Source organism: Chiloscyllium punctatum, chromosome 3, assembly GCF_047496795.1.
Source record: "Chiloscyllium punctatum isolate Juve2018m chromosome 3, sChiPun1.3, whole genome shotgun sequence".
NCBI classification, from domain to species: Eukaryota; Metazoa; Chordata; class Chondrichthyes; order Orectolobiformes; family Hemiscylliidae; genus Chiloscyllium; species Chiloscyllium punctatum.
Genome location: NC_092741.1, coordinates 112,899,175 through 114,052,607, shown reverse-complemented (window position 1 = coordinate 114,052,607; position 1,153,433 = coordinate 112,899,175). Strand labels below are relative to the sequence as shown.

General features: G+C 42.5%; 2 protein-coding genes and 1 long non-coding RNA gene across 6 annotated transcripts in view; 2 read left to right on the top strand and 1 right to left on the bottom strand.

The window, feature by feature from the left end:
- Window positions 1-85,702, top strand: part of prim2 (DNA primase subunit 2) — a 174,370-nt gene extending 88,668 nt beyond the window's left edge. The window contains exons 7-13 of the mRNA XM_072558388.1: window positions 30,816-30,883; window positions 43,951-44,023; window positions 44,987-45,172; window positions 57,281-57,407; window positions 58,808-58,890; window positions 76,063-76,131; window positions 84,428-85,702. Coding sequence (XP_072414489.1) covers window positions 30,816-30,883; window positions 43,951-44,023; window positions 44,987-45,172; window positions 57,281-57,407; window positions 58,808-58,890; window positions 76,063-76,131; window positions 84,428-84,664 — 843 coding nt within the window. The 3' untranslated portion in view covers window positions 84,665-85,702. The remainder of the gene's footprint in view (window positions 1-30,815; window positions 30,884-43,950; window positions 44,024-44,986; window positions 45,173-57,280; window positions 57,408-58,807; window positions 58,891-76,062; window positions 76,132-84,427) is intronic.
- A 153,506-nt stretch (window positions 85,703-239,208) lies between these two features.
- khdrbs2 (KH domain containing, RNA binding, signal transduction associated 2) lies at window positions 239,209-861,533 on the bottom strand. Of its 4 annotated transcripts, XR_011954815.1 has the most exons (13): window positions 861,295-861,533; window positions 668,504-668,628; window positions 597,034-597,150; window positions 535,399-535,545; window positions 496,023-496,150; window positions 492,521-492,707; window positions 422,006-422,088; window positions 372,732-372,790; window positions 345,199-345,361; window positions 343,165-343,220; window positions 331,294-331,385; window positions 251,033-251,214; window positions 239,209-250,432 (listed from the first exon to the last, which is right to left on the bottom strand). XR_011954815.1 is itself a non-coding variant. In XM_072558359.1 (9 exons), the coding sequence occupies exons 1-9, from the start codon at window positions 861,383-861,385 to the stop codon at window positions 345,267-345,269; spliced, it is 1,032 nt and encodes a 343-aa protein (XP_072414460.1). In that variant the 5' UTR covers window positions 861,386-861,533; the 3' UTR covers window positions 344,339-345,266. The 4 variants fall into 4 exon arrangements, 2 of the variants coding, with proteins under 2 accessions (XP_072414460.1, XP_072414475.1); XR_011954816.1 differs by lacking the exons at window positions 239,209-250,432; window positions 251,033-251,214 and adding an exon at window positions 267,664-267,760 and having other exon boundaries at window positions 345,278-345,361; XM_072558359.1 differs by lacking the exons at window positions 239,209-250,432; window positions 251,033-251,214; window positions 331,294-331,385; window positions 343,165-343,220 and having other exon boundaries at window positions 344,339-345,361.
- A 139,242-nt stretch (window positions 861,534-1,000,775) lies between these two features.
- LOC140463898 (uncharacterized) lies at window positions 1,000,776-1,029,032 on the top strand. The gene is made up of 3 exons (XR_011954807.1): window positions 1,000,776-1,000,932; window positions 1,001,031-1,001,082; window positions 1,028,879-1,029,032. It is a non-coding gene; the product is annotated as an uncharacterized lncRNA (long non-coding RNA).
- Window positions 1,029,033-1,153,433: the final 124,401 nt, after the last annotated feature.

The window sequence follows — 1,153,433 nt, the reverse complement described above, 5'->3', positions numbered from 1 at the left end:
TCACAAGCCTCCAGTCTGAAAAACCAACCCTCAACCATCACCCTCTGTCTCCTACCATCAAGCCAATTGGCAACCTATCCTTGAATCCCATGTAGTCTAACTTTACTAACTAATCTACCATGCTGAATCTTGTCAAAGTCTTTACTGAAGTCCATGTAGACAATGTCTACTGCTCTGTCCTCATCCACCTTTTTTGTTATGTTCTCAAAAAAACTCAATCAAGTTTGCGAGATGCAATTTCCCATGCAAAAAGCCATGCTGACTATCCCGAATCAGTCTTTGCCTCTCCAAATGCATGTAAGTCCTATCTCTCAGAATCCCCTCCAACAACTTACCCATCACTGATGTCAGGCCTCCAGTTCTCAGGCTTCTCCTTACAGTCTTCCTTAAGTTAAGGTACAACATTAGCCACCTCCAGTCCTCTGGCACCTTGCCTGTGGTTGTAGATGATTCAAATATCCTTTTCGGGGCCCTAAAATTTCTTCTCTAACTTCCCTGGGATGCACTTGAACTTCATCAGAAGTGTCAAAAAGTGTGGTGCTGGAAGAACGCTGCAGGATAGGCAGCATCTGAGGAGCAGGGGAATCTATGTTTTAGGCATAAGCTGGGAAGGGAGCTGAGAGATAAATGAGGGTGCTGTACCTGGGGCTGGGAAGGCAACACAGGGTGGATAGATGCTGGGTAGATGCAGGTGAGAGGTGATGGTGATAGGTCAGAGCAGAAGGTGAAATGGATTGGTGGGAAGGAAGATGGACGGGTAGGACACTTTAAGAAGGTAGTCCCATGTTGGAGGTTTGGATCTGGGATGAGGTTGGGGGGTGGGAGGGGAATAAACTAGTGAAATCGATGTTGATGCCATGTGGTTGGAGGGTTTCAAGGCGGAGGATGAGGCGTTCTTCCTCCAGGGGTTGATCAAAAGTGGGATATTCACTGATGATTGCATAATATTCAGTACCAAATACTGGTCTGAGCAAAAATGCCTACATCCCAGGAATGAGTTTACAAATAAATGCTATTACTCTTTACTATTGAGAGTTGAACCACATTTTAAAAAAAAAAATCCCTTCATTAAAATGCTGCCTTTACATCTCAGTAAAAAATCCCATTACTGTGATGAATAAAAGCTTTGGTAAACTAATGAGTTGATCCATCATTTTCACTTTAAGAAAAAAATTAGATTATTTATAGTATGGAAACAGGCCCTTTGGCCCAACAAGTCCACACCGACAGGCCGAAGCACAACCCACCCACACTCATACCCCTACTTTTATCCCTTCACCTAACGCTATGGGCAATTTAGCATGGCCAATTCACCTAACCTGCACATTTTTGGATTGGGGGAGGAAACCGGAGCACCCGGAAGAAACCCACACAGATACTGGGAGAATGTATAAACCACACAGAGAATCGCCTGAGGTGGGAATTGAACCCAGGTCTCTGGTGCTGTGAGGCAGCAGTGCTAACCACTGTGCCACCGTGCTGTCCTTATAGTTTTCTAATCAATTTCATCACTCTACCATTGGTATAACAACCAACTCTCCTGTCCATGTCCTAACTTCCATTAGGTCCTGTTTGCCATCCCTGTGTTGCCAACATACATTGGTTCCTAAGTAACCAACCCCTCACATTTTAAAATTCACATCCTTGATTTAGCCCTCCTAAAGCCTTGTCCCTCACTATAACCTTCTCCAAACCTACAACCCTTCCAGATCTTTTTGTCCAATTCTGGCTGCGTGTGCACTTCTACTTTCATGTGCCTCACCATTAATAACCATACCTTCAGCTGTCTGTTAGGTAAGCTTGAGAATTTGTTTTTGATTTCTCTGCAACAATTCACCACGCTCTCTTCCTTTAAACTAGTTACTTAAAACCTATTTTTTTTTACCAAACTGTATTAATGTCTCAGAGAAAACAGAAAATCCAACCAGGAATAGCCATTAGGCTGCCTCGTGACTCAGTATCACATTTGCTGGCTAACAGGGTTGTGAAGCACCTTAGAAGGAGCTGTATGAATACAGTTTGGTTAATTATGTACTGAATAGACAAGTCTAGTTTGAAACAAAAGCAGAAATTCCTGGAGAAACTGAGCAGTTTCGCAATATCTGAAAGAAAGCAGAGTTAATGTTTTCAGTTCAGTGGCCCTTCAAAACTAGACTGGACTTGAAATATGAACTTTGCTTTCTCTCCATAGATATTGCTAGATCAATTGAGCTTCTCGAGCAGTTTCTGATCTTGTTTCAGATCTTCAACATTCACAGTTCTTTGTTTTATTTTACTGTGTTATTTACGTCATTAGTACATGCCTGACAGTACTGTCAGGTTTAGGCTTAATATAAGTGGTGGGAAGAGTCTTAGCGTGTTGCAGCTTTTGGATCTTTATGTACGGAAGTCTTGTCATTTAGTTTGTTGAGTCATACAGATTTAAAAGCTGGACTCAAGTATGTTGTATTATCTCCTGATCTACATTTGGTCTATTTTACCTTGACCATAGTAGTCGTAGCTGTTCTTCTGTGCTTTAAAAGACAATGCCATTATAGCAACTCCTATGGATTAGTGGAGAGTATAAAATAATATATATTGCTGAATTTCTGTACGAGTGTATATGTGAATAGAAACAGTTGAATGTGTTTTGGATCATTGTTAGGTGCTGTTGTCTTCACTTCATTCAGTCTTGTTTGACAGATTTGATATTAAGTATTTTTCCAAACTTGGCACACCTTGATACTTGTGGCCAGAGCCAGGGGTGATGTCTTCTGGACTTTGTGCATACAAATTCACTTTTAAATAACCAGCTGTGACTAGTGAAATTGTTTATGTCATTTTATTTGTAAACAGGTCTTTGTTTTGAAATAACTTGACTAAGTATTCATTAATGTTGTGATATTTCTTGCAGATTTGAGGAAGAAAGCAGCTTCTATTGTTCTATAAAATCTAGTGGTGCAATGCAGAAAACCATTTCATTCTTTTGTTGATTTTCCCCTGCCCCTGCCATTGAAATCTTTAGAGGGAGGAGCATGGTATTCATAGATGAAGTAATAATTAAATTAATGCAGTTATTGTGTATAAAAGAGCTTCAATATTGATGCATTCAGCAAGTTATGTAATAGAACTTAGTATATCAAATGCTTTATTTGATTCATTTGTTCAGAATTAATGGAATATTCTGAAAAGCTCAAGAAATAGCTAATGGGACTGAGAATATGCTTTTTAACAGATGGTCTAATAGGATTCTTGAAACAGTAGACTTCAGAATATCTGCTTGTAAGTTAATAGAGAAATTACTCACATTTATTGGACAGCTTGGTCTCTCTTGAAGAAAAGTCTCTCTACAAGCAATTAGCTTGAGGATATTTTGTGGTTCACTTATTTTAAGAAGTGTTTGCATTCTTTCTTGTACAGCTGTCACTTGTATTGTTGAATAGTTTTTCAAAGGGATATTTTATACATCTACTGAGAGCTATCAAAGTAGAGGTATTTACCAGGAAGCATTGCACACCTCCAGTATGTGTTCATACCATTCCTTTGAGAAGAACGAAAGAGGAAAACTAGGAATTGCAGAATAGTTAGCCTAACATCTATGTTGCGAAAATTGCTGGAGTCTCTAATCAAGGATGTGGTAACTGAAGACTTCAAATTTTCAGTTAATCAGGGAGATCCAACATGGATTTCTGACAGGCAGATCATGCCTGACCATTCTCCTTGAGTTTGTTGAAGAAGTGATTAAGATAATGGACAAGGGAATATTTATGGATTTTGTTCATATAGACAATCAGAAGGCATTTGATGAAGTTCACTGTTAACGAAAGTAGAGGCCCATAGGATAATAGGGAGTTACTCAAATAGGCAGGTTATGACCGGTGGTGTCCAACAAAGATCTGTTTTAAGACCTCAATTATTCATTCAATTAATAGCTTGGATAATTGCATAGAAAGTGGTACATCTAGATTCAGTGATGACACAAAGTTAGGTGGTATTGTAGACAGTGTAGATAGCATAACATTAGAAAAAGACTTAATAGACTAGGTGAATGTGCAAAATTGTTGCCGATGGAGTTCAGTGCAAGCAAGTGAGAGATAATCTATTCTTTTTAGGTCCAAAACGGATAAAGGTACTTTCTAGATGATATGAAGTTAAAGACAGTGAATGTCCAACAAGACTTGGGGGTTCAGGTGCATAGATCTTTAATTTGCCATCAACAGGTACAGAAAATAGTCAAAAAAGCTAATGGAATACTGACCTTTATATCTAGAGGACTGGGGTACAAGGATACAAATGTCATACTACAGTTATACAACAGCTTGTTTAGACCCTACTTAGAGTACTGTGAGCAGATCTGGGCACCCTGCCTTAGAAAGGATATATTGACCTTGGAGGAAATACAACAAAGCTGTATGAGAGGTTAAGTTATGAGGTGAAATGGTACAAATTAAGCTCTTTTAGAATCCCTACAGTGGAAACAGGCCTTTCAGCCAACAAGTCCACACCGACCCTTTGAACAGTAAGCTACCCAGACCCAACCCCCCCCCCCCCCCCCCTTCCCCATTTAGCCCTGACTAGTACACCTAACTCTCACATGTCTGAACACTGTGCCAATGCACCTAATCTGCACATCTTTGAACTGTGGGAGGAAACTGGAACACTTGGAGGAAACCCACCCAGGCACGGAGAATGTGCAACTCCACACAGACAGTTGCCCAAGGCTTGAATCGAACATGGGTCCCTGGCACTGTGAGGCAGCAGTACTAACCACTGAGCCACCATGCCGCTCAGTATATAGAAGGTTAAGGAGTGATCTGATTAAAGTCTTCAGGCTATTAACAGGAAAAGATAGGGTCTACATAAACATAAACTATTTCCCCTATTTGGGGATTCTTGAACTAGGGGGCATAGTTTGTGAATTGGGGTCAGACTGTTTAACAGCAATGTTAAGAAACATTTCTACACATAATGGGTCGTAGATGTTCGGAACTCAACTTCTAGAAAATCATTAGGTGCTATATTGCTCATTTTAAATCTGAGACACTGGTATTAAGGGGTACAGGCCAAAAGCTGGTAAATGGAGTTATGCCATCGATCAGACATGGTGCCTCTGAATGGTAGAACAAGCCCAAGTGACTGAATGACTCCTGTTCTATGAATAAATAGACCAGGGTAATTGTGTTATGCCAACGTAAGTTTCTCACCACTGGCCCAGTTGTGCATGTTGCCAAGTTGTCACCTGACTGCTCTGGTAAGGGTTTCAGCATATTAGTGCCATAAGTAATTAAATAATATTCTGCTACAATATAGGGAAATAATTCAATGATTCTGTATTTATTGCTGATGTGTGCAGAAGCAGGTGTATTAATTTGTCTGTGAAATAATCTACTCATATTGCAATACCATCTGATCACTGGTGCATCAAATGAATATATTGCTCATTTAATTCTCCCACTAAGGAGTTGGATGAGTTCTTACATATGCAGCTAATCCACAGGAATAATTTCAGATGCAATTTTGGCATAATAATGTGCATATCAAACTGCTGCTTCTCGAGACCATTTCGAACACTCGTATTTGGAATTGCATAAAATTGTCTGAGGTTGCTCCTTGTATTTTAATTTTTGTAAAAGCATACAATTGGAAGCACAGTAAATTTGATAGGGCTGAGCCTAATAATGTAAAATGGAAAGGGAAGAGAGCGTGGCAGTGTACAAGTGGAAAGTTATAAGTAAAGTCATGTGAAAACAAAATCTGGCAGACCACGTGAGTGCCTTCCTGGAGGATGGAATTTTCTTTTCATTCACTCATGAGAAGTAGGCTTTCCATCTGAGCCATTGGTGTAACCTGTCTCTTGTTTCCCTCGAAGCTGGTGGTGATTTGCCACCTTGAACCACTGCATTTCATGTGTGGTTGGTAGATCCATAATGCTGTTGGGGAGGAGTTTCAGAATTTTGACCTAGTGACTCTGGAGGAGTGGTAAATATATTTTCAAGTCAGGGTGGGAGTGGTTATGAGGGCAGCTTGCAGGTGGTGAGGTTTTCTTGTGTTTGTTCTCCTTGTCTTCCTAGATGGTCATTGTCATGGATTTGGAAAATACTGTCTCAGAAGCCTTAATGAATTTCTACAGTGCATTTTGTAGTTGGTATGCATTGCTGCAACTGAGCATTGGTGATGCCAGTCAAATGGGCTGCTTTATCCTGGGTGGTGTCAAGCTTCTGGAGTGATGTTGGAGCTGCACTCATTTAGGCAAGTGAGTGGTATTCCATCATTCTCCTGACTTGTGCCTTGTGTGACAATACAGTGGGTTTAAGATGTTTGTTTTGGTCCTTGTTTTTGAAGGAAAGTTGAAACCAAGATATTAAGTGGTCTACTCTAAGCTAATAAAGCAAACAGTTTGAAAATAAAAGCAGCCGGAATGTATGGGGTCACGCTCCCATAGAAACAGTATTTTTAGTTTTCGATTTCAACAGTTGCTGGGATCTTGAAGCTGGATGTGGAAGCTCTTTATTCCTTTCTCTGTTATAGCTAAAAGCTCCAGTTCTCTTCTTGCTGCCAGAATTGCATGTGACATACTATATTCCACTGCATTTTCCTTTTCCAAGGATATGTTTATGGGATATTACTACATTGGAACAGTTAATTATTAGTATGTGTAGCATTTTGGTAGTTACAGTTACAATCCAATGCTTTTATTTTTACTTTGTCTGTATTTCAACTGTAGTATAAAAATAAAGCGTGTTTTGCTTTGAGTAGTTTGACCAATCAAATTGCATCTAGAACACAAAGTCTTACATTTTTAAAAATATCTTCTATCGTCTTCATAAATTTTGAGGGCGTTTGGTATAGTCCGTAAAAAAAAAACTGAGGGCTCTTGTCAGGATTAAAATCTCATAATTCCAAGTGGGTTTTATGATTATTTGACTCAGAGGCAGTGAGTGGTAAGTGTCAATGACTTTTATTTTGGGTGTTGCATTTAGTTGGTTTAGATCGAGTGTGCCTTGTGTAATAATGGTTCTTTCAATCACTGAGTTTCCTGGGGCTGGCAGAAGTCACTTCAGGAGTTTTGCAGAGACAAAGCTTTTGGAATTGGTAGACAATGCCAACTTCATTGGTAGTATCAATGGAGGGTTTGTTGTATTTCCATCAAGGCGCTGTCCATGCAAAAACGGAAGGTAATTGCAGCAATAATTTGATATTTACGATTGCTGAAAATGCCTTCGGAATCTTTGGAAATAGCTAAAATTCAACTGCGAATGAAGCAACTTAAACATGAAAAGAAATGAAACAGTTTGAATTTTGAATGCAGAAGGAAAGCAGAAAGAGAGAACAGCTCCAGTAGAGGAAAAAGATAAGGAATGGATGGCCCTACCAGAAGAAAGGGAGAAGGAAAGAGTTTTTGAATTTCAGAAGTTGGAACTGAAAGTTCAAAATCGACTTAAAATGTTGGCGATAGAGGTGAAAAGTAGGAATAGTGACAAGGACAGTGATGGAGAGCAGTCTCATTGTATCCAAAGGCCTGGTGGGAATATGTCTGGTGAGAAGGTTGTAGAAGCTTTTTTTTTCATTTTATTTGAGAAAATGACAAAAGAAATGATATGGCTGGTGACCATGTCTGTATTGTTGATCCAAACAAAATTGCTAGGTAGAGCTAGTGAGGTCTTTGCATCACTATTAGGAGAGGTATCTGGATAGTATAATGAGGTGAAGAAAAAAGTGCATGTGAGCTAGTACCATAAGCTTACAGATAACGTTTTACAAATCTAAGGAGGGAACCTGGTCAAACATAAACAGTATGAAAGGATTAAACAAAGTAATTTTTGATAGGCGAATAAGGGCATTAAAAATAGATCCAGCATATGAACTCTTAGATGAATATTGGAGGAGTTCAAAAATTCACTTCCTGGTGAAAACTCATGTGGAAGAGCAGAGAATTAAGATTTAAGATTAGCAGTAGAAATGACAGATGATTATGAGTTGGTTCATGAATCAAAGTTTGGCTTTCTTCATCAATTTCAATCAAATTGGGGAAAAGAGAAATTCTCCGGTACTAAGGGAAAAGGAGATCTCATTGAAGATGATAAAGATAGTTTACCACAGGGTAAGAAGGAAACCCACAAGGGGGAAAGAGAAGTGAAAAAAGCACATATTTTCACTGTAATAGAGTAGAATAAAGTAGCAGTGTTGAAGATTTAGAAAAAACATTGGGAAAATAGATATTGGAAAACAGGATAAGCCATTGAGTTTGTTGAAATGGTAAAGGAGAACATGGTGGAAGCTCACAAGCAGCAAAAGAATATACAATGTGGTCAGGGGTTGGTTGAGAAGGAAGTGCTAGATCTCTTTAAATAACTTATTTGCATGGGTAAGATTTGCTCATGTGTGCCATGAAGAATAAGTAAAGAAATTAAGAGTTTAAGAGATGGGGCACAAGTACATCTTTGAGAGATGAAGTGATATGTAATTCAAAAGGAATATTGCCAGGAAAAGCGGTAATATGTGAAAATTATTGGTAGGAGGAGCAGTGCTCCATTATATCAAGAGATTGGAGAGTCCAATGGAAAGTGCTGAAATGGTGTTAGGAGTAGTAGAGAAATTCCCTGTTCTGGCAATATAGTTTATCCCTGGAAATTATATAACTGGCTCACAGGTGGGAATGATGCCTACTGTGGTTGACAAGCCATAGAATAACTGACATCATTTGAAGTATATCTTGGAATTTTTCCTGACTCTGTAGTAACAAGGTCACAAAGCCACAGGTTGAAACAGGAGAATAAATCAAAGAATAAAGATAAGAAACTAGAAGTTGAATTATCATAAATAATGTTTGATCAAATAGTTGAGAAGAAAACAAGAATAGGTGGAGGAAAAAGTGGATATTTTTAGTTCAGAGAAATTAACTGAATTGCAGCAGAAAGATGAAAAACTAAAACTGTTGTATAAAAAAAAAAGCCAAAGAAGAGTCTAAGTGTATCCCAGGAGTAAGACATGTCAAGTAATTGGAAACCTTCAGGTAGTGATAAAACAACACGCTTAATACTAATTCCCACATTTGAGGACCCTTGTAAAAGAGTCTTAATTGATTACATAGAACTCCTACCTAAAGCAAAAGTGGGAATAATTATTTATTGACCCATAATAGAAGTGTATGCCAGATTTCCAAAGGCCATTCAATTACACAGAATCATGGGTAAAAGGATTGTAGAAAAGTTACTCAAACTTTTTACTAGATACTGACTACTTCTAGAAATACAATCGGATCAACAGTCAGATTTTATAACAAAATTATTCAAGGAAGTTATGGATTGCTTAGGAATAAAATCATTCAAATCCACTGCATATCATCCAGAATTGCAAGGAGAATTAGAATGGTGGCATCAAACTTTAAAGACCATGTTGAGGACTTATAGTCAAGACTATCTGGAGGATTAGGATAAAGGAATTCCATTTGTACTATTTGCAATTGGGAATACACCATGAATCTAGTAAATTCAGTCAATTTGATTGAGTTTTTAGGCGTGAGGTGAGAGGATCACTGAAATCAGTTGAGGAGAAATTGGTGAAACAGATTTCAGAGACCACATATTTGGACTATGTGCCAAATGCTAGGGAAAGGATAAATACAGTGGGTGAGTTGGCAAGAAAGCATTTGAAAGTAGCACAGCATGTGATGAAACTGGAAGTAGATGAGATTAAAAATTTGTAATTTTGCAAGTGAAGATAAAGTGTTAGTGTTACGCCCAGTGATAGGCGAACCTTTAAAAGCAAAGTTTAATGGGCCTTTTCAAATCGAAAAGAAATTGAGTGAGGAGTATGATTTGATAAGAAAGAAAGAAATCTTCCAGTGTGTCATGCAAATATTTTCAAAGGGAAGGAAACCAAAATGAGAATGTGTTACTGGTTACAACACAAGGACCAAGTTCTGCTCATTCTGAATTGAACGTTCCTCAGATTAATTTGAACAGTGAGGAAGTTCTCAAAAATTAGGTTAAATTATTAAGTTCCTTCCAGAGGAAAATCAAAATGACCTGAAAGAGTTATTACAATTACATGGGGAGATATGTGGGAAGAAGCTGGGAGGTACTAATTGGATTATGCATGGTGGCGATAAAGAAAATGGTGTACCAATTAAGCAACATCCTTGGAGACTTAATCCAGGTTGAATGTATGCTCAAAAGCAATATAATCGGAGTGAATTGCAGGGAATGGTTCTTCCCAGTAGTAACAGTGCTAAAACCAGATGATGCCCAAGGATTATGTGTGGGCTGCCACAAAGTCAATGAAGTTAGAAAATCTGATTCATATCCTATTCCACATTTCAAAGGCTATATTGAGAAGATGGGTATAGCAACATAAGAACTGTGTCAATATATACATTATTTTGTTGAGCATTTTGATAGAAACAGTTAAGTCAATTCTTTTCTTTTTTATTTTGTCTGTATTTTAACTGTAGTGTAAAATTACTGTGTTTTATTTAAAGTCGATAGTTTAACAATTCAAATTGCATTTTGAATACCTTACACTTACCTTTTAAAATAAGGAAATGTTAGAGTCTAAGCTGTGAACTTAATAAATTTTGAAAGGATTTGGACTGGACAATAACGCTTGTAGATGGGGCACAGGCTTTGCAAAGGAGTCGTAATACTTAGAGTCATAGAGATGTACAGCATGAAAACAGACCCTTCGGTCCAACCCATCCATGCTGACCAGATATCCCAACCCAATCTAGTCCCAACTGCCAGCACCCTGTCCAAATCCCTCCAAACCCTTCCTATTCATATACCCATCCAAGTGCCTCTTAAATGTGCAATTGTACCAGCCTCCACCAGTTCCTCTGGCAGCTTATCCCACACACATACCACTGTCTGTGTGAAAAAGTTGCCCTATAGGTCTCTTTTATATCTTTCCCCTCTCACCCAAAACCTATGCCCTCTAGTTCTGGACTCCCTGACCCCAGGGAAAGCACTTTATCTTTTTACCCTATCCATGCCCCTCATAATTTTGTAAACCTATATAAGGTTACCTCTCAGCCTCAGATGCTCCAGGGAAAATAGCCCCAGCCTGTTCAGCCTCTCCCTTTTGTTCAAATCCTCCAACCCTGGCAACATCCTTGTAAATCTTTTCTGAACCCTTTCAAGTTCACAACCTCTTTCCGATAGGAAGGAAACCAGAATTGCACGCTGTATTCCAACAGTAGCCTAATCAATGTCCTGTACAGCCGCAACATGACCTCCCAACTCCTGTACTCTAATACTCTGACCAATAAAGGAAAGCATGCCAAACACCTTCTTCACTATCCTATCTACTTGTGACTCCAGTTTCAAGGAACTATGCACCTGCACTCCAAGGTCTCTTTGTTCAGCAACACTCCCTACGACCTTACCATTAAGTGTATAAGTCCTGCTAAGATTTGCTTTCCCAAAATGCAGCACCTCATTTATCTGAATTAAACTCCATCTGCCACTTCTCAGCCCATTGGCCCATCTGATCAAGATCCTGTTGTAATCTGAGGTAACCCTCTTCACTGTCCGCATCCAAATCATTTATGTAAATGACAAAACGTAGAGGACCCAGCACCAATCCTTGTGGCACTCCACCTGTCACAGGCCTCCAATCTGAAAAGCAACCCTGCACCACCACCCTCTGTATTCTACCTTTGAGCCGGTTCTGTATCCAAATGGCTAGTTCTCCCTTTATTCTGTGAGATCTAACCTTGCTAATCAGTCTCCTATGGGGAACCTTGTTGAACGCCTTACTGAAGTCCATATGGATCACATCTATCGCTCTGCCCTCCTCAATCTGCTTTGTTACTTCCTCAAAAAACTCAATCAAATTAGTGAGACATGATTTCCCATGCACAAAAAACATGCTGACTATCCCTAATCAGTCCTTGCCTTTCCAAATACATGTACATCCTGTCCCTCAGGATTCCCTCCAACAACTTGCCCACCACCGATGTCAGGCTCACTATTCTATAGTTCTCTGGAATGTCCTTACCACCCTTCTTAAACAGTGGCACCATGTTAGCCAGCCTCCAGTCTTCTGGCACCTCACCTTGAATATCGATGATACAAATATCTCAGCAAGAAGCCCAGCAATCATTTCCCTAGCTTCCCACGAGCTCGAGGGTGCACATGATCCAGTCCTGGGGATTTATCCACTTTTATGTGTTTCAAGGTATCCAGCACTTCCTCCTCTGTATTATGGACATTTTGCAAGATGTCACCATCTATTTCCCTACAACCTATATATTCCATATCCTTTTCCACAGTAAACACTGATGCAAAATACTCATTTAGTTTCTCCCCAATTTTCTGCACCTCCACACAAAGGCCACCTTGCTGATCTTTGAGGGTTGCTGCAAGATTCATAGCTCTCATAGCCACAACATTTATATGATTTGTTTGGTTCCTTTTCTGGTCAATAACACTCCCCAGGGCTTTGATGGTGGGAGATTCAGTGATATTGTTTTAATGGAAATGTATGTTATTCTATTTTCAATGTCATGAATGGAAGTTATAACTGTCAAGAAAGGTGAACGAGGTGGGCCTTTTCTCTGGAAGAGCTAAGCCAAAAGTGTTACCTGATGAGGATGTTGATGTCTGGTTTAGACACACACGAAGAAGTTGCTTTTGTTTGTGTGGGAGGCCAAAATTAGATACCGCAAACGTAAAGAAATCCCAAATAAATCGTTAGTGAAGTTAAAAATCACACAACACCAGGTTATAGTCCAGCAGGTTTAATTGAAAGCACTAGCTTTCGGAGTGCTTCTCCTTCATCAGGTGGTTGTGGAGTATATACTCCACAACCACCTGATGAAGGAGCAGTGCTCCAAAAGCTAATGCTTCCAATTAAACCTGTTGAACTATAACCTGGTGTTGTGTGATTTTTAACTTTGTACACCCTCCAACACCAGCATCTCCAAATAAAATAAGTCCTAAGGGTCTTCAGGAAAACCTTTGTTGTGGTGAAAATGTGCCACTGTCTACTATATAGATCTGTTGAGGTGAATGGCATAAATGCATTTCAGAAGAAACTGTAACAGGTCTGAGTGAGAAATGAGTTTAAGGATATGTTGATGGAGTACAATAAAGTAACTGGTGTGGAGCATTGTAGTGGACACTGACCAATTTGGCTGAATGCCCTGTTTCTGTGTTGTGTAATGTAATGATCATGTAATCCATCAAGTTGCATTTCAGACTCCCAGATTTCACGGTTATGTCTGCTTTTTTCAGTAATGATGTTCACGCTGAGCGGATTGGATTATTTTTCCACAGTAATGGGTCCGATCTGGTATTGTATTAAGTGACCGAAATTGGCCTTCCAGCTTTGCAAACGAGCCTCTTTCTGTGCTTAAATTCTATAGTGTAGAAAGAGACGATTCAGCTCCGCATGTCTGTGCTAGCTCTTTGAGCTTTCCAGTTAGTTCTATTTTTCCACTTTTTAAAATCCCCATAGACCATATATTTTACCTCACTGATATGTATCAAGATAACTGGATCCATAAATGTATAGGTGTTCCAGAATTTACTGTTTGGATTTTGGGACTACAAGCCATGGAAGACTCGATAGTTTGTGTGTTCTTTTATCTCACAGTAATAAACTAATCCTTTGGTGTAGAATGTATCTACAAATATCATGAGGTTTCCTCTCATACAACTATATTGTTTTGCACTTTTGTGTGGGAGGATAAAGGAAGTATTTTTGTGGTATGGTCAACATTTCTAAGGCCAGGTTTATTGCCCATCGCCAATTATCCTGAAGGCAGTGTGTCAGATATGGTCTAGAACCTGAAAGACATTAATGAGCCACTTGAGATTTTCTAAGCAGTTTAGCAACCTTTTCTTAAGAATCTGACTAACCTGATCTTTGACGGTTGCTGGTCCTTTATTCTAAAAATTATTCATGTACATATTTTTAATCAATCTGTTCAGATGTGTCATGATACACCTCTGGAATAGGTGGCACTTGAACTCTGGCCTTTAGGCTCTAAGGTCGGGATAGCATCAGTGCTGCAAAAGCTCTTGAGCTGTTAATGTATGTTTCTACAATGGACAGTTTGATTATAAATTAGATAGAAATTACAGCCTATTCTCCTGCACGACTTCGCCCTTATCTGATCTCTGCCTTCAACACCATAATTTGAAACAAGTTCATCTCCAAATTGAGGAACCTAGGTCCCAGCTCCCCGCTCTGTAACTGGATCCACCACTTTCTGACCCATCGATCCCAATCAGTAAGAAAAGGTGACAACATCTCCTCCATTATAATCCTCAACAGCACTGCCCCACAAGGCTGTTACTCAGCCCCCTACTATAGTCCGTATACACTCTCCGCTGGTGACCAAATTCCACTTCAGCTGCATTTACAAGTGTGCTGATGACACCACCATTGTAGATTGAATATCAAACATCGACAAGTCAGAGTACAAGCAAGTGATGCTAGCAAAATGAAGGAGCTGGTCATTGACTTCAGGAAGCATAGTCGAGGGCATACCCCAACTGTATCAGTGGTATTGAGGTAGAGGTAGTCGAGGGTGCCAAAACCCTGGGGTGATCACTAACAATCTGTCCTGGTCCATCCACATCAGTATGACGGTCAAGAAAGAACAACAATGCCTGTACCTCCTTAGGAGCCTAAGGAAATTTGGCAGGTCCATAAAGAGTCTTAGCAATTTTTATGGGTGCACCTAGAAATCTGGATGCATGATAGCTTGGAATGGCAACTATTCTTCCCAAGATTGCAAGAAACTATAGAAAGACCTGAACACAGTCCAGTCCATCTCTCAAACCAGCTTTCCATCCACTGACTCCATCTATGCTTCCTGCTGCCTCGGGAAAGCAACCAAAATAATCAAAGACACCTCCCGCCCCATTCATATTCTCTTCCACTATCTTCTGTTGGGCAGAAGATATAAGAGTTTGAATACACTCTGAACAGATTCAAAAAAAGCTTTTTCCCTGCTGTTATCAGACTTTTGAACAGACTACTCAAATATTGATGTTGCGCTCTCTCTCTCTCTCTCTCTCTCTCTCTCTGCATCTTCTCTGAGACTATAGTACTGTATTCTGCACTCTGTTCTGCTACCCTGATGCAACTTGTATGGTGTGATCTACCTGCATAGCATGCAGAACAACACTTTGCACTGTATCTCAGTACATGTGACAATAATAAATCAAACTAATCATCTGGGGTCTCTGTGTGACCATTGTTTGTAGTCATTCAATTGACAGTGCACCTTTTGTTTTGTTGTCTGCTTGTATGTGATGCTTCCAATGAAATAAAAGTTGTATTTTACTAATTTTAGATCCACACAGATCCACAGACTTCTTTTTGAAGTGTCTTAATGTAATCATAGAATCCCAATAGTGCAGAAGGAGGCCATTTGGCCTGTTGAGTCTACAGCAGCCCTCCAAAGAGCATCCCACCCACACTTAGTTAACCCCACATGGGTTTTTTGAAACCATGGCCAAGTCACCTAACCTGTACATCTTTAGACTGTGGGAAGAAACCAAAATATCTGGAAGAAACCCACGCAGATGCAGGGAGAGCATGCAAACTCCATGTAGGCAGTTATCTAAGGTTGGAATTGAACTGGGGTCCCAGGTGCTGTGAGACAGCAGTGCTGATGACCACTGTGCTACAGTTATGTCCTGCTGCCCCTAGGACATGCAATGTACACAGAGCAAGATCCTGCAAACATCAAAGAGATAATGGTCAGATTTAATAATGTTGATGAAGAGATGAACATTGGCCAGAACACTCAGTCCTCTGCAGCTCTTCTTTGAATGGTGCACTGGAATTCTTTGTATCCAACTAGGAGGGCAGATCTTTATCATTGCATCTGAGAGATAGTGTTTCAGATATTGGGGGTGTCAACTTAGATTTAGTCCTGATGTGTCTGGACGAGAGTTTGAAATCACTGGTCTTTCATTTCTGAGGTAAGTGCACAAGTCACAGAAACACCATTGACTCGTGGTGCATGGCCTTTGTTCGGTCTAATAGTTGAAGTAATGGCTTACCTGAATGTGGTGTGCGATGAGTTGTCCCTACATTTGGGTTGCACCCCAGTAAACGCTGCTGATTTCAGGAGAGGAAAGGTGAAGGGAGTGAATTCAGATAAATGCAAGGTGCTGCATTTTGGGAAAGCAAATCTTAGCAGGACTTATACACTTAATGGTAATGTCTTAGGGAGTGTTGCTGAACAAAGAGACCTTGGAGTGCAGGTTCATAGCTCCTTGAAAATGCAGTGGCAGGTAGATAGGATAGTGAAGAAGGCATTTGGTATGCTTTCCTTTATCATTCAGAGTATTGAATACAGGAGTTGGGAGGTCATGTTGCAGCTGTACATGGCATTTGTTAGGCCACTGTTGGAATATTGCGTGCAATTCTGGTCTCCTTCCTATCAGAAAGATGTTGTGAAACTTGAAAGGGTTCAGAAAAGACTTACAAGGATGTTGCCAGGGTTGGAGGATTTTAGCTACAGGGAGAGGCTGAACAGGCTGGGGCTGTTTTCTCTGGAGGGCAGAGGCTGAGAGGTGACCTTGTAGAGGTTTACAAAGTTATGAGGGGCATGGATAAGATAAATAGACAATGGGGTGGGGAGTCCAGAACTAGAGGGCATAGGTTTAGGGTGAGAGGGGAAAGATATAAAAGAGAGCTAAGGAGCAACTTTTTTTACGCAGTGGGTGGTACGTGTATGGAATGAGCTGCCAGAGGATGTGGTGGAGGCTGGTACAATTGTAACATTTAAAACACATTTGGATGGGTATATGAAGGTGCTGGCAGGTGGGACTAGATTGGGTTGGGATAGCTGGTCCGCATGGACAGGTTGGACCGAAGGGTCTGTTTCCATGCTGTACATCTGTATGACTATGATTATATTTTCTTAAAACACATGAATCACAAAGTATTAGCTGCAGCAAATAGTTAGGAAAGCTGAATGTTTTTGTGCATTACAAAAGGAATTGAATACAAAAATAGGGAAGTTATGCTTCAGTTATACATGGAATCGGTGAGATGCCATTTAGAGGAGCATGTGCCTTGACAGGGTGAGAAGTGTGTGGCAGAATTTTCACATTCATGCTTCCAATCTCCTCTGAAGCCTTTGTGTCTATTATTGAAGGCAGTATCTTGACATTTGTCACCTAACATGTGCAGGCAAAGGAAAATCTGCTTGGTTATGTAGCCTGTGTGCTTTAATACTAAAAAGTTTATGAACAACTGTGAGTGTTGTGCTCAGTAATGATTTCTTATTTTCAGGACAGGTAATAATGCATTGGATGCAGTTCAGAGAAGGTTTGCCAGATTAACACTTGGAATGAATAGTTTGTCTTATGAGGAAATATTGGACAAAGTAGGCTTGTATCTGTTGGAGTTCAGAAGAGTAAGTGATTTAATGAAACCTAAGATTCTGATCGGTCTGAACAAGGTAGATGTGGAGAGGATGTTACTTGTGGGTGAATTTAGAGCTAGGGGCCTCTGTTTTAAAAGAAAAGGGTATATCTTTAAGTACCTTAACAATGTTGCATGTAGCTGGATTGTATTTGAATTCCAAAGTATTCATTCTTAAATGTAATGACAACTATTTGTTGTTCTGTCCTTTTCCATGCTCCAGACCATGTGAACTGGTAGCTTATTCTAATATCACCAAAATTTGTTAAAACATTGTTGCAGGTTTGGTTGCACACATTCACTTTTGTTAGCTTTTCATCAACTGCAGTTGAACATCTGGCAGTGAGAAACCTATTTTTCCTGCTTATAATTTTATGTTTTTTTACTGCAAATAATGATCACATGTCTAAAGGTTAAAAAAGGACCAAAACACGTACGTTAAATATTTGTCATTGTCTACTAATACAGGGATGTGTGTGTATTGAAGTAAAGCTGATGACCATGAAAGTTCACCTTGTAAGATAGCATTGTGGTTTTTAAACAACCATACAGGATGCCAGGTATAGAAAGTCATTCTTTCAAAATACAAGTCGAAGATGACAATGGAGGCCCACCCAGGGTTCTGACTTATATTCTCATTTGCTGTACCACAAGCAATTTATTTATTTGACAATGTACAGAAACAAGAGCTCAAAATCTTTGTGTAAAGTTGTAACCTGCTGTTCAGAGTGGCGTGAATGCCCTTGTTCTCACTGGAACTTCCTAAATTTGACTAATTCTGGCATGGCTAATCTTGTGGTGGCAACTTGAGTCACTTACATTAAAGTAGTTTTGAATTTAACTCTAAATGACTTCATTGTCTTCAGCATGGCACACACAATGCTGTGCTTTGCTAGCCTTGGCTTTTGAGCAACCTTGGGAGTAAGGCATATTTCTCTTGTCACAGCACATATTGTCTTTGTATGTTATGTGCTTTCAGTTCTGTGCTTGCTCTGCTTAATAACTGTTTTAATTTGATTGACAAGCAGCTGTAGGAGATGTGATGAAAAAGGGGAGATCCATGCTACAGAAAGAATAATATGATTATTTTAATTCTATTCTATTCCCCTTACACTAGTATCCTGCTGGTGGGTATATTGCATTATGCTCTGCAGTTTGTTGGGCTACAGGCCATAACTGCTTTCCTGTCACAGGGTTATTTAATATCATTCTTTCAACAAGATAATGAGTTTTGAGTGACACGTTTATCAAGGTTATGTATTTAAAAAAAAACAAGAATTAATATTTTAAAATTCTAATTACTGATCTAGTATTTCATTTCTGTAACTCTGTTTAAATATTTAAGGCTTCATCTCCTGAGCAGTTCAAGTGGAACTGAAATTTTTCAGTGGTAGCCATTGCCTGTGCTGAATGTTCCAGTGCAGAATAACTGATATGGTGTGTCAGTTTTCTTCCAAGCAAAAATACAGATTGCTTGTTGAACCTGGAATCTGTTAATACAGATGGAATCCAGTTCAGGCTATGCCTTGCAAACGTTTTATCTCGTTTCTGTTCAGTACAAGCCTTCTGTACACTCTGAAGAGAAACTGTACACTAGAAAGTGATAAATATGAATATTTAACATCTGGAGTAGCATGATAGGTGTTCACTCTGTGAACAGCATTTAAAGGAAGTACAGACAGGTATCAGTAGATTGCTTCTTTACTGAGATTAACAACTCTGGATCCACTGTAGAGGAAATAAAAATAACATGAATTGCCACAGCTGAGTAAAAGATCAAGAATGCCGGGGGGAGCGTTCACTCTGAACTTGGATGAATTTTGTGTTTTGATTTGATCATTTTATGTATCTTCATAAAGCAGACTGTGTGGGAGGGAGGGGGATTTTTTTTTCTAGCAGACTGACAACTGTACACTGTCTAATCTTGAAGAATGCAGAATATATTTGTAAAGGTATGTTCAGTTTCGATGGTGACTTGTGCATAATAGAATAGAAACAGCAACACTGCTCATATTTCCACATTGGAGTCAGGCAAGTATTTGTTTGGTTTATGCTATAATCCAGATGGGCAGAGCAGTGCTAATTTAAAACAACCCAGCAGGTGGCCTTTGGTGTCTGGATTTGCATTTTTACTGTGTATGAATTAAAGCAGTCACATCCTGTCAGTGCAATCTAACGACTATTGACTGCTTCAGTATCGCATCCTAGTCTCACCTGCTGACAGGTTGCTAAATTACAAAATATCTTATTCTTTGTTTTTGATCGCTCTCCACTGTTACCTGAAGTACAAGTCTGCAGAGATTCTTCTGTAGATCTTACAATTGAAACTACTTCCACAGTCCATTTGAGCACTGCATTACATATCATCATAATTCTTATTTTTAAAAGAAATCTCTTCACCACCCCTCTGGCTTTTTTAAATCAATTATCTTAAATCTGTTTCCTCTAGCAGTTGACTCTCCTCCAGTGGAAGCTGTTTTTCCTGATCTACAAAATCTCTCATGATTGTGAGCATCTTTATTAAATCTCTCCTCTGTAAAGAAAATAATTCCAATATTGTTTTTACCCTATTAAGCTTTGATCTTTTGAAACACTGGGAAAAGAAAAGCTAATTTTTAATGCATCAGACCAACTACTTAAGAAACTTAAATGTGATGTTGTGTTAATTGAAACAAGGTCTTGGGAACACTGTTGCCATCAAACTATCATTTTGAATAGATGAATTAATTGCAACCTGAATGGGCGATCTTGAAATGTCAATGCACAAACTGGAATGTACAGTGTAAGGGGGATGACTGGTAGTTAGATTAGTTCTGTCTTTTTCCTGGTTTCCCGCATTTTAAGTAGCATGGTGAGACTGAAAGCATAAACTGAATAAGCTGTATCTAACTCCATTTAAAAACTGAGGGCAGTGGTGGAGCTAAGGAATTCCAGGAGGAACAAATGGCCAAAATTAGAGAACAGATTTCAATTGTTTGTGGATAACTGTCCTTTTTTCTCTTTCTTTCTTAAAAAGGAAAAGCATGCTTGACAACAGCATTCCCAGGACTTGGATGGATGAATGGTGTACTCATCCATTGCCCTCCCAAACTTTAATTTGACTTGAGCAAGATTAAAACCAATCCCTTCTTCCTCAGTGTTCCATTCTATCTTCATTTCTGCTGACATCGCAACTCACGATTTCTGCAGTTTTGCTTTGCCTTCTCTGTACTCCTGCCATGCATCTGCTCACATGCAAGTGGTTTAATTTGCTGACAAGTCATTAAATATTTTTGCGTCACTTTGCTGCAGCTGGCTCTGCATTCAGTGGTTCAAAAGGGAAATGAAATGTATTATTCTAAGAGGTGTGAATAATCCATTCTGATTGTGCTCTCCCTCAATGAGTGAGAATCTCTTTTTTTCTTCAAAAGAATAACTATTGGAATTCTTACAACTGCAATACAGTGAAGATAAACTTTTATTCTCTCCTTTCTTTTTCCCTGGAGATTTTGCGTCTTTTGCACCTGACAGAAATCTCAATGCAAATAAGTCTAGATTTCCAATAATTTAGCGCAAATAGACTGTTGATTTAAACATTACGATGTGGTGAGCATAACTGTGGTAGAAAGGTATTTTGCAGCAAAGCGGAAAACCTAGCTAATTCCAAATCTTTCTGTGGCTTCAATACACTTCGGTCCTTTAGTTTTGACCTCTTCAGCTTCCACCATTTGCATTGTTGCACCACTGGCCGCTGCTTGGTCCATATGCTGAGAATTCCTTCCCTAACAATTGACCCCTTTTGTTAGCTACCCCCAGTATCTCCTTAGCTGATCTGGTGTCAGATGCAGTTGATTCTTGAAGAACCTTGAAAAGTTCTACTGCATTAGAGGCACAAGACAAATACAAGTTATTTGTGTTTTATGAGGAATAAGTGAGAATGATCTTAGGAAATAAGTGACTGTTGGTGTTGTGGCCTTGTATCTTAAATTTGTGTGTATCTGGCTAGTGATTAACTTTGGGCCATAGAACAATTAAAACTTATTCAACAGTCACTGACGGTGAGGGAGTTGGACTGATGCATTTGTACACCTTGATTTAAAATTGTGTGCCATGAAAGCATAAATTAAGTTTAATTATCAGGAAATCAATGGCTGCGGGTGTTTTGAAGCTGGAATATTTGTTTCTTTGAATCATATAATGGTGTACCAATCCACTCTGTACTCGTGCTGTTTTCCTTCCATCATTTATGTGGTTGATGGATAATTGCTGATGACTTCCTGTGAAGCAGTCTCTGATCACTTATTGTGATTGATAGCTGAGATAAAGTCAATTGTCAACTTGTACTTGGGGAGTTCAAGGTGTTTTCAGTAATTTTATGCACTTATCATTGCCTCCGATATGTACCAGCTAAATAATCCTTAGCCTAAGTGATGAGCAAAAACAAAAAAAAGTTAAGCATGTCTAGAAAAGGCCAACATACAAATGTTTCGTTAAAAATATCAGCTCTGAAATAAATAACAAGCCCATAGACTGCTGATGTTAGAGAGCTGACATGACCTAAAACTGTACATCTGTTACCAGATGGATCATCTTTCATCTCTCCAAAAATAATAGAGGAGAATCTCTACACTTGAAAAGCAATTAGCAAAAACATGACTTCTGAAGCGTATATTTACAGTCTCCCAGCTGACCTTGTAATCAAAATTTCTGTCTGCACAAAGCATCCACATTGTGCTAAAGTAGGTTTTTTTAATTTGAAATGATACAAAGCGCCAAACCCTTTATCAATTTTAAAAGATAACAGCGAAGTTAGATTTCAATAAATACAGATGAGCAAATACAAAAGAAAATGCCCAATTCAATAATACTCAGTTGAGATATATAGCTTTTTGTTTGGAACAGTGATTGAAACCTACAAGGGAAGCATCAGTTGAAATGGAGACCAGAATATAATGGCCTGAAAAGTTTGTTTACAAACACTTGGTCATGCTGCAAGAGTGAATAGTGTCATAGGTAGCCTTGTTGTCTTACCTTTTTGGCGTAAAAAGGTTCACTTCTACACCTGTCTTTTCCCCAACCATGTACTGTTGAATAAAGATGGTTAAAACATGCAGGCCAGGGTTCTCAAGGGCAGAGCAATTAATAATGAATCATTCCAAAAACACGAGCTGCTACCAGCATTATAAAGTAAATGTCTTTTAATCTGTTTTGTAATTTGCTTCTGTTAATCAGAAATCAATTTTGGGAAATCTGACTCCTTTATTTTAGCTGAAACTGAGATTTGAGGAGATGTCAGATGTGGGATGTTGAGAGGAGGTGGATGATATGTTAAAGGTGTTTAGTTTCCTTGTTAAAATCTGACAAGGTAATGAACATGATAGTTTATAATGTGGATATATACAAATTGGTTATGCACTAATGTTATCAACTATATACTCATACAATACAACAAGGTCTGCAGAGCAACACTAGTCACTTTAGCTATCTTAGGCGCAATGCTAGTTCCACGAAGGTAGATTTGCAAAAGTTGGTGTTCTTAAGAGCCCAAATTCAGAGAAGATGGTGGCATAGTGATAACATCACTAGACCGGCAATTGAGAAACCTAGGCTAATGTAAAGGGAACTTGGTTTTCAATCCCAAATTGGCAGGTGGAATTAAAAGTCAGTCTAATGTCAATTGTGTAACCACTATGAATTGTAGTAAAAACCCATCTGATTCACTAATGACCTTTAGGGACTCCAGACCCACAGAAATGTGGTTGACTCTTAACTGTTGTTTGGGGAATTATGGATGGGAAATAAATGCTCACCTATCTAGTGATGCTCACCTATCTAGTGATGCTGACATCCCACAAATAAATTTTTAAAATCTTCCAATTTGGATCAAAATCCAACCTGGATCAGGCAAAAAGGTACCTTTTATTGCTTGTAAAAAGGTTTTGGGTCTGATTGCTGATGCAGGATCCAGCAGTGAATGAGAGAGGCAGCATTGGATTGGATCTCGCAGAAGGCATACCTGGATTTTATGCCAATGGTTGATATGTTCCAGGAAGTAAACAGAAATTACAAGCCCCAAAGTCACTAACAAGTAAAATAAGACTGCAGGTGAGGGAGCAAGGTGGCAGATGAAGGTGCATGAGAATGGGTTTATAAAAAGAAATTGGTATGCTTGTCTCTAAGATTTCATCTAGCCTAAAGATGAGATAGCATCATGTTTAACACTTGTGAGCTGTTAGGCCCTGGCTACATTTGATGGCATTGATGGCGAGTACTTGGGACACCTCTTTGGCTGGCAGCCGCATCATTCATTTAGGCTTTCATACAGGCTGTTGCATCATGGCAGCCTGTGTAAAAGAATTTGGCTAAACCTGCACTTGCTCACTCTTCGCCATCCTCCAGTAGCTTTGTCCAAGTTACAAGTGACCCAAATTACTTGGCTCCATCTGGCAAACAGGGCAAACAGCTGCATAGACACCGATCATTTTGACTTGACCTGTTTTGCACCTAATAGCCAATCACACTGTCAAAAGGAAACTGAATATCATGGCTCATTCAGCAAAACATCGCGTGTGCTTGAACATGTCACTCATTGTCCGCATAATTGTCAGTGGACACCAAAGCATTCCGGTTGTTGACCTGCTTAGGTTCCTATCTGATCAGTCTTTGTTTGAAGTGCTTAATATCCATGCCTGCACCTTGGCTTTGGTCTTTTTTGTCCTGATAAGTTTCCAAACTTTCCCAGACACCCTTCCTTATCAACACTTGGCAAAGTGTCTTGCCAGTGGGTGGTGTTCGGTTGATTACTGAGTTTAGAGTCGAGAGTGTGGTGCTAGAAAAGCACAGCCGGTCAGGCAGCATCCGAGGAGCGGGAGAGAATATATTTTGAGCAGAAGCCCTTCAGCAATGAGCCTTCTGGGTCGGGAGTGCTGTGAGATGGGAAGGGGGGGGGGTGGGGCTGGGGGAAATGTAGCTGAGAATGCAGTGAGTAGATGAAGGTGGGGGAAAAGGTGATAAGTCCGAGAGGAGGGTGGAGCGAATAGATGGGAAAGACAATGGACAGGTCTGGAGAGCGGTGTCGAGTTGGAGGCTTAGAGGAGACACGAAGGTCCTGTGCTGTCTCCATTGCCTAACCCTAACCAGCTGACACCAAAAAGAAGAATGCCTCATCTTCCTCCTTGGGACTCTGCAACTACACAGGATTAATGTGGATTTCACCAGTTTCCTCAACCCAGCCTCCCCCACCCCCGCCCACACCTTATCCCAGTCCCAAGCCTCTAACTTGACACTGCCCTCTTGACCTGTCCATTGTCTTTCCCATCTATCTGCTCCACCCTCCTCTCCAGCATACACCCTTCTCCCCCACCTTCATCGACCTATTGCGTTCGCAGCTACCATCCCCCTCCCATTTATCTCTCAGGCTCGCGGCCCAAAAGCCTAATTCCTGTTGAAGGGCTTACGCCCAGAGTCTATTCTACTGCACCTTGGATGCTGCCTGACCAGCTGTGCTTTTCCAGCACTGCATTCTCAACTCTGATCTCCAGCCTCTGCGGTATCACTTTCTCTTCCTGATTTCAGGGTTTGATTGGTAGTTATTTTTCTTTGCCAATCTGAGATAATGTTGTTATTATTAGCAGTAATATCTTGCAATCCATAGCAAATCTGCTTTGCAACTTCTAATCTCTTTTGTGGGGAATGACATATTTTACCATTCATTTGTGGTGACCTGCACAAATAAGACATTGTAAGTCCTGCTGTGTGGTAGTAGACAGTTTATTCGAAGCTGCAATTCCCTGAGTTTCAAAGCCTTTTTTTATTGGTTCTCCTTATTGCTTCAATCATGTTCAGATTGATGGAATAAAATAGCAAGTAGTGGTTCTCAGTTTAAATGTAAGATAAGCAGTTGTTTAATGGGGTTTGCAAAGGGAATTTAATACGGGCTTAAATGAACAAGGCAGCTTTCTTGTGAAATAATTTATGACTGGTGGCAGTTTTGTGGAAGAATACTTTCCACAGGTAAAATTTCTAAGCCATTTTAATCGGTTTTCTCATTTAGTTTTGTGATCCTACATTGAGGTCAAAATGTATATCTTTGTTTGAAGTCTTTAATAAATCTACTTTCTGGTGATTCATGATGTCAAGCTTTGATATTAATTTACAACTTGAAATCATTCTGCTAAATGCAAGGTAGTTTCTTTTTCACTGCCTGAAAGGGGCAGTAGAGGTGGGCGCCATCACAATATTTAAGAAGTATTCAGGTGAGCACTGGCAGTGCAATACATACAAGGTTACAGGCTGAGTGCTGGAAAATGGGGTTAGAGTAGAGAGATGCCTGATGACCCAAGTGGACATGTAGGGCTGAACGGTCTTTATCCATTCTGTAACAAACTCCGACTCTGTGACTTTTGTTGTGTGTCAGGCATGATGTCTGAAAGCTGGTGAGACAAAGAATGTTGAAGGCATTTAATGCAACAGTAAATATTTAATTGAATATGTTCCCATTATTCTGGATGTAGATAGTGAGGACTACAGATGCTGGAGATCAGAGTTGAGTGTGTGGTGCTGGAAAAGCACAGCTGGTCAGGCAGAATCCAAGGAGCAGGAGAGTCAACATTTTGGGATGAAGGGCTTATGCCCGAAACATCGATTCCCCTGCTCCTTGGATGCTGCCTGACCTACTGTGCTTTTCCAGCACCACACTCTTGACATTGTTCTGGATGTGTCTAACATTCCTATCTGAACAAGATTGTGGAAAATGAGACTTCTAAATTTTTTAAAAAATCAGTTTCTTTCTTGGGTCAAAAGAAACTGAGAAGTGGAAGTAAAATAAGTCCTTCTAAAAAATTTTTATTTATAAAACTGTCCACGCCTTGTTCCTCTCCATCTGTAACCAACAATCCATTGAGATGCTGTGTTCCTCCAAATTGCATGTGATAATTTAAATTGCTCCAACATTGGCTGGATCTTCAGTTCAGAAGCCTTCAGGTCTGGAAGTAACTGCTTAAACCACTTTGACACAATGCCTTACCTTGCATCTTCGAAACACTGTTCAAGTCTATCTCTCTGATCAAATGTTAGGCCATCTGTCCTGTTATCATGTCTGTCAAATGTTTGTGTAAAATGATCAAAGACATTTTCATGCTGTTTTGCAATGTTAAAAGATGCTATATGTGTATGCTGAACAAGTTCAGTATTTTCATCAATGCACTCTTCAGTATCTTTAAACTGCTTCAAGATTCCTGTATGTGAAATGCTTCAGACAAATGATGGTCATTATTGTTAGAAATGGATTAGAAGCAGTAGGGTAGCCATGTGTACTGTTATCCCAACAGAGATTGATGAGATTTTGGTCTTCCTTTTCTTGTCAGTCATAAAATTCCACATGCAGTCGGTTCAAGCATTGTCAGCTTTCTCCTTTGTGGACAAGGTTGGAAAATTTGCCTTAACATAGCCCCTGTGTGTGAAAACTAACTGGTATTTTGGAAATGGAAGGAGTGCACATTAATGCAGAGCAAATGCCTTTTTGTAGTGGTAAAGTAAAGTTGACTTCATAGCAGATGACGGTTCAACTCTGCCTGCATTGTTGGTGCTTAAATAAATGCTGAAATATCTGGAGCTTTGATACTTCTTATGCAGTATAAGCATTTTCCAAAATATTCTTGACGATTACTTTTTTTTTACAAAGGAACAATCAGTTCAATAATATCTATGAATTATAGGATCATAAAACATAAGAGGCCATTCAACCCATCATAGCTTTTCCTTGCTCTATCCTCACACTCCTCATATTTTTCCTTTCCATTTCCCTCCTGAAAACTATTAAATTTATTGCCACTCCTTTATTGGCAAAGCTCATTAAAAAAAATTCTCCTCTAGCCTTGTAAAGTGACTGTCTTTTTCATAAATGCTGTGGCATAATTACCTGAGCATGGCAGCACATAATGCAGGTTGGGGTTCAAAACTTTGAAGTTTGCAAATAGTCAACAATGAGCATTCCTGATCTTCGTGATATTCATGTTTAAGGTCAGGAGGGCCATGTGGACAGGTGGTAAGTCTGATGTTGCTTTCAGGCTGTGGTTTTAAGATGGTTCAGTCAGAAGTTTTCATTTTGCACTTGGATCTGTGGCACCATGCTCCAGCCTGAGCCACCACCTTCAAAAGGGTGAAGACAATAGGGAGCAAGACAGATATTGTTGGCCTTGCCAACTGAAAACATTTTCTACTTAGCTGTGCACAGAGATTTATTCACTATTATCCTGCATAATGAGAGTGCAAGTGTGATGTTTCGCCAACACTAACAGTTTTCAAAATTGAACCTCCACATAAAATTTTAGATACAAAATTGAAGACAATCATATTTCAAATATCACTCAAATCATTATCTGGATGGAATCTGCTTGAAAACTTCATTTCTATCCGATAGTGAAAGTTTCACTGGATTTTTCCCTTTAGTCTTTTTTCCAGGTATAAGTACAGAGACCACTTTTGAAATAATCTAATGCAGACTTTCTCCTTGTAACTGGCTGCTGTACTTGAAAAGGGCATATCCTGGCCTAGACGAGGACTTAAATTGGAGAGCCTTTCTGTTTGGCACCAAGTATTTCACTGGTGCATTGAAGTGTGTGAGCTCATGCTTGGAATAAGGATTCTGTTCTGTGACCAAATATTTGATGAACTGTGTAAATTTACCTCGGTTCATTGTCTCGGAAGCAATTTGACTGTTGTACACTGTGCAAGAGGCCAAAAGCACCTTGACTCCAATATGTCAGGCAACCTTTTAGTGATAAAATTAGGATCTGAATGAGACAGCTGGTGAGACTTTGGATATGTGCTTATATCTTTATTTGTTAATCTTTGTCTTCCCTGCTGTGCAATAGTTCCTGAGTCAGTCAGTGATGCATGCATGCCTTTCTCTTGATTTCCACTTGATTATGTCAGCAAGATGTGTGGATGTACAAACCACAATCTTGCTTTTCTGTGCACAGAACACTATCATCTAAATGGAAATAAGGGTGTTCTGTATTTCTTTGAGGGGAGAAATGCTGGTCTCCTGTGTAATATTGCTGATGTTTAAGAGGTGAAATATTCCATTCAACTGGGTTTCACAATTTTCTGTTAAGTACAAGGGTGAAAAATAGCTCAAAAATAGAATTACAGATCCCAGTGATTTGTCTTTTTATTGTAGTGAGATTTATGAAATGTGGAATTGAAGCACAATTTCACTTTCTTTTTGTCATTTGTTGTTTTGTGTGAGGATGAAGCAATTAAATGGACCGCTAGGAACTAAGTTTAAATGAGTGAATGTTTTCAGTGAATTTCAGTCAATCTACTTAATTGTGCAGAAGAACTGGTTGATTGTGTATGTGCATATATGCATTAGTTTGAAACAGGTTGGTTACACATCTGCACATCCCAGCTACCTGATGAAAGAGCAGCGCTCCGAAAGGAAGTGCTTCCAGATAAACCTGTTGGACTATAACCTGGTGTTGTGATTTTTAACATGCCTGCACTGCAGTGGGTATCAGAAGAGATCTGTTTTGATGTGCACCCATGTTGGAGTGAAGTGTGTGTTGCACAGACTGGTAGGAAACATTTGCAGAGAGCGAGTTAGGCAGTTTTTGACCTGTGTGTGTGGCAGTGATACAGCGGAAGAAAAGATCGACCTCTCACGAGATAAAGATTGGGGATCTAGGACACCATTTTGAGAGGAAAATTGCTTCTCTATGCAAGCACGAGGACAGCAAGACCACGGGAATCACTGTGTCGCTCTAGTGTTGGGCAGGAACACCATTGTCAGTTTGAGTCATTGAAAAATTTTCTGTAAGGACTGTGTAAAAGTAACAACCTACCGTTTTCTTGTTGCTTCTCTTCAGTGCTTTGATGCAACCGAGCTTCCGAGAGCAATTTAGAGAGCTGTTAGTGTGGGACTGGAATCTGATAAAGACCACATCAGTATAGATGACCGACTTCCTTCATGAAAGGACATGAATGAATACTTAACAGTTGTCTGCCATCTTGCCAATTTTCACTAATAATTAGCATTTTAATCGCTTGATCAATCTGAGGAAACTGAGACCGGACAGGTAAGCTCTGATTATTAAGGGTGCTGCCATGGTGATAACAACTGGGATTGGCGAAGTCCATGACCCTTATCTCCATGATAAAAAATGCAGCATATAGACAAGTTCCTTTTGCTTACATGGAATGGGGTCCTATTTGGTTTGTAAGTTAACAGTTCCTGCTGCATCTCCATGCTAAGCTTGATCAGCAGCCTTTTATGCTTTATAAATTGTTGTTCCCTTTCTAAGTTTGATTTCTTGTGTGCCAGTCCTGATGACTCCAAGGCAAGAAGCTTTGACATCATTCATATTCTTAAAACTCTTGTTGGGATCTGTGCATGTTCTCTGGGTTAATAGACCAAGTCTCTGGTGTGTTATTCCAATCAGGTAGCCACTGGTATTCCAGTAAGGTAAATGTTGGAGTGACAAGCTATTTAAACTAAATGGGTACACACTTAAATATAAAATCAACCAGCATCCATGAACAGTGAAGTAAGGAATAGATGATATTCTTAAAAAAAACATTAGCAAGTCCGATACGGAATTGAGGAATGAAATCAAATGGTTTAGCCATAAATAAGAAAGCACTGAATTGAAGGTGAGAGATAGTTTAGATGTGAAAATGGATGCAGAAGAATGTGCCACATTCCTGATGAAGGGCTTATGCCCGAAATGTTAATTCTCCTGTTCCTTGGATGCTGCCCAACCTATTGTGTTTTTCCAGCGCCACACCTTTCGACTCTGATCTCCAGCATCTGCAGACTCACTTTCTCCATATTAACATCCATCCTTTGAGTGCCTACCTCTGTCTCTTAGGGCTCCATCTCTACCTATTCATTCACTCCTCCCTCCCTCCCAACTTTTCCTAGCTACAATCAGTTCTAGAGAAGGGTCACCAGACTTGAAACGTTAATTTTCTTTCCACAGATTGTTCCAGTTTCCCAATTTACTTAAGGTGAGTTGGGGTTGGGGTCCGGAACAAAGGGGTAATAACTTTAAGAATTAAGCCATTCATAGATAATGTATGAGGCTTATTCAATGTTGCTCAAATCTGAAACTCTTTCCCACATATCTGTTGACGCTGTGAGTCATTTGAAACTTTTAATTCTGACTTTTCTGTTTGGCAAAGGTTATGGAATTAAATCAGATAAATGGAGTTAAGATGCAAATCAGCCACGATCTAACTGAATGGTGAAACAGACTTGAGGGGCTGGACAGATCTGTCTGCTTTCATGTTTGTAATCATTGAAGAGACTTGTGTACTTTTCAGAACTTGCGATTGGCTTGTCTTGATGACATGAAGAGACAGATTGTGCTACTTGTAAATTTTTGTTGTGCATTGATTAATTTGGCTTAGCTGTTTGTTTGTGAATGGAATCTCACTATAACATTACCTATTTTCTGCAGATTGCGTCAAGATCGCTGCCTGTTGTACAGTCAGACGAGCGACTTCAGCCTCTGCTGAACCACCTCAGGTAATAATTCAGTTTAAATGCAGGTGTAAACTAAATATAATCTACACTGATGAGAATCTCATTACTGTAGTCCCTCTCCACCAATATCCTCCTCCGCCTTGTCGAACTAGTCCTCATCCTTAATAACTTCTCCTTTAATAACTCTTCCCATTTCCTCCAAATCCAGGGGGTGGCCATGGACACTAGGATGGGCCCTAGCTATATCTGCCTCTTCGTTGGCTATGCCAAACAGTCCCTGTTCAATATCGACACAGGCTCTAGGCACCAACTCTTCTGCCATTACATCGATGACTGCATTGGTGCAGCGTCCTGCACCCGAGCTCAACTGGAGCAGTTCATCGACTTTACCCACAACTTCCACCCCGCCCTCAAATTCACTTGGTCCATCTTGGACACCTCCCTCCCCTTTCTTGATCTCCCTATTTCCGGTGACGGTCTCCAGACAGACATCTACGATAAACCAGGCAAAAGTGAAGACTGCAGATGCTGGAAACCAGAGTTTAGATTAGAGTGGTGCTGGAAAAGCACAGCATTGGAGGAGCAGGAAAATTGACGTTTCGGGCAAAAGCCCTTCATCAGAAATAGTTTACGATAAACCCACAGACTCTCACAATGACCTGGACTACACCACCTTCCACCCAGTATCCTGCAAGAACTCCATCCTGTTGTCTCAATCCCTGAACCTCCACTGCATCTGCTTGGATGAGGGGACAATCCACTCCCAAGCATCCCAGGTATCCATCTGTTTTGAACAATGTGCTTTTCACCCCCTGTCATTCAGACATTCCTCCACCACACAACCTCCATTCCCTGTTCCACTGCTTTAAACCACCCCCTCCACAAATGCAATAGTCTCTACATCAAAAGCATCATCCTTAAACACTTTTGCCAACTCCAACTAGACCCCGCCACCAAGAACATCTTCCCCTCCTCACCCCTCTCTGCCTTCCGCAAGAACTGTTCCCTTCGCCAATCCTTGGTTTGCCCCACTCTCCCCACCAACCCCCCCTGAAGCCCAGGTACCTTCTCCAGCAGCAGGATAAGATTCAAAACCTGCTGGCACCCCCCCACCCCCCAACCACAATTTCAAATTACCTCCCTTCCCATCACCTGACTCACTTCCCAGCCCCTCCCCACTCCCTTTCATTCCTCTCATTGATCCTCCCTTCTAACCACCAACTGGATTCATTCTTCCAATCGGCCAAACAGGTTGCACCCTCTTCCTGTGTTCACCTATCCTCACCTCACCACCCCCAGCAACCCCCTTCATCTGCAGCTCCCCTTACTCCCACCCCCAGTCCTGAAGAAGAGTTATGTCTGAAACGTTGACTTCTTCACCACCTGATGCTGCCTGGCTTGCTGTGTTCTTTCAGCCTCCTTGTCTGTCTACGAATCCAGCGTCTGCAGTTTCTTTTGCCTGCAAACAAGATCTAGGCTATAATGCCAATGTTGAATGCATTGACTGCAAGATTACAGTACTTGGCTTCAGTATATGTTTTCATTAATGTAAACATAATATTTATCAAATGTTTCAAAAATAATGCGCGCATAGAAGAGCATGTTTTTTGTTTGACTAACAAGATTGCAGTCACTTTAAAATGGCATAAACTGTCTTGTACCAAGCTTATTATCATAGTTGATTATGATGCATGGAGTACAGCATCATATGGATAATTTTGATTTGTGAAAAAAACATTGCTTTGCTTTTATGATCACTTCTGAGATCTGTCATAACTGTCACATGGTATAGCAGAAAGCAAGGCTGGTAATTGATATTAATAAGCTCACTTGTTCAAATGTAGCATTTCAAACTGAAGCTTTAGCTCTTGCTCAGCTAACTGATAGGTTGCACGATATGAATGATATTGGGTTGCTACCTTGATTTTACTGTGACCTACAGTTAGAAATTTAGAAGCATGTTTTTCAAAAAAGGGAAATTACAAAGGGATGTTTTAATTTCAATTGAGGATGTTGTTGAGGTTAAAATGCACAGCAGTCCTTGCTGCTTTCTTGACTGTCTGCTATAACCTCTACCTGCCCTTCTTACAGCTAATCGGAAGAAATCATTGTTACAATCTTAAGTGACCAAGATGTCTATCAGTTCAGTGTGTTTGGACACCCTGCCTCCACCCTTGCTCTTTTCATTTATCTTTCATTAGTTTCTTGTCGATCTCCCCTCTTGTCCTGTCAGGACTTTTTTATTATGTGTTACAGGTCCTGCACTTACCTAATCTGATCATCTAAGCCCCCTCTCTTTCAAACTTGCCAGTGTCATACAGCCCTATTTATGACCCTCTGTCTTGGTTTTCCTCGCAAGCAGCAACTTTCCTATATGTATCACATCGAACCTCTTCCTAGTCTTAAATTTACCTCCCTAGTTGTCATGTTATGATCAATGCTTCAGTTTCTTCATGTTAGTATTTCTTCCATGTATCAAAATAGATCACTTCCTGTTTCATTATGCTCCATTTACATTTTGAAAGTTATGTATGAAGCACTTTGATTCATTTTAAATGAAAAATACTGACTTTTGGGGGGAAAAATAGCAATTTATTTTCTTAATTTTACATTGCTATCTATTGTTTCTTATTTAGGGCCATTTAATATTTGTAGTTCTAATGGAATTTACACTCCTTAAGAAATTTGTTTGCGTGATAGATGTAGGTCACAGTATTGTTATCACAGATCTCATCTAATGGGCGATGGAATGGTGTTACTCCCAAGATAATACTTCTAAGCATATCTGTCTCCCTTAATGTATCTTAAACAAATCAATGCATCAAGACTTGGAAGCAAGGTAGCAGGCAAACTGTTCTGTTTTAGAATAATAATGCTTGCAAGGATGAAAAATATTCTCTTCCTAAACGTTATTCCCGTATTGTCCTAATGGAAAAGGAAGACTTGCATTTGCATACCCTTCTTTTGCAACCTTGGTTTCCGAAAGTGTTTTATAGCTGATGAGGCACTTTTTGAGATGTAGTCAGCATTGTACTGTCGAAAACACAGCTAATTTTCAGCGAGCGTGTTTCCGTAAACAGTAATGTAGTAATGACAAATAATCCTTTTTTCAATGATATTGGCTTAGGGATAAGTATTGGCAAAATTTTGGCAATAATTCCCCCCATCTCTTATTCATTATTGTGTCAAGGCATTTTTTGCATCAACCCGAGAGGACAGATGCGGTCCTGTTTTTGTGTTTACTTTAACTCAGTTCCACGGTGCTGCATTGGGGAAGTCAGCATAGATATGAGAGTTCAATGGCCATATCAAGAGGAAGTCTACTAAGTAAATTGAAGCTGGAATCAATGTTCACTTTCAATGTTCTGTTTACGAACAGAACTCTTAATTAAATTTGCTAAATAGAAGAATGATGTTGGTATTTAAATCAGGCAAGTGAACTGTGATATTCTCGAACACATTAGCATTGAGAGACAAGCAATGTTAGTGGTTTTAGCACACTTAAAAGGAGATAAATCCCTGGGCTCAGATGACATGTATTCCAGGCTGTTGTGGGAGATAAAAGAGGAGGTTGCAGGGGCTCTGACATTAATTTTCAAATCCTGTCTTCATACAGGAGAGATGCTAGAGAATTGGAAGGCAGCTAATATAGTTCCATTATTCAAGAAAAGTGATAAGGATAAACAGGGAACAAAAGCAGCAGATGCATGGATGCTTCAGTGTCTGCAAGTTCCCCTCCAAGCCGCAGACCATCCTGACTTGGAACTACACCAGCATTCCTTCGCATTTACTGTGGGTCAAAATCCTGGAACTCCCTCCTAAAAGCACTATTGGTGGAGCTAACCCTAAAGGACTGTTGGAGTTCAAGAGGCATTTGACCACTACCTTGGAGTTTGCCTAGCCATTGAAGCCTGTATCTGATGAATGAATAATGAAAAAAATTAGTCCATTAGTGTGTTTTTGGACACTTGAGCTCAAACTACAGTGTCAGAAGACAGGTTCCTCCCTGTTCTTCCTCCACCCCAGTATTAATTTTGAACACAGTAGTTTTTGTATTCTAGCCACATTCTAGGACTGTTCCACACCCAGATTTTTTAATGTGTTTGAGTACCTCTGGCATTTATTTCATGAAGAAAATACTTTTTTGGAATATGCAAATTTGTAATCATCAAAATATGTATAGAGCAGAGCTTAAAATTTTCATTGGAGAAAATTACTAACCTTTAAGAGATAAAGCAGGACAGTATTTTAAATAATTTGCTTTTATTTCTGAGAGACCTGAATTATTTTCTTCCATAATTGGGAGAATTCTGCCCAGCTTGGAAGAAAGGTCCGAGTTGTTAATATGCTTCCCTTTGAAGGTTGCTAATTGTCTAGTTCTTTAATATAATTCTCATTTGCAATGTTTATACTACTTATTCACTGGTGACCTTTCATCTGAGATGTATACCATCTTGAGCTGGTGATTTAGTCAATTTCGAGTCTGATTTAATAGTTTCCTTTCAAATATTTGTCACCAGTTGTGGTCTTCCAAGTCCTCCTCAGTGGCCCCTATAATGCACACTTTTAACTTCCTTCAGATGCTGACTCGGTAAGATAAGTATAGATTTCAAGTCTGACTCCAGCACTTCATTGGAAAATTTCAGCTGACACTACATTGAAAAGCAGATAGATCTGCTATCCTTGAATGAAGTGAAACCAGGGCCCAGCAGCTCAAGCTGACATTGCAACCACATGACACAATTTGGATCATTCAAACAACATGGGAAGGCATGGAAACTCATTTAAAATGTGCTATTTGTTGATCTTTATATGCAGAGGAGCAGAATATGTGGGAGTACAACTTATGCTTCAACTTTACAAAGCTCTGGTTAGACTAGACCATATCTTTGAACAGTTGTTGGCACTACACCTGAAGAAGGGTGTATTGATTTTCAGAAGAAATACAGCATCAGATTACCAGAATGATATCCGACTCTAAGGTTAACATTACGAAGAGGAATCAAACGAACTAATGTTGTATTCGCTGGAATTTGATCACACTTTTCAAGATGTTAATGGGAGCAGAGATGGTAGATCAGGGAAAAATATTTCTTCTGGCTAGAGAGCCTAGGATGTAGGGCATTGCTTATAAATTTGAGCCAGGGTATGCCAGAATTAAATTAGGAAACACTTCTACATACAATGGTGATCAGGTTTGGTACTCTCCTCCACAAATGGCACTTGTTCCATTGATTGTCATCTCTAGAACTGACGAGTCGGTTGCATTCCAGGCTGGCTTCCCATTTTTCATCCTACATTCACTTGTAGTCATTGAAACTATGTTGCCCAATACTTACTCACTACCATGTCATTCTCTCATCACTCCTGAACTTCATTGACTCCAAGACTGATGATGCCTCAGTTTTAAAATTCCCATCCTTGTTTTTAAACCTGCTGTGACCCAGATTCTCCTTATCTCTACGCCCTTCTCCAGAAATACAAACCCTTAAGACCTCAGTCCTCTTACCTTTCTGGCCTTTTGCACTCCCCCATTTTAACTAAATTACTGTTGCCATGCTTTCAGCTATGTAGGAAGTCTGGAATTCTTTGCTTGAACTACTCTGCATGCCCACCTCCCTCCTCTTTTGAAAAAAAACCTCTAACAGCAGCTGCTGTCTGAAAAAGTCGCAACAAAAGTTATGATCTGAAATGATTAAATTTGCTGTCAAGAGGTGGTTTTCCTGTAGCTTCCCTTGAGTTTCGTCTGAACACACAGGTCTAGACTGGTGTGGAGGAAAGTGCAGAATTGAAATGGCAGGTATCTGGAAGCTTAAGATCATACTTAATCACATGGTCTGAACAGTGGTCACCGAATCTGGAGTTGGTCTCTCCACTGGACAGGAGGCTGCACTGTGAGCAGCACAGTCAATATGTTAAATCGAAAGAAGTACAGCTCAACCAACTTTTAATTTCAGATTTCTAGCAGGCGCAATAATTTGTCTGCTTGAAATACTTTTGGGGATGAGCTAATTTTGAATTTGGCAAGAATCAAACATTACTGGGGTAAAACAGATGAATCTTTAAATTATACATTTGTGTTTTAATAGATCTTGGTGAATAGTTTAATACTTGCAGCTATCTGGGACTCACTTCAAATTGACTAGGGAAAGTGATTAAAGTATTTTTGTTTCAACTGTGTATGTGTGGTGAAACTCTGAAATGCCTTCATTTCAACAGGCTTTTCTTGTGTGTTGTTTGTAGTGCATCAGATTCAAATGATTGGATCTGATTAAAAGAGACACTTTTTAGCTAGCAATCTGAATCTATCATATAATATTCCTTTCATGATGAGAGCAATAAGCCATAGAGTATGAGCAACACAGCATGAGAGCAACCTTTTTGCACTTCTAAGGGCATTCTTGCTTCCTTGTACCAAGAAAATCTGAGAAGTTGCAAGCTCTTGAGCAAATTACTACTTGGTAGCTGTAGAATAAAGCAGCCAGGGTGTTCATTATTTCCAGCGGCAGTTGCTAAGGTTAAGGAATTGTTGCTCATATCTACTTCGGAAGCAATCTTATTATTTAGTCCATATGGTTGTCAGTATTGCTAAAGGGAATCAGAACCAGACGTCCGAAACCTTTTGATGGTGTCATTGCCCATAAAACTTACAAGAAGAGCTATGTGGGGGATAATCTGAGAATTGTAATGAAGTGTGCTATGCTATAAGGATAGCTAGCAGGATACTCAAGCAGCAGTTTATGTCAAATTAACACCATCTGACAAGTGAAGTTGAATAAACTCTTTGCACTGGTTTGATTTTGTTTTTCAACATGATGTTGATGTACAAACGTCCCTGGTGCTCACCTTCCACCCTATCAACGTTCGCATAAACCAAATCATCTGCCGACATTTCCGCCACCTCCAAACAGACCCCACCACCAGGGATATATTTCCCTCCCCACCCCTTTCCGCCTTCTGCAAAGACCGTTCCCTCTGCGACTACATGGTCAGGTCCACGCCCCCAAACAACCCACCCTCCAATCCTGGCACTTTCCCCTGCCACCGCAGGAACTGTAAAACCTGCGCCCACACCTCCTCCCTCACCTCTATCCAAGGCCCTAAAGGAGCCTTCCACATCCATCAAAGTTTTACATGCACATCCACTAATATCATTTATTGTATCCGTTGCTCCTGATGCAGTCTCCTCTACATTGGGGAGACTGGGTGCCTCCTAGCAGAGCGCTTTAGGGAACATCTCCAGGACACCTGCACCAATCAATCACACCGCCCCGTGGCCCAACATTTCAACTCCCCCTCCCACTCTGCCGAGGACATGGAGGTCCTGGGCCTCCTTCACCGCCACGCCCTCACCACCAGACGCCTGGAAGAAGAACGCCTCACCTTCCGCCTCGGAACACTTCAACCCCAGGGCATCAATGTGGACTTCAACAGTTTCCTCATTTCCCCTTCCCCCATCTCACCCTAGTTCTAAACTTCCAGCTCAGTAACTGTCCCCATAACTTGTCCGGACTTGTCCTACCTGCCTATCTCCTTTTCCACCTATCCACTCCACCCTCTCCTCCTTGACCTATCACTTTCATCTCCTCCCCCACTCACCCATTGTACTCTATGCTACTTTCTCCCCACCCCCACCCTCCTCTAGCTTATCTCTCCACGCTTCAGGCTCGATGCCTTTATTCCTGATGAAGGGCTTTTGCCCGAAACGTCGATTTCGCTGCTCGTTGGATGCTGCCTGAACTGCTGTGCTCTTCCAGCACCACTAATCCAAACTTTTAAAATACACTGGCCTAGATCATGATTTGTTCCTTTTCTTTAGCATTTGAAAGTGTTAATGTAAATATTTTGTAATAGGCATTTGAAATTGAGTGCCAAAGAAGAATAGTAATGATGACACTTGTATAACAAGCGTGATTGTCTGTTTGAGGAAGAAACGGATCAATTCAGGATATGTTGTGAATTAATTAACTCTGGAACACATTTTCCCTATTCATCGGGAAGTATTATGCTGGTTTACTAAGAAAGTTGGCATGCTAAATCCTCAAATGTGCCTTTGGTGAGGGTTATGGGGAGACAACATTCAAGAACAGCATGCATGTGAATGAATTTGGTAATTACAGTGAGGGATCATTTAAGCCTTTAATGCCCTTTGCTTTTCATGCGCAGTTGATGTAGGTACAGTGTTGTATCCTAAATGGAAAGAAGGATATCATCAGTCTTGTCTGTCCAAACTGATTTAATGGTAGCTGAGCACAATGTGACATTCATCTGAAAAAGCATGATTTGGAGATGCCGGTGTTGGACTGGGGTGTACAAAGTTAAAAATCGCGCAACACTAGGTTATAGTCCAACAGGTTTAATTGGAAGCACACTAGCTTTTGGAGCGTCGCTCCTTCATCAGGTGATAGTGGAGGGCTCAATCCTAACACAAGAATTTATCGCAAAAATTTGCAGTGTGATGTAACTGAAATTATACATTGAAAAATTGATTGTCTGTTAAGTCTTTCATCTGTTTGAATGCCATGATAGTTTCACTTCTTTCATGTGTAAATCACAAAACCTTTTTTTAAAAAGTTGCATTCTCAGGTTAGCTGTTAATAATGGTGATAGCTAGACAATATGTTGAAGGTGTTAGCCCCCTGTGTTCCCTATCTATGCCATGATATTTAGATTGATTCTAATCTAAAAAGTGAGATAACGGAGTTCTACATGAATGCATGCAGTTTTTTTGAGCAAAGTACAATGTAACCCTGAAAGTACAAATTCACTCCATAAAATATATGTGTGCATGTGGGTCTTTGTCTGTCTGTGTGTGTCTGACAGACACACACAGACAAAGACCCACATGCGCACACATATTTTGTGGGGTGAATTTGTACTTGCAGGGTTGCATTGTACTTTGCTCAAAAACTGCATGCATTCAAAGTTTGGAAGAAGATTTGTAGCTTGGGTGCTCGTTGTTGTGGTTCTGTTCACTGAGCTGGGAATTTGTGTTGCAAACGTTTTGTCCCCTGTCTAGGTGACATCCTCAGTGCTTGGGAGCCTCCTGTGAAGCGCTTCTGTGATGTTTCCTCCGGCATTTATAGTGGCCTGTCTCTGCTGCTTCCGGTTGTCGGTGCCAGCTGTCCGCTGCAGTGGCCGGTATATTGGGTCCAGGTCGATGTGTTTGTTGATAGAGTCTGTGGATGAGTGCCATGCCTCCAGGAATTCTCTGGCTGTTCTCTGTTTGGCTTGCCCTATAATAGTAGTGTTGTCCCAGTCGAATTCATGTTGCTTGTCATCGGCGTGTGTGGCTACTAAGGATAGCTGGTCGTGTCCTTAGTAGCCACACACGCAGATGACATATCCCTCCAAACCCTTCCTATTCATATACCCATCCAAATGCCTCCTAAATGTTGCAATTATACCAGCCTCCACCACATCCTCTGGCAGCTCATTCCATACATGTACCACCCTCTGCGTGAAAAAGTTGCCCCTTAGGGTCTCTTTTATATCTTTCCCCTCACACTAAACCTATGCCTTCTAGTTCTGGACTCCCCGACCCCAGGGAAAAGATTTTGTCTATTTATCTTATCCATGCCCCTCATAACTTTGTAAACCTCTATAAGGTCACCCCTCAGCCTCCGACCCTCCAGGGAAAACAGCCCCAGCCTGTTCAGCCTCTCCCTGTAGCTCAGATCCTCCAACTCTGGCAACATCCTTGTAAATCTTTTCTGAACCCTTTCAAATTTCACAACATCTCTCCGATAGGAAGGAGACCAGAATTGCACGCAGTATTCCAACAGTGGCCTAACTAATGTCCTGTAGAGCCACAACATGACCTCCCACTCCTGTACTCAATGCTCTGATCAATAAAGGAAAGCATACCAAACGCCGCCTTCACTATCCTATCTACCTGCGACTCCACTTTCAAGGAGCTATGAACCTGCACTCCAAGGTCTGTTTGTTCAGCAACACTCCCCAGGACCTTACCATTAAGTGTATAAGTCCTGCTAAGATTTGCTTTCCCAAAATGCAACACCTCGCATTTATCTGAATTAAATTCCATCTGTCACTTCTCAGCCCATTGGTCCATCTGGTCCAGATCCTGTTGTAATCTGAGGTAACCCTCTTCACTGTCCACTACACCTCCAATTTTGGTGTCCTCTGCAAACTTACTAACTGTGCTTATTATGCTCGCATCCAAATCATTTATGTAAATGACAAAAAGTAGAGGCCCCAGCACCGATCCTTGTGGCACTCCACTGGTCACAGGCCTCCAGTCTGAAAAACAACCCTCCACCACCACCCTCTGTGTTCTACCTTTGAGCCAGTTCTGTATCCAAATGGCTAGTCCTCCCTGTATTCCGTGAGATCTAACCTTGCTAATCAGTCTCCCAACTGATTAGCCTTGTCGAACGCCTTACTGAAGTCCATATAGATCACATCTACTGGTCTGCCCTCATCAATCTGCTTTGTTACTTCTTCAAAAAACTCAAATCAAGTTTGTGAGACATGATTTCCAACGCACAAAGCCATGTTGACTATCCCGAATCAGTCCTTCCCTGTCCAAATACATAAAAGAAGTGAAACTATCATGGTATTCACACAGATGAAAGACTTAACAGACAATCAATTTTTCAATGTATAATTTCAGTTACATCACACTGTAAACTTTTTTGCTATACATTCTGTGTGTCAGGTTTGAGCCCTCCACTATCACCTGATGAAGGAGCGATGCTCTGAAAGCTAGTATGCTTCCAATTAAACCTGTTGAACTATAACCTGGTGTTGTGTGATTTTTAAATTTGAAAAAGCATGAGGGAATCTATCATCACTTTAAGGCACTTGGCTTAAAAATTTGTGTGTGGTAGCTGGCCTTCATGACTTAACGTGGCTGAAAGCAATCCAAATATTTGATTTGTACATACTAAGTGATGGTCCATTAACCCTACAGTCTGATTAAAATGGATATCTGCTTTGTTTAATTTGAATAGTATTTGCCATTTCTTGACCGTTGTGCTTTCTTGATTGTAATCTTTTTGCACATTTTTGTATAAATATTCAGTCCATAATGGCATGACATCTCTCCTCTTAGCTTCCTTGCATTGTTTCGAAGTGCTTTCTTCTGTGAAAGTATCCATCCTGACCATGGACAATGTCATTGGTACTATTGTCCATGCTTTGGACACTTTGACCAATTAATATATAAAAAATAATTTACCCAAATGCTCGTGTCAGTGAGGTGCACAAAGGGACGCAGAATTCAGTTTGCGGTTCAACTTTATTTTCTTAGCAAAATATTCTTTATTAAACATACCGTGTGAGCATTCCCACAATATTTATTTGTTGTCTAGCTCTTATCTGTCTGAGAAAGGATGCTCCATATGGTTGAGCTAGGCCCTGAGAATCTCGTTCCTCTCCGATGCAGGGCTGACTCTCTACCATGAAGATGGGTCTCTTCGGTCAGGGAGGATCTTCTTGGTCTTGCTTGCTGTCGCTCGTTTTCATTCCCCCCTCCCCATTTTCTTCACCACTTCCCCAAAAGTAGTCAGAGCTTGGCTACTGGCCAGGTGATGTCTGTGCCAAGAATCTTCACTGAGGGTGTGGGTTCTGCAAGTCTGTTTTTACTCCTTTCACCCCAGATCTTTCTTGCTGAATGTTCCGTAGTCATTGGCCAATGGGATTACGCCAATACCCTTCTCTGTTGCCATGTAAAGTATATCTCCTTTGGCATTGACTGAAAATCTAAATGTCAGAAAGTCTGATATTTCTCCAATACATAATTCTTGGGCAGGTTGTAGTTGATTTTCCCTGAACCTTTGTGACCTCTTTGACCTTGTGACTTGTCCTCTGTAACCTATAGCTGCTGGCTGCCGTTTAATTTAGTTTGGTCAATTTTCTGGCGGGTCCAATTTCTCTGGCTATGGGTTAGTTTACAATGTCCAATTTTTGGGCCTGACCACAGTACTACCAGAGCATAAGATGTAGGAGCAGAAGTAGGTCATTCAGTCCTCATATGGCAAGCCCTTCCATCCTGGGTTATTCTTGTAAAGCTCCTTCAGTGCCAGCATGTCCTTCCTTGGATATGATTTAGCACCATGGGCTTTTATCTTATTTAGTAGCCTTCTGTCCGACACCTTGTCAAAAGCCTTTTGGAAATCCAAATAGATCACATCCACTGACTCTCCTTTTTCTAACTTGCTTGTTACCCCGTCAAAGAATTGTAACGGATTAGTCAGGCATGACTTTCCTTTGACGAAGCCATGTTGACTCCACCCTATTATACGATGAACTTCCAAATACTTCACAATCTCATCCTAAGTAATGGACAGTCATCTTACCGATGACTGAGATTAAGCTAACTGACCTGTGATTTCCTGTATTCTGTTTCTGTCCCTTCTTAACTTGGAGGGTTATGTTAGCTATTTTCCTCGCTGGGACATCCCTGACTCTAGTGATTCCTGAAGGATCACCACCAGAGCCTTTACATTCTGCTCAGTTATCTCCTTCAGAAATTGTGCTTAGTCTATCAAGTCCAGGTGATTTATTCACTTTCAGAATTTTCAGCTACTAAGCCTGAATCCTATGAAAACCACTGTACCATGATCTTAATGTACATAATGGCACTTCTAGAGGAAGGCCTTACTAATGTATCCACTAACGTTTATAAAGAATGCATTTACTCTTGAAAATGCATTTATTGGCTGAGTTTAACATGAAGTTCATGTTAACATTAAGAAATCATCATTAAGTGAGAGGTTCAAGCGAACTCTTTGGGAGATCCCTTGTTCCTTTTTGCCAGTTTTTTCTGCCTTTAGAAGTTATTGATTGGCGCCCTTTATTACTGAACCCACATTGTCATCCTTCAAGACAGTGAATGCGGAGAGGCTGTTCAGTACAGTGTATTTGGGTTAATTGCAATAGCAGTGGGCCATTCTGTCTCAGTCCACATTTGGTTGAGTGGTTCCCTTAGCAACCAAAATGCAACCAGCTAAATCCGGACAGATTAAGGACTTTATGTCATCCTTCCTCTGTACAGCCCAGTTGGTCACTGCTTTTAGATTCTGGGCAGCCAGTTGTAAGGAAAGTGAAGTCCAAACAGTTTCTAATGAGTCTTTTCTTTGCAGCCATGCTTACGTAGGACAGAACTATAGCGTTCAGAAGAATGTTGGGAAGATTTCATTGGAACAGATTGACAGTGTAAGTATTTGTTATTATTCCCCTTTTTTTTCTGCCTTCAAGGTGTGTGGTCAATAATGCTGTATGCTGGTGATGCATGAAAGGATGTCAAAATAATTTAAAACAACATGAGAAAATTTGAGCGCATCATAAAATATGCTTGTATTTTTACACTGGAATCACGTACTAAAGCCCTGTTCTATTTGTAATGATATCTCCACTTTGAATGTATAGAGGAACCTTGATTATCCGAATGAGATGGCCGGGTACTATTTCGGTAATTGATTATTCGGTTAATTGCTTTCCTCTGGGGTTTGGAGTTTTCTGTGAAGTCTGCTCCCTGTGCAGGAGACTAGGCAGCAGCACACTGCGCCGAGCCCCTGCCCCACGTCCACTTCCACTCTGCAGCCCCTTGCCCACCCCGCCAATTCTGCCTGCCCGCAACCCCATCTGGCCCCATCCTGTCCACACCTACCCCGCTCCCCCAACCCTACACCCCTTACCCCCCTCCGCCAAAACCCCCAGGGCAGCTGGACTGGACACCAACAGTCAGACTACTGCCGCCTTAGTGTGATAAATCTCCAAAAAGCGTGCGCATGCATGTGTGTGCGTGTATATATATATACATGCGTGCACACACACAACTTTTTGACAGGTTCTGCCCTGTACAATGTTGGAGAGATGATTTGGGGAGGGGAGGGCGACGAGGTTTAGGGTTCACCTCTGTGTAGAACTCCAGGGAAAGTGTAGGGGGGGGGAGAGAGAAGGCAGAAGGTCAGTCATTTGGAGACGGTGCCTGGACTGTCCAGGACTGTTCTCGGCAGTATTTCAGTGAACTGAGTTCATTTTTAATCATTGTAACTGTAACCAAAAGACGGGATCAGGGTCGAAACAGCTCTTTGACATAATGTTTCTATCGGGACCTTGAGATCCCCTTTGGATAATCCGATATTCGGGTAATTGAGGTATTTTGATTTGTTGCAGTTGGCTGTAAAATCCTATCCACCATGTATGCGTCAGTTACATAAGGCTATACGGGATAACCATCACCTCCGACATGGTGGCCGTATGCAGTATGGACTTTTTCTTAAGGGGATTGGCCTCACCTTGGAGCAGGCCTTGCATTTCTGGAAGTCAGAATTTATCAGAGGAAAAGTGGAACCAGATAAGGTAAGGAAAGTACAGAGTTCAATAAATAACCTTTTCAAAGGTTGAATTTTCATCAGGGCTTCCAAATAATCCTGGTACTGATGATTATGAAAGAACTGTTAGTCATTGCAGTGAACCTGTTCAATTTTTAAGGTTAATTTGATACCTCTGCACGTTCCTGAGAAAAATATAGGATTCCTACGCTTACTGCACCTGGAATTAAATGTGAAAATCAACCATAGTATTTTGGGGTTTCAACAATAATTAGAATTAATTACTTGGTGTCATTGTTCACCAAGTCTGTAGCATGTCCCTGACAAAAGAGTAAGGTTGATGCGTGTGTGTAGATTATCACTCTTCCACAGTGATAACAAGGTCTGGATTTAATGTTGTCGTTTTCTACATGAAGTAAAATCAGATATTTCAAGCAGTGGCAATCGTAGGCAGATTGCCACTCAGCTCCTATATTTTTCTGCTGGGCTGAGCTCAATACTTCTAGTCAGCAATCTAGTCCCAGCTTCTGCAGAAGTGTGAAGCAAGACTGAAATCAAATGGGCTCCCTTGTAGCACAGGATTGTTGGGGGCAGCCATTGTTCCATTTTGAGGCATTCAGATTGCTGTGATCTGATCATTAAATATCCAGCAGCATAACCTTACGCTGACAGCTGCTGTAAAAGGCTAAGCTTTTAAAGTAAGTGTGAGGTCAGTTTCACAATTGATTAACATAGAAACATAGAATAGAGGAGCAGGAGTAGGCTATTTTGCCCTTTGAGCCTGTTCCAACATTGACTGATCATCCAATTCAGTACCCTGTTCCTGCTTTTACCTATGTCCTTTGATCCCATCAGTCCTAAAAACTGGGTCTACATCTTTCTTCAAAGTCTTCAATGTTTTGCCTTCAAGAGTTTCCTGTGACAGGGAAATATACAGGCTCACCTTTCTCTGAGTGAACAAGTTCTTCTTCACCTTGGTCCTAAATAACCTACTCCATATCCTTTGACTGTGATTTCCTGGTCCTGGACTCACTGGTCATCAGGAACATCTTTCTTTGTTTACCTTGTCTAATCCTGTTGGAATTTTAAGCATTTCTATGAGAGCCCTTTGGGGCATGAACTCGTGCAAAACTCTCAATCATTGTCACTTGACACCTACTAGAGATGTTGAATGCGCTGTCAGATGATATCCTTTGCTGTGTGTTGAATTATATTGAGATACTTATGATTCTCTGAATTGCCTCATGAAGTAACCCACTGCTGCCCCCTTTTTGCTTTTACAAGTCCATGCTGATTCAACACCTTTACTTTCTCACACTCATTACCTTCAATACAACCATGTAATCTCCTAGAAGAAGCGAGAACAAGAAAACGAGCCCAAGAGGCTTTAAGAGAAAATCCCTGCAGAATTCCTATCCAGCTCCCCCAGGGAGTCAAAACTGGTCCTTGAGATCACATGGACTGAAGGCTGTATTTTACATGCCAGCACTGGATATGTTTTAAGTGGTGGGGAGTTGGGGACATGTAAAATCTGCTAACCATCATTCACGCCCCTGCCCATTGATGTGGAGCAGGGGAGTTTGGAATGGAGTTAGTATTGATTCAGTGATGTGCTCATCATATTTAAATGAATAATTAATATCATAAGAAGTAGGAGCAGAATTAGGCCATTCAGCCCATCAGGTCTACCCTGCCATTCGATCATGGCTGATGTTTCTCATCTCCATTCTCCTGCCTTCTCCTTGCAACTGTTGATCTCCTTACTAATCAAGAACCTATCTCTGTCTTAAATAAACTCAGTGACTTTGCCACAGAAGGCTGTGGTGACCATGAGTTCCACAGACTAACCACCATCTGGCTGAAGAAATTTCTCATATCAGTTCTAAAGGGTCACCCCTTCACTCTAAGGCTGTACCCTTAGGTTCTACTCTCATCTGCCAGTGGAAACCTCTTCTCTACAGCCACTCTTTCCAGGTCTATCAGTATTCTATAAATTTTAATCTGATTTCTCCTCCCCTATCCTCTGAACTCTATTGAGTACAGAGCCAGTGTCCTCAACCACTCCCCATGTGATAAGTCCTTCAGCCCGGGATCATTTTTGTAAATCTCCTCTGGAACCCTACAATGCCAGCAATTCTTCCTTCGATAGGAAGTCCAAAACTGCTCTCACTATTTCAAAGGTGATCTGACCAGAGGCTTCTACAATCTCAGCAATACATCTCTGTTGTTGTATTCTATCCCTCTTGAAATTATTAGATTAGATTCCCTACAGTAAGGAAACAGGTCATTCAGCCTAACAAGTCCACACCAACCCACCGAAGAGCAACCCACGCAGACCCATTTCCCTATCCCATATTTACCCCTGACTAATACACCTAACACTATGGGCAATTTAGCATGGCCAGTTCACTTGGCCTGCGCATCTTTAGCTTGTGGGAGGAAAACAAAGAAAACCCACGCAGACACAGGGAGAATTTACAAACTCCACACAGACAATTACCTGAGACAGGAATTGAACCTGGGTCCCAGTGCCAAACACTGAGCAACTGTGCCGCCCCAAATGTATGCGAACATTGCATTTGCCTTCCTAACTGCCAACTAAATCTGCATCTTAACCTTCAGAGAATCCTGAACTAGGATTCCCTAATCCATTTGCGGTTCAGATTTCCAAAGTCTTTCCCATTTTAGTTTACACCTCTTCTTCCTTTCCAAGTGCATAACCTCACACTTCCTCAAATTGTATTCCATCTGCCACTTCTTTGCCCATGTCCAAATTCTTCAGCAGCCTCCTTGTTTCCTCAACAGTACCTGTACCTACACCTAGCTTTGTGTCAACTACAGACTTCGCAACAATACCCTCAGTTTCTTCGTCCAAATTGTTAATGTGTAATGTGAATACCTGTGGTCCCAACACTGACCCCTGTGGAGCTCCACTAGTTACTGGCTGCCATCTTGAAAAAGACTCTTTTATTGCCACTGTCTGCCTTTTGCCTGTCAACCTTGCCCCTAACACCATGGGCTCCTATTTAGTAACTTCCTGTGTGGCACCTCATCAAAGGTCTTCAGAAATCCAAGCAGATCAGGTCCACTCTGTCTACTTTGTCTAATGTGCTCGTTACCTCCTCACAAAACCCAGCAGGTTTGTCAGCCATGACCTCTCCTTGTCGAAGCCATACCGACTCAGACCTGTTTGACCTTGTACTTCCAAGTACATCACAATCTTATTCTTAACAATGGACTTTGGAATCTCTAAAATCAGGCTAACCACTGCTTGTTTTCCTCTCTTCTGCCTCCCTCCCTTCTTAAATGGGGTGTTCCATTTTCCAGTCCTCTGGGACCCTCCCTGACTCGTATGATTTCTGAAAGGTTACCATCAAGGCCTCTGCTATCTCCTCAGCTATTTTCTTCAGAACCCTGTGGCGTTGTCCAGCTGGTCTGGGTGATTTATCCACCTGCAGAACTTTCAGTCTGCCCAGTACCTTCTCCATCGTGATGACCATTACACTCTTCTCCCACTCTCTTGAAGTTCTGTTACGTTGCTGATGTCTTCCATCATGAATAGTGATGCAAAGTATCTGTTCAGTTTCTCTGCCATTTGTTTGTTCTCCATTACTCCTTCTCCAGCAGTGTTTTCCAGACATGCACACATGCACTACCCCTTCAATTCATATAAATGGTTAGCACCCACTAAAACAGCCAGCAACATTCCAGACATTTGTAACTCTCTGGGAGAAGAACAACCACACAACATCTACTGTATTCATCTTCCTTGAGTTTAAAATTGTCACCAGCCTTTTAAACTAAAGGGGACACTATCTAGCCCTTTAATTATTTCATTCTATCAGGGTAAGTTAACAATCATTTTGAACTCTGAGAGAGTAAATAAGTAAATATTACTCTTGCAGAAATGTGTAGACCATAAGATTTATTGTTTCTAGATTTAAAAAAACCTTAATTATGAATTGGAAGGGCTGATGGAATGGTACAGATCTGTGTTGAGAAAACATGGGAAGTTACAATATATGGATTTAATAAATTCTGATATTTGAGGGAATAGGGATTGGAGTAAAGAAAATTGGCTACATAGCCAGCAAATTTAGTGCAATAGATAAAATTAAAACTTTTTCTAAGAAATAAGTTTTATTTCATGGGCCTAAGAAGAAAGCTGCAGAGAGTGGATGGGTTACCAGTATAACTCCTGAAAGTGAAGAACTGTGGAGGAATTGAGAAAAGGGTAAAAAAGAAAGACATCTATGGGTCTAATCCAAGCTGAATGTGGCTTGAAAAGTTGTAAAATTGAGGGTTGCATTAACTTTGAAATGGTAAAAATGATTAAGGCCATGGCTTTCATGACTAACATAGCAAGTGTAGATCTGTCCAGTTTTAGAAATAAAATGGGGAACTTGTTAGCATTGTTGAATAGGAAGTAAATTAAAAGATCAGAAAATTGGGTGAAAATTTGAGTAAGGAATTGGTGTAAAATGTTTCCTATATATTTTCAAAAGGCATTAGGCAAGACAAGGTGGTACAGTAATTTGTCACTAAGGGACTAATTCCACTTGAGAGTGAGAGTAAAAATATTGGAAATTAATTTCTTTAGACAAAATCAACGAGCAGTAAATGTGATAATTGCATGATCTTTGATCCTGAATAATCGGAGAAAATAAAATATCTAGTGACAACAGAGCAGATAAGCTCTCTGTTCAGAACAATGATCTGTGGTTGGTCAAACAACTAGAGATTTGGGCATGCTCAATTTACATGACTTGGTTTACATGACTAACTGACTTGGTTCTAATCCTTCATTACCAGTGATTTCAACTTGGAAGCATCTCAGCAACAAAGGGCCCCTGTCCCATTTCTACAGTACCTGTGGGAATTTTGTTAGCCATTGGTCTTACCCATACCCTTTGTGCCTCCGACCCCAACATTAACAGCCACATCAACCAAAGCCAGTAGTTCAAATTTCAACTTTGTTTTACTTAACAGGCTGTAGCACAACAAAGATGAATACTTTTCATGTCTCATTTAGTCCTACTAACGAAGTGTAATTGACTAAAGCTGCATCCATTTCAGCTTTTGCTTGTGTAACTTGCTTGGCAGCAATTGTGCTATGCATTAGTAATTCACCATTGCAGAAATGACACAAGTAAACTGCACGTTCACTTCAGTCACAACCAGCAAATCTGAAAGGATTCATTTGGTTTGGCTGCAATTGAAAGCATTCCATTTTTGAAGAGCTGTCAAATTAGTTCCACTCTCACACTCTTTCACGATAGCCCTATAAATTTTCTCTTGGTAGTCCTGAAGATATGTCCAGATTGCCCTACCAGGCTTTCCCCCTTCAAGTGTTTGTTGAATTCCATTTTGAAAGTTGTATTACATTTGCTTCCACCAAGCAGTGCATTTCAAATTGTAGCTTACTGCACACAAAAAACTTTCTCATTTCATCTCTGCAATTCTTTACCAGTTTATATATTCCTGTGTCATTGTATAGTTCATACTTTTTTAATACTTCTGTTAAATCACCCTTATTCCTTCTGAGCTCTAAAGAGATCACATAACTCAAGTACTTCATCCCTGATAATTTATATAGTATAATTCTAACTCTTTAATTGCACATACTGTCTGACATTTTGAGTCCACAGTGAAGAAGAATTCGGAAAGCACCAATAAATAAACCTTTGCTGAATCCTAAAACTAAATAGTTTTATCTATTTTGTGGAATCTACGTAGTGATTTTTATATCACTCATCGAGCGTCATATTCCCTATTTATAGTCTATAGAGCTTTTGCTTGGTGTTAATTCTCCTGTAGCCAGCATAAGGTGGCTGTCCCGATCTGTGTTGGGAAGTACAGAAAATACCATGTTCAGAAAAGTCAAAAGTACTCTGATTCCTATAATCATGATAACTTAGAGTATTGTGTGCAGTTATGTTCACCATTTGATTAAAGAGATGCACGAGATAAAGTGGAAAAGGGATTCATGAGGGTGATCTCAGAGCTGAGATGATTTTTAATATCAGGAACTGTTGAGCAAGCTGCTGCTCAACTGGAAGCTGAGCAGTGACTTGCTAGAGATCTTTAAGAAGGATTTCATAGGGTTAATGTATTGAGGATGTTTTCACTTTTGCAGTATACCAAGATCAGGGACTGCAAACATGACAGTCCCTAATAATTCCAGTGGGGAATTCAGGAGAATCATCTTTACCTCGAGTGTGGGAAAAATGTGGACTTCACGATGGTATGAGCTGCATAACATAGTGTTATTTAAGGGGGATCTTTAAAAGTACAGTCTTAATTCAATTTGTAGGTGAAAAGTTTGGAAGATTATGTTGAAGGGTGAAGTGAAGAGAGCTAAGTGAGACTCACAATGTCAACCTGGCACAGACTATTGAGCAAAATATTGTGCATTCTGTGTAATGTATTTTTCCAAGATTTATGTCCAGATTGATTGGTGATCTAAGCTTCTTGCCCCCAAAACTCCCACTGCTAACTTGTTATAAAGACTGACCCCTCTCTGAAGTAGTGCTACCTTACACCGCTCTTGAATCAATTTGCACATCTATTTTCACTGCTGCTATTCTATACCAAATCAGTTACCCTGACCTGTCTTCAACTTCTCCCAAGGCTTATTAATTTGAATGTCTCCATCGCTTTCAATGAGTACAGTCTTAATTCTATCATTTTACCAGTGTATGCTTTATTCTCTAATGCTTGCCCCATCATTTCATTAGCTTTCACTTGTATCTTTTCCAAATTACCTGTAGTGTGACAGCCCACAATAATACGGGTGCAGTCTGCCAACATCTGTTCAGTGACAGGATGACCTCCTTCTGTCAACACTCACTTTTCACACAGCCCGATGCTCCAATTGAATTTTCAGTCAGTTTGGCTCAGTTGTAACAGTCTTAGCATAACCAGGGCAGAAGCTTCAGTGTAGTATAGAAAGAGTGGCACATTATTGAATTCGTTTTGTCATTCCTCTGCTTGCTTTTGCTAGCCCTAATGCAATTAATTATCCATATTAAACGCCATCCACCAATGATCCAAATGGACTTTATTCCCCGTAGTTGTTCTCTATATTTCAAGGTACTAACCCTGTCTGCTATTTTGATGCCACCCATAAATTTTTGAGGTGATGCCTCTTCTGCACTGTTTCAGTTAATATTTGAGCACCCAACGCAAGTCTTCACATATCAAGACACTTGCCATTTCACAGGCACACTTGTCTTCTGTCATGCACTCATACTTCTATTCATTGTAACATGTTGCTTACTAAAATTCAGTACCTTTCTTTGGGACTCAAATCAAAACCTGAGCTAAAATTCAACCTGCATCAATAATTTGTAACTTTATTCAAAAAATCTGTTCAATTGGAATGGAAGAACATCTCATTGCTATTGTCGGATCTTGCAGTGCTTTCCATGTAATTATCTGTGGATTACTTTGCTCTGAGTTCATGAAAAGGCCTAAATAAATGCAAATTTAGCCACTTTGTTCAATTATCATTCTATACATTTGTCCACAATTTAGCTTCTGTTTTCCTCTTCCTATCTTGTTCTTGATGGTAAACTCTTGAATATTTGCACGTCTTTGATCTATGACTAATTACTAATCTATAGTTAACCAGTTCCTTCCAGACTCCTCTTGGAATAAGAGTTGCAATTGTACTCAAGGCAATTCATGTTTTCCTCACACCTAACATTCTTAACTATCGTAATTGTACAGGGATCTTCTCCACTTCAGGCTCAGAAAACAAACATTTTCAGTCCGCTTTAGTGAAAGGTTTTTCACCCCAGATTCACTCTACAGAAGTTATCGTGTTTAGCCTCCGATTGTTCAGAGGTTTCCAACAAAGTTCAGGCACCTGTTGTACCTTTGGAGAGAGCTCAGTTGTTTCCCCTCGACCAGCTTGCTCAGTTGTTACACTGGCAGCCCATGGAAAGGCTCTGGAATAGGGCTATGCTAACTTGGAACTATGCCATTGTTCATTCACTATCACTGAGTCAAAACAGTGTGATTCCCTCAAACAGCACTGGGTGTTCCAACAACACACAGACTGCAGTGTTCTAGAAAGTGGCTCAGTGTTGCCAGCTTAAGTGAAATTGAGGTTTAATAGCTAATATTAGCCTGGCTATGATAATCAAATGAAGAACAAGTAGAACCAAGAAGGGATTTGTGTGAGAAACTGAAGGATTTGCATGATGGCAGGCAGAAGTCCCATAGATCACTAGATCTGGGATGGTAGCTATTACGATGAGGTAGGAGGTGTGTTGTAGAAAATAGGAAGAAAGTGAGAACACGCTAACTACTCCTGGCTCATTGGTGTCAGGTATGTGGTAGTGCTGATTGTTGGTAGTAGGAAGAAGGAAGCAGGTAATAAATATTGAAATCTATCTGGAATCTGAGCACTCTACCTCCTTGCACCAATATATCAGTTGAATTTAGAGTTTGAGTTCAGGGAATGGGCCTTTCTAATGCAGTTTTAAAACTGCCTCAGTCTGAATCTTTGAGGAAATGATTGAGCCTGGCCTTTAATACCCAAGTTATAGCTTTATCCCACTGTGAGGAGAACACTGGGAAATAGATGTTCAAATCAACAAGGCTGATGAAAGGAGAAAGGAAAAACTTTCTTTATCCTCCACAGAAAGGTCGATCTGATAAATACACTTCAGCATAAGTGATTACTGGTTTAGAAAAGAAATTTACAAAATGTCTTAAGAACAGGATTGAAGGCTATAAGGGCAAATGGCGACACAGGTGGAACGCTGAGTGGAAAACGTACTGTTGAAATGTCAGCTGTTGAGCATTCCTGGTCTGTCACAGCACTGGGGGACTGAGGTGCTGTAGTTGTAAAGGTAGCTTGAGGAATAAATAACAATTGTGTATGGCATTGAAGTAGTTAAGATACTGGTGCAGCAATCCAGAGACCTGGATTCATCATTTGAAGAATGAGTTAATTATCCATGAGTGAAAAGTTGAGAATTTTTAAAAATGTAAAATTTTGGTACCAGTAAATGTGGATTCTTGGATAACTGCTTTCCCAGACCCCTGCAATGAAGGAAACTTTCCATCATTATCAGGTAGAGACCTGTGTAATGTCGCCCCTCAGTAACATGGTTAGCTCTGAAATGACTGAGAAACCTACTTGGCTGCATCAAACCACTTTGAAAATGTTTATTTATTTTCATGAGCTGTTGATGGAAAAGAACTTTGTTTCAAATAATATTTCTTGCCTACTTCTCGTGCTCTTAACCAAGAACAGTTTATAAATTGACACCCTTTATGGGAGCTGCTGTTTTGCTGTTGCTGTCTTGAACTGTAACGTGACATTACCTACTTTACTAGGCATCAGTTCAGATCTTTAGAATGTTTCCTCATATGGGTGTTATTTAGTTGTCAAAACTACCAATCAATTGCTATTCAAACTGGCAGCTTCATAACAGGACACATACCAGCAACTGTGTTCCTGATCAGATGATGTAAAAGTGATACTCAACTGTATTTGTTCCATTGTGTTGTTTCTTTTTGAAGCAGAGGTGCCAATAATCCAAGTTTAAAGAAGAGAAATCATTTTAAAGAATTTCAGAACTTTAGTGTACTGAAGATTGACACACCCACAATAAGGACTTCAGATTGTCACAGCTTGCTATAACACAAAAGAATTCTTCCCAGTTCCTGTCCATCAGTCACTTCAAATGAGTCCTCTGACTAGAAGCCAGTGGAACCTAGCACAAAACTTCATAATTCTCCAAATGTGATAACCTAAAAATTGAAGACAGGGTGATAGCTGTCTATGTTTAAATACAAGACATGGACAATATCCAAGGCTGACAAGTGAGAAGCCAACATTTATGCCACACAAATGCCAGGCAATGACTATCTCCAAAAAAAAGACCATTTAACCACCATCTTTTTGACATTAATGTCATTACATCACTGAATACCACAGTCAACATCATGGTGTCCTGGGGGTTACCATTGACCAGAAACTCAATTGGACTGACCATTTACATACAGTGGCTACAAAAGAAAATTGTAATGAGTAACTCATCTGACTCCCCAAAGCCTGTTCACCATCTACAAGGCACAACTCAGGAGTATGATGGAGTTCTCCCCATTTGCATGGATTAACGTAGCTCCAACAACACTCAAGAGGCTTGACACAATCCAGAACAAAGCAACCTGCTTGTTCACAATGATGTACTATTTACAAGATAGTACATAAAGATAGAAATTCACCAAAGATTCTTAGTCAGCACCTTACATATCCAAATTGCTTCTATCTAGAAAAATGAGCAGCAGTTACATGGGATCATCATGACATGCATGGTGCTCTCCAATCCATTCACCATCCTGACTTGAATTTTTATTGCTATTCCTTTACCTGTCCTTCACAATATGGGGATGTTTTGGATAAAAAAACATTGAAGTGTTCAATCAGCTAAGATAGTGTTGAATGGAGAAGGAGCTTGACAGACTTGCCAGTTCCTTTTTCTTTATTTATGTCACATCGAGACCACTGATTCACAGGTTGAATTTGTTAAATCACATTTTAAAAATGCATTTATTTGGATTTCTGCTTGTGCTTTGCAATTAGAATTTGCAATTCAGCAAGCTGTCATTTTTTTTCTTGCTTAAACAAAACACAATCTCTTCTTTTGAACTAAAAATATACTCTCTGCTAGATGTTAGGGTTAATTATGAAATATCGATTTGCCCATTTCAATATTTTGTCATGCTGAATTGTGGGAAAGATTCATTTATGAAATAAGATTGACTATAGAAGAGAATATCGTGTACTTCCATGCTTGATTAAAAAATTCCATTGGTAATGTAACAGATGTTGCGGGTACCTTTTTAAATTTAAAACTTTCTTCAAACAAGTGGTGGGTCATCATTGGGTGATGTCTGAATCTGCCTCCCAGCAATATCTCCTTACTAAGTATTGGTCCTGTCATAGTTGTGTTTAGCAAATAGTTCTTTACTGAAAGAGATAGGAGGACATGTTGAAAATCTAAGGAAGAAATTCCTTTTGTAATTTATGAAATTGTCTCCAGAATCCAGTTGCAATTATGTTGTCTTCTCAAATGCCTAGAGAATACAAAAATAATTTTATAGAATGGTAAGTATATAGAGTTCACCTCCACAAGAAGTGATTGAATAAATAGGGGGAGATGGTGGTATAATGGTCATCCCTCTAGAGGTTAATAATACATTGACCCAGGCAAATGTTCTGGGATATGAGTATGAGCCTGACTGGCAGCTGGCAGTCAATTTAATTTGCAAAACCTGGAAATGAGAGTAAATCTCAGAGGTCTACAGCATAGAAAAAGTCCCTTTGGCCTGTCACAAAGTGGTCACATTGGGGGTCTGACCCCATAAGACCATACGAGGTAGGAACAGGAAAAGGCCATTTGCCCCTCAAGACTACTCTGCCGTTCAGTTGGATCATGGCTGATTCAACATTCCTCATATCCACTTTCCTGGCCTTTCCCCAGAACCCCTGACTTGCCCTACTGATCAAGGATTTGTCTATCTCAGCATTAAATATACACAAGGGCTCTGCCCCCACAGCACTCTGTGGTCATCACAAGGTGATCACACTAGGGGTTATAATCCCTGACCATCATGAGGTTGTCACGCTGGAATTCAGATCCTGACCATTGCTGCACCAGTTACTTCACTTCCAGTTGAGCACAGGTCACTCTTCATTTTCAGAATTATTTTGACTCTTGTACAGTTTGATGTTTAATCTTCAAATGCTTTAAGATACTTTTATTAGTAAAATTGTTTGAAATTCAAAAAAAACTGCACAGAAAATACTTTATTAATTTGTATCAGTGGTTATGTAGACAGTGGTACATAGTTGGAAGTGTTTGGCCTAAATGGATATTTCTTGTTTTGATTCTTTTCAAACATCAGTGTCCTGCAGAAGATAAATATTACATGGTAATTTAATCCCAGGTGTAGAAATGGGTCCTAAGTTTGTGCATCATTTTGTGCTGGGAAACATTCATAATTTAATCATCTGTATTGTCCACCTTGTCCCAGACATGGGTGTTTTATTTATTACAGTACACTGCACTGAATAATGAACATGCACACATTTCTATTCTGATTTGTCATCTAGTTTGATAAATTATATGCCTACAATATACGCCACAGTTTTGGAAAAGAAGGCAAGAGGACTGACTACACACCATTCAGCTGCATGAAGATCATTCTGTCAAACCCGCCAAGTCAAGGGGATTATCACGGTGAGTTCACAAGCTGGTCACTGTCTCTTGCTGCTTGATATGACCTTTCAAGGTAAGACTGGAAAACATTGTTTGACTGTCAGTCAGTGTTGTTCTGCTTATGCTTCATTACACTTTTGGCTCTTCCTTGCTCCTGAATGAGGTCAGCCAAGAGGTTTTCACTCTGGCTGCACTTCACTGCACACTGTTTTATTGCTGGCATCTCAAATGTTTGAGATGGACATCATGCCGATATCTCTAGCACATACAAGTGACTCAGTAAAAACATTAAGAGAGCCATATGGCATATATTAGTTTTACTGATACGCAGTATTGTTTCTCTGACATGGACTGATTCATTTATTTCTCATGGCATAACAGTACTTCGCTTGCCTGCCAACCTGACATTGGGTGGAAAGCAATAGTATCCATCAGGTATTTCAATGGGTGCCCCATATTTATGTTAAATGGTGTTTCAGCTTCCCAAAACTATTTGATGAAGACCTTTTAAGAGTATTACATAAAATTAGGTAATATGAAATTGGAAGTAATATATTACCAAGAATTCAGGATTGTTTAATGGACCAAAAAATTACGAATAATTGGATTATTTTCAGATTGATGGGCTGCAACTAGTGGGTACTGTTGTGGACTTCTATTTACAACCTGTGTCAGTGACTTGTGTGAAGGAACCAAGTGTGATACTCTAAATCTAAGTCTGGGGACTACTGAAAAAAGATACACTGATAATTTTTTCACCTTTAACTCTAATCAGAGTAAATCCAAAAACACCAAAATGTCAAAGGGAGCATCAAATTATACTGCATGAATAAAGGTTGTGATCCGTTGAGGTATTGCCTTGGACAATACAATCAATCAGAGAAGATTTGCCAACTCTTCAGCACCTTTTCTCATGCCTTATAAATTGTTATTCCTTTTGAAATTTGGCTTTGTTACAAGCACCCTGATGAGTGCAAGACAGAATGCTGGTTGTGCAAAGTTAGGCAGGAAAGTACATAGTGAGAAGGATGTACAGAGGCTCTGAACAGAATCAGCTTTCATTATTTCACCAACTGACCTTTTGTCTCCAATTTTGTACTTCCAGCTGTTCATGAACTCTTGTCTTTCCATATTTCCCTTTGTTTCAAATTTGGCAAGCCTACCTTCAGCCACCAAGTCTCCCCTTTTCTGTAATTTATTTTTTCAAAGCCCCCTGTCTTGCCTCTACGTAAGATCCAACTGTTGACAAGTTTCTTAGTTATATCTTCTGTTGGCTGGCTTCTTTGCTTTGACTACGCTTGACTGTGAAGCACATTGGCAGTTTTGTTTGAGGCGGGCTGTATAATCATCTGATAATTGAATATTACATTAATTTATAGCCATCTACTGATAATTTTATTTCTAACTTACTCTGTTTTCAGGCTGTCCATTCCGTCACAGTGACCTTGAACTTCTGAAGCAAAAATTGCAGGCCTATAAAATTCCTCCTACAGGAATTGCTCAGGTGAGTGGTTCCACGCTATGACCACCAGCCCGTCTGATAGTTCTACATGTCTGCTTCTTCTTGCCATTTTCTGATCAATTGTTCAGATGCAGCACACACTTGCAGAATTTTGAAAGTGAACCCTGTAAACAAACTTCCTTTATTCTTAAGATGTAGACACCATTAGTAAGGTCTACATTTATTACTTGTTCCCATTTGTCCATAAACTATGTGGCTTGATTTGCCTTTTTGGAGGCTAGTTTTCTGGGTCTGAACCTGATAAAATTGGCATTACTGAAGCAGATTTTTTTTTTCATAATCAGTGATGGTTACCATTAATTAATGGGCTTTTAATTCCAGATTTATAAATTGAACTTAAATTCTTCGAGCTGTCTTGGCGGAAAACAGACTTAAACCTCTTCTTTTACTTTGTCTTTTATAACTTTACACACAATTCTTCCTCCTTTTGCCAAAAGGTATGTGTTGAATGAACCTTTTGTCCATAGTTCCCAAAGACATGTAGGTGTCTTTGAGATACTGTCGGAGGAAGGGGGCTAGATTACAATCCAAGGGAGAAGATTCAAAATTGTACTTTTTATAATGGATGGAATGGAGGTGATTGTTCTCTAAATTGTTAAAATTGGTCAAGGCTCCTGTCTCTTAGATATGATTTTTGTTTGGTTATTTTGCTGAACCCCACCTCTTGAGTATGGAAGATTTTCATAATGAGTCAGTAGGGTTGCTTATGTTGATAAGGTAGAGAGAAACTGTTTCAGGTGGGGTAGTCTGCAATAACATAGTTAGTTGCTATCCATAACAAGCTTAAAATTTGAGCTATGTGGCTTAGAGGTGATATTAGAAAGCACTTTATCAATTTGGACCAATTCGTGACAACCTCTACCTATAGCACATCCAAAGCTTCAAGAAACTGTTCTCCCTATGGATCCTTGGCTCCATGCTCGCAGCCATGCACCACCGTCTTCTCTCACTGCAGTCAACTCTGCCTCAGCTCAGGGCCTCGCTTTCTCAGACCTGCAAAGGAGCTCTGCTGTTCTTCATCTTCAGAATGATCTACATCTTCAACCAACACTTTTTCTCCACCCTATCAGACATCAAAGAGCATAAGTACACTAAACTCTCTCATATTTACCTCCAGACCCTATCCCTGTTCTCCTCCAGAATCCACTGGGTGCCATTAACCATGCGGTCGCTTCAACCACCCCCACTGCTGCAGAGGATGATGTCATTTCCACCTGCCAGGCCGCCTGGCTGACCACATTGTTTCTGTGGCGGCAGTAGGTGCTGTTGTCACTTCCGCCTACAGCACCATTGATCACATGCCCATTCCCACACACACACACACACCCCCACTCCAGAGAAAATCTCCATCCCCCAACTCCAGCTCATCACTAGGCACTAGGTGCTAGCCCCAAACCCTGCTGGGTATTTACCATCCCCCTAGGACCTCCCCCTCACTGAGGATGAGTGGTCAGTCCTCAGCAATGGACTCATTGTCATGCCACTACGCCCACATGTCAACAAATTTTGTACATGTCGAGATGTCTAAATCTTTTTTGCTGTCTTCATACGTACATCTTCGAATGTGACTCCCACCCAACTTCCGAAGGCCCCCTTCTCCCAACGAACTCCAACAAACTCCATCCTCCTAGCCTCCTCCCTTGACCTCTTCATCTCCAACTGCCTTCGTGACATCAACTGCCTCAATCTCTCCACCTCTCTCACCCACTCTAACCTCTCCCCCTAACAATGTACAACCCTCTGCTCCAACCCCTCCAACTAACCTTTAAACCAGCTAACAAGGGAGGCACGGTGATAATTTGGCACACTGATCTCTATCTTGCTGAGACCAGACGCCAACTCGCTGATATTTCCTCCCACCACCCCCTCGATCATGACACCACCCCACCAAACCATCATCTCCAAGACCATCGACAACTTCATCACCTCAGGCGATTTCCCTTCCACAGTCTCCAACCTTATGGTTCCTCAACCCTGCACCACCCATTTCTGCCCTCCTACCCAAAATCCACAGACCTGACTGTCCTGGTTGACCGATTGTCTCTGCCTCCTCCTACTCCACTGAACTCATCTCCTCTTATCTCGACTCTGTCTTGTCCCCTTTGGTCCAGAAACGTTTGGGACACCACCCATGCCCTGCACCTTCTCCATGGAAATCTATTCTCTACACCTGTATTCCCATGAGGAGGGCCTAAAATCCTTCCACTTTTTCCTTTCCCATAGACCCGCCTAGTCCCCCTCCACTGACACATTCATTCTCTTGGGGGAAATGGTCCTCACCCTTAACAACTTTTCCTTTGAATCCCCCCACTTCCTACTGATAAGTGGGGTGGCTATGGGCACTCGCATGGTTCCAAGCCAATCCTGCCTCTTCGTAGAATGTGTAGAACAGTCCCTCTTCTGCAGCTACACTGGCACCATCCCCCACCCTTTCCTCTGCTACATTGATAACTGTATGAGCATAGCTTCATGCTTCCATGAGGAGCTCGAATAGTTCATCAACTTCACCCATACATTCCACCCTGACCACCTATCCACCTGGACCATCTCTGACACTTCCCTTGCCTTCCTGGTCCTCTTCGGCAACTGACTTAGCACAAACATGTATTTCAAACCCACTGGCTTCCCCAGCTACCTCAACTACACTTCCTTCCACCTCCCATCCGCAATAATGCGATCCCGTACTCCAATTCCTCCACCGTATCTGCTCCCATGATAAGCGATTCCACTCCAGGACATCCCAGAAGTCCTCCTACTTCAAGGACGTAATATCCCCTTCCCCGTGATCAACAATGCTCTCAACCACATCTCCTCCTCCAAATCCCACACCTCTGCCCTCAAATATCCCCCCCACCCCCAAACCACAACAAGGATTGAGACCCTTGGTCCTCACGTTCCACCCCACTAATCTCTCTGTCCAATGTATCATTCTTTACCATTTTCGCCATCTACAGTCTGACCACGCCACCAAAAGGATATTTCCTTCCTTACCCCTGTCTGCTTTTCATAGGGACCATTCCCTCTGCGAATGCCTCATTAGATCCATACTCCCCACCAAGCTCTACTGCACTTGGCACCTTTCCCTGCAGCTGCAGGAGATACAGTATCTGCTATCCTACCTCCACATACCTCCTCACCATACCATCCCTCTTACTTCCATCCAAAACCTCAAAGAATCATTCCAAGTCCAGCAGAGATTCACCTGCATTTCCTCTAACCTGATTTACTGCATCCTGTTGCTCCTGATGTAATGTTCTCTACATTGGAGAGACCGAATGCAAGCTCTGGGACCAGTTTAGGGAACATCTGTGATCCACATGCTACAATCAACCCCACCTCCCGTTTGCCAGCCGTATCAATTCTCTCCCCCCTGGAGAACGTGTCCATCCTGGGCCGCCTCCACCGTCATAATAAAGCCACCCGCAAACTGGAGGAAGAACACCTCATTTTCTGCCTCGGGAGCTTACAATCATATGGCCTCAACCAGCTTCCAAATCTTCCCACCCTTCACCTCATCCCAGATCCCGCCCACCCCCTCTGTCTTGCTCCCTTGATCTGACCTAATCTGTCTATCTTCCTTCCCATCTATTTGCTTCACCCTTCCCACTGACCAATCACAATCACGTACCTGCATCCACATATCCCTATCCTACATACCTTTCCCCTAGCCTGACCCCATTCTCTCTATTTATTTCTCTTCCCCTGTCCTGATGAAGGGTCCTGCCCGAAATGTTGACTCTTCTGCTCCTCTGATGCTGCTTGACCTGCTGTGCTTTTTCTAGCTCCACATTTTATCGACCCCAGCATTTTTTCTCACAAAAAGTTGTGGAAATTGAAACAAATTGCTGTAAAAAAATCTGATGAGACTGGGAATCGATTGAAAGTGCGATACTGAGATTGATTGATATTTGTTAGGCAAAGGTATTAAGGGTAACAAATCAAGGCAGGTAGTTGAAGTTGAGATGCAAATCTAATGAATCAATGAAATAGGCTCCGGAGACTATGCAGCTTAGGCTTGTTCCTATATTCTGGCTGTAATCATTGGAAAGAATTAACTTTTGCAGTTGCTTTATTTTCAGAAAAATAACTGGAGACCTGGAGCATAAGGGTGCAATTTGATACTGCAGTGGCTTTCCCGTTGTGACACATTCTGTCACTAATTGCCTTATGAAAAGACACATCTGATCTTGAGAGTACAAATACTGTGAATCTTGAAGGAGAAAGTGTTGTGAATGGACAGCTGCTTATACATCCTGCTGTGGTGACCCGAAGAAAGAATAACGGGCTCAATCTTTCAAAAATAATAAGCAACAAGCCAACAAATCCCGAGTGTGTAACAAAGATGAAATGCTTTTCATCAGAAATTCCTGTAGGAGTTCCTCACCTCCTTCCTTCCTTTTGCCCTTTTAGAAGTATAAAAACACTTGTGTTAGCTTATCTTTTAACAGATACTTCAATAGTTTTGAGTGAAATTCCTTGTTGATTAACAAGTCTGGCTTTTGTCAATGTTTTCTCTCTGTTTGGTTAGTTTTTTGCACAGTGCCAATTTCAACCAGTCCAGTTTTAATGTGGAAGTGTAAATCAGAACACTCCAAGTCTTGGCACTGTAAAAACAGCAAATATTATCACTGTTTTCAAGTAATTTGGAGCTTCTTCAAAATCAAGCAAAACTGATGGAGGCTTGCGTGGAGCATTAATAATGGAATCTGAACTGAGTGGTTGCTTCCTGTGCTGTAAAATTTTCCATTGTATTCCTAATGTTATTACACATGGTTACAGTAAGATGCTCCTTGTTTTTCCTCCTACTCTTGCAGGAGTATTATATATCACTATGATTTACTCATAAGTGAAATAAATAGATTTGATCATATCCAAAATATCTTGCAAATGTTGTCCTTTAGTAGGAGAGCAAAAACAGTGAATTGAGCAGAATCTATCTGTTTTACACCCTCTGTCCTTTTCTCCTTTGAGTGAAATGCATCACTTCTCAATGAGGGAAACAACTCAAAACTTGCTCCTCAGCTCGCCCAGCTAAGTAAGTTTGAATAAATGGAAATTAACCTGAAATGTTCAGCTTGGGAATCAATATTTTGATTGTAGATCTATATAGCTATTATAAGTAGTATCTGCTTTTAGTTTTTTTTTCTGTGATATGACTCTGTGCCATTGTCACCTGAGCTGATTTGGTATCATGGTCATGTTCAAGTCATAAGCTTTTGTGTTCAAGCACCTCATGGTTTGAGATTGCTGCATTATCAGGAGTGCCTTTTGACTGAGATCATAAACCAAATCTCCTTGTACAGTTGACTGCTTTTAAAAAGAATGTCCTCACAGCAGAACTGGTAGTTGTTACCAACATATATGAGCCCCTTGACCAGAAACACCAAGAAACCGGTTGAATGCTATGAGAGCCACTTGCTGTGGTTTTTGAGAGAATTTTACTTTGATGTGGAATCTGTTGGTAAGTGTTGAACAGGTCAAGCTGCTTCTGTCATGATTCCAAAAACAATGTAGAAACAAACTAGAGATATGTTCTTTGCAATTTAGAAGGTTAAATAGATGTGATGGACGGTTTCAAAATATTAATGGAAAATTATAGGGTAAACTATTTGGAGAGACGAGGATTGGAGGACAACCCTAAGAAAATAGAGCCACACCTTTCAAGGATGAAATTGGGAAGCATTTTGCATTTTCTAAGTCTGAACCATCTCCTTTAAATGGCAGTTCAGTCTTTTTTTTTGTAATGAAACTATTACAAATTGGATGGTCTACACCTGGGCCGGACTGGAACCAATGTACGAGGGGGTGCTTTTGCTAATGCTATTGGGGAGGGTTTAAATTAATGTGGCAGGTGAGTGGGACCAAATGAGGAGGTTAGTGGACAGTAAGGAGGTAGTAGCTAAAGCCTGTAAGGAAGTAGATAAAGAATTAAGCACAACTAAGGGGAAAAGCAGGCAAGCAGTAGATGATGAACGTAAAGCGACAGGTGGTCTGAGGTGCATTTGTTTTAATGTGAGAAGTGTAGTGGGTAAGGCAGATGAACTTAGGGCTTGGATTAGTACTTGGGAATATGATATTGCTATTACTGAAACTTGGTTGAGGGAAGGGCATGATTGGCAACTAAATATGCCAGAATATAGATGCTTCAGGTGGGATAGAGAGGGAGGTAAAAGGGATGGAGGAGCTGCTTTACCAGTTAAAGAAAAAATCACAGCTGTGCTGAAGGAGGGCTCTATGGAGGACTTAAGTAGTGAGGCAATATGAGGCAGAGCTCAGAAATTGGAAGAGTGGGGGAACAATGTTGGGGCTGTAGCACAGGTCTCCCAACAGCAACCGTGAAATAGAGGTACAGATATGTAAACAGATAATGGAAAGATGCAGGAGCAACAGGGTGGTGGTGATGGGAGATTTTAATTTTCCCAAAATTGACTGGGATTCACTTAGTGTTAACGGGGTGATGAACCAGATCTGTAAGGAACATCCAGGAGGGATATACAGAGCAGTATGTAAATAGTACAACTCAGGAAGGGGCCATACCAGACCTGGTTTTGGGGAATGGGCACGGCCAGGTGGTTGAAATTTCAGTAGGGAATTGCTTTGAGAATAGCGATCACAATTCTGTTAGTTTTAGAATACTCTTGGACAAAGACGAGAGTGGTCCTAAAGGAAGGATGCTAAATTGGGGGAAGGCCAATTGGAGCAAAGTTTGGCAGGAGCTGGGGAATGTAGATTGGGAGCAGCTGTTTGAAGGTAAATCTACATTTGATATGTGGGAGGCTTTTAAAGAGAGGTCAATGAGAGTGCAGGACAGACGTGTCCTTGTGAAAATGAGGGATAGAAATGGCAAGATTAGGGAGCCATGGATGACAGGTGAAATTGTGAGACTAGCTAAGAGGAAAAAGGAAGCATATATAAGGTCTAAAAACAGATGAAGCTTTGGAACAATATCAGGAATGTCGGATGAATCTGTAATGAATTAAGAAGGCAAAAAGGGGTCATGAAATATCTTTCGTAAACAGGGTTAAGGAAAATTCCAAAGCCTTTTATTCGTATACAAGGAGCAAGAGGGTAACTAGAGAAAGGGTTGGCCCATTCAAGGACAAAGGAGGAAGGTTCTGTGTGGAGTCAGAGAAGATGGATGAGATTCTTAATGCATACTTTGCATTCGGTATTCACTGAGGAGAGGGACATGACAGATATTGAGGTTAGGGATAGATGTTTGATTACTATTGTCAAGTCGGCATAAAGAGGGAGGTGGTGTTGGGTATTCTAAAAGACATTAAGTTGGACTCGTCCCCAGGTCTGGATGTGATCTATTTCAGCTTATTGAGGGAAGCAAGAGAGGAAATAGCTGGGGCCTTAACAGATCTCTTTTGCAGTATCCTTGAACTTGGGTGAAATCCTGGAGGACTTGAGAATTGCTAATGTTGTCCCCTTGTTTAAGAAGGGTAGCAAGGATAATCCAGGTAATTATAGACTGGTAAGTCTGCTGTCAGTGGTAGGGAACCTCTGGAGAAGATACTGAGGGATAGGATCTCTTTATATTTGGAAGAAAATGGGATAGGCAGCATGGTTTTGTGCAGGGAAGGTCATGTCTTACCAACATAATAGGATTCTTTGAGGAAATGACAAAGTTGATTGATGAGGGAAGGGTTATAGATGTCATGTACATGGACTTCAGTAAGGCATTTGATAAGGTTACCCATGGTGGGCAGATGGAGAAATTGAGGTCGCATGGGGTCCAGGGTGTACTAGCTAGATGGATAGAGAACTGGTGGGCAACATGAGACAGAAAGTAGTAGCGGAAGGGAGTTTCTCAAAATGGAGAATTGTAACCAGTGGTGTTCCACAGGGACCTGTGTTTGAACCACTGTGTTTGTGATACAGGTGGTCTGATTAGCAAGTTTGCAGATGACACAAAGATTGGTGGAGTAGCAGATAGTGAAGGGGACTATCAGAGAATGCGGCAGAATATAGATAGATTGGAGAGTTGGGTGGAGAAATGGCTGATGGAATTCAATCTGGGCAAATGCGAGGTGATACATTTTGGAAGATCCAATTGAAGAGTGAACTATACAGTAAATGGAAAAGTCCTGGGGAAAATTGATGTACAGAAAGATCTGGGTGTTCAAGTCCATTGTACGCTGAAAGTGTCAACGCAGGTCGATTGGTCAAGAAGGCATACGGCATACTTCCCTTCATCAGACACTGTGTTGAGTGCAAGAGTTGGCAGGTCATGTTACAGATGAATAGGACTTTGGTTTGGCCACATTTGGAATACTACGTACAGTTCTGTTCACCACATTATCAGAAGGATGTGAGTGCAGAGGAAGTTCACCAGGATGTTGTCTGGTACGGAGGGCAATACTAGCTATGAAGAGACCTTGAGTAGATTAGGATTATTTTTCATTAGAAAGACAGAGAATGAGGGGGGACCTGATTGAGGTATACAAAATCATGAGAGATATAGACAGGGTAGATAGCAAAAAGCTTTATTCCCCAGAGTGGGGGACACATTTACTAGAGGTGGTGAGTTCAAGGTGAGACGGGAAAAGTTTAAGGGAGATATGTGTGGAAAGATCTTTGTGCAGAGGGTGTTGGGTGCCTGGAACACATTGCCAGCAGAAGTGGGCACAGTAGCGTCATTTAAGATGTATCTAGACAGCTATGTGAACGGACAGGGAGCAGTGGGATACAGATCCGTAGAAAAATGATGATGGGTTTAGATAGTGGATCTGGATTGGTGCAGGCTTTGAGGACCGAAGGACCTGTTCCTGTGGTGTAACTTTCTTTGTCCTTTGAACCTGTTCAGAGATAATATGTCGTATCTCTGGAACGGATTGTATTTGTATTTTAATCTGAGTCTCTCAGTCCAGGGATGGACACTACCACTGAGCCACAAGAGGGCCTGACAGTTTATTCTAGACTACTTGTTGGTTTTAAATCTGAGATTAATAATGTGTTAAGAGCGATGAAGAACAAGTAGATATGTGAAGTTAGTTTGCAGATCTGCCATAATCTCACCAAGTAGTGGAACTGATTTAGGGCCAAATGATAGTCTCCTGTTCCTTGTTTGTGTTACAATGGATCCAGATAATTAGTCCCAACTCGAGTAAGTGTATTTGCTGTTTGGTTTTGAAAGCTGTGACTGAGGCACTAATCTTAATGATTTTTTTACTTATTTGATTACAGTGAAGGCTCGTTATTTGAGGTGACTAGTGTAATTGCTTTTAAGGGGAAGTACACTATAAATGAGAATAAAAGGAATAGAAGGCTATGATGATAGGGTGACAAGATGACTGGTTGGGCTGACGGGCCTTGTAAGATTTTGCAGTGCACTTTAATATTAATTGCATTTATAGACTGAATTTTGAAAGAATTAAGCTGAAGTTTACCTATCCTGATTAGTTCCCAGACCGATTGCAGGTATAAACATTTCACAGGTTTTCTGGAATTTATTAAGTTTATCATAACAAGTACAAACTATGTGACGTTTAATGAAAAGCAGTTTTCAGCTTTTCCACATTTGGATATCTGTCTGCAGGAGTGGTTGCCTGGGGAAAGGTCTCTTGTTCCATTGAATGAAGTTTTCCTTCTATCTTCAATTCTTGCTCCTTTTGTAAGGAATCACAAAACCTTGGCCTTGTTAACCCTTGCCAGCCATTTCCCCGCTGTGTGAGATCAGAGCCATCTTGAACTCTAATTGGCTCATTAGTGCATGAACAGTTTATGGTCAGTCTCTATTCCTAATTCTTAATTGGTCATCTTAGTGACATTAATTCCTACTGTCTCTTCAACATGCCAATCATTTTACAGGATCACCCCTTTAATGCTTGTCTCTCTAAATTAACTGCTTCCATAATCTTCACTAAAAGCACTAATTAATCATTTAATACATCTTCGAGTATGTGGTGATACTTCCCAGTGATTAACTATCATCTCAGTTTATAGATCTGAATGTTCTCCAAACTGTATCGATATCCTTGTACTATGAGAACTGTGTGATTCCATGATAGCTAAAATAAATTAATGCTACAAAAAACATACAAACTAATGCACATGGGCCTATTCAATACTATAAGTTATCATTTTAAAACAAAGCTGTTTCTTTGACTTATTTCATTTTACCTCAAAGCATTCTTGCATATCAGCCTGGGTTTATGGTGGCTTGAACCATAAACCAGCAAACGTAAGATCATAAATCAATGCCCTTATTTTTCACCTTGCCATACAGCTTTCTTCCCTACAGAGAAGAAACTGTTTTACAACTGACCATAATTAAACAAATTATAATCTAATTCCTCATTTGCTTAATCAAGTCAAAGTGACTAATTATTGAAAAATAATTCAATCTCCTGGCCTGTTACACTACTGTAAGGTTCCAGGAAATTCTGGAAATGGGAAATTAAAATGAACGCAGGACTGAAATGGCCCTAGAGATTTTGTTTCATGGTGAGTTTTATGGCTCAATCTCAGCATGCCCAGATTTAAAACTAGGTAGAACTCGCGTTCCACAAACTTAATAGAAGATATCACTTTGAGCCACCTCCTACAGCCCCCCACCAAATAACAATACTGCGGGATATCCACTCTTCAAGTTGCAATTTGCTGGATGGTTTATACATTAAGAATTAGGAGTATCATTAAACACTGTTATTTTGTCAGTAAAATCTGGGTCCATTTGTTTTGCTAAATTGCTGCATTCTAGAAATAAGTGAACTACTTTGAACTTGATGTCATATTTTTACCAGTTCTCATCCTTTTCGTTTCTGCCTTTTCCCTCGATCTCACAAATTGCCTCTTACAATGTTGGTTTGTGCAATACCTGTAGGTAGCAATTGTTTCTTCATGTGTAAAATGTGAAATCTGGCTTTGCGTTGTCTTATGCATTAAAGTAATAAATGCTGTATGAATTATTAACTACATACCCTGACATTTGACATTGTATGTGAGACTTGTGAACAGCATAGATAGAAGAGATGCTGGCTTCTTTTCTGAAAATTCACAAAGGAAATGGCAGATATTGTTACTGGGCTGCACTTTTGACAGAATAATTATCATTTGTGTCAGGTGTTCTCTGGCAACAATATCAAATTTGATTTCCAGTGATTGGGTTGCTGACATCACTGCAGAATAAGCTGAGTTCAGGCAAATCCCAGCCAGACTAGAGGTGGCAAGTCCATTGAGGTCTTGTGTAATAAATATACCCATCCAAATCTGTAATTGTCATTTTTAAAGTTATTTTATTTCTTGCCAGTTTTATTCTCACTATCACCTTTCTTACTCTTGTTCTGCCGTTAGATTTCAGGCCAAATTTTGCAATGATTTGAGCAATTAGACTAACAAAACTCAGCATTATAGTGAGGTAAAGCAAAGGGCAACTTCTGGTCAACATATTGCCAGTTAAATGTACAATCTGCATGTTATTCTCAAATATTTTATACCCTCACAAGGTGTGCTGTGACATTTCGTGCTGATAGTCTCAGCGTTGAGATCAGTAGAATACTGTGAATCACTGTACTTCCACACTCAAAGTCACTGAATTTTAATGGTGCAGAAGGATAGGTTTGCAGAGCTGTTAATGAACCACACAGTATTATAGGTTTCATAAATACAGACAGAGTACAACAGCTGGGACAACAGCTATTCCATTGTGCCCGCCTTGGCTTTCTAAGCATATTAACTTGGTGCCAATCTTCTACTTTTTCCCTGTAACCCTGCACATTGTTTCTGTTGAATAATCATCACCCATTATCTTCTTGAATGGCTTATTTGAATTTACTTCCACCTCACTTTCAGGCAGTGCATTCCAGACCCCAAATGCTTGTAGTGTTAAAATGTTTTTTTTCTCACCTGACATTTGCTTCTCTTGTGAAACATTTGAAAACTGTGCCCCCGGCTCTTGATGTATTAATGAGTGAGATCAGTTTCTCTCTGTCCTGGTCCCTTATCATTTTGGAGATTTTTAACTAGCCCCCTTTTAGCCTTCTCTTCTGCAAGGAAAACCCAGTGCAACAGGCATTCTTATAAACCTATTCTGCACTCTCCAAATCATTTGCATCCCTCCTATAGCATGGCTCCCAGAACTGTAAGCAGTACTCCAGCTGAAGTCTTACCAATGTCATGCATAAGCTCATCACAACCTCCCAGCTGTTGTACTCTGTCTGTATTTATGAATACTGTGTGGTTCATTAACAGCACTGTCAACCTATCCTGTCACTTTAATGACCTGTGAGCACATACACCCAGGTCTCTCTGCTCCTGCGCATATTTTAGAATAGTACCCTTTATTTTATACCTTTTCTTCCTATTCCAAAGTCCATCACCTGTTACTGCCTTTATTGGTCAGTGCATTGAGAATAGGAGCTTAGAGGACATGTTGCCCCTGTACAGGACATTGGTTATGTGTCACTTTCGGAATACTGCGTTCAGTTCTGATCTCCCAATTGTAGGGAAGATGTTGTGAAACGTGAAAGGGTTCAGAAAAGATTTACAAGGATATTGCCAGGGTTGGAGGGTTTGAACTGTAGGGGAGAGGCTGAATAGGATGGGGCGATTTTCCTGGAGTGTCAGTGGCTGAGGGGTGGCCTGATAGAGGTTTATAAAATCATGAGAGGTGTAGATAAGATGAAAAGCCGAGGGTCTTTGTTCCCAGGGTAGGGGAGTCCAAAACTAGGTGAGAGGGGGAAAGATTTAAAAGGGATCTAAGGGACAATGTATTCACACAGAAGACAGTGTGTGAATGGAATAAACAGCCATAGAAGATGGAGGAGGCTGGTGCAACATTTAAAAGGCATCTGGGTGGCTACATGACTAGCAAGAGTTTAGCAGGATTTGGGTCAATTGCTGGCAAATGGGACTAGGTTCATTTGGAATCTCTGATCAGTCCAGATGAGTTGGACTGAAGGATCTGTTTCTAATATGTTTGACTCTGAGACTTCTAACTCATCAGGTCATGGTGCATTTAAGTATTGACAGCCTATCCAATACCACTTTCTTATGAATTTTAAGCCCTTATAGTGACTGAACATTGTCACCTTGGCCTGGGTAACAGGTGCCCCATAGCTAAAGCTAGTGTTCAATTAATACCTCTGCCATGTCTATTACTTCCACGTGAAAATGCATTATTTGGTCACTAAATAGACCCAATTTTCATTTGTCCTTTTTCTATTTGCTTAGAAGGCTGTGGGATTTCCTTTTATGTTTCCCTTTTTTTGTTGTCTCTCTGCTTTTCATATTTGCTTTTCACACAATCCCCTCAGATCCTATTGTATTCAGAAAAATACAGTCAAAAATAGAGCTGGGCAAAATTTTTAGATGCTGTGGTATGATCTTTTGTCTGTGCTGTGTCAGTCATTAATTTTAAGTGTGGCATTTCATCCCTTCAGAAAAGAAAAGTTAGTGAAGGAAATTACAATTAGACATAAAATATAAAAGAGTAACATTTAAAAGTAATGTTTCTGCACTAATCTCACCTGTCTTACGTGATTTAAATCTAACATATTCCTCACCTATGCATCCTGATTTAGATACTATATATTGTTCTTAAATTTGAAGTGTTTTTCTGTTCTTTATCATACCAGTGCCCTGTCCTAGATACCATTCTGGATCAGATTTCTGGGACAGTCTGGGAAAAGCTATAATAATGGCAATCACTATATTCCTTTGCCGTTGACTTCAAAATCACTTAAGGAGAAATAGTCGCCAAAGGCAAGAGGGTGGGTAACCAGACAATAGCAATATGAAGTATTGACAGGTAATCAGAGGTGACATGAGGGAAAATGAGTTCCACTTTAGCTTATGATGTGGCTGAAAGCGTGATTGAAGCTGATTAATTAATAACTTTCAAAATATAGTTGGATGGATACATGGAGGAAGAAATTCCTTGGCTCTGGGGACAGAGCTGGGGAGTGGGACTAACTGGATAGCTGTGGCACAGGCATGATGTGTTAAGTAATCTGTTATGTCTTATTCAGTCGCAGGCCTTTTTACTGCAAACAAAACAATGAATAGCAGTGTTTCTGCCACTGGAAACTATACAAAATCTTGCTTCTTCTCATTCATTGTTAAAGTTCAGACTTCCTTCATTTCCACCCATTCAGTTGTCCTTCCAAACTATACAGCAATAGCCGCCAAGCCTAATGCCCAACGGTCTCCCAGAACGAGTAGCAGCAAGTTGACCAATGAAAATGCTTGAATCTCTATCATCCCTTTCATGTCCTTAGAATGTTTCAAAGCTTTACAGCCAATGAAGACCCTTATGTTTTGAAGTGTTGTTTCTGTTGAAGTATTGGGGAATGCTGCAGCCTATTTGCACAAAGTGAGATCACAGAACTAACACAGGAAATTGACACAGAAGCGTTTCTGTGGGTAAAAGCAAATTACTGCGGATGCTGGAATCTGAAACCAAAACAGAAAATGCTGGAAAATCTCAGCAGGTCGGATGACGTTTCGAGTCTAACTGACCCTTTGTCAAAGCTAAAAAATGGGAGAAATAAGGAGGTATTTATACTAGGCTGAGAGAAGGTGAGTCATGGCTCCAGAAGCAAAGGTAGCAATAAAGAGGTGATAATGACAGTGTATAGAGAAATTATAGGGAGATTAGGATCTGTGAATGACCAAGGTTGAAGCCAGTGCTATGTGACAAAATATGTGAGGGATGGGGGGGATGGGTGAATCAGAGGCAAAATGGAAAACAAGGGAGGAGGGTAGGCGAAGGAGCTGAGAGAAAGGGATAGAGTCCTTACAGGACGTAGGGTGAGAAGAGCTGTAGTCCAGTGAGGCTCAGCGCATACTGGAGGAACAGCATCTCATCTTCCGACTAGGCACGTTATAGCCTGTCGGTGTCAATATTGAGTTCAACAACTACAGATGATTATCCCATCTCGACCCTTCTGTTTTCATTCTGCTCCGTAATTTTATTTCATTTATTTTATTTTTTTAAAGTATTTTTTTCACTGTTCTGTACCTCTTATTTCTTGATTGTCTCTCTTTCTCTTGCTCCCCATTCTCTCATCACCTTTTCCTCTCCTCTTCCCCCTTTGCTACCCTTCTCCCCTGTTTTCCATTTTGCCTCTGCTTCATTCATCCCCCACATAATTTGTCACATAGCACTGGCTTCAGACTTGGTCATTCACAGCTCCTAATCTCCCTATAATCTCTCTATGCACTGTCATTATCACCTCTATATTGCTACCTTTGCTTCTGGAGCCAGGACTCACTTTCTCTCAGTGTTGGAAATCTGAAATAAAAGCTAAGTGTTAAAAGCACACAGCAGGCCTGGCAGCATCTGTGGAGATGAAGCAGTGATGATTTTTCATGAGAATGGCCTTACAGTAATGTGATAATCTTCACTGTTTTAATATTAATGCTTCTGAGATACATATTGGGCAGGACAGTAGGAAAAATTCACCAGTTCATTTTGGTAGTGGCCGTGGGATCTTGTACAGGCACCCATTGTGGCTGAAAGGGCATTGGTTGGAACCTCTCATCTGAAAGTTGACTCTTTTGACTTGACTTCAGTTTGACTTTACTTCAGTTTCTCAGTTCTGCAATCAGAGTACCCATGTTCAAGTGCACCACAGTTGACAATTGGAAATTCCAAGACATTTTGCAAATGGGCACCCGTGACCTCATTTTGTCCTCTTACCCATAGTGCTTAGACTACACTTAAATACCCACTGTTGGTAAGACATTTCAGATGAGCCCAACCCATGCACGGCATTCATTTTACATTTATAAACAAATGTTTGGCATGTGGTAATATAAATATTTGAGGAAAAAAGATATTTTGTTCAGACAGATTTTACATACGATAGAAAGAACCAGATACAGAATGGGTTGCACTCTGATAGTGCTGACTATTCAGTCCTGTTTTGAGTGAGCACCCACCTTCCAGGTAAGATGTATTAGAATCATGGAAATTTTCTTGCTCCTCCTTCAGTAAGGAATGTTTCAAACATTTGTTTATAACACAGCCTCCTACAATATGAAATGAACAAGTCTTGAAATGACTGTTGACATTTATGAAATCCATAAGTTTTGATAGCAATGCGCAGTGTTCATGTTTTAATTTAACAGCACAACCCACAGTCCAAGAATTGTCTTCAGGGCATTAACTTAACGCAGAGATGTGGAATTTATTTTATTTTATCTTCAGTTTATTAAATATAAAACAATGGCAGGTTTTATTGCTCTCATGGGCATTTGACATATTATCTTATGATGAATTTTATTTGGTTGTTACCTTGCGTGAGAAGGAAAGAACATACAGATCAGAAGTTTAAAGAATTTGACAGATGTAAGCTTGTGAATTGACTGTTGGTTAGATTAAAATCTTTCCATTATTTTAAGGACGCCTTTTTGGAGGGGCTCACAATATCATTGATATCAAAAGGATGAGATTTTTGCCAAACTTTTAACAACGTGATTCCTTTGATCTCCTGCTCACTGACATTGGTTGAAACACCTGCCAGTACTAATACACTGTGATATTCAGCGACAACTACCAGGGAGTTTGAAATTCAAAGAGTGCATGTGTTTGACAGTGCAACCGACACATATAGGAGACATCTTGAAATTTGACATTTGTAAGTGGATGGTTATCTCCTCAGTTTGCCAATTTGGAGCAGATCTAATTGGTGCAGAGTGAGTGAAAATTCTATTTATGTAGCATAATAAAGGAAAAACTTTACAGATCCCAGCAGCTACTAAAGAAAATCAATAAGAATGGCAGTTTTTATAAAGGCAAATAGATTAAATTTAGCTCAAATTAGGCATCAGGCTGCATAACAATACCTGCAGTGACACTGGCAATAGCTGCTCAGACTGGGACCTTTCATTTCCTTGTCCTACTGAGCTTTTGTGAAGGTGTAGTTAGAATCACAGGAACAGCAGAAATCTCTGACAATATTCCATTTATCTGCCATCTTCACTCAATTAAATGCTACTCATTGTAGTTGGATTTCAGCTAAAGGAAGAATGTGTGAGAAGTTTGTTGCACTGTTGGACCAATGTACCCTGTATGTTTTGTCTTACTAGTTGCGATTGTTCTAGTCACAATGACACTAGAGATTTTAAATGTCTATTGTTGCTATCCATTAGTTTAGAAATTGGATGAGCTCAACAAGTTTCTTTCTTTTTCTCCTGTTACAGATTCTGGATTTAGTGAAGGGGATGCATTACCAGCTGGCCTGTCAGAAATACTTTGAGCTAACCCACAATGTAAGGACATGTTTAATTTGCACTGCACAGTAATGAGAGTGACTTTGTCAGCCTTGGGATGTGACTGGAACCAGTGTATGAAAGTTGCTGTCTCAGAAGAATAATTGCAACCATCATTAGCTGTCGTGATTTGTTAAGTTTGATGGTCTTATTACTGAGACACAATTCCTTATGTTTCGTATTTTTCAGCAATACTTTATACTTTGGGTTGTTTTCAGGGGGCGTAGCAAATAAAAAAATTGAACACTCAAAAGTCTTGATACATAAATTAGGCCAATATTTCCATTTCAAGGAATTAAAACTACAATTATTTATGCCAGTTACTGTCAGCTGAGATTAAGTTTTATGTTAAGTCTAGGCTATTAAATCTAAATAATTATATTTTGTGAGACCATGTATCAAAATGATGAAGATTTTGCTGGATATTCCAAGGAAGATTATCTCCCATATCGTCGTTTGGTAGAATCCTCAGAACACACAAAATCATGAAAAGTATTGTCAGGGCGAAATAGAATATGATTGAAAATTGATCGTGAATCAAAACTTATGGCAGTAGAGATGTTGTCTGAGCAGTTGAATTGACACTTTGCCATGTAAGGGTTGTGCATGTAGTCCATCACTCTGTAATTTGTTCAAATGTATTATTGTCGCTCGCTTGTACGAAACATGAGCGTTGCTGAAAAAAATGGAGATTTTTGTCTTTCAGTCATCAGGCCTGATTCAAGAATGTCAAATTTCAAAGAAAACTACAAGAGGGTTGGCGAGTCATAGAGATGTACAGCATGGAAACAGACCCTTCGGTCCAACCCGTCCATGCCGACCAAATATCCCAACCCAGTCTAGTCCCACCTGCCAGCACCCGGCCCATATCCCTCCAAACCCTTCCTATTCATATACCCATCCAAATGCCTTTTAAATGTTGTACCAGCTCCACCTCATCCTCTGGCAGCTCATTCCATACATGTACCACCCTCTGCGTGAAAAAGTTGTCTCTTAGATCTTTTTTATATCTTACCCCTCTCACCTTAAACCTATGCCCTATAGTTCTGGACTCCCTCACCCCAGGAAAAGACTTTGTCTATTTATCCTATCCATACCCCTCATAATTTTGTAAACATCTATAAGGTCACCCCTCAGCCTCCGACGCTCCAGGGAAAACAGCCCCAGCCTGTTCAGCCTCTCCCTGTAGCTCAAATCCTCCAACCGTGGCAATATCCTTGTCAATCTTTTCTGAACCCTTTCAAGTTTCACAACATCTTTCTGATAGGAAGGAGACCAGAATTGCACACAATATTCCAACAGTGGCCTAACCAACGTCCTGTACAGCCGCAACATGACCTCCCAACTCCTGTACTCTAATACTCTGACCAATAAAGGAAAGCATGCCAAACGCCTTCTTCACTATCCTATCTACCTGCGACTCTACTTTCAAGGAGCTATGAACCTGCACTCCAAGGTCTCTTTGTTCAGCAACACTCCCTAGGACCTTACCATTAAGTGTATAAGTCCTGCTAAGATTTGCTTTCCCAAAATGAAGCACCTCTCATTTACCTGAATTAAACTCCATCTGCCACTTCTCAGCCCATTGGCCCATCTGATCAAGATCCTGTTGTAATCTGAGGTAACCTTCTTCGCTCTCCACTACACCTCCAGTTTTGGTGTCATCTGCAAACTTACTAACTTTACCTCTTATGCTCGCATCCAAATCATTTATATAAATGATGAAAAGTAGTGGACCCAGCACCGATCCCTGTGGCACTCCACTGGTCACAGGTCTCCGGTCTGAAAAACAACCCTCCATCACCACCCTCTGTCTTCTACCTTTTGAGCCAGATGTGTAGTTTTGAAGAATGTGTTAGAGAACTGTTGTGCCCCCTCTCTTCCGCCCCCCCCCCCCCCCCCCCCCCATGCATTTTTAAATTCAACAAGAGCTGAATGCCTGGATATATTCCTTTCTCTTGCAGAGGACAAGTTTCTTCATTTGAATGAATGTATCTGAAAACTCTGAGAGAGCCACTTTGGGGACAATAGTCACCTTGCATTTTCTATGGAAATACCTGGACCAATGAGTGTCGATTTAGCAACCAGTCAGCACCTTTTGCTCATGGAGTATACATTATTGTTCCTTTTGAAATTTGGCATTCTTGTACCTGTCCCAATGTGTGTAGGCCAAAGTGCTTCAACAGCATACATTTCTTTTTAGCACTACTCAATGCATCATTGAGATTCCCCACCACCATCCCCCCCCCCCAATTCCATCCCAGGAACCACACAGAATCATTCTTTACTATGAAGCATAGCAGCATACTAAAATATTAGAAAGTAACAAAACAACATTTATGCTGTCAGCCACAGCTCCGACAATTTTCTTAACACCGTTTTCCTGGTGATTGTAATTTTCTTGAGTTCCTCGCTCTCTTCTGTTTCCTGATTTACAGTTACTTGGAGTCATTGAGGTGTACGGCATGGAAACAAACACTTCGGTCCAACTCGTCCATGCTGCCCAGATATTCTAATTTCTAGTCCCATTTTCCACTATCTGGACCATATCCGCCTAAAACCTTCTTATTCAAATACCCATCCAGGTGCCTTTTTAAATGTTGTAATTTTACCAGCCTCCATCACTTCCTCTGGCAGCTCATTCCTCTCTGCGTGAAAAAGTTGCCCCTTAGGTCCGTTTTAGATCTTACCCCCACAACTTAAATCTATGCCCTCTAGGTTTGGACTCCCCTACCCTGGGTAAAAGACCTTGGCTAGTCACCTTATCAATGCTCCTCATGATTTCGTAAGCTTCTATCAGGTCACCCCTCAATCTCCAACATTCCAGGGAAAATAGCCCCAGCCTGTTCATCCTCTCCCTGTAGCTCAAACCCTGGCAACATCCTTGTAAATCTTTTCTGAATCCTTTCAAGTTTCACAACATCTTTCCAATAGCGGAGAGACCAGAATACTGGAATGTTACTTATATTTTCTATTGTGAAGACTAGGTTAACTCTTTTTTTTCCCATTATTAACTCCCTGACACTCTTACTGTAGTACCAACATGTATTTTGTTACCACTTTCCTTTTTCCGGATCAATCGAGGCTTTTGCAATTTGTTTTTATGCATTGAATTTCACCAGAAATTGGCTGTGTCAGTTTTGTTGAGTTTCCTGGTGGGTTTCTGTCTCCGAGGCTTATCAAGTTTCTTCACACAATTGTCCCAAACTTGCCTCATTAACCCTGTGCCACGCCACATATCCAATTCTTCCTATCGTTGTTGGTAGCATTTTTACCACTGCCAGGATTTCTCAGGATTGTGGCACTGCTACTTTTCCTCTAAAGTCCACTGTTGGTCCATTACATTTGAGGAAGCTTAAACCATTTCAAACCAGTCACTTTTATTCTCCAACAGCAAAAGCTAACAAAAAAAACATAAGCTACATTTGCCTCTTGGAGCCTGTCAAACGCCAAAAATTTTACATCCGAGTGTACCCAATCCTGATCTACTGGAACCAAATGTCAATTGAGTCCTGTCTATTTGTTGTCTTTGATACTGCAGTGCTCTATCATGCTGAAGGTGATGTTCCTCCTGCTAAACATCCTCATTTTCTTCATTAGAAGATTCTCTTGTTGCCTGCTCCAGTAGTGCAGAACACAGCATGCTAGGGTTATGGAGCATACCCTGTACTGTATAGCCTCCCAGATTGACCCAAGTAAAAGCACCTCATCTTTAGCACACCTGTCATCTGCTCACAAAGGCCCTAGTTGAAGGAGCAGCACTGTATCAATTCTCAGTAAGGGAATTGTGGAATGGATTCATCATCTGTGGTAACAGAGGATAGCTCTTGTCTCCTGAGTAACCATCATTGTAAGACATCTGGCCACTCAAACTCAGCAAGAAGAAGAAATTTCTCCAGGGTACGGGCATCATGGTGGCTCTGATGGCTCCTGGTGTAGAGTTCTATGCTGTGTCACTGTTGATCGCAGATAACTAGCACATTGATAGAATGGAACATTTTCTTATAGATTAAGTCAGCTGTGCATAGGCCTCTCAACATGATGTGAACAGTATATAGTACCCTGCACCGAGACAACCAACTATGTTGGCAAAGCCCACTGTAGCATATACCTCATAATATGGAATAAAGATGAACCCACAGATTGCTGGCACAGATTGCTTCGGTGACAGCCATTGCACATTTGTGGGTGGATATTCCCTTACGTGTGCCCAGTTAACTCCTTGCAAGTTATCATCTTGTTGGCCCCTGGGAAAAAATGGCCATCCACCCCTTCAGGTAGTAAGTCCTATTCGAGCAGCACAGTGTCCCAGGACCATCCCCGTCTGCACTTCTGCCATATCACTGCACCTCGCTCAACTGCTGGAAATGGCATTGAGGATGATAGAATCTGATCCTCTTGTGCATCTTGAAGGGATCTTCAACTGCAGCCTTTTTGTGTGTACCGAAAACAACAAATACTGGAGATATCAGTGGTTCAGGCAACATCCACGGAGAGAGAGTAAGCTAACATTTTGAGTCTAGATGACTCTTCTTCAGCTCTGATTTCTGTAGAGATTCCAGCATCTGGACTAATTTGCTCCCCTTCATGTGGGCATTGTTCAGCATCTGCTGGAGGTTACTGCTGGTCCTGGACTTCCCTAGCGCAACTTCCCTCCTTTGTGCAGCAACAGCAACAATAATAACAAAACCTAGAATTCTTGGTAACAGACAAAAATTTAAAGATTCTTGAAAGATGCATTTTGGTAAAAGACACAACATAATTAAAAATGCCATTTTTGTTGGCATTGACTTTTGTTTCATACCCTTAAGTAAAAAAAATGAAATAATTTGGATTTTTAAGATTTTGTTATACAGACTTTGGAAAGGAATGTTTCTGAACTGTTTTAATGCTCAGGCAGTGGATCAGCAGCTGTGGAACGTAGTGACCTTTTCAAGTTTTGATCATTGTAGGCTTTTGTTTATTGAACAAATTATTTTAATTCAATATTTGTTTACAAAGAAATTGATAATTCTGTATTATCGAGCTGGAATATTTAGTATCTCTCCACACAGAAGTTGGTCATTCAACGTAGCATCGTTGTGCCTGCTTTTTGAAAGATAATCCAAACAATCTCTTTCTTCTGCTCTGCAAGCTTTTCAAATATAAATTCATTTCCTTTGAAAGTCTCTTGAATCTGCTTCTACCATTCTTTTAGATATTGCTTGTGAGAACTTGAACTTGATTATATGTCAGATTATTGGTTTCTACTTCATCTTTAGCTATAGTGACTAGTTAAGCTCTCCAATGTAATATTCGATGACTGATCTTTTTCCAGGGTAGGGGAATCCAAAACTGGAGGGCATATCCTTAAGGTGAGAGGGAAAAGATTTAAAGGGGATCTAGGGGGCAGCTTTTTCATGCAGAGGCCGGTGTAATTATGGAATGAGCTGCCAGAGGAAGTAGTGGAATCTGGTACAATTCCAACATTTAAAAGGCATCTCAATGGGTACATGAATAAAAGGTTTTGGGGGATATGGACCAAATGCTGGCAAATGCAATGAGATAAACTTAGGATATCTGATTGGCAAGGATTTATTTCCATGCAGTACAACTCTGACTTTGTTGGCTGCATTCTTGCTTGTCCTTTGATGTGAAGATGACCACAGTATGCCAATCTTGCTGATCATCTCAGTATCTGGTGTTTTGTCCTGCCATTTAATCCCCAGAAGTACCCAAAGTCACCTCAGATGCAAGTGATTGTACTCCTTGGCAAGACTTTAGTGCATAGTCCAAGCTTCACCTGCACAGTGTGCAGGACTGTTGCGAAATAGACTTTGCTTGGTTGGCGAATTTGCTTGCCTTCATTCCCAAACTTATGTTTGAAGTCTGCCCAAGACCACACTTGATTTGCTTCTATGATTTTTGTAATAGTCTGTGTGCTGCCAATACAAGTCAATTTATCCATTGATGACAGGTTCTGGTCCTGGAGCTTAGGGCTTCCCTGAAGCAACCTGATACGTACCTCAGACTTTTTATTGGGCTGAACTGAGAGTTAAAGTTGTTACATGCATTGCAGAACAAGTCAGGCTGTGCTGCAATTCCAGCTCTGAACTAGCAGTTAGTGCACAGTTATTGGCTCGCAGGAAGTTGTAAAATATGTCCTTGGGTACTTTGATCTTTGCCAGGAGTCTTCTCAGATTTAACAGCTCCCTGACCAAATGATATGTAATTGTGATACCAGATCAGCATGAGGGAAGGTATCAGAGAGCATAGGTTAAAAAAAAACATGCTGAAGAAATTTGCTGTGAACATGCAATTTGCTTTTAATCAAATTTGTGACTAACAATGGATTAGAAGACTTGCCATTGTCCAGGATGTGACAAAAATGTAATTGTGGAACTGTCGAAGCATTGTATTGAATTTTTTTAGGGCAGTTGAATTTCTCAATTGCTTCCAAAGACTCTTATTACTATTGTTTTCATGTTCTGTTCTTGTCATTTCTTTTGGATCTAACTTGAAACACCATATTGCTGATTCCTCAACCTTTTTTGAAACAGCCCTGACTCTGGCAGCAGACCCTGGTTAAGATATTACACAGTGGTTTGGGAGGATTCTGGGGAAGATTTTGACAGCAATGGAGAGAAGTGCATTCCTTTCCACTTGTAGTGGTGGCTAATGGAAGCATCTTTGTATTTGTGCAGGTTGGTTTCCTGCTCCTACAGAGACTGAAAAAGTTCACTGAAAATCTTATACAGGCACTGCCCCTCTAGCCTTGGAGACCTCAGCTGGAATAGTGTCAGTTCCTGGAGCTTTGCCATTAAACATAGGTTTAATTGCATTTGTGTTTCTATTAGCACAGGACAGTTATCAAAGGAGCACTTGTAAGCCTAGTGTGGTGGCTTTTTGACTCCTTTATTGATAGACAAAAACCAGTTGAGGGCATTGGTAAAGAACTTTATGCCTCCTTCTAGAGTTTGAGCTATTTCTATCAGGAATATTGTCCTGTCTAAGATACTGAGATTTAATGAAGTATTAGTGGACTAAGGACCATGTAGACAGAATTCAGAGCATTATGGAATCCTTTACAGTCTTTGTGGTTTGCATGTGACCAAAATGCATCTGCTTTCTGATTCAGCCAAGTGTCTTTTATTTTCCTGAACTTGAGTTCAGCGGATATTTTACTAGGCAATGTGCTTTGATAGTGCTGACTTGTCATCGAGATAAACCCTGTCAAGATGATGGTTCTCCATAAGTCATCTGGATTACTTTGCTGTTCTTTTCAAAACAAACCTGATGCTTAAGAAAGACCAAGGGTTTCCAGAGCAATAAGTTGTTCTACATCTCTGAAGGTGGTCAAGTCATCCTCAATGTAGTTAAGTCGATTTTCACTGTGTGCAGTGATTTCTTACGGAAATTCCTTCATGACTGCCTATTTGAGCCTTGAGACATTGGAGAAGTTTCTGGATCTTCACTGGGCTCCAAGGGAAAAATATTGCTTATCATTGGCAAAATCATTGCACTCTTTGGTATATCTTATCTTGTATTGGTCCTTACCTTCACTCAAGTCACTCCAGGGAAATGTTTGCATGCGACATTGGCCATACCTCAGTAAATTATTTGTCAGCACAGCATCATCTGTAATACAAAAATGCTTTTGTGTAAGCACTTCGAGGCATCATAACTTGTTGGGCATGGTTATGTAAATGCAAATTATTGTCTTTTTTAGTTGGAAGTAGAAATTTTATCTTTGACTTCTTATATATCAGGTTAAATTTTCCCAGTGTAATTGAACTTTGGTTTTAGGGGATTGACTAGAATATTGAGGTCGTATACTGCTGCTGTACCAGCTTGAAGCAAGTTGACCAGTTAAAGTTTGAATTGAAATCTCATTTGAATGCACTGTCACCCTACAAGTCCAGTGCCAATAAATTGTTGTGTTTCATATTTTATGCAGAGTAAATGAGGCTGAAAGAATTTATTAGTTTGTTAAAAATATTGTCCATAATTATTTGACAAAACTAATTTTGTTTCATTTCAGTATAATTTGAACCTGCGTGCCGTCGTTTTCCGTTTTCTTTTGAAAATGGTTAATCTAACTCAATTTATTTTATTTTCCTCATTGAATTTTTCTTAAGTAACATTTTAAAATTTGATTTTCATAAAGTACATGCTGGAAACGTTAACCATATACTGTTCTTGATCTGTTTAATGACTTGGCATGTAGGATAAGTGTTGTTATTTTGAAATTAATGCAGTGTGATGATGTACAATTTAAAGTCACCAAATTTTTAGTTTGTTTCTTTCTGCTTTTTAGATTGACGAAGTTGGATTTTCCCTAACCCATCCAAATCAGTATTTCAATGAGAGTCAGAAGCTCCTGAATAGCAGCCGAGATATCAAAAAAGAGTCCAACCAGCCTGATAATTCTCAGTGGAACCAAGGCAGTCAGGCTACAAGAGGTGTGAGCACTTCTGCCTCCAAACCCATGAGTCAGGTGTTGTCATCAGACATGGATGGTTTGGAAGAGCTTCTCAGTGAAGGGTACATGTAGTCATTATCGCTGATGTTGGTATCCAGCGGATATGCATTGTGGGTTCTTGCATTTCCTAAAGTGACTCTTCCATATTCTTGTTCTGTTTATTTCACCCCGTCAAAGAGTAAACTTCAGAAAGTTTGGATGTTTTCCAGAACAGTTTGAAAGCAAACATGTGAACTTGTTTATAATACTTTCACCAATAAAAACCCTCAAGACTGTATGCTGTTACCTAGTTATTGTGGCTAGTACATATGTGCCAGCAGACTGGGAATGAACTCTGAATAATTAACATAATGCAAGGTATAGTATTTCATATAGATTCCACCTTAGTTTTTCATATATGAAAAGATGTAAAATATGTTAGTGCAGTGCCTTAATACTTTGCCACTTTAGGATACTTTTATAAAATGTAATGTAAAAGAAGAAATTTTCAAGCCCAGCCTACCGAAATGTAGTGAATACTTTAGTGTTGATAGTATTTGACCAATCGGTCCCTACCTCCTCTACTAATCTACATCATTGCAATGCAATTGTGTTGTACAGTTAATGGCTTTACCATCATTAGCCAATAATATCGGCTTTGTTGTATTCTAATGTGATCTGTTCTTCCTCTTTCCCCATCAGGTGAAGCATATGTACTTTGTATGAAATTGTGTATCATCCATGCAGATCAGCAGCAGATGAGTTTGTTTCAATTTTAATATTTGCTTTGAGTGTTCAGCTTTGCATATTGAAAATAAGTTAGTGGAAAAGCAAGTTTCTAGAAGGCTTGATTTTCTTCCAAACTTAAACCAATGTATTTTTAAAATCAGAAACATAATTTCTAAAGCAACCTGCAAGAGTTGTATTGTAAGCTACCCTCAGTATGTAGCTTATGGAACCACTCCATCCTTTGGTATGCAAAAGTACGCAATTAAGGATTAGTTGCCTTCTGCTTCATTATGCTCCCTTGGAGCACAATCAGTATTGTGTTGAATGGTTGCGTGTGTGGTGTAAGTAAGGGGTCTTTTTGGAGGATGTTTATTAACCATTAAAGATCTATTGATCATAGAATGACTCCGAGAATTTATTGTAATTGGGTGTTACTAATGAAGGATGTCTGCTACTTATCTGATATATGTTTCCCGTTGGCTAAGTGAAGCACAGTATTGGTCTAGTGTAAAAGTACTGCAATGACCTTGACTTTGAGTTTTGGCAGCATTCCTCATGCCACCCCTGAAGAAGATCCTGTGGTAATCATGAATATCAGAAATGGACAAATTGTATTAACTCATTTCTAGAAGTCTTGGAATGCATTTGGATCTGTTGCTGAAAAGTGAGTTAAATGTTGTAATAGAGAGTTGAATATTGGTGCTGTCTTAAACTGTTGCAGCTTTCCCAGTTTTGTAGGTGGGAGCCATCAATGCATTCTCAGATCAGCAGTGAAAGAAAAATTCCAGAGAACACTGTACGATAGCTTCAAGAATCAAGTGCTGTGAACCTTAGTAAGATTAATAAAAACTGTGAATACTCCAGTTTGTTTTAAATTGTCTGTATGCTTATTGTAAGTCAATTTATTTTGGACCCTTGAGAAAACTCATGTACTGTGGAAATCATGAAGAACAACAAATATGAGCCTGTTTTCAGACTCAACTTTTGCTCAGATTTAATATTCCACTTCTTGGAGAACTTCATGACTTTCCCTTCTACAAATGATATTTTGCTACAAGCTACTTTCTCCTCCTTGTACCCAATATGTCTGTTGCAACACTACTTGTGACTGTATGTGTACAGGAGAAAGTGAGGACTGGAGATCAGAGCTGAAAATGTGTTGCTGGAAAAGCTCAGCAGGTCAGGCAGCATCCAAGGAGCAGGAGAATCGACGTTTTGGGCATGAGCCCTTCTTCAGGAATGAGGAAAGTGTGTCCAGCAGGCTAAGATAAAAGGTAGGGAGGAGGGACTTGGGGGAGGGGTGTTGGAAATGCAATAGGTGGAAGGAGGTTAAGGTGAAAGTGATAGGCCGGAGTGGGGGTGGGGGTGGGGGGCGGAGAGGTCAGGAAGAAGATTGCAGGTTAGGAAGGTGGTGCTGAGTTCGAGGGTTGGGACTGAGACAAGTTGGGGGGTGGGAAATGAGGAAACTGGAGAAATCTGAGTTCATCCCTTGTGGTTGGAGGGTTCCTAGGCGGAAGATGAGGCGCTCTTCCTGCAGCCGTCGTGTTGCTATGGTCTGGTGATGGAGGAGTCCCAGGACTGCATGTCCTTGGTGGAGTGGGAGGGGGAGTTGAAGTGTTGAGCCATGGGGTGGTTGTGTTGGTTGGTCCGGGTGTCCCAGAGGTGTTCTCTGAAACGTTCTGCAAGTTGGCAGCCTGTCTCCCCAATGTAGAGGAGGCCACATCGGGTGCAGCGGATGCAGTAAATGATGTGTTAGTAGGTGCAGGTGAATTTGTGGCGGATATGGAAGGATCCCTTGGGGCCTTGGAGGGAAGTAAGGTGGAGGTGTGGGCGCAAGTTTTGCATTTCTTGCGGTTGCAGGGGAAGGTGCCGGGAGTGGAAGTTGGGTTGGTGGGGGGTTTGAACCTGACGAGGGAGTCACGGAGGGAGTGATCTTTTTGGAGTGCTGATAGGGGAGGGGAGGGAAATATATCCCTGGTGGTGGGGTCCGTTTGGAGGTGGTGGAAATGACGACGGATGATACAATGTATTTACATTTACGTTGTACATTTACTATAAACCGACCGACTCTCACAGGTACCTAGACTACACCACCTCCCACCCTGCCCCCTGTAAAAACACCATACCATATTCCCAATTCCTTCGTCTCCGCCGCATCTACTCCCAGGAGGACAGGTTTCAATACCAAACAACCTCCCAGATGTGGTCGACGATGCTCTCCACTGCATCTCCTCCACTTCCCGCTCCTTTGCCCTTGAGCCCCGCCCCTCCAATCGCCACCAGGACAGAACCCCACTGGTCGTCACCTACCACCCCACCAACCTTCATATACATTGTATCATCCGTCGTCATTTTCCCCACCTCCAAACAGACCCCACCACCAGGGATATATTTCCCTCCCCTCCCCTATCAGCATTCAGAAAAGACCACTCCCTCCGTGACTCCCTCATCAGGTCCACACCCCCCACCAATCCAACCTCCACTCCCGGCACCTTCCCCTGCAACCGCAAGAAATGCAAAACGTGCGCCCACACCTCTCCCCCTTACTTCCCTCCAAGGCCCCAAGGGATCCTTCCATATCCGCCACAAATTCACCTGCACCTACTAACACATCATTTCCTGCATCAGTTGCACCCGATGTGGCCGCCTCTATATTGGGGAGACAGGCCGCCTACTTGCGGAACGTTTCAGAGAACACCTCTGGGACACCCGGACCAACCAACCCAACCACTCCGTGGCTCAACACTTCAACTCCCCCTCCCACTCCACCAAGGACATGCAGTCCTTGGACTCTTCCATCGCCAGACCATAGCAACACGACGGTTGGAGGAAGAGCGCCTCATCTTCCGCCTAGAAACCCTCCAACCACAAGGAGTGAACTCAGATTTCTCCAGTTTCCTCATTTTCCCCTCCCCCACCTTGTCTCAGTCCCAACCCTCGAACTCAGCACCACCTTCCTAACCTGCAATCTTCTTCCTGACCTCTCTGCCCCCACCCCCACTCCGGCCTATCACCCTCACCTTTACCTCCTTCCACCTATCGTGCCCCTCCCCCAAGTCCCTCCTCCCTACCTTTCATCTTGGCCTGCTTGGCACACTTTCGTCATTCCTGAAGAAGGGCTCATGCCCAAAACGTCGATTCTCCTGCTTCTTGGATGCTGCCTGACCTGCGCTTTTCCAGCAACACATTTTCAGCACTGTATGTGTACAGCACTGTAATGTCTTTTTTTGTCTCAATTTCGTCCTTGCTGTTTTAGCATGATGCCATGCCAGCAATAGAATTCTAAAATATTGAAGCCTCAAAAACATGGAGTTAAAATTATTTTTATACATGCGACAAATCTCTTGGTTTGTTTTAATTTGACAAAATCCTTAGAAGTATGCTTAAAAGCTCCTGATGTAAAAGCATAATAAAGATTTTTATCAAAATTATACAGGTTTTTTTCTAAATTTGTAGGAGTTAAGATGGAACGTTCATGTTGTATGAAGTTAATATCTATCTGGGTGTATTTTACAGTTTCAGATTACATTACTGAGCACTTTGGGATAAATATAAACCAGTATTTACATGACTGTACAGAATTTAAAATGGGTGTATGTTCTCTTATGAAGCTATTGAACATGCAAATATTCTGTGTAAATTATTCTCTAGTACAACTTCTGGATTGCACAAAGTCTCCCAGCATCAAATATGGACAAGGAATTGACTGTCACATATCACCTACCCTTCAGCTGATGAAACAGTAATCCATGTTGAGCATGACTTGGAGGGTAGCAAAGTCACACAATATAGTTGGATGGGAATGTCAAATTCATTACTGAGTAGCTTGGCTGCACCGCAACTAATTGTGCTGGTCAAATCCTTTAGGAAATTGTTGCTGGACTGTGTCTGTAGCAATTGGTAAGGGAACTGACGAGGTAAAAAGATGCTTGACCTCATCCTCAACCTGTCTACCACAGCTACATCTAGCCATGATCGTATCAGTAAGAATGACCATTGCATAGTCCTTGAAGACTCCATTCCCTGTTTGCATTGAATATGCTTAATATCAATAGTCCCAGTCATTCTTTTTGACTGTCGCAGGTGGATATGAATGATCTCAACATTGCTATTAGGAAGAAGAGCAAGAGGACTTAACTGGAGTTTTGGCCAATATTTACACCACAATTAACATTGTGCAAATAAATTACCTGGGCATTATCACATTGGACCTTGCTGTGCACTGATTGGCTGCCAATTGTCCTACATTGCAACACATCAGAATAATAACTTCATAGGCTACAAAGTGCATTTACAATTCAGGGTTGTAAAGGCTATTGTATTATTGCAAATCGTTCTTCCCACTTTTGAAATGTTTCTTTAATTTGTCTTCCAGTTCTTTTTTCAGTGACATTTCTTTTGTGGGAGGGTGGTTCAGAAACCACTATGTTGTACCATTTTGAAACAAATAAATGTCACTTTGCCATTAATGTTATATTTCCTTGTTTTTTTATTAGGGAAGGTTACAGCTTTCATGTATTGATATTGTAATGTCCTTGATTCAATATACTGCACAACAAATAAGTTATAAAATTGTTGTAATTATTCATTGAAACTTAACAGTTTTGAGTACCACATAGAATCCCTACAGTGTGGAATAAAGCCATTTGGCCCATCGAGCTTGCTTGAACTCTCTGAAAAGCACCTCATCCAGATCCAGGTACCCACCCTATCCCCGTAACCCCATATTTAGCATGGCCAATCAACCTAACCTGCACATCTTTGGACTGTGGGTGGAAATCAGAGCACCCGGAGGAAACCCACGCAGATGAGGGAAGAATGTTAAAAATTCCACACAGACAGACACTCCAGGCTGGAATTGAACCTGGTTACCTAGCACTGTGAGGGAGCAGTGCTAACCATAGCCACCATATTACATTAAATTACATATATCAAACTTAGACTGGTACTCTAAAGTTACAATAAAACTTGTTCAAATGGGATTTTAAAAACTTGGTTCTGTGTAATGAATTAAAAAATATATTAAATGATATAGATGATTGAAGTGTGGAGTTTACAAATAAAACTACTTGGATTTGAACAAATGTTTTAATAATCGGTTGGATTGGGAGCTGAATATTCAAGGTATACATCCTATCGAAAAAATGGGCAGGTGGGTTGCCTTATTAGTAAGAAATGAAATTAAATCGAGAGTAAGAAATTAATAAGGACAGGTGTAGAAGCAGTGTGGGTAGAATTGAGGAACTGCAAAGGTAAGAAAAACTGTAGTTGGAGTTATGTTTAGACCTCCAAACAATAGTTGGGCACAAGATATACCGGGGCATAGAAAGGATTTGTAGAAAAAGCAAAGTTACAGTGATCATGGGCAATTTCAATATGCAGGTGGACTGGGAAAATCAGGTTGGTTGAGGATTGCAAGAAAATAAATTTGTGGAATGTCAATGAGATGGCTTTTTGGAACAGTTTGTGGTAGAGCCCACTAAGAGAACAGGCACTTTTGGATTTAGTGTTGTGTAATGAGGCAGACTTGATAAGGGAGCTTAAGGTGAAGGAACCCTTAGGAGCAGTGATTATAATATGATTGAATTTATTCTGCAATTTAAGGGGGAGAAGATAAAATCAGAGGCATGAGTTATTACAGCCGAATAAAGGCAACAACAGAGGCATGAGGGAGGAGCTGGGTAGAATTGACTGGGAGAAGAGCCTAGCAGGAAAGGCAGTGGAACAGCAATGGCAGGAGTTTCTGAGAGTAATTCTGGAGTCACAGTAGAGATTCATCTCAACGAAAACGAAGCATGGTACAGGGAGGATGGGGGAACCATGGCTGAGTAGGGAAGTCAGGGATAGCATAAAAGCAAAAGAGAAAGCATATAATGTGGCCAAGGGCTGTGGGGAAACTAGAGGATTGGGAAGCTTACAAAGGCCAACGGAAGGCAACAAAAAGAAATAAGGATAAAATTAACTATGATAGTAAGCTAGCCAGTAATATAAAGGAAGGATATCTTTAGATACATAAAGGGCAAAAGAGAGGTAAAAGTGAACATTGGGCCACTGGAAACTGATGCTGGAGAGATAGTAGTGGGGAGCAAGGAAATGGCTGAGGAACTGAACAATTACTTCGTGTCAGTATTCATGTTGGAAGATACAAGTGATATCCCAAAAATTCAACACAGTGAGGGAGCAGAGCTGAGTATGGTGGCCATCACCAAGGAGAAGGTGCTAGAAAATTTGAATGGCCTGAAGGTGGATAAATCGCCTGGATCAGATGGACTACACCCCAGGGTTCTAAGGGAGATAGCTGACGAGATAATGTAGGTGCTAGTGGTGATCTTTCAGGAATCATTAGAATTAGGGACTGAAAAATCATTAATGTGACACCCCTGTTTATAAAGGCAATAAGGCAAAAGATGGAAAATTACATTTCGATTACCTTAACCTTGGTCGTGGGTAAGAATCTGCAAACGATTGTGAAGGATGAGATTTCTGAGTGCTTGGAAGTGTATGATAAAATAGGGCAATGTCATGGTTTCATCAAGGGGAGGTCATGCCTGACAAATCTGCTGGAATTCTTTGAGGAAATAATGTGCATGTTAGATCAAGGAGAGCCAATGGATGTTATTCACCTGGACTTCAAGAAGGCCTTTGACAAAGTGTCACACAGGAGGCTACTGATATATGGATAGAAGATTGGCTTTCTGGCAGGAAGGAAAGAGTAGGGACCCCAAGAGAAGGGTGTACTGCTCTGGAGTGTGTTCAGAGGAATTTCATGAGAATGGTCCCAGGAATGAAAAGCTTAAAATATGAGGAACATTTGAAGATCTGGGTATACACTCGATGGAATTCAAAAGGGTGAAGGGGGATCTAACTGAAACTTACAAAATACTGAATGGTCTGGACAGAGTGGATGTTGGGAAAGGTTATTTCTCAGGACGGCGGCCAGTGTCAAGTGGTGTACTACAAGGTTCAGTGTTAGGACCACAACTTTTCACTTTATATATTAACAATCTAGATGAAGGAACTGAGGGCATTCTGGCTACGTTTGCAGAAGATACAAAGATATGTAGAGGGACAGGTAGCATTGAGGAGGTGGGGAGGCTGCAGAAGGATTTGGACAGGTTAGGAGAGTGGTCAAAGAAGTGGCGGATGGAGTACAACATGGGAAAGTGTGAGGTCATGCACTTTGGTAGGAAGAATAGAGGCATAGCCTATTTTCTAAATGGGGAGAACATTCAGAAATCTGAAGTGCAAAGAAACTTGGGAGTTCTAGTTCAGGATTCTCTCAAGGTACACTTGTAGGTTGAGTCAGTAGTTAGGAAGGCAAATGGCAACTATGGCATTTATTTTGAGAGGACTTGAATATAAAAGCAGGGATGTACTTCTGAGGCTTGATAAGGCTCTGCTCAGACCACATTTGGAACATTGTACACAGTTTTGGACCCCATTTCTGAGGAAGGGTGTACTGCCCTGGAGTGTGTTCAGAGGAGTTTCATGAGAATGGTCCCAGGAATGAAAAGCTTAAAATGTGAGGAACATTTGAAGATCTGGGTCTACACTCGATGGAATTCAGAAGGATGAAGGGGGATCTAACTGAAACTTACAGGATACTGAATTGTCTGGACAGAGTGGATGTTGGGAAGATGTTTCCATTGATAAGAGAGACTAGGGCACAGCCTTAGAGTGAAGGAAAAACCTTTTAGAACAGAGATAAGGAGAAACTTCTTCAGCCAGAGAATGGTGAATCTATGGAATTCACTGCCACAGAAGGTTGTGGAGGCCAGGTCATTGAGTCTATTTAAGACTGAGATAGATAGATTCTTGATTGCCAAGGGGATCAAGGGCTAAGGGGAGAAAGTGGAAGAATAGGGATGAGAAACCTATCAGCCATGATTGAATGGTGGAGTAGACTCGACAGGCTGACTGGTCTAATCTCTACTCTTATATCTTATGATTATTATGATCCTGTATCAGATCATCAAATTTATTACGATCGATTTCTCCCATTGAACCTAAATCAAACTGTCACAGCCAGCAAAACTATGATGACTTGTACTGCGTTACACTCTTCTTCCACCATGAGTGTATTAGCTATAAGTTGAACTCTCAAATCGGAAATGTGTAGTATTAGTTGCATGTATGAATTAATAAAATGAAAAGTCTTTGTTTGGCAACAGCACTGTGTATCTATGTCCAAGATCCAAAGCTTCAATTCAACAATTTGGTGAGGATTAGCTATAACCAGATCTGTGAGGAAAAGTGAAAAGTGATACTTGGTGACATTATCCAATTCTAATTCTGTGTATTCATTCAACATGCCTGATATGTTATGATTCCACGTAGCTGTGATATTGGACAAGTCAGATTCCAGTGTGAAACCTAGCTTGATCAGCTGTAAGTAATATTTATGCAATTTGGTTACTATGGTAATCAGTCTCTAAATATATTCATAGCAAGCTGCCAATGCAGTTTTAACAAAACAACAAGGTTTATTTAGGGGATTGCTAAATTGGAGTAAATTTCTCACTGAATAACCTGTTATTTGCTAAAAGAAACTGGAATTCACTGCCTGACCCCTTTGGATGGTTTCACCTTTCTATTGTGTCATCATAGAAGCGTTTTTTTTCTCTTTTCTAACCTTGTTTCTAATACACTGAACTGTACACCTCAAGGGTTTTAAATACCTAATTAGGATGGATGTAAACAAAACTTCAGGCAACATAGACTAATCACAGGATTCAAATGAAACTAAAACTAAGCCCTTGCCTTCTTAACCCATGTTATAGAAATACAATTCAAACATAAAGCTATACATGGTTCTCTCAAATTTCAAACCTGGGTTTCTATGTTACCTGTCTCTGCCCTAATCTCACCACAATATTATTAAATAACCTCACCTAATTTTACAAAACCAAATCTGGTATAACCTGTTCCCTTAGTTGTTTCCTCAACATATTGGTGGCAAATAAAAATTCTGTACACACACTAGGAATTCATTCACCGCAAGAATATTGCTAATGTGATTTGTCCAGTTAATATATAGATGAACATTACACAACATTACGATAGCTCCCTGGATGAATGCATTTCCAATTTCCTGGATAGTACCGATCCCTAGCTCTCCATTCCTGTTCATACACAGCTCCCATTGTATGTTTTCCAACCCGTACTCCTTCATATCTCCACCTAGTGGTTCTGAAATAACTTGGCAAAGGTCGATATCCCATCACCAAGTCACCATTTATTTACACATGCATAGTACATGACACTGACCCTGCAAGTTCAGAGCTGGCTCTTAGTGTGAACAGAACCTCTGACACCCCTGTTTTTTTTTTTAACAACTCCAGGGTGTCAGTGGACACCGCGTGCTCCTTCTCCAAGGACACCCGGGACACCCCTGTTTATTTATTTATTTTTTTTTTTTTCTTTCTCGCACATACACAGTCACAGTCACAAGATGGTCCAATCTCTCCAGAAGGGAAGGAAACACTCAAGTGGCCAGTCACAACTCCAGGGTGTCAGTGGACACCCGCGTGCTCCTTCTCCAAGGACACCCGGGACACCCCTGTTTATATCTGTCAGTTAGGACTCCCTGACTGGACCAGGTTAATAGCTCCAATTAGGGAACTCATCTTCTGAGATCCACCTGGTTGATCTTGTTCCAATCACTACAGATTCCACATCTAGGTTTCCTGCACAATATCCTTTTTCACCTTTGCACTCATTTAGTTCTTTGCTCACTCTATTCTGTAGCCACTTTTTCTCTGTAACTGTTTTCCCTCCCCTTCAGAATATCCCTCTAAGTGACATCTTTAACGCTAGCATCATGGAAACAATGTACCATCCTGGTGGCTCATCTGCAGCCACAGAAAATTTCTCTTCCCTTATGTTTGAATCCCTTTTCATTGTTTCTCTTCCACTCTTTATTCATCCCCCCTTTGCAGGGGATAATTATTAAACATTTGGATAATTATTAAACATTTGTTCAGTCCCTTAACATCTACTTGTTCTGGATGATCAATGACCTGAAACATTATCTCTCCCCCTACTGACTCTGCTGAATGCTATGCAATGTTTACAGTTTTTATTTGGGATTGCAGGCAGCCTCAGCACTTCAATTTATGTGGAAATGGATTTGCTGTTTTGGAGTATGAAAATACATCAACAAAGGAGCTTGCTATCATGTGGATCTGCCTGGTTTCAGTGACTGCCATTTAAACTTGCTTTTCACAATATTTTGATTGGTTGAATATTGCCATCACTGGTGATTGAGGGCACTGCCTGTTCTTGGTCCTCAACAGGGTACCAACTAATCACTCCTCAGTAGCAGCAGCATTCAGTGCTCCTGTTTTATCCCTGTCAGTGGTGCCTGATAGCTGTGATTGATGAGAAAAACAACGTAGTGACTCAACTCTTAGATATTGTGAAGAGTAATATTGAGTTGTGCCTGTATTACATTGGGAAATTGAGGATAACAGAAGAATTGAAAGGCTTGACTGTCAGATTGAACTGTCTGTCCTGAATCCCCCATTACAATACTCAATGTTACCTCTTATTAGCTTATTTCAAAAGCTGTAAAATTGTAGTTTGCTGTTTGGTGGGAGGAAACCTTTAGAGAATTGATGCATAAATTCTGAGTTACGCTGATGCGATGTGAATTCCAATGAGAATTTATTTTTGTTAGTAAAAATAGAACTGCACAGAGCTGAACCTCTTGTGGTACTTTGAATGGGATGCTAATGTTACTGAACTGGATGGTACAAAATGAATCCTGCTTGTGAATTCTCATAACATTACAAATCTATAGGTTATGAATGTTCCTAATTCAGTGTTGAGATGCTCTGCCTTCATGCTTCTGTCAATGCCATTGAGGGGTGTCCAAGTGAGGGACAGATAGTGGCAGAGGACTGGAACAATAGTAGAGAGCAGACAAGGGTGAGGAGAGATGAATTAAAGAGCTCAGATAAGTCAGTTGGGACCCAATGCATAGCAGTGGGATTAAATAATGGTCACCATGTTGTTCTCACTTTGATTGCTTTTTGAAAAACGCTTACGGTCAGGAAATGTAAAAGGTGATAGTGCAGTAATGTTGATTATATTCATCCATCTCCATAGAATCCACACAGTGTGAAAACGGGTCATTCAGCCCAACAAGTCCACACCAACTCTCTAAAGATCATCCTACCCAGAGTCACCTTACCTCTGTAACCATGCATTTCCCATGGCTCATCCACTAAACCCTGGACACTCTGGGTAATTTAGCATGGCCAATCCATCTAACTTGCACATCTTTGTACTGTGGGAGGAAACTGCAGCACCTGGAGGAAACCCACGTGAACACAGTGCAATCTCCACGCAGACAGTCGCCCAAGGCTGCAATTGAGCCTGGGTTCCTGGTGCTTTGAAGCAGCAGTGCTAGCCACTGGCCACTGTGCTGCCTCCCCTTGCAGCTTTCCCTGAAGTCAAACATGTTTCCCCAACATTCCCTGCTCCTGGTGCTCCCCTTGTCTGAAGGTGATTTCTCTCAGAAAGGTAAAATTGCTTTGGTCTTTTTGGGTTTCCCAGAAATGGTCTTTTTCTAATAAACATATGATGATGTTCAAGAGATGTAGGTGGCCATTCAGTCCATCTTTCTGGTACACTTGACACAACCTTTTGATTATCCTGATTTCTTTGATCCTGCTGTCTTATTTAGTCTAACGCTGTATCTTTGATGTAATGTCTCTCACCAAGCATCTCAGCTTCTAAATTTTCAGTTTTGTTAGTCTTTCTATTCAACAGCACACAAAGATTAATTGGTTAATGTAAATTTACAAATCTAATTGAATCAAAATGTCAAATCAAACATTCATATTGTCACTTATTTATCAGTTCGATGCTTCCTTCATTTAAACTCCTCTCCCACACACTATAACACTATTATATTGTACCACGGAGATGCAAGTAACTCGTGTATTGCCCATAGTGAGTGGTGTAAAGACCTTGTCTTTAAGAGAGATCACCTTTAAAGACTCCATGTGCTGTGTGTATATAATATTGTGAATCTGCCTGCCATTGCTACATATTTGCAATTACTTAGTTTTCTGTAATGCATTAGAATGTGTTTTATTGTTTTAAATAAACTAACCCACAGAGTTAATCATCCCTGACAGTCAATTGGTTATTAGACCATTATCATTTGAGTGTGTCTTGTGCCACTACACTGGACAGCTACTGCACAGGACAGGAGGTCAGTGCTATTAACTTCTTCAATGTAAAGCTTGACCCTGAAACCCAGGACAATTCTGTGGGTATGGTGCCACTGATGTCCAAGGAATGTCCATGTCATGGCCAACACTGCACTCATTATTTCATTCAACATCACATTCCATCATTCACCACTTCACCCACACCTCACGATAACTCAAGGTTCCACTCCTCCACACCCCGCTTCACTCGGGGTCCAATTCCCCACTTCATTCACACCCCACTTCTCTCAGGGTCCCACTCCCCACTTCACTCACACCCCACTTCTCTCAGGGTCCCACTCCCCACTTCATTCACACCCCACTTCACTCAGGGTCCCACTCCCCACTTCACTCACACCCCACTTCACTCAGGATCCCACTCCCCACTTCAATCACACCTTGCTTCACTCAGAGTCCCATTCCCCACTTCACTCACACCCCACTTCACTCAGGGTCCTATTCGCCATTATACTCAGGGTCCCACTCCCCACTTCACTCCTTCCCCACTTCACTCAGGGTCCAACTCCCCACTTCACTCATGCCCCACTTCACTCAGGGTCCCACTCCCCATTTCACTCACATCCCACTTCACTCAGGATCCCACTCCCCACTTCAATCACACCTTGCTTCACTCAGAGTCCCACTCCCCACTTCACTCACACCCCACTTCGCTCAGGGTCCTATTCCCCATTATACTCAGGGTCCAACTCCCCACTTCACTCACACCCCACTTCGCTCAGGGTCCTATTCCCCATTATACTCAGGGTCCAACTCCCCACTTCACTCATTCCCCACTTCAGTCAGGGTCCCACTCCCCACTTCACTCACATCCCACTTCACTCAGGGTCTCATTTCTCCACTCTCCTCTTAAATCATGCAAAAGAGTACCTCTCCTTGCTTGCCGAAACTCCTTATTCAGCGGATACAGCTGTAATCAGTTTTCTTTCCAGCAAAACTTTGTGCATTCATTTGATATTGTTCTCTTCAAGTAATAACAAGCTCAGTTTAATTTATAAATAACTCAGCTCACTATTAAACTCTCTATTACTCCTGACATGACTTCCGTGAACTTATAGCTTTTTCTCTGACATCTCTATATGCTTCTGCTTCTAGAGTTTTCTTCTGAGCAATTCAGGATGTTTTTTATGCCCTGTTTTTGGAGACTGTTAAATCTCTCCCTTTCTCTCTCTTTCTGTTTTCTCTCTCTCTCTCTCAGACCCTTGGAACAACTCCACAAATGAGACCAAATACTGGCCATAGCATTCTGAGCCAATCTGGATGATCTGTCTGTGTGGGTTTTCTCTGGGTGCTCCGGTTTCCTCCCACGGTTCAAAGACGTGCAGGTTAAGTCAATTGCCTATGCTAAATTGCCCATAGTGTTCAGGGATGTGTAGGCTGGGTGCATTAATCAGGGGAAATGTGGAGTAATGGGGTAGGGGACTGGTTCTGTGTGAGTTACTCTTCGGAGAGTCGGTGTGGACCTGTTGGGCCAAATGGCCTGTTTCCACACTGTAGGGATTCTATGATTCTATGAACACTGATCCTTTGGGAACACTACTCTCAACTGGTCTCCAATCTGAGAAATGCCCACCTATACCTACAGTCTGCTTTCTATCTTTCAGCCAATTTCTAATCTATGCCGACAAGGATTCATCAATCCCAAATATTTCTAATTTCCTAACCAACTTGCCATGTGACATTACATCAAATACTTTCTGGAAGTCCAAATATACACCATCCAAAGCACTACTCTTATCCATAGCCTGTGTCACCTCACTGAAGAATCAAATCAAATTTATCAGACCTGACCTGTCCTTGATAAAGCCATGTTGACTATCTTTATTAACTTATTTTGCTCTAAGTAAATATTTATCTTATGCTGTATTATGGCCTCCATCAGTTTTCCTACAAGTGATGTCAAGCTGAAAGTCCTGGGTTATCCTTTGCGCTTTTTGTAAACAATGGTGTCACATTTGCAATCCTCCAGCTCCCCAGGATTAAACGTGTGTTCAGTGAAACCTGGACGATTTCTGTCAACAGCTCTACAAACTCGAATACATCCCATCCAACCCTGATCTCTCTCTGCAGCCTGGAACACATCCCATCCAACCGTGATCTCTCTCTGCAGCCTGGAACACATCCCGTCTGGGCCTGACAACTTCTCTACTTGGAGTGCTGCCATCCTTTTCAGCACCACCTCTTGATATTGTCCAGTTGCTCAAAATCCACATTTTCATCTGGCCTATTACTTTCCAATTTGCTGAAGACAGAAGCAAAGTATTCATTTAGTACCTCTGCCACACCATTGCATCAGTGAGCAGTTTACCTTGCTTAGTCCTTATGGTCCTACTCTATCCTTCATTAATATTAATATGTTTGAAGAACATGTTATTATTTGTTTTATTGCAGCTTGCCATCCTTTTCTCGTGTTTCTCTTAGCCTTCCTTATTCTAGCCTTTGTCTCTCTCTTCCATTCGAGATACTCCTCCTGATTTCTATTGCTATTTTTATTCTGGTAGGCATCAAATGCTTACTTTTTGTTCCTTATTTCCATATGGTTTTACATATAACATCTCTTTCTTGCTCATTAGGAGGTAACCATTTCACTGTCAACACTCAAGCCATCCCTAACTTCCTTTTCTCTGTTCCCCCATTTGTCTTCCCTGTTTTGTCCCACGTTTAGACCCATTAGTCAACCCACCCCCATCACATTAAAAGTTTAAATCTATCCCCCCCCACCCCCCCCCACCCCACATGTTTTACTCTTACAGCCAAGACATTACTTTGATTTTGGTTCAGGTGAAGCCCATCTTTTCTGAACAGCTTTTTCCTTTTTCCAAAAATGACCTCAATGTCCCAAAAAATCTAAATTCCTTCCCATTATACTATGGCAGCACTCCAAGGGGCATCCATTTACCACCCAAATCTGCCTTTGCCTCAATGGCACAGGTAGTATTTCTGAGATTACTAACCTCAGGGTCCTGTATTTCAACCTACTCCCTAACTCCTGAACTGATCCTGAAAGTCCTCCACACTATCCGTCTCTATGTTGTTGGTTCCCACATGAACCACAACCACTGGTCATTTTTCCTCACTTTCCAGAAATGTATCCGGTCATTTTGTTATTTCCCAAAAGCTTGCACCCAGGCAACAGATCAAAAAGGACTCAAACTAGATTGTCTATCCCTCAAACATGTGGGCAGCACGGTGGCACAGTGGTTAGCACTGCTGCCTCACAGCGCCAGGGACCTGGGTTCAATTCCTGCCTCAGGCGACTGACTGTGTGGAGTTTGCACGTTCTCCCCGTGTCTGCGTGGGTTTCCTCCGGGGTGCTCCGGTTTCCTCCCACAGTCCAAAGATGTGCAGGTCAGGTGAATTGGCAATGCTAAATTGCCCGTAGTGTTAGGTAAGGGGTAGATGTAGGGGTATGGGTGGGTTGCGCTTCGGCGGGGCGGTGTGGACTTGTTGGGCCGAAGGGCCTGTTTCCACGCTGTAAGTAATCTAATCTAATCTAATCTAATCTAATTTTTGAGGCAGGTATTACTGGAAATGGAGGTGGATGACAGAGCTTTACTGCTACTGCAGTTGGACAGGTGTCCTGAGTGAATCTGTAGGCAGCACAGAGGACATACAGGGGTGGTAGTGTCAGAGGTTGGTCAAGATGTTGAAGGCAACAGTGAGAGTGGGAAAGCATGAGCATTGGTGGGAGGTAGGTGCTGTAGCAGAGATAGAGTGAGTTTGGGGCAAGATAATGGCAAAGGGGAGAACATCATTGATGTTCTTCCCACACTGTTGGGCATTCCTACATTCCTCTAGACATTGAGCCTGCTCCAATCTAGTTGACGGCCTCAGACCATGCTGACATGGTCTGGAGTTGTTGCCTCTGCTGCTGATTATGGGGGAGCTCCTGCCTGTTCACCAGCCTGTTCAGCAGTACCTCTAGATCCTTGCCCATAAAGGGATGGTGATTTCTTCCTCGCTGCCATGTCCAGGACAAATGTCAACAACCATTCAGGGTAGCTCTGGACTGAGAGCTTGTCTTGGCTTTTAAAGATGACATAAATGTTAGGGATGTCTGGGAATTCTGGAAAAAACTGCTGAGTGGTGAGTTGTTCCTGGAACAATGCATGTCAAAATGGGGGGTGAATTGTATGTGAAGGGGTGGCACCAGCGCAGGGTAGGTAGTCAATATAGCGAGTTTGGTAAGATAGAGTGAGGGAACCCCATTAGACCTTAAGGCAATCCTTGCCTTGAGATTTAGAAAAAAAATTGATAAAGTTTCTAAAAGATAAACTATACAATGCAATTTATTTCCATCTACTCTACCATGCAGTTCTCTACAGCTGTGAAAAACAGCACTGAAATCTTATTAACCATAAAATATATACCAACATAATCAATGAGTTGTTCATTAAGAATGGCATTAGTACAGTCGTAAACAATGGCATTAGCTTAAATGGACAGAATATAGAAACAGGTTGCAGAGAGATTCTTACAAAATAGGACAGCGTATACAGAAAGAAACTAATGGAGCATGTCAGAAATGCAATGCAATAATCATGGGTGACGTCAAACTACATATCGATTGAGTCAGATTACAATATAGAACCTTTAGTTTTGTACTTTTGTTACTGCTGTTGTCTCAATCTTTATTTGTTGATAAACTCTTAGATTTGTTCTCTCTACCTCTTGTGATGGTCCATTTATCATTTTCCATGTCATTACCTTTCTTGTCTCTCTTTGTTTTGCTGCATCTTCTCAAATTCAATCCCTTGTTTTCATTGGTTAATTTAAAACCCCCTCTACTTCCCTGGTTGCACAACTCACTAGAATCCTGGTCCCAGCATGGTTCGAGGTGTTGACCATTCTAGTGGGTACAGATCTCACTTTCTCTGGTACTGGTGTTAGGGCACCATGACACAGAGCCAATATCTATCACACCAGCCTTTGAGCGCTGAGCTGGTAGTTATTAATATTGCCTTTGAAGTCTGCCATTGCATCGCTACTATCCTACCTTTTATTAAGTTGAATTTAGTTAACCCTGACTCCATACCCTTTCATTAACTTTATTTAAGTTTTAAACATTTCTCTTACACCCACTGTTCCTCTCTTTAAACTGAATGTGAAATTCTATCATGTTATGATCACTGTCACCTAAATCCTCCTTTAATATGAAGTTACTGGTTAATTCAGTCTCATTGCTCATTAGCAGATGTAGAATAAAATGCTCCCTGTTTGGCTGTATAACCCAATGTGTTAAGAAATTGTTCTGACTGTACTTTAAGAACTCAATTTCTGTATTATTTTTGCCAATTTGATTTGCCCAATGTACATGTTGACTTTTACATTTGGTAGCAAGAACCAAAATTGAGTATACTATTTAAATGGAGAAAATTGCACAACTTAGTGCTATAGAAGGATCTAGGATGTTGTAGTGCATGAGAGGAAACAATGGCCTCGGGATATTGTTGCTAGTAATTCAAAGAGCCAGGTAATGTTCTGCAGACCTCGTTCAAATCCGACCATGACACATGATGGAATTTAAATCTAATAGAAATCTGGAATTAAAGTCAAATGATGACCATGAATCTATTGTAAAACCTACCTGGCTCATGAATTCCCTCTAGGGAAGGAAAGTGCCCGCATTATCTGCTCTGGCTGACATATGACTCCAGAATCACAACAACGTCTGGTTGACATTTAACTGCTCTCTGAAATGGCCTATTGAGCCATTCAGGTGTATCAGCTGCTAGAAAAGAATGAATCCTGATCGACCAACTGGTATCATCCAGGCAACAGAACAATAGCTCAGTCGACCCTGCAAAGTGTTCCTTCCTAATATCTGGAGCTAGTGTCAAAATTGGGAGAGCTGTCTCACAAACTCATCAAGTAGCCTCCTGACATAGTCATTTTCATGGAATCATACCTTACAGTCCCATCACCATCAAAACAGAATCCCCCTGTGAATCCGCAACATTGACTCTGGAGCTCATAAAGTCCCATGACGTCGGGTCAAACTAGGGCAATGAAACCTCGTGATGATCAAAGGTATAGCTTTACAGGAGTGCAGGTGTCAGCTCTTCAATCGACATGCTGCCTACATCCCAATCTCAGGAATTTGCTACATAAACCTCTTCACTTTTTCATCTCTTTCTATCCTTCTATGAGATGTATGTTCAAAACCATCTCTTAATGCAAGCTATTGACTAGTTGATAGCCAGCTTTTCTGTTCCCGGAGTGTAGTGGTGTCTGATATGATGAGTGTTTGATTTACTTTTCACCTTCAGCAGTTCCTGTTTGGGACAACAATCTCATCTTATAGAAGGCAATCTCTTGTATTGGTCTGAAGTATTTTAAAAAATGTTTCCAGGAGTAATTTTTCCTGTTTTGGCCCTGGATTTATTTTTTTCCAGTTTTGGCCCTGGATTTATTTTTTTCCAGTTTTGTTCCTTGCCTCTCCATGGGAATCATAGGGTTGTGGAAGGGAATACGAGGGGATAGATGTGGTACTCAGTCATGAAGAGGATCAGGTTTGCTGGTCTGGCTGGTCTTTGCTAGAGAGAGTTGGAGAGATATGGGATTTACATATGAATGAACCGAAACCTGTAACCCATTCTAAAAGATGAAAGACTTAGGGTTTGTTCAGTATATCATTTTAATTGCATGACATTGTGATCTTTTGGTATAAATTCTGTGTCTTATGATCCTGCCCCACTAGTTACCTGAGGAAGGAGCAATGCTCTGAAAGCTAGTACTTCCAAATAAACCTGATGGATTATAAAATGGTGTTTTGTGAGTTTTAACTTTGTCCACCCCAGTCCAATACCGGCACCTCCACATCATACCTTTGTATTGTCTTCAAACTTAGCCAGGCTGTTCCTTCATCTAGACTGTTAATGTATAAAGTGAAAAGTTGTGTTTCCAACACTGACCACTTGTCACCAGCTGCCATCCTGAGAAAGACCCTTTTATCTCCACTCTCTGCTTCCTGCCAGACAGCCAAACTTCTATCCATGCTAGCACATTGCCTCTAACACCATGGGCCCTCATCTTACTCATTAGCCTCCTGTGCAGCACCTTGTCAAAGGCCTTCTTGAAGTCCACGTAGATAACATCCATTGGCTCTCCTTGGTCTAACCTGCTTGTCACTTTCTGAAAGAATTCTATCAGGTTTGTCAGGCGTGACCTCCCCTTGATGAAACCATGCTGACTTTGCCCTATTTTACCATATACTTCCAAATATTCAGAAATCTCATCCTTCACAATGGATCCCAAGATGTTACCCATGACTGAGGTGAGGCTAATCAGTCTGTAATTTTCTGTCTTTTTCCTTACCTCCTTTTTAAACAGGAGTGTCTTGTTAGAGATTTTCCAGTCCTCTGGACCCTCCCTGATTCTAGTGATTCCTAAAAGATCAGCACTAATGTCTTCACTATCTCTTCAGTTATCTCCTTTAGAACTCTGGTCCAGGTGATTTATCCACCTTCAGGCCATTCAGGTTTTCTAGCACCTTATCCTTGGTGATGGCCACCATACTCACCTCTGCCCCCTCACTCTCTTGAATTTTTAGGATATTATTCATGTCATGAAGTCTGACACAAAGTAAATGTTCAGTTCCTCAGTTCCTTGTTCCCCACTTCTATCTGTGTGGAATTTGCACGTTTTCCCTGTGTTTGCGTGGGTTTCCTCTGGGTGTTCCAGTTTCCTCCCACAGACCAAAAATATGCCAGTTAGGTGAATTAGCCATGCTAAATTGCCCATAGTGTTAGGTGCATTAGTCAGAGGGAAATGGGTCTGGGTGGGTTACTCTTCAGAGGGTCGGTGTGGACTTGTTGGGCCGAAGGGCCTGTTTCCACTCTGTAGGGAATCTAATCTAATCTAATCTAATCCCTCCAGTATCATTTTCCAGTGGCCCAATGTCCATGTTTGTCTCTCTTTTGCCCATTATATATCTAAAGAAACCTTATAGTCTTTCTTTATATTACAATCTAGTTTACCCTCATATTTAATCTTCTCCCCTCTTATTTCTTTGTTTGTTGCCCTCTGTTGGTTTTTGTCAGCTTCCCAATCCTCTGGTTTCCCACTGTCCTTTGCCACATTATATGCTTTCTCTTTTGGTTTTATGCTATCTCTGAATTCCCTAATTAGCCATGGTTCCCTCAACCTCCCAGTACTAAGCTTCTTTTTCCTCAGGATGAATCTCTGCTCTGTCTCCTGAATTACTCCCAGTAACTCCTGTTCCACCATCTTTCATCTAGGCTCCTCTCTCAGTCAATTCTACCCAGCTCCTCCTTCAGACCTCTATGGTCACCTTTATTCAGCTGTAATACCATTACCTCTGATTTTATCTTCTCCCTCTCACATTGCAGATGGTGGAGAGTTGCCTCCTTGAATTATTGCAGTTTGTGTGCTTACAGTAGACCCAAAATGCCATTAGGGAGGGAATGCCATGGTTTTCACCCAGTGACAGTAAATGAATGGCAATATGTAGCCAAGTCAGGATGGTTAGTGGCTTGGAAGGGAACTTGCAGATGATGGTGTTTCCATGTAACTGCTGTCCTTGATGGTTGAAATCGCAGGTTTGGAAGGTTCTTCTGAAGTGGTCTCGGTGAGTTGCTGCAGTGCATTTTATTGATGGTACAGTGCTGCTACTGAGTATTGGTGGTGCAGAGAATGAAACTTGTGGTGATAGGTGCGGTGCCAAGCAAATAGGATGCTTGGTGTTGGATAGTTTCAAGCATTTTAAGTGATGTTAGAGCTGCATTCATGGAGGCAAGTGGGAAGTATCCCATCACAGTCCTTATGTTTGCCTTCAAGATGGCAGATAGGCTCTCGGGAGTGAGCATGGGAGTTACTGCAGCCTCTAGCTGCTTTTGTAGCCACTGTATTTATATATCTAGTCCACTTCATTTCTGGTCAATGGTAACCCTTTGAATGTTGTTAACAGAAAATTCATTGAATGTCAATGGGTGATGTTGAAATTCTCTTTTATTATTATGTTTGTTGCCTGGCACTTGTGTGGCATGCATGTTCTTCGTCATTTATCAACTTCGGCCTGATTTCATCTGGGCTTTGCTGCATTTGGACATAGTCATGAATGTTGCTGAACATTGTGCAATCATCTCCACGTCTGACCCTTATGATGGAGCGTTTCCCATTGACTTCAGTTTTGCTAGAGCTCCTTGATCTCACACTCTGCCAAATCCTGCCTTGATGTCAAACACAGTCCCTCTCACCTCACTTCTGGAGTTCAGCTCTTCTGTTTTTTTTAGACCTATGTTATAATGAGGTCAGGAGCTTAATGACTCTGGTGAAACCTAATGTGAGCATCAGTGAGCAGGTTATTGCTTTGTGAGTGCTGCTTGATAGCCCTGTTGATGGCACCTTCCATCACTCTGCTGATGATTGACAGTAGACTGATGGGGTGGTCATTGGCGAAGTTGGATTTATCTTGCTTTTTATAGACAGGACATTAGTGGGCAATTTTCCACATTGTTGAGTAGCTGCTGTTGTTGTAGTTAAGGTAGCTTTCTGTGTTTCATTGTCAATTTTGTCTGATAAAGTGAAAAGCACCTTGGGGTGCTATATAAATACAAGTTGTCATTGACAATAATTAAACATACAGTTAATAGCAACTTGACTAGAATAACCTTGCGGGTTTTAATTGAAGAATCAACACATTGACAACAATGTTTTCACAGAATCATAGAACCCCTACAGTGTGGAAAAAAGCCCTGTGAGTCTGAATCGACCTTCCAGAGAGTTTTGGCTTGCTCATCAAATGCTGAGATTTCACTCCCACCAACTACTCTTTGATAGTGACACTTTGTCCAAAACATCTGCTTTAATGTGTTTCCTAATATTCCTTTCTTGTCCTATGTCAACATCCTCTGTTTTCACATCCAGGCCGTCTGTCAATCAAATCCTAAGAATACAGACAGTCATTAAATTTCGTGGGCTATCAAATACCTTAACTGCATTCCATTCAACAAATGTTGCCTTCCACATTGGCCTTTGCACAGATCAACACATAAACCTCCTTCAACATTGCAGGCACACCACCATCGGTCCCTTTGTCACAGTGAAGGTGAAAGATTAACCATTTAAAGCATGGTACTTCATCTACATATCCACAAGCCACTCTGTGTCTGAATCTGTCCAGGTCTAAGAAGCGAATTAAATTGAATACAGTTAAATAAATATCGAAAAAAATGAATACCAGACCTGCATGATTCACGTTTTACTACCAGATATGAATTGGACAGTGGCATTTGGAATTGGCTGAAATTTATGAAGGATGTGGAATGGTCAGAACATGAAACTCATGAGCGTATATAGCTGTTGAGATGAAATAAAATGTAGGCATTTAAGGGAAGGAGGAAAAATACATGAACATTGACGTAGATCACTTGGGTGAATGCTTTTGTTTATGAGTTGTAGATTCTTTGTGAAAAGCAGAGTATGGATATGAACACGCAGTATGATTGAACATTTAAAAGTAGTTAATGCTGTCGATGTCTATAGACGTACTTCGGTGTTGGTGATAGTTGAGCAGATAGTTTCAATGCTGCTGACAAACAGAGATGTGTTGATTCTTGTCTCAGCTAGAGTTTCTCCCTAGGCTCTGAACCAAATAAACACAAGCTTAGTAGCAATGGCAATCTTTAGCCGTTAACACTTCAGACTGGTCTCCCTTGTTCAAGCTTTAGTGTTCAAGATCAGGTCTATACTCATGAACAAATATGAGCTGGCTTTATTCACATTACTATCTACAAGGGAGGGTAAAAGAGGACGAAGAGCATAAGATGAAGGAATAGAAATAGGCCCTTCAGCCCATCGAGTCTGCTCACAAGTCCATAAGAGCAGTGCTGATCTGATAATTCTCAACTCCACTTTCTTGACTTTGCCCATAACGCATGATTCTTTAATGATTAAAAATCTATCTATCTCAGCCTTGAATATCTTCACTGACCTAAAAGGTATTGGCTATTGGCCATTGGAATTCACATTTTCCATCCAAGTCATTTGTACATATTGTAAAAAGTTAAGGGCCCCAGCACTGATCCCTATGGCATATCACCAGTTGCATCTGCTGGAACCCACAGACACAGGCTCTAAGTTCCATATGATCCAACATCACTTTGGCATAGCTCCTTAGGCACACACTTAGTTGGTATTGTTTCTTTACATAGAAACAGGTGTAGGCCATTCAGCCCCTTGAGTCTGTTCCGCCATTCAATTAGATCAGCGTTAATATGTGGCCTAATTCTTATACCTGCCTTTGGCCCATCTCCCTTAATAGCTTTGCTTCACAAACAGTTCTCAGATTTAAAATTAGCTAGCATCAACTGCCATTTGTTGAAGAGAACTCCAAACATCTGCTACCTTTATGTGTTGAAGTGCTTCTTAATATCTCTTTTGTAAGGTCTGACCATAGTTTTTAGATTATGTCCAACTTCTAAAATCCAGTCAGTGGAAATAGTTTATCTTTATCTACCTTGTCTTTTCCTGGTAATGTCTTGGAGACTTCAATCAGATCACCCCCTCAATCATCTAAATTCTAGAGAGAACAAGTCTATTTTATATAATCTCTCCTCATAACTTGACCCCTGAAGGCCAGGTATCATTCTTGTAAACTGATGTTGAACTCACTCCAAGGCCAATATATCCTTCCTAAGGTGTGGTGCCCCAGTATTCCAAGTGGGATATAACTTCGACGTAACTCCTGCATCCTTATACTCTAGTCCTCTAGGTATAAAGGCCAGCATTCCATTAGCTTTTGTGAGTATTTTCTGTACCAGTTTGTGGCACTTTCAAGAGCTATGCACTTGAACTCCCAAGCCTCTTTGGGCATCCACTGTATTTAACTCTCATGTAAGTTCTAGAATGTAACTTTAAGAAAGTTCTGGAATTTACATATGAAAGAACTGAAACCAACATGCCCATTCTAAAAGATGAGCAACTTAACAAACAATCCAGGTCTTTTTCAATATATAATTTCAGTTACATCACACTGTAGACTTTTGGTATAAATTCTGTGTCCTACGATCTTCTACTCCACAACCACCTGATGAAGGAGCCGCGCTCCAAAAGCTAGCGCTTCCAAATAAACCTGTGGGACTATAATCTGGTGTTGTGTGATTTTTAACTTTGTATCCTAAAGTGCTTTACGTCCAATGAAATATTTTTTTCTGAATCACAGTCTCTGCTGTAATGGAGGAGCTGTAGCAACAATTTGTAGACAAGAGGCTTCCACAAACCATAACATGGTAAAGACTAGATAATTTATTTTGGTGATGTTAATGAAGAATAAATATCCCTGGACCATAAGATCATAATGTATAGGAGCTGAATTAGGCTATTTGAGACTGCTGTCCCATTTGATCATGGCTGATATGTTTTTCAATTCCATTCTTCTGCCTTTTCCTCATAACCTTTGATCCCTTATTGATCAAGAACCTAGCTATCTCTGTCTTTATTACACGCAACAACTTAGTCTCGAAGGCTTTCAGTGGTAATAAATTCAATAGATTCACCATCCTCTGGCTGAAGAAATTCCTCATCCTCTCAGTTCTAAAGAGTCATATTTTCAATTTGCATCCTAGTCTCTGCTACTAGTGCAAACATCCCCTCCACAGTCACTCTATCCAGGCCTCTCTGAATACTGCCTGTTTCAATCAGATCCCCCCTCAGCTTCTAAACCCCATTGACTGCAGCCCCTGAATCCCCACTTATGTCAGGAGGGTCTTGGAATTAGGGTTTCCAACATTCCAGGATTGGACTGGAGTCTGCTGACTTTGAAGTTCGGTCACCAGGATATTACTGTGTGCAACTCTGGAAAAAGAAAGTCCATAGAGATACTAAAGAAATTGATCTTGTTGACATTGCTTCGAGTATAACTTTACCAAAAAACAGGGCAAGAAAATACAGTTTGACTGACAGGCATTATTCAGTTGGGCAATGGGTCTTCTTGCTTTTCATTTAGACTGGGAAGGCTGAGTGATAGCTTGAAATCATGTGATGAAACTTCCAGCAATACACTTCGTCACAGTTGGCAACCTTACCTCTGTTTAACTTTTGACATCACTCTGCCAACAGTACAGCAGTGGAAACATTAGTCTCGAATTTGTGCTCAACTAGCCAGACAAGGCATCAAAATCACAAGCTCCTGTCTCAGATGTTAGTGCTACTCACTGATCCACTACTGCCATTCAGGGATATAGGGTACAAGAGCAGGGACATAATATTAAGTGTGAATAAGCTACTTGCTAGGCCTCAGCTGGAGTATTAATAGACAATAGACTATAGACAATAGACAATAGGTGCAGGAGTAGGCCATTCAACCCTTCTAGCCTGCACCACCATTCAATATGATCATGGCTGATCATTCCTAATCAGTATCCTCTTCCTGCCTTATCTCCATAACTCTTGATTCCACTATCTTTGAGAGCTCTATCCAAGTCTTTCTTAAATGAATCCAGAATCTGGGGCAGAGCATTCCACACAGCCACCACTCTCTGGGTGAAGAAGTTTCTCCTCATCTCTGTCCTAAATGGTCTACCCCGTATTTTTAAGCTGTGGTTCGGCACTCACCCATCAGCGGAAACATGTTTCCTGCTGCCAGAGTGTCCAATCCTTTCATAATCTTATATGTCTCAATCAGATCCCCTCTCAGTCTTCTAAACTCAAGGGTATACAAACCCAGTTGCTAGAGTTATAAGAAAGGTGTGAAATCATTGGATAGAATGCAGCAGCAAGTTGCGAGAATAGTTCCAGGATTGAGAAACTTCTGTGACGAAGATAGATTGAAGAGGTTGAGACTGTTCTCCTTAGAGAGAAGATGTGTGAGGGGAGATTTGATAGAGTTTTACAAAATCATGACTGGTCTGATGACAGTAGGTAGGGAGATTCTGTGCCCACTTGTAAAAGAGCAAAAGAATGAGAGAACAGATTTAATGTGATATGCAAATGAATCAAGGGTGATGTGAAAAAGCAACATTTTCGCATATCGAATTGTTAGGGTCTGAAATTCATTGCCTGGAAATGTGGTCGAGGGAGGTTCAATTGAGGCACTCACGAGGGTGTCAGAGGATTATTTGTTTGGAACTGGTTTTCAGAGGACTGAGGAAAAGGGAGGAAACTGACTCTAGGGAGTCGAACCGGAGGGCCAAATGGGCTGGTTGGCCTCATTCCCTTCTGTAACAATCTATGATTTGGTGATTCAAGGACAGTGAGCACTTTAGACAGGGGTGATATACTGAGGGAATGCAGCATTACTGGGAGGAGGATTGTGCTGCTGCTGAGTGTAGTCTGACATGTGCGACATTAATATGAGGAATACTTGCCCACTCGACATATGCAAACAATTCTGAGGCACTGCTTGAGGATTCACAACAGTGCTGCAGGTGACCTGGTTCACTCTTAGTCCTCAAACAAGAACACCAAAAACAGCAATACAGACTATATCTTATTGCATTGCCATGTTTGAGACTTTGCTGCACTGGCTATATTAAAATTGCTTTTACATAATACTTTACAATAGAGCAGCAGACCAGCTAGTCCAACTGCACTGTGGTGCTGTTCATGTGAACCATCTTCCACATGACTTCACCTAACTCTCATAACATATCTGTTGAATCCTTTCTCCCCTATGTACTTCCACAGCTCCCCTTCCCATGCATTGATGCGAGTTGCCTCAGACTCCGTGTCAGCACCTCATCCTCACCACACTTTGAATAAAGATGTTTCTCCTGAATTCCCTACTGGATTTATTCTGCCTGCCTCCCAATAGCAAGAGCCCTTCAAAAATCATTAATTGTACGTGAAGGATTCTACGGATGCGTACATCAATATATAAAATGCAATCTCCTTCTTTCTTGCAGCTCAGTGGCTCTTAGGTCTGGTGTCAATGAGATTAATTTATCATGTACTCCCTCACCTTTTAGATCATGTTCTTTTTATTGATGCTGACCAAGGAATAAATATTGACCAGACTCTCAAATGGAGAAAGTGAGGACTGCAGATGCTGGAGATCAGAGCTGAAAATGTGTTGCTGGAAAAGCGCAGCAGGCCAGGCAGCATCCAAGGAGCAGGAGAATCGACGTTTCGGGCATGAGCCCTTCTTCAGGAATGTTGGGTAGTCTGGAGTCCGTGCGGGGTCAATCGGTTCCTTAGGTAGGTGCTGAGGAAGGAGATGTGGCTGTGGTAGCGAGTCTGTTTGAGAACGTGGCTGAACAGCTTCTGGGCAGAGGAGATGACCTGGGTGTGCAGTGAGAGAGGGACTCACTGAAATCCTTGGAGAGGGAGGAAGAGAGCTTCTTCAAGGAAGGCATCCTTATAAGAGGATTCGCAGTAGGTTAAAATGTTCTAGGAGAAAGTGAGGACTGCAGATGCTGGAGATCAGAGCTGAAAATGTGTTGCTGGAAAAGCGCAGCAGGTCAGGCAGCATCCAAGGAACAGGAGAATCGACGGTTCGGGCATGAGCCCTTCTTCAGTCCTTGTCCTTGTCTTGACTCACTGGCTCAGTGAACCAATCAGAGTTATTGGCACAATGCCATACAGACAGTGGAAGAATGGGGTTAGTGGTGTGCCTTGAGTCCTCGACATTGACTCTGTGTTGGGAATCTAGGTCCCTTTTAAAACTGTCTTCCAGGATTTAGGATTTCCTGTGTAGCATGAGACATCATTTCATTGTATTATAGTTATAATCAACATTCTACATTTTTCTTTATTTGTTTATTTTTCTGTTTATATTCTATACTTTGGTTTATCTTTCTGTGTTTTAAGATGGTACCAGAGAAGGGTGGCACTATACACTTTTCACTGTATTTTGTTACAAAATGCATGTGACAACAAATAAATCAAATCAAATCAAATCAAATAAATAAAAGATTAATTGAATGCCCAACACATTATTATGAATGCAGTGTCTGGGAAAATAACAAGCTTAATTCTTAAAAGGAATGGAATTTAACCTTCAAATGGAGGTGGGAAGGGGACAGTGGTCATCTTAACAACATGAATAGCTGTCTTTAGGCCAAGAGGGTTTAGATAAGTGTTTGGCCACATAGATGGACAACACTTAAAATAAGGATATCACCAAGGTTAGGTGAGGGAGACAGATGGAGGGGTGAAATAGAGAAACAAGCTACTGTCTTCTTGGGAGATTGCCTAAGTTCCCTGGTGTAAGCCCAAGGGAAGAACAAAACTTTTACTACCAAAGACTACACAACATCAAGGATGAAGACTACATTACTTCAAAATCACTGCCTCTGCTCCTCCATTCTGCAGAACAGCTTCAGGATCAGCACAGCATTCCCATCTGTCATCATCATATACTTTAATTGTCCAATTAATTAACGTACCATGTGTAAACTGCTGCTTCTTAACAAACACAATAAACAATCAGAAACTTTCCACAAATTGTTGACAGCCTATATTAGACAACCGTGACCCCCTGAGATTCAATGCATAAGTACAAAGACAGATAAGGAAACCTCCTGCTGATTACATTGTACCACCCTTCACTCAGATGATGAACAACGTTTCTTCATGTTGAACCTAGAGGTTAGCAAGGGCATAGAATGCACTCTGGCTAGGGATATTAGATCCAACAACAAGAATAGTTTGGTTGTACCATTGGCGGCCAAGTCCTCAAGCGCATATCTGCTGGACTGGGTCTGTGGCGGGTGGTGAGAAAACCTAAGCAAGGGAGTAAACCTTTGACTTTGTCCTCACCAATCTATCACTGACAGATAGATTGGCCTATGACAGGCCTGGTAGCAGGATCCTGTCAACAATGCTTGTCCATCTTGAAACAGGACTTATACTCTGTCATGTTGTATAATATGACAACTCTGCTATAAATGGGGTCAATTCTGAATGGATCTAGCAGGATGAAGCGTTTGCTTGAGTGATGTTCTGGTTTCAAATAATACAGGACTGGCTGCAACCAATACCACTGGGTTTGTTGAGTTGAATCAGATTTTAAGATAGGATATGACACACTAATTTTACAGCAAATCCTGTGACAAGAGGGTGCTAATTCAGGTCAGCCATCTTCTCTTCTCAGTATTTTGCTTCTTCTCAAAGATTCCCCAAGCTACCAATAACTTTTTCACTGTCTACTGTTCTGAGTCCTTCCAAACCTTATGCTTTATACCCATTTACAGGGGGTTGACATGGCATTCATCGTTGGCAAGATTTCCTTGTCCTGGGGAGGTTCCCTTTAATACTAGGTGCCCAGTAGTAAATCAAATGCATTATTCAAACTGGGCAGAGAAGCCCACCTTTATGATGTTTCATGCAATTAGAACATGTTCAAGATTGTTTCCTCAAGACTAACTCTGCAGGTCTCATGAAACATGCTTTCAACTTAGTTACTCAACATCTCCAAATTTTGATCGTATCTGTTAACTATCAGATAACTAAACTTAGAGCTGTTAAATGCCAGCTCTCCAGTCTGGCAGGTCTACTCCATTGTCAAACTATCACAGAATGATTCATTATGTTTGTACTGTTTTGTTGTGCTCCGGTCAAATTATGCATTCAAGCAAACAGCTCTGCCAAGTGAGGCTAAAAGTCAATCCGAGCATAAGTCTGAAGTGTGGAACCTACCTGACGATTTGTTTCTCTCTCCACAGCTGTTGCCAGACCTGCTCAGTAGTTTCAGCCTTTTCTGCTATTATTTCAGATTTTCAGCACATGTAGGACTTTGCGGTTTCTCCAACATTCGTTGAGTATTTCAATAGCTACTCAGTTCCTACTCCATTCTGCCACAGGCATCACCGACCATTAAAATCCATCCTCCTGAATGACTGGATCCTGTGAACATGGGGCAATTCTCAAATATCAAAGGCTTATGCAACATTCTTTATCAAGCAAAAATTTCAGCGTCAGTTTAATCCTTTACTTTATTCCAAACTAAATATCATTTCTGTGTTATAGATATATTCTTAATTTTAAACAGTGGATGATCCATCCCAGTCTTCTCCAGACGTCCCCAGCATCACAGATATCACTCCTTAGCCAATTTCATTCACACATTGTCATATCAAGATACAATTGAAGGCACTGGATGCTGCAAGGACTATGGGACCTGACGACATTGCAGCAATAGTACTGAAGATCCGATCCCTAGAACTAGCCGTTTTTCTACCATACAGTTTTGATACAGTGACAATGCTGGCATCTGCCTGATAATATGTAAAATGGCCCAGATACCACTTGTCCATAAAAACCAGGACAGACCCAAACTCTCCATCTACTCTTGATCATCTATACAGTGATGGATTATGTCGTTACCAGCATTTATTCAGCAGAAAGAGCTAAACTCCAGAAGGGCAGTGAACATGATTGGTTCAACATTGATCTAATGTTTGACAGAGTCTGATATCAAGAAGCATTTTCAACACAAAGGTGAATGGGAACTGGGGAGAAATCTCTCCACTGGTGGCACCATAATGTGCACAAGGCAAGATACGTGTGTTTGCTAGCTGAGTGTTTTGTATGGCGAAAGTGAGGACAGCAGATGCTTAGAGTTGAGAATGTGGTACTGGAAAAACACAGCAGGTTAGGCAGCATCCAAGGAGCAGGAGAATGGACATTTTGATCAAAAGCCCTTCATCAGGAAGACTGATGAAGGGCTTATGCCTGAAATGTCGATTCTTCTGCTCCTTGAATGCTGCTTGATCTGCTGTGCTTTTCCAGCACCACACTCTCAACTGTAACTCTTTATGGTTAAATGCATGAACTCCTGAGTACATTTGTGATGCTGTTAAATGAAGAAAACCAGCAGCAATTATACTGTGCAATTATCTCACTTCATTGCTGAGGAGTTCATCTTTTGGATAATTTTAAGTCCGATGGTCAGTTCAACATTTAATCACAAATTTGCAAGTTCATTGTTAAAAAAAACAATTTCTTTGTTTCTACTGCTAATATGAAAAAAAACACTTGAAGGTAACTTTACAGGCAAGAATGCTTGTGCACTAATAGATACAAAAGGTCTACTGAGTGTTATAAAAGGGAACAATGCTGAAAAGATTATTGCTGAAGACTACATTATGCTCCATCCGATCTGATGCTATCAGAAGGACTGCAGTGGGGAAAATGCAGAACTGCTCTGAATCTCAAAGGAGATTGGATTATGATTTATGTCTCCTCATAATCTTAGTAACAATGTTTATTAAGAAGGTAACTTGCATCTGGTTGCTATCGTATAATAGATTATATCTGGTTTAAGACAAGAGCCTTTCCTAATTAGATGATGTACTAATTTTTTTATATCACACTAGACAAAGTTGATCGCAAACTAATGAGGGATTATGGCAGCAAATCTACTTTGTGGTAACTAAGAGTCTAGTTAGCTCATACAACATGGTGATCACTTGAAGCTATTAGTCATACCATTACAACATTGAGGATGAGCAACACAGTGGAAAGTAGCCATAACCTGACTATAAAGGAATAGAAGGCAATATTTGACCATGTATAGCCTCAAGGACATGTACTAAAATTGGAGTTAATAGGATACAATAAGAATCAAAGGGAAAACTCCCAAACCATTAACATCACACAGCTTGCTGTTCTTCAGAAATTAAACGTGAAAGTCGACTACGATTCCAGTTCAGAGGATCATAATTCTGGGACAATAACCTGACCTCCTAACAATCCAATGTTTGTCCACCATCTACAAAGGTCAAGTCAGGATTATGATGGAATATTCCCCACTTGCCTGGATGAGTGCAGACCCAACAATACTCAAGAAGCTTGACTCCATCAAAGAAAAGGCAACCATTGATACCCCATCATCAATCCCTCCACACAACTGCAGTAGGGTGTATCTCTGCTGCAACTCACCAAAGCTCCATACACAGCACCTTCGAAACCTGCAACCAACACTCTCGAGATGACAGGAGCAGCAGATACATGGCGACCACCACCACCTGCAAGCTCCCCTCCAAGTCACTCATCATCCTGATTTGGAAATATATCACCATTCCTTCACTGTCATTGGGTCAAAATCCTGGAATTCCCTTTCTAACAAGCAAGGTAGGTGTACTTGCACCAGACAGCTTGTGGTTCAGGAAGGTAGTTCACAACCACTTCTTCAAGAGGAAGTAGGAATGGGTATTAATCGCTGGCCCAGTTAGTAATGCTTATATCCTATGCATGATTTTTTTCAGAAAATATAAATTGATCAACTGAGGTGCAGAAAGGTATGAGGAGGCTTGTGTGCAGCACTATGGCCACAATGGGCCCTTTAGGCTGAGTGAGCTATTTCTGTTCTGTAACTTCAAAGATTAGATTACTTACAGTGTGCGGCACGGTGGCACAGTGGTTAGCACTGCCGCATCACAGCGCCAGAGACCCGGGTTCAATTCCCGCCTCAGGCGACTGACTGTGTGGAGTATGCACATTCTCCCCGTATCTGCGTGGGTTTCCTCCGGGTGCTCCGGTTTCCTCCCACAGTCCAAAGATGTGCAGGCCAGGTGAATTGGCCATGCTAAATTGCCCGTAGTGTTAGGTTAGGGGTATGGGTGGGTTGCGCTTTGGCGGGGTGGTGTGGGCTTGTTGGGTCGAAGGGCCTGTTTCCACACTGTAAGTAATCTAATCTAAAGTAATGTATAAAATCAAACTGCGTTTTTTTGGACAGATTCCAATCATTCCAGACTAATGTTAGTACCAACTTTTCTCCGTTAGTTCCACAGTGTTCACTGGGAGCTACAGTTTTTCACTGAGGTGTTAATGTACCTTTCAGATTGAGAGAGAGGAACATCTGCTTATATTGTGATTTCCACATGCCTAAATGCTTTGAGTTTTTGAGGCACAGTCACTGTTGTAATGGAGCAGGTACAGCAGCCAAATAGAAAACAGCAAGCTCCCTAAACAAGCTAAGTTAGCATTGGCTGTTAATGATACTGGTTTGAATGGATGCAGTCTCTTTAGATTTACAGAAGGCTTGAGATAAGGTCCATCACAAAAAAAATTGTAAACAAAATTAAAGCAGATGAGAATGGGGGCAATATGCAGGCATGGACTGAGAACTGGTTAATGGACAGAAAATGGAGAGATCTATTACAGTACAGGGGGAAAGCCGAACACTCATTGAGGTTCTCACTTCATGGGATAATCACATGCAGCAATCCATACAGGCTATTTTTCTAGTACTTGTCGCCTGATTCTATCAGACTAGACCTGCCCACTGCTACTGATGTTGCATTTGTGCCATCTCCTCAGAAACTGGCTGCTGGATACCCGCCTCTGTCAAGGACCGGGAGAATCTCATCTTCACTGGAAAAATGAGAGAGGAGTGTGGAAATGCCACGAGGCCTCCAGCATTGCATGCTGACATGTCCAAGCACTTCCTGAAGAGTTCGTTTCTCGCAAACACAGTTGGGGGCTGGGAGGGCTGCGTGGACACAGGATCATCTCTCCAACCTCCTGGATCAAGAACTTCAACACAGCAATAGGGAACATGATCACGCAATCTTTGAATCACTTCTGTATACAATTGTTCCCTTTTCTTTGCAGCCACGTTGTAAAGGTAAAGATAAAACCACCAGAGTTCCAGAGGGCTGCTCTCTCATTAGAGAGAGATGACCACAGGTGGGTTTAACCCGTGGATCACCATGCCTCAGGTAAGGGGCATTGTTGAGAAGGCAGGACTTTCAGAGTGACCTCAGCCAATTCAAGAATTGCATCTGTACTGTAGGCATCACTCTGCATCATAAGCCAACCAACTGAGCTAACTGACCCCATAGTGTGCCACCCTTTCTTAAGAAGGGACAGTTACCTTTAAATAGTCTTCGGGACATGCAGGAGATGTATTTGATATGGTGTGTGGGTTGTAAGCTACTGTGGGGAAGGTGACTTCAATGAGTTTGTGTGTTGCTTGATGCCTGAATCCGTCATTGTCAAGCACAGTAATTTATGTCCACTTTCCAAGGGGCTAATGTATGAAATCTTTTGTGGAAATGGAGTGTGACACATCAGACATGCCAATCCTTCACTCTGAGCAACAGCACTCTGCTTCGGGTCTTCCCTCAACAATTTGCTCCTCAAAACCTTCTCGTCAGACATTGAATTTTTCTTACTCTATTGGGGAGCAAAAATGATAAATGTGGAACCGTCTTTTTTTAAAATATAGGGTTATAGTATAGAAATCGAGAAAGTGAGGATGTTACTTTTCTAAGTTAATAAAACATTGACTATAAGCTTGAACTGGAGTATGGTGATCATTCTTGGGCCCTGCACTTTAGAAAGGTCGCAAACATCAGTGCTGCTAGGAACTGGGAACTTCAGAATTTGGAGAGCATTGTGTAGAGGAGCTGTAAGTGGTCATGCCTGCAGCAGACGCTCAAAGATAGATTAAATACAGCTATCTAAAAATATGAATGGTTTTACAATGTAAATAATAAACACGCTGTTCCCCGTGACATTAGTGTTTGTAACCAGCAGTCATAGTTTCCAGGGGATCGGCAAAAGAAAGAAAGGTGACATGAGCAAAGAATGTGTTGCACTGTAGGTTCTTGTGATCTGAAATTATCTGCCTGAAAAAGGTCGTGCAAGTGGATACATTGGTAACTTTCCAAACAGAATTGTCTGAATACTTGAAGGCAACAAATATACAGAACTAAGGGGAAAGACCAGGGAGGGGGTTTAATTGGATCACTCTGTTAAATAGCAAGCACAGACATGATTGACTAAACACCCTCCTTCTGTGCTGTATCATTCTACAACTTCATGAAATCTCTCCAGTTCATGATGACAACTATTAATGCCATCTTCACTGCCTCTGTACAGGAGGAGTTATTCTTTAAAGACTTGCTATTGTTGACTGGCCAGTGTGAGCGAAGCCAGAGGGTGAACCATCCATCAGCTCTGTCACGTTACTAAATCAGGCCTTTGCGAAAAAAAAAATCACCTCTATAAGTGACCCGACAAGCAATAGATGCTGCTGGAGATGGAAGTAATTGCGGAGATGTCATGGCTCCAAAAGAGGCTTTAAAGACCTCGAATGTTTATCATTTTATACAATGTACCTATCAGAACCAAGAAATGTAATTCCATTTAAAGTGCAATCTGTCATCGAGAATAACAAATCAGTTTTGTTCACAGTTCTCCTTCAATCTGCATTGATCCAAGACCATTTGAAGTATACAAGGATGCTGCTCACAACAGTGCTTTAAGCAAACATCAGTTTGGCTGATGTTACTGTTCTTGGGTTAAAAATAAGCCCAGATGTATTATCTGCATTATTACTCAGATCACATCAGGCATCATACCTTTAAGACAGCTCGGTGACGCTATGACATGTGATGCTCTAAGATCTCCATCTTACTTTCATTAGACAGTTTGTTCTGTTGGTCTGGCTGCATCTATGGAGAGAAAACAGAGTTAATGTTTTGAATCCAGTGACCCTTCTTCAAAACTGATAGTAATGAAAAACAAATATGCTGAAAACAGGGTATGGGGGTGGGGGTCAGTGAGGGGTGGATGGTTGGGGATAGAGCCCAGAGAGGGAGAATGACACTAAGGCAGACAAAGGAATCGATATTAATATGCCAGGGAGAAATATATGCCCATTATGCCACTGATAATGGGCACCATATGTAAGTGAAAATGGGTCAGCTGTGCTGAATGTAGTCATGCCACAAAAGGGCCAGGGATGTAAATTGCATAAAGGACAAAGGAAAGTGTTCAGGTTGTAAAATTATTGGACTCATGTTAGGGGTAAGTAAAGGACATAGAAGGAAGTGTTCAGGTTCTAAAATATCTCGATATTGAGTTCACTGGATTCCAAACATGAACTCTGCTTTCTCTCCACAGATGCTTTCAGACCTGCTGAGTGTCTCCAGCACTTTCTGTTTTTGTTTCAGATCTTCAGTATCCACAGTGTCCAGCTTTGACAAAGGGTCAGTTAGACTCGAAACGTCAGCTCTTTTCTCTCCTTACAGATGCTGCCAGACCTGCTGAGATTTTCCAGCATTTTCTCTTTTGGCTTCAGTATCCATAGTTCACTCATGTGACGTGCCCAACGTTGTCCATCTTATACGCTGCAGGCAAGGATTCCCCGAGGCATGGTACCTTGGTGAGACCAAGCAGACTCTATGACAACAGATGAATGGGTATAGCACAACAATTGCCAGACAGGGATGTTCCCTCCCAGTTGGGGAATACTTCAGCAGTCAGGGACATTTGGCCTGGAATCTTCAGGTGACCATCCTCCAAGGCGGACTTTGAGATACACAATAAAGCAGAGTATCCGAGCAGAGGCTGATAGCCAAGTGTGGTGCCCATGAGGACGGCATCAACCGGAATCTTGGGTTCATGTCACACGACAGGTGACCCCGCTACACTACACTTTCGCGCACACACGCACACGCATGTATATACATACACACACAGTCTTACATACTCTCATACGCATGCAGACCTTCTCTCATACACACGCTCTCTCTCATACACATGCATCCCCCACACTCACACCCATGCACACACCCTCTGACAGGCTTATACTCCATCACACTCACACCCACACTCTATCAAGCACACACACATGCAAACACACTCTTTCATGCGCGCTCACACTCACACGCACACACATGCACACTCACACTCTCTCTCATGCACGTATGCACACACACATATAAGTCTATGGGGTGAATTTGCATTTGCAGAATTGTATTTGCAGGTACATCTATTTTGCTCAAAAAGCACACAGTTTGCAGGCATGCAACATTTTATAAATCCTTTGGAAATGGAACATAGAACATTACAGTGCAGTACAGGCCTTTTGGCCCTTGATGTTGCGCCACCCTGTGAAACCAATCTGAAGCACAGCTAACCTACACTATTCCATTCTCGTCCATATGCCTCTCCAATGATCATTTAAATGCTTGTAAAGTTGACGAGTCCACAACAGTTGCAGGCAGTGCGTTCCACGCCCCTACTCCTCTCTGAGTAAAGAAACTACCTCTGACATCTGTCCTATATCTATCACCCCTCAATTTGAAGATATGCCTTCTCGTGCTAACTATCACCATCCGAGGAAAAATGTCTTACTGAAATAGAACCAGTCTGGCTCAAGATTGGGATACAGATAGACTCTGATCTCATATCCTTATGCGTTGTCTGAGCTGAGATGTCACCTTTTTTTATATATAAAACCTTAAGCTATCTCGAGAATATGACTTAAAAGAAGTTCTGGGATTAACATATAAATGAACCAAAATTTGCAACCCATTCTAAAAGATGAAAGACTAAACAGAAATCTAGGTTTGTTCAATATATCAATTCAGTTGCATGACATTGTAATCGGTTGCTATAAATTTTGAGCCTTCTGATCCTCTCCCACAGTTACCCGATGAAGGATCAGTGCTTTGAAAGCTAATGCTTCCAAATAAACCTGTTGGTCTATAACCTGGTGTTGTGTGATTTTTAACTTTGTCCACCCCAGTCCAACACCGGCATCTCCACATCATTATTTTAAGCTTATTCAGGTAGTCAGCCAAGTACTTAATGTAACAGTAGTAAGCATAGTAGTAATGTAAGCATAGTAGTTAGACTGTATGTCAAAACCTATGACTTCATGTCAATGTACATAGTTAGTGTTGCAGATAAACTTCAAGATATCTTTCTGACTACAAATGAAATCTCTGTGACATATGTTACTTGGGCTAACATACAGAAAATCACATTGCATCTTGGCGGCAGAAAGCAGCCATTAAAATCCAGTAGCAGTAAGCTGCTGCTGTAAGTTAGTCACAAGAAGTTGCTACCAAAACTGGAAAGAAGATTTCAGCAGTCGCAAATGTGGAAAATTCTTATCCAAACAATCACCTAAACAATTTGGGATTTTGTGTGTAGAGTTAGCTGGAGTGGATTAGGAAAGGAAATTAACAGAAAAGATGGTTAAGGTAATTTGGCTGATGTTTTAAAAAAAAATCATTACTGACAGCAAATGTATATCCATCTGAGGAAGACGAATTCTGGGAAGGGAATAAACTGACTATGGTAAACTATCAAATTGAAGCAAAAAAAATACAACATGGCAAAGATCAGAAGATTAGGAAAGTTTTAATAGCCAACAAAAGATGATTAAAAAATGAGGCAGGAAATAAATTGAGGGTAAACTATCAAGTAGATAGTAAGGGCTTAGTCTAACATATAAAAATTAAGAGAGTTATAAAAATGACACACAAGACACTTAGAAAATGAGGCTGGGGAAAGAATACTGGGGAACCAGGAAATGTCAAGGGTGTTAAACCAAGATTTTGCATTGGTCCTCACAATATGTAGTTGTATAGAAAATAGGAGCAGGCAGGAGTCGGGTATTCGGCCCTATGAGTCTGATCCACCATTCATCATGGTCATGTCTTATCATCTAACTCAATAGCCTGTTACTGCTTTTCCCATATATTGTTGATCCCTTTAGTTTCAAGTGTTACATTCAACTTCTTGAAATCACACAATGCTTTGGCCTCGACAGCTTTCTAATGAATTCCACAAACTCACTGCTCTCTGGGCAAAGAAATTTCTCATCATCTCGCTCCTAAATATTTACCCTGTATCTTTGGACTGCAACCCCTAGTATTGAATTTCCCTGACTTTGGGAACATCCATCCTGCATCGACCCTGTCTAGCCCTGTTAGAACTTTATACTTTTCTATGAGATTCCCCCCTCATTTTTCTGAACTCCAGTGAATATAATCATTATTGATTCAACCTCTCCTCATACATCAGTTCTGCCATCCCAGGAATTAGTCTGCAGGCCGTCTATAGCAAGAACATCCTTCCACATAGAATCATAGAGTCCCTACAGTATGGAAGCAGGCTATTTGGCCCATCAAGAGCACACCAACCCTCCAAAGAGCATCCCACCCAGACTCACTCCACTACCCTATCCCTGTAGCCCTGCATTTCCTGTGGTTAATCCACTTAAACTGCACACAATGCTCCTGGTGTGACCTCTGTAGAATTGCAGCAGGACATCACTGTTCTGCGTTCAAGGCCAACATATCATTTGCCTTCTTGACACTCATGGTACCTGTTTGCTTACCCTCAGTGTGTGGTGTATGATGACATCTAAGTCTCTTTGCACATGCCCCTCTGTCAATTTATAACCATTCAGAAAATGATCCACCTTCCTGTTTTTGCTCCCAAAGTGGATAACCTCATGCTTATCTACATTATACTGCATCTGACATGCTTTTTGCCCACTCAGTCAACTTGTCCAAATCATATTGTGGTACCTCTGTACTCTCCTCACAGGTCACCCACCCACCTAGCTTTAAGTCATTTGCAAATTTGGAGATACTACATTTAAAATCATAGAATCCCTACAGTGCAGATAGATGTCATTCAGCCCATTGAGTCTGCACTGATCCTCCAACGATCATCTCACCCAGACTCACTACGTACCCTATCCCTGTAACCCTGCATATCCCATGTCTAATCCACCCAACCTGCACATCTTTGGACTGTGTGGAAGGAAACTGGGGCAATCAGCAGAAACTATGCAGACGTGTGGAGACAAGAAAATGCCACACAGTCATCTAAGACTGTAATCAAACCCTGGCACTGTGAGGCAGCAGAGCCAACCACTGAGCCACTATGCCACCCCTAATTTAGTACTGTCATCTAAATCATTAACATACATTGTAACACTGGGGTGTTAACACTGATCCCTGCAGTATCCCTCTAGTCATTGCCTGCTATTCAAAACAAGACAGGCTTATTCCTGCTCTTTTTTTCCTTCTCTGCCAACCAGTTCTCTATACATCTCAATGCAGTACCCAATCTCACATGCTTTAATTTTACATGCTCTCTCTTTTTTGGGACTTTATCAAAATACTTAAAGTCGAAATTAACCACTCCGACTGGTTCCTTCTCACCAACTCTATGAGTTACATCTCACAAGATTCCAATAGATTTGTCAAGCATGATTTCCTTTTTGTAAATCCATGCTGAATCTGTCCAGACCTGCCACTGTTTTCCAAGAGCTCAGCTATTGAATCTTTTATAATGGACACTAGCATTTTACCCCCCTACTGACATCAGGCTGATTGGTCTATAATTCCTATTTATCCCCCTGTATCCCTGTTGAAGTAATGGGGTTGCAATAACTACCCTTTAATCTGTGGGAACTGTTCCAGAATCTATAGAATCTCAAAGGGTGATAACTAATGCATTCGCTATTTCTAGGGACACTTTCTTCAGTGCTCTGGGATGTAGATTTTCAAGGCATGGGGATTTATCAGCCTTTAATCCCATCAATTTCCCCAACATCATTTGCCTACTGATTTCCTTCAGTACCTCCCATTAAACTCTGTGTTTCCTAACATTTCTCGTCTGTTATCTGTGTTCTCCTGTGTATGAGTTGGTCAGCCATTTCCTTGTTCTGGATTATAAATTCTCCTGTTTCTGACTGCAAAGGACCTACATTTGACTTCAGCAATCTTGTTTTCTTCAGATACCTATAAAAACATTTATAGTCAGTTTTTATACTTCCTGCAAGCTTACTTCCATACTCCATTTTCCCTTTCTCCATTAATCCCTTTGTTTTACTTTGTTGAATTTTAAACTGCTCATAATCCTCGGGTCCTTTGCTTTTCTGGCCTCTTCCTTGGGTCTAATGCTATCGCGAAACTCTTGTAAGCCATGGTTTGGCCACTTTTCCCTTTCATTTTTGCACCGGACGCAAATGAACAAATCTTGTAGTTCACTCACGTACTGTTTAAATATTTGCCATTTCCATTCCACCACCATCCCTTTAAAAAATGTTCCCCAATCTATCATAGCCAACTCGTATCTCACATCATGGTAATTTCCTCGATTTAGATTCAGGACCCTCATCTCAGAACCAACGATGTCACTGTTCAGTTTGATGAGGAACTCCATTATATTAAGGTTGCTCAGACCCAAGGGGCTTCACTCAAACTGGATTGCCAATCCTTCCTTTCTTATCACACAATACCCAATCTAGGATCATTTCTTCTCCACTTAGTTCCTCAACATGTCAGTACAGAAAACTATCCCATATACACTGCAGGAATTCCTCCTCTGTGGGATTGATTCCAATTTGATTTGTCCAATCTATACACAGACTAAAGTCATCCATAATTACAAAAGTGCCTTTTATTCCCTGTTGAACACCATTCCTAATATTGCCACAACAGATTAGGGCTCTATAGATAACCTGCACTAAAATGTTTTGTTACCTTGGTTTTTCTCAACTCCACACATACAGATTCCACATTGGAGATAGTATCTTTTCTCATTAATATGGTAATTTCCTTGTTAACTGGCAATGCAATACTACCACCCATTCCTTTTTGTCTGCCCTTCTTAAATACCGGATATCCTGAATATTCTGTTCCCAAAGCTGATCTGTCTGTAGCCATATCTCCATAATCCCAACTAAGTCATACGATATATTACTAATAGTATTCTAAACTACTAGATAATGGAGGGGTAAAAGTGGTGTAGGAAATAAACACAATAGCTATCACTAGTGGAAAAGTACTGGGAAACTAACGGTGTTAAAAGCTGATAAGTCCCCGAGACCTGATTGGATGTACCCTAGGACTTTAAAGGATGTAGCTACAGAGATACACTGAAAGGAATTATAGAGTAATTGGGTTATACAGCATGGAAACAGATCCTTCGGTCCAACCAGTCCATGCCAAACATAATCCCAAACTAAACGAGTCCCACCTGCCTGCTCCTGGCCAATATCCCTCCAAACCTTTCCTATTCATGTATACCCAAATGTCTTTTCAACATTGTAATTGAACCCATTCCACACACGAGCCACTCTCTGTGTAAAAAGATTACCTCTTATGTCTTTTAAATCTCTCTCCTCTCACCTTAAAAATGTGCCCCCTCATCTTGAAATCTCCCATTCTGGGGAAAAGACAACTACCATTAACTCCATCTATACCTCCTCTTTATTTTGTAAATGTCTATCAAATTGTCTCTCAACCTTCTACGCTCCACTGAAAAAGGTCCCAGCCTATCCAGCCTTTCGTTATAACTCAAAACGTCCACACTTGGCAAGATCCTGGTAAGTGTATTCTGAATCCTCTCCAGCTTATTAATATTCTTCCTATAACTGGGCGACCAGAACTGGACACAGTCCTCCAGAAGAGGCCTCACCTATGCCCTGCAAAATATCAACATGACTTCCCAACTCAGATCTTAAAGGACTGAACAATGAAGGCAAGCATGCCAAAGGCCTTTTTAACCATCCTGTCTATACGTGATTAGGAGAAAGTGAGGACTGCAGACGCTGGAGTGTCAGAGATGAAGAGGGTGGCGCCGCAAAAGCACAGCAGGTCAGATAGCATCCAAGGAGCAGAAGAGTCAAACTTTCAGGCATATGCCCTTCATCAGGAATGTGGAGGGGGAAGGGGAATGACAGACAAATAGAGTGGTGGGGGGGGGGGGGGGGGGGGGTTGGGCAAGGGGGAAGTATGTGGGAAGACAATAGGTGGATGCAGGAGGGGGTAACTGTGATAGGTCAGTGGGGGTGGGTGGAGCGAATAGGTGGGAAGGAAGATGGACAGGTAAAGAGGGCGGTGCCGAGTTGGAAGATTGGATCTGGGATGAGGTGGGGGGAGGGGAGATTCCGAAACTAGTGAAGTCAATGTTGATGCTGCATGGTTGAAAAGTCCCAAGGCAGAAGATGAGACATTCTTCCTCCATTTGGCAGGTGGCTAGGATTTGGCAGTGGAGGAGGCACAGGACTTGCATGTCCTTAGGGGAAATGGGTAGGTGAGTTAAAATAGTTGGCCACAGGGCAGTGGGGTTGTTTAGTGCATGTGTCCCAGAAATGTTCCCCAAAACATTCCATGAGTTGGCGTCTTGTCTCCCCAATGTAGATCAGACCACATCGAGAGCAACAGATGCAGTAGGTGAGGTGGTTGGATGTGCAGATGTGAAAAGATCCTTTGAGGCTTTGGGTGGAGGTGAGGAGGGAGGTATATGCAAAGAAGTTTGCACCCGCACCTCTTGACTCTCAGCTCTACAACACTACCCAAGGCCCTACCATTAATTGCAATCGCCCCACCCTTGGTTGTTGTCCCAAAATGCAATAACTCTCATTTATCCTGATTGAACTCCATTTGCCATTTTTCAGCCCATTGACCCATTTGATCAAGATCCCTTTGTAATCTAAGAAAACCTTCTTCGGTGTCTACAATACCACCAGTTTCGGTGTCATCTGCAAACCTACCATCCATGCCTTCTATGTTCTCATTCAAATCATTTATTATAAATGACAAACAAAACAGCACCCAGAACTGGTCCCTGTGGAACACCGGTAGTCACAGGTCACCAGTCTGAAAAGTAACCTTCCACCATTGCTCTCTGTCTCTTGCCATTAAGCCAATTAGTAACCAATTGGCAAGTTCACCCTGAATCCCATGTGACTTAACTTTACTAATTAGTCTACCATGCAGAACCTTGTCAATAGCTTTACTAAAGTCCAAATAAACATTGCCTACTGCTCTGTCACCATTAATCTTTTTGGTAACTTCCTCAAAAAACTCAATCAAGTTTGTGAGACACGATCTTCATCGCACAAAACCATGCTGACAATGTCTAATCATATTTGGTCTCTCTAAATGTCTATAAATTCTATCCTTTATAATCACCTCCAACAATTTACCCACAACCGAAGTCAGACTCACAAGCCACCCTCCAGATATCAGGCACCTCACCTGTAGTTATAGATAACGCAAATATTTCTGCAAGGAGTCTCAAAGCCCGCTAGCCCACTCGACTAGGTCATCATAATCCTGGGCCATTATTGCCCCATTTTGAAGATGGCTTAGTGGGAGAGAGACCATCTTCAAAAGCTTGCATGAATGCCCGGTCCCCCCAATCTAGGTTTGCTTGGCCTGAGCATTCTTGATAGATCCTATATAATTGTCTCCCATCTTCAAAGGTTCCTTCCCCTTTGAGTTGCTTAGTAGTCAGTGATCTTGCTCAAGTTCGTGGGAGCATTCCTTAGCACCCTCTGGATTTCTTCTTTAATTTGGCGAAGGGAGCCTGTTGGGCATCTATCTGTGAGGGCAACGACATGTGTCCACCATCCTCCCCTAAAGTCTTGGACTCCTGTGGCGTTGGGTTCGCTAGCAACCTGCCTCCACTTGTCTGCTGGGCAACCCCCCCAGACCAGCTCGTGTATGTCCCTCAGGTGTAGTTGGTGTCCTACCCATACACTATCCAGCTCTTCCCAGAACCTGGTGTTTGCGCTCCAGGAGTGTTCTTTGCCCAGGGAGGACATAATCTGCTACCTCTCCCCTGGGGTGAAGAGCTTATAATTGGCTTTGTGTTGGGACTCTATCCCTCCCCTGGTACAGGTGCTAAGTTATACACTTGCACAGTTTGTCCAACAGAGGGAGCAGTTGGCTCCTGCTGGACAGTTTCGTAGGAGGGGAGACAGTCAATTTCTCTCTCCCCTCCCATTTCTTCTAAGGTGAATCCTAAATTTTTTATTCTGCCCTCCAGTTCTCTAACCTGCTCCTGGTCCTTTCTCCACCTACTCATGGAGACACTCACTTGTTCAATTAGGCCTTTTAATTGGTGTGCTAATATTACCTCTATCTTTTTAGTTTTATTCCACTTCTGCTTATCTATCCAATCTCTCTGTCTGGAATGGGTCCCAACCACTTTTCTTCATTTGCTCTGTCAACCCTTGTCTGTCTCCTTGTATTTCTCAATAAGGGAACCTGCAGTACCCCCTTGAAACTTTGATCTGCCATTTAGCAGACTGTGTACCCCTGGATACCACCAACAGAAAGTGTTCCTAATCCAGTGGGGACTTGTCTACCCCCAGGTCAATAATACTGTCCCAGCACTATCTGTATGGCCATAGCAGCCTCCAAGCAAGTTGTGCTCTCTACCGGTGGGACATCTCTACCATCCTAACCACCACTACTAGTCTGTACCTCCCAGTTGGCTGGGAATGCTGGTTCAATAGGGTGTGGTCTCTACGGGACTCCGCTACCCTCTCGGCCACCTCTACTGTTCCAACACCTCCTGATAGGCCCAGAAACCTACCTCTAGCCCGGTGTGCTCTCTACTGGTGGGACTCTTTGCCCTCTTGGCCACCGCCACTATTCAAGCTCTGTCGTTCCACTACGGACTGATGGGGTATCACGGTTACTCACAGTGTCCATGCTCCCCACCTTGGTAACGTGTGCTCCACTGAGGTTTGGCTCTTGGTCAGAGTGATCAGTTCCTCTTCCTTACCACATTGGAAATTACAAGTACAAACAACACCCAACTTTTAACTTAAACTCTAACTGCGCTCTGCGTTGTTCGCCCTTACAGAGTCCAATGTTACCTGACTTTGCCACTTGTGATTCACAGCTCCTCGTGCCCTTGGCAGCTCAATTCCCACTTCAAATCCCAACCTTTGCATGTGGATCACCCCTCTTAATAACCAGTTTAAGGCAGGGTTTCGAGACAGGCACGACCTTGTCCTCTGGATGTTTCAGCACAAGCAGCAGATTCTTACAACAGTAAATACAGTTAAACACCTACTCTCCACAGACATGCACTTATTTTTAAAAATTCAGTACTGTAGCAAATTAGACATTACAATCGGGATACCTTTTAAACTGTGTCTTTGGCCCCGTCTGACTCTTCCCGTTTGAAGGTACAAATTGGTCCTTATCCTGGTTCCCCGATCGTGGCCTTCGACCAGGGCACCAGTAACAAGAACCCTGCTCAGAGCACCAATTGTTGTGGGGAGCAACACCAGCCTTGGAGTCAGAATCAGGGTTCAATGACAGAGTTTATTGTATAAGGAAATTTTTTTATTTCAAAAATATACTTTATTCATAAAACAATTTGATGGTCTGTACAGTTGGACATGCCATACATATGTAAACATTCCATTTCTTTGCATACTGAAACAGAGTAATCATTCCTATTTACAGGTCTGTACGATTACATTTTTAGCTGAGGTGTCAGCAGAGCCCAAATGACTGCGTGGGCCCCCTGTTCTTCTTTAGGCAGGCAGACGTTACACGGTGGTCTTTCCCCACCGCGCCTTGGCGGCAGCTGCCCCAAGCTTCAGCGCATCCCTCAACACGTAGTCCTGGACCTTGGAATGTGCCAGTCTGCAACACTCAGTCGGGGTCAACTCCTTCAGCTGGAAGATCAACAGGTTGTACCAGGAAATACCGGAGCTCCGGGGAGAGAAAGACACCAACAGCACAGTGGTCAGCGATGAGTCTTCTCTCAACCCGGAGCACATGTCAAGATACTTTTATACATCTCGTGATAGGATAGGTCAGTGATGAGATTATTATCTTTGTAACATGGTTTGTTTATGGCAATTATTGCAGAATCATTGATAGTTTCAATACATTCTTTGTCGTTCCAGCACAGCTTTTGTAAGTTTCTGCATAGTTATTGTCAGTTTCAGTGTAAACAATGTCAGTTTCAATGTTTGCACAGAAATCCATTGCTGCAGTAATGGGCGCTAATGGCTCTTCCTGAAATGGATGATTACTGCGACCCTGGCTATTAGCATTGCGTCTGGATCAAGCTGTTAGCATTTCTATAGCAGGTGTTGGCTGGACCCGGACACTTTGGTGGGCAGTGTTTGTTACTCATGCCTATTCTCTACCCCCAACTGCCATAAACTAACCAACAGGGTTGTGAGTGCATTGTGCTGGCATTCTGGTGGTCCCAGGCAGTGTCTGAATCTGCTCTGCTGTTTCTCTCCATATTGTGATCCGGCAGCCATCTTGTGTGTCAAGTTGGCAAATGATGGCCATCTTGTGTGTGTGTCTGTGTGGTGAAAGTCAGCACTGCAGATGCTGGAGATCAGAGTCTAGATTAGAGCGGTGCTGGAAAAGCACAGCAGGTCAGGCAGCATCCGAGGAGCAGGAAAATCAATGTTTCAGGCAAAAGCTCTTCATCAGGAAGGGCGGTGTGTCTGTCTGCCTAGTGTCACTCTGCCCTGTGCCATCTCCCTTTTCACCTTTATTTGGAAAGCTTGACTTGTTCATTCCTGCCATTGAAGACTGGGTCCAGTATTTGGAAAGAATGCAGAATGTGTTACTTTTTCCAGGCAAATGATGATGATGAAGGAATTTTAGACATTAATGGAACAGCCAATTCCAGTCATTTGCTGATATAGTATCTGATACTCAAAGTGGACCCTTCTTGAGTATAAAATGCAGCATTTCACTGTGATAAAGCATATGCATTTCTATTACTGGTGCTGTCTGAGGCTTCTGTCAATAGTTGATTTTCCTACAGTTTGATTTGGCTGCATTCTTCTTATTTCCTTTCATATCTCTCCTTTCATTTCTCAGACCCTTTCTAGATGCTAAAATAGGATCAGCATTTCTAACCACTTGTGTCCGAATGTTCCAATTGTGTCTCAGAACTCCAAGGGCTGTTAGTGAGCTTTGAGAAGACTTGTAGCTCAGGTTGAGGTTCTGGATGTAGGTTTGCACGTTGAGCTGGAAGGTTCACTTCCAGACGTTTTGTCACCCTACTAGGTAACATCTTCAGTGGGCCTCCAGGTGAAGCACTGCTGATAATTCCTGTTTTCTATTTATATGTTTGGGTTTCTTTGGATTGGTGATGTCATTTCCTGTGGTTATGTCATTTCCAGTGGTTATGTCATTTCCTGTGTTGGAATCATTTTCTGTTCTTTTTCTCAGGGGGTGATAGATGGGGTCTAACTCGATGTGTTTGTTGATAGAATTCTCGTGCATGTCTCTGTTGGCTTGTCCTAGGATGAATGTGTTGTCCCAGTCAAAATGGTGTCCGTCCTTATCTGTATGTAAGAATACTAGTGAGAGAGGGTTATGAGGGTCAGGATACATGAACATGAACTAGCCATGAAACGACATGACCCTCTTTCACTAGTGTCCTTACATAAGATAACGAAGGAAAGATTTATTTTTCCAGTGTGAGTTGTTATAGTCTAGAGTACACTTTAAGTAAAGTGTTGGTTTCAGGTTCTAAAAAGAGTTGGAACAGTCTAGCTGATAGATGGAGTTATGATGCAGATCAACGATGATCTAATTAAGTGATGAAATACACTTGGAGGGGCTGAATCCCATCTGCGCTTACCCCTGCCAGGACAGATCCCCAGTGGAGGGCTCTCTACGTTGGAGTCCTCCCCCTTTCTTTCAGGGATCTGGGGTGGAAGGTGTTGCACGCAGCGGTCCCCTGCAACCACGGAATGGGGTGGTTCACGGACTTCCAGCCCAACTGCTTGTTCTGTGGCGCTGTGGAGTCCGTGGACCATGTATATATTGGGTGTGGGCGTTTGCACTCCCTTTTTGATTTTCTTAAAAACCTCCTCCTCTGCTTTTGGTTGCACTTCAGTCCCACGCTCCTGATCTTTGGGCACCCGGTACGGAGGAGGGAGGGCAGGTCCGAAGACCTCCTCGTGGGTCTGCTACTGGGCCTGGCCAAACTGGCCATCAACAGGTCCAGGCAGTGGGCCATGGAGGGGGTCGTTAGGGCCGACTGCCTGCCCCTCTTCCGCGGTTACGTTAGAGCCCGGGTGTCCTTGGAGAAGGAGCACACGGTGTCCACCAACACCCTGGAGTTGTTCAGGGAGAGGTGGGCACCGCAGGGAGTGGAGTGTGTTATTTCCCCCTCTAATTCTATTTTGATTTAATCCCTGCCCTCCCCTTCACTGTTTTGATCACACAGCATTGCCCTTTGATGTGAAGGGCACTGCTTGTTACTGGCCACTCGAGTGTTTCCTTTCTTCCTGGTGGTGGGAATTGAATAAAGATTCGTGCTCTTTGTGTCTCTCACTGTGTCTCACACCTGCACACACACACCATGGGTGCTGGGGAAAGAATAGGCACTACTGCTGTCAGGGGGAAAGAAAATACTGGAGGGGCTGAATGGCGTCCTCCTGTTCCCATTTCATCAACCACTGCTGTGAAGATTCTATCAATATTCTGAAGTGCCTGCTGCCAGTGAGCAGCTCCGAATTTCTTGGATAATTTATTTTTCTGCCACGCACCATGTGATTTCCTATTAAGAGCTGATTATTTGTTGGGCAAAGTCTCTTGGTGCATCTGATCATTTGTTGTGTTTTGTGCAGGGTTTAAAAGCTTTGCTTTGTTAAGGAGAGCCTGCTGCATTAAGGCAGAGCCTTCATGATGTCTGCTATAATTGTGTCTGTTTTCTTTTAGAATAGAATCTTACTACAGAATAGGGGCTTGTTGTTCCTGGGTAATTTGACGCTGCCAATCAGCCGGCATTTCAGATCTCATCAATCCATCATGTGAAGCAATTTCCTCATCTCTCCTCTACTTCCCTTACCAATTATCTCAAATCTGTGGCCTTTGGTTACTGATCCACTTGCCCAAGGAAACAGCCTCTCCCCATTGACTCTATTAAAACGGAATATAATTTTGAATGCTTTTAACAGGCTCCCTCTGTGACATTCCGATGTTTTCGTGAATGCTGCGATATTTGTGAAACCCTTCTTCCTCTTTCTCTGCTACTGATAGAAATGCATTTGATGTACAGGCCTTCGTGAGGGTGAACCTGTTTCTCATTGTTAATCTGAATGAAGGTATACAAGACATGGGCATTTTTCCATATGCTGCATATAAAGCAGTCTTTCCTACTCTGTCACACACACTTAATTTCCTCACAGAATTATATAATACAGAATGAGATCATTCAGCCCACCATGCCACATTGGCTCTTAATCCTATTCATCTACTCAATCCCCAATGCCTTGAAAGCTTCTTCTTTACGAATATTTTTTCAATTCCACTTTGAGAATAATCAGTAATTCTGATTCCACTGTCTTTTCAGATCGGGCCTCCCAGGTCAAAACTTTGGATATAAAAGGAATTTCTACTGGCCACTCGAGTGTTTCCTTTCTTCCTGGTGGTGGGAATTGAATAAAGATTTGTACACCTTGTGTCTTTCACTGTGTCTCACACCCGCACACACACAACATGGATGCTGGGGAAAATATAAGCAGGACTGCTAATAGGCGGTAGTGTGGAGGAAATAGAAAAAATAATAAAAAGCATTTCTCTTCACTCCCCTCTGTTTTTGGCCTATTATTTTAAACTTGTGACACCTTGTTACCAAACATCCTGCCATTCTGTCTGATGTCTTCAAAACCCTTCAAAATCTTGTCAGGATGACCATGAAGCAAATTCTCCACTTGCCACATTAAAGCTATGCAGGTTGTCTGCGATAATATATGTTTTGGCAGCGTGATTTGGCTATAATTTTGTCGAAGAATTAAGGAACGTTATTTTCGACAACACTTACCTCCATTGGCAGTAGAGCAATTCCAGGAGGATTGGTTCAAATGCTTCATTGTGTGCATGTGTGATGTCAGCCCCAGTCCTTGTGTCGTTTTGTGCATGTGTGATGTCAGCGTCAGTCTACCTGCCGTTCTGTGCACGTGTGATGTCAGCACCAGTCTTCCTGCCGTTCTGTGCACGTGTGATATCAGCACCAGTCTTCCTGCCGTTCTGTGCACGTGTGATGTCAGCACCAGTCTTCCTGCCGTTCTGTGCACGTGTGATGTCAGCACCAGTCTTCCTGCTGTTCTGTGCATGTGTGATGTCAGCACCTGTCTTCCTGCTGTTCTGTGCATGTGTGATGTCAGCGTCAGTCTTCCTGCTATTCAGTGCATGTTTGATGTCAGCATCAGTCTACCTGCCGTTCTGTGCATTTGTGTGTTGTCAGCACCTGTCTTTCTGCTGTTCTGAGCATGTGCGATGTCAGCGTCAGTTTTCCTGCCATTGTGTACATGTGCCATGTCGGCGCATGTCTTCCTGCCGTTCTGTGCATGTGTGATGTCAGCACCAGTCTTCCTGCCGTTCTGTGCATGTGTGATGTCAGCGTCAGTCTTCCTGCCGTTCTGTGCATGTGTGATGTCAGCACCAGTCTTCCTGCCGTTCTGTGCATGTGTGATGTCAGCACCAGTCTTCCTGCCGTTCTGTGCATGTGTGATGTCAGCGTCAGTCTTCCTGCCGTTCTGTGCATGTGTGATGTCAGCACCAGTCTTCCTGCCGTTCTGTGCATGTGTGATGTCAGCACCTGTCTTCCTGCCGTTCTGTGCATGTGTGATGTCAGCGTCAGTCTTCCTGCTGTTCTGTGCATGTGTGATGTCAGCACCTGTCTTCCTGCTGTTCTGTGCATATGTGATGTCAGCACCAGTCTTCCTGTCGTTCTGTGCGTGTGTGATGTCAGCACCAGTCTTCCTGCCGTTCTGTGCATGTGTGATGTCAGGTCAGTCTTCCTGCCGTTTTGTGCATGTGTGATGTCAGGTCAGTCTTCCTGCCGTTCTGTGCATGTGTGATGTCAGGTCAGTCTTCCTGCCGTTTTGTGCATGTGTGATGTCAGGTCAGTCTTCCTGCCGTTTTGTGCATGTGTGATGTCAGGTCAGTCTTCCTGCCGTTCTGTGCATGTGTGATGTCAGGTCAGTCTTCCTGACCTCCTGTGCATGTGTGATGTCAGCGCCTGCCTTCCTGCCGTTCTATGCATGTGTGATGTCAGCACCAGTCTTCCTGTCGTTCTGTGCATGCATGATGTTAGCACCGGTCTTCCTGCTGTTCTGTGCGAGTGTGATGTCAGCACCAGTCTTCCTGCCGTTCTGTGCATGTGTGGTGACAGGAACAGACTTCCTGCCGTTCTGTGAATGTGTGATGTCAGCACCAGTTTTCCTGCTGTTCTGTGCACGTGTGATATCAGCGTCGTTCTTCCTGCCGTTCTGTGCATGTGATATGAGCGTCTGTCTTCCTGTCATTCTGTGCATGTGTGATGTCATCATCAGTCTTCCTGCCATTCTGTGCCTGTGTGATGTCAGGTCAGTCTTCCTGCCGTTCTGTGCATGTGTGATGTCAGGTCAGTCTTCCTTCCAGTCTGTGCACGTGTGATATCAGCGTCGTTCTTCCTGCCGTTCTGTGCATGTGATATGAGCGTCTGTCTTCCTGTCATTCTGTGCATGTGTGATGTCAGCATCAGTCTTCCTGCCGTTCTGTGCATGGGTGACGTCATCATCAGTCTTCCTGCCATTCTGTGCATGTGTGATGTCAGCACCAGTCTTCCTGTCGTTCTGTGCATGTGTGATGTCAGCACCAGTCTTCCTGTCGTTCTGTGCATGCATGATGTTAGCACCGGTCTTCCTGCTGTTCTGTGCATGTGTGATGTCAGTAACAGACTTCCTGCCGTTCTGTGCATATGTGATGTCAGCATCAGTCTTGCTGCCGTTCTGTGCATGTGTGATGTCAGCACCAGTCTTCCTGTCGTTCTGTGCATGCATGATGTCAGCACCTGTCTTCCTGCTATTCTGCGCATGTGTGACGTCAGCACCTGTCTTCCTGCCGTTCTGTGCAAGTGTGATGTCAGCCCCAGTCTACCTGCCGCTCTGTGGATGTGTGATGTCCGAAACAGTTTTCCTGCCGTTCTGTGCACGTGTGATGTCGGCACCTGTCTTCCTGTCATTCTGTGCATGTGTAATGTCAGCGCCTGTCTTCCTGCCATTCTGTGCATGTGTGATGTCGGCACCTGTCTTCCTGCCGTTCTGAGCACGTGTGATGTCAGGTCAGTCTTCCTGCCGTTCTGTGCATGTGTGATGTCAGCGCCTGTCTTCCTGCTGTTCTGTGCATGTGTGATGTCTGCACCAGTCTTCCTGCCGTTCTGTGAATATGTGATGTCAGCACCTGTCTTCCTGTCCTTCTGTGCATGTGTGATGTCAGCACCTGTCTTCCTGCCGTTCTGTGCGTGTGATGTCAGCGCAGGTCTACCTGCCGCTCTGAGCACGTGTGATGTCAGGTCAGTCTACCTACCGTTCTGAGCACGTGTGATGTCAGGTCAGTCTTCCTGCCGTTCTGTGCGTGTGTGATGTCAGCACCTGTCTTCCTGCCGTTCTGTGCGTGTGATGTCAGCGCAGGTCTACCTGCCGCTCTGAGCACGTGTGATGTCAGGTCAGTCTTCTTACCGTTCTGAGCACGTGTGATGTCAGGTCAGTCTTCCTGCCATTCTGAGCATGTGTGATGTCAGCATCAGTCTTCCTGACTCCTGTGCACGTGTGGTGTCAGCGCCTGTCTTCCTGCCGTTCTGTGCATGTGTGATGTCGCCAACAGTCTTCCTGCCGTTCTGTACATGTGTGATGTCAGCACCTGTCTTCCTGCCGTTCTGTACATGTGTGGTGTCAGCATCAGTCTTCCTGGCGTTTTGTGCATTTGCCATGTTGGAGCCTGTCTTCCTGCCGTTCTGTGTGTGTGATGTGAGCGTCTGTCTTCCTGCCATTCTGTGCACGGTTGATGTCAGAACCAGTCTCTGCGACATTCTGTGCATGTGTGATGTCGGCACCTGTCTTCCTGGCGTTTTGTGCATTTGCCATGTTGGAGCCTGTCTTCCTGGAACAGTCTTCCTGCTGTTTTGTGGATGTGTGATGTATGCACAGGTCTTCCTGCCGCTCTGTGGATGTGTGATGTCCGCAACAGTTTTCCTGCCGTTCTGTGCACGTGTGATGTCAGGTCAGTCTTCCTGCCGTTCTGAACACGTGTGATGTCAGGTCAGTCTTCCTGCCGTTCTGAACACGTGTGATGTCAGGTCAGTCTTCCTGACCTCTTGTGCATGTGTGATGTCAGCGCCTGTCTTCCTGCTGTTCTGTGCAAATGTCATGTCAGCACCAGTCCTCCTGCTGTTCTGTGCATGTGTGATGTCAGCATCAGTCTTCCTGCCATTCTGTGCATGTGTGATGTCAGCATCAGTCTTCCTGCTATTCTGTGCATGTGTGATGTCAGCATCAGTCTTCCTGCCATTCTGTGCATGTGTGATGTCAGCACCTGACTTCCTGCCGTTCTGTGCATGTGTGATGTCAGCACCTGTCTTCCTGCCGTTTTGTACATGTACGATGTCAGCACAATTCTTCCTGCCATTCTGTGCAAATGTCATGTCAGCACCAGTCAACCTGCTGTTCTGTGCATGTGTGATGTCAGCATCAGTCTTCCTGCCGTTCTGTACATGTGTGATGTCAGCACCTGTCTTCCTGCCGTTCTGTACATGTGTGGTGTCAGCATCAGTCTTCCTGGCGTTCTGTGCATGTGTGATGTCAGCACCTGTCTTCCTGCCGTTTTGTGCATGTGTGATGTCAGCACAATTCTTCCTGTAATTCTGTGCATGTGTGATGTCAGCAACAGACTTCCTGCCGTTCTGTGCATGTGTGATGTCAGCACCTGTCTTCCTGCTGTTTTGTACAGGTATGATGTCAGCACAATTCTTCCTGCCGTTCTGTGCATATGTCCTATCAGCCCCAGTCTTCCTACCGTTCTGTGAACGTGTGATGTTAGCAACAGACTTCCTCCCGTTCTGTGCATGTGTGACGTCATGATCAGTTGTCCTGCCGTTCTGTGCATGTGTAATGTCAGCAGCAGTCTTCCTGCAGTTGTGTACATGTGTGATTACAGCACCAGTCTTCCTAACGTTCTGTACGTGTGTGATGTCAGCGTCAGTCTTCCTGCCATTCCTTGCATGTGATGTCAGCGTCAGTCTTCCTGTCGTTCTGTACGTGTGTGATGTCAGTACCTGTCTTCCTGCCATTCTGTAATTGTGCGGTCAGCACAATTCTTCCTGCTGTTCTCTGCACGTGCGATGTTAGCACCTTTCTTCCTGCCGTTTTGTACATGTGCGATGTCAGCACAATTCTTCCTGCCATTCTGTGTATATGTCATGTCAGCACCAGTCAACCTGGTGTTCTGTACATGTGTGATGTCAGCACCAGTCTTCCTGCCATTCTGTGCCTGTGTGATGTCAGCAACAGGCATCCTGCCATTCTGTGCCTGTGTGATGTCAGCATCAGTCTTCCTGCCGTTCTGTGCATGTGTGATGTCAGCAACAGTCTTCCTGCCGTACTGTGCACGTGTGATATCAGCGTCGTTCTTCCTGCCGTTCTGTGCATGTGATGTGAGCGCCTGTCTTCCTGCCGTTCTGTGCATTTGTGTGTTGTCAGCACCTGTCTTCCTGCCGTTCTGTGCACGTGTGATATCAGCGTCGTTCTTCCTGCCGTTCTGTGCATATGATGTGAGCGTCTGTCTTCCTGCTGTTCTGTGCACATGTCATGTCAGAATCAGTCTCTGCGCCGTTCTGTGCATGTGTGATGTCAGCACCTCTCTTCCTGCCGTTCTGTGAATGTGTGATGTCAGGTCAGTCTTCCTGCCATTCTGTGCATATGTGATGTCAGGTCAGTCTTCCTGCCGTTCTGTGCATGTGTGAGTCAGCGCCTGTCTTCCTGCTGTTCTGAGCACGTGTGATATCGGCACCTGTCTTCCTGCTGTCTGTGCATGTATGATGTCAGCACCTGTCTTCCTGAAGTTGTGTGCACGTGATTTCTGCGTCAGTCTTCCTGCCGTTCTGTGCATGTGTGATGTCAACAACAGTCTTCCTGCCGTTCTGTGCACGTGTGATATCAGCGTCGTTCTTCCTGCCGTTCTGTGCATGTGATGTGAGCGCCTGTCTTCCTGCCGTTCTGTGCATTTGTGTGTTGTCAGCACCTGTCTTCCTGCCGTTGTGTACATGTGCCATGTCGGCGCCTGTCTTCCTGCCGTTCTGTGCGTGTGATGTGAGTGTCTGTCTTCCTGCCATTCTATGCATGTGTGATGTCAGAACCAGTCTCCGCGACATTCTGTGCATGTGTGATGTCGGCACCTGTCTTCCTGCCGTTCTGTGGATGTGTGATGTATGCACAGGTCTTCCTTCCCATCTGTGCATGTGTGATGTCAGGAACAGTCTCTGCGCCGTTCTGTACATGTGTGATGTCAGCACCTGTCTTCCTGCTGTTCTGTGGATGTGTGATGTCAGCCCCGGTCTACCTGCCGCTCTGTGCATGTGTGATGTCCGCAACAGTTTTCCTGCCGTTCTGTGCACGTGTGATGTGGCACCTGTCTTCCTGCCATTCTGTGCATGTGTAATGTCAGCGCCTGTCTTCCTGCCGTTCTGTGCATGTGTGATGTCAGGTCAGTCTTCCTGCCGTTCTGTGCATGTGTGATGTCAACGCCTGTCTTCCTGCCATTCTGTGCATGTGTGATGTTAACCCCAGCCTTCCTGCCATTCTGAGCATGTGTGATGTCAGCATCAGTCTTCCTGCCGTTCTGTGCATGTGTGATGTCTGGTCAGTCTTCCTGCCATTCTGTGCATGTGTGATGTCAGCATCAGTCTTCCTGCCGTTCTGTGCATGTGTGATGTCTGGTCAGTCTTCCTGCCATTCTGTGCATGTGTGATGTCAGCGTCAGTCTTCCTGCCGTTCTGTGCATGTGTGATGTCAGCACCTGTCTTCCTGCAGTTGTGTGCACGTGATGTCAGCGTCAGTCTTCCTGACCCCCTGTGCATGTCTGATGTCAGCGCCTGTCTTCCTGCCATTCTGTGCATGTGTGATGTCAGCAACAGACTTCCTGCCATTCTGTGCATGTGTGATGTCAGCACCTGTCTTCCTGCCGTTCTGTGCATTTGTGTGTTGTCAGCACCTGTCTTCCTGCCGTTGTGTACATGTGCCATGTCGGTGCCTGTCTTCCTGCCGTTCTGTGCGTGTGATGTGAGCGTCTGTCTTCCTGCCGTTCTGTGCATGTGTGATGTCAGCACCTGTCTTCCTGCAGTTGTGTGCACGTGATGTCAGCGTCAGTCTTCCTGACCCCGTGCATGTCTGATGTCAGCGCCTGTCTTCCTGCCATTCTGTGCATGTGTGATGTCAGCAACAGACTTCCTGCCATTCTGTGCATGTGTGATGTCAGCACCTGTCTTCCTGCCGTTCTGTGCATTTGTGTGTTGTCAGCACCTGTCTTCCTGCCGTTGTGTACATGTGCCATGTCGGCGCCTGTCTTCCTGCCGTTCTGTGCGTGTGATGTGAGCGTCTGTCTTCCTGCCATTCTATGCACGTGTGATGTCAGAACCAGTCTCCGCGACATTCTGTGCATGTGTGATGTCGGCACCTGTCTTCCTGCCGTTCTGTGGATGTGTGATGTATGCACAGGTCTTCCTTCCCATCTGTGCATGTGTGATGTCAGGAACAGTCTTCCTGCCGTTCAGTACTTGTGCGATGTCAGCACCTGTCTTCCTGCCGTTCTGTGCACGTGGGATGTCAGCATCAGTCTTCCTGACCTCCTGTGCATGTGTGATGTCAGCGCCTGTCTTCCTGCCGTTCTGTGCATGTGTGATGTCAGCAACAGTCTTCCTGCCGTTCTGTGCATGTGTGATGTCAGGTCAGTCTTCCTGCCGTTCTGTGCGTGTGTGATGTCAACACCTGTCTTCTTTCCATTCTGTCAATATGTGATGTCAGCACCAGTTTTCCTGTCGTTCTGTGCACGTGTGATATCAGCGTCGTTCTTCCTGCCGTTCTGTGCATGTGATGTGAGCGTCTGTCTTCCTGCTGTTCTGTGCACATGTCATGTCAGAATCAGTCTCTGCGCCATTCTGTGCATGTGTGATGTCAGCACCTGTCTTCCTGCCGTTCTGTGAATGTCTGATGTCAGGTCAGTCTTCCTGCCATTCTGTCAATGTGTGATGTCAGGTCAGTCTTCCTGCCATTCTGTGCATATGTGATGTCAGGTCAGTCTTCCTGCCGTTCTGTGCATGTGTGATGTCAGCGCCTGTCTTCCTGCTGTTCTGAGCACGTGTGATATCGGCACCTGTCTTCCTGCCGTCTGTGCATGTATGATGTCAGCACCTGTCTTCCTGAAGTTGTGTGCACGTGATGTCTGCGTCAGTCTTCCTGCCGTTCTGTGCATGTGTGATGTCTGCAACAGTCTTCCTGCCATTCTGTGCATGTGTGATGTCAGCAACAGACTTCCTGCCGTTCTGTGCCTGTGTAATGTCGGTGCCTGTCTTCCTGCCGTTCTGACCACGTGTGATGTCAGGTCAGTCTTCCTGCCGTTCTGACCACGTGTGATGTCAGGTCAGTCTTCTTGCCGTTCTGACCACGTGTGATGTCAGGTCAGTCTTCCTGCCATTCTGTGCATGTGTGATGTCAGGTCAGTCTTCCTGCCATTCTGTGCATGTGTGATTTCAGCACCAGTCTTCCTGCCGTTCTGAGCATGTGTGATGTCAGCACCTGAATTCCTGCCGTTCTGAGCATGTGTGATGTCAGCACCTGACTTTCTGCCGTTCTGAGCATGTGTGATGTCAGCACCTGCCTTCCTGCCGTTCTGAGCATGTGTGATGTCAGCACCTGTCTTCCTGCCGATCTGTGCATGTGTGATGTCAGGTCAGTCTTCCTGCCGTTCTGTGCTTGCGTGATGTCAGCACCAGTCCTCCTGCCGATCTGTGCATGTGTGATGTCAGGTCAGTCTTCCTGCCGTTCTGTGCATGTGTGATGTCAGCACCTGACTTCCTGCCGTTCTGAGCATTTGTGATGTCAGCACCTGCCTTCCTGCTGTTTTGTGCATGTGTGATGTCAGGGTTAGTCTTCCTGCCGTTCCGTGCATGTGTGATGTCAGCCCCAGTTTTCCTGCCGATCTGTGCATGTGTGATGTCAGCACCAGTCCTCCTGCCGATCTGTGCATGTGTGATGTCAGCACCAGTCCTCCTGCCGTTCTGTGCATGTGTGATGTCAGCCCCAGTTTTCCTGCCGATCTGTGCATGTGTGATGTCAGCGTTAGTCTTCCTGCCGATCTGTGCATGTGTGATGTCAGCGTTAGTCTTCCTGCTGTTCTGTGCATGTGTGATGTCAGCCCCAGTTTTCCTGCCGTTCTGTGAATGTGTGATGTCAGGTCAGTCTTCCTGCTGTTCTGTGCATGTGTGATGTCAGGTCAGTCTTCCTGCCGTTCTGTGCATGTGTGATGTCAGGTCAGTCTTCCTGCCATTCTGTGCATGTGTGATTTCAGGTCAGTCTTCCTGCTATTCTGTGCATGTGTGATGTCAGCGCCTGTCTTCCTGCTGTTCTGTGCATGTGTGATGTCAGCATCGGTCTTCTTGCCATTCTGAGCACGTGTGATATCGGCACCTGTCTTCCTGCCGTCTGTGCATGTATGATGTCAGCACCTGTCTTCCTGAAGTTGTGTGCACATGATGTTAGCGTCAGTCTTCCTGCCGTTCTGTGCGAGTGTGATGTTAGTGCCTGTCTTCCTGCCGTTCTGTGCATGTGTGATGTCTGCACCAGTCTTCCTGTCATTCTATGCATATGTAATGCCAGCGCCTGTCTTCCTGCCATTCTGTGCATGTGTGATGTCGGCCCCTGTCTTCCTGCCGTTCTGAGAATGTGTGATGTCAGTTCAGTCTTCCTGCCGTTCTGAGCATGTGTGATGTCGGCACCTGTCTTCCTGCCATTCTCTGCCTGTGTGATGTCAGCAACAGTCTTCCTGCCATTCTGTTAATGTGTGATGTCAGCGTCAGTCTTCCTGCCGTTCTGTGCATGTGTGATGTCATGATAAGTCTTCCTGCCGTTCTGTGCATGTGTGATGTCACCACATGTCTTCCTGCCGTTCTGTGCAAGTGCGATGTCAGCGTCAGTCTTCCTGCCGTTCTGTGCCTGTGTGATGTCAGCACAATTCTTCCTGTAATTCTGTGCATGTGTGATGTCATGATCAGTCTTCCTGCTGTTCTGTGCATGTGTGATGTCAGCAACAGACTTCCTGCCGTTCTGTGCATGTGTGATGTCAGCACCTGTCTTCCTGCCGTTTTGTACAGGTATGATGTCAGCACAATTCTTCCTGCCATTCTGTGCATATGTCCTATCAGCCCCAGTCTTCCTACCGTCCTGTGAACGTGTGATGTTAGCAACAGACTTCCTGCCGTTCTGTGCACGTGTGATGGCAGCATCAGTCTTACTGCCGTTTTGTGCATGTGCGATGTCAGCGCCTGTTTTCCTGCCGTTCTGTGCATGTGCGATGTGAGCACCTGTCTTCCTGCCGTTTTGTACATTTACGATGTCAGCACAATTCTTCCTGCCATTCTGTGCAAAAGTCATGTCAGCACCAGTCCTCCTGCTGTTCTGTGCATGTGTGATGTCAGCACCTGTCTTCCTGTTGTTCTCTGCATGTGTGATATCTGCAACAGTCTTCCTGCCATTCTGTGCATGTGTAATGTCAGCTGCAGTCTTCCTGCTGTTCTGTGCATGTGTGATTACAGCACCAGTTTTCCTGTTGTTCTGTAAATGTGTGATATCTGCAACCGTCTTCCTGCCATTCTGTGCATGTGTGATGTCAGCACCAGTCTTCCTGCCGTTCTGTGCACGTGTGATGTCAGCAGGTGTCCACCTGCCATTCTGTGCATGTGTGATGTCAGCACCTGTCCACCTGCCATTCTGAGCATGTGTGATGTCTGCACCTGTCGTCCTGCTGTTCTGTGCATGTGTGATGTCAGGAACAGTCTTCCTGCCGTTCTGTGCATTTGTGATGTCAGTGCCTGTCTTCCTGCCGTTCTGTGCATGTGTGATGTCAGCGCCTGTCTTCCTGCCGTTCTGTGCATGTGTGATGTCTGCACTAGTCTTCCTGCCGTTCTGTGCATGTGTGATGTCAGCAACAGTCTTCCTGCCGTTTTGTGCATGTGTGATGTCAGCACCTGTCGTCCTGCTGTTCTGTGCATGTGTGATGTCAGCAACAGACATCCTGCCGTTCTGTGCATGTGTGATGTCAGCACCTGTCTTCATGTCCTTCTGTACATGTGTGATGTCAGCACCTGTCTTCATGTCGTTCTGTGCATATGTGATATCCGCAACAGACTTCCTGCCGTTCTGTGCATGTGTGATGTCAGCACTTGTCTTCCTGCCGTTCTGTGCAAGTGCGATGTCAGCGTCAGTCTTCCTGCCGTTTTGTGCATGTGTGATGTCAGCATCAGTATTCCTGCCGTTCTGTGCAAGTGCGATGTCAGCGTCAGTCTTCCTGCTGTTCTGTGCATGTGTGATGTCAGTCCCAGACTTCCTGCTGTTTTGTACAGGTATGATGTCAGCACAATTCTTCCTGCCGTTCTGTGCATATGTCCTATCAGCTCCAGTCTTCCTACCGTTCTGTGAACGTGTGATGTTAGCAACACACTTCCTGCCGTTCTGTGCATGTGTGATGTTAGCACCTGTTTTCCTGCCGTTCTGTGCACGTGTGATGTCAGCACCTGTTTTCCTGCTGTTCTGTGCACGTGTGATTACAGCACCAGTTTTCCTGTTGTTCTGTGAGTGTGTGATATCTGCAACAGTCTTCCTGCCATTCTGTACATGTGTGATGTTAACCCCAGTCTTCCTGCCATTCTGTGCATGTGTGATGTCAGCACCTGTCCACCTGCCGTTCTGTGCATGTGCGATGTCTGCACCTGTTTTCCTGCTGTTCTGTGCACGTGTAATGTCAGCTCCTGTCTTCCTGCTGTTCTGTGCATGTGTGGTTACAGCACCAGTTTTCCTTTTGTTCTGTGAATGTGTGATATCTGCAACAGTCTTCCTGCCATTCTGTGCATGTGTGATGTTAACCCCAGACTTCCTGCCATTCTGTGCATGTGCGGTTACATCACCAGTTTTCCTTTTGTTCTGTGAATGTGTGATATCTGCAACAGTCTTCCTGCCATTCTGTGCATGTGTGATGTTAACCCCAGTCTTCCTGCCATTCTGTGCATGTGTGATGTCAGCATCAGTCTTCCTGCCGTTCTGTGCATGTGTGATGTCAGCACCTGTCCACCTGCCGTTCTGTGCATGTGTGATGTCAGCACCTGTCTTCATGTCCTTCTGTGCATGTGTGATGTCAGCGCCTGTCTTCCTGCCATTCTGTGCATGTGTGATGTCAGCACCTGTCTTCCTGCCATTCTGTGCATGTGTGATGTCAGCGCCTGTCTTCCTGCCATTCTGTGCATGTGTGATGTCAGCACCTGTCTTCATGTCCTTCTGTGCATGTGTGATGTCAGTGCCTGTCTTCCTGCCGTTTTGTGCATGTGTGATGTCAGCCCCTGTCTTCCTGCCGTTCTGTGCATGTGTGATGTTAACCCCAGTCTTCCTGCCATTCTGTGCATGTGTGATGTCAGCATCAGTCTTCCTGCCATTCTGTGCATGTGTGATGTCAGCATCAGTCTTCCTGCCGTTTTGTGCATGTGTGATGTCAGCACCTGTCTTCCTGCCATTCTGTGCATGTGATGTCAGCAAGTCTTCCTGCCGTTCTGTGCATGTGTGATGTCAGCACCTGTCCACCTGCCGTTCTGTGCATTTGTGATGTCAGCACCTGTCTTCCTGCCATTCTGTGCATGTGTGATGTCAGCACCTGTCCACCTGCCGTTCTGTGCATTTGTGATGTCAGCACCTGTCTTCCTGCCATTCTGTGCACGTGTGATGTCAGCACCTGTCTTCCTGCCATTCTGTGCACGTGTGATGTCGGCACCTGTCTTCCTGCCATTCTGTGCATGTGTGATGTCAGCACCTGTCTTCCTGCCATTCTGTGCATGTGATGTCAGCAACAGTCTTCCTGCCGTTCTGTGCATGTGTGATGTCAGCACCTGTCTTCCTGCCGTTTTGTACATTTATGATGTCAGCACAATTCTTCCTGCCATTCTGTGCAAATGTCATGTCAGCACCAGTCCTCCTGCTGTTCTGTGCATGTGTGATGTCAGCACCTGTCTTCCTGACCTTCTGTGCACATGTGATGTCAGCGTTAGTCTTCCTGCCGATCTGTGCATGTGGGATGTCAGCGCCTGTCTTCCTGCCGTTCTGTGCATGTGTGATGTCAGCGTCAGTTTTCTTGCCATTTTGTGCATGTGTGATGTCAGCACCTGTCCTCCTGCCGTTTTTTGCATGTGTGATGTCAGCAGCAGTCTTCCTGCTGTTCTGTACATGTGTGATGTCAGCGCCTGTCTTCCTGACCTTCTATGCCCGTGTGATGTCAGCATCAGTCTTCTTGCCATTCTGTGGAGATGTGATGTCAGCACCTTTCTTCCTGATGTTTTTTATAGATATTTTTATTAGAAATTTAACATGTTAAAAAATTTACAAAAATAAACAAAACTCTCATATACAAACATTGATATACAATTAAATCAAATATACAATAGCCAAAATTTAACAGACGAAAAAAATACCGAAAACGAAAAAAAACCAAAACTCAACTGTCTACTAATCTCGGATTCTGGATTAGTGGTGCTGGAAGAGCACAGCAGTTCAGGCAGCATCCAAGTAGCTTCGAAATCGACGTTTCGGGCAAAAGCCCATTATTCCTGATGAAGGGCTTTTGTCCGAAACGTCGATGTCGAAGCTACTTGGATGCGGCCTGAACTGCTGTGCTCTTCCAGCACCACTAATCCAGAATCTGGTTTCCAGCATCTGCAGTCATTGTTTTTACCTCTGTCTACTAATCTAACCTACAACTAACCAGAGTGTATATTTAAATCTCTTACATGCTCGGAATGTACTAACATCAGATGTAATAAAACCCGTATGCGTGCGGAATTCCTCTCCTAAGGGGCCCCGGACCAGCCAGGTTTGTAAACTCAATTAAATAAAAGCCCTTGTTAGGATAGCCGAAATATCTGTATTTATGTAATTCAAGAAGGGCTGCCATATTTTATAAAATAATTCGGTCTTTCGGTGCACCATATTTGTAAGGAATTCAAGGGGAATACATTCCATAATTAATCTGTGCCAATTTGAAAGTCCAGGGGGGCCCTCAGCCACCCAGTTTACCAAAATATTTTTCCTTGCACAGAAAGAGAGAATAGAAAATAATCTCTTCCTGTGCATATCCAGGGAGGGAAGGTTCGAAAGGCCCAAAAGGAGAGATACAGGGTCCACTTTAATTTCCATTCCTAAAATTTCTGTCAGGGTACTTGCTACTTTAGTCCAATATCTACGGATCTTATGACAGGTCCATCGGCAATGTACAAGGGTCCCCACCTCTATTTTGCATTTGGGACACATTGGAGATGCCCCTGCCTTAAATTTTGCCAATCGAACCAGTGCTATATGGGCCCTTTGAAGTATCTTCACTGGATAGCCTGGGTTCTGTTACAGATAGTAATTCTTCTAGCGTTTTCCCAAATATCATTCCATGTTTCTATAGAGATTTCTAGTCCCAAATCCTGATCCCATGTTTTAAGCAGATTGTCCATATCTCCCGATACTTCATCATGTAGTAAATGATAAGTAGCACTGACGGAGGATACTCCCACTGGTCATAGGAAACTACATTCTCTATCTGATTTATAAAGACTATCTAATAATGTAGTCTTCTTCTGTATATAGTCTTGAATTTGGAAGTATCGAAAGAGGTCTCCATTAGGTAATCCGAATTTCTGACGCAGCTGTTCAAAAGACATCAGGACCCCATCTTTAAATAGGTCCCCTAAACATGAGATACCCCTGGATCTCCAGAGTTTAAAAGTGGCATCTGTAAACCCCGGTTGGAATCCCCATGCTCCCACTATCGGTGCATAGGGGGATGTTTTATGTGAGTTACCCTCATTTTGCTGCATTATATTCCAAGCCTTAATTGTGTTTAGTATTACAGGGTTTTTACAGTGATCTGTAATGATTTTCCTCTTGTCTGAAAATAAAAGATTAATAAGTGGGTATTTTACTTGAGAGGCCTCGATCTCTAGCCAGATTGATTGTGGATCAGACAAGACCCAATCAGCTATGTAACTTAATAGGGAGCTTAACTGATATTTCCTAAAATCTGGGAAGTCCAATCCTCTCCTTGTCTGTAGAAGCTGTAGCTTCTTCAGCTTAATGAGGGGCCATCTATGATTCCAGATAAAGGAACCCAACCAGCCATATAATTTACGTAGTGCCAGCCTTGGCAGCATCACCGGAAGCATTCTCATAGGGTATAGGAGACGGGGCAGGACATTCATTTTAATTAGTGCTATTCTACCCAACCAGGAAATTGGAAGGTCTCCCCATCGCTGGAGGTCCTGCCTTATCCTTTCCAGTAAATGCACAAAGTTAGCCTTGTATAACTGACCAAATACTGGGGTAATAAAAATGCCTAAATATAAGAAACCCTCCAGGGACCAACGGAAGGGAAAAAGGGATCTGTCCACTAAGTGGGATATCATAGCAAGGCCACCCATTGGCATAGCCTCCGATTTTGAAAAATTAATTTTATAGCCTGAGAATGCGCTAAATGTATTAATAACTTGGATTAGGCGAGGTACGGACATCAGAGGATTACTGAGGAATAGAAGAACATCATCTGCATAAATCTGGTAATTTTATGTTTACCTGTACCAATCCTCGGGGCCGTTATATTGGAATCAGCTCGTATAGCTTCTGCTTGTGGTTCAATTATTAGCGTAAATAACAATGGCGAGAGAGGACATCCCTGACGGCAGCCCCTACCCACACTGAAGCTATCCGAACCTAATCCATTGGTAACCACAACTGCTTTGGGATCACTATACAATGTTGAGACCCATTTGGTAAACACCTTTCCAATGCCAAACCTTTCCAATGTGTAAAACAAATATGACCATTCAACCCTGCCGAATGCCTTTTCCACGTCTAATGAGACTACTACTCCTGGTATCTTTCCCTGATGACAGGCTTGAATCATATTCAAAACCCTTCTAATATTATTGGATGATCGACGGCCCTTAATAAACCCCGTCTGATCCTCCTTTATGATATATGGCAGTACCCTTTCTAGTCTTCAGTACTAACGTTTTAGAAAGGATTTTAAAATCTACATTTAGCAAGGATATTGGTCTGTATGACGTACAATCTTCTGGATCCTTTCCTTTTTTAAGGATAAGAGAGATATTTGCCTCTTTCAGTGAAGGCGGGAGACTGTCCTGACTATATGCATAGTCCATAGACATGTCCATAAGTGGACCAGCCAATATTTCTGTAAATTCTTTATAGAATTCAGCTTGAAAACCATCTGGGCCCGGTGTCTTACCGCTCTGAAGTTGCCTAATTGCGTCAAGTATTTCTTGGACTGTTAGAGGAGCATTTAGGACTGATACCTGTTCCAGAGTTAGACCTGGAAAGGTCAAATTTTAAAAAAATGACTGCATCCTCCTACTCCTATCTTCACAATCCTGCGATTTATAGAACTCAGAATAAAATTCTCTAAAGATCGCATTAATCTTTTTATGATCATGAGTCAAAATACCCGTACTTTCCTTGATAGACGTAATAGTCTGAGGGGCCTTTTTTTTCTTTGCAAGAAATGCTAAGTATCTACCCAGTTTGTCGCCAAATTCATATAACCTTTGTTTTGCAAATAATATTTCCCTCTTAGCCGTTTGATTAAGCGTAGTGTTTAGAGTTGTCCTAAGGGCCGTAATCCTTTGCAATTTAATAATAGAAGGTCTATCAGTATTTGCTGTTTCAGCCGCTTTCAAACGAGCTTCAAGCCAACGCTGTTGTTCTCCCTTCAATTTTTTCTGGGTCGCTGAGTAGGAGATGATCAAACCTCGCGTGTAAGCTTTGATGGCCTCCCACATCATTGATGGGTTGCTAGCCATACCTGAATTAATTTCTAAAAATGTTTTAAATTCTTGAGAGAAGTACTTTACAAATTTACTATCTTTCATTCGGAAGGGGTCCATACGCCAATGCCGAGGGGATGTCCCATTATTCCTCGCCTTGGTTTCCATATATACAGCAGCGTGGTCGGAAATTGCTATACTACCTATTTTACAGGATGATACGGAATTTAAAAAAATCGAGGGGGCAAAAAACATATCAATTCTGGTATGGCATTTATGTGGATTGGAATAGAAAGAAAAATCTCTGCCCTGTGGATGAAGACATCTCCATACATCTACTAATCCTAATTCTTTGTTCAGATCCACCAATTGTCTAGATCTGGGAGATACTCCTGCAGTACTCTTGGGAATCCTATCTATTTCCGGATCCATAATACAATTAAAGTCTCCCCTATAATTGTATGATGGGCACCAAAAGCCATCAATTTTGAAAAGGCTTCCGTTATAAATTTAAAGGGGTGTGCCAGGGGGCAGTACAAATTTAAAATCCCATATTGTTCTCCATTTATGAGGGCTTTAATCAAAATATATCATCCAGATTTGTCTTTTATCCGATTTAGGATTTTGAAAGGGAAATTCTTCCGAACAAGAATAACAACTCCCCTGCTTTTTGAGCTAAAAGAAGAAAAAAAGGCCTGATCAAATCCACCCTGTCATAATTTCAAGTGTTCTTTATCCGGCAGGTGTGTCTCCTGTAGGAGAGCTATATCAACTCTTTCTTTCTTAAGATTTGATAATATTTTCTTCCTTTTGACTGGCGAATTACTCCCCTTGACATTCCAGGTGTACCACTTAACCAACTGATCAACCATAATCATCTGGGCAAATCCGAGACCCCTCGGGAGGGGAAACCATATCCAAAACATCCCGAGCATAGAGTATATAAAATTTACAAAAATAAAGGCTCTCTAATACACTCACAACAGTATAATAAAAAACTATTTCTAAATTTAAAAAATATAAAACGTATCGAAGTGGAGATTTTCCCCCTTGTTCCCAGGGGGTGTCACTTCCTCTCCAAAAGTCCATCATATCCTCTCCCAACCAATGCCCCACCCTTGACCCGGGCGCTCCTCAATAAAATGAGGAGAATTCAGATCTAATACAAAGCTAGAGTTAACAGTGAGCACCCTACCCCCACCCACACCAACACCTGGATATATTTGGTAATGTTAATACCATATATAAACATATAAAATTACAACCTCAACAAATAATAATTAAATATAATAATACAAAATAACAAGGGAGAAACAACCCCGCTCCTAAAGACAGAGGTAAAATAGAATAAGGTAACCACCTCCCCCCACCAACACTAACCAAACCCCCCAGCTTAATATACATATACACACAGACATATACATACATACACACACATATATATACATATATATATATACATACACATACATACATATACGCACACATACATACATACCCACATATATACATAAAATAATAAAAGAAAACAACCCCAAGGAGGCGGGGGGGAGAAAATCAAATCCCTCTCCCCACCCCCCATGGTAATATTAAACAGTAAGGTAAGATAAAAGAAAAAAAAGGGGGCATATAAACCAAAGCAGGGGGGAAGGCAAACCAACATCCATTATCTCTTACAGTTTATCTAAGAGAGTCCAAGAATTCCTTAACCTTTTCTGGCGATCCGAAGTTATACACGGATCCTTCATGGTTAAAGCGTAACGTCGCTGGGTAGCATAAGGAGTACTGCATATTTAAGTCCCTTAAACACTTCTTCGCCTCGTCGAATGCCTTCCTCTTTCGGACCAGAGCTGGGGAAAAGTCCTGGAATAACATGATCTTGGATCCTTTATAGATCATAGCTTGGGGGTCTTTTCCAAGATTTCTAGAAGCTTCTAGGAGTATCTGCCTCTCCCTATAGCTCTGCAGCCGGACCAGAACTGGGCATGGGTGCTGGTTCGAGCTGGGCCCACGTATTGCGACCTGGTAGGCCCATTCTACCCTTACCTGGCCTGATCCAGCTTCCAGATTTAAAAGCTGTGGCAGCCACTGCTCCAGGAATGCTGTAAGCTGGCCTTCCTCTTCCTGTTCGGGAATGCCCAGCAAACGAATATTTTTTCAACGACCTCGATTATCGAGGTCATCAATGTGATTCTCTAAGGTCCGGACTCGCTGTTCGAGAGTCCGGACCTGATACACGGCCGATCGTGCTGTAGATTCAGAGGTCGCAGCCTTTAGCTCTGCTCCTCCAACTCGGCGTTCGATTTCCTGGATGTCTCGGTCGTGCTTCTGCAGCGCGGCCGAGAGTGATTCCCATCGATTTCGGGACTCCTCGATAAAAGTGTCGATCTTCGTGTCCAGTTTGGAGATCATCTCTACAAGGCTTGTTACTGTAGGTAAATCCCCCAGGGCGGCTGTGGACACCTCTGCTGCAGCTGAAGAGGGAGAGGGTGGGGGAGGGGGTCCTGCTTCCCGAGAGCTGCGGGCTCCCTTCCCTTTGGTCATTTTTACTAAATATTACATTGTTTAAATTTAATATTAAACAACTAATTAAATTAAACAGCTATTATAAATGATTTGGTGAATGTGGTGGGTGTGGGTGACCCACTTTACCCAAGTCTTGGAAGGAGCACTATAGACTCAGACTTGTTGGGTCGCCGCCATCTTGGATCCCCCCTTCCTGCCGTTCTGTGCATGTGTGATGTCAGCATCAGTCTTCCTGCCGTTCTGTGCATGTGTGATGTCAGCGTTAGTCTTCCTGCCGTTCTGTGCATGTGTGACATCAGCACCAGTCTTCCTGCCGTTCTGTGCATACATGATGTCAGCACCTGTCTTCCTGCCGTTCTGTGCATGCGTGATGTCAGAACCAGTCTTTGCGCTGTTCTGTGCATGCGTGATATCAGTGCTCGTCTTCCTGCCGTTCTGTACGTGTGACGTCAGCACGGGTCTTCCTGCCGTTCTGTGCATGTGTGATGTCAGCGTCAGTCTTCCTGCCGTCCTGTGCATGTGTGATGGCAGCGCCTGTCTTCCTGCCGTCCTGTGCATGCGCGATATCAGCATCAGTGTTTGTGATGTTCTGTGCATGTGTGATATCAGCGCTTGTCTTCCTGCCGTTCTGTACATGCGTGCTGTCAGCATGGTTCTTCCTGCTGTTCTGTGCATGTGTGATGTCAGCACCAGACTTTGTGCCGTTCCGTGCACACGTGATACCAGCATCCGTCTTTGTGCTGCTCTGTGCATACGCGATATCAGCGCTGGTCTTCCTGTCGTTCTGTGCATGTGTGATGTCAGTACGGGTCTTCCTGTCGTTCTGTACATGCGTGATGTCAGAACCAGTCTTTGTGCTGTTCTGTGCATGTGTGATGGCAGCCCCAGTCTTCCTGCCGTTCTGTGCATGTGCGATGTCAGCACCTGTCTTCCTGCTGTTCTGAGCATGCGTAATATCAGCACCAGTGTTCCTGCCATTCTGTGTATGTGTAATATCAGCATCAGTCTTCCTGCTGTTCTGCGCATATGTGATGTCAGTACCAGTCATATTGCCATTCTGTTAATCTGCATTGTCACCGCTGACCTTTGTGCGGTTCCATTCACATGCCAATGTCAGCCTCCGACAGACCAGCTCTCTTTGAGAGGTAATGTATAGAGACCAATTTTCTTACTTTTTTCAATTGTACTATTTAAAAATTACTTTTTTTCACTATTAAATATGATTTTGACCTTCATTCAGGCTGCACTATACTTTGCGTTAGACATTTGGGTGATTTTTGAGTGATCATGAATGATTTTCTTTGCTGGTCTGCCCCAAACCCCACTTTTCCCATCAGCCATTTGCAATATCTCACAATGTCTTGCTCATCCACGGGACCATCTGAAATGCTTGGGGTAGAGTCACTGCTGTCAATTCTTCTTATTGGTACTACTCTAAGCTTCTGATATCAAGTGGAAAATGATGCCCACACAAAGCGGTTGGCCGAAGAGAAACTCAGTCATGATAAACAGAAGAAGTTAATTACAGAGACCTTAATGAGTGTGGTCCATTACATCTAAGATACATGATGATCTCTTGAACGAATTATAAGACTAGGTACACATTATTGCCACTGAAATATTCTGGTACACACAAGACCAGAAATGACTCAGTGGGCACCAACAAATTTGGCTAGCTCCTCCCACAAACAGCCCCTTATAGCCTGGTGGATGGACCTTATCTCATGTCCGTTAACCATTCCTGTTCTAACTGTCTGGTGCAACACCTCTCCGCCCCAAGTTTTTATCTGGCTATTTATTATTTATAAAATTACTTCAAATAAGTAATTAGGTTTACCACTAACAAATATTTCACTTTAGAAATGGCTGATAATTTGTTTAGCTTTGTTACCTAAGGACAAAGCATTTAGGTGCAGTTTATTGCTGTTGTACTGAAAGTTACTGGATCATTGATTTCCCGAATGCATTTTGCAGAGAACATTCTCTGGTATCAACGTCACCATTGTACACTTATTTTCCTTCAAAAATCTTTAGTTTCACTAATGGTGTCAGAGAAGATAATTGTGTTTCCTAAAAGAAGTGTTCTGCTGATGACACAATAACCAGGCAACGTGCCTGTGACTCTTCCATTCTCACAGTATTTTTGTTTATTCATTTATAGGATGAGGGCATTGTTGGTTAGAACAGCATTTATTGATGATCCCTAATTGCCCAGAGGGCAGTGAAGAGTCAACTACTTTGCTACTACATATCACATGTAATCCAGACCAAGTCACAGGTGAGGTGCCGGAAGACTGGAGGTTGGCAAACGTGGTGGCACTGTTTAAGAAGGGCGGTAAAGACAAGTCAGGGAACTATAGGCCGGTGAGCCTGACCTCGGTGGTGGGCAAATTGTTGGAGGGAATCCTGAGGGACAGGATGTACATGTATTTGGAAAGGCAAGGACTGATTATGGATAGTCAACATGGCTTTGTGCATGGGAAATCATGTCTCACAAACTTGATTGAGTTTTTTGAAAAAGTAGCAAAGAAGATTGATGAGGGCAGAGCAGTAGGTGTGATCTATATGGACTTCAAGTAAGGCGTTCGACAAGGTTCCCCATGGGAGACTGATTAGCAAGGTTAGATCTCATGGAATACAGCCATTTGGATACAGAACTGGCTCAGAGGTAGAAGACAGAGGGTGGTGGTGGAGGGTTGTTTTACAGACTGGAGGCCTGTGACCAGTGGAGTGCCACAAGGATTGGTGCTGGGGCTCCTACTTTTTGTCATTTACATAAATGATTTGGATGTGAGCATAAGAGGTACAGTTAGTAAGTTTGCAGATGACACCAAAATTGGAGGTGTAATGGACAGTGAAGAGGGTTACCACAGATTACAACAGGATCTGGATCAGATGGGCCAATGGGCTGAGAAGTGGCAGATGGAGTTTAATTCAGATAAATGCGAGGTGCTGCATTTTGGGAAAGCAAATCTTAGCAGGACTTATACACTTAATGGTAAGGTGCTAGGGAGTGTTGCTGAACAAAGACTTTGGACTGCAGATTCATAGCTCCTTGAAAGTGGAGTTGCAGGTAGATAGGATAGTGAAGAAGGCATTTGGTATGCTTTCCTTTATTGGTCAGAGTATTGAGTACAGGAGTTGGGAGGTCATGTTGCGGCTGTACAGGACATTGGTTAGGCCACTGTTGGAATACTGCGTGCAATTCTGGTCTCCTTTCTATCGGAAAGATGTTGTGAAACTGGAAAGGGCTCAGAAATGATTTATAAGGATGTTGCCAGAGTTGGAGGATCTGAGCTACAGGGAGAGGCTGAACAGGCTGGGGCTGTTTTCCCTGGAGTGTCGGAGGCTGAGGGGTGACCTTAAAGAGGTTTACAAAATTATGAGGGGCATGGATAGGATAAATAGGCAAAGTCTTTTCCCTGGGGTCGGGGAGACCAGAACTAGAGAACATAGGTTTAGGGTGAGAGGAAAGATATAAGAGACCTAAGGGGCAACTTTTTCACGCAGAGGCTGGTACGTGTATGAAATGAGCCGCCAGAGGATGTGGTGGAGGCTGGGACAATTGCAACATTTAAGAGGCATTTGGATGGGTATATGAATAGGAAGGGTTTGGAGGGATATGGGCCAAGTGCTGGCAGGTGGGACAAGATTGGGTTGGGATATCTGGTCGGCATGGACGGGTTGGACCGAAGGGTCTGTTTCCATGCTGTACATCTCTATGACTCTATGACTCTAAGTCAGGATTGCAGTTCCCTTCCCTAAAAGACATGAGTGAACCAGGCGGGTTTTCCTGACAATCAACAATGGATTCATCATCAGCATTAGATTCTTAATTCCAGCTGTTTATTGGATGCAAATTCTACCAGGTGCCATGGTGGGATTCAAGCCCGGGGCCGAGGATATTATCTGGGTCTCTGGACTAACAGTCTAGCGATAACACCACAGGGAACTTGCCTCCCCTTAAATACTTTTGGATAATATTTATCAGGTTTAGTCAAAGCTGGTAAAGTTGATTGTACTGTCTGGCTACAGCTTGTTCTAAACAGCTGAATTGACTATCATGAGTTTGTGTTAGCAACAAAGTCCAATGACTTGATTGTGAAGATTTGTCTACGGTTGGAAGGCAATTGAATAATTCTTTCACTGGCATCTGCTGATCTCTTATTACCGAACAGTTGTCAGGCTCCAATGTAATTAATCTTGAGTGATGCATGCTTTCCCTTAGGCCAGTGGATAATTTTCTGAGACCTGTGAAGTCTCCTTCTTGTTGAGTGAAGTTATATAAATCAATGGTGTTTGCCTTCTGACCTGTGTGAGGTTCTTCAACATATTATGGAATTTTAAGAGTGAAGTAAAAATGAGAAGTGTTGGTTTCTGGTGACATACACTGGTTTCACATCACATTGTTGCCTGTACTTGAAAGACTGCTTTTAGCTTTCCTTTAATGTTGACCTGTGTTCTGCCATAATTCTTTCCAGCAAGGACCTTTTCTTTTCAGATAACACAGTCATACCTGCCCAGTATCAAGTTTGAAATGTGTTGGATAGCCACTAACCACAATGATCTCAGTTATGTCTGGTTCAGATGCGTCATCTTCTAAGAAGTTGACTGTATGCTGTATCCTCACATTCTAATGAAGGCCTGACTTGGTATTCTAGTTTTTCTCCCAAAGATGCTAAATGTAGGATGTTAACTTCTTTGTACAAGTGAATATTATAAGTTATGTGATTTAGTAACCATAAAAGTAGGGATGGCGAAAGGAATTCAAAGGAAAGAAGTAAAACAAAATCTCAGGAAAGCAAAATTGATCTCTAAGATTACAAGTAGGAGCAAATTACTTCAGTGCTGGAATCTGTACTGAAAACAACAAATGCTGGAGGTCACAGCAGGTCAGGCAGCATCCATGGAGAGAGAACAGGCTATCGTTTCGAGTCTAGATGACTCTTCATCAGAGCATTAATTTTGGGTGACGCATGCTTTCCCTTGGGCCTGTGGATATTCTTCATCAGAGCATCTGATGAAGTTATCTAGACTCGGAAGGTTAACTTGCTGTCTCTCTACGGATGCTGCCTGACCCACCATGACCTCTAGCATTTGTTGTTTTCAGTCCAGTATTACAGTGTCAGGGTAAGTCAAATTAAATTAAAATGTATTCAGCAGTTACATAAAAAAACAAGTGTAAACCGGGATAGGGATTGTGTCACGAAGGGGTGCATAGCAATGACAGCTAATGCATGTGAAGGAGTGGTGGCCTGGTGGCGCTATTGCTAGACCCATTACTCTTGAAACCCGGAACCCAACTTCAAATCCCATTATGGCTGATCTAGAACAAAGAGTCTGATAATGTCTGTGAAGTGACTGGTGGGGGAACAGCACATCTGCTTCAAAATATCCTTTAGGGAGGGAAACTGCTGCCCTTACCTGACTCTGGTCTACCTGTGACTTCAGAACCACAGTAAATGTTGTGGCTCTCAGGGATTGCGAATAAATTCTGGCTCAGCCAGCGACCTCTCCATCCTGTGAATAAATTGAAAAGAAAGGTAAATGTATCGAATTTGGCTTACCTTTCAGAAAGGAAACCAACAAGGTGAATGTGACATTGGAAGAACAGATCCCAAAATATACATCAAAAGACATTGAAGATGGCCATTAATAACTAAGTGGCTCAGTGGTTAGCACTGCTGCCTCATAGCACGAGGGACCCAGATTTGATTCCATCCTCAGGCGACTGTCTGTGTGGTGTTTGCAAGTTCTCCTCAGGTCTGCATGGGTTTCCTCTGGATGGTCCGGTTTCCTCTTATAACCCAAAGATGTGTAGGTTAGGTCGACTGGCCATGCTAAATTGCCCCATTGTGTCTAGGGATGTGCAGGCTAGGTGGGTTAGCCTTGGGAAATGTCAGGTTACAGGGATAGGGTAGGGGGCTTGGTATGGGTAGGATGGTAGGGCCATTGTGGATGGGGTGGGTCAAATGGCTTGCTTTCACTTTGTAGAGATTATATAATCCCATATTAAAGGAACTTGGAGACAAGGGAAGCACTATTACACCGAAATAAAAATTAATTGTAAGGTATGTCAGAAGGTTGGCAAATTGCTAGTACAAACTCAATTTCTCCCAATGGGCCAAATGGCCTTTTATTGTTCATTGTACTTTTCTATGAATACTCATTGGCAGATGAATCACCTATACAGCTGCTCTTCTTGTTATTGCTACTTGGAACCATTTCAGTTGAAAGGTTAGCTATCACTTTGCACTTAAAACAGCGTGTGCAAATTGGTTTCCTACCCTACTTGGACTGATTCAACTCAACAAATGAGGTCAAACTGCACAATCTGTCCTGCTATATTATGTCAGGTACAATTTCATAGCTTGTACTCTTGCTGAATGAGCTTGGTTCAATTATTTGTACATCTTCCGTGATCCTGTGAATCAATTTAATTCTCGATATTTGTGGCAGATTAATTTGGAAACAAAAGCTGAGTTTTTCCACACACTTTAACAGACCAAAGTTTAATCTACTTCTGTCGACTGCTAATGTGAGGCACTCAGACATGTTTAGTTTGTTATCTGGCTGGAAGAGGAACAATAGAATCTGACAGCACCTCTGCATCAGTTTAGGGCAAAAGGAAATCGGTCAGTCATTATATGTGTGAGTGATGATGCATTCTGTGGCAAAAGGTTTGACCTTGGCAAATTACATTTGTGGTCCATGAGCTGTTCACTGTAGCATACACAACATGAGGGCAAGAGGTCTGTAAAAATATGCTGCTGCCTACATGGACATCATTCTAAAGGATAATTGCTGGAGAACAGAGGGCAACAGAGTCTGCTGTTCAGGGCTGACCATTTTGAGTGTTGGTGATCCTTAAATAAAGGTTGAGGATCAGAAAAACCCCTAAGACCCACCTCTTCCAATGCTCCACATTTCTTCTCAAGATTAATATTATACATTTGTGTATAAATGCCAATTTATCTCTCCCCTGCTCTCCCCCCCCCCCCCCCCCCCCACCCCCACCCCCGTCTCTGACTTTTGAAGCTACCTGACAGAGCTTATGGAGCCTTGATTTAATACCACTTCCAAACATTGTACTGTTAGGCCAGAAAGCCAGCTATCTTTATGTGTCTAAGCCTCTGGTGAGGATTGTGTATGTCAGCCACTAAGTCACAGATAAATCCGAATTCTCACTTCACCTGCTGCTCAAATCACAGCATTACCAATTTGGTTCATTGGAGAGTACTCACGATCAGAGAGCTTGGCTAAAATTTCAGCAACTTGTTCCAATGTCTCAGCACTGAACAGGAAACTCAGTACAGTTTGAAATTTAATCCTTAACAATAATTGATAGTTCTTATTCACCAATGTTTGGAAAGTGAGCTAGGTTACACATGTAAAAGTATGGATTGTGTTAATTAGTTCTGTTTGTTCTGAATTTGTTTGCATCCTTATTTAATAGATTAGGTCTTCTCGTGTGATGCTTATAAATTGAACTTTAATAAAATCAATAATAATGTTAATTAAAAAAGAATAGTGTTTTTGTATTATCTTTCTTCCACATTTTCATCTATGCCTTTGAAGAAATATTGTTTTGCTATTAAAGGGCAGAAATCAGAGACACATTAGTCAGTTTAGAAGAAGCACTCATTTTTATCATTCCTGGAATGTAGACATCATTGCCTACTTCAACCGCTGCAGTTCATGTGCTGATGGTGCACCCATAATGCTGTTAGGGAGGAAGAGACCATCTAAGGAGCCGTGATGAGTTACTGCAGTGTATGTGTACTGCAATATCATTCTAGGTGGCAGCCATTTGTCTGCTACATAGGTTGAACTGAACATTTTATTGCCCATACTTATGTCTTGAAGTGAGAGGCTCACAGAATCACAAATGTGCAGCAATGAAGAAGGAGGCCACTTGGTCCATTGTGCTTGCACTGGCTCTCCAAACGAGCACTGTGATGGCGTGAGATTCTTCTTTTTCCCTATATCCTCACCTATTGTTTTGACTCAATCATCAAACACCCTCATGAATGCCTCGACTGAACCTGCCTCTCCACACCTCCAGGCAGTACATTCCATGCCCTAACCTTTCATTGTGTGTTGAAGTATTGCTTTCTCCTTACATGTGCTATGTTTGGGAATCATTTTAAATTTATGCCCTTTTGATCTCCACCCTTTTCTGAGCAGGAACTTAACTCTCGTCAATTATATGTCCTTATAACATCCTTGTAAATCTTTTCTGAACCCTTTCAAGTTTCACAACATCCTTCTGATAGAAAGGAGACCAGAAATGCATGCAATATTCCAACAGTGGCCTAACCAATGTCCTGTACAGCCGCAACATGATCTCCCAACTTCTGTACTCAATACTCTGACCAATAAAGGAAAGCATACCAAACGCCTTCTTCACTATCCTATCTACCTACGACTCTACTTTCAAGGAGCTATGAACCTGCACTCCAAGGTCTCTTTGTTCAGCAACACTCCCTAGGACCTTACCATTAAGTGGATAAGTTCTGCTAAGATTTGCTTTCCCAAAATGAAGCTCCTTATAATCTGAATTAAATTCTATCTACCCACTCCTCAGCCTATTGGTCCATCTGATCAAGATCCCATTATAACCTGAAATAACCATCTTCACTGTCCACTACACTTCCAATATTGATGTCATCTGCAAACTTACTAACTAAACCTCTTATGCTCACATCCAAATCATTTAAATAAATGACAAAAAGTAGTGGACACAGCTTCGATCCTTGTGGCACTCCACTGGTCACATGCTTCCAATCTGAAAAACAACCCTCCACCACCACCCTCTGTCTTCTATCTTTAAGCCAATTCTGTTTCCAAATGGGGCTAGTTCCCACTGTATTCCATGAGATCTAACTTGGATGCTAAATGTTTGTGATTCATAGACAAGGAAACCCAAATCTTTCTGTGCTACAGGTATCTGCAATCTTTCACCATTTAAATGAAATTCAGTTCCTTGATTCTTCCTAGCAATGTGCACAACTACTTTCCACATTATATTATATCTGTTAAGTTTTGTTGACTCACTTAACCAGTCTGTATCCCTCGGCAGATTCTTTGTGTCATCTGCACAACTTGCCTTCCTATTTATTTTTGTGTCATGTGCAAAATTGGCAATTGCATATTCACTTTCCTCATCTAAGTTATTAATATGTATTGTAAATAATTGTGGCTCCTGCACAGATCCATGCAGCACTCCACAAGTTACAGACTGACATCCTGAACATGCAACCCTTATCTCAAATCTCTGTCTTCCATTATTATCCAATCTTCTTTCTATTCTAATGTAACACCTTCAACCTCTCCAATTTATCCTTATAACTGAAGTTTTATATTCCTGGAACCATTCATGTAAACCTCTTCTGCACTCTCTCCAATACTTTCTTATCCTTGATATATTGTAGAGTTAAGTACGGTGCACAGTACTCCAGATGAGGTTTATCATGTGTCCTACATTACTTCAGCAAAGCTCTATTCTCTTTTACTGTAAACTCCTATTAATAAAGCCCTAGATACTATATGTTTTGTTAACTGCTCTCTCTCTATCTAGCCACCTTCCATGATCTGTGCACATTCACATACGAGCCCTCTGCTACTACACCCTCTTTAGAATTGTACAGCTTAATTTTTCTTGTCTGTCCATGCTCTTCACAATTCTCCTGTTTGAACTACATCTCCAAACTATCTGCCCAGTCCACCAACTACTTGGGTAATTTGGGTAGTAAAAGTCCTCCATTTTAACTACTCTATAATGTCACCATCTCTGTAATTTCCTTGTAGCTTTGATCTCAACATCTTTCCCCGTAGTCATCATGAGTATCAGGGGAAAACTCTCTGGTAGTTAGGGTCATACCTGACACATAGGAAGATGGAGGTGTTTGTTGGAGGTCAATTCAGGACATCTCTGCAGGAGTTCTTCAGGGCAGTGTCCTAGGCCCAAACAACTGCTTCATCAATGACCTTCCCTCCATCATAAGGTTAGAAGTGGGGATGTTTGCCGATGATTGCACAATGTGCATCATTCAGCATTATTTGTGACTCCTCTGACACTGAAGCAGTCCATGTCCAAATGCAACAAGATCTGGACAATCGCCAGGCTTGGGCTGACCATTGGCAAGTAACATGCATGCCACAGAAATGCCAGATTATGATCATCACCATTAAGACACAATCTGATCACCACCACTTGACATCCAATGGTGTTGCCCATCACTGAATCGCCCACTGTCAACATCCTGGTAATTATCATTGAACAAAAACTCAAGTCAAATCCCACATAACTGCAATGGCTACAAGGCTAGGAATACTGCAATGGGTAACTCACCTCCTGACTCCCCAAAACCTGTCATCATCTACAAGGCACAAGTCAGGAGTGTGATAGAATACTTCCCATCTGCCTGGATGAGTGCAGCCCTAACAACACTCAAGAAGCTTGACACCATCCAGGACAATTGGCACTACATTCACAAGCAGCCACTCCCTCCATCACTGTTGCTCTATAGCAGCAGTATGCACTATCTACATGATGCACTGCAGAAATTCACTAAAGATTCTCAGACAGCACCTTCCAAACTCACAACCACTTCCATATAGAAGAACAAGGGCAGCAGGTATATGGGAACATCACCACCTTTAGGTTTTCCTCCAAGCAATGCACCATCCTGACTTGGAAATATATCCCCGTTCCTTCACTGTTGCTGAGTCAAAATACTGGAATTTCCTCCCTAAAGGCATTATGGGTCAACCCACAGCAGATAGACTGTAGCAGTCTAAGAAGGCAGGTCATCACAACCTTCTCAAGGGCAATTAGGGACAGGCAATAAGTGCTGGCCAGCCAACCGTGCCCACATCCCACAAAAACAAATGAATGAATAAATAGATAAATACGTTGGCAGTCCATAGACTACACCCAGCAATGTAATTGCACCCTTTTTATTTCAAAGCTCTAGCCAAACTAAATCTGTCCTTGAGGCCTCTGGGACATTCTCTTTTTCCAGCACCGCAATGCTCTCCTTAACCTATATCACTCCCCCTTCCTAATGTCTTATCCTTTCTGAACATTTCGTACCTAGGAACATTTAATATCTAGTCCTGTCTTTCCCTGAGCCAGGTCTTTTTATTGTCTCTATATAATTTTTCCACTTGGCAATCTGTGCCTGTAACACCCCAATCTTATTTAGTAAAACCCATTCATTTACATACAGGCACAATAACCCTGATATAGATGTCATTACTTTCCCCTTACTTTGACTTCACCTATTAATTTACTAGTCTCTTTACTGGTGCTATTTTTCTCTCCAAATATTTTGTACACTGTGGTATTCCGCTCTAATATTCTCTCTTGGTTTAAGCATCCCTATTGAGTTATTTTAAAGCCCTCCTTAACCACGCTAGCAAAACGTCCCACAAAGAAATCAGTCCCAATACTGTTCAGATGAAACCCATCTGGCTTATAGAGGGGCTATCTTTCCCAGAGTCAGCCCCAATGTCCCAGGAATCTAAAATGCTTCCACCTGCATCATCTTTCAAAGCACTCATCTGCCTCATCCTCCTATTTCTTTACTCATTTGAATGTGACACTTGGAGAAATCTGGCTATTACCGCAGGGTAAGCTCAGTCAGAAAGTCAGCCCATGGTAGGCTCATTCATAAATAAAGTCAGGAAGTATGGGATACAGGGAGATTTGGTTATCTGGATTCAGAATTAGTTGGCTGACAGAAGGCAGAGAGTGGTTGTAGATGGAAAGTATTCTGCCTAGAGGTCAGCATTGAGTGGGGTCCCGCAGGGCTCTGTTCTTGGGCCTCTGCTCTTTGTAGTTTTTATAAATGACTTGGATGAGGAAGTTGAGGGATGGGTTAGTAAATTTGCCAATGACACAACGGTTGGAGATGTCGTTGATAGTATCGAGGGCTGTTGCAGGCTGCAGCGTGACATAGACAGGATGCAGAGCTGGGCTGAGAAATGGCAGATGGAATTTAACCTGGATAAGTGCAAAGTGATGCATTTTGGAAGGTCGAACTTGAATGCTGAATATAGGAATAAAGACAGGGTTCTTGGCAGTGTGGAGGAACAGAGGGATCTTGGTGTTGAAGTGCATAGATCCCTCAAAGTTGCCACCCAAGTGGATAGGGTTGTTAAGAAAGAATATGGTGTTTTGAATTTCATTAACAAGGGGATCAAGTTTAAGAGCCGCGAGGTTTTGCTGCAGCTCTACAAGACCCTGGCGAGACCACACTTGGAATATTTTGCGCAATCCTGGTCGTTCTGCTATTATAGGAAAGATACAGAGGCTTTGGAGAGGGTGCAAAGAAGGTTTACCAGGATGCTGCCTGGACTGGAGGGCTTGCCTTATGAAGGAATGTTGAATAAGCTGGGACTTTTCTCTCTGGAGAGAAGGAGGCAGAGAGGTATACAAGGTAATGAGAGATATGATTAGAGTCAATAGTCAGAGACTTTTCCCCAGGGCAGGATTGACTGGCATGAGGGGTCATAGTATTAAAATATTAGGAAGAAGGTATAGAGGAGATGTCAGAGGTAAGTTCTTTATGCAGAGAGTTGTGAATGCATGGAATGCGTTGTCAGCAGTGGTGGTGGAAGCAGAGTCATTAGGGACATTTAAGCTCAACATGCACTTGAACAGCAGTGAATTGTGGGTTGCGTAGGTTAGGTTACTTTATTTTAGATTAGGAATAATCCTCGGCACAACATCGTGGGCTGAAGGGCCTATTCTGTGCTGTACTTTTCTATGTTGTATGTTCTACTACATTTGTAGTCCTGCTTTCTAATTTTCTATCTGCTCCCTAAATTCTTATTCGAGGACCACAACCCCATTCCTACCCAAGTCAATGGTATCAACGTGGACCACAATGTGGCTGTCCACCCTCCTCAAGAAAAAAATCCTACAGCTGCTCTGTAACATCCTTTCGCTTAGCACCAGGGAGGCATTATACGATTGTGGAGTCACGTCTGTGGCTGCAGAAATTCCAGTGTGCTCCGTGACCTAATTAATTCTCAATCACTATTGCTCCTTTTCTTGCTCCACCCCTGCGTAGCTGAGCCGCTTGTGGTGTCACAATCATGGCTCTGACTACACTCCCTTAAAGAACTGGTGTCCTCACCAGTCTCCAGAATGGGAAACCGATTTGTAAGAAGGTCCCCAGGAGATTCCTGCACTACCTGCCTGATTCTCTTGGACTGCCTGGTGGCCACCTATACCCTTACCACTTCAGATCTCTCAGCTGCAGTGTGTGCATCCCTCTGAGTGTGCTATGCAGGCAACAGGCAGCCTTGTGGATGTGCCACCATATCTCCATGCCAGTTATTCTCCGAAACTAGAGTTTCATCTGCAGCTGACAGCACTTCCCACACATGTGGTCATTAGACACACCACTCATATTAAGAATGGAAACATTCAACTGTGTGAGGACAATTTAAAAAAAAAGACTTGAGCATTTTCAATGTTCACAATGATTTCACTCCATTGTTATTTTCTATGAAGGCCCCTACATTCTGTTTCCAACAAGGATGCTGACAAAATATAAATACATTCACTTAGTTGTGAATTGCAGAATAAAAGCCAACCTCTTGAAATGATTTATTTGCTGGCAGTTAGTTGTTGCCTCATTAATTTTTTTTGTGTATCACAAGGATTCTCTGCTCTTCTTTCCTGATTCATCAAGTTGGCTGTGGGAGTAATGAACTTCATTTGTACCTTGGCAATGCTGCTGCCTGTAAAGTGTGGTGCATTATAATTGCAGTTTGCACAGACTGCAGCTTTAGGAAGATATGATTTACACGCCAGTGAGCAACAATTGGAAGTCAGGTTAATGTGATTATCACTCGCTTCAAACCACAGAATCATCTGTGCCAAGGTCACAGAGGTCACATGCCAATTGTTTTAACACTAGCTTGCCCAGCAAAACAGCATTGCACCTGGATCAAGTAGATTGCTGCACTATCTGAGTCTCCACCTTCTGGCTTAGACATTAAATCAATGTCCCCATCTGCCCTCTTGTGGGAATGTCACCTTAACAATTCCCATGAACCTGGTTCCACCCAATTACTATTGGCTAGGAAAGTGAACGGAATGCAAGGCAAACTGCATTCAAATGTAAGGAGGGTAAGCTTCAGTACACAGGGCACTGTGAGATAACATCAGGCGTACTATGTACACTGTTGCTCATCTTAGTTAAGTGAGGAAGTAAATGTGCTTGAAGAACTTCAGAGAATATTTACTGGACAAGGTAAGTGAAATGGGTGGGTTGTCTTATGAGAAAAGGTTGCACAGGCTAGGGTTGTATCGTTAGAGTTTACAAGAGTAAATTTTGATTTGACTGAAGCATAAAATCTTTGGGAGTCTTGACTGGGTGGATGTAGAGAGGAAGTTTCCTTTTGTGGGAGAATTTAGAATGAGGAGTGACTGGGCACTGGCTTGAAAGAGAGATGAAGAAACTTTTTTTTCTCAAAATGGAACTCTCTTCCTCAAAAAGTGGTGGAAGCTGAGTCCTTGAACATTTTAAGGCAGTCGCTGGTAAATTCTTGATTAGTAAGGGGCTGCAAGGTTAATGGAAGCAGCAGGAATCTGTAATAATCAGATCATTCATGATTTTATTGAACGATGGAACAGGCTTGAGGGGGTTGAGTGGTCTGCTTTTGTTCCTAATTTGTATGTTGTTGTTCTCCTCATTGCCTTCCATTGGAGTGTCTTCACTTATTGTTAGCCCTGAGGGTATTATGGCCTTAAGCATCAAACCTCTTCAGTTGAATGAGACCCGAGATTCAAAGTGGGGTGTGGGTGTGGGCAATGATGTGAACTGATATGCTGGGAGGACCAAAGGATCAGGGAATGGTTAGAGTGGGAGAAAACACAATTAGAGAGGGGGAAATTTCAGTGACTAAAACAAAAAGTGCTGGAGAAACTCAGCAAGTCTGTCAGCATCTGTGAAGAGGGAAACAAGAGTTAACATTTCAAGTGCAATATGGCTGATGTGAAGAGAGTTTTTGGTGGTTTATATAGGTGAGGTGATGATGGTTCAAGTGAGGGAATCATATATGGTGGTACAACATGGCTTCATGGTTAATTATCAAAGACTGGCATGATATTGTCAACCAAAAGGAAATAGACTGGTGCAAGTCTCAGCTGCACAAGATCCAAGCCTTGTTCATCCCCACACTCGCTGACCTACATTGATTCTTGGTCCAGCAAGCTGGCAATTTTAAAATTCTCACCCTTCATTTTAAATTTCTCTATGGCTTTTCCTGCTCTGTCTCCAACTACAGGTCATTCTGCTATACCACATGTTTCATTAATGCAAATTCGAGGTAATGTGATTGATGAATTGGTGACAGTGCTTCTAAAGCACAAACTTTTAAAACATGCATTGGCTAGAACACAATTCCAGCCCATTTTTTAAATGGCGTGGTTATTGTGTGATTTTCTTATAATGTGAGATTGCCTGAGAGTGGAACTGTTACATTATAGCAGAACCAACTGTACTTACAACTCTACCACTTTCTGAGATCTCTGAGCTCCTTCTGTGCTAGCCTCTTGTACATTCCCAATTTTTAACCAGTCTACCTTCAATAACTGTGGCTTTAGCTATCAAGATGGCTGGCTCTGGTACCCCCTTCCAAACCATTCTCACCTTTCATGTCTTTCTGCCTTCCTTTGAAATGTTCCTTGAAATTTGTATTTTGACCAAATGCTTGGTCACTGAGCATCTTGGTGACACATTTTGTCTGAGTGCTCCTCCCAGGCATTTTGGGACAACTTACAATGTTACATAAATACAAGGCATTGTTGTTGTTTTAGAGGAATGTAGTGTTGTTGGATTGGAGGAAATCTTGGAGGAGAGGGGAAGATGGGGGGTGGTTTGGATGGATTTGAAGTTGATTCTCATTTGGGGGTGGTACAGTGACTCAGTAGTTAGCACTGCTGCCTCACAGTGCCAAGGAACCAGTTTTGATTCCAGCCTTGGGTTATTGTCTGTGTGGAGATTGTGTGTTCTCCCAGTATCTGTGTGGGTTTCCACTGAGTGCTCCCATTTCCTCCCACAGTCCAAAGATGTTGAGGTTGGGTGGATTGGCCATGTTAAATTGCCCAGTAGTGTCCAGAGATGTGTGGGCTAGGGTTGATTAGTAAAAGTAAATATGGGGATAGAGTGGGGGTCTGGGTAGGATATCCTTCAGAGGATCGGTGCAGACTCAATGGGCTGAATGGCCTCTTTCTGCACTATAGGGAGTCTATGGCTTGGCCAATCAATAGAATTTTTTAAGAACCAAAATACTTAGCGATTCACAATCAGCTACTGAAAGGGTGTATTATTTTTGACACAGGCCAACATAAGCATGATGTAAAATACTGGCATATTCCAGGGCATTCTTTCATTATTGCTCAATAATTGCAGACTTGCCATCAGCGAGTAACAAAGATTTGTAATTTGAGAACGATCCAATGAATCTCAATGCATAGGTAATTCAAATGGTATAAAGCCTTGATCAGAGATTGTTTCTGTAAACAGGAATTAGCCCTGAATACAGCAGTTGACCTTTACTCAAAGACTGTGCTTCGGGTCAATGCAATCCGCCCACCAGAGTGTTCAGAAGATTACAGCTCTTGTACACACCAGGGGGAGATAATATTCATCATCACTGATGGATATCTACAACGGGTAAGTGCAGTGCATTCAAAACAAAAACTGATTATGAAGAGGCCTTTTTGCAGACAACAGAGGAAAAAAAAATCAGTTGCTGTTAAATTTATGTGAGCTCTGTTCCTGCTCTTGGCTTTTCGATGGTTTGAAGCCTCAATAGGCCTAACTTTAATCCCAACATGTGTAGTTTCAGCTGCAGTTCTTAGTACAACACAAAACAGTACATGATAAAAAGAATGACAAAACTTCAGTCCTTGGATCATTCAGTCCTGAGGGACTAGCAGCAATGATAGAGAGATTATTGAACAAGAGCAAGCAGTCTCTTCTACTTTAGCCACAGATTCTAGATAAGAAAGCCACACAACCACAATCCCTGTAATGCTCTCACAGATCACAATTATTAAATTGAAACTTTTAACCCTCACACTTGACTTTGTAGCAATAATAGGAGTCAGTTTGTTTCATTTTCTCCCAGTCTTTTCACCTGTCATGACTTACTGGGGTAATGCGCTGGAAATCAAGCCCGGCGCTGGAGTTGTCACAAAGAAAGATTTAGTCAAAGTCCCCAGTTTCCCTCACTGATGAATCCGGGTTAAAAGAAAAGACTCATCAGATTTCTATACTTAACATGAAAACTGCTATTTATTGCAAACAGATTGTGCTTCACAGTGGTAGACAAAAACATAAATTGCTAACTTACGACCATATGACCCTAAGGTGTGGGAGCAGAAGTAGGCTATTCAGTCCATTCAGTCCAGTCTGCCATTCAATGAGATTATGGGTGATCTCATACTCCTCAACTACACTTCCCTTCTTTTTCTCCATAACCCTTGATTAATACGTAATGACCCAGCCTCAACAGTCCTCTGCAGTAAAGAATTCTATAGATTCACTACTCTCAGACAGAAGAAATTCTTCATTTTCTCTGTTCTGTTTATGGGTGACCATTTTGAGATTATACCACCTGGTCCTAAATTCTCCTATATAGGAATTAATCTCTCAGCATTTAGTCTGTCAAGCTCCTAAGAATCTTAAATGTTTCAATAAAGTTACCTTTCATTGTTCTACACTCCAAAGAGTTCAGGTGCAACATTCCATCATAAGACAATCCCTTCATAGCCTGGATCAACCTAGTGTACCTTCTGTAGACTGCCTTCGATGCTGGTATATCTTTCTCTAGAGGGCAGAGTTCTGGCCCAGTTGCATGACGGGCATCAATGAGATATTTTCCTTCAGTTCCGTTTTGTTGCCTTCCAACTATTTGGGTGGCACGGTGGTTCACTGGTTAGCACTGCTGCCTCAAAGCACCAGGGACCTGGGCTCAATTCCAAACTCAGGAGATTGTCTGTGTGGAGTTTGCACATTTTCCCTGTGTCTGCATGGGTTTCCTCTGGGTGCTCTGGTTTCCTCCCACAATCCAAAGATGTGTAGGTTAGGTGAATTGGCCATGTTAAATTGTCTGTCGTGTGCGGACTAGGTGGATTAGCCGTGGGAAATGCAGGGTTACAGGGATAGGGAAAGGGTGGGATGGTCTTTCGAGGGTCAGTGTGGACTCCATGAGTTGAATGACCTGCTACCGCACTGTAGGGATTCTATGATTTGAAGAGGACACGAGGTTGTGAACACTAACTCTTAGCCTTTCATTCACCAGTTCAGGATTTTCCCTTCAGTGTTTCTGATGGTGGTTTTACCCCTTTTCCTTTCCAGAAGGGAATTTGCAAAGACAGGGCTGGATGCTTGGAATTTCCTTCTCTTTTTTCATGCACAGGAGGGAGAGAAAGAGGGATTAAGGTGCATTCTCCTTCACAGGCTGGATGTTTTTGCTGCATTGTGCAAACACAAAGCTGAACTAATCAAGATTTGTTACTTTACTGAGTACTGAACACAAACTGGTCCTGGTTGAAAAACCAATCAAATGTCTGTCACTGGGTAAAATTGTCCTGAAAGCACATCCACCAAGCTGAGGTTTCTAGACTCCTCCTCCTCTCAATTTGCATAAGTCAATGCTGATAGCAACATACAATGTATTTCAGTTACTTACCTTTTTAAAACACTGCAGCTGCTTTTTCCTTAGTCCTTGGTTTAAAGCAGTGTCTTTTCCCATTTTTATGCCCGAAGTCCAAAAAGTAAAATAGGTCTTTACATACCTTCTTGGCCATCAAATTGGATGATGTGAGGCGTCCATTCTGGTTGGTGCTTTTACTCCATGTTACAGTTGTGCTGCCTGATGTTTTGGTTAAGGTGCCTAGGGTGTGTGCTCCTGAAACATCTCCAGCGAATGTGAGTAGGGGGCTCTCAGTGCTGCCTGGAATCCCTTTTGCAAAGTCTGAATACATTTGGCCAGACTGTGATCAGTTCTGTCAGTTGCTTAGCCACATAAGCAGAGGTCCTTGAAGGGACAGCTAGAGATGGCCCTTGAACAGGTAAACACAAACTTTTTCACTCACATGTGCAGGTGGGACAGGCCGGTTAGAGGAAGATGGGAAGAAGGTGAGTTCCTGCAGCTATCTTGTTGCTCCCTGGGATCTCTGCATTTTCCTGATTTCCCTCCAGTTTTGTAGGCGTTTCCATCCTACCCCAACTGCCCCCCCCACCCACCACCACCATCCCCTCCACTACCATCCTCCTCGCCCCCATCCCCCCACTCCACCACCGCGCGTCCCTCTGAAGGAATTTATTCCTTGCTGGAGCTTTCCTTCCCTTCTGTACTCCTCACCACCTTCCCAATTCCCAGCAAGCTTCCTGTTAATATCTATCACTGTTGTCTACGACTGAGCTTGATACAGTTGTCAATCTTTTAGAGTTGGCTTGGACTTTCCAGGAATGAGACAATTACCTCCACGGAGCAATGTGGGGGAAATGAAAAATGGGGGCGATGAAACTATGTTGCAGATTTTATTTTTGATTGAAAACTAAACAACACACAATGGGAGTAAAAAGCAGTTCGAAGTGGTGGACATATATTATGAAGTGACAAGACAGGACAAGGAGTGAGTGCACTGGCAGGCAATTAATTTTTATTGTAATTTGTTTCACAGTAATAAAATTTGATCAATTAATTACTATAAAACTAAAGCCAACTCAATAATTTGTCGGTTATAATTAGTGTTCAATTAATTAATCAAATCTAAGGATAAAGTTGAACTCAAGTACAGAGGAGATAGCAACATATCAGAGCTCTGAGTTTTTCATTCAATTTAAGTCTGAAGGATATAGATGATAAACATTAGGTTACACATTAAAGTTAACATCCTTGTAGGATAGAGGGTGATGGAAGCAGCTGAATGGCAATTAGCTGGTGAAACTTCATTTCTTTAAGTCTTAAGTTTATTGCTGATTAGCTAAATTGTAGTTTAAAATAGAGTGGCTCATGAACTTCTTTTCCTATCCTGGACAGTCACATATGCAGCAATTGTCATCAGCTGAAGGAGCTGGAGCTCTGGGTTTTAAAGATTAAGTAGCAAATGCTGTCACTGTGGTGCATCTGTGGGCTGTGAGTTTCATGGATTGTATGTTTCTTGATGTAGGTAAAAACAATGACTGCAGATGCTGGAAACCAGATTCTGGATTAGTGGTGCTGGAAGAGCACAGCAGTCCAGGCAGCATCCAAGTAGCTTCGAAATCGACGTTTCGGGCAAAAGCCCTTCATCAGGAATAAAGGCAGTGAGCCTGAAGTGTGGAGAGATAAGCTAGAGGAGGGTGGGGGTGGGGAGAAAGTAGCATAGAGTACAATGGGTGAGTGGGGGGAGGGGATGAAGGTGATAGGTCAAGGAGGAGAGGGTGGAGTGGATAGGTGGAAAAGGAGATAGGCAGGTAGGACAAGTCCGGACAAGTCATGGGGACAGTGTTGAGCTGGAAGTTTAGAACTAGGGTGAGGTGGGGGAAGGGGAAATGAGGAAACTGTTGAAGTCCACATTGATGCCCTGGGGTTGAAGTGTTCCAAGGCGGAAGATGAGGCGTTCTTCCTCCAGGTGTCTGGTGGTGAGGGAGCGGCGGTGAAGGAGGCCCAGGACCTCCATGTCCTTGGCAGAGTGGGAGGGGGAGTTGAAATGTTGGACCACGGGGCGGTGTGGTTGATTGGTGCGGGTGTCCTGGAGATGTTCCCTAAAGCGCTCTGCTAGGAGGCGCCCAGTCTCCCCAATGTAGAGGAGACCACATCGGGAGCAACGGATACAATAAATGATATTAGTGGATGTGCAAGTAAAACTTTGATGGATGTGGAAGGCTCCTTTAGGGCCTTGGATAGAGGTGAGGGAGGAGGTGTGGGCGCAGGTTTTACAGTTCCTGTGGTGGCAGGGGTAAGTGCCAGGATTGGAGGGTGGGTTGTTTGGGGGCGTGGACCTGACCAGGTAGTCACAGAGGGAACGGTCTTTGCGGAAGACGGAAAGGGGTGGGGAGGGAAATATATCCCTGGTAGTGGGGTCTTTTTGGAGGTGGCGGAAATGTTGGCGGATGATTTGGTTTATGCGAAGGTTGGTAGGGTGGAAGGTGAGCACCAGGGGCGTTCTGTCCTTGTTACGGTTGGAGGGGTGGGGTCTGAGGGCGGAGGTGCGGGATGTAGACGAGATGCGTTGGAGGGCATCTTTAACCACGTGGGAAGGGAAATTGCGGTCTCTAAAGAAGGAGGCCACCTGGTGTGTTCTATGGTGGAACTGGTCCTCCTGAGAGCAGATCCGGCGGAGGCAGAGGAATTGGGAATACGGGATGGCATTTTTGCAAGAGGTAGGGTGGGAAGAGGTGTAATCCAGGTAGCTGTGGGAGTCGGTTGATGTAGCCATCCTTCAGCTCAATGGGTTGTAGGCTGGACTTAGCTGATTGTTAGGCAGGGTAAGGCAGTGAATGGAGCAAGATGAGGAAATCAATAGAGATCAAGGATTCTTTAGTTAAGGAGGGAACAGTCTTTTTAAGGCCACAGATGTAAATCCAGGAGGATGTGCATTTAAAGATACTGAGGGAAGTAAGAGTGGGAATTGCAGATATACCGGTCATAGTCTTCCGAACCTCCGGATCCAGGAATGATAGCAGAAGACAGGAGAATTACAAATGTGATATCTTTGATGAGGGCAGGGAACGAGGTGAAATCCAATTGTTCCATCTGAGTGAGCTTCGCCTGGATGGTGGGGGAAGCTAAGGAATCTGGGACACCCTTAACAGTTACTTGGACAAATATGGCCGAACTGAGGGATGCCAGCATGGATTTCCAAAAGACAAATTGTGCTTAACTATCATATTTGAATTCTTTGGCGAGGTAACAGACATGATAGATGAGGGCAGTGTGTCCATGAACTTCGAAAGAAAAGTCTAGTCACAGGGAATCCCTGTAGGTTCTGGAACCTACTGCTCTAAGTGGAAGTCTACCTTGGAAGTCCACGCAGGAGGAAGAGAAACAAAAGGGAACATTACTGTAGGTGTCTCTATACCCTAAGGACTGCAGTGATTCAAGAAGGTGTTCCATCATTACTTTCTGAAGGGCAATTAGGGATGAGCAACAAATATCAATCTTGCCTGTGATACCCGCATTCTATGTGCAAATGGAAATAAACTTGGTCCTCATTTTCTCCTTCAGCTTTAATTTTTTCGAGTAATGTTTTAATTACTTATCTTCAAAATTACTTCAATCGGTTTGAAATATTCCCAAGTGTCACAGATAGGCCTCAAGTTACGAAGTGCTGTTCTTTATTTGTTAGCCAGTGTCAGGGCTGTTTGTTTAATTAATTCTTTGTGAACCAATGTGCATTGAAATCATGGAGCTTATAGAAGTGAACATTACAAACATGCTGGCTCATGTATTGGTGAAGAGAGACTCAGGGCATGAACCATAATTGTTGAGATCTAAATCCATTATGTGAAGCTGTAGGCAAATGAGAAAAAGAACAACCACTTGCAATTATATAAAGCCACCTGCACCATTCGTGGTTTGAAGGTGGTGAGGGTGCCAGAATTGTAATAGAATAGGGAAAATAATAATTGAAAAAAATGATTATACGCATCGAAACCCATTCTAATTATCAATCCTTAAAAATACAGGCAATCACAAGATGACTGCTGTGCAGCCTGTTCAATGTCTCAGCACAAAAAGGACTGATTGGGTCATAAACTTCTGTTGTTGAGGTCAAATTTAAGTTGGATGTGAGGAGCTGGTACCTCTCTTGAAGAATGGTGGATTCCCAGAACAGGCTGCCATCCTGTTGTGGAAATGTTTCACTGAATTCTTTCAAACATCTTTGCTGTGATGGAGGTCACCATAAAACCATAAGATGTAGGAGCAGAAGTAGGGCATTCAGCCTATCACCGCTGCTGCATTATTAAATAAATCATGGTCGATCTGATAATTCGCATCTCCACTTTCAGGTCTTGCCCTCATAACTCTTGATTCTCTTACTGATAAAAATCCAATATATCTCACTCTCTGAGAAAAGAAATTCCTTCACCTCGTCTTAAAGGTGTGACCTGCTATTTTGAGATTTTGCCTTCTGGTCATAGACTCTCCCACAAGGGGAAACAATCTTTTTTGCATCTATCCTGTCAAGTCCCCCAAGAATCTTGTACGTTTTAATAAGGTCAGCTGTCATTCTTCTAAATTCTAATGAGTACAGGTTCACCTGGTCCTCTGGGATCAGCTGACTGAACCTTCTCTGGATTGCCTCCAAAACCAGGGTAGCTTTTGTTAGATAACGGACCCAAATTTTTCACAGCATTCCAGCTGTCTGACTAGTGCCTTTATAGTTTTTGCAAACCTTCCCGATTTTTACACTTCATTCACTTTGAAATAAAGGTCAACATTCCATTTGCTTTCCTTAATACTTGCTGAAATTGGATACTGGCATTTTGTGACTCATGGACGAGGACTCTAAAATCCCACGGTTTGGTAGCTTTCTGTTATCTTTCTCCATTTAATTATTCAGCTCCTGTATTCTTCCTGCCAAAGTGCATAACCACACATTTCCCAATGTTCCACATGTTAAGTTGATTGCTCATTTGCTTAACCTATCTATATTCCTTGATAAACTCCTTGTGTCAACTTCACCACTTGCCTTATGACCTACTTTTGTATCAATCCCAAACTTGGCTTGTACTACGTTCACTTTCCTCATCCTAAATAATAACATATATTGTAAATAATTGTGGTCCCTGCACCAATCCCTGTGGCGCTCACTAGTCATGGGTTGCCAGCCTGAAAACATCTCTTATCTGAACTCCCTGTCTTCTCTTAGATAGCCAATCCATTATGTTAGTGCTTCCTTTGGAACCAGGAATTATACATGTAGTGATTGTCATGAGATCAGCCAGCTGACCCTCATAGAGTGTGAGTTCCTTGATTGGGGCTATTAATCTGGTCCAATCAGGGAGCCCTGGCTGACATACAAAAAGGGGGGAGGGGAGACACTGTTGGTTACTGGCCACTCGGGTGTTTCCTTTCTTCCTGGTGGTGGAAATTGAATAAAGATTCGTACACCTTGTGTCTCTCACTGTGTCTCACACCTGCACACACACAACATGGGTGCTGGGGAAAGAATAAGCACTACCGCAGTTAGGCGGTAGTGTGGGGGTAAAAAACAAAATAAAAGGGAGTCAAACAGGCCATAAACCGGACCAGGCAGCAGGCCGTGGAGGGGGTCGTTAGGGCTGATTGCCTGCCCCTCTTCCGCGGTTATGTTAGAGCCCGGGTGTCTCTGGAGGAGGAGCACGCGGTGTCCACCGACACCCTGGAGTTGTTCAGGGAGAGGTGGGCGCCGCAGGGAGTGGAGCGTATTATTTCCCCATCCAATTCTATTTTGATTTAACTCCTGCCCTCCCCTTCATTGTTATCACACAGCATTGCCCTTTGATGTGAAGGGCACTGCTTGTCACAGGCCACTTGGGTGTTTTCCTATCTTCCTGGTGGTGGAAACTGAATAAAGATTCGTGCACCTTGTGTCTTTCACTGTGTCTCACACCTGCACACACACACATACCATGGGTGCTGGGGAAAAGTAAACACTACCGCAGATAGGCGGTCGTGTGGGGGTAATTAAAAAAATAAACAGGAAAAAAAAGTGCAGGGGTATAAGACATCCTGTTCACTCTGAGAGCTAACTCTGAGGGAACTGGATCAGTGTCAAGGACTCTCCTTGTCTGTGTCAGAGGAGGGGACTGTTCTGAGCAAAAAAATGGGGAGTTAAACTGGCCATAATCAGGTCCAGGCAGCGGACCGTGGTGGGGGCCGTTAGGGCCAATTGCCTGCCCCTCTTCCGTGGTCATGTTAGAGCCTGGGTGTCTCTGGAAAAGGAGCAAGCGGTCTCCACCAACACCTTTGAGCTGTTCAGGGAGAGGTGGGCGCCGCAGGGAGTGGAGTGTATGATTTCCCCGTCCAATTCTATTTTGATTTAACCCCTGCCCTCCCCTTCACTGTTTTGATCACACTTCATTGCCCTTTGATGTGAAGGGCACTGCTTGTCACTGGCCACTCATGTGTTTCATTTTTTCCTGGTGGTGGAAATTGAATAAAGATTCGTGCACTTTGTGTCTTTCTCTGTGTCTCACACCTGCACACACACCACATGGGTGCGGGGAAAAAAATAAACACTACCACAGTTAGGCGGTAGTTTGGGGTAATAAAAAAAAGGAGGGTGTCAGAGGTACTGAGACTTTGGTAGCTGTCTCTGAGTGAGGTAGTACTAAACCCAAGAACTGTTCATGTGTAAATAAAGGGTGACTTGGTGAGGGGATACCAGCATCTGTGGAGTTATTTCAATACACAGGATAGTTGAACAGTAAATCTGAACAGGGCCATTTTATTGTTGATGCTTACACCTCCACAGCTTGTTCTCGATTGGACCCAAGTTCCGCTGCTCTGGGTCACCTGATCAGCTCTCTCCTCAAGCTACATAGCTCTCCCCCTTTTATTTTGATATTCCCATTCATAAACATATATACAACAATTATCAAAATGATGGAGGCTTTGCAGCTAACATCTCTACATGATCAGGAATATTTATAAAAGTATGGCAACCATGGAAGAATGACCATTCCCCTTTATGCAAAATGCTCTATCCGTAGACTACATTAACATGATCAGTCTCTCAAGGGGACAGCAATTCCTAGAAAATCGATCTCCTCATCTCAGGAACCTTTTCTAGTCTCTCAGGCTTTTGGGAGCTCCTGTTGTTGTGCAGACATGCCCCTCTCTGTCATGCTGCTATTGTCTTTCCCTGGGTATGGCCAACACTGACTGGGTCAACACTACTGGTCCCATTTGGACCAGTTCGATAGTCTGAGGGACTGCGTGTCTCCTCTAGACCAGTTCATCCCTAGTCTGTACCATATACCAAACAGATCCTTTTAACCCACCCATCACCATGGGATCCATTTCTCTTCAACATTTTTTCTGGGCCAACACAGTCTCACCACTTTATAATACCCTCAGCATTGAGGTTCCCATCCTTCTGACCATCTGTTCTTGATTTTGGTGTACCACCTCTTTGGTCTCTTCTGGCTACAGTAATTCAAACATGGTTCTCAACTGATGGATGAACATGATCATAGAATCATAGATTCTTTACAGTGTGGAAAGAAGCCATTTAGCCCAACAAGTCCACATCGACCCCCTGAAGAGTAACCCACCTAGACCCACTCCCCTACCCTATTACTCTACATTTCTCCTGACTAATGCACCTAACCTACACAAATGGCACTGGGTGTAGTGTGTTCCTGTAGACATTGAGGAACTTGTTGATTCACTGTCCTGTTTACCCCTCTCCTTTTAAGGCCTTTAAGGCCTGCTTTATGGTTTGTACAAATCTCTCCACCCGGCCATTTGTTGCTGGGTGATAGAGAGCCATCTCATATGACTGACTCCATAATGTTCCAGGTCCTCATTGAACTCTTGTGTGACAAACTATGGGCCACTGTCACTTATGACTTTGGGATTCCTGAATCTGGCAACTATTTAATCCAGTTGGTCCATTGCTGCTTCCGTTGATATTGTCTTCATGACTGCCACTTTGTGCCACTAGCAGTGGGTATCCACAACCAGTAATAACATCCATCCCGCTACTGGTCATGCAAAGTGAATGTGAATTCACTGCCATGATGATTGAGGCCATTCCAATGGGCGAAGGAGTGATAATGGCGGCATCTTTCTCACTAATGTGCAGAATTTACGAGATCCCACTTTCTCCTCAAGCTCGGAGTCTACCTTCAACCATCAAATGTCACTCCTGGCTACTTCCTTCATTCACACCACATCGGGGTGCCCTTGGTGCACTTCTTCCAGTACCTTTCCTCTTAATGAGATAGGAATAACAACTCTTACTCCCCACATTAAGCAACTATCTGATACAGACAGTTCCCACCTCCAGGACAGATAAGAACGTAATTCTGCCATCCAACGCCTTAAAATGGCGGTGCTCAGACCCGACGTGGTGCACCAGTTGGAGGATGCTCAGGTGTGCGGTGGAATCCCGTCCGCGCACACCCCTGCCCAGACGGAATTTCACATTGGCCCCAAGGTCCCGTACTTCCTGTGGGAGCCTGTGCCCCACAGCCTGAGCTGCGTCCGGAATTTTAATTTTGTCCCTTTTAAGGTCGTAAAAAGGCAGGCCCTGTATAGACTGCTGCTGCACACTGTCCACCTCTTCTCCCTCATCCACCGCCCGGACACGCCTTGTCGTGCCCATTTGCCACCGGGCGGTGGGGATCCCCAGTGGAGGGCTCTCTATGTGGGAGTCCTCCCCCTTTCTCTTGGGGATCTGGGGTGGAGGGTGCTGCATGCAGAAGTCTCCTGCAACCGCAGATTGCGGTGGTTCATGGACTCCCAGCCCAACTGCTTGTTCTGTGGCGCTGTGGAGTCCGTGGACCATGTATATATTGGGTGTGGGCGTTTGCACTCCCTTTTTGATTTTCTCAAAAACCTCCTCCTCTGCTTTTGGTTGCACTTCAGTCCCACCCTCCTGATCTTCGGGCACCCGGTACGGAGGAGGGAGGGCAGGTCTGAAGACCTCCTCATGGGTCTGCTCCTGGGTCTGGCCAAACTGACCATAAACAGGTCCAGGCAGCGGGCCGTGGAGGGGGTCGTTAGGGCCGACTGCCTGCCCCTCTTCCGCGGTTATGTTCGAGCCTGGGTGTCCCTGGAAAAGGAGCACGCGGTATCCACCGACACCCTGGAGTTGTTCAGGGAGAGGTGGGCACAACAGGGAGTGGAGTGCATTATTTCCCCCTCCAACTCTATTTTGATTTAATCCCTGCCCTCCTCTTCACTGTTTGATCACATAGCATTGCCCTTTGATGTGAAGGGCACTGCTTGTCACTGGCCACTTGGGTGTTTCTTTGCTTCCTGGTGGTGGAAACTGAATAAAGATTCGTGCACCTTGTGTCTTTCGCTAAAAAAAATAAACAGGAGTGTCCAGGGTTCTGTTCACTTTGAGAGCTGGCTCTGAGGGAACTGGATCAGTGTCAAGGTCTCTCCACATGTAAATGCAGGGTGAGTTGGTGATGGGATAAAAAAAGAAAAAAAAAGAACATCATTCTGGATGATTTCCATGACTGAGTCTGTGTCTCAGGATTGGGTCCACCACTTGGCTCAAAATTGATTTGCTCTGAGTAATGTTCTGCACCTGATTCACTGACACTAGCATTTTGTCATCCAGAGAAATGCATATAATTTTCAAGTTCCAGTCGGGAACATCTTCATTTCTTGGGACTGGAAATCTTGATAGAGCATCTGCATTGTCATGCTTCTGCACTTGTCAGTGTCTGATTTCATTTGAGTAGGATGACAGAGCCAGTGCCCATCTCTATAGGCAAGCTGCTACCATTGATGATATTCCTGTATACAGGCCAAAAATGGAGGTCAGAGGTCAGAGGTCCGCGATTGGTCAGAGAATGAAGTTAAAGGAAATGGGTGAAATTCTTAACACCCAACATGATGTTCAATCCTTTTTTTTGAGCTTGATCATAATTCTCATCTGTAGTCATGATTGACTTTGATGAGAATGCAATGGGTTTTTCCTCTCCATTCAGTGAGATGTGTGTCATGTTAGCACCAACCCCAAAAGGTTCATAAGGCAGCTGTAGGGGCAACTTTGGGTCAAAATGAGTTAACACCTTTGACAATTTTAAGGCTTGCTTCACCTCTCAGGAAGCATCTTCACAACCTGAGGTCTATTTCCACAGCAACTCTTTTCCCAGCAACTGATGCAGGGGTTTAACATGGTTTCCAGGTCAGACATGAATTTTCATAGTAATATACAAGTCCCTAGAATGCTCTCAGTTCAGACACATTCTCTGATCTATGGGTTTTCATGATAGCCTCCATCTTCTTGAGCACCTTGTGTAGTTCTCAACATTGATTACCTGGATATTCAATGGAGTCTTTAAAATACTCACATTTCACTCTTTTTTACTTGTAGGCCGTGCTGCTGCAATTATGTTAAGATTCCTTCTAAATTGTTCAAATACCCCCCTTTGGAGGATCAAAATATTGTCCAGATAACACTGGACTCCTGACAACCCACTTACCATTTGATCCATGGCCCTTTGGAACAGAGCCGGCGCTAACGTAATGCCAAAAGGAAGTCGCTTGCAGTGGAACAGTCCCCTCTGTGTCATGATCATCAGCGATGGCTGGGATTCCTTCACAACTCTTGTCTGTAGGTGGGCCTGCAACAGATCCATTTTGGAAAGTTTCTTTCCCCCAGCCAGTCCAGTGGATAGCTCTTCTGTGAGTGGCAGGGGGTATTGATCCACACTCAGGGCTGGGTTGACTGTGACCTTCAAGTCACCACAAATCCTCACCATGCCATCTATTTTTAAGACCAGAACAATGGAAATGGTCCATTCACTGGAGGTTACTGGTTCCAATGATTCCAGATTCACCAGCTGTTCCAGTTCTGTCTCCACTATAGGTTGAACGGTGAACGGTACTAAACATGTCTTCAGACTCAGAGGATAAGCCTCTGGCTTCAGCTGTAATTTAGTTTTGATACCTTTTTTTACCCCCAGGGTTCATTTGAGGACATAGAGTCATAGAGTCACAGAGATGTACAGCATGGAAACAGACCCTTCAGTCCAACCCGTCCATGCTGACCAGATATCCCAACCCAATCTAGTCCCACCTGCCAGCACTTGGCCCATATCCCTCCAAATCCTTCCTATTCATACACCCATCCAAATGCCTCTTAAATGTTGCAATTGTACCAGCCTCCACCACATCCTCTGGCAGCTCATTCCATACACGTACCACCCTCTGCATGAAAAAGTTTGTCCCTTAGGTCTCTTTTATATCTTTCCCCTCTCATCCTAAACCTATGGCCTCTAGTTCTGGACTCCCCGACCCCAGGGAAAAGACTTTGTCTATTTATTCTATCCATGCCCCTCATAATTTTGTAAACCTCTATAGGGTCACCCCTCAGCCTCCGACACTCCAGGGAAAACAGTCCCAGTCTGTTCAGCCTGTCCCTGTAGCTCAGATCCTCCAACCCTGGCAACAGCCTTGTAAATCTTTTCTGAACCCTTTCAAGTTTCACAACATCTTTCCAATAGGAAGGAGACCAGAATTGCATGCAATATTCCAACAGTGTTAGGCCATTTTTGGAATATTGCATGCAATTCTGGTCTTCTTCCTATCGGAAAGATGTTGTGAAATCTTTATACTTGTCTCAGGTCTCTTCCAAACGTATGTTTGAGTTTGCCAGCTGAGAGACCACACCCCAGTACAACCTTAATTTTGTAAAGAGGAGCATTTCAATGACGCAGAGTATTAATCTTGTACTACGCAAGGTGGAAATTCTACACACTGGTCCCTTAACTGTACTTTCACCAGTACATAGCCCTTCAGTGGCACTAATTGATCTGTGTATGTCCATAGTATAATCTTGGCAGGCTTCAGTGGTAGTGCTGTGAACTTTTACCGATAGATTTAGAAATCAGGGACACTGCTGTGCCTGTATAAACTTCCATTTTTACTGTGTTCCCCTCTGCTTTTGGAAGAATCAAGAGATGATCAGTTTCACCTTGAACCGACAGTATGTTTAACCAAACCTTTGCTGACTTTGGGCCTTCTGCTCCTTCCTCACACCCAGTTGACTCCCTGGCTGGCTGGCTGGCAGCATGTACCTTATGGCATATGTCAGCGTTGTTTCTGTCTGACTCCCTTTCTCTGGTTTGGGTTCTACCTGGCCATTTCGGGCAATATGACCCAGTCGCTTACACTTGTGGCACAGGGCTTCTCGAGTCCAACACTTTAACTCTTCGTGGTCAGTCTTGCCCCATCAGTGGTATTCCACGGTTGGTACCACACTCTGCCCAGTTTCTGCTACTTGATGCACCTGGGCATCAGAGGCCAACTGAGAAGCTTCTTTGATGGCCAACACCATTGAGGTAGCAATTTTGAAAGGTGCTTTAAAATCCAGGTCTCTCCTTGTTAGCAGTTTCTATCGGATGGCTTTGTGTCAGAGGTCATGAATCAGCTGATCCTACAAGCCTCCTTGGAGGAACCCTTTGAAGCTATTTAAGTCAAATCCACACTGCGTTATTTGAAATGCAATGTTTCTTCCTGATTCCAACTATATATCTGAAGCCTTCTCCTTCGTGTATTTAATTTAGTCTCACCTATTTTCTTTGCAATCCAAAGTTCCAGCTCTACATATTTGCACAGACGTTACACCAGCTTCATGCTGAACGTTTGGCCTGTTTGGCGAATCAATTTTACACAAAAATTCCACTAAAACTCTTTGGTTTGCTAAAAATATCAGTTTGATCTTTTTTTAGATTAGATTAGTTACTGTGTGGAAACAGGCCCTTCAGCCCAACAAGTCCACACCGATCCGCTGAAGAGCAACCCACCCAGACCCATTCCCCTACATTTACCCCTTCACCTAACACTACGGGCAATTTAGCATGGCCAATTCACCTAACCTGCACATCTTTGGACTGTGGGAGGGAACCTGAGTATCTGGAGGAAACCTGCACAGACACAAGGAGAATGTGCAAACTCCACACCGAACTAGGGTCCCTGGCGCTGTGAGGCCGCAGTGCTAACCACTGAGCCACCGTGCCGCCCTTTTCTATGCAAAGCTGAGACACGTTTTTTTTGGAGGGATTGCATGCGAAGTGGAGGAATCCTTTGAACTTACAATGTTCCACTAACCTCTTGATGATGGCCACAAATTTGGCGATGGACTCTCCTTTGTGCTGTACCTGGTTGTAAAAATGGAAAGGTTCTCTGATCATCAGCAGCTCGAGTATGAAAACAATATCCAATTATTTCGCACAGTTCTTGGAATGTCTTCTTGGCTGGTCTCTCTGGTTACACAAGACTCCTTAGAATCCCTAAGGTCTTTCTAATGGTTCTTAAGAAAACTGGTACCATGAAGTCCTCGTAGACTTTGTTTGTCTTTAAGAACAAATTGAAGCGTTCTGTATATAAATGATCCCATCGCTCCTAATTGGCCCATTATTTTGTTTTGCTGCTGATAGGAATTTCTTACCCCTACTGGAGTCTAAAAGCTCTGTCTGTTGGCTCCTCCCTCACCGGCTGTGCTAGTGCATCTTTCTTTCTTGGTATTATCTGCAGCCTGCATCTCCTTGTAACCTCTCTCTGAGAGGACTTCAGTAGATCCCGGATGTGTACTTTCTTCTTCAGCCTTCAGTCCGAGTCCCCTCACAGCCTTTGGTCTTGGCCCACTCTCTGGTGATACCTTCTTTCCTGATGTTGACCATGGCTCCAGTCTCCTTGTGACTGCTTCCCTTCATGTTATCTTCTTAATCCCACACAGTCTCTGGAGCTCAGGTGGTGTCTCCTCTTGCCAAAACCAAACAGCGTTTGCACACAGTTTGTGAGTCAGATCCCACTCTTGTCACCAATTGTCATGTTGGGGCTTCCTTTGGAACCAGGAATTATATACCAGGTAGACAAATGGTAAATCTGAACACTTTATTAGCGATGGTCATAGCTCCAAAGCCGATTCTAGACTGGACCCAAGCTCAGCCCTTCAGGATCACCTGACCAGATCTCCTACAGGGCAACCCCCCCAAGTAGATACATAAAATGTTAATATACAATATTCAATTTAACTAACTATTAGGACTAAAAAGCATAACGTGTTTTATCTTATCAAATGCCTTCTGAAAATTGCAATATATTACATCCACTATTTTCCATTATCTATCTTCTTTTTCACCCAATCAAAAAATTCCATCATCACCTAATCCACAAGACAAGGAATTCAGGGATGAAGTGATTTCCTGGACTAAATTTCCTGGCCTATAAGTATTGGAGAAGAGCTTCCCAAATTTGTTTGTATTTTTGTCCATTTTGCTTCATCCATGGTTTTGGTTAGAGCAGAGAGTCTCTGCCAGGTGATCAGAATTTCATTAATCTGAATGGACTGGAAAGTTTTTAACCTTCATTGTTCAAATAGTAAATTGACAGAATGTTCCACACTAGTTCCAAATTTCTCTTCCTGCTTGAAATCAGTAGCGAACTATTCTGCATTATTCTATCTCAGTAAACTGGTCCCCACAACTTTCTGAGGTATCTGTGTTTCTTTAGTTCAAGGCTCTTGTGCGTCCCAATTTTAAATGCTTCACGATTGGCACAAATGCCCTCAGCTTTTCTTATCCCAAGCTCTGGAATCCCATCCAACTCTCTACATCACTTTCTCTTTTAAGATTCTTCTTAAAACCCGCCTTCTTTAACTAAGCATTTGGTCCAATATCTTCACGTGTGGCTGGAAATATTCCAGCATCTGCAGAAATTGTTTTTACCCATTTTGTTTCATAATGCTGTTCTGAAGCACCTTGAGTCATTTTGTGATATTAAAGGTGTTATATAAATGTAAGTTTACTGCCTTAATTTATTTTAAACTATAGAAATAAAATACATCAATTTAACCAACCAATTCCTCACAGATCAGGAAATTCCTGGTTCGGTTTAATTCACTGGTGGAATAGTAGGGTTGGGATAGGTGTGTCTGAGAGGCAGGAAGGGTAGTAATCAGATGGGGAACGGGGAGGTGTGTCTGAGAGGCAGGAAGGGTAGTAATTAGATGGGGAAGGGGGAGGTGTGTCTGAGAGGCAGGAAGGGTAGTAATCAGATGGGGTGGGGGTAGGTGTGCCTGAGAGGCAGGAAGGATAGTAATCAGATGGGGAAGGGGGAGGTGTGTCTGAGAGGCAGGAAGGGTAGTAATCAGATGGGGAAGGGGGAGGTGTGTCTGAGAGGCAGGAAGGGTAGTAATCAGATGGGGAAGGGGGAGGTGTGTTTGAGAGGCAGGAAGGGTAGTAATCAGATGGGGAAGGGGGAGGTGTGTCTGAGAGGCAGGAAGGGTAGTAATCAGATGGGGAAGGGGGAGGTGTGTCTGAGAGGCAGGAAGGGTAGTAATCAGATGGGGAAGGGGGAGGTGTGTTTGAGAGGCAGGAAGGGTAGTAATCAGATGGGGTGGGGGTAGGTGTGCCTGAGAGGCAGGAAGGGTAGTAATCAGATGGGGAAGGGGGAGGTGTGTCTGAGAAGCAGGGAGGGTAGTAATCAGGTGGGGAAGGAGGAGGTATGCCTGAGAGGCAGGAAGTGTAGTAATCAGATGGGGTTGGGGATGGTGTGTCTGAGAGGCAGGAAGGATAGTAATCAGATTGGGGTTGGGAGAGGTGTGTCTGAGAGGCAGGAAGGATAGTAATCCGATGGGGAAGCGGGAGATGTGCCTGAGAGGCAGGAAGGGTGGTAATCAGATGGGGAACGGGGAGGTGTGCCTGAGAGGCAGGCAGGGTAGTAATCCTTCCGTGGGCGGCACGGTGGCACAGTGGTTAGCACTGCTGCCTCACAGCGCCAGAGACCCGGGTTCAATTCCCGCCTCAGGCGACTGACTATGTGGAGTTTGCACGTTCTCCCCGTGTCTGTGTGGGTTTCCTCTGGGTGCTCTGGTTTCCTCCCACTGTCCAAAGATGTGCAGGTCAGGTGAATTGGTCATGCTAAATTGCCCGTAGTGTTAGGTAAGGGGTAGGTGTAGATGTAGGGTATGGGTGGGTTACGCTTCGGCGGGGCGGTGTGGACTTGTTGGGCCGAAGGGCCTGTTTCCACACTGTAAGTAATCTAATCTAATCTAATGAGATGGGGTTGGGAGAGGTGTGTCTGAGAGGCAGGAAGGGAAGTAGTCAGATAGGGTGGGGGAAGGTGTGCCTGAGAGACAGGAAGGGTAGTAATCCAATGGGGAAGTGGGAGGTGTGCCTGAGAGGCAGGAAGGGTAGTAATCCGATGGGGAAGTGGGAGGTGTGCCTGAGAGGCAGGAAGGGTTGTAATCAGATGGGGAAGGGGGAGGTGTGCCTGAGAGGCAGGAAGGGAAGTAGTCGGATAGGGTGGGGGAAGGTGTGCCTGAGAGGCAGGAAATGTAGTAATCAGATGGGGTGTAGGGTGGCATGTCTGAGAGACAGGAAGTGTAGTAATCAGATGGTGATGGTGGGGGAGGTATGCCTGAAAGGCAGGAAGGTTAGTAATCAGATGGGGAAGGGGGAGGTGTGCCTGAGAAGCAGGAAGGGTGGTAATCAGATTGGGTGGGGTGTGGTGCACCTGAGAGGCAGCAAGGGAGTAATCAGATGGGGAAGGGGGAGGTGTGATTGAGAGGCAGGAAGGGTAGTAATCAGATGGAGTGGGGTGAGGTTTGTCTGAGTGGCAGGAAGTGTAGTAATCAGATGGGGAAGGGGGAGGTGTGCCTGAGAGGCAGGAAGGGTAGTAATCAGATGGGGAAGGGGGAGGTGTGATTGAGAGGCAGGAAGGGTAGTAATCAGATGGAGTGGGGTGAGGTTTGTCTGAGTGGCAGGAAGCGTAGTAATCAGATGGGGAAGGGGGAGGTGTGCCTGAGAGGCAGGAAGGGTAGTAATCAGATGGGGAAGGGGGAGGTGTGCCAAAGAGGCAGGAAGGATAGTAATCAGATGGAGTGGGGTGAGGTGTGTCTGAGCAGCAGGACGGGTAGTAATCAGATGGGCTGATGGCCTACTCAAAGCTCATGGCTTCCAGCCTCCATGAAGAGGTTTGAACACCAGACTTGACCTGACCACCCCCACTGCAACTGGAGGATTTAAGTGGCCAATTAGTGAATATTTGTGGGCTCAGCATACTGCTGCTGGCATTAATCCAGCTGTAAGTGAGCCTTTTGCCTTGCAGTTCTTCCAATAATTCCATCCACACACCCACCTCTGTCATCTTGGGGGAGGGGAGTGCAGGATCACTCTTGCGCAAAGGCATTCAGTAATTTATCAGTGTTTTGTTGGACTGAATGCCTGGTAGGACTTTGCTCGTGCTTGCAACATCCCTTTCCCGTCCGCCCATGATCCCAATCCACGTCAATGCTTCTCCACCCATACACCCAAACCCCCTGCATCCCTCATCACCTATCGTTGTCCTTAGTTGCTCTGTGATGCTGGAACTCTGGGAATGCACCTCTGCCAACACCCACAATCCTGCTCAGTACAAGATCCTCCAAGGTGGCAACTCTCCCTGGCTGGGATTCTCAGGGCCTTGATCCCAGGTGATTTCTTGTGGATCATGAAACTCCCCCACAATCTGCAATATTTCTCATGCCTTTCTGTTTGCACTTCTGAGCACATTATTGGAATTAAGTTCCTGAGTATTACACTATATTATTAATTCCGCTTACATTATACAAGTGTTAAAGTATTCAACATTGTATTGAAAGCCCTTGGCGGATGGGTGATGTTGAAGATCATGTGATTCAATTCTTTGAACTAATAAAGCAATGCAACATCAATAATAGCTAACAATAAACCGATTTAGTTTGGATTGCCAGAGGCTCCTTTCTGTTTGTGTATGATGAGACGGCAGTCAATGTGAAGACACAAGTTTTTCTTATGTGTTTATTAGATTAAATCATTGCCTCAGTGCCAAACAGATTGCTGAACAGTGAAAGCAATAACAACACAGTCTGCCCGGTTGCAAAAATAGGATAGTATCCAGGCAATAGGAGTTAAAGTCGCAGATGTTAATTTGCATGTCTACAAGATGACAGCATTCATTTTGCCAATCCATTGAACGTGTTTGCAGCCATTCGCCCTTCCCCGATGTTGCTCAAGGATCCAAGTGTTTGAAATCTCCTCACTGCTGGTGAATGATGCCCATTGCATTGGCAGTGGCTGCGTTTAACCTAATCAGATTACCTTGCAGAAAAAGATAGACAGTCTGGGAGATTTTTTACCCTGGGAAATGGAGGGTGAGCACAGACGCTTTGAAAGGATTTGGTAAAGCAGTCACAGGGAATATGTTTCCACTTTTGCGGAAGTCTGGAATCGGGAGGTGCTACATATAAAGACCATCACCAATAAATCCAACAGGGAATTCGGAAGGAGCCTCCTTCTTAGAGTGGGATTCTCTGCTGCATGGAGACATTGAAGAGAATCACATCAATATATTTCAGGGAAATTGAGAAAAGCATATGATGGAGAAAGGGATGCAAGGAGATAGGGGGTGATAAAGAGGGGTGGGAGAAGGCTCACGTGGAACATGAACACTGATACAGACCATTTGGTTGTTCCTGTGAAATCTCTATTATCCTGCTATCTATCTCCTTATTGCAATCTGCGAAACCTGTTCCCTCAGAAGTTATTTAAGTTCACAATTCCTGATCTCTGAGGAAGTAATTAATGCTCAGAGCAGGTTGTAGTGATGGCTGAATGAACACTGAATTTAAAAACTTCTGTGCTCGGAATTCTATCCTCTTGCACTTTCCATTTTGTTTTCCTCAAATACACAATTTAAGAAATAATTAATTGAACTGTGGCACACTCCTGATTTTACATTGATTTTTCAAAATGTACTCATGGCTTTTTCATCCTTTCTATCATTAAAGTCCAATATATCAGCTTTGTGTAGCTTGTCCTTCATGCCATGCCAAGACTAGCAGCAGTGGATAGACCACTGACCTCAGAGTCCGAAGGTTGTGGGCCAGAGAATTGAACACAGAATCCAGACTGACTGCTCAGCACAATAATGAGGGAATGCTGCAGTGTCAGAGATACTGTCTCTCAGCATTCAGTGGGTACAACAGATCCCATGGTCCACTTTTAGCAAAGAGCAGGATAAATCTCCTGACCACTCTTTATAGAATCACAGAATCACAACAGTGTGGAAGCAAGCTATTTAGCCCATCAAATTCAAATCAATCCTCCAAAAAACATCCCACACAGACCTACCGCTTCCCTCCACTCTAACCCACTCCTGTAACCCTGTATTTCCATGACTAATCCATCTATTCTGCACATTCCTGAACACTATGGGCAATTTAGCATGGCTAATCTACCTAACTTACACATCTTTGGACTGTGGGAGGAAACTGGACAACCCAGAGAATACCCACACCGACACAGGGAGAATGTACAAACTCCATACAGACAGTCACTTGAGGGTGGAATCAAACCCGGGTCCTTGGCTGTGAGGCAGCAGTCCTGATCACAGTGCTACCATCCTGCCCTGTTGTCCCTGACTAAAAGAAAATTGTTATTCAATGAAACCATGTTTATACTTCAGAAGTACTTTGTCGACTGGAATGTGTCCTGAGGTTGTGGCAGGCATTATGGAAATACAAGTCTTCTCTTTTGTTTCATTCAGTTAGCAACATGACAGCCTCTGCGCAATATTGTAGGCAGCAGTCCAGTGAATCAGTGCTGGAAGTGAAACTGGTGAATGTCACTTGCAGCTAAAGCCACCCTGTCAGTCCATGCCCTGACTCTTGGTTCACAGCTTTTGTTGTTATTGGAGCGATAATATCTGGGCCATTAAGTTTCAGTTTGCTTGACGAAATTAAACTGGCCAATGTATTCTGAACTGAGATTAATGATAACAAGCTAATATAACTGCAACAAAGCCTGGGAAGTCAGTTTATGAATCCAAGTCAAAATCTGTTTCAGGGAGTTGTACGGCTCAACCACAAACAGACCATCAACTCAGCTGACTGAACTGGTGTGTAGTTTACGCGAAAGCTGCAAGAAATTGACACAAGTTGACACTGATTGATGACATCAGGCTTGATTTCCTTTCAAATGCAAAGAAATTCAGCAATGTGCCGTTTGTGAGCTTCTTCATATCAGATAACCTTTGTCTTTGCAACAATTCCAAGTGGTAGGTAATTTGAGGGACTTGGTCTGTTTAGTGATGTTGAAGCTCCTGGAATCTGTGACCAGGAAAGACAGCTGCTGTTGTTTGTGCCACAAATGATCTCAAATCGTCTATGGCTCTTCTGGTGCAATGGTTGCGTCCCTACCACTGAGATAGGTGACCTGGGTTCATGTCCCACATGCTCCAGAGGTGTGCAATAATATCTCCAAACAGGTGGATTTTAAAACAAGGCACATTAAAAGGGAGACGAAAATTTAATAACAGTTTCCTCTGATGTTGAATTTCAACTTGCTGTTTCGGCTCTGCTCATCCTTTGGAAATAGGTAACCAGATGCCAAGTTTTAGGGAAAGATCCGAACATTGAGAATAATTGCACAGCTCTTTCAAAGAGCTATCACAGGCAAGATGAGCTGAATAGATGTGTCCAGATTTGGACATATTACTCTACCAGTCAGAAACTTCTTGTCAGGGAAAACAATACTAGTAAAAAGGACAATCACTAATTTAGAAGGCAAGGTTTATTAGACAAGAAAGATTAATACTCAACATCTCACTTGTGAGGCACGGTATCATACATATGTTTAATGTGTACTGATTGGTCTTATATTGCAATCTGATTTATTACTGGTTTGGATTTCTTAAGCCAACTCCAAATCTGTCTCTGGATTTCTTATAACAAATCCCAACCTCCAACAATTTCTTTAGAAACCTCTGGGTTTTTATAATAAATCTTAAACTGAGACACATTATTCAATGGAAATGTCTTTCCCATGCAAATACTAACTCTGTAGCAAGTGTATTGCTCCTAGCCTTGACTGTCCCAATGGTTGGAATCTGTGAAATTCTATGCCAGAGATAGCTGGATCACTAACGACATTCAAGGCTGAGACAAACAGATTTTTCTTCAGTAAGGGCTATGGGGAAAAAGCAAGAAAATGAAGTTGACTCAATGGGATGAATAGCCTCCTTCTGCTCCTCCATCTTATAGCCTTAGTGTTGAAATGTCCTCTGTAACAATGTTATTCCTTGGCAACAATTTTGATATTGAACGCTTATGTTTATAAAACCCCGTGAAGGAATCTTTGCAATAGTTAAACAAAGACCATGTATCAGTTTTAACAGAACCAGTCAGCATTTACCATTCTTGACTAATGGGAAAGGTGCTCCTGCCATTCCACAACCATTTGAAAGCTTGGATCACTTGACTTGAACTAATCAACACCATCCCTTCTCCCCACTTGTTAACTGTACACCACTGACATTTAAACAGGTGTAGTACAATACAATTTGATAATCTTAACTCTTATTGATTAAAGCAATGCATTATTGAACCAAGTGAGGTGAAATCGACCAGACTCCTAGATTGGATTTAAAAATCAGGCTAAGTAGAACTAAGTAGAATCAGGCTAAGTAAAACGAAGATCAGGCATGCATCTTATATTTTCTTGCTAAGTGCAAGTCACATTGAGTTTTTGGAGGGGTTCTCATAGCAAGGTTGAGTGGGCTTTATTGCTGAGTCTTGCCCCATTAACTACCTAGCGCTCTCCTATGGCATATGTCAGATATGATTCCAGCCCCACCTTATTACAGTTTGTTGTCTCCTAGCATCCTTGGCGCTATCTTTAAAAGGTATCTGCAAAAGCATCGTTAGTCTGCAACTGTCTTCCACAGCTCCTGACATTTGCCTTGGACATAGCATACTGGGAGAAATTGGCACATTGCTTTGCAAGCTGGAACCTGGAGGTCCTGCTGGACAGGGTGGTGCAGACATGGGGCTGTCCTCTATGCCCACGACCAGCAGAGGAGCCCATGACTCCAGACCATGCCAACTTGCTCTATGTTTGCCACCCAGGTCACTGCAGTCTCAGCTTTCAGGTGGAATGGCTGGCACTGTAGGTTGAAGATCAATGACCTCCTCCACCATGCCAGAGTAAGTGCCACCATCTTTTCTTCAATACCTCATAATCACTCTATCTGTGCTATTGCACCATCTCCCACCAAGGTTCATGCTCTACCGCTCTCACTATCTCCTGCAACATCTTCCCACACTTGCTTTTACACATCACAACCCCTGACAACGTTAACCCTGCATGCCCTTTGTACTGCCTATTCACTTGCTCTGAATACCACCCTATTTATCCCTGACCACGGAATGTCCTTGCTGCAGCTGGTTTAGCCTGAGGTACAGCTATGACACAGAAAAGCTTCCTGGAAATGGATCATAGATGAGGCATGAGGGCTCTTAGAGGCTGGTACACATGAGATGACAATGTCTGCAGATGTGGGGTGCATATAATCAGTGCTCATGGAGCGTGCCTTGAGAAGTTGGTGTCAGTGTCCAATATTCAAACGAATTTTGAGGTAACCTGAATCGCTTACATGTTGAGTTTCTTAAAGTCTAGTTTGTTTTGTAAAATGGAAAGGTGAATATTAATGAGATAAGCTGTGCTGCTAATCAGATGTTTAAAGAACAATAATTCCCCTTAGTTGGCATATTACCATACTTAATGAGAAACTTGCCATCATCTTGTTCATTGAAAGCATAAAAGATGCAGTGAGTTGTTCCCAATATTAAGATGGACCTCTCTGACTTCTCATCTGATTCTGCCACAGCTCACATTGCTCAACCACTACAAGATTCTGTCCTGGAGGTACCCAGAGATTAATTATACAATTGACAGGAGTTTTTAAAAATTATATTGGATATTTGTTGAGCAATTTATGTATGTAAAATGAACTGTGGAAAAATTACACGAGTGTAAGTTTTGAGAAAGACTGTAAACCAAAACAATAGTTAGATTGGCCTCTAATAGTGCTTACAAACAAGGGCAGATTGTTAACCAAATCATATTTGCACTGTTCTTATAATTACCACATTTTTAAAATCAAGTTTCAATCTTCATGTTAAGGCTTTGGTGTAATAATGCTATAACGAGCAACCAATCAAAATATGAATCATCACCTAAGGATACAACATAAACAAAGAGTCTGCTGTGGTTTAATTGGTCGAAAACTTGACTGTGATTCAGAAGATTTCCATTTCAAATCTGCCTCCTGGAGTAGCTTTCAAATGTCAGCATGTCGTATTCACTGGACCCACTGAAATAGTTTAGATAATTCACTGCCATCCAGCTTTTTTTTGGCATTGCTCTACGTTCCTGATACCAATTGGGGAAGGGTGCCCAAACAAAGCACAAGGTTGGCTCAATTTTGATCGTCAGAATAGATTTATTACATAGCACTTAACTGCCAATTGCATCACCTCTAGGATGCATGAGAGACCTTAGTAAGATCTCAGCCTGCACTTAGAGTAAATAAGCATCATTGTTGCTGAAACATTATGACATAAAATCTTAGGAACTAACCTTCAGAATACACACTCTAGTCTGCTTGTCCCAGGAACAATGCTTTATATCCAAATGGGCACAGCATATCTTGAGACTATAAAGAATGTCAGACATAGGAACAGAAATTGGCCATTCAGCCCATTGAGTCTGGTCTGCCAAACAATGGAATCATGGTGAATAATCCTCAACTCCACTCTCCTGCCTTTTCCCCCCTAACCCTTAGTTCCTTTACTGATTAAGAATCAGTCTAGCCCAGTCTTGAATATGCTTCATGACCTAGCCTTGACAGCCCTCTGTAGTAAAGAATTCCACAGATTCACTACCCTAGGAGAGAGGAAATTCCTCATCTCTGTCCTAACTGGGTGACCCCCTTATTCTGAGATTATGCCTTCTGGCCCTAGACTCTTCCACAAGGGGCAACAATTTCTATGCATCTACCCTGTCAAGTCCCTTAAGAATCTTCTATATTTCAATAAGGTTGACTCTCAACCTTTTCTGTTCCAATCAGTACAAGTCCAGCATACTCAACCTCTCCCCGTAAGATAGTCCCTCCATACTGGTAGCATCCTAGTGAACCAATGTCAATACATCTTTCCTTAGACAAGAACCTGAAAACTGTTCAGTTATATTCTGGTATATTCAGTATGTCGATGCCTTGTGTACTTGTTGTAGCATGGAACATCTTATGATGTCAGTTAATCTTTTCAGACAGTTGCTGTCTCAGGCAAGAGAGGTTGGAGCTCTTCCTAGGCTTTCAGCTTGCCCCGGGCGATCAGGAAGTAGTTAATCATGGTGATTTTCACAGGGGACCCACTTCATTACTCTGGAGGAAGGTCTGCCAGCCAAATGAGAATTACTTAAATGGAGAACACCTACAGAAAGCTACATCACAAAGGGAACTGGGAAATGCAAGACCATAAGACCATAAGACAAATGATCAGAAATTAGGCCATTCAGCCCATCAAGTCTGCTCTGTCATTGGGCGGCATGGTGGCTCAGTGGTTAGCACTGCTGCCTCACAGCGCCAGGGACCCGGGTTCAATTCTTGCCTCAGGCAACAGTCTGTGTGGAGTTTGCACATTCTCCCCATGTCTGTGTTGGTTTCCTCCGGGTGCTCTGGTTTCCTCCCACAGTCCAAAGATGTATAGCTTAGGTGAATTGGCCATGCTAAATTGCCTGTAGTGTTAGGTGCAGGGGTAAATGTAGGGGGAATGGGTCTGGGTGGGTTGCTCTTTGGAGGCTTGGTGTGGACTTGTTGGGTCGAAGGGCCTGTTTCTATACTGTAGGGAATCTAATCTAATCATAAGTTTCTCAACCCCATTCTCCCACCTTCTCTCTGTAACTCTTGATCCTCAAGAACCTATCTATCTCAGTCTTAAATATACTCAATGACCAGGCCTCCATAACCTTCTGTGGCAATGAATTCCATAGATTCACCACCCTCTGGCTGAAGAAGCAACACAGAAAGCTAGCACAGAGATGAAGTAAACAAGCAGGAAGGCTAACGAAATGTTGACCTTGTGAGCAGTTTTGGTCCCCTTATTTAAGGAAAGATATTATTTCATTGGAGGCAGTTCAGAGAAGGTTGACAAGAATGATCCCTGAAATGGAGAGATTTTTTTGTGAGCAAAGGCTGAACAGTTTGCGACTTACTGAAATCTATTCACAAGCTCGAGGGGGAGAATAGCCAAATCCTGTTCCTATTTCGTATGGCCTTATGTTCTCTCAAACCTGGAGTGCCATTTGGAGGGTTGAAAGGGCTCAGTGGAGGGGAAGCAAAGGAGAAGGTGCTTTAGAATGAAGGCACCTGATTAAGTGTAATGCTTTTAAATTTTTAATGAAACAAAAATCTTGATGCTGTAGCTGAATGGCCACAGTTTGGAGGGATACTCACATGGCCTTCGGTGGGAACTGTTGTACTCTAGTAGGTGAGCTGCCTCTCCTCCTTGGACTACATCCTGGAGAATCCCAGTTCACCTCCTTCAGCTAGGTCCAACTGTCTCCTGAAGTGTCCATCACCCACAGCAGGCATGCAGAGAACATCAATCCATCACCACATCCTGAACTCCAAACTAAATAGCCACAGGCAGGTTTGAGCCTGGGATCTAGCATTCTAGCAGGGCACAATTTGTAGTTTCTACTGTCTCTGTGCCTGGCCCTGATGAGGCCTTAGAATCTTACTCCCAAATGGCTAAATTCCGGCCTAACACAGCAGTCTATTGCCATATCAGAAATGTGATTTTGCGTATGAAATATAAAACTGAGGATTTCTCTGCATGCTCAGGGGAACAGAAAACATCTCTGCCATGTTATTTGAAAAAAGAATAGAAGGGATCATTTTCCCAATTGTGAGAGGAGCTTGCAAATGTTGTTTCTGCAAACGTTGCAAGGCGGAATCACGTGGGTGTATATCAAGAAATAATTAACCGCAAAGGGAGGTGGTCGACTGGTAGAAACAGATGACAGTTGCAACTGTCACGCACATAGGGAGTTAGTATGAACAAGATAACCAAATAAGACACAGTGTTGAGTCAGTAAAAGTAATAGGATCCAGCTATCACGGGGGGTTAGGGGGGTGGGGGGGGAGGGGTTGCATGCTAACAACAGGCCACAGGCAGGTCTGGTAAGCCAATTAGATTAGCAGCTGCACAGAGCAATACAACTATCAGACATGAAGTAAAAGGGGAGTACCGAGAGACTCAACTGAACTGTATAAATTGTAATGTAACCTCCTGATTGATGTGCCTACTTTGTGGTCACCTGGGCTTGCAAGAATGTATGAATAAAGACTCATTCAGAATTTGACTCAGACTGAAATTATTGAACAGTGAGCTTCGTTTCTCACACAATCATCCCAGAATGATCTTTCACCATTTGCACCAGATTATCTAGTTATTTATCACATGGGATCTTGCTATGTATGAACTGAGTGCCTCATTTTCCACATTGTAAAAGTGACTAGAGTTTGAACAGCACTTCGTCAGCTGTAGAGTACTTCTGGAAGCCCAGAAGGTAGGAGTAATATAAATGCACACCTCTCTTGCTGTCTTCTTTATCATTCTGACAGAATGACATGGCTGAATTCAAAATCCATGGCGTAGCAGCATTATCATTGGACCAGTAATCCAAAAGGTAAAAACAATGACTGCAGATGCTGGAAACCAGATTCTGGATTAGTGGTACTGGAAGAGCACAGTAGTTCAGGCAGCATCCAAGTAGCTTCGAGCACAAGTAATGTTCTGGGAACCTGGCTTTGAAGGATATTTACAAAAGGTATTTGGGGATGGCCAATAAAGCAGCCAGCTTATGAATGGAATTAAAAAGAAGTTTTTGTTACGACAAAACTAGTTATCAAATTCCCAGTTGCCAATATAATGTTCACAAGAAGATCCCTACAAAAGAATGTGGACATATTTTCCACCTTTCCACTTGGATTCCCTCACAGGTTCAGCATGTTCAGGAGGATTGTTTTGGGAATAGTGCTGCCTCTTTACACAGTCTGCAGGGTTTGCCACCTATTCATTTGAATGCCTTGAAATTCAGTGGGAGCTGAATTACTGCCAGCCTCCATTTTCTACACCCAGAACATCCGAGCCAATATTCATTAACCAGATTGCACACCAAGTCTCAATGTTTCCAGCTTACATTTCTCTTTTCAACACAGTCTGGTTTTGGATTTTTGACTGAGCAGAGGAATTAAATCTCTCAGAGATCAATGTCAACATTGATTTTAATAATAAAAAAAACAAATTGATCGTCAGTTTGGATCCATGAACTAACACTGTTGTGTTGAAACAATGTATTTTTTACACAGCACGACTCTTTAAGAAATATCAATTTAACAAAATTATCAATCAGACAATTGGCAAGGTGCCAAGCTGTAAGTCTGATTTCTCTGTTGTTCTCCTGCTATCTGTGTGGCTACTGAATCGACCGAGACTTTGCTTGAGAGCAGCATCTCGCTGCATGTTCCATAAGTTTAATTTTTCCCATCACTTTTCGGCTTACAAGTCTTTTATACTGGAACTTGTTCAATGAGTGAGCCAGTGACAATGTGGCAAGGACAGTAGGACCTATGTGAAGGACAGGACAATAGTCAAACTTGACTCTTAAAGACTAAGGCTGGAATAACTAAGAATGATGGAGAAGGGAAGAAGGTGAATTAAGGTCCAGTCATGTATAGAAGAAAAGAAATGAATGATTGGAAAAAGCGAGAATGGAACAAAAAAAAATGTAAGAAAAGTGGTTAAATATTTTTAGTTTAAAATTTTAGAAATCTCGAACAACAATTTACTCCTGCAGGAATGAGACTTTCCAATGTCACTTGGGCCAGTGAGATTGAATGACATCTCAGGAACATAAAACACATAATTACAATGATTATATGCTGCTAAATACCAACTAACTTTCTGCAGTGATTTCAGCAGGCAATTAATGCACAACTGCAGTAATTCAATGAAACTCAGCAGGAGGCTGAGTGAAATGACAGTTTTGTTAGGATAACAACAAAATATTGCAAATCAGACAGCAGCATGTGGTAATTCACTGTTCACAGGTTATCTATTCCTCACTACAAGCTGCTTGATGAATTTTCAAATTAATAATGGTGAAGACCATTAAAGTTACTGTTACTTTACCAATGAAATCTAGGCTGGTTATTACATGCTGCTTATGTGCTGTACATGATGTAACATCCATATTACAAAATTCATGACATAGCCTTTGATTTAATTGAGAGCAGAAAAATCTGCCCGGTTTCAACTGAATGGGAAATTGATCTTCCCGTTGGATAATTTAACAGCATCTCTAAAGTTGTCTTTTTGTTTCTTTGGGATGTTTTATGAAATGTAAACCAGGCATCAATGCACTACAATCCCAAGGCCTTGGAGGTATAAAGTTACTGTTATCTAGGCCAATGTTTTATGACAGCATTCAAATGATGAAAATATCTCATAAGTATTTGTTGTAAAGTATCCCTGTGCACAGGAATGTTTGTACCTCCCTGAGTTTTCACATTGTTAAGAATCTGGAGTAGGGCGTATAATTTCCCAAGACAGGTTTCTAAGAGCAATTGCTTTCATTCCAGAGACAATGCCACCATTTTTAAGTTTCTTTACAAGTAAGGTCATAAGAAGATGCAAATAGGAGCAGGAGTATGCCTTTGAGCCACCCATATACTGGATTAGTGGTGCTGGAAGAGCACAGCAGTTCAGGCTGCATCCAACGAGCAGCGAAATTGACGTTTCGGGCAAAAGCCCTTCATCAGGAATAAAGGCAGTGAGCCTGAAGCATGGAGAGCCTACTCTGCCATTCAAGAATTTAATGGTTGATCTGACTGTAGCCTCCAACTTCATCTTCTTGCCTAACCCATAGCCTCTGGCTCCCTTGTTAGTCAAGAATCTATGTATTTCTGCTGTAAAAGTATTCAATGACCTCATCTCCACTGGTCTCTAAGGAACAGAGTTGCAAAGACTTACTATCCTTTAAGAGAAAAAATAATCTTCTTCACCTCTGTTTTAAATGGGACACTTCTTATTTTTAAATTGAGTGCCCTAGCTCCACTCTCTCCCATGAGGGAACACATGCTTCTAGCGTGTTAGGTGCCCTCGGGATTTTGTATGTTTATTAAATGTTTATATAAGATCATTAGGAGTTAATTGATAAGTTAATTAATTATGAGCTAAATTAGAAAGAAACCTCAGATGTGGTAAATTCATGAATTATTACTTGAATTGGGTGTTAATTGGCATATAAAGAGTCAACCTGATTGTGAAAATCAACATGTGGTTAAAGGAGTGGTAATGTGAAGGGACATTTCCATTTTATGGAACACTAGCACCAGTACTGAGGCAGAAAGGAGCTATATCACTGGGAACAGCCTCCACCAGATTCAGCCTATGACTATGGCCTCATGCGAAAGGGAAATTGTGTTCAAAGGAATTTAATATATAGGCAGGGCTCAGTTGAACAGAATATGACAGTTAAAAGTGTTACACCCTCATTGAAGGGAGTGAGTGGGGTATTGGCATAGTATGCTTGAATATCCAAAAGGCATTTGATATGGTGCTATACCAATATTGCAAAAAATGAAAATTCATGTGAGGAATGTCAGCATGGATAGAAGATTGGTTGGCTTGATAGATAACAGAGAATATACACAAATGCATCTTGAATGATTGGCAGGTTGTCATTATTAGAGCACGACGAGGATCTGAGCTGGAGCCTCAACTTGTTACAATCTTGTTAGATGATGGAGCAAAGGAACATAAGTATGCTCGCAGATAACATCAAGATAGTAGAAAAGTGTATTGTGAAGAAGAATTTGAAGACAGATATAGATGGTTGAATGAGTGAGCAAAAATCTAGCAGGTGAAATGTAATGTGGGAAAATGCAAAGTTGTTCATGTTGACAGGAAGAATAAGAAAGCAATAAAAAATAATTAAAAAGAGTATTATTGAAATGGAGACTGCCTGTGAATTCTGAAGTGCAGAGAGATCTAGGTATTCAAGTACATGAGTCACAAAAGGTTAGCATGTAGGTTTGGCAGTCATGATTAGAGTGGTGCTGGAAAAGCACAGCAGGTCACACAGTATTCGAGGAGCAGGGAAATCGATGATTTGGGCAAAAGAAATTCATCAGAAATTCATAATGAAGGGCTTTTGCCCAAAACGTTGATTTTCCTACTCCTTGGAGGCTGCCTGACCTGCTGTGCTTTTCCAGCACAACTCTAATCATGACTCTGATCTCCAGAGTCTGTAGTATTCACTTTCGCCATATAGGTATAGCACACAATCAAGAAGGCAAATGGGATATTATCCTTTATTACAAGAGGAATTGAAGATAAAAATAAGGGTATTTCATTTCAGTTACATAGGGCATTGGTGAAACTGCATCTTGAATACTATATGAAGTTTTGGTTTCCATATTTAAGAAAAAGAAGTGTAAACACATTGGAAGCAATTTGGAAGAGGTTTACTAGTTTGATACCTGAAGTGAATGGGTTGTCTTATGAGGAAAGGTTTGGTAGGCTGGGCTTCTTTCTACTGGAGTTTACAAAGTTGAGGGTTGACTTGATTAAGTTGTATTCGACCCCTGAATAAGATGAGTGACCCTCTGAGGACTGTTTGTAAAGATGCCTGATCCTACACTTCTCTTCCAGAGGAATTTCAGATGATATAGCCTTGATTTTTATAAAACTAAAACTGCAATGCCCCCCTCTTGCCTTGCCTTCACTTTCACTTTATTGTCAACACATACAATGTGGGCGGCACGGTGGCACAGTGGTTAGCACTGCTGCCTCACAGCGCCAGAGACCCGGGTTCAATTCCCGCCTCAGGCGACTGACTGTGTGGAGTTTGCACATTCTCCCCGTGTCTGCGTGGGTTTCCTCCGGGTGCTCCGGTTTCCTCCCACACTCCAAAGATGTGCAGGTCAGGTGAATTGGCCATACTAAATTGCCCGTAGGGTAGATGTAGGGGTATGGGTGGGTTGCGCTTCGGCGGGGCGGTGTGGACTTGTTGGGCCGAAGGGCCTGTTTCCACACTGTAATTAATCTAATACAGAAACTCATTTTGGGTACCCGCTTGTTCGTTAAAAAGTAATCCAAAGCAAATAATAACAAAAGAGAAAGACCATGGAACTTTATCACAAACGTCACCAATAAAAACATGCAGAAAACAAATCTAGTGTAATTAGAATGATCAGTCAGGGAGCCCGTGCTGAGGACATATCATCATCTGTACATCAGGTCCCACTCAGAGTTCCTATGGAAAAGGCTTCAAATGACTTCAGCCACTGACTGTATTGTATCTGAGGGGTTGCAGAGGAGAATGATTATGGGATGGATATGTCAGTTATTAACACTCTCCAGACATGCAATGAAGTTTTACCAACAGAGAAAACAAGGAAATTCCTTTTCTATTCTGGGTTTTCGGGATGAGCGGATGGCCAGAAATGATAATGTATATGTACAAGTCACCTTTCATTTCTGTACGTCTTACAGATAACGAGATGCTATTGTTTGTAAAACGTATTTCAAAACCTCAAGTTGTCCCCAAATGTTTTACAGCCGATGAAGCAAATTTAAAGTGTTGCTACTGTGCCAATATACAAAGCTCAGTTACCAAGTTGCACATAGCAATTTCTCACACAGCAATCATGTGGTAATGACCAGACAATCAATTTTGGGAAATAGAAGCGTAAAATGTTGGGAGCATTCGATTGCTCTGATAGCCTCTGTAGTGTGATGGAAGTTTATAATATGTTATTGTCACTTGGGAACTTAGTTCTAAGGTTAAATTAAAATGGAATTTCAGTTCTGGTTCTGTTAATTATGGCAAAGCTGGAGTGCTTCCCCCTGAACTCTACTGAACTCACCAACCATTAGACAACATCTTACCTCCTGTAGAAACATCTTCTGGTCTTGGACGTCACTTACTGTGTAAGACCTATTGCTTTTTTGTCTGGCGGGGAGCCAAGCCTATCAGTGTGACAGCCTTCTGGATGGGGGAGGCAGTCAGTGACAGAGGTGGTCTGCTGCAGGGATAAATCAGTACAGCATGTAGTAAAGCCCAGGTTTCTGGATTTCCTGTACACCACCTGGCCTGTCTATGTTCTGTCTGTCAGAATGTTAAACGCCCGTAGCCCCATGCCCTGGTTGTGACATCAGTGGTGTAGCAGAAAGATGGTGAGGGGAAGAAAAGTCTGTCATAAATAAATAATTGACAAATCCCGCCAAAATACATTGTTGAGCTGTTTCTAAAATCCGACTTGATTCTAAAACCTGGCTGGCTAAGGCCAGCTCCAGTAATGCATCAGTAGATGTCACTCTGGCACAAATTTCTATGGCTCTGCTGTTCCCTTTGATTTAAAATATCTTGAGACATCCTTTAGAAAACTCTAATGAGATTAGCTCTCAAATTCTGTCATCAGTCTGAATTGAAAGCTCGACAACCATTTCTACAAGTAATCTCCATTAGTCTTCCATTACCTCACAAAAAACAATTACTGTTAAATGGCCACTTAATGTTCCCTTTCAGAGCAGAATCAAAACTGAGATCCTGAGGGCACACATGTTAAATGTACACGGGCAGAGTTGAAGATTTCTATCCTCTACAGAGACCCATTTAGTAAAATGAAAAATGTGCATTATTCTCATGGTGCATAACTCCATCAAAAACGAAGAGGCAAAATACTAAGAGTGTAACATTCTTCCGTGTATTCATTTTAGCAGTAAGCATATGTAAATTGAAGAGTTACAGTATGAAGTGAACTGCCTGGAAGTGTGGTGGAGATACGTTCAATACATTAAAGGGTACATTGGATGATGATTTAAATAGGAACAATTACAGGATATTACAGATGCTGAATTAGCCACATAGACAAACAGAGAGTAGAGAACCATGGGTCCATCACATGTGATGAAATGTTTATGTGGTTATTGCAATGGCTCTTCCCAATTGACTTGTTGTTCAATTTACTGCCCGAGTTATACTTATCACAAGGACCTCTGACACAATTTTATGTAAAATCAAAATAACTATTTATTAACAGAACTACCTTACAAAATTTGAGAAATGGCAATGATACAAACTCTTAAATACATTAACTACTTAAGCTATTATGCCAAATTCCACCTTTTCTCCTCTCCAGTGTTAGTACTTAACAGACTGACAGACAAGGCAAAAGGTTGGTAGTGGAGGTTGGATATTAGGTTAAAGATAGAGAAAGAGAGAAAGGTGGTAACCCATATGGCTGGACTCAGACTATTTGAAAATCAGGCTCACAGTTCCAACCTCAGAATGTGCTAAAACTCTCTGAGCAGCTCTGTGACAGTTTGGTGATGAAAGAGCTTAAGCCTTTGAATGAATTACTGAGTTGGGTTGGTTCCTTCTTCTGGGCAGTCTCCTTGCGGTATCCCACCAAACAGAGATTCTCACTACAGCTCCAGGTCTTCCAGTTTGATCTTTATTGCTCCAATCAAGTTTCCTGTTCTTTGTTTCAAGCAGTGCCACAGTGTGCCTCCTCGCCAGGAGCAATCCTTTCTGGGAACTCGATGCTCAAGCTGTAGCCATTGACTTTCCCCACAGGGCTACAGGGTTTGCCTTTCCATCTCCCCCACCTTTCAGATTGTAACTTTATTTATGGGTCAATTTTCCACCAATTATGAGATCACAGGGTCAAACTCCTTCTTGGCTTTGGTTGGGTTTCTGCCCAATGGGAGAAAAGGTGGACAATCCCAATCTGAGCTGAGCTGCTGTCCCCAAAATCAATTCCCCGGTGAAGTGGAGGGTGCTGACTTAATCATGAAACTTACACAGAATCCCAGTTTTTTCTAATAAAATTTTCAAAATATCAATATTAGAAGTTAGTTATAGAAGGAACAGTTAGAAAGAACAGAAGGTTTTCTAACAATGAATAGAGGAAAAAGACAGGAGTGGTACTAAAGCAAAATGCATAGGGAGCCAGTACAGACCATGAGGGATCGAATATCTTGCTCTGCTCCTAACCAATTCTGTCATTCTATGAATTACCTGCTGCCAAACCTATCTCTCAGTGTGACCCAGTTTTAATATCCTAGACCTACTGAGACTCGACAGTGGATATCTGGGGGCTATACATGAGAGTTGATGAGCTGGGGAGAGGTTTTCAGATTGGGGTGGAGAATGCGGAATGGAGCGGAAACCAGAATGTTTTGGGAAGTTTATAAACTGCAGAGAAATGCCTGCCCTTTCACAGCCCAATTTTTTAGAAGCAGGAATCACCATTAGACAAAACACAGGGATTTAAAGGGGCTTCACTGTCCTAATTCCATGGCAGCTTGTGACCCGAAAATCTCACTTTGGGGCTATGACTCAGAGTTTGGGAAGCCCTATATTAAGAGTAGCAGTATTGTGTTTCACCTGGAATGATGCAGAATTAACAGAACAGAAACAGTTCATTTGACCCAATTTTTGTACTTTGGTTCCACTTGGGCCCAGAACCACTCTGTTCATTTAACCCCATTTGCAAATCCATCTATTCCTTTATCCCTCCTTTTTGTTAATCCATCTTCACTTGAAAGGCCTCAATGATGTAAGATTTGGAATTCAGGATCCACAATTATCTTAAAATGAACAGTTGACAATAGGCAAATAATTTTTTATAATAATTTCGTAGGAAGCAGCAGCTTGGATATGATAGATTAGCCAAACATACAGGAAAAGCATACAACCTGTGATAGTTGAGGATGGTTCAAGAATGCCAGTGGATGAAGATTAGATTACTTACAGTGTGGAAACAGGCCCTTCGGCCCAACAAGTCCACACCGCCCCGCCGAAGCGCAACCCACCCATATCCCTACATCTACCCCTTACCTAACACTACGGGCAATTTAGCATGGCCAATTCACCTGACCTGCACATCTTTGGAGTATGGGAGGAAACCGGAGCACCCAGAGGGAACCCACGCAGATACGGGGAGAATGTGCAAACTCCAGACAGAGAGTTGCCTGAGGCGGGAATTGAATCCGGGTCTCTGGCGTTGTGAGGCAGCAGTGCTAACCACTGTGCCACCGTGCCGCCCATGAAGGGATAGTTAGTATTGATAGACTGTGCGGATCTCAATAGCTTGTAAAGTCAGCTTCCTGCTGTGCAGCTGGACTGATTGGGGAATCTACCTGAGTCCTCCCAACACCTTCCCTGGGTCACCAGTCAGTTGAAGGAGAAATCTTCCTGACCACTACTACCACCTGAATAGAAAGGCCTGCTCCATTATGAGGACTCATGAATCAACTTTAATTTTAAGGGGTGGCATTTTACACAATGCTAGTCATCTCTGCCAACCTTTCTAACCAATGAATACAAGACAGACCCCAAAATATCATGATTATTATCTCCCTCTTTGCCTGTGTCCCAGCTTGGGGTTAGTTTACATTCTGCCGAAAACATCCCCAGGCTCTTTCTAAACGATTGCAGAGACAAACAGGTACCCAAGACACTATTCTTCAAACTTTATAATGACAACATAGAAACCTGAACTAAGAGGATTTGGTGTTTCCAGGACTCTTTTTGTGTATTTCCAGGGAGAGAAAGTACATAATTTCTCTGCTGCAGTAGTCTCATGCTTTGCATAGTGACTTTTAATGAGCATTTCTGAGAAGAAGTTGATTGACTTCATTCAAGTTGGTGAGGGCAACAGGGCTTGCTATGGACACAAAAAAAAGAAATTGCTGGAAAATTTCAGTTCTGAGGAAGGGTCACTGGACCTGAAACATTGACTCTGATTTCTCTGCACGGATACTGCCAGACCTGCTGAGTTTTTCCAGCAATTTCTGTTCTTGTTTCTGATTTACAGCATCTGCAGTTAATTCATTTTTTAAAAATAGGGGCTTGCTATGGATCATTTTCCAGATCAATGCTGATAACTGGGTAATCTCAATGAGAGAGGCCAAATGACTAAGCGATAAGAAATGGTCAGAGAACAAATTGCAGAGGAGGTGTTAAGCGGTCAATACAATTGCAACACTGAAAAGACATTTGAACAGATACATGAATAGGAAAGGTTTGGAGGATATGGGCCAAATGTAGGCAAATGGAACTAATTCAGTTTCAGAAAACTAGTTCAAATGGACGAGTTGGACTGAGGGGTCTGTTTCCACGCTGAATCACTCTATTATAATAATTATCACTTAATTAAGGCCCAAGGTCTTACAGCAGTGAGTTGCACATTTTCACCAAGAAGTTTCTCTTGAATTTACTGATGGTTTTATTGTCACTATTTTATATTATATTTCTTTATTTTTCAGTGTACATTCCAAACACATAACCATGATTGAAATAAGTCCACAGAGGCTGGTACCCTGTCACCAAGTCCCCTTTTATTTACATGTGGAGAGTACTTAACACTGATCCAGCTCCCTCAGAGACAGCTCTCAGAATGAACAGGATGCCTGACACTCCTATTTATTTTAAATTTTTTTTCGGTGTGAGAGTCACAATTTTATATACATGGCCACTAATTTTGAAATCTCCATAAGGAAAATGCGATGATTGTAACAAAGTCAGCCATATGGACCTCATTGAATATGAATTCCCTGATTTGGGGCAGTTAATCTGGTCCAATCAGAAGAGCCCTGGCTGACAGATACACCAGGAGTCACTCCCCCTCCAACTCTATTTTGATTTAGTCCCTGCCCTGTGGGGATTTTGATCACACAGCATTATCCTTTGATGAGAAGGGCATTGCTTGTCACTGGCCACCCTGGTGTTTCCTTTCTTCCTGGTGGTGGAAATGGAATAAAGATTTGCACACTTGTTGTCTTTCACTGTGTTTCACACCTACACACACACACAACATGGGTGCTTGTGAAAATATAAGCATTACCGCAGTTAGGCGGTAGTGTGGGCAAAGGAAAAAAAAAACCAAGAGTCACAACATGGATGCTAGGGACAAAAAAGAGCAAAGTGCCAGGGTTATTATTTTTCAAAACATATAACCAGGGCATTAGAATGTTCTCCAAGCTGGCTGGTCACAGCCAGTGTTACAGTGGGGAACAGTTAGTTCTCTGAGCTAGGAGACATTTGCCTTTGGTCTTATTTTTTGTTTTGTGTTTTTGGTTTCTCTTTTTCTTTTACTGTGTGTATTCAGGTGAAAAAAGGAAAAAGAAACATAAACATGAGTGTTGGTCCCTCCGATTCTATTTTGATTTAATCCCTGCCCTCCCCTTCACTTTTTTGATCACTCAGCATTGCTCTTTGTTGAGAAGGGCATTGCTTGTCACAGGGCACTCTGGTGTTTCCTTTCTTCCTAGTGGTGGAATTTAAATAAAGATTTCTGCACTCGTTGTTCTTCACTGTTTCCTACATCGGCACACATACAACATGGGTGCTGGGGTAAAATAAGCACTACTGCTGTTAGGCAGTAGTGTGGGGGTTACATGAAAAAGGTATAAACAGATGTATCAGATATCCTGTCACTTTGACAGCTGGCTCTGAGGGAGCTGGATCAGTGTCGAGGACTTTCCATGTGTAAATAAAAGGTGACTTGGGGGTGGTATACTGGCCTCTGTAGAGTTATTAAAGAAAGCAATTTCTCTATAACTACTATACCAAGTCCCTTCTTGGTCTTAAATAAATCCTTCTAGATATTAACCTGAGTGTGAGAGATTTTGTTCTTTTCTGCTTGCCCATCTCTCTGCTCTGTACAAATATGTTTGCACTGTGCAAGAAGAGGTGTAGCTGGGGCTCGGGGGGATAGGCCAAACAGTCTTTCTCAACAATAAAAGAATGTACATCAAGAATTTGAGCATCACAAAGCCATTAAATGCCGTATGATTTTCCATCTAAGGCACAAAGGCTATTCCTGATTTACGAGATGGAATGATTAGCAGGCTCTATTGAGCTGTGAACCTGATCTTCCACACTATGTGAAAATCCCATCATATGTCTTTTATGAACGATAAACATCCATTTTAATAAGGGAAGTTTCCTTTAGCTATAATAATTTTTTCAGTATAAATAACCTTCAGCCACATTTCAACCATCAAAGCCAGCAGATAGCCTTAGATATGGGGTCAAAACTGCTCACAATATTCCAAATGTGGTCAGACCAGAGCCTTACACATCATCAGCAGTACATCTCTGCTCTTGCATTTAACCCCTCTTGAAATGAATGCTAATATTGCATTGCTTTCCTAACTGAACCTGCATGCTAACCTTAAGAGAATCCTGAACTAGAACTTCCTAGTCTCTTTCTGAAGCCTTTCCCCATTTAGAAAATAGTCAATGCTGCTGTTCTTTCTATCAACGTGCATAACCTCACACTTTGCCACATTGTATTCCACCTGCTATTTCTTTGCCTGCTCTCCTACCCTCTTCAAGTTCTTCAGTAGCCTCCCCACTTCCTGAACACTACTTATCCCTCCACCTATGTTTATGTAATCTGCAAACTCAGTAACAATGCTCTTAGTCCCTTCATCCAGATCATTAATGTATAATGTGAATATTTGTGGTTCCAACATAGACCCCAGCAAAACTCTTCTAGTCACCAGCTGTCATCCTAAAAAAGACCCCTTAATCCTTATTCTGTACCAGTCAGCCAATCCTCTATTTTGCCAGTACCTTGCCTCTAAAACCATGGGCTCTTAACTTACTTAGCAGCCTTCCATGCAGCACCATGTCAAAGACCTTCTGGGAATCCAAATAGTTCACGTCCACTGGCCCTCCTTTATCTAATTTGCTTGTTATTACCTCAAAGAATTCTAACAGATTTTTCAGCCATGACCTTCCCTTGCGGAAGCCATTCTCATTGTTTTCTGCTGATTTTTGAAGTCTTTCTAATCCTCTGGCTTCCCACCAATCTTCACAAAATTGCACGCTTTTTCTTTTATGCTGTCCCGACCTTTACTTGTCAGATATGGTTGCCTCATCCTCCCCCGGTTATGAATCTTTTTCATCAGGATGAATTTCTGCTGTGCCTCCTAATTACCCCCCGAAGCTGCTGCCGTTGCTGCTCCACTGTTTTCCTTGCTAGGCTCCCCTTACACTCAACTCTGACCAGCTCCTTCCTCATGTTTTTGTAGTTACTTTTACTTAATTGTAATACCGTTACATCTGATTCCAGCTTCTGCATCTCAAACTGTATGTTGAATTCTATCATATTATGGCCACTGCCCCCTAGGGGTTCCTTTGTCTCAGCTCTCTAATCAAGTTTGTCTTATTATACATCACTAAATCTAGAAATGCCTGTAACCCAGTGGTCTCTATCACAAACTGCTTTGAAACACCATCTTATAGATATTCCACAAATTCCTTTTCTTGGAATCTGCTACCAACCTGACTTTCCTAGTCTACCAGCATATTACAGTTCCCCATAATTATTGTAATAGTGCCTTTCTTATATGCCTTTTCTATCGTCTGATTTATTTTTATTCCACTTCCTGACTACTGCTTGGAGGCCTGTACACAATTCTGATCAGAGTCTTTTCGCCATTGCGGTTTCTCAACTCTATCCACACACATTCAATACCTTCTGACTCTATAATCACTTCTCACTATCGATTTTAATGTCATTTCTTAATAAGAAGGTGACCCCATCCCCTCTGCCCATCTGTCTGTCCTTTTGATAGAGTGTATATCATTGGATATTCAATTCTCCAACTCTGGTCCTCCTGCAACCATTTCTCTGTGATATCCACAATATTGTATCGGCAATTTCCATCTGTACAAGCTCATTTACCTCGTTTCGCGTATTCATGCATTTAAATACAGTCCTGCATTGATTGCCTCCCTTCTCATTATTGCTCCCTTATCTGGTGTGCCTGAAGTTAAATGTCTGACCCTTTTCATACTCTCTGTCTTATTACTTGCTCTGGAAACCTAAATAACCTCTGCTAAGCCTTCCACCCCTTTAACTTTTTCCATAATTTTCCATGCAACTGAAGCCATCTGTCCACTATTTAGTGTAAACCCGTATCCAGAATCCCTGTTCTAAGTGTGAAGTTATGAAGACTTGTTGTAAGTACCAAGCTTGTCCTTTGTTTGGTTATACGAGATTAACAAATGATTTAACTGAAGTGTTCAAGGTGGATAAAAGCAGTTGATAGTTTGGACAGAGACAGACTGTTCAGACTCTGTTATTAATCTGTTATGTAATAACAGAACATTTAGAAATTAATAATGTGATCGAGTAGAGTCTACATGAATTCATGAAGGAAAAATCATGCCTGATAAATTGACTAGAATTCTTTACGGAGGTAACAAACAGGATAAATGAAGAGGACACAGAGGGTGGAATACATTTGAATTTTCACAAGGTGTTTGATAAAGTGTCACATGTTAGACTAGTTAGTAAAGCAAGAGTCCATGGTGTTAGCCATAGTATGTTAGCATGGATAGAGGAATGGTCAACCACTAGAAGACAGAGAGTGAGATTAGGGTGACATTTTCAGGATGGTGACCTGTAACTAGTGGAATGCCACATGGAGTGCTAGGGCCACAATTGTTGAGAATATGTACTAATGATTTGGATGAGGGAAGTGAAAATACTATAGATATGTTTATAGACAACACAAAAATAAGTGGAAGGCAAGTGGTGAGGATAACTAAAAAGGCTGTAAAAGAATATAGACAGGTTTAGTGACTGGGCAAGAACTTGGCACATGAAATATAAATTGGGGAAAATGATGTAAAACACTTTGGCAGGAAGAACAGAAGAGCTGAATATTATTTAAATGGAGAAAGCTACAGAACAGAGGGATTTGAGAGGCCTTTCCCATGAATCAATAAAATCTAGCATTTATATTTAGTGGTAATAGGGAAGGCAAATGGAACATTAACATTTACTTCAAAGGGACAGAGTATAAAAAGAGGCAGATTTTGCTGAAATTATACAAGGTACTAATCAGATGGAATACCATGAACCGTTTTGATAACAATCTGCCTTTCTGTTCTTGCTAGCAAAGTAGAAAACCTCAATTTTATCCGCATGACAGTTCATCATTTTCCAGTTACATTTCACATCTAGAGAAGGCAAGTTAGAGTAGGGAACATAGTACACAGTGGACACCAGGCTGGTGACCAGGGACCCTCAACCCAGAGTTCCATCTCCTCTTTGACCTCATATTACCCCAAAAGTCCATTTCTACCCATCCCCTAATGTACAGACTTTGAACTTTTCCTCCAACTGCTCTTCCTGCCCCCACCTCACCAATGTCCACCCCTCACCATGGCCCACATCTCATCATGGCCTACGCCTCTCCATGTCCCATGCCTCCCCTTGATCAACATTGGTGAAACACCTGTAAGATTCTGCCCTTGGACTTGTTTGAAAATAACACTCTTCAAAGCAAAGCAAGGACTGTGGTCTAAAGCAGCTAAAACATTAAATTTGAGGAGTTCAAGTACCTTTTTGGGAGACACAAAGCCAATGGATTTCTTAGGGTGCGGTGTTCCATGACCAGTATTTGTGTGTAAAAAAGATGCTGGGTGTTTTAAATGAACAGTCAGAGAATCTCCTCAGGATAGAGGGATAATAGTATTAACACTTGCTTGTGAATTGAAGACCCACCAGAAATTGTCGATTTTCCTGCTCCTCAGATGCTGCCTGACCTGCTGTGCTTTTCCAGCATCACTCTAATCTAGACTCTGATTTCCAGCATCTGCAGACCTCACTTTTGCCAATGACAGGAGCAGGTTTGGTACCATTGATAGCTATTCGAGATAAGTGTAATCGCATTGTGCCTTTAAGAGAGATTTGTTCCGTGCTGTTTCTCTTGTATAGAGATGTTGCCACAGTGATGTAGGAATGTCTGCTTCAGAAAGCAATCAGAAAAAAGCTTTGAGCTCCCTGTGTGTTTTTTCTAATTTAGACAAGAAAACCATGAGTGGGTGGAGTCAGGCTTCAATAGACCCGGGGTTCTGGTATTGCTTTCAGTTGGCTGTTGAAGCTGTTAGATGTAGCTCTTTTTCTTTGCTGCAGCAAAAACATTCAGTTCTCTCTCTTGCTCGATTGATTCTTTCAGTGTTCCTTTTTCCTGAATGGGAAGGGTTTAACAAGTGAGGAAAATCAATATGGCTGAATTTGCCTTTGCCAAAGTGATGCTGCATACCGGAACATTGATGATTAGGAGATAAATAATATATTATTTTATTAAGTATTTCGACTGAGTTAAAGCTCTGCTGATTTTCTTTCTTTGTTTGTATATTAATTGTTTCATACGAATAAACTTGTGTTTTGCTTAAAGCTTTGTAGTGGACGAATTGAATCACATCTGTATATGCTTAAGTAAAATAAAAGGTTTTGAGTCGGCTATCTCCTTGATATATTTTAAGGGGGGGGTTTGGTCTCGTTCATAGCAGTAAGGAAACTGCTGGTCACTTCTCCAGGGGACTTTCACAATCCAGCAAGGCTACAGACCTTCCCCAACTCACCTTCCAAGTTTCTACAGAAATAACTCCTCCTAGACTCCGAGTATAACAGGAAAAATCTCTCTGAAGTCACTGTGAAGGTTGTGGTGGCCTTTAAAAACCTGTGTATTCAAATCGTCATCCTGACTTGTCATCCTGACTTGTCATCCTGCCGAGCACCATATTAAGTGGTACTTCATATTAAATACTCAAGATTCATCCAAACGTTATAACATTTTGGATTTCTTTCATCTGTACTTTAAAAGAGCCATGTGTTTTTTTTCTAAACCAAGTCCTTCAGTTGTACTGGAATAAAAAGCTATCTTCATTTATGTCAGGTTTTATGTCTTTTTTAATGTAGTTACTTAGTATCATTTTGATGTGTATTTCTGATAAATTTTATACTCCACAACATTTTGTGACAAGCCCACTTGGAAAGGATGAAACACTGCTCTGCATCAGAGGAACAATATTTAAATTAAACTGAGCTGCTCCCACTTCACCAAAGGCAAGATCAATTGAAAGCCATTTTAAAAATATGTCTTGCAAGATGTTGAGAAAAGAATTGCACTTGCACCGAAGGAAATAAGAGGTGCTGTCATTTGAGGTTTGCAAGATAAATACCTACAGAAGTTGATAATAAGTGCTTAGCTCTGACTTTGTTATTCTACGTATTGAAATGTTGTGAGTTTGAGCTGCGTTTCATAGATGTGAGTTGATGACTGGTCCTCCCAACGTAAGATTGAAGGAATGCTGCAAAACCAGAGCTGTCATTCTTAGGATGAAATGTTAATCTGAAACCTTGTCCGTCTCTCAGGTGGATATAAAACTTCCATGGTACTCATTCAAAGTGGAGTATGGGCATTCTTCCAGGTGTGTTGGACAATACCTATTGGTTAACAAATTTCACTAAAATCAAGATAATCTGGTCATTGACAGATTGTTGGTTGTAGATTAGATTAGATTACTTACAGTGTGGAAACAGGCCCTTCGGCCCAACAAGTCCACACCGACCTGCCGAAGCGCAACCCACCCATACCCCTACATCTACCCCTTTTTACCTGACACTGCAGGCAATTTAGCATGGCCAATTCACCTAACCTGCACATCTTTGGACTGTGGGAGGAAACCGGAGCACCCGGAGGAAACCCACGCAGACACAGGGAGAACGTGCAAACTCCACACAGACAGTCGCCCGAGGTGGGAATTGAACCCGGGTCTCCGGCGCTGTGAGGCAGCAGTGCTAACCACTGTGCCACCGTGCCACTGTGTATGAATTGACTGTTATTTTCTGCAGTAACTACACTTCAAAAACACCCTCTGGGATATCTTCAGGCTGGTTATATAAATGTAGGCTTTTTTGTTGCTGTACCTCCATGTTTAGTGATAAATATAAATATAAAATTTCTATTGTGCAGTTCAATATATTAATCCCTGATCATAAAGATAAAAATGTACAGGTGATCATTCATCAAAGTTTATCTGAGTCAAACTGTTTAACATTCAATGCAAAATTAACAAGAACAACAGAATTTTCACTTGTCTAAACTAATTGCTTTTGTCCACATGGTGCATGGGTGTCATGCCCACCGTCTAGGCAGCTGGCAAGGGACATGTATCACCTGCTTTAGGGAGGACTCAATGACCAATCAGGCACTTAAGTGGCCAGCAGTGCACCTTCTCTGAGTTCTAGGACCCTTTACACACACTGGGATCTGCCAGCAAATCAGAGTTGTCCATTATGGATAGCACCCTTGGAACACTAGTGGTAGCTAGTGGTAATGCACCCACCAGGGGTCCAAGATTGCCAAGGGACTGACGGATTCAGGCCACTAATGGTGAGGATGGTCAGGGCGGGAGGGATGTTAGCATCAAAGACTCTGAGCAATCCTTCCCACCCTCTCAATTTCCCAATGCTGTATCCCTTGATCAATCACTGAGTGTCTGATATTGAGTGAGATATTTGCCTCGCTCCTGCCTGTTGAAAACTATTAGCAACCCTGAAAGTGTTGCCTTTTATCACAATAAGTGAAAATGGGGTTCAGAGACAGTCTGCCTTCAAGTGTTCCCTCCTCCGACTCAATCAAGCAGAAGCAAAGTGATGGTAGGGTTCTCCACCTGCAAACTTCCCACCCTAATAAATCCCCCCACTTCTCCCAAAGTCACCTCAGCATTAGGGAGAGCATCTGTATGTTCTCCCTGTGTCTACGTGGGTTTCCTTCAGGTGCTCTGATTTCCTCACACAGTCCAAAGATGTGCAAGTTAGCTGGATTGCCCATCAGAAAAGTAGGGTTACAGGGACAGAGTAGGTGGCTGGTCTGAGCGGATTGCTCTTCAGAGGGTCAGTGTGGATTTGATGGGCTGCATGACCTGCTTCCACTCTGTAGGGATTTTATGATGCTACTTTTTAAAAAAAATCCTTTAAATTCCTTCTTTACAAAGGTCTTTCTTCCCAAATGAAACACTCAGGAGAGTTTTTTTTCCCCTTACTCTCAGAAATAAATTTTTTTTTACAAGGAATGAAGGAGTAAACTAAAAGAAAGAAAATAGCCATTTCATGCTATATTTGCTAAGGTCACAGAATTACATGTTGGATGTGTAGCTTTTCACAAGAGATGCAAGCGAATAAGTGATGGCTAGGATTCAATTCAGAAACTGTGTTGAATGTGGATGCTAATCTAGCCATCATTGTTGTGAAGCTGCAGGTTAGCTTTGAAGAAGGCAATGTATTTTAGCTGATTATTGGGGTAGAGATTATTTTGAAAACACACTAAGTGGGAATCTTTTTCCCCCAAAATGTCAGCAATAACACAACCATTGTGAAATGCCCCGAGGAACAGTGACAATTGAAGGGAGAGAGAGAAGCAGACAGGTAGCAACTGAAGGCATAGGGTGATGGAAATAACAGATATAGACGATGCTGAAACAGCAGTAAGTCTCAGAGAATTAGTGAGATTTTAGAGATGGGAGGGGGAAAGAACATGAAGGGATTTGAATGCATAGATACAAATTTTAAATTTTCAGGCTTTCTTTGCTCCAAGAGACAATATAGTCTATCTTATAGCATGCCATTATTACACTTACACAATGAAGATGATCAAACAATTTTAGAATCAGTTCCTTTTTTAGACATGTCTTGCTGGATATCTAAATAAGTAATCCAAAATAAGATTGCATGTACATCAGCAAACAAAGCCCAAATGGTTGATTTAGATGCAAAACCTTCAGCAACTGGATGTAACTGTTTCTGCTGTCCTCCCTCTTTGAAAGAGGATAAATATTCGGAGAATTCAAGCTGTGCCAATGGCTCCAGTTTGAATAGCACAATGTTATGAAGCTGAAAGACTGTGTGGTCACTTTAAAAGAGAAGTGCCTTTCCTGAGCTGAGAGATTGTGACAGCATATGTGACTGTGATTAGCTGACGTGCAGAGAGTGCTGAGAATCGATAATGTTTTACAATCAGCTTGGGGTTGTGCTTTGTTGTTAAGGCAACCGGATTTGAATTTAACCAATTAATTTAAATGAGGCCCAGGATACTAAAAACCAATTGAATATGAATTTTATTGTATTGACAACAATGGACCAATGAGAGGGTACGAGTCTTGGGGCTGTAAAAAGGAAGGGCATTCAGAAAATTAATCAGTACTAACTGCCATTTAACTGAAGAACACATGTCATCTGAAAGGGGTTCTCAAAAGAAATCATCTATTAAAGGTATTGAGAAATTGAAGACAAAGACACTCACTGAAAAAAATAGGAGAACTGGGGGAAGATAGCAGATTTGAAAGAGTGGAAGGAAGATAGTATAAGAGACTGTATGGACTTTGAGGGATTAAGTTAATTTAATGTTTAATAATTGGAGCAGCATATTAATAGTGTTAGGGTTGGATAATTTTTTTTGTGGCTTTTGTTAAGTGTTCACTGTTAGAGTTAAACTTATTATTTCCTTAAACAGTGGAAATCAGGTTCTCTTTTGCTCACTCATACTTCTAGTAGATGATTTGAGCTTTTCTGGGATGTTAATTTTAATTAGCAGAGGGGTTTGACTTCTGCTTTGTAGGACAAATTATTCAAAAATACTCAATTTGTAATCTAAGTTGGCAAGAATGAGAGCAGGGAAGTAGTCGTGGATTTAAGAGCAGGAATGGGGATGGGAATTAAGGAGACACTCCAGCTGAATCCCCTGATTTTAATTGGGATTCCCTTTATTCATGAGATTTGTGGGCTGGGTTGGCATTTATTGTCTATCCCCAATTGCTCTTGAGAACATGGCTGTGATTGGCCTCTGGAACTATTACAGTTCATTGTGCTATCTCAGGCATAGAGATTGTGGAATGGGGTAAAGCATAGGGACTGTGTTTTGGAGAGTTGAGGGGGTGGAGGGGAGAAGCGGAGGTGATACGGTTTAGAAGCACTTCAAAGAGAACATTATTTAGGGACACCCAGCTGAAGGGGAGCTGGATGCAGTCTGACAAGGGACTAGAACCATACAAGGGCAATTTGTGGAAATAGAGAGCAGTCCATGGTGAATGATCAGGGTCATATAAAAGTAGAGATTGCTGGGAAGTCTCAGCAGGTCTGGCAGCATTTGTGGAGAGAAGGGTGATATGATTGGCCAAGTCCAAAGTTACAGAGATTGAGGATAATGAGCAGCAGAAGGTGTCTGTCAAGACTTTGTGGCAGTGGATGGGTACAAAGAGTTATCACTGAATTATCTCTTACCATATGGTATGATTTTAATATATATCAAAAGCCAATGTCTGAAAGATATAAATTCTAAAGCTGAACTTCATTAAAACACAGCAGGGATACTTGCTGATAATCTAAACTCCTCTTTCCTGCCTCTTCCCTATAACCCTGTACTTCCTTACTGATTAATCATCTCTCTATTCCAACTCTGAATATACTTAATAATCCAACTTCAACAGCCCTTTGCAGTAAATTATTCCACCGATTCACTACTCTGACAGAAGAAATTGCTCCTCATCTCTGTCTGAACTGTGACCCATTTTACTCTCACTTTCGCAGGGATCGGTGATTGGATTGGACTGGAATGAAATTGAAATGGATGTTCACTCGGGTCTGAATTTGACAAAGAGGAGCACTTTCTTCATAGTGAGAGTTGAGGAGCAAAGGGAGCTCACTGTCCATATGTACAAATCTCAAGCTGTTGCACAGGTACAAACAGCAATGGAAGGGTTAATAATATCTCTTTCAGGTGCATCAGAATTCAAAAGTGATGCTTCAGCTGTGCAGAGCCTTGATCAGAGCCCATTTGTGGTCAATTTTGAATGCTGCATAATAGGATAAATTACTCCTGGAGGAGGTGTTAGAGTAAAATCATCAGAAAAATACAAGTGCTCTGAGTTAGATTACAAGGCTGGGTGAGTTTAAGTTATTGAAGGGTGATCTAAGTGCAGAATTGTTGTGCAACAGGAGACCATTCAGTCCATTGTGTCTGTGCCAGTTTTCTGAACAACGTTTCACTCCGTGCCATTCTCCTGCCTTCTCCAAAAATCCTGAATTTATTCCTTTTCGGATGTACCTAATTCCCTTTGAAGCCCTTGATTGAATTTTCCCTGACTATGCTCTCAAGCAGTGCATTCCAGATCCTAACTACTTAGACTTGGCATCCTAGAGATGTACAGCATGGAATCAGATCCTTCGGTTCAACTCATCCATGCAGACTAGATATCCTAAATAAATATTGGCTCATTTGCCAGCACTTGGCCCATATCATTCTAAACCCTTCTTATTCATGTACCCATCCAGATGTCTTTTAAATGTTGTAATTGTACCAGCCTCCACCACTTCCTCTGGCAGCTCATTCCATACACGCACCACCATTTGTATGGAAGAAATTGCCCCTTCATTCCATTTTAAATCTTTCCTCTCTCACCTTAAACCTATGAGATTCTTCCCTACTCCCCCACCCCCCAAACCAGGGCAAAGATCTTGTCCATTTACTCTATCCATACCCCTCACAATTTTATAAACCTCTATAAAGTCACCCCTCAGCCTCTGCTTCAGCCTCTCCCTATAGCTCAAACCCTCCAACCCTTCGCAACATCTTTGTAAGTCTTTTCTGAGCCCTTTCAAGTTTCACAATATTGTTCCCTATAGTAGAGAGGCCAGAATTGCACACAATATTCCAAAAATAGCCTAACCAATGTCCTGTACAGCTGCGACATGACATCTCAACTTCTATGTTTGGTGCTCTGACCAATAAAAGAAAGTGTACTAAACACCTTCTTCATTAACCTATCTACCTGAGACTCCACTTTCATGGAGCTATGAACCTGCATTCCAAGGTCTCTTTGTTCAGCAACATGCCCCAGGACCTTACCATTAAGTGTATAAGTCTGGTCCTGATTTGCCTTATCAAAATGCAGCACCTCACATTTATCTAAATCAAACTCCATCTGCTACTCCTCAGCCCATTGGCCCATCTGACCAAGATTCTGTTGTACTCTGAGGTAACCTTTGTGGTCCACTACACCTCCAATTTTGGTGTCATCTGCAAAAATTATTAACCTTACCTCTTATGTTCACATCCAAATCATTTATATAAATGACAAAGTTAGTGCACTCAGCATCGATCCTTATGGCACATCACTGGTCACAGGTCTCCAGTCTGAAAAGCAACCCTCCATCTCCACCATCTGTCTTCTACCTTTGAGCCAGTTCTCTTACAAATAGCTAGTTCTCCCTGTATTCCATGTGATCTAACTTGCTAATCAGTCCACCATGAAGAACCTTGTTGAATGCCTTACTGAAGTCCACATAAATCATGTCCAACTCTGCCTTCATCAATCCTCTTTGTTACTACATCAAAAAACTCATTCAAGTTAATGGGACATGACTTCCCAAATACAAAGCCATGTTGACTATCCCTAATCAGTCCTTGCCTATCCATATACATGCAAATTTTATCCCTCAGGATTCCCTCCAACAACTTCCCCACTACCATTGTCCAGCTAGATGGTCTATAGTTCCCTGGCTTGTCCTTACTGTTTTTCTTAAATAGTGGCACCACATTAGTCAACCTCCAGTCTTAATCTCACCTGTGACTATCGATGATCCAAATATCTCAACAAGGGGGCTCAGCAATTGCTTCCCTAGCTTCCCATAGAGTTCTAGGGTACACCTGATTAGGTCCTGGGGATTTATCCACCTTTTTGCTGCATGGCAACACCATTCTCATTGATTTTTCCAATGACTTCAAATCCGAGTAAATTATTGCAGATGCTAGAATCTGTGCTGAAAACAAAAAAATGCTGGAAATCACAACAGGTCAGGCAGCATCTGTAGGGAGACAGCAAGCTAACCTTTTCAGTCTAAATGCTCTGAAGAGTCATCTAAACTCAACATTAACTTGTTTTCCCTCCACAGATGTTGCTTGACCATTGTGATTTCCAGCATTTTTTTGTTTTCACTTTATATTTATGCCCTCTTCCTTCCACAAGTCGGAACAATTTCAGTCGGAACACTCGTGTTCCCTTATGCTTTTGAATATCTCTATCAGATCTTCTCTTTTCTCCAAGAAAAGTCTTCTCCAAACTCTTCAAGCTTTCTTCATATGAGGTTCTTCATCCCTCAACCTTTTTGTAAAATACTTCTGCACTCTGTCCAACACTTTTACAACTTTTGCAAAGTGCAGTGCAAAACATAGACTCAATCCTCCAGCCAATGCTGAAATTTAAATGTCTTACACAAATTCAACATAAATTTCTTGTTCATGTGCTCTATGCCCTTACTAATAAAGCTGAGGATATGCTTTTCTTAAACTTGCAATTTAATGAGAAATTGGCATCATCAATTAGGCCAGATTTATTGCAATGGCCTTTGAACTTAATAGATGCTAGGCCACATCAGACAGCACTTAGGAATCACCGTGGAATGAATCTGCAGTCACGTGTAGGTGTGACTAGGTAAAGATGGAAGATTTCCTTTCATAAAAGACTATTAAAATTCCAATGGGTACCATGGTCAGATTTGAACTCTCTCCTGACTATATGCATTAATTCTGCACATCTCAACTTGTCCCACCATCTTTCTTGACTTGTGCACCTATTTTTAAAAGTTCATTTTGTGGGATATGGGGTGTCGCCAGCATTTAGTGCCCGTTGCTAGTTGCCTTTTGAGAAAGTGGTGGTGAGCTGCATCCTTGAACCACTGTAGTCCACTTGCCATGGCTTGACTCACAATGCTTTTAGGGAGGGAATTCCAGGATTTTGACCCAGCCACTGTGGAGGCTTGGCAATGTACTTCCAAGTCAGGATGGTGTGTGTCCTGGAGGGAATCTGAAGGGTGTGTTCCCATATATCTGCTGCCTTTGTCCTTTTAGATGGAAGTGGTTGTAGGTTTGGAAGGTGTTGTTTGAGGATCTTTGAATCTCTGCAGTCCATCTGGAAGGTAGGACACACTGCTGCTACTGAGTGTCAGTGGTGAAGGGAGTAGATACTTTGGATGAAGTGCCAATCAAGCAGACTGCTTTGTCCCAGATGGTGTTAAGCTTCTTGAATGTTGTTGGAGTTGTACTCATCCAGACAGGTGGGAAGTATTCCATCATGCTCCTGACTTGTGTCTTGTAGATGGTGAACAAGCTTTGGGGAGTCAGGAGGTGAGTTACCCAATGCAGTACTTCTAACCTCTGACCTGCTCTTGCAGCCATTGCATTTATGTGGTGAGTCCAGTTGAGTTGCTGATCAATGATAACTCCCAGGATGTTGATAGTGGGGTATTCAGTGATGGTAACACCATTGAGTGTAAAGGGGCAGTGGTTAGATTGATGGTGGTAGCGCGAATGTTACTTACCAGTCGTCAGCCCAAGCCTAGATACTATCCAGATCTTGTTGCGTTTGGACATGGACTGCTTCAGTGCCTGAGGAGTCGCGAATGGCGCTGAGCATTGTGCAATCATTGGTGAACATCCCCACTTCTGACCTTTTGATGGAGGGAAATTCATTGACGAAGCAGCTAAAGATGGTCAGGTCTAGGACACTACCCTGCGGAACGCCTGCAGAGATGTCCTGGACCTGAGATGACTGACCACCAACAACCACCACCATCTTTTGATGTGTCAGGTACGACTCTAACCATCAAGCATTTTCTGTCTGATACCCATTGATTCCAGTTTTACTCGGGCTCCTTGATGTAACACTCAGTCAAATGCATCCTTGAGGACAAGGGCAGTCACCCTCTCACCACGCCTGTGGACATCAGCTTTTTTATCCATATTTGAACCAAGGCTGTAATGAGGTTAGAGCTGAGTGGCCCTGGTAGAACCCAAACTCAATGTCACTGAGCAGGTTATTGCTGAGCAGGCTGTGGCTGTTTTCCCCTGAAACACTGAAGGCTGAGGGGTGACTTTTATAGAGATTTATAAAATCATGGGGGGCATGGATAGGATGAATAGCCAAGGTCTTTTATTCCAGGGTAGGGGAGTCTAAAACTAGGGGGGGGGGGTAGATTTAAAGTGAGGGGGAAAGAATTAAAGGGACCTTAAGGAGCAATTTTTCAATGCAGAGGGTGATTCATGTATGGAACAAGATGCCAGAGGATGTGGTGCAGGCTGGTACAATTATAATATTAAAGGGCATCTGGATAGATACATGAATAAGAAAGGTTTAGAAGGATATAAGCCAAATGCTGGCAAATGGGACTGGATTAATTTATGATATCTGGTCAGCATGGATGAGTTGGACTTCAGGGTCTGTTTCTGTGTTGGACAACTCTATGACTCTAAAGGTTATTGAACAACTTAGGTCTGTACTCTCTGGAGTTTAGTGTCAATGAGTGTGGTGCTGGAAAAGCACGGCCACTCAGGCAGCATCCGAGGAGCAGGGCAGTTGACATTTTGGGCACAGGCCCTTCATCAGGAATGAGATCATGAAATACCGTGATGGTATTGAATGGCGGAGTAGGCTTAAGCAGCTGAATTGCCTACATCTGCTCCTTATGAAATATGTGTGCAGAGGGGCACTGGCTGAGTTGCTAACAGATGGAGTTCTATCTGGATAAATGGGAGGTATTGCATTTTGGGACGACAAACAACAGTAGGGCTTATACAATTAATGGTAAGACCTTGGATAGTGTTGTAGAGCAGAGGGACCTGGAGTGTAGGTACATAATTCTTTGAAGTTTGCATCACATATAGATGGTGGTTAAAAAGGCATTTGGCACACTTTCTTTCATTGCTCAGTCCTTTGAGTATAGAAGTTGGGAAGTCATGGTGAGGTTGTATAGGACATTGCTGAGGCCTCATCTGGAATACTGTGTCCAGTTCTGATTGCCCAGTTTATAGGAAGGATATCATTAAGCTGGAGAGTGTTCAGAATAGATTTACCAGGTTGTTGCTGGGTATGGAAGGTTTGCGTTATAAAGAAAGTTACTCTGATTACAAGAGGACCTTGAGCAGATGGGCAGGTGGGCTGAGGAGTGGCAATGGAGTTTAATTTAGATAAATGTGAGGTGCTGCACTTTGGAAAGGCAAATCATGGCAGGACTTCTACACTTAATGGTAAGGTCTTGATGAGTGTTGCTGAACAAAGAGACCTTGTACTGCAGGTTCATTGTTCATTGAAAGTGAGGTTGCAGGTTCACAAGTTAGTGAGAAGGCTTTTTGCACGCTTTCGTTTATTGGCCAGACCACGGGGTATTGGAGTTGGAAGGTCATGTTGCGGCTCTGGAGGTTATTGGTTAGCGCACTTTTGGAATACTGCATGCAATTCTGGTCCCCCTTGTATGAAAAGGATGTGTGAAACTTGAAAGGGTTCAGAAAAAGATTTACAAGGATGTTGCCAGGGTTGGAGGGTTTGAGCTATAGGGAGAGGCTGAATAGGCTGGGTCTATCCTCCCTGCAACTTTGGAGGATGAAGGGTTTCCTTAGATTAGATTACTTACAGTGTGGAAACAGGCCCTTCGGCCCAACAAGTCCACACCGACCTGCCGAAGCCTAACCCACCCAGACCCATTCCTCTATATTTACCCCTTCATCTAACACTACAGGCAATTTAGCGTGGCCAATTCACCTAACCTGCACATTTTTGGACTGTGGGAGGAAACCAGAGCACCCGGAGGAAACCCACGCAGACACGGGGAGAATGTGCAAACTCCACACAGAGAGTCGCCTGAGGCAGGAATTGAACCCGGGTCTCTGGCGCTGTGAAGCAGCAGTGCTAACCACTGTGCCACCATGCCGTCCACTTCTCGAAGTTTATCAAATCATACGGAGCACAAGTCTTTTCCCCAGGGTAGGGGAGTTCAAAACTAGATGGCATAGGTTTAAAGTGGGATGGGAAAGATTTAAAAGGGACCTGAGGGGCAACATTTTCATGAGGACAGTAGTGCATATCTGGAATGAGCTGCCAGAGGAAGTGGTGGAGGCTGGTACAATTGCAACATTTAAAAGACGTCTGGATGGGTATATGAATGGGAAGGGTTTAGAGGGATAGGGCTAAATGCTGGCAAATGAGACTAGATTAATGTAAAATATCTGGTCGTGTGACGAGTTGGACTAAAGGGACTATTTCCATGCTGTGCATATCTATGACTCTGACTCTTTGGATAGGCTGAGACTTTTTTGACTAGAATGCAAGAGGTGGAGAGGCGACATTAAAGAAGTCTATAAAATAATGTTAATGATAGTTGTCTTTTCCCTGGGATGTGGGGACACAATTTTAAGGTGAAAGGAGAAAGATTTAAAGACACTGGCAAATTATTTACATGGAAGGTGGTTTGTGGGTGAAATGACCTTCCTGAGGAAGTGATGGATATGAGTACAATTAAATTTTTAAAAGACATTGGGTAAGTACATGAATAGGAAAGGTTTGGAGGGATATGGATCAGGAACAAGCAGGTGCGACTAGTTTAGTTTAGGATTATATTTGGCATGGACTGGTTGGATTGTAGGCTGTTTCCCTGCTGTATGAATCTGTCATTGCGGATTGGGAATTTTTGAAAGAAAGATATTTAAGCTGTTGCATTGCTATATCTATAAAAAATATATTCAGAATTCTTAAGTATTTATTTGAAATGAATCTCCTCTTAAGCGTTATCACGAGGGAGAGTATAATTGAAATGGGTACAAATATTTGTACAAATGAACAATGCAGGAGGGATCAGGATAAGTTTCTACAAAGGATATCCATTTATACAGTCACAAACCTGAACTACTCTTAGCTAATATCAAGTCCAGCTTGAGCTTTGTGCCTAGAATAAAGTACTAAGTTTTTTCAATCCAATCACGTAACAATACTTCCTTTCTATTTGCTCATTATGAGATCTTTTTAGGAATTAAGTACAGCCCCAGCTACGACAATCAATGGTTTTTACCAACCACCCCAACTTACTGTTATTAATACTGGAACTACTGTATTAGACTGGATTTTGTAACTTGTAACTCATTGGCATTCACGGGGAAACCATGGGTACTCATTGGAACATGTTGGTGTCCATTAGTATTATTAAGAAATGAATGGTATTCATTGAGATGCTTTGGTGCTCATAGGAACTTGTTGGTACTCAGTGGTCCTCGCTGCTACTCATTGATATTCACTGGAATTCCGTGATACTCCAGTGATGCTCATTAGTACTCATAGGTACTCTTTGGAACTCAATGGTACAAATTGGTGTTCAGTGGAATTCAGTAGTACTGATTGTCCAAAATGGTTCTCTTTTTAACTCGGTACTCACTGGTACTCATTAATACTCACTGGAATTCAGTAGTACACAATTGTACTCATTACCACTGAAATCCAATGAGTATTAATCAGTGGTACTAACTGGTACTTACTGATACTCACTGGAACTCAGAAGTACCCATTCATACTTATTGGTAATCCTTGGAACTTATTGGTACTCAGGATATTTGCTTCTTGCCAAAAGGGTAATTTTAACCTAATGTACAGATGGAAAAACCTATGGGAACGAGTAGCATCTTGCTTTTACAAACTGTCCATTATTGATCTGCATTGACTGCAACAGAGACTAAAATCCCTTTGTCCCTAAGAAGTATATCTGACTTCTTGAAAAATTCAATGTTTTGGCTTCAACCAATTTCTGTGCAGAGAATTTCCCAGTCTCAATGCTCTCTGGGTGAAGACATTTCTCCCAGCTGCACAACGAGAAATGAAAGCTGAGGGGTGACTTAATAGAGGTTCTTAATATTATGAAGGGTTTTAATAAGAGTGGATCCTCATTTGGGGAAAGAGTATAATTGGTGGACATTAATACAAGATAGTCAGCAAGAAATCCAATCAGGAATTCAGGAGGAAGTTCTTTTCTGAAAGAATGGTGAGAATGTTCATAGGCAGTGGTGTAGAGAATAAATATAGATGCATCTAAGGGGAAACTAGACAAGCACATGAGGGAGAAGAGAATAGTGTCATGATAGTAGATTTAGATGGGAGGAGGCTCTGGAGTGGACCAGAAATATGGGGATGTCCCAGCTGGCCTGTCTTTGTGCTGTATATCGCTGTATCACAGGCTGCAAGATTTATATAGTGCCTAAGTCGCCAGTGAACCAGATGGATTTTTGCGACAATCAGAAGTGGCTTGATGACCATCATTAAAGTGACTTTTAAAATTATTTTTAGTTGAATTCTCATTTCACTAGCTGCCATAATGAAAGTTAAATCCATATCCCTACTACTTTACCTGGGTTTCTGGAATTACTAGTTCAGTGCCATTTCCACCATACCTTCATTTCCCATCAGGACTGGCTAGTAATCATATCGAAAAAATCATAGATGATTGAATCCTGCCATGATGTTCCGGATTTGATAATAAAGCTCCAGACATAAGAAATAATTTCCAAAAGAATTTCTTTGAGTGAGAGAGCCAAACACATGCCTTCCTGAACCATAGGATTTCTGAACATGTTATAGGATTCTACACTGGTCTCTGCTTGAACAAAAAAGTAATTACATTTCTGCGGCATGATTATGTTTCAGTAATCAGAGCGTATAATGAGGAAGGGACATCAGCCCATTTTGTTCATTTCTTTCACAGATCACGTACAATTTGTTCAATGTGCTTTCTATTCAGCTTGCTTAATCTGAGAATCGGTGGGGGGTGGGGGGCGGGGGGTACACAGGAGACAAAAACAATTGGTTAAACACTTAAAACAGTGCAGCTTCAATTATACTTTATTTTATCCCTAAGGATAATCAGTCAGGATATTTTTTAACCCTTAAATAGATACTGACATGTTTAGGTTCTATCAGCACAAGTAAAGATTAAACAGCATTGGGTCATCTCGACTAATACCTTCCAATCTAACCTCCTATATCCTTGCTCAGATGTCCATTTAGCCACTTGTGAAAAGGTTTTATTTACAGGTTTAACTGTATTGACTTAGGGTCAAGTGATACTTATGTGGCAAAGTTTATCTGCAGGCTAGGGGTCAGCCATAAGAGGAATTAACAGAACTGAGAAAGAGGAGATCCTGGAGCTCAGTTACTCATGGTGTGCTGCAAGGATCTGTTTTGGGTCCACTGCTGTTTGCAATTTTTATAAACGACGTGGATCAGGGCGTAGAAGGATGGGTTAGTAAATTTGTGGACGACACTAAGGTGGGTACAGTTGTAGATAGTGCCGAAGGATATTGTAGTTTACAAAGGGACATAGATAAGCTGCAGAGCTGGGCTGAAAGGTGGCAAAAGGAGTTTAATGCAGAAAAGTGTGAGGTGATTCACTTTGGAAGGAGCAACAGAAATGCAGAGTACTGGGCTAATGGTAAGATTCTTGGTAGTGTAGTTGAGCAGAGAGAGCTCTGTGTCCATGTACATAGATTCCTCAAAGTTGCCATCTTGGTTGATAGGTCTGTTAAGAAAGCATATAGTGTGTTAGCTTTTATTAGTAGAGGAATTGAGTTTCAGAACCATGAGATCATGCTGCAGCTGTACAAAACTCTGGAGCAGCTGCACTTGGAGTATTGTGTACAGTTCTGGTCACTGGTTCTGGTTATAGGCAGGACGTGGAAGCTTTGGAAAGGGTGCAGAGGAGATTTATTAGGATATTGCTTGGTATGGAGGGAAGGTCTTATGAGAAAAGACTGAGGGACTTGCGGCTATTTTCATTAGAGAAAAGAGATTGAGAGGTGAGTTAATTGATGGCAAACACGAGAGGACATAGCTTTAAACTGAGGGGTGATAGATATAGGACAGACGTCAGAGGTAGTTTCTTTACTCAGAGTAGTAGTGACGTGGAACGCACTGCCTGCAACAGATGTAGACTCGCCAGCTTTATGGGCATTTAAATGGTCATTGGATAGGCACATGGATGCAAATGGAATAGCATAGGTTAGATGGGCTTCAAGTTGGTTTCACAGGGTGGTGCAACATCGAGGGCTGAAGGGCCTGTACTGCACTGTAATGTTCTATGTTCTAAGAGATAGTCAAGGACACATTTAATGAATGTTTTCAAAGTGAGGAGTGGTGTAGCTAGATGAAACACCACTGGGGTATGGGGAGGGCTCAGAATGAGGCCCAGTATGTGGTTCGAGATTGATGAGTTTTGTTACCACTGGGAGGAAATTGTAGTAACCTAGAGATAACAGTGAGAGATGTGGACAAGGGCATAAAAACTAAAATGGTGAAGAGGAGTTTGCTCATGAAGAGACTTAAATAATGCTGACAAAGAGGGAGCAAATGCTTAGCAGCAAGGGTTCAGGCAGGTGCATTTTAAAACTGTATAAAAATATTTAGGAGGTGGTAGAGGGTAAACCTAGTGATGGGTGTGATGTAAGACTTGACTGTTGGATAAAACATCAAGAATCTGCAACTTCATAACGGGATTGGGTAGGAATCTGGGATTACATATGGGATTAGGGGATCAGGAACAGCACTGTAAATTAGGCCTTATTTCACGGATTGGCATCAATAGAAGTGTCAGGTCTCTTCTATATGCTAGGTAAAAACAATGACTGCAGATGCTGAAAACCAAATACTGGATTAGTGGTGCTGGAAGAGCACAGCAGTTCAGGCAGCATCCAACGAGCAGCGAAATCGACGTTTCGGGCAAAAGCCCTTCTATATGCTGTTGAGCATATAGTACCCTCTTGGCAAATGGATTGTCCTCAACGGTGCAGCTGTTAGATCTGCTTCATTCAGATTCTGTGCAGGTGTGATGGGCACAGCTAGTGTCCACCACCAAAAGTCTAGCTAAGTGTGGATAAAAACAAATTACTGCGGATGCTGGTATCTGAAACCAAAAGAGAAAATGTTGGAAAAGGGAGAAATAAGGAGGTATTTATACTGGACTGAGAGAAAGTGAGTCCTAGCTCCTGAAGCAAAGCTGGCAATATAGAGGTGATAATGACAGTGCATAGAGAGATTATAGGGAGATTAGGAGCTGTGAATGACCAAGGCTGAAGCCAGTGCTATGTGCCAGTGCTCAACAACTTCAGATGATTATCCCATCTCGACCCCAGAGGGGTCATCTGAAGTTGTCTGATAATCATCTGAAGTTGTTGAGCACTGGCACATAGCACTGGCTTCAGCCTTGGTCATTCACAGCTCCGAATCTCCCTATAATCTCTCTATGCACTGTCATTATCACCACTTTATTGCCAGCTTTGCTTCTGGAGCCAAGACTCACTTTCTCTCAGTCCAGTATAAATACCTCCCTATTTCTCCCTTTTTTTAGCTTTGACAAAGGGTCAGTTAGACTCGAAACGTCAGCTCTTTTCTCTCCTTACAGATGCTGCCAGACCTGCTGAGATTTTCCAGCATTTTCTCTTTTGGTCTAGTTAAGTGTGGTTTTAAAATTGATGTAAGCCTGGGACTTACCTGAGTCTTACTTAAAACGTATCCTTTAGCCAGGCAACATAGCAGGAGAGGATTAGACTCTAGCAGTGTAGATTCTGGTGACTCTCTGGTGTCCAAGGGATAATTCACTGTGCCCCTGGAAACTGGCCAGCACAAATTTCAAGGCTTATATCCTCTTGAGGGGAAAGTGAGGACTGCAGATGCTGGAGATCAGAGCTGAAAATGTGTTGATGGAAAAGTGCAGCAGGTCAGGCAGCATCCAAGGAGCAGGAGAATCGACATTTCGGGCATGAGCCCTTCTTCAGGAATGGCTGAAGAAGGGCTCATGCCCGCAACGTCGACTCTCCTGCTCCTTGGATGCTGCCTGACCTGCTGCGCTTTTCCAGCAACACGTTTTCAGCTTATATCCTCTTGATCCAATCTTCCTTCTGTACTATTAATTGGAGTGCACCTTTTAGTTAAACAATAGGTTAATCAAGGAATTTAAGAATAAATCATTCTTGCAGGACATGGGTCTTTTAATTTTCCCAGTGGAAATGTGTTCTTGTTCTGAAGATGAACTGAAAACTATTTTCTTGAGCCTGAACAACCTTATTTCACAAATATATAAATGAACTGGTCTCAGCTTCCCTTGTGTGTTCTCTCAAGTTTCTGCCCTCCTCAGATCATGACAAAAGCAAACAGGTAAATTGGTTTACATAGGTTCCATTTTCAGGCAGACTATACATAGGCTGCCTGGCTTCACCTTTCTAGTATAAGACACCTGGGTTTACCTGCTCATGGTCAAAGAGAGAATGAGTAAATTCAGCCCCATGTAAAGAATGAGAGAAGTGGGGGCTAAGTTGACCTCAGCCCCTGACCACCGGAACATCCAACATGTTGTTGTCAACACAACAATAGCGTTGAGCAGAGTGGAGATGTCAGGGAATTGGACATGTCTGTTGTCAATTGGCTTTAACTTGTGCAAAATAGCCTAAGAAGGGCCATGAAGTCAGTTTGAACTTTGAGAAAACAAGTCAAATGTGCCTTGATATAGAGACGGTGCGGTAAAGCAAATAGAGTGGGACATAAACTATTGGAACAAATTCCAGATTCTGTGGTGTGAATTCATTATCTTCCATTGTTCAATTAAACCAGTCAGGCACCTTTTCAGTCTTCCTTGGCTGCTTCATCAATGACCTTCCCTCCATCATAAAGTCAAAAATGGAAATGTTTACCCATGATTACACAATGTTCAGCATCATTTGTGACTCCTCACTGAACCAGTTCATGTCCAGTGCAGCAAGACCTGGACCATATTCAGACATTGGCTCGTAACCAGCAAGTAACATCTGTGCCACAAGTGCAACTAATGACCATCTCCAAAAAGAGACAGTGTAACACTCACCTTATGAAGTTCAATGGTATTGTCACTGCTGATTTTCCCCCACTATCAATATCCTGGGAGGAATACAGCTGTTATAAACACAGCTACAAGAGCAAATCAGAGGCTAAGAACCCTGCAGTGAATGACTGACCTCCTAACTCCCCAAAGTGTGTCCACCATCTGTAAGAAGTGTGGAGTGTGATTGAATACTTTCCACTTGCCAGGATGAGTGCAGCTCCAACAACAATCAGGTAGTTGGACATCATCCAGGACAAAGCAGATAATTTACCATGCCCACACACAGCAAATGTTTAAATTGGTGGATAGCGTGCCACTCAAGCAGGATGCTTTGTCCAAAGTGACTCACACTGATATCACCTTCAGAAGCTTATTTATTTGTCAACCAGCATCACCAGTAATTAACTGCCCTTTGATCTTTTTGCTATTTGTGGGAATTTGCACTGTGCAATTTGGCTGCTGTGTTTCCATGTATTAGAACAGCAACTGCATTGTGATTGTTTGCAACTGTCTTTCAGATGAGAAGTTAAACTGAGACCACAGAAAAGATTCCACAGTCACTATTATGAAGAGGCAGAGGGGAGTTTTCCCTATTGTTTTGACCAATATTTATCTCTCAACTCACATTGCAATAAAAAGTTTAGCTAACCAGTATCCCAGCACTGTTTGTGGGTGTTTGCTGTGTGCCTGTTGGTTGGCATATTTCTGACATATGCCAGTAGTTTACACCTTAAGAAACATTTCATTGGCTGTAATTCCCATTTGTGACATGTTGAAGTCATGAAAGATCAGATAGATCATGAAGTCTTGAAAGGCACTACATAAATGTATGTTCTTTTTGCAGTCTATTTGCAATTCAATAATTCCCCTGATACACTATAACCATACTCCTAAACTTTATTAACACATCCTTATCCATCCTTTGTCTCAATTTTTCCAGATGAATAATTTTTTTAACTATTCCTTACAACGGTGCGAGTTTATAATATTCTTTGCCATCTAATACCATCTGACCAGTTACCAAGCTTTACACAGATTATTGAAATTTCTCTCTCAGGCTTCCGCTCCATCCATAATTTTATAGATCTATCTGATCTTGACTTCCTGCTGTTAAATAAAACACACTGTCTCCATTGCTGTCACCCATAAATAAGAAAAAGCTGGGTGATATTTACTGCAGGTAAACATATACATCAATGTTGGACTGTTTAACAGCCCCCAAGTAGATTCTAGGTTGTCAGAATCAAACATTTGACTCTGCTAATGAAATGATAAATCCAGCTGAGCAGTTTTGGCACAGGATACCAGTTTCTGGGTGGGGTTAAAGCCACCATTCTTGATCAGTGGGCTATTATCTGACTGTTGCCCTTGAGCATTGGGATAATTGGCCCATTCCTCAATTCAGAGATTGGCAGCTTCATAAATTATCTGATCTACTTCCAAGTTAAGTTGTCAAGCAGTAGAAAGACTGGCATTTTTATAACATCTTTTAACTTCAGAAGATGTCAATGTGCTTTACAGTCAATGAAATATTGTTGAAGTGTAGTTACTGTTGTAATGAAGAAAGCACAGCAGACAATTTGCACAGAGCAAGATCCAAAAAGTGAAAATGAGATAATAACCAGATAATTTGCTATTTTGCTAGTGGCTATTTGAGGGATATGTATTGGCCCAGGATACCAGGGTGATCTCTACTGCACTTCAAAATTGTCTCCTTGCGAAGTCTTGCATCAACTTGAGAGGGCAGAGGCCTTGGTTTAATATTTCATTCTAAAGATTAGATATTCCATAGCACATTAGGGTTGGAAAGCTCAGCCTACTGGAAGACTGGCTTGTGGAAACAGAGTGGCATTGATAACAGGAGTTAAATTCCTGTACTGGCTGAAGACACCCCTGAAGATCTGGCCTTCTTACCTCAACCCTTGCCTAAGGTTCGGTGACCCTCAAGTCAGGAGGAAACAACTTGCTGCCAGCTGCCTCTCTCCAATGGGAGAGCAAGGACCATGGCAATTTCAAGGATTCTGACCCAGTAACACTTAAGGAATGGTGACTTATTTCCAAGTCAGCATGGTGAGTGACTTCAAGGGGAACATGCAGGTGATTATGTCCCCATGTATCTATAGCCCTTGTTCTTCTAGATGAGAGAACTCATGGTATTGGAATAATTGGACACTTATCAATTTGTAGCACTGTATATCAGTGAAGGGAGTAAATGTTTAAGGTAATGGATTCGGTACCAGTCGATTGCTTTAAGTCCTAGATAGTGTTAAGCTTCTTGGATATTGTTGGAGCTGCAACCAGGCAAGCCAGGATAATCCTTCACAGAGTTGTGCCTTGTAGATGGTTGACAGGCTTTGAGAAGTCAGGAGACAACCTGCTTGCAACAGAATCCCAGGGTCTGACCTGGTGTCACATAGCATATTTAAATATTTCAAAGGTTCTGTTTCTGCTTTGACTGCAGTAGCCTACCTTCTAAACGGGGACTTCTTAAATCCTTTGGGTCAACCTCAAGGCTTATTTCTGCGGCAAGACCACACGTGGCTTGTGGCAAGGCTGTCAAAGATACAAAGTGGCTGGGGGAAAGTTTGATGTCTTTGGTTTCAAAAAGAAGAGAATTGTTCAAAGTATTGAGTCTTAGAGTTGGGAGGTCATGTTGTGTCTGTACAGGACAATGGTTGGCCAGTTTTGGAATATTGTGTGCAATTCTGGTCTCCCTCTTATAGGAAGGATGTTGTGAAACTTGAAAAGGTTCAGAGAAGATTACGAAGATGTTGCCAGGATTGGTGGATTTGAACTGTAGGAAGAGTCAAGTAGGCTGGTGCTGTTTTCCCTGGAGCATCAGAGGCTAAGAGGTTACCTTTATAGAGGTTCATAAAATCATGAGGAGCATGGATGGAATTAAATATTAATGTCTTTTCCCTGGGATGGGGGAGTCCAGAACTGGAGGGCATAGGTTTAGAGTGAGAGGGGAAAGATTTAAAAGGAACCTAAGGGGCAACTTTTTCATGTAGAGGTTGTTGCAAAGGATATAATATCAAAAGATATACTTCTAAGGCTATTTTAAAACTCTGGTAGGAGCACATTTGCAGTATTGAGTGCATTTTTGGGCCCCATATTTCAGAAAAGATGTATTGGTCCTGGAGCGTGTTCATAGGAGGTTCACGAGAATGTACCAGGAATGAAAAGCTTAACATTTGAGGAATGTTTGAGGGTTCTGGGTTTATACTCAATGACCTGGAGAGAGTGGATGTTGGGAAGATGTTTCCATTGGTTGAAGAGAGTAGGACCAGAGGGCATAGCCTTAGAGTAAGGGGAAGACCCTTTAGAATGGAGATGCGGGGAAACTTATTCAGCCAGAGAGTGGTGAATCTATGGAATTCATTGCTGCAGGCTGTGGAGATTAGGTCGTTGAGTATATTTAAGACTGAGAGAGGTTCTTGAGTATCAAGGGTTACGGGGAGAAAGTGGGAGAATGGGGTTGAGAAACTTATCAGCCATGATTGAATGGTGGAGCAGACCCAATGGGCTGAATGGCCTAATTTCTACGACTATATCTTATAGAATGAGCTGCCAGAGGAAGTGGTGGAGTCTGGTAAAATTACAACATTTAAAAAGCATATGGATGTGTATATGAATAGGATAGGTTTAGCAGGATATGGTCCAAGTGCTGGCAAATGGGACTAGATTAATTTAGGATATCTGGTTGGTATGGATGAGTTGGACTGAAGGGTCTATTTCCATGCTGTTCATCTCTATGACTCTATAACACAGAAATTGTTATTTTTTCATTACCAATTTCAATTTTCTCCACAAACTTAGATATATTCTTTTATCCCTTCCACAGACATTTGCTACTGTGAAAACTGTTGTGGAGGAAAAAAATAATTAAATGCCAGCTGCACTCTTCCTAGGCCTGCTGTTTTGCCTTTCTCACCTAAGGACCTTGATTTGTTCTTTAATAAATTGCTAACTCCGAACCAATCCGAAACACGTCTTTTGGTTCCCTGATGCTTTTCTCAATTTGCTTTCCCTATTTTCTCATTTCTTCCCCAATTATCTTTTTTTCTTTTACTGCTTTACACTTTATTTTTCATATATTTTCCAATCTACTTCAATTAAATTGGTTCCTTAGTTCATATTTTTCCACAGTTGTGAAGTTTGGTGTGAAGAAATGAAAGTCACTGAAAAGGGAGAGATTGTGATTTGAAAGTGTTTTTAGCATTTCACCCAGTCTTACCAAGAAACAATGGTTCATCCCCTTCACAATAGCTCTTATTCCCCTCAGTCAAAACATGAAAATTATGTGACTAATTTTCCTGATCCTTGCCCTCTGGAACTTTCTAATTAATGAAGTTAAGAACTACTTAATCAGCTAGGGAAAGATGTATTAATTTTCAGTTGATTGGGAAGAGATGGTGTTCCCAGTTTATTTTTCATTCATTCATGGGGTATGAGCATTGCTGGCTGGACCATCATTTATTGCTCATCTCGAGATGTCCTTGAAAAGTTGGTAGCAACCTGACTTCTTGAATCACTGCTGTCCATGTTCAGTAGGTACACTTACATTGCTTTTGGGGAGGGATTTCCAGGATGTTTAACTCAGTAAGAGAGTGAAGGTACAGCGATATATTTCCAAACCAGGATGGTGAGTGGGTGAAGGTAACTTGCACATAGTGGTTTTCTCATGTATCTACTGCTTTGTCCTTCTAGGTGGACGTGCTTGTGGTTGTTGATGACACCAAAGAAGCCTTGTTGACTGTTGCAGTGCATCCTATAGACGGTATGTACTGTCATCACTAGGCACCAGCGAAGTGATTGGTTAAGTTTATGGATGGGGTGCCAATCAGACAGCTGATTTATTCTGAATGGTGTGTTGTTGGACATGTTGATTAACCAATGGTTGGAGTTTGGGGGTTGGATCTTGAGGCAGGAAGTCAGGGTTGAAATAGCTAGTCAGAATTGCCAGTGCATCCTATGCTAGGTAGGGAAAAGATGGTGTTGCCTGGTTTGTATCTTTTTATTCATTCATGGAATATGGGCATTGCTGGCTGGACCACCAGCCTAAGCTAATGGGGAAAGCTCAGTAACTACAGGAACAGTGCATCTTCCAGTGGCTGACCTGCACTGGAAAACGCAGAGCACAAGAGACCCAAGTCCAGTTACTTAAGCACCTGGTTGAAATCCTTTCTACTTTGGGCAATGAACCTGTGTTGAGTCACCTCCAGCTAGGATGCCAAATGCAGTTCAGTGGGTAGCATGCTCTCTCTCTCTCTCTCTCTCTCTATATATATATATGGCAGAAGAATGTGTGTTCAAAGCACTCCAGATATTTGTACTGAATAATCCAATCTCATGCACTAATGAGGGAATGTTGCCTTGCCAGACATACTGTATTTCAGATCTGAGACTATGTCTGCCTTCTCAGATTGACATGAAAATCACAAAGCAATATATTGAAGAAGGCAGGAGAATTCTACCAATATTTATCTCTCTACCAACATCACAAAAAAATTCAGTTTCTATTTCTGGGGCTTTGCCAAGGGCAAGTTGGCTGCTTTGTTTCCTGTACAAAACTGACAGGTCAGTGAAGAACAGAAACTCATCCTTATGAAGCATCATGTTCAACCTCAGGTTCCCAGTCACCTAAGGATATTTATTTATCATTGAATGACCACTAATAGTAACATGTCTAAAGTCTTTTTTCTACAATAGTAGTCAAAAAAACCTCTCAAATAGTACATAAATAATAAATGGAACCTTTTTAAAAATCATTTCACTCTGCAATTAATATTGAAATCAGTTGAAAGCATGCTGTGATGTCCAGTCAATATATCTGTGAACAAAGGAGTGTCTGAATTCAAGGCATTTTGGAGATAAGTGGTCATGATCTTGTTCTGGTAATCAGCATCAGGTCTCCATCAGGCTTAAGTGCTAGGTTTTGAAAAGTCAATGTTCCATTAAAAGTATCCTAATCCTACAGTAGACATTGCATTATCCATAAATTGCTGTAAACATGGCAAATGCATCATTAACATGTCAAAGTGTACTTAATAACAGCTCTTGTGCTGAAATGTGTTGTATTGTATTCTCACAGACATGTTCTTTCAATATGGCATAGAGGTCAATTGGTAATGATTTAAAGCAACTCCTTGAAGTCCCAGGAGAGAACTACATGGTGCAATCCACAGTCCAAGTTAGGGCACAAGATCAGTAAGTACAACGTGAATCTCTTGTTGGCATGCCAGCTGCCAAATTTAAACGCTTATAGTGAGTAATACTTTTTTGCATGATATGTTGTTTATAAAGTGAAGCAAAACCAATCCATTCCAACAACATTTGAACCATAAAAAACTGGAATTTCAGTGAGATGTAATCTTAATTTGAAAAAGGCTTACTGCCTGATTTTTACATTAAAGCTACTCTTTGATCAGGCCTCAAATTCTCAAAATATGAATAGCTAGACAAAGAAAAACCAGGGTCTAGCTAGTTCCTCCCTTACCATCCTGAGAGTGGCATCACCCAATGATAATGGAGGTTTTGACTAATCACTGCAATCTTTCTCTATTAAATAGCTGACAAAAGGCCCATAAATTAGATGGGGTAGAAAATGAAGGTGGTAGAGTTAAAACAAACTGCAATTCTGGTCTCCCTCCTATAGAAGGGCTGTTGTGAAACTTGGAAGGGACAGACAGTGAGATTGCTGCTAAGGCTCAAGATCCTTTTTAAAGGTAACAAGATTCTACTCACTGTGCCTCAAGTGAGCCAGTGCCTTAGCTCGGTCATCTCTCTGGCCACAATCATTGAAAAATATTTGGCATAGGGGTAAAGGAGTCACAGGCTGGAAAACTGAAAGGACATGTTTTCCAGGACATCCTGCAGTTAAAAATTAACTTTGATCCCTTGGCCAGTGACAGAGGCCACAGTCAAGCAGAGAGCAGCATGGGAATGGGGATGGGTCATGGGGTAAAGAGGGCAGATGGAGGGTCAGGCTATACAGCACAGTCATAGGGAGAAGATTGGATTTGTGGAAGGGAGGGGCAGATTGGTGCTATGACACTGCTATTTGTGGGAGCTTGCTGTGCACAGTTGGCTGTTATACTTCCAGAAACGACACTTCAAGCTTATTAATTGGTTGTCAAGTGCTTCAGGTCGCCCTGAATTTGTGAGGAGCAGCATATAGTTATTTCTACATCACTGGATTTCAGAACATGCACAGAATGGTAAAAAGATGCTTTGCAAAGCAAACATGCCCACAATCATGAATCGATAGCTGGGAATGGAGGAGATCAATAATGAAAACAAATCAAACAACATTTGTACATCAGTTTACTTGCTATCTGCACATCAGTGGCTGTGATCCATTGTACTGCCACTCGGTAGTAACATTTTGGTCAAGTATTGATGTTGGTTTCCTTCTCTCCTTGTGGTTTCTCTTGAAAGGGGATTTCCGTCTCTCTCTCTCATTTGCTCCAGACTGTCAGGTGTCTGTGCTCTTCAAGTCCTGGACTCTTGTGGAGCCCTTATTTTAATTGTTCCACCATTGTTAGCTGTGCCCTCTGTTTTCTTGGCCCTTCTTTTCTACAATTCACTCCCACTACCCCTCCAACTTGCTAACCCATTTTCCTCCTTCAAAGCACGTTTTAAAACCACTTTGACTAAATTTTGAGTCAACTAACCTTTTTATATCCTGTGATTTGGCATCATGCTTTGCCTTAAAATGTTCCTGTGAAGGGCCTGATGATGCATCATTTGGTTAAAGGTGCAATATAAATACAATTTTCTGTTGTTGATTCAGCCTCTCCTGAAGTTTTCTGGCCAATTTTGGAAACCATGATAAAGAGAAAATGTTGGGTTTGGATAAGGTAGAAAGAATGTTTACAATATTGTGTGAGAGGTGAGGGTCTTCAGGATTTTAAAATTATTCTTTTATAGGATATGGACATTGCTCATCCCCCATTACATTTCAGGAGGTGGTACTGAGCTGCCTTCCTGAACCACTACAGTCCTATGGGTGTAGGGGCACTCACAATACCATTTAAATAGGGAACTCTAGGATTTTAAACTGGCGATAGTGAAGGAACAGTGATATATCTGTCTAATGGTATTATTGTTGGACTGTTAATTCAGAGACCCAGGCAATGTTCTGGGGACCTGGGTGCGAATCCTGCCATGGCAGATGGTGGAATTAAGAATCTAACGATGGCCATGAATCCATTCTTGATTGTCAGGAAAAAAACCCATCTGGCTCACTAATGTCCTCAGCGAAGAAAATTGACATCCTTACCTGAATCCAGAACCATAGCAATGTGAGTGACTCTTAACAATTAGGGATGGCCAATAAATGTTGGCCTAGCCAATGATGCCCTCATCCCGCAAATGAATTTGAGAAAAAAAGCCAGGATAGCGAATGGCTTGGAGGGGAATGTGCAGGTGGTGGAGTTTTGATATATCTGCCACCCTGGTCCTTCGAGATTGAAGTGGTTGTGGGTCTGGCAGGAGTTATATGGAGAAGTTAGAGATTATTGTTCTTATAGCAAAGAGATTTATTAGAGATATTCAAAATTCAGAAAGATTTTTGATCAAGAAGGAACTGATTGCCCAGTAACCAGAGGGCATGCATTTATGATAACTGGCAAAAATAAACTGTTCAGGAAATGAGGAGAAATGTTCCGACACAGCACAGTGTTATGTCTGGACAGCTCTGAGTTGAAAAAAGTGCTGGAAGCAGAATAACTTTGAAAAGGAAATTGGATATTTAATTAAAAAGGACATTTTGCAGCATTGTGGAGAAAGAGCAGAGGAGAATGATTCATTACAGAGTCAGAATGAAGCTTTTAATTCACTGCTCAGTTTTGGAAGAAAAATCGTTGTTTTATAGCCATGTATAATTTTTATTTTAAGTGAATACACATCTTTATTCATGTGTATTTATGTGTGTGAATGAATTAGCATGTGTTTGTGTGTATATGTCAGAGTCAATGTGTTTGTGCAAAAGTGTGTTTAGATATCTATGTCAGTGTGTATTTGTGTGTTCACATGAGTGTGTGCATGTATTGATGTATCACTGTGTATAACAAATTAAATCATGAGATAAACAAGTGTTGTGCATCAGTCTAATAGTGTGGATAAAGATCTATTAATTGTTAATTTTATGCTTCTGTGTTAGGAAGGTAAAATCAATGTTAGATTTGTCCAGATCTCTCACTTCCAGTTATATAGGTTTTGATTAGTAGCCAATACATTTCACTTTCTTGATCTTTTTATGGTTGAATTTTCTCTCAGAAAAAGTTATCTTGTGAGAGTTTGCGACTATTCATCAATGATACCAGGATTTAAAAGGTGAGCACAGGGCAGAATGGCCTTGTATTTCCTTGAGAATAGATAATGAAGAAGTGATCTAAGTGTTTAAGATGATTAAAGGAATTAATGGGGTGGATTTGATGAGTTAGTGTGAGTCAGTGAACAGTGACTCCCAACAAATTCCTTGCCACCTGGCCAGTGATATTATCATCATTAGAAGTGACGTACATAACTCAGGGGCTGGGGAGGGAGGGAAGGTTGCAGCAAGTCCTGTTAATGGATGGTGCAGCGGGAAGGCACAAAAATGTCACCATTTTCCTCTTCAAACCTTCAGTGTAGTATGTGCCGTCTCAATGCCCCTATCATTGTCATGGAAAAAAATAACATAGTCAAGATTCATCGAATGTGGTCCCATTGTGGGCTGGAGGGATGGGGAGGAAAATAAATGAGGGACAGGGGTAGGGAAGGGAGTGAGAGGAAAGTGGAGGGAGGGTGATGGAATTACCGGAGGCAGGGGGGAGTGAGAAGAAAGTACGGCAGGGAGTGGGAGGAAAATACTGGTTGGACAAGGTTGTGTGGGGGGTGGGGGGGAAATAAGGGAGGGGAAATTGAATTCAGTTACACAAATCATGAGCAGTATCAATTCAGGTGAATAAGCTGTTTATAAAAAGCCAACTGAGCATCGGGATTCATTAAATTAAGGAAAGCAGTGGTGTAGGGGTGATGCTCCTGTCTGGTCATCCAGAACCGCAGGCTAACGTTCTGGGTTTCAATCCCACCACTACATACACTCAAATTTTAGTTTTGATTTAAAAAAAACTGACCTAATATAGCTACTCCATTAGGGAAGGAAATTTTCTATCCTTACTTGGACTGGCCTAAATGTGCCTCCAGGCCCACAGCGCTGTGGTTAACTGGCCACTGCGGCAATTAATAATAGCCAATGCCTTCATCCCATGAACACATTTCTTAAAAAATGGTATGTTGTGTTCACTCAGAGTCCAAGATGCTATGGTGACATGCACTTATTACATGTCCATTGTAGCCTGGACAGCGATGATAGAGACTCCAGGTTCTGAATACGAATCTCTCACTCTTTTACCACCTGTATTTGGCACTCAACTTGCTTGAGTTTGAAAACCCAATAAATTTTTGCACACATTATGAACATCTCTTCCTTTTACATTGGGTCCTGGGGTAGGACTTGAAGCCACAGTTTTGTTTTCAGAAGCAGGGACAGACTACACACTGTGCCACTAGGCCTCTGGCTGATTACAAGAAAGATGGAATTGAAAAGCTGAGAAATTATATGCAACTTGTTTCAGATTTTGCTGAAACCTCAAAATGTTCATTTTGGTCTCCATACCATGGACAACAAAGAGAAAAAAAGTTCAACAGGGATTCAGAATTACTGGAGAGTTAAGAGGTTATATCTATCAGGAAGGGAAAACAGGGGATTACATTCCTCCCTAAGACTCACAGAGGACTTTGAAAGGTTTGAGAGTGTGGACGTGTGGGGATTGTCTAAAACATAAAACACCACTGCAGCATACGGGTCTGGAACGGTTAATGCTGATGAGTGCTTAAATATCACCCAGCATGATGGGGTCACGTTAACTTGTGGACAGAACAGCTTCAGATCACAAAGCAGTAAGATGCAACATCTAGTCCTCTTCAAATTCTTTGTTACTGTGTTTATCATATCATATGTCATACATCAATGTAACCTATAACTAGTTGCTATCAGTCAGTAACTGATATTTATAAACTATATCTTGCCAATGACAAGATCCTTTTCTAGTTATCCAGGAAGTTACCACACCAGACCCAGCAGGCCCTGTGGTTTCTTCATTTAAAGAGGATGGTAACAGTACTCTTCATCCTGAGCAGAGTAATTTGAAGGCCCATATACCAGTCACTGATAGATCCAATAGGGATTTTTGGAGAAACCTCTTCATCCTGAGAGTGGTGAGATTGTGGAAGTTGCTTCCTCAGAGTAGTTGAAGTGATTAAGAAGGTTACATTAAAGAGAAATGATGGAGAAAGGCGATCAGGAAATTGAAAAAAGTGAAACAAATGGGTTATATTGATGGATTAGGATGGGAGAATGTTTGTATGAAGCATAAATACACACCTGGAATAGCCAGGTAGAATGGCCAGCTTCATTGCTATACATTCTGTGTAATTCTGCATAAATAATAAGGACTATCAAATGGTCCTGGTCCACTATCCGCTTTTGGTTTAATTAAGGTTCCCCAAATATGACTGCACGTATTATGTGGCTGGTTAATACTGAGTGGGAAATCCAGGAATTAACTGCAGTTGTGAAGAAGTCCCAGTTGAATAGCCAGTTGGACCATTTCAAGTCTGTTGGCAACCTCATAAACTCTCTTCCAGCATTTCTCCTCAAAGTTGCATTGGCAACCTTGGTGGCACTCTCACCCCCTTTGCCAAGTTTATAGCTGCAATGGTGAATTGATTCCTTTTAATGTCTCCCTATCTGCTCTAAATCTGCAAAATGTTTAGTCCAAGACAAGATCAGTCATCATCAAGATTCCACCACCGAAGGTGATCGTGGGCTAGAAGATTCACTGTCATTTCTTTATCCAAGAAGGACTCATTTGAATAGTAATACAGACATAGGGAAGATGTCTACCAAGGATTTAAGCCATGAGCATGAAGGAAAATGTCAGGAGAATTACTATTCTTGTAAAAGATCTCTCATCCTCTGCTTGCTGTCCCTCCGATAATTCGCAATGTTAGAAGCCACGTATGCTTACTTAAGTTCCAAGTAATTTCCATTGTTTGGAATGCCATGATTGTTCCCTCTAATTTGATGGACTGGAGTAGCCACTTCCTGCCATCTTGGTTGGGCTCCCAGGTTAATCCTGGCTGGTTGGGCCTCCTGTTGGCTGCTACCAAATGGTCTGGGCAAGATTAATATAGCTCAGAGTGTGTGCTGGAAACAGCCTGATCCTCTTGATGTCTGCTGAGGCCCTGTGGATGGTGTACTCCTCTCTCAGCCAAAAGTTTGAGTATTTATGGTTGATGGGGAGTCTTGGCTGAATCCCACTGCAATTTAGAGCAGGGGCATGCAACCTAGCATTCTGGCCAATGGTATCCCTCAACTAACACCACCGATGCAGAGTGTCTGGCCATGGCAATACAGTAATATAGGTTCAAGAAAAGGCTATTCAGCCTATCAAAGCTGCTTCACCCTTCAATATGAGTACAGCTGATCATTTACCTCAATGCCACATTCCTACACTATCTCCATACCCTCAATGGTCACTATTCTCCAGAGGTCTATTGATTTCTGTCTTGAACAGACTTAATGCCTGAGTCTCTTTAACCAGCTAGAGACAAATCCAAAGATTCCCCACAGTCTGAATAAATTCATCCTCAACTTAATTCTAAATTGCCTGCCTTTTGTCTTGAGATTATGCTCCCTAGTTTTAGACTCACCAGCCAGGGGAACATTCTTTCGACAACCACCCTGTCAAACTCTGCTACAATTTTGTAAGTTTCAATTAGATCACCTCTCATTGTTTGAAGCTCTAAAGAAAAAGTACTTCTCATGCCATTAGTACTTGCGAAACTAACATTGTCATCTCAGCGATGCGTTAAAAGGTGAATGCTAAACAAAAGTGCCCCTTCATTTGTGAAACGTCCAAGTGTGCTGTGGAAGACGGACAATATTGCTCATACGTGTCATGTAAGTATGACCATGGAGTTGAATAAATGCTATGGACAGTGAAATGGTTGATGTAGGCCTGGGATGGGAAGGGGGTTGGAGGGCAGCAGGCCCTCCCTTTTTGAGGTAAAGTGTTGGTCATTTGGCTGGTGTGGCAACTTCAGTAAGGTGGTGCCCATACTCTGAACTGGGCCATGATGGAGCAGGTGATGGGACTGCTGAAGGGTCAGTTCTGTAGGTTGGTCTGGGCTGGGGTGGAGGGGGCTTCAGTATACTCTGGATACCATGTGTAGTGCCATCCAGGTGTTCTGTACCCTGCACAACTGGAGTAGGCGATACAATAGATGCTGAGGAACCATGGGAACAGATTCAGTCATCCAAGGAGGAGGATGAGGACATTGAGCCTGAGGTAGATCTCTTTGTGGGTGGAGCTCAGCTGCATTGAGCCCTACAAGGCAGACAGGATCTGATTGACACTCAGTTCCATGATGAGAGCTGGGCACAGCAAATCATCATGGACTTCTAGGTCAAGATGCCAGCATTTAGCTTGCTTTTTTGAGGTTGGCAGACATCTGTTGAGTGGTGAGTTGCTCCAGGAAGGTCACTTGATAAAGTGGGGCTGGAAACGGATGTGACTGATATTATTGAAGTGGGGTTGGTACTTCAATGAGGTGTACTTGCTAAATTATGATGAGGAAACTTGCAGCAACTTGTGTAGAAAAACTCTGCAAAATTCAACTTGCAATTAAGCCAAGTGTCTTTTTGCTTTCTTTATCAGTTTGTCAGTTCTCCTTTGCCAGTTTCTAAATTGCTCCCACTTTTACTAGCATCATTAGAAGACACTTCCTTCCATTTAACAATTTTGTTAATTTCTTTTGAGGGCCACATTTGATTCAAGTTTTCCTTTTAATGTTTTTGAGGAATGTATATCTTTTGTAGATCTTACAGTATTTCCTTAAATACTAATCATTGTCTGTCTATTGTCAAACCTCTCCAATCGACCATAGTCAACATACGCCTTACCTCCCCTCAGTTTCCTTTGTTCAGATTTAAGATTCTAATTTGAGAATGAACTGTAATACTTTAAAACTCTAAGAAATTTTCATTACATGGTCTTTCTCATTATATAACCTAAATCTAAAATAGCCCAATCCCTAGTTGGTTCCATCATGTACTGCTCCAGACATCATTCTCCTACTTGCTCTGGGATATTCATCCTGCACAGCATTTGTGCTGATTACAGTAACCTAGTCTGGATGTGGATTGAAATTACTCATGTTGAATGTATCACTAAGTTCATGATTTCCACAATATTCAACATTATCACTACTGTTTAATGCTCTATAAACAACTTCCACCAATATTTGCTGTCCTTTTCTGTTTCTTAGGTCAACTGATTCAGATTCTACTTCTTGATCCTTCACAGTGATCATTATCACGTGTGGGAGATTGCTGTTAGCCAGTTGGATCCTGCCTCACTCCCCCACCCCCACTGAAAAATATCATTTGATTATGAAAATGTGGCTATTTGTGGGATGGCGCTGTGCACTAATTGGCTGTTTCATCTGCTACATTGCAACAGTGACTTCACTTTAAAAGTTCTTAATTGACTCTAAAGTACCTGCATGTGTCCTGTGGTTGAAAAAGGTGTTAGAAATGCAAACCCACTTTTTTTCAAAGAATTCTTTCCACACTTCAATGCTTGATGTGGCCTTACTGTTTAAATGGCATCCAACAAGTGCAGTTCTTCGTCCCACCTCGGATTTTGATCCCTCACCACTGGTTCCATTTGCTCCTTTCACCATCTCAGGGTGGACTAGAATATCTGCTGACTTGGCATTCTATCTGACCCTTGTATCCCCATTGTGACTGAGAGTATACGTTTTTGCTTCTTGAACGTTGGCCATCTCTGCTTTGCCCTAGTACATCCCTGAGATCAATTCCACCAGACTTTAGCTGCCAACTCCGGTCTCATTGCTGGCCTGTTAACTACTATTGATTGCTTCTACCCTTAGAACTCCGAGTTAACTTCTGATCCCTTCCCAGCCTTGCCCCTCCCTTATTCAGTCACCTCTTCCAGCTGGATAAGGAGCCACCAGCCCCCACTGTGCCACCCCTCCCTCCTAACACATCCTTCCACTGCAGAACTCTCTTCTTCCAGCTCAGTCCTCTGCTGCTTTATTCTGTCCCATTATGTGATCAAGGGTGCTCCTGCCTTCAGTCACTGAGGAATTCGTTTCCCCGTTCTCTCTGCTCCTCTTGGAGTCTGCTCTGCCCACATGTTTGTCTAGGTCTCTGAACCTCTCCCTTCTCTAGGTTGCTGTCCGTCTTTCTTTAATTCCATTATGTCAAAGTACCTTAAGGATGTCAGATTAGGGATTCACACTGTTATAAATATCAGTGAATGAGTGACTACCAGTAGTTAAAATTGCTAGAAAATGCTGCACATTCTGTTAAATGGTTTTTCAGCCTGGTTTCCTGACCAGGCTGGTCAACCACTGTCTGGACTTCCAAATGCACCTAAAATGATGCTAATTTATGCAATTCAAGTTTACAATTTTTTAGGATATGAGTGGATGGTCTGGTGGCTTTGCTCACTGAGCTGGAGGGAGCCTTGGGCAAGGTATAAAGGAGATTTATCAGCATTGGACCATAATGAAGGAATTTCAAGAGCAGAGAGACTGGAGAAACTGGAATAGTTCTCCTTAGAGAAGGGAAAGTTGCAAAGAGATTTAATAGAAGTGTTCAAAATTACAAAGGGTTGCAATAAAGTCTTATTGAAAAGAAGTCATGTTTTATTGAAGAATTTTTCTTGCACTCATCAAGATATTTACAAGAAATACCAGTACAATGGTTGCCAATCAATCAACACTCTTTTCATACAGTATAAAAATGTTGTTCCTCATTACTCTGGTATTCTTGTGATTAGTCCTGATGAGTGCAAGATAAAAAGTTTCAATAAACTTATTTTCAGTAACACACCAGGTCTGTGTGACCAAATGATTGGTCATTTTGCAAGAGTAGATAAGAAGAGACTGATTCTACTGGCAAGAGGGTCAGGAACAAGAGGATGAGGAGTTCCAGTAAAAATAAGAATAATGGTGTGGAAAGTATAGCCTGAAAAGGTAGCGGAAGCAGATTCAATAATAAAGCTAAAAAGGAAATTGGATAAATAATTGAGGAATATTTATAGGTTTGTAGACCCAGGATGAATGGCCTCTCTCTACACTGAAAGATTTTATGATATGGGGAGGGATACACAAAATCTGATGGTGTCTAAAAACTAAGCGCTTTTTGAGTGGGTTACACTGTACACCCTTATTGCCATGTACGGCATATTGCTGCATTGGTGTAGTCATTTGTCAAGTATTTGGTTGCTTTATCTGCCTAACAGCTTCTGTTGTGTGTGTGTGCCTTAGTGAACCTTATCTCCTGTCCCCCACCACCATCTGACTCAGTCAGCAAAGTTCAGGGAGTAACAGATTTGGGCATTTATTGTATTAAAGAATTTCAATTTTGTTTCAAAGTTCTGAAAAGTGGCAAGGTCTGGTCTCAAAGTTGCTGGATTTGTGGTTGTCTATACATCTATTAAATAATTTTTCTAATACAGTGAGCTACGTCTGCTTACTAACACTAATTAGGGTATGTTGCTGAAAAATAATGGCTTTAATGCACTTTAGTTTTTTTTTGTAGTGATTGCCTGGTGTAACCAATTAATTTTCAATAACCTTTTGAACATAGTCAAAACAACAACATAGGCTGGAAATTGAGTTAATGCTGGTTGATGGCTTGATGCAGTCATAGGATATTCCTCTTCTAATAAAGATGCCAATATGTTTAACTGGATTAAGGTATCTGTTGGAAAAATACAGAAAAATGTCAAATGTTAAGTGTTCAACAGCTGGAGATCCAAGATGGCGGCGGTCTGAGTGGTCTGCTTTGCTGGGCTCTGTGCCATACCTCTGGGCAAGGTGGACCTTTACCCTCCTCACTAACCACCACCAGGAGAAAAAATTGCTAAATTAAACTTGCTGATCATCTGGAGCTGCTGAAATTGTGGTGTGACAGGTTTAAGCCAGAATGAAAATGAATAAAGGAAAGGGGCCTAAAGAAGTACAGCAGACTGGCATTCCCCAACCACATCAAGGGTGTCTGCAGCTAGTGCTCAAACTCCCAGGGCAGCCCCTTTGGATCTAATGGGACAGCAGCATTTAGTCTCTGAGTTTGGCAAACTCTGAGAGAAGATTGAAGCAGCAGTAGAACCACTATCTGCCATGCTGAAAAATTATGAGCAGGAAATCTAGCTACTGGCCTGAAGACTGGAGGAGAGGACCACGGCATCAGAGACTGTGGCGGAGGTCTCGGGAGGAAAGATCCAAACGTTGGAAGACCAGGTGCAGGTCCTTTAGGAACAAGTCGATGACCTGGAGAATAAAAATAGGTGAGAAAACTTACGGCTTATGGGTCTTCCGGAATGCAAGGAAGGCAAGGACCTCGTTGGCTTCCTGGAGAAGTAGCTCCTGAAGTTCGTGAGGCTGGAGTTGGAGTCGGGCCTGGTAAGCGAGGAGTTAGCCCACTGGATCAGAATGTGCAGATCTGGATCGGACCTACGTCCCTGTGCAGTCCTAGTGCAGCCCCTGTATTATAAAGAAGGACAAGTTAGTGATTGAAACAGCAAGAAGATTGGGAAGAAATTCACAGGCTTTAATATGCAAAGGCTCAAGGATAACGTTTTTTCAGGACTTCTCAGGAACCCTAATTAAGAAGGGAAGGGCATTTGATGAAGTTAAGAAAGAATTAAGGGACCTGAACATTCAATATGCCTTGAGATACCCGGTCGTGTTGCGTGTCACCCATGGAGGGACGGTGTATAACTTTGACTCCGCAGAAAAGGTGAAGGACTTTGTAAATTCTTTGAATTAAATGACTTGAGTCGGGGTGGATGGGGAGGGTGCATTGTTGTAGATAATGGAATGGGTTTTTAAATTGCTTCTTCTTTTCTTTTCTCTCTCTCCCTTTTTTTTATGGTTATTGGCTTCATACATACTGCCTTGATGTGAAACTGGAATTATTTCATATCTCAGTCAGTTGAGTATTATCTAGGGCCTTTTTTTTTACTGCTGTCCTTTTGATTTTGTACTGGGGGTGGCTATATCTGTGGTTAAGATGTATGGTGGGGGGGATGGACATCTAATATTAACTGGAGGAGAAAGTGAGGACTGCAGATGCTGGAGATCAGAGCTGAAAATGTGTTCCTGGAAAAGCGCAGTAGGTCAGGCAGCATCCAAGGAGCAGGGGAATCGACGTTTTGGGCATGAGCCCTCCTTCAGGAATCGGCCTTCCTGAAGAAGGGCTCATGCCCGAAACGTCGACTCACCTGCTCCTTGGATGCTGCCTGACCTGCTGCGCTTTTCCAGCAACACATTTTCAGCATCCATTTTTAACACTCAATGCAAATAACAGAATTTCCTCCCTGGTGAATTGTCTGGGGCTGGGGCATGGCCTTAGCTAGAGAGACTTAAGATGGTAGCAAGGAGGAAGGGATTTGGGGGTTATTTAGGTGTTTTTTTTCAGTTAAATGTAGTCAGTAATTTTTTTATGATTTGGAGGTGCCGGTGTTGGACAGGGTGTACAAAGTTAAAAATCACACAACACCAGGTTATAGCCCAACAGTGCGCTCCACAGCCACCAAAAGCTAGTGCCTCCAATTAAACCTGTTGAACTATAATCTGGTGTTGTGTGATTTTTAACTTAAAGTAGTCTGTGTAGTAGTTTTTAGAGGAGTAGTTTTAGACTTCACAGAGTTAATATCTTTGTCGCTCATCACACCTCAGATAAGCTTCCTCCTCTTGGGAAACCATGGGCTGCCCTGGATGACCATGGCTGGTGATTTGTTCAGGTGGTGCATCTGGAATATAAAAGGGAGCCATTCCCCTAATGAAAAGAAAGAAGGTGTTGTTAACTCGTAGGAAGGAAAGGGTGGACATCACCCTACTGCAAGAGATGCATCTAACTGATAAGGAACATCTGAAACTGCAGGAGGGGGCTTCTGACAGGGTATTCCTCTCCTCCTTCAGCTGTAAGAGTAGATGAGTGGCTATGCTAGTAAGAAGGAATCTCCCTTTCCAGGTAACGGAGCAAATTAAGGACCAACATGGACGGTTTATCATTCTTAAAGCTCGAATACATGGAGACGAGCATGGTGTCTTGAATGTATATTGTCCCCTGGTGCACACTTTTAAATTTCTAATTGATGCAGTGGCTAAATTAATGAATCTTGCTGCACGATCATAGGAGGGGATTTTAATCACCTCATAGATGCCAAAGTTGACAGGGTGCCAAGGAGCCTGGCAGGTTTACCCGTGCAATCTAAGCAGTTGGTGGACATGTGTGAGGAGTTGGGACTGGTGGATGTGTGGAGTCATCTCCACCCTCATGGAAGAGACTTTACTTTCTACTCCAACCCACCCAAGTGCCATACATGAATTGGCACTTCATTTGGACAGAACATTGGCGAGCAGATTTGGGAATATAGCGGTCTCTGATCATGCGCCAGTGTATTTAGCTGGTAAAATCAAGGGTAGTGGAATGGATACACAGCACTGGCGCATGGACTCATTTCTGTTGGGGGAATAGCATATTTGTTGAGTACATCAGAAGAGGGTTCAGGGCCTTCTGGGATACTAACTCAGGTATGGCCAGTAATCCGGCAATACTTTGGGAGGCCTCTAAGGCATATTTATGAGGCCTGATCATTTTGCATTCTGCGACTAGAAAGAGGCAGAGGGAGGGGCAACAATGGGTGCTGGAGGCCTGGCTGCAGATAGCTGAGGAAGTATATTATAACAGGTCCTCTTTGGTCAAGCTGCAGCAGGTCACATCCCTCAGGGTGGCTCTCGACTCATTGCACACACAAATGGCTAAAAAAGAGGTCTCCTTTGTTTGAATTTGGATATAAGCCAGGTAGATATCTGGCATATTTGACTAGCAGGAAAAAAAGCTTCCCACTCTATTATGTCTGTTAGAGAGAAGGCTGGTACGATTACCGGTGAGTTGAAGAAGATCAATGTTAGATTTAGGAACTATTTCACAGAGCTATATCGGTCAGAGGGAGGCGAACAAGGTGCAGCAAGAATGCAGTCCTTTTTTGAGGACCTGGACCTCCCCAGTATAAACATGGAACAGGCTTCCCTGCTGAATGCATCTATAATGAATCAGGAAGTAATAAGACATCTCCAGGGTGGCAAAGCACTAGGGCCAGAGGGATTCCCAAGTGAATTCTATAAAGAATTCATAAATGTGTTGGTGGAGCCACTTCTGTGAATGTACAACTATTCTTATGCATTGGATTGTCTGCTGTCCCCTCTTAGAGAGGCTAATATCTCCCTCATTTTAAAGAAGGGGAAAGACCCTGAAGAATGTGCTTCATACAGACCAATTTCACTGTTGAATGTAGATTTTCAAATTCTATCCAAGATGCTGGCTCTGAGGTTGGAGAAGGACCTGCCCCATGTTATAAAAGATCAAATGGGTTTTGTCAAGGGCTGTAGCTCCTCCAACAATATCAAGAGAATAGTGAACATAGTGCAGGTATGCCAGCAAAGATTGATCCTGGGTTTGGTGGTCTCCCTAGACGCAGAAAAGGTATTTGACTGCATAGGATGGCCATATCTGTTTGGGGTCCTAGAGCACTTTGTTCTGGGGGGATCCTTTGCCAGATGGGTGGCAGTATTGTATAATGATCCTAAGGTGGTAGTTATTACATATAGTGCTAAGTCAGATAACTTTAATATTAGGAGAGGCAGTTGACAGAGGTGTCCTCTCACACCGCTGTTATTCACCTTGGCAATTGAACCATTAGCTGAGGCTATCAGGAGGGATCCTGAAATAGTGGAGCCAGGGTTGCGAATGGGGGAGCATAAGATCACCCTATATGCTGACGACGTCCTCTTGTTCTCGGCCAATCCAGAGGAGTCTGTTCCTTGATTGATTCAAACAATTAATTTGTTTGGCGGTTTCTCAGGCTACTGGATCAACTGGGGGGATTAGTGGAGGTGCCTAATCTGAAGGATGGAATGCAGTTCCTGTTTAGATGGTCATCAAAAGGTTTTTTGTATTTGGGAATTTTTATTACCCCTTCCTTCCACCAGCTGTATAAAGCTAACTATGTACAACTATTGGAGAGGATAAAACAGGATTTTGCAGCAGTGGCAGGGGTTACCGTTATCATGGTTAGGCCGAATAGTCCTGATTAAGATGAATGTTCTTTCTCGACTGTTGTACCCCATGAGAATGCTCCCTTTGTTGCTATCTAGACGAGTGTCACAGTAGCTCAATGGTTGGCTAGGGTCTTTTTATTTGGTGTCACAGGCGCTCTCTAATTAAATTTACTAAATTGCAGCTTTCACAGGGTGAATCTTCCGGATTTGAAGAAATATCAAAGAAGCACCCTGTTAGCATATGTTGGTGACTGGGTACAAGGGAATTCGGAGTCAAATTGGCTTGATGTTGAAGTCTCGCAGTCAAGATGCCCTCTAGTAAATCTATTATTTATGGATAAGATGAAATCCATGACCGAACAGTGTAAGAATCCGATCATTTTAAATGTGGTGAAAGCCTGGAGGATAATGAGGCAAGACAAGGGTAATTGATCTAAGACTTTGCCATTTACCCTGTTGGTGGGAGCCCAAGGATTTAAACCTGGGGCAATGGGAGAATAAGGGAATCTCATGTCAGGGAGGTTTATTCGAGGGGGAGGTCTTGATATCAGTTAGCCAGTCAAGTCAGAAATATAGATTGTCTAATAGGGACCTTTACCAGTACTTTCAGATAAGGGATTATATACAGAGGAAGACCACACTCTTGGTTCAGTTTTACAAGTCAGATGTGGAGAAAAAAGTACTCCGGTGTATAGGCGTTCTCTCAGTCAGTACTTTGTATCATTTACAGAAAGGTCATTCTTGGGGGATGGGGAAGAACTCCATAGGACGTGGAATCAAGAGCTGGGAAAGGATATTCCATCGGAGGTATGGGAAGACATCTGAGGGAATGCCAGGAAAAATCTCAGTAAATAACAGAGCGCAAGCTGTGCAATTGAAGACCTTACACAGGGCACATATGGCACCACAGAGGCTAGCTAAGTTCAAGAGAGGAGCGTCATCAGTGTATCCCAAATGTAACATTAGTATAGGCACTCGTACACACTGCTACTGGTCATGTTGTAAGATCCAGAGATATAGTAAGGCTATAGTAAGGCAGCTAAAGGATATCCTGGGGATTGAAATTAACGTGGATCCGGTAATTCTTCTTTTCGGGTTGCCAAGTTTGCCCTCTCTGGGGGAACACGAGAAGAGATTGTGTAATATTCTTACCCACTGTGTGAGGAAGAACATTCTAGTGAATTGGACATCGGAAAAACCACCAGGTCTTATGGGATGGCGTAGGCTGATGATGGAGCATCTACCCCAAGACTATCTCACAAATATGGTGCACCACAAAATGGAGAGTCCTTTCTAAATTATATTGACGCAGACTTATCAGCAATATTAATCTCGGCTATGGTATAACTGTGGGAATCAGTATGGGTACTCATGGGGCCCTGGGAGGGGGAGGCTGGAGGAAAAAGAATACAGGAACTATATCTGGAGCTCCCAGGGATCAGAGCCTGAGTGGAGGTGTGATGAGTGAAATAGAATAAAGTAGTGAGATATAATTTAACTTACTTGAATTTAGTTTAGTTTAATATTTAATTTGTTTGTAGTTTAGTTTAAGTAGATAAGTGTGTTCTGGTAGAATATTAGGTCATTTATGACTAATAGTATCGCAATATGAATTTGTTGTACTGCCTCTAATTTTCTGTTTTTTGGTGTTATTCATTTTTTTGTATATAGATGCTTTGTAAAAGATTTAAAAAGGTCTTTACTAAAAATATTTATTAAAAAAAAGTGTTCAACTGCTATAATCACCAATACCAACTTTTATTTTTTGAACTTTTAGACACTGCAGATTGTACAAATGTCTGAAAAGTGAGCTGCCACTCTAGCCTCTGAACTCGGCCATAAAACTTTATTTCAATTGTACTGACTGATCCTTACCTATTTTGTAACTAACAGGAAGAAGATAAAGTTTGTTCCTTCATACAATTCAATACCCAATTCAAGAAATTTTGGACTCACCTCTGGGCAGTCCTGGGGTCTACCTAAAAGTATGAGGCCTACCTTGGCTAAGTTGGAACCACACTCATTTCCAAATGTGAGGTTTGTGGCTTCTTAGCTCCACTCCAGAGACCTCAGCTCTGATGCTTCAATTTTGAGCTGCAGGCTGTGTCTTCTTTCAGATAAAAGATTAAACAGAGGGCCCTGACTGCCCTTCGTGTGTGTGTAAATGATTCCATGACAGTTTGTGAAGAAGAGGATGGAAGCCGTCCCTCATGTTCTGGGCAATGTTTAACAGCAAGTATGAAACGACCAAATTATTGGGTCATTGCTGTACACAATATGTGTTTACTCTGTTACCACAAAGAGGCCAGTTAGCTCAGTTGGTGAGATGGCTAGCACACAAGTTCAGAATAATGATGACATTAGGGATTCAATTCTCGATCTGGCTGGAACAGACTTAAGATCTGCCGCTATATCTTATCCACAAGAGTGGAAGCAGTGACAAAAAAATACTCCTGAGTAGAGCAGGTCAGGATAGAGCCAGTGAATTGACATTGAATGACATTACAACACTACTTTAGTACTCTTGGACATTGCATGCTTGTGAAAACCTTTCTTACACTGATCAGTGACCTGTGTTCCCTTCTGTACTGTGTGTTAATTGCACTGCCATCAAGGATTATTGTGGTTGGGTCTTCCACAACTGCTTCGATGTTTGCAATGTGTATCTGAACTGTTCTTATGGATACTGTGCATTCTGTGTTCCTCTACCTTTATTGTGTTTTGTTCCATTCTCTCCTTCAATTAAAAACAGAATCAGTGGAGCTGGGTGAAAGACAGCTTTAACTTGTTGACAGAATCACATTATTGCATCAACCACAATACAATTATGGCTGTACCTAGGGGGCAGGGGAGAGATGTTCCTGGGAATATGTTCAGGAAAGTGTTTTGGGTGGAATTGAGAAATAAGAAAGGGACGATCACATTACTGGTATTGGATTATTGATCCCTCCCAATAGATGGTGGAAAATCGAGAAACAAATTTGTAAGGAGATCTGTTATTTGTAAGAATAATAGGGTGGTTAGAATAGGGGATTTTAACTTTCCAAACATAGACTGGGACTGCCATAGTGTTAAGAACTTGGATGAAGAGGAATTTAAGTGTCGACAAGAAAATCTTCTGTTTCAGTATGTAGATATACTGAACAGAGAAGGCAGGTAAAAACAAGGACTGCAGATGCTGGAAACCAGATTGTGGATTAGTGGTGCTGGAAAAGCACAGCAGTTCAGGCAGCATCCGAGGAGCAGTAAAATCGATGTTTCGGGCAAAAGCCCTTCATCAAGAACACAGGCAGAGTGCCTGAAGGGTGAAGAGATACATAAGAGGAGGGTGGGGAGTGGGGAGAAAGTAGCATAGAGTACAATAGGTGAGTGGGGGTGGGGATGAAGGTGATAGGTCAGACAGGAGGGTGGGAAAGGTAGCGAAGAGTACAATGCGTGGATGGGGGTGGGATGAAGGTGATAGGTCAGAGAGGAGGGTGGAGTGGACAGGTGGAAAAGAAGAAAGGCAGGTAGGATAGGTCATGGGGACAGTGCTGAGCTGGAAGTTTGGAACTGGGGTGAGGTGGGGAAGGGGAAAGGTGCAAAACTTGACGTACTCTTGGGAAATAAGGCAGGGCATGTAACGCAGCACTTTGGGACCAGCGACCATAATTCTATGAGTTTTAAAATAGAGATGGAAAAGGAAAAACTGAATCTCAAAGTTAAAATTCTAAATTTGGGGAATACAAATTTTGACGGTATTAGACAAAGTTGATTGGGGGCAGATGTTTGCAGGTCAAAGGATGGCTGGAAAATGGGAAGCCTTCAAAAATGAGATAATGAGAATCCAGAGACAGTATGTTGCTGTTCGGGTGAAAGGAAAGGCTGGTAGGTATAGGGAATGCTGGATGACTGGAGAAATTGTTGTTTTGGTCAAGAAAAACAATGAAGCGTATGTCAGGTATAGTCAGCAGGGGTTGAGTGAATCCTTAGCGTATAAAGGCAGGAGTATACTTAAAAGGGATGTCAGGAGGGCGAAAAGGGGACAAAAGATAGCTTTGGCAAATAGGGTTAAGGAGAATCAAAAGGGATTTTATAAATACATTAAGGACAAAAGAGTAACTTGGGTGTTAATAGGGCCCTTGAATATCAGCAAGGCCACCATGTCTGGAGCCGCAGAGGATGGGGGATATACTAAACAAGTATTTTGCATCCATGTTTGCAGTGGAGAGTGATATGAAATATATGGAATGTGGGGAAATAAATAGTGATATTTGAAAAATGTCCATATTACAGAAGAGGGAGTGCTGGACGGCTTAAAACGCATAAAGGTGGATAAATCCCCAGGACGCGATCAGGTATACCCTACAACTAGGGAAGTGGTTGCTGGGCCCCTTGCTGAGATGTTTGTATAAATGCTAGGCTTGGGTGAGGTGGCAGAAGACTGGAAGTTGGCTAACATGGCGCCACTATTTGAGAATGATGGGGAGGAAAAGCCAGACTGGTGAGCCTGTCAGTGGTGGGCAAGTTGTTTGAGGGATTCCTGAGGGACAGGATTTGTGTGTATTTGGAAAGGCAAGGACTGATGAGGGTTAGTAAACATTGCTTTGTGACTTGGAAATAATGTCTCACTAACTTGATGGAGCTTTTTGAAGATGAAACGATGAGGATTGATGAGGGCAGAGCAGTGGACGTGACCTATATGGACTTCAGTAACAAGTTCAACAAGGTTCCTCGCGGTAGACTGGCTAGCAAGGTTAGACCACATGGAATACAGGGAGAACTAGCCATTTGGATACAGAACTGGCTTGAAGATAGAAGAGGGTTGGTGGAGGGTTGCTTTTCACACTGGAGGCCTGTGATCAGCAGTGTGCCACAAGGATTGATGCTGGATCATTTTTATATAAATGATTTGGATGTGAACATAGGAGGTATGGTTAATAAGTTTGCAGCTGACACCAAAATTGGAGGTGTAGTGGACAGCAAAGAGGGTTACCTCAGAGTATTGTGGGATTTTGATCAGATGGGCCAATGGGCCAAACAATGGCAGAGTTTAATTCAGATAAATGTGAGGTGCCGCATTTTGGAAAGGCAAATCAGGGCAGAACTTTTATGGTCCTGGGAACTAGAGACCTTGGAGTGCAGGTCCATTGTTCCTTGAAAGTGGAGTCACAGGTAGATAGGATAGTGAAGAAGGTGTTTGGTACGCTTCCCCTTATTGGTCATAAACATTGAGTATAGGGGTTGCGAGGTCAAATTGTGGCTGTACAATACATTGGTTAGGCCACCTTTGGAAGTTTAAAGGCAATTCTGGTCTCCCTGCTATAGGAAAGATGTTGTTGTTAAAATTGATTTAACAATTTTAAATCAACTCTGTGGCCAGAGTTGGAGGGTTTGAGCTCGAGGGAGAGGCTAAATAGTTTGCAGCTATTTTCCCTGGAGCATTGGAGGCTGAGGGGGGGAATGACCTTATAAAAGTTTATAAAATCATGAGCATGAATAGGATAAATAGACAAGGTCTTTTCCCCAGAGTTATGACTCCAAACTCAAGGGCAGAGGTTTAAGGTGAGAGAGGAAAGATTTAAAAGGGAGCTAAGGGGCAAACTTTTCATGTAGAGGGTGGTGTGTGTATGGAATGAGCTGCCAGAGGAAGTGATTGAGGCTGGTATAATTGCAACATTTAAAAGACCATCTTGGGGCGGGGGGTGTCTTTGAATAAGAAGGGTTTAGAGGGAGATGGGCTATGTGCTAGCAAATAGGACTAGGTTTATTTTGGATATCTGGTTGGTATGGATAGGTTGGACTGAAGGATCTGTTTCTGAGGGTCTGTTTCTGTTCTGTACATCTCTATGACTCTATGACTGAATAGCCAGGATCTTCAGACCACTGATAGTGAATAATCCATCCTACAATTCTGTCCAGAGCAGAGATACCACATTCTGAACAAAATGAATCCAAGTTGTAAGACTTTGCAGAGAGGGAATAATTAATGCCTTATTGACGTTCAGTAAATGTGTTAAAAGATGGATTTCCATAGGGGTCTGAACAGTGAGCCACCAGAGAGATGATAAAATCAGAAAACACTTCAATGAACATAAACAAAACATTTCCTCTTTTTAGGGGAGGGTAGAGATAGGGACCATGTGCATAAGACAATCAATAACAGTAGAAATTCAGGAAATAACATGCCTAGCCAGAGAGTTGGAAAGGGGAACTCACTACAATATGGAATGATTGAGGTGAATAACATAGCTGCATTTGTGGAGAGGCTTGGTAAGTGAATGAGGATGGATAATAGGGTTAAATGAAATATAACGCTGGTATAGATGGGTTAGACTGAGTGCCCTATTCCTGTGCTGTACATTCTTTGTAAAACACTGTGCCAGCACACACCCTTTATGGAGTCATAGAGATGTACAGCACAGAAACAAACCCTTCAGTCCAACTCGTCCATGACGACCAGATATCTAAAATTAATCTATTCCCATTTGCCAGTAGTTGGCTCATATCCCTCCAAACCCTTCCTATTCATGTACCCATCCAGATGCCTTTTAAATGTTGCAATTGTACCAGCCTCCACCACTTCTTCTGGCAGCTCATTGAAACATTAGCCCCTTAGTTCCCTTTTAAATTTTTCACCTCTCACCTTAAACCTAGGCTCCAGTTCTGCAATCCCCCACCCAGGGAAAATGCCTTGTCTATTTACCCTATCCATGCCCCTCATGATTTTATAAACCGCTAGAAGGTCACCCCTCAGCCTCCGACACTCCAGGTAAAACAGCCTCAGCCTATTCAATTTCTTCCTATAGGTGAAATCCTCCAACCCTGGCAACATCCTTGTAAATCTTTTCTGAACCCTTTCAAGTTTCACAACATCCTTCCTATAGGAGGGAGATGAGAATTGCACAATATTCCAAAAGTGGCCTAACCAATGCCCTCGACAGCCACAGTCTGACTTCCCAACCCCTATTCTGTCCATTAAGCTTATAATAAGACAACCTGTTCTGAGACAGCGTCAGTTACAGTGTTGTAAGGATTCTTCTCAGTCATCCTTCCCACAGCCTGGGTTGGCTGAGTCATCAGTACTTTGGGTATTTTTGACTTACTGAATCACAAGTTATTAATAGTAGTGACATAGCAACAACAAGGCCTGTAACAGTGTAAACAAGGCCAAACTTCACTTCTAGAGGGGCAGAAAAGAAATGTAGAGACGTGTTCACTTTCATTAGATAACATGTTCTCAGGTTTGCCTTTGCATACAACTTGGGTGGTCTGAAGGGATCTGGATATTGGGCCTCAGACCCTATCATCCTGATTGGGAGCAATCCTTTGAAAGATCATAACATTCCAGCAATATACATAACTCTATGATAAGATATTCTTTCTCTGTTGGTCCTATTTGATGAGAAGACACTGACAAAATGAACAAGCAATGCAAAACTTCAAACACAGGTAGCACTTGTCCCATACGGTACTGTTAACCACCCCCCCCCCCCAACCCTCACCAATAATGCTGGGATAGGCTCTGGAAGCAGATTGTGTGTTAGCATCAGTAATAATAATTCTTGATTTTAGGATTCTAAACAGATTGGATATTATCGATAATGATGAGCTGTCTCTTCCTATGTCGTACAGAAAATCCTGAGGGTGAACTAGAGAGTGAGGTAGACAGTGAGTAAGAGTGAGTGAGAAAGATCCAGCATGCAAATGAGCAAGCAGAAGAATGAGGGAGAGAGACAAAACAAGAATGAGCACAAGAGCAATTGAGAGAGTGAACGAGAATGCAAGCATGAGAGTAAGTGAGACACTGAGTGAGAGAGCAAAAGAGGGAGAGACTGAACAAGAGAGCAAGCATTAGAGTGAGAGAGAGAGATTAAGTCACCTAGACTCAAAATGTCAGCTTGCTCTCCATGGATGCTGTCTGACTGTCTGTGATCACCAGCATTTGTTGTTTTCAGTATTCATTCCAGCATCTGCAGTATTTTGCTCCTAGAGATTGCACGAAAGCGCGAACACGAGGGTAAGTGAGAGGTCAAGTGAGACGGCGAGCCAAGACAGCCAGTGAGAGAATTAATGAGAGCACAAGCTAGTGAGAGACTGATTTAGAGTGAATGAGAACGTTAGTGACAATGAGTGAGAGAATAAGTGAGAGTGAGCAGAAGACTGAGCCACAAACATGATTGACAGAGAGTGATGGAGTGAGAGAGAGAGAGACATCGAGTGAGATATTGAGTAAGACAGCATGAATGAGAGAGGGTTTGAAATTAGAAAACAGGCCAAAGTCACTGAAGCTGAAGAGAGTGGCTGGATTGTGGGTAAGTACTTGGTGAGATGTCTGTTCTCATGGTAGTGGGTATTAGGGCAGGCTGTATCCGTGGTCAGGAAGAATAAGACCGCTGGACACTCAGTTAGTGGTAACTTTACCTTTTATTAAACATTGTTCTATCTCTTTACAGATAAACACTTAACGCAGAAGTATATCACTTGCTGGCATCTATGGTCATGTGATCTCTTACATTACTAATTGTAGGTTACCTATTTTCATATTTGGCATTAACCCTTTATATTACAAGATGAAAAGGGCTGGGAGGAGGTTTGGCTGGAGAATGAACATTGGCTCTGAGTTTTTGAGCTGAATGACCTAATTCTGTAATTACACACGGCAGGCTGCTGTGATATGCTAGTTGATATGCTATTTTGCATTATTTATGGAACCAACTGCAGCCTCAGTCTCAGTGTTGGCCTTTACAGTCTCCAATCAAGTTGCAGAGTTGTTTTGCAAGTGCACATCTAAATACTACAATATTCTGAGGGTTTCTGCTTCTACCATTCTCACAGATAGCGAGTTCCAGATTCCCACCACCCTCTGGGTGAAAACACTTTTCCTTGCTTCAGATCAGCTGAAAGACTGGAGAAGCTGGGATTATTCACCTCAGGGCAGCTATGGTTAAGGGGACATTTGAAGGAGGTGCTCAAAATCATGCCTGATTCTGATAATGAGTAAATCTGGAACAACTCTTTCCAGTGGCAGAAGCCACAGATTTATGGTAATTGGGAAAATAAACTAGTGCAAGACAAGGAGGATGCTGTGATTTGGAATGAAGTGGCTGAAGTGTCAGATTCAATAATAACTCTCAAAGGAAGTTGGACATAAAACCTGAAGGTCTATGGGGAAAGAGGAGGGGAATAAGGATTTTGGGTAATCCAAGATGGAGGATGGGAAAAACTTTCTGGCTGCAACAGCTGCTCCTTTCTTTTGAGGTATTTTAGGTGTTGGAGGTGATTTCCTCGAATTCCAGGAGCAGCAATTACTGTTTTATATGCTGTTGCATTGTTTTGGAACTTTAGAGAACAAAAAAGTCAAAGCAATAGCAGTTTTGAAAGGGAGAGGAACAGGCAAAGGAAGCACATGGTGAGGACAGTGCAGGAGAGAGAGAGGAAGAAAGAACCTGACACCACAGTGAACTTGCACAGTTACTGCCTTTGCTGTTTGAATTCATGTATCGCTGGACATCTGAGTGCATCTGGGAAAATTAAAAAACAGTGAAATTTGCAACTCATCTTGGAGGGACTTGTTTGGGAAAGGTCACAGCACAGAAGCAGATAAGTGGATTTTAAGCACATCCTTAAAATAAGTCTGCAGTCGTGAGTAGAGTGGGTTCTTTCTTGATTAGATGTTTTCTTGACTTATGTTTCTTGATTAAAGTTCAGAAGCTGAGGGGTGACCTTGTAGAGGTTTATAAAATCAGGAGGGGCATGGATAGGATAAATAGACAAAGTCTTTTCCCTGGGGTGGGGGAGTCCAGAACTAGAGGGCATAGGTTTAGGGTGGGAGGGGAAATTATATAAAAGAGACCTAAGAGGCAACTTTTTCACTCAGAGGGTGCTACGTGTATGTAATGAGTTGCCAGAGGAAGTGGTGGAGGCTAGTATAATTGCAACATTTAAAAGGCACCCGGATGGGTGTATGAATAGGAAGGGTTTGGAGGGGTATGGGCCAGGTGCTGGCAGCTGGGACTAGATTGGGTTGGGATATCTGGTTGTCATGGATGAGTTTGACCGAAGGGTCTGTTTCCGTGCTGTACATCTCTATGACTCTAATTAGACAGATTCCTTGGCTCTGTCAAAAAGACAGCGCATGCGTAATGGCCCAAATGGCCACCTTTTGGACTCTGGGTCTACTGGAGAATGTGATCCTGTCCAGAGACAGCTCACTGTTATCCAGGACCCTCAGTCAGTCAGTCCCACTCAGGTCTCTGAACAAAGGATTGAGAATCCAGGCTGAAAGTCCAGTGCAACAACTGAGGGAGGCTGCACTGTTGCATGCATCACCTATCATATCAAATACCGAACCATGCCTTCACCGCCCTTTTGAGTGATGAAAACGATCCACATTTACATCAACCATTTTGAAGAAAGATAGAGGTATCCTGACCAAGTCTTCAATAAATATTATTAAATTAAAATGTTTTTGAGCATTGAGGTTCTGGAGGTCTTTCTTCATTTACTGGGGGCTATCATCTATTTTTGCTATGTCTAGAGTCTTTGCTGCAATGAACAGGCAGTGACTGCATCCTGGGAATGGAATGGAACACATTATTCTGCTGCTCTGAAGGTCATAACAATCTGTATTGGATTTCTGGGCCTGCCCTTGAGATGACCCAGGGCTGCTGCTCATTCTTGTGTCAAGTGAGTAACTAATGCCACATGTGTTTCCAAGACACCTCCTAACCACTTTGGACTGCATTGCCAAGAGCTCCGCTGTCTACTGTCCTTGATGGATTAGAACCTCTTCCTGTCCAATATACACCAAGGTCTTTCCAAGGCAATAGGGAAACCAAATGAAATGAGAACAGAATGTTTACCACTCAAAAGTCCTTCCCAAGGTGTCCTAAGTGTCACTGAGGAAGCTTGCATTGATCCAAACTGCTCATGAGCTTGGTGTGGTCTTGGGCAGGAAAAGTTCCCAATTCATTGAGGTGTGGGCGGGGGATATACGCAGGAGATTTTTGGGTAATGCTTTGATTGTCCAGTAGTCCACAGTGTTAGAAGGTGGCAGCAGAGCAATCAAGGGCTTCCTTTGGCACTTTCTGATGCAAACTTGGGAAGTCTCCTGCATGCAGAGTGCAGATGGGACTGTGTCCAGTGTGACTGACCAAGTCATTGTAAGCTCCATAAGAAGGATTGTGAAGCAATTGTTCCCATTCATTGAGGTGCTCTCATTGGATGTTGCCATTGGCAGAATCACCATCCTCCACTGTAATGCCACCAACACAGGACCAAATGAGACAGTAAGAGGCAATGAAGTGCAGGAGGCAGAAGGGCATACTCCGAGACACAATAATGCAGGATGTTCTCCAATTGAGAAGTGACTACTTCTACCATCCACATTCTATCTAACTTTTCATACCCAGTAGTGGAGCTTCCATAGTCACTGATATCTTGCTTATCCTGCCTATTGCCTTCATTTCCATAGTTTATATCTTTCCTTCCACAGCATAGCTCTTATCAACCCCATAATCACCTTTCCTTCCCAAACAACTCACTGATTATTTTACCTCGTATGGTGCCAAAACATCTGAAAACAAACCTTTCAACTCAGCGAGCAAACTTACATCCGGAACTGAGATGTTACCTCAGGAATCAATGTAGGTCAGTGAACACATGGATGACAGGGGATTGGGACTTGATGTGAATGATTTAGATCGATACTCCCAGTGGAATACTGAGGAATTGCTGCTTTATCAGAGGTGCTACCTGACCTCACATGTCGATTAAGCAGTTTTTTTTATTATTCACTTGTGAAATGTGGGCGTGTAAGGCTGGACCAGTATTTATTGCCTGTACACAGTTGCCCTTGAGATGGTGATGGTGGTGAGCTGTCTTTTTGAACTGCTGCAGTCGATACCCTTAGGGAGAGAATTCCACAATTTTAACCCAGTAACACTGAAAGAATGGAAATATATTTCCAAGTCAGGATGGTGAGGGTAACTTGCATGTGGTGGTGTCCCCATGTACTATTTCAAAGGTGATCATGGGAGATCTCCCAATGCTTTGGCCAGTGTTTGCTGCCAAAACCAATGTCACTGAAACATTTTACCTGCTGACTGTGGGATCTTGCTTTGTGCAAGACAGTCGTCATGTTTCCTACTTTGCAACAGTACCTACAGCTCCAAAAGACACTTCATTACTTATGAAGCTTTGGCATTCCTTGAATAGTTTGGGAGACATAAATTACAATATTTGCTTTTGGTTTTTCTTTGGAAGAGCAGGAGTCACAATCCTCATGAGCGAACACAGTTTTGTACTCGGTCTGTTGCTTCCTCCAATTCTGGCCTTTTGCATTTCATTGACTTTCCTTATTTTGCCTTTGGTGTTTTTCCCTTCAGCTCCCTGGACTCTTAAGCTCCAAAAGTCACTCTCTAAACTTTCTCTTTTCCTTTAACCCCCCCTAAAATCTACCTCTTTCATCAACCTTTTGGTCCCCTGTCCTGATATCCCCTCATATAGTCAATTTTCCTTAGGTCTTCTTAGAAGCATATGGGACATTTAATCATGTGAAAGGGGATATACAAATGCAGGTTGCTGTTGTACTTTTCTGTTTCAAGCCTGCCTGTCACTGTACGTAGTTCTACATTAGAGGAAATCCTTCCACAGCATTGCTGCCTGAGATGCTGTGCTTTTCCAGGGCCACATGTTTTAAAATGATCTCCAGCGTCTGCAGTGCTCACTTTCTCCTACTTATGAAGGCAGTAAGGTAGATGCTAACACTGTCCCTCTTCAATTAACCTGTCTCTAGTGGCAGGTCTAGTCCCTCACCCAGGTGACAGGGGGCACGCAGAGAACACACTTTTCTCTGCCTTGCTTTACCTACAGGCCATTCCTCACCCATTTAGTCACAAGTGACCAAGTTTGATCTGGTTGCAAGGAGTGTAACGTTGTTCTGTTGTGCTGCTCTGTGCCAGGTCAGCACCCTGTGAAGAACCTACAGAGAGACAAAATGACAATGAAATAAATGCATTGCCTTTAAAGACATGGGACATTTTGTGCAAGATTCTTTCATAACCTCAGGTCATCCCAAAGCTCTCTACAGCCAATGAAATATCCGGAACCTGATCAGGTGTACCCGAGATCTCTGTGGGAAGCTAGGGAAGTGATTGCTGGGGCCCTTGCTGAGATATTTGTATCATGGATAGCGACAGGTGAAGTCCCAGAAGATTGGAGGTTGGCTAATGTGGTGCCACTATTTAAGAAAGGTGGTATGGAAAAGACAGGGAACCATTGACTGGTGAGCCTGACATCAGTGATGGGGCAAGTTATTGGAGGAAATCCTGAGGGACAAGGTTTACATATACTTGGAAAGGTCAGGACTGATTAGGGATAGTGAACATGGCTTTGTGTGTAGGAAATGGTGTCCTTGATTGAGTTTTTTGAATAAGTAATGAAAATGACTGATAAGGGCAGAGAGGTGGACGTGAACTGCATGGAGGTGTTCGACAAGGTGCCTAACCTGGTTAGCAAGGTTGGATCACATGGAATAGAGGGAGAACTAGCCATTTGGATATAGAACTGGCTCGAAGATGGACAGAGAGTGGTAGTGGAGGGTTGCTTTTCAGACTGGAGGCCTGTGACCAGTGGAGTACCACAAAGATTAGTGCTGGGTCCACTGCTCTTCATCATTTATATAAATGAATTGGATGCGAATATAGAAAGTATGGTTAATATGTTTGTAGATGACACCAAAAATTGGACGTATAATGGACAGCAAAGAAAGTTGCCTCAGAGTACATTGATTAGATGGGTCAATGGCCTGTGGAGTGGTAAATGGAGTTTAATTTAGATAAATGTGAGGTTCTGCATTTTGGAAAGGCAAATCAGAGCAGGACTAATGCACTTAATGGTAAGGTCCTGGGGAGTGTTGCTGAACAAAAAGACCATGGAATGCAGGTTCATAGTTCCTTGAAAGTTGAGTTGTAGGTAGATAGGATAAGGAAGAAGACATTTGGTATACTTGCCTTTATTGGTCAGTGCATTGAATATCAGAGTCACGTTTTGCGGTACAGGACATTGGTTAGGCCACTATTGGAATGTTGCATTCAATTCTGGACTCTCTGCTATTACAATCATAGTCAAAGAGATGTAACCCTTTGGTCCAACTTGTCCATGCCGACCAGATATTCTAACCTAAGCTAGTCCCATTTGCTAGCACTTGGCCCATAACCCTCTAAACCCTTCCCATTCATATACCCATACAGATGTCTTTTAAATACTGTAATTGTACCAGTCTCTCCCACTTCCTCTGGCAGCTCATTCCATACATGCACCATCCTCTGCGTGAAAACGTTGCCCCTTAGGTCCCTTTTAATTTTTTTTCCCTCTCACCCTAAACCTATTCCCTCTAGTTCTGGATTCCCCCACACCAAGTAAAAGACCTTGTCTATTTACCCTGTTGTAAAACTTGAAAAGGTTCAGCAAAGATTCATAAGGATGTTTCCAGGGTTGGAGGGTTAGAGCTACAGGGAGGGGCTGAATAGATGGGCTATTTTCCCTGTATGTCAGAGGCTAAGGGGTGACCTTATAGAGGTTTATAAATTCATGGGGAGTATCGATAGGTTGGATAGACAAACAATTTTTCCAGGGTGGGGAAGGGCATAGGTTTAAGGTGAGAGGGGTAAGATTTAGAAATAATCTAAGGGGCAACCTTTTCATGCAAAGGGTGGTGCATATATGGAATGAGCTGCCAGAGAAAGTGTTGCAGGTTGGTACAACATTTAAAAGGCATCTGGATGGGTCCATGAATAGGAAGGGTTTAGAGGATTATGGGTCAAACGCTGGCAAATGGGACTAAATTTATTTAGGATACCTGATTGGCATGGACGAGGTGAACCAAAGGGTCTATTTCCATATTGTATATCTCAATGACTCCAAGTACTTTTTAAAAAGTATAATCACCGTGTATTACTGAGGAAGCTTTTCATCTTGTACTCATGAGGACTGAACCTCAAGAACACTAAATCTCAAAGGGAACAACAATTCCCTTGATGGAAGTGGCTGCTGATTGGTTGGAAAGTGGACTCTGATTGGTAGAGGCACTCTCTTTTTGTCCCCCAGTATCTCTCTTTTCTCAGTACTTAGTGAAGCTCTGAATAGCCAAGAGACTAATTGTAGTCACTGCAGAGATGTAGGAAGTGGAGCAGTCAATTTGTAAGCAGCAAGTTCCCACAAACAGCAAGAGGTAAAGATCAGAGAATCTACTTTTACTGATGATGTTTGAGGAATAAATATTTGCCACAACAACTTTGCTGTGCTTTAAAACAGTGGCACAGGATGTTTGATGTTGACCTGACAGCGTGGACTGAGACTGAACTCAACATCTCATCTGAAAGAATGCATCTCTGACAAGGCAGTGCTCCCGTCAGTACTGCATCAGAACAAGAGGACCAGAGAGAAAAGGATTCTGAAAAAAATAGCACCACCCCAGTATTCTCTTCAGAGCCTTAATCTCATCCTTCTTTGGAAAGAACTGCCAAGACCAACTTTTTCTTGAACATCAACTGGCTAGCATTTTGCCCTCTGGTTCAGAATGTTGTGGTTCAAGACCAACCTTCATAGACATTATACACTGGCACTCCAATACAGTGTACAAGGAACGCTGTTCCATCAGAACTATGGCTTTTCAGATGAGATGTTAACTGAGACCACGGGCCGAATTACTGCCATGATGTGTTGGACTGAAGGGTCTGTTTCCGTGCTGTACATCTCTATGACCCTATGACTCTATGACAGATCTCATCCTTGCAGGGGTGGAAATGGGGGTGGAGTTGCTGGGCTTCATGGCTCGTGGAGGCATTGCCTGTCTCTGGATCTTGACAAAGCAGTCACGTGGAATTTTACGTGTGCAGCATAGATGAGATCAGAGCAAGTCTATTCTTTGTGCATTTCCTTGGATAGCCAGGGTACTCCTTTAGCGATAAAGGTACTCCTAGTCTAATAGTGACCATTGCCAATTGAAATCAGCCATTGTTTCCTGGTCTGGCTTACATATGACTCCATGGGGTCAGGTATAGCCCCTTGGGGGGGTGGGGGCGCAGACTCAGGATATTGTACCTCATGAAAGCAGTGCCAAGGGAGACTCAGCTACCACTGTGGATTTGTCACTGGCCTCTGTTCCTGTGACTGGTGCTGTAATTCACTGACCAACTGGGAGGCTGGACCATGCTATTGGCTGCCACTGGGCAGCAGGAGTCCATTGGCAGGAGGGTCCTTAGGCTAAACAGTTTTCCCAGAGGTCCCACCTGGAAAACACTTGCCGTCCGTCAGTCAGTCCCTGGTAATGTAAAGAGCTTTGGACATTGATACCATAATCATGCTAGGGGAGTGCTCATTCTTGCTGGAAAAGCGCAGCAGGTCAGGCAGCATCCAAGGAACAGGAGAATCGACGTTTCGGGCATAAGCCCTTCTTCAGGAAGAAGAGTGCTCATTCTTTACAAGTGAGTGAGAAAACATCAACATGGGAAGATCACATTGTTTCATTTCCTTCATTTTTGGACTGTGGACTAAAAAAGAAAGATACTGCTTCAAACCAAAGAGATGAGTGTAGCGTTAAAATCATAGTTACTGGAGAATATTGAGGGTTATCGAAAATATTACTTTCTACCAAACAGAAAAACTGAAAGAACTATGGATACTGGAAATCAGATAATAAAATCAGAAATTATTGGAAAATCTCAGCAATCTCTCTGGTAGAATCTGTCAAGAGAAAGAAGAGTTGATGTTTCAGGCCCAGAGTCAATTCTTCAGAAGGGTCTGAAGAAGATCTGTTCTGAAGATGGGTCACTGGACCTCAAAACATTAACTCTGCTTTCTCTTCACAGATGCTGCCAGACCTGCTGAGTTTTTCCCATAATTTCTGATTTTGTTTGCATTGTTACTTTCCCTGGAGCAATGAGAGTGAAAGCAGATAAAATGGAGCAAATGAATGTTGAACTTGGGGACAATTGCTTGACAACCTTTTGATTGGCTCTGGATCAGGTGACCATTGCTTATGTGGAACCAATGCAGCAGAAACATTTTGTCTGCAGAGAGAAACTATCACAAAAGTCTCTGTGTGTCTCTCTCTTATATGGAGGCATCAGACAGTTACCAGTTAATATCTTTCTCTGCAATGTCTGTCTTGAAGGAGAACTAAAACTTCTTGAGAACATAGAAAGGACGATCTCGAAATAAAAGCGGAAACAGCCTTTTGTCGATATCAAATAATGGAAAAGAAACTAAAGCAAACTACTCATTGAATCCTGTTCTCCAGTCCTGGCAACATCCTGGTAAATCTTTTCTGAACCCTCTCCAGTTTAATAATATCCTTCCCATAACAGAGCGACCAGAACGACAGACAATGCTCCAGAACAGGCCTCACCAACATTCTGTATATGCTCAACATGACATCCCAACTCCTATATTCAAAGGTGTGAGCAATGAAGGCAAGCATGTTAAATGCCTTAACCACCCTGTACACCTGTGACACAAATTTCAAAGAATTATGTTTCTGAACCTCTGTTCTATAACACTACCCAGGGCAGTACCCTTAATTGTATAAGTGTTCTTGTTTGTATTACCAAAATGCAATATCTCATATTTATCCAAATTGAACTCTATCTACTAGTCCCCAACCCATTGACCCAATTGATCAAGATCTCTTTGTCATCTGAAAAAATCATCTTCACTGTTCACTATTCCACCAATTTTGGTATCTTCTGCAAATGTACTAACCGTGTGTCCTTTATTCTCATCCAAATCATTGAGATAAATGATAAACAAAAGTGTTCATCCGGCCTTTGGCTCTGTAATGGAAGCAAAGAATTAACCTCATATCTGGTAGGTGCATAGATATTACCTTCACAGAGGCTCTTCATATCTGCTTTGTGTGTAGCTACATGTACTAATACATACAAATCTCCAAGGTGAGGCAGCTATGTGTATGCCTCAAGCATTACCTGCACAATACCAATGTGACCCTTCCCTTGAACTGCTATGTCTATGAGCTAAGTGACTCCCCTTGCCTGAAGACAGGAGATTACTGAGTCCATGATCTATGCTGGGCTCTTCTAGTGTTCATTGCAGCCACAATTTTTACACAGGCCTTTTATAGTTGTGGAAGGGGGATTTTGATGGCCAGCAGGATATAGGACTGTTTTGTACCCTACTGCATCTCTTCAACTGAGGCATGTAGATCCTCAGCTGAGAATCATGGAGATACCCACTCCATCCCTCCCTGCTGTGGCCTGTTCGTGTGATATTTGTGAATCAGTATGTAAGATAAAAAGTTGCATTGCTAACATTTGTTTTTGTGTTATTTCATGTTGTGTTGTAAGATGTGTGATTCATATGCAGTATATTAATATCATTTATTTTAGAGTTTGGAATTTGAACCAGTGGCATGAGGGTTTTACTCTATGTATATGAGAGAGTTTAATAATTAACTTGTCAGTCTTTTTGGACTGATTTTAAGCTTGTATCTGACAGAAAGGAGGTGACTGGGGCCCTCCTGGATTGATCATTTGTATTCTGAGAGTTTCACAATTAGTGTATGGAAATATGAAAAGGCATCAGCTTGCTTTTGTTTTAGAAGAACCTAGAATTTATTTTTTTTATTTGAGAAAATTCAATTGATTAGAAAGCTTTAGGAGGTAGTTTGTAGAAGCATTGGCTGGGATTGGATGTCAGAATGGTTTCTCTGGGATCTAGGAGTTCGTTCGGAACTGTTAGGAAATAAGTTACCTCACTGCCAGCATTTCAGCTTGAAAATTTCAGTTTTTGGTTTGAACTCTTGGGTTATTTGAAAATATGAAAGTTTAAGCTCAGTTGTGTGAATAATCAAGGAAGATTATCAAACTCTTAATGTGTCAGTGGAAGACCATCTCATTAAATAAATCAAAATAAAATATGATCTCTTAAGCTAGGTTTCAGCTAACAGTGAATACAGCTAACAGTGTGGCTCTGCACGGATGTTTGGTGCCATGGATGTTGTGACTGTGACTCCAGGGTAGTCTGCTATACTTGGTGACCACTGACAGCTTACTCCCAAACATTAGTTTGCTCTCTTCTACTCATACTGATATTACATGGTAGCATTCAGAAGTAAGATGCATGGGTTTGAGCTCATATCTTGGGCGCTCCTGACAGGTTGTAAGTGGGCAAGATAATAAGCATATCACTTATCCACTGAAACTTACCAACTAACTATATTGCTACATAAATTCTGCACCAGGTAGCAATGGCAAGATGATAGCTTCTCCAGGCCTGGTCTTGAGAGTCCACTCAGTGGATCACAGCAGTACATTTTAATTAGGCAGGAGCAATGATAATTTCTCCTGTAGGGAAAGCCATGACGGGTCATCTGCTCCCAGAGTCAGACAACACGAAAACCACATTTACAGCCTTAACTCAAACTGTTATCCCAAAGATGTCTCTGCGAAGGCTGATAAAATGTGACCATGTGACTTCTCAAATGGGTGCTTTTAGTGTGGAGTAGAAAGTGAGGACAGCAGATGCTGGAGATCAGAATCGAGAGTGTGATGCTGGAAAAGGTCAGGCAGCATCCAAGGAGCAGAAGAATAGACGTTTTGGGCATAATCTCTTCATCGGGAATGAAGGGCTTATGCCCAAAACATTGATTCGCCTGCTCCTTAGATGCTGTCTGACCTGCTGTGCTATTCCAGCTTTCAGTATGGACCCAAGATATGCAATTCACATTGAGCCTGCCTCCGTTCGCACAGTCTTTATCATTTTTTTGGTGTGACTTCGAACCTAGCTTGTACCACCATGCTCTCCCAGACCAAAAATCACCAGTGTAAGCAGACCTTTTGAAAGGTTGGGTTTGAAACGCTGGGAGTTTAACAGATTCTTCAGACCCAACCCAGGAGTGGAATTCTGGACACACTCACCTGAATGGCTCAATCTGCAATTAATGTAAAGGATCCCATGTATACTATTTCATAGGAGATCGCTGGAGATTTCTCCAGTGACCTAGATCAATAATTACCTCTTAGCCAGCAGCACTGAATAAAATTCAGATTGTTTCCTCACATTGCTGTGTGGAACTTGACTGCTCCATGTGCTACTTCACAACGTTGATGACACTCCAAATGTGCTTCATTGGCTGTGATGTGCTTTGGGATATTCCATCATCCTGTAAAAGCCCTATAGATAAACAAGGTCTTTCTTATGCCGCTGAAAGATTACATGAAACAAAGAAAAGGCTACAGCAATCAGAGAAAGAGAAACAGAAGAGAAGAGGGAGCCACAACAAGATTGGAAGCAAAGGACGGACATATGAAGGATAATGAAAGGGAATACTGAAATTAAGAGGGAGAGAAGAGATCCAAAGGATGTGCAGGTTAGGTGGATTGGCCATGCTAAATTGCCCATAGTGTTCAGGGATGTGCAGGTTAGGTGGATTGGCCATGCTAAATTGCCCATAGTGTTCAGGGATGTGTAGGTTAGGTCAGGGGTAAATATGGGTTAGAGGGAATGGGTCTGGGTGGGTTACTCTTCGGAGGGTCAGTGTGGACTTGTTGGGCCAAAGGGCCTGTTTCTGCACTGTTGGGATTCTATTCTATTCTATAAAAGAAGAGAGAAAATGTAAATGAACCATAGAAGAGAAGGAGAAATCTTGGCCCCTCAGATAGAAGAATGCAAAAAAGCTATCAAAAGGTTTGCTGAACAGAGCTAAGGCATTGTTCTGAGCTAAGCTGGAAATGATTTCTGTTTGAAAAACTGACATTCATTGATATTATTAAGTTTTGAACGACAGGTACTGGATTTGAAATGTTAACTCTCTCTCTCTCTCTCTCTCTCTCTCTCCCTAATGGTGCTGCCAAAAACACTTTCTCCTGCACATCCTGTTTTTATTTCAGATCCCCAGATACTTTGCATTTGTGTAAAAGGCTGTATCTGAAGAACAACTTTATACATGCGACTGAAATGAGGGGGAATTTTCACTCAGAAAGTGGTGTTTCATTTTTGAAACTATCTATGTGGGAGGGCTGTGGAGGCTCAGTAATAAAGACAGAGATCAATAGATTCCTAGGTATTAAAGATATCAAGGGATATGGAGTCAGTCTGCAAAAATGGTGTCGGGTTGAAGAGCAGGTATAACCTAGTTTAATGGTTGAGGAAGGTGGAGGTGCCAAATGACCCACTCCTGTTTATTTTAGGCACAGAGAGGAGGTAACAATGCGAATCAGAACTGCTGAGAGTTCACACTGTTCAGCTTTTGGTTTAATTCCAGTTGAGCAGCATTGTGAGGTAGAGAGACGAGGTAATAGCACATAGAGGGCAGAGTGGTGAAGATCATGGAGCATAACAGGGGTCTGTAATGAGCTGAAGAATATTACAGAAGAAGCTTGGATTTGCTGTCAGAACTGAAGTGAGGAGGAACAGACTTGTATTTACATAGAATCTTTCACAATCTCACAACCTTACACCTAATGGGATGCCTTTTCAAGTATTGTCACTGGAGTAAATACAGCAAGCTCCCACAAACAGTAATCAGATAATGGTTAAATCATTTTTTTTTAGGGAATGACTAACATTGGCCCAGAAAAATTGGAAGAACTTCCCTGATCCTCTTTGAAACAAAAAGGCAGGGAAGGGGGAAATTACATTTTAAGGGTTCATTTGAAAGAGCTCATTTGACAGTGCAGCATTTCATCAGTAGTACACTGCTCGTGTCAGCATTGCGTATGTGCTGAAGTTTCCAGAGTGAGAATTGAACCCACAGCCTTCTGACTCAGAGGTCAAAATGAATCATGACTTCATGCTTCCAGAGAATGCTCATTCTATAAGGGCTCAGCGGGTTTCCAGAAATTGCAGAGCTCCATTCTTGTGGCTTCCAAAACCATGTGCAATCAGATGTATGGTCAATCTTGTAATATGCTGCTATTAATTTGCTTTATCGCATTTGACTGTTAAAAGTGACAACATGACTGGAAGGAGTTAAGGAAGCAGCCTTTGCAATTTAACAGGTGAATCTGTGATCTTGAACTTTTACCATTAAATTGCTTGGAGAACCCAGGCCAGTGTATCAGCCTCCTGTGTTTGTTACCTGAACTAAGGCTTACATCCCATTAGAGGCTGTGTCCTTGCTTTATGTGCGGGATCACAGTCTAACACACAAAGCATACTGTTTGTAACACAGGCGCGTGCATGGGAGTAAATCACATGTATAGGTTCTGCTGTTTTAGTTTCAGTGCAGCTCCTGCAGTCACTTGGTTGCCAATCAATAATTAATGAAACGCTCAAAGGACTCTGTATCGTCAAATTTAATTGCTATCCTGCCGATATAGTGAGCTGCATTGCTACTCTGAAGTTAAAAAAAAAGTGGCTGTGCTGCAAAGATATTCCCGTAATGCTGCTGTGTTACCTTATACAGCATCACTTGATGGATTGGGCCTGTCTTGATCTATGCACTCAGTGCAACACAGCCTCGGATTTCTATATTAAACAGCTTTGAAGTTATGTTGGAATCTCACCAACATCTGCTACTCAGCAACACAGACGTGTTGTGCTAAATGTGCCAAGCAAAGCAAATGTCTCTTTTCCTCCTGCAGAATTCCCCAGTTAGCATTCGATATTCTTAATCAAGATTATGAGGAGCTGGAACAGCACTGCACATATCACAAACCTCAATTTGCAAGCAATAAGAATGAAGTACATACAGTCATTTGAAATACAATGTGTGTTGAAGTGCTTTAAAAGAAATTTTAATCAAAATCTCTCTCATTAGGGACAGTTTATAATTTCATTCAAGCACATGATATATTCCAAGAACCCACTCTACTACCATAATGATGTCTGGCAGGAGTTGTCGAGCTGCAATCTAGCTACAGAACTCAGGTCATGAAATATAGGACAAGACTAAAGGTTATCCACCGAGTTCATCAATCAGCTTACACAATTTTAACTCTCTTCTATAATTGGCATGGAATAACAGGATCATAGAATCTTAACAATGGGGGAGACCCTTTGCCTATTTGTATGTTGGTTTGCTCAGACAGTTGGCTAGTTGGTTTGCAATGCACAGTGCTGTTACCATGAAGGATTCTCCTTCTCAACCTCTGCCTTCACCTGAGGTGTCAGTGACCTTCAGGTTAAACCAACACCTAATGGTGGTCTCTGTCTAATAGACAGCACAGTCTGCAAGAACTTATATATAATCATATACACATATCCCGATGCTCTTTCCTGACAATGCTTTCCTTGTCATTAGTGAAATATAGTCATTTTTTCTTTTGTAACCAATGAGATAAATATTACAGGTTTGAATGTATATTTTTACTCTGTTTGAAGGTGTGAAATGGACTATAGCTAGACGGCAGCTTGTTTTATATCTCTACCCATTTTTCAAATCAATTATATAAAAGGCTGTGGAGATGCACAATGGGCTGGGGCTCAGCATCTCCTGTTGTTTTATTTACATAGAATTTCCAGCACAGAAACAGGCCACCCAATCCAGCAGGTCAATATCAATGTTTATATTCCATATAAGTCTCCTTCCTCTAAATATGTCAGCACATTCTTTCTTCCTGTCTTCCCCATGTGCCTATTTAGCTTCCCTTCAAATACATTAGTGCTATTCACTTCTCATACCTATTTATCTAAGTAATTATTTATACATGTGTCCATGTGAGTCTATCATATACAGATCACCAGATCACCACCCCTAAACAGATCAAGGAATAATTTTTGACAGTACTTTTGCTTCTTTGCAAAATTAAATGAAGCCGACTGCCTGTGCTGGTCAGGAGGGATCTTGTGAATATGAAACTAGGTTTCTGTGGAAACTTGAGCTATATCTTCACGATGGAAAACAAAAGCAATCTTGGTCGCAGTTTGTATCTGTGTTGTCAATTGTGTCCAAAGTGAAAAACTCTATCGTATATGTGAAACAAATGTATCGTTTTCTTCACCCTTCATGAGATGTGTGCTGCATTTATTCCCTGTCACTGATCATTTATTTATATCAGTATATATTAATATAGTTATATATTAAGCTATTACATATCTATCTTACATTTCTGCATCATATATATTCACATATATTAAACATCTAACATGACATGCCATTCAAATAGATAGTAGATCTATCTGTATGTTTTATATATGCGTACATGTGGATACAGATATCGACCTATTCATCTCATTTTCTGATAATTAATGTCTTTCTAATTTGACAGCTCTGAGGAACAGTTGAAAATAGGACAGATGTGTTTGGAAATCACTTCTGACTATAGACAACTCTCCTTCCCTGAAGGGCAGATTACATATAGGATACTACATGCTGAGATGGATAATCTGATTTTGTACATTCCAAGTGATGCTGACTGCACTACTCACCAACAGCCTAGATTTATGCAGATCTAAGTGTCTTGTTACGCTTTTTCCAAAATGGCATTTTTCTTTGTTGTTTTTGAAATTACAATTTTTTTCCTTATCTGAAAGGTATAAGCAGTTTCTCAATACAGAGCAGAATGGTCCAGTTGATAGCTTACCAGTGGTGCAAACTTCATGCATAAATTCAATGAATTATTGTCTCCAACAAAAACTATGTTGAAATGTCATTTGATAGCATCTTTGCTCAAATTCCAGACAAAATTCTCTCTGAAACTGTTGTGCTAATTTGCAAGGATCTACCTCCCAGTTTTTCACCCCTAAAGTTTCTACCCAACCGGTAAACAGATCTCAAACAGCATTGTAAATCTGATGCTGATCATTGAATCATTGTATTATTGACTGTGTGTACTGATGAAGCTTGTGAGAGGAACCAAGTTGGCAACTGAAGTGAATAGGATAAATTTTTCGCTGTGGGGAAGGGTTCAAAAGATCATAAGATACAGAAGGAGGAGGAGGAAGAGGCCATTCAACCCTTTGTGCCTATTCTGCTGTTCTATAAGATCATGGCTGATCAGATTGTGGCCTTACTCCTCTTTCACGCTTGTCCAGCGTAATGTTTGATTCCCTTGTGGATTAGAGTTTAGATCAGTCTTGAATTCATGCAGTGGCTTAGCCTCCCAGCCTCTTTTGGGAGTAAAACTCTGAAGTTTAATGATTCTCTGCATCTTCAATGGGAGAGCCCTTCTTTTGAAACTCTACCCCTTAGTTCTAGATAATTCCAGGATAGGTAACAGCTTCTCAATTTCAATGATGTGAAGCCCTTTCAGAATCCTGTACATTTGATTTAAGATGACACATTTTTGGGAGTATAGAGGAATTTTGTTTACCCTTATGAAAATTCCATCGAAGGGTAATTTAGATTAGATTCCCTACAGTGTGTGGAAACAGGTCCTTTTGACCCAACAAGTTCACATTGACCCTCCGAAGAGTAACCCACCCAGACCCATTCCCCTATATTTACCCCTGACTAATGCACCAAATTCACCTAACCTGCACATCTTTGGACTGTGGGAGGAAACCGGGGCACCCAGAGGAAACACACGCAGACACGGGGAGAACATGCAAACTCCACACAGACAGTCACCTGAGGCTGGAATCGAACCTGGGACCCTGGTGCTGTGAGGCAGCAGTGCTATCCACTGAGCCACCGTGCTGCCCCCCAATTTAATTAAGTTCTGTTACATGCATGATACCAGAAGGGAGGAAAAAAGTCATTGTGTGCCAGAGAACAGTAAAACACTAATTACTTCACCGTCCCCAATGCTAGTGTCCTTTGCTCAACTAAGCAGTCTATTTTCCATGTACCTTTTTAGATTCTTCCTCTTCAAGTGTTTATTTATTTTAAAATAATATTACTGGAGGGAACTGGTTCAATTCTTAGTATTAACTTTGAACTTCTATCCACTAAGGTTAGTAATGTCAGAATTGTTTCCAGTGAAATTAAAAGCTACCAGCCTGAGCCATTCAGTGTTCCAGGGTTTCTTTGTCAGAATCTCATAGACATAGCCATTGTCCTCCTGGAGATTAAGTCCTCTGAGCACACATCTGTGCTAGACAAGGGATAACACGCTTAAATGGGAGACTTGGATCCCTGCAATTGTCTCCAATTGCTTGGCATTTAAAAACATCTTTGTATGAGAATGTGGGCATTACTGGCAAGGCCAGCACTTGTCACTCATCCTTAACTGGACTGATTGGCTTGCTCAGCTATTCAGAGGGAAGTTCAGAGTCAACCATATTGCTGTGGGTCGTGAATGACATGTCAGTGGACTAAGTAAAGACTGCATATTCCCTTCTGTCTGAAGTGGATTTCAAATAAATTTTGCAACAATGGTTACAATTAGGCTAGCTTTTATTCAATTCACCATTCTCCATCTGCCATGGTGGGATTTTAATTCAAGTCCCTTGAACATGGCACTCTGGATTTTGTATTCATTGGCACCACTGCTTCCCCTCAGAATTGATTGTGCTCATTATTGGCTGTCCCTCAATTTGAGGATGTCTATAACTGAGGATGCTGATTCTTGACTTTCACATCTTTGCACCCATGAGACAGGATGTCCCATGAGTTAAGATTTCATAATTGACAGTTCTGGAGGTGCATTTGTTGTTAAAATTATGGTCCAGTAAACACATGAGGTAAGGTGGAAACAGATGAGGTAAGGTGGGGCAGCATGGTGGTTCAGTGGTTAGTGCTGCTGCCTCACAGCAACAGGGACCCGGGTTCAATTTCTGCCTTGGGGTGACTGTCTGTGTGGAGTTTGCACATTCTCCCCATGTCTGCATGGGTTTCCTCCGGGTGCTCCAGTTTCCTTCCACAATCCAAAGATGTGCAGGTCAGGTGAATTGGCCATGGTAAATTGCCCAGTGTTCGGTGCATAGTCAGGGGTAAATATGGGGAATGGGAATAGGAATGGGTGTGGGTGGGTTACTCTTATCAATGTTTGGATAACTAGCTCTCAACTGTTTGACATTTATGAGGCTAACCTGGTAATTAACCTTTATGCTAAGTGCCTTAAGTAAATATGTAGTTATTATCAGTAATATTGTTGATTATACATGTACAATAATTGATAACAATAGTTATTATTGTACACTTAATGCTTATGAAAGCCATAAATGAATTTTAATTCTCCTACCTTGTAGAACAACTGACAAGCTTCTATGTAAGAACATCCATTCTTTAGGATTTACTGCCTCGATATAATTGATAAGGATATAGGATCAGTACTAGGCCATTCAGCTAATCGAGCCTGCCATTCAATACAAAGATGGCTGATTGAACCTTCTGTGCCTTTTACCTACCCCATCCCCATAAACCAACAAGATATACAGTGGATAATTCCATGAACTTGCAAGCATACAATGGAAGATATTGGAGTAGGCCATTTGGCCCTTTAATTAGAGACTTGGTGATTGATCTCAATTCCACAATTACCATTTCTCCTAACGCCCTTAGTGTGAGAAACCTGCCAATCTTTGTCTTGAACATACTGCATGATTGAGTATCCATCAATCTCAGGGTGGGAGAATCTCAATAAAATAAACATAACTCATAAAAAAAATCACAATTACAATTGATGAGAAGGTGGGAATGATTATATAAAGGTGCAGGTTGGTAAAGATTTTTCGCCAAACCATAGAAGATCCTGGATCTTTCTTTGTCCTGCATTCAGCTGTAGTTAGAAAACCAGCCTTAACAACATCCTCAATGGTCAGTTCTGGGATGAGGCAGGGAAGGCGAAAGCCTACTTGAAGCAAATTGGAACTTCAGAAAGCGATTTAAAATGGAACAAATTCTGTCTGCAGGAGGTCGATGTGAATTGGTGCTGTTTACAATCCTTGATAGCTTTGTCCTCCATTCCATTTCAGCTTGAATAGATGGTTTTTATAAAGGTCTAACAGTGTGGATAGTTGGAGATTACTGGTTGTAGTCCCACTTTCTGTGCAAACATAAGCCTCTGAACCAACATTCTAGATGGCTTGTGCATTTCTGAGAGTTCATTTTCCACTTAGCCTGCTTAAATAACAGTAACAATAAAAAACAAGGAAACTCAAATTTACTAGAGCGCAATATGTTGCCACTGCCTCCTGCATTTAAGAACTGCAGCCTTCAAATTTACTGCTTAAACAGAAGTGCAATGAAGCACATTCTTCCAGGAGAGTTGGATTCACATGCAAAATTAAATGTTGACAAAGTAACTCCAATAATTTGACAGCTCCCAGGTTGACTCCAGTGCAGCCCTGCCAATTGTGTCACAACACTACAGTTTACTATACAGCACTGCTATGCAACAAAAATTACAAAGGAAGCTACAAGAGAGCAAGGATTTCTGACAGCCTCCAGGAGAGAGGTGAACAGGAAAAAGATACATTGAGCATGCTGAATAGGCTGATGGGGATTAACAGTTGCCAGACATGACCAGCCAGATCTGATTAATCAGCCCTTCACGTAATAACTCCCTGGTCCACTCTTGCACTAAGAGCCCTGCCAACCATTATAGCAATCTCTGTAAATATGCAATGCCTACACAAAAAGCAACATCTGTTTCCACAACTGCCAGGCAGTCCATTCATCTCACTTCAGATTCCAATCTACAGCACCATTACACAGAAACCTTGGGGGACACAATGCAAAGAGATTGCCAATTCATTGTATTTCCCATGTTCCTGCTCGGTGTCACTTCCCACCCTTGTCGTTTGTGCTGTACGAGGTCATTTGAGTTCTGCTCATCTCACAGGAAGTGGGCACCTGTGTCATGACAGTCATCTGGAGCTGAACCTCACCCCGCTATTCGGATGTTTGGAATTTTAACCTGTGCTTTTCAGCACAATTGGCCAGATCCTTCTTTAAACATCATATAATACAGCACAAAGGTGGCCATCTGGCCCATCAAATCACCACCAACAAAACAGAAAGTGCAGGTGATGTTCATCATCTGTGGAGAGAGAAACTGAGTTAATGGGCTAAATCTTAGAGGTGGCTGAGTGATGTTGGCTATAGTGAGGAGTGTGTGGTAGAATTGAGTGACAAGTACAGTCAGGCCCATCTCAAAATCAAGATTATCTCACTCCATCTTTTATGCTTTTCATAAGCGGGGTAATGAGATTCTCACTAGGCACCAGTAAGCTGCTAACTTCATGGGAATTAATATTTGTTAAACACTTTGTTAATGTCACACCTTGCCTCATTAATACTTTTATCTTACCATCCTCACCAAACGAGCCTGACATCAGGAAACCTTGAGAAGGAAACCAGAACATGTACCAAAATAAAAACAGAACATGCAAAAAGTGGAGAAACTCAGCAGTCTGGCAGCATCTATGGAGAGAAAGCAGAGTATTGAGTCCAGTGACCCTTCTTCAGAACTCTGCTTTCTCTCCACAGATGCTGCCAGATGTGCTGAGTTTCTGCAGCAATTTCTGTTTTTGTTTCAGGTTTCCAGCATTGGCGATCTGTGTTTTATTATATCAAGTACCTGGGTTGGATTCAGCTCAGCTCTTAGTCCAAATCACCTCCATGTTGCTCACATCCAAAATACATTTTAGGACAGAATCCACAGGCATCAGCCACATGCACCCCTCAGCCAAGGATATTGATGTCTGGAATCTGCCAACCCTTCACAAACAGGGCAGGTGACTGAGTTGCCAGTGGTGGTGGGGGGGGGGGGGGGAGAGCACTTTGGGGCCAGTGTCCATAATTCTATTAGTTTTAAAATAGTGATGGAAAAGGATAGACCAGATCTAAAACATAAAGCTCTAAATTACAGGAAGGTCAATTTTGACTGTATTAGGCAAGAATTGTCAAAAGTTGAATTGGGGGCAGATGTCAGGTATAGACAGCAGGGATCAAATTAATCCCTCGAAGAATTTAAAGGCAGTAGGGGTATACTTATGAGGGAATTCATGAGAGCAAAAAGGGGACATGGAATAGCTTTGTCAAATAGGGTCAAGGAGAATCCAAAGGGATCCTATAAATACATTAAGGACAAAAGAGTAACAAGGGAGATGTTAGGGCCAATTAAAAGTCAGCAAGGCTGCCTATGTGTGGAACCACAGGAGATGGGGAGAAACTAAATGAGTATTTTGCAACAGTGTTTATTGTGGAGAAGGACATGGAAAATAGACAACTTGCAGAAATAAATTGCGACATCTTGCAAAGTGTCCATATTACAGAGGAGGAGGTGCTGGATGTCTTAAAATGCATAAAGGTGGCTAAATGCTCAGTCCCTGATAAGTTGTACTCTAGAACTCTTTGGGAAGCTAAGGCAGTGATTACATGACCCCATGTTGAGATATCAGGATCATCGATAGCCACAGGTGAGGTGCCAGAAGACTGGAGTTTGGCTAACGTGATGCTATTACTTAAGAAAGATGGTAAGAAATAGCCAGGGAACTACAGAGCAGTCAACCTGACATCAGTGGTGGGCAAGTTATTGGAGGGACAGGATTTACATGCATTTGGAAAGGTAAGCACTGATTAGGGATAGTCAACATGGCTTTGTGCATGGGAAATTGTGTCTCACTAACTTGATTAAGTTTTTTGAAGAAGTAATGATGAGGATAATGAGAGCAGAATGGTGGACATGATTTATATGGTATTCAGTAAAGTGTTCGACAAAGTTCCTCATGGTAAACTGGTTAACAAGGTTAGATGACATGGAATAATGGGAGAACTAGATATTTGTATATAGAACTGGCTTGAAGGTAGAAGACAGAGGGTGGTGGTGCAAGGTTGCCTTTCAGACTGGAGGCCTGTGACCAGTGGTGTGCCACAAGGATTGGTGCTGGGTCCACAGCTTTTTGTCATTTATATAAGTAACTTGGATGTGAACATAAGAAGTATAGTTAGTATGTTAGCAGATGATACCAAAATTGGAGGTGAAGTGGATAGCGAAGAAGGTTACCCTGGATTTCAAGTGGGACCTTGATCAGCTGGGCCAATGGGCTGAGGAATGGCAGATGGAGCTCAGTTTAGATAAATGTGCGCTGCTGCATTTTGGAAAGGCAAAGACTTATACACTTTATGGTAAGGTCCTGGGGAGTGTTGTCGAACAAAGAGACCTTGGAGTGTAGGTTCAAAGTTCCTTGAAAGTGGAGTCGCAGGTAGACAGCATAGTGAAGAATACATTTGGTATGCTTGCCTTTGTTGGTCGGTGCATTAAGTATAGGGTTTGGGAGGACATGTTGCAGCTGTACAGGACATTGGTTAGGCACTTTTGGAATACTGCGTTCAATTCATGTCTCTCTGTTATGGGAAGGATTTTGTGAAATTTGAAAGGGCTCAGAAAAGTTTGGAGGGCTTGAGTTATAGGGAGAGGCTGAATGGGCCTGGGGCTGTTTTCCCTGGAGAGTCACAGGCTGAGGGGTGACGTGATGGAGGTTCATAAAATCATGAGGGGCATGATGGGGTGAATAGCCAAGGTCTTTTCCTCGGAGTTGTAGAGTCCAAAACTTGGGGACATAGGTTTAGGGTGAGAGGGGAAAGATTTAAAAGGGACCTAAGAGACAACTGTGTCACAGGAGATGGTGCATGTACAGAATGAGCTGCTAGAGGAAATAGTGGAAGCTGATATAATTACAAAATTTAAAAGGCATCTAGATGGGTATATGAGAAAGGAGGGTCTAGAGGCATATGGGCCAAATGCTGGCAAGTGGGACGAGATCAGTTTAGGATATTGGTTGGCATGGATGAATTGGACCGAAGGGTCTGTTTCCACGCTGCACATCTCTGTGACTCTATGACATCATGGCACCTCTCTGATACACTGGAAGGCCACTGAGTGAGCATACACTTGCATTGTAGGGCATACCGGCTTTTAGCACTGAAAGGGTACAGCAGGCTCAGTTTGCATGCATAGACAGGCAGCTAGCTCACAAACTGGGCCAGCTGTATCTCATGGGTATTTATATGCTCTCTTACTACTTACGCATTTAGAGCCTAATTACAAACTCACACCTTCCCTGCTTCGCCATGCTTTGTTTTGTCTTGCTGTACAACTCAGTGCTTTTACGCTTCCACCAGAGTTGTCACTCTTTTAGACAGGCTGCTTGTCATTAATGATCTGGCTGGATGGGGCAAAGGGGATGGAAATCTTGATATAAGGCACACTGGTGCATCAATCTAATGTTGATAGCATGTGCCTGCTGCCTGCATGGCAAAAACACTGCATGTTATTCAACTGAAAGGTCATGTAAGAAACTGGATGGGGGCTGGTCCTCAGTCCAGTCATGGCATGGGAGGGGAGCTACTGCTGGCTAGTGGTTAGGGGTCCTGGCACCTTCAATCACAGGCAAAGTCCACACAGTCCAGGGGCTTTGGCACAGTCAGTTACCTGCTTTGTATGCTCGGTTAGGATTGTCCAGAGTTTTCCAGTGGTCAGTCCTGTTGGTCCATCACAAACTGTCAGCAGAATCATGTATCGTCAGTCCAGAGCTGCAAACCGATTGGTCAAGGGTCTGGTTAGTCGTGTTAAGGGCCTACTGTTTGAAGATGGTCATAGGTCATGGTCGAATAAAGTCCTGGGGATCTGTCTGTATTATTTTAGGAGTGTTCAAGGATGGCTTGTACGGACAGAGTGGGGATTACTGCTAGAATGAATGCAGGAATCAATGCTGGAGTACAGAGGCAATTATGGAGGTAAGGGTTATGGACAGTGAAGGAACCTCAAGGTAAATGGGGAGTATGGGAAACAACATCAGAAGGTAGACTAGAGGACATGGGGTTTATTGGTAGAGGCTACCATTGTGACCTCTGCAGGGAGAGTGTGGAGGAGCAGCGTGAGCAACCATTTGCAACATGCCATTAGAGCTTGCAAATTTGACTTGGATATCACAATAATTTGGAAGGCAACAGCAGTGATGTGACAAAAGGTTTAAAAAAATCGCATAACACCAGGTTATAGTCCAATGGGTTTATTTGGAAGCACTAGCTTTTGGAGCACTGCCCCTTTATCAGACAGCTACCTGGTGATGGATCAGCGCTCTGAAAGCTACTGCTTCCGAATAAACTTGTTAGACTATAACCTGGTGTTGTGTGCTTTTTAACCTTGTCCACCCCAGTCCAACACTGGCTTCTCCATATCATGTTACAAAAGGTCATGGCTGGCTGAAAGGGAACAGTTATTTGCCTTCTTGATGACACTGGGCGGTCACTCAGCAGGAGTAGCAGTTTGACCAAGTTGCTGCACTTGCTGAGCCTGAATGTGGATGGATGATGGGAATATGTCCCTCATTTTCAGGATCCAGTATGTTTCACTATCTGGTGAAGTGTGCTCAGCCCTCATCCATAGGGTATGTCGCCAATGAGACCTAAGAAACTCATTCGCTCCCACTGTTCCCAACACAGGTCATTTTCACAAAGTGTCCTGGGCCCTGACACTGGTGGGACATTGCTCATGGCAGCTGCCTTCCTAAGAAGGCAAACACGGATACAGTAGTACCATTACAGATGGCAAGCTTGGGAACTACAGTAGGCTGGTGCCATGGATAAGACATTCCCAGCTCAGGGAGATGTTGCTGGCACAAGGTCCCTCAATGTGAGTGGAATGCACAAAAGCCTAGAATTCTCCTGCCCAACACCATTTCCTGGGGATGTACAGGGTACGGTACTGATGCAAACTCACTATTTTCCAGAACAGAATGATAGAACCGTTCCAGATGCTAAAGTAGGACCTGAGGGCTGTTGAAGTGGGAGGCCATCTCCTTCCAATGGCTGTGAAGGTCGCTGATGTTCTGATGTCTTTGTTACTAGCTCCTTCCAGGGAATGGTGGGTGAGCTGTGTGGGAACCTCTCAGTCATGCTCCCACAAATGCAGACTGTGACCATTGGTTCTATTTGTTGCCCCATGATGAGTCAGAACTGCAGCTCAGGCAGTATGATTTGAAAATATAGCTGGGATTCTCCAGGTACCATTGACTACATACATGCGGCACTGCAAGGACCATATCACAACACTGTAGAATACGTCAACAGGAAGGCAATCCAATCCATTAATGTTCAGATGTAACGTTTATGGATTAATGTTTAAGATGGCACAGTACTTAGCATTACTGCCTCCCAGGGACCTGGGTTTGATTCCAACCTTGGCTGACTGTCTATCTGGAGTTTGCACCTTCTCCCTGTATCAGAGTAGTTTTCCTCTGATGTCTCCCCCCACAGACCAAAAATAAGCAGGTTAGGTGGATTGGTCATGCTAAAATGCCTGTAGTTTCCAGGGATGTGCATACGAAGTGGATTAACCGTGGGAAATGTGGGGTTATTGGGATTAGGGAGGGGGACCAGTTCTGGGTGGAATGCTCTTTGGAGGGCCAGTGCAGATTCAATGGGCCGAATGACCTCTTTCCTCACGATACTGATTCTAGGAATCTGTGAAATCAGGTGATCTGTGATCATTGTTGCCACTTCCTGGAAATGTGTGCCCACAACCGTGACAGCTGTCATGGCTCCAAAATCCTGAAGCACTCATGTACCAGCTGCATTTGAGGGTCCGGGGCTTTACAAGGCTGGTTACTGGGGACCAGGGTTATTCATGACTCATGGCATCACTGTATAAGCCCCTGACTGATGCAGAGTGCACATATAATACCGCTCGTGCTTCGACTAGGGCTGTGGTGGAGCAGATGATAGAGCTGTTCAAGATGTAGTTTTGCTGCTTCGACTGGTCTTTGGTGGCGACTTATTGAATCAAAATGGGGGACTATGTTCATGCTTATTGTTGGGTCCTGGAGGCTGTGAAGTGCTTCAGCAGTAAATGAAGGTTGTTCCTTCAGTTTGTGTCATGCTTTGTTGGAAAACAGCACCAGGCCCAGGATAGAAATGTTAGCCTTTAGCAATATGATTTATTTAAATGGCAAGAAACTGCAAGGTTGTGCTCATACAGACAAAACGGATGTGTTATACAAAGAGGTCAGTCAGTCTGCATTTGGTCTCACCAATGTAAAGAAGACTGTGAGCAGCGAATACAGTAGATCAGATTGAATTAAGTACAGTGCTGCTTCACTTGGAAGGTGTGTTTGGGGCTTTGGACAGTGAGGAGGGAGGAAGTGAGTGGTTAAGTATTACACCTTCTGTGATTGCATGGGATGGTGCTATGGGGGAGTGAGGAAGTGTGAGGTGTGATGGTGAAGCGGAGCAAGATGTCACAGAGGGAACAGTCCCTGTGGAATGCTGACTGTGGAGGGATGGGAAGATGTGTTGTGGTATCCTGCTGGATGGCAGAAAATGACAGTGGATGATGAATGGTGGAGAGTTTGGAGGTTACTGAAGTGGAAACTGAGGACAAGTTGAAATTGGTGGTGGTTATTGTGCAGTGGCTGATGGTTTCCAGTTGATTTCTGTCACCAGTAGCAGGCACTGGCAAGGAGAAGGAGGCTGCAGGGTTGTGACCATCTTAAGGGACAACACTTGGCATCTGCGCTCTTTTTGGCCCATCCCTGTGACTGGCTTTGCTTCAGCATTCCACTCTCTGTGGGAGAACAGGCGTCAGGGTAATATGGAGATAACTGATGCCCTTAGCAGTGAGACCAGTCCTTGTCAAAGTGGATCACACTTCAGGCCTAGGATAGTTGTAAACCCAACCATTCATCCTGATTATTATAGGGCAAGGTCACTTCGAACTTTTTAGCCATTTCCCGAGCACGGACTGTGGCTTCAATTATTTGTAATGCTGCTATATCATCAAATTCACTTCATAAATGGCTAATTCTCAGAAATACTTGGGTTCAGGAATACTAGAGTTCTCAAAGGAGTCAATTATATTCATAATGTGTCTTTTTATTCCGTATTTTTAACTGTGGACTGAAAGAGGAAAACTGTGAAAATTTCTTCATGTTTTGAGACAAGTAAGCTGACACTCATTAAACAGAGTTTACACAGCTGCTTGTTCTAACACAAGTTCAAGTGTAATTTACAGGTGACCTGGAGCTGAAGGGTTGTGTGTAAATGGAACTTTATTGGTAACAAGTGACTTGATTAGTTAGTGGACTAGTGACCAGTTATGAAGAATATAGGTCTTCTGTCTGCCAATTGGTTCTCAGGTAGTTGAACAATTTGGGGATGTGAATAAGAAAGGGAGAAGCTTTCAGACCTTTACCAGCTCAGGAGCTCTCGCTGTTCTCTGTAGTAAAAGCTACTCTAAGCCTGAAGAAAACGAATTAATATTTCCTTCAGCAGATAGTGTATGCCATAAATTAAAAAAAATATATCTTAGACCTTTATAAGTGAACCATCCACCCTGTGCCTCCTGCAAACTAGCGGAAGCATCTGGAGAAAGAAGGCCTAGAATCAGCTCACTGACCAACTCAGAATTCTGTCAAGAATCATCTCAGCAGATCCTGTTAACAGAAAAAATTGAACTAGTTTCCCAGTTTTCTCTCCATCCATAATACTGTAATTTTCCCTTATCTGTGTGTGTAAAAGGGGAGTTGTAATGAGTTGTGTTATATGCTAACCAGTTAATGGTGGGGAGATACCTAGGGATTCAGGTACATAGTTCTTTGAAAGTTGCATCACAGATTAGACAGGTGGTAAAGAAGGCATTTAGCATGCTTGCCTTTATTGCTCAGACCACTTTTGAAGTACTGTATACAGCTCTGGTCACCCTGCTATAGGAAGGATATTATTAAATGGGAGAGGGTTCAGAAAAGATGTCTCAAGATGTTATCAGTATTGGAGAGTCTGAGTTTTCAGGAAAGGTGGGACAGGTTGGCATGTTTTTCAGCGGGAGCATATGAGGTTGACAGGTAACCTTAGAGGTTCATAAAATCATGAGAGGTATAGATAAGGTGAACTGTAAAGGTCTTTTCCCTGAGGTAAGGGAGTACAAAACTGCAATGACTGTGATAAGGTCAGTCAGGGGGGACTTCATAGAATGTGAGATCCCTGACTGGGGCTGTATATCTGGTCCAATTAGGGAGCCCTGGCTGACAAATTAAAAACAGGAATGTCAGACATCCTGTTCACTCCGACAGTGACTCTAAGGGAACTGGATCAGTGTTAAGCACTTTCCATGCCGAAACAAAGGGTGACTTGATGTCAGGAGAAAGTGAGGACTGCAGATGCTGGAGATCAGAGCTGAAAATGTGTTGCTGGAAAAGCGCAGCAGGTCAGGCAGCATCCAAGGAGCAGGCGAATCGATGTTTCGGGCATGTGCCCTTCTTCAGGAATGAGGAGAGTGTGCCAAGCAGGCTAAGATAAAAGGTAGGGAGGAGGGACTTGGGGGAGGGGTGTTGGAAATGCAATAGGTGGAAGGAGGTTAAGGTGAGGGTGATAGGCCGGAGTGGGGGTGGGGGGGGGGGGGTGGCGGAGAGGTCAGGAAGAAGATTGCAGGTTAGGAAGGTAGTGCTGAGTTCGAGGATTGGGACTGAGACAAGGTGGGGGAAGGGGAAATGAGGAAATTGGAGAAATCTGAGTTCATCCCTTGTGGTTGGAGGGTTCCTAGGCGGAAGATGAGACGCTCTTCCTCCAACCGTCGTGTTGCTATAGTCTGGCGATGGAGGAGTCCAAGAACCTGCATGTCCTTGGTGGAGTAGGAGGGGGAGTTGAAGTGTTGAGCCACGGGGTGGTTGGGTTGGTTGGTCCGGGTGTCCCAGAGGTGTTCTCTGAAACATTCCGCAAGTAGGCGGCCTGTCTCCCCAATATAGAGGATATATTTCCCTCCTCTCCCCTATCAGCATTCCAAAAAACCACTCCCTCCGTGACTCCCTTGTCAGGTCCACACCCCCCACAAACCCAACCTTCACTCCCGGCACCTTCCCCTGCAACTGCAAGAAATGCAAAACTTGCGCCCACACCTCCCCCCTTACTTCCCTCTAAGGCCCCAAGGGATCCTTCCATATCCGCCACAAATTCACCTGCACCTACTAACACATCATTCACTGCATCCGCTGCACCCAATGTGGCCTCCTCTATATTGGGGAGACAGGCCGCCTACTTGTGGAACGTTTCAGAGAACACCTCTGGGACAAATGACAGCTTGGGGAGCTGCAGTTTTTTTGGTTATTAGGAGCCTGACATATCCTGAGGTAGCAGATACTAAAACCTTTTAAGAATGGACAGATTTGAGTTGCTATTGTTTTTCCTTGGCAATTTGAAAACTAGGGGAATCCATATTGGGATTTTTGACTGCGTTAAGATTACTGGCAGAGGAATGTAACTTTGGTTTAACCCCTAATAAGATGCTGAGAGAACATTTGGCATTTGGATTAATCATGTAAACATGTAAAAGTGCCTACTAACTGAAGCACAACTGGACTTCAAAGAGAGACTAGCTTTAACATTGGAAAATGCGGCATGTGGAGAATATGAGTTGCAGCATATTGCTATGGAATGACACCCTCACCAGTCCAACTGAGCTTAGGGAATATCACTTGACCGAAGACAACTGCACAGCCTCACTCATGACATATCCTGAACAGAGAGACTTTAGGTCAGCTCACAGAAAAACTCCAAAACAAAGCCCTGCCTCAGCCAAACTGTTCACATTTTTCTCCAATGGCTAGCATGCCATTGAAGTTTCTGCTGGTAGAATAGAATAGAATAGTCTTTATTGTCACATGCATTCGAAAGAGTGCAGTGCAAAGTTTGTCATGCTGCCACTTTGGTACAGGGTACTTAAATGTTTGTTACAGAGAATCATAATTAAAGTTCAGATTTGGAACAAAGAATAGAGAAGGAACAGATTACTGCAGATGCTGGAATCTGTACTGAAAACAACAAATGCTGAAGATCACAGCAGGTCAGACAGCATCTATGGACAGAGAGTTTGCTAACATTTCGAGTCTAGATGACTCTTTATCAGAGCTAAAGAGAAGTGTGGAGGGGACAGCACTTATGCCCTTCCCAATCTACAGGGATAGATCCAGCAGAGTTGCTAATTGGGATAAGACTCCACATCAGGTTAAATCAGATCTTTCTAGACCTGGGGAGGGGAGAGTGAAACAGCATCAGGAACACCAATGGGGATACAAGACTCCACTAAGCGAGAGAGACAGTTTACTTCAGGGACAAGGTTTGGTGTAAGAACCACACGAACAGCCTTGCATGAGTAAGAGGCTGTGGTTGACATGAAGTCAGTGATGTATAAAGTTTGGGGAGGTGCGACAGCCCTAAATGAGCACGTGGACTGTCTGAAAGCTGCAAACTCTCAAACGGTGTGAGAGCATAACATGCCCGGCTCCTTGGCAGCCTTCCTGACTGTTCCAGAACCCATGGGTTCTCCCTCTCCATCAAGTGTTGAAGATACGTCAGACTCATGGCAGCTCCGTGAGCCAATCCTTGATACCCGTACCCTGGGAAGAGACATAGCTCCACAATGATCTTTTCCTCACTCTCTCTGGAGGTGGCAGGGTTTAACATGGGACACTTGGAGCAGTGAGAGAGGCCAAGGAGCCTCATTTTATCCTCTGCTGTGAGGGAAGTATGAAGCTCTATCTGCCAAGATGTACAGAAAGAAAGCAAGATTTGGATATATTTAGCAGATTCCACAATTGCAGGATTCTCAAAGTACTTCAAAGCACTGCTGAAGTAAGATCATTGATGCAGTGTAGGCAGTGCAGCAGCTAATTTGTGCCCAAGTTCCCACAAACAGTTATGCCAAGACGTTTGCTTATGTTTTCCCATAAACCCTTGAGGAACTGAAACCTATTGTGGTTTGACTCACAAAGACATGGAACACAATGAATGCCTCTTATTGTAATCTAAGTTGATGCTCAAATATTGTCTCTGACGACGAATCCTTACCCAGTCTCAGCTTTCGAACATAGCACGTGACTATCAGAAAAAAAATCCTCAGTGGATACTAAATTCACAAGTCATTAAATGCAAAATTCCAACAGCAAACAAGCTCCTGAAATACATTCCACTTTTGGACTTCAAATAGCTGTGGGAACATGGTTCAAATATGAATTTGCAATCAAGGATATCCAAATGGAAACCATTTACTTTCTGGGAACAGGAGAAGTGATTGGCATTAAACAGCTGATTCAATGTAGTAGTACAAATGTCTGCACTTGCAATTGCCAGCATCATACAGATTTTTAATATATGCATTTAAATATTTTTATACTTCTTACACACTTTTTACACAGAATACTTGATGGAGAGTAGTGTAGTACAAATCTATTCTATTCACGAGAAAGACTAAGTTTGTTCATTTACAACGTTACCTGTGGAATTATTCAGCTCTTTGTCATCATGGGAGCTTTCCCTGATGTGCTATTGAATATGTCTCTCTCAAACAGCAACATTGAAACCAGATATCAGGTTACCATCATATTGCTATTTATAGGAGCTTGCTCTGTACAAATCAGCTCCTATATTTCCTGCATTACACCAATAATTACACTTCAAAATGGATTTTCATGAGGAAAGATGCCAGTTCTTTCATTTTTGTGAAACTAATGTTACAATTCAGTCTCCTGTGAATGATTCTCAATATCCAGAGCTTGTATCCTGAGGAATGGACCCACATTTAAATTCCTGCAATCACATAGTCAGTACAACAGAAATCAAGCTTTTTCAGTGATTGGGTTTTTAACAAATGTATTGAATCTTGATACTTTCATAGGATGTGGGCATTGCTGGCTAAGCCACCATTCACTGTCTATCGCTAATTGCTCAGAGGGTTGTTAGGAGTCACTGCTGTAGGTCTGGAGCCATATGTCGGCCAGACCAGGTCAAGGTGCCAAATTTCCATCTCTGTTGTGAACAAGATAGATTTTTTTTAAATTGACAGTTGATTGTAGTTTATTACTGGTAGTTTTCCAGTCATCATTACTGAGACAATTGTTTTCATTATTCAGTTGTGGGACGTGGACATCACTTGCTGGCCAGCATTTTATTGCCCATCCCTAGTTGCCTTCGAGAAGGTGGTGGTGTGCTGCTGCCTTGAACCATTGCAGTCTACATACTGTACATTAAGCCACAATGCCCTTGGGGGGAAATTCTCAGATTTTGACCCAGCAATAGTGAAGGAACAGTAATATATTTCCAAGTCATGATGGTGAATGGCTTGGAGGGGAACTTGCAGGCAATGGTGTTCCCATGCATCTGCTGCTCTTGTCCTTCTAGATGAAAGTGGTCATGAGTTTGGAAGGTGCTGTCTAAGAATCTTTGGTGAATTTCTGAGGTGCATCTTATACATAGTATATACTGCTGCTACAAGGTGTTGGCAGTAGAGGGAGTGGATGCTTGTGGATATGGTACCAATCAAGACAGCTGCTTTGTAACAGGATTATACAAATGGAAGCAGACCCTTCGATCCAACTTGTCCATGCCGACCAAGTTTCCCAAACTAAACTAATCCCACTTGCCTGCGTTTAGCCCACATCCGTCTGAACTTTTCCTATTCATATACCTGTCAAATGTCTTTTAAATGTTGTAACTATATCTGCATGTACCACTTCCTCTGGTAGTTCATTCCTCATATGAACTACCCTCTGTGTGAAAAAATTGCTTCTCAGGTTTCTTTTAAATCTTTCTTCTGTCACCTTAAAAAGATACCCTCTAGTTTTGAACTCCCGTACCCAAGAGTAAAGACCCTTGCTTTTCAATGCTCCTCATGAGTCAGGTGGATAGTATTCCATCACACGCTGGCTTGTGCCTTGTAGATGGTGGATAGACTTTGGGGAGTCAGGAGGTGAGTTATTCATATTATTTCTAGTCTCTGACCTGCTTTTGTAGCTAGTGTGTTTATGTGATGAGTTGAAGTTCTGGTTAATGGTAACCTCAAGGATGTTGATAGTGGGGGATTCAATGTTGGTAACACCATTGAATGCCAAGGGCTGTGGTTAGATTATCTCTTATTGGAGATGATGATTACCTAGCATTTCTGTGGCATGGATATTACTTATTGAAGAGTCCATGTTCAAATGCACCAAAATCTGTACACTATGCCTGCTTGGGCTGCCAAGGGTCAAGTAACTTTTGTGCCAGGCAATGACCATCTCCAACAAGAGGTAAACTATCCACCACCCTTTAACGTTCAGTGGTGTTACCATCACTGAATCCTCCAATATCAAAGGAGTCGCAAATGGTGCTGAACATTGTGCAATCATCAGCAAACATCTCCACCTCTGACTTTTGATGAAGGGAAGATCAACATCTGTAGGTTGAGTCACAATGTCCTAAAGGAAGGAATTCCAAGATTTTGACCCAGCAATAGAAGATGGTTGGGCTTAGGACACTACCCTGCATAGATGTCCTGGAGCTGAGATGACTGACCTCCAACGACCACAACCATCTTCCCATGTGCCAGGTATGACTCCAACCAGCCGAGAATTTGCCCTGATACCTATTTATTCCAGTGTTGTTCAGACTCCATGATACTGCAGTTATATGTAGCCTTGATATCAAGGGTTGTCACCTTCAGCTCACCTCTGGAATTCAGCTCTTTTGTTCATATGTGAACCAAGGCTTAAATGAGGTCAGGAACTGAGTGGCCTTGGCAGATCACTGAGCAAGTTATTGATAATACCGTACAACATTTTATTGACGATCAAGAGTAGATTGATGGGGTGGTAATTGGTTAGGTTGGATTTGTCCTGCTTCTTTGTATGCAGGATATACCTGGGCAGTTTTCCACATTGTTAGGTAGATGCCAATTTTGTAACTGTACTAGAACAACTTGACCAGGGAGCGGCAAATTCTGGAGCACAAATCTTCACCATTACTGCTGGAATGGTGTCAGGGCTCATAGAATATGCCTCCAGTTCCTTCAACCATTTTTTGATATTACATGGAGTGAATTGAATTGGCTGAAGACTGATATCTGTGATGCTGGTGATCAGTGGAGGAGGCCAAAATGGATCACTCATTTGGCACTTCTGGCTGAAGACTGCTGCAAAGGTTTCAGCCTAATATTTTGGGTTTTGGGTTCTTTCATCATTGACACTGTGGAGATTTGCGGAGTCTCCTCCTATTCATTGTGGGATGACTTAGCTCTAGGCGAAAGTGAGGACTGCAGATGCTGGAGATCAGAGTCAAGATTAGAATGGTGCTGGAAAAGCACAGCAGGGCAGGCAGCATCCGAGGAGCAGGAAAACTGACGTTCCGGGCAAAAACTCTTCAGCAGGAATGACTTAGCTCTGCTTATAACTTGTTGGTTATGCTGTTTGGCATGTGGGTAGTCCTATTTGGTAGCTTCACTAGAGTGATGTCTCATTTTTAGGTATACTTGATGCTTCTCCTGGCATGACCTGCTGCACTCTCCACTGAACCAGGGTTTATTCCCTGTCTTGATGGTAATGGTTGAGTGGGGAATATACTGAGCCTTGAAGTTGCATATTGTGCTGGAGTACAATTCTGTGGCTGTGGCAGCCACAGAATTGTACTCCAGCACCTCATGGATGCACACTCTTGAGTTGCTATATCTGACTGAAGTCTGTCCCATTTAGCATGATGAATTTGGTATTGTTTTTTCTTATTTTAAAACACTTGGAATGTTAATCCCAAACACGGAAATATTTGATTTGATTTGGTCTCAGTTTTCAGTATCATGAAGTCTTGTGGCATAATGGGTACATGACAATATATGAATTAGGAGCAAGAATAGTCCATGCAGCCCCTTGAATTTACTCAGTCATTTGATCAGATCATGGCTGCACAACACAACAGAGAGTATTCTCAATGTGAAGGTGGGACTTTGTCTCCACAAGGATTGTGTGGCACTCTTACCAATACTGTCATGGACAGATGCATCTGTAGCTGGCAGATTGGTAAGGTGGGGTCAAGTATGTTTTTCCTGTCTTGCTGATTCTCTCACCACTTGCCACAGAATCTGTTCAGCAGCAATGAGCGTACGGACCCAGCAAGTTCGATCAGTAGTACTGCTGCCGAGCCACTCTTGGTGGTGGAAACCAAAATACCCCGCCCAGAGTACATTTTGCATCTTTTCCACCATAAGTGCTTCCTCCAAGTGTTGTTCAAAATGAAGAAATACTGATTCCTTCATCAGCTGAGGGAGGACAGTACATGATAATCAGCAGGAGATTTCCTTGCCTGTGTTTAACCTGAAGCCTGAAGTCTGGAGTCAGTATTAAGGATTCCAAAGGCAACTTGCTCCTAATTGTATACCACTGTGCCACCATCTCTACTGGGACACATCCAGGGATTGTGATGGTGGTGACTGGGACATTGCCATTTATGATGATGTTTTACTCAAATTTAAATTCAACCAGTTTTGTTTACAGTTCCAGAATTACTAATGTAATTACAAATCTATCAGCTGCCAAGATGAGATTTGAACCTCTACTCCCAGGCCATTAGCCCGAGCCTTCAGGGTTGCTAGCCCAGTGACATTACCACAGCATCCCTGTCTCAACCCCCATTCCCGGGAATGGTGGAGCAACTGAACAGTGTGACCCAGCCACTGACATCACCTTACTCCATCAGTCTGAAGCCAATGAAGTATGTCTGGAAATGCAGCCACTGTTGGAATGTAGGAAACGCAGCATTGAATTTGTGAACAGCAAGATCCCACCTGAGTGCGTGATGGTGATTGAGGGACTAGTACCAATCAGGAGGTGAGAGAAAACTGCCTTGCTCTCCTTCAAAATCAGAGGCTGGATTTTTTACTAGTTTCGGGAGGTCAGCACTCCCTCAGTCTAGAAATAATGTTGAAATGTTTAGATAGTGATTTGAACCTATGATCTCTACCTCAGAGATAAGAGTGTTACCAACTGAGCCACAGTTACAATGGCAATCTGGTTATTTAAAACTGGCACATAGTCTTTGGTGAAAAATTGCTTCTTGTTCTTGTGCTTTGTGAAACCAATCCATTCCTTCAATTGTACATTCAATGAAAAAAGTAGGAACTAATTTTGCTACACGGTAAGAGACATGATCAATTCCAACAAATAGTCCCGCATCCAAGCAAGTAAATCTCAGTGTTGTTTAGATTTCAGATTGATCCTCTGTGTTACTTTACAACTCATGAAAATGGTCACAACACAGTGTTAGCATTTCATATGATGTAGGCTTTGATTGCCCATCTTGAACTGGGTTGATTGCTAGCTTATCTCACAAGGCAGTTAAGAGTCAACGTGAATCTGGAGTCAGACACTCAGATGATAACATTGCAGCATCACTAAAGAGGCCAGTTTTCAATTCTAAGTTTACTGCAAACATCATTCACTGCTGTGGTGGAACTTGAACTCATGGTCCCTGGATTGCGAGTCCAGTGACATTACTACTACACTACCATCTCTACTGCTTTCTCAGGAGGTAATGTTTTATCTTCACTGCTAGAAGATTGATGAATTACCTGAAGAAAGTGAGGCATCAGGCAGGGATAACACATAACTAGTCCACCTAATTTCCCTTCCGTTTGAAACTGAGTAGCTTTCCCTAATGTCCATGCACTCTGCTTTTCTGATTTTCAAAAATGCATTCCGTCTACCCTGCACAGGTAAGGACAAAATGCATTACCTTTCCTTTCCTCTCATGGTTACTCGGAGTAACTTTGCCTAAGTGAAATCACCATAGAGTTACCAGACTACAGAGCTGCTCACTCAGTTGAGACAGACAACTGGTGGTGGTTTAACTGGAGGGTCACCACATATTAGGAAAGGGAAGAGGTTAATAATGCAGGACTTTTATGGTAACCTCAGCCAGTGTGGGAGTTACACTGTTGGTGTCATTCTTCCATTGCAAGCTACCCACCCAGCCAACTGAGCTAACCAATAGGTCCACGCTATGTGCTGTAGTAATAGTGATTAGCCAAAACAGTGATGCTCATGATTAAAGCTGCATTTTGTATACTGAGGATAATTTGCACTTTGGGTGATGGTATTTAAACAGCATGATATTAATTCCCATCTTGGTTTATATAGCTCTCTGTACGACCACAGAGGTCAAGGTGGCTGAAGTGATATCGACTGTAGTATAGGAGAACCCATCGTCAATACAGCACTATTTAAGTGCAACAAATAATGGGATTGTCACAAGACATCACTGAATCAAATAACTTCTTATAAGTTTTTCAACTGATTTTAAACATCATGCTTTAGGTGATTCTCCTCCACTTTGTTTTAAAACGTTATCATTCTGCTTTCTGCTTTAAATTGGAATGCTACAAAATGCCACTCATCCAAGTGTCAAAATTTGTTTTTAAGTTCTGTAGTGATTTATATAAAAAGTGCCTTCAGACAAAAACAGCTTGCTTTTAAAATATTAAACAGGGAACTAGATGAGCCCATACAAAGAGCTTAAGAAAGACTTCAGCAATGCATAATTGAGCATGTAGCGTCCTGAAACTTAATATCCGTTAAGTAATGTTCCTTATATGTTGGAACACAAGATTAACCATGAGAAAAAGAGTTTTAAAGGTGAGTGTCATCTTCAGATGTAATTATATAATTGCGTATGGACGGTGCATCTCACCCAACAACTTGGAGTGCTACAGCGGAATTTCAAATTCAAATATTTTCTGCCTGATATTAAGGCACAGTGACAGCACATTATTCAGTAGTTCCCTCAAGCATACAACGGCCTTTGTTGCCCAGTACTTTTTTATTCCCAGGCGCACTGCATTCATTTTTCATCTTAACAACTCTGCGTCCACCTCGCATTCAGGCGACAGCAGTTTTTCATCAGCTAAACTTACATTTACTTGTCGAAGGCTCCTGAAAAGATCCCTGCTCTTAATTAACTGCTGCTGTTCAATAGCAGGAATTGTGAAAGATCACAGTGGTTTTTCAGTAAACGAATGACAATAACTTGTAATAAAAATAAACAGTTTGTGACCGGTACATTGAAATATTATTTTATTTGGATTTATTTACCTTTCATACCAAAAGTAGCAGCAATCACCAGAAGATTTGCTGAATATTATCAGCATTTTATGATTTTATTTCCAACATTTGAACTAAAATTTTGCTTTTTATCAACAGTTTTCACCCCAATTACCTACTCAATTTCTATTAATCTTTAATTTTAAGACTAAAAACACTGAGATAGAATCTTTTTACATTAAAACAGTAACTTCTTAGCAAATCCCATCATTTGTACTTTAATAGTGGTTTGTGTACTCTGCAGTTATTTGACGATCATTTATCTTCTACAAACTCTGAAATATCAAGGTATTTAAACAATTTGATTATTGAATTTGCCATTCCTTTTCTTTTCTGATATTGAAACACTTGGAATATTAATCCCAAACATGGAAATAATTGATTTGATTTGGTCTCAGTCTCCAGTATCATGAAGTCTTGTGGCACAATGGGTACATGACAATGTATGAATTCGGAACAAGAATTGTCCATGTAGCCCCTTGAATTTACTCTGTCATTTGATCAGATCATGGCTGACCTGATTGAGGCTTCCTGTCTATCCCCTGTAGTCTTGTATACTTTCTTCAGACAAAAATTTAAATATTCGGTGACCTTGCCTCCATTGCTTTCTAGGGAAGAGAATTTCACAGAGTAACAATCCCCTGAGGGAAAACAGCTCTCCTCACCTCTGACTTAAATGGGAGACCTCTTAATTTTAAATTGTGCCCTCCCATTTCCAGGCTCTCGCACAAAGAGAAAGATCCTTTCATTAACCAGCCTGCCAGGTCCTCTTAGGTTCTTTTACATTTCAATAAGACACACCTTCAATTCCTCTAAACTGCAATGGGTACCAGGCCCAACCTGTTCAACCTTTCCTGTGCAGCCCAGGACAGAATTTTAAACTCTAAGCTTGGGTACAGTTGCATACAGTTGCATTCCAGGACTTGATTGCTATGGAAGCTGTGTCAATTCAAGGAAGTTGCGTATCAACCTGCAAATCCTTCCAACACACAGCGATGGCAGGTGGTAAGAGCAGGATAGAATCCTGGTTGGTCATGTCATGGAAAGAAATTGGAGCCTCTATCATCACTATTCTAGTTCTTGATTAAAACAAATAGATAAAAGGGCACCTTGCCACAGCAACTTTGGACTACCTGAATCAACAGTAATGTACTTGCACCATCATCACATGTTTCATACAGACTAAAGGTAGGCAAGCCTCACTATCCGAGTCCTGGAGCAAAGTACATGTGGCAGTCTAGAAAATGCTACCACCCAACCCCAAAACTTGCAAGTGATCTGATGAAATTATTCTGAGTGTGTCAAAACTATGAATTCTTCACCTCCTCCTGTCTGCATCAGTACCACGATTGGGCCATTTAAAAAAAGAGCTGGGAATTATGCTGTTATCAGCCAATACATATCTACTCTTTCTTTACACCAATGACAAGCTTGTAGCAAGATCTCCATACTTAACAAACAATAAGGGTCCCAGTACTGATCCTTGTACTGCTGGAGACCACTGGACACCGGCTTCCAGCCACTCATATAGCCTACCATTTCCCTTTGTGTCATATTACCAAGTCAGTTTCCTATCCATCTCACCAAGTTTCCATCAATTCCATGTGCTTTAACCTTCTCAATCAGTCTGCTATGTGAAACCTTGTCAAAAGCTTTGCTAAAATCCATATAAACCGTATTGACTGAGCTTTCCTCATCCACACACTTGATCACATTTTCAAAAAAATTCTAATAAATTTGTTAGGCATGACCTCCATCTGAAAAAGCCATGCTGACTATCCTGAAATAACCCAGGCCTTTCCAATAAGTTTCTCCACATCTTGTGCGAGGTTGATTGGCCTGTCATTATTGGTTTGGGAGGTGGTGTAGTATAAGAGGTTAATAGTTACCATGCTAATTGTTAGACCGCAGCATGAGTGACATCAGATGACATCATGTAGCTTAGATATGAAAGGGACGGACGAGAATCAAGTGTGTGGATGAGGAAAGTTCAGTCGATGCAGTTTATATGAAACGATTAAAGCACATGGAATTGAGGGAATCTTGGTGAGATGGATAGGAAACTGGCTGGGTAAAATGGCACAAAGGGTAATGGTAGGCTATTTGAGTGACTGGAAGCCAGTGTCCAGTGGTGTACTGGGACTCTTATTGTTTGTTAAATACACACATTATATGGATAAAATGTGGGGGGAATGTTAAGCAAATTTGCTGATGACACTAAGATTGGTATTATGGTTAATAATGAAGAAAATGGTTGTAGGTTACAGGAAGATGTAGATGGGTTGGTCACATAGGCAGACCAGATGCTGATGGTATTTGTCTCTGATAATTGCGAAGCAATGCGCTTTGGAAGAAGAAACAAGATGAGGGAGTACTTAATGAATGGCAGGACACTGGGTAGTTTAGAGGAACAGAGGGATCTTGGGCCAATTAGTTACAGATCTCTGAAGTCAGCATAGCACGTGAATAGGGTAGTTACGAAGGCATATGGGATACTTGCTTTCGTTAATTGTGACATAGAGCCTAAGAGCAAGAAGGTAATGTTGGAGTTATACAGAGTTATACAGTTGGTCAGGCCACAACTGGAGTACTGTGTGCAGTTCTGGTCACCCCCTCACCACTGGAAAGAAATGAGAGTGCTAGAGGAGGTACAGAGGAGGTTTACCAGGATATTACCTGGGATGGAGAAATTGAGCTATAAGGAGAGACTAGATAGACTTGGATTGTTTTCTTTAGAGCAGAGAAGACTGAAGGGGTGACATGATTAAGATATATAAGACTGAGAGGTATGGACAGGGTGATTGGAGAGCAGTCCTTGGCTGAGGGGTCAATCACGAGAGGGCAGAGTTTTAGGGTAAGGGACAGAAGATTCAGATGAGATTTGGTGAAAAAAAACTTTCTCACTCAGCAGTTGGTGGGAATCTGGAATGCACTAGGAAGGTACCGGAGGCTAGAAACCTTACCACCGTTAAAAATATTTGCATGAGTAATTCAAATATCATAACTTTCAAGGAAATGGAACAAGTGTAGGAAACTGGGATCAGTGCACTTTTAGGGGTAGTTATGTTGGTGCAGAATTGATGGGGCAAAGGATCTTTTCTGCGCTGTATGAAGCTATGAATTTGTTACTGGTGGTAAAATGACCTTTCGGGTGCAAAGACATTCAGGTTACTTGGGTTTATTAACAGAGCATGGAACATAAAAGCAAATAGATCATGCTACAGCTCACAAGTTCAGCTGGAGCATTTGTGAACAATTCTTGGCCCAACACTTGGAAGAAATAAGATGGAGAAGATTTACTGGGATATCACCAGAGTTGACAGACTGTCGTCAGAAACATTAAGACTATGATCTTTGGACGAGATAAGATTAAGAGGTGACAAAATGAAGGCTTTGACAAAGTGGAGGAGAAAAAATAACTGCTCCCTGGCGAGTGAGTCAATACCAAATGTTTTAGATTTTACTCATTGACAAAAGATAGAGTGGGGAGATGAATATTATTTTCTCAGTTAAAGAATTTTCAAGACTTTTCTGGAAAAGTGGTGGAAGCAGATTTTAATAAACAATTTGAAAAAGTGGTGGGGAGCTGCTTGAGGATGAGGATTTGTAGACACAAAAACAGGAGAGTGTAGGACAGAGCACAACTCGGACAGAAACAGGTGACTGAACATTTTCATTGTGGTAGTGCCTCCCACCCGCCCTCCTCCTCTAACATAATAATAAGATCCGTTGTGGTAAGTAGGTAAGTGCTGAATTTTGCTTGTTGTATTCTTTAGACCCAGTTTTGTTTTAAAATAAAGTTTAGCTTTAGAGGGATGGCAGTGAAGGCAGTGCAATGTTCCTCCTGCAACATGTATGAGGTGAGGGATGCCATGGACGTCCCTGCTGATTACACTTGCAGGAAGTGCACCCATCTCCAGCTCCTCCAAGACCGTGTTAGGGAACTGGAGCTGGAGTTGGATGAACTTCGGATCATTCGGGAGGCAGAGGGGGTCATAGATCGGAGCTATAGGGAAGTAGTAACTCCAAAGATGGCAGATAGATGGGTGACAGTGAGGGGGACTGGGAGGAAGCAGCCAGTGCAGGGACCCCCTGCGGTCGTTCCCCTCAAGAACAAGTATACCGTTTTGGATACTTGTGGGGGGGACGACTTACCAGGGGTAAGTGACGGGGCTCAGGCCTCTGGCACGGAGCCTGTCCCCGCTACTCAGAAGGGAAGGGTGGAGAAGAGCAGAGCAATAATAATTGGGGACTCGATAGTTCGGGGCACAGATAGGCGGTTTTGTGGGAACGAAAGAGACTCACGTTTGGTAAGTTGCCTCCCAGGTGCAAGGGTACGTGATGTCTCTGATCGTGTTTTCCGGGTCCTTAAGGGGGAGGGGGAGCAGCCTGAAGTCGTGGTCCACATTGGCACTAATGACATAGGTAGGAGGAGTGCTGAGGATGTTAGACAGGCTTTTAGGGAGCTAGGTTGGAAGCTCAGAGTTAGAACGAACAGAGTTGTTGTCTGTGGTTTGTTACCTGTGCCACGTGATAGAGAGTCGAGGAATAGGGAGAGAGAAGAGTTAAATGCGTGGCGACAGGGATGGTGCAGGAGGGAGGGATTTCGGTACTTGGATAACTGGGGTTCTTTCTGGGGAAGGTGGGACCTCTATAAACAGGATGGTCTGCACCTGAACCTGAGGGGCACCAGTATCCTTGGGGGGAGGTTTGCTAGTGCTCTTGGGGGGAGTTTAAACTAACTCTGCAGGGGCATGGGAACCCAGACTGTAGCTTTAGGGTGCAGGACCTGGAGTGTAGGGAGGTTAGGAATATGGCATCAATCTTAAAGGAGGGTGCCTGTAAACAGAAGAGTGGCTTGAAGTGTGTATACTTTAATGCCAGAAGTATACGAAATAAGGTAGGTGAACTTGCAGCGTGGGTTGGTACCTGGGACTTCGATGTTGTGGCTATTATGGAGACATGGCTAGATCAGGGACAGGATTGGCTGTTGCAGGTTCCAGGGTTTAAATGTTTTAGTAGGGTCAGAGGTGGGGGTAAAAGAGGGGGGGGTGTGGCTTTGCTTGTCAAAGATAGTATTACAGCGGTGGAAAGGAAGATGGACGAAGATTTGCCATCTGAGGTAGTTTGGGTTGAGGTTAGGAATAGGAGAGGTGAGGTCACCCTGTTAGGAGTCTTTTACAGGCCTCCTAATAGTCTTAGAATCGTTGAAGAAAGGATTGCGAAGATGATTCAGGAGAAGAGTGACAGTAATAGGGTGATTGTTATGGGAGACTTTAACTTTCCTGATATTGATTGGGAAAGCTATAGCTCAAGTTCGTTAGATGGGTCAGTGTTTGTGCAATGTGTGCAGGAGAGTTTCCTGACACAATATGTAGATAAGCCAACAAGAGGTGAGGCCATACTGGATTTGGTTCTGGGTAACGAACCAGGCCAGGTATTAGAACTAGAGGTAGGTGAGCACTTTGGGGACAGTGACTACAATTCGGTGATTTTTACTCTAGTGATGGAGAGGGATAAGTGTGTACTACAGGGCAAGAGTTATAGCTGGGGGCAGGGAAATTATGATGCATTGAGGCATGACTTAGGATGTGTGGATTGGAAAAGTAGATTCCAAGGCAAGAGCGTAATTGATATGTGGAACTTGTTCAAGGAGCAACTATTGAGTGTCCTTGATAAGTACGTACCTATCAGGCAGGGAGGAAAGGGTCGTGTGAGGGAGCCGTGGTTTAATAAGGAGTTGGAATCCCTTGTTAAATGGAAGAGGGCGGCCTTTGTAAAGATGAGGCGTGAAGGTTCAATAGGGGCGATTGAGAGTTATAAGGTAGCCCAGAAGGACCTGAAGAGAGAGCTAAGAGCAGCAAGGAGGGGACATGAAAGGTCCTTAGTTGGTAGGATTAGGGAAAACCCTAAGGCTTTCTATAGGTATGTTAGGAATAAAAGAATGACTGGGGAAGGAATAGGTCCAATCAAGGATAGTAACGGGAAGTTGCGTGTGGAGGCTAAAGAGATTGGGGAGGCACTGAATGAATACTTTTCGTCAGTATTCACTCAGGAACAGGACATTGTTGTCGATATGAATACTGAGGCACGAATAAGTAGAATGGATGGCTTTGAGATATGTAGAGAAGAGGTGTTGGAAATTCTGGCAAGGGTGAAAATAGATAAGTCCCCTGGGCCTGATGGCATTTATCCTAGGATTCTCTGGGAAGCAAGGGAGGAGATTGCAGAGCCATTGGTCTTGATTTTTGTGTCCTCTTTGTCTACAGGAGTAGTGCCAGAAGACTGGAGGCTAGCAAACGTGGTTCCCTTGTTCAAGAAGGGGAGTAGGGATAATCCTAGTAACTATAGGCCAGTGAGTCTCACTTCTGTTGTGGGCAAAGTCTTAGAGAGAATTGTAAGGGATAGGATTTATGCACATCTGGATAAGAATAATGTGATCAAGGATAGTCAGCATGGTTTTGTGAAGGGCAGGTCGTGCCTCACAAGCCTTATTGAATTCTTTGAGAAGGTGACTAAGGAGGTAGACGAGGGGAAAGCGGTAGATGTGGTATATATGGATTTTAGTAAGGCGTTTGATAAGGTCCCCCATGGTAGGCTACTGCAGAAAATACAGAGATATGGCATTGAGGGTGAGTTGGAGGTTTGGATTAGGAATTGGCTGGCTGGAAGAAGACAGAGGGTAGTAGTTGATGGCAAAGGTTCATCTTGGAGTGCCGTCACTAGCGGTGTTCCGCAAGGATCTGTTTTGGGACCATTGCTGTTTGTCATTTTTATAAATGACCTGGAGGAAGGGTTAGAAGGTTGGGTGAGCAAGTTTGCGGATGATACGAAAGTCGGAGGAGTTGTAGACAGTGAGGAAGGATATGGCAGGTTACAGCGGGATATAGAGATGCTGCAGAGCTGGGCAGAAAGGTGGCAAATGGAGTTCAATGTAGCTAAGTGTGAGGTGATTCACTTTGGTAAGAGTAATAAAAAGATGGGGTACTGGGCTAATGGTCGGATACTTGGTAGTGTGGAAGAGCAGAGGGATCTTGGTGTCCATGTACACAGATCTCTGAAAGTTGCCACCTAGGTAAATAGTGCAGTGAAGAAGGCATATGGCGTACTGGCTTTTATTGGTAGAGGAATTGAGTTCCGGAGTCCTGAGGTCATGCTGCAGTTGTATAAGACTCTGGTGCGGCCGCATCTGGAATATTGTGTGCAGTTTTGGTCGCCATACTATAGGAAGGATGTGGAGGCACTGGAACGGGTGCAGAGGAAGTTTACCAGGATGTTGCCTGGTATGGTAGGAAGATCCTATGAGGAAAGGCTGAGGCACTTGGGGTTGTTTTCATTGGAGAAAAGAAAGTTTAGGGGTGACTTGATAGAGGTGTACAAGATGATTAGGGGGTTAGATAGGGTTGACAGTGAGAACCTTTTTCCACGTATGGAGTCAGCTATTACAAGGGGGCATAGCTTTAAATTAAGGGGGGGTAGATATAGGACTGATGTTAGGGGTAGGTTCTTCACTCAGCGAGTCATAAGTTCATGGAATGCCCTGCCAGTAGCAGTAGTGGACTCTCCCTCTTTATGGGTATTTAAGCGGGCATTGGATAGGTATATGGAGGATGGTGGGTTAGTGTAGGTTCGGTGGGCTTTGATTGGCGCAACATCGAGGGCCGAAGGGCCTGTACTGCGCTGTATTCTTCTATGTTCTATGTTCTATGTTCTAATGTAGCTTTCTGTATCACCTTTATCGATATATATGTGTAAGTCTAGTGTAACTATTGCTGTCTCGAGGTGGTGATTAGATAGAATGTAGGTAAGAACGTCAAGTGAAGTTCTAGTCACAGAATTATTAACACCACAGAAGGAGGCAATTAGGCCCAGTGTGATTCTTTGAAAAAGCTATCAATTAATCGCAGTCCCCCGCAATATTCTCATAGCCCTTCAGTTATTTCCCTTTTATATAGATGTCTAATTCCCTTTAGAAATGATCAAATCTGCTTCCACTACATTTTCTGGCAGTAAATTCCAGAAAATAATAACTCACTGTATAAACCTTTCTCATTTCACATCTTGCTCTTTTGTCAATTACCTTAAATCTGTGCCCTTTAGTAACTGACCTTACTGCCAACAGAAACAGTTTCTCCTTATTTGCTGTATCAATACCCTTTATAATTTTGAACAGCTTTATTAAATCTTACTTTAACCTTAGGGAACAATCCCTGCTTCTCTAGTCTCTTTTTATTATTTGTTCATGAGATGTGTGTGTTGCTGGCTGGGCAAGCATTTATTGCTCAATGCTAACTGCCTTGAAGAAGCGGCTGTTGGGCTGCCTTCTTGAATAGCTGCACTCTATGTTTTGCATGTACACCCACAATGCCGTTGGGGAAGCAGTTCCAGTATTTTGACCCAGTGACACTGAAGGAACAGCGATATATTTCCAAGTCAGGATGCTATGGGGCTTGGAAGAGAACTTGCCCATGGTAGTGTTCTCTTGTATCTGCTGCCATTGTCCGTCTTAATGAGGAGGTCATGAGTTTTGAAGATGTTGTCAGAGAACCCTTTGTGGGCTACTGCAGTGCATCTTGTAGATAGTACACCACTGCCGCTGTGGTGTTGGGAGTGAATGTTGAAGATAGTCGATACGGTGCTAATCAAGCAGCTACTTGGTCCTGGATAGTGTCAAGCCTTTTGAGTGTTGTTGGAACTGCATTCATTCAGGCAAGTAGAGAGTATTCCATCACACTCCTACTGCCTTGGACAGCTTTGGGGAGTCAGGAAGTGAGTTATTCGCTGCAGGATTCCCAACATCTGACATACTAGTGTAGCCACTGTATTTCAATGTTTATTCCAGTTCAGCTTTTGGTCAATGGCAACTGACATTAACATTTTATCCATTAATATAACTAAATTAATCTCTTCTGCTCTGACTCATAGACCTTGGAATTCAAAATTATGGTTCCAGAACTGGACATCACATTTCAACATTATAGGATATTAAGAACTCTCTTATAAAAGTGATTGCGTCAAGCCACTCCAAGACAGAGTTCCGAACTTATATTGATTTTTAGGATACCTGGAAGTACAGTGAGTTAAAACTCCATTCCCTCACTCTCTTCCTAGAAACACTTGGAGACTGAACCAGACTATTCTCAAATTCGGTGACATCTCTCACTAGATACCCACACCGTCACTTTGACCACCAATCTCACTTCTGTGATGTTACCTAACTCTGCCTTTGACTCAGTTGAACTCCTGGTGAAACCTTCATTCATGTCATCACTGGCTCTACACCCGATTATTCCAATGTGCTCCTCTTTAGCCTTCTAACTTTCCCCCTAGTCAAACGCTCTGCTGCTCACATTTTCATTCATGGCAAATATCATTCATCCCTGGGTGACATGGTGGTTCAGTGGTTAGCACTGCTACCTTGCAGTGCCAGGGGCCCAGGTTTGATCCTAGCATTAGGTGACTGTCTGTGTGGAGTTCACACATGTCTGCGTAGGCTTCCTCTGGGTGGTCCAGTTTCCTCTCAGTCCTAAAATGTGCAGATTGGCCATGCTAAATTGCCTTCAATGTCCAGGATGTGCAGGTTAAACTTCAGTAGCTCTGTTAATTTTGGGGATGGAGTGGGTCTGGGTGGGATGCCCTTCAAAGGGTGAAATCAATGTTGTGTCCTGAAAACTATAAAATGCCAAAGTGAAAATCGAGGTGCAGCAGGCCTAGGACAGAAATATTAGGGTCGGAGCTAATTGTTTCCCCCACCTCACCCTGTAACATATCTTGTTTGCATCGATTTGCTTTCAGAAAAGCTGATCTATGTTCCATTAACCACAGCAATCATTAACATTTATGTTTTGCATCTATATCATTTGTCTATGAGCATTAGTACTCCATTTGTCTTTTCCTCTGGTGCCTTCATCATCTGTTCTGCCCACTCCTCCTCCACTTTTGCCAACACCATTAAAACATAATTTCTAGCCCTCTTCAACTCAGAAGAAGAGTCATATTGTGCTTGAAACATTAACTCTTCTTTCTCACTCCAGAAATACTGCCACATCTGCTGGGTTTATCCAGCACTTTCCCTTTTTCTTTCAAATCTCAGCATCTATAATATTTTGCTTTGAGAAAAGAATTTTACAGTTCGGATTATTAAAACCAAAAGTGTCGATATTAATTGATGTGACTGTCAGAGTCCAATGGGAGTTCCTGCAGTGGAGTTAAAAATGTAGGTGTGTCCAGATGACTGGAGGTAGAAGTTGCAGAATTCCTTGGTGGTGTCATAGCAAGATGATGTTTGGAGTCAAGGAATCAGTCTGGGCTGCCAGCAAATACCAGGGTCGCTTGGAAATGGACTTCAAGGAAATGTGGACTCAAGGCAGGCTTGATGGAAAGCCAGAAGCCCTGCATTTTGTTGATGGTTTTGTAGAGTCAGAGTCTTTACAGTATGGAAAGAAAACCGTTGGCTCTTTGTGTCTACTTGGGTCATCAAATATCCATTGATTCTGACCCCATTTTCCAGCACTAGTCCCATCGTCTTATATGCTATGGCATTTCAAATGTTCATCTAAACAACTCTTCAATGTCTCGAGGGCTCCCACCCCTACCATCCATTTTGGCAGTGGGTTCCACCCTCTGGGTGAAACAAATGTTTCCTCAAATCTCAACTAAACATTCTTCTCCTTACCTCAAAAATGTGGCCCTGGCATTGACCTCTCTACTAATGAAGGAAGTTTCTCTGTAACTACCCTGTCTATTCCCCCTCAGCCTTCTCTGCGCTGAGAAAAACCATCCCAGTTTATCGCATCTCTCTCCTAGCTTAATGTGCTCTAGTCCTGGTAACATCCTGGTGAATCTCTTCAGCACTCTCTCTACTGTAATCACATCCATTCCATAGTATGGTGACCGGGACTGCACATAGCACTCCAGCTGTGAGCACTCCAGCTGTGGCCTGACTTATATTATACAGTTCCATTATAAGCTCCTTTCTCTTAGGACTTGACCAATAAAGAATCCCATTTGCATTCTTAACCGCCTTATCTATCTGTCCTGCTGCCATCAAGAGTCTATGAACATACATAGCAAGGTCCTTCTGATATTCTGTACCAGAGTCCTACCTTTCAACATGGACTCCCTTGCATTGTTATTCTTCTGAAACTTCTAACCCCACATTTTTCAGGATTAAATTCCATTTGCCACTGTTCAGCCCATCTACACCATCCTTCCTCCTCACTATTCACCATACCACTAATTTTCTTGTATTCTGAAACTTACTCACCATATCTACTTCATTTCTAGATCATTAATGTACACAATAAACAGTAAGAGACACAGCACCAATTGCATTGGTACACCACTTGACACTGGCTTACCTTTCAACCAGCATCCTCTGCCTCCTAAGCCGATTATGAATCAAATTTGTGAATTTGACTTGAATTCCATGGACTCTTCGCCTCTTAAATAGCCTACCATGTGATATTTTGTTAAAAGCTTTACTAAAGATTGTGCAGACTACATCAACTGAACTACCCTTTTCTACACATCTAGTCATTCTCAAAAAAATAAGTCTAATTTGTTAGATAATTACGCAATTAAAACTATTCTAAAAGCAAGGGAGTTTTGGAAATGTGGCATTTTCCATGGATGGGTCAGTTGGGTTAACAAGTCAAGTTTCTATACTTCTGGTTAAAATCCATTGTTCGTTTAGGAATTATATGGAGGCTATTAGCACTTCTGCAGTCATAATGAGCGTTGATTAGGTCTCCTTTTCTTATCAGTACAGTCTTGGACATTGAAGAGAAAACAGAAGTTGCTGGAGACTCAACAGGACTGGCAACATCTGTGGAGAGAAAATAGAGTCCAATGATCTTTCTTCAACACTGGCCTGAAATGTTAACTCCGTTTTCTCTCCACAGATGCTGCAAGACCTGCTGAGTCTCTCCAGAAATTTCTGTTTTCATTTTGGATTTCCAATATCCACAGGTGTTTGTTTTTTTTCTCTCTGCCACAGAGGTCAGTGCACTCATTGTCAGATTGCTGTGCTTGCAGTGTTTATGCAGTTATTAGGTGAGAAATTCCACCAGCATAATCTGCTTTGCTTTGTCTTTACAATTACTGTTGGAAGTTTCTAGACTATGGCCAACTTGTCAATTACATGATTTGCAGCAGCCACTTTTGTTCAGTAAAGTTGACTTTAAAAATAACAAGGTAAAAACAATGACTGCAGATGCTGAAAACCAAATACTGGATTAGTGGTGTTGGAAGAGCACAGCAGTTCAGGCAGCATCCAAGGAGCAGCGAAATCGACGTTTCGGGCTTTTGCCCGAAACGTCGATTTCGCTGGTCCTTGGATGCTGCTTGAACTGCTGTGCTCTTCCAGCACCACTAATCCAGTATTTAAAAATAACAAGTTTAGATTTAAAAAACAAACTATTTATTGTTCTGTTTCAGGAAGGATCAAGAGGTCAGAGTGTTTATCAAGGTGACATTTACAAGTGGCAAAGTTAGACTGAGTGGTTTCTGGTCCAAAATGGCCAATGATGTCATTATTAGGTCATGTGATCAGACTCAAAGTGACAATCCAGCATACTTACAAAAATACACAACATTTCTTTTTTACATCAGGGGTTCCTACAATGAAAACATTCACAATATTTTCAATCATATATACAACAGTCAGTAAATAAGACGTTCCAGAAGATAAGACCATATGAGCCAAATGCTGGCAAATGGGACTAGATTTATCAAGGATATCTGGTCGGCATGGACACATTGGACCAAAGGGTCTGTTTCCATGCTGTACATCCCTAATACTCTATGACCATAACATACCGGAACAGAATTGGGCCATTTGGCCCATTGAGCCTGCTCCACCATTCAATTATGGCTGATGGGTTTCTCAAGCCCATTCTCAAGCGTTCAGCCCGTAACCCTTGATCTCCTTACTAATCAAGAACCTACCTATCTCAGTCTTAAATACATTCAATGATTTGAGCCTCCACAGCTTTCTGGGACAACGAGTTCCAAAGATGCACCCCATCCTTTGACTGAAGAAATTCCTCCTCATCTCAATTCTAAAGAATGTTGAACTCCCATGTGGCTGTTGGTGTACCACATTTATCTGTTTATTTTTCTTGTTGGCATTACTCTCAGCAGCGGTGGAGTTGGCAGCATTCAGCTCCTGAGTTCATATGTTGGGCTCTGCTGCATCTACATGGTTTCACTGTTGTCTTTCCAGCTAGGTAATGTCTGTTTTGTTTTGGTTGCCCTAAAGCCTCCTCTTGATGTCTTCCTGCAGGATGCTAGGGGGCCCATGTATCTACATTCCCGCTCTATCATGGGCGACAGCATTAGAAGACGAGCCAGGATCCTGTTGGTCGAGTCAAAGCCAGGACCTGTCAGTCAATGTCCAATGTCGGAGGAAGTGTAAACCTGCACAGTATGACCATCTCCAGCTCAGAAGCGGCAGACACGGAAGTAACAGTACCAGTGGCAGCAGGAAATGACCACATTGCCAGGACCTGGGGATGATGTCAGATGGCAGTGACTGGAGGAGCAGGAAAAGTGAAGACAAAGGAGAGGGAAAGATCAACTTCTGAAGCTGATTCAGTTTTAGTAATGTCAATTTAATATTAACCTTTTTACCATTTATACAGTTTATTCAATAACTTATTCCACAATCCAAGATGGTGCCGTAGTGTGGCTACATTATCCATTTTAGATTTATTTAATATTGTACATGTGACAATATTAAATGAATCTAAATCAAAATATTAAGTGAATTTAACTCTGGTGTTTTTGCACAATATTGTGGGAATCTCCATTAAGATGCTGTTTTCCTCCAGTTACTGTTCGGTCCTCAGGAATATTTAGGTCTCAATTTAGCAGAGTTATTTTTGGATCTTTAATTAATGTAGTTCCTGGCACATTTGTTCTGGTTGCCAAATGTTGATCTACGTGTCTTCTCCATGTTAAATCGTTTCTTATCTGTACGTTGCATGAGTCATAGAGATCTACAACACAGAAAAAAGCTCTTCAGTCCAGCGCATTCATCACAATCAAAAAAACAGCAGGGAAGTGGTCCAGTCTATGCTACAATGATGGCTGGTCCACGCTTCTCGCCAGTGGTGTAATTCCTCACCAACATCTCTTGATCTTTTTGGAAAATATAGCATTTGACCTTGTTCTCTCATTGGAAAACCTGATTCTGTTAGACCATAAGAACAAAAGAAATCGGAACAGGAGTAGGCTACAATTCAGTAGAATCACGGCTGATCCGACATTCCTCACAACCATTTTCCTGCTTTTTCCCCATAACCCTTGATTCCCTGATTGATCAAGAATTTATCCATCTCAGCCTTAAATACACGTGAGCACTCCGCTGCCACAGCTCTCTGTGACAAGGAGTTCCAAAGATTCTCAACCCTCTAAAATTCCTCCTCATCTCAGTCTTAATTTGATCCTAGATTCTCCCATGTGGGGAAATACCCTCTCAGCATTTACCCTGTTAAGCCCCTTAAAAATCCTATATGTTTCAATGAAATCAGCTCTCATGCTTCTAAAATCCAATGAGTAGAATCTCAACCTATTTAACCTTTGCTCTTTAGACAGTCTCTCCATGGCAGGGATCGTCCTAATGAAGTTTCTCTGAACTGCCTCCAATGAAATAATATCTTTCGTTTTACAAGGGGATGGGAGGGGTGAATTGAATGGGACCCAGTGTGGAGTGTATGTAGGCTATACGACTATAATGACTATCTTTTAACTTTATTTATTGATTTTCTTCATTTATGTTATGAAGAACTCTGATGTAGAACTGAGCTTTTTTTATTTATTTCTCTCTTTTTGTACCTAATCTATTTTGGTATCTAAGATTTGTAACTAGGTACTTTGTACCAAAGATGGCATCATGTGTGGTGACAGTGTGCACTTTTCACTCAACTCCTGTATTTTTCTGTTAGACCACACATGATAATAAAACAATAATTCACCAGCACCTTGTACAGTTGCAGAAACACTGTCCTAATCTTATACTGCCTTCAAATAAGAGCCAACATTCAGTTTTGGTTTGGGCCACTTGCCAACCAATCAGCAGTCTGTTCTCGCACAGTATAAATCTTGTTTTCCTTTACACTGACATTTCTTGCCAAGTGCCCAGATGGATACAAGACAAAAAGTCTCATGAAAGTTAATTATTATCTGAATATGCAAGCTATCTCCATAATTTTCAAAAGTAAATTGAATATATACCTGAAGGGGAGATATTTGTAGTGCAGGGAATTCATCCAAATGCTGTTTCAGAGAGCTGGCACAAGCATGACCTCCTCCTATGATGTAATGATTCCACACTATGAGGTTCTGTTGCGTTCATATTGAATGCAATTCTCCTCAGATGAGGCCAGGTTGCATGTCCGATTGTAAAGTTCCCAACTCTATCACTAGCCCAGTATCTCTGATGTGGCTAAGTGCCTTGGAGCGTTTTACTACATTAAAGCTACTCTTTAATTTCAAGTTAATGTTGTTGAATATCAGAACATCCGGATTAAATGACTGATTGAATCTGTCGAGTAAGTTTGCTGCTGGTTGCCATTTTTGCTGCTTAGGGTGCTTTTATGTGGAGTCACATCGAGTGTCACAAAAATGGGTGATGGGTCATAACAATCAGTATGACACTGGAGCTGTAGGTGTTTGCCATCCCATGGCTTGTAACTCATGAGATTAGATTTGTCTGTGAAAATCCTTTCTACTAACATACAGATCATGGTGTATCTTGTAAGAGTTTTGTTGAGCTGGAACAAACTTCAAATGGTTGAAATGGACAGAAGGACCAACAATTTGAATCATCAGCAAATAAAATAGAAAGCTAGGAATATCATTTCAGTACAACAATCAATGAGTGCTAGTTTTAGCTTCAAGGCAATCGGTTCATGACTTTCTCTAGAATCTGATCCATATAATGAAGTCAACAGAGCCTCATAGTGTGGAATCATTACATCATAGGAGGAGGTCATTTAGCCTATTCATGCCTGTGCCAGCTCTCTGAAACAGCATTTGGCTGAATTCCCTGCACTACAAATATCTCCTCTTCAGGTATCCATTCAAATTACTTTTGAAAGTTGTGGAGGTAGCTTGCATATCCAGATAATAATTAACTGACAATACTGCTTTGTCAGGGGTACTGTTTTCAGATGAGCTATTAGAAAAGATCTCATGGCACTATTTGGGGAAAGGGTGGGAATATCTCATCAATATTTATCCACAAATCAGACTATCTGGTCACAGTCATACTGTTTGCTGATTGTGGGAACTTGTTTGCTGATTTGTTACCCTGAATGATCAATGTCAGAGCTCTACATTCTCTCATTAGTGTCTAGAAAACAATAAAACAGACTTGATTGATTCATTTACTGTCACGTGCACCTAAGTACAGTGAAAAGTTTTGTTTGTGAGCAGTATAGGCAGATCACTGTGGGACGGCATGGTGGCTCAGTGGTTAGCACTGTTGCCTCACAGCGCCAGGGACCCGGGTGCGATTCCAGCCTTGGCTGACTGTCTGTAAGAAGTTTGCACATTCTCCCTGTGTCTGTGTGGGTTTCTTCTGGGTGCTCTGGTTTCCTCCTATAATCCCAAGATGTGCAGATTAGGTGAATTGGCCATGCAAAATTGCCCATAGTGTTTGGTGCATTAGTCAGAGGGAACTGGGTCTGGGTGGGTTGCTCTTCAGATGGTCAGTGTGGACTTGTTGGGCCAATTGGCCTGTATCCATACTGTAAGGCATCTAATCTAATCACAGTAAATAACGACAGACAGATGATAAGCTGAAAAAAAATGCTAGGACAGAGTCATACAGGTTACATTGCATGGGGTGTACACTAGGCGAGATCAATATTATTTGAAGTTAGAGAGTCCATTCATCAGGCTAATAACAGCCGGGAAGAAGCTGTTGATGTGTGTGTTGAAGTTTCTGCATCTTCAGCTTGATGGAAATGGTTGTAGGAGAGCATTGCCAGGATGCAATGGGTTTTTGATGAGGTTGGCAACCTTTCTGTGACAGCACACCACGTAAATGGAGTCCATGGATGGAAGGTTGACTTCCCTGATGCTCTGGGCTGTGCATACCAACTTCTGTAGTTACTTAGGGTCCAGGGCAGAGCAGTTGCCATACCAGGCCATTATGCAGCTGGGCAGTATGCTTTCAATGGTGTGTCTGTAGAAGTTGGTGAGGGTCCTTACGGACATGCCAAATTGTCTGAACCACCTGCGGAAGAGGCATTGTTGTGCCTTCTTGCCCAGTGCATCTATGTGGGAGGTCCAGGACATTTTGTCGGTTATTGTCACTCCTAGGAACATGATGCTCTCCATCCTCTCAACCTTAGCTCTGATGATGCAGATGGGGGTTCTCCTCCCTTCTTTCTGAAGTCAATGATCAGTCCTTTAGTTTTGCTGACATTGAGAGAGAGGTGGTTACTGTTGCACCATGTCACCAAGCCCTCTATCTCGTTTCTGTATTCTGACACATCGTTGTTTGATTTCCATTCTACCACAGTGGTATCATCAGCAAACTTGTAGCTGGTGTTCGTTCGGAATTAGGCAACACAGTCATGGGTGTACAGGGAAAACAGTAGGGGCTGAGAACACATCCTTTGGGGGGGGTGCTCCAGTGTGGAGTGTTATTCTGGAGGAGGTGCAGTTACCTATCTTTGCTGTTTGCAGTCTGTGGGTCACGAAGGTGAGGATCCATTTGCAGAGGGCGGAGTTGAGAGCCAGGTCTCAGAGTTTTGAGATCAGCCTGGAGGAGATAATGGTGCAGAAGGCGGAACTGTAGTTGATGAGCAGTAGTCTGACATAGGGTATCCTTGTTGCTCAAACATTCCATGGATGAGTGCAGGGCTAGGGATATGGCATCTACTGTGGACTTGTTACGACTTGCAAAAGTAGCACTTTTCACAAACTCCAAATGTTTCAAATTATTTTACATTAAGTAAAGTACTTTTGAAGCGGAGTCACTGCTGTGATGTTGGAAACAAAACAGCCAACATATGAACACAGAACAAAAATAGGCCATTTGGCCCTTTGAGCCTGTTCCACCATTCAATAAGATCATAGCTGCCTTGATTTTAACTGAACTCTACATTTCTAAATATCCCTGATAATCCTTCATTCCAGCTAGTTTTCTGCATAGCAAACTCCCACAAACTGAAATGTGATAATGATTATACGATTGAGAGATCAACATTGACCAGGACATCAGGGAAAAGTCTGCTATTCTACTTTAAAGTAGTGCCAATGGGACTTTTTAGGCCCAACTGAAAGGAAAGACAGGGTCTAAAGTCTCAAGCAAAAGATAACATTTCCAACAGTTTAACATTGAAATGTCAACATTGGCTTTGGTGCTGCCATCTTAGAATAGGACTTTTTGGGACAAGGGTATTTTGGGAACACTGACATTTTAATTTTCATTCTCTAGGACCTTTTAAAATGGAGTTTGCTATCTTCTTCACCTACTTCCTGTGTGGAATGTACTCCTTCACTGTTGGTGCGTAGGGAATTTGACTTGGATGTTGACCAGTTGGTGAATAAAGACTGACAATATCTGCCTGAGTTGAGATGCTGTAACTGTTGGAAGTGATAGTCTTCACATGAACCTGTTTCCTTCCAGAAGGCAGAAACACGCTGACCTGGATGGCCTTTTTCTTCTGAGCGGTAAGATCCTAAGAATACATACCAGGACACAATGTTTGTAACAGAGAGAGGCCATGCAGCGCAATGCATTCTCTGATGGCTCACTGACAGAGCACTTCCCCTAAACCTTGCAGCCCTGTGACAAATGGGATTCAACACAGAAAAGTGATAGGTAGTGGTCTTTGGGAGGACTAACAAGGCATGGTAGGACCCTGTGGTGGTAGGACCCTACAAAGGACTGAAGCTCAGCGGGACCCTGTTGTATATAGCCACAATACCTGGAGGTGTTTCCACAGTCTTCCAGCCTAAGGTTGAACAAATGTTTTATACAAGTTTAAAGCTACTTCCCTAATTTTATCTTCTACGCCCATTCTTATAAAACACCAGCTTCAGAGACTACTTTCTTAACTTGCCCTGCTCCCTTGAATTACTTCCGTACATGCATCCACCAGGTCTGCCTGCTCCAGTAAACTCTTTAGAATTGCACCATTTATTCTATGTTATCTGTGAACTGAAACTGAAATTGACAGATTTTTATTGGGCAATGATTATGTAACCAGATGCAGTTGAGATACGGATCAACCATGATCTGACCATAAGCAGACTTTCACCTTCAGAGAACAAATGAGAAAAACAAATCTTAAGCAGAATGGAGATGCTGAATTTACCATTTTGACAGGCATTTTTTTAAGATGCAATAAGATAGGGTGTGGTTACTTTTCATGTGAGCCCCTTCAGTCTTGTGAAGCAAGATCTCTCCCAATGGGTCCACTTTCAGCCCTAACATCCCAACCTCAAACACATTCAATCCCCACCCTTGCTATATCCTGGAGCCTCAGAGTCTTGTCAAAATAGAATTGGTCAGGGGTCAATACTGAAGGAATGCGCAGATGCAATTTGCCATCTAGGAGTAGGGTGGGCAAGGTAATGGCTTCTGTGTGGTACTTAAAAGGTGATAGCCAGGCAAGGAGATATGGTGGCAGAGCAGGGTACAGTGACTGTGGATGCTGCATATTCAAGGGACAAAACTGATTCGGGGAGGTGAGGAGTTGGGAGGGTCAAAAATGAAATTCTTCCAGAGTCTGGAGTCACACCCCACAAGAATTGAAGATGGTTGGGATTGTTAGATGGCATTTATTGTTGGCTCAGTGTTAGCCGTGGCACTCAGTCATTGGCACTCTCATCTCTGAATTGGAAAGTTGGTATCAACTCCCATTCCAAGGAATATGTGAATTGACAATACTAATGCAGGACAGGAGAGCCGTCTTTCAGGTAGGATATTATGTTGAGATCCTCTCAGGTGAATGCAAAGAATCTTTTGGCCTGATTTTGATGATAATAATAAGAAGTTATTGCTTTTGACCTGACCAATACTTATTCCTCAATCCACATTACCAAAAATACATATGCAATCATTATCTCATTATCGTTGGAGGTAGTTTGCTGCCTGCAAATTGGTGACCCTGTTTCCCATGTGTTCAGGGGAACTTCACTGGCTGTTAAATGATTCCGAACATCCACGAAAGGAGCTGCACAAACTTGAGTCTTTTTCATAGGGATCAGTCAAGGAATTCCTCAGGGAAAAAATCCTCATTCCAACTGCTCTTGGCTGTTCTAAGTTTGTGATAAGGTCAAAGCTGTATCTGTTCCTGACACTCCATGATATGTGACTCCATTCAACAATGAAAAGTCCAAAATCACTATCAATGGATCAAGAATAACATTCAGAGCTTAGCAGATAGGAATCAGCTAACATTTGCATTATGTATCAGGTGTTGGTCCAATCGGACAAGAGAGGACACCACCATTTCTGGCAGTTGTTCAGTGGCTCCATCAATGCTGGGTGTGCGCCATCATCAAAATCTTGGACAGACCTCAAGGGCCAAGCTGCCATAAAATAAATTGGTGATCTGGATATTTACACTGGGGGTGAGGAGTGCAGAGTCAGGACATTTCATGGGTCCACAGATCTGCCCTAGGAGAAAGTGGCCAGAAAGTTAGGATGATTATTCTGGGATAGTGGAGTTTCCTGAAACTTAGGCCAGGTGATGCCAGAATGAAAGTGAACCTGCCAGGTTTGGGGTAGCCTTCTCAGGAGGCCTGCCACAATGCCATAGATTTGATGATATTATATTTTAAAAAACTGAGGAAGAAAACAACAATCTAGGCCTCACCCCTACATTACCTCATTCTCATGCCCACTCCCCCACTTACCACACCTATACTCTGTGCCACCCCATGCTCCTATACCCACACACATGGCTACTTATATGCCCTGTGCCAAACTCATGATGTCTAATATCTCCACAGCCCTTTATTCCCTATGCTGACTTAGTACCAACTATTGCCAAGTCATGACTTCCACACACCCATCCTTTGCTCTGACTGCTACATTACCAACTTTCCTTGTACCCACCATGGGTTGTGCAGACATTAAAGAAACTTGAGACTCACAAGTCACTATTTTAAAAGGAATACTTATTGATTAAAAAAGCAATGAGTAACTTAAAATTCCTTCATCTAATCTGTTATGTAAACACACTTTTCCTTTAGTTCTTCACTTTTTGATAACTGATAATTTCAAAATATTCAGCATCATCTCCTCAGATGCTGATACAGTCTCTATCTACATCTAGCAAACCTGTACCACATTCTGGATCGGGTTGGTAAGTGCTAGGGGACATTTGTGCCACATAACTGGAAGGCATTGACCATCGCCTACAAAAGACCACTTTTTCTTGATATTCAATAGCATTAGCATCACTAAATCTCCACTATCCATATCTTGTGAGTCACCAGAAACTCAACGGGACTTCATATAAATACTGTGACTACAAGAGCAGGTTAGAGGCTGGGATGCTATAGCAAGTGGGGTTGTACAGACGGCTCAGTGGCTAGCACTGCTGCCTCACAGCACCAGGGACCCAGGTTTGATTCAACCTTTGGATGATTTTCTGTGTAGAGTTTGCACAATCTCCCTGTGTCGGTGTGGGTTTCCTCTGACAGTCCAAGGTAAGGCGGTTGATAAGGTTACCCGCGGTAGGCTCATTCAGAAAGTTAGGAGGTATGGGATACAGGGAAATTTGGCTGTCTGCATACAGAATTGACTGGCCGAAAGAGGACCGTGAGTGCTAGTGGATGGAAAGCATTCCGCTTGGAGGTGAGTGACCAGGGGTGTCCTGTGGGGATCTGTTCTTGGGCCTCTGCTCTTTGTAGTCTTTATAAATGACTTGGATGAAGAAGTGGAAGGGTGGGTTAGTAAGTTTGCTGATGACACAAAGGTTGATGGTGTTGTAGATAGTGTTGAGGGCTGTTGCAACTACAACAAGACATTGACAGGATGCAGAGTTGGGCTGAGAAGTGGCAGATGGAGTTGAACCTGGATAAATGTGAAGTCCTTCCTAACTATCTTTTGCCAATTTCTGAAGCACATCTTGTAGATAGTGCACACTGCTGCTACTGGAGGGAACGGATGCTTGTGTATGCGGCATCAATCAAATATGGTATTTCATCCTGGATGGTGTCCAGCTTCTTGAATTTTGTTAGAGCTGCACTCATCCAGGTAAATGAGAAATATTCCATCACACTCCTGACTTGTGACTTGTAGGTGGTGGACAAGCTCTGGGGAGTCAGGAGATGAGTTACTTGCTCCAGTATTTCTACACTCTGTCCTGCTCTTTCAGCCAAGTGTTTATATGGTAAGTTCAGTTGAATTTCTGGTTAATGGTAAGCCCCTGATTGTAGATATGGGTGATTCAGTGACAGTAACATCATTGAATTTCAAGGGGCAGTGGTTAAATTGTCTCATACTGGAGATAATTATTGCTTGAGGTTTGCGTAGCAAGTTTGTAACTTGACACTTCTTGACCCTAGTGTGGATATTGGCCAGGCTTTCCTGTATTCTAACATGACTGTTTCAGTATCTGTGGAGTGGTGAATGGTGCAGAACATTTAACATTGCACAATGAACATCCCCATTTCTGACCTTATGATGAAAGGAAGGTCATTGATGAAGCAGCTGAAGATGGTTGGGTCCAGGACACTACCCTGAGGAAGTCCTGCAGAGATGTCCTGAAGCTGAGATGATTGACCTCCAACAACCACAGCCATCATCTTATTGTGCTAGATATGACTCCAACCACCAGAGGGTTTTCCCCCGATACCTATTTTTCCAGTTTTGCTAGGGCTCCTTGATGCCACACTTGGTCAAATGCAGAATTGATATCAAGGGCTGTCACTCTCACCTCACCTCTGGAGTTCAGCTCTTTTATACATATTTGAACCAAGGCTATAATGAGGTCAGGAGCTGACCCTGGATGAACCCAAACTGGGCATCACCGAGCAGTTTATTGCTGAGCAGGTGCTGCTTGATAGCGCTGTTGACGACACCTTGCATCACCTTGATCGAGAGTAGACCTATGGGGCGATAATTGGCCAGGTTGGATTTGTCCTGCTTTTTGTGTACAGGCCGTACCCGGACAATTTTCCACATTGTTGGGTAGATGCCAGTGCTGTAACTGTACTGGAAATCTTGGATAGGGGTTCAGCAAATTCAGGGGCATAAGTCATCAGTACTGCTGCTGGAATGTTGTCAGGGCCTATAGTTTTTGCAGTGTCTACTGCCTTTCTCTGTTTCTTGATATCACATGAAATGAATTGAATTGGCTGAAGACGGGTATCTGTCATGCTGAGGATCATTGGAGGAGACTGAGATGAATCATTCACTTGGCACTTCTAGCTGAATACGGCTGAGAGTGCTTCAGTCCTATATGTTGCACTGATGTCTTGGGGTCTTCCATCATTAAGATTGGAGATATGCCTGGAGCCTCCTCCTCCAGTGAGTGGATTAATTGTCTACCACTATTTACGACTGGATGTGGCAGGACTGCAGAGTTTAGATCCATTGATTGTGGGATTGCTTGGCTCTGTTTATCACTTGCTGCTTCTGCTGTTTATCACACAGGTAGTCCAGTTTAGTAGCTTCACCAGATTAAAACCTTATTTTAGGTATCCTGCTGCTGGTCCTGATATGCCCTCTTGCATTCTCCATTGAACCAGCTTGATCCCTTGGTTTGATGGTAATGGTCGAGTGGGGGATATGCCAGGTTATGAGATTAGATGCTGTACTGGAGTATAATGCTGCTGCTTTTGTTAGCCCACAGTCCACCTCATGGATGATCAGTCTTGGGTTGCTGGATTTGTTCAAAGTATGTCCCATTTAGCACAGCGATAGTGCCACACTACATGATCGAAGTTATTCTCAATTCTCCACAAGGCATGTGCTGTGGTCACTTTTACTGACAGTGTCATAGACAGATGTATCTGTAGCTGGTAGATTGGTAATGATGAGGCCAAGTATGTTTTTCCATCTTGCTGGTTCCCTCACCACCTGCTGCTGCCCCAGCTAGCAGCTATGTCCTCTATGAGCCAACCAATTTCATCAGTAATGCTGCTGCTGAGCCACTCTTGGTGGTGGACATTGAAATCCCCGATGCAGAGTACATTTTGCCACCCTCAGTTTAAGTGATGTCTAAGATGGACGAGTACTGATTCACCTGCCTAGTGTGGACAATACACAGTAACTAACAGGAAGTTTTCCTTGCTCATGTTTATTCTGAAGTCATGAGGCTTCATGAGGTGAGGAGTCAATGTTGAGTACTCTCAGGGCAACTCCCTCCTGATTACCACTGTGCTGCCATCTGTGCTGGGTCTGTCCTGCCCATGAGACAGGACATATTCAGTGTTGGTGATGGTGGTGTCTGGGACATTATCTGCAATGTATGACTCTGTGAATATGACTGTGTCAGGCTGTTGGTCAACTATTCTGTGAGACAGCTCTCCCAATGTTAAATAGTATTTGAAAGGTGCTCAACAATTACTGAAATTTGGAAGAGAACAAAAGGCTGAAGGTGGCACAATAAGAAGATGGTTGGGGTTGCTGGAGGTCAGTCCTCTCAGCTCTAGGACATCGCTGCAAGAGTTCCACAGGGTTGTGTCCTAGGCCTTCCTTTTATCATAACCTTGGGAGTGGGGATGTTCATTGTGCAATCTTCAATGTTCAGCACCATTCACCACTCCTCAGACATTGAAACATTGTTACTGGACTCAAGATGTGACATATCTCTGGGGAACCATTAAAAGCCAGGTTCACTGTACCTTATCAATCACAAAAAAACTCAAGAATTACATGTTGAGTACTCCATTCAGTGAGTGAATCATATTAACATGCTAAAAAGATATTATGTCAGGAGCAATGAATAAGTCAGGAGGTAAGTATATTTACCGTAGCAAAAGAAATAGAAAGTGAAATTGAAATATAATTGAAAACTTGAATATATTGGAGAATGAATCAGAAATTGCGTATTCAAAGCTTGAACCTTCAACTGTCAGATTGGATAATATAGAGGTGCTTATTAAAAATTCATTCACAGGACATGAGCATCACTGGTTGGCACAGCATTTATTGCCCATTCCTAATTGGCCATGGGGCAGTTGAGAGTCAACCACATTGTTGTGAGTCTGAAGTCACATGTACGGCAAACCAGGTAAAGACCAAAAAAAAAGTAGACAGACAAGAGGCTGGAAGAACACAGCAGACCAGGCAGCATCAGGAGGTGCAGAAGTCAACATTTCAGGTGTAACCAGGTCGACGTTTGCACCTCTTGATGCTGCTTGGTTTGCTGTGTTCTTCCAGCCTACTGCCTCTCTACTTCAGACCAGGTAAGGATGGCAGTTTCCTTTCCTAAAGTCATTAGTGAACTAGTTGGGTTTTTCTGACAATCAACAATGGTTTTATGGTCCCCATTAGACTCTTAAAACTTCACATTACATCATGTTTTATCTTTCGGGAAACTCTCAAAGCCACTTGCAAACACCGGCATAGAATTATGTCAGTTGGGAACAAGAGGAAAAACAATTTTGGCTGTTCGTGATCCCAAAATGAGGGATACATTACCCACAGAACAACAATCTTATACACTCAAGTCAGAGAGAGGAGTTCAGTGAGAAAAGAGATTAAAAAAAACATAAAACTGTGGATGCTGGAAATCAGAAACAAAATCAGAAATTACTGGAAAAACTCTACGGGTCTGGAAGCATCTATGGAGAGAAAGCAGAATTAGCGTTTCAGGTCCAGTGACCCTTCTTCAGATAACAGTTTTGAACAGAGTTCTGAACAAGAGTCACAGGACCCAAAACATTAACACTGTGTCCTCGCCACAGACGAAAGAGCTAAAGTGGCCAGAAATATTCCGTACTGATTACTGCTAAAGTAACGTGGTAAAAAAATCAAACTTATATCCTATTCTAAAATTCAAGAACTGCATTAAATTAATTGGATTCACATGATTTAATGGATGGATTCTGAGTAATATCAGCTTTTTGAATTCCAGAATGATTTTATAATCGCGAAGTCATGCTGCTTGGAATGAAAAATGAACTAACAAAATTCCATGATTAACCATAAAGTGGTTGAAGGACGCTAATTATATTGTGCACCTCAAAGATTTAGTTGTTTTTAGTCAAACCTGGGATGAACTATTACACCACTTGACTGAACTGTTTAATCAGCTGCAGAAAGGCAATTTGGTTATAAATCAGGCTAAAAATGAAATTGCTGAGGCAAAGGTGGCTGATTTGGAGTACAGTATGGGACAAGATCAGTAACACCGAGAGAAGTGAAAGTAAGGATTATTTTGAATTTTCCAATGCCCAGGACAAAATGTGAAATTTTACTATTCTTGGCACAAATGGATTTTAGCACAGAATTTGCCCTGATCTTCACTGTTGTTGTATTTGTTGAAGAAAGGTAGAAAGTTTGAATGGGTACAGGACTGTCAGAGTGCATTTGAAAATGTGAAAGCTGTGCTGACAACCACACGCGTCGAGTTATGAGAAACCATTCAAACTGGCTGTTGATGCCTGCAATAACAGTGTGGGAGCCGATTCCTGTAAGATGATAAGATAGGGATCGATTAGCTTGTCAGTTATTTTTCAAAGAAACTGACAGTATGTCAGCAAAAACAGCCAACAATTGAGATGGAAATATTGAATCTTGTGTTAGCTCCACATCCTTTTGGTATATACAGCACCAAACCTGTGGAAGATTTTGTTATTTTTATGGAACTTGAAATTTCCTTTGGAAAAAATGTTGGGCTGAAAACTTACAAACATTCCAGTGAAGCTTAATTCTCAGCCTGCATCATTTGAAAAGTATTTAAATGCCTGGAAAATAAAGTGTTGTAGTAAATGGCTTATCAAAAGCACATATAAAATATATCAAGACTTACATGAAATATGGTTGCTGTGTAACTCATAGCATGCCTAATGTCAGCAGGTTACCACTATTAATGTGACATATAAGTAGTGTTAATATGACAGATAAGTAATGTTAAAATAAATTTTGATAGGTAACAAATATTTCTTTTACAGATACATTTTTATTTTGGAAGTGAAGTGTGATTTATGTATCTCTTAATATAATTTATTTTGGAGTTTGGATTTTTAACAAGTGGCATGTGGGTTTTGGAGTGTCTTTCAGTGGGTGTAACAATCAACTTGATACTATTTCTGGAGATATTTTTAAAAATGTGGTATAAGAAAGACAGAATCCTTGGCCTGTTTAATTGAATTTGTTTGCATTGGGAGAGTTGTACAAGTGAACAGAGTAAATATTGAAGAGCATTTTTTCTGGTTTTCACTTATAAGGATCAGGGATTGAATTACTTTTTGCTTAGGCAAAGCACCCATAGTTTGGAAAGCCTTTGGCTTGAGTTTGTAGATGTCCTTATTGAAGTCAGATATATGAAGCAGTTTCTCCGAGAAAAAAAGAGTTCCTAAAAGTTAGATATTAGCTTACCTCTGTATAAGGGTTTTAGTTTGAAAATTCAAGATGAGAAGTGTTGGTGAGAACCCTGAAGGGGTTATTAGAAGCTAAAAAAAGTCTAAGCTCAGTTGTGTGTACTTAAAAGGCTATTAATGTTTGAAGACCAGGGATTTAAAGCAAAAGTCAAATCAAATCTATAAGTGAAATACAAAAGGGAATTCTTAATGGAATTTGAGTATTGTAAAGAGATGCTGTTATATTTCTACTGTATTTTAAAATCTGTTATATATAAGTAGCTGGGTTCATTCCATTTTATCTTTTCTTTACTGCCAAGCCGGATCTGTAGCATTGTATACTTGTGTTTAGTTGAAAGACCACCTTGTTAATTTGAAAATAAATAATTATCTATCCATTCAGATTTTAGTCTGGGATTTGACTTGTCCAAACAAAACATCAGCTGGGATCATAAAAATACAAATTCAGAAGAAATATATACACAGGATCAAGTTAATGAAGATGATTGGATAATGGTCAAGAAATACAATCACATAATTATATAATAATGCCAGTCATAAATGCAATATCCAACTGAAGCCAAGTATGATTATTGCCTATAGATTAATGAAAAGAACACATATTGGGGTATTCATTGAATGTACTGCATTTGCAACGAGTCGACATAAGTGGACAATGCAATTAAGAATATATTACCAAGATGATTTTACTTAAATAAATAGTGATTCTAATTGGACCAGCCACTTTTTATTTATACATTTTTAAAGTAAATTAAAATGCATGTTTAAAATATAACTTAGTGTTGCATAATACTGTCGAGCTGTGACCAGAAGAGAGCAGTATTCATTGCAAAAGATATCCAATGTTTTGTACCCTAAACAAGACACTGAAAAGCTGTTGTTTAAAGGAACTGTTGGGTGGCATGAAGCAGTAAAAATGAAATTACATGTTCAATAAGACTCTGCACAACTTTACAATTATTTTCCAAATCTTCGGTTGTGATGTAATATGCAGAACATTTGAAGGCTTGAATCTGATTTCAAATACAGTCTGACTGAAACTGATTTGAAAGAAAGCACATATGTGTATACAGAATCTTTCGGGACTCTGGGCTATGGCAAAATAATTTACAACCAATTTAGTAATTCTGTATTCTAGTCACAATTGTAATGTAAGAAACCCAACAACCAATTTGTAACAAATAAGAGGCCAGAAATAGCAAAATGGTCATACAGTAACCTGTTTTTGTGATGTCGATTGAGGGATAAATATATTGGCTAATTACTGGCAATAACTCCAATGCTGTTCCTGGAAATCATAGAATCCCTCCAGTGTAGAAGTAAGCCATTTGACCCAACGAGTCCACATGACTCTCTGAAGACAATCCTACTTTGACCCACCTCATGACTGTTTTCCTGTGACCCTGCATTTCCCATGGCTAAACCACCCAGTCTGCACATCCAAGGACTTTATTGGTAGTTTAGCATGGCCAATCCACCTAACCTGCATATCTTTGGACTATGGGGAGGAAATCTACATAGACACAGGGAGAATGTGCAAACTCCATATAGACAGTCGCCCAAGGGTGGAATCGATCTCAGGTGCTTGGTGCTGTGAGGTAGTCGTGTGGACCACTGAGCCACTGTGCTGCCCTATGGGGAGCTTTTATGTCTAACGCAGATGGCAGACAGGACCTGCATTTAACATCTTACCCAAAAGGTAGATTGTTACTAAATAATGTGAAAATTTCAGCACAATTCGTAACTGAAATCAGCAGTGAAAAGTAGCAGAGAAAACAGTTTATCAACTGGAACCTATGGGACCAGGAGTGTGCCAGTTGATCAAATCTTCTGGATAATCTACAGGTCCACATAATTAATGTAAAAACACACATTAAGTAATAGAAACCAAATGCAGGGGGCATACACATCACTGTATATTTTACTTGCAGCATAAATCACTTAAATAATATACAACTTTGCCTTGAATAAAACTTACCGAGCCTTCTCACTCGCACCCTCAACTGACGTATTTGGACACCCCATAGATTGTGGTATTTGAATCAACTGTTGGTATCTCATGTGGCCATTCAGTTAGACAACAGGTATGGAAGTTTAACAAGAATTGGATAGAATGATGCATTAAACTTCATGGTATTTGAGGGATGTAATGTTTGCTGCCTCATTGAGAGTGCTGGTTCATGTGGTGCCAGGTAAAACAAAGTTTGCAATACTGGGAACACACATTGGCACATTCATTGATGCACTTACATCATCGAAGAAACAAAGTTAGGGAAAGTATCTTCTTCCATATTTTCAGTAGGCCACCAGTTCATCTGCCACAAACTCCAGAAGTCTTTGATCTGCTCAGTTTGGGAAAGAAATTAGCAAAAATAACTAGGAAGTAGATGAGGCAATTTGTTTTTTAGCCATCAAAACTGTAATTTGTTATAATCTGGAAAGCATAGCTTAAAAAGGAGATGGAAGCAGATTCCAAAATAACTTGAAAAAGAGAATTAGATAAATAATTGAAAATAAAAGATTTGCAGGGCCTTGGGGAGAAAGCAGAGGCATGGTTCTTATACGATTTATTTTTTTAAAAGAGCTAACACAGGTACAGCAGGTCAAATATTTCTCTTCTGTGCTGCGTGTATCAATGATGAGTTTCAGTTTAGGAAATTGAGATCAATTGCTTTCTAATGCATTTTTGTGCTGTCAGAGCCAGTATTTGGCAAGCATTATAAATTCAGAGGATAGACAGTTAAAAGCATTTGCTGCATTCAACTGCTACAATGTTTAATGGCTCCAAAATATTAGATACATTCAGTAGTGCCGAGGAATTGGGGCAAGCTTGTTGTGAGGTTTTCAGTATGTCATTCAAAAACAATTCAACTATCACTGGAAAGCAATTTCTGAATCACAGTTAATTGGAATTAGAGACAGGAACAAACTCCATGGAGAAAAGGATTGTTTACTAGGATCTGCTGAAAAGGCAACTAGGTCTGTGCAGTAAATTGGTTTTGATATGTCTTTAAGAGCATAAAAAATAGGAACAGGAGAGGGTGGCACGGTAGCACAGTGGTTAGCACTACTGCCTTACAGCGCCAGGGACTTGGGTTCAATTCCCGCCTCAGGCAACTGTCTGTGTGGAGTTTGCACATTCTCTCTGTGTCTGCATGGGTTTTCTCCTGTTTCCTCCCACAGTCCAAAGGTTAGGTGAATCGGCCATGCTAAATTGCCCATAGTGTTAGGTGAAGGGGTAAATATAGGGTTGCTCTTTGGAGGGTCGGTGTGGACTTGTTGGGCCAAAGGGCCTGTTTCCACACTGTAAGTAATCTAATCTCTAATCTTGCTCACCATTCAGTAGGATCATGGCTGATCTAACATTCCTCACATCTACCTTCCTATTTTTTACCTGTAACCCTTGATCGCCCTACTGATTAAGAATCTCTATTGCAGCCTTAAATATATACAAGGACTGAGGCTAAGTATGGACTCCTGTCAAAAGAAGTGGACACAAAGGTGAAAGCGACAGAAGATTCACCACCCTTTTGTGCCCGACATTTATTATTAATACTAAACTTAATACTGTGTTGAGTTCAATTACAACAGGACATATTTAAAAATCACACCACACCAGGTTATAGTCCAACAGGTTTAATTGGCAGCACTAGCTTTCGGAGCACCGTTCCTTCATCAGGTGGTTGTGGAGGACACAATTGTAAGACACAGAATTTACAGCAAAGGTTTACAGTGTGATGTAACTGAAATTATACATTGAAAAATACCTTGATTGTCTGTTGAGTCTTTCATCTGTTAGAATGACCATGATAGTTTCATTTCTTTCATATGTAAATCACAAAACTTTTTTTAAACAGTTACATTATCAGGCTAACTGTAACAATTGATGTCAGCCAGATAATATGTTGAAGGTGTTAGCCCCCTTTGTTCCCTGCCTGTGCCATAATATTTAGACTGATTCTAATCTAAAAAGTAAGTTAACAGAGTCTTACATGGATTCATGCAGTTTTTGAGCAAAGTGCAACGTAACTCTGCAAGTACAAATTCACCCCACAAACGTGTATGTATATGTGTGTGTATGTGGCTTTTTGTGTATGTGTGTGTGTGTGTCTGGGATGGGGAGGTTGTGGGTGTCTGTGAGAGAGAGTGTATATGTGTGTGTATGTGAATGTAAAGCATCTAAGTCTGTGAGAGGGTGCATGTCTGAGTGTGGGAGTGTGTGTGTCTGTAGGAGTGTGTGTGTGTCCTGGCTAGGGGATTGTGAGTGTCTGAGAGAGAGAGTGTAAATGTGCACGCATGTGAGTTTAAAGTGGTCTAAGTCTGTGAGAGGATGCATGTGTAGGAGTGTGTGAGTGTCTGTAGGAGTGTGTATGAGTGTCTGTATATATGTGTCTGTGTGTGTATAGGAGTGTGTGTGTGTGTCTCAATATGAGTGATCTTCTTGGAGATCCTCTCCACTTTAAGCCAGCAGTTCGTGGTATTGATAGTACGCACACACACACACAGACATAAATATACACTGACACACACTCCTACATACATACACACTCCCACACGCATCCTCTCACAGACTTAGAGCACTTTACACTCACACACACATATACTCTCTCTCACAGACACTCACAACCCCACACCCCAGACACACACACACAGTCCTCCAGACACACACACTCCTACATGCACCCTCTCACAGACTTAGACACTTATACACTCACATAAACACACATATACATGCTCTTTCACACTCACAACCCCCCACCGCAGACAGACAGATAGACACGCACACACAAACACCTACATACACACATAGACATATACGTTTGTGGGGTGAATTTGTACTTGTAGAGTTACATTGTACTTTGCTCAAAAACTGCATGAATCCATGTAAGACTCTGTTAACTCACTTTTTAGATTAGAATCAGTCTAAACATTATGGCACAGACAGGGAACACAGGGGGCTAACACCTTCAACATATTATCTGGCTGACGCCAATTGTAACTTTTTAAAAAAGTTTTGTGATTTACATATGAAAGAAGTGAAACTATCATGGTCATTCTAACAGAAGAAAGACTCAACAAACAATCAAGTTATTTTTCAACGTATAATTTCAGTTACATCACACTGTAAACTTTTGCTATAAATTCTGTGCCGAACAATTGTGTCCTCCACAACCACCTGATGAAGGAGCAGCGATCCGAAAGCTAGTGCTGCCAATTAAACCTGTTGGACTATAACCTGGTGTTGTGTGATTTTTAACTTTGTACACCCCAGTCCAACACTGGCATCTCCAAAACAGGACATGTCACTACCCTGGTTAAAATAAAATATTTTTTTGACCAGTGAAAGAGTAAGACTAGGAGAAGAATCAGCTCAGTACTCCAGCCTCAGTTGTAACAAAATCTGAATGCTCGGTTCACACCATATACCAGCTCAGTACTGCTCTGATATCTTTAAGTTGGATATGAGTCAGACTTTTAGCATTTTTGGAACAATTTTCACCATTTTTGGAACAATATAACTGAAGATTAAATATGATGACTATGCACAAAATGTTTTTAATTTAACTCATTTAAGAAACTGAACACACTGATCTTAGGCACTGATCTACCACTGGCACAAAGTAAAGGGATTCTCTCAATGGTGTGAGCAATTTTACTGCATTGAGTTGTGAAGTTAAGAGTTTACATCACAGAAGTAGGTCAGCTGTTTCAACTCGTCTATGCTAGTGTTTACACTCTACGTGAACCTTTAGTAGTTATGATTTGGAGATGCCAGTGTTGGACTGGGGTGTACAAAGTTAAAAATCACACAACACCAGGCTATATTAGACTATAACCTGGTGTTGTGTGATTTTTAACTTTAGTAGTCAGTGTCAGTAAAGGCTTTCTATAAAATTAAGTAGAGCAGTGAAACAGCCAGAAAATCTGTATGGCAATTTGGATTAGATTAGATTACTTACAGTGAGGAAACAGGCCCTTCGGCCCAACAGGTCCACACCGACCCTCCGAAGAGCAGCCCACCCAGACCCATTCCCCTACACCTAACACTACGGGCAATTTAGCATGGCCGATTCACCTAACCTGCACATTTTTGGATCTAAATGAGTTTATTTATTGGAGATGCACAAACCATAATCTGAATCAGCAGAAAATTATCATTCACTATGTACGATAGCATGAACTGCATGTCTATCTGACAATGAAGAACTGTCTTCTTTTGATGAGTTTCTAGTGATTCACAATGTTCTACTCACCACTCCGACACTTCAACTCATATTAAACATGACCACACATATACTGTATTAAAGAACTGCATAAAGGTTTGAAGACCTTGAAAGCTCTGATGGGCAAACATACTGCAAAGCACTCATAGTGCGTAGTCTAGAAGTAATTAAAATAAAATCTCCTGCGGTGAACTTCCATGAAATCCCATACCTGACTGTAGAACTAAGTAAAATGTATATCTTTAGTGGATATACCAAGCACTGAGTGTAGGCCTGCATTCAACGTCCCTCGGGGACACTTCAGGAAAACTATCTTCTGTTAACTCTTCACCTTCCATCTTACATAAAATGAGATAAAGTTTGCTGCCATTTAGGAATTATAAAGTTCCTATTTATTGCCTAAATTTTATTATCTTGGAACACCAATTTATAGCAGGAAAAACTACATTCTTATACTCTGAAGGAAATTTCCTGTGACGTAACATTCACGATCAAGAGAAAATTATTCAAAAGCATCAAATTCCATTTTTCTTCGATCTCGGTATTCAGGCAAAAAAAACAAGGTCTCTACATAATAATCACCTTTCAGCTTCCATGTATCTCAAACCTCAAGTAAATACCACATCTCCACTCACTCAATACCCTCCCCTCAATTAGGTAGCTCTGTGTTTGCATGTTTGGGACCTAATTTTATTGTCTCAGAGGCAAAATAGGAACTGTCAGCCATGCTAATCTCAGCTCAAAAGAAGTGGGTCCATTCAGTTTTATGATTATGAATCAAAACCTTTGTACATCACTAATTAGGTTTGTGTTCTACATCCAATTCTGAGCACTATTCTTTAGAAAGAATTAAATTAAGGATCCGGAGAAAGTGCAGAGTTGATTTACTAGAATGATTGAGAGACTTCAGTTACGTGCAGGAACTAGAGACATTGGGGTTGTCCTCCTTAGGTTAGTGATGGTTAAGGAGAGATTTAATAGAAGTGTTCAAAATTTTGAGGGTTTTGATAACATAGATAGCAAGAGTTGCTTCCAGTTGTGTTGATACTGCAGGATACATTTAAACTACTACTTGTCACTACTCCTACCCTGCTTGTCTTTCATCTATAGCCTGTCTGTAATCACATTGTGATATCTAGCATCCAACTACACCCAGGTTGGCCCCTCCAACTGCTGCCCTTCACTTTGCCCTGTCAAAGAGATTTCTGTTGCTTTGATCAATCAGCTGAAACACTGACACTGTTTTTCTGAATGTCATTTTTTTAGAGTTTTTGTTGTCCTTGCATATTCAAGGGCTTTTTTTATTTTTCTTGATTTGATAGGAAATCTGTAGCACACGTCTTAACATCCACAATTCAAAGGTCTTGATATTCTTTCATTGATTGTTATTTATTGTCCAGGTTCCTGAGATATACAGGAAAAGTGGATAGATTTTGCAGCTTATGAGGTTTTTTCTTGTTTCAAGTTTGAGTTTTCATGTAATTAACATATGCTTCACAATCACAACATTTTCTAGCTATGTTTATCTTTCTAAACTCTGAATTAGATTTGCCATCTCCTATTCCCATTTGTCCCAAATAGACAAACCTATCTCTTTCGCTCAAAGTGACACCATCCATCTCAATCTTTGCCATAGTTTATTTTACTTTATTCCTTCTAACTACCATTATTTCTGTCTTCTTAGAGTCTGTACTCAATCAGTTTACCTGTTCTACAATATTTTTAGGGCATCTTCTGATTCTGCAAGTTGCTCTGTGCCTTCAATGTACTTGCTGCATTCTTGCCTCAATTGTTTGCCCTCAGAAATTCCTCTAATTCTCTGCAGAATGTAATTGACAAAAAATAAAACCGTGGGAATGGAAATAATGTAAATACTTCTTATGCAGCAGGTTTTATGATTGGAATGCAACATCTGAAAAGATGTTGGAGATGATTTTAAAATTATGCATTTTTTTAATCAACCTATTCAGATACGTCATTACAGAGTTCTGGAGTAGGTGGAACTTGGACATGGGCTTAAAAATTTTATACTTGAAAGTTAAGGCGCATGGGGAATGAGATGATTATACAACTGTTTCAAAGAGCTGGCCCAAGAATTAATGGTTGTACTGTCAAACTCGACAACCTGTAGGTTAAGGACACTTGTGGTTTTGTCAACTGTAACTCTTATGAGTAGTAATTACAACTCTAAACTAAAAGCATTGAGATTTAATCTCTTAATCCAGCACAACAGTGACAATATTCAATGCACTTTGAGATGTTCTGGTAGTGAAAGGTTTATATAAACACAAATTCATTCTTGCGATTATTTATTTTATTGAAACTAATCATAGTAGGAGCTGGTAGACAGAAAGTGTCTTACTGGCAATGTCACAGTCTCATGCTGTGGGGACATGTGGTCAAATTCTACCAGTGATGTGGGTGGAATTTTAATTTAATTGATAAAATCTCAAATTGAAAACTACTGTCACTAATAATAAGCATTAAATTACTATTGAGAAAAACCCACTTGATTGCCCTTTAGGGAAGAAAATCTGTGGCCATGTGGTGTACATGTGACTCTAGACTCTCAACCGTTTGGTTAATTCTTATTTTGGTTAACTGTCCTGTGAAATGACCTATCAAGCCACTCCACTGAAGAGCAATTAGGAATGGGCAACAAATACTGGCCTTGCCAGTGCCAGGCATATGCTGAGAATGAATAAATATTATTTGCCTCAACTATCCTATGGGTTCACAAAGTTAATTTTCTCAACACTCTGTATTTACATATGGCCATAAAATCAAAGGAAAAGATAAATAACAGCAATGTAGTTGATGCTAATTGCTCTCTGAAATGGCACGAGCATGATACTCAGTTCAATTCGCAATGGACGACAAATGCTAATCTTGTCATTGACCAGTGGAGTGCCACAAGGATTGGTGCTAGGTCCACTACTTTTCATCATTTATATAAATTATTTGGATTTGAACATAGGAGGTACAGCTAGTAAGTTTGCAGATGGCACCAAAGTTGGAGATGTAGTGGACAGTGAAGGAAGTTACCTCAGATTACAATGTGAACTTGATCAGATGGGCCAATGGGCTAAGGAGTGGCAGGTGGAGTTTAATTTAGATAAATGTAAGGTGCTGCATTTTGGGGAAGCAAATCTTAGCAGGACTTATACACTTAATGGTAAGGTCCTAGGGAGTGTTGCTGATCAAAGAGACCTTGGAGAGCAGGTCATAGGTCCTTGAACATAGAGTCGCAGGTAGATAGGATAGTGATGGTATTTGGTATGCTTTCCTTTATTAATCAGAGTATTGAGTACAGGAGTTGGGAGGTCATGTTTTGGCTGTACAGGACATTGGTTGGGCCACTTTTGGAATATTATCTGCAATTCTGGTCTGCTTCCTATTGGAAGGATGTTGTGAAACTTGAAAGGGTTCAGAAAAGATTTACAAAAATGTTGCCAGCATTGGAGAATTTGAGCTACAGGGAGAGGCTGAACAGGCTGGGGCTGTTTTCCCTGGAGCATCGGAGGCTAAGGGGTGACCCTATAGAGGTTTATAAAATCATGAGGGGCAAGGATAGGGTAAATAGACAAAGTTTCTTCCCTGGGGGTGGGGAGTCCAGAACTAGAGGGCATAGGTTTAGGGTGAGAGGGGAAAGATATAAAAGAGACATAAGGGACAACTTTTTCACGCAGGGGGTGGTGCGTATATGGAATGAGGTGCCAGAGAAAGTGGTGGAGGCTGGTACAATTGCAGCATTTAAAAGGTATCTGGATGGGTATATGAATAGGAAGAGTTTGGAGGGATATGGGCTGGGTGCTGGCAAGTGGGACTAGATTAGGTTGGGATACCTGATCGGCATGGATGAGTTAAACTGAAGAGTCTGTTTACTTGCTGTACATCTCTATGACTCTATGAGGCTAATAAACACATAACGAAAAATTCGGTTCAAAATGTTCTAATATGTATATTATCAAAAGATGATACCAGAACAAAAATTGTGGAGTTGATTGACTGCTTCATCTTTTGATGGCTCAGGTTGTCTAAAGGTGAGAGAAAGCAAGAAATTATGGACCTATTAATCCAACGTTTACTGCGAGGAGGTTATTAGAATCTTTAATTAAAGACAAAGTGGCTGAGCACTTAGAGAAATTTAGCTGATAAGAGAACACCAAAAATTGGATTTCTAAAGGGCAGGTCATGCCTATCAAATTTTGCTGAATTAATTTTGAAAAGGTGGCTAAAGTTGTGGATGGAGTAGTATTTACAGATGTAATTTATATGAACTTCCAGGAGGCGCTCAATAAATTTCCACGTAAGAGGCTATTAACTCAAATTAAAGCTCATGAAATTGAAGGGAATTTAATGATTTGAAGGGGGATGGGGCATGAAGCAGGATCCTCAGAGCTGGAATAATGGTGATGCACTGAAACTGGATGAAGCTAACCAGGTGTCACATGGGGAATTGTCTTGGAGGACGGGAAAGCATTCAACTACTTATTCTATTCACTAATGAATTAGACAGATAACGCAGCAAAGAGCCTTCTATCCTCGTTCACTCATGACACAAAGATTGGCAGTATAATCAGTACTGCAGGAGCTTCACATTATAAAGGGAAAGTGATAGTTTAAATGAGTGGGCAAAACAATAGCAGATGAATTTCACTGCAGTTCAGTATGACTTCATTCAATATAGACCAATGAAAATAGTGATCCAAATATCATTTAATTAGTGAGAAGTGAGGAAGAGGAATTTTGGAGGCTTAATTGCATTGACCATTAAAATATAACACTCAAAGCCAAAAAGGCCAATGGAATGGAAGTTCTTCAGACCTGGAATATACTTGGAAGACTAGAATGTAAAGGGATGGAAGTTTAACTACAGCTGGATAAAAACTTGGTCAAATGAAAGAAAGAAAATCTTCTGTCTTTATTTCAGAATTGCAAATTTTTGTGAACCGAGTGGACTTTTATGAAAATCAATGGTAGTTTAATACTCACTGTTACTGATTCCCGATTTAATAAAATGAATTTAATTTTTTTTCTGACTGCCATGTATCCAGGGCATTAGCTTGGGCCTCTAAATACTTGTTCAGTGACATTACTACTACACTACTGACTCTTCTTTGCATATGCGTTAAGGAACAGGAAAGCCCATTCAGCCGGCTCTGCCATTTAATACAATCATGGCTGATGAAACATTCCCGTCACTCTTACCCACACTTTTCCCGAAATGCTTTTATGTTATTGGTTTCCTCATCACCAGCAGTATCCTAGCGAAGCAAAACCTAAGAACAGCAGACAAGGGAGATCTGAAATAAAAGTACTGGAAATACTCAGTGAGGGAAAAAAACAGGGTAAATATTTCATCAGAATTGAAGAAAGTCAGAATGTATAGATTTTATCTGAAGGGAAGAGTTGGGAGATGAAGGAGAAGGCAGAAGGGAAATCAGGGATGGGAGGTGAGGAGGAAGGTAGAAGAGATTACTTTAAAATTTTCATCATGTAATGAACGTAGTAAAGAAACAAAGAGGTGTCCAGACGAGGTGTGAATGGCTTAGCACTAGCCATCCAAATGCAGACTGAATGAGAAAAGAAGAAAATGAGATTTAAAAAAAAATGAATGAGTGATGAAAGAAACAAAACAGAAGCAGTGGTCATGATCTGAAGTTCGAACTCAGTGTTGAATCCCAAAAGCCTTAGCGAGTCAAGTTGGAGAATAAAGCGATCTTCCTCAAGCTTCACTGGAGCAAGTTAGAGACAGAAAGGTCAGAATGCCAACAAGGGGGAGAATTGAAATAAATCATAGGGCCATGTCTATGGACTGAACTTAGGGTTCTGCAAAGAAATCTGAACTTGGATCCCCCTCCAATCATAACCTTTTTTGTCTACTTTGTTTGCTGGTTCGGTTTTTACTCATTTGGCTATTTCATCGCTTTGTACTCAGATGGCTGAAATCCAGCCATACTCATTAGCAGTTGCTATGGGTTAGGGAAGGGTTTATGTGGGAGCAAATAGTAATCTGAATGGAAGAACATTGGTTTGGAGTCAACCACATTGCTATGGGTCTGGAGTCACATACAGTCCAGACCAGGTAAAGATGGCAATTGCCTTCCCTAAAGGGCATTACTGAACTAGATGGAATTTTTGGACAATTAGCAATGGATTACCCCTCATACTCTTCATTGAGCTGAGGAGTTTAATTCAAAGAAATGTGAGGTGCTGAATTTTGGAAAGGCAAATCAGTGCAGGACTTATACACTTATTCATTTAATGGTAAGGTCCTGGGGAGTATTGCTGAACAAAGAGACCTTGAGGTGCAGGTTCATAATTCCTTAAAAGTGGAGCCCTGGTTGATAAGATAGTGAAGAAGGTGTTTATTATGTTTATGTTTACTGGTCAGTCCATTGCGTATAGGAGTTGGGAATCATGTTCTTCAGTCATCCTGCAAGGCAGATAAACAACAAGCATCTGCAGTCCTCACTTTCTCCTAGATAAACAACAAAGCAGCACACACCAGTGACACACAGTTAACTGAGGTAATAATGTCTGTGCTTTGAAGGAAATCCAATAGATAATCATACTTTTGCTCTTTTACCACACACAATGAGAATGATTTCAAAGAAGATCAAGACTGTACAAAAGCCATAATGAAGAGAAAATATAGACCGTGAAATATTTGTGATGTGGTGGAACAGAACTGGCTTTTACAAATTGGCCACAATTGAATGGAATACCGTGGAATTTTCATGAGGTGAATTGCATGGGAATTTGTGAAAACCTTCAAGTTGTGGAAGATGAAACATGGCCACTGAGGAACACAGGTTAAGGTACCACACCATCTAACAGAGTTGTTTCAATTCAATCTGTGTGCAAAGTAATGCCCCAAATTGCTTATTTTTAGGGTTTTCTTCCATCTATTTCACTGGCTCAAAGTTCAGTTCACTGGTACCTAAGTCATCTACCAAACTGGTCATATTCCCAGATCACAGTTGTGACATTATGCCAATTGTACTGATTCAGGAAAGATCTTTCATACTCAGTTGGTTTCCTAGGCATTCAAAGTAAGTTTAAAAGACATTTGCTTATCACAAGATACTTCATTTTTCTGACAATAGTATGTTATCATAGGCAATTCAGTTTTTTTAAAAAGAGTAATTTTCACTGATTCAAAAATCAGAATGCTCACAAGAGGAGGACTGAACATTATTAACAATGATTTTTTTTTTAGTGATAAACTGACTTCCAGCCATCTGAATCAAATTGCCACTCTTAAATATATGTCAAGTGATATTGTTCAGTGGAAGGGAAAAAGAGAAGCGATTCTGCTTTATCCAGCTTCCTGTTCGTGTTAGTCCATGAAAATTTCATGTTTGTGATGATGCAAGTTAATTTGTGCACAAACATGAAACCTAAACTCACGTTTATTTCTGGTGTGATTTATATCAAAAGAAAACCTTTGGTCTTGTCTGGAGGGACTGAATAGTCTGTTTCTGACCCTTTTCCCAAAGTAATCCTACCACGTCCTAACACCATATTCCCTTGCTATGGGTTAACCTGGGCTGGAATACTACCTTATAAACATTAAAAAAAAACACAATTGGATTTTAGCTCTGTGACTGTAGCATTAAATTTGTTCAGTAGTTCACAAACATGAAGGAAACTCACCATGGGATAAAATATTTGCTTTGTTCTTTTTGACAATGCATTTTGTAAGATTTTAAGAAAAAACAAAAATACAACTGATCAAAAATTCTGTTAATTTGGATAAGTTAACACTTGCAATTCTTGAATTGATTAAGTCAAAGAAGCTTACAATTCTAAATGATACAAGATAAAAATGTGATCTGACTGATGAGACTGGAAATATTTTTAACCCTGCACTTAGCATTGCATTGCCTACCTGAGCCTGAATGCTTGTCCTGCTTTTTTTTCCCTGGTTAACCTACTACCAGACACCTGGAAAGGAACAAACAGAGAAACAAGCTTCAGCAGTGGGGGAAAAAAAACAATGGTCACACTTCAAAGGTTATAGACTTGTAAAACAGAACTGTCACCTCTTAATGCAAATAAATTAAATATGCTACTAAGTAAATCTTAGCATGCAACTCCAGCTGCAAGACACTTGTTTGCACAAGCTGTATAATCTGCTTGCATTCTCGTTACTATGAAAAAAGTAAACCACTCGCAAGGACAAAAATGCCATTGTTTCAATATTTAACAAGAACTAAAATATATCAGAATCAATAGTGTTTTCGATTAGCCTAAAATTGATTGCTCTCTTAAGTGCTGTCCACTTTCCCTTTTACAATGAGGTTTTAGCGAGCGCTGTATTACAATTATTGGTCATTTTAGTCTTGTTTATCGGAAGCAGGGTTATATATTGAAAAGAAACAAAGATGTGGTAATTATTTATTGCTAATTAGCCATTTTAATCACCTAGATTCTCTACGTTTATCACATTTTGGAAGGTTTACTTTTTTAACTGACAGTAACTGCGTCATTTGTAAATATTTAAAATAACTGTTGTATATGCAGCAAAATTATAGAGTTACTATTAGTTTTACCTTGTATTTGCAGGGTGTTTAACGTTTAGTCATCCTTTCAGTCCTGCGATATATTCTCTTAATAATCAGCCATCATGTCTGATTGCCTCAACAAGAAATATCAGCCACTCTAAATTGCTTTCACGAGCGGTGAAATTCAGATACATTAGCACTGGAAATTACAAATAAAGTTCTTTTAAAGGTGAATGTCAAACAATTGGGCAGTGACACTGATGATTTGCTGGCAAAGACAATTATTATCATCTCAATAATGCATTAAATGCCCTTTTTTTTGCGTGAAGACAAGAATGGGTTTCCATGTAATACGCACATGTTGATGGGATATTTAATGTGCAGGAGAATTCAATGGTCCAAGGCATTTAGACAGTCTATAGTGGGAAGAGATCTTACCTCATTTATCTCCATTACATTGTCATGAGAGACATGCTAACACAAACAAGTCAGTTATGAGTTTTGCGTTTAGTAAGATCAAGCTTATAGGATAGTTTAAAGTCCATTTATTGCTTTAACATTTTCTGCATTAAAGTTTACGAAAGATGAGTCAAGTAAACAGGTTAGCATGTTAACTTCTTTTTAAGGTTATTTACATCCACTGGGTGTTAATACAACTTTAATATTCTTACACAGTGTCAAGTTCTTAAAAATACAACTAAGGGTTCATTTTGGTTTATATTGTACCAAACAGTTTAGGCATTTCCTGCAGAACAAAACAGGCAGACATTTAAGAACTAGAATAAAATAATTCCAAATTTTAGTTCTTTACAAAAGAGTTCAGCTTTATTGACAAATTATGGCAAATGTATTTGACAAATTAAAGTCACCTATTTAGTTAAGCTTACACATGGAACTTTATGCAATTTTATCACCACATACAGTTTAAACACTGAACAGATCACTTTAATAAAGTTAGCTACATACATAGCTGATTGTTTTCAATTCCATCAAACATCATTTTTTAAACTAAATTTTACAAATTAAATATTGAACATCTTAAACTGACAAATATTAAAAGAAATCAATTTAAAACAACTTATCTACAACTTGTTTATCACCTATTTCAAAAAATGTCTTATTACAGTCTTCCACTGTCCCTAAATATGCATCAACCTTTATCAAGTGGGTTTGGAAATGTTAAACTTATCACCAGTTCATGCTAGTTGAACATATTTCTACACACAGAGCAATAAAAGAAAACAATTAAAAGGAGCAGCTTCCCTGTTGCATGTTCTGGGGACTAACTTATCCATTCTACAAAGTTACTGTCATAAAGAAAAGCCAACATTTCATCAAAGTTTCAGGAAATAGAAGGAGGGTGCAGAAAGGTACCCGAGAGAAGCTATCCTTAGGCAAGAAAATAAATGAACTATTACTTGTCTTGTAGTTGTTTATAAGCTGACCATAGGACACTCATGTAGTCATTGTGCAACAAGGGCTGCCTTCAATATCTACCATAGGGATGTTCTCTGTAGGTCCCTCTTGACCTCGGGATTGGTGCCTTTAAGCTTGGCCGACTTGTAACCCATTCTTCTTGACCTTGCCGACAGAGAAAAAAGTAAACCTTAATTAAAGAGGGAAACCCAGTGAAACATGATCATTCCATCTGTTGATGCAATGCATAAGTTAATCAGTTACATCCACATGCTGCCTGGCTTCAGGGGGAAAGGTTATGGTTGAGAATTATTCTGTTTAAAAAGGTTTATTGTTTTTTTCAGCAGGCACGATTAGTGCTGTTAACTCACAGAGAGTTAACCTTCAGAGGTCAAGGTGTCAATAAATTGGTGATGGAGGAGATTTGGCAAAGGGGTTTACAATATTAACAGGAGAGCCATTTAGCAATCTAGGTCAGGGCCTGCTATTAGGCTGTCATTCTTTTTCTGCATAATTTGTCTGAAATCAGTGGATTGTGGGATTCTAAGAGCAAATGACGCTTGAGTTTCTGTAACTTTAATTCAAAAATAAACTCCACAATAGAAGCCAATTTTGCCCATAAAATTTTCGATGATCCAGGAAGAATTACTTACCACAGGGAGTCTATGCTAGTTATGCCTGCTTCTGAATCTTTGTAGAGGGTCTAAAGATTAAACATTCACAAAACTTATATAGCATTGTAGTAGTATACCGGACTTGAAACATTAACTCTGTTCCTTTGGCAAGGTTGCTGCCGGACCTGCTGAGTTTCTGCAGCATTCTCTTTGTTTATTACATACCCTCATGAATCACCGACTCCCTGTAAACTGATTTCTCCCTGACATTGCCTTGATCTGACCAGACTACCCTTCCTGACTCCCACTCACCCTCTTGATCTCCCCCAGCCATTCCCTGAGAATCCCCTCATCACCTGACTAACACTCCCAACCTGAACTGATGACCCCTCCTGACCATGCTATCCCTCCAACCAGTGCTAACTGCCCAAACAGACTTAACTAACTCCCAGCACCTAGCTACCCCTGCAACCTGACTTGACAGCCCCAAAGCTGACCACCTCTCTCGATGTGACCTCATCCATCTGACCCATTTTATCCAGCTTCATACTATTCACTTTCCATCCAAGCAACTCGCCACTTCGTCAAGTCACCAACCTACCACCCTACCCATGTCTCAACTCACCGACTCAATCCAGTTACCCACTTACCCATCACTCTGTCCATTCGTTCACTCAACCGGTGCTGTAAAAGAAAGGGGGATGTTCAGTCTTCGTCCCAGTGTGACTTCACTGGGATGAGGCTGCTGGTGGGACTCTTCTCTTCCTGTTCTATAGATGCCAGGCTTGGAAGACCTGACCAGATATCTCAGAACAGCACTGGGGAGTTGTAAGGTTTGAGCCCAGTGTCATTTGGAAGATGGTGGGCACTTTGTAAAGAGGAGAATTCAGGCCTAATTGACACATTTTAAGAGATTTTGAATACAATTTAAAGAGAAAACTGAGTGACTAAGAATGAGAAAATCTTAAGACAGGCCAGGCTTGTATCAACTAGAGTTTAGAAGAACAGATTTGACTTGATTGAAAGTTAGAAGATCTAAAGGGTAGATTTGAAAAATATATTTTCTCTTATGGGAGAATCTAGAACTAGGGCTCACTGTCTGAAAATTAGGGGTTACCCATTTAAAACAGAGATGAGGAGTTTTTTTTCCAAAGAGGTCACATGTCTTTGCAACGTTTCCTCAAAACACGGGAAGCAGAGAGTTGCTGAATATTTTATGGCAGAGGTAGATAGATTCTTGAAAGAAAGGAAGTGAAAGGTTGTTTTGGATAGGCAGGAATGTGGAGTAATCAAATCTGAAATAATTTTCCTTAACGGTCGAATAGGTTTGAGGGATTGAGTGGCCTACTCTTGCTTTTAATTAGTATGTTCCCATGTTAGTCTGTATGTTTATAAACTAACTACCGCGCAGCAAAATAACTTCAAATGGAATAGATTTTTACGAGTCATTTTGATGCTTAAAACTGGATTCCTCCCACATTATGGACTGGATAATTTGATTAACAAGCACACTTAATTTTTTGAAATACATATCCACTTTCAGTTGTGGTGATGAAACTACACCATTTGACTACATCAAAGAGAAATTTTAAGTTAAAAGAAAAAATACTGTTTAACATGCTATTCAACACATTGACTCATGGAAGAAAGTGTAGAAGGTGATATGCAAATACGTAGGAGTGGAAAGCCACTTCAGTAAACCTTTATCTTTAGGGATAATTTTCACCTGGAGTACTGTATGATTGCTGTCTGCTGCATGATATTTTGAAAAGGGCAAAAGGAAAATATCCTTATTGGTGAATGGTCTGAAAACAAAAAAAAAGAATTCCATGAATTCTTATAGTAATATTAATCCTGGAATGATTGTTTCCAAGGTGCAAATACTATCACTGACTGGTGGTGACATTGAGAAATCAGAGCCTGGGGCTGTTCAACTCACTGCTGTACATGGTTGGTGTATTAAACATTAGGAGTTATTCTCATTGGAACTGCCTGGACAGAACGAATGGCTATTAACTTTCACAGCTGCGTCCTCAATTTAAAACAAAATCCTCATTTCATGTTTGAAAACTCAGGACTGTCCATACAGTATGGTCCCTCTCAGTCTCTCCTTCACTCTTAATTCACCAGCCATTACCAAGTGTAGAAAATCTGAACCTGCTTCTTCCATAAATGGCAGTCTGAGCAAAAGTTCTAATTAACATACCTCCTGAACTAATTGCTGTTGTTTATGCTATTGAAGAAATATGTTGTTTTGTTAATTATGAAGATTTATGGGCTTGTTGGTCTTAGTGAGCACATTCACCCATCGCTGAACATCTTGTCTCATACTATCATTTAGATACATATCAGAATTAATGCAGGAGTGTCTTGAAATGGCAACATCAAGGATCACTAGAAAAGTTATTTAGGTTTTAAAACCTTGCGTCTCACCCAGTATTCAATATGAGATGCTGTCTTGGCTGTAAGCACTTTTAAAACATTTGTGAGAAAAATAAATAATTACTTAATTTTGCTATTATATTCAACAATAAATCTTAACCTGAGATAGTGTTTTTTAAAATTTAATTCATGGGAGGTGGATGTCACAAGCTAGGCCAGCATTTATTGTCCATTCCTGATTGTCAAGAGGGCAATTATGAGTCAACCACATTGCCGTGGATCTGGAGTCACTTGTAGGGCAGACCAAGTAAGGATGGCAGATTTCCTTCTCTAAAGGACATTAGTGAATCAGATGGGTTTTCCTGACAATTGGCAATAGTTTCACCATTATATTAAGACTTTTATGCATTTTTTAAGATTAGATTAGATTACTTACAGTGTGGAAACAGGCCCTTCGGCCCAACAAGTCCACAACGACCTGCCGAAGCGCAACCCACCCAGACCCATTTCCCTACATTTACCCCTTCACCTAACACTGCAGGCAATTCACCTAAACTGCACATTTTTGGACTGTGGGAGGAAATCAGAGCACCCAGAGGAAACCCACACAGACACAGGGAGAATGTGCAAACTCCACACAGTCAGTCGCCTGAGGCGGGAATTGAACCCGGGTCTCTGGCGCTGTGCTAACCACTGTGCCACTGTGCCACCCATTTTATTACAATAAAAACTCAAATAGGAGCAGAAGTCAGTCATTTGCCCCCTCTGGTCTGCTCTACTATTCCATAAGATTGTGGCTTATTTGTCCTTTGTGATTTAGCTTACATGCAGATTAAAGCCACCAATGATTATTGTAATCCCTTAATCATAAGCAAACAATATTTCTTCTAACAGTGTAGAACAAAGTATACAGGAAGTCTGTAGATGTCTCCCAGTAGTGACATATTTCCCCTACTATTCCTCATCTCCAACCAAATTTTTTCTACATCCTGATTTCCTGAATCAATGTCATCTCTAACTACTGGACTAATGTCTTCCGTGATTAACAGTGCTATTCCTTCACCGTTAACTAGCTTTCTATTTTTGTTGAATAATACATTCAGAATATTCAGGACCCAATTCTTATTATCTTATAGTCATTTTATCTTATTGGCTGTCAGATCATATCATTTACTTCACTGTATGCCACCAATTCCCTTACGTTGCTATACACACTCCCACTGCTATACACACTCACACTGAACTTGTATTTATGTCTTTTCATTATCCTTGTGACATCTCGTCTTAACTATCAGGACATTCCTAAGTTTCTATTTCTCACTGTCCCTCCCTTCCACTGTCAGAACCTCATTTCCTACATTATTACTTAATTTGCTTTCCCAGTCTCTACTCTTGGATACACTACAGCTTTTCACATTTGATCCACACCCCACTTTGTAGTTTAAAATCATTGCCAATTTTCTAGTTTTGCAGTTTTCAAGGATGCTGGTTCTAAAATGGCTTAGATATGGACCATGTTGGGAAGACTCATGCATTATATAGACAATGTAGAGCATTGTAAGGTACTGAACTGTTTGGTCACTTTTCTAATTTAAAAAAGGGGCTTTTCTCAAGGTTTTGAATGGAAAGTGTAGATTGTTGAAAAAGAGATGACGCATTTAAGGTGAGTATGATCCACCTGTTGCTTACAGAAAGTCAATTACTTTGGGAAAATAGCCAAGTAAAGGTTTTAGGGAGGTAGGAGATGGGGTCTATTGTCTTAATTGTTCAAAAACCTGACTTTCGGAGAGTTTATGGGGCCCCTGTGCTGATGGTTATCTAGCACCTCCTTCTGTGCTTGGGTTTTTGTTTCATAAACCTAGGGAGTCAAATATTAGTTAAGTAAAACTTCCAAAGCTGAGAGCAAGGCTGCAAATCTGTCTCCCCTTCTCCTCATTGGAATACTTGAGAACCTGATAACATTTCCACATTTCAATATTTTAATAACCTTGTAAACCTTGAGAGCTGTGCCGTGGCTATCATTGAAAGAGCTTGACTTAATTTCCAACCAAACTGAATCCTCGTTTGGAAGATCTTTCAGAAGCCCAATTCCAACAACAAGAAGCCTGGTATTACTGTGAGAATTCATCAAATTTTAGTTTTTGTTTTTAAACCATTGACTAATCAGGATGTCTTGTTTTTTCACTTTTCAAAATATGATCATTGGAGAATCTTTGTGGTTTTTGTATTGCGTGTGTGTTTTGGAATGAAAAAGGGGTATATTTCTAAATTCGGATTATACCTCAGATGTCAACCGGTTTTACCAGTTGTTTTTAAGATTGAGGTTTATTTTCTAATAAATAGATGATTTTTGAATTCATTGAAGAATCCCACTGGATCACAGTACTAAAGGAAAACAATTGGTCATGTTGGTGATAAAATCTAAACACTTACACTAACAGTGCAAGTCAGAGATACGGGACTTGTTTACACATGCATTCTTCCTATCACAACAACAGTCTTAACTTTATAGTCCCATTCTCTTCAGTACTGGTGCCACCAAAAATGTCCAAAGGCAGTTTACGAAAGCACTATCAGACAAAATTTGACACCTAAAAGGTGGCACCTAAAGATCAAGGGTTTGGTCAAAGAGATAAATTTTGAGGAATAGGTGACAGAGGAGTTTATGAAGGGAATTCATTGAGGAATGAGGCAGCTGGAGTCAAGGAGAGCAAGTGAGCCATTGGTATTTGAGTGGTGAAAATTGCAGATGCATAAGAAATTAGAATTGGAGGAGAGCATAAATTGTAAAATTTGTGGAACCAGAGGATGTTGGTAGCAGATTTCAAGAAAAGAAATTTGTGGAATGTCTATGAGGTGGAATTTTGGAGCAGCTTGTGGTACAGCCAACAAGGAAAAGACAATTCTGGATTATCAAGGCAGACTTGATAAGAGTCATAGTCATAGTCACAAGATGAAGGAACCATAAGGAGGCAGTGACCATAATATGATAGAATTCACTCTGCAGTTAGAAAGGGAGAAGATTGAATCAGATGTAATGTTACTAAAATTGAGTAAACTTCAAAGACAAGGGGGAAGACTTGTCCAGAGTTGATTGGAAGGAGAACCCAGCAGACAACACAGTGGAACAGCAATGGCAAATGTTTCTGGGGGTAATTTGGGAGGCACAGCAGAAATTCAACCCAAGAAAGAAAAGAAAAGAGGATCAGGCAACCATGGCTGACAAAAGAATTCAGGGACAGCATAAAAGCAATAGAAAAAGTGCACAATATGGTGAAGATCAGTGGGAAGCCAACGGATTGGACAGCAGACGATAATTTAAAAAGCAATAAGGAGAAGATGAAATATGAGAATAAGCTTGCTAGTAATATAAAATAAGACTGCAAGATTTTGTTTTAGATATCTACAAAGATAAGAGAGGGTCAAGAGTAGACATTAGTCCACTGTAAAATGAGCTGGAGGAGTAGTAATCAAGAACAAAGAATGGCAGAGGAAGTGAACAGGTCCTTTGCATCAGTTTTCACGATTGATGGCACCAGCAGCATACTTGGACTTCAAGAGAGTTAGGGGCAGAGGCAAGTATAGTGGTCATCACTGAGGAGAGGTTTCTGGGGAAGCTGACAAGTCTGAACATGGACAAATCACTCGGACCAGGTGAACAACACCCCAAAATTCTGAAGGAGATAGTTGAGGAGATTGAGGAGGCATTTGTGGTAATCTTTCAAGAATCCCTGGAATTAGGGAGAGTTGCACAGGACTGAAAAATGGTTAATGTAACACCCCTGTCTAAGAAAGCAGGAAAACAGAAGCCAGTGTTACATAGGTCAGTTAGCCTGACCTCAGTTGTTGGTAAGATTTGAGAATCCATTATTAAAGATGAGATTGCACAGTACTTAGTAAGTGCATGGTAAAATAAGGATGAATCAGCATGGCTTCATCAAGGAGAGGTCACACCTGGCAAATCTGATGGAATTCTTTGAGCGGGTAACAAGTAAGTTAGAAAAAGGAGAACTATGGATTTGATCAATTTGGATTTCCAAAAGGCCTTTGACAAAGTGCCACGCAGGATGCTGCTATTAAGAGCTGATGTGTTAGGGGCAAGGTACTGGCCTTTTCAGGATGACAGCCAGTGACTAGTGAAGTTCCAATGGGGGTCAGTGTTGAGGCCAGAACTATTCACGCTATATATTAATGATCTGGACAAAGGAACTCAGGGCATGTAACTAAGTTTGCAGATGACATAAAGATGGGTGGAGGGGCAGGTAATTTTGAGAAAGAGAGGTGGCTGTAAAAGGACTTGGACAGCTAGGGAACTAGGCACAAAAGTGATAGTTGGAATACAATGTGGAAGAGTGTGAGGCTATACACTTTGGTTAAAAAAATAGGGGAGTAGACAGTTTACTAAATGTGGAAAGCTTTGGAAATCTGAAGAGCAAAGGGACTTAGGCGTCCTCATTCAGAATTCTCTTAAGGTTAGCATACAGGTTCATTGGTAATTAGGAAGGCACATACAAGTTGAGAGGGTGACAATACAACAGCAATGATATACTGCTGAGGTTATTATAAGGCTCTGGTTAGACCACATTTAGAATATTATGAGCGGTTTTGGGCACTGTATCCATGGAAGGATGTGCTGACATTACAGGGAGTCCAGAGGAGGTTTACAAGAATGATCCTGGAGATGAAGGGCTTTTCATATGAGGATTGATAACATTTCCACATTTCAATATTTTAATAACCTTGTAAGCCCTGAAAAGCTGAACTGTGGCTATCATTAAAAGATCTTGATTTAACCTAGGTCTGTACTTAATGGAGTTTCAAAGGATGAAGGGGATCTGACTGAAAATTACAGAACTCTGAGAGGCCTGGATAGAGTGGTTGCGGAGAAAATGTTCCCATTAGTAGGACAGATCTGAGAATACAGCTTCAGAGTGAAAGGGCAACTCTTTAGAACTAAAATAAAGAAGAATTTCTTCAGCCAGAGGATGGTTAACCTGTGCAACTCACTACTACAGAATTCTGCAGGGGACAAGTCATTGAGTGTGTTTAAGCCAGGTATAGATAGGTCTTGATTGGTAAGGACATCGAGAGTTTAGTTTTAGATTTATTGTCACATGTTTATAAAAATATAGTGAAAAGTGGTTCTTCATGTATTATATGCATCTCCTTCTGCTGCTTCACCTGTCGTTACTTGACATTGGCTGTAGGCTCTGAAATGAGCTTATAGATTTCATTTATGGGTCTCCATCACCATCACTCTGGTGACTGCCGTGTCTGAGATGGAACAATGGGCCTTGGAATGCGCAGGTTGCGTACCTCCTGTTCCCCATCTAACACCCCACCAGAGGCTGCTGCCAGTCTGTCACCCATCCCCTTTGCCAATGCTTCCTCTCCTTAAGGCGCTCAGGCCTAGCTGTGGACATGGAGCCCCAGATTATGAGAAGGAGGCAGGAGAGGAGGCTTGAGAAATATATCAAGCAGGATTGAATGATACAGCCTAACTCTACTCCTATATTTTATAGTCCTATTGTCTTATGTTCCGAAGATGGAGAAGGGAGAAAGACATCAAAAGATTTGAACACAAATGGTTTTTTTGTTCGTAATTCAAGTTGTAATTATTGCACATTAATACATATATTTGAGCTTGGTTGTCTTGTTCAATGATGTACACAGTGGAACTTTCTGACAGCAACAAGGTCTAAGCTAGTTTGTTTGTTGAGTTTGATGTCTACATGAAATAGTGCATATATCAGTTTTCAGGGTCTCCATAAGATAGTTTATCCAGCAACATCTAAGACTTTCACCAGATTTTCACTTAATACTGAAGATGGGAAAGTATGCTATGATAAATTAGGTGATGTTGCCCAGTGAATGTATTTTATTTAATGGTGTTACTGCTGGCATGCTGATCCCTGAGTTGCAAGATCCATGGATCAGTCCCCTTCTAGAGACTCAAGCACATAATCTAGGATGGTGTACCACTGCAAGACTGCTGCACATCCATTAGTACATCATATGGATGATCAGTTTGATGATCTCATTAACATCTGTGGGAGCTTTCTGCACTTAGATTGGCTGCAGTACTGTCTGTCCCTTCAAAGGTATATTTAGCTGGAATGCTCTTAGGGACATTGGAGATGGTGTAAGGAGCTTTAATAAGACAAGTGCCTCTTTTTACATAATCTATAAACAGCACCCATCCTCTTACATTCAAACCTGAGGAGGGAAAGGAAAATCGCCAATGGGAAAGTGAGGGTGCAAAACGTGGGAGGACTGCCATTATTTTTTGATACGCAGGACTCTGCATAAAAGACTGTCTTTTTTTTTACTGATTTACAGTTCCCTCCAACTTCACTTTTGCCTGGAGAAAAGCAGACAGCTGTAATAATTGAAATCTCAGTATTTCTGTAAGAAGGAAAACATTGTCTTGTCTATGTGCCAAAACATCCCAACAGAAGAGCTATTAAAAGAAATCAAGTGGCACTGCCTGCCTCCAAATCAAATCTGTATTCTATGTCATGTTTAAGCAGTGCAATATCTCTGTTAAAAAAAAGTACAACTTGCAATATACAGTCTACATGACTGGCAGCTCCCATTCAGCCGCACCTGTTTTGTTGGTGTCAGATATTAATCAAAGTAACACTAGTCTTCACACCACCGTAATCTGTCAAGTATTCCTGCTCAAAATGAATGTATCACATTTTGCAATGTATACAGTCATAGCCTTGAGTATCCTTAAGGTTCCTGATAATATGCTTTTCAAGACACCTTTGTGTGTTAAATCCACAGGCTTCACTTGTTGTATAATTAATTTTCCGCCTTTTAATTTACAGGTTTTGTTGACAACAAAATTTTATTTTATTTTAAACACAAACAATTCCCAGTCTATTTATCCAATATCCCACAATCTTCAAGCCTAAGTTGAAACACGTTCTTTGCACAATCAGAAACAATTCTGCTCCACACTGGGCTTGCAGTGGAAGCCACATTACCACATTTCTAACACTGAGGAGAAAGAGGAGAGGAGATGTGATAGCAATGTTTTTAAAATCATTAAGGGTCAGGACACAGTCAACAAAGAAACTGTCTGCACAAATGGAGGGATTAATGATCAGAGCAAACAGATTTATTATGAATTGGCAAAGACGACAGGAGGGAAATCTTTCTTCAGGCTGTGAGTAGTCAGAAGTTGGAATGCACTGCTCAAGATGTGTGGGAGATGGAGACTTATGGTTTACAAGAGGGAATTGATAATAATTGGAAGATTAAAAAAACATTGTAGGGAGAGAAAACAAGAAGTGAGGCCATTTGGGTTGCTACTTTGCTAGCATGGAAATGAAGCACTGAATGGCCTCCTCCTGTCCTGCAAGACTTTTATGATTCAGTGCAATAAGATAAATTGGCATGAAATAGCTCAACCTGATTAGTTACAGTTCCATAGGTGAATAGATTTGGATTACATTTAAATCTTCTGACGAGTTCTGTTTGAACATGGACTGTTTTCAACCTTTGGATTTGCCAAAAATTTCAGTTTTAATCATTGTTGCCTGAACCAAGAACTTAAGGTTTGCAATAGGCAAAAGGCCTTTAGACTCAACCAGTCTCCTCAAACTGTTGCCTATTACTATATTATTACTTGTAAAAGTAAAGCTTTTGGGACCAATATTTCAGACAAAAAGTTGAGGGTCGACTTATACATGAATGCATAAAGTCCAGCCATTCACTGGGGATGTGTCCCTAGACAATACACAATTGATGATTTTTACAAACTGCAATCATGGCAGATTGTGCAGTCACAGTACACAGCACATGCACAGTGCATACTTTTACACAGAGAAGTACTTTTTTTCTTATTTTTATTGAATCATCGAGAAGTGCAGATTAGATTTCCAGTCAGCAGGAAGTACCAAGTGAGATTGTGAACAGGTGAATGATGAATCTTGAAAGTATTATGTTGAAATAGTTGAAAACCATGACAGTTGTTGGGAACTCCAGGAGTAACAGAGTCTCTGTGGTTGCTGGTCAGGGTCCTGAATTCAGCAGGAAGTGGCTTGCCCAGACAATCTCATTTCTGATTATTTAAATGACAAAGAGCAATTGTGAAATAGATTCACTAAACTGTTCCCATTAACCCTCTCTTCAAACTATCAAAAGCTGAAGAACAACTTACATAAGATATATGAAAAACTATAAACATTTTTATCAATGTTAGATTGACTTTTACATGAGATTAACTATTCCTTGGGTGCATAGGGTATTCTTGGAGCGTTTTAAGAAAGGAAAGATGTACAGATTTGCACTTGGGAACTGTAATTATCAGTGGGGTAATGAAAGGTCTCAATGCCAATCTAAGCATAAGTTAAAGCAGTTACAATTTTCCATGTAGTCTGAACATTTTGTGCCAGGAGACAATCTCATCCTTTAGGATAGGCAGGGACTTCCTATTCTTTCAGTGGTCAACAAAAGGAAGATATATTTACAGAGGGTAGGAGTGCAGCCATACCAACCTTTGTAATTGTCCAACAGGTCAGGTTTGAGGTTTGTTCTGCTTGTTTGGAGTGCTACAGGGAGGATAAGGTAACTATGGCACACTGGAACAAGAAAGTGTGTGTGTGCATATGCTTGGTGTGCATGTGTAAGTAATTGGAGTGTATTGGTAGTATAGTATAGCAGGTGAAATGGGCACTGTTCTGTACAGCTATAGGCTCAAGTCCAGAAGCTATGTCACCTTCCTGGTGGCCACAGGAATTGGAGTGGATGGGGAGGATCCAGTGCTTGTAATCCATGCAGGTACAATGACATGGACAGGATTAGGAAAGAGGTTCTGCTTAGACAGCATGAGGAGCTAGGCACAAAACTGAAAAACAGGGCCTCAAGGATCATTATCAGAGCCACATGCCAATTGGCAGAGGGGAGATCAGATCTGTGAAGTGAATACATGGCTCAAAGGCTGATGTGATTCCAGTTTGTGGGAAAGTACTGAGGAAAATGGTAGCTGTGACGTTGGGACTTTTTGTATCTGAACTGGACTGGGACCAGTGTCTGTGCAAACTGTATAACTGGGAAGGCTGAGTAGGTTTTAAATTAAACAAGAAGGGAATGAGGAATTAAACTTTGTGCGGATGGTGTAAATCAAGGGTTAGAGTCATGTTAGTAGAGCAAAATAGTAAAAGGAGAAATGAAGGTCAGAGAATGACAGCAAGAGAAGGAGAAAATAAACCTAAGAAAACTCCAACAGTTAAGAGTAGATGTTACAAAGATATCAAAAAGACAAAATTAAAATACTCTATGTCTGAATGTGTGTAGCATTCATAACACAGCCAACAAATTGACAGTGCATCTTGAAGTAAACACGATCTGATAACTATTACAAAGACATGGCCGACAGGATAACATGGATCGGGTCTTGAATATTAAGGGGTGTATGACATTTAACAAAATACAAAAGCAGGTAAAGGTGGAGGGATAGCATTTTTTGTAAAGGGTGGCTTTTGGTTAATGAAGCACTGATGGCTTTTAGAGCTGGCCTTAGTTCAGGACATTAGGACATAGAATTGCTTTGGGTGGAGGTGAAGAATAATATGGTCAAGAATTCACGAGTTGGAGTGATCTACAAGCTCCTGTAACAGTAACTAGAATGTAGGACAAAGTATACAAAGAAAATTATTAGGTGTTTGTGATAATGGGACAACAATAATTATAGGTGATTTTAATTTACACAGAAACTGGAAAAATCAGATTAGCAGTAGTTGCTTCGATGAGGAGTTAAAAAATGCTTTCTAGATTGTTTCTTAGAGCAACATATTCTGAAAATAACCAGAGACCAGATTATATTGGATTTGGTATTGTGTAATATGACAGGAATAGTTAATGACCTCAGAGTGAAGGATCCCTCAGTAGCAATGACTACAATCTGATGGGATTTTGCATCTAATTTAAAAGGGCGAAGGTTGGATACAGGTCTAGCATTTTAAACTTAAATAAGGCTAACTATGTGGGCTTGAAAGCCAACCTAACTGAAATGAACTGGGACACTAGACTAAGGAATAGATCAATAAAGACACAGTGGCAGTATTAAAAGGGTTATTTAAGAATACCCAGAACAAGTGTATTCAACTATAAAGAACATTTCTAAGAGGACGACACATCATCCATTGTTAACTAAATTAGTTAAAAAATCACATAAACCTTAAGGAAAAAATGTATAATTAAACAAACATCAGGTCAGATGTTTGGACAGCATATAAACAGCAGAAAATGACTAAAACATTATACAGAAAAACATGGTTTAGAGAGGAAGCTATCTAGATATGTAAAAACAGTAAAGTTTTCACACATATTTAAAAAGGCAAAGAATAAAGGAGTGTTGGTTCTCTAGAGATAGAGGAATGAGAATTAACAGTGGATAATATGACAATGGCAGATGAAATTAACAAATATTTTGCTTCCATGTTCACCAGAGAGGACAAAAAAAGCATTTCCAGTAAGAGCTGAAAATCAGCACATGGAAGAGACAGAGAAACTTGAGGAAGTTATAATCAATAGGGAGGCAGTACTAAGCAAACTGATGGAGCTGCAGATTGATAGAATCCTGATGGATTTCATTCTAGGGTCTTTAAAGTGGTTGCTAAAGAGATAGTAGATGTGTTAGTATTAATGTTGCAAAAAATACGAGATATAGGAAAGGTTCTATCAGAGTGGAAAATAGCAAATATATATCCTCTTTTCAAGAGAGGTCAATTATTTTGACATTTGTTGTGGCAAAATTGGAATTAATCATTCAGGATGTTATAGCTGGGCACTTGGAAAAACTCAAGATAACTGGGAAGGAGCAGTATGGTTTTGGGAAAGGGGAATTATGTTTAAAGAATCTGTTCATTGAAAGAGTAAAATACACTGTGGATAAATAAAACCTTCAGATGTACTTGGATTTCCGGAAGACCTTTGGAAAGCAAAGTGGGAGCTCACGACATAGGTAGTTTGACTGGTTAGTAGAGAACAGAATACACATAAAAAATTGGCAGGATGCGACAAGTGAGGTCTCATTGGAGTCTGAGCTGTGAAGTTGTTCACTTTGGCAAGAAGAACAAAAAAGCAGAGTATTACTTAAATGAAGAACAACTGATGAATTCCAAACTGCAGACAAGTTCTCGTGAATAAGATATTAGTATGCAGGTACAGAAAGTAATCACAAAGATTAATAGAATGCTACTCTTTATTACAAGAGAATTGAACATAAAGGTAAGGATGCTATGCTTCAATTATACAGGACACTCATGAGAGACCACATCTTGAATATTCTGGAAAGTTTTGGTCTCCCTATTTAAGGGTGGATGTAAATGCATTGGAGGTGGTTTAGAGAAGGTTAACTTGACGCATGAATTGTTATATTTGGAAGGCTTCTGCACACTGGGTTTGTTTCCTCTGAAGTTTAGTTGAATGTGGGTGAAATAACTGAAGTTTATAAGATTCTGAATGGTTTGGACTAGGTAAACATGGAAAAGGCTCAATTCAGAACTAGGAGATATTATTTAAAAATTAGGGATTGCCCTTTTACATCAGAGATGAGAGAATTTTTTTTCTCTCAGAATATTACCCAACTTTTGAATTATTTGCCTCAGCAGGTGGGGTCAGTGAATACATTAAGCTGGAGATAGATAGATTCTTGTTAGGCAGCGGCAAGCAAGGCTTATTGGGTAAATGGGAATGTGGACTAATCTTATTGAATAGTGGGTAGACTCCCAATTTGTATGTTCAACAGGATAGAAAAAGCAATTGCATCATCCAGCGCTCCAGGTGAGGGTCTCTAATCACAGGGAGGACTGGTCAGCGAACTGTGGGCCTATTACTTGCTAAATTCTTCATCAACAGAACTCACTGGATAGATAATCAAGGCCTCGGTGTGCTGGCAGTCTTCAAAATATCAAGTATTTCGAGTCCTGGAGTTTGATTATTTAGCAGAATAGAGTGTCATGATTAAAAAAATTGCTGAAGAGAGGCTTGAGGAGGTAATTTTGTCTTACTGCAGATAGTACGTTAAGGGCTTTTGCCCGAAACATCGATTTTACTGCTCCTCGGATGCTGCCTGAACTGCTGTGCTTTTCTAGCACCACTCTAATCTAAACTCTGGTTTCCAGCATCTGCAGTCATTGTTTTTATCTAGATAGTACATTGAGTCATACAGATATGATAGAACACAAACAGTCCATTGACTCACCTGGTCTGTGGTGGCATTGATGCTTCACCGCAGCCTTCTCCCAGCTCTCTTGGTTTCACTGTATCTCCCTCATAAATAAGGAATCATATGAACATAGGAACAGCAGTAGGCCATTCAATCCTTTGAACCTGTGCTATTATTCAATGAAGTCATCATTGTTTTATGTCCCAGATCCAACTCCCATCTTTGCCCCAAATCCCTCTGGTTACCAAAAAGTCATTAATCTCAGTTTTAAATGGAACGATTAATCTAGCTTTTGCTGAAGAAAGATCAAGATTTCTCCTGCCCTTGGTATGAAGAAGTGTTTCCTGATTTCACTTCTAAAAGGTCTACCTCTAATCTGTTGATTAACTTCTGTCGTGCTAGACTTCCCAGGCAAAGGAAACTTCTTTCCCTCAACTACCTTTATTCTCCTTTGATCAAATCACCCCTTAAATTTCTCAACAAAGTGGAAATGAACCCTAGTCCACCCAGAAGGAAATACTATGGGAAGGCAATCTCCCTCATGATTTAACTCTTGGAATGTAAGGATCATTCTGACTAATCTACAAGGCATTCTCTTCAAGGTCAATATATGCTTAAGAGATGGTGCCTCAAACTGTACAAAGTATTTCATATGAAGAAGAACTAAGGATTGTATAAGTGAACAGTGACATCTACCACTTCTAGTCTCCCAGGTACAAAGGCCACTAGCCTTTCTAATTATTTTTTGTATCCGTTTATAACATTGTCATGATCTGTGTAACTGGACCCCTGGGTGTCTATGGACAGTTTCTAGTTTTTCACCAATTAGAAAGTGCCCTGTTTAATCTTTTCTCAGTACAAAGTGGATAACCTCGCATTCACCGATATTGAAATTTATTTATTACTATTTTTCCCATTCAAATAACTGATTAAAATCTCTTTACGTTGTTATGTTTCCCTCCACAGTGACCCTTATGTTTTATTTTATCAATAAATTTGGATATATGGATTTTTATCCCATAATCTCAGTGAGATCTCTACCCAGACCCTGCAGGACACCCCAGCAGTCTCTGCCCATTATCCCACTTCAGAAAAATCCTTATCAGATTAATCATTTGCTCTTAATTTCACAGGCTCAACTTGAGCTAACAGTTCCCCACAAGATCATGTCAAATCCAAACGGAGGCCCATAGAAATAGACCATTTGTTGACATTCCCATCCCCTTCTTTAAGCAGGTCTTCAAAAATAAATCAGATTCCTGTCAGGCACAACCTACTCTTTGCAAATCCATACTAGTTCTCACTGATCAACAGATAAAACTTCAAGTTCTTCGGATAACCTTCCTTTAATTATAGACCCAAGTAATTTTCAGACAATAGATATTAGGTGACCTGCTCCATAATTTCCTGATCTCCAATTCTTACCTTTGTTAAATAGTGGTGTGACATACGTAATTTTGCAAAGCAAAGGAACAGTTCCTGAATCATGAGAACTTGGCTACTTTCAAATCTTGGAATGAATCCATTTACTCCTGGGAAACTGTCACTTTTAAGTCTGATAATTTTCTTCAGTGAAGTTCATTTGCTTACATTAATATGGCTGAGCCCCTGTTTTACTTCCAATTGTATCCTTGAAATATCTGAGATGCTAAGGTCTTCCTCTCCTGTAAATACTGATGTAGAGTAAGTACTCGGCATGGTGGCCAAGTCCTTATTGCCATTGAGATACACACACATTCTCCGACTATGGGTAAGTAGCTTGTTTGCAACTTCAGTGTATTTAGATAATGTTGCAGTATACACTAACATTTGGGAAGAGCATGAGTAACATGGTGAAGAGCTGTGTAATTGTAGTTGGCAACTTAGTGTTAAGTTGTGGAATTCATGACAGCAAGAGTGATTCACTTGGGACAGGATTTTTAGGAAAGTGTGGATTTTACCAGAAATGTGTGTGTAATTTCAGTACACTAGCTGAATATTTAACAAATTTATTAAAGAAACAAGCAAATATATTATGGTCAGCAGAATACCAAACAGCATTTGAGAAGCTGTAGTCTATCCTAACAAATAAATTAGTGTTGGCTGGTCCTGATTTATCTAAACCTTTAAAATTGATGAATGATGCTAGCAATCTGGAGGTAGGTAATGTCTTGTTACAGAATGATAAATTAGAAACGGAGAGGCTATAGAATCTCTTCAGTGCGGAAACAGGCCATTTGGCCCAACAGATCCACACTGACCGTCCAAGTGGCTCTCCATAAAACTAAATCAGTATCAGAAGAAGTATTCCACTGTAGGAAAAGAGACTTTAGAATTGCTGTTGCCTCTTCAACACTAGAAGTCAATACTGACATTGAAATAAGAAAACACTAACTTATACTGATCATAATCCATCCTTAACCTTTTTGAAAGTTTAAAAGTTGGATTGTGAGACTGTTTAGAGCAAGCCTTTTGTTGCAATTGTTTAATGTAAAATTATTCATATTACTGGAAAAGATAATAGAAACGTAATTACATTATCCCAAATGTAAATGTTCGATTAGGTTAAATGCTAGAAACTTCCAACACCACATAACTTTGCATAAATTGGGAAGAAGAATGTGACTTGTTTTATTGTAGGTTTAGCATTTTTAAAATGGTGTTTAATTTTCCTTCAGGATGTAGGCATGTAAAGACCATGTCTACATGCTTGTGTCTCTATAAACTGTGGCATAAAAGGAGAAAGAGCTATTTAAAGAAAAAGAACGAGGATTTACCAGGTTGGCTACATAATTTCAACGCGAGGAATTAAAAACCTATTGTGAACTCTGATTTTTTTTGTGGCTACGAGTTCTTGCTATGTACAGATGATCACCAGCCAAAGAATTGTTTACAAGTGAAGCTGATTGGTTCTTAACTAACTGAGCAGGTTGGAACTGGGAACAAGTTATAAGGTACAGAGAGAGAGAGAGAGAGAGGAAAGTGTGTGCTGCTCTATGCAGCAGAGGTTGCTTGTTTTTTCTCAATAAAAAAAAACTATTTAAACTTGAAGAAAACCTGTTACCTTTCCTGCAAATTTTCCAAATTAATCAGTCACTCTCTATTTCTTACAAGCCAATGGAAGCATCTAGAGAAAGACAACTGAACCAAAGTAGGATCACCTCAACATTGGAATTGGGAAACAAAGGCCCCTCAACTCACTTTAGAGTTTTTCTCTACCTCCATCAATAATCGTGTGTGTGTGCGTATATCCCTAGTCATGTTATATGTCAGCGGTATATATCTGTTTAGATTAGATTAGATTCCCTACAGTAAGGAAACAGGCCCTTTGGCCCAACATGTCCATACCGACCCTCTGAAGAGTAGCCCACCCAGACCCATTCCCCATATTCACCCCTGACTATGGGCAATTTAGCATGACCAATTCACCTAACCTGCACATCTTTTGATTGTGGGAGGAAACCTGAGCACCCAGAAAAAACCCACGCAGGCATGGGGAGAATGTGCAAACTCCACACAGTTACCCAAGGTAGGGATCGAACCTGGGTCCCTGAAGCTGTGAGGCAGCAGTGCTCACCACTGAGCCACCGTGCCGCCCCAATACTTGTAGCTATAGTCTAATTAACTATATTAAATAATAATAGTTCTTGTTCAATAATGAAACCTTGTTTGTACTTTCTATCTTCCTCTGTCTGGCTGTGAGGCATATTGAGGCACTGTGTTTCCCTAAAAAACCTTTTAACATAAGTATTACTACTGGAATAGTGGAGCTCAATTTACACTGCTACCTGGTAGATTGTGATAATTTCCAAGTCAGGCTGGCGAGTGACTTGAAAGGCAGCTTGCAGCTCGTGGTGTTCCCATACATCTGCTGCCCTTGTGCGTGTAGATGGTGGTATTTGTAGGTTAGAAAGGTACTGATTAAGGAGCCTTGGTGAGATGTTCAGTCCATCTTGTAAATGGTGCACCCTGCTGCTCATGGTAGATGGAGTGATACGCCTCCTTGATGTCCCATTTGGTCAAGTGCTGCCTCGATCTTAAGTGTTTATTTCTGGAAGACTTCAACTCACTTCTGTTTAATAATTTATTCACAACCAGAAATGGAAAACCAAACTGAAATTATAAAAATATTGGATGATTAAAAAAATTAGCAGAACTGATCACCACTCCAAAAAACCAATGAAATTAAAAATAAGAAGTAAAGCTGAATTAATACATACTTAGAACATTACGATGACCCAAAACTGATCTCATGTTCAAGTGCTGAAGCTACTCCCCTTCCGTCTGATTTGATATCACCTGGTTATAATGATTACAGCATAGAAATAGGCTGTCCACTCTTATTCACGTATGTTGGCATTTATTTCCTCAATGAGCCTCTTCCTATCCACCTTCAGCTAACTCGACCATCATTTCCCCTTTGTCTGTTTATCCAACTTCCTCGCCAATGCATCTATATCATTGCCCTCTTCTCCACTTCACGATGTCATCATCTGTCATTATTCAAATTGACAGTATTGAAGGTAAAAACTGTGGCAGACGAGGAGAAAGAACTATTTTTAGAAAAAAGAATGTGGATTTACCAGGTTGGCTACATAATTTCAAAGCGAGGAATTCAATACCTATGTGAACTTTTTTTTTGTGGCTACGAGTTCCTGCTTGTACAGATGATCACCAGCCGAAGAATTATTTACAAGTGAAGCTGATTGGTTCTTAACTAACTGAGCAGGTTGGAACTGGAAACAAATTACAAGGTAGAGACAGGGAGAGAGAGGGGGGTAGAGAGAGAGAGAGAGAGAGAGAGAGAGAGACGTGTGCGCTGTTTCTCGATACAGCAAAGGTTAATTTTTTCTCAATTAAAAAAAGCTATTTAAAGTTGAAGAAAACTTGTTAGTTTCCATGCAGGAGGTGCTGTGACTATTTTTTCCAAATTAATCAGTCACTCGCTATTTCTTACAAACCAATGGAAACTTCCAGAGAAAGACAAAATACTGTCCCATTCCCTTTGCTTTTCACAGTGATCATGATCAGCAGTCAGGCAAGTTATATGGTAATAAGAACGTATGTCTCACTTGAATGCTTCAAACCATAAAAACCTTTACTCTTGCTCCAGGCATACAGGTTCATTAGATTCCGCAGCCTTTGGAATAGGTGATCTGTTTAAACTCTAAAGTTTGTAACCCCTCACCTTTGAAGAGCTGCAGTGGATGGTTACGGGAGGTTTGTTTAGATCAGCAATGGCAAGCTGTATTCACCTCCTGAACGAATTGGACCACTTAGTAATTGTATCAGACAGAGTGTTCACCCTGTTCACCCGACTCACTGTATGCCTCAGTATGTGCTCTTCTCACCAAGTCTGAACCCGCACTAAATATCCCAAGGGATCAGACATAGTCCTGAGGGACAATCTCTGTACTGGGAAGCTGCATTAACTTATTCCGTCTATTAGTTTTGGACCACTGGGAGTGGGCGAATTCAGACCTAATTCTACTATATTGAAGATACAGAGCACAAACAGACCTTTCAACTCATTCAAAAGATGTTTGGATAAGCACACCAGGTGTTCTTTATCTTCTCCTCTTGTTTCGAGCATGTTCGAGACACTGCAACCTTTGGAAATGGTATTCTGCTTAATGTCCATGCAGGAGTGCAGACTAAATGCCAGAAAAGGGGGATTAGACTGGGTAGCTCATTCTTTGGCTAGCACAGATATGATGGCCCAAGTAGCCTCTCTGTGTGTGAAACCTTTCAACAATTGCAATTTATAACCCACACGAGCCTCCTCTTTCACCAATCAACATGTCCTTCTACTCCATTCTCCCTCATGTGGTTATCAAGTTGTCTCTTAAGTGTACTATTCTATTTACCTGAAACATTCCTGTGGGAACCAGGTCCACATTCTCTCTGCTCTCTGGGTGAGAACGTTTCTTCTGAATTCCCAAATGGGCTTATTTCTGACAATTGGATAGTGATAGCTCCTTCGGTTATGCTAGTCTATGCATCACATCAATGGGAATGGGTGGAGAGAGTGTGGAGAAGGTTTAATCCTGGGTCTTTCCAGCTTCCTTGCCTCACTTAGAAGACATGGCATCTCAGGGTGGAGGGAGCTTCTGGATGTGATGCATAAAGTAACAAAGGACTCTGAGAAATGTTGTTGCTCAGAGATTGGAAGATGGAACTCATTGCCACATGGAGGAGTTGAGGTGAATAATGTTGATACATTTAAGGGGAGCTGGATAAACATAGGAGGGAGTAAAGAGAGGAGGTTACGTTGATTAGCGTGAGATCGTGAGACATGGGAACATGCTTGGCTCATAAGGTAACTTATGGCATATGAGGTTACTCCGTCTCTGTCGTATCTGCTCCCAGGAGGACCAGTTCCACCACAGAACACACCAGATGGCCTCCTTCTTTAGAGACTGCAATTTCCCTTCCCATGTGGTTAAAGATGCCCTCCAATGCATCTCATCCACATCCTGCCCCTCCACCCTCAATCCCAACCCTTCCAACCGTAACAAGGACAAAACCCCCCTGGTGCTCACCTTCCACCTTACCAACCTTCGCATAAACCACATCATCTGCCGACATTTCCACCACCTCCATACGGACCCCACCACCAGGTATATATTTCCCTCCCCACCCATTTCCGCTTTCTGCAAAGACCATTCCCTCTGTGACTACCTGGTCACGTCCACGCCCCCCAACAACCCTCCCTCCCATCCTGGCATCCTCCCCTGCTACTGCAGAAATTGCAAAACCTGCGCCCACACCTCCTCCCTCACCTCCATCCAAGGCCCCAAAGGAGCTTTTCCACGTCCATCAAAGTTTTACCTACACATCCACCAATATCATATTGCATCTGTTGCTCCCGATGCGGTCTCCTCTACATTGGGGAGACTGGACGCCTCCTAGTAGAGCGCTTTAGGGAACATCTCTGGGACACCCGCACCAATCAACCAAACCGCCCCGTGGCCCAGCATTTCAACTCACCCCTCCCACTCTGCTGAGGACATGCAGGTCCTGGGCCTCCTTCACCGCCGCTCCCTCACCACCCGACACCTGGAGGAAGAACACCTCATCTTCCGCCTCGGAACACTTCAACCCCAGGGCATCAAGTGGATTTCACCAGTTTCCTCATTTCCCCTTCCCCCACCTCACCCCAGCTCTAGCCTTTCAGCTCAGCACTACCCTCATGACCTGTCCTACCTGCCTATCTTCCTTTCCACCAATCCGCTCCACCCTCCTCTCTGACCTAGTACCTTCATCGCCATCCCCATCCATCCATTGTACTCTTTGCTACCTTCCTGCACCCTCCTCTCTGACCTATCACCTCCATTCACCTATTGTACTCTAATGCTACTTTCTCCCCACCCCCACCACCCCCCCCCCCCACCCCCTCACCCCTCACCCCCCTCTCATTTATCTCTCCACCCTGCAGGCACTCTGCCTCTATTCCTGATGAAGGGCTTTTGCCTGAAACGTCGATTTTCCTGCTCCTTGGATGCTGCCTGACCTGCTGTGGTTTTCCAGCACCACTCTAATCTAGAATCTGGTTTCCAGCATCTGCAGTCCTTGTTTTTACCTAGTTAATTTTAACCCTACTGCAAATCCTCTTGCAAGGATGCCTGTCTTGAAGTATTCCTCCTCTCTCTACAAGAATCTCAGTGAGTCTCTCTCTCACTGCAACTCCCAGGTCATCTCCTCTGCCCTGAAGCTGTTCAACCATGTTGTGAAACAAACTCACTACCACAGCCACATTTGCTTTCTCAGCGCCTGCCTCCGTAACCAACTCATCCTACACGGACTCCAGACCACCTTTAAATCAGCAGATTTCGGAACCAAACAGGACAAACAGTACAGACTACAGATTCAAGAACAGAAGCAATGGTTCTCCTTCAAGATCCTTTGCTCCATGCTCGCTGCAATGCGCCAGCACCTAACCTCTCTACAGTCAGCCCTGCCTCAGCTGAGGGCCACACTCTCTCAGAATTGCAAAGGGCCCCTTCTGTACTATATTCTCAGGAGAATTCATACTCTCAACAAACAGTATTTCAACACCAGCTCAAACATCAAAAGCTGAAAGTACAACAAACTTTTATCTACCCACCTCCATAACCAGCGCTTCTCAAACATTCCCCCAGCCTCTGGGACTGCTCAGACACCATTAGCCATGTGGCTGCTGCAGCCCACCATCCCTACGGTGATGGATGATGTCACTTCTGCCCCCATCATGGCCGCTTCCGCCCCTCACAATTCCTCATGCACCACACGTGACATAACTTCAGCCCCTCACATTATTGCTGATGTCACATGCTCAGTGACTTCCGCGCCCCCCCACTTCCACCCCCATCAACGCCACTCACCTGCATTCTGCTGACACGCCGCCCCCCCGCAGATCCTACTGTCACCATCCCTGACCCCCAAACCCTGAGGGGAACATCACCCTTGCTCATGACTCCACCCCAATTCCCCCCAACTCCACACCCATTCCAGTTACAGGCTCCGCCCCCACTCCCAGCTCCACACCCACACCAGGCCCTAGTTCACAGTCCTGTCGAGTTTTCATCATCCCTCCAGACCTCCCCCTCACTGAGGATGAACAATCAGTCCTCAGCAAAGGCATCACCTTTATCCCCCTCCATTCACACATCAATGAATTTAATACATGCCTTGACATTGAACATTTCTTCCGCCGCCACAGTCTCTGTGCTTACTTTTACAATCAAGACTCCCGTTCACCTTCCGAGGACCTCTTTGCCTGCCTCCAACTCATTCCATCCACTTGGACACTCCGCGCTGGCCTATTACCTGCCCTCGATCTCTTCATTTCCAATTGCTGCCAAGACATTAACTGCTTTAGCCTGTCTACCCCCTTCCCCCACTCCAACCTCTCACCCTCACAACACGCAGCCCTCCACTCCCTCTGCTCCAATCCCGACCTCACCATCAAACCAGCAGATAAAGGGGGTGCAGTGGTAGTTTGGTGCACCGACCTCTACACCGCTGAAGCCAGACGCCAACTCGAATAAATCTCCTCCTACCGCCCCATCAACCATGACCCCCCATCACCAAACCATCACCTCTCAGACCATACAGAACCTCATCACCTCAGGAGATCTCCCACCCACAGCTTCCAACCTCATAATCCGGGAACCCCGCACCGCCCGATTCTACCTCCTTCCCGAGATCCACAAGCCTGATCACCCTGGCCGACCCATTATCTCAGCATGCTCCTGCCCCATCAAACCCATCTTCACCTACCTTGACACTGTCCTATCCCCCCTCGTCCAGGAACTCCCCACATACATTCGTGACACCACCCATGCCCTCCACCTCCTCCAAGACTTCTGTTTCCCAGGCCCCAATGCCTCATCTTCCCCATGGATGTCCAATGCCTCTACACCTCCATTCGCCATGACCAGGGCCTCCAAGCCCTCAGTTTCTTCCTCTCCCAACATCCCCAACAGTACCCTTCCACTGACACTCTCATTCGTTTGGCTGAACCTGTCCTCACCCTTAACAATTTTTCCTTCGAATCCTCCCACTTCCTCCAGACCAAAGGGGTGGCCATGGGCACCCATATGGGACCTAGCTATGCCTGTCTCTTTGTTGGCTACGTAGAACAGTCCATCTTCTGTAGTTACCCGGCACCACTCCCTACCTCTTCCTCCGCAACATTAATGATTCCATTAGCACCACCCCATGCTCCCACGAGGAGGTTGAGCAATTCATCAATTTCACCAACACATTCCACCCTGACCTTAAATTCACCTGGACCATCTCTAACACCTCCCTCCCCTTCCTGGACCTCTCCATCTCCATTAATGATGACCGACTTGACACTGACATTTTTTACAAACTCACTGACTCCCACAGCTACCTGGATTACACCTCTTCCCACCCTACCTCCTGCAAAAATGCCATCCCATATTCCCAATTCCTCCGCCTCTGCCGTAAACGTTCCCAGGAGGACCAGTTCCACCACAGAACACACCAGAGGGCCTCCTTCTTTAGAGACCGCATTAGGAGCAACGGATGCAATAAATGATATTGGTGGATGTATAGGTGAAACTTTGATGGATGTGGAAAGCTCCTTTGGTGCCTTGGATGGAGGTGATGGGGAGGTGTGGGCACAGGTTTTGCAATTCCCACGTGGTTAAAGATGCCCTCCAACGCATCTCATCCACATCCTGCACCTCCGCCCTCAAACCCCACCCCTCCAACCGTAACAAGGACAGAACCCCTGGTGCTCACCTTCCATCCTACCAACCTTCACATAAACCACATCATCCAATGACATTCCATCACCCCGAAACGAACCCCAAAACCAGGGATATATTTCCCTCCCCACCCCTTTCGGCCTTCCGCAAAGACTGTTCCCTCCGTGACTACCTGGTCAGATCCACGGCCCCCAACAACCCACCCTCCCTTTCTGGAACCCTCCCCTGCCACCGCAGGAATTGCTAAACCTGCGCCCACACCTCCATCCAAGGCCCCAAAAGAGTTTTCCACATTATTCAAAGTTTCACTTGTACATCCCCCAATATCATTTATTGTATCCGTTGCTCGCGATGCGGTCTCCTCTACATTGGGGAGACTTGACGCCTCCTAGCAGAGCACTTTAAGGAACATCTCTGGGACACCTGCACCAATCAACCAACTGCCCTGTGGCCTAGCATTTCAACTCACCCTCCCACTCTACTGAGGACATGCAGGTTCTGGGCCTCCTTCACCGCCGCTCCCTCACCATTCGACGCCTGGAGGAAGAACACCTCATCTTCCGTCTCGGAACACTTCAACCCCAGGGTATCAGTGTGGATTTCACCAGTTTCCTTATTTCCCCTTCCCCCACCTCACCCCAACTCTAGCCTTCCAGCTCAGCACCGCCCTCATAACTTGTCCTACCTGCCTATCTTCCTTTTCACCCATCCACTCCACTGTCCTCTCTGACCTAGCACCTTCATCCCCACCCCCATTTCACCTATGTGCTACTTTCTCCCAACCCCCACCCCCCTCTCATTTATCTCTCCACTGCAGGCACCCTGCCTCTATTCCTGATGAAGGGCTTTTGCCTGGAACGTTGATTTTCCTGCTTCTCGGATGCTGCCTGACCTGCTGTGCTTTTCCAGCACCACGCTAACCTAGACTCTGGTTTCCAGCATCTGCAGTCCTTGTTTTTACCTATATGAGGTTACTCAGCCCATTGATTCCATGCTGGCTGTTCGGGGCAGCAATTCATTCAGTCCCACTTTCCCTCAACCCCTGTAGCCCTGCAAGTTTATTTCCTTCAAGATTCCATCCAATTTCTTTCTGGAGTCAGTAATTGTTTACACACTTGTAACACCCTCATAGGCAGTGAATTCCCTCTCATTACCACTTCCTATTCTTCTGCACATTCCCCATACATTAAACATTAAATCTTTGTTGCACAGTCTATTTACCTTCATCCAAGGTTTACATTATCTAGATTTGCAATCATTTTCTGGACTTCAAAATCAAATCTCTCCTCAATCTCTTTTACTCCCAGTAGAATAACTTCTGTTTCTCTAATGTCACCTTGTTGCTAAATCTCTTAACCATAGAACCATTCTCATATTTTCAAGACTCTCACATCCTGACGTGTGGTGGCCAGAAGTAGGGACACTACTCTAGCTGTAGCCGAGACAGTGCGTTATAAAGGATCTGCATAACAACTCCACTCTTGTTCTAACTGCTTTTAATAATGAAGCCTAAGATTCCAGAGTCAGTCTTTGCTAAGACTATAAGAAATAGGAACAGGAGTATGCCATTTGGTCCCTTGAGACAGTTGTGCCACTCAAGAGAATCATGGCTGATTCCTCCTGCCCTTTCCCCATAACCCACGATTCCACTACTGATCAACAATCGATCTATCTCAACCTTAAATATACACAAGGATTCTGCTCTGTCAGTTCTCTGTGGTAAGGAGTTGCAAAGACTCACAACCATCGGAAAGTAGAAATTCCTCCTCATCTCAATCTTATATTGGAATCCCTTTAGTCTAGGTCTATGCTGGTCTTCACTAGAATGAACTGATGAAGGGTTTATGCCCGAAGTTTTGACTCTCCTGATCCTTGGATGCCGCCTGACTTGCTGTGCTTTTCCAGCACCAGACCTTTTGACCAGAATTAACTGTCTGATACTTTTTGTTAGTGGTCAGTCAGAGGCAGGATGTTACTCAGCTGATAAGATCAACAGTCATGTCTCTGTTTCAGTTGTCCAAACAATTTGTGGTAAATTACATTTTTTTGCAAAGGAAGAAAAATTTAATCAATGGCAATTCTTCAGAATAGTTTGATTTCTGAACGGAATTCAGTGTGACACTCAGCATTCAACAGAAAGAAAATGGAGCCAGGTTTACCATAACTTTCATAGATTTCTTCACTTGTTCCATGTCCATAATCGTAATATTCAGGGCCACTGTAATAGAAAACAAACACAGGATGACAGCTCATACAGCAAGAAAAAATTAACATGGCATTTGTAATTGATATTAGTAACAGTTATCATGGCACTTAATTGATTATTGATCATGGTAAACTGATCTACAGCTATCAGTGATCATTAAGTGTAATTGTTGGTTCTAGTTTTTGGTGTAATTATTATGAGTAATAGTTATCATTGTATGCCTAATTATTAATAGCAATTGTTATCTCTTTGCATAATTCTTATTAATAATAATTATTAGTTTGTATTGTTTTTGTTGATTATTAAGTTATTATGGGTAATTCATGATGATAATACTGTGTGTAATTATTATTAGCAATTGCTATCATTGTGTGCAATGCTGAGTAATAATAATTATTATAGCAAGTTTTGAGAAGATTTGTAGCTCAGGTTGAGGTTCTGGATGTAGGTTGGCTGTCTGAGCTGGAAAGTTCATTTCCAGATGTTTCGTCACCCTATTAGGTAACATTTTCAGTGGGCCACCTGGCGAAGCATTGCTGATAATTCCTACTTTCTATTTATATGTCTCGGTTTCTTTGGGTTGGTGATGTCATTTCCTGTGATTATGTCATTTACTGTTATTTTTCTCAGGGAGTGGTAGATGTGGGTCTAACTCGATGTGTTTGTTGATATAGTTCCAGTTGGAATGCCATGCTTCTAGGAATTCCCATGCGTGTCTCTGTTTGGCTTGTCCAAGATTGGATGTTGTCCCAGATGAAGTGGTGTCCTTCCTTATCTGTATGTAAGGATATTAGTGAGAGAAGGTCAAGTCGCTTTGTGGCTAGTTGATGTTCATGTATCCTGGTGGTTTTCTTCCTGTTTGTCAAATGTAGTGTTTGTTACAGCCCTTGCATAGTATTTTGTAAATGACATTAGTTTTGCTTGTTAGCTGTATAGGGTCTTTCAAGTTCATTAGCTGCTGTTTTAGTGTGTTGGTGGGTTTGTGGGCCACTACATTGGACAAAAGGGTCTCAAAGGGTCATGAATTTGTAGAATTCACTACCCCGGAGTGCCGTGGATATCGTTTGCAGTGAGATTCTCTGCCATCTGTCCTTTTGCTCCTCTTCCACCTCTTTCAAAAATATATAAAAAGATTTTCCAACACCTTTCACTTCTGAAGTCATACTTATCTCTGCAATTCTGATTTATCTTTTCAAGAAGCATCTAGTTCCTTTTTTTAAAATTAATATTGAATCTGTCTCCAGCCTTTTCCTTTCAAGCAAATTCCAAATCATAACTCAGTGTCATCATAAATTCTTCTTACCTCCCCTTTTGCCCTGGATTTACTTTCCTTTAAGATCAACATGTAGCTTTTTCTCTGCAAGGTTAATGTCGGTTTAGTTTAATGGCACTAACAGTCTGATGAAAGCACTCTAGGACCTAGTGTGTCAACCACTCGTTATAAACTGGGATTGCCAGTACACTCCAATGCTAACAGCACAGTGATCAACTATGATAACTTTATGAAGAGATAGTGCTAGGTCATTACTATGCTGTGATGAAATGGACTGAATTGCTGCATTATCAGAAACCTTCGAAAGACGTCACACAGGAGGTAAATTCCCAAGTGAGTTATTTCAGCAAGTGATTAAACAGTTAAGTTGTTCCAACTGTAATCCCAAGAGATGAATTGATCAAGTTTTTTTAAGGGATGAAAAGATCTCCCAGGCATCATTGCTGATCCCTTCAGCTTCTGTTCTGTCAGATGTGCTCCCAGCTTCCTCAATAATTCATGCCAGAGGGTACCCTTCAGGAATACAAACTCAGAAGGAGAGCAGCTAGGATAATCTTCCTTATGACCGGCAGGAAGGTAATTTTGGAATCCAGAGCTTATTTAAAATTCTATTCCTCCACGTCCTAAACTTTCATTAGGTTATGTTGCTTCCATCCAACTCATCCTCTGACCAGCTCCCGGCCAGGCAATGCTCCAACTTTAAAACTGCCCTCCTTGGATTCAAATCATCATGTCTCACTCAGCTGCATCTCTGCAGCCCCATGCCTCTCAGAGATTTCTGCACTGCTCGAAGTCAAAAGAGTAACCATCAAGAGCAATACTCAGGAAGTGCTGCACAATCTACTTGGAAAGTGCTGCCTTGTCAGAGGAACAAGACTTAGGGAAGTCTGCACTGTCACAGGACCAGTACTAAGGGACAACTGTACTGTCACAGGAGCAATACTCATGGAGTGTTGCATTGCCAGAGGAAGGGTAGAACCATACGATTGTTACAGTGTAGAGGCAGTTCATTCACCCCATTGAGTCCACATTGACCCTCTGAAGACCAAGTCACCCAGACCCATCCCCCATTCTATCCCTGTAACCCTGCATTTCCAATACCTAATCTACCTAACCTACACATCCCTGCAATTTAGGATGGCCAATCCACCTAACCCACACATCTTTGGATTGTGTTAGGAACGGCTGCATCTGAAGGGAACCCACGCAGACAATGGGAGAATGTGTGAATTTCACATAGTCAGTTGCCCGAGACTGCAAATGAACCTGGGTACCTGGCGCTGTGAGGCAGTAACACTAACCACTGATGCTACCGCGCTGACCTACACTAGACTGCCAGCACTGAGTAAATACTGCACTGTCAGTTGGGTATTACTGAGGGAAGTATTTGCTGCCTGGGGTGCAGAACTGAAAGTGCACTGAACAATTCAAGCAGCAGTACTGAATGAGTGTTGCACTGTCAGATGGTTATTACTGAGGGGTTATGGCACTAATGGAATGGCAGTTCCCATGGTAGCTTGTATTACAAAAGTGTTGTTTGTGTTTGCATGTGTTTTTGTGTACATCTGTGTATGTATCTATCTCTGAGCAGATGCCTCTTTGGAAGTGTATTTGTATATGCATGTGATTGCAAGATGTACGTTTGTATATCTCTGTATATGATATTTTGCATATGTGCATATATTCATGTATGCACGTAGGCAAGTATATGTGCATGAGTCTGTTTCTGTTCCTGATGATGGGCTTATGCCTGAAACATTGATTCTCCTGCTCCTCAGATGCTGCTTGACCTGCACTATACCCTTGACCCTGAGCTCTAGTATCTGCAGTCCTCACTTTCTCCTCTGTTTCTGTATGTCCCTTTGTGTGTATGAGTTTGTATTTATGTTTTTCAGTATATGCCTGTGTAAACATGTGAACATGCATTTGTACGCCCATGAATACATGTAAGAGAATGTGTATGTGTCTGTGTAAGTATGTGCATCTATGTCTGTGTATGTGTATGTGTGTGTGTGTGTATATGTCCGTCCATGTACTCCTGTGAGTTAACATGATGGAGAGTTAGGAGTTAACAGTAGAGCATTTGTTAGGAACGAAATACTACTTGCACAAAATTGCTATTCAATGGACATTTGTTGCAAGGTTGAGGGGTTGCTGTAAGAATCCAGTTGTGACTAAATTAATTGTCACAGGGTGAGGCTAGCTGTAAGTATCAGGGATAGGAATCAGTATTCAAATCCAGTATTCAGGCTGAAGTTTATGACTCAAAACAAAAGTGAACATATTTTTAGAAAGGGAGAGAAAAAGATCCAACTTGAATTGAAGTCTTAAAACTGCAACAGGATACACGATTGAGTGAAAGTCTTGCAGGATGTCAAGAATCATGATAGCAGATTCAAGGAACAAACAAAAAATTCTCAATAGTCATGAGATCCGTGGGAAAGGCAGTGTGACATACACTGAACCAGTGTACTGTGCCTTGTCTTGACTAATGGAATGTTTTATGTCAGTCTTTATTGTTCAATAAAACTTACTCATTTGCATTCTAAATTAATGATTCTCCTTTTTGCCTACAAGTTTATTCTTCAACAAGACCGTACACTTATACCTCTGGGCTTTATCATCCAGCGTAAATCTCAATACCACCATGCTGAGGAGGCCAGGTAGCCTGAGGGGGAATACGTGCTGGTTTTGGGAGGCTGAATGGCAGGGTTTCTAGAGGGGGGACATGATATTGGAGTTGGGATGCCCACAGATGAGGGGTTCCCTCCACCTACCCCTTTGCGATCATCCAGCCATCAGGTCATGCAACTAAAACTCTGCGCTTCCTGTATGTTGTGTAGCTACCTCTGCTGTGAGGCTCTCAAGTAGCTATTAATTGGTCAAGGTGGGTAGGTAGGTGGCAGGACTGCACTATGTTTGTTTGCCTTCAGAATTACTGGCAGAGAGCTTTAAGTCCAGCCCTATGTATGCATAATTAGTGCATGTGTGTGGTGCATTAAGTGGGTACATGTGTAGATCTGTGGATTTGCAATAGTGTGTGTATGTGAACAAGTCTGTGTGCCTTTGTCCATCTGGTATGTCTGTGTATGCATGTGTGAGCATCTTTATTAATGCAATTTGTTACAATACAGGAATAGCAAGTGAAACCAAATCAGCCTCACTATCACTGGATTTGCAACACAGTGATATTAAAATATTTAATGACTCTCAAATTTGCTCAAGTATTCCTAACTAGACATTACAAATAACAATCTTGTTCATCTGTGTTCTGGTAAAGTTACATTCTTAATAATAACTTGCAATTTTTTAAAGTTATAAAAGTAGTGACCATGATGTGGAGGTCCCAGTGTTGGACTGAGATGGATAAGGTCAGAAATCACACAACACCAGGTTGTAGTCCCATAGGCTTACTTGAAATCACAAACTTTTGGAATGCTGCTCCTTCGTCAGATCAAGTGATGAAGAAGCAGCGCTCCGAAAGATTGTGATTTCAAATAAACCTGGAGGACGATAACCTGGTCTCATGTGACTTTTGACAGATGAACAACAAAGCAATCTAATTAATATCTATGATGTAAACCCAATCTTCTTTGACCATTAACTTGCATTCACACACTGACATAGTTCAGTGATAAATAAAAAATAGTAATTTGCCAGTTCAATAACCACTTCAACGATGAATACCAGGCCTTTATGAAACCTTTGGATGATGGATTGTATTACAGGCACGGGAGTCACCTGTTATTGCAAATAGTTTCCACAGAACTCTGGAGACTTCTACTTATTTTTCCAGACTAGGGTTCCCAGTCTTTTCCCAGAACTTGCAACAAATCAATTTTTGGAGAATAACTCAAGATAGCAAAAGCAAAAATGGTTTTCTGGCTCAGCAGCTTCGAAAGCTGAACTGTCTTCTCTCCAAAAACCCACATCAGAACCTGTTCACTCTTTGTTTTCTTTCTTTCTCATGAGAGTTCATGTTAGGGCATAAAATAATTGCTTTCTGGGATCCTTTGAGGGTAACTGTTCTATTTTTTCTGGGCTACTTAATCATTCTTACTAATTAGGTGATGCTTCATTTATATAAACATATAGGGCATTTGGACACTCATAGAAACACCATTAGAAGAATTCACCAATATCCGTAATTCATTTCGTTGGCACAAAACACAAAGAAAGCATTATCATGAACTAATTTGGCACAAGACAACAGGCTTAAGAAAGCAAAAATATTTTTTTCACCGAAATAACAGATAACGTACTTCTACACACAAAAAACCATCACCCTAAATACCTCCATCTATCTTGAATAGACTGTGAGGTCACAGCTAATGCATTTTCATGACATATTCGCAAGGCTGGAATATTTTAACCTGGCAGTTACTGCCTCCTGACAGCATCTCAGCACAAATTATGGATTTAATTTGAATAACTAATGTATTCACCACAATAACACCGTCTAGAATCTTCAGAAACTCGTGAATATTTGTAGCTTTAAGCTAGAGATGCCACATTCATTTTAAGTATTTAAATACATCATGATTTCAAACTTTCTTAGCTATTAGTTATCTGACTGTTGCTTTGTTAATGGCTTGAAACAATTTTCTACCCTTTGCAGCCTCTGTCTTTGCAGCTACAAGTGTCTTTTTAGCTACAGTTCCTCCCATCTCACTTGCAGGCTCCCTGTTTCTCCTCAGCCTCATGGCAGATCCCCGTCTCCCCTTGGCCCCACTGCAGTCTCTCAGTCTCCCCTCGGCCCCACTGCAGTCTCTCAGTCTCCGCTGGGCCCCACTGCAGACTCTCAGTCTCCCCTTGGCCCCATTGCAGTCTCTCAGTCTCCCCTTGGCCCCAATGCAGTCTCTTCATCTCCACGTCTCCACTTGGCCCCACTACAGTCTCCCCAGACTCCCCTCGGCCCCACTGCAGACTCTCTGTCTCCCCTCGGCTCCACTGCAGACTCTCAGTCTCCCCTCGGCCCCATTGCAGACTCTCAGTCTCCACTCAGCCCCACTGCAGTCTCTCAGTCTCCCCTCGGCCCCACTGCAGTCTCTCAGTCTCCCCTCGGCCCCACTGCAGTCTATCAGTCTCCGCTGGGCCCCACTGCAGACTCTCAGTCTCCCCTTGGCCCCATTGCAGTCTCTCAGTCTCCCCTTGGCCCCAATGCAGTCTCTTCATCTCCACGTCTCCACTTTGCCCCACTACAGTCTCCCCAGACTCCCCTCGGCCCCACTGCAGACTCTCTGTCTCCCCTCGGCTCCACTGCAGACTCTCAGTCTCCCCTCGGCCCCATTGCAGACTCTCAGTCTCCACTCAGCCCCACTGCAGTCTCTCAGTCTCCCCTCGGCCCCACTGCAGTCTCTCAGTCTCCCCTCGGCCCCACTGCAGTCTCTCAGCATCCCCTCAGCCCCACTGCAGACTCTCAGTCTCCCCTCGGCCCCACTGCAGACTCTTAGACTCCACTCGACCCCACTGCAGACTCTCAGATTCCCCTCGGCCCCTCTGCAGATTCTCCGTCTCCCCTTGGCCCCATTGCAGTCTCTCAGTCTCCCCTCGGCCCCACTGCAGACTCTCATTCTCCCCTCAGCCCCATTGCAGTCTCTCAGTCTCCACTTGGCCCCACTGCAGTCTCTCAGTCTTCCCTCGGCTGCATTGCAGTCTCTCAGTCTGCCCTCGGTCCCATTGCAGACCCACAGTCTCCCCTCAGCCCCATTGCAGACTTTCAGTCTCCCCTTGGCACCATTGCAGACTCTCAGTCTCCCCTTCTCCCCATTGCAGAGTCTCCATCTCCCCTTGACCCCATTGCAGACTCTCAGTCTCCCCTCGGCCCACTGTAGTCTGTCAGTCTCCCCTCGGCCCCACTACAGTCTCTCAGACTCCACTCTGCCCCACAACAGTCTCTCATTCTCCCATCTTCCCCATTGCAGTCTCTCAGTCTCCACTTGGCCCCACTATAGTCTCTTAGTCTCCCCTCGGCCACACTGCAGACTCTCAGTCTCCCCTTCTCCCTATTGCAGACTCTCAGTCTCGCCTTGGCCCTACTGCAGACTCTCCGTCTCCCCTCTGCCCCATTGCAGTCTCTCAGTCTCCCCTCGGCCCCACTACAGTCTATCAGTCTCCACTTGCCCCCACTGCAGTCTCTCAGTCTCCCCTTGGCCCCACTGCAGTCTCTCAGTCTCTCCTCAGCCCCATTGCAGACTCTCAGTCTCCCCTCGGCCCCATTATAGACTCTCAGTCTCCCCTCAGCCCCACTGCAGTCTCTCAGTCTCCCCTCAGCCCCACTGCAGACTCTCCGTCTCCCCTTGGCCCCATTGCAGAGTCTCAGTCTCGCCTCAGCCCCATTACAGAGCCTCAGTCTCCCCTCAGCCCCATTGCAGTCTCTCAGTCTCCCCTCGGCCCCATTGCAGACTCTCAGTGTCCCCTTGGCCCCACTGCAGACTCTCAGTCCCCCCTTTGGCCCCACTGCAGTTTCTCAGTCTCCCCTTGGCCCCATTGCAGACTCTGTCTCCCCTCGGCCGCATTGCAAACTCTCAGTCTCCCCTCGGCCCCACTGCATGCTCTCCGTCTCCCCTTTGCTCCATTTCAGATTCCCTGTTTCCCCTCCGTCTCACTGGAGACTTCCCATCTCCCCTTGACCCCATTGCAACTCCCCGTCTCCTCTTGGCCCTATTCTGACTGCCTGTTTAGGAAGCCTTTAGTAAAGGTTTAGATTGATTTAGGCCAAATGCAAATAAATGTGAATAGTTCAGTTTAGGAAACCTAGTCAGTGCGGACGAGTTGGGTCAAAGGATCTATTTCCTTTCTCGATGACTCTGACTTTACAGATCTGCTCCGCCTTTCAATAAGATGATGTCTGATCTGATAATCCTCGATTCCACCTTCCTGCCTTTTGCACATTACCTGTAATGGTTTCACCAGCCTTGACTTGCTCCACGATGACATGGAAGTTGTGGTAATGACAAATGGCTCCACCACTGACCCATTCCCTGTTTGGACCTGTGTCAAGTGGGGTTGCATCACTGCCCCAACACTGTTCTCAAACTATCTCAGTGCAATGCTTCACCTCACTGCCAACAATCTCCCTTCTGGAGTGGTGCTACCTTACAGAGCCTGAGGGAAATTTTTTAGTCTCCTTCGTCTTCAAGCCAAAACCAAAGCCACCCCAACCAGTGTCACTGAGCGCCTGTACACAGATGATGCTTGTGTATGTGCAATCTCCAAGGACGCACTCCAGATTATTGTCAGTGCCGTTATAGATGTATATGAGACCATGGGTCTCACCCTGTGCATCCGCAAGATGAAGGCCCTAAATCAACTTGGCCTGGCATTGGACAGCAAACCCCCAATCATTAAGGTCCATGGGAAAGCCTTAGAGGATGTTGACCACTTCCAATACTTCAGCCAAAGCAGCTATAAATGAAGAGATCCAGCACTGTCTCCAGTGTGATAGCGCAGCCTTCAGCCACCTGGGAAAAAGGGTGTTTGAGAATAACAACATCAGATCTGAGTTTACAGTGTATAGAGGTGTGGTGGTTCCCGCTGTCCTCTATGGCTCTGAGATGCGGATTGTTTTTAGCAGACATCTCAAGGCACTGGTGCAGTACCACAATCGCTGCCTGCACAAGATCCTGCAAATCTGCTGGGAAAAAAGACTCACTGACACCAGTGTCCTTGACCAGGCCACCACCCCCAGCATAGAGGCACTGACCACCCTTGATAGGTTACGCTGGGCTTGGCACATCATCTGCATGACCGACACAAGACTCCCCAAGCAAGTGCCGTACTACCAGCTTCGAATCAGTGGGTTAGCCCCTGGTTGACAGAGGAAGTGATACCCTCAAGGCTTCACTGGCAGTGTGTGGCATTCCCACAGGTACTGGGGAATCAATGGCCCAAGACTATCCAAAGTAGAGGAGCAGCATCTGGGAAGTCGTCGAGTACCTCAAGTCTGGTCATTGGGAAGAACTGGAAGCCAGCTGAGAAAAGTGGACGGAGTGCGCTGCCCCACCAATACCTCACCCACCCCTTCCCATGATCACCGCATGCCCCAGTGTAACAGTCTGTAGTAGCCACATCAGTCTGTACAGCCACCCACAGACTCACCCTAGGAGAATAAGAGAATCATCCTCATCTGCGAGGGACCACTGTTGATGAGGCCCACGATTCCCTTACTGACTAAAAATCTCACAATTTCAGCCTTGAGGATACTTAGTGACTCAGACCTGAAAGTCATCTGTGGTAAAGAATTCCTTTGAGAGAAGAAATTCCTCATAATGTCTGATTTAAATGTGTGATCCCTTATTTTGAGATTATTGCTTCTAGTCCTAGACTCTCCCACAAGGGGAAACAACCTTTCCACATCTACTCTGCCAAGCCCCTTAAGAATCTTCCATATTTCAATAAGGTTGCCTTGTATTCTCCTAAATTCCAATGAATCCAGGCCCAACTTACTTAACCTCTCCTAATAAGACAGACCCTCCATAGCTGGTATCAGCCTAGTGAGCAGTCTCTAGACTGCCTCGAATCCCAGTAAATCTTTCCATAGATAAGGCTCAGCTGTATCCCAGCTGTAGTCTCACTTTATAGTTTTAGGAATTTTTTGTCCCATGATCCCCATCGATTTTGAACAATGGTGTGCGTCAGCATGAGTATGTACAAGTGTGTGTATTTGGGCATGTTTAAAGGTGCATTTCTCAGTGTACATCTCTCGCTGTGTCTGTATCGTGGTGTATGAAATATGGTGAGCGTCAGTGTCTGTCAGTGTCTAGCATCTTGGTATGTATGTGTGCATGTGTCTCTAAGTGTGAAGTAATGTGTATCAGTGTTTGTCAGTTTGGGTGTGTGTTTGTCAGTGTATATGCACCACTGTCTGTTTGTGTCAGTGTATGTACATCACTGCCTGTGTGTACTGGGCGGGTGCAAAATAGCGCAGGCTCTGAGAAAGCAAAAAAGGCAGCAACTACTTACATCTAGTTTAATGCCATAATTCAATGTCACAAATAAAATATTCAAAACCTATTCTTGACATACTTACAATAGCTTAATGAGCTCTATACCAGTGATGTCCCAGAAAGTGGATCTCCATTGTTAATCTCAGTAGAAAATACATTGCACACAGTGCAGGTAAATGGCTTCAAAAACTTCATTTACTTAACAATCTACTTGCATTTATATAGTGCATTTAACACAGTGAAATGTCCCAAGGTGCTTCATAGGAATCTTCCCAAACAAAATCTGACACCAAGCCATATGGAGAGCTATCAGGACAGGTGAGCAAAAGCTGGTTCAAAAAGATACCTTTTAAATATTATCTTGATGGAGGGAAGAGAGGTTGAAGGTGGGCCACAAGATTGTAGGCCCTCAAACACAATTTATAATCTCCTACAATGTGGAAGCAGGCCATTTGGCCCACAGAATTCAGGCCAACCCCCTGGAGAGCATCCCATCTAGACACACTCCCCTGCCTACTGCTGTAACCCTGCATTTACCATGGTTAACCCACTTCACCTGTACAAATTTGGACACTATGGTCAATTTACCATGGCCAATCCACAAAAGCTGCAAATCTTTGGACTGTGGGAGGAAACTGGAACACCTGGAGGAAACCCTCACAAATACAAGGAATAACGTACAAATTTCACACAGACAGTTGCCCCAGGGCAGAATTGAACCTGGTGCTGTGAGGCAGCAGTGTCAACCACTGTACCACCCAATGATAGGGATGTACAAGAAGCCAGAATTGGGGAAGTACAGAGATTTCAGAGGTTTGAAGTGCTGGTGGTGGTTATAGAGATAGGGAGAGACAGCCGTGGCAATCAACTGCCATTTAGTAACCAAGAAATTAAACTGTTCAGACTAATCACGAAACCTTTGTAATGACTGTCTACCTCACCTCAGAAGTTGATTCAGAAAAGCACAAAAAAAGTCAAAGTTAACAGAAATTTGCCGTTTCAATATGAACAATGATCACACAACCAACAAGTGTCATTTTATTAAATAAAAAACAAAGTGCTGGAGAAACTCAGGAGGTCTGGCAACATCATTGGAGAGAGAGAGACATAGAGTTAACATTTTGAATTCACAATTACTCTGTTTCTTTTGCCATGGATGTTGCCAGACCTACTGAGTTTGTCTAGCACTTTCTGTTTTTACTTCAGAATTCTAGCATCCTCATTATTTTGCTTTTATCTAAGTGTCAATTCTTTTGCTTTGCTGGATCTGTGCTTTATCCACGTGGAGCCACAATCCACTACAACTGTCACACCCCCTGGGCAGTTCTGTTGAATTCAACTGGCACAGTGAATTGGTAGTTTGCAAATTAGATGAGGGAAGGTGTAGATAAACTCAGCAGGAGATAAACACTGTCAAATGGGAGCACTAACACTGTAGTACTATTTGAAGGACCAGTGATTTGGAACCAGTTCACACTAAGAGAAGGACAGCACTTTCATTTCGCATATTAATTTGTGCATTGAGTTGAACCTGTAGAATTGCAATTGACAGATTTGTTTCAATCTAATTTATTGGAATGGCTAAAGGAATGCGATCGGTTCCCATAAACCTCTCTCCCCCGGTGGGACTGGGTGAGTCTAGTTACCTGGTTTCCACCCCATCCAATTTTCATCTCTGGTGTGAATAGGTTCAAACATTTCTCATTGAGTTCATGCCTGAAGAACTGCAGATGCTGAAAATCAGAAACAAAAATATAAATTGCTAGAAAAGCTCAGGCAGATCTGGCAGCATCTGTGGAAAGAAATCAGAGTTACCATTTTGTGTCAAGTGAATCTGATTTCTTTCCAGAACTACTAAGCTTTTCCAGCAACTTCTATTTTTGTTTCCCATTGAACTCAAGGTGTACGCTGCTGATTTCAGTGAGAGACAATAAACAGCCATAGGAAGGTTGTGCAAGCTGGCTCTGCAGTTAGCACTGCTGTCTCACAGCATCAGGCACCTGGGTTGGATTCCACCCTTGGACGACTGTCTGTGTGGAGTTTCTCCTCATGTTTGTGGGACTTTCCATGCTCTGGTTTCCTCCCACAGGCCAAAGACGTACGGGTTAGTTGGACTGGCCATACCAAATTTCCCCATGGTGTCCAGGAATGTGCAGGCTTGGTGAATCAGCCATGGGAAATGTGAAGTTACGGGGATAGGGTCAGGGATTATGTCTGGTTGAGGCTGTTTGGAGGTTCGGTGCAGACTCAATGGGCTGAATGGCCTCTTTCCACACTGTAGGATTCTATGATCCCAGTGTGAGCCATGACTCAGCAGGAGCACTCCTCGGGCAGAGGGCTGTGGCTTCAAGACTGAGTTCATCTAGGCCAATACTCCCAGTGCAGTTCAGAGTGAGGTTTTACATCGAGCTCTTTCCTGTGGTTATACAAAATTGCACAGCGTTATTTGAAAAAGAATATGGTGTCCTCATAAGTATTTACCTCTCAATCAATGCACTATTATTTTCTCATTGCTATTTGTGGAGCCTTGTCGTGAGTAAATTTGCTGCTGTTTTCCCTATACTGCAGAGTGGACTACAACTCATAAGTACTTCAGTAGCTGTAAAGTGCTTTGGCATGTCCTAAAGTCTTGTAAGACCCTGTAGAAATGCAAATTTTGCTTTCTTTGTGGTTCAATATTTCTGCAGTGATGTTTCCACTCAGACAGCATGGAAAACCTCAGTCCTTCTGAAGGAAGAATTTGAAAGCAACAAAGTTTTTGCATTGGCCAAGTGTTGTGAGATAATGAGCAGTGTTAAAGCAAAAAAAGGATGCTTTAAGAGTCAGGTTTTAAAGGTCCTGAACTATTTTCAGACTTCTAAGGAAGTGAAATGGTGGAGTCGGTGAGGTGCAAAAGAAAGCAATAATGGTGTGAGTGGAAGGAAGGCCAGTAAGCAGAGGGCACAGATTTACATTGGCAAATGAAACAGAAATATTCTTCTCAAATCAAGCTGTGATGTGAAATGCAATCTCTGGAAGCAGAGTTTGAATCATAGATCATAAAATCCCTAAAGCGTGGAACAGGCCATTTGGCCCAACAAGTCCCCACCAACCCTCTGAAGAGTAACCCATCCAGACCCATTCCCATATCCTGTTACTGCACATTTCCCCTGACTAATGCACCTAACTTACACACTCCTGAACAGTTTGGGCAATTTAACATGGCCAATTCACCTAACATGCATATCTTTGGATTGTCGGACGAAACCGGAGCACCCAGAGGAAACCCATGCAGACATGGGGAGAGTGTGCAAACTCCACACACACAGTTGTCTGAGGCTGGAATTGAATCTGGCTCCCTGGTGCTGTGAGGCTGCAGTGTAACCACTGAGCCACCATGCTGTAACTTTTGTAAGAAGTGTTTATTTGAAAAGACATGTTGGCTTCAAAGCTTTGGGAATTAAACTGGGAGTGAGGGGGAGGCAGGCAAAGATTTGGATTAATTGTAAGCCACTTTATAAGAGTTAGTACAGGCACGATGGCTGAATGGCCTCCCTCCTTGCTGTATGATTCTCTGATCTTGCCCATAAGAGCTGCCTCAGGATCTCTTTACCTAATTGCCACTAAACTGCTGACCACCCAGTTTCCCCTCCTGGCCTGCATGTTAGCCAGTATCAGAAATGACTCTCCCTCATCAGGCAATTGTCTCCATCCCCTTCAAATCTGCCATTATCATCATCTTTCAATAGAATGACATCTTTAACCTCTCTGTTCCTGCAGGCCTCCAACTCCAATCTCCCTTTCACCTCCAAAGTCCCTCAATACAGTCTTAAATCCATTCCCACATTACCCACACTTCTAGGTTAGAACTTTTCCAATTGGATTTCTGTCTACCACCACCACCCCCACCGCAACACAGTAATGAAAAGTCAGCATTGCTGCAATAAAGATAAACTATACCTTTTGATCCTTCTCAACCTCACAGAAGCCTGTGACATGGTTGACAACATGATTCTCCTCCATTGCCTCTGCATTGTAATCTAGCTGGGTGGGACTGCTCTCACATGGTTATCTTTAGATTAGATTACTTACAGTGTGGAAACAGGCCCTTTGGCCCAACAAGTCCACACTGACCCGCCGAAGCGCAATCCACCCATTCCCCTACATTTACCCCTTTACCTAATACTACGGGCAATTTAGCATGGCCAACTCACCTGACCTGCATATCTTTGGACTGTGGGAGGAAACTGGAGCACCCGGAGGAAACCCACGCAGACACAGGGAGAATGTGCAAACTCCACACAGTCAGTCGCCTGAGTCGGGAATTGAACCCAGGTCTCTGGCGCTGTGAGGCAGCAGTGCTAACCACTGTGCCACCGTGCAGCCCTACCATATTCAAGCTGGAATATCACTTACAGTGGCTTCTCTTCCTGATCCAGCAGCCTTAGCTCTGAAGTGCCCCAGGAACCTGTCTTGGCTCTCTGCCTAATTCTCATCTACACGCTGCCCTTAAGTAATATCATCTGCAAACACCATGTCTGGCTCCACATTTATACCGTCGATTGCATCACCACTCTCAAATACGTCCACTGTTGCTAAACTTTAAGGTTGCTTATCCAACAATCAGTACTGGATGTACAGAAACTCATTTCAATTAAATACACAGAAAACAAAACAATATTACTTGGCTATCAAGTCTATTCCCTCCCAAGCAATTAGCTGAGTTTGAACAAGACTGTTTGCAACCTAGGTCTCATTTTTTACCCTGAACTTCAAACCATTAAGATCACCAGCCTTTGTAAGGTTGCATGACACTACTCCTTGATGAATTGTCTGCGTATATATACATGCATACACACACGTTATATCTTGAGATTTAGATTTTAAATAGAGGCCGATAATACAGGTCAGTACTATGAGGTGAAATAGGTCAAAAAGTCATTTGGAACAGTGACCTAATGGATTGATTTCAAGAAAGCATATGACTGCACTCAAGTGCTTGGCAAGGCTTTTGCAGTGCTAATGAATGGGATGCCTATAGCTTTGAGTTTCCAACAGACCAGAAAGCAACTAGTCGAGTTTTTGCATTCAGTTCAGAAGGGACAACAGTTTCTCCAAGAAGGAGAATTAAGCTTTACATCTGGTCACCAAAGACAAAGTGGTTTATTTTGTGGAACTTCCAGGCTGGGAGAGTTGAAGTAGAAATCTTGAAATAGCCACACTTGGAAAAATTGAGGCCAGGAAAGAAATTGAGAGGAGTCATTTCAGTACACATGTAAAGAGCTGAGACAGGAGTGAAATTTCTCTGGAGTTGAATATTTGTAAAAGGATAATGTTGAGGAACAGTTTGAAACTTTGATTTGCTATTTTCTGTCAAGATCTTTCTGGCTTCCATATATAACTTTGATTCATCTTTCTTTTCTGCAATAAACTTATTTTCTGTTATTAAAGAACATCTGCAGACTCCTGTAGCTATGTTTCAGTGACTAATCACTGCAGTAACTAACTGTTACACGTCCATCCATCATGGCGAAGACTTCCAAGTTCTCTGTTTCTTCCTCTCCCACCGACCCAACCAGTGCTCCTGAACCGACACACACATTTGATTGGCTGAACTGGTCCTCACTCTCAAGAACTCCTTCGAATCCTCCCACTTCCTTCTATCCAAAGGGGTTGCCATGGGCACCCACATGAGCCCAGCTATGCCTGCCTCTTCATCAGATATGTGGAACAGTCCATCTTCCGCAATTACAACAGCACCACTTCCCCACCTTTTCCTTCGCTACATCGATGACTGTATTGGCACCACCTTGTGCTCCCGCGAAGAGGTTGAACAGTTCATCAACTTCGCAAACACCTTCCACTCTGACCTCAAGTTCACCTGGACCATCTTGGACATCTCCCTCCCCCTCCTGGACCTCTCCATATCCATTTCTGGTGATGAAAGCAACACAGAAAGCTACTTCAAACCCACCGATTCTCACAGCTGGCTGGACTACACTTCCTCTCACCTGACCTCCTGTAAAAACACTATCCATTTCTCCCAATTTCTCTGTCTCATCTGTTCCCAGTAGAAGCAATTCCATTCCAGAACATCCCAGATGGCCTCCAACTTCAAGGGCCACAATTTCCCCTCCCACGTGGTCAACAATGCCCTCCAGCACACCTCCTTCACTTCCCGCACCTCCACCCATGAGCCCCACACCTCCAACTGCAACAAGGATAGAACCACTGCCCCCCCCTCCTCCCACCACCACCCCACCCCCCCCGGGTCCTTACCTTCCACACCACCAATCTCCAGATACAGCACATCATCCTCAACCCTTTCTGCCATCTACAGTCAGACCCCACCACGAGAGATATATTCCCCTCCCCATCCCTATCAGCATTCTGCAGAGACCATTCCTTCCGCGACTCCCTCGTTAGGTCTGCGCCCTCCACCAACCCACCCTCCACTCCCTGCACCTTTCCCTGCCACCACAAAAGGTATAAACCCTGTGTCCACACCTCCATCCAAGGCCCCAAAGGATCCTTCCACATCCGTCAGAGATTTTCCTGCACATTCAAACACCTCATCTACTATGTGTGTTTCTCCCAATGTGGTCTTCTCTCAAGTGGGGAGACAGGACACCAACTTGCAGAACAGTTCAGGGAATATCTCTGGGACACATGCACCCAACAACCCCACCACCCTGTGGCTGACCACTTCAACTCCTCCTCCCACTCCACTAAGGACATGTAAGTCCTTGGCCTTCAGCACCACCAAATCCTAGCCACCTGATACCTGGAGTAGGAACATCACAACTTCCACCTGGGGACCCTCCAATCACATGGTATCAATGTCAATTTCATCAGTTTCCTCATCTCCCCTTCCCTCACCTTATCCCGGATCAAACCCTCCAACTCAGCACCACTCTCTTGAACTGTCCCACCTGTCCGCTCGACCCTCTGCTCCGACTAATCACCATCACCCCCCACTTTTATCTACCTATAGCGTTCCTAGCTACCTTCATCCCAACCCCACCTCCCTCCCATTTATCTCTCAGCTCCCTTGGCCTGGCTCCCCCACCCCGTCCCCCCCACATTCCTGATGAAGGGCTTATGCCCGAAACGGTGAGTCTCCTGTTCCTTGGATGCTGCCTGACCTGCTGTGCTTTTCCAGCGCCACACCTTTTGACAAACAACTGTCAAAATCAGCCAGACTTCATTCTGGAGTCTAACCCATCCAGTATTACAGTCAGCTGGTATCATATCACCCATCTCAATTTGCTGCTGAAACCCTCATTTGTGTCTTAGTTACCTCTAGATTTCAGACTTGACTATCCTAAAACTGTCCTGGCTGATCTCCAATTTCTACTTGATCTCATCACTTTTCTGTCCGTGGTGTCCTAACTTCCCCTGAGTCCTGGTTACCCATTAAGAGCTTGCTAATCTATATCAATTGCCGATTAAATAACATGCCAACTTTTAAGTTCTCATTCCTGTTTTAAAATCCCCATGTGGCTCACCATTCTTGGTCTCACAACCTTCTGGAATATTTGTACTCTTTCAGTTTTGGGCTCCAGCATACCAGAGTTTATGTTTGCATACCATTGGAGGGTATGCTGCCAGTAGATAAGGCCCGAAATCTAGAATTCTCTCCCTAAACCTCTCTGTCTCTCAAATTCTCCTTACTCCTTTCAGAAGCTCCTTACAAAGCCTTTGGTCACCTGTCTTAAAATCTGTCCCGTGGCTTGGAAGCAAACCTTGTTTAATAACAATCCTTTGAAGCACCTTAGGAGGTTCTACTTCAGAAATGGCACTCTATAAATGGAGGTTGTGTTTAAGTCAGTGGTTGAAATCAGTGAAAGCCACTGAAAATTGAAAATAAACTGACTTATATCAGTGCAATTTATTGTGCGGCTTGGTTAAGGATAAGAAATAAGACACTTATATGAAGAAGGCAAACAGTAGTCAGATTATTCAAGTGAACTCAAGATGAAGTCCTGTTGTTTAAGATTGATTGATATTTAACTGAAGGAGGAGGGTGTATGCCTGTTACAATACCCAGTATGCTTGGCTGAGAAGCAACCCAGCTTGATATTTTATACTCACGACTGGAAGGATATTTGATATTTCAAAGCAATTTTAAGAATTAATTCCTTGAGTTTGGCTGTAAGTGAGGATTGTAACAGTAGGACTGTCAAACTTACTGTTCAATAGCATTCAGGGAAGGCTGATCTGATCCAAAGGGTGTTATTCAGCAGACTGTACCAAAGGTTAAAAGTTAGACACTTGTAAGGCTTTGACCCTATATGCAAAGCTAGAGTAAACATTAACTGCTGTAACATCAGCTAGCATTGCCATGTAGTTAGGGTGTGGGTAAGTGGGTGAGTGGGAAACCACCACATTGGATATAAAACCAAATGTTTTGTTAAGTTCAAGGACAGATGGCTGATCACAAGACCATCCAGAAGAATAACCGCACGGGGTTTTGGTGGAGAGTTAGCCTCTAGAATTGGCCATTCTGAGTACCTTAAAATCAAGGCATTGTGGGCAAGGAGGAGTTTATGGTGGGAATTACTCAACTTTAGGCCCAGGCAGTTGAAGACCTATGCTGCATCTGGGCACATATATTGAATGGAACATGGGAGTATTTAATTGACCACCCAACTATTAAAGGACCGATATTCCATGAAAAAAGCTCCTGTACAGTTTCGATCCTTCTCAATAAAGGAGTGCAGCAGGAATTCTCACTTCTCCAATATTCCAGTGGCTGAAGTATTTAGTCAGAGATAAGCTTGTAGAAAATTGAACAAATCAACATCTCTCTGAGCTTGAAGGCCTCTGGAGCTCACCCTCTGTTCATTTTGAAAATGTCAGAGCCACAAACATGCTGCATCAGTCACTTTCTACATGCAAGTAATAACCTCAAAATTCTATAGTCTACACTTGGGCTTTCATCTGAACAATGCTTGCAACCTGCAATAAATAACTGCACAATATAATTTTTCAATAAGGGTAGGAAACCAGCTGTCCTGGTCTGGTCTACATGTGACTTTAGACACACGATGCAGTTGACTCCCAAGTGTCCTCTGAAATAGCTGAGCAAGCCAGTCAGTTGCGTCAGTAAACATCTGCAGCTTGAGGAACGCTGACTCAGAATTAATAAGCTGGTGTGGAAGCGCTGTGGAAATGGCAATGCCTCAGGGAGGGTGAAATGCAACTTTGACACTTTGTCCCAGGAGGTAGTCAAGCTCCTTAGATTGGATATTTCAGATTTAATCTGAGGTGGGGGACTGAACTGTTTAACTGTGAGTGATAAGGTCCAGCAAGTCTAACAGGAGAAACCTCAGCCCCTGCAATTATCCATGAATTGGAGGTGCTGGTGTTGGACTGGGGTGGACAAGGTCAGATGTCCACCTCACCAGATTATAGTCCAGCAGGTTTATTTGAAATCGTAAGCCCTCGAATCTTGTGATTTCAAATAAACCTGTTGGACCATAACCTCGTGTCGTGTGACTTCAAACCTGCAATTATCCAACAGGTTTGAGATTCTTATAGCTTGACTGGACAACAGGAAGGAGTGCATGGAGGGTGAGCTGACTGACAATATGGCCCTCATGGAGCGAGGGCCATATTCCGCCTAGGATTAAAGGGAACGTAAATGTAGTTGGGGGCAATATTCTTATCAGGATATTTATTGTTCTGTGCAGTTGAGAGCTACGTCCTGAGGGCTGTGGTGCCTATCCAATACCACAATTTTAAAAATTTCCTCAGTCTTGGAGTAGTAGAGGAAGAAGCTATGGAACATAGTCAATGTGGGTACTAATGCTACATGCAGGACTAAGAAAGAGGTTCTGCTAAATTATCTTGGGATGAATTGAAAATGCACAATCACAAATATAATAAACTGTGGATTTCTACCTGAGCCATGAGTAAATTGGCCAATGATCAACACAATCAAAGAGACAAAGGGATGGCCCAGAGAGTGGTGTGAAGAAATGTTTTGATTCACTGGGCATTAGACAATACTGGGGAAAGGGGAAACTGTACTGTTGGTGGAGCTACCTGAATCATGTTGACAAGGCACTGGGACTGGATGAGATGCATCCAATTATTCCAAGTCAATACTTTAGAAAAAGGGTGTCCTGGCCAATATTTATCTCTCAACCAACATCAGTAACAAAACTAAAACATTATTTGGTCTTTGAATGCATCCATTGAAGAAAGTGAGAGCGATAAAAGCAGAGACACTGGAATTATCTTTCAATCATCCCTGGATTCAAAAGAGGTGCTGGAGGACAGGAGAATTACAAATATTATGTCCCTATTCAAAAATTTGTTAAATCTGAAACAAAGGGTCATTGGATTCTAAACATCACCTCAATTTCTTTCTCCACAGATGCTGCCAGACCTGCTGAGTTTCTCTAGCAGTTTCTGTTTTGTATAAAAGTAAGGAAGTCTTGCAACACTCATACAAGATACTGTTGAGACTGCACTGACTGTATTGTGTACAGTTATGGACTTAGTATTTAAGCAGGGATAACGTTGGAAACAATTTATAGAATGTTCACTATGATTCCTGGAATGGAAAAGTTCTCTTATGAGAAAACATGAAGCAGATTGGGCCTTTACTCATTGGGATTTAGTATAATGAGAGGTAATCTTACTAAAACGTATAACGTTCTGAAAGAATTTGACAGGGTAGATGCTGAGCAGATTTTCCCCTTGAGGCAGAGACTAAAACTTGGGTGCATAGCTTAAAAATAAATGATGTCCCAGTGAATATGGAAGTGTGGAATTCCATTTCTCAAAGAATTATTTGCCTTTGGAACGCTCTTCCATGGAGAGCAGAAGAGGTTGGGTCTTTGAATACATTCAAAGATGAACAACAGAAATTTCTATTTGACAAAAGAGTCAAGGGTTTGACAAGGCAGGCGGAAAAGTGGAGATAAAGTCACAATCAAATGAGCCACACCATCAAGGAAAACAGGGTCAATGGACTGCATGGGCTACTCCTGTTCCTTTGTTAATGACCTTATAGACACACAGGATGGTTTCAGTCTTGTAGAGTCCCCTCTTTTACTATAGGAATGACATTGCTGCTACCCTGAGTATATGCATCAGGTATTTCTCCAGGGAAAAGAAATGACAATGCTGGTTAATACATACCTGCTTGGTCTGTGAAGAACCAGCAATGAATAAACTGTTGTTCCTCTGTAATTTGCCCAAAGGTCTTGGGAGACAGTATACAGGAGGTTCAGTGGAAGAATATATGATGCTGGACTTTAACTTTTAGAGAGTCTGGGGAAGCTGGTATTATTGTTTATTTTGCTCATCAAGTTACAATGATCTAGAATGCACTGCCGGAAAAGGAAGTAGAATCAGTAGTAACTTTCAAGATGGAACTGGACAAATTCTTGAGTAGGAAAATGTTACAGTGCTTTAGGAATGAATCAAGGGAGTGAAACTGACTGAACAATATTTCACAGAACCATCACAATCATGATGGACCCTGGCCTGTGCTGTATCATTCTAAACGTTGAAAATGATAAAACCAAATGGGATATCCTTCATCATCTTAGGCACCAGAAACAAATAAGCCCTGTTTGGCTCATCCTAAAAACTCCTCCGATCTGACATCTGAAGATCTGTTCCAAAATTTGGACAGCTTTCAAGACACTTGTCAAATAACAGCCTCAGACATTAGTTATCAGCACCCTTCTTTGGACCTGTCCCAGTATTGACTTCTGTGACTTAGTGTTAAACGTTGTTAGACTACCCACCAGTGGGAACACGTTGGCATGACTGTTGGAAGGTGCACCTCCATGAAGAGTAAAGTGACACAAAACCAGACTTGCATTTATATATTACACTTCTCAAAGTGCTTCATAAAAAATAAAGTATTTTTGAGCTGAGTCATTGTTGCAATGTCAGAGATACAAAAGTCAGCATGAGCAAAACAGTTACACAAATAGCATTCTGATAAATATCAAATAATGTTGTGATTTCATTACTGATGGTGTTTGAGGCCAGCTCAGGAAGAACTCCCCTGCCTTTCTCTAAAGTATTGATATGAAACAATTTGAGAGGGACCTTTGTGTAATGTCTCGTGCAAGGGTATCACTCCTTTTATGACCAGGAGTGTCAGTATAGATTGCACACTCAAAATTGTTCTATAGGACGTGAACCACCCCTGTTTCTGAGGCCAGATGTGGCTAACAACTAATGCAGCAGGCCACTCAAATTGCATACTTTCTTTGGGGAAGTTCAGAAATTTTGTTTGAGTTCTGGGAGCAGATCGTTTGACAAGTGGTTTGGGAATCGGACAAGCGTTGAGGCAGAACTTAAAGTCCCATGATATTATGTGAAAATACAAACCAACCAATGAATTAGGGTAAGAAGAAGGCCATTCAGCTCCTTGTGACCTACTTTGAATGTTTTTTTTTAAATTATGCTTTTAAGACAAAATTGCAATATAATGCAAGCTAGAAAAACAATCAGAATTCATAAAAATATATTGACTGTTAATGAATGAACATAGCAAATGGAAATCAAGCTCTCTTCATAATTAAGTTAAAAACACTAGGCACTTTGATTAGGCACTAGGCACATAAGTTCAACTCGAAGTAGCACTGGAGTCGCATTTATAGTTCAAGTTTCTTGTTTTTAAAACCACAGATTAACCGTTTTACTTAAAATACAAAGAATGGCTGAGAAATCCTTAGGACAACTCAGAAAACATTAAAAAGAAAAATAAATTTTTTGATGGGGAAATCCAAAACAATGGGGTGTAAATATTAAAATTAGAGTAAAGAGTGAACTCACAGTGCGAATAGTTCTTCACATAGGTGTACTGAGGAAGGATGGGATTATCTCCCTGAAAAGGCTATGGATGTTGGGAGGTCAATTGGAACTTTCTGGGCTGCAAGCATATATTTTGGACATAAGATATGAAGTAAAGGCAATCAGATGGTGTTGACATGCAGATCAGCCATGGGTCTGTTTAAAGGCAACAGAACTGTCTGATTTACCTACTTCTCTTCCGATAAGCCATCTATTAATTTATAATTAAGCTGAAAGGACTACTTGATATGGGTTTTGTTTCCAGCAGCATATATTTACCTGATGTGACATTGCTTATGTTGGTTCCCATAACATAAGAATGAAATGTGGGTGAAATGGTATTGGAAGATTCAATAGGCAATTGCTGCAGCTAACTAATATGTAAAAATTTTACAGTCATAAGCATCTGTGACCAGACTAACATTAAGCTATTCAATTACATACAGTAGCAAGCTCTCATGAAGCATGTCATGCTTCAGGTAGCCAGAGTCAGATGGAGTCTGAGACCTTTATGCCCTCAGGTTAGATGCTATGATACAGTGATAATATCATGAGCATGTGTCTTAAAGGTATTCTGACATTCTAAATACGAGGCATAACACAACAACTATAAATGCAAAGTTTTATCAGTTGTATTAACACGGTGGAGTCAAAAGGGATGAAATTTGTCTTGGATTGTGGGCAAAACTGAATGATTTCTGACTAGTGGGCAGTTTTAAACGTCTCTGATATTTAATTCCACTGCAGAGTTTCTGCTTCCAGCATTCCCTAGGAAAGAATCTATGAATAATTTTGTGCTTGGACAACATCCACATGTGATTGGATAAAGGAATTGAATGAGATACCAACCCGTTTCTTTAAGAGTCACCAAACAATGGTGAGGCAATTGCTGTAGATTGTGCATTGCTGCAAAAAAAATACTTAGAAATTCATGTCACAATTCCCAATGCTTACCCAGAGGGAAGCAAATGCTTCGGTATTTGAATAATGACAAACTTTCCAATGTTTTTCTAATGTACTAGCAATCTTTCAGCGTGTCAGATGTAATATAAAGTAGCACTAGAACTTCAAGTAATGTGTCTGTATTAATTGCCAGGCTCAAATTATTTGTTCATAGTTTCAGGCATTTCACAAATCAGGAACATAAACCATCATCTATATCAACAGAACAAACATTATCAAACCCTATTGTATATTCCAGAATGAGAACTGTTTAAAATATTCTCCAGGGGAGATAGAGTGGGAGCAACTACTTCCTTTGATGAGAGACTGACAAATGAAGGGATCTCATCTTAGAGCTAGGTTATTAGAGAAGGGAAATCAAGAACCACTGCTTCACACAAAGGATGGCAAAAATCTGAATTTTCTGTCTCAAAGGGACCTGAACACAAGGGACAACTGGAACTTTCAAGACTCATCAAGATTTATTTTAATTGGACAATAATAAAAAAAGAGAAAAAGCAGACAAATGGCACTGCGGTGCAGATCAGCTATGATCTATCATACTAGTGGAACATGTTTGTAGAGCGGAATGGCCTCCTCCTTTCCCTATATTTCAACATCTGATACAATGATATGGCTTTCTGAATGCTGCATGATTAAAATATGTTAATTATGCATTCTATTTCAAAGTGTTTCAGTATTCTAAAATCCTTTCAATTTGTAGATTTCTTTTTCTTTCAGTAAAACCTGCAGATTTGAACCTTTATCTCAAATTTCTAATAAGAAATATAATGTAGATTTACAGAACACAATATTTATTAACTCAGAATTTGTTTATTCCTGTTCTGTCAAAGTGCTTCACAGGGCCATGATCAAACAGACGGTGACATTGAAGCACCTGCGAGACATCATGTAGGTGAGGTCAGGCTTGGTCTAAGACATAGGTTTCAAGGAGTGACTTGGAGAACCAGAGGAGTGGGAGATGGAGAAATAGAGATGTGAAGGGCTAAAGACATGAAAGGATGGAGAGATAAGGGGTGGAGGGGTGGGGAGAATGAGGGCTGGTGAGGGAGAAAAGCGCAGTGAGGGATTTATGAGCTAAGGCTGATATAATGGAAGGTAAGGTAGTGGAAGAAATTGGGGAATGGGTTGCCAGAGCTTTCCGTGATGTGACCTCATGCTGTCAATGTGAAACACACTCACAGTTCCACCACAGAAACATCTAATCTTATACTTTACCAAATTAACACAATTACCTTTGGAAGGTAAAATGACTCTTACCTAACTGGATGATCATGAATATCTCAAATTGACTTATTTGCCATTAGTGGTGGGTGGTTGAGCTGATCATATAACCATGCATGAGAGATCAGGTTTAGAGGTGGAAATCCTTACTTTCCTTGATATTGCAATGACAGATGGTAGGAGTTTTACTTAAGGAAGGTAGGATGATCTGGAGTCAGGTCTGCTGATGGAGGTGGATCTGGGCTAAAGTAGCCAAGTTAGAAGATCTACCTCCAATCATTAGGACACTACCCCAGCTCTACAGATCAGTGTTAAACCGCCTCACATCCTTATTCCACTGAACATTTTACAATACTCATCTAATAACCCCATAACTGCTTTAACAACTTCACTCCTAATACTTATAATAATATTTGAAAACCTTTGAAAAGCTAGTAATTATGTCAAACTAAACACACCTATCTGAATAAATGCCTGAGAAAGTATTATCCTCTTAGTAGCTCATAAATCTGTCAAATAAACAACAACATTAGGGACAGAAGATTACTGGTGAGGTGGAGACAGATGGTTTGCACAGCCAATGAAAAGGGGTGGTGGTTAGTGAGTTTTGAGAAGATTTGTAGCTTAGGATGAGGTTTTGGATCATCTTCAGTGAGCCTCTGAACAAAGCTGATGGTGGTACATCAACAAACCTGCAAGAAGTTTTGCCTTAATGTCATGTAGGTATATTTAATTGACGTAGGATGTGATGTCTGATCACCAGCATGTGGGATTCTTGACCTGTACTTTCTCTTGCACCTTTGAAAATAGCTAGAGACCTAAAGAGGGTCAGGACATCTGAATCCAACTAATGACCACTATTTTCTCTCCCACCTGACTCTATGTGGTCCCAAATCAGGATAACAAAATGCAGTCCTAGGAATGAACTTATTACTTGGAATTAATCTTGTTTGGGTCTCCTATTTGTGGAACAAGCCAAGATCAGGACTCCAGTGCCACAGATCAACCCACATTAGGAACATCTAACTATAAAACCTGGGGAGGTTTTAATTTGGCTAGGGGGTGTGGCACAGAGTGGACGTAAAATTGAAAGCAAGGTCAAATCAGATACAGAAGGAATACTAAGACAGTCCAGCAGGTGAAGTAGACATGGCCATGATAAGGCAAATGTGCAGTCTAGAAAGCTAAAGTGTACATTTTGTAATGCAAGGAACTTGTCTGGTGGATGGCAAGGTAGATAAGCTTAGAGCAATAATCAGCACTTGGGATGATCATATTGTTGTAATCACTGAGACATGTTTGAAGGAAGGTCAGGGCTGGTAGCTCAACATTCCAGAGTACAGGAGTTTCAGGAGTGATGGGGGTGAGAATGGAAGAGAAAGCATTATTGATAAAGGAACGCAACACTGCAGTACTGAAGGAGGATGCCTAGAAGGCTCTTCTAATAAGGCCAACTGGGTGAAGATTTGAGATAAAAAAAGTATAATCCTTGCAAAGTAGCTACTTTGCAAGGATTAGAGGCAGGCAGAGAAGCAAATATGTAGGCAAGCCACTGACAGATGTGAGAGTTTTAACATCTACACAGGGTCTGGCAAACATAGACAGGGAGCAGTTACTCACAGCTAAGTCTATGTTTGGAAAGTGGAAGTTTTTTAAAAGCAGTATAGTGAGATTTCAGAGCTAGTGTGTTCCTCTAAAAGTGATGGGTGTTGTCAAGGTATATTGAGCATTTTATAAAGAAAAAGAAGGAAACATACCTAAGATGCAGCACATTAAAAACAGGGGAGGCACTTCAAAAGTGTAGAGTGTGCAGTGGATAAATTAGAAAAGAAATTAGGAGGGCAAAGAGGGATCATGAAATATCTTTGGAGATATTGAGGACCGCAGATGCTGGAAAGTCAGAGTTGATAAAATGTAGAGCTGGAAAAAGCACAGCAGGTCAAGCAGCATCAGAGCAGCAGGAGAGTCGACATTTTGGGCAGGCTCTTTCATCAGGCCATGTGTCCTGATGAAGGGGCCTTTCTGAAACATTGACCCTCCTGCTCCTCTGATGCTGCTTGACCTGCTATGCTTTTTCCAGCTCCAAATTTTATCGACCAATAAGGTTAAGGGAAACCCCAAGGCATTTTATAAGTATGTTAAAAGTAAGGGAATTACTAAGGAAAGAATGTGGCCTATGAGAGACTAAAGGGGAAACCTGTACGTGGAACCAAAGAATATGTGTGAGGTCTTGAATTAATACTTCTCATCTGCATTCACAGAGGAGAAAGACATTGTAGCCAGAGATTTTAGTTGGGATGTTGAGGTTCTAGAACACATTAACATTAATAAGGAGGTAGTATTAGATGTTGGAGTGGGCATAAAGGTACATGATGAGATGCATCCCAGGCTGACATGGGAGGCAAGGGAGGAGATTATTGGGCCCCAGGTGGAGCTATTTAATACATTGCTGGCCACAGGCAAAGTGCCAGATGACTAGAAGATAGCTAATATGGTTCCTTTCCTCAGAAGGACAGCAAGGATTGGCCAGGTAATTACAGATTATATCAGTGTTTGGAAGATTATTGGAAAATATTTAAGGAATTAGATTAATCAATACTTGGAAAGGCAGGGATTGATCAGAGATAGCACAGATTTGTTTGAGAGAGATCCTACCTGATTAATTTAGTTGAGATTTTTGAAAGGTGACTAAATATGTTGATGAGGGTAATGTAGTTGATGTAGTTTACATGGACTTCAGTAAAGCCTTTGAGAAGGTCCCACACAGGCGGCCTTGTGGCTCAGTGGTTAGCACCAGGGACCATGGTTCGATTCCAGCCTCAGCTGACTGTCTGTGTGGAGTTTGCACATTCTCCCCATATCTGCGTGGGTTTCCTCTAGATGCTCTGGTTTTCTCCCACAATCCAAAGACATGCAGGGTTTGCTTTCCTTGAAGTAGCGGAGGCTGAGGGGAGATCTTATTCAGGTATACAAAATTATGAGAGGCATCGACAGGGTAAATTGTGAGAATGCTTTCCCACGGCAGATGAGTCTACGACCACAGGGCAAAGGTTTAAGGTGAGCAGTACATGCTTTAGGGGAGATCTGAGGATATCTTCATCATCCAGAAGGTAGTAGAAATATGGGACACAATGCCTGAGAGGGTGCAGCTACTTTCACAACATTTAGGAAGCATCTGAATGAGCACTTAAAATGACAGGGCATCATAGGTTATGGACCAATTGCAAATAAATGGTTTAGTGTAGTTTGATGTTTGCTGTGGTGGCTCTAAGGGCCTATTTCTATGCTGTATGACTCTATAAGAGTTGCCTATCATACCAGCAATTACTATCTTGGACACTTCTCACATGTCCAAGACGACCTGCAAGTTTCAAGCGAGGTGTTAGCTTCAGTAGAATTTTTGACGAGTCTGATATAACATGCATTGCAAAATCTTTTAAAGACGTTTCAGAATGAAAATGTAGTATTACATCCCATATCTCTCATAGCCATCCAAATCTCACATTGAGACAAATGCAGGATGCTTGGTGAGACTGAATTGCTGCTGTAATAATCCTATTGTCAGCAGATTAAGACTGATGAGTCCACTTTCAATTGACATCGGCAAATTAATCTTCCATTTGTTTGTCAGGTATCAAATCTCTGACGCATTTTAATTAATTTAGGCTTGCTCAAGCAGAATATGACTTCCTGTAACTTTAGCAATAGGTAAACAGAGGTAGATGTTAACCCTGCAATTACTGAGGCTAACAATAAAGAAACAGATTGCTCCACCAAGAGAGGCAAAGGCTAGGAGAAGGCGGCAAAGGGTCTCGGAAGAAATGGATATCTCTTCCAAAGATTTAGTGGGATGCTAAATGGCCCCCTTTTCATGCTGTAGAATTCTATGATTCTATATTTTTCTCCATTCACAATGTATAACATCTCAAGTCATTGCAAATCTATACCAATGCTCTTCTATACTGATGTCATCTTGCTTGCTAACTTTTAGAGTGTGGTACAGTAGTAGTGAATACCAAGCAATATATTTACTCATTCTGTAGAGAGGGGCTGACTGTTTATAGATTTTACTTGCAATCAGAGAGAAAAAGAATTGAATTTTCATAGCACCTTTCATATCCTCTGGAGATCCCAAAGGCCTTGACAGCCAATTTAATGCTTTTGAAGAGTAGTGCCTGTTGTTGTTGTCTGTGGGCCTAAAAGGGTTAATATTAAGGAGTGCCATAAGCACCTCCTCCCCACCTCCTGTACTGATGTTATGTGGATTTGTGGGTAGAACAGCTTAGGATTTCAAAGGCGTAAGACCTAACATCTGGTTGTCCTCAAATTTTCCTGTAACAATATTTTCCTCTACCACACGAGTCTAAGCAGGGATTATAATTTCCTCATTCAGAGAGGGTGGTAATAGCAATCTTCATTATGAAGCGATGTGAAAATGTATGCCCATACAAGGTGATAGGTACGAGAATAGATTGGGTTTGACTGCTTATTCTGCATGGTGATCAGTGGTGTGTTATCTTCAGATTCTATTTTAAGTCACCTGCTCATATAGTACATTTAGAAGGAGGAAACTACTGAACATTCAAGAATCCTACAGAAGAAACTCTTATTGCAATCCTCAACATGACATTGGAATTAATATTGCTAAGAAGGTCCACCTTCAGAGATTGGCCAAATATAATATTGAATTGGATATCCTGAAGAAAACAACTTCTCAGATAGAGAATAGATTCCAAATTATATACTAAATCAGAAGCTGAATAAGCAAATACACTCTGTACACAAATGGGTGTACAAATCATGGCATTATAGCTAGTAAATGACAGATGAAGCAACAAATACTTTTGAAGAGGTAAGGAAAGCCTTTCTCAACTACTTCAAGTTTAGAACTAATAAAATTGCTGTCAGAGCAAGATACAATAGAAAAGTTCAGCAGACAGGTAAATCCTGATGAATTCACAATGCAGATGATTGAAGTGTTGACATCACATATTAGTAAAGAAATGTGACCATGATGAATTAAAATCAGAATTCATAAGAAACAGGATTATTATAAGAAGTATTGAGGAATATTTGCCAGAATAATTATAGTCTAAAGATGACCTAACTCTAAACAAAACCATTCAGATGGTAAGTGAAACAGAAGCCCAGAAACAACATATTAATCCAATGTGAAGGAGATTAAGCTTGGTATAATATCGGAGATCAGCACACACCATTCAATTCTTAAAGTATAAAGCAGCAAATGATACATGGGAAGTATCACAGTGAACACAGCACCAGTGAGGTCCTTGTCATCACTGTAGAGCAACAAATCCTCACAGGTACAGACAGTACCCAGTTATTAAAAGTGAATGCTTTATCCACAAAACAATAATTTGCTTTCAAGAATTGTACAAATCAGAGGCACAGTGTCAGAAATGCAATAAATCAAACAGCTAATCACATAATGTGGTTAGTGAGGTTCTACAGTCTACAATGAATGGAAAACCTGAGGTGTTCATGAAAAAATGATCCTGATTGACATTTATGTCAATTGTCATCCTATGAATTACACGTTAGTCACTGAAAAAAGAATGACTATATTATCAGGTAAGAAATAATAAATTGCCTGTTTCTGCAGGGAAGACATTCTTCAGGAAGGAAATCTAAGGGATAAAATGTCTTCTCGTTCAGAGTAATCTGCATATCTGTCACTGTCAAGTAGAGAAGCAAAGGCAGCAATCTTCCAACCACCAAATCAATAGTCGTCCAAGTCTGAAAACAACACATTCCAGGTGAATTGTGCTTAAATACAATCAAATGGCTGCTTGTGGGCACTGTTACCCTTTGTTGACCTGTATACTTCAATACTTCAACATCATTCTAAAGACAATCTCTGCAAACTAGATATATAGTTAAGTGGCAAGAACTACAAAGAGTGTGATATTTGTGACATTTCTGCTTTCACTTTTAATAATGGAAAGTTGTCATGGAGCTGACCAAAATTTATATTCAACAGGCATGTAAATACATTTATTAAGAATCATTTATTATTACTATGACAATTCAATATTGAGTTCAATAATCTTAGAACCTGAACACTTCTTTCCATGTCCCTTACCAAGCCCCACACATTTCAGGAGAAAGTGAGGACTGCAGATGCTGGAGATCAGAATTGAGAGTGGGGTGCTGGAAAAGCACAGCCGGTCAGACAGCATCTGAGGAGCAGGAGAATAGACGTTTCAGGCAAAAGCCCTTCAACAGGAATGAAGCTTGTGAACTGAGAGGGTGGAGAGATAAATGGAGGGGGGGGGAGGTAGGGCTGTGCGGAAGGTAGCTGAGAGTATGATAGGTAGACAGAGGTGGGGATAATGGTGATAGTTCAGAGAGGAAGGTGGAGTGGATAGGTGGGAAGGAAGATGGACAAGTAGGACAGATCTTGAGGGAGGTGCTAAGTTGGAAGGTTGGATCTAGGATAGGGTGGGGAGAGGGAAAATGAGGAATCTGGTGAAATCCACATTGATGCCATGGGTTTGGAGGATCCTGAGGTGGAAGATGAGGCGTTCTTCCTTCAGGTGTCAGGTGGTGAGGGAGTGACGATGGAGGCGGCTCAGGACCTGCATGTCCTTGGCAGAGTGGTGGTGGGAGGGTGAATTGAACTTTTTGGCCACGGGATGGTGGGGTTGGTTGTTGTGGGTGCCCTGGAGATGTCCTCTGATGTGCTCTGCATGTAGGCGGCCCGTCTGTCCAATGTAGAGGAGACCGCATCGGGAGCAACAGATACAGTTAATGACATGTATGGAAGTGCAGGTGAAACTTTGATGGATGTGGAAGGTTCCTTTGGGGCCTTGGATGGAGGTGAGGGGGAGGTGTGGGTATAGGTTTTGCAATTCCTGCAGTAGCAGGGGAAGGTGCCGCGAGGGGAGGGTGTGTTGTTGGAGGGCGTGGACCTGATCAGGTAGTCGCAGAGGGAACGGTCTTTACAGAATGTGGATAGGGGTGGGGAGGGAAATATATATCTGGTGATGGGGTCCATTTGTAGGTGGCAGAAATGGCGGAGGATAATGCAATGTATGTAGAGGTTGATAGAGTTGAAGGTGAGGTCTGGGGGGGGTTCTGTCCTTGTTGCGGTTGGAAGAGTAGGGTTCTCCTGTGACCCTTCTTTAGAACTCTGTTCAGAACTAAGGGTCACTCAACCTGAAACGTTAACTCTGCTTTCTCTCCATAGATGCTGCCAGACCTGCTGAGTTTCTCCAGCAATTTCTGTTTTTGTTCCAGCTTCCAGTGTCTGCGGTTCTGTTTTCTTTGTGTTTACTTTTTTTTAATTAGATTCCCTACAGTGTGGAAACAGGCCCTTCGGCCCAACAAGTCCACACCCACCCTCTGATATGAGTTGAAGAGATTCAAATCAATGTAATTATTTTGTAGGGAATAAGGAGATGTACGCAAAGTTCTAAGTTGAATTTTATTGAGTAATTAGGAACGGGGAATTTTTAATGGCAAGACGTTTGGCATCTAAATGACACAAATTTGCAGTAATTGCCGCAATGCCCAGAAAACTTTTTTTGTGCAATAAGTGATCGTGTGAATTCATTTTGAGCGTACGAGTGGAGATAAGAAACTTAGATATTTTTTCCACAGGATATGACATCAATGGTAGGCATTTGGTACTCATTCTAAACTGTCCTTGAATTGGGAGCATTGCCAGACTATTTTAGAGGGCAGTAAGTGTCAAAGAAAATTACTTGTTAGAAAACCAGATGTGGTTTTATGGCAATTGATGATATTTTCATGGTCACTGCTACTACCTTCCAATTCTAAATTTTATTAATTGAATTTGAATTCCCTGACAGCTGCTGTGCAGTAGCTTGGGTCTCTGAATTACTAGTCAATTCCCGCCTCAGGCGACTGACTGTGTGGAGTTTGCACATTCTCCCGTGTCTGCGTGGGTTTCCTCCGGGTGCTCCGGTTTCCTCCCACAGTCCAAAGATGTGCAGGTCAGGTGAATTGGCCATGCTAAATTGTCCGTAGTGTTAGGTAAGGGGTAAATGTAGGGGTATGGGTGGGTTGCGCTTCGGCGGGGCGGTGTGGACTTGTTGGGCCGAAGGGCCTGTTTCCACACTGTAAGTAATCTAAGTAATCTAAATCTAACACAGCCTCCGCCAAAGAAAACCTTGCATTGAGAAAACAATTTACATGATCATACAGCATCTCAGAGGGTCTTACAATCAAATACTTTCGAAATAGTCACTGTTGCAATCTAGGAAACACATCAGCTAAGTTATAGACAGGAAGACACCCTGAAATATGATGTGATACTGACAAGCTAACCTGCTTTTGTGATCTTGATTCAAGGATAAGTATTTTCTAGGAGACCAGAGAGAAATCCCTTAAGTATTTGTTGAAAGAATGCAAAAGGAATACTTTGTTTCAGATAGCTAGGGCCTTGGTTCAACATGGCATCAAAGAGTCAGCACCTCCTGAAGTATTTGTTCAGTACTACATTGGAATGTCCAGCTTGATGCAGCACGGCGAGTGGGACAAATTGGACAGCTCTTTCAAGAAGCTAGCACAAGCATTAATGGGATGAATGGCTTTCTTTTACAATACTGTGTATTATTGTGAATCTATAGTAGAAAATACAACATTATAACTAATATCTAATACATTCCCCATTGTAAATCCCCTGTAACAGCCAGCAGCAAGTTTCTGAAGTGGATTATAAAACTTCTAAAAGTCAACAATGTGGATAAACATTTAATACTGAGCATTAGCAGGAGGATTAATGTTTGATGTTATTACTGGGTAGTGAAATAACTCTATGCAGGCTAGTATCCTGTCACCAAGTCACCCTTTATTTACACATGGTAAGTCCCTGACATTAATCCAGCTCCCTCAGTGCACTGTTGTCTTTCTTTAACAAAGGAACAACATTGGCAATTCTCCAGTCTTTTGGGATCTCCTCTTAGGCTAAAGAAGGTACAAAGATCTCTGTTAAGGCCCCAGCAATTTCCTCTCTTGCTTTCCTCAGTATCCTAGGATAGATCCCATCAGGCTGTGGGGACCTATCTACCTTAACGTTTTTCAAGACACCTAACACCTCCTCCTTCTTAGTATCAACATGCCTCAGAATATCAATATACCCCTCCCTAATCTTACCATGTCCTCCTCCTTGGTGAATACTGATACAAAGTAATCATAAGGATCTCACCCATCTCTTCTAGCAGCGTTTGTAGAGGAATAAGACGGTGTTATTTTCTGGGTCTGTAGATTGTGAAGGAGCAAAAATGGCCTTCGCAGTGATATGTACTTCTTGTCAGATGTGGGAGTTTAAAGAGAGTTTAAGGGTTACTGCGGATTATATCTGCCATAAATGCTGGATGCAAATCTTATCAGATCAAGTGGATCGGTTGGAGAGACAGAGAAACGATGAGAAATTTGCAACAGCAACAGTATGTGATGGATGGTAGTTATAGGAAGGGGGGAAAGTCTCCGATACAGTCACATAGATGGGTTAACTCCAGGAAGGGTAAGAGAGGTAGGCAACTAGTGCAGGAGTCTTTTGTGGATATACCTATTTCAAACAGGTATGCTGTTTTGGAAAATGTAGAGAGTGATGGATTCTCAGGGGAACATAGCATAAACAGCCAAGTTTCTGGTATTGAGACTGGCTCTAATGCAATGAGGGGCACGTGGGCTTCCAAGAGATCAATTGTGTTAGGAGATTCTGTAGTCAGAGGTACAGACAGATGTTTCTGTGGCCAGCAGAGAAAAAGCAGAATGATGTGTTGTTTCCCTGGTGCCAGGATCAAGGATGTTTCAGAGAGGATGCAGAATGTTCTCACGGGGGAGAGGGGCTGGCAGGAAGTCATTGTCTACATTGGAACCAACGACATAGGAAGGGAAAAAGTTGAGATTCTGAACGAAGATTACAGAGAGTTAGACAGAAATTTAAAAAGGAGGTCCTCAAGGGTAGTAATATCTGGATTACTCCCAGTGCTACGAGCTAGTGAGGGCAGGAATAGGAGGATAGAGCAGATGAACGTATGGCTGAGGAGCTGGTGTATGGGAGAAGGATTCACATTTTTGGATCATTGGAATCACTTCTGGGGTAGAAGTGACCTGTACAAGAAGGACGGATTGCACCTAAATTGGAAGGGGACTGATATACTGGCTGGGAAATTTGCTTGAACTGCTTGGGAGGATTTAAACTAGTGAGGTGGGGGGGGGGGAGCGGTGGGTGGGACCTAGGGAGTTAGTGAGGAAAGAGATCAATCTGAGATGGGTACAGCTGAGATCAGAAGTGAGTCAAACAGTCAGGGCAGGCAGGGACACGGTAGGACTAATAAATTAAACTGCATTTATTTCAATGCAAGGGGCCTAACAGGGAAGGCAGATTAACTCAGGGCATGGTTAGGAACATGGGACTGGGATATCATAGCAATTACGGAAACATGGCTCAGGGATGGGAAGGACTGGCAGCTTAATGTTCCAGGATACAAATGCTACAGGAAGGATAGAAAGGGAGGCAAGAGAGGAGGGGGAGTGGCATTTTTGATAAGGGATAGAATTACAGCTGTGCTGAGGGAGGATATTCCCGGAAATACATCCAGGGAAGTTATTTGGGTTGAACTGAGAAATCAGAAAGGGATGATCATCTTATTGGGATTGTATTATAGACCCCCCAATAGTCAGAGGGAAATTGAGAAACAAACTTGTAAGGAGATCTCAGCTATCTGTAAGAATAATAGGGTAGTTATGGGAGGGGATTTTAACTTTCCAAACATTGACTGGGACTGCCATAGTGTTGAAGGTTTAGATGGAGAGGAATTTCTTAAGTGCGTACAAGACAATTTTCTGATTCAGTATGTGGATGTACCTACTAGAGAAGGTGCAAAACTTGACCTACTCTTGGGAAATAAGGCAGGGTAGGTGACTGAGGTGTCAGTGAGGGAGCACTTTGGGGCCAGCGACCATAATTCTATTAGATTTGAAATAGTGATGGAAAAGGATAGACCAGATCTAAAAGTTGAAGTTCTAAATTGGAGAAAGGCTAATTTTGACAGTATTAGGCAAGAACTTTGGAAAGCTGATTGGAGGCAGATGTTTGCAGGTAAAGGGATGGCTGGAAAATGGGAAGCCTTCAGAAATGAGATAACAAGAATCCAGAGAAAGTATATTCCTGTCAGGGTGAAAGGTAAAGTGCAGCAGGTCAGGCAGCATCAAAGGAGAAGGAGAATCGAAGTTTTGGGCATAAGCCCTTCTTGAAGATTCCTGAAGAAGGGCTTATGCCCAAAACGTCGATTCTCCTTCTCCTTGGATGCTGCCTGACCTGCTGCGCTTTTCCAGCAACACATTTTTAAGCTCTGATCCCCAGCATCTGCCGTCCTCACTTTTTCCAGGGTAAAAAGGAAGGCTGGTACACATAGGGAAGGCTGGATGACTAAAGAAATTGAGGGCTTGGTTAAGAAAAAGAAGGAAGCATATGTCAGGTATAGACAGGATAGATCGAGTGAATCCTGGAAAGAGTATAAAGGCAGTAGGAGTATACTTAAGAGGGAAATCAGGAGGGCAAAACGGGGACATGAGATAGCTTTGGCAAATAGAATTAAGGAGAATCCTAAGGACAGAATAAGGCCCCTCAAAAATCAGCAAGGTGGCCTTTGTGTGGAGCCACAGAAAATGGGGGAGATACTAAATGAATATTTTGCATCAGTATTTACTGTGGAAAAGGATATGGAAGATATAGACTGTAGGGAAATAGATGGTGACATCTTGCAAAATGTCCAGATTACAGAGGAGGAAGTGTTGGAAAACTTGAGACGGTTAAAGGTGGATAAATCCCCAGGACTTGATCAGGTGTACCCGAGAACTCTGTGGGAAGCTAGGGAAGTGATTGCTGGACCTCTTGCTGAGATATTTGTATCATCGATAGTCACAGGTGAGACGCCGGAAGACTGGAGGTTGGCAAACGTGGTGCCACTGTTTAAGAAGAGCAGTAAAGACAAGCCGGGGTCTATAGACTGGTAAGCCTGACCTCAGTGGTGGGCAAGTTGTTGGAGGGAATCCTGAGGGACAGGATGTACATGTATTTGGAAAGGCAAGGACTGATTAGGGATAGTCAACATAGCTTTGTGCATGGAAAATAATGTCTCACAAACTTGATTGAGTTTTTTGAAGAAGTAATGAAGAGGATTGATGAAGGTAGAGTGGTATATGTGATCTATATGGACTTCAGTAAGGCGTTCAACAAGGTTCCCCATGGGAGACTGATTAGCAAGGTTAGATCTCATGGAATACAGGTAGAACTAGCCATTTGGATACAGAACTGGCTCAACGGTACATGACAGGGTGGTGGTGGAGGGTTGTTTTTCAGACTGGAGGCCTGTGACCAGTGGAGTGCCACAAGGATCGGTGCTGGGCCCTCTACTTTTTGTCATTTACATAAACGATTTGGATATGAGCATAAGAGGTACAGTTAGTAAGTTTGCGGATGACACCAAAATTAGGGGTGTAGTGGACACGGAAGACGGTTACCTCTGGACTAGATGGGCCAATGGGCTGAGAAGTGGCAGATGGAGTTTGATTCAGATAAATGCGAGGTGCTGCATTTTGGGAAAGCAAATCTTAGCAGGACTTATACACTTAATGGTAAGGTCCTAGGGAGTGTTGCTGAACAAAGAGACCTTGGAGTGCAGGTTCATAGCTCCTTGAAAGTGGAGTTGCAGTTAGATAGGGTATTGAAGAAGGCGTTTGGTATGCTTTCCTTTATTGGTCAGAGTATTGAGTACAGGAGTTGGGAGGTCATGTTGCGGCTATACAGGACATTGGTTAGGCCACTGTTGGAATGCTGCGTGCAATTCTGGTCTCCTTCCTATCGGAAAGATGTTGTGAAACCTGAAAGGGTTCAGAAAGGATTTCCAAGGATGTTGCCAGGGTTGGAGGATTTGAACTACAGGGAGAGGCTGAACAAGCTGGGGCTGTTTTCCCTGGAGCATCGAAGGCTGAGGGGTGACCTCATAGAGGTTTACAAAATTATGAGGGGCATGGATAGGAGAAATAGACAAAGTCTTTTCCTTGGGGTCAGGGAGTCCAGAACTAGAGGGCATAGGTTTAGGGTGAGAGGGGAAAGATATAAAAGAGATCTAAGGGGCAACTTTTTCACACAGATGCCATGTGTATGGAATGAGCTGCCAGAGGATATGGTGGAGGCTGGTACAATTCCAACATTTAAGGGGCATTTAGATGGTAAATGAATAGGAAGGGTTTGGAGGGATATGGGCCAGGTGCTGGCGGGTGGGACTAGATTGGGTTGGGATATCTGGTCGGCATGGACGGGTTGGACCAAAGGGTCTGTTTCCGTGCTGTACATCTCTATGACTCTATGACTCTGCATAAATTCCCTCTTTGTCCTTGAGTGCACCTTCTCTTTCCCTACTTAATATCTTGTTCCTAACAAATATATAAAACGTCTTGAGATTCCCTTCAATCACACTTGTCAAGGATATTTCATGGCCCCGTTTAATCTTTCTAGCCATCTTGAATGTAATCAATGACCAAGCCATCACAGGACTCTAGAGTAGCTAATTCCAAAGATTCAACAGCTACTGAGAGAATAAATTTATTCTTACTTCAGTCTGAAATTACCTCCTCTTATTCTGAGATTGTGGCTGCTGGTTCTAGAACCCCTCCCACCTCTGCAAACCAGGGAAAACACCTTTCTGCATCTGTCCTGACAAATCTGTCGGAATTTAACAAGTTTCAATGAAATCACCTCTCATTCTTTGAAACCCAAGAGAATCCAGACACAGTCTCCTCCAACTTCCCAAGGATCAGTCTGACACATATTCACTCCTCTATGAGAAAATTATTTTAAAAATTGGCCCAGAGACTGTCAAAATGTTTTAAGCGATCATTGTATGCATGATTATTGTTCAGTTGTCGTTGACATTAAGCCAAAATGTGTGAGCATTGTATGTCACATGACTGTGTCATATTTAATTCTGTCACTAGGTAGCTTGATGATCCCCCTCCCTCTGCCCTGGTCAGGTACTCTCAGCATTATTTCCAGAATTTTCTCCTCCACAGTTATTGTCACAGATTTGGCTAGAGGAGCACCTCAGTTTTTTTTTCCCTCTCCCATGATACTTGGCATCTATAAATGAATCTACAATTGAATGCAATGGCATGTGCTTAATGGACAGAGAGCATTTGTTGAGTGTGACCAAGAGAGAGAATGCGTAAGGAGGAGGGGGTTTGTCAGGGTAGACAGTCTGAGGTGGGTATGAGGAAGTCCACAGAGAGACAGGGATGGATGTGCGCACAAGATGTGGAGAGTGATGCACTCGAGCAGGTAACGTGAGGGGTTTGGGATGATCCATACATCAGCATGTGATCAAATGTTTCACCGGCCTCTCCTTTTCTGCTCTGCCAAGGTCACTAAACTACTTTCAGCATTGAATTCATGAATGTGACATCACGATCCTGCTGTTAGTCAAATGGATAAGCTCTGGCCGTGCCATCTTGGCTTATATAGGCAGGACTGCTTAATTGTCTCAGTGATGAATAGTATACGCCTGCAGGCCCTCACAGCTGCCAGCATTGTAATGAGCCAACCCAACTTCTGACTCCAAACTCCTTCAAACAGCACCCCCTGTAAAAAGTTATTGCCTCATGTGGGTCACTACCACATTCTCAAACACTAACCAGCAAAACTAACATGATCTGGTAATGAAGTGGATGTGTAAAGAAACCACTGTTTAGCTGATCATTTTAACACAGCATCCTGCTCATATGCCCACCTCTCTGTCCTTGGCATGCTGCAATGATCCAGCGAATCACAGCACAAATTGGAGGAATAACATCTCATCTTCAGACAAGGCACTTTTCAACCTCTGGACTTAATATTGAGTTCAACACCTTCAGATTGTGAACCCACTCTCATTCTTTCCCCTTTTAGCTTTACATGTTACACTCCCTGTCACCGAGTCCTCTCTCCCTATCTCCCACTCCAGTGGGACTGTCTGTTCTTTCCTGTTTGGTAGTTAAGACATATCTTTGTTCTACCATTCTCACATTCCAATCACTTAATCTGCATTCTCCCCCAGCACTCCACATTCATCCCCCAACCCTGCACCCCCCCACCTATCGCATAAATGCTGCCCGCTCCACACTTCACACCAGCTTTGATGCAGAATCATCTAGACTTGAAACATTAGCTTGTCCTCTCTCCATAAGTGCTGCCTGATCTGCTGTGATTTCCAGTATTTTTTTTGTTTTCAGCCTAACATACTTTACTGACTTTTGGAACTTCCACGTACTAGTAGGCTGTCTCCCCTGCCAGTCCCAGTGAATTCCGAATGTCATATAATCCTGAATTCTAATATAAACCTCAGCTCATGCGATAACACATCAACATTCCTGATGCAGGGCTTATGCCCGAAACATCGATCCTCCTGCTCCTCGGATGCTGCCTGTCCTGCTGTGCCTTTCCAGCACTACACTTTTTGACTCTGATCTCCAGCACCTGCAGCCCTCACTTTCTCTTGGATAACACAGCAAGGCCTTTCAGTGATTACTGGGTTGACAAATATGGGCAATGTGTTGCCTCAATAAAAAGATGCACAAAGAATGTGTCCGTTTGCTTGGTGGTATTACTAAAGAGTAGAATTTTACAAAGGTAGAAAATCTCCTGTTTCACTTCAGTTAGTGTCACCGAACCGAATCAAGCGAAGGACAGGAAAACTCTGCTTAACTTTACAATTGAACACCACTACTTGAAAGTCACTTGGGGTCTTGGGGATTTAATGACATGCCTTAACAATCAAGCCAAAGTACGAAGAGAAGTTAGATATAGCATTTGATGTGGAATCAAAGGGTAACACTAAAGCAAACGAACCAAGGTTCAAATGTGACACAGGCAATCTTCAGTCAAATATCTTTGCACAGGAGGCTAGAAATACCTCTGACTAAGTGTCACCTTAGATCACCTAATATTATAAATTTAGTTAAATCGGCTGGTTGGATGGCTAACATATAGTGCAGAATGATGCTTTCAGTGTGAGTTTATTAGTTAGTTTTAAAGCTGAGATAGATAAATTTTTGTGAAGCAAAGGTATTAAGGGATACGGGCTGAGGGCAGGTATAATATGGAGTTAGGCCGCAATCAGCCACAACCTCATTAAGTGGTGGAACAGGCTCAAGGGGCTGAATGGTGGTTAGCACTGCTGCCTCACAGCGCCAGGGACCTGGGTTCAATTCCCGCTTCAGGCGACTGTCTGTGTGGAGTTTGCACATTCTCCCCGTGTCTGCGTGGGTTTCCTCCGGGTGCTCCGGTTTCCTCCCACAGTCCAAAGATGTGCAGGTTAGGTGAATTGGCCATGCTAAATTGCTCCTAGTGTTAGGTAAGGGGTAGATGTAGGGGTATGGGTGGGTTGCACTATGGCGGGGTGGTGTGGACTTGTTGGGCCAAAGGGCCTGTTTCCACACTGTAAGTAATCTAATCTAATCTAATCCTGATCCTACACTCCCCACACTGACTGTGGTAGTTCAATAATGTGGAGTGATGTTCCTCAATCCACATAACTAATTGCTCTTTCTACTGCAGAGAGATGCCTGTGGCGCATTGTAGGCTATAGCTAATTATCAATTACCAGCAAGCACTCATTCGCCATTGTCATCAACAGCAGATTTTATCCCAAAGAGTGATTAACTCAAGAAATGGACCTCCAGGGAGCAGAATCTAAGTAACAGTAATTGTTTATTAAACTGTTGATGCTGAGGTTGAGTATCATGGGGATGTATTGTATATTGTATTAGGATATGGCAAACAACTTTTCACAATCATCTGATCATGTGGCCAATACCAACAAATCAGACCTTCATTGCAGCGTAATTCTGATCTTGTGCTCAAGTCATGTAGTGGAGCCAGAATCTGAGTGATAGATTTACCACCAGGTTAATTCTAGGATGGTAGAGTTAACTATCAAGAGAGGTACAGAGATAGAAAGAGAGAGAGAGAGAGAGAGAGAAAAGCAGAAGAGGGAGAAAAATGATGATGATGTTAGACAACTTGAAACAAAAATGGGAGGTCCCTGGAGAAGAAAGACCAGGATTAATAGACATGGAGGACCAGCATTTAGGCCGATCTCTACTACTATTTCACTAGCACTTGTCATTGCAGAAAATATTGTTCAATAGACTGTCATTGCTTCCGTTACAATGGATTAAGCTGTGCATAAATAAAGCTGGTTAAAAAAAGTGAGAACCACAAAGTTCTAGCTATTTAGGAAAACACGATTACACAGGATTCAGCTTTTGTTCATTTGATAGGAATGGAAAAGATATCATTGAAAATATTTTGGAGACTTTTTTTTGATAAATGTAACTCCTCCTTCATCAGGGCACACTCTGTAGTCTGAACTGCATTTTGCCGACCCTCCATCTGTCTCATCAGACAGGCTTTGTATTCAGTGAGGTAAGAGACACATCACATACAACAATGGGATAACTGTCAGCATTATCCTTTCTTCTACTCAATGCAAGGCACTCCAGACAAGTGTTAAATTTTACCTGAGGAGTTATCAGTATCACAATAATTGCTAGAAAGATCAGAAACACAAAATTTACACTACCACTAGACTTACCCGCATTTCTAGAATCATTAGTTTCACTGAACTTACCCAGTATTACTATAAACTTGTTAAGTTTTGCTATGTCTACACTTCCTAGAGTCATGAGAATTACTTGAATCACTAGAATCATTTGTATTGCTGAAAAACAGACATATTTTGTTGAAGTTTTTCACCTTGCATGTGTCAGGACAACTCATAACAACAAAAGTAAAAGCAAAACAATATTTATACCATATGAGATGAGACTGCTGATTGGTTGACAAATGGACTAATTGATAGATGAGTTATCATTCATGATGTGCCAATCAATGATGGCTAACTGCCAAGCTTTGTTTAAATTATAAGCTAATTTAGAATCAAAAACACATTCCAGTCCTGCTCCACACATCTTTTGATTTCTTGTTTCTGTTCTAAAATACTTTTCAGGCTTTCTAATGATGCTGCCATTCGTCTGATTGGAGTTTTTAAAATTTTGTTTATACATTACTTAAATGTCATTCATTTCCATTTGTCCTGGAACTTCCAGGATCAATCATAATTTTAGTTTATTTCCTTTTTCTTTTATTTTTTTTTCTTGACATGCAGGTAGTTTCAGCCTGTCTGTGTTGTTGACTCCACATAGTGACATCTCAATTCCCATACAGAATGGCAGTGTTTGTGGGATCCAAGATGGCGGCGATCTGAGAGGTCTGCTCTGCTGAGCTCTGCATCACAGTTCAGGCAAAGTAACACTCTCACCTCCCCACTTAAGTTATTTCTGTGAAAATTCAGCATTTAAAGGTTATAGAACTTATACAAATGTCTTAAAGTCTGTTCTATCCAAGAAATATGACAAACAGTAAAGGTTCCAACAAGTTCCAACACATGGAACACTCACCAGAGACATTGGGCACTTCTGCGGCCAAAGCTGCAGCTCCCTCCACTATCCATTGGAGTCACTCTCCCACCAGGCCCTAGCTATGAAGTTTGCAAAACTGAGAGACATGATCGCGTTGTCAATTGAACAGGAGTTCTGCAGTAGGCTGGACCTGATTGCGGCCAAGCTCTACAAGCACGAGGAGCAGCTGGAAGGCCTTGGATGCCAAACAGAAGAGATTGAAAGAAGGACCACAGCTTCAGAGACTGTGATCGACTCTTCAAAGGAACAAATTTGAGTTCTTGAGAAGCAGGTCCTTACCTGGCTGGAACAAGTCGACAACCTCGAGAACAGAGGTAGGCAGAAGGATGCTTTTGTACTGTAGGGCTGCTGGAGGGACTAGAAGGCGACCAGTTAGTGAGCTTCTTTGAAAGCTGGCTGCCACAATTTCTGGGCCTGGAGACTGCGTTGGACCAGGGGCAAGTTGAGTGGGCCCATTGGATTGTGGTGCATAGGCCTGGCTCAGACCAGTGCCCTCACGCGATCCTAGTGCGACTCCTCAGTTACAGGGAGAAAGTTAAAGTTATGGAGACCTCTAGAATAAAGGGAATGAATCCACAGGCCTTAACTTATGAAAGCACCAAGATATTGTTTTTTCAGGACTCCTCTGTAGCTGTTATTCATAAAAGGAAGTCCTTTGATGAAGCCAAGAGAAGACTGAGAGACCCTGGTAACCAGTATTCTCTGAGGTAGCCGGCGGTGCTTCGATTCACTTATGATGGATCTATGTGCTCATTTGACTCTTCAGAAAAAGTGAAAATGTTTTTGGATGCTTTAAAATAGATCAGATAACTTAAAGGATGTGACAATAGTGTTCCTTTTTACCTTTCCCCTCTCTCCTTTTCTTAAAGAAAATACTGCTGATTTTTTTCTGATATTCATGTGTATTAATGTATATTTGGGGATGGGTAGAGTGTCTACTTTTAATTTCCTTGTTAAAATTTTTTCTCTTTCCATTTTTAGCCCAAGCCTGTGTTGCGGCTCAGGCTGGAAGGAGTTATGAAGGTGCTTTTGAGAGATGTAAGTGCCTCCTGTGGGCAAGGGGTAGAGTCCCTCATTAAGTGCCTCATGTTTGTTGCTTTTTTTTATACATAGTTATTAGTATATTAGTTGTATTAGTTTTAGTTTTTTTTTAGGTTTTATGAGTTTTTTTGTTTATACTCAGCAATTTGTAAGTCGAATTCTACCTTTTTGGAGCCTCTACAACAAATGATGTTGTAGAGAGTCATGGCTAATTGTGTCCTCAAATGGTGCACCTGGAATATTAGAGGGAGCCATTCACCAGTTAAGAGGAAAAAGGTGCTTTCTAGCCTTAAAAAGGAGCGAGTGTATATTACCCTTTTGCAGGGGACTCATCGCGATGATAAGGAACATTTGAAACTGTAGCAGAATGGGTTTGATCGGGTGTACGTCTCCTCCTTTAATAGTAGGAGCAGGGGATTGGCAACACTTATTAGGAAGAATATTTCATTTAAGTTATTAGATCAGATTAAAGATAAGTATTGACGGTTTATCATTCTTAAAGCCTCAATACATGGAGAAGAGTATGGTATTTTCAGTGTTTATTGCCCCCCAGCTACCCCCTTAAATTTTTGGTAGATGCAATCTCCAAACTGTTGGTTCTTGTGCCGCAGCAGATAATTATAGGGGGAGATTTTAATTGCCTCATCGATCCCATGGTGGATAGAATGCCTAGAGGCCCCCCAACACTTTCTTTAAATGTGAGTAACTAATGGACTTATGTGCTGAACTGGGATTGGTGGATGTCTGGAGGCGTCTTCAGCCCATGGGTAGGGAATTTATATTCTTTTCTAATCCGTACAAATGACATACTAGGATTGATCTTTTCCTAACCTCTGCATTATCCTTGGATTTGGTAACATCCTGTACAATTGGAAATATCACCATTTCTGACCACGCTGCAGTATATTTAGAGACAGGCTCAAGGCAGTGTTGCAGACTCTTGGCAGTGGCGAATGGATCCCTTTATTCTTAAGGATAGTAAGTTCATTGAATATTTCTTCAATTAATTTAAGGTATTTTCAGACACCAATTCGGATATGGCCAGTAACCCGCCTATTCTTTGGGAGACTTCTAAGGCTTATGCCAGAGGGATAATTATTTCTTAATCTTAATCTGCCAGTCAGAAATTACAGAAGGGGGAGCGGCAACGCCTACTTGAGAATCAGCTGAAGACAGCAGCAAAGGTGTATTTTGATAAAATTGTGTTAAGATTGGAAACTGTGCTTCCTTCCATTGTTAAAGACAACCACAATGGTTTTATAAAGGGCCATAGATCCTCTAATAATGTCAGGAGGTTGCTGAATATGATTCAAGCAAGTCAGCAGCAGTGGGTTCAGGGATTCGTGGCCTCCTTGGATGCAGAAAAGGCATTTGATCTGGTCGAGTGGCCATATCTCTTTTATACCCTTGAACGATTTGGATTGGGGAAGGTTTTTATGAGGTGGGTGAGGGTCCTCTATAGTGATCCTCCGGCAGCAGTTCTCACCAATGGTGTTAGATCTAGTAATTTTAATATTTGTAGGGGCAGTCGGCAAGGCTGTCCCCCTCACCATTACTTTTTACATTGGTGATCGTGTCGTTGGCAGAGGCTATCCGTAGATCAAAATTGCATAAGATCATGTTATACGCAGATGATATTCTTGTTTTTTTGTCGAATCCAGTGGTCTCGATACCCCATTGATACAATGTATCAATTCATTTGGCTCTTTTTCAGGTTATAAGATTAATTTCTCAAAATTGGAGGCTATGCCTATGGTGGTGGGGGTGGGGGGGGGGGCGGTTTCTTAGCAGAATATTTGATGTGAAGGGTGAATCATGGTTCCCCTTTAAATGGTCACAGGAGGATTTTCTTTGTTTCGGCATCTTTGTTACTCCTGTCTTTGGTCAGTTGTTTAAGGCCAATTTTGCTCATTTACTCGACAGGATTAAGCAAGATCTCCAGCGATGGGAGGCGCTACCAATATCCTGGCTAGGCCGAGTAGCTTTTATCAAAATGAACGTCCTTCCCCGTTTCCTATACCCTATATGAATGCTTCCCTTAATTTTTCCTAGGCAATGCTTCCGGAGACTTAATGAATGGTTTAGCTCCTTTATTTGGTGCCATAGGCGACCTCTTATCAAGCTGGCTAAATTGCAGTTGCCTCATGGGTTGGGGGGAGTGGACCTTCCAGATATTAAAAGACATCAATTAAGTTCCCTTCTATCCTTTGTTAGTGACTGGGCTTGTGAGGACCTGGCATCAATGTGGCTGGATATTGAGGCCGCCCAAGCAAAATATTCCTTCATTAGTCTGTTGTTCTTAGATAAAATGAAGATAGTTATGGAATATTGCCATAATCTGTTAAGTTATTAATATTGTTAAGGCATGGAGGGCAATGTGTCAGAGTGAGGATAATACATCCAAAATGTTCTTTCTTACCCCTATAGCTACTGTGCTGGGTTTTCAGCTGCGGATAATGGACCCCAGATTTAAGCTTTGGGCAGCTAGGGGAATCTTCTGTTTAGGTGATTTATTTGAAGGTGAAAAAATGATGTCCTTTGTCCAAATAACCCATAAGTAGGGTGGAGCTAGCAGAGACCTTTTTCATTTTTTTTTCAGGTCAGGGACTTTATTCAAAAAGGGACCATGCTTTTGACCGACCTCTATAGATCTGTTATGGAGAAGAGGGCGCTTCATGCGAAAAGTACTCTCTCTATTAGTACTCTTTATCATATGTTAGAGGGTGATCTTTGAGAAGACGTTGAGTGGTTTTGTGGGGTCTGTGAGAGAGAACTAGGGGTTGAAATCTCTATGGAGACATGTGAGGATATTTGCGAAAATGCAAGGAAGATTTTGATCTATAATAAGACCCATGCCATGCAGCTTAAAATTTTGCACAGGGTCCATTTGGCCCCAAACTGTTTCTCAAAATTTAAGATGGGAGTATCTTCATTAGATCCTAAGATCAAAATAAGTATTGGTACTCTCACTCATTATCTGTGGTCTTGCTGCAGGCTCCGTACATATTGGAGTGCTGTGGCAGGAGTTATAGAGATGGTCTTGGGGACCGAGGTTAAGATAGACCCTATCTTTTTTTCTCCTGGGCCTACTCAATATATCTTCTCTCGTCACTTACGGGAAAAATCTTTTTAATATTCTCATGTTTTGTGTAAGGAAAGATATTGTAATGTGTTGGAACTCTGAAAGTCCCCCAGGTCTGTCGGATTGGCATAGGTTAATCACAGAACGCATTCCTTTGGACTTTTTTATGAATGTGGTACACCAGAAAACAGGAGTTTTTTATATGGTATGGCAGCCCTTTTTGGACTACCTGGATATAGATTTATTTGCCATCTTAACTAGGGCTTTTGTGTGGCCATGACAATCTGATTTAGTGAACTTGATGTCCTCGAAGGAGGAATTTCAAATAAACTCGTGTGTATTACTCAATGCTCTCAAATATGGAAGCTAATGTCTTGTTGTGCTGAGCTGTTGTATTTATTTATTGCTTTTACTGATTTGTTTATTTTGCACATGAGTATACTGTAGTTGTGTTTTGTTTTTTTTTGTTTTATTTTTATAATGTTTTTTGTTGGTTTATTGTTGCTGTAATTTTATAAAAAATCTTTTCTTTCAATAAAAATATCTACAAAAAAAAGAATGGCAATGTTGGAATAATTGCCTCTGTTAATCATGCCTGGAGTCCAGATTGGTATACTGGTGACTGTGTTTTCAGCTAACAAAGTTAAAAATCACACAACACCAGATTATAGTCCAACAAGTTTATTTAGAAGTACAAGCTTTTGGAGTGCTGCTGCTTCATCAAGACCTGTTGGACTATAACCTGGTGTTGGATAATTTTTAACTTTGTTCACCCCAGTGCAACACTGGCACCTCCATTTCAGCCAACAAGACTCCAAAGTTTCCTTCATAGACCAGTCTCTCTAACTCTGTCTCCTACTTGGACATATTCCTTAAAACTTCCCTCTTTGGATTTTGGTCATCTGCCCTAATACTATCTTATGTTGCTCAATATTAAATGTTGTTGGTTAATGCTTCTGCAAAAAGAAGTAGGGTGCTTTACAACATAAAATGTGCTAAATAGGTACATGTTGTTATTGTAGCCATTGTATATGGTCATTTTACACCTTCATTACTTCCCTCATTTCACCATTTGATCTCTCCAGCTAGAAAATAGTAGAGGTGGGTTATCTGGAGTCGAGGTGCATTTCAGCCATAATCAGGTTGAATGGCAGAATAGGGTTGAAGGGCAGAATAGCCTCATGTTGTTAGTGTAATTGTGTCCTACCCTGGTCAATGGTGATACAAATCGGAACCACCCATATTCCTTCACAATTCAAGTGAAGAGATAATTCTTGACTTATTTCCTTATGTCTTTAAATAGCTTGGTTTATTTCTTAAACATAGGACCATTAAGACAAATATGAAAATGCAGCACTCTCTTCCATTTTACTTACCTCTCCACCTGACTAGCGTAGCTATTATCATAGGTGTCATAGCTTTGTTCGTCATATTCTCCTCCATAGCCATCATCATAGCCCTGAAGAAATAATAAAACTGATCAAACAATACCCTTCAATAAACTAATTAGATGCTTGATCACATCTGTCTGTAAATGAGAAAGATGCAGTGAAGGAATTATGGACACAGCAAGACTTAACAATCTTAAAGAGTCATAGAATCAGAGATGTACAGCACAGAAACAGACCCTTCGGTCCAACTCATCTATGCCGACCAGATATCATAACTTAATCTAGTCCCATTTGCCAGCAATTAGCCCATATCCCTCTAAACCCATCCCATTCATATAGCCATCTAGATCCCTTTTAAATGCTGCAATTGTACTAGTGTCCACTACTTCTTCAGGCAGCTTATTCCATACACGCACAATCCTCTGTGTGAAAATGTTGCCCCTTAGCTCTCTTTTACATCTTTCCCCTCTCACCCTAAACCTATGCCCTCTAGTTCTGGAGTCCCCATTTCAGAGGAAAGATTTTGTCTATTTATCCTATCCATGCCAGTCATGATTTTATAAACCACTCACCCTCTGACAAGGTCACCCCTCAGCCTCTGACACTCCAGTGAAAATAGTCCTGACCTATTCAGCCTCTTCTTAAAACTCTAATCCTCCAACCCTGGCAACATCCTTGTAAATCTTTTCTGAACCCTTTCAGGTTTCACAACATCCTTCCAATAAGAAGATGACCAGAATTGCATGCAATATTCCAAAAGTAGCATAACCAATGTCCTGTACAGCCACAACATGACCTCCCAACTCCTGTACTCAATACTCTGACCAATAAAGGAAAGCATAGCAAAAGCCTTTGTCACTATTCTATCTACCTGTGACTCTACTTTCAAGGAACTATGAATCAGCACTCCAAGGGCTCTTTGTTCTGCAATACTCCCTAGGACCTTACGATTAAGTGTATAAGTCCTGCTAAGATAAGCTTTTCCAAAATACAGCACCTCGCATTTAGCTAGATTGTGAGGTGCTGCATTTTGGAAAAGCTTATCTGCCACTCCTCAGCCCATTGGCCCATTTGATCAAGATCCTGTTGTACTATACGGTAACCTTCTTCGCTGTCCACTACACCTCCAATTTTGGTGTCATCTGCAAACCTACTAAGTATACCTCCTACGTTCACATTCACATAGGTGTACACAGTTCAAAAAGTAGATATCTTTTATGGGATATGGATATCACTGGCAAGACAAGAAATTTTTTGCTCATCCCTAATTGCCCTAGAATTGAATTACTTGCTGGGGTTATTTCAGAACACAATTTTAAGTATTAACTGAGAGTATGGAATGAGGGACAGACTGGGTAACGATAGCATAGTTCCTTCCCTGAAGGACCAGATGGGCCTTTATAACACTCAGTCATAGTTTCACTGAGTCTAGCTTTCAAATTCTGACTGAATTGAATCTTAATTCCTCCAGCTGTCATGGTGGGATTTGAACCCATCTCTCAAATAGTCTGGGGCCTCTATATTCCTGTTCAGTAACATTATAACTATCATACCATCTCCACGGAATACAAAACAGAAAAGTAAGTCCTCATAACAACATTTCTATACTGACCAAATAATCTGCTTTAGCATTTCTTCTAAGGGATAACCTAGCCAGAGCTCTCCTACTCTCCTTTTGCACATTGACACGGGATCTTTTCTGTTCACTTGAGAAGTCATATTTCATCTTAGCTTAATAAAAGATTGCACCCCTGATACTGCAACACTCTGGCAGTATAACAGCATCATGTCATAGAATCCCTACAGTATGGAAGAAGGCCATTTGACCCATCAAGCCCACACCAACCCTCCAAACAGCATTCCACAGACCCACCCCATCCCTATAACCCTGCATTCTCCATGGCCAATCCATCTAACCTACACATTCCTGGATATTATGGACAATTTAGCATGGTTAATTCATGTATAACCTGCACGTCTTTGGTCTTTGGGAGGAAACCAGAGCACCTGAAGGAAGCCCACACAGACATAGCGAGAATGTGCAAACTCCACACACAGACACCTGAGGGTGGAATTGAACCCTGGGTCCCTGAAGCTGTAAGGCAGCAGTGCTAACCACTGAGCAGTCCCAGGTGGGACTAGAACGAAAACCTGCCTTAGGGGGAGCCAGAACAATCTGAGCTGTGGTCATCGGGTCACATTAACATCATTTAAATTCCCTTCCTGGGTAATCTTATTGTCCTCTCTTCAATAGCTCAGGTTGATCATTATAGTCCTTCTTATGTTGTCCTTTTGATGAGCAAGCTGAGATGAAAAATAACCATCTGGGGAAAAAGTATGAATTAGAAATTTGAGTTGTTGATAACAAAGAGAATGATTCTCACTTCAACTGACATATGGTGACTTGCAGATGTCTAAAATGATACTTCTTCGTGATCATCTAAATTCATTGTAAATCAAACATCTCTCTCTGTGTAAGCCTTTGTGTGTGCCAGGTTTCCCTCCTGCTCTTGTACTCATATTTTCCTTCTGGGTCAGTTGACATTCCTTATGTAACCATCATGTTTGACAGTTACTGTAATATTTTAAAGCTCAGCTCATTTATTTCTAGTTGAAACCTTTCACAATAACACTGAAAACCTTGTAGATTTGAGTTGCTGTTGATAAGAATGTATTTTACCAAGTCAGACCTTGAATGTGGAGCTTTACCTATCAGGAACATGCATCATAAATCAGATTGTTCATTTCAGTCAGCCAGAGAACATGCTCTAACAGGGAAGATCATTTTTTTCATCATTTCCAAGTTTTGAGCTTAGAATGTGAACCTTTTCTCTCTCTATTCCTTTAAGAAGTTCTTTGAAACTCATTTCTTTGACCAAGCTTTTTTCATCTGTCTACTGCCTCTATCTGGCTCAATTTTCATACTTTGAACACCGTTAAGGGTCTATTTTGCTTGGTAATGTCCCTGTGAAGTAACAGTAAAGACACTACATATAAAGCACATTGTCAAATTTACATGCAAAATTTCACAACTGTTTGTTGACTGGACATGAAAATAAATTTTAGAGAAGAACATGTTTGGATTTGATTGGTGGCACTTAACATTTGTTGCCAACTCAATGTACCTCTTTGTCCCTGGTCTTCCCAGGATGAATGACAAGCAGCAAAAGTTGAGGACACAGCCATTATTGTTCTAACATTGGCAGTAGATGGATACAGTATGGAGTACCAAGTGAACCAAGCTTAAACATAATTAAGCTACTGCTGTTGTCACAAACAATAATTCTACAACAAAAATAGAAATTGCTGGGAAACCTCACCAGGACTGGCAGCATCTGTGGACAGAAAGCAGAGTTAGTGTTTCAGGTCCAGTTCTTTAGTTCTGAACCTGGGCCTGAAACATTAATTCTGCTTTCTGTCCACAGATGCTGCCAGATCTGCTGTTTTTCCCCAGCAGGCTCTGCTTTTGTTTCTGATTTCCAGCATCTGCAGTTTTTTTTCTTCTTTTCTGTTTATTAATTTTACCACAGTAATTCTCAGTCCTGAATTGACTACAGCACGTACTGTCAAAGCAGATGACAACCCTAAATCAAAACAGAAGACCTCATCTTCCAATTGTTTTCCAAGCAGTAATAGCTTCAAATTAAAATGGATGTTCCTTCTACAGTTTTCTTTAAGGCTTAATGATATTTGGGAATTTGCTCTGAATTAAAGTTAAAAGACACATATTTATGATTCATTTCTCGTTTATCGCAAACTCTCTGAAACCACAGTGAGTTGATGCAGAGATTTTAGAACAATGCATTTTCAATTTTAAATCTTTTTCCTCTTAAGAAAACACAACGATTTTTGATTGCTGTAAGCATTGAAGTGTTGAAGATCCCTCACTGTGTTCATTACACAGTGAGCTCTGCACTGTTCTGCTGCAGTGGAACATAACCAAAGATTATGATCTGGTGATGTCACTGAAAAAAAGCACATTGGGATTAATTTGCTACTACAACTACATCTCATGTGACTTGTACCTTACAAAAGAAATGAGACATTCAGAGGTACTGCATTCTCTATTGTTTTAGCCTTCTGATCTATTTACTGAGAAAGACAATGTCTTTGTGGTGATGTTTCTATCATTTCAGAGGTCTAGCACAAGAACAGACCATTCAGCCCAACAGATACATGCTGGTATTTAAGCTCCTCTGCAAATCACTGTTCCTTCTGATTGGAAAATTACACATGTCACTCTACCATGTAAAAAAAGCGAGCGAGAGAGAGAGATACCAATGATCTATAGCTCAGTAAGCTGAGCACTGGATGTCGTGAACTGGAGTCCATAATTAAGAATAGAGTGATCGTACACTTTAAATAGTTTCAAATGATCAGGATACAAGTGCAAATTTGTAAAGAGTGGATTACCAGACAAGAATCGGACTGAATTTTCTGAAGAGCTGACTAAAGAAATTTACAAGGGAAAATCATTGGATACCATTTATATAGATTTCAAAAAGGGTTTCATGAAGTTCCTCATTAGAGTTGGTTAGCTAAAGCTGAAGCCCATGAAAGTGAAGGCAACTTAGGGGGTATTGGCATTTTAGCAATGTCTCTGGACTAGTAATCCAGAATCTCAGGCTAATGTTCTGGGAATAAGGGTTTGAAACCCACCATGGAAGATGGCAACTTTGACTTCAACAAAAATATACTGGAGTAAAAGTAAAAGCTGGTCTAATAGCAGTCATGAAAGCAGTGTCAACTGTTATAGAAGCTCATCTGATTCACTAATGTCTTATTGAAATGGAAATCTGTCATTCTTACCTGGTCTGGCTGCCATGTGACTCCAAATCCAAAGCAATATGGTTGACTCAATTGGGCAATTAGAGATGCATAATAAAATGGCCACATAATGCTCACATCCCATGAACTGATAGAAAACAAATTGACCAATGCTTTCAAAATATTCAAAGATTTTGATTCCACCAACTTTTGTCAAAGGATGTTCCAAAGACTCTCAATTCTCCAACAGTACAAATGTCTCTTTATCTTTACCTTAAATGGGTCACACCTCAGTTTCGAACAGCGATCCCTCTTTAAAGATTTTCCCACAAATAGAAACATCCCCTCCACATGAATCCTGTCAAGACAGTTGTGTCCTACTCTAAACTCCAATGCAGACAAAGCCCAGTGATTCAATCCTTTCTTTATAAAACAGCCTGTCAATTAGTCTAGTAAACCTCTTTCAAACTACTTCCAATGCATTTACATCAATCCTCAAAGAATGATATCAAAAGTGCATGCAGTCTTCCATACATAGTCTCACCAGCGACCTTGGTAACTGGAGCAAAGCCTCCTTTAAATTGGAATCCAATACCTCCTGCAACTTTCTAAATTAGATCTCCTTCTCACTTGAAGAAAGTCAGGACTGCAGATGCTGTAGAGTCAGAGTCGAAAAGTGTGGCACTGGAAAAGCACAGCACGTCAGGCAGCATCTGAGGAGCAGGAGAGTCGACGTTTCAGGTGTAAGCCCTCATTCTCACTTGCCATATCTACATACTAACGTTATTTGATTCACATACTAGGACACCCAGATCTTTTGCACAGCTTTGCTATCTCTAAACATTTAGATGGCATCGTAAACTAGAGGCCCATTCTGATGCTCTGGAGATACAGGTTTAAATTTAAATTTAAATAATAAGTAAAATCTAAAATTGAAAGCTAGTTTCAGTAATGATGTCTATTAGATATTTCCTCACTCAGGAAGTGGTGAAACTATGAAATTTTTTGCTACAGAAAGTAGGTCAGGTCATCATTTTTAAGGAGGAGTTAGATTTAGCTTTTGAGGCTAAAGGGACCAAATGGAATAGGGAGAAAGCAGAAACAGGGTACTAAGTTGGATGCTCAGCCATGATCAGATTGATTGGTGAAGCAGGCTTGAAGGGCCAAATAGCTTACTCCACCTTCTATTTTGTATGCAAGAAAGATTAAAAAAAATTGTTTTAAAAGCTGTTGCCTGCTTAAGTTTTCAAATGAACTTCCCTGGACTAAAACATGGCCACTACTGATCACCTGATACAAACTGACCACAATTCCTGGATGGACTCCAACCAGTAATTATGTGGGCAGAACAAAGCTATGATCCTCTTGGAAAATGACATCTTTGCGTGGATCTTGTAGTGCCAAACAATAAAAAGGACTAGCAGGCGAGATGTTTCTCCCAGCCAGTTCTGAACAAAAGGCAGCTATCTGAATCACTGAGTCTGAAGTGGCTTTAACAGCTCACCATCAATCTCAAACAAATCAACACTGATCCTGGTGAGAGAATTTAGATTGTTAATAACCAATTGTTAGTCAGAAACTACCATGTTAAGTTGAAAGCTCATTATTTCGGTCAGGAACTGCATCACATGATCACACTCATGCCTCTAAAGAATTAATTGCAATTTTTGGGCTGTCTTGCTTCAGTCTGATAAGAAGCAGTTTGCTGTTAACATCACGTCAATCTAAGTACCTAACTGATGACACCACCGTCAGATTACAGACTTTGCTCAGATTATTCAAAGTCTAAACCTCCTTTGACATGTAATATCGGAAGAAACCTTGTAAGTTTGGAAGGTGGACATTAACTTTTTCTCCCCACTCCTCCATCAACATTAAAAGGAATTTTGCAATTTCAGCCAACTGCATTCTCTTGAATGCAAAACCTTTGGAAAGGAACCCTTTTTGGACAGAGACTTTGTGTGAATTAATGTCCATATCTTTAATTTCTAAATTATTCTTAATTGTAAACTCTTTTCGATCTTTCTTCCCATTTTCCTTCTGTGTATATTTGTATGTGTATGGGTTTTGTAATAATAATCTGTTCGGTTGATCGCAAGAATAGACCGCCATTCTCTTTTTAACCCTAAGAGCTGCCTCACAGCGCCAGAGACCCGGGTTCAATTCCCGCCTCAGGTGACTGATTGTGTGGAGTTTGCACATTCTCCCCGTGTCTGCGTGGGTTTCCTCCGGGTGCTCCGGTTTCCTCCCGCAGTCCAAAGATGTGCAGGTCAGGTGAATTGGCCATGCTAAATTGCCCATAGTGTTAGGTAAGGGGTAAACGTAGGGGTATGGGTGGGTTGCGCTTCGGCGGGTCGGTGTGGACTTGTTGGGCCGAAGGGCCTGTTTCCACACTGTAAGTAATCTAAGTAATTTGGTGTGGGTCATTTTTCTAAAATTAAATTTTACAAATAGATTTTGGGGGATAACACTACAGCCCATTTCAAATGGAGAAAGAAGAAAGAATATTTCTTTAAAAGCCTTTGCTCGCAGACAGAGGAATGAGGGAAATAAAATAATTTATTTTACCCTCACATTACTTGAGGGAATTCAGAGCAGTGCAATGAGACTGGAAAAGCAGAAGGAAACCAGAAAAGAAAGGGTGAAGAGGTCCCACAGGCCCATAAGGGAATGAGTAAAATCCATAAATTTTGGGAAAATGGATGGAATGTCACAGGAGCTGAAGGAGACTAAGTTGGAGCCTGGGAGATTAAAAAGGGTCAGAATGGAACCCAGCAGAACTGAAAAGGTGAGGAAAGAATTTATAGTACCAACAGGGGGCAGGATGAATCCCAGGAGACTGAGCAGAAGGAAGGCAAACTAAATTGTTTCTGCACAAACAGAAAGTTGCAGAGGGCTGAAATAATTTCCAACACCCCACCAAGAATGAAAAAACTCATTAGGAATAAAATGGCTCAGAAAAAGCTATCTAGGCATAATCAGACCGAGAGGCCGAAAGTAGATCAAGAAAAAAAAGTGTAGGTTTCCAAAAGGATGGAGGGAGTGAGTTAGAAATCAAACCGACAAACACCTCTCTTGCTGAATGAAATGGGGACCTGAGCAGTTCCTGTGTAAGTGAACTGATAGTGAGAGAGAGAGGCCCCCAACAACTAAAGAGACAATTGGCAGTGCAGTAGAAACCATTCAGACTTGTATGAGCCAGGATGGCCCAAAGGAAATGGGGAAGAACACAGACTGGCCCATTGAGCCTACCCAGAACAGCTGCAGCCCATCTGCACTGGTCTCTCCATGTTTAATACTAGAAATTAAGCCCAGGGAACAGGACAGCCCCAGGCATGCAATACAGAGTGGGGCAGACAATGTGGCCACTCCAGTTAAACTAATCTTTCGAAAAGGTACTGGCAAGTCCCCATCATCTCGAGCGTGAGTAATCTTTTTCCCTTTGTCACCCTTGATAGTGCATATTAGAATAAACCCACTGGCATTAATGATGCTGCAGCAACCTTTCAGAGGCTGCTAAACCTGGTAATAACTGGACACGGCGATTGCACAGCATACCTGGACATACAGCATTAGGAAGAAAACCTCAGGTCATGTAGGCAGAGGAGTGCCAGGAATACTTTACAAGCACAATCGAAAGCCATCTGCTAGGCACCCTTTGAAATTCCCTCTAACCTTTTAAACTGGCACTGTAGGAAAGAACAACATCACTAGCGTCACCTCATCCCATGCGTAAATACTCAGAATACAACAGGTAACTAACAATCCACATGACAGCTTGACTTTCAAGTAAATCTGTTTTTAAAAAAAGATTAGAATTCCTGTTTTGTTTTTCTGAGTGCCAGAGGAACATCATGCCCACAAGATAAACAGAGAGATCATAAATTATTTTAAAAGCCTGTTTTGTGTTTAAACTTTAAAATGAACTTTCCTAGATCAAAACACAGCTGCTACCAATTACATTACAAGCTATCCACAATTTCGGGAAGGCCTCCGATTAGCAGTTACCAGGACAAACCGTAGACACTATCCTCCTGGTAGGTTTGCTCGCTGAGCTGGAAGGTTCATTTCCAGACATTTCATCACCATACTAGATAACATCTTCAGTGGGCCTCAGGCGAAACACTGTACACGATTCTTTCTTTCTATTTATTGTGGAACCTCGATTATCCGAATACCAATTATCCAAAAATTGGATTATCCGAAGGAGATCTCGAGGTCCCGTTGGAAGCATTTACATCAAAGATGTGTTTCCAACAGTGATCGCGCCTTTTGTTTACAGTGATTAAACAGGCATCGTCTCCAAATGACTGACTTCCTGCCCTCTCTCCCTCCCCACTTTCCTTGGAATTCTACAGAGGAGTGTACCCTAAACCCCTACCCCCTACCTACCCCGACCTACCTGCCACCTACCCCCTTCCCCAGATAATCTAACCAACACTGCCCTGAACAGGGCAGAGGTGAAACCTGTCAAAATGTTGCAATAAAAAGTGTGTGTGTGTGTGTGTGTGTGTGTGTGTTTGTGTGCGTGCTATTTGGAGACATATCCCACAAAGGCAGCTGCAGCAGTCTTGTTGTTGATATCCAGTCCGGGTGCCCCGGAGAGGGGGAGGGGACAGTGCTGGATGGGGATGGGGATGGGGGCAGTGTTAGACGGGGATGAGGCAGTGGGTGGGGGCAGTGTTGGATGGGGATGGGGATGGGGATGGGGATGGGGCAGGAGCAGTGTTGAATGGGGATGGGAGTGGGGGCAGTGTTGGATGGGGATGGGGATGGGGATAGGGGCAGGGGCGGGGGTAGGGGGTGTGCTGGACGGGGATGAGGGGGCGGGGACAGTGCTGGACAGGGATGAGGAAGCGGGGACAGTGCTGGACGGGGATGAGGGGGCGTGGACAGTGCTGGACGGGGATGAGGAGCAGGTGGGCGGGAGTGTTGGACAGGGGCGGGGATGGTGTTGGGGGGGCCATGTTGGGAGTGTGGCCTCATGCGCTGTGTGCTGCTGCAGTCTCCTGAATGGGGAGCAGACTGTGTAGGGTCTTTCTACAGACAACAAGCAAAACTAATGTAATTTACAAAATACTGGGCAACAAACACTACATTGGACAAATAGGCAGAATACTAGGCACCAGGATACATGAACACCAACTAGCCACAAAACGGCATGACCCTCTTTCACTAGTATCCTTACATACAGATAAGCGAGGACACCACTTCAACTGGGAGAACACATGCATCCTAGGACAAGCCGACAGAGACATGCACAAGAATTCCTAGAAGCATGGCATTCCAACTGGAACTGAAACAACAAAAACATCGAGTTAGACCTCATCTAACACCCCCTGAGAAAAAGAACATGAAATGACATCACCACAGGAAAGGACATCAGCAACCCAAAGAAACCCAAACATGTAAATAGAAAGCAGGAATCACGTACAGTGCTTTGCCTGAGGCCCACTAAAGATGTTACCTAGTAGGGTGACAAAACATTTGGAAATGAACCTTCCAGGAGATAGTCACATTTATCTAAATTAAAATCCATCTGCCACTCATCAGCCCATTGACCCATCTGGTCAAGATCCCATTGTACTCTGAGGTAACCTTCTTTGCTGTCCACTGCACCTCCAATTTTGGTGTCATCTGCAAATTTACTAATGATACCTCTTATGCTCACATCCAAATCATTTGTATAAATGATGAAAAGTAGTGTACCCAACACTGATGCTTGTGGCACTCCACTGATCACAGGCCTCCAGTCTGAACAACAACCCTCCACCACTACTCTCTGTCTTCTACCTTTGAGCTAATTCTGTATCCAAATGGCTAGTTCTCCTTGTTTTCCATGAGATCTAATCTTGCTTACCAGTCTCCCATGGGGAACCTTGTCAAACGCCTTACTGAAGTCCATATAGATCACATATACAGCACTGCCCTCATCAATCCTCTTCATTACTTCTTAAAAAAACTCAATCAAGTTTGTGAGACATGATTTTCCATGCACAAAGCCATGTTGACTATCCCTAATCAGTCCTTGCCTTTCCAAGGTGTTGGATTCCCTCCAACAGCTTGCCCACCACCGAAGTCAGGCTCACTGGTATATTGTTCCCTGGCTTTTCCTTACCACCGTTCTTAAAGAGTGGCACCACGTTAGTCAACCTCCAGTCTTTCAGCACCTCACCTGTGACTATTGATGTTACAAATATCTCCGTAGGGGCCCAGCAATCACTTCTCTAGCTTACCACAGAGTTCTTGGGTACATCTGATCAGGTCCTGGGGATTTATCCACTTTTTAGGTGTTTTAAGACATCCAGCACTTCCTCCTCTGTATTATGGATATTTTTCAAGATGTCACTATCTAGTTCCCTACATTCTATATCTTCCATGTCCTTTTCCACAGTAAACACTGACGCAAAATACTCATTTAGTATCTGCCTCATTTCCTGCAGCTCAACACAAAGGCTGCCATGCTGATCTTTGAGGGGCCCTATTCTCTCCCTAGTTACCCTTTTGTCCTTAATGTATTTGTAAAAACCCTTTGGATTCTCCTTAATTCTATTTGCCAAAGCTCCATCATGTCCCCTTTTTGCCGTCCTGATTTCCCTCTTAAGTATACTCCAACTGCCTTTATACTCTTCTAAGGATTCATTCGATTTATCTTGTCTATACCTGACATATGCTTCCTTCTTTTTCTTAATCAAACCCTCAATTTCTTTAGTCATCCAGCATTCCCTAGCCTTCCCTTTCACCCTAACAGGAATATACTGTCTCGAGACTCTTGTTATATCATTTCTAAAGGCTTCCCATTTTCCAGCCGTTCCTTTATCTGCAAACATCGGCCCCCAATCGACTTTTGAAAGTTCTTGCTTAATACTGTCAAAATTGGCCTTTCTCCAATTTAGAACTTTAACTTTTAGATCTGGTCTATCCTTGCTCATCACTATTTTAAAACTAATAGAATTATGGTCACTGGCCTCAAAGTGCTCCCCCACTGACACCTCAGTCACCTGCCCTGCCTTATTTCCCAAGAGTAGATCAAGTTTTGTACCTTCTCTGGGAGGTACATCCACGTATTGAATCAGGAAATTTTCTTGTACACACTTAACAAATTCGTCTTCATCTAAACCATCAACACTATTGCAATCCCAGTCTATATTTGGAAAGTTAAAATCCCCTACCATAACCACCCTATTATTCTTACAGATAACTGAGATCACCTTACAAGTTTGTTTCTCAATTTCCCTCTGACTATTAGGGGGTCTATAATAGTAACCCAGGAAGGTGATCATCCCTTTCTTATTTCTCAGTTCAACCCAAATAACTCTGGGAATATCCTCCCTCAGTACAGCTGTAATGCTATCCCTTATCAAAAATGCCACTCCCCCTCTTCTCTTACCTCCCTTTCTGTCCCTCCTGTAGCATTTGTATCCTGGCAGATTAAACTGCCAGTCCTGTCCATCCCTGAGCCACATTTCTTTAATTGCTACGATATCCCTGTCCCATGTTCTTAACCATGCCCTGAGTTCACCTGCCTTCTCTGTTAGGCCTCTTGCACTGAAATAAATGCAGTTTAATTTATTAATCCTACCTTGTTCTCTGTTTTGTCCCTGCCTGCCTTGATTGTTTAACTTGCTTCTGTTCTCAACTGTACCAGTCTCAGACTGATCTCTTTCCTCACTATCTCCTTGGATCCCACCCCCTCCAACCTTACTAGTTTAAATCCTCCTGAGCAGCTCCAGCAAATCTCCCTGCCAGTATATCAGTCCCTTCCAATTCAGGTGCAATCTGTCCTTCTTGTACAGGTCTCTTCTACCCCAGAAGAAATTCCAATGATCCAAAAATGTGAATCTTTCTCCTATACACCAGCTCTTCAGCTACGCATTCATCTGCTCTATCCTCCTATTCCTACCTTCAGTAGCTCTCAGAACTGGGAGTAATCCAGATATTACTGTTCTCGAAGACTTCCTTTTTAGATTCTGGCCTAACTCTCTCTATTGTCCCTTCAGAATCTCATCCTTTTTCCTTCCTATGTCATTGGTTCCAATGTGTACAATGACCTCCTGCCGGTCCCTCTCCCCCTTGACAACATTCTGCACCCTCTCTGAGACATCCTTGATCCTGGCACCAGGGAAGCAACACACCATTCTGATATTTTGCTGCCGGCCACAGAAACGTCTGTCTGTGCCTCGGACTAGAGAGTCCCCTTATCTTGGAACTCGACATATGCCTCATTGCATTAGAGCCAGTCTCGATACCAGAAACTTGGCTGTTCGTGCTACATTCTCAAGAATCCATCACCTCCTACATTTTCCAAAACAGCATACTTGCTTGAAATGGGCATAACCACAGAAGACTCTTGCACTACCTGCTTACTTGTCTTAACTTTCCTGGAGTTAACCCACCTATGTGACTGTATCTGCAACTTTTCTCCATTCCTATAACTGCTGTCCATCACATCTTCTTGCTCTTGTAAATTCCTCATTGCCTCTAACTATCTCTCCAACCGATCCATTTGATCTGATAGGATTCGCAATCAATGGCATTTATTGCAGATATAATCCTCAGGAACATGTAAACTCTCCCTAAACTCCCACATCTGACAAGAAGAGCATATCACTCTATTAAAGGCCATTTTTGCTTCTTTCAATCTACAGACCCAGGAAATAGCACTGTCTTATTCCTCTACAAAGCACTGCTCCAGGCTAACTTAATACTTACGGCTTATATTTTTAAGTTTAATCAAGAGACATATCTCAATATGTCAAGAAAGAACCCACTCTACTCACAACTGCAGATTTACTGTAAGGCCATGCTTAAAATATGCACTTCTGTTTCTATGCTATGACCTCTCCCAAACAGGTTCCTCCAACATTATTTGTGAATTTCACTGTTTGTTAATTTTCCCGGAAGCACTCCAATATCCAGAAATACATGAATGCAAACAGCAAAGTCAGTAACTGTGCAGGTTCACTGCTGTGTCATTTAGCAGTGTGGGTTTTTTTTCTTTCTCTCCTGCACTGACCTCACCATGTGCTTCCTTTGTCTGTTGCTCTCCATTTTAAAAGTGCTGTTGTTTTGACTTTTATTTTCTCCAAGGTTCCAAAACAATGCAACAGCATATAAAACAGTAATTGCTGTTCCTAGAATTCGAGGAAATCACCTCCAACACCGAAAATACCTCAAAAAGGAGCCATCTGTTACAGCCAGAAATGTTTCCATCCTCCAGGTTTGAGTTTGAAATTATTCTTAATTCGTTTGATTGGATTTGATTTGATTGATTTATTGCCACGTGTAGCAAAGTCCAGTGAAAAGCTTTGTTTGCAAGTGGTTCAGGCAGATCATAGAAAGCAAGGATGTACAGATCAAAAAGATTTAGACAGAGGCATACAGGTTACATTGCACAGGGCATGTGCTAGGCAAGATCAACTTTAGAAAGATCAGCATTATTTGAGGCTAGAGAGTCCATTCATCAGATTAATAATGGCTGGGAAAAAGCTGTTCCTTAGCCTGCTGGTACATGTTCAGGCTTCTGTATCTTCTGCCTGATGAAAGTGGTTGTAGGAGATCATTACCAGGGTGTGATGGGTCTTTGATGATGATGGCAGCCTTTCTGCAGCAGCAAGCCATGTAAATGGAGTCCATGGATGAATGTTGGTTGCAGAGATGAGATGGCCTGGGCTGTGCACACCACCTTCTGTAGTTTCTTACAGCCCTGGGCAGAGCAATTGCCATACCAGGTCATTATGCACTTGGTCAGTGCTCTTTCAATGGTGCATCAGTAGAAGTTGATGATGATCCTTATGGATGTCAAATTTTCTGAGTTTCCTGAGGAAGAAGAGGCATTGCTGTGCATGCTTGACCATCACATCTACGTGAGAAGTCTATGACAAGTTGTCAGTTATCGTCACTCTAAGGAACTTGTCACTCTCCACCCTCTCAACCTCAGTTCCGTTGACATAAATGGGGGCTTGTTCTCCTCCTTTCTTTCTGAAGTCAATGATCAGTTCCTTAGTTTTGCTGATGTTGAGAGGGGTGGTTGTTCTCATTGCTTTCACTTCCTGCTTGCTTTTTCCTTTCTTTCTTGTGTGTGTGTATACTTGAGAATGTGTTCTTCCTTGTGTGTGTGCATATGTTTTGCAACAATCTGTCCTCGGTTTTGAATGCAAGTATCAACTTTTGTTTTAACCATTAAGCATGTTTGCTGCGGGTTACTTTTACAACAGGACTTCACAAACAGAGCATGGGGTGAGAGCAGACCACAATCTATTTCAGAAGGGATAAGAAATAATCAAAACTCTCTGCTTAGGATAGAAAAGAAAACAAAATAATTCACTTGACCTCTTGCTCCTGATTTTTGTCTAAACCAATCTGGATCACTCATATCCTTGAGAGAAACTAATCTGACATCCTTACCTGGATGTGCCTACATGTGACTTCAGACCCACAGCAATATGATTGTTAAGTGCCCTCTGAAATGGTGCTTGTAAGTCACTCAGTTCAGGGGACAGGCAACAAATGCTGGCTTACCAAGCAATGCTCACAGCCCATAAAAGAACTAAAATACATCATCCGCTTGATTCTTGTAAGTGTACTTGCTGAATATGTACGAAATTTTGTTCAACTCCCTTGGTATTTGGCGAAATTATTAAAACATTTTTATTTTACATGTAACACTGCAGCAATTTTTTCCAAGGCATTTTGAAAATTCAGTTGATACAAATGAGGGCTATCAGCTGTGGTGACATTTGCCAGCTACCTTTGTCCCTGGGATTGGATGAGTAAGCAAATAGAGACTGAGTAGGAGTTCCGAGCATATTAACCCGAGAGGAGAGCACTTGGCGGAGTACAAAATTGCTCAGACTCTACAATTTTGTCTTTCCATTTGCCAGTGATTTCCTTTGCATCTGCTATTCTAAATAACACAGTGATCTTGACTTTGTGCTGTAACCTGAGTTTTCAAGGTGATAAAAGGATTTGACAAAGGAGAAAATGCAAGACAGATTCATTCGAATGAGATTTGGAATTTAGAGGCTAAATAGTGAGGACAGGGCACTTATGTTCTTTTGAGTACAAAAGATTAAGGAGTCATCTATGATGACTAAAATACTTAATGAGATAAACATGGGCTATTTCCTCTGACAGGGTGGGGTGGGATGGGGTGGTGGTGTGCAAGTTCAGAATTTGGATGGATGACCTTACATTTACTTCAGGGACTGATGTCAGGAAGGACTCCTTCTCACAAGGGGGGGGGGGGGGGGGGTGGAAATACGGGACTCTCTTCCTCCAGAACCCTGCAGAGCCTAGGGTTTGATGGAACATTTCAACACTGTGACTGACCAAGTTTCTTTTATTTTATAGGGGCTTGAAGGATTGCAAAGCAAGGGGCAATTGATGAAATACTCCAGCTCTTTAAGAGCTTAATGCACTGTCAAATCCAAATGCTCTCCTTCTCTGATTGCAGCCTCTTAGACAGGTTGTCTCTCATTAAACTGCGAGGCCTTGAGCAGCCTCCACCCAATCCCTTAAGCTTTTCTCTTAAATCACCTCGTCTCCTTTACGACCCTTCTCTAAACCAATGACTTTGGGTTACCCTTACTAATCTTTGGCTTTCATTTTGACACTTATTTGTTGCTGACAACAACAATTTGCATTTATGCAGTACCTCAATACAGTAAAACATCCTAAGCTGCTTTTGTAGCGACATTGCAAGGAACAATAGGGTGAAATTCAGGAGATATTCAGTCAGGAGACCAAAAGAGGAGATGATGGGAGGAAGGTGGAATATTTTTGATTTGGGAATTTAAACGCTTAGGATCCAGGCTACAAGTGGCCAGAATCAAAGGAGCACACAAATTTCGATAGATGTAGAGCTGGAAGAGGTAAAAGAGTTATGAAGATGAAAAGATGTAGAAGGATTTGGACACCAAGATGAAAATTTTAACATTAAAGCACTGATTTGAGTCACAGGGTTCTTTTCTTTCCAGTACTTTCAAATGTTTATTGTTGCAGGAAGGACCCAGTTGCAATATTTTTCATAACTACACATTCTAGTGATGCTGAAAATCATGGAATCAAATGTTAGAACTGTTCATAAGCTGGTCATGGACTTGTCAAAATATAGGAGCAGGAGGAGATCATACAGCCCATCAAGCTGGTATAGAGCTACATTAAAGTGAATGGAAGCAGTGTTTATGAAATCTGTCCTTATTGTTTCGCCCTTTCACCCAGTTCTAATTCTGTACTGTGCCTTCTCCACAGCTAATGAAAAACAGTTCTTTCCTTTTTGTAATGCTCATAACTACACAGGTTACTACAGAGGAAGACTGAGAAAGGCTCAGTACAACTAAGAATCTTTTCCAGATTATTTCACCTGGGCAGTGTTAACATTTTTCTCAAAGCTAGGTGAAGAGTGGGATGTGCAAGTGAGTGGTCAAGCACGTGGAGGGATAGTGCGCTGCACTAGAATGGGAAACCATATCACTGTCACTGTTCCTGTGGACTGAGGGCTTGTGTTTCATGGGTTGCCAGTTACTCCTGTTAAATGCAACACTGACTAAACTGGAGCTTGCAAGAAGCTGTGGTGATATCAACACAAGAACTAAAACGGTGTAAAGGTCAGGGGCTAGCCTAGCTCCATTTTGCTGCTCACTCCACAGCCACTTAGGAGCTGTTGGGTTTTTGACTGGCTTGAGATGTGACGTCTGCTGTCAAATGGCCAGCACCTCTTTCTGGTCTCAGTGATACCAATGGAACCTGTGGGCACTCCTGGGACTGTATCCAGCACCCAAAGGCAATTGTTGATGGAGGCTGAGAAGGTGGTTTTGGGCAGAAGGGTATTGTGTAAGGGCCTCTTGTGGTGCAATGGTAATGTCCTTACATTTAAGCCAGATATCTGGGTTTAAATCCCATCTGTTCCAAGGGCGCACAATAACATCTCTGTCCAGGTTTATGAGAAAATATCTGGAAGGGTACTTCCAAGACTTGGTTGGCAGGCCTTAGTGAAGTGGGGAAGGGTGGACGGCAAGGGTGGACAATGCAGAGGGTGCTAGGGGGGAAAAGAAATACAGGGAAAAATCTTCTCCACCAAGCAGCCTGGAGAGTGAAAGCTCCCATTAATTAATTAAAAAAACACAGGTTATTAATTAAAAATCACATAACTCCAGGTCCAATAGGTTTATTTGGAAGTACAAGCCTTTGGAGTTCTGCTTCATCATCAGGTAGCTGGTGGGGCAGGATCATAGGACACAGAATTTATAGTAAAACATCAAAATGTCAAATAACTGACGTGATGTATTGAACAAATCTACAATAGCTGTTAAGCCTTAATCACTTAGAATGGGTTGCAGATTTCAATTCATTAATATGTAAATCCCAGAACTTCTTTCAAGTCATGTTCCCAAGACAACTTAAGGTGTTATAAAAGAAGGTGGCATTTTAGCTCAGACAATGCATTAAAGGTGTGAAGTTATAATCTGTCTGTATTCTAACTTTGAGTCAGACCTGTTCCATTTCCAAAGTAAGATTTTATAAAATGTCAGATGGACTGACTGCCCACAGATTGTGTGCTTTTGGAACAAAATAGAATGTATCTGCAAATACAAATTCACCAGATAGACTTATGTGTGTGTTTGCACATGTGAGAGAGAGAGAGAGTGAGTGTGAGTGTGAGTGTGTGTGTGTATACGCATGTGCTTGATAGAGTGTGTGCACTTTTTTATTTCAAAAATATACTTTATTCATAAAATACTTCGATGATCTATACAACTGGACATGCCATACATATGTAAACATTCCATTTCTTTGCATACTGAAACAGAGTAATCATTCCTATTTACAGGTCTGTACGATTACATTTTTAGCTGAGGCGTCAGCAGAGCCCAAATGACTGCGCGGGCCCCCTGTTCTTCTTTAGGCAGGCAGATGTTACACGGTGGTCTTTCCTCACCACACCTTGGTGGCAGCTGCCCCAAGTTTCAGCGCGTCCCTCAACACGTAGTCCTGGACCTTGGAATGTGCCAGTCTGCAACACTCAGTCAGGCCAACTCCTTCAGCTGGAAGATCAACAAGTTTCGGACCACCCAGAAAGCATCCTTCACCGAGTTGATGATCGTCCAGGCACAGTTGATGTTCGTCTCGGTGTGTGTCCCGGTGAACAGGCCGTAGAGCACGGAGTCCCGCGTCACAGCGCTGCTCGGGACGAACCTCGACAAGCACCACTGCATTCCTCTCCAGACTTCTTCTGCGTAAGCACATTCCAGAAGGAGGTGTGTGACAGTCTCGTTCCCCCCCCCCGCCCCCCGCAGCCGCTTTGAAGGCAGCGTGCGGTGGGGCTGAGAGTCCGGGCGTGCATAAAGGATCTCACAGGCAGAGCCCTTCTCACCACCAGCCAAGCCTTGTCTTGGTGCTTGTTGGAAAGTTCTGGCGATGAGACATTCTGCCAAATGACTTTGACATTCTGCTCAGGGAACTGCTCGATAGGATCCGCCCTCTCCTTTTCCCGAAGGGTCTCAAGGACACTACGTGCTGACCACCTCCTGATGGACTTGTGGTCAAAGGTGTTTTTCTTCATAAACGTTTCCACGAAGAACAGGTGATACGGAACGGTCCAACTACACGGAGCGTTCCGCGGCAGCGAGGCCAGGCCCATCCTTTGCAACACCGGGGACAGGTAGAACCTCAGTACGTAGTGACACTTGGTGTTTATGTACCAGGGATCCATGTACAGCTTGATGCAGCCACACACAAAGGTGGCCATCAGGGTGAAGGTGGCATTGGGTGTGTTTTTTCTCCTGTTGCCCAGATCTTTGTACAGCGAGTCCCTTCGGACCTGGTCCATCTTTGATCTCCATATAAACTGGAAGATGGCCCGGGTGACTGCAGTGGCACAGGTTCTGGGAATAGGCCAGACCTGTGCCACGTATAACAGCAATGACAGTGCCTCACACCTGATGACCAGGTTTTTTCCCGTGATGGAGAGTGACCGTAGCTTCCATCTGCCCAGTTTCTGCCTCACTTTGCTGATACACTCCTCCCAAGACTTGGCGCACACCCCAGCACCCCACCCCCCCGAACCAAATACCCAGCACCTTCAGGTGGTCGGTCCTGACGGTGAAGGGGATCGAGGATTGGTCAGCCCAGTTCCCGAAGAGCATGTCCTCGCTCTTGCCTCGGTTTACGTTGGCCCCCGAGGCCCGTTCGAACTGGTCACATATGCACATAAGTCTGCGCACGGACAGTGGATCTGAACAGAAAACGGCGACGTCATCCATGTATAGGGAGACCATGACCTGCAGGCCCCCCGCTGCCAGGAATAGTCACCCCTCTCAGGCTCGCATCCTTCCTGATGGACTCGGCAAATGGCTCTATGCAGCACACAAACAAGGCAGGAGAGAGAGGGCATCCCTGCCTGACTCCAGATCTGACTGGGAAGCTATCTGATTCCCACCCATTGATTGAGACCGCACTGACAATGTTGGTGTAGAGCAGTCTGATCCAATTGCAGATTCCTTCCCCAAAGCCCATTTTGGAGAGAACATCTCTCATATACCTGTGTGATATCCTGTCAGGCTGATCAGGCAGGTGTCCAACCCTCTGTCCTGCATGTAGGCGATCGTATCCCTGAGGAGTGTGAGACTCTCAGCGATCTTCCTGCCCGGTACAGCACAGGTTTGGTCAGGGTGAATCACTGACCCTAGAGCAGACCTGACCCGGTTGGCGATTACCTTTGAGAGAATTTTGTAATCCGCATTCAACAGTGAGATTGGTCTCCAATTTTTGAGTTCCTCCCTCTCCCCCTTCCGCTTGTAGATGAGGGTGATGATGCCTTTCCTCATGGATTCACTCATGGTACCTGCCCTAAGCATACTGACATACATCTCCAGCAGGCCCTGGCCAATCAAGTCCCACAGAGCAGAATAGAGCTCGACTGGTAAGCCGTCGCTTCCAGGAGTTTTATTCTTTTCGAAGGACTCGAGGGCCTTGGTCAGCTCTTTCAAAGGGCTGGCATAAGCATGATGGACTGAATGACAATTTGTGCTGTGTGATTTCATGATGGCAGTGCAAGGTTTAACATGATAACTGAACACAGATGGATTAAGTAGTGTTCTTTCTGTTGAAATCGTAATGAACCACGGAAGAAACACAACAAATTATCAGACAGATATTGCGCCTATTCTGAGTCGAAAGAGGGAAGGAAACAAACTGAACACACAAGAAAAGAAAGCCCTAGAAAACCTCAAAAAAGACAAAAACATCATTATATTACCTGCAGACAAAGTTCGGCTCACAGTCATCCTGAACAGAAGGGACTACATCGACAGAGCCAATGCACTACTCGCAGACACCAACACCTACCAACAGGTGGCGCTAGACCCGACCCCACGACTAGGAAACAAAATTACATATCTCCTAAGAAAATTACACAATTCCGGACAATTAAACAAGACGGAATTCCAGAAAATGAAACCCTATGGGACCAACATCCTACGATTCTACAGACTACCAAAAATCCATAAACCAGGAGCCCCCCTCAGACCCATAGTCTCACTACCCAGAACACCAACTTACAGACTGGCCAAAGAACTACACGCAAGACTGAAATACCTAGTAGAAGAGTCACAGCACTCCAACCACTCCACCCAGGAATTCCTAAAGATCATCAAAAAACACCAAAATGGAGGAAGACGAAGCAATGACCTCATTCGACATAACAGCACTGTTCACCTCCATCAACATCAACCTGGCAAAGGAAACACTGACCACACTTTTAGAAGAGAACATCATACACACATACCCCAACCACCATCAATCACATTACCAACAAAAACAGCATGAAGCTAGTGGACCTGTGCCTCATCACCCACTTACTTTCAACAACATAGTCTACAAACAAACCAATGGCACACCCATAGGATCTCCACTATCAGGATTCATAGCAGAAGTGGTAATGCAAAAACGAGAACAAACAGCCCTACCAACCATCAAACCAAATATCTGGGTTCGTTACGTAGATGACACCTTTGTCATCACAAAACGAAACAAGATAGAAGAGACATTTAACATCATCAACAACCCCCTCACAGGCATAAAGTTCACCAAGGAGGAAGAAACCGACAACAAACTCGCATTCCTGGACGTCACAGTCGAAAGAATGGACAAGGGAAAACTACAAACCTGCGTATACAGAAAACCGACAAACACTGACCAAATACTTAACTACACCAGCAACCATCCCAACACACACAAACAAAGCTGTATCAGAACACTATTCCAATGAGCCACCACACACTGCAGCACAGACGAACTTCGGAAAACAGAGGAGAACCACCTATACAACATATTCAAGAAGAACGGATACTCAAAAAATACAGTGCGCAGATTCCTCAAGAACAAACCACGACAAGCAGACCAAACACAGCCAGAAACCCTAACTACCTTACCATACATCAAAGAAGTTTCAGAAATGACAGCCAGACGACTAAGACCCCCCGAAATCTTAGTAGCACACAAACCCACCAACACTCTCAAACAAAAACTAACAAACTTAAAAAACCCAGTACAACCCATGGGCAAAACCAATGTCATCTACAAAATTCCATGCAAGGACTGCCACAAACACTACGTAGGACGAACAGGAAGAAAGATAGCCACCAGGATACATGAACACCAGCTAGCCACAAAAAGACACAACCCTCTCTCCCTCGTAGCCCTACACACGGAGGAAAAAAACCACCATTTTGACTGGGACAACACATCTATCTTGAGACAGGCTAAGCAAAGACATGCCAGAGAATTCCTAGAGGCCTGGCACTCCAACCACAACACCATAAACAAACACATAGATCTAGATACCATCTCTCAATCCCTCAGAAAACGAACAGGAAATGACATCAACACAAACCCTAGGAACCCCATCCAGGAGAAAGATATAAATAGAAAGCAGGAGACAACAGCTTCACTTCACTTGGAGGTCGCCACTAATGATGTTATCTAGCCAGGTAATGAAATGTCTGGATATCAAACCTACACCCTGATGAACCATATTTGCATTTACAATTTGGTCATTAATATAATAATAATTAAGTATACTTTAGAATTGATAGTTATTTTTATTTTCCTTCTCTACTCAAGAACCAGGAATAGTAAAATTAAATTGTAAAATAGGTTATGTAATAATAAAAAAAACACTATAAATAGAATCTTGGGAAAATTCTAACTGCTGGATAAACAGTTAAAGAGCTCTTAAAGAAGTAACATTTCCTACAGCCGTCAAAGAATCAACTCACTCAAGATTAAAATTCAAAGTCATAGAAACTAAGTTTCAAAGTCGTATTAAATAAATAGTCCTTAGTTTGTCTTATTTTTTACAGTGACAAATGCAACTCCAATGAGTTTTCCTTTCCCCCTTTAGATTCAGAATCTGTGATGTGTTTGTTTTCATAAAGAAGGAGTGCTGATATTATCAGGGCATTGGCAAGGAACATAGTGAGAAGGAGCTAAGGACAGTCTTGGATTTAGTTAGCATCTTTTATGACCTCGGGATGCTCCAAAGCACTTAATGAACAACAAGCTAATTTTCAAACTGTAGTCACTGCTACAATGTAGAAAACATTTTTTGCACAATAAACTCCCACAAATAGCAATGACTAAGTTATGAATGTTGGGTGAGAGGACAGGTATGTTTTAAAATCCTTCTTTTCACTTAAAGTGAAAGATAATGTTTTGGATTGGAGGATAGTGAGGTCATACTATGAAACCTTCACCATGAGACACACCCATGTGATTTGGTTACCATGGGGAAGAAATTTGAACAGAAACAGTCATAATTAATTGGTAGTTTTGACATTTTGATACAATAACTCATGGATAGAGGAGCCCTTTCTTTTTGACCTTGTGTGACTGGGAGAAGTGAATTTGCTACATAACTTGGAGTAATTTGGGATTTTTTTTTAGTAATGCTGCACATCTGCCAGAAGTGCACTGTACAGGAATGAAGAAGTTGTTAGAGGCATTTTCATCTTATTAGTTAATTATTACAGAAGTACCTTTTCTACAGTTTGGAGTATTAGCTGCTTGTTAAGGAACATTTGATGTATGTTAATTTAGTTTGATTATTTCAGAAAATGTCTTAAAACATTGGTTAGTTCTGTTGGTTGCTGAGAAATTAATTTTTAAAAAAGTTTATTTTTCCCTGCAAAGTTAATCTCAGTGATGTTTAATGAGGATAAGTATTGACAGAACACTGAGGAAAGTTTTCCTGTTCTTCGTTGGTCATTGTTATGGGATGTGTTCATTTGAAGGAATGGATGTAAACCTTGAAATTTCCCAAGACCTGTAAAAATCACACATTGATAATGAGTTTCTATTGGAAGAAGTAGACTTGTAATTATTGTACTGGCCTTGCAGGTTTTTACACATTTAAATAAATGGAACACTCTTCATTCTGTGTATTCCCAATACTCACTGTTCTGATTATATGTCACAACATGCACTGCCTTTTGAGAGATGCTGTCACACAAATTTCTTCTTCTGATATATTTATTTCAACATCACAAAATATTACATAGCACTTTACAGCACAGAAAATGGCTATTTGGTCCAGTGGCTCATACTGGTATTTTTGGTCTACGGGACAGTCTTTCTTCCCTTATTCATCAAACCACACCCAAATAAACCCCTTTTCTTTTCCTTCTTTCCTGTTAATCCAGTTTCCCTCTAAATTTATCCATAACAATCATCTCAACTACACCCCGTCGCAGTAAGAGCCACATTCTCACTGCTCTTTGGGTGAAGATATCCCTCTTGAATTCCTTATTGGACTTGTTAGTGATTATCTTATATTGATGACCACCAATTCTGGTCTCAACGAGAGGTGGAAGCAGCTTCTCCACATTTACTCCTATGGAAATAGAAATCAACTCTCTGCACTTACTGACAGATGAATCCCTGCATTATGACATAGACCATTCGAATCTTGACTGTTTACATTCTACAGCCTGTAAGTTTTTTATGTATTCAGTACAATTAGAAAGTAAATATTCACTGTCATTTCTCAAAACTGGGTCTTGGCTACATAAAAATATATGAAAAATGAAACCAGTGCAATCTTTCCTGCCTTGCCTTTGTTTGCTGTGGCATTTTAAGAATCAGTGAAATTCTTTGAGGTGGTAATTAAATTGAAGGATGAAAGATATTCAATAATGCACTTGGAATTTTAGAAACCATTTGATGACATTTCATTTTATAAGGTTGATTAAGAAGATTTAAAGAGCATAGAATTAATGGCAAATTAATTTGACTGACAAAGTCCCTCTGGATGTAAGTCACTGACAGAATTCTGTAGGGTTATGTTCTGGGTCCCTGCTCTTCAATCACTTCCTCAGCAATATGGAGACAGGTGATGCGAGAAGCTTCATGAAAAATGAGATTTTATGATCAAGTAAGAGACAGTTTTTAATCATTCATGGAGTGTGGGTGTGGGATGAGTGTTTATTGTTCATCACTAATCGTCCTTGAGAAGGAACTGATGAACTGTCTTCTGACCTTCTGCTGTCCATGTGATATAGGATACCCATAATGCAGTTAGGGAGGGAGTTCCAGGATTCCATAGTCCAAAGATGTGCAGTTTAGGTGGATTAGCCATGAGATATGTGGGGTTACAGGGATAGGAGGTTCTTCAAAGGGTTGATGCAATCTCAATGGGCTGAGTGGGCCTCTTTTTGCAGTGTAGGGATTCTGTGATTTTGACCCAGCCATACTAAAGGAATGATAATACATTTTCCAGGTCAGGATATTGAGATATTTGGAGGGCAACTTGCAGAAGATGGTATTTCCATGAATCTGCCACCCTTGTCCTTCTAGATAGCAGAGTCTGTGGGTTTGGATTGTGCTATATAAAGAGTTTCATTGCATCGCTGCGGGGCATCTTATCGCCGGTTCACACTGTTGCTACTGAGTGTCAGTGGTGGTGGGAGTGGATGTTGAAGGTGATGGATGGGGTCTTGTTCAAGTCAGACAATTTGTTTTGAATGGTGTCAAGCATCTTGTGTGTTGTTGGAGTTGCACGTTGTCCAGACAAATGGACAATGCTCCATCACACTCCTGACTTGTGCCTTGTCGACAGCAGACAGGCTTTGGGAGTCAGGAGGCGAGTTACTCACCGCAGGATTCCCAGTATTCTAATTGCTTCTGTAGCCTATTATTCACTTATTTGAACACATTCAAAGGGATCTGGTCTATTTATATTTGTGCATTGAGCTGCCAAGATGACTTTGCTTCTGATTCCTCATTGCCTTGAGAAGGTAATGCTCCACCTTCTTTCATAGTGATTGATTCAGGGTTAAGCAGTTGCCAAATTAGATTTATATAATCAGCTTAAAACTTTCTCCAATGTCATTCTGCAAGTTGCAATATTTATAGAATTTCAGTTTTATAACTTCCTACAACAGAACTTGAACTCAAGTCCTCTGGGTTGCTAGTCCTGCATTTCAACAGAGTGCACAAAATGAAACAAGCTGGACAAGTAGGTAAGGAATACAAAAACAATTTTAGTTGTTTAATGTCGTTAACATAGTAAAACATCACACAGCTGTTTACAAGAGACAACCATATCAGAGGCACAGAAGACGATGTTAGAATGGGAGGCTGAAAGATTGGTCAGTGAGGTAAGTTCTAAGGAAAATGTTAAAGGAGAAGAGAAGAGAGATAGAGAGATAGAGTTGGGGAAAGGTTTAATGTGGGAAATCCAGAATTTAACGTTCCCAAGTAGCTGAAGGCATGTCACTAATGACAGAGCTGAGGAGACGCACGATAGATCAGATTTTGGGTATTCTGTTAAGATTTTGGAGTGATGTGGAAGAGCGGGTGTTGGACCGGGGTGGACAAAGTTAAAAGTCACACAACACTAGGTTATAGTCCAACAGGTTTATTTGGAAGTACAAGCTTTTGGAGAAGCTTCTTTGTCAAGTAGCTATTAGAGCAGGATTTTGAAGGGAATGCATAGATTTGAAAACAAGGTGGAAACTTTAAATTTGAAATGTTGCCAGACCTCAAGCCAACACGCTTTAGGCAGTGATGGTCGAAAGGGATGTTGTACGAGTTAAGACCTGGGTCACTGGGTTTTGGATTGTGAGCTTTTGCAGTCATTGATTTGGAGATGCCGGTGTTGGACTGGGGTGTACAAAGTTAAAAATCACACAACACCAGGTTATAGTCCAACAGGTTTAATTGGAAGCACACTAGCTTTCAGAGCATCGCTCCTTCATCAGGTATAACCTGGTCTTGTATGATTTTGAGCTTTTGCAGGTGTGTGCAAGGAGGGTGAGAGATATGTGGTCAGCCAAGAGGGCATTTGATCAACATTAGTATCCTTTGCATGTGGCATGGAGTTTTCTACAGTAGAACAGGAGACCTTAAACATGTGTAGACTGAATAACAGAGATTTTCTAAAACCTGATCCTACAGTAATAAATCACAGTCCAATATGGATAATCCCAGCTGCACAGATATTATATTCACTGGGGCATTCTCTCTGCAAGGAACATATCACTCAGGCTTATCTTCAAGATATTGAATTAAAACTCAGTACTGACCCAACTATTCTGCTGTTGGAAGCAATAATTTAATTAGGACACAAAACAAGTTCATGAAAATAAGATTGGTATCAGGCCATGGAAGGAATCCAGTGACTCAGCAGTCATTGAGTGTGTGTACACACAGGGATTAGCAGCAACTCAATGATACTCTCTTCATTAAGTCATATGGTCATGGGTTCAAATCCAGCTCTCAAGGCACAAGCCCAAGGTCTCAAACTGTGGTTCGGGCTGTCCTCTCATCGGGATATAAACATCCAAAACACTGTCTGAAGAACAGTGGGGAGTTCTGTTAACATTTGATTCAAGTCTGTATATCTTAACCATCTGAGTTACCTTAGAGCAATGTGGAGATAACTAGTTCTAAACCCAAACAGTTTACTTACAGAACTTTAAAGATCTTAGAGTTTTACAGAAATTTCAAGACATATGCCTTTGCAAAATCTCCAGGTTTTCTAGAAAACTATGAAATCATCCACTTAACTCCCCAGCTCCACTTCCAGCTTTAAGCAATCAAGCACTGTACAATAATTAGATAATCAAACACAATTGAACTGCCATGGGCATTATAAGTAACCTCACCAATACTTGGCCTTCGACTATATCTTGACAGCTTAAGCTTTTTTATTTATTTGCTTGTGGAACGTGGACATCATCAGCTGAACCAGCATTTAATGCCCATCCCGAGCCACACTTGAGGTGGTGGTGAAGGTGGAGCTGCCTTCTTAACCCACTGCAGTCCAGATTTTGTAGGTCCCCTCACACTTCTGTTAGAGACTCAGCTGCAGGTTTGACCCAGCAACACCGAGGAGGAGAACTTGCAAGTGGTGGTGTTTCCATGTATCTGGTGCCCTTGTTCTTCTAGATGGCATCAGTTGTGGGTTTACAAGATGGTGTCTGAGGAGCTTTGGTGAATTTCTGAAGTCTATCTTGTAGACAGTACTGTTACGTGGAGGAATGACAATGTTTGTGGATGCAGCACCAATCAAGCAATGTGCTTTGTACTGGATGGTGTCAAGTTTGTGGAGTATTGTTGGAGCTGCACTTATCCAGGCAAATGGAGATAAGTTGGGAGTGGAGGTACTCACAGCATTATTCCTAACCTGTTCTTGTAATCAATGGATTTATATGGTAAGTCCTGTTCAGTTTCTAGTAAATTTTATCCCATGATATTTATAGTGGGAGATTTAGTAATGGTAATGTCATTGAATATCAAGAGTGGTGGTTAGATTCTCTCTTATTCTCTCCATGCAATGGATAAAATTTACTAGAAACTGAACAGGAATCCATTGGTTACAAGAACAGGTTAGGAATAATGTACTGAGTATCCGCTGTATCCGCTGCACTCGATGTGGCCTCCTCTACATTGGGGAGACAGGCCGCCTACTTGCGGTACATTTCAGGGAATACCTCTGGGACACCCGCACCAACCAACCCAACTGCCCCGTGGCTGAACACTTTAACTCCCCCTCCCACTCTGCCAAGGACATGCAGGTCCTTGGCCTCCTCCATCGCCAGACTCTGGCCACACGACGCCTGGAAGAAGAGCACCTCATCTTCCGCCTAGGAACCCTCCAACCACATGGGATGAATGTAGATTTCTCCAGCTTCCTCATTTCCCTTCTCTCCACCTTATCCCAGTCCCAATCACTGGATTCAGCACCACCCTCTTGACCTGCAATCTTCTTCCCGACCTCTCCGCTCCCGCCCCCTCTCCGGCCTCTCACCCTCACTCTCACCTCCTTCCACCTATCATATTCCCAGTACCCCTCCCCCAAATTCCCTCCCCCCTACATTTTATCTCAGTCCGCTTGGCACACCAGCCTCATTCCTGAAGAAGGGCTTATGCCCGAAACGTCAATTCTCCTGCTCCTCAGATGCTGCCTGGCCTGCTGTGTTTTTCCAGCACCACACTTTTCAACTCTGGTCTCCAGCATCTGCAGTCCTCACTTTCTCTTAGTCTGAAAAGTGGCAAGTAACATCTGTGCCACACAAATGCCAGGCAATGGAGAGAATAAGAGAGAATATAACCACCACTCTTGATATTCAATGATATTACCATTGCTGAATCTCCCACTATAAATATCATGGGATAAAATTTACTAGAAACTGAACAGGACTTACCATATAAATCCATTGGTTACAAGAACAGGTTAGGAATAATGCAGTGAGTATCCGCTGTATCCGCTGCACCTGATGTGGCCTACTCTACATTGGGGAGACCGGCCGCCTACTTGCGGAATGTTTCAGGGAACACCTCTGGGACACCCGCACCAACCAACCCAACCCGTGGCTGAACACTTTAACTCCCCCTCCCACTCTGCCAAAGACATGCCTTGGCCTCCTCCATCGCCAGACCCTAGCCACGCGATGCCTGGAGGAAAAGCGCCTCATCTTCCGCCTAGGAACCCTCCAACCACAAGGGATGAATGTAGATTTCTCCAGCTTCCTCATTTCCCCTCCCCCCACCTTGTCTCAGTCCCAGCCCCCGGATTCAGCACCGCCCTCTTGACCTGCAATCTTCTTCCTGACCTCTCCACCTCCGCCCCCACCCCCTCTCCGGCCTATCACCCTCACCCTCACCTCCTTCCACCTATCATGTTCCCAGCGCCCCTCCCCCAAATTCCCTCCCCCCTACATTTTATCTCAGCCTGCTTGGGACACCAGCCTCATTCCTGAAGAAGGGCTTATGCCCAAAACGTCAATTCTCCTGCTCCTCGGATGCTGCCTGGCCTGCTGTGTTTTTCCAACACCATACTTTTCAACACTTTACAGCCTAAGCCTGGAAATTGTCCAGGCCTTGTTGCATTTGAACATAGAGTGTCTTAATATCTGAGAAGTCACGCATGATGCTGAATATTGTGCAATCATTGGCGCACATCCCAATTTCTAACCTCATGGTGAACAGGAGGTCATTGGTGAAGCAGCTAAAGACGCTTGGGCCGAGAACACTATCCTGAGGAACCCCTGCAGAAATGTCCTGGAGCTGACAATGACTGACCACTAACAATTGCAATCATCTTCCCATGTGCCTACCATGACTCCAACCATTGAAGAGTTTTCTCTCTGATTCCAGTTTTGCTAGGGCTCCTTGATCCAAACTCAGTCAAACGAAGCCTTAATGTCAAATGTTGTCACTCTCACTTCACCCTTGGAATTCAGTACTTTTATCAATCTTTGGACCAAGGCTGTAATGTGGTCAGGAGCAGTGTGGCCCCAGCAGAAACCAAACCAAGCATCACTGAGCAGATTATTGCTGAGTAGGTGCTGCTTGACAACACTACTAAAGACACCTTCCATCATTTTACTGATGATCGAGAGAAGATTGATGGCGCGGAAATTGGCAAGGTTAGATTAATCCTACTTTGTGATCCTTGTCGGAATTTGCAGCGAGTAAATTGACTACTGTGTCTCTTCCATTGCAAGAGCCAATACTCTTCAAAAAGGATTTTATTGGCCATAGAGTGCTTCGAGCATATCCTGAGGTCATGAAAGACATGATGCAAATGCAAAGCTTTAGTTCCTGCGTTCTTTGAGACAATGGAGGGCTGGGTAATGCTCAGAGAGCTGGAGAATTGGAGGCCTGGTTCCTAGCTTGTTATCTTTTGATATTAATGTTGACTCCCTCACCTTCTAACTCCAGCTCAGTGAATGGGTGAAAGTTTAAAAGGTCATCAAACCTAATCGATACTATTCACAGCTCATATCCTTTCTTCTACTGTCACAGATAGGGAATGTTGTCAAGGAAGAGTGAACGGGTTAGGGCTCTTCTCTTTGGAAGAGAAAAGGCCAAAAGGAGGCCTGATGGAGGTCTTCATAGCTACAAATGGTTTGATGGCATAGACATAGAGAAAATATCACTTGTCAAGGGCACATTTTTAAAATTCCATCCAGTACAATACCTTGCCCACCATTTCCGTGACCTGGCTGCACTCCTTCAAGATGTTATCAAGCTCCATGTCTAAGTGCCTGTTTGGGAATGGCACACATGCTGATGACTCCTGCACAATCAACTACTTCTTACGCATTTGGACGGCCACTACTTACTACTATCCTGACCTACCAATGCAGTGAGGTGAACACCTCCAAGAGCATATAATCCAGCAAACACTTATGTTCCAGAAGCAACACAATGACGCCAGCGGACTCAAGCTTGGAAATCCTGATCTTGAATTGGAGCACCTGCAAATACTTCCTGTACATGTTGTTTGTCAAGATACACTAAGTCTCTCTCTCCCCCAGTCCTCTCCTTTAAATGTCTATGTCCAGCTGTCTCGCTCACAACCCCTTCCTTCATATGTCTCTTTCTGGTCTTGCTAAACTCCCTCCAATCCTTACGGTCTCTTCCCAGGCCCATTCCTCCTTCTCAGTTTCATTGACCTCTCTCGTGCCCTAGTGTGATCTCTTCCAGGCTCATTCTTTATAGCTCTCTCCAGGCTCTGAACTTATTGTACAGCATTTTCTATTGAAAACAAGTCAGACTAATAATATATTTCACTGCTCTTCTGGTCTAAATTCATTGTTAGAAGCAGATCCATTAGCAACTTTCTAAACAGCAGTTGGATATATAGTTAAAAAGGAAAAATGTGAAGGTCTATGAGTAAAATTACATTCACCTGATAATGGTATAACATTTCAATTGCTATAGACTGTAGAAAGCAATGACCTATTAAGAACAGTTACAGATAGCTTGATTAATTTCTGTTCAAAAGAATTATCTCAAGTGTACACGTTTGAGAATAAATATAATAACCAAGAAACACAAGGGAATATTATTCCTCAAAGTATACAGAGAAGCATTAGTTCCACATTCAGAATTATGGTTGTTAATAGATAAGATTAAATAATATTCTAATAAATGGAAAGAATAATTGGAATAAACTAGTGGAATTAGATAATATGTATCTTCACTGAAACACACAATAAGGAGAGAATTGAAATCACTATAGAAGGTAAAATCCTTCAAGAGTGGATGAACAGGAAGAAATGACACATATCTGTAAGCATAAAGCGACGCCCAACCCCGGAAACTATAAAACCACTGAAGGCATCACAATGATTCTTAGATGATGAAATTCTCCACAGAAGAATAAAGAGCAGGAAGCCATATAACCCATTGTGACTATGCTGGTTCGTTTGCAGAATTGTCCAAATCATGCCAGCCTCCTACTCTTTTCCTGTGGCTCTGCATGCTTTTCCCCGCCAAGTACTTATCCAGTTACCTTCTGACAGTGTAACCACCTGCAGTTAAATCAAAATCCCTTTGCTCCCCCTCTGCGATGCTTTGCCTAATAATCTTAAATCTGCCTCCTTTAGATAGAGACCTTTCTGCCAAGGGTACGTTTCTAATGAATTATCCCATTGAAAACCACCATTGGTTTGAACTCTTTCATTAACTCCCCACTAAATCTCTGCTCTAAGAATAACAACTCAGGGTTCACAGATCCCTCATCCAATTCCGCTATTTCCAAGGTCTTGACATTCTTCCTGCAGTGCAGTGCCCAGAATCAGACATAATGGTCCAACTGAGCCCTAGTTGTAAAGGCTTCACAGGTCATTCCTTCTTTTGCAGCTTACTTGTGAAACCATGGAATCTTTTTGTTTAATATTTCCCTATTGATTTGCCTCGTCACCTTCAAAGCTTAATGTGAACTCTTGACTGTGTTTGTCCCTGCACCGTACTTAAAATTACACCACTTTGTTTTTTTTTGTTGAGTTCTCCTCCTAGTGTGTGTCTGTGGGTAATGATCGTGCAGATATACGGGTCACATCTCTATGATGTTTGATGTGATCATGCCTGTCATTTGAACAATCCAAATTAGGAAGCTGCAATTTAAAAAAAAACTTTGCACTTTCATTCATTAAAGATACCCACTGCCCAGCAAAGCAGGTTTCAGCCTCAGTTAGTCTTGAAGTTTGTTAAAAGCTGTAATGCAGATCTCTGGTGCTATCTCCTGGCAGTCAATCCTTTCCCTGCAGGAGTCAAACCTCTCCTCAAATGCAGAGGTGAATAGACTAGAGTATAAGTTCTGCATATGTGGGCTTGATCTGGCCAGACTCTCACTTTCCTACCACTTGCAAAGTCATACAGTTGTCTAGCACAGAAACAGAATCTTTGGTTCAACTCATGCAGACCGACCAGATTTGTTAAGTTCCAGGTCTGATTGTGGTGGCAGAAACTCCCCTAGCCTGGTTACGTTCCAATTATATCAAAGGGAAGGCTGTGGCTGGCTTGAGAGAGGTCCTGAATGTTCCAAAAGGGGTGATAAGGTTGGCATTGAGAAAATCCTGCAGGAATGCAAATCTAGGAGTCACAAGTAGAATATAATGGCCAGTAAATCCAATAGGAAATTCCAGTGAAACTTTACTCAAGAAGTGAAACTTAATAAAACTGGTGGCAGTAAAACCTATCTGAATTGGTCCTGTTTCCCTGAAAATGAAACTCCAGTGGTACTATTCAGATACCAATCATACCAGTTTTTCACTGTTTTGAACAGATTTGTGGTATAACACTGGTCTAAGTATCAAGCACTTGGTGTTGGGGGTAGAGTGCTGTCACCAGTGCACCTGCCTTTGCTCGTCCATTAGTGTACAGCGGGGGGATAGACCTTCAATGAGACTCGGCAGGAGAGGTTCTTGCTTAGTTAAGAGAAGACTCTTTATTATATCTCAGTAATTAGTTCCAGTGACTCTGAGGTACATTAAGTCTTACTAACAAGTGACGTATATCGCCAAGAGTAGACTGATTCAGACTCCTCCCTACTGCAGCAATTGCCAAGGACTGTTTGACTTGCTTGGATATTCCAGTTGGTGGCTGCGCTGTATATCAGAAAGGATGGAGCTTCAACACAGCTCATGTTAACTCTTTCAAATCCATTATTTTACACATCTTTAAGAACTGATTTTGCCTCCTGGAAGAATTGCCGGTTGTCAAATTATATGTTTCAATCCATTGCCTCTAGAAATTCCCTTCTCATGCTTCTGTTAAGGGGCTCACTTTCTTGCCAGAAGTAAAACATATCAACTGAAGGGAGATGTTTTCTTTAAAAAAAAATTTTGGTTTCTTGCCCTGCCTTTCTGAATGTGATGCCTATACCCCTAAGATCTGAAATACACTCCCGCCTCTTTATTCCCCTTGTTGAAACTCGCATTTCTGAGCAAGTGTTTGCTGGTTCCAGACACCTGACTGTCCTTTACTGAGCTGTTATTAGCTTACATTCCCAGCAAGGTAAGGTGCAGAGAATTCTCATTCACTACCACAGAAGGCTGTGAAGGCCAGGTCATTGAATATACTTCAGATGGAGATAGCTAGGTTCTTGATTGTCAATGGATTCAAGAGTTACAGGGAGAAAGCGGAAGAATGAGTATGAGAAACTTATCAGAGCTGAAAATGTGTTGCTGGAAAAGCGCAGCAGGTCAGGCAGCATCCAAGGAGCAGGAGAATCGACGTTTCGGGCATGAGCCCTTCTTCGATCTCCAGCATCTGCAGTCCTCACTTTCTTCTATGAGAAAGTTATCAGCCAAGATTGAATGGTGGAGCAAACGTGATGGGCTGAATGGCTTGAATTCTGCTGCTATACCTTATAGTCTTATATCATTGCAGGATGCAATTGTCAGAAGTGGTAATTGGGTAAGAATACACCTATCACAGGAGATTATGAGGATCATGTTTTGTAGATTAATTCCAACAAATTAGTGATGTTTTGGTGTAATAACCAATGGATTGTGTAAGAAAGATAAATGGGAACTCAGATCATTGGTACCTCAGTACAGACACATAAGGCTGACTGGGAGGGTTTCTCCTCAAATAGATGGACAGAATTGGGATGTTTGGCTACTGGCCTAGAACGAAGGGCTAGAAATTAGGCACTAATGCCCTGGGAAGGTCTTTTGGGAGGCCAGGATGCAGGTGAGGTATATCCTGCATGAAATTAGAAATAGGCTAAAACCACCCAGAAGTGTACCTTTACAAGTTTGTCAAACGACTACTTCCTGGACCAAAAAAATGGGGTGGTTTTAAAACACAGAAAAGTCCTATATGACAACACCCATCACAAATTGGTTCTAGTGGTGTTAGACATATCTGGAACCCAGCTGTCAGAATGGTGCTGTTCCCAACTTCAAATACTATATGTGTATTTAAACCATCAGCTATTGGGACAGAAAACAGGGATTGACACGCGGGAGGCCACACTCAGGGCTGTGCAGCATATTAACAGAGATATGTTGAATGATTTGGCAATAGCTTACGAAACAGGAATGTCCACAGTCAAAACCCTTGATTTGGCCAATTTGGATATTCGTCTCAAACTTTCAACCCAGCAAGTTAAACAGAAGAAATAAATCTGGACAACTGGGAGGATGCCAAGGGGGCACGAAAAGAAAATCAGACAGCCCAACACTTGGTAAAGGTGCTAGAGTTGCACACTAGGACCAGAGAAATATAGATGATGACAGTAGGTAACAGAACAGGACCTTGTGCAGCATCTGTGGCCAGTGGATGATTGAACAGTTGAGGGAGAACCTCAAGCAGGCTGAGCATGGAAACGTCCTGTCTTGGACCAGTGTTGAGCAGGTACATCAATTGTTCCATGGGAAGAGACACCCCAATATTTAAAATTGTCAATTATGGCAACTGACCAAGGTTTGGTTTAATGAAGATTGTAAGGGGAAATCAAAATGAGTTACATATCTTTGAGGTGAAGTGTATGGGCATTATCTGAGAGGGAGTACAGTCGATTCTGATATAACATGATAGTTCTGTTCTCGTGCAATCTTCCATTATATGAAAATTGCATGATAGCCACGCCATTTAAACTAATGGGGCAGGAATCACGTTGTATCCAATACTGGTAAGAAAAGTTTGCATCCTACAAACAACAAAAATTCTTCAATCATGTTAAAACCAATTCATGCTGAAGAAATATGCATTATAGTAGAACGTAAGGATTGTGAGGAAGGATTCTATTATCTATTGTAGCTGGAAATCCTTCGGCACAGTCACACTGGGAAGAGACCTGCTCTTTATGTGGGAAGGGATTGTATCTACCTCTTTTTTTTAAAAAGTGGCATCATATTTGCTGCTTTCCAATCTGCTGGAACTGCTCCAGAGTCCAGCAAATTTTGGAAAATTACCCCAAATAAAAAGGAGGAGGTATGGCTCAGGTACAGGCAGCTGGGATCAAGGAAATCATGGAGATATAAAGGGGATACGGGAGTTTACTGAGGAAGGAAGTCAGGAAGGCAAAAAGGGGGTATGAGATAGCCTTGGTTAAGAAGATGAAGGTGAATTCAAGAAGATGAAGGTGAATTCAAAAAGATTCTTTCAGTATATTAGAGGAAAAAGAATAACTAGAGAGAGGGAATAGGACCTGGGGCAGCATGGTGGCTCAGTGGTTAGCACTGCTGCCTCACAGCGCCAGGGACCCGGGTTCGATTCCAGCCTCAGGTGACTGTCTGTGTGGAGTTTCCACATTCTCCCGGTGTCTGCGAGGGTTTTCTCCCACAATTCAAAGATGTGCAGGCTCCCTGTCGGAGACATGACACATGCCTTCATGAGAGCGTGGTCTGAGCCTGTGATCCCATTCTCACTACATGCTTCAATTGGACTATGGTCAAGCAACTGTGGACCCAAAATTGGACATTCTAAATTAACCCACAGCTGGAGAAATCAGGCCTGACAGAAAATTGGCCAAACTAAATTAAACAGCAGCCAGCAACTATGGGCTACAGAGAACAGTAGAAACACGAGTCAAAGACATTACGAAGGTTCAAGCGGAACCAGTTACAACCAGCCCAAGGATTGTGTATTGGAGAAGTAGTGGTCAGACTTTCTGGCACCTTGAATTCCAGCCAGTGTCTGAGAACGTACATTTTACACCTCCCCAGCATAACGTCAGAAAAGCATATTGGTATGACCCCATTGGGTGATTTGAATCCTGCTCATGACCCTATTGACCAAATGCCACAGAACATTCTGGAATGTTAAGGGTAAGTCGGGGTAATAACACATACCTGTTGGTGAAGACCCAGTAAAAACGTGCAGCTAAGGCTCACAACGAGACTCATGGTCGGAGATGCTGCAGTTACCTAACAGACCCAGGAGAAAATATCACCTGATGTGCTAAACCCACCCTCATGGAAGAGATCCAGGCCTATGTCAGAGAAGAAAAAGATTCCAATGTCCCAGTTCAAACACGTGGATCATTGTGGGTAATATCCTTTCTTAGGCAGATTGAGCTAGACACCGTAAATATTGTGGGAATCTGGTCAATGCTCACATTGCATTTTAATAAGGAATAATCTGTTAATAAAATCTAGTTTATCTGCTTCACTGACAAGGGTGCTTGGGAAAAATGTTTTTAATATATACACTGGTCAAAGTGTCCAAGGCATAGACAACAGGAGAAAACCCAACAAGATGTTTTGACCCAAACATGGGTCTTTACCATGAGATATGTTCTTTGCAAGAGGGAGTAACACAGAAAAAGAGGAAAGGTAGACAAGCAGAAGGCTGGTAGAACACAGCAAGAGGTGGAGGAGTCAACGTTTTGGGTGAAACCCTTCTTCAAGACTGAGGGTGGGTATAAAGGGAGCTCCAGATAAAGGAGGTGGGGACAAATGCACACAGGTAGAGGGTACGACCTGGTGGGTTGATAGGAGGAATGAATCCAGTTGGTGGTTAGAAGGAAGTGTTGATGAGAGTAATAGAATGGGGATGGGGGGGAGGGGGGGTGCTGCTAGGAAGGGAGTCAGGGATGGGATGGGAGGTTATTTGAAGTTGGAGAACTCCATGTTGAATCCACCAGGCTATACGCTGCCCAGGCAGAAGATGAGGTATTGTTTCTCCAATTTGCAGTTTAATTCATTGCGGCAAAGGAGGAAGCCGGGAATGGTCATGTCAGAAAGGTAGTGGGCATGGGAATTAAAATGGGCAGTGACTGGGAGGGCTGGTTGACCCCTACGGGCCCAGCGAGATACTCAGCGAAATGTTCCCTTAGTTTATGTTTGGTTTCCCTGATGTAGAGAAGACCACATTGGGAACACCTGATGCAGTAAATTAGGTTGGAGGAGAGGCAGGTGAACCTCTATCTCACCTGGAAGGACTGTTTGGGGCCCTGGATGGAGGGGAGGGGGCTGGTGTGCTGGCATGTTTCGCATCTTTTCCAGTTGCAAAGGAAGATACCTGGGGGTTGGTGGGGAGAGGGGCGCAAACCAAGGATTGGCAAAGTTAACGGTCCTTGTCGAAGGTAGAGAGGGGTGGGGAGAGGAAGATGTTCTTCGTGGTGGGGTCTAGTTTGGGTTGGCAAAAGTGTTTAAGGATGATGCATTGGATGTGGAGAAAGAGAAAAAGCACACTAAAAACAAATTACATTTATATCATGTGTTTAATATAGGAAAGAAACTTCCCTTTCAGAGCACTGTGGAACTTTAGAACTCTCTGCCTCAGAAGATGGTGCAGGTGGGGTCACTGAATAATTACAAGGTAAAGATAAAAAGATTCTTGTCCTGCAGCAAAATGAAAGGTTACTTGGGGGAGATGGTAATGGAGAATTCAGGATATAAAGAGAGAGATCAGCTATAATCTTACTGAATGGTAGAGCAGACTTGAGGAGCCAAATGACCTGCTCCTGCTTTTAAATTATCTTTTCAGGAGATGATTCACAGGGGAATGTTGATACCAAGCCGAGGAGGAGACAATCAGAAAGGTGATCAAACACTCTGTGAAGGATGGACCATTCAGGAAGCATCTAAAAGCAGGAGAGTGAGTCGGAGCGTTGGGGAGGTTCAGGCAGGGATTTCCAGAGCTTTGGGCCCTGGCTGAGGGAGACACAGTTGCTAATGGTGTAGTGATTAAAATCTATAATGCTCAAGGGACTGGAACTGGAAAGGTTGGGTAACAGAGCACTATAGTGCTGGAGGAAGTAATAATAAGATTTGCCCACTAAGAGAAGAATTTTTAAATAGAGCTGTTGTCAGACCAGAAGTCAATGCAGACTCATATTGACTTTTTAAAAATTGGTGGCAGTTGAAGTGAGAGGAGCGACAGCAAGGACCAGAGGCCCAGCAGGAAGGTAAATTTAAAGTATATAAACTTGCCTTGTGTATAGGCCGTGTGCACGCTGAGCAGGAGCGGACATGGGACTGCTAGGTAAATGAGGCTTTATATTTGGGTGATTGCATTACCTGAAACACTACTTGGGTAGTCTCTCCCAGCTGTCACCTCCTCTAAGCAAAGACGAAAGATGCTGTGTGCTGGTTTGTTAAGTGGACTGTGTTTTTTTAAAGTTTTCAGTAGTTTCGTTGGGAATTTAGAACAGTGAAAATGGAGATTAGGACAGTTGAATGTTCCTCCTGCAGAACGTGGGAGGTAAGGGTCACCACTAGTGTCCTTGCTGACTTAATGTGCGGGAAATGGAGCCAACTCCAGCTCCGTGAAAATCACATTAGGGAACTGGAGCTGGACGTGGATGAACTTCAGATCATTCGGGAGGCGGAGGGAGTTAATGAGCGGAGTTACAGGGAGGTAGTCGCACCTCAGGTACAAGAAAGAAGCTAGATGGGTTACCATCAGGGGATGGAAAGGGAACCGGCAGGCAGCACAGTGATCTGCTGTGGTTGTTCCCCTCAGCAACAGGTATACTATTTTGGATAATGTTGGGCGGGTTGGGGGGCAGAATCTTACCAGGGATAAGCCATGGGGTACAGGTCTCTGGCACAGAATTGCTGTTGCTCATAAGAGGAGTAGAGCATCAGTCACTGGGGACTCCATAGTTAGGGGGACAGATAGGAGATTCTGTGGGAATGAGAGAGACTCACAGTTGGTGTGTCGCCTTCCAGGTGCCAGGGTTTGTGATGTCTCTGATCGTGTTTTTGGGATCCTTGAAGGGGAGGGAGAGCAGCCCCAAGTCATGGTTCACATAGGCACCATTGACATAGGTAGGAAGAGAGATGGGGATTGAAGGCAGAAATTCAGGAAGCTAGGGTGGAAGCTTAGAGCTAGGACAAACAGAGTTATCATCTCTGGTTTGTTGCTCGTGCCACGTGCTAGCAAGGTAAGGAATAGGGAGAGAGAGGAGTTGAACACGTGACTACAGGAATGGTGCAGGAAGGAGGGTCTTGGATTCCTGGATAATTGGGGCTCTTTCCAGAGTAGGTGACACCTCTACAAACAGGATGGTCTTCACCTGAACCAGAGGGGTATCAATATCCTGGGGCGAAATTTGCTAATGCTCTCTGGGTGGGTTTAAGCTAATTCAGCAGGGGATGGGTACCCAAATTGTAGTCCGAGTATACAAGAAGTTGGGAGTAGAAAGATCAGAAATAAGGTTTCAAGGGTGCAAGAGGGCACCGGCAAGCAAGAAGTTGGTTTGAAGTGTGTCTACTTCAACGCCAGGAGCATCCGGAATAAGGCGGGTGAACTTGCAGCATGGGTTGGTACCTGGATTTGGATGTTGTATTTTGGAGACATGGGTAGAGCAAGGACAGGAATGGTTGTTGCAGGTTCCTTGATGTAGATGGTTCAGTAAGAACAGAGAAGGTGGTAAGATTTTGGGGGTGGCATTGTTAGTCAAGGACAGTATTACAGTTGCAGAAAGGACATTTGAGGACTCATCTACTGAGGTAGTATGGTCTGAGATTAGAAACGGGAAAGGAGAGGTCACAGTGTTGGGAATTTTCTATAAGCCTCCAAATAGTTCCAGAGATGTAGAGGAAAGGATAGCAAAGATGATTATCGATAAGAGTGAGAGTGACAGGGTAGTTGTTATTAACTTTTCAAATATTGACTGGGAATACTATAGTTCAACTACTTCAGATGGGTCAGTTTTTGTCCAATGTGTGCAGGAGGGTTTCCTGACACAGTATGTAGACAGGCCAAGAAGAGGCGAGTCCAGATTGGATTTGGTACTGGGTAATGAACCTGGCCAGGTGTTAGATTTGGAGGTAGTTCAGCACTTTGGTGATAGTGAGCACAATTCAGCTATGTTAACTTTACCGATAGACAGGGATAGGTATGTACCGCAAGGCAAGAGTTATAACTGGAGGAAAGGCAATCATGACACGATTAGGCAAGATTTAAGCTGACTAAGATGGGGAAGGAAACTGCAGGGGATGGGCACAGTTGAAATGTGGAGCTTACTCAAGGAACAGCTACTGTGGGTCCTTGATAAGTATGTACCAGTCAGGCAGGGAGGACATTGTTGAGCGCGGGAGCTGTGATTTAATAAGAAAGTTGAGTTCTCTTGTCAAGAGGAAGAATGATGTTTATGTTAGGATGAGACGTGAAGGCTCAGTTAAGGCACTTGAGAATTACAGGTTAGCCAGGAAAGACCTAAAGACAGAGTTAATAAGAACCAGGAGGGGAACTTGAGAAGTCATTGGCAGATAGGGTCAAGAGAAACCTTAAGGCTTTCTATAAGTAGAATCAGGAATAAAAGAATGACTACAGTAAGATTAGGGTCGGTCAAGGTTAGTAGTGGGAAGTTGTGCATGGAGTCAGAGGAGACGGGAAAGTGCTAGATGAATACTTTTTATCAGTATTCACAGTAGGAAAAGACAATGTTGTCAAGGGGAATACTAGGATACAGGCTACGAGACTAGATGGGATTGAGGTTCACAAGGAGGAGGTGTTAGCAATTCTGGAAGGTACAAAAATAGGTAAGTCCCCTGGGCTAGATGGGATTTATCCTAGGATTCTCTGGGAAGCCAGGGAGGAGATTGCTGAGCCTTTGGCTTTGATCTTTATGTCACCATTGTCTACAGGAATAGTGCCAGAAGACTGGAGGATAGTAAATGTTGTTTTCCTTTTCAAGAAAGGGAGTAGAGAACCCTGGTAATTATAGACCATGAGCCTTACCTCAGTTGTGGATAAAGTGTTAGAAAAGATTATAAGAGATAGCATTTATATTCATCTAGAAAGGAATAAGCTGATTAGGGATAGTCAACATGGTTTTGTGAAGGGTAGGTGGTGCCTCACAAATCTTACTGAGTTCTTTGAGAAGGTGACCAAACAGGTAGATGAGGGTAAAGTGGTTGATGTGGTGTACATGGATTTCAGTAAGGCATTTGATATGCTTCGCTATTGTACAAAATACAGAGGCATGGGATTGACAGTGATTTAATAGTTTGGATCAGAAATTGGCTAGCTGAAAGAAGATAGAGGGTGGTGGTTGATGGGAAATGTTCATCCTGGAGTTCATTTACTAGTGATGTACCACAAGGATCTGTTTTGGGGTCACTGATGTTTGTCATTTTTACAAACAACCTGGATGAGGGTGTAGAAGGATTTGTGGAGGACACAAATAAATGGTAGAGTTGTGGACAGTGCCGAAGGATGTTGCAAGTTACAGAGAGACATAGATAAGCTGCAGAACTGGACTGAGAGGTGGCAAATCGAATTTGATGTGGAAATGTGTGACGTGATTCACTTTGGAAAGAGCAATAGGAATAAAGAGCACTGGGCTAATGGTAAGATTCTTGGTTGTGTAATAAGCAGAGGGATCTCAGTGTCCATGTACATAGATCACTGAAAGTTGCCACCCAAGTTGATCGGGTTATTAAGAAGGCATATGGTGTGTTAGCTTCTAGTGGTAGAGGGATTGAGTTTCAGCGCCATGAGGTCATGTTACATCTGTACAAAACTCTAGTGCGGCCGCACTTGGAGTATTGCGTACAGTTCTGGTCACCACATTATAGGAAGGATGTGGAAGCTTTGAAAAGTGTTCAGAGAAGATTTTCTAAGATGTTGCCTGGTATGGAGGGAAGGTCTTATGAGGAAAGGCTGAGGCTGTTTTTGTTAGAGAGAAGAAGGTTGAGAGGTAACTTGAGACATATAACATAATCAGAGATTTGGATAGGGTGGACAGTGAGAGCCTTTTTCCTTGGATGGTGATGGCTAGCACAAAGGGACTTAGCTTTATATTGAGGGATGATAATAAATAGGACAGATGTCAAAGGTAGTTTCTTTACTAAGAGGATAGTAGGGTTGTGGAATGTCCTGCCTGCAACAGTAGTAGGCTTGCCAACTTTAAATGGTCAGTGGATGACATATAGATGAAAATGGAATAGTCCGGGATAAATAGACTTCAGATTGGTTTCATAGATCAGCGCAACATCAAGGGCTGAAGGGCCTGTACTGCACTGTACTGTTCTATGTTCTAACAGAAAGTGATGTGGAAATGGGATTTAGGAGCTGAGATTGGAATGAGCTGGAGTTTACTGAGTGTGCCAGGTGAGACCCAACCCCCAGTAACGTTTTGGAATTGTCAAGTATATGGTGAACCGTGGCAGAGATGAACGTGTCAGCAGGAAAACTAAATAACTGTGGGGCTTTACTCACCAACTCCTCATAACAGCCTTAATAATCTTTTGAGTGAACATTTGTCACAAAGCTTTCCAAGGCTTTCACTGCACTGTTGTACTATAACATTTTCTACCCACACTGCTTCTGCTTAATGATCTCTCCCATCAGTCATACAGCTGCTAATTTGCAAGACAAGGCTGCATCTAGGTACAGCAAGCATCACAGTACAAATTAAATAGGAATGACGCTTTTACTCTGAAATCATTAATCATTCAGAGGCACCTGGGAGAGACAGTCGGGTTTGACACAAAGAGCTGCTACAAGGGCAAACAGTGAGACAGACATGCAAGTCTTGGGGAAAGCAAAATGAAAATTACCACCAGGCACTTGCGATAAACCCATCACATATAGAGTCCAGAAATTTATACTGCTGCATGAATAAGAGATTGCAATTCCTGTCTGGATAAAACTCTTATATTTGTAATGAACACTGCATTAACATGACCTTTACAAATCACGACAAAAGGACAGGATTCTGGGTAGAGCACTTGCCTGTGCAGAGAAAGGAACAGTGATCATTTGGAGACTTTTCATAAATATTCATGCTGCTCCTAATCGGAGGCTGGTGTCTCACTGTTTGGTACAGTAACCATTTCAGGGGGAGCAGTAAATTAAACAGATTGCTGTGATGTGCCCAAGAGGGTAGCAGTGAGGTGCTGGAACCTCAGGAAATGCAGGATGGAACTACTGAGACTATAGAGGTTCAAAAAAAAAATCAAAAGAAAATAACATTTGGATTCAATATATAAACATCCACCTTTCCATTAAAATTTACAAGAAATGATTTTCACAGAAAAAAATGGTGAAAATACACTTCCCAGCAGTTAACTCTCTGAATCATTCCCATAACTGAACCCTTCCCTCGACTGACTCCACGCCCTTCCCGTGACTAACTCCACGCCTGTCCTGTGACCGACTCTCCACCAGGACAGCCATATTCCCTCGTACTCCATTGGAACATCAGTCAAGATTCTGGGCTTGAGTGGAACTTGATCCCACTATCATTTGGCTCAGAGATGAGGTACCCATTGAGTCGCTGCTGATGGGAATGAAGGGCTGTCAGTGCCTATGTAAATGGTTTCCCCAACAGGTCATTTAGAGAACAGGGTGTGCTGAATATGTATGAGCCTTTCATGTCAGGGAAATCATACAATACATAAGCATGCCAGAAGCTTGCAGCAAATATACTGCACTGATAGCCAATACAATTAGCATATTTTGATTAAATTGTGTTTTCTCTAAGCTATTTAGTCTCACTGGCCAATTGAATAATTAACATAATCACTCTGTGATGTGCATGTATTCCCAATATAATAAATCCATGAGCTGATAAAATGAAATCCAGTGTGGCTGCATGAGCAAACCTGAGGGATAATATCACAGATCATCAAACTGTGAGACACCCAGCCTGGTAACGATTCTCACTGTGTCTGTCTCAAAGTACAGACACTAAAACAAAACAGCAGTTTATGAAGGGTCATGCAGAGGTTTCAGATGCCCAGTGACTGAGTAGCACTTGTAAGGAATATGGGCTAATAACTGGTCTGTGGGCACAAGGGACATGATTCATAGTGTGACCACAATTGTTGCTGTGGAGGTAATAAGCACACAAACCTTGGGCCCCCACCTCATTTACATGATTGCAGCATTGGTCTAAATAGGCCTGACATCCTCTGGCTGCCTGAATGCTCAGCCAGGAAACTGAACAGTGTCTGCACGAGCATGTGACGCAACTGGCTGGCTCCTCTTAAATGCTGTCTCCCCTATTCAAGAGGAGCTGTACGTGGTGGAAGGGAGCTGCTCCTTACAGCCTGATGTTGACATGAGCTACATGTGAGAGCAGGTGAAATGTATCGACAGTGAAAACAGACGGTTGCTACTGTCAATGCAGCGCTGTAGGCTTTAGTGCTGGAGGACAGGAGACCTTAAGAGAATGGGTGCAGGTGTCAGTGAAGCCACTTTCTGGAGACTGCCCCTGAGGATTGGGGCTGCAGTGTTGGAATATGCTCAATGAACTCATGCAAGTGGTCAGAGCTGGAGAATCTCGTTTCATCACCAACCTCTCACACTGCTCAATGCACGACATCCCCCATCACCCTCCCCATCAGCATTGCTGGGCACTCAGGACTCACACTTAATAGCCAGGGGCTCCAGCTCACCTACTAAAGATGGCCACCTCACGCCCACCTCCTGTTGCTTCCATTCATTTCCAAGTGGTGAGCCAGGACAGGTACAGTACCTGAACACAATCATGTACGTAGCCTGCAAGACTATGCAATCGCAAGACGAGGTCACACACAACTTAAAGCATGGTTTGAAGGTGACATCTGCATGTGGTGAGCAGCCAAGCATTAGTGGGTATCAGGCAGGCCAGACAGAAGCACATATTTCAGTGCCATCATAAGGGTGATGCTGTGGGCAGGCTCTGTTGAAGAGGACCCAGATGAAGAATCTGATGGAAGAGTGCACAGGAGAATATTGACACATATATACTCCACGAGTTGGGTTGGTCTGTCAAATAGCCTCCTGCCATTGCCAATGAGAAAGAAGAAGTCTGGCTTCAAGTCGACAGAGGGCATCTCACAGAAGCTGCCCCTCTGGTCTACCTTCCTGTCGTCACGCTGAACAAACCTGCATGTGCCAATAGCTACATTAACAACTAATTTAAGACAAGCGGTTGAGCATGCAACATGTCTCACTGATGCTCACTGGAGTGACAGCCATTCATACACAGTGACCTAGTCTGTGCAAACAAAGGGAATACAATCAAACCCAAACACCCAAGAGTTTGGAAGCCAACAGCTGCTCTCACATTCTCCTTGGCAAAACCTTAGCTAATTGGAGTTGATGTACCAACTAATCAGCACCTGTAGTTTAAATTGTTGTGATCGTCAAAAATTTGGCATGCAGCTATTAGGCTTGATTGGTGCAAGGTGAAAAACCTTCACACCAAGGCTCTCCTGGTTGCAGTATTCCAGGGACAGGATTAGAATGGAACACAGTGCTCAGGGTGACAAACTGCATGAAATATAAATTAAACCTGACAGCACCGTCACACCTTTCACCACTGTCAGCTGACACACAATGGATAGAATTATTCAGACAACAAGATTCTCAGAGATAGACTTCTGAGAAGATCAAACTGAGAACTGCACATCAAGGAAGTATTCCACAATAAGCAAGTGAAACATTTTGGACATATTTGTTTGTATGCTGATTGATTGTGGATTCTATGAAGACAACTTATACATGGTTAGGAGAATGAATGAATAAAGAGTTGCAACTAAGATATGTAAGAATGCATAATTGACATTCACAGGCTACATGCATGAAAAGTCCAATGGCAGATAGATAAAGAGCAATGGAATTTGTTTTATAAAATGGGGTGCAACTATTCCTCACAAGAGTGGTTCCAATACAAGCAGGTTGAGGGAGAGCGGTACAGCAGCAGAATGATATCTTAAAGAGGATAGAGTATTGACTTCTGTACCATGAAACATAATAATGATATCAGTAAGAAGCATAGACATTCCTTTAACATCCTCTAGTGTCAATTGAAACTGAAGAAGCTGAAGGTAAATGCCAGCTAGGTGGTCCATTTTTATAAATCCAGGGGAGCAGTTTTGCCTATACTGTTTTCCTGATTGCTAAATGTTCTTGATCTAAATCATGCTAAATTACAACGTTCCAGGTTCAAAGTCCACTCCAAGGCTGGCGTTCCTGGGGTATTACAGAGGAAGGTTGTATTGTGGACTTCACACCACGGCATCATCTGCCTGCTTGGGTGCAACTAAAATAATCCAGGGCATTACCCTGAAGAGGGCAGGAGCAATCCCCATGTGGCTGGTAAATATCAATCTCCCAGTCAACATCACAAAAACATGGACGCTAGTGGTTCAAGAAGGCAGCTCATCACAACCTTCAGGGTAGCTTGGGATGGTCAATAAATGCTGGCCACAGCCCATGAATTTTTAAAAAATGAGATTATTTTCTAATTGAACGTCTTCAGCAAGTTACCAGCAAAGTTGTCATGGGTCAACTGGCCTCCTGCTGAGCTTGATCAGCTTACTAATCAGAAAGGGTCTTTGCAGAGCAAGTGGACACACACAGCCTCCAGTTAACAGCTGCTGGATATTTGTCTTTGGTTAGGGAAACATTTGTCTTTTGCAAATCCATTATGAACAGCTCAACTCCTCCTTCCGTTGTCCTCTGTTCCTTCGTTCAAATCATTCTGACCATTTGCAGTATTTCTCCCTGAGCTGGTATCTACTACAATCGTATTTGATGGTGTCAATGTCAATGTCTTGACTAGTTTCCTGCTCTTATTCGCAGAGAATGCGGGTGACCAGGTACATAGGCCAGGCAAATTCTGATTGCTCAGACTGCATTTGCATCCTGTTTCCATCCTGTGAGACTGAAGAATTGATTTTTGATGGACCCCTGATTTATTGTATGGTGATCAAGGAATAGTTATACAACCTAACAGCATCATGCTTATTTCCTACAATTTGTGTCGCCATGCTCCACCCCTTGTCTCCCTTCTTATAAGCTTTTCTCTCACCTTCTAAAAATAGGATAAAAGAATTTCTGGTGTCCGCATCACAGTTTGTTCTTAAGTGCTGTCTCTTGTCGAATGAGACTTTTTCTGTAAGCGCAAGAAACAAATTGCCTTGTACAATAGACTCTAGCTCATAAGTACTTTAAGCTGCCATATGGCCTGATGCAATTACAGGATGAATTTCTAATAACTTACTCAGCACTGGGGCATTGTAAGGCTGCATTACACAAAATGATGGGTGCTTATTAATCCCTTTCACCAACATCATCCTACTTCCCTTCCTGCTTTTAGCAGAAACTAATATTGGTTTGCTCCTTGACTGTGGCACATTCAATTAGAGTTAGGTTTTGAGTTACAGTCAGGGTGAGGGTTATGGTTATGATTAGGTGGGTTATGGTTAGGTTAGTTACTGGTTGAATAAGGTTCTTTAATTTAGAGTCATGTAACACAAGACAGCTAATTCAGTCTTCATTTCACAGATTATACAGAATCTCAAACAGGCCTTTCAGCTCAACTGGTCCATTATGGTACTTACACTCTACATGAGCTTCTTCCCTTCATCTCATGCCATCAGCACGTCTTTCTACATCTTTCTCCCTCGTGCATTTCTCCACAAACACATTGACACATTTCACCTCAACTACCCCTTACAGGACCAAGTTCTATGCTTTCCCCACTCTGTGGGTAAATACTCTGCACAAGACGAAGAAGAAGACGACCCAAATGGCAGGGCACAACTAGGGTTATTTTAATGGCAAGAATGGCCTTGTAATTGGCTGATAAGACACTATGCCAGAAAAGTAAAGCCAGCCTGTCACCCTTTGAAAGACATCATTCTGCAAGCCTTCTACAAATTGGACAGCTTGACTGGTAGAAAATTATGTGACACTTGGACAGTTCACTGTAAGCCAGGTAAGTGGACTGAAATTTTCTCTGTTTACAACTCATTGCACACTGCAACAATCCATCCCATTGTCTAACTGGAAACCAAAATTTGCATTTTCACTTTGACAACTGATTTAATGGCCTCAAATGTACTTTATGTCACATCTCATTACTCCTGGGCAAACAACATTGAGCTTGTCCCTTTCTGGCTGCCTCTAAGGTGCTTTAAACATGCCAGATAGCACGAAATATAATTTGAAATTGTGTGTGTGATTGTGCACGGTTGCACAGGCTGGGACGTCCTTCCCCTACTTAGCGCATAAAGCAAACATCATTTACCCCGTCCTGTGTTTGCTCTGCTCCTCTGCCATCTGCAAGTGCTGCTACAGGGCGTTCTCACTAGATTTCAGCTCCAGCAATATTTAGCTGGCTTTCTTCTCCCGGGACCACAAAGATGGTTTGTTCGAGTAGCAACATGACAAAATGAGGCCACACTTTTGAATTCCTAATATTCTGTGCTAATCTAAGTCTGGAGTTTGCTCCAGAGCTAATTCCCACAGTTTGGCATCACATGAAGGGGAATGAAGGGCCATATCCTTTTGCAAGCATTATTATAGTGCTTGAATGTTTGTACGGACTGGGCTTACAGAGGTAAAAGGGCGAGACCAAGTTGCAGAGAATGAGTTTATAGTTCTTTGTCTATGGAGGAATATGGGAAGGTCTCATTAAAATGATGAACATGATCAAAGGATTTGTTATGGTAGACAGCAAGAAACTCTTTTTCCCTGGTGGAGGAATTTAGATCAAGGTGTTGGTTTGCTTCCATTCACTCAGTAAGTCCCAGTTGCTATGGTAACATGCATGTTGTAGTCTTGGAGCTTTGATTAACAATCCCAGAGGGAAAAAGAAACCGAGCAAAATTATACCATCGATCCTTGAAAACAAAGGCACCGTTCATACTACTCTTTTATTTTGAAGTATTTGATTTAGACTAGTGTCTGCCATTCACCAGTTTAACTAATTTTCCATTCTAGATAGCAGAGGCCCCACTTTCTCTCCATCACACAGATGACCAAGAATCTCCCACTGTGTCAGAAGGATTTTCGAGTTGATAACCAACGTGTTTGACCATGTTATGGATATACCCTCCTTGGTTATTGGCTGCCATGTTTCCAACATTGCAGGTGATTCCATTTCAAAAGTCTACCTTGTGTGCAAAGGGCTTTGAGTTGTCCAGTCATCTTGGAAAGTGTTACATGAATGTAAGCTTTTCTTTTCTCTTTTCACGTTAGTGGAAGGCTATGGCTCTCTCTCTCTCTGTGTTACAAGATGGGATAGTGTAGAGTGGTTCAATGATTAAGTTTGGAACGTAAATGTCTCTTCTCTTACAATGTAGGTGACTAAAGTGAAGTTCCCCACTGCTTGCTCATTCTAATCCATACCAGCAGAAAGTCTCCAGCTCATGTAGCGTGCAGTACTGGAATTAACATGTGAGAACAACCAGAATGTGGATCAGTCTTCTTGCAGAACAAAAGGAGCAATTTGGCAAAGAGCAGATTTTTCATCACGGCTCAAAATTCTCTTCAGCATCAAAGATGATGAAGGAATGAGTATCAAGGCTCCTCATATCAACACTGTGGCCCATGTGACAGACAAAATAGGCCTTATATCCAATTTAAGTTCACCTTAAAAACAATGTGTCCAACCATGATGTAGCTATCTATCTTAGATGAGCATATTTCCACAGTGCTTGTACTATTGGAAGATAAAACAATATTGAGAGAACCAGGCCAACATCGTGAGAGCAACCACTCTGTCAAGTTCCCTCAGGATCTTGTACATTTCAATGAGATCATTCCTCATTCTTCTAACCTTCACTGGTTGCAGGCATAACCTGTTCAGCTTTTTCTCATAAATAACTCTTTCACCCCTGGAGTGAGTCAAGTAAACTTTTTCTTCACTGCTTCTATCCTTTCTTATTAAGGAAACCAAAACTACACACAATACTCTAACTATGGTCGTCCTGTGCCTGTGAAACCCCTTTCAGTCATGACTGACTATGGGTTGTATCATCGTTCTGGCTTTCTGCTTCCCTGAAGCAACGTCACTTCTGACTGAAGAGACCAATGCTGGACTGGCAGTCCAGATCACAGAGGTCACATCTGTATGTGGTAGTTGATCTGCTTGAGCTGCTGCACTCCTTCCTGCGTGCCCAGTTGTCAGCTGCAGCGCTCATCTGCTTCTTTTCCCCTGTTTTGAGGTGTTGGTTCAGGGTCCTTCTCCATCTCGTGCAGTCTGCTGCAAGCCTTTCCCAGGACTCCATAACAATATCAAGCGTCTTCATGCCCAGTGGCTCTCTTCCCGGATGCAAGCTCTCCATCGAGGATATCCTTTGGGATGCGGCCATCCTCCATGCAGTGGATGTGGCCCAGTCAGTTCAGTCTCCACTGTCTGAGCGGAGTGTACATGTGTGAGATAGGATCACTGCGTTGGACACTCTGTCTTACTAGGATATGCCCAGGATATGGCAGATATTCCTCAACTGGAAGGTGTTTGGCCTTCTCTCCTGTCTAGCATACGTAGTCCACGTTTCACTGCCATACAGCAGTGTGCTTATGAGACAGGCATTGTAGACTGACATTTTTGTCTTCACTGTCAGCTTGGGATTTGTCCATACTCGAGTTGTGAGGTGAGCAAGTGTTGAGGCTGCTTTCCCAAACCTCTTGTCAATCTGTGTCCAAGGAGAGGTTATCAGTGATGGTAGAGTCAAGGTAAGTAAACTGATGGACGACATTGAGTTCATAGTTGTCGAAGGAGATGACCGGTGGTGCCTCTGTGTCCTGAACCAGGACACTCATCTTCTTTAGACTAATAGTCAGCCCGAAACCTTGCAAGCGTAAGAGAAGCGGTCTATCAGTAACTGGAGTTCCTGCTGGGTGTGTGTTGCAACTGCAGCATCATCAGCAAACAGCATATCTCTGATGAGTGCAAGTGTCCTGGAGATGTTCTCTGAAGCACTCTGCGAGTAGGCGTCCTGTCTCCCCAGTGTAGAGGAGACCATATTGGGAGCAATGGATACAGTAAATGACGTGTGTGTGGAAGGGCAGGTGAAGCTTTGATGGATGTGGAAGGCTCCTTTAGGGCCTTGGACAGAGGTGATGGGGAAGGTGTGGGCACACATTTTGCAATTCCTGCGGTGGCAGGGGAAGGTGCCGGGAGGGGAGGGTGGGTTGTTGGGGGGCAGATGGAACAGTCTTCATGGAAAGCGAATAGGGTGGGGAGGGAAATGTATCCCTGGTGAGGAGGTCTGTTTATAGGTGGCGGAAATGGCAGAGGATGATGCAATGTATGTGGAGGTTGGTGAGGTGGAAGGTGAGGACCAGGGCGGTTCTGTCCTTGTTGCGGTTGGAGGGGTGGGGTTCGAGGGCAGAGGTGGGGAAGTGGATGAGATGCACTGGAGGGCATCATCAACCACATGGGAGGGGAAATTGGAGTCTTTAAAGATGGAGGTCATCTGGTGTGTTCTGTGTTGGACTGGTTCTCTTAGGAGCAAATGCGGCGGAGGTGGAGGAATTGGGAAGAAGGGATAACATTTTCTCAGGAGGCAGGATGGGAGGAGGTGTAATCCAGGCAGCTCTGGGAGTCGGTGGGTTTGTAGAAAATGTCAGTGTTGAGTTGGTCATCGTTGATGGAGATGGAGGAGTCCAGGAAGGGGATGGAGGTGTCTGAGATGGTCCAGGTGAATTTAAGGTCAGGGTGGAATGTGTTGGTGAAGTTGATGAACTGTTCACCCTCCTCGCGGGAGCATGAGGTGGCGCCGATACAGTCATCAATATAGCAGAGGAAGAGGTGGGGAGCGGTGCCAGTGTAACTGCAGAAGATGGACTGTTCCGCGTGACAGGCATAGCCGGGGCCCATGTGGGTGCCCATGACTACATCTTTCATCTTGAGGAAGTGGGAGGATTCGAAGGAGAAATTATTGAGGGTGAGGACCAGTTCAACCAAATGAATGAGAGTGACAGTGGAAGGGTACTGGTGGGGACGTTGTGAGAGGAAGAATCGGAGGGCTTGCAGGCCCTGGTCCTGGCGGTTGGAAGTATATAGGGTCTGGATGTCCATGGTGAAGATGAGGTATTGGGAGCCAGGGAAACAAATGTCGTGCAGGAGGTGGAGGGTATGGGCCGTGTCCTGAATGTATGTGGGGAGTTCCTGGACCAGGCGGAATAAGACAGTATCGAAGTATGTGGAGATGAATTCGGTGGGGCAAGAGCAAGCTGAGATGTAGTCCTTCTCTTTCAGTGAGCCAACCTCCGCCAGCCTTGTTTCCTGGAGGGTGGCTATGTCCATGTGGAGTCTCTTGAGCTCATTATTTATGACAGCTGATTTCCTAGAGTCGCTGATGTCCTGGAGGTTTTCTGAGAGGCCAGTCATCATTGTTCGGATGTTCCAACTCCCCAACTTTAGAGCTGGTCTCTTTTGTTGCTTGGTGCGGTGATTGCAATCTGCTGTTCAGATAATTCCGAATCCCCATGCACCCAGTGAGGATGGCAGATTGTGGCAGGATAGCACCTTACTGGCTGGGGGGCTGCCCAGTTTGAGGCAGGCGATAGCTGCCCCATGGGATCTGAAAATCCCTTCCACCGTCAGGAGCAACCCTGGCATGGCGCTCTATGCCAATCTACCGATGACTTAAAACCAGTATCTGCTGCACCACATCACCCTCCCCCCCCACCCAGCATGTTGTGTCGATGCTGCGGGCGAAGCTGGAGTGTCCTCTCCAGGTGTGGTACCAGTGCCATCGTAGGAGCTGCCAGGTGACATTGTAGGCAACGACAAACTTCCTCTGGATTTTTCCTCGAGATTTCCTCCTGAAGCCTTTTCCACGTGTGCGTTTGACTGAAAGGCAGTGGAGGTTTGAAACTGGCATTTTCCTTTTCCTTTTCCTTGCCAGGGATGAGCCTGCCCCGGGGGGTGCAAGGTTTTTCCTAACCCTCCTTATCCACATCCCTCTTTACCCTCCTTATCCGCATCTCTCCTAACCTTCCTTATCCGCATCTCTCCTAACCTTCCTTACTGACATCCCTCCGAACTCTCCTTACCGGCATCTCTCCTAACCCACTCTCTGCCCATTTCCTCCTCTCACCTAGTCACCTCTCTCTTGCCTAACTCAACTCTGCCATCTTTTATATCCCAACTGCCCTCCTTCTCCCATATAACTTGCATCATTCTGAGTCTCTCTCTCTCTCCACCCACACCCCCGGGAGTGTGGGAGAGCAAAATATGATACTAACCAGCTGGTCTGTTCTTAGTGTGCAAGTGTAATAAAACTTGCTTACTTTAATATTTCATTTCTTTGATATAAATAATAACAGTCCATTTGTTTTGCTCATCAGAAGCTGCATCTACACACTAAGGTTTCATGATTTGTATTAAGACAAATCTTGCTGAAGTTCAGACAGGAGGACTGCACCTTAAATAACTTCTGGAGAGATGATGTTCTGCTGAGGTTCCTGTTGCTCCCCTCCCTCTTCCGGCAATTTGTCCCATTCTGTTACCTCTGCTTTCATGCAGCTGTCTCAAAGGGAGGCAAATTGCTCCGCCTAAGCTTAGGAACAAAATGCTTGTCGCAGAATCATTGCTGTCAAAGAAAAATAATCCTTCAGCACCTGCCAACTCACTTACCATAGTAACCAGCTACAGAAATGATCAAAGCTTTGCAGAATGACAGCAACAACCTGAATAAACTAATCAGCGATTAATCAATGTGTGGCTGGCAATCCTCTGAAATGGGGGAGGGGGGGGGGCGGGGGGGAGCTCATCCTTCATTCTGCTGAAGTGTATTCCACTGTCCAAGGTTAAGAGAGTATGTAGGCCACAGCAATTAGCTCCAAAATGGCAGGACTAACATTAAATCAAATGGCTGCCGTGATAAAAAGGCTGTTCTGACTGCTGCTCGGCAGCATTCGTTCCACAAGTGCTAGACCCATTACACTTGAAGCATTGAACACAACCTTCATCGGAACGCACAAACAGTGCCATACAGGATCTTAACAGTCCTGCAGCACTCCAAATAAAATCGGAGATTTTAAGTCCACTCTGTTTGCTGCAGTGTGCTCTTTGAACAGTTTCTGTTTGCTGCTGTGCATTATTTACAAAGGATCTGTATTCTGCTTTTTACATAAATTCTGCTTTCTGCTGTGCACACTTTAAAGAGGCTCTGTTTGTTGCTGTGCACTGCTTAAACAGACTGTTTGCTGCCAAGTGCTCTTTGCAGAGATTTGTCGCTTGCTGCTGTATACTGTACTTTTGGATTGACGATCGAAATGAAAAGTGTGAGATAACGTTTTTTTTTCAAGAAATTCGTGTACACAACACAATCACCATGTCCTTCCACTTCTTTTTCCCCACAGAAATGGGTACATTTTGTTTTATCTAACTTATGAAAATCCTTTATAACTTCAAAAAAACTGATCAGATTAGTACTCAACCCTCACTTAATTACAGTGGGAAATTGTATTACAGATTTCCAAACATCCAGAAGGTGGTGAGAACGTGGAATTTGCTGTGATGGTATAGTTTCGTGCCAATGTTGTTCAAATAATAGGAACGTAAGTCACAAAAACACAAATTGCTGGAAAACTCAGTAAATCTGGCAGGACCTGTGGAGAGAAATCAGAGTTAACGTTTTGTGTCCATGGCCCTTTGTCAGAACTGATGGTAGCCAGGAAAAGGTTAATTTTTATGCAGAAGATGAACTGGGGGAGCAGGGGAATAAATAGTAGGTGCAGGTAGAGGCTGAGGAGAGAGAAAAACAGTTGGACAGACAAGAGGGTGGATAACAGTCAGTCTAGGAAAATGAATAGCTGCTATGGCAACTATGGGAGACTAACAATGGCCAGTATGCAATAGCAGACCATGTGGGAAAAAGTGCTCAAACCCTAAAATTGTTGAACCCAAATTGAGTCCAGAAGGCTGCAGAGTGCCCAAGCAGAAAATTGTTCTTCTAGTTTGCCTGAGCTTCGCTGGAGCACTGTATCAAGCCTGAGACAGAGATGTTCACCAGTGAGCATGCTATGTGTTGAAATGGCAGGCAACTGGAAGCTCATATATAAGAACAACAGGAACCTAAGAACCAGGAGGAATAGGTAATTCAGTCCCTCGAGCCTGTTCTGCCATTTGTTTTGATTATAGCTGATCTCATCCTTGTGTCAATTCCACCTTCCTGCCTGATCTCCATAACCCTTCAACCTATCACCGATTAAAACATTCTGCCTATCTTCTCTTTAAATGTATTTAATGTCCCAGCATCCACCATATTGGGGTAGTGAATTTCACAGATTCATGATCCTTTAAAAGAAGCAATCATTCCTCATCACTATTTTAAATCTGCTGCCCCTCATCCTAAAACTGAGATCTCTCATTCTAGATTGCCTCACATTAGGAATCACATGATTTATGCCTACTTGGTCTACCTTTGTCATCTTATATTTCTCAATTAGATCGCCTCTCATTCTTCTAAACTCCACAGAGTATTGGTCTAAGTTCTCTTCATAACACAAATCCCAGGATTTGTACCTAGTACTTGTACCTAAAATGGTGCCATAAGAGGCCGACATTGTAAACGCTTTTCACTGTGCTTCTCCATTGGAGTACATGTGACAAAAAAAGATATTCTATATTCTATTCTATTCACCTCTGGAATCAATGTTGGGAACCTCCTATGAACTGCCTCCAATACACCTACATTCCTTCTCCTCAATAGCTGTTGAAATACTGTATTGCTCTCCATTTGGAATTAATTGGGTGAGTTCTAAATGTGGGTTGAAGTTGGTGATCTTAATTCTTGAATAGTTTTCCTGAACTTCACTTGCACAGACTGCTTGACTGCATTATCCAACAAAGGAGTTCTTAAAGATAAGAAATTGCCTGAGTCAAGATTTGTGGTCAATACCCCTTATTGAACTTCTTTTCCATGCACAGTAAAATTTTGTTGTGAATTTCAATCAACGTATGAAAAAAAAATAAAATTAAGGTTCATGCTTAAATTGTAGGCATGAGAAACTATCATGCAATGAAACATGAGCCAAAATTACCCTCCAAAATGAGCTATCTGGATTTTTGTTTCTGCTCCCAAGTGGGGGAAAAAAACTGATGATTGAGAGGCAAGGAAACTAGGAGAGGCAGGAAGCTCTGGCAACACTTTCCTCTTGTTGGTTCAGTGACTAAATTATATCTGCAGGAAACCCATCTAACAGAGGATGAATGGGGCTGCTGAAGGAAGCAGGGAATCTCAAAAGACATCTATTTCATCTTTGAAATGGTCTTGAACAAAAATAAGTTAAGATCTTCACAATCCATACTTTTCATACCACACTGAATTCTCAGGGTTCTTTACTGTCACTGGATCCAATTCTTGAAACACCCCCCTCTAAAAGCACTGTGGGTGTTATCTACACCTCATGGATTGCAGCTGCTCACCAATATCTTCTCAAGGGCAACTAGGGATGGGTAATAAATGCCCAGTTAAATGGGTAATAAATTGTCTAGTTGGCAAGGCCCACGTTCTATGAGTGAGTAAAAGAACATACACACTGACAGAGAACAGATGGGCTGAAGTATTTATTTATATGGCATAAATTCAAGGATGAGAAATCTATTGAAACCAATTGTGCCAAGATGGAATTGTACCTGTACGGACCTTTAATGGAACTGTGATTGGAGTAATTGATAATGCCCTCTACGTTTACACAGCTGAATAACTGGAAGTGCCGAGACAGACATTCAGGCTCTCAAGTCACTCAAGATCACGGCTGATTTGTATCTCAACTACATTTACTCATCCTTGGTCTACCTCTCTCAATGCCATTACCTAATGAATATCTAGCAGTCTCAGTATCAAATGCTTCATTTTTTCCCCAGGATCCAGAATCTCTTGAGGAAAGCAGCCCAGATTACCAGGGCCCTTTATGTTAAAAAATACTTTCTTGATTTCACTTCTGAAGGTCTTTGCCTCAATTTTACAATTTTACATTGTTTAGATTTCACATCCTGGTTTCAGACATAAATTGCTTTTGAGAGTAATTGCATTAGAATTCTATCATACCATTCTTCTCCAGGGGCTCTTTTACAACAAGGTTATTAATTGACCCTGGGTCATTACACAACACTGTATCTATAATAGACTGTTCCCATTAGGTGATGAAGCACACTGATCAAGAAAACTATCTGCTATATATTTCATGAATTCACCCTCAAATTTGTTATAGCAAATTTGGTTTGCCCAGTTCATTTTAAGATTCATGTCCCCTATAATCACTGTATTATGCTTGTTACAGCCACCTCTAATTTCCTAGATTTTATTCTGCTTGACACTATAATTACTGTTAAGTAGCCTGTGGACTGCTCTCATTATGTTTTTCTTTTCTCTTCATTCCACCCCAACTGATTCTACATCTGAGTTAAGATCCTTTCTCATTCTTACCCTTTAATATCAGAGCCTCTCCAATTTTCCATTTCCATTCTATCCATCTCTTCTAAAGCCAAAGATCCTGGAAGTTTAAAATCCAATCTTGCCCGCTCTGTAACCACCTCTCCATAACAGCATGAATGAATTGCATAGATAAGAGTTAATAAGCTTTTATTATGAACTGCTTTCATATATATTACCTGCAGCTTTGTTTTCTATTTATCCCTGATGTCACTTTGGTAATAAACACACTAATACTTTGTAGCATTCTCTGTCCCTTTTCAACCAACTCTGTTCAATCTCAACTGAATTGACATTCTATTCTTCAGCCTTGACATTTTCCTTGCCATATTTAGATTTATGCTGTTCAGAAGCCTCTTAAACAACATCCAAGGAACAGGAGAATCGACGTTTCGGGCACAAGCCCTTCTTCAGGAAGAAGGGCTTGTGCCCGAAACGTCGATTCTCCTGTTCCTTGGATGCTGCCTGACCTGCTGCGCTTTTCCAGCAACACATTTTTCAGCTCTGATCTCCAGCATCTGCAGTCCTCACTTTCTCCTCTTAAACATCATCCCCCAATTTATTAATTTAAAATCCTATTTTCTATTGAGTCGACTCTATGCCAGGTCACTGGCCCCTGCTTGGTTTAAGTATAGTGCTAGTGCCTGTTGAATTGATATCTTTGGCTTACCTGTTAATCTCTCAGTCAAGCATTTTACACTCTATCCTGATAATCTCAATGGCAATTCACACAGGTTCAGGAGAAAGGTACCGCGAGGGACTCTGTTTTTAATTTCAATGCTCATTTCTCAAACTTCCTCAACCTGAACCTCATTCCTAATTTTACCCATGCTTATCACTCCTACATGAAACACAATGACCAGATTGTTTCCCTCACAGTCTATGCTCTTCTCTAGCCATGAGGCACAGATGAAGAGAACTATCTCTAACCTCCTGGCTATACTGTCATCTTTAACTACCTCACTCCTCTTCTCTCCCATTCACTTGAATGGCCATTGGTACTACAGTGTCATGGTCACTCTGCAAATTCACCTGGCTCACTTCATTCTCTTCTACTCAAGGCAGTAAGACCTCTGGACAATGTTGGCAAAGGGCAATGGTCAAGGATGCCTCAGTTTCAACTGAGGGTAGTGGGGGGGGGGGGGGGGGGGGGTGCACCCTGGTGTACTTGACTCTACAAAACCCTTCTATCATGAAACAACTCACCAGACCTGCATAGCTACCTAACCAGCTGGTGTGACTGCCATCAAAGGAGTCCAGATACCCATTCCCTCTCTCCCACATTAAACACCGTCCGAGGTTAACTGCGCAGAATCAAACACAGTGCTATAGTTGGAGATTGTATGACTACAGTACAAGTTCCAGCCCATGCACTGTCAAAAAATTGCATTTGGGCATGTGGGGTGTAAAACAGAGTTTATGATCAGGAATAAACAACTTCAAAGATGCGGTGAGAGGAGAAAATACGCCAAATTGGCAAGCTGAGGAAGCATTGTATATCAAGAACTATGTGTCTTTTAACTCAATACTAAACTTTTTCTCCTTTCCATTGAGTTGTGGGCTTCAGTAAGAATGAACTGACCACAGAAAGTCCATTCAGAGGCAAACGATTACAGGCAGAAAGGAAGACATGTCTTTCATGCCCTTTTCATGTCTCATAGTGCCTTTCAGCCACCGAAACACTTGAAATGCAGTCACTGCTGTCACAAAGGGAACACAGTCATTCATTCATGCACAGCAAACTCCCACAAACTGCAATGTGATTGTGAGCAGAGACTCTGTTTGGGACAGATATTCATCAGGACAGGGGAGAAAGCCCCTGACCCCCCTTCCATCTTTCACATCCACTGAGGGCAAATAAAGGAAGGAAGTCCAGCGCACAAATGCAAGCAGAAAAGTCTGCTTCTTCAAACTGATTTCAAGGACACTGAAAAAGAGGAAGAAGGTGCATGTTATTTCTGTGATGTCTCCTTTCTCACTGCTGTAATGGAAATCTGTAAGTGATTACTGAGCAGCAATATCATCAGGAGCTCTTGGTGACATCACAAGCAGGAACTGTACGGCTCGAGTGGCTCTACAATTGCAGCCTGAAACTGAAGAGACACTGTCACCTTTGAATTCACTTCAGGGTATAAATAATGCATGATACGTAGGTCAGGACAGTCAATTATTTAGCATGCCAATCCTTTCCTCTTATGGCCCGACACCAAGAGGTCAGTAGTGCACCTTGAGGAATTAGCAATTGAGGATTCATCGCGTTCAGGTTATTTAAAGGTGATGATCAGAAGATAGTCAATCGATAATTGTTTAATAGCCCTTCTGCATTCTGGCTTCTTTGTCCAATCGCTATATCAATTAAAAACGGGTTCAGCCTGAACTGCAAATGTCTGAAGATGTTGGTTCTTGTTTACTGAGACAGGGTAGCCCTGGGTGAAAGTGCAGCACTGGATAAATTTAGATTCTTGGTAAACAAGGGTGTGAAAATGTATTAGGGAAGGTGAGTATGTGGAATGATCATTTCAGCCTGAGCAGGACAGCAGGCTCAAAGGACCTACTCATGCTCTCAATTTGTATGTCTTACTTGGAGCGGGAGTCAGGCTCAATGCAAATTGTCCTAACCTCTGGCAGTATGGGAACTTGGAGATTTGGAGACTGAAGTGGGGCTAGGGCAGCAAACTGCTGCAAAACAGTCTCAAAATCCACCCAAAATTGAGTCTGAGACTTTACTTCATAAAACTGCAAGTTGGCTCCTTGAATTGCAAAGCCTGCCTGGCAAGGGTATCCTGTGGATGGTTTGAGGGAACTTCTGATCCTCGTGACTGACCTATCCATTAGCTTGTGAGGGGTAGAACTCTCACCTCCAAGTCAGAAAGTTGTGGTGTCAAGTCCCACTCTAGACATTGGCATACATAAGGACATAATATTATTCTGAGTGGTGTGGTGTGAGGAATGGAGAGAACGGTAGGAAAATATACAGTGAATGAAAACATCAGGTACTTGAAATCAAGAAATATTTTTCTGATTTGTTTTTCCCCTTGACCTTAAATGGCAACTTCAGAATCACGCCCTTGAGGGGCAACTGCCTTATTTCCATTCATTCATGACCAAGCTTATCTTATTGATATGGCACAAATAAATCTTTTCTCTTCCACCAATAAAACTAGTGTAAGTTCCTGGCAACCTTAAGAAACACTTGTCTCAGCCATTATGCAACCGATTCTTCAACACATTGCCCCTTAATGCTCCACAAGCATCATTCTCTTTAACATTCATCTATGTAACTTGCCATCACCAAACCATCAGCCTCATCACACCACCATGTGGTGGCTCTTGGACCAATCCATAGGCAACATCAATCCTTCAAATACTTCACTTTAGATCAAAGTAGCACCCATGACCTGATGCATCTGCTAGGCTGTTGTGCGCGCAAGGAAAGACATGTATTGACACAGCGTGCACCCTATCACTCTTAGCTTGCTTTCTTGACATTCACTCATTTTGCATTTACTTCGAGGCTGTCAGCCTCTGTCTATTTCACACCATTTTTCTGAACTGCTCGGGGTCTTCAGTACTTAGTTACAAGTTGCCAACCTCTGTGGTATGCATTGCTTTTTAACGCAGAGGGAGAGGCAGGCAGCTTGTCACAGTGGGAAGCACTGAATAGTCCAGGGGTGAACATGTTATTGTATAGTATCTTACTATGTCAACATCATACCTACAACATGTGCCAACAGTTTACAGGGAAAACACACTGCTTTAAGTAAATGGCCATGTGTGCAAGTTGGGGAACAGTTGGTACCGTAGTGAGTACTAAAAGTCAGGAAATACTGCACAATCAGTTCATTTACTAACAAGCATCTTCAGGCCCTAAACTGTTGGTAGGTGGCTCAGCTGTCTCTCCTCACTGAGTTAAGATTAATAAACTTCCATGCTTGCTGTGCTAATAGGATGTGGATTAGATACAAAGGCATCAGCTATTTTCCTGGAATCAAAACATAAAGGCCAAGGTACGAAACCCAGCCTGGCTGCTCTGGTCTGTACAGGGCTTGTACAGCTTAAGATTTTCCAGAGATGGGTAAATAGGAGTTATATTTGCAAAAGGTATAGTTTGGAATGCATTCACTTAAATGAGCGAGGCAGCAATGGTTGAGACCCTCTGTCTCATTTTGTCTGGCAGTCTGAATAGCCCACTTCAGAAAACTTGACAGCTCTATCCTGAAGTGCCCTCCACTCATTGGGCAAGCTAGGGTAAAGGTCACCTCAGAAATGTAATACTACCTTCAAACATCTAACACACCTATAGTAACACTTTGATTCCCATTCCACTGACTTGAACACATAAGCCAGGTGAACAATCAGGGCTGGATTGAAGGAATTCTGCATTGCTGGAAGTGCCATTGTTTTGGATGAAACATTGAATCAGGACCCTATCAAATCTCTTTTGAATGTAAATTATTCCACAGCATTATTTTGAAGAACAACGAGACATTTTCTCTCATGCCCTAGCTGATAATTTTCCTTCAACCAACATCACATTACTTGGTCATTACCACATGGCTGTTGAGGAGCTTGTAACTTGGTTACAGTGTTTCGTGCATGCCCAGTGGAAGCAGTGTGAACCATTTATAAACTGCCTTGTAGGAACTCACCAAGTCTTCTTCAACCGTACCTTCCAAACCTGCAACCTATAAATACAAGATCAGCAGATGCAAGGGAACACCAAGTTCCCCTCCAAGTGACTCACCATCCTGATTTGGAAATGTATCGTCGTTCCTTCAGTGTTGCAGAGTCAAAATCCTGGAATTCCCGCCCAACAGCTTTGTGGGTCTACCTAACCGGATGCACTGCAGCAGTTCAAGAAGGTAGCTCAACACCAACACCGGAGCATGAGAGAAAATGTCTCATGTTTTTCTTCACCAAGGATAAATTGGAACGAACAATATTGTTGGTCTTGTCAGTGAAACTCATATCCAATAATAAACATGAAAAAAATAGTGATATTGTGAGGTTGTGAAGGCAGTATATAAATACAAGTCTTTATTTCGTTATGCATGCAACCTAAAAGGGGTGTGTAAAGTACTTCAGCAGATCACCATCAACATCTCAAGATTAATTCCGAATTGAGCTAGCCATCCCACGAAGGAAAGGAAAGTTGCAACAGTGATTACACTTCAGAAGTACTTAGTGTGCTGTAAAAGAGCTTTGAAGTGTCCCAAGGTTGTGATAGGTTCTACTCAAATGCAGAAATAATTTTTGAGGTGGTCGGTTATTTCAGTCGCTGATTGGTGGGTTTGCAATACAGAGTGATGTCACGGCATGGGTTCAATTCCCACACTGGCTGTGGTTACCTTGAAGGTCCCACCTTCTCAACCTGTCCCCTTGCCTGAGGCATGGTGACCCTCAGATTAAACTACCACCAGCATCTCTAACGAGAGAGCAGCCGTAGGGTCCAGTGGGGCTATGGTGGCTTTACCTTTACCTATTATTTTTGTCCTCCAATGAATGGAAATCTTCAAAGCATTATTATTATTGTTTACCCATCCATTACTCTTGCCAAATTATTGATTAATAAGATGATTATTATGTCATGTCCTGAAATTGAGAACAATCACATGATGGCAAATTGTTTAACCTCCAGTAAATAAAAATACAACAAAGAGGAGTTTGTGTTCAATTCTGGGCCTGTTGCAGGTAGATATAGGACTATAGGTTGAGAGGGCCATACGAATGAGGGCTCACTTTAAAAATGGTCCGAACTATTGAACTCAAGAACATTACTTGCAGCATATCCTATAAATCTTATTAGAGAGGTCCAAACAAAGACAAGTACTAGATATGTTCAAACAGGAATCAGAGAATCATACGGAAGGAAGTCATTTTTTGTTTCTGTTCATTCATGAGATTTGAATGTTGCTGGCTGGGTCAACATTTATTGCCGATCCCTAGCTACCTTCAAGGAGGTGATGGAACTTGCAGGTGGTGGAGTTTCCATGTATCTGCTGCCCTTGTCCTTCCAGGTGGGCTTTGAGGGTGCTGTCCAAGGAGCCTTGTAGTGCACCTTAATGGTACAAACTGCTACTGCTGTACCTTAATGGTGAAAGGAGTGAAAGCTTGTCGTTGTGGTACCAATCAAGCAGGCTGCTTTGTCCTGGCTGGCATCAAACTTGCGTTATTGGAGCTGCACTCATCCAGACGCCACATGCAATTCTAGTCTCCCTGCTGTAGGAAGGATGCTGTGAAACTTGAGAGGGCCCAGAAAAGATTTAGAGGGATGTTGCTAAGGTTGGAGGGTTTTAGCTATAGGGTGAGACTAACTAGACTTGGGATATTTTCCCTGGAGTTGCCAAGGTTGGAGGGTTTTAGCTATAGGGTGAGGCTAACTAGACTGGGGATATTTTCTCTGGAGTATCAGAGGCTGAGGGGTAACCTTTTGGAGGTTTACAAAATCATGAGGGGTATGGATAGTGGAAATAGACAAGATCTTTTCGCCAGGGTGTGACAGTCCAGAACAGGAGAAGTTTAGGGTGAGAGGAGAAAGATTTAAAATTGACCTAAGGGGTAATATTTTCACGCAGAGGGTGGTGTGTGTATGGAATGAGCTGCCAGAGAAAGTGGTGGAGGCTGGTACAATTGCAGCACTTAAAAGGCAGTTGGATGTGTATATGAATAGGAAGGGTTTAGAGGGATATGAGACAAATGCTGGTAAATGGGACTAGATTTATTTAAGGTACCTGGTTGGTATGGACGAAGGGTCTGTTTCTGTGCTGCATATCTCTATGACCCTAAGAGGGGGATATTCCATCACACTCCTGAATTGTGCCTTATAGACAGTGGACAGGCTTTAGGGCATCAGGAGTGGAGTTACTCATTGAAAAATTTTGCCTTTCTTCCCTGTCGTAGCATTATCGAAGACCATCCCAGTTCTATCAATTGCCCTAGTCTCTGCCTAAAACTCTGATGGTCTTTTACCTTTAACATTTAACCAGTTGCCTTTTGAATGCTTCTGGTTAATCTGTTTCCACTGACCTTCAGGAAGTGCATTTCACATCACAGCAATATATTGCATGCAAAGTTATAATTAGATAGTGAGAATTAAAAAATATATCATTGTAATGATGCTGTGAAAGAAGAAAACAAAAGAAAACTTTGTGCTTAATTTTTACTCAAGAAACATGAATTCCTTTCCTCACCAAGTGTTAAAGTCTGAATTTCAGTTCCCAGTGAGATTAGTAAATGTTATCATCCAGAGGGAGGATTTTAACAAGAAAAGAGACTGGCCCTAGCAGCCTGACATTGAATAAAATTCATGATAACCTAGTAGCATTAGCCTCTGGCTTAGTGCTTTTATACTGAGCTCACCAGCCTGTGATTTCTCAGCTGTTGAGTACAGAAGCAGAAAATCGCAATCAACAACTCACCAGTAATTTAAGCAGGAGCTAAAGGTTTCAGTCGGGTGATTATTCTGCTGTCAATTCACTGGATCACCAGTGGATACAAGTCAGGTAGGGATAGCTAAAAACTTCAACTATGCTCCATTTCATCTAGTTCATGCTTCATTGTCTGGTGATATTATAGGGAGCACAGCATAGAATAGCATCCCCTCTCTCCCTTCATAACTCCTCTCATGATCTGAAATATTTATATCTATATCTATATATTGCCTTTAATCTAAAAATTGTATTTCATTTTTATTGACTTTTAAATGTTTATGGAATCTGGAATTTTTTAATATGTGAAAAGGATTTTCCTAAGAGTTTATATAACCTCTAAAAGGAATCGACTCTAATTGTTTGATAATAAGAAATGGTGGTCCAGTCAATGTGGCACATGGTAAGTATAAGGGAAACCTCACCTGAGTAAGACAAAGGCTGAGTGAGTATATTTGAGAATTTGCCTCAAAGTGGAAATTCGACAACTAAATCTTCTTCAATTCAAATTTAGAGTCACACTCAGATTCTGACCTCGAACTAACAACCTAAGTTAAATAGCCTAGTTAAACAGGTAGGTGTCTGAAAGGAGCAGTTGTCTCTCAATCATTGGAATCCCTTGTCTGAATAAGTTGCCTATTACTATAGTAGGAAGATAAGTTAGAGAGTGACTCATTACAGATTTTTAAAGCGCAGTTCAGTAAGGGGGCACAGTCAGTGTGAGAGAGACTTTGTCTGAGTAAAACAAAAACCGAAGCTGAGTGAATATAAAACAAATTCAACACAGAAGAGGAGTGGTGCTTTTAGTAAAATTTATTCTAAGAAAATAAGTGGGGACTTTGAAGGAGGTGCTTTTCTCTTTTATTCTTATTTAGTAAATTCTCTGGTAAGGAACTGCTATTGGAGACTATCTTTAAATTGCTGTAAATTCGAAAAGCATATTTTTTAAAAAAGTACTTATACTTTGATTTAACTGGAAAACAATAAAAATAGGAGAATGTCAGGGCCAATATATTAAAGCAGTATAAGCAATTCAAAGCAGAATTAAGTTAATGTAAGAGATGTGAAGTCAGGACATCTTAGCACTGCTTGGTTGAGTGTGAGGCCTGTGACATGTTGGAAGTCATGGACCATGTCAGTGCCTTGGATGACTACATGTACAGGAACTGCTGCCAACTGTAGAATCTTTAACTCTAGACTTTAGAATTAGAATTTACCTTCTGAATTGACACTTCAATGAAGGTGAGAGATTAATATTGTCAGATTTATACTCAATAGCCAGGACTTTTGTCTTTTTATTTCTTTCAATGCTTTAGATGGAACTAATTGCATCACTGTACAATCTGAAATCTTGTGTGGAGATCAACGTCTGGTCAACTCAGCTGACGTTATTCAAAAACAGTACATTAGCCATTCATATGTCTACTGATGCTGGGAATATGTCAGGAGCAAAAGGAAGATATTGTCTGTTAATAGAAATGTGCTGTTGAAGCTTATCACCATGCACTCATCAGGATAGACACAGGAATACCACCTTTCAAAGAAAACAATCATTTATGTTGTATTAGAAAAAAAAACTGGTTGGTAAGTTGGCTGTCACTGGTCACAGCATTGCCATGAAGAATGCACAATGGATCTACTGACCTCAGGCTTTTGTTTAAGTTTAAAAAAAAAGAACAAGACCAGTACTTATTCATTTATTTTCCCTGCAGGTCCTATGCATACATCAAGTAAGGGTATGTGAGTTACACTGAGACCTCTACTGATCACCTTACATTAGCTGTTTGTGTAATTCTTAGCACATTTGTGGTCATCAATTGCTGTGTAACTGCAAGATGTGACAACCACTTTTTTTAAAACAGTGGATTAAAACAAGGGCTGAGGAAGATGATGTTTCTGTTTTCAAAACTCATTGTGAGCAGTACCTACAATGTTGCTTTATTTAAGCAGTGGAGGAGCTTGGTAGACATCTCAGCTCTGTGGGTGTAGGTACAGGGCAGTTTTGCCTGATGGTAGATGGTTTACATCTATACTTTCCAATCATTTATATTTAAGGAATGCTCTACACATCATCTGTTCCTCCTAACAGAGTGGATAACCTCACATTTTTCCAAATTATAATCGACCATATTCTTGCATGTTTATCAAGTTTGTTCAAACTGTCCTGAAAATGACTTACATCTTCCTTACAACATAAATTCCCACTTAACTTTCTATCATCTGGAAAAAATTACTTCTGGTCCACACCTTTAAAACATTAATATATATCACCTTGGTTTGTAACATTCTGAAAAAAACTCTTAACAAATTCATGAAATACAATTTCTCAGTCATCAATCCATGTTGATTTTTCCCAATCAAATCACTACATTGAGTGCAGGAGTTGGGACATCAGGTTGCCACTGCACAGGACATTGGTTAGGCCATTGTTGGAATATTGTGTGCAATTCTGGTCTCCTTCCTATTGAAAAGATGTTGTGAAACTTGAAAGGTTCAGAAAAGATTTACATGGATGTTGCCAGGGTTGAAAGATTTGTGCTATAGGGAGAGGTTGAACAGGCTTGGGCTGTTTTCCTTGGAGTGTTGGAGGCTGAGGGGTGACCTTATAGAGGTTTATAAAATCTTGAGGGGCATAGATAGGATAAATAGAAAAGGTCTTTTCCTTGAGGTGGGGGAAGTCCAGAATCAGAGAGCATAGATTTAGAGTGAGATATAAAAGAGACCTAAGGGGCATGTATGGAGTGTATGGAATGAACTGCCAGAGGAAGCAGTGGAGACTAGTACAATTGCAACATTTAAAAAGCCATCTGAATGGGTATATGAATAGGAAGGGTTTGGAGGGATATGGGCCAGGTGCTGGCAGGTAGGACTAGATTGGGTTGGGATATCTGGTCAGCACGGACGGGTTGGACCGAAGGGTCTGTTTCCGTGCTGTACACTTTATGACTCTAAATGTCCATTTATTACATCCTTTATAACACATTTTAATATTTCCCTACTAATAAGGCTAAAAGGTAAATAGTTCCCTGTCTTATTGCTTGCTTCATTCTTAAGTAGTAGGGTGATATTTGCTAGTTTCCAACCAGTGGGAAGTATACCAGAATGTATAGACATTTACAACATTATCATTTGCGCACCCACTATTTCTGCAGCCAGCTCCCTGGGACTTACCAGCTTTCAGCCCCATTGAGTTATTCACAACATCTTTTTTACTCATTACAATTTCCTTCAACCTCACCTCACCTCGCCACGCCACCCCACCCCCTCCCCATCCCCATCCCATTTTCCTTAGTCAATTGGATCCTTAATTCAGGGAGATTCCTTGTATCTTCCACAGTGAAAACAGACAAAAAAAAACATTCAGCTTATCTGCTATTTTTCTGTTTCCCATCATAAATTTGCTTTTCTCTGCCTGCTTTGGACACACATTTTCCTTTGACTGGAAATCAAGCTGGGAGCCATTGCCCCAACCCCTGACCCCACCACCCCACACCTTAGTCTCATCTCTGAATCCCCTGGCACATTCTCTCCCTGTGACTCTCCAGTCCCTCCATCATCCGCAGCAATTATCAGTGTGCTTGGTTGCTCTGTGATCCTGAGGTTTAAGAGATGGAGGGCAGTGGTGTGTGGGGTGTTGCGCCAAAGCCATGACCTCCTCTGTGGAGCTGTAGAGCTCAGAGGCTCAAAGGTTGTCAGAATCCAATGGTTGGCACCTCTCGCTGAGTGGCACCTCTGCCTCTTAGGGTCTTCATTCCAGGTGAAGGACACTGGTGGGAATATGAGTGCATTCCTGAACATAAACAGGCAGAACCATTTGTTAAAATGTATTGTGCCACTTAAAGCTGGCATATTATCTATGGCACAATGAGGAATTGAAAGACGACTATTACAGCCTGTTTCCTTGCTGTATACAACCACAAGTGCCAGCTGGCTTTTTGTTATGCTGTTGAGAAATTTTTGGCGTCACAAAGAATGGACAGAAATTCAAGGGCATCCCAGTTGAATGTTCTCCTGTCCTCAGCTGGTTTTGCACACAAAGTCTTTTCATGTAAATATTTCTAGCCCACACCTCAGGATCAGGTTCTGGCTTCACACATGTCCGAAGGTCTTGGCGCTCACACGTGCTGATCACACATTTACAAGTTTCTGTCATTCACACCTTATCATGTTCCAACAGTGGTGTTTGGAAATCATTTAAGGCAGGAACACAGACCAATGTCCCAGCTCAGGGACACTGAACCCAACAACACCAGCTTCCTCAATCCTTCCAGAAGACAAATAATTCAGAATATATCAGGAATGTAACCTACAGTTCCTTGGGATAAATTCCCCAATTGCCAGTCAATATTGTTAACCATGGAACCATATGGGTTTCTGATACACTGTTACTATTGTATTGAAATGCCAAGAGGACATCTCTAAGTACTCACATATTCATCATAAGTATCCTCTTCTGGTGGAGGTGGTGGTCGATAGCCAGATGCTCCTGGTCCTCCTCTACTACGTGGTGCTGGAGTACCCCTCACTGCATGGGCTAGAGAGGGTGCCCCCCGTGCCACTGGTGTTCCTCTTGGTACTGGAACTCCTCGTCCAGGAAGGAGAGTGCTGGCACGTCCCCTAAAACAAACACAGAACAGTTAAATAAAACAAAAAAAAACAATTCTGGATGCTGTAGATCTGATACAAACAAAAACAGAAAATGCTAGAGAAACTCAGCATATGTGAAGGGGAAACAGAGTTAATGCTTCAAGCCCAGTGATCCTTCTTCAGAACGCAGGATAGTTTTTGTTTGAACATAGACCAAACTTTAAAAAGTTTGCTTTTAAAAAAAAATCTTGAAGTATGGGCATCATTGGCAAGGTTTGGTATTTATTTGCTCTGAGGTGGTGGTAGCCCTTCTTGAATCACTGCCAGTGAGTTGATATGGTTGAGAAGCTTGCTAGCTCACTCCATTTATGTGATAGGGTAGGACGGAAGTCAGATGGATCGAGTAAGCAAGACTGCCTTCCCTGAAGGGGGAAACATGAACCCACTGGATTTTAATTATAAGCTGAGCGTTCGTGGTCACTTTTACTAATGCCAGTTGCTGTTTTCAGGTTTTTAATTTAGTAAACTGAATTCTAATTTTGAACTGTTTTTGTGGGATTTGAACTTGTGAACTTGATCAATTGCCAGTCCAGATCTAACTGGATAACTTGGTCTGGTAAAATGACTATTGTATGACACAACAAACATTAAAGTGAGTATTAATGTATGTTTTAAATTTTAAACTATTTAATGTTGCAGCTGCTAGAGAATGCAAAGGGGGTAATTTGTCACTGTGTGAAGTATTGTACTCGTGATACATTAGAACATAGAAGTATAGTACAGCACAGGAACAGGCCCTTCTGCCCAAAATGCCCAAGCCAACAATGATGTGATTCTAAACTAATCCCATCTCCCTGTACATGGTCAGTATTCCTGTATTCACTACCTGTTCATGTATCTGTCTAAAAGTCTCAAATATTGCTATCGTAGTTGCTTCTACCACCTCAGTTGGCAGCGTGTTCCAAGCACCAAAGCTATCTGTGTAAATATTTTCCTTGTACATCTCCTTTAAAACTTTTCTTCCCCTCTCACCTTAAGCCTATGCCCTCTAGTATTTAATATTTCTACACTGGAAAAAAGACACTGACTATCCACCCTATCCATGCCTTTCATTACTATCAAGTCAACCATCAACTTCTGACACTCCAGCCAAAACAATCCATATTTGTCCTATCTCTCCTCATAGCTAATATTCTCCAATTCAGGCAGCATCTAGGTAAACCTCTTTTGCAAAGCCTCCACATCGTTCCTATAGTGTGGCAACTCCAAATGTGGCCTAACTTTGATATTTTATGCCCTGGATTGACGAATGCAAACATGCTGCACATCTTCTTTACCACCTTAGGCACTTGTGTTGCCACTTTCAGGGAACTATGTACCCTTTGTATATCCATGCTCTGAAAAGTCCTGCCACTTTCAGTACACTTTACTCTTGAATTTTGTCTTCCAAACTGTATCACCTCACAATTGTCCAGAATGAACTCCATCTGCCATTTCTCCGTACAACTTTCCAACTGATCTATATTGTGCTGCATTCTTTGACAATCTTCCCTACCATTTTCATGCCATCTGCCAACTTACTAATCAGCCACCACATTTTCATCCAAATCATTTATATATATATAATATATATATACACATTACAAACAGCTGAAGTCCCAGCACTGTGACAGACCTCCAGTCAGAAAAAAACAACCTTCCACAACTACCCTCTGTATTCAATGACCAAGCCAATTTTGTATCCAACATACCAATGCACCATAAACCTCATGTGACTTCATCATTCTCTAAACTAATGTTGAAAAGTGAAACTATTATCTCCTTCCTTCTTGTTCCAATCGTATTGATACATATATAGACAGACACACACAAGCATAAATATCTGTACATGCAAACGTGCACATGTGCATCTGCACTCATACAGCCAATTCGTAAACACAGACATAGAGCCACCTACACATGCACATGCAGTCACTATGTATACACAAATAACCACACATATGTACAGCCACATACACATACACACACGTGTGTACATATTGTATGTGGTAGGCTTTTAAGGAAGTATTTGTTGTTTCATTGGCTGCAAAATGTTGGATAATTAACGTCAAACAAATGATACAATGTTGACATAACAAATAGTATCCTTTCTTATCCTGCCATCTTAAAAACATTTGAATTAATTTTGCTCATACCAATGGCAACTTGACATAAGACATAGGAGCAGAAATTAGGCCATTCAGCCCTTTGAGTGTGTTCTGCCATTCAGTTATGGCCGATAGGTTTTTCAACCCCATTTTCCTGATTTCTCCCATAACCTTTGATCCCCTCAGCAAACAAGAACTTATCTATCTCTGTTTTAAATATACTCAATAACCTTGCATTCACAACCCTCTGTGGCAATCAATTCCACAGATCCACCACTCTGTGGCTAAAGAAGTTTCTCCTTGTCTCCATTCACAGATTGGAGAAGACCAATTAAGCTGAATTAAAACAATGTAAGAATAGGAATAAATGGGATGATGCCTAGTTTCTTTGGTCCCAGAGAGTAGGGAGCTCTGGAATGTATTAAAGGTGGGCTGGGTATTGTCTCTCTCTATACATTCTATTGGGAGAGGGACCGACTCCTGAGGGTCAGAGTTCCATTAAACAGAAGAAAAGTCTCTTATATAGTCCAGAATCAGGTGGGGAGTGGGATGGCGTCGGGAAGATGGGAGGGGTTTGGGAGGAGGGGAGTTGGGAGGGAAATGAGAAGAGAGGAATGGAGAGGGGTTTGGGAGAAGTAGAGAGGAAAGGGGTTTGGGAGAAAGTAAGTATGCAGGGGATTGGAAGATGGGGAGTTGGGAGAGGTTTGAGAGAGGGTTTTGGAAGATGGGGTAAGGTGCTGAGTGTTTGGGAGGAGGTGGTGGAGAGGGACATCAGGTGGTGTTTAGCATGGATTTTCCAGCCATTGTGAATATGGGGTTTGACGAACTGACTTGCCCCTTATTATCAATTATTTAGAAATGTCTGATTGTCCTCACTGGGACAGTGCTTTGTCAACAGCGCTCTGTAGTAAATAATTGAAACATTACATCAGCACAGTCTCAGTGTGCAAACATTACAGAACATGGAACCAGTTCAATGCAGGCTTTAGAATTCCACCATGATCTTTGCTTTGACACCAGTGTGTGATTTAATCCTGCTGCTGGCCCTAATGTTTTTCTTTGGGTGTGGGTGGGGGGGGGGGGGGGGAGGGGGGGGGGGGGGGGGATGGTGGTGGATGTTGAGTCATGGCCCTCCTTCCAGCATGGTCTTTTCCTACCTGCTCTTGTCCCCATGTAACCTTCCCTCTGGCAGATTTACCTCGCTGCTGGTGTGAGGGCAGATCGGATCACCCTTCCACGTGTTCCCCTCCCTCGATTAGAATCCTCGGAACCATTCAGGTATGACAGTTCTCTCAACTGTTCCTGACGGATCTCATCATTGTAGTCCTGCACAGAGGAAAGACACTTTCAGTACTATCACAATCCAATTGAGCATTTCCTCAGCAGCTTTAGCAAAGAATAGCATTTTAGTTCATATCTCTCTGAGAGTATTACTGAATTGTTTTCCCACTGAGCTCCTTTACATGATTCTTTTGTTACTAAACCATACAAACATAAAATAATGAAGCTCATGTTGATGTGTTTACAGGCTCAAAGCAAATGCACAATTGATAAACATTACCTTATTAATGAACATTATTTTTCATTGAAGTACTTGCACAGACATAGACCATTTAGCCCACCTAGTCTGTACCATGTCACTATGCACACAACCCATCTCACCCCATCAGCACACCCTTTTCGTCCCTTTCCTCCACAAGGTTCTCTCAAAGTACAAATTCAAATGCCTATCTCAGAGCAATAGATAAACTGCACGTATAGCTCTCCCTACAATAGATGAAATGCTTTAAATGAATTTCAAGAAAGACAATGAGATCTGGACTTCTCCCACTTACAGGGGAAAAAGAAACAGGCCTGAAATGCAATTATCCTTTTGCTCTGACACAGAAAACATTTTACATCAAGGACTAAGACATATAAGTGCATTCCTGTCTCTCAGTAACATTTAGCAGAGGATAACGTTTACCATTAGATAGCAGCCCTTCTTAGAAGGAAGACAGTAAACGAAAGTAGCTGAATTCTTAACATTCTTAATCCAAGCACCACAAGAACACAGGGTTGGGTCAATGGAACTAATAACCATTGTTGCTACATCCTCATCCCAGGCAGATGGCACTGCCACACAAAAAGAATCATTCTCAGTACATTAAACTATCCCAGGAGCTCATATAATTGTGAGCTCGCTTCAGACATTTGAGCCTGTGATGTAGAATAACTCTTCAGTACAGTGCTGAGGGGCTGTTGCCCTGTCAGAGGTGCTGTCTTCAAAATGGGTTGAAGTGAAAGTGAAATATTGCCCTTGCACCAATCTGAAGAGGAGGAGGGGCACTGTTCCTGTTGCCAATGTTTCATCCTCCCCAGCATCATTAAAAGCAGTTTATTAGGTGTTACTTCATGAATTTTATGGGACTTTCCTGTGTGCAAATTGGCTATTGTGTTTTTCTACAACAGTGCTCACATTTTCAAAAGTATTGTAGTGGCTGTAAAGCTGTGAGGTTCTGAGGTTGAGAAAGGTATAATGCAAATATAATTCTGTCTTTGTTATATAGTCTGGCTAAGCCATCACTGCTACACATGTGTCATGTCCATGCCTCCTCTTGCTAAGCTTTCAAAACACAACTGGAAAGTTTGAAGTATCGATGGTTATGAAGCAGCATCTACAGTAGCGATGTGGCATAGGCTTGGATTAAACCAGGAATTTAATATTGCTGGTTATACCATGATCAGGAGAAGAAGGGAGGAAACATAATTTTAGTGGAAAATTTTATTTCAATGCTAAATGTGAAGATGTCCCATAAGATGTTGCATTAAGACAGAATCAATACTGACAGAATTAAGTGATAGAAACATTAATGATAAAATTATCGATGTACATTAAAAACCATCCAATAGATGAGATAGTAGGGAAGATCTGTAAACAGTTAGAAAAGATATGTTATACACTGACAATAACATTGGTTGATTTTAACCTTCCTAGTGTAGCCTGGAATTTGATTTCTGTGCGCCGTTGAATTGGGGATTTCCTTTAGGAATCATCAAGGACTGTTTCGGAGAACTGTGTGTCTCCAGTCGAATAATGTTAAAAGCATTATTTGATTTAGGCACTTATGAACAGGAATGGGTCCTGCAGCCTCTTGTGCCTTCTCAGTTATACATGGTTGATCTATACATCAAACCCTTTACTTACCTCCTAGTACTGTTATCCACAAAATCTCAGTTCTAAACATACAAATCAATGCCCCATTTCAATAGCTTTTTTGAGGAAAAGCATTCCAGATCTTCACTCGCCTCTGTATGAAGATTTACTTCCTGTCATCACTCCAGGTGGACTTGATCTAATTTTAAGGTTGTGCCTCCCTTGTTTTGTCTTCTCCACTGGAGGTAATAGTTTCTCATTCTTGGCCCTGTCAACTCCTTTCATCAGCTGAAACATGTCAATTCCAGGAAATTAAGTAGGCAACTGAGGCCAAAATAAGAGACCAATTGGGAGATATTGGCCAGTCTAAAATTAGACTTAATGCAAAACAGGAAAGGATCATGTCAGTTAAGTGTAATATACAGGAAAGAAGAAAGCACAGACAGATAAAATAGGAACCGTCAAAAAATGACAGGGTGGAAAAAACTGGCCAACAGACTGACATCTTCAAACATGACGTGGACAGAGTGCGAAGACAGACAAAAAGGTGAAATCAAAATAAGATGGTCTGTACACAGAAAGCATTTCAAACAGGACTTGGACATATCAGATGCAGAAGGAGCATGTGTCTTTAAAATAGAACTTATTGGTGTTTAATCAGAAACTTTTAAGTGCAATTAATTTGACAAACACTAACTTGCCAGTGTGCACCAATCTCGGTCACAGGGTTTCTCTGAATCTCCTTAACACCATTACTCACTTGATTATGAATCAAAACATGAAATTGTGATTAGTCTTTACAAACACTTACTCAATCACTCTGCATTTCCATAATTGCAGCTTTCTGTACAAATTTATAATTTATATTGTTATTAGAAACTATTAATTCTAATAGAAATGACATTGTTGGAAATGATCATCTTTAATCAATAGTGGTGAAGAAGGCTTTTGAACAAAAAATCCATTCATGGGATGTGGGAATCAGTGCTGGGTTACTATTTATTGTCCATTCTTAGTTGCCCTTGAGAAGGTGGTGGTGAGGCTGCTTTTCTTAACCACAGAATTTCAGGATTTTGATCTAGCAACACTAAGTAAAAGGCAATATATTTCCAACTCAGCATGGTGAGTGGCTTGAAGGAGAACTTAAAGTTGGTGATGTTCCCATGTATCTGCTGCACTTCTCCTTCTAGATGGCAGTAGTTTTGGGTCTGGAAGGTGCCACGCAAAGAGTCTTGGTAAATTTCTGCATTACGTCTTGTAGAGGATACAGACTGCTGCTACTGAACTTCAGTGGTGAAGGGATTGAATGTTCATGGATATGATGCCAAACAAGCGGCTACTTTGTTTAAGGAGATGTCAAGCTTCCAGAGTATTGTTGGAGCTGCACGTATCCAGGCAATGATTTGGAGGTGGTGGTGTTGGACTGGAGTGGACAAAGTTAAAAATCACACAACGCCAGGTTATAGTCCAACAGGATTATTTTGAAGAACTAGCTTTCGAAGTGCTTCTTCTTTACCATATATGCGGCAGGTACTCAAGTGACTCAGCCAACATTATCTATCTCATGCGCTACAAGCAAGGATGTCCTGAGGCATGGTACATTGGCAAGACTGAGTAGAGGCTACGACAACCAATGAATGCACACCCCACAACAATCACCAGCCAGACGTGTTCCCTCCCAGTCAGGGAACACTTCAGTGGTCCGGGACATTCAGCTTTGGACTTTCAGGTGACCATCCTCCTAGGTGGACTTCGGAACAGGCAACAATACAAAGTGGCTGAGCAGAGGCTGATAGTCAAGTTCAGTACCCATGGGGATGGCCTCAACCAGGACCTTGGGTTCATGTCATACTACAGGTGACCCCACTGCACAATACACTCATTCTCTCTCACTCACACTCTCTCTCTCTCTCTCTCTCTCTCTCACACACACACACACACACACTCTCTTGAACACAGGCTCTCTCTCATACACTCACACATATTCCCCCCACACTCTCACATGCATCCTCTCAGACTTATTTCCCATTACACTCTCACATATACACATTATACCCACACTCTCACAGACACTTACACCCCCACACACATACCCACATGTACACACTCACTCGTTCTTCCCACACATATAAACTTGTGGGGTGAATTTGTACTTGCAGAATTACATTTTATTTTGCTCAAAAACTGCAGAAATCCATATAAGATTCTTGTAAACCCCATTTCAGAAATAGAATCAGTCTGACCTAACATTTGGACACAGATAGACTTTAACCTCACACCTTCCATGCATTGTCTGAGCTGAGATAGCATCTACTGTTAAAACTATTTTGAGAATGTAATTTTAAAAAAATTCTGGGATTTACATATGAAGGAACCAAAATTAACATGATCATTTTAAAAGGTGAAAGACTTCAGCTAAATTTGTTTACTATTACATTCTAAGACACTGCAACCCTGTTGCTATAATTTCTGTTTCTTATGATTCTGCTCCACAACAACCTGATGAAGAAGCAACACTTCGAAAGCTAGTGCTTCTGAATAAATCTGTTGGACTATTACCTGGTGTTGTGAGATTTTTAACTCTGTCCAGGCAAGTCACCTTCTGACTTTTGCCCTGTAGATGGTGGACTGGCTTTGGGAATCAGGAGGTGAGTTACTCACCAAAGGATTCCTAGTCTCTGACTTGCTCTTGTAGTCACTGTATTTATATGGCTAGTCCAGTTTCGCATTTGGCCCACAGTAACCCCCAGGGTGTTGATAGTGAAGATCCAATGAATAGTAACACCACTGAATGTCATGAACTGATAGTTGGATTGTTTCTTATTGGAGCTGTTCATTGCTTGGTACTTGTGTGACAGGAAATTTACATGCCATTTATCACTCCTGTGTGAATATGGAGTGTTTCATTATTTGAGGAATCCCAAATGATGTCAATTGTTGTATAATCATTAGTTAACATCTTCAGTTCTGACCTTATTGAAGAAGGGCAGGTCATCGATGAAGTAGTTGAAGATGGTTGGGCTAGGACACTACCCTGAGGAACTCCTGCAGAGATGATGCCCTGGAGAAAGCAGTCTGATCTAGAGGGGCTGAATGGTCTACTTCTGTCTTATATTCCTATAATGTTGTCATGACAAGAAAGACTTTCCACAGTCAATGAAGTATTTTTGAAGTGATCTTTAGTCTCAGAAAGGAAATATAACAGTTGAAATAAGTATAGCTAGCATCCATGAACAATAAAGTGAAAATGACCAAAATTTGTTTTTTAGTGATGTTAACTCAAGAATGTTGGTCAGGACACCATTAATAACTTGCCTCTTTCCCTTCAAAACAGTTCTCCAGGGATCTTTTTTACATCCCCATGGAATATATAATGGGGCTTTGTTTTATTGTATTGTCCAAAATCACAGAGTTTGCTGGTGCAACACTCCCTCAGTACTGCTCTCCTTAGAGATTCAGGCCCAGAGAACCAATCGATAGATAAACCATGTTGTTCAAACCATTAACCAATTATCCTGAAAGTAATGCATCTTTACCCTCAAATTCTTAAGAGATTAAAAATTAGAAAGCAACAGATGAAAACCTGAATTTTAGGAAAAGAAATCATTATTTACGTATAATCTTTCTCATCATCGTTGACCGTTAATGTATTTCACTGCCAGGTAATTTCTTTTTATAGCATAGTCAGTGCTATACATTTACAACTGAACAGTTTGCAAGGACACTAAATGAAATCAGCAGTCACATATCACCAGTTTATAGTCCAGCAGATTTATTTGAAATCACAAGCTTTCACAACGCAGTTCCTTTGTCAGGTGCACTGCAAAAGCTCGTCATTTCAAATAAACCTGTTGGACTGCAACCTGGTGTCATGTGACTTCAAACTTTGTCCACCCCATCAGCATCTCCACATCAAGTGAAATAACCAGGTCATCAAGATAGGAGGTGGAGTAGCTCACTTGGTCCCTCAAAATTGCTCCACAATTCAACAAAATCACAGCTGATCAGATTATGGCTTCAACTCGACTTTTCTGTTTCTCATAACCTTTGATTCCTTGTGGGTCAAAGAATTGTCTAACTCAGCCATGAATCTATTCAATGATCCAGACACTTTGGAAGAAAGAATTCTCAGGACATACTACTCTCTATTGTAAACAGAAGACCCCCTAGTTATGAAATAATGTTCATGATTACCCGTCAAACTCCTTCTGCCCTCTTTGGTGGTGAGTTCGATGACAGGATGGGCACTGAATCAGGTAGGAGAGTGGCAGGTGAGCTTAGTGGCACCTTCCTGCCTCCTATCAGATTAGATCAAGGGATCGTGGTTGATATTGCTGCCCAATCTTCCAGTCAGCCGCCCAAGTGCACAGTTAGTTATCACTGAAGGGGCTTATTTTGTTACTGCTGTTGTAGATGGGCCTGTCACCAAGCAGAAAGCATGACAATGAAAACTCTCCTGGTTGTCATCCACCAAGAGATTTGGCAGAAATGGGAGGGGTAACCTTCTGCAAAGGCACACTGCCCTGTGTGAGGAACCTGGCATCAGAAAGGACAGCTTCTCTGGGGCCAAAGCCCTATGCTTACTTCTAACCTCCTTTCAAACCCTCAACCCCAACCTCACAAATCCCTTCCTGACACAACTTACCTCTGCCCTGGGTCACTCCGCAAAACTAGCCTCTGTTGTTTGCCATTCTGGCAGATCCAGGAGAAAGACAGCTCTGAATGGCTGGCATAACTCAATAGGCAGGACGTCTGCGCCTGACGGCCTGGTTACCCAGAGTGGCGTCCCCTTAACTGCATGACCATCTGGCGGATTGACAGGCCTTTAACAAGGGAGGCAACATGGGCATATTACTGGCTGTCCACCTTGCAGATGACACTCTGACCCTTCCACAAGTGTACCCATCCTCTCAGCATCTACCCTGTTAAGCTCCATCTGAATCTGGATATATTTCAATAATATCATTCTTATTCTTCTAGATTCAACTGAACATACACCCAAGCAACTCAACGTTTCCTTCATAAGACAACCATTTATGTCAGGAATCGGTACAGGGAAGCTTCTCTGAATCATTTCTAATGCAAGTCTATTCTTACTTTGTAAAGAAACGATTATTTGTGGATCCAAGATGGTGACGATCTAGGAAGATCACGTTGAAGAGCTCCGCACTGCATCGCAAGTGGGACAAAGTCCTAACTTGCCCAACCCAGACCACCGTGATATCCTGGGACTCTGGAAAGGTTGTGGAGTCCCAGGAAACTGTCAAACAGCAAGTTACTTTGGTTTTCGCCATCCAATGATGCTAGAGAAGGGAGGAGGTATGCCTGAGGCCAGGCCTGCAGCCCAGCCTGCAGGTTCCTCAAACTCTATTTCCTACCAGGTCCTGGTGAAGGAGATGTTGGGGAAACAGAGGAGAAGTTGGCTCTGATCTCTATCATGCTTCAGAAGCATGAACAGCAGCTGGGAAACCTCGAGAAACAACACAGAGTCACAGTGGTGGAAGCTGACACCGGTCCCTCCAAGGATAGGATCCAAGCCTTGGAGACGCAGGTCCTTAATTTGCTTGACCAGGTTGATGACCTCGAGAATAGTGGCAGGAGAAAATATATTCAGATCGTCAATTTCCCGGAGGATAAGGAAAGTGAGCGGCTGGTAGAATTTATTGAGGACTGGTTGTCAAATATCCATAATTTGGAGGCTAGAATGAGAAGCTTGAAGATTGAGGGCTCACCAGGTCACGGCGCGGAAGTCAGGTGTGGACCAACGTTGTCGTCCTATCTTGGTTCGGTTTCATCACTATAGAGATAAGTAGAGAATCGTGGAAGCTTCAAGAATCCAGGGGAAGGATCCAAAGGCCTTAGTTTATGAGGACTTTAAGATCATGTTCTTCCAGGACTTCTCAGCAGCAGTGATCAGAAAACGTCAAGAGAAGACTGAGGGCACTCGGGATCCAGTACTCTCTGAGGTATCCGGCAGTGCTTTGGTCATCTTAGGTAGATCTGTACATCTCTTTGACACGTCGGAGAAGACAAGAAACTTTGTGGATAAATAAACTTTATCTGAACAGATTTTTTTTTGGTAACAATCTGGTCTAAACTATGCTCCAGGGCGGCTGGGATAGGCATGTTCAGTTGTACCAAAGGATAAGTGGGGTACTTACATCTTTATTTCAAAATTTCTTTGTTCACATTGTTATTCCATGATGTATTTTCTTTCTTTGCTGCTTGTGTTCATACAACTCTAGCAAGGAGGAAAAATGGCTGGGATGGCTAGATGCCTACTTACGGGCAGTTTATGCCCGGTTCAGGTATTTAAATGCCCTGGCTGCTGTACTGGCAACGGGATGGGAAGTTGGGTTTTGACATGTGTAGATGCTCCCTTTGGGTAGGGGTGAGTTCCCCTAATCAGCGCCATTAGCACTCTTTATGTTGGTTTGTTTTTTTGGTCTTTGTTGTATATAATCATTGATAGTTTTGTAAGTTTGTTAAACGTAATGGTTTTAGTTTATATAATTTTTATTTCCGATGGATCTTGCAACACTAAGGCTCGGCGATTTGCAATTCGAATTCCTCCTCTCTGGAATCTAGATGTTACTGCAGAAGGTTATGCAACATGACTTGATTAAACGGTGTACTTGGAAGATCAAAGGAAGTCACTCATCAATTTAGAGGTAAAAGGCACTCTCGAATCTTAGAAAGGAAAAGGATATTGCTTTATCACAGGAGACACACTTGAATGACGGAGAATTTGAAACTACAGCAGAATGGCTTTGATTGGGTTTACTTTTCAGCTTTTAATACCAGAAGTAGGGGAGTGGCTATATTGGCTAGGAGGAATCTCCCATTTAAGTTAGTAGAGTGTGTTAAAGCCACACACGGGAGGTTCGTAATCCTCAGAGCTCTGATAAATGGGGAAGAGTATGGAGTTTTTAATGTTTATTGCCCTCCAGCCCATCCCCTCACATTTCTGATAGATGTATTCTCTAAATTGATCAGTCTCGAGTTCTGGCATATCATTATAGGGGAGATGATACCCTCTGTACAAACTAAAGAATTAGTGGATCTACGTGTGGAGTTAGGGTTGGTGGATGTCTAGAGGTGTCTCCACTGTACAGGCAGGGATTTCATGTTTTTTTTTCCAATCCACACAGATGTCACACCAGGATTGATTTTTTTCTGACCCCCGTGACAACCCTGGACTTGGTGGCATATTGTACGATTGTTAATACTACCATCTCCGATCACGCTTCCTGTTGGTTAAGGACGCTATAGTGGACCTGAGGCACTGGTAAACGGGATAAAAAGTTTGTGGAGTACTTCGCTAAGGAATTTAGGGCTTTCAGAGACATTAGTTCAGGCTCAGTTAGTAGCCCATCCGTCCTTTGGGAAACTGACAAAACCTATGCTGAAGGTTAGTTATCTCCTACTCTGCCAGTAGGAAGTGGTAGAAGGGTGAGCAGCAACATCTCCCCGAAGCACAGTCAAAGGCAGCTGAGAAGGCTTACTTTGACAGGCTCTCATTGGCTAAACTTCAGAGGATTACAGTGCTGCGATCTGCATTGAATTCTGTGCTCTTATAATCATATTCTTAATATTTTAAATGCCTTACGGAATGTCTTTTCAAAATTCAAATACACTACATCTACTCTTACTCCTTTATTTACATCCTGCTTGTTACATCAAAAGATTCTAATAAACTTATCAAAAACAATTTCATTTTCACAAAATAATGTTGACGCTGTCTGATTGTATTCCAGCTTTCTAATCATTCTGCTTGTACCTTCTTAGTAGTGGATATTAATTTTCCCAGTGACAGATGTTAAACTAATTGGTGTAGACTGTAAGTTCCTGCTTTCAGTCTCCCTCTTTTCTTCAATAGTGGAGTTACATCTGCAATTTTCCAATCTGCCAGGGCATTTTCATAATCTAGAGAATTTTGGAAGCCTAAAATCAGCACATCCACTTTTTTTGCAACCACTTATTTTAAGACCTTGTTGTGTAAGCCATCAAGTCGAGAACATTTATCAGTCTATTTAATCTCCATAGTTTGCCCAGTACCTTATCCTGGTGGATATGATTATTTTGTTCCTTACTCCCTTTCCCCTGCGACATTCAGTTTTTGTTTTACTGTTCTTGAAATGTACTCTGCATCTTTTACTGTGAAGGTGGACAAAGAAAATTATTTGCTCCAGGTCTTGCTAGCCCTTTGTTTTATCATCCTCTAAAGGATCAACATTCACTTATATATTCATTTCATTTTAATCACAGTTTTTACTGCCTCTGTTTGTATTTCTTGCTAGCTTTTTCTCCACACTCCAATATCACCCATTTTTGCAAAAAAAAAGTCATCCTTCTTTGTGTTCTAATATTTTCCTGAAAATTTAGGTTACTATTACATGTTATAGCATTGTACATATTTTCTTTCAAAACAATATTGTCCTATTTATAAGTAGCCTTAAGAACTGGTAATATTGGTTGACATACAAACTATTGTTGATGATACCAGATGAAGGAAATATTGCATTGCCATGCAATCTTTTACATTCACCTCAACTAATACATATAGCCTTGATTCAACAGCTCATTTTCTGAAGCTGGTGCACACACTCATTATTCTCAAGTTGGGAAATGTTGGCTAGGGTATTGGGAGAACTCCTCTACTTTTCTTTATAAATACATCCAATGGTTTAATGTCTGCACTAAAGAACTGCAACTCTGACAGTACAGGACTCTCACAGCACTGCATTAATGTAGTGGCCTTGATTATACACACAATGGTAAAATGGCTGTGTAAAAATAGCAAGAACAAGAATTTAATGAAGAAACTTCCTAATGTTACATTCTCAACCTTTTAGCTTTTGATAGCAGTCTTGTTTCTGAATGAGGAAGTTATCAGAATGTCCCATTACAGATATGAGTATAAAACATTGACCAATATTCTAGCTGCTGTGATGGTGATCCCAGCTGATGGTGATGATAGATAAGTCAGATTCCAGAGTGAATAGATAGGCTTGATGGAAGACTAAACATATTCACACAAGACTGCCAGTTTACTTTTAACAAAAAGAACATAGGTTTATCACACAATACCTTTAAAAAGTGTGTGAGATAAAAACACACACAATTATGAAAAATCTTATGATGAAGCAAAAGGAAAAAAAAACCCATTTGCCCTATCTTCTACATAGTCACTCAAGCCCAGTGAAGTAATTCTCCTAATTTCATTTCAAAATTATTTACTCAACTGAAAAGGTTGTAACTATTTCCTTTTAGTGACTGCCTTCACACTCACAGATGTGATTCTCTTTCTCACTTCCTGAGAGTCTCAAACTGATTCTGTCACTGACTTTTCCTCACCAAGCCTTAAGAAAAGATAAAGGCTGTTAAATCAGCTTAAGATCTCTTTCCAGTTCTGATGGCCTGAAGCCTGCCAAGGCCAAGCTGCTTGTGGTCCCTGGCAATCTCTCTTGCCTGTAGGTTGTAAAAACTCAAATCAACAACAAACAGCAATGATCTCATCAGACAGCCTGTTGAGTCACTTAGCCAATTTTGCATGATTTCTTAGAAATCTGTCTCTTGAAAATTTCTTGCAAACATATTTATTGGAAATTGGTCTTTTCTTCACTTGTACAAATTAATTTAAGACACCTTTTCCAATGAAAACACCAACACAATACTGAAAAACAAAATCTATTTGTCCACACCGTTTTTAAAAACACATGGTACATTACTGAGGGAGTCCACTGTGTCTGAGGAAGTATCTTTTAGCTGAAACAATAAATAAGGCTGCCCTCTCAAGTGACTGCAAACTTTGTCACTATTTTAAACAAAAGGTGTGCTCTTGTCATCTGCTGGCAAACATTTACATCTTGTTCGACATCAGTAAAAACAGATTATCTGGACATTGCTATGTTGTTTGCGGGAGCTTGCTGTGTCCAAATTACCTGCTACATTTACCATATTACAACAGTCTACTGCACCTCAGTAAATACTTCATCGCCTGTGAAGCACTTTGGAATGTCTTGAGACTGTGAAAGGCAGGATATTAATATGGGTTCTTTTCTTTTATTGAAGTAATGGATATAACAGTATGAAAAGCAATGGAAGTGATTGGGGCATAAATTGGCAATAATAAATCCCACTAAGCAACAACTGACATCTGCTACTGATTACTGGCACAAAGCAAGCAGAAGAACCTGAAGAGAAAGGGGATGTGATGATCTTGGGGGATTTCACCACTTCAATTCATGGACAAAACAGAGCAAGTAAGGAATTGAAGTACAAGACATTTCATAGAAGTGATCAGTGACTGCCTCTTGGTACAAACTATAATATATACCATCAAATAACTTGGAGGTTCATAAAATACGTCTTTCTCGTTGGTTATGTCAACAAAATAGAGGAGTAACATGCGTGATTGTTTGGAAGCAGTCTTTTCATCTGTTAGCCTGCTCCTGTTTCCATTGAGAAGTGGGTGAAAACAAATGAGAGGAGAAGGGATAAATGGCTTGTTAACTATCATTCAATCCCTATTCTGATTAATACGTAGGAGGATGTGAACGTGAAGCTCAGTCTGAGCTAATTCTGGCATCCATTATGAAAACGGTGGACAGCATTTCAAAATATTCAACCCACTGTTCTTAAGTCAAAGTAATTTCATTTAAATTATACATTGATATACAATTTTCCTTCAAAACTAAATTTCCACTTGTTATGTTATGTACACCACTTAATTAATCCATTGGAAAATTTGAAAATGTTTATGCAAAAAGCAATATGGATTCCTAGGAGTAGACTGTATTACTCACAGTCTACTGTTTATATAATTTATAAGTTAAAATAACTTAAACATGGGGATAACCAATTCAAAGAATCATAGAATAGTTATAGAACAAAAGGAGGCAATTCAGATCATCACCTCTTGTTGGCAAGAACAATTCAGCCTATCCCACACCCTGTCTGCAATTCAGCAACGTCATTTACCGTATTTCATGCGTTACACATATATGTTGTAAAACTAGTTTCAATCTTATTGTGTTCCCTCTGACTTCACTGAATTTTGTAACATTTTTCTATCTGTCTCCCCAAATGTTTTGTGCACTTTATTTACACAGTCTGTGACGACCTCCTGCTTTCTGTCCCTTCACCAAATTAAATTGAACATTCTGCAACAGCGTCATCAAACTGTCCAGCAGAAACACTGGCCCTACCTCTGTTAAGGGATAACCTGTTGTCTTTAGGATCCTTGAGCCTCCTTACCATTAACAGTGGCTCTTCATTGGGCATAAATAGCACAGCTTGGGCAGAGTTCATTGAAAAAAGTGAGAAACATATGGTGAGTGATGCAGGAGCCTGAAATCTTGCCGTGAAAATAAGATAACCCAGTGCAGAGATGGAAGTGGAGTTGACCAACTTGTAAAATGCAGTAGAGTAATGGAATAGTCATTCAATAATGTAGATTATTCAATAATGTGGCAAAGCCTGATAGATCTTCAATGACCTATTATGGTAGCTAATACTGATCTGAATAAACACTGTTATAATGAATCCCAAGCCTTGAACTTGTCTTCACCTCAACCAGTCAGTCTTCAATCTAGATTTATAAACTTGCTACCTTTCCCCAATATGCAATGATCTAAAGCTCTCTACCCTGCACTAATTTCATTTGGCAAATGTTACTTGTGTTGTGGGTTACCCAATGTTTTAAGCAATGATTGTAAATCTATTTCCAGGTTGTGAATGTAAATGAATGATGAGTTAGATTGACACTTTCGGGTGCAGATATGATGGTTGAAGAATATCTCTGTAACAAACAGGCTCTGTGCACAGAAGTTATTAAGGTTATATATGTACAAGACAACTCACCTCTAAAATGAGATGCCAGTTCAATCTTGTTCCACTCCATTTCCTAAATCTACCAGCTCAGAGCAAATGGAACGTTTAGGCTTCTGCAGGCAAGTCAGTCAAAAGTGAACTGTGGCGTAATTAATTGAAGACATTTATACAGCTACTCCTGAGCTTAGAGGTATTATGGAAAGCCCTGCATGATCCTTTCTATAAATACAAACACCCATGTGAAAGAACGAAGGAAAACCTCATTTGCGTCTGCTGCACTCATTAAAGCATGTCTCATCCAACTGGGGATGAAGTTAGCTTTAACTTCACTTTAAAATAAAGCCAGTGCAATAGAAGTATAGTTAAATATCATTAGCTGTATTCAGGAAAAGACTTGCACAATGAACAAGCACAATGACAATACAATTCCACCTTTTTTTTGGGGAAGTTTCATTTTAAAAATACTCAAAAAAAAATCATCCATGAGGTACGAGTATAGCTGGCTAGGCCAGCATTTGTTGCATATCTCTAACTGCACTTAAGGAGGTGATAGTGAGCTACCTTCTTGAACTGCTGCAGTCCATATGGTGTAGGGGCACAGACAATGCTATTAAGGAGGGTTTTGAAGATTTTGATTCAGAAACATTGAAGGATTGGCAATGCAGTTCCAACTGAGAATGGTGGTATGACTTGGAGGGGAACTTGCAGGTGGTCTTTCCACGCATCTGTTACCGGTGGAGGTCAGGGTTTTAGGTGCTGTCAAAGAGCATTTGGCAAGCTGCTGCGATGCATTTTCGAAATTATGAACACAATTGGTGGCCGAGGAGAGACTGAACTTTGAAAGTTGTGGATGAAAGACCTAATCAAGTGGACTGTTTGTCTCAGATCGCATCAAGCTTCTAGTTTGCTTTTGAAGCTACAACCATCCAGGTCAGGCAAGTCGAAAGTATACCAACAGACTTCTAATTTGTCCCTTGTAGATGATGGACAGGTTTCAGGGAGTCAGAGGGTGAGTTGTTCACCACAGAATTCTCTGCCTCTGACCTGCACTTGAAGCCATAGTATTTATGTAATCAGTTTCTGGTCAATCCCCCAGGATTTGTGATGGCGGGGAAGTTGATTGTAACATAATTGCATGGAAAATGGTGAGATTCTCTCTTGTTACCTGGCAAATGACAAAAGGTTTTTATGGCGTGAATGGTAATGGGACAAGGAAAGGAAAAAAATGAGCCCAAAAGAGATAGGTGCGAATGAAAGAATCACGGACATCTGCCATCCGAAAGCAAAATAAAAGCAAAAACAAGGCAAAAGAAAAATCAAAGCCAAACAAGTGAGAAAGGAAACAAAGGTGACAATAGGTGATTTTCTGAAATATGGAACTGATTATTGCATCCAGAAGGAGGCAAACTGTCGCAATGAAAACCAAGGTCCTGGTCCTTGATAGGATCTCAGATATGTGTCTTTGTGTTTTAAAATGTAAATAGATTTCCTGAAGCAGCATTCACTGAAAGCAACAGAGAGGCAGGGAAAAAAATGAGTAGCAGATATTACAATAAGGAGCAGATGTTGGGAGAATCAACATTTCAAGGCTAAATATTGATGTGTGCAGTGGATTGGAGGTGAAGGGGGAGCTGGGAGGAGAGGAGAACTGGTAATCAACTATTAGTTGACAATATTGTTCAAAATTCAATTACTTTGGCGATCCCCCACATGTTTACAGTCAATTCCACTTCAGGCAATGTAAGGGAGGGAAGACAGGTCCTGAATATTGTGGGTGGCATTCACGACATCAAGCTTGCTTCTTTCATGTCCTCATGGCAAAAATATTATTCTGCTGTAGTAAGACTCTTCTACTGTTCTAATGCATCATACTGCTTTTGACATCACCTAACACAGGATCTCTGCACCTTGGACCATAAATTATCTGTAAAACCCAAGTTCAATATCTCTTCACACTACTCCTCATAAACCTGCCATCCCACCAATCAGGCTGGTGAACCTTTGCTATACTTGCTCTATTCTCTCGTAGGTAAGGAGATGCAAACTGCACACAATACTCCAGATATGGTCTCACTGAAGTCTGACACAGCTGTAGTAAGATTTTCTTGCTTCCGTACTCAAACTAACTACAATGAATGCCAACATATCATTTGCATTCCTAATGGCATGCTGTACTCGCTTGCTTTCAATGACTGGTGTGCAAAGCCACCCAGGTCCCTTTGCAGATCAACCTTCCCCAAACTATTGCCATTTTAAAAATGCTCTGTCATTATGTTTTTCCTATCAAAGTGAACAACATCACATTTGTTTAAGTTGTAATGCATTTACCATGTATTGCCCACTTGTTCAACTTATCTAAATTGTCCTGAAGCCTCTTTACATTTACCTGATCACTCTCAGCAAACTTGGAGATATTACATTGATTTCTGCATCTAAGTCGTTAATCTACAGGGTGAATTTCTATGGCCCAAGTACTGAACCTTGTGGTACCCCACCTGTTGTCATCTTCTACTCTGAAAATAACCCATTTATTCCTACCCTCTGTTTCTGTCTACTAACCACTTCACAATCCATGCCAGTATATTACGACTGAGCCCCTACGGTTTGATTTTGGACAATAACCTCTAAGTGGGGCTTTACCAAAGGTTTCCTGCAAATTCAAATACACCATGCCCACTGGTTTGTTTCATCTATTCTGTACAATACATCTTCAAAAAATTCCATCTTGTTTGCCAAATCCATATCCCTTTTGTAAATCCATGCCGACTTTGTGTCTTCATGTCATAACCTTTTATAATTGACAGCAGCATTTTTCCTACCACTGATGTTAAGTTACCCAGTCCCATTTTTAACCTTCCCTTTTTAAAAAATAATGGGGTTATATTGGCCACTCTCCAATTGGCCAGGCCTGAATCAGAATCAACAGACATTTGCATAATGATACTGAATGCATGCACTATTTCACTGGCCACCTCCTCCAATACTGTGGGATGTAGATTATCAAGCCCTGGGCACTTATCTGCTTTCAGTGTTATTAATTTGTCCAGTTGTTTTTTTCAAGCTAGTACTAATTTCCTTCAATTCCACTGCTCAAAAGATCCTTGCTTCCTCAGAACTTCTGTGAAATATTGTGTTTTTTGCGAAGTCAGAACAAAAGTAGTTGCTTAATTACTCTGCCATTTCTTTGTTCTGCACTTCTTCATTCTTAACAATTACCCCATTTCAGACTACAGGGAGCTGACATTTGTCTTCACTAATCTTTTTTTTACATGGTTAGAGAAGCTCTTACAGTTCACTTTTATTTTCTTTACAAGTTGACTTATATACTCTATTTTTCCCCAGTTAATTAACCTCTTGGTGCTTCTTTTTTATGAATTCTAAACGGTTCCTGATTGCTGAGCTCTCAACTCTTTCTAGCAACCTTATATTAATCAATTTTGAATAACTTTAGTTTCTTTTGTTAAATGTGTGTGGGCCACTTTTGTGCTGTTTCACTCAAAGGATTTATAACTGTTGCAGTCATGCATTTGTATCTTTTATATTAATTGTTGCTTATTGTCATGTCTTTTAATGAAGTTATCAGGTCCATCACAACCAACTCACCACTCATACATTTGTAGTTTGCTCTGTTTAGATTTAGAAAGCTAGTTTTGGATTTGATTACTTCACTTTTTAGCCCAACAAGATTTCTGTATTTTTATGGTCACTTTTACTGGAAGGATCTCTCACAACAAGATTACTAGTTAATCCCTTCTCATTGCATAAAACATACATCAGCACAGCCTGCCCTCTAGATGATTGATTAACATTCTTGTCAAAAAACCAGTGATACAGATACTTGGACACCCAGATCTTACTGCATTTTCTCACCATTCAGATAATATGTTTATTTTTTGATCCTTTCGACCAAAATATATAATTTATCTCTTTCTGATATACTACTCCATTTGTCAGATCTTTGCCCACTCACTTGTCTACATCCCTTTGTTGGCTCCTCATGTCGTCTTCACAAATCAGTTTCCTACTTATCCTTGTGTCATCAACAAATTTAGCTACCACATCTTTGATCTCTTCATCTAAATCATTTATATAAATTGTAAAGAGTTGTGTCCCTAGCACCAACCCCCGTGGCACACCACTTGTGAAATGTTGGCAGCCTAAGAAAACCCATTTATTTCTTCTCTCTGCTTCTAGTTAACTTGACGTCTGACATGGGAAGGTGTTAGAATCAATTATTAAGTGGGCTATGGTCTTGTGGCACAGCAGGATAGTGTCCTTACCACTGAGCCTTCAATTCCAAGTTCAAATCCCACCTGGGCCAAAAGGTGGTGGAGGAGGGGTCACTGAATATTTTAAACACAGGTCGATAGGTGCCTGTTAGGCAGGGGAAATAAAGGTTATTGGGATGGATGGAAACATGGAATGAGAAACATGAACAGATCAGCTGTGATTGTACTGAATGAGGGAGCAGGCGCAGTTGTTTGAGTGGTCTACTCCTACTGTCAGCTCATTTGTTCAAATAAAGGTTGAGGAATGTTTGCAAAGGTGAGCACAGGAGTTCTCCCTCCCTGGCATCCTCACTGAAAGTTATCTCTCAATCAGCAAAAAGAGATGTTCCGTTTATTTCTCTGCTATTTGTGGGAAATTGTTGGGTTTTAATTGGCTGCCACATCTCCTATATATCAATGCTATTTGAAAAGTCATTCTTCCACTGTAAGGCACTTCTGGGTTATCCTGAACTCATGAAGGCGAGATGGAGATGTTGTGGATTGACAAAGAAGGCCAGTCTGAAGTAATCTCTCTTTCTTGCATCCACCCATTCATGTGTTGTGGAATTCACTGCTATTCTGTCACAACTTTATTCATCTTGGAATTCTGTTAGTAATCTCTAAGGCTTTCCACTGTTTTCAGAATGTTCCTCCCCCCCTCTTTAATCAAGTAATTCCCACATTGTCTTCAGCTCTGGACATTTTAATTACGCTTTAATTACAACTCCTCAACTTTGCATGAGTTTCACACTTGCCCTACATCTGTGTGGGAACATGTCAATGCACCGGTCCCTAATTTTGAAATGCTATCTTTCTGCTCCGATTAGGAGAGTTTTCTTAGCGGCTCAGAAATGATATCTCCCACCACCACCACTACTCCCATTCCCCCCTCACCCATAAATGTAAATCCCTGGCTGAAAATATACTGCCTGTGAGTTTCAAATTGCAGATATACCTATGCATACGTCAGGAGTCCAGAGCTGAACACAATGTGTGCTTGTAGGTTTACAATTGCATTGGAAATCAGGCCAGTGTTCTTCACAGGTTTTCATTTCCTCCTAGCACTGTGCCCAAGCTGACTGAAAGCATATTTTATTACCTGGTCTGCAGTTTTACATGTCCCTAATGCATTCAGCTCTTTTGTATAATTCTGGATTAGTGGTGCTGGAAGAGCACAGCAGTTCAGGCAGCATCCAACGAGCAGCGAAATCGACGTTTCGGGCAAAAGCCCTTCATCAGGAATTTTATTCCTGATGAAGGGCTTTTGCCCAAAGGGCTTTTGCCCGAAACATCGATTTCGCTGCTCGTTGGATGCTGCCTGAACTGCTGTGCTCTTCCAGCACCACTAATCCAGTATTTGCTTTCCAGTATCTGCAGTCATTGTTTTTACCTCTTTTTGTATAATTGTCAACAGAAAGTGTAACATGATCGGTGTGCAGTTCTTTTTTGAAGAAAAACTTCAACCAACCTGTTTTCTGATTGACCAGTTTGATCTATGTGAGGTTCCATAGAGTTCCACGTGTGATCAGCTTTGATTCAGGGCAAAGGGTGGTTCAGCTTAGTACCAAACAAAATCCAAAAGATGCTAAAAATTCACTTGGAGTCTGCTATGAGCAGGGAATGTGCAGTGTGCTGTTTCAGGACAACTTAATGATTAAAGCAGACTTCCATAGTGCAATGAGATCAATTCTGAGTGACCCATTCCTATGCTCACACTAATGATTCACATAATTAGAGACAGAGCTTAGCAAATCGGCAGAAACATTTCAGTTTTTTAAAAATCAGTCTGCTGAATATGCAAAGTGTACATCAAACAGAGATTGCTAATAAGCTCCTCAAAAATAGGTCACCAATTTTTAATTAAGTAGGCTTCTAAATTTTGGCCTAAATATTCCTCCAAATTGCATCATGGTATTAATTTGCATCAAGCACTTAGACCAGGGGTGTGGAGTGCATGCAGGCTGTTGTTGGGATAGGAAAGGGACGAACTCTTGTCAAGCTTGTCAACATGAACCAGATATCTCTGGGTTCCAAATTCCCCTTCATGCAAGTAGTTCAAGGAGGACGGGAGACTGAATCCACCATTTGCAAATATGTATGTCATGAGATCATAAGAAATAGAGTAGTCCATTTTGTCCCTTGCATTAATTTCACATTTAACAAGGCTCTTTCCAGGTGGTGGAGCAGGCTTGAAGGGGCAAATGGTCTACTCTTTGTCCTAAATCTTGTTGCTTTTGTGTTATCTTAACAAGGTCACGATCATGAGACATATAAGAGTCAGGGATTGCTCATTTAAGCAAGAGGAGGCATCTTCTCTCTGAGGATGGTGAATCTGTGGAATTCTTTATGACAGACGCTGGATAAGTAAACATATTCAAGACTGGGAAAGACAGATTTTTAACCCGTGAGGGAATCAAGGGTTATGGGAAAAAGTAGGAAGGTGGTGATGATCAGCCATGATCTCATCGATGATAGAGGCAACTCATAGAATCCCTACAGGGTGGAAGCAGGCCATTCAGCCCATCGAGTCCACACCGACTCTTTGAAAAGCATCTTATCCTGTCCCATCCCACTATCCTATTCCTGCAACTCTGCATCTCCCATGGCTAATCCACCTGGCCAGTACATCCCTGGACATTATGGGCAATCCAACTAACCTGCACATCTTTGGACAGTGGGAGGAAACCGGAGAAGCCAGAGGAAACCCATGCAAACACAGGGAGAATGTGCAAAGTCCACACAGACAGTCACCAAGACCAGTTGAACCCAGTCCTCGATGCTGTGAGGTAGCAGTGCTAACCACTGAGCAACTGTGTTACTCTACTGAATGGCATACTTCTGCTTCTCTGTCTTATGGTTGTAAGAGCCTACGAGGACTTGACAGACTGAATGCTGATGGGGTGTTTCCCCTCATGGGAAAGTCAAGAGCCAGAGATACAGCATCCAGATAACAGATTACCCATTTAAGATGAGGGAAATAAAAGCAAAATACTGTGGAATCTGGAAATCTGAAACAAACACAGAAAATGCTGGAGAAATTCAGCTGGTATGATAGTACTTATGTAGACAGAAATGAAGTTAGTGTTTTAAGTCCACTGTGATTCTTTGTCAGAGCTCTTTCTCTGAAAAAGGGAGCTCCTTTTGCGTTAAAAAAACCTTAAGCCTGTGGAACTCTCTTCCTAGGCAGCTACTGTCATGGGGTAATTGAATATATTTAAGGCTGAGTAAAATTGATCAGCCATGATCTTATCAAATGGTGGAGCAGGCTTGAATGGCTGATGGGCTTTGTCCTGGTCCTAGTCTCTCTTTTCGCGTTAGCAAATTTAGAAAATACTGTCAGCCTCTTCCACCAGCTCACTAATATATATTGTAAATACTTCAGCCCCAAGCATTAATCCCAGTGGCAATCCACCATTTACAGTTTGCCAACCTGAAAATGAGCCATTTATCTCAACACTATTAACTGCCAGTTAGCCAAATCTTCATTAATGCTAGTGCATCAAGACCTAGAATTCTTATCTTCTGTAAGTCATTTTTTATGCAGCACCTTACTGATGCTATTTGGAAATCCAAATCACTATAACCATTGGTAGCACTATCATCCATCCGGTTATTTGAACACTCAAATTTCTCAAACATTATTTCCCTTTCACAAAATCATGTTGACTTTGCCTCTTTGCACCTTCCTCATACTTTCACAATCACAGATGCTTGAATAAGGGGGCTACAATTGCTGCTTGCTGCCTCTTTCTTTACTTGAACAAAGCTGTTTAGTTTACCTTTCCAAAAACCAGGTAATTTTGGAAGAGTAGAACCAGTGCACCCATTATCTCTATAGCTAAAGTTTAACATCACATCCAAAGGCAGAAGCTCAGAGAAGAAGGGAATAACTTTGATTTTATACTCAGGTCTCTGAAGTGGGATTTGAATTCTTGACATTCCGACTCAGAAGCAGACACCTTATCCAGTAAGGCACCGATGTACAAAATGACCGCACACTTATGTAATATGAAAGGGAGTCATGTTTAGATCATTGTCTTTTCTTGTTCAGGGCAGGCCAGCTATCTGAAACACATCGCTGCTACCTTGCTAGTTATGCTTGCAGTTAAATTGATGAGAAATGCATACATCCCCTGAGTCTAGATTAGAGTGGTGCTGCACCGCTCTAATCTAGACTCTGGTTTCCAGCATCTGCAGTCATTGTTTTTACCCCCCTGCATACATCTCCTGGCCTGTTCTAATTCATGACTGTCAACTGGAGATAGCAACGCACTCCAGGACTGATGAGACAAGCAAGCCTTGCCAATCGCTCAATTCCAGCCTCTTTCAAGGTTAAGAGAACATACCAGCACATAAGTGACATTCACAAATGGTTTAGAGCAGATATTCCAGATTTAAGCTCACTGTGTGATACCGACCAGGTGCTGCACTGTCAAAAGCACTGTTTTGTGGACAATATAGTAAACTGAGGTCCTGCCTGCTCTCTCAGGTGGCAACTCCTACACAGCTATTTTGAAGCAAAGTGTACCTCAGTTTATTATTCGGTATTGATTCCTCAGTCAACATTACAATTATCGGGCCATTATCTGGAAGCTGTCTGAGAGAATTTCCTATGTGAAAATTGGCTCCCTACTGTAGAACAGTGACCGCATTTTGAGAAGTACGCTATTGATTGTAAAGCTCAGAGGTCATCGTGGACACAATATAATTGCGAGACCTCTTGTTTTTTAAATGATCCTCATAATTTCTTCCTCTACCACTGCTGATCTTGAAGGTTCTCCTGCATTAAATTAGATTAGGTTAGATTCCCTGCAGTGTAGAAACAGGCCCTTTGGTCAAACAAGTTCACACTGGCCCTCCAAAGAGTAACTCACCCAGACCCATTTCCCTCTGACAATTCACCTCATAGTAGGGGCAATTTAGCATGGCCAATTCACCTAACCTGCTTGGAGTACCCGGAGGAAACCTATGCAGACATGAGGAGAATGTGAAAACTCCCCATGGACAGTCGCCCAAGGCTGGAATCGAAGCTGGGTCCCTGGCATTGTGAGGCAGCAGTGCAAAACCATTGAGCCACCATGCATTAGTTTTGCACTTTCAAATAATTTCTTCCTGGTTGCAGTTCAGAAGTAAAAATAAAAAGCAATTATAATTAATGTCTGGAATCTACCAACTTTTATGCTGCAGGTTGACAAAATTATTAAGAATGTGTTGGAAACACAGTAGCCAATGTGCTTAAAACCAATGGGTGCACAAACAGCAATGTGTTAACAACCAGGTAACCCATTGTGATTGTAATGTAGTTGTTTAAGGGGCAAATACACCAGAACTCTTCCTTAAGATAGTGGACACAGGAATTTTTACGTTCACCTTGAGAGAGAGAGAGGGAGAAAAGATATGCTCTAGTTTCCAGAAAAGGCAGACACATAGTGCTCGTCATGCAGAAATAAACCTAGCTGCTGCTTCTCCCCATAGCAACACCAGAGAACAAAGAAGAGCTGGTGAAACTATGACAAAATTTAGTTGTGCGCTCTATGAACCAATTGACATCTTTGGTCCATCTTCTTCAATGCTGGCACCCAATTAAAACAAAAATCTATTACTTTGTCTGACATTACTCTCAATTGGTTTATGGTCGCAAATTGACGAGATCTAATTGGAAAATTTGGGCAGTACGTCCAGGAGATGAGAGGAGGGGAGAGAAAGGTGATGCAATTACACAAGTAAAAGTAACTTGCATCTGTTTGCCTTTAGCTGTGCAAGCTTCCTGTGCACAAATTGCTGACACTGTACATATAAAGCATGTGGTTTATTACTATTACATATCAAAACTGATCATTTGGAGTGAGCATTCCATTTGACAGGCAAATATGCAAACCTTTTGGTTCTAGAACAACCAGATATAGTTTTCAACCCTTTTTCCATGGGACATGGGTGTGTTATTTAATTATTCATTACTTAATGTCTGGAGGCACATGTTGCCCAGTCTGGGTTAACACATATTTCCTTCCCTGTAACTTGAACCCATATTACCAGAGCATTGTTCTGGGCCTCTGGATTACTTACTCTAGTGACGTTACAAATGTGCCAGCATCTCTTCATGAGCATGTTTTACTGTTTATTATGTGCTAATATAATGTCTATGGGAAGTCTTCTATAAACAGAGGAAAACTGAACATGGATATACAAGTAGATCATTTTGAAGTTGAGACAAAGAAATAGTTACCCATGCTTTCAGCAGACACCACCTAGATTCAAATAGAAAGAAGCAGTGACTGCTTTACAATAACCTTTCTCATTCTACGCACAATGTGAATTCTGCCTAACTTTTAATTAGCAGCATTTTTATTGAGGCTGGAGCATCTATTACAGCAGAAAGAAATTATAGATGGCAGAAAATGTAATGTTTCTCTCTCGTGGCCCATGATGTTAGCTGAACTCAAAAGAGTAAATTAAACTTTTATTGCTCACTCCTAAACACTCGTACTTTAATAAATCATTTGCTCCTTAATCCCGAGAGTGTGATTGGCTTTTGAAGGACACCTTAATTATTTTTTGAGGTGATTTGAAATGCTTTGCATACGCAGGTCACTACCATATGTAAATTAGTAGCCTAGCAATATTAGATAAGCAATTACTTTATATCCATTGCTTCAGAAGTAAATGCCATGTTCCAATATGATGTGGTTGAAACTGATGTGCAGAGATATTTATAAGCAGGAAAGGCAATATTCAGAATATTCAGAGCCTGTGTGCATATTGAGCCTGTTTTAAATGCAGTACTCCAACTTGTGTCATCTTGAGTTCAGGGAGAGGTAGCTCTGTCACCTTTGTTTCAGAAGATCATGGATTCAAGCCTCACTTAAACAGTTTGAGCACAATCCAGGTTGATACTCCCACACAGAGTGAAGGACCACTGTGCTGTTGATGCATCACTTTTTTGGATGGCTTGTTAATCTGGGGCTGTCTGTCCTCTCAGATGCTTGTTGAATTTCCCATGACAACTATTCAAAGAAGGCTAAAGGTGTTCTTCCCCTACTGGCCAATATCTATCCCTCAACCAACTAACATAAATGGTGTAATATTTCTCAGAGTGCTCTTTTTGGATCTTCCTGTGCATTAATGGGCTGTTCAGTCTCCTATATACAACAGTGATGATTTTTCAAAGGACTGCATTTGTTTCAATGAAATTGGATACAATTCATAAGCTGTATTGTAGTAACTACTCAAGGCTCCTTTGAGTGCACCTTCCAAACCCATAATCTCTTCCATCTTGTAGGACAAGGACAACAGATACATGGGCACACCACCAGCTGCACATTCCCCTCTCAGCCACTCACCATTCTGACTTGGAAATATGCCACTGTTTTCTCAGTGTCACTGGGTCAAAAATCGTGATATTCCGCCCTAACAGCAGTGTGGATGTCTCTACACCATTTGAACTCAGTGGTTCAAAAAAGAACTCAACATCAACTTCTCCAGGGCAAATTGGAATGAACAATTTGCCTTGGCAGTGAAATTCCACCCAATGACAAATAAATAAAGCCCAACATGGTGATGTTCCGAGTTTGTGAAGTTAGTAGATAAATACAAAACCTTACTCTGTAATGTACAAAGCCTGAAAGGTAAGTATCGCCCAGCCAGAAGTTTTTTTTAAGGTACACCTTTTTAAGAGAATGTATATGAGCAGGAACATGCTCTGGAAAAAGGGCAGGAAAGTGGATAGGAGGTCAACCTTGATCCGACTGAATGGCAGAGCTGACTTGAAGGGCCACATGGCCTACTCTTGTTCCTATTTCTTATGGTCTTACAATGTGACATTGTAGAAAAGCAGTCTAATTTCTTCAGAAATCCCTGCCTAAAGTACATCACTTAGCTGTTCTGATGAAGCCCGAGAGGAGGTGTAGCCAGAAGGGATCCAAAGTAAATAGTAAGACACTGACATTTCAAATCCAATCAGAGAAAACACTCTGGAGTTGCCAATTAATCCTAACTAAATCATGGTGCAAGCTGCAAAATCAATCCTGCATATTGGCAGCTTTGGAGCAGCATTCTGACCCTTTTTGAAGATGTGTATCTCACAGTCTGCAGCAGAACTGTTAAGAGGAGGGTGTTCAAATGGACATACCACTTAATCTTCAAACCAACTCAATTGTTAGACAGATTTCACAGATGTATCAAGTATACAATAATTGAACATACATTCAGCAACAATAATGACACTAAAACATTTGGTCAGAGGATAAATGTGTAATATTTCTGAGTTTAATACACAGACTGTCAAATTTCCTAGGAACCACTTAAACATCTATCCCAACAGGCTATAATGTAGGACAATATCCCAAAGTGTGTGATAGGAAGGATTTTTACACAAAATGTGATTTACATAAGGAGGTATTAGGACAGTTGATTGAGAGTTGGGTCATTGAGATAAGTTCTGAGGAGACAGATAGAGAGGCTTTGCAGCATAATGAAGAATATTAGAATAAGTCCCATTAAAGGTGAATTGTAATAGTCTGAGCTGTCATGTCAAGAAGTCTACAGAATCACAGAACTGTTATGGCACAGGAGAAGGACACCTGGCCCATTTTGCCGGCACTAGAGATACACTCCTGTGTTCTCAGGCTCTAAGAGAGTTAACTTTTCAAGAAGCTAATTTAAGGGAGCAAACTGTAAATATGTTATCATAAAGTTAGTGTGTTTGGCAGAATTTGAGAATTATTGAAAATACTCTAACACAGCCACACAAACACAGTAAAATAAAAGCTGGTAACAAAAAAATGTCTCTCTCTACTGTAACACTTCACAACAATATAGTTAATGGAATGAGTTCTAAAGCTCAGACCCCTGGCAGGTGAAGCCACAGCCTTCTATGTTGTGGCAATAGAAATTAGGAATGTAAAAGAAATAACTTCTCCTCGTAACTTCTACTAAACAATTCATGGCCTTCCAGGTATCCTAATATAACTCCACAAAGCAGGTCATTTTAACAAGCTTCTGCCCTTGCATTTTTAAGCAATAATATTGGTTTTCCAGAGTTATTTTTTTCCAACAACACAGCTGCTCAATATTTGTTATCTCGCAGAGGACTTCACTCTTGCTACTATTCTACCTACTTATAAATCTACGTTATTCCTTACCAATCCCCTACTCTCCAAGAAGCATGCATTTTGTCCTGCAGAACTTGTTATTAACGAACTGAAGTTCACTGCACTGAAATGCTTTTTAATTAGTTTCATTGTCAAAAATAGCCACTGGTTTTTCAGGTCAATCTAAATTCAATAGCTCAGTGGCCACTGCATCTAAATGGACTTCTTCTTCTTTACTTATCAGAGAAAGGCTCAAGGCTACTTTCACTCCAGTATAAAGAAAAATCAATAGCTGTGTAACATTAGCTGACGTCAGGATGATCTGATTAACTATTGCCTGTCAGAAACGCTTGAGGATTTTTCAATCCTTCAGAGTTGCCTTGGACTCTGAAGGAATTTTAGGTAAACTTCCTGACACAGCTTTAAGAAATATATAGAGGAATGATGAAAAATGTTAGTTATTTTTATTTTGTTTGAACACTTTCGCTTGTTAGCTCAGAAACTGTGAGAAAGAAACACTGTTTGATTATATAGGACTATTAGACATGGATTATCTTTGGGACAAACCTCCGGGAATGCATTCAGACACAGCTGGCAACCTGAAATCCACTCTAAGCTTTACCTAGACCATTCCCATCAGTGCTGTCACCCAAACAACAGCAGTGCCTCTAAATGACAGCCCCAATGTCAATGCGAAACATGTATGCCTCTGATATGTGAAGTCATACTGTTCTAGACTGGTGTATGAGTGCTAAATATTTTGATAATGAAAAGAATTTTTTTCACAATTTGAGCAGGAACATCAATTTACTTAGTTGAGCTGAGGTGAGATTTCTACTAGCGCAACAGAGGTGCTGTCTATCTCATACACAGCCTGAATTCCCCTCACATCTAAGATAAAAATGCCCTGCTCCTATTTTCTCTTATCCCTAGCTAACAAGTCTACACCTTTCCCAGGGACCAGTCCGTGGGCAGCACGGTGGTTAGCACTGCTGCCTCACAGTGCCAGAGACCCGGGTTCAATTCCCACCTCAGGCGACTCTTTGCGTGGAGTTTGCACATTCTCCCCGTGTCTGCGTGGGTTTCCTCCCACAGTCCAAAAATGTGCAGGTTAGGTGAATTGGCCACACTAAATTGCCCGTAGTGTTAAATGTAGGGGAATGGTTATGGGTGGGTGCACTTCGGCGGGTCGGTGTTGACTTGTTGGGCCGAAGGGCCTGTTTCCACACTGTAAGTAATCTAATCTAATCTGTTTGCAATTTGGATGTAACATTTGATACATCGATAAGCTTCTGGCCACAACTGTATGCTGTCACTGGGACTGCTTTCCTTTCATTTCTTACTTTCATTGACTCGCCTCATCTGCTGCTGAAACCTTCATTCATGCTTTCTGTTATCCTTACTGAATTATTACAGCTCAGTCCAGGCTAGTTTTTCACATTCTAACCTTTTGTAAACTGTGAGTCAGCCAAAGCCTTGCTGCTTGCTGTAATTACACCCTGTGTGCCCACTTCGATATATATAAATATCAGAATAAACCCACCTAGTGGGTCTTCTGCTGTTTTTCATTCATATAAATGATTTCGGTCAGGATTAAGAAAACATAGTTAGGAAGTTTGCACATAACACCAGAATTGGTAGTACAGTGTGCAATGAAAAGTGTTACCTAAGATTACATCGGGATCTTGGCCAATTGGGCCAACAGGCCAAGGAGTAGCAGATGCAGTTTAATTTGGATAAATGTGAGGTGTTGCATAAGATAAATGAAGGCAGGACTTACACAGTTAATAGTAGGGTCCTGGGGAGTGTTGTCAAACAGAGAGGCCTAGGGCCCCAGGTACACAGTTCTTTGAAAGTTATGTCACAACTAGTTAGGAAGGGTCACTGGACCCGAAATGTTAACTCTGATTTCCCTCCACAGATACTGTCAGATCAGCTAAGCTTTTCCAGCAATCTCTGTTTTTGCCTCACAAAACAGCTGTCCAACCAACTGAGCTATAACCATGAGGATTAGAAGATCATTATAATGCCAGTGTGATAACTAAATCATTATTCTAAGGCAATGTAAGACCCAATTGGGGTGGGGCGGGGGGGAGGGGTGTATTTGCTTTGTACATGTGGCTGAGTTATCCATCACGGCTGAGGACATTGGCAGAACAACTTAGAGATCCCATTTTGTCAGGGGTGCCCTGTTATATTGCAAATGGATGGCTGATACAGATGCTGGATTCAGAAGTTAGGCCTGTTTCTTGTATCGGTAAAAATAAGTTGTTAGTTGATAAGGTTTGTATGATGTGGGAAGCAGAGTTGTAATTATGGAAAGGTACAGATCACGGTTGCATTGTGGTTGTCATGATCAACATTTAGGGATGAGGTTGACAGAGTCTCAGAAGAAGCAGTCCTTGTTGGCTGGGATTAGACAAAGACATCGAAGACCCAGTGAAACAATGTAGTGTATGACAAACTGGAGAAAAGCTGTCTTCACCTTTGCAACCATGGAAATGGCCAAGGAGGGTAGGGCAGACATTGCACCTAGATTTTGAAGGGGATTGAGATTAAGAGCTATTCAAAGTGGGTCAACATATTTCTGATATATCGAACAGCAACTAACAAAACTTTAGAGAATCAGTATAGTTTGATTGCTACTTATGAGTTCCCAATGGAAATTGTGTGTGACAACAGAGCTCCATTTTGTTTACAAGAGTGGGGTAAAACAAACTTGTGTTCATAGTATTATCCTGCTTTGAGTGCACAGAACACATTGTTAACCATGCTCAAGTTATATAAATGCTGGGTACAAACTGGAGGAATTGTCAGACATCATTGAACTGCAAATTGTGGAATTGTTTCTTTATCATTATTACTCATATCATAGTACTCCTGATTAGTCCCAGCTGAATTATCGCTGAGAAGACAGTCTAGAGGGAGATTTTCATTGCTAAAACCATACTGAACACATTCAGTTGAGAAAATCAATTACATCAGAAGGAGAATCTTCAGTTGAGGCAGTTAGTCAGACATGTTTGATGAAGGGAAAAAATTCAACGAAGTCAAGGGCAAAATCAGTCTTGTTATATGAAACTTCTCCTCAGTCTCAAGCCAAGACAAGTCAACGTTCTTCCCCAAATTCTGGATGTTGAAGTCAAGAAAGGAGGTATCCTTTTAGGAATAGCAAACCAATAGTTAAGTTAGATGTAAATGAAAACTAGAGATGTGTACTCTGAATTCTGAACAGTGTGTTATTCTTTAGGAGGGAGGAGTGGAACAGCACCCTCTTTTGGTCATTTGTGTATTTGTACATACCAGAATAAACAGGTGTTGTTCAGGGTGATTCTCCATGTACTGCAAAGATTACATCTGCCTCTTAAACTACACTAAATCCTGTATACCTAGCATTCCTGTGTTCAATGACCTACAATAACTCCTGGTCCAGCCGCATCCTGATTTTCAAGTTCTCATCTTTGTTTACAAATTTCTTGCCAATTGCCTGTCTTTGTAATCGGCTCCAGCTCCCAGAGATATATTGTTCCTCTAGTTCTGGCACTTTGAATGTTCTTTTTTATGAATATTTCAGCACTGGTCGCCCTCCCCTACCTAAACTCTCAAATTCGCTCCATACACCTCGCTCTCTCTCTTCATCCAAGACTGAGTACAATCCTAGTTTATTGACTATGCTTTTGCTCTCCTCATCAATATATATTTACGTGGCTTGTTCTAAAATGCTCCTGAAAAGCATCTCTCGACTTTTTAATCACCTTAAAAGGTGATGTATACATACACATTGTTATTATCTAGCTGGGGAGAAATTTGAAGTGAGGCTATCCCTGAAATCCTTTACACTTTGTTCAGGTGACAGAAATACTACAATTGGGGAAAGCAAGCAGCAGGTTTGCTTTTTAGACCAATTACTCTTCAGCTGGTGGTATTTACCTCTCTTGGGTCTCAACCAAATGAGCGATAATAGAAATTCCAATGTAAATTAACTAAGATGATCTCCACGTTTAGCTGTCCTGCTACATATTGACTTCTATCTGCATTATTAAAGAGCTAATGAGGGCAATGTCTACTCTTCTTCCATAGACCACCTATCAAGCACAAACAGGCTAATTATTAGCAAAGCAAGTAGTCTGAGCTAATTGGAACTGAGGCTGTTGGCAATCTATTATTCATGGTGTTAACATGGAGAGAAAATGTACGCAGAAGACAAGTATTGGCTACAGAAAAGAAAAGGAAAAAGGCCATTTGTGCATTTTCATGACCTTCCTAAAGCACTTTACAACCACTGAAGTGCTCTTGGACTGTGGTCAATGTTGTAGTGGGGGAAAGAGAGCAGCCAGTTTGTGCACGGAGTGTGAAAGGGTAAATGTGATTCGCTGAATTCGGAAGAAGAGCTGCGGATTTCTAAAGAATCAGTGGATTTTGTATTTTGCCAGCCCTTGTGACTTCTGAAATGGTGCTGCTTCTTCTCGATTAGGTTAGATTAGATTCCCTACAAGTGTGAAAACAGGCCCTTCAGCCCAACAAGACCACACCGACCCTCCAAAGAGTAACCCACCAGACCTATTTCCCTCTAATGCACCTTGCACTATGGACAATTTAGCATAGCCAATTCACCTGACCTGCACATCTTTGGATTGTGGGAGGAAACCACAGCACCTGGCGGAAACCCACGCAAACACGGGAGAATGTGCAAACTGCACACAAACAGTCACCCAAGGCTGGAATCGCACCCTTGTCCTTTGCGTTGTGAGGCAACAGTGCTATCCAATGAACCACCATGTCACCGTTCTGTTATTTGAAACTAGGGCATTCCAATTCAGAAGGGATGGATAAAAAGCAAGACAAGGTCAAGTTGAAGACCATACAACCTTTTCGCACCCAACCACAATGCAATGAGGCAAGACTTACACTCTGCTGGATTAATAGCAAGACAACAAAGAATTCAATGTAGTACAAGGTAATGGTGATGAAAATGAACTCCGGAAGTGCACCACTGAAAGACAGACATTTTTCAGTGATCTGAGAAGGGATTTCGTACAGGCAGACTGTTTGGAAAACAGAAATTGAGCAATGACAACTCTGCAAGATATAAGCTTGTTAATACCCAAAGGATGGGGCACCAAAACAGGACTCTCTCTGGGTTACAAAGGATGCGATTGTTAAAGTAAAACTGAAAAGGGAAATTCAAATTAATTAGGAGAAAATGAGGACTGCAGATGCTGGAGATCAGAGTCGACAATGTAGTACTGGAAAAGCACAGCAGGTCAGGCAGCATTCAAGGAGGAGAATCGACATTTTGGGCATAAGCCCTTCATCAAGAATGAGGTTTGTGGGCTGGGGCACAGAGATAAATGGGAGGTGGGGGTGGGCTGGGGGTGGGGGTGGGGGGGGGGGTGAAGGATGGAAGCTGGGACTGTAGATGAAAGTGATAAGTCAGAGGGAAGGGTGGAGTGAATGGATGGGAAGGAAGATGGACAGGTAGGACCAGTAAAGGAGGCAGTGCTGAGCTGGAGCTTTGGGACTGGGAAAAGATGAGGGCGGGTGGGGTGGTTAGGCAGGGGGAGGGGAAATGAGAAAACTGGTGAAACCCATATTAATATAGTGTGGTTGCAGGGTCCCAAGGTGGAAGATGAGGACTACTTCCTCCAGGCGTCGGATGGTAGGGGTTTGGCAAAGGAGGCGGCCCAGGACCTGCATGTTATTTGTGGAGTGGGAGTTAAAATGTTCAGCCACGGGGCGGTGGGGTTGGTTGGTGCGGGTGTTCCAGAGATATTCTGTGAAATGATCTGCAAGTTGGCAGTCATATGCCTCCTCCATTGCAAAACCCTTATCACGCAACGCCGTGAGGAAGAACGCCTCATCTTCCGCCTTGAGACCCTGCAACCACACAGGATCAATGTGGATTTCACCATTTTCCTCACTTCCCCTCCCCCACCTTATCCCTACCTTAAGCCTCCAACTTGGCATCACTACCTTGACTGGTCCTACCTGTCTATCTTCCTTCCTTCCCACCCATCCGTTCCATCCTCCTCTCCTATCTAGCACTTCCACCTGCACCTTCATCTACCTATTGCATTCTCAGCTACCTTTCCCCCAGCCCCACCTCCTCTCATTTATCTCTCAGCCCCCCACCGGTCCACAAGCCTCATTCCTGATGAAGGGCTTCTGCCCAAAAGGCCAATTCTCCTGTTCCTCGGATGCTGCCTGATCTACTGTGCTTTTCCAGCACCACACTCTTGAAATTCAAATTAATCTCAGACACAACATATTGTTAGAATCAAACATTAAACCTGTGTTTATATTGTGCCATTGCTAACCAAAGCATTTTTAAACATATAAGTATGGAGGGTTTTGTGTAGCAGGGGTATTACCTGTTGGAAGTTCAAACTTCCAGGATAATTCCGACCATGGCCTAATTCCTATATTGGGACTTCTGATGTGCATCGCTGACTGTATATGTGTGTTCTCTAACTATCCAGAGACTGGACGATGTAGGTCGATGTTTTTCATTCTCTTCTTGCAACTGAACTGAAGAGTTCTCGCTGGATTTGTGTGGGTGTTATATGTGCTATAATGGGTTTCAATAATGACTCTAAGACATAAGGTTGTGGATAAGTCTCAATATTGAATTTTGAGCACCATATCCAAACTGACATTCCAGCTTGCATTTAAATTACACCTTGCACAATCTCTGGACATCTCAAAGCAGTTTTACAGATAATTAAACACTTTTGAAGTGTAGTCCCAGCTGTAGCATAGGAAACACAGTGATAATATGTTCACAGCAAAACTCCCCAAGCAGCTATGTGATAATGACCTGCTAAACATTTTTTTTGATGTGATGATGATTTAGGGATAAATATTGCCCAGTAAACTTCGAGAAGTTACATGGGTTATTTTACATCCACTGGAGAAGGCAAAAATGACCTTGTAATCTAAAAGCCAGTATCTCTGACAACACAGCACTCCCTCACTGGAGTGTCAGCCTGCCGTGTATGTTAATAACTCTGGGGCAGACGTGCTATGAAAGGAGCTATATCTGTTCAACACACACTCTTTTCAGCCAATTGCTCAGCACTGAGATTTTGAATAAGGAAAATGAGCATGAGTAATACATACCAGACTTTAAGTATTAACTCATTTACTTGTTTAAGCACAAATGCTAATTTCTCTGATTACAGCCCTTCATTATCAAATGCAGTGAAATGCTCGTTTGTTTAGATTTATGTAATAGTTACACCATGGCGGCAGGCCATGCAACGCTACTGATCCACATCAGTTTTTACAATCTAGACAAGCATCCTCTCACTTGACTTCATTTTGCCTTTTCAGCATATTCTTCTATCATTTTCTCCTGTTATGCTAATCTGGCTTTCCTCAAAATGTGCCCACAGTATTCACCTAATACTCCTTGTAGTAGTGAAATCCAGATTCTAACTGTGGGCAAATAATTTCTCCTAACCTCCTGGTCAGCATCTCAAATTTATGTCCTTGTCTCTTGAACTTCCCAAAATATTTTCCAGTGTATATCCTTTTTTGGACTCCTTCACAATTTAAAAGGTCTGGAGCAGGTCAGTTACCAGCCTACTTTTTTTGTAAAGAACTTTGACCTCTGAAATCCTCCTCGATTATTCTGATATCATTTGGGAAAATCATTCTCTTCGGTCATTTATGGGATGTGAATGCCGCTGTCTGGCCGCTGTCTATTGCCTGTCCCCAGTTGTCTTTCATAAGGTAGTGGTCAGCTGCTTTCTCGAACCTCTGCAGTCCATCAGCTGTAGGTCCACCCACAATGCTAACAGGGAAGGAGTTCCAGGATTTTGACCCAATGATACTGAAGCAATGGCAATATATTTCCAAGTCAGAATGGTAAGTGGCTTAGAGGGGAACTTGCAGTTGGTGATGTATCACACATTTATCTGTTGCCCTTGTCCCTCTCGATAGAAGTGACCCCTGTTTTGGAAGATATTGTCTCAGAAGTCTTTGTAAATTTCTGCACTGCATCTTGTAGATGGTACATATTGCTACATCTGAGCATCGGTGGTGGGGGGAATCAATATTTGTCGATATGGTGCCACTCAATTGGGCTGTTTTGTTTTGGATGTTGTCAAGCTTGTTGAGCGTTGTTGGAGCTGCACCCATCCAGGCAAGCAGGAAATGTTCCATTACACTCTTGAATTGAGCCTTGTAGGTGGTGGATAGGCTTGTTGGGAGTCAGGAGATGAGTTAGTTGCTGCAGGATTTCTAACTTCTGAACTGCCTTGTAGCCACAGTATTTATGTAGCTAATTCAATTCAGGTTCTGGTCAAGGATAACAGTGTAAAATTCAGGGATTAGAATAGATTAGATTCCCTACAGTGTAGAAACATGCCCTTCGGTCCAACAAGTCCACACTGACCCTCCGAAGAGCAACACACCCAGACCCATTCCCCTACATCTAACACTATGGACAATTTAGCATGGCCAATTCACCTAACTGGAGGAAACCGGAGCAGACACGGGGGAAGAATGTGCAAACTCCACACAGACAGTTGCCCGAGGTGGGAATTGAACCCAGGTCCCTGGTGCTGTGAGGCAGAAGTGCTAACCTCTGGGCCATTTCGCCACCCAATTGTAAAGGGCTGATGGTTAGATTTTCTCTTGTCAGAGATGATCATTACCTGACAGTTGTGTGGCACAAATGAATCTTGATTTTTGCCAGCCCAAACCTGAATGTCATCCAGATCTCGCCGCACTTGGACACAGTTTGCTTCAGTAGCTGAGCTGGAAATGGAAGCTGCACATTGTGTAGTCATCAAACATTCCCACTTCTGATCTTCCGATAAGGGAAGCTTATACCTTCTCTGGCATTTTCTCTTTATTGTAATATGGAGACCAAAACTGAGGATAATATTCTCCAAGTATGGACTTCTCTCAAAATTCTTTGTATGTTCAATATAATTTCTTTGTTTCTGAAACAAAAAATGTGTTGTGTTGCGGAGTAAGGACCTTTTCAAATTAGAAAACACAGGACTTGATTGCATTTTACTAAAATGTTATTGCTCTCAGTGTGAAACTGATTGTTTAAATATGAAGTGAAGAATTTTCACTGGAGAAATGGACAGAAGCAATATGAACGGAATGGCATAATCTTAAAAGATTTGTAATAGGACACAAATTGTATACAAACCTTTGAAGGTGTCAGGACACGCTAAGAAGTCTATTCAAAATGGGTCAGATTGATTAAAATGTCATTATGATTATACCATGTAAACATCTCTTGAGGTAATGGATGCATTATGCTGGTCAACTCTCTGCCAACTGCTGAATATTGCATTGCATTAATGCTCTGCAGTTAAGCCTTTTTTAAAATTCATTCATGGGATGCAGGTGCCCCTCGCTGTACAAGTATCTGTTTCCCATCTTTAATTGCCCTTGATGCTCAGTAACGTTCCTAGACTGCTGCAGTTCACATGCTGTGGGTAGACCTACAAAACCATTAGAGGGGGAGTTCCAGAATTTTAACCCAGTGACACTGAAGGAATGGCAATATATTTTCAAGTCAGGATGGTATGTGAGGCTTGGAGGAGACCTTGCAAGTGATGGTGTTGGAAATGAAGTATTCTCAGGGCACAAAACTAGCAAAAATGATGGAGACCATGGGCTGTCCAAAGGCAAGGGTGCTCCCTTGATCTCCCCATGGGAATCCAAAGAATTGGACAACACTGGTTTGGTTGTAAGAGATGCTGCAAAGATGACTTATGACCATATCAGTCTGCTTTCGGGCTCCACTCCAGACTTATTAGCAGAGTTTAGTCCCTAGAACTCTCCCTAGGTTCATGAGATTCAGGATTTGTCCACACCAATGGGCCAGTACAAGACTAGGGGCCAAAAGTCCTCCAGGTTCCTTTGAAGCTTTAGCCTGCAATTATGATGGAGCCAGTTTCAGTGTATCACCACAAGGAGACATAGCTGAGAACTCACTAATAGAGGGGCTGTGTATAGACAGGGATGGAGTTAAATTTGCCTCTCTTTTTCTGCTATTGTTCTTAGCAAATGGTGAAACTGAAAATGAACAGCAAAAAGGCAGAACTCACATTAAGTTCCCACACTTACACACTATATCTATCACATTGGATTAATCGATGCACATGCAAGGTAAAGTTTTCTCTGATAAAAGTCATTACCCTTAAAAAATATTCCTTAGAAAAATTTGTAGACCTCAACATTTTAAGCAGCTTAACACAGGAGTAACCAAACAGAGGTGAGCGATGCAGTTATTTATAGTGGAGGACGGTGGGATCTTACTGCTGATTGGTCAGACTGTAGAATATGTAATAGGTCGATATGTGTTAACATTCTTGTTGCTGATTGGTCAACAGTACAGAATTACACAAGTAATGTGTTTCCTGAGTAACTGTAGTCAGATGTCGTGGATGAGTTATAGAGGTCAAGAGCACAAACACCCTTTTGGCACATCAGGTTAGTATCGGTCAAAAATAACCATCTGAGTATTTTAATTCCATTTTCCAGCACTTGACCCATGGTCTTGTGTACCTTGGCAAAGCAGGTGCACATCTAAATAGTTCTTCAATGTTATAAGGATTTCTGTCTCTAACACCCTTACAGCCAGTGAATTCCAGATTCCATTCACTTTCTGGGTGAGAAGGTTTTTTTTCCACATTCGCTCTGAACATAATGTCCCTTCCCTTAAATCAATGCCTCCTGGTCTTTGATCTCGCCACCAAATGGAGAAGTTCATTCCTATCTGTCCTATCTATAACCTTCATAATTTCATTCATCTCAATCATGTTCACCCTTAGTTTCGTCTGGTCTAAGGAAAACAACCCCAAATCAATCACTCTTCATAATTGAAACTCTCCAGTCCAGGCAACATCCTGGTAAATCTCCTCTGCATGCTCTCCAGCGCTATCACATTTGTCCTATAATGTGGATTCCAAAACTCTAGCTGTGACCCAACCAACATTTTATGGAGTTTCAGCATCACTTTCCTGCTCTTAAACTCTATGTCTCAGCCAATAAAGACAAGCATGCTTTCTTAACCACTTAATCTACCGGAGAAGTACAATCTTGTGGGGAAGTCTGGTATCGGGAGATTTAAATTGCCTCCCTGATACAACTCAAGTGCCAACACCCTCCCTCTTTCATGTATTCCAGTCACTCCCCCAGAACACAGAGAAGCGATTCCACCTAAAACGATCGAGGGTTACCAGATTTTCTAAAGATGACAATTGTTCTTTTCGGAGAAGATTCTGAATCCATAATTGAAGGGGGAAAGTTTGCATAGCTATGCGGAAAAAAGTGAAATGAAGATAGTAAAATTAAGAATTAAGAATATAGATTAGTTTGATCTTAGAGTAGGATAAAAGGTCAGCACAACATTGAGGGCTGTTCTGTGCTGTACTGTTTTATGTTCTCTGAACCAATGGAGTTAATCCAATAGCACTTTTAAAGTGGTCACCCAGACACAATACTTGAATGATGTCTTTCTGTGATGCATCCTTCTTAGGTGGAGCTTCCCTTTCTGTCACAGGCAATCATTAATATCAGAATCCAGTTGGAAAAACCATTCTGAAATAAGCGAATGTTGAGGTAAGGTCTGTATGTGTTCCCACAAGAGAAAAGTGGTGGATTTGCAAATGATTGCCAGCAAAAGGATATAGTTGAGGCAGAGCTCTCATTGGATTAGAAAGAAGGGCTAGTGTTCTCAGACAGCATTAGGTCACAAACTGTGATCTGCCAATTCCCAGTTTAATACAGTCACCTTTTCCTACCAGGCTGTAGTAAGGGAATCCATTGGAAGACTGCAAGGGATGAATGAGTGAATGCCATTCTGTTGATCAAATTGCCAACTTACAGGTCACATGATAAGATGCTACTTCTTTATTAAACCTCCTGAGAAAAACACCTGCAGGAGTCTCTGCTGATTTTTAATGGTTTAGTCACATTGAATGATCAAAGCTGATCATTGACGATCTTGACAAATGCTACACTTCTAGGCACTGAGTTCTCTGAGGGAAGCCAGTGTGACCAGTTAAGCAACAGCAGCAGGTTCATGTCAGGGCTTTCACAGGCTTCACTTGGTTAAATTGGCTAGTGATCATGGGCTGATGTTAGAGAAAATCCCAAAGTGATTGTTGGCATCATGAGAAAAAGTTGCATCTCATAAAAGCAACTCAGAAAAATGTCTCTAAGTCAGAAAATAAATAACCAGGGCATCATGTTGGAAAAAGAAAAATAACTTACTGGGACCAGGAATTTTTTCACCTCCTCTAGTGCGTGGCTCATGCGAGAATAGGCCTCTCCTGCTGGGACAAAAACTTCGATGAGCACATGGAGATCATCACCTAAATGTGCATATTTGGCCTCTCCACTTTTCCGCAATTCTTCTTCCTGCATAAAGAAGAGGTACCAACATTTAGGACAGTTCCTGGAACAGATAGCGATAACATCTCATTCAGATGCCCTCCTACCCCTCCCAGCCCCGTTCCCCTCAACCAAAGATGATTCAAAGTCCTTCACAAGTCTTGAAAGTACTCTTTGTAATGCAGGTACAGTGGCAGCAAATTTGGGCACAGCAAGCTCCCTTTAACCATAATGTGAGTGAGACCAGATCAATTGTTTCAGTAATTTGGTTTAGCCATGAAAAAAAAACTCTGCTCTTCTTCAAGGTGGTGACATGGAATCTTTTACATCTGCCTGTGAGGTGATGTGGAACCTAGGTTCAATGATCATCTGCAAGATAGCACTTCCAACAGTGTAGCACACCTTCAGTACAGTGCTGGAGCATCAGACTGGACTATGCACTAAGGGTTCTGCAGTGGCATTTGAACCCACAATCATGACTAAGATGATAGAATACTACCCACTGAATCCAGGCTAACACTTGTGGTAACAATTCAGCAACTCATTAAGTAAAAGGTACATTTAAATTGGTTTGTTATCATCTATAGACAGTCGATAATTGAAAAAGACAATAGCTGGGTAATTTGACGCGCATACATCTGAGGAAGCTCTTTGATTGTGAGGGATGATTGGATCAAAGTCATTGGCAGTGAAGATATTGTGGAGATCCTTTCTGCTATGTCACTGTAACCACTGACAACTCAGCTAGACTCATTTTCCTGTTTCTTCACTTGGTCAATAACTGGCATCTCTTGCTTTGCATCATCATTCTTTCCATTATTTAATCATTCCTGCCTGACTTTGACCTTCCTGTTGTACTCTCCTCCCCCCTTTTTCTTTTCCTTGCTGCAAGAGGTGGTGGAGTAGTGGGCATGTCACTGATCTAGGCCAATGCTCTTGGGACATGGGATCAAATTCCATCATGGCAGCTGATGGAACTTAAATCCAATTAATAAATCTGGAATTAAATGTTAATTATAAACAAACAAAATAGGAGCAGGAATAGATCATTCAATCCTTTGAGCCTAATCTGCCATTTAATGAGATTATGGTTGATTTGCTTCTGTTTTAAATTCCACATCCCCATCCACCCCCTTCCCAGATAACCGCTGATTTCCCCCCATAATAAGAATCTATCTATGTCTGCCTTAAAAATATTCAATGACACTGTATCACTATCTTTGAGGCAGAGAGTTCCAAAGTCACACAGCCATCGGATAGAAAATACTTCCCCTTTGGTTTAGCCCTAAAAGGGTCAGTCCTCGGATTAAAGCAGTCTCTCCTAGTTCTGGATTCACCCATAAATGTAAAGATTCTTTCAATGAGGTGTATAAGTTCCTGAATGACCTTGACAATCAAGTTACCGCTCATGGTGACTATGAATCTACTATCAATTGTCAAAAAAACCCCCAACTGGTCACTGATGTTCTTTCGGGAAGGAAATCTGCCACCCTTTTCCAGTCTGGCCTATGTGGGACTTACAGGAACAAGGCTGACCTTCAACTGCCCTCTTAACTACCTATCAAGCCACTTAGTTCAAGAAGGAGAACAAACACTGACCTTGCTGGTGGTACTCACATCGTATTAAAGATTAGAGAAAAATAAAGAACTATTAACCTCTTAACTATGAGTTCCAATGAAAATTCATCAATCTGGAGAAAAATCTGGCAGATGAAGTATAATGTTGGAAAACGTAAAGGTGTTCACTTTGGCAGGAAGAATTTTAAAAAAGCAGAGTATTATTTAAATGGAGAATAAGTGTGGAATTCTGAAGGACAGAGGGAGCTAGATGTTCTAGTCTGAGTTAGTATGCAGGTATACCAAATAATTTTGAAAGTTTGTGGAAGGTCCTCCTTCATTCTGAGAAAAACTAAACATAAAAGTACGATGCTATGTTTCAGTTGCAGGGCCTATATGTCGCAAAAACTGTGCACACCTTTGCTCTCATTTAAAGGATGATGTAAATGTGTTAGAAGGAGTTCAGAGGAGGTTTACTGGACTGATAACTGGAATAGGTAAAACCAATGACTGCAGATGCTGGGAACCAGATTCTGGATTAGTGGTGCTGGAAGAGCACAGCAGTTCAGGCAGCAACCGAGGAGCAGTAAAATTGATGTTTCGGGCAAAAGCCCTTCATCAGGAATAAAGGCAGAGACCCTGAAGGGTGGAGAGATAAGCTAGAGGAGGGTGGGGGTGGGGAGAAAGTAGCATAGAGTACAATAGGTGAGTGGGGGAGGGGATGAAGGTGATAGGTCAGGGAGGAGAGGATGGAGTGGATAGGTGGAAAAGGAGATAGGTAGGTAGGACAAGTCATGGAGACAGTGCTGAGCTGGAAGTTTGGAACTAGAGTGAGGTGGGGGAAGGGGAAATGAGGAAACTGTTGAAGTCCACATTGATGCCCTGGGGTTGAAATGTTCCGAGACGGAAGATGAGGCATTCTTCCTCCAGGCATCTGGTGGTGAGTGAGTGGCGGTGTCCTCGGCAGAGTGGGAGGGGGAGTTGAAATGTTGGGCCATGGGGCTGTGTGGTTAATTGGTGCGGGTGTCCCGGAGATGTTCCCTAAAGCGCTCTGCTAGGAGGCGTCCAGTCTCCCCAATGTAGAGGAGACCTCATCAGGAGCAACAGATACAATAAATGATATTTGTGGATGTGCAGGTAAAACTGTGATGGATGTGGAAGGCTCCTTTAGGGCCTTGGATGGAGGTGAGGGAGGAGGTGTGGGCGCAGGTTTTACAATTCCTGTGGCGGCAGGGGAAGGTGCCAGGATGGGAGGGTGGGTTGTAGGGGGGCGTGGACCTGACCAGGTAGTCACGGAGGGAATGGTCTTTGCGGAAGGCGGAAAGGGGTGGGGAGGGAAATATATCCCTGGTGGTGGGGTCTTTTTGGAGGTGGCGGAAATGTCGGTGGATGATTTGGTTTATGCGAAGGTTGGTAGGGTGGAAGGTGAGCACCAAGGGTGTTCTGTCCATGTTACGGTTGGAGGGGTGGGGTCTGAGAACGGATGTGTGGGATGTGGACGAGATGCGATGGATGGCATCTTTAACCACATGGGAAGGGAAATTGTGGTTTCTAAAGAAGGAGGCCATCTGGTGTGTTCTGTGGTGGAACTGGTCCTCCTGGGAGCAGATACAGTGGAGGCAGAGGAATTGGGAATGCAGATGGCATTTTTGCAAGAGGTAGGGTGGGAAGAGGTGTAATCTAGGTAGCTGTGGGAGTCAGTGGGTTTGTAAAAAATGTCAGTGTCAAGTCGGTCATCATTAATGGAGATGGAGAGGTCCAGGAAGGGGAGGGAGGTGTCAGAGATGGTCCAGGTAAATTTAAAGTCAGGGTGGAATGTGTCAGTGAAGTTGTTGAATTGCTCAACCTCCTCGTGGGAGCACGATGACTTGCAGAGATTAGAGGTCAAAGGAAGTTTCTTAGATTGACCAAATGTTGGCAATCATCTAATTCATATATGGCACCTGCATTTTATCTTTAATTTTCCACTCATATAAACAGTGAGGGCTCTTTTGATTTCGTGCCTCTCCGAGCCAGGAGATCTGGGTTCAGGTTCCACCTGCTCCAATGGTGTGGAATAAAATCTCTGAACAGGTTGATTAGAAAATATCTATAAACAATTTAGATATGAAAGCAATGCACTCTGATCGGATAGATTGGAGTTTTTAATCCGCATTGCCTGTGTGTGTATATTGTGAAGTGTGGTGGGTGGGGTCCAGGAGGGGTGATCTGGTGGATCAAGTTTCAATCCCTTTGAATCAATAGAATGATAATGGGTGCAGGAACAGAAGGCTTCAATACGTGCAGGGAATCCAGTCTCCCAGATCATTAATTAAGATGGTTATCAACTCGATTTTGCCAAAATGTTTTGATGTTATCAGTTTAGGGGACAAGGTGAATTGTAATGAGAATTGCAGGAGCAATGTGGCCATGGAGCACTGCTGAACAACAGATGAACAGACAGAGCTCAGTACAGAGAAAAGTGAAGTGATACATTTTCAAATTATAAATTGATGTCAGGATTTGAAACAGGCTGGAGCAGCACAACGGATTTTGGTATACAGAGATTAGCCAGAAATGGAAGACAGCAAAACATCATTAAAATCTCAACAAAGTAATTTTTGGGTTTGTAAGTGACATAAACTATGTATGATGCATGGTTCAAATCTCGTGAAGGTTTGGGTGCTTCATCAAAGAAGAATGTAATAGTAAAATGCAGATAAGACTAAATTAATAGTTACTAATTCCAGGGGGTTATGTTCAGTGTAAGGAAATTTAAAATTTTTGTTTTGCTTTATGAAGATTAAGAGATGGAAGGGTAACCTGGTAAATGTCCTCAACTAGTTCAAGAATGTGACAGGTTACAGAATGTTAAATTGTTTCTCTTGGTAAGCAGTTGAGTGACAACGGCAATATGCATTTATATAGTATCTTCAAAACAATAGACATTATGAGGGGTTTCACAGGAACATTATCAAACCAAATTGGTCCCTAAAGTGACATGGGGAAGTGTTTGGTCAGGTTAATCAAAGGAGCAGTATAAAGATAAGATTTGGAAAGGTTTGGAGAAAGAATTACAGGGCTCAGGGAACAGACAGCTGAAGGCAATGGCTGCTATGCAGTGTTAGGGCAGGAACCTAAGAATAAAAGATTGAACGATACAAAGATCTTGAAGAATAGTTAAGCTGGAGAAGCAGAGCCCAACATCCCAAACTCAGGAGAATATTCACTTGCTCTGATGTCTAGCTTACGTTGGTATCGTGGGCTGAGAATGCTCTTTCTGGTCTTCCAATTAGGGATTCAGAAAATGCACTAAACCTCTTCTTTATTGAACAGCAAAAGAACAAATAAATTGGAACATTGATAGATCAGGCTGGGGTCTAGTTTCCTCAGATGTTCAGTAAAACAAATCCTGTGCCAAAAAACTAGTCAATTCCAAATCTAGAAGTACTGCTATCTAATAATGCAATACGGAGATGCAAGATACTTGCTAAACATTTTACTTACTTGAATGGATGTGGAATGAGGATTCTGAGAAGGAGGAAATGCAGGTAAGTAATAACTTTGGATTCAAGAAGCAAATGTCTTTACCCTGGAGATTGATTAGAATGTGAAGCTTGCTACCACAAGGAGGTGAATGGTAGAGGTGTATAAAATGGAAATATGCACAGGAGGGGTAAATGCACAGATGGATATGTTAATGCTGTGAGATTAAAAGGGGTGATAGCAAATTCATGAGGATCAACAATAAAGACTGGTATGGACCAAATATTGAGCAATGATACACACAGACGTACAGCGTAGCTCTAAGCACTGTATCTTACCTATTTACATCCGGCGTGTCAACTGCCTTATATTCTTTTCATCTGAATTTTCTTGAACTGATCATATATTTTACAAGTTAGGCATTTGTGCGCTTGACTGATTTGCTGTCAGAGCCGGATGTTTTTATACTTTATTACTGTCACTTTGAGCCCAGCGCAGCTTAAATACAGTAATAGAAAAATAGATGAGCAGCAGAGTGAGAAATCTGCCGAATTGCTTGTCCTATCAATAATATTTTATAGGCTGTCACACTGCTGAAGACAAGTAACTGTAAAGAGAACAAACAGACTGTTTGGAGAAAACACCTTTCCAAATGTCTGCTGATGGCTCAGTTGGTAACTGCATTACCTGGCATGGAATACAATCACAAGTCAGAGAAGTCCTGTGTTTTACGTGGAATTAACAGCTTTGAGAGAAGTCATTCAATCCAACTTGACTGTCCAGGGTTTATGCCCCACATGTGTCTCCTCCAGTCAACATATCCCCTCTTCCTTTCTCCTTCCAATGTCTATCCAGCTATCCTGGGGATAATGCAACTTAGAGAGCTACTGAGGGAAGATTGAATGAGAGGGCCAAACTGTGGCAGATGGAGTTCAGAGTGGGCAAGTGTAAGATCATACAGTTAAGACCTTAAAAGAATTGAGTGTTCTTTAAATGATGCGAAATTAAAAGTTATGGGTGAGCAGAAAAATGTGCGAGTACAGAAATAATGAAAAGCTAATTCATAGTACGAAAATTTAAAAAGCTAACGGAATTTGTTTTAGCTCAAGATGGTTGGATTACTAAGTGTGTTACAGTTGGCCGAGGTTTGATGAGATTCTCTCTGGGAGACCACACTGCAGGAAGGATATGCAGTTCATACTCAAGAAACATTGATGTAGTATATTTGTAAACTTACGACCTTTAGTTCCAAAATCCTTCAATTGTTCGATAGCTTGAGCAAATTTCAGGCGAGTGTTTGGTGGGGACCTAGCTTGTGGGAATTTGGTGAATCTTCTTCATAATTCCTCTTTTCTCATTTAAATATTAGGAATACTGGCAGATATTCCTTGACAGCTGTTCGCTGCTGGATTCAGCACCACTGACAGCAACCAGTTTCAGCGTCATCATCGGCTGTTCCAAAAGCCCAGCATGGAAACCAATCCCTCCATAATACTATTCATCTAAAAGTCAACCCTCTTACTTTTTCCTAAGACTTTAGTCACAAAAACTTGCTTTTCTCTTAAGCATATACGGTATTTATCTTTGAGAGAGTATGCAATAGATGCACTAGATTGATGCCAGGATGAAAAGGCTTAAGTACAAGGACAGCTGCGGTGAACAGATTTCTATTCTATTGGTTAGCGAAGGCTGTGGGGTGATTTACAAATAATAATATCAAAACCAGAAGGTGCTGGAGAAACTCAGCAGTAGGAGCAGCATCAGGGGACAGAAAAATAGAGTCAATATTTCAAACCCAATATGACTCTTTCAGAATTGCAAGGAATTGGAAAATTATGATTTTTATGCTTTTGACAGAGGTTGTGAAATAGTGAATGGAAGAGATAGTGAGGGTGTCCAGAAAAAAGACAGAGAAATTGCTAATGGTAGTGAAGGAGAAAGACAGTGGGGAAAAAAACGGGTATTAACTGTGCGTCTGAATAGCAGAAAATTAGATTAGATTACTTACAGTGTGGAAACAGGCCCTTCAGCCCAACAAGTCCACACCGCCCCGCCGAAGCGCAACCCACCCATACCCCTACATCTACCCCTTACCTAACACTACGGGCAATTTAGCATGGCCAATTCACCTGACCTGCACATCTTTGGACTGTGGGAGGAAACCGGAGCACCCGGAGGAAACCCACGCAGACACGGGGAGAACGTGCAAACTCCACACAGTCAGTCACCTGAGGCGGGAATTGAACCCGGGTCTCAGGCGCTGTGAGGCAGCAGTGCTAACCACTGTGCCACCGTGCCGCCCAAGAAAATAGGTTAGCTTTCATGAGAATAAACCCCGATAAACAGGACACGGTGTGGGTAGGTACGTGGGTGACTGGGTTGAGTAAGAAAGGGAGTGTAAAAGAAATTATGACAGAGTTCATGTACTCAAGTTTTTGAACTCATATTAAGTCCTGAAGGCTGTAAAATACATTGTGAAAAATGAGGAGCTATTCATCCAGCTTATGTTGAGCTTCACCAGAAACCCTGCAGTAGACTTAGGGTGGAAGTGTCAGAAAGGGAGCAAGATGATATGTTGAAATGACAGTCAGATGGAAGGTCAGGGTCATTCCTACAGAGACAATGGAGATGTTCCACATTATAGTCACCCAGTCTGCATTTGGTCTCATCAATTTATATTGTGAGCAGCAAATACAGTCGATTAGATTGACAGAAGTAAAAGTAAAATGCTGCTTTTTCCGGAAAGTGTGTTTTGGCTTTGGACAGTGAGGACAAGGAGGTGAATAGACAAGTGTTACATCTTCCACAGTTGCATGGGAAGATGTCATGGAGAGTGAGAAGTTAGAGGAGTGAATCAAGGTGTCACGGAGGAAGTGGTCCCTGAAGAATGCTGACAGTGGAGGTGAGGGGAAGGTGTGTTCAGTGGTGGTTTCTTGCTGGAGTTGGTGGAAATGGTGAAGGATGATCCTCTGGTGTGGAAACTAGTGGGGAGGAAAGTAAGGGATAAGGATACATTGTATTTCTGGGCACGAGAGGACGTGGTGAAGGCAGAAGTGCAGGAGATGAGTTAGATTTAGTTGAGGGCTCTGTCAATCACAGTGGGAGTGAGAAAATCCTTGGTTGACGTAAAAGGAAGACAAAGCAGCTTGGAAGATGGCATCTTCCAAAGTGATGGAGATGAAGAAACTAGGGGAGTGGAATGGAAATGTTACAGGAAGCAAGGTGTGAAAAGATATAGTTGATGGTTTTGTACTGGGTATTGGTGGACAACTTAGAGATGATATAATAGAGCTGTTTGACATGAGTAAACAATTTGGTAGAGTTGATAGAAAGAAGTCCAGCAAGATACCACCACCGAACACACCTTCCCCTCTCCTCCACTGTCAGCATTCTTCAGGGACCACTTCCTCCGTGACACCTTGATTCACTCCTCTAACTTCTCACTCCCCATGACATCTTCCCATGCAACTGTGGAAGATGTAACACTTGTCTATTCACCTCCTTGTCCTCACTGTCCAAAGCCAAAACACACTTTCCAGAAAAAGCAGCATTTTACTTTTACTTCTGTCAATCTAATCGACTGTATTGGTGAAGTCCAGAAAAGGGAGCATGCCCTTAAAATTGGAGCTAGCCCATTCAGGAGTAATGTCAGGCAGCACTTCTTCACAAAAGGGAAGTGGAAATTGGAAACTCTTCCATGAAAGAAAAATGATAACCTGATGATTCTGAGCACCCACTGAAATTGTTCAAGCTAAGAGGTTGATGGACTTTTTGTTGGGAAAGGATGTTAAAGGTTATAAAAGCGAAGTGAGTAAAGGGAATTAAGACACAAATCAGCCATGATCCAACTGATTAGAGGAATAAGGCTCAAAGGGCTGAATGATCTCCTATTGTTCCGACATTTCCTCTTGTGGCTGATGGCCTTGGGATCCCGCACACAATGGAATCAGTTTCTGTATGTTTACCCTGTCAAAACCTCTTCATATTTGAAAGGCCTTTATCCCATCACCCCTCAGCCTCCTCTTTCCCAGTGGAAATAGCCCTAGCCTTTCCCATCTTTCCTTATCATCACAATAGCTCAGTTCTGACAATATCCTTGTTCAGATCTATGACTTTGGGGAGACTTTCGGGAGGAGGGGAACCACAATTGGCATCAATGACCCTGGATTGGAACGAAAGGGATAATTCTACCCTGGTCACTATTCAAATGAAACTCTGAAAGCACATTTCATAGACAGCCATTGATTTTTTTTTTGGCTCGGTAAAAGTGCCCTGATTGCACAGTAGCCTTACAATCCAGAAGCTCTATTGAAGGTTGGATACTTGAGGTGAGAGATTCGGTGTCTTCTCTTCAAAAACATACTTGGCATTGGTGTCAGAAAATTGTTGTTAAAAAGAAGAAATTTGCTTTGATATCTCACTTTGCAGTGTTTACATCCAATGAAGTACTTTTGAAAGGAGGTCCTTGTTGTAATACAGGAAGCATGGCATCCAACTGGCCCACAGCAAACTCCCACAGATACATGATAATGAACAGATTCATTTTTAGATGTTCACTATGGGATTATATGTTGGCTTAGCATAACTCCAAAACTGTTCTCCAGGCAATGCCATGGGAACTTTTACACTCACCCAAGCAGGGAGGAAGATGTTTGAAAGATAGCTTCTGATAATATAGTGCTCCCACTATCACACTGGAGTGTTAGCCTTGACTTCTGTTCTTAAACTTGCATTGCAAATGAAACAAGAAACCTTGTGATTTAACAGGCAAGAGTAGTATCAAATGTGCCGTAGCCATAGCTGGTGTTAGGGGTGAGGAAAGGAAGAGGGGGTAGAGGAGACCTGGTTTGGGAAGGCAGAGCAAAGAACTGGAATAAATGGCAGTTATTTAAATGTATTCTCATCACAGCCATTGACTGAAACAGGACTGATTACTCCTTTGCACTGTCATTCAATTAAATCGTGTTAGGAATATTCTCACCAAGATGTTTGCCAATACTAAACTGATCGAACACACAGAATGTCTCATACAAAACAACCCATTACCAGTTGGCAGCATAACCACATTCAAAATTAGCTTCAAATTAAAGCATTCCTCTGACCATGCACTCAGAAACACAAACACAGTGACCTATTCAACAGGGATGTAGGTGAATCAATGGAAGACAAATAACAGCAAATCACACTTGACAGCGCACAGTGTACAAAATAACAACTTACGAAAGGCATTAAAAAAAAACCAAATCAAATCCCTGGCTTTTGATGTTGACTTTGCTTCAGCTCAACATCCAGCCAGATTGGTAATGTTATTTTCCTTACAGCTCTGCTCAAGTTAATCCTGGGAAATCAAAATTCAGCACATTTAACATTTACAAATTGTTTAGTCTTTAGTAATTGAAGAAGCTCGAGACTGTTGCTTCAGCTGAATGCTTAAGGGCTTGAAATGCTGTGTCCTCTAACACGAGAAATCGCACCAATGATCAGATATGCTTAAAATATACAGAATCCTCACATACACACAATACAAAATATTTCTGATCACACACAACACAAAATATGTATAGTCACACACTGATATGCACAACACAAACCACATAATCTCTCTCGTACAGACAAGTGGCAAAAATGGATTATTAATATGCAGTCTTAAATAATATCCCTTTTTAAACTAATAAACTGCATTCATTCACACTTAAGACAGACAAGGCAGACAGTTTTGTACAAATACCATGGGTGAAAATCATAGGTAAAAAGGAACAAATTCTGTGGATCAAAAGTACCAACCATGAGATTGAAATGAGGAACTTCCTCACAGTTCTTTTGGATTTTTGAAATACAATATGACATTGTTGTTAATTGCAGCACTCCTCTATGCAGACCTTGGAGTACAGGTTCGTAGCTCCTTGAAAGTGGAGTCACAGGTAGATAGGATAGTGAAGAAGGCATTTGGTATGCTTTCTTTTATTGGTCAGAGTATTTGAGTACAGGAGTTGGGAGGTCATGTTGCGGCTGTACAGGACATTGGTTAGGCCACTGTTGGAATATTGCGTGCAATTCTGGTCTCCTTCCTATTGGAAAGATGTTGTGAAACTTGAAAAGGTTCAGAAAAGATTTATAAGGATGTTGGCAAGGTTGGAGGATTTGAGCTACAGGGAGAGGCTGAATATTCTGGGGCTTTTTTTCCTGGAGCATCGGAAGTTGAGGGGTGACCTTATAGAGGTTTACGAAATTATGAGGGGCATGGATAGGATAAATAGACAAAGTCTTTTCCCTGGGATGGGAGAGTCCATAACTAGAGGGCATAGGTTTAGGCTGAGAGGGGAAAGATATAAAAGAGACCTAAGGGGCAACTTTTTCACACAGAGGGTGGTACGCGTATGGAATGAGCTGCCAGAGGAAGTAGTGGAGGCTGGTCCAATTGTAACATTTAAAAAGCATTTAGATGGGTATATGAATAGGAAGGGTTTGGAGGGATATGGGCTGGGTGCTGGCAGTTGGGACTAGATTGGGTTGGGATATCTGGTTGACATGGACTGAAGGGTCTGTTTTCATGCTGTACATCTCTATGACTCTATGACTCAATGAGAGATCTGTAGCTTTTTTGGAGATCTGAGTGCACTCCCTTTCTCAGTTCAATGACAAACTGCAACTAAACTATTAAAGCTGTTGACAGGCAGTATTATTAAGTTATTTACTGTGTTGAATTTATATGAATGACAATCCCAAATTTAATGTATGTCAAATTATCCAAAATCTCAAAGCATAGCATCCTTATCTTTAAACACTACCTCATCTCTCTCCTGTCATCTGTCTGTTATTCAACACAACTATATGGAAAGAATAAATAAAGTAAAATACTGTGGATGCTGTAAGTCTGACATAAAATCAGATTGGGTAGTTGAGGCAGCATTTCTGGAGAGAGAATAAAATAAGGTTGAATTTGTACTGAACTTTGGAGGTACACCCAAAGGCAGGTAGGCTGCAGAGCCCTGCTTCCAGCAATCTTGTAGGTGTCCAGCCATTGTCTGACTAAACATCTGGACTGTCCAAAAAGATGATCCTCAGGGAAGACATTGCTTGACTGACAGCTCTGGATCCCTGCTCTCTTCTATCGATTTTGCAATGCTTATTTATATTAATAGACTTTAACAGCTTGTAGTTTTAGATACTGATAATCTGGATGTGGATATTTTTAATACTCTGTAGTAGAGGGGAGCTTTCTTTTAAACAGAAGTAGGAAGTTACCAATAAATGGTTCACCTTTTATTAACATACTTTCTTTACACATCCTATTGTCAGTGTAGGGTTCATTGTTTTTCATGGGGTACGGGCTATCAAAGCAAGCATACATTGTCGATCTCGAATTAGCCTTGAACTGATTGGCCTGCAAGGCCATTTCAGATGACATTCGAGAATCAACCACATTATGTCTTCTCTCAACTCACATGTAGACCAGACTAGTTAAGGAAGTCACACCTCTTTCGCTACAGGACGTTAGTGAACCAGATCAGTTTGTCTGACAATCAATAATTTGATAGAGTAATTCTCAGTAATGGTGGCTATGTTGCAGATTTATTCATTTAACTTAAAAAGTCCCACCAGCTACCATGGTGGTATTTAAATGAATGTTCTCCAGGGTATTAGCCATTGCCTCCTCCTCAAAACAGTATATCGTAGGTGAAAGGTCATTGATGTGGAATAGCTTGGCATGGAGGATATCAGGGCCCATGAGAATGGATGGAGAGATAGATCATGAAATGAGGCACAGGGATCACGAGTGCTTAATTTGCAGCACTGCTTCAGGTTAACATTGTGAATTCACGTTTCAATGATTCAGTCACGTAGACTATAGTGCCTGACACTCTTCGTGGGTTGTGGACCACCTGCCATTTCTGCATCCATATCCACAGTGGAGTCAGCCAGCATACATGTGACGACACAAACCAGCCCATATCATTCAAAGGCATTCCTAGAAACCTGGGAGGAGAATCAGTAATCACAAAATGGGGACATACATGTCATTTCCACTGCTCAAAAGACTCCATAGAAATCCAGGCCATTGTGTTTAATTTTGAGTAGCCCACTATAAGAAGGATGTCAAAGCATTATGGAGACTGCAGAGACGACTGACTGGAAACGGGAGCAGTGCTGAGAGACTTCAGTGAATGTGGAGAGTCTGGACAATCTGGAGTTCTCCACCTTACATCAGAAGAGGTTAGGTGGAGATGAATGCCCTTCGGGGAAGGAAATCTGCTGTCCTTACCCATTCTTACCCTACGTATGACTTCAGGCCCACAACAATCTGGTTGACTCTTAATTGCCCCCTGGTATGACCAAGATAATCAAGTTCCAAAGAAAAGTCATACCAGACTCAAAACATTAACTTAGTTTGTCTCTTCACAGGTACTTTCAGACCTCCTGAGTTACTCTTGCACTTCTTGTTTTTGTTTCAAATTGCCAGAAATCATGCCATTACCATGAAGTTGCTTGTAGGTCCTCTGTACAGAATACCAAACAGCCAGATGAAAGAGACATAGATAGCAGATTAGCTCTTAGTGAGCTGGTTTCCACCGAAAATGATGAGGAGTCAAACAAATGAATGAGAATGAAATAGCCAGTCAGAGAAAAGCCAACAGAAGTGTGACCTACAAGTAATCGATTAAAGGAATCTTCTGTAGGTGGAACCCATCATTAGACTGGGCTTGAGAGGCAAAGGGAGTTTAACGCAGAGGCAATTCAACACGCAATACATGCATGCTGACTCCCTACCATCCTCGCTCTTGGCAATTTGGAGGGCTTAGAAGAATAGGCTCTGTGATCAGTTTGACTCCCAGGGGTCCTCTGTAAGCTACGGACAATAATCACATTCCCCTTTGACCACTTACCCATTACCAGATCGATCTGGTCTACTTTTACGCAGACAGATGTGAAGATTTCAACAAAGGAATTCATTAAACCATTTTAATTAAAGACAGCTTGCAGCACGGGATGGTTTAATTGGTAAATGGATTTTAATCTCGATCAATGCGAGCCAATGTGCTTTGGTGGCGAGAATAAGAATCAGATCTGAATGAAGTAGAGTAACATGAGAGAAAAAAAATTGAGAAAAAAAAAAGGCATGGCAGGTTAGTAAGACAATGAGACCAAAAGAAAAGCAACCCAGATATCTGACTTCATTTTCAGAGAGGTAGGAGGGAGAACCAGACATGTTGGGCTGGGTTTTCCAAACGGATTCCAGCTGGAATGGTGATGGGCAGAAATGGAAGCAACCCAGTGCTTCCAGACGTTCCCATGTTTTGGAGAGTGGTGAGTGGGAGGGATGAAGTGTGTGTTTGCCTGGGTTCCTAACCAGTCTCACTAACCTGCAAAAGGGTTTGCTGAAAGTCCTCAAGAAAGGATTTTGATTTTCCTTGGGGATGTCTACCTCAGAGCAGCTAAGGACTCATGAGCATCATGCTGTGGGAGGGTCAGTGAGGCCATGCATGCTTAAAGAAGTCAACATTTGCGTTCTTTCTTAGGAAAGTTATAGCAGGCCATGGGAAGATTTGGCATGGAGAATCCGGCCAGTTCAGGGGCTCAACAGCACCCTCCTGGCATTGTGAGGGCACCAGAGCCCATGGGCACCACTGGTTTGGACCCTATCTGACCACCAGGAAGGCTGCAGTTGGAACTGGATGCCACACCCTCAGAAACTGGTGTCGTTGAGGATAGGGAGCTTCAGCGCGCACAGGGTGATGTATCAGATGGTCAGAGGAGAAAGTGAGGACTGCAGATGCTGGAGAACAGTGTCAATAAGTGTGGCTCTGGAAAAGCACAGCAGGTCAGGCAGTTTCTGAGGAGCAGGATAATAGACATTTTGGGCATAAGCCCTTCAGCAGGAATGATGGTCAGAGGAGAGGGATGAGGAGGATAAAGAAGGCACACCCCTGAGCCCAGGATCTGCAGACAGAGGTGAAAAGATTCCATGAGCATAACCGCAAACCAGTGGCAAAGGAGACTGCAACCTCAAGATAGACAGTCACAGACATCTGTGCCTTGGTCAGTGTAGATCTCTGTGGTACTTCATAGGTGGGCACCTCACCCAGGTATTAGGTGCCCTCTTAACATAGGCTACTCAACACATCAAAATCACCATTGATAGGACCCATCCTGCAACACCTTTCTGCAAGTCAATGGTTATGACAGGCTGCTGTGTTCTCTGCGTAGCCCATCAGAAAATGTACACTTTCAGGATAGTGAGATGCTGGAAGGGCACAGCTCACCACAGATTGGTGCAGGGGGAAGGGAAAGAATGGGAGATCAGAGAGGGGGAGGGATTGGAGGTAGAAGGAGATGTCATTGCATAGAAAGTAGCACCTGCTACATGTTGATGTAGCCTCTTCCTGCAATCTTCTGGGAACAGGATCTCCCTCATGGATGGTCCTGAAATACCTTACTCTCCTATGGTGCAGTGGAAGGCTTTGGTACAACCTCTATTGCCCCAAGACAAGTGGCAACCTCCGTGATGGCCACTGTTCCCTACTTTATCTGACCCAGCTCCAATCACCCCCTACATTTCTGATTGGATAGGACACATATCCCATAACCAATTAAGGGCTTACCCCAATTTCTCACTGGCCCAGAGACAGATACAGCTACAACTTCAGCCAGTAATGTTCACCTTGCCTGGGAGATCACATTGGGAGTGCTGTGCACAGTTCTGGTCTTTGTATTATCAAAGGAGAAAATGTTCTGAGATGTAAAAATGATGTGCAAGGATGATATCAAAGCTCAGATTATAATGATTAGAGAAGGCTGAGCAGTCTGGAGCACTTTTTCCAAGAGAAGGCCAAAGTGTATATCTAATAGATGCCTGAATCACAAAGGAGCTCGATGGGGGAGGCATAAAGCTGCCCCTAGCTCAACACCAATTTCTCAAGGCTAACTAAGAATAAGAAATACATGTTAGTCAGCCACGATGCCCACATTCCATGCATGAATAAACAAATGTTTGCATTGTAGAGGAATCCATAGGCAGAAGGTAGAGCCCGATAAATCCAAAGGAGATTTTCAAGAGAAATGTGTCTTCACCCAGAGAGAAGGAAACTAAAAAGATCAATGAAACTGAAAGGAATTGAGGGATATGATGAAGAGGTGAGATGATAATGATGTGAAGCAGCTCATGTGAAACACCAGCATGGACTAGTTGTCCCAAATGTCACAAAGTGTGGTGCTGGAAAAGCACAACCGGTCAGGCAGCATCCAAGTAGGAGAGTTGATGCTTCAAGCACAAGCCCTTCATCAGGAATGTCCCTGATTTGTCCCAAATGACCCACTGGTGATATGGAAATGTGATGCAATTCTATGTGATCTTGACTTGATTACATTTGTCTGCAACTAATAACAGGATGAAAAGACTTGCATAATTATAGCTCACCAATGGAACCGCACTCCTCAAAGGATTAGTTCATGAACAACTAGATTATATGTACAGTAATCAGTTAGGGTGGGAGTTAATAAGGTCAGTTTCTAACATAAGCTTCATGCTGACTTTAATGCACCAGTAGGCTTCTGTTGAATAAAAGCACAGTTGTATAAATACCAATAATATCACAAAGCTTTTTAATGTGATTCAGATTCTCACTGACTTAATAAACAGTAGTCTAACAATGCCCAGAAGGACAAGACTTTAAAAATCAATTTAAACAAAATGCTATAATACCATTCCGTTATAATTACTGTCAGAGTACAGGGTTTTATAAACAAATTAAAAATATAATAAATTACATTATGTTACCTTAGCACCTTTTGCAAAATTGGCAAATATACTTATTTTGAAAATGAATTCAATTTAATTTGAACCCTTCATAAACAAATACTTTTCATCTTCACTATTATTGAAACAATGCTATATCATTTCAATGGAAACATCATGACTATAAGTAAATTATAGGGATTTATTGGTGTATGAATTACAATCTAGAACTACAGAAGAAAATAAAATAAAATGTTGCATGTGTATGACTTTTCATAACCTGAGGATGACCAAGAATGCTTACCAGTCTATGAGGTAATTCTGAAGTGTAGTATCTGTTATAATCTTAAACATGCAGCAGCTTATTTGCCCACGGCAACCTCCCACAAAGCAATGTGAATGACCTGATCATGTTTTACTGACAATGAAATAAATGTCGACTACTAAGGGAGACTCCATTGCTCTTCTTTGAAATCTACTACATTCACCTGAACCTTATTTAACAACCCCTCCAAAAGCCACAATCTCTGATAGTGCAGCACTCTTCCAGTACTTACTGGACTGTCAGTCAGCACATCCTTCTGTCTGGTTTGGGATTTCAACACTCCACTTTCTAATTCAGAGGCAAGCCCAGGACTATCAGTTAACAATTTGGCTCAAAGTTACAATTTAAAATGGCAGCTGTTTGGGCACTCAGCATTATTTACAACCTTAGTGTCAATTGTTCAAACTCCAAGTGAAGAATTTTCTAAGTTGATGCAAGTGCCTCCAGATTTATTGGTCATTTGGCTTCCACCCAATTGCTAGTAGACACCATTTCAATCATAAAACTGCCACAATTCAGCACAAAATGGCTATCACCCTCCCACAGAGAGGATTACAGCAACAGGAAATGAAAATTACTTCAGCAAATGTAGTTAAAGTAGATTGTTGTGTTATGTATAAAAAACTTGACATCCACATTGTTTAAAATAAGTTAAAATTAATTTTTCAAGATCCATGTTGACAGGGGAGAGGGGAGAAGAGGGAGAAAATCACAGCTCTGGTTTCCTCCATTTCAATAGAAAGCATTGAGAGCCTATCACCAGTTGGTGTTGAGGTGTATAGTTTGAATTTCTATCAGGAATTTCTACCTGTAGTCAGAAATACAACAGAGAGAAACTTGAGAGATTTGCAAATTGATACTATACCCGAAGACCAACTTGAGTGGGATCATGGAATCATACTATGTAAAAAAAGGCCATATACCAATTGTGCTGATACCTTGCAGGAACTATCCAATAAGTCCCATTCACCTGTTGCTCTGATTTCCATATTCCAGTGAGACCTTACAGAAATGATCTCAATAAAATTCCACTGCCTAACTCACACCATGCTTTGATCAGCCTTTGTTTGTTGGCGAATGTTCCCTCTCAGCTGAGAAAGGGCTTGATTATAACCTTCCTGTTCTCTTGTTCAAGTCTGTCCAGAGTTTTGCCCAATCTGCTCTCTGTAATTTTCTCTGTTGTACAAGATATTTCACTAGGATTCCAACCTTCACTCAGTGTAATTGTGTCATACAGACTTGGAGGGAATGGGAGAAGGTGGGCAGTGAGAGATGCAGAGGAGAATAGCTCTAGCTCTTAAAAGATACAGAATTACCAACCCAACCTCTCTCTCATTCTTATCAGATGTTTATCATTTAAATATAACTTGCACCTGATTGTTATCATGCAATACACTACATTTTACTTGAAGCAAGGACCTCTTGTCATTAGACTCCCTGCTGTTTTTACTCAAGCATTCGAGATGAGGCAGGCCCTATATATCCCAACCTAAAAGGAGGAGGTGGCAGCAGATCTACTGCTTGGTAACCAAGAGACCAGATAGCTCATGTAACATGTGAGCAGTGATGGGCATTGCACATACAGCACCACCACTTCAACATGGAAACATCTCATTCCTTCGGCTCTGGTCTCTTGAGCATCACATTTTAGCTGATTGAGCTCTAAGCTGTAGAATTCTCTGTCTAAACCTCTCTACTTCTGTGCATCCCTATAAGATGCTGCTTCAAGCCTACACATTTGACTAAGTTTTCAGTCACCTGTCCTAACATATCCTTATGTGACCATGTATCAAATTTAAATTGATAATGTTCCACTTTTATCAGAAGTGCTATCTAAATGCAAGTTGCTGTACTTATTCAATCCCCATACATTGACTCCTGCAGCCACTGAAATGCAAAGTCAAATTCTTAAGTTTCAATATTCATTTTATTAGTATTCCTATCCAACACCTTAAAGATGTTGTCCATTTACATATAAAATATTACCAGCATCAAGTAACAAACTTTGATTAATGGAGCTTCTCAATAAGGACAGTATGTATTTAGGGTAGCTGAGAGTGTATATTACTCATTCTCAGTTATCTTAATGATTCCCCTTCTGGTATTATTTAGTGTCATATGCTGACAATTGTGAGGTAAAATAAGGAAAATCTATAAACAAATATTTTCTAATACTGGTAAATGTTGTGTTTATTAGCCCAGTCCTGGAGCCGGAAGGGTGGCCACATTTAAAGTGGCGATACACAGGGTTGTCCCTCCATTTGGCCCTTATCTATAGTCAGAGGAAAAGCTTCAACAATGACCTTATCTGTAATGCTCCTCCCTGAAGATATCACCAAATGCAACAAAGGGGCAGCTCTCAAGGGGACTGTTGGCACCTTCCCCCTCACACAAAAAGAACAACTTTGTGGTGCTGAAGGTAAGGCTCATCATTGCTCACAACAGCACAGAGATATGCACACAACCTGCTAATGTTGGAGATCCTGCTGCAAACAATGACCCCAATGGAAATCAGTTGGAGTTTCACTTCAGGAAAAGTGCAGGCGCCAGCTCGTGCAATGCAGTGCCTTCAAATCTTCACTTAAATTGTGGAAGAAAATATAATGATAACTGAAGCAAAATCAATGTAAATTTTTAGTAATGAGAAAAGTGTCAATGCAGCAAAATTGGAGGTGTAGTGGATGGTGAAGATGGGCCATTGGGCTGAGGAGTGGCAGCTGGAGTTTAATTTAGATAAATTTGAGGTGCTGTATTTGGAAAAGCAAATCACAGCAGGACTTATACATTTAATGGGAAGGTCCTGGCTGAACAAAGAGACCTTGGAGTGAAGGTTCATAGTTCCTTGAAAGTGGAGTTGCAGGTAGATAGGATAGTGAAGAAGGCATTTGGTATGCTTTCCTTTATTGGTCAGAGCATTGAGTATTGGAGTTGGGAGGTCATGATGTGGCTGTACAGGACATTGGTCAGGCCAGTTTTGGAATACTACATGCAATTCTGTTCTCCTTCCTATCTGAAGGATGTTGTGAAACTTGAAAGGGTTCAGAAAAGATTTACAAGGATGTTGCCAGGGTTGGAGGATTTGAGCTATAGGGAGAGGCTGAACAGGCTGGGGTTGTTTCCCTGGAGCGACAGAAGCTGAGTGGTGACCTTATAAAATCATGAGGGGCATGGATAGGATATGTAGACAAGGTCTTTTACCTGGGGTGGGAGAGTCTAGAACTAGAGGGCATAGGTTTAGGGTGAGAGGGGAAAATTATAAAAGGGACCTAAGGGGCTACATTTTCACACAGTATCATGCGTGTATGGAATGAGCTGCCAGAGGAAGTGGTGGAGACTAGTACAATTACAACATTTAACCCCTTACCCGGAAAAGATGTGTTAACTTGTCTTCACCCAATTTGTCTTTTTCAGAGTACGACGAGTAAACTCGTCCAAAACACATAATTTCAAAAAACAGCCACAGATGAGTTTATATGTCAATTCTCGGCATTTCTGGGCCCTTCGCAGCTAGAAGTGAGTATGCTCGGTGACTCATACGCCTGGTAGCTGTGTGTCTTCCGCCTCAGGCATTGCAAGAAGCGCCGATGCACCGCTTTTGGGCACACACTGTCATTTGTTTTTTTCTGTTTTGTTTTTACAAATTACGCCCAGATGTCGAGCTCAGAAGATGACAATGAGTATGAACCTTCTATTAGAAGCTTGGATACATCAGATGAGAGTGCAAGCTTGTCTGATAATGGCTATTCTCTCTCAAGTGAGGAGGAGGAAGAGGAGGATGGACGAATTTGGTGTAGACATGTGGTGTCGGAAGAATGCATGCTTCCTCCACCACCACGCTTCCCATTCACTGGAAATCCTGGAATATCAAATAATCAAGACACAGCTGATATGACTCTTTTGGATTTTTTGAGTCTTTTTTGTGACAACAGAATTATTGATCGAGTTGTGGACGAAACTAATCGCTTTGCTGAACAAACTAGAGAAAGAGATTGTATGTGGCGCCCTGTAACAAAGTCAGAAATTTGTGTGTTTTTCGCCTTGAAAATGCTTGGGGGTATTGTGAAAATGCCAGATCAAGAAATGAACTGGTCGAAAGATGAACTACTTGAAAGACCAATTTTGTTTGCTGAAAATGGTATCTTCAAAATAAAATTTCAAGTAAAATATTGGAAATAGATAAAAACAAAAGTTATTTCCATAATCAGCATTAAAAATACTATTAAAAAATTCATCTGAAAATGAAATGTTTTCTCCAAAAAAAGTCGCCAGGGAAGGGGTTAAAAAGCATCTGGACGGGTATATGAATAGGAAGGGTTGAGAGGAATATGGGCCAAGTGCTGGCAAATGCGACTAGATCAGGTTCGGATATCTGGTCAGCATGGGCGAGTGAAGGGTCTGCTTGCGTGCGATACAACTCTATGACTGTGACTCTATGACCTGAAACTTTAGCGTTTTTCTCTCTTTACAGATGCATCATGACTTTGAGTACCTTCTGCATTTCCTGTTTTAATTATTAATGTACTCCTGCATTGTATAATGTTCTTGTGGGGCCCATCAATCATGGTAGAGACTTTCAGTGGGAACTTCCATCCTGTCTGGAAGTAGACAGGAATGAAAGCAGACCATTCAGCCCTTCATATACTATTTAAAATGCTGTGCACAACCAAAGCCCAGCTAGGTAAACTCTTTACACTTGGCCAGAGCTGTAAGAAGTTGAAAATGGCTGCTGAAGATAGCTAGCCAATACCCAAGATTACTGGGTGAAGATTATTCTTCATGGTTGGTCTTTCTAAGTGCGGTCAGCAGCAGGGGAACAAAAGCAGCCTGAACAATCAATACCACAGCATTTCTTTCTGCTTAAGTACTGTGGACACAACAGACTGATGCTCAATGCCATGGCTTCCTGGTTGCATGATGATATTTCCCCTGTTTAATCCCACCAGAAAATTAACTGAGTACACTTTGTCTCACTTTTTGACATTTAACGGTTTGTGGAAGAGCCCCTGGTTCCACATGAGCACTATGTGTGACCTAACGCGAGGGAAAACTACCAAGTAATCTATTAGGAAAGACTTGTTTGGTAGCACTGTTACCACCTCAGGGTGTTGGAAAGTGCTTTGCGGTCGATTTAAACATTTCTGAGATGGCACACAGCAAGATCCCATAAAAGGTAATGAAGCAAATGATCAAATTGATGATTTTATTGTTGTTGGTTAGGGCATGAATGCTGATTAGAATACCAGGCATCACTTGCCAACTCTTCTTGCTGGTGCAGCCTCCTTCAGTTCTGCAGCACTGGATTGTCAGTCTGTATGTTGTGCTCAAGGCTTGTACTGAGGCTTGAACCCCTAAGCTTCTCAGAGGCTACTGACCAGACATGAGCTGGCTCCTATCAGCCATTGAAAGCCACTATTATTGAAATAATAATACAAGTGTATCTGCTTGCAAGAACAGCATGTGTTATTGCCTTCATATCGCGCAGCTTAGTCAGTCATGATGGCAAGACAGGCTCACGCCGTGAAAACCTGTCTTCCTTCAGCAAGGGGTGACTTTGCTCCAGATGTTATGGGAAGGTCACCGTGCAGCAGATGGCACAATGCTACAGCAGAATGACTTGTTAAGTCAAGGCTTCAGAGGACAGATCTCTTCTCCATGGTATAATTTCTGTCTCTGTTTATCGTACTTGAATGACCTGTGTACCTGGAGCTCCAAGTCTCTTTGGAACTATACTGTTCTAACTTACACTATTTAGAAAGTGCCCTGTTCTATCTTTTTAGCTTCACCTAAACTGACTTTGCACTTTCCAAATGGAGATCAATTTGTGACAGTTTTGGTCATTACATTAATTTATTAATTCATGTTTATATTTTCATACTTCCATCTACACTGTTTACAATTGCTCCTATCCTTGTGTCCCATCATCGAAGTCAGGAATATAGTGAAGAGTTGAGGACCTGAATATCGATCCTGACAGGATGCTAATAATTCCATCCTGCTAATGAAAGCATCTGAAACTCCATCTCCTTTCTTGGCAGTGGAAAGGACATTACAAATATTACATTCCAGTGATATTTTTATTATTCACTGAATCTATCTTTAGCTTTATCTCTTGGTGAATTAGTGATGGCATAGACTCATACATCACAGAAAGACACCATTCTGTCCAACATGCTCCAGCTTTTCCAAAGAACAATCCATATCACAATTCTTGCTGTCTTTCTATATAGCCCTGCAATGGGGTGACATGATGACTCAGTGGTTAGCGCGCAAGCGCCAGGACCTGGGTTCAATTCCACCCTTGGGTGACTATCCCCCCGTGTTTGAGTGGGTTTCCTTTGGGTACTCCGGTTTCCTTCAACAGTCCGAAGATGTGCAGGTTAGGTGGTTTGGCCATGCTAAATTGCCCATAGTGACGAGGGATGTATAGATTAGCCATGGGAAGTGCAGGGTTACAGGGATAAGCTAGATCTGGGTGGGATGCTCTTCGAAGAGTTGGTGTGGACTCAATGGGCCAAATGGTCTGCTTTCACACTGTAGGGATTCTATGATTCTATGAAGTTAAAAATCACAAAACCAGGTTATAGTCCAACAGGTTTATTTGGAAGCACTAGCTTTCAGAGCGCTGCTCCTTCATCAGGTGGTTGACAAATAAACCTGTTGGACTGTAACCTGGTGTTGTGTGATTTTTAACTTTTTACAACCCAGTCCAACACCGACACCTCCAAACCATGATTCTATGAAGTTGTTCTGATTAAGTACACATCAGATTCCTTTTGGAAGTTATCATTTTTCAGATCATAATAGCTTGTGCATAAAAAAAACTTTTTATCACTCTCCAATTCTTTTGTCAATCAGCTTACGTCTGTCCTGTTTGGTGACTGAACCTCCAAATGATGGAAACAGGTTTTCCCTGTCAAAAGATCCTAAAGTGTTGAAAACCTTCACTGAACGTACTCTTGAACATCTCTGCTCTGTACAGAACGACCTCAGATTCTTCAGTCTTTCGACATTTCAAAAGTCCCTCCCCTCGCCTACCACAAACCCTTTGCACATCATTACATCCTTCTAATAATGCGGTATCAACAACTGAACATAACACTCCAGCAGAGCTCTAACGAATGATTCATGAAGAATTAACATAACTTCCTTGTTTTGGCATGTTATGTCTCCATTTATAATGTCAAGGATCCTGTATATATTTTAAAAATGTTAACCATACATGCCAACTTCTCTTGCTACCTGTAAAGGTTTGCACATTGCATGACATGGTAAGCATTGCCTCAAAGTCTATGGTGATTATTTATACCTTAGGATGTGCCAGTTCAAATGTTCTATGGCACAAAGTCTGCAAATGCACACTGGTTAACTAATAGAGATTGCTTAGACAAGTATTGATAATCATAAATCAGCCGTGACTGGCACTACACCTCAGATTTAGTGTGTTAGACACTGTACTGAAATTACCATTATGGATTATTTATTGGGCTGTGTGCATCCTTCAACAATGCCAATTAAAATAAGACGCTTTCTCTGCATTCGTATACCAATGTCACATTTGGAGTAATGTGCCTGTAAATGGGTCCACTGGGTTCAGGTCCATTAATGACTATGGACTTACATCTGTTATACAGAACCAAAGTCCAGCTGTGAACAATAATTTGCATTTATATAGGGCCTTTAACACTGTAAAATGTGAAAAGAGGTTTCACGGGAACCTTATCAATCAGAATCCACTGCCAAACCAAAGAAGGAGAGACAGCAGAATAGCTGAATAAAAGCTTGGTCAGTGAGTTAAGTTTTAAGGAGCTTCTTGATGCAAGAGAAACATGAAGGAAAGCAGCAAAGCTTCAATAGGAAATTTGAGAACTTACTGGCACTGTTAGAGACAGACACCAATATACAGCAGTTAGAATTGGGAATATGCAACAGGCCATAATTTGAGGAACAAAGAGATTTTAGAGAGCTATTGAGCTGAAGGAGATTACAGAGACAGGGAGAACTGAAGCTATGGTGGGGTTTGAAACTGATGATAAGAGAGTGAACCTGCTCAGCGAATTACAATAATCCATTATACACAAAAAGACAATGAGATTCATCATGAAAAACCAGCCTTAGCTAAGGTTATACAGGTATTCCAAAATAAAGTAGCATGAGGATTCACAAAGTACATTCAAAGTGATACAACATGATGGAGTGGTAAGGTATATCACATTTCCAGCATTATCGCATGAGCAGTACCAGAATTGAAACAAACAACACATGACAATCTTTCAGAAGCCAGTTTATTCCACGGAATGACAGTGGATGCTTTTTTCTCTGAAAACCGAAACAAACATCTCCATTCTTCAAGGCTACTTGCTGCTGAAGAATTCCAAAATACACGATGGTAGCCACTTCCTATTCTTACCTCCTCCTCCACCTTCAGTTAATGGGAGCCTGCTGAGAATACTTCAATTAAGAGGAATTCACAGGCCACGTCTGATTGCACAGCCATGACTTTGCTTTTCTATACACTAAACTGCCACCATTCAATGTGATCGTGGCTTTAATTTTACCTTGCATCCCACTATGTCCCTGAACAGCTTTAATCAAAATTAATCCAGCAATGTCTTAAAAGATTCAATTGATCAACAGCTTTTTGGCAAAGGTAGGGCCAGATTTCCATGACTGCATAGGTGGGAAAGCGCTCCCTGGTTTCACTCACCTGAAAACCAGACCAATACAAGAAAATGATTTCTCAGTATCTACCTTCACAATTACTGCTGGAATAAAATACTTAACTAAACCACTTTAAACTTTCTTACTAAAGTAATGGAACAGTAAATAATAGAAACATTTATTCATTCAAATTTTTACTTCTTCATGTGATGTGCTATTGATGTAAAAGACACCAACATTTATTGCCCATCCCTAATTGCTCAGAGGGTAATGCTGTGGGTCTGGTGTTGCATGTAGACCAGACTAGATAAGGGCTATAGTTTCCTTCCCTAAAGGACATTAGTGAAGCAGATGGATTTTTGCAACAATCCCAAAGTTGTTGTCATTCCACATTCACATTCCACATTTAGGAACAAATGATGGCTTTGTGGTATATTTTTACTGGACTGTGAATCCAGGGACACTGGTTCAATTCCACTGTCGTGCAATGTGAAATTAAAAGTCTAAGTGTTAATTGAAATAAAAGCTTCTCTGGTTCATTAATGTAGTAAACCTGCCATTCTTCCCTTGTCTGGCCCAGATCCAATCCCACGTTGAACAACACTTGAAGCAAGCATTCAAAGCGGCAAGGGCACAGAATATACTCTGGATGAAGGACTTCAAAGTCCATCATCAAGAGTGGCACCACAACTGATCGAACTGGTTGAGCCTTCAAGGATACAGCTATTGGACTGGATTTAGGCAGGTGGTAAGGAATCACCGAGAAAACCATACCAAGCTTCAATAAGGAGGCAATGGCATAGGGCGTTATAGTTAGACTATTAATCCAGAGACAAAGGTAATGTATTGATGACCCAGGTTCAAATCCCATCACAGGGGATGTTAGAATCTGAATTTGATAAAAATCTGGGATTACAAAACCAGGAAATTGACCATTGTCAATTGTTGGAGGAAACCCCATCTTGTGCACTAGTGTTCTTCAGGGAAGGAAACTGCCATCCTTACCTGGTCTGGCTTACATGTGACTCCAGATCCATAACAATGTGATTGACTCTTATACCCTCTGGGCAATTAGGGATCAACAATAAATGATAGGCTAGCCAGCCACACCCACATCCCGTGAATGAATATAAAAAACGAAATCCTCACCAACCTGCCTGTCACACATGCACCTGTGCATGGCTTTTATTGCAAAGGAAATTAAGTAGAAAAGTTTTGCTTCAGCTATAAAGTACATTGGTGACACTGCACCGAGAGTAATATGCACAGTTTTGGTCTCCTTATTGAAGGAAAGATATATTTGCTTTGGAAGCAGTTTAGAGAATGTTCACTTGGCTGATTCCTGTGATGATAGGATTTGGCTCATGAGGAAAGATTAGGTATATGCTCCTTGGAGTATAGCATAATGAGAAAATATAACTGAAGCATCCAAGATACTGAGAGGGCTTGACAGGGTGAATGCCGAGAGGATATTTCTACTTGTGTGGGGATCTTGGGGGCACAGTTTAAAAATATGGGGACTCCCATTTCAGACACAGCTGAGGATGAATTTCTTCTCTCAGCAGGTTATTAATCTGTGCAACTCTCTTTCCCAGAGACCAATGGAGACCGGCTAATAGATACATTCAAGGCTGAACCAGACAGGCTTTTGATAGGAAATAGAGTAGGCCATTCAGCCTATTTACCCTGCCCCACCATTCAATATGATCACTGCTGATGGAGCACTTCATTGCCTTTTAATCACCCTATTTCCATAACCCTGTGTGCCACTAGTAATCAGAAATCTATCTATACCTTAAAAATACTTAAAGAAATAACTTCCATAATCCTCGGTGGTAAAGAATTCCAAAAGTTCACAACCCTCTAAGCAAAAAAAAAATCCCACCTCTTCCCCCCCCACGTTATTTTAAAATGCATAACCTGAGAAACGTCTTACCTGCATGTACGCTGTCTATTCCTTTAAATATTTGTAAGAGATCACCTCTCAGCTCTTTAAACTCTAGAAAAGACAGGTCCAGTTTGCTCACACTCTTGTAGGACAGTCCTACACTCCTAGAACAAGTCTGGTGAACCTTAATTGCATTCCCTTCATGGCAATAATATCCTTCCTGTGATAAGGAGGCCAAACCTGCTTACAGTATTCCAGGTCTAACTAAGCTTAGATTAGATTCCTTACAGTGTGGAAACAGGCCCTTCGGCCCAACCAGTCCACACCGACCCTCTGCAGAGAAACCCACTCAGAACTATTTCCCTCCTAACACTAACACTAGTGAGCAATTTAGCATGGCCAATTCACCTGACCTGCACATCTTTGGATTGTGGGAGGAAACCAGAGCACAGAGAGGAAACCCACGCAGACATGGGGAGAATGTACAAACTCCACACAGACAGTCACCCAAGGCTGGAATTGAACTTGGGACCTTGGTGCTGTGAGGCAGCAGTGCTAACCACTGAGCCACCATGCTGCCCTTCTATACAATTGAAGACGACTTCACTATTCCTGGACTCAAATCCCCTTGCAATAAAGGTGAATATCTGATTAGCTTTCCCAATAGCTTGCTGTACTTGCAAGTTGGCCTTCGGTGACTTACTGGCAAGGAAACCTGGGTATGAACATCTCACCATTTAAGGGATATGCTGCACATCTGTTCCTCCTACTAAATGATAACATAATGCTTTCACTTACTTTCCATCTGCTACGTTCCGACCCATTCACTAAGCCTGCCCAAATCCTCCTGAAGCCACTTTACATCTTCTCCACAAAATATATTCCCATTTAGATTTGCATCATTGACAAATCTGGAAAGATTACATTTGATCCCCATCTCCAAATTGTTGATAGACATTGTGAACATTTATTCCTACCGTCTGTTTCCTTTCTGTTAGTTAATCATGAATCCATGTCAACACATTACCTCCTATCTCATGCACTCTAATCATTCTAGCCGGTTTCTTGTAGGGGACCTTATCAAGACATTTCTGATAATCTATGTCCATTGGCTCTCCTTAATCAATCTTTTTAGCAACATCTTTAAAAACACCAACAAGTTCATCAAGTACTATTTTCTATTCACAAATCTATGCTGACTATGGCCAATTAAATCATTATCCACTAGGTGTCCATATGTCTCAAATTCTATGATAGATTCTAGAATTTTTCCTATAGCTGACCTATTGACGAACACGTCTGCGGTTTCCTGTTTTTTCTCTCCTTCCCTTCTTAAATGATAGGGTGATATTTGCTACTTTCCAATCTACAGGAATCATTCTGGAATCTAGAATTTTGAAACGTAATCACCAATGCATGGAATATCTGTGTGTGGAGAAAGGAAAAAAAACACATGCATGAAGATGAATTTGAGGCACAATCAAATCAGCTACGTTTTACTGAATTGCAGAACAGGATAGTGGGCTGAATGGCCTACACCAGGCCCTATTTCTTACTATCAAAAGAAAGGATTTTATTTCTGAAAGATCAAGACCACCAGCATAATGTATATCAACTTTAAATTAGGAACCATTTGAAGTTGTGCCATATGAGCATTAGTGTGTACAATGTTCTGCAGAAATACGAAGCTGACAGTTTTCTAATGGCACTAGTTGTTGTCTCACACAAAGTTACTGATGACATATACTTCTTACATTGAGAATTACTCACCTGGCACCTAGTATCCAGGAACTCAAATGAAAAGATATGAAGAGATAAGAAAGAGGTAGGTATCTTCTATAGCTGCTATGAAAATCTTAATAAGTCGATTCAAAATATGTTCTGGATGTTTTCTGGGTCACAAACATGCATGTGCTCTGATTCTCAACGATTGGAGCTGCATTCTGAGGTTTGACACGTATTTTATACCACAAGAATTCACCAGAAAAAGCACAGGATTTCTCAGCATCAACATGTAGCAACTGGGAATTGAACTGATCGGAATGGGACACTCACTCATTCATTCAATGAGATATCGCAGTCCAATTGACAGGAAAATAAAATGAGTCTAAGTAAATACATATAGGAGGCACTGTGGTGAGGCTGTGGGCCCTTGTAAACAATCAGCACACATTGCATTGTCATCAATCCACTAGCTCGTGGTTTACTACCCATTGATTACAATGGAAGGTAGTAATTGGCTACAAGCTTCCCCCAACCCATGGGCACAAAGAAAATATAGTGTGTTGAATACATGTCCGGACTTACACTGGGGTTTGGAAAAATAAGTGATGACTTGATTACATGTGTGGAAGATCCTGAAATTTCCTGACAAGGTAGATTACACACTGTAAAGTAATCTAGTCTAATCTACATGGAACAGATTCTACCTCCTGTGTGAGAGTCCAGCACTAAGGGACATTGTTTTCAAGTTACAGATCACTTTTTTAAGACATGGATTAGGGGAATTTATTTCTCTCACATAGTTGTGTGACTTTGGTTTACTCTGCCTTAGAAGATGGTTGAGGTGGGACCATTTAATATTTTTAGATTGCTTCCCCACCTAACAAAAATTGATGGTTATTGGGGATAAATGAAATATGAAATTTGGAACATAAAAAGATAAGCCATGATCTGATTGACTAGTATAACACATTGAAGGAGCCAAATAACATGGTTCCACTCTCATTTTATGTGTACTTACGTCCTGAGGAAACACTGCAGTGTCAGATGGGCAAACCTTTGAGTAAGCTGTCTGACCTCTCAGATGGCCTGATAAAATCTTACGGCCACTATTTTGAAGACCAACAATGGAGTACTCCATTACATCATGACTAAAATGTATCCCTCAATCAATTCATTCACACTAACGGTCATCAGGTCATTAGTCCTTCTGTTGTCTAAGGGAGTTTGCTGGATACAAATTGATTGCTGTGTTCCTACACTCCAACAGAGACCACATTTCAACAAGCACACTTCATCAGCTGGCATGCATTGTGGGAAGCCCTGAAATAATGAAGGTAATGAAAGTTCCTCCATATAGACATGACTAATCCAATGATTTAGCAGTGTAGCTCTTTTTGCTTCCCTCTCATCTTATTCATACTACACAGTTTAATTTGATTGGATCATATGAATGCTTATTATATTAGGTACAGTGGCAACAAGAGCAGGTCAGAAGCTAGGAATTCTACAGTGGTTTAACTTATCTTCTGACTCCCCAAATTCTGTTCACAAGTCACAAGGTGTGATGGAATACTCCCCACTTTCCTGAATGAGTGCAGCTTCAAGAACGCTCAAGACGAGGGTTCAAGGTAAAGCATCCTGCTTGATCGACATTACATCCACAAACCTTAACACTCACCCCTTTCACCAATGATGTATAGTGGCAGCAGTCTGTGCCATCTACAAGATTTTTTTTAGATTAGATTAGATTCCCTACAGTGTGAAACAGGCCCTTCGGCCCAACAAGTCCACACCGACCCTCCGAAGAGCAACCCACTCAGACCCATTTTCCCCTCTGACTAATGCACCTAACACTATGGACAATTTAGCATGGCCAATTCACTTACCCTGCACATCTTTGGGTTGTGGGAGGAAACAGACGCAGACACGGGGAGAATGGGCGAACTCCACCCAGACAGTCACCTGAGGCTAGAATTGAACCTGGGACCCTTGTGCTGTGAGGCAGCAATGCTAACCACTGAGCCACTGTGCTGCCCATGCAATGCAACAATTTGCCAAGGTTCTTTTGGCAGCACTTTCCAACACATGTTTGCCACCACCCATGAGGACAAAGGTAACAGATACATGAGAACACCACCAAGGCAAAGTTCTCCTCCAAGCCACTCACCATCCTGACTTGGAAATATACTGCCATTCTTTCACTGTCACTGTCACTGGGTCAGAATTCTGGAACTCCCTCCTTCACAGTATTAGTGGTGTTCCTACACTAAATGGACTGCAATGGGTCAAGAATGCAACTTACCACTACCTTCTCAAGGGAAGCTAGGGAAGGAAAACAAAATGCTGACTCAGCCACTGATATGGATAGTGAAGGCAGCGTTTGGTATTCTTTCCTTTATTGGTCAGAGTATTGAGTACAGGAGTTGGGAGGTCATGTTGCGGCTGTACAGGACATTGGTTAGGCCACGGTTGGAATATTGCATGCAATTCTGGTCTCCTTCCTATTGGAAAGATGTTGTGAAACTTGAAAGGGCTCAGAAATGATTTATAAGGATGTTGCCAGGGTTGGAGGATCTGAGCTACAGGGAGAGGCTGAACAGGCTGGGGCTGTTTTCCCTGGAGCGTCGGAGGCTGAGGGGTGACCTTATAGAGGTTTACAAAATTATGACAGGCATGGATAGGATAAATAGACAAAGTCTTTTCCCTGGGGATCGGGGAGTCCTGAACTAGAGGGCATAGGTTTAGGGTGAGAGGGGAAAGATATAAAAGAGACCTAAAGGGCAACTTTTTCACGCAGTGGGTGGTACATGTATGGAATGAGCTGCCAGAGGAAGTAGTGGAGGCTGGTACAATTGCAACATTTAAGAGGCATTTGGAAGGGTATATGAATAGGAAGGGTTTGGAGGGATATGGGTCGGGTGCTGGCAGGTGGGACTAGATTGGGTTGGGATATCTGATCAGCATGGACGGGTTGGACCAAAGGGTCTGTTTCCATGCTGTACATCTCTATGACTCTATGACCTGCATTCATAAATGAAAATAAAATCATTCAAGCTGATCACTTCATAAAGTTACGTGCTTTGACAGTGACAGGGTTGAAAGATTATTAAAACATGTTTCACAGAACTGGGTTTCCAGGCAACAGTGGCCAGAAGACACCAACTTAAGAAACAGGAGTGAGTAAAAATAAATAGGAAATAGTTACATTAGGAACTTGACATGGCAAATATCGACAAAAAGTAGAAACAATAGTTATGACAAGTGGTAAGATTACAGAAAGGAAAGGTACACCTGGTGTATCATTCACATGTATATACTATAAATGATTGTGTACAATTACAGAAATATACAATGATATGGAATTGAGAAAGATAGTGAGTTAAGGCCATTCCATCTTTCACCCTGATAGTTTCAGCAGGACCTGAACAAAACTTCGTGCTTACTGTTTGTAAACACTACCAACAAGTTCTCATGGAAATACCTAACTAGCACCAAGCACAATCTCTCAACTCAACTATACTTCTCATGTCAATCTTGCTCAAATCTAATCCACAAGGCAATGATCACCTGCAGCTGCTGCTTCTTCACTGTAAAGTATATGCATTTCTCAGGCTACCACTACGTTCAACTGCTCTACATATCTGCAAGCTTCTATAGTGTTCACATCTGTAAGGTCACACCTGTAGGTGTCAATGCTGAGCATGTCTGCATATGCACGATTGTTCACTCATCCACACCCTCTAAAAGGTTCATTGCTGAACACAACTGGATGATCACAGCTCAACAATTGGTACTATGATTACCATACACATCTCTAGGACTTATTACTGTACACATTATACAGCCATTGTTTGGTCATGCTGTACACAACTACAAGGGTCATTGCTGCATGGATAAAAAGGTTATTGATCAATTACCTACATGGTCACTTGTTTGCTCATTAACAATATTGTGCATACAGCAGTGCTCTGCTCACCTGCAGGGACAGTGGTTCGGTGCATCTATAGGGTCCAGTGCCTTGCACACTGGTACAGGTCAGTGCTGTCCACAACAGTGGAAGTCAGTACTCTGCACACCTTTATTGTAATTCTGTACTGAATCTCTGCAGCTGCACTGGCTAATGCTTGTGCAGATGATTCCATCAAAGTCAGTTTGATATTTTTAAAAATCTGAACATTGTCCCTCATTGCTATGGGAAATAGGGCCTGGGAGAGATCTACCACAGTGAAAGCGATATTGGGAAACTTCAGCGCTCTCAAACAGGAACCACGAAGAGCACAGATGAGAGACTGGCTCACAGCAGCGTAAATTAATTCGGAATGCAGACCCAGTGAATTTTATCCTCATGGAGCCCCATAAAGTATGAGCTGTTGTCAGTCACATACCACATGCATGGGTACTTTGCCATTTCTTTTGCCATTTGAAACACTAAAACCATCCTGTGTGATAAAAGAGTAACTGGAACAAAGCAAAAGTAAAAATGTGAATATATCTGCACTTTCTTTTGAAGTGGTTCCAGACTTCGAAATGCGCTTTTTAGGAAGTAATACAATCTGAGGAACATCTTCATTATTATTGTGTATGAGGGTATCATCTGCACACCATAATTGTGTTGTAGTCTGTGACTCAGTCCTATCTAGTGTTTCATGCAGCTATCAACCTAACCACATCGACCAATTTATGTTCCGTTTCATTGTTTTCCATCTCAAAAGACAGTTTCAAATTTCATGGATCAATGGAAATACATTCCTTTCATGTCACCAAGTGTGAAACCTGGCCCATCTCATGAGCAGCCTTTCTTAAGTGCCAGAGTGCTTTTTAAAAGATGCAGGGTCAGGTTTCCTCCACAGGGGGAGGTGCTGAACAGAGATGCAGTCGGACCAGTTGATATTGTTGAATTCAGAGACAGCCCGTTGCTCTCCAATTCAAAGTGCTGTCACCCTTATTGGTGAGAGTGTTTTCAATTTATTCAGGCCAAGACAAACCTGACATGTGAACGCCTGAACATTACCACTCCACTTAGGACAGAAGTGCTCATCGGTCCAGGCACCATTGCCTCAGTCAGTGCGACATGCACATCTGCGATCTCATGCGGATGGAGTGTGGTTGCCTTGCCAGATCTGCACAGCGCATTGGCGAGACCACATTTGGACAGCTGTGCCAGTTTGGTCTTCTTACTTAAGGAGGGACATGTTTGCACGGGAGACTGATTAGCTAAGATTAACTGGTCTGGTTCCCGGGATAAAAAGACTGACTTAAAGGTGAAGCTGGCTGGGCTTGTATCCATTGGAGATTGGAAGGATGAAAGATGATTGTATTGCAACATGCAAGGATTCTGAGGGAGCTTAACAGGGTGGATGTTGAGAGTATGTTCCCAGTCATGGAGAGATTAAGGGTCACATTTTCAAAATTAGAGTTCTTTTCATTAAAGACAGAGATAAGGAAGAATTTACTCTCTCTAGAGCTCCATGCCACAGAGACCTGTTGGGGCAGGGTCATTGTGTATATTTAAGGCTGAGAAAGATTGACTTTTGATCAGGAAAAATCAAGGGTTTCAGGGAAAATGCAGGAAAGCGAATGCTACAAATGTCGGATCAGCCACGATCCTATTGAATGTGGAGTAGGTTTGAGGGGCCAAATGGTTTGAATTTCTTATGGTTATGGCCTTTAGAAAGGTCATTATTGTTAGAAATTCTCTTCAGTCATGATGAAGCAAGCAAATAAGTATATTTGAGTTGAAGACAGCTTTCATTGATAAGAGTTTCAAGAGTTATGATGAAAGTGGGGAGGGTTGGGTGGGCAGGAGAACGAAAGAAGCTGCGCATTCAGATCAGTCATAATCTTACTGAATGACAGAATGAGATCAAGGAGCTGAATGACCTATTTCTGCTCCTAACTCACATGTTCTCACAATGTGTTTCTCTGTTAGCCCATCCGTCCGCGAATATTTGTCAGCTAAATAGTCCCAACTTTCTGTGGTCAACTACCTCAACCCTCTTCGATTAAAGAATCCATTCTTATACTTGTAGAACAAGCAAAGGGCTGAATGGTCTGCTCTATTCTAATATTCATATCTTCGTCTGTTAATACAAAGACTCAAACACATGAATTTGGAGCAGGCAAGGCCGTTTGGTCCCTCAAGTCTCCTCTGCCATTTGATGAGATCACGACCAACTGTAATCTCATCTCTACTTTTTCTGTTTACCCCTTACAACCTTTGACTCTCTTGGCAATCATGAAGCTGTCTAATCCAGCCTTCAAAATATTCAATGACTGAACCTTCACTACACTCTGGAGAGCAGAATTATGATGAAGGGCTTTTGCCCGAAACGTCGATTTCGAAGCTACTTGGATGCTGCCTGAACTGTTGTGCTCTTCCAGCACCACTAATCCAGAGCAGAATTATAGTTAATTCCACTAACAAACGTGCAGAATACAATTTGAGGGAGGTTTTTAAATCCATAAGGCATTGACGTGATCTATCCTGGATTTATGGTAAGGTTTTTATGGAAAGAATGTTACTGCCTTTGAGAAGGGATAGAGACAAGTCAAGGTGGACTACTGAAGAATCGAGGAATGGTTAAGACAGATGATGTTTCTTTCTCTTTTGGACAAAAGGGGAGTTGTGGACATTTTCTAATCAAAGCTACCACAGATTATGCAGGAAATTTGTAAAATTGAACCCAGCAGCTGGTTTATAGTTGTTGAAAAGATTCCAATATCAAAAAGGGCACAAGATAAAAAAATTAGCAAGAAGATAAAAAAAATTATAAATTTGGCTGGCCTTTTCACATTCAAAGGTAATTAACATGTGCAATAATACAGCTAGGAAAGCCATTGAAATGGGTAGTTAAAGTGAGTTCAAGAGAAATTTAGATTAATTTCTGGAGAGAAAGGGAATAAGGGATTGTAATAATTTAGTACCTTATCACACGGTGATCTCTCAAGTGACTTTATAGAATAAATTACTTTTGAAGTGAAGGCGTTCTGTATCAGCAACATCTCATAAATAGCTAATGAAATAAATAAATAACTAGTTAATCACTTATGCAGACTGACTACAGAAGCTGTTGTTGTTCTCCTTTAAGCAGTGAAGGCTTGACTGACGTGTTCAAAATCAGAAGGGATTTTGTGAAGGAAAAACTGCTTCCTACAGCAGGAGGGTCAGTAACTAAAGGATACCCCAAGGACTACAGTAGTCCAAGAAGGTGGCTCATCAACATCTTCTCAAGAACACCTAGGGATGGTCATAAATGAATACCAGGTAGTAACATCCACATACCACATAATGGTAACACAAAATACAGATTTAATGTGATTGTCAAAAGAATCAGAAGCAGTGAGATGTGTTTTTACATAGCTAATCATGATGATCTGCACAGCATGACAACCAATGACCTAATAAACAGTTACACTGAGATTATTACCACCATATTAATTCAAAATGCATGTAGATTCTGCTTTTGAAGATATTTGCAATATTTTAAGAGCTTGAATCGTGTAATTACGTATAATTTCTTGATAAAAAGAAAAACTGGACCCATTGATCTGTTAACCTTTGACCTGGAAGCAGTCTTGACAGGAAGAGGATTAAAATATGGAGCAGCTGGACACAAAGACAAAACATAAGAACTGGAAAGGGGACAGGTGGTCAGCAAGGTGAGGTGGACAGTGGGATTCATGAATTGTCTGAAAGCACATTAAAGACTGGTACCATTGTGTCCTCACTGCTCAGGGACTGAATGCCCAGAATTGGCCATACCATTCAAAGGTACAAGCAGTCCCAGCAGACTCATGCTACCACAACACATGAGAGACAACAGATGAGAATGTTCTGCAAATCACAGAATCCCTACAGTACAAATAGAGGCCATTCAGACCATCAGGTCTGCGCCACCCCTTCGAAGAGCATCCCAGCCAGACCCCAAACCCCCCATCCTACCTCCTGTAACCCCACATTTCCAATGGCTAATACAAATAGGTTGCACATCCCCAGAAACTACAAGACAATTTTAGCAAGGCCTACCTGCCTAAAGCTGCACATCTTTGGACTTTGGACAAATTAAGTGTACACGAAAAGAAACATTCCATGGATAGAATATTGTTAACATGCAAAAACATCCTGTAGAGAATTGGCTAATTCCTTAAAGGAAAGGGATTGAAATCCTGCCTGCAAGAACTGCATGGATTAAACTTGGACCATAAAAACGGAGTAATCTGGCTGTTCACTCCACGAGATAGTCTTGGTTATCTCTGCTATTCCACATGTAAATTCAGGCTTTCATCAACTGATTTATCTGTTAATTTCTGCTTTTTAATGCTGACACTGATTTCTAATTGAAATAAAACTTAGCGAAAAAAGAATCTCCTCAGGTAATGTGTTAATTTGTGGGAGGATTTTGGATTTGGTTATTTTGGTTTAGAGAGCCCCATGGGGATTTTTACAAATATGTTGCCTGAAAGGGTGGCAGAAGTAGATTACATAGGAACTTTCAGTAAGGGACGGGATAAATATTATTGTTATAAGACTATAGGGAAAAGGCAGGAGAAATGAACTAATTAGATAGATTTACCAAAGGGCTAGCACAGGAGTATTGGGAAAAATGGGGTCCCTTGGTGTTCTAAGTTCCTATTGCTCTCTACAGTCTAACTTTTCAACAATCCCTTTGTGATTTTGGCCTCAGGTGAAGCCCATGGGAACCTCTGGTGTGAGCTATACTACGTGTAATGTTGATGAGGGCATCCAGGTAATATTTCACTGGAGTTGTTAGATGGTAATGTCAATTAGTGCATAATGTCACATCTACCACCTCCTGCAGCCACAAACACAATCCCAGAGCAGGGGGAGGATAGCATTGCCAGCAACTGTGAAGCTGACCTTCGTGATGAACTTTCATTGACCATGTTCATTCCAGGCTGCAGCTGGAGATATGTGAGACATCTTGAAGTATATCATCCACAGTTGTATGAAGGAGAAAACTAGAGTTCTGCATCCCAAGAGAGCTGAAGACAATTTATTCTCCTTTGCCAGAGCAAAGCAGGTGGAGCAGGCAGCAGGATGTCAGGTGATATTGTCTCCACATAGATTGCTTTGCAGAGGCACTGAATATCAACTTTACGTACCCGACTGCCCTCAGTGTTCAGCTGTGGCTTACTGTGACCAGTGAATCGTGCAGGACAATGCTTGGTGCCCTGGCTGAAGTCACAATGTCTCCTTTCTGCAAAAGAACAGCTATGGTTGAACCACTGCGACAAATCAGAGGGTGGGCTTGTGGGAGTGAAGCTGTCTGCAGATCACTCAAGTTCATAACTCGGAGTGTAAAGATCACTTTTACGTGGTGGGTGGCAGATAAAGTGGAATCTGTGCCACAAGCATATAGACGATAGTGCCATGTTTAAACAACCCTTTACCTGCTCAGGATGAGTGCCATGCAGTAAGCTCCCTCTGCACCCCACCAAAGAAATATTTCAAGCAGCTGGAAACAGACAACAGCCCACTATTTAATCACCCTTTTTTTCATACCCCTGCAGTTTCAACCATTTCTCTCCCAGGATAAAATTTACGAACCAAAACGATGCAGCAATAAAGCAAAGGAGAAATAAGGGGGGCAAAATTATACAGAATGTACTTCAAACAAAACAATCTTTGATGTAGCCCACTGTCTCAGGATTGGTGAACTTACAGTAAAGGAGTCTAACCTGGATCAGCATTTTAATCATTACATTCAGAACATTGATTTTACAGAGGAACAGCAGGCAGACTGAGATTTATATAACACTTTTTATGGCATTAGGACATCCTCAAGCCCTTTATAACCAATTAAACTTTCCTGGAAGTGTACTCATTGCTACACTGTAGGAAACCTGGCATTCAAATTCCGGGGTCCACCTCCTCCCCCATCTGAAAGGCCAAGGGCAGTGAATGCAATGGGAACACCACGACCATTGGCAAGGTCTCCTCCAAGGCACACACCATTGACGAGGAAATATGTCATCCTTCCTCACTGTCACTAGGTGAAAATCCTTGAACTCCCTCCCTAACAGCACTATGGGTGCCCTTACACCCTAAGGACTGTAGTGGTTTAAGAAAGCAGCTCACCACCACCTTCCCTAGGGCAATTAGGAGTCGAGATTCATGCTATTTTTAGAATGGAACCCTGAAGATTCATTAAGAAACATCAACCACTTCTGAGTGATTATTTTATGAGATGATTGGCTTGGGGTTGCTGGGAGTATGACCATGGGAAATGTAGCCAGCTAATGCATTCCCACTGTTAACAGTGTATTGTTGCACATCTGCCCATATTTGGACACAAATTCCAATATCCCCATCACTGTTTCAAGAACAGACACTAGGGAGCTGGGTGGTGGAAATAATTCTCCGCTGCTCCCTTGTTTACACCCAATACTGGTAATCTCTGGACCATCTAACATATTCACACCCACATAAGAATTCATTCAGTAAGGCTGCAAAGTCTTTTATTCTTATTTCTTCCAATTAACACACTATGCCTCAAAGCGCTTACTTTGAATTTTAAGTCGTCTCACGTTCAGTGTATTACTGTATAATGGATGTCCCTTGTAATGCATCACCACAGGCTTTTGAATGAATTTGCCCCGATAAACAGTTTAGGAAGTTCATTAAACCTCATCTCTTTGAAATGAAGTTGTTTGCATTATCTTAATCGGTACATATTGAATTGCATTAAATAGCCATCTGGTTCATGTTTCTTGTTTGCAAATTTTAATACACACTTCTGGCTGTTGTTAGGAGGACAGAATTTATTGCCTCCAGGGTGTCATTAGTAATGGGTTTCATGTTTTTGGACACCAGTGAGTTTACTTTCAAGTACATTATATGTCTATAGCATTTCTGGTTCAATAGTTTAGGGCTCACCTGTTCTCAAGGTCATATGTTGGGGCTAGGAGAGGGCATCAGTTTACCTGGATGTACATTAACCAGATGTGACTGGTTTGACAGCTGAGGGGGGGGGGGGGGGGTGGCTGTTCAGTCTCTCAATCCTCTGCTGCTCTTAGAAAATGCTGTCCAATTAATCCCACTCCTCTGATCTTTATCATTGGTCTGCAAATTTTCTCCACTTCAAGTCATTATCTAGTTCCCTTCTAAATATTATTTTTGATACCGTTTCAATCACCATTTTAGACGTTACATGTCAGATCACAACTACTCATGATATACAGAATTTTCCCAATGTCACTGCTAGTTCTTTTCCTACTTATCTTAAATCCATGTATGCTGGTTACTGAACTCCAGTCCAATACACTTCATTCTTGATTTACTCTGTCAAAAACCAGCAGGTTAGGTTTGGTGAGGTGTTGTTGAGCCCAGCAGCTTGAATGTATTTTGTTTTTGTTTCACAGCTGACATTTCAGAATGGTCAATGGTGTATTTAACATATTTACGTGTCACAATGACAACCACCTGACAGCAAGGTGAGACTAAGGCCTCAATTTTTGCCATTATACAGAGTCCTGCTATCCTTGCAAAAATGGTGGATAAGCCCGAAAATCACAGTCCGCCCTATTCTCCTCCTCCTCCTCCTCCGCCCCCTCCTCCTCTCTCTTTTTCCACACCCCATCATCTGCCAGCCTCCACTGTATATAGCTCTTCTCATTTCTCTCTAAGCAGATTTTGCCTAGTCTTTAAATGGTTCACAGAGGTAGGTGACCATATATGTCACAAACTGCCTCCACTTCTGTGTAATTTTGATAGTGCAGGCATATGAAACTTGAGGTGTTTAGATTGGATATGGGTTGGAGAGGTAAGATACCCATGTGGCTCTAGTTCTGAGATATACTCAGATGTTTGTTAGAAGTAGGCAAGAATGTGTGTAGACTGGTTATTGCCATTGTCAACAGATTTTCTAAATCAACTGCTAAAACTGTCAAGAGAAACTGTCAAATGGAGATGTCAAACTGACTAGACATTTAAAGGTGCTGCCCTTCTAATATTTAAAGAAGCTGTCAAGAGTGTTAAAAAAAACTCTTCTTTTTCACTCTCTCTGCTGCCATGGGCATAAGGGCTTTCATAAGTGGTTACTGTTCTATGAAGGACTTTGAAATCAGTCATTATCATAGCACCGTACCTACTATGTCAGTTTGATAAACATTACAAGTGGTTGTAGATATTTTGAAATAGGATTATAAATTCCAATACTTATTACTATAAGGCACTGAGAACATGAATGCAACGCTTATTGTTACAAAACTTTATTAGCTGGAGGAATACAAATGTAGTAATTGGCTTTTTATGAAACCAAGTGTTTCTTTGTTAATATAATGAAGACTGCAATATACACTTTGAACTTAAATTTATCTCATCGTTGTACAGATCTGCCCATGTTGGATAGTGAACAACTTGGCACAACAGGTGTAAGGGCAAAAAGTGGTGGGCATGTCTTGATGTGGGTTAGCATGAATTGGCACTAAGTTGTCATTGGGTCTATAAAGGAGAATTGGCTGGATGCATGGACATAGATTGACATGGAGCATATGAGGGGTTATGACAGCGCAGGACGAGATGGGGTGATTAGATCCTGGCGAGTGTTTGAAGGGGCAAAATGTGTGAGGCTTAGAGGGATATTTTAATATTTATTCTTTTCTCAGCCCAGTTCAGCCCACAACCACCTTATCACCTCTGAGGTCACTTGCCTCAAGTTCTAATATAGTTTCCCCTGCCCAGACAGCCATTTTAAAAGCTGGGCTTGCAGAGCCAGGAATTCTTCCTATGTAACATGGATAAAAATTCAGGCTGAAAATAATTTCAAAATAACCCAGAGTCATTTTATTGAAAATTTATATTATAAAATTAGATCACATACCCTGCTGGGTCACACAAATTGTGATGTTCCTCAATCGTCTGTCAATATATACTTGCATTTATGTAGAAATTTTAACAATATGGCTGGGCTCAGCTTTCCCAGTACTTTTCTACCTAATCTCCCATCTTCCGTAAATGTAGACTCAGCAAGTCCTACTCAGCCTAACGCCACATCAGAAACAAATGTTAAAATCCTCATTCTTATTTTAAAAATGTCTTGCGGTGTTGCCATGCCCCTCCTGCTACTCATTCCTCCCCATCCACACCGTGGTGAGCATGTATCTCTATAATAATCTCCTCTAGCTCTACAGCTTTTGGAACCCTCTGTGCTCCTCTAATTCTTCCCACTTACCCATGGCCGATTTCATTGCTCCACTACTGATGGCTATTGTAAAACCGGGTGAAACTCTCTCTCTACAACTTCCTGACTTACCCTCTTTAGAACACTCTTTATAAATCTACCTGGTTTGACCAAGTTATCCTGATATCACTTTGTGTGTTAAATAACATTTGATAAAGCTCCTGTGAGGCATATTGAGACTTTAAAAGGTGCAATACAAATTCCAGATTAATGTTCAAGTGCCGTGCACAAAGCACCTTGTGGAACCCTGGCTGAGCCACTCTCCTCATGCAGATTGAAATGTGGAGCTCAGGAAATCTTCTGTTTTAAAGCCCTTCGGCATTTACAGCCTCTATTCTGGGGCATGTCAAATAATTCCTTATGCAGATGAAGGCAAACAATGGTACATGCTCTCCAATTAGCAATGAGATGGTAACAGATGGTTTATTGAATCTGTAACAATCTGAAATAATTTAAACTTCAAACGAATACAAGACCTGCAATCATTTGTTTCAAATATTTGAAGACAGAAAGAGTGTTTGATTGAAATCACAGACTACAATGTGCAAGCATTGACACTTCGTTCAAAAACCCTGCACACAGCTCTCCAGAATTTCAAAAGACTTAAAAATAAATTGGTCCTCAATACAATTTGTGTCCTTCCTACCAGCATGTTGCCACTCAGAAGAGCTGATCTTACTATTAACGTTAAACTGTGGCTCAGTGGTAGCGCTTACTTCTGTGCCAGTAGATTGTCCTGCACCAGGAATTTCAACTTGCGATCCAGGCTAGTAATTCAGTGTAGTAAGGAGAGTTTCCCGATCGAGCAATAGACTTGTGCCTTAGACCCTGTCCAATTTAAGGATCTTGTGGCATTATTTGGATGAACCATAGGGGAGCCTCCCTCACCAGTGTTCTGCCTAATGTTTTTCTCCCAATCAACATCACCAAAGCAGATTATCTCATTACTGTTTTGTGGGAGCTTGTTGTGCAAAGATTGACTGCTGCATTTCCTACATCCCTGCACTTAATAAATATAAGCTCTTGGTTTGGCTGCTCAATTTGGATGTTTCTGGGTACTATATAAATGTATGTTCTTCCTTTATTTCTTTGAGCTGGTGCAGAAAGTCAAAATGTTTGTGACAGCAACTGAAATTCATTGCAGAGTGAAATTAGTTACATCAAGACACTTATTGTCAATCACAGTCAAACATTTTTCCTTTTAGCCCTGATCACAAGCCACTCTTTTGTTATCTATACATTCGAATCTTTTTACTTTACCAAACATTTTCAATTCATTTTGCTGTTCTTCAGTTTTTTTTCTGAAGTTATTCTGATTCCTCTGAATATTATTCATCTGCCCTGCATTACACAACTGATATCAGTCTGGTGAATTCAGTAAATCTAGCATTACTATACTTTGCTTTACCCATATCATTCTTAATCATGTAAACAGCAAAGAAGCCTTATTGGAGATGGCTGAAGAGCCCATACTAATCAGAAAGAGCTTTAGCCATTCATCACTACCTTTGTCTTCTATTAGCAACCTAATTTTAATCCAGTTAGCTGCTTTGCCATTAGTTCCCAGCCTTTATCTTCTTTAAAAGCCTCAGTTACAGTATCTTATCAATGCCCTTTGAAAAGGACAAGCATCTTCTCTTCATTGGATATCATTCACTCGCTAATTCAGTTACTTCTTCAAAGCACTCTAATAAATCTATGAGACATGACTTAATGCTTTTAAAATGATGCTGTCTACTTGTTACTGTGAAAGACTGTTGACTGCAATCAGTGGCTATAGTCTAAAGTCTTGACGTTCCATCTACAATGGATCACATTATTTTATTTTCTACACCCTTCAAGTTAAGGCTTGGAAAAAAAATCTACTTCCCCACAGTAGCAGGGGTAAAGCCTTATACCGCAAAGTAATCAGGCAGTTTAGTAAGGAAAGATTGATGGTACCATTTCTGATTGTCACACTGGGGTCTGCAGGAGCTTGCTGAATGAAAATTGGCTGCCCTGGATCCTACACTGAAACCGTGACTAAAAAAAGTTACTTGGGAGTGCCTTGGGATATCCTTAGACCATGCAAGTTGCCATAAAAATGTGAGTATCCTTCACATTCAGTCAACCTAAGTGGTGAATACAGGAGAGAAGACTGCTGTAATTTTTGGTTCAGGGATCTTGGCTTTATGAACACCCAATTTACAAATGCTCATATTTACGAATGCAACCTCATTAAGGATTATAATTTTCAAGATCTGACATACAAACATTTCATATATTTACAAAGAACTCATTTATATTGTCCTGCACTGTGTTCAATCTTGTATACAAATCAATTTGTAAACAGACTCAAGAATTGAACCATTCCTGACACAGGGACTGCCTGTGTTTTTAAGAACATTTCCAATCTGTGAATCAGGGTGGTAGTAGCAGCTTGGCGAAATAATCATCTTTGAACAGAAGTGACAACCTTATTTTTGGGTTCTATGAATCTGTCGACCTATGTATAATAAGTTTAGAGAACACCCCTCAATTCCCGAATGCATATAATACTGAAATGCTTTCCAAAATATGGAGGAGGCAATGGCCAAGTCATATTATCGCTAAACCTTTAATCCAGAGAACCAGATTATGTTCTGGGGATTCGGGTTTGAATCCTGAAGGTGGAATTTGAATTCAATAAAAAATAACTGGTTTTAAGACTCTAATGATGACCATAAATCCATTGTTGATTGTCAGAAAAATCCACCTGGTTCAGTAATATCCTTCAGGGTAGGAAACTGCTGTCCTTACCTGGTCTAGACACATGTGCCTCCAGACCCACAGTAATGTGGTTGACACTTAAGTGCTCCCCTCTGGGCAATAAATGCGAGCTTAGCCAGTCATGTCCACATCCCATGAAAGAATTAAAAAAAAGTGAGTCAAATAAACCAGAGTTAAATACCCAGAGAAAGAGACCAATCTGAGACTGGTGCAGTTGAGAACAGAAGTGAGTCAAACAGTCAGGGCAGGCAGGGACAAGGTAGGACTAATAAATTGAACTGCATTTATTTCAATGCAAGGGGCCTAACAGGGAAGGCAGATGAACTCAGGGCATGGTTAGGAACATGGGACTGGGATATCATAGCAATTACAGAAACATAGCTCAGAGATGGGCAGAACTGAAAGCTTAATGTTACAGGATACAAATGCTACAGGAAGGATAGAAAGGGAGGCAAAAGAGGAGGGGGAGTGGTATTTTTGATAAAGGATAGCATTACAGCTGTGCTGAGGGAGGATATTGCCGGAAATACATCCAGGGAAGTTATTTGGGTGGAACTGAGAAATAAGAAAGGGATGATCACCTTATTGGGATTGTATTATAGACCCCCTAATAGGCAGAGGGAAATTGAGAAACAAACTTGCAAGGAGAACTCAGCTATCTCTAAGAATAATAAGGTAATTATGGTAGGGAATTTTAACTTTCCAAACATCGACTGGGACTGCCATTGTGTTAAAGGTTTAGATGGAGAGGAATTTCTTAAGACAATTTTCTGATTCAGTATGTGGATGTACCTACAAGAGAAGGTGCAAAACTTGACCTATTCTTGGGAAATAAGGCAGGGCAGGTGGCTGAGGTGTCAGTGGAGGAGCATTTTGGGGCCAGCGACCATAATTCCATTAGATTTAAAATAGACCAGATCTAAAAGTTGAAGTTCTAAATTGGAGAAAGGCCAATTTTGGCGGTATTAGGCAAGAACTTTCGAAAGCTGATTGGAGGCAGATGTTCGCAGATAAAGGGATGGCTGGAAAATGGGAAGCCTTCAGAAGTGAGATAACAAGAATCCAGAGAAAGTATATTCCTGTTAGGGTGAAAGGGAAGGCTGATAGGTATAGGAAATGCTGGATGACTAAAGAAATTGAGGGTTTGGTTAAGAAAAAGGAGGAAGCATGTGTCAGGTATAGACAGGATAGATCGAGTGAACCCTTAGAAGAGTATAAAGGAAGTAGGAGTATACTTAAGAGGGAAATCAGGAGGGCAAAAAGGGGACATGAGATAGTTTTGGCAAATAGAATTAAGGAAAGTTTAAAGGGTTTTTACAAATATATTAAGGACAAAAGGGTAACTAGGGAAAGAATAGGGCCCTCAAAGATCAGCAAGGCGGCCTTTGTGTGGAGCCACAGAAAATGGGGGATATACTAAATGAATATTTTGCATCAGTATTTACTGTGGAAAAGGATATGGAAGATATAGACTGTAGGGAAATAGATGGTGACATCTTGCAAAATGTCCAGATTACAGAGGAGGAAGTGCTGGATGCGTGCAATTGTGAAACTTGAAAGGGTTCAGAAAAGATTTACAAGGATGTTGCCAGGGTTGGAGGATCTGAGCTTATAGGGAGAGGCTGAACAGGCTGGGGCTGTTTTCCCTGGAGCGGAGGCTGACGGGTGACCTTATAGAGATTTACAAAATTATGAGGGGCATGGATAGGATAAATAGACAAAGTCTTTTCCTTGGGGTTGGGGAGTCCAGAACTAGAGGGCATAGGTTTAGGATGAGGGGGGAAAGATATAAAAGAGACCTAAGGGGCAACTTTTTCATGCAGAGGGTGGAACATGTAGGGAATGAGCTGCCAGAGGATGTGGTGGAGGCTGGTACAATTGCAACATTTAAGAAGCATTTGGATGGGTATATGAATAGGAAGGGTTTGGAGGGATATGGGCTGGGTGCTGGCAGGTGGGACTAGATTGGGTTGGGATATCTGGTTGGCATGGACGGGTTGAACTGAAGGATCTGTTTCCATGCTGTACATCTCTATGACTCTATAACTGAGGATGGTGTTCCAAAACAGTCTGTGGCTGAACATATTTCAAACTTCACTAGTCTAAAAAGGGATTCAGACACAATGTTCTTACTAAACAGATACCCACCATAGCAATGTTTTGAGTCCGTTTATTTGTGCTGATGAAAGTACTCAGATTCTAAAGCCCTTTGTGAACCTCAGGGAATCCTGGTCAGTACTCCATTCACAACTGAAATACTCCTGAAGTGCAGTCATTGTTGCAGTGTTGGAAAACTGGCAGCCAATAGTAGACAATACTTTTCTGTAAACAACAATGCAACAGATGACCAGATAACATATTGCAACGTTTACTGAAGGGTAAAATTTCTTCTTGTAAAAGTGCCATGTGATCCACATCAGAGGGCAGATGGAGCCTTGTTTTACCAATTTAGAAAGTTGCATCTCTGACGGTGCAGCATTCCCTCAATACTACATTGGAAGTCTGAGAGTTGGGATTTGGCAGTTCTGTTTTTGAGTTGGAAGAGCCCATTATCTGTTGGCCCAAAAGGTTAGATTGAAAATCATTGAGCCACAGGAGTCACTATCTGGAGGCTGCGAATTGTTGAAGCAGCTTGTCATATAAACTCAGATTCCAATCCTATCTGTTGTTAAGTATAGTTGAAAAACATGCCACAAATTTTCTTTGCAGCAGTGGGTTGTGAGTGAGCCTGACAAGTAACATTTTTCTACTTCTTTCTCCCTGGCTCAGCTGCCAGTTCTGTCTCTCTCGAGTTTTCACGTATTGATCTGGCGTCATTAAGGGATTTGGTACACAGCAGCTAACAGTTTCTACATAATGGAAACTCATGCCGACAAATCAAACAAACCATCCGACCGTTAGATTTACTGCCTGCTTAACCTAATCATTAATTCTGTCCGGGCAATCTCCTTAATGAGAATTATATTAAGACTCTTTCAAAGGGTGTGAAGATGATTAAACCTGTAATTTGAAAAGTCAAATCTTTCTGCTTCTTCTGGGAGATTGTAAAGCTTCAGCAAACTGTTTCTTAAAACAAATACTGTTTAAACTGTTTACCATCACTGCAGATGTAATTGGTAAGGGGTTGTCAGGAAAGGATAGGGCTTTTGGAAAATGCTTGTTTCCAAAGGGGCTTTCTTCAATTTCTGACAACCCTTCAGGCTAATGCTCTTGATATTTGACAAGTTTCTGCAAAGCAAAGGGCATTAACAAAGCAGAAGGCCTACTTTGTAGGATTGACCACAGCCAGCACCATCAGGCCCAGGCAACACAAGCCGCAATGAGTCTTTTGGCCAGGCCACCTGCCCATCTTCTGGTCAATGTTGCAGTGCTCCTCATGGCCTTCTGTTATCTGTGGGCTCCATGCAGGTGGAAGTACATTCTCAAAATCCAGCACCAAGGGTTAATTTAACCCAGCTAGTTGTCTTTAATCTTGACTTAACCTCCAGCTGACTGCCAGAGAAAAGGGGCATTCACAAACCTGGAAACTCAATGACATAATCACCACGTTCAAGGAATGAGTGAAAAGAGCAGATACTATTTCCATGGTAACCCTTCAGGTTCAGGAAATCGATATGGAGAGGATAAGAGGAAGCTAGTAACCAATAATTAGTCTCTGTACTTGATCAAGTTCCTCTCGCTGGTAACTCATCTGAAAGGATACAATTTAGAATTGAAGTTTTAGATGAGGAGGGAGGCAGAAGGCAGAAGACATTAGGCTGGATAGCCTTGGTCATTGGTAAGATTATTAAGGAGAATTTAGAAGTACATGGTAAAATAGGGCTGAGTCAGCATGGCTTCATTAAAGGGAGGTCAGAACTGAGAAATATGTTTGAACATTTGAAGAGGTAACGAGAAAGTTTGACAAAGGAGAGCCAGTGGACATTATCCATTTGGATTTCCAGAAAGGCCTTTGACAAGATGTCACACAGGAGGCTGCTAAATAAGGTAACAGCCCATGATGTTAGGGGCAAAGTACTGGCATGGACAGAAGATTCGCAGATAGTGAGAAGTGAGAATAAAGGGGTCTTTTTCAGGATGGCAGCCAGTGACTAGTGGAGTTCCATGGGGTCTGTGTTGGGACCTCAATTATTCATGTTATATATTAACGATCTGGATGAAGGAATTGCAGCATTGTTGGATATACAAATAGTGTTCAGGAAGCTAGGAGGCTGCAGAAGAATTCAGACATGCTCGGAAAGTGGATAAAGAAGTGGCAGATTGAATACAATGTGGGAATATGTGACGTTGTGCACCTTGTAGGAAGAACAGAGATGTAGACTAGTTTCTAAATGGGGAAATGCTTTGGAAATCTGAAGCACAAAGGAACTTAGGAGTGCTAGTTTAGATTTTCTTAAGGATAATATGCAGGTTCAGTTGACAGTTGAAGGGAAACGTTACGTGAGCACTCATTTCAAGAGGGCATGAATACAAAAGCATTGCTGAGGCTGTATAAAGCTTTGGTCAGACTGCATTTGGAATATTGTGAGCAGTTTTGGGTACCATATATAAAGCAGCATATGCTGGACTTGTAGGTGACCCAGCGAAGTTTAGAACATAGAACGTTACAGTGCAGTACAGGCCCTTCTGTCCTTGATGTGTAACCAATCCGAAGCCTATCTATCCTAAACTATTCCATTTTCATCCATATGTTTATCCAGTGACCATTTAAATGCCCTAAAAGTTGGCGAGTCTACTATAGTTGCAGGCAGGGCGTTTTTAACCCCTACTACTCTCCGAGTAAAGAAACTACCTCTGACATCTGCCCTATATCTATCACCTCTCAATTTAAAGTTATACCTCCTCTTGCTAGCCATCACCATTCAAGGAAAAAGGTTCTCTCTGTCCATCCTACCTAACCCTCTGATTATCTTATATGTCTCAAGTCACCTCTCAACCTTCTTCTCTCTATCCAAACCAGCCTCAACTCCCTCAGCCTTTCCTCACAAGAGCTTCCCTCCATACCAGACAACATCCTAGTAAATCTCTTCTGCACCCTTTTGAAAGCTTCCACATCCTTCCTATAATGTGGTGACCAGAACTGTACACAATGCCCCAAGAGAGGTCACTCCAGAGTTTTGTACAGCTCTGGAGTGTACCCAATCCCTCTACCAATAAAAGCTAACACGCCGCATGCCTTCTTAACAACCCTATCAACCTGGGTGGCAACTTTCAGAGATGTACATGGACACCAAGATCTCTCTGCTCATCTACACTACCACGAATTTTACCATTAGCCCAGTACTCTTCATTCCTGTCACTCTTTCTAAAGTGAATTACCTCACTGTTGTGCATTAAACTCCATTTGCCACCTTGCAGCCCAGCTCTGCAGCATATCTTTGTCCCTCTGTGACTTGCAATATCCTTCAGCACTATCCACAACTCCACCGACCTTAGTGTCATCCGCAAATTTACTAATCCATCCTTCTACACCCTCATCTCGATCATTTATAAAAATGACAACCAGCAGTGGACTCAAAATGGATCCTTACGGTACACCACTATAACTGAATTCCGGGATGAACATTTCCCATCAACCACCATCCTCTGTCTTCTTTCAGCTAGCCAATTTCTGATCCAAACCACTAAATCACCCTCAATCCCATGCTTCCTTATTTTCTGCAATGGGGAACCTTACTGAAATCCATATACACCACATCAACTGCTTTACCCTCATCCACCTGTTTGGCCACCATCTCAAAGAACTCTAAGGTTTGAGAGGCATGGCCTACCCTTCACAAAATGGTGTTGATTATCTCTAATCAACTTATTCCTCTCTAGATGATCATAAATTTTCTCTCTTATAACCTTTTTTAAACACTTTACCGACAACTGAAGGAAGGCTCAATGGTCTATAATTACCAGAGTTGTCTACACTCCCCTTCTTGAACAAAGGGACAACATTTGCTATCCTCCAGTCTCCTGGCACTATATCTGTAGACCTGCCTCAGCCTCAGGGTGAAGGGATGACCCTTTAGAACTGAGATGAAGAGGAATTGCTTCAGCCAGGAGGTGGTTAAACCATGGAATTCGTTGCCACAGAAAGTTGTGGAGACCAAGTCATTAAGTATATTTAAGGCAGAGATAGATACATCCTTGATTATGCGGTTATGAGGAGAAGGCAAGAGAATGAGGTTGAGAAACATATCAGCCATGATTGAATGGTGCAGTCGACTTGATGGGCTGAATGGCCTAATTCTGTTCTCATATCCTATGGTATTATGATCTAAGGTCAGGAATAAGGCAAATATAAAAGGGAAAAGGAAAAAGGAAATGTGGGGGAGAAATGCAAAAGAGAAAGACCAACAAGCTTTTTAAAAGTTAATTCACAGGATAAAGGTATCACTGGCTGGGCCAGCATTTATCGCCCATTCCTTATTGCCCAGAGGGTAGTTAAGAATCAACCACATTGCTGTGGATCTGGAGACACATGCAGGTCAGACCAGGTAAGGATGGCATTTTCCTTCCCTTAAAGACATCAGATGGGTTTTTCCAGCAATCAACAATGGATTCATAGTCATCATTAGACTCTTAACACCAGTCAAGTTCCAACATCTGCCATGGCAGGACTCAAACCTGGATCCCCAGAACTTTACCTGGTCTCTGGAGTAACAATTCAAAAATAATACCACGAGACTGTTGCCTCCCCACTGACAGGAGTTGACAGAAGCTCCCCATTACACTTTACCTTCATTCCTTTGTAGGCTGCTCTAAAACATAAACAAAGGATGGTGGCCAGGATTAATGCCTTACCCAAAATCCAGCAGGCAGACTTCTCAGGTGATATGGTTACCCAAGGGCATGTTAGACAAGAATTTATAAAATGCAGTGTTGAATTTACTGCTCTTGGTGGATAATATAGAATGATAAGTAGGCCATTCAGTCCATCGTACCTGTGGCTAGACATTAGAAAGAACCAGGCAATTAGTCCCACTCCTGTGCTCTTCCTTCATAGCCATGCTAGTTTTTCTATTTCAAATATTTATTCCAAATCCCTTCTGGAAGTTATTCTTAAATCTGTTTCTACTAGCCACTCAGACTCTGCATCACACATCATAAGACGTCACTGTGTAAAAGCATTGATCATCAACTCAAATTCAGCAGGTTCTTTTACTAACTATTTTACATCTCTGTATCCTATTATCAATTTGCCTGTCGGTGGGAATGGTTTCCCCCCATCCAATTGCTGCAGAATTTCTGCTGCAAGGCAAACATTCTCAGGACTTTCTCTAGTCTCTGCACAAAAGAATGCAACTCCTCATGGCTTGGGTTCATAGATTAGAATCACAGAATCCCTGCAGTGTGAAAGTAGGCAATTTGGCCCATCATGGACCCTCCAAAGAACATCCCACCCACACCCACATCCCCACAATCCTGCATTTCCCATGGCTAATCCACCTAGTCTGCTCATCCTTGGATGTTATGGCCAATTGAGCTTGGCCAGTCTACCTAAGCTGCACACCTTTGGACTGTGGAAGGAAACCGGAGCACGCAGAGAAGCCCATGCAGACACGGGGAGAATGTGCAAACTCCACACAGACAGTTGCCTGAGGCTGAATTCGAACCCGGTCCTTGGTGCTGAGTGGCAGCAGTGCTAACCACTAAGCCACCATTCTGCCCCCAGAAAACCTCTCCAGCACCCTCTCCAAAGCCTTTAGGTGACAGTACAGCTATTAAGCTTTAAAAGAATGGGCCAGGATGTTTCTGTCAAAGATAACTAGGCTGAGATGGCAAACGCTTCATGAAGTTTTATGAATATTCTGGCCCAGAATGTCTTGGTAAAATGAAGACATATTTAAAGAATTATTAAAATCAATTTGTTTGGACAGGAGATGACACTTCCTTTTCAGATGGGACCTGATGCAGACACCGTACCCAGAGATCAGAGCATTACCATGGCACTAGAAATGGAATAATGGCTTATTGGCCTTTCTCATTACCAATGTATCAATTTGGTCTACCTGAAACTTGTTGGTCTTTCAGAACAAGGAGTTGTCCTCCAAGGTATGCACTAAAGCTTAGGGAAGCTGCCTCCAAGATGCAGTGAGGAAATAGCAATGATGTTTTCCTGTTGAAGTTAAATGGGATCTGCTCATTTATTGGACCCTCCTGGTGCCTCCAATGCATATAAGACCATAACACTTAAGCTGAAAAAGTGTTGCTGGAAAAGCGCAGCAGGTCAGGCAGCATCCAAGGAGTAGGAGAATCGACGTTTCGGGCATGAGCCCTTCTTCAGGAAGATTCCTGAAAAAGGACTCATGCCCGAAACGTCAATTCTCCTGCTCCTTGGATGCTGCCAGACCTGCTGCGCTTTTCCAGCAACACTTTTTCAGCTCTGATCTCCAGCATCTGCAGTCCTCACTTTCTCCTGATAACACTTAAGAACAGGAATTAGACCATTTGGCACATCCAGTCTGCTCCGTCATTCGATCATGGCTGATAGGTTTTTCAACCCCATTTTCCCACTTTCTCCACATAACCTTTGATCCTCTTGGCAATCCAAGAATTTATCTATCTGCTTTAAATATACTCAATGATCTGGCCTTCTGTGACAATGAATTCCACATTCTCTGGCTAAGGAAGTTTTCCTTACCTCTTTCTTCCCTTTACTCTGAGGCTGTGCCCTCGGGTCCTCACTTCTCCTGCTAGTGGAAACATCTTTGCAACATTCATTCTGTCCAGGCCATTCAGTAGTCTGTAAGTTTCAATCAGATCCCCCTTCATCCTTCTAAACTCCAACGAGTATTGTCCCAGAGTCCTCAGATGTTCCTCATATGCTAAAACCTTTTCATTCCTGGGATCATTCTCGTGAACCTCCTTTGGTACATGGCACAAAATTGCTCCCGATACTGTAAATGTGGTCCGACAAGAGCCTTATAAAGCCTCAGAAGTACACCCCTGCTTTTATATTTCAGTCCTCTCAAGATGAATGACAACATTATATATGCCTTCCCAACTTCCAACTCAACCTACAAGTTTACATTTACTGAAACCTGCACTAGAACTCTCAAGTCCCTTTGCACTTCTGATTTCTGAATTTTCTCCCCATTTAGAAAATAGTCCATGTCTGTATTCTTCTTATCAAAGTGCATGACCTCATACTTTCCCACGGAATATTTCATCTGCCACTTCTTTGCCTGCTCTCCTAACCTGCCTCAACCTTTCTGCAGCCTCCCAGCCTCCTCAACTCTACCTGTCCCTCCACATATCTTTGTATCATCTTCAAACTTAGCCAGAATGCCCTAAGTACCTTCATCCAGTTCATTAATGTATAAAGTGAAAAGTTGTGGTTCCAACACTGACCCTTGTGGGACACCACTAATTACTGGATTCCATCCTGAGAATGACTTGTTCATTCCCACTCTTTGCCGTCTGCCAGACGGCCAGTCTTCTACCTATATTAGTACCTTATCTCTGACACCATGAGCTCTCATCTTACTCAGCAGCTTCCTGTGCAGCACCTTATCAATGGCCTTCTGGGAGTTCAATTAGATAATTTCCATTAACTCTCCTTGGTCTAACCTGCTTGTTACCTCCTCAAAGAATTCTAACAGATTTGTCAGGCATGATTTCCCTTTGATAAAACCATGCTAACTTTGCGCTATTTTACTATATATTTCCAAGTATTCAGAAAACTCATACTTCACAACGGACTCCAAAATCTTGCCAACCACTGAGGTCAGGCTAATCGGCCTATAATTTCCAGTCTTTTGCTTTACTCCCTTGTTAAACAGGGTGGTTACATTAATGATTTGCCAGTCTTCTGAGACCCTCCCTGACTCCAGTGATACCTGAAAGATCAGTATTATCCAGTATCACTTCAGCTTTCTCCTTCAGAACTCTAGGGTGTAGTCCTGAAAGGTGATTTATTCACTTTCAGACCTTTCAGTTTTTCTGCACCTTCTCCTTGGTGATGGCCACCATACTCATCTCTGCTTCCCCGACTCTCTTGAATTTTTGGGATATCATATATGTCTTCTACCATGAAGATTGACACAAAGTACTTATTCAGTTCCTCAGCCATTTCTTTGTTCCTCAATACTACTTCTCCACTTTTGCCTCTCTTTGCCCTTAATACATCTAAAGAAACTCTTGCAATCTTTCTTAATATTACTGACTAGCTGAACTTCAATTAATCTTCTCCTTCCTTATTTCTTTCTATTGTCCTCTGCTGGTCTTTGTAGGCCTCCCAATCCTCTGGATTCCCACTGCCCTTCATCACATTATATGCTTTCTCTTTTGCTTTGATGCTGTCCCTCACTTCCCTGGTCAGCCATAGTTGCCTGATCCTTCCTTTAGTATGAATTTTCACTGCTCCTCTCTAATTACTCCCAGAAAGTCCTGCTATTGCTGTTCCACTATTTTTCCTGCTAGGATCCTCTGCTAGTCAATTCTGGTCAGCTCCTCCCTTATACCTCTGTAGTTGCCTTTACTCAACAGTAATACCGTTACATCAAATTCCACCTTCCCCCTCTCAAATTGCAGAGTACATTCTATCATTTTATGGTCACTACCTCCTCAGGGCTCCTTCACCTTAAGCTCCCTTATCAAGTCTGCCTCATTGTATAACAATAAATCCAGAATTGCCTGTTCCCTAGTGGACTCCACCACAAGCTGCTCCAAAAAGCCATCTTGTAGATATTGCACAAATTCCTTTTTTTTGCAATCTACTACCAACCTGATTTTCCCAGTCCACCTTGATATTGAAACTCCCCCATGGTCACTGTAACCTTGCCTTTCTTACACACCTTTTCTATCTCTTGGTGTACCTTATGCCCCAAATTCTGACTACTATTTGGAGGCTTGTTGATAATTCCCAACACAGTTTTTTTAACCTTTGCGCATCCTCAACTCTACCCACACAGATTCTACATTATCTGATCCTACTTCATTTACTGCTATTGATTTAGTTTTATTTTTTACTAACAAGACAAACCCACCCCTTCTGCCGAAATGCCTATCTTTTTGATGGGATGTATATCCTTGGATATTTATCTCCCAGCCCTGATCCCCTTGCAACCATATCTTCGTGATGCCCACCACATTATGACAGCCAATTTCGATCTGTGTCAAAAGCTCATTTACTTTATTTCATCTGGTCTGGTTCAAGAAAGAGATGCCTTTGGTTTGTTTGGATAGAGTCAAACTCCAATGTTTGTTTGTCTTCTTGATATGCTACTATACAGACCCAAACTGCATTTGTGACAATACACACATATATATATAAGGATTATTTTAGGAGTAAAGTCAATTCTAAAATTTAAAAAAATTACCGTGAGGAAGAAAATTCTAGAATTTGTACATAGCCGGATGCCAATAAACCTACATTTGGTTCATTATATAAAGTGGACACCAGGACAGTGTCTGGTAAAAGATAAACTTTGCTTTGAAGAATCTCGCACAGGTATAGTTTTGAAATGGTTCCAAGGAACTGTTTTAATGCTCCTGCAACATGTTGAAATAGCACAGGAATTATAATAACTTTCCAGCATAGTAACAGGCCAATCAACACCAATAGCTTATGTTGGTGTTGAGGCTCCATATAAGAGCCTTCACCCACTCCTTTTTCATCTAACCCAATCAGCATATCCCCAGCTTCCTCTAAAGTGTATCCAAGTCATTCACTTTAACAATTCCTTACAATAATGCATTGCACTATCATCCCACTCCCTGACTGAAGGGGTTTCTCCTCAATTCCCAACTGGATATGAGAATGACAGCCTCATGGTCAGAAGGTCTGATTCAAAGGAGAGAGAATGGTCACTCTGCAGGCTGGAGTAATAGAGGAACAAGAATTGGCCATTCAATTCCTCAAGCCCATTCTGCCAAAATAGCTTGACAATGCAAGAGCATTTGTATTGACTTTACGAGCAACAATGGCAATGACATTGAAGAAAGAACCAGGGCCAACTATTACTGATGGTGCTTATAGTCATTGGGAGGAACTCTGAATTTGTGTGATAGTGTGAAGTAACCAATAGCAAACTTCCAGTTTCATTGATATTTCTCCCAATTAACTTCACTGGATATTAAAAACTGAATGGAATGTCTAATGGTTTCTTATTTTGGAGTTTACATAATAGCACAAAATCAAATGATCTTTGTTAGCTCTCCATCCAACAAGTTTCATATCATAGACATCAGCACTACTGTTAGTGACAAACTCAATGTGAAAGGAATGAAATACAATCTACATAAAAACAGATATGAGGAGTTCATGGGGCCACTGGAGTTGTGATGTATGCACAGATGTATGTCCTGATTACTTTGATCCTGTGACTTGCAAGATCAATGCTTAATAATAAGCTGGTTTAACTGTGAAGCTTATCTTTTTTTCAAACTTCAGCAGATAGTCTTCAAATATGAATTTGTCACCTCTTTAAAATAATGCGGGAGAATTTTAATCCCTCCAAAAATCAGGTGAGGCTTGTCTTGGTGGGTGATTTTGGAAGTGGGTGGTGTGGTGGGGTGGGGGTGGGGTAACGGGGGAGGGGAGAAGGAGAAGGAGAAGGGGGGAGGTGGGGTTGGCTTTGCGTGTTAAAAAGTATGAATTTGCACCCTGCTCAATCTCCTTCCAGCTTTAATAGTGGTAGGCAGGGCTGGTAGGGTGTCACCAATCCAATCCAATCCAAGGAAGAGGCTTGGCACTTCAAATGTCAGACCGAGACTGTATGACTAATGTTTTATTTACAGTGTGCGAATTGAATTTAACTGTGCGCCTGGCAGACGATGGCATCTAGCTCTATTGAAGGAAGACCAGTAAAACTGAGAATGAAAATACAGGTCACAAGGCAGTTCCATTTTCAAGTATAAAAGATGCATTTGCCTCATTTTCCAGTTCTACTGGTTTTCCCTCTGTACATTAAGAGATCCAATGTAGCATTCTGGACATTGTCCCTTTTCAATAATATGACCATACCCTCCATCCACGTCTCTCACCCCCTCCCTAACCCCGACAACTCCACAAGCCTCTCTGATCTTTTCCTGCTCTCCCCAGCCCAATGCCTTTGACCTTGCCCTAGAACCTCCAATCTCTTCCTCTTTGGGCCTCTGTTGTCTCTGTGCCTGGAGGGGTCTGAAAGGGTTAATGTAGTAAAAATCATCCATTATAGTTATCTCACGAGTGTTCAGTAGGAGTTCAAAATAGGATCCCAGAGGGGACAGACCAAATGCTAGATGCCCCCAAGTGTATAGTAATTTGGAACCTATTCTTATAACTTGTAAGTAAAGATGCAATAAACTAGCTAGCATGTACTCGGCAAGATGACCTGCAAGTCCCTAAAAACCTACACACTTAGATTTAGTTGGCAGCATGCAACAGCCTCCAATTTCTTCCCCCCTCCCCAAGGCCTCTGACACCCCACACCCTCACCACACTACAGGATGCTGTCATACTAATTTTGCTGGCTCCTCTGATTTTCACAATGTGTGGGGGAACTCGACATCCAGCCTCACTGATGCTCTACTTGACTCCCACTTTCACTTAGTCAGGTGTTTTAAAGTCCAGTCATGGAATAGAACAGCATAGGAGGACACCAATCTGCCCACCAAGCTTTTGCTGGCTCTTTCAAAGAGCATCAATTTCATTCCAAACCTCAACTTCCCTCAGGACTCACTGGAAGGAACTCATATTCTCTGCAGTGCTCAGGTCCTACAACCCTCTGCTTAATCCCTGGCTGACATTACTCTGTGCTAAATTCTAATTTACACAAATGTCATCAATTTGGGATGTTTCTTCAGTTTTTCAGAATTTCATGCAATATATTAACACAGTGGGAGACAGGATCCAAGGAAAAGAATTAGGAAAATGTCTGTGTGATTTGGAGTTCCCAGCAGGAAGCAGCATTTGTAATGAATTTAGCTCAGGTGATCAGAGTTTTGCAGCATGCTCCTTGCTGAATGGACTATGAGCTTATGGCAATTCCCACTGAGAACACTGCAATGCTGAATCACTACTTATTTTCTGCTAAAAAAACTACATACAGAGTAATCCAGAACCTAACATCTGGAGCCACCGAAGAACATTTCATAGGAGACATGAAATTGTTGAATTAAATTGTTGAATGTTAGTTATTCATGGAATTGAAGACTGATTTTCCTTTTTTTAAAAAGTCGACACACTTCAGAAAATCCTTTTAAACAACTTTAAAGAAATGTGTGAAAACACCTTTTTGTATCCAAGTCACTTCTGACATTTGCAATTCCTCAGCTATAGAATTGTCCGAGCACTACAATAAAACTAGAACAACTTGGAAGCTTTTCTCCTGGATGAGGCAATCAATTTCCTACATGCTTCTGATTGAACCTCAGAAAATCCAAACTTAGTAAGAAGGTAAGAACGTTTTGGAAAATGAGGATCACATTCACAAACACCCAGCACTGTGAGGTAGCATCCTAATGTTCTTACATAAAAACAAAGTCCTGGAGAAAATCAACACCTCTCATAACAGCTGTGAAGAGATACAGTCAATGTTTCAAGTTCAGTTTGACACTTTTTCAGAACTGAAAGGGGCAGGAAAAGTGTAAGTTTGTTATGTCACTCAAAGACGAGGAAGGAGGAGCAAATGGAACAGATGGTAAAATTGTCTCAAAGCAAAAGGCAAAGGGAGTGGTCGAGGAGAGGTATATAGGTGAAATGTAGAAATTAATGATAGGCATTAATAGCAGAAAATAGGTCCAATCTACTGAGAGCAAATTCAAGCCAACAAGACACTGATTCTTCTTTGTCTTCCTTGACTTCACTGTTTCCATGACTAGGGATAGGCTACCCACCAATATTTAGTACGCACTCATCAACTCCCACAGTTAACTAGACTAAGCCTCCTCAAATTCCACTTCCTTAAAGATTCCACACCATTCTTCCAGTTTCTGCACCTCGGTCACATCTGTTCAAATGATGCCTTCTTCCATGTGTTCTTCCAATATGTTGTCCTTTCTCCCCAACCAAGAACTGTTCCCTCTGCCCCACTGTGGCTGAAAAGGCCCTCAGCAGCTTGGGTGACCACTTTGTAGAACACCTCGTTCTCTCTCTCTGAAAGAATAACCTTGACTTTCCAGTTAAAAATACCTTCTTACCTAATGTTTCTGTGCTAGATCTGCTATAGTGTTCCAGCGAAGCCCAGCACAACTTTAAGGAACAGCACATTATTTTTTCACTTAGACAATTTACAGCCTTGAGAACTCAATGCTGACTATAGACTGTTATGGACCAGGCCAGACCCCCTCAAAACATTTCAACTAGGTATCCAGACTCTAACATTTCTAATTATTTTAAGCAGACGTAAGGTGGATATTTCAGGAGTGAGTAAAAACAGGATTTATTTACACACCACCAAACAAAACATGAACAAAAAAGAACAGAATATAGAATAACAACCTATTTGAAAACCCAACTGACTGTGTCGCAACTTAATGACATTGTTCCAATTTCCTGCAACAACCTCAGAAACATCCCTTTAGCAAAAAAGGTAAAATCAAACTCAGGTTCTTACAGGTGAGATGTCAGAGAGAGAGTCGGCCAGAAAACCTCGAGTCAGGGAGCTTTCATTGACTGGAGGCTTCAAACTAAACCAAACTAATAAAACACTTGAGCTGGGAGAACTGGCCACTTCCTTTTCATTGTACAACTGTAGTTAAAATACCCCTAAGGCCTCCTCTGATTATTGACGTAGGCAGTATTTGTTAGCCATTATTAAAGTAGCCAATTCAGACATATCGACATTGCTGCCTTTATGACACTTCTCAAAAAAATATCAAAATAACCTTGTTAAAAGGGGCAGCACCATCACAGGACTCTGTCTCGTATTTTGATCAGCATCGTCCCTCTCCCCATATCTTGATTTCATGGGCTGGCTCTCACCTTTTAACAGAATTATTTTTGCCCTTCACATTAGTTTTGTTTCTCTATCTTTCGTCCACTAACTATGAGTACTCCCTTCGCCATTTGCTCTGGGCACCATTACCATCTGTCCCACTTGCTCTTCCTTGCTCCCTGCTTCTCATCAGCATAAAATTTTTTTTCACATTTCTAGCTCTACTTCAGTTCTGAGGAAGTTTCACTCGACTGAAAGTGTCAGCTCTCTTTCGCTCTTCACAGATGCTGCCAGTTTTGCTGAATTTGCCCAGTACTTTCTCCAGTATTTGTGGTACTGAGCTTTTGTACAGATGTTCTTACCTTGGCTTTGTCCCTCATAGATCCTTTGCCCAAGATAGACATTTTTGCGCCTGTTTCTTCCTGTAACCTCTTCAGCGAATTACCTCGTGGTCCGAGCAACTTCCCCACAAAATTGAACTATGGAAAGAGAAATAATCCAGTTAAAGGGTCTGTTTTCACATGCAGCCAGGTCTTCACTGCAAAACTCAAAAGCATTTTAAACATCAGCTCACAACATCTACAAAGCTCGTTACATTCACTCAAATTCTTCTTGCAAAGCCTGCATTTATTGTCTTTCTTTAACTGCCTCACAGAGAAATCAGCTTCTTGAGCATATCCTAGAGGGAAAAAAAAAGCTCCTTAAAAAGGTAATATTTAGAAGTGAATATGCTGGTCATTCTGCTCCTCCATGTTGAAGTATACAAGATGGAATGGAGCAATACATTGCTTGTGTCAGTTTTCCTGATTTTGTCCTTCTGGAGTGGTGATCCATTTGATGACAGCACACCTGCAGTGCTGAGACGATAGGAGTTCCACTTTACCTTCTATCACCTGCTGACTGCTCATCCCTCAGCTTTCATTGTTTACCTCCAATCCCAATCGTTTGACTCTCAGGCAAGGTTACATGCTTTGGCATCTCTCTGTTGGTTGTACTTAGCCACCCTTCTCCATAGGAAGGCCCCTGTAATTGTTGGCAGACTTTGGCCAACCAAAGGTAGTATCACAATCGCAACTTCTATTTACTGAAAAATTTGGAAGAAGTGAGCTGGTGGAACCTTCATGAAATACTTCCTCCAACTCCATTCTTTATCCCAGGGATACTAAGGTTTTACTGTATAATACAGAGAAAGTGAGGACTGCAGATGCTGGAGATCAGAGTCGAAGAGTGTGGTGCTGGTAAAGCACAGCCAGTCAGGTAGCATCCAAGGAGTAGGAGAATCGACGTTTTGGCATAAGCCCTTCCACGGGACTGAAGTTGTGTGCTGGGGGACTGAGAGATAAGTGGGAGGGGGGTGAAGGTGGTTGTGAACGGAAGAAGTAGATGAAGGTGGGGGTGCAAGTGATAGGTCAGAGAGGAGGGTGGAGCAGATAGGTGGGAAGAAAGATGGACAGGTAGAACCTGCCTTCTTAAATGGTCCAACCTGTCCACCTTCCTTCCCACCTATCAGCTCAATCCTCCTCTCTGACCTATCACTTTCACCCCCACCTCCATCTACCTATCGCATTCCCACCTTCCTTTCTCCCAGCCCCACCCCCCTCCCCTTTATCTCTCAGCATCTCAACCACCTCCCCACCCCGCCCCAGCCATAAACCTCATTCCCGTTGATGGGCTTATGTCTGAAATGTCGACTCTCCTGTTCCTTGAGTGCTGTCTGACTGGCTGTGTCTTACTGTATAATATGTATGGTCAGAGACCAGGTAACCCAAAATAGGCCACCATAGATCTTCTAATGTTAGAAAGCAGCTACATCCTTCAGTTCAATTAGTAACTGAGCACTCAGTAACTTGTTAGGGTTAGTGAGGATACTCCTGCTGATTCTATTCTCCTACTGAAAAGGAAAATGAAAGTCCTTTCTGTCTAAGGTGTCTTGAGTATAATGTATAACGGGTAGGATGGATCAATAATGCTGTAAAAGGCTGCTGGTATGCACGTTATAGTGAATTATTCCTCTTCCTTTTAACATACAAGCACACAAATTAGTAACTTATTTCTGCTCCTCAGTCTATTGAGCTTGCCCCACTATTCAATAAGATGTTGGCCAATCTGATTGCTCCACATTTCTGCCTACCTCAGCATTTGACACTCACCCACCCAAATCCACCCACTTTTCTTATCAAGGATCTATCCACCTTTGTCTGAAAATTGAGGACGAGAGTAACCAAGACATGTGAACCTCTGAGAGAACAAGTTTCACCTCATCTCTGAAAATAAGGGGCTACCAATTTAAAACAAACAGTGATCCCTAGTTCTAGATTCGCCCACAAGTAGAAACATCTGCTTCATACTCACCCTGTCAAGGCCCTCAGGGTCTTCTAGGTTTCAATCAAGTCACTTCTCACCACTTTCAAATTTTAGCAGGTACAAATCTAGACTGTCTAACCTTTCCTCAAAAGGCAACCCATCCAAATATGCAGGACTGTTGTGTGAGACCTAACAAGTGGGCAGTGTTAAGCAAACAAGTTTGAGTTTATAGTTCTGGCTCAGAAATGACCAGACCGTTTTTCTGATGAGTGAACGAAAATAAATTTCATAGATAATCATAGAGTCATACAGATGGAAACAGACCCTTCGGCCCAACTCATCCACGCCGATTAAGTTTCCCAAACGAAACTACTCCCACCTGCCTGCGTGTGGCCCATATCACTTGAAACCTTTCCTATTTCTGTAGCTGTCCAAATGGCAGTTCATTCCACATATAAACCACCCTGTGTGTGAAGAAGTTGTCCCTCAAGTCCTTTTTAAATCTTTCTCCTCTCACCTTAAAAATATGCCCCCAAGTTTTGAACACCCCCACCCTCAGGTAAAAGTCTTTACTATTCATATTATCTGTGCCTTCATGATTTTATAAACCTCTGAAAGATCATTCCGCAACCGCCTACACTCCAATGAAAAAAATCCCAGCCTCCTTAAAACTCAAATTTTCCAATCATAAACTAATAAATCTCAGCTGAACCCTCTCCAATTTAAAATATCAGTGGTCCTTCAAAACAACACCCAGCTATATTTAGGGCGGCATGGTGGCTCAGTGGTTAGTACTGCTGCCTCACAACACCAAAGACCTGGGTTCGATTCCTGCCTCGGGTGACTGTGTGTGTGGAGTTTGCACATTCTCCCAGTATCTGTCTGGGTTTCCTCCGGGTGCTCCAGTTTCCTCCCACAGTCCAAAGATGTGCAGGTTAGGTGAACTGGCCCACGCAAAATTGCCCATAGTGTTCAGGAATATGTAGGTTAGTTGCATTAATCAGGGAAATTGTAGAGTAATGGGTATGGGTGGGATACACCTTGGAGGGTTGGTGTGGACTTGTTGGGACAAAATGGCCTGTTTCCACACTGTACTATTAATTAAATAAGCTTAATTACTGCAAAAGGTAGAAGTCCACTAATATTGTGAGCAAAACAAGATGTCTACAAACAGGAAAGGGGCAGCAATCATATCATTTATTTTAGAAAGGTTTGTTGAGAAGTCATAAGTCTTAGTCAGATCATCTTGGATAATTCTTTGCTTTATTCAAATAGTGTCCTGAGATCATTTATGTCCCATTGATGAAGGCAGACATTGTTTTAGTATACTGTTTTATCCAAAACAACGCGATTGGAGAGCTCATGGGGAAGATCAGACATAACGGGTGCAAAGTTCACTTTGGGGTGGGGAAACTAGAAGCAGGACTGATCATTGAATTGAGATACAGAATAGAATAATCAAACTGCTGGAGTGTTGACAGTAGGAGGCAGATAGAAGAGTAAATGTACTGGCAAATCTCTGAGATGTACAGATCAATAGGGCAGTAACACGGGGTTTCAGCTATCTCAATATTAACTAGGAAACAATGTGCATGAATGAGACACAGGGAACTGAACATTTAAAATGCTTTTAGGAGAATTTATTTTGAGCCAGCACACAGGGCATCAGATAAGAGAGGGGCTAATTCTGGACTTCAGGGAATTGAGCTCGGCAGGTGGGAAAGGTATTAGTTGGGGACCATGTAGGTGGAAGTGATCATAATCCTATGAGATTTAAGGCAGTTGTGAAAAGGAACAAAGGTAGTTCAGGAATGAAAGGTGTCAGCTGAGATGTAATTTTGCTAAAGTGGAAAAAGCTGCTTCAAAATAAATCAGTGCCAGATCAATGGGAGGCTATCAAGGAGGAAACAGTAAAGGTTCAGAACAAGTATTTTTCCTTAAAGAAAAATGACGGGACTAACATATCCATCGACCCATCGATGATAGGAGACTTAAAAGGAGAGGTTAAAGGTGATAGGCACTGACTCAATTAGAATGCCTTTTGATACATGGCACCACTTCCATTATGAAAATAAACCTGTTGACTTCAAATGATATTTTATTGAAACCTGTTCTGATGTACTGCAAACTCATGCTTCCATTAATTGGAGTTTCATTGGTGCAGTTCCAAACTATTTGCAGAGAACAACATGCAGAAAGCCAGATATTAACTCAAGGCAGGAATTGGATTGAGGTGGGCAAGGGGCAGAGAGTGTGGTTGAGGCAGGGGTGTGGAAAGTGACAGACTACACAACTTCTGCACACCTCGTAATGGTTCCCTTTTAAGCCAATTGATCAACCACCCAACCAACGATAGCATCGATCAGGTAGCTCATTCACATGATGCTCATCGTTAATGATCAGATCATTAGGGCTTCCTTCTCATGCATCCTCAACCTGTATTTACATTTGAAGAGGACTTTCTCAACTCTGAGACCAATTAAAGGACTATTCCACTTGCCCACAGTCTCCTCATACTTCCATGCTCGCTGAAGCATTTAGTGTTAACACCATCTTGCTTTCTACCTGGGGACATAGCTTCAGTAACTTCACTAGGTCAGCAAGGATAGGTATACCTCGTCAGTTCTTCATCTCCCTCTCTCTGAAAACCAACTCACACCACTCCTCTCATTCTCATCCTCAACATTCCAATAATTACCTCTCATCTTCCTCCACATTCTTTGGCTTAAATTAAAAACACGCATTAACAGCTCAGGTTGAGAATGCTGACTATAGTTCGCGTGGCACACCCTTCCTTTCACGCTTGCACAATTAACGATTCTGACAGAGCTCTTCCCTCATTTCACATCGCTCAAAGTACAACTATCACACACTCCCCATCCACACTATAACTTGTTTTTTCTCTACCTCTCGATAAATCCTCTGGCCCTGATCCTGACTTGAAGATGGGGAAGAAGCATGCTGCAGAGTAGGGCGAAAAACTGAAATCCTGGGAAAGGCAGGACTTCATTATTATTAGATGTCCCTTCCAAACTGGTATTCAAGCACATTGATAGGCTGGCTAGCTGGCAGGCAGGAGACAAAGCTGGACAAGGTTACAGGCTGCAAATACCCAGAGATAACACCCAAAAAACAGGGAAGACTGGAGTTGGAACAGTGGCCAAACTCCAGAAATCTGAACAGGAAGACTGAGATTTGAAAAGAAACAGTCAGAGTAAGATGTGATAGAATGCTCCCCACTTGCCTGAATGGGTGCAGCTCAAACAAGACTAAAGAAGCTTGACACCATCCAATAAAAAGCAGCTTGCTTGGTTAATACCACATCCATAAACATTCACTCCCTCCACCACTAATGCTCATTAGCAGCTGTGTGTACAATCTGTACATAGTTGCACTGTGGAATTCCTTAGACAGCTCCTATCTAGAAGGACCAGGGCAGCAGATACATGGGTACATCATTACCTACAAGTTCCTCATCATCCTGACTTGGAAATACATCATCATTTCTGCCGTATCACTGGGTCAAAATCCTGGAATTTCCTCCCTAATTGCATTGTGGGTCACTCTACAACACGCAAACTGCAAATAGGAATGGGCAATTATTACTGGCTAGCCAGGTGCCTACATCATGTCAAAGTCTAGACACCACAACCAATCTCAGCAATAGTGATCATCAAACTATCATCAGTGGTGATAAAAATCCATCTGCTTCATTAATGCCCTTCAGGAAAGGAAATCATTTACTCTTACCTAGTCTACATGTGATTCCAGATTCAGAACAATCTTGTTGGCTGTTAACTGCCTCTGAAATGATCCTAACGAGTCATTCAGTTCAAAGATAATTAAGAATCAATGATAAATGCCGCCTAGCCAGCAACCCTCACATCCCATGAATTAATTAAAGGAAGATGACTGAGAAGGAGGGAAAGATCAAAACCTCTCTGTCAGTATATCTCCATTTTCATTCCTCCGCTCCACTCTCAACGAAGACCTGCCCAAATTTAGTAGTGGACCAAACTTCCTCAGTGCCAGTCTGTAGTTAAAAGCTCACAGGTCAGTATTGCGGAGCACGCTCTGGGTCATGCTGTTTCAGAGTCTGACCAATTCTCACCCGTCTTTCGTTGTGTCCCAATTAGCTGAGTTATCTGGATGCCTGGTTTGCAATTCAGGATAAGGCATGCATTCAATTCCTGCACCGATTGAGGTTATCAGAAAGGACTCTCCTCACCCCTCGCCTGAGGGGTGGTGACCTTCAAGTCAAAACACTGCCAGTTGTCTTTCTCTAGTAAGCAGCAGCCCTGTGGCCCAGTACGACCATGGAACTTTCCTTAAAAATGCTGGAAAATGTGCCTCCCAAATGTCAAACTGTCAAAGGAAATCTGCCTCCCTTGCCCAGGCATTCTTAGGGGGCTCAAGTGGGTTGATGTTGCAAAATTAGCAAGGCTGGGAAATCCTGGAGATGGGTCCACAGTCTTAGAGTATGAGTTGACCATTTAGGACTAAGATGAAGAAATGTAAACTGAGCTGTAGAGTATATTTAACATATAATTTTGCTACTAAGGGAATGAAGAGATAATGGGGATAATGCAGCAAAGTCAAGTTGAAGCAGATCAGCCATTTTCTTGTTCAACAATGGATCAGGCTTGAAGAGCTGAAAGCTCCTATTTATGATCTTATGTACATTTATCATGAAAAGTCACTTTCCCCCCTTTGAAAAATTCTAACATTGTAAAAATTACATATTTATGCACTACAATTTTGCCCTTCCAGACAAAATATTGGTACAACTGCAGGGAGCAGTTAATGTCTTACTTCACTCCCAGTACAGCTATTCCTTCCTGACTGCCATAGCAGAGACCAATTGTTTACAGCTTTCCTAAATATACAACCTTGTGAAATATGGGCCCAGATATTTCAACAGACAAATTACTGGTAGAGCAGCACAGACTGGAGCTGTGCAGTTAACCCTGTGGAATCCCAAGCACAGGAGACTCCCGGGAAATACCTGGGAAGGTGAAGATTCCAGTGGACAAACCTGAAACGTGTGATATTCTGACTGAACCTACGAATGGTAGATAATTCAGAAGATTTGCTGCAGTTCAGTTAATACTTACCCAGGAAAAGTTAGAATATTAAAAACTTTGTCTAACCCCTGGTTAACTACAAAACTAACATTCAAACTCACCACTCAATCCCCTCATCCACAACTCCCCAAACCCCTGACTGCTGCTTGACCTTTGATACCCAATGATACCACTCCACACCCATTTCCCACTAACACCACAAGCAATGTTGCCTTGATCATATTTCTCCAACCCAACATGATTCCGCCTCCCCCCTCCCCTCCCAGGATCAGATACCCACACTACCAGTCTAAACTCCTGCCAGCCATATCACCAACCTGCAATTGACCCAAACCTCCTTCCCTCTCTGCTGGATCTGACAGCCCTTGCCAGCACTGGTCTGAATCTCTGGAGCCTACCATCACCACCACCTTGCCTCATCACAGCCTGAAGTCTCCACATCTGTCACTGACCCCAATACCTGAAATGTCTCTGCATCTGCCAGCCCTATCACCCATTCTTGGCATCAGCCTACACATCCCTACCTGGCATCTTAGTACCCAGCAACTTGGCATCCTCATACCCTACCTACCTAGCACCCTAGGACCAAATGGGGAGCCAGAACTGGAACAGTCAGGATGGGATACTTCGATACTGTAATCAGACAAATGGTGTAGCCCTGATGTATAACCCAGTGCAGTTGGGCCATCAAACTTGTATCTGAATGGAGCAGATTGATATTCCCATGTACCCTGTTCTCATCCCAATCTTGACTCTGCATTTAATTCATCTGTTGTCAGGAACAGCGAGGCCTGAGAACTAAAGAATATTAACAACAGACCAGAAATGTTCCGAATCATATTGGAGGCAGGAAATATTCAGTGCAAACAACTCCTAATAGGGTTCATACACACATCACAAGATCACAACAACCTACTCAATTAAATCAATGCTGCATGTCACAGCAAGGCCTTCAAACAGTCTGACCTACTGAATCGAAACATGAATTGGTCTTTTTAGCCAGTATCATGACCAATACACTATTTCAGTTGTACCTGTTTGTTTAAGCATTTGTTTAACACAACATCAGGCCAGATCTCGCTGCACCAAGGATCATGTAATCCATCCATTTCATAGGTAATTGTAATGAAAGAGGAAAGAGCCCAGCCATATGGAGCCCAGAACACGAGTTACCTGATTGGCCCATGTTAACAGCCCCAATCAGGGAGCCTTGGCCGAAAGATATACACAGGAGAGTCAGGGTTTCTGTTCGCTCCAGGCGCTGGCACTGAGTGAGCTGGTTCAGTGTCTTGTACTGTGCATGTATAAATATAGGGTGACTTGGTGGTAGGATTTTGGCCTTTGCGGAGTTATTTCAGTATTTTACTGATGCCATCATGCTAGGTTTTACTTAACTAATTGTTTATGGGAAGAATTGCCCATCTGTAATTGTTCTTAAGAAGTTGATGGTGAGCAATCCTCTTGAACCGCTTGTAGTCCCTCTGATTGAGTACACCCACAATGCCCTTATTCCAGAATTTCAACCCAGCGACAAGAATGAACAGTGATATATTTCTAAGTCAGGATGGTAAATGGCTTTGGAGAGAAACTTGCTGCTGGTAAAGTTCTCATGTGTCTGCTATCCTTGGCCCTTCTAGATGGCATGTGTCATGGGTTTGGAAGGTGCTGTTGAAGGCACTTTGGTGAATTTCTGCAGTATGAGCTCCAGATGGTTGGTAAGACCATGGGGTACTTGGGATCTTGGAAATTGGTGATGGTAGTTTGGGAGATGAATTGGGATTATTGAGACACTTTGCTCGGTATTAAGTAGGCTTGTAAATCCACCTCAAATGGTTTAAATTTTCATGGAAAACTTTGGCCAGATTCTAAACAAAATATTTTCTTAAATCACCAATGGCCGTTGGGATGGCAGCATTTAACATTTTATTCACCTTACTGGAGACCAGGAACACTATGATGGCCTTTTGAATCTAACACTGAGGGTCTAAAATGATAGGAAATGAAGGAGGTGTTTGCCTGAATTCCAAGATATCATAAAAAGCCTGCCCAAGTTTAGACAGGTGCTATTATCAAGACTATGTCACATGAAAAAAAATCTTCTAGTCCTCATATTTTGAAAATAATGCAATAAAGATGAGCTGTATTTAATAAAATAGTTGTTCATAAACATGATTTGCATTTCTATAGCGCCTTTCATGCCATCCGAATGAGGGCCAATTAAGTTATTTGGAATTCTGTTACTATCCATAAACACCACATTGATAACGATCACCGCAGACCCCTAAGCACAGTAGCTTTGCTGGTATGCTAGTGCAGCACAGCCAGAGTGCTGTTCTGTCGGAGGTATTGTCTTCCCTGAGTTCCTGCCTCCTGCTTGGGTTTGTTATACACTGATAATGATGACTGGTTGATTAATAAGATTTGTTAACAACTCCATCATGGGCTAACAGGGTGGGAGAGGGCAGGCAAACTAAATGAATTTGGCCTTCATTTTTTTTGCAATTTCCAACCCAGATAGACAAATGGGGACAGAAAGAGGAAAATAAGAATAATTTAAAAATAAATGGAATTGTGCAGAATTAGTGTACTTTAGGGCTATATTAGATGGATGAAAAGAAATGGTCCAATAGTGTACTTCATCCACAACAACCTATAATCACTCCTTAGTTTCTTAACTACGTTTTTAAGTCCCCAAAATTTATAACTATCACTTTTCACACAGCAACCATTTCCTAACTATTCTTATAACAGCTATTCACATTCCTGACCAGATATTCATTTCATAATGATATTGATTGACACAAGCGCAGCGAAGTGATAAGAGTAGCAATTCAGCAAGTAGAAACAGGAATATGTAAAATTGGACTAGAAATGATGGGCAATTTCGTGGAGAATTATCACAACAACATTTGTCATATTAGTTAATATTATGATAGCTAGAATTCTACACAACAGTCGCATTTCCATTTTTTAAAAGAAGTTTTTATCAATTTTATGTAGAGTATTCATCACTTGTCCAGGAGAACACTGATCACTTCTGAATCAGTGTGAAATTATTCATTTTTGCAACTTGTCATTAACTGTGTATTATGTACAAAACGTTTTTCAGCTTTTTGAGAAAATGTCACCAGCAGTAAACTGAATGTTTTTGGAAATTCCACAGATAGCGCCAAACTTAAAGTAGCTTTTTATCTTAAAGTCATACATAGAATGTTTTATTCACCTATTCTTTTTCTATCATTAACTGTAAACCTTATGCTATTTCAATGTGCATTAACAATAGTTCACCTGCACCTCAAAAAAAACCTTTTTCATTAAAAAGGTGACTTGTACAAGGCTTTGACTTTGAAGTTTGTTTGGTGACAACGTTCCAAATTTCTACGTTCTGTGAAGAAACATCTCCTAATGTCACAGCGGCCCAGCCTTGCTTTAATTTTCAAGTAGTATTGAACTAATGCTGCATTATGGACTGAATGGCCTCTTTCTGTACCATAACATTTTTTTCAAATTCTGTGCTTTGCATATTGAAGTTATAGCTTCAGCTTGGTGACTTGGCTTTCTATGTTGCATTCTCACTATCTGACATTGTTTAAGCTCGGCTTAAATCACTATGGGGCAGAAAGATAAAATTGACGCCAAGAACTACCTCAGCTGATTGAACCGTGGTGTTATTGCAATTAAGCACCATGATGAAGCCATGTAGTCTATTGAGTCAACCAGGAGAAAAGTCATCATACAAACTTGATTGAGCTTTTTGAGGAAGCTACCAAAAAGATTGATGATGGCAGTACAGTACATGTTGTTTAATTGGATTTTAGTAAAGCCTTTAACAACTTTCCACATGGTAGACTAACTAGTAAGTTTAGGTCACATGGGATTCAGGGTGAGCTTACCAATTGGATGCACAGTTCTCTTTATGGTAAGAGACAGAGTAATATTGGACGGCTGCTTTTTGAACTGGAGGCCTGTGACCAGCAGTGTTCCACAGGGATCAGTTCTGGGTAGTCTTTTGTTAGTCATTTATATAAATGATTTGTATGAGAATAGGGAAGGCATGGTTAGTAAGTTTGCAGGCACCAAAATTGATGGCATAATAGACAGTGAAGGAGTGTCAAATGGGTCAATGGGCTGAAAAATGGCAGATTGAATTCAATCTGGATAATTGCGAGATATTTCATTTTGGTACAGCAAACAAGGGTAGGCACTATCTAATTTTGAGAAGACTTGTAGCTCAGGTTGAAGTTCTGGATGAAGGTTTGCTCGTTGAAGTGGAAGGTTCAGTTTCAGATGTTTCAACACCATACTAGGTAACATCTTCAGTGAGCCTCCAGACAATGCACTGCTGATGTTTCCTGCTTTCTATTTGGGTTTCCTTAGGATAGTGATGTCATCCCCTGTGGTGATGTCATTTCCTGTTCTTTTTCTCAGGGGTGGTAAATGGGGTCCAAGTCAATGTGTTTGTTGCGAGAGTTCCGGTTCGAATGCCATGCTTCTAGGAATTCTCGTGCATGTCTCTGTTTGGCTTGTCCTAGGATGGATGTGTTGTCCCAATCGAAATGGTGTCCTTCCTTATCTGTATGTAAGGATACTAGTGAGAGAGGGTCATGTCATTTTGTGGCTAGTTGATGTTCATGTATCTTGGTGGCTAATTTTCTCCCTATTTGTCCAATGTAGTATTTGTTACAGTTTTTGCATGGTATCAGACATGTAGTTTAACCAACATTAAGCAGGAAAAAAGCAGGAACACACTCAATATACAAAAAAGGAAAGCACGAAAAGACAAAAAAAATGTAAAAAACATTGTTATCCAACCTGCAGATAAACGACGCTTGACAGTCATTTTAAATGAAAAAGACTACATTGAAAAGGTGAATGCACTACTGGCAGATACCAACACTTACCAACAAGTGGCGATAGACCCAACCCCACAACTAGAGAACCAAATCACAACCCTACTCAAAACACTTCAGAAATCTGAAGAGTTAAAAAAGACCGACGTCCAAAAATGAAACTAGATGGATCCAGCACACTACATTTCTGTAGATTACCCAAAATTTACAAACCAGGAGCCCCCCTCAGACCCATAGTCTCACTACCCGGAACACAAACTTACAGACTGGTCAAGGAGCTACACCAAAGACTAAGACACTTAGTAGTAGGCTCACACCACTCTATCCACTCCACCCAAGAATTCCTGAAGAGCAAAGACACTAAGATAGAAGAGGATGAAATGATGGTTTCCTTTGATGTAAAAGCCCTGTTCACATCAATCAACATCAACCTGGCCAGGGAAACACTGACTACACTATTAGAAGACCCAATGACACATACACCAAACACCACCAACTTTATCAACAAAGACAGTATCATCAAGCTAGTGGACCTATGCCTTACCACTGACATCACTTTCAATACCAAAAGCCTACAGACAAACCATTCGAACACCATGGGGTCTCAGCATTCTTAGCAGAGACAGTAATGCAGAGACTCAAACAAACAAGCCAACCATCCAACCTAAACTCTGGGTCCACCAAGTGGATGACACCTTTGCCATCACTAAACGAAACAAATTAGAGGAAACATTCAAGACCATCAAGAATACCCCTACTGGCATAAAATCACTAAAGAGGAGGAAAACAACAACAAACTGCCATTCCTAGGTGTCACAGTAGAGCGATCGGCTAATGGGGAACTTCAAACCAGCGTATACAGGAAAACAACACATACAGACCAAATATTGAACTACAGAAGCAATTATCCCAACACGCACAAACAAAGGTGCATGAAAACATTAGTTCAATTATCCATCACACACTGCAGTGCAGAGGAACTATGCAGAGCAGAGTGTATTAAAAAAGAATGGTACTAAATGAACACAGTCTGCCGATTTCACAGGAACAAACCCAAACAAGCAGACAAAATGCATACAGAAACCTTAGCCACTCTCCCCTACATCAAAGACATCTCAGAAATGACTACTCAAGCCCCTTGGCATCATGGTAGCCCACGAACCCAGCAACACACTAAAACAGCAGCTAATGAACTTGAAAGACCCCATACAGACCAAACTAATGTCATTTACAAAATACTGTGCAAGAACTGTAACAAACATTGGACAAACAGGCAGAAAACTAGCCACTAAGATACACGAACATTAACTAGCCACAAAACAACATGACCCCCTCTCACTAGTATCGTTACATACAGATAAGGGAGGACACCACCTCGACTAGGACAACACATCCATCCTAGGACAAGCCAAACAGAGACACGCACGAGAATTCCTAGTAGCATGGCATTCCAACCAGAACTCTCGCAACAAACACATTGACTTGGACCCCATTTACCACCCCCTGAGAAAACTAACAAGAAATGACATCACCACAGGAGATGACATCACCACCCTAAGGAAACCCAATCATATAAATAGAAAGCAGGAAACATCAGCAGTGCGTTGACTAGAGGCTCACTAAAGATGTTACCCAGTGTGGTGATGAAACGTCTAAAAATTGATCCTTCCAGCTCAGCGAGCAAACCTACAATTAACAGTAGGGGCTTTGATAGTGTTGTAGAACAGAGGTGCAGGTATATAACTCTTTTTTAGTTTTGCATCACATATAGACAGGGTGGTTAAAAAGGCATTTAGTGTGCTTGCCTTCATTGCTCAGTCCTTTGAGTACAGGAGTTGGGAAGTCATGTTGAGGTTGTACAGGACACTGGTGAAGCCTCTTCTGCAATACTATGTCTGGTTCTGGTTGCCCAGTTATGGGAAGGATATTATCAAGCCGGAGAGAGTTCAGAAGAGATTTACCAGAATGTTGCATGGTATGGAAGGTTTGAGTTATAAGGAAAGACTGGACAGGCTGTGACTTTTTTCTTTCACTGGAGCATGGGAGATTGAGAGGGACCTGATATAAGTTTATAAAATAATGAGAGGTTGTTCTCTTTTCCCTAGGATGGGGATTTCAAGATCAGTGGGCATATTTTTAAGGTGAGAGGAGTGAAATTTAAAAAAGGACATGACAATCAATTTTTTTTTAAGATAAAGGGTGGTTTGCATGTGAAATGAACTTCCTGACATTTGGATAGATACAGGAATAGAAAATTAAAGCTATATGCACAATTTTATCAATCAAATGTTATTTTAGTGGGCCAACTATTCAAGTTCTCACAATTTTATCTTTGAGGTTTAAGATGGCCACTCTCTTAATGGTTAATCCCTGGATTTTATGGTTAATTTGCTGCAAACAATGCCCAGAGGTAGTTTGTAAATGCTTGCAATACCATTTACCAAATTTACTGGAACAAAATGGATGTGTTTGACAGATTACTAAACAGACCCCCTTGTTTCCAAACTCCAACTTTTGAAATTCATTGTAAAGAAAAGACTTGCACTGATATAACACTTTTCAGATCCACCAGATGTTTCAAAGTGCTTTATAGCCAGTGAAGTGCTTTTTGAAGCATTGTCATTGTAACACTGCAAGAAACACAGCACCCAGTTTGCATGCAGCAAGCTCCCACAAACAGCAATGCGATAGTGGGTAGACATGTTTTTTTAGTGATGTTGATTAAAGAATAAATATTGATCAGGACACCACAGAATATTCCCCTGATCTTCCCGAAAATAGTGCAACACAATAACTCATATCCGTTTGAGCAAGCAAGTAGGGTATTACTTTGACATCTCAGCTAAGAAACAGCACTGCCAACAGCCCATGCAGCACTGCACTGGAGTGGCAGTCTTGATTTTTGTATTCAAGGCGCTGTGTATTCAAGTGGGACTTGAATTCCAAAAGCTTCTGATTCAGCAGTTACAGCATTATCAACTGGATCATGGAACTGAGATATAGCCTGGTAGGGGTTGTAAAGACTGACAGGTTTGTTGAAAAATTCATTCCCCTTAAAGGGGTCATCAAGAGTAGAGGCTTCAGTAACTATAGTGAGGATACCCTTCCAAATTGATCTGAAGTGCATTTAATTTCAAAGAAATGGATACCAAACCAAACCATTTCAAAACATTATGGAGTGGATTTTTTTTCAAATTTGTAGAGAATTAAAGAACCTGTTAAAATAATGGATCGAACATGGATCCCAATGATCCAATCCATTTCAAAAATCTATTTTCATAGGTGGCGGAAAGGGTTAGACATAGCACCCAAAAGGGAGAAATCTAAACTTAACAGAGCCAAATTAATTCAGCATTGAATTCAAACAGTGCCTATTTTCACTGCAGCAAGGGCCTTAAACCAGCGCGTGAGATCCAAATTGATGTATTATGTGTAGGGGCTCTTCAAACATGGATAAGGTCTATAGAAATGTCAAATTGAAAACAAATTAATTCATTAACAAATCTAAAAAAGGCTGCCTATGTCACTGAGTTGAAAAATCTATTCTCGCAATTACAATAACTGTTGGTTGACTTTATCCCAAGAGCTGTCATTCCAGCATCAAGAACTAACATGAGGCAAAAATTGACTATTGCCTATGATTAAAAACTCAACACAGTATATCAAATCACAAATATGACCAAAATAGTTTCAACAAATTTCAGCAATAGCTCAGACATTATCAACACTGCATGTCATCAAATCTAGTTAAAACTGTACAAGGGATTCCAATTCTTCTCTTTTGAAAATCCCACTTTGGATCACTATCAAAAGCTGAACATCATTAATTGCCTCAATGATCACTCACTTTCTGATGGTTTACTCTCCTTCCAGGGACTAAGTTCCATTGAAGCTGGGCTTCAGTACCAATTCTCAGTTATAACACCAAGTTTCAAAGACAGTTTGTTTCACCAAACCAGTACTGCCTTTTAAGATTTCTTTTCTTGAGAAATAATCTTGCTCAGCTGCACCAACTGGCCTCAAGGACTTGTTCTGAGTCCTAACTGCAACACTTGGCTGAGTTGTAACTGTACAGAACTATCAAATAGCTCCTGAGATTTCTTTTTGTGTGACAACTCCACAAAATTAGTGGCTTTCTCAACAGTAACAGTACTTGTCCTGCATAAAGTCTGCTTCTGTCTTCTAACTGTGTTATTGCCTTTGACTCCAACCAATTTTGACCTGTACTGTAGTGATATTGAACTGTTCTGAGTAACCCATTGAAAACTTCATCCTTGCTACTAGGCAGTATTAAAAATGACTAATGTTTTAGAGCAGTCAAATGTAGTGATCCCTTTGAACTCTCCAGTCACTGAATCTTCACTCCGTTCTATATACATTTGAATGAATTTGTTTCTGATGAGTTAATAGTGTGACACAAAATGCAAATATGTCGAATGGGTCGTGTAGTGAAAGGGCACATTGAATGCCGAGGATTAGGGTGTTCCACTTTGAGAAGGGAATCATCAGTTGTATTATTTCTTGACTTTGGGAACCTACATTCTTTGTGGTGGGTTGACGGGGATGAGATGGAATTGAGTTTATGGATTCGTTAAGCAGCTCTGAGCTGGAAATGGAGCCAAACGACTCAAGTGTGCTCTGTAACATTTATCCGGTTTGTTAACTCTCACCCTTCAACTCCATCAATCGGTCATCCTGTCTCTATGCCTATAAGATACTCAGTGATCCCCGCAGACACAATCACATCCATTGGAACACCATCACCTGAAGGTTCATCTCCAAGTTACACACATTCTAATTTGGAACTATTGCCAAGTCAGAATCTTGGAACTTCGTCTGGTTGCCCTTCTATAGGAAAGATATTGTTAAATTTGAGAGGGTACAGAGAAGACTTACAAGGATGTTGCCGGGATTGGAAGGTTTGAGTTAAAGGGAGAGGCTGAGGGATCTAAAATGGCGGTGATCTGAGAAGATCACACTGCAGAGCTTCGCATCACAGCAGGAGTAGGACGGTCCTTTAACCCGCCCAACCCAGGTCATGAGGATTTCTTGGGGCGTTGGAAAGATTGTGGAGCCCCAAGAAATGTTTAAAAATTGACTTACCCGTATTTTCAAGCGTCCAGAAATGCCTAAAAAGGGAGGAGGAGCATCTGAGGCCGGGCCTGCAGCTCAGCCTGATTACTCTCCAGAACCTGGTGAACCAGTTCTCGAAATCTCGCGAGATGTTGGGGAAACAGATTGAAGAGAAGCTGGCTCCAGTCTCTCTCGTGCTGCAGAAGCATGAGCAGCAGTTGGGAGACCTGGAGAAGAGGACGGATGAGGTGGACCACAGGGTCACAGTGGTGGAGGCTGATGCCAGTTCATTCAAGGAAGAGGTCCAAGCCCTGAAGAAGCAGGTTTGTAATTTGCGTGACCAAAGTTAAGATCTTGAATACAGGGGCAGGAGAAAAAACATTCGGATCCTCGGTCTGCCTGAGGGTAAGGAAGGTGAGCGGCCTGCAAAATTTGTTGAAGATTGGCTTCCGAAATTCCTTGACTTGGAGACTGGCATGAGAGGATTGAAAATAAAGAGGTCTCACCGGGTCGCAGCGCGGAGGTCGGGTCTGGGTCAATGGCCTCGTCCTTTCCTGGTGCAGTGCCATCATTACTGGGATAAGGAGAGTGTCATGGAGGCTTCCAGACTCCAGGGGAAGGATCCAAAGGCCCTAATTTACGAGGGGTCTAGCATCATGTTTTTTCAGGACTTTTCAGCGGCGGTGATCCAGAAACGAAAATCGTATGATGGTGTCAGGAGAAGACTGAAGGAGCTTGGGATTCAGTACTCCGAGATATCCGGCAGTGCTTCGGATCACCTTAGATGGATCCATGCATCTCTTTGACACATCAGAGAAGGCAAGAGACTTTGTGGACAAACTAACCTAATTTAAACAATTGTATGTATAAATATTGTTGCTTGGGTATGCGTTTATCATTCTGTAAAAGAAATGGAGGAAATCCAGTTGGAGCTTTGTTTTTCCCTTTTTTTCCCTCTGTTGATAAGAATTTGGTTCAAACTATATCCGGCGGTGGTTAAGATGCACATTTTAAATTTCTAAGTTAGGACATATCAAAGGATGGGTGGGGTATTTATTCCCCTTTTTTTAATAAAAGAATATTTTTTTTATTCATATTGATATTCTATGGGGTGTTTATTCTTTTTAGCTTGTGCTTGCAATGCGGCTGTAGCTGAGAGAAGTGAAGGTGGTTGAGATGGTTAGATAGGAGAAAGTGAGGACTGCAGATGCTGGAGATCAGAGCTGAAAATGTGTTGCTGGAAAAGCGCAGCAGGTCAGGCAGCATCCAAGGAACAGGAGAATCGACGTTCTGGGCATGAGCCCTTTTCTAGCAGCACATTTTCAGCTGAGATGGTTAGATGCCTATTTATGGGCAGTTCGGGATGGGGAGTTGCCACCTCTGGGCAGGGGGTGAGTTCCCCTACTCAGCGCTATTGGCGCTTTATATGTTGGTTTGTTTTCTGGTTTTTGTTTTTATTTTTAATAATTTTGTATGTTTGTTAAATTTACTGGTTTTAATTTATGTAGTTTTTATATTTGGTGGACCATGTGACATTAAAGTTGAGCAATTTGTGGTTTGGGTTCCTCCTCTCTGGAATTTAAATGCAACTGCAGATGATTATGGCTCATGATTTGATTAAATGATGTACCTGGAATATCAAGGGAAGTCACTCACCAATTACGAGAAAGAAGGTACTCTTGAGTCTTAGAAAGGAGAAGGTGGATATTGCTTTGTTACAGGAGACACATTTGGATGACAAGGAACATCTGAAATTACAGCAGAATGGCTTTGACCGAGTTTATTTTTCATCATTTAATACCAGAAGCAGGGGAATAGCTATATTGGTGAGGAAAAATCTCTCATTAAAATTGTTGGAATGTGTTAAAGATATATACGGGAGGTTTGTAATTCTTAAAGCCTTGATAAATGGGGAAGAATATGGTATTTTAAATGTTTATTGTCCCCCTTATCATCCTCTTAAATGTTTGTTAGATGCTTTTTCTAAACTGATAAGCCTCGAGTCTCAGCACATTATAGGGGGAGATTTTAACTGCCTCATGGACCTCACAGTAGACAGGTTGCCTAAAGGTCCCTCGATACCCTCTGCACAAGCTAAACAGTTATTGGGTTTGTGTGGGGAATTAGGGTTGGTGGACGTCTGGAGGTGTCTCCACCCTACAGGTAGGGATTTCACGTTTTTCTCCAATCCGCATAGATGTCACACGAGGATTGATTTTTTTTCTGACCCCTGTGGTAACCCTGGATCTGGTGGCATCCTGTACGATTGGTAATTTTGCCATCTCCGATCATGCTCCAGTGTACCTCATGGTTAAGATTAAGGATATTACAGTGGATTCAAGGTACTGGCGAATGGACCCTTTTATTCTCATGGACAGTAAGTTTGTGGAGTATTTCTCTAGGGAATTTCAGGCATTCCTAGACATCAACATAGGCTCGGTTGATAGCTCATCTGTTCTCTGGGAAACTGCCAAAGCTTATGCCAGAGGGTTAGTTATTTCATATTCCACCAGTAGGAAGCGGCAGAAGGGTGAACAGCAACATCTCCTTGAAGCACGGTTGAAGGCAGCCGAGAAAGCCTATTTTGATAGGCCCTCATTGGTCAAATTACAGAGGATTACGGCACTGCTGTCTACACTAAATTCCGTGCTCACGCAGATGGCAAAGAAGGAGCTGGCTTTTGCAAAGCAAATGTTATACGAGCATGGTGACAAGCCAGGCAAATACTTAGCATACTTTGCCAGAAAGAGAAGTGCCCCACAAACCATTACAGTGATTAGGGGACGGTCTGGGAACCTAACATGTAATTCTAAAAAGATTAATGTAGCGTTCCAGAGATTCTACTCCAAGTTATATCAGTCTGAGAATTGTGAGGAGGGGCAGGCCAAAGTAGAATCCTTTTTTAGAGATCTGAAGCTCCCGAGTGTGACTCCCGAACAACAGTCCTTTCTCAATGCCCCATTGTCAGAGCAAGAAATGCAGGAAGCTGTGAGGCAGCTTCCGAGTGGAAAGGCACCCAGTCCTGATGGACTTCCCAGTGAATTCTATAAGGAATTTATAAGTATACTGTCAGGCCTGATGCTGAATATGTTTAATGATTCATACAGTCATGATTGTCTCCCACCATCTCTGAGAGAGGCCAATATTTCACTTATCCTTAAAAAAGGGAAGGATCCGGAAGACTGTGCTTCATACAGGCCCATCTCGCTCTTAAATGTGGACTTTAAGATCCTCTCCAAGGCTCTCGCGTTAAGGCTGGAGACTGTGTTACCCTTTATTATTAAAGAGGATCAGATGGGCTTCATAAAGGGTCATAGATCCTCCAATAATGTTAGGAGGCTGCTTCATGTAATTCAAGCATGCCAACTGCAGTCGATACTAGGGATTGGTGATTTCTTTAGATGCAGAGAAGGCATTTGACCGAGTTGAGTGGCTGTACCTTTTCTATACTCTAGACTGGTTTGATCTGGGTGAAGTTTTCAAAGATGGGTAAAGCTTCTCCACAGTGTACCTCTTGCGGCGGTCATTACCAACGATCAAGCAATTTTAATATTTCTAGGGGCAGCCGGCAGGGTTGTCCCCTTTCACCATTACTTTTTACGTTGGTGATTGAACCGTTGGCAGAGGCCATTTGTGGGGATCTCAATACATCAGCTCCAGAAGTGGGGTCAAAATTACATAAGATCTCGCTGTATGCAGATGATGTTCTAATTTTCTTGACAAATCCAGCAGTTTCAGTGCCTTGCCTGATACAATGCATTCACGCGTTTGGTGCTTTTTCAGGATCTAAGATTAATTTTGCTAAATCAGAGACTATGCCTATGGGTGGTCTTACAAGAGTGCACTCTTGAGAATGACTATAGATTCTCATTTAGGTGGTCACAGGGGGGTTGTGTGTACTTGGGCATATTCATTACTCCAGTTCTGGATTGGCTGTTCAAAGCCAGTTTTACTCAATTATTTGAAAAAATTAAACAAGATCTCCAAAGATGGGAGGCACTTCCAGTCTCGTGGTCGGGTCGGATAGCGCTTATTAAGATGAATATTCTCCCTCGTTTGCTATACCCTATACGGATGCTCCCCCTGATTTTCAATAAACAAACACTCAGGCAACTGAACGGTTGGTTCAGCTCCTTTATCTGGCACCGTAAACTGACCCTCATTAAATTAGCCAAACTGCAGTTGCCTCACAGATTGGGAGGAGTAGACCTTCTGGACATTTAAAATTACCAATTAAGCTCATTTTTGACCTAAGTGAGTGATTGGGTTTGTGGGGACCCTCTTTCAATATGGCTAGATAGATATCAAAGCCTCCCAGGCAAGGTGCCCCCTTACCAGTTTGCTGTTTTTGGACAAGGTGAGGACAGTTAGGGAATATTGCCATAACCCAATATGTTAAAGCATGGAGGGCAATTCGGCAGAGGGAAGGTAATATTGGCAAAACATCTTTGTTTACACCTTTAGTGGGTATGCCGGGTTTTCAACTGAGTATGATAGATTCAGGATTTAAACGTTGGGCAGCTAGGGGTATAACTTGCATGGGTGATTTATTTAAGGGAGATGTAATGATGTCCTTCGATCAGTTAGTACGGAAGTACGAGTTACCTAATAGAGACCTCTTTCATTTTTTTCAAGTTAGGGATTTTATTCAAAAAAAGACCACACTTTTGACTCCTACAAATCTGACATAGAAAAAGGGGTACTAAGGGTTAAGAGTACACTCTCTGTCAGTACTTTATATCACCAACTGGGGGGTGCCACCTCAGATGACTCTGATCAACTCTGCAAGATGTGGAAAAGAGAGCTGGGTGTTGAAGTTTCTTCAGAGGCATGGGAGGATATTTGGGAGAATGCAAGGAAGATATCAATTTGCAATAGGACCCATGTTCACAGTTGAAAATTCTCCACAGGGTCCACTTAGCCCCAGACCATGTGTCAAAATTTAAACCAGGGATATCTTCAGCATGTCCCAAGTGCAAGGCCTGGACGGGCACGCTTACCCATTGTCTTTGGTCTTGTGACAGGCTTCAAGCATATTGGAGCGCTATGGTGGGTGCAATGGAGAGGATTTTAGGTGAAGGGGCAGAGAAGGACCCTATTTCTCTCCTTTTGGGCCTACCCATTGTATTTCCTGTGGACGCACATAAGAAAAAACTTTTCAATATTGTTACGTTCTGTGCAAGGAAGAATATCTTGCTAGGTTGGATATCCGAAAAACCCTCCAGGCCTGTCGGGTTGGCGGAAGATTGTTATGGAGCATATTCCCCTGGATTTTCTCACAAATATAGTACACCACAAAACTGAGAATTTTTACAAGACATGGCAATCCTTTTTGAAATACCTGGACACAGATTTATCTACCACACTAACAAGGGCTTTTATATAGCTGTAATGATTGTGTTTCATGAGTCCAATATCCAGGGAGGAGGAACTGTGAATGTATGAGTGTTTTGTTTGGCTGGGCTGAGTTATTACTATTTGTTTGTTGTTAGGTATTTATTTATTTAGTTCAATAGCTAGTTTAGTTTTTTTTTAATTTTATACTTCTCTATATATGTTTATACATTCGTATAGGAGGGTGGGTTGGGGAATTTTTTTTATTATTTGGGTTTAGCTTTGTACTATTTTTGTACAGTTTTGAATTGCATTGTTTTGTATTTGTTGTAATATTTAAAAATATATTTTTTCTTATAAATATAAAAAAAAGGAGAGGCTGAATAGGCTGGGTTTTTTTCCCTGCAATGTCAGAGGCTGACAGGTGTCCTTACAGAGGTTTATAAAATCATGAAGGGCTTGGATAGGGTATAGATTTAAGGTGAGAGGGGAAGTTTTAAAAAGGACCTGAGGAGTAACTTGTTCTTGCAAGCATGTATGGAATGAGGCGCCAGAGGAAGTGGGTATAATTATGAAGTCAAACTCATCTGAGTGGGTATATGAACAAGGAGGTTTTGGAGGGATATGGACCAAATGCTGGCAAATGGGACTAGGTCAGATTGAGGTGTCTGGTTGGCATGGACGAGTTGAACCGAAGGATCAGTTTCCATGGTGACATGCTCTATGACTCCAGCAACATTACAAGTGTCTCTACATCCCAAGAACTGCAGTTGCAATAGCAGTTAGAGTGGACAATAAATGTTGACCAAGTCAGCAATACCTCATCCTATGAATAAATAAGAAAACCCTTAACACCCATAACTATACACCCAATAAGCATTACGTACAGAACTCATTAGCCTTATAATGACATCGGCAGTTTTTATTTGAGCATCTCAAAGACCTATCAAATGAACAGTCACTCAAAATCCACTTGGAAAAACAAGTCATTATCTCCTTTGGAATTATCAATATAAATAAATTCACAGGTTCCCTGACAGCTACATCAACAACCCCTGCTGTGTTGATCACATTAGTCTGTTTGGAGCTCAGACAAACATTGAGATTGCAGAACTGTATCAGCAGAACCTTCAGAGAGAAAAACATTTAAACCTTTGAAGATACTCAAAGAGCTCAGTCATCTGTTCAAGTGGTGATGCAGTGAAACCAAAGTCTGAACCATCAATCAGAGGGTTCAGCCACATGTTTAACTTTCTAATTGCTGTCAAAAAGCAGCCAAAAAATGTAAACAGAAAAACTTAGAAGTCAGTTCACACAAACAAGTAGGCATTTTGGTACTGCCGGTGGAGAATGGAGAACTTGGATGAAGCTGGTCAAGTAGTTGGTCACTGATCTTTTCAATCTGATCATCAATAATTGCATTAAAATGTATTTCATTTATGAAATGGCATTTGATTACAATATATGAAGTTAACATCTTTTGAAGTTGTCAAAGGCTCCTGGGCTGCAGGCCATGCATGAAAGTTAAGGATGTCTCTGAGCTGGCATGAGGAGAATGTGAGGACTGCAGATGCTGGAGATCATACCTTCATCCTGGCTTCTGCACGAAATGTCGATTCACCTGCTCCTTGGATGCTGCCTGACCTGTTATGCTTTTCCAGCACTACACTCTTGACTCTGAGCTGGCATGACCCATGTTGATTTCCATAGGAGCCCTGACCCCATGAACACTGTGGGATTTTCTACTCCATAATGGAGCCAACAACTTGGGACTGATATGTGTGGGTTCACTGCCTGTCTTCACATTCAGTGCCAGTGAAGAGTGTTGGCAATGAAAAGCCCTTGCCCAGAAACAAGGTTTTGATCTTGTGTGTAGCCAGCAAAGGGCAAAGCTCTCCTTGAAACCCCCAGATGCAAAATTCTATAGTTCATTTGAGTTGTCAGTATTCTTAGCAGCCAGAGAGTGAAATCTGAACAGGACCCCTGGAGTCTGTCTCTGGTTTAATATATTTTGGACTTGGTCTTTCGGCTGAGCATAGTGGCACAGCTCATTACAATAACCAAATAAAGCCAGTGGACCCATTTCCTACATTCACAGCACCAGCCTGGACAGAAACTTACAATGTGCACTGCTCAGTGTGTAATTTGATCTCTAGCCCAAGTAAAACCACCCACAGTTTGCCACCAATATGCATGGTTAAATCATTCCACTATTCCATGAATGGATGTTAATTCATTGGACTTCATTGAATTAATATGTATATTTAATTGAGGTTACAAAATGGATTGTTAACTGACTTCTTGGACCTATTACAAAACTCTTCCTGATTTTTGATAAGACAATAATATTTTAACATTAACTGCAGTTGATTACCTACTCTTGCATGGAGTTAGGAACCAATTGTACAAGCATGGGGTTGCACAGGTGGCTCCGTGGTTAGCACTGTTGCCTCTCAGCATCAGGGACCTGCGTTTGATTCCAACCTTGGCCGACTGGCTATGTGAAGTTTGTACATTCTTCCCATGTCCACATGAGTTTCCCATGGTGTCCAGGAATGTCCAGACCAGGTGAAATAGCCATAGGAAATGCAAAGTCATGGAATTTCAGAGGGTCGGTGTGGATTCAATGCGCCAAGTGGCCTGCTTCTACACTGTAGGGATTCCATGCTTCTAATAAGAACTTCCTGCCATTTTATTTCTTGCTTTAACAATGAACAGCTTGGTGCTTAGCAGGTGTAACACACTCTATCAGCAGAATTACATATACTTTTCTTTTGTCACTAATGGCTATTAGAACATTTGTCAATTCCAAAACAAATTAAATGTGCAGTTGATGTGCAAATTTATCTTTGTGTTCGCAGCCTTGAATATACTTAATGACCCAATCCCAACAGCCCTCCAGGTAACTCGGTGAAATGGTGAACAAGATTGCTGGGAAGTGACCATTCACTGGGTGATTGTATGCATAACCTGTTGTTACTTATTAGCGAATAATGGGCATACTATATTGTCGACTGGTATTTCTGTCAAAACTAGAAAAGACATTAGTGTTTAGTTAGGCCTTTGCCTGTTATCTCACTATTTCTCATAATTTGGAAATCAAGGGCAACTTGTTGGTTACATCCTGCAATCCCTACCAATAATGGAAAGCTTTTTAATACCAAAGCAATATATCCAGCCCCATTAAAAAATTCCTCAATTCTCTCTGGCTGCTAACCTCTTGGATTTCCTACACTGTAAACTCTGGCTGCTCATTGAACTTCCTTAATTGAAGTTAAGATGACCATTCACCTCATGTCATTGAATTAGCAATTCTCAATTGAAAATGTTTGCTGCTATTTGAGGGGCAGGGTAAAGACGTGGTGTCCAAGTCTGCAAGAAGCAGTAAAAATAATTTGTCTTTTCTTTTTCTTCCAAAGGTTTATTTCACATCTAAGGAGTTCAAGTCGATGCATTATACGAGTAATAAAATAATGTACTTGGAGCATATAAGTTTAAGAGCTGATCAATATGAGTAAATTAACTGGCAGTCAGTATAACATATAAAACAGAAAGAACTTGGTTTTGTACCATACCTTTGACAACCCCAGAATATCCCATAGCGCTTTACAGACAATTAATTACTTTTTGAAGCATCGTTATGGTGATCATGCAACAAGCAGCTAGTATGCACTTGGGAAGATTTGAGAAACAACACTGAAAAAATTGCCAGATCATTTTTTTTAAAAATGATGTTATTTGAAGGTAAATATCACTGAGACAGAAATAAACATTCCTCTCCTCTCTGAAATAGTGTCATCAAATCTTTTACACACATCTTAGAGGAGAGAGAGGTAGACTTGGTTTATTGCCCCATTCCAAAAGATGACACTTCTTATAAGGGCAGAAGCTAAATGTGATAATAAGGTGTTGGGAGGTTAGGGTGACAGATGACTGCATCACTCCATCAGTGCTTAAATCTCAGGAGTGGGATTTGAACTCACAACCTGTTGACTTGGAAGTGAGAGTGCTACCTTTGGAACTGAAACTGGCAAAGGCAAGAAAACATTCGTCTTCAGTAAAAGTAATGGGTTGGGCTTTCTGGGATGTGACACTCTTATGGAGATCATTCTGGTCTTTCTTTTTTAGGAAAGAAGGCTGCTCTGCATTTCTGAGAGGAGATTACTGTCAGGAATCCCTTAGAATTGCGGATCTGTACTTCTATTCCCTCATATATCAGAACTATAAGATGAAGGCAAATCTCAACCCTTTTCAATGCAGTCTGTAATAAAAAGTTCCTGACATCCACTTTGACAGCTGCTGTCAGTTAAGAACATAAAGGTAAGTGTGATAATAGGGTGTTGAGGGGGAAAAGATGCCAGATGGGTACAGAGTAGAGTGCTAGGGGTAAAATGCCAGATAAGCAGGGAATAGGATGCCAGGTAAGTTTGATGAAAATTGGTCATAGATACTTGAAGATAGCAGGTGGTTAAGAAAGATGTGGGATATCTACCTTCATGAGTCAAGGCATTGAATTCAAGAGCAAGGAGGTTATGATGGAATCATACATAATGTTAGGCAACAGCTGGAGTGCTTTGTGTAGTTTTGGTCTATAGGAAGGGTGTGATTGCACTGGAGAGAGTGCAAAGGAGATTCACTCAGATGTTGCGTGGCATGGAGAGATTCAGCTATGAAGACAGACCAGATAGGCTGTGGTTGTTTTCCTCAGATCAAAGAAAACTGAGGGGGGACCTGGTTTGAAGTGTGCAATGTTCTGAAGTGCATTGACATTGTAGAGAGGGAGAAATCTTTCCCCTTAATGAGGGGTTAATAACCACAGGGCACGGTTTAAAGGCAAGGAGCAGCTGGGTAGGGGGGATTTGCAGAAACATTTTTCGTGCAGAGGGTGGTGGGTTCTGGAACTCACTGCCAAAATGGCTGATAGAGGCTGGAACCCTTAAAGAACCATTTAAATCAACATTTGATATGCTATAACATAGAGGACTATAAGCCATGTGCTGAAAACTGGGATGAAAATAGATTCATGTTTCATGGCTAGTACAAACACAATGGGCTAAAAGGCCTGCTGTAAAACCCCTGACTCAATGCAACTCCCATCTGTCCTGTAAAAGTGACTACCTAGCCATCAGGGAATCTGGGCCAATACTCCAGTTCAGGTTCAACAAGCATTGCATAAAGGGTTATTACAACCTCTCTGCTATTGTACTCCCTGTCTCTATTCAGCAAGTTCACATTCCAGATTTTTCACCACTTTTTCAACTGACCCGTTCTCTTCTCTCTTTATTCCTTTATTTCACATGGGTCTGCTCATTCCACCAGCCTGGCTTTTGAAGTTCATAACTCTCTGTATCACCGTTTACAACAATTCAAAGTTTTTTTGCACCTGCAGATGTAGAAGCTGTGTCTTCGACATCCAAGTCTAGATCATTAATGTATAATTGAAAAAGGCAGTAATCCTAGTAACACTTACCATGTGGTTTGATGCCACATCAAGTGATGGTGAAAGAGAAACAAATGGGGTTAAAGGCTAACAAATCCCCACGGCATGATAATCTATATCCCAGAGCACTATAGGAACTAGAAATATGGATGCATTGATTGTCATCTTCCAAAATGTATATACTCTGGAACTGTTCCTACAAATCACAAGGTATCAAATGTAACCCCACTATTTTAAAAAAAAAGGGAGAGAAAAAAAAAGAAATTACAAACCATTAACCTAAAGCTGGGAAAAAGCTGTAGTCTATCATATATCATGTGATAACACAACAATAGGGAAGCATAACAGGATTAGGTAAAGCATGGGACATATGAAAGGGAAATCATGCTGGTGCTTTTGAGGATGAATCTAGGGAATAGAACAGGGAGAACCAGTGTTTGTGTTGCATTTGGATTTCAATGTGGCTTTATATAATGTCTCACATAATGGGTTAAATGATCAAAAGTCATGCACACAATTGTGGGTAATAAACTGGCTTGATTGCAAATTAGTCAACGGACCAGAAACACAGAATGGTCACAAATTGGTCTTTTTTCAGGTGGCAGTTAGAAATGGGTGAGCAACAGGGATTAATGCTTGGACCCCAGCCATTCACTATAACTTGGATGAAGGAACCAAACATTGCCAAATTTGCCAATAACACAAAGTAGATGGGATTGTGAGCTATGAGGAGGATGTAATTTGAACAAGTTGAGTGTGTACATTGCAGAAGCAGTAAAACATTGATAGAATTAAAGTTATACTCTTCAGTGCAAAAAACAGAAAATAATATTATTTAAATGACGATACATTGGGAAATGCAGATGTACAGGGAGATCTGGTTGGCCTTATATACCTGTCAATTAAAGTAGACCAACAGAGGCAGCAAGCCATTAGGAAGACAAATAATATGTTGACTTCCACTGTAATAGGATTTGAGTTCTAAAATAAGGATGTCTTGCTGTAGTTGGTATAACTATTGGCATAACTGCACCTGGAGTATTGTGCACAGTTTTGTTCACTTTCCCTAAAAGAGGATATACTTGTTTTAGAGGGAGTGTAGCGAAGGTTCATTAGGCTGATAATGAGGGTTGAAAAGTGTGGTGCTGGAAAAGCACAGCAGATCAGGCAATTCTGAGGAGCAGGAGAGTTGACGTTTCAGGCATTAGCTGCCTGACCTGCTGTGTTTTTCCAGATCCACACTTTTCAACAGTGATCCCCAGTATCTGCAGTTCTCACTTTCTCCTAGCACTGAAGGCAGCAGGCTTGTAATACGAGGAGAAAATTGCTTGAGTGGGTCTGTATTCAATAGAATTTAGCTGAACGAGCGGGGACCTGATTGAAATATTAAAAAAAACTAACACGGATAGACAGCATAGCTGCAGGAAGAAGGTTATTCCTGGTTGGCGATTCTCTAACAGGGGACACAGTCTCAGAACACAGCGTAGACCATTTGGGATAAAGATGAAGAAACATTTCTTCACTCAGAGGGTAATCGACCTGTGAAATTCATTACCGCAGAAGGCTGTAGAGACTGGGTCATTGGCTATATTCTAGAAAGAAATTGATTTATTTTAAAATCTAAAGTCATCAAGTGGTATGGAGAGTGTGCTGAAATATGGCTTTGAGGTAGGGGATTATCCATAATCACACTGAATGGCACAGCAGGCTCAAAGAGCCAAATGGCTAACTCCTGCTTCTAGTTTCTATGTGTAACAAGTTTGGTTCAAGACAGACTGGTCAAGGAGAAGGCCAAGTCAAGAACTGTCCTCAGACCTAGATTTGAAAACAACATTGTTACATTGTACATTAATACAATAGGTAACCTCTTATGTATTCATGTCCACATGTTCTTAAAACTCTCGCATTCTGGATTATAATGTAATGTAGTCTGGTGTAGTGTTACTTTGTTCACACTGTGCTATTTATACTCGGTGATATTCAGCTCTGTGGCATCATCACAAGGTTGCTCCAGTTTGCCAAGCTTTAGTCCCAATCATAAAAATTGATGAATACTTGTGTACATTCTCATGAATTACTTAGGTTACTGTACATTTTCCTAAACCTTCCCAACCTTCCCCAATCTTTGACTTCATTTATCTTTATAAATAGGTAAATCAGGAAAGTCTATCACTAAGTTGAACGACATTTGAGGTTGTGATGGGGATTTTACTTGTCCTTTGTTGGCTTCTAATCCACAAGTTAATTGATCTGCCTGAAGGATCTTGCAGTGACGTAACTGAAGTATATCAGAATTATATGGTGGCTATATGTCTTCAAGTTCATTCGCAGATACTGTAGCTAGTTCCCTTCGGAAGATCCACATGTTGTTCTTCCTGTGAAGCTGATTCCTTGCAATATTGACCTGCTCTTCAAGGCTCTCTAAGCCATGACTATATATGCTGGGTTGGAATCAATTGGATTTGCTTGGCATGTTTTTCATACTATCATGACTTTATAAGGAGTGACCTCTTTTACGACAAGAACTACATCATCAGTGCAAGATGGATGTGGAGTTTAGGAGCGACATGTGACAAGATACTTTAGTGTTACAGACTTTAGGATTTCATATTGATGTTGTCGTATGTGGTGTTTTGTTCAGATGAGAGGTATGTCTTCTCTGGTCAGACAGTTGATTGTACTTTAAAATATTCAATGTACTGTGTAGAATATTCTGCATTAATTGGAATTTTTAAAGTATTGCTTCTTGACAGTTTTCTAAACTGCATTCACTGTGATTTGGGCTGCTCATTCTAAGGTTGGATTCTCCTTATTTAAAACGTTCAGTGGCATATGAAATAGACCAATCTGCAACAACTGAATTCTTGTTGTAAGTTGCCATAGTTACATGGTACCACTAGCACATAAGGTCATTAATGAAACTATCTATAGACTATCCTGGGAGTTGATATCTGTTACTGAAGGGTTATTGGGCCAGTGCTCTATTTGTTCTTAAAGTGAAATATTGATCAAAAGCTGTTATGAGGTTGTCAAACATAATTTCTTTCTCATTGCTCTGCTGTCTGTGTAGCATATGTTCTCATATTCTTCCCAGATAGAAGAGTAGGGTGCTAACCTGTTCTATTTCAATTTGGCATCTAATTGGAAGCTGCTCCAAATCTTAGAATTGTGCTTTCCACATCTGTCAATTTACGAATCCATCAAATAAGTGTGAAAGTTAAATTTATTTTCATTGAATTTTGTTGTTTTATTTGATTGTTGCCAGGCACTTGACTATTTTCTTGACTTGAAAGATTAGGGTTTTGGTCTCATTTTACACATTTATTTCATTGCAATGTGGTATTCCTACTTGATTACAGTTGAATTTTAATGATGAGAAAGTGAGGACTGCAGATGCTGGAATTGAAAAGTGAAAGATGAAGGGCTCATGCCCAAAACATTGCCTCTCCTGCACCTTGGATGCTGCCTGACCTGCTGTGCTTTTCCAGCACCATACTTTTTGAATTTTAATTATTGTAAGGCTTGTTTGTTGTTATACTTTTAAAACCGAAAGCTGTTGAAGTTTCTGTTGCTCTCAATGTAATGTTCAGCTTTCCTTTACCACTAGGGCATCTTGGTAGAGAGGAGTGAAGACATTCCTTTCCAAGTTGACTGAAGGATTGTCAAAAGATCAATGGGTAGAACTTCCTTACAATATCTTCAGTCACAGAGATTCAATAATTCTTTCACTGCATTGAAGATACCAATGGTGACATAATTTGCGCTGCTTTTTCCATGTCCAAGGTATTTTTGTGTTAAATTCAAAAGGGCATCAAATTTTTGCTCTTTTACTTTACCTAATCTTTCCTAGTTTACTATATAAAACCGATAAAACTGTAAGCTGGCAAACAACATTTTCAATTTGTTGTTCAAACTTTCCAAATAATAAATATTTTTCTAACTTTACTGCTAGGACTCATTTATTTAAATTTACAATAATGATTTTTATTCACGATTGTTTCCCCAGTATCAATTGATTTTCTTTAAGTCTGTACCTGAAGAATTATCTTAACTTGCTGTAGTTTGTTAGAGTAAATAGTTAAACATTTGTTAATTCATTTTTATAAGCCTTAACTGGTACTCCTCAGTCTAATTATTAGGTTAAAAACAAAATGTTTTTGTCCTGTCACATTTACTTTGAAGGTCATGTAATTGATATCTTTTCATGGGCACTTAATTCAGACTTATCCCACTAACTGCTAGTGAACTTTTACTGCAATCACTGCCTTTTTAAAAGCTTGTTTCCCCTATTACTGGCTGTCACAGGCTTTATTAAAACTAAGTGTTCTGATGGTTTCTCTGGAGGAGATTTCAGTTCTGAGATGTTTGTTTATGAGCAGTTCTTCAGCTTTGTGGCTACGAGCCAGTTTTAAAGCAATATTGATGATTTCTTGAAAAATGGATGATTTCAATTCTTCTCTGATCTGTTTCTTGATCTTTACTGCCACCACAATTTCCTAGGCAGTGTATCCTATCAGTGCTGCCATCTTTAATTGTGTGGTTTGATGTTTTGAGTTTGGTTAACTTACAAGCTTTCAAGGAGATTGCAAAGTCAAAATGGCCTTTAGGCTTAGACTTCAAAGTGATACTATTTACTATAAATTTCATGCTAAATACCACTATACATAGTATTCATCGATATAACAAACTCTGCCTTATAGTTGCAATAGGTAAGGACTAATCTACATTTTTCATGTATTCTCAAGACTAACCCTCATTCTAGAGTCTTGTAATCAAGTGAAGTATGGTGCAGTTTAGTCTGGTGTAGAGTAGCTCCATCTTACACTGTGCAATAACTCTGTGACATTGTAGCTAGGTTGCTCCAGAACCCTGACGTACTTACGCAACACTAATGACTCCTGGGAAACCCCAGTCTATACCATCCTTCAGTTATACCATTCACAATCGTTCTCTGTTTTCGACCACTCAGTCCACTTCATGTCCATACCACTGCCTCTTTTGTTCATGAGCTTCAGATTTTCTAAGCGATTTGTCATGTGGTGTTGTGTAATACATTTGATCACCTTAAGAACTTGACATGTGAATGAGCAAGTACCTGGGTTTAATTACCTGATTACCTCTGTTCTGTAATACGCAAGACATAAACTGTGACTGGGTATTACTTTGCATTGTGTACACTAGTTCAGCTGTAAATAAACTCACAAGATATGTTCAAGTCAAAGGAATCCATCCACCTGATTTCCATCTTAGTTCATGTCGAGGAAACATAAGAATATTGTTACAAGGTACGTAGCTGGGATTTTATTCAAAAAAAGGCGAAACCACCTTTATGCGTGAAGGCCAAGGGGAGCAGCAGTAAACAAAATATTTCAAAAATCCAGAGGCTCTCACGATAAAAAAGAAGATTTATTTGTAAATAGAATATCTCAAGTTGCCCAGCTTCATGCATGCAGCCAGCCAATATAAACCTGTCCTCTCTAAAGGCTATTTCAAATTGGATTGGTTGTTGGGAGTCAGACCTGTGCTAAATTGAGAGGAAATGTTGCTGAACTCAAAACAATGAAAGAACCAGTGAGTGAAATTCAGGGACAATGCAGAGCCAACAGAATAAGCCCTAAAACAAGCAACAAGCCAAATGAAAATGAGAGTGGAACAGTAAACACAGAGTGAGAAAGGGATAGATGAAAGATGCACACCAAATTCCCCACCATTTACTGAAAATCCAAGGATCTCCTATCCAAGTTCAAAACTTTTACTCACAGGGTGTAGCTATGCTTCATACACCAATCACTTGCAGGCAAGCCTGTCAAATTACTTATAACAGTTAGTAATGAGGAGTTATGAAGAGTGAATGTTTCGTGTTACCTGAAGAGGATTAGAAAAATTCTGCAAAGTTATAGAAAGTGCAAAAATATCAGCTGTGTAAAAGAGTCAACTTTAATTCTGAGCTATGAATTCTAATGTCAAAAGACACGGGAGCAAAAATCAATTTATAGAGTCATAGAAACAGACCCTTCGGTCCAACCCGTCCATGCCGTCCAGATATCCCAACCCAATCTAGTCCCACCTGCCAGCACCCGGCCCACATCCCTCCAAACCCTTCCTGTTCATATACCGATCCAAATGCATCTTAAATGTTGCAATTGTACAAGCCTCCACCACTTCCTCTGGCAGCTCATTCCATACATGTACCATCCTCTGCATGAAAAAATTGCCCCTTAGGTCTGTTTTGTATCTCTCCCTTCTCACCCTAAACCTACGCTCTCTAGTTCTGGACTCCCCGACCCCAGGGAAAAGACTTTGTCTATTTATCCTATCCATGCCCCTCATAATTTTGTATACCTCTATAAGGTCACACCTCAGTCTCCGACGGTCCAGGGAAAACAGCCCCAGCCCATTCAGCCTCTCCCTGTAGCTCAGATCCTTCAACTCTGGCAACATCCTTGTAAATCTTCTCTGAGCCCTTTCAATTTGCACAACATCTTTCCGATACGAAGGAGAGCAGAATTGCATGCAATATCCCAACAGTGGCCTAACCAATGTCCTGTACAGCTGCAACATGACCTCCCAACTCCTGTACTCAATGCTCTGACCAATAAAGGAAAGCATACCAAACGCCTTCTTCACTATCCTATCTACCTGCGGCTCCAAGTGCAAGGAGCTATGAACCTGCATTCCAAGGTCTCTTTGTTCAGCAACACTCCCTAGGACCTTACCATTAAGTGGATAAGTCCTGCTAAGATTTGCTTTCCCAAAATGCAGCATCTCGCATTTATCTGAATTAAACTCCATCTGCCACTTCTCAGCCCATTGGCCCATCTGGTCCAGATCCTGTTGTAATCTTAGGTAACACTCTTCACTGTCCACTACACCTCCAATTTTGGTGTCAACTGCAAACTTACTAACTGTACCTCTTATGCTCACATCCAAATCATTTATGTAAATGACAAAAAGTAGAGGGCCCAGCACCGATTCTTGTGACACTCCACTGGTCACAGGCCTCCAGTCTGAAAAACAACCCTCCACCACCACACTCTGTCTTCTACCTTTGAGCCAATTCTGTATCCAAATTTGTTAATAGATATCATAACAACATGAGTCTCAAAAGACAAAATTGTCCGAACAAATAATGGAGTTGGTGATTCTTTAAACAACTCTAGAAATGTTGCAAAAACAAAAGTCACAACCTTGATTCACTGCCAGCAAGTGACCAAAAATACCAAGTCATTGCTGCCTGCAAGCATTTGGTGCAGTAATCTGTATGGGCGCTACAGCTAGGATACAAGAAGCAACAAATAGTGTGGTACATATATTCTACCACACCCACTGTGAAGCTGTCCTGCAGTCCAAGATCCGTGCAAGGACACTGGGGTGACCTATATAAGAAATGTGGCTTTGGAGATGCACCCAAAATCCACAACAGAGTAGAACTGAACAGAAGGCTGCAAAAGCTGTATGACAATAGCAACAAGGAATGTTCTAGAGACATGCACAAATGTAAGCTGATACACAAAGATCACAGCAAGACAGACTCAAGTCAAGGCCCAAAGGAACAGCTGCCAATCAGAGCAACAGCAGGCTTTCCACAACTTGACAGCAACACATTGTGTAGGCAATGATAACCAATTAGAAGCTTTGGCCATAATCAGCATCATTTACCCAAACACACAAAAAACACAATACTAACACAGCAGCCAGTGCAGATACCCTACCAGACCAAATTCTGAAGGATGAGTACCAAGATCTCAACAGCATAATGGACAATCACTAAATTAACTTCATATAATGGCTTGCCAATCTTTTGCACTGGTACACTAAAAATGCAATGGGAACCTCAAATAGTTTAGGTTGAAGGCACACGCAGGTTGTGTGTCTCTTAACATTGTGTGTATTAATCAGATCAGCAAGTGACCTACGTCAGCATAAGAGTCCAAAAATGCTCACATTGAGTCAGTCCAGGATTGACAACAACTCTACACAGACAGGTTCAAAATCACTGAAATTTTCAAAAGCATTGCTGCATTGCACCTCAGAGAAGGTGCAATTTTTCAGTTGATTATCTCAAAGTGCAGCCTTCACATCCAAGCAAAGCTAAAGTGTGAGCTGGGTGATACAGAAGGAAATGGTGTTATCCACTATGAGGATCACCACACAAACTGGCATCGTTCAACTAAGTGCAAATTGAAGCAATCAAGTTATGTCTTATTCCCAGATATATAAATCTCTCTCTGAAGAGATACCTACACAATATTCCAACACTACAGGAAATGAATGCCCATTTCACATTAGCAAAAGACAACTACCATCAACTCTGTCTATATCTCTCATTATTTTACAAACTTCCATCAGTTCATCTCTCAACCTCCTATGCTCTAGTGAAAGAAGATGCAGCCTATCCAGCCTTTCTTTATAACTCAAATCTTCCATACCCAGCAACATGCTGGTAAATCTCTTCAGAACCCTCTCCAACTTGAAAACGTCCTTCCTATAATTGGGTGACCAAAACTGGACACAGTACACCAGAAGAGGCCTCACCAATGTTCTGTACAACCTCAACATCACATCCCAACTCCTGTACTCAAAGGACTGAGCATTGAAAGTAATTTTTACCTTGGTTTATCCCAACTACCTGTCTCATATGATAGTACTAAATTAACTGTCTTTTCAGTCCTCTGGCATTTGCCCCATGACAAAAGAGGTTTTCAAAATTCATGTCAGAGCCCTTGCAATCTTGTCCCTTGCCTCCCACAGCAATCTCAGAAACCTCTCACCTTAACCCCAAGATTTATCCAAATTTCAAATCTGACAGAAACACCAATATCTCCTCCCTATCAATGGTAATTTCATTTAGCTATAAATACTCCTACTAGAGGTCATAGAGTAAAAAGAATCCATGTAGCTCGTTTGCATTATTTACATAGGCAAAAATATTACTACATTTGGCAGCCTTTTGGAAGCCTATATGCACCATGTCAATCACATGATATTCTTTAGGGATTGGTTAGCTCAGTTGGCTGGACAACTGGTTTGTGATGTAAACACGGAGTTTAATTCACCAGCTGAGATTACATCTATGAAAGACTCTCCTCCTCAACAACTCCCTCACCTGAGATGTGGTGACCCTCATGTTAAACCATCACTGGTCATCTCACTCTAATGACAGAGCAGCCCTATGGCCTGGTAAGTCTATGGCAACTTTAATTTTGCCTTCCCACCAGAGGCGGCTAGCCTGTGGTTGTTGGGTTTATTCTTACAAACCTTTTTGAACAAAGATGCAACATTTGCAATTGTTCAGTCCTTTTGCATCATATGAGGATCAATTTTATTTTCACATTACTTCCCTCAGTATTCCAAGTCTTGATAATGAATGATCTCACAATACCCCAAAGCACTTTATAGCCAATTAAATACATAGATATCATAGTCAATGCTGTAGTCGAAGACAAATGGCAGCAAATTTGCACAGAGCAAGGTTTCACAAATGCAATTTTTGTGATTGATATTGAGAGAAGAACATTGACCAGACGCCAAGGCAGAATTTCCCTGGTCCTCTCCAGTTGGATCATTGACTATTATCAAGGTCAGGTTGGATAGGTGGTGGTGGCATATTAGCAAACTGATGGGAACATGCCTTCAATTCCCATTGCAGTGGATGGTGAAATTTGATTTCAATAAAAATCTGGAAGAGGAGTCAAGGGAGGAAAGTTAACCCAGTGGTGACTATACAATCACTGTTAAAAGCTGCTTAAAACCCATTGCTTCAGTAATGCCCTTTAGTGAAGGAAAGCTGCTTTCCTTGCCTGATCTACATGTGACTCCTGATCCACAGCAATATAATGGACTCTTAACTGACCTCAGAGCAATTAAGGATGGTTAACAAGTGCTGGGATCTGAAAGATAGGACCTCAATTAATGCAATCCTTTGGACTCTTTGGAACTCTAGGGTTTGTGCATAGATGACGCTTAAAACCACTATGCATAATGTTATTGAATGGTGGAACACTGTCAAAGGTGTACTCCTGCTCCTATTTTCTGTTTTATATGCCCTAATTAGCGAATAAAGGGATGAATTTGGTACTTGAACAATGTTTGCATGCTACCATTGCCAAAACCACTTCCGACCTTATCTTAACTTGAAAGGCCTTTATCATCTTGTAGGTCTTTTCACATTAAACACAGTCCATCCTCTCACATGCACCTCGAAACAATTAACTGTGCTCACAGTCAGGAAAGCATTCAACCGTTTCCTGATGATCTCAGCATTATTAATTAAACCTTCAAGCTGAAAACGTTTTCAGAGCCATTAATCATGAAAATCAATTTAATACTAGAACAGAGCCATCTGGAGCTTAATCTTTTCTGTGGATGTTAACTTCTGCACTGATCTAGGTTTAAGCAACCTTTGTCCATCGTGGGCTCACTTGACAGCCACTGTAACAACAACCTGTTTCAATATATTACTTGCAACATAATAAAATGTCTCAAGGTACTTCACAGGAAGATTCTCAAACCCAAGCCACAGATGAAGGCATCAGGATAGATGAGAAAAACCTGGTCCAATAAGCATTGTTTCTAAGGAGCGTCCTAAAATCCAGCACAATACACCCACATATTTATAATACTGTTAATATAGCAAAACAAGAAGCATTATGAAATAAAGTATCACAGGACCACAGAGAGAAGAATTGTCAATTGACAAAAAGCTTTGTCAAAGATGAAGATTTTTACATGTGTCTTAAAACTGGAAAGCAAGGTAATGAGGCTGAGATTTAGGGAGGGACTTAAGGCCTATTGGCAGATGGAGGCACAACTGCTGAGGCTGGAGTGATTCAAACAGACAAAGATTGAGGACAATTATTCAGGAGAGTTGTTAGGCTGCAGAAGGCTACAGGAATAGGGAGGGATGAGATCACACAGGGTTTCAAAAACAAGCCTGAGAACTTTTAAATCAAGGTGTTGCTTGAACGGTGTTGGTAGTTCTATTAGCCCACTGCACCTGCAGTCATGTTGAGGGAGGGAATTATTCTGCACCAATCAAATCCTTTTAACACTGGATTGAGGGGCAGGGGTAGACCATTAGTCCTGTTGAGCCTGCTCCACATTCAACTGAATAATAGCTGACCTTCTACAGAAAAACTATTTTTCTACACACAGTCCAGATCCCTTGATATCTTTAATATTTATTGATCGATGTTTGGAATATATTCCTCTGGCTGAGCTTCAACACTCCTCTGGTGTAGAGAATTTCAAAGCCTCAACACCCAGTGAGTTGGAATTCAATAAGATCATCTCTCTATCATACTCTCATAAAGTATGCCTTCTAAGTTGTAAGATCTTTGCGATCTTCATTTCTTTAAATGCATCGATGTGTTTGAATTCTAATCTTCCTCAATAGTCCAGGAGTCTCCTGGAATTAAATATTTATTTTCTAGAGGTCACTACCAGCAATCCTGGCAATTTATAAAATACTGGGAGTCAGCTAACTGGCTGTTTATCCAACATCCAGGATTATCTAACTGGATAAAGAAGAGTTTATTTCATTTAAAATTGATGGGGGTAAACTTTGCTTTTTTTATTCTTACATGGGATATGGGTGCCCCAATGAAAAGTCCAACATCTGTCATTCCTTGAACTAACTGGCTTGCAAGGCAGTTAAGTGTCAACCACATTGCTGTGGATTTGAAGTCAGATGTAGGCCAGACCAGACAAGGATGGCAGATTTCCTTTCCTGCCATTATAGGTGGACCCCCTATGTTTTTCAGGACCAGTAAACCCTGGTGGGAATGAATTTTAGGAAATCAGTTTGCTTTTTGCGATTTACTCTCCAAGAAATTTGCTTCATCTCATGACTAGAAAACAGTTGAGGCCAAAACATTGAATGTTTTCAGGGAGGAGCTTGATATAGTTCTTCATGCTCAGGAGATCAAAGATTATGGGGAATGAAGGGGAACAGGGGACTGAGTTGGATGATCAGCCATTATCAAATTGAATAGCAAGCAAGCTCAAAGTAAGGGATGGTAAATGACAGTGTTGAACATGATGAGGGACTTTAATAGAGACAATCAAGCAAACTGTAACTGAAGGCAGAAGCCTCTGCAGCCAGCCTACCAGACATATTTTTAATTGTTCATGGGATTTGGGTATCATTGGCTAGACTACTATTTATTGCCTATCCTTAATTACCATTCAGAAGATGCTGGTGAGATGTAAGATAATTGGCAACAATATCAGGCAGAAAATAGACATTTGTTTTTTAAGAAACTGCGAGTTGAGAACAACCGGAATATGTTGTCTGAAAGGGTAGTGCAAACAGATTCAAACAATAACTGCCAAAAGGATCTGGGTAAATTCTTGAATGGGAAAGTTGCAGGGGACTGAGCAGGGGCATTGGAAGCAGCTAGGCCTGATAAACACTGAATGGTTTCCTGAGTTGTTCGGTTTTATAATTCTAATATTTGCAAGCATAAAGTCGACTGCATCTGCATTTTCAGAACACAAATGCATAACTGGGAATAATCGCGCTCACTCAATTTTCAAAAAATAGCTTAATGTCAGCTTGTCTGTATTGATTGAATAAAATCCCATCTCAGTCTTTATCTGTTCCACTTGCTCCATGTACAGAACCTTTGTGGAATTTCTCATGCTTGAGCTGTATTGCAAATGGGTAACATGCAAAAGGCCCTATTGCCAACAGGCTGCTTGTGAAAGATAAGGGTCTAGGGTCTATCAAAAATGACAGACTGATAGGTATGATGCACCATGTAGAAAGGGAACCTGTGCATACACAAAACTAAAGCAACATATTGTTTCTGCTGAGATTCAAATCTACGTAAGGAACAGGTGTACAGCTGAATAACACACACACACACCATTTAATACCTCTTCAATTATTAATTGAACTATTTCAATTAACTGTATTGTCTTCACAGGCATGCCAATTAGTAGGTATCCACCCTATGCTAATCCTGGATGTAGCACTTACGAAAATTCTTGTAACGTAAACAGCAGCTTAGTAACATTGCAGCTTCAAATTTGGCAGAACAAATCACAAAGGGACTTCTGTGAGTGGTTCAATCATCTTGCAATAAAACAGGTACACTAGCATATCAAACAGGCTAATATCAAACATAAATATCAGATAGTCATGAATGAATCGAAAAATGTGATTCAAGAATAATCCTAGTTACATTATTCTTCAGTAGAATACAGCACTTCAAACCAAAGTGGCATTTTACAGAATTGTTACAATTCAGAAGCAGCCAACTGGCTCATTGGGCCTGCACCGGTCCTATTACTTATTGCCATATCTACATCAATTGTAGTCATGTCAGACATTGTTTTATGTAGTGTTGGCTACAAATTGCATCTACGTAGCACCGTTAGTGTGGTCAAACATTCAAAAGTGCTTCAGCAGCACACTGTCAAACACATAAAGGAAATTAGATTAGATTAGATTAGATTCCCTACAGTGTGGAAACAGGCCCTTCGGCCCAACAAGTCCACAACGACCCTCCGAAGAATAACCTACCCAGTCCCATTTCCCTCTGACTAATGCACCTAACACTACAGGCAATTTAGCATGGCCAATTCATCTGGCCTGCACAGCTTTGGACTGTGGGAGGAAACCAGAAATTACGTGAGTAAAATATTGGTTAGAGAGGTATAAGCCGTAAGGAGCATCTTAAAAGGAGAGAAAGAGAGACTGATCTATATCAATTACATGGGTGCAGCTAATTCCAAAGCTAAATTGCCTGATGACACTAACATAGGCAGCAAAATACACTTTTAAGAGAAGACAGTCTGTAAAGAGTTAAAAGTAGGTTGGGTGAGTGAGTGAAAGATTTGGCAGATGAAGTAAAATGTGGAAACGTGAACTTGAAAAAAGCAATATATTATTAAAATAGAAAGAGATTACAGAATTTGGAGGTACTCACATTGCAGATGGCCCAGACGGTTGCCGGGGCACTGAAGGAGAATTAACTAAGGCAAGTTCTGAGCTGGTCAGCCAGACCCTGATCATGCTGGGAGGTCTTTACACACAGGGCAGCCTTTGTCTCCAGCTGGTGTCTCCACTCCTGGGCAGCCAAAACCCCTGCCCACAAGGCTGCAGGCAGACCCATTGCTGGTTTGCCCATATGTCGTGCCCGCTGTTCAGTGCTGGGTGAGTCAGGATAGTATCCCTCACCTCCCTGCCCATTTTGGTGGTGTTAACTAATGTCCCTAACTTCACTTCTGAAGTTTGAAGCTTCCTAAATTTCCAACCATCAGAAATACTTTCTCATAATTTTTTTTTCCTTTCGCGTCTTGAAACCTTTCCAAGGATATAAAGCCTCACTTAACGTGTTGTAACCAGACTTCCTCTGTGGTCTCACTGTGGCCGAAATAGGGATTGGAGGAGCTGAATCATGACTTTATTTTTTTCATTTGTTTACTAGATGTGGACATCACTGACTAAACTAATGTTTATTGCCCATCCTCCATTGCCCTCAAGAAGGTGGTGGTGAGCTGCCTTCATGAACTGCTGCAGTTCCACCTGACATTATGTTGTTAGGAAGAGAGTTTCAGGACATTAGCCTAAGTTATGATCCCAAGTTTATACAAATATAATATGTACCTCATTGTTAAGACAGACATTGATACTAAGCATTTTGGGAGACCTACAATCTAGGATCGTATGAAGTGCTGAAACCCAAAGATCTCCTCCTGCTTTATCCCCTTGCAGCCTGTCTGACATTGAAAGACTTGGGGAGCTTAGTGCAGTCTCGAATATTAATCCTGATTTCCAGCATCTGCAGTACTTTATCCAAAGTTAACCCATTCAGAGCCATCACCTATAATCATAATTAGTCTCCAGCTCAAAAGAAAAACAGCCAGTTTTGCCAGGCATGTCCTCCCCTTTATGATATCCCTCTGTTTCTGTCTCCCTCATGTATTATCCATCTTGCCTAAAAGGTGAACCATTCCATTTACCTCAGCTCCTTCATGAGGATGTAAGTTCCACATTCTAACCATTCTGTGTGTCAACAGGTCTCTTCTGAACTCTCTATTGCTTTTGTATTTATAAGACCCAATAAGAAACACATCATCAGTGGAATTTTTTTCTCGACATCAACCCTGCCAAACTGCTTCATAATATGAAACACCTCTCTCAGGTCACTTTGGGAAAAACAGCCCCAAGTCAGTTAAACTTTTCCTGATAGATATTAGCTCTCAATTTTTAAAAAAATCTTGTAAATCTTCCCTGCATCTCTATATTTCAACAAGGCCAATCATTCATTCATTTAATGCATTATAAAATTAAAATTGAAAAATATACACATAAAGACAAGCAGTGACCTCCGATTCCTGTGTTTTGACAATTAAACACTCTCAAATAATTGCTCAAATTAAGTAATGATGCTTCATTAAAGATCTTCGAGTAATAAATCTTTGAGTATTTTTTACTGTGCAAGTTCATTGGCTTCATTTTACAATGCTTCAACCTAAATGCAGAAAACTTATTAAGACATGAAACAATTTCAGCAATTCTATTAATCAATTTAGAAAGGGGTGAGCAGTGGGTAGCAGTGAATTGACAGAATGAAGGATGGTTTAACAATGGGGAATTTACTCTCATCTTATTCATACATCACTTCTGGATTCTAGAATCTTAACAACAGTCCTGACCTGTCAAGTTCATAGCACAATCACTGCAGGATTACGCAGAGGCAGGGAAGATGCTTTTGTTATGAAAATTAAAAAATTAACATCATTGATTTTGCTGGCAGCTCTGACATACAATCACACTGAATTTGCTGGAGCGGCCAATCTTAAGGTGTGTTTCTTCAAGTTGTTCCAGCAGCTTCAGCTCAGAAATCTAACAGCTCTGATCTTCCAGTCTCTGGCTGATTGGACTCTTAATGTAGTGTATATCCTTAGAGTTGTGTTATGGGAGCCACCAGATTTCCCAACATGCACAGACTACACAGTAGTTCTCCATCACAAGTATAGACTTCCCAGGCAATTATCCTGCATCTGGACTCCTTTGAAAATCTTTCTAATCCTAACTAACTGGATAGTTGCCCAGGGAATATCAGACAAATAAAAACAATGTATTAATTCTTCAGAAACTGGACAAATGACCCACCACCTCCTAACTACCCTGTGACACCCTTCACCTCTCCCGTGTTCTCCCTCTCCCCCGCTCATCGTCCTTGACATGACCCCCCTCAACTCTCCTCAGGTGACTTGATGCACTACCTAGTTAGCTTGTGGATGTGTGAGCTGGTAACAGCATGATGAGGGTCATAGGATATTATGTCTCTCTATGAGCCATAAGACCAACTGTCTGTCTCCTTAACCAATGAGATTTAAGGGCTGAGAGAGAAACAAAGGCATTCCAGAGAGGCAGTTGAGGTGAATCAGAGTCAACAAATTCAAAAGAAGAAATAAAGAAAGACGGTCACATTTTCTGGGGAACTGCAATCTTACACAGATTAACACTATGCTGCCTTTTGTTCAGGAAAGATGGGGGCTCTGTTTTTCTGACACAGCCCTGATTGGACTCTCCACTTTCCACTGATGTCCACTCAGTGCAGAACCGTCAGGGAGAGGTAAACCAGACCCTTTTTCACAGCAGTCAGCTGCTGTATTCTGAAATGTTAAAGTCCTGACAGCCACTTCGACAGCTATTATCAAACAATGAGCTGGGAGGGTAGAATCATAGAATTCTTACAGTGCAGAGTCACCACCCACCCTCCAAAAGAGCCTACCAACCAGAACCACCCCATCTCGGCAACCCTTAGTTTCCCGTGGCTAATCCACCTGGATACTGTGGTCAATTTAGCATGGCCAATCCACCTACTCTGCACATCTTTGGACTGTGGGAGGAAACCAAGGCACATAGGGAGAACATGCAAACCCCACCACAGACAGTCACTCAAGGCTGGAAAAGAACCTGGATCACTGGCACTTTGAGATAGCAGTGCTAACCACGGTTCAACATAGGGGTAGAGTGCTAGGTAAGTAGGGGGCCAGCTGTATAGGGGATAGGGCACTAGGAGTCAGAGGTCAGATGGGTAGTGGGTTGTGCATCCGGGTGTGAGGTGAATAGAGTGCCAGCTGTGTACAATATGTACAGATAGGGTGCCAGGGAGGAAAATGTCAAGTGGGACCAGATGAGTGGTGCAGTGTTTAGCGTAGATCAAGGTGGAGGAGTTGAGAGAGATACTCAGGCAAGCTATAGGACACACAGTACCCTAACACCTGCTGTGGTCTTGGACTCGCTTCCCCTTCACCATTTCTGGAAAAATAGTCCAACCTTTTTGATAGCATCCTGGGATTCACGGCATTGATCCTCAAGATTGGCTCATGTGGTGTCAACTGTGAGTAAAATGGCTGTGACAAGATCCAATTCTAAGCACCCAGGGTTGGAAACACACCCGTAGAACATTAAAAGTCACTGTATTTTACACTTTGTGTATCGAATCAATCAGTACTTCAGGCTGCTAATAGTTTATGTTACATAAACATTCGTCTGGTATTGACGTTTTTCAAATGTATTACTTCAGCGACTCACAGGAGGTGTCGCCTTCTATGAAGTAAGTATTTTATGTTGTATTTATTGTGTCACTCTCACACTCTTACCACAATGCCATTCACTATCCGGCAGAGTACTGTCAGGGGATTGGCATTCCTAAAAGCAACGTCAGTTCCATTCTCCACTTGACATTGTACATTAAACAAGCATCATCTTTTATGACTCAGGAAACTGAGGCCACACTGCGTGACAGTGTGAAGTTTGCCTGTTGTAGGAGAGAGAGCAAGATCAAATCAAAAGTGCGAATATGAAAGGTGAGAGTGAATGATGTAATGCAGCCTGTCAAGGACCTGACAGGGGGAGGGGAGGTAGCAGGGGTGTGGGGTGGGGATTACTCACAGGATATGAGCCTCAACTCGAACATGTACCTTCTGATCTCACCACTCAGTACCAACCACAAACTGTTAGAGAAAAGCTTCGCAAATCTCTTACCGGATTCCAGTTTCACACATCTCTTCTCGTTGTGTGGCTTTTCAAACTTGAAAATATCCATAAGCCCATAGTCAGAGCAACCATGATACATGGATAGAGGTGTGGAACCAGAACTATGGGATGGGGGAGTAGGGAATCTGTGACCATCAGGCTAGGGAGGAGTGAGCATTTCAGAAACACAACTTTTCACTTTAGTGGCTTTTCTAGAGCTGAAAACAGGCCCTAGAGATCAGTTAGGAGAAAGTGAGGACTGCAGATGCTGGAGATCAGAGCTGAAAAATGTGTTGCTGGAAAAGCGCAGCAGGTCAGGCAGCATCCAAGAAGCAGGACAATTGACGTTTAGGGCATAAGCCTGAAGAAGGGCTTATGCCCAAAACGTCGATTCTCCTGCTCCTAGAATGCTGCCTGACCTGCTGCGCTTTACCAGCAACACATTTTTCAGCCTAGAGATCAGTTGTCAATTAGGCCACTTCCACCATTTAAACCAAACACAAGGATTGCCATTTACACTTCGGCAGAATGCAGCAGCCAGTGCCAACTTGGAGCTCAAGACCGGGAAAGTTGATCTGGGGCCTTGTGGAGGGGCACAACCTACACCAGCACGAAATGACTCCATGTCTAGGTTTGACAACTCGGGCATTTACTACCTCTAACCTGTTGGCAAGGATTGGCACTAGGGATAAAATTGCAAGGGCAGTGTTCCCTGGGAATTTTCTTTCCCAGCCACTCCAAGATGATTTTCCAACAAGGACAAGGGTTTTACCCTGATTTAGGGAAGGTGGGGAGGGTGAGAAACAAAGAAAGGTATGGGGGGTAATTTCATTCCACTGGCTGACAGCTGGCTTGCCAGTGTTATCTCAGGGTCCATTCTCCTGCAGGCAAGTTTGCAAGGGGTTGGGGGAATGTAGTAGAAGACTAGATTTGGAATGGGTGCCTACCCAAAATCACTGGGCCACCAATTGATAGAATTAAAATATTAATTAATTGATCAGAGGCTGACGTGAATTCTTCAGTTTGCTTGTAGGCTTCAGGGCCTGAAGGGGAAGGAGTTGGGGGGGGTGGTCAGCATTTCAGAAAGAACACCCCACCCCTCACCCAGGTACCTGCTTCCAGCTGTGCCACCTTGTGCTCAAGTTCTACAATGGGAATTGGACTTGGTTTCACCCTATAGCTCCCTGAGGAGACATATTAAGGTGCAGACAGGTACAGTGGTTGGTAAAACAGTTGAACACTTAATTTTACATTTGCCTTCAGCACAGGAAAGAAGAATAATTGGTCAGAAGCCAACACAAACCATATGATACATTTAGGAATGTCAGGAAGCTAGGAAAGGGAGAGGATTGGCTCTGTTAACTAAAAGATTATAATAGCACAACAGAAAGAGGGATGACCTTAATTCACAAAGTGAGGGAATACAAGCAGTATGGGTAGACATGAGGAATGATAAAGGAAAAAGATCACTTTTGGAAGTTGTGTACAGGTTGCCGAACAGAAACTAGAAAGTTGGACAGGGTATGAAAGAAGTTGTAATGGGAGCCTGTCAAAAAGGTACAGCAATCACTGTGGGGAATTTTAACCTACACATGGACTGTAAAAATCAAATGGTCTAGTCTAGAGGAGAAATTCACTTAATGTTCTCAGGACAATTTATTAGACCTGCTTGCTATGGCAGTGACCAGAAATCTGGCTGTACTAGACACTGTTTAGATCAACAAAATGAGATTAACTAAACTCCAGCTGTATCAGGATGAATTGCTGCTTACTGAGAGGATTACTGTCAATTTCTTCTTTTAGTTTCTGGCTGAACAAGCTTACAATCTGTTTTCTCTCCCATTTCCATTTGGTCTTTGACTGAATCCCAGCTCCCAAACAGAGGCTGCATCATGGCTGATAGACTTGGAATTTCTTTGACTTCAGATGTGTAGGTCTACTTCCAAAAGCTCTCTGAACATCCACAGAACTATAGAGCTATGGGTGACATCATGCTATCTTTCCTGCTGGCTAGTCCCGAAGTGACTTCACAGAAAAATCTCACTCAGCACCACCCATCTACCTGACGTGTCCTTAGGCAGAAATGCATCTCAGCTCCCTTTCACTTCGAACATTTTCTCTGCCATCAAATTTTAAAGACTGGACCAGAGAGGCAAATTCTATGATTTATAGAAAATCCCATGATTAACATGCCTTTTATTGGGAAAAACCACAGATAACATGTCACCAGTTTTTTTTTTAACGTTTTACAATTGTCACCCTTTCATTTAACAGCCCTGAATGGGTTCTCGAATATTTCCATCAACATAACTAACCACTTCCGCCATTGGTAGGGTCTTTCACAAACTGACCAGAGGGATAAACCCATGGATATTGTCAATCAGAGCAATCTGCATATTATTCAAAGATGGCATGAGCACCAGGGGCTGAATGGTCACAGTCTGAGGATTCAGGGTGGACCATTTAGGACAGAAATGAGACATTTCTTTGCCCAAAGTGTGGTGAGCCTGTGGAATTCATTACAACAGGAAGTAGTTGCTGCCAAAACATTGAAAGTGTAGCACTTGGGGCAAATGGGACCAAAGGTTATAGAGAGAGAGGAGGATTAGACTATTGAGTTGGATGATCAGCCATGATTGTGATGAATGATGGAGTGGGCTCGAAAGGTCGACACCAAATATAATCAACACCAAACAAATGTCCTTTGCTTTGAAACTCCACTGAAGAAAAGCTTGGCCAGTTCTCACAATTGGCAAATTAATTGAAGAGAGTTATAAGTGGATAATAGGCTGAAGATGGCAAAAAGCAACAATTACTACATTTTGATAAGAAGCAATAACAGGAATGAAGGAGACTTCTGGAATCATATAGTTAGGAGGAAGGCAGTGACAAACAGGATTTAATTGAAATTTCCCTGAAAGAACACACAAGACCGGTGCGGATGATTGAATGGACCTTGAGCTTCACTGATGTAGTCTCACTGATGCGTGGTTGAAAATGCTGCAATTTTCTATGGTAGAAATCTAATGTCACATTGCATATATAAAAAGAAAATTCAACATGATCTGAATTACATCAAATTTAAATCTAATGCTGGAAGATGGGCTTAATTAACCAGTCCTATCCCCACATAAACACTAAGTGAGTGGCTGTGTGAAAGTAAGATTAATGGATACATTACTCAAAAACAGTTAATGAATCTTTGTGGCTCATTTTTAATAGCGACTAAATAAAATGGATGATTGCTTCTCGTTTTGCCTCTCTGGTCCTGTCCCCAAAATTTGAAGGCAACATGGATAGAAAAGCAGCTGATTAATATTTATTTTTGAATATCAGCAAGGCCTGCTCATTGGAAGAGGAGTAGAGGAGGCTATTCAGCCCCTTGGGTCTAATCCACCATTCAGTCAGATCATGGCTGATCTATCTCAACACCATCTACTCACCATTATTCTGCCTTAATATCCTTACCTTAAAAAAGAGTTGCTCCTGAAATGCAGAATAAATAGAGTGAATGGAGCTTTTATTAACTGTAACATAAATCTTCACACTTGACACATTCAGACAAATGGGTGCCAAAGTTTTCATATACTATAATCCCCCATTACTTCCCCAACTCAAATTAAAATAGTTTCAATTACAGAATTCCTACAATGCAGAAGGAGGCTATTTACTCCATCGACTCTGCACCGATCCTTTGAAGAGCAACCCACCCTGATCCACACACCAACTCATTCATAGAAACATAAAAGATAGGAGCAGGAGGCTCCATCATTCATCACAATCATGGCTGATCATCCAACTCAATAGTCTAATCCTCCTCTCTCTCTATAACCTTTGGTCCCATTTGCCCCAAGTGCTATACTTTCAATGTTTTGGCAGCAACTACTTCCTGTTGTAATGAATTCCACAGGCTCACCACACCTTGGGCAAAGAAATGTCTCATTTCTGTCCTAAATGGTCCACCCTGAATCCTCAGACTGTGACCCTGGTTCTGGATGACTCCCACTCCCCTCCCCCCCACTGCATTGGGAACATCCTCCCTGTAAGTTCCCTGTCTAGTCCTGTTAGAATTTTGAGAGTCTCTATGACAGCCCTGTCATTTGTCTGAACTCCCGTGAAAACAATGCAAACCTAGTCAATCTCTCCTCATACGTCAGTCCTGTCATGCCTGGAATCAACCTTTGCTGTGTTTCCTCGAGAACAAGAGCTTCCTTCCTCAGAAAAGGTGACCAAAACTGCACACAATATTCGAGGTGTGGCCTCACCAAGGCCCTGTTTAACTGCAACAACACATCCCTGCTCCTGTGCTCAAAACCGAAACCTCTCACAATGAAGGCCAACCGCATCATTTGCCTTCTTTACCACCTGCATGCTTACCTTCAGTGACTGGTGCACAAGGACACCCAGATCCCGCCGCACACTCGCCCTCTCCCAAGGTACAGCCATTCAGCTAGTAATCTGCCTTCTTAATTTTGCTTTGGAAGTGAATAACCTCACATTTATCCAAATTATACTGCACTTGCCATTGATTTGCCCACTCATCCAACCTGTCCAGATCATGCTGAAGGATCTCTGCAGCCTCATCACAGTTCACCCTCCCATCCAACTTTATATCATGTGCAAGCTTTGAAATATTACATTTTGTTCCCTCATCCAAATCATTAAAATATATTGTGAATGGCTGGGGGTCCTAGCCCCGATCCCTGTGGCACCCCACTAGTTGCTGCCTGCCAATTTTAATAGAACCCATCAATTCCAACTTTGTTTCCTCTCTGCCGACCAGTTTCCTCTCCATCTTAATACACTTGCCCCAATCCCAATTTCCCTGTAACCCCATCCATTTTATTCTTACCATGGCTAATACACCTCACCTGCACTATAGGGCTTTTGTGGCATATTTATTTTCAGTGTTCAGGGACAGCCTTATTGACAGTGTGTATTCTATTAACTTAACACTCTTATGGTGCAAAGCTCACATTGGGTACAATAATCCAACAATGTTCTTGCTGAGCTCTATCATAACACCTTTCCTGTTATACTGACCTCACTTTCCCCGCAGACCACAATTCACTCTTTTATTTAAAAGCAGCTTCCTCAAACTGAGTGTTGCTTTTAATGATTTGTGAATCTGAATTGCTGAATCCTTCTGTTTTCCATATTATTCATGTTCCCTGCATGAATCATTTTGATTTTTTTCAACTGCAGAAGCCATTTGCTGACATTCTATCGAAACAAATAAAATTTGAATTCAAAGGCCTAATGACGCCATTAGGCCTTTGAATTCAAATTTTCCTAAAAATCCACCTGGTTCTTTAACGTCTTTTATGGAAGGACTTCCGCTATCCCTACTGGGTCTGGCCCACATGGGACTCAACAAGATGGTTGACTCTTAACTGACCTCTGGGCAATTAGGGGATGGATAACACTTGCCTCATGACACCCACAAAATCAATACTACCATCTTAATGTGAAGATGTGTTACTGAAAGTATTCATTTGTCCTCAGCTGATTTACATATCTTGGACTTTTTGAAACAAACCTTTCACAAAAAGGGTACTGGCCTATAGCAGCTAAATGTTGGATTTGTGAAGGACACAACCTGAGGTCCACTTCAGAGGGGGAGGTCAGATGACCTGTTCTTGGTTGTAAAAATACAACAGTTTTTTGAGCTAATAGTCAGAAAGACAAAAGTCAGCACAGGACAAAAGGGGATGCACTATCATCTTTCCCCACTGATTTCTTCCTTTGAAATCTCTCATCAAAGCTGAGCTGTTTGTGATTTGAAGGCCCATCAGATGTCATCACTGCCACTGCAAACCAAGTGTTTTTTTGAGGGAGAATTCTGAACCAATTCCACTGTCTCGAACAGACCAAGGAAATCAGCCCCAACCACAACCTCTCAGTGACAGCTGGAGTGAGGTACTTCAATAGCAGCACCTGTTAAGGCAAGTGGCCCTTTTGCTGTGAACAAACATCGGCAAAAGTCTCTTTGATTTTATTTTTTACATTTCAAAGTTTTAAGATCTGATACTCTGCAGAGTTTTATTGTCTTTTTATTATGCTTTGGGAGGGTAGGGTTATATGTGTTATTTTTGCAGACATGGTAGTTAAATATACATGAATATTTTGCATTTAACTTTTAATTCATAATTTCTGCATCTTTGCCTGAATAAGCTTTAGAAATAAAATTAACTTTATTTGTGAACTGGAGGAACCTGGCTGGCTAATTTCTCATACCAAATTGTACAACCTGATATTGATTTATTGAACTGACAAAATCACCTCCCTTTTAAGTTCAAACTCTGTTGTAACCAACGCAGGAGACAAATCAGTTCACTTCTCCTAGCTTTGTCAGAATAGTGTGTTTTAGTGATGTTCGCTGAAGGAGAAATGTTGTCCAGAAAACAGAGAAGAATTCCCTCACTTGGTGCAGTGGCCATGGCATCTCTTACATCCACCAGGGAGGACAAAAAGGCCTCAAATTAACGTTTCACTTGAAGAATGGCAGGTTTACCCTTAAGGCGTCAGGGTAGATTTTGTATTCAATTAATTCTCTGGATAAGATTTGAACCCACGACCTTCTGACACAGAGGGGTCACCCAACTGGGCCACAGCTGACACAAACCATTGACACAATGTCACTTATCAATCCAATAATATCTTCCATAACTGACCCTGACAGCACAGTGCGCAGAGATGATCGACAAAGTATAACCTTGTCTCTGATGTTAGTTTTATGGACTCTTTGAACTATAAGGTATGGAAACGTTTTAAATATTTGTTCACTTGTCACGAGCTATTGAAATTCCACTTGGTCACTCCAAGGTTCTTTGCTATTCACTCTCACTTAAATAAGAGTCAAAGGACATTTCTTTCAATATTAAAAAATGCTGCAAGGCAATGAAATGATGAGTAAAAGAGAAACTACTCAATGCAAATATTTTGGTTGGTGGGACTGACTAAATAATTGCAAATTAAGCTCAATGTAGAAAGATGCTTGGCAAAGCACATTGCAACAGGATCTATGAAATAGTTTATAGAATCAATGCCCACTATTAACGTTAGTAAAAGGAGATGATTTAGGGTGCCTGTTAATCATTCATGACTGACCCTCATTGACTGAGTACTTTTTATGTGCTGTGATGCATTCCAACAGCATTCGATCAGAGATAAAAGAAGTTCTTTCAGCCTTTCACAAATGACAGCTACTAAACCAGGCAGCGTTGGGCTCTTGGGCCTGTGAAAGGACAGTGGTATACCATGAATGTCTCTTAGGCTGCTAAGAAAAGGGTGCAGATCTGAGTCTAAAGTTATTGTAAAGCAGACCGCACAATGGTCTTTGATTTGAAATTAAATTGGAGGAAAAAAAATCAATCTTAACAATTAAATATCACTCTCTATTTGACAAGAAGGAACATAGACTTTGGAGCAAAATGTCTATGGTGAGGAATTTAAACAGATTGCTGAAAGACTTGCTCAGTTAAAAACAAGAAGCTGGAGAAGGAGAAGTAATATACCTCCACTGAGGCTGTTTCCCCATTCAATATGATCAGGGCTGACCTTGGGTTTCAATTTAAGGTGCATCTGTGACAAAGTTCAAAGATAAAGCTCAAAATCATCTTCTCATGGAGAAGGCTGCACTAGAGAAAGGTGTTATGAGCAACACCTTGCGTTTACAAATCACCTTTATGGAGCAATATGTCTCTACTGCTTGTCGAAAGAAGTGGGTTTTATGAAACAACAGGGTGGTTCAAGCATAATAGACCATTTAGACCATCGTTGCTGAAAATGTGTTGCTGGAAAAGCGCAGCAGGTCAGGCAGCATCCAAGGAACAGGAGCATCGACGTTTCGGGCATCAGCCCTTCTTCAGGAATGAGGAAAGTGTGTCCAGCAGGCTAAGATAAAAGGTAGGGAGGAGGGACTTGGAGGAGGGGCAAGTTGCGGAACGTTTCAGAGAACACCTCTGGGACACCCGGACCAACCAACCCAACCACCCCGTAGCCAAACACTTCAACTCCCCCTTCCCACTCCACCAAGGACATGCAGGTCCTTGGACTCCTCCATCGCCAGACCATGGCAATACGATGGTTGGAGGAAGAGCGCCTCATCTTCCACCTGGGAACCATCCAACCACAAGGGATGAACTCAGATTTCTCCAGTTTCCTCATTTCCCCTCCCCCCACCTTGTTTCAGTCAAATCTCTCGAACTCAGCACCGCCTTCCTAACCTGCAATCTTCTTCCTGACCTCTCTGCCCCCACCCCACTCCAGCCTATCACCCTCACCTTGACCTCCCTCCACCTATCGCATTCCCAACGCCCCTCCCCCAAGTCCCTCCTCCCTACCTTTTAGCTTTAGCCTGCTGGACACACTTTCCTCATTCCTGAAGAAGGGCTGATGCCCGAAACGTCGTTTCTCCTGTTCCTTGGATGCTGCATGACCTGCTGCACTTTTCCAGCAACACATTTTCAGCTCTGATCTCCAGCATCTGCAGTCCTCACTTTCTCCATTTAGACCATCGTATCTGCCAGCTTTGCAGACAATTCAGCCAATCCCACTCCTTTGTCTTTTCCCCATAGCCCTGAAAATATTTTCTCTTCAAATAGAACATTGAACTGTGCTGTACTGTTCTGTCCCTTTGGCCATTGATGTTGTGCTGGTCTTTTATTCTACTCTAAGATCAAACTAACCTACAAACCCTTCATTGTACTAACTTTCATGTACCTATTCAAGACTCACTCAAATGTCTCTAATGTATCTGACTCTACTACCACTGCTGGCAGTGCATTCCGCACACCAACCACTCTCTGAGTAAAGAACCTACCTCTGAAATCTCCCCTAAAAATTCCTCCAATTACCTTAAAATTCTGTCCCCTCATAATAGACATTTCTGCCCTGGGAAATGTCTCTGGCCATCCACTCTATCTATCCCTCTCAACATCTTGTACACCTCTATCAAGTCATCTCTCAACCTTCTTCACTCCAATGAGAAAAGCCCAAGCTCCTTCAACCTTTCTTCATAAGACGTGCCCTCCAGTCCAGGCAGCATCCTGGTAAATCTCTTCCAAGTGTGGTCTAACCAGGACTCTATAGAGCTGTAGCATAACCTTGCAGCTCTTAAACTCAACCCTCCACTAAGTGAAAGCCAACACACCATATGCCTTCTTAACAAACCTATAACCTGGGTGGCAACTTTGAGGGATCTATGGTCATGGACCACATGATCTCTCTATTCCTCCACACTGCCAAGAATCTAGCCTTTAACCCTGTAATCTGCATTCAAATATGACCTTCCAAAGTGAATCACTTCACACTTTTCCAGGTTTTCCAGGTTAAGACAGGATTTGAGGAGCATACGTTGGGAGCATAGGCTGTCAGGGAAGGATGTGGTGGAAATGTGGAACTTTTTCAAGGAGCAGATACGACGTGTCCTTGATATGTATGTACCGATCAGGCAGGAAAGAAATGGTCGTGTGAGGGAGCCTTGGTTGACGAGGGAGGTTGAATGTCTAGTAAAGAGGAAGAAGGAGGCTTACATAAGGTTGAGGAAACAAGGTTCAGACAGAGCAGTGGAGGGATACAGGATAGCCAGAAGGGACCTGAAGAAAGGGATTAGGAGAGCTAAGAGAGGGCATGAAAAATCCCTGGCGGATAGGATCAAGGATAACCCCAAGGCATTCTATGCGTATGTGAGAAACCTGAGAATGACGAGAACGAGGGTAGGTCCGATCAAGGACAGTGGTGGGAGACTGTGTATTGAGTCGGAAGAGATAGGAAAGGTCTTGAACAAGTACTTCTCTTCAGTATTTACGAACGAGAGGGACCGTATTGTTGAAGAGGAGAGTGTGAAACGGACTGATAAGCTAGAAGAGATACCTGTTAGGAAGGAAGATGTGTTGGACATTTTGAACAACTTGAGGATAGACAAGTCCCCCGGGCCTGACGGGATATATCCTAGGATTATGTGGGAAGCAAGAGAGGAAATTGCAGTACCGTTGGCAATGATCTTCTCGTCTTCACTGGCAACTGGGGTGGTACCAGGGGACTGGAGAGTAGCGAATGTTGTGCCCCTGTTCAAAAAAGGGAATAGGGATAACCCTGGGAATTACAGGCCAGTTAGTCTTACTTTTGTGGTAGGCAAAGTAATGGAAAGGGTACTGAGGGATAGGATTTACGAGTATCTGGAAAGACACTGCTTGATTAGGGACAGCCAGCACGGATTTGTGAAGGGTAGGTCTTGCCTTACAAGTCTTATTGAATTCTTCGAGGAGGTGACCAAGCATGTGGATGAGGGTAGAGCAGTGGATGTAGTGTACATGGATTTTAGTAAGGCATTTGATAAGGTTCCCCATAGTAGGCTTATGCGGAAAGTCAGGAGGCATGGGATAGAGGGAAATTTGGCCAATTGGATAGAAAACTGGCTAACCGGTCGAAGTCAGAGAGTGGTGGTAGATGGTAAATATTCAGCATGGAGTCCAGTTACAAGTGGAGTTCCGCAGGGATCAGTTCTGGGTCCTCTGCTGTTTGTAATTTTTATTAATGACTTAGATGAGGGAGTCAAAGGGTGGGTCAGTAAATTTGCAGATGATACAAAGATAGGTGGAGTTGTGGACAGTGAGGAGGGCTGTTGTCGGCTGCAGAGGGACTTAGATATGATGCAGAGCTGGGCTGAGGAGTGGCAGATGGAGTTCAACCCTGCCAAGTGTGAGGTTGTCCATTTTGGAAGAACAAATAAGAATGCGGAATACAGGGTTAATGGTAGGGTTCTTGGTCAGGTGGAGGAACAGAGGGATCTTGGGGTCTATGTACATAGATCTTTGAAGGTTGCCACTCAGGTGGATAGAGTGTGTAAGAAGGCCTATGGAGTATTATCGTTCATTAGCAGAGGGATTGAATTCAAGAGTCGTGAGGTGATGTTGCAGCTGTACAGGACTTTGGTTAGGCCACATTTGGAGTACTGTGTGCAGTTCTGGTCACCTCACTTTAGGAAAGATGTGGAAGCTTTGGAGAGGGTGCAGAGAAGATTTACCAGGATGTTGCCTGGAATGGAGAGTAGGTCGTACGAGGATAGGTTGAGAGTTCTCGGCCTTTTCTCGTTGGAACGGCGAAGGATGAGGGGTGACTTGATAGAGGTTTATAAGATGATCAGAGGAATAGATAGAGTAGACAGTCAGAAACTTTTTCCCCGGGTACAACAGAGTGTTACAAGGGGACATAAATTTAAGGTGAAGGGTGGAAGGTATAGGGGAGATGTCAGGGGTGGGTTCTTTACCCAGAGAGTGGTGGGGGCATGGAATGCGCTGCCCGTGGGAGTGGTAGAGTCAGATTCATTGGCGACCTTTAAGCGGCATTTGGATAGGTACATGGATGGGTGCTTAATCTAGGATAGAAGTTCGGCACAACATCGTGGGCCGAAGGGCCTGTTCTGTGCTGTATTGTTCTATGTTCTATGTTCTAACTCCATCTGCCACTTATAGCACAGTTCTACATCTTGTCAATGTCCCATTTTTGCCTGAAACGTCGGTTTCGAAGCTCCTTGGATGCTGCCTGAACTGCCGTGCTGTTCCAGCACCACTAATCCAGAATCTGGTTTCCAGCATCTGCAGTTATTGTTTTTACCTCAATGTCCCATTGCAACCTACAACAGCCTTCCACACCATTGACAATCTTTGTGTCATCGGCAAACTTATGAACCCACCCTTCTACTTTCTCAAGTCATTAGGTTAAATTAGATTAGATTCCCAATAGTGTGGAAGCAGGCCCCTCAGCCCAGCAAGTCCACACTGACCCTCTGAGAAGTAACCCACCCAGACCCATTTCCCTCTGACTAATGCACCTAACACTATGGGCAATTTAACATGTCCAATTCACCTGACCTGCACATCTTTGGACTGTTGGAGGAAACGGAGTACCCAGAGGAAACCCACACAGACACTGGGAGAATGTCTGTGTGGAGTTTGCACAGTCGCCCAAGGCTTGAATTGAACCTGGGCCCCTGGTGCTGTGAGGCAGCAGTGCTAACCACCGAGCTACTGTGCCACCCATTTATAAAAATCACAAAGAAGAGGTCCCAGAACCGATCTCTGTGAGACACCACTCGTCACCAAGCTCCAGGTTACATACTCTCCATCTACCACCACCTTCTGTCTTCTGTGGGCCAGCCAATTCTGTATCCAGACAGACAAGTTTCCCTGTATCCCACACCTCCTTACTGTCTCAATGAGCCTCCATGGGGAACTTTATCAAACACCTTGCTAAATCCATGCACACCACATTCACTGCTCCAGCTTCATCAACGTGTTTTGTCACATCCTCAAAGAATTCAGTAAGATTTATGAAGCACTACCTTCCCCTCACAAAGCCATGCAGACTATCAAACTATAGTTTTCCATGTAATCATAAATCCTGTCTCTCAGAATCCTCTCCAATACTTTGCCCATCACCGATTTAAGACTAACTAGTCTCTAATTCCCAGGATTATCCCTATTCCCTTTCTTGGACAAGGGAATAACATTTGCCAACCTCCAATCATTTGGTACTACTCCAGTGGACAGTGAGGACACAAATATCATCACCAAAGGTGCAGCAATCTCTTCCCCCACTTCCTGCAGTAGCCTAGGGTATATCCCATCTGACCCAGGGAATTTATCTATCCTGATGCTTTTCAAAATTTTCAGCACATCCTCCTTCCTAATATCAACCTGTTTGAGCATACCAATCTGTTTCATGCTGTCCTCAGAAATATCAAAGTCCCTCTCAGTAGTAAATACTGAAGCAAAGTATTCATTAAGGACCTCTCCACTTCCTCCGACTCCAGGTGCAAGTTCCATAGGGCCATAGAAATGTACAGCACAGAAACAGATCCTTCAGTCCAACTCCATGCCTACCAGTTATCCTAAATTAATCTAGTCCCATTTGCCAGCACTTGGCCTATATCCTTCTAAACGTTTCCTATTCAAATACCCATCCTGATGCTTGCGTAATGCTGTCACTGTAACAGCCTCCACCAATTGCTCGGGCAGCTCATCCCATATAAGCACCACTCTTTGCGTGAAAAAGTTGCCCCTCGGGTCCCTTTTATGTCTTTCCTTTCTCATCCTGAACCTATGCCCTCTATTTCTGGACACCCCCACCCTACAGAAAAGACCTTGTCTGTTTATCCAATCCATGCCTCTCATGATTTTATAAACTTCTATGAGGTCACTCCTCAGCCTGCGATGTTCCAGGGAAAACAGCCCCAGTCTACTCAGCCGCTCCCTGTAGCTCAAATCCTCCAAGCTTGGCAACATCCTTGTAAGCCTTTTTGAGCCCTTTCAATTTTCACAACATCCTTCCGATTGGAAGGAGACCAGAACTGCGTGCAATATTCAAAAGTGACCTAACCACTGTCCTGTACAGCCGCAACAGGACCTCCCAACTGCTATACTCAAATGCTCTGACCAATAAAGGAAAGCACACCAGCCGCTGATCATTTCTTTCTGGAAGTATTCTGAGCCTTGAGGTTGTCAACACGACTACAGGTAAAACTTTCAAATCCATTTGGACCGCAATTCAGACTAATTACCTGAAGACTTACAATGGTACTTACTTTGTCTGTGGTCTCAAGACCTACTCTTGGCTCCCACCAGATTGGTCCGGATCTTGCTACCTTGCCTATGTTGTCCCTTTTGTCTGCCATTACAGTTCCTTCTGCCTTCATCCTAACATACACCTACTTCAATCCAAACGGTCCATCACTGAGATTGAGCGATTCTTCATGATCACCTTCCCTGCCAATGGGACTGCTAAGGCTGCTAGGGAACTGACCAATATGGCCTCAACTTTGGAAAGGCTGGGTAATGAGACCGCTGATAGCTTTGCAGCTGTTAGCACAGCTATCTCCGAGGTATCAGCTGAGGTTATTGCCACCCGTACTGTTGTGTTGCAGAACCATTTGGCCCTTGACTATTTGCTAGCGGCACAAGGTGGCACTTGTGCTGTTATTGGCCCAGAATGCTGCACATACATTCTGGATGCCTCGGACAATATAACTAACCTAGCAGATCACATCCGCCTGGAGGCTGATAAAATCCAGCAGGAAAGGAAACAGTTTCATGACTATAATTGCCCAAGTGATTAGGATGAATCCTCGGCAGATCTTGGGGCTCATACCCATTGCATGCCTTCATCATGTTCATTGTTATTGTCATCGCTTGTTGCATTGTTATGGCTATCCTTAACTCATGTTGTAAAGTTTTAACAACAAGAATTATGCTGGGTGCTAGCCTCCATGTTGAGTCGCCTGGGAGTCACCCATTTTCTGGACCAGTGATGATTATGGATGTAGGTGGTCTGTTCGTCATGTTCCCGCATGCCTCAGACCACAAGGGGGGACTGAAAACAGAAACTAACTAAAGACAAGTGCAGAACACTCCCGGAAACAACTTTCTCTGCATACACATGCGCAGAACACAACAAACTGTCTTTCGTGGGCTTTTTTTGTACACATAATCCAGACTATAAAAACTGCTGTACCTGTTGTTGGGAGACAGATGGCGTGATCAAGACCTGCAGTTCGGGTCAGAATCACGATGCTCCTCCCAAAAGCTTTTGATTGACTTGCTCCTAAACTTGAGTTTTATTAATTTTACTACAGCAAGAACTGCACACAATATTCTAAACGTGGCCTAACCCACATCCTGTACAGCCGCAACATGACCTCCCAACTCCTCTACTCAATGCTCTGACCAATAAAGGAAAGTATACCAAATGCCTTCTTCACTATCCTTCTACCTGCGACTCTACTTTCAAGGAACTGTGAACCTGCACTCCAAGGTCTCTTGTTCAGCAACATTCCCCAGGACCTTATCATTAAGGTATATAAGTCCTGCTCTGATTTGCTTTTCCAAAATGCAGCACTTCACATTTATCCTAGTTAAATTCCGTCAGCCAGTCCTCAGCCCATTGGCCCATCTGATCAAGATCCTGTTGTAATCTGAGGCAACTTTCCACTAGACCTCCAATTGTGGTATCATCTGCAAACTTACTAACTATACCTCCTATGTTCACATCCAAATCATTTATATAAATGGCAAGTAGTGGTGGACCCAGCACTGATCCTTGTGGCATACCACTTGTCACAGGCCTCCAGTCTGAAAAGCATCCCTCCACCACACCCTCTGTCTTCTACCATTGAGCCAGTTCCTCCACTATCCCTGATCAAATATCTATCCAATTCCCATTTGAATGCATTGATTGAATCTATCTCCAGGATCATTTACAAATCAACCTATTTCAGCATTCTCTGGTTCTTCAATATTCTGCTAGTGAAACATTTGAACTACACTGCATTATGATCATGAACACGTTGATCAAATTTCCAATTCATTTTCTCTTCTCAAAGGAAAAAAGCCCCAGTTTTTCCAATCTGTCCACTTAACAGAGTCATTCATCCTTGGAGCCATTCTCATAAATCTTTTCTGAACCTTTTCTAAAACCTTCCCATTCTTCCTAAAGTGCTGTGTCCAGAATTGAAGGCAATGGACCAGATTTTCACAGTGCCATGGAGACATTACAGATCTGTACGACAGAAGGGACCTGACAAACCATCCTCATTTCCTAATTTTCGGTGATTAAGGAAAGGGATGAGCAGGAAGCCTATGAACACAACTTACAAGTCAGCTGGGTCATTAACATTCATTGCACAGGGCAAACACACCTTCAGAAATGGTTTCGACATGCATTGAATGCAAGCTCCACAACTTTATGGTGAAGAGCATAAATGCTCTAAAGTGATGAATAAGATATGGAGAATTGTCAAGCTGTCAAATCATTTTAACCGTCTGCTCATTAGAATTCTAGAAGAGAGTCTGTCTTTGACTGAGTGTCATTAAAAAAAATCTACCAGCTTCAAAAGATGTTTGTTGACATAGCCCCTAGTGCTATCATTATAGCATTCTTACTACTTGACTGATTCCATAGTTCATCATTTTCACAGAGGTGTGGCCTTAAGTTCAATGTTGTTGTCAGCTCAAAGAGCTATTAAGATATTAGAATCTTTGATATGGGGTTATGAATACAAATAAACACAAAGAACTGCTTTGATGCTTGAAATCTGAAACAGAACCAGAGTGCTGGAGAAACACTGCAGGGACCTTTTCTTAACAAGGCTCACCGGACTCAAAACATTAATTCTGCTTTCTGTACACAACTGCTGCCAGAAGACCTGCTGAGTTCCTCCAGCAATTTTTGCTTTTGTTATGAATACAAATATTTGTTTTTATTAAAGGGGATTAAGTATTTGATGTATTTTAAACATATTGAAAAACTTTCATGACGAGGTTTTTCAATGTCTATAATAGATAGAACTTAAGACCCAGGCAGCTGAAAGCACATGGTGGACTGATAAAAATACAAAAAGACAAGAAATGGTGGAGCTACAGAGATTTAGCGCAAGGAGAGGGGGCAGGCAGAATGGGTGTCAGTGAAGGTCAGAAATCACAGGCCTCATGAGGGAATGAGTCTTAGAGAGAGTATATAAGAATATGCTGAGTTGAACATCATGTATCTTTTTGCATATTTAATTTGATGTGCTAATTATTAATGGATGTAAAATGTATCACCATTTCGAACAAAACTCAACAATAGTAGCAGTGACTCAAGGTCAGTAGTTTAAATAGAGGCTTAAAAATGGTGAAACAAAATATTTGGCTTTTAAATACATTCCCTAGCCTTTTTTATGATCCTGCTGTGAAGAGAACCAACAGGACAAAGGAGAAATTGGCTAACCTGGGAAAGTATATTGGAGGATCAGGTTGTGAAATTAACTCATTCATTGCAATGCAGGCTCTATTGATGTTATCTGGTTTTTGTAACGACTGACATACATAGTCAGTTTTCCTCATGTTGTTCATGTTGTGTATTTATGTAGCACCCTTTTACATAATAAAATGCCATAAGGCACTTCACAAGACAATAATACAACAAAATATTGAACTCAGCCATATCATCATACTCGATGGTAAAGAGCTTGTTCACAAGGTAGGTGTTAAAGCATGTTTGAAATGACGAAAGCAAGTTAGAATGGGAGGGAGTTCCAAAGCTCAGGGCCTGCAGTTGAAGGTTCAGCCTCCAGTGGTGGAACAATAAAATCAGATATGAACAAGGGGCCAAAATTAAATGAGCATAGAGCTTTCAATGGGTTGTGACACTGTTTCCATCAACAAGTGACCAAAAATCATGGGCAGGATTTTACCACCCCATTTCCTTGTTTCATTTACTCATCGCAAACACAATGTTTCTCGCTCAATTAGCGTCTGCCTGATGGGAAGGTGGTGCTAAGGTCAGCTTGCCGTCAGTAGCCAATCGAGTCTTAACAGTGGGATATCTGGCAGACAGAGGGCATAAGCTTGGGAAGTTGGTCATAGCCACCGTTTAAAGACACTCTGGCACTGAGTGGGTGGCAGCTACAAAGAAAACTCTGGTATAGCGGAGGAGATCAAAGGAAGACCATTAAACATATTGCACACTTTGGCAGCTATTTAACCATGAGCCACCTCGCCCATTTATATCCCAGGCTACTTGCTGACACAATCTTTTTTTGCTCACAGCAGAAGATTGCACATGACAGCAGCTGGCATGAATGAAACAATGCAAGGCATTGGGGAAAAGAGTGTTACTGAGGTCGTGACCCCTGGTGGGACCGAACGAATCAATGATGGAGGATACCTACTTATATAATCTTCCATCTCTCAGGGGCACTTCCTGCCCACCTTGCAGTCACGTTCGATGCATAAGCTCCAGATGGTGCTTGGGCACATATATCACTGTCTCTTCACCCTCTGACTGATACCTGGACCTTTCCCAGTCATGAGGATGAAGAGGAGAAGATGGAGTTGAAGAGCCACCATCACTCACAGACACAAGCTTACCCTAAGAGTCTAAAATACACAAGGGATGGGCATATGTGTAAAACAACAAATGTAAGTGAATGATGTTTGAGAGATGCAGATGGAAAAGAACAGTGCCAGAATATGGAAGGTTGTTTATATGTTTAGCAGCAGCTACAAGAAGCCCGAAGCACAGGCAGCTGCAGATGATGTGATTGTTGAGGCTGTAATTGTAGTTGCAACAATTGGCTGTCTTCAGGGAGAAATTCTTAGAATCACAGAATCCCTACAGTGCAGAAAGAGGTGATTCAGTCAGTTGGATCTGCACTGACCCTCTGAACAACATCTTACCATGACCCGACCACCCCCCCGCTCCCCCCCTCCACCTTACTGCCATACCCTTCATTTCCCATGGCTAATACACCTAGCCTGTCTATCTCTGGACACTATTGGGTAATTTAGCATGGCCAATTCATCTAACCTGCACATTTTTGAACTGTAGGAGATAGAGATTTATAACATCATGAAGGGCATAGATAGGGTGAATAGCCAGGGTCTTTTTCCAAGAGTAGGGGAGACCAAAACTAGATGGCATATGTTTAAGATGAGAGAGGAAAATATAAAAGGATCCTGAAGGACAGCTTCTTCCACAGAGAGTGGTATGGCACGAGCCGCCAGAGGAAGCAATAGAGGTAGATACAGTTGCAATATTTAAAAGGCATTTGGACAGGTACATGAATTGGAAAGCTTTCGAGGAATATCAACCAAATGCAGGCAAATGGGAACAGCTCAGTTTAGGAGGCCTGCTCGGTATGAGTTGACAGTATCTGTTTCCGTGCTGTTTGACCCTAATACTCTATGAAACCACAACACCTCTAGTGGAAACCCATGCAGATACAGGGAGAAACTCCACACTAACCACGGTTGAAATTGAATCCGGGTTCCTGGTATTGTGAGGCACAGTGCTAACCACCGAGCCACCATGCCACCCGTTCCCTGAACTTCAGCCAGGAAAATTGTTGAGACATCTTTGTAACTGAAGATGTAACACCTGAGATGGACATGATTTCACATCAAATGCTTTTCCCTTCCTCCCCATCCCTCTTTGAAAGGCTTTGCTTTCCCTGGCTGACCACTGGTCATTATTCCAGTTCCTAGAGAAATGCCTGCAAGACCCCTTTTGTCTGGATGCAACTTCTTCCAACAGAAGCACTTAAACGAATAGAGGTATTACTTTGGCACCAGCCAAATCATTCACTACAAAGTATTGAAATGTTGTACGAATAGTAAGAAACTTCAAATATACAGACAACTCAACCAACAGCCAGCCAGCGGGTAATCCATGTTCATTTTCAAAAGCTGGTACGCAAGAATGAACGTTTGACTATATTTCGTTAACATTCAAGCAATTGAAAAGTATATCAATCTTAAAATAATGTAAGCAATATTTTTAAAAAGGCTTTCTGCCTCTCCATTTTCAATTCATGTACAATTAATTCGCACTAATATTTTAGATTATTGATTGCATTGCTCAGTTTATTTCCCCCTCCACTCCAAATGGTTCCTCTGGAACATGGTCTCTGGATGAAGCTACTATTCAAGCTTGGATATTAAGAACAAACACACTTTTATTCATAAAGAGCCATTCCCAATTTGAGCGCGAGTATATCTCAGTACTTTGTGAAATGCGGTCATTATTCTGTATACAGGGTGATACAGGAGTAACAACATCCCTTGCTGTTCGATTGAATCAGGGAAGTGTTGACAGATGCTTAATATCACATTTAATGTATCTCCATTGAAGACACTATAGACACTTCCATGTTGAGCAAAATATGAACTGCAATCTTAAGGAATTTTACTGTGTTCAAATTTTCAAATAATGCTGAATAGAGGGTTTCAAAATCTAAACAATTTGTTATGCCACAACTTTCGGTACAAGGAACACTGTTAAATATTGGTCCTGTCCTTTAATCTACATAGTAACTATAGCTTTGAAATCAAGGCTTGTTGTCTACTCCAACTCTTTTCTTTCTCAGACTTCACCGAACTATAAAGATGATGATTCTTCAAGGCCTAATTCCATGTGACGGACTATAGGAGGACAATGTGGGGAAATGACTTCCTCCTCTCTCACATGACCAGTCTTGAGGCGCAAGATTCCTCCTCGCTTCCCCACTGCTATTGCTTTCATCTTAGTAGACACCTGACTTTACGATAGCCCAAAGAGTCAAGTCTACACCATCCAGGGAAGGCCTTACGGCACGGCTCACAGGAAACAGTCTACTTTTCACACAACAGATGACTTACACGATAAACAGAATCTCTTTAAAAAACAGTTCTCCACAAATGATAGCATGAACAGAGAAAAACATCTTCTGATAAAAGCAAGACTATTAAGGCAAGAAAAGGCCTTCAGTGGAAGACAGTTGAAGAAACATAAGTCACGTGGGTAAAAACCAAAGCTTACAGTAGGTTTGATTGAATATGACGCTTCTCTTACCAATCACCTCCATTCTGATCAGGAGTAGTGGTATCAATGCACGGAGAAAATCATCCTAAAAATATGCCTTTATGAGGTAATCCAGGCTGTCAATCCAATAGAAACAGTAGGATCTCTTCAATGATTTACATCATTTCTAGGAGATGGCTCATATCATTGCAATGATCATTGCATTACTAATGAGATCATGGGCAGAGTTATACAGAGAATTCAATGATAACAACTAAATGAAAAGTCAATGCAAAACCACTTGAGCCAATTCATAAAACCAGCCAGGTTTTGTCTTCTGAGAATCCACTAGGAATATGATGGGTAAAATATAGAAAGCCAACATTTTAGCTCTTTAGTGAATCTACTATAACCTTTACAGTTGCATTCAGAGAGTGATGATTTACCTCTTTGTCTGAGCACCAGACCAAACCCAAATTCACCAAAATAATAGCATTTACATGTGATTGTACTCTGTTTTAGAGACTTTCTCAGCTGCCTATCACCATGAAATCTATGGGGCAGACATATTCAAGCAGTACAAACCATGCTCAGCTAACAGCAGGAGTCAAACATTTATACAGTAATCAGGAAACATTTTAACAAACAGCACTGTCATTAAAATGTTAACTTGGTAAGGATGCTTTGTCTCTTGCATTGTAGTCAGTCGGTCAAGACAACATATTGTCTTTTCAAGAATGGAAAAGGTCTATTCAATGTATGAGTTCAAAACAACAGGATTCAGTTAAAAAAAAGTTAATGAAATGTTATTGGCCAGCAAAGGATGAGGTTCTTTACAACATTTTCCTGGAGACTTGGGTTAGAGGAGAAAATAAAAATCAATCAGCAACATAAAGCAAGGTAGAGAGGACTTTCTGGAACTTGCAGTTGGATGTGCCATAAAGGACAGCAGTAAGGTCCAAATGTGTATGTTACCGGCATACAAAAGGTGTTCACGTTGCTTTCTGCAAGTATATTTCAAGGGCATGGCTAGATAAAACTGATTAAGCCATAGTATGTTATTTTGACCACTGAGGGGTAGTAAACAATGTCTGTGCAAAATCCTTATTTGGTCCATGACACCATCTATGCCAAAACCTTTGTGCTAATTGAACAGATCCCAGAGTGTTCAGTGACTGGACAAGGATCAGGGAGTGTCAACTTTAATAAAGAACCAATGTCAGTGTTCAGATGCTCTTGACATATTCTCTTTGATGATAGAATACAGACTAAGACTGTTAAAATGTTTGCATAAACCAAAATATTGGAGGTGTTTCAAAATCTCTTTCTCAGTGGATTCAGCAACAAGAAGTAAAATTACCAAAACCTTGGGATAGACCTCAACTGAAGCAAAACCTTCAGGGAATGAAGACTGGTCTCAATAGTTTTCTCAGTTTGATGAATTTAATTATTCTGTGAATAAATGCTTTTATAACATAAATTTATACAGTGACCTTTAACAAGGTTTGTGTAAAGATTTGTAGCTCAGATGCTGGATGCAGTTGTGGGAATGTTCGCCAAGCTGGGAATTTGGTTTGCAGATGTTTTGTCCACTTTCTAGATGACATCCTCAGTGTCATAGAGCCTCCTGTGAAGCACTGCTGTACTGTGTTGGTTGGAATGTATGCAGTTACATTCCCGTTGCTCATTGCAGTGGTCAGGATATTAGGTCTAGGTCAGTGCGTTTATTGATGGAGTCGGTGGGTGAGTGCCACACTTCTAGGTATTCTCTGGCGGTCCTCTGTTCAGCTTGTCCTATTATTGTGTTGTCCCAGTTGAATTGATGGTCCTTGTTGTTTATGTGTATAGATACTAGGGATTGCTGGTCATGACGTTTAGTGGCTAGTTGATGTTCATGAATCTAGCTGGCTAGTTGTCTGCCTGTTTGTCCTATATAGCGTTTCATGCAGTCTCTGCATGGAATCTTGTACACCACACTTGACCTACATATAATGAGTATTGGGTCTTTTGTTCTGGTGAGTTGTTGTCTGAACATGGCTGTCAGTCATTCGAGTGGTCGGAGGAGTCTGGCAGTCAGTTCTGAGACATGTTTACGTCAAGTAGAATGGTTAGTGTGTTGAGTCATGGCATGTCCTCATCGTGCTGTTTGTCTGCCAGGTATCTATGCTTGGTGAAGACTTTGTTTTTAAATTAGATTAGATTACATTACAGTGTGGAAACAGGCCCTTCGGCCCAACAAGTCCACACTGACCCGCCGAAGCGCAATCCACCCATATCCCTACATTTACCCCTTACCTAACACTACGGGCAATTTAGCATGGCCAATTCACCTGACCTGCACATCTTTGGACTGTGGGAGGAAACCGGAGCACCCAAAGGAAACCCACGCAGACACGGGGAGAACATGCAAACTCCACACAGTCAGTCGCCTGAGGCGGGAATTGAACCCGGGTCTCTGGCGTTGTGAGGCAGCAGTGCTAACCACTGTGCCACCGTGCCGCTCGTGTTGAAGTGTTCTTCTTCACAAATCAGGAGTGCTGCAGTGTGTTGTAACCCTTATGACCAGGGTCCTAATGCAGCTTCTCTTGTGTGTGTTTGGGTAGTTGCTTGTGTAATGCAGGATCTGGTCCACAAGTGTGGCGCATTCCCCATTCTGTGTTCTTTCTACTATCACATTGAGGATTGGGAGTTGGTTGTTAATTTCCTCCTCTCTTGTAACTTTGATCCCTGTGAGCATAGTGTTGATAATCTGGTGTGTGGTCTTGATCTCTGTTCTTTTAATTATTACAAAAGTGTCATCTGCGTATCCCATCCAAAAGTTTGAGTCGGATTTGAGAGAGGGCTGTTTGTTCCAATCTTAGAGGACGTGTGACCCCACACCACAGTTACTCAATAGAATCAACAACACACTGTGGAACCTGCACAAAAACGGACTGATAACCAAGACAGACCTACAAAAGATGAAACCAGAAGGCACCACTCCCCACAATTTTATGGACTACCTAAGGTACACAAACCAGACATACCACTCAGACCCACAGTGGCACTTCCATAAACTGGCAGAAGAATGTCAACAAAGACGCAAACATCTGTCAGCAGATCCATACAACCATCACAGGAATTTCTAGACAATATCAAGAATGTAAACATAGACAAAAATGAAGTGAGTCTCATTTGTTGTAACAGCACTGTTTACCTCAATTGACAGAACCTTAGCAAAGAGTTCATAGATAACCTGCTGGACAAACAAAACAGATGATGCAATGAGAAACCAATCAAGGATGGCATTCTCAAACTACTGGGCCTGTGCTTGACAACACACTTCATATTCAACACCCAGATATATAACTAAATCAATGGGACACCTATGGGCTCACCTTCTCCGGGCACATAGCAGAAGCATTGATGGCAAAACTGGAACAAACTGCCCTCCCTCAAATCCGACCCAAACTTTGGATCACATGTGTTGACAACACTTTTGTAATTCTGGATTAGTGGTGCTGGAAGAGCATAGCAGTTCAGGCAGCATCCAAGTAGCTTCGAAATCGACGTTTCGGGCAAAAGCCTGATGAAGGGCTTTTGCCCGAAACGTCAATTTCGAAGCTACTTGGATGCTGCCTGAACTGCTGTGCTCTTCCAGCACCACTAATCCAGAATCTGATTTCCAGCATCTGCAGTCATTGTTTTTACCTCGTTGATTTTAACACTTTTGTAATAATTAAAAGAACAGAGATTGAGAGCACTCACTGGATTATCAACACTATGCTCACAGGAATCAAATTTACGAGAGAGGAGGAAATTAACAACCGACTCCCAATCCTCAATGTGATAGTAGAAAGAACACAGAACAGGGAATGCACCACAAAGTGTAGAGAAAAGTTACACACGTGGACCATTTCCTGAATTATAACAGCAACCACCCAAACATACATAAGAGAAGCTGCATTAGGATCCTGTTCATAAGGGCTACAACACACTGCAGCACTCCTGATCTATGAAGAGAAGAACACCCTACAAAGTCTTTGCCAAGGATATCCCACAACTTCATTCACAGATGCCTGGCAGACAAACAAGGTGATGAGGACGTGCCAAGTCCTAACACACAAACCATTCTACCTTATGTTAAAAACATCTCAGAACTGACAATACAAACTGACAGCCATGTTCAGACAAGAACTCAGAAGAACAAAAGACCCAATACCCATCATGTACAGGTCAAATGTGGTGTACAAGATTCCATGCAGAGACTGCACAAAACACTAAATAGGACAAACAGGCAGACAACTAGCAATCTACATTCATATATAACAACTAGCTACTAAATGCCATGACCTAGTATCTATACACACAGACAAGGATCACAAATTCGACGGGGACAACACAACAATAACAGGACAAGCCAAACAGAGGTCAGCCAGAGGATTCCTAGGCATGGCACTCATCCATGGACTCCACCAATAAACACATTGACCTAGACCCAATATACCGACCACTCTAATGGACAACTGGAACCGGCAGCCAGGAGCAAAGGGAACAAAATCACACAAATTCCAACCAACAAGGTACAGCAGCATTTCACAGGAGACTCCACAGCACTGAGGATGTCACCTAGAAAGGGGACAAAACGTTTGCAATCCAAATTCCCAGTTCGGCGAACATTCCCACAACAACCGTGAGGTCTAACAAAGTAAAAATCCCAAGCTTTGACATGGAACCACTTAACAGGCAGAAGGAAATAAAGATGTTTGCATTGAGTGAGGTGGTGCAGGGGGAAGGGGAGAAAGGTGGGGGAGCAAGGCGGGGAGATCTCCAATTACAGACCAGTGATACTTATTCTGTAATGATGAAATTCATTATGGGTATGAGAAAGCTGGTAAGTTCAATGTGGAGAAGCACTTTTCATTTGTAAAGATACAAGACAGTCACTAAGAAATGTAATAATCAGCATTAGAGAAATATCATTGTTCACAGTAGTGAGAATGTGGAACTCATTAGGACAAATAATGGTTGAGGCACCCAGCATAAATACAAGAAAAGAAATGCTAAATAGCACATGGGGCAGGAAGGAATTGAATAGCAGTGACAGTACAGAATTTGCACATTGGGCCCAACTTCACATGAATTCCCTTCTACCCTATTTTATCTCATCCTATTGGTATACTTTTCCATTCCTTTCTTGGTCATGGACTGACCAAGTTTACCCTCCAAATGGCAGCAAGGAATGGACTGCCAGAATGATATAGTTAATAAAATTTGAGTGGCAAAATGCTCACGTGGAGTGTAAACACCAGCATGGACAAGTTGGGCTGAAAGAACCTGTTTCATTGCTAATGTCATGCTATGCAACTCCAAGAAAGCAACTGCATACACGATAGCTGATTACTCAGTATATCTGACATATGAACAAATCAAGCAAGCTTCATATACCTTTGGATATTGTTTGACTGGAATCAACACTCTTTCAGCTAGTTTAATGTTTTTGTTGCTGATAACATCAAGGTATTGCTTCTCCTCTTCTTTTTTTGAGCTGTTGCTCTGGAACTGTTCAATTTCTGTAAAGAGATCAAAATGTATCAAATTTAATGAAGCAATCTGTAAAGTAATCAAAATGTCAATTCCATAAACAACTTGGAATCCTTCAGAGCTTGACCAATTCCACTTGCTCCTGCAGTTCACAATTTCAGAAGTGCATTTCCTATTTATTTTCCTTCAAACATTTACAGCAAATGGATCAAGGGCAATGGGGGGAGTTGGTCATTTTCATCAAAATGTCACAGCGCAGTGTTCTATAAAAACCTAATCCTTTCAGTTTGGTGCATATACTGGACAGTGGATTTCCCACTGGTGTAGCAACTGCACCTAGGATCTGGGTGATCAAATCATGAGAAAAAGCACAGAAGGAGGTCATTTAGCCCTCTGTATCTGTGCTGGCTCTCTCAAATAAAGCACCCCATGTTGGTCGATTCCTTATAACCCTGCAAACTCTCCCTCTTTGATAATTATCACAATTCTCCTCAGTCACAATCCAGTCCAGGTACATCCCTTCACAGAAAGAAATAACTGGAAAAGAAACTCTCAAGACTTGGAAATGAATGTACTGGACCTCTAATGTGATGCATACTGGTCACATTGGACCAGTAAGTCTCAGTTACAAAGTTAGGTTTTGGACAAATCAAATGTGGCTGTCGGTTTATGGACTGTTATGAATCCCAGTGGTCAGAGAAGTCTGGCTGTTAGTTCCTTTTTATATAAGGTAGTGTGACTAGTGTGTTAGGTCGTGGCATGTACTCATTGTGACAGCCATGTTCAGATAACAACTCACCAGAACAAAAGACCCAATCATGTGCAAGACAAACATAGTTTACAATATTCCATGCAAACACTATATAGGACAAACAGGCAGATAACTAGCAATCTGTATCCATGAACACTAACTAGCCACTAAACCCCACAACCAGGTATTCCTGGTAGCCATTCATACAGATGACAAGGACCACAAATTTGACTGGGACAATGCAACAATAATAGGAAAAGCTAAACAGAGGTTAGCCAGAGAATTTCTAAAGGCATGGCACTCATTCATGGAGGTAAAAACAATGACTGCAGATGCTGAAAACCAGATTCTGGATTAGTGGTGCTGGAAGAGCACAGCAGTTCAGGCAGCATCCAAGGAGCTTCGAAATCAACGTTTCGGGCAAAAGCCCTTCATCAGGAATAAAGGCAGTGAGCTAAAGCGTGGAGAGATAAGTTAGAGGAGGGTGGGGGTGGGGAGAAAGTACCATAGAGTACAATGGGTGAGTGGGGGAGGGGATGAAGGTGATAGGTCAGGGAGGAGAGGGTGGAGTGGATAGGTGGAAAAGGAGATAGGCAGGTAGGACAAGTCCGGACAAGTCATGGGGACAGTTACTGAGCTGGAAGTTTAGAACTAGGGTGGGGTGGGGGAAGGGGAAATGAGGAAACTGTCGAAGTCCACATTGATGCCCTAGGGTTGAGGTGTTCTGAGGCGGAAGATGAGGCGTTCTTCCTCCAGGTGTCTGGTGGTGAGGGAGCGGCGATGAAGGAGGCCCAGGACCTCCATGTCCTCGGCAGAGTGGGAGGGGGAGTTGATATGTTGGGCCACAGGGCGGTGTAGTTGATTGGTGCGGGTGTCCCGGAGATGTTCCCTAAAGCGCTCTGCTAGGAGGCGCCCAGTCTCCCCAATGTAGAGGAGACCGCATCGGGAGCAACGGATACAATAAATGATATTAGTGGATGTGCAAGTAAAACTTTGATGGATGTGGAAGGCTCCTTTAGGGCCTTGGATAGAGGTGAGGGAGGAGGTGTGGGCGCAGGTTTTACAGTTCCTGCGGTGGCAGGGGAAAATGCCAGCATGGGAGGGTGGGTTGTAGGGGGGCGTGGATCTGACCAGGTAGTCACGGAGGGAACAGTCTTTGCGGAAGGCGGAAAGGGGTGGGGAGGGAAATATATCCCTGGTGGTGGGGTCTGTTTGGAGGTGGCGGAAATAGAACATAGAACATAGAACATTACAGCGCAGTACAGGCCCTTCGGCCCTCGATGTTGCGCCGATCAAAGCCCACCTAACCTACACTAACCCACTATCCTCCATATACCTATCCAATGCCCGCTTAAATACCCATAAAGAGGGAGAGTCCACTACTGCTACTGGCAGGGCATTCCATGAACTTACGACTCGCTGAGTGAAGAACCTACCCCTAACATCAGTCCTATATCTACCCCCCCTTAATTTAAAGCTATGCCCCCTTGCCCCCTTGTCGGCGGATGATTTGGTTTAAGCGAAGGTTGGTAGGGTGGAAGGTGAGCACCAGGGGCGTTCTGTCCTTGTTACGGTTGGAGGGGTGGGGTCTGAGGGCAGAGGCGCGGGACGTAGACGAGATGCATTGGAGGGCATCTTTAACCACGTGGGAAGGGAAATTGCGGTCTCTAAAGAAGGAGGCCATCTGGTGTGTTCTGTGGTGGAACTGGTCCTCCTGGGAGCAGATCCGGCAGAGGCGGAGGAATTGGGAATATGGGATGGCATTTTTGCAAGAGGTAGGGTGGGAAGAGGTGTAATCCAGGTAGCTGTGGAGTCGGTGGGTTTGTAAAAAATGTCAGTGTCAAGTCGGTCGTCATTAATGGAGATGGAGAGGTCCAGGAAGGGGAGGGAGGTGTCAGAGATGGTCCAGGTAAATTTAAGGTCAGGGTGGAATGTGTTGGTAAAGTTGATGAATTGCTCAACCTCCTCGCGGGAGCACGAGGTGGCGCCAATGCACTCAATCAATAAACACATTGACCTAGACCCAGTATATCAACCACTGCGACGAACAACTGGAATGGGCAACCAAAATGAAACCAAAAACTTCAGAAAATACAGTACACCAGCGCTTTATAGGAGGCTCCAAAGCACTGAGGATGTGGGAGGGTACAAAATATCTGCAAATCAACTTCCCAGAGTGGCAAACATACCCACAACTATGGCAACCAGCACCTGAACCACAGGGGCGGAATGGTGGCTCAATGGTTAGCACTGCTGCCTCACAGTACCAAGAACCCAGGTTGGATTCCAGGCTTGGGTGACTGTCTATGTAGAGTTTGCACATTCCCCCGTGTTTGCATGGGTTTCCTCTGGGTGCTTCAGTTTCCTCCCACAGTCCAAAGATGTGCAGGTTAGGTGAATTAGCCATAAGTGTTCAGGGATGTGAAGACTAGGTGCATTAGTCAAGGGAAATGTAAAGTAATAAGGTAGGGGAATGGGTCTGGGTGGGATGCTCTTTGGAGGGCCAGTGTGGACCTGTTGGGCCAAATGGCCTGTTTCCACACTGTAGGGATTCTAAAATCTTTATGCATACCTTGAAATATTCATGTGCTTTTAAACAATTAACTGCAATGGATAAAATTTGACTAAATCTAAATTGAGAAAAAGCTAATTACTATTTTATCATCTGTAAGAGCAGTGATTGGTTTCTACTTTATTCCATTCTGAGTGGGTTCTAATTTGATAATGAAAGTGGGTGTAATTATACTGTAACTATTGACATGCTATTAAGAGAATAAATTACAAAATTAAGCAAAGAAATGCTGATAACCAGAAAGCAATTTATCATTTTCTTCAAAGTTGACCCTTTAGAGCTAGAGGTTTTCCAATCTTAATAAAGAACACAAACAATGTGCATAAATAAACAAACCAAAATGGAAATCAACATCACAAATTTGCAAATCAACGGTAAAGCGTGTACGTAATAATTAAGACTTTGATCTGGAACAGAATTACTCACTGCAATTTAAGTCACCAATGAATGACATAACATTTGAAATAATGAAATTGTAAGTGGTTTAGTAAGTGCAAGTGGTGGATGGAGAGTTGAAGCTGCATGAGGTATCGCAGGCAAGTTAGGCTGGCTGCTTGTTTGCATGGGTGTCATGGAAGTCTACTCAATTTCAGGCAATGTGAACAATTGCACTGTAGTAAAAACAGCTTGAAGATTTTATCCAGAGAAATCAACCATCTACTCCATTTAACTCTAACACTTAGCTTGCGTACCTCTCTTTCTGAGGCAGCGGATGAAGATAGGCATGCAGGAGACTCAGAGCAGGAATCATCTTGCGAGACAGAGCAGCCATCAGTGTGTAGGAAAGGTATAAATGCAGTGGAGGGAGTGCAGAAGCAATTTACGAGAATGGTTCCAGGTATGAGCCTAAGTTTGATTTATTGTTGCCACATGTACTGAGATACAATGAAAAGTGTTATTTTGTGTGCTGTACAGGTAGAATGTATCATCTAAAGTGCATCAGAACAAAGTGTAGAATACAGTGCTACAGCTGCAGAAGTGTAGAGAGAGAAATCAGAATTAACATGAGAGGTCTGTTTCAAAAGTCTGATAACAGTGGAGACCCTGCTGTTCTTAAATCTGTACGCGTAATCAAATCTTTCTCTCTTCTAACTGATGAATGAGGATGGAAGAGAGCATAACTGGGGTGGGAGAGGGTCTTTGATGATGTTGGACCCTTTCCTGAGGCAGATATAGTCAGTGGATGGAAAGTTGGCTTGCATGATGAGAAACTTCGTTGGTGAGAATATGTTCTCCTTGGTGAACAAGTGGCTGAGGTGGTTTCATGGGGGAATTCCAAATCAGGAGTGGGCTGGACAGTAAATATGGTGAAGCTGTCTCCACTTGTAAAAAAAGAACACGAAGGTTTAGATTTAAAGTGATGTGTAAAAGAAGGAAGAGTGAGTTGAGAAAAAAAAAACCTTTTCACACAGTAAATTGTTGGTATATGAAACACACTGCCTGGAAATGTGGTGGAGACAAGTTCAGTTGGGGCATTCAAGAGGGCACTCAATGGTTATGTAATGTGTGCAGTTGTATGGGGGTGGTGGGGGAAGGCAGGAGATTGGCACTAGTTCGGAGAGGCAGACTGATACTAGAGCTAGAGCAGGCATGATGGGTCAAATAGCCATCTCCTACACTGTAATAATTCTGATTCAGAGACCTTATGGTAGCTGAGTCCACAAGGGATAACTACGTAAGTTTGAATTCATTGAAGTAACGTTGTGTATGGATATAGCACTATTAAGACAAAAGGAATTCTAACCACTGCTCAGTTTTTCCAGACAGAAGTTACTTGTTAATCAATCTGCTGCTGTTATTTAGAATCACCTCTGGGACACAAAAAATACATCTTATGTTTCTTTATTTTTCCTATTACCATCTCCTTTTGCCTTACACCATCAACTTGAGCAAATTTCATCCACTCCTGCCTTCTACTGTACCATGGCTCTTCCTTTTCATTTTTTTCTGCCTCTGTACTTGCTTGAAATCTGTGAAGTTCACTTGCCTTGTCACCCATGAAGTTCTGTATCCACGAAGCTCAGATTTCAGTATCACCATCCCCTCTTAAAAATGGAGCCATATAATGGAAATGCATATTCCTACTTGCAAAATGCATCTCTCCACAGTTCCCAGCTCTAAACCCTATCTGTTACATGTGTCTGTTTATGTCCCAAGATATGCCACTCTTTCTACATTTCTGAAGCCTGGCCATCTAGTGAAGGTTACAGCAGTGCCAATAGTTTCTTTCTGATGCTATGGAGTTCATGTAAAAAAAAATCCCTGAGAAACAAAAGGTGAGAAACACCAAGTATTGCATACTAAATATTGTTAAGTAAAAGGGTTCAGACATAGCAAGCAAATTGCATAAAAGCTACACAAGTACCCTTCGCACACAAAACCACAATCAACCTGACTTTCAGACACAAACTTACATCGGTATTCCACTTCACCATGTCTTTTTGGAGCTGTCTGCATTTTTGGTCACCATCCTTCTCGAACATCTCTTCACTGTTACCCAATTAGGTGGGACTGACAACTGATAACCATCACCATTCTTATCTATCTCATCACAGCCAGGGTATTGTAAGCAATGGCCTCTTATCTTGCCCTCGAACTGTTACCTCTGGTGTCCCGTAAGTACTCTATACCACTCCACATCTACAAACAATATCATCTGAAAATGCATTACTTTGCATATGAAAGGTGGCAACACACAGCTCTCCCTCAGCATCATCTCTCTCTATGTAGTATCTTGGTCAGTATAGGATTTGGAACTTTTTTTTTAGATTACATTACAGTGTGGAAACAGGCCCTTTGGGCCAACAAGTCCACACCGACCTGCCAAAGCGCAACCCACCCATACACCTACATTTACCCCTTACCTAACACTACAGGCAATTTAGCGTGGCCAATTCACCTGACCTGCACATCTTTGGACTGTGGGAGGAAACCGGAGCACCCAGGGGAAACCCACACAGACACGGGGAGAACATGCAAACTCCACACAGGCAGTCGCCTGAGGCGGGAATTGAACCCGGGTTGTGAGGCAGCAGTGCTAACCACTGTGCCACCATGTCGCCCACAAATAATACTTAAGAATATTTCCAGAGCCTTCTGAGGAAAACACTAACTTTCTATAGAAAACATCTTAGTGTGACAATAAATCGATACAAGGTTGGGGGCCAATCCTCTCCGCTAAACTAGGTTTGTGTGTAAGATCAACTGTATTAATAACCACGCCAGTAATTTACCTCTCAGTTCAGGTGACAAGCTAATTTGTCTTCCCCACACCTTGTCCATCCATTATAAAGGGAAACCCAGTATCACATCCTTTTTGGCATTGTTGCTGCACTGGGCAGAGGGGAACATGCCAACAAGCAATAGCACCTCCTTCGTGCACGCTTTCTTTTCTACAATGTTTACATCAAGTGGGATTATTTTAAGATAGACAAAAACTAAGTTCCAGTCTGGAACAAAAAATCAGTCTTTCTTCACTAGGGCTCAGGACACATTTTACCACAGCACTACAGATTTGACCTGCAAAACTTTGCTCTCGAGGGGATAAGGTGCAAAGAGCATAAAGGCAAGATTGATACTCACACAAGTCAAAAACAATCTTTCATGGTAAAAGGAAGAACAGCTTCTTGTGATTTCGTTTTTGAGAAGGATTCTGGGTAATCCAAGATGGAGGATGGGAAAAATTTCTGGGTGTAAGAGCTGCTCCTTTTTTTGAGGTATTTTAGGTGCTGGAGGTGATTTCCTCGAATTCCAGGAGCAGCAATTACTGTTTTATATGCTGTTGCATTGTTTTGGAACTTTGGAAAAGAGAGAGAGAGAACGAAAAAGAAAACCAGCACAGTTACTGCCTTTGCTGGTTTTGAATTCATGTGTTGCTGGACATCGGAGTGCTTGTGGGAAAATCAACAAACAGTGAATTGCACAACTAATCTTGGAGAAACCAGTTTGGGTAAAGTTCACAACACAGAATCAGATAAGTAAATTTGTTGTTTTAAGGTCTGTCCAAGAGAAAGGCTGTATCAGTGAGTACAGTGGGTTCTTTCTTGATTATATGTTCTTGGAGATAAGTCTCTTGATTAAATTTAAAATATAAGCCATAACTATTAATTTAACCTGGGGCAGTGTCTTGTAGAGGAATAAGATGGTGTTATTTTCTGGGTCTGTAGATTGTGAAGGAGTAAAAATGGCCTTTGCAGTGATATGTACTTCTTGTCAGATGTGGGAATTTAAAGAGAGTTTAAGGGTTACTGCGGATTATATCTGCCACAAATACTGTTGGATGTGAATCTTATCAGATCAAGTGAGTCGGTTGGAGAGACAGATAGAAGCGATGAGGAATTTGCAACAGCAGCAGTATGTGATAGCAGTTATAGGAAAGGGGGAAGTCTCAGATACAGTCACAAAAATGGGTTAACTCCAGGAAGGGTAAGAGAGGTAGGCACCTAGGGCAGGAGTCTTTTGTGGATATACCCATTTCAAACAGGTATGCTGTTTTGGAAAATGTAGGAGGTGATGGATTCTCAGGGGAATGTAGCACGAACAGCCAAGCTTCTGGTATTGAGACTGGCTCTAATGCAACGAGGGGTACGTCGGCTTCCAAGAGATGAATTGTATTAGGGGATTCTGTACTCCAAGGTACAGACAGACATTTCTGTGGCCAGCAGAGAAAAAGCAGAATGGTGTGTTGTTTCCCTGGTGCCAGGATCAAGGATGTTTCAGAGAGGGTGCAGAATGTTCTCAAGGGGGAGAGGGACCGGCAGGAAGTCATTGTCCACATTGGAACCAATGACATAGGAAGGGAAAAGGTTGAGATTCTGAAGGGAGATTACAGAGAGTTAGGCAGAAATTTAAAAAGGTTCCGCAAGGGTCGTAATATCTGGTTTACTCCCAGTGCTACGAGCTAGTGAGGGCAGGAATAGGAGGATAGAGCAGATGAATGTATGGCTGAGGAGCTGGTGTATGGGAGAAGGATTCACATTTTTGGATCATTGGAATCTATTTTGGGGTACAAGTGACCTGTATAAGGAGGACGGATTGCACCTAAATTGGAAGGGGACTAATATACGGGCAAGGAAAATTGCTAGAATTGCTTGGGAGGATTTAAACTAGTAAGGTGGGGGTGGGGGGGGACGGACCCAGGGAGACAGTGAGGAAAGAGATCGATCTGAGACAGGTGCAGCTGAGAACAGAAGTGAGTCAAACAGTCAGGGCAGGCAGGGACAAGGTAGGACTAATAAATTAAACTGCATTTATTTCAATGCAAGGGGCCTAACAGGGAAGGCAGATACTCAGGGCATGGTTAGGAACATGGGCCTGGGATATCATAGCAATTACAGAAACATGGCTCAGGGATGGGCAGGACTGGCAGCTTAGTGTTCCAGGATACAAATGCTACAGGAAGGATAGAAAGGGAGGCAAAAGAGGAGGGGAAGTGGCATTTTTGATAAGGGACAGCATTACAGCTGTTTTGAGGGAGGATACTCCCGGAAATACATCCAGGGAAATTATTTGGGTGGAACTGAGAAATAAGAAAGGGATGATCACATTATTGGGATTGTATTGTAGACCCCCTAACAGTCAGAGGGAAATTGAGAAACAAACTTGTAAGGAGATCTCAGCTATTTGTAAGAATATTAGGGTAATTATGGTAGTGGGATTTTAACTTTCCAAGCATCGACTGGGACTGCCATAGTGTTAAAGGTTTAGATGGAGAGGAATTTCTTAAGTGCGTACAAGACAATTTTCTGATTCAGTATGTGGATGTACCTACTAGAGAAGATGCAAAACTTAACCTACTCTTGGGAAATAAGGCAGGGCAGGTAACTGAGGTGTCAGTGGGGGAGTACTTTGGGGCCAGTGACCATAATTCTATTAGATTTTAAATAGTGATGGAAAAGGATAGACCAGATCTAAAAGTTGAAGTTCTAAATTGGAGAAAGGCCAATTTTGACGGTATTGGGCAAGAACGTTCAAAAGCTGATTGGAGGCAGATGTTCGCAGGTAAAGGGACGGCTGGAAAATGGGAAGCCTTCAGAAGTGAGATAACAAAAATCCAGAGAAAGTATATTCCTGTTAGGGTGAAACGAAAGGCTGATAGGTATAGGGAATGCTGGATGACTAAAAAAATTGGGGGTTTGGTTAAGAAAAAGAAGGAAGCATTTGTCAGGTATAGACAGGATAGATCGAGTGAATCCTTATAAGAGTATATAGGAAGTAGGAGTATACTTAAGAGGGAAATCAGGAGGACAAAAAGGGGACATGAGATAGCTTTAGCAAATAGAATTAAGGAGAATCCAAAGGGTTTTTACAAATATATTAAGGACAAAAGGGTAACTAGGAGAGAATAGGACCCCTCAAAGATCAGCAAGGCGGCCTTTGTGTGGAGCCACAGAAAATGGGGGAGATACTAAGTGAATATTTTGCATCAGTATTTACTGTGGAAAAGGACATGGAAGATATAGACTGTAGGAAAATAGATGGTGACATCTTGCAAAATGTCCAGATTACAGAGGAGGAAGTGCTGGGTGTCTTGAAATGGTTAAAGGTGGATAAATCCCCAGAACCTGATCAGGTCTACCTGATAACTCTGTGGGAAGCTAGAGAAGTGATTGCTGGGCCTCTTGCCGAGATATTTGTATCATCGATAGTCACAGGTGAAGTGCCGAAAGACTGGAGGTTGGCAAACATAGTGCCACTGTTTAAGAAGGGCAGTAAAGACAAGCCAGGGAACTATAGACCGGTGAGCCTAACCTCGGTGGTGGGCAAGTTGTTGGAGGGAATCCTAAGGGACAGGATGTACATGTATTTGGAAAGGCAAGGACTGATTAGGGATAGTCAACATGGCTTTGTGCATGGGAAATCATGTCTTACAAACTTGATTGAGTCTTTTGAAGAAGTAACAAAGAAGATTGATGAGGCCAGAGCAGTAGATGTGATCTATATGGACTTCAGTAAGGCGTTTGACAAAGTTCCCCATGGGAGACTGATTAGCAAGGTTAGATCTCATGTAATACAGGGAGAACTAGCCATTTGGATACAGAACGAGCTCAAAGGTAGAGTACAGAGGGTGGTGGTGGAGGGTTGTTTTTCAGACTGGAGGCTTGTGACCAGTGGAGTGCCACAAGGATCGGTACTGGGTCCTCTACTTCTTGTCATTTATATAAATGATTTGGTTGCGAGCATAAGAGGTACAGTTAGTAAGTTTGCAGATGACACCAAACTTGGAGGCGTAATGGACAGCGAAAGGGTTACCTCAGATTACAACAGAAGCTGGACCAGATGGGCCAATGGGCTGAGAAGTGGCAGATGGAGTTTAATTCAGATAAATGCGAGGTGCTGCATTTTGGGAAAGCAAATCTTAGCAGGACTTATACACTTAATGGTAAGGTGCTCGGGAGTGTTGCTGAACAAAGAGACCTTGGAGTGCAGATTCATAGTTCCTTGAAAGTGGAGTTGCAGGTAGATAGGATAGTGAAGAAGGCATTTGTTATGCTTTCCTTAATTGGTCACAGTATTGAGTACAGGAGTTGGGAGGTCATGTTGTGGCTGTACAGGACATTGGTTAGGCCACTGTTGGAATATTGTGTGCAATTCTGGTCTCCTTCCTATCGGAAATATTAGATTAGATTAGATTACTCATAGTGTGGAAACAGGCCCTTCGGCCCAACAAGTTCACACCGACCCGCCGAAGCGTAACCCACCCATTCCCGTACATTTACCCCTTTTACCTAACACTACGGGCAATTTAGCATGGCCAATTCACCTGACGTGCATATCTTTGGACTGTGGGAGGAAACTGGAGCACCCGGAGGAAACCCGTGCAGACACGGGGAGAATGTGCAAACTCCACACAGTCAGTCGCCTAAGTTGGGAATTGAACCCCGGTCTCTGGCGCTGTGAGGCAGCAGTGCGAACCACTGTGCCACTGTGCCGCCCAAAGATGTTGTGAAACATAAAAGGGTTCAGAAAAGATTTACAAGGATGTTGCCAGGGTTAGAGGATTTGAGTTAAAGGGAGAGGCTGAACAGGCTGGGGTTGTTTACTCTGGAGCGTCGGAGGCTAAGGGGTGGCCTTATAGAGTTTTACAAAATTATGAGGGGCATGGATAGGATAAATAGGCAAAGTCTTTTCCCTGGGGTCGGGGAGTCCAGAACTAGAGGGCATAGGCTTAGGGTGAGAGGGGAAAGATATAAAAGAGACCTAAGGGGCAACATTTTCAAGCAGAGGGTGGTACGTGTATGGAATGAGCTGTCAGAGGATGTGGTGGAGGCTGGCACAATTGCAACATTTCAGAGGAATTTGGATGGGTATATGAATAGGAAGGGTTTGGAAGGATATGGGCCAGGTGCTGGCAGGTGGGACTAGATTGGGTTAGGATAACTGGTCGGCATGGACAGGTTGGACCGAAGGGTCTGTTTCCATGCTGTACATCTCTATGACACTATGACTAAGTGATGCAATCCAAGCTGATATTGTTCCGGTGTTTGGAGGCAATGGGGATGTCTTTAACTAGCTCATTGCTTGCACTTTCCATAAACACCTCTAAGTCATAATCAGAAGGTACCATAAAATACTACATCAACCATCAAACATGAAAAAAACAAAAGAACAGAGGATGCTGGAAATCAGAAACAAAAGCGCGAATTGCTGGAAAGAGTCAACAAGTCTGGAACCTCCTGTGGAGAAAAATCAGAGATAGAATTTCAGGATCAGTGACCCATCTTCAAAACCAATGGTAGCTAGGAAAAAATTGTTTTTTATGCAGAAGATAGGATGGGGGACAAGGAGTAAATGATACGTGGAAATAGAGCCCAAAAGAGAGAAACAGACAGTGGGTCAGACAAAGGAGTGGATAATAGCCAGCCTACCAGAATGAATAACAACGGGCAGTGTGTAAAAGCAAACCATGTAATAACAAGGCCTACTGTGTGAGGATTGGGGTATGGATATGGGAGAAGATGCCTGAAGCTCTAAAATTGTTGAAAACAATATTGAATCCAGAGCCCATAGAGTTCCCAAGCAGAAAATGAGGTGCTGTTCTTGCAGCTTGCACCAAGCTTCAAGCAAACTTGAGACACAGGTGCTGGCCAGGGATCAGGGTGATGTGTTGAAATAGCAGTCAACTGGAAGGTCTAGTGTTTTTTGTGAACAGAACAATCTGTGAAGCAGTCACCCAGTCTGTGCTTCATTTCCCCAGTATGGTGGAGACACATTGAGTTATGTGCAGGTAAAGCACTGCATCACGTGGAAGATCGGTTTGGGCCCTTGGATACTGGAGGACACAAATAGGCAGGTGTTACACCTTCTGTGTTTGCAGAGGAAGATGCCATGGGGGTGGGGAGGGCAGCATGTTAGAAGTGAAGGAGGAGTGGACCAGGGTGTTTCGGAGGGAAAAGTCAAACAACACGAGTTGCCGAAACGTACAAATCATATCGTCAAACTTGTTGTGTTGAAGAAAGATTGAGGGCCTTGTTCAGATGACGTGCCCAGTGCTTTCAATATGTAGATAATGGAAAACCTGTGAGTATATGATCAAAGGATAGCTACAGGTCAAAAGGAGGCCAGTCAGCCCACCATGTCCATGCTGCCTTTCTGCAAGAGCAATTTATCCACCCCATTCCTCCACCTTTCCTAGGTTGTAGCTTGGTAAAATGTTCCTCTTCCTATCCACTTCATCAATGACTGTCCCATCCACCTTGAAAAATGTGTTCATTTTGCCTTCAATTTCCACCCCTTTATAACTTTCACATCATCCATTTTTGGCAGATTCCTTCCTTTCCTTGACCTGTCTCCTTTTCAGGGAATAAACTGCCCACTGCCATCCACTACAAAATCACTGACTCCCATAGCTACCTTCAATAAAGTCTCCACAACCCATGTATTTCAAGGATTTCATCCAATTTTCCCAGTTCCTTTGCCTTCTTCATATCTGTTCAGAAGATGCCCCCATTCAAAATAATGCTGCTGACATGTTTTGCTTCTTCCATAACTGTGGTTTCCCACCCACTGTGGTTGGCAAGGCCCTCAATCACAGCAGTGTGAATGGGTCCCCCTTTCCTCACTTTTCACCCCACCAGCCTCCACAGTCAAAGGATCATTCTCCGCCATTTCAGACAACTCCAGAAGAACACCATCCCCAAACACATTTTCCCCTTACTCCCCCATTGCATTTTACAGTGATCATTCCCTCTGGGACATCCTACATCTGCCTCTTCACCTCCTCCCTGCTCACATTCCAAGGCCCTAAACAGTCTTTCCAGGTGCAGCAGCATTTTACCCGTACCTCTTCCAATCTTGTGTATTGTATTCACTGCACCCAATGTGGCCTACTCTACATTGGAGAAAACAAATGCAAACTAGGTGACTGTTTTGCAGAACGCCTCTGGTCTGTGTGTGAACACGATCCCAACCGTCCCACAGCCGGTCATTTTAACACAACGTCCTGTTTATGTGTCCATATGTCTATTCCAGCAAATCACAGCACAGACTGGATGAACAACATCTCATCTTCAGACTAGATACTTTACAACCTTTGGGACTTGATATGGAGTTCAACAGCTTCAAATTGTGAACCATTTCCCATTCCTGCCCTTTCTTTTAGCTTTACCTGTTATATTCTGTTATCGCGTCCTCCATCCCCTCCAACCATTCTAGTGGGATTGTCTGTTCTTTCTAATTTGGCAGTCAGACACAGCACTGATCTGCCAGTCTCACATTCCAATCACACAATCTGCACTTTTGGCAGCGTCTCTTCCCCAGCACTCCAAACCCCATCCCTCCCCAAATAATGCACAAATACTGCCCCTTCCACATTTCATTTAAGCTCTGAAGAAGTCATCCAGGACTTGAAACATTGGCTTGCAGTCTCCCCATGGATGCTGCCTGACCCACTGTGATCTCCAACATTTGCTGTTTTCAGTTCCCATTGATTCCAGTTCTGTTCCTTAATACCACATTCACTCTTATCTTACCACTGGAATTCAGTTTTTTTTGCCCATATTTGAATGGAGACTGGAATGAGATCACGAGCTGAGGGGCCTTGATGAAACCCAAACTGAGAATCAGTGAGCAGGTTATTGCAGAGCGATTACCAGCCATTGGATCCTATTGTCACTGGCCCCTTCTATCATTTTCCTCATAACTGATGGTAGACCAATCGGGGCAATTGGCTAGATTGGATGTGTCCTGCCTTTTTGGATGTGACCTTTTCGGGCGACTCTCCACACTGCTGTGTAGATATATTGCTGTGTACTTTTAAGATTTAGATTTTCAATGAAATAGCTTTCAAAACCTTAAATGAGTGGAACAGGTGATGTTGCCAGAAGATGAACCCTCATTTGTATCAGCCACACAAATGCCAGAAGCATACACCTACACCATTATATTCCTTTCATTTGACCTGAGAAACTGGAAAATCTATTTTGGCAGTAGCTGCATGCAGTATCACACTGGCACTGCGTGCACACTGCTACCATAATCCCTACAGGTGCTGTGAGCAATATTACTGGCCATACAACCAGTAGTACAGATGCCATAACCAGTATCACTTGGCCCATGACCAGTATTACTGGCACTATAACTAGAATTCTAATCATTATGACCGTATTACTGGTTCCATAACGAGTACTGCACAGGTGCTGCAAAAGTATTATGGGCCCCATAATCAGCATTTGTGCCATGACAAGGCAAAAGCGAGGATTGCAGATGCTGGAGATAAGAGTCAAAATTAGAGTGGTGCTGGAAAAGCACAGCAGCATCCGAGGACCAGGAAAATCGATGTTTTGGGCAGGAGCCCTTCATCAGAAATTATTGCTACCATAATCGATAGTACTGGCAAAGTCAGTACGGCTGGCACCATGACCAGTACTACTGATGCCATTACCAATATTACAAGGCCTATAATCAGTATTACTGGTGAAATGACCAATATTACTGGCCTCATATCAGTGTTATTAGCTCAATGGCCAGCAGTGCTGGTGCCATGTCGAATAGCACATGTGGTATACTGGTGCTCAAATAACAGTACATGGTTTTTCACTGTTGCCAGTATCACTGTTTCATCCCCCACCACACCTCCCCCCCCACCCCCACCATCTTCTCAGATGCTGGTGTTTTATAGGAACAGCTCCAATGGGGTGTAGCTACTGCTGAAGTATAAATTGTCCAGGATTATTGCCACAATGTTGTCGGGGCCTTAACAGAATCCATTTTCTTCTTCAGCTGTTTCTTTATATCACGTGGAGTGCATCTAATTGACTAGAGATCAGCAAAGTGGGGTGGGGGTATGGAGTTAGGCAGAAAATCGCATAGTTGATGCATGTTGAGGGGGCTGCTGCAAACACAATGGGCCTAATGGCCTCCTGTGCTGTAACAATTCACAATTGTCAATGTATTTATTTTGTGTATCCTATATGTGTAGACATGATCCTTAATTTAATATCAGATTTCAAAGTGCTTCTTGGGTCTGTCATAATAGAAAATTAGACATAACGGGATAGATATTCAGACAGGTAGCCAAAAGTTTAGTCAAAGTATAATTAGAATCCCTACAGTGTGGAAACAGGTTATTCAGCCCAACAAGTCCACAAAGACCCTCCAAAGAGTAACCCACCCAGACCCGTTCCCTTACATTTACCCCTGTCTAACACACCTCACCTACACATCCCTGAACACTGTGGGCAATTTAGCATGACCAGTTCACCTAATCTGCACATCTTTGGACTATGGGAGGAAACCGGAGCACCCAGAAAAAACCCACACAGACACAGAGAATGTGCAAACTCCATACAGACAGTCACCAGAGGTTTGCATCAAACTTGGGTCCCTAGCACCGTAAGGCAGCAATGTTTTCAGGAGTGTCTTAAGTGAAAGAGATGTAGAGAGGGAGCTGATGTAGGTCAGTGATGAGAGGGCCATTGAATAAATGTGATTGTGAGTAACAGTACAGGCAGGAAAGTTTACAATAACTCCATATTAATAGTCATGATTTGGAGATGCTGGTATTGGACTGGGGTGTACAAAGTTAAAAATCTCAAACACCATATTAATAAAAAATAGATAAATAAAAACGACAAGGAAATCTGGAATTTTGTTTTCATGACTCAACAATTTTTCCTCTGAATTATTTGGAGTAGTGTCCTCGAGATTAATCTTCAATTATTTCAGACTTCAGTGGAATCTAGGAATGTTGACAATCTTACGGTTTTAATTGTGGCTTGAAAGAAGGTAGGGCCAAAACCATATTCTAACAACAAATCCACATTTATCTTTAAGGTTGGTAATCACGAGCTAAGTTCCCTCCTCCTCCCCTGAAGACGTTAACCTCTGTTCAGCCTGTACCTTCATGGCAACCTCCAATATCTGATCGAAGTAACAATCCTCCATAAAGGTGAATAGCTTTCCCTCAATTTAAGGATGACGTCCACTCAGGATGAGTATTTCTGCCAATGGGTCTTTATGTGACTGAATAGGCTGATTCTTAGCTCACAATTCCTTTAGCACATGGTGTGGGGCATCTTATGAAGTAACTGGAAACATTTTTTTCCCCTTTTTTGCTGTTTGCTCTGCCTCAGTGTTAAAATATTTGGACTCAAAGCAAGACAGCTCAATGAAGATATTGTCACAGTTCTGAGTTGTTCAAGTCATTCACCAGCACACTGGTGTGCTTCAAGGAAAGCTAAACAAATGTCCTTGAAATATTTTTTGTCACTTGTCAAACCAGGCCATTTGAGAGTTGAGAGAACAGGACCTGGCAGGCAAGATGCCTTTTAGGCACCCAGACATGGTGCCCACTTGTAGCGTTGTTGATTTTGCCCGACTGCTTGTGGTGTTGGCTTCAAAGAGGCACACTAGCATTTGTGTGAAGGACCTTCCATTGAACTTGAAGACTGTGGTGAAGGATTACTGGGGCAATTTCTCTCGTGAAGTATGTGTTGCTGATCCACAGTCCAGCTCTCACTGCATAGTACAGCAGTAAGGTGAAAACAACTGCTCTGTTCACTGGCATTACCATGGTGAGGCTGATCACAGAGGGTGATGTTTCTCACTTCTGTTCTACAACCATACACCCCCAGAAATCCTGGAAGCTGACACCCAGTGAAGGAATCAGACAAGCAGGTGAGCACTGAGGCAAAACCCCACTGAGTCCCAAATGTAAGCAGTGGCTCTATCCAATCCTATTCTCAAAAGCAGGAGGCTGACAATCTGAGACATAAACAAAGAATGTTGTAAATAGTCAATGGGCTTGCTGCATCCGTGGAGAGAGAAATATTTGGTTCATCTTGAGATCAATGATCCTTTCATGAGAACATGCAAGGTTTATGCTGTTTCTCTTTAGACACATGCTGCCAGATCTGCTGAATATTTCCAGCAGTTTCCAGTTTTATCTCAAATCCAATAAATACTTTGGAAATGTACAGGATTTGCTGAACTTCGATCAGTTAGGGAAACCTTGATTTCTCCTCCATTGCCCAGTCTCAGTTATAGCACATCTAATACCGTCCATCCTGAAAATCCATTGCAGCAGAACCAAAGTGGTTACTCTCCAGAGATTTGGCCAGAGTTATCATGGTTACATAGAGCAGGGGATGATGTGGGCTTTGCCCCCAGTACATTACTTTACTTGTGGTAATGCTTATGGTCTCCGTTGCAACATAAGAAACCTAGTGCGAATAGCATGATATTAAAAGATCCAACAGATCCACATGCCAGTAGGCTGAAATGCAAAATTACTACATTCACAAACACATAAGAACTAGAAGCAGGGGTGTGCACTTCAGTCCCTTGAGCCTACTCTGCTATTCAGTTCAATCATGGCTTGTCCCATTTCATTTCTATTTCCCTTCCTGCTCTTCATAACCCTTCAACCCATTATTAATTAAAAAGTGTCTATCTCCTTTTTAAATTTAATTTCCTGTCAAACCACACACTGAGGTAGTTAATGCCACAGTTTCACAACCCTTTAACAGAAATAATTTCTCCTTATCAGTGTTAAATCTGCCACCCCTTATCCTAAAATTACACTAGCCCACATGAGGAAACATGCTGTCGACCTCTACTTTGTCAATTCCCTTTAGCATCTCAATTAGATCTCCTCTCATTCTTTTAAACTTGGGTACAGACCTAAGCTGCTCAATCTCTCTTCATAAGGGAAAGCCCTCATCTCTGGGATCAATTTAGTTAACCCTCTCTGAACTGTCCCCAATGCAACTACATCCCTGAAGTAAATAACATGTGCCTGGGCTAGTGTTAGGCACTTCAATTCCAGAGGAAGCACAGAGTTACAGAATTGTAACAATGCACAGGCCCAATGTGTCTGCTCCAGCTGTTAACTAGTGCCTATTTCCTACCTTGCCCCTGTATCCCTGCAAACCATTTCTGTCCAAATAATCATCCAATGCTTTCTTGGATGCCTCAACTGAACCTGCCTCTACCAGATTTCTGGTCAGTGCCTAACTATTTATTGGACCATAAGATATAGGAGCAAAACTAGGCTATTTGGCCCAGTGAATTGCAGGCTTGGTGGGCCAAAAGGCCTGTTCCTGTGTTGTACTGTTCTTTGAGTCTGCTCCACCATAACAATACTGATACATTTACCAATCCTATTCTCCTGCCTTTTGCCCATAACCCTTGATCCCCTGCGTCTCTGTGTTAAGTACACTCAACGACTTGGCTGCCACAGCCTTTTGTGGCAATGAGTTCCACAGGTTCAGCACCTTCTGACTGCAGAAATTCTTCCTCATCTCAGTTCCAAAGGGTCATCCCTTTACTTGGAGGCTGCGCCCTCAGCTCATTGTCTTTCCTACTTGAGGAACCATTTTCCCCACACCCACTGTATTTAAGCCTCTCAATGTTCTGTAAGATTCAAGGAGAGTCCCTGCCATCCTTCTAAACTCCATCGAGTACATACCCAGAATCTCCAACCACTCCTCATATAATATGCCCTTCATTCTTTGGATCTAACTCTATGCCCCCTCAATATTTTCCTTTTGGGAGTAGGAACAGCTTTTCTTTAACTAATCTATCCAGCTCACTCATGCTCTTGAAACCCTTTATCAAATGCCCTCTCAGCCACCTTCTCTCCAACCTCTTGAACCATCTTCTTAACTGAATCAAAAATCACATGATACGGTCATAGTCCAACAGGTTTATTTGAACCTGCAAGCTTTCATAGCCCCAGCTCCCTGCTCAGGCAGCTTCTTAACTGAAGATGCTTCTCCTCGCTAGCTCTTTATTTCCTCTGGTTACATGCTATGATCCATGAGTTATTGTGAGCATGTCTCTTCGAGGCATACTGGCAAAGACCAAGAAACATAAAACAGGGGCAGGTTTGCTTTCTGCCTGTGCATGGTGCCTTTCATAATATACATACAAATACAATCATAAGTCTGGTTACATTCCCATGTTAGAAATCCTATGTGTCATCATGAAAAACAGGGCAAATCTCCTCAATGTCCTGGTCAATATTTAATCCCTCAACCACGATCATTAAGACAAATAATCTGATCATTTAGCAACTGCTTTTTTTGGGAAGTTTTCTACGCACAGATTGGTTACTGCATTTCCTGCTTTGCAGCTGTGTTTATACTTCCTGTGGAATCTGAAGGCTCCCACACAGGGCTCAGACCGGGAAGTAAATTTTCTACTTCCCAGTGTTAGCTTTCCCTTGTCTTGACGAGGGCGAAACTGCTGCAAAATAGGAACAACAATCTATTTTATTCATTTTCAGAAAATCTGAAAACAAGGCAATACTTAGTTTTGTTTACTAAGTCACAACTGATAAAAACAAGTACTTACATCTACTACATTTCAAGGACTGTTAAATGTATACAGATTTATAATTTAAATATTAACACGCATTTTACAGGACTTTCAAAGAAACTATCATTTAATAAAGCTACCAGTTTTCATTGTGTTCTCAAATGATCTAATATTTATTGTTTGAGTATGTAGCAATGTGTATATTTCAAGTCCTTTGGTTTACAATGAAAATGACATTTTCTCCATGGAGTAAATATTAAGCACAAGTGAGTATGAGTAGGATTTAAGAAATAAAAGGGATTGTTAAAATAAGAGTAATGTTTTTTTAAAAGTGCAGGAATGAAGAAAAGTATTCCAACAATGACCACAAGGGGGCAGGCCATTTGAAATTATCTTTGAAAATTGCACTTGAGTATTCATGGAACTGGAAGAAATTTACAAGGTTCTGTGAGGAAAGTGGGGGATGGTACTAAGTGGTAGATCTTTCAAAGAAGTAGCACTGCTACAATGGGCTGAATGACCTGTATTGTATAAAATTGAGAGTCATCGATTCTATCCCTGCACCCTGGAGCAGTATGCTGGTAACAAGCCATGGTGGTTTCCAACCATTAAATCCAGGATGTTTAATGTGCACTCTAGGAAATGAATCACTTGAATTTGGTTTCTCAGGTTGATCTTTTGTGATTAGCCTTACTTTTTTTGTGACTGCAATCCAGATATCTTGAGATATCAGCTGTGATCAAATAGCACAGCAGACTCAATGGACTGAACGGTTTAATTCTACTCCTATGTCATATGGTGCTCGCACTGCCCAAACCTCTGGTCTTTTGCTCAACACAGATTTGAATCAGTCTGCCCAATGGAGGCCATTCTGTCTTGGTGCCTAGGTCTCTTCTCAATACTTGCCTCTTTGACCAGTAGGCTTTCAATGATCTTACCCAGCCTCTTTTTAGGTGGCTCAACACCAATAATGCACCTGTGAAGGGACACTGGGCCAGATAAATGTATGAAAGGTGCTGCATAAATGCTACTTGTTGTTGCTGTCGGTATGTTTGCGATTTTCTTTTCGGTAAAAAATGCAGGGGCTGAAATGATGGTACTTACTTCACGCCCTTGCGCTTTCCCTGTGTTTGGTTTCAATCGACAGGCACTATTGTACTGGACACAGCAAACCATGAATGCATGAATTAGTCAACAGGCTCATTCTGAGTGGTGTAAGTAGTAACATTATCTACTCAGCAAAGACTATGTGTAGCACATCCTGATCAGAGAGGTGAGCTGCCTGGTGATGCTGCAAATGTTACCCGCATAACAGATGGGCTGTCTTGCTTGGAACTTGATCTCACTGACTTTAAGTGTCAAGGAAAGCATAGTCATGGGACAACGATATCTCAGCCGCTGACCACCTCGAAGACTCTCGTTTCCACCCCCCACCCCACCACTGTAGCTGATTAACAAGTCCCACTAGGTCAGAACCACAGCAAAACACAATTCAATCTCTTGGTGCAGAACTGGATACTTACAAAGAGTAAGCTGCAACCACTTTGACTGACTCACAAATCACGCAGAGGATAACATCAGCCCTCAGCTCCAAGCTAATAGCTTAAACCTTGTGTCCTCAGCACTTTGTGTAGGTTGTAAGTTTGCTTGCTGAGCTGGTAGATTTATTCTCAGACCTTTCATCAACATGCTAGGTAACTTCATCAGTGAGCCTCCGGTGAAACGCTGGGGTTCTGTCCCATTTTCTCTTTCTGTGTCTTGGCATGTTGTGGTGGGTGATATCAATTCCAGTTCTTTTTCTGCGAGGTTGGTAAATGGGGTCCAAATCGATATGTTTGTTAATGGAGTTCCGATTTGAATGCCAGGCCTCTAGGAATTCCTGTGTGTGTCTTTGTTTAGCCTGTCCCAGTATGGATGTATTGTTCCAGTCGAACTGATGTCCCTCATTGTCTGTGTGCATGGATACTAATGATAGTTGGTCATGTCTTTTGGTGACTAGTTGGTGCTCATGTATCCTGGTGACTAGTTTCCTGCCCGTCTGTCTGATGTAATGTTGTTGCAGTCCTTGCAGGGTATTTTGTATATGATGTTCATGCTGCTGGTTGTCCTTTCTGTGGTCCTTTAAATTCATCAGGAGCTGTTTCAGTGTGGTGGTAGTTTTGTGGGCTACACAGATGCCTAGGGGCCAGAGTAGTCTGGTCATCATATCAGAGATGTCTTTAATGTATGGCAGGGTGGCTAGAGTCTCTGGGGTGTTGTGTTGTCTTCTTTAGGTCTGTTGTGCAGGAATCAGCAGACTGTGCTTATTGAGAACCCGTTGTTCCTGAATACGTAGTACAGGTGTTTTTCTTCAGCTTCTTGTGGTTACTGGGTGCTGCAGTGTGTTGTGGCTCATTTAAATAATGTCCTGATGCAGCTCCGCTTGTGGGTGTTGGGACGATTGCTCCTGTACTTGAGTGTCTGGTCTGTGTGTGTGGCTTTCCTGGAGATGTTGGTCTGTAGCTCTCCACTGGATTTTCGCTCCCACTGGTGATTGGCCAGCGTTTACAGGAAAGTGACCCACACTGACCAGATACTCAACTACAGGCACAATTATCTCAACACCCACACATCAGGACATTACTTAAATGGGCCACAATACAATTCAGGAACAACGGCTACCCGATAAGTACAGTCTGCTGATTCCTGCACAGCAAGAAGACACAACACCCCCAGAGACTCTCACCACCCTGCCATACATTAAAGACATCTCAGAGATGATTACCAGACTACTACCAGACCAGACATAGTGGCTCAGTGGTTAGCAGTGCTGCCTCACAGCACCAGGGTCCCACGTGTTGATTCCAGCCTCGGGCGACTGTCTGTGTGGAGTTTGCACATTCTCCCCATGTCTGCATGGGTTTTCTCCAAGTGCTCCAGTTTCCTCCCACAGTCCAAAGATGTGCAAGTCAGGTGAATTGACCATGCTAACTTGCTCATAAGTTAGGTGCGTTAGTCAGAGGGAAATGGGTCTGGGTGGGTTACTCTTTGGAGGGTCGGTGTGGACTTGTTGGGCTGAAGGGCCTGTTTCCACACTGTAGGGAATCTAATCTAATTTACTGCAGCCCCTAGGCATCATGGTAGCCCACAAACCTACCACCACACTGAAACAACTCCTGATCAATTTAAAGGACCCGTACCAACAACCAGCAGAACAAACGTCATTTGCAAAGTACACTGCAAGGACTGCAATAAACATTACATTGGATAGATGGCAGGAAACTAACCATCAGGATACATGAGCACCAACTAGCCACCAAAAGACATGACCAACTGTTACTAGTATCCATACACACAGATGAAGAGGGACAACAGTTCAACAGGGACAATACATCTATCCTGGGACAGGCTAAACAAAAACATGCATGGGAATTCCTGGTGGCCTGACATTCAAACAGGGACTCCATTAACAAACATATTGTTTTGGATTCCATTCACCAACCTCTCAGAAAAAGAACCGGAAGTGATATCACCCACTACAACAGACCAAGACACATAAATAGGAAGTGGGACAGAACACCACCACTTCAACAAGGCTCACTGATGATGTGATGAAATGTACATAAAGTTGTGACTTTGAAGAAGATTTGTAGCTCTAGTTGTGGAACAGGTTGTGAAATATGGACAACCCACAGCTAGTAAACAAGGAAGGAAGCTCAGCAAATTCCATCTTTGCATCTGCGGCACACTTCCAGCACATCTCATGGAAGGTCCAATGTCAGAGAGCCTAACACTGGCACTCACTGACTCATCGAGCAGAGACAGCTTTGTTAGCGAAGGCTGATAAGGAATTCCAGGAAACATACGCATGATTTTCCTGCCCCATATTGAATTTCTTGCCCACAGTGTACAGACATAACAAAAACTGGACAAGGAGAGTCAATTTGTAGGGAAGAGAAAAATCAGGCAGACTCCCTTAAAGATATGCTGCTCTCCCTATACTTATGTCCTGGAACATTCGAACAGACATCAGTGAATTCACCATTCACAACAGTGTGAATGATAACCCCATTTGATAACAGTGTGGGCATCACAACTCTTGTTGTGGCTTGAGTTCCCAATTCTCATGGGGCACAATCTTGGAGCTGGTACCACATGACTTCACTTCTAAATGCCCGGACCCACACTCCAATCATTGGTCACACAACATGTCCATCTTTGCCGCACCAACAAGCAAGCTTTGCCTGAATAGATGGACTTCTGGCTGTCAGTAAAATTGCCCTTTTCTCCATCTCCAATCTCTTTGATAGCTTGCAAAGGAGATTCTGATTCTTCCCAACAGACAGGAGGTATGGGAAGCTTGAATTCACAACCTCCTCAGCGAGAGTTGGGAATACTCACTGGGTTTGACTTCATTATACCTTAACCAGATTGCCCATACCATAAAGTTCATACGGAAATTCACTGCAGGTGCATGGCCCATTTGTGAAAAAAAAACTTTCATTGAATTAAATTACAATGTGCAAAAAGTTACTATCACTGAAATCTCTTTTTAGTTAAAATTGTTATGAGAATTATTCCAGTGTGATTGGAATGATCAGTCGGTAAGCCTACCCTGAGTACATATCCTTGTCCATACATCAGCTCGTGCTCAGAGAAGGCCACAAATGAATTCAGGAACCAATTGTCCTGTTTCTGTGGGATTGAAGCCTTCTCCCTGATTGCGGCCGATGGCAATTATGACACAACGGATGAGTTTCATTGTCCATGACAATCTTTACTTTCACCGGAATTCTTTGGGAGCAGATTTTGTCATGGAAGATCAGCCTGTTCAATTTATGTGACTACTTCAGTAATTTCCATGAAGTGTTTCTTTAAAGTGACTACTTTCCTAACCTAACTACAGAAGGAAAGACTTTCAAATACGCAAGTACTCTGAGCAATGATTGCTATGAAGCTAGTTTTGAATTCCAGATTTTCACTGAATTTAAATTTCACCATACTGCATAATAGGATTTGAACCCAGAACCACCCCCCCACCCCTCCCCTCCCCCCACCACCACCACCCCCCACCTACCCCCTACCCCCCCCCCCCCCACCATAAGCTCTGAATTACCAGTCTAGTGACATTACCATTACACCATTACAGCATCACCTCACCTTTACAGAGTATGGCAATTTGGGGGTGTCCCATCTATAATCATACAAATGTTGGACCCTTTCCAATAAAGAGTTGCAAATAGAAAATGTAACAGGTCAAGTTAAAGACATGAGGAGAGATGCAGTGTAAAGGATTAATGTGATATTGTAAATACAATCGCCTAGACCATCAATGGAAAGTGATGTAAGATCATATGGCCTTTAAGAGATTGTTCCCTTTTGCAGCCTCATGGCAAAGGTGAAGGCTTGGCTTGTTTATAGCTGGTGTTTACTGCTTTAAATAAAAAAATTGTTTAATCCTCCTATAGTATATATCAACATCTCTCCTCGATTGAAGCATAGTATAGTCTCAACACTGAAATGCGTTGAATGTCATGAAATCTCTAAATTTGTGCAGTAGATACTAACTAAAATTGTTAAAGCTATTTTGGGCTGGTAATTACATAAGTACACTTTTAATGGCATTGTAAGTGTTGATGAGTTTCAATCAACTCCTCTGGCACTGAAAAGTAATTGCTACACGTATAGAATCTCTTTCCATCGAAGTTAAAAATTAAAAATGCTTTTACCTTTAATGCAGTCTTTCTGTACTTAGTTTGACATTGAATTGACCAACTTTCAACTCAGTGCTAGTACTAGTTATTTCACAATCCATCAAGCTGGTTGATTCAGGAGATGGACAGGTTTTGTCATGTCCACTCATATTTCAGATGCTTGGTTTCTCTGGCTGCAGCATTCTCAGCTGACACTTTTTAAGCAATTTGTCAGAAATGATATGGAAAAACAAGTCTAGCTAATGGTGGATGCTTTTAAAGAGTAGCACTTTGCAAAATTAGGATCATTATCTAGCACATGAATTTGTAAACTAAATGATCTTCTATCCACCAACTCTTCAAGCTGTATTCCAAGACTGTGGCTACTCCCATCTGGAAAGCAAAGGACAGCAGATAAATTTGAACACCACCAGCTGCAGGATCGCCTCCAAGCCAGTCACCATCCTGACGTGAAAATATATCATGGTTCCTTCAGTGTCACTGGGTTAAACTCCTCAAACTCTCTCCTTAACAGTATTGTAGACATAACCTTGCCACAGAGACCTTAGCACCTCATCAAGATGACTCACAATCACCCTCAAGTGCAATTAGGGATGTGTAAGAAATGCTGGCTGTGACACCCTTATCCTTTAAAAGTATTTTTAAAAAATCACAGACTTACCCTAACTGCCTATTTTTGGTTGAGTTAGGGTATAGATGTATTTGAGATTATGTCTCTGTTCTTCCCCATTTCCCGGTGCCTTGCCCCACAACAAGGGTGGTCATATGACAATGAGGTGCATATTAATGACATGCTTTGCCTCTCATATATTACCATGTTTTTACCTTCATTAATCACAGGCTGCCTCGTAAGATATTCATTAGGACAGGAGATCATATGCTCCTTTGGCATTATTACTTCCAATATGTTTTTTTTAAACCAAGAAAACATGTTGTGAAAAAAACATGTTGTGTCTCATAATATATCAGCTTTCCCTGATCACAGAGCATCCCAAATCACTTTCAAATAATCCAAGTACTTTTGGAGGGTAGACTGCTTTTGGAATATAGGAATCACAACTGCCAATTGAAGTATAGCAAGATGCTGCAGGTATCAGTAACAGAGGAGGACCATTTGGTCCCTCAGGTCTGTCAAACTAATCATTGAGATACAACAGGAATGTCACCTAACCACATATTTTACCCTTCTTTACCAGGTCTCCCAGAATATTTCTGGTATATTAACAAAGATCTTGGAACATTATTTTTAAGGTTAACAAATGACTTGACATCAACTGCTGTTTACAGAAGAGAACACAAAATGTCTAGAACCTTTGATGGTCTAGCTTTTAGTTTTCAAGGATGCTGCCTAGTCCGAAATTTCTCCCAACTAGTGCCAGAGGTTAGGCAGGCAGCACGTCACGGTTAGGAGCACAGAACAGACAAGGGATGAATATGTTGTTGTATGGCAGTGTGCTATGACAAGCTTACACCTAAAGCATGCACCAACACTTTATGTGAAAAACACACTGCATGTTCTATAAGATAATGGTCATGTGTCAAAGTCAAAGTCAAGGACTGAAGAGTTTGATCATCAGTATAGGGTGCCATTACAGTCAGTCAGGAGACCAGTCTGGGATCACAGGTACATCAGCTGGGGAGCTGTAGAAACACCCATCCAGTAACTGGGCCATGTCCCAATACAGTTGTGCTCTTAAGTCAGTCTGGGGCAATCAGGTATTAATGTATGGGACTCAGCAGGGGAGCTGGGATGCTCAGATTCTGGGGTTGTGGTTGATTAGGTTGGGTAAGTGAGGGACTTGTGATGGGGCTATTTGAGATACAGGGAGACATTTCATTGAGCAGGGAGGGCATGAGAAGCTTCAAAGGGAAGAGATTTCACAACTTACAAGCGAAGCTTCAGCATCTGCTTTAACCTCGAGAGGGAGAACCAGTCACTGAAGATCCCTCAAGAGGCTGAGGAGAGATTGACCAGATCCCAAACATACCGTCTTTATGATCTAAAGCGTTCAGAAAAACACTGCAGATGCAGAGTAAGGATGTCCTTATTGGGCTATTATAGCAGGTCTGGCACATGGAAGGAACGGATGGCCATACAATCCCAATGTTCGTAAAGGTCATTGCCAAATTGAATCTTTATGCCAGTGGCTCAAACCAAGGAGCAAATATGTGGCAATTCAGGTTTTATCCATTTCTACCCTTTCCCTTTGATGAGGAGAGTCAGCTCAAGAAATGGGAATCTCCAACATCAGCAGCTTTCTCCAAGGTACAGGGTACTATAGGCTGCATCCCAATGCTTTGAGATCACTTTATGACCAACCTGCAGAGTTCATCAACAGAAAAGTCTTCTATTCCATCAATATCCAGGTTCTGGACATGCACATCAGAGATCCTGGGAGCTGCCCAGATGGGTACATACTGGAGAATTTACAAGTTCCTGCCTCCTCCTGAGTTCCTTGACCAATCCTGGATTGACTGTTGGGAGACAAGGGTTAACCCATCTAAACATGGCTGATGACAGCTTTTTAGCGACCCTCAGATTGACGCAGATTGGAAATAGAACACTGCCCATGTTTTCAGAAGGGTCCATTCCCCTTCCCCCACCTCATCCTAGTTTCAACTTCCAGCTCAGCACTGTCTCCTTGACTTGTCCAGACTTGTCCGACCTGCCTATCTCCTTTTCCACCTATCCACTCCACCCTCTCCTCCTTGACCTATCACCTTCATCTCCTCCCCCACTCACCCATTGTACTCTATGCTACTCTCTCCCCACCCCCACCCTCCTCTAGCTTATCTCTCCACGCTTCAGGCTCACTGCCTTTATTCCTGAGGAAGGGCTTTTGCCCGAAACGTCGATTTCGCTGCTCGTTGGATGCTGCCTGAACTGCTGTGCTCTTCCAGCACCACTAATCCAGTATTTGCTTTCCAGCATCTGCAGTCATTGTTTTTACCTCCATAGTGGAAGAGCCTATAGGTCTCATTAACATAAGGTTTCAATGTCTGGATTGCTCCAATGTGGCCTTTCAGACAGGATGTGTCACATCATTGTCTCAGACTATGCCCTTTATAACTTGAGCTGAGAAAGGGGTGATGACCTGGCTGCAGAGGAAAGGAAGGATTGAGATTCAATCCTTTGAGGATAACAATCAGGAGACTGACTTAGAGAGACGTGCAAGAGACCATGATAGAGATACGCACTGTTGAGCACTACAGGCTGAACAGAACCCACGGAGAATAATCCCAGTGGAAATGATCTGGATTTGGTTTTCAGAGAGCCTTATGCCGTGATCTAATGGTGTGGGAGCACAGGATAAGGGCTAGTGCCAAGTTTGCAGAGCCTGATGCACTATGGAGCTGGCGTTAGCAGCTTGAGTGTCACTAGATCCTGTAGCGGTGAACAATTCCATCTCCCCTCGCTGGACAGTTCTGAGAGGACCGATTCCGTATAATTAACGTGATGGGAGTGGAGGTTTGCATGACAGCAATCATTTGGGACCATGGCAGGCACCCTGTTATGAGGCTGGCTGAGAAAACAACACCAAAGAATTGGAACGGCTGCAAGTGACATGCAAATATTGCACAAAATACATATTCACTTGTGAAAGAAATGCATCACATTTCTAATCTTAACACAAACAAGTCACATTGGACTACAGCAAATGAGGTTAACATTGAGAAAATAATGTAAGCTATCGCTGGTTCCATCTCTAGCTGCAGACAGAACAAAATATAATGACAGGAAGGTCATGGGGAAGTAGAAAGTAAATCATAGGGTAAAGACAAACGCACAAAGTCAGTTTCGTTCGTCTGTCTTCACAGTTTGCATTCTCCCTATTACAGCTTCTTTTTCTTCTTAAATTATTCCACGATCCAGATAAAATGAACAAACAAAAGTGATCTGCAAAGGGTCTATATAGATGAGTTAGCATATAAAAAAAAATTTGAAGGTAAATGTTCCTTGAAGGGGGTCAGCTTGTGGTGTCAGCTCCGCTTAGAATACGCATCAGGAGGCAGACAGAGCATCAGGTTTGACGGTCTCATACTCATTAAAACACTTCCAGCAAATGTTCATTCTTTAGGGATTCAAATACCTCGACCTTTTCTTCAGCTTTGTAAGGTAGCTGCTGGTATCTAGGCAGCTCATTGTAAACTGTACTCGGCAAAACTGGGTTCTGAATCAAAATTCCCACCCTCGTGTTTGGATTTCCCCAAACCCTCCTGTCTTTCCTATCTCTGTAATCTCATTCAGCACCTTCTGTTGTACCCTCACCCATCATATTGTCTTCCATGTTTTGGACATTTTGACCAGTTTGTGTATTAAAAATTCACTCACTCTTGTTGGTGAGGCGGACAAAGAGACACAATCTTGTTTGCGGCTCAACATGACTGTTTTAACAAAATATTCCCTAAATTCTCCCAATATTTACTCTCCAACCATCTAAGAAAAGGTACTGCCTGCATCGATCCCTGCCATGTTTGAGCTGGGTCATCTTCACGTAGACCTTTCTGGGTTGCTGCACAGCCCTTCACTGGGCGAGGGTGATCGCCAGGTGTGTCTTTATTCCCTTTGCCTCACACCTTTCTGAATGCTCTGTGGTCTTTGGCCAATAGAGTCATGAGCTGGGTTCAAGGCATCCAATAGGGTCATGCCAACACCCTTCACTGTTGCTATGTTAGGATGATTTAAAGTGCAGGTCCTCAAGCACTAGCCTAGGCCTTAAGCTCTGGAAACCCCACTGCAAACTTTTCTATCTCTCCCTTCTCCTTTAAGAATCCTTGAAAACTTACATCTTTGACCACAGATGACCTGTTCAATATCTCCTTTGGGGTTGATTTTTTTTTGTTGAAAATGCTCCTGTGAAGAACCTTGGAGTATTTCATTACATTAATGTCAATATATAAATGTAAATTTTTCTTGATGAATCAGGCTAGTTTTCTGTTGAATGATCATTTAGAAGATGCTTCCAGGAGCAGTAAACCTTTTGTTAAAGCAAAGTGTTAACATATTGTATTGCGAGAGAGAGGGTTTGAATAATGGAGGATAGTTAGAAGGCCTTTGGTTCACCTCAGACAAAAAGAACTTCCAATTTTCACAGATTATTTGCACAAAAATTATAAACTTAAAAGTTTATATTATATCATGTCTTTCATGATGGCTCGAAGCCCTTTACAGTAAATGACCCATTTCAGAGGCATCACCATGTTTGCATATTCAGAATTTCTTTAGATATATAAAGGGCAAAAGTGGACTTTGGTTTGTTGGAAAATTATGCTGGAGACATTGTAGTGGGGAACAAGGAAATGGCTGAGGAACTGAATAATTACTTTGCGTCAGTCTTCATGGTGGAAGACATGAGTAATATCCCAAAAATTCAACAGAACATGGGGGCAGAGCTGAGTATGATGGCCATCACCAAGGAGAAGGTCTAGAAAAATGGAATGGCCTGAAGGTGGATAAGTCACTTGGACCAGATGGACTACACAACAGAGTTCTCAAGGAGATAGCTGAAGAGATAGTGGAAGTGTTAGTGGTGATCGTTCAGGAATCGCTAGAATCAGGGACAGTCCCAGAGGACTGGAAAATCACTAACATGACACCCCTGTTTAAAAAGGGAGTAAGGCAAAAGACGGAAAATTACAGATCGATTAGCCTAATCTTGTTTGTGGGTAAGATTCTGGAATCCATTACGAAGGATGAGATTTCTGAATACTTGGAAGTGTTTGGTAAAATAGGGCAAAGTCAACATGGTTTCATCAAAGGAAGGTCATGCCTAACAAATCTACTAGAATTCTTTCAGGAGGTAGTGAGCAGGTTAGACGAAGGGGAGCCAAAGAATGTTATCAACTGGACGTCAGGAAGGCCATTGATGAGGTACAGGAGGCTGCTGTGTAAGATAAGGGCCCATGGTGACAGAAGCAAGGTGCTAGCATGAATGGATCATTGGCTGTCTGGCAAAAAGCAAAGAGTGGGGATAAAAGAGTCCTACTCAGGATGGCAGCCGGTGACAAATGGTGTTCTGCAATGCTCAGTGTTGGGACCACAAATTTTCATTTTATGCATGTACGACCTAGATGAAGGAACTGAGGGTATTCTAGCTAAGTTTGTAGATGATACAAAGATAGGCAGAGGGACAGGTAGCATTGAAGAGCAGAGAGGCTACAGAAGGATTTGGACACGTTAGGGGAATGGGCAAAGAAGTGGCAGGTGGAGTACAATGTGTGAGGTCATGGCATTTTGGTAAGAAGAATAGAGGCATTGACTATTTCATAAATGAGTATGAAATTCAGAAGTCTGAAGTGCAAAGAGACTTGGGAGTTCTAGTCCAGGATTCTCTCAAGGTAAACCTTCAGGATGAGTCAGTAGTTAGGAAGGCAAATGCAATGATGGCATTTATTTTGAGGGCTTGAATATAAAAGCAGGGATGCACTTCTGAGGCTCTATAAGGTTCTGGTCAGACCACATTTGAAGTATTGTGTGCAAATTTGGGCCCCATATCTCAGGAAAGATGTACTGGCTCTGGAGCGTGTTCAGAGGAGGTTCATAAGAATGGTCCCAGAAATGAAAAGCAATACATATGAGGAACATTCAAAGTTTGGTAGAAGAGTTGTAGCTCGGGTACTCGTTGTTGTGGTTCTGTTCGCCGAGCTGGGAATTTGTCTTGCAAACGTTTCGTCCCCTGTCTAGGTGACATCCTCAGTGCTTGGGAGCCTCCTGTGAAGCGCTTCTGTGCTGTTTTCTCCGGTATTTATAGTGGCCTGTCTCTGCCGCTTCCGGTTGTCAGTTTGAGCGCTCCAGTGTAGTAGCCGGTATATTGGGTCCAGGTCGATGTGTTTGTTGATAGAGTCTGTGGATGAGTGCCATCTCCACAGTATGGCACTCATCCACAGATTCTATCAACAAACACATCGACCTGGACCCAATATACCGGCCACTACAGTGGACAGCTCGAACTGACAACCGGAAGCGGCAGAGACAGGCCACTATAAATACTGGAGAAAACAGCACAGAAGCGCTTCACAGGAGGCTCCCAAGCACTGAGGATGTCACCTAGACAGGGGATGAAACGTTTGCAAGACAAATTCCCAGCTCGGCAAACAGAACCAGAACATATGAGGAACATTTTGAGGAGTTTGGGTTTATACTCGATGGAGTTTAGAAGGATGAGGGAGGATCTAATTAAAACATACAGAACACTGAATACCTGGAGACAGTAAATGTTGGGGAGATGTTTCCATTGGAAGGAGAAATTAGGATCTGAGGACACAGCCTTAGATTAAAGGGAAGACCCTTTAGAATGCAGATAAGGAGACACATCTTCAGCCAGAGAGTGGTGAATCTCCAGAAGGCTGTGGAGGCCAGGTCACTGAATATATTTAAGACTGAGATAGATAGGTTCTTGAGTATCAAGAAGATCAAGGTTATGGGGAGAAAGTGGGAGAATGGGGTTAGGGAAAAACATACTAGCCATGATTGAATGGCAGAGCAGATGCAATGGGCTGAATGGCCTAATTTTTGCTCCTATGTCTTATGGCCTTGTGGTCTTACAGATGTGGCAAACAATTTCCATACTCAGTTAATCTGTTGTACTTGTATAATACTGATAAATATTGTCCTGGTACTATAGATAACTCCCCTGCTCCTCTTCACAACAGTGCCCCTGGGATCCTTTACGTTCTCTTGAGAAAGCTGACATAGCCTCTGCTTACTGTGTTGTCCAAAGGATTACACTTCTGACAGGATAGCACTCCCTCAGTGTTACATTGGAGCATGGTTCTAGATAGAATTGGAGTTGGAATTGAACTGATATCTTCCTGATTCAGAGGGGGGCGGGGGAGACCATAACTGAATCACAACTGACATTAAATATTGTTATTGTGTAATTGCATGGTGGTCAGTTGGAAATAATTATAACTAACCCACCCATTATGGTAGGACAGCATTAAGGGCAACACTAGTTTGCTATACACCATCCAATGCTTTAAGTTGATGGCATCCAATAATGGGAATCTGTCCAATCATGTGGTTTTCTCTCACAGGCGATTATCTTAAATTGACCTAACCTATACCAAATGCATCCAGTAATTCAGATCATAAACAGATCTCCATGTAAGCAGTGGCCACATTTTTGCTGCTTTTTCTGAAAAACAAGATACTCAACTCTTGAAATCAAAATCTACTCCACTTAGCGATCACTCTATATATTGGCAGAGTGAAGGATTACGCATGCAACAGTCTGTTAATCTCATCCAATTCATTTAAGTTAGAGTTAGCTGATTAGGTTGGAGAACTTGTTGTGTGTGTGTGTTGGGGGGGAGGAGGGTGGTGGATGGAGTTGGGGAGAAGACTAAATGAAAACTGTGTTTGGGAATGTTCAAAATCAATAAGGGTTTCGGGAGAGTAAATGACGAGGAACAATATGCAACGATAAAGGTTCTGTAACCAGAGGTTTACAAAAATTCTCAAGGGAGCCACAAGGAAGAGCTTTTTGAGATGGCAAGTACTTCAGAATTAGAATGCACTGCTTGGTAAGGTGGACAGTACAGATTCAATATTAATTTTCACAAAGCAGTCGGATAAATACCTGCAGGAGAAAAAATTGCAGTGGTGTGCGGAAGGAACAGGGTAGCATTAGTAAGTGGCTTACTCTTCAAATAGCCAGTGCATACCTGAAAAGCTGAATGGCCTTTTCCTGTGTTGTATTATTGTATAATTCAATGAGGCTGAAGTTTGACCTCTGGTCTGTTGTGCTGCATGTGCAAATGCAGAGCAGTACAAGTCAACTTCTGGACAAATATTATCATTTAACAAGGCCACCAATGCCACTGACTGAATGCAAGGACATACCTCAATCAGACCCACATTTGTCAAACATCAGATTACACTCAAAGTACTTACAGATTGTTAAAAGCAAAACAAAATAAGAACTGAGGAACAAATTTAAATAAGGAAGCTACAGTCATTCTGAAAGATTATAAAAGCCACTTTACATTTCTCCCCAAGCATAAACATTTTCTTCATTATTGACACTCTTATCCTTTCCCATCCTTTATAATCATTATGGCTGCTGTGGTTTTCAGTTGGCATAAAAATGGCTGATGAAGACTGTTAACTGAAATGGTAATTTACACAGTTAGAATTATGGCCTTCATACTTGTAGCAACCAGAGAAGATAATAAAATGTCTTGCAAAAATGACACAATAAGGTCTTATAAAAACAGAGGAAAAATGTAGCCATCACTTGCATTGAGCCAAGTTTTGATAAGCATGGATAGAATGCTTCCTTGCATGCTATTTAATATTTTGAGATGACAAGTACTTCTGAATTGGCACGTAGTGCTTGGTAAGGTGGACAGTACAAATTCAATATCAACTTTCACAAAGCAGTCGGATAAAACCCTGCAGGAGAAAAAATTACAGGACTGTGCGGAAGGAACAGGATAGCATCAAAAGGTGCCTTACTCTTCAAATAGACCTGAAAAGCAGAATGGTCTTTTCCTGTGTAATAGAGGTGACACAGTGGTTAGCACTGCTGCCTCACAGTGCCAGGGACCTGGGTTTGATTCCAGCCTTGGGGGACTGTCTGGCTGGAGTCTGCACATTCTCCCCGTATCTGCATGGGCTTCCTCCCACAGTCCAATAATACGCATATCAGGTGAATTGGCCATGCTAAATGACTTATAGCGTTAGGTGCTTTAGAGGGAAATGGGTCTGGGTGGGTTACTCTTCGGAGTGTCGGTGTGGATTTGTTGGGCCAAAGGCCCTGAATCTAAACTGCTGGGAATCTAATCTAATTGATAATGTGGAATAGAAGGGGGAAACCTTGACACACATCAGTTAAGATCACTTAAGTGATTGCAATTACATATGTATATATAATAGTAGTTTAATGTATTTGACATCAAGGCGTTTCATTGGATTCCTATAGTCAGCTTTAGACATAGAGGCTGTCTTGATAAGGAAAACTCTTGAAAAACCTTGATAAATGCCCTTTTTCCCACTGCATTAAAGTTTATTATTCAGTAAAGATTGTAAGAAAAATCCTGATCCCACAATAATTAAGACTATTTAGGTAATTGTCACTACATATTATACACACCTATATAGGTATACCGAAGTTCTAATTACAATCAAACTAACATTAAGGGATTTAACTGAATTCATAGAATCATAGAATCACTACAGTACAGATCAAGGCCATTTGGTCTATTGAGCCTGCACCAACCCTCTGAAGATCATCACGCCCAAACCAACACCACGAAATCCAATCCCCATAACCCCGCATTTAGATGGCCATCCACCTAGCTTATGTAACTCTGGACACTAAGGGCCAATTTAGCATAGCCAATCCACCTAATTGGCATATCTTTGGACTGTGGGAAGAAACCAGGGCACCCACTCGAAACCCATGCAGTCATGTCGGATGCATACTTCAGCAGTATTGGAATGTGGTTGAATAAGATACATTGTGAAAGCCCAAGGATAGGGTATAAGAATGTTAAGTAAACACCCACGAGATCATGAGAAGACCTGGAGTTATCTGTCATCGATCATGCAGTTACATGAATATCCTGACTAGATGTGTATGTATTCAAATAATAATACGATTGGTTTGAAATAGTCAAAGGCAGGCTGAAAACAAATGTATAAAAGTTTATATCTTTCCTTTGTTCATTGAAGACGCTTCTGCACTCCCCCAGAGATTTCTACCCACCAGTGTTACATCAACCAATTCTTTGATAATGGAAGTGAACTCCAGATGTCAAGTGACTCATTTGGTCATTCCACTCCCACAACCTGAACGTTGGAAGTATTTGCAATTAGCAGCATATACAGCCCAAGGAAACTGTAAAAGAAATTCTAAATTCACTCTCAACTTCTGGATGACCAAATGGTGGGAAAGAATTCAATAGTCAAACAACTAGATGCTCTAAAAAGACATGAATGTGGACATTGTCTATATGGGCTTCAGCAAGGTGTTCAACAAGGTTTCGAATGATAGGCTGATAAGTAAGGCTAGATTACAGAGAGTCCAGTGAGAGCTAGCCATTTGGATACAAAATTGGCTTGAAGATAGGAAACAGAGAGTGGTGGTGGAGGGTTGCTTTTCCGACTGGAGGCCTGTGACCAGCAGTCTGCCGCAAGGATTGGTGCGACATCCACTACTTTTTATCATTTATATAAATGATTTCGATGTTAATATAGGAGGAATGGTTAATAAGTTTGCAGATGACACCAAAATTGGTGGTGTGGTGGACAGTGAAGAAGGTTACCTCAGAGTGCAATGGGGCTTTGATCAGATGGGCTGAGGAGTAGCAGATGGAGTTTACTTTAGGTAAGTATGAGGTGTTGCATTTTGGTAAGGCAAATCAGGGCAGGACTTCTACACTTAATGGTGTGGCTCTGGGGTGCAGTTACTGAGCAGAGGCGTTGGGCAGCGGGTTCATAGTTCCTTGAAGATGGACTCACAGATGGACAGGATAGTGAATGGTGTTTTGTACTCATGCCTTGATTGGTCAGTGCATTGACTACAGGAGTTAGGATATCATGTTGAGGCTGTACAGGATATTGCTTAGACTACTTTTGGAAAACTGCATTTAATTCTGGTCTCCCTGCTATAGGAAAGGTGCTGTTAAACTTGAAAGGACGCAGAAAAGATTTGCAAAGATATTGTCGGGGTTGGATGGTTTGAACTATAGGAGGCTGAATAGGCTGGCACAATTTTACCAGGAGTGATGGAAGCTGAAGGATGAATTGGTGGAAGCTGGTACTATAACGACACTTAAAAGGCATCTGAATGGGTATATGAATAGGAAAGGTAAAGAGGGATCTGGGCCAAATGCTGGCAAATGTGCCTAGATTAATTTAGGATATCTGGTCACATCGACAAATTGGATCAAAGGGTCTGTTTCTGTGCTGCACAAGTCTTTGACTCTATGTATTATCAGTTCTGACCATCTTAAAATGAAAAGACGCAATGTGATTTTGCAAACGTTAGGAACAAACTGAACTAAAGTCAAATGTGAAGTACGTGGAATTAACTACCACCCCTCGACTGGCTAAAGAAGATTTGAACCCATGGCTCCATTTGCAACATTCTGTGCACAGAAAAAGTGGTTATGAATCATCAAGTGACGCTCAAAAGACAATCTGGCAAATGACTATCAGGACAGAACAAAGCAATTTTATAAAAGGTAAATGTCAAAGGAAATTACAAACAACTGCAAAGAAAAAGCATTATTTTCAAAAAATGCAACCATGGACGAAAAATAGCTGCTTCTAATCACTGCAATATTTAATGATTACAAATGCAAGAATGCAGAGTGCAGTCTAAGCAAGTAGTTTCAGGAAGAATGGGACAAAATGGCAGTGGGAATAAATATAAAAATAAATAAAGGAAAAGAAAAATGATAACATTTGTGGTGCTGTTAAAACTAGGATGCAGCAACATAAGGTATTTGTGATTAACTTCAATAGGAAAGTCTGGAGAAAATTTACATAGTGAGTGGTTTAAGGAGGTGAATCATGATGAAGATTTTAAACATAACACTACCACATGAACAGAAAACAAAACAGGGTAGCTCATGGACAGCTGTTCTGCACCAGTGATGCCCTTTTGCACTGAAGTCTGGAGAAAGGAGAATTGAGTGGGAATGTAAAATGGGCTGTCAATTTACTGGACCTATTCAGTATTATTGTCCAAGGCCAGTTCCACACAATCTTCCTTGCCTTCTTATAAAAAAAAACGAACTTCAAGCTAACAAGATACTGCTGGAACATGGATAACTTGAATAAAAAGTCACAGTGCATTCATTACTAGAGCTTTTTAACACAACAAGAACAATGTGTATTAATGAAACATTTGAGACAGAAAATATGTCAAATTGCTTCAGGACTTTTATCAGACACTAAGTCAGAGAAGAAGATATTAAGAGAAGAAACCAAGCATTTAATGAAGAGGTGGTTCCTTTTAAAAAAGGTTTGCTCATGGGATATGAGCATCATTGACTAGACCAGCAGTTATTACCTTTGAGAATGTAGTGGTGAGCTGCCTTCTTGAAACTGCTGCTGTTTATATATTGTAGGCAGACTCACAATGCTGTCAGAGATGGAATTCTGGGATTTTGACACACAACACTGAAGGAACAGTAATATATTTCCAAGGTAGGATGATTAGTGGCCTGGAGGGGAATTTGTAAGTAGTGGTGTTCCTATGTATTTGCTGTTGCTTTCCTTCCAGATAGTAATAGAGGTCATGGTTTTGCAAGATGCTGTTGAAGGAAGTTTGGTGAGTTATTGCAGTGCATCTTATTGATGGCATACACTGCTGCCACTGTGTGTCAGTGATGAAGGGAAAAGGTGGCTGTGGTGTCACGTAAGGGGACGGCTTTGTCCTGGATAGAGTTACGTTTCTTGAGTGTCCTTGGAGCTGCACTCATCCAGATAAGTGGGGAATATTTCATCACACTCCTGACTTGTACCTTGAAGATAGTGAACTGGCTTTGATAGGTCAGGAGTTTGGTTACTTGTCGCAGAGCTCCCAACCTCTGACCAGCATTTGTAGCCACATTTATATGGCTAGTCAAGTTCAGTTTCTGGTCAATGAAAACCTCCCAACTGTCAAAAATGGCACTCAATGATGGTAATGCCATTTAATTTCCAGGTAGTTAGATTCTCTTTGCTAGAGATAGTTATTGTCTGGCACAAATGTTATGTGCCAATTATCAACTCACGCTGGAAGGTGTTCAGAAAGTAAGCCAGAAAAATCAAACTAGGAACATAAATTTTAAGACATTTCTAAATTGCTGGAAGTACAACTTTATTCCGGTTCTGATCGTACCAAGCTTATATTACTTTGTAATATAACCGTCCAAAATACATTTCTGAACTAGAAAGTAGGAGTGGAGTGAGTGGCAAACCTCCATTGGCTAATTGGAAGTTTTGATGACCATGTTAAATAGAGCTTTGGTGGATAAGGATGTTCAGATTTATATAACACGCAGATGGTACAAAACCTATGCGACAAATTCAATCAGTTAATAGTAATTAGCAAATTGTTCTCGGAGCCCTTATTGAAGATATGGTCACAAACTGACCAGGGTTGGGAACTAACTATTCCAGGGTACTTAAAACCAGAGGAGACAAGCAAAGCACAAAAGGTGCTGGGGGAAGAGTAACTCAGATGATAAAAGATGGGGTTTTTAAAAAAAGAATTCTTTGAGGATGTGGCAAACACATTGATAAAGGTAGAGCAGTGGATGTGGTGTACCTGGATTTTAGCAAGGCATTTGATAAGGTTCCCTATGGTAGACACATTCCAAAAGTAACGAGACAGAGTATGCGGGAAATCTGGCTGTCTGGATACAGAATTGGCTTGCTCATAGAAGACAGAGGGTGGTGGTAGATGGAAGGTTTTCAGCCATTTATAAAATGACTTGGATGAGGAAGTGGAAGGGTGGGTTAGTAAACTTGTCAATGAATGAAGGTTGATGGAGTGGTGGATAGTGTAGAGGGCCATTGTAGATTGCAATGGGACATTGACAGGATGCAGAGCTGGGCTGATAAGTGGCAGTTGGAATTCAACCTGGAAAAGTGTGAAGTGATTCACTTTGGAAGATCAAATTTGAATGCAGAATACAGGATTAAAGGCAGTTTTCTTTGGCAGTGTGGAGGAACAGCGGGATCTTGGGGTCCATGTCCATAGATCTCTCAAAGTTTCCACCGTTGACATTCATTAGCAGGGGGCTTGAGTTTAACAGCTGCGAAGTTATGCTGCAGCTCTATAAAGTTCTAGTTAGACCACACTTGGAATCTTGTGTTCAGTTCTGCTTGCCTCATTATAGGAAGGATGTGGAAGCTTTAGAGAGGGTGTAGATGAGATTTACCAGGGTGCTGCCTGGACTGGAGGGCATGTCTTATGAAGACAGGATGCAGAGCTAGACTGAGAAATGGCAGATGGAGTTCAACCTGGATAAATGCGAAGTGCATTTTGGAAGATTGAACTCGAATGCTGAATATAGGATTAAAGACAGGATTCTTGGCAGTGTGGAGGAACAGAGGGAACTGGGTGTGCAAGTACATAGATCCCTCAAAGTTGCCACCCAACTGGATAGGGTTGTTAAAAAAGGAGATTGTGTTCTGGCTTTCATTAACGGGGGATCGGGTTTAAGAGCCGCGAGGTTTTGTAGCAGCTCTACAAGTCCTTGGTGAGACCACACTTGGAATATTGTGTCCAGTTCTGGTCGCCCTACTATAGGAAAGATTTAGAGGCTTTAGAGAGGGTGCAAAGAAGGGTTATCAGGATGCTGAGGTAAAAACAATGACTGCAGATGCTGAAAGCAAATACTGGATTAGTGGTGCTGGAAGAGCACAGCAGTTCAGGCAGCAATCAACGAGCAGCGAAATCGACGTTTCGGGCAAAAGCCCTTCATCAGGAATAAAGACAGTGAGCCTGAAGCGTGGAGAGATAAGCTAGAGGAGGGTGGGGGTGGGGAAAGAGTAGCATAGAGTACAATGGGTGAGTGGGGGAGGAGATGAAAGTGATAGGTCAAGGAGGAGAGGGTGGAGTGGACAGGTGGAAAAGGAGATAGGCAGGTCGGACAAGTCCGGACAAGTCAAGGAGACAGTGCTGAGCTGGAAGTTTGAAACTAGGATGAAGTGGGGGGAAGGGGAAATGAGGAAGCTGTTGAAGTCCACATTGATGCCCTGGGGTTGAAGTGTTCTGAGGTGGAAAATGAGGCATTCTTCCTCCAGGCGTCTGGTGATGAGGGAGCGGCGGTGAAGGAGGCCCAGGACCTCCAAGTCCTCGGCAGAGTGGGAGGGGGAGTTGAAATGTTGGGCCACGGGGCGGTTTGGTTGATTGGTGCGGGTGTCTCGGAGATGTTCCCTAAAGCGCTCTGCTAGGAGGCGCCCAGTCTCCCCAGCGTAGAGGAGACCACATCGGGAGCAACGGATACAATAATAAGCTGTGGTGTTGGAAGCAGAGTCACTGGGGACACTTAAGCGACTGCTGGAATGCACATGGATAGCAGTGAGTTGAGGGATGCGTAGATTAAGTTACTATATTTTACATTAGGATTAAACCTCGATACAACATCGTGGGCCAAAGGGCCTGTTCTGTACTGTACTTTTCTATGTTCTATGAACTTAGAGTAGGATAAAAAGGTCGGAGCACTGAAGAGTCTGTACTGTGTTATACTGGGTAAAAACAAAGACTGCAGATGCTGGAAACCAGATTCTGGATTAGTGGTGCTGGAAGAGCACAGCAGTTCAGGCAGCATCCAAGGAGCTTCGAAATCGACATTTCAGGCAAAAGCTGTGCTCTTCCAGCACCACTAATCCAGAGACTGTGTTATACTGTTCTATGTTCTAAGAATCTTAATGCAGAAAACCTAGAAGTAGATTCAATATGGGTAGGACTACATGAAAGAGCAAGCAGCAGAGAACATTGGTGGCAGCTGCTTTTCTGCCTCCTAGTAGGAATTGTAGTGCAGGACAAAATATCAATCAAGAATTTAAGGGTGCACATGATGAAGGCAATAGAGTAATTGTTGGGAACTTAATCTCCATACAGACCATACAAACAAAATTTGCAATAATAGCACAGAAGGCAAGTTCCTGAAGTGTATACAAGGTGGTCTTCTAAGTCAACGTTTTGAGGAACCAACTTGGAAACAAGTTGATTTGGACGTACTTTTGCGCAATGAGAAAGATTTAATTAATAATCTTACAGTAAAGGGGCCTTGAGGAAAGAGTAAGAGTTGAGAGCTGGAAAAGCACAGCAGGTCAAGCAGCATCAGAAGAGCAGGGAGTGTTGATGTTTTGAGCAGGAACTTTCATGTAGGAAAGAGTGACCATAATATGCAGGAACATTATGTTGAGTCTGAAAATGATTTGTCAATCTGAAGTCAGGGTCTTAAACGTAAATAAAAAACAGTTATATAGAAATATATAAATGACTTTGCCAAGATTAGGCAAACTATATTAAAAGATATCTGGTAGATAAGCAATAGACATAACCTTTAAAAACACAATTATGTGATTTGGAATAAAAACCTTGCAGGGAAAACAAATGGTCTAATTATGGCTCATGAGAACAGCTCAAGATACAAACTCCATTTTGGTTCCAAAACCGGATGACAGGTACTATGGATGCAAATTTTGTGAACCAAGGTTCCTAAGTGGCCTTTTGTTATGCATAATTTTTTTTTGTTCACACATAAATATTAGGAGCAAGACAAGCATGGCACTGTTGAGGGGCTAATTAATGAAACTATTTCAGGGAAGGTTTATAACTTCATAGTTTACAGGTGAAAAATGAAGAAAATAGTAAATAGTTATGAGATAGCAGGATAAAATCAGCTTTTCAACACATACTCTGTAAGCGTGTAAATTAGATTTACAAATGCATGATCTGTCTTTGACTTATTCGATTGGGATCCATTAGGTATGGGCTCCTTAACATTAATATCAGAAAACCCAAAACAACAGAAAGCAACCGTTACTGTATTTCAGAAGTCAATTCAGCTTCCATCCCAAAACATACCCATGTGTCCACCAACAATGTACAAAAACACAGCTTAAACAACTCATTGCTCTTATTGATTGTCTCTCAATTTTACAACACATGTCGCATGGTGTATTATATCAACCGTTGTGTTACCAATGTCTTGAGCAATCTATAGCTCAAGCAACAATCTATAGCTCGAGAAACAACAGTGATCATTTCTACCACTTTTATTGCTTGAAGCAAGAAAAATCCATCTCAATAATACAACGTATTATCTTCCTAGCGTCTGATTGATTTTGCGCACAACATGAGATTTTCCACGGCTGTTCGAACAAAGACAGATTCAGATGTTAGATTTTCTTTGTTTCTTTTCCCCTCAGGGAATGACATCAGTTGTCAAATTAATCAGCCACTGCATTTTATTGAAAGAGTACTATTCTTTATTTTTAAACCTATTGTATTCCAGCAGTTCTCTATATTCTACATCAGGAGGCAAAGGCTCCACCAAATCAGCATCATTCAGCAATGAAAACATTTTCAGAATCTCATTCAAGGTCAATAAAAAAAAGTGAGACTGCTCAGTATTGATGTCCACAGTACTCTATTTATTATTAAGAATGAGAGCTCACATTGCCTAGTTTTATTCTTCCTTCTCAAATGAAGGAGGAGTTTCATTTATTTTACCCATGCAGGGCATGGCTGATGTGAGGCTGCCGCTGTTATTGGAGAAGGTGAGACCTCTCTGCCTCTCCTTCCCCAGATCGGTTAGTGATAGTGGCAGCCAGATCTTTCCTAAGCTATGTTTAAATCTGTTTAGTGTTTGATGACCATTTATCAGAATGAATGAATGAGGAATCAATCATAGAGAGTCAGTGCATGGGTTGTGTCTGGATCAACATGTTAGTACACCTTGAAGAGATACATAACCAGGCACCTATGAGCCTGTGAATGTAATGCTTGTACATTTTGGGCAGCTGAATCAATGCCAATGGGAGCTTGAGGTATTAGATCCTAGTCCAAGGGCGTCACACACATGCAAGGTATGCAATGTCATGAAATGTGGCCTTCAATGCTTTGGGAAATGAGCCAGAAGTTTAGGTGCACATCATATGTGGTGACCCATCTCATTTTCTACTGTGGGGTCTTGCAATGTACAAATTTGCTACTCACCTTCACTGAATGACAGGAGCTATTACTTGGTCTCTGGATCAATAATCAGGTGATAATACCACTGAGGAGAAAGTGAGGGCTGCAGGTGCTGGAGATCAGAATCGAGAGTGTAGTGCTGGAAAAGCACAGCAGGTCACGCAGCATCCGAGCAGCAGGAGAATCGACGTTTCAGGCATTAGCCGTTCATCAGGAATGAGGCTTATGGGCTGGGGGGGGGGGGGGGGGGGGAAAGCTGAGATATAAATGGGAGGGGTACGGGGCTGGAGGGAAGATGGCTGAGAATGTGATGGATAGATGGATAATTAAAGTTAGGGGAGAAGATGATAGGTCGGAGAGGAGGGTGGAGTGGACAGATGAGAAAAATGATGGACAGGTCAAGAGGGTGGTGCCGAGTTGGAAGCTTGGGACTGAGATAAGGTGGGGGGAAGGGGAAATAGGGAAACTGGTGAAATCAGTATTAGTGTCCCAAGGCAGAAAATGAGGCATTCTTTCTCCAGATGTCAGGTGGTGAGGGTTTGGTGACGGAGGAGGCCCAGGATCTGCATGTCCTTGGTGGAGTGGGAGGGGGAGTTAAATCGTTCAACCACAGGGTGGTGGGGTAGGTTAGTGTGCGTGTCCCAGAGAAAGTATCTGCAAGTTGTCGTCTTGTCCCCCCAAGAAAGGAGACCACATCGGGTGCAATGGATACAGTAGATGATATTTGTGGAAGTACAGGTAAATTTCTGTTGGATGTGGAAGGATCCTTTGAGGCCTTGGATGGCGGTGAGGGGAAAGGTGTGGGTGCAAGTTTTGCACTTCTTGTGGTGACAGGGTAAGGTACTGGGTGTGGGATGTGGGCTGGTGGGGGGCATGGATCTGACAAGGGAGTCGCAAAAAGAATGGCATCTCTGAAACACTGATAGGGGTGGGAGGGAAATATATCCCTAGTGATGGGGTCTGTTTGTAGGTGGTGGAAGTAGCAGACGATGATGCGATATATATGGAGGTTGGTGGAGTGGAAGGTGAGGACAAGGGGGTTCTGTCTCGTTGCATTGGGAGGTGCCCTTGATACCATTGAGCCATCACCTCCCCCTTTGTCTCTTGATGATCTATTCAATGTGTAAATTGGAGTTGTCCAATTCTGACACAAGATGTCAGCTGACAGATTTCTTCACCTTGATGAACAGATATGTCCATTCAAAGTACAGAAGCCAGGCACAGAGTCAAGAATTCAGAAGGTACTTAACAAAAAACATTGAAAGAAAGACTATCCATAGTCAAAGCATCCAGCCCCAATATAAAACATAGTGACATCAAATTTTTTAAAATCTCAAATCAAGTGAATAAGAGACAAGCCAAACATGCATTGACACAGAGAAATCTTTGACAGGTCAAAAATTAACACATGGCAATCAAGGAATTAATTTGATTGTCAACCCAGGCATGGTTGGACGCTGAGTATCAGAGTGGTTATAGATGAGCTACAGTGGATGAATGTGGAATGACAGCAGATTTTCTGGCAGGTGGAGCTGTGATTGTGTAGAGGGAGAAAGTGTAGAAGGACAGTTAGAAGTTGAAAATACAAATGGGCAGAGTAATGTTCTTGTGAAATGAAAATTGTGTATGATTAATTTAGTAAACTCCTTTGAGGATGTGTTCAACAGCATGGATAAAGGGGAACCAGTTGATGTAATATATTTAGATTTACAAAAAGCATTCTTAAGGTGTCAGGGTTACTGCAGAAGAAAAGAGCTTCGGTGTTGCGGGTGATATATCAGCATTGATGCAGGTTCATTCACTAACTGAAAATAAAGAGTCAAGATACATGGGTTTTGTTGAGATTGACAAATTGTAATTAATGACATGTCACAGGGAAGAGTGCTGAGGCCTCAACTGTTTACATTTTATAACAATAACTTGGATGAAAGGATGAACTGTGTTGCAGCCACATTTGCTGGAGATATAAAAATTGGTAGGAAACCAGGTTGTGAGGATGATGTAAAGTGCATCAGGTTAGAAAGCATGCAAGGAGCAGGAAAGTCAATGTTTTATGCTGGAACTCTTCATCAGGATGGAGCAGAGGGAGGGGAAGTATATAGAGGGAGGGAGGTGGGGCTGGGGGAAGGCTAGGTGGGATGGTGACAGGTGGATGCAGGTAGGGGATTATTGTGATAGGGCAGTGGGAAGGGTGGTGCAGATAGGCGAGTAGGAGGACAGATAGATCTGGTCAGGTCAGGGAGGTGAGGAGGAGGGGTGGGGCTAGATATAGGATAAGGCTGGGGGAGGAAGGATTTTGAAGCTGGTGAAGGCAATGTTGAGGCCATTGGGCTGTAAGCTTCCCAGGTGAAATACAAGGTGTTGTTCCTCCAGGATCTGTTTGGCCTCACTCTGACAGTGGAGGAGACCAATGATGGACATGTCACTGGGAGTGGCAGGGGAAATTAAAATAGATGGCAACTGAAAGATCGGGTCGGTTGATGCACGCAGATGCTCTGTGAACTAGTCCCTGAGTCTGCGTTTGGTCTCCCAAATTGTACAGGAAGGGCTGAAAGGCTAAAGGTTAATGATGATATTCAACAGCTGCATGAGAAAATAGATTGTACAGGATAGGCTGAAGGGCTAAAATTGTTGATGATGCATGACCTTGAGTGGATCCTGGAAACATTCCTCTACAGGCTGAAGATAGCAGCTCCAGCTTGTTTTTCTGTACTTGTGTTTTCTGTATTAGCCAGCAGTTTTGTCTTCTGTGACTATTTTCTATGCTTTGCTGTTTGTTTCACTGAATAAGAGAGAGAGTTTCCAACCAAGTCATTGGACTTCATCTTGCACCAGGTTCCTGAACGGTGCCAGGAACAAATCCAAGCCTCCAGACCCAACTAGTTGTAGTTATCCACAATGACACCAGCACCCTCCCTCACCTCTTCTCCTGCTACATTGATGACTGTGTCAGTGCTGCCTCATGCTCCCATGAGGAGCTCGACCAGTTCATCAATTTTGCCAACACCTTCCACACTGCCCTCAAATTCACCTGGACCATTTCTGACAGCTCGTTCCCTTTCCTGGACTCCTCCATCTCTATCTCTGGAAACCTGTTTACCACTGAAATCCATTTCAAATCCACTGATTCCTACAACTACCTCGACTACAACTCCACTCATCCACCCGCCTGCAAAACTCCTATCGCATACTCCCAATTCCGCCACCTCCACAGCATCTGCTCCCAGGATGAGGCGTTTCACTCCAGGACTTCTCAGATATCCTCTACTTTAGGGACTGTGGTTTCTCCTCCTTAGTAATTAAGGATACTCTCAACCACATCTCCTCCATTTCCTGCACTTATGCCCTCAAACCCCCTCTCCCCAACTACAAGGACAGAGTCCCCCTAGTCCTCACATACCACCCCACCAATCTCTGAACCCAAAGCATCATCCTCTGACATTTATGCCATCTACAATCAGACCCCACCAGCAAAAAGATAGTCCCTTCCCCAACCCTGTCTGCTTTCTGCCGGGACTGTCTACTCCGCGATTCCCTTGTCAACTCTACACTCCCCATCAACTTCTCCACCACACCCAGTACCATTCCCTGTAAACTCAAGAGGTACAACTGCCCCCACTCCTCCCCTCTCAGCTCTGACCAAGGCCTTGAAGGATCCTTTCAGATCCAGAGATTCAACTGCACTTCATCCAACTTGACCTGTTGTATCTGTTGCTCCCGATGTGGTCTCCTCTATATCAGGGATACCAAATGCAGACTCAGGGACTATTTTACTGAGCATTTGCACTCTACATGCATTAACCTGACCTTCCAGTTGCCATCCATTTTAATTCCCCCTGCCACTCTCCCGCCAACTTGTCTATCCTTGGCCTCCTCCAGTCAGAGTGAGGCCAAACAGAAACTGGAGGAACAAGACCCCGTTTTTCACCTGGGAAGCTTATAGTCCAATGGCTCCAGCATCACCTCCACCAGCTTCAAAATCCCTCCTCCCCCAGCCTTATCCCATATCTGGCCCCATCCCTTCTCCTCACCTCCCTGACCTGACCGAACCTGTCCATCCTCCTACTCACCTACCCGCTCCATCCTTCCCACTGACTTTGAAATAATCACCTACCTGCATCCACCTATCACCACCATCCTGAGGGAATCTATCCTTCCCTCAGCCCCAGTCTCTTCCTTCTATATAGTTCTGGGACCCCTCCCCTTCCCCAGTCCTGATGAAGGGTTTTCGGACTGAAACATTGATTTTCCTGCTCCTTGCATGCTGTCTAACCTGCTGTGCTTTTCCAGCTTCACATCTATTAACTCTAGAAAGGTAGAATGAATTGAGAGACTGCAGAATGGTAGAAAAGTGAGGGATCTGAGTGTTTTTAAACTTGAACCACAAAATGTTTGCATACAAGTACAGTAATAATTAGGATGGCAAATGGAAAGTTGACTTTAATTGCAAAGGGCGATGAAGTATAAAAATGGTGAATTCTTACTGCAGCTCTACAGGCAATAGGTGAGATTGTACTTGGAGTACTGTGTACAGTTTTGGCCTTCTTACTTAAGGAAATACTTGGAATAGAAGTATGTCAGAGAAACAAATAGAATGAAGGGATCATCTAATGTGGAAAGATTGAACATGTCAGGCCTATCCACACTGGAGCTGAGAAGAATGAAAGAAGGTCTTACTGAAATATATAGTAGTGTGGCAGGATGGCTGTAGAGAGGATGTTTCAGTTTTGCATGAGAATCTAGCACCAGGGTTACAGTTTCAAAACAGTTTCAAAATTTCCATTTAAAATTGAAACAAGGGGGAATTGTGTTTGTCAGAAGATTATTAGTCGTGATGTTCTTCATCACAATGAACAGTGAAGGTAGGATTATTGAGTATATTCTAAACTGAGTGGAGGTGTGGGGGGAGGAGGGAATGGACAGAAAATTAGAGTTTAGATCACAATCAGATCATCTGTAACCTCACAAACAGTAGAGCAGACTCGAGGGGCCGAACGCTCTACTGCTGCTCCAATTTCTTAAGGTCAGCAAACAATTAGCCTTCAAGCAATGCATTCATTCCATACAATACCATCTTTTTTTTTAGATTACTTACACTGTGGAAACAGGCCCTTCGGCCCAACTAGTCCACACCAACCCTCCGAAGAGCAACCCACCCAGACCCATTCCTCTACACTTAATACTATGGGCAATTTAGCATGGCCAATTCACCTAACCTGCACATTTTTGGACTGTGGGAGGAAACCAGAGCATCCAGAGGAAACCCACGCAGACACTGGGAGAACGTGCAAACTCCACACAGATAGTTGCCTGGGGTAGGAATTGAACCTGGGCCTCTGGCATTGTGAGGCATCAGTGCTAACCACTGTGCCACCGTGCCACCCCATTATGGCACCCTAATCAATCACAGTGGTTGGGCAGTGGTGGAAGAGGTATTGCTAAGAACATTGAAAGCTACAAAACAACATGAACGGAAATTAGATAGACAAGAACAAGTCAGGCAATGAAAAGAAATGTACTTATTACTGCTTGGTAGCAGATCTACCAAAAACAAATCAACATCAATGACAAAAGATCAGAGCTTTCAATAAACTTGAACTACCAAAAAATAACCTTCAGAATCATTGTATTAATCACCTATACAGTCTAAGTCTTGACAAAAAGACTGCATGCCCTGTTGTCTGTGTCAAATCAGTTTTAGTCTCTCTGTTATTACAGTTAAAATCACACAACAACAGGTTATAGTCCAACGGGTTTATTTGGAAGCACTAGCTTTCAAAGCGCTGCTCCATCATCAGGTGGTTGTGAAGCAGGACCATAAGACACAGAATTTATAGCAAAAGATTAGTGTTACAACGATACATTGAACAAACCTAGATTGTGAAGTCATCTTTTAGAATGGATTTGCTGGTTTCAGTTCTTTAAATGTAAATCCCAGAACTTCTTTTAAGTCACAATCTCAAGATAAACTCTAAGGTTTTATAACAAGAGGTGACATCTCAGCTCAGACAATGCCTTAAAGGTGTGAGTGAGACTGGTTCTATTTCCAAAGTGGAATTTCCAAATATTATATGGATTGACTGTCTGTATTGACTTGCTTGCATGTTCTGCGTTTTTTTTTCAGCAAACTAGACCATTTCTGCAAATACAAATTCACCCCATAAACTTATATGCATGCATGTGCAGAAGAGAGGGAGAGAGAGAGAGAGAGAGAGAGAGATACAGTGAGTGTGTGTGTGTATGAGTGTGAGAGTACATGTGAGAGAGTGTGTGTTTGCATGTGTGCAAGCTTGGTAAAGTGGGTGTATGAGTGTGACAGGGCATAAGCCTGTGAGAGGGTGCATGCGTGGGTGTGACTATGGGAAGTGTATGTATGTGAGTATGAAAGAGAGTGTGTTATGAGAGATGGTTTGCATGAGTGAGAGAGTATGTAAGAGTGTGTATCTGTGTGTGTGTGTATAGTGCAGTGGGGTCACCTGTAGTGTGACATGAACCCAAGGTCTCACACTCATATCCTGAAAATTTCAGTGTTAAAATGAGATTAAGCCTTAAAATTCCCTCGTTCATCAAATTCCTAAGTTCACACTTTTATCTCATGTTACATTTAGCGATGAGCTAATATCTTCAGACTCACTCTATGTAAAATCAAGAAAGTTGGAGACACTGGTTACTGCAAAGGCTACAAACCCTGACAACATTCCAGCAACAATACTGAAACTCCAGAATTTGCTGCTCCCCCAACCAAGCTGTTCCAGTACAGTTAAAACACTGGTATCTATCTGACGATGTGGAAAGTTGCCCAAGTATGTCCTGTACATTAAAAACCCGACCAATTACCACCCCTTCAGTCTACTCTCAATCATCAGTAAAGTGATGGAAGGTGTCATCAACTGCGCACCTGCTCAGCAATAACCTGCTCAGTGATGCCCAGTTTGGGTTCTGCCAGGGCCACTCAGCTCCTGACCTCATTACAGCCTTGGTCCAAGCATATTCCAAACAACTGAATTCCAGCGGTCAGGTGAGAGTGATAGCCCTTGACATCAAGGCTGCATTCCATCGACTATGGCATCAATGAGCCCTAGCAAAACAGAAATCAGTGGGTGGTGGGGCAAACTCTCTGGTGGTTGGAGACATACCTGACAGATCAGAAATAGGTAGTGGTTGTTGGAGGTCAGTCATCTTCGCTCCAGAACATCTCTGCAGGAGTTCCTCAGGGTATCGTCCTAGGCCCAACTATCTTCAGCTGCTTCATCAATGACCTTCCTTCCATCATTAGGTTAGAAGTGGGGATGTTTGCCAATGATTACATGATGTTCAGCACTATTTGCATCTCCTCAGATGCCGAAGCAGTCCATATTCAAATGTAACAAGATCTGGACAATACCAGGCTTGGACTGACAAGTGGCAACATTTGCACCACAAATATGGGCGGCATGGAGGCTCAGTGGTTAGCACTGCAACCTCAGAGCACCAGGATCCCAGGTTTGATTCCACCTCGGGTGACTATCTGTGTGGAGTTTGCATGTTCTCCCTGTGTCTGCGTGGGTTTCCTCCGGATGCTCCAGTTTCCTCCCACAGTCCAAAAATGTGCAGGTCAGGTGAATTGGCCATGCTAAATTGCCCATTGTGTTAGGTGTATTAGTCAGAGGGAAATGGATCTGGGTGGGTTACTCTTTGGAGGGTCGGTGTGGACTGGTTGGGCTGAAGGGCCTGTTGCTACACTGTAGGGAATCTAATACCAGGCTATGACCATCATCAATCAGAGACAATCTCACCACCAACCCTTGGCATTCAACGGTGTTGCCTTCACTGAATCCCCTAATATCAACATCTTGGGGGTTATCATTGACCACAAACTCAACTGAACGTTAACACAGTGACAACACGAGCAGGTCAGAGACTAGGAATACCACAGTGAGTAACTCACCTCTTGATTCCTCAAAGCCTGTCCACCATCGACAAGTCAGCAATGTGATGGAATACTCCCCACTTGCCTGGATGAGTGCAGCCCCAACAACACTTAAGAAGCTTCACAACACCCAGGACAAAGCAGCCCCTTAATTGGCACCACATTCACAAACATTCACTCCCTCTACCACTAATGTTCAGCAGCAGCAATATGTACTATCAACAAGATGGACTGCAGAAATTCGCCAAAGATCCTCAGACAGCACCTTCCAAACCCATGACCATTTCTACCTAGAAGTCAAGGGCAGCATATATATGGATACAGAATGACCTTCAGGTTACCCTCCAAGTCAATCACCATACTGACTTGGAAATATATCACTGTTTCTTCACTGTTGCTGGGTCAAAATCCTGGAATTCCCTCCCTAATAGCATTGTGGGTGAACCCACAACAGGTGGACTGCAGTGCTTCAAGGAGACAGCTCACCACCACCTTCTCAAGGACAACTTGGGATGGGCAATAAATGCTGGCCAGCTAGCAATGCCCACATCCCACAAAATGAATAATAAAAAAAAACTTGGTGGAAGACAGATGGGGTATTGTTAATGTAGAGCATAGATTAATCAGTTGGGCTGAATAGCCTGTTCTTGCACTACACAATGTTTGGAATTGTATGTAACATTTGCTAGTCTCATCCAAATTAGTTATTAGCTCAATTAAAATTGAACTGAGCGCCCACACGCTGAGGTCTGAGTCATGTGGTGTGAAATGTAAGTGCTACTGTGCCATTAGCTGATGTTCTGTTTATTGTTGAGAACGCAATTGCTCGACAATAAATACTAAATTACCAGTGTCGGAAAATAATACTTCAGAGGTTAGCTTCAAAGCATAAGCTTTAATTCTTTTAAATTTCACCTGTTCTCAAATATAGACAGAGGATGCCACATCCTCCAAACAGCAAAGCACTGAATTACATATGCATGAGAAGCAAGAATAGGTCATTCAGTCCTTCCAGCTTACTCCACCATTAAATAATATCATGGCTAATCTGATTGTAGACTCAAATCTGTATTCCCACCTAACGTGATAAACTTTCACCCTCTGGCTTCAAATGAACCTAACTATTTCTGCCTTAAAAATGTTCAAGGACTCTGCTTCCAACAACTTTTCTGTTGTAAAGTCGCAGGACCCTGTGAAAAAGCAGTTTGCTCAATCTGTTTTAAATGGTGATCCCTTATTTTTAAACAGGTATTGTGTGGAAAATCACTAGTCTCGGAGTCAGAATCAGAACTCAATGACAGAGTTTGTCATACAAAGGAACTGGAGCTCCGTGGGGAAGAGAGAGAGAGAGAGAGAGACGTCTGGCAACATGGCTGTCAGCTGTGAGCCTCCTCTCACTCTCAGACCACATGTCACGAGATTTTATACATTTCATGATATAATGGTTCAAATATCGAGCCTTTGTGCAGCATGGTTTGTTTACAGAAAACATTACAGAGTCATTGTCAGTTTCAGAGGAAGGTTACAGAGTCACTGACAGTTTCAGCAGCTACTCAGAAGTCCATTGCTGCAGTAATTGGTCGTGATCGTTCTTCCTGAGAAGGAAGATCATTTTCCATTACTGCAAATCTAAGGTATTAACATTTGCATACAAGTAGTCTCAGGTAGTTAACATTTCTATAGAAGGTGGTGGCTGGACTCAGACATTTCGGTGGGCAATAGACGTTATTGACATGTGTTCTCTCCCCACCCGCCTTGAACTAATTATTTATGTTCTGTGTCTATTGTGGTGATATCCTGTTGGCCTCAGTAACTACGTATGCTTCGGTGTACTTTTCCATGTAATGCCTCAGCAGCCATTTTTTGTCTGCGTGCCTCATATCAGCATGCCCTGTGTCAACTCCCACTTCACAGGGATCCCTAGTTCGAAATTCTCCTATAAGAAGAGACATCCTCTCCATATTGATCATCTCAAGGCTCCTCAGGATTTTATATGCTTTAATCAAGTCACATCCTACTCATCTAAACTCCAATGGATACAACTCCAGCCTTTCCTCACAAGATAACCCCATCATTCCAGGTATTAGTCTAGGAGGTCTTCTTTGAATTACCTCCAAAGCATTTACATTCGTTTTTAATTTGCAGGACCCTGAGAAAAAGCAGTTTGCCCAATCTGTTTTAAATGGTGACCCCTTATTTTTGAAGAGGTGTTATGGGGAAAATCACCAGTCTTAGAGTCAGAATCAGGACTCAATAACAGAGTTTATCATATAAAGGAACTGGAGCTCCGGGGAGAGAGAGAGAGAGAGAGAGAGAGAGAGGTCTGGCAGCACGGCTGTCAGCTGCAGTCCCACCTGTATAACTGAAGCATAACCTATCTAATTTTGTATTCAATTCCTCTCATGATAAATTAGGACATTCTATTAGCTTTCCTGATTCTTTTCTGTACATGCATAGTAACCTTTAAGGATTCATGCTAGAACACCAAGATCCCACTGCATCCTCTCACCATTTAGATAATATGCTACTTTTTATTCCTCCTGCCAAAACAGACAATTTACATATTTCCACATTATACTTTACTTTCCACATCTTTGTTTACTTGCTTAACCTATCTACATTTCCTGCAACCCTTTGTATTCTTTTCACAATTTACTTTCCTAACTATCTTTGTGTTCTCAGCAAATTTAGCGACCATATCTCAGTACCTTCACCCAAATCATTTATATAAATTATAATCAGTTGAGACTCCTACACACATCACATCTTGCTACCCTAAACAAAGACCATTTACATTCACTCTACTCTCATCAGCCCACCTTCAATCCATGCATGTAGGCTACCACTACACCATGAGCTTTTAACCTCCTCAATAGCATTTGATGTGGCAACTTAGCAAATGCCTTCTGGAAATCTAAGGCAAAAGTGAGGACTGCAGATGCTGGAGATTAGAGTCAAGATTAGAGTGGTGCTGGAAAAGCACAGCAGGTCAGGCAGCATATGAGGAGCAGGGAAATCGACGTTACGGGCAGGAGCCCTTCATCAGGAATGAGGCCAAAACATCGATTTTCCTGCTCCTCGGATGCTGCCTGACTTGCTATGCATTGCCAGCACCACTCTAATCTTGACCAATTCCTCTGCCTCCGCCATTCCTGCTCCCAAGAGGACCAGACAGAACACACCAGACTGCCTCCTTCTTTAAAGACCATAATTTCCCCTCCCGTGTGGTTGAAGATGCCCTCCAACGTATCTCATCCACGTCCCGCATGTCCACCTTCAAACCCCACCCCTTCAACAAGGACAGAACCCCCCTGTCCTCACCTTCCACCCTACCAACTTCCACATAAACTGCATCATTCACCGACATTTCTGCCACCTACAAACAGACCCCACCACCAGGGATATATTTCCCTCCTAACCCCTATCCATTTTCTGCAAAGACCATTCCCTCCGTGACTATCTGATTAGGTCCATGCCCCCCAACAACCCACCCTCCCTTCCTGGCACCCTCCCCTGCCACCAAAGGAATTGCAAAACCTGAGCCTACACCTCTTCACTCACCTCCATCCAAGGCCCCAAAACAGCCTTCCACATCCATCAAAGTTTCACCTGCACTTCCACAAATGTCACTTATTGCATCTGTTGCTCCCGATGCGATCTCCTTTACATTGGGGAGACTGGACGCCTTCTTGCAGAGTGCTTCAGGGAACATATCTGGGGACTCCTGTATCAATCAACCCCATCGCCCTGTGGCCGAACATTTCAACTCCCCTTCCCACTCTGCCTAGGACATGCAGGTCCTGGGCCTCCTCCACCGCCACTCGCTCACCACCTGAGGTCTGGAGGAAGAATGCCTCATCTTCCACCTCAGAACCCTTCAACCCCAGGACATCAATGTGGGCTTCACCAGTTTCCTCATTTCCCCTCCCCCCACATTACTTCAGTTCCAACCTTTCAACTTAGCACCGTCCTCATTACCTGTTCCACCTGTCAATCTTACTTCCTACCCATCTGCTCTACCTTCCTCATCTTTACCCCTTTCCCCGTCCACCTATTGCACTCGCAGCTACCTTCTCCCCAGCCCCACCCCCTCCCATTTATCTCTCCACCCCGAGGCTTCCAGCCTCATTCCTAATGAAAGGCTCCTGCCCGAATAGTCAATTTCCCTGCCCCTCGGATGCTGCCTGACCTGCTGTGCATTTCCAGCATCACTCTAATCTTGACTCTTCTGGAAACCTAAGTAGAATCGTAGATTTCCTACAGTCCAGAAGGAGGCCATTTGGCCCATTGAGTCTGCTGTGGCCCTCCAAAGTGCATCCTACCCAGATCCAGCCCTTGAACCTATCACTGTAATCCTAGCTAATCCACCTAGCCTGCGCATCCCTGGACACTATGCAGCAATTTAGCATGGTCTCTCTATCTAACCTGCACATCTGTGGACTGTGGGAAGAAACTGGGGCACCCACACAGGCAGTGGCTGAAATTGAACCTAGGTCCTTGCCATTGTAAGACAGCAGTGCCAATCGCTGAGCCACCATCCCGCCCATATACAGTGCATCCACGATTTCTCCATTCTACACAGCATGTGTTATCCTCAAAAAACTTTAACAGATTGGTCAAACGTATCAACCTTTCACAAAACCATCTTGATGCTGACTGCTAATCCTGAACTGACCAAAGTGCCCTATTAGAACCTCTTTAATAATAGCTTCTACATCTTCAACAGATGTTAAACTAACTGGCCTGTAGTTTTTTTGCTTTCATTCTTCCCTCTCTTGTTGAATAAAGGAATACCATTTATTGGGACCTTCCTTGAGTTCAGGCAATTTTGGAAAACTGCATCAACTCTTTCACTTGGTTCTTCTTTTCAGACTTTAAAATAAAGTCCATCAGGATCCAGATCATCTGTCAGCCTGTAGCTTCATCAATTTACTCAGTACCACGCTCCCAGTGATTGCAATTTTCCTGAGTTCTTCCCTCTCTTCCATTTCCAGAGTGATTGCTGCTTTTGGAATGTTCCATCCCATTCAAGGTTTCTGGTGCATACAAAGATCCATCTGACCCAGCAGTCCTGCACACATTTATTTTGGGATCTTCTAATGCTCGCTGTTCGAGAGATGCACACTCCATCAGAGCAAACCTAGGGGAAGTGATGGCCGAGTGCTACTATCACTGAACTACTAATCCAAAGACTCAGACAATGTTCTGGGGACCCAGGTTTGAATCTGACCACAGCAGATTGTGGAACTTGAATTCAATGTAAATGTGGAGTTCAGAGTTCTGGTTTGCAATCGGTTATTTTCTGATTTTCAAGTGGTTTGAATTACTCCCAGATCTCTGGTTTTGGACACTGGATTTATTTAGGGAATGTGAAATGAAGAAGGCAGTAGACAGATGTTTCAGGACTAAAGAATATGTGTGTTTATTTAAAATACAAAGGCAAATATAATGCAAGAAAAATAGGTGAATGCAATAAACAAGAAAATTGATACAATTAATAATCAGAAAACTGTAGTACTATTAAATACTATTAGCTAGATTAACACTATTAGAACCCTATCCTGACACACAGAGAAATCAACAGTTTTAATTACTGAGTCTTTAATCAGAATTCTCACCCTTGGCGTTCCAATACACTGTCACCACCTGCCTTCCCCTCTCTGCTAGATAGGTCAGAACTTTGGGGTCCCGGGAGTTTAAGCTCACCATGGAGACGTGGTTTTGAAGTGCATCTGGCTGCTCCTGCTTGCTTCACCCAGGGCCTAAATGAAGCCTTCGGACTGCTTGGTTTTTCAGTTTGGGTTGAGTCTGCCAATGTGGTAAGGTACATAATGGATCAATCAGCTAAGAACTTGATTTTCCTTACTTTCTGCTGGTTTTGTGGGCCTGGTTATCACTTCAGGATGTGTCTGAGGACTTCTGGTATTGGTTGAGCCGGTTAGTTTGCAGAGTTGAGTACCTTTAGTTCTGCTGGTCATGGTCGGTTCTCTTGATTCGGAACAGGCCTGCTTCCAGTGGCTTTTGTTTGGGAAGCTCTTGGATTTCCCTCCCAGGTGAGACTCGGGCCTACAATTAATTTGATTGTGATCCCCATAACTTTGCGCCAAATCTGTACTTTTCATTGTGTTTGTTGCTTCCTTCTGAAGTTAATTGGTTTTCTGACGTTGGAGCATATGTGAATTGATTTTGATTAAGTTTGAATATCTGGCACCTTGGTGAATGTATTTTGATTGAGGTTGAATGTCTGGTATCTCCGTTGGCTACATAGCTCCAGGTGAGCTAGAGTCTGCTGGTTTCGGTTGATTGTCCTTTTAGAGAGGAGGTGTAAATTGGAATTCCAGGCTGAGTACTGGTTCTAGATATCCACCTCCATCCTGTGAGTTGAGTTTGTGTACTACCACAGAACTCAGTCCAGCAGTCCCCTATCTTTAAAAGTTTTAAAAAGTCCAGGGTTTTGTCTAGTATTTTAGATAGTGGAAAAGTTCAGGGTTTTGTCCAGTGTTTTAAATATTGGGGATTTTTGCTCAATCCCACATGGGGCAGCATCATGGCTCAGTGGTTAGCACTGCTGCCTCACAGTGCCAGGGACCCAGGTTCAATCCCGCCTCGGGCAACTATCTGTGTGGAGTTTGCATGTTCTCCCTGTGGGTTTCCTCCTGGTGCTCTGATTTCCTCCCACAGTCCAAAGATGTGCAGGTCAGGTGAATTGGTCGTGCTAAATTGCCGGTAGCGTTAGGTGCATGAATCAGGGGTAAATGTAGGGGAATGGGTTGCTGTTTGGAGGGTAGGTGTGGACTTGTTGGGCCAAAGAGCTTGTTTCCACACTGCAGAGAATCTATCATAACCAATGAATCCATTGTTGATTGTTGGAAAAACCCGTCTGGTTCACTCATGTCCTTGAGGGAAGGAAACTGCCATCCATACCTGGTCTGGCCTATACATGATACCAGACCCATAGCAATGTGGTTGATTCTTAACTGCCCTCTTGGAAAATTAGGGATGGGCAATAAATGCTGGCCTAGCCAGTGATGCTCTCATCCCCTGAATGAAAAAAAAGTGAGGGAATGACAGGACCCAGCTACCCTTTTACAACACCAGCTGGCATGTGGTAAGTTTAAATGTCAAGTGAAATGGGCACAGTGGGTAATTGTGTAGATGGGTAAGGTGTGTGGTGGCTCATCAGTTCAGGAGGTAGTTGACTAGTCAAGGTCCAATTGAGTCTGGTCAGTGGGGAGGGGAAGAGACATGTTGGGGCTGGTGGGGTTGGCGTAGGGGGTAGATAGGTATTTTTGGGTGGTATTTGGGTCTGATGAAGCAGGTCTGCAGATCAGAGGTTTAGTCAGATAGGTCAAGGGCTAGATGAGTATTGGGGGTAATTGGCTTAGGTCAGGGTGTTGATTGTGTTGGGGGCAGGTAAATCAACAGAATGATTTGGTCACCAGGATATCAGCAGCAAGTATTCTGTCAACGGTATCACAGCATTTCTGGACCTCACCAGTTACTGATTCATTACGACCATCTATTTCAAACCCACCAACTCCCACAGATATCTTGACTACATCTCCTCCCATTCCCCCCTCCAGTAAAAATGCGATACCTTACTCCCAATTCCTCCATCTCCACCATATCTGCTCCCAGGAGGAGCAATTCCACTCCCAGATGTCCCAGATGACATCCTATTTCAAGGACTGTAATTTCCCGCCCCATGTGATCAACCACACCCTCCAGTGTATCTCCTCCACTCCCCATACCTCTGCCCTTGAACCCACCTTTCCATCCGCAACAAGAATAGAATCCCCTGGTCCTCACCATCCACCCCACTAATCTCTGGATACTTCATATTATCCTTTGCCATTTCTGCCACCTACAGTCAGACTCTATCACCAAAGATATATTTCCCTCCCACCCCTATCTGCATTCCGCATTGAATGCATTCTGCATTCCCTCTTTGACTCCCTCATTGGGACCATGAACCCCACCAAATCACCCTCCACACCTGATACCTTCCCTTGCCACCTCAGGTGGTGTAATACCTGCACCCACTCCTCCCCCATCACCTCCGTCCAAGGCCCCAAAGGATCTTTTCATATCTGGCAGAGATTCTACTGCATATCCAACCACCTCATCTACTGTATCTGTTGCTCTTGATGTGGTCTTCTCTACATCGGGGAGATAGGACGCTAACTCGCAGAGCATTTCAGAGAACATCTCTAGGGCACACACACTAAACAACCCCAACGCTCTGTGGCTGACCACTTCAACTCCCCCTCTCCCATGCAAGTCCTAGGTTGCCTCATAGCTAAATTCAAGCCAACTGACAACTGGAGGAAGAACGCCTCATCTTCCGCTTTGGGACCTTTCAAACACACAGCATCAACATCAACTTCACCGGTTTCCAAATTCTCCCTCCTCCTCCCTACCTCATCCCAGATCCAACTCTCTAACTCGCCATCCCCCTATTATCCCCAACTGCATCCACGTATCCCCTTCCCAGCTACCTTCCCCCCAAACCCAGCCCCACCTCCCTATTTATCTCTCAGCCACCTTTCCCCTCCACATTCCTGATGAAGGGCTTCTGCCTGAAACACCGATTCTCCTGCTCCTCGGATGCTGCCTGACCTGCTGTGCTTTTCCAGCACCACATATTTTGACTCTCACCACAAGCAGTCAAATAATGTTTAATATGCCGTATTAACTCAACTGCTTCTGAAATAGAGTTTCCCATATCACCTCAAATCACAGATTGATTTCCCTTCCTGATCTCAGCTAGGCTGCTCAGTTGGATTGCTTTTTTTAAATGTTAGGTCACCAAATGGCAGCAAAAGGTAAAGTTGTCACAGTCCTACCAAATCATAGGACTACTCTTCATTAAAGGAAAACAACCTGAAGGTCACCCCACCGCAGGCAAGGGGAGAGATTGAGAAGCAGAGTCCTTCATGGTATATCTTAGCTGGGATGGGAATTGATCCGACACTGTTAGCACAGCTCTACACTACGAATCAGTCACGCAGCAAACTGAGCTAATCAACCCCTTGTCAAATGGCAACGAGTGATCAGTGAAAGAATGTCCATCACAGTGAAACCAATTCTATCTTCAATTAACTCCTCTGTAAAGTTATAATTCCTGACAAGTCTATACAAGTTGTTTATAAATGTAGTGAGTATAAACTTGTTGGATGTGTTTCTTGAATTTAGCCTGCTCAACAATGGTTTTCTTTCTCAGATTGAAGTGGGTATCAAGTGCTCCGATTGCTTCATTGTTCCTGGCTTTGGCCTCTTTGATACCCTGCCCGATGAGGATATCACCTTCGTGCTAAGCACTGCGCATCACAGCAGACCAACTCTTCACAATGCAATCTAATATGAATATCTGGAGTACTGTGAGTTTTGGTCCCCTTATTTAAGAAAGGATGTTATTTCACTGAAGGCAGTTCAGAGAAGTTTACCTTACGATAATCCCTAGTTTAGAGGGATTGTCTTATGAGCAAATCTTAAACAGGTTCCAAACTCTACTCACTGAAATTCAGGAGAATGAGAGGTGACCTCATTGAAACATATAGGGTTCTGAAGAGGCTTGACAGGATAAATGCTGAGAGCATGTTTCCCCTCATGGGAGAGTCTAGGACCAGAGGACATCGTCTCAGAATTAAGAAGCGTCAAATTAAGACTGAGCTGAGGAGAGTTTCTTCTCTCAGACTGTTTGAGAATCTTCAGAAATCCTTGGAGAGCTGCACAGTCAGAGTTCTTGTGTACTTTTAAGGCTGAGATAGATTTTTCATCAGTAGGGAAATTAAGGGTTATGGGGTTAGGGCAGCAAAGTGGATGTGATCCTATTGAATGGCAAAGGAGGCGTGAGGGACTGAACTGCCTATTCCCATCAACAAATCTGGTATAAATTCAACCATGCTTCTGCTTGGTTGAAGCCTGTGAGGTTACTAAAGCTTTTTAGAGAAGATAATGACTTTTCCTAATTATTCTTTCACTCATATAATACTCTTGGCATTGTTTGATTAACACAGAAAATTTACTGAGCTTGTTGTGAAATGTGACTCAGGAGCCTTATTGACAGACTGTGCCGCCGGCATCTTACACAAGACTATGAGGGTGAAAACCAAGTGATATTGCGGATATTACACAATTTCTATCATCCATTTTGTGCTACCATTAAATATATGCTCATATGCCAATATCTCTGAAGTAAACAGTTGTTCAAGTTTCTAATACTTTCACACCTTAAAATAGAAAATATGCTTTACTCAATCGACTCAAAAGGAGAAAAGTTGAAATGCCCATTAAGATCAGAACAAGTGGTTTCTTATTGAAACTACTTCTGCGCTTTTCTCAGCTCCATCTCTGTGCTCCATGGAACATTATCCAACAGGAGATGATGCCACAAAACAGACTTAACTTCTCCAGGGCATTCTATCAACTTGGGTCAACACCTGGGTGTGTTTAGGACATCACATCCCCATTCTCTTCAATCTTACACACTTTACCTTCATCAAGAATCACATGATTTGCCTTCAGAAGCAGCAGCCACATTTTATTTACCCATCTTTCAGTCAACACATGCCATTGTTTCTTTTTACATTGATTAAAGTCAGATTTATAACGCAGTGAAACAGAGCCTTCAATCCAACTCAACAACACTGACCAGCTATCCTGAATTGATCAAGTCCTATTTGCTAATGTTTGGCCCATATCCATCTAAACCCATCCTATTCATCTACCCATCCAAATGTCTTTTAAATGTTGCAATCATATCAGTCTCCATCACTTTCTCTGGCAGCTCATTCCATACACGCACTACCACCTACATGAAAAAGTTGCCCCTTAGGTCCTTTTCATATCTTTCCTCTCTCACCTGAAACCTATGTCCTCTAGTTTTGGACTCCCCTATCCTATGGAAAGGATCTTGGTTATTCACCCTATCCATGCCCTTTATGATTTTATAAACCTCTATAATGTCATCCCTCAGTCTCCAAAGCTCAAAAGAATACAGCCCCAGCCTATTCAGCCTCTCCCTATAGCTCAAATGCCCCAACCCTGACAACATCCTCGTAAATCTTTTCTGCACTCTTTCAAGTTTAATAACACCTTTTCTACAGCAGAGAGACCAGAACTGAATGTAGTATTCCAAAAGTGGCCTAACCAATGTTCTGTAACAGCCACAAGATGTCCCATTTCCTATATATAAATGCACTGATCAATTCAAGGCAAGCCTATCAAATTCCTTCTTCAATACCCTATCTAACTATGACTCCACCTTCAAGGAACTATCAACCTGGACCCCAAGTTCTCTTTGCCATTAATTTTCAAATATCATGATGATGTTTTGGGGACAGCTTCACATCCTGAATACTAAGCCTTTCTCTCTCAAAGATGCAGCCATCATCAACTGACAGATCCAGCACAGATTACAACTGGAGGACTGATAACAGTAGCAGGGCAGGCTTTGCATTGCTCTGAGCCTGGGCTACATGGTAGGTGCCTGGGTTAAGATGCAGTAGGCGGTTGGTTCAACTCAAAGCTGAGCAGATTCCCATCAGCGCACAAATGGGGAATGTGCTGCATGGTGAATAAAGAGGTTGTGTACAAGTAATTCTCCCTTTAAAATATGAGCACCACAGTCAAACATTAATATTAAAGACATCATGTGGTACAAGAAGCCATGCAATGCATTGCAAACAAATTAGAGGAAATTCAGGTTATGATCCAGTAGATTGTGAAATGGCAAGGTGCCTGAACTATAATACGTCAGACACCTGGGTTAGTTTATGGTTGGTGCCTGAATTACAATATGGTGGTAAATAGAAATCAAGAAAGTTAAAACAAATTCATGATTGTTATGCCTTTGAAATGCCAAACAACAATAGTTCCACTGTCACTATATTTTGACACAGCTTTTAAATGAAAAATGATCTCCTAAAAACAATGCAATTATGGAAATGCCAACTCTGGAATGAAGTATTTATATTCAAAAAAAAATTCAGAAATTACATACAAACTGTGAAAGATTTCAATGAAGTTTAAGCATTGCCTTTAGGGAATGGAAAGTACTTCAAACTGAAAACAATCACATCAACATTGCCACCATCATCATTACTTAAGTCACAAAACATTAAGGCTGAGAACAGACTCATGTTGGGAGCCTGAAGATTTTGCTAAATGCACAATTTCCGCTTTGGATCACTGGGAAAAAAGAACCTCTCTGACCTCAGAAGTTTAAACCATAAATGTCAGACTAACAAAGCAGGGTTTTATCTGTAGTTCATTTTCAGAGTATTGGCCTCACTATAGCTGCTAAATAAGCTTTCCCTGCAATCTGCTGATGCCAGTTTAGAACTGACAGTACTGTATTAAACTAATTGTCTCCCAATTGTTGTCATCTACCACTCAGGAAACATCTTTTCACATACAATATGCATTCTTCATTTTACTCCCCTGTGAATGCAGTTTGATCCAGATATAAGCTTGCAGCAACATTATTTATTTAGCATCATGGAACAGCCTGGAATGATTTCTTGATTTGAGACTGGGTAACTGCAGACATAGTAGAGAACTGTAACATTTCTTGTGGCTGTAGAAACACTGGCAGCTGTCGGATAAACAGACGACACAGCTAACGTCAATGACAGGATAAAAAAAATTAGCCTAGCACAGGCTCCAATTAGTGTACCAAGGCGTTTTGAACTGAATCTATTGCTCGCCTGCCAAATATACATCTGCACTTAAAAAGGAAAGTGGTTTTAAAATGATGAGCAGTTAAGATGCTAATAATCAGCTTTTGACAGAGTACTAACAATCTCAGTCATTATAAAGCACATGACATAGGATTTATGAACAGAAATAGTCAACTGAGGATTACTTGTCTGTGTTGGTGTTTGCTCCCTAGAACCTTCTCCCACTCTAATGATCACTTCTCGACTTACCCACACAGCATTCGATTTTGTTCTCTCTCGTATGTGCATTAAATCACAACAACTTTTATTCATATAGCTCTTTACTGTAACAAAGTAATTTCAAAGTTCTTCCCAGGGACATAGAGTCATAGAGATGTACAGCATTGAAACAGACCCTTTGGTCCAACCCGGGCATCATTGAAGAAAACATGACACCAAGCCTCACAACGATTTCTTCAGGTACATGACCAAATGCTTGATCAGAAAAAGGTAGGTTTTTAACAACTGGCTTAAAAAGGGAAAGCAGAAAAAGGCAAAGTGAGTGGAGAACCTTAGGGAGGGAATTTCAGAATTTAGTGCCTTTGTAGGTCAAGGAACAGTTGCCAATGGAGACATAATTCTAGGGTGCAGATATTTTTAAGTGTGGTAGAGCCAGAGAAGATTCCACAGATTGGGAAGAATCAAACCAGAGAGGGATTTTAAAACAACAATGGAAATTTTAAAACAGAGGCTTTGTTTAGCTAGGAGCCACTGTCAATAAGCAAGCAGAAGCATATTAGCAAAAGGTATCTGCTGCAGGTTAGGACACAAGGACCAGAGTTTTGAATGACCTCAGGTTTATGGAGGGTGGAATGTTGAGAACCAGCCAAGAAGCTATTGGAATAGTAAAGGTCCAGATGTAACAAACGCCTGGATAAGGAGTTTCAGCAGTGAGAGTACTGAGGCAAATGAAGAAGTGGATGAAGTTATAGAGCTAATTGTAGATTGTCTTCATGATAGCATTTATTTCCAATTAAAATGTGGATCATATTGTGGTCAAGTGTGACACACAGAGTTAACATCAGTCTGGTCCACTCTCAGACATTGCCAGGGAGGAGGATACTATGGATAACAAGGGAGCAGATTGAGTAGTGGGAATAAAGACGACTGTTTGTCTTTCTAAATTGGAGAGATTTTCTGTCCATCCAATAAAGGATATCAGATAGGCAGCCTGATATATGTAGGGGGTCAAGAGAGTTAGAGCTGGGTGCTGTCAACTTACGTGTAAAAAATAAGACTATGCTTTCACATTCCTGATGAAGGGCTTTTGCCCGAAACGTTGATTCGTTTCGAAGCTACTTGGATGCTGCCTGAACTGCAGTGCTCTTCCAGCACCACTAATCCAGAATTTCACATTACATTGCTGAAGTGCAACATGCAGATGAGAAACATGAGAGAGCCAATGGGCACCACAGTGCAGGAAGAGGAAGAGAGATCCCTGCAATTGATACTGGGCTTCACTAAGAGAAGAATGGAAGCAGGCAAAAGCACTCCCAACCAGCTCGATCGCAGTAGAGAGGCAGTGAAGAGGAATGGAGTGGTCAACATTGTCAAAGGCTTCTCAGAGATGAGAAGGAAAAAAAATTGTGAAAGTTTACCATTATCACCATCCCATACATATCCTTTTATGACTTCGATCAGAGATGTTTTGATAGCGACCTGAATAGAGGCAAAAACAATGATTGCAGATGCTGGAAACCAGATTCTGGATTAGTGGTGCTGGAAGAGCACAGCAGTTCAGGCAGCATCCAAGGAGCTTCGAAATCGACGTTTCGGGCAATAGCCCTTCAGTCAATCAAGGATTTCTGGGAGAGTTAGGAATGAGTTTGGGGTGGAAAGGAAGTTTGAAGGGGAGAAAAAGTGAGAAAACAGATCCCAGTTAAACGCATCATTGTGACAGTCCCACATTATGAGTCCCACTTATGGGACAAGAAGTTCTCCTAAATTCAAAATATATCTGCTTTATCCTCCTGTCCTCATATATTACTTGAGATCCCATCATAGGATGGGCAGTGTTGCATTGATAATTTTGGGTGTTGGCTTCTCCCAAGTTGTCAGCAATCACCCTTGTAATCAATACCCTCTGGGGTGTCTGTGCTTGCCATGCCCCAGTGCCTGGGGACAATTCTGTAGATGGGCTCCTCACAAGTTTGAGCATTCAAATAACGAGAATTTTGCAGGGTTCAGGGCAAAGTGCAGTGAGAATTGGACAAATTAGTCGCTCTTTCAAAAATAATGCTGGCACAATGGACCAAGTGGCACTTGTCACCTTTATCCAGTCTGCTGAGTTGGCTGGTGCATGGTGCAGCTTCAGAACAGTTTGGAGTATCCATTCTCTGCTATCCATCAATATCAGATTTCATGAGGCTTGCTGAACAATGAGCTGATCCTCCCGAATACTTCAAGGGGGTCAGGTGATCCCACCTTCTCGTTCTCTTCTTCCACATTTCCCAATTATCCATTACCTTGCTCCTTCCCCATCACCATGTGAATAATCTCCATTCAATTATTTGCCCCATTTTCTCCTTTGCTTCCAACGATAGCTGATTTGTTCGCAGTGTTGTGGCAGAGTGGAGATGTCAAATATAAATTGGTTCCATTCTGGTGAAGCTAGTTGGCATATTTTACAACTTTAATGAGGCTACAAAAACGCAGGTTGTTATTATCCTTCCTAAGTCAAGACTGAAGTGTGTGTGTGTGTGTGTGTGTGTCCCCAGAATGAGGAATGGGGGGTGGTAAGAGTGGGGATGAACCTCTTGTTTTCCAGCTTCATCTGGTGTAATTCCTGGGAGGGTGAACGATTGATGCTTCAAGGGGAAACAAAGTCAGGCAGCAGGGCAATGATTGTGGTATAGGAAACTCAGTGTCTTTTGACAAAGTTAATAAAATCACCCAGTATAGTCTGTAAATACAACTTAACATGTGATTGAAGTTACAAGGTACAATAATATAAAACAAGGTCCTGGCATCTCCCAGAAGCTGGATAGGAAAAAATCACTGAGGATACTTCTTTAATGTGATAGCAATGTTTCAATGAGACATCCAACCTTCAGGATTACCTGCAAAAATCCTTCCCCAGCACGATCTCAGCAAGATCCCCCTTCCTCCACCCAGTCTCAGTAACAATTCCCCTCCCCCATTCCTGTCTGATTAATAATTCCTCTTATTTAGCCCAATCACAGTAAAAATCTCCCTCCCAGCTCAGTCACAGTGACAATTCCCCTCCTCTGCCCAGTCTCAGTATCAATTCTCCTCCCTCAGCCCAGTTTTAGGAACAGTCCCCGTTCCCCAGCTGAGTTACAGTAATAACCCCTCACTCAGCCCAATCACAGAAACAATCTCCCTCACTGCTCAGTCACAGTAACAATCCCAATCCCCCTCCCCAGACCAATAACAGTAACAAATCCCCTCCCCCAGCCCAGTCTCAGTCAAAATTCCCCTTCCCTCGATCAGTCACAGTAACAATCTGACTTCCCCAGCTCTGGCATAGTAACAATCACCCTCCTAAAGTCCTTTCCTTAGTTAACAGTTTAACTTGTTGGTCATGTTGCCACAAGCCCGTCTGTAGGTGTGGCAGACTGAGACCCTCAGTTGATTTGTAATTGTCCATTTAGGGCCTTAAGTGTGGCAGGGCAGGAAATTCAATCCTAAACCTGTCCATTCCAGATAAGGTGGTGGTGTTTGGGTGTGCAAGTGCTTTGCCCACCTCCAAGCTCACCCCTCCAGGAGCTGGAAACTTCAGCCCTGGGGCCTCACCTTCCTGAAGAACCAACCCTGAATATATACACCCTCAATGTTTATGTAAAGGCAGTGGCATAATGTTCATGTTTTTGGGCTAGTAACACAAAATTTTAGGTTCATGTTCAAATCCTGCCAATGAAAACGAATGAAATTGAAGTACTGGAATTAAAAAAAACAGTCTGATGGTGCCTATGTGAAAATTGACTTTCTGTGAAAACCCACCTGATTCACTGATGTCTTTTAGGGAAGAAAATCTGATTACCTCACCTGGTCTGGCCTTCATGTGAACTTAGAACCCACAGTAATGGGACTAACTCTTAATTGTCCTCTAGGAGAATTAGGAATTGGTTACTTACCCAGCCAATGAGACCCTTGTCCCAAGAACGAATGTTTTAAAAAAAGTAATTTGGTGGTACAAGGCTTGATATTATTGAAAAGAGACACGTTTTGTCAAACCTTTTTGTCTTGCACTCATTAGGACGTTTTTCAAGAATTACCAAGAAAAGAGAACAACATTTTCATATTGTATGAGGAGTGTGTACTGATTGGTTGCATTTGCTCAGTACACATTGAAGTGATATACAACTGAACCAGTAATCTAAGTCCTGAGCTATCCATCTGGAGAGAGGAGTTCAATGGGGAATTTAATTTTAATTAGTTTAATTATATTTGGAGCAACAAAAAACTAGTATTGGCAGCAATGATCACAAAACTATTAGATTTTCTTAAATAATGCCCTTCAGATAAGGAAGTCTGACTCCATTTGACTCTCTTTTATCTTGCTTTTATTTAATTTATCTTTCAATGCCTCATTTCACATAGAATCAAATATTTCCTCATTCATGGAGGCAATACCAACCATCAAAAGCAGGTTAGTTTATGTTGTGTACTCAGAGGGAACGCCAATAAAAAATGTTGGAAAACTCAGAAACTGAAAGAATTGCGGATGCTGTAAATCAGAAACTCAAACAAAAAAATGCTGGAAAAAACTGAGCAGGTCTGGCAGATCTGTGGAGAGAAATCAGAGATAATGTTTCAGGTCCAGTGACCTTCTCTCCCCTTGTCCTGAGGAAGGGTCATTGGACCCTGGTGGGCGGCACGGTGGCACAGTGGTTAGCACTGCTGCCTCACAGCATTAGAGACCCAGGTTCAATTCCTGCCTCAGGCGACTGACTGTGTGGAGTTTGCACGTTCTCCCCGTGTCTGCGTGGGTTTCCTCCGGGTGCTCCGGTTTCCTCCCACAGTCCAAAGATGTGCAGGTCAGGTGAATTGGCCATGCTAAATTGCCCGTAGTGTTAGGTAAGGGGTAAATGTATGGGTGGGTTGCGCTTCGGCGGGACGGTGTGGACTTCTTGGGCCGAAGGGCCTGTTTCCATACTGTAAGTAATCTAATCTAAATGACCCGAAACGTTAACTCTGATTTCTCTCCACAGATGCTGCAAGACCTGCTTACCCGTTCCAGCAATTTTTGCTTTTGTTTTGGAAAACTTGGATTTCTGGGGTTCCATTTTGCAGGAGCTCTTTGGGGAGGATTTAAAATTTTAAAAATTGTTAATATAAACCAACCATCTTGAACTTGTCCACTTCCAGCTTTACATGCACAGAAATTATGAGCAGTAGCTCACTCAGTCAATCAAGCCTGCTCTGCTATTCAGTAAAATCATGGCCAATCTGATTACTCTGATAATCTTTCATCCACTTATTTATCAAAAATCTACCTCTCTCTCTTAAAAATAATTGAACATTTCACTTATGATTGCCTTTTGAAGGAGAGTTCCAAAAACACTCGAACTTCTTCAAGACAAAAAAATTCTGCTAATCTCTCTTAAGTGGTGACCCTTATTTTTAGACAGTGACTTCTAGTTCTAGATTCCCCCACAAGAGGAATTATCCTTTCCACATCTAGCCTGTTGAGACACCTCTGGATCTTGTATGTTTCAATTAAGTCACCTTTCATTCTTGTAAACTCCAAAAGGTGCTGAGCCTGTCTAATCTTTCCTCATTAGATAACTCATCCATTCCTGGTATTGGTCTAACAAACCTTCACTGAATTCCTTCCATTGCATTTACATCTATAAACAAAGAGACCGATATTGTGCACTTTTTTTTATATGGTCTTACCAATGTAGTGTAGAATTGACATATAATTCCCTTGGAATGAACAATAACATTCTATTAGTTTGCATACTTATTTACTATACCTGCACACTAATTTTTTACAAATTATTCACTGGAACACCTTAATTTCTGCATCTCAGAACTCTGTAATCTCCCACTATTTAGATAATATGCTTACTTTTTATTTTTTCTGCCAAAATTAACAATTTCACATTTTCTCACATTGTATGCTAGATCTTTATCCACTTATGAACACCAACTAGCCACGAAATGACACGACCAGCTATCCTTAGTAGCCACACACGCAGATGACAAGCAACATGAGTTCGACTGGGACAACACTACTATTATAGGACAAGCCAAACAGAGAACAGCCAGGGAATTCCTAGAAGCATGGCACTCATCCACAGATTCTATCAACAAACACATCGACCTGGACCCAATATACCGGCCACTGCAGCGGACAGCTGGAACTGACAACCGGAAGCGGCAGATTCAAACCATTATAAATGCCGAAGGAAACGTCACAGAAGCGCTTCACATGAGGCTCCACGTGAGGATGGAGCCTCATGTGGATGTCACCTAGACAGGGAACGAAACGTTTGCAACACAAATTCCCAACTCGGCGAACAGAACCACAACAACGAGCACCCGAGCTACAAATCCTCTCCCAAACTTTATCCACTCACTTAACCTATTTATATCTTTGCAGCTTCCTTATGACCGACTTCACAACTTACTATCCTTTCCATCTTTGTCGATAGCAAATTTAATGACCATCGCCTTCATCCATTCTTCTAAGTCATACTAACATCATAAATGTAAACAGTTGAGGCTTCAGCAGTAGTCCCATGACAAAACAACCATTACATCATGCTGACTGGAAAATGACATGTTTATGGCTCTTCTCTGTTTCCTGCTGGCATCTGATTTCCTGTCCATGTCAACAGGTTATTCCCTAATCATCAGTTTTTCTTCTCTGCAGCAAACTTTATCAGATATTTTCTGCAAATCTAAGTACTTCTTGAAGAACTCCAATAAGTTGGTGAAATATGGAGTTTAATTTTATGCAACATTGGTTAAACAGCCAAATAAGAACCTATGTCTATGCTGCGCTGCTCTCCCATTTCACAGCTATTGTGAATATACACTTAAATGCCTAACTCTCTACCCCCATTTTGGGATGTATTCTCGCTTGGTCCCTGCAGGCATCACTAGAATCTGCATAATCTCTGCCCTCTGCTATCAAGAAGAGGCTTCTCAAGACATCGTCTCCTCCATCTGTGTGGAGGAAGGTGCAGATGCCTCAGAGGATCCATCACAAGTCTGTCTCCTGCAGTCCCAACCCTACCAGTTCCAACACTGACACCTAGTAAACACATCTCTGATACATTTTTGCAGCCGATTGAGGAAAAAAAAAAGAGATTTCTGGCACTCGGGATTGCCATTGATCAGGGACCTGTTCAGCCCCTGGGAGAAGAGGAAGCTATGATGTTAGAAACTAGCTTCATCACAAGCAGATACAGAAGCCGCAGTAAGATTCCAACAAATTGTTCTGCCCCTGGCATATGAATGTCTATCTAGCTCCATGGACAGGTTGGTGACTGGACAGCCCAGCCTAGCACTCTCAGAGTTTGCTGGATATAGGTACAGACCTACACATCATTGCTAGACATTGCTCAGCACCAACAGCAATGCAACAAGTGGCAAGGACATTGAGCTCCCTCCAGGAATTCTGTCCTCACAAGGAAACAGGGCCAAGCCAGTAGGTATGTAGCCAGAGGAGGAACCACATCCAGACCTTCCTTCCTGAAGCCTCCACTCATGGTACTCCAAAGGCAACCCCAGACCTCCACCTCTACCCTGGCCATCTGCCTTGATGCTACATGATATGCTTAAGGGTACTTGGGGCAAAGATTGCACACAGTAGTTTGATGCTATATTGAGAATTATATCATCGAATCCCTACAGTGTGGAAACAGGCCATTTGGCCCAACAAGTCCACACTGACCCTCTGAAGAGTAACCCACGCAGACCAATTCCTCCATTACTCTACATTTACTTCAGACTAATGCACCTAGCCTACATATCCCTGAACACTATGGGCAATTTAGCAGGGCCAAGTCACCTAAACTGCACATCTTTGGACTTTGGGAGGAAACCAGAGCACCTGGAGGAAACCTACACAGACACAGGGAGAATATGCAAACTCCACACAGCCAGGTGCCCGAGGTTGGAATTGAACCCAGGTCCCTGGTGCTGTGAGGCAGCAGTGCTAACCACTGAGCCACCGTGCTGCATAGAGTATTTGGTGCTTGCTGGTATTTTTTTTTAGTGTCTGATTTGATGCTATTGCTGTTTGAAAGACTTCACATGGACATGAAAGTGAAGCCCTTACCCTCACAGAATGAAACACTTAATCTGCTCACTCTGGGTGTGGTGGCAGCAATTTGCATTTGTGGTGCACTCTTCCCATGTGCACCATCATGAAGGACATAGAGGTAGTCCTGCCTACAGTGAGTTGCATAATATGCCTCTCAGTCTGGGTGACCTTCCAAGTCTTCACATTCCCTCTGGAATACTCCCTGCTGACCCTATCAGCTCTGATTTTCTTCATGTTCTCACCCAACCCGTTTAACTGCCTATCTCCAGATTTTAAACACGGTACTACAGCCATACGGCCAGACACACTCTGAGGACACAATATTTTAGTTGGGGCTAACATCAGGGTTTTGTGCCACCACAAAGTACCAGTGTGTATAACAGAGCAAGCTCTATACATGTGCCGCCTGTAATGATGCAACACTGCAAAATAATAGTAGACACGCAAGTAAGAGAAATATTTCAGTCACACAAGGGCATCAGGAACAAACCACCCTGCATTGTTATTACATTGCTTTTATATATGAAGATGCCTTAATTTAGTATGCATTGTGGAGAATCATAAAATCACACAATTGTAATTACACCTTTATGCAAATTACTGACAAATAAGCAAAGAGAAGATTTTAAACACATTGGATCCACAGTTGTTTAACCTGCTTTAAGATTTTGCTGTCACTGAGGAGAGACCCAAATGTTCTTGGCCCGTTCCCAGGCTGGGTACAAGCTCAGGCTGACATTCATCAACATGGCAGGACACTGAATCAGTAATCAGGGCAGGTGCCCCTTTTAGCTTCTTGAAGATCCTCTCTCCTGCAGTGCAGAGGTATAAATCGATGAAAGCGATGAAAGCAATGAAAGAATTTCCCCTGAGCTTTATGACATTTTGCAATGGCATATGAAGCTGCTAAGTGCCCTATAGATTGCTGATGAGAGCAAAAATACCTTCTGTTCCTTCCTGATCAGACTGCAAGCCTTGAACGCATCTGGAATGCAAGTCGTACCAACCCTGGTAACTCCGGTGTAGAAGCAGTGAACCCAGGCAGAGACAGCAGCTGATTTTTGAATTCAAACTAATCCCCCTGACTACAATTGGAAACCACAATTGTGTTGTGGAACATAGCTGGCGGGACTTAGTTCAGGAGTCTCTTAAGGTTAACGTGCAACTTTAGTTGGTGTTTAGGAAGTCAAATGTAATGTTAGCAATAATTTCAAGCGGGTGAGAATACAAGAACAGAGATGTATTGTTGAGGCTATATTAGATTTCAGTCAGACTGCATTTAGAAGCAATTTTGAACTCATATCCAAGGGAGGATGTGCTGGCTTTGGAGAGGGTCCAGCTGAGGTTTAAAATAATGATGTAAAAACAATGACTGCAGATGCTGAAAATCAAATACTGGATTAGTGGTGCTGGAAGAGCACAGCAGTTCAGGCAGCATCCAACGAGCAGCGAAATCAACGTTTCGGGCAAAAGCCCTTCATCAGGAATAAAGGCAGTGAGCCTGAAGCATGGAGAGATAAGCTAGAGGAGGGTGGGGGTGGGGAGAGAGTAGCATAGAGTACAATGCGTGAGTGGGGGAGGGGATGAAGGTGATAGGTTAAGGAGGAGAGGGTGGAGTGGATAGGTGGAAAAGAGGATAGGCAGGTCGGACAAGTCAAGGAGTCAGTAACTGAGCTGGAAGTTTGAAACTAGGATGAGGTGGGGGAAGGGGAAATGAGGAAGCTGTTGAAGTCCACATTGATGCCCTGGGGTTGAAGTGTTCCGAGGCGGAAGATGAGGCGTTCTTCCTCCAGGCGTCTGGTGGTGAGGGAGCGGCGGTGAAGGAGGCCCAGGACCTCCATGTCCTCGGCAGAGTGGGAGGGGGAGTTGAAATGTTGGGCCACGGGGCGGTTTGGTTGATTGGTGCGGGTGTCTCGGAGATGTTCCCTAAAGCGCTCTGCTAGGAGGCGCCCAGTCTCCCCAATATAGAGGAGACCACATCGGGAGCAACGGATACAATAAATGATATTGGTGGATGTGCAGGTGAAACTTTGATGGATGTGGAAGGCTCCTTTAGGGCCTTGGATAGAGGTGAGGGAGGAGGTGTGGGCACAGGTTTTACAGTTCCTGCGGTGGCAGGGGAAAGTGCCAGAATGGGAGGGTGGGTCGTAGGGGGGTGTGGACCTGACCAGGTAGTCACGGAGGGAACGGTCTTTGCGGAAGGCGGAAAGGGGTGGGGAGGGAAATATATCCCTGGTGGTGGGGTCTTTTTGGAGGTGGCGGAAATGTCGGTGGATGATTTGGTTGATGCGAAGGTTTGTAGGGTGGAAGGTGAGCACTAGGGGCGTTCTGTCCTTGTTACGGTTGGAGGGGTGGGGTCTGAGGGCGGAGGTGCGGGATGTGGACGAGATGCGTTGGAGGGCATCTTTAACCACATGGGAAGGGAAATTGCGGTCTCTAAAGAAGGAGGCCATCTGGTGTGTCCTATGGTGGAACTGGTCCTCCTGGGAGCAGATACGGCGGAGGCGGAGAAATTGGGAATACGGGATGGCATTTTTGCAAGAGATAGGGTGGGAAGAGGAGTAATCCAGGTAGCTATGGGAGTCAGTGGGTTTGTAAAAAATGTCAGTGTCAAGTCGGTCGTCACTAATGGAGATGGAGAGGTCCAGGAAGGGGAGCGAGGTGTCAGAGATAGTCCAGGTAAATTTAAGGTCAGGGTGGAATGTGTTGGTGAAGTTGATGAATTGCTCAACCTCCTCGCGGGAGCACGAGGTGGCGCCAATGCAGTCATCAATGTAGCGGAGGAAGAGGTGGGGAGTGGTGCCGGTGTAATTACGGAAGATCAACTGTTCTACATAGCCAACAAAGAGACAGGCATAGCTGGGGCCCATACGTGTGCCCATGGCTACGCCTTTGGTCTGGAGGAAGTGGGAGGATTCAAAGGAGAAATTGTTAAGGGTGAGGACCAGTTCGGCCAAACGAATGAGAGTGTCAGTGGAAGGGTACTGTTGGGGACGTTTGGAGAGGAAAAAACGGAGGGCTTGGAGTCCCTGGTCGTGGCGGATGGAGGTGTAGAGGGATTGGATATCCATGGTGAAGATAAGGCGTTGGGGGCCGGGGAAACGGAAGTCTTGGAGGAGGTGGAGGGCGTGGGTGGTGTCTCGAACGTATGTGGGGAGTTCCTGGACTAGGGGGGATAGGACAGTGTCAAGGTAGGTAGAGATGAGTTCAGTGGGGCAGGAGCATGCTGAGACAATGGGTCGGCCAGGGTGGTCAGGCTTGTGGATCTTGGGAAGGAGGTAGAACCGGGCAGTGCGGGGTTCCCAGACTATGAGGTTGGAAGCTGTGGGTGGGAGATCTCCTGAGGTGATGAGGTTCTGTATGGTCTGGGAGATGATGGTTTGGTGATGGGGGGTGGGGTCATGGTCGAGGGAGCAGTAGGAAGAGGTGTCCTCGAGTTGGCGTTTGGCTTCAGCGGTGTAGAGGTCAGTGCGCCAGACTACCACTGCGCCCCCTTTATCCGCTGGCTTGATGGTGAGGTTGGGATTGGAGCAGAGGGATTGGAGGGCTGCGCGTTGTGAGGGTGAGAGGTTGGAGTGGGGGAGGGGGGACGACAGGTTGAGGCGGTTAATGTCCCGGCGGCAGTTGGAAATGAAGAGGTCGAGGGCAGGTAATAGGCCAGCGCGGGGTGTCCAGGTGGATGCAGTGTGTTGGAGGTGGGCGAAGGGGTCCTCGGAAGGTGGGCGGGAGTCCTGATTGTGAAAGTAAGCTCGGAGGCGGAGGCGACGGAAGAATTGTTCGATGTCACGTCGTGTATTAAATTCATTGATGCGTGGACGGAGGGGGATGAAGGTGAGTCCTTTGCTGAGGACTGATCGTTCGTCCTCAGTGAGTGGGAGGTCTGGAGGGATGGTCAAAATTCGGCAGGGCCGGGAGCTGGGATCTGGTGTGGGTGTGGAGCTGGGAGTGGGGTCGGAGCCAGTACCTGGAGTGGGTGTGATGGTGGGGGGAATGGGCGTGGAGGCATGAGCTGGGGTGATGTTGCCCTCGGGGTTCTGGGGTGTGGGGGTAGTGACAGTGGGGTCTGTGGGGGGCGTGTCAGCAGAATGCAGGTGAGTGGCGCTGGTGGAGGCGGAAGTGGTGGTGATCATGGCAGTAGGGGTGGTGGAGGTCACTGAGCATGTGGCATCAGCGATGATGTGAAGGGCGGAAGTAGCTGTGGGAGTGGCCATGATGGGGGCGGAAGTGACATCATCACGCGGCATGGGGGTGGTAGTTGCTTCAGCCGCATGGCTAATGGAGTTTCCGAGGCCAGGGGAATCTTCTGGAATGTTTGAGGAGCGCTGGTTATGGAGGTGGGTGGATAAAAGTTTGTTGTACTTACAGTTTTTGATGTTTGAGATGGAATTGAAATACTGTTTGTTGAGAGTATGAATTCTCCTGAGGATGTAGTGCAGAGTGGGTCCTTTGCAATTCTGAGAGAGTGTGGCCCTCAGCTGAGGCAGGGCTGACTGGAGAGAGGTTAGGTGACGGCGCATTGCTGCAAGCGTGGAGCGGAGGATCTTGAAGGAGAACTGTTGCTGGTGTTTTTGAATCTGTAGTCTGTACTGTTTGTCCTGTTCGGGTCCGAACTCTGCTGGTTTAAACGTGGTCTGGAGTCCGTGTGGGATGAGTTGGTTACGGAGGCAGGCACTGAGGAAGCAAATGTGGCTGTGGTACCGAGTTTGTTTCACAACATGGTTGAAGAGCTTCAGAGCAGAAGAAATGACCTGGGAGTTGCAGTGGGAGAGGGACTCCCTGAGATTCTTGTAGAGAGAGGAGGAAAACTTCTTCAAGGCAGGCATCCTTGCAAGAGGATTCGCAGTAGGGTTAAAATCAACAAGGTAAAAACAATGACTGCAGATGCTGAAAATCAAATACTGGATTAGTGGTGCTGGAAGAGCACAGCAGTTCAGGCAGCATCCAACGAGCAGCGAAATCAACGTTTCGGGCTCCCACCTTCCGAGGACCCCTTCGCCCACCTCCAACACACTGCATCCACCTGGACACCCCGCGCTGGCCTATTACCTGCCCTCGACCTCTTCATTTCCAACTGCCGCCGGGACATTAACCGCCTCAACCTGTCGTCCCCCCTCCCCCACTCCAACCTCTCACCCTCACAACGCGCAGCCCTCCAATCCCTCTGCTCCAATCCCAACCTCACCATCAAGCCAGCGGATAAAGGGGGCGCAGTGGTAGTCTGGCGCACTGACCTCTACACCGCTGAAGCCAAACGCCAACTCGAGGACACCTCTTCCTACTGCTCCCTCGACCATGACCCCACCCCCCATCACCAAACCATCATCTCCCAGACCATACAGAACCTCATCACCTCAGGAGATCTCCCACCCACAGCTTCCAACCTCATAGTCTGGGAACCCCGCACTGCCCGGTTCTACCTCCTTCCCAAGATCCACAAGCCTGACCACCCTGGCCGACCCATTGTCTCAGCATGCTCCTGCCCCACTGAACTCATCTCTACCTACCTTGACACTGTCCTATCCCCCCTAGTCCAGGAACTCCCCACATACGTTCGAGACACCACCCACGCCCTCCACCTCCTCCAAGACTTCCGTTTCCCCGGCCCCCAACGCCTTATCTTCACCATGGATATCCAATCCCTCTACACCTCCATCCGCCACGACCAGGGACTCCAAGCCCTCCGTTTTTTCCTCTCCAAACGTCCCCAACAGTACCCTTCCACTGACACTCTCATTCGTTTGGCCGAACTGGTCCTCACCCTTAACAATTTCTCCTTTGAATCCTCCCACTTCCTCCAGACCAAAGGCGTAGCCATGGGCACACGTATGGGCCCCAGCTATGCCTGTCTCTTTGTTGGCTATGTAGAACAGTTGATCTTCCGTAATTACACCGGCACCACTCCCCACCTCTTCCTCCGCTACATTGATGACTGCATTGGCGCCACCTCGTGCTCCCGCGAGGAGGTTGAGCAATTCATCAACTTCACCAACACATTCCACCCTGACCTTAAATTTACCTGGACTATCTCTGACACCTCGCTCCCCTTCCTGGACCTCTCCATCTCCATTAGTGACGACCGACTTGACACTGACATTTTTTACAAACCCACTGACTCCCATAGCTACCTGGATTACTCCTCTTCCCACCCTATCTCTTGCAAAAATGCCATCCCGTATTCCCAATTTCTCCGCCTCCGCCGTATCTGCTCCCAGGAGGACCAGTTCCACCATAGGACACACCAGATGGCCTCCTTCTTTAGAGACCGCAATTTCCCTTCCCATGTGGTTAAAGATGCCCTCCAACGCATCTCGTCCACATCCCGCACCTCCGCCCTCAGACCCCACCCCTCCAACCGTAACAAGGACAGAACGCCCCTAGTGCTCACCTTCCACCCTACAAACCTTCGCATCAACCAAATCATCCACCGACATTTCCGCCACCTCCAAAAAGACCCCACCACCAGGGATATATTTCCCTCCCCACCCCTTTCCGCCTTCCGCAAAGACCGTTCCCTCCGTGACTACCTGGTCAGGTCCACACCCCCCTACGACCCACCCTCCCATTCTGGCACTTTCCCCTGCCACCGCAGGAACTGTAAAACCTGTGCCCACACCTCCTCCCTCACCTCTATCCAAGGCCCTAAAGGAGCCTTCCACATCCATCAAAGTTTCACCTGCACATCCACCAATATCATTTATTGTATCCGTTGCTCCCGATGTGGTCTCCTCTATATTGGGGAGACTGGGCGCCTCCTAGCAGAGCGCTTTAGGGAACATCTCCGAGACACCCGCACCAATCAACCAAACCGCCCCGTGGCCCAACATTTCAACTCCCCCTCCCACTCTGCCGAGGACATGGAGGTCCTGGGCCTCCTTCACCGCCGCTCCCTCACCACCAGACGCCTGGAGGAAGAACGCCTCATCTTCCGCCTCGGAACACTTCAACCCCAGGGCATCAATGTGGACTTCAACAGCTTCCTCATTTCCCCTTCCCCCACCTCATCCTAGTTTCAAACTTCCAGCTCAGTTACTGACTCCTTGACTTGTCCGACCTGCCTATCCTCTTTTCCACCTATCCACTCCACCCTCTCCTCCTTAACCTATTACCTTCATCCCCTCCCCCACTCACGCATTGTACTCTATGCTACTCTCTCCCCACCCCCACCCTCCTCTAGCTTATCTCTCCATGCTTCAGGCTCACTGCCTTTATTCCTGATGAAGGGCTTTTGCCCGAAACGTTGATTTCGCTGCTCGTTGGATGCTGCCTGAACTGCTGTGCTCTTCCAGCACCACTAATCCAGTATTTAAAATAATGATGCCAGGGATGAAGGACTTGGTATATGCAGAGCAGTTGAGACTCTGGGATGGAGTTTAGAAGGATAAGGGAGGATCTGATTGAAACTTACAGAATACTGAGAGACCTGGATAGAATGAATATGAAGGTGATGTTTCCACTAGTAGGAGCCTAGGACCTGAGGACACAGTCTCAGAGTAAACAGCCAACCCTTTACAACGGAGATGGAGGAATTTCTTCAGCCAGAAAGTGATGAATGTGTCAAACCCATTGTCGCAGAAGGCTATGGAGGCCAAGTCATTGAGTGTTTCTAAGACAGAGACAGACAGGTTCCTTCATTGGCAAGGGATCAAGGGTCAAAGGGAGAAGGCAGGAGAATGGGATTGAGACACATAACAGTCTTAATCAAATAGTGCAGCAGACTTGATGGGCTGGATGGCCTAATTCTAGTCCTATACCTTATTTCATGGGTATCTAACAGGGTCAGAGATTTCCACCCTGGGACAGTCAGAGTTAAAGACGACTTTACCCATACCCCTATTCTATGAAATCATTCACATGGAACACTGATGGCTGACTTCTATGAACTGCAAAGAAGTTATAAAGGTTGCTGTTTCTAATTTCTTACCTGTTCAATTTAGAAGGATGATGCTGGAACTGGGAGAGTACAGCTATCAAGAGGTGGATTGGGGAATTGCAAAATCAGTCACCAAGACCAGGTTTTTAAAAATTATTTTTGGGGGTGTAATCATCACTGGCAACCCAAGCATTTGCCGCCCACCCCTAATTGCCCTTGGACTGAGTGGCCTTCTAGTTCATTTCCAGAGGGCATTAAGTGGCAACCACATTGCTGTGGGTTTGGAGTCATGTATAGGCCTGACCAGGTAAAGATGGCAGATTTCCTTCCCTAAAGAACATTAGTAAACCAGACATGTTCTTTATGAAGATTGATGGTTACTGAGGCTAGTTTCAATGTTTTCGTGAAGATCTGTAGCTTGGGTTATGGTTGGAGTTGTAGGTTGATTTTATTTTTGCAAACATTTTATCCCGCTACTCGGTGACACCTTCAGTGCTGTGTAGCCTCTGGATGAAGCACTGTTGTTATGATCTGCCCAGAATTTATCCGGATCTGTGTGTTATGGCGGGTATTTCTACTTCCGGTTTTATATGGTAGCGGTCTGTAGATGGGGTCTATTTCAACATGTTTGTTTATGGCACCAGCAGATGAATACCAGGCCTCCAAGAATGCCCAAGCTTGTCTTTGTTTTGCCTGTCTGAGTTGACCCCCACACCACTATTAGAGAATAAGATTACCTACATGCTAAAGAAACTAGAAAAAGCTGGATGGATAACAAGAATGGATGTCAAAAAATAAAATGAACCACGTAGGTTAAAACACCCCCTGCTTCAACGGACTCCCCAGAGTGCACAAGCCAGACAACTCCCCCTCTCTGATAGGCACACCGACACACTGGCTAGCCAAGGAGCTACACCGCAGGCTGAAACGCTTCATCGCAGGTTCAACACACTCCACCCAGTCAGCACAGGAATTCCTCAACAACATTCAGAGATACATTCAGGATGAAATGATGGTCTATTTCAATATTACAGTGCTGTTTATCTCTGTTAGCATAACACTGGCAAAGGAAACACTGGCCATATTTCTAGACAAACCAATAACGTAGACCACCAATGAACTATCAGCAAAGATAATATGCTGAAACGACTGGACCTATGCCTGACCACGCACTTTGTCTTTAATGACCGGGTGTATGACCAAATTAATGGGACACCCAGAGGTTCACCCATCTCTGGGCACATTGCTGAAGCAGTAATGCAAAAACTAGAAATCACAGCTCTCCCCCAGGTCCAGCCCAAACTATGGATCAGATACGTGGACAATAGCTTCGTAATCATTAAATGGTCTAAGTTAGAAAGCACACACCACCTTATTATTAGCATGTAAAAGTTATGGGATCAAGTTAACTAGCGAAGAAGAGAACGACAATCAACTCCTGTTCTTAGACATTCTGGTGGAATGAACAAAGAACGCTGAATTCATTACCAGAGTGTACAGAAGGCTATACATACAGACCAGATTCTTAATTACAACAGTAACCACCCCAATGTCCACAAAGAGAGCTGTGTCAAAACTCTGTTTAAATGAGCTATAACACACTGCGAGACCCCAGAGCTCTACAAAAAAGAGGAACACCTATTCAAAGGCTTTGCTCATAATGTGAATCCTAACAGCTTCATCTGCTGATGCCTAGCATACAAGCAACACCACTGTGCACCTCACACACTGACTCCCTACCCTATATCAGAAATGTCTCAGAACTGACTACAAGACTACTATGTCCTCTGGGAACAATGATAGCACGCAAACCAACAGTCACACTTTGCCAGCCAATATCCAACACAAAAGACCCCATACTCACAACATGCAGGACGAATGTGATACACAAAATATGATGCAGCAACTGTGGGAAACATTACAGTGGATAAACGGACAGGAAACTCGCCATGAGATGACATGAGCATCAGCCTGCAACAAAATGACACAACCAGTTCTCCCTCATGTCAATACACACTGAGAATGAAGAACACCAATTCAACTGGGATGACATTATGATACTGGGACAGACAAAGCAAAGACAAGCTTGGGAATTCCTGGAGGTCTGGTGTTCATCCACTCGTGCCATAAACAAACGTGTTGAAATAGACCCCATCGACAGACCACTATAGTACAAAACCGGAAATAGAACCACCCACAATGGCAGAAAGAATCGTACAAATCTGGGCAGATCACAACAGTGCTTCATCTGGAGGCTATGCAGCACTGAAAATGTCAATGGGATGAAATGTTTGCAAAACATCAAACCAACTGGTCTCAAGTTTCAGATATATTCATTGAATTCAAACTCCAATAGTAGCAGTGGTGACACTCACAGCTATGTCCCCAGAATACTAGTCTAGAACTCAGGATTGAAATCTAGTGAACATTCATTCTTGACCACCATTTCTGGGCATTGGTTTGTTCTGATGTTATAAATTCTATTTAGTAACAGTGGATGTCAATCCCGAGCTAGTCATCTCAAAGGGAGTAAATGATAAAAGTAGCAAGATTTTGCTAAAACAATACAAGGCACTAGTCAGACCACATCTGGAATACTGTGAACACTTTCAGTTTCTTACCTAAAGAAAAATATACTGGCATTGGATTCACTAGAGTGATACTAGATATGGAGAGACTGTCACCTGAAGTTGGGCCTGTACTCATTGGAAGTTAGCAGACGAGAAGTGACCTCATTAAATCACATAAGATTCTAAGCAAATTATTGCGGATGCAGGAATCTGTATTGAAAACACAAAAAAAAATCAGATGAGAGTCATCTAGTCTCAAAACATTAGCTTGCTATCTTTCCATGGATGCTGCTTAGTCCGATGTATTTCCAGCACTTTTTAAGGTTCTCAGGTGTCTTGGCGGGGTACATGTGGAAAGGTTGTGGGATACTGTTGGACAAGAGGGCATAATCTCAGAATACAGGGTAGTACCTTTAAGCCAAAAATTATGAGGAATTTCTTCTCTCAGAGGGTTGTGAGTTTGTGAAATTCTTTACCACAGAGGACTGTCAGGATTGGGTCATTAAGTATATAAATGGCTGAGATAAATTTTTAATCAGCAAGGGAAATGAGAGTTATAGGAAAAAGGCAGGAGCGTGGAGTTGATTATCAGATCAGCATTGATCTCATTGACTGGCACAGCAGGTTCGAAGGGCTGAATGGTCTACTTCAACTTTTATGTCTTAAGGTCTTAGGAGCCAGCACAAGGAATTATCGATTGAATACGTGCACAGACTACTGAATATGTAAGGAAGAGAACTATGGCATTCTGACTGACCTCAGCACAATATCCTTGTCAGAAAATACTGACATACCGAGGAATCCCTGACTGCCATGTTAAACGGCATGTAAGCAATCCAAACAATGACCTTGGAAAAGGCATTGTCAGTAAGACAAAAATCCCTGCACTTTATCAAGCGGAACTTGAGATACTCAGTTCAAGTCACCAACGTTGATTAAACCAATTGGTGATAAGAAGAAAATAAAAAAACAATATCAGAGACAGTCAGCAGGTTTAGCAGCATCTGCAGAGAGAGGCAGAGCTAATGTTTTGAATTCACTTTAACAGCTGGTGTTGGGAAGTAAGAAGATAAGGTAAGTGTGATGTTAGGGCGCTGGAATGGTAGGGTGTCAGCTGGGATAGAGTGCCAAGCGGATAGGTAATAAGGTGCCAGGATGTCATGTCGTAGATAGGGTGCTGGGTGAGTCAACTGTAAAGTGAGCAGGTGGTAAGGTGCAAGGGGATAGGGTTACATGGGAAGTGGACAAGACTATTATTGCAGTGTTACGGGCATGTTGAGGTTGGTGGAAAATAGGTTGAGGGTAGGTACCAGATGCCAATGCAGGAACAGGGATTGGGTCCAGCAATAGAAAAGGGTGATCAGGTCCCAGGCAATGTGGTACAGGACATTGGCAGATTGGGTGTGGAATTGGGGAGGGGGCAGGTCTCGGGTCGTGGCTGATCAGGTCAGACCAGTGGAATCTAGGGGATGCTGGAGATTGGGGTCACAACTGGATCAGTCTGGAGTACAGGGAAGGGTTTCACTGGGTTGAGAGTGGGGAAAGGAAGAGTCAGGCCCAGAGCAGGTGTTACCTTCTGGTGGAAAAAACAACAAAGAACTGCGGATGTTTGAAATCAGAAACACAAACCAGAAACTGCTGGAAAAACTCAGCAGGTCTGGCAGCATCTGTGGAGAGAAAGCAGAATTAATGCTTTTAGTTGGTTCTGAAGAAAGGTCCTTGGACCCAAAACATTAACTGTGCTTTCTCTCCACAGATGCTGCCAGGTCTGCTGAGTTTTCTGGAAAGTTCTGCTTTAGCTTCTGGAGGAGGTGGGGGAATAAGCAGATTGGATCTGCCCATTGGCAGATTGAGAAGCACATGCAGTTCTGCAAGACAGAGATGTCAAAGGGAGAGAGGGAGTGTCAGCTCAGGGTCTGGGGGCATGGAACACGTCTGGGGGAGGTGTAATTGGGATTGTGTGAGGTAGGTATAGAATCAGTCTAATAGTTACTCAGGAGTTAGACTATTTATAAGAACACAAGAACAAGGGAAGAGGTTGGCTATGGGCCATTTGGCCCTTCGAGCCTGGTCTGCCATTCAATAAGATCGTGGCTGATCATTTCATGGTCTCAACTCCACTTACCCACCCTCTCTCCATAACCCTTAATTCCTTTACTGTTTGAAAAAGTACCTATCTTAGCTTTAAAGTACCTATCTTAGCTTTACAGAGGAAGTCTCAAGTACTTCATTGGGCAGGGAATTCCAGAGATTCACAACTCTTTGGGAGAAGAAGTTCCTTCTCAATTCAGTCCTAAACCTGCTCCCCCTAATTTTGAGACTGTGTCCTCTTGTCCTAATTTCACCTGCTAGTGGAAACATCCTCTCTACCTCTATCATATCTTTTCCCTTCATAACTTTATGTGTTTCTGTAACTTCTCCCCTCATTCTTCTAAATTCCACAGAATATAATCCCAGTCTACTCAGTATCTCCCAGTAAGCCTACCCCTCTCAACTCCGGAATCAACCTCGTGAACCTCCTCTGCACCCCCTCTGGTGCCAGTACATCCTTTCTCAAGTAAGGAGACCAAAACTACACACAGTACTCCAGGTGTGGCCTCACCAGCACCCTGTATAGCTGCAACATAACCTCCCTGTTTTTAAACTTGATCCCTTTTGTAGCAGCCTTTTGTAAAAGTGAGTTCTGTCATAGTCCCTTTTATGTAATAGTCTAACTTTTCCTGATTAGTTATTTACATAATTTAGTTGGAATCCTCTGAATTTTCTGATTTAAATGGACACTTTCCGATGTCAATGATAACGAAATTTGTCAGTGGAATCTTCAATTCCCCTGGTAATTCCTTTAGAGTGTGCTACAATGGGAATTCTTCAGAGTTCCATTCTAAACTGGAATAATAACTGTCTAGCCATTGTTTTATACATTCTTTCTCTCCATCTTTTCTATCTTTCTCAGTCCTATTTTTGCTTCTCTCTGCCTTCACCTCCCTTTATTTCACTTTTTTGTTCATGATTTATACTGGATTGACTATTCTAATTTGCATTTCCTGGTTTCGACTCTGCTTGGGTCAATGAGGATTCTTTAACCTGATTGGTTGAAGAGGTACACTGTTGCTCTGCTCACACAGACCCCCCTATAAAGGGAACTGTATTGCTGTATTGGAGACTATCCCCTAATGCTGCTCAATACTATCAAAAAGCAGGAAAGTTAGGCTTTAGCTTTGAAGTGTAATGAAAGGCAAGTAATGTTCTTCCATTGCTAACAGCCAATCTGAGTCAATGCACTGAAGCGTAGCTATTAAAAATTGTTGTTCATGTAAACAATGAGCAACAGCATCTTATCAAAGATTTCTCCTTCTTGTAACACGGCTACTTACATATTTGGAACATGGTGGCAAAAGGAGTCAATAAAATGTAAGTACATCATCAGAAGCTGATTGGTGGAGGTGGAGCTCCTGTTATTGTAAGATTTGTGATCTCAGTTATGGATCGATAGAGAGCTTTGTTGCAAAGAAGGTCAGGGTTGGCCAAATGTCAGCAGAAAGGCATCGTGCCATGTCACTGATTGATGGCCAGCTAATTCTGGGGCTCATACAAAAAACAAGTGCTTTCCTACTTGGTTAGGACTCAAACTTCCCAACTTGAATGATGTCCAGAGAAGCATGAGGGTCTGAAAAGGATAGGAATTCACATTACTCCCTTGAATGTTTTATCTCCTCCCCATATTCCACATCCAAAACAAAGGGTTTCTACACGAAGAAAGTAAGCTGTAAAACTCTCTATAAAGTAGTCCTTAAAAAAAAGGTTTATTTGAGGAACGGACTTTCTTTTCCATCACATTCATTGGAATATTTAATGTTACAATTACTTCTACATTTATATTGAGAGTAATGAATATGAAGCAGCCACAATCAATAATTATTGCCTTTGCCAAACAATTGGAGATGATAGTCACAAATGCTTATGAGTTTGATAAATCTATTTGTTGGTTGAAAGCACTATCAGGACATTGCACTGGATGAGTTGTCAGAACCAAAAGGCAACCTGTATGAGGCAACATCCCACATGAATAACAGATTATGTCTGGAGGTTTGAGGTTTGAAAGTGGGCAAGAATAAAACTGGCTGAGATAGCCTACCCTTTCCAATGGAGAAATACACTCAACGTCACTCTGTATGAGCCATTGGGAGGTAGTGACCATAATACAATAAGTTTCAATCTGCAATTTGAAAGGAAGAGGGTACAATCGGAAGTGACAATATTTCTGTTGAATAAAGGGAACTATGGAGCTATGAGGGAGGAGCTGGCCAAAGTTCAATGGTGCAATACCTTAGCAGGGATGACAGTGGAGGAACAATGGCAGATATTTCTGTGTATAATGCAGAAGTTGCAGGATCAGTTCATTCCAAAAAGGAAGAAAGATCCTAGGAGGAGGCATGGGTGGCCGTGGCTGATGAGGGAAGTTAAGAAACATATAAAGTTAAAAGAGAAAAAGTATAACATAGCAAAGATAAGTGGGAAAACGGAGGACTGGGAAGCTTTTAAAGAACAACAGAGGATTACTAAGAAGGATATACGCAGAGACAAAATGAGGTACGAAGGTAAACTGGCCAATAATATAAAGGAGGATAGTAAAAGTTTTTTTAGGTACGTGAAAGGCAAAAAAATGGTTAAGACTAAAATTGGGCCCTTGAAGACAGAAACAGGCGAATATATTACAGGGAACAAAGAAATGGCAGAAGAATTGAATTGGTACTTCAGATCTGTGTTCACTGGGGAAGACACAAGCAATCTCCCTGAGGTAATAGTGGCTGAAGGACCTGAACTTAAGGGAATTTATATTTGCTAGGAATTGGTGTTGGTGAGACTGTTAGGTCTGAAGGTTGATAAGTCCCCGGGGTCTGATGGTCTACATCCCAGGGTACTGAAGGAGGTGGCTCGAGAAATCGTGGATGCGTTGGTGATTATTTTCCAGAGTTCGATAGATTCGGGATCAGTTCCTGCGAATTGGAGGGTGGCTAATGTTGTACCACTTTTTAAGAAAGGTGGGAGAGGGAAAGCAGGAAATTATAGACCAGTTAGTCTGACCTCAGTGGTGGGAAAGATGCTGGAGTCTATTATAAAGGATGAAATTATGACACATCTGGATAGTAGTAACAGGATGGTCAGAGTCAGCATGGATTTATGAAGGAGAAGTCGTGCTTGACTAATCTTCTGGAATTTTTTTTAAGGATGTAACTCTGAAGATGGACGAGGGAGATCCAGTACATGTAGTGTACCTGGACTTTCAGAAAGCTTTTGATAAAGTCCCACATAGGAGGTTTGTGAGCAAAATTAGGATGCATGGTATTGGGGGCAAAGTACTAACTTGGATTGAAAGTTGGTTGGCTGATAGGAAACAAAGAGTAGTGATAAACGGCTCCATTTCGGAATGGCAGGCAGTGACCAGTGGGGTACCGCGGGGATCAGTACTGGGACCGCAGCTTTTTACAATATATGTTAATTATATAGAAGATGGTATTAGTAATAACATTAACAAATTTGCTGATGATACTAAGCTGGGTGGCAGGGTGAAATGTGATGAGGATGTTAGGAGATTACAGGGTGACCTGGACAAGTTAGGTGAGTGGTCAGATGCAGTTTAATGTGGATACATGTATGGTTATCCACTTTGGTGGCAAGAACAGGAAAGCAGATTACTACCTCAATGGAATCAATTTCGGTAAAGGGGCAGTACAAAGAGATCTGAGTGTCCTTGTACACAAGTCAATGAAGGTAAGCATGCAGATACAGCAGGTAGTGAAGAAGGCTAATAGCATGCTGGCCTTCATAACAAGAGGGGTTGAGTATAGAAGCAAAGGGGTTCTTCTGCAGCTGTACAGGGCCCTGGTGAGACCACACCCGGAGTACTGTGTGCAGTTCTGGTCTCCAAATTTGAGGAAAGACATTCTGGCTATTGAGGGAGTGCAGCGTAGGTTCACGAGGTCAATTCCTGGAATGGCGGGATTACCTTACACTGAAAGACTGGAGCGACTGGGCTTGTATACCCTTGAGTTTAACAGACTGAGAGGGGATCTGATTAAGACAAATAAGATTATTAAAGGATAGGACACTCTGGAGGCAGGAAACATGTTTCCGCTGATGGGTGAGTGCCGAACCAGAGGATATAGCTTAAAAATACGGGGTAGACCATTTAGGACAGAGATGAGGAGAAACTTCTTCACCCAGAGAGTGGTGGCTGTGTGGAATGCTCTGCCCCAGAGGGCAGTGGAGGCCCAGTCTCTGGATTAATTTAAGAAAGAGTTGGATAGAGCTCTCAAGGATTGTGGAATCAAGGGTTATGGAGATAAGGCAGAACAGGATACTGATTAACGATGATCAGCCATGATCATATTGAATGGTGGTGCAGGCTCGAAGGGCAGAATGGCCTACTCCTGCACCTATTGTCTATTGTCATGGATTCTAGCACAAAGAAGGCATGATGTTTCCAAATAAATGGAATTTTTAAATTTTTATATATATATATGATGTATTTTAATGTTTAGATTTTGAACTTGGAGAATGCACATGAAAAGATTACGTGATTTGTTAGCTTGCCATCATGTTAGAATAATCAAGAATTGTTTTTGCTTACAGGCAAAACATATGTATTGGCAAGCATTTGGGGGCAGTTCAGAGAAGATTTGGTTGAGGTTAAATGTAAGAACAGTTTCTCCTGGAGAAAAGGAGGAGGTGAGAATGGTTTTCAAATAGGCGACCTCAGCATAAGCATTTCAGTTTGAAAATTCCATATCCTAAGTGTTTGGTTAAAACTCTGAAGGAATTACTTGATGCTGAGAAATTTTAAGCTCAGTTATGTGACTGATCAAGGAAAGAAAGATATTAAGATCTCAAGGCTAAGAACTGAACGTACCCCAGTTAAATTAAATCTGTAAGGGATTCATTGGGATCTTGTTGTGTGAAGTCTCACTGTCAGTACACTGTGTGTTTCTAACAGTGTAGCTCCTTATGATATCATCACTGTATCATAGCATTTGGCCTGAGGGTATATAGGTCTCCATCAACTGGGGCCACGTGAACCATGGCACATTGGTGAAAGTGTGTTTCTGGTTGTAACCAAATAGCTCATTTGTCCCAACACTCAAGTGCATGTGATTGAAATGTATATACATTTGTATGTATATTAATAAGTATAATATGTATAATATAATAGATGTATATTATAGAAGCTATAATAAACTTCTGTTGAGTCTTTTATTACTATATTACTATATTACCCACATATTATTCTAATGTTACAGGAGTTAATACAAGTATCACCATTTCAGGTACAAATGCGCAGCTGGAGGCAAATCCCACACCAGGGTGGCAGTTCACGAGAGGTGGAAAATCACACCTACACAGAGCTGCTGTACAATCAGAGGCTAAAACAGCTGAAGAAAAACAACTAGATCTATGACAGGATAGAGGAACAAGATTAGCTGAGCAGCTCCTATACACAGTCCTCATGGAAATGATGGGCTAAATAGCCTCCTGTGTTTCTAGTACTGTAATGTACTGGTTTCGTACAACGTTCCTTGTATGTTTCTTATTCATGTGATTGCAATGCCACTACAAAATGGATCTTATTCTGCAATGATAACCCACCATGAACAAACTGAAACAGAATGTAACAAGACTGACAAGGCCTGTTAAGAGCTTGCAAGTTTCTGTACTCATACTACATAATTTATGCTTCTGGAAGTGTAAAGTGACAATCAATTTGTGTGCATGAAGTAATGTGGGTGGGCGCTAAGATCAAATCTCAGACTGGACAATCGTGATTTGTGTGTTGGAAACCATAGGATAACTATTTTCGCTGGGAGCACACATGATCTAGTTCTCTCTTGTGGCAAAATGAAGCCACAGTAAGATGTTTCTTAAATTAAGTTAATGTTTTCCTTACATCAGTAAGTAAAGATGTAGCTGCTAATTCCTTACTCAAAGACAATGAAGAGATAATCATAACAATCCAGAGCATGCTTCCACAGTAGCAAGATGTCTTTCAACAACTACCACAGAGAACCCAAAGAACTGGAAGCACTTCTCTCTGCAGTTTGATGAATCCATCAACATGACCAGTATAGCCAGCTGATTGACTCTATGACATGCACAAAAGGAAAGTGTCATATAGATGTACAGCACGGAAACAGACCCTTCGATCCAACCCGTCCATGCCGACCAGATATCCCAACCTAATCTAGTCCCACCTACCAGCACCTGGCCCATATCCCTCCAAACCCTTCCCTATTCATATACCCATCCAGATGCCTTTTATGTGTTGCAATTGTACTAGCCTCCACCACTTCCTCTGGCAGCTCATTCCATACACCTTTATATTAACTCTTTTATATCTTTCCCCTCTCACCCTAAACCTATGCCCACTAGTTCTGAATCCCCCACCCCAGGGAAAAGACTTTGTCTATTTACCCTATCCATGCCCCTCATGATTTTATAAACCTCTATAATGTCACCCCTCAGTCTCGGATGCTTTAGGGTGTTTGAAGGATTAAAATTGAAGCAATTCGAAACAGATCTACTTAGCTTTTTCATCCTTAAAATGAGACAACAAGGTGTGAGATTATCTAGAATAAATTCAACAGGTACACGTGAAAAGTCTTCCAGACAAGAAACTGATCTCCATCATAACTAATGGAGCCATGCTTGTTGCATTTTGTGAAGTGATCCTGATTTCCCTTCTTTTGTCAATCTACTCTGTATAATCCATCAGCAAACAGTGATAAAAGGTATGAACCTTTGTCATATAATGAAATTTATTAAGATTGTAAACTCAATTTTTTGCAAGAATCCTTCCATACTACTTATTTAAATCTTTACTTGCCAAACATGAAATGGTCTACTGAGAACTTATCCTCCATTCTAATGTGATATGGTTAAGTTAAGGGAAGGTCCTGCAAAGATTTTTAGATCTGATGCCTGAAATTGTCACTTGTGGCAAATTGAGTAATAAAGTGTATCGTGATCTGTCAGACAAGCTGGTTGCTTGACTTCAGATTTGTTACAAACAAAACATCAAAACTGAGCAAGTAGAGCTCTGAAAGGACAGAAAAAATCTTAGCACATATAATCAGCGCTGTGAATGCATTCAAGGTGAAACTGGGACTGTGGCTCCCCTAATTGAAAAATGAAACACCCGCAACACCTTCGGAGTCTGGATAGAATGCTACAAAAAATTCAAAGTTAAAGGAAAATAGTTTCGCACAGGAATCTTCTGTACACACCTGAGAAAGTTAGCAAAGGAATCCAGCAAGTGATTTCAGGAATTGGATGTGATGGAACAAATTGTCATGTTTATCTCAAAGTATTCTTTCAAGTAGAGATGGGCAGATTGGCAACCAAATTCCATCAGCTGTTCAATTTACAAAGTAGTGGAATTGCTATGAAGGTAATTACTGTGCAAAATAATCTTGAGCTGAATGCTAGATCAAGGGATAATGATTTCTGGGGCTCGTAAACAGAGAAAAATAACAGCTGCCATCATCCTGTGCTTTTAAAGTGAAAGCTTAATTTGACTCCACATCCTTTGTGAGACAGCATTCCCCCAAAAGAAGCTGAATTATGAAACACCTCACAGATACCCATTTGATGAACTGCATTTGGCTAGCACAATCAAACAACAGCCCAGACTTCAAACCACTGGCAGAGAATATGCAGTCACAGGTGTCAAGATGAGATGTGGTGAGTAGAGAACAAAATGATTAATTATAAATGCTTGGTTCTAGAAACATTTAGCACTGAAATAAACTGTTTACTCTACATTTTCTTAAGGGCCCACTCTTGGCTGCAATTACATTCAGAAGTGATCTTGTGTTTAAAAAGTTTTGAGACACTGTCTCCACAGCCTATCACAGAGTGAGACTTAACTCCTTTATTAAACCTTTCATCCTGTCACTTCTCTAACCCCTTCTCACCATTTCTTGTGCTTTTTGTACTTCATTTAAAACCTTGTAGGTCTGTAACTTTTCCTAGTTCTGATGAACGGAACATGCCCACTTATTTGTTTGTATGAAGGTAGAAATCTGATGCAGCTACATTTGAGGTTATTCCAGAAGCTGCTTGGATCCTGTACAATGAACAGGCTTTTGACAGGGAGTTTGGAAGGTGGAGCTTGGAATACAGAGTAATAATATCTCAGACATTACATGGCTCCTCAGCTTGACAGTGTATCACTCTGTACCTTCTCAAGCTCATTTAATTTGCTGCTGTAGACATGAAATGTGCTTTGCTGCTAACTGACAGCGTGCTAGCTGCCTGCACGATCCATATGATTACCAGTTATCATTCACAGGGAAATGTGAGGAATGGCATTAATGAACAATTAGGAGCAGAATAGGTTGCAAGGACCAGACTAGGGGCAGTTTGCTGGGCTCCCTGAGTGACTCACTCAGTTTCCTCCAGCTGTTCTTGCAGAAAAAATATAGTTTATGTTTTTGTTTTAATGACTGCATTGCGTCACTTCCAACATAAGACAGAAGACAGGGTACAAGAACATTAGGATCTAGAAATTGCTGTTGCTAATCATGAGTTCATGCTTAATTCACAATTAGAATTAGAATTAACTTTATTGTCACATGTAGTCAGCGGAGTACAGTGAAAAGTTTACAAGTCGCCATTTACGGCACCATTTTTGGTACAAAGGTACCTAGCTACAGATTCTTACGTACAAATTCTCAGGGAAAAATTAGAAAAATAAAGAAGTAAAAAGTCCAGCATTACAGACGTTCACACCATCTTAGGTAAAAATGTATAAAATCATAGGAAAAAATTAGAAAATAAAGAAATAAAGAAGTGCAGAGAGACAATACATTCAATCCGGTCCACAACAGCACCGCACCGGCCCTCACCCTCCAGTCCACACTGGCCCTCTCCTCCAGCACCACACCGGCCCTCTCCTCCAGCACCACACCGCCCCTCACCCTCCAGTCCCCACTGGCCCTTACCCTCCAGTCCACTCCAGCCCTCTCCCTCCTGTCCACACCAGCCCTCTCCCTCCAGTCCACACCAGCCCTCTCCTCCAGCACCACACCGGCCCTCTCCTCCAGTACCACACTGGCCCTCTCCTCCAGCACCACATCGGCTCTGTCCTCTAGTCCTCACCAGCCCTCTTCTCCAGTCCACACCAGCCCTCTCCCTCCAGGTCCACACTGGCTGTCTCCCTCCAGTCCACACTGAACCACTTCCAGTCCAAACCAGCCTTCTCCCTCCAGTACACACCAACCCTCTCCTCCAGCATCACACCGGCCCTCTCACTCCAGTCCATTCCGGCCCTCTCCTCCAGTTCACACTGGCCCTGTTCTCCAGCACCACACTGGCCCTCTCCCTCCAGCACCACACTGGCCGTCTCCCTCCAGTCCACACCGGCCCACTCCCTCCAGTCCACACCGGCCCACTCCCTCCAGTCCACACCGGCCCTCTCCCTCCAGTCCAATCTGGCCTTCCAATCCAGTCCACACTGGCCCTCTCCCTCCAGTCCACACCAGCCCTCTCCTCCATTCCACGCTGGCCCTCTCCCACCAGCACCACACCAGCCCTCTCCCTCCAGTCCACACCGGCCCCCTCCTCAAATCCACAATGGTCCCCTCCCTCCAGTGCACACCGGCCCTCTCCTCCAGCACCACACCGGCCCTCTCTTCCAGTCCACACTGGCCCTCTCCCTCCAGCACCACACCAGCCCTCTCCCTCCAGCACCACACTGGCTCTGTCCACCAGCACCACACCGGCCCTCTCCTCCAGCACCACACTGGCCCTCTCCTCCAGTCCACACCGACCCTCTCCCTCCAGCACCACACCGGCCCTCTCCTCCAGTCCACACCGGCCCTCTCCTCCAGCCCACACCAGTCGTCTGCTCCAACACCACACTGGCCCTCTCCCTCCAATCCACACCGGCCCTCTCCCTCCAGCAACACACAGGCCATCTCCCTCCAGTCCACACCGGCCCCCTCCTCAAATCCACACCGGTCCCCTCCCTCCAGTCCACACCGGCCCTCTCCTCCAGCACCACACCGGCACTCTTTTCCATTCCACGCTGGCCCTCTCCTCCAACACCATACCGGTCCTGTCTCTACAGCACCACACCGGCCCACTCCCACCAGTCCACACTGGCCCTCTCCCTCAGGCACTACACCGGCCCTCTCCATCCAGTCCACACCGGCCCTCTCCTCCAGTCCACACTGGCCCTCTCCCTCAGGCACTACACCGGCCCTCTCCATCCAGTCCACACCGGCCCTCTCCTCCAGTCCACACCGGCCCCCTCCCTCCAGTACACACCGGCCCTCTCCTCCAGCACCACACCGACCCTCTCCCTCGAGTCAACACCGGCCCACTCCCTCCAGCACCACACCGGCCCACTCCCACCAGTCCACACTGGCCCTCTCCCTCAGGCACTACACCGACCCCCTCCCTCCAGTCCATATCGGCCCTCTCCCTCCAGTCCACACTGGCCATCTCCTCCAGCACCACACCGGCCCTCTCCTCCATTCCACGCTGGCCCTCTCCTCCAACACCACATGGGCCCTGTCTCTCCAGCACCACACCAGCCCTCTCCCTCCAGTCCACACCGGCCCTCTCCTCCAGTCCACACCGGCCCTCTCCCTCCAGCACTACACCGGCTCTCTCCCTCCAGTCCATACCGGCCCTCTCCTCCAGTCCACACCGGCCCTCTCCCTCCAGCACCACACCGGCCCTCTCCTCCAGTCCACACCGGCCATCTCCCACCAGCACCACACCGGCCCCCTCCCTTCAGTCCACATCGGCCCTCTCCTCCAGCACCACACCGACCCTCTCCCTCGAGTCAACACTGACCCACTCCCTCCAGCACCACACCGGCCCACTCCCACCAGTCCACACTGGCCCTCTCCCTCAGGCACTACACCGGCCCTCTCCATCCAGTCCACACTGGCCCTCCCCCTTCAGTCCACACTGGATTCTCTCCTCCAGTCCACAATGGCCCTCCCCCTTCAGTCCACACTGGATTCTCTCCTCCAGTCCACACCGGCCCTCTCCTCCAGCACCACACTGGCCCTCTCCCTCCAGTCCACACTGGCTCTGTCCTCCAGTCCATACCAGCCCTCTCTCACCAGTCCACACCGACCATCCCCCTCCAGTCCACGGTGGCCCTCTCCTCCAGTCCACACCGGCCCTCTCCTTCCAGCACTACACCGGCCCTCTCCCTCCAGTCAACACCGGCCCACTCCATCCAGCACCACACCGGCCCACTGCCACCAGTCCACACTGGCCCTCTCCCTCAGGCACTACACCGGCCCTCTCCATCCAGTCCACACCGGCCCACTGCCACCAGTCCACACTGGCCCTCTCCCTCAGGCACTACACCGGCCCTCTCCATCCAGTCCACACCGGCCCTCTCCTCTAGTCCACACCGGCCCTCTCCTCCAGCCCACACCAGTCGTCTGCTCCAACACCACACTGGCCCTCTCCCTCCAATCCACACCGGCCCTCTCCCTCCAGCACCACACCAGCCCTCTCCCTCAGGTCCACACCGGCTCTCTCCTCCATTCCACACCGACCATCCCCCTCCAGTCCACACCGACCATCCCCCTCCAGTCCACGCCGGACCTCACCCTCCAGTCCACACCGGCCCTCTCCCTCCAGTCCACACTGGCTCTGTCCTCTAGTCCATAGCGGCTCTCTCCTCCAGTCCACACCGGCCCTCTCCCTCCCGTCCACACCGGCCCTCTCCACCAACACCATGCTGGCCCTCTCCAACCAGCACCACACCGGCCCTCTTACTCCAGTCCACACTGGCTCTGTCCTCCAGTCCATACCAGCTCTCTCCCCCAGTCCACACCGACCATCTCCCTCCAGTCCACAGCGGCCCTCTCCCTCCAGTCTACACCAGCCCTCACTCTCCAGTCCACACCGGCTCTCTCCTTCAGCACCACACTGGCCATCTCCCACCAGCACCACACCGGCCCTCTCCCACCAGCACCATATCAGATCTGTCCTCCAGTTCACACCGGCCCTCTCCACCAACACCACACCGCCCCTTTCCTCCAGCACCACACTGGCCCTCTCCTCCAGTCCACACCGGCCTTCTCTCTCCAGGCCACACCGGCCCGCTCCCTCCAGGCCACACCGGCCCTCTCCCTCCAGCACCACACCAGCCCTCTCCTCCAGTCCACACAGACCCTCTCCCTCCAGTTCCCACCGGCGCTCTCCCTCCAGTCCACACCGACTCTCTCCCTCGAGTCGACACCGGACTTCTCCTCCAGTCCATACCGGCCCTCTCCCTCCAGTCCCCACTGGCCGTCTCCTCCAGTCCACACTGACCCTCTCCCTCCCGTCCACACCGGCCCTCTCCACCAACACCACACTGGCCCTCTCCAAACAGCACCACACCGATCCTCTCCCTCCAGCACCACACCAGCCCTCTCCCTCCAGTCCACACTGGCTCTGTCCTCCAGTCCATACCGGCTCTCTCCTCCAGTCCACACCGACCATCCCCCTCCAGTCCACAACGGCCCTCTCCATCCATTCCACACCCGCCCTCTCCCTCCAGCACTACACCCACCCTCTCCCTCCAGCCCCACACCGGCCTTCTCCCTCCAGTCCACATTGGCTCTGTCCTCCAGTCCATACTGGCTCTCTCTTCCAGTCCACACCGACCATCCCCCTCCAGACCACGCCAGCACTCTCCTCCAGTCCACGCCGGACCTCTCCTCCAACACCACACCAGCCCTCTCCCTCCAGTCCTCGCCGACCCTCTCCATCCAGTCAACACCGGCCCTCTCCTCCAGTCCACACCAGTCCTCTCCCTCCAGTCCATACCGGCTCTCTCCTCCAGTCCACACTGACCATCCCCCTCTAGTCAACACCGGCCCTCTCCTCCAACACCACACCAGTCCTCTCCCTCAACTCCACACCGGCCCTCTCCCTCCAGTCAACACTGGCCCTCTCCCTCAAGCGCCACACTGGCCCTCTCCCTCCAGTCCAAACCGACCATCCCCCTCCAGTCCACTCCGGCCCTCTCCCTCCAGTCTACACCGACCATCCCCCTCCAGTCCACACCGGCCCTCTCCCTCCAGTCCACACCGGCCGTCTCACTCCAGCACCATCACGGCCCTCTCCCACCAGCACCACACTGGCTCTCTGCCACCAACACCACACCGGCTCTGTCCTCCAGTTTACACCATCCCTCTCCTCCAACACCACACTGGCCCTCTCCCTCCAATCCACACCGGCCCTCTCCCTCCAGCAACACACAGGCCATCTCCCTCCAGTCCACACCGGCCCCCTCCTCAAATCCACACCGGTCCCCTCCCTCCAGTCCACACCGGCCCTCTCCTCCAGCACCACACCGGCACTCTTTTCCATTCCACGCTGGCCCTCTCCTCCAACACCATACCGGTCCTGTCTCTACAGCACCACACCGGCCCACTCCCACCAGTCCACACTGGCCCTCTCCCTCAGGCACTACACCGGCCCTCTCCATCCAGTCCACACCGGCCCTCTCCTCCAGTCCACACTGGCCCTCTCCCTCAGGCACTACACCGGCCCTCTCCATCCAGTCCACACCGGCCCTCTCCTCCAGTCCACACCGGCCCCCTCCCTCCAGTACACACCGGCCCTCTCCTCCAGCACCACACCGACCCTCTCCCTCGAGTCAACACCGGCCCACTCCCTCCAGCACCACACCGGCCCACTCCCACCAGTCCACACTGGCCCTCTCCCTCAGGCACTACACCGACCCCCTCCCTCCAGTCCATATCGGCCCTCTCCCTCCAGTCCACACTGGCCATCTCCTCCAGCACCACACCGGCCCTCTCCTCCATTCCACGCTGGCCCTCTCCTCCAACACCACATGGGCCCTGTCTCTCCAGCACCACACCAGCCCTCTCCCTCCAGTCCACACCGGCCCTCTCCTCCAGTCCACACCGGCCCTCTCCCTCCAGCACTACACCGGCTCTCTCCCTCCAGTCCATACCGGCCCTCTCCTCCAGTCCACACCGGCCCTCTCCCTCCAGCACCACACCGGCCCTCTCCTCCAGTCCACACCGGCCATCTCCCACCAGCACCACACCGGCCCCCTCCCTTCAGTCCACATCGGCCCTCTCCTCCAGCACCACACCGACCCTCTCCCTCGAGTCAACACTGACCCACTCCCTCCAGCACCACACCGGCCCACTCCCACCAGTCCACACTGGCCCTCTCCCTCAGGCACTACACCGGCCCTCTCCATCCAGTCCACACTGGCCCTCCCCCTTCAGTCCACACTGGATTCTCTCCTCCAGTCCACAATGGCCCTCCCCCTTCAGTCCACACTGGATTCTCTCCTCCAGTCCACACCGGCCCTCTCCTCCAGCACCACACTGGCCCTCTCCCTCCAGTCCACACTGGCTCTGTCCTCCAGTCCATACCAGCCCTCTCTCACCAGTCCACACCGACCATCCCCCTCCAGTCCACGGTGGCCCTCTCCTCCAGTCCACACCGGCCCTCTCCTTCCAGCACTACACCGGCCCTCTCCCTCCAGTCAACACCGGCCCACTCCATCCAGCACCACACCGGCCCACTGCCACCAGTCCACACTGGCCCTCTCCCTCAGGCACTACACCGGCCCTCTCCATCCAGTCCACACCGGCCCACTGCCACCAGTCCACACTGGCCCTCTCCCTCAGGCACTACACCGGCCCTCTCCATCCAGTCCACACCGGCCCTCTCCTCTAGTCCACACCGGCCCTCTCCTCCAGCCCACACCAGTCGTCTGCTCCAACACCACACTGGCCCTCTCCCTCCAATCCACACCGGCCCTCTCCCTCCAGCACCACACCAGCCCTCTCCCTCAGGTCCACACCGGCTCTCTCCTCCATTCCACACCGACCATCCCCCTCCAGTCCACACCGACCATCCCCCTCCAGTCCACGCCGGACCTCACCCTCCAGTCCACACCGGCCCTCTCCCTCCAGTCCACACTGGCTCTGTCCTCTAGTCCATAGCGGCTCTCTCCTCCAGTCCACACCGGCCCTCTCCCTCCCGTCCACACCGGCCCTCTCCACCAACACCATGCTGGCCCTCTCCAACCAGCACCACACCGGCCCTCTTACTCCAGTCCACACTGGCTCTGTCCTCCAGTCCATACCAGCTCTCTCCCCCAGTCCACACCGACCATCTCCCTCCAGTCCACAGCGGCCCTCTCCCTCCAGTCTACACCAGCCCTCACTCTCCAGTCCACACCGGCTCTCTCCTTCAGCACCACACTGGCCATCTCCCACCAGCACCACACCGGCCCTCTCCCACCAGCACCATATCAGATCTGTCCTCCAGTTCACACCGGCCCTCTCCACCAACACCACACCGCCCCTTTCCTCCAGCACCACACTGGCCCTCTCCTCCAGTCCACACCGGCCTTCTCTCTCCAGGCCACACCGGCCCGCTCCCTCCAGGCCACACCGGCCCTCTCCCTCCAGCACCACACCAGCCCTCTCCTCCAGTCCACACAGACCCTCTCCCTCCAGTTCCCACCGGCGCTCTCCCTCCAGTCCACACCGACTCTCTCCCTCGAGTCGACACCGGACTTCTCCTCCAGTCCATACCGGCCCTCTCCCTCCAGTCCCCACTGGCCGTCTCCTCCAGTCCACACTGACCCTCTCCCTCCCGTCCACACCGGCCCTCTCCACCAACACCACACTGGCCCTCTCCAAACAGCACCACACCGATCCTCTCCCTCCAGCACCACACCAGCCCTCTCCCTCCAGTCCACACTGGCTCTGTCCTCCAGTCCATACCGGCTCTCTCCTCCAGTCCACACTGACCATCCCCCTCTAGTCAACACCGGCCCTCTCCTCCAACACCACACCAGTCCTCTCCCTCAACTCCACACCGGCCCTCTCCCTCCAGTCAACACTGGCCCTCTCCCTCAAGCGCCACACTGGCCCTCTCCCTCCAGTCCAAACCGACCATCCCCCTCCAGTCCACTCCGGCCCTCTCCCTCCAGTCTACACCGACCATCCCCCTCCAGTCCACACCGGCCCTCTCCCTCCAGTCCACACCGGCCGTCTCACTCCAGCACCATCACGGCCCTCTCCCACCAGCACCACACTGGCTCTCTGCCACCAACACCACACCGGCTCTGTCCTCCAGTTTACACCATCCCTCTCCTCCAACACCACACCGGCCCTCTCCCTCCAGTCCACATTGGCCCTCTCCCTCCAGTCCACATTGGCCCTCTCCCTCCAGTCCACACCGACCCTCTCCCTCCAGCACCACACCGGCCCTCTCCTCCAGTCCACACCGGCCCTCTACTCCAACACCACAGTGGCCCTCTCCCTCCAATCCACACCGGCCCTCTCCCTCCAGTCCACACCAACCCACTCCCTCAAGTCGACACCGGCCTTCTCCTCCAGTCCACACCGACCCTCTCCCTCCAGCACCACACCAGCCCTCTCCCTCCAGTCCACACCAGCCCGCTCCCTCCAGTCCACACCGGCCCTCTCCCTCCAGTCCACACCAGCCCTCTCCCTGCAGCACCACACCAGCCCGCTCCCTCCAGTCCACACCAGCCCGCTCCCTGCAGCACCACACAGACCCTCTCCCTCCAGTCCACACCCACCCTCTCCTCCAGTGCAAGCCGGCCATCCGTTTTGGTCCACACCAGCCCTCTCCTCCAACACCACAGCAGCCCTCTCCCTCCAGCAACACAACAGCCTTCTCCCTCCAGTCCACACCCGCCCTCTCCTCCAGTGCACGCCGGCCATCCGTTTTGGTCCACAACGGCCCTCTCCCTCCAGCAACACAACGGCCCTCTCCCTCCAGCAACACAACGGCCCTCTCCCTCCAGTCCACACCGGCCCTCTCCCTCCAGTCCACACCGGCCCTCTTCCTCCAGTCCACACAACGGCCCTCTCCCTCCAGCAACACAACGGCCCTCTCCCTCCAGCAACACACCGGCCCTCTCCCTCCAGTCCACACCGGCCCTCTCCCTCTAGTCCACACCGGCCCTCTCACTCCAGTCCACACAACGGCCCTCTCCCTCCAGCAACACAACGGCCCTCTCCCTCCAGCAACACACCGGCCCTCTCCCTCCAGTCCACACCGGCCCTCTCCCTCCAGTCCACGCCGGCCCTCTTCCTCCAGTCCATGCCGGCCCTCTCCCACCAGCACCACACCGGCACCCTCCCACCAGCACCACACCGGCCCTCTCCCTCCAGCACCACACCGGCCCTCTCCCTCCAGTACCAAATCGGCCATCTCCTCCAGTCCACCGGCTCTCTCCTCCACTCCACACCGAACATCCCCGTCAGTCCACGCTGGACCTCTCCTCCTATCCACACCGGCCCTCTCCTCCAGCACCACACCGGCCCTCTCCTCCAGTCCCCACCGGCCCTCTCCCTCCAGCACCACACCGGCCCTCTCCTCCAGTCCCCACCGGCTCTCTCCTCCACTCCACACTGAACATCCCCGTCAGTCCACACCAGCACCACAGCGGCCTTCTCTCCCAGTGCACACCGGCCCTCTCTCCTCCAGTCCACACCGGCCCTGTCCTCCAATCCAAACCGGCCCTCTCCCTCCAGTCCACATCAGCACTCTCCTCCAGCACCACACCAGCCCTCTTCCTCCAGCACCATACCGGCCATCTCCATCCAGTCAACACCGGCCCTCTCCTCCAGTGCATGCCGGCCATATCTTTTGGGCCACACCGACCCTCTCCTCCAACACCACACCGGCCCTCTCCCTCCAGCACCACATCGACCCTGTCCTCCAGTCCACACCGGCCCTCTCCCTCCAGCATCACACAGATCTTCTCCCTCCAGTCCACACCGACCCTCTCGCTACAGTCCATACCGGCACAGTGGTTAGCACTGCTGCCTCACAGCGCCAGAGACCCGGGTTCAATTCCCGCCTCAGGCGACTGACTGTGTGGAGTTTGCATGTTCTCTCCGTGTCTACGTGGGTTTCCTCCGGGTGCTCCGGTTTCCTCCCACAGTCCAAAGATGTGCAGGTCAGGTGAATTGGCCATCCTAAATTGCCCGTAGTGTAGGTAAGGGGTAGATGTAGGGGTATGGGTGGGTTGCGCTTCGGCGGGGCGGTGTGGACTTGTTGGGCCGAAGGGCCTGTTTCCACACTATAAGTAATCTAATCTAATCTTCTCCCTCCAGCTCCACACCGGCCCTCTCCCTCCAGCACCACACTGGCCCTCTCCCTCCAGTAACAAACCGGCCATCTCCTTCAGTCCATACAGGCTCTCTCCTCCAGTCCACAACGAACATCCCCGTCTAGTCCACACTGGACCTCTCCTCCAGTGCACGCTGGCCGTCTCGTCCAGTCCATGCAGGCCCTCTCCCACCAGCACCACACTGGCACTCTCCCACCAGCACCAAACTGGCTCTGTCCTCCAGTTCACAATGGCCGTCTCCCTCAAGTCCATGCCGGCCCTCCCCCTCCAGTCCACACCGCACTCTCCCTGCAGCACCACACGGGCCCTCTCTCTCCAGTACCAAACCGGCTATCTCCTCCAGTCCACACCGAACATCCCCGTCCAGTCCACACTGGACCTCTCCTCCAGTCCACGCCGACCTCTCCTCCAACACCACACCAGCCCGCTCCCTCCACTCCACAACGGCCCACTCCTCCAGTCCACACCGGCACTCTCCTCCAGCACCACACCGGCCCTCCCCTCCAGCACCACACCTGCTCTCTCCTTCCAGCACATCGACCCTCTCCTCCAGTCCACACCCACCCTCTCCTCCAGTCCACACCCACCCTCTCCTCCAGTCCACGCTGGCCAACTCCTCCAGTCGACACCGGCCCTCTCCTCCAGCACCACAAAGGCCTTCTCCCTCCAGTCCACACCGGCCATCTCCTCCAGTGCACAGTGGCCTTTTCCTCCAGTCCACACTACCCCTCTCCTCTAGTCCACGCCGGCCCTCTCCCACCAGCACCACACTGGCTCTGTCCTCCAGTTCACAATGGCCCTCTCATCCAACACCACACCGGCCCTCTTCCTCAAGTCCACGCCGGCACTCTCCCTCCAGTCCACTCCGGCCCTCTCCTCCTGTCCACACCAACCTCTCCCTCCAGCACCACACCGGCTCTCCCCCTCCAGCACCACACCGGCTCTCCCCCTCCAGCACCACACCGGCCCTCTCCCACCAGCACCACACTGGCTCTGTCCTCCAGTTCACACCAGCCCTCTCCTCTAACACCACTCTGGCCATCTCTCTCCAGGCCACACTGGCACTCTCCCTCCAGTCCACACTGGCCCTCTCCCACCAGCATCACACCGGCTCTGTCCTCCAGTTCACAACGGCCCTCTCATCCAACACCACACCGGCCCTCTTCCTCAAGTCCACGCCGGCCCTCTCCCTCCAGGCCACACCAGCCCTCTCTCTCCAGTACCAAACCGGCCATCTCCTCCAGTCCATACCGGCTCTCTCATCCAGTCCACATCGAACATCCCCGTCCAGTCCACGCTGGACCTCTCCTCCAGTCCACGCCGAACCTCTCCTCCAGCACCACACCGGCCCTCTCCCTCCAGTCCACACCAGCCATCTCCCTCCAGCACCACATCGGCCCTGTCCTCCAGTCCACACCGGTGCTCTCCCTCCAGTCCACACCCACCCTCTCCTCCAGTCCACGCCGGCCTTTTCCTCCAGTGCACGCCGGACATCTCTTTTGGTCCACACCGGCCCTCTCCCTCCAGCACCACACCGACCCTCTCCCTCCAGCACCACACCGACCCTCTCGCTACAGTCCACACCGGCCTTCTCTTTACAGTCCACACTGGCCCTCTCCTCCAGCTCCACACCGGCCTTCTCCCTCCAGTCCACACCAGCCCTTTCTCTACAGTCCACACCGGCCCTCTCCCTCCAGTGCACACCGCCCTCCCCCTCCAGCACCACACTGGCCCTCTCCCTCCAGTACCAAACCGGCCATCTCCTTCAGTCCATACCAGCTCTCTCCTCCAGTCCACAATGAACATCCCTGTCTCGTCCACACTGGACCTCTCCTCCAGTCCACACCAGCCCTCTCCTCCAGTGCACACCGGCCCTCTCCGCCAGTGCACGCTGGCCATCTCCTCCAGTCCATGCCAGCCAGCACCACACTGGCTCTGTCCTCCAGTTCCCAACGGCCCTCTCCCTCAAGTCCATGCCGGCCCTCTCCCTCCAGTCCACTCCGGCCCTCTCCTTCTGTCCACACCGCCCTCTCCCACCAGCACCACACCGGCACCCTCCCACCAGCACCACACTGGCTCCGTTCTCCAGTTCACAACAGCTCTCTCATCCAACACCACAACGGCCCTCTCTCTCCAGTACCAAACCGGCCATCTCCTCCAGTCCATACCAGATCTCTCCTCCAGTCCACACCGAATATCCCCGTCCAGTCCACGCCGAACCTCTCCTCCAATACCACACCAGACCGCTCCCTCCACTCCACATCGGCCCTCTCCACCAACACCACCACGGCCCACTCCCACTAGCACCACACCGGTTCTGTCCTCCAGTTTACACCGGCACTCTCCTCCAACACCACACCGGCCCTCCCCTTCAGCACCACACCCGCTCTCTCCTTCCAGCACCACATCGGCCCTCTCCTCCAGTCCACACCCACCCTCTCCTCCAGTCCACGCGGACCCTCTCCTCCAGTCCACGCTGGCCAACTCCTCCAGTCCACACCGGCCCTCTCCTCCAGCACCACACCGGCCCTCTTCCTCCAACCCACACCGGCCTTCTCTCTACAGACCACACCGACCCTCTCCCACCAGCACCACACCCGCTCTCTCCTTCCAATACCACACCCACCCTCTCCTCCAGTCCACGTGGACCCTCTCCTCCAGTCCAGGCTGGCCAACTCCTCCAGTCCACACCAGCCCTCTCCTCCAGCACCACAACGGCCTTCTCCCTCCAATCCACACCGACCCTCTTGCTACAGTCCACACCGGCCCTCTCCCACCAGCACCACACTGGCTCTGTCCTCCAGTTCACAATAGCCCTCTCATCCAACACCACACCGGCCCTCTTCCTCAAGTCCCCACCGGCACTCTCCCTCCAGTCCAATCCGGCCCTCTCCTCCTGTCCACACCAACCTCTCCCTCCAGCACCACACCGGCCCTCTCCCTCCAGTACCAAACCGGCCATCTCCTCCAGTCCACACCGGCCCTCTCCCCCAGTGCACAGTGGCCTTCTCCTACAGTCCACACCGGCCCTCTCCTCCAGTCCACGGCGGCCCTCTCCCTCCAGTCCACAGCGGCCCTCTCCCACACCCACCACACCGGCCCTCTCCTTCCAGCACCACACATTAGCCCTCTCCTCCAGCACCATACTGGCCCTCTCCCTCTAGTCCACATCGGCCGTCTCCCTCCAGCACAACACCGGCCCTGTCTTCCAGTCCACACCGGCCCTCTCCCTCCAACACCACACCGGCCCTCTCCTCCAGTCCACAGAGACCCTCTCCCTTCAGTCCGTCCACACCGGTCATCTCCCTCCTGTCCACACCAGCTCTATCCCTCAAGTCCACACCGGCCCTCTCCCCCAGTGCACAGTAGCCTTCTCCTACAGTCCACACCGGCCCTCTCCCACCAGCACCGCACCGGCTCTGTCCTCCAGTTCACACCAGCCCTCTTCCTCCAGCACCACACCGGCCCTCTCCTTCCAGCACCACATCGGCCCTCTCCTCCAGTCCACACCGGCCCTCTCCTTCCAGCACCACACCGGCCCTCTCCTTCCAGCACCACATCGGCCCTCTCCTCCAGTCCACACCGGCCCTCTCCTTCCAGCACCACACTAGCCCTCTCCTCCAACACCACAGCGCCCCTCTTCCTCCAGTCCACACCGACCCTCTCCTTCCAGCACCACACGGGCCCTCTCCCTCCAGCACCACACCGGCCCTGTCTTCCAGTCCACACCGGCCCTCTCCCTCCAACACCACACCGGCCCTCTCCTCCAGTCCACAGAGACCCTCTCCCTTCAGTCCGTCCACACCGGTCATCTCCCTCCTGTCCACACCAGCTCTATCCCTCAAGTCCACACCGGCCCTCTCCCCCAGTGCACAGTAGCCTTCTCCTACAGTCCACACCGGCCCTCTCCCACCAGCACCGCACCGGCTCTGTCCTCCAGTTCACACCGGCCCTCTTCCTCCAGCACCACACCGGCCCTCTCCTTCCAGCACCACATCGGCCCTCTCCTCCAGTCCACACCGGCCCTCTCCCTCCAGCACCACACCGGCCCTCTCCTTCCAGCACCACATCGGCCCTCTCCTCCAGTCCACACCGGCCCTCTCCTTCCAGCACCACACTAGCCCTCTCCTCCAACACCACAGCGCCCCTCTTCCTCCAGTCCACACCGACCCTCTCCTTCCAGCACCACACGGGCCCTCTCCCTCCAGCACCACACCGGCCCTCTCCCTCCAACACCACACCGGCCCTCTCCCTCCAGTCCACACCAGCCCTCTCCCTCCAGTCCCCACTGGCACTCTCCCCAAGTGCACACCGGCACTCTCCCTCCAGTCCACAATGGTCCTTTCCCTCCAGTCCACACCGGCCTGTCTCCCACCAGCACCACACCAGCCTTCTCCCTCCAGTCCACACCGACCCTCTCGCTACAGTCCACACTGGCCCTCTCTCTACAGACCACACCGGCCCTCTCCCTCCCGTCCACACCGGCCCTCTCCTCCAGTGCATAGTGGCCCTTTCTTCCAGTCCACACTGGTCCTCTCCTCCAGTCATCGCCGGCCCTCTCCTCCACTCCACGCCAGCCCTCTCCTCCAGTTCACACCGGCCCTCTCCTCCGACACTACACTGGCCCTCTCCCTCCAGCACCACACCGGCCCTTTTCCTCCAGCATCACTCCGGCCCTCTCCGTCCAGACCACACAGACCCCCTCCCTCCAGTCCACGCCGGCCCTCTCCCACCAGTCCACGCCGGCCCTCTCCCACCAGTCCACGCCGGCTCTCTCCTCCAGCACCACACCGGCCCTCTCCCACCAGCACCACACCGTCTCTGTCCTCCAGTTCACACCGACCCTCTCCTCCAAAACCACACCGGCCGAGTCCTCCAGCACCACACCGGCCCTCTCCCACCAGCACCACACCGGCCCACTCCTCCAGTCCACACCGGCCCTCTCCCTCCACTCCACAGTGGCCCTCTCCTCCTGTCCACACCAGCTCCCTCCTCCAGCACCACACTGGCCCTCTCCCACCAGCACCACACCGTCTCTGTCCTCCAGTTCACACCGGCTGTCTCCTCTAACACCACACCGGCCCTCACTCTCCAGGCCACACTGGCCCTCTCCCTCCAGTTCACACTGGCCCACTCCTCCAACACCACACCGGCCCTTTCCTCCAGCACTACACCCGCTCTCTCCTTCTAATACCACATCAGCCCTCTCCTCCAGTCCACACCCACCCTCTCCTCCAGTCCACACCCACCCTCTCCTCCAGTCCACGCGGACCCTCTCCTCCAGTCCACGCTGGCCAACTCCTCCAGCACCACACCGACCCTCTCGCTACAGTCCACACCGGCCCTCTCCCTCCAGTTTACACCGGCCCTCTCCCTCCAGCACCACGCCGGCCCTCTCCCTCCAGCACCACGCCGGCCCTCTCCCTCCAGCACCACGCCGGCCCTCTCCCCCCAGCACCACGCCGGCCCTCTCCCCCAGTCCATGCTGGCCCTCTCCCTCCAGTTCACACTGGCCCTCTCAACCAGAATCACTGGCCCTCTCCCACCAGCACAACACCAGCTCTCTCCTACCAGCACCACATGGGCTCTGTCCTCCAGTTTACACTGGCCCTCTCCTCCAACACCACACCGGCCCTCTCCCTCCAATCCACTCCGGCCCTCTCCCTCCAGCACCACACCGGCCCTGTCCCACCAGCACCACACCAGCCCTGTCCCACCAGCATCACACCGGCTCTGTCCTCCAGTTCACACCTGCCATCTCCTCCAACACCGCACCGGCCCTCTTCCTCCAGCACCACACCGGCCCTCTCCTTCCAGCACCACACCGGCCCTCTCCTTCCAGCACCACACCGGCCCTCTCCTTCCAGCACCACACCGGCCCTCTCCTTCCAACACCGCACCGGCCCTCTCCTTCCAACACCGCACCGGCCCTCTCCTTCCAACACCGCACCGGCCCTCTCCTTCCAGCACCACACCAGCCCTCTCCTTCCAGCACCACGCTGGCCCTCTCCTCCAACACCACGCTGGCCCTCTCCCTCCAGTCATCACCGGCCCTATCCCTCCAGCACCACATGGGCCCTTTCACTCCAGCACCACACCGGCCCTATCCCTCCAGTCCACACCGGCCCTCTCCCCCAGTGCACAGTGGCCTTCTCCCTCCACTCCACAGTGGCCCTCTCCTCCTGTCCACACCAGCTCCCTCCTCCAGCACCACACTGGCCCTCTCCCACCAGCACCACACCGTCTCTGTCCTCCAGTTCACACCGGCTGTCTCCTCTAACACCACACCGGCCCTCACTCTCCAGGCCACACTGGCCCTCTCCCTCCAGTTCACACCGGCCCACTCCTCCAACACCACACCGGCCCTTTCCTCCAGCACTACACCCGCTCTCTCCTTCTAATACCACATCGGCCCTCTCCTCCAGTCCACACCCACCCTCTCCTCCAGTCCACGCGGACCCTCTCCTCCAGTCCACGCTGGCCAACTCCTCCAGCACCACACCGACCCTCTCGCTACAGTCCACACCGGCCCTCTCCCTCCAGTTTACACCGGCCCTCTCCAACCAGCACCACACCGGCTCTGTCCTCCAGTCCACACCGGCCCTCTCCCTCCAGCACCACGCCGGCCCTCTCCCTCCAGCACCACGCCGGCCCTCTCCCTCCAGCACCACGCCGGCCCTCTCCCTCCAGCACCACACCGGCCCTCTCCCCCCAGCACCACGCCGGCCCTCTCCCCCAGTCCATGCTGGCCCTCTCCCTCCAGTTCACACTGGCCCTCTCAACCAGAATCACTGGCCCTCTCCCACCAGCACAACACCAGCTCTCTCCTACCAGCACCACATGGGCTCTGTCCTCCAGTTTACACTGGCCCTCTCCTCCAACACCACACCGGCCCTCTCCCTCCAATCCACTCCGGCCCTCTCCCTCCAGCACCACACCGGCCCTGTCCCACCAGCACCACACCAGCCCTGTCCCACCAGCATCACACCGGCTCTGTCCTCCAGTTCACACCTGCCATCTCCTCCAACACCGCACCGGCCCTCTTCCTCCAGCACCACACCGGCCCTCTCCTTCCAGCACCACACCGGCCCTCTCCTTCCAGCACCACACCGGCCCTCTCCTTCCAGCACCACACCGGCCCTCTCCTTCCAGCACCACGCTGGCCCTCTCCTCCAACACCACGCAGGCCCTCTCCCTCCAGTCATCACCGGCCCTATCCCTCCAGCACCACATGGGCCCTTTCACTCCAGCACCACACCGGCCCTATCCCTCCAGTCCACACCGGCCCTCTCCCCCAGTGCACAGTGGCCTTCTCCTACAGTCCACACCGGCCCTCTCCTCCAGTCCACGGCGGCCCTCTCCCTCCAGTCCACAGCGGCCCTCTCCCACCCCCACCACACCGGCCCTCTCCTTCCAGCACCACACATTAGCCCTCTCCTCTAGCACCACACTGGCCCTCTCCCTCTAGTCCACATCGGCCGTCTCCCTCCAGCACAACACCGGCTCTGTCTTCCAGTCCACACCGGCCCTCTCCCTCCACACCACACCGGCCCTCTCCTCCAGTCCACAGAGACCCTCTCCCTTCAGTCCGTCCACACCGGTCATCTCCCTCCTGTCCACACCAGTCCTCTCCCTCCAGTCCACACCGGCCCTCTCCCTCCAACACCACACCGGCCCTCTCCCTCCAGTCCACACCGGCCCTCTCCCTCCAACACCACACCGGCCCTCTCCCTCCAGTCCACACCGGCCCTCTCCCTCCAACACCACACCGGCCCTCTCCCTCCAGTCCACACCGGCCCTCTCCCTTCAGTCCTCACCGGCCCTCTCCCTCCAGTCCACACCGGCTGAGTTCCTCCAGTCCACACTGGCCCTCACACTCCAGCACCACACTGGCCCTCTCCCCCAGTCCACACTGGCCGTCTTCCTCCAGTCCACACTGAACCCTCTCCCTCCAGTCCACACCAGCCCTGTCCTCCAGCACCACACCGGCCCTCTCCTTCCAGCACCACATCGGCCCTCTCCTCCAGTCCACACCGGCCCTCTCCCTCCAGCACTACACCAGCCCTCTCCCTCCAGTCCACACCGGCCCTCTCCCTCCAACACCACACCGGCCCTCTCCCTCCAGTCCACACCGGCCCTCTCCTCCAGCACCTCACCGGCCCTCTCCCTCCAACACCACACCGGCCCTCTCCCTCCAACACCACACCGGCCCTCTCCCTCCAACACCACACCGGCCCTCTCCCTCCAACACCACACTGGCCCTCTCCCTCCAACACCACACCGGCCCTCTCCCTCCAGTCCACACGGGCCCTCTCCTTCCAGTCCACACCGACCCTCTCCCTCCAACACCACACCGAACCTCTTCCTCCAGTCCACAGCGGCCTTCTCATCCAGTCCACACCAGCCCTCTCCCTCCAGTCCACACCGGCCCTCTCCCTCCAACACCACACCGAACCTCTTCCTCCAGTCCACAGCGGCCTTCTCATCCAGTCCACACCAGCCCTCTCCCTCCAGTCCACACCGGCCCTCTCCCCAAGTGCACACCGGCACTCTCCCTCCAGTCCACAATGGTCCTTTCCCTCCAGTCCACACCGGCCTGTCTCCCACCAGCACCTCACCGGCCCTCTCCTCCTGTCCACGCCGGCCATCTCCATCAGTCCACACCGACCCTCTCCCTCCAGTCCACAGACACCCTCTCCCTCCAGCACCACACCGGCCCTCTCCTCCTGTCCACGCCGGCCATCTCCATCAGTCCACACCGACCCTCTCCCTCCAGCACCACACCGGCCTTCTCCTCCTGTCCACGCCGGCCATCTCCATCAGTCCACACCAGCCCTATCACTCGAGTCCACACCGGCCCTTTCCCCCAGTGCACAGTGGCCTTCTCCTACAGTCCACATTAGCCCTCTCCCTCCAGTCCACACTGGCCCTCTCCCTCCAGCACTACACCGGCTTTCTCCCTCCAGCACTACACCAGCCCTCTCCCTCCATCACCACACCGGCCCTCTCCCTCCAGTCCACACCGGCCCTCTCCCTCCAGCACCACACCGGCCCTCTCCTCCAGTGCATAGTGGCCTTCTCCTCCAGTCCACATCAGCCTTCTCCTCCAGCACCACACTTGCCCTCTCCCTCGAGTCCACACCGACCCTCTCCCTTCAGTCCTCACTGGCCCTCTCCCTCCAGTCCACACCGGCTGTCTTCCTCCAGTCCACAATGACCCTCTCCCTCCAGTTCACAGCGGCCCTCTCCTCCAACACCACACCGGCCCTTTCCTTCCAGCACCACATCAGCCCTCTCCTCCAGTGCATAGTGGCCTTCTCCTCCAGTCCACATCAGCCCTCTCCTCCAACACCACACTGGCCGTCTCCCTCCAGTCCACACCGGCCCTCGCACTCCAGCACCACATTGGTCCTCTCCCTCCAGTCCATACCGGCCCTCTCCCTCCAGTCCACACCGACCCTCTCCCTTCAGTCCTCACCGGCCCTCTCCCTCCAGTCCACACCGGCTGAGTTCCTCCAGTCCACACTGGCCCTGTCCTCCAGCACCACACTGGCCCTCACACTCCAGCACCACACTGGCCCTCTCCCCCAGTCCACACTGGCCGTCTTCCTCCAGTCCACACTGAACCCTCTCCCTCCAGTCCACACCAGCCCTATCCTCCAGCACCATACCGGCCCTCTCACCTAATCCACACCGGCGTTCTCCCTTCAGTCCACACTGTTACCCTGTGACTCTTATCAATATAACTTGAAACTAGTTGCTAACAGGCAATAATTGATGTCTAATTAACTACAACACACTCTTCTAGTTAGACTTTCCTCTTCCACACCGGACCAAGCAGGCTGGGTAATTTCCTATAAAGAGGATGGTGGCAACAACATACATCATGAGCAGCAGCTCATACAGGGTTGCGAGCTGATGTGTCCATTCAACATGGTGGCAGAGGTACAGATATGATTTGGCTGCTCCAACAACACATGATAAGCAGTAGTGTAGTATTTTCAGACTCTACTTTTATATCGGCTACTCATACTGCAGAGCTGGCAGCAGGGAAGGGCTGGAGATTTAACAACTCTGCAGAAGAAACCCCCGTGGCCTGGATGGTAAACGCACTTCAGACCTGGTATGAGATACGCTGCAACTGAAGACTTTCCAACTTCCCAGGGAAGGAGAATTAGTCAGACAAAAGCAGATAAAGGCTGCATTATGGAGTTACATCCAAGCCATTAACAAATAAAGATGGCAGTTTATTCCATAAAGGCTGATAATCAATACTGGATTCATGGTCATCATTCGACTCTTAATGTCAGGTTTTTTATTGAATACAAATTCCAATATCTGCTGTGGTGAGATTTGCACCCTGGTCTTCAGAATATTACTTGGGTTCTGGATGTGGGTTTGCTGGCTGAGCTGGAAGGTTAATTTTCAGACGTTTCGTCATTGTGCTGGGTGGCATCTTCAGTGGGCCTCTGGACGAGGCACTGCTGGTGTTTTCTGCTTTCTATTTGTATGTTTGGGTTTCCTTGGGATGGTGATGTCATTTCCTGTTTTTTTTCCTTGGGGGGGGATGGTGATGTCATTTCCTTTTTTTTTCTTGGGGGTGGTGGATGGGGTCCAGGTCGGTGTATTGGTGGTTTTCTGGTTGGAATGCTGTGCTTCTGGGAATTCTCGTGCATGTCTCTGTTTGGCTTGTGTTAGGACGGATGTGTTGTCCCAGTTGAAGTGGTGTCCTTCCTTATCTGAATGAAAGGATACTAGTGTAAGGATACCTTGCATGCAGATAAGGAAGGACACCACATCAATCCTGAGACAAGCTAAGCGGATGCGCATGGGAATTCCTAGAGGCATGGCATTCCGGCTGGAGCTCTGTCGGCAAATACATTGACTTGGACCCTATTTGCCTCCCCTGAGCAAGGGAACGGGAGGTGACATCGTCAGCCCAGGGAAACCCAAACATGTAGGTGGAGGGCGGGATGCACTTGCGCTGCTTTGTCCGGAGGCTCACTGGAAACGACGCCTAGTGCGGTGACGAAGCTTCTGAAAATAAATCTTCCAGCTCAGCAACAGAACCTACATCCAGAGCCTGAACCCGAACTACAAATCTTCTCAAAACGTGCCATTACTTGGGTCTTTGGATTAACAGTTCAATGGTAATGGCACTAGGCTGTTTGATTAAGTTCTTAGACTTTTAAACAGGTCAGTTGAGTAATTCTTTGAACTGTAAAGTTACAGATGGTAAGAAGTAGCCCACAGAATTAATTGCCAGGTTTAATGTCTTTCCCAATGATATTAGCTTCAAAACTTGATCTGTGGAATCTTGAATGTTATCATTTCAAAAATGAACTTTGTAGAAGAACCTTAATATAGCAAAACCCGTTGGGAAATAAAATTTGTTTAATTCAACACTCCCCATCCTGGGGAATTGAGAAGATCAATCATCGACATGCCTCACAGCATCAGGGACCCGGGGTTGCTCCCACAATCCAAAGATGTGCAGATTTGTGTATTAGCTACAGGAAATGTAAGGTTACAAGATCAGATTAGGATGTTCTTTAGAGGTTTGGTGTGGACCCAATGGGTGCTTCCACACTCTGGGGATTCTATGATGAAGTGGTGGTCTGTGTGAGCAGCCCCAATTTTTAAGTGAGCAGAGAGCAAACACATTGGAGGCTCTGAGAGTCAAGTTTCAGATCCCTGGTGGGCCAGTGCAGTGATTCATACAGTGAACTGGCAGGAATCGTCAAATTCTTCCAGTTTAGCCACAAAATGTAGGAAAACTCTCCAGTAAACAAAATGAGTAGAACTGCTATTATTGCAAAATGAATTTTTTTTTTAAACAAGTGGAAGAGGGCAGGAAGAGAAAGGTCTGAAATTGTTTTTAAGATTAAGATTCTCCACTTTGAGTTTTTTAAAAAATGGACTATTGCTGGAATTTTAAAATGGCTGCTGTCGAAACACAGATTGTGCAAGACAACTGTTTCTAGAAACTTCGAGAAATTACTAGAGGACAAATAGGTTACATTATACTCCTGGAACGTGAGACTTCTTGCATTTTATGAACACTCCAGCCAAGCCAATGCAAAGGACTATTAGACGAGATATCTACCTCAGGAAGTTTTGAATAAAGAAGACAATTGAAACCTATTATTGCGTGCAATTCTAGTCTCCTTCCTATTGGAAACATGTTGTGAAACTTGAAAGGTGCAGAAAAGATTTACAAGGATGTTGCCAAGGTTGGAGGATTTGAGCTACAGGGAGAGGCTGAATAGGCTGGGGCCGTTTTCCCTGGAGCGTCGGAGGCTGAGGGGTGATCTTATTGAGGTTTATAAAATCATGAGGGGCATGGATAGGATAAATAGGCAAGGTCTTTTCTTGTGGGTGGGGGAGTCCAGAGCTAGAGGGCATAGGTTTCGGTGAGAGGGGAAAGATATAAAGGGCACCTAAATGGCAACTATTTTGCTCAGGGTAGTGCGTGTATGGAATGAGCTGCCAGAGGAAGTGGTGGAGGCTGGTACAATTGCAACATTTAAAAGGCATCTGGATGGGTATATGAATAGGAAGGGTTTGGAGGGATATGGGCCAGGTGCTGGTAAATGGGGCTAGATTAGGTTAGGATATCTGGTCGGCATGGACGAGTTGGACCGAAGGGTCTGTTTCTGTGCTGTACATCTCTGTGACTCTATTATGACTTGATTTGCTGCAAGTGATTCCACAGTTATATGCCACAAATTGCAACAGGCTTTTGGCAGAACATCAAAACCCCTCTCAATAGCTGAATGGCTAAACCCCTGAAGTGACACACCTGAAGCTGCTGGTTTGTTTGATAATTATTCAATTCTTGACTTCTTTTGACAGTCTGCTTCTAACACCTGGAGTGAGCACATCACATTGAGCAACTCCATACTTAGTTAAGTGCTTGGCTCTGATCTGAATATTACACGAAAAATCTGATTTCTGGAAGGAAACCCATGTTTTGCATACAAACCAATCATTCGCTTACACCGACAGTAATTTCAATTCATCTGATCTCCTGTGAAAGAGTGATTTATTTGCACAGCCAACCAAAGGACTCTCAGCTGCACATTGACATATTTGCCTCTCCAATTCAAGGGACTAAACCTTTGATTTTAACTAATTTGTAACTCTTTTCTCTTTCTTACCATGGAACCCTTTGCCGCAGAGGGCTTTGAAGGCTAAATCTTTGTGTATTTAAGAAAGAGACAGTTCTTGATTCATAAGTGGATCAATAGTTACAAGGAAAAGGCAGTAAAATGGGGTTGAGAAACATCAGCCATGATTGAATGATGGAGCTGTCTCAATGGACTGAATGACCTAATTCTGCTGCAATATCTTCTGGTCATTCTTTCTTCTTTGGATGTACGTGTGTGTGAATGTCTGGTATGAACCATTCCCCTCATATTTTGAATTCAGTGGCAACACTAAACCTTACGTGAGCTTCAGAGGGTGAGCAATGACCTGAAAGAGGTTGAGAAAATCATGAAGGGCACTGATAGGGTAAATAGACAAGGTTTTTTCCCTGGTTTGGGGTAAGTCCAGATCTAGAGGGCATAGGTTTAGGGTGAAAGTGGAAAAATTTAAAAGGGACCTAAAGGGCAACTTTTTCACACAGAGGGTAGTACGCATATGGAATGAGCTGCCAGAGCAAGTAGTGGAGGCTGGTACAATTACAACATTTAAAATGCATCTGGATGGGGATATGAATAGAAAGGGTTTAGAGGGATATGGGCCGAATGCTAGATTAGTTTAGGATATCTGGTTGGCATGAACGGGTTGGACCGAGGCATTTGTTTTAGTGCTGTAGATCCCTAAGGAATTGGCTGAGAGTTTTTCTTAAATTGGATTTCATAATCTAAGTTTGGGGAGATACATTGCCAACTATTTAGAAAAGAGAAAAAAATTAAATAAAATTTAAAAACCAGCTCTGTTACAGAGAGGAGAGGAGGGCAAAGAAAGTAATTTAATTCAACCCTCCCTCTTGTCTTGTTACATTTCAAGAAGGATAGGAAATCAAAATGCTTTATTAAGGAGTTTCACAAAGCAGTAAGCGAAACTGAGCTGTTTCCTTTCAAAACAGCTGATGATATCATCATTATATCATGTGATCACACTCTTAAGGTGACAGTTCAACAAACATAAATACACATGTCCATGACACAAGCAAAATACATACTCACATTAGGACGACATGGCATCAGATATAATATTGTCAGGAAGACTTCATTTCAAGAATGGGCAAAATAAAAACACAGATTGGACACTTGGAGAAAATGATTTCTGAGGTGGGACTGGTTTCTAAGTTAGATATTAAATCAGAAACTGAACAAAAAAGTATAATCATTTAATGAGCTGCAGATTAGCAGAGATCAGATGTTTTTTGAACTGCCAATGAGATCACAAAAAGAAACCATAACAACTTCATCCCATTATGGGTTAACCACAGTGTGGTGATCCCAGTGAGAACGTGGTAACAGCAGGGACCTACAGACCTCAGACTTTCAGGAAGAGAATCAAAGTCAAATGTCTACTACCGAGCAAACTTGCCATCTTCCAAATCCAAACAGAATGGAGAATAGTGAAAACTTTCAGTTGAATTCATAATATCAGATGTTTGGAGATACTTGAGGTAGAGATGTAATGAAATTTTGTAAAATATTATTGTTTGACAGCTGAGTTATAAGTTTGTTTAAGGATCTCAGGACATGATATTATCTAAAAAAAAGTATTGAATTAATACAGAAGGTTTTTGAAAGAAAGTGTTTACATTTGAGCCAGCTGAACAAAAAGCATGGTGACAAGATCAGCCTTCAGTGAGGCGTCAATGTTTGTAAAGTTGTTACAGAGGTGAAGAGATTGTATCTCGCTTTCTGATATTTGTAAAAGGGTGTATCAAATAGTTCTTGTGCACTGAATTTTTTTGTGCTTTTTTTCCTTTTGTTAAGAGTACATTGGCAACTTCTTGTGGTATGATTTATCACATGACCAGTTCAAATCATATTACATTGTAACTTGTGCTTTTCCTTTTGTGTGTAATAAAACTTTTATGATCTTTTGTTAAATGTACATTGGCAGCCTCTTGTGAATAGGTTCAGTGACTGATCACAATGGGAAACAAGTGTAAAAATAAAACCTCTGGTCTGTCAAATTAGTTTTTTTTTGCTAGATGTGACTTGTCCAGTATTGTCATCAGCTAGGGTGATACGTGTAAAGGTCATTGTATGCACAAATGTGTTATATTAGTAATGGCAAAAAAAAAGTAGGGGGAATGTTGTATGTGGAACTAAAAAGATCTGAAATGATTAATACGGAGGAGTGCCAGAAGCTTGTGGACTTGGAGATAAGCCAAGTGTGATCTCTGAGTCTCTCAGCAGCTAATCATAGAAGACAAATAGCCTCTGATTGAAAGGGCAGAAAGCTGTTCTGGAAATTTCCTATCTTTTTTATTCAACCTTATGCATGGACAAGCAGGAACAATGGAAAACCTGTGAGGGTAGAGAAGACAGACTGAAATTTGCTCACTTTTGTGAGAGAAAAGTTGAAAACCGGAGCCCTTGGCTTAAGCTCTTAATATAGTAAGACCAAACATAGAATTTATTTTAATTATTCACTCATGGATGCGGACATCACGACTTAATTGCCCATCCTCGTTGCTCTTGAGAAGGTGGTGGGGAACTGCCTTCGTGAACTGTTGTTGTTCACGCATAACCTTCCCACAATGCCAGTAATGAGGGAATTCCAGCATTTTGACCCAGCAACACTGAAGGAATGGCGATATATTTCCAAGTCAGGATGGTGAGTGGCTTGGAAGGGAACTTGCAGATGGTGGTGTTCCCATGTATTTGTTGACTTTTTCCTTCTGATGGACATGGTCATGGGTCTGGAAGATGCCATTTGAGTATCTTAGGCAAATTTCTGCAGTGCATCTTTGTGAATGTACACATTATTACTACTGAGCATCAGTGGTGGACGTAGTGGATGCTTATAGATGTGATGCCAAACAAACAGGCAGGTTTTCCTGGATGGCGTCAAATTTCTAGAGCTTCATTTGAGTTGTACCCATCCAGGCAAATGAGGAGCATTTCATCACAATCCTGCCTTGCAAATGGTGGACTGGTTTTGGGGATTCAGGAAGGGAATTACTCACCGCAGTATTTCTAGCCTCTGATCTGCTCTTTGTAACCACTATAATTACGTGGTGAGTCCAGTTGAGTTTCTAATAAGTTGTAACCCCCAACACGTTGATCACAGAATCACAGAACCATATACAGAACAACCTCGGTTATCCGAACATCAATTATCTAAATTTCGGATTATCCAAACAAGATCCTTGTATATGCATTTCAACAGAAGTATAAAAATTCTATCCCTCATCCATTTAATGCATCATTTTGTAAATGTGAACAGGAATATAGATGCAAGTATGCTTTAATCAATAATTATCTTCAAATATACACTCAAGATGTGGCACTAGCGTTAAGTCTTACACTTTTTATAAGAAGGTTCTCTGATACTTATTCTTCCCGAGGCAAACATTTGTGACTGTGAACACACAAGAACAACATATGTGCAAGGCGGAGCTGTGCACTCTAACGGCAAGATTCCCTCTCAACATTGACTCGCACCATTTTGCAAATCCAACAATGTTTTCCCTCAGTTCATTCTCTGGAGACTTAAGTCAAAATATACACCCGCACTTTTCGTTTCCATTCCTTTTCACTCCTATTCCATGATGACTCTTTTTTTTCTAAACAAAAATTAGTTCAATATCTTTCAGCTGACAAGAAAAAATAATGTTATTATTTTTTGATGGAGGAGAGCAAATTGTAGACAGTTTGCACATGTAAAAATAAACAGGAGAAAGACTTGACGGGAGGAAACATGAGGAAAACATTACCTCCCTAAAAAAAATTGATGAGAGGATGGAAACTGAAGTCAGTGAGAAGATCTTCCCTCTCTCTCGTGTTTCCCCTGTACTTTGCACCTTTCTCTCCCTAAGGGCTTGGCAGTCACTGAGGAAGTAGGGACAACACTTGATTAGTCTGAACAGTGGGATGACACCAAACAGAAAGATGCCGGCTGTTACCGAGGACTGGGATAAAACTGAGGAAAATGTCAGCGAAACGTTTCACACACTTCAGTCAGACTCTAGCCAAAAAATGATTTTATTTGTAAAATATCATGAATTTTTAAGCAATATCCAGAGTTTGTACACAATATGTCTATTGAATGACATAAGGTCTCTGTAAACATGCTTTTTTTACGTAATTATGTTCAGTATGGCTTCCTTTTTTTACAATCAGATCAGTTATCCGAACAAAATACTCCCCGCCCGTCTCGTTCGGATAATCAAGGTTGTTCTGGAGTACAGAAGAAGCCCTTTAGCCCATCGAGTCTGTACTGCCACAGATAAATTACTACTTAGACTAGTATCACCTTACTGAATGGTTCAATGAACTATGATAGTGCAAATGCTCATCCATGTACTTTTTAAAGATTGTGAAGTTGTCCCCTTAATTACTCTCCCAGGCAGTGCATTCCAGACCCTTACTGCCTTCTTGGCAAAAAGAAAATCCTCAAGTCCACTCTAGTCCTCCTGTCTACCACTTTAAGTGATCCCCCTTACTTTTGATTCTTTGATTAGCGGAAATAGCTACTTTCTATTCACTTGGTCTCTGCCCCTCATAATCTTAGATACCTGTATCAGGCATCTCTCTCAATCTTCTCTGATCCAAGGAAAAGAGCCCAAGCTTAATTCAACTTCTTTTCATACCTGAAATACTTTATCACGGGCAACATCCTGGTGAATCTCCTCTGCATCCCTTGCGGGGCAGTCCCATCCTTCCTATAGTGTGGTGATCAGAATGCGCCCAGTATCCCAGCTGTGGTCTACAGTTTTGTGCAGCTTCAGGACAACACCTCTGCTTTTATAATTTATGCCTCGATTGATACAAGCAAGCATCCCTTCTTAACTACTCTATTATTCTATCCTACTTCCTTCAGGGAACTTTGGACACGTACCTCAAGATTCTTCTGAGCTTCCTCTTGTCCTGCCATTCATTGAGTATTCGCTTGTCTTGTTTCTTTTTCCACAGTGCAGCACCTCAAAGTTACCAGGGTTAAGTTTCTTTTCTGCCCATCTGATGAACTCTGTTTGTAGCCTCCTTGTTACCTAAGGCCTTCCCCCTCACTGTCAACCATCTGACCAATTTTTGTGTCATCCGCAAAGTTACTTATTCCACCTACCGTCATGCCCCCACCCCACATTTTCATCAGTGTCGTTAATATATATCACAAACAGTAAGGGACCCTATGGTGTGGTACGGCACACCAGCCTCAAATCACACTAACAGTCATCTACCACCACCCTCTGTCTCTTGCCAACAAACCAAGTTTGGATCTAACTTGCCAAGCTACCTGGATTCTGTTAGCTTTAATTTTATTTATCAATTTCCCATGTGGGACCTTGTCAAAGGCCTTACTGAAACCCACATAAACCGCATCAACCACACCACTCATATCTACAAGCTTAGTCATCCTCTTGAAAAGTTCTACCAGATTTGTTAGACATGACCTTCCCCTGACAAAGCCATGTTGACTATCGCTGATCAAACTTTGCCTCTCGAAATGGAGACTATTTTTTCTCTTCTAAGTCATCCTCTAAGTCTGTGTAAGAGAGGCTATCATCTGTAACCTGTAACTAATTGTGAACATGCAATAAACTATATTGTTAATTATAATAGACTCCCCGAGAAAAAGTGAGTCAACATTAAAAACAGCTAATTTCCATCAACTCTCCACTCTGGCAAAACCAGAAATCTCAACTTCTATCCTCGTATGCTAAATGACTTGCATTCAGAGTTTGTTTGAAGTGGTGTTGTGATCCTAGCTGATTGTACTACTGGAAAAGTCAGAGCAGTATGAAATCTGGCCTTATAAATCACAATTGTTTTTATTTAGTTACATAATGTGATGTTTAGTTGCTGAGGCAAATTCACACAAATCACAGATTTTCTTTAACAGCAGAAATTTATAATGCAATAAATGGAAACATGAAAAAACAAGCTAAGTACCGAAAACAGTGAGCAAGGTTAATGAAATCACACAGCAAAACGAAGTCTTAACACGTTTCCTGATGAAATCAATTACAGGGACTCAAATCAAGAGAAATAATCCCTATTGCAATTCTGAAGTTTCTACTTAACTGACTCCTTATGGTTTCTCAGCCGTGCACTGAGGAGGCAATTTGATGAATCCTTTTCCAGTCTGATGTAAACTTTTCTCAAACTTGAGAGCCTAAACTTTCTCAATCCTATAGTTTTCTAACCAGTTTCTCCTGGTTTGGAAGATTCACAAATCAAACTCTCCTGCAGAACTGACATGTTCCCTGAATGTTTGAGGAGATAAACAAAACTTGGTTCTGAACTCAACTCCAATGCCTTCTGACTTTTTTTTTTACAAAACACTTGCTCATCTTAGATTCTTCAGAACTATAAACTAAACTAATGGGCTCACATATTTGCCCTAACTGACATAAACCTAACAAAATAGACACATTTCCATGAATGCTGCAGTTAGTCACTGTTGCAATGGGACTATCTGACATTGAAGGATTTTCTTTTAAATAAAACAAAGAAGTAACAAACATCTGTCTGTTTTGACATATAAATACAAAAGTTAGATGTTAAGTCATAAACCTTTCATTACAGTGATCAGTTTGTTGGTGGGGGCAGTGGTATTGTGTGCCCTAGCTTCCTCCAAATGTTCGTCACTTTGTCCAGGTTACCCATGAAATATTGACTTGATTTGCTCGGAAAATCATGACCAATTTAATAGGATAGTCCTGTCATTAACAACAAATAGCCCAGCAACTCAGGGTAAACAAGAAATATCCATTGTGCATCAGCATCATGTATTGTCAGACAATTCGTGTCACTCTACTGTTAGCCTCACAAAATATTGCCACATCTGCCCTGTGGAAACAAACTATGTTTACCTCTGAAAAGTGACATAGTAATTTAATTTCATATGGACCCTGTGAACAGTTCCAAAAGCCCTTTCCCTTTGAATCTAAGTCAGCCTTGTTCTGCACATACTCCATAGGACAGGCAACCGGGATGCAGGTTGACTTGGAGAGATCATAAAAGAGAAGCAATCTTACACAGAGGGAATTCAAAATTGATTAGAGAATGTTATTAAATATTTAAATATCTAAATGTAGTATGAGAGCAAAGATTGGCAGACTGAAGGCAGATTGAGAGTACATAGCTCATTTAATTTCCTCAATTGGATATAACGACCAGCTCACACTGTCTTTGAATGGAGTTGCTTGCTGCTATGAGCCAGTGAGGTGGCAATACCTATGTTATCAGATGTGGCACCTGGTGTGGCAATACCTATGCCACCTGATGTGGCAATACCAATGTTATCTCCCCTAATACTTGAAACTGGGCATGGTGTGGAGCATTTGCAGTATCCACACTTTCGATCAGATCAGCCATGATTTTAATGAATGACGAAGCAGGGTCAAAGAGCTGAGTGACTTGCTTGTTTGTTTGACTATTATGTACGAGCATCACATCTCAGGCACTGAAGTATCTGGGTTAATATTAGATTACAACCAAGAAGAATGTTTCCAGTAGAATATCATGCTTGAAGTGATCTATGGTAAAATGGAGTACGATACACTCACATGCTATAAAATACTGATGAAGTCATGAGCATGTCTCTTAGAGGTGCACTGTTGTGGTTCTGTTCGCTGAGCTGGGAATTTGTGTTGCAGACGTTTCGTCCCCTGTCTAGGTGACATCCTCAGTGCTTGGGAGCCTCCTCTGAAGCGCTTCTGTGACTTTCTTCCGGCATTTATAGTGGTTTGAATCTGCCGCTTCTGGTTGTCAGTTCCAGCTGTCCGTTGCAGTGGTCAGGTCGATGTGCTTATTGATTGAATCTGTGGATGAGTGCCATGCCTCTAGGAATTCCCTGGCTGTTCTCTGTTTGGCTTGTCCTATAATAGTAGTGTTGTCTCAGTCGAACTCATGTTGCTTGTTATCTGAGTGTGTGGCTACTAAGGATAGCTGGTCATGTCGTTTCGTGGCTAGTTGGTGTTCGTGTATACGGATCATTAACTGTCTTCCTGTTTGTTAGATGTAGTGTTTTGTGCAGTCCTTGCATGGGATTTTGTACACTACATTGGTTTTGCTCATGTTGGGTATCGGGTCCTTTGTCCTGGTGAGTTGCTGTCTGAGAGTGGCTGTTGGTTTGTGTGCTGTTATGAGTCCTAGTGGTCACAGTAGTCTGGGTGTCAGTTCGGAAATGCTCTTGATGTATGGTAGTGTGGCTAGTCCTTTGGGTTGTGGCATGTCCTTGTTCCGTTGTCTTTCCCTTAGGCATCTGTTGATGAAATTGCGCGGGTATCCGTTTTTGGCGAATACATTGTAGAGGTGTTCTTCTTCCTCTTTTTGCAGTTCTGGTGTACTGCAGTGTGTTGTGGCCCTTTTGAACAGTGTCATGATGCAACTTCTTTTGTGTGTGTTGGGGTGGTTGCTTTTGTAGTTTAGGACTTGGTCTCTGTGTGTGGCTTTCCTGTATACCTTACCGGAGGAAACATCACAGAAGCGCTTCACAGGAGGCTCCCAAGCACTGAGGATGTCACCTAGACAGGGGACGAAATGTCTGCAACACAAATTCCCAGCTCGGCGAACAGAACCACAACAACGAACACCTGAGCTACAAATCTTCTCCCACACTTTGAGGTGCACTGTCATATTGACTGTGAAACATAATGCACATTTGCTAGGCAATTTCATAATCAACCATTTTGCTATGGATCTGATGTCATATGTAGGCCAGACCAGTTTAGATTTTCACTCCTAAAGGACAACAATGAAACAGATCAATTTTTACAAAAAACAATTATAGTTTCACCAACATCATCACTGAGACTACTTTTATCATTCCAGATTTATTACTTTAAAATCCACCAGCTGCCACTGTTTGATTTGAGCCTGTCAGAGCATTAGCCTGGATCTCTGTCTTACTACTCCAGTGATAACAACACTACACTACCACCTCTGGCTGTATATAACAATCTCACCATGCAAAGCCAGTTACATTTCTTTACCAGCAGAGAAGGCAACCACGGTGTTTTGCTTGCTGTGAATTGCTATAAAGTATCCCCTTTTTGCTTGTAAGCAACAGCTGTCTTGGTTTCAGACTTCATGACTTAAAGAATAGTCTGTACCTTAGTCAGAAGGCTGGTATGTTCAAATGTTTCTTTCTGAGGCATATGACATCACTTACATCATCCAGTCTCCAAGGCTGTTCTTTCAGAACTATGCTAACATTTCACATCTCCCTGAAATCACATCACCTACTTCCTCAACCTCAGTTCCAGCAATCACCAAGGATCCAAATGCCTGTGTGCAGCCTGCCATTGATTTACACTTTCATTAAATTAGTTAACAAAACTAAATGGCAAGGGAGTCAGTGAATTCTCAGCCAATAGTATTGGGTGATATCTGGAGCAGAACCCTCTTCATTATTCTCACCACAATGTTTTCAAAGCAACTCTTCCAAAACATGTATTAATGAAAACATTTTAATTTCTTATAACATCATTACAACCAGTCTTTCGTGGCCATTTGCTTAGTCTGAAAGCACATGGAAACACAATAAACTTAAAGCAATTGCTGCTGAAACAGTTATACAGCCATTGAGGTCTATAACAGAAAAAGGCCTTTCGGCTCATCAAGGCTATGCCAGTCAAAAACAACCTCCTTATTATTTTAATCACATTTTCCAACACTTGGCCCATAGTCTGGTATGCCTTGGCATCACAAAAGTACACCTAAACACATATTGTGTTAAACAGATCCTTTGGTCCAACCAGTTCATGCTGAACATGATCCCAAACTAAAACTAGTCCCACCTGCCTGCTCCTGGCCCATATCCAACCATACCTTACATATTCATGTACTTATCTGAGTGTCTTTTAAATGTTGTAACTGTGTCCACACGCAAACCACCCTCTGTGTAAATATTTGCCCCTCATGTCTTTTTAAAATCTCTTTCCTCTCACCTAAAAAATATGCCCCCAGTCTTGAAATCACCCACCCTAGGGAAAAGATACTTGCCACTAACCCTGTCTCTACCCCTCATGGCTTTATAAGCCTCTATAAGGTCACGTCTCAACCTCCTACACTGCAACGAAAATAGTCCCAGCCTACCCATCCTTTCTTTATAATTCAGACTTTCCGTACTCAACAACATCCTGGTGAATCTATTCTGAACTCTCTCCAGCTTAATAATATTCTTCCTTTAACTGTAGACCAGAACTGGACACAGTATTCCAGAAGAGGCCTCCGCAATGTCTGTACAACCTCAACATATATTCCCAACTCCTGTACTCAAAGAACTGAGCAATGAAGGTAAGCGTACTAAACACCTTTTAATCACCCTGTCTATATGTGATTCAAACTTCAAAAAATGATGTACCTGAACTCCTTGTTCCTCTGTTCTACAACACTACCCAAGGCCCTACCGCTAATTGTATAAGTCCTGCCCCTATATGTTGTGCCAAAACGCAATACCTCACATTTATGCAGATTAAGCTCCATCTGCCATTTTTCAGCCCATTGGCCCATTTGATCAAGACCCCTTTGTAATTTTAAAAAACCTTCTTCACTTTCTATGCCACCAATTTTGGTGTCGTTCGCAAACTTACTAACCGTGCCTTCTATATTCTCATCCAAATCAGGCCCAAGGATTTCTGCCTCTACCACCCGTACAGACAATGAGTTCCAGAGTCTCTGCTCTCTTGGTGAAAAAGTTTTCCCTCGTCCTTCCTCTAAACCTTCTGCACTTTTCCTTAAATCTATGCCCACAGTCATTGATCCCTCCACCAAAGGGAAATGTTTCTTCCCATCTACCCTTTCTTTTACTCAAATAATTTTATACAGCTCAATCATGTCCTCCCTCAGAGTCTTTTGCTCCAAGGAAAACAACCCCAGTCTATCCAATCTCTCTTCATAACTAAACTTCTCTAGCCCAGGAAACATCCAGGTAAATCTCTTCTGCAACCTTTCCAGTATTATCACATCCCTCAGATAATGCGGATTCCAGAACTCCTTACATTATTCGAGCTGTGGTTTACCAATGTGTATACAGTTCCAATACATCCTCACTACTCTTAAAACTCTATATTTTGGCTAATGAAGGCAGTATCCCATATGGTTTCTTTATCACTATCTACCTGGCCTGCTACCTTAACAGATCAGTTGATATGCACACTGATATCACACTGGTCCATGTTAATAAAAATGTCAATTCAGCTTCTTTCCTCTATTTTTGCTCAACAATTCTCAGACCTAATAAAGTAGCATGTAATCTGTGTTTGCCAATTAAGGAAAGATATTCCAGGATCAACAAAGGCTGAAAGAAAGACAACTAAAGAGAACTATAATTTTCCTTGGAACAAAGCTCAAAAGCTTTCATTTCAGTGCATTCTGGTTAATGTAGATTGTAGGCAAACTTGACCCCATGAAAGCGAAAGTGTATTTATTTTTACAGCCTCTGCCCTTACCTGTGACTCAATCTCTATAAAATATGAACAAGCAAATAATTGTCTGGGGAAGTAAAAGGCTTGTTGCTGTTTTAGTAATCAGCAGGAACAGCATGAAAACTGACTAAGGCTTCCAGAAACAAATGAGAGATTCTCCATTCTATTGCTTTCCTATTCTAATATTAGAGGGTTATCTGATGAGGAGAGATTAGGAGAGTTTAGAAAAAGGAAGCTGATTGAAACATGTAAGATTGAGAAATCTTGACAGGGTTGATATGGAGAGGAAGTTTTCTCTTGTGGGAAAATCTAGAACTGGGGGTCACAGCATTTAATTCAGGGTCGCCCACTTTAAAAGGAGGTTTGAGAGTCTTTGGAACTTTCTTCCCGAAAAGACAATGGGTGCAGAGTCCTTGAATATTTTTAAAGCAGAAGTGAAGAGGTTCTTGCTGAACAAGCAAGTGAGTGGTTATCAGGGGGAGGTGGAGTGTGGATTTGAGGTTGCATCAAATGGTGTATTCCTGGTTTGCACATTTGTATGGAATTTTCTACCAAGAGGTCTGTGAAAGCTCAGTCATTAAATAAATTCAAGACAGAGATTGATAGATTTCTAGTTTCTAATGCCATCAATCGGTATGGGAATAGCAAGGAAATATGGGAGATGATCAGCCATGATCTGGACTGACAGACAAGGCTTGAGGAGCTGAATGGAACACTATGTTCCCATGTTCCTATGCAAGTGGATCTTTAAAAATCTAATAGGTTTAGTTGCTACCAAATGATCTCTGCAGTCCTGAAATATTCTTTTAAGTGTGGACTCGTAGTCATCCTGATTTTAGGTAATATTACATTTTAGTTCCTTGTTCTTTCTATCTCCAACTGCGCTGGCCTAATCCCACCTTTCTCTACTTCTCTTTACTTCATTTTCTGCACAATAACAGCACTACCCATTAAAGATTTTTCAAACTGATTGGTGAAAGAGTTATATGAATGCTTTCCCTGTTCACAGAATTCCTCGATCCCCACTGCCAAAGCGAGCTATGGAATCAGCACATGTTCCAGTACAAGAACGAATAAAAAGCCTATGGGCCAATGTCAATATAATGCTCAGCAAGCCCCATTTATTTAACGCTGGTGGCAAATTTAAAGCCATTAATATTTGTATTAATATCTGTTTTGACAGACAGCCAACAAGGGCAATTCATACCCTCTAAGACAATAAATGATAAATGATTCTGTCTGATCTCCATCAAAGGTTGGCACTTCCTATTCAATGGAGAATGGATGATGGTGAAGGTTCTTTCACTCAGCGAACAACTTGTAGCTCTTTCGGCACTGCCAGTTTTGAATCAAAACACAATAGAGAAATGCTGAATGAACCTGCCTACCATCAACCTTCAGGTCTGGAGACAAGCCTGCTTAACACTGTGATGCCACTTTTATTTACACAGGACAAGGGACTTAAAAGTGGGTGTAACGAACCATTGAACGTAGTCCTCTTTTAAAAATGATGAGATTCCTGTTGAGAAGATGAGTTGAATTAAAATTTACAATGAGTCGAACTAGAAGTATAAAGGCATTGTTTTCATTCCCTAGTTTCATAGAGTAGAGAAGGAGCTTAGATTTAAGAGAGCAGAGGTTTGCTTGAATGCACTTCATGGACATCACTCATCACAACCCATGCTGCTAAGGCACTCTCTTGTGCTCTAGTTAAATCTAGGAAGCATGATAGATTAAAAAAAGACAAAGGGAGAAAGGTTATTCAGAGTAATATTACATCACTTATAATTGACTGCTGGAACTAAAGTTGAAGTGCATCATTATAATTTAATCTAGAAATGCTTTTAAGTAAAACACAAATTTGAAAAATAACACTTTCTCACTGACGCTATTTAAAGTAAAATTGCTTCATTTTCATTATTCCTTGGGATGTGGATGTCATTAGCGTTTGTTGCCCATTCCTAAATGCCTTTGAACTAAGTAGTTTGACAAGCCATTTCAGAAGGCACCACATTGCTGTCACATGTAGGCCAGACCAGGTAAGGATGGCAGATTTCCTTCCCCTAAGGATATGAGTGAACCAGATGGGTTCTTACAGCAATCAATGATAATTGTCATGGTCTGAGACTAGTTTTAAAATTCTGTATTTATCAATTGATTTAAAATTGAATTGGGAGAAGTACAAATAATTCTCAATTATGCTTATGTCAAATGACAGAAGGAACTATTAATCATAAGTATCGGAGGTGAAGCTTGCTAACTAGTGCTGTGACAACAAAGGAGCAGGAATGAATTATGAATGTAATCATTATACTCCAGGTTTTATATATTCAAGAATCCAATGTTAATTACTAAAAGAAATAGTCAAGTTAGGGAGAGGACAGTTGACATCACTTTGTATAAAATACAGAGGATAATGGATCACTGGGAATAATCAAATAATCTTTCCAATTTGTCATGCACTGCCACAAAGTACACTTCCTTCCTGTTGCCATACTTCTGTCGGCAACAAACTACAACTCTGAATTTTAGCAAGTACTTGAATTAAAAGCACAGTCATCAGCTGAAAAACTGCCAAAAAAAATGAATGGAAGACTGCAGGAAACTCCAAATCCTGAACTACCTGGCAGGATTATCTACCAATGCTCAGGAATTCTCATGAGCTATCAACATGTAGCACCACTCTCCAACAGCCTACGGCAATCAGCTGTTGCTAGTCTCAAACAGAAGGTTGTTGGTTCATGTCCCACTTGAGACTGGAGCACAAAATCAAGGTTGGCACCCCAGTGTGTGATGGTGGAGTGTCACACTGCCAAACTGGCATTCTTGAAATAAGGTGACAAACTGAGGTCCTTCCTATTCTCCTAGGTGTCCAGTGTTTATCGCCCAACCTACATTGCTTCAAAGATTATGTTGTTATTAGTGCTGGTCTGGGAACTTGCTCTGTGAACATTGGCCGCCTTGTACTCTATATTATCATTGTGACTGCCGGTGTTAATGGGACATCCTGAAGTTGTATAAAGTGCTATCCAAATGCATGTCTTTCTTTTGTTTTTCCAGTTTCGAAAATGTGCTAATATGAAATGTTGTATTGACAGGGCCAGCAAACAACCTGTTCACTCAGCTATTCCCCTAGGCTTAGCATAAAAAAATTATTCTTCTTCAGCTACAAATGGAAGTTGCATTGTGTCGTGCCAGAGGTTCTGATGAAATAGTTTGTTAAAGAAATAAACAAATTGCGGTGTCATCTTTATCAACGTGTCCAGCGTAGTAACCTGTCTGCATAATGCATGACCTGAAAGATCAGGTTTGTGACATAATAACTCCAATATAATCTTGAATACTAACACAGTTTTACATGATTATCTTTGTTTGCAATTAATGCAGAATCATAGATCTCTTGGCTAGTGTTTATATTTTTCTCAATTATAATCTCCCTATTCATCTCTATCTAACCCTTTCAACATGCCCATGTATTCCTTTCCCCCTCCTGTGTGTATCTATTTTTACCTTGACTATTCCATATGGTAGAAAGCTCTGCATTCTATCACTTTCGAGGTAACAAGCTTTCTCCTGAATTCTCACACAAATGGCTTTTGAATTGACCCTTAGATTTGGCTTGAACATCTTCACTTTGTTGTGAATCCTTCTAAAAGTAACTGTGTGCTGTAAATCAAGTTGACTGACAGCTGTCCTTGTGGCTAAGTATTTGCCACAGTCAGAAATTAGTGGTATTCCTTCTTGCCAAAGCCAAACAAGAAAACAGTTTTTTATGCTGTGGACAGAGGGGAGTGAGAGGGAAGGAAAAAGAGAGGGGTGGGGGGGGGGGGGGGGGGGGGTGAGAGGGAAGGAAATGGGGGAGTGAGAGGGAAAGGAACAGAGACGGAGTGAGAGGGAAGGGAACAGATGGTGAGGGTGCTTGGAGTGTAAACTATCAGGTAATTAGTTTAACATGAGAGGGGAAAGATTTAAAAGGGAGCTGACAGGTAATGTTTTCATCCAGAGGTAGCGGGTGTATACAGAATGAGTTGTCAGAAAGAGTGGTGGATGCTGATGCAATTACAATGTTTAAAAGGCAGGTTTGGTATATGAATAGGAAGGTTTCAGAGGAATATGGGCTGAATGACGGTAAATGGGATGAGATCAAATTGTGATGTCTGGTTTCTACGGACAAGATAGACTGAAGGGTCGATTTCCATACTGTATGGTTCTGTGACCCTGTAACAGCAAAAGCAACCTGGTAATGTTACTTGGTGCTTTCCAGAAGTGTTACTAAACACAATTTGACACTGAGGTACCTAAGGGGACAGGTCACTGAAACCTTGATCAAAGAAATTGGTTTCAGGGAGTGTCTAAGAGCAAACGGAAGAAGCGGGTAGGTTGAAGGAGGACATGTGAAAACTTACAGTATGATATCTGAAGGCTAGATCACCGTTAGCAAGTGGAAGATGAAAGGCATGTTTATTGTTACTACATTTAAAAAATGCTTATTTATTTGGTTGATCGTTGAGGTTCTATGTAGAATAATTTCTGGAGACCTGTGAGCTTTTTTAAAAATTCTTTTGAGGAAAGACTTTCTCAGACCCCTAGTTAAATAAATGAAGAGAGAGAGAGAAAAAAATTGAGCACATGAAAATTGCAGCTTGCTTATGTTTTGCCTTGAGAAATTAAAATAAATGTTCTGAGCATTTTGGAAGGTCTAATAGGAACATGACTCCAGCTTCAACTGATAGTGCAGAGAAAAGTGATAGATCAAAGATTTAAACTCTTTTAACAGTGATATACAGTATCATGTTTACAGACTCAGTATCTAGTCACACTGTGGTGGTTCCATAAGTCGATGTAATAAACGTTATTTGTCTCACTGCCAGTTCTACTTGAGCTATACAGTGTCCACAGGTTCCTTAAACCAATAGCTACAGTAGACTAACACAAAGAACATTGATTTGACTTCCTGAATGCAAATTTAACTGCACTAGTACCAACAATTCCAACACTGTTATAGAGCAGAAAAAATAACAGAAATTAAACACCTCTCAATGAAATGGTACCAGAAATGAATGATTTCAGCCACAAGAGAACAGAGAGAAGCTGGATTTGTTGTCCAGAGAACAAACCAAGTTATGAGGAGATTTAATAGAACTGTTTAAAATTGTGAGGGATTTTCATACACTAGATAAGAAAAAAAAATATTTCCACCAGCAATGAACAGAGGACTAATTTTAATACTTTTTAAAAAGTAATTGGCAAAAAAAGAGGCAAAAACAGATAATTTGTTTTAAATGTAGTCAGTTATTACGACCTGAAACATTGTTTACAGAGAAAGGGACAGGTGGGAACAGATTCAGTAGTCACTTTCAAACGGGAATGGATGAAATACTTCATGAGGGAAACTTTTGAAAGAATCAGGATTAGATGCATAACTCTTTCAAAGAGCCAGATGAGCCAAGTGTTTGTATCATTCTATGATTTTAAAATTTTACCCATTCAAGTACACTTCACGTGGTTTATAATATCGACTCACATCTACGGGGTGATGGTGGTGTGCTAGTTACATCATTGAACTCATAATCCTGAGATCATGGTTAATATTCTGGGACCATGGGTGGGATTTTAAGTTCAATAAATAAATCTGCAGTATAAAGTGACATTAGTGATAACCATTGATTGTTGCAAAAACCTGTCTGCTTCATGACTGTCCTTTAGTGAAGGAAGCCTCCTCCTCTGGTCAACATGACTCCAGACCCACAGCAATGTTGTTGACTCTTGAATAGTCAACAATAAAGCCAAATGTTAGTCGTGACAGGTAACAAAAGGTGGCCTTGCCAGTGATGCCCACATGCAATGGAAGAATAAAGAGAACAAACTCATTTTGTGACACTACTACTGAAAACATTAATCCATGCATTTTGTTATTCTCCCATTTATCTGTTACTAAAAATCAATACCAAAGAGGGAGGGATGGTAGTGAATAAATTGTAGCCTTGCTGTATTCACCAAAGGTACTCATATTTGTATACAACTTCACTGATGGGATTAAAGTGTCCTTTCTCAAGGAGAAACCATAAAATGAGAATGCATGATCATTTCAGATCCAAGAGATATCCAGATTTATCATGACAAATATTACCATATTTCAAGCACTGAGTTGGAAGTCCCTGTCAAAAGGAATGATGGCTAATGTATTTAAGGGGCCAAGAGCAACTTGTGTTTAGATAGCACCTTTCACACAGTAAAATACCATGCCATGATGTTTCACAAGAGTCATATCAAAGTTTGTTACAGAGTCACATAAGCACACTAAAAGCTTGGCCAAACAGGAAGGCTTGAAGAAGAAAAGAGAGGTAAATGAGAGGCTGAGAGTTGTAATTGAAGGGTTTGGGGCCTCGGCTGTTGAATGCATGGCCACCAGTGTTGGAGGAAGAAAGCTGATGATTTGCAAAGTGCTGGACCTGGATACACATGTGGGAGGCAGAGGGTGGTAGAAGGGGAGCTACACAGATAGGTAGGGATGAGGCCATAGAGTGATTTGAACACAGAAATGAGAAGTTTACAAGAGGTATTACTAAGCATGAATGAAAGTTAGCAAGCAGACTTGGTGCAAATGTAGCTCCAGGTAGCAGAGTCTCAGGTGCTCTCAGGTTTACAGAATGTGAAAGGCAGGAGGTCAGCCAGGAGAGTGCTTGGATTGAAACGCAATCATGTACAAATGTCAATCCAAGTCGGCCATAGTCACATGGCCTTGACCAAGCACAGACCCTGTATGTGGACATCTCTTGAATCCATATCAATGAAGTCCTCATGTTGAACACACCACTGTGTTGTACACTTGAAATATGGTGTCAGAAGTGGTGGGTGTCCAGAGCTGAAATAAAAAGCACAGCAGCTGAGCTGTGTCCTGCCACTTCAAATAAATGATGTCAGTGAAACTACTGCTTAAGAAAACTGGCTGCAGCTTTTCCCCGACCAGCTCCAGTTCAAAATATGGGGTAAAAGGAGGAAAACGCAGGAATGCTTCTGTGAATAATGATAGAATCATGAGATAGTTATGAACTCGTTGAGAAAATCAGAACAAAAGGTTACTGTTGGGAAGGGACTGTTTCAACATTTCTCTGATGAGCAGAAAAAAACACATAGCAAAATTTTTAAAAGCTTTCGAGGCATACACGTGAAGGCAAGTGAATGTTATATATGGATGATATGCATTCTATATTAGGGAATAATGTGAAAAATATTACATTGATCAGTACATAACAATATTAATGCAGATTGCGGAAACCTGTGGAATTGTTCAGTTGGAGGATCAGCTAAATAGAGACAGATTTGTTTTGGGAATAAGGGACCTAAGAAGTGAAAACACGCCTGAGAGTAGACAAAACTACACTCAGGAGAGCAAATGACCTATGCAGATATGACAAGGTTCAGAGTCAACAGTTATTGTATATAGGGTAGACCAAGGCTTGCATTATGCTGACAGAAACACCAGACACACAGGGCAGAACCATCATAAAGAGCAGGATAAAAACACTATGAAAGACAGCGTGGGGAAAGCAGTCTTCTCACACAAAATGGTGCTTAGCTAAAAAGAAGCACAACAAGCAAAGACAGATGGATACTGGAGAAATTTCTAACTAATCACATCCAATGTACAACAGGTTAGTTCCGTCAAGTTGATAGTTGAGACATGGTTTGTGACTCTTGGAGTGAGAACTGCAGAAGGAGAATATCCAAGTCACCATGGAGTGCAAGATAAACCTTTACATCAATAAAATCCTCGTCTTGAACACTGTTTTGTGGTACACTCGAAGCAGGGAGAAATGGACTAGTTGAAACTAGAGCTAACAGAGATAAACCGTATTGTCAGTGAATCAGAAAAGGAATTGTGTACTATGGTGAATTATTCTCAACACTGACCCTGGAGAGGTCAATTTAATACTGGATACTAAAAGTGAAAAAATGCACCGTTTCCTTTCAGTGACATCTTTGTGTGAATAAAATGTACCAATAAAATAAAAGCACTGGGTATAACAAAAACTCAAAGGCAGAATCTCATAAGTTTTTATTTCAAATTCAGTGTTCTGCTGGATTTGCTTAAACTTCCTTTTTTAGACAATGAGAAAGAAATTCTAGTGATTTGAGACTGAACTGAGGCCTCATAAGGGCCAACAGTGAGTCAGTATAAAGCAGTAGTTCAACCTGCAAGTACACAAGCCTAGGGACTGCACCACAATAAAGATGTCTATGACTGGAGGCAATAGAAAGCAGAAAAACAGACCGATAACTAGTATTGGATAATGGACTTGTGATCAGATCCTGAGGGAAATGATAAGTTAAAGCTTGGTATATTCAAAGTGGCAGAACTAAGGCTTTTGTTGAGAAGAGGAAATTGAGGGTGACCTGTGGAAAGGATTGGCTAATAAACACTCCCAGCAAAAAAATAACAGATCTCGGAGCTTCTCCAACTCTGGCCTCTTGCAGGCCACTGATTTTCATTGCTCAACCATTGACAGTTATGCCTTCTTTTGCCAAGGCTCTTAACATATGCAATTTCCTCCCTAAACCTCTCTGCCTGTGCCCACCTTTCTTTCCTTGAGGTACACATAGAAATGTACATCTTTGACCAAGCTTTTGGTCACCTGCCCTGACAGTTCCCTGACAGGCCTTTGGTAAATTATTTCATTAAATTAAAAAAAAACAGAATGTTGAAAATACTTAAGACAGAAATAGAATTGATATCTCTGGCTGATAACCCGTCATCAGAATTCTCTGGCTGTTGTTCCATGAGACCCTTTTTGTCATTTAATCTCTTCCTTTTTGTACATTGTCCTGCTTTCTCCCCTTTATCTACCTCACTTTCACTTGCTCTAACTCTATTACATTTTTATCTTTCTTCAGTTTCTACTAGAGGTGTAGCTTGGAGTAACTGTTTGTGGTGGTCAATCAAGTGGGCAAGTTTCAACTAAATTGGCAGAGATTAATGAACCCTTGAGATTGCTTTTAAGACAGGGTCAACATTAGTGCTGCAATGCGGAAGAGAAAAATGCATTTGAAACGATCTATCTAGTACTACAGAGTCTCTGTGGAAATCTTAGCATGGTATGATCAACAACTATCAATTACACGAGGGGGGGCAGAGTTACTTCAAGTGGAAACATTTCAACCAATAGACCAACCTACCATACCTGTAAACCACTCACAGAAATAGAATGATCTGTGCCATATTTCCCAATCACTCAGAAACAGATCGATTTTCCAAGCTTAAAATCAGAGGGAGAACAGTGCTAAAGCACAATATCAAAGAATCATTGGCAGTTATGTGGGCATAGAGAATAAAATACAGATCATATTACGGATTTCACTTCCAAGTCTTTTTTGATTGTGCACCTAACTTCAGTCCACTGCGGAGATCACTTCCCTCAACAATCAGCTATTAATCACCTCTTGTCCCCACTCCACCACATTCCCCCAACCTACAGCAACAAAGATCCTCCTTCATGTCTTAAATAACCTCAGTGTTTGAGATACCCATCGCACTGGATTTCAAAACTGAAGTCTACATAATTCCTAGCTCTTCTGGATGTCCATGTGGCACCTCCATTTGCACAGACTCCACTCCCTCCCACATTCAGCTAAACTTTTATCCTGCTGTGGCTACCCACCTGCAGTACATCTGTATCACTATCTGCATCTACCCGTCTTTGCATTGTCTCACTGCCCTGTTTGTACAACATCTTCTCATAACACATTTCTACTATTATCCTTCGTACTCCTGTTTCTCTGACCGAGTATTCCTCCTTTTCGCTGCTCCATAGATTAACAGAACAATTTTCAGATACCTTGGTTCCACAGTATATCCCAGAACCACATAAAAACCACTGATTTCAAGCAGGATCAACAGGTGGCTATTCAGCCCATAGAACCTATCCCACTAGTAAAGAATATCCTGTTGTTCTGTGTCTTAACTTGACCTGCGTTAGCTTCATAACCCTTAATACACTTATTCAACAAATGTTGATTAATCTCAGTTTTGTTTCCAATTAATGCCAAGACCCAAACGTTACTAACAGAACAATGTTCCAAATATTCACTATCCCTCTTTTGTGAGGGAATGCTTCCTGTCATCGCCACCAATGTCCTTTAGGGAAGAAAAACTGCTGTCTTTACATGGCCTGGCCTACATGTGACTCCAGACCCACAGCATTGTGGTTGCCCTCTGAAATGGCCGAGAGCAAGCTAAGGGCAATTAGGAATGGTTAGCAAGTCCTTGCCTTGCATTTCCAGTGATACCCAAATCCATAAAAGGATCATTTTTAGAAAATGCTAGGATGTGGGTTTAAATTAGATAACTCTTTCAATGTCCTGGTCCAGGCATGATGGGACAAGTGGCCCCTTCCATGCCTTTAGATTCTAATTAGTTAGCTTGGAATGGAAATCACTCTCCCCACCCTCTGCACTACGCCCCACATCTTCTGCCCATTCCAGCCTTGCTTCACACCTCAATGAGTTTCAGTTAAAATGACTCTGGAACTGTCAACCTCTCAGACAAAGAATAGCCTTTTTGTGGTTGTCATTACTGACAAAACTAAATCCTGGCATAGGACTCTGTCGACAGAATAGAGAAGGGAGATCACAAGTCAGTTGCAAGCAATTCACTGGATTCCTTGAATTAGACAACATTGAGAAAGACTAAGGTTGGTACTGTCTAAGGTAGCGCCTAACCCGATCAAATCCTGGATTGTAACCTCTCAGACACAGTGTGAAAGAAGCTACTGTGTTTGGTTTTGCATTTGTTTTTCATTAAGGTACAAACTCAGGAAATCCATGTATTGACTCATCTCGGAAGATGCCTAGGAAATTATCCTCCCACAGAAAGGAAGCCAATTGTTCTCTGCTATTTATTTTATAATGCTTCTTTAGTACACTTTGAAATGCAATGTCTGTTAAAATAAAATGTCAACAATAAAGGTTCTTAAGATACTGTAGAATAAAATTTTAACCATCTACAGGAATTCACTAGAACAAACTGATCTGTCAAGTGTGACTTTCTATTTAAAGAAAATTGCTCTTTTTCTCTCCCTGTGATCTCCTTCCAACACCCACCTGTAAGACAGTAGATGATGCCCAGATTGAAAGCTTGAAATATTGTGGTTCCCTCACTGACCACCAGGAGGTGTTTAATGCAGGTCTCCACTTAGAGTCATACAGCATGGAAACAGTCCCTTTGGTCCAACCAGTCCTTGCAAAACATAATCCCAAACTAAACTATCCCACCTACCTGCTCCTGGCCCATATCCCTCTAAACCTTTCCTGTTCATCTTTCCATCCATATGTCTTTTAATTGCTGTAATTGTACCCGCATCCATCATTTCCTCAGGAAGTTCATTCCACACATCAACCACCCTCTGAGTAGAAAAATTTGCCTTTCATGTCTTTATAAAATCTCTCTCCTCTCAACTTAAAAATGTTGAGACAACTACCATCAACTCTAACTTTACCTCTCATTATTTTATAAACTTCTATCAGGTCACCTCTCAACCTCCTGCATTCCAGTGAAAAAACTCCCAGACTTTCTTTATAACTCAAACCTCCCATACCAGGCAATATCCTGGTAAATCTCTTCTGAGCCCTCTCCAGCTTGATAATATCTTTCCTATAACTGGGTGACTAGAATAGACACAATATTCCAGAAGAGGCCTCACCAACATCCCAACTCCTATACTTAAAGGATTGAGAAATGAAGGCAAGCGTGCCAAAAGCTTTTTAACCATCTTAGTTCCCTCTGTTCTACAACACTACCCAGGGCCCTATCACTAATTGTATAACCCATACCCAAAGAGGCTCAATGATTAGCCATGATCATAACGAATAGTGGAGCAGGCTACTCCTGCTCCTACCTTCTATGTTTTCATCGGGTTGCATCAGACATGTCCTCCTCTTTCATCAACCAAAGATTCCCCCCATTGTGGCTGACAGAGCCTTCAGCCAGATCCAATCCATTTTCCACACTTCTGCCCTCAGCTTTTCCCCACCCTCCCAGTACAATGTTAGGGCTCCCTTTGTCTTCATTCCCCCACCACCAGTCCTTGCCATTTCCACCACCTCCAGCAGGATGCCACCACCAAACAAATCCCCTCCCCTGCAGTGTCAGCATTTCACAGGGATGCCTTGGTCCACTCCGCCATCACTCCCACACTTCCTCAGTGTCCCATGACACCTTTCCGTAGAAGGTGTGACATTTGTCCGTTCACCTCTTCCCTCACTGTCCAAGGCAGTGTCCAACACACCTTCCAGGGATGGGGGTGGGTGGGAGTGAGGATAATAAGAACAAGCTGCATTGTTATAGCTGACAGATGCCACTGCAGGGACCTTTCCCAAGTTACAGCTGGCAATGATATCTGTTGCCAATGATACGGAAGCATCCTTCAATCAGGGTGTTTAAGAAGCCAGTGGGGACAATCTTACTCTGTTGTCAGAAATTTCCCAACACGTGTGGAGGATATAAGCTGATTGGATGGTGGGGCACCATGGAAGCCCCACACCTGTGCAATAGGGCCACATGTTTAGAAGGATGCAGTTGTGGGCATGTCTGGTCCCCACAGGGGGGTTTCCTTTTCATCTCAATGCCCCTCTCAGCTTTGTGGAGTCTCCGGTGTGGCTATTGAGAGTGGTGACGTTGCAGACCCCAACTTCACTAAAGAGTCTGCCGGCCAATTACCGCAGCGGGACTCCCACATTACTGATCTGGAATTGGACAGGGTCTTGGAGTTGCTTTTGGACATGGAACTGAACCTAAGCATTAACTTGACAAGGGAGCTTAGTGATTAGCACTGCTATCTCACAGCGCCTGGGACCCGGGCACAATTCCAGTCTTGGGTGACAGTCTGTGTGGAGTTTACACTTTCTTCCCGTGCTGGCTGTGGATTTCCTCTAGGTGCTCTGGTTTCTTCCCACCGTCCAAAAATGTTCCGGTCAGGTGGATTGGCCATGGTGAATGTGGGGTTACTGGGACAGGGTCGGGGGCTAGATCTAGATGCGGAGGATTGGTAGGTCGACTCAATGGGTCGAATGGCCACCTTCCACATTGTAGATGTAATCCATAAATTCCATGTGATATTTTTCAATCAATTAGTCTGTTCAAATGTGTTATGACACACCTCTGGAGCAGATAGATTTTAAACCCAGGCCTACTGGCTCAAGCTGGGCTGAAGAGAACTCAACCAGGCTCGCAGTGGTAGGTTGGGGGACAACTGATATTAGGGCATAAACTGGCAGGCAGGCAGGTGGGCAGATGATTTATGTTTTTACTGATCTTCATTTCTAGCAGGGGACCTCACTCACTCAGAAAGCACCTATTGTAATCTCTGAGTATATACGGCCCACAGCTTCTCTTACCTGTCTGATACGGGCTTTTAGTCAGTACCATCCTGCACTGGGAGAATGGAATGGAAAACATTATCCCCAATGTCCAAAGGAGAGGCAATCTTTTTATGGAAACTCCTCATTTTCTGAGAGCTGACAGCTTTTAGGTTAGATCAGGCAGATTCTTCAAGGAGTAGATATTTACAATATAGTCATTATGGGCAGAATCTTCTAGTCCCTGAATGACGTGGGCATTCGCAAATCAGTTGTAAAATTTGATTGGCGAAAATGAAATCTCGACATCGAGTCTGACTCTCTAAGTTCACTAATGTTGAGACTAGAATTGTACTACTGAATGAAGAGAGGCCTATTGGCATGTATTAACATACCATAAGGACGTGATTGTGCCTCATTGACATGCAGTCTCTGATACCACCACCCACTGGATAGAGACTAGATAAATGTCAGTTCCTGACATGAAAGTCATCACCTGCTCCACTAGGCTTCCATGTTGAACAGTATGCCCCAACATTTCAGAGAGCATACCACAGGCAGTGATCACCCACACATCCTCTCCATGGAGATTGGCATCTCATATGTACCAACCCCACTATACCCTCGTGGCTCATATCTGACCCACTTACAATACAGTTGTTGGTGGTGGAGAATGGGTAATGTCACTGGATTAAGAATTCAGGTTAATATTCTGGGGATATGGGTTGAATCCCACTATGGCAGACAGTGAAACTTGAAGTCAATAAAAATCTAGCATAAAAAGCTCGCCTAATGTTGACCATGTAACTGCTATGACAGAGCAGATGATAGTCTGCTGAAGGTACAGTCTGAACAGTGTGCCACATAATACCTGACACAGCTGGAGCAAGCAATGAGAGGATGGAATGGACTCTAAAGTAGTGGGAATATAGAAGCAGTCCTCTGAAGAGGAACATGAAGACATTGAGCAGACCAGTAACCTTAATTAGATAGAGGGGTGCATCATAAGCCAGACACCCGGTTCCAAACGTTAATGACTCATTGACTATAAGCTCCTTGTTGCTTAAAAGGCAAGCACTCCCTGTCTGTTACTGGAAGCAAATGCAGTTTCTGACTGTTTGTTTATTCTTCACTTTGGCTGTCACTGAATAAAAAAAGTGAGGACTTTCAACTATTTGAAGGATTTCCTGTGTATGACAACCCCACATTGAATAATGAGAAGAAGTAAGGCCACACTAAGTGTCATTCACTACTCGCAACATCTCCCTGGATGAACGGAAGAATTAGACTCTTAAAAGAAAAGAATGAGGCCACTCAACCCGTCACAAATGTGCTTGCTCTCTGAAGAGCCATTGAAATAATTCCAATTCCCTCTTCACTCCCCACAAACCAGAAAGACCCAAGAAGGAACAAAACAAAAGGCAAAAAAATGACTGCACCATTCCACAGGCAACACTAAGTATTTGATTATAAATAATTGAATTTAATAATGTTTGTCGACTGTGACTGATACACTTAATAATATCAAATTTAAGAAAGATTCTGTTCACAACTCAATTTCACTGCAGTCCTTGGCAAATAAATCTCCAGATCACTGCACTCATTTGGGAATAAAACAAACAAGGTAATTGGTTGAATCAATAGAAATACCAGATACATTCCTTTCGCCTGTAATTCATTAACTGGCAGAACATTCCCAGGTGAATGTTTTCTCTGTTGCTCTGTGTTTGTGTGATCGCCAGTTTTGTAAACAGTGAAAATGTTCTGATAATCTTCAACAGGATCTGAAAGGGCAGAAACAAATCAAAACTGTCCATTCCTCCCAAGATAGCATCCTTCTGCTTGACACAAGCTGATGGGCACTTGATGCTCTGGGGCCTCAGGTACTGCTGTTCTCTACCTAGTCACAAGGAGCTGCTCATGGAGGGTTCTGCTGCCAATATTCCTTGACTTTCAAAGCTGGGAAGGGAGACCATATAACCTTTAAAGAGGCTTGTTTAATGGGTCATCCAATGAATTTCACTTTCCCAACAGTGTGGGAACAGTCCTTTAATGTTATGCATCCAATTCCCTCTCAGATGTAGCTAATATTGAGATGTCCCTCACCAATCTGAAGCAGTGCTGTCAAACAACTGACAATCCTCAGATGTCAGAATCAGACAGCAGGGCCCTTCTCACAAATTAACCTCTTGATTACACACTGATGAGCAATTTCACCAGCAGAATCTCTAGTTCTGCTGGTGGGATAACTCAACATCAGAGTCGTGTGCATCTGAGGCCTATCTGTCATTCACTGTATCCCATTTACCCGCTAGCTCATGGTACGCAATGCTATATAGGGATATAATAGGTTTTTTTCTCATTCATTCATGAGATGTTGGCATCACTGGCTGGGCCAGTGTTCATTGTCCAACCCTCACCGCCCTTGAGAAGATGGTACTGAGCTGTCTGAACCATTGCAGTCCTTTTGATTTGTGTGTTCCAGGACTTTGACCGAGTGGCACTGAAGAAACAATATATTTCTAAGTCTGTGGTGAGTGCGTGGTCTAAAAGTGCTGAGGACTGTCATAAGCACATCCCACTTTGATGATGTCATGTGGACTTATGGGCAGAACAGCTTCAGATCTGGAAGCAGTGAGACCAACATGCATTTTTCCTCATAATCCCTACAACAATATTTGTCATATCAATGCAATCTGAAGCTAGTTCATGAAAGACAATGAACTACTAATTATTCAGAATAACAGCCTCTTCTAGTAGACCACAAAGAGGTTTACCTGTCTCACACTGGACAAGCAGGCCCCATATTTTACTACATTTAAAGACGATGGTGGCAGCAATATCCCCAAACATGGCACCCTTCATTTTCATACAAGGGACGAATGGGTTGGATCCTAATTTTCACGTCTGTAGTTCATTCGGGCAACTTGCCATGTTAAAGTGCAGCTGCCTCAAGTTGATGTACAACACCATAAGATATAGGAGAAAGAGGCCATTAGGTCTATTCCACCATTCAATGAGTGCATGACTGATCAGATAATCTTCAACTCTACTTTCCTATCTTTTCTCCAAAACCCTTGATTCCCTAGCTGATTAAAAAGTCTGTCTCAGTCTTGAATATACTTAATGATCCAGCCTTGACAGTCCTCTGCAGTAAAGAATTCCACAGATTCACTTCCCTCAGAGAGAAGAAATTCCTCCTGATCTGTGAGCCATTATGCCCTCTGGCCCCAGAAGAGGAAACAACCTTTTCACATCAACTGTGTCAAATCCCTTAAGAATGAGTACACGACCAGCCTACTCAATTTCTCCTCATAAGATAATCCCTTTATAACTGGTATCAGAATTGTGAATCACCTATGGAATGCTTCCAATAGACTCATGACTTTGTAGTATTGAAACAAGATCTCCATATGTTTGTATTTCATTCCCTTTGAAATAAAAGTCAACACTCCATTTGCCTTTTCTACAATCCAATGAACGTGTATGCAGGTTTTTGTGATTCATGCAGGTGACTCCTAAATTTCTGTGCTGCAACTTTCTACTATCTTGACCCATTTAAATAATATTCAGCTCCTCTACTGTTCCTACCAAAGTGCATAAACTTACATTCCCCCACAGTATATTCCATCTGCCAAGTCTTTGTCCATTCACTTAATCGGTCTTTGTGACTATTTGGTTATCCCCACTAAGTATTTTGTAATTTTGTGTCATCCACACAAAATCTTATCTCATTTTTACCAGTGGGATGTCAAAAGCATAATTTCTGCACTGTTGACTTGGTAGGGAAGGTCTAATGCTCCCAGGTATTTTTGGAGAGGGAAGGTGAGGAAGTAATGCACACTTTTGCATAGTGCTGGGACAATTGCTTACCTTACTCTGTTGTAAGGTCTCCTAACACAAAAACCCATCAGTTCTGAAAGATGCCTCTCTATCATATCCTTTTAAACTGAATCACCCTGGTTCCAAAAACTCTTACAAGCTAATCACTCAGGCACGCAAAAAAAAATCCAAAAGTCATGAATTCAAAATTCAAACCATAAGACATAGGAGTGGAAGTAAGGCCATTCGGCCCATCGAGTCCACTCAGCCATTCAATAATGGCTGATGGGCATTTCAACTCCACTTACCCGCATTCTCCCCGTAGCCCTTAATTCCTCGAGACAACAAGAATCTATCAATCTCTGCCTTGAAGAATTGTAGAGATTCTCTTCCTTGAAGAGATTGGGAAACACCCAAACTTAAAAACAAATTAAACTACTTATCCTATATCACACAATTGACACAAGTCCGAGGGGTTGTGGCATGACTAATCTTACAACCCTTCATTATCAGACAGATGCCTGTCAGATCATAGTTTGATGAACAGCTCCAAATGGTTATAAATACTTTGAAGAGTACTAATGAGGGTGAGGGGATTGAAGGATTTGAGGAATAAAAGTTTGAGGATTTGCCATCCATCATTAAAGGTGGACTGATATCCCAGTAAACTGAACTGGGTGTTTAAGTCTGCCATCCTTGTCATCCTCCTGCCTCTAGTGATACCTCTAGAGATCACGGGCCCAATTTCCTTCCAACCCTTGCCTCACCTACATAAAAATACAATGGGCCTTTACAAAGGAGACAGGTCTATTAGGGAGAGGACTTAATCACCTCAAGGTCCCTATCTCCTCCATGAAAATCTGGCTGATTTAATAACTATTGGGAAGTACGGTGGGGCAGTTTCCTCTAGATAAACAAAGATTAAGGAGTGGCTTAATGAAGTTCATAAAATTCTGAAGGGATTTGACACAGGAGACAAAGCCAAGACATCTTCACCTATGAGTGAGCACAAAAGCAGGCATCATTACCAAAAACAGCTCGCTCACATATTCAAAAAGGAATTTCAGGACTTTACACAGACAATGTTGAGAAAATGGAACTCACCAGCTAAAACAGTAGTTGTGGTAAAGAACACACATGATTTGGGTGAGAAGGGGGAGAGCTAGTTTAAATTTATGAGGGGGAAAGGAATGGAAGGATAAGGATTCTGGGTAATTCAAGATGGAGGACAATTGTAAGAGCTGCTCCTTTTTGAAGGTATTTTAGGTGTTGGAGTTGTTTTCATCAAATTCCAAGAGCAGTAATTACTATTTGTAGATGTTACATTGATTTTGAACTTTTGGGGAAGAAATCAAACAACAGCACTTTAAAAAGTAGGAAGAGAAACAAAGGCAGAGACCATATAGTCAGTGAGAGAGAGAGGGAGACAAAGAAACCTACATTGCTGTCTGTCACAGCAGTGAATCTATACCACTACTGCCTTTGCTGTTTGAGTTCAAGTATTTCTGGACATTGGAGTGCGTCCATGAAAAACTGACAAACAGCAAAATTCACAGCTGACCTTGGAGGAACCTGAATGGGTTACAACATGGGAGCAGATAAGTGCATGGTTTTTAATTGTGACCCTGCTATCCTTTTTTAAATAGTGAGTAGAGTGGGTTCTTTTTGGTTATATCTTTTATTGCGATCTGTCTTTTGATTAAAATTTTAAAAATATAAGACATAAGTGCTAAGTTAGCCTGCAGCAGTGTTTTTTTCAGCAGTAAGATTGTGCAATTTTCTGGGTTTGTAGATAGTTAAGTTGCAAAGATGGCCTTTAGTAGAGTGATGTGCTCTTCCTGTTGAATGTGGGAGATTAGGGAGAGTTTTCTTCTTACTGATGATTCATGTATCGCTGGGCATCAGAGTGCATCTGGGAAAATTAACAAACAATGAAATTCACAACTAATCTTGAAGGAACCTGTTTGTGATAGGTCACAGCACAGAAACAGATAAGTGAATATTTAAGCATGGTCTTACGGTAAGTCTGCAATATTAAGTAGAGTGGGTTCTTTCTTGATTATGTTTTTTGAGACATGTATCTTGATTAAATTTAAAATATAAGCCATAACTATTAATTTAACCTGGAGCAGTGTTTTGTAAAGGAATAAGATGGTGCTATTTTCTGGGTCTGTAGATTCTAAGGAGCAAAAATGGCCTTTTGTACAGTGATATGCTCTTCTTGTCGGATGTGGGAGTTTAGGGAGAGTTTATGGGTTAATGCGGATTATATCTGCAATAAATACCATTGGTTACGAATCCTGTCAAATCGAATGGATCAGTTGGAGAGACAGTTAGAGGCAATGAGGAATTTACAAGAGCAAGGGGATGTAATGGATGGCAGTTATAGGAAGGAGGGAAAGTCCCAGATACAGTCACACAGATAGATTAACTCCAGGAAAGGTAACAGAGGTAGGCAATGAGTGCAGGAGTCTTCTGTGGCTATCCCCATTTCAAACAGGTATGCTGTTTTGGAAAATATAGGAGCTGATCAATTCTCAGGGGAATGTAGCATGAACAGCCAAGTTTTTTGGTATTGAGACTGGCTCTAATGCAATGAGGGGTACGTCGGCTTGCAAGAGATCGATTACGTTAAGGCACCCTCTAGTCCAAGGCAGAGACAGGTGTTTCTGTGGCCAGCAGAGAAAAAGCAGAATGGTGTGTTGCTTCCCTGGTGCCAGGATCAAGGATGTCTCTGAGATGGTGCAGAATGTTCTCATGGGGGAGAGGGGCCAACAGGAGGTCATTGTCCACATTGGAACCAACAACATAGGAAGGGAAAAGGTTGAGATTCTGAAGGGAGATTACAGAGAGTTAGGCAGAAATTTAAAAAGGATATCCTCGAGAGTAGTAATACTTGGATTACTCCTGGTGGTATGAACTAGTGAGGGCAGGAATAGGAGGATAGAGCAGATGAATGCATTACTGAGGAGCTGGTGTATGGGAGAAGGATTCTCATTTTTGGATCACTGGAATCTCTTTTGGGGTAGAGGTGACCTGTACAAGAAGGATGGATTGCACCTAAATTGGAAGGGACTAATATACTGGCAGTGAGATTTGCTAGAGCTGCTCGGGAGGATTTAAACTTGTAAGGTGGGGTGGGGGGGAACCCAGCAAGATAGTGAGGAAAGAGATCAATCTGAGACTGGTACAGTTGAGAACGGATGCGAGTCAAATAGTCAGGGCAGGCAGGGACAAAGCAGAAAACAAGGTAGGACTGATAAATTAAACTGCATTTATTTCAATGCAAAGGGCCTAACAGGGAAGGCAGATGAACTCAGGGCATGGTTAGGAACATGGGACTGGGATATCATAGCAATCACAAAAATATGGCTCAGGGATGGACAGGACTGTTAGCTTAATGTTCCAGGATACAAATGCTACAGAAAAGATAGAAAGGGAGGCAAGAGAGGAGGGGGGAGTGGCGTTTTTGATAAGGGATAGCATTGCAGTTGTACTGAGAGAGGATATTCCTGGAAATACATCCAGAGAAGTTATTTGGGTGAAACTGAGAAATAGAAAAGGGATGATCGCCTTATTGGGATTGTATTATAGACCCCCTAATAGTCAGAGGGAAATTGAGAAACAAATTTGTAAGGAGGTCTAAGTTACCTGTAGGAATAATGGGGTGATTATGGTAGGGGATTTTAACTTTCCAAACATAGACTGGGACAGCCATAGTGTTGAGGATTTAGATGGAGAGGAATTTGTTAAGTGTGTATAAGAAAATGTTCTCATTATGTGGATATACCTACTAGAGAAGGTGCAAATCTTGAACTATTCTTGGGAAATAAGGCAGGGCAGGTGACTGAGGTGTCAGTGGGGGAGCACTTTGGGGCTAGTGACCATAATTCCATTAGATTTTAAATAGTGATGGAAAGGGATAGACCAGATCTAAAAGTTGAAGTTCTAAATTGGAGAAAGGCTAATTTTGACAGTATTAGGCAAGAACTTCAAAAGCTGATTAGGGGCAGATATTTGCAGGTTAAGGGACAGCTGGAAAATTGGAAGCCTTCAGAAATGAGATAATGAGAGTCCAGAGACAATATATTTCTGTTAGAGTGAAAGGAAAGGCTGGTAGGTATAGGGAATGCTGGATGACTAAAGAAATTGAGGGTTTGGTTAAGGAAAAGAAGGAAGCAAATGTCAGGTATAGACAGGAGAGATCGAGTGAATCCTTAGAAGAGTATGAAGGCAGTAGGAGTATACTTAAGAGGGAAATCAGGAGGGCAAAAAGGGGGCATGAGATAGCTTTGGCAAATAGAATTAAGGAGAATCCAAAGGGTTTTTACAAATACATTATTGGTCAGAGTATTGAGTACAGGTGTTGGGAGGTCATGTTGTGGATGTACAGGACATTGGATAGGCCACTTTTGGAATATCGCGTGCAGTTCTGCTCTCCTTCCTATTGGAAAGATGTTGTTAAACTTGAAAGGGTTCAGAAAAGATTTACAAGGATGTTGCCAGGGTTGGAGGATTTGAGCTAGAGGGAGAGGCTGAACAGGCTGGGGCTGTTTTCCCTGAAGCATTGAAGGTTGAGAGGTGACCTTATAGAGGCTTATAAAATCATGAGGGGCATGGATAGGATAAATAGACAAAGTCTTTTCCCTGGGGTGGGGGAGTCCAGAACTAGAGGGCATAGGTTTAGGGTGAGAGTGGAAAGATTTCAAAGGGACCTAAGGGGCAACCTTTTCACGCAGAGGGTGATACGTGTATTGAATGAGCCGCCAGAGGAAGTGGTGGAGGCTGGTACAATTGCAACATTTACAAGGCATTCAGATGTGTATTTGAATAGGAAGGGTTTGGAGGGATATGGGCCAAGTGCTGGCAGGTGGGACTAGATTGGTTTGGGATATGTGGTTGGCATGAATGGGTTGGACCGAAGGGTCTGTACATCTCTATGACTCTCTGATTATGTCTGCAGGAGGTGTCTTTTTTAGTGAATCCTATCATATTGCATGGATCAATTGGAGTGACAGTTACAGGCAATAAGGAACTTACAGGAGCTAGTGGGTGTGGTGGATGGCAGAGAAAACAAAAAGACATAATGAAGTAGATGGGTTACATCCAGGAAAGGTAGGAGAAGGTGGCAGGTCATGCAGGAGTCTGATGTGGCTATCCCCATCTCAAACAAGAATGCTGTTTGAGAAAATGTAAGGGGTGATGGGCTCTCAGGGGAATGTCGCATGATCAGCCAAGTTTCTGGCACTGAGTTGGCTCTAATGTAACTAGGGGTGTGACAGGTTTCAAGCAATTGGTTGTGAAAGGGGACTCTTTATTCAGGAGGACAGACAGGCGTTTCTGCGACTTAGAGCGAGAAATCAGAATGGTGTGTTGCTTCCCTGGTGCCAGGATTAACAATATCTCAGGGAGGGTGCGGAATATTCTCATAGGGGTCGTTTTACACATTGGAACCAATGACATAGGAAGGAAAAAGATGAGATTTTGAAGGGAGAATATAGAAAGTTAGGCAGGAATTTTAAAAGGAGGTCCTTGAGGGTAGTAATATCTGTATTATTCCCAGTGCCCTGAGCTAGTGAGGGTAGAAATAGGAAGATACTGGAGATGAATGTTTGGCTGAGGAGCTGGTGCAGGGGAGAAGGGTTCACATTTTTAGATCATTGAAATCTCTTTTGGGGTAGAGGTGACCTGTACAAGAAGGACTGATTACATCTGAATTGGAAAGGGACTAATATACTGGCAGGGAGATTTGCGAGAGCTGCTTGGGATGATTTAAACTGATTAGTTGGTGGTGGTGGCATGGACCCAGGGTAATAGTGAGAAAAGAGATCAGTCTGAGACTGGTACAGTTGGAAAAAGGAGCAAGTCAAACAGTCAGGGCAGGCAGGAACAAAGCAGACAACGAGGTAGGACTGATAAGTTTAACTGCATTTATTTCAATGCATGGGGCTTAACAGGGAAGGCAGATGAACTCAGGGAATGGTTTAAACATGGGACTGAGATATCATAGCAATTACAGAGACATGGCTCAGGGATGGACAGGACTGGCAGCTTAATGTTCCAGGATACAAATGCTATTGCAAAGATAGAAAGGGGGTCAAGAGCAGAGGGGGAGTAGTGTTTTTCATAAGGGATCGCATGTACTTAGGGAGAATATTCCCGGGAATACATCCAGGGAAGTTTGGGTGGAACTGAGAAATAAGAAGGGGATTATCACTTTATTGGGGTTGTATTGTAGACCCCCTAATAGTTAGTGGGAAATTGAGAAATACATTTTTAAGGAGATCTCAGTTATCTGGAAGAATAATAGAGTAGTAATGGTATGGGATTTTAACTTTCCAAACATAGACTGGGACTGCCATGGTGTTAAGGGTTTAGAGGGAAAGGGATTTGTCAAGTGTGCACAATAAAAAATTCTGATTAGGTATGTAGATGTACCTATTAGAGAAGGTGCAAAACTTGACCTACTCTTGGGAAATAAGGCAGGGCAGGTGATTGAGGCGTCAGTGGGGGAGCACTTTGGAGCCAGCGACCATAATTCTATTAGTTTTAAAATAGTGATGGAAAAGGATAGACCAAATTTAAAAGCTAAAGTTCTAAATTGGAGGAAGGCCAATTTTGATGGTATTAGGCAAGAGCTTTCAACAGTTGACTGGGAACAGATGTTCGGAAGTAAAGGGACGGCTGAAAAGTGGGAAGCCTTCAAAAGTGAGATAACTAGAATTCAGAGACAGTATATTCCTGTTAGGGTGAAAGGAAGGGCTGGTCAGTGTAGGGAATGCTGGATGAATAGAGAAATTGAGGGTTTGGTTAAGAAAAGGAAGGAAGCAAATGTCAGATATAGACAGCAGAGATCGAGTGAATCCTTAGAAGAGTACAAAGGTACTAGGAGTATACTTAAGAGCAAGTCAGGAAGGCAAAAAGGGGACATGAGATAACTTTGGCAAATCGGGTTAAGGAGAATCCAAAGGATTTTATAAATACATTAAGGACAAAAGGGTAATTAGGGAGGGAATAGGACCCCTCAAAGATCAGCAAGGTGGCCTATATGTGGAACCACGGGAGATGGGGGAGATACTAAACAAGTATTTTGCATCACTGTTTACTGTGGAAAAGGCCAGGGAGGATATATAATTTTGAGAAGTAGAAGGTGACATGTTGAAAAATGTCCTTATTACAGAGGAGGTGGTGCTGGATGTCTTAGAATGCAAAAAAGGTGGATAAATCCCCAGAACCTGATCAGGTGTACCCTAGAACTCTGTGGTAAGCTAGGGAAGTGATTGCTGGGCCTCTTGCTGAGATATTTGTATCATTGATAGACACAGGTGAAGTGCCTGAAGACTGAAGGTTACCTAATGTGGTGGCATTGTTTATGAAAGTTTGTTAAGGACAAGCCAGGGAACTATAGAGCAGTGAGCCTGATATTGGTGGTGAGCAAGTTGTTAGAAGGAATTCTGAGGGTCAGGAATTACAATATTTGGATGTGTGAACATTGATTAGGGATAATCAACATGTCTTTGTGCTTGGGAAATCATGTCTCACGAACTTGATTGAGTTTTTTGAATAAGTAAGGAAGAGGATTGATGAGGGTGGAGCAGTGGACGTGTTCTATATGGACTTCAGTAAGGTGTTCGACACGGTTTCTCATGGTAGACTGACCAGCAAAGTTAAATCACACGCAATACAGGGAGAACTAGCCATTTGGATGCTGAACTGACTCAAAGGTAGAAGACAGAGGGTGGTGGTGGAGGTTGCTTTTCAGACTGGAGGCCTGTGACCAGCGGTGTGCCACAAGGATCGATGCTGGGTACACTGCTTTTCGTCATTTATATGAATGATGTTGCTGAACAAAGAGACGCTGGAGTGCAGGTTCATAGCTCCTTGAAAGTGAAATCTCAAGTAGACAGCATAGTGAAGAAGGCATTTGGTATGCTTTTCTTCATTGGTCAGTGCATTGAATATAGGAATTGGGAGGTCATGTTGTAGCTGTATAGGACATTGGTTAGGCTTCTTTTGGAATATTGCATGCAATTCTGGTCTCCCTCCTATAGGATTGATGTTGTGAAACTTGAACCGGTTCAGAAAAGATCTACAAGAATCTTGTCAGGGTTGGAGGATTTGAGCTAGAGAGAGGATGAATAGGCTGGGGCTGTTTTCCTTGGAGCATTGGAGGCTGAGGGGTGACCTCAGAGATTTATAAAGTCATGAGCGACATAGGTAACGTAAATAAACAAGGTCTTTTCCCCGTGGTAGGGGGAGTCCAGAACTAGAGAGCATAGGTTTATGGTGAGAGGGGAAAGATTTCAAAGGGACCTAAGGGGCAACATTTTCTCGCAAAAGGTGGTGGTGCCTGTATGGAACGAGCTGCCAGAGGAAGTAGTGGAGGCTGGTACAATTACAACATTAAAAAGGCACCTAGATGAGGACATAAATATGAAGGATTTAGAGGGATATTGGCCAAGTGCAGGCAAATGGGACTAGATTAGGTTAGGATATCTGGTCGACATAGACTGAAGGGTCTGTTTCCATGCTATACATGACTCTCTGACTCCAAAAGAAAATCTGCTGGGTTTAAAGGGGTGAGAGGAAACCCACTTAGAACATAAATACTAGCATATGTCAATTGAGCTGAACTACCTATTTCTGTGCTCTAAATTCTGTATAAATTGGGAGTATCGGTGGGTGAAGGATTGATAGATATAGTCAGGAATTCTGACCCTCTTGTCAGAATACATTAGAAGTGCTAGAGTACAATTTTTTACCTTCTTTTGCTCGAATGGAATTCTATTAGAAAAGTAAACTTTATAAAATGCCAACTCTCTGCTTTATATACCTAATCCAAGTAATGTAATCATTCTGCCCTGAGCCAATTAGTGGAGAACCACAGTACAATCCACATTGAGATGTGCTAATTCCTCATGCCAGAATTATGCAAAGATGAAGCCAGACATAAACATTACAACTATGCTCATATACAAATGTGTTAGCATTCACACAAGAGAAAACATCAATGCTAGTTAGATTTTCTGTTGAAAGCAAAGGTTTGTTACACAATTAGTTTATAGAATGCAATTAGATTCCTGTCAGCATGAAATCACATAGGCGAAAGTGAGGACTGCAGATGCTGGAGATCAGAGTCAAGATTAGAATGGTGCTGGAAAAGCACAGCAGGTCAGGCAGCATCCTGTTCCTTGGACGAAATCACATAGTCAGTACTTAGTTTATGGTCAACAATGGTATGAGGAATTAACAGCAGTTTCTTTAATCAACAGAACATTTCGGTCATGACAGACACTATCCTCCCCCTGAGCATCACCCATTGTCCATATGATCCACACTTCAATTTTAAAGAATGGTTTAAATTCCTCCATTACCTGAACATTCAGTGGACAATCTCATGGTCCACGCAGCTGATGTGTATTTGTCACTACTTTAAAGGACTCCTCAACGTCTAACGCTTAAAGCAAGCTTTTGATCACCTGTACTAACATCTTAAATTACTTTGTGTCCAATTACAGTTGATTATTGCTGACTGCCATTCCATCCGGATGCATCACAGCTTGGTTTGACAACTGCTCTGCCCAAGACTGCAAGAAATTAGAGTTGTGAACACAGCCCAGTCTATCACACAAACCAACATTCCATCCATTGACTTCATCTATACATCCCTCTGGCTTGGTAAAGCAGTCAAAATTATCAAAGACCCTTCCTATCCCAATCATACTCTCTTGCACCCTCTCGATCAGAAGGTAGAAAAGTTTGAAAACGCATAGCAACAGATTCAAGAACCAGGTTCTTCCTATTCTCATATTATAGTTGTTCTTTTTTCTGCATCTTCTCTGTAGCTTAACACTACATTCTGTATTCTGTTCTATTACCCTGATGTATTTATGTGAAGTAATGATTTGCCTGTATAGCTTGCAAAAGCAATACTTTTCACTGTACTCCAGTACATATGACAATAATAAATCAAATCACATTTATCACTAGGGAGTTTAGTTCTGAAATGCATTATAAAAATACAAGTTGTTGTTTCACTTCAGTTTGACTCCATGGCTGGCCTAATATATAAAGGGAGTTGAATTGACTTACCTGATTAATTAAACACTTGCTGAGACCAATGCCTGATATTTCTGATGCTTTACCAATCCTCTTCCAGGTTTAGATAACAATCTTATGAAAACTTCCAAATTCTCGCAGGGTTGATGCTGAAAAGCTGTCTCCCATTGTTATAACCTTGGAAGATTTTTGTTTTAAAAATCCCACTTATTTTCAAAAAGAATGAAGTCATCAGATTCCTAGGTGCAAAGCTGAAGAATTCTTATTGAAGCAGAGTCAAACAAAGCAAAATCCAAACACTATTTTAGCTAACAATCAATACACTACAACTGAGAATCACTGTAAGTTAAACATGAATTAGAAGCAAATTGTAGTCAATTTTAAACAATTCATTCAATGGCAGATACAACTAAGATTGACCTTATAATTAGGGTCAGCATTCCACTCAGCACACAGGTCATTAAACTCAGGCACAAAGTCCTTCAAGATTCTGTCTTCCTCATGAAGTATGTCACCCTTCCTTCCAGGATTTAGCCAGATACTACAATAATCAACTGAGGATTTGTTTATTTGTGCATGGGATGTAGGCCAAGATTTGCTACCATTTCTAATTGCCCAGTGGGCAGTTAAGAGTCAAGTCAAGATCTGGAGTAAAACATAGGGCAGACAGGGTGAGGGCGTTAGTGAACCAGATTTTTAAATATGACAATTGACTGTGGTTACTTGGTCACAATTAGATTAGCTTTTAATTACGGATTTTAAAGAATTCAAATTTTACCATCTGCCAAGGTGGGATTCGAATCTACATCCCACAACATTAGCCTTGAATCCTGGATTCCTAGTCAGATGACATTACCACTAACCAGTGCTTCTGACTCTGTTTCCAGGGCTAGGCTGTTTATTAAAACTCATGACAAACTCACTGACTTTCACAGCTATCTCGATAACACTTCTTCAATCCCCCGCTTCATGTAGCGTATGCGTTCTCTCCACCCAGTTTCTTGATTTCTGTTCAGTTTGTTTCATAACATTGCTTTTGACATGGCTTCCCTCTTCCTTAACAAAGATTCAGCTGCATTTTGATGGATAGGACCCTGAATTGATTCTGATCTACTTTCCACACACCTGCAGTCAACCCTTCTTCTCTCTCCCAGTACCATGAGAGGGTCTCCCTGTCTTCATTTCGCACCCATCTACCCCAAATACAATGGATCTGCCTTGGCCATTTCTGACACCTCCAACATGTTGCCACCACAGGACATAACTTCCATTCCCATCCCCTGGCAGTATTCCAAAGAGTTTGTTCCCATAGTGACACTGAGCCTCATTCCGCTATCAGCCCCCAACACTTCATCACCTTTCCATTCCTCCTTCCTATGTAATTACAGAGGAGTAACACTTGTCCTTTTATGTCAGTCTCCCCTTTGTCCAAGACACCAAACATTCCTTCCAGATGCAACATTTCACTTGTACTTGTTTCAATCTACTGGCTTTGCAGCTCATAACATAATCTTCTTTTCCAAAGAAGAGTCAGATTGGATTCAAAAAGGTTTGATTCTCTCTCTCTTTCTCTCTCTCTCTCCAAGCTGGTGCGATTCTCTAGCCCTTTATACTTTTATTTAAGATTTCAGATGTATCTTTGATGCCTCATTGTACTTGGGCCACAAACTGCTTATTTTAGTAATCTAGTACTACAGAAATTGCGTTTTAGTTTTCATCTTGCACTCACGAGAACAATTTACAAGAATACCAATTCAAGGGGAAAACTAATGTTTATGTTACATGAGGACAGTTCTGATTGTTTGGCAAGTGAACTCTGTTCAAAGTAAAGGCATTGCCATGAGGAATGCACCAATTAATAGAAAGATAATGTACATGCATTGTGTCTGTTTCAACTCAACAAGATGAGTGACTGCTGTTTGCTGCCTCATTTCGCAGGTCAATGTCTAGATCAATCAGAAATTTAAACAAAATCTGGCAGTTAATTCTCAATCATCATCAACTGCTGCATTCCCCTGCTTCCAGTTCTCATAAGTGCACATGCTATGAGCCTGCCTGACAATCTGAAATTGATTGCCAGTAAGTCCTTGCACACTCAGGATATTTCCAACAAATATTCACCAATTGCAGAATTACATCTACTATCAGATACTGCATTGTGAGTTTTGTTAATGCAGTCTGCTTGAGCACAGTCTGTCTCTTACTTTTTGTGAATAGCCACAGATGTATGCTGTTGGACAAGTTGTATCATCTTTCAGAAATACTCAAACTAGTACTTCCAAAGGATGCCCCACATGGGTCATATGACTAATTTCACAAATCAAGTGATCTATCCATTTCAGTCTCAGGACCACAGTGAAACAGTATTATATGACTTTCACCACACTGATGTACCCTTCCCACCCAAATGCACCACATTTTTATACACAATTCCATCAAGATGCTTCCTAGAGACCGTACTTTAGACTTTACTGAGTCCCTTGATATGCTGTCTAAAGCTGTCACTTAATTCAATGTACTACTATGGTTCAGGACACACACTGTGCAATGACACACAAACATCAGCCGTTTCATATTTGAACAATGATAACTTTGATTTTGTTCATTTTTCTGCAGTCCTGGAGAAACTGCCCATTTTACCTCAGGAATGGATTGCCATGTCATATGCTCAGTGCATTGCCTGGCTATCCCAAACATCGTAATGTTTATCAGACATTGTGAAATGTTTTCATTGCCCTTACCAGTTCCTCAGTGGGTGTTACTCCATGTTCATCTAAACTCCAACTGAATTGTTGGGCTCAAACATCAAGGAGACAATTACTCCCTTGAAGCCGTCAGCAATGACTCAACGTATTGCCAATGCCTCTGAACATGAAGGTCATGAGTTCCATAGGAACAGGAGTAGGCTGTATTGCCCCTTGAGTCTGTTCTCCTTTTAGTGAGATCATGGCTGATCTGGGGTCAGTTGTGAAGGAATCTGATGTCCAGAGAGTCAGCCATAATTCAGCCACTCTACCCAACTTTGCACAAAGGAGCTTTTATTCTTCTGACACCATTAGGAGAATTCTTGTTGAGAGAGCTCCATTCCAAAGTTGTAGAGTAATTTTTCTTTTTGCAAATTGTCAGCAAGGCGGTTTAGCATTTGGCAAGATGAGTTTTATTGATAATCTTCGATCACAATCAACTGGAAAATTTACATCCTGTTCAAACTGAGTACCACTTTATAAACTTAAAATGCAACCTCCTGACAAGTGAAAATTTGACCAGCATAAGTCCTTACAGCTTGGCCTCCTGACAATCAATAGCTACCATGGAGTCATAGAATCATACAGCATGGAAACAGACCCTTTGATCCAAACTGTCCAGGCCAAACATAATCCCAAACTAACCCAGTCCCACCTGCCTGCTCCTGGCCATATCCCTCTAAACCTTTCCTACTCATGTACTTATCCAAATGTCTTTAAATGTTGTAATTGCACCCACTTCCACCACTTCCTCAGGAAATTCGTTCCTCAAGCGAACTACTCTCTGTGTAAAAGAATCGCCCTGGTCTTTTTTGAAACCTTCCTCCTCTCACTTTAAAAATAAGCCCCCAGTCTTGAAATCCCCCATCCTAGAGAAAAGACAACTACCATTAACTCTACCTATACTCCTCATTACTTTATAAACATCTTTAAGGTTGCCTCTTAACCTCCTCCGCTCCAGTGAAAAATGTCCCAGCCTATCCAACCTTTGTTTCTAACTCAAACCTTTCATACTCAGCAACATCCTGGTAAGTCTCTTCTGAACTCTTACAGTAATATATCCTTCCTATAAATGGGTGACCAGAAGTAGTCACAGTACTCCAGAAGAGGCATCAGCAATGTCCTCTATAACCTCAACATGAACCTCAACATGACTTCCCAGCTCCTACACTCAAAGGATTGAACAATGAAGGCGAACATTGCAAATGTCTGTTTTTTGTAAATAGTTTTTATTGAGAAAAAAAGATTTTAATTCTTTTTACAAAATTACAAAATCACTACAAAATAGTATAACAACCTTATAATATAATGACAATATTAACAGAAAACAAACTACTACTCTACTCCACATACCACTGAGGAGAGAGAAAAAGAAAGAAAACCTACAAAAATGACAATTCAATAAATAAGAAAAAAAAAATTAAATCAAGGTAAATTAAGTTATATTCAGTAAAGTTACTATACTCAGAGCAATCTCACCTAAGCTCCCCACCACCGGGACCATCAATGGGCAAACCCGTATTTGCTCAGGATTCTTCTCCCCCCCCACCCTGTACCAAGTGCAGATTCCGCATAGCCACTCAGTACCCTTCGAAACATTACTTCCTAACAAGTGATAGAGGGTGCTAACCGAGAGAACGCCTGTACACTGGAGCACTCTCCTCTCCATATCCGACTCATAGGAGCTAACCATCAATGTAGTATTTTTCTGTAAAAAGTCCCTAACTTGCAAGAAACGAAAGAGGTCCCTCCTAGATAGCTCATATTTCTGACTCAGCTACTCCAAATACATCATAACCTCTCCATCAAATAAATCTTCCAAACAGGAGACTCCTCTAGATTCCTAAAGCTTAAAGCCAGAATCCAATGACCCAGCTGGAATCCTAACATTCCCATTATGGGAGTGAAAGGGGAAGTTTTTTGTAAGTTGCCCTCACCTTGCTGCATCATTCTCCATGCTTTACCCATGTTAAGGAAAATCAGGTTTCTGCATTGGTCCATAACAGTCCACATCTGGTCCATAAACAACAAATTGATGAGGGGGCATTTTGCCTGGGAGGCCTCGATGTCCAACCAGATAGACCGCGGGTCCTGGCAAGCCCAGTCAGCCACAGGGTAGGAAGGAACTCAATATTTCTTAAAATCCTAGAAATCCAAACCCAGCAGAAATCCCAGCAGAAGCTGCAATTTGTCCAGCTTAAAAAGAGGCCACCTATGATGCTAACCGAAAGATCCAAGCCAACTGTAAAGCCTCTGTAATGATTGCCTCAGCAGCATCAAAGGGAGCATTTGCATGGGATATAACAAGTGAGAAAGAACATTCATTTTGACCAGAGCTATTCTACCCGACCAAGATATCGGAAGATCCTCCTAGTGCCAAAGGTCCTGCCTTATCTTCTCTAGCAACTGCACAAAATTAGCTTTATATAATTGATCAAAGGCCAGGATGATAAAAATGCCTAAATATACCCTGTGACCACCTGAAAGGGAAGTGGGTGCCATACCCAAGTTCAGATATTCTAGTAAGGTCCCCCACAGGCATGGCCTCCAGCTTCATAAACAAACCTGAGAACAAACCAAGTAGATTAATCACTCATTTAAACAGGGCATAGATGTCATTGGGTCAGTTAAAAAGAGAAGAACATCATCCACATAAAGGGTGACCTTATGCCTGCCTGACCCTACCTCCGGGACAATTATGTTGGGGTCCCTACGGATGGCCTCTGCCAGTGGCTCAATCACCAATGTAAATAACAGTGGCAAGAGAGGGCACCCTTGTCAGCTGTCAATGCCAATACTAAAATTATCCAACCTTATATCATTAGTGAGAACGGCTGCTTTTGGTTCACCATATAACACAGCCACCCACTTAGCAAAGAGACCCCAAGACCAAACCGCTCCAGTACATAAAAGAGGTACGGCCACTCCAACCAGTCAAACACTTTCTTGGCATCCAGGGAGACTACAAAGCCCAGAATCAACCCTTGCTGGCATACCTGGACCATATTCAGTACTCTTCTAATATTATCGGTAGACCAACAACCCTTAATAAAACCTATCTGGTCCTCCTTTACAATGAAGGGCAAAACCCTCTCCCAACTTTAAAGCCAGCATTTTCAACAGAATTTAAAAATCCACATTCAGTAATGACCTGTATGGAGAACAATCCTCTGGGGCTTTCCCTTTCTTATGAATAAGAAAAATATTTGCTTCTCTCAGAGAGGATGGGAGGCAGTGCTGACTGTGAGTAGTTGTACATATCCAACAGTGGCCCGGCCAGCATGTCTATAAGCTCCTTATAAAACTCACTTTGAAATCTGTCAGCGCTGGATGCTTTACCACTCTGGAGCTGCCTCACTGCTTCCTGTATTTCCTTGATTGTCAGGGGGGTATTCAGAAAGGACGTCTGCTCTGAAGTTACACCCAAAAGGTCCAGGGTCTTAAAAAAGGACCATCTTCATCAATCTGTCCTTCCAGCCCTCCGACTGGTACAGCTCAGAATAGAACATCCTAAATGCTGCATTAATCTTTTTAACACTGCAAGTAAGAGGACCCGCACTCTCTCTGATGGATGTGATAGGTTAGGGGGCATTCTTCTTTCTGGCCAGGTACGCTAGATACCTACCCGCTTTATCACCATACTCCAATAACCTTTGGTGACAAAAGAGATGTCCCTCTTTGCTGTCTGGGTGAGTGCAGCATTCAAAGTAGCCCTGAGGGCTGTAATCCACTGCAATTTGGTTACAGATGGTTTGTCAAAGTCTGCTAACTCAGCTGCCTTCAGGCGAGCCTCAAGCAAATGCTGCTGCTCTCCCCTCTGCTGCTTCCAGGTCACCAAGTAAGAAATAATCAAACCCCGTGCATAGGCCTTGGCAATCTCCCAGAGCACCAATGGATTACTGGCCGTACCCGAATTAACGTCCCAAAAGATTTTAAATTCCCCCGAAAAATATTCTATAAGCCTGCTACCTTTCAAGAGGAAAGGGTCCATGCGCCAGTGCCGCGAGCCTATCCTATTACCACCGACCTTAACCTCCGTGTACACTGCCGCATGATCAGAAATGGCTATGTTCCCTATTTCTACAAGACAGCAACAAATTCAAAAAGGTCAATGGGACAAAAAACATGTCAATTCTGGTATAACATTTATGTGGATTAGAGAAAAAGGTGAAGTCTCTACCTTCAGGGTGAAGACATTTCCACACATCCACCAACCCCAGCTCCCTGTTCAGGTCTACCAACTGCCTGGATTGGGGAGACATATCCGCAAGGCCCCTAGGCATCCTGTCCACTTCGGGGTCAATAAAACGATTAAACTCTCCCCCTATAATTGTATGACATGCCCCAAGGACCATCAACCTGGAAAATGCATCAGTTTCTTCCGGATGAGTGAAGCAACTCCTCTACTTTTCGAATTAAAGGATGAGAAAAACACCTGTCCAAACCCTCCCTCCTGCAACTTCAAGTGTTCCTTATTGGTTAAATATATTTCTTGCAGCAAAGCTACATCGGTCCCCTCTTTTATAAGGTTTGAAAGTATGTTTTTTCTCTTAATTGGTGAATGACTCCCCTTAATATTCCAGGTGCAGCATTTAAACGAATGGCTAGCCATAGCCGTCCAAAACAGTCCATGACACCTTCCCCCTACTCATAGCGCGCTGAGTGAAAACAGTAAACAGTTTGTATAAATTTATAAATACAATTCCAAAAGTACCAAATCAAAACTTCTAACAACTATTTCGACAACATACCAACATATAACAGAAATGAAAGGAGACATTCCCCCTTGCCCACAGGGGTGGGTGGGGGGGGGGGGGGGGGGGGGGGTGGAGGGAGGGGAGCACTCATACCACCCACTAACCCCTCCATGGCTCCTTCTAGCTGAAGGCATGCTCCTGCCCCAGACAAGACAAAGAAAGAAAAAAAATACACACATCCTATAACAAGAAAGTTAAAAGTGGGCACTCAGCCCATCCCATCCATACTGTAACCCTCAGCACTCCTGTAGTACAAAAGTATATAACCTCACCCAACGATCACCCAACTGCTCTGCATCCCCCCATCTGAAGAGAGAAACAAAAGGAAATGATAAGAAAAAAAGAAGAAAGGATGATGGGAGGGGAGAGAGCAGGGAGAAGAGAGAGAAAAAGAAAAAAAAATTATGAGCCCCACATATATTTTTAAAAAAGCCCCCCGACAACCAGGTAAACCAGGCAAATTACAGGGGAAAGCAAAATAAACATTATTGTCCATATTATTAAAGCCAGCCAGTCCATTTTAAAGCATCCAGGAAGTCCTTTGCTTTTTCTGGTGAGTGGGCCCTCCGTGGCTAAAACGTAATATTGCCAGATATCTTACTGGATATTCAAGTCCCTCAGCCGTCATTTTACCTCAAAGGCCTTCCTCTTTGAATCATGACCACAAAAAAGTCTTGGAAAAGCATAATTTGTGATCCGTTGTACATCAGAGCCTGTGGATCCTTCTCCAGTGCTCTAGAGGTTTTCAGCAGCATTTGCTTACCTCTATAGCACTGGAGTGCTGGTCTGACCCGGGCCTATGCACTGCGACCCGGTGGGCCCACTCAACCCGCACCTGGCCTACCTCAACCTCCAGCTTCAAAAACTGTGGGAATCATTGCTCCAAGAAGCTGACAAACAGGCCTTCCTCCTCCTGTTCCAGAAGCTCCACCAGATGGATGTTCTTCCAACAGCCTTGATTTTCAAGCTCTTCGACCTGCTCCTCCAAGGCCCAAACCTGCTGTTGCAGGGCCTGGAACTGACCCGCTGAAAATTCTGCCTCGCTTTCAGAAGCCACAGCCCATTGCTCCACCTCCCCGATAGGCTGCCCGAGATGCTGGATCTCCTGGTCATGCTTCTGCAGCATAGCCGTGATCGGTTCAAGCCTGGCCCAGTTCTCCTCCATCACTGAGTCAATCTTCTGTCAGAATTTCACAAACTCCGAGATCTGCTCCACAGGCAGGTTCCCTGGGCGATCGTAGAGACCGATGCCACGGCCGTGGGCATGTCCGCTGTTGCAGAGGGTGTGCCCTGCTTGCTGTGAACCTTGTGGTCCCTTCCATTTGGTCATTTTCCTAACTGTTTTAAACTAACACTGAACAATTCTAGGAGTCAAAAAATAACTATTTCTACCACATTGGGTAATAAAGGGGGAATGAGTGTACTGCTTTGTCTGAGTTCTGGTGCAGAGCTCAGCATGGTAGAAGAAATTGGTCTCTGCCATCTTGGATCCTCCCAAATGTCTTTTTAACCGCACTGTCTATATTTAACGCAAACTTCAAAGAATTATGTAGCTGCACCCCAGGTCCCTCTGTTCTATAACAATGCAATACTTTGCATTTATCCAGATTGAGTTCCATCTGCCACTTTCCAGCCCATTGACCCATCTGATCAAGATCCCTTTGTAATCAGAGAAAATCTTCTTCATTGCCAACTTCGCCATCAATTTTGGGTTCATTCACAAACTTGAAATTCTCATCTGAATCATTTACATAAATGACAAACAAAAGAGGACCCAGAACTGATTCCTGTGGAATACCACTGGTCACAGTCCTCCAGTCTGGAAAGCAATCCTCCACCACCACTCTGTCTACTGCCAATTGGCAGGCTCACCCTGAATCCCATGTAACCTAACTTTACTAATTAGGAGAAAGTGAGGACTGCAGATGCTGGAGATCAGAGTCAAAACGTGTGGTGCTGGAAAAGCACAGTCAGTCAGGCACCATCCGAGGAGCAGGAGAGTCTACATTTCGAGCATAAGTTCTTAATCAGGAATGTTGGTGGGAGGGGCCCAAGGCAGCTGAGAGATAAATGAGATGGGGGTGGGGCTGGGGTGAAGGTAACTGGGAATGCGATAGGTAGATGAAGGTGGGGGGATGGTGATGGTGGTAGGTCGGAGTGGAGGGTGGAGCAGATAGTCAACTGCGTGGAACCTTATCGAAGGCTTTCCTGAAGTCCAAGTAAACAACCTCTACTGCTCTGTCCTCAATCAACCTTTTTGGTAACTTCCTCAAAAAGCTCAATCAAGTTTGTGACTCACAATTTTCCTCACAAAAACCATGCTGATTAATCCTAATCAATTTTTGCCTCTGTAAAATGTCCATAAATCCTTTCTTTTACAATCACCTCCAACAATTTACCAACAATTGATGTCAATCTAATAGTTCCCCAGTTTCTGCTTATAACCTTGCTTAAACAAAAGGTACAGCAATAGTCATCAGGCATCTCACCCATAGTTATAAATGATGGAAATATTTCTGCAAGGGTTCTCGCAATTTTCTCCCTTGAATCCCGACCATTATCCTCACATTAACAGTTGCATAAAATTCCGTAGAATGAACAAAGGCCATCCTCACTTGAAAAATTAACAGTGATCAAAATTTGGAACTTAAAAGACTGAACCTAATTACAATTAAGATACCACTATCAAATGTAAGAAAGCTACATAGCCTTAAAAAAACACTGAAAGCTAAAGCAACTATTGGATATTTTAGATTTGCTTAATTCGCTTGAGCATCTCTCCAGTTAAGGGTATGGCTAGCAGGGTGAGGCAATGATAATGCAGTGATTTTCTCCTTAGACAGTCATCTTGCTAACTCTGTGATCTTCACTCAGGGACTGAGGTAAAAGACACTTTAATAATTGATGGATATCCTGCTTAGAATTTTTTTTTACTGAAACAATAATTGAATTCGGAAACTGAATTCTCTGCTCGAAGCCAGTTTCCATTTTCTCTCATTTCATAGCTATATATAACATTGAACTTAACAGTCTCACCAACTAAGCATTGTATGTTTGGTTATTTAATATACTTCTGCACATCTTAAAAATTTAATTGTCTCACACAGTCTTGTCTATTGCTAACTTGTGAAACTGACTCCATATCATTTTTGATCGGGGTTGGAGTGGGGTGGTTTTTGGGTGGGTAGGTGACAGTAACTGACCTAAACATATCCAAGTTAAGATCGGGCTCAAACTTGTTAAATAATCAATTTGGAGGATGGGAATGTCTTCGCCAAGCTCCCTTTCTTTGAAGAGAAGTAAATCTGTCTTTTGAACTCCACTTAGCATCTTTAGGAACTGTCTTGCAACCTAGTTAATTCTGATCAGCTTTGAGAGCTGTGCCTAATCGGGATTGTCCTCAAGAGGGGCGAGGATTACAATTCACCACAAAATCACACCTCAGAAATTTGAGCATAAGATCTAGGTTCACACTACAGACCAGTACTGAAGGAGTACTCAGTGCTATTAGGGGTGCACATATCTGATGAGGCTTTAGACCAAGCCCTCATCTGAGATCTCAAGTGAAAACAAAAGATCTTATGGCACATTTCAAAGAACAGCAGAAGAATGAATCCTTATGGCACATACTTATCCCAGAATCAACATTTCGGAAAATAGTTTTGCATCTCATTTATGGTTTATGGCATCTTAAGTGCATAAATTGTCCAACATATTTTCGATATTTAGAACAATGGTGACACTTCCAAAGTAATTCACTAGCTGTAAGGTTCCTGTGATTTTTAAGGAGGCTAGATAAATGCAAATTTTGTGTCTTGCAGTATTCCATCAATGAGTAAAAGTTAAGTAATCGAAAGGTGTCATCAACAGTGCTAACAGGCTGTTCTTGCTGAGCAATAACCTGCTTACTGATGCCCAGTTTGGTTCCGCCAGGGTCACTCAGCTCCTGACCTCATTACAGCCATGGTTCAAAAATGGACGAAACAGCTGAATTCCAGAGGTGAGGTGAGAGTGACTGCCCTTGACATCATCTGAGTCAAATTGACTGAGTGTGGCTTGAAGAGTTCTAGCAAAAATTGAGTTAATGGGAATCTGGGCAAAACTCTGCTGTTTGGAGTCATACTGGGCAGGGAGGAAGATGGTGGTGGTTGTTGAGTTCAGTTGTCTCAGCTCCAGGATATCTCTGCAGAGTGGTGTATTAGGCCCAGCCATCTCTAGTTACTTCCATTGTTGACCTTCACTCCATCATCAGCTCAGAGTGGGAATATTTGTTGATGATTGCATAACGTTCAGCACCATTCGCAGCTACTCAGATTCTGAAGCAGTCCGTGTCAAATGCAACTAGACCTGGACAATATCCAGGCCTAGGCCAAAGGTGGCAAGTAACATTCACACTACTCAAATGCCAAGCAATGACCACCTCCAACAAGAGACAATCTAACCATCGACCCTTGGCATTAAATAGCATTAGAGTATCATTGAATGCACTACTTTCAACATCCTGGGGGTTACCATTGACCAGAACCTGAACTGGACAATATAAATACAATAGCTACAAAGGCAGGTCAGAGGTTAAGAATCATGTAGACAGTAACTCACCTTATGACTCTCTAGAACATTTCCACCATCTACAAGTCACAAGTCAGGAGTGTGATGGAACACTTTCTACGTGCCTGGATGAGTGCAACTCCAACAACCCTCAAGAAGCTTGACACCATCCAAGACAACTTAGCCCTCTGGATAGGGACCACAGCCATATACATCTATTCCTTCCGCCACCAATGCTCTGTAGCAGTAGTCTCTATAACTTACAAGATGCACTGCAGAAATTGACCAATCTCCTTAGGCTGCACCTTCCAAACCCAGAACCACTTCTATCCAGAAGGAAAAGGGCTTGAATACATGAGAATACCACCACCTGCAGCTTACTTTCCAAGCAACTCACTATCCTGACTTTGAAATACATCACCATTCTTTCAGTGTCACTGGGTCAAAATTCTGGAACACCCTCCCTATTGTTGGTCTACCTACAGCCCATGGACTATAGGGGTTCAAGAAGGCAGCTCACCAACCAACTTCTCAAGAAGCACTAGAGTTGGGCAATAAATGCTCACCCAGCCAGCAACACTCATATCCCACTAATGCATAAAAATAAATGAGGGTTTGAGAGTTCTAGTTCTAGCATCCTTTTAGTTCCCTAAAAAGAGCAAAGAGGTAAATTAGATTAGATTAGATTACTTACAGTGTGGAAACAGGCCCTTCGGCCCAACAAGTCCACAGCAACCCGCCGAAGCGCAACCCGCCCATACCCCTACATTTACCCCTTACCGAACACTACGGGCAATTTAGCATGGCCAATTCACCTGACCTGCACATCTTTGGACCAAGATGTGCCTCCCCAGATTTTCTTATCTTTATCTTCTGAAGCTGCAGGATGGAAGTTGACTAAAGTCACTTGGCAAAGCTCCAGCTGTTTCTTCTGAAAACACCACTGGACCCATTACACCTACCCAATATAAAGGCCTTCAGTACCCACTGAATCATCAGCTGAGGTTGCCTGCTCAAGTGCTAGGATGAGGTTTGAACGTCCAAACTTGTGCTATTTGTCATGGTGCCAGATGAGCCACACTGATATCTTGTCATGCATCTGATGGGAGGCAAATGGAATACACTTTTTATCTTACGAAAAGCAACCTCACTCTTTCTGCATTCCTCCCAGCTGACAATAATACAGACAGGTCAGATACTAGAATGAAACCTGGCTTGATGAAATACTAAAAGTCATGTTTCAATTTATTACTGTGGTAGTTGGTCACTGAACATATTCATAAGAGGCTGCCAGTGTACTTTAAAAACGACAAAATTTATTACAAACAAGAAAAATAATAAAAGATCATACCAAATTGTCATATATACAAAATCAAAATCAGCAAAAAGAAAGATCTAGCCCTTTTCTCCAGCAATGTCCTTTTACAGCCAATCTGTTAAGTATCAAGCTTATCAATCATTTTAAAATTTTACTCAGTTGATGGCATCACAAGCACTTCCTTTCAGTGAATTTCCACACATTCTCCAGATGGTCTCTGTCGCACCCCCCCCACCCCACCAAGACAAAAAGACATAGGCCAACTCACTGACTTTTCCCACTGAACTCTGAGTAAATACACACACAATTTTTTTCTGGTTACTTTGATGATTTTAAATAGCACACTTGGTGGTATGATCTTTTCTTCTGAATGAATCTGCTTCTGGTGTTTGGTTCCTCTTTCTCTGGGACTTAACAGTGCAACTTAGTAAACCCTTCAGCAATTATCTCACCAGGTAGTATCCACTCCCATAGACACAGTGTTGTGCGGTGTTGCCTGTAGTTCTTCAAGACCATACAGACACACAGTGACACTTGAAATAAAGACTGAGGTTCCACCAGATAAAAATTCCCTTCTACATTGCATTAGGGATGAGAATGAAACAAGACCATTGCTTTCTCCAGCTAATAAGTGGAGACAACAGGCCTTGTATGCAGTATACTTCATCTCACAAAGCTGGTTCAAACCTTTCAAGATGCTACACTGTGGCCCACATGAACAGTTGACTAATTGGATGGTAGTAGAAATATTATGCTTTTTCTAATATAGACTTGATTATTTTCTTCACCATTTTACCTTGCTGTAGTCACGCTGCACTTTCTCTGATTAGTTAATAAATCAGAGACCCAGAACTGCGCCAATATCCTGAGACTCGGCAGACATTACAACAAATATAATAGAAAACTTGAATGAGGTTCTATTTCCTTACACTGGATTACACTGCACCACACTAGATAGCTCTCAGCTCAAGTATGGAATTTCAATGGTATCCAATGCCATAAACCTGAGACTATCCAAAACTGCACATATGCTAATGCATATTAAGTTCCATTTGCCCATTATCTCCTCCCCATTCAGATATGCTCACAGTCAGACAGCACCTCAATCTTTAATCCTCCATGCATGCCCCCAACCTTCCTTATTCTGTAATCTCATCCAACGATACAAACCTAACACTTCTCTCATTCTGGCCACTTCTGAATTCCCAATTTTAATCAATCTGGCCTTCAGCTGCTTAGGCCCAAATCTCTGGAATTCTCTCCTGAAATCTCTCTAGACATTTCTGCTCTTTTGAGATAGTTCTTTAAAAAAAACTTTGATCATGTGTTTGGTCACTGTTATATAGATAATGATTTAAGTGTTAATGCTGAAAACTGCATTACTTCATCCAAAATGATGTTATCAAAAGTACCTTGGAGGGGTTTCTGTGGGACCACTCCCAAATTCACCTCATTAACCAGTTCCCAGGTTGCTATAGCACCCCTCTTGACCATTTCTAATTTGTAGCTTCCTCTCACTGTAGCTGGAAATACTCAATACTGCCAGAGTAGCATAAGATCTCCAGCACTGGTGGCACATGTAAAAGACCATTGCGCACCTGGTGAGGTGCTGGCAGTACAGAGCTGCCTTGCACAGTTGGAGACATTTAGCCTGGACACAGCAAAAAAGGGGAAATTGGTGCCTCACTTTGCAGACAGGGGCCTGGAGATCTTAGTGGATGGAATGGTGCTGAGCAGAGACCAGGACCAGAAGTGGAGGCTATGACACCAGATCCTGGCAGCAGGATAGTCCAAGGGTGCTACATGAGTCACATCTTCCAGAGAAATGGCCAGCAATGCAAATGCCGCTACCTTCTCTTTGCTATCTCCCACTCACTATAACTCTGCACCCGCTTCCCACCAAGGCTCATGTTCTGTCACTCTCACTACTGCCTGAAACATCTTCCCACACTCACTTCCACCAACCCTCCCCCAAAACCCCCTGCATACTAATCCTGCTGTGCCCTCTGTGCTGCCGACTCAGGACTGTTCAACTCCTCACCATCATTCCCCCACCTGCACCAGCATGAACAGTCTCGCCACCCACTGTCATCTCTTTCAATCCTTCCCTTCCTTTCATTTTAGGAAAAACATGGTCCAAGGCAGGGAGGAGAGGGAAAAGGTAGGTGGTGGGGACAGATATTCTTCTTGGGAGAGGACCTGGAAGGCAAAAACTTAGACTGCTCCCGTGGAGATGCTGAAATCTGCATGTGCCAGCAGGAGAATATGAAGCTTTCTTCATTGTTACTTATCCTTTACCCATTCTATGAAAGTATTTCTCTTCGCGTTATATCTTTGAACCCTTGGCTGCAACACACACTCTCTCTTTATTGGCTCCTGCAGGTATGACTGATGGCACCCACAATCTCTGCAATCAAGACAGTGGCCCTGCAAGACACTCCTTCCTCCATATGCGAGGCTCCCTCCTGACCTTTCCACCAAACTCAGATATTAAAACCTCGGTAAGTACATTAGCTTGTACAGTGGCACAGTGGTGGCGGCATGGTGGCACAGTGATGGTGGCACGGTGGCACAGTGATGGTGGCACGGTGGCACAGTGGTTAGCACTGTTGCCTCACAGCGCCAGAGACCTGGGTTCAATTCCCGCCTCAGGTGACTGACTGTGTGAAGTTTGCACATTCTCCCCGTGTCTGCGTGGGTTTCCTCCGGGTGCTCCGGTTTCCTCCCACAGTCCAAAGATGTGCAGGTTAGGTGAATTGGCCATGCTAAATTGCCCATGGTGTTAGGTAAGGGGTAGATGTAGGGGTATGGGTGGGTTGCGCTTTGGCGGGGTGGTGTGGACTTGTTGGGCCGAAGGGCCTGTTTCCACACTGTAAGTAATCTAATCTAATCTAATCTAATCTAATCTAATCATTAGATGAGAATCAGAAACACCCAGTGGTGAGCATCTCACTGTCACATCTGCACTGCTGGTTAAGGTAGAATTGCTCTAGGTTCACTGGCACTCCCTGGCAGGAGATGACGCCAGCAACTCATGCCATACACAAATGGACAGAGGAGGAGCAGGAAGGTTTATCAGGACCACCAGGCAACCAGCAGCAACACCACTGGGATCTTGCTGCCTCAGGCATGGGAGTATCTAGCTGCCTCCATGGACAGTTTGGTGGCTGCTGTAGTGAGCCAGGTTCAGCACAGTCTGCAGGAATTGCAAAATCTGCGGCCACACCTTCTCCCCTCACCTTTGTCCAAGGCCCCAAAGGAGCCTTTCATATCCGTCAAAGCTTCACCTGCACTTCCACATGTCATTTACTGTATCCATTGATCCCGATGCAGTTTCCTGTACATTGGGGAGACCAGATGCCTACTTGCAGAACGCTTCAGAGAACACCTCCAGGACACCCACACCAACTAACTCCACCACCCCGTGGCGCCTCCATCGCCACTTCCTTCCCACCTGACACCTGAAGGAAGAACGCCTCATCTTACGCATTGGGACCCCCAACCCTATGGCATCAATGTGAATTTCAGTTTCCTCATTTCCTCTTCCCCTATCTTATCCCAGTTCCAACCCTCCCTCCAACCTACCACCTTTACCCCCACCTCCATCCACCTATTGCACTCTCAGCTACCTTCATCCCAGCCCCACATCCCTCCCTTTTATCCCTCCACCCCCTGAGGCTGGGAGCATCATTCCTGATGAAGGATTTTCCTGTTCTTCAGATGCTGCCTAACCTACTGAGCTTTTCCAGCACCACCCTCTCGACTCTAATCTCCATCATCTGCAGTCCTCACTTTCACCTACAATCTCTTAACATCCTGCACCTATTTACCATAGAGTCATAGAGATGTACAGCACAGAAACAGACCCTTTGGTCCAACCCGTCCATGCCGACCAGATATCCTAACCCAATCTAGTCCCACCTGGCAGCACCAATATCCCTCTAAACCCTTCCTATTCATATACCCATCCAGGTGCCTTTTGAATGTTGCAATTCTACCAGCCTCCACCACTTCCTTTGGCAGCTCACTCCATACACATACCACCCTCTGTGTAAAAAAAGTATCATTTAACTGATTGTTTGTCTCAATGACACTCTCATCTGCCTATCACAAGACTTCTGTCTGGCACCAAGTCTGTTTTTGCACTCTTTATTCATTCTCGTCCTTTTCCTATTGAGTACTCTTGTTCCTTGGAGCCTGCTTCCAGGCTGCTTGCATTGCCAGTCCATCATTCACGTGCATTCTATGGAATATTCAATAACTGAGGAGATGTGGTCATTAATGGAGGGTTGGAGTGTGCGATCTTCTAACAAGAAGCTACTACCGAACCAGACGAGTACATGGCAGTGAACTTACCTTGTAATAAAAAGGATAACCCAACATTCATCTCACCTAGTCACCCAGAATGCTTTGTATCAGTGATAAAAGTTAAAATAATTGAGGATTGAAGCAACAAATTACTTAGCTTCTAAACAATAGCTGATGCAAAACCATTTAAAAGCTGACAATGTTAAATAAACATTGTAACTGGCAAAAAAAAACATGAAGCTGTAATTCTAAAATGAATAATCCTCCTGGTTTATATTAACTAATAAAATGCATTCTGACATTGAGAAAAGACAAACTGAATCAGGGGATAGGCACCAAAACACAAGGCATTTCCCTTGAAAACTGCTGAATTACTGATGGCAATGGAAACAAAATGAAAAACCCTATCTTGACTGCATTGAGAGCAGACACGCGCCCAGTTTGTAGTGTTATGATCCCAGCTGGTGGTAATACTGGACAAGTCAGATCACCGAATGAAACCAGGCTTGATAAGCAACATGTTTAATTTTGCAGTTGATTATTGTGGCTGTTAGTCACTCAAACATATTCACAGGAAGTAGCAGATTTATCAAGAGAACATAAGTTTATTGCACAGAAAGAAGTAAGAAAGGGATGATCACTTCATTGGCCCCACCTCCCCCTCCCATCCCCCAGTAGTCAGCAGGAAATTGAGAAACAAATTCATAAGGAGATCTCAGTTATCAGTAAGAATAAGAGAGTGGTTATGGTAGGGGATTTTAACTTTCCAAACATAGATTGGGACTGCCATAGTGTTGGGGTTTAGATGGAGAGGAATTTGTTAAGTGTGTACAAGAAAGTTTTCTCATTTAGTATGTGGATGTACCTACTAGAGAAGGGGCAAAATATGACCAGTTTTTGGAAATAAGGCAGGGCAGGTGACTGAGGTGTCAGTAAGGAAGCACTTTGGGGCAAGTAACCACAATCCTATTAGATTTAAAATAGTGTGGAAAGGATAAAACTCTAAATTGGAGGAAAACCAATTTTGATGGTATTTGGCAAGAACTTGTAATAGTTGATTAGGGGCAGATGTTTGCAGGTAAAATGATGGCTGGAAAATGGGAAGCCTTCAGAAATGAGAGAACAAGAATCTGGAGACAGTGTGTTCATGTGAAGGTGAAAGGCAAGACTGGTAGACTTAGGAAATGCTGGATGACTAGAGAAATTGAGGTTTTGGTCAAGAAAAAGAAGGAAGCATGAGACATGGGAGCAGAAATTAGGCTATTCAGCCCATCAAGTCTGCTCCACTATTCAATCATGGCTCATAATTCTCTCAACCCCATTCTCCCTGTAACTCTTGATTCCCTTGGTATTCAAGAACCTATCTATCTCAATCTTAAAGATACTCAATGACCTGGCCTCTACCGTCTTCTGTGGCAATGAATTCCATAGATTCACCACTCTCTGGCTGAAGAAGTTTCTCCGTATCTCTGTTCTAAAATGTCTTCCTTTTACTTGAAGGCTATACCCTCAAGTCTTAGTCTCTCTTACCAATGAAAAGATCTTCCCGACATTGATTCTTCCAGGTCTTTTAGTATTCTATGTGTTTCGATTAGATTTCCCCGTCATCCTTCTAAACTCCATTGAATATAAACCCAGAGATATGGGGCCCAAACTTGACAGAATACTCCAAATGTGGTCTGACCAGAACCTTATAGAGCCTCAGAAGTGCATCCCTGCTTTTATATTCAAGCCCTCAAAATAAATGCCATTATTGCATTTGCCTTCCTAACTACTGACTCAACCTGCAGGTTTACATTGACAGAATCCTGGACTAGAACTCCCAAGTCTCTTTGCACTTCAGATTTCTGATTTTTTTCTCCCCATTTAGAAAATAGTTCATGACTCTACCTTTCTACCAAAGTGCATGACTTCACATGTTGTATTCTATCTGCCATTTCTTTGCCCACTCTCCTAACCCGTCCAAATCCTTCTGTAGCCTCCCCACCTCCTCAATGTTACCTGTCCCTCTACCTATCTTTGGCATCATCTGCAAATTTAGCCAGAATGCCCTCAGTTCCTTCATCTAGATTGTTAATGTATAAAATGAAATGTTGCAGTCCCTACACTGAGCCTTGCAGAAAACCACTTGTGACCAGCTGCCATCCTGAGAAGGACCCTTTTATCCCCATCCTCTGCTTTCTACCAGGCAGCTGATGTTCTATTCATGCTAACACCTTGCCTCGAACATCATGGGCCATTATCTTACTCAGCAGCCTCCTGTACGGCTCATTGTCAAAGGCCTTCTTGAAGTCCAGGTAGATAACATCCATTGGCTCTCCTTGGTCTAACCTGCTCATTACTTCCTCAAAGAATTCTAGCAGAATTGTCAGGCAATACCTCCCCTTGATGAAGCCAGGCTGACTTTGCCCTGTTTTACCATATACTTCCAAGTATTCAGAAATCTCATCCTTCACAATGGATTCCAGGATCTTAACCACAACCGAGGTTAGGCTAATCAAACTGTAATTTTCTGTCTTTTGCTTTACTTCCTTTTTAAACAGGAGCATTATGTTAGCAATTTTCCAGTTCTCTCTGACCCTCCCTGATTCTAGTGATTCCTGAAAGGTCACCACTAATAATTTCACTATCTCTTCAGCTATCTCCCTTAGAACACTGTTATGTAGTCCATCTGGTCCAGATGATTTATCCACCTTCAGGCCATTCAGTTTTTCTAGCACCTTCTCCTCAGGGATAGCCACCATACTCAGCTCTGCCCACTCACTCTCTTGAATTTTTTTGGATATTGCCCGTGTCTTCCATTGTGAAGACGGAAGCAAAGTAATTATGCAGTTCCTCAACCATTTCCTTGCTGCCCACTAATCTCTCCAGCGTCATTTTCCAGTGGCCTATGTTCACTTTTGCCCTTTATATATCTAAAAAAACTCTTACAGTCTTCGTTAAAATTACTGGCTAGCTTACCCTCATATTTAATCTTCTCCTTATTTCTTTTTGTTGCCTTCCATTGGCCTTTGTAAGCTTCCCAATCCTCTGGTTTCCCACTGCCCTTCACCACATTATATACTTGCTCTTTTGCTTTTATGCTATCCCTGAATTCCTTAGTCAGCTGTGGTTGCCTCATCCTCCCTGTACCATGCTCCTTTTTCCTCGGGATGAATCTCTGCTGTGTCTCCTGAATTACTCTGAGAAACTCCTCCCATTGCTGTTCCATTCTCTTTCCTGCTAGGGTCCTCTCCCAGTCAATTCTACCCAGCTCCTTCCTCATGCCTCTGTGGTTACCTTTATTCAGCTGTAATACGGATTCTATCTTCTCCCTATCAAATTGCAGAGTAAGTTTAATCATATTATGGTCATGGCCTCCTCAGGGTTCCTTCACCATAAACTCCCTTATCAAGTCTGCCTCATTACACTGAATCCTGTATTGCCTGTTCCCTAGTAGGCTCCACCACAAGCTGCTCCAAAAGGTCATTCCACCAATTCCTTTTCTTGCAATCCTCTACCAACCTGATTTTCCCAGCCCCCCCCCCTGCACATTGAAATCCCCTATGATCACTGTAACTTTGCCTTTTCTATCTCCTGGTATATCTTGCGCTCTAGCTCCTGCTTATGGTTTGAGGCCTGTAAATAACTCCAATTATGGTTTTTTCACCTTTGTGGTTCGTCAGTTCTACCCACATGGATTCTACATCATCTGACCCAATTTCATTTCTTACTGTTGACTTAATTTCATTTCCTACTCATAAGGCAACCCCATCCCTTCTACTCACATCCCTTCCTTTTTGATAGGATATATATCCTTAAATACACATCTCCCAAGCCTGATCCCCTTGCAGCCACCTCTCGGCGATGCCCATCACATCATAACTGCTAATTTCAATCTGCGCCACAAGCTCATCTATGTTATTCCTTTTACTGCGTGAATTCAGATATAACACCTTTAATCCTGTATTAACAATGCCTCTTCTCATTGTCATTCGAGTGTTTGGAGTTTGATTGCTAACCGTTTTCATAGACTCTGTCCTATTTGTGCCTGTGCTGGGGATTTTAATAACCTCTCCTGCATTCTGCACTCATACCTCCTCCTCTAATTCGGGTTTCCCAATTTCCTGCATAACTGAGCTGCTCCCCACACTCCATTTCCTTTACAGACCTGTCTACAGCCCTAGTTATGTGGTTCAATACGTCTCTGGCCCCAGCACGGTTCATATGTCAGGTATAGACAGCAGAGATCGAATGAATCCTTACAAGAGTGTAAAGGCAGTTGGAATATACTTAAGAGGGAAATCAGGAGGGCAGAAAGAGGACATGAGATAGCTTTGCCAACTAGGGTTAAGGAGAATCCCAAGGGATTTTATAAATAGCTTAAGGAAAAAAGGATAACTAGGGAGAGAATAGGGCTCCTTAAAGATCAGCAAGGCAGCCTATGAGTGGAACCACAGGAGATGGGGACATATTAAATGAGTATTTTGCATTAGTGTTGACTGTGGAGAAGGACATGAAAGATATACATTTTGGGGAAATAGATGATGACATTTTGAATAATGTCCATTTTACAGACGAGGAGGAGGTGATCAATGTCTTAAAATACATAAGGGTGGATAACTCCGCAGGGCCCTCTACTTTTTGTCATTTATATAAATGATTTGGATGTGAGCATAAGAGGTACAGTTAGTAAGTTTGCAGATGACACCAAAATTGGAGGTGTAGTGGACAGCAAAGTGGGTCACCTCAGATTACGGCAGGATCTTGACCAGATGGGCCAATGGGCTGAGAAGTGGCAGATGGAGTTTAATTCAGATAAATGCGAGGTGCTGCATTTTGGGAAAGCAAATCTTAGCAGGACTTATACACTTAATGGTAAGGTCCTAGGGAGTGTTGCTGAACAAAGAGACCTTGGAGTGCAGGTCCATAGCTCCTTGAAAATGGAGTCGCAGGTAGATAGGATAGTGAAGAAGGCGTTTGGTATGCATTCCTTTATTGGTCAGAGTATTGAGTACAGGAGTTGGGAGGTCATGTTGCGGCTGTACAGGACATTGGTTAGACCACTGTTAGAATATTGCGAGCAATTCTGGTCTCCTTCCTATCGGAAGGATGTTGTGAAACTTGAAAGGGTTCAGAAAAGATTTACAAGGATGTTGCCAGGGTTAGAGGATTTGAGCTATAGGGAGAGATTGAACAGGCTAGAGCTGTTTTCCCTGGAACATCGGAGGCTGAGGGATGACCTTATAGAGGTTTACAAAATTATGAGGGGCATGGATAGGATAAATAGACAAAGTCTTTTCCCTGGGGTGGGGGAGTCTGGAACTAGAGGGCATAGGTTTAGGGTGAGAAGGGAAAGTCAGAAAAGAGACCTACGGGGCAACTTTTTCACACAGAGGGTGGTATGTCTATGGAATGAGCTGCCAGAGGATGTGGTAGAGGCTGGTACAATTGCAACATTTAAGAGGCATTTGGATGGGTATATGAATATTTGGAGGGATATGGGCCAGGTGCTGGCAGGCAGGACTAGATTGAGTTGGGATATCTGGTTGGCATGGATGGGTTTGACCGAAGGGTCTGTTTCTATGCTGTACATCTCTATGACTCTATGACCTGATCAGGTGTACCCTAGAATTCGGTGGGAAGCTATGCAAGTGATTGCTGGATCACTTGATGAGATATTTATATCATCGATAGTCACAGACGAGGAGTTAGAAAACTGGAGGTTGGCTAACAAGGTGCCACTATTTAAGAAAGGTGGTAAGAAAATGACAGGGAACTATAGACTGGTGAGCCTGACATTGGTAGTGGGCAAATAGTTGGAGAGAATCCCTAGGGACAGGATTTACATGTATTTGGAAAGGCAAAGATGATTAGGGATAGTCAACACGGTTTTGTATGTGGAAAATCATGTCTCACTAAATTGCTTGAGTTTTCTGAAGTAGTAACAAAGGGGATTGATGAGGGCAGAACGGTGGATGTGATCTATATGGACTTCAGTAAGACATTTGACAAGGTTCCTCATGGGAGACTGATTAGCAAGGTTAGACCACATGGAATACAAGGAGAACTAATCATTTGGATACAGAACAGGCTTGAAGATAGAAGACAGTGAGTGGTAATGGAAGGTTGCTTTTCAGTCTAGTCTGGAGGCCTGTGACCAGCGTGTGCTACAAGAATCGGTGCTGGGTCCACCACTTTTCATCATTTATATAAATGATTTGGATGTAAGCATAAGAGATACAGGTAGTAAGTTTGCAGATGACACTAAAACTGGTGATGTAATGGACAGCGAAGAAGGTTACTTCAGAGTACAACGGGATCTTGATTAGCTTGGCCAATAGGCTGAGGAGTGGCAGATGGAGTTTAATTTAAATAAATGTGAGGTGTTGCATTTTGAAAAGGCATATCAGAGCAGGGCTTATACACTTAATGGTAAGGCCTGGGGAGTGTTGCTGAACAAAGAGACCTTGAAATGCAGGTTCATGCTTTCTTGATACTGGAGGCACAGGTAGATAGGATAGTGAAGAAGACTTTTGGTATGCTTTCCTTTATTGGACAGAATACTGAGTATTGGAGTTGGAAGGTCATGTTGTGGCTGTAGATTACATAGTTAGGCCACTTTTGGAATATTGTATCCAATTCTGAACTCCATCCTATCAGAAGGATGTTGTGAAACTTGAAAGGGTTCAGAAAAGAATTACAGGGTTGGAGGGTTTAAGCTATAGGAACAGGCTGAATAGGTTGGGGCTGTTTTCCCTGGAGCGTCAGAGACTGAGGAGTGACCTTTATAAAATCACGAGCAGCATGGATAGGGTAAATAGACAAAGTTTCTTCCTTGGGGTGGGGGAGTCCAGAAATAGAGGGCATAGGTTTACGGTGAGATGGGAAAGATATAAAAGGGACCTAAGGAGCAACCTTTTATCACAGACAAGGTGCTGTGTGTATGGAATGAGTTACCAGAGGAAGTGGTGGAGGCTGTTTACCTTCTGTTTACAGCCACACACAAAAAAAAAGATTTCCTGCTGAAAAAAAAAGCCACACATTGGTAAATATTGAAATTTATAGTGTTAACAAGTTTTGTTGTGTTCATTTTCACAGTTAGAATGTCAGTGTACTTTTAAGAGACATGCTCACAATATCATACATTATCATAGTATGTGACCTGAGGGTATAAATGTCTCACACTCCACCTTACCCTGAGATCACATGAAACATAACACACTAGTCGAAGCATGCTGCTCTGCTGGTACCTCAGAGTTGAATGTTAGCCCAGACACTGATATACTGGAGAACTGTAACAGTTACACATAACAGTTCTTGTAATAGATGTCGGTTTGATTCTTCAATACAATGACGTACACACCCAGTTTCTTGTGTCAACAGGAGATAGCATAAACAATGCTGCATTGGTCACATCTAGTTCCACATTCTTACCTCTCTCTAGGTAGACAAGCTTGTCCTGAGTTTGCATTCGAACACTTCTTATCTCCTAAAATTGAGAGATCAGCTGTGTGGCCTTTTCTTATTATGTTCAATGTGTAGAATCTGGATGTTTTTCTTTATGCATTTGTGACCGGAATTCAATTGTGTGGAACCATACAAGTATGTTTATGTGAAACAAAGAAGACTCTGAAGTGGTCTTGACAGGTTAGATGTGGAAAGAATGCTTCCTCTTGTGGAAGAATCCAGATTCTTGGTAAGCACAAGGGTGAAAGGTTACCAGGGATAAGTGGAGCAATCAGATCAGCCACAATCTTATTGAATGGCAGAGCTGGCGAAAGGGGCCAAGGAGCCAACTCTTGCTCCTAAATTTGCATGATTTGTAGGTTTGATGCCTTTAGAATTTCTTTATACAGATCTGACAAGGGTTCAACATCTTGTTTGATTTGTTGCCTGCTGTTCTATGCCAACCGGGCAAGGTTCCAGTTGAGTCCATCACTCCCTGATCTCTTTCTAATGCTTTCTCCTAACTAATTTGACACGTCTTTTTTTTTACTCTCTATGAAACAGTAACACTTACACTCAGCTTTGGCAAAAAAAGGAGTCATATTTAATTCACACTTCACAACCACAGGATGTCACAAAGAGCGGTACAGCCAATTAAGTACCCTTGAAGTTTAGTCACTGTTGAAATGTGGGAAGAGTGGCAGATCATTTGCACGCAGCAACCTCCTACAGACAGCAAGATAAACTGATATTTTCATGGAATTGGCTGAGGGATAAACATTGGCTGAGACACTGGGAAAAACTTCCCCATTCCTGTTCAAACTAATTCAACAGAACTTTCACATTCACTGATGAGGGCAGAGGTTTTGATTTAATCTTTCATTTGAAAGACAGTGCCTTGATAGTGCAACTCTGCCCCAGTGCTACACTGAAGTGGAAGCTCAGAATTATGTACCTCAGCTCTTGGGAGATGAATTTGAATCCACACATCTTGACCCAGTGATGTCAGATAACTTCTGCCTCCAATTGGTATCATTGGCATTTGCAGGTCTGTTTCACCAAAATCAAGTGCTCCTCCATGAACCAATTTTAATTAATTTGAAGATATTTGTGTGGCTTAGACATATCTGAGCTCCATTCTCAACAGGCAGCCATTCCACTCAGTACATCTTCTCAGTCCCTTGGAACTCATTTGTTTCTTTATTTTGCCACCACTTACCAAAAGTAACTGTTTCTTTTGGAGTGGGTAGCAGCCATCTATGCCAGGATTTAACCAATGGTACAATGCTCACTTGGGATATAGTGACTTAAACAAATGTCACAGGTGTTGGACCATTCTCTCTTTCTCTACTCTTGAGATTTTTACAACCTAACTTTATGATGTATATGCTTCTGTCTTTCAGATAAATAACCAACTTGCACCTCAAGACATCACAAAGTGTTTCACAGTCAAATAAATACTCCTTAGGTGCAGCCATTGTTCAGAAGTTTATAGAACAATTATGGCACAGAAGGACATGCTATGTTTGTGCTGGCATTATGTGAAGGTAACTCATCTTGCCTCATTTCCCCGACTTTTTCTTGTAACCTTCAGATCTTTTCTCTTCAAATAATCATCCAATTCCCTTTTGACAGTCTGGATTGGATCTACCTCCACAACAATCTTGTGGTTATGCTGCATTCCTGATCATAACCACTCGCTCTGCAAAAATATTGCTGTTTCTCACGCTTTGGTATTCACTTTAAATCTGTCCTCTGGCTCTAGAACCTTCTGTCAAAGTGAACAGCTTTCCCCCATCTATTCTTTTGAGTATACCTCCCTTTTGCCCTGGCCAAAAGCAGGAGCCAATTTATGCGTACTCATCCCAACAATGTGCAATGGATAGATATTAAAAGACCTAGGAGAATGTCCATTTCATCCTCCAATAGATTATCATCATCCAATGTCATAGGACATTGGTGTCCATGCAAGAGATACAGAGGCTCCCAGTTTAAAGTCTCAATTCAGAGATAGCACCTCTGGCAATGTAGTGACTGCACTGGGTCTTGCACTGGTATCCATCACCTTTTATCTCAGGGGAGAGAGGGTTACCACTGCACTAGATTGATACTTGCCTGCAAAAGAAGAAGACAACCATATATTCATCTCACCCAGCCATCCAAGATGCTTTGTGTCAACAATAATAAAAGATAAAATAACCTAGGATTGCCACAACAAATTACATGGCTTATAAACATTGTCTGAGCCTAAAGCAATTAAAAGCTGACAACATTAAATAAACAATGTAATAATTACTGCCAAAAAATATCAAGCTGTAATTCTGAATAGGTATTACAGCACTAATTCCCATTGATTGATATTAGTAACCAGTAAAATGTATTTTGGCATGCAGAAAAGATTTTATATTCTAAAATAAAAGTAAGCACATCATTTGGCTGACTTCTTAGTTAATCCAGTTTAATTTATTTGATTGATCCTGAAGGTTGCCTGATTGGTAAGACGAGCCAATTACATTACCAGTAATCATTTTGAATAAATCTGGAAATATCAAATCCATTATGATTTGAAAGTGTCCAGTATAAATTTACAATTACGTAGGTAAAAACAATGACTGCAGATGCTGGAAACCAGATTCTGGATTAGTGGTGCTGGAAGAGCACAGCAGTTCAGGCAGCATCCGAGAAGCAGTAAAATCGACGTTTCAGACAAAAGCCCTTCATCAGGAATACAGGTAGACAGCCTGAAGGGTGGAGAGATAAGCTAGAGGAGGGTGGGGATGGGGAGAAAGTAGCATAGAGTACAATAGGTGAGTGGGGGAGGGGATGAAGGTGATAGGTCAGGGAGGAGAGGATGGAGTGGATAGGTGGAAAAGGAGATAGGCAGGTAGGACAAGTTATGGAGACAGTGCTGAGCTGGAAATTTGGAACTAGAGTGAGGTGGGGGAAGGGGAAATGAGGAAACTGTTGAAGTCCACATTGATGCCCTGGGGTTGAAGTGTTCCGAGGCGGAAGATGAGGCGTTCTTCCTCCAGGCATCAGGTGGTGAGGGAGAGGCGGTGAAGGAGGCCCAGGACCTCCATGTCCTCGGCAGAGTGGGAGGGGAGTTGAAATGTTGGGCCACAGGGCGATGTGGTTGATTGGTGCGGGTGTCCCGGAGATGTTTCCTAAAGTGTTTTGCTAGGAGACGTCCAGTCTCCCCAATGTAGAGAAGACCGCATCAGGAGCAACGGATACAATAAATGATATTAGTGGATGTGCAGGTAAAACTTTGATGGATGTGAAAGGCTCCTTTAGGGCCTTGGATGGAAGTGAGGGAGGAGGTGTGGGTGCAGGTTTTGCAGTTCCTGCGGTGGCAGGGGAAGGTGCCAGGATGGGAGGGTGGGTTGTAGGGGGGGTGTGGACCTGACCAGGTAGTCACGGAGGGAACGGTCTTTGCAGAAGGCGGAAAGGGGTGGGGAGGGAAATATATCCCTGGTGGTGGGATCTTTTTGGAGGTGGTGGAAATGTCGGCGGATGATTTGGTTTATGCGAAGGTTGGTAGGGTGGAAGGTGAGCACCAGGGGCGTTCTGTCCTTGTTATGGTTGGAGGGATGGGGTCTGAGGGTGGAGGTGCGGGATGTGGACGAGATGCGTTGGAGGGCATCTTTAACCAAGTGGGAAGGGAAGTTGCGGTCTCTAAAGAAGGAGGCCATCTGGTGTGTTCTGTGGTGGAACTGGTCCTCCTGGGAGCAGATACGGTGGAGGCGGAGGAATTGGGAATACGGGATGGCATTTTTGCAAGAGGTAGGGTGGGAAGAGGTGTAATCCAGGTAGCTGTGGGAGTCAGTGTGTTTGTAAAAAATGTCAGTGTCAAGTCGGTCATCATTAATCGAGATGGAGAGGTCCAGGAAGGGGAGGGAGGTGTCAGAGATGGTCCAGGTAAATTTAAGGTCAGGGTGGAATGTATTGGTGAAGTTGATGAATTGCTCAACCTCCTCGCGGGAGCACGAGGTGGCACCAATGCAGTCATCAATGTAGCGGAGGAAGAGTTGGGGAGTGGTGCCAGTGTAATTACGGGAGATCGACTGTTCTACGTAGCCAACAAAGGACAGGCATAGCTGGGACCCATACGTGTGCCCATGGCTACGCCTTTGGTCTGGAGGAAGTGGGAGGATTCAAAGGTGAAATTGTTAAGGGTGAGGACCAGTTCGGCCAAACGAATGGGAATGTCGGTAGAAGGGTACTTACGTCAGAGTTCAAATAGTGAAATCTGTTGACTTGTATTCATTTTGCTTTACAAGGTCATGTAGTGTGTGTGTGTATGTTGGAGTGGACATGGGTGAATTTAGTTGAGGAGTTTAAATTGATTGAGGGATTCAACAGGTAAACATGGAGAAATTACTATGAGTAAATTAACCCAGAACAAGGGAGGACCCAATCTGAAATACAAGCCTTGCTATCCTGAACAGAACTCTCAAACCAATCTTCACACAAAGTAAAAATTTGAAATTCTTATCCAGAAGGATATCAATACAGTGCTTTATCCAGATTTTTAAAGCTGAGATATGGGTGGAAAAATGTAGCTGAGGTTATGAACTGTCAATTGAATGGTCATTATTAAAAATGGCCTATCCCTGTACTCCAACAACTATGAAAACATAGACTGCTCATGAAGTGAAGCTACAATAAAAAGAGCATTCGGATAATTAGAAAATCGGTGAGAGTAAGCTATTTGGTCTTTGAGAGTATTCTCCCATTAAATAAGATCATGGCCAGTCTGGTTGTGGCTCTGTCTCCATTTCACCACCCCTCCACCCTCATCTCCAATATAATCTTTGACCTGCCTGCCAATCAAAAATCTGTCTAACTCAGCTTTTAATATATTCAATCATGCATCTTCTACTGAGGAAACATCCTCTCGGCACATACCTGGTCAAATCCTCTCAGCATTAGATATGTTTCAATAAATTTCCTCTTTTTCTTCAAGACTCTAGTGTGTACAGACCTAAACTGTTCAACCCTTCTTTATAACATGATTCCTTCATCCCAGAAATCAGCCAAGTGAAACTTCTCTGAACTCCTTCCAATGCAAATATGTCCTTCCTTAAAGAATGGGAACCAAAACTGTCCACATTTCTGTCTTAACATACCCTGGACAGTTGTAGTGAGACTTCCCTACTTCTGTACTCCATTCCCCTTGCGATAATGGTCAACATTTCTTTTGCCTTCTTAACTATTTGCCATTCTTGTAAATATACACGGAATACGAATATTACTGACTGAAGCATCATATGTATCTACTGTCCAGATCTGCATTTTAAATTTAATGCAAAATGATTATTTGTCTTCTTCAAGAGCTACACTGCTCCTATACTTTAAGTGAACAAGGAAACATTGAAATATAAAACATTAAAACTCCATGGAAAATGGTATTTACCATACATACTTGCTATGTTACCCAACTCATTAATATTGTTCTCCTCCTTAGTAAGGAAGATTGACACTTATGTGGAGACTCTCACATCGTCCAAAAGCTCCAAGTACTTCACAGCCAATGAACTACTTTGTGAAGTATGATCACTTACAGTCAATGTAGGTAACATAGCTGCCAACTCCCTCAAAAAGCAATGTGATAATGACTAGATCATCTATTTTGAGCACTTTTGATTCAGGGCATGGAGGATAGCTCACCACTCTTTTTCTACAGAGTACAGTGGGATTTCTTATTCTTCATAGAGGGCAAGTGAGACCTCAGTTTAACACCTCATCTGAAAGCTAACAGCTTCAACAGTGTAGCACTCCTGCAGACCTGGACTGGAGTTTCAGCATACATGTGCTGCTTATGTCTCCCAAGTAGTTTTAAAATGAACAATCTTCTGACTTAAGGCAAGAGAGCTATAACTAAAGCACAGCAAATGAGTGTTGTTTACTACAATTGCCCAGCCTAGCAGATTTCATCCTGGATTTGGAGTGATTAATCCTCTCTGTAAAGTGCCCTGAATTATTCTAATTTCTTTAACCCTCTTGATTGTTTGATCTGCTTCTGGAGGCATTGCTGGCACAAGATATGGTGTGTTGACCTGAGGGAGAAAAATCTTTTAAAATCTACACAAGGATTAAAGTCTTGCCTGAAAGCAATCCTTCATATATTGGCTTACACCTTGAAAGAAGGTAACTTTATTTCAACAGTGAAAAACTTTCAATTAAAATAATGTAAAAAGAATGATATGCCATGAAATATTAAATGACTTATTATCAGATTTCTTTCTCAATTCGAAACTGAACTAGGACAAGATGCACTGATTTAAATAAAGTATTCCTCAAACTTAGAACAGTCACATATTGGGTCCTTGAGGAGGGAGCTTATCCTTTAGCATCAGTTTGAAACATTAAATTTCAATCAATCAATAATTGTTATGATTGGTTTCACTGAATGACATTGAGTTTGTAGAAGAGAAATAAGCCATTCTGCTTACCTTGCCCATGTTTGCGATCATGCTCCACATAAACCTCCTTCTCCCCTACACCATCTAATCCAATTAACATTGTGTTCGATCTTTTTACTATTGTTTTAATGGGATGTGGACATCTCTCAGTGACTTATGTGGACAATTAATAGTCAAACACATTGTTGTCACTCTGGAGTTAGATGCAGGTCAGACCAGGTAAGAGCCTTTCCCAAAAGGACATTAATAAACTAGTTGACTTGTTATGACAACGGATAATAGTTGTCATGATTACCATCACTAAGATGAGTTCAGTTGTAGATTTGCTCACAAAGCTGTTAGATTTGTTCTCAAATGTTTCATCACCATGCTAGGTAACATCCTCAGTGAGCCTTGTTGAAGTGTTGGAGTTCTGTACTGCTTTCTAGGTGTCTTGGTATGTTGTGGTGGGTGATATCACTTCTGGTTCTTTCTCTGAGAGGTTGGTAAACAGAGTCCAAATCGATATGCTTGTTGATGGAGTTCTGGTTTGAATACCAGGTCTCTAAACCTTCCCATGTATGTCTTTGTCTAGCCTGTCCAGGATGGATGTATTGTTCCAGTTGAACTGGTGCCCCTCATTGTCTGTGTGTATGGATACTAATGATAGTAGGTCGTGTCTTTTGATGGCTAGCTGGTGCTCATGTATCCTTGTGGCTAGTTTCCTGCCGTCTATCCAATGTAATGTTTGTTGCAGTCCTTGCAGGGTATTTTGAATATGAAGTTCATTCTGCTACCTGTTGGTACGGGGTCCTTTAAATTCATCAGTATCTGTTTCATTGTGGTGGTAGGTTTGTGGACTATCATGATGCCTAGCAGCCGGAGTAGTCTGGTCATCATCTCCAAGATGTCTTTAATGGATGGCAGGGTGGCTAAAGTCTCTGGACTTGTTCTGTCTTCTTGTTTAGGTCTGTTGTGGAGGAATCAGCTGACTGTGCTTATCAGCTTCTTATAGTTCCTGGGTGCTGCAGTGTGTTGTGGCTCATTTAAATAATGTCCTGACACATCTCTGTTTGTGTGCCTTGGGATATTGCTCCTGTAATTCAGTGTCTAGTCTGTGTGTGTCGCTTTCTTGTAGATGCTGGTCTGCGGCTCTCCATTGGCATTTCATTCCATTGTGACATCTAAGAAGGGGAGTGTGTTGTTGTTCTTTTCCTCTTTGGTGAACCTCATACCAGTAAGGATGTTGCTTATGTGTTTGTGGGTTTCTTATAATTTGTTCTGTTTCGTGCTGACAAAGGTGTCATTACATAGCAGACTCAAAGCGTGGGCTGGATCATGGGGAGGGTTGTTCATTCCAAACTCTACATAACTGCTTCTGCCAAGAATTGGTGATCCCATGGGTGTCCTGTTGATTTGTTTGTAGGTCGTGTTATTGAAGGTGAAGTGGTTCCTGAGGCACAGGTATACTCATTTGAGGATGCTGTCCTTGCTGATGGAGTTGGTTCTGTCTAGTGTTCTTTTCCTTGGTTCGTCTAGTAGTGTGGCCAGTGTTTCTTTGGCCAGGGTGATGCTTACTGATGTGAATACATCGAAGGTGACCACAACCTTGTCGTCCTCTACCTTGGTGTCTTTGATGATGTTCAGGAATTCCTGGGTGGATTGGATGGAGAGGCGTGAGTCTTCTACTTGGTATTTCAGATTATGGTGAAGTTCCTTTGCTAGCCTCTATGTCGGTGTGCTGGAAAGTAAGACTATGGGTCTGGGGTGGCATGGGTGGGTGGGGGGCACTGATTTGTGTACTTTTGGTGATCTGTAGAAATGGGGTGTGTTGGATCCAATGGGTTTCATTCTTTGGAGGTCTGTTTTGTTAATTTCACCAGTCTAGTGGAGTTTCTTCAGTGATGCTGTAGTACGGTTTTCTAGCTGTGGAGCCGGGTCCATCGCCACCTGTTGGTAAGTATTGGTATCTGCAAGTGGTGTGTTTACTTTGTCAATGTATTATGTTCTGCTCAGGATCACGGCCATGCTCCCTTTGTCTGCCTATAGGATTACAATATTTCTATAACTTCAACCACACACTGAGCTCCAAATCTTCTCAAAAACTGCAAACTAAGATGAGTTTTATACATGGTGACCCAGAAGTATTTGCTTTGGGTTACTAGTCCAGTGACATGACCACTAATCAAATATCTCTCAGTTTGACCTTCCCTTAAACATATTTCTTATTCACTCATTTGCTCCTTGTTGAAGCATATTCCATAATCACATCATTGTCTGGGTAAAAAGGTTTCTCTTAAATTGTCTAGCTGACTTAATGGTTATATCTTACAGACCTTTGTTTCAAGCTTCTCCACAAGTGGAAGTACCTTTGTTACATGTATTTTTATTTTTCCTGAGTCCTCTGTCTTCCTCACAGCACTGTGATTTCCACCCTGAGTAAGGCAAGGAGCCAGATCTCGAATCTCTCCCAGCCGGAACAGGTATTGAACCCAGTTGATTGGTATCAATCTGATTCAGTGGCGAAAGTGGGTACTGCAGATACTGGAGATTAGATTCAAGATTGGTGGTCACCAAGGAGCAGGAAAATTGACATTTTGGGCAAAAGCCCTCCATCAGGAATTCTTGCCTAGCCTACCGTGCTTTTCCAGCACCACTCTAATCTTGACATCAATCTGATTCACACTGCCAATTGGTGATTATGCAATTCCATTTTGAAAGTGTGTCTGAATCTGCCTCCATTGGCAATCTTAGGCAGTGTATTCCAAAATCATAACAAGTCAATTCTACACAGCCTTCTGGATGGATGTTGTTAAACTTCAGAGCATGTAGAAAAGATTTACAGGGATGTTGCCAGGACTGGAGGGTTTGAGTTATTGGAGTGAGGCTGAATAGCCTGAGGCTTCTATCCGTGGAGCCTCGGAGGCTGAGGGGTGACCTTATAGAGGTTTACTAAATCATGAAGACATGGGTAGGATGAATTCCAAGATCTTTTTCCAAGGGTGGTGGAGTCCAAAACTACAGGGAAAAGGTTTAAGGTGACAGGGGAAAGATTTAAAAAGAACATGAGAGGTAAGTTTTTCATGCAGAAGGTGCTGCAAGGTGATGTATGGTGGAGGCAGGAACAATTACAACATTTAAAAGGCATCTGAATGGGTATGTGAATAGAAAGGGTTTAGAGAGATAGGGTCAAATGTTGGCAAATGGGACTAGATCAGATTGGGGTGTCTGGTCTGGGTGAATAAGTTGGACTGAAAGGTCTGTTTTCACTCTATATGACTATGACTGTGACTCTAGGTGACTCTCTGCATGGCAGATCTTCCCACTGCACTGCTGCTTCTTTCACCAATCATTTTAAATTGATGCCCTCTCATTCTCAACCCTTCAATCAATGGAACCAAACAAAACAGTGGTGTAAAGATTTTAAAACCAACTAAATGTTTCTGTTGCATTTACTGGTGAGATTTGACCCTCAGAATCCTGAAGTTCAGCTCAGAGAGAAAAAAAGTTTCTATCTACAGTCATCCGGAGTTTGTGAAGTTGTGATTATGTTACTTCATCTTTCTGAACTACTGCTGAAATTTCCTTTGTAACAGCTTTTATACATTTGAAACTGGAAAATAAATCTGCACTGTACTTGAGCAATTTGCAAAAGATGCTGACTGGGAAGCAAAACCAGTTGCCGATTTGTAAAATTCAGTACTCTTTGAGGTCTTCACAAAACAAAGATACATATTTGACAAATATAGTTCACTTTAATATTGTTGAAAACAGACAAGCAGCCAATAGAGGACTGCATGATACAAAATAAGCTTAATAGCTTTTCTAGAGAAAATAATCCCGTTTTCTCAGCCAACTCCAATAAATATGACCTCTTAGTTTTTACATCATCCTCAGGAATTTCCTTTTAGCATCTTCCCAGGTTTTTCTAAGTCTTTTTCTAAACACCTAGTTAATAATCAAAGCTACAGTTTTGCTAATCACAGTGACTGCCCAGCTCTCAACCCCATTCTGTAGTCCCCAAACCCAACACCTGCCCTAATTGTAACAGGTCAGTCATATCCTTCAATCACTGGCAATGGTCAGTAACAATGACCAACACTACCTGCTTCCAGGAATTATTCACAAGACATTGGTGGGAGAGAGGGAGATGCCACTTCCTTGCAAATTCTCTTGCAAAGGAAACCCTAGTTATCTCAAAATGTGAAATAAGGTTTAACCGGCACACAACTGAAGGACAATATTCGTAAAAGATGGATTATTTTGGCAGGGGGAATTTGGGGGTTGCGCGTTGGGGGCGGGGGGAGGGGGCGCTGCCGGTGGAGTCTGCCTTTGATCCCCGAACCTGAACTCTCCGCCTGGTTTGCACGTCGCTCTGCTGCCCCCTGTAGCTCAGAGCTGGCACTCAATTTGATGCTTCCAGCCCACATATATTATACACTGTCAACCAAGCGCGGCACATAGGCTTGGGCTGGTTTCATCAATGTTTTAAGACACATTGAATAACTGAGCTCATTGAAAATAAAAATCACAAAATACAATGTATTTGCACCAAGTAAAACTCAAAATCTTCTCTCACATATTGTCCAGATTTTGAATCTTTAAGTTACAAAATTCATAACCTTCGTTCATTTATGGAATAAATGTTGAATCCTTAGCACTGAGCTATGCTTGTACTGATCTACATACGTAGACACACTCACAAAGCATACAGATATGTATTCACTGACACACATTCAGAGGGATACAGGTATACTCTGACAGACACAGTAAAATATATTTTCAAACACATACAAACTTAAAGACATGCATATACTCAGATACACAGACAAGATATGTTCTCAGACACAGGTACACACTTACAGGCACGCGTACACTCAGGCACACACACAGGTACACAGATGCACAGACATATGTTTTCAGACACAGGCACACACTTACAGACACAAACTAACAAAGATATATACTCAAGCACACACATGCATGCTCACGGACATACAAACACATACTCGGGTACACGCAGGCACACCTCCTTACACATATATACACAGACACACATTCCAAGACACATACCCATACTTGAAGATGAAGTATTGGTCATTGCTAACTCTCACCTATATATCTAAGCACACAGAGACGGCTATTACCAACGCTGGAGCCAGGATACAGCTCACTTTAACCTGCAGCAGCAACACCTGTTACCAACAACTGAAGATGAAACAACTGAAAAGGATTTATATAAAAGGATGATTTATGAGGCAGCACCCCAGACATACACCAGAGTAACACTCCATCACCACACACATACATACGTTTCTAGGTCACTCGGAAAGAGGCTTCTGTTTTTTTTGGGGGGATAGCAATTTTGCAGATCAAAATACAAAGATGTGGATCATTAAAGCATCTGTCAGCGGAACAAGTAAAGCACACAACACATTCAATTGTCGACAACGCAACTTACCTTCAGTCAGCAGACGTGCAGCATGAACAAAAGATGGGTCCAGAGTATCTTTCTCTGCCATCAGCTCTGGCAAATATTTCTCTCTCTGCATTTTGCTCTCGTTTTACTGAATTACAATATGTAACTCAAATGGTATTTATTACTTTGCTGAAATATAAAGTCCAATGCTATTTCTATAGCAGTTAGTGGGGCTTCTCTGTTAGCTTGTCCGAAAGAGTGCACTCACTCGGCGGCACTGACAGCATTCACTGACTCCAGCAACGTCCCTCCACAGAGCCCGCCCCACCGCCCACCCATTGGACAAATAACGGACACCCGGAAGCAGCATCAGACGTTCATTGGCCAACACAGGCGGTCAATCAAAATGAGTGACAGCTTGCCCTACCTTTTGTCCCGCTCTCATCTCCACAACCTCTGCCTTTTTTCCCCACGCCTGTTTTTATACACAAAGAAATATATAATTATGATCTTTTTATAATAACGAATACAACCCTTGTGGAAAGCACTGTCACTGCCCAGTCCTCATGATCTGCTGCTTAGCAGCCCTCAAAATATCTGGCAAAGTTGTTTTTCTTTAAATGTGAGAAAGGGTCATGCTGGGATGGGACAAAAGTTGGTGTGTAACTGATAATGCCTGAAAAATACTGATCAACGCGTTCAGCTGAAAGCAGTGTAATATCTATCGGTGCATGTCATATGTTGATTGATGATTAACGTAACAAGGCTGAACCCCGCACACTCCACACACTGGCGTGGACATAGAGACTAACATCAACACTGGCTTAAAATAACTTCTTTCCAAAACATAAACGTACACAGGTATATATACTTCTGAGAAGTTGGTCTATATTGTATTACAACATTTCACTGAAGCTTGATCCAATGAACTCAGTGTTTGTCCTTATGCATTGCAGCGCACTCAACAATTGAAAAAAAAATGTCAATATAACTCCCCCCAGCCCAATCGCACGAATTGATTGGGAAAAGGAAAGTGGGAAATCGCCCCCTTTTGAGGAGTTTAAAAGAAAAGCGTAGACGTTATACTGTCTTCATGCAAACTCTCCTCTTCATTGATGCACATATGGCCTGTTTTGGGAGAGGGTAGAGGAATATGTATCCACTCCAAAAGGAGTTCCAAAGGGGACATAAATGTCTCTTTTCTAGTGTGTGCTAATGAAAAGTTAATGTTACAGCTACTAAGGGAACAGCAGCTGCCTTGCTCCAAATCAAATTGTCAAAGAAAGATTTCTACATCCTCCTCTGTCTAGACCGTCGAATTTCCATTTGGTGTTGAAAATTCATGAACAGCAGTTCCTGCAGTGTCAAAACATTGGCGGAAAATAGGGAGAGATGAGATTTATTTTAAACACAAGTTGTTTATGATCAGAAGCATGCTGCGCAAGTTAGTGGCAGAAGCCGACTCACCAGGAACTTTCCACAGAGAATTGAATGAGTGGTGCTTTTAAAACGGTGGATAAACTGCAGGCGTAGGAGAAGAAAGCAGGAAGTAAAGGTAATCGAATAGCTCTTTCAGAGAATCAGCAAAGCCGTGATGGGCTGAATGATCTGTGTTGTGATGACCATTTGATTAAAAGTAACTCAGGCCATACACAAAGGATCAATACGGTGCACATAAATGGGAGCTACAGTTCCATCTTGTCCTGAACTCAAGTGCTGGAAGTACTTTCCTTTATTTTTTTCTTGATGTGTGGGCATTGTTGGTAGGGCCTGCATTTGTTGACAGTTAAACTTGATACTGGATTAGTGGTGCTGGAAGAGCACAGCAGTTCAGGCAGCATCCAACCAGCAGCTAGTGACTTAATAATTAAGAGCTGACCACAATGTTGTGAATTTAGAGTCACATGTCAACCAGATCAAGTAAGCATTGCAGATTTCCTTCTCTGAAGTACATTACTAAACAAGATCAGTTTTTAAAACAATTGATGATACAGTAGTTGCAATAAGTCAAATCTCAGGGGGCCTGCCCACAAACTTGTGTTAAGTGAGAAAGCTAGTGGGAAAAGACCCTATATAACCCTAATTGACTCCAAGTATGCCACATGTAAAAAAAAAAGTGAAAAGTGTCTTTATTTTTCAAGTTGTTCATACTTTACAATGACCTTGTACAGTACGAGACATTGAAAAATGCAGGGAGTTAGCTGTGGAAATCTCAGTAATATCTTTCTACTTAGCAGGCTGTCTTCAGACAGGATCAATGAAGTCAAACATGTTTCTTTATGTTTTTGTGAGACAGTGCAAAATCCTGGAGCATATCTATAACCTGTGATAAAAAAATTATTTACACATACTTTTAACTTCATTTACTTAGGTTTGAGTTACATGCAAGCTTTCCATATGTCTGAAGTGAACAATTAACTTGTAATATTTCTTTTAAACATGGTGACTTCTTTAAAAGCAGTGTGCTTCCAATTAAACCTGTTGGACTATAACCTGGTGTTGTGTGATTTTTAACTTTGCACAGCCCAGTCCAACACCGGCATCTCCAAATCTTTAAAAACAGTTTGTGAAGGCAACTGTAGCAGTCTATGGGGCCTACATTTATGGTTTTTCTGACCTATACAAGGTAAATAATTGTACTGCAAGGATTTTGTTGGAAATTCCTACACTGGGTGTTTGTTTTTAAGTATTTATAGCAGAGGGAGAGGTTTTTGTTTCAGTTTTACTTTGTTCTGGCATTTCTGTGAAGTCCTTGCATTGCGCTGCACACATAATGCTCTCGAGAAGAGGAGAATACCGTAAATGAAATTACTTCAGAATAAGGAGTTACTGATAGTCCCTGACTAGAAGTGTTGAAATAAAACCCAGAGGACTTGAACCTGAGTTTGTTTAACTCAATTGCATGATACCTCCAGGAATAGGCTAACAGACATTTCAGTCTAAAAAGTTAAAGTCATGGTTATCTTAAATCCAGCGAGGTGTTAGAGAAAGGCATTCTGATATGAGCATTGTACAAGGGACATTTTTAAACTTGTAAAGGAGTATTTGGAATTACACATGTTTAAAACTCCTAGTTTGTGTATAAGTAAATATAGGGTTTGTTCTATCTTACCTTAACTTCTTTTGTTTAATAGATTGTTTTACTGTTAAAATAAAATCTGAAACTTTGTGTGCTTTAATCTAAATGACAGATTGCCTTGTTAAAATCAAATCAAGCCAGATTTCAGCTAATATGTTCAATAATAAGATCAGCTGGTATTTTAAGAGATCTTTGTGGCTTCAGCTTGGGAATGGGTCAGCAGGATCATTATTTTCTGTTATTTTTCGTGGTTCCTGTAAAATACTGGAGGTCATCCAGGCTGTTTTATTAGCCTCATACTGTGTGGGTGGTGTCTTAGCATTAATTTCAAGAGGACTAGAATATGAAAGTAGGAATGTACTTCTGAGGCTCTATAAAGCTCTGGTCAGATCATATTTAGAGTATTGTGAGCAATTTTGGATGTTATACTTCAGAAAGGATTGACTGGCCCTAGAACAGGTCCAGAGGCGGTTCACGAGAATGTTCCCAGGAATGAAAGCCTTAACATACGAGGAACATTTGAGAACTCTGGGTCAGTACTCAATGGAGTTCAGAAGGATGAGGGGAGTTCTAATTGAAACTTACAAAATACCGAAAGGCCTGGACAGAGTGGACGTTGGGAAGATGTTTCCATTGGTAGGAGAGACTAGGACCCAAGGGTACAGCCTTAGAGTAAAGGGAAGACTGTTTAGCATGGAGATAAAGGAGAGACTTCTTCAGCCAGAGTGGTGAATCTGTGGAATTCATTGCCACAGAAGGCTGTGGAGGCCAAGTCATTGAGTATACTTAAGACAGAAATAGATAGGTTCTTGATTGTCAAAGAAGTAAAGGATTATAGGGAGAAAGTGGGAGAATAGGGTTGAGAAACTTATCAGCCATGATTAAATGGTAGAGCAGGCTCGATGGGCTGAATGGTCTAATTTCTGATGCTTTGTAAATATGGTCTTGATATTTGCAAAATAATATTTGGCTTTTTGGACCTTTGCAATCACAGGAAGCTGTAGGTTTTCAGTGCTATCCACATTGGGGCAGACCATAGCAATGACACATTCCTTATTTAGTTTCCCTCTTGTAAATGCTTCATCTTTGAGCAGTAAAGTGCAACCTGATAAAAGACAATAAGACAGTCCAGTTTCAGCCATGTTAAAAATGTCTTCTAGTGCATCCTTGTTTAGAACATCGGCGAGATCAGTTAGTGGCCATTGCTGCAGATTTGTCTGTGATTTTGCACTGTAGCACAGCCTCACTCCACCACAATGAGTTGGTGTGGTGATATACAAGCGTGCACACATTCAGCTCCTCTGAATTTATTTGTCTGGAAGTGGGATTATTGAAGACACTTTTCTATTAGATTTCCTATTTTGCCAGTGCTGACAAATTCAGTGTTTCAGGTAATACAAATCTGACTTACGACAATTTCACTGCAGTCTTCTGACCAATATCACTGAGACCAGCATTACATTCCAACACGTTTATTAATGGAATGTAAATTATACCAGCTACAGTGTTGGTGCTGGGATTAGAACTCTTGTCCCCAGATCCCCTTGAGGTTTACTAGTCCAGTGACCTCACCATCCCCCCCAAAGTCTAACTCTCCAAAAGCCTAACTCATTTGAAATTTCCGTCCCTATTGCACGCTTGAGATTATGTAACCCACACTAACTTTCCGACCAGTTTTGTTCACTAAAACTGACCAATGCTTTTTTTATGGTGGTGTGTGGTGGATCCAAAAACACACAATGGTCCAGTCTTTCTAAAGCTGGTGAAGATATCAGTGAGGCCTGATTCAGGTTGAACTAAAGAGGGAGGGAAGTACAAACCTGATGAATTAATTATGAATACAGGAAGACACTTGGTGACAACTAAGAAAATATTTTTCATCAATAAAAGTGGAGATGCTTTCCCTGGCTATGTATCTTTCATTGGTTGATGTTTTGAGAGCACATTATCTGAACTCACCAGGAGACCTCTTTAGACCTGTCAATACTGACAGGAACCAAATGGAAAACTGTGAGTGCCAAGAATCTCATTTAAAAATGGAAACTTTTACAAGCCAGCATTTGGTTTTAAAAGGAATAGCTTGCATTTCATAACAGAATACAATTTGCCATTCCTCAAACATATAAAAGTACATCTGATGTTATTCATTCATATGAAGAGTACTGGAATGCATATCGTGACAATGAGTCAAATTTAGGTTTTTAATTTTCATAATAAACAGGAATGTGCAAACAATTCAGTGCAAGTTATTTTTTTCACCACAGTATGAGTCAAAAGAAAGGTATTGCAAGGTTAGTCAAAAGTGCTACTGAGCTGAATTCTGCATATCAGGGTTGATAGTTCCAGTGGCACTTATCTCTCCACGCTTCAGGCTCTCTGCCTGTATTTCTGATGAAGGGCTTCTGCCCGAAACGTCAATTTTACTGCTCCTCGGATGCTGCCTGAACTGCTGTGCTCTTCCAGCACCATTAATCCAGAATCTGGTTTTGAGCATCTGCAGTCATTGTTTTTACTTAATAAGTACTTTGCATCAGTCTTCACAGTGGAAAACATGAGTAATATCCCAATAATTAAAGGGAGTCAGGGGGCTGAGTTGAGTATGATTGCCATTACAAAAGAGATAGTGCTAGAAAAGCTAAAAGGTCTTAAAATTGACAAATCTCCTGGCCCCGATCGGCTACATTCTAGAGTTCTGAGGGAGGTGGCTGAGGAAATAGCGGAGGCGTTGGTTGAGATCTTTCAAAAGTCACTGGAGTCAGGGAAAGTCCCGGATGATTGGAAGACTGCTATTGTAACCCCATTGTTCAAGAAAGGATCAAGACAAAAGATGGAAAATTATAGGCCAATTCGCCTAACCTCGGTTGTTGGTAAAATTCTCGAATCTATTGTTAAGGATGAGGTTTCTAAATTCTTGGAAGAGCAGGGTTGGATTAGAACACGTCAACATGGATTTAGTAAGGGGAGGTCGTGCCTGCCAAACCTGTTAACATTTTTTGAAGAGGTGACAAGTAGGTTGTCACCCAGGGAAACCCAGTGGATGTGGTCTATCTAGACTTCCAAAAGGCCTTTGATAAGGTGCCACATGGGAGGCTGCTGAGTTAGGTGAGGGCCCATGGTGTTCGAGGTGAGCTACTGGCATGGATTGAGGATTGGCTGTCTGACAGAAGGCAGAGAGTTGGGATAAAAGGTTCTTTTTTGGAATGGCAGCCGGTGACAAGCGGTGTCCCACAGGGTTCAGTGTTGGGGCCGCAGCTGTTCACATTTATATATTAATGATCTGGATGAAGGGACTGGGGGCATTCTAGAGAAGTTTGCCGATGATATGAAGATAGGTGGACAGGTAGGTAGTACTGAGGAAGTGGGGAGGTGCAAAAGGATCTAGACAGTTTGGGAGAGTGGTCCAGGAAATGGCTGATGAAGTTCAATGTGAGCAAATGCGAGGTCTTGCACTTTGGAAAAAAGAATACAAGCATGGACTACTTCCTAAATGGTGAGAAAATTCATAAAGCCAAAGTACAAAGGGATCTGGGAGTGCTAGTTGAGGATTCTCTAATGGTAAACATGCAGGTTGAATCCGTGATTAAGAAAGCGAATGCAATGTTGTCATTTATCTCAAGAGGGTTGGAATATAAAAGCAGCGATGTGCTACTGAGACTTTATAAAGCTCTGGTTAGGCCCCATTTGGAGTACTGTGTCCAGTTTTAGGCCCCACACCTCAGGAGGGACATACTGGCACTGGAGCATGTTCAGCGGAGATTCACACGGATTATCCCTGGAACGGTAGGTCTAACATACAAGGAACGGCTGAGGATCCTGGGATTGTACTCATTGGAGTTTAGACGGTTAAGGGGAGATCTAATAGAAACTTACAAGATAATACATGGCTTGGAAAGGGTGGACGCTAAGAAATTGTTTCTGTTAGGAGGGGAGACTAAGAGCTGTGGGCACAGCCTTAAAATTAGAGGGGGTCAATTCAGAATAGAAATGCAGAGACATTTCTTCAGACAGAGTGGTGGGCCTGTGGAATTCATTGCTGCGGAGTGCAGTGGAGGCTGGGACGCTAAATGTCTTCAAGGCAGAGACTGATAAATTCTTGATGTCACAAGGAATTAAGGGCTACAGGGTGAATGCGGGTAAGTGGAGTTGAAATGCCCATCAGCCATGATTAAATGGCGGAGTGGACTCGATGGGCCGAATGGCCTTACTTCCACTCCTATATCTTATGGTCTTATGGTCTTACCAAGTTCCAGTGGCAGGCAGGTTGAACTTTTGTTAGCTGCAGAAACATAATCCAAATGGTCAACAGTTTCTTATTCACCCAAATCTGCCCTGGCATTTAGTGGCAAGATTTTGAAGCACTGTCCTGACTACTCACAACACGTGCATTTGTAACAACACATCTGCTATATTCCCTGAATAATTCATCCCAGACTTTACCATTGAAAATGACAAAGGGAATCCAAATTATGATGAAAAATGCAAATACCTGAAGCCATTCAGATGTTGTGGATTTTGCATGAAGTTCTGGCAGTCTCAGTGCAAACTTCAGAAAGGATGCATCAGCTACTTTGGACCATCGCGATGGCTAGATGCAGGAAATGGATAAGGAAGAGGGAAGATTGTTTATTAATCCAGGCATCAAGGAGCGATGATCACTGGCACACTGTGGGGTATTCCTGTTGCCTTATTTGTGGGCAGAACATGTGGTCAGCCATAGGTAATTGCACCTTAAAAATAGTGAACTACTTACTGATCACCAGTCTCAGTCCAAAGTGAATGGTGAGCTTTGTAGGCTATAAGCAGCAGGTTTATGATTAACCATTGATCAGCATTATTTGAACAGTTTACACATCAATAGCTTCAGTGATCCCTGTTGGGTCATTTCAACTCCCCTCCAAACAAAAGTACATACCAACCATACTAGAGTCGCTCATCAATATCATTCAATGTTTTGTTTCAAAGGACGGGTAGACTCAGTCCAAGTTAAAAGATTTAAGAATACTAGCCCCACTCCAGAAGCATGGCTTTGTGCGTGGGAAATCATGTCTCACAAACTTAATTGAATTTTTTGAAGAAGTAACAAAGAGGATTGATGAGGGCAGAGTGGTGGACATGATCTATATGGACTTAAAAAAGGCATTCGACAGGGTTCCCCATGGGAGACTGGTTAGCAAGGTTAGAGCTCATGGAATACAGGGAGAACTAGTCATTTGGATACAGTACTAGCTCAAAGATAGAAGACAGAGGGTGGTGGTGGAGGGTTGCTTTTCAAACTGGAGATCTGTGACCAGTGGAGTGCTACAAGGATCGGTGCTGGGTCCACTACCTTTTATTATGTATGTAAATGATTTGAATGTGAATATAGGAGGTATAGTCAGTAAGTTTGCAGATGACACCAAAATTGGAGGTGTAGTGGACAGTGAAGAAGGTTACCTCAGATTACCATGGGATCTTGATCAGATAAGCGAATGGGCTGAGGTGCGGCAGATGGAGTTTAATTTAGACGTACTGCACTTTGGGAAAGCAAATCTTAGCAGGACTTATACATTTAATGTTAAGATCCTAGGGAGTGTTGCTGAACAAAGAGACCTTGGAGTGCAGGTTCATAGCTCCTTGAAAGTGGACTCGTAGGTAGATAGGATAGTGAAGAAGGTTTGGTATGCTTTCCTTTATTGGTCAGAGTATTGAGTATAGGAGTTGTGAGGTCATGTTGTGGCTGTACAGGACATTAGTTAGACCACTTTTGGAATGTTGTGTGCAATTCTGGTCTCCTTCCTCTCAGAAGGATGTTGTGAAACTTGAAAGGGTTCAGAAAAGATTTACAAGGATGTTGCCAGTGTTGGAAGGTTTGTGCAATAGGGAGAGGCTGAACAGGCTGGGGCTGTTTTCCCTGATGTGCCGAAGTCTGAGGGATGTCCTTATTGTTGTTTATAAAATCATGAGGGGCATGAATAGGATAAATATATAAGGTATTTTCCTTGGGGTGGGGAAGTCCAGAACTAGAGGGCATAGGTTTAGGGTGAGAGGGAAACAATATTAAAGGGACTGAAGGGGCAATGTTTTCATGCAGAGGGTAGTGCATGGAATGAGCTGCCAGAGGAAGTGTTAGAGGCTGATACAATTGCAACATTTAAAAGGCATCTGGATAGGTATATGAATATGAAGGGTTTGAAGAGACACGGGCCAAATGCTGGCAAATGGGACGAGATTAGGTTAGGAGATCTGGTCCGCATGGACAAGTTGGACCAATGGGCCTGTTTCCGTGCTGTACCCCTCGATAACTTTGAGATCAAAAGCCTAGGCTGGCACTAAAGTGGGGTTTTTAAGGGCTGCATAAAGAGATATTAAACAGTGGCCTAGTCCTCCCTGTCATGATGATGATGATAAAGATCCCCCCAAGTTGATTTGAAGAAGGGCTACAGAGTTTTCCTTGGCCTCCCAGCCAATATACATCCTTCCATTAATATCATGGAAACAGATTATTGGGTCATTATCCCATTAGGGAGCTAACTGTAAACAAATTGGCAGCTCTGTTTCCTATTTTCTCCTAACTAATACACTTCAAAGACAATTTGTTGATTGCGTATACACCTTTAGGCTACCCTCACATCATGAAAGGTACTATGCAATACAAATCTTCCGTTATTTGTTGAAGTGATAGTGCAGCAATTTATTAGAGGGTTCCTTGACTAAAAAAAACATTCATTTAAAAATGGCAACATTCCAGACAATGGACCATGATGGAAAATATTTTAAATAGACATTTTTAGATTACTTACAGTGTGGAAACAGGCCCTTTGGTCCAACAAGTCCACACCGACCCACCGAAGCGCAACCCACCCATACCCCTACATATACCCCTTACCTAACACTACGGGCAATTTAACGCGGCCAATTCACCTGACCTGCACATCTTTGGACTGTGGGAGGAAACCGGAGCACCCGGAGGAAACCCACGCAGACACTGGGAGAACGTGCAAACTCCACACAGTCAGTCGCCTTGAGGCGGGAATTGAACCCAGGTCTCTGGCTCTGTGAGGCAGCAGTGCTAACCACTGTGCCACCATGCCGCCCAAATTTCTCCACTCTCTGATGAGAAAAGAGAAATTCAAACTCAAAGATGAAGGTAGAATGGAGCATTGGGTGACACAGGAATTGAGTGTAGATTTAAAAATGGAGTGGGATCAGAACAAAATTTGTAGGGAATGTATTAAGTGATAAGGCTAACATTCTGCTATGTCCTTAGGGCAGAAGCTTCACTAATCTGGGGGGTTTTTGCGTCTCAGAAAGGGTCATTAATTTTTTTGGAATTCTCTCTCCAAGCGAGCAGTGGAAGCTGGGACATTGAATACATTGAATACTGAGTGACACAGATTTTTGATGGAATTGAAGGTTACGTGTGGCGTGGAAGCAGAAGGTTAGGATTGCGGCCACAGTCAAATCAACCTGAATCTTATTCAATGTTAGAGACATCTCAGAGAGGCCAAGTGGCCTAGTCCTCTCTTGTATGAACAATACTTGAATCTTACAAACCATTTTCCAGTTATTTCAATAAACCCAGGTCACATTGGATGAAGTATATAAATTAATGACAAACAAGTACTGGTGCAATGTTTTCTGGAGCACTGGATGACACAGCACTCCTGTGAGGTAGACATTTTCCTCACCATTTTTCAGATGGTACCAACGCAATGAGAGAATCCAATTCGTGAATAAATGATTCAACAGTCCTTCACCAATGAGATCTAAAGTTTGAAAACAATACAGAGAAAACATTGAAAAGGAAACTCAATGAATTTGATTCAAGTCAGATGCAAAAAGAAAAATAGAGAGAAAGAAAAATTGGATTGAGAAAGAGAAAATAAAGACAAAAATAATAAGGTAAAAGTTTATACAGAAATTTTTACAAAGCCACAAGGAACAACTTACAACTTGTAAGAATGAGATTCCATACTTGAGCATGAATTGATGATCAGTAACTAGCAAAAAGAGAAGGGATATAAGTTTCAAATTCAGCCAATCAAAGCCACTGAGTGGGCTCACCAACCAGTCAGGGTCAGCAGGTGGATTCTAGCCAGTATTCAGAGACCCACAGCCTATTGGTTGCAGTAGAATATACTGATGTGAGGACTGTATTGTGACCAATTAATGGTGACAAGCTCATTGTGTTCTTCAGAATGCTACCACTACCTGATCCTAATCCTAGATGGGTTCCAGGGGATGAGATGGGGGTGTTGGAGGGTCCAGCACATTATCCACTATGCCTTGCCCTCACCCTCCCTACCTTAAGACTACCATGTCAGCCGGGTGTGCTGCAGGCCCATGTGGACTGCCGTGTGTTGCCAGTGGGAGCTTCCAATCAATGTAGAAATGAAACTTTAATGGACCTTTTAAAAGGTATTTATAAGGTTATGCAAGGCATTGGGAGACTACATGTAAAGTATTCTATTGGTGTCCTTATTTGAGGAAGCATACAAATGCATCAGAAGTAGTTCAGAGACAGTTTGCTAGAGTAATCTTTGGAATGGGCAAGTTGTTTTATCAGGAAATACTAGACAGGATAGGGCTGTAGCCACTTGAGTTTGGAAGAGTAAGAGATGACCTTATTGGAACATATAAGATCCTGATAGGTCTTGATAGGGTGCATGGGGAGAGGATGTTTCCACTTGGAAACATTAGAACTGAAGTTAACTATTTAAAAAACAGGGGTTGCCCATTTAACATAAGAAAGAACATTGATATCACAATCTGTTGTGTGCTTTTGGAACTCTCTACTCTGAAGTGAATAGAAGCAGAGTCTTTATCTTTTTTAAGGCAGAGGTAGATAGATTTTGTTAAGCAATGGGATGAAAGGTTATCAGGAATAGGTGAAAATGTGAGTAATTAGTTCAATATTATTGAACAGCACAGCAAGCTCAAGGGGAGCAGTGACCTATTCCACCTCATTCATTTGTCTGTTTAGTTCAATAGTGGCGATTGGTTCTGAGTTGCTTGCTGGTGTGCGACTGACTCAAAACTGAGCCAAACCCTTTCAAAGCTGCTGTGCCAGATTGTGTGCTGGTCTGCTGCCAATGTAGATCCCAGCCCAGCCTGTCTTTAAACCTTGGCCAAGTAGTTGCCTTCCTGAGCCATTTCTGGGCAGTGCAAGAGATGATTTCTTCATTCAGTTGTGCCAATACCAACTTTCTGCAGCGAGTTCAACAACAACAGTTTGTATTTATTACAGCACCCCGATCTAATTTTCATCCCACAATATTTCACAGGCACTTCATCAAACAAAGTATGGCATCAAACCAAATCATTGGCATTTAGCGAATAAATGCTGCAAAATACAGTGAAACTCAATGGATATAGTGTGGGGGATGGTGCTAGGGGTTTGACAGCAAGGTGCCTTTAGCACAATATGCTTGGTGAGGTGCTAAAACTCATCCAGTAACTTATAACCATTCACAAGGGCTACGGGACAATTTGCATATTAAAATAGTTTATCAGCAAAATCAAGCTAATTTCTTTTTGTTCTGCCATCCTAGCTCTGCTTTCTCCTCCCAATTCTAAGCCTTTAATGGGCTCCTCTGGAAGAATGCTGCAATTAGTCAACAATGTCTGATCATAGGTCTCAGGCAATTAATCATTTTTGCAAAAAGCCAAGACTGGCAGACTATAATGCTAAAAACCTTGCGACACATGCCAGTGTCTTGACAGGGTGGGGGTTAGCAATGCATGATCACAGACTTGGAAGTGTGCTAACGTCAAAAAGAATGGAGAAGTCAGATCAATGGGACGAACCAATAATCACCAAGGTTGTCACCTTTTGTATTTCTTAGTGTGAAAGATTCAAACTAATTACTTTGCAACAACTCAGTGTTTTAATGAAGGACACGGGAATTGATTTCTTTTGCTTTTAGCAAGCAAGGGAATATTTACAGATTCTTCATAGAAACACCTCTATCATGGTGATACAAGGTTGTTGGGTACATTTCTGTGAATGAGTAGAAATCAATGGTATTGTTGACTGTTTTGGGCCTGCCAAATTGTATTGGGACCAGCACTGCAGTATTTAGCCTGGGTCCATGCATATCAAATGGTCAAGAAGCAACTGCTTTGCAGTATTGATCATGCCAGTGCCTTTGAAAACCTCAGGATGTTCCACTGAAATTCACAGACATTGAAGTATCGTGTTTTGCAGGGAGGTTGCTGTTTCAATGTGGGAAATTCAGGAGGAAATTTATACACAGCAAGCAGCCACAAACAACTGTTGATAACATCCAGATTTGTTATTAGTTATGTTGGTTAAAAGAGAAATATTGGTTAGGCCAGCAGTGAGCCCTGCCCTGTTACTTTCCTAATAGAACACTAAGATTGTTTCTGTTCACTTGAGGGAGCAAGCAGGGCTTCATTTAATGTCTTCTCAGATGACACCGTATGGTTTGGTAGTGTGAGCACAAGCATGCCCAATGTTGGCAATGCATGTTGCTACTCAGACACCTGCATGACAGTGACAATGGTACAGTAAACAGGTGAGGTGGCTCAAAAGTGGCAGGAAGCTGCTGGCCAACACCAAAGCAAGGGTTTGTAGCAAGAAGGGAAGTTTTGAGTGTTTCAAGGAAGCTGAGCCTGGAGCATGAAAAGCCTGAACTTTCCTCATGAGACTTGCAGGAGCACTCCTTCCATTTACCCTATTTGGAAAATAAAAATATGAGCTCATCCGAGCTGGCACCCCTCCTCTACCAAGCCTCACCCCCAACAATGTAGTACTCCTTCAGCATGCTATTGAAGTGTCAGTCTGAACTATTTAACTACACACCTGATATTGCGGAAGTAGGAATTGGGCAGCACGGTGGCTCAGTGGTTAATACTGCTACCTCACAGGGACCTGGATTTGATTCCATCATCAGGTGACTGTGCAAGCTCCATACAGATATTCTCCCTGATTCTCTGCATGGGTTTCCTCCGACAGTTTAAAGATGTGCAAGTTATGTGGATTGGCCATGCTAAATTGCCCCATAGTGTGGTTTAGGTGGATTAGCTATGGAAAATGCAGGGATAGTGTAGAGGGTGGGTTTGCATGGGATGCTCTTCAGAGGATTGGTGTGGACTTGATGGGTGGATTGGCCTGCTTCCACACTGTAGGGATTCTATGAATATGGGAAAAGCAAGACGTAACCTCTTGATATTGGCATCACTCAGTATTAATGGAGTTTCTGACTAATTAGTGATAATTTCCATTAATGTGGCTAAAACAAACCGAGATATGGGGTCAGGAAATCCATAGTGGTTGGAGAGCTTTGGGGATGAAAGATCCAAATTCACATGCTCCTTGCATCCATGCTATATTTGCCCCAATCTTATATCTGCAATTACATACATAATTGTGTTTCAAAATTTGATTTTCTGAAAATATCAAATTTGCTTCCAGTTAGAGAGTTTTGAAAGTAAACTGGAGCAAATTATGACTCAAATTTCCTGTTCACCTCATAGGAAGTGCAGACTTCCTCTGCTTCAGGACTTCATGTAACCTCATACAGGTGACTTAGAGTGTGAGTTACCAGAACCAAAGTTTTGAGAACCTTCCCACCATCTGAACCTTCACCTCCACCCCTCCCCGGCCACCCTCAACCCCAGACTGGACCTACATATATGAGCCGATATACATCTGGAGTTTAATCAAATAAAACCAGACAGTTTACCAGATCACTGAGAAGCTTCCCATGACTTGAACAGTAAGATTTGTTCTGTCCATTGATATTACTCCCATGGTCTATCTGAATTAAAAAGCAGGAAATTTCCCATTCCTCCAGTCAGTGTAGGGGCTGGTTGGATTCATACCCGGCACAAGGGAAGATAGTTGTAGTTGTTGAAGATCAGTTGTCTTAGCTCCAGAACATCTCTGAAGAGTTCTTCAGGGTAGTGTACTAGGCCAAAACATCTTCAGGTGCTTCATCAATGACCTTCCCTCCATCATAAGGTCAGAAGTGGGGATACTCACCGATGATTGCACAATGTTCAGTACCATTCATGATTCCTCTGATACTGAAGCAGCCTACATTTGAATGCATGTTCAAAAGAACTGGACAATATACAGGCTTGGACTGATAAGTAACATTTGCACCACACATACTAGGGGATGATAATCTCCAAAAAGACAGAATCTAACCAACATCCTTTAACATTCAATGCCATTGCCATCACTGAATTCCCTACAGGCAACATTCTGGGAGTTATCATTATTTGACTGGAAACTGAACTGGACTCAGCATATAAATACACTACCTAGAAAAGCAGGTGAGAGGTTCAGAATCCTGTAGCGAGTAACTCACTTCCCAGTTCCTCAAAGCCTGTCAAACATTTGATGGACAAGTCAGGAGTATGATGGAATACTCCCCACGTCTTGATGGATGCAGCTCCAACAATATTTGAGAACCTTGATACCATCCAGATGAAATATCTACAAATATTCACTCCCTCCACCACCAGCACTCAGTACCACCAGTCTGTACCACCTGCATGATGCACTGCAGAAATTCACAAAGACTCCTTCGATACTATCTTCCACATCCTTAATCATGATATCATCTAAAAGGACAACCGCAACAAATATGTGGGAACACCACCATCTCCATATTCATATACCCATCCAAATGCCTTTTAAATGTTGCAATTGTAATAGCCTCCACTACATCCTCTGGCAGCTCATACCATACACGTACCGGCCTCTGTGTGAAAAAGTTGCCCCTTAGGTCACTTTTATATCTTTCCCCTCTCACCCTAAACCTATGCCCTCTTGTTCCAGACTCCCCCACCCCAGGGAAAAGACTTTGTCTATTTATCCTATCCATGCCCCTCATAATTTTGTAAACCTCTATAAGGTCATCCCTCAGCCTCCGACGCTCCAGGGAAAACAGCTCCAGCCTGTTCAATCTCTCCCTATAGCTCAAATCCTCTAACCCTGGCAACATCCTTGTAAATCTTTTCTGAACCCTTTCAAGTTTCACAACATCCTTCCGATAGGAAGGAGACCAGAATTGCATGCAATATTCCAACAGTGGCCTAACGAATGTCCTGTACAGCCGTAATATGACGTCCCAACTCCTGTACTCAATACTCTGACCAATAAAGGAAAACATACCAAACGCCTTCTTCACTATCCTATCTACCTGCAACTCCACTTTCAAGGAGCTGTGAACCTGCACTCCAAAGTCTCTTTGTTCAGCAACACTCCCTAGGACCTTACAATTAAGTGTATTAGTCCTGCTAAGATTTGCTTTCCCTCCAACTACTTGCCCACCACCAACGTCAGGCTCACTGGTCTATAGTTCCCTGGCTTGTCCTTACTGGCCTTCTTAAAAAATGGCACCACATTAACCAACCTCCAGTCTTCCGGCACCTCACCTGTGACTATGGATGATACAAATATCTCAGCAAGAGGCCCAGCAATCACTTCTCAAGCTTCCCACAGAGTTCTCAGGTACACCTGATCAGGTCCTGGGGATTTATGCACCTTTATGCGTTTCAAGACATCCAGCACTTCCTTCTCTGTAATATGGACATTTTGCAAGATGTCACCATCTATTTCGCTACTTTCTATATTTTCCATAACCTTTTCCACAGTAAATACTGATGCAAAATGCTCGTTTAGTATCTCCCCCATTTTCTGCGGTTCCACACAAAGGCTGCCTTGCTGATCTTTGAGGGGCCCTATTTTCTCCCTAGTTATCCTTTTGTACTTAATGTATTTGTAAAAACCCTTTGGATTCTCCTTAATTCTATTTGCCAAAGCTATTTCATGTCCCCTTTTTGCCTCCTGATTTCTCTCTTAAGTATACTCCTATTGCCTTTATACTCTTCTAAGGAGTCACTCGATCTATCCTGTCTATACCTTACATATGCTTCCTTCTTTTTCTTAACCAAACCCTCCTTACATATTTGCTTCTCAATTTCCCACTCACTATTGGGGGCATAGTACAGTGCTAATAAGGTAATCATCTCTTTCTTATTTCTCAGTTTCACATATATGACTTCACTGGATATTCTCCCAGGAATATCCTCTCTAAGTACTACCATAATGTTATCCTTAACCAAAAAGGCCACTTCCCCTCCCCCTTTCTATCCTTCCAATAGCATCTATACTGAGGAACATTAAGCTGCCAGTCCTGCCCCACCCTGAGCCACGTTTCTGTAAAAGCTATGATACCCTAGTCCCATGTTCCCAATCAGGTCTGTCTTACCTGTCAGGCTTCTTGCATTTTAAATGTAGTTTATCAGCCTTGTCTCATTCTCTGCCTTGCTCTTACCTGTCTTTAGTATTTAAGTTGCTCCCTTTCTCTAGTGCAGCAGCCTCAGATTTATCTCTTTGCTCACTATCTGAGTTCCCCCCCCCCAACAAATTTAAAGCCTCCTGCATACCGCTAGCAAATCTCTCCACCAGGATATTGTCACCCTTCAATTCAGATGGAACCCATTCCTCCTATACAGGTTTCTTCTATCCCAGAAGAGATCCCAAAGATCCAAAATGTGAATCCCTATCCCCGTACCAGTTCCTCAGCCATGCATTCATCTGTCCTGTCTTCCTATTCCTACTCTCACTAACACATGGCACCAGAAGTAACCCAAATATTACTACCCTAGAGGACCTATTTTTTAACTACCTGCTTAATTACCCCTTTCTCTTCCTTTGTCATTGATATCAATGTGTACAATGTCATTCCACTGGTAATTCTCTCCTTTGAGAATATTCTGCACTCTCTCGGAGACATCCTTGACCCAGGCCCCAGGAAGACAACACACCATTCTGAAGTCTCACTGTTGGCAGCTGAAATGACTTTCTATGCCCGTGACTAGAGAGTCCCCTATTACAATCTTGGAATTGGACATGCCCCTCATTACAGTAGAGCCAGTCTATGTACCAGAAACCTAGCTGTCAATGCTACATTCCCTGAGAGATCATCACTCCCCACATTATCCATAACAGCATATTTGTTTGAGATGGGGATATCCACAGGTGAATCCTGCAATAACTGCCTACCTTTCCTAGCAGTAACCTGACTATATCTGTGATTTTTCTACATTACTGAAACTGTCATCCATCACCGCCCCTGGCTTATGTAAATTCCTCATTGCCTCTAAGTGCTGCTCCAACCAATCCATGTGATCCAAAAGGATTTGCATCCAAACATGCTTCCTGGGACATAATCTCCAGAAACATTGAAAGTCTCCCTAATCTCCCACATGTGACAGGAAGAGTACATCAGCCTCTACTAAAAGCCATCTCTGCACCCTAAACAATCTACAGAGCTAGAATATACCCAAAAAAAACCCACAAGTACATGTATCCAAAAGCTGTTAAGAAATTTCAGATTCATGTTGCTTCTTTGGATTGAGACTGTTGTATATTCAGATAAACTTGAGATCTATAGAGTCATCAGAAAAGCTGAGAAAGGGTTCAGTATTTCTGTAGGAGAGGCACAGCACAGATTGTGGCTTTCTCAACAAACTCAATGTTAGCGCAGTCCTACTGCTGAAAAACACTGCTCTTGGACAATGCAATAACCTATTTTTACATTAAAAATTTAATCAAGACAGATTTCGGTGCAACATACAATAAAAATGCCTCACGCTGTTCATTTATAAATTTACAAGAAAAGTTCAATATTTATAAGTTTTAGAAATCTTAAAATCGAACATCTAGCTGATTAGGCTGTGAAATCACTGATCACTCCCTGTGTGTAGTTCTGATAATGAGGTCTCTCAAGGCCAGACTGTGAAACTATACCATAGTTTGTTTTTCATTTGACCATTTCCAGAGATGTTTGTGATTTCACAGTCAGTCAGGTATCCTCAGCTGTGAAACTGCACTGCTTGATTCTGTTGTATTCTTGTTGATTTGTGGAGTCGTCCTCCAACTTCTCTACATGGTCACTCCCACGAAACTTTATCTCCTGCTCTCTCTTTCCTCCCGTTTAAAGTATCGTTGTTTTTGATCTTTGTTTAAAGTTCCAAAAACAATGCAAAACTTATACAAACTGCAATTCCTTGCCAAGAATGTGAGGAAATCAGCTCCAGTGCAGAGAAAAAGTTCAAAAAAAGGAGCAGCACTTTCAATCCAGAATCCTCTCCCATCCACCATTTCCTTGAACTTCCTGTCCTCTTGATGAAAAGGCCAGCATTGCATTAACTTTCTTGAATTTAGAAGAATGATAACAAAAAAAGTTTAAGTCTTCAAGCCTAATCTTGAGTTCAAGTAACAAATGCAGGAGGTACTGGAGGAACTCTGCAGATCTGGCAACATCTGTGGGGAGAACAATTTTATATCAGATATGACTCTTCTACATTATTTCAGTCATGAAATTGTGGGCTAAATTGCTGACAAAATCAAGATATGGCATATACCCTCTATAGCAGCATCTTTAATGTGAAAGCTGCATGAGTTAGTATTTTCAGTTTTACAGAAATTGTAATTGCATTTCCATTACACTGTGATTTGAAATTAAGCCACAATCTGTGCTGTGCCTCTCCTCCAGAAATATTGAACTCTTTCTTAGCTTTTCTGGTGACTCCACAGATCTCAAGTTTATCTGGATATACAACAGTCTCAATCCAAAGAAGCAACATGAATCTGAAATTTTTTAATAGCTTTTGGATACATGTACTTGTGGGCTTCACAGTAAACTGGAACACAGCAGGAATCGGATAGAATCCTATTTGGTACAGAAGCCAGTCAGTGGTGTTCCTGGCATTGGTTCCTAGTCCCTTTCATATCCAACCAGCAAGGATTCAGTGTGAAGTTTGTCCATGTGTGTTGCCCTACGAGTAGCTAGATGATGCTGTCAGGATCCATTGCTCCTCATTAAATGTATTGCTCATATCCTTCTACATACAAACCACCTGTTTCTGCCAGAGGGGAGTCTTTGTTCAGCATGTTGCCTGCCCACTCTGTCCTGACACATCTATTGGGCAAATATTGTCAGTGACTGGCATGAACCCCACTCAAACCCATGAAATCAAAGTTTGCATTAGCTTAACCAACTGAAAAATTATTTGAGATAATTTATTGGCGATTGTTTTGGTAGACCATCGAAACCCACTGTTCCCATGTCATCTCCTTAACAATCTTCCAGATTGGAAGCTCTACTGTTATAATCTTCACTGCAGCTTTTTATTGCTCCAAAGAAATGTTAAGCTCTGAGAACAAAAAAAATGCTGGAAATCACAACGGGTCAGGCAGCATCTGTGGAGTGAGAGCAAGCTAATGTTTCGAGTCAAGATGACTCTTCTTCAGAGCTGATGTGCCAAGCTCTGTCATAAAGGCTGTTTGTTCATGTTTGACATCTCAGTAGTTACCTGAACAAAATTCTGCTCATTAGACGAGTGTTCATTGGACCCTAGCTTCATTTTGTTTAACAATGCTAGCTGTAAATGTAGAGAAATCATGGTGGGCACAGCATTTGGGACTGAGCCAGCCTTATCAACAAGTCATACAGGCCAAATCCTGAGCTTTCTGCTTAGAATCTGTGTCTGACTATGGTAAATCAATCACTCAATGCAGTGTTATCAGCTTCTCCAACTTGACAGTTGGCTAGGTTGACAACTAGAAACTGTCATCTAAAGGAAGAAGATAATCATTTGGTTGTCCAATTGCAATGCTAAATGGGCAAATCCTAAAAGGAAGGTATTGAGCACTGCTTTCAAAGTCATTTGCCTCAACATTGGTGCTTTGACTGATTTATTTTAATTACCCATACCATAGGATACAAGATGTAGGAACAGAAGTAGGCTATTCAGCCCATTGGAGTCTCCTCTCCTATTCAATGAGATCATGGCTGCTCTGATGATCCTGACATGTCAGAACAAGACTTAATTCCTGCTAACCTCATCTGAGGTCGAAGTCTGTATTCCCGGTTGTATCCTTAAAATCATTAATGGACTAAAATCCACAAAGTCAGTTTGGAAATTTTCAATGAACCCCAGCCTTCAGTTTCTGGAGTATAGACCTTTAGATTTTTGCTACCCTCTGTGTGAAGATGTGGCTCCTGACACCAGCCTTGAATATCTAGCTCTAATTTTAAGGTTATATTTTCCATTAGAAGCAGTGGTTTCTCTTGAATTACCGTAATCAACCCCTTCACCATTTCTGGTACGTCAAACTGGTCATCCTTTACTCTTCTACGCTGAAAGGAATACAAATTCCATCTATGCAAAACAAACCTGAAATTTACTTCTTCGGGAGCACTGCACAATCAGAAATTTAAAGTTAAAGATCACACAACACCAGGTTATAGTCCAACAGGTTTAATTGGAAACATTGGTTTCAGAGCGCTGCTCCTTCAAACGACCTGATGAAGGAGCAGTGCTCCGAAAGCCCCTGCTTCCAATTAAACCTGTTGGACTATAACCTGGTGTTGTGTGATTTTTAACTTTGTACACCCCGAGTCCAACACCAGCATCTCAAAATCAATCAGAAAGTGTTACTCGGAGAACATGCAGGGAGCCACTTACTGTCTTAACAACTTCCAACATTCAGCAGTAGGTGGACTTCTGAGGAGGGCAAAGTAAATAATATAAACTAACTTCTTACCAATCGGATTTGAGACAATATAAAGCAGAAGGTAGCTGATTTGAGGAAAAGCACATCACTGAATAATGATTGGCATCATGCATTGATACCCGTGCAGGTGGAATTCCATTTTTGAATGCTCTTTACGATAGACAAAGGCTTTCTCAGTGTGCAAGTTAAATAAGCTACAAGACAAGCAGAGGAAAGATGCAAAGCCATTTTTAGGCCTTTGGAAGGATAGATATTGTTGGAATATCAAACTATTAGGGCTCCCTACGACCTCCCCCACAAAAAAAATGCCAAAAGCAGAATATATTCAGTAAGAGGCTCAAGTGAATGATAAAACTGAATAAGAGCATTGTAGCCATATTTGACCAGGCTTCAAAAGGCAGACGTATGAAACTCTACTCGAGGACTGAAGACTATCTGGAGATCACAATTCAAAGTCACTTTGCTCACTGAATCTCAGTGCATAATTTATTCTATTGTGCCTAACAGTCTAAACTGTGGGTTTCACTACTTTGTATAGAATTTCTCCCATCATCAGCAGCCTAGGCCATAAGATCTGAAATCACCTCCTCCCAACTGTATGAACTTTCCTCCTTAAAGCTGCTCCTTAAAACCGACTTCTTTTTTATGCTTTTGAACATCTATCCTAATATCTGTTTATGAGTCTTGGTCTCAGATTTTGATTGGTAATGTTCTTTTGTTGAGTCTTTAGTTACTCAACTACCCTCCCCCAGTGGAACAATTCTCTGAGACCAGTAACACAACCTCAGGTTTTAAAATCACTGGAAATAGTCATTAGGTCTGCCAGGATACACCAAAAGAGAAACCGTTATTGTTTTGAGTGTGACTCATCTCAAAGAGGGTCAGTCACATGTCATTTTGTACCCAATGAATCACCAATTATTCCCACTGCTTGATCAATCCCTTCACATACTCACTAATGCTCTTTAGTGCTAAGGGCTTGTGCCTATTATCCAGATACTCTACCTCACTGCTCGTGAGCTTGTGATGTAGTGGGTAGCAGTCACATCTTTGACACAGGAGGTCCTGCTTTGTGTCCTACTCTAGGATTTGATCATCTACTCTAGGTGTACTTGCGGCTAGCCAAAAAAAAGATCAACTTTTGAGTCCTTTGGATATTCCCACAGCAAACAATAAAGGCTCCACTCACAGCTTGTTGTGATGGGCTTTGTGACAAGTGTCCTCCTCACTTCAAAAGTCTGCTAATGAGGACACTGCCACCCATCCCCCCACCCCCCCAACCCGACTGCCTTCTCTCCCCATCTCACAATCCTAGTAGGATGCCAACTTCATAATGCTTCCCACTGCCTCAAATTACTATGTCAGGTATATTGCCCCAATCACAGTGTTGCACAACCACTCACACTGCACTGTCTCTTTTGCAGGATTAAGAGGCTCTTAATCATAGGAGTCAGTTCAGAAATGGCAGAGGATAAAGACATCTTCAGGACAATAATGGATAGCAAATAAATTATGGCCATGCAAGTGGATACTTCCATCCCATGAACAAATAAAAAGAATTCCTGAAGAGATGGTTGACTATATCATGGTGTCAGCAGTGATGGGGCTCGTCGTATATGATACTGTGGAGATAACTGAGGTTGACAGCATGCTCCTGGTTTGTGTCACTTCTCAATTCTAAGATCTCCTTCTCTGGTTTTGTGGAATGTTGAGGAGGCTACTGATTGTGCAATAGTGGGTCTCCTGTTTCCCAATTCATCCCCCCACCTTGGAGTTCCCACTCTCCTCATTTTCAGCTTCAAGGGGTAATGGAGAAAGCCAAGGCACAGCTCTGAGGAAGAAGCTCCATCACCTGATCTGGCGCTTGCAGCCACCAGCTCCTTTGGCCCTGCATGAGCCTCCAGTGGAAACTGTTGTGGATTTGGCTGAAGATCTGAATGGGACAGCATATATGGAATATATAGAAGTTAATTTGGCAGTAATATAGTTAACTTAGTGGCGTAATGCATATATAGGATCATGTTACAAGGCTCAGGTAACAGGTAATGGTAGCACACTATAATACGCTAGTTAAATCGTGATAGATGAGCTAATGCTAAAGACGATGTTGGTGTAATGTGATAAGTTAAGTGTAAGCAGCAGACCAGAGTGGCAGAGGATGATTAGTTTAGAAAGCTAGTATGATTAGTTATACTAATGCTACCAGATAAGTGTGGGGACTAGAAAAGCATAAACACAAGAGGCTCAAGAGGGGGGTGGGCAGACAGGAAAGACAATTTCTGATTGCCACAGCTTGTATTTGCAAATAATTAAAAGTTTAACTTCATGATGGATTTTCTGCATCTCCTGGTAATTTTCTCAGACTGTTGAGTGATCTTTCCACAATACATTTGGCACTGCGAGCTGGGTCAGAAATAGACCTCCCTCTGATAAGAGATGGCAGCTACAGGGCACTTCCCAGTTTTACTGAGGACCCTCTGGAGTCTAACAGAATAAAGGGTTGACCACCCACAAAAAAGGTAAGCGTTTTGCTGCTAATCTACTCTATATTCTGTCAAGCAAGTGAGGTCCTTGGGAACGCAGAAGTGTAGGGAAACTGCCAAAGGGTCTCTCCAATTCAAAGAGCGATAAGGTGGATGGTAAGTTAAAGCTTGGTGAGATGCAGAGGATTGTTCAGGAAAACTGTGCAGTGGGATAAGTAGATGTAGAACAAAGAGATTGAGAAAAAATTTCACGTGATGTAGGTGAGTTCCTGCAGATACCGCCCTAAGAAATTAGGGGACTATACAGGCAGGACAAAGTTCCTGCAGATACCGCCCTGAAAGAAAGCAGAGGACTGTATGGGCAGAACAGGTAAGGAAAGATTGTTTTATTGTTAGTATTATTGATTCTGAGTGAAATTGAAAGCGGGCAGATTGGTAACAGATGATTAAAAGTAAAATAGCAGAGAATAGCCAAGTTTTCCAAAGCTCTACTAGACTGTTGAATTTTAAAAACACAAGGACTGTTTGATAATTAGACTGATGTAATTTTAGCTATGGACAAAGGGATTGCAGTTGAAGTATTGAATAAGAAATTCCCAGTAGCAAAAAATGATATCATAAAAATTTCTGAAGAATGGGAAAAAAGAACTAAGGACTTACGAACTAACTGGCCAAAAGAAAGTATCTTTGATATAAATATGTGCGATGAAATGGAAGTGTTAATTAAGAACCACACATCTAAAGATAAAACTGAAAAGAGAATACAGAAAAGGGAACAGGAGATGGAGATCTTAAAACGTTTTAGAATTGAAGGAGAAGAATTGAGTCTATCAGGCACCAGTTACGACGGAGGGCGTGGTGGGGGGGGGGAGGTGGATGTGGTGTGGTGGGAAGAGTGATGCCAGAGAGCAAAACAAACAGCCTTTGTAAAAAAAGAGGGAGGAAATAGAAGTTGAGTCAGAATTGGAATCTGATGAGGAATCACAATGTAGCAATTCCAATAAGGGAAAGAAGCTCCCATGAGGGAAGATGCTGCCATTGTTTATAAAGGGGGGAGACAGCTGCAATACATTTCTTGGGGAACCCAGGATCTGGAAAGGCTGAAAAATGTGTGGCTTAGCTGACATAAGGGAGCAGGAAAATAGTTTAGAGCCTTTGAAGATGAAACCACAGGATGGTTGTTGGCTGTAGGGGATTTGAAGGCCCTGCTAATAAAGGTGGTGGGTCTCCTGAAATTGAAGTAATGGACTGAGCTCGCCTGAAGAATGTGGTGGACAATCTGATGATTGACTGTGCTGGGTTTGACCGAGGGTAAGACTAAGGGTATGGCAGGCCCTTAGACATTGTTACCCACCTAAGGTCAATCTCAAAGCTTTGAGAGGGGATCTACTGGCACACACTGAAAACCCAGCAACCTATCTAGAAAACCAGTTAAAAGGGTGGAGGCTTGAAACAGAACAAGACGTGGAAGGTGGCCAATGTTGACCACAATGTTCCAAATTGCTATTGTCGAGACAATGCCCCCTCAAGTCACATCTAAGCAAGAGGAGGTAGTGGGCCTAACGTCAATGGCCTGCCAGGAATTCAGAGATCACGTAGTTCATGCAGTCGAAAGATACTGGAAAGGCAAAAAGAAGCTAGCCGATCAACAGGAAGAGGTGCAAAGAAAGTTAACACACATACAGCTCGAGGAAATAAAAAAAGAGAGAAAGGCAAAAAGATGTTTCCAGTGACAACTGAGTTGATAGGCGCTACTGAAATGAACAAAATGTCAGTCCAGGGAGAACTCTCTCACACCACCTGGCAAGGGTCTGAAAACCCGATGCTGATTATAAACATTTTTGGGGCATCTTTTCTACAGATATCAAACCAAGGGCAAAATAAAATTCAGCAGCAGCCCAGACAGAACTGGGGCTTCCAAGGACAGGGAGAAAAAGGAGGGGGGCCAAGGGGTATGGTGAGAAGGCAGACTCAGAGAGGGTCAGAAATAGTGTGTTAGGGATGGCAGGATTTACTTCAGACTGGATTGGGGAATAGGCCAAAATAATGAAGGAGGCAGGACATTTAGTGCACTGCAGTGCAATGGGGATGCTGCAGCTGCTTTCAACATCCTTGAGCAGGCATTGCAGTCGGCCCTGGCATTAGCCCTGCCCAACGATGAGAAACCTTTCCACCTTTACGTGTCAAACAGACAGGAAGATTATGCTGCCGCAGTACTTGCACAAGAGACGGGCGTAGGGAAAGCTAAGAAGCCTATTGTGTATTATCGCACCAGATTGGAATGAGTGGCTCAGGGATATCCACCTTGTTACCAGGAACTGGCGGCAACTCATTTTGCCTGTGAGAAGGCGTCCTCCGTAACGATGGGCTATCCACTGATCTTGTACACGCACCATAAGGTAGCAGAATTGTTAGAAAAAGGGCAATTTACATTGACACCTGCCAGGATAATGGCATATCGGATATAATTGACATTTCCAGACATTAACTGTACAGAGATAAAGAGGATTATGTTCCACTAGGACATAAGGGAGAGCCCCATAATTGCATAAGGGAGGTGACTACATTTGTTAAATTGAGGACTGATTTACAGCTTAAGCCGCTGCTTGATGAGGATAAAAAGGTTCTATTTGTAGATGGTTCATGCTATAGAGACTATGGTGGGAACCATGCCAGGTTTGCAGTAGTGCAGCAAGAGCAGTCTCAGTTTCAGATGATCAAATTGGAGGCCTGTCCTCAACCTTGTTCAGCACAGCTAGCTGAGCTTAAGGCACTAACAGCAGCATGTGAGTTGATGGAAGGTGAGAAGGTAGATATCTATACTGATTCAGCCTATGCTCATGGGGAATGCCATTTATTTGGGGTGGTTTAGAAGCAAAGGGGCTTCAGTAAAAGCAACGGAGATCCCAAACAGCATTGCCAACAGACTGCAGAGTTGACGACCGCATTAATGAAACCAAAAGCGCTAACTATTATAAAGTGCCAGGCACACAAAAAAGGCACTGATATGGTGGTTGAGGCTAATCGGGCAGCAGATGAAGTGGCTAGAATGGCCCCTGGGTGCACTGCAGCTGTCATTGTGCTCCAGTGTGCTTAGATCAAGAGCAGACACCCTTGAGATGCAAGGTAAGGTGACCTTGTCTGAACAAATACTGTGGAGACAAAGGGGAGCCAGGCAGAACCAAGAAGGCCTGTGGAGCACACAGGAAGGCTTGTGGGTGGCACCTACCCCTTTGTTGACCATTTTCATCTCAGAGGCACATGGGTTGGATCACTGTGCTCGAGGGGAAGTGCTGAGGAAAATAAAGAAGGACGGCTTCTTGTCATCTTACTTGCAGGCCTCAGTGAATGACATATTGTCCCAATGCAATTTATGTGCTCAAAATAATATCAGTAAGGGATAGCGCCCCCCCGTAGGACACATACCAGTATCTGAGGGACCATTTAAGCAGTTGGTGTTCGACTGTGTGGACATGATAAAGACAGCGAGAAGGAAGAGATATATGTTGGTGGTAATCGACAGGTTTAGTAGATGGGTTGAGGCAGCTCCATCGAAAGACTCAGGGGTAGGCACAGCAGGGAAATACATAACAAATGAAGTTACTCTGAGGTTTGGCACACCATCAGAGATCAGTTCAGACAATGGGTCTACTTTTATCCAAAGACTGGTCAAGTTGGTGCTGCAGACTTTGAGGATCAAGCCGAGATTTGGATATGTGTATCATTGCCAATCACAAGGTATGGTGGAACGGATTAATGGAATTTTAAAAGCTAAGTTGAATAAGATTTGCGCAAGCACCAATCTTAACTGAGTTGATGTGCTGTCACTGGCACTGATGAGCTATCATGTGCAGACTAACCACATGACTAACTTGATGCCACATGAAATGCTTACCGGTAGACCCATGCCAATGCCCAGGTGGAGGGAGTCCATATTGAAAGGATTAGCTTGGAATAATTAGAGCTAGAACTTAAGCAATACATGCAACAGCTAATGATGATACATGAGTCTATCCACACACAGGAAAAACTGAGGGAGCTCGTGTCTGGCAATGAAGAGGGACCTATTAAACCTGGAGATCAGGTGTATGTATGGGTTTTCTGGAGAAAGTGTAACAAGCCGAGAAGAGAGGGACTCTTCACGGTAACCAAGACATCGCCCACTGCTGTTCAAGTGGAGGGATGATCCATATGGTATCATTTCAATCGTTACACCAGAGCTGTCCTGCAGATGCAGATGGACTCCAGGACTGAGGTAAGTGAAGGTGAGGAAGGGGCAGCAGTGACTGAACAGATGAGCTGGGAATCGATGCTCCTTCACGTGACTTTGAGCAGTCAGTGAGTGAAGTCTTCGGGGATACTGGTGCTTCCATGGCTATCAGAGATGGGTCTGTGGAAGGTGATTTTTCTCCCGATTGTGTAGCTGGGGACGGGTTGGGGAAGGCCACTAATGTCCCCTCCCATGTCCTGAACCTTTCTACCCCTCTACAGTCTTGGGGACCATCAATTTGGCAGACCTGGTGGATCTCGCTTGGTAGTGCCAATGCCCTGCAAAGCCTAGCCAAAAGGATAGAGGAGTTGTCTGCCTGTAGTAATCATTGGTACCAATGGGCAAATGACACGGCAGCAATACTGACTAGACAAGACTGCTTCCTGTGTGCTAAGTTGCAACCATCATACTTTGTTGTTCCTGCACCCTATAATTCTTCCACCTGCTCCCAATGGCAACAACGATGACCCCATGGGACATTTGATTCAAATCACTCACTGTCATATGCGGCCCTATTGCCCTTTCTGGTGCCTGCTCCTTCAGGCTTCCACATTATACAATCAGGATGAGTGGGGAAGCAGCAACTCCAATAGTGTTGCGGTTATGGTCTACCAGTAAAAGTAACCAGACCTTCACTATTGCTGATTTTGTGGTACATAAAGGCTTGAGCTTTGAACATTTCAGATGGAATGGCTCTGTTCTGGTAGGCCACACTGACAGCCCTTCTGTGATTACGCTTGATGTTATGACTGCCACACCTTTTGGTGCCAGTGCGATACAACAAGAGTTTGTCATGAATTGTTAACAGGTTCCCTTGGCAGATACCTGGTGGCTGTGTGGCCTGGAAGGAGTCTGTGTCTGATGCTTCCCTCTGACTGGGATGGTGTCTGCACCCATGTGATTCTCCTCCATGAGATTGTCGTGTCACCACGGGCCCGTTTTGACACTCTATAACAATCGACCGCACCGTCCTAAACAGGAGTGTGTCCCTGATCCAGCAATACAAATTAATGGTATAGGTCAGCCAAGGGGCATCCCTAATGAGTTCAAGGCCAGAAATTAGATTGCCATGGGCTGGGAAGCACTTATCTCTGCCATTGGTGTTAGCAAAACTGCTGAATGGATTCATTATATCTATTACAACCAGCAGGGATTTATTAATTACACTGATGATGCCCTGTCAGCAGGGCTGAGCAGATGAGCAGTGAGATGCAGACCTTGGGCTGGCTGTTGGCTGAGAAAGGTGGTGTCTATGTAATATTTTGGGAACATTGCTGTACTTTCATACCCAATAATACTAGCCCCGAGGGATCGTTTACTAAGGTGATGGATAAGCTAAGGGATTTATGGAAGAACTTAAGGAGAATGCAGGGTCCGGCCATCGGTTTTCTGACTGGTTGGATAGCGTTTTGGGTGGATGGGTGGGGGGGGGGGTGGGGAGAAGGTGGAGCTTGGTTCACCAAGGTTGGGATTGTTCATGGTCAAATGCTGATTATTGTTGCATTTGTCTTTTGCTATGCTATACCTCTTATTAAGTCTTTTTTAGTGTGTCTTGCTGTGCGACAGTCCCCTGTTGTTCCGATGGATTCTGGACCAACTCCCTCTTCTGCTAAGGTTCCAACACTCTATTACTATGATCTGCTATCTGTTGAAGTGCTGAAGCCTTGTCCAGATGAAGACGCCTGAATTGCGTGTGTTGCATGTGCGCTTAGATTATGCGAGGTCCTTGGGTCCTTTTTCCTGTTCTAGCTATTGTGGGATGGGTTTTTGGCCGAGTGATTCCAGGAATGGAGGGAGACTCCTTTGAGAACTGGAATTTTTTTTCCCGCTTTCAGGGCTGCAATTACCGATTTGGTCTTTGTATATCCAGCCTCATTGTATTCTTTCTCTATGTGAGAACAGTAGGTCTCAAATTGGGGAAAATGGAATACATAGAAGTTAATTTGGCAGTTATGTAGGTAACTTAGTGGTGTAATGCATGTATAGGATCATGTTACAGGGCTCAGGTAACAAATAATGGTAGCACACTTTGATAGGATAGTTTAATCACGTGATAGACAAGCAAATGGTGATGATGGTTGTATAATGTGATAGGTTAAGTGTAAGCAGTAGACCGGTGTGGCAGAAGATGATTAGTTTAGAAAGCAAGCTAGTATGATTGGTTATGCTAATGCTACCAGATAAGCACGGGAACTAGACAAGTATAAACAGAAAAAGCTCAAGAGGGGGGAAGGCAGACAGGAAAGACATTTTCTGATTGCCACAGCTTGTATTTGCAAATACAAGTTTAACTTTGTGAAGGGTTTTCTGCATCTCCTGATAATTTTCTCAGAGTATTGGGTGATCTTTCCACAACACATATAGAAGAGTGCAGGTGGGCTTATCTGACCCGCCAGCCTATTGAAGTTACCACACAGCATGGAGGAGGCCAGCTTCCACGTGGCAAAGAGCACTGGGAGGTGATTGCTCTCTCAGCAGCCACTGCTCATTCTGCCTATGCTGCTAGAAAAACAGAGACTGCTGAATCTAATGCCTCCTTAACTTTAATTGCAGTGTTGAAAATGTGTTGCTGGAAAAGCGCAGCAGGTCAGGCAGCATCCAAGGAACAGGAGAATTGACGTTTCGGGCATCAGCCCTTCTTCAGGAATGCCAGTTCCTCTGCACCAGTTATGTGACACAGCAGCGGCACAGCGTATAGAATTCAACAAATGACAAGAACTTCCCAAGACTGTCACAAACATCCTACCCTCGTAGAAATTGAATGTTCATAGATGATTCAGATATTGTTCAGGCAAGAATTCAGAAAAAAACCACTTGAACACAGTGAGTGGCGAGAAGGTGGAACTCGCGTTTATGTGAAATGATTGTGTTAACATTGATGCATTTTAGGGGAAGTTTGGCAAACCTAGGACAGAGACAGAAAGAACTGATGGATGAAGAAAGGTGGGATGAAGAAGCTTGACAGGTGATGAACTCTTAATGACCTCCTTAAATAGCCTGTTTCCAACCTCTAAACTCCATACATTCCATGTGCAAACCATTGACACAGTTTTCCAAAGGATACCTCAAACACATTGTTTTGAAATGCTTTATTAAAGATATTTCTCAGTGTAGAACTGAAGATGTTCTAAATAGTTGTCTTCCCATGTATTGTGTACAATTGGAGCTGCTGAAATATATAAATGGGCCGTAAATTTATAGACTTATTGTAGCCTATGATGAGGCATGCTCCTTTCAACAGAAGGATTTTTATAGGAAGTGTGTTGGTTTAAAAACACATCAGTATAATTATTTCTTTGTAATTGAAATGTATCCACATTCCTGTTGATTTTGGTTCTCCATACACTATTCCCTACTACTGGGGCATATATATAATCTGCACTAATCCATAAAGTCATGGTTCTGAAAAAGTTATGTTGGGATTGTCTTAAACTCCACCTAATCTGATGATGTCCCACAGTCCTTGAGTGAGGAAAAGCAATCTGGCATGAGGACTCAATGGAGACATATGTTTCTTCTGTTGGAATTATGCCTAACCAGTCAATATAGAAACGTGTACTTTTAGCTATTGTGCAATAATGAGATATTGCTGTGTGAAAAAAAGATTCTTTTTGTTAAGGTTCAATAGTCACTCATTCTCTGTTACTGCTAATTAGATAGACACTTAGATTCTATAGACAGTGGCAATGTGCTTAGCTCTGGACCAGAAGGCCAAGGTTCAAGTCCCACCTGCTTCAGACATGTGCTATTATATGTTTGAATGGGTTTCTTTAAAACAAAATCTAGAAAGGGTGAATGTACTCTCATAGTACATCAGTAAGTGTTTCAATCTCTGGGTCAGAAACTCAGATTCAAGTCTCACCTGTCCCGGACATGAATCAGAACAGATTGATTTAAAAACATACTCAAAAGGAGAATTCCTGGTATTTTTGCAATGTTAGTATTGCTACTTTTGAGCGACAGGCTTGTTTTCAGGTTTCACCGGTTCCAGAAATGTATGATAACGCATCTGAGTATGTTGATGATAAAGTATGTATAAAGGAGGATTAGTAGCATGTTCTACCCTAACCACAAGCCCCTCTGTGGTTGGCACCATGACATACACAACACTAGACTGGCAGAGGGCAATGGATTATTTATATTCAAATTTAGATCGCGTACTTTTTGCTTTTATTACCTTTCCTGCCATGCTAACTCACCTGATCAGACTCTTTGAAGATAAATTGTTTACTGTTGGATACCAAAGAGAGTGATACCAATTTATAGAAGCCAGAATTTAAAAAGGATGAAGTTATTTGTATCATAGTGGGGAAATACCAAATCAATCAAATCCCCTGTAAACTACATGAATAATTTCTCACCAGGACTCTCTCCCCTGCTGCAGGCTCTGATAAGCTCCATCAAACAAAAAGACATTGATTCCAGTCCCATTTCAAGGCTTGCACACACAATCCCTGGATGATTCTCCAACACAGCACTGAGGGAGACACTACATTTTGGAGGAGGCACAATTCCAAGGCACTTCTGCCTTCAAGGGAAAATGTAAAAGATCCCATGACACCATATTAAAGAAGCACAGCAGAGCTCCTCCCCATGTCCTGATCCAATATTCACACCTCAGTCAGCATCAATACAAAGCAGCTTCTTATCGGGTCATTATCAAGTTATGGTGTTCACATTAGCTGCTGGGCTACTTCATTCCCAGATACTCTGCTGTGTATAAAGAATCTTTTTTTGTGAAATGCTCATCTCAATCATGCCCTCCATCACGTCATTGTGTTTCATAATCAGTGTGAATTTTCCTGCTGCTCCCCGCTCTGCAGCTCCCTGTGACTCTCTGTCAAGTCTGTCTTTGTACGTTTTGTGAAATGCATTTGATTTTAATTTCTCCCACTTCCTATAGGGCACTCGTCAACTCTCTTAATGACCTTCTTGCACTAATCTTTCCCTCCTAGCTCAATGATCAGCCGATCTCTCTTTTGAATTGCAATGATTAACATCAAATTTATCCCCATTAAATCTGTCAGATTTGCTGCTATCACCTGCGCTCTGAATTCTGATTAGATTTGTAGTCTTGATGACATCCCTCCCATCCATCATATGTTGTGTGCCTCTGAATTAGCCTGTGTCCCTTACACTGTTTTCTAGCCTGTTGACTGCCAGGCATTTTTACTGTGATTGTTACTGGGGTACTTTTGCATCCTTAGAAAAAATGTTGGCAATCTTGTATTCTTTTAATCCACTACTTTGCTTTACTTTATTGTCAATACTTTATAAAGTGATCACCCTCAAACAAACTATGAGCTGCAACAGTCATTGGGGTGGTAGCATAATGACTAGTAACCTGGAGCCCCAGATTCCACCTTGTAGGGTGGAGGTTCAAATCCCATGATGGCATCTGGCAAAATTTGAAGTCAATAAAAGAAACGAGGCCAATGATTGTTGGTTAAAAACCCAATCTGGTTCACTAATGTCACCTTAGGGAGGTTAACCTGCGGTCCTTATCCTGGTCTGGCCTGCATGTGATTTCAGATACAGTGCTTTACTCCTAACTGCCCTTTAAAGTGGCCCAACATGCCACTCAGTTCAAGGGCAATTAAGAATTAATAATACATGTTGGATTCACCAGTGGTGCCCAAATCCCACAAGTGAATGTAAAATAAATTTGGTCTCAATCATTAGTTAGTCATTCCAGTTAGTCAAGTTGACTGTTGCAAAACTTCTAAATTCTATTGAGTTGTCAATATCTTATACATCTCAAGGGCAATTTGTAGAAGTAGAGAATCTTATGGCACAGCAGTGACTTTTGACAATCCAATCCACTTAGTCCCATTCTCTTTAGCACTGCTGTTTGCTTTCTCTTTTTAATATATTTATCAAATTTCCTTTTGAAAAAGTTATTATTGAATCTAACTTCTGCTACCCTTTTGAGGCAGCACATTCCAGATCACAGTAAAGTATTTTCTCCTCACTGTGTGTTCTGCCAATTATTTTTAGACTGTCACCCTTGGATGGAAACCAGCCAGGACAAAGTGACCCACTTGATTGGCACAATGTCCACAAACGTCCCAGAACAACGATAGGGTCCCTCTTGTTCTCACCTTTCATCCCAACAGACTTCACATGCAACGAATAATCCTCCGCCATTTTCGCCAACTCCAACATGGCGCCACCACTAAACACATCTTCCCTTCTCTCCCCCTGTCTGCATTCTGCAGAGATCGTTCCCTCTAGGACAACCTAGTCCACTCCTCCATCACACCTAACACCTCTCCCATCACACACGGCACCATCCCATGCAATCGCAGAAGGTACAACACCTGCCCCTTTACCTCTTCCATGCTCACCATCCAAGGCCTCAGACACTCATTTCAGGTTAAGCAGCATTTCACTTGTACCTCTTTCAATTTGGTCTATTGCATTCATTGCTCCCAATGTGGTCTCCTCTATATCGGAGAGACAAAATGCCAACTGGGTGATCACTTTGCAACCTTCGGTCTGTATGCAATCAGGTCCCGGACCTTCCCGTGGCTTGCCACTTCAACACAATCCTGTTCCCATGCCCACATGTCTGTCCTTGGCAATATTCCAGTGAAGCTCAACGCAAACTGGAGGAACAGCATCTCATCTTCCGACTAGGCACGTTACAGCCTGTCGGTGTCAACATTGAATTCAACAACCACAGACGATTATCCCATCTCGACCCCTCTGTTTTCATTCTGCTCCATAATTTTTTTCATTTATTTTATTTTAAAAAATTTTTTTCACTGTTCTGTACCTCTTATTTCTTGATAGTCTCGCTTTCTCTCACTCCCCACTCTCTCATCACCTTTTTCCTCTCCTCTTCCCCCTTTGCTACCCTTCTCCCCTGTTTTCCATTTTGCCTCTGCTTCACCCATCCCCCCCATAATTTTTCACATAGCACTGGCTTCAGCCTTGGTCATTCACAGATCATAATCTCCCTAGAATCTCTCTATGCACTGTCATTATCACCTTTGCTTCTGGAACCTTCTCTCAGCCTCGTATAAATACCTCCCTATTTCTCCCTTTTTTTAGCTTTGACAAAGGGTCAGTTAGACTTGAAACGTCAGCTCTTTTTTCTCCTTCCAGATGCTGTCAGACCTGCTGAGATTTTCCAGCATTTTGTTTTTAGTGTCCACAAACATTTAGTCTCTCCACCACTGACTCTCAGTAGCAGCAGTGTGTATATCTACAAGCTACACTGCCGAAATTCACCAAAGGTCCTTAGATAGCATTTTCCAAACCTACAACCACTTCCATCTAGAAAGACAAGGGCAGCAGATACATAGAAACACTACCATCTGCAAATTCCCCTCTACTCCACTTACCAAGCAGACTTGGAAATCTATCACAATTTTTTCGGAGTCACTGGGTTGAAATGCTGGAATTCCCTCTCTATGGCATTGTGGGTATACCTACAGCACGTGGACTGCAGTGATTCAAGAAGGTAGCTCAGCACTACCTTCTCCAGAGCAATTAGAGATGCTCACACCTCAGAATATAAGTTTAACAAAAATCATTAGCACCAATTATATGACTATGATTGTATTTCTCTTTCTGGGAATTTGCTGTGTTCAAATTAGCTACCAGCATTCCTACTTTGCAACAGTAACTACACATAAAAAGATATAAGTAACTGAGGATGAGGTGTGGTTGTGAAAGATACTACATAGATGCATGTCCTTCCTTCTTTGACATTATTAATCCTTAACACCATTCTGTACAATGACTTTGAAGTCAACAGTAATTGTAGGTTTAGCTTTGATTTTCTTCTCTTCTTCCTTTCACCAATGCTTTGAGATGTTGTATTATTATTGTGCTGGCACTGATCTACCTCTAATATATTGTGCCCATTTGTTAACGCTTCATGTTTGCGTGCAGACAAATTTATCACCAGGCAATTCAACCATCGTGAGAATCATCACAGATTACCTTCTGATCCAGCTCCACAAAAATGCCGGTGACAGGAAGGGATATCTGGATGGACTTCAGGCTTGTACCACCCTCCTCCTCACCATTATAGCAAGCTTTAGGGAGAGGCTGAATAGGCTGGGGCTTTTTACCCTGGGGTGTCAGAGGCTGAAGGGCGACCTTAAAGAGGTTTATAAAATCATTAGGGGCAGGGATAGGGTGAATAGCCAAGATCTTTTTCCCAGGGTAGAGGAATTCCGAAAGTACAGCACATAGATTTAAAATGAGTATGGAAAGAATTAAAAGAGACTAAAATGACATTTTTTTCTCAGAGGGTGGTGAGGTTATGGAATGAGCTGCCAGAGTGGTGGAGGCTGGTACAGTTACAGCATTTAAAAGGTGCCTGGATGGGTACATGATAGGAAGGGTTTAGAATAATATGGGGCAAATGCTGGCAAACAGGACTAGATCAATTTAGGATATACAATTGGCATGGACAAGTTGGACTGAAGGGTCTGTTTCTGTGCTGTACAATTCTATGACTCTATGACCACACGCCATCATCCCTCTGGTCATGTGTAATGTAAACCCCCTTCTGCAAATGTGCCTCAGGTTAATAAATACTGCTAGAATGGTGAACTGCATGGTTGAATGTCTTGTTGCTTAGTGTCATATCCAGGTGAGTCTTTTGTGTAGATTTGCCTCCAATTGCACATTTTACTGATAGAGCAATACTTGTGCTGTCTCTTGTAATATAAGTAACTGGACATGGATATCAGGGTATTGAAGAATGCAAAAAACATTTCCTACAGCTAAGTATTATGTGCAAACATTACATTGCTAAGGCAAACAAGCAGCTGGGTGAAAATTAAACTATTAGATTACAATGATGGAGTACCCTTCCAGTAGAGTGTCATATTTCAAGTGATCTGAGGCAAAATGGCTTTTGAGTTCTTTCTCCCTTCAGGTCACATGCTGTGATACAGTGATGATGTCATGAGCAAGTTTCTTAAAGGTATACTGACCATGAGACTTAGCACTACACTACACCCAAATGAACTCTAACTGTTCATTTTAGTCATCAGTTCAGGTCTCTTAAAAGTTTCAGCTTTGTCCAGCCTCAAATGCAAAATAAATGGTAACATAGAAATTGCAGCATTTTGCTAATTCTCAAAGGCTGTTGCTGAAGGGACAGATGATCAAATGTGCTTAAATTATTTAAACAAAAATCTGAATTGAAAACTGTTTGTTGATGCTGGAAGGCACAGGACATGTAGCTTGAGGCTGTATCTGTATTTATATTTTAACTGTTACCAGAAGAAGCTGTTGTCAGCTGCTTCCAAGTTAACCCACCAGTACCTCCCTGCAGATATACAATTTTTCAGGGTTTGAAAGTGGCAAGTACCAGTTCTGGCAGACCTTTCAGTTTAATATTACATATAGCTCTATTTTGATACTGACTGTAGTTGCTTGTATGTAATCTACAAAGTTTGTATTGAACAGAAACAAATCACCGAAAACAATAGATTCAGTAATGCACCAAATCCTCCTGATCTAATCCCACTGTCATGCCTTTCCATTCTTTCTTCCCCCAAGTGTTTATCCAGCTTTGACTTGAATGTGTCTATATTATTCACTACTCCATGAATCTTCATGGTATTAAGCTGCACATTCTCACCACTAAATAAAATGTTCCTGCCTGAATTCCATCCGCGACTACCTTCAATTTGGAAGAAGGTCATGTGGTGCAATTATAGCATCCCACCACAGGACATGATGACCAAGGAAGTTGCCCACCTTCAAATCCTTCTGAAACATGTCAATGTTAGACAGTAGGGACTGGGGAGATTTCTGGGATAGCCATTTAGTGGAAGAATGTCTGCTATCACTTTCCTGAGCTCACACAGGGCATGGAAAAGTTCATGTTGCCACAGCTTCCAGAGTGAACTCTACTACAGCAAGTAGCCAATTTGTGCACAGCAAGCTCCCACAAACAACAATGAGATAAAAGACCAGATAATCCTTTTCTAAACTGATGATGTGAGACATGAGTGGACTTGGTTGATGTTTCAGAGTGGACCCAATGGCTTTTACTTATTCTTCTGATTTCCAAAAGAATACATTGACAAAATTCTGGAAATAGCAATTGAGGAACATGTGAGCATATTGTTGCCATATTCTGTCAGTATATACTGTAAGAGCGCTTACCACTGGGTGTGTGAGTTGTTGAATGATCTTCTTAAGCTTACAATGTCATCGGCACGTGGCAATGTTGCAAGATGAATTCAGCTATCACCATGGAATATCCTGTCGGTACCAATAAATTAACCTTTTATTTTTGAGAAAAGAAAATCACTCAGTTCTGGTTCATTCCTGATGAAGAGCTTATGCTCGAAAAGTCAACTCTTCTGCTCCTCGAATGCTGCCCGACCTGCTTTGCTTTTCTAGCACTACACTTTGATTCTGACCTCCAGCATCTGCAGTTCTCACTTTCTCCTCTTTGTGGTTCTCAACCTTAATGAAAAGTGACACCAAGTTATATCATAATTCAGGGTCTGCTATCATCTGGAAACTTTATTTGACATTAAAACTGCATTGGCTCTGTAACATACCAGACTGAAAAGGGGGTTAAATAGCAGAGGAGCTCCCTTTGTAATCATCTTACTGACTGAATGATTAGTCTCTGCTTTATGTATTTCTTGCCCACGCTGCTCTATGAAGTAGTGCACATTTGAATAAAAAGGGTGAATACCTTTCTGGGTCCTAATAAATGTGGTCAACTTGTGGTCACTGCCTGCAAGAGCCCTGCTGTCCAGCTAAAGGAGTGAGCTGGACTGATTAGCACTGAATCAAGATTAATGGTCCATCCTGATCACTGACTGATGTGTAATACAGCCATATGGAGTGGCAGGTGGCAGGGAAAAGTTCAGGATTTCCGTCACACAGAACTGGCAGTTGTCCACAGCAAGAAAGAAGTTGGATCAGGAATACTGCACCACTGTGCTAGCTTGCAAAAAAATCTTGGCCACAATAAGCTAGACAAAGAAGTATGAAATTGGAGAGAGTGCCTGAAAAGGCACTTAGGAATATACTTTCAATCTATTCAACATTCACTGTCCTTGGAAGAGTACTGTTTGAACAGTCCCATAGGTAGTAGAGACCATCATAATACACCCTTCACTCTGTAAACTGTTCACACTTACTGTAGTCAGGCACCTATATCAGACATTTCCTGTTGTGATATGATATGCATCTATCTTTGAAGGACACAACTTAAATTACTGTCAATCACTACCCACCTTAACAGGACATGGTCTGTTCATTCCATGTCTTGTAGGTTAGTTTGAAGTAGCAGTGATAGGAGAAAATTATGCTCTACACAGCTCCCAGGAAATATTTGTACATAGACTTTTCTTTAAATAAAGAACCAACATTATTGTTTCACTAGTTTTTATGAGTGGTCGCTACATTTACATCTAAACGTTTGCTATGTCAATTGCAAAAACGTCACTCATAACACCATTAAATAGTCTAACAAATTTTGTACACAAATGTTCACCTCCGACACATTTCAGAGATGAGACCAATGTTCAGGCTATAAAGAAACAGAAGGAAATATTCGCCAGTTACTTTCCACCACTTCTTCCTTTCCAGTCAGGATTCTTACAGGTGAACAGGAGGTTAAAATGGACATTTGAGGGACAGAGGGAAAAAGTGAGGACTGCAGATGCTGGAGATCAGAGCTGAAAATGTGTTGCTGGAAAAGCGCAGCAGGTCAGGCAGCATCCAAGGAGCAGGAGAATCGATGTTTCGGGCATGAGCCCTTCTTCAGGAATGAGGAAAGTGTGCCAAGCAGGCTAAGATAAAAGGTAGGGAGAGGGACTTGGGGGAGGGGCGTTGGGAATGCGATAGGTGGAACCTTCTTCCACCTATTGCATTTCCAACGCCCCTCCCCCAAGTCCCTCCTCCCTACCTTTTATCTTAGCCTGCTTGGCACACTTTCCTCATTCCTGAAGAAGGGCTCATGCCCGAAACGTCGATTCTCCTGCTCCTTAGATGCTGCCTGACCTACTGCGCTTTTCCAGCAACACATTTTCAGATTTGAGGTACAGAAACAAGCTCTTTCAATTGTTTGCACTTCATGGAATCCTGTCACCAACCCATTTCCTCTAATCCTCTCAACATATCTCTCTATTCCTTTTTCTCTCAAATGCGATTTGTTTCTTCCCTTCCAAAATATTTCTGCCATTCCCCTTAAGCACACATGTGGGTTGCAAGTTCCACAATCCTATTGCTTTCTGAGTAAAGAGATTTGTCTTGAATTCCAAAATGGTTTTAAGTAGTGGTATCATATATTTCTGGCCTTATGGTTTTGTCTCCTCACACATAGGGAGAAATATTACTATTATAATTAGAAATATTACAAAGATATTATAATGATATACCTGCCATACACAAGTATAGTTAGATCACTCCTCAGAATGAGGATCATGGCAAGAACATGTGCGTGGAGTCTACTGTGGAGCAGTGATCACACAGTTCTGGTTGTCAAGGAAACTTTCACTCCTTTACCACCTTCTAAAGGTATATCAAGAATTACAGATTGATATATAACCTGTTTCGTGAGATTATGACACACCTTCTCCCACCAATAAGTCCTGAAGTGGGACATGAATCTTGAGCTTTTGGCCAGATGTAGGTGAAACAACTCCATCGAGGTGGGTATCCTGTTAATAAATCAAACTTTATTTACACATGGAAAGTCCTTGACACTGATCCAACTCCCTCACAGCCAGCTCTCAGAGTGACAGGATGTCTGAGATTCTTGTTTTTCTGGCTGCCAGGGCTCCCTGATTGAACCAGGTTAACAGCCCCAACCAGGGAACTCATGTACTATGAGGTCCACCTGGCTGACCTCGTTACAATCATCACTCTGGGTATCAACAGCGAAGAAATACTGAGAAATTATTGTACGTTCTGGAAATATTGTGAAGAAATATGTTGAATTAAAAGGAATTTTCAATCATTATAATTTTTAAAATATGTTGCCTCACAAATTTTCTAGCTGCTTCATAATGTGAGAAAGTCCGATTCACACAATGCACTTGTATTTCCTCTCTACCTTGGCTCGTTCCCTTGCTCCCATCTGTTTCTGCCCATCCTCAACCTTGGATTCCCATTCAAGTGCTTCTTGTGAGAATTATTGGCTACATTGCATGATGAGCCAACCCTTTTATGATAAAAGCTCTATGCTTGACACTACCATATGTTTGATTTTATGGGGAAATCATTTTGTTGCAGTATATAAAATACTTCAAAGTATCTCAAAATGTTTTAAAATTATCCTGGATACTGTTGGGGCTGGGAATTGGCAATTAATTTATTTTTTAATTCATTCTCAGGAATGAATCTCTGGCAAGGCCCACGTCTATTGCCCATTTATAATTGCCAGAGGGCAGTTAAGAGACAACCTCATTGCTGTGGGGCTGGAGTCACTTGTAGGCCAGACCCGGCCATAAATGGCATTAGTGAACCAGATGAGTCCTTAGAACAAGCAACACAGAATCATGATCATTATTAATTCCAGATGTTTCTTTATTGAATTCAAACTCCACTGTGTGTCATGGTAGGATTTGAAATTAGGTCCCAGAACATTATCTGGGTTGCTGAATTAATAGTCTAGTGATAATGCCACTAGGCCATGCCTTATCCAAATGAAAGAACCAATAAAATCTGTACCATTCAACAAAAAAAAAACAGATCATGAAAGAAAAGTACTGTGGGTATTGGAAGTCTGAAATATAAACATAAAATACTGGAAAGACCTTCTAATGAGAGGTTACTTGGTCTGAAACGTTAATAGAGTCATATAGTCACAGAGGTGTAAAGCATGGAAACAGACCCTTCGGTCCAATCCGTCCATGCTGACCAGATATCCCAACCCAATCTAGTCCCACCTGCCAGCACCCAGCCCATATCCCTCCAAACCCTTCCTATTCATATACCCATCCAAATGCCTCTTAAATGTTGCAATTTCACCAGCCTCCACCACATCCTCTGGCGGCTCATTCCATACACGTACCACCCTCTGTGTGAAAAAGTGGCCCCTTAGGTCTCTTTTATATATTTTCCCCTCTCACCCTAAACCTATGCCCTCTAGTTCTGGACTCCCCGACCCCAGGGAAAAGACTTTGCCTCTTTATCCTATCCATGCCCCTCATAATTTTATAAACCTCTATAAGGTCACCCCTCAGCCTCTGACGCTCCAGGGAAAACAGCCCCAGCCTGTTCAGCCGCTCCCTGTAGCTCAGATCCTCCAACCCTGGCAATATCCTTGTAAATCTTTTCTGAACCCTTTCAAGTTTCACAACATCTTTCCGATAGGAAGAAGACCAGAATTGCATGCAATATTCCAACAGTGGCCTAACCAATGTCCTGTACAGCCGCAACATGACCTCCCAAGTTAATGTTTTCTTTCTCTTCAAATATGGCCAGACTTGTCAAGTCTTCCCAAGAATAAATGCAGATTAATTATCTATTCATTTCAGATCCACTGTGGGATATTTGGAGTTTAGAGACAGAGATAGAAAAAGATACTCTAATAGAAATGGAGAGAAATGAAGAGGTTATGATTTGGAACAGGAATAGTGATGGAGAGTTTTGATCAAAATAGAGCTAAGGGTTTGTAATTGTGTAGGCAGAGAAGTGAAATAAATACTGATTTGTCACAGAGAAGATTATATTGCTATTGATTAGATTATTGTTTTCAAAATTTCTTTCTGCTAATTTTCTCTCTTTGTAGTCCATGGAGGAGCTTTCTCCTTGTTGGGCTATTACCACAGCATCAGGTGCTTTCCTGGCATATAAATACTTTGTCAGTCTCGACAGAGAGTGTCAATGAACTGTGATGGCAGCAAGTGTCATAGTTATGGTGATTGTAGCGAGGCCAGACAGGTGGACATCATAGAGTATGGGTTCTCTGATTGGGGCTGTTAACCTGGTCCAATAAGGGAGCCCTAACTGACAGATATAAACAGGAGATTCAGAGTCTCTTCAGTTTAGGGGACTGACTCTGTGCTGGCTGGTGCTACAGTCAGTATGGGGAAACCTGATTCCTGAACTGGCTGAATCATTTAGCCAGTTTGTTAACTGGCATTCCTTTTCGTGAGGGCTGATTTCTAAACTCCTGATGCTCACAATGTGTTTCAGGTGACACTCAGTTCTCATTAGGGGATTGTTGTTTCCCCGGCTGGTTACAGCCTGTGTGTTACTCGTTTCTCTTTTCTTTTTTTTGAGAAAATGACAATGTTCATTTTGTGGTAGGGCTTAGCCCTTGGACTCTAGTTTTCTTTGTTTTTTGTGTAAGTGTCTTCACTGTTTTTGGTGGTTGGACTGAGCCCTTGTGGAAGAAATACATTTCACTAGAGAAGCTGTTCCTGTGGGGAGGCCTAGCCCTGGGACTGGGCCTCTGAAGATTGAACACCTGTGTGTGCGTGCTGGGAGGTGAGCAATTGCTGTATCCTGGAGTTTGGTTGAAGACCTTGCCTTCAGGAATGGACCAAACCCCTGTGAGTTAACCGCACCTGTACTATGTTCCTGTGAGTGGGCCTGGTTTTCCAAGGCTGGGCCAGGACTCCACAGAGACTGAACACCTGTGCTGTGGGGTGTGTATTTGCTGCCTTCGGGAGTCGACTCTGCCCTTGGTTGTGGATCCTTTTTTTCTAGCGGTGGACTCTGCAGTTTGGAGTGGACTCCATTTTGGACAATGCACCTTGTGAAATGGAGTGGACTCCATTCCTGGGAATGGACTTTATATTTGAAGACTCTATATTTGGACTGTGGACCAGAAAGGACTCTGTTTTTATGTAATTAACTGTTTTGTGTTGTTTGGGTCTATCAGCTGCACTGTCTTGCGTGTCTCTGGGTCTGGCAGGTCTTACTGTGAGCTGGGAGGCTCATGGGTTGTCCTGGAAAGCTGTCACCCTGAGATCCGGAGGGTGGGTAGGCCATCCTGTGAACCTGAAGGTTGGTAGGCTGTCCCGAAGGCCTGAGGGTGGGTAGGCCACTCTGATGCCAGTCACCCTGAGAGCCAGATGGTGGGTAGGCCGTTCTGAGCGCTGTCGTCCCGAGAAGGGGTAGTCGGGACGGGCTGTCCTAGAGGTGGTCGAAAGGTGTGTCAGACCAGCCGAGAGCCAGAAGGCGCGTAGGGGCAGACTGAGATCCGGAAGGCTTGTGGGCTACCCTGCACGTTGTCGTCCCAGGGAAGGGGACGGGCTGTCCTAGAGGTGGCCGGAAGGTGTGCCAGGATAGCCCACTGGCCGGACGGCGCATCGGGGTGGGTGAGAGCCCAATGGTACGTAGGGGCAGACAGAGAGCCAGAAGGCAGGTAGCCGTCCTCAGCGCTGTCACCCCGGGCAGGTACCGGGGCGGGCTGCCCCAGAGGTGGTCGAAAGGTGCTGAGGGTGGTTAGTGAAGCCGGAAGGTGGGTAGGCCGTCCTGACCGCTGTCACCCTGGGCGGGTACCGGGGCGGGCAGACCGAGGACTGGAAGGGGCATGGGGTGGACCGAGAGCCGGAAGGTACATAGGGCGGGCTGTCTTAGAGTGGCCGGAAGGTGGGAGGGACGGGGACTTGCTGGGTCTGTATTGTACACTGTTTATGTAACTGGGTTGGCTTTTATGTACAAATGTCATTGTCGCTGACCTTTGTATGTGGAACTGGGATTTGGGGTTTGTGCTCATCTCCCTATAAACTGTTTGAATGGTAGGGTTTGGTGCCTAGCTTTGCTGCTCCTCTCCCTTGTAAAATTGCTGTTGTAAACAGCTGTAAATGTTAACTGTTTTTTGTAAACTGTTTTGTAATTTGGTTAATAAAATAAAAAAAAATAAACAGGAGTATGAGCCCGGGTGTCCTTGGAGAAGGAGCACGCGGTGTCCACCAACACCCTGGAGTTGTGACTGGCCACTCGAGTGTTTCCTTCCCTTCTAGAGAGATTGGACCATTTCTGTGACTGTGCGAGGACTGTTCCTGTTGCTGCTTGGGGCCTGCCTCCCTGCTGTTGCCTGGGACTTGGGAGAGGCCTGCCTCCACTGCTGCTGCTGCCTGAGGCCTGTCTCTACCATCGCTGCCTGGGACTCGCCCTGGGGCCCCTCCCCAGGACCTCCACCACTGCTGCTGCTGTTGTCTGAGGCCTGCCTTCCACCACCGCTGCCTGGGACTCTATTTTGGGGGCTGCCTGGGACTTGCCTTGGGGGCCTTCCCCAACAGGTCTGCCTCCACCACAGCTGCAACCGAGGAACTGCCCAGGACTTGCCGGAGGCCTACTTTCCACCACTGCTATTGCCTGAGGCCTGCCTCCACATCCGCTGCCTGGGACTCGATTTTGGGGGCTGCCTGGGACTTGCCTTGGGGACCCTCCCCAACAGGTCTGCCCCACACCACAGTGACCGAGGGCCTACCTGGGACTCGCCTGAGGCCTGCCTCCACTGCTGTTGTCACCTGAGGCAGGTCTTCACCGTCGCTGGTTGGGACTCTCCCAGCAACTTCAACCACTGCTGCTGCCGGAGGCCCGACACCACCACCAGCAGCTGAGGATGGCGAGCCCGAAGGTCGCGGGGCCCAGCCGCACCTACGGCGGGGTAGCCGCTGCCTTAGGCTCGGCTGGCCCAGCCCCGGCTGCAAACCACACCCCCTTCAGGCACCTCACAAAACGCCTGGGGGTCAAGGCCTATCCCCACCCGAACATGAGCATCAAGGCCTGCAGCAAGGCTATGGCTAGTGTGGTCGGCCCACTGGCCATAGTCGCTGCGGCCCGGATGTACGGGAAGGCCGTATTTTTCCTGAGGACCGAGCAGGCGGTCCACCTGGCCGTGGAGAGGGGGCTAGCTGTGGGCGGGACACATTTGCCCGTCGACCCTCTGGAGGTCACGGCCCAGAGGGTCGTGATCTCCAACGTCCCGCCCTTTATTGCCAGCGAGCTCCTTCTCCCCCACCTCACCACCTTGGGGGAGATCCGGTCAGGGATCCAGCCGCTCCTGCTCGGTCTGAAGGACCCCGCCCTCCGGCACATCTACTCCTTCCGACGCCAGGTGTTTATTTGCCTGGCCCGGGAGGAGGTCACGGAGGGCTCCTTTACCCTCCTCCACGAGGGCGCGGCCTACCGCGCCTTCTGGACGGCGGACGGCGTGCGGTGCCACCTGTGCCGCGAGGTGGGGCACATTAGAAGAAACTGCCCCACCCAGAAGGCCGCCCAGCCCTCGCCAACGGCTGACGGTGGTGCCGCCGCACCCACTCCCCCTCCCCCAAAATCAACACCACAGGCCCCGGAGCCTGAGCCGGAGGCTTCCGATCCTCCAGCCTCCGGAAGGGAGGGGGGTGAGCGTCCAGCCGGCCGGAAGGCGCTCAGGAAGGCGCGACGCGTCAGGCCTGCCCACGGGGAGACCACCCTATCCCCATCCCCGACACCCAGCCCACGGCCTGCCCCGCCCCGGCACGACAAAGCCCTTGCGGCCGTGCCAGCGTCGCCCCGGCGCGGGAACCCTGACCCCCAAACCCCCGAACCCGTACCCGACCCTGACCCCACTGACCCCACATCTACCCCCCGCCCCGCTGGAGAAACCCCTGGGGCTGCGACGCCCGCCCCGGGCTCTGCAACATCTGGCCCGGGGGACCCTGAGCCCGAGCCCGAGCCCCGCCCAGCCACACCCTGGCACTGCTGCCCAATCTCCCGCAGCCACCGTGTCTCCGGGCCCCGGAGAGGGAACTGGGCCCCTGCCCCGCCCGCCTTCACCTGATAAACCAGGGGCGGGGCAGGAAGTGACACGGCTGACCCTCCCCACCCTGGCCACGCCCCCTGCCTTCCCCCAGCCAATCGTATTCTGGGAAAGGCTGGGGGGAGGGGCTTCCCGCCCCATGACCAACAAGGCAGGCGGGGAGGAAAAGGCTCATAAATCCCCCCCCCTGTCTCTCTGGGGAAGAGGGGCTGGCCCTTGGAGGGGAGAGACAGTCCTGCAGCGCGCCGGCGGCGCTGCCCCTCTCCAGGGGACGGGCCCACGGGACCCCCCAACGATCCCGCACCGCGGCCTGACCTGCCCAATAACAACAACGATGAGGACCGCGGTGCGGGCGTCGACAAAGGACCCTTTACTGGGTCGCCGAGCGGCGGAGGGGAGGTAGCTGTTATCCCCGCTCCTCCCTCCCAGACTGTTTTTCCGGGAGCCTTGGCCCTGGGGGATGACCTTTTCCCCGAGGTGCCAGGCGTCCCGGTGTCGGGAGGGGAGCGGGGCCCCGAGCCTCCGCCGCCCGACGACCCGAACTCGGGGCGTTCCGGGACGGGGTGCGCCGAGGAAGGTACCGCCGGTGACCCTGGGGGTGGGGTCGCCGGGGGTTCGAGGCCTGTTGGCGGCGCCGGACCAGCCCCCATCCTCTCGGTGGGGGAGGGGTCGGCGACCGAGGGCGACCTCCCGGAGGAGGGTTCGGGGTCGGTGGCGGACACCGGGGATGACGCGGACTCTGTCTGCAGTGACGTTTTTGAGTCCCAGGTGCCCCCCGCCGATCTCCCCCTCATCCCCCTTGAGGAACTCCGGGAATTTGTCGAGGAAACTCGAGGTCGCCGGGATAGAGCCCAACTGGCTCTCGACCGCTGGAGCTCTTATGAAAAAGTTTATTGGTCGGCCCACGCTGCTCGCCAGGCGCCTGGGCTCGACGTCAACGAGCGAAAGCGAGTCAGGAACTTCCTGGGGGCACTCCTGATGAGGGCGAGGGACTCCTGTGCCCCTCCCTCGTCCTCCCAGTAATTGTATTTGTTTTTAAACTGTACTGGTGGTGGTAGCACAACGCTTCCGACATGGAGACGACTATAGCCAGCCTCAACATCAACGGCAGCAGGGAGTCACAGCGCAGATTCCAGACCCTCTCGGTCCTTCGGGATGGGAGGTATGCGGTGTGCTTCCTGCAAGAAACCCACACTACCCCGGGAGACGAAGCCACCTGGCTCCTGGAGTGGCGAGGGGGGGTCTACATGAGTCACCTCACCCGCAGATCTGGCGGGGTGGCTATCCTGTTGGCCCCGCATTTTCAGCCGGAGATCCTGGGGGTCAGGGAGCCGGTGCCAGGCCGTTTGCTTCACCTGACGGTTCGGCTGGGGGGCGCGGTGCTTCACTTGGTGAACGTATACGCTCCCCTGGCCGGGCCGAGGCAAGCGAGCTTCTTCCAAGAACTGTCCGCTCATCTGGCTTCCATCGACGAGAACCAGTGCGTCGTCCTCGGGGGAGATTTTAACTGCGTCCTCGAGGGCAGGGACCACGGCGGTGCCCGCACTGGCTGTGCGTCGGGGAAGAGGTTGGGGGACTTGGTCAAGTCCTTCGACCTGGTGGACGTCTGGCGGAATCTCCATCCCGACTCCATCGCCTTCACCTTCGTGATGCCTGGGGTCGGGGCGTCCAGAATCGACCGCCTGTACGTTTCGCGGGCGTACGCCTCCTGTTTTCCGAAGGCCTCCACGCGGCAGGTGTCGTGCATGGACCATCACCTGGTGTGGGCGGAACTCCTTCCGTTTGGCGCCAGGCTCGGCTCCGCGTACTGGCACTTTAACAACCTGCTGCTGGAGGACGAGCGGTTCCGGGACTCGTTTCGTCGTTTCTGGGCCGGCTGGAGAAGGAAGCGGGGAAGCTTCCCCTCCCTGAGGCTATGGTGGGACGTGGGCAAGGCTCACGTCCGCGTCTTCTGTCAGGAGTACGCGAGGGGGTCGACCAAGAGGCGGAAATCCAGGATCGTGGAGTTGGAGAGGGAGATGCTCGACCTGGAATCACGCCTCGGTCAGCCCGACGCGGACCCGGCCCTGCGCGGGGTGTACGAAGAGAAGAAGGCCGCGCTCCGGGACCTGCAGCTCGTCGGGGCTCGGGGCGCGTACGTGAGGTCGCGGATCCAGCTCCTGCAGGACCTGGACCGCGGCTCCCCCTTCTTCTACTCGCTGGAAAAAAGGCGCGGCACCCGTCAGCAGCTCCTTGTGCTGCTGGCCGATGACGGGCCCCTCGTCTCGGATCCGGAGGGCGTCAGGGCCCACGTCCGAAACTATTACACGGCTCTGTTCTCTCCGGATCCGTCCAGCGAGGACGCTCGCAGAGTTCTGTGGGAGGACCTGCCGCAGCTCAGCCCGGAGGACGCCGGAAGGCTCGACGCTCCCGTCACTTTAGAGGAGCTGACCGGCGCCCTCGACCGGCTCTCGAGGGGCAAAACCCCGGGGCTGGACGGGCTGACTGTGGAGTTCTTCAGGGCGTTCTGGGACGTCCTGGGGAACGACTACGCACAGGTCCTGGGGGAGTGTCTAAATGCCGGACAGCTGCCCCTTTCTTGGCGCAGGGCGGTCATCGTCCTGCTGCCAAAGAAGGGGGACCTTCGTTCCTTAAAGAACTGGCGTCCGGTCTCCCTCCTCAGCACGGACTACAAAATCTTCGCCAGGGTGTTGTCTTCTCGCCTGGCTTCCGTGCTGGCCCACACGATTCACCCGGACCAGTCCTACACGGTCCCGGGCCGGAGGATACACGACAACGTCCACCTGGTCCGGGACCTGATCCATTTCTGTCGACGGGCTGGTCTGCCGAGCGCCTTCCTGTCTCTCGACCAGGAGAAGGCGTTCGACAGGGTCGATCACGAGTACCTGCTCGGGACTCTGCGGGCGTTCGGGTTCGGGACGCGGTTCGTCGCCCGGATCCGACTTTTGTACGCCGCCGGAGAGTGTCTGGTTAAAGTTAACGGGTCCCTGACGGCGCCCCTTCGCTTCGGGAGAGGAGTGCGTCAAGGCTGCCCCCTGTCTGGCCAGCTGTATTCCCTGTGTGTGGAGCCTTTCCTGCGTCTCTTGCGGAGGAGGTTGTCGGGGCTGGTACTGCGCGGCGCGGGCACGGGGGTGGTCCTCTCGGCATACGCCGATGACGTGCTCCTCACTTTCACCGACCCGGCTGACCTGGGGAGGATGCGCGAGTGCCAGGCCGTGTACTCTGCGGCGTCTTCCGCCAGGATCAACTGGGCCAAGTGTTCCGGACTACTGGTCGGTCCGTGGCGGGTGGACTCTCTGCCGGAGGAGTTACGGGGGTTCAGCTGGAGTACCACCCATCTCCTCTACCTGGGGGTCTACTTCAGCCCGGCTGAGGAATCCTGGCCGGCCAACTGGCAGGAGCTGGAGGCCAAAGTCTCGGCTCGCCTAGGCCGCTGGACAGGACTGCTCCGAGTGCTATCTTACAGGAGTCGAGTGCTGGTCATAAACCAGCTGGTGGCCGCCATGCTGTGGTACCGGCTGGTCACTTTGGTCCCTCCTCCTGGCTTTGTCACTGACATCCAGAGAACGTTGGTCGACTTCTTCTGGGACAAAAAGATGCACTGGGTCGCCGCGCAGGTTCTGAGTCTCCCTATCGAGGAGGGCGGTCAGTCGCTGGTGTGCGTCCGCACCCAGGTCGTGACGTTCCGCCTTCAGACCTTGCGGCGATACCTTTACGTCGAGCCTCCTCCTAGGTGGTGCGCCCTGGCGACGTATTTTTTCCGCCAGGTGCGTAACCTCAACTACGACACGCAGCTCCTGTTCGTCGACCGCGACGGTTTGGAGGTCGCCCTCAAGGCGCTGCCTGTCTTTTACCAGGACCTGATCACTGTCTGGAACATGGTCGAATCGCGTCGCGCCTACCCTCCGGCTGGAGTAGCGGCTGTCGTCAGGGAGCCGTTGCTCAGGAATCCGCACCTCCGTACTCGCAGGTTCGAGTGGCTGTCGGAGGGGAGGGCCGTGGCGGCGAGGGCGACCAGGGTCGGGGACGTGCTGGGTGCCGGGGGCCTGGGCTGGACGCTGCCGCAGGACATAGCTAGCTGGGCAGCGGTAGACGTCCGGTACGTGGCCACCGCCATCCGACGCCTTAAAACGGCGGTGCTCGGACCCGATGTAGTGCACCAGTTGGAGGACGCTCAGGTGTGCGGTGGGATCCCGTCCGCGCTCACCCCGGCCCGGACGGAATTTCACATTGGCCCCAAGGTCCCGTACTTCCCGCGGGAGCCTGTGCCCCACAACCTGAGCCGCCTCCGGAATTTTAATTTTGTCCCCTTAAGGGATATAAAAAGGAAGACCCTGTATCGACTGCTGCTGCACACCGTCCACCTCTTCTCCCTCATCCACCGTCCGGACACGCCTTGGCGTGCCCATTTGCCACCGGGCGGTGGGGATCCCCAGTGGAGGGCTCTCTACGCGGGAGTCCTCCCCCTTTCTCTCGGGGATCTGGGGTGGAGGGTGCTACACGCAGCAGTCCCCTGCAACCGCAGGTTGCGGTGGTTCACGGACTCCCAGCCCAACTGCTTGTTCTGTGGCGCTGTGGAGTCCATGGACCATGTCTATATTGGGTGTGGGCGTTTGCACTCCCTTTTTGATTTTCTCAAAAACCTTCTCCTCTGTTTCTGGCTGCACTTCAGTCCCACGCTCCTGATCTTCGGGCACCCGGTACGGAGGAGGGAGGGCAGGTCCGAGGACCTCCTCGTGGGTCTGCTCCTGGGCCTGGCCAAATTGGCCATCAACAGGTCCAGGCAGCGGGCCGTGGAGGGGGTCGTTAGGGCCGACTGCCTGCCCCTCTTCCGGGGTTACGTTAGTGCCCGGGTGTCCTTGGAGAAGGAGCACGCGGTGTCCACCAACACCCTGGAGTCGTTCAGGGAGAGGTGGGCGCCGCAGGGAGTGGAGTGCATCATTTCTCCCTCCAACTCTATTTTGATTTAGTCCCTACCCTCCCCTTCACTGTTTTGATCACACAGCATTGCCCTGTGGTTTGAAGGGCAGTGCTTGACACTGGCCACCCGGGTGTTTTTCCTATCTTCGTGGTGGTGGAAATTGAATAAAGATCTGTGCACTTTGTGTCCTTTCACTGTGTCTCACATCTACACACACACACCATGGGTGCTGGGAAAAAAAATAAGCACTACCGCACTTAGGCGGTAGTGTGGGGGTTAAGAAAAAAGAAAAAAAAAGAAAAAAATAAAACATAAAAAAGAAAAAAAAAGAAAAAAAATAGATCGAAGTAACAGCGGTTCTGTTCACTCTGAGAGCTGGGTCTGAGGACACTGGACCATTGTCAAGTACTATGCATATGGAAATAAAGGGTGACTTGGTGATGATATACCGGCCTCTGCCACGTTATTTCACAATGAGGCACAATAAGATTTCTCAGCCAACATCCACCTAAGTGTATCACCAAACTGACTGTAACTGGATTGTGATCCAGAGTGACAAATCACCCTCTCCCTAATTCTCAACAGTTATTGCGTGTCTCCTGGTCTTTGGCTGAGGGATTTATCAATGCCTTAATCACTCTCAACTTGGGTGAAACTGATATAATTAGTCATACCTTTGGTAATAATGACAGAAAATGCTGGAGAATCTCAACAGGTCTGGCAGCATCTGTGTACAGCAAAACACAGTTAAGGTTTCAAATCCAATTTTGTCAGATCGGTGAAATCATTGGAGGGTCTCAATAATATTTTATCATGGGACTAATGGGAGTTATGATTGAAATGGAAGTGATGATTTGTTCATCCCAGATACCATTGCTAATCACCTGTGACAAATGGAGTTTGTAATGGTCTATTGAGAAAAGCCTGACTTTTATTGTATTAGACGAATTGTCCATGGACTAACTGGATTTTGCTGATTGGCTTGAGGTACCTCCATCCAGATCACTCTAGGTCACACACCATCACATGGGGTTGGTTCTATGGATAACTGACATGATGTGGTACAGACTATTCAATGACAGGAGGCCCCTGGGAGTTTGCGCAGGCTGTCATCTTTTGAAGGGTCATCTGCAGTCATCATACAGGCACGTTCACAGAGAAGGGTGAAGAGAGGTTGCAAGGCAAAGCAGTGGAGTGGAGGAAAGTTGGCACCATCTTTCTGTGATGTCTCCAGGTGGTGGGAGAGATGCTTCGGGAGGAAGGAAGATTATATTCCCTAAAAGGTGGAGGGAGGAAGACAGCCAAGATCATGAAAGAAGTCAAGTAGCTTTGGTTGACTGCACAGCTGGTTAATGATGTCAACAATGTGGGTTCAGCTCCCCTACCAGCTGAGGTCACCATGGAGACACTTTCTTTTTAACTAATGAGGGACCAGCCTTTTGGGACTCATGGGGCTTTCATTTCATTTTGCTGTAGACTAGAATAGTTCTAGTGATGATCAGCTATAAGGATAGATGAGAGAGGCTGGGATGGTCATCCTTGGAGAGGAGGAGGATAAATGAGATTGGATTGAAGTTTTCAAAATCATGAATGATCTGGACAGAGAGAAACTGATCCAACTCAGGAATGGATTGAGAATCAGAGGATGCAGTTTTAAAATATTTTGCAAACGGCATAAATGAGAGGTGAGAAAAATCCTTTTGCATGAGCAGTTAGGGTCTGGAATATCTTCCCAGGATGCACAGTGGGGGCAGGTACAGTTGAGGTCAAAAGGTCAGTGGAAGATTATTTACGTAGACCCAACATGAAGGGTTACTAGGAAAAGGCAGGGGATTGTCACAAAAGTAAATGCTCAAGACACAGTCAGGACAGAATGACAGAATGGGCTGAATGGTCTCCTTCTAGACTGTAACAATTCTGTGAAGAAGAACTGGTTGAAGATGACCTTGAATGTGAGCAACTGAGGGGAAAGAACATAGGTACAGTGCCAGAAGAATTCTGAGACCTGGCAGGGTGAGGGGAATGCATGATGGCAAGTGGTCTGGCCTGTATTGTATCACATGATGACGGTGACATGTTTGAGGGTCACGAAGGACTCATGCACAGTGAGTTAACATGAAATGTGTATATGAGATAGGTAATGGCAGCTTACTCCTCCACTGCTCTGCCAGGCTGTGCAGCAAAGCCCCACACACAGGAGACCTTCAAGATTCAGAACTGAATAACACTCCTCCCTTTTCACCCTCCCCATCTTCTCCCGCAGAACAGTGCAGATATCTAAAGCATAATTTGCATTGCTCAGCTGTATATTTCTTCTGGCGTCAGGGTTCTATTGAGTAGCCAACACCTCAGTGTAGTTGCCTTGCCATCCAGAATCTAAACATTAAGGCTTTTATTGTGTAACTAAATGATCTCGGCATCTGTTCGTGGTCTACATAAATGATTTGGAGGAAAATGTAGCTGGTCTAATTGATAAGTTTGCAGAGGATACAAAGATTGGTGGAGTTGCAGGTAGTGAGGGGATTGTCAGAGGAGCCAGCAGCATATAGATCAGTTGGAGACATGAGCAGAAAAATAGCAGATGGAGTTTAATCCGGACAAATGTGAGGTGATGCATTTTGGAACATCACGTACAGTTGGAAATTATACAGTGAATGGCAGAACCCTTAGGAGTATAGATATGCAGAGGGATCTGGGTGTGCAGGTCCTCAGATCACTGAAGGTGGTAGCGCAGGTAGTAAAAAGAGACTATGACATGCTTGCCTTCATTGGAAGGGCCATTGAGTATAAGGATAGGCAAGTTATGCTACAGCTTTATAGAACTTCAGTTCGGCCACACGTGGAATATTGCATATAGTTCTGGTCACCACACTACCAGAAGGATGTGGGTGCTTTAGAGAGAGTACAGAAAAGGTTTACCAGGATGTTACCTGGTATGGGGGAATTTAGCTATGAAGAAAAGTTGGAATGCAGGAGGTTTAGGGGTGACCTGATAGAAATTTATAAGATTGTGAATGGCATGGACAGAGTGGCAAGTATGAGGCTTTTTCCCAGGCTAGAGGGGTCAATTACTAGAGGACACGATTTGAAGGTCCAAGGTGGGGGAAGTTTAAAAGAGATATGCAAGACATGTTTTTCATACAAAGGTTATGAGTGCCTGAAACATGCTGGCAGAGGAAGTGGTGGAAGCAAACACAATAGTAGCGTTCAAGAAGCACTTGGAGGAATACATGACTAGGAAAGGATTAGAGGGATATGGATCCTGTAAGTGAAGACATTTTAGTGTGGAAGGTGTGTGTTAATGACAGTTTTAATGTGTCAGCGCATGCTTGGAAAGCTGAAGGGCCTGTTCTATGTTCTTCTTTGTCCTTTCATTTGAACTGATTTGCTCTCGATTCTTAGAAGAACCCTGGCTGGCACTGAGCGAGCTACATGCTCACAGTCTGCAAGCCCTTTGGCAGAGAGATTCCTGCCATTGGCTCTGAAGCTGGTTTCCCTTATCAGCCTAATGTGTATTATCAGCCTGGAACTTTGTGCACTCCCCAGCACTTGCCTTCAAGGCATCATCCCATATCTGATGCAGAGACGGGGAGTAGATTGCTAAGTCCCTCAAATATCCCCTTTCAATTCCTAGGATGACCCTGTGCAATAAAGGTAGTAACACGATCACCTTAATTACCAAAGCCAATGGTGTCCCCTTCCATCCCAGGAACCCAAACTCCTCTTCCAAAGTGTGGGACCGGTCAATGACGGCCTGTTTTGACAGATGATCTCGAGAGGTCTCTGAAGCTGAATTGTTTTCTTCATCTCCAAACTGTTTGATAACACCTTCCCTTTGAGCATTTGTCTGAATCCTACTCTGATGCACCCTCTATGTGTATGTGCCACCACAGTGCCATGCAGTTGTGCTCCTTTGCCCGCTGCAGCCCCATTCTTATGTGGGGTGTAAAGCTCCTTCTTCTCACCCTCCTCACTGATGGAGAAGCTGATCTCTGAATGCAGGGCAGCCATTTCTCTCTCTCTCTGCAACTCCCAGCTTTGGGCAATGTCACTGGCATCCCTCCTCCTGTCTTTGTCTTGCCTGTGCTTTCCATGGGCACCCTGAGAAAATTTCTGCCAGTTGCTGGCTTCTACAGCAGTTCTCAGCACAGTGACATCTTTGACCAGTGCACTGCTGTTCCAAAGGCAATTCTGAGCCATTCTGGTTGTAAACTCTGCGCTGCTCAATCCCTGTCTGTTTTGGGCAATTACCAACTCCCTCTGTGCTCTTGCCTGGCATTTCATTGCAGATGGAGGAGAAAGTGAGGACAGCAGATGCTGGAGGTCAGAGTCAAAACGTGTGGTGCTGGAAAAGCACAGCAGGTCAGGCAGCATCCAAGAAGCAGAAGAATTGAAGATTTGGGCATTAACCCTTCATCAGGTTTACAGATGGCAAACAGCTAAAGCTTCATGTCCTCTACTATATTCAAAACAATCTGTCAAATCACTGTTAATGACCCCTTATCGGTTGGAGTGAGGAAGTCCACCCCTGGCCAGCAGACTTCTTTTCCTGCTCCCATCAATCCAGGAAACGTGCCTGGTACTGGGAAGACATCATGATGTGGCTGCTTGCTATTTCCCAACAGTCTGTTATTTCCAGAGAAAGAAAGAGAAGTCCCAGCTCCACACAGGGAAGCGAGAATTTGCATTTATATAGCAGCCTACATGACATCAGAACCAAAGTGCTTCAGAACCAATGAAGTACTTCATTCATCACTGCGGTACAGTGAGTGAAATGGTGACCAATTTGCACACAGCTAGTTTCTACCGCTGAAGGATGATAAATGATCAAGTGCTTTCATGGTGTTAGCTCAGCACAGTTCAGACACTGGGGAGAAATTTGCTGTTCTCTTTTAAAATAGTGGCATGGGATTATTTTTGTGTGTCCACCTGAGAGGTCCTTGTTTTAAAGTGTCATCTAAAAGACGCTACCTCTAATAAGGCAGCACTCCCAAAGGACCAGTGTAAATGAGCATCCCCTCCCTTTCTAAGTTGAAATGAAATCCCAAGTTTGGATAAGTAAAACAGAGACTGTTTATTAACCAACAGTGATCCCGTTTAGCATTCACTACAACATGCTGCACTAGAGCAGACTCACACTTGACTGAACACATTTCTGTTCTCAGCAGATTCGACACAGCAGGGGAGTGCTTAAATCAAATAACTAAAATACAAAAATGATTTGCATTCTGTGTCAGATCGGGCAACTTACTCCTCATAAGAGATACATCTCATTACATCTGATAATAGTTAACGTTCTTCTATTATTTCCAGACAGAGAGAAAAAGAAAGAAAATGAAAAAAAAGGTGGAAAGAATGGGGAATGCGGGACTCAACAGAGAGCTACTAAATATGGTAAGGGCAAAAAGTCGGCAGGCTGAATTCAGAATTGTGCCATTAAAGAGAACACTTGCATTTGTTTAACCCATTCTATGACCTCAAGGCATCCCAAAGGGGCTTTGCAGCCAGAGATATATTTCTGAGGCTGTAACGTAGATCAGCAGAATAGTCAATTTGTGACTAGGGAGGCCCACAATCTGAAAATGACCAGTTAACTCGATTGACACAGAAGCAAAAACCAGAGAATGTCAAGAATCTGAGATTAAAACAAAAAGCGCTGGAAACACTCCACGTCTGGCAGTGTCTGTGAAGAGGAACATGGAGAATTGCGACCATTAATCAGAACCTGGAAATACTAAATATGTTTCTCATGCTTCAGACTCTATCAGACCTGCTGAATATTGCCAGCATTTTCTGGTTTTAACTTGTCTTGGGTTATGGTTGAGGGATAAATCTTGGCCAGGACTCGCCAGGTAATGTAAATGTTGTGCTTTCTCACTGAAGAAGTCACTGGACTCAAAACATGAACTCCGTTTTCTCTCCACTGACCTTCTGACCTATTCCAGCAATTTATGTTTTTGCTTGAAGCTTTGGGTTGGTACTGGGGGAGCCCACATCTGGACTTGGAGTACTACCAGCCCTGTGAAGACTAATGTATCTTAAACATCATACATATATATGTGTGTAGAGGAATATATATAATATATATGCATTAACTATGCATATGCTTCTGGTATGCTGCAATTCACAGTTAAGGCATGAGGACAGTCCCATTGTCATGATTTCTTAATGGCAGCAGTACCTCAAGACCCAAAGCTCCTTAGTTTCTTGACACCCGTGAACCATCTGCAACTATTTTTAATTGACTTCTTTGCTTCAATGTGGACGGCAAGCTACAGCTTTGTATGCTTAATGGCCCACATTCACACTTCATTACCTAGCATTCTTACATAGGTGGCTGGTGTAATGAATGTACAATTTCAGAGGTTAATGGCGTAATTGACACCTATTTCTAGAGGTTATATTATGAATAACTCTCAGCCATTTTGGAATGCACCATTTCCTATAATCCCCAAAGTATATCTTTGCAAGAATGCCTCACAATACAATACTAGTCATTATAACATTTCCAATCTATCTGGACCATTAGACTTGCACAGCACCTGATTTTATTTTTCGAGCTAATAATGTACATTTTGGGACTTTGTTAGTGTGGTGTCAGTGCAAATGAAAGTTGTTGGTGCGCTTTGTGCCACAATTATTTTTTTTACTCAATTATGAGGCACTAACAAGTCAATTTTCACAGTGTGATTAATGGTACGTTTCAGCATCATTAATCACAGTGCAAATGTATAAAATCCTGCTATCACAGAAGCCTTTTAAACTTTCAAAAGAATAAATGAAAATGATCTTCAAGCAGAGCGGCTGCAAAGGCAGGCGAACTCTGCTTATAAATTGGAGTTACATTCATTGGTCCAACACCCATAGCTCCTGTAGATTTAGCAGCAGAGCAGTGTTTTGGAACATCATTTGAAGAAATCTGAAGACACAATAAGGGTTACAACCATAAAATCTATGAATTATGCTTTTATCATTCAATTTGTAGGTCAAGGGCACATGCTAAACTCCACCAAAGACATGCAAGTTCTGGGCCTCTTCCACCGCCATATCCAAGTCACCCGATGACTGGAGGAAGAACGCCTCATTGTCCACCTTGGACTATGTCGACTTCACCAGTCTCCTAATCTCCCCTTCTCTCCACCTCATCCCAAATCCAATCCTCCAACTCAGCACTGCCCTCTTTAATCATCTTGCCTGTTCATGTTCCTTTCCACCTATCTGCTCCAGCCTCCCCTCCAACCTATCACCCCCACCCCCAACTGCATCTACCGACTGCCTTCCCAGCTACCTTCCTCCACCCCCATCCCCATGCTTCTATTTGTCTCTCAGCCCCCTTTCCCCCCATCACATCCGAATGAAGGGCTTATGCCCAAAAGGTTAACTCTCCTGCTCTTCAGATGCTGCTTGACCTGCTGTGCTTTTCCAGTGTCACACTTTTCAACTCTTGATTCCAGTGGCCAAGCAAGTGCAACTGTCTGCATTTTCTGATGCCTGTACTGGAACATACTTGTGATGTGAGAGCAGGTCAGTATCTACACCAGGATCTGGTTCTATCACTGTGGACTGGTACCAGGTAACACTGGTTTCCAGAAGATAAGCTGCTCGGATTTTCTAATTGGTTTGGTGCTGCTGGCCATCAGCAAGGTTTACTTGTGCATGTTAGAAGCTACATACACAAGTACGTAGGATCCTGAACATTGTAGGCAAAAAGAATATGTCCACACATTGCACCATTTTGAGTGAGGTAGGTGTTATAAACACTGCTGCATCCCCATGACAACACCCTGACCAACCAGAGTCTACCTGTCTGGTCTGAGTTTAATCAACTCACTAAGATTGAAAGTTAACATTTCCTGTTGCATCTCCATGCCAACCATAGTCCAAATACTCTGAACTCATTTCTAGTTGTTGTTCCTTTTCTAGGTTTGACTTCTGGTGTTCCAGTCCTGACTAAAGCAGATTGAAATCGTCAATGTCATGCCTCGTTACAACATTTCAGTATGGACTCTACCAAACAGAAATACTTATAGCAGGGGATATGAAGTTTTTGCTGGGAATGGCATGGATTAGTGTAAAGTAGAAACTATATCCCCTTCGTAAAGTAAGCAATTTAATCTCTTAATATAACCACACAGCATGCACAGCACAAAAACAGGTCCAAATTGATGGTAATGTTACTCACAAGGGGTGGCACAGTGGCTCAGTGGTTAGCACTGCGACCACACAATGCCAGGGAACCTGGGTTTGATTCCACCCTTGGCCGACTGTGTGGAGTTTGCACATTCTGCCGTTTCTACGTGGGTTTCCTCTGGCTGCTCCTGTTTCTTCCCACAATCCAAAGATGTGCAGATCAGGTAAATTGGCCATGCTAAATTCCACATAGTATTCAGGGATGTGTAGGTTAGGTGCATTAGTCAGGGGTAAATGTAGAATAATAGGGTAGGGGAATGGTTCTGGGTGGTTTGTTCTTTAGAGGGTCACTGTGGACTAGTTGGGTCGAATGGCCTGTTTCCACCCTGAGGGGATTCTATGATTCTATGACAACTATTGTTGTCACTCTTCAACTTATTCTAGCAGAATAACCTTCTAATATCCTTTCGTGGTTTATCTAGCTTCCTCTTAAGTGCACCTGTACTGTTTGCCTGAGCTACTCCAAGTTACACATTCTCATTGATCTCTGGGAAAAGAGGTTTCTCCTAGATTCTTGATTGGATCTATTATTGCTTGTCATGTTTTAGCTTAGTTCTGCAGTGGAAACATTTTCTCTACATTTGCCTTATCAAACACCTTCTTGATTTCATTGGCCACATCATTGCATGTATAACTGGGGGGGGAAGCTAGGGGGCACAGTGGTGGCATCTCTATTTCTGAATCAGATGAGCTAGTTTCAAGTCCCTACCTGTTCCAGAAGTGTGTCATAGCATCTCTGAACAGGTTTATTAAAGAATACATGTATCTTCTTTGAACAGGGATAGAAAATATGCATGAGCAATTGGAAGCTGACTTTGAGGGGATTTGGTGAAGTAACTAAGGCCAGGAAATGGTGAAAAAAGAGGATTATAAAAATTAAGTACTGATGTTATGGTGAGTGCATTTTAGGTGAGATGAAAGGATAAGTAGAACAAGATATCAGCAAAACTGAAGGAGATTACAAGCAAGTAAAAAGGTTTTATAGAGTATTAAGCCAGTAATCAAAGAGTTATGAGGACAGATTGACAGAATTCTGATTGTTTTCAATTCAGAAAAGATTGAGAGGGTCATTATTCAGGTCTTTAATATGGTGAAAGGTTAATGTGAATGAAAGTGAGTTATTGAAAACATGGTCAGACCAGAGGACATAAATATAAAAACCAACAAGCGTCAAGAAACGATAGTTTTCAAGATTCGCTTTCCTCACGGTGCAGTAAAGATGTAAAATGTTCTCCATCCATCCTCGAGAATATTATACCGATTAACTATTAACAAAGAGCTGAGTAACCAGATCTAGCATTTAAATTTTAAAAAGATAAGTCATTTGCAAATGTTGATATTTAGAGGATGCTGTGTCTTGTGCTTTAAGCCAATACTGCTCTCTTTTCACTGAGATACAAGTTTGATGTATCTCTGGGCTGCAGGTGTCTGAACATATATTATTCTTAAGGTGGTTCAACTCTTTATGGACTGTCAAACTCCTTTATTTACATCTAGGTTATCAAAAACAGTTCTCTCGTGCAAACTCTAAGACACACTCATTCTGGACCAGTAACATATCTCCTACGGATGTCAGAATTATGTGATCAGTGACATCATCATAGTTGATAAAAATCTCATTATACCACACTCATAGAGGGGATATCGCAAATAGGAGTAGAAGCATGCCATTTGACCTCTGAATCTGCATTTTCATTATGATATTGGTTGACCATCCAACTCCAAATTAACAGCCTGGAGAAAGGAAGCAAATTTACTGTTGCCAAATTTGTAAACAACACAAAAAAAAGGTTGTGAGAGGGATATAAACAGTTTACAGAGAGATATTGATATGCTAATTAAATGGGCAACATGTTGGCAAATGGAGTACAATGAGGGAAAATGTGAAGTTCATTTTGGAAGGAAGAACAAAAGAACAGAGTATCATTTAAATGCATTCTGGAGTAGAGTGGTGCTGGAAAAGCACAGCAGTTTAGGCAGCATCCGAGGAGCAGGAAAATTGACTCCGCCCTCAGACCCCACCCCTCCAATCGTAACAAGGACAGAACCCCCTTGGTGCTCACCTTCCACCCTACCAACCTTTGCAAAAACCAAATCATCTGCCGACATTTCCGCCACCTCCAAACAGACTCCACCACCAGGGATATATTTCTCTCCCCACCCCTTTTCGCCTTCTGCAAAGACTGTTCCCTCCGTGACTACCTGGTCAGGTCCACGCCCCCCCCAACAACCCACCCTCCCGTCCTGGCATCTTTCCCTGCCACTGCAGTAATTGCAAAACCTGTGCCCACACCTCCTCTCTCACCTCCATCCAAGGCCCTAAAGGAGCCTTCCACATCCATCAAAGTTTTACTTGCACATCCACCAAAATTATTTATTGTATCTGTTGCTCCCGATGCGATCTCCTCTACATTGGGGAGACTGGGCACCTCCTAGCAGAGCGCTTTAGGGAACATCTCTGGGACACCCACATCAATCAACACACCATCCTGTGGCCCAACATTTCACTCCCCCCTCCCACTCAACCGAGGAAATGGAGGGCCTGGGCTTCCTTCACCGCCGCTCCCTCACCAACCGACGCCTGGAGGAAGAACTCCTCGGAACACTTCAACCCCAGGGCATCAATGTGGACTTCACCAGTTTCCTCATTTTCCCTTCCCCCACCTCACCCCAGCTCTAGCCTTCCAGCTCAACACTGTCCCCATGACCTGTCCTACCTGCCTATCTTCCTTTCCACCTATCCACTCCACCCTCCTCTCTGATCTATCACCTTCATCCCAACCCCATCCACCCATTGTACTCTTTGCTACCTTCCCCCACCCTCCTCCCTGACTTATCACCTTCAACCCCACCCCCACTCACCTATTGAACTCTATGCTACTTTCTCCCCACCCCCACCCTCCTCTCATTTATCTCTCCACCCTTCAGGCACTCTGCCTGTATTCCTGATGAAGGGCGTTTGCCCGAAATGTCGATTTTCCTGCTCCTTGGATGCTGCCTGAACTGCTGTGCTTTTCCAGCACCACTCTACTTCAGAATCTGGTTTCCAGCATCTGCAGTCATTGTTTTTACTGTCATTTAAATGCAGAAAGCTGCAACACAAAGGGATTTGGAGGTACTTGCGCATGAAACACAAAAGCTAACACACCGAAAGGTAATCAGGAAGGCGAATGGAATGTTGGTCCTTTTTTTAAGAAGATTTCAGTATGATAGGGAAGTCTTACTATAACTGTACAAGCTGCTGGTGAAACCACATTTGGAGTACTCAGAGCAGTTTCAAACACCTTATTTAAAAAGAATTATTCCATTGGAGGCAGTTTCGAGCAGGTGTCCTTGGATGATTCTTGGTATAGAGGGAATACAAGTGGGCGGCATGATGGCACAGTGGTTAACACCGCTGCCTCACAGTGCCAGAGACCCGGGTTCAATTCCTGCCTCAGGCAACTGTCTGTATGGAGTTTGCACATTCTCCCCGTGTCTGCGTGGGTTTCGTCCGGGTGCTCTGGTTTCCTCCCACAGTCCAAAAAATGTGCAGATTAGGTGAATTGGCCATGCTAAATTGCCTGTAGTGTTAGGTGCAGGGGAATGGGTCTGGGTGGGTTGCTCTTTGGAGGGTCGGTGTGGACTTGTTGGGCTGAAGCGCCTGTTTCCACACTAAGTAATCTAATCTGAATATATAATTAGATTCTTGTTCAGTAGAGCAATAAAAAGTTATAGGGAAAGGGCAGGAATGTGGGCATGAAGAGTATTTGATCAGCCAAGATCCTATCGAATGGTGAAGCAGGTGCAAAGGGCCAAATGGCTTAATTTTGTCCCTATGGTCTGAATCATAGAATTTCTACTGTGCGGAAACAGGCCCATTCAGCCCTTCGAAACCACACCAGCCCCTCCATAGAGCAGTCCACCTAAACCAATACTCGTAACCGACATTTACAATGACTATTCCACCTAGCCTGCACATCCCTGGATATAATGGGCAATCCCCCTACCTGCATTTCTTTAGTCTGTTGGAAGAAACCAGAGGACCTGAAGGAACCCCACGCAGAAACGGGGAGAATGTGCAAACTCCAGACAGACAGCCACCCGAGGGTGGAATTGAACCCAGGTCCTCGGTGCTGTGAGGCAGCAGTGCTAAACACTGAGCCAGCATGTCATCTGTCTTACAGTATGTTCCTACATCTCCCCTTTCCTTTGATCCGCTGGCTCCAAGTTTTGGATCAGAGGCCTTTTTGAAATCATAAAATATCTTCACCTCAATTGTTTTCTGTCGTTGAGAATTTCTCTCTGGGTGAAGACATTTCTCCTCATCTCATCTTAAATGGTTTACCCCATATTCTTAGACTATATCCGTGGTCTGGACATCCTTCCTGCATCAAACTTCTTTCGTCATGTTGGAGTTTTTTGGTTTCTACGACATCGCCCTCATTCTTCTAAACTCCAGTGAATACAATTGAAACTGATTCATACTCTCCTCATAGGTCATAAACCAGGATACGTTAACATACAGGTACAATAAGGCAGGTAAATTATGCATTAGAATATACACCATAAGACTATACTTGAATGATTATGTACTGTTTTTAGCCTCCTTACCTTAGAGGAGCATTAACACAAGTTCACTAAGTTGATTCCTGGGATGATAGGGTATTCCTATATGGAAAGATTACCTAAGAATTCTTAGTTGGAAGAATGAGTGATCTTTTCACTGAAATGGATGAAGCTGTTAGAGGGCTTGACAGGTAGATACTGAGAGCTTGATTCCTCAGATCATGGGTCATAGACTAAGGATAAAGGGACTGTCAGGTAGGATTAAAATTTGTTAAGAAGGAACATTGTCACTCAGAGGGCTGTGAATCTTTGGAGTTCTCAACACCAGAAGAACTAAATATATTGAAGCCGAAGTTCAATCAGTTTTTCGACTCTGGGGAAACTGAAAGCTTTGGGAATATGGCAACTAAGTAGAATTGAGGTTTGAATTCGACTGTGATGTAATTGAATCATGGAGATCTTGAAAGAACATATTGCCCACTGCTGCTCCTATTTCTCATGTTCTGAAACTGAACTTAGCTGCATCTGAGATCGACAGGTTTCTAATCAGTAAGGAATTGAGGGTATTGACAAGAAAGTGGAGTTGGAGATTATCATATGAGCCCATCACCTCTTTAAATGGCAGAGCAGACTCAATGGCTTGAATTACCTACTTCTGCTCCTACGTCTTATGGTCTTAAGTCACAAATTATATCTGTAAACACAGGTACTATTGCTTGTAGTCTCAAGCTCTCTGCAGCCTTTAACACAGTCAGCCTCATCATCCTCTACCAACCCTATGATTGTCCATTACAGTTCTAGTTGACTTCCTTAAGAATTGTTCAGACAGTTGTGGGCAATTCACCTCAGGAAGGACCCATTAATCTTGGAGGAGGTGATATACTCATTTGCCAAAATGACACCAGGGATTGTTGGGTTCAAAATAGAGAAGGGGTTAAATATTCCCTTGAATGTAAATGATACAGGGGTGATTCTAATTGAGATGATTAAAAAAGCTGATGAGATAGATAGAGAAAAATAATTTTCTTAGACAAGGAGGTATCCAACAAAAATTACAGCTGACCCGTCCAGGGATGGTGTCAGGAAGCACAATTTTACAGAAAAGGTGGAGGGAATTGGGAACTCTCACCCCTTTATAGCTGTTGAGGTTGGGATAAAATGTCAAAACTGAGTTTTCTGTTAAACAAGGGTGTATCTGCGTGGGTTTCCTCCGGGTGCTCTGGTTTCCTCCCACAATCCAAAGATGTGCAGATCAGGTTGAATTGACCTTGCTAAATTGCCCATAGTGTTAGGTGAATTAGTCTGGGGTAAATATGGGGTAAGGGAATGGGTCTGGGTGGGTTACTCTTCAGAGGGTCAGTGTGGACTTGTTGGGTCGAAGGGCCTGTTTCCATACTGTAGGGAATCTAATCTAATGAAACTTTTGCCACATCTCAGGAAAAGCCTTCTCCCCATGACATGTCTGAACATCAACAGTTTCACTGGCAAATGGGTTTCAAAGCCTAACCTGGTTAAACCCTTGCCAATTACTTAATAAGGCAATTTGACTGTTCTCATTCATATATGCAATTGAGGTTATCGATGAGCCTTGTAATTCATCACTGCAACAAGATTACTTCAGAAGCCTAGGATGTACATTGGATTACAGGACTATCCTCAAGCGATCTCTTGTAATTCACATTCCAACAAATGTCTTTTAAGCAATAACTCCGGTCGGGATTGTAAAGACAGATTCCCATTCCACATGATAATGTACTGAAAACAAGGATGTGCATTTAAATAGCTCCTTTAACATAGGACTTCATACATACATTATCAAACAGTTGCAACATTATCGCACGTAAGGTGATATTAGGACAGGTGACCAAAGTTGATCAAAGAGATTGGTTTGCAGGAACATTTTAAAGAAGCAAATGGAGGTCAAAGGAATACAGGGGCTAGGGGATTCTGAAGCTGAAAGCCCAGTTTAGTGCTTCCCAGACTATTTACAATGTGACCCCATTTTAACACTAAAAAATTAACATAATCCCGCAACCAAAGTAAAGAAAACAAAAGTAAATTGTGTAGTAACATTTTGTATATTATTATTATAATTTACATATCATAGAATAATATTTGGCACATTATATAAATATCAAAAACTGTTTTTAAAATACTTAGCAAAAAATGTATTACTTTTCATGTACTCACTAGTTCACTGTTTTGTTTGAGACATTCCAACTCATGAACTTTGGCTAAGAAGCAGCAGAGACTATTGAGGTTCACATTTAAGTTTACAATTACTGATCTGTGGCAATGTCACACTAAGGTTCTTTAAAAGCCAACTTGATATTGTTGATTTCAAGGTCAGATGAGTCAAATAAACTATTAATTTTCTGCTGAGGATTTTAGCCCATCCCTGCACACTCATTGCAATCAAGCATCTCACCTCCTTTACAAACGCAGCAATCAGTTTTTCCAACCCCCCACACTACAATACACCCCAATACCCTTCATCCCCAAATGGGCTCAAGTCAGCCATTGAAATGCAATAATTCCAGCCAAGCTTTAGTTCAGCTGGGGACAATATATTCAAAAAAGTCAGAGAAAAAGATCACTACTACTGATACTCAATGGAAAATATTTCTTTATTGAACCCATCTATTTGTCTTCAATAACTCAGCAAAAATGCGCATGTTACAATGATTCAAATCAGAGTGAGGAAAATGGAGAGATAGCAGGGCAAGGGCTAAATTGGAAGCCCATTGGGTCTTGGGGTCAGTGTCAGGGTGTACTCTTGCAGGGCAGAATTTAACCCCTTATGCAGGCCGTGTTTGGCATTAGGCCTTGAAGTGAATGTCACTTCCATATCAGGATGGTCTGCCTGTCTCATTCAATGACATAGATCTCTGATCATTGCATATGCATGCGTGAAAAACTCAACAAATCTTGTGGACCAGGTGAGCAGGAGGTGCGTCCCCCTGTCATTCACTTCCAGGGTCAAAGTTTCTGGTTCCATATTTAAAAGGCACCCAGACAGGTATTCATACCCCGAAGGTTATTTGAAATATTTATTCATGATTTGAATGGGTAAAGTCAATGTACTATCACCAAGTTAGTGGATGACTGAAAAATAAGTCGGAAGGCAAGTGGTAACAATGCCATAGAGTCTGCAGAAGGATATAAATCAGTTAAACAAGTGGACAAAAACTTAGCAGTTGGAATACCTGGCAGAAAAATGTGAGGTTATGCACTTTCACATGAACCATAGAGGAGCTGAATATATTTAAAGAAAGCGACAGAATAGAGAGATTTTTTGAGTCTCAGTCACAAAATAGTGGCATCCAAATACAATGGACAATAGGAAAGGTAAATGAAATGATGGCCTTTAATTCAAAGGGAATGGAGTGTGAAAATAGGGAGGTTTTATTAAAACTCCACAAGGCACTAGTCAGTTCATCTGGAAAACTGAATAGTCATTTACAAAATACCATTCAAGAACTGTAACAAACATTACATTGGACAAACAGGCAGAAAACTAGCCACCATGAACATCACCTGGCCACAAAAAGACATGACCCACTCTCACTAATATCCTTGCAATCACTTCGACTGGGACAACACATCCATCCTAGGACAAGCCAAACAGAGACAAGCACAAGAATTCCTAGAAGCATGACATTCCAACTAGAACTCTATCAACAAACACATTGATTTGGATCCTATTTACCACCCCTGAGAAAAAGAATAGGAAATGACATCACCATAGAAAATGACATCACCATCACACTGAAACCTAAACACGTAAATAGAAAGCAGGCCATGCCACCAGTGCTTCTTCTGGTGGCTCACTGATTACGTTACCTGGTATGGTGACAAAAACATCTGAAAACCAACCTTCCAGCTCAGCAAAACAAACCTACATCCCAGAACCTCAACCTGAGCTACAAATCTTCTCAAAACTCATTGAATGGTTATGGGCCTCTTATCTACAGAATGATAGTAATTGGAAAGGGGAACTCAATTCCGGCAAATTGACCTTTTAATATGGATGGATGAGTTACAAATTGTGTGCAAAAGAACTGCAAGATTTCATCCTATCATTGGATAACTGATTTTTGTCCTCTTGCACAATTCAGTTCCCAGAGGTAAAGTTGAGTGATCAGTGTAGGACTGAGGGAGTAAGTAATGATTTTCACAGATAAGCTGAGAAACAAGAGAGAAACTAGAAAATGTTGCGAGTTCAGGGTGAGGGCAGAGAGTAATTTTAGAGAAAGGAGATCATTAAATATGTAAATTCACATCATTACAATAGCTGTTTCCCAAACAGCCATCTGCTTTCTACCTTATTAAGGAACAAATGAGCAATTTAAGTTTTGCAAAGAAGTGTCTGATGCTTTTGATATTTGTAGTCTGTATCCATTTCAAAGAATTGAAAGATATTTTTAAACTTCATAAATTTGGTTGGATTCTATAATTTGGTGGTTACATCCTTTTCCGATCTGTCTGAACAAAAATCAGCTTTTCACTAGCTTTGACTAAATCTTTGAATTTAGTATTTAATGTTATCAACCTGTTGACTGTGGATAATAGTGTTAGGTAAGCAATAACAACTCATTTTCACATTGCACAACTCCCCATTTTCATTTGTAATTAAATAAACATTGCTGAAAATTCAGATTAACAGAAATATTAGCATACAGAAGCAGTCCACTTGGCCCCTCATATCTTTATTGGTTCTCCAAATGAGTGATTCACCTCGTGCCATCCTCCCACTTTCTCTCAGTAACCCTTGCCACCTTTCAGATAGCCATCTCATTCACTTTTATCTGCTTCCATCGAACTGCTCTCTCAGGTTGTATATTCCCATTCCCAACAACTTAAAATTCTGAGATGTTTTAGATGGTCTGTCGCGCTCCATAGGTATCTAGGAAGGTGAGTCTGTTGTTATTCTCTTCCTCTTTAGTGAACTTTATATGAGTAAGGATATTGTTTATATGTTTGTGGGTTTCTTCTAATTTGTTGTGTTTCGTGATGACAAAGGTGTCATTCACATAGTGGACCCAAAGCTTGGGCTGGATCCTGGGAGCAATCAACTACAGGAGCAAACATCCCAACAGTCTCAAACAGAGATGCATCAGGACATTATTTAAATGAGCCACAACACACTTGCCGCACCTAGGAACTACAAAAAGCTGAGAAAAAACACCTGCACAACATATTCAGGAACAACGGGTACCCAATAAGTGCAGTCCGCCGATTCCTACACAACAGACCTAAACAAGAAGACCCAACACACCCAGAGATTCTAGCCACCTTGCCATACATTAAAGACATCTCAGAGATGTCCTGAGGTATCATGGTAGCCCACAAACCTACCACCACACTGAAATAGCTCCTGATGAATTTAAAGGACCAACAACCAGCAGAATGTCATACACAAAATACCCTGCAAGGACTGCAACAAACATTACATCGGATAGACGGGCAGGAAACTAACCACTGGGATACATGAGCACCAACTAGGCACCAAAAAGACATGACCAACTATCACCAGTATCCATACACACAGAAGTAGAGGGACACCAGTTCGACTGGGACAACACATCCATCCTGGGAAAGGCTAAATAAAGACACGCATGGGAATTCCTAGAGGGCTGGCATTCAAACAGGAACTCCATCAACAAACACATTGATTTGGACTCTGTTTACCAACCACTCAGAAAAAGAACTGGAAGTGATATCATCCATCTCAACAGGCCAAGACAGTTAACTAGCAAGTGGGACAGAACACTAGCACTTCAACGAGGCTCACTGATGATGTTACCTAGCATGGTGATGAAACATCTGAGAACAATTCTATCAGCTCAGCAAGCAAACTTACAATCTGAGCTACAAATCTTCTCCAAAATATCATCCTTACAAATATTATAAAAACTGAAAGAACTGTGGATGCTGTAAAAATTAACTCTGATTTATCACCACAGATGCTACCAGACATCTGAGTTTTTCCAGCAATTTCTTATAAATGTTTTCTTTCCTTGTACGCTAAGCATGCAAATTAGATTAGATTAGATAAGATTAGGTTCCCTACAGTGTGGAAATTTCAACTTTAGGAACAAAAGTAAACCATTTGGCTCTTCAACCCTGTTTCTCCACTCAGCAGAAGTTGTACAACTCTGAAAAAGATAACACTAAACAAAGCTAGTAAGTAGTAGAATTAACAGAATAAAGAAAAGGATTAATAATTTTTTACCTAAATTCACTCAAGAAAAGTCTTGTAATTGGCTCCTTAATTTTAATTGCTCCTCAATTGCTGCATTTTAATTCAAGTGTGAGAAAGTGCTTATAAAAGGAAATTTTAAAAAATCACTATGACTGAGTGAGGTGGGCACAGTTTAAAAGAGGAGAACTGAGCTGCCCTTCCTCACTTGGTTGTAACAACACTTAAAACAATGTAACATTGACTTGCTTCTGCTTAATATTTATGAACTATTCCAAAGCCCAATTGTCCTGCTATCCCTTGTGGTACAGGAACATAGAACTAGAAAATGGAGTAGGTTAATATGTCCTTCAAGACTGCTTCACCATTCAATATGATCCTAGCTGATTGTCTATCTAAAGAGAATGACGAGAGTCAAAGATCAGCAGTGGGTATCTGTGAGATGTATCACTTGTTGTTTGTGAGGTAGCTTTGAACCAGGAGATGTGTGGACACAATGGTTAGAGAATGATGCTGCCAGGCAGTTGCAATGCCTCAGATGAACTTCAAACCATGCATATATCAGTGTACCTCAAGCATCCCGTGCTAACTAACTGATCAGCTGAAGAGGAGCCTAGTCACATCAGGCACCACCTCCTCCACCTCATCTTGAGATTGAGAGGATTCACCAGGCCCTCCTCTGGATATGCTAGTCCTCACTCCTGTTTAATGTTGGACAAGGCATAGCACACGCTATCATTGTAGAAACCATTGTTGGCATGCATTGACAGGAGCACCCAGATATCCAAATCGTATCTCCAGAATTATTGAAAAGATGCAATCACATTGTTTCTAATAGGCCTTTCCTGGATATCAGTGGCAGAGTTCCCCACAGGGATGGTCAGCCATATCCTTTAAGGAACTAGTCACTGTAGAGGTACAGATAGTGATAAATATATAAATAAACCATCAGCAATGTCAGATCACATGACAACCAGAACTACTGGGAGATCAGTCACTATCGAAGCCTCAGGAAAGCCTTATCTGAATAAATGGTAATGTTTATCTATAGCCCAACCTCCTGCAATCTCGATCAGACTGAGTCACACATATAACTAGATCACAATCATGGATGGTGTTAACAGATTCTCAAACTCCACTTCAAGTTGTGACTAGCTGCTGAAGACTTGACCAATTTAGAACCATTGCATCCTGTCAGCTCCATGAGTTGATAATAAGACTTGTATTTGTTGCAGATCAGCTGAACATTGATGGAGTAGTTTCTTTTTCTGATGAACAGTCCAAAGTGATCTATGTGGTGTCAACTTTTTAAAAATTCATTCATAGGATGTGCGTGTCCCTGATCCAGCCAAGTGAGTCAAACAGTCAGGGCAGGCAGGGACAAGGTAGGACTAATAAATTAAACTGCATTTATTTCAATTCAAGGGGCCTAACAGGGAAGGCAGATGAACTCAGGGCATCTGAGGAATATGGGACTGGGATATCATAGCAATTACAGAAATATGGCTCAGGGATAGGCAAGACTGGCAGCTTAATGTTCCAGGATACAAATGCTACAGGAAGGATAGAAAGGGAGGCAAGAGAGGAGGGGGAGTGACATTTTTGATAAAGGATAGCATTACAGCTGTGCTAATGGAGGATATTCCCGAAAATACATTCAGGGAAGTTATTTGGGTGGAACTGAGAAATAAGAAAGGGATGATCTCCTTATTGGGATTGTATTATAGACCCCCTAATAGTCAGAGGGAAATTGAGAAACAAACTTGTAAGGAGATCTCAGCTATCTGTAAGAATAATAGGGTGGTTATGGTAGGGGATTTTAACTTTCCAAACATCGACTGGGACTGCCATAGTGTTAAAGGTTTAGATGGAGAGGAATTTCTTAAGTGCATACAAGACAATTTTCTGATTCAGTATGTGGATGTATCTACTAGAGAAGGTACAAAACCTGACCTACTCTTGAGAAATAAGGCAGGGCAGGTGACTAAGGTGTCAGTGGGGGAGGACTTTGGGGCCAGCAATCATAATTCTATTAGATTTAAAATAGTGATGGAAAAGGATAGACCAGATCTAAAAGTTGAAATTCTAATTTGGAGAAAGGTCAATTTTGACGGTATTAGGCAAGAACTTTCGAAAGCTGATTGGAGGTAGATGTTCACAGGTAAAGGGATGGCAGGAAAATGGAAGCCCTCAGAAATGAGATAACAAGAATCCAGAGAAAGTATATTCCTGTCAGGGTGAAAGGGAAGGCTGGTAGGTATAGGGAATGCTGGATGACTAAAGAAATTGATGGTTTGGTTAAGAAAAAGAAGGAAGCATATGTCAGGTATAGACAGGACAGATTCAAGTGAATCCTTAGAAGAGTACAAAGGAAGTAGGAGTATACTTAAGAAGGAAATCAGGAGGGCAAAAAGGGGACATGAGATAGCTTTGGCAAATAGAATTAAGGAGAATACAAAGGGTTTTTACAAATATTTTAAGGACAAAAGGGTAACTAGGGAGAGAATAGGACCCCTCAAAGATCAGCAAGGCAGCCTTTGTGTGGAGCCACAGAAAATGGGGGAGATACTAAATGAATATTTTGCATCAGTATTTACTGTGGAAAAGGATATGGAAGATATATACTGTCGGGAAATAGATGGTGACATCTTGCAAAATGTCCAGGTTATAGAGGAGGAAGTGCTGGATGTCTTGAAACGGTTAAAGGTGGATAAATCCCCAGGACCTGATCAGGTGTACCCAAGAACTCTGTGGGAAGCTAGAGAAGTGATTGATGGGCCTTTTGCTGAGATATTTGTATAATCGATAGTCACAGGTGAGGTGCTGGAAGACTGGAGGTTGACAAACGTGGTGCCACTGTTTAAGAAGGGTGGTAAAGACAAGCCAGGGAACTATAGACCAGTGAGCCTGACCTCAGTGGTGGGCAAGTTGTTGGAGGGAATCCTGAGGGACAGGATGTACATGTATTTGGAAAGACATGGACTGATTAGGGATAATCAACATGGCTTTGTGCGTGGGAAATCATGTCTCACAAACTTGATTGAGTTTTTTGAAGAAATAACAAAGAAGATTGATGAGGCCAGAGCAGTAGGTGTGATCTATATAGACTTGAGTAAGATGTTCGACAATGTTCCCCATGGGAGACTGATTAGCAAGGTTAGATCTCATGGAATAAAAGGAGAACTAGCCATTTGGATACAGAACTGGCTCAAAAGTAGAAGACAGAGGGTGGTGGTGGAGGGTTGTTTTTCAGACTGGAGGCCTGTGACCAGTGGCGTGCCACAAGGATTGATGCTGGGTCCTCTACTTTTTGTCATTTACATAAATTATTTGGGTGTGAGCATAAGTGGTACAGTTAGTAAGTTTGCAGATGACACCAAATTGGAGGGGTAATGGACAACGAAGAAGGTTACCTCAGATTACAATGGATCTTGATCAGATGGGCCAATGGGCTGAGAAGTGGCAGATGGAGTTTAATTCAGATAAATGCGAGGTACTGCATTTTGGGAAGGCAAATCTTAGCAGGACTTATACACTTAATAGTAAGGTCCGAGGGAGTGTTGCTGAACAAAGAGACCTTGGAGTGCAGGTTCATAGATCCTTGAAAGTGGAGTTGCAGGTAGATAGGATAGTGAAGAAGGCGTTTGGTATGCTTTCCTTTTTTGGTCAGAGTATTGAGTACAGGAGTTGGGAGGTCATGTTGCGGCTGTACAGGACATTGGTTAGGCCACTTTTGGAATATTGCGTGCAATTCTGGTCTCCTTCCTATCGGAAAGATGTTGTGAAACATGAAAGGGTTCAGAAAAGATTTACAAGGATGTTGTCAGGGTTAGAGGATCTGAGCTATGGGGAGAGGCTGAACAGGCTGGGGCTGTTTTCCCTGGAGCATCGGAGCTTGAGGGGTGACCTTATAGAGGTTTACAAAATTATGAGGGGCATGGATAGGATAAATAGACAAAGTCTTTTTCCCTGGGGTGGGAGAGTCCAGAACTAGAGGGCATAGGTTTAGGGCAAGAGGGTAAAGATATAAAAGAGACCTAAGGGGCAACATTTTCACGCAGAAGGTGGTACGTGTATGGAATGAGCTGCCAGAGATGTGGTGGAGGCTGGTACAATTGCAACATTTAAGAGGCATTTGAATATGAATAGGAAGGGTTTGGAGGGATATGGGCCAGGTGCTGGCAGGTGGGACTAGATTGGGTTGGGATATCTAGTTGGCATGGACAGGTTGGACCGAAGGGTCTGTTTGCATGCTGTACATCTCTATGACTCTATTTATGAACTAGTTCCCAGTTGCTCTTGAGCAGATGGTGGTAAGCTGCCTTTGAAACTTATAATCCATCTGCTGTAGGTAGACCCATAATGTTGTTAAAGGACGAAGCTCCAGGATTTTGACCCAGCAACACTGACAGAATAGTGATTCATTTCCAATTCGGGATGGTTTTGGTGGCTTGGAGGGGAACCTCCAATTGGTGATGCTCCCTTGTTCCCTCTGCACTTGTCTCTTTGACAAATGACATGTGTCTTTGGCCTGTGAGAATCTAACCAAACCAGTAAATGTGTGTCATCTCTTTCTGACCAGGCTAATTTCCTGTGAAGTGCTGTTTCTTATAACATGCCATCCACCATCATATTCTTTCATGCATAGGATGTGGACATCATTGGCACGGCCAATATTTGTCACCCATCCCCAACTGCCCTGAACTGAGAGATAAACTCCTGCATCCATAGGCAGTTATGAGTCAGACACATTGTAGTGAGTCTGGAGTTACATTTAGACCAGGCCTGGTTAGGATGGCAGATTTCCTTCCTGATAGGATGTTAGCCCATTCTAAAGTTTGATAAATAATAATGAAAAAGCCCTTGATGGAGTTGGAGGTGATTTATTTAAGGCTGGTGGTGTCCTCAATAGCCACTGGCAATTCCTGTCAATTTGTTCTGTTTGTAAGGAGGCTGTGTGTTGGCAGACTGCAGATGTCAGTGAGCAGCTAATGGGGCAGCCTGAAACATTGCTACTCAGTCATATACAGGATGCTGATCATTTGCCCGTGTACTCTGTGTTGGGGTTATCGCCTCCTGCATGTTAGAGTTCCACGTCCAACTCTTCCAGCTTTGTAGAGAAATGACAGGTTTTGGAAAAGGCTGCTGTTGCTCCTGCCATGTATCACTGATACTCCCCTTGTTCATCATCTGAGGGTTCACTTTAATGCTGTAGCGATAACCACACAGTTGACAAGCACAGAGCAGTGACAAGAAACTCTAAACTGGCAGAAATGGCTCCCAAAGTATTGATACCTCTGCAACACAGTGTCAACACACTCTAAGAATAATGCCCAGTGAGCAAATATCTTTCAGTTAGGAAAGCAAGCACCATCATACCTCAGCATTTGTCCATCCCCATCTATTCTGAAAAAACTCCACAGATGCCAGTATCCCATCACCAAGCCACCCTTTATTTATACATGAACAGCCCTTAGCTCTTGTACTGTCTCTTCAGTGTCAGCTTTCAGAGTCTCACTATATCTGACACTCCCCCTTTTACCTGTCAGCCAAGGCTCCCTGATTGATCCAATCAGGGAACTTATTTTCTACAAGGTTTAAGAGGCTGACCTCATTATAATCATTCATATTCTCACCATCTTCTCAGTTTATAATAAATGAAAATATAAAATACTAGAGAAACTGGCAGCATCTGTGTAAGAAAGAAATACGATTAACTTTTTGAGCCCAATGTGACTTCTTGGGAATTGCTTTTAGATGTTTTACCCAGGGACTGCAGGAAACCCATGCTCAGTATTAAATTAGTATCTGGGGTTAAAACCACAATTAATGAGCACTTAATATCTTTAAACATCAGGTTCCTGACTGTTGAAGAATCCATGTTGATGAACAATGCTCACTTCTGTAATCTGAGCTCTTATGAGCTATGTTTGCAGAAAAATCTGCTCATTGATTGAGGTTAAAAATCATCTCCAACCAATAAATAGTATTTTATTTTTGCCTATTTAGATTTTTTACAAATTACTCATTCATGATATATGGCTGTTGCTGGCTGATCCAGCATTTATTGCCCCTTTGAGAAGGTGGTGATGAGTCTTAAAACACTGCAGTTCATGTGCTGTGGGTAGACCCACAATGCTGTTGGAAAGGAATTCCAGGATTTCAATTCTGTGTCACTGAAGGAACAGCAATGTATTTTCAAACCAGGATGGTGAGTGGTTTAGAGGGGAATTTGCAGATTATGGAGTTCCCATTTATCTGTTACCCTTCTACTAGTCATTCCTCATTCCTCATTCCTGAAGAAGGGCTGATGCCCGAAACGTCGATTCTCCTGTTCCTTGGATGCTGCCTGACCTGCTGCGCTTTTCCAGCAACACATTTTCAGCTTCTACTAGTCAGAAGGAATGATAGGTTGGAAGATGTTGTCTAAGGATCAGTGGTAAAATTCTGCAGTATATCTTGTAGACGGTACATACTGCTGCTACTGTGTACCGGCGGTGGTAGGAGTGGATGTTTGTGGATGTGATGCTAATCAAGTGAGCTGCTTTGTCCTGAATGAGACTGAGCTCCTTGAGTGCTAAGTCTTTGAGTACTTACATTTAATTGCCTTCTGTTTTGTATGGTTTGTGTGACCTCTGCAGGGAAAAATTAACTCTTGTGCATGACACTACCCTAAAACAGTTTAGGAAACATGCAACAAATGAGGAATGAATGGCAACATCGATTTTGAGAATATCCTTGATGGTTACTGTTAAACATTGTTAGGCATACGGATATCTGGACTGTCCACCATAAATACAGTAACTGATCATAAGAATCCTATTTCATAGTGGAAGCTTCCAGACAATGTCACAATTACAATGTGAAACCAAGAATCAGATCCAGCTAGATTATTTTCTAAGTTGATAAAGAACTATTGATTTCCAAAGAGTTAGGGTAAGGACCAAACATCACAATCCATTTCTCTTGCCCCCCTCTCCATTAATTTAAAAATCTTGGGATTAATTGAGTATTGGATGCTCCAGCCCTAGTTTTCCAGGAGAGTGGTGGCTTATGTTCCTATAAATTGTTTCACTACCTTAACATGGCCCAAGTAATTTGACAGAAAGTGAAGACAAGGTAAGGATCTGTAATTGAAATACATATCAGTGTGCCCTCTTTGTCTAATTTCAATTGAATCAGGGAGCTAGAGAGATTTTCAAATTATTTTCTCATTTTTTATGCTGGGTTTATATACAATATCATACCTGCATTCTCAAACAGCAACAACAACTTTCATACTATGCACAAATTGCTGTCAGTCTAGTTATTGAAGAGGACATGTTGAGTGTGCAAGGGGTTTTTGTGACCAGGGTACTCTATCCTGTCTGATCCCTCTATCCTTTTAAATGTTTGACCTTCTTTTGCACAGTTGTCCGCTATTAGCCCGGAACAGCTCCACTTTGCTGTTATGCTTCTCTACTAAATTAGAGCAACAGCACATTTTGCAGTGGTCTTTCACTGTTATTACCAGAACTCATCAATGGTTCTAGTTTAACCCATCTTCCTCTTCTTCATCAGCAGCATATTGTCTCTTGGTATAATTGTCTTCAGGCATGGGATTAGTTTTTCCCCCTGTACCCAGATGATGCTCAGCTCTGTGACACCCTATCATTCTCAAACCCTCCACTGCCTTGAGATTGCCAAACTGCTTTTCTGACACTTAGTTTTCAATGATCACTAAATTCCATTATTGGATGGAAAGACCAAAACCATTGTCATCAGTTGCGCTCACTGCCCCATACACTCTGTCCCTGGGCCATCGATTCCCTCCCTCTCCTCAGTGATCCTCTCTGACTAATCAGATTGCTAACATACTGGGTGTTCTACTTGATTCCAAACTCAGCTTCTAATTATCCACGCATTTTCTCACAAAGACAGCATTCACTAACCTGCCTCCATCTATGTTTTAGCTCATCTGCTGCCAAACCCCTCATTGTCACAAGCAGGCTCATCTGTTCCAGTGCTCCTCCAGAAACTTCAGTACGTCAAAATTTCTGCTATCTGTATCTGATCTCGCATCAGGTTTGGCTCACCCATCAGCCTTGTGTTCAGCTGACTGAACATTGTTAAAATTTCATCTTCACTTTTAACCTTTTTGTTAACCTGGTGCCTCACCATGTTTGTAACCAGCAGCAGTCCTATAACAATCCCATAATGTTGTGCTCCTTCGACACTACCCTCTTGGGAATCCCTTACTCCCTTGATCCGATGATTAGCCCCATGAAATTGTTTTTGATTGCTCTGTGATCTACCTCCTCCTCCTTGTATATTTTTCTTCAAAACTGTGTGAGGAAATGTCAAGTCACACTTAATTCACTGTTCATTTTTGACTCATTATACTTCTTTGAAACACTTCATGGCACTAGATGAATGCAAGTTGTGTAGTTTGTTGCTGAGAAAGTTGGTTGCCAGCTATCATAAGTTTGTTTCTCCGTGAGTTAATTTTATGGAACGTGACAGGTTTCACTCAATCTGGTTTTACCCCAGAATCTTTGACATCACTCCTAATGATATGTTGCCATGGTTCCATATTGTTCCTGCTACTGGTGGGACTGAATGTGCTGAGGGTTTAGTCTTTTTCTCATTCCCACCATTTCCTGTGAAAATAGACATGAGCATGTTGTTATCTCACATATGATTAAAATTTTCTGTTCTATATACGTCATGGAAACTGTGTTTCACGTGATGGCACGTTAGTTGCAATGTAGGCATACAACTCAGTAACTTTTGAATGGAATCCACAAATTCAAAACATTGGATTCACCACCAGAATGAGAGATTAAAAACAGAAGATTCCCAATGATATCAAACTGACAAAAATCACATTATATTCTTTGTGGGAATTCATATTAAGGGAATTTATAATTAAGTGAATTTCGACCTATGCTGGTCTAGTCATCTGCTCCGGTGGGTGAGATGGACTTAAAGAGTCAAATCAATGGAGAATCCTATCTAATATTCCACTCATACTTTCTGATGACAAAGTTTCAATGAACTGATTGCAATCTGCATAGGATGTTCCAAAATACATCTCAGCTTCAATAGCACTTAAATCTGTTTTTTTAAAAAATCCCTTCATGAATGAATGATGAATGAATGATTTTTGTTGTCACGCGTATTTTAAATTGAGAAATACAATTAAACAATGTAAAGCTTTTACATGTCACTACAATATGATGGTATTTTGATAGTTTAAGAAAAGGAGAAAAATGAAAAGATATAGCTTAAAGAGACGTCCATCCACGTTTGAGTTCTCAGTCGCTCAGTACCACCATTGCCTTGTTGTCTTTTATACCAGACCCAACTAACATCGAAGTTGCCAATCCTTCAGCACCATCTTTTGCTACTAGACCGATTCACCTCCACCACCACCTATGCCGGACCCACCAACATTGGAGTCATTTGAGGATCTAATATCATGGTTCAACTTCAATCTGCTCCTGCACATCATCTATAAGTTGAATCTCTCTGCCCCGGATTTTGAGAGGCAATGTTGGAAGAAACTTTGTCCTGGCTCCAGTGTACGATCGTTGCATTTGCCTGTGTTCCAAGTCGAGCCTCTTGAGTCTGCAAGACACAATATGTTCCTTCCACCTTGTCCATCACTCACCAATGGGCAGCAGATGCGGTAGTCTCTGTTCTCAGCATCATTCCGGCAACCCGCATTTCAGCACCGCCATCTTCCCCTCAGTATCAGAATTCTGCAAGTTGTCAAGTCTGGAACACTGACCAGTGTGACCAGTGAAACGTTTGCACTTCCGCATACTGGAGATGGCCACCCAGGACTCGGCTCAACCAGTGATTCTTCCTGAATCGCTAGACATAACCATCTTATTAGGATGTGGGCATTGCTAGCTAGGTCAGCATTTGTTGTCCTCCCTAAGTGACCCTCAGAAGGTGATAACGGGGTGCTTTCTTGAACCATTGCAGTTCATGTGGTCTATTTACATTGATACTGCTGATAATGAAGGATTTTCAGGATTTTGCCCCATATAAATAGAGTGGCACATATTATTGCACCGAGTACAGTGATAGTTATGGATTAAAGAAGGCAGCACATCACTACAAATAGGGATTTCCAATAACTGTTTGCCCAGCCAGTGAGGCCCACATTCCATAAAAGAATAAAAAAATGTAATCCCAAGTTAGGAAGTGAGTGACTTGGAGGGGAATTTGCAGTTGGTAGTGTTCCGATTTATCTTCTACTCTTGTCCTAGATGGAAGCGGTCATGGGCTTCACAGATACTGTCTGAGAATCTTTGGCAAATTCCTGCAATATGTCTTATTGATGGTACACACTGCTGTCAATGAGCATTGGTGGTGGAGGTGGATGTTTGTGGATGTGGTGCCCTTCAAGTGGGCTGCTTTACGTCAAGCTCCTTGAGTGTTGTTGGAGTTCATTTTCAGTTAGGACGAGGGAAGAAGTATAATGATGGAATGTTGGATAGAGTGGCAAAAGATCATAGTAACATTAGAAAGAAGCAGCCAAAGGCAAAACAGAAGCAGTAGGTCTCCTCTGACTCAAGTACTTTAGACTGTTTAACATAAGGCAGTCTCTGAGGCTGGGAATGGGATTGAAACCTGCCATATGAAACTGCATCATTGCACAGTGGAAGTTCTTGCCTAATACTGTATTTAGAATCATTACAAAATCTGTGAGAATAACATAAGTTTGCTTTTGCAGGAGGTAAGCAATGGAGAAGTTACTAATATGCCAATAACGCCTGCATAGAATTTATAATTTACAATTAGCGCTGTTGATATTTATATGAATAATTAATTGTCAAAGTAATACACTGTGGATGTGTGGCCAGTGAAAAATGTAAATGTGAAGAGTTGGTGAGAACTTCATCAATGTAATAAAGTAATCTGTTATTCAAAGTGTGCCTTCATGATTAAATGTTCATCACAGATGGCAGGAAGCAGCATTACTCAGTGTAAAATGAACCATATGAAAATAATCATTACAATGTGAGTACTGTTTCTCAATCACAAGAACAGAAAATGCTGGAAAACTGCAGGGGTGATGCACAACCTGATGAGAATTTTGGGCCAAATTCTTTTACAAAGCTTTTATTTCCTGCTTTTTCTCCCCTTTAATAGCCATAGTTTTTTGTAATTTTACTTCTTTCTGGATTCTGACCCCATGCCTTTTCATGTACTTCTCCTCTGAAGAGAAAGAAAAGCTTGTATCTCTATTGCACCTTTTATCTTAGGACATCCCACAGTACTTTACACTCACTGAAATACTTTGGAAGTGTTCTAGTACAGAGAAACACGGCAAACAAATTGTGCATGGCAATGTGTCTAACATAGTAAGATGAAAACAGCCACATAGTCTGAGTGATGGTATCTGGACACCTTGGAAATGGCCCCTGGTTCTAACCTTGAAATGCGAAGAATGTTTGCCTGTGAGGGCAGCTAGGTGCTTGAGTTGTCTTTCAATGTAGGACCCTGCTACCTGTATCACATTTATCACACACTGTGCTCAAATCTAAATGGCATTTTAGAGTAGGGTTTGCAAACCTATAAGATGGCCCAGAGTCTCCAGGAATTGAAGATTGACCCTGGAGAGAAAAAAGAAACATGAGCATTTAAAAGCTTTTTTTTTGTCATTGTCTTTGAACTTTTCTCTTTACCAGGTGTAAAAATCTTAAATAGAGAGAAAAAAGACTGCTTGGCCGTACAACTGGGTAATGTGTCTTTTTGTATGAACTGCTGTAGAAAGACAATGTATTGTAAGGATGGAGGCGTTGGTTCATGGAATGATGACAAGGGGTACCTCAACTCTGAACCTGCACTTCAAGGTCCCTTTGTTTAGCAACACTCCCACAGACCTTACCATTTAGAGTACAAATCCAGCCCTGATTTGCCTTTCCAAAATGCAGCACCACACGTTTATCTAAATTAAACTCTATCTGCCACTCCTTGGCCTAATGGCCCATCTGATCAAGATCCCATTGTATTCTGAGGCAACCATCTTTGCTGTTCACTACATCTCCACTGTTTGCTAACCATACCTCCTATGTTCACATCCACATGATTCATATAAATGACAAAAAGCAGTGGACCCAGCACCGATCCTTTACTACACCACTGGTCACAGGCCTCCAGTCTGAAAATTGGTTAGGTCACTTTTGGAATATTGTGTGCAATTCTGGTCTCCTTCCTCGAGGAAGGATGTTGTGAAACTTGAAAGGGTTCAGAGTGTGCAGGGGTGGCTGATAGAGGGAATAAGAGATCATTTTTGGGGAAGTGATGGGTGGTTAGCTTTTTTGAGATTGAGGGATGGCTGGGTTGACATTGTCATGGGATCAAGGTAGTGGTGACCATTGTCTGGATGTGTGAGCATGGTTTAGAGTGCAGGGTATTGAGTGAGCATTTTTGGGGGAATGGGAGATTGAACACCTTTGGAGGGCAGTGCAGTTCAAGCTTGGGTGCAAGGATGCTGGTGAGCAACATAGACAAGGGACTGAGTAACAGGGAATGGTGCAGGGTTGGTGATTGAATGTTAATTGTTCAGGTTTAATTTTTAAAAGATCATTTACACCTTATAAACTGCTGCCATTACTCACTGTGAACCTATGTCCTGAATCTGAGATTAACAACAGGGAAAATTTCTACCTAATCATAAAGAAGCATAATTTTCCTATTGGAAATTTAAACTTCCTGGGTGAATACTAGGACCTTTTCGTGGTCCTGATGCATTATTGGGAATATTAACTACTGCTGCCATTGGAAGATCAAGGCTAAGGGGTATGTGCAGCTCAATATTACGAAGCACAATGCAGAGATGGTAAACATTTAGTGCTATTATAAACCCAACTCTCACAGTCATAGAGAAAGAGTAGGATGAGGGAATAATTGAGATGAGATCATGCTTCGCTCATAGTCTGGAATTGGAGGGAAGTAGCAGAAATAGCTGATTGGATGGTCTTAATCTTGGTGTTGTAGGAGTTTTAGTCGTTATTGTTGGAGGTGAAGGTGGAGTAGATCGGAGAAGAGGGCTTGAACAACATGTTTTCACAGAGGAGACCAGAGTTTGGGACTATCTTTGTCCCCAAGGTGTCCTGCAACAGGTTTGGCAGAGTACAGGAGTCTGTAGTCCAGTTGGATTTGTTGGTCAGTGGCTAAACCAGTCGGCAGCCATAAAGATTCAGGTCTTTGTCCCTCAGATTCAAGTGGGCAAAGCAGAAAACTGTACTGGGGGAACTGACAGGGTAGAAGACAGCAATTGTTTTAATTGGGACAAAATATCAAAGGCTGCAATGAGGCAGAAATGAATTGTTTTTCTTCAACATTTATTCACAGGATGTGGGCATTACTAACAAGGCCAGCTCTTGGTGCCCAAAGTCCTTAATTTCACGTGAACTGTATCACTTATTAGGCCATTTTGGAGGGCAGTCCATTATTCTGTGGGTCTGAAGTAACATGTAGACCAGACTAGGTAAGGATGACAGATTTTCTTCCTGAGAGGACATTAGTGAACCAGATGGCTTTTCACAACAACAAGCATTGACAGTTGCCATGGTCACCATTGCTGAGACTAGCTTTATATTTTAGAATTAGGAATTGAATTTAAATCTCAATAAATAATCGGAGGAGCTGGTTAGCTCAGCTGGCTGGATGGCTAGTCCATGATATGGAATGATGCCAGCAACTCGGATTCATTTCCTGCACTGGTTGAGATTACCATGAACGACTCTACTTCTCAACTTCTCTCATCTGAGGGCCCTCTGATTAAACAGCCACCAGTTATTTCTCTCTCATAAAATAGATGCTGTGGTGGGATTTGAACCTGGTTCCCAGAACATTAACCTGAGCAACTGAATTATTAGTACAGGAGCACTACCTTTTGGTTACCACCTCTTACTGAATCTAAGGACCAAAGACTAGAGAGGTAGGAACTTGAAGTGTTATGTTTTATGATTGGGCAGTGTAATTTTCTGCAAGGATGGTCACTCAACAAACTGGGTTAGGGAGGGAGTTGAAGGATGTGGGTGCAATATGATGCATGCAAGTAAGTGTTCAGAGGTGATTGATATCATGGCCACAACAAGATCAAGTGTTGGGGAGTTGATATGGAGGGCGAGATTGAGAAGGACAACAAACACAGAGCATGAAGAACTGAAAGAGCTGAGATAGTAATTGAAATTGTCAAGAATAAGAGATTGCTCAGGGCAGAGGCAAATGGAGGAATCTGATTTATTTATTGTCACGTGTATCTTGTTAAAAAAAAGTGAAAAGTGTTGTATGGTGTCACCAAGCTTTAGCACCATTTTAAAATACAGGAAAATAAACCACAACATAGAATAGAAAGGCAGAAAAATGAATAAATGAAGGAAGTGTCCAACTCTACAGTTCTTCTTGTTAAGTGCCCTGTCATGGGTCATGGGCCTGGCACAAGGCCCCTTCGCCATGTTACTGCCGCTGGAATGAAAGTCACCACACTTCAGCGCCAACTTGCCCCCACTGATGCTCTCACCACTGTGACTCCTCACCAGACTTTGCCAATGCAGCCACTGTTGATGGATCTGGGTTTCGTACTGGGCTCAAACTCATCTCCGCCATCACCTCCATAGAGTCGGTGCTGGAATCAAGTGTTGCTGGGAACCCAAACTCATCGCCTCAGCAGCACCCATGAATCAGTGCAAGGACTGTCTCAACAATGCAGAAGCTGCCAAGGACCCACTCTTTCCCCAACGCCACTGCCATGAGTCTGTGTTGCTAGGCCCACGCACCATTGATGCCGACATCATGACTGAGCTTTTCACCAAGAGGTAAGTAAAATAAAATAGAAGAGAAAGAAAAATTAGAGAAAAGAGAAAAAAAAGAAAGGAAATGAAAAAAAAGCAGACGAGCCCCGGACTCAGAAGCCCAATTCCACTGACATCTTACAAATATCCGATGGAGATAATTGGCATGGTGTTTGACTGGGTCGTAGAGAAGCTGTATTTGACATGCGAGGTGAGGGGGGTGAATAGTCAATAGAGGAGTAAGTGCCAAAAGGAAATTTGTTTCTGAGCAGCATCCTTCTTGCACTGTGATATGAGCATTGGGGGATCTAAACATTATAGCCAGGCAGAGAGAATTCATTAAAGGCGGAGGTGTCATCTCCCCTCAGCCAGACTTCTGTTAGGGCCATGATGTCAATGCATATATCCATAATCATTGGCAAGTGCACAGACATTGTGGAGAGAGCTGGTGAAAAGGTGACAGGCATTCTGCTGGCAGAATCCGCAGGGACGCCACTGGGAAGAATAGGTATTAATATTGCCCAGTTATTAATATTTTCTCATGTTAATTTCTACCTTATGGTTTTTATTCAGCTCCACTGCAAATAGTTGACACTTTTCTTTGTTGAGCATAATTTCCATTTGCTTTTAATTTGACACTGTTGCATTATTGTTTTATATATATGCAATTATACAAAACCAAAACCATAGGGTTGCACCTGATAGTATTTTACTTTATAATTATCTCATCTGTGTCTTTGGTGATTATTATTAGAACTTAGATTAGATTACTTACAGTGTGGAAACAGGCCCTTCGGCCCAACAAGTCCACACCGACCCGCATACCACCCAGACCCCTACTCCTACATTTACCCCTTCACCCAACACTACGGACAATTTAGCATGGTCAATTTTGGATTGTGGGAGGAAACCGGAGCACCCGGAGGAAACCCACGCAGACACGGGGAGAGAGTCGCCTGAGGTGGGAATTGAACCCGGGTCTCTGGCGCTGTGAGGCAGCAGTGCTAACCACTGTGCCACCATGCTCCCCACGAATTTCAATACTGTAGAACTGTAGAATCTCAATAGTAAAGAGGCCATTTAGTCCACTAAATCTGCACTGACCCTCCAAAGAGCATCCCTCCCAGACTTAGCCTCCTACTTTATCCCCATAAGCCTGAATTTACTATGGCTAACCCACCTAGCCTGCACATCACTGGATACTATGGGCAAGTTTAGCATGGACAATCCACTTAACTTGCACAACTTTGGACTGTGGGAGGAAACTGGAACACCTGGAGGAAATCCATGTGGATAGGGGGAAATTTGTAGAATTCCTACAGTGTGGCAACAGGCCATTAGGCACAACAAGTTCACAATGACCCTCCGAAAAGCAATCCATCCAGACCCATTCCACTAACCTATTAAACTACATTTACCTCTGACTAATACACCTAACCCTCACATCCCTGAATACTATGACTGATTCACCTAACCTGCACATCTTTGGATTGTGGGAGGAAACCGGAGCACCTGGAGAGAACCCATGCAGAAATAGGGAGAATGTGCAAACTCCACACACACAGTCGTCTGAGACTGGAATTGAACCCAGGTCCTGAGCGCTATGATGCAGCAAGTGCTAACCACTGTGCCATTCATATACCCAAAAAAATCAAGAGTACTTTCTCATATCGACTTATGAAACTCCTCTTAATACATGAGTTGGTATCCTCTGAGATGTCAATAAGCTCACTCATTTATGGTGTGGTCTTATTAGTGGGTGTATACATGAGGATGGGACAAGAACAGGAGAACTCCTGCTTTTGAGTGTGATCCATTTCCTGTGATGTGGAAAGGCACATATACAAGTCTTGAAGGTGAACAAAACTGGGCTCATTTTAAAAATCTTCAGCAACAAAGTGTCCAACATCATTTTATTGAAACTTGCAGATGAATCATTACCAATTGGAAGAGGTATCAGAAATTGATTCATATCATGGAGACAAGCCTCTAGCAAAAAAAAACGGACACCTTTCTGAGCAGCTGTAATTATCTCCCTCACTTCTGATACATCCTTCATTTCCATATTAATTCACTTCCATATATCACCCAGGAATTCATTCATTAACATGATTTGTATAAACCATTTAATAATTCAAAGATAAAATCATTATCAGTGTTACCTACATTGCAACAGTGCCTACAATTCAAAAGCACATCATCGCTTTGGGATATCCCAGGGTTTTAGAAGGTGCTGTATGAAGATAGGTCTTTCATTATTAATGATATATTTTTCATCTCCTGATTTATGACAGGACCTGTCATTAAAGAAAGAAAGAATTGGGCATTGTTGAGACATCAATCTAGCACTTTTCATGACCTTATGAGACCCCAAAGAGTTTTACAGCCAACAAAGTACTTTTGAAGTGTAGTTACTGTTAGACTCTGGAGGACATTCAGCCATGTGTTGACTTTTACCCAAGCCTTCAGAACACAGTTCAGGTTTACAAAAGTCTTTAATAAAAAAAACACATAACATTGTCTCTGGCTACAATCTCGGATTCCTTGAAAAAAATTAGCAACCGCCAGCACTCCCCACGACCAACTCAGCTCAGAGATCTTAATATTCCTCGAATATTATCTCCAACCACATCATGTTGGATGGAAACAGCACAAAGTTTGCCATTATGCAGCAGAGTCATTGAGTCATACAGGCTTTATGGAAACAGATCCTTCAGCCCAACTTGTCCATGCCGACCAGCTTTCCTGAACTGAACTATTGCCATTTGTTTTTCTTTGACCGATATCCCTCTAAACCTTCCCGTACCTGTCCAGATGTCTTTTAGATGTTGTAATTGTATTCACCTCTACCAATTCCTCTGATAGCTCATTCCATACAGGCATAACTTTCTGTGAGAAAATGTTACACCTCAGGTACCTTTTAAATCTTTCCCCTCACATCTTGAACCTTTGCCCTCTAGCTTTGGACTTCCTGACCCTGGGGAAAAGACCTTGGCTAATCACCTTATCTACACCCCTCATGATTTAATAAACCTCTATAAGGTCACCACTCAGCCTCCTGCACTCCAGGGAAAAAAAGTCCCAGCCTATCCAGCTTCTCTTTATAACTCAAGCCCTCCAGTCTTGATAACATCCTTGTAAATCTTTTTTGCATCCTTTACATTTAATAACATTTTTCCTATAGCAGGGTGAGCAAAATTGTATGCAATACTCCAGATGTGACCGCTACAATGTCTTGTGCAGCCGTAACATGAAGAATCAACTCCTGTATTCAATGCTCTGACCAATGAAAGCAAGCATGCACATGCCTTATTCACCAATCTGTCAACCTATGATGCCACTTTCAAGGAACTATGTACCTGCACCCCTATTTCCATTCAACAACACTCCCCACAATCCTACCATTAACTATGTAAGTCCTACCTTGGTTTTGTCTTTCAAAACACAAAACCTTGTGTTTATCTAAATTAAAATGCATTTGCCATTCCTTGGCCCATTGGCGCAGTTGTTCAAGGTCCTAATGTACTCTTAGATAACCTTCTTCACTGTTCAAGATACCGCGAATTTTGGTGTCATCTGCAAACTTACTGACCTTGCCTCCTATATTATCATCCAAACCATTTTATAAACAACAAACAATAATGGACCCAGCACTGATCATTGTGACACATCACTGGTCACAGGACTCCAGGCTGAACAACACTCCGCTACCACCACCCTCTATCTCCCACTGCCCAGCTAATTTTGTATCCAATTGACTAGCTCTCCCTGGGTCCCATGTGATCTAACCTTACTAATCAGTCTACCACACAGAACCTTGTCAAAGGACTTTCTAAAATCCACGTAGACAACATCTACCTTTTGCCTTCATCTATCTACTTCGTCACTTCTTCAAAAATCTCAAAGGAGTTAGTGAGACATGATTTCCAATGTACAAAGCCATGCTGACTATCCCTAATCAGTTATTGTGTTTCCAAATGCATGCAGATGCTGTATCTCAGAATCCCCTCCAACAATTTACCCACCACTGATGTTAGGCTTATCTGCCTGTAATTCCGTGGTTTTCCATTGCAACCTTTCTTAAATAATGTCACAACATTAGCTATCCTCCAGTTTTCCAGCACCTCGCCTGTGGCTGTCAATGATACAGGTGTCTTTGCAGGGCCTCACAGTTTCTTCCCTAGCTTCCCACATGTTCTGGGGTACACTTGATCAGGTCCCAGGGATTCTATCTACCTTTATATGTTTTAAGACCTCCAGCACTTCCTCTTGTGGAATGTTGACTCTTTTTAAGAAATCACAATTTATTCCCCAAGTTCTCTTAATTCCATGGGTAAATACTGATACAAAATATTCATTTAGGATTTCACCCAGCTCCTGTGGCCATGTTGACCTTTAGGGGGATCTATGCTCTCCCCAGTTACTCTTTTGCCCTTAATATACTTGTAGAATTTCTTTCATTCAACTTAACCTTATCGACCAAAACTATCTCCTGTTCCCTCTTTGCCGTCTTGATTTCCTTCTTAAATGTGCTCCTATACCCCCTATACTCCACAAGGAATTCACCTGATCCCAGCTGTTTGTATCTGATAGATGCATGCTTCTTTTTCTTGACCAGAGCCTCAATATCCCTAGACATCCAATGTTCCCTACTCCTGCCAGACTTGCCCTTTGCACTAACAAGAACATATTGACCCTGAACTCTTGTTATCTTGGTTTTGAAAGTCTCCCACTTGCCAGACATTTCTTTCCCCCAATCAACTTTTGAAAATTCCTATCTCAGACCATCAGAATTGATATTGCCCTAAATTAGAACTTTAACTTGTGGACCAGGCCTATCTTTTTCCATAACTATTTTAAAACTAGTAGAATTATGGTCACTGGTTCTAAAATACTTCCCCATTCCCACCTCAGTCACTTGCCCTGCCTTATTTCCCAAGAGGAAATTGAGTTTTGCTCCTTACCTTGTGGGGATATCTACATACTGATTGAGAACATTTTCTTGAACACACGTAACAAATTCTTTCCCATCCAAGCCCTTAACTCGATGGTGGTGCCAAACTACATTTGGAAAGTTAAAATCCCCTACTATTACAACCATATCTTTTCTTACAGTTATCTGCAATCTCCCTACATATTTGCTCCTCAATTTCCCGCTGACTATAAGGGAGGGCCTATAGTACAATCCCATTAAAGTGATCAGCTCTTTCTTATTTCTCAGTTTCACTCATATAGCTTCACTAGATGATTCCCCAGGAATATCCTCTCTAAGTGCTACCATGATGTTTTGTCTAATCAAAAATGCCACTCCTCCTTCTCTCTTGCCTGATTTTCTGTCCTTGCTATAGCATCTATACTCTGCAACGTTGAGCTGACAGTCCTGTCACTTCATCAGCCATGTTTCTATAATAGCTATGATATCCCATTCCCACAGTCCTATCCATGCCCTGAGTTAATCTGCTTTTTTTCAGTCAGGCTTCTTGGATTGAATTAAATGCAGTTTCAAGTTTGCCTTGAAACAGAACTCCAAGTTGACCAGGCAGTGGTTATCACATCACTTCTCTAAGGAAGTGGCAAAAATCAATACTTTATATTCACTGTTGAAGCTTTATCTACGACGTCAAACATCGTGAAAAAATCCTAAACACCAATGTTGTTTGGAGGTACTGTGCATCTGGTAATGAGAGCATAATCATAAAAGCCCAGCCTCCCTGAGTCAGCCAGAAAGCCCCATACTATCTTATCAGACATCCCCAAACTGACATAAAAAAATTCAGAAAGCAAATCTCAGAGTCTTACATTGCACTCTGGTACAGATCCAAACGGATGAGTCTCTGTCATCAATAAATCTCAACATGTGAGAAGGAGAATCAGGTCCTTCAAGGACAAGGGAGCACATGCCTTCACTCACAGTTCCAAAATTGACTTAATATACAGCATTTTCAGTCAGATCTGCAAATCAAGATTTAGCTTATAATAACGGATGGAATCTTCCTAGCTCTAAAATGGCATGAGCCATGGTAGGAAATTTGAGAAAATACTTTCTAACATTGAGACCAGAAAGCCCCATTTTCCAATTGAGTTTTGGATATTGAGATGAAATTCTTACTAGTGAGCGGCAATAGGCTATTCACATGGATTATTGCTCATTATCACCCGCATTATTATCTAATCTCATTGCACTAAAGTGAATGCTACTATTCTACTACACAACAGTTAGAAGGTAGGTGCTGAGAATTCTCGACATGAATGTCAGAGAACTCGGCAATTCCAGCTTGCTGCTTCCTCCTCTGGGTCATTGTTTTGGAGACTGGGCACCAATATCTCAGGTCAGATACCATGGACAGCTGCTGCACAAACCCAATGTTCATGGACCTTGGCATCCAACTTGAACCAGCCTCACCATATTATCATAATACACCTCTTACAGCAGTGCTTCACTCTAAAGTGGGACAGTCACTGTCATGGGGTCTGTAACTCTTCAGTCCAGGGAATGGGTTATGGTCAGCACTGTGGGCAGAGTGCAATCAGTCCAGGGAGTCACAGGAACAGAGTCAAGGAACTGATCAGATATCAGTCAGGGGTTTGGTCATTCATTGTTCGGGGCTGTTTTTCTGAGCTGCTCAAGGGGATAGACCGCAGTCATTGCTGATGGTCCTGTCCACTAAACGTCAAGGTTCAAAGCTGAGGGGGTTGACAGGCAGAGTTACAAGAGGGCAATGTGTGCATCTGGGAGTTCAGCAATTGTTGGAGGCTGAGCCTGAGACTCACTGATTGAGGAGAGACTGCTGTTTCTTTTCATCTTGTTGTGAATACGAAGTGCTCAATGAGTATGAAAATGGCAACCACCATATTCAGTGTGGGTGGGGTTTTTGTCCTGTGAGGAAGGAAGCTTCAATTCAAATAGCATCAAGTTTAATCTAAAGCTGAAATATGTCTGTGTGCTACAAGCTATATGACTCTTAGCCATCAATCCCTTTTTTTGTGCAGTGGAACTCCTTCACCCAAACATTCTTGACCATATTATGCAACATCAAGAATTAATCCTACTAATGACTGTAATGCATAAGCAATATTTTGGGGTCTGGAAAGATTGCCAAAGTAGTATTCGCCTTCCATGTTCCCATAGCTACCACAATGTGCAGGAGCTTTTCAATTCACACCCTGGAGAATAAAAGTCCATGTAGTATTGAGGGTGACTAGTCTCTGTATCTTCAATGCTGTAGTTGTGGATAGACAAACATGTGCTCAACACACTTGATGAAGAAAAGTGAACATATATTGACAAATGTGATTATACATTTGCAATGAATTTTCACCAGTGCAACCTCTGCACCCTCAGGAGTCTTTCTTCTTTCTTTCCCTTCCTCTATGTTTTGGTGCAATGCTGGGTCCTTAGCTGGTGTGGAAGCAGTCTACCCAAAAGTGGAGCCATTGCTTTGGGAGTTTTGTTCAGGTGACCCTGGGGTTAGGCATGCTGAGTATGTTCTGCCCCAAAACGGTGAAATATCATTGGCTTGACGCTCCAAAAGCTGAGAGTTGCTGGCAGGTAGAAGGCCTGAAAGCAATATCCTAAGAGGAGAATTTAGCAGGACCCTATCAATGATTCTGCCTCTGCCTTGTACATACTTACGTGGACCTGTCTCCACATCAGGAAGAACACTTGGAGTGGAGTCAACCTCCCATGTCCCTTATCCCCCAGGCATTGGCACTGAGCAATAGCTGGAGTGAAAGTGTGCATGTCTATGTGCATATCCAGGAGTCTCTGAGAATGCTGGATTTGTGTCTCCATAGCAGCCACCAACCTGTCCATGGAGGCAGCTAAAGGGACCCAGAGGTGTTGCTGCAGTGCTGCAAGCTTTGTGTCAAGTTGCCCAGTGACCCTGACAAACCTGCCTGCTACTCCTGTGACTGCTTGTGCATGTCAATGAGGTCATGAGTTGCTGACAACATCGGTTCATCTCCTGGTACAGCATGAACAAGTAGAAACATTGAAAGATAGAAATTAAGAGCAGGAGTAAAACATTCAAAATGATCATTCCCTGCTCTCTGCTAGGCCTCCAAGTGCAACAGACCATTCTTCTTTGTTCAGCTATGGAGATGTGGTCATGATCTGCTCACCCAAGTGCTCCTGACCCTTATCTAGCTAATGTACCCAGTGAAATATCAGTATCTGAGCTGGTGAGGGTGCAGGAAGTATCCATACTCACTACAGCATCTAGTGTTATGGCCTGCTCTACAGCTTGTATCGTTCCACCCAGCTTGACCTCCAGGTCTCTGTCTGCAAAGCAGGGGGCCAGTTTCACCTTACATTCAATGTCCAGGGCTGGTTAATGGAACTTTGTTAGGTAGCCTTGACTTGGTGTACAAGAGCTTTATAAACTTGGAGACAACACCACAGATCCTGGGAGATCCAGGCAATGGCATGTGAAAGAATCAGACTGGCATTGGTTGAGCAGGGTGCTATAGAGGCATGGTAGGTAGGTAATGAAGTGAGATTAGGTTGATAAGGTTAGAAAACTCATTGGGCCTCATGGAGCAAAACCTTCTCAGCAAAACAACGAAAATGACGTTTAGCTGATCTCTGGTAAGATTCAGCCCCATGTGTGTGATGGCCCTAGCCCGGAAAATAAACACTGAACCTTGCTGAACACACACCAACAGAACAACAGGAACAGCATTCAATAACTGTTATAATGTAGGGAACACAGCAGCAGCCCATTTGTGCACACCAAGATCCCAAAACCGCAACAAGATAATGGCAGTGTATTCTGATTTTATGATATTTGTTGAGGGGCAAATATCATCCAGGACACCCGGGGGAACTGTTCTCCTCTTCTGGGAGGATAGGATACATTATGTAACAGCCTGAATGTCTATCTTGAACAAATCAGTGTTGGATAAACTTGTCTCTCCTCTTCACATCACAGAATTTCTGTGAGTTGTTGTCGTTTGCCCTCATTATGTTTGAAGCCCATTGACTTAGTGAAGATGAGCTGCTATTCACTGTGGCTTTGAAGGATATCATTTAGACTAAGGCATCTTTTATTTTCCTAAAAGCTCTCTGAATTGCAAAGCTAAGAGGGCAAAATAACCACTGTTCACAACACTTTTCAGTTAATTTGTCCTGCTGGGCAAGTTTGAATGCATTCGAGGAATAGGAAAATCAATGTTTCAGGAATGATGAAGGGCTCCTGCCTGAAACATCGATTTTCCTGTTCCTCGGAAGCTGCCTGACCTCCTGTGCATTTCCAGCACCACTCTAGTCTTGACTCTATCTCCAGCGTCTGCAGTCCTCACTTTTGCCAAATGTGAAAGCAGTCACCTTTCAAAAGTACACTACCATTGCCCTGCATCTTTCCATCATTCAAACGTATCCTGATTTCTGAGAAATCTTGATTGCAAAGTTTGGATTCCCATTTTTAATTCCTACAATTGGACTTGTGTTTTCACCTAAGACCATGGCGGTGACTAATAAATCGCATGGGGAATAAAAGCAAAATGCTGCAGATGCTGGAAATCTGAAACAAACACAATGGGATGTCTGGTCAGCATGGGCTGGTTGGACCGAAGGGTCTGTTTCCATGATGTACATCTCTAAGACTCTATGCCATGCTCAGTTTCCATAGGGAACTCAGGAGTGGATGTTGAATTTGCTACTTAAGGAACACCTGGGGTGATTAATGTAGATTTATTTAAGGTGGTAATGTACTGAAAATAACTCATTTGAATGGATGGTTTGTTTGTGACACAGAGGGATGCCAAAAGTGAGTTTGATTCCTGTACCAGCTGAAGCCACTGTGAAGGTCCTGCTTTCTCAATCCCTTCCCTGTGCCTGAAATGTGGTGACTCTCAAATTAAATCACCATTTGTCATCTCTTGCTCATGATGGCATAAATAGTTTGGGTTCTTGATGAAATGCTTCACTGTTGGAATTTAGATGTAACTCAGTGCCTATTATGCAGGAATGCTTAATAGTTTGTAATTTCAATATAATTTAAACTCAATGTAACTGTTCTTTTTTTATCCTACCCCTAGTCCCCTCCTACCTGCTGGATTTGTCTATCTACTTTCACCAATATATGATGTTTACATGGCTGCGTGTGAAACATGATCACTGACGACACACACAAAATTATTAATGTAAACTATTAGTCTTTGTATTACAAGCTGTTACTTGAATTTAAAAATTTTTTTTCTTGAAAGAGAAGCTGATAACGTAGGAGTGAGAAAGGCATATGGAGTATAGTGGAAGTAGGTGCAGAAGGGACCTAAACACCAGTTATGGACCAGTGAGAATCAAATGGCCTGTTTTTCTTTCCGGAAATATTTGCATAATATGGTACAATATGGCAATTATTGCTTTATTTGAGGAAAGTGGAAAATATGACTTTATTTGCATAACGTAACTTGGTAGTGTCAGAAAATTTTATATTAATTTTACCCAAAATCAACTCCTCCACATACGCATTTTGGCAAAATACAAAATTGATTCTGGATTGTTATGTTGTGCAGTTGCAACTCTTATTGTCCCTAAGATTAGAAATTGGGAACTATCACACTCTGAATCATCTTATCAGCATTTTTAGTTCCAAGTAGATGTGAGAAAGGAATAACTGTGTATGTTGATGGAGTGAGATGATGAGGGATAGGGTGAGATTTCTGTGCAGCATAAATGCCAGCACGGACCAGTTGGAGTTAATGGCCTGTTTCGGTGTTGCATAGTTGGTGTTGTTACATGTAGAGGGTGGATACACATATTGGATTGCAGTCCATCTATTCTTCCAGAATGCGGGACATTGCCAGAACCTAAGCAATTCAAACTGCCATCTCTGCTCAATTCTTTGAACTCATTTTAAAAATAAAGATAGCATTATTAAAGTCAGATCCTCCTAAAGGTTTGGCAGAGTGTTTACACATTCTTCCCTTAAATTTAGAAAGAGAAATCCTGTAATTAAACAGGGAGAAAATGTTGTTAAATAGTGTGTGAATATAAAAGGAGTCCATCTTGAAGTATACTCATCTGTCATTAGCACACGTCTGACTGCCCTATAAGGATGTTTGTTAGTCCTTCAATCATTCATTCTGTCTGTTAACAATACAAAGCTAGAGATGTGAGGGCATAGTGGTAATGTCTCTGATCTAGTGGTCCAGGCTAATGCCCTGGGGATATGTGCTATACTACAACAGCTGGTAGAATTTAAATTCAGTTAATCAATCTGAACTAACAAGACCATCTCAGTAATAGTGACCATTGATTGTTGAATAAACCCATCTGCTTCATTCGTGACATTTAGGGTAGGGAATCTGCTGTCCTTACCTGGTCTAGCCTAGATATAACTCCAGGCCCACAGTAATGTGGTTCAGACAAGCAAAATGTAACTCTGAGCAAATCAGCTTACTGTCTAATTGGAAAAATGTTGCAATTTATTATAAAGGATATAATAGATGAACATTTAGAAATATATAATATGATCAATCAGAGCCAGCATGGTTTCACAAAGGGTAAATCATACCTAATAAATTTACTTAAATTCTTTAAGAAAGTAACATGTTGGATAGATAAAGGGGAAGAAGTGGAGGCAATTTATTTGGATATTCATAAGTTTGATAAGGTACCACACATTACGCTATGCAGTAAGATTAGAGCTTTTGTTGTTAGATGTAGAATATTAGTAGAGGATTGGTTAACAAATGGAAAACAAAGCATTGGATTTTGTAGCATTTTTAGGATGAAATCTCTAACTAGTGGAGTGCCACAGGACTCAGGGCTAGGGAAGTTTGGCCTTAATTTTAAAGAGAATGGAATACAAAATAGGGGATTCCCATGAAAACTACATAAGGAACTAATTAAATTACACCCAAAATACTGTGAACAATTTGGCCTCTATTTCTAAGGGAAGATGTACTGGCACTGGAGGCAGTCCAGGGAGGGTTCATTAGGCTGATCCCAGGTATGTAGTGACTGTGTTATGAAGAGAGGTTTAGTAGGTTTCAACCTGTACTCATTGGAGTTTCAAAGAATGAGAAGTGACTGTTTTGAAATGTACAAGATTCTTAGGCAACTGGACAGGATAGATGTAAAAAGGTTGTTTCCCTTTGTGGGAGTGCCTTGGACCACAGGGCATAATCTCAGAAGAAGAAGTTGCCCATTTAAGACAGAGATGAGGAAGAATTTTTTCTCTCAGTGGATAGTGAAACCGGGGAATTCTATGTTGAGATTGGGTCATTACTTATATTCAAGTCTGAGATAAAAGATTTGTAATCACAAAGAAAATCAAGGGCTATAGTGATAAGGCAAGAAAGTGGTGTTTAAGATTATTAGATCAACTGTGATTTCTGCTTCTATGTTTTATGGTCTTGTAGACTATTAATTGCACTCTACAATAAGCTAGAAGCTACTCAGTTTGAGTGTAACAATGGATAGGCAAAAAATGCTGGTCTTCCCAGTGATAATCACTTCCCATGATGCAATGAGATAAAATAGAGATCTGCAAAAAAATCCAGGAATTGCTGGAAAATCTCAATAGGTTGGCAGCATCTGTGGAGAGAAATCAGGGTTAACCTTTTGAGTCCCGTGACCATTCTTCGGAACTCTTCCCTTAAAAACTTGCCATTATTCTGAGCTATTTAGCAACTGAATATGTCTGCCTAATCTGGGAGTGCTCTTCCCATTCTCAATTCAGTTTATGGAACTATTTTCGGTACCTTCTCAAAATAGATGACTTGTACCTGATTGCTGGTCTTGTTCCACCAAAAATGAAAGATAATTTATACCAAGGATAGAACAGACAAAGCAGATCACTGACCCTTGACCTTGTAGAAATGGCCCATAACGAAGTGACTCTTACACATTGCCCAGGGTGAGCTTCTTACACATTGCCCAGTCCCAGGACTTTAATATCTACCGCTGTACCTTGCTATTTAGTTGAAACATCCATAGATGAAGACATGGTTGCTCATAGCCAAGAGGGATCTGTCCCATCGGGAGTTAGCAAAACATGATCTTTTTAGCTTTATCGCAATGCCTCAGGCAGGTGTTGACTGCTGTGTGTCTCCTATACTGAAGTGGATTAACAGTCAAACAAGCTCAATTGGCTGTGGCTACAGAGAGGCATTCCAAGCCAGAGCTGGAAAAATGGAGCAGACAATAATAGCCACTGTGAGTATAATCTGTTTTAGGGGTGGCAAGATGGCTCAGTGATTAGTATAACTGCCTTGTAGGGCCAGGGACCTGGGTTCAGTTCCACCCTTGGGTGACTGTATGTGTGGAGTTTGCACATTCTCCCTGTGTCTTTTTGAGTCTCCCCCAGGTGCTGTGGTTTCCTCCCACAGTCCAAAGATCTGCCCATTAGTTGAGTTGGCCATGCACTATTTGGGAGTGTAGGCTAGGTGGATTAGCCATGGGAAATGTGAGGTTGCAGTATTAGGGTTGGGTGGTGGTCTGGATGGAATGCTCTTTCAGAGGGTCAGTGTGGACTCCATGGGTAGAATGGTCAGCTTCCATGCTGTAGGGATTCTATGATTCTACAAACAAAGATAATGTCAATTTTGTGCCATGTAACTGTATATTTTATTTCTTGGATCTATGCAGAGATGATATAATTTCAATAAGTATAATAAGTTTTTCTGATAGTATTTAAAATGTTTATCTCATATTTATACCCCGGGTTCTGTTTTTTTTGTTCCAATTCATTTACTTTTCCCTGAATCCCTACCCAGGCTTAACCAATCAAGTGCATTGAGCATCAACAGTAAACAAACTCACAGAATCAAACTCAGAACAATTAAATGTGACTGAGCTAATTCATCCTTTCACGATACGTACAACCTCATAGTTCTGGTGTCACTCTTGAAAAGTCTGAGGATATGAAGGCTAAAAAAAATCAAGGAGCTTCAGTGAAGTCAAACATGGGATTTAGATTGAAAGAGGAATGAGAAATTGAAGGAGAGAAATTGAGTTGCAAAGGAAAAGGTCAGACAGAATAAGAAAGCAATTTCTCAATATTCAGGGAGAAATTTTCCAATGATCAGATCTGTGTTAGTGCATTCTGATGTATAAGGAGGATCCTCTCAGTATTTTTCCATTTATGTAACAGTTCAGACCCTTCATTTTGGACATTGAGGACCAATGGTGCATAGGATATTTTCTGCTGTAGTGTTGCATCATTGTGACATATATTCTGCAGAGAGGGTTGTTGCAACTGTTCCCATGAATGGTAGGAGCTCAAGGAGAAAAAGTCCAAAAACAAGAGTAATGAGTGAGTTTTTAAAAATTCACCACATTAATGTAGCAGAAAATAGTACAGTTACAATTGTATTAATCTATAATGTATTATTACAGTTATGAATCCAGCTCCCCTGATTTTGTTTACATTGAACATGGTACATGAAACAAAGATAAATGGTTGTAATCAATGCCATTAGAACATCAATAACCAGCCACATCCAGTGATGTAGCTTACAACCTTTCTCTGAAATCCAATATAATTAATTGCAGAGGATAGCCGTATAAATGTATGTGATATCGCCCTGAAAATCCATGCAATTGATTTTTGGAACAAATTATTCCAACTACAAATGAGCCTGAAGAAGTGAGCAATTTATTGCCCTATAACTGTCAACACAATAATGTACTGTCTTATTAAAAATAATAAAATTTGGCCCTATTCTGAAAAGATGAGCTGTTTTGAAAAGTGCCGCAAGGTTTCTAAACTATAACATGCGGCCAAAACCAGTAAGCAGAGGTTTGTAATGGATATCAAAGTTAGAATGTACATATCTCAAAGAAAGCACCATGGAAAATTTGAAACCGGGATGTAAGTGTTTGGCCTCCCCTGTGCATTTTTTAAAATACTGAGAAGCTGTTCAGATCAATAACTAAACTCTTTCGGAAGTAACACAAGCACTTAATTCATCATAATTCCATTGAGATTCTTTTATTATATACAACAGACTACTGAGAAGATCTCTTCAAAAAGCCTTCTCCATGTTTCTTCTTTTTACCCAAGCCAGTTGTTATTTGTGAAATATATTCTTGCTAAAATTCAAAGGTAATAAAGCCAGCCACAGCATCATAATCATAACAGGTATGCTCTCAGAATGGTCCTTGAACTGACAATTTATATAGTGCCTGTAACTCTCACCTCCAACCCTTTTAGCTTTTCAAGTCTTACAATCTGCAAGTAACCAGCAGTAAGCCTAGACTTAAACAATATCAAAGCTTAATTTTATTGAACCAACAATTACTGAAAGTTACTTAAGTAAAAGGTAATACATTATTCAATAAAATACAGATACAGAGCTTGAAAATAGGTATGAATGAAATAGGCAGACAAAGATGTAAATAATTTCAGTTTGTTATCATTTAGGCTAATTACTTGCTTGAAGGTTTCTGATTCTGAGGCAAAAGAAACAGTGGTTGGAAAGAGTTTGGCTAATGATAATGTGATTATGACAGGAGGGTGATTATAATCAAACAATTGAAGATTAGACACTTTCAGTAGGTATCACAGACTTTGTGCAAGAAATACGTGGTTGCTTATTCCTCACTGGTTCTGTAGTTATGGCATTTACAAATTTCTGGGACTCTTTCAACAGAATACTATTATTGATTTCCAACAGCCTTGCTCCTTGTACTCCCTTGGCCAAAGACTCCTTCTTCTGAGAGTGTCTCTGAGATGTTTTCTTAAAGTTCTGACAAAATGGTACTTCACAAGCAGCAAAACTGACTGCTGCGTTAATTTCCATCAATAATTGTTCTACAAATCTAAGTCAGTTATTTTGGAATTCTCTGTGGTGTTCTTCTCATCTCCTGCTTTTCTCCAACTACTTGAATTCTCAAACTTTTAGAAGAATTAGTTCTGGCCCAGAAGTAAGAAAAATATAAAATGTGCAAGTGACATATACTCATCTGACTCATCTTGTACACTTCAAATTGAAACTCCCAACCAATATACCATTTCCAACTATTATTGTTCTTTTGAGTGGTTTCTTTTCCTCTGGGTTCATCAAATTATTTGTAACTGATATTGAGATAAATTATCAGTCTTCTACTTGATTTGGCTGTAGTGAATCAACAAGGACAGTTATGTGACTTCTGGGAGCCAGGCTTCTATGTCAATTTTAGCTAACAGATTAGTGCACTTTGCAAAATACTAAATATTATAGTGACACAGTGAAGGCGGTAAAGTGTGCCCCATCTATAAGGTCGAGTTTCATCCTGTATTATAACAGCCGGTGAAGCTTTGATTCATTTTCCAAAGACCCGAAGGGCACTGAGAGGAATAAAAAAAATTCAAGATTGTGTAAGTAAATGAAGTCAGTACATTGATACAAGAGTTATTTAAAATATTAATTACCCTTTAATTAGCCTATGATTGATTAAGTGGCTTTTCATTCTGATGAAGGTAGGTTGGTAAAGTCAAGAAATATTTATTCAAATCAAACAAAATCCCACGCAACTTCCTATTCTACCTATGGAATATCAACAATTCCAAAATAGCCACTCAGAGATTCCCTTCAATTTTGTATATTAGTAAATGTCATCTCCTAGATTCATTTTGATTGTCAATTGACATTTAGCATTTTTCAGTGTATCTTCGCCTGACTGGCCTTGGGTTTTTCACAGTGCTTTTGTCTTTCCCAGCAGCCATATGGCTGTGGGAGGTTTGAAGGTGGGAGGTTTGGGAGGACGGTAATGTCAGGGATGGATTAACAATGGAAGCATGTGGATAGGATGCTCCAGAGATCATCTATGTAGTGCAGGTTCCATGGACAGCTGTGTTTGTTACTGCTACCCACCGAGTTTATATGGTTTAATTAAACAGATAAATGGTCAGTCAGAATGAGGAAGTTAGGGAAAGAGAGAAGGGGAAAATAGCAGCAAAGGGAAGGGAGGGGGTGTCAAGTAGAATAGAGAAAGACAAGGAATGGTGAAGGAAATTAGGAGATGATTGGGAAGGAAGGCACAGTAGAGAAATGGAAGGGAGGGGGAGAGGAACATAAGAAAGAAAATATTTGCAATTACATTTCTGGACTATCAGTCATCTTAAATTACTTTATGAAAATGAAGTACTTTTGATGTCTAGTTGCTATTATAGAAAACACACAGATGAAATATGTGCAAAGTCCCATAAATAGCAATACAACCATGACAAGATAACCTGCTTATTTACTCATGTTGGTTGAGGGGTAAATACTGAACAGGAACAAGGGAAGGTCCCTCTACTCTTCTTCAAAATAACGCCATGAGTTTTGTTTTTATATTCAGCAAAGAAGTTGAAGACAGGTCTCAGTTCATTGAGAAAGCAATGTCTTCAGTAGCGTAGCTCTCCATCAGCACTCCAGCAGAGGATTAGTCTTGATTTTTGTACTCAGGTCCTGAAATGTAGCTTGAACCTTGTACTCTTTGATGCAAAGGTACGAGCATTTTCCACTGATGCAAGATGAGGTGACGTCACATGGATAGCTGCTCTTACCAGGGAGGTCTCTCAGCAGGTTGGGACGCTTAAGCATTGCCAAAACTGGACATGAAGGAAAAGAATTCAAATCAGCATGGGGACTGGAACAGAGGAACAGAGACATAGCACAATCATCCATCTGGATGTGAGGTTACCAACCAGTAGGTGGTTACCTTAACCAAAATGTAACGACAAATTATCTGACCATCATCACATTGTTGATCTTGGGATCTTTCTGTGCATAATTTAGTTGTCACATTTCCCACGATCATAGAATCCCTACAGTATGGAAACAAGCCATTTGACCCTTTGAGTCCACACCAATCCTCTGAAGAGCACCCAACCCTGATACACCTCCCTACACTATCCCTGTTACCCTGCATTTCTCATGGCTCATCATCCTCGCCTGCACATCCCTGGGCATTATGGGCAATTTAGCATATGGGCAATTTAATCCACCTAACTGGTACTTCTTTGGACTGGGGAGGAAACCGGAGTATCTGGCAGAAACCCACTCAGACACAGGGTGAATGTGCAAACTCAACACAGACAGTCACCTGAGACGAGAATTGAACCCGTGTCTCTCGTGTTGCGGGGCATCAGTGTGAAATCTGACCCACTGTGCTGCCCTACAACACAGCAGTGATGTGTTTCAGATAGCACTTCACTGTTTATAAAGCACTGTTTATATTCTCTGAGCTCTGAAAATGCTATGTAAATGTAAGATCTTTCTTGTTAAATGTTACAAATTGGAATCAAATTAACAAAAGTTTGGAGAATATACATATGGCACTTGCAACAGATAGATGTTGAAACTTTTTATTTTTTAACAATAGCAAAAATAAAAAGAGAAAGAACAATCAAAATAAAGACATATTTGCATTGATATCCTTTGAACAGGTTTTGTATTAATAGCACAAACTGTGGCTGTCACTTAAAGCACAAACGCTAGTGGTCCCCTTGGCTACCAGTGCAGTAGATGTGCCTCTCATGCTGTTTCATGTTTATTCATCAGGGCCTACCTGGAGATTTGACCCACCCAATGTGAAGTAAAATTGGATTTCATTTCAAAATCACCTCCTTCACAATTGCAGATCCACATCTCAGTGGGGTGAGGTGCCGGAAGGTGAAGTTCATATCATCCATAGCTTTATTTCAATTCTGCTGATTTCGGAAGTAATGCCTGTAAATCTCGGCCTTACAATCGATTTTTAAATTCCCAAAACTCAAAGAGCATCAATGTCACTTCTTTTGCTGATGATGTAAAATCGGGGGTAGCCATCTGTCACAATCAACAGGAATGAAAAGCCAGTGGGACGGGCAAGTAATTCATCATTTCCTGTTTTGCAACATTTCCTTAAAGCACCAAAGTTATCTTGTAAGAGGAAGACATGCAAATTATTACCCAATTTTCAAAATGTTACTTCACTATAGGGTTAATGCCAGGACATGACATGTTCTGATTTATAGACAAATGCTCTCTGTTTGTCATAGAGGGTTACAAAAGTTTATCAATCTGGTTCCTAGGACAGTAGGATTGTTCTATGTCAAGCCATGCGAGACCAAATGCAGATTAGATGATCTCATTGCGCTCATCCCCACCTTCTCCATAATAATCACCACCACTCTCCAGTCACTTGCTATTTGAATATGCTATTTTGATCTCCCACTAACATTTCTGTCCTAGGCCTGTTGCAGTGTTCTAGTGAAGCCTGATGCAAGCTGGGGGGAACAACACCTCATTTCTATTTAGACACTTCATAGCCTTCAGGAGTCAATATTGAGTTCAACAACTTTAGGACATGAACTCTCATTTTGATTGCAATCACTTCCCATCCCTTTCTTCCCCAACCAATACATTGTTTCCATAGGTTTGCTGTCATCAGAGTTGATCTATTTGCTGCCAATGACACCTACCATTCACATCTATTCTTTATCCATGCCACTTTTCAATGACCATTAGCTCTCGCTTTGTCTTTTGCTCTAGGAACATTCATATTTGAAAAAGTAACAAAGAGAATTGATGCGTACTGAGCAGTATATGTGATCTATATGAACTTCAGTAAAGCGCTCAACAAAGTTCCCCATGGGAGACTGGTTAGCAAGGTTAGATCTCATGGAACACAGAGAGAACTAGCCATTTGGATACAGAACTGGGTGGTGGTGGAGGGTTGTTTTTCAGACTGGAGGCCTATGACCAGTGGAGTGCCACAAGGATCGGTGCTGGGTCTACTGCTTTTAGTCATTAATATAAATGATTTGGATGTGAGCATAAGAGGTACAGTTAGTAAGTTTGCAGATGACACAGAATTGGAGGTGTAGTGGACAGCGAAGAGGGTTACCTCAGATTACAATGCGATATTTATTAAATGGGCCAATGGACTGATGAGTGGCAGATGGAGTTTAATTTAGATAAATGTGAGCTGCTGCATTTTGGGAAAGCAAATCTTAGCAGGACTTATACACTTAATGATAAGGTCCTAGGGAGTGTTGCTGAACAAAGAGAACTTGAAGTGCAGGTTCATAGCTCCTTGAAAGTGGAGTCACAGGTAGATAGGATAGTGAAGAAGGCATTTTGTAAGCTTTTCTTTATTGGTCAGAGTATTGAGTACAGGAGTTGGGAGGTCATGTTGTGACTGTACAGGACATTGGTTAGGCCACTTTTGGAATATTGTGTGCAATTCTGGTCTCCTTCCTATCAGAAGGATGTTGTGAAACTTGCAAGGGTTCAGAAAATATTTACAAGGATGTTGCCAGGATTAGAGGATTTGAGCTATAGGAAGAGATTAAATAGGTTGGGGCTGTTTTTCCTGGAGTGTCGGAGGCTGAGGGGTGACCTTATAGAGGTTCATAAAATCATGAGGTGCATGGATAGGATAAATAGATAAGGTCTTTTCCCTGGGGTGAGGGATCCAGAACTACAGGGCATAGGTTTAGAGTGAGAGGGGAAAGATATGAAAGACACCTAAGGGGCAACCTTTTCATGCAGAAAGTGGTACGTGTATGGAATGAACTGTCAGAGCATGTGGTGGAGGCTGGTACAATTGCAACATTTGAGAGGCACTTGGATGGGTGTATGAATAGGAGAAAGTGAGGACTGCAGATGCTGGAGACCTGCTCAAGGACCACATCGCACGCTACGCCACTCCCATGTCGATCTCCGCCCCCACATTAATCTCCGCCCTCACGCCAATCTCCGCCCCCCACGACTAACTCTGCCCCCATGCCTAAGTCCGCCCCCACTCCCAGCTCCAGCCCCCCACCAGTTCCTAGCTCCCAGCCCTGGCGTATTTTCACCATCCCTCCAGACCTCCCACTCTCTGAGAATGAATGATCAGTCCTCAGCAGAGGTCTCACCTTCATCCCCCTACGCTCCCGGATCAATGAGTTCGACATGCGGCTAGACATCGAGCCTTCACCTCCGTGCCTACTTCTTCAACCAGGACTCCCGCCCACCCTCTGATGACCCCTTCTCCCACCTCCAACATACCCCATCCACCTAGAACTCTTACCCGCCCTCAGTCTCTTCATTTCAACTCTGGGTATATGAATAGGAAGGGTTTGTAGGGATATGGGCCGGGTGCTGGCAGGTGGGACTAGATTAGGTTGGGATATCTGGTCAGCATGGACGGGTTGGACCGAAGGGTCTGTTTCTGTGCTGTACATCTCTATGACTCAATGACCATCTGTTCTACTTGGTCCTCCTCTTCCTTTAGGAGAAAGTGATAACTGAAGATGCTGGAGATTAGAAAAGTGTGGTCCTAGGAAAGCACAGCAGATCAGGCAGCATCTAAGGAGCAGGATGTTCTGAAGTGCTAGTGAATGTGCCTAGTGCTTGACATTCCTGATGAAGGGCTTATGCCTGAAATGTCGACTTTTCTGGTCCTTATACTGCCTGACCTGCTGTGCATTTCCAGCGCAACACTGTTTGACCCTCCTCTTCCTTTATCAACAGCATACAATCCATCATTTTCCACCATCCTTCAGTTCTGAAGAAGAGACCTATTAGACTCAAAACGTTAACTCTGTTCTCTCTCTATCGATGCTATCAAACATATAACATGGAGCAGTACAGCATCAGGAACAGGCCTTTTGGCCCTCCATGTCTATACTGACCATCATGCCGATGTGAACTGTTCTTACCTGCCTGCACATAGTCCATAATCTCTATTCCATGCCTGTTCATGTGTCTGTCTAATTCCTCTTAAATTTTACTGGCATATCTACTTTCATCACATCAGTTGGCAGTGTGTTCAAGGCACCTGCCACCCTCTGTGTAAAAGACTTTCCACGCACATCCCCTTTTCCCCTCTCACCTTAAACCTACCCTGCCTCGTGTTTGGCATTTCCACACTGGGACAAACACTCCATCTATACATTCTATCCATGCCTCTCATAGTATTGCATACTTCTATCAGTTTGCCCCTCAGCATCCAATGCTTGAACGAAAACAATCCAAATTTGTCCAACCTATTTATTTTCTCCAGTTCATGCCTAATACTATTGTAATTAGTCCTCCCCCAATTTAATACGTTGACCAGTGGGACCAGCCTTATCCTTATCCATGACCATCTTCAAATGTATGATCACATTCCCAAACTGGTCCCCTACTGAAACTTAGATAACTTGGCCAGACCTATTCCCCAATTACAAAGTTGAGTAGGGCCCCTTCCCTAGTTGGACTATCTACATATTTATTTCAAGAAATCCTCCAGGATACACCTAACAGATTCAGACCCAACCGAATCGCGAGCACATAAGGTGTCCCAATTAATACTTATGAAGTTAAAGTTACCCTTGACAACAACTCTGTTGATTTTGCTTCTTTCTATGATTCACTCACATATCTGTTCATCTATCTTCTGCTTACTATGGTATAAAGCCATCATAGTGGTTGCATCTTTCTTATTCCTGACTTCTACTCTATGATCTCACTGGATTAGTCCTTCAAGATGTCTTCTCCTTAATCAGTAATGTAGCTCTTTTATATCCCTCTCTATCCCATTGAGCTGCCAGTCCTGCCCCTCTCTCAACCAAGTTCTTGTAATATTGTAATTTCACATACTAATCCAGGGTCTAATGTCATCTGCCTGACTATTAAAAAATATACATAACTAACAGCCAGCACCACTGTGTTAATTAACCTCGTCCTGCCTGTTCTTCCCATTAGACTTATTTGACTTAACTGCTATCTTATCCTTGATCACTCCACATGCTGACCTACTGTTCTCTTTCCCAGCCCCGTGCCTCTCTAGTTTAAAACCTCTGGAGTGGCTCTAGCAAACTTCCCTGCAAGGACATCAGTGCCCCTCCTGTTTAGGTGTAACTTGTCCTTTTTGTCCAGGTCACTTCTGCCCTGGAAGAGGTCCCATTGATACAGATATCTGAGGGCATCCCCCCTGCACCAGCTCCTTAGACACACATTCAACTGTATCACTTTCCCATTTCTGGCCTCACCAGCGCATGGCACAGCGGGTAATTAGACCATAAGACATAGGAGCAGAAATTAGGCCATTAACCCCTTTGAGTCTGCTCCACCATTCAATCATAGCTGTTAAGTTTCTCAACTCTATTCTCCCGCTTTCTCCCTGTAACTCTTCATCCCCTTGATACTCAAGAACCGATCTATCTCCATCTTAAATATACTCAATGATCTGGCCTCCACACCCTTATGTGACAGGGAATTCCATAGATTAGTGACTCTCTGGCTGAGGAAGTTTGTCCTTACCTCCATTCTAAAAGGTCTTTCATTTACTCTAAGGTTCTGTCCTCAGGTCCTAATCTCTCCTATCAATTGAAACATCTTCCCAACATTCAATCTATCCAGGCCATTCAGTATTCTGTAAGATTCAATTGGATCCCCCCCACTTCTAAACTCCATCGAGTATATTCCCAGAGTTCTCAAACATTCATCATATGTGAAGCATTTCATTCCTGAGACCATTCTCTTGAACTTCCCCTGAATCTGCTCCAGGGTCAGTACATCTTTCCTGAGATATGAGGTCCAAAACTGCACAGAACACTCTAAATGTTATCAGATCAGAGTCTTATAGAGCCTTTATCCACCTTCAGGCCATTTTTGCCTTGGTGATGGCCATCATATTCAGCAGCCCCTCCCCCCACTTCATTCCTCCCCCAAACAACTGTCTTAATTTTTGGGATATTACTTGTGTCTTCCACTGTGAAGACTGACACAAAGTAATTGTTCAGTTCCTCAGCCATTTCCTTGTTCCCCACTACTATCAGTCCAGCATAATTTTCCAGTGGCCCAGTGTCCACTTGTGCCTCTCTTTTGCCCTTTATATATCTAATCTTCCTTTATATTACTGGCCAGCTTACTCCTCCTTATTTTTTTTAATGTTGTCTTCTGTTGGTCTTTGTAGGCTTCCCAATCCTCTGGTTTCCCACTGCCCTTCACCACGTTCTCTGCTTTCTCTTTTGCTTTTATACTAACCTTGATTTCCCTAGTCAGCCACGGTTGCCTCATCCTCCCTGTACCATGCTTCATTTTCCCTCGGGATGAATCTCTGTTGCGTCTCCTGAATTACTCCCAGTAACACCTGCCATTGCTGTTCTACCGTCTTTCCTGCTAGGCTCCTCTCCCAGTCAGTTCTACCCAGCTCCTCCCTCATGCCTCTGTAGTCACCATTATCTCTGATTCTATCTTCTCCCTCTCAAGTTGCAGCATAAATTCAATCATATTATGATCACTGCCTCCTCAGGGTTCCTTCACTTTAAGCTCCCTTATCAAGTCTGCTTCATTGCACATCACTAAATCCAGTTTTGCCTGTTCCCCTGTGGGCTTCACCACAAGCTGCTCCAAAAAGCCATCTTATAGACATTCCACAAACCCGATCACCCCCAGGTTTACTCCTCTCCCTCTCCCCCGTTCATCCTCAGGTTCACTCTGGTTCTCTTCCACCGCTCACCCCCAGGTTCACCGTGCTGCCTATGCCCCTGCTCGAACAAACATCAAGGGATATTGGATCATGTCAATTCATCATTTTTATGATATGTTGGTTGAGGTTGATTTTTGTGCAGGACAAGTGGGGTGAATACCTCTATGGAATAGTCTCACAGGAACTTTTCCATCCTCTGAGAAGCTTGCGGAGTCTTCTTTGAACCTCTTGTCCTCAAGGTGATACCTCTGATAGTGCAGCATTGCAGAGGACCTGTTTGGTTTTTGCAGCATTTTCTGGTATTGTTTAAGGTGATATTCCCAACTGTAACCAGAACATGCTGTCATATTTGTTTATTGTTAGGATAAGTACTGATTTTACTTGCAGCAACAATGAAAACATTTACTCGAGCATTCATTATAGAAGGTGCTCATTTCCTCCAGAACACTGAAAAACTAATTGATGGATGCATTGTAATGTGTACCTGTCCTCACACATATCCTGTGTTGCTTTCCATTCAGTTTCCAAGAACTAATTTATCTCTGAAAACACTCACTGTAAAGCTAAACAATTGCCAACAGCAACCAGATGACAAAGTCAGAGCACCATATTAATCCCGTCCACAGTTTCCTATATTATTAATCATTTTGCAACTACCTCAAATTACTCTTACTGATGCTGACAGTGGATGTGGTTAATCAGAACAATGCTATTTTTGGAGGAATGTTTTTGTATTGGCACGCAAGAATTCTAGAGATTCTTGACTTCTCAAAGCCTGTTCACCATCTACAAGGCACATATCAGGAGTGTTATGGAATACTCCCCACTTACTTGGATGAGTGCAGTTCCAACAACACTCAAGAAACTTAACACCACGCAGATCAAATTATTTGATAGGCATCCCAACCACCATCTTCAACATTCTCCCTCTCCACCACTGATGATCAGTAACAGCAAAGCATACCATCTACAAAATGCACTGCAGAAATTCACCAAGACAGCACGTTGCAAACATACTATCAACTACCATCTAGGTGGTAGAGGTTATGGGTTTGGACAGTGCTGCTGAATGAGGCTCAATGAGTTTCTACAGTCCATCTTGTAGATGGTACTCACTGCTGCTACTGTGTATCAGTGGCAAAGTGAATGGATGCAGATGGAGGTACATGAGGCTTTAATTGCTTAGTTACATGGCGAACTCTCCACCTTGCAGCAACTTCTTCTTTATGCAGATTTGGAAATTAATGATCTAACTGCTCAATTGACCTAATAACATCACTAAAGTTAATTTCTCCAATTTTTGACTCTGATGCATTTCCCATCCTTGAAAGCCTGACTGAGTTGGGGGTTGCTCAAGTCTCAATAAAAAATAACAGTGTTCTGAATTGAATGATGAAGTATTCTAGTTGATGAGTTGCTGGATTTAACAATAATGTATCGTAGGTCATGCAAGGGTGGATCCAGTAAAGGAAAAACAGCAAACCATCTTTCATAAACAGAGGGCATGGCTTAGATACAGAATAAATACATTGTATCAGTGCTCTAATGGATGAGACAGAAGTGGATAAAGAGTATTAGCTTAAACATTTGGCAGTGCCCAGAATGGAAAGGTCACCCCTGTCCATGTGGAGACATCTTAAATTACTGCCGATGTAAGGTAGAAATTGTAGAGACTTTGATCACCATGCTCCAAACAATCTGAGATATGCGAAAGAAGTCAGAGCACAGGAGAATTGCAAATATTCAAAGAAAGTCAACAGTGATAAAGATGGCAGCTGCAGTTCAGTTAATGTTAATGGTGGGAGACCTTTGGTAAAATAATTCAGGAAAATAATGCCTTGGTGTTTGGAAAAAGCTGGGGGAATATATGAAATTCAGTAGAGAATTACTGAGGCAAAGCTATGCTTGATAAACTTGACCGGGTTCTTTAATGCCATAACCAAAGGGCAGGTAAGGAGCCCAAAGTTGATGCTGTATCATATGAACTTCCAAGAGAAAATTCACAAAGTATCATGTAATCGATTTATTGGCAAAATTTGAAGGTAGCCTGTGCGATAATAGGAACACTGTCTCATAGGCAGAAAGTTCTTTGTTTTCAGAATGAATCAGGTAAACAGTCCAGAAGTGTCTTGTTGTATGTTAGATATTGGTACTGGGACCATTGTTTTATTTTGATATAAATGAATGACCTGAACTTGGGTAAATGGATATAATTTTGAAATCACATCATTTTGAAGGAGACACAGGAATTGAGAGACCTGAGAATTCATGTATACAAAACTTTGAAAGCGGCAGGGCAATTTGTGAATGTTGTTAAAAATTAAAAATTCACTTGGAGAAATCATAGAGTATAAACTTAAGGAAATTACACTAAACATTGTTGCTTTTCACACATTAATAAATGCGCTTCAAAATAAATTGAATTTCTTTAAAGAGCACTGGGACATTTTGAAACTTGAAAGTGTAGAAGGCATTATGTAAATGTAAGATTCTTCCCCCCCCTCTCATCTTGTCAAGTAAAAGAAATCAAACCATTTACTCCACACAGCCTTGATGATTTGAAGGCTATCCCTTCTGGCATTGAAACCACATCCCACTTCACTCTTCATCCTGCCCAAGACTTGCTGAACTATTAGAGCTAACCTTGCCTCCAGGCGCAACTTGTTATCTTATACATACAGATTTATCAATTTTCTGGAGTTGCCAAGGAGTATCTGGATTCTGCTGTGAGCAACAGAGGAGGCAAAACATAGTAGAATGAAAAATATTGATGTTTTATGTGTATTTCTTTGATCATTTTCAGACATTGGTTGGGAAATAAATAGTGCAGGTAGTGAGAGGCCAATGGAGTGGACCAGTTGAACCAAAGGCAGGAAGTCCTGTTATAAATCCTCCAGGAATACATCCAATCACGGTTAGCAACTGTGTATTTGCCTATAAATATTCAGCTTGCAGGTTCCTTAATGGAGTTTTCTTTTAATTGAGTGGCTTGTTAGCTGCCTGTGAAACATTAAGCATTATTATTATAGTTGTTGACATTGCTGGTTAAATTTCACTGCTGCCAACAGAATTGACATCTTTGGAATTGTTTGCCAAGTTCCCCCACCACCTCCTCACCTGCAGTTTTATTAGTTGCATGAAAGTTGCAAAGAAAAGAATTACTGATTTACCTAACATAACCAATTATTCTCACTGAAGTTATGAACATTTCAAAGTAACATTTATACCTTACGACTAGTTGATGACTTGCACATATTAAATAACAATCTAACAAAGCAATTCAACAATAAACTATTACTTGTCAACCAATATTATGTGCTCTGTTATTCCTTTTGATGACCAAAGAACCAGGAGTCGAGTGTTCAGCTTCTAACACCTTTGCCCATTCAATGGACACAGTGGCTGACCACTACCTTCAGTTCTATTCACTGGCCTTGGCTTCTTTTCCTCTGATGCCCTAACTCAGCAAAAACCAACTCATCTCAAATCTAGAAAGTTTAAGTTGTCAGTCGCATTTGCCTAAGGTTGGAGCAGAGAACTCACAAATTCACAATTTCTTGGTGTGAAGAAATGCTTATTCATTCCCCTCTTAAGGATCTCATTTTAATTTCAATTTTATGTCCTCTATTCTTGAATTGTCCACCAGAAGATATAATTTCTCTTTATCTACCCTAGTATATTGTTTTAGAATTCTAAACTTCAATCTGTTCACTTCCAGAGCTTCTACACTTCATATCGAAGTAGTTTGCAGCAAGACCTGAGCAATATTCAGGTTTGGCTTAATAAGTGGCAAGCCCATTCATGTCATGCAAGTGCCAGTCAATAATTATTTAACCATCATCACTTGATGTTCAATGGCAGTATTTTTGCTGAAAGCTGAAAGTACAAAGGTAGAGGTCATTTGAAACATTGGAACCATTCACAAAATTGAGCAGCTTTTGTGGAGAGAGAGAAAAACAATGAAAACATTTCCTACGAATTTTTATCAGAGCTGAAACACATTAAGTTGACGAGAAGCTTACAAGAGTACTGAGCCAGTGAAAAGATTATGCAGGTAAAGGGTGAAAGGAAAATGTCATCAAACTACAGTGATGAAGTGATAACCAAACTCAGATTTTACCCCAGTTTCATTTGAACATAGATCTGATAATGTCAACCAGACATTGATTCATCAGGTGGTTGATACAAATCTTAAGAGACATGATTTGGAGATGCCGGTGTTGGACTGGGGTATACAAAGTTAAAAATCACACAACACTAGGTTATAGTCCAACAGGTTTAATTGGAAGCGACGCTCCGAAAGCTAGTGTGTTTCCAATTAAACCTGTTGGACTATAACCTGGTGTTGTGTGATTTTTAAAACTCTTAAGAGAGTTGGTAACTTTATTTAGCTGAACTTTGTAGATTCAGACGCAGTTTTCCTTTTGTCTCTTTGATGTTGCACAGTCTTCTCAAACATTGGTGGGATTTGTAAATTATTTGCGAGGAATCATATTTCAGAGGGTGCATCTTCCTTGTATGGAACTGCCCTTTTCTTCAGCATCTCCAGCTTTTGAAAATAGCAATGGTGTGAAACTAATGAAAGATAGCAAAGCCACTTATGTTTTGATTACTGCAGGCTTTGCAATTTTTGATGCCCCACGATCATCTCACAAGATTTGCTTCATAACTTTGTACCTTAGAGTTAGTCAGATCCGCAGCAAATAAGTCGAATTTTAGAACAGGCCTGAAGGGCTGAATGGCCTACACCTGTTGCTAGTACTATGTACTTTTAATCAGCAAGGTTTGAGTGTAGAGTGGCATTTCCTAGAGGTTTTTTTGAAAAATATTGCTAAAAGTTATCTTAAGGCTCATTGACATATTTGCGTTATAAGTAATAAACACTGACATGAGACGGTCAGCATGCATACAGCTTATGGTGTTAATTGTTTCACTGCCACTGTAGCGAAACATAGATTATGAATAAACAAGGTTTCTTGAATAAATCACCCAGAAATACGTTAATTAAAGAGATGCGGTATATATATTGTCATAACTATGGAAGGTTGGGCAGGATTTTTAACACATTGGTACCTTCATAATACAATACACGTTGCAGTATCCCAGAACACTGATCTAGCCTAATCTATTTGTTGACTGAAAATGTTATATTTCATTGCCAGATAAGTATTAATGGGCTAATCTACATGCTTTGTATTTCATGTTGAAAGTTTCACTGGAGAACCAGAATGGAGGTGACCGCACTTAAAACATGAAAGAAATTAATTTCCAACAATTGATTGGAAACTTTTTGTTGCTTTTTTGTAACAAATGAAACAAACTCAGAACAAGATTTTGGACGATTTATCAAACCAGCAAATTCTTGAGATGTCATGAACTTTTTATAAGTTATGTTATTTTTAATCTTGTGAGGGTAATGAATAAAACATTTTATGGTAATGTATTCCTCCACTCCATAATCACTTTTTTTTTGGTGGGATTGTACCTGCACACCTGCCTATTCTGACAAGGTCAAAGACATTCTTCTCCTTTCATGTCCATGACTGTCTGATGGTTGGGGTGGGTGGGGGGAGGTGGAGGTGGGGTGGGGATGGGAACATGAGGTGTAGTTACAGTCCTCAGGAGGATGAGAGTAGGGAGGACAGGGACAGGATTTCACGGTCACAGGCAGCTTGGCAGATAGCAAGCTGGTTTGAACTGTGTCTACTTCAATGCCAGAAGTATCCGAAATAAGGTAGGTGAGTTTGCAGAATGGATAGGTACCTTGGACTTCGATGTTGTGGCCATTTCAGAGACATGGATAGTGCAGGGTGAGGAATGGATGTTGCAGGTTCCAGGGTTTAGATCTTTCATTAAGAACAGGGAAGGTGGTAAAAGAGGGGGAGGTGTGGCCTTGTTAGTCAAGAATAGTATAACGGTGACTGAAAGAACTTTGGACGAGGACTCGTCTACTGAGATAATGTTGGCTGAGGTTAGAAACAGGAAAGGAGAGGTCACGCTGCTTGGAGTTTTTTATAGACCTCTGCTGAGTTCCAGGGAGGTGGAAGAGACGATTGACAAAATTATTCTGGCCAGGAGTGAAAGGAACAGGGTGGTCATGACGCGGACCTTTAACTTCCCCAGCATTGACTGGAAATGCTATAACTCTAGTAAATCAGATGGATCAGTTTTTATCCAATGTGTACAGGAGGGTTTCCTGACACAGTATGTCAAAGGGCCAACAAGAGGGGAGGTCACACTATTCCTGATGAAGGGCTTTTGCCCGAAACATCAATTTTCGTCCTCCTTGGATGCTGCCTGACCTGCTGTGCTTTTCCACAGCACCACTCTAATCTAGACTCTGGTTTGGAGCATCTGCAGTCCTTGTTTTTACCGAGGTCACACTGGACCTGGTGCTTGGTAATGAACTATGCCAGGTGTTTGATTTAGTTGTAGGTGAGCACTTTGGAGAGAGTGACCATAATTCAGTTGCATTTAGTTTTGCGATGGAAAGGGATGGCACAGGTCAAGAGTTATCAATGAGGCAAGGGTAATTATAATGCAATAAGGCCAGAATTAGGATGCATAGAATGGGGTAGCAAAATGCAGGGGATGCAGACAATAGAAATGTGGAACTGGTTTAAGGAACAGATATTGCGTGTCCTTGATAGGTACGTCCCTGTCAGGCAGGGAGGAAATGATAAAGTAAGGGAACCGTGGTTTACTACAGAAATTGCATCTCTTGTTAAGCAGAAGAAGGTGACCAAGCATGTAGATGAGGGTAGGACAGTTGATGTGGTATACATGGACTTCAGTAAAGCCTTTGATAAGGTTCCACATGGCAGGCTGTTGGAGAAAATGCAGAGGCATGGGATTGAGGGTGATTTAGCAGTTTGGATTAGAAACTGGCTTTCTGAAAGAAGGCAGTGAGTGGTGGTTGATGGAAAATACTTGGCCTGGAGTCCGATTACTAGTGGTATGTCACAAGGATCTGTTTTGGGACCACTGCTGTTTGTCATTTTTATAAATGACTTAGACTCAGGCATAGGTGGATGGATTAGTAAATTTGCAGATGACACTAAAGTTAGTGGAGTAGTGGACAGTTGGGAAGAATATTACAGGTTGCAGGGGTCTTGGATAAACTGCAGAATTATGCTGAGATGTGGCAAATGGAGTTCAATGCAGCTAAATGTGAGGTGATGCACTTTGGGAAAAATAACAGGAAGGCAGAGTACTGGTTCAATGGAAAGATTCTTGGTTGTGTGGATGTGCAGAGAGATCTTGGAGTCCATGTACATAGATCTCTGAAAGTTGCCACCCAGGTTGATAGTGCTGTTAAGAAAACATACAGTGTGTTAGGTTTCATTGGTAGAGGGATTGAGTTCCAGAGCCTCAATATCATGCTGCAACTATACAAAACGCTAGTGCGGCCACGTTTGGAATATTGTGTACAGTCCTGGTCACCATATTTTGGGAAGGATGTGGAAGCATTGGAAAAGGTGCAGAGGAGATTTACCAGGATGTTGCCTGGTCTGGAGGGAAGGTCTTATGAGGAAAGGCTGAGACACTTGGGTCTGTTCTCATTGGAAAGAAGAAAGCTAAGAGGGGATTTGATAGAGACATACCAGGTGATCAGAGGATTAGATAAACTAGACAGTGAAAGTCTTTTTCCTAGGATGATGATGTTAGCTTGTACAAGGGGGGAAAACTACAAATTGACGGCTGATAGATTTAAGACAGATGTCAGAGACAGGTTCTTTACTCAGAGAGTGGCAAGGGCGTGGAATGTCCTGCCTGCCAATGTAGTCAACCCAGCCACATTAGGGAGATTTAAACAATCCTTGGATAAGCACATGGATGATGATGGGATAGTGTAGGGGGACGAGCTGAGAATAGTTCACAGTTCACCAAAGGGCCTGTTCTGTGCTGTATTGTTCTATGTTCTATGTACTATGTTCAGCTCGTCTATGGTTGTCTGCATTGCTGGAGCAGACATTAGGTGAGCACCTATTTTCAACCGCCCTGTCCTGAACCTCCTGCCATTGGCCAGTCCCTGAATGAGTGGAAACTGAGTAGATTCAATGGATGGAATCTCATCGGGGTCTGAGTGAAGTGGGCTATGGTGAGATAGATAGCAGAAATGGACAACAGGTGTAGTGAGGCCTATCTTGACATGGAGATCATCTCACTCCATTATTTATGCTTTTCACAAGGGGCATTACTTGTTAAACATCTTGTTAACTCCACAACTTTCCTCATTTGTATTGTCTCCCATCTTACCAATCTCACCAAACAAGCTTGACATTAATATAACTCAACAATGAAGCTAGTTTATTTACCCTGCTGATTGAGATTGCCACTTGTTCCGAAACATCTCCATATTGGTTATCACCCAATAACATCTCAGGACATGTTCCATGGGCACCAGCTGAATGCATTGCTCCACCATAGACATTGGTATCTGGAATCAACCGATCCATCACAACCATCTTGGCACTTCTATTGTGCATTGGCAGTATACTCTGGAAGTACAGACTTGCATTGCAGGGTACACCAGCAACAAGCATTGAAAGACTGCAGAAGGACACTTTGCACACAGGGACAGGCATCCGCTCACAGACTGTATTAGGTTCTATCGCAGGGCTGCTCAATTACTTTCTTTGTATTCAGTGCATACTTGCAAGCTGACATAATACATGCTTTGCTGTGCCAATTAGTGCAGTCACACAACCAGACAGCTTGCATTGTTGTTAAGCAGTCCTCAGTCTCGGAGGCACACACTTTGCTGTATGAAAATGTGCTACATCAATCTCACATGTGCCCACGTACCAGCAACTAATGCAGCAAGCATACCACAGGCATCTCTATATGTACATCTTAGTGGAGTACCTATCAATTAGACAGAGTCCCAGCAGGCTAAGTCAATACCAGCTCCACATTCCAGTCCAGGGATTAGCTATGTTCAAATGTCGGGTCAGGGTGGACTTGGGTCCACATGTTTCCAAACCAGGCAGTGGGCCTTGATCAGTCCATTGGTTAAGTAATGGCCAGTCTAGGGATTGGGGGAAATACATTCGGGGAGATGTATAGGTACCAGTCAGGGGTGTTGGCATGTTTTGACCAGAGCTGTCCAATCATGATGGCAGGAGAAAGTGAGGACTGCAGATGCTGGAGATCAGAGCTGAAAAATGTGTTGCTGGAAAAGTGCAGCAGGTCAGGCAGCATCCAAGGAGCAGGAGAATCAACGTTGAAGGGCTTATGCTCCTTGGATGCTGCCTGACCTGTTGTGCTTTTCCAGCAACACATCAATCATGATGGCAGTGAAGGAGGTAGGCCATAGTCAGCCATGGCCACAGGAGATGGGATATAGGTGATGTACAGGAATGCAGGATTGGAGAAAGGTAGAGACCTCAAATTAAGTAGCTTGTAGTTGTGATCAGGATAAATTGGATTTGTGCTCACAGTATAGATACTTCATTCCAACAGCCTCCTCTCCATATGACCTTAGACTCTTCCCCTTTGAGATTGAATTGTCACCAAGCAAATTTTCTTTTCTGTTCTGTTGACTTTGGTTGTGAGAGATTCACATTTGATGAAGAAAATCTATTCCCCCTGGTTTAGTTCTGTAGCCTTCATCTTGGACTTCCAGTTAAAATAAAAACAATCACATTATTTAAAAAGTAACTGCTCCCACTGCTTAGCTTTTGATTTAATTAACTCTTCCAAAATTGCAAGTTGCAGAAAAAGATTCTGCACATATTACTACCTGTTACAACTATGACACCCTTTTTGTTTCTATGTAATTGTGAAATCTATTGAAACATCTTCCGTTTAATTTATTAAAGCAAGAGAGAAGTCAAGAAAAACCCATCAAAATGAAAGTTGATTCAACTGATCTGGGCTCAAGTATTTGAGACTTAACTTCTGATGAAGAAAGCTCTTCATCCATCCAAAGAATTCAAAGGTTGAAACCAGAATCAGGACCAGCATGTTAATGATGATGTTCAATTGAAGATATGTTACAAGGTAGAGTCAAAACTGGTGCTTTTTTATTTTAGAGAAATTTTCAGACTTTTTTGAAAAACAAACTTACTAAATTACTGAGTGACAATCCCTTAATGAGGCTCTGTTTAAAAAAAAAACTTTTTCTCGACTAAGGTAGCTGTATTTAACTTAAAATATGATCTGGGGGAGATAGTGCACTCCAGCCCCTGAGATGCCCATTGATGACAGAATGCCTGAAGCATACAAGCAGAGAGGTGTTCCTGCTCCACCGGCACCTCAAATGGGGATGTATCCACAGAAGAAAGACAGGTAATCAAGACTAACAATTCTCTCTGTGGTCTGCTGCCTGGAGCTGTTGATGGCCAGCTTTCCCAGGAGCAGACCCATGAGGAGGTCCTCCAACCAATTCCACCAACCCCATCCCACCCCAACCTCACACGCTGGGTGCCCAAAGATCTGAAGCATGGAGAGTGATGTATATGATATATAGTGGTGCCTCGGAATCCGACTAATTCGCTCCAGGAGGCTGTTCAGATTGCGAAAAGTTACGATTCCGAAACTATTTTCCCCATAAGAAATAATGGAAAGTGAATTAATCCATTTCTGGACCCAGAAAAAAAATATTTTCAAGCCACTTTTAACTGCAAATACACGTGGTTAAGGTAAAAAAAAGATGAGTAACTGACCTAAATATCAAGTAATAATAATAAAAACAAGAAATAAATGTACTAACATGAAAATAACTTCATTTACCTTAGTGAGGAGTGCTAGTGGTGAATGCACTTATTTGCTTCACTGTTCTTCTTGGGTGCCATGGTGAATGCACAAGGTTGATAATTCAAAAAAACAGCACAAATCAAGGTGAAAACATGAGGTAAACTAGTGATGGACACACGAGAGATGCTTTCACGACTACTTCCTGAGACGTACTGAATAAACAATGTGCGACTTGAATGGTACATGGTGTTCGGATTCTGAAAATGTGTTTGGATTTTAGGGCAAAATTTTCTCAAAATAATTGTTCGGATTCCAATTTGTTCGAACAATAGGACGTTTGGATTCCGGGGTCACCACTGTATTGTCGTTTGGCAGTTGCGCATTCTTCCAAATTGGAGTCAATGGGATGAAGCTTGAGAGGGTTCTCTATCAGCTAACCAATCCATCTAAACATATTAGAATGAAGTCTAAAATTTACCTCTTTATGTAATGGACCACAGTGTAATATGATTAGCAGCTCCATCAGGCTGAATTTGACAGAGAGTGCTTCATTCTGTGTAATGAAATGACCTTTCTCCTAATTGGATTTATTCAACAAAGGTGTTAGAAAATTGCAACATAATCTAAAACAATATAATACAGTATATAGAAGATAAACAATAAAACAAACTGAACACAGCCTGCAATTAAAATAAAAGGATAGCCAATAAATTGTGACTCACAAATTGAACTCAATGCCATCTGTAGAATTCGCAAATGTTAACTCTACCATTGGTGGTTATGTCTTTAATTTCCTGGTCTGCAAACTCTGGTATTCCCATTTCAACCCTTAGGCCTCTTCATTTCTCTGCCTTCTTTAAAACACTCATTGAAACCTATATATTTTGCCAAGGTTTTGCTCAGCTGTCACACTGGCCCAGACCTTTTGAGGAGTGATATTCATTGCTAAATTGTTGCTTCACTCAGACATTGATCCAACTTGAACACTGCTCCATAATTCCTGCTGACTCCTCTAAGTCCAGCTTTTCTAAGAGCACTGTGTCCATCTGGGGACTCAGCTGCAGCACTGTTGGCATTGACAGCCATAAGTTAAATGCTTCAGGAGAGGTTAGTTGTTGGGTTGTTGGCTTGGGGAACAGTGAGGGGATTGGGGAGATGAGGACTGGGGGTTGTCAGAATGAGTGCTTGGGGATAGAGGTTGTCAGTTGTAATCCAAGAAGTAGACTAGTTCCTTTATATACAATGCTTTCTACTTAACTATCTGTAAAGAATACTGGAATTGTCTCAAGTCTCCCACTCCAGCTGTAAGTTAGAAACATTTGTGGAAATTCCTGGGAAGCAAGCGATTTAATTAACATTCTGTAATGATCAGACTTTCCACACATTCAGCACTGGGATATCCTCAAGACCCCAAAATGCCACTTGGGTCATACATCAGCCCTTCAATGAAATGTGAATGGAAGAATTGCTCAGTGCCACATTGTGAGTAGGCAAAGATTTGACAAATGTCGTTGGGCATTTTTACAATGTAAAAGTTGTTATTTGAATGCAAGCTGTTGCTGTCAAAAAGTGAAGAGAAGCCTGTGCACAGGCTGCTTTTATTGATACTGGATCGTGAGCTCATCAATCTTGCAATAATAACGAAGTAATTACTTGCAGATTACTAAATCCAGGCATGTTACTTTGTGCAACAATTGTGGAGGAACTTCCTATTCCACATTTAAAGCATATTCACCAACCTATTTTGTGCAGATTGAACAATACAATCAGGGAGTCAGTGAAACACTATCTTCTAGAATTATCTCTTTAAAATGTTAAGCATCCACCAGTAAACTACACATATCATGACAATGTTGTTCACTGACTGGAATAGACCACAACACTCTTTAGAAGTTTCTTGATGATCAGTAGATTCCTGAGGCCTTTTGACTTTTGGATGTAGATCTGTCTGCTGCACAGTGTGATGTTTATGAGCCTCTGTGAGCACACAGTCCACAGCTGTCAGGACAGCTGACTGAGTTAGCAAGGTCACAGGCTTGGAGCTCAGATTGCTGGCTGAGTTTTGCCTACAGCTCTGAAACATTACATAGGTTCTTCCTGAACAGATATTTAGAGAAATTAGGGGTCCCAATTCCTCCTCCATCTCTCCTTCTCCCTCTGATGACTATTGGATGGTGCATATTGCTGCTACTGACTGCCAGCTGTAGAAGTAGTGAATGTTGAACATGTTAGTTGCATTGCCAATCATATGGGTTATTTTGATCCGGACAGTGCCAACGCTCTTGAATGTTGACTGTGGCTGCTGATACATTGTCCTCACACAGTTGGCTAGTTGGCTTGTTGTTTCCAAACAACTAGCCTCTGGTTCTTCATGGTGGCAGGAATGCAGTGGTAGTGCCCATTCCTCTGAGCCAGGAGACCTGGGTTCAAGTCCCATCCACTCCAGAAGTGTGTAATAACCAACCTCCTCAGGCTGAAGACAGTGTGACTCCTGCCAAGAGAATGGGCACACACTGAAATAATATTTGGACAGATTTGCACATCTGCTAAGAATCAATATCTCCCTGCCCTATTGGAAAAAACATATTACCTTGGCAAAGCCACAGTCCAACTTTTCTTAGAGAGAAAATTGACAAACTCTCCTGCCCTCCTAGATGAAGTGAAAGATAATGTATGCTCAATATATCACCTGCCTGTTCCTGGGATGATCTAGTCACAGTGAAGTTCTTATAAGCATTAACCTTGATGACCACCGCAGCACCATCTTTTGCTCGAAGCAAGTCAGTCAACTTCTTAAACAATTGACAGGATAAGCCACTTTATAAATGATAAACTTCCACTGCATTTTGCAGTCAAAGAATAACCTTTCATGCTCAACCACAAATCACAAAAGACGAGCATTGTTGTTCAGTGGTGAATAGAGAATACAAATGGAATGTTGACCTTTATTTTAAAGGAGAAAGTGAGGACTGCAGATGCTGCAGATGCAGTTGTAACGCCCCGCCCCCAAGTCCCTCCTCCTTACCTTTTATCTTAGCCTGCTTGGCACACTTTCCTTATTCCTGAAAATGCTTAACCCCATCCCCACGCCGATCTCCGTCCCCACGCCGAACCCCACCCCCGCCCTGATCTCCATCCCCACCCTGATTCCCGACCCCAGGCCGAACCCTACCCCCACTCCCAGCTCCACCCCACACCAGGTCCTAACTCCCAGCCCTGCCGTGTTTTCACCATCCCTCCAGAACTACCCCTCCCTGAGGATGAAAGATCAGTCCTCAGCAGAGGCCTCACCTTCATTCCCCTTCACGCTCTCGGATTAACGAGTTCAACACGCGGTGAGACAGCGAACAATTCTTCCACGGCCTTCGCTTTCGTGCCTATTTCTTCAACCAGGAGTCTCGCCCACCCTCTGAGGACCCCTTCTCCCGCCTCCAACACACCCCATTCACCTGGACACCCCGTGCTGGCCTCTTACCTGCCCTCGATCTCTTCATAGCCAACTGCAGCCGTGACATTAACCGCCTCAACCTGTCCACCCCTCTCACCCACTCCAACGTCTCACCCTTGGAACGTGCAGCCCTCCACTCCCTCCGCTCCAACCCCAACCTCACTATCAAACTGGCAGACAAGGGAGGCGCGCTGGTAGTTTGGCGCACCGATCTTTACACCGCTGAAGCTAAACGCCAGCTCGCGGACACCTCCTCCTACTGCCCCCTTGACCATGACCCCACCTCCCACCACCAAACCATCATCTCCCAGACCATCCATAACCTCATCACCTCAGGGGATCTCTCATCCACCGCCTTCAACCTCATAGTCCCACAATCCCGCACCGCCCGTTTCTACCTCCTGCCCAAAATCCACAAACCTGACTGCCCTGGCCGACGCATTGTCTCAGCCTGCCCCTGCCCACCAAACTCATCTCTGCATACCTCGACATGGTCCTGTCCCCCTTAGTCCAAGAACTTCTACCTACATTCGGGACACCACCCACGTCCTCCATCTCCTTCATGATTTTCGTTTCCCCGGTCCCCAACGCCTTATCTTCACCATGGACATCCAGTCCCTGTACATCTCCATCCCCCATCACGAAGGACTCAAAGCCCTCCGCTTCTTCCTTTCCCGCCGTACCAACCAGTACCCTTCCACTGACACCCTCCTTCGACTGACTGAACTGGTCCTCACCCTGAACAACTTCTCTTTCCAATTCTCCCACTTCCTCCAAACCAAAGGAGTAGCCATGGGCATCCACATGGGCCCCAGCTATGCCTGCCTCTTCGTAGGATATGTGGAACAGTCCATCTTCCGCAGCTACACTGACACCAGCCCCCACCTTTTCCTCCGCTACATCGATGACTGTATCAGCGCTGCCTCGTGCTCCCACGAGGTGGTTGAACAACACCTTACCAACACCTTCCACCCTGACCTCAAATTTACCTGGACCGTCTCAGACTCCTCCCTCCCCTTCCTAGACCTCTCCATTTCTATCTCGGGCGACCGACTCAACACGGACATTTACTATAAACCGACCGGCTCCCACAGCTACCTAGACTACACCTCCTCCCACCCTGCCCCCTGTAAAAACACCATCCCATGTTTCCAATTCCTTTGTCTCCACCGCATCTGCTCCCAGGAGGACCAGTTCCAATACTGAACAACCCAGATGGCCTCCTTCTTCAAAGACCGCAAATTCCCCCCAGACGTGATCGACGATGCTCTCAACTGCATCTCCTCCACTTCCCGCTCCTCCGCCCTTTAGCCCCGCTCCTCCAACCACCAACAGGACAGAACCCCACAGGTCCTTACCTACCACCCCACCAACCTCCATATACATCGTATCATCCATCGTCATTTCCGCCACCTCCAAACGGACCCCACCACCAAGGATATATTTCCACTCCCCTCCCCTATCAGCGTTCCGGAAAGACCACTCCCTCCGTGACTCCCTCGTCAGGTCCACACCCCCCACCAACCCAACCTCCACTCCCGGCACCTTCCCCTGCAACCGCAAGAAATGCAAAACTTGCATCCACACCTCCCCCCTTACTTCCCTCCAAGGCCCCAAGGGATCCTTCCATATCCGCTACAAGTTCACATGCACCTCCACACACATCATTTACTACATCCGCTGCATCTGATGTGGCCTCCTCTATATTGGGGAGACAGGCCACCTACTTGCGGAACGTTTCAGAGAACACCTCTGGGACACCCGGACCAACCAACCCAACCACCCCGTGGCTCAACACTTCAACTCCCCCTCCCACTCCATCAAGGACATGCAGGTCCTTGGACTCCTCCATCGCCAGACCATAGCAACACGACAGTTGGAGGAAGAGCGCCTCATCTTCCGCCTAGGAACCCTCCAACCACAAGGGATGAACTCAGATTTCTCCAGTTTCCTCATTTCCCCTCCCCCCACCTTGTCTCAGTCCCAACCTTCGAACTCAGCACCACCTTCCTAACCTGCAATCTTCTTCCTGACCTCTCCGCACCCCCCCCCCCCCCCCCCCACCCCCCACCCCCACTCCGGCCTATCACCCTCACCTTGACCTCCTTCCACCTATCGCATTTCCAATGCCCCTTCCCCAAGTCCCTCCTCCCTACCTTTTATCTTAGCCTGCTGGACACACTTTCCTCATTCCTGAAGAAAGGCTCATGCCCGAAATGTCGATTCTCCTGCTCCTTGGATGCTGCCTGACCTGCTGCGCTTTTCCAGCAACACATTTTCAGCTCTTTATTTCAAAGGATTTAGAATATAAAATGGGAAGGTTTTACTAAAGCTGCAAGGTACTAGTCAGACCACAGCTGGAATAGTGTGAACAGTCTTGGGTCTCTATTCTAAGGAAAGATATCCAGTACTGGCTTTGGAGGCAGGACAAAGAAGGTTCACAGGGCTGTTCCCAAGTACGGAGGGACTTCCTAATGAGGAGAGCTTGAGCACATTGGGCCTGTAGTCATAAAGTAGAAGGGTGTGAGGTGATCTCATTGAACTATAAAAGATTCTGAGAGTATTTGACAAATAAATGCAGAAAGGTTTCACTTTGTGGACAAATCCATGGATCTGAGGACATAATCACAGAATAGGGAGTCGCACATTTAAGACTGGTAATGAGTAATTTCTTTAATTAGGAAAGAATTCAAGGAAAGTGGCAGGAAAGTGAAGTTGAGGGTTAACAGATCAGCCATGATATCAATGAATGTCAGAGAGAACTCAAAATAGACAGGCAGGAGGCTGGAAGAACACAGCAAGTTGGGCAGAATCAGAAGGTGGCGAAGTCAATGTTTCAGGTGTAAGACTTCTTCAGGACTGAGGGTGGGTGTGACGGAGATGCAGATAAAGGGGGTGGTGGGGGCAAAGTGGTGAAGTGGGGATAGGTGAGAAGACAGGCAGAGGGTACGACCTGGTTGGGCAATGGGAGGAATGAATGCGGTTGGAGGCAGGGAGCAGTGAAGCGATGGGGGGGGGGGGGGGGGAGCTGGGAAGGGAGTCAGGGGATGAGGAGGGTGGTTATTTGAAATTGGAGAACTGAATGTTGAGTCCTCCGGGCTGTAGTCTGCACAGTTGGAAGACGAGGTGTTGCTCCTCCAATTTGTGCTGTGGTTCATTTTGGCAATGGAGGAGGTCAAGGGTGGTCATGTCGGAAAGGGAGTGGTTAGGAGAATTGAAATGGGCGGTGACTGGGAGGTCCAGTCTGATCCATGTTGGCCTAGCTGTGATGTTTGGTGTATTTGTTCCCAATGTTTAAGTCCGGTCTTCCTGATGTAGAGAAAACCACGTCAAGAACACCAGTTGCAGTACACAAGGTTGGAAGAGAGGCAGGTGAACAATAAATGCGAGGTGCTGCATTTTGGGAAAGCAAATCTTAGCAGGACTTATACACTTAATGGTAAGGTCCTAGGGAGTGTTGTTGAACAAAGAGACGTTGGAGTGCAGGTTCATAGCTCCTTGAAAGTGGAGTCGCAGGTAGATAGGATTGTGAAGAAGGCGTTTGGTTTGCTTTCCTTTATTGGTCAGAGTATTGAGTACAGGAGTTGGGAGGTCATATTGCGGCTGTACAGGACATTGGTTAGGCCACTGTTGGAATATTGCGTGCAATTCTGGTCTCGTTCCTATCGGAAAGATGTTGTGAAACTTGAAAGGGTTCAGAAAAGATTTACAAGGATGTTGCCAGGGTTGGAGGATCTGAGCTAAAGGGAGAAGCTGAACAGGCTGGGGCTGTTTCTCCTGGAGGGTTAGAGGCGAGGGGTGACCTTATAGAGGTTTACAAAATTATGAGGGGCATGGATAGGATAAAGAGGCAAAGTATTTTCCCTGGGGTTGGGGAGTCCAGAACTAAAGGGCATAGGTTTAGGGTGAGAGGGGAAAGGTATAAAGAGACCTAAGGGGCAACTTTTTCACACAGAGAGTGGTACGTGTATGAAATGAGCTGCCAGAGGATGTGGTGGAGGCTGGTACAATTGCAACATTTAAGAGGCATTTGGATGGGTGTATGAATAGGAAGGGTTTGGAGGGATATGGGTCGGGTGCTGGCAGGTGGGACTAGATTGGGTTGGGATATCTGGTTGGCATGGACAGGTTGGACCAAAGGGTCTGTTTTTTGCTGTACATCTCTATGACTCTAATAGCTTGAATGGCCTACATCTGCTTTTATGTCTTATGGCTTTATAACACCTTGAGGTTCTTACCATGAGTGTATTCACATAAAATCTGACACTAAGTCAGATAGGCCCAAAATCTTGGGCAAGAAGTTAGCATTTAAAGGGGAAAGTGATATGGAGAGGTGGGGAGGTGAAGGGGAGAGATTCCAAATCTTAGGATCCAGGGAACTGAGCGCAGTCTACCAATGATATAATGATTAAAATTGAGAATGCTGGAGAGACTAAAATACATTGCAGGGTTATTGGATTGGAACTGGAGGCTACATAAAACTGGAAGGATGATGACATAGTGTGATTAGGAACAAGTTGAGAATTTAAAAGCAGAGACATTACTTAGCCAGGAGCCAATGTAGGTCAGCAAGCATAACAATGACAGCTGACTGGGAATGAGAAGGATGAATGGCAGAGTTTTTTGATGACATCAAGTTGGTCCTCAATGTCTGAATTTGGGACTCCATCTCCATTGGAATAGTTAAGCCTAGCAGTGACAAGGAATTAATGAGGATTTCATCAGCAGATGAACTTAGGTAAGGCAAAATCAGGATGTTAAGGATCTGGAAAAAAGCAATCTTAGTTATGCTGCAGATATAGACTCAGCAGCTCCTCCCAGCATCGAGTACAACATGAAAGTTACAAACAGCCCAGTTTAGTTTTAAGCTATTGGCAGGAAGAGGGATGGAATCCACAGGGAACAGAGTTTGTATTCGGAAGTGAAATCAATGGTTTCAGCCTTCCCAAGAATTAATTGGAAGCAAACTTTAGTTCACCAAATATGGGATATCAAACAAGCACTGGCTATTGAGAGACAGTGGAGGATGAATTGGGAGAGTTAATGGTGAGATGGAGCTGGATACTGTCAGTGTACCTGGAACAACTAATAGTGTGCTTTCAGATAATGTTACTGAATCATATAATTTATATACGAAATGGAAAGATGCTAGGGATTGATCCTTGGGAACTCTAGAGTTAGTACTGTGCGATCTGGCGGAGAAGCCACTGTATGTGATTCCCTGGCTACATTGAGATAAATAAGAATAGAACCAGTTGATTGAGAGTGGTGAGGCATCAGAGAAGGAAGATGTGGTCAACCAATTCAAAAGCTCAGGCAGGTTGAGAAGGATGAAGTCGTGGTCACGCAGAATACCATTGATTATGGAAGTCTCAGTGGGATAGGTTTACAGTAAATCCCTCCAACCTTTGTACCTTCCTCTGCGGCTGATCACTGCCACTTGAAAATCAATAGACATCCCTTGGCATGATATTGAAATCTCATTGAGTGAAGAAGAAATAGCTTTCCCAGTTGCGATTGTGATGAAGTTTCATGACATTGTATTATTATCACAACGAGCCGTCGGTTCTAAAGTGGAGAGGCAATATTATAGCATGGATAGAAGATTGGCAAACCAACAGGAAGTGGAGAGTAGGTATTCTTCTGGTTGGCACGATGTGGTGTGACACTGTGATAAGTGCTAGAGCCTTAACTTTTTACAATTTATGTAAATAGCTTTGATGAAAAGACCAAAGGTGCATTTGTTAAATTTGCTGATGACACAAAAGTAGGTAGGAAAGTGAGTTGTAATGAAGTCATAAGGAAACTACAAAGGGATAGGGATAGTTTACATGAGTGGACAAAGTTCTGACAAATGGAATATAATGTGGGGAAATTTGAATTTGCTCATTTTGCAAGGAAGAATTAAAAAAACTAAGCATGGTATCTAATTGGTAAGAGATTGCAGATGAAAGGTTGCATAGGTTGGATTTCTATTTACTTGATATTAGAAGAGTAAGAAATGACCTAATTGAAACATAAGAGGACCTAAGGTGTCTTGCCAAGGTGGCGATGGAGAGAAAATTTCCTCTTTTGGAGTAATCTAGAATTGGGTTACTGTTTGAAATGATGGTTTGTCCATTTAGAGCTGAGATGAGGAGAAATTGTTCTAATGATTGTCATGAGTTTTTGTTGCTCTCTTCCTAAAAAGCAGTGGACCCAGAGTTTTATGAATATTTTTAAGACAGAGGTGGAAAGATTTTTGGTTAGCAAAGAGGTGAAAGACTATTGGGGGTAGGTGAGAACTTGAAGTAATCAGATCAGCCACGATCTTATTGAATAGCGAGCAGGCTTGAAGGGCTGAGTAGTCTATTTCTGCTTCTAATTCAAATGTCTGTCAGCCATGCACCTAAAGGCTCATTCCTCTATGTTCAACTGTGAACAGTGGTGGACAATTAAAAAAATTAACTGCGGGAGAAGGCTCTCAAAAGCCCATCGCATCAATACAAAAACAAGGCTGAAGAAGCTACATCAATCTTCAGTCAATATTACTGTGCGGATGGTGCATCTCAGCTGAGGATTCCAGCTGAGGTTAATCTTTATCCAATTTCATTCGCTCCATATAATATCCAGAATAGCAGAAGGTACTGGATATATCAAAAGCCATAGTCTTTGACATCATCTGGTTATAGTTCTGGAGGCTTGTTCGCTGGATCAAGCTGTATCCCTAACGAAGTTGTTCACTACAGCCATAACACTGACATCTTTCGGACAATATTGAAACATGCCCTAGAAATGTCATGTCCACAAAAATCCAATCCCACCAATTAGCACCTTATCAATCTACTCTTAAAAAACAACACAGTGATGAATGGGGCCATCAACAGTGCTATCAAATGATACTTGCAAAGGAACAGCCTTCTCACTGATGCTCAGATTGTCCCACTAGGGCCACTTAGCTCCCGACTAATTTCATTCTGAATTTCATTATGGATAGAAGAGCTAAATTTCAGAGATGAGGTCGAAGTGTCTGCCCTTGACATCAAACTGGAGTGTGGCATCAAAGAAACAAATGGAATAACATTCAACAACAATCTAACTATCACATGTTGATATTCAATTACATCACCACCCTTGATTCCTCAACTATCGGCTTCCTTGGGTTTGCCATTGACTAAAAACTGTACTGGACTAGCCATATAAATACAGTGGTTGCAAGAGCAGGTCTAAGGCTAGGGATTCTGTGGTGTTTATTTCACCTTCTGACTCCCCAAATTCCGTCCATCATCTGCAAGACACAGTTCAAGGGTGTGATGCAACACTCCCTAGATGCATAGGTGAGTGCAGTTCCAACAATATCCAAGGAACTCAAAACCATCAAGGACAAAGCAGCCCGATTAGCACCACATCCAACATCTTAAACATCATTTGCAACACTACCAGTGCACAGTGGCAGCAGTATGCACCATTAACAAGATGCATAACGGAACATACCAGTGTTTCTTTGTCACCACCAGATCTGTGACCTCTACCATCTCGTTGAGCAACAGGAGCAGATGCAGGAAAACTCTCCCATCAGTAATTCTGCTATAAGCAACACAATAATCCTGACTTGGAACCATATCACTGTTCCTTCAATGTTTCTGGGTCAAGCTCCTGGAACTACTTTTGTAACAGCACTGTGCATGAACTCACACCAGATGGATCCATATGTTCAAGAGGGTAGCACACCGTCATCTTCTCAAGAGCAATTAGGGATGGGCAATAAATGCTGACCTAGTCAGCAGTACCCAAATCCCATGACAAAATATAAAAATCCCCATTCCCCAAACACAAATGATTCCTGGTTTTGAGGAAAAGCCGAACTTTCACTGACATTCTGCCCTCTCTCATGCAGAGCAAGGTAGTATGCAATACAACAGAGAGAAGCAGAACGAATGTGTGACAAGAATGCTTGTACCCCCTGAGTCCTATGGAGGAGCTGAGTCTCAGGAACAAGGGCTGGTTGTGTCAGATCTTGGAGCATTAGCATCACTGAAAGCATTGAGGATAGTGGCATTAGGGACCCATCACAAAACTACAATTCTCCTTCTCTTGCCCTCTGGCATGATGAGCTGACAGCTGATGTTCTAACTGTGGAATCTTACTACTTCTCTCAATCCCTCTTCCCTCTTACTGACCTTTCCTTCTGCTTTCAGATACACATGAGCTGGCACCTATCCAGCCACAGGAGACCCAGGAGGAGGAGCAGATAGAGAGCAACAGCAACCACACTGATGAAGAGGCCCAGTGGTTATGGTATGACAGAAGGAGTCACCAGCTCAGATATTGGCATTGTACTTACTTTGGAGACAAATAAAGAGTTGCAATCAGTATGTGGTGATCTGTGTAGCTGTGAAAATGGGATTGTCACAATGTCACTGGACTAGTGTAATTGAGGTAGTTAGGTTAAAGCTCTGGGTTTGAGTTAAATTCAGTGAATAAAAAATTGGATTTGATAGCTGGTCTCAGTAATGGTGACTGTGAAACCATCATCGTTGTTTAAAACCCCATCTGGTTCACTAATCTCCCTCAAGGAAGAAAATGTGCTATTCTTGCCTGGTCTAGACTATGTATGACACCAGGCCCACAGCAACATGACTGAGTCTCACTCTGCTGAGAAAGTCTGTCAGGTCAAAGGGCAATCAATGTTGGACAAATTCTACCAAAGAATATTTTAAAACACCACAGTGCACTGAGAAGGTGGCCTTGATGGGATGGCACACAGGGTGAGCATGCATACTGATTTAGTTATAGAATCATAGAATCCATACAGTGCGGAAGCCCTCATGCCTAGTTAGGAAGCCTGTGTGGTAGTTTTCTGTCTTCTCGGAGAGTGAAAGTCAAGGTCCAAATTGGAGGGTAAAGCAACAATTTCTGTGTCCTCTGTTCTATCTTGTATTGCCTTTGAGGCATTACCACTGCTGCCCCACTGTATCTAATGAACCTTTGTGTGGATAAGTCACTTTCACCTCCATCATCTCTGTGAGGATGCAGCATTAAAATTTGGTCAAATTCAGCACCAAATTTCCACAAACACTCCACAAGTGTTTGTGGACCTTTGTGGTCATTGGCGACCTTTAAGCGGCATTTGGATAGGTACATGGATGGGTGCTTAATCTAGGATAGAAGTTCGGCACAACATCGTGGGCCGAAGGGCCTGTTCTGTGCTGTATTGTTCTATGTTCTATGTTCTATGTTCTAAGACATCTGGAGAATTCATTATGGGAGAAAAATTACAACATGGGTTTAAATGCAAGCTGGGTGCCTGCCCCTTTAAATAGCATAAGCATTGGGGACCCACTTGCAGCTGAACATTGCTCTTTGCTGAATGGCCCTGAGTGGTGAAAATTTGGAAAACTGATGGTACATCAGGAAGAAGGGCTGAGTGGCCACTAAAGTGTGCCAGTTGTTACTTTACACAGAACACTCCAAAATGCTCTCTGCCCAAAGAACTGCTTTTGAAATATAGCCACAGTTGGAGCAGTTAATTTCTGCACAGCAAGCTTTCACAAACAACAGAGAATGATTAGATTGTCTTTTCTAATGATTTTCTTTGGGTGTTAAATACAGGCTTGGGCACTGTGAATAAACCTGCTTCATGATCATGCCTTTATTCTTTACAAATCCATCAGAGAGGGAAGATGAAGTCTCAGTTTTGTCCGAAAGTTGCAGCACTGAGGGCGCACAGAGAAGGGAGCCAGAAGGTAAGCGGAGACCAGTTTAAATTAACGTTTTTTTTCGCAGTCTGTGTTTTTTTTCAACTAGGAGCGGGAACCCGGAAGTCGTCAACAGAGGCTTCTGGGAAGGTAAAATGTTTGAGTGGAGAAGGAACCCGAGACACTACACATGTACTGTCTCCCGCCCTCCCTCCTCCTCTCCCCTAAAAGAAAAGGACTCAGTCGGCTGAACAGGTAAGCTACTTAGTGTTCTTCTTTTGGAGACTAAGTGTAGAGTTATGGCAGCGCAGGCAGTGGAATGTTCCTCCTGCAGGATGTTTGAGGTAGGGGTGACCACTGATGCTCCTGCCGACTTCATCTGCAAGAAGTGCAGCCAGCTCCAGCTCCTCACAGACCATGTTAGGGAACTGGAGCTGGAGTTGGATGAACTGAGGATTATTCGAGAGGCTGAGAGGGTGATAGATAGAAGCTACAGGGAAATAGTTTTGCCAGAGAACAGAGGTAGCTGGGTAACAGTTAGAGGTGGGAAGGGGAGGAAGCAGGCAGTGCAGGGATCCCCTGTGGTCGTTCCTCTCAACAATAAGTATACTGCTTTGGATACTGTTGTGGGGGACGGCCTAGCAGGGGCAATTAGATTAGATTACAGTGTTGAAACAGGCCCTTCGGCCCAACAAGTCCACACCGACCCGCCGAAGCGCAACCCACCCATACCCCGACATTTACCCTTTACCTAACACGACGGGCAATTTAGCATGGCCAATTCACCTGACCTGCACATTTTTGGACTGTGTGAGGAAAATGTAGCACCCGGAGGAAACCCACACAGGCACGGGGAGAATGTGCAAACTCCACACAGTCAGTCGCCTGAGGCGGGAGTTGAACCAGGGTCTCTGGCGCTGTGAGGCAACAGTGCTAACCACTGTGCCGCCGTGCCGCCCACAAGCTGCAGTGACCGGGTCTCTGGCATGAGGTCCGGCTCTGAGGCCCAGAAGGGAAAGGGGGAGAGGAGGAGAGCACTAGTTATAGGAGACTCTATAGTTAGAGGGACAGACAGGCGGTTCTGTGGACATGGGCGAGACTCTCGGATGGTTTGTTGCCTCCCGGGTGCCAGGGTCCGAGACGTCTTGGACTGTGTCTTCAGAATCCTTAAGGGATTCTGAAGAGATGTGCAGCCAGAAGTCGTGGTGCACATTGGCACCAACGACATAGGTAGGAAGAGGGGTGGGGAGGTCATTCAGGAGCTCAGGGAGTTAGGCTGGAAGCTAAAAGCTAGGACAGACAGAGTCGTCATCTCTGGGTTGTTGCCGGTGCCACGTGTCAATGAGGCAAGGAATAGGGAGAGAGTACAGTTGAACACGTGGCTACAAGGATGGTGTAGGAGGGAGGGCTTCAGGTATTTGGACAATTGGACTGCATTCTGGGGAAAGTGGGACCTGTACAAGCAGGACGGGTTGCACCTGAATCAGAAAGGCATCAATATCCTGGGAGGTAGGTTTGCTAGCACTCTACGGGGGGGGGTTTAAACTAATTTGGCAGGGGGATGGGATCTGGACTTGTAGTCCAGCAAGTAGTTTAGCTGTTTTTCAGGATGTCCAAGAATGTAGGGAGGCTGTGGAGAAGGTAGCACTGACAGGGAACACTTGCGGACACAGAGATGGGCTCAAGTGTGTATACTTCAATGCAAGGAGTATCAGAAATAAGGTGAGTGAACTTAAGGTGTGGATCGGTACTTGGGACTACGATGTTATGGCCATCATGGAAACGTGGATAGAAGAGGGACAGGAATGGTTGTTGGAGGTTCCTGGTTACAGATGTTTCAGTAAGATTGGGGGGGTGGTAAAAAAGGAGGGGGGGTGGTGTTGCTAATTAGAAATGGTATAATGGCTGCAGAAAGGCAGTTCGAGGGGGATCTGCCTTTGGAGGTAGTATGGGCTGAAGTCAGAAATAGGAAAGGTGCAGTCACCTTGTTGGGTGTTTATTATAGGCCCCCCAATAGCAGCAGAGATGTGGAGAAACAGATTGGGAAACAGATTTTGGAAAGGTGCAGAAGCCACAGGGTAGTAGTCATGGGCGATTTGAACTTTCCAAATATTGATTGGAAGCTCTTTAGATCAAGCAGATTGGACGGGGCAGTGTTTGTGCAGTGTGTCCAGGAAGCTTTTCTAACTCAGTATGTAGATTGTCCGACCAGAGGGGAGGCCATATTGGATTTGGAACTTGGTAACGAACCAGGACAAGTGATGGGCTTGTTAGTGGGTGAGCATTTTGGTGATGGTGACCACAATTCTGTAACTTTCACCATGGTTATGGAGACAGATAGGTGCGTGCAACAGGGCAGGTTTTACAATTGGGGAAGGGTAAATACAATGTTGCAAGACAGGATCTGAGCAGCATAAATTGGGAGCATAGGCTGTCAGGGAAGGATGGCGTTGAAATATGGAACTTTTTCAAGGAACAGATACGACATGTCCTTGATATGTATGTACCTATCAGGCAGGAAAGAGATGGTCGTGTGAGGGAACCTTGGTTGACGAGGGAGGTTGAATGTCTTGTAAGGAGGAAGAAGGAGGCTTACATAAGGTTGAGGAAACAAGGTTCAGACAGAGCGTTGGAGGGATACAGGATAGCCAGGAGGGAGCTGAAGAAAGGGATTAGGAGAGCTAAGAGAGGGCATGAAAAATCTTTGACGGGTAGGATCAAGGATAACCCTTTTATGCATATGTAAGAAACATGAGAATGATGAGAACAAGGTTAGGTCCGATCAAGGACAGTAGTGGGAGACTGTGTGTTGAGTCGGAAGAGATAGGAGAGGTCTTGAATGAGTACTTTTCTTCAGTATTTACAAATGAGAGGGACCGTATTGTTGAAGAGGAGAGTATGAAATGAACTGGTAAGCTAGAGGAGATACTTGTTAGGAAGGAAGATGTGTTGGGCATTTTGAAAAATTTGAGGATAGACAAGTCCCCCGGGCCTGATGGGATATATCCTAGGATTATGTGGGAAGCAAGAGAGGTAATTGCAGAACCGTTGGCAATGATTTTTTTTGTCTTCACTGTCAATGGGGATGGTGCCAGGGGACTGGAGAGTGACGAATGTTGTGCCCTTGTTCAAAAAAGGGAAGAGGGATAACCCCGGGAATTACAGGCCAGTTAGTCTTACTTCGGTGGCAGGCAAAGTAATGAAAAGGGTACTGAGGGATAGGATTTATGAGTATCTGGAAAGACACTGCTTGATTAGGGACAGCTAGCACAGATCTTGACTTACAAGTCTTGTTGAATTCTTTGAGGAGGTGACCAAGCATGTGGATGAGGGTAGAGCAGTGGATGTAGTGTACATGGATTTTAGTAAGGCATTTGATAAGGTTCCCCATGGTAGGCTTATGTGGAAAGTCAGGAGGCATAGGATAGTGGGAGGTTTGGCCAGTTGGATAGAGAACTGGCGAACGGGTCGAAGTCAGAGAGTGGTGGTAGATGGTAAATATTCAGTCTGGAGCCCAGTTACAAGTGGAGTTCCGCAGGGATCAGTTCTGGGTCCTCTGCTGTTTGTAATTTTTATTAGTGACTTGGAAGAGGGAGTGGAAGAGTGGGTCAGTAAATTTGCAGAAGATACGAAGATTGGTGGAGTTGTGGATAGTGAGGAGGGCTGTTGTCTGCTGCAAAGGGACTTAGATATGATGCAGAGCTGGACTGAGGAGTGGCAGATGGAGTTCAACACTGTCAAGTGTGAGGTTGTCCATTTTGGAAGGACAAATAAGAATGCAGAATACAGGGTTAACGGTAGGGTTCTTAGTAAGGTGGAGGAGCAGAGGGATCTTGGGGTTTATGTTCATAGCTCTTTGAAAGTTGCCGCTCAGGTGGATAGAGCTTGTAAAAAGGCCTGTGGTGTATTAGCGTTCATTAGCAGAGGGATTGAATTCAAGACTCGTGAGGTGATGTTGCAGCTGTATAGGACCTTGGTAAGGCCACATTTGAAGTACAGTGTGCAGTTCTGTTCGCCTCATTTTCGGAAAGATGTGGAAGCTTTGGAGAGGGTGCAAAGGAGATTTACCAGGATATTGCCTGGAATGGAGAATAGGTCATACGAGGATAGGTTGAGAGTGCTAGGCCTTTTCTCATTGGAACGGCGAAGGATGAGGGGTGACTTGATAGAGGTTTATAAGATGATCAGGGGAATAGATAGAGTAGGCAGTCAGAGACTTTTCCCCTGGGTACAACAGAGTTTTACAAGGGGACATAAATTTAAGGTGAAGGGTGGAAGGTATAGGGGAGTTGTCAGGGGTAGGTTCTTTACTCAGAGAGGGGTGGGGGCATGGAATGCGCTACCTGTGGGAGTGGCAGAGTCAGAATCATTGGTGACCTTTAAGCGGCAATTGGATAGGTACATGGATAGGTTCTTAAGCTAGGACAAATATTTGGCACAACATCGTGGGCCGAAGGGCCTGTTCTGTGCTGTATTGTTCGATGTTCTATGTTCTATGTTCACTGTCTCAATATAGCAGAGTCTCAAATGTGATTGTACATGAAAGATTCTGCAATGCGATTGGAACCCACATGGTTTTCCATTTAGAGACTCGTCTGCACTATAGCTAAAGAGAATCAGCAAGAATTGGGACAGTGGTTAGTAGATAAATTCTGGATTTAGCCATCACTTCCAGTAGCACTTCCTGCTTGGATGCTAGCAGGACCCAACCTTGCTTTCAATTCCTTGCCCTGTTCCAACGGAATCTGGTATGATGTAGAACAGCTTAAAAAGGCCAGGGGCTATGGCTGAAAGACCTCCACTCAGAGCAATCTGCTGTCTCAATACCACTTCCCTGTGAAGCTGGGCTAACTTTTCTGTAAATTTAGAGACTCAGAGAAAGGAAGATACACTCAGAAAGATAACAGGAATATTTTGCTCTTGCATAGAATTTCTCAGATAGTAAAACAATCTACTTTACAGGGGTAAGATCAAGCAAAATGAATCATTGTAACGTCTGATTGGGACAGGTGATCAGAGGTTTGGTCAAAGTATTGGGTTTTAAGGAGTTTCTTAAAAGGAGCACGATGAGGGAGGAAATTCTGGAGCTTAGAGACCAGGCAGCTGAAGGCGTGGCCAGCTGTGTGAGGCGAGTAGAAATCAGGAATGCACGACAGACACAAATTTGAGGACAGCAAATGTAGGGCTGTACAGCTGGAAGTAGTTACAGAGATCAAGAGGGCTCACGGCTATGGAAGATTTGGGACATGAGAGCAATCATCTTAAAATAGAGACATTGGTGGACAGAAAGCTATGATGGGTGAACAAAAACAGGACTACTGGGTGAGTAGGACTGAGTTCAGAATCACGAGTTTTGGATGACTTGAAGTTCATGTAGAATGAAAGAATGGAGGGCTGCCTATTGGTGAGTATTAGAATTGTGAAGTCTGAAGCTATCTGAGATATGGATTCAGGATCTGCCAACTGGTGAGAACTGGAAGCCAAAGTGGTTATGTGCATTCACTCACAGATAAACCACAATTATCTCCCTCCAGTGACAGGTTATTTTTTAAAGCTATTTTTAAACACAGTATCTAATGAATTCCAGGATTCATTGAGCAACAAGATTCACATAGCACTAAGAGACACAGGCTACACTAATGGTTAATGAGTCTGCTCAACAATGTGATTTTTTGCGATAATCCTTTAAGATATGCAATTTTATTTTTCAGACCTGAAACAAATGATTAAGTCGTCAATCTTGTTACTCCCACAGATTGTGAGTAAATGTATTCAATTACATCCAAAGTATGTGTTGAATTACCTACCCTCTGTATCTTGTTTCCAACTATTTGCCGAACATCTTCTGTTCATTAGCTTCCAGTGTTACTATCCAAAGGCTGAAAGAAATCTCCACAGGAGTGTGAAGGTAAGAATTTCCTTTAATTTTTAAGTTTGTTATTAGATTGGTTTGCTTTAGTGAAGCTGATTCTGGTTGCCCACCCAATTATTAGTCCAATTTCACTGGTAATACCTTGCCAATAACATACATTGTGTTTGGGCCTGCTGTGCTTTTGTGCAGCTGGTGCTGGTTCCCATAGTAACTTAGTTCCCAGCTGTCTAAAACTCTACACATTCACTCACTTTAACATACTGATCTGTCAAAGCTGGAATGGCAGCAGTGGCAAGGGTCCGGGGAAATAGTATAAGCAACACAGCAGGAGCGGTCTGGCATTTAAAGTTTAAGGGGTTCGCCTTCCATTTTATTTGAATATTCATGTAATTGGGTAATGTGGAGTCAGAAACAAAAATAGAAATTGGTGGAAAAAGAAATTCAGCAGGTTCGGCAGCATTTATGGAGAGTAACCAGAGTTAATATTTTGTGTGCAGTGAGCCTTCGTCAGAACTTGTGTGGAGTCAGTTTACCGTTATTTTTTAAGGAAAGGCAGTGTAGGGTGAGATTATTGATCTCTCAGACATTCATTAGCATGGCTGTGTGGGTCAGATAGTTGGTCATAGGGTTTCATGTAACAATTCCTCCAGGACCATGTTCAAAATCAGAGCGGGCAACCCTTCCTCCCAACCCCACGTGGTTACAGCTACTTTCTCTGACTGTTGTTTTATTCCTATCCCTTGCTACTTTAGAAATGGGCAGACAAAGACATAAAAAGGCTGGTCATAACAACAGGGCACTCAACATCACCATTGTACAAATGAAATTGAAATTGAAACTGACACCTTGAGAAAAACCCTTTTCTCCAGATTATGCATGTACCCCAATGGAGGGTGCTTTCCCAACAACATCTGCTCTTTTCCCCACCATTGAACTTAGAATGACTCATCATACATTTCCTATGCATTTTGCATGCAGATCCCAAAAAATATTGGCTTTGTTTTTCTTGGATCTGAGGATTAGGGTGAGTATGGGTGCTGGTGTTCGAAGGCGTTCATAGAATTTCAGCACAGAACAGGTTAATTTGGCCCATCATGCCTATACAAACTCTTCTGGCATGAAAGTCCCCCTTTCCCATTGCCCTGAAAATGATTCCTTTCCAATTCCCACGTGATAGATGGAGTAAGGAATCTCCTCTGTTGGGGATTGCATATATAACCTTCAACATCACCTGAGCTGCCGAATTTTATTATTGAAGAGAAATAAAGTGTTCAACTGCTGTAAAACGAAATGTGTTAATTACACACAGTGCCATCTAATACTGATTCTTTTGGGGAAGCCACTGAAATTTTTAAAACTATAAGGTAATGGGCATTAATAGAACTGCCATGGACAGTGTGAATTGTCTAAGGAGAGCTGCTGAGTGATTGGAATTCATCTTAAAGGCTGCAGGATGAGGGCATCTTTTCTGCAAAATCGGGAAGGTGGGAAATTGTCCATTTTGCTCACAAAAAATGTGCAAACACTTCATTTTAGCCACAAAAGACAGGAGCCCTCAATTTTAGCTGTCAAAATGAGAAAAGCTTCCTTTCTGAAAGTTATTATTGCATCAGTTTTCACCATCCTTTCAGGCAGAACATTCTAGATCATAACAGTTCAATGTGTCAGGCATCTCCTTTATGCCAATGACTAAATCAGTGTCCTTTGGTTATTGAATCTCCCAACATGAAAATATTCTTTCTGTGTAAAAAAAATTGCTGCACAATTAAAAAAAAATGAATATTGTCCTTGTATTTTAAGGTCAGTAATTCAATATCTCTGTAACTGGATGGGTTTCTAAAATCTTAAAGGAATATTTGTCCACAAGTTACACACTGCAGACATGCAATAGGTTCCCTCCCAGTATTATAGCTGCCTTCATATTTATTTAATTTGGCTCAAGTAATTATAAATTAATGGATTTTGTTCACATGTCTGTCTCCTTGGAGTTTTTCTCATGACTGACCATCACTCTGAGAGTTTTCTCATTTCGAAACTCATGATTTAACTGAAACTTTAACACTGCTTAATATATTGTTGTTTGGATTTACAATGACTTTTAGTTTTGTTCTTTTTGACTCCTCTTCCTCCTGCTGAACTAACATGATTACAACTTATGTCAAGAAAACATATTACCTAAACTGAGAATGTGTCCATTTCCACGCCCTCGACATGTCATAAATGCGCACCAACAAGGGATGGGCAAAAATGCCCACCCAAGCAAGCACAAGAGCAGGCCACTTAGGCCCTCGAGACTGCTCTACCATTCAGTAAGATGATAACCCATTCAAGTATTCCACATTCCTGCCGACCCCATTAACATTTCATCAGCTTGCTTATCAAGAATCCAACCACCATTGCTTTAAAAACATTCATGGATTCTGCACACATACCTTTCGAAGAAGAGATTTCCAAATGTTCCCATCTCAATGTATGAAAAAAGTTTTCATCCCTGTCTTAAATGGGTGACTCCTCATTGTTAAGCAGTGAACCTTAGTTCCAGATTCTCCAAGAAAAGGAGATAGCCTTTCCCTGTTCATCTTACCAAGACCTCTCAGGGATCGTATGTGTTTCAATCAAGGCATCTCTCACTCTTCTAAACTTCAATGGATACAAGCTTATCCTTTTCAATCATTTCTTATGAGCCAACTCACCCATTCCAGGTATTAGTCTAGTAAAAACAGAATGAAGAGCGGATGCTGGAAATCACTGAAGCAAATATAAAAGTGCAACAAGCAATTACGAAGGCAAGTGGTATTATGGGTTTTTATTGCAATTGAAAATTTGAGTAGAGGAGTAAAGATATTTGCTGTCAATCATCCTATTCTGTGTTGAGCCTTTTTGAGACTGCCTGGAATATTGTGTTGAAGTTTGGACCCCTTAACTAAGGAAGGAGATATATATACATATACTATACAGAGAGTTCACCAGATTGATCCATAGGAAGTGGCAAAAAAAATGTATAACTGCTTTGCTTCTGTCTCCATAGTAGAAGACAGAAATAGTTTCCCAGAGATGCTGGGGAAACAAAGGGGTCCTGTAGTTCTGTGGAAATTAATGAAAGTGAAAACTAACAACCCACAAGGAAATGCCTATGAAAACATTGGTCTTTTACAACCACCTGAACGGGCAGATGGAACCCTGGTTTAAAATTTCACCCGAGAACCAGTAAGATAAAAAAAAGTCTCTGCATGAAAGAGAGTTGGGCCTCTACAGGCTTTCTGATTGTTTTGAACGAGCCATATAATTTTATAGATTGCATACTTAGACAAGGAGCCATCAGTTTCAAAGTCTTTAGCATGAGATGATTTGGAGTCAGCCCATTGCTATCTTTGAACTATAGTAAGGAAGGTATGTTATTTGTATTGAATTTCAAGCATGGTAATGATGACTTATGTTGTTTCATACCTTTAAAATTGTTAACATTTGAATTAGATGTAGTTTAAGTATTTTCATTTTCATGAAGACATCTATCACTGGAACTTTATTACATTGATGGCATTTTATTTGTATTAATGCTATTCACCCATAGTTAGAAGCTACACTGATTCATGTACTTTTAATAAAATTTTAAATGTATCATTTTAATGGCATTTCTTTGAATTTAATTACATCCCATTTGCATCAAATTACTTTCTTAACTTATGTTCATTTTTTAAAGTCGGCTCATTACAGCAATAGAGTGTGCCATTGTGTTGTACTCACACTAAGGCGGTAATTGGCATCCCATGGTACAACTGATGGTGATCAAAGAATATTGCACTTTGTAACTATGGGCTAGTGATACCACACCGTAGATAACTTGAGATTTTCTGTTTTATTGTGACCAAGTAAATCAAACTGTATTCCATCACAGTGGCAGTTGTTTTGTGAGAACTATATATGACAAGATAATATACAAGACAGCACTCAAGAAGCTTGACACCATTCTGGGCCAAGCAGCCCACTTGATTGGCACCACATTCACAAACATTCACTCCATCCACCACTGATACTCAGTAGTAGCAGTGTATACCATCCTCAAGGTGTACTGCAGAAATTCACCAAAGATCCTTAGGCAACATTTTTCAAGTCCACAATCATTTCTATCTAGAAGGGCAAGGGCAACAGGTACATAGAAACATCACCACTTGCAAGTTTCCCTCCAAACCACTCACCGTTATGTTCATTGTTCCTTCACTGTCACTGGGTCAAAATTCTGGAACTTCCTACATTACAGCATTATTTTATCTACCTAGACTATATTGAGTGCAGTAGTTCAAGAAGGCAGCTCATCACCCCCTTCTCAAGGAAAACTAGGGATGGGCAATAAATGTTGGTACAGCCAGCAATGCCTTCATCTGGAAATGAATGAAAGAAGTCATACAAATAACGATGAGGTAAATAATCAGTTAATCTGCTTTTGTGTATTGGTTGCAAGATAAATATTGGCCAGGTCACTTGGGAATTTCTGCTTCTTGTCAAAATAGAATCCCTGTGAGATCTATAATGATGGAAGCTAAGGCCTGAATGTAACATCTCATTTGAAGGACACCACCTCCAATTGCACAGCTCAGTAGTGAAGGCACCTGCCAGTTGAATGCACCCAAGTCCTTCGATAAGGACCTTCATGTCCTTCATCTCAGATGGGAGAGTATCTCCAATGAGTCAAGAGACTGCATCATAACCTAATGACTTACTGATGTTGTTTTATCACCTTCACTGTTGTGAAACTGATATTAAATTTTTATTTTACTTCTATCAGTGATGCCTGGATACAGCAAAGCCAGTGACTCTGTTTTAGTGACAATTTGGTAGGAAGAATAGAGGCACAGACTGTTAATATGTAGGTTCAGTTGGCAATTATGGAGGCAAATGCAATGTTAATATTCATTTCAAGAGGGCAAGAAGACATGAACAGGGATATACAGCTGATGTTGTATAAGGCTCTTGCCAGACCATATTTGGAATGTTGCGAGCAATTTTGCACCCCATATCTAAGGAAGAATGTGCTCATCTTAGAGGAGATCCAGAAGATAGCGCGACAATAGTGCTCTCAGGAATATGAGGGATGGCTGAGAACTCTGTGTTTGTGTTCAATAGAATTTAGAAGGAAGAGGGTGAGGGGAAATCTCATTTAAACTTACAGAATTTTGAAAGACCTGAATAGAGGATGTGGAGAATATATTTCCACCAGTAGGAGAGATAAGGATGCAAAGGCACAATCTCAGAGTGTAGGAATGACCCTTTAGTGCTGAGATGAGGAAGATTTTCTCCAGCCTGAGGGTGATGAATCTGTGGAACTCAATACTGGATATAGAAGGCTGTGGAGGCAACATCACTGAGTGTATTTAAGATAGGGGTAGTTAGGTTAATGATTCTTAAGGAGATCAAAGGTTACAGGGAGAAGGATAAATGGCCTGTGACCAGTGATGTGCCACAAGAATGGCGCTGGGTCCACCATTATATAAATGATTTGGATATAAATATAGGAGGCATGCTTAGTAAGTAATGGACATTGAAGAAGGTTACCTCAGAGTACAACAGGACCTTGATCAGATAGGCCAATGGACTGAAGGATGGCAGATGGAATTTGAGTTCGCTAAATGTGAGGTGTTGTATTTTGGAAAGGCAAATCAGGGCAGGACTTATACACTTAATAGTAAGGTCCTGGGGACTGGTGTTGAACAAAGAGACCTTGTGGTCCAGGTTCATAATTCCTCGTACATGGAGTCTCAGATAGGCAAGCGAAGAAGGCGTTTGGTGCACTTCCTTTTATTGGTCAGTGCATTAGTAAGAGTTGGGATGTCATGTTGTGGCAGTACAGAATATTCATTAGGCCATTTTTGGACTACTGTGTTCAGTTTTGGTCTCCCTGTTACAGGAAAGATGTTGTTAAATTTGAAAGGGTGCAGAGAAGATTTACAAGGATGTTGCCAGGGTTGGAGGGTTTGAGCTAAAGGGAGAGGCTGAATAGGTTGGGGCTATTTTCCCTAGTGCATTGGAGGTCGAGGGGTGACCTTATAGAGGTTATAAAATCATGAAGGGCATGGATAGGGTGAATAGCTATGGTCATTTTCCCACTAGAGAGGATAGGTTTAAGGTGAGAGAGGAAAGATATAAAAGGGACCTAAAGGGCAACTTTTTCATGTGATGGGTGATGCTTGTATGAAAATGAGCTGCCCAAGGAGTTGGTGAAGGCTAATTCAATTGCAGCATTTAAAAGGCATTTGGATGGGTAAATGAATATGAAGAGTTTAGAGGGATATGTGTCAAATGCTGACAAATAGGACTAGATTAATTTTGCATATCTGGTTGGCATGAATGAGGTGAATCAAAGGGTCTGTTTCCGTGCTGTGCAATTATATGACCCAATGAATGTCATGGGGTTGGGAAACCTATCATCCATAAGTGGATTAGCCAAATGTCCCTTTTTTGCTCCTATATCTTATAGTCTTATTATTCCAAAAGAAATAAATTGCTGCACCAATTTGTTAATTATTGTATAAAACAATATTGTATTTGGTGCACACAGAGGAATGAATTGTGACAGCTTAATAATAAGCTTGTTCTTGCCTCACTAATTATTAAAACTAACAGATAAACCCGTAAGCAAAATGGCCATTGGAAATACATAAGAGAGAAATGGAAAAATTGTTGTAAAATATTCCGTTCAGGACTTCAGAATATTCCGAAGCATTTCATAGCCAATAAACCACTTTGTAAAAAGCAGCTCACTGGCTTAACAGAGGGAATTGCAGCAGTTACATTTTGAGCACGGGAAAATCCCCCAGAATACCCAGGTATCCTGTAATTGTGTTGTTGATTGAGGGAGGAAATATTGACCACTGGAGAGCTTCACTTTAAATAGTGGTGTGGTGATGGCAAATGGAGCCATCCAAAAGCTGGAAGTGGATTACTTGATTGATATATAGACGAATTATTTTTATTTGGTGGTGGGATGTGGGTATCACTGGTGCATACTGCATTTACTGCCCAGAGGGCAATTAAAAGTCAACCTCATTACTCTGGTTTTGGAGTCATGTGTTGGCCAAGTAAGGATAGGCAGATATCCTTCCCAAAAGGGCAATAAAAGCCAAATGGATTTTTACAACAATCAACAGTGGTTTTATGAATTAATTTTGATTGTATTGTCACATGTCGTTTACAGTAAGTAAACAACAAAATACAGTGAAAAACATTCATTTGTCACCTTGAAATGGCACCATTTTGAACAATTTAAGAATAAGGAAAAAAAGAAACAAAATGATATAGCTTGAAGAAAGTCCACCAGCTCATAACAATCAACAATACTACACTGCCAACCCTCTCCCACTGCTTCATTGCCATCTACACTGGATCCAACCAGCATTGAAGTTGCCAATCCTCAGGTGCCATCTTTGCCAATGGGCTGACATTCCTTCGCCGTTGCTTTGTCTGGACCAGTGTCAGAATCATGTCGTTGTTGCTGTGATGTTTTTCTGCCACCGCTTCATCAACGCCAGACCCAACCAACAACAAAGCCGCTGATTGTCAGGCGTCATCTTTTGCCGCTAGGCCTGCCATTGCCGGTGTTGCCTCTGCCGATGTTGTTTGCTTGCTCCAGAAAAGTAAGTAGGGGCTCACTCTCCTGTGCACTGGGCTCAGTCCAGATCTGCACCATAGGCCCACTTGAAATGTGTGGTAAGCCCACCCTGCGAGACTGCCTTGGGAATGTGCGAGGTCCACTTTGGGGCCTACTCTCATTGCCGCTGATGCCATCCAAGCTTGGGACAAGACAAGTAAGTGGGGGAACAGAGACAGGATAAAAAGGAAAAGAAAAGCAGTTAGACCGGACGAGTTCTGGCACAGGAGCCCTACTCCACCACCATCTTGGACCAGAATGATCACGATTACAATAGCTTGTTATCCCAGATTTTTACTGAATTCAAATTGCAGCAACTGCCATGATGGGATTCAAACTAACATCTCCAGAACATCAGCTTGATGTTCTAACTTACTAGTCCATTGACATTACCACTCCACCCTCTGAGAGGTGGGTCTGTGAAATAGCAAAATGATATCTCATTTTCCAGAATGCCTCCATTAATATAAACAAAGAAAAGACTACTTGACTATACGTGGTCCCAAAATATTTCCAGACCAGGATTTCCAACATTGCTTTATTGACATTGTGCCGAGAGCTGTTATAATGGAGGAAAAGTGCTAATGCAGGAAACCAAAAAGAGTAATGTGACCCAATAATTTGTTTTAATTGACTGCAGGATAAATCTCGGCCAGGACTGAAGGGAACGTTGACCCTAGTCTTCTCTAAAATACTATTCATTTCCAAATCTCATCAAAAAGACAACATTATTGAGCAGTATAGCACTTCCTTAGCACTGCACTGGGAGTGTAAGCTTAGATTTTGTGCTCATGTTTCCATAAATGCAGTTGAGTCCACTAACTTAAAAGACAAGACTTTTAACTGCAAACAACATGGACTATAGAATGTTCTGTGCTTATTTCTCCATGCTTCTCAGTCCTGCTCTTTCCTCTTAATTTGCTTGTAAGAATCTCCCATTTTCAATTTCATTTTTTCAACATCATAATTCTCTTCTTCCCCTCTTGGTTTAACTCCACTATTACTTGAGTCACCTTATTTAACAAAATCTCATATGTTAGAACATAGCAATCCAATTCGGTTGCCTTTTCTTGATTGTATTCACTAATGACATCTCCACCTCCCTCTTCAGGCTCTGCCACAGAAAGAGGCCAAATCACAGAGTGTATTTAAGACACAGATAGATAGATAGGTTCTTGATTAATGAGAGGTTAAAGGTTACAGGGAGAAGGCAGGAGAACAGGGTTGGGAAACATTTCAGCTGTGATTAAATGATAGGGATTTTTTTCAAGTTTCTTGTGTTGTCTTCACCTCACCCTCCTAGTCCATTTCCAGACACACATTTCAAAACCTTATAGCTGAAGGATGCCCTCTTTTCTGGAAGTCCTCATTTTAGTGCTGTACAACAAGGTGATCCAAATCTTGTGAATGGTTTTCTAAAGGTTGCTACTCATTCTTACACTGAGCAATTCTTTATGTTGTCTTTGCTATCTCTCTTTAGACTGATTCCTTTATGACAGCGTCTGACAAGGCATTTCCTTGGCACTTAAAGTTTGATACACATACCTATTGTTGACCCTTTGTTGTGCTTCCTTCTTTCCTACCACTAGAATCATCAGAACTGTTGTCTTTTCTTCGTTCTACAAGCTTTTGCCATCTCATTCATTATATCCATTAGTATAGGCTATAGTTGGCAAAGGAAAGGATTGAAACCCAATTCAAGTCAATGTAAATGTGAAAGAGAGCTAGTCTGAGTTTATCAAGAATACAGCAGTCAGTTTATTATTAAGATCTCCATTCATGGAGTAGTCGACTGACAAGACACATCATACACCACTTGAAACTTGAATTTTCTTGCCTAAAGATCTGAATACTGAGCCGGTTTTCTTTTGAGATCACTTACTGGAGCACTGGGTGAGGTTTTCAAAGCAGCATTGAAGCTTTTGCTAGGAATGGAGATGGTAGAATACAAGATACCTCAGGTGTAATTCAGATAGGCTCGGGTATAAGGAAAGATCAAGAACAATTCTACAAAAATTAGGATGAAAACTCTGCAGCACTGTATTAGTCTTTAGAAACTTAATGCAAAGAAGAGACCATTTGGACCATTACTGTAATGCTGGTTCTGTGAAAGACCTAGCCATTTATTCAAATCCTGAATCCATGTCGAGTGTTTTATGTTCCCCACCAGCAGATTTAAAACATAGCAGGGTGTGGGTTGGAGTCTGTAAAATTCCTAGACTGGTTTTCACATCAACCTCCCACCTCAACAGCTCTCTGCAATTTTATAGTGGGATGGGTGAGGTCCACTCTGCTTCTCCCATGTTTGGCTGCCCCTAAGTAGCCAGTTATTGACTATTGTGTTCCTCCCTGGTCTCAATTTTCAAGGGGTTGGGAGAGTTCGAAGGTGGGGGTGAGCCCCTCAGGTTTTGGGCAGGAAGGGAAATTGGTGGAAAAGGACACAAAAGGTATTGAATATAGGGAAATAGTTGGTGACATCTTGAAAAATGTCCATATTATACAGGAGCAAGTGCTGGATGTCTTCAAACACATAAAAGTGGATAAATCCCCAGGACCTGATCAGGTGTACCCAAGAACTCTGTGGGAAGTGAGGGAAGTGGTTGCTCGGCCTCTTACTGGGATATTTGTAACATTGATAGTCACAGGTGTGGTGCCGGAAGACTGGAGGTTCGCTAACGTGGCACCACTGTTTAAGGAGGGAGGCAATGACAAGCCAGGGAACTATAGACCAGTGAGCCTAACGTGAGTGGTGGGCAAGTTATTGGAGGGAATCCTGGGGGACAGGATGTATGTGTATTTGGAAAGGCAAGGTCAACATGGCTTTATGCGTGGTAAATCATGTCTCACAAACTTGATTGAGTTTTTTGAAGAAGTAACAAAGAGGATTGATGAGGGCAGAGTGGTAGATGTGATCTAGATGGACTTCAGTAAGGCGTTCGACAAAGTTCCCCATGGGAGACTGGTTAGCAAGGTTAGATCTCATGGAATAAAGGGAGAACTAGCCATTTGGATACAGGACTGGCTCAAAAGTAGAAGACAGAGCGTGGTGGTGGAGGGTTGTTTTTCAGACAGGAGGCCTGCGACCAATGGAGTGCCACAAGGATCGGTGTTGGGTTCACCACTTTTCATCATTTATATAAATGATTTGGATGGGAGCATAAGAGGTATAGTTAGTAAGTATACAGTTGACACCAAATTTAGAGGTGTAGTGGACAGCGAAGAAGGTTACCTCAGATTACAATGGGATCTTGATCAGATGGGCCAGTGGGCTGAGAAGTGGCAGATGGAGTTTAATTTAGATAAATATGAGGTGCTGCATTTTGGGAAAGCAAATCTTAGCAGGACTTATACACTTAATGGTAAAGTCCTGGGAAGTGTTGCTGAACAAAGAGAACTTGGAGTGCATGTTCATAGCTCCTTGAAAGTGGAGTCGCAGGTAGATAGGATAGTGAAAAAAGTGTTTTGTATGCTTTCCATTATTGGTCAGAGTATTGAGTACAGGTGTTAAGAGGTCATGTTGTGGCTGTACAGGACATTGGTTAGGCCACTGTTGGAATATTGTGTGCAATTTTGGTCTCCTTCCTATCGGAAAGATGTTGTGAAATGTGAAAGGGTTCAGAAAAAACTTACAAGGCTGTTGCCAGGGTTGGCAGTGTTGAGCTATAAGGAGAAGTTGAATAGGTTAGGGCTGATTTCCCTGGATGTCGAAGGCTGAGGGGTGACCTTATAGAGGTTTATAAAATCATGAGGGGCATGGATAGGATAAATAGACAAAGTCTTTTCCCTGGTGTCGGGGAGTCCAGAACTAGAGGGCATAAGTTTAGGGTAAGAGGGGAAAGATATAAAATAGACCTAAGGGGAAATTTTTCACGAAGAGGGGTATGGAATGAGCTGCCAGAGGAAGTGGTAGAGGCTCATACAATTGCAACATTTAAAAGGCATCTAGATGGGTATATGAATAGGAGGGGTTTGGAGGGATTTGGGCCGGATGAGTTGGACCGAAGTGTCTGTTTCCGTGCTGTACATTTCTTTGACTCTATGACTCTATAATAACTTGTTAATGGCATTCCTTTAATATTTTTTCAGGCACTGGTCCCTCCCCCATTGCATCTGCCCCCTGCTGTTACTCCCTCACCTCAATCTCGCCAGTATCATCCTCAACTTCCTCAAATTCTGTGTGTCCACTCCCTTCTCCAATTGGAGACAACCTGCTCTCCCCACAATGCGAGTCCTAGATTCTTGGGATCGCTTGTAGTCCCTGTCCTGTCCGATGAAGCTGATCAGTTAAATGAGAGAGGGGTAGACAACTGTGGGAGTGGTTTCAGAGGCCAATCTGGTCAGAGCATCAACTGAGTAAAATAACTAGGAAAATAGAAGGAATGTGCTGCTTGCATGTGTCAATCCGGGACACAACTGGAATACAATGGACAATATAAAATGGGCGAAAATCTTAAGAAAAACATGAACAGGAGAAAGAGAAAAACAAATGAGAAGGGACTGACTGAGGAAAACATAACAATATGACAAGCAATCATTGGGTGGAATCGGGCAGGATAAGTACCGAGTGAATTGCAGGTTATAAAAGTAGTACGCCGTCACTGACGAGCGCTGATCGGAATTGAACTTGGTTGGCCTGTGCATTCAACCTGCTCCTTGTCACAAAGACGGACTACTCCCTGAGGATGTAAAATTACAGCCTTGACACATGCTGCCTCTCTAACAGTGCAGAAAACTAGTTGGCCTTTGAATTACACCACTCAGGCAAGACTGCCTTCAGTAAGTTCAATTTAAAACAGGCAGGAACATAACATGCTCATCTCAGCCTCTGCAGCAGGCTTATTTCCATTGTATGTTGAATTGACTGCAGCTGCAAACTAAGTTAGTAACAGCTTGGTAAATAAGACATAAACCTGCTTCTCTAGGATGCCAAGGAACTTGTTATAAATTAATGCTTTAATGGTCTATTCACATCTTGCTCAGTCCGTGTTACATCTTATGTCGCTTGTGCTCTGTCTTTATCAGAACAGCAGGCCTGCCCTCCACAAGTGCTTCTTGGCAGAGATCACAAACCAGGAAGTTCATCAGTAAAGTATTGCATTTCCATCCAATCGGGTGGGATAGATTACTCATTATTTCTTGTACATTGCTACATAGTTACATATCAAGCAGTAAAGTGCAATAGTTGTGTGGCATGTTTTACTAGGAGGGACAGGTTGACAGTCACCCTCTTCTTATAGTCATGGACATAGTCATAGAGATGTACAGCATGGAAACAGACCCTTCAGTCCAACCCATCCATACCGACCAGATATCCGAACCCAATCTCGTCCCACCTGCCAGCACCCGGCCCACATCCCTCCAAACCCTTCCAATTCACATACCCATCCAAATGCCTTTTAAATGTTGCAATTGTACCAGCCTCTACCACTTCCTCTGGCAGCTCATTCCCTCTGCATGAAAAAATTGCCCCTTAGGATTCTTTTGTATCTTTTTCCTCTCACCCTGAACCTATGCCCTCTAGTTCTGGACTCCCCCACCACATGGGAAAAGAAAACCTTGTCTATTTATCCTATCCATGCCCCTCATGATTTTATAAACCTCCATATGGTCACCCCTCAGCCTCTGACACTCCAGGGAAAACAGCCCCAGCCTGTTTAGCCTCTCCCTATAGCTCAAATCAGTGGCCTAACAAATGTCCTGTACAACTGCAACATGACGTCCCAACCCCGTACTCAATACTCTGACGAATAATGGAAAGCATACCAAACACCTTCTTCACTATCCAATCTAGCTGTGTCTCTACTTTTAAGGAGCTATGAACCTCCTCTCCAAGGTCTCTGTGTTCAGCAACAGTCCCGAGGACATTACCATTAAATGTATAAATTCTGCTAAGATTTGCTTTCCCAAAACGCAGCACCTCATATTTATCTAAATTAAACTCCATCTTTCACTTCTCAGCTCACTGGCCCATCTGATCAAGATCCTTTTGTAATTTGTGGTAACTTTCTTCACTGTCCACTACACCTCCAATTTTAGTATCATCTGCAAACTTACTAACTATACCTCTTATGCTCACATCCAAATCATTTATATAAGTGATGAGAAGCAGTGTACCCAGCACCAATCCTTGTGGCACTCCACTGGTCATAGGCCTCCCGTCTGAAAAACAGCCCTCTACCACCACATTCTGTCTGGTACCTTTGAGCTAGTTCTGTATTCAAATGGCTAGTTCTCCCTGTGTTCCGTGAGATCTAACCTTGCTAGCCAGTCTCCCATTGGGAACCTTGTCGAACGCCTTACTGAAGTCCATATAGATCACATCAATCTCTGCCCTCATCAATGCTCTTTGTTACTTCTTCAAAAAACTCAATCAAGTTTGTGAGACATGATTTCCCATGCACAAAGCCATGTTGACTATCCCTAATCAGTCCTTGCCTTTCCAAATACATGTACATCCTGTCCCTCAGGATTCCCTTCAACAACTTGCCCACCACCAACATCAGGCTGACTGGTCTATAGTTCCCTGACTTATCCTTACCACCCTTCTTAAACAGTGGCACCACATTAGCCAACCTCCAGTCTTCTGGCACCTTACTATCGATGATACAAATATCTCAACAACAGGCCCAGCAATCACTTCCCTAGCTACCCACAGAGTTCTAGGGTACATCTGATCAGGTCGTAGGGATTTATCCACCTTTATGTGTTTCAAGACATCCAGCATTGCCTACTCTGTAATATGGACATTTTTCAAGATGTCATCATCTGTTTCCCTACATTCTATATCTTCTATGTCCTTTTCCACAGTAAGTACTAATGCAAAATACTCGTTTAGTATCTTCCCCCATTTTCTGCAGCTCCACACAAAGGCCAGCTTGCTGATCCCTATTCTCTCCCTACTTACCCTTTTGTTCTTAATGTATTTGTAAAAACCCTTTGGATTTTCTTTAATTCTATTTGCCAAAGCCATCTCATGTCCCCTTTTTGCCCTCCTGATTTCCCTCTTAAGTATACTCCTATTGCCTTTATACTCTTCTAAGGATTCACTTGATCTACCCTGTCGATACCTGATCCTCAAATTCTTCAGTCATCCAGCATTCTCTATACCTACCAGCCTTTCCTTTCACCCTAACAGGAATATACTTTCTCTGGATTCTCGTTATCTCATTTCTGAATGCTTCCAATTTAGAAGCATTCTGAATGCCTCCCTTTACCTGTGAATACTTGCCCCCAGTCTGGATTAGAATCTTGTCTGCATTGCCAGAACTCCCCGTTTGTCTCAAGGAAAGACTCATGGTAGTTCACGTACATTTTGAAATTCAGCCAGTGTCGCCAGCCCTTATGTTCTGGCCCTAGATTCTGATGAAGATGTGAAGGAGGAATTGATCTGTTATGATCTTGATCTGTTATGATCAAGAAGAATGAATTATCCTTCTAGAGTATTTAATATGAGGAATGGCTGTGACTCCTCTTGTATTAAATAATGGTTCTGAAAAAGTTACTGTAGTTGCATTAAACTCCACCAAATCTGATGATGTCACACAATCTTTGAATGGAAAGGAGGTAGCCTTGCCTGATGTCCTGATAGAGATAGACGAGTCATCTCAGGCTCCTGACAGTGTTTGTAATAATGCCTAAGTAGACAATATAACGTTTACCCCTTGCTATCATGCAACTTGTGCAAGAAAATGCCTCTTCTCATTAAGCTTTAAGAATGGATTATCAGCTAATTCTATTAATTCAGTAAACCCTTAGACTCACTATAGAAAGTTGGATAGGTTGCAGCATTCTATACTAGCCATAAACCATCAGGGATTTGTACTGCAACATACAACTCCACTGTCTGGAGAGGAACCATTAGGAGATATTGTATGGGAATAGTCAATGCAAGTGGTGTGCTACTTAACATCGACACATTATAAGAAACAGCCTCTTTCCCCAGAAGGAAAATACAAAAGGACATGGAGGCATCCCTGATCAAAGCATGAGCATCTCCTGGATTACGCCTGTGTTGGGATCAAAGATGGAAGTGATGTCTCTATTACAGGATCCATTCAGGGGAGCTGATGCATGCTGTACAGAACATCTTGTTCAATTGGTGACCTAGCAACAAGACATCACTAGGCTCAAAGCAGGAAGCTCAATCTCTCAGCTCTAAAGCAACCTGACGGAAAAATGGAATTCCAGGTTCAACACATGACCAATTGAGAAATACTTCACCGATATAGCTCAGTTTTAGAACAGCAGGATGAAATAAAATAACTTTGTTAATTGAGACCATTGGGTGCAAGTATCATCATCAGGAGGATCCTTTCTCTTCACAGCTGAAATGCTCTATCCCAAGCATTGGCAGTTCTTTCTTTTACAGCCTGGTTAATCTTCTCCTCCATACACCTCCTATGTCTGTTGAGCAGAGCAGCACACAATACCCCAGCTATGGCCTAACCAAAGTTCTGTACCGTTCCAGCATGACCTCCCTACTCTTATAATCTGTGCCATAACTCATAAGGACAAGCATCCCAAAAGCCTTTTTCACCACCCTATTTAAATTGCCTTTCTCCTTCAAGGATCTGTGGACAAGCACCTCAAGATCCCTCTGTTCTTCTGTGTTGCCATTCATTGAATGCTCCCTTATCCTGTTCCTTCTTCCAAAATTCATTAGCTCACATTTATCACAGGTAAATTTCATTTGCCAGTGAATGGCCCATCTGACCCATCCCGTTTATATCTTCCTGTAATCTAATATCTTTCTCCTCGTGGTTAACCACCCAGTCAATCTTTGTGTCAACTGCAAACTTACTTATCATAAGATCATAAGATAAAGGAGCAGAAATAGATCATTAAGCCTATTACATCCCTTTCACATTCGCATCTACATCTTTGATGAATATTACAAACAATAAGGGAGCCAGCATAATCTCTGTAGTACACCACTGCACACCAATCCGATCTCATAAACAGCTTTCTACCAACACTCTCTGTCTCTTGTTACAAAGCCAATTTTGTATCCATTCACTATGGTACCCTGGATTCCATGAGCGTTTACCTTTTTTTATCAGTTTCTAATTGGGATCTTGTCAAAGGCTTTGCTGAAATCCATATTAACCTCATCAACAGCCCTGCCCTCATCCAAAAGCTCCTCAAAAAATTCCAAATTTGTAAGTATGACCTCCCTCTCACAAAACCATTCTAACTATCCCTGATCAAACCTTATCTCTTTAAATGGAGATTAATTTTCTCCTTCATTATTTTCTCCAATCGTTTCCCGACCACAGATGTTAGACTGAGTGGTCTATGGTTCCCTGGTCTATCTCTACCACTCTTGTTGTAACTTTGAACTATATTACCTGTCCTCTGTCCTCCCCTGTGGCCAGAGATGATTTAAAAATTTGGGTCAGGGCTCCCTCATCTTCCACAACAGTCTGCCATATAACTTACCTGAATTGGGGATTTGTCCACTTCTAAATCTGTCAAAACCTCCAATATCTCCTCTCTTCTTATATTAAACTGCTCAAACACTTCACAGTCCATCGTCAATTCACACTTGCATTCTCTGTCTCCCAAGTAAAGACAGTTGTAAAACATTCCACCAACATTATTTGGCGTCATGCCCATATTTCCCCCTTGGTCCCTAAAAGGCCCTATACTTTCCTTGGTTATTCTCCTCCCCTTGATATACTTGTAGAATATCTTAGGATTCTCTCTAATATTGTCCTCCAGTATTTTCTCATGCCTCCTCTTTGCAGTCCTAATTGCTTTCTTGAATTCCCCTCACATTTCCTATACTCATCTAGCACCTCCATTATACTGTTCCCTGTAATATGTCTCTCTGCCTTTGTTTCTGGTCTTAAATATTCTCAAATATCCATGGTTCAGTGGGCTTGTTGCTCCTACGTTTCACCCTAAAAGAGAACATATACTCCCCAACTACCTTTTAAATGCCTCCCACAGTTCTGCTGTAGATTTCACCTCAGGTAGCTGTTCTGAGCTACTTTGGCAGCTCTGTCTGATTTTATTTATGATGTGGAGGTGCCGGTGTTGGACTGGAGTGAACAAAGTTAAAAATGACACAACACCAGGTTATAGTTCAATAGGGTTATTTGGAAGGACTAGCTCTCAAAACGCTGCTCCTTCATCAGGTAGCTGTGGAGCAGGATCATAAGACACAGAATTGATAGCAAAAGATTACAGTGTCATGCAACTGAAACAATATATTGAACAAACTTAGATTGCTGTTACGTCTTTCATCTTTTAGAATGGCTGGAAGGTTTTGGTTCAAGATTCTAACCTCACACCTTTAATGCATTGTCTGAGCTGAGAGGTCACCTTTTTTTTTACAAATCCTTAAATTATCTCGAGAATGTAACTTGGAAGATGTTCTAGGATCTACATGTTAATGAACTGAAACCCTTTTTTGCAGACCATCTTTCTCCTTTCCCAAACAAATTTAAAGCGTGCAGTGTTGTGGTTGCTATTACCAAAATGTTCCCCACTTTAATCTCGAACACCAGTCTGGCTTCATTCCTTAGAATTAGGTCCAATACACCGTCTCTTGTAGGACCATATACATGTTGACTCAAAAAGCTCTCTTGCATGTATTTCATGAAATCTGCTCCCTAAACCTTTTATGTTATGATTAGCCCAATTAATATTGGTGTAGTTGAAATCCCCTATTTTAATTACCCTATTGTAATTTTTACATGCCTCAGTGAATTGACTACATATCAGCTCCTGAATTGCCTGCTGACTGTTTAGAGACCTGTAATAAATTCCTAACAGTGTGACTGCCACCTCCCCTGCCACTTTTATCCTGCAGTTCTACTGTCATTTGATGACCCTTGCAAGATATCAAGATATCTTTCCTTATTGCAATATCTGACTCCATAACTAATAATATAACACTACCTCCTCTTTTACATCCTCCCTGTCTTGTCTGAAGATCCTAAACCCTGGAATGTTATCTTGTCAGTCTTGTCCCTCCCTCGATGATGTCTCTGTGATGGCAACAGCATCAAAATTCCATGCCCTTACTTCCTCTGTCTAACCTCTAAAACTCGTGGCATTAAAGTGGAGGTCATCCGGTCTCACCTTACTCCCTTGAGACACCACATGACTGAATTCACTCTCTGATTGTTCCTTTTCTAAGGTCTGTTGTGTCCTTTTTGAATTAATGCAGTGTGACCCTGGCCCACATTGATCTAGTTTATTTTCTTCCAAACAGCACTAGCAAACCCTCCCACAAGGATGTTGGTCTCATTCTGGTTCAGATGCAGAGTGTCTTGATGGTATAGGTCCCATCTTCCCCTGAAACACTGCCAGAGATTCAGTAGTCTCCTCCCTCCTACACCAACACGAGTCACACATTCAGCTGCTCTATCCTCACTAGTCCATGGCAGTGGGACTAATCCTGAGAGGGCAACCTTCAAGGGCCTACTCCTTAATTTACAGCTTAGCTCCCTGAACTCTTGATGCAAGACATCAGCCGTCATTCTACCTACGTTTTTGATAGCAATGTGTACCACACCTCTGTCTTATCACCCTCCCTTACAGAATTCCTTGCAGCCACTCAATGACGTCCCTGACTCTAGCACTAGGGATGTAACATCACACTGGAGTCTTGTCTGCGAATGCAGAAATACCTGTCTGTTCACCTAACGAATTCCCTATTGCTATTGCTATCGTCTTCATCGACTCCTATTGTGCTACTTATGATGCTAACATCCTGGCTCTGCCTGCATTCTCTTGAGAAACCATCATCTTCCTCAGCCTCCAGAACAGAAAACGGATTTTTAAGCAGCACCCGAGGGGATTCCTGCACAACCTGCCTGATTCTCTTTGACTGTCTGGGGGTCACTCATTCCCTTATTGCCTAAAGTCCTTTCAGCTGCATTGTAAGCACCTCTCTAAACATGCTATCTACATACCTCTCCGCCTCACAGATATGTCACAGTGTATCCAGCCACAGCTGGAGCTCCAAAGACTAGAGCACAAGTTTGTGCAGTTGATCATCTAGGATGCTGGTATGGTTTGCAAATCTCCACATGTGACAGATCGCACATTCTACTCAGCTACCTTTACCTGCCTTGGTTTCAACTTCCTAAGTCTTCCTTACACCTCCTTACTTTTTCTAGCTAACTTTAACTTTAACACAATATAATTTTACACTTTTTAAAACAACTGTGATTTAGGGAAGGTTCTAAGATGTAATCTTCCTGCCAGCCAGTTAGCACGCTGCTTTCCTGTGATGTCTGTCCTTGTTTTTCCCTAATTCAGAATGAGTAAAAGTTTGTTTACTCACGACACCAAGCACCTGCCCCTCAGGCTTTGACTCCCAGGCATGTGACCCAGAATCCTCGGCTATAAAGTTTATATCCTCTTTGCTGTCTGCACCTTCTCCACAGACTCTGACCCATTGTGTTCCCACCTCTCCCACTGACTTCATAACAATTCTCTTCCCTCGCTCCCCCCAATCCAGAGTATATTCTGTGCCCTTGTCACCCTCAGTGTTACTTCCAATTAATGTTTAACATAGAGGAATACTGACTCACACAGCCAAGGGACAGGAGGGGTCAACAGTAAGATGAACTGATGCCATATGAGACTTCATGGGGTACAAGGTCAATGCTGAAGACTCCCAGGCCATCTCCCCTGAGTGAATGCCACTGTGCCACTGCTCAGTCTATTGGACCTGTGGGACAGAACATACCCAGGAATGGTGATGGTGTCTGAATCTGTAAGGTACGATTTTGTGATTATGCCCATATCAGGTTGTTGCCACAAGTCCCCAGTTGTTAGTAAGGCCTTCACTGGGTGAACAGCACTGGGTTTGCCATTGTCATTTTCAGTGACTCACTTGTATGTGTAGATTGCCCTGTTGAATTTCACTTCAATAGGTCTTACAGTTCTTTTTGAACTATCCTATATATTCTAATTATTGATTTTGTAATGACAGACTTACTTCACTTGTTTATCTTCCATTATATAAAACTGTCCCTGACACTGTTGCGGAGGAGGTTAAAGAAAAATTGTTCAGTTTGGCCATGCAGTTTGAAGCAGAGTTTTGTTTGAGAGTAAGATTATACTGGATTATTTTCTGGTTATTGTTCAGCATCTGAATGGAGCCATGGGGGTGCATATACTTTTTGCTTGTTCAGTCAGCTCTGTAAACATGTTTTCTCATTATAGTTCCATTCAGTCCTTAACCTTTAAAGTGTTGCATTTACATAGTGCTTTTCACAACCTTTTTAACCATCAAAGAACTTTCTTGAATTTTGGTCACACTTGTAAATTCCAGACACAGCAGCCAGTCTGTGCACACGCAGCTCTCACAAACAACAATGGGAATTGACAAGATAAACCATTTTGTGATGTTGGTTGAGAAATCAGTATTGGCCTGTAGAATCTCCCTATTCTACTTTATCAGATTTTTTTACATCCACTTTGGAGGATGTTATGCAGAAAATGAAGACCTCTAGTAGTGCAAAACTCCCAGTACGGCACAGGCTCAAATCTCTGCAGTTGATATCGGACCAATGATCTTTTAACTCAGAAGCAGAAACACTAACCAGTGGATTGTTGTGCCTCAGTAAAGGTCAAAGATGGGAGGCAACACCTCTGAAGGACTCCTTTGAGCAATGTTTGAATGGGGATTTCCGTTGGAGAGGCACACATAGTTCCTGCAGTCTTAGCTCAATGGGATTTACTTTCCACAACTTAGTCTGGTTGTTAGATCTGAATTGCTGCTATTTCAAACCTTTGGACCCCTTGATTAAGCTCAGATGAAATGAAGATTCTGCATTGCAAAGATTCGATGCTTAGAAAGAAACAACATGCATTTAATTTACACATTTCATGACTTCAGGATGTCCTGAGGTGTTTGTGAAGTCTGGTCAGTGCTGTAATGCAGACAAGGCTTTGTTGATCTTTTCTCAGTCACTGATAATTACTGTTTGAATGCTTCTTTAATGATATTCCCCAACTCCCATGGCGTGCTCAGATCATTCATTTTAAACTGACACTTTGGCAGTGCTTTGTAGCTGTTTTTCTTTGTAGCGCTGAGAAAGGAGCTTGTCCCAGGACACTGTGCCACATCGACCAGATTCACACTCCTTACAAATTCCTCCCCCATCTCTCTCTCTCTCTCACTCTGTCCAAGAACTGTAGGAGGTGGTCTATGAGGTAACCAGACACAAGAGATTTATAACCATTGTACTATGAATAGAATTGAATTGAATTTATTGGCTCATGTATCGAGGCACAGTGAAAAGCTTTGTCTTGCGAGCAATACAGGCAGATCGCATCGTTAAGTAGCATAGTTAAGTAAATATTAGGTAAACCACAGCAAAAACAAAAACACAGGAACAAGCGAATGTTAAGAGTTTGTGAGTCCATTCAGTATTCTAACAACAGTAAGGTAGAAACTGTTACGATACCGGCTGTGCGTGTGTTCAGGCTTCTGTACCTTCTCCCCGTTGGTAGAGTTGGTAGAAAAGCATTGCCAGGGTGGGATGGATCTCTGAGAATGCTGGCGGACTCTCCTTGACAGCAGGCCTGGTTGATGGATTCTATAGAAACTATTACAGATTCATGCAACTGGGGAGAGAGTTACCAAGGAAAATGTCTCTCAGGAGACTGAATCTAAGCAGGGGTCACATCATGGAGAGATGATATTTTCTGCTGCATATGACATGAACACATCTGGATGTCTACTCGTTGCCTTCCCACATGTCAACAAAATCACAAGGGCCTTCCCTTGATTATGCAGTACCAAGGGACTGCACTGTTGAAGGTGCTAGCTTTTGAATGAAGCACTAAATTGTAGAAAAATGCCAAGTGGTTAATGCATTGAAAATTCTTTAAGTGCTTGACTGGATTAATGTTGAGAAGCTGTTTCCCATGCCTGGAGAGTCGACAGTTGTGAGGTCATATTCTCAGGATTTACTGAAGAACTTTCTTTTCTTCTCAGACAGAGGGTTGTTATTCTTTTGATTTTTTTTTCCCAGAAAGCTGCTGATGTTCAATAATTGAATATGTTTAAGACCAAGAGTAATGGATCATCAGTACTAGAGGAATAAAGGGAATGAGGTTAAGAAATAGGGTCCATCATGAATACAGGTATTGATCATGCTATGGCCTCAAAGATGTTTGTGGGAGCTTTCTGTGTGGGCTGTGTGTTTTCTAGATTACATTGGTGACTACAAACATACTTCATTGGTTGTAAAGTAATCATGAATAACAGTTTATTTAATTCCATCTTGGGATGTAAGCATCAATGACAAGGTCAACTTTTGTTGCCAATTCCTTAATTGCTCGAGTGTTGCAGTTAGGAATCACATGTGGGACAGATTGCCCTCTGTAAAGGACATTAGTGAACCAGCTAGGTTTCTCTAACAGTATCATGACATTATTAATGAAGACAAATTTCAATACTAGATTTAAGTTATTCTTAGATTTTATTAATTGAAATTAAACTCCAGCCATGGTGGGATTTGAACACAAGACCCATACCTTAACCTAGGGCTCTGGATTACTAGTCTGCCACTTCTGTCCCTGGTTTGTCTGTAATGGGCGTTGCTGATATCTCCTGCCCTGTTGTTGGCTAGCTTCCCATCAAATGGACTTTGTTTCCTCAAGAGATATTCCCCAATGTCTTTGGGGGCAGGAGTTGGCAATTCATTCATTTCATGGTTGGTTACCTACTATCCACTGCCCAGTGATCAGCTGATGGGCTTTGGCAACTGTGAGGTTAAAAACAGATTGTTTAAAACATCTCAAAAAACAAGTGACTGTTAGAAGCACAATGAGAGTTTTCAGAATGCAAGATTGGCCTGAGGCAACACAAAAAATTCGAGAAGAAAGAAGAGATTGAACTTGCTGTGTTATAAAGAGAACATAATGTATTGAGGTACTTATGATCTGGAACAAGCTGAGCACTTAGGTCTATTACAGTTCTTTTTGCATCATCTGACTTCTTTAATGATGTGACTCACATGTTGTAATGTGTTTAATGTCTGTACTTTTTAAGTGCTTTCGAACGGTAACAAAGGCCTCTCCAGGTGCACTGAGCTCATCGCCACCTTCCTAAGGGTCATGACTGGTGGACAATAAATGCTGATTGAGCTAGCGATGTCTACATCATGTGAACAATTAAAAGTAAAAATAAGATTCCAATTGTTTTCACTGGAATGATTTCAAACAAAATTTCTGACTAAGTCAAGAAGATGCCCAAGGCAGAGGAGCAAAGGTTTGTCAATTCAGTTATTTTAAAGAACGTCTTAGTAATGGAAAGCAAGGTAAAGATGTGTAAAAGTTTAAGGAGGGAATTCAGAAGCTTATGGTCTTGACCGTAGAAGGGAGAATGAAGTGAACTTAATCTGGAATGTGAAAAAGGCTGGATTTAAACAGTTGCAAATACCTTAGATGGTTGTACAGCTGAGGGAGGTTAATGAATTCAGGAAGTGCGAGTCCAGGGAGAGACCTGAACAAAAGGATTCAAATTTTGCAAACAGGGATTTCTTGCACGTCAGTGAATGTAGAACCTGAGTGTTGTTGTACATGAATCACAGCAAGGTTATTTGAAGTCACAACAAGCAAGACAGTCGGTAAACTAGCCCTTATAAAGTGATTGGAATATAAAAGTAAACAATTCATACTGTGATGACATATGACATTGGTGAGACCATAATTGCACCACGAAGCAATTTTGGTCTCCGGACTTGAGGAAAGGACCACAACATCTGGCAAGCCAAACCTGGCATGTTCAAATTCTGAATATGGTGATAATCGTCCATGCGGCAATTTTATTTGAATTATTTTTCCAAAAACAAAATTAACCTACATGAGACAATATGGTGTGGCTCCTGCTTGACCTGAACTGATCTCTGCTAGAATGGCCTGAAATCTGGATATATCTAGAACTGGGCACAGCTTTGGTTCTGGGGTTGTCAGATTTAAGTATGACAAGTATGTCTGTTTGTCATAGAGATATTGTACCGTAGGTTCACTAGACTGGTCCCTGAGATGAGGACAATGTCTGATAAGGAAAGATTAAGTGCATTAGCCCCTTATTCACGAATGTTTAGGAAATAATGAGAGGTCACCTAATTGAAACAAATAACACTCTCAAGGGGACCTGACAGGGAGGATACAGTGAAAAGGTTGAGTAGGGAGCCCAGAATGCATGGTGACAGTATTAGAGTAAAAGCATTTATATGAGAAGAGATTTCTTCATTCAAAACATTATGAATCTTTGAAAATTTCCACAGGTAACTACAAATGTTCAGTTGTTAAGAGACTTCAAAGCAGAAGTCAATAGATTTTTAAGTACTGAGGGTGTAAGAGATTTGCAGATGGTATGGAAAGGTGCAGTGGATGTAGAAATTCAGCTGTAACCTTGTTGGATAGTGATGCATTATTACCTTGATGAAAGTTCATTTTATGTCCAAACTCAGACAAATGGTAAGGGACTTGGTGGGGTGTGAAGTCGGCAAGGCTGGAGAATATCAAATTCAAACCCATTGCCCTACAACACTGAAAGCTTACAATTGCCATTCAGGAAGATGGGGTAGCACTTGCTGTGCGAATATTGTGGATAAATAATGAAGAAACTAGAAGTTTCTGTTACATCCTGAGGAAAAATAATTTCCACTTATGTGATACATTTTTATATAGAAATATGCACTACTATATTATTTAGCAAGTAGAGAACCGCGATTTAAGTCTTAAGGCACCTGAAGTGCCAATAATCAGACGCCTGTTATGTTAGAATGAAAGATCAGTCATCTTTATAATGTCTCTGTTTACCTGGGGAGTAAGTAGCTGTCAATGACTCCAAGATTGAATTTATTAAAGTTCTCCAACATATGATTGCAGAGCAAATAGAAATATCATCCAAGGAGTTTATAGTGCATCAAACATTTGAGATGTCACCTCGAGTTTGCACATAATGATTGTGAAATTGCTCAAAATCTTTAGGGAGGCTAAGGTATTAAATACTTAATGAAAACTCTATAGAAAGTCTTAAATGGGCTCTTACATTTGTAATGAGAAATAATGAACTCAACAGCGAATTGCAAATAATGATTTTCTCCCCTTGGTATAATCCTCATTATAACTAAGCAGGACATGTGTTCACACATCTCATTGATTTCAGAGATATAAAAAATATGCTTTCTGCGGTTTGCAATTGCTTGCTGAGCAAGTGGTAAATCAACATGAAGTGACCATCACAAACGAAACTCTGAAACCCAAAAGTATCTGATTGCCATAATTCTTCAATCATGCTTGTTTTGATTTCCATTTCTCTCAATCAGATACAAGCAGAATTACATACAACACCACAATCTTCACATTCGATGTTATTACAGTGAAGTGGTCATATCATATGAACCTTGGATTCCCCAGATTAAACAAAATAGTCAAAACTGTTTTCTTTTACTACTCAAATTAAGTGGTTTTAATAATTACATTATGAGCAGCAAATAAGTTAGTAAATAATGTTTGAAAAAAGCACTCTGAATGGCAGCTTAATAATTTTGGCTAAGGGATAATGTATTTCCTTATTTTAACAGAGTAATTACTTGATAATAATTTCTTCCTTTACCCTTAAACCCCAGTGTAATTATTACACACAGCACTGAGACTCAACAGTTAAAAGTGTTCCTTTTCTGGGTCAGAGAGATTTACATTAGGGTATTGAGTTCAGAATAATCGCATTGATAAGTGGGGTCTTTGCACTGGTAGGTTCCAGTGCTAACCTTCTGTAAAATGTTTAATGAGCAGATAATGTAGCAGCATGTTCTCAACAGTAACAGGAGGTCAAGGGTGAGATTCTGTTTTTGCAAAGCAAATGACAGAATTGATGAACAAGATCTCTTGATTTACATTTCACCATTTTTTTACTTTATTCCCTGAGCCCCTTGTCAGATTTGCACTTCAATAATAGCGTTTCTGTTCCTTGCTGCCAAAAGTTCTGATGAAGAGTCACTGGATTCAAAACATTAACTCTGCTTTCTTCCCATTAGTGCTGCCAGACCTGCTGAATTTCGCCAACAGTTGCTGTTGTTGTTGTTTCATATCTTCAATACCTGTAGTTCTTTGTTTGACAGGAAGTCCCTGGGTTACGAATGCCCGACTTACAAATGTCCTGTACTTACAAACCATTTCTAAAATAAGTTTTTAACAAACTTTTTATTTCAGGAAAAAGTAGCCCATCCATCCAAATGTTATTCATATGCCTTTTCCTCTAATTATTCCTGAGCTAGCTGACAAAGCCTATGACTGGAAGACAGCACTGAAGTAGCATACTGAGCAATCACACTAAAGTCACATGTTTTATTGTAATAAGAATCCCAGAAAGGAAAATCAGTGTTGACATGAACAAATGACAAAAATAGTCAAATAAATACAGGTTACGAACAAGTTCTGTTTTTTCCGCTATTCGTAAGCTGAATTTGTGTGCAAGTCAGAACAGATATGGGCTAATTAGTCCACCCATTCTTTAGGACGAAACATTGTATGTAACTTGGATTTTTTGAAATAATTTTTTAAAACGAGAAGCCAGAGGTCGGTCTGTAAGTACAGGATGTTCGTAACCCTGGGGAGTTCCTGTATCAAAAAGAACTACAGACATTAAAGATATGAAACAGCAACAGTAATTGCTGGCGAAATTCAGCAGGTCTGGCAGCATTAATGGGAAGAAAGCAGAGTTAACGTTTTGAATCCAGTGACCGTTCATCAGAACTTTTGGCAGCAAGAAAATCCTGGTATTTTTGCTGAAATGGGATTGAGCAAAGGTGAGGAAGAGCGAGGTGAGCAGATAGCTGCAGATCAAGCCCAGAGAGTCAGAGTTACAAAAGGGATAGGTAAACAAAGCAATTGTGGAGGTCAGGCCAGGACTGAAGAGAAGCTGAATAAGTGACAAATGAACGCTGAGGATAACAGAGAATAGGTAGTTTGTGCTGAAAGCAAATCATACAACGTGACAATCAGCCTGAGAATGGCTGAAAATGGGTTGGTTGTGCTAAATGCAACCCATGTAATAACAGGATAGTTGGTTCCCAAGCAAAAAATGAGACGAAGAGAGTCAAGTTAACTCATTCAACAAAAGTAGCTAGTGACAGTCCCTTAAAGGGGCAATGCAGAACAAATCAAAAATTCAAAGTTGATTAAATTAACATATAATTTGTACAGAGATTATGCATCACAGATCCTTCACTGCCACTGGTATGGAGGAGCTGAACGGTACCAGTAGATATCACAATCTCCATCTCCAAGGATACCTCGGCAATGGACATAACTCCAGAACAGAGGCAGCCAGACAGAACTCAGCTGTATCTATGCTTCTACTTCAGTATGTATTATTTAATGCAACATTTGAGATGGTAAATTGTATTTTTTTCCCACAATGGAATTCTTTAGGTTTGGAATATAAAAGAAGAGTCTACTGTGCATGAACAGCAGGAGATAGCGTTTCTTTTTGCACAGCGGGTAATTTGGGCATAAATTATGCCTAAAATTGTGCCTATTTGGAAATGTATTTTGTTTTCTAGTGTTTCTGCCCAAATTCACTTGCATTTCATTAAATGCAAAGCATTCAGGAACTCCTGCAGCCAGGCCAACGTTTTGGAGTGTGATTTGTTTACAAGAGATAACATTTTTTTTTTAAAATGAGTAGTAACTTGGTAAAGCTGATACAGCTGAAAAGGGTTCATCATAAAAGGAAAACATTATAAATCATAATGGCAATCCATTTGTGAGAGTAACCCGATTTTAAATACCTGGAAATGACTTTATGTTTAAAATTATGCAATAATTTCCCTCTGATATTGAGCTACAGTACTCAACACTTAGCAATCTGAAAAAAATAACAAAATGTTTTAAAATGATGCTAATAGTGTCATTGTGCCCAGAAGAATCTGCTGAATTTTAAAGTCTCTTTAATGGCCCACAAATGGCTGTCATAAATGAAAATGTGTCATGGCGATTAATTTATCCTGGGAGGTGGGCAATTTTGCAGATGAGGCCTACTTCTACTGCTTCGTTTTAGACTGGTGCAAAAGATCACAGAAATCCAAGTGATGCTGAATGTAATTTGTGATTGAAATTCTCCAATCCTTTGCATTCATTCCACCAATTTTGAGCAAATCACATTGAAGATAAAAGACTACCAAGCAGAAAACTCAGCCCAAGAACTGTTTGCTCTCTCTTGCAAGTATAAAGGACAAAAGATTGGGCATCATAACAGCTGGTTTTATTTAGGGAGGGAAGTGGTGCCACAAATGTCCTTTGAGATCCAAAAAAGTTTCCCCAGGGTCCAGGAGGGCAAATACAGTAGATGCTTTATTGATGCATTTGTTTGTGAAATGTACAGTGAATGGCTGCTATATGGAGTGAAGGCAGATTGTGGTGTTAAAATCTATGCAATGCTGATTGAACAACACAAATATTTTGGCGTTGAATGCTCCAGCTAACGGCCTGTTTTAACTTCACACAGCTGAACACCTGCTCAGCAGCAGGACATTTCCCCCATCTGTACAACTTAAAGTAGTCATCATTTCCTCTTGGGTTAGTTGTTGGTGGTTTCTAATGGCTCTTAATTTAATTTGGGGAGGTGGCGTGAAATCTTCCTTAGGTGACTGGAGCTTTTGCGAAGACTAGATTGAACAAAGTTCAGGCAAATCAATACTTCACCTGGAAGTGCGGACGGAGCCTTGGATAGTGAGAAGAGAGGAAGTAGATGGTCAGGTGTTGTACCTTCGGCCATTGCATGGGAAGGTTGCCATAGAAATGTGGGAGGTGAAAGCAATAGGGGTAGACCAAGGTGTCCTGGAGAGAACAGTCTCTGCAGAATGCTGACAAGGGCAAGAATAGGAATATGTGTCATAACATTCTCCTTGACAATGATCACAAACTTTCTAGTGCTTTGCAATAAACCAAGCATGTTGTTTGTCAATTTCTCCTTGGATGGAGACAGTGCTGACAAGATTAGCTTCTTGTGTCATCCCTAATTGCCTTGGACAAAGTGGTGGTGCAGTCCATTTGATGTAGGTACACCCAAAGCGCTATAAGGAAGGGAGTTCAGGATTTTGACCAAGTGATAATGAAGAAACGTTGACATATTTCCAAGTTAGGATGGTGAATTTCTTGGAGGCGAACTTGCAGGTGGTTGCATTCCTATGTAACTACTGCTCTTGTCTTTTTAGATGGTAAAGGCCATGTATTTGGAAGGTGCCATCAAAGGAGGATTGTTGACTTGCTGCAGAACATCCTATAGATGACACACTGTGCTGCTGTGTCAACTGTAGAGGGAGCAAATTTTGAAGGCGAGGGATGGAACAAATGCAAGAATTTATATAAAGCAAAATACTGTGGGTGCTGGAGATCTGAAACAAAATGCAGAAAAGGCTGGAGAAATTCATCTGGTGAGCAGCATCTGTGGAGGGAGAAAAAGAGTTAACATTTCGAGTTCTATTCTGACTCTTCTTCAGAAATGATGCATTCGTTTGTATTTGTTTCCACCCGGCCTGGCCAGATCATATCTCCAGATTGTCTGAAAGAAAAACAACACAGCAGGAAGAAGAGAAAACTGTGAGGTGCAGACTTAGACCATTACCACTGTGGAATGAGCAGACGGAATGCGAGAGAGATGATATTTCAATGATTTCAGTGTTGCTAGGTAGATAAAGTGATGCCTCAATAATGTCTTATGCTGTCTCCTTCATTGGGTGGGGGTGTGGTAGACAGCAGGTTAGGACATGTAGAGCGCCCTGTCTGATTAGCTCTTGCACTCTCTGGTCATGTGCTGCCTTGTTCTACAAGAGAGGGGGGTTATGTGTTAGTGAATGTGGCACAATCTATTTAGTTGGATAGCAGATAGAGTTTGTCAGCTCTGACCAGTGGGTGGGAGGCTTGTAATGGTGCTAAATGTCTGAGCATGAGATGATGCTCTGAATGTATGAATGAACTGCACCCAGGTCTTCGGGAGCTGACCCGTGATGTTGACTTCCACCATTATCTGCTGTCACTGAGAGTGTGTGCCTGGAGGCCCTTCTCTCATAGGATGTCCCCCTCTCTTTCTCCCTTTTTCCATGTCTTCTATCCAGACCTCCAAAGCTTTGCCCAATAATCTTTGGGGGGCCCTCTGTCCCCTGTTATGCCATCATTACCATTTCATAGATGTAGACATAGAAAGAGGAGCAATGGTATGCCATTCAGTCCTTCAGACCTGCTTTGAGCTTGTCTCATTCATTCAATGTAACCAGCTTAACTGATTTATTCAATGTATGAAACTGCATTCATTCATTCAATGAATCAAACCATTCAATATGATCATGGCTGAGCTTTTATCTCAAAGTTATATCGCTACTTTTCCCCATTTCAGTTGTTGCCTTTCATATGTAAAAACATATCAATCTCTTTCTTGAATGTATTCAGTGACTTGCTCTCCACAGCCTTCTATAGTAATGAATTGGTTTACCACCTTCTTCATGAAGAGATTTCCCCTCCTTGTAGTACTAAGGGATTTACCATGCATCCTGAGAATTTTTCCCCCAGTGTTAGGCTCCCCAGTGATAGGAGAAACATCCTTTCTATATCTAGTCTTTCTCGCCCTTTTAGAATTTTATATGTTTCAATCAGATCCCCTCTCATCCTTTTAAACGCTAGTGAATACAGGCCCAGTCAAAACAATCTCTGCTTATAGGGGACTCCTGCCATTCTTGATATCAGGCAAGTGAACATCTGTGGCATTCCCTCTATGGTGAGTAGATTTTTTCTGATGTAAGGAGACCATAACTGCACACAACACAGGTGTGGTCTTATGCAGCAAATGCAGTAAGACATCCCTACTCCTATACTCAACTTCTCTCACAATGAAAGCCAATATACCATTTGTCTTCCTAATTGTTTGCTGCACTGCCCGTCTACTTTCATTGACCAGGATGGATGTGAAGGAAGGTAGCCTTAAACATTTGAGGTTTGCATAATGGGATTCGATAGCCACCTCACATCCACCCTCCAACCCACGGTTCATGTATCCAGCCCCGGATCAATTAAGGTAGCTATAGATAGACACAAAGAACGCTCGGTTGCAAGTTAATCGCATAAATGTGAGCCCAACACCAGTTTTCAGGATCTATCCAAATTTAGACCTAAACTTCTCTTAAGAATCAAATGAGAGCAGCAAAGAAATAAGAAAGGAGCCTGAAAAATTATGCATTGCTGTCAGGAAGTGAGGTGGGTGTGATTGTGTTCGCAGCAGGTTCATAAAAGCGGGAGAAAGTGGTCTCAAGACAGCAGGCTGCTCGGTCCTTTTTCAGCACGATTAATCCTAACTGTCAGCTCAAGTATGTAACAAACAGGCCAAGCAGCACCATGTGGCATCCAGAGCTCTTGTGTGGGCTATAAAAGAGCTGTAGATCAAATAAAGAAATAAGATGATGAAAGAACTTGCTTTTACTTTAGCTGGATGACAGCCTGTAAAGTGGAATGGGGGAGGGAAGCTGCAGAGGTGGAGGGGAATGCAAAGAACAAAGACTAATCAGATTTATGTTCAGATTCTGATCACCCTTCTTGATTTAGAAGAAAAATTGTGCATTTATATAGTACCCGGGACATTCCAAAGCCCCTTACATCTAAAGGGCTATGCTTGAAGTACAGTCACTGTTGGAGGAAACACAATAGCTGACTAGAGCATAGGGATGTCCCACAAATAGCCACAAAGATCAGACATACTGTGCTGGTAACTTGTATGTCCATTTGTGGCCTTGGTTTAGTGCCTTAGCCAAAACACACCTCTGAACATTGTTGCCATTTCTCAGTAAAGTATCCAAAGAACAAAGAACAAAGAAAATTACAGCACAGGAACAGGCCCTTCGGCCCATCAAGCCTCTGCTGATCCAGAACTTCTATCTAAACCTGTCAGCCTAGTTTCCAAAGATCTGTATCCCTCTGCTCCCTGTCCATTCATGGATCTGTCTAGTTACACCTTAAGTGATGCTATCATGCCCACCTCTACCATCTCCGCTGGCAACGCATTCTAGGTACCCACCACCTTCTGGGTAAAGAACTTACCATGTATATTTCCTTTAAAATTTTCCCCTCTCATCTTGAGTTCGTGGCCCCTAGTAATTGAGTCCCCTACTCTGTGAAAAAGCTTTTCGCTCTCCATCCTGTCTATGCTGTTATGACACGGCGATCAACCCTTCTGTTAATTCAACCAAACACCCAGAAAAGCTCACCTTGCCTCGTAATCTGAGTGCAGAACTCCTAATTCTGCTATTTAAAGAAATAAAATTCAATTTATTCTTTAACTCTAAAAGTGAACATTAAACAAATACTATTAATAAGTCTAAACCTCCTTTCTCTTAAATACCTGTTACCTGCCTCCAACTCTATCATAATATACTGTTCCATAAAAATCTGTATTAAAATTACATCAATTTATGTTCAATACCATACAGTGGTTGTCGTTATCAGTGTCTGTCTTCCTCTGGCTGAAGACTTCCCTGCATTGTCTTCTGTCTTTTATTGGATTAGTGGTGTTGGAAGAGCACAGCAGTTCAGGCAGCATCCGAGGAGATTTTACTGCTCCTCAGATGCTGCCTGAACTGCTGTGCTCTTCCAGCACCACTCATCCAGAATCTGGTTTCCAGCATCTGCAGTCATTGTTTTTACCTTCTGTCTTTTACTGCAAAAGTGTTTCATATGAAAAACATATCTTTGATAGAGAGTGTTTTGAATGGTCATCTCTCTCTAGATGGCAGTTACTCTCTGTCTAGATTTCAAAATGTCTGCTTCTTTATTCCCCAAATATCAGATCATCTCATTGGTTCGAGATTGGCAAAAACAATAAATTCAAATTTGATTGGGTTTTAGTATCTTGCGGCATAATTTAAGCTGATTGGTTAAATTCAAATTGTTGTCAAAATAGCAACCAAAACAGCCAAATGTCACATATTTTCAATTTTCTAGTACACTCTGAGACGACTAGCGAGTCACATGACAGGTGCTTTTAAGGTCTCAGTGCAAACCAACATTCACTCTCTTTTAAAGGTTCAGTGCACACCTTCAACTGCATAATAATACCTCTCATGATTTTTCAGACTTTAATCAGGTCCCCCCTCAATCTCTGTCTTTCTAATGAAAATAATCCTAATCCATTCAATCTCTCTTCATAGCCAGCATCCTCCATACCAGGCAACATCCTGGTGAACCTCCTCTGCACCCTCTCCAAAGTATCCACATCCTTCTGGTAATGTGGCAACCAGAACTGTACAGAGTATTCCAAATGTGGCTGAATCAAAGTCCTATACAATGATAACATGACCTGCCAACTCTTGTACTCAGTATGTTGTCCAATAAAGGAAAGCATGCTGTATGCCTTCTTGACTACCCTATTAATCTGCATCGCCACCTTCAGGGTACAATAGACCTGAACACCTAGATCTCTCGAAACATTAACTTTCTCCAGGCATTTCCCTTTACCCTATAGTTCGCTCTTGAATTGGATCTTCCAAATTGCATCTTGTTGCATTTTCCGGGATTGAACTGCATTTGCCATTCCTCCACCCAACTCTCCAATCTATCTATATTCCACTGCATTTCTGACAGTCCCCTTCACTATCTGCTACTCCACCAATCTTAGTGTCGGCTACAAACTTGCTATTCACACCACCTATACCTTCCTCCAGATCATTTATGTATATCACAAACAACAGTGGTCCCAGCATGAATCCCTGTGGTACACCACTGGTCACAGTTTTCTATTTTGAGAAACTCTCTTCCACTACTACTCTCTGTCTCCCGTTGCCCAGCTAGTTCTCTAACCATCTAGCTAGTACACCCTGGATCCCATGTCACTTCACTTTTTCCATCAGCCCACCATGGAGAACCTTATCAAATGCCTTACTGAAGTACATGTATATGACATCTACAGTCCTACCCCCATCAAACAATTTTGTCATTTCCTCAAAGCAATCTATTAAGTTGGTAAGACATGAAATTCACTGCAAAAAAAAACCATGTTGCCTATCATTGATAAGCCCATTTTCTTACAAATGCGAATAGATCCTATCCCTCAGTATCTTCTCCAGCAGCTTCCCTACCACTGATGTTAGGCTCAACAGTCTATAATTACCTGGATTATCACTGCTACCCTTATTAAACAAGGGGACAACATTTGCAATTCTCCAGTCCTTCGGGACTTCACCCTTGTTCAAGGATGCTGCAAAAATATCTGTTAAGACTCTAGCTATTTCCTCTCTTGCTTCCCTCAGTAACCTGGCATAGATCCCATCCGTACCTATGGACATGTCCACCATAATGCCTTTTAGAAAGCTCAACACTTCCTTCCTCTTTATGCCAACTTTACCTACATTAATCAAACGTCTATCCCTAACCTCAACATCCGTCATGTCCCCTCTCCTCAGTGAATACCGATGCAAAGTACTCATTAAGAATCTCACCCATTTTCTGTGACTCCATACACAACCTTCCTCCTTTGTCCTTGAGTGGGTCAACCCTTTCTCTAGTTATCCTCTTGTTCCTTATATATGAATAAAAGGCTTTGGGATTTTCCTTAACCCTGTTTGCTGAAGATGTTTCATGACCCTTTTTAGTCCTTTCAATTCCTCATTTCAGATTAGTCCAACTTTCCCAATATTCTTCCAAAGCTTCATTTGTTTTCAGTTGCTTAGACCTTATGTATGCTTCTTTTTTCCTCTAAGGAAGTGCTGGATGTCATGAAATGCATAAAGGGGGATAAATCCCCAGGACCTGATCAGGTGTACCCTAGAACGCTGTGGGAAGTGAGAGAAGCGATTGCTGGGCCTCTTGCTGAGATATTTGTATCATTGATAGTCACAGGTGAGGTGCTAGAAGACTGGAGGTTGGCTAACATGGTGCTACTGTTTAAGAAGGGTGGTAAGGACAAGCCAGGGAACTATAGACCGGTGAGCCTGACATCGGTGGTGGGCAAGTTGTTGGAGGGAATCTTGAGGGACAGGATGTACATGTATTTGGAAAGGCAAGAACTGTTTGGGGATAGTAAATATGACTTTGTGCATGGGAAATCATGTTTCACAAACTTGACTGAGTTTTTTGAAGAAGTTACGAAGAGGATTGATGAGGGCAGGGTTATAGGTGTGATCTATATGACTTTATATGACTTTATAAAGCTCTGGTTAGGCCCCATTTGGAGTACTGTGTCCAGTTTTGGTCCCCACACCTCAGGAAGGACATACTGGCACTGGAACGTGTCCAGCGGAGATTCACACGGATGATCCCTGGAATGGTTGGTCTAACATATGAGGAACGGCTGAGGATCCTGAGATTGTATTCATTGGAGTTTAGAAGATTAAGGGGAGACTTAATAGAGACGTACAGATAATACATGGCTTGGAAAGGGTGGACGCTAGGAAATTGTTTCCGTTAGGTGAGGAGACTAGGACCCATGGACACAGCCTTAAAACTAGAGGGGGTCAATTCAGAAAAGAAATGCGGAGACATTTCTTCAGCCAGAGAGTGGTGGGCCTGTGGAATTCATTGCTGCAGAGTGCAGTGGAGGCCGGGACGCTAAATGTCTTCAAGGCAGAGATTGATAGATTCTTGTTGTCTCGAGGCATTAAGGGCTATGGGGAGAATGCGGGTTAGTGGAGTTGAAATGCCCATCAGCCATGATTGAATGGCGGAGTGGACTCGATAGGCCGAATGGCCTTACTTCCACTCCTATGTCTTATGGTCTTATGGTCTATAAGGCGTTCTACAAGGTTCCCCTTGGGAGACTGGTTAGCAAGGTTAGATCTCATGGAATACAGGGAAAACTAGCCACTTGGATACAGAACTGGTTCAAAGGTAGAAGACAGAGGGTGGTGGTGGAGGGTTGATTTTCAGACTGGAGGCCTATGACCAGTGGAGTGCCACAAGAATCGGTGTTGGGTCCACTACTTTTTGTCATTCACATAAGTGATTTGGATGTGATCATAAGAGGTATGGTTAGTAAGTTTGCAGATGACACCAAAATTGGAGATGTAGTGGACAGCAAAGAAAGTTACCTCAGATTACAACAGGATCTTGACCAGAAGGGCCTATGAGCTGAGAAGTGGCAGATGGAGTTTAATTTAGATAAATGCGAGGTGCTGCATTTTGGGAAAGCAAATCTTAGCAGGACTTATAGACTTAATGGTATGGTCCTCGGGAGCATTGCTGAACAAAGAGACCTTGGAGTATGGGTTCATAACTCCTTGAAAGTGGAGTCGCGGGTAAATAGGATAGTGAAGAAGGCGTTTGGTATGCTTTCTTTTATTCGTCAGAGTATTGAGTACAGGAGTTGGGAGGTCATGTTGCAGCTGTATAGGACATTGGTTAGGCCATTGTTGGAATATTGCATGCAATTCTGGTCTCCTTCCTATCGGAAAGATGTTGTGAAACTTGAAACGATTCAGAAAAGATTTACAAGGATGTTACCAAGGTTGGAGGATTTGAGCTATAGGGAGAGGCTGAAGCGGCTGTTTTCCCTGGAGCGTCGGAGGTTGTGCAGTGACCTTATAGAGGTTTACAAAATTATGAGGAGCATGGATAGGATAAATAGGCAAAGTTTATTCCCTGGGTTGGGGAGTCCAGAACTAGAGGGCATAGGTTTAGGGTGAGAGGGGAAAGATATAAAAAAGACACCAAAGGGCAACTTTTTCACACAGAGTGTGGTATGTGTATGGAATGAGTTGCCAGAGGAAGTGATGGAGGCTGGTACAATTGCAACATTTAAAAGGCATTTGGATGGGTATATGAATAGGAAGGGTTTGGAGGGATATGGGCCGGGTGCTGGCAGGTGGGACTAGATTGGGTGGGGATATCTGGTCGGCATGGATGGGTTGGACTGAAGGGTCTGTTTCCATGTTGTACATCTCTATTACTCTATGACTCTAGTCTCACAATTTCACTTGTCATCTATTGTTCCCTCATCTTGCCATTTCTGTCTCATTTTCACAGGGACACGTCTGTCCTGCACTCTAATCAACCTCTCTTTAAAAGCTTCCCACATATCAAATGTTGATTTACCCTCAAAAAGCTCCTCCAAATCCATATGACCCAGCTCCTGCCGAATTTTGCTCTAGTTGGCCTTCCCCCAATTTAGCACGCTTCCTTTAGGACCACTCTCGTCTTTGTCCACGAGTATTTTAAAACGTATGCAATTGTGATCACTATTCCCAAAGTAATCCCCTATTGAAGCTTCAACCACCTGGCTGGTCTCATTCCCCAACACCAGGTCCAGTATGGCCCACTTTCCGAGTTGGACTGCTTATGTACCGTTCTATAAATCCCTCCTGGATGCTCCTTACAAATTCTGCTCCATCTAAACCTTTAAAACTAAGTGAATCCCAGTCATTGTTGGGAAAATTAAAATCCCCCAATACGTCCACCCTGGTGCTCCAACATCTTCCCATAACCTGTCTACATACTTGTACCTCTATCTCATGCTTGCTGTTGGGAGGCCCATAGTGCATCCCCAACATTGTTCCCACACTCGTCCTATATCTGAGCTCTGCCCCATATTGCCTCACAATTCGAGTCCTTCATAGTGCCCTCCTTCAGCACAACTGTGATATCCTCTCTGACTAGTAATGCAAATCCTCTACCCCTTTTCCCTCCCTCTCTATCCCACCTGAAGCATCTATATTCTGGGATACTTAGTTGCCAGTCTTACCCTTCCCTCAACCAAGTCTCAGTAATAGCAATAACATCATACTCGCAGACGCTAATCCAAACCCTAAGTTCATCTGCCTTCTCACATTCAAACAAATGCACCTCAGTCCACCAGTCCCTTTGTGTTCATCATCTGCTTCCTGCCTACTCTTCTCCTTAGTCACGCTGACTTCATTATCTAGTTCCTTACAGGCTTTAGTTACTACCTCCTTACTGTCCACTCACCACCTCATTTGGTTCTCATCCCCCACCACATTAGTTTAAACCCTCCCCCACAGTAATAGCAAAAGAGACCCCTCGAACATTGGTTCCAATCCGGCCCAGGTGTAGACTGTCCAATTTGTATTAGTCTCACCCCCAGTCCCCATGTTCCCAAAAATCTTAACTCCTCCCTTTTGCACCATCTCTCAAGTCACTCACTCATCCTGCCTATTCTTTCATTATTACTCTGACTAGCACGTAGCACTGGTAGTAACACTGAGATTACTACCTCTTAGGTCCTTCTTTTTAACTTGGCTCCTAACTCCCTAAATTCTGCTTGTAGGACCTCATCCTTTTTTTTACCTATATCATTGGTGCCTATATGCATCACTACAGCTGGCTGTTCACCCTGCCCCATTCAGAATGTCCTGTAGCCAATCTGCGACATACCTGACCAATGCACTTGGGAGCTGAAAATGTGTTGCTGGAAAAGCGCAGCAGGTCAGGCAGCATCCAAGGAACAGGAGAATCGATGTTTCGGGCATAAGCCCTTCTTCAGGAATGAGGGAAGTGTGTCCAGCAGGCTAAGATAAAAGGTAGTTTCCAGCAACACATTTTCAGCTCTGATCTGCAGTCCTCACTTTCTCCTCGATGCACTTGGGAGGCAACATACCATTCGGAAGTCTCATTTTCGACCATAGCACTGCCTATCTCCTTACAATTGAATCCACTATGACTAGAGCTTTTCCACTCTTTTTACTGTTCTTCTATACAGCAGAACCAGCCACAGTGTCATGAACCTGACTACTGTTGCCTTCCCCTGGTGAGCCATCTCCCCCAACAGTGTCCAAAATGTTATACCTGTTTTGGAGGGAGATGACCGCAGGAGACACTTGCACTGATTTCTGCACTTTCTCTGCCTTTTGGTCACCCATTCTCTTTCTCTCTCAGCAATCCTAATCTGCAGTATGACCACTTCACTAAAGTGGTCATATCCACGACATCATCAGCATATTGGATGCTCCAAAATGAGTCCATCTATAGCTCTAGTGCTGTCATGCGGTCTAACAAGAGTTGCAGCTGGACACACTTCCTGCACGTGAAGGAGTCGTGACATTAACCATGTCCCTGAGCTCCCACATTGAGCAAGAGGAGCATAACAAGGGCATGGGATCTCCTGCCATTTTTAGTCTTAAGTTTAACTGAGTCCAACTGTAGTGCCTTGGGCTTAATTACTGTCAAAATACGTCAGTTTACTCACCTTCCCAGAGCATAGTTTGACCGCTCCCACTCAGCTCAGCTGCCAAAATTAAGACCCAACATCCTGGCAGTAAGTATTTATAGCCTTTACTCACATTAACTGCTCCCACGTAGTCCTGCTGTGTTTGTGCCCATGTATCCAGGCTCAGGAATGGACCCAATTCCTTTTGACTCCAGAATCAAGTGTACCCTCAAATTGAGCCATTCCTCATGTCCATTTCAAGCGAGCTTCCTCAGAAAGTACACAAGGTAATAATTCACTTCTATATATATGTCAGTACCACCTACAAAGATGTTTGTAATATCTTAACAACATAATCCAAATTCAAACCTGCCATAAGAATTATGAACATATAATCAATTTTGTGTCTTGTCCCTTCACATGGAAAGTTCAGCTGTTTACGCCCTAACCCGCATAAGCATCAGTTACTTTGTAATCCTATGCTCAATCACCAACATTGCCTCCTGGTCTGGCAACATATAAATTTTAAACTATTCAACCTTGTTTTCAAATCCATCGATGGCCTCACCCCTCCTTATCTCAGAAACCCCCTCCAGTTCTTTAACAATTTCTGTGCTCATCCAATTCTGACCTCTTTCACAATACAGATCTACAACACTGCATGATTACTATCTGTGCAATTCAGTTCTTCCTGAGCCTGGCAATTTCCTCTCTGCCTTTCTCTCCCCAGTTAAGGTACTTCTCAGAAATGATTTTTTTAAATGAAACCTGTTAATCTGTTGCTATATCACCTTACAAAACTGGGTGTCCATTTCATTTGAACCTTTGGAATTTTGACTGCATTAAAGTTAGTATATAAGTATAATTTATTATTCCAAAATTGATTGCTTCATAAAATTGTTCTGGATACTTGCTATCTGCCAATCAGAAATGAAGAATGAAAAATCTTCAGAAATTGACAACAGATCCATAGATGTGATTGACATTATGGGTTGGTCCTTGGAAAATTTGATAATGCTCTGCCGAATGCAAAATGTTTGCAATTACCTATAGGCTGGGACTGTATTGTTTCTGCAATTTAGCCTTTTTGTTGTTTTGTGATGGACAGTGCATAGCTCAGTTTCACTTCAAATCCCCTGACTCCCCATCGAGAGGACCATCAGGATTTCACTGATTGCCCCAGTTCAGTTTCCACACTGGTTGCCCTTTGCATTTCTGGCCAGTAGTCCTGCAGGTTAAAGCAGCCGGATTTGCTTTCTCCAAGAACAAAGAAAAATCTTGGATGCTGAAATTGTGAAATGAAGAGAGAAGAAAGAATCCTTTAGAAACAATCAGTAGATACAAAGGTAAAAGAGAGTTATCATTTTATCAGAACAAGAAAAACTGGCATGGCAGGTTTTCAGTAAGTAGAAAGGCAGAGAATGTGGGGAGAGGAGGAAGGATGAAGGGGAAAGTCTGTCATTAGGTGGAAGGTAGGAGAGACTGTAAAAACGAAAGGGGTGATGGTGGCTGGCAATGGGAGATGGCAATGGAACAGTTGAAGAAATAATAGATGGGTTTTGTAGAGATGGATGTAACGTTCACAGAATCATTATCAGTGCATCTGTCTCAGTAAATGGGAGTTTGGGAGGGAGGAGAATGTAATGGTTCTAATGTGACATTGAGTCTTGAGACCAAAATGTTGCCAAGTGCTAATTGAAATCTGAGGTACTAGTTTGAAAACTTGTATTGAAATTGTATTGGAAGCTAAGGGTGGGAGGGGTGGGGAGGAAGTGCTACTGTGACCATATCACTCCACTAATGATCTGAAACCCCAGGCGAATGCTCCAAAGAGCTTAGTTCAAATCTCACAATCCATTATTTCAAATTCAATTATTTAATCCAGAATCATATGCTACGGTCTCAATAATAGTAGCAACAAATCTTTCACTGATTGTTGCAAAAATCCATCAAGCCTATTAATCCCCTTTGCAGAAGGAATACTGCATCCTTACCCAGCCTACATGTGACGCCAGACCCACAGTAATGTGGTTGACTCTTAACTGCCCTCAGTTTAAAGGTAATCAAGGATGGATCAAAATATTGACTTTGCCAACTATACCCATATCCTGTGTGATTATTGACCAACAAAGGAACGGTCAGCCACAAAACAGGGATCAAATAAACAATGAAGATAAACACAATGAAGAGAATAATGAAAATCCTTTTATGGGAGAAGAGCAGAGCTCTTTCAAACTGGGCAAGGCTGCATCAGTTCTATACAGTTCTATAATGTCTCTGCAATGATTGACCTACAATGCAGATTATTGTTTGCTATCCTATACACAGTTCTTTACAACTCTGTTACAAGACTCCACAATTGCAGACATCCAAGGCTGGAGTTTCATAGTGGAAAAAAGGAACTATAGGAACCTTTTGGAGCTCTGCATTCAGCTCATAATAGACAATAATCTATTAAAGTGCTTTGAGTAGTGAAAGAGAACAGCAGCAAGATGACAGGATGAAACATTTTGACATCAGAATTATTTTTTTTCTCTGTAACATGAATCATTGAATCACCAAGAGATTGACTGTCAGCTTCTGCTACATTAACAATGTATGAAAAGCCATTTAACCCAATCTAATTCTTTTTGTTGATTTCTTCAGTCTGGATTCAATGAAGTTGATAAGCTAATGATAATAAGTGATGTCAGCTTGGAGTCAGTTGTAACTCTCTCACTTCTGAGTAATGAGGTTATAGGTTCAAGTTCTGCTCCAAAGCAGACATTCCTAATGTGGTACTGAGGGACCACTGCATCAATGAATGTGCCAACTTTTTCTAAAGGGGATTTGTGACTTTAATGGGCCTTTACAACAATTAATGATAAATTCATTGTTACCACTACTGAAACTACAAAATATTAGATTTCTTTTGGGTAGCATATAAGTCTGTCCTCTTGAAACATCAAAGCAAAATACAGCAGACACTAAAAACCTGAAATAAAGCAGGTGACAGTGGAAACACTGGGCACCAGCTATGAAGTGAAGAACAGACTTCATGTGCTGAGTGCGGTGGCTTCTGAAAAAGGACATGGTGATTGTGAAATACAATTACCCCATCCCATTCAAAGAAAGGTAGTTTGCATGGTATCTCCATGACTTTTCCATGATTTATTTAAGGGTGTGCTCAATCTGATGAACCAGAGGTTATCTAATGAACAGAGCTAATCTCTTAATGGATAAAATATTGGGAGGACAGTGGCAGGTGTTCAAAACTGAATTCAATGTGATACAGAACCAGTTTATATCCCTGAGGAATAAGATATTCACTTACCCAGCTTTGGACAACTAAAGAGCTAAGGAACAAAATAACTGAATGAAAAATCATATAAAAGTACAACAAAATGACCTGAACAACTAAGAGATATACAAAAGACATCAAGGATAGAATCTTCCCAATTCTTGGCCAAATGTGAGTCTCATGGATTTGGTGCAGTGATTCTCATGTGAGGCCAAGCTAGCTTTCACACCATAATTTACCAAACTCATCACTCTAATTGCTGTTTGAACCCTCTCAGCAAGAACCTCACCCTATTTCCACCCGATCTTGCCATGCACCATTCCCAGAGCAATTTGTCATTCACCGGAGATCACGGAATTGACTGACATCCGTGTCACTGCACCATATTTAAGAGCCTGTTGTGCATCCAAGCAAGCAGGTAGGTCCAGAGTTGCACAACCTGATTCCTGACATTTGTCCCAGATACAGCAGTGGGATGAAAATCAGTGATCTGCTTTATGGACATTTTTCTGGAAGCCCTGCTGGATGGGGTGGTGCACAGACAGAAATTTCTCTTCCCACCTGATCAACAAATGTAGGCTACAGCACCAGATCATGCAAGCCTCGATCGAGATTGTCATCCATTTAAACCAATCCCAGCATCTACAGGAATGCCCAGCACTTTAGGAAGAAGATTAAATGTAAGTGTGTTTAATGGACCAGAAAAACCCCATAAAATATGTTATGAAGATAGCCTAGACTCTAACCTTTTATTATTGTGAAGGTAAGTGTAAGGCATTGCATTCCAGATGCAATTCAATTGGTCAAACTACTTGACTTTAAGGAAAACACACTTTATTTTTGAACTGCCATTAAAATACAGACAAAATAAGAAGAATTGGCTTAGCTGAACTCTATCGAAATGCTTAATAAAATAATACATATATTTACGACTAAATTACTGTTCCAATATAGTAACATCCCAAAAACACATCCTTTCAAAGGCTAATTCAGTAAAATTGATTGTTTCACATGCAATTCTAGCCACAGGAAAAGAACACAGCTTCTAGCTGTAACAGGGAGGAATAACAGCTTTCACATTCAGTGTCAAGACCCCAGCAACTGCTCATACAGTCATAGAGTCCAACAGTATGGAGCCAAACTGCTCCATGCTGACCAAAATGTCCATCAACGCTAACCCCATTTCCCTGCACTTGGATCATATTCTTCTCAACCTTTCCTATCCATGCATTTATCCAAATGCCTTTAAATGTTGTAACGGCCTCAATCACTTCTGCTGGCAGCTCAACCCATATGCGTACCACCCTGTGTGTAAAAAAAATGCCTCTCAGGTTCCCTTTTATTCTTTCCCCTCTAACCTTAAACTGATGCCCTCTAGTCCTTGATTCCCCAACCCTGGGAAAAAGACTAAGTGCATTCACCCTATCAATGCCTCTTGTGGGCGGCACGGTGGCACAGTGGTTAGCACTGCTGCCTCACAGCGCCGGAGATCTGAGTTCAATTCCCGCCTCAGGCGACTGACTGTGTGGAGTTTGCATGTTCTCCCTGTGTCTGTGTGGGTTTCCTCCGGGTGCTCCGGTTTCCGCCTACATCACAAAGATGTGCAGGTCAGGTGAATTGGCCATGCTAAATTGCTCGTAGTGTTAGGTAAGGGGTAAATGTAGGGGCATGGGTGGGTTGCGGGTCGCTGTGGACTTGTTGGGCCGAAGGGCCTGTTTCCACACTGTAATGTAATCTAAACTTCTATAAGAGTCTCCCACACTCTAAAGAAAAAAGTCCTAGCTTGTCCAATCTCTCTGCATAACTCAGACTGTTGAGTCCTGGCAACATCCTTGTAATTTTCTTCTGCACTCTTCCAGTTTAATAACATCCTTCTTATAGCAAGGTGACTTAGCTGAATACAATACTCCAAGTGTGACCTCACCAATGTCCTGTATAACTGCAAGATAACTTCCTAAATTCTATAATCAGTGCCCTGACTGATGAAGGCCAGTGTGCCGATAGCCTTCTTCACTGCTCTGTCTACCTGTGACTCAACTTGCAGAGAGCTGTGCACCTGAACTCCCTCTGTTCCACTGCAATCCTTAAGGCCCTACCATTCACCATGAAACTCCTACTTTGATTTGACTTTCCAAAATGCAAGACCTCACACTTTTCTATATTAAACTCCATTTGACATTTTTCGGTCCACTTCCCCAGCTGATCAAAGTCCTGCTGCAATTTCTGATAACCTTCCTCACTGTCCATGACACCTCCTATTTTAGTGTCATCTGCAAACCTGCTAATCGCACCTTGTACATTCTCATCCAAATCACTGCTGAAAGTAAAACTAAAAATCAGGGTTCTTTGAGGGCTTGACCCCACCTATTCAGGCTGCTTCTATTGCTTCAACTATTAAAAAAAATCTCCAAGGCTGCAACAAGCTGCTTATTTTATTGGCTTTGAGCAGATGGCTTGGTACCTCTGCCTCAACCTTTCTTCATAAAAAAAAGGACAAAATACATATCTTAAAGCCATAATATCATCACTGTGTCACCATCTTTCACCATCTCTCCAGTACCTCATGCTTACTATACTTCTGCTATCAAGGTTCATACTTTACTGCTCTCACTATTGCATACAATATCTTTTCTCACTCACCTCAACTCTGGCTCCACTAGCCTTGCATGCTGTCTGTGCTTCCTACTCCTCCCCACCTGCACTAATAGTTCCTGCTGTGCCATCTACTTTCATCTCCAGTAATACATGACTCTCTTGTTCCTGGAGGAAGGCAAGACAGTAATAATATGAGCAAAAAGCAAGGAATGCAAGGCAGGGATGCTGTAAGCATCCATTTAGACTCAGAATGAGTGAGTGCTATGACAGTGAGTGAAGTGCCTGGAGATACAGCCTTGCCCAGTCCATGAACTGGCAAAGTGTCCCTGAGTACATAGTATCCTTGCAACAACATCACAATGATAGTTGGCAGTGCAACATAAGGTACAGCATTGAAATATAGAAGCACCCTGTAAGTGGATCAGAGTGCCATGAGGATTCTTGGAGGCTGGTACATGATGATTCAAATGTTCATGGAGGTGGAGTTTGTGTCTTCCATGCCCATGTAGCATGTCATAAGATGGATGTAGGTTTGCTCACTGAGCTAGAAGGTTCACTTTCAGATGATTCATCACCATTCTGTGGTGACATCATTTCCTGTGGTGATGTCATTTCTTGTTCTTTGAGATGGATGTCATGTAGGCATCAGGATACATGAACATTAGCTAGCCATAAAAAGACATTGCCCTCTCTCACTAGTATCCTTACATACAGATGAGGAAGGACACTACTTCTGCTGGAAAAACACATCCATCCCAGGACAAGCCAAACAGAGACACGCACGAGAATTCCCAGAAGCATGGCATTCCAACTGGAATCGATCAACAAACACATTGACTAAAATCCCATTTACCACACGCCAAAAAAACCGGAAATCACATCACCACTGCAAATGATATCATCAACCCAAGGAAATCTAAACACATAAATAGAAAGCGGTCCATGCCACCAGTGCTTCATCCGGAGGCTCACTGATGACATTGCCTAGTGTGGTGACAAAACATCTGAAAATGAACCTTCCAGCTCAGCGAGCAAACCTACATCCAGAAACTCAACCTGAGCTACAGATCTTCTCAATACCCATTAATGTCATGAAATGCTGGCCCTCACTGGTCCAACATTATGAGTATCAGGAAAGGCTCAGCACACAGCTCAGCCTATTATGTCCAAAAAAGGGGAAAATTGTAGGATGATCTGACAGACATCTTAAAGCATTTAATAGGGTTGACCTAGTGAAACATTTCCCACTTTTGGGAACAAAACTAGGATTTATAAATATTGACAGTGATCAATCCAATAGGAGATTCAAAGGAAATGTCTTTATCCAGAGAATGTGCAAGTTTAGAATTGGAACCTGCTGTCACACTGAGCAGTTGTGAACAAGAATGTAGCTGTATTTACTGGGAGGGTAGATGAATCCATGAAGGAGAAGGGATGGAGCTAAGTGGAAAGCAATCAGAGGATGCTTGTATTGGACATATACATTGATAATGGCCAGTTTCTATGCTTTCATTCTTAGGGCTAACAGGATCAAGGATATGGGGCAAAACAGAAATAGGTTACTGAGTTGGATGATCTGACCTGATCATATTGAATGATGGAGAAGGCTCAAAGGCTGACTGGCCTAGTCCTGCTCCTGTTTTTTTTAGATTAGATTACTTACAGTGTGGAAACAGGCCCTTCAGCCCAACAAGTCCACACCGCCCCGCCGAAGCGTAACCCACCCATACCCCTACATCTACATTTACCCCTTACCTAACACTATGGGCAATTTAGCATGGCTAATTCACCTGGCCTGCACATCTTTGGACTGTGGGAGGAAACCGGAGCACCCGGAGGAAACCCACGCAGACACGGGGAGAACGTGCAAACTCCACACAGTTAGTCGCCTGAGGCGGGAATTGAACCCGGGTCTCAGGCGCTGTGAGGCAGCAGTGCTAACCACTGTGCCACCGTGCCGCCCACCCTGTAAATTCATGAATGTTAAATTCCTGTCTTCTGAGAAAAAGAATCGTTTAAATATTAGCTGTGAATTTGGACCATTCCTATTTTTACAGCAACTGGAATTGTATTAAAAGTTGAGTGTGTATTCTTACTCCACACTAAAATGGAAATAGCCATAAGTGAAAGATTGGTTGAAAAGAAAGGTTCCATTATCCAGTAAGTGACAAGGAAAAGGGTGTAAAATGAGAAGCCCAGGCTAATTAATGAGGCATCTAGAGGATAATATGTTTCCAACAGGCTTCCTTGGAGCTAAAAGTGAAAGGATAGTGTGAAATATTAAAGGGTATCATGTACCAGAGGGCAAAGAAGTCAAAGGAAATGTTGCATAATGAATTCAGTAGCAAGGTGATACATGAGGGCAAATAAACAAGTTGCAGAAGTTAAGTCACCTCTTGTAAGCTTCCGATATTTTTATTTTCTTACTTGTGAAGATATTTTATCAATTTTTATTGAAGTCCAGAATAAATGACTGTATAGTTCCCTATAAAGCAAAATGTTCTGCTGTTGCTAAGTCCCTACCTTATTTAAAAACATATTTCCTCATAACTCACCAATATTTATGAATTTTACTGGTTAGATTTCTTTCTGTTGCACTTGGATTATTAAATATTGCTGAAAGAGAGATATGTTGACAAGGCTTTTCATCCTTTATTTTTCAGGATAAACATGAAAATACCACATTGCAAACTGACAACAATTTATTCTACTGGAAAAGAAAGGTTGCTGGTTGTTTGGAAAGTTAACTCTACTTGGCTGAGATATTGTCATGATACAGTAATGGGGAACCTGAGGCCCTCCAAACTCCCAGACAATTAAAACAAATGTGCAATATGCAGGTCTCCAGAACATTACTTGTGTCTCCAGACTAATAGTCTAGTGATAATACCATTAGGCTATCACTTCCCCATAACTGATTGGAATTATGTCAGCATTCATTCATTCTGAGTCGAAATCCTGGAAGTCCTTCCCTAATAATACTGTAAGTGTCCCTGCACTAGGTAGACTACAATCGTTTAAGAAGGTGCCTCACCACCACCTTTATTTCCAATGCCAAAATAGTTTACAGTAATTCTGGAAAAAGCCAGATGGAACAGAATAATATTTTCCTATTACTTTTCCTATTTCTCGTCTGACTTTGAAATTAGTCTTACTAATATATCACATTTGTGGATACCCTTGTTTGACATTACAGTGTATAGCTGCCCAAGAAGCTCAAATAGGTTTATCTATGATCAAAATTCACATCCACACAGGCATCAGCTCCTCATAGTAGTATTCTGTGATTCAACAGTGGCTCAGTGGGTTGTACTTGTGCTTCTCAGTCTGAAGTTGGGAAATCAATTCAGAAACAACATGTATGAATTTCCGTCCGGGTACAATGAAAAGTAAAAAGGCTGTAGGAGATAACATGTCAAAACCATACTGTGGCTCATTTATATTTTTAGAATGGCACATATTTACACACAGAAAACCAACGCTCTGCAAACAAAAGCAATACGTTAAGATGTTTTGCTGATTCTGAATTATCCCCAAATTCCCCTAAGTTTTATAATAACATCTCAGCCGATTAGCATTGGTTTGTCAACCAACCCACATGCTTTTCTCCTGTACAGTAAATTGTTTCATTTTGAAATTTGATATTCTAGTATTTGTCCTAGTGAGTGAAGGTGAAAATCTTCAGTTGCACACCTCTCTTTTTTGCAATAATACTTTGAGTATTTCAATCCTTTTTAACCTGTTATATTTACTATATTTATCCTGGGTTGCAGTGGTAAATATACAAACTGATGTGGCACAGCAGGGAAAGCATGAATGTCAACAGCATGCAGGTAGGCACTGAGTGAGCAAGTGCTAAGAGAGCAACTGAGCAGCAGATGCAGCCTTGTTTAATCTGGGAGCTGAGTACCTGTCTGTGAATCATGCCCCGAGATGCTGTTGCCTAGTGACACACATGGAAGTAGTTTGGGGCCAGTGGCGAGCTGAAATGGTCTGTTCCAACTTCCGGGTTGAGATTTCTTGATATCTAGCTAGCTTGAAATGTTTGGTGGGCTCAGAAGTTGAACATTAATGAGGTGAGTTGTAGCATTAATAAGGTGTTTAACAAGTTATAAGTCCTTTTAGTTGTCAACTTGCTACTGCCTAATGAAAACTTCACCCCATCACTTGGCAAATGCATTAAGGGTGGAGTGAGATGCTCTGATGCCGAGATAGGCCTTGACAATTCTGCTGCATAACTTGCTCATGTCTCTCAACTCCATCATACAACTCTGTCCCATGTTTTTCAGCCTTAACAATTGCATTATCATGGAACTGGCGGACAGATGAAGCAGCTTTCCCTCTTCCTTGATATTTTTGGAGCCCGAAGTTGGATTCTGATCTTGTCGATAGGAAACTTACAGAAAATTATTGAAGGAGGACAGGAGAAGTCAATTGTTACTCAGTTTAAGATTCGTTCACCAATTGAAACTTGCATTGCTCTTAACTCTACAACCTGTTAACAGTGTTATAAGTACCTTTTCATGCTCTCTTGAAAAGAACCAAAATTAAATAAACAAGTGGCAACCTCTTAAAGGGTACTTCAAGGTTAATGTCACAAAAAAACTTCAAACGAGTGCACTCAGTTATGTATCCCTAACTGTATGCACTTATTTACACAATTGACACTTTTAAATATGCAAATTATTAACAATGCTTTATAAACTAAAGCAACAATCTACATGAAAAATTCCTACAGAAATTGGCAAAATCAGTATGCTATTGTGGAACATTTTACCTTGAGTGCTTCTCCATCAGAAGTTGCTTCTTATTACAGTGGAATTCTGTCCTTACCACAACGGATCTATTGACACTTCTTGGCTGACAAGGATGGGGGGGAATGAAAGTAATAGAACTTGACAGTCTATCCTTTAATCTTGACTTCATTTGGCCCTTGCATCTGCAATGAGCCTCCTGTTCCCAATCTGAATATAACACCATTGCCCATTATTTACCCATGATATTTCTGCTTATGGTAAGCAATTTGTTGAATTTTTTTCAACGTACTGTATATTATATAATAATGTTTATTTATGTGTCTCTGTTTGCATATAACTTCTTCCTTATGTTCAATCTCCTCCATGGCTCAACACTGCAACTAACCGGGAGAAAGTGAGGACTACAGATGCTGGAGATTGAACTCGAGAGTGTGATGCTGGAAAAGCACAGCAGGTCAAGCAGCATCTGAGGAGGAGAACCGACGTTTTTGGCATAAGCCTGCCATCAGAAGTCACTACACATCAGGCAAGGGAAGAAGTTGAGAAGCCCTCAGGTATAATGATGGGCTGATGAAGGGCTTATGCCCAAAATGTTGATTCTCCTGATCCTCAAACGCTGCCTGACCTGCTGTGCTTTTCCAACACCAGACTTTCGACACTGCTAGTAATGAGGGTCCATCAGTTAAGTTGGCTGGATATCTGGTTTACAGTGCAAAGTGATGCTAACATCATGTTTTCAACTCCTTCACCAGCTCAAGTTACCGTGATGTGTTTGGTGAGCTCAGAAACTAAGCATTAATGAGGTGTGTTGCAGCATTAATAAGGTGTTTAACAAGCTATAAGCCCTTTCAGTTGTCAACTTGCTACTGCCTAACGAAAACCTTACCACATCACTTGGCAAATGCATAAAGGATGAAGTGAGAAGCTCCTGATGCCAAGGTAGGCTTGACAATTCTGCTGCATAATTTGCTCACGTCTCTCAGCCCCGTCATACAATTCTGCCCAATGTTTTTCGTGTTCTCCTTCTCAACTTCTTCCCTTGCCTCCAGTGTAGTGATTAGAATAGATTACCCACAGTGTGGAAACAGGCCCTTCAGCCCAACAAGTCCACACCGACCCGCAGAAGCGCAACCCACCCATACCCCTACACCTAACACTACGGGCAACTTAGCATGGCCAATTCACCTGATCTGCACATCTTTGGACTGTGGAAAACCATCACAAGTTGCCTCATTTTAATGAAGAAGAAGCTCTATGGTCCAATAGGACTATGATGATTTTACCTTTACCTCTGTAACCTCATCCATCCCTACAACCCTCCAAGATTTCTGTAATTCCCAAGATTTCTGTATTGACATCTTGCATATACCCAAGTACCTTCACTTCACAATTACTAGCTTTGTCTTTAGCTCCCTGGGCCTTAAGCTCTGGAATTCCTCCCCAAACCTCTTCCCCATACCTTGCCCTCCTTTCCGAAGACATAGCTTCAAATCTAACTCTTTAAGCAAAAGATTGATCACCTTGCTTGACTCAATGTCCATTTTGGTTTGATTATTCCTCCTGCAAAGCAACAATACAAAGCTATGTGCCATTCTATTTGTGACTGAATAACAAATGCATATTGATTTAACTTGTTCTGTAGCACAGACGGTCAAGGATCCTTGATGCATTGGCTATGATAGGGGAGAACTGTCTTCAAGTAATAATTATTTGAAGCTGTTTTAAAAATTGTTGACAATGAATTGTTGATACGGGACTGTATCAAATAGAAATTGTTACTGCAGGTATATATTAGTGTTGTTTGTAATCGAGGCACCTTGTGAAACATCCCAAAATAAACACATTTCTTTTACTACATTGAAATTTGCTTTTCAATCACAATTATACCTAATGTCCAGGGATTAAGTGGCAATTTATTTAAATAGCGATCAGAAACTCTGTCCAAAGTGGAGAACTAAAAGAGGGAATTTTAAAGTTTAGATTGATTAACAAGCTGATGTTAAGTTTCTGCAATATTTTGTGAATCAAGGGACATGAAATAAAGCATTTGATGTTGTCTCAAGCAGAGCAGAGGGCCAAATTGATTGAACATGCTTCACAAAAAAAAATAGAATAAAGACAGCATGATTTATTGATGCGATATAGATTAATTTGATGCCACATTGCACTGTAAAGCTCAATAGTGCTGTTGATTTGTGGGATCTCTCAATGTAGTCAGCAAATCTGGTAAAGTCGATTTCTCATGTTTTTTGAATTATGAAGCAAAGTCTTGTCACCTTTAGTCAAGAACATGTGCTCGGAATGGTTAAATGTAACACTGACACTTGGTAAGCTTAGCGTTTACGCTGTCAGGGTTAGTCAATATTGTTTGAATTATGTAATAACTGGCCTGCTCAGTGAAATATGTCAACAAGTTATTCATTAAACAAGAAGAAAAGCCTAAAACAATAATAAAAGCAAAAATAATTTTCTTTATGCTCTGACTGTCAGCAATAATTTTACTTAAAGGATTTAGATTGTCAACTGAAAACTTCTCTCTTTAGGGTGATAGGACAGAAGCTGTTACAGGACAGCCTGTAAACCGTGAAGGAATTGTTTTCTCGGCTTCAATTCCCAAAGCTTGAGGCTAAGTAAGTTTGACCTTTTAACAAATTGAATGCTTTTCTCTAGGTCACAGTGCTGCGCTGAATGCTAATAGTGATGCTGAACTTGATGCAATCATTATGGACAGTAAAACACTTACCTCTGGAGCAATCTCCAGTGTTGAGAATATTTTCAATCCAGTGACACTTGCTGATTCAGTCATGGATAGGGTACAGCCTTTCTGACTTCCTTTCTTGCAGAGAAAGCTTCAGTCAGTGTGCTAGTTTCTGCAAATTTGTAATTTGTAATTTTGTAAAAGTCCCCTTTGGTACAATTGAGTTCATGTTCCTGACTAACATCTATGTTAGGTGTCAGCTTGGCTTAGTTGGTAAAATTCTCACCACTGCGTTAGAAGATCACTGGCCTAAAGTGCAGTCCACAAGATTGAACCTAGGCTGACAGTTCAGTGTGTTACTTAAGGAATCTGCATGGTTAGAGATATTTCTTTAAACTAAGACCCCGGCTGCTCTCTCAGTTGGATGTAAAAGGTCACACTACACTTTTTCAAAAGACCAGGGAGACTATCTTCTGTCCTGACTAATTTTTATCCCTCAGCTGACATCATTGCTCTTCGTCACATTCAGACTCTGCACTGAGCATATAGAAGATAGAACATTACAGTTCAGTACAGGCCCTTCGCCCCGCGACTTTGCGCTGACTTGTGGAAACAATCTGAAGCCTATCTATTCTACACTAGTCCATTTCATTAAGGTTTATCCAATGACCATTTAAATGCCTTTACATTTAGTGAGCCTACTACTGATGTAGGCAGTGTGTTCTACACCCCTATTACTCTCTGAGTAAAGGAACTACCACTGACATCTGTCCTATATCTGTCACCCTTCAAGATAAAGCTATGTCCCTTCATGCTAGCCATCATCATCCGAGGAAAAGGCTCTCACTGTCCACCATATCTAACCCTCTGATTATCTTATATGTCAACCTTTTCTCTCAACTTTCTTCTCTCAAATGAAAACAGCTTCAAGTCCCTCAGCCTTTCCTCATAAGACCTTCCCTTCAATAGCAGGCAACATCCTAGTAAATCTCCTCTGAACCCTTTCCAAAGCTTCCACATCCTTCCTATAATACGGTGACCAGAACTGTACACAATACTCCAAGTGCGGCCACACTAGAGTTTTGCACAGATGCAGCACGACTTCATAGTTCTGAAACTCAATCCCTCTACCAATAAAGCTAACACACCATAGGCCTTCTTAACAACCCTATCAACCTGGGTGGTAACTTTCAGGGATCTTTCAAGATCTCTCTGCTCATTTACACTACCAAGAATCTTACCATTAATCCAATAGTCTTTATTCCTATTGCTCCTTCCAAAGTCAATCACCTCACACATTTCTGTATTAAACTCCATTTGCCACCTCTCAGTAGCTTATCTATGTCGCTCTGTAACCTGCAAAATCCTTTGGCATTATCTATAACTCTACCGACCTAAGTGTCATTCACAAATTTACTAACCCATCCTTCTACACACTCATCCAGGTCATTCATAAAAATGACAAACTGCAGTGGCCCCAAAACAGATCCTTGTGGTACACCACTAGTAATTGAACTCCAGGGTGAACATCTCCTATCAACCACCACCATCTGTCTTCCTTCAGCTAGCCAATTTCTGATCCAAACTGCTAAATCACTCTCAATCCCATGCCTCCGTATTTTGTGCAATAACCTACTGTGGCAAACCTTATCAAACACCTTACTGAAATCCATATACACCACATCAACTGTTTTACCCTCATCCACCTGTTTGGTCACCATCTCAAAGAACTCAATAAGGTTCATGAGGCACAACCTACCCTTCACAAAGATTGACCACTCTGTGCCTTATATTAGAACCACAAGTACTCTTGGAGGTGTTGGGTGTGTGCCAGAGGTGGTCAGTTTGCAGTGGTCAGCTGCATTCTACTTCATAATTGGTTGGATAACCACAGTTGGTCCTCCACACTCACCAAGCTCTTATCGATGTTTCTATGTAGCTGCTAATTCAATGCAAACAGCAATCACTCCTTGGCATCCTGGCTCTTCACAATACAAATGAGGTAAGGATTGCATGCAGGCTGGCATTCTCATGTGAGGGCGAACCCCCATCTCCAATCACTCTATAACAAATAACAAAGCTGCTTTGATGGATGTCCAGAGGAAATGGCAGGTATCAGAATATGGACCCATTATTCACAATATGTATTAATAATTTAGATGAGCAAACTAAATATAATATCTTTTAAGTTTTTAAATGACACAGAGCTGGGTAGGAAGGTCGAAAAATGAAGATACTGACATGCATATGAATTGGAAAAGTGGACAAATGAGGAGGTACTTGGGCTGGGGTGGACAAAGTTAGAAATCACACAACACCAGGTTATAGTCCAATGGGTTTATTTGGAAGTACTAGCCTTCAGAGCACTACTCCTTCGTCAGGTAGCTAGTGGCGCTGGATGATAAGACACAGAATTTATAGCAAAAGGTCATAGTGTCATGTAACTGATATAATAATATTGAACAAACCTAGACTTCCTAATGTAAGTTAAGATTTTATAAGAAAAATGGTGACATCTCAGCTCAGGATTGTATGTACAGGTACACTCTATTTTGCTCAAAAAGCACACAATTTGTTTGTAGTCAATGCAGGCAGTCAATCCATGAGACATTTTATAAATTCCTACTTTGGAAATAGAACCAGTCTGACTCAAGATTGGAATACAGCCAGACTCTAACCTTTAACCTTTGGGATGGCACGGTGGCTCAGTGGTTAGCACTGCTTCCTCACAGCACCAGAGTCCCAGGTTTGATTCCAGCCTCGGGTGACTGTCTGTGTGGAGTTTGTACATTCTCCCTGTGTCTGCGTGGATTTCCTCCGGGTGCTCAGGTTTCCTTCCATAGTCCAAAGATGTGCAGGGTAGGTAAATTGGCCATGCAAAATTGCCCATAGTTTTAGGTGCATTAGTCAGAGTGAAATGTATCTGGGTGGGTTACTCTTCAGAGGTGCAGACTGGTTGGGCCGAAGGGCCAGTTTCCACACCATAGGGAATCTAATCTAATTTTACATCTCTAATGCATTGTCTGAGCTGAGATGTCACCTCCTTTTATAAAACCTTAAGTTATCTCGGGAATGTGACTTGAAAGAAGTCAACCTGTTTGACTATAACCTGGTGTTGTGTGATTTTTAACTTTGGGCAAATGAGGTTTATGGTAGATGAAGATAATATGGATAAATGTAAATTAATGAATTGAAACCTGCAACCCATTCGAAAAGATGAAAGACTTAAAACAATCTAGGTTTGTTCAATATATCATATCAGTTGCATGACACTATGATCTTGTGCTTTAAATTCTGTGTCTGATGATCTGGTCCCAGTAGTACCTGACGAAGGAGCAGTGCTCCGAAAGCTAGTACAGAACAACCTCGATTATCCAAACGAGATGGGCAGGGAGTATTTTGTTTGGATAATTGATTGTTAAGATAACTGATTGTGCTGCAAAGGTAGAGATAGAAGACAGAGAAAGATTGAGAAGAGAGAGGTCCATGCTGCATACAGATCAGGATACTTAATGTCAGGAAACAAAACAAAAAGCAGGCACAAGGCAGGATTCATACATAAGGCCTCCTTAAATCATGCAAGGATCAAAAGATGATCAGAGAGTACCAGGCAGCCGCAGTGCTATGTGTGATGACACTGACGGCCCACTTCCTGCCATCAGGTGGTTGGAGGGCTCGCGGGCAGAGTATGGGAGGGAGGGTGTGCATGTGTGAACGGGTGACAGCGGCTTCAGTTATAGCAACTTGTGGATAAAGCGCCATTGTTCTGGCGACTGTTACCCACCAACAACTGTTCACAACAGCAACCTAGGTGAATATTATTAGTATTATTATATATCTGTCACTCCTCTCAGCCCCAAACTGCTCTTATCAGCTGCTTCATACCACTCCATGAGAAGTCGTAAACTGTCAATAGCTTTGTTAGTGGGGATTGGAGGAGGTAGCAGTATCACCAGTGTTGGTGGCACCTCTTTGAAGTAATGTTTTAGGGGACCTTGAGATCTTGTTTGGATAATCCAAAATTTGTATAATTGATGGTTAGAAAACTGAGGTTGTTCTGTACTTCCAAATCAACCTGTTTGACTATAACCTGGTGTTGTGTGATTTTTAACTTTGGGCAAATGAGGTTTATGGTACATGAAGATAATATGGATAAATGTAAAGTTATTCAATGTGAGGCAGATTATTATCTGAATGGCAACAAATTGGACAATAGGGAGGTGCAACAAGACCTTGATGTCTCTGTACACCAGTCACTCAAAGCAAGCATGCAGGTGCAACAGGTAGTGAAGAAGGTAAATGGTATGTTGGCCTTCATAGTGAGAGTGGGGTTGTCTATCCTTTCCAGTCTGGCAGTTAGATACACCATTGTTCTGCCATTCTCACATTCCAATCACTTAATTGGAACTGTCAACACCCCTTCTCCCCCAGCACTTCACCGCCCCCCCCCCCCCCCCATGATTGCATAAATGCTGCTCCCTCTACACTTTACGGCATCTCTGATGAAGAGTCATCTAGACTCAAAACGTTAGCTTGCTCTCTCTCCATAGATGCTGCCTGACCCGCTGTGATTTCCAGCATTTTTTGTTTTCAAATGACCATTTCAAGATTGGTTATTGTAGACCAGGTTCTGGTGTAGCTCAGAGAGCACACAGGTGATAAATGAAAAGCACTAGGTTTGAGAAAGGACACAAGCAACATAAAACTAATTTTACTTTTTTTTATTCATTCACAAGATGAGGCCATCACTGGTTAGGTCAGCATTTATTGCCCATCCCTAATTGTCCAGAAGGCAGTTGAAGTCAACCCATGTTGCAGTGGGTCTGGAGTCATGTGTAGGCCAGACCAGGTAAGGATGGAAGTTTCCTTTCCAAAAGCACATTAATGAACAGATGGCTTGTTCCCAAAAATCGACAATTGATTCATGGTCCTCATTAAACTTTTAATTCCAGATTTTTATTGATTTGAAATGCCACCATCTGCTGTGGCATGATCCAAACATGAGTCTCCAGAACATTATCTGAGCCTCTGGATTAACAGTCCACCAATAATACCATGAAGCTGTCCCTCCCCAATTTGGCAATTACATCTTTGTATTCACATTTATTTATATCTGGACTGAATGAAATAGGATTAAATTAATGCAAACATATATTTATCTATTGTGAGGTTAATTCATCCAAAGATCAATGTGCAATGTCAATTGCTTTCCCAAAGGTAAGTCACACTCAAAGCAACAGGTAAAGCATAATCTCATCGATTTAATTTATGCTAAACCTTTACTCTTTATTTCTGTACTTGATAATTTCTTAGTAGAAATAACATGATAAACCACCACAAAATAAATGTACATTATTAATAGGTAAAAAAAATATCAGTACACATTTATGGGTAACATAGTCTTGGACTTACCAAAGCATGGAATATATCATGGAATTTTTGGCTTGTTGATCTTTCCTTTCCAAGTCAGTTCAAACTGTGAATATAACTGTGTCTTGCAGCCTTCATTGTCTGTTTCCAGATCAGAAAATGTAATGGTGAGTAATTCCATATTGACAGCCTAGCCTCTGCAGGAACTCAATTTTTCTGCCTCTATGTATCCTTACCTCTCTGTTGCAGCACTACAAATTATTTTGACCCAGTAAGGAAGAGTAGAGACACCCATGTTATTTACCACACATCCCCACATGACAGTTGCAACAATTATTTTGTACTTTCATAACTTTATTTCACAAGGCATAAATAGCAGTTGTGAAGTGTTTGCCTTGCATATTATATTTTGTTTGACAAAGCTCACTCAAAAATGTAGGAACTGATTATCAAGGCTTTCTTCAGAGAATGAAAGGGGAACTTTATTACTGTAGTTCATAGTGTCAAGAAAAAAATAAAAATGCAACATCAAACACACATAAACATTAGTAATAAGTTTAAAATTGAAAGTGCCTGGTACTGGAAAGGAAGAACAATAATTAGGCTGTTAAACAGCCCTTAGAGTCATTGAGGTGTTAGATTCTTAACATGAGACAATTGTGTTTATTGATTATTTTGCATCCTCAGCAGTAGCACAATTTGTAGATGCCTTTGAATTCCCAGTGAATAGTTGTTTTCCTGATTCTCTTTTCCATAGGCATTGAAATGATGAGAGAGATAGGCGGGAAGAGCGAAAGTTCATTTTCTTTCCCTCTGCTCTGATGCAGCTGTTGAAATACAGCTCGTGCACTCTGGAGTCCAGCTCTGTTAATTTCCAACTAGTTTACTGACAGATGAGCCTTTCATCTCCCAATATGTGAGATCATCATACGGATGTAAATTAAACAGGAAATGCAAATTTCTTGATGCTGACTTAATTGTCTGGTTTCGAGGTCTTTAGAAAAAATGATAAATTCAATGAACCTGTTGAATGTATTCTGCATGGATCTCCCAAACCTTGCCTCAGTCTGTGGTCAGGTGACCCCTTCAGCCATTTTAGGTCCCTTTTCTTCCTTTTGAAAAACTATTTTTCCTTGTGAAAGATCTCAAGTATGATAATCACATGATATAAGTTAAAATTTGATAGTCCATGTTCACCATTATTCTAACAGGACCCAGTATTACCCACAAAATATTTCAGCCTATTAAGAGTCAACCACATTGTCCAGGCCCAAGAACACACATCAGACTGGGTAAGGATGACCGATTTCTTTTCTGAAAGGGTATCATTGAACTAGATAGGAGTTTTACAACATTTGATGATTGCTTTATGTTCATCATTATTTAGATGGGCTTCATATTCCAGATGTATTAATTGAATAGAAATTCCAGCAGCTGCCATGGTGGGATTTGAACCCAAACCCCAGGAATATTAGCATAGACATCAAATTACTGTCCAGTGATATTGTTGCCTTTGGCACCAAATCCACAATTATGATGTATTGAACTTGAACTTGCATCCACAACATCAATGTTCAAAATCTAATCAAAAATGAAACGTAATTTAATATGCAAGACCAACATGTTGCACCTGCTGTTTCTGTCTTGTGAAATGGTGTAATGAAATAAGTGATCTCATCCTCCTTCAGTGAAAACAAGTTTAGTTTAACCGATGCTTATCCTTATCTCTGAATCCTGTGCTTCTCCTCTGCTTCTCCAATGCCACTCATTTCACTATTGGTACTTGTACCTAAAGCTCCTTAAAAAAGGACTTGCAATTCTGTAAGGCTAGATATAATGGTAATGCTGTTGGATTAGTAACCTAGGCTACTGTGTTTAAGAGGTGTGGGCTCAAATCCCACACAGAATGAAATTAAAACTGCATTAAAAAAACCTGCCACCTTTATCTCGGCTGGCCTGAGCGTGGCTTTAGGCCACCAGCAAAATGCTTCTCTCCAAACTGCCTTCTAACATGGTTAAGCAAGTCACTCAGTTCAAGGGCAATTAAGGTTGGACAAAAATGCTGGCCTTGCACATTTAAGTTAAGATCTGTTTAATTAAAACTGGAAATGTTCTACATGTTTGGTAGTATTTATGGAGAGTTGAATTGTGTGGGGCTGGAAAAGTCGAGCAAGTCAGGCAGCAGCCGAAGAGCAGGAGTTTCGATGCGTCAGGCAGAAATGAAGGGCTTATGCCCGAAATGTTGATTCTCCTCCTCTTCAGATGCTGCCTGACCTGCTATGCTTTTCCAGCACCCCACTTCTCGACTTCAACTCTTTAGCATCTGCAGTCCTCACTTTCTCACAGCATCTGTGGAGAGGCAGAGTTAATATTTCAGATCAATGACCTTTCATCAGAACTATCCCGAAGCCATTACTTTGATCCTACTGAGTATTTCCATGATTTTCTGTTTTTATGTCACATTGTCGGCATCCACAGCATTTTATTCTTTATCTTATTTCCTTATATTGCCTGGTGTCAAACTTAATTTGACAACATGTCTGTGAAAAGCCTTGGGACATTTCATTCAATTAAAGACATAATATTGCTATTCTCAGATCTCTCTTCAGTGCATCAAAGGTTTTACAGACAAAATTGATGTTTTCCTGCAGTATTTGCCCACCATCTTTCAGCCAGAATAGAAATAAGAACTCAGGACAAAATTGACAGTCACTTGGAAAAATGTGGATTCACGTTGGAAAGCTGGTATGGGTTTTGTTATAGGTAAATTATGGTTAATGAACCTGTTTATATTTTTATTGACAAAACAAGAGAAGGCAGATGTAAGGCTGTCGATGTGGTGTACATAAACTTACAAAAAGCATTTGATATAGTGCTGCATAACAGGCTTATGGGTTAACTTGTATCTCAGGGAGTAAAAGGGACAGTAGTTAGATGCATGGGAAATTGGCTTAGGCACAGGAACCAGATGGAAATGGCAAATTATCAGTCTGGAGAAACAGATGGGGTTTCCCAAAGGTTAGGACACTTGATTTTCTTCTTGCATGTTAGTGACCTGAACTTGGGTGCGCAGGGCAAAATTTCAAAGAACATTGCAAATGATCTAACACTTGGGACTATTATGAACCACAAGATGGAGATTGATGAAGTTCATGAGAGTATAGATAGACTGGCAGGATGGATGGACACAATGCACATAAAATTTAATGCAGGGAAGTGTGAAGTGATCATTTTGGTTGTAAGAACGAGGAGAGTCAACATTAAATAAAGGCTCCAATTCTAAGGGGAATGCAGAGCAGAGGACTGGGGTTCTTTGTATATAAATCACTGAAGATGACAGGATAGGTTGAGCAATTGGTCAATAATGCTTATGTAATCCTGGACTTTATAAATAGGGGTATCAGAGTAATAAGTAAGGTAACTATGGTGCATTTTTATAAACACTGATTAGGTCTCAGCTGGAGTATTGTGTCTGTTTTTGGGTAGCACTTTTCAGGTAAGATCTGAAAGCATGAGAGAGAATGCAGAAAAGATTCATGAGACTCTTTCCAGGAAAATGAATTTCAATTATACAGATAGATTAAAGAGACTTGGGCTGATATTCTAAGAGAAGAAAAGGTAAGTAGAGATTGATCGAGGTCGTATGAAATAACAAGGTGCCTGGATAGAGTGGATGTGGAGAAACTGTTTTATTAGTGAGAGATGACATAGATATGAGGTGATGAGCAAAAGAAGCAACAGTGATATGAGGAAAAACACTTTCACACAGTGAATGGTTATGGTCTGGAATGCACTGCCTGAGAATTTAGTCTAGGCAGGTTTAGTCAAGGCTTTCATAGGAGAATTTGGTAACAATCTGAAGAGAGAAAAAATGCAGGGCTACAATAAAATGTTGAAAAGTGGATGTAAGTGAGCTGACCTTCCAGAGAGCCAGCATGTCATGATGGGCCAAATGGCTTCCTTTTTTGCTGTAACCAATCTATAACTCCATGCTCATCAAGGAATAGCTTGATAAGAATCAGTATTCAAATGAGGATATCTGTGCTTTGCCCAAATTCCCCTTTGCTTAGCCTTACTGTTACTAGTCTTAAGATGTTCCACAGAGATTGTGAACTGAAGGCCTAATGGTATCCGTGGAGCTATTTCCTTCTTCCTTGTTTGAGGGGAGACCTGTCCTTTCAGACTCCTCTCCTGGTCAATGCCACTTTCGATGCTCTTAGATGTCCCAAGGATAAAATGGCCGTGGTTGCCAGTGCTACTTTATCTTTGGTCAAAACAGAAGTAATTAACTGTATCATCCTAAAATAAGCATCACATTAACATGCCAAGGGACATACTTCCAATTACAACACCAGTTCTTATTGTGTGGTTACCAATATTGATCTGCACACATACTTTAGTGCTGATTGCAGTGTCTGTGTCCTAGATTAAATCAATTAATTCTTGTCTCTGCATCTTAATAGGCTGCTGCCAATTTCTGTTATTGAAAAGCATAATTGATTAGAATGTACAGTGTGAAATGATGTCACTTTATGCTAACAATCATTGCAAAGCAGTGACAGTGTAAACTATCACTACCATGTGTCCATAAATTCAAATTCACACCATCTACCCCAATTTACAATCCTCAAAAAGAAAAGAATTTACCTGTTTGTACATGTTATGACCCAGTTTGGACCTTCCAGCTCAGATGTAGGGACTCTGTGTCACATGAGCACAGAGAGTGTTACACATCTAACATGGGGTGATATGCTGGAAATCATGCCCAACTATTCCCAAAGTTGTCATAAAGAAAAATGTTATAAATGTATGCAAAATTCCACAATGTACCTGTCTTTTAGTCCCAGGTTAATGTTAACCATGGACCAGATTTCTATATTTAACAAGAATGACTAATTATTATAAATAAATAGATTATAGCTAAAGATAAATAATTATAAACCATACAACTCTAATACTTAAAATTTTAACTCGTTTCTAAACATCTCCCCACCTCCTATGTGGATGGACAGACCCTGGAAGGGAAAAATTGAGTTTCATGGATGGAGGGAAAAAAGGCAGTTCAATGATCTATGTTCAGAGGGTTCATTGAGATGGTCTGTTTGGCATGTCAGAACATTATCACTGTTCCTTCTCCAAATACATTCACTTGAAAAAGGTATAGGGTGGCTGGTTCATGCTTATAAAGACTCTGACTTATTATTTAAGAACCATATTTTGGGACAACTGCTAACAGAGAAAAAAAAACTTTCTTTCTTTGGCCAAAATGTATTACTGCAGGCAGAAGAGATAACTCCTGACTTTCCAGATATCTAATGGCACCTGACCCAAACATTCACACCAACCCAAGCTGTTCAGCTCCTCGAGAGCCAATCATGTTGTTGCTGGTAAGCAGAAGGCTTTTAACATTGAATACTGGTCACTAGATCACAAACTGATCAGTTACCTGTTGCCAGCCAAAGCTCCATTTGTACACAACTATTGCTTCAGCTCATCTGGAACTGAATCTTCCCCATTGCTTGAATAAACAATAGGGCAAACAACACTTACGGTGAGTTGGGGAAAGCTTAAGCAGCAGTGTTGATAATCTGTTATTTATTCCAACTTAGTGGAAACATATAGTGATCATATTAAAATGTATTGCATCAATAATTAGGAATTATTTATTTTTATTTATTCACAGGATGTGGACATCATTAGCTAATTCAACATGGGAACTGCAAATTGTGCTGAACATTGTGCAACATCGATGAACAACTCCAATCCTGACCTTATGATGGAGGGTAGGTCTTTGTGAAACAACTGAAGATGGTTGGGCTTTGGACACTACCCTGAGGAATTCCTGCAGAGACTTCGTGGAATTGAGATTTCTGACCTCCAACAAACACACCCATCTTCCTTTGTGCTATGTAAAATTTCAACCAGTGAAGTATTTCCCCTGTTTGCCACTGACTCCAGTTTTGCTAAATCCTTGCTGCCACACATGCTGTCTTGAGCTCATGTGCAGTCACTCTCACCTCACTCAACAGAGTTCAACTAATTTGTCCATGATTGGTCCAAACATGGACTTGAGTGGACCTGGCGCTACCCAAACTGAGCACAATGTGCAGGTTATTGTTGAGCAAGTATTTTTTTTATAGCACTGTCAGCCATACCTTCTAGTACTCTGCTGATGATCAAGAAAGCACTGATATGGCAATAATTGACTATGGTGGCTTTGTCCTACTCTGAATGCTTGATTGATGCCAGTATTGTAGCTGTACTAGCACAACTTGGCCAGGGATGTGGGTAATTCTGGAGCATAAGTCTGTATTATTGATAGACTGTTAGAGAGTCACAGAGCCATACTGCATAGAAACAAACTCTTCAGCCCACCATGTTGATGCCAAACAGCAAACACCAAACTAAATTAATCCCATTTATCTGCACTTGGTCCATAGCCTACTATGCCCTGGCATTTTAAGTGCTCATTTAAATACTTCTAAAATGTTGCGAGAGTACCTGGTTCCACCACCCTCTCAAGCACCATGTTCCATTTTTCTACCATCCTCTGTGTAGTTTTTTTTCTTGCATCCCCTCCAAATCACCTTAAACCTATGCCCTCTGGTCTTATAAATGTCTGAAAATATTCTCATAATCTACTCTTCTATGCGTCTCATAATTTTGTATATATCAATCAGATCACCTCTTCAATCTCATCTGCTCCAAGGAAAACAAATCCAGCCTATCCAGTCTCTCCTCATAACTGAGACATTTCACCCCCAGCAACATTCTGGTGAATCTCCTCTGCATCCTGTCCAGTGTAATCATGTCCTTCCAGTAATGTAGTGACCAGAACTGCACATAGAATCTGTGGCCTAAGCAATGTTTTATAAAGTTGGAACAACACTTGGTGCTCCTATATTCTATAGTCTGGCTAATGAAGTCAAGCATCCCATTTTTCTTCTTTACCATCTTGTCTATCTGTGGTGACATCTTCAGGGTATATGGACTTGTACATCAAGTTCCCTCTGTTTCTCAGTACTATTTAGAGACCTACAATTCATTGTGCATATCCTTCCCTTATTGTGGTCATAGCTTTTGCAGTATCCAGTACCTCCAACTGATTCTTGGTATCATGTGGAGTGAATCAAATTGGCTAAAGAATTCTGGACAATTCTGGACATTGTACTTTATAGAGTCACAGAGTTGTACAGTATGGAAAAAGACCCTTTAGTCCAACTTGTCCACATCGACAGATGTCCTAAAGTATCTAGTCCCATTTGCCAGTATCTGGCCCATAACCCTCTAAACACTTCCTATCCAGATGCCTTTTAAATGTTGTAATTATACCAGCTTCCACCACTTCCTGTGGCAGTTCATTCCACATATGCACAACTCTCTGCATGAAAAAAATACCTCTTAGGTCGCTTTTAAATCTTTCCATTCTTATCTTAAACCTGTGCCCTCTAGTTTTGAATTCCCCTTTCCTGAGAAAATGCTTTGAGAATCCTCGATGAGGTCACCCCTCAGCCTCCGACGCTCCAAGGAAAACAACCCCAGCCTATTCAGCCTCTCCCTATAGATAAAACCCTCCAACCTTGGCAACATCCTTGCAAAGCTTTTCTGCACCCTATCAAGTCTAACAACATCTTTCCTATCGCAAAGAGACCAGAATTGAATACATTAATGACATTGGAGAAGGAATAGAGAAGGTTTACCAGGATATTACTCCTAGGATTACCAGAGTTCAGTTATGAATGGAATTTGGAAAAGTTCAAACTGCTTTTCTCGAAACTGAAAAGGTTAAGATATGAACTGCTAGAGGGGGATTCAAGATGGCAGTGACCCAGCAAGTGTGAGTCTGTAGTGCTGTGCCTAAGACTCGGGCAAAATGAGGCACCTGCCTTCACCTCACCCTGTAAATCGTTTCAGGTAGCTTTTGCCCAGCATAGTTAGTCATTTTACATCTATCCTGGACAGTTTGGTGTTGTTTTGTAAATGACTGAGGGCAAAAATTCCCACAGTTGGCACAGGCAGGGACCCCTCCCCCACCCTCTCCCAAAGCAGCAGAGACGTCCGCGGCTGTTTCGGGGACTTACCTGCAGAGGCAAGTCTGACCTCCAGGATCAACAAACTTCAAGAGAAGATCGACGCCTTTATTGAGGAGTCCAGCTCCAGGTGGGAGTCAATCGCGGTCATGCTGCAGAAGTATGACCGAGAAATCGAAAAACTTGGACAGCGCGTCGGAGGGGCGGAGCAACGGGCCGCGGCCTCAGAGACTGCTGCCGAGTCAGTCGTGGGTCAGGTTTGGGCTCTCGAGCAGCGAATTCGAATCTTAGAGGAGCACATCGATGACCTCGATAATTGGGGTCGTCGAAAAAATATTCGGTTGCTGGCCCTTCCCGAACGGGAAGAGAAACACCAGCTTGTAGACTTTCTGGAGCAATGGCTCCCACAATTATTAAAGTTGGAGTTGGGATCAGGCCAGGTGCAGGTGGAGTGGGCCCACTGGGTTGCTATACGCAGGCCCAGGCCGGACCAGCGCCCGCGCCTGGTTCTATTCTGACTCCAATGTTATAGAGGAAAACAAATGCTCCTGGAAGCCTCCAGAGTCCTGGGGAAGGATCTCCAGGATAATGTTATTTCAGGTCTTCTCTCCAGCCGTGGTCTGCAAGAGGAGGGCATTTGATGAGGCGAAGAAGCGTCTGAGAGACCTAAATATTCAATACTCCATGCTCTACCCGGCAACGCTGCACTTCAGCCACAAAGGATCCGTATATAACTTTGGATCACCGAGAAAAGCTAAAGAATTATTGGACTCCCTTAAATAGACTGCGGGACTTAAACCATATGGATATTGATTTTATTTTGCCACCCCCCCCTCCTTGTTTACTCTTTTTTTTGCTTCTTCATCTCTTTTCAATTATCTTTCCCTGGGGGTTGGGCGGTGGGGGGGGTGGTGGAGGCTTGTTCTTTACTCTTGTTCTTTACTCTCTTTGGTTTCTTTGGTTGTACGGCTTATTCAATTTGTGTGGGAGGTGGATTTGTTTTGTTTTACCTTTGTTTAGAGCGAGGTTTTCTTCTTTAGTCATTTTACTTAGTTACCTAATACTTGCTGGGATTGTAACTTTGTAGTTTTATATATTTATATTTTGTATTATGCTTGCTAAACACACCTAGGTGTTGGTATGGGGGGGCGGGGTGGGGTGAGGTCACTCACTTTTAACTTTGGTTTTACAAAATACTTGAATTTGTCTACTCCATTCTATAATGCCTGAGCTGAGGGCAGGGCCCTAATTAGGTGAGGTTATGGTGGGGTTATTGACAGGTAGTCATGTTCCTTGGGAGCAAGGGGGAAAGTCCCCTTTCAAATATGTTTTGCGTTTTTTTTAACTTAGGAATAGTTTTTAATTGTGTTGGTGTAAATGTTTTAAAGAGTTTTTGCATTTGTGAATTTTCTGTGGTGGGGTTCTTCCCCCTGGGGGGATCTCGGGCTTGCCTGGACGATCATGGCTGGCCATTTGCTTAGGTGGTGTACCTGGAATGTCAAGGGGTGTAATTCATCAATCAAAAGGAAAAAGATATTATCAAGTCTCAAAAAAGAAAGGGTCAATGTAACTCTCTTACAGGAGACACATCTATGTGACAAAAAGCACTTAAAGCTACAACAGAGTGGATTTGATCAGGCTTTTTTCTCTTCTTTCAGATCAAAAAGTAGGGGAGTAGTCATTCTCATTTGGAAGAATTTTCCTTTCCAAATGTTATGCCAGACAAAAGATGAGTCTGGACGGTATATACTGATCAAAGCCCTAATATATGGAGAGGAATATGGAATTTTGAATCTTTATTGCCCCCTGGTGTACCCCTTTAAATTTGTAACAGAAGCATTCTGCAAGCTGATGGTCTTTGGGGTCTGCCATACAATCATAGGAGGAGATTTTAACTGCATTATGGACCCAGAGACAGATAGAATACCTAAGAGCACTATGGGCATATCTCTTAGATCTAGACAACTGGCGGATCTGAATAAGGAGCTCGGGCTTGTAGATGTGTGGAGGTGTCTTCATCCCCAGGGTGGAGACTTTACTTTCTACTCTGACCCACACAAGTGCCAAACCAGAATTGATATGTTCTTTGCTCCTTCGACACTTTTGAATTTGATACTGTTCTTGTAAGATAGATAATATCGTTATTTCTGATCACACCGCAGTATATATGGAAGTCAAGACGAGGGACAATGGGATAGGCTCCCGACATTGGTGTAAGGATTATTTCTTAGTGAAGGATAGCAAACTTATAAAATATTTTTCTCAGGTAATCAAAACCTTTTTGGAAATTAATTCAGGTACGGCCAGTACCCCATCGACGATGTGGGAGACCATTAAGGCTTATGCATGAGGTTTGATCAACTCATATTCTGCAACCCAGAAAAGACAAAAGGGAGAACAACAGCGCCTGCTTGAGGCTCGCTTGAAGGCAGCTGAGACAGCGTCTGTTGATAGGCCCTCTATTACTAACTACAAATGATCACAGCCCTTAGGATAGCCTTGAATACAGTGCTTACCCAAATAGCAAAGAGGGAAATATTATTTGCAAAGCAGAAATTATATGAATATAGTGACAAGCCTGGCAGATACCTAGCGTACCTTGCTCGGAAAAAAAGGCTCCTTAAGCTATTATGTTCATTAGAGAAAGTACTGATACTTTGACTTGTGATCGGTAAAAGATCAATATAGCCTTTAGAAAGTTCTAGTTTGAATTATATAAATCGCAGGACTGTGAGGATAGAACTGAGAAGATGGAGTCCTTTCTTACAACTTGGCCTTTCCAGGCTTAACCTTGGAGCAGGTGTTGATCTTGAATGCCCCCCTGACAACCCAGGAAGTACTCAATGCAATTAGACAGCTTCAGATGGCAAAGCGCCTGGACCAGACGGATTCCAGGTTAAGCTTTATAAAGAATTTATAGGGGAACTGCCTGGGCCACTCATAAATATGTATAACTATTCACATAGTCAGGGATGCCTCCCACCTTCATTGAGAGAAGCAAATATCTCTCTCATTCTTAAAAAAGGAAAGGCCCCAGAAGATTGCTCATCATATGGACCAATATCCTTGCTAAATGTGGATTTTAAAATTCTTTCTAAAACATTAACATTAAGATTGGAGAGGGTCTTACCATACATTATAAAAGAGGACCAGACAGGGTTTATTGAGTGCCGCAGATTAACTAATAATATGAGAAGGGTTTTAAACATGATACAAGCCTGTCAACAGAGAAGAATACCAGGGTTGGTCTCTTGGATGCAGAGAAGGCATTTGATCGGGCAGAATGACCATATCTTTTTTATATACTGGAAAGATTCGGTGTCAGAGAGGTATTTTCCAAATGAGTCTCAGTATTATACAACGACTCCAAAGCAGCTGTGATTACCAATGGTTTAGGTTCGGATAGCTTCAGTGTGGGTACGGATTGTCGTCAGGAATGTCCTCTGTCACCATTATTATTCATGCTAGTAATTGAACCACTAGCGGAAGCTATACGAACTGACCCTAACATAGTGGCTCCGAGAGTTGGTTCGGGTAAACATAAAATTACTCTGTATGCAGATAATGTTCTCCTTTTCTTAAGTGATCCTTTGATATCCATGCCCTGTCTAATCCAAGTAGTCAATCTATTTAGCATGTTTTCAGGCTATAAAATCAATTTTATGAAATCGGAGGCCATGCCGTTGGGTGGTCTCGCCGTATATCCAATTTATCGGACGGATCTTGCTTTTCCTTTCGGTGATCACCGGAGAGTTTTCTATACTGAGGTATTTTTAATCACTCCAGTATTTGGTCAGCGATATAAAGCCAATTTTGTGCACCTATTAGAGAAAATAAGGCAGGACATTCAACGCTGGGGAGATCTCCCAATATCCTGGTTAGGCAGAGTAGCCCTAGTTAAAATGAATATTCTACCTCGTCTCCTATATCCTATGAGAATGCTCCCTCTGATGTTACCAAGACTGGAATTGCGTAAGCTCCATGGCTGGCTTGGTTCCTTTATCTGGAACCATAGACGGCCCCTTTTCAAATGAGAAAAACTGCAGCTTCCACAGGCCAGGAGAGGACTGGAGTTTCCAGACTTTAGGAGGTATCAGTTGAGCTCTTTATTATCTTATGTCTCTTTTGACCCACAAACAATTTGGTTAGATCTTGAGACCTCCCAAGCAAAGTGTCCCCTCATCAATCTTTTATTTATGGATAAGGTGAGAGCTATTATGGACTATTGCAAAAACCCTAATGTATTAAATACAATTAAAGCCTGGAGGATAATGCGACAAGGTGAGGGTAACTTACAAAAAGCCTCCCCTTATACTCTTATAGTGGGAGCATCGGGATTTCAGCCAGGGCTGACAGAAGCTATATGTTCAACTTGGAAGTCCAGAGGTATCTCTTGCTTGGGGGACCTGTTCAATGGGGAGGTTATGAGCAGTTGCACTAGAAGTTTGGACTGCCTAACAGGAACCTTTTTTGGTATTTCCAAATACGAGATTAAATACAGAAGAACACTACACTGATAGGCAATCCCTACAAATCGGATAGGGAGAGAAAAGTGATATGGTCAGTAGGTCCACCCTTGGTCAGTACTCGATAAAACTCATTATATAATGACGTATTGAAAGACATGGAATGATTATTTAAAATATGGAACCAAGAATTGGGGTTTGAAATGTGGGAGGACATCTGAGAAAATGCCAGAAAGATCTCTCTTTGGAATAGAACTCAAGCTGTTTAATTACAGATACTCCACAGGGCTCATATAGCACCTGAATGACTCACAAAATTTAAGGTAGGAGCATCCCCAATGTGTCCTAAGTGCAAAATAGAAGTTGGTACTCTCATGCATTGTCTATGGACATGCCATAAGATCCACAAGCATTGAGACAGAGTAGCGAATGCCTTGTCAGAGATCTTGGTACGGAGATTAGATTAGATCCAGTGTCTCTACTCTTGGGCTTTTCAGATTTTTCCTTCCTGGACGTGCATGGGAGGAAACTATTTTCCATTCTCTCCTTTTATGCAAGGAAAAATATTTTAGTGAATTGGGCAGCTGAAGGCCCTCCAAGACTTTTGATCTGGCACAGGTTAATCATGGAATATATCCCCCTTGACTTCCTCACAAATATGGTGCACCAAAAAAACTGAATTATTCTATAAAATATGGCAGCCCTTTCTGAACTATATCGACACAGATATTTTGGCCATATTGCCCAGGGCTTTTGTCTGGCTATGGTAGTGGTTCTGGCTGGTCCGGGGACCCCCAGGAGGAGGAATCCCATATAAATACGGGTTTTATTGTGATTTGATGTAAATCTATTTTGAGCATGTACTTAGTTATTTAATTATTCTGTTGCTTATCGCTAGTAATGTATGATATTCTATTTTATGTTTTGGTTGTTTGTAGGATAAATCAGTAGTTAGTTGGGTTTTTCTCTTTTTTTTGTTTTGGTTATTATTTATTTATTTTCTTTTTTCTTATTTATTCAATTTTATATTGGTGTTTATACTTGTTCGTATTAATTTTGTAATTTTGTAAAAAAAAACTTTAAAAATTTTCTTTTTTCAATAAAAATACCTATAAAAACAGATACAAACTACTAGAAATTTCCACAATGAAACTTTTGATACAGTAGAAAATAAAAATGATTCATTCTGGTGACTGGATTGATGGCCCGATTTAGAAATCTAAAATCATTGGCTAAGGAGAGAGGTAGATAATTTTCCACAATGAATTGTTGAGATCGGGAGCACTCTCCCTGAAAATGTGATCGATGTTGTTCATGTGTCTGAAAGGGCTAATGTTTAGTTTGAGTGCAGTCAGCATGCCAACTGTGATGATGCCACGAGAAATTGGTAGAATAAAGAAGGATCATGAAGGAGACAGATTTGAGGATGGTATGCTTCAAACAGTCTCTGATTTGATTTGTTATTGTCACATGTACTGAGATACAGTGAGAAATATTGTTTTGTGTGCAAACCAGACAAATCATACTTTACTTAAGTATATCAGGGTAATATAACAGAATGCAGAATATAGTGTTACAAGGTCTGTCGGTGCAATTGTAATTAAGAAGGCAAATGGAAATTTGTCCTTCATTGCTAAAGGGATTAAGTTTAAAAGCAGGAAGGTTATTTTGCAGCTGTACAGGGTGCTGGTGAGGTCATACCTGGAGTATTGCGTACAGTTTTGGTCTCCTTACTTCAGAAAGGATGCACTGACACTAGAGGGGGTGCAGAGGAGGTTCACGAGGTTGATTCTGGATTAGAAGGGGTTGGCTTGTGAAGAGAGACTGAGTAGACTGGGATTACATCATTTGAATTTAGAATAATGTGGGGGATCAAATAGAAACATATAAAATTATGAAGGGAGTGGATAAGATAGAAGTAGAGAGAATGTTTCCACTGGCAAGTAAAGCTAGGACAAGAGGGCATAGCCTCAAAATGAAGGGGAGCAGTTTTAGGACTGAATTGAGAAGGAATTTCTTCACCCAGAAGATTGTGAATCTATGAAATTCCCGCCCAATGAAGCAGTTGAGCTATCCTCAGTAAATGCTTTCAAAGCTAAGATAGATAATTTTTTGAACAGTAAAGGAATTGAGGGTTACAGTGAAAGGGCTGCTAAACGGAGCTGAGGCCATGAAAAGATCAGCCATGATCTTATTGAATGGCAGAGTGTGCTTGAAGGGCCAGATGGCCTACTCCTGTTCCTATGTTCTTTATGTTACAGCTATGGAGAAAGTGCAGCGAGAGATCAACATTAACGTTAGAGAGGTCAATTCAAATGTCTGACACCAGCAGGGAAAAACAATGTTCTTGGATCTGTTCGTACCTGTATACAAACTTTTATACCTTCTGCGCTACGGACGAGGGTGGGAAAAAGTAAATCTGTAGTTGGAGGGGTCTTTGATTATGTTGATTGTTTTCCCAATGCAGCAGGAAATATAGATGAAATCAATGGATGTTTGCATGATGAACTGGGCTGTGTTCACAACTCTCTGTAGTTCTTTCAGTCTTGAGAAGAGTAGTTGCCATACCAAGCTGTGATGCATCCAGCAAGGATGCTTTCTATGGTGCACCTATTAAAAAATTTGTAAGAGTCTTTATGGACGTGCCGAATATCCTTAACTTCCTGAGGAAATAGAGGCATTGCTGTGCTTTCTTGACCGCAGTGTCAACGTGGCTGTATCAGGACACATTGTTCGTGATCGTTATTCCCAGAACTTGACCCTACCAAACATCTCCATCTCAGCACCACTGATGCAGAAAGGTGCATGCCCTCCACTCCACTTCCTGAGATGAATGACCAGCTCCTTCATTTTGCTGATGTTGATGGGAAGATTGCTGTCATTGTTGAACATTGTACAACCAGCATCCCAACCTCTGACCATATGACGAATGAGGAAAGCTCATTGATGAAACTGGAAGATCAGCTTGCTAGACCATTTCAGAGTCAACCATGGCTATGGGACCAAAGGCAAATGTAAGTTAGACCAGATAAGGATGGCAGATTTTCTTCCCTGGAGGGCATTGATTGATTGATTAATTTATTGTCACATGTACTGAAAAGCTTTGTTTTTCAGATAATAGCAAGCAAGGAAGTACAGATCGGAAATTGTAAAAAGATTTAGACATAGACATGCCGGTTATGTTGCATAGGATGCAAGATCAAGCATTATTTGAGGCTACAGAGTCCATTCATCAGACCAATAACGACCAAATGCTGGTGCATGTGTCAGGCTTCTGTATCTCCTGCCTGACTGAAGAGGTTGTAGGAGATCATGACTGGGGTGTGAAGAGTCTTTGATAATATTGGCAGTCTTCCTGCGGTGGCAAGCCATGTCAATAGAGTTCATGGATGGAAGGTTGGCTTCCGTGATGAAGTCACATTCTGTAGTTTCTCATGGTCCTGGGCAGAGCAGTTGCTATATCAAGTCATTATGCATCCAGACAGTATACTTTCATTGGTGCATTTGTCGAAGTGGTGAGGGTCCTTATGGTCAAGCCAAGTTTCCTGAGCCACCTGAGGAAGAAGAGGCATTGTTGTGCCTTCTTGACAGTTGTATCTATGTGAGAAGTCCAGGACAGGTTGTCCATCAGTGAACTGGATGGGATTTTGTGGCAATTCTTCTATGGTAGTTTCATAGTCACCATTACATTCCAGGTTTGTTAACTGAATTTTAAACTCCACCAGCTGCCATGTTGGGATTTGAACCCATTAGACGGGTCTTTTGATTACCAGCCCATTACCATTATGCCACTATCTCTCCTGGGTGGCCTAAACACTGGCAGTGAATGTCTGCCTAGCTGAATGGTCAAATTGTTCTTGAACTGTATCTGTCACAGTCTGTCACACTACGCAATGACGTAAAAGCATGCCATAAAGATAAACCAGCTGCATACCCTGACTGGGTGCACTCATCATATATCATCAGCTATATATGTGAGGATTGGCATTTCTTCTTGCCAGAGAGCTGTCTTTATATTTTGGCAAAGAGCTCACTATCCCATCTGCTTCAAGGACACCTGCAGTTGGCAGCTGTCACTGGGCTGGTGCAGCAAGAATCAGCATCTGGACCTGAGGGTCTGGTGCTGACAACACGGCTTGTGCCAAGCACTGACAAACAGGAGCATCCGTCTCTCCTCCTCCTTGCTCAAGCACCACTTTTCCTTTCAGCAGGTTTCAGAGGTGGAACCTCAACATAGCTCTTGCCACCACATGCTTGTGGACTTACAGCTGCATGTTGGATTACCTGCCCTTCAACATAACCGGTTACATCATGGTTCCCTTCCTCAGTTCAGTCTTGGCGAACACATTAAAACCATGTTCGGGTCTTTTGTAAGGCTGCAAGAACTTACTCCACCTACCCCACTTACCTGATCTGGGTGAGCTAGTGTTGCCAGGAACAGTCAAGCAACCTCAAGAAGAAGGATAGATGTTTGGTTTTGGGATGATCACAGCCATTACCATTTGGAGCTACCCTATGGACATCACCCACCAAGGCCACTAGGTTTTGCTAGGCACCTTCCTGACCTGCTGGTCAATGCCAGTAGTGGCAGGAAGAGGCCTTTGGGCAGGAGAGCAATCATCCACCTTCCCCCTTCCGCATCATTGGCAGAATGCCATGGCAGCAACAAACACCCATCTTTCAATGGCTTTTTTTTTCTAGCACCACCCCCAACTCCCAGCCCTGGAGGGTTGATAGAATTCAACCTCTTGGCCTGGAAATATTCACTCAAAGAGCAAACCCGCATATAGTTAGTTTGTCCCTCTCATACTTCAGGACAGCTACACCATAAAATTAATGGTATGCTTCTCTGTATTTTAAGGTTCTGTGAGCTAATGTGAAAGGCTCTGATGTGGGACTCGAACCCACAACCATCTGACTCTAAGATGGGAGTTCTGCTCGCCAGAGGTGTACCTGTAGTTGAGTTTGCACGTGGACCCCAGTGCAGCAGAGGTTCACTCATTGAACAACTCAGTGTTTTACTTGCCCAGACATGGTCTGCAATTGCATAGAGTCATAGTCATATTTATTTCTGCATCTATTCATACACTTGCTAAGAAGAACATTTAATTTGCAGGTGTGCAGTGGCTGTCATAACCTTCACTGGAGAGTAATTACCAGGCAGAGAGTTAAAAAATATCCAGTCCACAATAACACACAGAGCATTGGGTAACACTGCAAGTTCTCTGTGAAAAGCCAGTATTGCTTTCTCATTTCCTTTGGCCGACGTCGTCAATTACTTTGGTTTATTAGTACAGCAGGATGTTGCATAACTGATCACCTTTATTGATGTAGTCAAAGTGTCAGTTCTGACATTGTTAAACAGCAGGAGCCTTGTTAAGGCGCATAAGCAAATGCTTTTAGCCTTCCAAGCAAAACGAACTAAAATCAATACATTGCATAGAATACATATAAAGTAACAGATGGCAATGAGCAAAGGACAAGGCAATTGCAGAAATCATGAAGTTTGCTCCATTTTACACTGTCATTGGCCTAATAATTCTATTGTCACCATCCATTAACACAAATCCTCAGTAGATACCATGGTAATGAAAGTAGCAGACATGTAAAGCAATTTGAAGAATAAATATACTGTTTACAGTCTCTGAGTGTTCAGTATATTGATTGAAATTTAATAAGAAAGTTGATGGCACTTATGAATACAGAGAAAATCTTTTTTGAAAATCAACCATGAAACTCTATTTTGCACAATGTTTGAAGGGGAAGAAATGCTTTTTAGTGTTGTGAAGATTGATGTGAGAAAGAGGGAGGAGGGAAGATAACTAAACTATAGCACTTGAGTAAATCGTACAAATCCTCTCTGAGAGATTCCTTATAAACAAATCTGATGGACAGTATGGAGAACCAAAAATTGAGAATTTGTGCAGAGTATTCAGACAAGCTGCCACATCCATCTGATTTTTCCTTTAGTGTGTATTCATAGTAGCAACTGTTAATTTTTTGGTCTGGTGTTTTGGGGGATAAAGTCATTACTCTATAACGTTTTTATTATATATGCCACCTGTGAGAACCACAATGGGAAGATGGGTACCTTTATGTTAATTTATCAGATTGAGATGAACTTACTCAGGTTTCAGTTTCCTCTGGTTAGATTAGAAGTGAAGGCAGTGATACAATCTTAAAAAAATGTTAAGACTTAAAAACGATAAGTTGATCAGCTTATTTTCGTCAACCAGCTTGTCAGTACTAGGAGCTGGCCTTCCATGTCACCTTCGCATCTTTCTTCACCAGGATTCTTGTTGTCCCCCAACCTTCAGAATCTGTATGAATTCATTAGCTTAACTGTAATAATTGTTTTCATGCCTATATAAAACAAACTCTGTTTTAAGAAAGTGATGGATTTAAACAAGGAGAGTTGAAAGTCTTGTGTAGGCATTGGTTTGTCCAAACTATTGCAGTGGCACTGAGTCACCACAACTAGTTGGTTTGCTGACATAGTCCCTTTGCTAATCCTATCTAGACCACTGTTGTTCAAGAAGCGTCCATGTTAAGGGAGACGGTGGCGTAGTAATAATGTCACTGGGCTAGGAATCTAGAAGTTCTAGCTCTGGGATCATGGGATAAAATCATAACACAGCAGCTGGTAGAATTTAAATTCACAAAATCTGGAAGTGCAATTCATTCTCAGTGATGCTAACCAATATTGGTTGTTGTTAAAAACTGATCTGATTCACTAATGCCCTTTAGGGAAGGAAATATTCCATCCTTACCAGGTCTGGCCTAAATATCACTCCAGACCAGATTAACTTTAATTGCCTCTTGAAAAGGCTAAGCCAGCCATTCAGTTAAAGGGCAAATTAGGGATAGGTAACAAACGCTGATCTTGCTAGTGAGTCCCAATTCTCATAAACCAGTAAAAAAAACTGACTTTCCATGAGGGGCTGTTTTTGATTTCAGGCATCAGCTTTGGCTCTCATCCATCTGCATGCGGCACATTGCAAGTCCATCATGCACTCTGATGGAACAGAAGCGCCAGAGTCCCTCCAACCTTCAAACCTGATCATACATTTTCTTTTGGTTGTGGAATCTCTCAAGGTTTGGAGAAGGCTTTTTGCATGCTTGTTTACTTTGTGTTTCTTCTGACTGTCAGCTGAGCCTCTTGGTTCAGTGGATTCCTGTTAAAGTTCCATCTTGTTTGCTCCATTACCACTGGATAGAGTTTTACCTTCCCCCATCCCAACCTCTCTCCCTACATTGAGCTTGTCAGGGGGATTGGAACCAAATGAAGAGCATAGTAGATAGTAAAGAGGTAGTACTTAAAGACTGTAAGGAACTAGATAATTAAGTCAATGTGACTAAGGTTAAGAGTACACAGGGAGCAGATGATGAATGTAAAGGTGGTCTAAGGTGTATTGTTTTAGGTATTGTTAAAGTGTAGTAGGTAAGACAGATGAACTTAGGGCTTGGATTGGTATCTGGAAGTATGATATTATTGCTATTACTGAGACTTGATTGATGGAAGGGCAAGATTGGCAACTAAATATCTCAGGAAATAGATTCTTAAGGCAAGATGGAGAGGGAGGTAAAAGGGGTGGAGAAGTTGCATTATAGGTCAGAGAGGATATCACAGCTGTGCTGAAGGAGAGCACAATGGAGGACATAAGCAGTGAGGTAATATGGGTAGAGCTCAGAAATGATAAGACACAGTAAGAATGTTGGGGCTGTACTACAGGCCTCCCAACAGCGAGCATGAGATAGACGTACAAATTTGTAGACAGAATATGGAAAGATGTAGGAGCAACAGGGTGGTGGTAATGGAAGATTTTAATTTTCTGAACATTGACTGGGATTCACTTAGTGTTAGACATTATAGGAGCAGAATTTGTCGGGGACATCCAGGAGGGTTTTATAGAACAGTATGTAAATAGTCCAACTTGGAAAGGGGCCATATTGGACCTAGCACTGGGGAATGAGCTCAGCCAGGTGGTTGAAGTTTCAGTTGAGGATTACTTTCGGAATAGTGATCATGATTCCATAAGTTTTAGAATATTCACAGACAAAGACGAGAGTGGTCCTAAAGAAAGAGTGCTAAATTGAGGGAAGGCCAACTATAGCAAAATTTGGCAGGAGCTAGGGAATGTGGATTGGGAGCAGGTGTTTGAGGGCCAATCCACATTTAATATGGGAGGCTTTTAAAGAGGGGTTGATTAGAGTGCAGGACAGACATGTCCTTGTGAAAATAAGGGATAGAAATGGCAACATTGGGGTACCATGGATGATTGGTAAAATTGTGAGACCAGCTAAGAGGAAGAAGGAAGCATACATAAGTTCTAGATGACTGAAAACTGACAGACCTTTGGAAGAATATCGGGTAAGCAGGACCAATCTGAAATGAGGACCAGAAGGAGTCATGAAATATCTTTAGCAAACATGGTTAAGGAAAATCCCAAAGCCTTTTATTCGTATATAAGGAGCAAGAGGGTAACTAGAGAAAGGGTTGGCCCATTCAAGGACAAAGGAGGGAAGTTATGTGTGGAGTCACAGGAAATAAGTGAGATTCTTAACGAGAACTTTGCGTCGGTATTCACCGAGGAGAGGGACATGACAGATGTTGAGGTTAGGGATAGCTGTTTGATTACTCTAGGTCAAGTCGGCATAAGGAGAGAGGAAGTGTTAGGTATTCTCAAAGGCATTAAGGTGGGCAAGTCCCCAGGTCAAGATGGGATCTATCCCAGGTTACTGAAGGAAGCAAGAGAGGAAATAGCTGGAGCCTTAGCAGTTATTTTTGCAGCATCCTTGAACACAGGTGAAGTGCCGAAGGACTGGAGAATTGCTAATGTTGTCCCCTTGTTTAAGAATGGTAGCAAGGATAATCCAAGTAATCATTGACCAGTGAGCCTGACATCAGTGGTAGGGAAGCTGCTAGAGAAGATACTGAGAGGATCTATTTACATTTCGAAGAAAATGGGATTTTCAGTGATAGGCAGCATGGTTTTGTGCAGGGAAGGTCATATCTTACCTACTTAATAGAATTATTTGAGGAAGTGACAAAGTTGATTGATGAGAGAAAGGCTGTAGATGTCATGTACATGGAGCTCAGGAAAGCATTTGATAAGGTTCCCCATGATAGGCTGTTGGAGAAAGTGAAGATGTATGGGGTCCATGGTGTACTAACTAGATGGTTAGAGAACTGGTTGGTCAATAGGAGACAGAGAGTAGTAGTGGAAGGGAGTTTCTCAAAATGGAGAACTGTGACCAGTGGTGTACCACAGGGATCAGTATTGGGACCAGTGTTGTTTGTGATGTACATAAATGATCTGGAGGAAGGTATAAAGGTCTGATTAGCAAGTTTGCAGATGACACTAAGATTGGTGGAGTAGCAGACAATGAAGGGGACTGTCAGAGAATATAGCAGAATATAGACAGATTGGAGAGTTGGGTGGAGAAATGACAGATGGAGTTCAATCCAGGCAAATGTCAGATGATGCATTTTGGAAGATCCAATTCTAGAGTGAACTATAGGGTAAATGGAAAAGCCCTGGGAAAAATTGAGGTACAGAGAGATCTGGGTGTTCAGGTCCAGGGTACCCTGAAAGTGGCAACGCAGATCAATAGAGTGGTCAAGAAGGCATATGGCATGCTTTCCTTCATCTGACAGGGTTTTGAGTATAAGAGTTGGCAGGTCATGTTACAGTTTTCTTGGAATTTGGTTCAGCCACATTTGGAATACTGTGTACAGTTCTGGTCACCACATTACCGAAAGGAAGTGGATGATTTGGAGAGGGTACAGAGGACGCTCACCAGGATGTTAAACCAAAAGAGAAAATGCTGGAAAATCTCAACAGGTCTGGCAGCATCTGTAAGGAGAGAAAAGAGCTGACTTTTTGAGTCTAACTGACCCTTTGTCAAAGCTAAAAAAAGGGGAGAAATAGCGAGGTATTTATACTAGGCTGAGAGAAGGTGAGTACTGGCTCCAGAAGCAAAAGTAGCAATAAAGAGATGATAATGACAGTGCATAGAGAGATTATAGGGAGATTAGGAGCTGTGAATGACCAAGGCTGAAGCCAGTGCTATGTGACAAAATATGTGGGGGTTGGGGGGAAGGGGTGAAGCAGAGGCAAAGTGGAAAACAGGGGAGAAGGGTAGCAAAGGGGGAAGAGGAGAGGAAAAAGGTGATGAGAGAGTGGGGAGCGAGAGAAAGAGAGATAATCAAGAAATAAGAGGTACAGAACAGTGAAGAAAATATATATATAAAGGTAAATAAAATTAATGAAATAAAATTATCTGAAGTTGTTGAATTCAATGTTGAGACCGGCAGGCTATAACGTGCCTAGTCGGAAAATGAGATGCTGATCCTCCAGTTTGAGTTGAGCTTCACTGGAAAATTGCAGCAGGCCAAGGACAGACATGTGGGCATGGGAGCAGGATTGTGTGTTGAAGTAGCAAGCCACAGGAAGGTCCGGGACCTGATTGCATACAGACCGAAGGTGCTCAGCAAAGCGATCACCCAATTGGCGTTTTGTCTCTCCGATATAGAGGAGACCACATTGGGAGCAACGAATGCAATAGACCAAATTGAAAGAGGTACAAGTGAAATGCTGCTTAATCTGAAATGAGTGTCTAGGGCCTTGGATGGTGAGCATGGAAGAGGTAAAGGGGCAGGTGTTGTACCTTCTGCGATTGCATGGGAAGTTGCCATGTGCGATGTGAGAGGTGTGAGGTGTGATGGAGGAGTGGAACGATCTCTGCAGAATGCAGACAGGGGAGGGAAGGGATGATGTGTTTAGTGGTGGCGCCGTGTTGGAGTTGGCGAAAATGGCGGAGGATTATTCTTTGCATGTGAAGGCTGGTGGAGTGAAAGGTGAGAACAAGAGGGACCCTATCCTTGTTCTGGGAGGGGAAGGAGGGGGTGAGGGTCGTGGCATGGGAGATGGACCGCACGCTGTCGAGAGCCCTGTCAACAATTGTAGGTGGGAAGCCACAGTTGGAGAAGAAGGAGCACAAACAAAGAGCACCACTTTGGAAAGTGGCCTCATCAGAACAAAGGCTGCAGAGGCGAAGGAGCTGAGAGAAAGGGATAGAGTCCTTACAGGACATAGGGTGAGAAGAGCTGTAGTCAGATAGCTGTAGGAGTCAGTGGGCTTGTAATGGATATTAATGGAGAGACTATTGCCAGAAATGGAGACAGAAAGGTCAAGGAAAGGAAGGCAAGTGTTGGAGATGGACCAGGTGAAGGTGATGGAGGGATGGAAACTGGAAGCGAAGTTTATAAATTTTTCCAGGTTAGGACGAGAGCCTGAAGTCGCACCGAAATAGTCATCGATGTACCGATAAAGCAGTTGTGGGAGGGGACCCGGGTAGGCCTGAAACAAGAAATGTTCCACATACTCCATGAAAAGGCAGGCATAGCTAGGACCCATGCGGGTACTCAATGCTACACCTTTGATTTGAAGAAAATGGGATGAGTTGAAGAAGTTGTTGAGAGAGACAACAAGTTCAGCCAGGAGAGTGGTGGTGGATGGAGATTGTTCAGGCCTCTTTTCAAGGATGTTGCTTGGTATGGACGGCACTAGCTATGAAGAGGTTGAATAGATTAGGATTATTTTCATTAGAAAGATGAATGTTGAGGGGGACCTGATTGAGGTCTACAAAATCATGAGAGGTATAGACAGGGTGGATTGTAAGAAGCTTTTTCCCAGAGTGGGGGCTCAATTACTAGGGGTCACAGGTTCAAGGTGAGAGGGGAAAGGTTGAAGGGAAATAAACGCAGAGGGTGGTGGGTGCCTGGAACATGTTGCCAGCGGAGGAGGTAGAGGCGGGCATGATAGCATCATTTAATATGTATCTAGACAGGTATATGAATGGGCAGATAACGGAGGGATACAGATCCTCAGAAAATAGACGATAGGTTTAGATAGACGATCTGGATTGGTGCAAGCTTGGAGGGCCGAAGGGCCTGTTGCTGTGCTGTAATTTTCTTTGCTCTTTGTCCCGAAACCCTCTCCCAATGTTTCCTCACAACCCCCTCTTATTGCTACTGCATCTTTTATTCCTACTTGTACATCTGAAGCCTGACTCCTTCCCCCTGCCAGACTCTCTTGCCTTAATGTTCTCTCATTGAGATTGTTGCTGCTCCCATTGGCAAGGAAACTGCACCCTGATGTGAGATGCTGCTTGGATGAGCACTGAGCGGAGGTGATTTTTATTCGCTCTGGCCCAGAATTCCCGATGCCTTCTGTTACAGTTGGTTCAACCTGTATTTGCAAAGTTTCTGAGAAAACTCATCAATTTTCAGTCCTCACTTTTCAAAGTCTGTCTCTGATCCAGTACTGTGATCTGTTAGAAAGATTGTAATTCTAATTGAATCTAACAGACCTCTACAGCTGGTTATAAGGTTGATTGAGCAGCAATTAGCTACTACATTGGTAAATAGTGAAGATTTGGCTTATTTGTGCAATACAGTTCATACGTGTATTCTGTTTAAGATAGTCATCAATCTCAGTGTACTGAATCCACTTTAGATGAATCTATGTTAATGAATGGTCACTGCATAATTCATATTGTGCAACTAAGTTTGGTATTTATGTTAATATGTCACGTCAGCAAACAGCAGTGGAACATAGGAATAGGAGGTGGCCTTTAGCTTGTTCCATCATTCAGTTATATCTTAACTCAATTTACCAGCCTTGGTTCCATAACCCTCAAGGCCCTTGCCTATCAAGAAAACCTAAAAATAACTTTGCATCAGTGTTCACTGAGGAGAGGGACATGATGAATGTTGAGCTTAGAGATAGAAGTTTGATTACTCTAGATCACATTGACATAACTAGGGAAGATATTGGGTAGGCTAGAGGTTATTAAGGTGGACAAATCCCCAGGACCGGATGGGATCTATCCTAGGTTGCTGAGGAAATATCTGGGGCCCTGACAGATATCTTTGTAGCATCCTTAAATACAGGTGAGGTGCCGGAGAACTGGAAGGTTGCTCATGTTGTCCCCCTGTACAAGAAGGGTAGTAGGGATATTCCAGGTAACTACAGACCAGTGACCCTGATGTCAGTGGTGGGAAAGTTGCTGGAGAAGGTACTGAGGGATAAAATCTATTTATATTTAGAAAAGAATGAGCTTACCAGTGAAAGGCAACATGGTTTTGTGAGGGGGAGATCATGCCTTACCAACTCAATAGAATTCTTTGAGGAAGTGACCAAGTTGATAGTTGAAGGAAGGGCTGTAGATGTCATATACATGGACTTTAGTAAGGCGTTTGATAAGGTTCTCCAATGTAAACTAATAGTGAAGGTGAAGTCACATGGTGTGCAGGATGTTCTAGCTAGGTGGATAAAGAACTGGTTGAGAAACAGGAGACAGAGAGTTGAAGTTGAAGGGAATTTCTCGAAATGGTGAAAGATGACCAGTGGTGTTCCAGAGGGATCAGTGTTGGGGTCACTGTTGTTTGTGATATACATAAATGATCTGGAAGAGGGCACTGTTGGTCTGATCAGCAAGTTTGCAGATGACACAAAGATTGGTGGAGTAGCAGAAAGTATAAGGGACTATCAAAGAATACAGAGAATATAGATAGACTGGAGAGTTGGGTGGAGAAGTTCAATCCAGGCAAATGTGCGATGATGCATTTTGGGAAATCTAATTCGAGAGCGAATTATACAGTAAATGGAAGAGCCTTGGAAAAGTTGATGAGCAGAGAGATCTGGGAGTTCAGGTCCATTGTACCCTGAAGGTTGCTGCACAGGTGGACAGAGTGGTCAAGAAGGTATGCTTGTCTTTAACAGATGGGGTATTGAGTATAAGAGCTGGCAGGTCATGTTAACATTGTACAAGACATTGTTTCGACCGCATTTAGAATACTGTGTACAGTTCTGGTTGCCACATTACCAAAAGGGAGTGGACACTTTGGAGAGGGTGCAGAGAAGGTTTACGAGGATGTTGCCTGGTATGGAAAGTGCTAGCTATGAAGAGAGGTTGAGTAGGTTAGGTTTGTTTTCATTAGAAAAAAGGAGATTGAGGGGGGACGTGATTGATGTCTACAAAATCATGAAGGATATAGACAGGGTAGATAGAGATAAGCTTTTTCCCAGCGTGAAGGATTAACGAGAGGTCACGCTTTCAAGGTGAGAGGTGAAAAGTTTAAGGGGGATATACACGGCAAGTACTTTAAACAGAGGGCGGTAGGTGCCTGGAGAGATAGTAGAGGCAGGCACGGTAGATTCATTTAAGATGCGTTTGGACAGATGCATGAGTAGGTGCGGAGCAGAGGGATGCAGCTGCTTCGGAATTGGGCAATAGGTTTAGACAGTAGATTTGGATTGGCTCAGGCTTAGAGGGCCGAATGGCCTGTTCCTGGGCTGTAAATTTTCTTTGCTCTTTTCTTTGTTTCTTTTAATCTCCATTTTAATATTTTAATTACTTTCCAGCTTAAATAGCTCGTTAGAGGAGTAGAGTTTCAGATTTCCACTCTCCTTTGTGTGAGGAAGTGCTTCCTGACATCATCCCTGAACAGGCTGGTTTTAATTTTAAGGCTATCCTTCAAATTGATAGTATGCAAAAACAAACAAATATACAGACCAAGGTACGTGGCAGGTATGGACCAGTTTTCATTGCTACTTTGTTATCCCATCCCCATCGCCACAGTGTCTAGAAGTTTAAATTTTCCACAGACATTAAATAATGGGTCATTAATCATTCCTGCATAGGCAGTCTCTCCAGTTACAGCATTACGACCTTGACTTCTTGTCAAACTCATGACATTAACCGTGCAGAGCTATGGAATGTCCTTTGAGAAAGGCCCTATTGATATACAAACCTACCTTTTATTACTAGCAAATCCTGAATTTAAGTAAATCTGAACAGATGGATCTTTAATCAAACTGTTCAGGTATGACGTCCATGGCAGGTAAGACCCGAACTTAAGATCTTCTGGCCTAGAACTACAGACAATACTATTATTGAAGAGCCTTCTTCAAGTGAATCTACTTTAATTCCAGTATTGAAGTGATGGAGGAGATAAGATTACATAGGATGTATGACATAGAAACAGCTAAACAAAAGGGTTGGGTGGGAAGATTGGAGACCAACCCAAAGTGGCTGTCAGCAGGTCCAAGCATCAAGATGTTTGTAGTGCCTGACTGTATGTCCCTCTTCTGTGGTTATGTCTGCACTCAGGTGTCCTTCAAATAGCTGCATGTAGTGTCCTTTGGCACAATAGAGGATATTTGGGACTAGTGGGGCACCACAGGGGCAGGGGTGTGTCATCACCCTAGAGATTTTTATTTTAATTTGATAAATTCTAATACATTTGTGTGCAGTTCTATAAGTTTACATGAACGCTTTGATACTTATTATAGTGCCCCACCCAGTGCAGTCTAACCTGATCAGGTTTTGTTTTGAAAGCTCAGAAACATCCAGGGCATTCAATGGGCTTACAGGAGCTTCTGGCTTACAGGAGACTCCTGATCTCTTTTAATTTGACACTACTATGCTACAAAGTCTGCTTAAAGCCTTGGGCAAAGATATCAGATATCTACATTCTCGCTAACACTGCCAACAGACGTCTAGGCAGCTCTTTAATAAGCCAAGTATTTCAGTATGTTGACCATTGAACCTTTTGCGGTAGATTGCCCCAGGAAAGTGGGCACCTGAGCCCTCTGCAGCAAGATGTCTGTGTGACCTTATCCCCTAGCAAACAGAAATCTCTTGCTACTCTCATGCAGCTCTCTTCAATCATTCAACCCTGGCAACGTCCATGGTCTTAGTCAAAGTTTGTGAGAAGATTTGTAGCTCGGGTGCTCGTTGTTGTGGTTCTGTTCGCCGAGCCGGGAATTTGTGTTGCAGACGTTTCGTCCCCTGTCTAGGTGACATCCTCAGAGCTTGGGAGCCTCCTGTGAAGCGCTTCTGTGACTTTCCTCCGGCATTTGTAGTGGTTTGAATCTGCCGCTTCCGGTTGTCAGTTCCAGCTGTCCGTTGCAGTGGTCAGGTCAATGTGCTTATTGATTGAATCTGTGGATGAGTGCCACGTCTCTAGGAATTCCCTGGCTGTTCTCTGTTTGGCTTGTCCTATAATAGTAGTGTTGTCCCAGTCGAATTCATGTTGCTTGTCATCTGTGTGTGTGGCTACTAAGGATAGCTGGTCGTGTCGTTTCGTGGCTAGTTGGTGTTCATGGATGCAGATCGTTAGCTGTCTTCCTGTTTGTCCTATGTAGTGTTTTGTGCAGTCATTGCATGGGATTTTGTACACTACATTGGTTTTGCTCATGTTGGGTATCGGGTCCTTCGTTCTAGTGAGTTGTTGTCTGAGAGTGGCTGTTGGTTTGTTGGTTAGTGGTCGCAGTAGTCTGGCTGTCAGTTCGGAAATGCTCTTGATGTATGGTAGTGTGGCTAGTCCGTTGGGCTGCGGCATGTCCTCGTTCCGTTGTATTTCCCTTCGGCATCTGTTGATGAAATTGCGCGGGTATCCGTTTTTGGCGAATACATTGTATAGGTGTTCTTCTTCCTCTTTTTGCAGTTCTGGTGTGCTGCAGTGTGTTGTGGCCCTTTTGAATAGTGTCTTGATGCAACTTCTTTTGAGTGTGTTGGGGTGGTTGCTTTCGTAGTTCAGGACTTGGTCTGTGTGTGTGGAGCTTTCCTGTAAACCTTTGTGGTGAATTCTCCATTAGGTGTTCTCTGTACTATCACGTCTACGAATGGGAGTTGGTTGTCCTTTTCTTCCTCTAGTGAATCGGATTCCTGTGAGTGTGGCGTTGATGATCCGGTGTGTGTTCTCTATTTCTGTGTTTTTAATGATTACAAAGGTGTCATCCACATATCTGACCCAGAGTTTGGGTTGAATTTGCGGTAAGACTGTTTGTTCTAATCTTTGTATTACCGCTTCTGCTATGAGTCCAGAGATGGGTGAGCCCATGGGTGTGCCGTTGATTTGTTCATATATTTGGATGTTGAAAGTGAAGTGTGTTGTGAGGTACAGGTCCAGTAGTTTGAGTATGCAGTCTTTGTTGATAGGTTCAACATCCTGTTGTCTGTTCTGTATGTCCAGCAGGTTGGCTATTGTTTCTCCGGCTAGGGTTTTGTCGATAGAGGTGAACAGTGCCATTACATTGAATGAGACCATAGTTTCTTCCTTGTCTATGTGTATATTTCTGATGATGTCCAAGAATTCCTGTGTTGATTGTATAGATTGTCTGGATCCGCTGATCAGGTGTTTCAGTTTCTGCTGTAGTTCTTTAGCCAGTTTGTGTGATGGTGTCCCTGGTAGTGATACTATGGGTCTGAGTGGGATGTCTGGTTTGTGCACTTTAGGTAGTCCATAGAATCTGGGGGTGTTGTTGCTTTCAGGTTTTACTCTTTGTAGGTCAAACCTAGTTATCTGTCCATTTTTTTGTAGATTCCTCAGTGTGTTGTTTATCCTATTGGTGAGCTGTGGGGTGGGGTCAAACTCCCTCTTTTGGTAGGTGTTGGTATCTGCAAGTAGTTGTTGCGCTTTTTGGATGTAGTCTGCTTTGTCCATGATGACCGTCATTCTGCCTTTGTCTGCTGGTAGTATGATTATGTTCTTATAGTTTCTTAGTGATTTTAGTGCTTCCCTCTCCTTGGTGTTGAGGTTATGTGTTTGTCTTTTCCTTGTTATCAGAGGTACGATACTTTGTCTCACTGTTTGTTGTGTCTTCTGTCAGTCCATTGTTCCTGAGTGTGCATTCTAGTGCTGCTAGGAAGTCTGCTGTCTTGGCGTCCCTGTGATTGTAGTTGAGTCCCTTGGCCAGTATTGTTCTTTCCGTGTCTGTGAGCTGTCTGTGGGAGAGGTTTCTAACCCAGGTATGTGTTGTGGTGTCCTCTCTGTTGTGTGTTAGTTTGGCCATTTTTTTCTTTTAGTGCCGTTTTTTTTTGCGGTGTGTGGTCCTGTTCTGTCCTATGGTGATGGTTTGTTCTATGGTCCGGGTCCATTCCTGATTGGTGTGAGTGATTGGTGTGAGCAGGAATGGACCCGGACTCATAACAGTACACAAAACAACAGACACTCTCAGACAATAACTCACCAGAACGATGGACCCGATACCCAGCATGAGCAAAACCAATGTAATGTACAAAATCCCATGCAAGGACTGCACAAAACACTACATAGGACAAACAGGAAGACAGTTAACGATCCGCATCCATGAACACCAACTAGCCACGAAACGACACGACCAGCTATCCTTAGTAACCACACACACAGATGACAAGCAACATGGATTTGACTGGGACAACACTACTATTATAGGACAAGCCAAACAGAGAACAGCCAGGGAATTCCTAGAGGCATGGCACTCATCCACAGATTCAATCAATAAGCACATCGACCTGGACCCAATATACCGACCACTACAACGGACAGCTGGAAATGACAACTGGAAGCGGCAGATTCAAACCACTACAAATGCCGAAGGAAACATCACAGAAGTGCTTCACAGGAGGCTCCCAAGCACTGAGGATGTCACCTAGACAGGGGACAAAACGTCTGCAACATAAATTCCCAGCTCGGCGAACAGAACCACAACAATGGTCTTAGTCATGGCTGCCCTGTTAATGGTGAGTACAGTTTCCTATATGACAATCAGTATATGTAGTCTTATGTTAGTCCAGTCACGCTAATTTATCTTTCCTTTATTTTGATATGAATTTTGCTGGCAATACCAATATTTGTTTCCCATCCATAATTACAGTGAACCAGACAGGTATGGAACAGAAGAAAGTGACAACTTCCTCAGGTTAATCTTAAATTTCAGATGTATTAATTCAATTTAAATTTCACCAATTACCATGCTGGAATTTGAATCCCTGACCCCAAAGCATCATAGAATCTCCACAGGCCATTCCTACAGGAAACAGGCCATTTGGCCCAACAAACCCACACTAATCCTTTGAAGAGTATCCCATCCAGACCCATTCCCCTACCATATTACTTTTTACACTTTCCCCCAGACTAATGCACCTGACCTACACATCTCTGAACACTGTGGGCAATTTAGCATGGCCAATTCACCTAATCTGCACATCTTTGGACTGTGGGAGGAAACCAGAACACCTGAAGGAAACCCACGCAGACACAGGGAGAATGTGTAAACTCCACATCGACAGTCGCTTGAGGCATTAATCGAACCCACTGTGAGGCAGTAGTGCTAACCACTGAGCCACCATCCTGCCCAGACTGGACCTCTGGATTACCGGCTCAGTGACATTTTTACTATGTCAGTACCTTTGCCTATGTGTTGCAGAAAAAAGGAAAGTGCTTTTGTGAGTAAGTGTCCCTGTTGAATAGCTATCAGTGTGTGAGGCTGAGGCCTATTTGCAGATGTTAGGTGGGAGGTGAGTTATGTTAGCAGAGATTGTTGGTAGGTGAGTATTAGGGGTGTGGTGTATTGAGCAGTGTTTGAGGTTCACGATTTTTAATTAATTCCTTCGCAGGAACTGGGTATAATTGGTTGGGCCATCATTTATTGGCCACCATGTGATGTTGAGCTGCTTCCTTGAAATTCTGAAGTGTGATTGTTGTTGATAGACTTACAGTGCAGTTAAATAGGGTCCCTTAATGAGATGTGGCATATTAAGGTGTATTCATAGTAATCTTTACTTCTTTTGTGAGATTGTTGAATTTCTGGGTCCATGTCTTTTGGACCTGGAACAATTGACTGCCAGAAAAGTCTACTCCTGTTTGTCTTTGGGACCTCCTGCTCTAGTGTGGACAGATCGCATCCCCAGGCTTCTTTTACGCCCTACACCAAAGACTCCAGGGCAGCGATGGAAAATCATGGCATTTCTGCCATGTTCTGTCATTTTCAGTGTCTTTCCAGATCCGACTCAATTTAGAATGACTTCCAGCACCTGGTCCAGCCAAAATGTTTGAGGAGCTGAAGGTTGATATTATCTGGTATGTTTTAGTTTGTAACCCGTGTTCAGGCTTGCAGCCAACGAAAGGCATTTGCAAGACTTGCTGCGGACAACAGTGAGCAATCAACACAGAGTTATCAGGCATTAGAAACAAGACAACCAAAATCTTCCCACCTCACAATGCCTGGATCTTATTTCAGGTGGTTTGCTTCCCTGGCTGTTGTATTTTCTCAAGCGACTTTTATTTGAATCAGGTAGAACTATATTTACTGGAGTTTAGAAGAATTTGGCTCGGGATGCAGGGGATCTGACAGGAATATATAAAATTTTAACAGGACTAGACAAGGTAATAGCAGAAAGAATAATCTCAATGACTGGGAGTCCAGAATGAGGAGTCACAGTTTAAGGATACAGGACAAGCCATTTAGAATTGAGATGAGGAGAAACTTCTTCACCCAGAGTGTGGTGGGTTTATGGGATTCTTTACCACAGAAAGCAGGTGAAGCCAAAACACTGAATACTTTGGGAAGGATTTAGATAAAGCTTTGAGGTTTAAAAGGATCAAATGGTATGAGGAGAAGGCAGAATCAGGGTATGAAGTTGGATGATCAACCGTAATTATATTGAATAGTGGAGCAATTTTAAAGTGCTAAATAACCTACTGCTTCTCTTGCTTTCTATCCTTGCTCCTGCCCTTCCTCACTGTTACCTGCATTGCTGTCACTTCTTACTAGACATTTTTGACAGAGTCAACTATAGCATAAATGGGGAGCAACGATGCAGATTGCAGAGGGCAAGGTATTAAATATCATCTCTTGGTCAATAGTGTAGTGCTGAGAAAGCACAGCAGGCCAGGCAGCATCCAAAGAGCAGGAGAATCAACATTTCGGGCATTAGCCCTTCATCAGGAATGCTGATGAAGGGCTTATGCCTGAAACATTGATTCTCCTGCTCCTCGGATGCTGCCTGACTGGTTGTGCTTTTCCAGCACTACACTCTTAACTCTGATCTCCAGCATCTGCAGTCCTCACTTTCTCCTAGCTGATTTCAACTTTACTGCGAAGCCTCTTCCAAGGATGCCTACCTTGAAGTTCTCCTCTTCTCTCTACAAAGATCTCAGTGAGCCCCACTCGCACTGTACCCCCTAAGTCCTCTCCTCTGCCTTTCCTGCTGACGAGCTTATGCACGAAAAGTCGATTTTTCTGTTCCTCGGATGCTGCCTGACCTGCTGTGCTTTCCCAGCACTATATTCTCGGCTCTGATCTGCAGTCCTCACTTTCTCCTCGTACAATCGACTAGCAAGTTCTACCTTTTCCATTGGCATTGGATAGGAATGAAAAATGTAACTCACCAAAGTGTTAGGCAGACAGTGTCACAAATAGTAAATGAGCCTTATAATTTACACTATTTCTGATGGCTGTAAGATTATTTCACTTCTGTCAGTTCATATATTGCAACGGATTTCTGTGAAGGAGACTGGAAGTGAGTCTGGAAAGTTCCCTACATCATGAATTTGTACCTCTCAAAGAGGTCCCTGCTTGCCACACTTTAATCCTGGGGAGGCCAGAGCAAGGTGAAGTTGAGTGTTCATCTCTGGAAGCAGACTTTAAGGGGACAATGGAAGTGGGTAGTTGGCAACGTTGGCATGATACAAAGCCCATCCCCATTAATGGAGCTTCATTGTAACCATGACTGTTAGACCTTATAGCCCTTACCATCATCTCCCACTCCTCCTCTTAACTCCCAGACCTGTCCATGTGCGAACAACTGGATAATCCAGCACATTGATTGAGAGAGAAATATTGGTGAGAACATTGGGAAGAACTTATTGCTCTTATTTGCATGTCTTTTTACTACCTGAGAGAGTAGGCAGATGCTTCAGTTTAATATCTCATCTGAAAGATGAATACCCCGGACAGGATAGCATTCCCTCAATACAGCAGTAGGATATCAGGCTAAACTGCTATTCACAAATATCTGGAGTGAGATTGGAACTTGCAACCTCCAAATTCAGACGCAAAAGCACCACCCACTAAGCCACTTTAGGGATTCACTGGTTGGATATATCCCTAAAGATTTCAGTGCACAGCCACTCTTCTCCCTCCCCTACTTTGACCCCAGATCTGGACATTATCCACTTGACATATCCATCTCCAAGGTACCCTGCTTTATCTATGCCAATTGGAAAATACACAGCCAGATTGCATGATTCTTGGCCATCAGCCAAACCACTCTATTTTTCATTGGAACCTTTTTTTTATAATTAATAATTCCCTGAGTTTTTTTTAAAAAGTGTTAGCAACTATAGCAGCACCACAAGAAACTCATTAGTACTTTCCAACTTCTTCCATAGCTTGAGCCTTTCTTGGCTCACACAGAACGTGTGACATTGCTAAATAGTTTTTGTGAAAATAGATTCTGACAATTGGTTTCTAAGCTCACCCACATTTTGCTGCTATTCTAATTGTCTGCACTCTCTATCAATATCTGCCAGAAGTAATGAGAACCGATAAAATGATTAAGAATGCTCAATTAGTCATAAAGTTGTGAGCACTGTTAGTCTCCTAGGGACTTCTAATTGTTTGGAAAACAACAATGTGCTGCAAATAAGATTTCCCTTCCTCCTGTAAACTGAGCTGGAAAATAAGCTTGAAATCTCCAATCAGTTCGAACTCAACTCTTCAAAGAACTGAAATTGCAATTTCCAGTTAGATTTTCTTTTCCCACTTTTACACTGTTTAGAATGAAGTTGGACAGTAATCTGAATTTTAAGATGGCATGTTTTGGTGCATTTTCTGTGTTGCTTGTGATAGTCTGAGGCAGCGTCTCAACCTCTTCATCTTAGCATCCTTTGAAACATCTATCAACATGGGAGCAACAAAAACTTCCTTTGTCAACCCAATTTAATAATTAAACAGGGCCCTTTAGAGAGTTCAGCTGGACTTATTATGTGAAACACTGAGAATTAATTTCACAAGTTAAAAATTACATATGAAACATTTTCTGTGCAGAAACAAGGATTTCATTTGGAAATCCCTCCCAGCTGATACGTTCACTTGTCAATCCACTTCTAACCATGTCATTTTTTTCTCAGGTAATGCAACTCGTAAAGACGCTCATTTTTTTCTGTGCAACAAATCATAAAAGCAATGCCTTTTAAAAATAAAGCTCTGGCACAGTGGAGGCAAGAATTCCAAACTCTTAGGATGAAGGGTTTGATGAAAAGCTTGTGCACTGCTGTTGAAGTGGCAGTCATTATTCTGATAGCAGTTCGATTTTAATTAATTATGAAGGCATGTTGAGAAAATCCTGAGGCTGTTCCGCATCTCATGGAGCAAAAGTGTTACTTCTTCGGCAGCAAGATCTCACACATCTAGAAATGTTTTGGGACGAATAAGTATATCACACATCTCGAAATGTGACAACAGCAGTCAACGTATCATAGACAAAAGTAAATGTATCACATGCCTATTTTAGCACATGGAATGATTTGGCCTCTGATTTTTTTTGTCAATTAGCTCCTGGAAGATCCTGCTCTCTGCTGCATTGCGGCACAGTCTTCAGTGAATTAACACCAAGAGCAAAGTACCTTTACTGGGTTGTGAACTCGGGAAGTTGTTTGCATGTAATTGTCAGGGATACAGGTCAGGAGAACAAGGAAGGATAGTTTAACATGGCCACAGTCATAAAGATTCCTGTGACATTGTCACAGGCTCCCATATCAGACTCGAGAGGATTCAAATATGGAGATGCAGCAACAAGTAATACAGATTTGAGTGGCAGCAACACAATTAGGGACTTTGAAGAGGAAGTGATGGTTGAAAATGGGCCATAGGAGAGATGTGAAGGATAGACAGCAGTGTGATGCTGGCAGATTTGAAAGGGATGGGGCAGCACTTGCAAAGAAAAAAACATGTCAATATTGGTGAACACTGGGGAAAGGAATTGAAGATGATTGTTTCGCAATTTAGTGGGAATAGAAGAATAGGAGGTGAGCTGTGTTTCAAACACTGTTTTGAGTTTGGAGAGACCGTGAAGTCAGTGAGAAACCAGAGAAAGATAAGTTCCTTGCGAGAACACAGGGCTTGCAGGCTGAGCTTAGCCAAGTTGGCATGGAAATGGGAGGTATGTGACAGAGGAAGCTAAATGAATCATCTCGGTTTTCGTGGCAAAGAGGTTCTATGGGCTCCTGACTGGAACAGGAATAGGCCATAAAGTCATAGAATTCTATGACACATAAGGAAACCATTCAGCCCATCATATCTGAGCAGTGTGTAAAATGTCTAGCCTGCCTTATCCCATATTCTGATTCTTGATCTTGAGCCCTGCAGGTTACAGCAACACAAGGCTATTTCCAACCGTTGTTCAAATATTATGAAAGATTCTGCTTCTACCATCCTTTCAGGGAGTGCAGTTCTGACAACGCTGAATGAAATAAAAATTTATCTGAAGTTCCCATTATTTTAATTATTTTAAATTTATGATCCTTGCTTATTGACCTCTCTGCTGAGGGATGTATGTTCTTCCTCTCCATTCTGCCGAGGGTCTTCATTTTATGCATCTGAACTCAGTATCCACTCAGCCTCCTGCACTCCAGAGAAAACAATTCGAGACTGTTTAATCTTTTATCATATTCTCCAGTTTCACATTCTCATAAATCTCCCCTGGATCATCTCTTGTTTTATTACAATTCAGCCAGACCCACACACATTTTTCTGACTGTGGCCTAACCTAAGGTTTTATCCAACTTATCAGCTCCAGCTGGAAGACACCCAGCACAAGGTCTTTCAGCAAAGGAGCAGCTTACTTGACATGGAGAGAGATCAGTGTCTCAGTTTTCCTCTCTGTCCCTCTGGTTGTTGTAACTTTCAAATCCTTATCCAGGTCAGTCATTGTAATGCGCACTTATTAGAAATTGTTCCTTTTAGAGATATAGCTTTTCAATGACGCCCACTCCCAAATGGTGGGCTGCTAGCCCTCAGCTGCTGGAGGACCCATTCCAGCTGTCTACAGCTTCTGAAACCACCAATACCCCTGCTGACTCAGCACAGGCAAAGTCTGGAAAATCTTGATCTAATTATTAATTAAACACTATCTCTATGTCTACTATCATTGCATACAAGTTATCTGTTTGATTTCCAGTTGACTCCATTCTTTTCTCTCATAGCTCTTTTACAATTTCTGAATTGATTAGACATTTATTGGTATTCATTGATTTTACGTCTGAATATATCTTCGTGCCTAAGTTCGCTTTCTTGATTTCACCAATGCACTTTCTCTGCAGCTATAGGCTTTCTGGAGATGTCTACCATCTTCAACACAAAATCAAGGATGTGATGGAATACTCCCCACTTGCCTGGATGGATGCAGCTCCAACAACACTCAAGAAGCCCGACACCATAATTAGGGCGAGAGGGGGAAAATTTAAAAAGGACCTAAGGGGCAACTTTTTCATGTAGATGGTGGTGCGTGTATGGAATGAGCTGCTGGAGGAAGTGGTGGAGGCTGGTATAATACAACATTTAAAAGGCACCTCGATAGGTATATGAATAGGAAGGGACATGGGCCAAGTGCTGGCAAATAAGACTAGATTAATTTCAGATATCTGGTTGGAATGGACACATTGGACTGAAGGGTCTGTTTCTGTGCTGTATAGCTCTATGACTCTATGACCATCCAGGACAAAGCAGCCTGCCTGATTGGCTCTACAGCCACATTCACTCCCTTTACCACTGGTGCTCAGTGGTAGCAGTGTGTACCATCTACAAAATGCACTGAAGAAATTTACCAAGGTACTTAGACAACAACTTTTAGATGCATGCCCACTACTACATGGGACAAGGGCAGCAGATATATGGGAACATCACCACCTGCATCTCCAAGCCATTCACCATCCTGACTTGGAAATATATTGCAAGTCCTTTCATATCCCCAGGTCAAAATCTTGAACTCTTTCCCTAACTGTATGGTGGGTCTATCAACCAAAGATTGACTGCAGCAATTCAAGAAGGTAGCCCAGAAACATCTTATCAAGGGCAATTAGGAATGGGCAATAACTGTTGGTCTAAGCAGTGAAGCCTATATCCCATGAACGAATGAGGATGTATTGGAATATTGGCATCTCCCATAGACTTAACCTTTTGCTCATCCAAGTCTCTGCACTCCTAGGCATTCAAGAGGTCCCAGTTTTAGGGATTCTAATCCCTTTCTTTGTGGGAATATATTTGTTTGGGATATTCAATGAGATTACAACTGACTTGTGACCTAATGACATTCAACTAACATGGCTCCATTGCCAATATGTAGCTGAAACCTGTTCATCTATCATTTACATTGAGAATGAATTTGCCATCCATTGTTTTTATGAGGGAGATTTCTACACTGCCGCCATCTGTTGCACTGAGAGTTTGTCCTAATGTGTGTCCTGAAGGACCTAGTTCTAATTTTCACCTTATGTCCCCTTGTCCTGAACCTTCCAACACAGTTTCCCTTGACTCAATGAAATCCTTTCAAAATCAGAAGTTAGAACAAATAACTCTTTACCGTTTGTGTTCCAGGGAGCACAATGCTGGTTAATACAAAGTCTGCTTATAACCTAACCCTTGGAGACCTGATGGGATTCTTAAAAATCTGCACTGCACTCCCTTCAAAGCCAATGTATCTGTAAGATAGGGTGTTTAGAACTGTTTAAAACACTCCCCACATGGGCTAACTACTTTTGTATAGCTAGAACAAAGCTTATGCCCTTGAATAGTCTTTACATTTCATCTTGGAAATGAGGAACTGCACTCCAAGGGCAACTTGTTCAACCTAGAGAAGAGAGCTCTTTCACCATCAGATCACACCTAAAATTCAACATGTTGTGCGTTTTTGACTGGGTCCTTTCTTTCAGGATTACGGTTTTATCTAGATCTTTTTGGTAGACTTAGAGGAGCTAATGAGTCTGAATTAATTCATGCAGTGGCCAGTTTTAGTTCAAGGTGACACAAATGGAATCTTAAAACAGCAAATTATGCTGTTCAGTGCAATTAATTAATTTAAATTCATTATCTCCAATAATTGCTGCTTAAACAGAACTACCAGGAAGCGACACAAAGTTCTGAAGAATACTAAAAATAATCACAATGATTTGGAATTAGATTCTGTAATGTCAGGGCAGTTTGTTCTTAAGATGACCAGAGCATATAACTTAGTTGGGTAGGGTGGGATCATCTGAGATTGATCCCCAATTTGTGCCATAGTCGGTTCTCGTACAGTGGATAATGATGGTGTTGTAGTAGTGACACTAGGTTAGTAATCTAGTAGTCCAGGATAGTGCTTAGTGAACGTGGGTTAAAATCCCATCATGCACAGTTTATATTCATTAATATTTCTGGAATATAATCTTTTGAAACAACTGCCTTTAGGAAAGGAAATCTGCAAACCCTACTCCAGCTGAACTTGTGTGACTCCAGACCCACAGTAATCTGGTTGACTCTTATTGGCTAAGCAAGTCATTCAGTTTGATGGGCATTTAGTGATGGACAAAAACTGCGATGCTCACATCAGGGATGAATAGAAAATGTCTTGCAATGCTCTGCCCCTTGCCTCCCCTTGTTTGCCCTGCTGCTGCTACCTCCTGAATCATCATGACTCAATGCCTTGTAGACTCCTCTCCCCTGATAGGCTTGGCTGTCTACTCTCCCAGCCTCTCAGTGGCATTGTTCACTTACCCTAGGGACACTGTGAGGTTCTGGATTTCAATTCTATTGTCCACAGTTCTGTGAAAGTTCGTTCCAAAGCTCAGACACTGTCAGGCCTCGCCATTCAGGTGCAGAGTTTGTTTGCTAAAGTGCATCAATTGTTCACTGTCACAGTGCTGTTTGTGGGATCTTACCATGTACAACATTTTCACCATTATACCAGTGTCACAACTTCAAAAGGGTTTTTCTGACTATAAAGCTTTTGGATGCATGAAGGTTAGAACAAGAGTTACAGAAATACAATGTCTTCCTTTTTATTGGGATGGTTGTTAAACATTACCCAAAGAAAAACTGGATACTAAAACAGTCCTGAATATAATTGTTAGAGAAATGCCTGTCTTGCCACCTAATGTAGAAATGAATTAAACCCTGTTAGTTTGTTCAAAGCTTGTGAGAAGATTTGTAGCTCGGGTGCTCGTTGTTGTAGTTCTGTTCGCCGAGCTGGGAATTTTGTGTGACGACGTTTCGTCCCCTGTCTAGGTGACATCCTCAGTGCTTGGGAGCCTCCTGTAAAGTGCTTCTGTGATGTTTCCTTCGGCATTTATAGTGGTGCCGGAGGAATGCCGGAAACTATAAATGCCGGAAGAAACATCACAGAAGCGCTTCACAGGAGGCTCCCAAGCACTGAGGATGTCACCTAGACAGGGAAGAAATATCGGCAACACAAACTCCCAGCTCGGCGAACAGAACCATAACAACCTGTTAGTTTGTGCTTAAATATAGAATGTATTTAGTTTTTCTTTCTGCTGATGAACAAGATCGCTTGTTTATATCACCTGCAGGATTAATTCAAATGGTCTGTTCGGATGCACTGGTTTTATTAACAATTTGTGAGTTGTTTGTAAGTTTGAATCAAACTGTTGAAAATGTGTTGCTGGAAAAGCGCAGCAGGTCAGGCAGCATCCAAGGAACAGGAGAATCGACGTTTCGGGCATCAGCCCTTCTTCAGGAATGAGGAAAGTGTGCCCTGCTGCGCTTTTCCAGCAACACATTTTCAGCTCTGATCTCCAGTATCTGCAGTCCTCACTTTCTACTTGAATCAAACTGTTTGCAACATTGGCATTTTATTTCTCTCTAAGATAAGTTTCCGAACCAATATTTTCTGAAGTTTTAAAAACCATCTATTTCCACCTCCATTTTATCGCTCACCTGCGCCCTGTCTCTGCTTGCCTGCTACTGAACCCCTTGTCCATACCTTGGGTTATATCTTGACTTAACTACCAAATTGCTTTCCTGGTTGATATCAATGCCCATCACTCATATGCTGCCAACTCACATCTTTTGTATAAACCTCAGTGCATCAAGCCACTGTTACCAATATAGTAACCCATTCCATGTCCTGTCCAATCATCACCTCACTGCCTAAACAGTGACTCATACCATGTCCTGCTAATCCATCACCTCACTGTCCATATAGTAACTCATACCATGCATCATTCACCCATCACCCCACTGCCCATAACCTGCATCATCTCCTGCTCACCCAACATCCTGCAGCCCATTTCCTAAGCCACATCATGTTCTGTCCTATCTTCTCTACACACATTCCCTCCTTAGAGATGCTTCGACTAAGCTACCATTTTGACCATGTTTTGGGTGGCATGTCTGGAATGATCTTTGATGGCTCGGTGTCAGGTTTTGCTTGTTAAAGTTCGGCTGAGTGCCCACCGAATGTTTTATTATATTGAGGGCGGTAGGTAAATGTAAATTATTCCAAATTTAACCACTCAGGATCTCATTACAACTGAATGCTGACTTCTGTAAATAATTCAAAGCAGGAACAAATCTGTTCCATAACTTATTCTGGACCAAAACCTATTAGCTATGTCTGATACTACTGCCTTTTCTACTGGTTTTAGATGTGAAATAAAACTTGATCCTTTGAATCAATCAGAAGCCCTTTTTTGTAATTTTGTTTCATGGAGAAGAATAAGGCAGAAAAGGAATTACAGTTTTACTGCCTCATGGATGTGGGAACGTGGTGGTAGGTTTGGCCATACCTGTGCAAGTGAAGCAAAATCCTCAAATATTGGGCTATAATCTTCAGTTTCAACTCATCAGGACCCTTGAAAGTTTTTGGATCAAGGTCACATTCTTAACCTCGAGGGAAAATACTTAGTGGAGCACAAGCAGAAACACTTAATTTAAGTGTTCAAATGGTTAGGTCGCCAGCTTATATTGCAGATTACAACTAGCGGTATGGGTTCATTTCCTGCTCTGGCTGTGGTCGACATATAAATTGCCTATGTGTGGAATGGTGCTTCCCAAGATATAAAACTAGTTGTCTTTCTTTAATAGGGATAGATGCCCACAGTCCCTTTGGACTATGGCTAGTTTTCTGTTGATTGTAATCAATGTCCATTTCCATTTTGGAACTTCCTGAACAAGAAATATTGCACACAATTAAATAAGCAGGACACTCTGTTTCATTTCTGTTCAGGGGCCTCAGTGTATGCCGATTGACTTAGCAGCAAACACAGAACAAGAAATAGGACACTCATTTTGAACTATTCATGGACTCTTCCTAAATCTATTTAGTCACTTTAGAGAAGGTCTTCCAAGTTCTTTTCTTGTTCCCTAAGGTTATTAGTGTTACTGCAGGATACCTATGTGATCTCACAACCTATTATATTTAGCTTTGATGGGCTACCTTCCATGGATAATATTTCTATGAACTCAGAGTGCCCCATCGATTGTTTGATCATTTTCTATCTGTAATGACCTCAGGTCTGGTTGCTACAAACAGGAACTTTCTAACTCTATTTAAAAGCAATTAAGAGATACTTTATTAACTGGCTTTGTTGGTCCTCCTTTGCACTCATCTACTACTCTGTGACAATGAAGAGGAATTTCCTGGATGCCATTTTGCCTGAGGGCTATTAATTTTGCAGTTTGCAAAGCAGAGCACCAGTGTAGAAGACCAATCTCCTGAGATGGAGCAGCATATGCACCCATTTACCTGATGCTGTGACATGTTCCCTCTGGTGCTGATCCCAGCCCACATGCAATCGAATGAGTCGATAATCTTTAAAAACAGCAATGCGAGTGTAGTGCTTTTCACTTCTTTCCCATTAATGGGACACACTACTTTCTCCATTTCCCAAAGCAGAAAACTCATCAAGGTTATATTATAGGAGATGAAGTGCAAAAATAGTACAATTGCCAAAGTGTGGCAATATTAATGCACATTTCTGAGCTATGCAATGAAATGTGTTGCAATTAAACAAATAGTAGAACTGCAAAACATAATATTGGTGCAATGAGTAAGTTGGGTCACCTGGTCCCATCCATCAGATTCAAATACATTCCATTTCCTTACTTCAGGGATTTCTTATGTACTTCACAGTTAGGAGGAACAGCATTCACAAGGCCTATTACCTTATGTTTTTGGATACCCTTGTGGGGAATTATTTTGTCATAAGAGCAACATCTGTAAAATTATTACATAGAATTATTAATAGCACATTAACAGGCCATTTGGTCCAAATGATACAAGTTGGTTATGCTCAACGTATCCCCTTCCAATACAGTGACCTTTCTCCCAGCCTTGCTCCTCAAATCAGTCCAACAAAGCCAATTAATAAAGCACCTCCTAAATGCTTTTAAATCGTCCATCTCCCTCAGTTACATGTCAAGTTTCTTCTTAAACTCACTGGCACTATTTACTTATATCACTTTATGTATGATAGTAAACCCGTTCAAACAGTACCTTTCAAACCTGTGACACCTGCTCCCTAGAAAGACAAGGGCAGAACAGACCTGCAAACACCATTATTTACAAGCTCCCTTCCAAGTTATGCACCACTCTGACTTAGAACTACATCGTCGTTTGCTGTGACTGGAACGGGAACTTCTTTCCTAACAGCACTGTAAATGTGCTTCGACCCAAGAGTGCAGTGATTGAAAAAGGCAGCTCATCACCACCTTCACCAGGGCATTTAGGGATGGGAATCAAATGCTGGTCCAGCCACTGATGCTACATCACATGAATGGATTAATTAAAAATGCTCTTCATTCTTATCACTCCCTGTTAAAGCAATCTTGACAAATTATTTGTTAGTGACTGTCTTAAACTTATATCATCTTTCGCTGGTCTTACTGATGAACTGTTTCTACACACCCAACCCATTGAACTGCTTCACAATTTTACAGACCTTTCTGAGAAAGCTAGCCATCCTTTTTATTCAGAGGAAAGAGCCTCAACACGCTTAACCTTACCCAGTAGGTGCATCCTTACAATTAGAGTCATAGAGTCATACAAATGTACAGCATGGAAACAGACCCTTCGGTCCAACTTGTCCATGCTGACCAGATATCCCAACCTAATTTAGTCCCACTTACCAGTTTATGGGCCATATCCCTCCAAACCCTTCCTATTCATATACCCATCAAGATGCCTTTGAAATGTTGTAATTGTACCAGCCTCCACCACTTCCTCTGGCACCTCATTCCATACACGCATGAAAAAGTTGCCCTTTTCCCCTCTCACCCTAAACCTATGCCCTCTAGTTCTGGACTCCCCCACTCCAGGGAAAAGACTTTGTCTATTTATGCTATCCATGCCCCTCATGATTTTATAAACCTCTGTAAGGTCACTGCTCAGCCTCCGACACTCTAGGGAAAACAGCCCTAGCCTATTCAACCTCTCCCTATAGCTCAAATCCTCCAACCCTGGTAACAATCTTGTAAATCTTTTCTGAACCCTTTCAAGTTTCACAACATCCTTCCGATTCACCTGTCTTTGTACATCCCTTCTTTAAAATGGAGATCAGAATTTCATAACGTATTCCAAAGTGTGGTGTAACCAGGGTCATATTTCAATTCAACATTACTTCTCTGCTTTGATCTACAGGTATCCTGTGCTTTTTAAATGTTCGCTTTACACAATTTCACTTTTACAAAAGACCTACATTAGTACCTGTATTTGCAAATCTGAATAGGATTTATGCTTTTATGAAAAATAGCGATACTTTTTTTCCATATAAATCATGCACCTTCGCTTTAAGCCATTTTCGGCTTACAAAAGGTTTCCTGGGAACGCTCTACATTTGGATAACTGGGGCTACCTGCATATCTCTTGCTATCGTTCTGGGGACAAAATCCAAAAATTCATGCCCTTTGTAAACTCGGATCGCTCTCCTTTCTGATTTATGCATCTTTGGTTCAAAATACATTTGTGTCCACTATTTAGTTTATTAACTTTAAAGGAGTAAGTGGACTCTTCAGTCCTTTTACTTAACCACTCACATAATATGGGTGGTTAACAATAAAGTGAATAAGTATAGAATACATATCCAAATATATTACAAGCTCTTACTTTCATGAGTGAAGACTTAAGTTTACCTTGTCACCAAGTATAATATGCACTTGTCATTGGAATCATTTGCACAGGCTAACATGTGCAAGGCTGTCCTTGGCCTCTTGGCTGAGCACTGTTGGATTTGAAGCCCATCAGTTTATTTGCAGGATTAGATGAATGAACATTCAACATTCAACTTCTATCAAACCAATCACAAAATACGTTGGAAAAACTCAGCAGGTCTTGTAGCATGTGTAGAGAGAAAACAGAGGTAATATTTTGAGTATAGTGACCCTTACTGAAAAGGTGCTGCCAGACTTGCTGGGCTTCTCCAACCAATCAGATTGCTTGAGTGTGTTTAGTTTCAATAACAGAGCAAGTTAAAGTGGCATCTTTAGAGGATCTCCAACAGACATGGATACATGCATTGAAACAGGCCTTTTCCACACTGCTTCTCAAAATGGTGTCCTTGCACAGCTGCAGATTTGATTTGGTACCACATATAATATGCACCCAAGTGTTGAGATATGTTTTTGGAGGAAGTATGTAATATATTCAGAAGCTTATGATAAACGTCTTCACATGTTGACATTTTAACTTCCCGCTTATATATCTGCTCCATATATATTTTTTCTATATTTTTCAGTGTCTGGAGAATCTGGGTTTGTTCTCTTTAGAGCAGCAAAAGTTTAGGCGATTTAATGGCATTATTTGGAGTTTTAGAAGCTAAGATATGGGAGAGGATTTTCTACCAGCAGGAGGGCCAAAATGGGCCTAAAAAGCACAGATGTAAGCAAACTGGGGTAAATACGAGCAGAATGGAATCAGCTGACCGTGCATTGTTGTGTTTGGTAAGGCATTGTCATAGAGTCACAGAGATTTACAACATGGAAACAGGCCCTTTGACCCAACCTGCCCATGATTCCCAGTTTTCATAATTAATCTGTGTGAAAAGTTCGAGGGGAACACTTCCAATGGGAACTTGCAAAAGTTAAATAGATGAATATTGAAAAAAGTAAACCTTGCAGGGTTATGGGGAAAGGGCAAAAGGATTTTTTGGATCACTCTACTGATTATCTGGCACAAGTATGATAGCCTTTCTTAGGGCTGTCTGATTATAAGGTCATGATTTTGCGTAGATGTTAAAGGGGTCAAGGTCCTCCAAGGTGGCCAAACTTAAGCCCACATGTAGCACAAAGTTTTGTTTGCGTTGCTCCATGAGGCTTGTGTCTCTTGTGGGACTTTGTGGCCTGTGATGGTTTTCCCTGACCAATGAGTGACTGCTATCTGACTCTGCTATGTGTCTTCCACTCACACTGTTGCACACGATGCTGTTACCTGTGTGTACATTTCTTACTAGTACAGACTGCTGCATCCTTTCTTCAATATCTGGCACATGACTCTTGATACCACTGCTACACCATGGTTATTATCTTATTAACTTATCCATCTCTATCATGCTACAGGCTCCTTGATAAAGGTGTTGGAGCCTGCACTAGGAGCCGGCCTCCAGAGACTGACTGCCATTTAACATCCTGCTGTTGTTCATTAAGGAAGCTCTCAGTATTCTGGTGGTTAGCACGTCAACTAATAGCCTCTCCTAGAAGCAATAAGCTGTGTCCTTGTTCAAACATTACATAAAAGTCTACCCTCTGTGTCATGTTGGTTGAAGTATAGAGAATCTTCTGAAGCACAGCTCTAAGGGGACTTCTTGGACCACTTTGTCAACACTTGAGCAGCACTCATTCCACAAAGACGGAGGTCTTCAATCTAATGAAAGTGAGAGTTATGTCCCGTGACTACAGTGGATATCTGTTAGGACTCACCCAGAGAAAAGGTAGAGTTTGATTATCAGCATCTTTCTGGAGCTCCCCTTCTGTCTGGCTGAGCAATGGGGAAGAGGGCATGAAGTGAGTGGAGCAGCACCAGCTACTGTAGGAGAGTATGAGGAGGCAGTGGATGAGATGGATTGCTTTTCCACAGCAGGCACAGGATTTCCTCCATTGCCACATCATGAGAATTTGTGGACAACCCAACCCACCCCGACAACCCCAGTCTCTGAAACATATCAGACAACTTGCCCTGTCTGCTGGTCATGCAATCCACATTACCCATGAAGGCAGTGTGTTGAACCCCAGTATACTGCGACATGTGAGTTATATCATAATCTGCATTTGGGTCCCTATCCTGCAGATGCCACTTTCACATTTCCAGGAAATTTTAAATTATGTAATCAACACTTAAGACCAAACTTTCATGCCAAAACAAGACTTAGTAACAGGCATGTCATGTTAGCACAGTACCCATTTAATCTCTGGTTGCAGCATTTCAGAAAGGTAGTCTTGTGGTGCAATAGTAATGCCCATACCTCTGAGCCAGAATACCTGGGAGGGCTCTTGCCTGAAACACGATTTTCCTGCTCCTTGGATGCTGCCTGAACTGCTGTGCTTTTCCAGCACCACACTCTCGTCCCTGGGTTCAAGTGTCACCTACTCCAGTGGTGTACTGTCACAGTTTAAACAGGTTGATTAGGAATATCTACACACAGATTGCTCCCTACATGTTATAAACAGATAATTGATTATATTTACCACAGGTTATTCTTCCAATTGTATTATAGTGAGAACATGCTGTGTGATTCGAGAAAGAGTTAAAAAGTTTAGGAGCCAGGGAAATCCCAGAGCAGGAAATAATTCTGCTATAGGAACAGATTATTAAAGGTAACCTGTCCAGAAAGACCTTGGTTCATCATTGGACTGACAAAATGTCTTAACTCTTTCCGATTAAAAATTCATCAGGTCCTGATCAATGTTACTATCAGACTTCACTGACCCTTGCTCTTTACTGCTGATTTAGAGCTGTCTTAGGCTGACTTAGAATGATAGTATTAATAAAGCTGTGAACATTTAGATTTTGGGTGCAGACCACATATTTTATGCTCAGCCTCTGCTTGTCTCAGGGAAAGATCTTAAAAGGCTATCTGTGGCAGTGTTATTTTACAAATGCATCACCGACATTCAAACATAAACTGTTTTGAGATTGATCTCAGATTAATTTATCAGTGTTCTCACTGCAATCAACAATCTCTGACTTTTTTAAGCGTGCACTTCAGTGCATTTACATTATAAGTGCATGCTGCATTCCTTCAACATTATTGATGCTAAAACAATCTGCTGGGACAATTTTAAAACCATACCTTAAAAATATTGTATCCAGGATAACACAAATAAAGTTAGATCACACAGACTTAAGATAATTGGCAAAAGAGTCAAAGGGGAAAATGAGAGGTTTTTATTAATGCAGCAAGTTGTTGTGGTCTGGAATGTATATTTTTCCCCCTTTAATCTTTAACAGGTTCTTGCATTGGTGACAAGCCCATCATTTGTTCCCTATCCATAATTGCCCTTGAGCTGAGTGGCATTTCAGAGGCCAAATACAAGTCAACCATTTTTCTGTGGATGTGGAGTCACATGTTAGCAGGACAAAAACAACAGATTAGGTCCCGGAAGGTACATCAAGGAACCAGATAGGTTTTCAAAGCAATGGTTCCATAATCTCATTGCAGACACTAATTCCTAGTCTTTGTTGATTAAATTTATACCCCTTGCCTGCTGTGGAATCAATATAGCAGGGGAGTTTTATGCAGCAAAAAATGAAAAAGATCAGGGGATTTAGACTCTATGGATAGCTCTTCAAACTGGCATGAAGGTCGAATGGGATTCTTCTGTGATGCCTCTCCCCAGTCCAATTTGTATGGCAGGAATGCATTTTTTTTTCCCTTTTCATTGGATAGCTTGGCATCTTGGGAATCCACTACATCATAGGGTAGGAGAATGGCAGTGTGAGTGAAGAAGTTGGAAAGGAATGATTGCAGGAGAAACAATTTGCAGAGTGTGAGAAGTTACCAAGATGGGAGTAGAGAGAGGCTGCAAGAGAAGGAAAACTTGGGGAGAAAGTGATATCGGTGGTAGAGATGTCATAGGGACAAAGATCATGTGGCAGAGGGATTACCAAGGAACACTGATACCATGGTTGTCAACCTCTCCATGGGGAGAGGTTGAACAGGTAGGGCTTGTACTTGTTGCAATATAGAAGAATGAAAAGTGATGTTATTGAAACATATAACATTGTTCGGCCCCTTGATGGGATAAGGTTGTTCCTCAAATGGGGAGTGTCTAGGACCAGAGAGCATAATTTCCGAGTAAGAGGTTTTATATTTAAGAGAGATAGATTAGGAGGAATGTTGTCTCTCAGAGGATAATGAATCCGTGAAATTCTTTACTGTAGAGGGCTGTTGAAGCTGGGACATTAAATATAATTAAGGTGGAGATAGATCAATTTATAATCAGTGAGTGAATCAAGGGTTATGGGGAAAAGGCAAGAAAGTGGAGTTGAGGATTATCAGATCAGCCATGTTGATTGGCAGACCAGACTCAAAGGGCTGAATGGCCTACTTCTTATCCTACGTCTTATGGTCTTATGGTCATATGGCCTTTTGGAATGGAGGAATGGCGGATACGGGGAATCCGGTGGAAAAGATGTCATGTGGAAGAAAATTCAAACAGAAGAACACCATGGGGGAATAAAATCATGGGAGCGGGAGAAGCTTTCTGTTGAGTGGTCATATGTAAATAGGCTACATAGGGCCTGGAGGTGACAGTTCAACGTTGATACATCAAGCCCAGGGGTGGTGAGGTAGGGATTTCTTGGGGAGGCTAGTCTAAAGAAGATGGTGAGAATGCCTTCTACTCCTCCTAAACCACAAGCAGTGCTGGAAAATCCCCTGACATCTTGTGGCCCACATGTCACATCTCCCTTTAGCTGATGGGAGTCCCAAATCCTGAGGTTTAATTACAATCACTGCAAAATCCTCAGGAAAATTGCCTCATTAACACGTTAACATTTCTGTTTTGCCTCTGAAGAAAAGGCTTTTTGATACAAAACGTCAACCAGTGAACCCCCACTCCCCTCCTCCCAGACCCTAACCTGTCCTGGTGTAATCTGCTGACTTAATATTGGATTTCCCATTCCTGAAATGTTTAATCTCTATCCATCACTACCATCCCCACTACCCTCCATCGTGACCTTTGTCAGGGGTGGGGGTGGGGCGGTGGGGAGGGGAGGTGGGGAGGTTGTGGTGGCCTTCCATTATTTTACTCCTATATATCTTTATTATCCTCACTCTATCATGTTCACTTCGACTATCTCCACTGCTTTGTTTCTGATATATGAACCTTCTGCACAGCACCGCAGACAGAATTAAGCAGGGATATAACTGATTATGTGCAGTCCTTAGTGTCTCGTGTTTTTTTTCCCTCCTGCAGTTTTGAAATTGCTTCGATTGCTGGAGGCACAACCATCCTTCATTCGCATTACTCCATCAAATGCAATTTATTGTTGAAAATATCTTTTGGTTAGCTCAAGAATAATGCAGAGTTTTTGAGCTGGGGGGAATGTCGTTCTCACTTTCCTGAAAGTCAACTGGTGTGTGCAGTTTCTTTTGGTTTTGTCTTTAGCTTGTGGTTTTACATTGAATGACAGAGGCAGCTAGACCCACTCTTTGTGATTGCATATTAGCCCAGGCTGCTCAGGTTACTGGGGGAGGTTAGATATGCAATACATTACATTTGTACTTATTCATGGACTTCAATATTTACAGGAAAGGTGTTGGCAAGTGTGGGAGACAGCATGAACAGGGATAAGAATACAGATGGGTCCTTCTAAATTTAACAGCAGGCCTGAAAGATATTATTTTTCTCTCTGTTGTTTTGCCCAATATCCAGATGAGTTGACAGGCTGGCTGGCAGCCAGGCAGGAGAACCTGCTGCAAAAAGTCCCTTTATGATTTTTAGTGTATTTATATTTTGGGACAGTGTGGAACTTACATTGGAGATGGTTATTTTGCTATCAACCCAACTGATGATGATTTGATCATTCATTGTTAGATTTTGTGTCATTTATGCCCCTGGAATTTCTCTAAACAGCTCAAATCGCAGAATGGCTACAGCACAGAAGAGGCCATTACACCCATTGTGTCCATGCTGGTTCTCTGCAAGCGCAATTTACACTCTTGCCTTTTCCCCTTAATCCGACAAATGTTTCTTTTCAAAGAATGATGCAATTTCCTTTTTGAAATCTTGATTGACCCTGCCTGCATCACACTCTCAAGCAGCACGTTCCAAATCCCAATCACTTGCTAAATGGAAAATAATGCTTCTTCAGCCCAACGTTGCTTTTTCTGTTCATCACCTCAGTCACTGCCCTCATTTCTTTGGCCTCCAACAGTAGGAAGAGTTTTTCCCAACAAATCTGTCTGGACCCATCATGATTTTGAACGCCTTGGTCAAATCTATTCTCAGATATCTCTTCCCCAACGAGCAGAGCCCTAGCTTTTCCAATCTATCCATGTAACTGAAGTTCCTTAATCCTGGATGCAATCTGTATTGTCTCTCCATGCTTTTCCTCATAAAATGAATCACCTAACATTTAGGTACATAGAATCAAGAATAATCCATTCAATCCATCAAGTTTAGTGCACCATTCAATATGGGTGTTCATCCACTTAATCCTAATTTTTGTCCCATATGCCTTTACATTATTGGTATTTGGAAATCTGTCAATCTACAAATTAAGTACACACAAAGATGGAGCTTTCACAGTCCTCTGAGGTCAGGAATTCCAAAGGCTCACAAATGTCTGAGCATAAATACTTTTTTTCTACATTTGAAATTATCTCCCCCTGATTCTACACTTCTGGACCATGAGAAACATTTAACCTGCATGTACCCTTTCTATCCTTTTATTTGTATTTTGTATGCTTCAATAAAATCACCTTCCACCTCGAGAAACTCCAGAGAACATAAACCTAGTTTGCTTAATTTCTCTTCACATGTCAGTCCTGCCATCCTGACAACAAGTCTGGTGAATATTTTTTGCACTCCCTCTATGGCAATAATGTCCTTTCTGAGTTAAGACGACTAAAATTGCAGACAATACTCTAGGTGCACTCTAACCAAAGAAAAAATTCACTATGCCTGTATATCAAATTCTTTTGCAATAAAAGCTGACATATGTATCTGTATGTTAGCCTTCAGTGATTTATTGGTGAGGATATACAAGTCCCTTTGTACATCTAACTTTCTAGCTTCTTGCCATTTACAAAACACTCTGCACATCTGCTCCTTCCACCAAAGTAACTGGCTTCACATTTTCCACATAACATTCCATCTGCTATTTCTTGCTCACTCATTAAGTCTGCCCAAATCATTTTGAACCTACTTTACATCATCCTTACATCACACATTCCTACCTAGTCTTGTGACATCAATGAATTTGTAAATATTACATTTGGTTACCGCCTTCAAACCATTAAGAGATCTTAGAAACAGCTAGGGGCAAAGTATTGCTCTTTGCAGTGCCCCACTAGTCACAGCCTGTCAATGTAGGAATGCCCCATTTATTCCTGCTCACTGTTTTCTGTTTGTTGGTCAATTGTTAGTCAATGCCACTACATTACCTCTTGTCTTAATTTTGCTAAAAAAACAAACTTTATCAAAAGTCTTCTGAAGGTTCAAGTATACTAAGTCCATTGACTTTACTTTATCAATCCTGCTTGTAACATCCTTTCAAAACTGCAAACAGGTTAATCAAACACAATTTCCTATTCACAGATCGCTGTTGACTGCCCCCCAGTCAGATCATTACTATTTTGGTGTCTATTTAACTCATCCTTTATAATGGATTCTAATATTTCTGTATGACTGATGTAACGGTAACAAGCCTCTAGCTCTTTGTTTTCTCTCCCACTCCCTTCTTTAATAGTGGAGTTACAACTATTACTTTTCAATGCACAGATATCATTCCATTATTTGAAGAACATTAGAAGATGATCACAGATGCATCCACAACCTCCTTCTCTAGAATGAACAATATTAGGTCCTAGGAACTTAACATCTTTCAGTCCCATTAATTTCTCAGCACAATCTTTGTAGAAATATTAATCTCTTTCAATTCCTCCTAACCTCCCTTGTAAGTTAGAAATATAATTCTGGGAGATTTCCTATATATTCCTCAGTGAAGATGGATGCAAGGTAATCACTTAATTTCTCTGCCATTTCTCTATTTTCCATTACAAATTCTCCTCATTTGCTTGCACAGGCCCACATATGTCTTAGTCAAACATTTTCTTTGTAATGCACTCCTAGAAGCTTTTACAGTGTATTTGTATATTTTTGTTAGTTAAGAAACATGTTCCATTCTCCCTTTATAAGTTTTTAAAAATTTTCCTTGACTATATTCTAAAATCTTGACAATGCTCAGGTTTGATTTCTTTTCTGGTATTTTATAAGTCTTTGCGTTTTATACAATTCTTTATTTCCCTTGTTAGCCAGGTTGACTGACTTTGTAGGGTGTTGAATCAGTCTCTGGTTTAATTTTGTTTACCAGCAGTCTGGCCATTCCACCAACATCTCCATGCCCTTTATGAGATTTGCACTATCTTCCCCACAATTCATAATGCCTTTTTAAAATTTATATATATTAATATATATTTATTGAAAACATTTTTTACCCTTTTACAAAATGAAAGAAAAACATTAAAAAACAAAAATACAGAAAAATAGAAATGATGCCACACTATTATACTACGGTAATGTTAACAATAAACAACCAACTAACCTATGGGATACAATTGTCTCATAGTTACTTAACTTAATGCAAATTAAAATAAACTTGAATTAAATAAAATAGAATTAAATTAAATTACATTACATTACATTACTCCACTTGCCACATCCCCGCCAAAGCTCCCGTCAATGCGAGCAAGTTATTATATCTGTATTTTACTAGGCTTCCTCCGGGGTCCCCGGACCACTATACACGGCCCTCATGGCTATAAAGACCCTAATCAGTATTGCTGATTATGTAACTTAAAAAGATCCACCATATCTTATAAAATTGTTCTGTTCCATGATGCACCACACTTGTCAGATAATTTTAGTGGGTACACTCCATCACAAGTCTTGCATCACCCCACAAGACTTGACACTTCTACCAATCCTCCACGGGCATGACTCCTGACTTTGTAAAATTTATCCTATATCACAAAACAACTGCGAATAGTTTTTTTGATATCCAGTTCATTAGAATGTTCTTCCTTGCACAATGTGTAAGAATGTTAAATAACTTCTTCCTGTGCTCACCCAGACAGGACAGATTCAGCAGTCCCAAAAGAAGGGATTCCAGATCCATCTTAACTTCAATTCCCAGGATCTTCTCCAGCTCATTCACTACGGCACCCCAGTATCCACGAATCTAGTAGCAGGCCCAAGAGCAATGTGTAAGGGTGCCTGTGCTAATTTTACATTTGGGACATCCTGGAGAAGATCCTCTCTTAAACCTTGCTAACCTCTCTGGTGCCATATGGGCCCTGTGAAGGAGCTTCAATTGCACTGCTTGTGCTTTGTTGCACATTGAAACTTTCTTCACATTCTCCCATATCTTCTCCCACATTTCTGATGAAATTTCTTCCTCTAGCTCCTGATTCCAGAAACAGGTGCAGGAAGCAAGGTTTCAAGTTCTTGGATCACTGGGGTATATTTTATGGTAACCATAAATTCTACAAGAGAGACGGCTTGCACCTTAATAGATCAGGGATCAGCATTCTGGCAGGCAGGTTTTCTGCTGCAACACCGCTACATTTAAACTAAGTAGCCGGGGGTACGGGACAAGCTGGATGTTTAAAAAAGGAAATTGAAGGGGTAGTTAGAACAAGAGAAGTCAAGAAAGACAACTGTATCAAGGAGGCAGAAAACTGGAAAAGGCATCATGCTGTAAAGTTGAGTGAAATAAGGGTTGAGGGGAAGGGTGAGAGCAGTAACAAATTAAAAATTCTATATATGAATGCACGAAGCATTAGACACAAGGTGGATGAGCTTGAGGCTCTTTTGGAAATTGGCAGATACGATATTGTGGGGATAACTGAGACGTGGCTTCATGGGGACAGGGCCTGGGAAATGAATATTCAAGGCTACACGTGCTATCGTAAGGACAGACTGACGGGCAGAGGGGGTGGGGTGGCCTTGTTGGTAAGGGAGGATATTCAGTCCCTTGCGCGGGGGGACCTAGAGTCAGGGGATGTAGAGTCAGTGTGGATAGAGCTTCGAAACACTCAGGGTAAAAAGACCCTCATGGGAGTCATCTACAGGCCCCCAAACAGTAGTCTGGATGTCGGATGTAAGTTGAATCAGGAGCTGAAATTGGCTTGTCACAAAGATGTTACTACAGTTGTTATGGGGATTTTAACATGCAGGTAGACTGGGAGAATCAGGATGGTATCGGGCCTCAAGAAAGAGACTTTGTGGAGTGCCTCAGAGATGGATTTTTAGAGCAGCTGGTGCTGGAGCCGACCAGGGATAAGGCGATTCTGGATCTGGTATTGTGTAACGAACCAGAATTGGTCAGTGACCTCGAAGTGAAGGAGCCATTGGGAAGTAGTGACCATAATACAATAAGCTTCAATCTGCAATTTGAGAGGGAGTGGGTACAATTGGAAGTGACAATATTTCAGTTGAATAAAGGGAAATATGGAGCTATGAGGGAGCAACTGGCCAAAGTTCAATGGTGCAATACCTTAACAGGGAAGACCGTGGAGGAACAATGGCGGATATTTCTGTGTATAATGCAGAAGTTGCAGGATCAGTTCATTCCTAAAAGGAAGAAAGATCCCAGGAGGAGACATGGGCGGCCATGGCTGACGAGGGAAGTAAAGAAACATATAAAGTTAAAAGAGAAAAAGTATAACTTAGCGAAGATAAGTGGGAAAACTGAGGACTGGGAAGCTTTTAAAGAACAACAGAGGATTAGTAAGAAGGAAATACGCAGAGAAAAAATGAGGTACGAAGGTAAACTGGCCAAGAATATAAAGGAGGATAGTAAAAGCTTTTTTAGGTATGTCCAAGGCAAAAAAATGGTTAGGACAAAAATTGGGCCCTTGAAGACAGAAACAGGGGAATATATTACTGGGAACAAAGAAATGGCAGAGGAATTAAATGAGTACTTCAGATCTGTGTTCACTGGGGAAGACACAAGCAATCTCCCTGAGGTAACAGTGGCTGAAGGACCTGAACTTAAAGGAATTTATATTTGCCAGGATTTGGTGTTGGAGAGACTGTTAGGTCTGAAGGTTGATAAGTCTCCGGGACCTGATGGCCTGCATCCCAGGGTACTGAAGGAGGTGGCTCGGGAAATCGTGGATGCGCTGGTGATTATTTTCCAGAGTTCAATAGAATCGGGGTCGGTTCCTGAGGATTGGAGGGCGGCTAATGTTGTGCCACTTTTTAAGAAGGGTGGGCGGGAGAAAGCAGGAAATTATAGACCAGTTAGTCTGACCTCAGTGGTGGGAAAGATGCTGGAGTCTATTATAAAGGACGAAATTACAGCACATCTGGATAATAGTAACAGGATAGGACAGAGTCAGCATGGATTTATGAAGGGGAAATCATGCTTGACCAATCTTCTTGAATTTTTTGAGGATGTAACTCGGAAGATGGACGAGGGAGATCCAGTGGATGTAGTGTACCTGGACTTTCAGAAAGCTTTTTATAAAGTCACACATAAGAGGTTAATGAGTAAAATTAGGGCACACGGTATTGGGGGCAAAGTACTAGATTGGATAGAGAATTGGTTGGCTAATAGGAAACAAAGGGTAGTGATTAACGACTCCATTTTGGAATGGCAGGCAGTGACCAGTGGGGTACCGCAGGGATCCGTGCTGGGACCGCAGCTTTTTACAATATATGTAAATGATATAGAAGATGGTATCAGCAATAACATTAGCAAATTTGCTGATGATACAAAGCTGGGTGGTAGGGTGAAATGTGATGAGGATGTTAGGAGATTACAGGGTGACCTGGACAAGTTAGGTGAGTGGGCAGATGCATGGCAGATGCAGTTTAATGTGGATAAATGTCTGGTTATCCACTTTGGTGGCAAGAACAGGAAGGCAGACTACTACCTCAATGGTATCAAATTAGGTAAAGGGGCTGTTCAGAGAGATCTGGGTGTTCTTGTCCACCAGTCAATGAAGGCAAGCATGCAGGTACAGCAGGTCGTGAAGAAGGCTAATAGCATGCTGGCCTTCATAACAAGAGGAATTGAGTATAGAAGCAAAGAGGTGCTTCTGCAGCTGTACAGAGCCCTGGTGAGACCACACCTGGAGTACTGTGTACAGTTCTGGTCTCCAAATTTGAGGAAAGACATTCTGGCTATTGAGGGAGTGCAGCGTAGGTTCACGAGGTCAATTCCTGGAATGGCAGGATTGCCTTACATGGAAAGACTGAAGCGACTGGGCTTGTATACCCTTGAGTTTAGAAGACTGAGAGGGGATCTGATTGAAACGTATAGGATTATGAAAGGATTAAACACTCTGGCAGGAGGAAACATATTTCCGCTGATGGGGGAGTGCCGAACCAGAGGACACAACTTAAAAATACGGGGTAGACCATTTAGGACAGAGATGAGGAGAAACTACTTCACCCAGAGAGTGGTGGCTGTGTGGAATGCTCTGCCCCAGAGGGCAGTGGAGGCCCAGTCTCTGGATTCATTTAAGAAAGATTGGGTAGAGCTCTTAAAGATAGTGGAGTCAAGGGTTATGGAGATAAGGCTGGAACAGGATACTGATTGGGAATGATCAGCCATGATCATATTGAATGGCGGTGCAGGCTCGAAGGGCTGAATGGCCTACTCCTGCATCTATTGTCTATTGTCTATGGAGTCTCTCTATATTCCCCAAGGCCCTTGCTGTAAATAGTATATGGTACTGACTGAAAGAGCCCCCCCTCCCCTCCACATCGGAGCACTCTTCTCTCCATGTCCGACTTGCAGAGCTGAGCCAAGACCGTGGTCTTCTTCTGTATATAATCCCTAATCTGAAAGTATCGAAAAGGTCCCTAATTAGGAATCCTGTATTTCTGACTAAGTTGGTTAAAAGACATCAAGTCCTCTCCCTTGAATAGTTCTCCCAAACAAGAGATTTCCTTTCCCTCCCATGCTTTAAAGCCGGAGTCCATTGACCCCAGCCTAAATCCTGAGGCTCCAATTATTAGAGTGAACGGCGAGGTCTTAAGCAAAATGCCCTCACCCTGCCACATTATCCTCCATGCTTTCATTGTATTTAAGATAATTGGGCTCTCACAATGCTCAGCCATGGATCTCATCTTGTCCATAAACAGTAAATTAATGAGGGGACACCTTGCCTACAAGGCCTCTACATCAAGCCATATTGACCTTGAGTCCTTACACACCCAGTCACCCACATATGACAACAGGGCGTCTATTTGGTATCTTTCAGATCTGGGAGATCCCCATCCTGCCCATATCCTGCAGAAGTTGCAGCTTGGTAAATTTAATTAGGAGGTGCCTGCGGCACCAGATAAAGGATCCAAGCCAGCCGGTAAACCTTCACAGCACCTGTCTGAGCAGCAACAATGGGAGCATCCTCATAGGGTATAATAGCTGAGGAAGAACATTCATTTTAATCAGGCCTAGCCCCTCCCACTGCTGCAAGTCCTGCTTTATTCTATCAAACAATTGTACAAAGTTAGCTCTGTACAGCTGACGGAAGATAGGGGTAATAAAAATTCCCAAGTAGAGAAAACCTTTCTGCGACTACTGAAAAGGAGACTGTGTTCCACCCTCCAGCTCTGGCACTTCTACCAATTCTCCACGGGCATGACTCCTGACTTTGTAAGATTTATCCTATATCAAAAAACAACTGCGAATAATTTAATTTTTTAGTATTAGCCAGGGCACTGACTTTTCCAGGTTAGCCAGAAACAGAAGGACATCATCCGTATAAAGAGTAATTTTGTGGTCTTCAACTCCCACCTTTGGTACTACTATTTCAGTGTCCTTCTGGATGGCCTCTGCCAGTGGTTCAATTACCAGCAGCAGCGGCGAGAGAGGACATCCCTGTCGGCTGCCTCTCCCCACATTAAAATTATTCAATTTGACACCATTCATGATAACCACTGCCTGGGGTCTCTCTATAACACAGCCACCCACCTAGCAAAGCCCCCCCCCAAGACTTAAGCAGTTGAGAACACTAAAGATATATAGCCACTCCACCCCATCAAATGCCTTTTCTGCATCCAGGGAGACCACCAAGGCCGGAATCAATCTTTGCTGACATACTTGCACTATATTCAATACCCTCCTGATATTTTTGAAAGAACTGTGACCCTTGATAAAACCAGTCTGGTCCTCTTTCATAATAGCAACCAGCACCTTTTCCAACCTCAGGGCCAACACCTTTGATAAAATTTTAAAGTCTACAACAAGATAAGTCTGTACAAGGTGCAGTCCTCGGGGTCTTTCCCTTTCTTTAAAATAAGGGAGATATTGGCCTCCCTAAGAGAGGGCAAACGGCAGTCGGCTATACGAATGACTGTACAGGTCCAGAAGTGGTTCAGCTCACATGTGAACAAACTCCTTGTAAAATTCACTCAGGAACCCATCTGGACTGGGTGCCTTGCCACTTTAGAGCTGCCTTATTGCCCCTTACACCTCTTGTATTGTCAGAGGTGCATTGAAAAGGGAGGCCTGCTCTGCCTATCTACCTGGCTTATTCCCATATTCAAACAGCCTTTGCTTTGCAAAGGAGACTCCTCTCTTCACCACCTGTCTGAGCACTGAGTCCAGAGCAGCCTGGAGAGCTGTGACCTGCTGTAACTTAACCACAGATGGCCTGTTATAATATGCCAACTCAGCTGCTTTCAGTTGGGCCTCAAACAACCACTGCTGTTCTCTTCTCTGTCTCTTTCTAGTTGTACCAGAGCCTTGAGAATGATGAACCATCCATGCTCATCCTGGATTTGATATGTCACTTGAAGTGGGAGGTTCCTCTGCTTTTGGAGTTGAAGGAGGAGAAGAATACCCTATTGGATCCCCCTGCTGTAACTTCAGATGGTCCTTGTCAGTTAAATGTGTCTCTTGCAGCAGAGTGGAGCGATGTCGACCCTTTCCTTGTTAAGATTGAGAGCACTTTTTTTCCTTTTAATGGAGGAATGGCTCCCCTTTATGTTCCAGGTGCACCATCTGTGAACAAATCGCTAGTCATGACCACACACTATAGCCCGTGGATGCCCAAGAGGAAGAAGCCCATTCAATGTGCAGCGAGTGAAAAAAACACAAACTTTACAAAATCTAAAAACTATTCCTACAAATTCTACTAAAACTAAATGACCAACCACTACTCCTAACTTAAACAAATAAACACACAAACCACTGATCACTAGAGATATGCCCCCATGCCCGTAGACGACATTCACTCCCAAACTTAGTCAACCTGGCACCTTCCAGTTAAGGCCACACCTCAAAATCAAGCAATGGAAAAAATCACATGTTATTTATACTTATAAAAGTTAACAATGGATGCCCTCCACCATGCCCCCTCCATCTCAATCCCATACATCTTTATACCAAAGCACCTCTTACCCAAAAAGAAAAGAACAGTAAAATAACAGATAATTACCAATCGGATACAATATTACAACAAACCAAATTTAGAACAAAGAAAGAGAAGATTTAAACAATTATGCCAAAGTCTGCAAATATCTTTTCTTCTTTCCCCCTCGGCCCAGGTCAATTATTTCAGAGAGTTCACAAATTCTTTTGCTTTTTCCAGCAAGTCAAAATTATGGACAGATCACCCATAATTAAAATGCAGTATTGTCAGGTATCTCAGAGAATATTGGATATTTAAGTCTCTTAATTTTTTTCTTAATGTCATCAACAGACTTGCTCTTATTAATTATGGCCCCAGAAAAGTCCTGGAAAAACATTATTTTCGAATCTTTATACACCAGAGGCTGTAGATGTCTTCCCAGTCTTCTGGAGGTTTCTATTACTAACTGCTTCTTTTTATAGTGCTGAAGTTGCACTCAGACCTGAACCTGCGTATCGCGATCCAGTGGGCCTGCTCCACACTCACCCGGCCCGACTCAATCTCCAGCCCCAGCACTGGAGCCACCTCTCCAGGAACTCGACCAGATTCTCGCCTTCCTCATGTTCCGAAAGACCAACTACACATAAGTTTTTTCTCTGACCTCGATTTTTGACGTCCTCGACCTGTTCCAGCAAGGCCTGAACTTGGTCTTCCAAAGTTCAGATCCACCCCTCAGAGTTCTCTGTCATGGTCTCCAACACTTTGGTCCTTTGCTCGACTGTTTCTACAATGACTGAATCTCCAGCTCATGCTTTGTCAGCATAGCACTAATAGGATCCAGCGCTGTTTTGATTTTTTCACAGAATTTGCAAACTCCGTGAGTAGGTGCTGCTGCTCTACCGAGCTCAAAAGTGGTGCCACAGGAGTTGAAGCAACGGTTGCGGGTGTGCCCAACACAGTAGGGGAATGCCCTACCTGCTGCACTCCCCTAGCTTCTTTTCCTTTAGTCATCTTCATCTCAACTCCTAAACCTCCAAATCCAAATTTAAAAGGTCCTAGGTGTTCTGCCTGCTTTACATTGAAATGTTTTCTCAGGGGTGGCTAATGAGGGGTGGGGGGAGGGGGAGGAATAGAATCCCAATCTTCCCTGGGATATGGTACAGAGCCCAACACAGCCGTTTTTCAGACTGCCTCCATCTTGAATCTCTCCCATAATGCCTCCTAATTTTGTGCAAATTGCAAATTTTGAAATTGTGTCTCATGCACTCAATTCTGGATAATTAATTTGACATTAGAAAGAACAGGAACTGTTCATCAGTGTTCTCTGTCTCGTGTCACCTACACTGCTATTGTCCCTTTTATTCCATGAGCTCTAACTGTTTGCACATGATTGTTGTGCAGCATTTTTTCAAATGCCTTTTAAAGTTCATGTACACCAATTCAACAGAGCAACCTCAACAGAAAACCTCAACAAGTTAGTTAAACATAATTGTCTTTAAAATAACTACATTAGTCTTTTACTTAACTAATCTCCACTTGGTCAATTATTTTGCCTCAAATGAACAGTTTTTAAAAGCTTGCCCACCATCAAGATTAAACTGATGATTTGTAGTCCCTAGGCTTTTCTTGTACAACTTTAGATTATTCCAGACCCTACTAATGAGCTAAAAGATACTAGAGGGAAGGTTTTGATAGCTCAGTGAGGAATGGTCAAGATTTTCATTTATTGCAGGATTTTGAAGAAACATGTTCAGTTTGGACAACTTGAAATCTCCCACTTGTCATGTCTCTCATGTCTTCTGTTTTATTTCTGAAGCTAGCTAAGGATAGGAACCATCAGGACAGAGATTTTCTCAACTATTGGTTGATACAATGGTCTAAAAGACTGGAGTCATTTCCCAGTTAGGCTCTAAGGTATCTGAGGATTTGAGATTTTCTTTTGCTTAGCATAGCATGATTCAATGTTGCCATTTATTGGTGGGAGGAACGAAAACTGGGACTCATAAATGTGAGATAGTCATTAATGAATCGAGTCAGGCATTTAGGAACACCTTTAATGCCCAGAGAGATGCCAATGTGAAACTTGCTACCTCAGGTGTTGTTGATGCAAATGACATTGATGCATCTAGATAAATGCACGAGGGACTCATAGAATAGCAGGTTATATAGATAGGGCTTAAGAGAGGGGAGTGGGAGGAGGTTGATGCAGAGCATAAACACGAGTATAGACCTATTTCTGTGCTGAAATTCTGTGTTCATTTTAACAGCTTGATTTTGTTTCCCCTTCTCTTTCTTGACTGCCTTCTGAAGTGGAAGGCCAGAACGCAGCTGAAGATAACCAAAGGATCATCAAACATATCATCAGTTCCATTATAGTTTCTCCCTTATGATAACTGACTGCTATGAAAATAGACTTCTCTCCTCATTTTCTTGGTTTAATTTTTGTTTAAAAACCACATTTTTGGCACACTATGAAATCTTCTTAAATCGTTACTCAAATGAACTCTCCCTGTGGGGGTCCAAGCAGCAGAGAGATTATTTTCCATTTCTCAGCAATCTTTATGTATGAATTAGAAACTTGCATGAGTTGATTTTTTTTTACCATTACATGAACTATTAGATTGGGATCTTGAGAACAGCATCAAAGCAACAGAGCTCACCATTGAACTTGAAGAAAGATGCTCACAAAGACATTACAATCCCCAGGCATGGCTTTCCTATTTAATGACAGCAGTTTCAAACAGTCCAAGTCAAGGGTGTCTATCAATGTGATGTTATCAAGTTGATATGCCATCAATTATATTGACGTATTCGCGTAGACGGCAAACCTGAAAGTTAAAAGCATTGAAGTTTGAATTTGAACTTCTAGATTGGGTGGCACAGTGGCTCACGGTGTCACAGGGACCCGGGTTCGAGTCCTGCCTCGGGTGACTGTGTGGAGTTTGTACATTCTCCTCACATCTGCGTGGGTTTCCTCCCACAATCCAAAAGGTGTGTGGGTTAGGTGAATTGGCCATGCCAAATTGCCCATATTGTTCAGGGATGTGTAGGCTAGGTGTATTAGTCTGGGGTAAATGTAGGGGGATGGCTCTGGGTGGGTTACTCTTCAGAGGGTTGGTGTGGACGTGTTGGGCCGAAGGGTCTATTTCCACACTGTAGGGATTCTCGATCTAAAAAAGAGCAAGGAGCAACCTGTTTAAGAGTACAAATTAAAATAAAGGTGAATAGACTTTCAGAAAATAACTGGTTTTAATAGAGTCATAGAGTCATAGAGATGTACAGCATGGAACCAGACCCTTCGGTCCAACCTGTCCATGCTGACCAGATATCCCAACCCAATCTAGTCCCACCTGCCAGCACCCGGCCCAAATCCCTCCAAACCCTTCCTATTCATATACCCATCCAAATGCCTTTTTAATGTTGCAGCTGTACCAGCCTCCACCACTTCATCTGGCAGTTCATACCATACACGTACCACCCTCTGTGTGAAAAAGTTGCCCCTTAGGTCTCTTTTATATCTTTCCCCTCTTACCCTAAACCTGTGCCCTCTAGTTCTGGACACCCCAGGGAAAAGACTTTGCCTATTTACCCTATCCATGACCCTCATAATTTTGTAAACCTCTATAAGATCACCCCTCAGTCTCCAACGCTCCAGGGCAAACAGCCCCAGCCTGTTCAGCCTCTCCCTGTAGCTCAAATCCTCCAACCCTGGCAACATCCTTGTAAATCCTTTCTGAACCCTTTCAAATTTCACAACATCTTTCCAATAGGAAGGAGACCAGAATTGCATGCAATATTCCAACAGTGGCCTAACCAATGTCCTGTACAGCCGCAATATGACCTCCCAACTCCTCTACTCAATACTCTGACCAATAAAGGAAAGCATACCAAGTGCCTTCTTCACTATCTTATCTACCTGCGACTCCACTTTCAAGGATCTACACTCCAAGGTCTCTTTGTTCAGCAACACTCCCTAGGACCTTACCATTAAGTGTCTAAGTCCTGCTAAGATTTTCTTTCCCAAAATGCAGCACCTCACATTTATCTGAATTAAACTCCATCTGCCACTTCTCAGCCCATTGGCCCATCTAGTCAAGATTCTGTTGTAATCTAAGATAACCCTCTTTGCTGTCCATGACACCTCCAGTTTTGGTGTCATCTGCAAACTAGCTGTACCTGTTATGTTCGCATCCAAATTATTTTTGTAAATGACAAAAAGTAGTGGACCCAGCACCGATCCTTGTGGCACTCCACTGATCACAGGCCTCCAGTCTGAAAAACAACCCTCCACCATCACCTTCTATTTTCTACCTTTGAGGCAATTCTGTATCCAAATGGCTAGTTCTCCCTGTATCCTGTGAGATCTAACCTTGCTAACCAATCTGCGATGGGGATCTTTATCGAAAGCCTTACTGAAGTCCATATAGATCACATCTACCGCTCTGCCCTCATCAATCCGCTTTGTTACTTCTTCAAAAAACTCAATCAAGTTAGTGAGACATGATTTCCCATGCACAAAGCCATGTTGACTATCGCTAATCAGTCCTTGCCTTTCCAAATACATGTACATCCTGTCCCTTCAGATTCCCTCCAACAACTTGCCAACGACTGAGGTCAGGCTCACCAGTCTATAGTTCCCTGGCTTGTCTTTACCGCCCTTTTAAAACAGTGGCACCACGTTTGCCAACCTCCAGTCTTCCGGCACCTCACCTGTGACTATCGATGATACCAATATCTCAGCAAGGGGCCCAGCAATCACTTCCCTAGCTTCCCACAGAGCACTCGGGTACACCTGATCAGGTCCTGGGGAGTTATCCACTTTTATGTGCTTCAAGACATCCAGCATTTCCTCCTCTGTAATATGGACATTTTACAAAGTGTCACTATCTATTTCCCTACATTTTACATCTTCCATATCCTTTTCCACAGTAAATACTGATGCAAAATACTTATTTAATATCTCCCCCATTTTCTGCGGCTCCACACAAAGGCTGCCTTGCTGATCTTTGACGGGCCCTACTCTCTCCTTAGTTACCCTTTTGTCCTTAATGTATTTGTAAAAACCCTTTGTATTTTTAATTATATTTGCCAAAGCTATCTCATGTCCCCTTTTTGCCCTCCTGATTTCCCTCTTAAGTATACTCCTACTGCCTTTATCGATCTATGCTGCCTATACCTTACACATGCTTCTTTCTTTTTCTTAACCAAACCCTCAATTTCTTTAGTCACCCAGGATTCCCTATACCTACCAGCCTTTCCTTTCACCCCAACAGAAATATACTTTTTCTGGATTCTCGTTATCTCATTCCTGAAGGCTTCCCATTTTCCAACCAAGAGTGGAACTGGACAGGACAGACACTGGAACCAAAGTTTGGTGGAAAAAGTAGTAGCAATGGGCTATCTTCAAAGAGTTGTATATATTCCCTCAAAAGGGAAAGGTCAGACAAACAAATCTAGAGTTTCCTGATACCAAAGGAGATGAAAATTAAATTAAAGAAGAAAACATGTGCTAATGACAAGTAGAAAGTAGTAAAGACAATTGAGAAATAAGCTGAGTGGAGAAGGTACAGAAAGAGATAGAAAAGCAAAGGCAAGAAGCAAAGAGGGATTATGAAGAAGGGCTGGTAGCCAACATAGTCTAGCTTTCTCCTATCAGTAAATCCATAGTAAAAGAGTGGTAAAGGAATAGTAGTGCTGATTAGGAACCTAAATAGGGATTTACATATGGAGACAAGGCATGGCTGACATGTTAAATGAATACTTTGCATCTATCTTTACCTACAAGGCAGATATACCTAGGCCTTTGTGACAGAGGAGAAAACCCAGTCATTAGAATGGCTTAAGGTGAATTATAAAGAAGTATTGATTAGACTGTCAGTATTTAAAATTGATCAGGCATTGAGACCAGATGAGATACATCCAAAAATATTGAAGGAACTGAGTAAAAATAGTAAAACGCAGGTTATCATTTTTTAATTTCCCCTAGATTCAGGAGTCATGCAAACAGTATGCCCTTGCTCAAAAAAACTATAAGGATCATCCCAGTCATCATAAACCAGTCAATTTAGCTTCTGTGGTAGCAAAACTTCTAGAAACAATTATTCAGGACAGAAATTATAGTCAAATGGAAAAAATGTGGTTTGAGTCATAGGTTAATTAAGGAAAATCATGTCTAACTAACTTTCTGGAGTTATTTGACAATACAACAGATAGGGTTGATATGGGGAAGTTTGTTGATGCGATGTTCATGGACATCCAAAGGCGTTTATGCAAGGCCACACAATAGACTTCTGTGGAAAGTTACAGCTAAAGCAACAGTAGCATCATGGATCCAAACTTGACTGAGTGATAGAAAATAGACAGCAACGGTTAATGGGCATTTCAGAGCAGCAGGAGTGTTTGTCGAGAAGTTCTTTAGGAGTCAGAATTCTGTTTCCTGATATATAAAAAGGATGTAAATCATGATGTGCAGGTGACAGTTTTAAAGTTTGAGGATGACACAAAACTTGGGAGAATTGCAAACTGTGAGGAGGACTATTTCAATTTTCAAAAGGACATTGTCATGTTGGTGGACTGAGCAGATAGGTAGCAGATGAAGTTCAATGCAGACAGGTGATGCATTTTGGCACAAAGAATATGGAAAGATAGTATAACAGAAAGGGTACTATTCTAAAGTGCCAGCAAAAGCAGAGAAACCTGCATGAATATGTAATTAAAATATTAATGGTGGCAGGACAGGGACTTAGAGCGAAAAAAAAAGCATGCAGTATTCTTGGCTTCATAAGTATGAGCAGAGAGCACAAGAACAGACAGGTTATAAAGAACTTATATAAGGCACTGGTTAGACCTCATCTGGAACACAGTGTACAGTTCTGGGAGACATACTGTAGGGAGGATGTGAACACATTGGAGAGAGTATAAAGAAGTTTATGAGGGTGATTCTAGGGATGAGGCAAGATTGCAGAAGTTGGGATAGTTTTCCTTGGAGAAGACAAGACTAAGAGAATGATAAAAGTTTTCAAAATCATAATTGTCTGGAATGCAATGCTTGGAAATGTGGTTGAGTCAGATTCAACTGACTCAAGAGTGTATTAGATACTTATCTGAATTGAGAAAATGTGCAGGGTTACAGGGAAAAGATAGGAGATTGGCTCTAGATTAAAACGATCAATATTTATTCAGACCTCCTTTTGCATTGTAAACATTCTGTGATCCTGTGCTGAAGATGTTTGCACTGGCTTCAAGATGAGTGCAAAAACCAATTTTGCCCAGTCACAGTTTGGAGAATTGATGCTCTCCTTGGATTACAGTGAGGCTGGGAGAAACAGCAGAGGGCAACCACAGAAGGACAAGCTTTTGGGAAAGGGAGAAGATCAAAGTACAGAAGGTGGCTGAAGATGTTTAAGGATCAATTTCCTTACCTGAAAATCATCAAGCCATAATATTTGACATATCTATGCTTCAGTAAGGAGGCCTTCGATCACATTGGGACATTCTGCAACAGCAACTTCAAAGTAGGGTGACAGTGGCTGGGAAGGTTGAGAGCACTTTGAATATTTATGTGTTTGCTACCTTTCAGGTTCGTGTTGGAGATACGAGCAGCATCTCTCATTTTGCATTGCACTGCTGCTTAAATTTGGTCATTTAGTTTTCTGCACACACTGCATTGTCATTGGCCAGAGACAATGGATGAAGTGATCCTAAGGATTTGCTGTGATGGCAGACTTCCCCAAGATGCAAACTACCATTGACAGCACAAACATTTCTTTTATGGGTATCAGATCAGCTTCATATCTAAAGTGACAGAACTTTCATCAGCCACAGCTAACCAAAGACTTGACTGATTCACTGCTGACAGAGCATTCTGGTTCATCATCAGCACACATGTCCATGGCATGGTTATAATGTGAACCCTGTTGTCATAGGAATTGTGATAAAGCAAACCGTTAGTACTCCAAATAATGGGTGAAAGCATACAAGCCCATGGTAAAAACAATGACTGCAGATGCTGGAAACCAGATTCTGGATTAGTGGTGCTGGAAGAGCACAGCAGTTCAGGCAGCATCCAAGTAGCTTCGAAATCGACGTTTCAGGCAAAAGCCCTTCATCAGGAATAAAGGCAGTGAGCCTGAAGCGTGGAGAGATAAGCTAGAGGACCCACTCTGTACTACATCCTCAGGAGAATTCATACTCTCAACAAACAGTATTTCAATTCCATCTCAAACATCAAAAACTGTAAGTACAACAAACTTTTATCCACCCACCTCCATAACCAGTGCTCCTCAAACATTCCAGAAGATTCCCCTGGCCTCGGAACCTATTCCACCATTAGCCATGCGGCTGATGCAACTACCAACCCCACGCTGATTGATGATGTCACTTCCGCCCCCATCATGGCCACTCCCACAACCACTTCCACCCCTCACAATTTGTCATGCATCACACCTGACATCACTTCTGCCCTGCACATCATCGCTGATGCCACATGCTCAGTGACTCCCACCACCCCTACTGCCGTGGTCACCACCACTTCTGCCCCCACCAACGCCACTCACCTGCATTCTGCTGACATGCCCCCCACAGACCCCACTCTCACTATCCCCACCCCCCAGAACCCCAAGGGGAACACTACCCCTGCTCATGACTCCACCCCCATTCCCCCCACCATCACACCGACTCCAATTACAGGTTCCGCCCCCACTCCCAGCTCTACACCCACACCAGATCCCAGCTCCCAGCCCTGCCGAGTTTTCACTATCCCCCCAGACCTCCCCCTCACTGAGGACGAACGATCAGTCCTCAGCAAAGGATTCACCTTCATCCCCCTCCATCCATGCATCAATAAATTTAATGCACGCCGTGATGTTGAACAATTCTTCCGTCGCCTCCGCCTCTGAGCTTACTTTCACAATCAGGACTCCCGCCCACCTTCCGAGGACCCCTTCGCTCACCTCCAACACACTGCATCCACCTGGACACCCCGTGCTGGCCTATTACCTGCCCTCGACCTCTTCATTTCCAACTGCCGCCGGGACATTAACCGCCTCAACCTGTCTACCTCCCTCCCCCACTCCAACCTCTCACCCTCACAACACGCAGCCCTCCAATCCCTCTGCTCCAGTCCCAACCTCACTATCAAGCCAGCGGATAAAGGGGGCGCAGTGGTAGTCTGGCGCACTAACCTCTACACCACTGAAGCCAAACGTCAACTCGAGGACACCTCTTCCTACTGCCCCGTCGACCATCATCCCACCCCCCATCACCAAACCATCATCTCCCAGACCATACAGAACCTCATCACCTCAGGAGATCTCCCACCCACAGCTTCCAACCTCATAGTCCGGGAACCCCGCACTGCCCGGTTCTACCTCCTTCCCAAGATCCACAAGCCTGACCACCCTGGCCGACCCATTGTCTCAGCATGCTCCTGCCCCACTGAACTCATCTCTACCTACCTCGACACTGTCCTATCCCCCCTAGTCCAGGAACTCCCCACATACGTTCGAGACACCACCCACGCCCTCCACCTCCTCCAAGACTTCCGTTTCCCTGGCCCCCAATGCCTCATCTAAAAAGCTCATCTAGCTTATCTCTCCACACTTCAGGCTCACTGCCTTTATTCCTGATGAAGGGCTTTTGCCCGAAACGTCGATTTCAAAGCTACTTGGATGCTGCCTGAACTGCTGTGCTCTTCCAGCACCACTAATCCATACAAGCCCATGGTCTCCTGTATTGACATAACACTTTCAGAGATGATCCCTATAATGGTGCATTTCCCTGAATGCATTTGTTTACATAAGAAGGCTGCCATGTGAAAAGGGAAAAAGCTTAATGAAGGTACTGTCACTTTACCGCTGTGCCATTTGTTTTTGCTTTCTGAAGAAAATAACATGCTGCAGACATTCGTTTGCTTTCAGACTCATCAAACAAAATTCTGGGCAATGAACATTGTTGTAGGTTGTATTGACAGCCTCAGGACTCAACCTTAGGTGGCTCATAGAATTTGCTGGACAATGGGACATTTAAACCACATTTAAAATGTGATGAAAAGTGACTATTTTAGAGAATGGAGATGATCTCTCTCTAGTACAATTTAAAAAACTGAGAATACTTAGTTATTAGAAAATCAGAATTTCAAAATTTCACATTGTTATCTACCTTTATTGAATATTTTTGTGAAAATAGTTTGGAATACTGTGGTCAATGAAATGTATTATTATTTTCAAAAGGCCTTGGATAAGGAACCATATAATAGACTCAGCATGACATGCAGAGCCTGCAGTGTCAGTGATCAGGTCATAGAGTGGAGTATGCCAGCATGGAGTGGTTGGACTGGATGGCTTGTTTGGCAATCTTTCCCAGGCATCAAAAGAAGTTGAATGGCCAGCTTTCCAGATGTCTGCATTGCCTGAGTATTAATGTTCAGTAGGAAAAGTGCAGCATTTTCCAAAGCCAGTTCCAATATTTAACATTGTAGCTCTTCAATCAAAATGAGGCTTGACTTGGTACAAAAGTGCCAGAGTTGTAAATACAATAAAGGAACAAAGCCAAGACAAGTGAGAAAATATATCATGTGGAATAATCTGGTTTTCATTCATTCTGTACTAACAAGCAAAAATAGCAAATAGTGGCTTGTCTGCTTGAAGTACATGATTCCAATATTGTGACATCCAATGAGCTGATGGTTGCATTTTTATTAATAGCATTAATCTTCAGCATGATTGAGGAGCATCAGGGAAAGTACTGGTTTCACATTAGAGATGACTGGCTGTCACTTCCATTATCATATAATTGTGATTAACAGCAAGAGAGAGAAAAACAGTTCGGTCTCTGGTATCACCTTACATCACGAACACAAGCATGAGAAATTTTATGTTGATTTAGCTGCTGCGTAAAATCTACCCATTCAGCCTGAATGACTCACTCATACTTTTATCCCCTTCATCTTACAGTATCTGCATGGTCCTCTGTCCCCTTCTCTCCTGTATACTTTCCCTTATACATATCTATGTCATTCACTTCAACTGCTCCACAAGTTCTATGTTCTCATCACTTTTTTGGATTAAGAAGTAGCGGCACGGTGGCACAGTGGTCAGCACTGCTGCCTCACAGTGCCAGAGAGCCGGGCTCAACTCACACTCAGGGAACTGTCTGTGTGGCGTTTGCACATTCTCTCTGTGTCTGCATGGGTTTCCTCCAGGTGCTCCAGTTTCTTCCCACAGTCCAAAAATGTGCAGGTTAGGTGAATTGCCCGTAGTGTTAGTTGCCCATGCTAAATTGCCCGTAGTGTTAGTTGAAGAGGTAAATGTAGGGGAATGGGTCTGGGTGGGTTGCTCTTCAGTGGGTCGGTGTGGACTTGTTGGGCTGAAGGGCCTGCTTCCACTAACCTAATCTAATCAAGTAGCTCTTGTTACATAATTCCATTGTTGGATGTGGAACACCCTGAGAAGGCTTCAAGGCAGCTATTGTAACTGTTACCTGGTGTTATCTAACACCATCAATCAAGCCCTACTTGACAGCCCAAGAAGTGCCTCTTATGTGACATCACAGGCTTCACTCCTTCCTGAGCTAGCAATTCATGTAGAAAACTTCAGAATTAAAGTAAAACCACTGTTAATATTTTCAATACAGTTTTTATAGTTTATGCGCAACAATAGGAAAATATTTTAAGATTATATGACTTTTGGTTTTGTGGAATTCTCTCCCAATGCTCCTCCAATTCCAGGTTAGTTCAAATCTATCTTTCTAGTTTAATAATTCAATCAATATTTCAGACTGTCAGCAACATCTAGGGCTCCAAATATCACAATTACTGAGGATTCTGGACATGGGAGGCAGGGAAGACTCTGGAAATTGAAAACTATGAGACTCTGGATTTTGTTCTTAAGACCTTGCTCACCCACTTTTATAAAAACCAAAGTGGCCACAAACAGCTTTTATTGACTACTGCATTACAACAGAAAAGTACGAGAGATCTTCTCAGTTATTTTCAACAGAAATTCTGGTCTTTTCCTTTTCCTTCACAGCTCTGAAAGCCTAATGTTCTGTTGAATGCTTTTTTTTCTTCCCTCACCTGTCAACAGATACGTCTGTTCCTGTGAAGGTTCAAATGTCACCATTGGAGTGTGGTGTGCTCTTGTTGAGTGAAGCATTTGACCTTTGAAGCACGTACAGTTTGAATTTCATATCCAGGTTCCAGCTCTCCATTGTTGCAATCCATTTAGTTACTGTTGGTTGTGTGACATTTCCATACAGGTTTATACAATTCACTTCAATAAATCAAAATGTGTGGCAAGCCCCTGACTCACCTATAGAATTTGTGATACTTTAAAGCTAATTTGAGGAATGGCAAAGCCTTAATGGCCCCCATGGAAAATTACAGCTCCATCCTCCACTCTGCAAGGTTCAAAAATCAAAGGTGTTGAAATCAATATTGAATTGAAATTCTCACCACCTTTTTCTTTGGTTTCATTTGCACGTTGTTGGAATATTCTGCGCAGCTATTTCAGCTTTTGAACTTTTGACACACTGTTTATCAGCTCAAAAGCACTGAGATTTTAAAATTCTCATCAACTCTTCTCCTCCAATTTTTGGAGATACACATGCTCATCCAATTTTGACTTTATGAGCCATCCCCAGTGTTCATTGGGACATCACTGGCAAACTATCACCCTTGGCCTCTCCAACTTCTTTTTCCCACTCTTGCTCTTCTTCTTGAGGCAGGTGATTCAAAAGCCAAAGAAATTGCAGCTTTCTAATATTTTAGCTAGAAATTCATTTGCTTCAACTTCATTGAAATGTAATTGGGGGAGGGGTTGTGTGTTGGGGTTTTGTAATTTCAACCTAATTCTCACTTTGGTGAAACTGAAGGAATAGGATGTAACACTCGTTGTATGTTGTGCCCAATGTTAGCCATCATTGAATTCAGTGTTGGGTAGGGGGTAAAACAAACATGCCCACGCTTTCATGTGATTCCTATCCACTTATCACAATTCTGTACGGCTCTCCTTACATGAATAATTTGTTTGGGTTGACTCCTGCATGTGATAACCAGTTTCTGTAAAATGATCTTGGAAGTGAAATACAGATTCACTAGAGTAGTACTGGGGCTAAACTCTGAGAAGAAGTTGCTTACGCTTGATGATTCAATAGGGTAGATAGTGAGGAACTATTCCTCCATGTTGAGCCAGTCAACACAAAGGGGCATAACATGAAAATTAGAACTGGGCCCTTCACAGATGGTGATAGGAAGCACACCATCATCTCGACAGTAGGAGAAGTCTGGAATTCTCTGTCCAACCCTAAAACAATTTTGATGCTGGGAGTCATTTGAAAATCTCACAACTGGATGGATAGATATTTGTTGAGCAAGGGTATCAGTCAAAGAATCAAAGAGGATTGATAGAGGTAGAATATAGATGGACTGTGATCCCATGGACGGGCAGAACAGGCTTGAGGGGCTGGAAGGCCAAACCTTGTTCCTGTGTTTCTAATGGGCTGCTCAGTTGCTACTGAAAGATCCCTGGGTTTTATATGTATAAGTACCACCACTCCACCCATGAACTCCAGTTCCTAGATTCGGAGACTAGTCTTTTCCCTGGTTGCTAAATTTAAGCCAGACTGTTTGCAACATTGGTTTGACCACAAGATGAACTTCTGACCACATGTCCCTAACATCACAAAGATCACCTCCCTCTATCTCTGTGACAACACCCGACTCTACACCTGCCTTAGCTCTTCAGCTGTTGAAATCTTCCTTCATGTCTTTGTTAAAACATGATGTTGTCCAAAATTCTGCTGCCTAAGTTTTGATTTGCACTGCATCTTATTCATTCATTTTCTCTCTTCCTGATCTACACTTGCTCCTGGTTGACCAACACATCCCTGAGTTTCATCTACCACTGGTGGCTGTGTCTATAGCTACCAAGGCTCTATGTTCTGGAATTCATTCTCTAAATCTCTCTACTCTGTGACATTCCTTTAAACTGATCTCCTTTGTCAAGCAGTTAGTTAAATGACTTAACAGTGCCTTGTGTGACACAGTCAATGTCCCCTCTAGCTATTCCTAGTGTTGCATGAATCTCCAAGGTCTGTGCATGGCAGTAGAGTCACAGAGTCATACAGTAAGAAAACAGACCCTTTCGTGCAACTTGACCCCCATGTTTCCCAAACTAATTTCATACCATTCACCTGCACTTGGCCCACATCCCGCTAAACTTTCCTATTCAAATGTCTCTTAAATGTTGTAACTATACTTGCATCTACCACATTATTGGGCAGTTCATTCTACATATGAAACATCCTCTATGTGAAAAAGGTTGCCCCTCAGGTCCCTTTTAAATCTTTCTCCTTTCATCTTAAAAATATGCTTCCTAATTTTGAACTACTCCCACTCTACAGAAAAGACCTTTGCTATTCATCTTCTCTGAGCCCCTCATGAATTTACAAACCGTATAAGGTCACCCCTCAACCTCCTACTCTCCAACGTAGAAAGCCTATACTTATAATTAAAACCCTCCAGTCCCAGGAATATTCTGGCAAATCTTTTCTGAACCCTCTACTTACTACACGATACCAATGCTTTCTAGAGCATAAGAAGCAACTAAGTTTTAAAAAAAACCTCTCTTCTAATCTCTATTGTGTTAGCTAAATTTCATATGTTTCCTCTGGCTACTAACCCACCTACCAATGCAAACAGTTTCTTCTGATTCAAATGACCCCTTGTAATTTGATCACCTCAACATGAAATCAGCCCTCAATTTTGCCTCCTCTGAGGAGAATAATGGCAACAAGCCCAGGTTTGTCCTTGTCACTCCAGTTCCTCATCCCAGATACCATCTGATCATTATTTTCTGTTGGGTTTTAATTTTCTAATAATATTATGGTGAAAGTTTTTTTGTCATGACAGAGGTGAGTGACAACCCTTGACATCAAGGCCACATTCAACCGAATGTGGCAACAAGGAGCCCTAGCAAAACTGGAATCAAAACTGGGAGAAACGAATCTGGTTTGGAGACATAAGAAGATGGTCATAGTTGTTGGAGGTCAGTCATCTTAGCTCAGCAGGAGCTCCTCAAGGAAGTGTCCTAGACCCAAACATCTCCAGCTTCTTCATCAATGATCATAATATGACTTCTATCGTAAGGTCAGATGTGGGGATTTTTGCCAATGAATGCACAATGTTCAGCAGCTCATGTCTCCTCAGATAATGAAGCAGTCCATGTTCAAATGCAACAAGATCTGGACAATATCCAGGCTTGGGTTGACATGTGACAAGTAACATTCATGCCACACAAATGTCAGGCAATGACCATATCTAATAAGAGACAATCTAACCACCATCCTATTACATTAAATGGTGTTACCATCACTAAATTCCCCACTTCAACATCCTTGGGGTTACCATTGACCAGAAACTCAACTGGATTTGCCATATAAATAGAGTGACCAAAAGAGCAGATCAGAAGTTATGAACTCCGGTAAGTAGCTCACCTTCTGACTCCCCAAACACTGTCCACCATCCACAAGGCATGATGGAGATCTAAGTGCCTTCTTAATTAATTAGTTAATTAGTTTGTAATGTTTAATAACAGTGTGGGTTTAATATCATTTCCACATCACCACATTAACCTCGGAGATATGGATTTATAGAAAGACATGTCCAGAAAGTCAGGAGAACCCACATGAAATGCCAAGCAACAAAGAAAGCAACAAACCTTGCCTTATTGTTTAATCCACACTTCTCAAAATTGACATACAATCTTCTGCAGGATTGTTGAATTAAAAAAAAAGAAATACACCCTTCAAGTGACCAGGAGAATGTATTAGAACAACACACTGATGCACAGGTAGAAGAGGATCAGCACCTCAAAATGCATGCCATATCAAGACTTGAGCTTTGCAAGGGAGAACCCTGCATGAACAGAATTCAAACACAAAGACCTGAATCACAGCAGAAGTTGTTGGTGAAGCTGAGACTTATCACTGAGACCATATCCAGTTAGCAAGTGAGATGGAGCAGAGTCCAAACTACACCAAAACTGGAACATCAACAAAACCAGCAACATTACAAACCAAAGAGACAATACCAGCAAGTGGCACAACATTAACAACATTAAGCACAGTTCTTCCAACATGCACAATATCACCTCTGCAGTGAATTGACTCATCACTGATAGTGAGCAATACCAAACCCATGAAATGGGGGAACTACAGATAAATGCTTATGCCATACCACAGCAATATTGTTAGAAAAGTATTATGACTGAGATAAGACAGATTCCCTTCATTGTCCCACTCCTCCACTGGCTACAACAAACTTTTTATTTTAAAAAAGGAAATATTATCAATAAGATTTATACAATATATATTAGCCAATATATAGCTGAGTATCAGAAACAAGTCTGCCGGGTTCCTTAAAGTAAGAAATGTAGAACTGGTTTATTGCAAAATAAGTCTTATTCAAGCAACAATGCAAAAACTATTAACAGCAGGATATAATGTGTACTGTATCTAGCTATCTTTTTTGAAAAAGCAACGCCCACACAACCTCCTACAAGCCTGGAGAATAAACAAATCTCTACAGATTGCTATTTTAAAAAAATACTTTGACCAAGTAGCAGTTAAATTCTGAGAAAATGTATTATTCACAAATTGTCCCAAATGTTAGTCTGTAGCCATAGTAATTTTTCATACAAGCGTTTGGCATTGGAGTTTCTACCGTGATCAGGTATATTGTTTTAGATACTGTTGGGGAGATGGCCTCTCCGGGGAAAGCAGTAGACAGATCAGCGGCACCACAACTGGCATGATTGTACAGCAAGGAAGTTGAAGTGTAGGTGAGTAGTAATGAAGGTGACTCTGTAGTCAGGGGTACAAATAGGTGTATCAAACCCAGGCCCCTGGTGCTGTGAAGCAGCAGAGCTAGCCACTGTGCCACCTCTTTTTTTCCCTTTCAAATACTTTTAGAATCAGTCCCAAGAGTAAATTTCATTGAATCTCTTCAGCATAGAAGCAGGAAATTTGACCCATCAAGTCCACACCAACCATCTGAAGAGCATCCCTCCCCCCTACCCTATCCTTGTAACCTTGCATTTCTCTTGGCTAATCCACTTAGTCTCCACATCCCTGGACACTATGGGCAATTCAGTATGGCCAATTCACCTAAACTGCACGTCTTTGGACTGTGGGAGGAAACCGTAGCTTTCGGAGGAAATCCATGTAGACAAGAGGAGAATGTGCAAACTCTACACAGTCGCCCAAGGTTGGTATGGTGGCTCGGTGGTTAGCACTGCTGCCTCACAGGGACTTGGGTTTGACTCCTGCCTCGGACAATTGTCTTTGTGGAGTTTGCACATTATCTCCTTGATCAGTTATGACTGGTTGCATTCTCTTTCTCTGGAGAAGTTGGTATAGATTCAAAATTTTCCTTAAGAAACCTCAACCCACAGACTCTGATGAGAGGAATTTCAGAGATAGAGAGAGAAAGGCTATTGGCTCGATGTCAAGTTTTCTCTGACTGGTGTTCAAGGCCAGTATGATTTACACACAAATGGGCTCATGTAAATTGTAAATTTGCATACGAAACATTTTTGATTCTGTTGCCAATATCTTCTGTATTGAGAAGCGATTTTCAAATAGTTCAAGATATGCATATTCCACTGATATTATAAATTGATATTTGAGACCACACACTATCATAAAAAGAGAACAAGAGAAAGCAAGTGAGTTTTTCAGGGTGTTCAGTTTATGTGTAAAAGTTGATTGTTAATCTTCTTTCGGGTAGAAAAAGAAAGTAGCAATTGAAACAGTTGCATTGATACAGCAGATTTTTTTAACTCAAGGGGGACATTTTCAATATTCAGGAAGAAATAGGAACGAATCATTATTCAACAGTATATCATGGGTTTCACTTTTTACTGGAGTCATGTGCTGAGTAACTTTATGAAACTCCAGCATTTTGAGTCATAAGTGTGATTACATTTAACTTATGGGAGCCCAAAGATACATAAAGCCATCATTTTTCAAATGAATCAATGAAAGCTCTCAGAGAAAATGAAAGAAAAAACACTCTAATGATTTTCCTCCTGTGTTGCAAAGATTAATTGTTAATTCCTGAAGACTAAAGGACTTGTCTACATGCATGTAGCATTGTAGTAAATGGAGACAGCATCCTAATGTCTGACTTCCACTGCTCCCATTCACATCCTGTCAAATTATCATCTTGAAGTCTGAATGGTCCAGTTTAAAATCAAGCTGATAGTCATGGTACAGAACTTGGGCTGCCATCTGTTTAGTTTTTTTTCTATTCCAGCTGACAGACGAATGGGAAAAAAAAAGTAAATGATGTGCATCCCCAGCTAAAAGTTCCTTATGTTTAAGGGAGTGCTGGTTGAGAGTGTGCTGAATGTATTTTCAGAACAAGTGTCAATTACAAGATTCTAGACCTTAGCACTAACGATAAAATAGAAGATGAGATAAATAGGTTTCTAGGAAGAATGGACAGCAAAATCTGCTTTCAGCCGATATAAAGTTGCCTTCAAGCTCAAATTCACCTGAACATGTAAGATAGTCTCCAGAAAGGTATGGGGCAGTAGCATTACACCTTGGAGTTTTAAGATAATTGATGGTTCAGATGACTACCTTCCAAGTTAGACATGTTGTACTCTTGGATCAAAAAGCTCCCTACCGCTGGGGACTTTCCTCATTTCCTGTCTGGGTCTGCTGTAGACTCATTTGATAGAGATTGATTACTACAATTTGCCAACAACTTATTCTTGTTGCAATGTGTGACTGTCAGCAATGGTGAAAGAGGAACTGCATGTGCTTTTTCATTATTTGTTATCTATCTGTCTGTGTTCCAATACTCACTGCTCTTTTTGCACTGACACTTTGCATCTGTCTGAAACCAGCAGCTTTTTTTTTTGGATTGGGACATGATATTGAATCAGGTACTTGCAATTAACAGGCAGCTTGCTTCAAAGATAGCTTGAGAAAATGACGTTTTTCAATCCTTTCTAAAGCAAGCAAGAATCAAAGCTGACATTTCCAATGGGAGCGTGAGCATTTCTTCTGTTTGAGGATTTTAACTTGCCCTCTGCACTGGAAATGTGGCTCCTGCTGCTTACAAATACTTATCCCAGCTGGTTATTAATTAAATCAGACTGGATGAGCAATCCCATCCCACATGGAGTGCTAGCTCACACTTCTACAATCATATACATTTCATTTTAAGATAGGCCTCATTAACTTCTTGTTTCCAAAAGTTTAAGTTTACAAACATCCACTTATAAAGTCTGTTTAATTAATTTCATTTAAGGGTACTTCTAATTCGTATTATTTACTCCTTTCTCTGCCCACCTTTCTTTCTGATTGTGTCTCATCCACTTGATTTATTTCTCCATGTTTCAGTTGTGTGATTAATTCATCCATGCTACTGTTGTTACCAAGTCTCATCTATTAAATTCAGACCCATTCTTGCACTCTCACTTTTACCACTTTTCCTTGATCCTCAGAAACCTATTTATTGAGAAGAAGGATTTGTTTTAACCTTTTGACAATTGCTTTTATCTCTTCAGTTGGAAATGTACGACAGGCCATATCGCCCTTTGTTGTTCTGTAATAGAGGGAGATGCTAACAGATCCTTGTGGGCTGTAGCTAATTGTCTGCACTTGGAAAACAGTGACAGGATTGGACAGAGTGAACAAGGATTTATGAAAGGAAAATTATGCTTGACAAATCTACTGGAAGATTTTGAGACTATAACTAGTAGAGTTCATAACAGGGAGTCAGTGGCTGTGATTTAGCCTTTCAGAAGACCTTTGCTAAGGTCCCATGGATTGGCATGTTAGATTAAAGGATTTGAGATGAGGATGGGTTGGGGGTGGGTGGGTGGTGTACTGACATGGATAGAGAACTGGTTGGCAGACAGAAAACAAACAGTAGGAATAAACCAGCATTTTTCTGAATGACAGACAGTGAGTAGTGCCGTATTGCAGGTATCAGTATGCGGACCCACTATTCACAATATAAATTAATAATTTAGATGAGTAAACTAATTACAAATCTTCAAGTTTTCAGATGATACAGAGCTGGGTAGGAAGGTGGAAACAAGGTAATGACATGCGCATGATGTAGAAAAGTTGAGTGAGTGGGCAAATGAGGAGGAGGTGCCAGTGTTGGACTGGGGTGGACAAAGTTAAAAATCACACAACACCAGGTTATAGTTCAACAGGTTTATTTCAGAGTGCTGTTCCTTCATCCTTCATCACCTTTGTTGTTCCACTCCTAGATTCGGTTCCACATTCTCTCTGACTGACTCCACTTCTTGGATATTTATCCTATTGCCGCTGTTCACCCTGTATTCATTCTCTATTGCCCTGTAGCTGCGTGCACTGACCTCAGTCTACACCTGCTGCTCAGGATTTTTTTTATCCTGCTGCCACTGTTCACCCCTGGTCCACTCTCCTTCGCTCTGTTGTTGCTGCTGACACTGATCGGACTGACTTCTAAATCTTAAGTGTTCTACATTTACTTCAAAAGATGCTTGTTTTAAGGTTTTAACTCTTTTGCAGAAGTAAACATTATTAATGTTGCATATGTTCTGTATTGTTTTTGATACACTGGAAATGATCCAGTTTTATTAAAAAATTGTATTAGTATGATAAAGCAGGACAATGTGTGTGTGCGCGTGCACACACACACACACCTTTGAATTACGAGGTCTTATGATCTTCTTGTGCTAGGTTAGTTTTTTTATTCCCACAGTTCCCTTTTCAAATTCCAGTTTCTATCGTATTGGATCCCCTTTGATTGTAAGGCATTTGAAAGCTGTGTATTGAACATGCTGATCACTATTCTGTTTCAAACTAGTTTGAATTATAAATCACCATAATCACAAAATTCTGACAATGAATTAAGGACATCAATAAATTTGTCAACAGCTCCTCCCCTGAGGTGTGATCTTCTATAAAGTTTTCCTGTTTCTATTACACAATTGGTTCGTTATGTAAAATAATTCTCAAATGCTCATATAATAATGTCAAAGTTATCCATCACTTTGCTTACCTTCTATTGTCTTAAAATATGGTTTGCTATGGGATCTACAGAATAAAGAAATGTGTTCACTTGATCTTGTCTTGGTTTCTTAGGTAATCCTAGAGAAATCCTAATTCTTATGAATTGTCTTTTTCAGATGGTTCAGTTTATTTCTTTTTCTGAAATGTGTGTGATTTTATTTTGTAGGGAGGTGTAATTGATTTCTCCATTGGCATTATACATAACTGCTGCCACTTCACCCATTTAAATGATTGACTTTTAAACTGTTGAATGGTTTTTAAATGTTTTTGTAGATGTAGCTGTTTGTTTCATTTAATGTTTCAACATGCATTAAATATTGAATCTTCTTCAGCAAGTGTGATTTTTAAAAAATTTGGACATGATTTAAATTGCTAATAAAGTTTGTAACTAAGAATGTTTTGTTGCTTTGTTAATGTGTTCTAATATCAATCATTTTACTTTTCAGAATTTTCCCCACATTTCTGTGGATTAAAGTTTTAAAAATCCAAATATTTCAGAACTAGTGTCCTATTTTCTTAAAAAACATTTTCAAGTATTTGAATATTTTTGAACTGCTTTAAAATGAAGCCCGAAATAGCTCCACAGAGTCCAGCATCCTGTCACCAAGTCATCCTTTATTTACATGTGCACAATGCTTGACACTGGTCCGGCTTCCTCAGGGCTAGCTCTCAGAGTGAACAGAACCTCTGACACACCTGTTTATGTCCGCCAGGCAGGACTTCCTGATTGGACCAGATTTACAGCCCCAAACAGAGAACTCATATTTTATGAGGTCCACTCAGCTGTTTGAACCACTGCAAAGACATTCTGTATTTTCACCTTTTCAAATATGGAAGGAACAAAACTTGCTATTTACATTATTGACCACTTCTCTTTAGGGCATTTTGCATCTTTTTAAAGAACACGAGTGGTTTGTACCTTTTTCTAGTTCTGCCCTGTGAGGTTTATGCCCTTAAAATGAAAAAAGAATGGCATTTGCTGCTTTTGCAACTTCAAGACTATTTTTGGTTGCACAACAAAAATTAGCTTTTTTTAACAAAACAGTAATTTTTAACAAAAGCTTCTTCTGCCTTTAACTTTTTCATTCTGATTAGTCAAGTTATATTGCTAATTTAACAACTTCTTAATTGGTGTCTTTTTTCCCAAAGATTTCAATGATGCATGTTCACTAAATATAATGATTTAAATTCTTTTACATCTCAGTCTTGAAATTTTTCTTAAACGTAATAATTTTTACTGTTCATTTAGAAGACAACATTATTTGGGTAACCAATATGAACCACATTATTCTGGATTTACAGTTTGTAATTTTTCTCTTGTAGCCTCGGACTTAAAATTAAATGTGCATTATTGTCTAAGCACCAGAATAACTGGAACTGAACATTGGTTGCAAACATTGGTTAGTTCCACCTTGGAAGTCCAAACATCTTGTTCAGCGGAGCTGATCTCACATTGCCAGATAACCTTTTCTAATACAAACTGCCTAATACAACAACTTACTCCAGGAAAGTTTAGGCTATTGACAGAATAAGTGTTCTGATGCTGTTTTAAATTTTTCCTCTTTTCTCCCTCAATATTTAAGATTAAAAATTTCTGCTCAAACTTCTGTTGGTAATTAATGATGCAGAGATGGTGTGAGGGTGAGCTGCCGTTGAAATATGGATGAAATAATGACATTACTGATTAATTTTTGACTACAGTTATACCTGTTGGGAAATTGCACATAATGCATGATGGGATCAAAGCAACTTAACCTCGATTGAATAATATCATTTGACCTTTATGAGAACACAAGGGTTAAGTGAAAGAAAAGGAATAAACATCAATCTTAAATTCACCAGTGCAAGTGTTTAAATTGAAATCATGTGGTGTTTACCTTTCCATTAAACAGGATACTTGCCATAAAATGAGCAAAAACTGATAATTATGAGGTCAGGTAAAGATAGAGTTTTTATTGCAGTGATTCTCATGCCTGTGACTGCACAAAACAAGATGTGGAGGTGCCAGATTTGGACTGGGGTGGTCAAATTGAGAAATCACATAACACCAGGTTATAGTCCAACAGGTTTATTTGAAATCATTAGCTTTCAGAGTGCTGCTCCTTTGTCAGGTGAGATCACTTAGAGTCATAGAGTCATTGAGATGTACAGCATGGAAACAGACCCTTCAGACCAACTTGTTCATGCCGACCAGATATTTTAAATTAATCTAGTCCCATTTACCAGCATTTGGTCCATATCCCTCTAAACCCTTCCTGTACATATACCCATCCAGATGTCTTTTAAATGTTGCAACTGTACCGGCCTCCACCATATCCTCTGGCAGCTCATTCCATTCATGCACCACCCTCTGTGTGAAAACGTTGCCCCTTTGGTTCCTTTTAAATTTTTCCCCTCTTGTCTTAAATCTATGCTGTCTAGTTGTAGAGTTGTAGACCTTAGCTGGTCACCCTATCCTGCTTCTCATGATTTTATAAAACTAAGGTCACCCCTCAGTTCCCATGCACTGAGATCCACCACACAGGTTTCTCCAAAGTCAGCTGTGAATTTCACTCTTTGTTTATTTTTCTTGGAATGAACTCCACATTCAGAGATGCTTGTTTCTAAATAGCAAAGGCATTCAGCAATGTAGGTTTACTGCTCGTTAATTTCATTTCCCATCTGGTCACTGCCTTTGTCTCTCTTCCTTTTTTAAAGTGTCCTTGCTTTGATCTTTTTTTTCCCTAAATTTCCAAAACAATGCAAAACCTTGTAAAACAGTTAAGTACTGCCCCTAGAATTTGAGGAAATCAGCTCCAACACTGATAAAACCTCAAAACAGGAGTAGCTTTTCCAGCCACAATATTTTTCCCATCCTCCATCTTGGATTACCCAGAATCCTTTCACCTGACGAAGGAACAGTGCTCCAAAAGCTTATGATTTTAAGTAAAACTGTTGGTCTAAAACCTGGTGTCATGTGACTTCTGACTTTGCCCAAAACAATGACAGGATGGACCTTGTGTCACATCATTTGAGTGATATTCACAGCAGAACAGCGCAAATCCTCCACCAACTTATGGCAATTCACTAGTGAGGGGATATCTCACTCCCCTAAGTTTCATTTGTGCATTAATATCTGAGTCCCATTCAGATCCTGTTCATGCATTTTTAGTTGTTTTAAACACTTGTGAATCAAAGAAAAACTAAAAGACTGCATTTATAGTACAGATTCCATTCCTTTCACAATCATAGGATCCCTGTAGTGTGGAAACAGGCCATTTGGCCTAACGGGTCTACACCAAGCAGCATCCCATCCAGACCCATCCCCATACCCTTCCCACAGCTAACCCACCTAGCCTGCACTACAAGCAATTTAGCATGACCAATATGCCTAACTTGTGCATCTTTGGACTATGGGAGGAAACTGGAGCACCAGCAGAAACATGCAGACACTGGGAGAATGGGCAAACTCCAAATAGACAGTCTCCCTGGCACTGTGCAGCAGCAGCGCTAACCACTGAGCTACTGTGCCACCGATCCATTAAAGCACATCCGTGCAAGCCACCAAGGGATTGTGTTAGGTCTGAGGGAGGCAAGAGATGTGATGAGCAACATAACCAAGGGCTACAACAGCCAGTGCAGTGTTTCTAATGATTGCCAAGCTATTAAGCCACAGATCCCCTGATGATACATCCAGGACAGACCATGGATAAAGCTCTTCACACATCTGGGAACTGATTATCTCTTCAGGATGCTATTCTGATGACTGGAAGGATGAGCCAGTTGATTTCATTGACTAACACTGAGATTGTTGAATGCCTAAAAATATATTTTGTTTGTTAGAGCATTCCTAACATTGTGATGAGTGTCAATAGCCCTCAGTTCATGAGTGAAGAATTCAGTCACTTCATAAAGGATTGGGAAAGGAAACACCACAAATCAACTCCATACTATCCCCAGTCCAAAGGAAAGGTGGAAGAGCAATGAAAATAACCAAAGCAATAATAAAAAAAAGGTCAAATCCCACTCAGATTCATATACGGCAATCCTCAAATGGAGAAACACATAATCTAGATGTAAGAAGTAGTCCAGTACAAAACTGAATTTCACATTGGATCCAAACCACTCTTCTAAAGGCAAAAAAAAGGCTGAAGCCAGATGTAATCACAGATTTAAGTAACAAAATCAAGGTGAAACAGAAAAAAGCCAAATTTTGATTTGAAAAGACTAATAAACCATTGCAAAATATGATATTGGAGAGGCAGTCAGAGTAAAAGTCTTCAATGCTCTCACAAAAGCCAGTCTGAGTGGCAACTTGGGATCTGTGTGAAGTCATTGTCATCTTGATTATACCTGATGCAAGTGAATGACTAGATACACCATTGTAACCACAGGCACATCTGCCCAATTGCAGAAGCAATTGCAAATGGTGAACCCACCACTTGTATAGTCCTCAGACTCAGAGGGCAACAGCAGCCCAAGATAGAAATGGAACAATATCAGATACAATGGCAATTACAAATTGTAGAGGGATAACTCTCATTGAGGAACACCCAGATGAACTGCCAAAACAACTTACACGTACTACATTAATAGATCAGCACAATTTAAGACAACGCAAATGCAGAGATTGACTGTTCGGGCTTGAGAACAATCGTGCATATTGGGTAGCTTTTGTAATTCAAAATATCCATGCTCAGTGGTTAGCACTGCTGCCTTACAGCACCAGGGATCTGGGTTCGATTCCAGCCTCGGGCGACTATCTGTGTAGAGTTTGCACATTCTCCCTGTGTCTGCGTGCGTTTCCTCCCACAATCCAAAGATGTGCAGGTAAGGTGGATTGATCATGCTAAATTGCCCATAGTGACCAGGGATGTGTGGGCTAGGTGAATTAGGCATGGGAAAAAAGGAGTAAGGGGTGAATCTAGGTGGGAAACTCTTCAGAGGGTCAGTGTTTACCTGGTGGGCCAGACTCAACTGTCACTTTGTTTCTTCTAAGTAGGTATTGATTAAAATGTTCACAAGCAGAGAAAATGGTCAGGCATTGTTTCTTGATCTGGGCATATCATCTTTCTGTTTATATTAGTGCTTTTGATGTTCTTGCAACCAGTATCCTTGCTATATCAGGGTTGCTTCAGGTCTTGTCTCATTTGCTTCGCACTGCAAGGTGACTATATCCTTGATGCTGTATTATTTTACTACTAGCACTTCTGTCACTAATTGCTTGATTTCAGTGAATGTTGGTTCTTGTTACACGCCCCAATGCATCTTTGTCCGTGAGTTGGCATAACGGTTCACACTCCACTGACAAACTGAACAAGAATTTTGCCAAATAGTCAATGAATGCAACAAATTGTTGCATTGTTTTAAATGTTGATTGCTACATCACTGCTACAGTTCTCACCTTTTTGGGGTCTGGGTGAAACATTTTGCTGTCAATGCATTGCATATGTCTTTGACTTTAATTGTATCTTTAACAGTAAGTTTTTTTCTTGTTCAGTGTGAGGTTCACTTTATCAAATAGTTGCACTAGATTTTGATCATGATCAACAAGGCTTCTTCCATTGTGGTTATGTATCCATAAAATAGCAGATTATCCATTAAAGTCTCTGCTCCAGGAAGATCACTTACTATTTCAGATTGTTTGGATTGATACTTCTCTGGAGCAGTGGAAACGCTAAATGGTATGTATAACTATCTGTATCTCCCAAAAGGCATCCAGAATGTGCTTAGAAAGCTGCTGCTTTTATCCTGCTTCACTTCCCAGTACTCATCCTTCATAATAGACTGGTGAATAGTTTTGTAAGTTGTGGGAAAAAAAATCCTTCTATAATATGGAGTGGTGAGATCTCTTCAGGACATTATTTAGGTTCTTTATGTTGATGAATACTCTTGGATTGTTTTACTGCTATCATGCTGCTAATCCAACTTGTAGGAATCGTTACTTTCTTGGTTACCCCTTTCTTCTCCAGCTCTCTATCTTGTCTTTTAGGCTGATATTAAAGTCAGCATCCAAGTAGCTTCGAAATCGACGTTTTGGGCAAAAGCCCTTCATCAGGAATAAAGGCAGTGAGCCTGAAGCTCCACGCTTCAGGGTCACTGCCTTTATTCCTGATGAAGGGCTTTTGCCCGAAACGTTGACTTCGAAGCTACTTGGATGCTGCCTGAACTGCTGTGCTCTTCCAGCACCACTAATCCAGAATCTGGTTTCCAGCATCTGCAGTCATTGTTTTTACCTCGTTGATATTAAAGTCAGCTGCAATTTTCCTCAGCAAATGCTGAATTGGTCTTGCATTTTTATCTATTTTGAGATGATATGAGTCTGGCTGGCATTCTCACCTGTAGACACATTGACACACTCCTCTCGGACCTGTTCCACAGTCAATGTCAGTTGTGGTATATTACAGAACTATTTTGGCATGTTAAGGGTGACCATTTAAGCTTTAGACTCTGCTCCAGTCGAGATGAGTGGAATTTAATTTTTCCATCTGTGATCTGGAACTCCAGATTCTCATTCATGATGTAGCAATGGCTCAGAGATCAGCCTGTTATCTGGAGGGGAGACGAGGGCCAAATGGTATTATTGCTGGTTAATGTTCTTGGAAACTGGGTTCAAATCCCATCATAGCAAATGAAGGAATTTAAATTCAATTAAAAATATTTGTAACTAAGAGTCTATTAATGACCATGTAACCATCATTGATTATTGGGAAAAAAATATCTGGTTCAATAATATCATTTAGGAAGGAAACTACCATCCTTACCTGGTTGGGAAGACAAAAAAAAAATTCTGCAGATGCTGGAATCCAAAGAAGACAGGCAGGAAGCTGGAGGAACACAGGCAGCATCAGGAGGTTACACCTGAAATGTCGACTTCTCCACCTCCTGATACTGCCTGTGTTCTTCCAGCCTCCTGCCTGTTCTTACCTGGTCTGGCATACATGTGACTCCAGACCCACAACAACACAGTTGACTCTTAACTGTTCTTTGGGATGGACAACAAATGCCGGTCTAGCCAGAAACACCCTCATCCCGTGAAAAAAAAAATTAAAAATTTAAAAGTATGGTGCTATCATATAGCATTTCTTACAAAAACATCAATTTTGGATTGTCATGTTGTGTCACTTGACAGGTTTATGAGGGTTGCATGATGCAAAAGTGTCTTTCTGATAAATAATGTTGACCTGATACTCTTCTTCTGCAGGCCTCATTCCAAAAGTTATTAATCATGTTTCACCTATCAACCTGACTGAACCAACCTGTTTTTATGGTATAGAGTGATCTGTATGACTCTTCAGCCAATGTCTCTCCAGTGGCTTTCTGTAGCTGCTTGTTGTGCTTCCTTTTTGGCAGACATTGTTTCGGTCCTACAGTGAGAACATCGCTTCCCTGTGCTGGACATGTCTTCATCCCCTCTGCATGATGTCCTTTGCTATACATGCATCCTGTCCTTTTTCTGACCTTAGTGACTGGAACATATATCAGCATAATGTAAAACCTGGTCTGTACTCCCAGAATTATGTACTAGCTGCTGATTCACACCCTCAGCACTTCTACTCTCAAGTCAATCATTCCACTGAGGGTAGGCTTCTCCTCTTAATAGATGGGCTCTCATTGCAGGATCTGTTATAACTATAATACAATTCTAATTCAATTTTATTGTCTTTTAGCTGCACAAATTCACAGGTTTCTGTAAGCTGAGTTTATACTGTTATATAGTTATTAAAAATCTCTTTCAATGTGGTTGCTAACATTTAGTATGTAACATTTACAGGAGGTTTAAAGCATATCATCAAAGCTTTGAATATTTCTACCAAATGTTTTTTGTTTGCATCTCTGTGAGTTTTAGGATAGAATATGTTTTGAAATAGTCTTTTCCCCAACAGTGATAAAAACATCGCTAATAGTAACTATTCTAGTTTGCTCAATAAATCTTTTGCGATTTCAAAGTTTAGTCATTAAACATGTGGGGGAAGAAAAAGTTTGCTTCAGCTGCCCTTTCATTTCAATAAGAGGTGATGGGAAAAATCTCAAACCATTTCCTCTTCACCAATGTTTTCATTGTGGCTTATTCTTTTGATTCTTTTTTACTTCCTTTTAATGGCAGCTCACAGCTCAACTGTATCTCTCTGTCAGCAGTTTTCTTTTATAGCTCTGCAACAGCCACCTCAGTTTTACTTCTGACACCATGTTTCAAATGTACAGAAGTGTTCAGCACTAGGGTTTTATTAAAGTGACCTTAAGATGTCTGTATTTATGCCTCATGGAAGGAGTCACATTACTAAAACAGACTAGCAAGGATACTTGTACAAGATTGCATTCAATCTAAACACAAACATATCTCAGTCAGGTTAGAATCATAGAATCATGACAATGCAGAAAAAGGCCATTCAGCTCATCGAGTCCATACTGACCCTCTGCAGACCATCCATCCCAGAACCATCCATCCTCTGCATTTACCGTGGCCAATCAACCTAACCTGTACATCCCTGAACACTACGGGGCAATTTAGCACGGTGAATCTAACCTGAACATCTCTGGACTGTGGGAGGAAACGGGAGCACTCAAAGGTAACCCTTACTGACATGGAGAGAACATGCAAACTGCACAGATAGTCACCCAAGGCTGGAGTCAAAACCAAGACCCTGGCACTGTGAGGCAGCAGTGTTAACCACCGTGTTTCCTCATAAATTATTAGGGATAAATTTGGGCATGTATTGGATAAACCTGCCCACAGCAAGCATTTACTGAAGCAGTGATGAGAATGAGATTCAAACCCATGCGTGTAGACTCGCAGTCCAATGCCTTAACCTCTCACCAATCACATCTCACTTTTCCATACAGCATTGTAGATTAGTTTGCAGAAGTATTGAGAAAACCATATGCTACACCAGTATAATAAAGGTGCTAAATCTTACTTTGAACATAGATGGATTGAAGCTTTAATATGTGGCATCAAAGCACTTTTAAACTAGTCAGTAAAGCTGACAGTGCAGTGGCAGATCAACTCAACCCATTATATATTGTAACACAATCTGCTATGTTTCAGTCATATCTGTGGTATAATCCACAACAATAGCATGAGCTTGCCTCAACCTAGAAAATTTCTCCTAACACAGCAGTATGAAACAATTCAATGGATGTTATGGATATATTAAAATCCCACTTTTCCTGACTGCATATCTTAGGAAGCATTTTGCAAAGAATAGTAACAAGTGTTCTTGGGAATACAAGAGTTAAATCTTCATTAAAATTGAAAGAACTGCAGACGCTGGAAATCAGAAACAAAAACAGAAATTCTTGGAAAAACTCAGCAGGTCTGACAGCATCTGTCGAGAGAAATCAGAGCTAAACTTTCAAGTCAGGTAACCCTTCTTCAGAACATAGGGTCACCTTCTTCAGTTGTTTCCTCATTGTTGCTTACAATCCTAATGGATACTTCCAAGTTGTCAAATTCTATGTTTTCCTTAGAACCTACAGGCTAAACAGAGAGTCTAGATGGCCATTCTAGAAGTTCTTTCAGGTGAGATTCCACAGGCATCTTTTCTAGTGACAGATTTCTTTCTACGGTAGTATAACAGATTTGTCTCCTTTTCATAATTTGAGAGTATTATGACTCCTTGCTGAGGCTCTGACTACTGTTAAAACATTTTCTTTCATAGGTTTTCTGTGTGCTCTGATGTGGGATGCATGTACAAACTCACAGAGCGAGCGAAAGAAAATTCTCATTTTGTCCTTGTCTGTCAGGCATTTCATCTCAGAGATAGTTATGGCCTTTATCAACTTGACTCTGACATGTGTGTAAACTATTCTGAAGAACTGGCATTCTGTCACATTTGCAATATGTTTTTCTGCATTTACTTTGATCCCAGCTTTCCTGGCTTCTCCAAGACTTGATTGTGATTCTCTACATTTACACCGTCATTTTGGATTTTATTAGTTATTAGCACTTTTCCTTTCCAACTCCTGTATATCTCCATGTGGCCAGTGGACTGGTGTATTCATATGTTATCATTTGTCATACGACACAAGTGTGGTAAAGTGTGGTGCTCTCAATGTTCATTCTGATAAAAAAAATGTTTTATTTCTTCGTAATAACATAATAGCAGGCAGAGAGCAGGGACAGTAAGAGACAGTCTGACTGACAAATAAAAAAAAAATCCAATTAAGTAATGAAGAGTGGTCCAGTTGGCCCAGGAAGCCATGGCACTTTGAAAACCGAAAGCCCAGGCACTGATAGCAGCGTAATTGGAATTGGGAATTGTTGTGATAGAACTCTCTCTCTACTGAAGTTAAAAATTTAAGCAAGTCAATGCATTTCACTCCAAATGTGCTTTTTTTCCTTTTCTTTATATGTATTTGGCTAATGGTGAATGCACACTTAGAGAAGAATTTCCTAATGCAAGCTCATTGCCAGCTGTTGCACATTTTCAGCGTTAATGTAAAAATTGAGCATTGAGTCTGCTTCAATCTCAGTGCACACTGTCTCTTTAAGTAAATGCACCTTTTCATTCATTCATGGCTGCTTTCGTGCAGCAAATGTATTAATGTCTGGAAGTGATGTGCGTGACTAACCCATTGCAGCAAAGGATATGCACCAGGAATTTAGCTGTTTGTGAAGAAAGGGAAATGTAATGAACTGTGTAAGCAAAAGAGAATTATCTTCCATATGGCAAGTACAGATGATACATGACAATACATTAATCACGTTGGTTAAAAGAAGGTAATTGGAATCTATAAAACGAATTCAGGATTTTTTTCCCACTAACATATATACTAGACCTAAACTATTTCAACCACATTCAGTCCTTCTGAACCAATAATGGCCCAAGCCGTCAGTTCAATTTTCTATCCTAATACTCTCCTGCCTTTATTCATTCTGAGCTGATTTTGAGTGTTGCTGTTACATTACAGAGAACATGAGGAGTACTCCTCTTACTGAGTTCCCAATCTTCTCCCTACTGTTTAGCATGTTGATATTGCAGCTATTATTTACAGATTACACCCCACAATCATTTCAGGATCTTCACTTTCTTGGTATTTGTCTCAGACTGACATCGATAAATTGATCAGCACTTCCTGAACTTGCTGTTTGCGAGGGGCAAGGAATACTTTGAGGGGAGAGGTATTGTAAAATCAAAGATCCACTGAAGTATAAGTGCTGGGAATTAACCCTTATGCAATAAAACCTTTGACAAAATTTCATGCAAACAATGTGACTTTGTTTCATTTCATTGTGGTTCATCATTTTAACATCTAGCTCCTCCGAAGCAGATTCGCCAATATTACATCCAGTATTCTAGTGAAGTAATTTTCCTTATGTTATGGCAGCAGAGAAAGAACTGGCTCACATTGCATGTCAATAAAAAAGCAATAGACATCAAGTCTCCAGTGAGCATATACTTGGCAGACCTCCCCCTCTGCACTACCGCACACTATTAGGGGAAAAGGAGTAAGGACAAAACACCTTGCTTTGTCTCAGGACTTCCCAAAACATTTACAACAATGAAATATTGACCAATATACTACTAATGTGCCAGTCCCATTTGCATTAAACTGTCACAAATTACAATGTGAAAAATGACAAGATAAATTATTTTGTGATGTTGGTTGAAGCATTAATAATAACTCGGATGTCAGGGAGAAATCTCCTGATCTTCTTCAAAATGCAAGTACTGGGACCTTCTACAACCATACAAGAAAGCAGACGGGTTTTCCATGCTGCACTGAGTGAGATTTAAAACCACAGCTTTCAGACTCCACATTGAGACTGCTAACCACTGAGCTACAGAAAACGATTAAATAATAGATAACAAAACATCTGCAGAATGGGGAATTGCCTTGAAAGTTGAATTTTTATGTTGGACGTTTTTGGCAGTCACTTTGAAAAGTGGATTAGTGTAGCCTAAGTGCAGTTCACATTAATGAGAACTGGAAAGTGACTCTGTTCTCCTATTTTTAAAATTTGCTGAAAATCTGAACAAGAAAGTTGCTCATTTTCGTTTCATGAAA

Coding starts and splice junctions, on each gene's coding strand:
- khdrbs2 (XM_072558359.1), bottom strand. CDS start 861,385: ATGCAGAGAGAGAAATATTTGCCAGAGCTGATGGCAGAGAAAGATACT. Junction 535,546..597,033: donor CTATGAGGGACAAAGCCAAG/GTAAGAACATCT, acceptor TTCTTTATGCAG/GAAGAAGAATTGCGGAAAAG. Junction 345,362..372,731: donor AGAAATCTATGAAAGTTATG/GTAAACCTGGCT, acceptor TCTGTCGGCAAG/GTCAAGAAGAATGGGTTACA.